Raw genomic sequence first — 1,153,433 nt, 5'->3', positions numbered from 1 at the left:
ACATATGTATGTTCATGTGTCTGTGTACGTGCACACGTGTGTGAATGTGTGTAGGTGTGTGAATGCGTCTGTGTGTGTGTGTCCGTATAGGCGTGTGTTAGTGGTGAGAGCTGGCTCGCTTCCGGAAGCCTTGAACTTGCGGCTGGTCCAGGCACCCGCACTCAACTCTCCTGGCTGGAGCCCAGCCTGCGTTCTCCACTGAGACGGCAGGCTGTCGGGCTGCTCCGGGCTCTCAGGGGCTGTCACCCTGGTCGGACAGGTACCATGGCTCGGAGCTGAAGTTCAGCTACGCTCAGGTGAATGTGGCCCCGAGCTGACCACGGCGCACGCCTTGCTGAGCAGAAGCCATGCAGCCGACACAGCCCCTCTGGCCGTGCTGAGCCCCATCACCACCGGAGCGTCGGCTCTTACTCTGCCAACCGTCCTGCTGAGACTGGCTCCATTAGCCCATTTTGGAAATGGGGACCCCGAGGCATGAAGCAGGGTAGCCCACGGTGTGCAACCCAGTTGAAGTCTAAACTAGACTGGGGCCTACAGGGCCTGTGCTTGCTCCGTGCCCCCGCCAGGCCAGCCTGCAAGTGCCCACTGGGCACACGGGCCCATGGGACAGACGTCTAGTATCAGGGCTGGGGGGTCTCTCATTCTCTGTAAACTGGGATGCATGGGGTCCTCTCTGTTTCTTCATGACCCCATATGTGGACCCCCTTCGGAGCCGAAAGGGTGAGATTCTTCCGGGCCTCGTGTTCTGCTCTGTGCGTGGGTTCTGGCACCGGGAGAGCAGAGAAGGGTGTCTTCGTGCCTGTCTCCTTCCCCGTCAGCTGCATAACAATGAGAGGCATCTTCCGGGCCAGGGCTTTGGTGGGTGGGAGTGAGGGCAGCTTAGACCCAAGAAACGTCAAGGCAGAGTGGCCACCGCGTGTATCTTGCCATACAACACAAGGAACAAACAAAAGTCTTCTAAGTACAATTCTCTTGGAAGGTCCAATTAAAATAGAAGGTTTTTGTAAAAGCAGCATACCCCTCCCCCCAAATAATTGCAATATTGTATCCAGGGGGAAATCCCCCTGTGTCAGACTGCTCCCCTACCCCACCCTCACCGCCCCCCCCGCCCCCGGGCCATAGGAGGAGCAAGCCACAAGCACAAGTGCCCCACTCCTGGTCATAATCTTATCTTCCTGAGTGCTGCTGGGCACATGGCTCTAGAAGCCCGGCACTCCAACCCTTTTCGTGAACAGAGATGCAGGCCAGGAGCCAGAACCAGAAGATAAATACATAAAAGCAGAAACTTCATGTGCTGTTGCGGCGGAAAGGTAACAGGTAGGGGCCTTACCGAGAAGGAGGGTCTCCAGAAACCATCTAGAAACGCACCCCCGAGCCCCACCCCCAGAGGCCCAGCTCACAAGGGGCCGCAGGCTCGAAGAGGGTCCTGTGTCCAGTGCTGCGGGTCGGCAGGGCTGGTGCTGCAGAGACAGAGAGAGCACCTGCGCCCAGCTAGGTCCTGCCCACTGCCTTCTTCCTCATTCCAGAGAAAGGCAGAGACTCCTCTGGAAGTAGCTATGAGTTAACAGTCACTCACCCCTCCCAGGCTGCCCACAGACCTGCTCCTTCCAAGTGTTTGACTGGTTCTTCATTTATACAGCGGCCCATCTTTGAGAAGCACTTTGGCGATAAGCTGTGGGTCACAGGGTCAATCTTAAGGGGCCATTTTCTCCTCAAGGTCATGGTCCCTGGCTGCCCTTCCATACCCATGGAAGGTGCACAATGCACACTGCCCGTCGCCCAGGGGACAACCAGAACCTCTGGAGGCATGTGCGTCTCCCTCTCTGCTTGGCCCAAGCCCAAACCCAAGCCCAGGCCCAGACCCAGGCCCAGAGAGGTTTGCCCCAAGCTTTCCGTGGGGTGACAGGGACTGAACTCATTCGTGTGACGCACTGTGACCAGTCTCTTCACCTCCCTGTTTGGGGTGAGTGCCATGGCAGGGTCTCAGGAGAGACCTCCATCCGTCCACCCTCCTTAGCCCACCACAGAGGGAGGTGTGAGTGGTCACAACCCAGCCCTGAGCCAAAGAGTCTGGGCTATGACGTTCCAGGCTCTTCTGGCTGGTTGTGTGGCCTTGGGCAGCTCAGCTGTCTGGTTCCATTTCCTTATCTGTAAAATGGGGATGAAAACAGTACCCACCTCACAGGGCTGGACCTAAGGATTAAATGAGGTTTTCTGCATGTACATAGACACATATACACGCTCACATATACGGCATTACATGTGTAAATGTAAATGACATATATATTTGAGTGTCTAGGTATATACTTATGAAATTATAAGCACATATAAAGTTTAATGTTCTTAGAACAACACCTGGCACGTAGTAAAGGCTCTGTAAATGTTAACTGTGGCTGTGGCTGCTCGTGTCCCCCTGGTTACTGTCATCATGACAAATACAGCTTTGGAATCAAGGCAGCTGGGTTCATTTCAAGTCTCCATCTATACCCTTAAGTACCTGTGAGCAGAGGTGAGGTTTCTCAACCTGTCCAAGCCTCCCTCAGTATCAGCATTTTATTATTTTTTTCTTAAAAAATTATTTTTAATGTTTATTCGTTTTTGAGATAGAGACAGAGTGCGAGCAGGGGAGGAGCAGAGAGAGAGGGAGACACAGACTCCGAGGCAGGCTCCAGGCTCCGAGCTGTCAGCAAAGAGCCCCACGCGGGGCTCGAACTCACGAACTGCGAGATCATGACCTGAGCCGAAGTCGGACGCCCAACCGACTGAGCCACCCAGGTGCGCCCCCCCCAATATCAGCATTTTAAAATTAGCTAGAAGGGTGCCTGTCTGGCTCAGTCAGAAGAGCTTGTGACTCTTGATCTTGAGGTTGTGACTTTGAGCCCCACGACGGGTATAAAGATGACAAAAACAGAAATAGACTCCAAAAAAAAAAAAGTTAAAAAAAAAAACGAACTAGAAATTGTGGACCTTAAAATGTATACTTAAAAATTATTAAAACGGTAAATCGCAGGTTATGTATATTTTACCAAAATAAATAAATATATAGCACATGAATCAATATGAGACACTTGTCACACAAATATCACAGATACATCAAACAAAGCCCATAATTGTAATGATAGTATTATTTGGACGAAGCAACGTTATGGCACACACACGCACACACACACACACACACACACACACACACACACAATGAGTTAATTTCAAGTCGGTTAAAAACATCTTCAGTAACTGATAGTGCAGGAGGCACCCTGGAGACTGGGGAGGCCTTGCAAGCGTCCCCGCAGCATGTGTGTAGGGCCTGGCATTTACAAGAGACCTTGGAAGTGGGCCTGGGAATCGGAGACGTGTCCCTGTGCGATGCGACAGTGCCAGGGCCCCTGTGGCTCTGGGATGGAGCATCTACGTGTTTCTGCACCAAAGGCAAGCTGGAGGCCCTGTAGACACTGCACTCGGGCCTCGGGATAAGATGTTCCTCATGGATCTTTCCAGCACTGTCTAGGCAAGAAGTTTTCTTCCAGAACTTTCCAGACAGCATGATCCAGCACAGCCTCATAAGGCAACTGGCGTCCCTCTCCCCTGCTCACCACCAGGGTGACCTAAGATGTGTTTATCCCAAAGCTCCAACAGTGAAAGTGTGGTTTTAGGGTGATGCCTCCAGGAATAAAGGTGATCGAGGAGGTAGGGGCTAAGGAGGGCTGTCCCTTATCCCAAGGTACCCACATACCTTGCTCTGGTTGCCCAGGCCATATGACAGGGCCTCTGCATTCTCACCAGGACAAGTCTGCTGCTTTCTTTGATCCAGACACAGGGTTCTGGGCACAGCAGGATGGGAGTGGTGTGGACCATGAGTGGGAGCCCTGTTGGGCATTGCAGCAGGGACACCCCATTCGCTGGGCATCCCCATATGTTGGGTACCATGCAAAGCACATTCTCATTCACCTTTTGTCCTAATCTTTCTCAGAAAACCTTCAGTTAAGGCCGTACGATGCTCTGTGCAGGAGAAATCTGAGGGGAGCCTGGGTGGCTTAGTCAGTTAAGTGTCCGACTTCGGCTCAGGTCATGATCTCACAGTTCTTGCCCGCATCAAGCCTGCTTCAGATTCTCTGTCTCCCCCCCCCCCCCCTCTGCCCCTCCTCTGCTCATGCTCTCTCTCTCTCTCTCTCTCTCTCTCTCTCAAAAATAAATAAATAGATATTAAAAAGGAAGAAGAAGAAGAGAAATCTGAGGTAAAAAGATTTAGCAATTGCCACTGGGTCCCAACACCAGTAGGAAAAACAGAATCTGAACCCAGAATTGTCTTTCTCCCAAACAATGCTGTTTCTTCCACTGCCCATACCTCAGCAATTCACGTGCCAATATGTTCCACGTTTACTTATTATTCTCTTCACATCAACTTTAACTCGATTTCTACCTAACCTCATCCGAAGCAATAATGTTCATGAAATCATGGATTCCATGTTCAGGTTACACTTTTTCCAAATCTCCTTAAAACCACGTACGACCGTTAAAGTCACGCACACGCCGCCTGCCGCCATCTTGCCGGTCACCATCCCCACCGCGCCCTGGGAAACACCGCAGCCGGGACGTGGATATGAGAAGAGTTTCACGTGCAAATCTGGAAATGGATCCCGACCCGAGTCTGGAGTGATTAGCTAGTGGATTTTAGGCTGGTCTCTAGAGGTGGTTCTGGGAGTCCCCCAGCCAGGCAGTGGCGGGGAGGAAAGGTCCAGACTGAAAGGGGCAAGGGAGGCAGAGGCACCGCTAAGAGATGGGCTGTTGTCCGCAACTGCACCATGTTCACACGATAACCAAAACCTGAGGGACTACACAACAGAAATTTATTCTCTCACAGTTCTGGAGGCCAGAAGTCTGAAATGGGGGTGTGGGCGAGGCTGTGATGACGCTCTGAAGGCCCTAATGAGGGTCCTCCTTTGCCTCTCCCAGGTTCTGGTGGTTGCCGGCAGACCTCGGCTTATGGCCACACCACTCCAGTCTCTGCTTCTGTCTTCCCACGACTCTGTGTGTGTGCGCGCGCGTGTGTGCGCGCATGCGTTCCTGGGTCTGCTTTCTCCTTAAGATCCCAACTGCTGGGTTAGGGTCCACCCTACTCCCGTACAGACTCCGATATGGTAGACGGAGTCCAAGGACATCCAGAACCGTGAGATCAGAGACAGCAAATGCACGACCCACGTGCCACCAGCTGTCCATCGTTCAGCAATTCACTGAAGGCGCAGACACACTGATGGGAGAAAGAGGCAGACTCCCGGAAGAGGAGACAGCGTGAGGGAGGCCCCAAAGCAGAAGGGCTCCAGGCTGAGGGGCTCCCTGGGGCCTGGGGTGGGACTGCTGTGGCTGTCTTCAGAGGGGCAGGCCGGGCAGGAGGGCAGAGTGTGCTGCCCTTGTCTCCTGCTCACACCTTCCCCTACTGCGGTTCGGGTGGCGCTGGGCTCTGAACAAGGAGCTGTAGAGGGAATACTGCGGTCCAGGGTCGGTGCGGGACGAGCCGTGGCTCGCTGGGGTTCGCCCGCTGCTGACGGACGCTGCCCTGGGGTTCGGCTGGTGTTACTCATCCACAGGTCAGTCTTCCATGAAAGAGAACGTCCCAGTCCTGGCGCGGCCCCTTGGTTCCTACAAGTTTTAAAACCATTTGGAAGTGGCAACAACATGCCCAGATGCCAGGCTCGGAGGAAGCCTGCCCTGGAGTCCTGCACTGTCTGGGGGGGGGGGGGGGTAGTCCCCTCCCAATGCCACACAACCTGCCTGGGGCCCTGGAACACCAAGTTGCTGGAACTTAACTCAAGGGTGACTGGTGCGGCTTCTGCATGTGTACCGTTGGGGGTGGGGGATAGCTGAGGGGCAGACCCTTTCTGACATTGCTAGTCAGAGTGCCTCGGGATACTCTGGCTTCACGTGCTGGCTGCCACTTCAGTCCCCACTAATTCAAAAGCCACACTTGAGCACTGTCCACAGGCAAGCCTTGGGCGAGGTCTTGACATACAAAGGCTTAAGGACTGTCCAAGGGCTGAACCACTAGGCTTATGGAGTGTGGAGATTGTATACACACACACACACACACACACACACGGCAGACACACAAAGTGGCTCACATAATTATGAAGGTTCAGAATTCCCAAGAACTGTCATTGGCAAGCTGGAGGCCCAAGGGAGTCAAAGGTATTGTACTAACCTGAGTTCCGGAGTCAAAGCCAGCAGCCACAAGACCCAAGAAAAGCTGATGTTTCAGCTAGAGTCTGAAGGCAGGAAAAGACCAATGCCTCAGCTCAAAAGCGATCAAGTAAGAATTCCTTCTTCCTCAAGAAAAGTCAGCCTTTTTCTTCTATTCATGCCTTCAGCTGATTGGATGAGGCCCACCCACATGAAGAAGAACAATGCATTTTACTCTACCTATCCATTTAAAGGTTAGATTCATCCCAAAACACCCTTGTGGAAACACCCTACACAGAATAATGTTTGAGCAAACATTTGGGCACTCCATGGCCCCATCCAGTTGACAAAAGATTAGCCATCACAGACCTCAAGTCAATCAGGTTCTCTCTTCTCAGGAATTTGCCACGGGACAGAGACAGCTGGCCTCTGCCTCAAAAGACTTGGGACCCTATGGATAGAAGGCTTTCTTTCCCAACATTCTCCCAGTCTCTTCCACCCTTGTGTCCTACAAGACACCACATCTTCCTGCCCCTGATGATGGTCATCTGCACACACTTTTCCTCAGATGAGCCTGGGCTGAGCTTCCCTATCTGTACCACCCCCCCGGGAACATCACCTCCTCTCTATCCGACCTTCCCCCGACTGGGGGGTCTTCAAGAACTCCTCCCACATGCTGTTACCACCGGGCAGGGTCAGCCCCAAGTCGCATGACAGAGTGTCCTCCACCCTCTGTATTGTCATGACTGCAGACTGGGGGTTTGTGTGTATGTTTGTTTTTATAGCCAGCCGCTCACTTCCGGAGACACGTTTCCACCCGGATGCGCACTGACCCGCAGGGCTTAGCCATCCTGCAGGTGGGAGTTTCCAAAAGTACCAGTATAGCTGGATATATGGTTTTCATCACAACTCCAGTTTTGGAGACTTCCCCTTCCCTCCTCAGCCTGGGACATAGCACGTAACTAAAATGTCACAGTGAAATTCTGGCCAGGAAGTGGGCCTTGGGAAACCTGCTTTGACAAGGTGCTTTGTTTTGTGAACAGCAGAGTGGGCAGGGCGGCCAATACCTTGGCAGTATGGCTGCATTTTTGCAGGGCACGAGGAAATCTGTGCCGTGATTTCATCACACCCAACGGGCGTATCTCTGGTCACGGGTTGAAGCCTCAGAGATGACCTAATGTAACCTTCTCAGCGGCCAGGTGGGGACACTGGGCACCCAATTTGCTCAGTCACACAGCCAAGCAGTAGGGAGCCAGGCTTCACACAGATCCACACGAATGAAAGACCGAAACGTAAAAACGAAGCTTTCCAACCACAACGGAAATATCTTTAAGACCTCATAGCGAGGAAGGAAGGACTTCTTAAGTGAGGCACAAGAAGCATAAACCAAGGGATGAAAGATGGGTACACTTGACCCCGTTAAAGCGGAGGACTTCTTTCCATCTTAACACAAAAGGGAAAGGTGATGTCTAAAGTCTGGGTTTGCTGGGTCCTTAGAAAATTCCTACTAAAAGCGAGAGGGAGGGTCTGGTGGGAAGCGTTCACTCAGGCCAGGCAGGGCGCCAGGCGCCTTGCGAATGTGTCACCCTAACAACAGTGCTAGGAGGCGAGAGTGTTCCCTGTCACACAGAGGAAACTGAGGCTGGAGAAGACCACCGTTGCCTGCCTCTGCAAGCTTCTTCCGCCAATCTGCCAGCTCCCCTGTCTCCAGTCAGCCCAGCAGTTCAGGTGCCCTTTATAAAATGCAGGTGCATTTTCCAGTAGGGGCACCTGGGTGGCTCTGTCGGTTAAGCGTCTGACTTCGGCTCAGGTCGCGATCTCACGGCTCCTGGGTTCGAATCCCGTGTCAGGCTCTGCACTCTCAGTGCAGAACTGGCTTCAAATCCTCTGCCCCCCTCTCTCTCTCTCTCTCTGAGCCCTCCTCCTGTCTCTTGCTCATGCTCTCGCTCTCTCAAAAATAAACAAACATGAAAACAAAACAAAAGGCAGGTCAGACCACATCACCCCATCAGCAGACGCACCGGGGGTGCCCGACGACACATCGCATAAAATGCAAACTCCTTCCCAGCCTACAGAGGGACCTCGATGACATCTCCTCTCTTACCACCCTGCCCTTCTCCCCTGCTCCAGCCTCCAGCCCTTCCTCGGGGCCTTTGTGCAAGCTGTTCCCGCCCCAGAGACACTCCTTTGCTTTCCCTGGTGGCCAACACTACTCACCCTTAAACACCACCTCCTGGGAGAACCTTCCCCTGAGCCAGCCCCCGTTCTCTTACTGCTGTGCAGAATTTAATTCCTGTTTATTTGTTTAGTTTTTGCTGCTGTAACAGACTGTGTGCTCTAGAAGGGCAAGGAACAGGCTATTTTATGCTCGACTGTATCTTTAGCTCCAACACAGTGCCTGGCACATAATACACGCTCAGTAAAAATGTGTGTGTAGACCGAATGCTGAATCCATCCTGAAATGCTTTGAGCACGATCTCCAACTAGCTGTGTGACTGGCAAGAGTCTAAACTCACGTGGTTCTCTTGGTCTCCCACTCCCCTGGAGGCGGCTGCTCTCCCCACGATGGTGGCCTTGCTGGCTGTGGAGGACGTTGTAGGGAGGAGCTCCAGAGCCCAGGAAGGCACATCAGGGTCCCAAGGTTGAGGTGGTGAAGGAACCGCAGCCAGTGGCCAGTCTGTGGATGAAACCTCGACGGATGGAAGAAGAAATTATCACCCCACTCAATGCTTGAGGAAACTAAGGCTCAGACAGGCTAAGCAACTCACCGAAGAGCACACAGTTAGGAAGAGGCAGGGGTGGGACCTGAATCCGCGGCTGCCTCGCGCGGGGGGGAGGGGGTAGGGATGGTCCGGGAGGGCGAGTGGGAGTGAACGCCCCCCGCCCTGTCCTGACTGAGTTGGGATCCTCACTACGGACCCGCAGACGCACAGGAGAGCTGGAACCCATGAAGAATTCGTTGTATCACTGCCGACAGCCCGCACGCCGGCTCACTACGCAAACACTTCCAAGGAAAGGCATGCATCCGGCCAGTAGCATCAATAGCAGCTTCTGAGTCCAAAGGGCCATGAAGGACGTACCCTTGGCATGAGCTCTGTGGCCAGTTGTGTGAAGCTGGGGGTGGTGGGTTGGATGTGCAATCGCCAAGACTTCTCCTGGGCACTGATGTTTGCTGGGACGAGTCTGCAGACGGTCCGGGAGAATTCACTGGGTGAACAGGTGGGGGAAAGGCAAGGCCAGGCAACAGCACAGAGCGGATAATCCAAAGAGGCTGCAGCTGACAGGTGGTAGAGGGACCACCTGGGAGTTGGGGCACAAGAGCAACAAAGGGCTAGGTCATGGGGGAGAGTGAAGCCGAGCAAGGGGGCCGGGGAGGAAGGATCGCGGGGGATGGACTTGGGTAGAGCAGGTCTGGCTCTTACTTGTCCCTCAGCCCCCTGCGTCCTATGGTAATACGTGCCCCACAGCGGAAAACTCAGGATGGAGGTAGGGCTAACGGCAGGAGCATTCTCTGCAACGTTTTCTTTCTTTTTTTTTTTTTGTAATGTTTCTATGTTGTGCGGAACCTCTGGGAAGGTAGAAGACGCGGGAGTGCCCACAACGTGGCCCTCTGACAGTGGTCACGGGTTTTGGAAATCAGGGAGGGATGTGGCTTGGGTTGTGGCGGAGGGCAGGGAAGGCGGCATCGGTGGCCGATGCGGGTCCTCCCCAGATGCACACCGGACCCGGCGCAGCTTGGCAAAATGGCCAGGGAGAGGTAGCCATGGCAGAAACGCTTCTTACGCGTGTTTTTATTGTGGAATATGCCACACGCTTCATGACACGTATCACCCATTCAGAAGAGTGCCGAGCATGTATCTGAGCAGTTTAAGGAATAATCATGAAGCGAACACTTGGGTGTCCATGCCCAAGGTTAGAAGAAGTAACAGCATCTTCCAGAACAGTCCTGCGGTGCCCCCAAAATGGTGTCTTCCTCCTTCCCTCCACCGGAGGTAACGACCCTCCTGATTTTTATGGTAGCTGCTCTCTTGCTTTTCTTTTCAAGTTAGCTCCTTACGGACGATACCTGAAACGATTGCTCGGTTTCGAGGAGGTGAATAGGAAGAACAAACTTAGCTGTGTAAGAGCAAAGCACCATGGCTCTGAGACAGAGGCCCCGGGAAGATCTGATGCATCAGAGACTGGCCTCAGCTCCCCTGATAAATGACCCAATTCCCTGGTGTCCCGACAACTGGGCCGAGGCAGTCCCCCCAGTGGAGACACCCAGGCGATGAGGCCCAAGGTGGGGCGGTGTTCTGAGAAACCCACCTCCTCCTTCCCATCCAGCCACTCCACCCTCCTCATGTTCTGGCGACGAGGGTATGGGTGACCCCCACCCCAGACACCCCCGGAATAATTGGGGTGGACGAATGGGATGATAGGGCGCATCGTCCCAGCAGGCACGACTGGAAGAGTGTGGGGATTAATCGGGACCCATGAGGAGTAAACTCAGGTCATTCGGTGGCCCCGGCAGGGAGGGCCATGTTGCAGGATGAAGTCCCCAGAGTAAGATCCTCAAGGGTGAAGGCTGGAGATGCCCAAGAACGAAGGCGTCTATGGGGCGCTTGGGTGGTTCAGTCAGTTCAACATCCGGCTCTTGACTTCGGCTCAGGTCATGATCTCACAGTTCGTGAGATCCAGCCCCCACTCTGGCTCTGTGCTGACAGCTCAGAGCCTGCTCGGGATCCTCTCTCTCTGCCCCTTTCCCCTTCTCAAAATAAATAAATAAACATTTTTAAAAAAAGAACAAAGACGTCTACTCCAATGTTCAGTTTGGAGTCCTACGATGGAGTCCTCCAATAAACCTTTGTTAAATACCTTCTATGAGCCAGGCACCCCCACCCACCATTCAGTAAAGTCTATTACATACACGAATGTCTTTTGAAGAGTTTTTGTGGGATGTCAGTAAAGGGGCTGGCAATCTGTCTCTGGGTTTGAGGCTCTAGGGATATGGGGAATCATCCACACATGGAACCCAGTGGAAGCAGAAACATGGAGCTGGGTTCTAGAAAGCTATGAAAGTTGATAGCAATGTGGGTGCTGTTATCTAGACGTCATTCCCTACCACCTGGGCCCCTCTCTCCCTGTCCCACTGCCATCCATCGCTTCTTGTCATGGGTGTCTCTGTGGACCAGCTGCCTTCCTGGGTGATCATCAGCTAGTCAAGTGCAGGGATCCAGCTCAGGTTTCTCTGTCCCTACCCCATGGCTAGTATAATTTCTGATCACCGCTGACGGGTTAGAAAGAACTTTCTGAAGGGACAGACCATGACATGTTTCATCATGATGCCGCTTTGCTTCACACGAGACATTAGTCTAGAGGTCATCTCAGTTCTTCAGAGGACCCAGGACATTCTAAGAGCAAGAAGGCGACTACGAGCAAATAGTCGACACCTTTCTTAGCCGGGAAAGGATCATCGGAGTGTATATTCTTCCAGTCCCGCAGCCAATCGGTCAACTCTCTCACATTATCATTATGCAAATATTAAAGAAGGAAGACAATTGGGATGTCAGAGTGCCTACCGCATGCATTATATCTTTGACTCCTCCTGGATTAAAACAAAAATGCATCACGAAGTCCTGTAGTGCACCCGGCCCTGGCAAGTTCTCTGGCTGTAACCGAACCTTGGGGAAGAAGCACTCTGGGCAGCACCAGATTCACCTCTGGCCCGTGTCTGGTTCCCTTCCTGTCCTGTCCAGAGAGAAGGCTGGGGCCACCTTGGGCTGCTGTTACTGGGTCTGTGCACGTTGCCCTGATGTAACGCTGAGGGCCCAGCAGGGCTGGGCCCAGAATGAGTGCTCTCCCTGTGCCGTCCAGGGTGGCTCCTTTTGGGAAATCGAATCAGGACATGACCTTTAAATGCAGGAAAACCCCTCAGTGAGGGGTGGAAAATGAAATTCACTCAGCTCGCCCAAGCGCCAAACAAATAACACCCCCCTCCACCCCCGACAGAAAGAGAAACAAATAATAAACAAATGTCAGGGGCCATGCAAAACATTGGCATCTGCCTTTTCTCAAGACTGTGAGTCCAAACTGTGTTATATGGAGAAAATCTCCCGTCTTCCCTCAAACAACGGGTTTTACCAAACAACAATGACAATTAACCTCCAGATTAATAAATGTTAAACAGCCTCCTGATCAATAGTGAAGGAGCTCAAATCACCCTCCTTGAATCGATGGGGGAAAGTGACCAGAGTGAAGATTTCATTGGGCCAGGAGGGACCTGAGAGCCAGAGGTGACTTCTGTGGGTGGGGCTTTTTGCAGGGACCCCAACACCACCTGCAGGATGCGGGGACCCCTCTCGGGCATAGCACCGATAGTTAATTATGTTAAAAACTCCAACACTTTGTGAAATTATTTAGGTGATTAGCATGTAAAGACTATACCTCTAATTCCTTCTTCAAATTCTGATTTTGGACCCGGGACTAATTAAAAAACAAAACAAAACCAAACTGAGGCATTTGTAATAGTTGCAGTTTAGCCACTATGGGAGTTAACATTTCCTGGGGTGGAGGGGGAAAAAAAACCAGATAAAAAATTGCACTAGAAAGTGAAATTGGATTTTAAAAAATCAATGAAGTAACCAGGCTATTAAAATGGAAAATAAGTCTGATGTCATTCTGAAAAATAAAAGGGTGAGTCACCTGCAGAGCCACTTAATTAAGCACAGGAAGTAACAAGAGAGCTTGAGTGATTTTCCCGGTTAATGTCAGTATTTCAAAATGAGTGAGGCGTTAGGCCAAGAGCATTCCTTCTAATCAGAGAGTTAAATCGGTTCTTTTGCCCTCAGGACATCTTGATACATTTGAAGTTGATGAAGAGCAAAAAGGAATGTATTACAAATTATCCCAACTGCACCGCACAGGCAAAGAAGGGAGCTTTCTACTCGAGGTCCCTGGGGTAGCGTGTGATGTGGGCCACGGGGCAGGTTCTAGAACCCTTTGGAGCCTGGAGGCACTCCGGGTCTGGTGGGGGAGGCTGTGACCACCTTCATAAGGTCCGAGGAAGGAATGTCCTCCCAGTGTTCCTGAGGATTGTAGCAGCTGAGAGCAGTGACTCCCAGGTTTGGGTTTTAACAGAAGTGACTTGGGACTTACAGGCAACTCCGGTCCATTCTCATCTGAGCCAGTGCTGGGGGGTGGCTGCAGGGGGCCTGGCCAGGCCTCCCCTCCCGCCTCTGCCAAGCAGGGGGCCCGGCCGCTGTCAGCCCCAGCCAGCTCTTAAGTCTGGGGTGCATTCCCCAGAACAGCAGCCGTGTTGAAGTGTCCGAGTCGACCCCAGGGAAGCCCGAGGATCACGGCCAAGGAAGCTCTGAGTTCTCTGAGGTTCTCTGAGGACCTCTCTGTGGGAGGAGCTCCTGGGGTCACTCCCAAATCCCAAACTACAGTAGTCTCAGAGCGTCTGTCCTGAGACCTAGTGCTCAATGCGTTACCCCCCCATCCGCTCTCCCCAATGGGTTATCAAAGGCCAGTTTCCTTTAGCATAGTTCACACTTAGGTCTTTTGATGTTGGTTGGTCGTTGTAGATTCATTATTATCATTATTTAACTGTGCTCATAGGGCTAAAATGTGGGAACCTTAATCCTTAAATCTGACCTGGTTTGGGTTGGGTGGAGACCAGGTTTGTCCAGAAGAGCTGAGCACCGAAACAGAGCGTGGCTGGCAGCTAAGTGCAAAGACCAAGGGTCCTGGACCCACAGGGAGGGCCTCTTGTACCAGGAGCGTGGAGCCGCTTCCCCTTGATCACGAAGGCAGCCTGTTTCTGAATAAGCTGAGCTTAATTAGTGGTTAAAACCCAAAATTGGCCACAACCAGGCAGCTACAGGTTTTAGGGAGCACCCTGCACCCTGAAGACAGCTAAACACTTTCCCCGATGTTAATAGGGATAATGCTCCATTGGCGACATCAACATTAGTAACATTACATTAACATTAACATTATATTGATAACATCAGAAGTGACTCTCCCCCCCACCCCACCCCCCACCCCCCACCCCCCAGGATATTTCCTTATTGCTTAAAATTGACAATGTAGCCCTGGGTTTTCACTTTAACTTTCTATATGTTTCTCCTTTCCCCATCCCACTCCAAATAGGGCTGCTGGACAAAAACGTTGCACATAAGTATTTAGTGTTGACGACTTTTAACCCTACAGCCAACTAAAGAACCAGGTAAACGGATCATAATCCTCTTTTGAAGACTGTCCTGGAAGCAATAGCTGTGCCACACACATTTAGCTAATGCCAGCAGAGCACTGAGCTGCAATGCTGGGAGCTCCGGGAATAATAGGATATTAATAGGCAAGGGTGGGACCTGACAGTTAAGTATATCCCTAGTAGTCCTGATTATTCTCACTTGAAAAATCTTTCCTAATTAGAGAGACCACCGGGATCGGGGATGGGGGGCTGGAGGGAGGCGGTAGCATTCACCCTATGCAAGTGAAATAGAGCATATGGGTTGGGGGGCCAACACTGCAGGTTCATTGCCCTGTGCTGCTGTTTCAGCAGTATGGGCTGCGCAGCTCACCTCCCCTTTCTGAGCCTCACTTTACTCATCTGTTACATGGGATCAAGGAGATTCCTGGGGGGGGGGGGCGCCTGGGTGGCGCAGTCAGTTAAGTGTCCGACTTCAGCCAGGTCACGATCTCTCAGTCCGTGAGTTCGAGCCCCACGTCGGGCTCTGGGCTGATGGCTCAGAGCCTGGAGCCTGTTTCCGATTCTGTGTCTCCCTCTCTCTCTCTGCCCCTCGCCCGTTCATGCTCTGTCTCTCTCTGTCCCCAAAATAAATAAACATTGAAAGGAGATTCCTGGGACAGTCCTGGGAAGAGTTCAGCAAGTTCCCCAAGATAAGATAACGGCCTAACTCTTATTAGTAGCTACTGTATCAACATTCTTGTTCTAATTCAGTTTTTGTTTTGAACAGTGAGCTGAGAAGGCAAGGGAGAAAATACCGATTGATCTTTAATAGATGTTCGTGTACTCCAATCTGGCCTGAGGTCCTGTATAACATCGCTCAGAATTACCTTCACCGTTGCATGATTTCAGTTATCAGAGGCCAAGGGGAGCATCAGTGCAAGAGAGAGTCCAGGACCGGCTGGAGATCGCAGGAAAATGGTCTCTGCAAATTGCAGCCAGTGCTTTTGCAGAGGACAAGCTCAGGATGGGTTTGCTCCTGACTCAGGTGCTGGCAAAGGGCAGCAGGACCAGTCACAGGTACCTCCCTCGGACCCACTGCCCGCATTCCCTGCCTGCCTCCACCCACTGGGTGGGCACAGCTGGACGGCAGGGGGATGTGCTGGGAAAGTGTGCTGTCCTGATTTATAATGAATGTATTTTCCTCTTAGACCTTGTTCCAGGCCCAGAGCTCCTAAACCCTTGGAATTTCCCTGATAAGAGTGATAAAGGTGTCTTTGTTATGTTAATGAGGGGACTGCTGGAAAGCTTTTAGGTAACCTAGCCATTGGAAGTTGGTTGCCAGGAGAAACAACCAGGTGATCGGAAGGTTGGAAATTTCAGTCTCTGCCCCCCTCCAGGGAGGGGAGGAGGGGCTGGAGTTTGAATCCATTGCCAATGGCCAATGATTTAGACACTCGCGCCTGTGTGATGAAACCTTCACAAAGTCCCAAGAGGACTGGGTTCAGACAGCTTCTCAGGTGGCGGAAACAGTTCGGGTGCTACCCCCGGAGAGGTCATGAAAGCTCGGAGCCCTGTCCCAGCACCTCACATCTCTCCCCTCTGGCTGTTCCTGTGTCTTTTCATGTAAGCGAGTAATCTAGGAAGCAAAATGTTTCCCTAAATGTTTCCCTAAGGTCTGTGAGCTTCTTTAGCAAATGAATCCAACCCGAGCTGGGGTCTTAGGAACCTCTGATTTACAGCCCTTAGGAAGCACAGGTAACAGCCTGGATTTTGGATTGGTGTCTGAAGTGAGTGCATTCACGCGCACGTGTGTGTGTGTGTGTGTGTGTGTGTGTGTGTGTGTAAGGGGGAGTCTGTGGGGCACCCTGGTGTTGTCTGAGCATTGCTCGGTGTTGTGGAGCAAGCACCCCTGCGCCCCACAACACATTGGGATTGGATCCAGGAGCCCAAAAGAGCGGGTTTGCAGTGGGAGGGATGGCATTCGGCACTGGGCACACGGGCCTTTAGGAAACTCTCTGCTGAGGTCCGGTCCGCGTGCACCACCTTTCTTGCCCCTGTGACAGCGCCCTCAGGGCCACCCTTCTGCCTGAGGGACTGCTGCAAGCCGTGAACTGGCCTGCAAGGTTCCCAGGAGGTGACACCGGCTGTGTCCAGGGTTGGAAGTTCCAATGTCACTTTGAAGTGGTGGTCAGTCAGTCATTGTAGAAGGAGACAGGAAAAGGAAGAGATAAAAGCCTGGGCCCCCGAAGCTCCCCCCCCCCCCCACCACCACGCCCTGCTCCCCTGGGGTTGTAAGACCCAGCCCTCAATTGCAATTCCCAGCAAGGCCTCTCTCCCTTTGAATCTCAACACCGTCCTTCATGGGGTCATCGCCACCATCCACAACCGTCCATTCGTATCTTCCTTGCTGGTTCCATGTGACCAGGAGGGACTGGGGCTTGGACCCCCGGCTCTGCCACTCACTGGCTGCGCGCCCCGCCCCTGGGGAAGATGGAAGCTCTGGCCACTTTCTCCTCTGTTAAATGGGAAACGTTCCAGGCTTGGCACATTTCTGCTGGTGACAGGCCTGGCATGGAGTCAGCCTGTTTCTTTTCCCTCTTCAGATCGCCCGCCCGGCCTGACCCCTCCTCTGGGACGTTTCCCCGTGTGACTGATCTCAGCCCCTGCTGCGGCAGCCCGAGCCCGCCTGCATCCCCCATCCCAGCCACCCCGGCCCCCTGCGTCCTTCTGTGCCAGCTGGGCCCTGACCCCCCTCCTGGCTTCCCGCCCTGCCTCTGGCCTGGAGTCGGTGCAAACATTGCAGATTGCTGAGACCAGGAACAGGTCGTACTTGCCATTCATTCCAAGGAGTCACTTCTGTCTCCCTGGATCAGCTGCATGGGGAGAAGGAGGTAACATCACCAGACTTCACCAGTCTCTTCCAGAGGGGTCCTTTGCCCTGGGGACATGTTCCCCTCCAGCGGTGGGCCTGGAGCTGCTTCCTGTTAGAGTGGCCAAGATCTTGAGAGTTAGGCAGTGGGATCGCCATTTTTTTTCTTTTTTTTCGTGGGACAGCCCAGGGACCTCAGGTTGTGCAGCCAAAGTTAAAAAGCCACGAATTTTCTCTCTGGCACGGCCACTCCCAATGCACAAACATACCCCTAAGATTCCTGGGGAGGAGACGGTCACAGAGCCTTGTGTGGGTCCTGACCCTTGAATCTGGGAGGGGTTGGAGGTTCATCCAGGAGGGGCGTGGATTTCACGGAAGGATAGGGCTTTGGGCTGTGCCTCCTTGGTTCCTGCTACCTGTTGGCCCCCAGTTCCCTTTTAAGGGATGACATCTCCCCAGTGCGTTTGATGTGGATGGGAGAATGGTCTTGTAGGCCACCCTCCAGCAGGGAAGTCTGGGAAGCAAGCCCTTCTCTCCCTGTCCTGGGCCACTCACGGAAGGGGGTGTGACCTAGCCCTGGCTCGAAGGCCCTCACCGGGGGTGGTACCTGCAGTGACTAAAGCAGGAAGGAAGATCAGCGGGGCAGATGGACTCATCCGCGAGGCAGTGATTGTACTTCCTGCTTTCCCAGCCCTCTGGCGCAGTCCTGGTCTCCCGCTACGCCACCCCCAATTCCCAGATCCCCTCATCACCTGCCACTGCATTCTTTGTTCCTTTATTTTTTTTTAAGATTTATTTATTTTTGAGAGAGACAGAGTGCCAGCGGGGAAGGACAGAGAGAGAGGGGGACAGAGGATCCGCAGCGGGCTCTGTGCTGACGGGCTGACAGCAGAGAGCCTGATGCAGGGCTCGAACTCACGAGCCCCGTGAGATCATGACCTGAGCCGAAGTCAGACGCTTAACCGACTGAGCCACCCAGGCTCCCCGAGAGTGTTTCTTTCTTACTAGTCAATCAATGGACTATATTTCCTCTAAAAGAGTGAATATTTTGCGCCTGAAGGACTTTCTCTACCTGAGACACATCTGATGCTCCAAAGCACACCAGTGGCCAGTGGATTTCTGGAAACGTGCATGGCCGTTCCATTTTGCCTGAGGAACATCTACAGCTAACACACTGTCCACATCCCAGGACAGGTCCCTGTGGAGCCTCTGGCTCAGCCTCGCCCTGGTCATCTGGATCTCAGGGGCACCTCCGTGGCAGAAGCTGAGGCACTCCACTCTGGAATGCCGTCACCCACACTTGTGAGGAATGAGGCTTGGGGACCATCGGGGGCCCGCAAAGGCCCGTGGTTCATCCCACCATGTTCCTGATGATCTGTGATGAGACTATAACCCACACATTTCTCTCAATCTTTTATTTATTTATTTAGTTAGTTAGTTATTTTTGAGAGACAGAGAAAGTGAGAGAGAGAGAGAAAGTGCACAAGCAGGGGAGGAGCAGAGAGAGAGGGAGACACAGAATCCGAAGGTGGCTCCAGGCTCTGAGCTGTCAGCACAGAGCCGAACACGGGGCTCGAACCCAGGAAGAGAGAGATCATGACCTGAGCTCAAGTCGGATGCTCAACCAACTGAGCCACCCAGGCGCCCCATCTCTCAATCTTTCTAAAAGTGTACAACTCAGGGGCTTTCAGGACTTTCGCAACGTTATGCAACCATTACCGCTATCTATTTCCAAAACGTTTTCATTACCTCAAACAGAAACTCCGTGCCCTTTAAGAGTAACTCCCCGTTCTATTGCTCCCAGGTCCCTCGTGACCATTTTCCTTTCTGTCTCTGTGAACTTTCCTGTTCTAGGTACCTTGGCTGAGTGGAAGCACACGAAATCTGTCCTCTTGTGTCTGGCTCTTTTCACTTAGCACAACATATCCAAGGTCATCCATGTTGCAGCATGTGTCAGTCCTTCCTTCCTTTGTAAGGCTGGATGATAGTCTGTTGTGTGTCGATACCAAGTTATCTTTATCTAGACATCTCTTGATGCATGTTTGGTTTGATTCCATCTTCTAGCTGTTAAGAAGGCTGCGATGAACATTGGTACACCAGTGGTTTTTATTATGCACTACATTAATACAGTGCATAACCTTCTAGAAGAGGTAGATGAGCATAACTGAGTTATTTTACATCAATCAGGAAAATACTTCCTTCCACCCACCCAGGGGCACCTGGGTGGTTCGGCTGGTTAAGCGTCGAACTCTTGATTTCGGTTCAGGTCACGATCTCATGGTTTGTGAGTTCAAGCCCCACATCTGGGATTCTCTCTCTTCCTCTCTTTTAGCCCATCCTGCTCACACACTCCCTCTCTCTCAAAATCAATAAATAGACATTAAAGAAAAAAAAAGGAAAATTCTTCCTTGGTTGATAGTCTCCAAACGCTTTGACACATAGTAGCGATTAACTCCAGAGATGTGCCTCTTTCCATCAAACTCCACTGATATGAAAATCTGGCAAGCCTTTTTTCCCTTTCCCCTGTTAGTGAACGTGTGGATGTGCGCAGTGGCTATGCCGGGGATGAGCAAGCACATGGCCATGACGCTGATCCAGGGTGGAATCTCAAACCACATCTCTCCTTGGTTGCCAAGGCCAAACCCTTCGTCACTGTGGTTTTGATTTGCATTTCCCTAACGAATGATGCTGAACATCTTTTCATGTGCTTATTGACCACTTGTATATCTTCTTTGGAGCAATGTCTGTTTAGGTCCTTTGTGCCCTTTTAAACTGAGCTTGTCTTTTTGTTGTTGATTTGCAGGAGTAGTTTATATATTCTGGATATTAAATCTTTATCACATATGTGATCTGTAAATATTTTCTCCCATTCTATAGATTGTCTTTCTACTTTTTTAATCACGTCCTTTGTGGGGTGCCCAGGTGCCTCAGTCAGTTGAGCGTCTGACTTCAGCTCAGGCCATGATCTCAAGGTTCGTGGGTTCAAGCCCTGTGTCAGTTTGAGCCCACGTTGGGCTCTGTGCTGATAGCTCAGAGCCTGGAGCCTGCTTCGGGTTCTGTCTCCCTCTCTCTGTCCCTCCCCTGCTCACACTCTCTCTCTCTCTCTCTCTCTCTCTCAAAAACTAAATAAAACATTAAAAAAAAAAATGTCCTGGCTCAGTCGGTGGAGCCTGTGGCTCTTGACTAGGGTCGTGAGTTCAAGCCCCACATTGGGTGTAGGGATTGCTTAAAAATAAAATCTTTAAAAAAATAATGTCCTTTGATACACAAAAGTTTCATTTAAAAAAATTTTTTTTAACGTTTATTTATTTTTGAGACAGAGAGAGACAGAGCATGAACGGGGGAGGAACAGAGAGAGAGGGAGACACAGAATCGGAAGCAGGCTCCAGGCTCTGGGCCATCAGCCCAGAGCCCGACGCAGGGCTCGAACTCACGCAGAGTGAGATCGTGACCTGAGCTGAAGTCGGACACTCAACTGACTGAGCCACCCAGGGGCCCCACAAAAGTTTCATTTTGATGAGGTTCAGTCTAAGTATATTTTCCTTTTGTTGCTTATGCCTTTGTTGTCAAATCCACTAATCTGTTGCCAAATATGGCATTATGAAGGTTCACTTCTGTGTTTTCTTCTAAGAGTTTTGTGGTTTTGGCATCTATATTATGGCCATTGGTCCATTTTGAGTTACTTTTTGCACGTGGTGTAAGGGAAAGGTTCAACTTCATTCTTTTGTCTATGGAAATCTACTTGTCCCGCACCATTTACGGAGGGGATTGTATTTTCCCCCTCGAATGGACTTGGCGTTCTTGTGAAACATCAATTGGCCGTAGATGCGTGAATTTACTTCTGGACTCTCGGTTCTGTTCTGTTGATCCCCGTGTCTATTCTCATGCCGGTACCACACTCTTTGGGTTACTGTAGCTTTGTAGTAGTTATGAAATCAGGAAGTGCAAATTCTCTGACTTTGTTTTTCTATTTATTTATTTAAAGTATAAATGACACACAGTTATCTTATTAGTTTCAGGTGTGCATCATGGTGATTTGATGTTTGTATACACTGCGAAATGACTCCCACAATATGTCTAGTTTCCATTTGTCACCATATACGCTTATTATAATATTATTGGCGATATTCCCTATGCCGTACATTACATCCTCAGGACTTATAACTGAAAGCTTGTGCGCCTGGATCCCTTTTACGTATTTTGCTCATTTTCCAACCCCTCCCCGCTGGGGTAACCACCAGTTTGTCTCCAACATCTATGAGTCTGTTTCTGGTTTGTTTCATTGGTACCTCTGTTTTGGTTTTTAGATTCCACGTACAAGTGAAATCACACACTATTTGTCTTTCTCTGTCTGACTTATTTCGCATAGCATAATGCCTTCTCGGTCCATCCATGTCATTGCAAATGGCAAGATTTCATTCTCTTTTATAGCCAAGCAATAGTCCATAGAGGTATCATCTTCTTTATCTTCCTTATCCATTCATCTCTCCATAGACACTTGGGCTGTTCTATACCTTGGCTACAAATAATGCAGCTTTGTTTTTCTTTCTCAAGATTGTTTCGAATATATGGGGCCCTTTGAGATTCCACACGAATTTTGAGAATAGATTCCTTCATTTCTACAAAAAAAAAAAAAAAAAAGAAAGAGCTGTTGAAATTTTGATAGGGACTGTGTTGAATCTGTAGATTGCTTTGGATAATATTGGCATTTTCACAACATTAAGTCTTCCTACCCTTGAACACAGGATGCCTTTCCATTTATTTAGGGCTCCTTTAATTCCTTTCAGCAATCTCCAAAACTTTCTTCAGCCTATTTGTGTCTGTGACTCACATAACCTCTCAGGATAATGAGGGCCATATGTTTCCCTTACCCACTACATAAATTAGTGTTAAAGCCAATAGAACATGTTGTCTCTCTCAATTTTTGCAGGCGTTCTTAATTTCAGTATTTTCGGTTTTGGTAAGCAAATCCCAGCGTGTGCCTTCATGATTTCCTTGATATTATATATACATATGCCCCCTGTCAGCCACCACTTTCACAGATAAAAACTCTCACTCTTGGGGTGCCTGGGTGGCTCAGTGGGTTAAGCGCCCGACTTCAGCTCAGGTCACGATCTCACAGTTCATGGGTTCAAACCCCACGTTGGGCTCTGTGTTGACAGCTCCGAGACCGGAACCTGCTTCAGATTCTGTGTTTCCCTCTCTCTCTCTGCCCTTTCCCTGCTTGAGCTCTGTCTCTCTCTCTTTCTCTCTCAAAAAACAAATAGACTTTAAAAAACAAAACAAAACAAAAACCTCTCACTCTTGGGGCACATGGGTGGCTCAGTTGGTTAAATGTCCAACTTCGGCTCGGGTCATGATCTCATGCTTTGTGAGTTCAAATCCCTCATTGGGATTTCTGCTGTCAGCACAGAGCCCACTTTGGATCCTCAGTCTCCCTCTTTCTCTGCCCCTCCCTTGTTTCTGCTTTCTCTCTCTCAAAAATAAATAAAACATTAAAAGAAAAACACCTCTGACTCTTTTTGGTATCCCCTTACACAGAGTTTTATCAGTTTTCCTTCTCCTAGTTCTGCTACATTTCCTATCCAATAAGCAAACATATTCAGCCAAGTTGTATACTGTTCAACCTGCTTTAACATCCGGGTGGGAGACACCCCAGTGTTCAGGGTATTAAAGAACATACCCGCAATGTTGACCCTATGTCCAGGTGCCATGGCAAGAGGTACTGAAAACCCACGGCCTTGACCTCACAGAGGGAGGAGAGAGACCCAGTGAAGGAGAGAGGATTTCCAGCTGGTGGTTAGGGGAGACCCCATGGAAGAGGACCCATTTAAAGAAGGAGATTACAGTATGGGGTCCTTAGACTCAATTAGTTGTGTGTCATCAGAAGGTAGAGTTGGATTTTTATGAATGAGTTCCAGGAGGAATCTGAAACTTCTGAAAATGAATGTTGGGTTTGAGATGTATTCAGATATGTGCGTTTTATGGGGTGGAGGCAGGAATCCATGGCTCTCATTAGATTCTCAAAAAAGTAGGTCAGGCTCAAGAAAGATCCTCCCGAATGAGGGGTTGATCAGAGGGCTCATTTCTCGCTTGTTGCTAGGAAGCTCAATGTGGATGTGGAGAAATATTATTATGTACACGGGCCAGAGGCTAACGCATTCAGAAGCTCTGAACCTAGATTCAAGGTGCCTTCGTTGTCCTAAAATTGTATATTTGTTTTATGTTTTTATTTTAGCATATTTTTTTTCCAGAAATGGTCACTTATCTGATTCTTAGAGGTTTTGATCCCAGTAACGAAGCATGGGGGCCCTAGGAGGCAAGTCCTCTCAGTGAGGAGACACAAGATGTTGCTGCAGAGGGAGAGAGAGAGAGAGAGAGATGTTGCAAAGGAGGGAGACCCAGGGGGGGACAGAGAACAGGAGGCTTTAGATATCCTAGAACAATGCTGAGTCCCTGGGCTGCCGAAGGACCAGGGGAGGAAACCCTGAAATTGAGGAAGGGAGAGAAGAAAAAGAACTCAAACTGGGGAGCTTCAGAGTCGACTTTCAAAGCTCAGTGCAAAAGCTTACTTCTGGAGGGCCTGGCCTGATTTCCCAGCCTTGTCCACGTCACCCGTCCCTGAGCCACAAGCCTCTTGCTCTCCCTCCAGACAAGGCCCTCTCCAGAGCTTCCAGGGAGTCTGCTGGGCCTGGCACACACCAGACGCCTGGACTCCCTACCCTTCCCCAAAAGGCGGCCCCCCTCATTCTCAGAAAGTGACCCTCTGGAAGACTGGGCCTCCCCATCCATCACACGGGCCTGGTGACCATACTGACAGTCCCGTCGGGTGTATTCAAAAGATAAGCTGTGCCGAATGTGCTTCCTCTCCTAACTGGTCACGATGACACACAGACAGAGGTCCCCGGAGCTCGGGTGGCCCTGGCCTTCCAGACGCACCAGCGCCTGTCGCCCTCGGTTCGGCTTCGCCATGGATCCTGGGAGGGCAGGCTTCCCATTCGCTCACCCTGTGGGCTGTTTGTTTCCGAAGCGGGGAGCAGGAGCGTCGGCAGAGCAGGATCACGGGAAGGCCCGAGAGCGGGCACAGAACAATTGGTGAGGTTCCTGGCCCAGACTTCCCTTTTGGCACCGTCCCAAGTGACCCTGGTGCCGGCGGCAGGAGCAGACGCAAGCGTGGGGGTGCTCAGCGCCTGCACAGAGGGTCTTTCTTGGGCATGAGAGGGCCCCGGGCAGCCCACGGACCCTGGCCAGGGACTCAAGAGGGACACACAGCTGCCTCTCCTTTTCCAGACCAGCCTGGACCTCTGCTGCCCGAAGAGACAACCGTTTCCATCTCGACCCACTTGATCGGAGACCCCGGCGGTCCCCACCCGACCAGCCGCGTGCCACCGGAATCGTGCGATAAACACGTCATTGTGTTTTCTCGTGCACGAGCCGGCCTTCTGTCTTTCTTCTGCTCTTCCGGGGTGGCATCTGTTGGCTGCTGAGTCACGCAGCAGGTGACGTGCGGCCCACTCCATATGTGTGAGCTCTGTGGCCATTTGCAGCCTGTGGTTCCCCCGTGAGTCAGTAGAATGGGGACATCACTGAGCAGATGTTACGGAGGTAACACGACGGTCACAGGGTGTGTGCCAGGGATGAGTTTTGAATCTTTGAAGGGGAGAACTACACTCAAGTCTATTTTGAATGAGCTGAGTCACGGCCGCTTCAAGGACAACGCTCAGCTGCAGCCACCAACGGCAAACCCAAACCCTGGGGCCGTTTGGCGAAGATTCAGAAGTTTCTATAAAATGATGCCGTTTCGAGGAAAACTGAAACATTTTTTTTTCGTTTTTCTGATGATGACGTGGACGTGTCTGTAAAACTTTATAAACGAAAACGTAGAACAATTACTTTCTTACTCGTGCTTAAGTAACAGACGGCAGGGCATCTATTTAAAACTTTAAATCAAGTCCCAAATTTATAGTTGTTTTTGTTTGTTTGTTTTTTTGTGTCTTTTTTTTACAAACTCAGTACAGAAGGAGGAGGGTACAGGAGAATGGGGAAGACCCAGGGTAAGAGATTTTATAATTCGCTCAAAATGTGAGCAAGGCATCGATTCCTTCGCCGTTTACAAGTCACGCTTGCAATTTGGTCCTTCGGTTGGTTGGTTTTGGGTAGAAAACTCCTTCTGAAAACTCGGAAGGAGATGCCTTCGATCAGGCATCTTTTAAGATGCCTTTCCGCTCCCTGAAGCGGCTTTGCGTCTTTGGGATGGGTCTCAGCCATGCTGAGTCCTCTTGAGTCCTGGGCAGCTGGCTGGGCTGTGTAGACAGCTGTGTAGACAGTGAGGGCTCTGTGGAGGCTGTTGGTATGATTTACCCCGGTGCAGGGGGCTGACTCACAGCCCCCGGGGGATGTGAGTTTGGGGTGGAAGGTGGGCTTACTTCAAGTTGTGCAGACTGAGCTCCCCCCACACCCATTCAATGCCCAGATGGGAGGTCCCACTCGGGGACCAAGACGCTCAGAATCCTGGGGGCCCCCTGGGGAAGCACCCTTGAGTTCCACTGGCGGCTGGAGAAGTTGAGTAGCAGAGAAGCCAGGGGGAATCCTCACGGTGGGGTCCTCGCTGCAACCTTCAGGGTGCAACCCCGAGATGTGGCCCCCTCCTTTCTGATTCATGGGACAGACAGTCTTTGAACCCTCTGTCTCCCAGACACTTAACTCACCCTTCGATCTGCTGATATTTCTCTCCCCTCTTCCCCACAAGCTTGTCTGACTTTACTCCGTGTGCAGTGGGTTTGTTGAGGAAATGAGGGCAGGTCTGTGGGCCAGAAGCACTCATAGCTTCGACGAATCTCACCTCTCTCCAGGTCTTTGTCCCCGGCCCTTCACAGACCCCTTTACAGAGTACTTTGCCAGAATGCTCTTGTCTTCCTTCGCTCTGCCAGCATGGCAACTTGGAGCCTCCTAGACCACCAGTATCATGGAAGTCAGCTCCTGAGGCCCACTTGGCCAACTTCCCATGGGCTCCCTGGTGGTCAGGATTTACTTCGTGAGGCCTGAAGCCAGACAGCAGCGAAGGCAGAACTCCTAATCACGGCCTTGGCTTTGCCTCTTACCCTGATCTATGCCTCATTCACCTCTGTCCTATTCTCTATCCTCCCAGATTTTTTTTTTTTTTGACGTGTATCTATTTTTGTAGAGACAGACAGAGCGTGAGCAGGGGAGGGGCAGAGAAAGAGAGGGAGACACAGAATCTGAAGCAGGCTCCAGGCTCTGAGCTGTCAGCCCAGAGCCTGACGTGGGGCTCGAACTCATGAACTACGAGATCGTGACCTGAAGTCAGATACTTCGCCCACTGAGCCACCCAGACACCCCCATCCTCCCAGATTTCTTTTGGCCTCCCCCTCCCTCCCCTCCTTCCCCCCTGTTTCCCTCTCTTTCTTGCCCCAGAACATGAAGAGAACCAGGGAGCAAGCCCCCACATTCCCGGCCCCCCCTTTACTGTTGTCCCTCAGGGTAGACGCCGGACTTTTCACCGAGGCAGGATGTGACAGTGAGGTGATGTGGTACATGGTCTTTGTCACAGCCCCTGGCCTCCACCTCAAATCCCTGGGGACATGTTTCAGCTCCCTCCCTCCTTCTGAGCAACATCCTGTGATCAACCTTCCAACCCTTGGACCAGCATGGCATCCCAGCCCCCCCTGCCATGTGCATGACTGGAATTTCCAAGGCCCTTCAGACTCGGTGGCCTCCCTCCCAGCACAAGGATGTTCCCCTGGAGCGTTCTGTCACATAAATTCTTCCAAGAATTTGTGGCCAGGAAAAAAAAAAATTCCCTGAAGAATATTTTCTTTTATTAGACAATAAGAGCTGCATACCACACTGTTTTCCTTTTTTTTTTTTTTTTTCTTTCCCTTTCCTTACCAGGAAGTTAAGAGCTACACTTGTACAGATTACTAAGGCAATCATCAGCCCTCTTTCTGTCCCCTTTACAGCCACTTGTCTGGGGTATTCTGGGTGTGTACCCCTGTGTGGTCATCATGAATGGGGTGCAAACCCTGCTAACCGTGCGGGAAGGCTGTCCGGGCAGCCCTGTGGTCTTGACATGCTGCCCTCACCCTGCCCCCACCCCCCACCCCCCACCTTGTTGGGCCCCGCGGTCTCTCCCAGCAGTCACGTCCACTGCAGAGTCCGCTCTGAGTATTGGATTTGGGGTCCTGCAATCCCCAGGCTCCGGCTTAGGGGTCACAGTGCCACCCAGATCAATCCTTGCCCCCCTTCACTTCACGAAATGGAGCTTCCCGAAGAAAAAGAAGGCATTTTGCCTGGATGAGGATCCCTTGAAGCCTGGGGAGGCTCCTGGCCTGGGGCCCAGGTCTTCCCCTCTGCTGTCGGTCCCCATTTTGCACCCCGTCTGGGGCAACCCGAGGGAGAAGGTGAGGAAGAGGGAATTTCGGTCTTGCAGGTGGAGGAAAGGGATCGTGGCAATGAGAGAGGCCCCCAAAGGTGAAACCACACCAGCAGGTACAACCGTCCCTGGAGGAGGTTCTGACTCCATCCTGGGGTGGGACTTCATCCCAGCCAGTCAAGGTGGGGTTTGCAAGGCATGTGGACACGTTCCCCTCACCAGGCCCCCAGGGTTTGGAGGTATTTCTGCGACTTCCTTCTGGCTTCCCAGGCTTCGAAACAGAACAATAGGCAAGACGAAAACTTGCAGTCAGCAGGGAACTATTTCTTTGAGTTTGGCGGCTGAGCCCTTCACCAAGCCCCACTGCGGACCGAGGGCTCTTTTGTCCTTGGGGAGAAAGGCTGTTCCCCGTAAGCTTGGATTATTATATCCAGCAGGACTGGGTACAGTTATGGTGGAAATTTCACCTTAAATGATAACTTGCGCCCTGACGTTAAACCACCCTATCTTTTCTCCCATAGGCACACCCCAAGGGAGACAGAGACGTGAAAATCATCTGAAAGCCAGTGTGAGGCTGGCGTTGGAGCCACTAACACAGCTAGAACAGGGCTGCACCGTTGACAACCTGCCCCTGTGGTTTCCAGTAGCCCCATCAAGCACGGGAGTAGGGGGACAGACACCAAGGTGTCCGGGGCCCTCAGACCTCACGCCATCTCACTGGTTTGTTGGGTGAGAGTGTGAGTTGAGCAGAGCCATCCTTTATCCCAGACTTGGCATCAGACCTGGGATTAAAGCCTCCATTGTCTGCAGTCCTGGGTCTCTGCCCCACCACCTGCCAATCGGTCCCCCGCCAGCTGTGCAGAAAGACAGGCTCCGTGTCAAGTCACCAAATGGGCCAGCACCTGAAATGGCCTAATAAATAAGCCCGGGTGTTGAGGTTTGTGGGCACACATTTGCCGAGCACGCTGGCGCTCTCCGCCTGGGAGCTGATGGGGTACCCCGTGCCCCCCCGCCCCGTCCCAGTCCCTGGCTCCTGTCAGTGGGGGGAGAGATTTGAAAGCTGCAAGAGGCGATGAGTCCCCTGTAGGCCATCACCGTGCCCAAGAGAGAACTCCTTGCCCAGGGGAAGGGCTGAGAAGTGGCTCATGTCCCTTCTTGGCTTGTCTGCCTTTCCGGAGACCCTTCTGCCCTAAATTGAGACCAGAGTTTGGGATGAGGTCCACCTCCTCTGGGCTAGCTTCTGCCCCTGTTCCTTTGGTCCCTACCCCTGAAATGCTTTCAGATCCTTGCAGAGGCCTGGTCTCCCTTGCTCTGGCCCTGTGCTCAAGCTGGGACTTCCACCTTGGCCTATGTGTTAGTCAGGGATCTCCAGAGAAACGGAACGAAAAGGATGTGTCCGAGAGGATATTTATTATCATAGGACTTGGTATAAGTCCCGATCTGACTTCGAAAGACCAGGAACCATGAGTGGTGTCTGAGGGCAAGAGAAGAGGGACGTCAGCTCAAGCAGAGAGAGAATGAAGTCACCCTTCTTCTGCTTTTCTTTCTACCTGGGTGCCCATTGGGCGGGTGGGGGCGGGTGGGTGATGCCTGGACACACTGGGGAGGGCCATCTGCTCTACTCAGTCTACAAGTGCAAATGCTAACATCCTCCAGAAAGACCCTGACAGACACACCCAGACATAATGCTTGCACCAGCTCTCTGGGCATCCCTTAGCTAGCCAACTGGCCCAAATGAACCATCCTGGTCTGTCTACTTTGTCTTTCCCATCCCGGTCTGGGGATTCTCCTGGTCCTCCAAGACCGGGTTGGGGCCTCTTCCGTGCTCCCATGGCCCCTGTCCTCCCGCTGGTCCCATCACTGCATCATGGTATTCCTCTTATGGGTCTTCCTTGGGGAAAAACAGGGTCAGTCTGAGTCACTGATATAACCACAGTGCCCCTCACACAGTCTGGCAATGGCAGACTCCTCAGAATACTCAATGCATGAAAATACCCTGGGTTTACTGAATTTGAGCCTCTGACTGGACAGAACTAACAGTTCAGGTCAGAGCAGTTGGCAGGCAGGGTCCCGCACCGTGTGGAGTACAGGTCCTCCAAATCCAGGGACCCGGCCAGTTCTAACACTTGGGACACTTGGGGAGGGGGGAAGGAGAGGGTCTGTTTCAGTGGGACCGCTCAAGTTTTAGGAAAGCTATAAACAGGTGGACTGGCTGTGATGGGCTCTTTCATTTCTCCAGGTTGGAGGTGCCTAGGTCAGAACACCCAGATGGCCCCCACTCCGCCATCTCCACGAGGCAAAATTATCTGGGCAGCCCCTGCTCCGTCATCTGCACAAAGGCAGAGCCCCCAGGCACGCCCGACGCTGGGGTCTCTACGAACCTCCGGGGTTTGGCTCACTCTGGTTCCCAGCACCCAGTGCAATCCCTGACCCAGGGTAGCTGCTCAACAATTGGTGGTTGAGTGACTGAAAGAAGAAGAGAGTGAGTTCATGGACAAAGAGATCTTTTCTTGGAGAACCAATAATGTAGCCCCAGCGGTGTCTCTGGAGACCTTTGCGTTCAAATTAGAAAAAAACAAGCAAGCAAACAAACAAACAAACCCCAAACTCCCCTTTAATATATTTAAAGGTGACTTCCCACCGGGAGTATCCCCTCTCCCCCATGAGGACATGGGAGCGTTGAACGGGATCTTCGCCTACGTGCCCATCAGGATGAGAAGGGTCCAAATGACGGGGCACTTACCACCTCGCAATGAGAATGAGCTGCATCCACAGATGGCCACAAAGATAGAGCTGAACACCATGGAGGAAGGAAAGCAAATAGCCCAACGACTCCATTCACCGATAACGTGTAAAGCCCAGTAAACGGTGGGGCTGGGGGAGGTGAGGTCAGGCTGCATCTTCTTTAAAAAGATCTGGGGGCACCTGGGCGGCTCAGTCGGTTAAGTGTCCGACTTCGGCTCGGGTCATGATCTCACAGTCCGTGAGTTCGAGCCCCGCGTTGGGCTCTGTGCTGACCGCTCAGAGCCTGGAGCCTGTTTCAGATTCTGTGTCTCCCTCTCTCTCTGATCCTCCCCTGTTCATGCTCTGTCTCTCTCTGTCTCAAAAATAAATAAACGTTAAAAAAAAATTAAAAAAAAAAAAAAAAGATCTGGGGGCACCTGGGCGGCTCAGTCGGTTGAACGTTGGGCTACGGCTCAGGTCACGATCTCGCGGTTCGTGGGTTCGAGCCCTGCATCAGGCTCATTGCTGCCCGTGTGCAGAGCCCTCTTCAGATCCTCTGTCCCACTCTCTCTGCCCCTCTCCTCTCTCAAAAAATAATAAAAACATTAAAAAATAAAAAATAAAGTAAAAAGAGCCGAAGCCACTTACAGAAAATGTTACCATTCACGAAATATTAAGCAGTGTCACCATTATTGGGTGTATGTTATGTCACTCTCCGGAGCTTTTTTGGAAGAAGCAATGTTCGCCCTTTCTCAGAAATAATTTAGGAACCAAGCAGTTACTTCACTTAGCATTTGCTGTAGACCCTAGAAGAATGATTTAGAGTTACTTTACCAAGATGGTATAGAAATCATACTTGGGAAAAAAGATTCTTCTTTGAATTTACTTCTAGCTTCTTAACTCCCCAGTTCAGCCTCCTTTGCCCCAGGCTGCCCCCCTAACCAACGCAGGTTGGCGTCTCCCACCTCCCTTCCTCCTCGCCTTCTGGTGCCGTCTTCCTCAGACATCTGAGCACCCCCCCTCACCCCAGGTCCAGATATCAAGTGAATCTTTCACTTAATGACAGTGAGTGAGGTGTCTACGCAGCACAACGCCATGGATCTCAAACCTCAAGCAGCACTGGAATCACCAGAAGCTTATTCAAGTGGATTCGCAGGCCCTACCCCCCCAGAGCTTCTGATTCAGTAGGTCTGGGATGCAACTCGAGGATCTGCATTTCTCCCAAGTTCTCAGGTTATGCTGAGACCACTAGCCCAGAGGTCACACTCTGAGAAGCACTCTACTGGAGAATGCTGGAGCATCATCACACCTGTGCCTTACACACACACCCGCGAGAGTGAATGGCACATCTCCTGCGAGCCTGGCCTCTCGCTTCCCGGTGCCCTCTGCCCGTCCCCAAATGTCGTCGTTGCCACAATCGCTGGCGTTCATTTTCGTCTTCATCCCTCTCAGCATAGAACAAACGTTTTTAAACTTTTTTTTAAGCATTTATTTACTATTTTTGAGAGACAGAGAGAGACAGGGCGTGAGCGGGGGAGGGGCAGAGAGAGAGAGGGAGATGCAGAATCCGTGCTGAGCCATCAGCCCAGAGCCCGACACAGGGCTCGAACCCACGAACCGTGAGATCATGACCTGAGTTGGAGTCGGACGTTTAACCGACCGAGCCGCCCAGGCGCCCTTCAGCATAGCACAGATTTCATCATGTTTGTTTCCATTTGGTCTGGACCCAGCAAGCCAACTTTTGACCGGAAGAGAACATTCAAAATTAAATAAGCATTATCGCGTGAAGAATGAAGAGAAGAGCAGGAACATGAAAACGCCTAAGAGGTGATAAGAAATGAAGGAAGAAAAGCAACGAGGATCAAGAAATAAGAAGGAAGTCGATATTTTCCATGCCTACTGCTGTGAGGTGACTCGGGAGCTAGCTAGATGTCCTGCTTCTCAGCCAGCAGAGAAAGAACAGCGGGGCCATTGTTCACGCCTGTAATAATCATCTCTAACAACAGAAAAATCATCGGCGTCGGAGAGGATAATTTATGACTGGCAGGAATTCTCCCTTTTGAGTCTGTTGTCACCCTCTCTTGAGAGGCCTTCAGATGTCCCCAGGGACTGTCCACGCTGTCCTGGAGGCCCACACCTCCTGACGGAGGCGCCAGAGCCATCTGGGCCCCCAGGGCCTGTCCCCGGAGGACACCCCTGGGAAGCAGGATGACAAAGTGAGTAGACATTTCCCTCTCGGGGGCCTTCGGGCCTAAACACGTCCATCCTTAAGTCAGGAAATGAATCTGTGGCAAACAGGACAAGGGTGTGTGGGGGGAGTTGGGTGGGGAGCCTCGGGCCTTCACAGACGTCAGAGCTGAGACCGAGGGGAGGAGCCAGCTGTTCTAGGACCTCCAACCCCCCTCCCCGCCACGGGCGTGGGCATCACCCGAGTCTACCTACCACAGATTCTCATGTAATAGGCCTGGAATGGAGTCTGGCTGACAAAAACTCCCCCAGCTGGTTGCACAGGGCAGGCTGCGGCCTCGAGGACCTAGAGGCAAGTTCAGACCACCACTCTCCTTCTGCAGGAGAGGAGACTGAGCTTCAGAGAAGCTGAGCCACTTGCCCAAGGTCACGGTATAAGTGACTTCGCGGAAGATGGATGATGTGAAGTCCCGTCTCCAACCACCTGTTCTCACGTGGGGAGAAAAGTCTTCTCGTTTCTGAGGTGAGAACCAGCTGACTCTTCTCTCCCTACCAGTTTTCAGGGTCATCTATCCGGTGGGGCTCTGTCCACACACTGCTGAAATGAGCCTGGAAGTTTCCTATCCTGACAAACAGGCTCCTGGGAGGCCTGATGGCTCCAGGCTACTAACACTCCACAGGGGACCTGTACCTGTGTTTGCCCTGTGGTAGCGTGCAGGCCATGAACTTCCTCTCGTTGTTTCTGTACTCCCAAGGAGGGAGCTTGTCATGTCGGATTGGGGCACAGTGGGTGTGAAATACGGTGCCCACAGAGGGGCGTCAGCTGGACTAAAAAATGAATCAGTAACAGAAAAACATTGCGGGGCATCTGCAGTTTACTGAGTGTCTGCCCTGTCAGGCACTGAGTCTGCAGCAACCAGACATCTCATGAAAACCCTCCGGCAGGCAGCCCACCCAGCGGATGTGGAAATGAACCAGCGCAGGCTCCGCTGGGAAGGGTGGTGCGTGTGACAAGGCGGGGAGGCTGGAGCTAGAAGGCCGGGCCTCGGCTGCACTTGATTTGCTGAATGTGCTGACCCAGAGCTGGGCCGGAGCAGGCTGGGGTGACTCCCTAGGTGTCAGGGAATGAGGCAGACCTTCTAAGAGTGGCGGGCCCCATTTTCGTCGTTTTGCAGGCTGACCCTCCCATCTTAGAAAAGCGCAGGATGAGGTGACTTGGCACACTGCCAGAGGACAGCTGGGGTGTCTCCTGCCCACTCGGAGCTACCCCAGCAACTGGGAAGGAAAGGAGACCAACTGGAAAGGCTGGGATGCCAGCCGGTCGAGGCCTTGGTTTTCTCATGTCTACACAGGCGTCGTGGCAGGGATCGGATGCGATCGCGGGCGTCAGGTTCCTGGGATGGCGCTCAGCACGTTGCAAGGGCTCCGTGGACGTTCGATGCTGCCCGTGGTGCTGGTTTTGTGCTGAGTCCGGAAACGGCTTCTCCTACCCGTACTCTCTTGTTGAAAAAGCACACGAAACCCTCGAAGCAAACACAAATGTAGCAGATGAAAGCATGCAGCGTAACATGGTCCCCAGGCCAGCTTCTCCTCCGCACGAATGAGTTTGTCACATCTTTGTCCTGTGCAGTCTCCACTGGAGCCTTTACAGAAGGGCCCCGGGGACCTAGAGCAAAAGCGCTTACTCTGCTTTAATTAGGATTAATAAGCCCGGTGCTCTGCGTAGGTTGTGACAGAAGTGTCCAGTTCATTCGTCATCCATTCATTCATTCATCCACTCATTCATTCATTCATCCACTCACTCATTCATTCATTCATCCACTCATTCATTCATTCATCCATTCACCCATCCATCCATCCATCCATTCACCCATCCATCCATCCATCCACCCATCCATCCATCCATCCATCCACTCATCCACTCATCCATTCATTCATTCATCCACTCACTCATTCATTCATCCATCCATTCATCCACTCATCCGTTCATTCATTCATCCATCCATCCATCCACTTATTCATTCATTCATCCACTCATATCCACTCGTCCACTCATTCATTCATTCACTCATTCATTCATCCACTTATTCATTCATCCATCCATCCATCCATCCACTCATCCACTCATCCACTCATCCATTCATCCATCCATCCATCCATCCACTCATCCACTCATCCACTCATCCATTCATTCATTCATCCATCCATTCATCCATCCACTCATTCATTCATTCATCCACTCATCCATTCATTCATTCATCCATCCATCCATCCATTCATCCATCCACTCATTCGTTCATTCATCCACTCGTCCACTCATTCATTCATTCATTCATCCACTCATTCATTCATCCACTTATTCATTCATCAATCTATCCATCCATCCACTCATCCACTCATCCACTCATCCACTCATCCACTCATCCATTCATTCATTCATCCACTCACTCATTCATTCATCCATCCATCCATCCACTCATCCATTCATTCATCCACTCATCCATTCGTTCATCCATCCATTCATCCATCCACTCATTCATTCATTCATCCACTCGTCCATTCATTCATTCATTCATTCATCCACTCATTCATTCATCCACTTATTCATTCATTCATCAGTTACCTACTCAACACCTGCCCATATCAAGTACTGCTTCAGGGGCTAGAATGCTGTGACATCAAGGCAAAGAAAGAACCGGCATGCTAGTGAGGGGGACAGATCACAGAGAAGGAACCTGCAGAAGCACTGATGAAAATCAGAGTGCAAGGCGACGGGATTGTGTGGGGCGAGAGGCCTGTCTGAGGAGTGACCCCAGAGACCCGAGGGGTCGGAGGACCATGGCACCTGGCTGAACACTCCAGGCTAAGAGAGAAGCCAGAATGAGGCTCTGAGGTGGGAGCCCCCTCACAGAGAGCACAGGTCGTGGTAGTCAGCTAATCATATTTAACATGGGCAGTCTGGAAGCTGCACATGCTGTCCCAGAGCTCTTGGGTGAGCAGACTCTTGTCACACTCACGGGGAGACACAGAAAAGGAGGCTTTGTATAAAACGTGAGGAACCAGGGGCGCCTGGGTGGCTCTGTCAGTGAAGCGTCTGACTCTTGATTTTAGCTCAGGTCGTGGACTCATGGTTTTGTGAGTTGGAGTCTCGCATCCGGCTCTGCGTACTGACCTCGAGGATCCTGCTCGGATTCTCCCTCTCTCCCTCTCTGCCCCTCCCCCCACTCACACTCTGTCTCTCTCCAAAACAAAAACAAAAACAAAACCGTGCAGAACCACGTGAGCACAGCACATCTTAAATTGGGGCCACCCACTTTGCCAGTAAGGGGTCTGTCTCTCCGTCTCTCTCTCTTTGTCTTTTTTTTTGAGAGAGAGAGAGAGAGAAACAGCACATGCGTGTGCCAGAGCACGCTCGAGTTGGGGAGGGGGCAGAGAGAGAGGAAGAGACAATTCCAGGCAGGCTCCACACTGTCAGTGCAGAGCCCGATGCCCGATGTGGGGCTCAAACTCACGAACCAGGACATTGTGACCTGAGCCGAAGTCAGATGCTTAACTGACCAAGCCACCCAGGTGCCCCAGGACTCTGTCTTTTGGACAGAGGACCATATATTAAGCCAAAGGAATGGCTATCTAAGAGTGCACATGTCAGCCATCAACAGACAGAGCCCAGGAGGGAATGTTTTCCAAGGGGAAGATATTCCCAGCTCTCAGGGTACGGCAGGTTGCCTTTATCCCTTCCACAGGGGGGGCCCACCGGTCAAGTGACTTTGGTTTGCCTTTGGCACCTCTCCGCGCCCCGTCCAGGCTCCACTGATCAGATTCTCCCTTTGTTGTCTCTCTGTCTCTGGCGTCATGGCATGTGGTCATTAGCCCAACTGGTTGGTCATACTAAGAGCTGAGGGTTTCACCGAAGCCAGGAAGTGGTTCGCTTGGGCAACAGGCAGGCTCTACCTCCATGACCAAGAGCCGTCTCAGCCTTTTGTATCCACTGAAGACACCCGAAGCGTGGCCCCTTGCCCTTTTGGAAGCGCGTCCGCCCTCACCACCTGTGGTGCCTCGACATTCGGGCACTGTTCCAGTAGCTCTCACACTGTTCATTGTCCTTGGCAATCTGACCGAGGGGCTTCTACCATCATTCCTGCTTCCCAGCTAGAGAAACTGAGGCCTGGAGACGGTAAGTGGGGGAGGTGGGATTTGAACCCATGATGTGCATTTCCAGAGGCAGAGAATTTTACTCTTTGCTACACCCCTCTGCAAGCCCCCTCAAGCACTCGTGTTTTTCGGGGCTGGCCCTTCCACACGGCTGCCTCTCTCCTCCAGCTCACCCCAGATGAGGACACCTGAGGGCCTTTTGCTTGTAGCAGGGGACAGAGACGGTTCCTGGCCCCTCCCATGGACGCATTTGGAACCTGACTTTGATGGTAGGAAGCAAAGAAAACGAATCAAGGGAAGGAGGTGACAGCTAATTTTGGCTCAACAACCCCTTGCTTTGTTCTCAGATCCCCGAGTGTGGGGTCACTGCCAGGTGTCCCAGGAGACCTGTGTTCTTACAGCTCAACTTGCAAATCCCTTTCCCTCCCCCAGACTTGGCCCTGTCTTTGGCACACCAGGGGGCTATGCTGGGTGTTCTTGAGGGTCCCCTTGCTCTAACATAACTTTAGCTACCTACAGAGGGAGAGAAGATGACAGGTTGCACACAAATGGTTTGTAAACAGTGTCCAACTGATGGGTGCCTGGGTGGCTCAGTCAGTTAAGAGTCGGACTCTTGGGGCGCCTGGGTGGCTCAGTCGGTTAAGCATCCGACTTCAGCTCAGGTCATAATCTCGCGGTCCGTGGGTTCAAGCCCTGCGTCAGGCTCTGTGCTGACAGCTCGGAGCCTGGAGCCTGTTTTGGATTCTGTGTCTCCCTCTTTCTCTGACCCTCCCCTGTTCATGCTCTCTCTCTCTCTCTGTCTCAAAAATAAATAAGCGTTAAAAAAAAAAAAAAAGAGTCTGACTCTTGATTTCCGCTCAGGTATGATCTCACGGTTTATGATATTGAGCCCCAAACAAGTTCAGCTCTACACTAACAGCACGAGGCCTGCTTGAGATTCTCTCTCTCTCTCTCTCTCTCTCTCTCTCCCTGTCTCCCTGCCCCTCCCCTGCTTACACTCTCTTTCGCAAAATAAGTAAATAAACTGAAAAAAAAAAAATGTCCAGCTGGTTATACCAATACCTCTCATCCTACTGGTTGAAGGGAATGAGGGACTAGAAAGCTTAAAACATCTCAAAAGGAAATAAACCAGCTCTTTGGTGTTTAATGGCCCTATCGTTCAGCAGATGCAGCTTCCAAATTAAAACCCGCTTCCTCATAAAAAAATGCCAGGGTGATTTTAGCCAAGTGTTTCAGCAAAGGTATCTGCAGTAACTCAGCAAGAGCTCTCTAGATGGTTTTAGACCGGAAATTCCCAAAGAATTCCGTCTCCAATTCTCTATGTCAGGGGGCGTCAGCATGGAATGAAAAGAATGGGTCACTGGTGAGGTCCACACTGACATGGCGGCCTGCCCTGATGTCAGTCATGGCGTCAGGTGAGCAGCTGGGAGGACCAGTGTGAGGGCGGGAGGACCAGAGTGGGGCATGACCAAACTCCCTGGGCTCAGAGAAGCGGATGGTCTGACAGGTGAGCAGGGCCTCTCTGCTGAAGGGAAGGCTGGCCTGCCTTTGGATGGAAGATGTTAGGACACGTGGTGTAGACTGTCTACAGATAAGTCATCCGTGAACCCCATGACTTTTCTATCAGTTTGTGTGTTTATTGGCTCAGAGTGAGAAAACGGCATCTTGGTTTCCAAAGTTTTGGGGCATCATATAAAATACTCTTTGTGAAGCAACAAAGTTTTTGTGGCTGTGTTGACCTCTGCAAACTCCAACATAGTGTTTTAGGTCAACCCTTTGCCAAAGTAAGACATACATGGAGAAAAGTGCGCAAGTGATCTGCGTAAGAGCGTGATGAATTTTTCACAAAGGAACCAAATCTATGAAACCATGACCCGATTGAGGACCAGGACACTGTTGATTCTTCATTATATTGTACACCTGAAACTAATATAACACTAGATGTTAATTATACTTCAGAAAAAGAAGAGACAGATAACAACAACAGCGACAAAGAAACAGGACATTACAAACACCCCAACAGCCGCCTTGTGCTTCTTTCCAGTCACATTCTCCAAATAACGACCATCTTGACTTGCATCCCCACCAAGTAGCTTTGTCTGTTCTTGACCTTCATGTCAATAGTATCATCCCGTGTGCCCTCTTGGTTGACTGGCTCCCTACCCTGAACTTGAAGGTTTCAGTTCTGTGTTAGTTCGTGTTGTTTTAGATTGTTCAATTTCACTGCTAAGGACACCACATATATTTATCCATTCCACTGTTGATGGAACTCTGGGCTGTTTCTACCAACCTTGAAGATCGGGGCCTGGGTGGCTCAGTTGGTGAGGCGGCCGACTTTCGATTTCAGCTCAGGTCATGATCTCACTATTCCTAAATGGAACCCCTGCCCTGCTCAGGCTCTGCACTGACAGTGTGGAGCCTGCTTGGGACTTTCTCTCTCCTCTCTCTGCCCCTCCCCTCCTTGTGTTCGCGCTCCCCCACCTCTTCAAAATAAAGAAATAAACTTAAAAAAACCCTGCTAGTTATTTTACCAGTAAAAAAATGGGTTCATTCAGAAAAAGCAGAGAATCGCAATTCAGGACAAAGTAGCTTCAGAGCAAAAGCATAGGCAAGTCCAGAGATTGAAGGAGAGGAACGCTCTTTTACAGAGGAAAGGGAGAAGTTGGGAGGTCTGTTGTAAAAAAAAAAAAAAAGTCCATTAAGGTCAACTGGGGGTTCAAATTATAGTGGTTTTCATTGGCTGAGTTATTACAGTCTCTCACTGGCTGAGTGTCGCCAGGGGAGGAAAATCTTCCTCCTTCTGGGATAGTAAAGTAGTAGCTAAAGTAGTATCATCTTGGGGCGCCTGGGTGGCTCAGTCGGTTAAGCGTCTGACTTCAGCTCAGGTCATGATCTCACACTTCATGGGTTCGAGTCCCACGTCAGGCTCTGTGCCGACAGCTCATGGAGCCTGTTTCAGATTCTGTGTCTCCTTCTCTCTCTGCCCCTCCCCACTCTCATACTCTCTGTCTCTCTCTCAAAAAATGAATAAACATTAAAAAAATTTTTTAAGGTGTGGCTCTTTCTGCAATTGGCCAGGAGGGGTAGGGCATGAGAACTCCCACCTCTGGCCTCCCAACTCCATTTTAGTGTGGTTTCCTTTTAGAACTTTTCACGTCTCCAGACTCTGGCTCCTTAACTAGATAGTTCTGAAGGGTTTCGTACGTGTCTTCGGTGCGCGTGTGTGTGTATGTTTCAGTTGGGGGTATACCAAGGAGGGGAACCACTGAGTCACAGGCTCTACATTGTTCAGGTGCAGTAAATCCTGCCCCAAATTTTCCACAGTGACTGCACCAATTTACAGCCATGCTGGTCAGTGGATGGCGGTGGCAATGGCCACACACATCCTCTCCAGCACTTAGTGTTTATTAGTCTGTTCACTTTCAGCCACTCTGGTGGGTATATAGTAGTATTACCCTGTGAATGTCCTTTGTACTCCCCTGCTCATATTTACTGATAAATTGTATAGCCTCTTTGTGAGGTACCTGTGCCAGTCTTTTGCTCATTTTTTTTCTATTGGACTATTAATGGTTTTTGAAGATTTTTCATATATTCTGGACACAATTTTTTTAAATCAAGTTTAAGATACGCAAATATTGTTTCTCTGTGGCTTGCCTTTCACTCTCTTTTTAAGGTTTTAATTAATTAATTAATTAATTAATTAGAGAAAGAGAAAGAAAGAGAGAGAGGGAATCTCAAGCAGATTCCACAGTCAGTGTGGATCCTGACTCGGGGCTCGATCCCATGACCCTGGGATCGTGACCTGACCTGAAATCAAGACTCAGACGCTCAAACCACTGAGCTACCCAAGCACCCCAACCTTTTTAGTCTCTTCTTGGTGTCTTTTGATGAGCAAACTTCTTGGTTTTAATGAAGTCCAGTTTACTGATCTTTTCTCGTGTTCTTAGTGGTTTTTTTGTACTGTATTTGAGAAAATTTTTCGTGTCCAAGCTCATGAGATTATTCTCTGATGTTATCTTTTGGAAGCTTTATCATTTTACCTTTCATATTTAGATTACAATCTGCCTGATTTGATTTTTTAACCTTATTTATTTATTTATTTATTTATTGAGAGAGAGAGAGAGAGCACGACCAGGGGAGGGGCAGATAGAGAGGGAAAGAGAGATTTTCCCAAGCAGGCAATGTACGATCAGAGCAGAGCCCAATGTGGGGCTAGATCTCAGGAACCATGAGATCATGACCTGAGCTGAAACCATGAGTCAGACTCATAACTGACTGAGCCACCCAAGTGTCCTACCTGATTTAATGTTTGTGTCTGGTGTGAGGTAAGGTCAAGATTAATTTTTTTTTTTAATGAATATGCAGTCAACCCAGCAGAGTTTATGAAAAGACCATCCCTCCTATCTCATTGCATGGCAGTGTCTTTTAAAATCACAAATCAAGGTATTGAATATGAGTGGTCTGTTTTCTAGAACTTTCATTTCTGTTCCATGGGTCTATTTGTCTATGCTTACACAAATCTTACACTGTCTTATTTACTAAAGCTTCAGAATAAGTCTTGAAAATGTTCCTATTCAAGATTCTTTTGGTCTTTTAATTTTCCAAATAAATTATAGGATGAAGTTTATGCTAAAAATAAAATTAACAAAACTCTACTGGAATTTATATTGAAATTGTGCTAGTTCTAGAGATCAGTTTGGAGAGAATTGACTTTAAAAGCATTAAGTCTTGGGGCGCCTGGGTGGCTCAGTTGGTTGAGCACCCAACTCTTGATTTCAGCTCAGGTCATGATTCCAGTATCTTAGGATCAAGCCCCACATCAGGCTGCATGCTCAGCATGGAGCCTGCTTGAGATTCTCTCTCTCTCTCTCTCTCTCTCTCTTACTCTCTCCGCCCCTCTCCCCCACTCACACTCTCTCTCAAGTAAAAAAATTTAAAAATTAAAAAAAATTTTTTAGAGCATTAAGTTTTTCATTCTATAAATATTTGCTTAGGGTTTCTTTAATATCTTTCAACAATAATCTTATAGTTCTTAATTAAATTTCATCACATTTATTTCGCTAAATTTTTTTAAAAAATTATGTTTTATTTTTTATATTTAAGAGACAGAGCATGAGTGGGGGAGGGGCAGAGAAAGAGGGAAACATAGTACCTGAAGTAGGCTCGGACCCACGATGTGGGGCTCGAACCCATGAACTGTGAGATCATGACCTGAGCTGAAGTCGGATGCTTAACTGACTGAGCCACCCAGGTGCTCCTATTTTGCTATTTTCTTCAAACAAAATTTTTTTTAACGTTTATTTATTTTTGAGACAGAGACAGAGCATGAATGGGGGAGGGACAGAGAGAGAAGCAGGCTCCAGGCTCTAGGCCATCAGCCCAGAGCCCGATGCGGGGCTCGAACTCACGGACCGCGAGATCGTGACCTGAGTTGAAGTTGGACGCTTAACCAACTGAGCCACCCAGGAGCCCCTATTTTGCTATTTTCTAAAGACGTTTTTAAGAGCAGTTTTAGGTTCACAACAAAATGGAGAGGAAAGGAAAGATTTCCTATATACTCCTTCCCTCAACATTTGTATAGCCTCCCCCATAATCAACATCCCCAACCAGAATGATACATTTGTTACAGTTCAGAAACCTACATTGGCCCATCTTATCATCCAAAGTCCATGGTTTCCGTTACAGGTTACTCTTGATGGCATACATTCGATGGGTTTGGAAAAATGTATAATGACCTGTATCTACCATTATAATATACAGAGTATTTTCACTGCCCTAAAAAATCATCTGTGCCCCAACTATTCCCTATATTTTAGGTGCTTTTGTAAATGGTGTCATTTAAAATTTGTTATTTTCCAATTATTTGTCACTATTTAAAACCATTAGTTCTCTTAAGTTGATTAAGCAGCCCATCTGCATGTGGTCAAAGCTACTAATGTGTGAATCGAAGTCATCACTTACAGTAGAGAAATTTTTCTGTATGCTTTCTCTTTGTCACTCAGATTGGGTGACTTCTGTTGTTTTTTCCTCAATTTTATTGATTCTACCTTTTGTCGTATCCATTCTACCATTGAGCCTATCTGGTGAGTTTTTTATTTCAGTTATTTGTATTTCCTAGTGCTATAATTTCCATTTGGTTCCTTTTTTATAAGCTCCGTTTCTTGGCCAAGATTTTTTTCTCTTCTTTCATTTGTTTCAAGAGAATTTGCACTTCCTTTCTAAAGCATTTTTATGACAGCTGCTTCAAAGTCTTTGTCAGGTGCTTCTAGCACCTGGTTCATCTCAGAGTGGGTGTCACCTGATTGTCTTTTCTCATCTACATTATTCTCCTGGTTCTTGACATGATGTGTATATTTGGACATCTTGCCTTTTATGTTAGGAGACTCTCTCAATCCGATTTGAATTTTTTTAAAGCCAGCTCTCACCCTATTTAGGTTAACAAGCAGATCCTGGCCTAGGTTAGTGGGCTGTGGGTCCAATGGCAATTTAATTTCAGAGCGTTTGTCATATTACAGTCTCTTGGGGCTCCCACTGGTCCTCCCTGCTGCTACCTGAGGGAGCTGAAGGAAATTCCTCAGGCTGGTTCTCCCGGTGCCTCTAGATAAGGGGTCCTCTTGGGTCCATGGAGACAAAAAAGCTTGTTATGCTGTAACCCCCTTTTTTGGTATTATCTGGTCATTCCAGGTGTCCATCAGTGAGAGAAGAGAATCTCAGGCCCACCAAAAGGAGGGAACCTCTGTTGGTTCTCCTCTGGAGCCCGGTTGGGCAGCAGGAAATGCCAAGCCTAGATCACCTTCTCCTGTTGGACAAGGGGGTAGTAAGACTCCCCACTGCTGTGTTGTTCTTGCAGTACTAAGATCTCTAGCTTCTTTCCCTCTCTCTTTCCCCTTTCAGAGTTTTCCTTTGGTGACCTCTTGCAATATTTCCAGAGTTCATCATTGTACCTAGCTGGAGGAGGAAAGGGAGAAATGAGTTTATGTTATCTTGTTCGGACCAGAAGTCCTTTCAGTAGCTTTTGAATACAAAAACCATTCATTGACAGAATCAGCGATGATTCCATCTTGAATATAATTCATCAACCTAAATATAGCCAGGTTATAAAAAAGAAATCAATCACAGACTCTTAGAATTGGTGGGATCTTAGACTCTATTCCACTCTCCTTTACAAAAGAGACACTTTCTGTAGAGCACCCGGACAAACGGACAGCCCATTTCCAGCATACCATGGGATCAGGGAATTGTCCAACTAGCGGTTTCCCTGGGGCACTCTGGCCAGGGATATTCAGGAAAAACATTATGGATCCATCCATGATGGGAGAAAGAGGTGGAGTTGCCTGTTTTAATTTCTGTAACTAGTATATTTCAGGACAACGCATGAGCAGCCAGTAAAAATGAATGCAAATGACGGGTGGAAAGAATACACGTGGAGATGAGAGAAAGCAAAGCTAGTGAACGTTTTAAACATACATTTTCACCCCCTCTCAACTGAAAAAAAAAAAAAAGGCAGAAACCTGCTGTTTAAAGCAGGAAATATTAGAAAACACCAGCTGAGAAACTGCCCACTTGGCATCTGTGAGCCCCAGCTGGCCCTCTGACCCTGCTCCTATTTTAAGTTCATGACGCACAGTCAAGCATTCCTTTGCTGCACCTGAAAGAATGACTTCAGCCCAGACTGAGCCCTTATTGGAAGTGACGGAGTTATTTTTAGACCTGGGCACGTAGTTTGCTTCAGCCTAATTGTTGGAACTTTCAAGGAAACGGGATGGGGGTGGGGGGAGGATGGTTCTCTCGTTAACGTCCCACCTGGTGTTCCACCAAAGGGCACCTCATTTCTCAGACAGCTTGTTAGTTTGGAGCCAGTGGCCATTGCCAAGGATGACTCTTGGTTCCCCTCCTGCCTGTCACAAACGGCTCTCTGAGCCTCCCACACCAGATCATACCCATCTTGCCAGTGGAAGTGAGCCCCCATGCCAAGCTGTTCTTGTCCTCACTAGCTTACTTTCTCTGGAAAGCATGAGAGCCCAACCAGATTCTGGGTGTCTGAATTTGGATTCTATCCCTTACAAATTAAGTCTTTGGACACATTACTTCTTGGGGCCTTAGTTTCCCAAACTGCATAGACTAACAATTCATCGTTATAAGGATTAGGTAAAAGGTCGTAGGCAAAAAGCGATCTGTGTTGAGCAGGGAGTGCTCAACAAATTCTGGCCATTATTATTAATTATAATTATTATTATTATCAAGGGCTCAAAACGCTTTTATGCGTTGTTCCACTTGGTCTTAAGACCCATAGGTCTTGACGAGAAACCTATAAGAGAGGGGTTATCGTCCCCACTTTATAAATGAGAACAGTGAGGCTTAGAATGGTTGGGTGAGTCGACAAGTCACAGGACCACTAACAGGGGAATTTAGGACTCTTGGCTTCAGTGACCGTGCCTGGGGGCAGCTCAGCAGATGGCATCATCACATTCAGTAGCAGCCACAGTAGCAGGACGGGCAGCAAGTATAGAGTGATCAATTGCACACCGGCTCTCGTTGAATACTCACAACAGCTATAGGCTCTGGATTCTATCATCAAACCCCACTTCGGATGAGGGGCCCAAAGTTCAGAGAGATCAAGGAAGGTGTCCGGGGCACACAGCTGAGAGTGGGGGAGTTGGGGTGTCCCCCTGGCCTACCATGCCCATGCTGTGCTCTCGGTCCCCCTGCTGCTGTCTACTGCGGCAAACCCTGAGAACAACTGCAAATACCTGCCTGATTGATGCAGCCCAGGCAAGGAGGACGAGCTATTTGTCCCAGAGTCCTCGGGATTTTCCATGCAGACAGTCATGCTGTTTGCAATCAGAGATAGTTTTACTGATTCTTTGATTTCTTTTTCCTGTCTTGTTACAGCAGTTAGAACTTCTTTTTTTTTTAATTTTTTTTTTAAACGTTTATTCATTTTTGAGAGACAGAGAGAGACAGAGCATGAGCAGAGAAGGGGCAGAGAGAGGGAGACACAGAATCTGAAGCTGACTCCAGGCTCCTCACAGAGCCCGACATGAACCGCGAGATCGTGACCTGAGCCGGAGTCAGACGCTCAACCGACTGAGCCACCCAGGCGCCCCTGCAGTGGTTAGAACTTCTAATACTGTGTCTAAGAGTAGTTAGAGCAGACATCTTCGCTTTGTTCTACATCTTTGTTCAGATCTTAGATGCATTTAATCTTTCACCATTAAATACAATGCTTGATGCAGGGTTCAGAAGATATTCTTTATGAGGCTGAAGAACTTCCCTGCTATTCCTAGTGTGTGGACAGGTTTTTTCATTATTAATGGTAATTGCATTTGGTAAATGATTTTTCTGCATCAGTTGATATGATCATATGATTTTTCTTCTTTAGCCTGTCACTATGGTGTATTACATTGATTGATTTTCAAATATTGAATCAGTATTGCATAGCTGGCATAAATGCTTCTTGGTCATAGTGTCTTACTATTTATATATACATCGTTGGATTTGATTAAATTTGGTTGATGATTTTTGCATCTAAGTTCATGAGAGATATTAGTCTTCAGGGTTTTTGGGGGGAGGGTACTGTCTTTAGTTGGTTTTGGTATCAGAGCAATGATGGCCTCATATATAGAAGTGGGAAGTGATTTATCCTTTCTTATGTCTGGAAGAGATTATATAGAAATAACATTAATTATTCTTTGAATCGTAAAATGTTCTAGTGAAGCCATCTGGGCCTAAAGATTTCTTTTGTGGAGCATTTAAATTGCACATTCAATTTCTTCAATAGTTAAAGAACTGAGTAGATCATCCAATTCATCTTGGCTAAGTTTTGGTGGTTTGTGGTGTTAGAGGAATCGTTTTATTTCTTCTAAGTTGTTGAATTTATGAACATAAAGTTGTTTGTAGTATTTTTTATTATCATTATAATGGTTGCAGAATTTATTGTGGTATCTCCTGCAATTCTGATATTGGTGATCGGGATCTGTGTCTCCTTTTTATCTTTGCCAATCTTGCTAGAAGTTACTAATTTTATTTTATTTTATTTTTCTGAAGAACCGTCTTGGCATTTCAATGGTTTTTTCTATTTTCCAGCTTTTGATTTCATTGATTTCTGGTCTTTATTATCTCCTTTCCCTGTTTGCTTTGAATTTATTTTGCTCTTCTTTTTGTAAATTTTTTGATGTAGGAACTTAGATTAGTGATTTGAGATACTTCCTCTTCCAAGGCAGCTTTTAGTGCCATAAATTTCCCATTCAACATTGCTTTAGCTGCCTCTCACAAACTTTAAAAATCATAGCACTGAATGAAAATGAAAATGAACATATTTTCATTTTCATTCAGTGCTATGATTTTTAAAGTTTCCTTTGAGATCACCTCCTTGACCCATGAATTATTTAGAAGTTTATTGTTTAGTTTTCAAGTATTTGGGAAATTTTCCTGTTGACCTCCTGTTTTGATTTATAGTTTGATTCCATTGTGGTCAGACAACATACTTTATGATTTTAATTCTTTTGAATTTGTTAAGGTTCGCTTTACGATCTAGGATACAGTCTACCCTGATGAATGTTCCATGGGCCCTTTGAAAGGACAGATGTTCTGCGGTTGTTGACTGAGCATCCTATAAATGCCAATCAGATCTTTGTAGTTGGTGGTGGTGGTCTAATTTTCTCTTTAGTGGTCCTAAAGTTTCTGAGCGGGGGTGGGAGTGGGGGCTGGGGTGGGAAGCTCCCAAAGGCAATTGCAGATTTGTCTAATTTTCTTTCAGCTGTCTTAGTTTTTGCTTCGATATTTTGAAACTGTTATTTGGTTCACAGGAGAGCTATTTTTTTCTTAGCGGAATAATCCTCTTTGCCCATGGTAGCTTCTTTGCTCTGCAGTCTATGTTGTCTGATGTTAACATAGCCATTCATGCTTTTGATTAATACTTGCTTGGTATATCTTTTCCCTTTCTCTTGCTTTCAGTCTCCTCGTGTCATTAAATTTGTAGTGAGTTTCTCATAAACAACATATAGTTGGGTCGCGTTTTGTAATCCACCCTGCCAATCTCTGTCTTTCAATTGGTGTATTGAGACCATTTCCATTCAAGGTATCTAGCGATCTATTAAGGCTAAGTCTGGCGTTGTATTATTTGTTTTCTGTTTGTTCCTTCTGTTTCTCATTCTTCTGTTCCTTTGTTCTTGTCTTTCTGTGGGTTGCCTGAACATTTCTTAGAGTTCGTTTTGATTTAATTATTATATTTTTTAAGATATCACTTTGTATTGCTTTCTTATGTGATTATTATGTTAGGAGGCTGTTGCTGGGCAACCCTTGGGAGCCGGGAAGTAGCTGCTGGGCTTGGGTCTCCTTACGCTACTGGGTCAAGGCCAGGGAGACATGGGGCTTCACTGCTGCTGCTGTGGGTGGATCAGGCCACCTGCTGATGTCTCAGTTGTGGACCAGAGGCCAGAACTGCTTGGGGCTTTGCCGCTTCTGCTGCCACCGCCCCCACTGCCTACAGATGAGACTGTTTGCAAGGACCCTGGATTGTAGTGGGGGCTGGAACTTCTTACTGGGCCTCTGTTGGATTTTCCCTTTCCTGAACTTTGACCAGAGAGAGGAGGATATTCTTGGGTTTCGTTTTTTGTTGTTGTTTTCTTGTCTGTGCCTATTGGTGATTCCAGATTGCAAGCCCCTCCTGTGCCCAGATCAGGGTACATGGGAAATAAAAAGAAAATCCAGGGAACTCAGAAAGTTGCTTCTCAAGTCTTGAGGTTTCTTTCCAGTCCACCGTGTTTTGTTTTGTTTTGTTTTCCAACTTTCAGATTTCTTTTACCATTGTCTGTTGAATAGTTTTCAGGGAATTTAGTTGTATTCGGAGAAATGGAGTAGGGAAAGTGATCCTATGGCATCTCGTTCCAGAACCAGAGGCAGGACAGCCTATTTTCTAAATGTTTCAGACATACTTTCTTTCCTGGTTGATTTTCCAGAAACAGAAAAAAAATATTATCAATGGTGCTTCCTGTGGTCCAAGCTACACCCTCTTTCTCCTTCTTGGAAGGGATCGATTGCATTACTCAGTAGTCCCATTTCTCTGAGCCCGCTCTGTAGTCAACAGGATATTGAATTCCTTTTGAAAGCTGAAACAGGTAATCATTTCTTTCTTGGACCAAATGTTGATCAGTAGTGTTAATACTTGTCTGTAGCATGGAAAATGGTTTTCTTTGAGTTCTTCCTTGCAGAAGTTTTCTTCTGGCGCTGAAAGGCTTTAACTACATTTATCTAGAAATGGATTTCCACGGCAAGAATGGAACTTTCTTCATGACGATTGTTTAGCTGCACAGGCAAAGACTTCCTATATCTCTGCTTTACTGATTTCTCATCTTGGACCCTTGCCTGACAATATAGGATGGGCTTTTGGCCCAGTGACTCACAAGAAAGCACAATATCGAAGCTTGAAGTTAATGTTTTAAATTTACCAGCAAAGGCAGAGTAAGCAGAACACTGAGCCCTGCCCTTCTTTAAAAAAAGAAAAATACTGCCTTCTGTGCCCTTTTCCTCACCATAAAGATAATCCCTTAGTTTCTCTTAAGTAATCAGAGTGGAGAAAAAAAAAAAAATCCAATTTGTTATATATCTTTTACCTAAAAGACACAGTTTAGAAAAGAGTAGATCAGACTTAACATGATTCATGCCATTGTTTTTTTGCGCCATAGACTACCTCTCCCCAAGATTTTGAAACTCCCATAAACAAATCCCATAAGATATTAAAATACATAGCAACACTTGTAAGTTTACATGATTTTAGGCTTACATCAGTACAATGATTCATATAATGCGGTAAATAATAGAAACTTTAAAAATCGAATATTTATATTTAAGGATATATGAAATCGAATGTTCGCATGTGAAGTAACACATTTTCAAGTACATTTTACGTTTGTTTCTGAAATCTCCTTTTCTCCACTGACTGTGTCTTTAAAAATTTTTTTTTCAAAACATATACTGTTTTTTGGCACCACATGAAAAGTTTATTGTTTGAGTGCAGGGTTAAAAAGAGGCCAGTAAATTAACATGCTATATTTGCTATGGGCACCATTCACTCCAAATTGTCAAAAGACCCAGAGAAATCATGTACAGACAACCATCCAGCATATTAAAATTGTTTTTATTATTTTAAAAACTGGTCTTAAAGATCTGTGTTGAAGCACACTGTTTTTCATTTGTAAAAGTGGGACAATTTGAGTGAATTTGATTAAAACACGAATGGAAGACTCTCAGTCCTCTATAACCTCAGCAGAAAACGTGATTGTAAACGTTTACGCAGAACCTCAATTTCCCATAGCTATGTGTGAGATGAGCTGAGAACATATTTCTATCAGTCTCTTAAAATATTATTTGCCCTCCTCACTGATAAGGCAACAGAGGATGAGAGTAAAAATGTAATAAAAATATGGAAAAAAAAAAAGACTCCCTTTGCCTACTTTCAGCAACTAATGTTAAAAAAATACAATAATAATAAACAAATCAGCTCACAAAGAAAACAGCTTTTCACTTAGTTTCTTTTGAAGTGAATCTGCTTTTATTTTTTCGTTTTGGAAGCCTGCACATGCAGGCTTCCTTGGAAATGGATGAATTCTGTAGAGTTTCCAGACTCCGAAGATAAACAAAGCAGTGAATTTCTCTTCCCTCCCCCACCCCCACCCTGTAAATAACCTCGGGCCACAGTCTGAGCCTCCCTCTGCTCCCCGCCTCTACCAAGGGGCTGGGGGCTGGGTAGGCCTGTGACACCAGGGTGAGGCAGCGCAGGGAGGAGAGGAGGGGGGGTGAGGGAGGAGCAAGTAGGGGTGGGCTCATCCAGGACTGAGCCCCAGCTGCAGCCCGGTGAAGAATGTCGCATGCATGCCCGCACACACAAAATGTACACAGTGGAGCCAGGCGAGAGAGAACTGTTAAAAAAAGAGAAGAAAGAAAGAAAAAGTACTGCTTCATCAGCTAAAAAACAGTCCTGTTCTTTCCTGGTTTGATTTCAGCTTGAAGTACTGGCTTGGAATTGCCCGCAGCGATATTGGGCCCCTGCCCACACAGCAGGCAGACGGCTTTCCCTGCCAGCAACAGGCTTTTAATAAAACAGGATGCTCGCCCATCACTAAGGCCACTGAGGACTAGGGGTCCCGGGTCCGTATGGACTGCTTCTCCCAGAGCCATTCTCTATTCCTTATCAGGAAACTCCACTCGGGAGCTCCTGGCCCACGAGCAATGCCCCTCTCCCAGGGGACTGCGGAGTGAATGCTTGCGGGGTAGCCGCCCCATTCCCTGAGCTATTTGCTTCTTATCACCCGTGAGCGTGCTCCCTTGCTCCTTCTAGGCATTTTGGCTTTTATGAAGTTTCCCACCTTGACAGTTAAATAAGATGGACTTTTAAATAAGGACCTGACTGTACAGGAAGGGTGAAGACAATCCGTCCCCGTCTCCCCACAGCCAGCTCTAATGAGTCATGCCAGATCTGGATTTGGATCCGACTCACCATCTCAAGTGTGATGAACGTTAGCACTTGGGGGAGGTTCACCTGCCCGTTTGTTTTCTCCCCACTTGGAATGAAATGGGGTATGTTTCTGTTGGGACGGTGGTCCCGGAAATTTGCTGGCTGCAGTCTAATAGTGTCCCAACTAATGGGTGAGCTCCCAGGGTGCCCTCCAGACCCTGGAGATCCTGTGCGCTGCCCCCTCCCCCCAGCCCATGCTGGCCCCAGGGCATGGAAAGTGGGATGTTGAAAGTTCTCCAGAAGGATTATCCATAGGCTCAGAGGCATAGCAGGCTCCCGCCAGGGTGTCCAGAAGTGGCTGAGTATGGAACACATAACAGGCAATCAGCAAGTGGCCCTTGATGACCTCATATATGACTGGACTCCAGCATGAAAGAGACATCATTGTCATTAATAGGAAAGGCCTTGGGGCGCCTGGGTGGCTCAGTCGGTTAAGCATCCAACTTTGGCTCAGGTCATGATCTCATGGTCTGTGAGTTCGAGCCCCGTGTCTGGCTCTGTGCTGACAGCTCGGAGCCTGGAGCCTGCTTTCCATTCTGTGCCTCCCTCTCTCTCTCTCTCTGCCCGTGTCTGTCTCTCTATCTTGCAAAAATAAATAAATATTTTTTTTTAATTAAAAAAAAAAAAAATAGGAAAGGCCTGACAACCTAGAATCTATCCCCAGAACCGCCCTTGCTTCTTCTCTAGTTTAGACAACTTGATCCGTGTGTGCTTCAGTCTCATTTGTAATGTGCAGAGGGGGGTGTTGGAGGAGGGGAACTCACCAGCCCCTCCACTGTGCTTTTCCCTCGCAACTTCCGAGCAGGCCTTGTGGATCCCTCAGGACACCTTCCTACCCTGCCCCAGTGGGAAACCCAGCCAGCCACAGCCCGTCGGTCAGAGATGGCCCTTGAGCAAAGGCCTGTGATGGTTTCCAACTTTTCTTCCAAGGGTGGTAGTCGGTGAGCCTTTGAGTCGCAATCCAGTACGTTTCTACGCACTTTGAAGTTCTGAGGAGGAAACTGAAGGCATTGGTGGTACAGGTGGTGTTTTCATTTCTCCCTTCACTTGAAGTTCGTGACTTTGGAAGTGAAAGGAGGAGGGAGGAAGTATACGGAGGGAACATCTGGGCATGTAGATGGTGTCAGAGTGGAGAATTGTGTCTGCTGGACCGCAGCCCAGGGTCCTGGGGTCCTGGCAGGAAGCAGGATGTACTAACCCAAATCTGAGAACATGCGGCAGGAGACCTGCCAGTGTGACCAGAAAGAGTTTAAACAGAAACTTCAGAGGGAGGAATTAACAACAAAAAAAAGCCCAAATAAATCTATAAAACCAGAAACGACGAGGCACAGCACAAGAATATCAGCTAGGGTTCTTGAAAAGAAACTACTCTTGCTGACTCAAGCAAAAGGGGAATGTGTGGGACGTTGTCGAGGGGCTCACGGGAGAGCGGTTTTCTGAGCTGGAGCGCGGGGTTCAGGCCGGGAGGGAGCACAAGTGTGTCAGGTGCCTCTGCGGGGTGGGGATGGGCCGCGGTCACTCCTTCTGAGGCTGCTCAGCTCTGCTCTGGGACAGGAAAGGGCACTGGGACAACACCCTTCGGCTTCCAGACAGGGAGACAGCACCGAACTCCCCGCCCACCAGGACTGCCCGATGGTCAAGACCATGCCACAGAGGAACACAGAGTTGTGCAAAGGAAGGGCGCACGGATTCTAGGTTACCAAAAAAAAAAAAAAAAAAAAACAAAAACCAACGGTACCCAGCGCCATATGTGACGGAAGTGTTACACCATAAACGCCATGAATGGCCAGGCGTGTCTTAGAAGGGTGACTTCAAGGTCAATGGCCAGGTGTGGAAAACCCAGCTGGCAGGCACAGGCGGGGGTCAAAGGGTAAAGGCAAAGGTGCTTCCCAGCCACCAAGACGAAGCTGTGTGGAGCCCAGGAAGGAGTCTAGCTGCTGTCAGAGATGTAGGTCAAAGCCCAAAATACCTAGACAAGTCAAGGAGGGAGTAAGAAGCAAGGACTTGTGTCCAGGGCTCAAGGTCATCTTTCTGCACTCTGGGGGGCCCGTCCTGCTGGAAAAGAGCTGCTTTGAAAGGTCCTAGTTGTGAGCTTCAGAGTGGAGGAGGTGCCCAAGAGTGTCAGCGAAATCACTCCTGGTCAGGAAGGCTCCTGGGCTCTCCCTCTTGGGAAAGCAAATCTCCCCAATTCAGAATTTGGCTTCCACTGCTCTGGGCATGGGGCCAGTTCCAAGAGGAAGCCAAGAAACAGGATGGTTCTGCCAGGCTGGGGGCCCAAGGGAGACAGGGGCCTGGGGCTGCTGGGACCATCTTGCCTCCATGTGAAGCAGCAGCAAAGCCAAATGGAGAGACTCAGGTCCTGGTGACATTAACAGACCTCTGAACTCAGCTATGCCTAAGGCCGGGGTGACTTAGATTCTGCTTGAAGGCAAGCCCTTGGGGAAAATCCTCTGAGCCAATAGAATCTTTTAGTGTCTAAGCCAGTTTGCGTTGGCTTTCTATCACTTGTAACCACAAAGGGTTTCAATAATAGGCAGATAATAATACTAATAAGGACCTAACTATGCATTATTTCCCTTATAGCAACGCCAGGAGGTTAATGCTGTTATCATCCCCAATCTGGCATAAAGAAAACAAGGCCCGGAGAGATTAAACAAAATTCCTTAGTGCCACCCAATCTTAACCTGAAGGACTGGGGCTCAAGTGTCCAAATGCACAGATACCGAGTGAGGAAAGAGACTGAGAGAAAACCCTCAATTCTGCTCATTCACGTGACTCATCCCAGTGAGGAACAAAACGAGAGGAAACACGTAGAAAAAAAAAAAAAAAAACAACCAACGTGGCCACCAAAGGTGGTCATTGGTGATCTCAGATCTTTAGAGAAGCATGCCTAAAATGTGAAAAGGGGGCACAGAATCAAAGAGAATGTGCATGAAGGGACTGCCCTTCTGAGGACAACATCAAGAAGGCTAACGCCCAGAATAAGCAGAAACCTACTAAAGGACCATGATTTCACAAGGCTTTTTAAAGCTACTTGAAGAGCGCAAGAAAGGGATAGGGCTGTGCGCGGAGAAAGTGCTAACATGTAAAGACTTGACAAAAAAGACGGCCCGAAATTTCAAGTTAGCCTCCCGCTTTTCTAGTTTTTCAGGTGATCTTGAAAAAGGTAGAACCCAGGACTGTGAGACAACACTCGGATACACTAAATGAGTCAGTCTTCAGCCCAGGCAAAGAGGAAAGTTATCAGATGACCTCGGAGAAGCACACTGATAAAAATATTGGGAAGCTAGCCCCTAAGCAAACTGTCCATTCTCAAACACCGTAAAAGGATAGATTGCTTTATGGCAATCCCTGGGGGAATAGTCTAGAATTATAGACCATGTGGCTTGCAAACATTTCAAAAAGAATGCGAGGGACAACACAGGTTCAAGTCTCCCCAAACAACTAGGAATCTTTTGTGGTTAAACAGGTGCATCTGGTAAGCACTGTATACCTAAAATAATGTCAGCAAAGCAGTTGGTATCTTGGAGCATCCTTTGATGCCACGGATGGGGCAGAATCAGAGCAGCACCATGGCCAAGAGTATTAGTGTTGGGGACAGATGCAAATTCTTACCCACCAACTGCTCTCTGCATACTGTAGGCTTCCTCTCTTGGAGGTACAACGTCTTTCTTGATCATACAATGGGTGTAAGAGCCCACCCCCAAAATACGATAGATAAGCAAATCATGAATGACACAAAGTCATTTCAACTGGATGGAATAGGAGGCCAAACCATCAGCACAAATTGAATCTGAATACATATCAATACAAACACGGAAAATTAAAAATGAAACACAGAAGAACGTTCTGAGTAGAAACTATTTTGTCAGCTGCCTATGTGACCATGAGAGCAGGGAATAGCCCGAATGTCCAACAACAGTACGCAAGAGAGCTAAGGAAACAGAGTGGTCTGAGAAGTAGAATACAGTTCTCAAGGGAGAGAACTAGGTGTCGGCCAGTATATTCCAGGCACCTGACCCTATACGTGGAAATCATGCAACAAGATGAAAAGCCGAAGACCAAATGACATCTACTTGAGGGATACTGTTACATCAAAGGGTTACATCCAAATTTATAGCAAGTGGTAGAGATGTTTCTCTAAAAGTTGCACCCTCACCCGTGGAACAAAAGAAAGTCTGGCAGTTTTAGTTGCCATGGGATTAATCTCAGTAAAGGACGTGAGTGCTGAAAGCCAACCTGTACCCACGGAAGTATAACGCCTGGGTGTGCTCCCTGCAGGGGCCCATCCAGGTGTCACGAGTGACAGTCCTGTGCGAGCACATCCAGGTACTGGTGTGATGGAACAGGTCATGGGTATGGCCACCCCACTCAAGCTTATTTGGGCACTTCTGGGTTGACCTTTCGAGAAGAAAATTAACAGTAATTTCCAGATAGATGAGAGAGTTAAATGTGGAAAATGAACTCATTGTAAAAGAAAAGAAAAGTAAGACATGTATCTGCACCTGGGAGAGATGAAAACTTCCTATGGGTGAAATTCATGGGAACAGTCACAGAGGAAAATAATTGGCAGATATAGAAATATTAAAGTTTCTCCGTCCTAAGTCACCATGACAAAACTCAAAGGCGCAGAAATAACCGGGGAACATACATGACAGATAGCGGGTGAATTGCACAATCACTGAGGTGCGTGCCTAGCGTAAGACTAACAGAAAAATGGGCAAAAACACGATAAGGCAACGCGAAGGGAAAGAAATGCAAATGTTCCGTAAGAAATCAAAAGATGCTCAAACTTGCAAACAACCGGATACAGGCAAATAAAAGCAGTAAGCTAACATTTCTCTTTCAAGATAGCATAAAAAAAAAAAAAAAAAAGATAACAATTTACCCAAGGGTCCGGGGACAAGGGCAACCATGTAGGTGGGAGTGCTGATTAGAGTCTCCCTGTTGGCACTCCCTGAGTAGTTTACTTAACCTTCCGCACAGTAAACTGAAGATAATCATAATTCTTGTCTGACGGGGCTGTCAAGGGGATTGGGTGAGATTACTCTAGCCCGGTGGTGACACTTCAAGGAATCTTTTCTAATTAGAGGTAAGCAAGCAGGGTATGGCTAGATAAGTCATGATACATTTATGAGACCAAGTGCTAAGCAGACATTAGGTACACTGTAAAAGACTACTTCCTAATGAAAATAAGTGTAACGAGCCTCATATTTGTAAAGGAAAGTGCACACATTAAAAAAAGTTTTTTTGATTTTATTTTAGAGAGAGAAAAGAAAGAGAGAGTGTGCATGGGGGAGTGAGGCAGAGGGAGAGAGAGAGAGAGAGAGAGCATCTGAAGCAGAGAGAGAGAATTCACACGCTGAGTGTGGACCCTGACATGGGGCTCGATTCCACCACCCAGGGATCATGACCTGAGCCGAAATCAGGAGTCAGTTGTTCAACCCAGGCGCCCCGACACACATATTATTTTACGTACAGAAGAAAGATGGCTAAAATTTTGATTTGTTTCCTTCTACTGGTTATTTCTAAGTGGTGGGCTTATCGGCAATTTTTTTTTAACAGAAAAAAAGCTATTAGGACCCAAAAAATGTGGAAAAATGGTATTGAGGCTAAGCAAAGTCAAAACAAAGTGAAATAACCTCAACTGTGTCCTGAGAGTGTCAATCGTTGTGTTTAGATTTGCTGGAAACCTCGAAGTGCGTGAAATAATTGGAGAAGATGGTCATGTGCGGCCTGAAAGGGACAAGGTCTTGTGGGGGTTGTGACATCTCTCTGCACAAATTTGATGGATGTCACATCAAGATGTGTCCCGATTTTGCCCTCTGGAATAGCACGTCACCTGCCTCTCAATGACCATACCGTCTAAAGAAAAAGATTAGGACTAACTAACGTAAGGAACTTGGGGCCACACTCGAGCCCTCGGGACCTCTCTTGATGTTGGTGGGCATTTTGGCCCCCGGAAAGCAAGCATGGGTCTCTCATGGGGATCCATGCAGAGGTCTCCTGCTTTGCATGGGGCTTGGATTTGATAGCTTCTTGTTTTCTCTTTAAGATGGACAGCTGTAGAATGATTAATTACGGGACAAAGAAAGGGAGCCAGGGCAACCATCAACATACAGAAGGTCGGGAAGCGGTGGTTTGACATTGTCCTCAGGAATATTGTACTTTACATCGAAAAGTGACGTCAGATTCATTTCTGAGACCTTCTATCCTGCTGCTCTGATACCCTCGCCGTAGCAGAGGACAATTAGCCCAGAAGTTGCTTCATTACAGTTTAGTGAGATTTAAATAATTTCTCGGGAGACAAGCTCTGTGCAAGCTGGGTTAAAACGAAGCTAAGCCGGTGATACAGAGCTAACCCCAGGAGTGGAGGCTGTGTGAAAAGTTTCCACGTGGGAGCCGATTAATCGTCGATAAGGATCACACATCACTGGCCACGCCGGTCAACATGACTGGTAAGGTGAATAGCAGAGGCAGACAAATAGGGCAACTGATATCCGTTCCCTACCATAAAGCTTAGGTCCCGAAATTTCCTTTGGGAAGCCCCCCTTTAGCGTCACCAGCTATGTGAGTTGGGCGAATTCCCCTTACCCCATATTTCAGGGGTCGGCTCGCATTGGCTTAAGCCAATTAGCTTGTTCCTTTGCCCTGACTTTGGGCCCATGGCACCCGAGGGACCGTTGGCCGAGCTTCCCGGGAGACGGAAGCCCTCTCTCTTCTGCTGGAGCCTGCAAGAGCGGCCCTCCCCGGATGGCACAGGACATGGAACGAGGAGTCAATCAGTGGAGAGAAAGAGGAGGGACAGCCTCTGGGATCCTATGACGGGAGAAGCTTCTGGGACTCAGGAAACTGCCTCGTCCAAGATCGGAGCCTCTGCCTGATTTTTCACTGTCCTGGGCCAGTACCTCCCCTTGATTGTTTAAGCTAGTTTGAGCGGAGTTTTCTGTCATTTGTGTCATACTGGTACGATGCTGAACAGGACGCTTACCTTCTAGTTTAGGAGACTGGATTGTTGTGTCTATGCCTTTGGCAACCACCAGCAAGCAGCTTAAAGAAGATAAACTCTGCTTTGACTTTACTGTCAAGATAATGTTTTCAATATCTTATTCTAAAAACATGGCCACTCTCGGAAGGACTTCTGTGAAATTTTGTCCCCATCAACTGGTCTGACCCAGGGCAGGGCTGGTCTGAAGATGACAGAGTGACCGAGCCCCAGGTTCTAGTACAGCAGATACAGCCATCCCCTTCTCTCTCTCTCTCTCTCTCTCTCTCTCTGGGTGGTGATAATGCACAGAAAGTGATTGGTCAACTGTAAACTGTTACAAAACAGAATCACACGTCTGGTGTAAGTTACTGTTTGACACAAGTTTTCTTTACCGATTCAGTAAAATGATTGTGGTTCAGTTTTAGCCAACAGGGCCCGGCATGGAAAAATAAATCACATGCATTGTAAGATTTGATGAGGTAGGTCAATGCATCTTAAATCCTTCCCAGAGCAAAGAGAAAGTGTTTTTGTTTCACCGGAGGGAAGTAGCCTGGGCCCTACCCTAAGGCCCCATGGGGTCCAAAGTCCATGGGAACCCTTCTCAGGTCCTGAGGAGGCCAAGATTATTCAGGATACTGGCATGCACGCATTTCTACTCTTCTCCAGAGGGTGAAGATCAGCCAAGGGTTGCTGAGGGATGAATCATGTTTCAAGCTAGGATTGTATTTAGCTGCATTTGGCCGAAAACTCCAAAGACAGAAGCATAAAACACAAGTGTTTACATACCCATAGAAAAGACTTACAGAACTTTCTTCTTCTTGCCTTTCTGTTCCACAACCCTAGCTCTGGCTTTTGCTCTCAGTGTCACAAGGAGGCTGCAGGAGTTCCTGCTCTCCCATCTATGGCCCGATGAAGGAGGAAGAGAATATCTCCGCAATTGAATCAGTTCCTTTTAACTTACCTTCCTATAAATTCCATACTTCTGCTTGTATCCCATTGGCTACAAATTAGTTACATGGCCACAGTGAACTGCAAAGGAGCCTGGAAAATGTAGTCTTTTAGTCGGGCACATTACCCCCCTCGATAAAATTGGGGTTCTCTTGCTCCGTAAATAGAACAGAGACAGGGTAAGGACACGAGAGAGGTTTATTGGTAAAGATCATTCAGAAAAAAACTGCGAACATGGGAGCATCCACATGAGAAGCACGTGCCATCAAAACTTATTTCTGGGCAATGTTCAATGAGAATTGTCACAGAGGCTGGCCAAAGTGAGAGGCTTTACTCTTCAAAGGGTCTGGTTTCTGAGACCCCAATTTCTTTTCCCAGAGTGATGGCTGCTTGTAACAGGCTGTCCTTAGGGCATCAAGGTGTCTTACGAAGAAGTAATTTGACTTCTTATTTGCTCTTCCTGTCTGCCTTTCACCTGCCAGTTGCCCCCCCTCTTTTTTTTTTTTTTTAACGCACTGAGTCGCCCCTGGAGCTGCAGAGGGAGGGGTCTTTCTGTCCTGGGACACAGCGATCAGAACCTTTTAACCTCGTTGAGCAAATGAGCAGTGAGTTGCTGGGCACCAGGTGCCAGATGCTTGAGGTCTGTTATTTTAGTGAATTCTCACAACAACCCCCATGCAAAAGGTCCTTTCAACATCTTCGTTTGAGGCATGGAGAGGTGAAGTCATTTGACCAGGGTGGCAAGTTAGGCAAGGGAACAGCTGCATGTTACACTTCCGGGAAAGAAGAACCAAGGTGTAGAAGGTCAAGGAAAGAGCAGGGCGTGGGGCATGGGGTGCACCTGCTGTGACCACCTTTCAGGATCTGATCCTCCTTCTCTGGCACCGGCGTCCTTCCAGGACCAGCTCACGCCATTTTGGTGGGCTGCCTGGTCCGGAGGTGGGCGAGTGACCCAGAACCACTAACTAGCACATCCCATGCCCCAGTTCCAATGTCCAGGATGGGCGGATGGTCCCGTCATGCCATTCCCATGCCTGTCACCCGGGCTGCTCAGAAGACAGTCTTTGAGCTAAGCTGCCGGCAGCCAGCTCACAGCCACCTCTAGTGGAGAGCCCCCCCCCTCAAGAGCGATGGGGCGATTGAGATCCAGTCCTGCTGATGTCATAGAGTCAAGCCAGTCCTGGACTTTGCAGGCACTGACCAGTGGATTTCTTTCTCAACTCCGTTAAGTTGAGTTCTTTCCCTTACAGCCCTTACTTCCTGCGTTAAGTTCTTTCCCTTACAGCCCAAATGTCTGAGCTTTTATGCAGGGCGGACAGCACGAATGCTCCCCTTCCAACCACTGGGGGCCCACCTATAAGAGAAGGATGAGAAGTTAAGCAAACGGAAAAGGTTGTGTTTTCTAAAGCAAGGAGCATTTTTCTTTGTATTTTAAGCCATACATAAAAAGGAAGGCCTTTGGGGATGTTTTCTGGCCTGGGGCTCTGAACCTCTGCATTTCACTCATTAAGAAGCATCTCTCCTCCTCAGAGTGGAAGGCCCCCAGGAGAGGCAACTGCAAGCAAGGCCTCTGTGAGAGAAGTGAGGCATCTCAGGTCAGTGGGGAAGGGTGGCTCGCTCAAGAAACAGTATTGGGTCTACGGCCATATCACCCTGAACACGCCCGATCTCGTCTGATCTCGGAAGCTAAGCAGGGTCAGGCCTGGTTAGTACGTGGATGGGAAGAAACAGTATTGGGACGACAGGATGGGGGGACCATCCAAAAAGAAAAGAAAAAAAAAGGTGAATCCATACTTTAATGATCTATCCAAACAAAATCTACATAGATCAACTTTTGAAATATAAAACAAAAATGAAACCATCAAATTTTTTAAACTTTTTCAAAAATGTTTATTTATTGAGAGAGAGAGAGAGCAGGGGAAGGGCAGAGAGAGAGAGAGAGAGAGAGAGAGAGAGAGGGGAACAGAAGATCCGAAGTGGGCTCTCAGCTGACAGCAGGCAGCCCAACGCAGGGCTCAAACTAACCATGAGATCGTGACCTGAGCCGAAGTCGGACACTCAGCTGGCTGAGCCACTCAGGTGCTCCGAAACCATCAAAGTTTTAAGAGAAAATAATAACTTTTACCCTTTCACGTCAGAAGGAGGAATGCCGTATTAGCAAAACACAAAGCATAACACCCCCAAACAGAAAGAATTGATGAAAAGGACTACATAAAAATCGAGTTTCCTCTCCATGGCCAACCGATCCTATCATCAACAAACCTAAAAGGCAAATGTCAAACTGGGGGAAACTGTTTTGATTAACATCACTAAGTGCAACTCTCCCTAATATATAAAGACTCATACATCAATAAAAGGCCAACAGATAGAAAAATGGGCAAAGGACATGAATTGACGAGCTGTAGGAATGGGAAACAGACAGCCCTGAAGCATTTGAAGAAACGCTCAGCATCATTAACGAGAAGAAAAATACAGTTACACCAAGATACTATTTGTCACTGTTCAGGCTCTCACATTTTGATCACGTGCCATGTTCAAATACGCATTTGGAAACAGGTGCTCTGATCCATCCTAGCTGTTTGTGAAATAGTGGCTTTGGGGGAGGGCGATTTGGCAATATCTATCCAAACGACAAAGGCACATCTCCCTTTCCCTGGGACCTCGGTCTCTGAGAAGTCGTCTGCGCATGCTCTCACAGGTGTGTGAGTGACGTGCACACTTAAGGGTACACTTAAGGCAGCGTTGTCTATATTTGCCAAAGACTGGACACGACCCAAATATCTAACATTCTTCAACTGGTTAAATAAACTAGGGGGGCTCCTGGGTGGGCCAGTCGGTTGAGCGTCCGACTTCGGCTCAGGTCACGATCTATCTCGCGGTCCGTGAGTTCGAGCCCCGCGTCGGGCTCTGTGCTGACAGCTCAGAGCCTGGAGCCTCCTTTGGATTCTGTGTCTCTGTCTCTCTCTCTGCCCCTCCCCTGCTTGAGCTCTGTCTCTCTCTCTCTCTCCCTCTGTCTCAAAGATGGATCAACTTTAAAAATAAAATAAAACAAAACTCCGTAATTCACCCTTCTTGCCCCACCCCAGTTAAAAATGAGCTCTCCTGACACTGGACCCCGAGAAGGGGGGGGGCGCCCCTCCTGCAAGGGACACAGCACTGTGGCTCTGAACTCTGACACGGGGTCACCACACCCAAGTTTCTGGCCCCAGAGTCCTGTCTTTTGAATCACAGCGGTTGCGGGTGACATCCTGGTGCAAGCCCCTGGTATGCTCGGCCTTGGCATTGGGCTGCTTGGCTCCTGGGATGGGGACGCCGATAGTGTGGCAGAGGGGGCTGGCAGGAGCAAGTGTCCAGCTGTCACTCTGTGAAGGATGGGTGTCATCTTGGCACCCAAGGGCCTGGCCGGCTGCCCGTGAATGTTTGGAGGGAACTCTCCGGCGGGAGGCGCTCCTGGCCCTTCTGGAAGGGTGTGCGTCTCGCTAGGCCCTCCCCTGGGCCTGACGGGAGGCTGGCTGTCAGATGGGTGAGACTGCAGACAATTTGAGGGGAGGCTGGTCACTTCTACAAGCCACCAGGCAGAGAGACTGCTCTGGGCTGACAGCGGGCCAAGTGAGAGGCCCAGGGCAACATCCCCGTGGATGGGCCTCCCTGCGCGCGCGTGTGTGGGTGCGTGCGTGAATGCCGTGAGTGTGCATGCGTGGGTGTGCCCGTGTGTGTGCCAGGACCGCACAGACACCTGACACACGCAGGTGTGTCCTGGAGTCGTTCCCATCTGCTCCGTGGTCTGACTAGACTCGCCTTCCCGAACTGGTCTGCGTCTTGCACTTTTTCCACAGAGAAAGGGCCAGAGAAATTGGCCTCCTGCCCTGCAGGATCTGAACGTCTGGGTGGGGGCCGCCGGGGCTGTTTCCCTGGGCAGAGACGCTGCCTGGAGGGCTATGCCGCTGACCTGTCAGGAGACAGGGAAACAGTTGTTTCCTGCATCTTTGATGTGGGGCCCCCGATGGGCGCAGCCTGGACATTGTTTTGTGCCCACTTCCTTGGCTCGGGAGGAAAGAATTCTGTAAGCCCGTGCGGGGCATAAGCTTGGCTGTCAGAGTGAGGAAAGGGAAAGACGAGCGAGGACTTTCTGAAAGGAAGAAGGAGAGACAGAGACAGGGTAGGAGGGAGGGATTATAAACATGGACGGGAGGGGTGGGATTTGGGAGAGGCAGGGAGGGAATGGTGTGCAAGCCCACACCTGACTGTCTCTTACGAAATCACTTGCACGCCGCTGATGGGAATGAGCCCAAGTCCCACTGCCCACGGCTCCTCTGTGTCTGGCATGGCTGGATCTTAGAATCTCCAATAACCACTTCCGGTCAGCCTCAAGGAGCCGGTCGAGGTGGCCGAAAGGGTCCCCTCACAATGGTGATGGTGCTTGTGGTGGCTCCGGAGAACCTCTGTCACTCGCTGAGTCCATAGGGACCTCAGGGAAATGACCTCCTTTCCTCGGCCTTCCCCTCCTCATATAAAAGGCATGTTGGACACTGACTGATAGAGTGGGCTATTAAAGTATTCATCGGGGGGGGGGGGGTGGGTAGGAAGAAGAATCTGGAAGCCGAAGCCAGAGTGTGTATTGAATGTGAAAATGTACGGTGGCATGGAGAGGACTTTTTCCCCCAAAGCCAGAATATTGCCACAGTCTGCAGCCAGCAGAAAGGGGGTCAGCGAGTGCACGACTGGCCTGTCCCTGTGAAGGCACGTGTGTGGCGGCCCACATGGACGTGTGCGTGTGTCTGCGTGCGTTGGGCGTGAACGGGTGCCCGGAAGGAGCCCGGAGCCGTGTATGGAAAGTAAAAGTAGTGAACGCTCGGCTTAAGCAATCGTTTTCCTCCCGGGGGGTTAAAATTCATGGGCACTTAGCCAACAGCCACATTAGGATAAGAAATGTAATCTGTTTATATTAAGTTTGCAAATACATCTCATTGGTGCAGTGGGCGTGCAGTGCGCCATAACCTGCCGTGACGCTGGCCTTGGCTTGGGGTCCATGGCCAGCACACCAGAGCTAATGGGCTAGAGTTTGCAAGGCCCAGCCTAACCGCTCGCCTCCCTTCTCAGTCATCCACTTCCCTCTGGGGTGGAGAAACACATTCCCGAAGACGACAGCTGGAGTGTCTGAGAGCCAACAGAAACTGATGCTGCTTCCCTTCGCCGGAGCCACCACCACTGCCGGAGCAAAGACTGGAAGTGACCTCTCCAGGTCAGAAGGCACTCCGTCCCACCGTCCTGGTCCCTGCAAATGGTCTCCGATGAGGTTCTGGGCTCTGCGAGGCCTCCCCGCTTCCGGACAAGCTCTGGGCTGCCCCTGCCATGTAGCCCGGTGTCGTCCTCCAGTCATCGGAAGTTTCTGGGTCGTAGTGCCTGCCACTTTCCAGAGAACTAGCAAATAAAATCAACAGCCAGCACCTATTTGCCATCTCCTGTGGCCTGGCACAGCCCAGGCATTTCATGGACAGTGCCTCGCTGTACCCGTTGGGAAGCTTCCAAGGAGATACCGTCATCCTCCTGCTGTACAGATGTGAAAACAGAAGCTTGGAGGGCTTAGACAACTCGCCCGAACTCCTGCCATCGGTGGGATCAGTGTGGAGTCTGGGTTTGAACCCAGGTTTCTCCAATTCTGGAATCCCAGCTCCCTCCATGAAACGCCACGGGTTGCCTCCCCAGGTATCCCCTGGAACCATGCAGGTCTGCTGTTCACCCATACCTCTCCTGGAAACGTTCGCTAGCTTTTTTCCAGGTCCTTCCTTCTGACCTCTGCAAACTCATTTCCCCAAAGGGCCCTCATTCCCTCCAACCGGAATTCCATCAACAATAAAACGTGGGGGCTAAAAAGCAAGAGAATGAGAATCACACAGATCCAGCTGAGAATTCTGCTGTCGACTCACGCTGACCTTCCTCAAGTTACTCAGCTTCCCTGCTTCTAGTTCCCCGTCTGTGAGAACAGAGAGCACTAACCTACTGCCTGCTCCACGCGGTGGGTGTGACAGCTAAATGAGATAAAGCGTAAACAGCTCCCTGGCCAGTGTTTTCACAGCTCTGCTGAGGGTGTGTGTGGTGGCAAATGTGATAAGGTGGGCAGATGCTCCAGCCGAGTGTTACGTCATCCCCATCTACTGACTTCTCCCGCCCCAGGATGGTGTCTGAGCAGGGAGCTCGGACTTCCATCTGCAGAGTTCACAAGCTTCTCTACACTGTCATCATGGGGTTGGGAGGGGGGAGCCTGGACATTCACCCCCGCCTGGCAGAGACCAGGCTCTCCTCCGTTTCCCCACTGGAGTGGCATCAGAGGAAGCTTTCTCCACCTTCAGTGGTAACCAGGCCCTGTGGGGAATATCAGTGGGGCACTCTGACCTTCTACTTGAGGAAGCTATCCGTGGTGGCCCCGTGGGGAGCCAGAACTTCTGTCTCCATCCAGCAGCGAGGTAGAGACCTCTTCTTACTTTTACCTGTGTGTCAACAGATGCCAAGCAGGGAACGTGGATTTCCACATCCACCTGGCAGGAACAACACAACTCACTGTTAACCAATCCCTTTCCCTACTGGGGCAATGCCAGAGGAAGCCATTTAACACAGACGATTGCACTAATATCCAGGGTCTCGTAACATAATATTCGAAATTTTCGGTTTCAGTAGAAAATCGTGCACCATACCAAGAACAGGATGATCTCAGACTGAAAGAAAACAACCAGTAAATGCTAATCCCAAGATGATAGAGATGTTAGAATGATCGGACAGACATTTTAAAGCAACCACCATAACAATGCTTCCAAGAACAATGACAAGTACTCTTGAAACAAATGAAAAATTAGGAAGTCCCAAGCAAGAAAGTCAAAATATAAAGAAGAACCAAATGGAAGTTTTAGAACTGAAAAATACAGTAACCAAAACAACAACAATAAAACCCGCGTCAAGGGAGGCACTCATCAGGGGAACCGAGGGGACACAGCGAATGGAAGACGGGACATTGTTACATATCCATTCTGAACAACAGAGAGAAGAAAATGGGCTGGAAAAAAGGGAACAGAGCCTCAGGGATATGTGGTGCTATAACAAAAGATCTAACTTCCGTGACATTGGAGTTCTGGAAGGAGAAGAAAAGAGGGCAGAACTGAAAAAGTGTTCGCTAAGTAATGGCTTAAAACTTTCTGAATTTGGCAAAAAGCACAAAGCCACAGATTTAAGAAGCCAAGCGAATCTCAAACAGGATAAACCCAAAGAAATCCATATCAAGGCACATCACACTCAAACTTCTGAAAAACAAAGAGAAGTATGTATATGTTGGAAACAGAAAGAAATGACACTCCACCTAAAGGGGAAACATTTTTGACTGATGGATAATTGTGGCTAGAACATAGAGGCCAGAGTATCGAAGAAGTGTTGAAAGAAAAACATGGCCAACTCAAAATCCTATCTCCAGCTGAAAGGTCCTTTCTAGTGGAAAGATCCTTCCGGAATGAAAGGGAAATCAAAGCGGTCTCAGAAAAACTAAGAATATTTGTCACCAGCAGACATATGGAAAAAGAATGGACAAAAGAATATTTCTCAACAGAAGGGAAACGATAAAAGAAAGACTATTGGAACATCAGTAAGGAAGAAAGAACATAATAAGCAAAAATATTGGTAATATTGGTCATTACAAGAGACTTTCATTTTCCTCTTGAGTCTTCAAGATTACACTGATGATTGAGGCAAAAACTAACACTGTCTAATGTGATTCTAAAAGTATGTAGAAGAAATATTTGAGACAATGAGCTATATCACTAACAGAGTTGGTAAAGGGACGTAAAGAGAGGTCAATGTTCCCCACTTCACTCAAATTTGGAAAATGATGACACTAGTAAACTGTGGTATGTCTCACACGATACAAAAAAAATGATTTGATAAAATCCAGCAAATATTCCTGATAAAAACTCTTAGCAAACGAAGAATAGATGGGGACTTCCTCAACCTGATAAAGGACATTTACTAAAAACTTACCACTGACATCATTCTTTTGTTTGTTTGTTTTCAGTGGGCTCCATGCCCAACGTGGGGCTTGAACTCACAATCCAGAGATTAAGAGTCAGATGCTCTACTGAGTAAGCCAGACAGGCGCCCCTATAGTTAATATCATTCTTAATGATGAAAGACTGAATACTTTCCCTCCTGAGATCAGAAATTCTCACAGATTCTATTCCACATTGTACTGAAGATTCTATCTAGTGTAATATGGCAAGAAATAGAAATCCAGAGATCCACGTTGGAAATAGAAAAGGAAAGCTGTTTTTATTGGAAGGTGACACAGAGTCTACATAGAAAAACCCATAGAACTAAAAAGCCACTAGAACTAAAAGAGTGACTTTAGTAGAGATACAGGATACAGGAGTAATTCACAAAAATCACTTGCATTTCTGTATATTTGCGGTGAACCATTGGAAATTGAAATTTTAAAAGTACTACTTACAGTAACATCAAAAAGTATAAATTAGAGTGAAAATGACAAAAGGTGGACAAGACCTACACATTAAAAATTATAAAACATTGCTGATAAAAATGAAAGAGACCCGAAATAGGTAGAGAGATACTGTGTTCATGGGTCAGAAGCCTCAATGTTTTTATGGTATAAATTTTCACCAAATTGATCTATAAAGTCAATGCAATTCTGGGCAAAATCTCAGCAAACTTGTAGAAATTGACAAACTTCTTCTAAAACTCATACGGAAATGCAAAGGACTTTGAATAGTCAAAACAACTTTGCAAAGGAGGAACAAAGTCGGAGAACTAACACTGTGTGATTTCAAGACTTATTATAAAGTGACAATAATCAGGACAGTGGAGTGACCGTAAGTACCAATATCAATGGAACGTCAGAATCAAGACTAAACAGACCTACTCGTGCATGAACAACTGATTTTTGACAAAAGTGCAAACAGGGCAGGGAGGGAGAAATGGTAGTCTTTTCAACAAATGCTGGAGGAACACTGGGATATCCAGAGGCAAAAAAGATGAACTTCAATCCATACCTCATACCATCGACAAATATTAACTCAAAAAATGGGTCATCATAGGTTGAAATACCCACAGCTTCCAGAGGAAAATAGAAGAAAATCTTTGAGACTTGGGCTAGGCAAAGATTTCATAGATATAGCAAAAGCATAACACATAAAAGAAAAAAAATGGATGTTTTTTTGTTTGTTTTTTTTTTTAGACAGAGAGAGACAGAGCATGAACAGGGGAGGGGCAGAGAGAGAGGGAGACACAGAATCTGAAACAGGCTCCAGGCTCTGAGCTGTCAGCACAGAGCCCGACGCGGGGCTCGAACTCACGGACCACGAGATCATGACCTGAGCCGAAGTCGGACGCCCAAGCGACCGAGCCACCCAGGCGCCCCAAAATGGATTTTTTAGACTCCTTCAAAATTAAAAACAAAAGTCATTGTTAAGAAAATGAAAAGATAAGCTACCATTGGGGAGCAAGCATGTGCAAATCATATATTTAATAAGGGGCTTGTATTCATTATACATAAAGAACTCCCAAAACTCAATAATAAGAAATCAAGCAACCCAATTAAAAAACGGACAAAATATTTCAACAGATATATCACCAAAATCTATGAATTATAAACAAGTAAATGAAAAGGTGCTCATCGTTATTAGCCATTAGAGAGATGCAAATCAATATCACGAGATATCACTGTGCAACTATTAGGATGACTACAATAAAAAGGACTGACCATAATGGGCGTTATGAGAATGTGGAGGAACCGGAACTCTCACACACTGCTAATGGGTTTGTAGAAATGATGGGGCTGTCATTAACCAAATCTTGCCAAACCCCGTTGAAGGAATCACGGCTTCATTTCTTCCCTGCCCAGTTTGCTTTGCTCAGGGCCCCTGTAAAGCCAGCTTTCCAATGTCCCACAAGGTCACCTTCCGCAGTAGTGAGGTTTCCCCTTCAAGTGAACTGGGGTGGATCTACCTTAGAAACACTCTTGCTGGTTTTTTGGGTTTTTTGTTGGTTTGTTTGTTTGTTTATTTGAGGCACCAGAGTGTGAATTAGTATCGTGTGTTCAAAACCCACCAGCCCTCTTTTGGTCTGCTTCTCGGTTGATTTCAGGTGTCTTGAAAGGTGACACGGTGCCGGATAAAAAGAAAGAGAGCAAGACAGAAGGCACCACGACCCTCAGCAATCTCTTGTAGACAATTTTTTGAGGGTTGAATACAACTCTGGGCGTGAGTCAGCTGCTGAGCGAGTGCGTTTCTGTCTGCTTGTGTCTCTCTGCCTTTGCAGTCAGAGGAAGGGCCCGGGCTCAGGCCAGGAAGAATCTGCTCTAAGCTGATAAACCCAAAGCCCATGTGCCAGGAACCCTGTGGTTTTCTGTCTTTGTAAGTTTTCCCCGCGAGGCCTGGGAGGAGAGGACACTCTCTAGGAGGAGGTACTTCCCCGCAAAGCATCGGCCTGAATACCGCCCAGGGGAGCAGTTTGCACACATCCGGACTGTGAGAGCTGCGCACCCAGAGCTGTGCGCTCCATTTCACGGGCTCCGGGCTCCGGACCGGGGTTTTCTCCGTTAAATGTGTGAACTGTAAAGTCCCGTGCCTTCTGGGGATGGGCGGAGGGAGGCAGCCTCTGAGCTGGAGTGGGAGAGGGACCCGCGTGCGGTCCCGTGAGGGTCCGACCGCTCCGAGACTGGGCGCAGCTTTCGCAGTGACCGTGGCCGGAGAGCCCCAGACCCTGACAAAGCCAGCCTGCTCTCTCCGCTTTGCCGCCTTTTACTTTTCCTAAAACAGTTCTGGGGAGTTTCAACATTCTGAAAATGGCCAGCAAAACTCTCTAGAGCTGAGCTCAAATCAATCAACGCGAAGAAAACGTGCGGATTGGGTTTTTTTTTTCTTTTTTTCTTTTTTGTTTTAACCCATTGTGGGTGTGTAAACGGAGCTGTCAGTCTGGAAGCCCCCCAGGAGCCGGGCGTGAGTCCGCAGAGCTGAGTATTTTTAGTCTGCTCTCTCTCAGATTCCAGCTGGTGGACCCTGAGCAAGCTCTTGTGGGGCTCCTGGCGCAAGTGGCTTTGCGGAACCTGATGATGCAACCGCAAGGTGGGCTTAGCTCATGCAGCGCACAGAGCGGTAGCCCCAGAAGCTCCGAGACAAGCAGATAATACGCAGAAACCCTGTCCAATTGCACCTTTAAAAAAAAAAGAAAGAAAGAAAGACCTCTCAACAGGTTCAGACGCCCGTGTGTGTGTGTGTGTGTGTAGCAATCTACTAGTAAAAATTAAAATCATCACATTGTGTCACAGGAGGGCAGCGTATTTTGCTTTTCTTTGGCAATGATCCATGATTGAGCTACTGATTAAAATATACCCTATGAAGTATACATGTGTTCTATGGAATGTCTCCCTAAGTATTTGCTGACTTGCCTCTGAATTACACGCCTGGTGAAGCGGACCCTGGCCGGAGGGGATCGCTTCTCCTTCATGCAGGTGCTTTCGGCTCCCCGCTCTCAGGCTGGGATCTGGACTGCTTTGGGCTTTGTCTTTTGTTCCGGCCCCTGAGCCCAGCACAGGATCTAGAACAGGGAGGCTGTCATTCACATCCACTGGGGGCCCCTTCCTGGTCATCTGTCAGGGGGACACTAATGCTAGTCTTACCCTCCTGAGAGTCTCCTTTCCAGATCCAGTTCATGAAGGATGGGACAGCTGCTGGAGGCTGCACACTTCAGCCGAGTCCTTTTGCTTTCTGCTCCTTACTTGGCCCATCTGTGAGATCAAGGAAAAGGTACAAATTTAGCAGTAATGATTCAGTTATTTTACTTAAAAAAAAAGTTGGAGCCATCGTTACAAAACAGAATTAACGTTTGTTAACTGTGGGATGGGGGTACTCAGGTGATTGATAGATCATTCTCTGTTTTTCTGTATCTTTCAAAGTCCTTTGGTCCGATAAACGGAGAGGAAAGAAACATTTTTAAAGGATTTGTATGAAATCTGGTTTCCTCCAGATGGACACTCTCTGGTTCCGTGTACAGGGAAATGCTCAGTAAACCCCAGAGTCCTGAGACTCTAAGGAGAGGCATTAGTATTATTCATCACATTTCTGTTCTATACACTGCTCCAGGAATTTACTGATACTCAGCACTAGGCTTCACCCCTACCCACACTCTCCGCTGTGTAAGACAGCCAGCCGTTTGCTCACTAAGCTGAATACCTTTCTGGTGGGATAGGAGATTTCTAGTTGAAGGCATGGGAGTCCAGAATGATGGCACTTAGAATGTTCTGAGTCTGTTTCATCCAACCCTCTTCCCTCCCCCGGAACCACCTGCAACCCCAACCTATACCAAACAGAAGTATATACCTGTAGGAACACTAACTCCTATCTGCAGTCACTAAACATTTGTCTCATATAATGAAATCCCAGCTTTTGGGGGCTTAACCAAAACACGTTGCCGGAGAAAATGCACGTTGACATCTCCACTCCTCTAACTTAAAAACAGCCAAACTAAAATAAGTAACAACAACAACAAAAAGTTGTTTCCCACACATTTGCCCTGCTCTTACCACCAGTCTTCAGCCTGAAATAATTTCATGCTTGAGTTATTAACTTATGAAAATAGGCACAAAAGGGGAAAAATGTGAACAGGTCCTCAGCTATATTATTAGTCATTGCTACAGCTGAGTGCATTCCGGCACAAAGGCGTGTTATTCTGCCTGAGTACCTCAGTTTTGAACAAAATGTAGCTCACTAATGGGTTATGCCTCATATACCTTTTTGTAACCATTAGGTTGCCATTCTCTGTAATCTATCCTGTTTTTCATTACGGGTATGTTCATTAGGCAGGTGTGCACACAAGTGCCCGTGTATGTGTGTGTGCGTGCGTGTGCGTGCGTGTGCACACACACGCACACGCACGCACACACACACAAATCCCCTTTTGTCTGTGACTGAAAAGAAAGGTCACGGGCTGGGCTGGCAGTCGTTTTGGGGAAACCACTGTCTTGATAAATGCTAATTATCATTGATTATGATAGTTGATCGTTATCATTGATTATAATGATTTGGAAATCAGGGCTGTGGATGGATGTGAAATGTGGATTCTGACAAACTGGTGGATTGGGGGGTAGGAACATGAGTAAAAGAAGGGAACCCAGAAGCATTCTGGAGAAGACGGAGGTAGAGCGGGGGAGCCTGACCTGTTTTGCCTCAGTCTCTGTTTGTCAGGGGCAGTGCTGGTCTGAAAACATTCCGGGCTGGGCTCACTTGCCAAGTGTTCTCAGGTTTCCAGGCAGTAGCCCCCTTTATGGAAGTTTCTGGCTTGCGCTCAGAGATGTTGCCCCAAACCAGTTTGAGTCACATGAATAAAAGAGCCAAGTTTGGACCTACTGACTTTTGCTTCTGTAAAGCACAGAATTGGTTATGGAAATCAAGGCCTTTGGGTCTTAACTTCTGGATAGACAAAAATGCAACAAAAATAGCAGGCAAGAAAATAATCAGGAGAAAGAAATATAGAAGGGAAATAGAAGAAGCTTGGAGAAGATCACGGTCCTTCACAGGCAAGTATGGTTCATTAGAGCTGTCTCCTAAACAGACCAGAGGTCTGCATGGGGCTGGAGATCCCAGAAACAGGGCCCCCCGGCCCCCACCAATTCTCAGCCAATAGGAGAAGCCCCGGGCACCTTCCCCCTTGATTAGGACAATGGGATTCTCCACCTGACACTTGCCTGGCCAGGAGGGACACTAATTGGGAACCAAATGTGGTCCTTTAACCCCTTTGAAGTGTTCACGAACGCTTTGATTTTGTTCTTTCCTCCTCATTAAGACAAACGGGGTTCTACTTTGCCCTGAAAAAATCTGATCTCACCTCCCAAGCCAGCTGCTCATCTTCCAGCTCCTGTGAGGCAAGCTCTGCAAGGGGGGGGTCCCCTCCTGTCAGGTGACAGAAACGCCCACCTTGCCAAAGATCACTCTGGCCGGGCTCTGTCTCGGGGGTCAGTAGATCACACTGCAATCAGAGCCCAGGATGCATCACCACGGGGTCTCCGCTCATGTCAAAACACAAAGGGGCTTGTGGTAACTCTCAACCCAGAATGTCCCGTTAGATACCAGGCAACACAGACGTGATGAGGTTCCCAGATGCTGTGCCTTGTGGAGGCAATCAGGCTGGAGAGAAATCCAGGAAGACAGAGCCTCCCCCCGCCCCCCGCCTCCCCAAAGATCTGGAATCCTGAAAGATTATGAAGCCAGCTTTGCCTTCGCCCTTCTTTTACTGGTGACACACGGGGACAAAGAGGTGGCAGAACTGGACCTAGAAATGATATTGCTTCTCCCAGCTGGCACTGAGCCCCTGAGTCTCATCTGCCATAACACCCCCCCCCCCCCCGGATGCCAAGACCACCTTCCCTTCTCCCAGTGCAGGGGCAAAGTCAGTGCAATGGAAACCTGCAGAATGGAGGCAACTGGAGCCCCGTGGCCTACTCAGAGACCATGAACGTGGGACATGCACCTTCACCTCCCCCCCCCCACAGTGCCAGCCACAGGGGAAACATAGGCCACGGCAGCAGAGCTCTGCTCCAGAGGCACACGCTGAGAAAGAGGCCCCAGTGCCCAGTGGGGACACCTCTGGAGATGGCCGCAGGCTGTGGTGGAGTCCTGGGAGGCTGGATGAACTCTGTCAGGTGGGAAATGGGAAGGTGGAGAGAAGAGTGGTTGTTGTTGCCGTTGTTGTTGTTGTTTAGAGAGATAGAGAGAGAATGTGCTAGTGGGTGGGGGAGAGGAGCAGGGGCGGGGGGGGGGGGGCGGGAGGGAGAACCCAAGCAGGCTGAATGCTCAGCGCAGAGCCCGACATGGGGTTTGATCTCATGACCCTGGGATCATGACCTGAGCCCCAATCAGGAGTCCGATGCTCAACCGACTGAGCCACCCGGGTGCCCCAAGAAAAATGTTCTTAAGCGCAGAAATTCAAACCTGGGAAAGCATCACCCATCTTATCTCGTTCTGTCACAGATATAATCTCCACAGCCAACAGGCCCAAAGTCCTGCTACATGTGTATTTATTTCCTTGGATCCCCCACAGATCTCCATCTGCGAGATCAGCATCTGAATTAGACCCTCTCTCCCTTGTTTTCATTTTTACCGTCTTTATCACTTTAAGTGTTTAGTTCAGGAGCGTTAGTAAGTACATGAACATTGTTTTACAACAGATCTTAGATCTTATCCATCTTGCAAAACGGAAACTCGACCCATTAAACAGTCACTCCCCGTTCTCCCCTCCGTGCAGCTCCCGACAACCACCGGTCTACTTTCTGTCTCCGTGACTTTGATGACTCTAGGTACCTCATGTATATGGAATCACATAGGATTTGCCCTTTTGTGACTCGCTCATTTCTTCAAGTTTCATATATCTTGTAGCAGGTGACAGATTTTCCTTCTTTTTTAGGCTGAATAATATTCCATTGTATGTAAACACCACCTTTGGCTTATACAGCCGCGTGTTGAAGGACCCTTGGGTTGTTTCCACCTTTTGCCTCTTGTGAATAACACTACTGTGAACACGAGTGTGCAAATACCCCTTTGAGATCTTGCTTTCAATCCTTTTGGCAATATAGCCAGAAGAGGAATTGTTGGATCATATGGTAGTTCTATTTTTAATCTTTTGAGGAACCTCCATGCTGTTTTTCACAGCAGCTGAACCATTTCACATTCCCACCCACAATCTAGGAGGGTTCCAATTTCTCTACATCCTCACCAACACTTGTTATTTTCTGTTGATATGTATATATACATATATGCCCCCCTGAGTGGGTATGAGGTGATATCTTCTTGTAGTTTTCATTTGCTTTTCCCTAAGGCTTTGTGATATTGACTATCTTTTCATATGCTTGTTAGCCATTTGTATCTCATCTTTGGAGAGACATCTATCCAAATCCTTTGCCTTTTTTTTTTTAAGTTTATTTGTTTCTTCATCTTTTTTTTTTTAATTTTTTTTTTCAACGTTTATTTATTTTTGGGACAGAGAGAGACAGAGCATGAACGGGGGAGGGGCAGAGAGAGAGGGAGACACAGAATCGGAAACAGGCTCCAGGCTCTGAGCCATCAGCCCAGAGCCTGACGCGGGGCTTGAACTCACGGACCGCGAGATCGTGACCTGGCTGAAGTCGGACGCTTAACCGACTGCACCACCCAGGCGCCCCTGTTTCTTTATCTTTTAATGTTTATTTATTTTTGAGTGAGAGACCGAGCATGAGTGGGGGAGGGGCCGAGAGAGAGGGAGACCTAGAATCCGAAGCAGGCTCCCGGCTCTGAGCTGTCAGCACGGAGCCCGACGCGGGGCTCGAACTCAAGAACTGGGAGGTCACGGCCTGAGCTGAAATCAGGAGTCCGATGCTTAACTGACTGAGCCACCCAGGCGCCCCTCCCTTTGCTTATTTTGAAATCGGATTATTTTGTTGCCGTTGAGTTGTAGGAGTTTTTTAATACCCCCCTCCTTTTTTTGTTTTTAGCTGAAAAAAACGGAAGGATCGAAGAGGTGGGTAACTTACTTGCATGTGCTGTGAGTCGCCCCGCAGCGGGGAGGGCTGGCCCCAGGCGGGCAGCTAGAGCAAGCTGTGGGCCCGTCCTCCCAGCCACATGGTCTCGCAGCCAACACTGCTGCGTCAAATGCACACCCTGTGTTCACAGCCTTGTGTGCCAAATTGCTGTTTGGAAACGAACAGCAAACACTGGCTGCGGGGAACTCAGAAGCGTGTAATATCCACTTTAATGACGGTTCCACTCTCTTGTTTTCCCCTCCTCTGAGGAAGCACAGAGAGAAAAGGCCGTTCATGGAAAAATACATTTAAATGGATCAGTGCCGGGCAGCCCTTTGCACATCTGTTCTTAACAGGTTTCAGCTGAAACTACTGAAAATATACATAGATCTGTTTGCGTGGAACCAGTTAAATCTGATAAGATTACAATTTGGAGGGTAACTCTGGATTTGGTGGGGGGAAAAGAAAAAACCCTCCACACTTGCTCTCTGCACACGCTCCTAATATTTTACCACAGATGTTGTTGAGGGAATCGGATTTGCTGCAAATTAAAAAGATCTAAATTATTTGAGATTAGTTACAAACAAACTCAAGATGTCCCGACCGCCTTTCTGCACACAATTCCCGCCTCCCCTCCAATCTGGGCCGAGTCCTTTGTTATCAGAGTGGAGACCACAGCTGGGAAATCACTTGTTTCTGAGTAATTCCGTCCTCACTCCCTGCATCAGTCGGTTTAAGGAGAAGATGGTAGGCAGGCTGTTCACACACTGAATGACCAGTTGTCTTCCCCCGGAGGACACCAGTGGCCCCCAAGGACATGCAGATAGCAGGGAGGGAGGACGGAATTACACAGGTGCTGTGCTCTTTCCCAAGACTTTCTTACATCGCACCAGAACCACCTTTTGAGGTCATCCCATTACAGAGATGAGAAAACTGAGGCTGTAGGATGATTTGCTCAGGACCACACCAACAGTAAAGAAAGAGGTGCTGTGAAGCTAGAAGGAGTTTTCCTCTCATCTAAATGTCCCATGGTGAGGGGAGGGGGGCATCTGGGTGGCTCAGTTGGTTGAGCAGCCGACTTTGGATTAGGTCATGATCTCGAGATGCATGAGTTCGAGCCCCATGTCAGGCTCTGTGCTGACAGCTCAGAGCCTGGAGCCTGCTTTGGGTTCTCTCTCTGCTCCTTCCCTGCTCACACTCTGTCTCTGTCTCTCTCCAAAATAAATGAACATTAAAAAAAAAAAAAAGTCCCATGGGGCAAGGCCACAACTCAGATACCCACAGGGCCCAGCAGAGATGGAAGGAGCCAGGGGCCGTGCACAGCTACGAAGCAGCTTTAGCAGATTGATCCTGGGGCAAAGGGGAGGGGGAAGAGTGAAGATATCGTGGGTGCAGATCTCCTGGATTTGGTAAAGAAAGCCAGAAATCACCAGGTTTTTACCTGTAGGCTCAGGTATTGAAGTCAAACACCCGCCTGCTGTTGTTTGGGATCCCATTACAGGGATGCCTCCACAGGCATCTGAGTAGTGACTTGGGGGTCTGACTATCAGGATCCTTGTCTCCTGGTACAGGAGGTGCGGTCACAGGCAAGGAGCACCACAGCTCAGCACCCTGGTCCCTGTATCCCTTCTTCTTCTTCTTCTTCTTCTTCTTCTTCTTCTTCTTCTTCTTTTAAATATTTAAGTGTTTATTTGTTTTTGGGAGAGAGAGAGAGAGAGAGAGAGAGCTTGAGCAGGGGAGGGGCAGAGAGAGAGAAGCAGAATCCAACAGAATCAGACGGGATCCGAAGCAGGTTCCAGGCTCTGGGCTGTCGGCACAGAGCCTGACGAGCAGCTCGAACTCACGAACCGTGAGACCATGACCTGAGCTGAAATCAAGAGTTGGATGCTTAACCGACTGAGCCACCCAGGCACCCCCACCCCCACCCCGTGTCCTTTCTAAAGCCTTTTCTGATAACTTTGTGGGAATCCTCCCTTGATTCTAGCACGCTGTGAACTGCGTTCATCTATAACCATTGATCTAATCATTTATCTCCAAAAGACGACATCAGTCTATAAAATGCACCACAGGACACGAGAATCGCAGTCACATGGCCTCAGAAACAATCAGCCCAAATTGACATCTGACAACATCCCCCCACGGCACCCCCAGGGGCTGTGGCTGTGATTGGTAAGGTTTTCATTCCTGATGGACCCCACGCTGTGAAAATGCACCTATTTTTGTTCATTGAAACTCATTTTTTTTTTAATAAGCAGCCCAGTGGAAAACAATCGTGAATGGCAGCTTCATTACATGTGGATTTTTAGAACAAAGAAAATATTGCTCACACCCTATGACCTGTTCAATGATACTGAATTTTAATTAAAAAAATGTTACATGTTAAATTGATGACAAGGAAAGGGCGACACTATGGCTATAAAAGAAATCAGGAAGGCAAATCCTGGTGGACAGATTGTCTCAGTGATCTAGTCAATGTTACTTCATGTTTGTCTTCTTTGTCTCTCTCTGTTTTTCCATTTGAAAATTTCTGTTCTAAGCGAGTGGGGACATATTCCAAACTCTATAGACTTCGAGTGGGGAGGCTGGTGGGACCAGAGGGGGGTACGAGAAGGGGGAGACTTAATTTGCTCTCTGGGGGCCTCCCACATGATCTTGTGCAATGGATTGGTTGTTGTCCTAGAGGGCCTCCTCCAAGTGGCTGCTGTCCCAGGCCACCATGGAAAAACCCTTTGAAAGGGCCAGTTTCGGGTCACCTTAGCAGGCCTGATAACTAAGAATAAATTATTTTGAAGGGATAGATTAAATGGTGTACGGATGGCCCACTGGACGTTCAGGCCAACCTGAGTGTCACCAATTATAAGCGAATTTTCTTCCGAGCTGATGCAACACTGGAATGGAAAATCCAGGTGCTGAAAGCATGTCACCGTACTGGGTTTTCAGAAAGGCCGACAGGAGCAAGCAAAGGTGGTCAGCTTCTTCTCCGGATGGGCTTCCAAGACATGACGTGTCAGTTCATGACCTAAAGCCTCATGAAAGAGTCGCTATTTGCCCCAAACACAGAGCCTTAAGATCTGCCCATGGTGGAAGATTCACACCCAGCACAGCATGTGCAGGAAGGAAGCAACTTCCCTCAGGCTGCTGGGAGAAGCATGGGTCTTGGGGCTGGGTCGGGGGGCGGGGGGGGGAGGGGGCGGGCAGCAGCCCCACAGTGTGGGAACTTGAGTGTCTCGTTCCTCCCAAGAAAATAGGTGTGCAAGCGTGCAGAGTTAACCCCCAGCTAGAACAGTGCCTTGACCCTCGCTGAGGAAGACTAGAATGATTCAGGGTCTAGGGTCCCCACCACAGGCACAGAATAGCAAATACAAAGGCCCTGGGACTCGCGGGGCTAGTGCAGAGTGGGCAAACCACAGCTGTAGCACAGCTGGGGTGGGGGGGGTACTGGCCATGCACGGGGGGGTGGGGGGGGGAGGCTGAATAATCCTGTTCTAAGAACACCCAGAAGCCCCTCTCACGTTCCAAGCAGGAGAAGGATGTGGCTTGGTTTTACATTTCCTGAAGATCATGCTGGCTTCTGTCTGGATCAGAGTCTAGAGGGGTAGGAGGCTGGGCTGTGGGCCAGGTGGGAAGCCATGGGACAGGAGACTGAGGGACTGCATTTCACAGGTAGGACCAGCACAGCATGGGGAGGCGGGTGAGGAGGGTGAGGCGGGTGAGGGACGCGCCGGTCCTTGGAGGAGACATCTAACCCCTGGTTTACATACTGGGAAAAGGCCTCAATAACCCCCAGCTCTCGGAGAGGTTGTGAAGGTTAAAAGTGGTGCCTGACCCACAACAGGTATCCAAGACTGCGTTCCCATTGTCCCCTTTGTCCCCACGAACACAGCAGACGGCGATCTTTAGCAAGGCTACTTCTGACCCTCGTCCTCAGTAAAGTGGGAAGTAGGGCCTGGGCTGGAAGGGGTGACAGGGTGGGGTCGGGTTGTCCTTTCCGAGAAATCATGTGCCGATCCACAAACAAAATGGCGATGCAACAAACTTCCATGTTCTTGAAAACGTTTTGATGCTTACAAAAAGAAATGATCGCCATCGTGCAGCCCGACGTGCCTGTGGCCCAGAGTACAACAGGTGAGCCAGACCAGTGACTGCCCTTCGGGCCAGGATCCCTGTGTCCATTCCCAGCACTCACACCTGGCGAAGCAGGGGTGGGGAGCGGTTCAAGGTAGCACGATTCCCACTTGCACGCCAAACACGCACTTCTGAGCTCACACCGTGCCTGGCACACAGTGCCACACTAGAGCGTCATGGTCCTCGTGCTTGTAAAGTTTATTAACAGGGTCATCCAGCCCGACCCTGCGGGGTCTTCCTATGGCTGGGAAGGCTCCCTAGAGGAGGAGGGGCATCTGGGCTGTGTGAAAGATGGGAGGAAGGGGGCCCGATGGGGCCGGGCTCCCTGCTCAGGGTACAGCCTGGTGAAGGACACATGACCGGTTTTCTCTGAGCCAGCACATTTTCCATTCTAAATATAGCCCAAGATGACCCAAGACATCTTCCCCCTCACAAGGAGACTCAAGGTTCTGTATTTCCCCGCGTTTCTGTGACTTCTGAAAGAAGTGAACAGCGAGAGCTGAGGCTTTTACCTCCCATCGCCTGATCCCATGGACCCTGGGTCCTAAGGAGCGATGTCCACCCGCCCTTGAGAGGAGCGCGTGGCCTGGGTGAGGAGCTCTCTTTGGTCCCCAACATTTAGTAGCTACCAAAATATTTTGCCAGCCCTCTCCCTCCAGCAGAGTGAAACAGGGCTTCTATCCACCTAGGCAGGGTCACTCGTCACGCAGGCCGGAAATGAGAAGCTTTCCGCCACCCTTGTGTTCATCCACCCCAGCATCTCAGAAGTGAGGCCCAGCCTCATGAGTTTTAATTGGACAACAGATTCCTACTTCCCCTAGGAACCAGGCAGCAACATCAAGATGGACCTTTTATCACATTTCTGGAAGGTACAGGATACAAGCCTTTTGGAAAGAGGCACAGGGCTGACTCGTGGCTCCGAGGGCCTTCTCTGCTTGTTTGCAAAGGGGGGCAGGGGATAGTTTTCTGTATCTGAGTGGGGATCTGTTAATTGCTGCACAAGCACTTCTGGGGAAGTTCAAGTTTCCAAAGGCCTGCGGTTAACTCCGACGGTGCCAGCCGGCGCTTCCCGAACAAGGCGCTTGAGGGCATTGGTGGAGGGGCCTTCCGGGAGACACAAATTGCAGTGGGTATCTCCAAAGGGTTAATGACCAAAGAGTGAGGACAGTCATGTTAAGTTATATATAGCAAACAGTGAGCAAAGCAGGCAAGAGGAAAAAAAGATACAAAAAAAACCCCATGGGTATGCTCCCCTCCCCCCTCTGGCAACCCTCCCCCCACTCCTGCAACATGGATACGCTCCCCTCCCCCCTCTGGCAACCCCCCCCCCCCCCACACACTCCTGCAACAACACTATATATACAGACCGCAGCTTGGGGCATAGTTAAATTTGGCACACTCAGACTACAGCAAAGAAAGAAAACATATCAAGTTACGCGGAGCCCTATTCAGATTTGGGCCTGGGCCTCACCCGCACAATGCTGGGCAGAGGAGAACAAGGCCGCTCGGTGTGTTGTCGAAAAGCGCACCGGGCCAGCTTTGCTTTCCTTTCAGTCATTTGCTGGCCCAGCCCTGGGCAACAGGTTAAGTCCCTGCCCCACAGGTGGAGACAGATAAAACAAACCCAAATGGTGTCATGGGCTGCAGGAAACCTTTCTTTCAAAACTTGATCCATCTCCAGAGAGGAAACACGCAAGGACTTTGCTCTGGACAGTAATCTGTTTTCTTAGGGCAGCTGGGAGAGACCTGGTGGCCAGGGTAAATAGGCAAAGCGGCAGTGGCGGGGTTTTGGCAGGCAGGGCTGCAAGGGCATTTGAAAAGACCCCTTCCTACACTCTGTTCCCAACCAAGAGTAAGCTGTCAATCTCATAGGGTGAAGGTGCTCTGGAAAAAGCCAGCGGAGAGAGAGGGAGGCCCTCCCGCCAGGGAGAAAGCTAAGCCACAGGTGCATGCTGGGATCTCCTCCCCCTCCTCCTCCACCCCCTCCTCCCCCTCCCCCTCCCCCTCCTTTCCTCCTTCTCCTCCTCCTCCTTTTCCTCCCCCTCCGGGCAGGTTCACCTGGCCAGAACCCAGCCCGCAAGTCTGCTCCCCTCAGAGCTCACTGAGCGGGGAGAGAGCAGGCCGGGACCTCTGAAATGCAACCCGGGTGGGTTTCAATCTCCGTGTTGAGCAGCTGGACGGGCAGGCCGGCGGCAGGCAGACTGCCAGCAAAGACTGGCTGAGTCTCTGCTGTATGCGAAACGGGCTCGGGGAGGGTCAGCTATGCTTTAGTCATCAGACATTGTCCCTGTCAGCAGGCGCTAGGACTCCCGGAGGAGATGACACAGCCACCGGCTGGCACTTGTCGGCTCGGGCTGCACCGAACATCAGCGGTCATGACGACGCTCCCCGCGTCCCCAGGTCTGTGGGTCTTTCCAAAGCCGTGCCATGGGGTCACCCGGTTGGGGCTTCACCTGACCTTAGGTGGGCAGAGCCGGGCAGGGCAGAGCATCGCTGCCATTTTGCGGGGGAAGGAACTGAGGCACCGTGAGGAGGCCGCATCTCGCCTGGGTGGGCACAAAGAACAGACCCTTACCCGGGCCCTCCTGTAGGCGTACGTGAGGGGTGGTCGGCACAGGACGGTGGTTCTCACTTCATGTGTCAGAATCTCGGGGTCATCCTCTACCTGGTGTAACCCACTCTCCTCAAGGTGGGCTTGGGTGTCCCGTCCCAGTCCCAGCCCCAGAAGGGGGTGGGTGTCCGGTGATCTCGGTTCACGCCGGGCTCTGCCACGGACCTGACCCCAGTCTCCACCTGCAACACAGGGACAGTGGCGCCAAGCCCGTCCAGAGCTGCTCCAGAGAGTGAGGGACCCAGCACGGCATCTCTCTCCCTTGATGGGCCCGCACTCTTGGCTCCCTGGGCAGAAAAGATACGGCAAGAGGTTGAATTGTGTCTTCCTAAATGTCACGTGTTGGAGTCCTAATCCCCGGTACCTCAGAACGTGACCTCGTTTGGAACTGGGGCTGCTGTAGATGTAGTCAGTAAGATGAGGTCATACCGCATTAGGGGAGGCCCCTAGTCCAGCATGACTGGTGTCTTTATAAAATTTAAAGGGGAAATTTGGATAGAAACACACACACACAGGGAGAACACCACGTGGACACGAAGGCAGAGATCAAGTTGTCGCGTCAATGAGCCACAGAATGCCACAGATTGCCACCCAGCCCCAGAAGCAGGGGGAGAGAGGTCTGGACCAGATTCTCCCTCACGGTCTTCAGAAGGGACCAACCCTGCTGAGCCCTTGATCTCGGATTTCTGGCCTCCAGAACCGTGAGACGGTACCGTTGTCGATACTTTGCTATGACGGCCCTAGCAGACACAGATGACGAAAAGGCCAAGGTATCTCTGGTTAGTTTACCTTGAAAATGGGCTTTGAAGCCCCTTCCAGCCTTACAGACATTTATTCTATGCATCGTTGTCCGAACAAAGAGTGAAACTGCAATTTCAAGAATGCTCCATGAGTGCTCCGTTCCAGAAAAATCCTGCCGGCAAAAAGAAGGGAAGTCCCCTTTCTCTTCTCAAAATCCTAACCCTCCTTTGTTCTCAACAGAAATCATACACTGCATAATTCTCCCAAAATGACCCCAAGGCAAGAGAACCTCTCTTTTCCAACCAAGTGCAGGGCCGACCCTCTTGCTAACTTCCTGGCCATCCCAACTAGTTTTCAGGAGAAAACTCACTGAAAACTCAGTCGCATGACTATGATGATGAATGCCAGCCAGTCAGGAGCTTGAAGAGTTAGCTCGCTCGGGTAGGGAATTAGGTCACACGGAGCATCGGCCAACACTCTGCCTTCTGCCCTGACCAGATATGTAGTCCTGACTGTGAAACATCCCCCCACCCCCTTGGCAGGAACTCCTCCTGGAGTGGCAGCAGCAATACCCCTGTGCCTTTGGCCTCCCTCCCCCGGTGGCATGGAGCCCAGAGATGCCAACATCCTCTCGGACTAAGGAAACCCTTCCAGAACTTGCCACCAGCCCCGGAATCCTGGCTGCTCCCCAGTGATGGAGCATTGGACATGGTGGCTCTCAGGGCTGAATTCCGGAGTGCTAACGTGGACCAGGAAGTAAGGCTTATGAGACTTGGTCTTTGAGTGCCCTCCTTTCTCCCTTGCTTTACACCTGAATTTGGCCTCCTGCTCTACATCTGCCCGCCAAATGCCTCTTTTAGCCTCGCTGTTACCCCGCGGCGTCCCATTGTTTATACAAGTTATTTCTCCTCCGCCAAGAATTTCTTAGTACATCAATTAGAACGTAGGATTTTGAGAGATTCATGCTGTCATCCTTCCCCCCACTCCTGCACTTTAGTCATTTGCATGTAGAAGTTACTCAGTCCAGATTTGTTGAAGGTGGATTCAACCTGGATGTCTTCTGTGCATCTACTCTTGTTATCTGTTTTGGTCCCAAATCCTTTCCCCGTGTGGTTCCGGAGTTCCTCCCGCTTCAGGGTTTGGTCTCCTCTAGGGATGCTGGTATCTCCTAATTTAGACAGGAGTGTTCACTGTAGCTGATTTCCCATCAACTCGGAGGAAAAGAACTCATACATTTTTAGGGCTGAAAGATTCTCCAGAAAGTATTTAGTCCATTTCTTAATAAGAGGCCAGGTAACTCGTCCGGGGTCAACTGGTTACGTACGCGACAGAAGCCAGAAGCCAAATGTCCTGGTTTGATGTGAGGCCATGGGTCGTGTGGATGAAGACATCATCTGTATGGCTGGTGTAGGGTGAGTGGGGGCGTCACATCGTATCTGTTCTGGAAGTTTCCTCCGTTGGCTCCTGGGCATTTCAGCTTAACTTTAACAGCTTCCAAGTGAGTTTAGACACCTTCATCATGTCTGCTCCACAGGGGTTGCGTGGGGGCAGCTGGAAGACGGACCCACTCCCAACACAATCAGGTCACACAGACGGTGTTCCTAGCAGCAGAGATGGAACGGTCTCCTGTTCCATCTCACAAATCCGCAGATATGACTGACAGGGACTGTTTTCCACTTAGAGTCATGCAGATCTCAGAGGTAGGTCTGTTTCCAACCACTGAGGAAGCATAAAGCAAAACAGTCTTGTCGGCATAGACATATGCCTCATTGTTTTCAATCTGAACACATGTTTTACATCAAGAGAAGGGCTTGTGGTCGGGGTAGGGGGAGCTGAAGGGAGATTCAAAGGTTCTTCAGCACTCAAAGATCTCAACCTCTTCAAAGTTTCAACCCTCAGAGCTCTTACGACGTTTCATCCCACTCAGCAGAGACGCTTCTCTGCCCACACTCTCAGGTGCATGCGTGGGGACTCGAGTGTGGTCCAGAAGGATGGAGAAAGGTAACAGGATGGTCACCTCACTGCAGATATTTTCCCCAGAGGATGTCATTTCTCCGTTGGGATTTGATGAGCTCCCTAAGGCACATTCATGTGCAGAGAGCAGGTGATATCTGGCTGCTAGAGAGGCCGCATCAAGCCATGGCGGTCATGGGTACCACGAGCTCACCCTGGAGGGGAATAAGCACCTTCTATCTGGGACGCCGGGCAGGTGGGTGCTGGCCAGAACCAGTGTCAGGGACAACAGGTTGATCAAGAGAAAAGGGAAGGGTTTGCATTCAGTTATCATCACTTTCTAGCCTCAGGGTTCTCAACCGCAAGTTGGAGATAATAACTTCCTTCCATGATATTTTTGGGGTTCACCAAATGCGATCATTACCTGTGAAAGTGCTTGGCACAGAGAGATGAGGGGCAGTGCCCTCGACAGGAAGGAATCCCGGCACCCACGCCAGCTCCTGGCTGTCTTCTTTCTGAGATGACTGTTTCTAAGGGGAAGGAGGAGCAAGATGATGCCTCCAACCTGCAGGTCACGTCCAGGCAAGTCAAGTTGGAGTGTAAGAGTACCACTTACACTGGGCCCCAAGCGGTTTGTCGTCAGAGGGCCCCGTGGGAAACAGAGTGGCAGGGTGATGGGGTGGGGCCAGGAGAGCCCAGCACGAGTCCTGGGGTCACTGCTCGCACTCTTGCTACTTTGGATGGGTTCTTTGCCTCCTTGGCCGTCTATAAATTGGCCCGTCTATAAATTGGAGCAGACTGCACACAGCATAGGGTCGTGCCAAGGCTCCTGCAGAATGATCCGGGAAGACAGCTGGAAATGACAAGGTGCTGAAACATGTGTGATGGTGTTGTTGTTCTTAAAGGAAGGGAGAAAGGAGGGAGAGCATGAGAAGTGTGGGGGAAGGGATTAGCCTCTATTTAAAAAATTTTTTTTAATTTTAAAATAGTTTTAAGTTTCCAGAAGAGTTGAAAAAAGGGTCTGAAGAGTTCCCACGTACGGCACATCCAGTTTCTCCTACGGTCCAGCTCCTATATTAGGATGGAACATCTGTCCTGTTTCATAACCAATATTGATAACACTATTGTTAACTAAAGTCTATGCTTTCTTCATATTTCGTTTGTTTTGACCAAATGTCCTTCCACTCTAGCGTTCCATCCAGGATCCCACATTACATTTCGTTGTCAGGTCCCCTTTAGGCTCCAGTTGGCTGGGGCAGTTTCTCTGATTTTCTTTGTTTTTGATGACCCTGACGGTTTTCAGGAGTACTGGTCAGGCGTTTTGTAGAATGTCCCTACACTGGGGTTTGTCTGGTGTTTCCTCATGATTAGGGTAGGATTGTGGATTTCTGGGAGGAAGACACAGAGGTAAAGTGCCATTCTCATCACATCATATCAAGAGTACAGACATCTACATGACTTATCACTCTTGATGTTGACCCTGACGTCTGGCTGAGGTAGTGTGTATATGTGTTGAGTTTCTTTTTCTCCCTTTTCATACTTCATTCTTTTTTTTAAGTTTATTTATTTATTTTGAGACAGCTGTCAGTGCAGAGCCCCACATAGGGCTCAAACTCACGATCCACAAGATCGTGACCTGAACGGAAGTCAAGAGTTGGACGCTTAACGGACTGAACCACCCACGCTGCCCATAGTGTAGACCTTGAAAGGGAACCACTGCGCACTCCACGCTCAAGGAATGGGGAGCTCTGCTCCACCTTCTCGGGGGAGGAGTAGTTACCTCGATTATTTGAAATTGTACCCCGTGGGAGAGTTGTTTATTCTCCCCCACTCGTGTATTCATGTGATCAGTACAGAATATTTCATATTCATATGTATCAGTATGAATCATGCATATTTGCTTTATACTTGTGTTATTTATAATCCAGTACTACTTTATTGCTCAGATGATACCAGTTTGGGTCATTGAGAGCTCTTTCAAATGGCTGCTGGGTTCCTTCGACACACCCCCACCATCGTGCGTTGTCGTTTGTTTGCTTTTCTGAGCACTTTCTTACTTTCTGACGTTACGAGATGCTCCAGGATCATCTTGTGTATTCCCCGCCCATCCTAAAGTTGGCCATTTCTTCAAGATGTCCTAATTCCTTTTATCAGAGAATGATCCTAACATCTGAAATCTGGGCACCAGATGCTCTCATTGCGACAAGGGTGTCATTTCTTGTATGCTCTGTTAGCTAACAGATGTGTTTACGCATGTAAACATGTAAATATGTGTTCACACCAACCTGTATCTACAGATATTTTGTACGCATCCCTCTGTGTCTGTATTAGGCTAGACGTGAGTTCTTACTGACGTCTCCAATGCTAATCCCTGGCCACGTGAATCATTCCAGCCTCCCCACTTTGTTTGCCTGTGTCCTGTCACTCCAGCAGTGAGGACCTTGGCTCCCGCCATTGGCCATCCATCTACTTCAGTTGTCAGTTCCAAAATTCACAATGGGTGGCTTCAGAATCATTAACGCGTGTCCCATGGGAAACAACTTTATCAGTCAGAATACAGTGTTACCTATAATTCCTTTTGCTTTTGGTTTTACAATTTCCACTCATTTCCAGTAGTACTTGGGTCAGCACCTTTTATACCCACCCATTCAGGGGAGGGATTTCCTGTATTTGTATTACCGTTAGATTTATTTATTTGTTCATTTATTTTTGGTCAGACTCAGCAGTCCATCCCAGAATCCCCCAGCCTCTTGAATAATTTTTAAAAATTTGCATACATTTGAAAATTTCCTGAGACGAAAACCCAGACGACTGATTTTGGCTCTTTATTTTTTTCTAATACATGCGTTTCACACTATACATTTCCACTGTCCTGCATTCTGTCACTATGGGTTAGTTTCTGTTTTTAAAAATTTTACGTGAACAGATTTGTGCAGTGTGTGCCTCGCCCCTCCGGCTGCTTTCACTCGGCATAATTATTTCGGATTCATTCGTGTTCTTGCCTGAGTCGATAGGTTGTCTCTTCTTACTGCTCAGTCATATTCCATCATGTGGATGTGCCACTGTGTGTTTACCTATTTACCTGCAGCTGTACCTCTGGATTCTTTCCAGTTTTGAGCCATTAAAAATAAAGCTGCTGCTAGCATTCGTGTGGGAGTCTTTGTGTGGACATACGCTTTCATTTCTCTTGGCTAAACGCTAAGGAGTGGAATGGCTGGGTCATATGGTAAGAGTATGCTTAACTTTGAAGACGCTGCCCATTCGTTCTCCAAAGTGGGTGGACCACGTTCCATTCCCACCACCGTGTGTAAGGTTCCGGTTCTCGCCCACTTCAGCACAGAGAGTATTCAGCGCGGAGAGTTAGTTTCAGACATTCCAGAAGGTGTGTGGGGCTATCACATCGTTGTTTCTGTTTGCATTTCCCTGGTTACTAACGAGATTGCGCTTCTGTACCATTCATATTTCTTCTTTGGTGAAGTACACGCTCAGTTCCTTCTCCCACTTATAAAACTGGGTTGCTTGCATTTTTCTTATTGATTTGGAGGTGGTTGTTTTTTTTTTTAATATTCTGGATTCAAAGTTTATTATCAGACATGTGATCTGCAGATAGCTCCTAGTCCGTGGCTTATCTATTCCCTTCTTTACAGGGTCCCTCATAGAGCAGAAGTTTTAAAACTCTATGAAGTCCAATCTATCAAACTTTTTATGCGTCATGCTTTTGCTGTCTTATCTAGAAAGTCTTTGCCTAGGGGCGCCTTGATGGCTCCGTTGGTTAAGCCACGGACTCTTGATCTCCGCTCAGATCATGATCTCACAGCTCCTGAGATTGAGCCCCACATCAGGTTCTGCGCTGACAGCACAGAGCCTGCTTGGGGTTCTCTCTCTCCCTCTCTCTCTGCTCCTCCCCTGCTTGCACACGCATGTGTGCACACCTTCTCTCTACTTTAAAAAGGTAAATAGGGGCCCCTGGGTGGCTCAGTCAGCTGAGCGTCTGACTTCAGCTCAGGTCATGATCTCGCGTTTGTGAGACACTGGGCTCGCTGCTGTCAGCCCATCAGCACAGAGCCCGCTTCGGATCCTCTGTCCCCGCCCCCTCTCTGCCCCTCCCCTGCTGGCGTGCTCTCTCTCAAAAAATAAATTAAATAATTAATTAATCAATTAATTAACTAAAAGTCTCTGCCTAACTCAGAGTTGCAGATTCAGTTTCAAAGTCTCCTGGACCTGCCTATCTGCCTAGAATTTTTCTTCTATATTTTCATGTTGCACTTTATACAGTTGTAGGTTTTTAAAATGGGCCTGTGATCCATTTTGAGTTAATTTTTAGATACGGTGTGAGGTGTTTGTCAAAGTCCAATTTTTCATGCAGGTAATTATTCAGTTGTTCCCCGGCATTTACCGAAAGAGTATTTTTTTTCCTATGGTGCTGTCTTGGTATCTTTGCTGAAGATCAGTTGTGCACATATCTGCAGGTCTATTTCCAAAACATATATTTTGTTCTCTTGATCCGTCTGTCTGTCTGTCTGCCACTGTATACTGCTTCTTTCCAGGGACTTTATAACAAGATCTGAAATCTGGTAGTGCTCGTCTTAAAAAGGGGTTCTCTTTTTCAGAATCCTCTTGGTTTTCGCAGAGCTCTTGTGTTTTCTTTTGAATCTTAGGACCAATTTGTTGATTTGGACAAAAACCAAAGGAATTAGGGATTTTTGACTGGGACTGTGTCGAATCTACGTCCGTTTATTTACATTGTACTCAATCCCTCTCAGCAATACTGGATCGTTTTCAGTATATAGGCCTTTCTTATCCTTTGTCAGATCTATCCCCAAGTCGTTCTGATCTTTACGTTTCTAGAAATGGTATTTTTTATTTCGATTTCGGATTGCCCACTGCTTGCACATAGGCATGCAACTGATTTTCTTGTGTTGATCTTGTATCTTGCACCCCTTCCAGATGCGCTGGTTCCTTTCAGTGGCTTTTTGTAGATTCATATATTTTTTTTTTTTTACCTTTTTGTTTGTTTGTTTCGTGTGAGAGAATAAATTTCAATAAAGCTACTCCCTTTGACGACTGTATTGGAAGCCTGAAGGATTTGCTTTTATTTTTTTTTTCAACGTTTATTTATTTTTGGGACAGAGAGAGACAGAGCATGAACGGGGGAGGGGCAGAGAGAGAGGGAGACACAGAATCGGAAACAGGCTCCAGGCTCTGAGCCATCAGCCCAGAGCCTGACGCGGGGCTTGAACTCACGGACCGCGAGATCGTGACCTGGCTGAAGTCGGACACTTAACCGACTGCGCCACCCAGGCGCCCCAAGGATTTGCTTTTAAAAAGTGTACCTACTAGGGTGAGTGAAGGTATGGATAGAACCACTGTTAGGGCACAATGGCTCAGCTACATGTCTGTTCGGGGTCTCGCGGGCTGAAATCAAGGTGCCAGCCAGCATATGCTCTTATCCAGAGGCTCTGGGGGAGGATCCCCTTACAGGTTCATTGAATGTGTTGGCAGAATTCAGTTCCCTGATTGCAGGGCTGAAAGCCCTGTCTCCTTGCTAGCTGTCAGCTGGGGATCATTCTCAGCGTCTGGAGGTCTCCTGCATTTCCTTAGCTTGTGGACCCATCTTCAAAGACAGGGTACATCAAATCCGTTTTATGCTTCTCAGCTCTCTTTAAGGGCTCATGGGATTCCCTTGGGCCAACCCAGATAATCCAAGATAATCTCTCTAGATGAGGGTCAACGAATTAATAACTTTAATTAAGTCTACAGAGTTCTTTTTGCCTTTCATGGGCATGATAGCTTATCAGAGTCATAGGTCCTGGGGATTAGGCACAGAATCTTGAGGGACATACTTAGAATTCTGCCCTAAACAATTAGCAAATGAAATCAGGAGTGACACAAAGTAATATGTGCAATACGACAATGTTTTTACAAGAAAAAATAAAAAAATTGTGGGTAATGTTTGCTTTCTTCTTTGTCCTCTAAAGTAGAATTTTTTTTCTTAAGGTTTATTTATTATTTATTTTGAGAGACAGTGAGAGTGAGCAGGGGAGGGGGAGAGAGAGAGAGAGAGAGAGAGAGAGAGAGAGGACTCCAAAGCAGGCCCTACACCCTCAGCGTGGAGCCTGATGTGGGGCTCGAACTCACGTATTGTGAGATCATGACCTGAGCCGAAACCAAGAGTCAGACGCTTAACTGAGCAGCCAACCAGCCACCCCCGTCCTCTAAATTTTTTTTAAACAATAAACATGTATCTTTAGAGAGCCATGAAGAGTTCACATAAAACCCAAACCCATAAAAAATTCATTTGCAAGACAGAACTCAAGGTGCATTCTTCCCATAGACCCAAAGACTGGCCTTTGCACGCGCACGTCTGTGCACGTGCATGCGCACAAACGTCTCTGCAGTAGCAACCGAGGGAGCAGGTCCGCGCGCACATGCATGTGTGCTGGTGTTCTCCTGCAAGTTGCTCTGCCTCTTCCCAAAAGAAGAAGAGTCCACTAAGAAACTTTCGTTTATCCGAGAATATAGATTTCACGGCAAGTAAGCAATCTGTGGGGTGTGATTATATATGGTAGAATCTTCCGACTGTTCTTCACCCGCAGCGTCCTCTGCTGGAGGCAGCCACCTGCACCTGTCTTCTGTGCCCTGTCCTTCTGTGCACCCTCACTCTCCGCACAGGCTTGTGCTCTCTCTCAGCCTCCTTCTCCATCCCCTGCTGGACCACTTTCTCCCTGATCTCCCCACCACTAGAAACAGCCCAGATGTCCTTCAGTGATGATGGGTTAAGCAGACAAACCGCAGCACATCCGTGCCTTGGGGTGCTATTCAGGGATCAAGAGGATTCTGGGTCTCCTCCCGCTGGAGGAATGAATGGATGAATCTCCCAAGAGTTTTGCTGAGCAAAAACGGCATAGATATACCCCCCAATTCCACTTATACAATATTCTTGAAATGACAAAATTATGAAAGCAGAGAACAGACTCTTGGTTGGTGGGAGTTATAGAAGGGGAGAGAATGGGAGAGACGGAGGTACAGCTATAAAATGGCAACATGAGGGGGGCCTGGGTGGCTCAGTCCATTGAGCATATGACTCTTGGTTGAGGCTCAGCTCATGCTCTCAGGGTTCGTGAGATCGAGCCCAGAGTTGGGCTCTGTGCTGACAGTGCAGAGCCTGCTTGGGATTCTCTCTCTCTCTCTCTCTCTCTTTCCATCTCTCTCTCCCCCTCCCACTCTCTCTCTCCCTCTCTCTCTCAAAATAAATAAACAAAGATTTTAAAAAATAAATAAAATGGCAACCTGAGAGATCCTTCAGTGACAGAAGAAAAGCGTATCTTGACTGTGGTGATGGATACCCAAATCCACACGTGAGATAAAAGTACACAGGGCAGAATGCATATGCGCACACACACACACACACACACACACTGATGAATATCCATGAAAGTTATCAGTGTCCACATTCTGGCTATGATATTTCACTATAGTTCTGCCAGATGTCACTTTCAAAGGAAACAGAGTAAAGGGCCCCCAAGATTTCTTTGATTTATTTCTTACCTCACCTATGAAGTTACAAAGATCTCAAAATAAAAAGTTTAATTGAAAAAAGTGGAGGAGAAGTAAAGCTTTTCTCAGACAAACAAGATCAGAAGGCATTCACTGCCCGGAGATCCACGTTGCAGGAAATGTGACGAGAAGTTTTTCAGGAAGAAACTTGGGTCTGCGTAAGGCAGGGGTGAGTGTCGGAGAAGGAAGACATGAAGGTAAAAAAAATTTTTTTTTCGTTTTTCTTGGCCTTAATTGATTTAAATTACCAGCTGTGGTTTTATAGTTTTCTTCTTATATTTTGGAGTTAATTTTTCATTCAAGTGTCAAGCATTTTTTTTTTTTTAAGTTTCAGGCCTCAGGCAGGCTCTGCACTCATGGGCCAATGGCTGGAAGGGTCTGGAAGGAACCCTGAAGGCACCAGGTTCTCCTGAGGGTGCCCCAGCCTCACCCTGCCATGGTCCCCATTGTCTCTAAGAAACCGTGACAGCTTTTATCAAAGGGGACCGCTGACCCTTCAGTGCGTGGATACTGTCCAAAGCCATCAGGGTGAGTGACAGAAACAAGGATGCTGGAATCACGCAAATCTGAGTTCAGACCCCAGTTCTGCCCCTTAGCTGTGTGACCTTGAACAAGTTACTTAACCTCTCTGGTTCCAGTTTCTATGTTTAATGTACTTTTCAGGGCACTGGGGCAGGGATGGGACCTAACACGTGGGACAGAGCCTGCCGCATGACCGATGATAAAATATGTTCATTTCTTCCTTATTAGGATGTTTATGACTGTCCCTCTCTCTGAGCAGACAGTTGGCACGCTCACGCAGAAGACTCCACTCCTTGACGAAATTCACATGTAAGATCTATGGTGCTTTGTTCTTGCTCGAAAGTTTATTCTCTGCCGGGAGGCAAGCATAACTACCACTGCTCAGTTCTCCTCAAAACTTAGGCCGGGGACAAGTTATGTGGGAGGCCTTGCAGCTCGAGGAAAGAGCTCTGGATCCAAACAACCCGAAGAAACAACGATCCCACTCTGTCCCTCCTCCCAAATTCCCCTGAGAGTTGGAGCATCGTGTTGCCTTTCTGAGGCTCCAAACACTTGGCACCTTGGTTTTAATACAATTCTATCATTATTTCTCGACGCAGAAGTCAAAATGATGTCTTCAAAATGAAAACCAGTTCCTGTCAGGTCTCTACTCCCTAAATGCACTCAGTGGCTCATGTTGCACTTGAATTAAGAGCTGTTAATTAGGGCGGCTCACAAAGCACCTCAGACCTGCTCCAGCCCTTCCTGCTCCCTTGGTGGCTCACACCACTCAGCCACACTCACCTTCTCTCTGTTTCGCAACATGTTGAGTGCATCTGGCCCCAGGGCCTTTGCACTTGCTGGTTTCTCTGGCCAGAATGCTCTTCCCTGATCTGAGCATGCTAGCCTCCCATCCTCTTGCCCGGTCTCCAGCACTCTCTTAGCCGGCAGCCTTCCCTGACCATAGTCGAAACTGGAGGGGCTTCCTCTCCTTCAGCAGCCCCTCTTTGCTCCCACTTTGTCCCACAGCAGGTGCCACAATCCAAAATCATCACATTCTTTCACATGTGTACTTGATTTTTGCCTGTTGCCTCTTTCAAGAATCTCAGCTCTATGGGAAAAGGGACCGTGACTTTGAAATCCCTGGTGCCCAGATCTGGGCCAGGCATACGGTGTAGGTGGTTCCCAATACCTATTTATAAATGAATAACTGTTCCTTCCCATCCTGGCATAAGTACTCACACCCTGCGAAGGCAACCCAGGCCCCGATCCCCAGAGAGCCATTTGCGGATCCCAAGCCATCCCCAGATCACACTTGGTGAAGCTCACCCAAGAGAAACATGCCAGCGACCTCAGACGGTCACACACGGCATTAGGCCTGAGAACAGAGGCTTCTCGGGCCAGGCTGGGAGCCAGGACAGGAGGTGCTGGATAGGGGTTAAGCGAGTAGGTCACCCCCACGCAAGTGCAGTCACGTAGGCGGGTTGTTTGGGATTAGGGAGTGTGCTAATTCAGCTGACACCGAGGCAAAGGGATCGTACCTGAGAAAGATTTACATCTCGTCTTCCTTCCTTCCCTCATGTTGCCCCCACTCCCCCGGCTGGGCTGTGCACCGCTCCCCCAGCGGTCATGACGCCGCAATAATAACCAGTTCAGCGGCCCGCCTCTCAGCCGGCTGAGCTGAAGCCAAGCACGAGAGGGGCTGCCCCCCCACCCCGCTCCCCACCAATGTATAGATATGTATATATATCCGCAGAGGAACATTTGTCAGAAGGCTCCAGGAGAGAAATGACTATTCCATAAAGATTTCATTTTTGTTGGAGTCTATCCATGTCTCTATATTGTCATAAAAATTCAATAGGAAACTTCCATTTAAAAAAAAAAAAAAAAAAGGAGGCACAATTAAAAAGAAATAGGGACAGCTCCAGGAGAGGTTGGAGATGAAAGACGAAGGGGCCCGGTTCAGGCGGGGGGATTTTACGAGCTACCAAAGAAAGAAAAACACACCACACAGAAAAAGTGCCCAGTGGAAACCGTCCTGGCTGCCTTAGGTGAGGCAAACCATCCAGTCTGAGGCTGTCGTCTCTGAGGACCGTGGGGCAGGCACCCGGGGCGCCTGGGTGGCCCAGTGGCCGTCCTGCTCAGTATGAGGCTGTGTGCATGGGTGCTGGCTGGATAAGGGCGTGGGCCCCCCAAGGAAGGCAGCACCAAGTCTCTGAAGCAGGAGAACCTTGCCCGTGTAGGAGCCACAGAGGTCTGGAGCTCAGGACAAGATGATCCTCAGCAGTTCCATGACCGGTGACCCCAGCAATCGTAGGGAGGGAGAAAGGGCTTTTTAGCAAAATTTCGGGAAGTCTCCCATCTTCTTGCCCGGTCTCCAGTACTGTCTTAACAGGCAGCCTTCTAAGACCCTTCTGATCCACCTGTGGATCAGAATATTCAACCTCAAGGTCCCCGTTCCCTTTCATCAGACTGTTTTCCTGATTACACACACACGATAGATGTTCACTGTGGAAAGTTTGGAAATACAGAAAACCAAAAGAAGATGAAAAGCGACCACCATTCTTTCACCTACCTCCACGCATCTCTCATCCTGATGTGGCTATTTCCCAATCTTTGGAAAAACGCAGTTTGTAAAGAAGAAAATACGAGAGACAGCTTGGGTATCGAAAGTGGGGCAGAGAGGGGAGATCCACCATCCAAAACAACCCGCGTGCGCACAATGACCGAGTTCCTTGGGGACAGAGCTGAGCTGGCAGAGAGCGATCCTGTCCATCAGAATCCTGGATAGCTCAGCGGAGAAACCAGAGGTCTGCCCAATGGGGGCTGGAGGAGGAAAGACATGGGGGAACCCTCAGGGTTTGACCCTGTAAGATTTGATGGCCTGTCCCCGTATGGATGGTTCCTCTGCAGAGATCATGAATGTGCAAGCCTTTCCACGCCCATTTGTCAATTACACGAAGTTTGTGGTAATGTCTGGTTCTGACGCTGATACTCTCTACCCTTGCCCCAGTGCATGACCTCGGTGGCCCGGCCTGCATTTCTGGAGGTGCAGACACTAAAAGCCAAAGTCCTTGTCATTGAGCTGCTTGTAGCGGGGCGGGGCGGGGGGGGGGGGGGGGGCCGAGGCCACTCTCCCGACAGCAGTGAGCCTCAGGTATCTGCCCACATAATTTGAAATTTGCAAGGTGGTAGCACTTGTTACTGTTACTTTTTTTTGTTACATCCCTATGGCTGTCATCAACGTGATGCTGAAGGCCACAAGGAAGGAAGCCTTGCCTTAAGACAGGGCTGGGCCATGTCTTTCTGCCTGAGACTGTTCAGAAAACAATAAAGTGCTTTGGAGCGACTTTTTTTTCCCCCCCTATCAAAATGAAAATGGCTATATTAGTCCTTGTTCCCGGTTTTCGGGCAGAGAATCGTCTATGGGGACCTGGCACAGCTTTTCAAACGTGGCGGTTGGCTGGAGGCTGAGAAGCAACCCCGGGCAGCCACTGGCCTCCCTTGCAATTAGCTCAGGCTATGCTATGGCATGGGCCACTCACAGGGCTCACGGGGCACCTGCCACTGGTGACAAGGGCCACTCTGCCAGGTGTGAAGCAGGCCAGGGACAGGTCTGAGTGCCTTTCCCAAAGCTGCCGCGTGTTCCTCTTCTATGGGACTGGACTGGCTCTCATTGACCCACACCCCTGCTTCGACTATGGCCATGAGCTCACCATTTATATCCAGGGGATGTAAATGTATCCAGGGCATATAAATGCACCCAGGGGAACCCTCTCCTTCCCCACTTTTCAAGTGAGGAAACCAAAGCCAGGGTAGGTAGGGAGGCCCAAAGTCACCTGGCAATCACCCGCAGAGGCCACAGATAGCAGGGTCATGCTGCCTCACAGTCTGTAGCCAGGGAGAGCATGAAGCCCACGGAATCTGAGGCGGCGCAGGACAGGGGGGCAAGATCGGTGGCTCCAGCAAGGGTCTTGGTGGAGGAGTCCAGTGACCCGGAGGGATGAAGGAGACCAGACACAATGGGTGGGCTGGGGCTGCATTGGGTCAGTTCTGGTGTCTTATGCAGGTTTCTAGGGAGTCCCATTCTTGGCAGGGCCGGAGAGGAAAGGGTGAACGCCTGCAAAAAGTCTCAGGTCAAAGAGCCAGGCTCAAAGGAAGAGGCCGGGAGGGGTTCAGACACCAGGCCTGGGGTAGCAGACCAAAGGCTGAAGGTGGTTTCTAGAACCACGCTACGAGATCAGCCTGGGCCCTGTGGGTAAATGACCTTGATGTCAAGCCATTCAAACCACTTAAGTGGGCTTTTGAGTTCCTTTGGGCCGAGAAAGGCCCAGCCCCGGAATCTGTAGACTTGGTGACCTGTAGGTTTGTGCAGATGGCCTTAGCCCAGAGGTCATTCTCACCCAGGCCTGTGCACCCAGGCTCATTTACGCAGCTGCACCAATGGTGCCTAGTGGAAAATCAGAGAAGGCATTAAAAAATAAATGTTGTTCTAGAAGGAGCCTGGAAGGATGTCAGGAAACTGATCGCAGTGATTGCCTCAAGGGAAGGAAATCAGCCTTCGGCAAGAGTTGGGGGGCTTTTTGTACTTGAATTTTTTTTACAATATATGTATTTTCCAACAATGTGCACATATTAATTGTAAAAAAAATTATGACAAAAGAATTCCATTGTTAATGATGACGGGAAAAAAAAAATTACGCAGACACTTTATAAGTTGAAAGACAGCCGGAGCCCAAACCACAGTCTAGTAAATGCATCTACTCTGTTTCAACACCCCTACCCAGGCACAGGGACAAGAATTGTGTCTTTGGCCCCAGCCAGAAAAGCAAGGGTAAGGGGTTGTGTACAGGCCAGGACTGGGGAGGTGGGAGGGAGCTAGGCTTTCCCCTCACCTTAATAATAAAGATATTTGGCCTCTTGTAGAAATTAGGCATGTGCAATGAACACAAGGAAATGCAGCAAAATAATACTTATAAAAACAATGATGGCTCACACTCACATAGTACTTCCTATATGCCAGGAATTGCTCATAAATTTCATACATAATAGTTAATACAATCTGCCTAACAACCCTATGAGGTAGGTACTATCGTTGTCTTTATTCTACAAATAAAGAAATCGAGGCCCAGAGAGGTTAAGCAACTTACCCAAGGTCACACAGCTAGTACCCGTTGGAGCTACAGTTAAACGAGGTGGTCTGGCTTCAGAGTCCACACCCATTTCTATATCTCTACAATATACATCCAAAGCACTCAGCTTCTCAATCCTTTTATTTGAAAAGCTCATATGAGAGTAGAGAAAACATAGATCCAAGTGGACAGGCTTGAAGTCGGAGGGGTCCTGCGGTCATATTCTCTCCACACAGAATGCCTTCAATTGTCACAAATGGTGACAAGGACAAAGCAGAGGCAAAAAGCGAGATTCCGTCAGGTCAAGCTTAGAAAAATGGTGAAGGGGCACAAGGAACCATCAGATGGAGGCACGGGACCTAAGGCCCCCAGCCGGAAGCATCCAGCTTTGCTAACAGTGCTGCAGCGCCTGGAGGAGGAACAGACCCCTTTTGCAATCTTATCTGTAAAAAAGCAGGGTTCTGTGTTTATCTCAGCCTGGCCCCGCCCTCAGGATTAGCCCTGCACAACCGGAGGGGACCCTGGCTGAGTCGGCTCCCTGCTGTGTGTACTGAGCTCTTGCCTCTCCTCTGGATGGCCATTCCTGCCCCCCCTCCTGCAGCCAGTCTCTGCGGAGCTGTTATCCCCTCTCCGTATCCCATCACTGCTCCGTTCCCGTGTCTTTTCGCACAGGAGTCCCGGCAACACCCCCAGGATGTGGGGCCCTTGGGGGTTTCCCCCTTTGTTATGGTGCTGGCCTGGCTGGCTGGAAAAACAGGTGGGAAAGGGTGTGCTCCTGAGAACAGGTAAAAGCCTATGGCCACCTGGGGAGGGGGTTAGATTGGCTTCTCCTTCCTCAGTGGCAGCTGCTTCCTGAAGGATCTGGTCATCACAATCCCAGCCCTCTGAGATGGGTCTGAGCCAGTCTGAACTGCACTCCGGGTTCCTGGGACAAGCTCCACGCAGACACCGGGCGGGGAGTGCCCCGCTCGGCCCGTCAGCCTTCCAGAGCACGGTTAGCATTGAAATGTCTGAGAGGTGGCAGAGGACGCTCACATTTGCTCTTACGTAGCTAACCTCACAAACACACACACACGGGACCTTGCACACTCACGCACCCAACCTCATATGCACACACAGCAAAAGGCACCAAGTGTCTCCAGGGGGAGGTAATTAAACGTTGATCTAAGTCCCTTTGAAGCATCAAGTCTTTGCTAAAGTCTCCATGGTGTCGTGATCAGTGCCTCAAAGGAGGACCCTGACTTTTCTGGAAAAAAAATAAAATAAATACATGAGACACATCTAAGTCTTGCTACAGAAAATATATACTAAGGAACATGGAACAGTGGGCTGGGTGATGGAGAAGTTCTAAAAGGAAAGCAGTCTGTGTGTCTACCTTATTCCAGTCATTTCTACGTGATCACAAAAGGTGGGAAGCATTTGCGTTTGGAAATTGAGGAGAAATGAATCTGCACATGTGAATCTGAATCCAGCATCAAAACATAAGAAACAGACATCATAGACAAATAAAGGAAAACGTGGCAGGGGACAATGGGTCTGCATTCGGCTAAAATCCATTCACCTGGACTGTGGTTGGTTCTTCATTGCCCCTGAAAGTTAATGACTTGGAAATCACAGGCACTTCAAAGAACACGACTGTCCACCCGATCGTTACCGTGCTCCCAGGATAGCTCTCTAAAATAGTCTTCTCTGAGTTTACTCTTTTATATTTTTCTCTCTGAACCCATGGTAGATATCAGAATTACTCCTTCGCAGTTAAAATGTGCCGCTGTGTTCGGAACAAAGACTGATCTTGGGTTTTGATCTCTGTACCCACAGTGGGAGTAAGTCTGTGTAACTCCAGGCAAATTCTTTTATGTCTTTGGGCTTCAGCAAATAAAGGGGCGAGTGCTATCACCAACAAAGCTGTACGAACAAAGATAGATCCAATGATGAAGGCTAAATTCATCTTCAAGAAACTCCCATCTCTGTTCCTAGGGCCCAGGGCCACCAATAATTCCTCGGATTGAATTTCTCCCCAGGGTTGTTATGTCCTAAAAGCCACACTTCCCTTATCAATAATAATGTAGTTTGTCAGTTTGGGTTGGCCAAAATCATGCTAACTGTCAAACAGAAGTCCTGGCCAGCCAGGGAAACCAGTGTCTCCATGAAAAATGGGATGTCATTCTAACCAAAAGTAACCGCGTTTAAGGTTTTAGTTAGGGATACTTGTATAGTTTATATTTGGAAATCGTGTTTATAACTTGTAGAAATTGTCCTTCAACCCAGTATGACTTTCATGAATCGTTTTGGGATTCAGGGGCCCTAAATGAGAATCACTGTCTCTGGTGATCTCTAAGTTTCCAGCATTCGTGATATTTAGCTTAAAAATCCTAGCTGCCAAGTAGAAAGAATATCAAGGACTCTCATCTACCACGGGTGAGAACATAATCTGGTATAACCTTTGTGGAGGTCAGTTTTGCAATACATTTAAAAAACCTTAAAATGGGTGTGGAAGAAATTCTAGTTCTGAGGATGATGGAGTAGCTCTTACTGGCTCAACCTTCCTGCAGGTAACAATAACAAACTCTGAATAAAATATTTTAAAAATAACAATTTTAAAATATCGCAGAACAACCAGAAACAGGCAAAAATTGGAGAGACTTTGACCTTTGAGAGAAGGAACCACACTGGGCGAAATCTATCTTTAGACGGTTTTTTGCTGAGGGCTTTCCTCAGTCAGCCAGGCAGAAAGTTTATTGCTCGAGGTGTCAGAGGAGAGTTCAAGGCTACCAGAGGGGCTGGAAATGGAGGGGGTAAATCCTGAAAGGAGCTAAAAGTTTAAAAAGCTGAGCAGAGATTTCAACTGTTGCCCATTTAATGAGAGACAGAGTTTGGAGTTTGAATCATGCCACTTTTTCCAAGAGAGATTTCATAAACACCTTGGACATTCCATTGAAATCCTGGGGTGGGGCGCGATGGGAGGGAATCATATCTAGGAGCAGTGACTATGTCTTGGGATTAAAGATTGTCCCTCGGATTAAAGAAAAATCAAAAGAGATCCATCTTAAAGAGTGTAAACCCAAGCTTCTAAAACTTCAAGGTGATATGCCATAATTAACTGCCTGCTGTAAGTCAACCGAATATAGAATCTCTAAACCTACTGCCCACAGAGACCAGTATACAATAAAAGAATTCCTAGACATGCAAAGAAACAGAAAAATGTGACCCATACTCAGGAAAAAAAAATCATTCAATAGAAACAGACTCCCAGATAACTCAGATTTTGGAGTTAGCAGAGAAAAACTTTACAGTAGCTATTATAAATATGTTTGAGGATGTAAAGGAAAAGATTGCCAACATGACTGACCAGGTGGGAAGTCCAGCAGAGTAACAGAAACAAACAAACAAGAATCCAGTGGGAGTTCTAGAACTGCCAAGAATCAGCAATGAAAAATTTAGTGGCTTGGCTTAATATCAAGTTGGGGGCAACAGAAGAAATGTGTCAGTGAACCAGAAGACAGGACAATGTAAAGTATCCAATCTTAAGAACACAGCGTGAGAGAGATTTTTTAAAAATGAAAGAGCTTCTGTGACATTTAGCACCGTATCAAAGATTCTAATATATGTGTAATTGGAATTTCAGAAGAGGAAAAGAGAGAGAGAGTGGGCAGAAAAAAATACTTGAGAGAATATGGCTGAAAATGTCCTGAATTTCCTCAGAGAATATTAATGTATAAACCCAAGAATCACAAAAAATATGCACAGGGAATATCACCATGTACACATACACGCCATGGAAAAGCACATCATAGTTAAACTACTGAAAAATAAAGAGAAAAACCTGGAGAAGCCAGAAAGGAAAATATCACGGATATAAGAGACCAACGATAGGAAGCACGGCTGACTTTTTTCCAAAGCAACGAGAAATTATGAGGGAAGATAACGAAATGATAAATGCTGGAATTGACATCCAGTCAAATACATCTTTTGAAAAGGGAAGGTGACGTAGACATTGTCAGGGTGAGAGAACGCTTCCTCAGGAAATGTGAAAGGAAGTTATTCAGGGTCAAGAGAAATGACATCACATGGACACTTGTGCCCCTGACACAGAAAAGGGCTACCCAACATGGCAAAGATGAGGGTAAAATAAAGACTACTTTGTACGTTCGTATGTAATTTCTTTGAAAGGTAATTGCCCATTGTTGTTGCCTGTGGTTTCTATGATACCATACAGAGTTTATCTCTGACCCCGTGGATAGTAGAAATCGACAACAAAATCCCTAGAAAATCTTCATATACAAATTTAGCCACACATACGGAGGCTTATCGACTGTAAGCTTAAAAGTAAAACCCTGTAATTATACACCCTGTGGAAGAAAACATAGAAGGTTCTTGCAATCTTGGGGGCAGGCAAAGATCTCGTAGGATGCATAAAGCTCTACTCATAACCTCTTTGAAATGATACAGTGGTGTTCATAAAATTCTTCTCTTTCAAGGAAAAAAATGGCACAGAGACAAGCGAAAGACTGGGAGAGAACATTCACAACCTCTTTAGCTGGCACAGGACTTGTATCCAGAATATATAAAGGATCCCTATATAGCCATAATAAAAGATACACAATCCAATATTTAAAATAGGCAAAGGACAAGAATGGACACTTCACAAATGGCCAATAACACAGGCAAAGCTGCTCAGCATAATTACTAATTAGGGAAATTCAAATTAAAACCACAGTAACTGGGGCGCCCAAGTGGCTCAGTCAGTTAAGCGTCTGACTTCAGCTCAAGTCATGATCTCACAGTTCGTGGGTTCGAGCCTCGTGTCGGGCTCTGTGCTGACAGCTCAGAGCCTGGAGCTTGCTTTGGATTCTGTGTGTGTGTCTCTCTCTCTCTCTGCCCCTTCCCTGCTCGAGCTCTGTCTCTCTCTCAAAAATAAACATTGAAAAAAAAAAACCCAAAAATTTTTTTTAAAAGACCACAGTGAGATGCCATTTCTCATGCACTAGAATGCTTAGAATTCTTATCAGGACTGACCACACCAAATGTTGGCAAAGACACAAAGCCATTGGAACCCTTATACTTTGCTGGTGGGAGCATACCATCGCCTCGAAAGACTATTTGACAGCTATGATAAATTAAATATCCACTTACAGTGCGACCTGGCCATATTTCTCCTATGTGGTTTTCCAAGAGCAAAAAACATCCGTCCACAAAACGATGTGTGTTTGTTTATTCATAATACTCCAAAATTGGAAATGGCCCCAACGGCCATCCACAGGTGAATGGATAAACAGAGTGTCTTATAATGGCGCAATAGGGGTTACTTGTCACCCAATCTGGGGACAGACACCAGTTACAGCAGACCTTAGCGCGGGGCCCCCGGTAAGGACAGGCTGAGAGTAAACCCAGACAGAGACACTGCGGTTCGGGAACACGGTGAGGTCGGAGACGGACACCTGGAGACCAGGACGGAGGACCTCTGTTTCCCCGTGAGGTTAGATCCTCCTCCATGCCACAGGGCACACTGATCCACTTCTAGCACTGGGGCTGCATCTTGGAAAAAGAAGAGGGGGGAAAAGAAACCTAGGGCAGCATCGGAAAACTTAGAGCTCGATGAGTGTAAGTCTTAAAACAGTAGAAAGCGAGACATCTGCGGTGAGTAGAATGAAATATTCTGTTGCTACCAACAGGAAAGGGGCCTGTTAAGATGAGCTTAGCTATTAAAAAAAAAAAAAAAGGATGAAAGTTATAATTTTTTGCACTTCTGGCACGTAGCTGAGCTGTCTGTGTATTTCTAGAGGATCTGAAAACTGTGGCTGAGGCCTCCAGGACCCCAAATCTAGATTTCGGGGTTCCTTTGCACTCAGGTGTACCCCTGGTCATAAAACCCACTGCAGTAGGCTTCACTGAGCTTAAGATAAACTGCTCTTTGAAATTCAAATGAACTCCGGTGCGGTTTCTCCTCTAGAGAAAGAATCTTTTCCACACTGACTCAGTACCAAGTCTGAGAAACCAAGTCACCTATTAAAGTTGATTGTTAAAATCTTGTCGTTCTCATGAAATCTTACAGGCGTTTGAGTGCTCGCCTTCCACTTCTGGGTCCTAAATCCTAGACAAGCTCTGCGTCTTCTCTAGGAGGAAACGGTGGGGTGACCTTACCCTGCACCTTCCACACCCCCCATCCCCAAGCATGAGCGGTGGATGAGAGGGGCACCTCCGTGGCCTCGGGGGACTGAGATTCTTTCATCACTAGAAAATTCTAGGGGTGCCTGGGTGGCTTGGCTGGTTAAGCACCTGACTCTTGATTTCGGGTCAGGTCATGATCCAGGGGTCGTGGGGTCGAGCCTCTCCGTCCTCACTGAGTGTGAAGCCTGTTTAAGATTCTCCCCCTCTCCTCCTGCCCCTCTCCCCAGCTCATACTCTCTCTCTCAAAAAAAAAGAAAAGAGAAGAACATTCTAGAGACAGGTTGGAACTCGAGTGACCAACCATCCTAGTTTGCTTGGGACTGTCCCCAGCTTTAACACCTAAAGTCCCACATCTCAGGATCTTTCCCAGTCCTGTGCAAATTATGCTTTGGTCAAGAGTTGTAGGTTCGAGGCGCCCCCTCTCTGCAGAGCGGCCCCCTCCTGTCCCGGAGCCTTTTCTTTGAAAGTCTTCCTGAGGCTGATGTCTTCATCTGTGCCCTACCTGCCTCAGCCTGTTCTGGCTCTGTGCTCTCTTTGTGATCAACCCCACGCCACCTCATGCCTCCTCTGATCTTGGCTGTGACCTGTCTCATCTCTTGTCCAACGACACCCTTCTTCTTCCCAAGAGGACTCAGAGTTTAGGACTTTTTTTTTTTTTTTAACACCTGTGAGTTATCTGTAAATTTACATAGCTATCAATTCTGATAATTAAAGAAAAGTCTTTTGTCTTTTATTTGTTATTATTTTTAATTTTTTTTAACATTTATTTGTTTTTGAGAGACCAGAGAGAGACAGATTACAAATGGGGGAGGGGCACATAGCGAAGAAGACACAGAATCTGAAGGAGGCTCCGGGCTCTGAGCTGTCAGCACAGAGCCCGACGCGGGGCTCGAACCCGCGAACCGTGAGATCATGACCTGAGCTGAAGTCAGACGCTTAACCGACTGAGCCACCCAGGCACCCCAAGGTGACACTACTTTAGCTACTACTTTACTATCCCAGAAGGAGGAAGATTTTCTTCCTCCCCTGGCAACACTCAGCCAGTGAGACTGGCTGTAGGGACGGAAACCTATTTTTTCCTCAACCATCTTGGGGATGCTCGGCTGGGCCTGAAAATTAAACTGACAAAGACAGACGAATAGGAAAAGAAGCATGCCGATTGACGTAATGGGAGTTTCACCTGACACAGGAGCCTTCGTAAGGAAATGAGAAACCAGGGAAACAGTCAGACCCGAGTGTTCTACGCAAAGTTTGGTAAAGAGTTGAGGAGTGTGATCGATTAGGGAGTGGGAGGTAAGTGCAGTAGACTGGGGGACACGCCGTAAGGCCTGTTTGTAGGAATCTCCTTGCTATCTATTTGTTTTTAGGGATCAGGATGCCCCTCTCCTCTGGGTACGGGGCGGGGTGCACCTCTCCCATCAGTGTTTCATGACCAGTTTCAGGGAAGAAGGGCAAGGCGAGGAAGAGGTCCAAGTGACCGTCCAGCTGCCATTTTCTCAGACCCCTTCATCTTAAGCTACCCCATATGTCCAGCAAGGTGCCATATTTCGAGGTAGTGGGTCATGAACTCCATCAGGGCTCTGGCAATAACAAGGCCAATAGAAGAGCCTGTTGTACAATAGATAGCCAGGGGCAGAAACTGGTGAAGCCAACATCATTCTCTTGCTCCAGAGCGCCCCAGGCATACCCCTTGGTGACAGAAGCGGGGTCCTTTATGCCAGGCCTGGGTTACCAATGCACTCGTCCATCTGTAGGATGGCACCGAATCGAATCCTCAAGTCCTCCCTTCATCCCACACAGCAGACAATCCCAGAGTCACAGGTCTGAGTCCAAAGCTCCAGTGAACTCTGTCACAAAGGGCCCAGAGGATGGCAGTCCGGGAGAGAAAACTCCGCTGGCTGAGCCATCGCCTGCCGGGAAATCAGGGCTCATCCTAGTTCCTCATTCAAGGCACACACCCTAACTCCCAAGGCAGTTCGAAGCTTGGGGTTGCCCAACTCAGGCAGGGGACGCGGGGCACGCCGGGTCCTCCTGCACACCCTCAAATCCCACGGGCCGATCCCTGGGAACTCTGAATGTTACCCTATATGGCAAAAGGGCACTTTGCAGACGTGATTAAATTAAAGATCTTGAGATGGAGAGCTTGCCCTGGATCATCTGGGTGCACCCCAAGTGTAATCATTAGGGTCCTTGTAAGAGTGAGGCAAGAAGGCCAAAGGAGAGAAGGCCAGGGACAATGAAGTCGGATGTCAGAGTGATTCACTTTAAGACGGAGAAAGGGGCCACAAGCCAAGAAATCCCGGCGACCTCTGGAAGCTGGAACAGTGTAGGCAGCTGAATCCCCCAGAGCCTCCAGGAGGAGCCCCCGTTTGACATTAGCCCAGTGACACCGATTTCAGGCTTCTGGCCTCCACAGCTGTCAGGGGATACATTTGTGTTGTTTCTAGCTACCAAGGATGTTTCCACAGCCATAAGAAACTAGAACACTTTGCATGGGGAAAAAAGCAGGAAGGGAGAGAGGGACCAAGGGGCTGACTCAACACATCCCAGGAACCCAGACCTCTGCATCCTGCTGGGAAACACCCTCCTGGCCTCCCAACGCGAGCACCTCCCTAAAATCCACAGGAAGAAAACACCGGGTCCTCCAGGGTTCAGCAGAGCCCCGGGACAAGCCTGTGATCCTTCATTAGCTCCAAGAGGGCCACTCAGCCACCCTCGGCCTCCAGCAGGTAGGGCATTTTATGGCCTTCCAGAACCCCGAGCTGGCTTAATTGCCTCCGACGACGACAGTGAGCCCGGATGGCTGAAGCGTGCACTGGTGAACCTCCACGGTGCCCATGAGTTCCAAACTCACTTATCCACTGTCTGAACACACACACACTGGCCCTGTGCTCCAGGCATTTGATCACAGAGCATCAGGGACACTGGGCTGGGTCACAGGTATCTTTCAAAAGATGCACAAACCCAGGTGGAAACCAAATGTTTCCTGCTGGCTCATTTTGTTCCAGCCTCGGCCCAAATGTATTTACCTCAATTTCTCAGCACGGTGGGGTGTGGAGAGGGGGAGGGGGGATGCTCCAATCGCTCACTGTGGGGGCAGGTAATTGGTGCAAAGCCCTATTTACTGAAATAGCTTTCTTCTGACACAGAAAAAAAAAAAAAGTCCCGAAATAAAGGGGCCCGTGATTGTTTGCTTCCTTTTGCTTTTTTGGTTACAACAGTAAAAACTGTCCTTCAAACAGAGTCCCAAAGGACATCAGAGCTTGACAATGACGAATGGGGAACAGATGTTTCTGGGCCATCAGAATGACAGCTTCCTCCTCGACACGTGGGCTCCGGGACCCAGGGACGGGGTCACCGTCTGGCCTTGGAGGCCAGACAGTCCGGACACTGGTGGCCAGGGCTCGAGATCTGAGGGTGTGCAGGAGGACCCGGGCACGCCCAGCGTCCCCTGCCTGAGTTGGGCAACACCAAGCTTTGAACTGCCTTGGGAGTTAGGGTGTGTGCCTTGAATGAGGAACTAGGATGAGCCCTGATTTCCCGGCAGCCGATGGCTCAGCCAGCAGAGTTTTCTCTCCCGCAGGCCTGTGAGGCAGGTCTCAGGACCTGTGAGCCAGCTCTGCAATTCTGTGCCACTGTGGCACGGCACTTTCCGGTCACTTCACTCCCCGTCCTACGCCCCTCTCCCTGGGACGCACCCCTTCCCCACCTCCCGGCCTGGCCTGGGATGTGGAGATAGGCACAGGGAGTGGGGATGGGGCTACTATTAGCCACCTCCTGCTACTATGGGCCTCCTCCTCCCAGGCCTCCCCTGCCCCATTCAGCACCGGCCTCATCCCAAGCCACCCCCCACTTCTCTTCCGTACCCCGCGCACGTGGGGTTCTGCTGCCCTGGCCTCGGAACATTCAGTCAGAGGCTCTGGGGGGCTGGAGGGTCCCAAGAGGGAGCAGTGGACATGGTCAGGAGTACTCCCGGGGCGGCCGGTACAGGAGGCTTGGATGTGGGAACAGTGGCCTGGCGCACTCCCGGGGTGGCGGGCACGGGAGGCGTGGGGAGCCAGAGGAACCCTGGCAGGAACTCAGGAGCCACTCCCTTGCCTGCCAGCGAAGCAGCAGCCCGAGTGGAGCTGCCCCACACCTCACCTTCCCCTCCAGGCTCACGATACCCTGCGTGCGGCCAACGGACGCCGCACAGAGACCTACTGTAGGACAGGTTCTAGATGCGAGCCGTTAGGAGACAGGCTCTGGAAGACAACTCCCCGGGTTCAAATCCCGGCTCCGGGACTCACCCTCCGCGTGCTTCAGCGTTTCATAACCTCTGGGTGCCTCACTTTCCCCATCCTTAAGTGGTGAGAAGTTTAGAGCTTTTCCCTGTGAAGCTGTTTATGAGGATTAAGTGATACAGGGCCTGTCAAGGGCTCAGCGCGGGCCTGATACAGGCGAGTGCCAGGTGCAGATGGAGAAGAGAGGAGAGCTGAGCACCTGACCTGACGGATGGAGCAGAATTAGAACCCGGGGCGGCTGGACAGTCTGTCCATGAACGCACGGCCCCCCACACCCGTCAGCCTTCAGCGCACACGCCTGGGTCTTGCAGTCCACACTGCCCCTGAGCACCAGCTGACTTCAGACGGGAAGGCTGCTGGGAACAGCGTCATGGCACCATGAGTGCTGTGCAGAGGGGCAGGGGGACGAGGGGGCGGCTGGAGCCCAGTTTGCTCTTGCGAAGCACTTCCTGAACTGCATATTCAGTTACCACAATATGAGTCAAGGTCCCTTTCAAGTGGCTTGCTGAGCTTCCCTCTGATCTGGCACAGCCTCCCCGGGATGGACAGGCAGCAGCCTTTCCTGATGAGCTGTCAGGCCCCGCCGGGACGCCCCTTTACTGGGCGCTGGCACCAGGCCCTACGCAGGCACTGATCTGCTTTCCCTGCAACAACCCCGTAGGGCAAGGTCTGCTCTTGTCCCCATTTTACAAATGGGGACACTGAGGCTCAGAGAGGTTGGGTCTGAGGTTGGATCACACAGCTGGTGGGGGCCAGGGCTGGGATTTGAACTCACGCCTGTCTGGCCTTTACCTGCCCCATTCTTCTGCCGGGCTCACTGTAGCGAGAGGAGGCCACGTTCACCTCCCCTGCCTGAGTCAAGGAGAGGCCTGGCAGCTTTCTTGGAGTTCTTTTGCAGGTCAAGGCTGGGGAGGCGAGATTGTGGAGAGGGAAGGATTAGAACCAATGTCTCCCATCCCAGGAGGAAACAGGGGACTCTCTAGGCAGGAAATACAAGAGCCCCACTGATGGGTCAGGGTCCCCCTGTGCACTGATTCCCAATAAGAAAGGGGTCACTCTGCCCACAAAGGATCTCATCTGAAAGACCGAGGTTCCCCGGATGAGGGAGACAGCTACAAAAGGCTTTCACTAAAGCCTGGCTTCAGGACCAGGCACATGCCTGAGTGGAGGGGACGTGGGGAAGGGTCCTTCATCCTGGAATGGGGGCAGAGGGTAGGAGGGGTGGCAGCTTTGCCAGGAATGCACAACCCAAGACCTGTGTGGGTCCTGCCCCAGGGGGTCCTTTTGGGTCCCTGGACAAGAAGGAGGGATTCTCAGCGGCACTTAGGAAATGAGGGAGAAAAAAGGAAGCAGGTGCGTTTTGAAATAAACACAGCCTGTGGAATACCGACACTAGCCAAGAAGGTCTGAATTGTGCTGGTGGGGATTCAGGTCTTTGTTTTTGCTTTTGTCATTGTTGTTTTGATTCAGCTCAGGGGTTTTCTTCGTAATGACTACGAGGAAACTCCGAAGGCTATTAAAACAACAACAGAAAAAAAAAAAAAAAACCAAAAACGGGACAATAACAACAGCTCAACAAATCTGACATTTTCAACCAACTCACCCATCTGTTGAAATGGAAACGAGTCCGAACCCAAAGTCACATCTTTTTCCCCTCTGCTGCCCTCTCTGCACAACTAAGGATTGATTGCACACATAAGTCCAACAAAGTTGGGAGACTTGAATGACTTTCCCTTCCTATAGAGGTAAAGAATGTTCATCAGTATATTGAAAGCCCTGAGAAGTCCTGCAGTCATAGAAATAGTTTGACTACCTAACCCAAGATCCCCAAACTTACTAGTCCAGAAAACTCTTTTTTTTCTGGCAAAAGGCCTATGTTACCTCCCTGTGAAGCACATACTGAGACCTGCTGGCCTGGCCATCTGTGGGGTGGGAGCGACATTGATCCCAGGGCTTATTTAGCAGACATGAACTTCTGCTGCCTAACTGTAAGGGCCCTGGCACCTAGTCTTGCCCTGATAGTTTAGCCAGACCCAATGTTTAAAACCTTAGGGTGTTGATAGCACTTTTAGTGATGGCTTGGGTTGAAACTAATGGGGTCTCAAACTGTGGCCCTTGGGCCAAATCTGGCCCACTGCCCGTCTCTGTAAATAAAGTTTTATTGGAACATAGCCATTCTCATTCCTTTACATACTGCCTATGGCTGCTTTTCGTTATAGTGGTAGAGTGGAATCGTTGTGACAGAGGCCATAAAGGCCTGAAAAGCCTACAATATTTACCATCTGACCCTTCAGACAAAAAGTGTACAGAACGCTTGTTTAGAAAAGAATCAGAACTCCCCTGAAATACTAACTCTGTTGAAGCCTCAATATCAGGCAAATTTTAGATTCTAAATCCCTGTAATTCGGGCCAACCCAGGTTCTGTGGTTAAGTTGTTGATGTAACTGGCCCACCCAAGGGTTCAAGTGTAAAGGGGTATGTGTGTGTGTATGTGTGTGTGTGTGTATGTGTGTGTGTGTGTGTATGAAAAGAACGCAAGTAGGAACGGAGTGGGAAGGGAGAGGTTTTATTGCTTACGAATATTGAGTTTGGAGTCAGAGCATGGCTTAGATTCCAGCTCCATCACTGGGCAAGTTATGTCATCGCATAGGCCTGCTTGATTATGTGTAAGAAACATGGAGATAATGTCTTTGGCTGGACAGGGCTGTTGTGGACAGTGAATGAGATCGTATATGCAGAGCCCCTCTGCCACCTCACAGAGGGCTCGGCCTTTTTGGTTAAATGTACCCAGTGCGTATGAAATGCCCGACAAATATGATTCAGGGCCGTATTCCAGGGGCAGGCAATATCTGGGCGAGACAAAACCCCCTTGCGTTCCTGGTTGGATGTTAGGTGCTAATTTGGGTCACTTCCCAAGTATGACCTTCTGCCCCACTGGCAAATGCCAAGTGAGGGCACTGATGATCTCACACATAACTAGGGCACGTCCAACTCCTCCATGTACAAACCACGTAACCACCCGGGAAGCAGACGGCCCTGCAAGTGTAACCCACAGACTGAAGATGACCCATGGGCAAGTGGCAAGGTGTGCGTGGCTTCTAGGCTGGGATTCCGGACGCAACGCTGGGGATTCCAGGGGCAAACTTGAGCAGACCCGCTCTCTGTCAGCTGGCGAGGTCTGCCCAGAGAGACGCTAGTGTTTATCTGCCACAACCTTTAGGTTTTATTACACTCAGTTGCCTTGTATATTTAATAGGGAAATTTGCCGAAGTAGTTACTAAGCCACGAGGAAAAAAAAAAAAGGAAGGGAGTGGGGAGCCTCTCTCCGACCCTATAGTCGGCAAAGCTGCCTCATTAATCAGACCTGCACTAAGATCCAGCGCTGTTCATGTTTAGGGCATTAAAACTCAAAGCTAAAATTGTAGCAGGAGGTAATTTGAGTACATGCAGCCTGTCTCTCTGCAATAGATTTATGATGTTTACCCAACAATGGATGGGAACTTTCAGGGAAAGAAGGGTTTTGCCCTCCTCCTTTTCAAAATACATCGTCAGCCCACAGTGATCAAGTTCACAATTTCTGTGTGAGTGTGTGAGACTTAAAAAAAAAAAAAAAGCTGCAGGGGTGATAAGAGCAGATCTTGTATTTAATTTTCAGCGATCTGAGCACCGAGGAAGGATGATTGGAATGAGCTTTCCGGGAGACAAAGTGTTCTTGTGATGCTCTCACCCTGCACCCGTCTGCTCGAGATGATCTGCCAAGTATCACCCGCACGGGGCCCCCCGCTGCCGAATCCGGGACAGCTGGCCACTGTGCCTCCACAAGAGACTCGGAGAATTCCTGGCAAACGTCTCCAGGTTCCAGGCTGTGACTCTGCTGTCAGGTGCATTGCAGTTATAGTCCCTGGGGCTGAATGCCAGTGAGTCCAGAAGAGCAAGACCTCCTATTTTCCAAGTGTCCCCACCTCCCTTCTGGGCTGAAACTCAGAAAGCAGGAGATGCCTCTCACAGAGAGGAGGGAGAGGCACGGCGGCTCCGAAGGGAATTCCTTTCTAGAAGGAGGTGACTCTACCATGCACAGGGAGCACAAGGAGTGGTCAGCCTGCGTGTGGACAGGGAGGCAATGAAGTGCACCCAGGAGCACCCATCTCCCTGGCGGCTGGTGATGGGAGCCAGGCGGCCATGGGTGCCTCTTCCAAGTCTTGCCGGTCTTTGGTTGTACAGCTTTGCCTCAGACCTGCCGGATTGGTGATAGGTTGAGGACAATCATACCCACCAGATAGGGCTGTTTCACAAATTAAATTGAAATTTTTAAAATATTTGGTTAAACCAACCCACTCTGAGTATCAGCTTCACCACTTCCTAACTGGGTCGCTGGGCAAGTTGCATGCCCACTCTGAGACTTCATTTCTCTCTCTCTCTCTCTCTCTCTTTAAATGATTGCTACTGAATTTGGAGCTCCAGATGATTAGAAATACATTATATGCTTTTTTATTTTGAGAGAGGGAGAAAGCACAAGCAGGAGGGGGCAGAGAGAGAGAGAGAGAGAGAGAGAGAGAGAGAGAGAGAAACCCAAGCAGGTTCCACACCGGCAGTGCAGAGCCCGATGCGGGGCTCCAACTCACGAGCTGTGAGATCATGACTTGAGCCAAAGTTGGATGCTTAACCGACTGAGCCACCCAGGCGCCCTTTCATTTCTCTGTCTTAAAATGAGGATGAAGTTGCTACTTGCCCCATGGGGCCATGGATGAGTGTATGGAAGTGCTTTTGAGAACAATATAGGCTCATAGATTTTCAATAAATATTATACTCCTGTCTCAATGTGATAGAAAGATGCATTTCTCTTTGAATTCGGATGGGTGTGGTGGGAATCAGAGATTGTATTTTGTGCCAAAGTCACAAACGCTTTGCTACACGAGGGAGGCCTCTTTCCAAGGCGGGATGGGGGAGGAGGTTAGGAGAAGGAAATCGAAGGAGTTTCAAATGTGACTAACAGTTGTAATGATGAGGTAACGGGGAAGATTTATTCACCAACGGAAGGAATACTTTTAAATCTACCCTTTTCCATAATGTGGCACACTCTTACATGCACTGCAGCTTACATACAAGTATTTATGTAATTTTGCAAAGAACGCTCAGTGTGGAAACACACACAAAGGAATGACATTCAGAGACACGACTCATGTTGCCTTTGCCTTAAAAGCACCCATTTCACCGTCTGGCTGGAGAAACACTGGCCTGGTCATTACCCAGGAACCCAGAGAGGAGGGGCCTTGTAGAAACTAGAACCAACCAGCCAACAAGAACAGTAACAATAAACACCACCACAACAAAATGACTCTTTTCAGCTTAGTGCATCTTAAAACAGCCCCCAACTTTCCAACTTCAACAGTTTGAAATGAATCAAGGGGAAGAAAAGATAGCATTAACCACGCACAACTGAGTTTCTCAAAAATATCTTGGGGCACCTGGGTAGCTAGCTCATCGGTTAAGTGTCTGACTTCGGCTCAGGTCATGATCTCACGGGTCTTGAGTTCGAGCCCCGCGTCGGGCTCTGTGCTGACAGCTCAGAGCCTGGAGCCTGCTTTGGATTCTGTGTCTCCCTCTCACTCTGCCCCTCCCCTGCTCACGCTCTGTCTGCTCTTTCAAAAATAAATACATGTTAACATTTTTTTAAATAAAATATCTTATTAACACAGCTTTCCAAATAAATCCTCTAACTTACCAGTCTCAACAAACTTGCAGTGACTGATGCTCCCTGTCGTCTAGGAAGGACACAGATGGGGAAATGAATGACATTTCCATTCTTTAGTATTCATCTGATGTCCCACCTTGTTTGCTTTGAGCTGTTTGCAGAGCTTTTGGGATGTGTGGAAGCGTTTGCTAGTACGGCCAGCTCAGGCCTTCCAGAACGAAGCCTCCCAACGAATTGCAGAGGAAGAAAACCTTCAGTTCTGTTTTTCTGCAGGGTTGACTCATATGTGTGTGTGTTCATAACATTTAAAGAAGTAATGTGCCTGGAGAACAGGAAGGGAGCTGCTTTACAAGAAAAGATAAGATGTGATTAGAGGATGAGGTTGATCAGATAAAGATACCACACACACAATTTGGATTTTAGCCGGTTCTTTAATTTACTCTGAGAGGAAAAGGAGGGGAGAAGGATGAGGACCGAGAGCGTTAGGAATTGGCTTCTCACGAGCTGCCTCTCTTAACACGCTTTGTGGGTTTTTTTCAATCCCATCTTTAAAAAGATGCAGCCATTTGTTTCCTCTTCTGGGACTCCCTCTCCTCCCCTTCATCCTTCTTATAAGAAGGCAGGGAGAAACTTCCTTAGAAGTCCTATCTGTACCACCCTATCTTAGAAGACTTGAAACATTTATTCTCAATGTCCTCAGTTTTCCCTCCCAATGGGACCATTATTTGAAAGAAATTCCACCAGCATTCAACCAACAGGCACACATATCGTAGGTGCAAACAGTGAGGGGCAGGAGAGTCATTCCAAGACTGGGGTCTCCATCAAGTCTTATGAACCCAAAGGATGTACAGTCATCTGTTACGACATTGGTGGGACTCCATCACAATCTGAGCATGGAGAGGGTTTCCTTTTTCCCTCTAACTATTTCAAAGCATATTTTGGATCTTGCTGGGTTTTTGTTTACAGTTTTTCATTTTAATTCCCGTATCATTAACATGCGGTGTTATATTAGTTTCAGGGGTACAGCAGAGTGACTCAACATTTCCATGTAACACCATGTGCCCATCACAAGTGCACTCCTTAATCCCATCCCCCTACCTGCCTCCCCTCTGGTGACCCTCAGTTTGTTCTCTACAGTTAAGAGCCTGTTTCTTGGTTTCTCTCTATTTGCCCCTTTGCTCATTTGTTTTGTTTATTAAAATTTCCATATGAGTGAAATCATATACTGTTTGTCTTTCTCTGACTGACTTATTTTGCTTAGCATAATACCCTCTAGCTCCATCTGTGTCATTGCAAATGGCAATATTTCTTTCTTTTTTATAGCTGAATAATATTCCATTGTGTGTGTATACACACACACACACACACACACACACACACTTTTTTTATCTGTATCCGTATCATTAATGAACACTTGGGCTGCCTCCATATCTTGGCTGTTGTAAATCATGCTGCAGTAAACATTGGGGTGCATGTATCCCTTTGAATCAGGTCTTGTATTTTGTTTTTTAAATTTTTTTTTTAACGTTTATTTATTTTTGAGACAGAGAGAGACAAAGCATGAACGGGGGAGGGTCAGAGAGAGGGAGACACAGAATCTGAGATAGGCTCCAGGCTCTGAGCTGTCATCACAGAGCCTGAGGCGGGGCTCCAACTCACGGACCGCGAGATCATGACCTGAGCCGAAGTCGGCCGCCCAACCGACTGAGCCACCCAGGCGCCCCTCAGGTCTTGTATTTTGACAACAACTCCATGGGGCTTGAAGCCAAAAAGTCGTATCTTCATTTACTAGCTAAGGAAATCGCAGGGCAGAGGTTAAATGACACTTTCAGGTGGAAAACTTGTGCTAGAATCCGTGTCTTCCTCGTTCTGTTGGTTCCCTGTCATTGTTCCATTTATTACACAATATTCTTGGACAATCCACTGGCAGGGACAGTGCTTGTAAACAAAACACTGCCTGCCTGGGGAGAGAAAAGTAGTACCTTGCATATTGCAAGTCTATTTCACGGCTCGCTCTGAGGTCAGGACCTCCGATGCCCTCTTGACTTCCATCCCAAGACCTCAGAGGTGACAACGGATGGAAATGGAGTGAAGAGATCAGCATTTAATCAGAGTCCACAGGGGAATGAAGGGCAGAAAGTTACTAATTATTTTTGAGAGACAGAGAGAGACAGCATGAGCGGGAGAGGGCAGAGAGAGAGAGAGAGAGAGGGAGACCCAGAATATGAAGCAGGCTCCAGGCTCTGAGCTGTCAGCCCAGAGCCCGACGCGGGGCTTGAACTCGCAGACCGCGAGATCATGACCTGAGCCGAAGTCGGTCGCTCAACCGACTGAGCCACCCAGGCACCCCCTGGAAAGTTACTAATTAGAAACAACTTGGACTTTAATTGAATTGTTCTTCTCATTTCAGAAACCTTCTACAGAATGATTCCCCTCCCTCCATTGTCTTTGTAAGTTTTGCTGTTTTTGAATTGGCATATTTCTACATTTTACAGTTTTCCTTTACAGAAATTAGAATAAAGCAGTTCTTGGTCTCCTGAAGCAGATTTTGAGAAGCAGAAAAGTGAGGTTTTCAATCATGCACAAGACTGACAATTAGCTAATAAAAATCCTTTTCCCCCCTGTTTCCTCAAAAGTCAGTTCTCAGAAAAACAATCATTTATTCTACCTACCCTGTTTACCAGCAAGGTTAAAAGTTCAGGCAAAGAAAGACATCAAAATATTTACATTAAAGCAAATCGATGCTTCTATACCACGTCTGGCTCTGCAGATTCGGAATCAGGGCCTGTCACGCTTGTCCCAAGAAGAGGAAGCAGAGTTCTGGAAGGCTGGTCCTATGTTTCTCCAGCTCTCACTCGCGTGCTCTCTCTCTCTCTCTCTAAGACTATTCTCCTTTTCTGAGACTGCTGTCTTGGCCCCCCTGCCTTTTAGATCTTTTCTTCCTTTTCATATTTTATATTTATAGCTTAGGTCATTAGGACCCTACCCAAGTATTTTCACTGACGGTATGTTCCTACCATTTCCTGATATATTTGGTTTTTTTTTAATCCTCAATCTTTACAAATGCAAATAATAGTGATCACAGCCACCATAACTGAATCTGTACACTATGCTTTCGTGCATTACTGCAAACAGCCTCCTAGTTGACAGGGTGAAGCTGGAAACCAAAGCTCAGAGATCCCACAGCTTGTCAGGGACCAGGCAGACCAGAACTGGGGGCGCGTCTGCCTGAGTCTTGTAATTAATGGGGTCTCCATTGTTCCAACCCTAAAGGAAAGGCCCCAGCACTGGCCATGCCTTCAGGGGCCATGACTGTCTTCGGAAGAGACGTGTCAAGGAAAGTGAGGCAGCCTTTACCTAACACGAGCAGTGCTGTTGCCGAGGGACCGCACGTGAGGGCTGGGGCGGGGGCCATGCGGACAGCAGACCGGGCACCAGCTGCTCCGGGGACCGGGTGGGTCACCCTCATCTGTTGTCGGCATATTGCCGCCCAGTAGATCCATGGTTGGCCTTGGCTGCCTGTGCAAGAAAAGGCATTGCTGTGGGTGCCAGCAGGAGACGTAGTGCTGGAAAAAGAACTCAGCTGTCCTCCAGCACGGACACCAGACACGACACTTGGAGGCCGATGCGCCCCTCGACTGGCCCTAGGTCAGCGAGGAGGGCAGGAGGATGGGGCCTCTGTTCAGGTGACCCTGTCCTGGGTACATCCTTCCTGAGGTGCTGCCTCCTCTTCGGGTGGTGCCATGTGGAGTTCTGCGGGGCTCTGAAGAGAGCCCCCCAATAAGGGGTGTGCTCAACACCCGTGCCGCGCACAAACACGCCCACCCACAACCCACACGCATCCCAGATAACCCGCTTACCCACCCGCCTGCGCACAGGAGGGACACCCACGGTATACACAACACGCCCGCCCCCACGCCCCCTCCACCCACGCACAGACAACCACCACGCACACCGCGGCACGTACACAGGTGCTCGCACGCTACTGACACCCACGGTCACCCCCCCACACACACACGCATGCACGCGCACACGCTCATGCTCACGCTCCCGTTGTTGACTGTGCTCGTGGTAAGGCAGCCATGCCAGAACCGTCGATGAACCGCCAAATAGCTTTTCCTTCTCAAGGAGATGACAGGAGTGTGGGGGAGTTACTGTCGGTAAAGTTAACTTCTGGAGGAAAGAAAACAGCAGATGGACGGAAGGTAACCTAAAGACAGTGACGGATTACAGGGCTGTGTTCTACCGCCTCTAGAGGTTCCAAAGATGAAAATAATGGAGTAAGAATCGTTAAGGGCTGCAGGCGGGACCCTGTTTTGGATGCCACATTTCCCTCGTTTTTGCTTTTCTTCCTCAAACAGCAGCAGCGACCCCTTCTACTGATGTAACTCTTTTTATGGTTTCTTAGCCCAATACCCTTCTCCGTCCCCTTGACTCTCACACAACCTCACTGTTTGCTGAGGGGTGGGGGCCTGCCTGGGACCCCAGAGAGCCTCTGACTGATTCCCCCCAAATTCCCCAACTAGCTTCTCAGAAGAATAAAGACCAAATTCACTTTACCAACATTTCCTCACCACCTACGTAAGGCAGGCACACGTTGGGCTCTGGAGGTAGAAGGTGTTACCACAGAGCTCTGACCTCAAGAGGCCCAGAGAGCTGAGCTCTAGCAGTTGTGCTCACGGGTCTTCTGGGATCTGGTGAGACGGCAGATTCTGACGCCAGGGGCCAGGGTGGGACCTCTGCCTTTTTTGACCTTCCAACCACACTTGGAGTAGTGGGCAGTTTGCAGAACCAAAGTGTATCCACATCCTGCCCCCCCCCCCCCCCCCCCGCCCTGCCAAAGACCCTCTGCTAAGAGGGCAGGAGGCAAGACTAACATGGCTGCCAGTGTTGAGGGAGGAAGGAAAAGTCTCAGGTGGCTGCCGCGTGGGCCTGAAGTTCTGCTCAGCGGAGGGGGTGCCCAGGACTCGGCAGGGACCCTTGGACTTTTGATTGCCTTCTGTTTTCAGTTATGTTCAGCTATCTTTCCTCTAACTGTCACTTACTAGTCACACTCCTTTTTTTTTTTTTTTTTAACATTTTATTTACTTATTTTGAGAGAGAGAGGGAGAGAGCACGAGCAGAGGAGGGGCAGAGAGAGGGAGAGGAAGAGAATCCCAAGCGGGCTCTGCACTGTCAGTGCAGAACCCGATGTGGGGCTTGAACTCACACACCCGACCGTGAGATCATGACCTGAGCCAAAATCAGGAGTCGGACGCTTAACCGACGGAGCCACCCAGGTGCCCCGAAACTCAGTTTTCTTAACTGAAACAAAAGGATAATAATGCCATCTCTGGGGCCTGTGATGAGGCCTGGAAATACAGCAGACCCTTGAACAACATGGGTTTGAACTGAGCAGACCCACTTATACCTGGATGTTTTACAGTACAGCACTGTGATGTATTTTCCCTTCTTTGTAATTTGCTTAATATTGTTTTCTCAGCCTCACTGCCTAGTAAAAATAATACATATAACAAAGCATGTGTGAATCAACCGTTTGTTATTGGTAAGGCTTCCGGTGAATAGTAGGCCATTCGTAGTTGAGCTTTGGGGGGGATCAAAAGCCGTAGGCAGATTTTTAACTGTGTGGGGCCTTGGTGCCCCCAACCCCCATGTGGTTCAAGAGCTAACTGTAACGTGTGCACCACCAAAAGTTGTGTCCCGAACAAATGAAAGCCTCAGGTGGTAGCTGGGATTGTTCTAGGTGCACGTTTATTCATCCAACTACTCAAGTGACCGTCCCTGAAAAGGCGGTACCTGTTGTAGACCTGGAAAAAGTGAGGCAGGGACCCCAGGTTAAAGGAGAGCAGGTCCCACTCATCATGGGGACCCAGACTGGCTTTTGAGGTCCTGCTACATCATGTTAAAAGGGAGGCAGACCCCTGATTACAGAAGTGAGAGCATTATGCATAGGCAGACCTCCAGGAGGTAATCCACTTCTCATATTTGGAGACATCAGTCCTCCGTGGACACCTGTGACTCAAGGCCAGACGTTCTCCAGGTTGACTCCCTTCTACTGGGGAAAAGCAAATGTGACTTGAAAGGATCTCAGTGTTAACAAAAAGACATGTAAATCTAGAAATTTGAGGTCAAGCCATTTGTCAGAAAGCCTCAGCAGAGATAAGCGTGTTGCCGCTCGCCCAGACTATGAAACCCTCACTGCTTTTGAAAACTGAGTCAAAGAACCCTGCGTGGGGACTCACGTGAAGGAAGCTGGGCACAGCTGTTTCAACTACGGTGCCTTTCTGAGCCAGATGCCCACACATGGAGCAGGGCAAGAAAGTGGATTGTTTTCACTAAGTTTTCGTCCACTGGATTCGTTTCTCTTACTGGCACAGCTGATGAAAAGGGAGCATGGGGGCCAAGCAGCATGAGGAGGGAGCTCCCTAAAGCCCCCGTGTGACCACCTCAGCCAAGGGCACGTGCACGGAGCCACGTTCTTGCTGGGCTTGAGGTATGCGCACCTCTAACTCCAGAGCAACTTGCAGACATCTTCGAGATACTGAGGTGCAAGGGAGAGAGGGGCTGGAAGGCTGGGAACGAGCAAGTATCACCACCATTTTCCGAAGGAACGGGTTCTAAAAACTACAGAAGAGCAGACTCACTCCAGTTTCCGGGCAAACCCAGAAGAGGCATCAGACAAAGTTCACAAGCATTTGGGAAGAAAGTGGTGGTCTTTAAGAGGCACCACGAGTTCTCTAAGAGAAAGTCATTCCATGCTAACCTCATTTCCTGTTTTGACGAGCTTCACCAGAACAGTCGATTAGGGGAATGCCCCAGAAAGTGCGTCTTGCTTTCAGTAAAGCATCTGAAAACCTCTCATCGTATCCTAGGTACATAAGATACCAAAGATGGGCCAGATGATGGAATGACCAGGAGAATTCACAGTGGCTGGGACAACCTTCCCAAAGAGGTCAGACCATGGCATTACCTCGGTCCTGCTACCTCTATTCCCATGCCCGCTGCTGGAGATGGCCGTCCTGGCTAGGCCACCCACTCGATCTCAACACAGACTCTTGGGTGTTTTCTCCCCACTGGCAAGTGAGGTTTGAAACGATTCTCGGCAGCTCTACACGTAGAGAGAGTTGAAGGCTCCAAGGTGACCGTGTCGGTCTATGGCTTTTTTTTTTTTTTTTTTTTTTTGCTCCAGTTCTGTCCTTTGGAGGGAAACAGAGATATTTCCATGGAGACCCACAGGGGCCCTGTCCTCTGTTCTGTCCCACACTCCACTTTAAAACTAACTTGGGGGTGGGGGTGGGGAGACACTGAAGGTGTATTTATCACCTTTGCCAGTCACATGAACCTCTGAGGAAAAAATGGCCTCCAACCATCAACTCGCAGGAGTTAGAAAGCTAGGGTGAAATGAGACAGAACAAATGTGAAGCCTATGTTCTTTTGAAAAACACAATCCACTGTAAGACTGCAACATTCAGGTATATTTGGTTCTAGCTATGCTGCTACGTGCTTGAGTGTGACCAGAGAGGACAAAATAATGCCTCAGAGTCTCCACTTTTACTATTTAATTCTTTCCATAATATTGAGCTTTTGCTCAGGGTGTTAGACAGGCACTAAAAACCCTTTCCCTACTTAGGTTATGGCCTTGTTGTGAGGACAAAATAAGTCAGAGGTGGTAAAGTGCTTTGAAAAAGGGAAAGCTTCGAAATTCAAAATAGTATTATTATTTGTTGTAAGGTGCTTTCCCTCCAAAAAAAGAAAAAAACTCTGACAGTCTCTGAGTGATAAGCAGAAAATGATTCAGCTTTGGCTTCTGTTTCTCCAGCTGTAACCCCAAACTGGCTGAGCTGGCTGAGTGGCCTCAGTGAGCCCATCTCAAAGCCTGAATTCCTACAGAACTCCAAACTCCTGCAAAACTCCAACCCTCCCCACCCCCCACCCCCACCCCTTGGCAATCTGCTTTTCCAAAAGTTCTTCCTGGAAGGCCTGCTTCCCACTGTCCTACATTCTGGTAATGAAACAATCATTCAGACAGCTCCCTTTCCAGAGCTGGGGCTTCAAAGATGCAAACTGAAGGGATAGCCAGAGTAAATGCCAGATGACTTGAGTCAGAGCCTTGGACCTTTGTAGGTATTGTAAATTCTTCTGGATCCTACCATGCACTGCTTTGAAAGCGTGTCGTTCTTGCTGCTGCCCCAGCCCGGGCTCAAGAGGTGGATGAAAAATATATTGCAGGCCCAAGACAGGAGAGCAGGCCCTAGTCAAATTAACAGACTGAGATAATTACCTTAAACTTCCCTTGCACTCAGTGTAATTTCACTTGGTGGTTATAGGCCTCAGAGTTCACCCAGACAGAGCTGTCTGGTAGAACTTTCTGTGATGATACCTGTGTTTTAAGTTTTCAGGAGATACATGTGGCTCGTGGCTCCTAGCCATATTGGGCAACATGGCCCCAGATCAACCGTTCTTCACCTTGGCTACATGACAGAATTACCTGGGGAGTAAAAAAAAAAAAAAAAAATACTCATGTCTGCCCCCACCATTCCAAATTTTGTTGTGAATGGTGCTGGTGGAGCCTGGGCATTTGGATTTTTGAAAACTCCTGGGTAATTCTGATGTCTGGCCAGGGTTCAGAACCATTGCCCCATCCATCTAGAATTGTGTGTTCAATTTATTTTGCTCCTCCTGTTGTTCTCGAGAACGAAATATACCAAGACAGGGATGTGTCTAAAGGGGTTTCGGTATGTGTGAGCACCCCATGGGGCACGTCCGTAAACCCACAACTGGGCTTGGGCTCTGTGTATTCTCAGGGGCTTTGCCTGTGTTTCCCCACGATACCTTTCTGCACTGCCTCCTCAGAGTTCTAGACTCTGAAAAACAGAACTGGCAGAGAAGGGAAAGGAACCTCAGGGCAGGGTGGGATCTTTGGGATCATCTGGTCTTCTTGGTGTTCTGCCGAGGAAAGTAGTGCCTAGAGAAGTTAGATGATTCACCCAGGCAACAGCTTGCAGAGCGAGGACAAGGGCCCCATACTCCAGACTCCCCACTGAGGACACATCCCTCTGCTACATGGTTGCCTTTAATCTTCCAGGAACATAAGCAAATGAGATTTAACTTAAGGACATTGATTTGCAAGGCAAAACTTGGTTTCAGGTGAGAATCTGATTATCCAGGTAAGAGAGAGTTTATGATCAACCTTTCCTGCCGGCCAGTATACTGACAGAAAGCCTGTGTCCCCACCTTGGCCACTCCATTTACCCCCTTAGATCACCAGAGGTAAATGGATTCACAATTTCCTCATCCACCAAACAGTGGTTAGAATACTGGGCAACTCAATATCACAGAGTCAGCATGAGAAGTGATAAGATGATGGATCCAGTCAACACATAATTATTGAGCAGAGCGCCAGGTGCTGAGGACAGACTGGGCAATGAGACAGACTAGAATCTTCCTTTATTGAACTGAAATTTGGAAGGCAGGTTGAGAGGTACACGGCCAATTAATGAGTGAACAAACAGCATAATTGTTGATATTGGTAAGTGCTGGGAAGGGGGAGGGACAGAGTGGGTCCCATCCAACTCAACTCTAGAACATGCCATAACAGTATGAGCCCAAGAAACCTCGTGGAACGAAGGTGACTGAGGTGCGGGGGAAGAAAAGGAGGCAGCTGAGAAGACAGAGGTTTCCAGTAGAAGGCTCAAAGTTAGTGATGATTTTAGTGTGATCATTAACAGGCCACGATTAGAGTAGGTGTGGAAAAAGAGTTCCAAACGTCTTCCGGGGTTTAGTTAGGATCAAGCCCCAGGGGAAACCCTTCACCTGCACTCTGGCTGTGGGCAGCAGGTGGAGGCACTGGAGGGGGCCGAGTCCTGACTTTTCTGTGTCTGTGTCATTTTCGATCAACTGCGTCATTGAGCTTCTTGTTTCACCTCCCAGTTATTCTGAAACAAAAACATGCATGAAAAACACAGGTCACTGCCAACCGCATTGAGAGACAGTCACTCCAGTACATGGAAACCGAAAAGGGAAAGACAGATCATAAATGCCACAGTGAGCTGGGGAATCAAGTTTATCACCACCTATTCAAACAGCGATAATCAACGAAAATTGCGGGCGGTGATGATGGGGGGGGGGGGGGGCGGGTGGGCAGCAGGGCATTCGTTTAAAAATAATTCACAAGAGACAGAAAAGGCAGATGTTCCCAGAAGCCCACTACCTGTTTACTGAAAGCTGAAGTTAGTTCTGACCTTCTGGGTCAGGGTCTACTGCTGGGGCACATTGAGGCTCTTCCCCTACGTGCTCCTGTTGGCCTTGCTAAAGGGTCACACAGGACTTTCAGGACAAGTCTGGTATTTGCTCATTGTTTGCCCAGGTGCTACACCGAGCAGCACTCCTCAAGGGTCCAAAGAGACGTGAGAGAGGTCACCGGGGAATTGCAGCCCAGGGAGGAGGGACAAGGAATATGGAGGCTGAACTTCTGGCCCCTGTCCTCTTTCCATCCCAAGAGAATTAGCAGGTGCACCAAAACATCGCGAATGGAGCGACTTGCACCAAGGAGTCTCAGTGAGGTGGAGGGAGAAGGGGCCCCTGACCATACAAAAGCCCTGAGGACAGCACAGGGCTGAGACAGCTCTAAGGACAGAGGGTCTAATTGAAACCACTTTGCCACTTGAGACCAGTACGGTTTGGCTCCCAAGCAGCAGATAGTTTGCGGAAGCTTATTCTCAGTTCCCAAACAAGTGAAAGGATCATTCCAAAGGCAGGCAGAGGGACAGGTCAATGCAGGAAGATAGATGATGTCCCCTCCCCCAAAGATCATGGCCCTGCAAGCCAGCTTTGCGTTTAAATCTGTGGCTCAGACATTCCAGGGGAGGAAGAGAAGGCAGGAGACAGAACTGCCATGGGAGGGAGGTCAAATCCACACCAGTCTGTGCTTTTGCAGACGTGTTCTCTGACCGGGCACTGCTTGCTGATGGGCAGAGAAGATACGGGCTCTGCCTGTCTACTCAGAGCTTCCTTGGGTCTGCCGTCCCCTCCATGTGCAACCTGCCCAAGATGCAGCCCTGAGTCTCCCAGGAAAACCGGCTGCCCCTGCCGCTTCCCATTTCCTGACCTTTGTTAATGGCGCAAAATTCTCTGTAAAAAGGGAGGAAAGGGGTGCCCGATTTTGGAAAAACTCCATCCTCCCCCTAGAGATTCATTCACAAAGCACAGTAGCATACAAAAGACGCTGAGAAGTTAGGAAATAAAGAAAGCTGTTGAAATTCATTCATTGTGTGCTTCCCAAACCCTTTTTGCACAAGGAGACTTTGGAGCCTTTGCCGGCAGAGTTCTATTGAGTGGCAGAGTTTCAAGCTCCCCGTAACACTCACCGTCCCTGCTGTTCCCAACACTCGCGTGGCACTTGTGATAGTCTGTATTTATTTCTGGAAACTCTGTATTGCTGTTCCTTCTACCTTTCCCCTAACCTTCTGTGCAAATGCGTTAGCTGATTCACATCAACTCCTGCAGCCTGAGGGTTTTTGTTATTGTTGTTTTGCTTTGTTTTGTTTTGTTTTTTGTCAAGGGCCCCATTTGCCAGTGGCAGTGAAATACCGGGCTTTCTGAAAGGTGATAAATCTGGCTCTGTGGTATCTAACATTCTGGGAAGAACGTTGCCCAGATGAATCTATTGGGAAAACCAGCTTCCTGATTTGTGTCCTATGAGCTGGCATTTTCTATTGTGACTTAACGTCTGGAAACTGACCCCAAGATTTCGTATGCAGTGCCTTCCTGGGTGGGCAAAGGGAAAATAGGAGCGAAGAAATGTGTCAGCCAGAGAGAAGGGTGCAAGGGAAAACCTGGGTCTTCTAGTGTCACCGTTGAGATAGAGAGATGGCTTAGGAACTTGTGCTGTCCTCCAGTTACCCCACTTCTGAGGGATGAAACACCAAAGTATGACAGCCTGGGCAGACTCTAGTAACAGACATCCAGCCATGCAGACCTTGACCAAAATCACAGAGTGAGGCATGGTGGGGCTTTAAGGATCATGTGCTCAACCTTCATTTTACAGGCACCCGCAGGGAGGAAGTTGGCAACTGTCCTAAGATCAGACTGGAAGGGACCCTGCTGGGACCGAGATGTGGATCCCTCCTACCTGGTCCCCACATTCAGAGCTAGCTTGTTCAGGAGCTCTTGCATGGATAAGTAAAATCCATAATGGCTCCATGTCGGCCGGCTATGTAGTTACCATTCAAAAAACAACCTAAGAGAGCCCATTCAGGAACTTTAAAAGATTTGCCCCTAATTAAGAGCCAGTCACACATGTGGCTTCCCACATGCCAGCATCCACTGATAGTTGGTGGAAACCACCAGCCTCACACTGGACAGTCCCAAAGGTCACATGTTCTTCCTGTACTCACTCCCAGTCTGGCTGAATTACATCTCTAGTATTGAAGGGCCCCCCGGTAGGTCTCCCCCTGCGCACACAACTTCACTTTCTTTCAGATCTGAGGCATGGCCCCAGGGTCACAAACATCACACCGCAAATACAAGCCCTCGTCGTGGACCCGAAATGGAGCCCAGGCGACCTTCTGGATGTTCCCTGAGCTAGCTCCCGGATCCTTCCCTTTCCGTTCCTAATGGCAGAGGAAAGGCTCCAGGCCTGGGAAACTGAGAAGGGGGAAGAAAACAGTAGCTCAGACATCCACCCCCAGACCAGATGGTTCACTGGATGGTTTCACCCAAGCCTCTTTCCCAGGCAGTAAGGACCGGGGCACGGGGGCGGGGGAGCAAAGCCAGAGACTTCAGTTTGCTGTAACATCCATGGTGCTGTCAATGTCTCACCGCTGAAAGGCCAAGCCGGAGCCCCCAGCCACCCATGTACAGATCACACACTTGAGCCTGTTCTGCACCAGCGTCTTTGTCAACGCTTGGGAAAATGACAGGCCAGGCACTCACATCCTGTTCGTGCTGACTCATGGTGGAGTCTGACAGGGTTGGGAGCCAACTTTTTGAGATTTCGAAACAGCTGCCCAGGAGGATAGAGTGTATTCAACAACACCAAGGTGCCCAGCTCTTGGGACTCCACTGGTTTTCGTTTCTCAGAAAGTTAAAACTGTGAGGCCACAGCCAAAAATGATCACAGATTAACTTCGGAGATAAGTGATACGGGTCCCTTGTGTAAATTATTAGGCTTCTGGGCTGCCAGACATGTCAGGGCAGGGGAGGGAGAAGCCCACGCTTGAGGGGCCCCCCTTCCCTGGTTTCTGAAGGGGGCTCCCATTTCTAGAGCCAAAGCCACGTAACTCTGAGCAGATCGAGAGCCTTTCCTGAGGGGATGTCCCCTGAGAAGCAGTTTTTGCAAAGTGTTCCACGCATCATTACAGACCGACACGTGGTTCAGAAAAGACTCCGTGTCCCTCAAAACCCCTGTTAGCAGAGCACGAGCCTATCCCCGGGCTGCCCCAGAACACACCCAGGTCCTCTCGGCCACCATTTATCGGGCACATCCCATATGTCAGACACAGTTTCAGACGTGTGCCCTCCCTTACGCGTGGCATCGGCCCTCTCAGGCTGGTGCTAGTAGGCTCATCCCTCTCACCTGGAAGACAACAGGGAGTTCTGCAAGTAGCTAGTAAAATAGTGCCACCCACCTTCCCACCTCGCATCCCGATCAAGATGTTCGGCCCCCTTTCTGGGCTGAACAGGAGCTCACAGGTGACTCAATCAGCTCGCTCCCCCATGGATCTTGGAAGTTTGCCCATCTTTTGGTACAGAGAGGTACCTATTAAATACCTCCCTCCATCTGTACTGAAGATGGAAATGGAAACAAGAGTGTTGGGCCAGGTGGCCCTCACTGGATTATTTCCTGGTCCAGTCCTGCCACCCCCCCCCCCCCACCTTGGCCACTTTCACTACCCTTGAGATAAAATCCACTTTTCAAAGAACTAAACCTCAAACCCATTTTAGCAGACCTGTAGTCTGGTTGACACCGTGGAAGTCCAAAACTACGAGTAAACTTGCTCTCCAGTTACGAAGAGAGACAAAACTCTGAAGGACTGGGTTTATCGTAGAGGCAGTGCTGAGCGCACGAAGGGACTTGGCGCTGGAGGGAAAATGGAGACAACCAACAGGTCCATCAGACATTGGCCTTTTAGGTATTCCCATCACCCACGGCCCATGGCCCTAACCAGTGTTTCTCAACACGCGTCTTTGGACCAGCAGCATCACATCACCTGAGAATCTGTTAGAAATGCAAATCTGCAAGCCCTTTCCCGGACCTTCTAGATTGGAAACTTTGGCAGTGGGGCCCAGGGATGTTTCAGGGTGGTTCAGACACACGCCTAAGAATCCCCAGTGGTGACTGATGTTCAGAAGACCTAGTGATGCTCTTGGATAAGGGGACATGGGCTTGGTCCCTAGTGACCGCGGGTGACTGCACATTGGCCATGTACTGATGTTCTCCATTTAGTCAACTGTTCGCAAGTTCTTCACCGGATGGTTCTCTCCTGAGATCCCCACAGTGGCAGGAAAGAGCCAGCAACTCAGAGGCTATTTGAGACTTTCAACAAGTTCTTGGAGTGACCTGGGGAGGAAGGTGGGTACGACGTGCCCCTCAATCTCCTTTTTTGGGTACTGCTCATCTGCCTGGCATAGGCTGAGCCTTTTGGGATACTAAACCCGCACCAGTGATTACCCTCCCCCCTCCCCCCTCCCCCCCCCCCCCCCCCCCCCCCCCCCCCCGGTCATCACATTGCTCTCTCAGCCAAGCTGCAGGCCCCCTGCCCCACTGTGGCTCTCCTTTCATTCGCTCTCAGTATGTTTTCCCTGAGGAGGATAACGTTTTCACCAGCTCGACCCTCCTTACTGCTACCCTGGGAGGAGCAATGGGGGCAAAACTCACTGGGCTTCAGAGCTCTGCTCGCACCGACACCTGGCACCAGCAGAAGCCCACGACCGGGCAGGTAGGCGGCAACATGACCAGGCGCCCCCCACCCCCCCAAAAACATTAAAAACATAGTTTGTTTAGTATTAAGAAAGAAAAACACTAACCCCATACAGGAAGTATGAAAAGAAGAAGAAAGAGGAGGAGGAGGAAGACACTGAAAGTGGCAGAGACGGAGGTGTGCACAGATAACAAGATGTTCCTCAGCTTCCACCGTCCGCCTCGTCGGGGTGGTGGGAACAGGTAGGGTAGGGCACTGGGGAGGCCGGGGATTTGCAAGGGTGGGGGAGATGGAACAGAGAAGGGGACTATGAGTCACGAGGCCCAGCCTCGCCAGACGTAGGGCACGTCCCATTCAGGGCCCTCTCTGCAGGTGTGGCCGTCCCAGCCAGACTTGGAGAAGACACCTAAAATGGAAACTGCCATTTGAGATCACCCCACGCGCCCAGTGCCTCTCCTGTCCCACGTTCTGCCCCGCTGTGCGTTTCAGGTGAAGACACAGGAGTTACCAGATCATGATCACCTCCCCGCACGCCCCTACCAGAGATGTAAACCAAACAGCAGTCAGCCAGGGAGAAACCCCCGTGCCGAGCCTTCCACGCAAGCTGGCGGCTACGCAGACCTTCAGGACCACAAGCCCAGACGGGCCTGACCTGCTCTGGAGTGACGGACACTGACGTGAGGCCACCCAAGGCAGGCAGGAGTCAAGCCAGATGCTTAACACAGAGCCACTGGCCCTCTCCGAAATACAGCTCAGCTGGATTTTGAAAAATGGGGACACGGGACTCACAATGTCCACCCAAGGATTAGAATGAGGAAAACCGGTGAGACCACAGAACATTTCCTCTTTCACAGCCTCAGACAGCAGGAGAACAGGAAATAGGAGCCCTCCCTCTGACCGTGATCAAATATAAATACGAACACTGTAAAATATGCACGCGCTGAAAAGATATCAATCGAAAGGATTTCAAGTCATTGCTATCGCTGTCAAAGAAAGCCCTTGGTCTTAAAAAAAAAAAAAAAAAAAGGAAAGAAAAAAGAAAAAGAAAGACAGAAAGAAAGACAGAAAGAAAGAAAAAGAAAAAACTGTACAACAAAGTCTCAAAATAGAACCAAAACCTGCAAATCATCCTCCAGAGTGTATTAGGAGCCTATGTCTTAGCAGGCTGTTGAAAGGTTAATAATTTTCCTACCGAAACTGAATGTGGGTTGTGAAAGAACATTAAAATGAAGAAAATTTCCCCGTGGCTGCTATTTTATTATCACCAAAGCCATCAAGTTTCAGTTTGAGTTATTTGTATTTATTTGTGAAAACAAAGATTAGATAAGTAGAAACATAAGCCTCATCCTAATTATTGCCCTGGAGTATCTGATTTTTAAGACAGAAAAATAAGACCATCACACACACGCGCGCGCGCGCGCACACACACACACACACACACACACACACGCAGGCATGGCAGGAGAAGTCAAAACAACGGAGAGGAGAGAGGGTGCCGTTGTCTTTTTCTATCACTTGAAAACATGTATTGTCTCGCATAAAACCCTGATATTTTTGCACAGTCTGTGACGCTATAGGAGAGTCGATGTGTACATTTAATTGTTGGCGTTTTTCTCAACTGCATGCTCGGGGAGAGAGCTCTTTTTTAAACTGCAAACTGTAATTTTTGTTTGACACTTGCAAAAAAGTTAGTGAGAGCCATGCAAGTCGATGGTGAAAACCTGAAACAATGGCATTTCAGGGCTGCTTTAAAAGATCAAATTGTGAGCTTTGAGACATTTACAAGCAGGTGGAGCCTGAATGAGACGTGGGGTTTAGGGGCAAAGCTGGATTTCAACTCAGATGTGTCTCAGAGCCCAGGTGAACAGCTTTGTTTTCTGGAGTTTTAAAAGAAATCCACCAGATGAAATGGTTAATCAAAATCTATGGGTGAGAGCAAAAACTTATCTTCCAGCGCAACATAAACACCAGAATGAAAAAAAAATAACATGCATAAAGACCTTCAGTGGTCTCACATCACCGAACAAACTGTTTTTCTACCTATTTTGTGTTGCTGGCTTTTGTTATCAGCCCAATCGGCAAATTGTGGCCAATTTTGTCATGGTTTAAGCAGACATTTTGTTCCCAAACTGCTTTCAACATTTTAGCTACCAAATACAGTTTATGAGAAATTGAACAAGCCACAATACAAACAGAAAAGGTATCTATTCTTGCTAAATTAACCCCTTTTAAGGTTAAAATGACACACACACATAAATGATTTATAAAAAAAAAAAAAAAGAATTCTAGTAAATCCACATTTGCAACAACCAAATCAGACTTTTCCTGGAAAAAAGAATAATTAATGAATAATCCACTGCTTGGATTTTGAAACCAACTACATGACATTCCCCAATTCTGGTCACCATTACACCATGAGCTTGCTTTTGATGAGGTAGCATGTCATTTTTATTTTACAGACACACACACACATCAAGTATTATTTGACCACGCAGACCAAAAGCCTAGAGGAATCAGTGGAATTATGCTAAGGTAAATAACCAGTGAAGCAGTTATTTACTACTGAAAATAAATGACACCCACGTAGTTCATCTTATAGATTAATATTGAAACTAAATGGCAGTCTTATACCGCAAATCATTTCACAAAAAAAAAAAATAATAATAATGAAACTAGTTAACATGAAAACACAGGGTTTTAATTTTATGAAACATTAAATATTAAGATCAAAACGATAGAAAGCTGACATGGTTTGTTGTGTGTTTTTTTTTTTTTAATTTTGTTCTTGCTGAATTATTCCTACAACAAATTGAAAATGAAAAAAGAATGAAAGAATCCTTGCTAAAAAATCCAAGAATTACTACTTGGAAGACAAGCAGAGTGTCAGAGAGAGACGATTGAAGAAAACTTCTCTGTTTTCAGCACTACACCATTTTTAGCCTTTTAAAATACCAGCATGCCCACACACCATCTCAGATTAAACCAAGGAGAAAATGACACATTCTGAAACCATTTTCTAAAGCTTCTTTTCCTGATAACCCTCAGACGCTTACAATCAAATTAATGAGTTTCTAAAAAGCCCAAACAACTCTCCATAAAGACACAATTGTTCGCAACAGCCTGCAGACATTTCTAAATTTTTCAGGCAATACTAAGAGCATTAGTCTTTGCTATTTATATTTAGAAAAGCTAAGCCGTTTTTAACATCTATATTAGAAAGAAATGCTTGCTACTCTGTGCTTTGGCTAATTAACTTGAGGAACAATTTGAAACACACCAGTAGATTCAGCCCAGTATCCCCCTCATTTCAAACAATTGAAAAGTTAGTTCATATTTTTCCTCTACCTTCTTTGCACAGGTCTGTTTCCTTGTAATCTATTCATACTCGAAAATTCTTCAGGTAGTAAAGAAAGGAAACACCCACAGAGACTAAGTCATTATTTCTTCTGAAAGTGGATTTCTTCATAAATCATAGACCAGCAAATAAACAAGTAAAAAGAACTAAAAAGAAAGAAATGACAAAACTCAGGAAGGACACTGAAAATCCACACTGACTGACAGAAAGCTTAGCAGGGGGGAATTTATAATCACTGGACACATTTGTGGTCAGTTTCAATCACTCTTGGGGAGAGGGAGACATTGCTTTTGGTGAGCGTGACCCGGTGACAGTATCCATGTAATGACATCTTCTATTCAAGGTCATGGGTTATGCCGTTTAATTCCAGACCTAAAACATGTGATTCAGACTTTACACTTCATGCTTTTGTGTTTCAATCCTTTCAGTGCTTGAACCTTTAAAGCGAGACACGAGCATTTAAAAACACACAAACCAAAAAGCCTTGAATGAACACTACAGTGCATGATGACAGGGAATGGAGAAGACTATGGTAACCACCTGAATCTGTCACTTTAAGAGATTTTTCTGTATGAGTATTTTACCCTAGAAGATCTGCCCTTGCCCTTACCCAGCACCATCGAAGGCTCACATTCAGAAAAAGCCTGACCTTAACTAATACTTGCCCACTCTTTTAAACCACACATGTCCCCTTCCCCCGAGGTAAGACTTGGGAAATGATGATTTTAGTCATCTGGAAAGAGTGAAACATGACATGATCTTGAAGCACTTTCTTCAAAACGGGTGTCATTTTAACTCTGTTTTACCACAACTAAAAAGGCCGTGCTCACGGAACAGATTCGAGTTCGCCCTCAATTGTATCTGTAACCCGGGAATTTCTTAAGAGCCGAGTGGCACAGGAGAAGAGCTTTCACTGAAGAAATGTTCGAAGCATTAAAAAGAAATTCCCCACTTTTTTTCTTTACGAGTTTATGAACCAAAACGTGAACGCTTCCATATTAAAAATTGTCTTCAGCATAATTACTTCATGGGCAACTAGCTAACTTTTCTTCTCACAAAATGCCTTTGTGAACGGCAAGATTTTCAAATACCATTGTTATACTCAGAGACACTCCTAAGCGGAAGTAAAATAGAGTCCCCCCCCCACCCCAATTTGCTAGATATCCCTTTCTACTTGAAGCCAATCCATCCTGTATGAACTGATGACAATTTTGGTAAAGTAACCTGGCTTTAAGGGTTAGGGAAGGTTCAACTGTAAAATCAGAAGACCAGGCTTTTTATTTATTTATTTTGAAAGCAAGTACAGTTTTCCAGAATCTACAAATAACTGCTACTGGTTAAAAAAAAAAAAAGAAAGAAAAGAAAAAAAAAAAAAAGAAAAAGAAAAAAGAATCCAGACAGACAAGGATGAGAGAAACCTGGTTACTCAGAATTCTTGACCTGGAAAGGAGTCTCTCTCATTTTATTTTCTATTTTCCACAAAGAGAAAACAAGTAGCTTTCTAGTCACAAAATGAAATGTGTACAAGAATAAGGACTGTGTAATGTGTTAAACACTGTTGTATCGGAGTGAACACAGACACAGGAATCGCGTTTCTTGTTAGTGTGAACCGAAGCCATCATGCTAGTGATACAGTGAGTGAACAAAGACAGATCAGACCGACAAGAACAGGAGAATTTGGGTTGTAAACCCAGGCTAGAGCTAAGTAATTCTGCTCTGGCAGGGTCTGTTAGCACGATTAAAAAGCACTGTGGAAACTCTTGGACTAGGAAGAGCCTAGTATATTTCTGAACCTAAAACTTTTTCATTGATGGTGGCTTGAAAGCTGTTTAATTAACTGTAGGATGCCAATCACTCTCTTTATCAAAGCCAGCTGAAAACAAAACTGAGAGAAACAGCTTGTGGTTTCACAAAAATGTATTTACATGAATATATTTTAAAGGGAGTTCGATCATTAGGTACGATGTCATCTGTGATGGGCGGTGGATTTGACATTTAAAGATGTCAGGGGTTGTCAGATTTATCTCCAGTCTGTACTTAGTTTAGATGGAACCACTTTGGTGAGCAGACCTTGTTTTGTTAAATTCCAGCCCAGAAATCTGAAAAGACTTAACTCTTATTTACTGAATACAGATCTCCTCATGTCTTCTCACTTCCTTACCGAAGATCTACTAAACAGAAAGTGGAGCCCCTGGATGACAAGTGGAATATAAGTCCACTTTCACACCTCGTCACAGGGATGGTGACAGAGCCGAGCACGCCACCGTGAACAGAGCACCCAGGGGGAGTTAATGATAAGCACAGTGTTGCCTGAAATAGAGAAGAGTCCGAACTCTTTAGCCTGCCTCTTCGCTGAGACTTGTCTTGGAAAGAACATTCTGATAACACGGGCTTTCCTTCACTTCACACCTCAAATTGTTGACGACAAGGAGGAAAACCCAGAGCGACACTGAACGTTTCACCACGATTAAAACTGTCTCGATAGAAGTCCTATCAAAGGAACAATAAAAGATCCTGGATAAACGTCCTATCTCCAGCCAGGAACATGGGTCCATAGTTTTTTGTCTGTTGGTTTAGCAACCAAGAAGTAATAACACTACCTATTTTCTTCAGAGATGGGTAAGTGAATCACCACCGTCTCTCTCCAGAAGGATGTTTGGTGCATGGATCGGTCGCTCACCCACTCTTTTCCAAAAGCCACTTTCCATTTTGCCTGATTTGTTGGGAGCGGAAATTAAGCTCTAAGACAAATGAAGCTTAAGACAAGCTGTCGCAGACCCGAGTGAAATCGCTACCCTGCAGCCACCACCAGCCCTGAACCACAGAACCTCGTGCAGGGGATCTCATAGATCTCTCAAACAGAAAGGGAAATGGTTGTTGATATAGGTGACAAAAATGTACAGTCAGATAGGAACTCTGCTGCTTACGACCCTTCTGCCTTAATTCGCATTGTGGAGGTCAAGGGCAGTCTTGTGATAGCACAGCTGGTAACGTTGTTTTTAAAAGGTTACAGGAAAAAAAAATTTTTTTTATATACTGCACTCCTCGTGAATTACTTTCTATAGTTTGTTTGTTTTCTGTAAAGGCTTCTCTCCAAACCAAACTCTTTCATTGTTAATCATTTTGTTTAAAAAAAAAAAAATGCAGCAGTACACTTAGGATAAAAATAAAATGAAACGATTAAAAAAACGTAGCATTGAAATCTGCCTATATAGGTTGCCGTTCAAGCCCAGGAGAGCCAGGCCAGAGGAAATCCCCACCCGGGTTCTGACAGAGCAGTTAGAAAAGGAAGCAGCACAGGGGCCCGGGGAACAGGCAGAGGACAATAACCATTGCAACCTGTTACCTGCTCGGCAACCATCTCATTCGTGGAAAATAGCAACCTTGATTTCTTCTATGAACCCCAAACACCTGGACTTTATTTAAGAGCCCTTTTCTCCTTGCCTGTGCTGTGACATTCATTTGAGAAGTTACAAAAACGGGTGCGTGAAGACCAGCAAAGCCAGTCTCCGAGGAAGGCTAGAGTGAAGAAGTTTCACTCTCCCCCAAGCGCCGGGGAGCCCTGCTTCTAGATTCTAAAGGGCCCCGTTTGACAAGTTCCTCTGAATACCAGAATGAGGTTCTGAGCTAGCACACAGAGGTCCCAGGGACAGCTGATCAGCAAATTTGCTTTATGGATTGGTTTTGAGTAGGATGCATTAAGAAAAAAAAAAAAAAGTTACAATACAGCACTAAAGCACTTCTGATGGAACTAATTCAGAATGGCCATCCTAGCTCGCCTGCAAAATAAAATGTGGGATCTTCCATTTCAGCAAATCAAAGGGGCTTCCCACCTCATAGAGACCTCCTTCCCACCTGCCTACAGCTGGAGGCATACTCCCTTCCCGCCAGGGAGGCGACATGCTCTGCCTCCAGTGTCCCTCCCTCGGTGGCTGTCTTTGTTGTTGACACTGTTCCCACTGCGTTTATTAGGCGACACTGCTTGTAAAGCCTTCTCTCTGCTGCTGCCTGTTGCTAGGGGATGAGCCCCACTGCTTCCCGAGAACAACAGCCACAATCCTCCCTTGGCAGGGAGCAAGGACAACATCTCAGTTTGGTGACAAAGTGGAAATAATCCCTAAAAACATCCTCATTTACATTTCCCCTTAGAAGGATGGCAATGTGGGCCCCATTATGAAATGTATATTTTCTTCATCTCGGTGTTGGGTTTGATGCCTTTGGAATGGATCTCACATCCATATTGAATTTCTGTCCCCTGTTGCCAACCGTCGTGCCCCAGGTGACTGTGGGCTCTTAGAATTCTTGGCTGTGATCTCACTCAGTTGTCAGCCTTTATTTACTTTTCTCTCTCTCTCTCTTTTTTTTTCTTGGAGAGAAGCAAACCACATCGTCAAAGCATCTAAAAACACAAACCAAAGGAAACTAGGGTTTCCAGGCTTGAAGCAAATGGTATTTACCCACAATTTATTTCCAAGAAGTAATTCGGAATCCATTGTCGTTTTCCGTTTGGATTCATTTAGAAGCACAACATCATAGGTGTCCCGATGGTCTGTTTGCTTCTTGCCAGCAATGAGTAAAGAGTAACTCCTGTCCTCAAACCCAGACTCACCTCGATTCTTGGGACATGCCTTCCCCAGCCCTTTTATGTGCCTCCCGTTGGGGTTGACCACAGTCTGGCCCCCCCTGGCCGCTGGGACTCAGGAGTTGGTGCAGATGGTCCAGGCCATTCTCTCTCTCGGTGCTACCACCCCCCCCCCCCACACTTAACAGAAGTTCAAATGTCACTCTGTGGGTTGAAAGGCACCTCCTTCTACCTCTCCCTGGGAGGATGGACCTTGTCACTGGGCAACCCAGAGGCCTCATGCTTTAGGCTCCCTGGCATAGTTGCAAGGTCCCAGATGTCGAGATTGGCTCCTTCAAGCTCTTGGGGCAGGAAGGCAGGGCTTCCCTGAGTCCCCTCCCGGGACAGTGTTTGGTGCAGAGTGGGCACTAGTGAGACTCTGCCTCGTGCATTCACAAATGGTGGATGGATACAGTTTGTCAGGTAGCACGAGTCGACTTGCTTGTTCAGGACCTACTAGAGTCCCAGGGCTGACACAGACTGGTACAATGAGGTGAAGGAAGCTGACAGCTGCCATTTGCCGATGTAGCGTCCCAGGTACATTGTGTAAACGATCAAGTTTGCCCAATCTTCTGAGCCAGATACTCTTAGTATCTTTCTTTCTTTCTTTCTTTCTTTCTTTCTTTCTTTCTTTCTTTCTTAATGTTTATTTTTGAGACAGAGAGAGACAGAGCATGAACGGGGGAGGGTCAGAGAGAGGGAGACACAGAATCCGGAACAGGCTCCAGGCTCCGAGCTGTCAGCACAGATCCCGACGCGGGGCTCGAACTCATGGACCGCAAGATCATGACCTGAGCCAAAGTCGGACGCTCAACTGACTGAGCCACCCAGGTGTCCCTCTTAGTATCCTGATCTAGAGAGACGGAAGCCATCAGACGGGTGGTCCACTTCTGCAGGTGACAGTAAGTGAGGAGTCAGGGGAGGACGGCAGACATCTGTTGGCCCAGCCAGTGACCTTGCCTTCCTACTATGTCTTCTTCAGTGCCACTCAAGTTGATGGTCACCATCCCAAATCCCACGGAGCCTCTTCCATAGAGGCTGTTTGTCCATATTGCCACGTGCCTGGCTCGACTGCGACTTCTCCGGGACGGATTCTGTGGCTGGCTGACCCTGCCTGGCCGGCACCAAGCACCTTGGCTGGAGTACCAGCGTGTGAGAAGTGGTTTACCATCTCCTACACATGAGGCCTTCTGGAGCAAAGAGGAAACCGTCTTCCCTATTGGGTGTTCAAGTTTGTGCTAAAAACAAATTATCAGCAGACCTGGAAAAGGCTCATCACTTTGGCTTTGCACCTTGGTGAGCCTTAAGTTTCCGTCTGTTACAGGACTGAGCGCCTTATGGAGGGGCCGAGCCACATGCCCTGCAGTGAGCGTCAAGGATGGGTCAGGCTGGCTCCGTCGGTGCAAGTGCAGAATGCACTCAGGGGAGGAGGGGGACTTCCTCCTGTAAAGTCATGAAGAGGACCCACTTGAGGGGCTAGGGAGGAAGGACAGCTCGAGTTGACCACTCATCAGATGGTTCCCTCTATCAGATTCCCCAGCCATACCTTGAAATCAACATTATACCGCGGGCTTGCCTGTTGGCAATCATCCCTGAATACCAATTTATTAATTCACTCTTTCACTGACCCATTCCACACTCTGCCCAAGCGCCTAGGACGCGCCAGGAGGAAGCCTTTCCCCTCGATGCGGACTCAAAACTCTTTTCAAAACTTGCCCCGTTAACCACGTCAGCAGCTCCTTGAAATAAAATGGAAAAGAAAAGCTCCACAAAGGCCGTTTATCCAATTCAATAACACTTCGCTTCGGAGGTTTGTGGGTGTATGATCTTCCTAACCAAGGCTAGAACACGTTTGGCACACCCAGGCCTCTGTTCTGCTAGACGTCCTCAGGGGCAGAGGTCAGCAAAAAGAAGAGGGCACGTTGGATGGAAGGCTGCTGTGGATAAATCGGGAGGAAGTGCCACGCTGATGCACTGAGTCTATTCCAAGGTGGGCTAAGTGGGCCATACGGAGTGTGGTTGCGGTGGAGGAAACAAAGGCCTTCATGCCAAGGAAGGAATCCAGTGTGCGTTTCACAGAAATTAGAAGCGTATTAGATTGACTATTCTAATACCGTTCTTCTTTTCCCTTTGGGTTTGCAAAGGAGCTCCCAGCTCACAGGGGCATTTGTAGATAAGGTTTCATCTACACTTCAAGACTGCACAGAGAGGCAGGCGGGGCAGACGGGCTCGGGCCCATTCATTTATTTCACAGATGAAGTTGTTTTACAGACAGAAAGGCCCAAGGAAGTGGCTGCTTAGACAAATCACATCAAGAAGACCCGGGGCGAGGCCCCCTGACCCCCACATCTGTGTGCCACAGCCTCCCAGGGCCGTGCGAGTGGTGCTGTCTGGGTAATCTGGGGGCGCTCTCGCCCAGTAAAACACACAGGGCCTCAGGGCAGAAGGGGAGGTGGGCACAGGACTGGGTTCAAGGGCAAGGTGCTGGTTCCTAGCGCTGGGTCTTAATTAAGCTCTAGGTACCATTTGGTCTGTTGTCAAAGTCCCTACGCTGGGCACTGTGCTTGGCCTATAGGAGACACTCCACATATGTGAATCGAATTTACCACTCCTGCGTGTTAAGTGGGACCCAAGACCATGAATCTTACGGATTTTGAAGACATATCAAAATAATATCAATCGCCATAAAGATTGGGAAATGATTAGCAAGGTAATTCACGTGAATAAAAATAATACCGTTTAAACACACACACACACACACACACACACACACACACACAGGGTCATCACGTTACTGGGCCCCCTCCCCCACAGTGTCACAGCACTAGCCAGAACCAGCCAAACTCTGGGAGCTGAGAGTGGAATACTTTGTGTAACAGGAATAGAAGGAAAGAGAAAAAGACACAGCTTTCTTTCCGTTCCCTCACAAAGGCCAGCCTGGGTCAAGCCCACTTTAGACTTCCTTTGTACCTGAGGGTTCTCCCAGGGACCCCCGCCCACCCCAATGCCCGCTTCAACTCCTAAAGCCACCCAGCACCTCCTTTCCTTTCTGCCACCCCTCCCCCTGCGGCCCCTCCCTCTCCGTTCCCTGGAAAGACTGGGGAGGTGGGGTGTGGGCATTGGGTCACTGAGCTCAGCCTTCTGGACCAGTGGCTAACACACTCCCAGAGGAGAGGCTCCAGCATGTCCGCAAAACTCTAACAGGCGACTTCTTCCGGCCTCGTTTCAGGCCACACTGTGGGGGTGGGGGTTGGGGTTAGAGAGGCCATGTTTGCAGACAGGACTATCCCACTAGCAGAGAGGGCTTCTCCCAGGGGAGCCCTTTGACCAGGGTCTCCCGCTTGGCCCACAGTCCCACTCCAGGGGGAGCCAAGAGATGGCTGTGGTTACCAGGAAGGCCGGTGGGCCCAAGGGGCACCCCTCTCAGACCACCCAGGGGCTTCTTTATTCCTTTCACCTGCCAGTGTTCTGACACACCTCGCCCCCAAGGCACCCTAACTCCGATCCTGTCTCCCCCCCTTGGTGGGAGTACAATCCTCTCTGAGTCACTCCACTATTGAAAAAAAAAACGAGGGGCACCTGGGTGGCTCAGTCGGTTAAGCGTCCAACTTCGGCTCAGGTCATGATCTCACGGTTCGTGAGTTCAAGCCCCGCGTCAGGCTCTGTGCTGACAGCTCGGAGCCTGAAGCCTGCTTCGGATTCTGTGTCTCCCTCTCTTCTCTGCCCCTCCCCTGCTCATGCTCTGTCTCTCTCTGCTTCAAAAATAAATAAACATTGAAAAAAATTTAAAAAAAAAAAGGAAAAATGATAATAAAATAATTGTGTTTCTGTTGTTTGCAGCTTACCTCAGCCTCCTTTTCTTCCTGCAGACTAATAATACCGGGTGGTTGCACTGTTTAATTCATGTCTTTTTATTTAAGAAAAAAACATAAAAATAGGGTCGCCTGGGTGGGTCAGTGGGTTAAGCCACCAACTTCGGCTCAGGTCATGATCTTGCGCGATTTGTGAGTTCGAGCCCCACGTCGGGCTCTGTGCTGACAGCTTGGAGCCTCGAACCTGCTTCTGATTCTGTGTCTCCCTCTGTCTCTACCTCTCCCCTGCTCGCACTCTGTCTGTCTCTCTCAAAAAAAAAAAAACATTAAAAAAAATTTTTTTTTAAAGAGAAAATATAAAAATAACATTTTCTTGTTTTTTGAAGCAATTTATGTACGTTGTTTCTTAAAAATTGTACAGAAAAGAGAAGATGGGGACCCAAAAGGAAAAGCAAGAGGAAAAAGTGGAGGAGGAAGAGAAGTTTGGGAAGGAAAGAAGGAAGGAGGGAGGGGAGAGAAATCAACACGGAGACTGACCCCATCCAGACAGAGCCTGGAGGAAGCCACCACCTCCTTCTAGACTCGGATACTTATTCCATGCAGTTTTAAATAAGCAGTGGTAGAACTTTTAAAGAGAAATGGAGATTTGGTCTCACTATTCTGTGGAGCACGGTCCTTTCCCTTTGGGGAAAGTCAGTCTTGCCTTGTTATAAAAATATCACTTTGCCTACCTAGCTTCGTGACAGGACTATTTAAAAAGCAGGTCAGTACATGAAGCCAGCAAGAATTATCTCAAGTCTGTAAACAGGACACTGGAAACCCCTGCTATGGAAATAAATCTCTTTGCCTGCAGGGGAAGAACAAATCCAAGGAGATGACTCAGGAAGGCGGCAGGGGGCATTTCTAGGCACTTTTAATAAACTATAGCTTTAATGGAAAATGTTTTGAGAGGCGCCTGGATGGCTCAGTCCATTAAGAGTACAACTCTTGGTTTTGGCTTAAGTCATGATCTCTCAGTTTGTGAGTTCGAGCCTCATGTCGGGCTCTGCAGCTGACAGCACGGAGCCTGCTTGGGAGTTTCGCTCTCTCCCTCCCTCTGCCCCTCCCCCACTCACACTATCTCTGTCTCTCTCAATATTAATAAATGAACTTTAAAGAAAAGGAAAAGGTTTTGGTATTAATGACGATTCTGCAACTTACTTGGAAAGTCAAAAGATTTTTTTTTTTTAATTTTATTTCAGAAAGAGAGAGAGAGCATGAGCAGGGGAGAGGAGTAGAGGGAGAGAGAGAAAGGGAGAGAGAATCTCAAGCAGGCTCCACACCCAGAGAGAAGCCCCTCTCAGGGCTCGATCCTACGACCCCAGGATCATAACCTGAGCCGAAATCAAGAGTCTGACACTCCACCAACTGAGCCGCTCAGGCAGCCCTGGCAAGTCAAAAGATTTTAAACAAAATACCATGAAATAAGAGCCATACCCATTATGACTGTCTACGCAATTCCCGGTCGTGACCCTATATCACTACCTCACGATATAAAGAGGCTTTCAGAGGAACACTGACTGCCAAGCTGGGGAAGCCACGGTCTTAAGGTAACAAAAAGCTTAACTCCAGGCACAGGAAGATTGTCCAGCAGCAGGACACGGGTCTGCGGGTGTCAACCTCTTCTGCCCTAACCAGCCGGCTGCTTGGATGTAAAACATCTACGCTGTCCCTCCAGCTGGCAGCCTGGGCCGGGCCCGATGCCCCCCTAAACACACACCCCATTTGCTTGTTCTTTCTGTTCATTAGGTTTTTCTTCTCACCTTCTTTGCAATGTCACTAGTCTGCTAGTTTTTTCCTGTCTTTTTTTTTTTTTTTTTTTCTGATAAGCCCATTTCACACTCTGATGGACACACCCGTGTTTGGACGTATTTCTCATGTTAAATTCCAGGACGTCCTCCCTTGGCTTCACCCCATTACTCTGGTTACCCTTTGTGCCGTGCCAAGCACTTCTGTTACCTCCTGGGTATCGATGACCTTCACGTATGTCACAGTTATTTTCCTTTTCCCACTCAAGGCCCTTCAGGCAAGCCCAGCAGACTGTCCTCAGCGATTTCCTTCGGCCACTCCAGGTTCTCGGCCTTCCTCTTTACCCCATTTTGGTATTCCCAACTACATGCACGTGGTCCATTTCTGAAGGAGCTCAGAATCAGAAAACACACTTATCAGAGTAGGGGAAATAGGCCTTAGCCTAAAACTCCCCGTTCGTGGCATTACAAAACGGACCGCGGAAATAGCCTGGAACAGCCCTGACCTGGAAGGTGATGTTTCGCGCTTCCCACTGACTGGGATGGTGTTTCATCCCCAGTCACAAATCCACCCGAAATAGTATCTCTCACGCTCTATCCCAATGAATGGGACTGAGCAGCCATTTTCTTCAGCAAGACGCATTTTGAAAAGCAAAAGTATTGCCTCATTTGGAAAGAAAAATTGTGTCATGCCTGTCTCACACATTAGGGCTTTGTGGTCCCCTGATCAGGCAATTTCTTCATTTGGCCGTGGCCTCCACCCAGAATTATTAATGCTGACGCTGAACACGGATGTGTTACCGTCAAATGCTGTGTGGCAGGGTGTTTGGTGCTAGGAAGTAGGTAAGTCGTCTACAACCGGCACTCGGGTGGAAAGAAATATAATTAGTATTAATTCCACTAAGGTGAAATTAATATATCTATCTATCTATCTATATATCTCTATCTATCTATCTATCTATATATCTCAAATGTGGCTTCAAGCACTTGTTCAATGGTACCAGTAAAATAAATAAATAAAGGCATATCACAGAAAAGTCTCGGGAGAGTATATCCCAAGGCCGCAGAGTGTTTGTTGAAATTTGTTTCCTGAGGGTTTAGCTTCCCAGCTAATTTACAACACTTATAAAAATCACATGGATGATTGTCACATACGTACTTCCCTTAGTAGAATGCTACACTCAAGAATAGTAGCTGGGGGCGCCTGGGTGGCTCAGTTGGTTGAGCGTCCGACTTCAGCTCAGGTCATGGATCTCACGGTCCACGAGTTCGAGCCCTGCGCTCGGCTCTGTGCTGACAGCTCAGAGCCCGGAGCCTGCTTCAGATTCTGTCTCTCGCTCTCTCTCTCTGCCCCTCCCCTGCTCATGCTCTGTCTTTCAATCTCTCTTCTCTCTCTCTCTCTCTCTCAATAATAAAATAAAAAACATTAAAAAGAAAAAGGAATAGCATCTGTATCGAAATATGAATTACGGTAGTAAAAGCACGGGGATACCCTGTCCAGTCCAAAGCCCACATAAAGCAATAGCAGCTGTGTACAAGGAGAAGTCTCGAACTACCCACTTGGAGAATCAGTGGCCTGCAAGCTGCCACCAGGGAGCCACTTTGGTTTCAAACACGATTTTCCCGTGAAATGAAAGCCCCGGGTCTAACGGCACTCTTAGGCCACCGGGTGCAGTGGAGATGGCCTCCGGGCTGGGAGGCTGTCCCCCAGAGACATACCCGACTAACTCAAGAACCATCCAGATTAAAGGCTGCAGGATTAAAACAGCCTTTCTGCAAGTCTTTATCGCAAAGCGAATCTCATCAGCGGCACCGTTTGCTAGAATGAGAAGGAATGACAGGTCTGGGGAGGGGCGGCAAATGGTCAGCAAAGAGCCCTGGCCTGGTGTTTCACCAGCACTCAGGGGTGGTTCGTGCTCCCTCGGGGCTTCAGCTTCCAGGCCTGCAAAACCAGAGGTCTGGACTCAGTGGTGCCTCGGAAGACCTTTCCCCCGTATAACTTCTATAATTCTTTGCAAATCACATCTAGCATCTAACTTTACTGCACAAAGTAATTCAGACACTGTTTCCATTCCATGCACGTGTTTTTGTTTTGTTTTGTTTTGTTTTGTTTTGTTTTGTTTTTACTGGGGCAAAATATACACAACATGAAATTTACCATTTTAACCATTTGAAGCATACAACTCAGTGGCCTGAAACACATTCACACTGTTTTGCCGCTACTCTCCAGAACTTTTTCCTCCTCCCAAACAGAAACTCAGCACCCTTCAACACTAGCCTCCATGCCTCCACCCCGAGGCTCTGCTAACCTCAAGTCTGCTGTGAGTTGTACAAGATGGGTGTCTCATAGAAGTGGAATCACAACAATACTTTATTTACTTATTTATTTTTACTTTTGATAGAGAGAGAGAGACAGAGCTTGAGCAGGGGAGGCACAGAGAGAGAGGGAGACACAGAATCGGAAGCAGGCTCCAGGCTCTGAGCTGTCAGCACAGAGCCTGACGCGGGGCTCGAACTCGTGGACCGTGAGATCGTGACCTGAGCTGAAGTCGGATGCTCAACCGACTGAGCCACCCAGGCGCTCCCGTAACAGCACTTTTTTATATCCACAAATAGCTTCAGCTTCATAAGGACTGAACAGGATCACAGATTATTTTCTACAATGCATTTTTTTTCCCCTGTGTCCTGCGGCAGGTAAATTACACCACGACAGAGTGACCTCTCTACAGCTGCTGGCATGAGCAATTCTTTCACAGATTTGCAAAGTGGAAGTTGAGTCCAAACACCTAATTGCCTAGATAGCATCCCTGCAGGGAGAGAACCCAGTGAGAAACATTGGGGAAATACTGTCTGGTTTTGGTGAAAGACACACTTTTAAAACTGATATTTTAAAAGTCATTTCAGAAGTAAAATAAAACCAGGGTGCTATCTCATACCCACCGTGAGCACTCTGTACACAAACTCTCTCTCACTGCTGAGGAAAGTTTTGTGAAACAACAGGAAGCTCATAGTGGATCCCGACATTAGCCCCTAGTGACTGTAAGCAGAAAATATGGTGAGTAATTCCCCCGAAGATGGGGACGACTGGGGTTGATTATTTAGTGTTTACTAATTTTCAAAGAACTAACAGAAAGGAGAGGGAAGAGGGAAAAGGAAGTGTTCCTTGCCGATAGAAAAGGCAAGTTTTATTTTTAAAATTCATCTGTTAGCACCAAAAGTCGTTGATAAAGGCAGCGTGTGACATTTGTTTTGCAGAATAAGGAACAACATGCATCTTGCTAATTTTCTTGACTTGTACACGGCAAGTTAAGTGAGCTGTGGCATCACAGAAAAACTACTTGCCCAGGCGAGCAACTATGAAGTATGAATCTCATAGGTGAGCTTATATAAAATATTAATTTAGTAGGTAAACAAGGAAATATTAATGTCATGAAATACAAGGGAAGATGGAGGTAAAAATATCACTGACCCAGTAGGTGAATTATTGATTAAAGAGTATTATTTCCTATATCATAACAATGGCAAAACACGTGAATGGCCATATGACAGTTCGAATTTGAAACATAATTCCAAATCATATTTGCCTTAGATCTGAAAAGGCCTGATGTCCTGCAAAAACTATGAAGGGTTGACAGGGAAAAAAAAAATGAAAGTCAAATGTGCATTTTAATTCAGAACTGGGTACATGTCAACTTGTTTTAATTTTTGAAGCTTCTCCTACTGAGGGTATTACCCAGTGCCCTTTTTGATATTGAAAAGAAATCCTGATTAATCAACTAATATCATTTCTCTCTTTTAAAAAAGTCTCACATAGTTTGTGTGTGTGTGTCTGTGTATTTATGATATCTGAAATGTTACAGTAACCAAGAAGATTTATTAATAAGCTTCCTAGGAAAAGGGAAAAATCTTCTAGGAAAGCAAATTCTCCATATGGCACAATTAATTGTAGGCTCTCTTAATTTTCTGGGGGAGAGGCTAGAGAGGGTGTATATTTATAGATATTTACAGGACAGAATGGATCTTTTTGTGGGTTGTTTTTTTTTTTAATGTTGATTTATTTACTTTGAGAGAGAGAGAGGGAGAGCATGAGCAGGGGAGGAGTAGAGAGAGAGAGAAGAGGGAGAGACAGAATCCCAAGCAGGCCCCACACTGTTAGTGCAGAACCCCAGGTAGGGCTCTAACACATGAACCATGAGATCATGACCTGAGCCGAAACCACGAGATGGATGCTTAACCTACCGAGCCACCCAGGAGCCCTGAGACTGGATCTTTTGAACCAACAACCAAACAGTAAAGCTCTAAAACTACACCACCCAAGTCCTCCCCTGTTTGGACCCTGTGCTGCCCACATACTCTCTGCTGCACAGATTAGCCACCTGACTGCCCAAGCAAGCAGCCGGGCCGGGTCTGGCCCAGCCTCTATGTCCACGTCCGCTGCACCATAGGATTTTGAAATCACCAAGTCACTAGACCACCCACCAGGCAAGGAGTGATCACTTAACCGGACAGAAAATAACTATGTGTAAAATGAAAGCATTATCAACATAGGTCTAAAGCTGGTAAGATGACCTTTGGGGAAATTCCAAACTGAAACAGATCGAATTCATTTCCAATCCTTCCTAAAATATAAAAATGTCAAAAATAAAAATGTGCTGATTAGGCTCAGTGCACTGATGTTTTTAAATGACTAAAATAACATTTGTCATGGAAATCCCTACAAATTTACAGCAGGGCCATTGAGAACTTGTGTTTAGTCACGTTGCATTTTTTTGATAATCATGTCCAAACCTTCCTGTCCGGACAGCAGATTCCAAGGGTGTGTGACCTTCAGAGGGCTCTGGGGTGGATGTTTTATCTCCCCCACGCCATCAGTGGGGATGAACATACTCCAAAAATACGACTCACCAATGACTGCAAGTCAACTCACATTTGACTGTGAAAGCCACAGCGGGGTTGGGGGGAGGTCTAAAATGTCTACAGGAGAAGGTAGAGCGGTTGTGTTCTGGAACCCCTGGCATCTGTGGGTGAGCAGATTATTTTCTAATGAGTAAGACTGAAATCAGTGAAAACGCTTAGCATTAAAGAGAAAAATAACTGATCTGCTCTCTAACCGCGGAGCGCAGTCATCTAAGAAAAGACTTAATAATTCATGAAATCTGAGCCCAAATATCTTCTGTTCACAAACATGGCAGGGGTCTGGTCTAGGAAACATTTAGACCCTTCATTGCTGGAACATTTCACTTACTGACGGGGGCTGACTTAGGTGGATGCAATTCTTGAGTCTGAACAGAAAATAAAATATCCAAAATAGGAACGAGGGTACTGAATATCTACGTACTTGGCCTTAGAATGTGCAATGTGTTAATGAAAAAAACACTGCTCGCTGTCTCCGGGAACAATGGCTGCCTCGCTCCTAAAGGAAACGTGGTTAATCCTGTAAGAACCAGGCTTCTTTACAGCTATGCCATAAAAGGTCCTGTAAACACAAAACTCAATGTAGAAACCTTTTCCCCTCTGGACCCTCTGCCCAGAACCTCAGCGACTGTTCACACACTTCTACATATCCTACTTCTTCCCCGGAGAGGGCTAAACCCAGAAAAGTCCTCGTGGGATATCTAATTGGTGAAATCCTATTATGCCCAGGAGGTTTGCTTTTCTCCAGGGAGTAACAGAGGAGATGTTTATTTAGTCCCTCTATTTTTTTTGACATTAATAACAACTTTTTTAAATGGCTTCAGAGCTCAGATCCGTGGGAATCCCTGGAGGCAGGTCCATACACTTGGCCACTGCCTTTCTCCCTTCCCTTCCTGCCCAGCCTCACGCTCCTGGGATTGCTACCCTGGGATCTCTACCTTTCCTTCTAGTGTTAAGCATTAGTTTCAGTTCTAATAAATACAAAAACAAAAGGGCAGAAGGGCAAGCAACCGTCTAGGATTGTGCAGGCATCAGCCATGGGTCCAGGCTTGACTGGAGCAGGTGGGGGTATTTAGATGACTTCGGGTGGCTGTAAATTAAAACACCCACTCAGTGGTGGAGGAAGGGGCCCTCTGGAGGCTTTTGGAAAGGGATGGCTCTCTTTGCCTCAATCTCCTTGTCAGGGACCCTCCTCCCTCCCTGAAATTCTCATTTCCTCGGCTCTCCCTTCCTACAACTCTGCACCCCCTTTTCCCACCTGGCTTCTCTAGCTGTGGGAAATCTGGAGGTGACATCCTGGCGAGGAGAAAAAGGCAAGGCCTAGGAGGGTCCAAAATTCCAGGCCTTGGTCTGCAAGCCCTCACTCAGAGGTGGGAGATCAAGGGAGACCTGAAACCCCACAAGTGCAGCGTTAGAACAGCCAAGGAGGCATTGTACCATGGGTGACAACAGCTCTCCAAGAAGGGACACATCCCTGTGCTTCTCCAGTCTGGCTTCTGATTGCTCCAGAGGCCGGAGCTTCCGCCCCCCAGTTCACCCAGGCTGGGACTTGGCCAGGCAGAGGTCCTGGGACGGTGAGGGTTACTCTCAGGGGTATCTTTTCTTGCCCGTGCCACTGAGTCACTGTGGCTATGATTATTAAAGTCATTCTTTAAAAAAAAAAAAGGGAACAACATTTGGGTTTTCTTAACAACTTGTTCAAACGGCAACAGACCAGGGTTATAGGTAACTAACTGTCCTAAAGATAAAAAAGGTTGTACATTCCTATGATACCGTTCCTGGTGTTTACACACACACACACACACACACACACACACACACACTGAACATTCAAGGGAAATAGAATATTCCTGTGAACTCAGTATGAGGAGTAAAGAAGAAAGAAGATATTTTCCACAGGAATGGCCTAACTTTTACCTCCTTCAAATTCTGCAACTTGGTTCAGGACAAATAAAGAGGAAACTGCTAGACCCTCTGAGCAAGCCCCACTGGTCCTGGAGACTGAGGCCTCAGCAGGAGGCTAGCAGCCACGAGCAAGCTCAGGCCGACTTCATTTCTTTATTAACACCACCACCTACAGGGACTGCTTTGAATAGGACGGTGTGGCGTGGCCCAGAAAGCCTCACCAGAAAAACAACGTTCAGAACAATTGCACCACATTTTTTTTTTCAGCTTCCTGTTTATTAGTATTTTATCGAAGAGCAGAACAAAAGTCTGTATAAATGGGGGAAAAGAAAACAAAAGCACTCACTATAAAGTCTTACAATATACGCACAAAACCCCTTTTCAAATGCTGGTTCATTTGGATATTTTTAATGGAAACCACTCCAGGTCTTCAAATGTCTCTGAAGACAGAGCTGAATTCCACGAATCCACGGAATTCATGATCTTACAAAAAATATATATTAGTAAAAAGAAAAAATTTAAGTGGGCTTGTTTTCCAGTTTCACACTGGAAAAGACCACCTTTGATCAGTAAGACTTTGCGTTTTGCTAGATATACCCAAGTGTGCAACAACAACAAAAAAACCAAATGTCTCCTATAACCTTTGTTGCAAAACTTGGTGTGTTGGAAAGGGATAAGGGCATGTGATCAAATTGCGGGTTCGCAGGCTCAGAGGTGGACAAAGGACTGAGACATCTGTATTTCTCCTCATAAGACTGGGCCCCAGCTAACACGTCATTCCAGCTAAGACATGAGGTCATTACTCAATCACCAGTGACTGCTGTGAATCTGGCTTTCTTCCTTAATTTGGCTGCCGCGTTGTTCTTCAGGCCCCTTCCTTGTCCACATTTGAGCTCAAGGCCAATGAGATTGAGGGAATAGAGAATGAATGGCCACAGGGTAACCTTGATGGCCACGTTTCCTCTTGAAAATAGGCTGGAGTGTGCAGTGTATCTTTACGGACAGGTGTTTGTCAAAGGCCTAGGCCCACTTGTGTGGAACTTTCTTTTGCTCCTCTTGTCCTAAACTCCGCAGAGTCTCATTTACATTGAATAGTTCCAATATCAGGTTTTCCCCACTCAAGAAGGACACTAAAAAAGTGGGATTATTGGGGCGCCTGGGTGGCTCAGTCGGTTAAGGGTCTGACTCTTGATTTCAGCTCAGGTCATGATCTCACAGTTTGTGAGATGGAGTCTTGAGTCGGGCTCTGCACTGACAGCATGGAGCCTGCTTGGGATTCTCCTTCACCCTCTCTCTCCTCAATCAATCAATAACCAAATATTTTTAAAATTTGGGATTATCAACTCAGTGAATTGCCTGGGTTTCTTTCTATGCCCCAGCATCAGGAATTTTATTATCTACCCTCCATGTCTTGTTCTCTTGTGATATGAACATGCATGGCCTTGCTAGGTATTCCTGATACTAATTACCTTGTTTGCATGGAAATGCAAAGGAGTCAATGAGAAGACGCCTCTACTGTATGGGGTAACAAGGAACATATCTGCAGATAGAAGGTATAAATCAAGGCTGAAATGTGAACTTAGCATGGATCAAGACCAGTTTAACTAATCAGAAACAGACTGTGAACGCTCTAGCAGAACAAATAGTGTCTTTCTGGAAAGCACAGTGAGGGGCTAAAAGCGAACTGAATAATCACACTAAGCGGTGAAATCCACCAAATAATACAGCAGCCATCATCTGCTTGCTGGTTGTAATCATTGGGAACTCACTGGATGTGCCTGGAACATGGATGACAAAGAAATGCAGGGTTGTTTTGTTTTGCCAAGTGGCCTTGGTCGACCCTCTCAGTGGTCAGCTCTGGGAAGGGGACTCCCTGGGTCAACTCTGGAAAGAACATCCCTGTGGCATTCTCGCCTCGCAAGCACAGATGAACCTTCAGGTGATACTTTCTGTTAAGGGTGGACTTGTTCCTTGGGCATAAGAGTGGACAAAATATTTTATCAGGATTGCAAAATACTTTTGAAGCAACTCACTGCCTGTAGCTAAGCGGTGTGTAGAAAAATTAGAAAGACAAAGTTCCCGTGGAGTTGAGTCTGTTTGAGAAGGGAGGCAATGCATGAGAAACTGAGCCAGAAGGAGAAGAAAAAAGGCGGCGGCGATCTGTCTTGATCGCCTCGCATTTGAGAGGTGTCAATGCCAACCCTGTTCTGAGATTCTTTACTTAGGTGAGATGAGAAATCCTAGATTTTGCTGAAACCACTTTGAGTTGGGTTTTCTGTCACTTTCAACCGAAAGACTCTTACTTAAATCAGAAATGCCTCTGTAGTTGTATATTATCCACTCTAAAGGAGAAGGCTTACGAGTATGGATTCTTCTCCCTTTGCGAGGCATTTGGCATTATTCCGTAGTCTGCCCCATTTAACCAGAAATGCAGACACACACACCAAAAGACCCAAAGAAGTCCAAAGGAGGCAGCCCTTCTGTGCCTCTCTGCCTTAATCTGATGAAAAATCCTACTCTGAGAGATGTCACCCTAGGCTTGCCAGGAGTGTCCCTCTGAGACTCCGTTTTATTGTACGATTATATAGGAAATTGGAATGGGAGTTAAAACATACAGAAAACAACAGGAAACCAAGTTAAACCAAGTTAAACCGTTTGCTGCAACAGGGAAGACTAAGTAATGACAAGGGGCTACATGATTTAATTATTAGAATTCCTCCCAATTTCAACTTTTGTTTCTTATCTAGCCATTTTATAAAACATCAGTTCCCCAGGGATTTTATTTTGGGGCTCCCAATATTCTTTGCTTGAGGATAGAATAATGCTTGAAGAGCTTAAGATACAAAGGCTTATAACAAATAATGCTTATAGGTTTTCTGACACTGTTGGGGTCTCAGTGAGATTCAGAACAACCCAGGATCACAAGGGCTTTTAAAAGATGTTCACAGAGGGGCGCGTGGGTGGCTCAGTTGGTTAAGCGTCCGACTTCGGCTCAAGTCATGGATCTCACACTCCGTGAGTTCAAGCCCCGCGTCGGGCTCTGTGCTGACAGCTCAGAGCCTGAAGCCTGCTTTGGACTCTGTGTCTCCCTCTCTCTCTCTGCCCCTCCCCTGCTCATGCTCTGTCTCTCTCTGTCTCAAAAATAAATAAAAACATTAAAAAAAATTAAAATAAAAAAATAAAAGATGTTCACAGAGATTAACTTTAACTTTGAAATAACAAGAAATATGAATCCAACTTTGATCAAAATGTACTCTTTAATCAGCTTTGATTTGCTTTGTAGAAACAATTCTAATGATAAGGGCAAATCTGCTGAGATTTGACATATGATCTGCCCTGATCTTTCATTCATTCATCACTGTGTAGCTCAGAGTACAAACTAAAAGGGCCATGGCACTGAAGCAGGAGTTTAACGCGAAACCAAGATCCACCTAAGCTAAGGACCTAGGAAGGAATCCCAACCAGCCCCCCACTGGCAGTGGGCCGAAAAGCAAAGAAAGCTGGTGACATTAAAACACAGTGGCCAAGTCATGCCAGGGAGCCCATCAGGCCTAGAGGCAGCCCCCACTGCTGCCCATGTGCTTTCCCTTTTGGGCCTTTTTGGTCTAAGAATGGATTCTGATCCTGGATGCCCCAATTTAGCCACTCTTTGCTTCCCAGGGGTGCCACTCTCCTGGGTGAAAGCCTTTGGCTGGTACTGGGAACGCACTGGGTCCCCCTAAAATTGTACCTGCACATAAAATTAACAGAGTGTGAACTCTGAATTCCTTAGAGAAGAGCTTGCTCCCTTTCATCCTCCAAGTGAGGGGAGCCCTTGTGGGCGGGTCTCCAGGTGGAGCTCTAATTTTCTGGTCCACTGGAGGTCCTTTTCTGCTCCTCCAGGAGAAAATACTAACAGAAAAGGAAGGCAAGAACCCCCTTCATTTCACCATTGCCCATCAGCTATCGACTAGCCCCTTGTCAAGCCTTCTTGCAGTCCCCAGGCCTGGCTCAGAGCTCTGGAGCCTTCCCACACCAGTCTTCCTACAGTCACCTTGGCCTTGGGTTCCCCTGCTCAAGGAGCTCCAGTGTGCCCTAATGCCCCCAACGCTGAGTTTTAATTCTCTGGCCAGGTTGAGAAAGACCTCTACGGTTTGTTCTTGCCCTAGCTGTGAGACATTTTCTTCCTCCCATCCATCTAGCCTTGCTTTTTAGTCGACAAAAATGTATCGGGCACTTGTATTCGTTCCCTCAGGCTTCTATTACGCAGTACCACACAGGGGGTGGCTTAAACAACAGAAATTTATCTTCTCACAGTTCTGGAATCTAGAAGTCTGTGGCCAAAGTGTTGGCAAGTCTAGCTTCTTCCTCTCTCCTCGGCTCGTAGATGGCTGCCCTCTCACTGTGCCCTCACATGTGCTTGTATCCCGATCTCCTCCTCTTATGAGGACACCAGTCATATTGGATTAGAGTCCACCTGAATGACCTCATTTTAACTTAATTACCTCTTTAAAGACCCCCATCTCCAAATACAGTCGCCTTCTAAGGTGGGTTAGGACTCCGACAGAGGAATTTGGAGTGGGACCCAACTTAGCCCATCACAGCAGCAGTAAGATAGCCTGTGATGGGGGAAGGAAAGGACAGAGATGGGGACAAGAAAGAATGCACATGGTCACCACTCTCAGACAGATAAAATCTCCCTGCTCTTCCAGGATGACAGCCTGATTTTCTCTAGCTCACACCTGCCCCGGCCTCTCCCTTTGCTCGGCGGCCTCTCATACTCCTTTTCCTCCCTCCATCTACTCGGGCTTTCAAGGTTCAACCACATCTTTCCTTCCTGTGGTGCTCTCCCCGAAGCTCCACTGCTCTGAACTCCTCCTCCCCGTGCCCACTCTTTTCCTGCCTTTCAGGCTTGGAACTGCCCAGGGGGATCCAGCGCGGGGCTGGGCACCGTAGCCACCGAGAGCTCAGTTCTCGTGGGACAAAATTCTTCTCCCCTACCTGCTTTCTAACATGAAAATGCCACCAAAGGGCAGGAGGGGCCCCTGGCTTCTCCACAGCCTGTCTCTGCATCTTTCGGGTGATTGCTGCCTAGGTCAGAGCATTCCAAATGCATTTTTTTTTTTCACGACTTAAAGGAAACTTTCTAGTGCCAATAAGTGAAATCCCCAGGCAGCATATCTTGATGAAACATTCTGGTTAGTGTTATATTTTTACCCACTTTATGCCCCAAATTATGTGCACGAGAAGTGACATCTTACTATGTGGGACAGGAATGCCAGCCTCACCAATGCTGAACTGGTAACACTGGATGAGATCTAAGATTATAAACAACCAGCATCCTTTAAACCATGACCATATATTTAGATGTGAACAAGTGACCCTGGTTTACACTATTTTTCTACTGTCACTAGCAGAAGAAGCCACCAATCAACACGGGAGCCCTAACCCTTCCTGGCTTCTGGAATATCAACTCCTCTTGAAACATGTTGGGGATGCCAGCAGACAGAGCTCTCCGAGTTAAGGTCTGTGCTCCCAGAGTGCTTTGTTCTTAGTGTGGTTTAGCGACATGGTTGTTAAGACCATGCACTCTGGGATCCAACAATCTGGCTTCAAATCCAGGCCCTGCCACCTACCCTGCTGTGTGACCTTGGACACATTGCTTGACCTCTCTTTGCCTCATTTCCCTCTCTTTGCCTACATTTCCAAATGTCGGCCAAATGGCATACATTTGGCCCTCCGGGCACTTCCCAAGGACAAGAGCACTATCCCCCAGGGGGGCATGGTACCTGGGACATAATCATCCAGGTAATGTTTGTGGAAATAAGCACACGTAATAACCCAATTCTAGTTTTAGGACTGTTTTTTCCTCCTTCTTCCAAAATGTAACAAGAAAAGTAACACAGCCCAGTTAGAAAGTTTAAGTTAACTAAATAAAGCCCTCCTGCTCTTATCTTTTGGCCTCATCTATAAGGTTTCAGGGCAAACACCCCACAATTGCCTAACAGAATGACACATGTGTCTATTACCTTCTTTTCAGTGTTCCATTAAAATACTTTTAAATAAGAAGTTCATGGGTAAAGCTATACCCATTACAAAAAGAGAAAAGAAGAGAAGAGAAGAGAAGAGAAGAGAAGAGAAGAGAAGAGAAGAGAAAAGAAAAGAAAAGAAAAGAAAAGAAAAGAAAAGAAAAGAAAAGAAAAGAAAAGAAAAGAAAAGAAACACCATGGTGTTCATCCTGGGGTCAAATGAATGGCGAATGAATTTATAACCGAAAATGCCCAGAAAGCGCCTTTCCTGGTTGTTACCACCACCCCCTTGCAGTCCTCCTGCCCTGTGCCAAAGCCCATCTCAGAGCTGTGAGGCTTGTGCTCTGAGCCTGAGTTACCACCACCTCACACACACACACACACACACACACACACACACACACGATGATAGTAGTTAACATTTGTATCCTCTGGCGATGTAAAAAAAAATAACATGAGTTTAGCAACACACACTAAAGAATTTGCATTATTTACATTAAAAGAGCGCCTGTATCACAGAACATTTGTGATTTAGTGATTTGCAATGGCTGACATGCACGTGGACTTCAGAGTCCCCGAGAACATCACGGGGTCCAAGGCCTCCAGAGCGGGACCGCTCCCCCACAGCGTTTCCCGAGCGGCCACCAGCAGGTCGGGTGGCTGAAGACAGAGCGAAAAGAAACACGGCTACGAAGTGCGTCTATTCCTACAACTCTACAGGGCAGTGTATATATTACAGCGGAAAATCTGGTACTTTGAGCACATCACTCCTGTATCAGAAACATTCTATTATCTCCCACCCCCTGACTCACCCTGTCACTTAGAGACATTAGCTAGCCAAACATGACAGAAACTGTAAGATCGTGTCATTGTCAAATTACTACTAACCAAAATGCCTTGCAATGCTTCAGGGTTACAGATCAAGCAGGTGGTCAAAGTTGCTGGCCCACGGAACCCCCCTTTAGGACACCCTTGGGGCTTCTGAGCCATTCTCTAGTAAACAGGAGCTACGCCGTCCAGGGTAAGAGCCACCTGTCTCAGTGGGGTCTCAGTGTGTGTGGCAACACAAGTCTTGAAAAATGGGGATAAATCATTTTTCAAGAGTTGCTTCTTTTTCTTCTTCTTCTTCTTCTTCTTCTTCTTCTTCTTCTTCTTCTTCTTCTTTTTTCTCCCTGAGTCCATTTCTGAGTCCGCTTGAGTGTTCCAGAACCTGATCCCTGAGGGTCCGTGTGGCTCCTGGCTATGTGTTTCTTCCCAGGCTGAGACCAGGGATCCTACGGCCCGAGCTCCAGGTGTTTTTTTCTGGTTTCACACTTGGTGCCCCGGCCCCTCTGCCTTGCCATCCCGCTGCCTCTGTGGGCGGCTGGAGGGCGCCATGTGTCAGTGGGGGCGTCCGTGGGCGACAGCGCTGACGTTAGGAAACAAGGCCCCACCCACACAGAGCCCGGGTTTCAGTTTCGCCAGGCAGCAAACACCATTATGCAAATTATTTTCCTCGCCCACACGCCCCCCCCCTTCCCCATGGCAGTCTTACATATTCATTCTTCCTTCTGAAGTTACTGTCCACCCGAGGCCAGCTAAGTATTTGCATCCTATTTACTTTAAAATGTCCAGGTGCAATTCTGAAACAAGATTCTCCTTTCAGAAGGGCAATTGTGAATATAAAGTAATGAATTAGTAGCCGTGTCAGGAGCAACGCCCGAGGCTAACGCCAAACTTGGAACATAAATGGAGCGGTGAAAGGCGCGCACATTAAAAGCAGGAGTCTGCTGGGGGTGGTGGGGGCTGTTCTGACTCCTCCCAGTGGGTCCAAGCGGGGGAGGGGGGGGGGACAGGCCCCACCGAGAGCGGTTCCGGCCGCCCTGCACACTCTGAGAATCTTACCGGGTTGGGGAAAACAAATGTCTGGTTCCCATTCAAGTCACATCTTTGAATCTGGGAAGTGCGGTGACTTTTGTCTGCGTTCCGTGTGATTCATTTACGCTTTGCCTTGAGTGACTCAAGCGAACATCCCACTCACAAAAAAAATTCCCAACTGGAAACAGTGCAATCTGGAGGGGTCAAGAGGCTGCCACAGAGGCAGGCTTTCCTTTTACCCTTATGTTCCATAAATTATTTAGGGATACCCTAAATACGACTCGTAGACCGGCACCGTTCTTTTAAGCTGAAATCACTACCATTTCGTTTACGGGATTCACGTCAGCCTCGTGAACGATTCTGAGTGTTTTTCTGGAAGATGGCAGGGGTTTCTACGAGCGGATACACGGCGGGGGCCGTGTGCGGGAGAGTCGTTTCTACTTCCCTTAAAGGCGGTCTTCCTTGCTCCCACTTGTGCTTGGTTTCACTTTCAAGGTGCATTTGCCGGGTTCGGGTAAAGCTCACAGCTGCCACCGAGTGACTGATGACTCTGTAAATTATCCTGAGTGCAAAGGAAATTTAGCTCATTTATAAAAAGCTCTTAAAATAATTATAAACTAAACTGCAGGTGGGAAACTTTTATAAGACAAAAACTACCGAAGCACAGAACGCCTTTCGGAAAGCCCCGACTAGTAAGAAATCCTCAAGTGACTTGTCACTCCACTTTAAAGCAGATGCGCCTTGAGTGTGGTGTTCTCATGCCTCCACTGCAAGATCGATCAAATGTAAGGCAAGACAAAGCCCACACTTCCTTGCGAGGGATTCCCAACAAACTCGGAGGCTGCCTGTGCCTCCGTGAAAGGTCATGGGCGTGAAGCCAGGTTGAGGAAGCGTGTGGCTGCAGCTAAGTCCCCACCCGGCTGTCCACTAATTCCCTGCTGGGCACTGGCCTGAGCATTGTCCCTGCACTAGGAGCCGAACCAGGAGATGGGTTCTGTCTCCATTTGTAGGTCATAAAACCGAGGCTTTAGAGAGGTTCAGTAACTTGCCTGAGGTTCTGAAAAAGCCAGAACTCAAGGCACTTGGTTTTGACCCCTATGTACTATTACATCTATGCGGGAACAGAACTACCAGATGTACAGATTCGGCCTCACTTCTGAAAGCCATTTACCCAAAAATGGTTTTCCTTTCCCTGCCAAGCGCGGCCAGGCTCATGGTTGCCCAGCCCTTCCTGGTCTTCATGGACACATCTGGTTAGCTCCGGGGTGTGGCGTTAGGGATCTCAGTGCTCCCACACGCCAAAACCATGTTCTCCAACAGCTCTGTCAATAAAATTAGCTGATGTCCGGTGGGGGTTGGGAGTGTGTTGGCCTTGCTTCAGGAGTCTCTCTAGTGGCCTGGCCTGCAGAGAATCCCTTTCCCTTTCTCACCCCTGGATGGGATCTGAGAACCCGAGTCGCCTTCCCACTCTGCAAGAGAAGCTTGTGGTCTTTCTTCTCTTCCTTCTTTCCTTTGAAGCTGTGAGATCGCCCTGATGCAGGGAAGGGAGAAGGGTCTCTGAATCCCTGGTGGGAACATCGTCGCGTCTTCACATTGGCTTGCACGAAATGGTGCATGCTATGGCTTACAGTTAGTCTCAGAGGTGCTCCCAGGGGACAGTGACTGAACTTTCACTGGATGCCCTGGGGACCTTCCCTGGGACCTACCTTCTGTGAGAGTGTCTGAGATCCAAACAGCTCTCCCCCAAAGCCTGGCCAAAAACCTGCTCTCAAGGTAGGAAATACTTCACAGGGACTCACATGAATTCATCTGCTCAGGGTAGTCTGGTAGCAGAAGTTTGAAAGGCCCAAACAGCTCAGGTATAGTTAGCAAATAACTGATTCTTTTGGACATTACTGCTATTGATGCAGCAGAGAAAGACTGAACCCCATCAAAGAGATGGAACCTCATTCTTTGTGATAGGAAAGATCTATTAAAATCGAACACCAGCGATTTTCAGGAAAAAATGAATCATTGACAACGTTAAAAATATTCTTTAAATATTTTTTCTGACATTTTTTAAATGTTTGTTTATTTTTGAGAGAGAGACAGAGCATGAGCAAGGGAGGGACAGAGAGCGAGGGAGACACAGAATCCGAAGCAGGCTCCAGGCTCTGAGCTGTCAGCGCAGAGCCCGACGCGGGGCTCGGACCCACGAGCTGTGAAATCATGACCCGAGCTGAAGTCAGACGCTCACAACCGACTGAGCCACCCAGGCGTCCCGACAACATTAAAACTTTAAGTTGAGTTATAGAAAATCTCCCTGCTCGTCTCTTCCAAGGAAGGTGGATTCTGAAGATGTCAAGGGGTGACCATCAGTAGGTTTGGGGGTGAGGAAGAAATAAAGGTTAGAGCAAAGCAAAGAAGCCTCATTAGCCAGCTGCCTAGGAAAAGCGGGAAGGGCTCAAAGGGCAGCACCCGGAGGTGCGTGGAGGGGAAGGGCCACGTGGAGGGGAAGCCGAGTGGACCAGAAGAGAGGTGTGCTGGGAGAGGTGGTAAGACGCGAGGCTGCCTCAGGGAGCGCAGGTCCAGGTGGAGCAAAGTGGCCAAGGGGAGTTTTCAGGAGACTCTGCCCCGTATGATGTCACCTCCTTCTCCAACACAGTCAGGAGAATGCCGTGAATGCTCTTTTCTCAGTGCACTCTGGGGGGGCTTTGAATCCAGCTCAGGGTCAAGCCTTGGACTGGGAACTTGACTGTAGTTCCTTGGGTCGTTTTCCAGCCGCAGCCAATATGAGCAAATTAGGCAATTGCACCGCCTGCTCCAAATTCCTATTTTTAATAGGAAGTTAAATTGGGGCATTGAAAAAAATCCCCCCCCCAATAACTCCTTAGGAATTTAAATGCACTTCTATACATTTATGTAAATATTCCTATATATTTATGTAAACACATTCATATGATAAATGCTATTTATATATACTACAGATGTAAGGATATATTGGCGGCGTGATTTTAGATATTCACACGATTAAGGAGTGTGTCGGTCAGAGCAGGCTAGGCTGTGTTGCGGGGACAAATTCCACCTCCCGTATCGTAGTGGCCTGTCCCGACAAAATTGTACTTCTTCCTCACGCCGCATGTCCAGCACTCATTTCTTGGGCCAAAACAAGGGCCGCGGCCGTGTGTGACTTCACAAAGGCGGGGCAACTACAAGCCTGCCCCGTGTGTGCAGGAGAAGAGGGAGGGAATATTCGTGAGCAACACCAGGGACTGCGGGCAGGAATGACGGGTGAAGAGAAGAAAAGCACGGCTCAGAAGGCCTAAGAAGGTGGGTCTGGTGAGTGCAGGAGCCACCTTTCCCAGGCCTGGCGGTCTGCTAAGTCATTAGCTACCCCTTCTCACCTAATCCCCACGACTTCTCCATGAAGTGAGCGCTGTCAAAATCCCCCTCGCAAATGAGGAAACGGAGGCCCAGGAAGGTTAAAAAGTTTGCCCTAGATCGGACTGCAAGCAAGTGGCAGATTTTAGATTGAGACCAAGGGCTCTCTGACCCCAGGCCCTGGGTTTGCAACTCCCCCGTCCGCTGCGTTCAGAGGGACGAAGCGGGCTCCAAAAAGGCACGTTCGCGTAGACTGAGTCCCTAGGGAAAGGATGGCTCGAGAGGGCTGGGAGGCTCTCCGATGTTTAATTCTCCTCTACAATAGAATGAGGAAAAAGAGCTGCGTACTTACGGGGATCGTCACAGCCACGTGACCAGCCTAGCTCGCATGGAAAGGGCACGCATGCAATATGGAAAGGGGAGCCAGCACGCCGCACATAGTAGGTGCTCACTTCAACACCTACAGCTCAACAGAGCCCTGGTGGAGTACCTTCAGGAAGGAACAATTCAAAGTGGGCTGCAGAGAAACAGAAGAGTGTGGCTCATGATAGAAAGCGCAACTTCTTCCCTTCTATTTTATCTGTTTTGCCAGTCAAAATAACGCTAACCCTGGGCAGAGGACTGTAGTGGTCAGAGTTCTCCAGGGAAATAGAACCAATAGAAGATGCATAGAGAGAGAAAGGGAAAGAAAAAAGAGAGAGGGAGAGAAAGATGTATTTTAAAGAAGTGAGCCACGGAATTGTGGTTTGACAAGTGCAAACTCTACAAGGTAGGTCAGCAGGCTGGAGACCCGGGGAAGAGGTACGGTTCGAGTCTGAAGGTCGTCTACTGGTAGAATTCCCTCTTCCTCAAGGGACCTCAGTCTTTTCCTAGTTAGGCCTTCAACTGATTAGATGAGGCCCACCCTCGCTGTGGAGGCAATCTGCTTTACTCCATGTCTACAGATTTACATCTTCATCTCACCCAGAAATAACTTCAAAGAAACATCTAGAATCACGTTTGGCTAAATACCTGGATACCGTGGCCCAGCCAGATTGACACAAAAGGAGTTAACCATCCCAAGCACCATAAGCAGCATTTGAGGCAACTGAGGCCCAAGAGGGGGTGGAGATGCTAAAAGTGTACCAGGACCTGCAAGCGGGGTCCTGCCTCCCGCCTCAGTGACCTACAGCCCACAGCCAGCCCATGAGCTCTGGTCGGCGGCTCTAGGATTCACAGACGTGGGCTATTCTGGTGGCTAAAAAGGGCAAGCAGTTAACCCCAGAAGCTCTCTGACCTTTCTGGTTACACTCGACAAAATTCTAAAACGCCAAAAATAAGGCTTTAGCAGACCTTAGAGAAAGAAAGAGCCAGCCAGCTTAGTAAGACCGGGTCACCTGCAGCTGATCTCATTTTCTTGTTGCGGGGGCCTGAGATTGGGACATCAAGGAAATGGGGAGAGCGGCCTGTCTAGGCTTCAGGAAGACAGCAGCGCCAAAGACGTCCTAGAGGCCACGATGGAGAAATGTGTTCAGAAACAAGTTTAGTCGTTTCGCAGTTGGTTGACTGAGCCCAGAATTCTAACTGCTGTCAGGCGGAGGGCTGTCTCCCTCCAGCCACCCTCCAGGCCCACATTCTCCGCCCTGCCCTGCCCACCACTTGGCGACTTGACGACAACATAGTCACGTGGTCGTCAGATCTACCGATGACCCATTCTCTGCAGGGAGCACATTTATTGACCTACAAACAGAATGCCAGAGGCTTTTGGTGAGATAATGGTTTAATGCATTTCACAAAGGCAGTATTATTAGGTTATGTATTTTTAGATGCAAAAAAGAAAAAACAAAAAACAAAAAACAAAACCCCAAACCCTAACTCTATAAGTTTAGAGTATAGGAGACTTGTCTTTTGCAACGGAAATTAAAAAGGAAAAAAATTTTACAGGATTACATTAACAATAAATGTGATACTGACAAAAGTGTAATGTGGCCACCAGCTAAGCAAAGGGCTCCAGGGTCCTTAGTGGGGTGTGAGGTGCCGGCCGGTTCTGCTCTGGGCTGCTCAGACCTCACCTGAAGCATCCTGTCTCTTTCTAAGATCCATAGTTAGAAGGATAGAAGCAGCTGAGAATATTCAGGGGAGAGTGGCCAGACAGCAGAGGGATTTGTTTATTAAATGTGAAACAGTCAAAGGAACTTTAGACCTGGGAATGCCTTGGAGGAACATGAGAACAGACAGATTGAACTGTGCTACACCAAAGGGCAGAATGGGGGGTCAGAAGTTTGAAACAGACTGGTTCAATGCCAACCAGATTTTTCCAGCCATTAGAGAAGGTGGTCTGGTGGTCCAGCATCTGGTCACTGGGGGGGAGCATCGCAGAGTAGAGTGAAAGTTAGAGTGGATTTGTATGAGGTGGCACCTTGGAGGTGAGTCTAGGAAAGGAATAATAGTTTTGTAAAATGCTACAGCATGTGCAAAATAAGGGTTAAAATAATCACGTAGCTGACATTTTCCATGCCTCTACTCAGTACCGAACTCTGCATTAAGAGTTTTAAACTCAGGGGCTCCTGGGTGGCTCAGTCTGTTTTGTTAAGCATCCAGCTCCGGCTCAGGTCATGGTTTCCTGGTTCGTGAGTTCGAGCCCCATGGCGGGCTCTGTGCTGACAACTCAGAGCCGGGGGCCTGCTTCACATTCTGTCTCCCTCTCTCTCTGCCCCTCCCCTGCTCACGCTCTTGTCTCTCTCTCTCTCTCTCTCTCTCTCAAAAATAAATAAACATTAAAAAAATTTTTTTAAGAGTTTCACATTTAACATCAGTAGCAGCCTTGGAAAAAGCTGTTACCATTTACCTGCATCTTACGGATGGGGATGTTGAGACCTCGGGATGCAAACTGAATCATCCTACTTGCCTGACCAGTAAGCAGTGGGCTAGAAATTCAGACCCTGGTGTGTGGGGGCTCCGGTGATAAAAAGAACCACGGCTCTTGAGGGAAGGGCGGAGTGGATTATATTTACAAGCATAAAACAGAAGAACAAGTCTGTCTTCACCTGGTCCTCACCTTAGTCACTTCCTGTGTGAACAGAACACGTGGGCGAAAATGGCAACAGTTGCAAAGCAACATAAAACCCATAAATCCAGGGCAGGATTCAGGCCAAAAGCGTCTCCAAAGATAGTCCACCCACTGGAGGATGATCATGGACAATTTGAACTTGAGAGGTGTAAGGAAAAGGGCCTGTGGGAGGCGGGCTGGAAGGAAGCCTTCGTGGGGCTGACGCAGGAGAACCGGGAGTGACACGAGAGCATGGGACAACGATGCGGTGCCAGGGAATCGGCAGGTCTCGGTGCGGGGCCTGAGACTGGTCAGGGGCCCGGCGGAGCCCGAGAGCTGCCTCCATCAGAGGGAACAGTAGGTCAAGTCATTAGGCAGGCGATGCAGCCCTTTACCACAGGAACAGGGGGTCGTGCTTAGAAATCTAGGGGCCCTGGGCCAAAATTGGTTGAGATGAAAACGTGCTATTTGAAACCAGGATGGGATGTGACACTCTGGCTAGAAAAATTCTGAATTTTTGTAGCTGCTAGATCTAAACCACAGAAGCCAGCAATAAAGAATGCAAAGGTGGCCATATTTTGTCTTTATAATTGAGCATGACAGTATTAATTGGCCAAGCATTTCATCTAGCCACTTACTGTGTGATTCATCCATTGGTGAGACAAAGGCATGGAGAGGAGTCCTAAAGGCAGTACCTAAAACCAATTGTTATGGGCTGAATTGTGTTCTACGAAAATTGATACGTTGAAGTCCCGCAGTAGAGCACTGTATTTTGAGATCGTGCCTGTAAAGAGGTAATTAAGGCAAAATGAGGTCACACAAGTGGGCCCTCACCCAATGTGACTGTCCTTATTAGAAGAGGAGATTAAGGGGTGCCTGGGTGGCTCAGTCAGTTAAACATCTGACTCTTGATTTCAGCTCGGGTTATGATCTCAGGGTTCATGAGATCGAGCCCTGCATCAGGATTTCCTCTCTCCCTCTTTCTCTGTCCCTTCCCTGCTTTTGGCGCGCTCTCTCTCTCTCTCTTTCAAAATAAATAAACTTTAAAAAATATTTTTTAAAAAGGAAGACAAGCATATGGACGGGGGGGTGGGGGGAAAGACCAGGTGCGGACTCAGGGAGAAGGTGGCCATCTACAGGCCAAGGAGAGGGGCCTCAGAAGAAGCCAAACCTGTCAACACCCTCATCTTGGACTTCCAGCCCCCGGGAGTGTGAGCAAATGAATTTCTGCTGTTTAAGCCACCGAGTCTGTGACATTTTGTTACGGAAGCCCTGGGACATCTCAAACCAGTTTGGTTTGAAAATCCCTTTGGTTTTTCTGCTTGGTGACAAAGAGTTGCAAGGTGTCCAGGGTTTATATCTTGTGGGCCATCAGACACAACCAAGGCAGCCCCAGCCTGCAAGCTTTCAGAGGACCCTCAGCCCACAGCATCTCAGTCAACATGTGAGCTTTGATTTCACAAAACTTAGTAATGTCCTTCCAGTGGAATCTTACATAATAAGGAAAACAGTATAGAGTCTGGACTGCAGCATGGACAACACAGAAGCACACAGACAGACAGATAGACACACACCCAGAGTTAGCTTGGAATAGTTGGAGAGAAGCCATCGAATTCAGGCTGGGCACGGTGACAAGTCTCTGATGATAGAAGAAAGTGCCCACCATCACAAAAGGAAAGACCACAGTTAGGTAATTTGGATTATATTAATGCCGTAGTACGTGATTAATAAAGAATATTCCAAATGGATCTGGTCCTTAAGACAAGGAATTTTCTTGCTGCTTGGAACCAGCGGAACCCACGGCTCCCAGAACTGCCTGTCCTAGGATCGCACATATTTGCATGTTGACGTTGTTAATAAAGGACTACGGAGATAATTGAAACAAACCCTGTGGTTTGGAAGTCACGGTTTCTGCTGCTTAAGGTTCAATTTTCAAGCTCTTCTTTTGGAAAAGCTTTTCAGGCTCAAAGTGCATTTTATGGATGCTTAATAGAGTGACAAATTCCGTGTGAGAGATTTTAGAAACTGTCAGGTGAAGTGAGCCAGCTGGGGCAATGAGGGTTTTTATCCCGGTGGCTGCTGCGTGGGCTCTGAGAGTAATCCCCCCAACGGAATTCCAGCCATGGTTTGAGAAAGTCAACCTTGAAAGAAGCCTGTGTCCTACGGGCGCTTCCCTGAGGGTCTGTACTCATTTGTGTATTTGTGTCACAGCAGCCAGATCAGAACCAACCTACTTTGCCTGCTGGGTCCTCCACCCCTGTGCTGATTCTTCAGCCAAAGGGCACAGGACACCCCTGTTCGAGCCCACCGCCGGACACGCCCACCGTCGGGCACGCCCACCGCCGGGACGCGCCCACCTCCATGCCTTTGCGCACACGGACCCCTACACCTGCACAGCCTTCCGTGGCCACGGCCGCACATCCAAATCCGCCTGCCTCTCAAGGCCTGCTCCAGATGCCAGCACGTTCGCAAGCACCGTGGGCGTCAGGGTAAGTCACCCTCCGGCCCCTCTCCAGCGTTCTCCCTTCCTCCTTTGCGCTCCCATTGTGCTTAGACTTCTCTCCTTCAAGGCTGTAAGCTGTTTCCACCAGGATTCCTTTCTGATTCTTTGCTGCATCCTCATCAGTACCTTTGCACTTAATGAAATAACTGTGGCCTTTCACAACTCATTACTTCCTCATGCAATGCAGAAATACTCCTCGGTACACGTTGGTGCTCTTTATAATGCAAGATGACTATCACGTCTGTTCTTTCAAGTCCTAAAAGCTTTCCATCAATCTGTCCTGGTTATATACCTCGATTGAGGGTGGATTAAAATTTCATGAACCCAAATGTTTGCATACGAGGGCACGCTCATGCATGTTGATACGTAAATGTGAACACAGAGACCTATGTGCACGGGATGAGGCCATAAGAGGGGAATATACCGACAACGGAGGCCAGCTGAATTTCTTCGGGAGATTGTCTAGAGTTGCTGCGTGTTTGATGCAAACATGAAACAAACCTCGGTCTAGGAAATGTTCTTCAAATGCTTCGCCGTATGCGTGAGCATCAAGCACCAAAATGTGTGACTTCCAAACCACAGGGCTTGTTTGAATTATCTCCTTAGCCCTTTATTAACAAAGTCAACGTGCAAATTTGTGAGATTCCAGGACAAGCAGTTTGGTGAGCAGTGGATTCTGTTGGCTCCAGGATTGTGGTTATGGACCAGCCACGGTAAGCTGTCCATCATAGTGAAAGGGCCTGCTCTGGCCTCTTCCTTCTCCCGGTCACTACTCCTTCTTCACGTGGACAGCTTTCGAAGGCGGGCACCGCGGTGTGCTCCTGGCACGCACGCATTCCCACGTGCTGTTGGTGGCTGCTCGGCCAGCACCCACTTGAGGGAAAGAGGGGCAACCCCTCTGTAATGTTCTTATCTTTTTTTTTTAATTGATTAATTTATCTTGAGAGAGAGCGCCAGAGGGGGAGAGGCAGAGAGAGGGGAAGAGAGAGAGAATCCCAGGCAGGCTCCGCACTGTTCGCGCAGAGCCCGATGCGGGGTTCGAACCCACCAACTGTGAGATCATGACCTGAGCCAAAGCCGGGAGTCAGACGCTTAACCGACTGAGCCACCCAGGTGCCACCCCTCTGTAATGTTCTTAATGCTTGGGTGGGAGAAACTATTTCCACTCTGGGCCCACCCCTCACATGGTCACAGTCATTCTTCTGCCTCATCTGTACCGGCCCAGGTGTTACCATCTGGTCTGAGCTTTTGAAATGTCGGTGGTGACCTGGGCGGCCTGGCGTTTCAAACCTCAGCCAGTCGTCCATGCTGCCTCTTCTACCTCGATCCGTGTGTCCATCTGCCACCCTGCCACCTGGGTCCGTTCCCTCCTGGCCACACGTAGCGTCCATACTGAGGCCGCCTTCCACGAGGGCTGTGAGTCTCCAGGATGTCCTTAGTTCTTCCCACAAAGTCATTTTTCTGAAGCTGTGCATCATTAATCAACCTATCCTTTGCTCAAAAGCTTTAAGCACTGTACACACACACACACACACACACACACACACACACACATACACACACACATACACACACATGCACACTGCCTGCAGGTGAAAGGCCCAACACTGTGATCTGCCAATGGAGGTCCTGAAAAACTGCCCCAGTCTCCTCTTGCCCCCAAGCTTGCCCTTGCCAGCCAACCCCAGACCTGCCACATGCTGCCATACTTTGCCATGCTGCTCTTCCCCTCTGGGAAGATCTGGGGGTCTTTTCTGATTTTTTTCTGAATTTCAATCCAAATGTCACTCTCTTTTATCCCGTACTAACATATTCCTTCTAAATTTCAATAACATTGATATGTTTTGTCTTGGCAACTCGGTCCTATATAATTCTCCGAGAAAAAAAAAAAAAAGAGGGGAAGGTTCTATCCACCATCGACATTTAGCATATACTGTCCAGGTTATGCCATTTTGGATATTTACAAAGCATGGCCAAAGGCTCTGAGAAGTCCTGCAATAATAATAGTAATAAAACGAATTTCTCTTGAATCACCCAGAAGTTTCTCATTCTGTACTTGAGTGTGGATTCCCTTGGGGCATAGCATCTACTATGTTCTACACTACTCACTGGTACCCCTTCGCTTCCATTGCCACGCTACCAATAACTGACCCACAAGCAGCCTGAGCATAAACACAGCAGAGGGGAAGTTTTATGGAAACTTCTGTTTCCTATGGGGGCAACTGTCACTGGATGTCCCGGAGGTTCCATTTCATAAGCCATGGTGTTGGGTGAGCGACCAGAGTCTGAGAACCCTGCAGCAAGCCCTGTCCTCAGGGCACTCTCCTTGTTGGGAACCTGATCTGTCAAATCCAGAAGGAGAACTCACCAGATAACTGTGTGTTTAGGAGAATTACAGTGGGACCATGTTGTTGGCATCACGCACTACGGTGCTTTCTCTATAGCTGGGCAGCAAGTTTCTCCCTAAGTGGGGGGTACCTGGGTCTAGTGTGCAGGAGTGGTAGAAATGGGTCCCCCTCTGACTGGTGCTCTTTTAGTCTCTGAATGCTGCCGCCAAGCTGATGCTCCTGTCTAGGGAAGTCCTTGCACCGGTAGGACACAGTGGGTAGTAAGAGAAGAATCCCAAAGAGAAAGGAAGATTCCTTCGATCTGCAGGAATCCCCAGGGATTGGTGGATAAACCAGGAAGGTTGTCCAACAGCTCCCCACCGTGGAGCGTGTCTTTGATGGGGACACAGAGGCCTCCTACAACTCATGTGTCAGGGCCCCTGACTCTTAGCTCTGGGAACCTTTAGGATAAGTGCACAGCTGAGTCATCTGTTCAGTAGAGCACCTAGGCCTCCTGCTGGCAGCCTTCTTTCTCGGTGGGTTCCGCCTGGTACAGAGAACACGGCCCAAGCACAGCAAGTCATGTGGCTGGAGGTTCTTTAATGGGGACAGAATTTCACTGCAAATTCCATCCCCACCCCTGCATTTCTGTAAGTTGCTTTTAAGGCGCATTTCATAAATCAGGATCTGCTGTCACATAAAGCAGTAGTGAAGAATCCAGTCACGAAAGGCAACTACATTTCATCTCCTGCTGCCTCTGCCTTCCGGCAGGACTCCCTGGAACACGGTGCTGGAGGACCATAAGGAACGTCTGGGCTCCCAGGAAGAGTGCTGAGACCCATGGCCTACATCCAGGCCCGAATGCAGAACGTGCGGGGCCCCTCGTTCGGAAATGATGGAGAATTTCAAGATGGCAACAGCAGAACATTAATCTAGGTGTGAGCATTCTGAGCACAGAGCCCTGGACGATTGCACAGATCATAAGCCCATGAGGCTGGTTCAGCTGGTATCTGCCATGGACCCAGATGGGAGAGTTCTGAGGACTTAATGGTCTCCCCCCTGAGGACTTTGCGGCACAGCATCCTGGAAAGACTTCTTTGAAAAGGGGGCTTCAGACGGGCCCTCTGGGAGCTCTTCCTAGATTTCTACCCTCAGAAGCTGTTAGCAGACTCGAGCTCCACTAAATCATCTGGTTTGACTCAACCTCCACGCTTCGGTGGGGTCGGGTTCCTTCTCGTAGGCTGTGTCCATTCCTACTCTTCAGGATATTTTCCTTGGCCCCGGGAAAATCAGGCTTCTCTTCTACCTGGATCTCGTGCCTACTTTGCACACGTCAGATCAAATGTTTCAATACGGAAATATCCGAACCTGATTCTCGCCGTGCCTACAAGTCTCCCCGGGGCCTGGCTCAGCCTGGCCTGTATCCAGCGTGAGCATCTGTTTTTCCGTGAGCTGACTGCCAGCTGGATCCATTTTTTCCAAGCCTCTTGTTGGCTCTCCACTCACAGCCCCCTCTGCTGCAGCCCTACCTTCCTTCCACCATGTTCATTGTCCGCTGGCCCCCGGTTATCCACCCTGACCCCTTCCCGTTTCTATGTCCTATTCCCCGAAATCTCTACACTTTCTTTCCATCCCTCAGTCCCAAGGCCCAGCCAACCCGCTGACTTCTGCATCCCAACTAAAATTGCCTCCTTTCCCCCATTTATGTCCCCCAATACTAAACCCATAAACTTAAAATATTTTCAGCAAGGGGGGCAGTGCTTGGGTGTTGGTTAAGCGTCCGACTCTTGATTTTGGCTCAGGTCATGATCTCATGGTTCATCGAGCCCCACTGTCAGTACAGAGCTTGCTTCAGATTCTGTGTTCCTGTCTCTCTGCCCCTTCCCTACTTGCACTCTCCCTTCCTAAAATAAATAAACTTAAAAAAAAAAAAAAACAACCAAAAAGAAAGGAAAAGAAAGAAGGAAGGAAAGGAGGAAGAGGAGACAAAGAATATGAACAGGCTGAAAGAAAGGTATAACCAATTTTTTTTTTTTAGTTTAAAAAATTGAAAATTAAATTAAAAAAAAAAAAGCGAGAGACAGTGAGAACATCATTGTTGCCATGCAGTCTGGGACTCGGTCCAGCTCTGAGGACAGGCCTGGAGTAACCATGGGGGAGCCCCTTGGGGAGGGGTCTCCCGGGAGCTCTAATGTGGAAGCACCTAAATGTGCAGTGTTCTGCTCGGCCACATAGAGGGTCTTCTCTCCTCGAGTTTAAAAAAAAAAAGGAACGAGAGCAAAGCAACTTATGAAAGAGTCATGGGTAGGCCACAGCCCTTCTTTAAACCAGCTCCCCCCCAGCACAATCCGCTAATTTACGTATTTGTGTTTTTCATCTTTTTTAAAAAAATGTTTGTTTATTTATTTATTTAGAGAGAAAGCAGGGGAGGGGCAGAGAAGGAAGAACAGAGAGAATCCCAAGCACGCTCCCTGCTGTCAGCACAGAGCCTGATGTGGGGCTCGATCTCATGTACCGTGAGATCATGACCTGAGCGGAAAGCAAGAGTCCGCCACTTAACCGTATGAACCACCCAGGCGCCCCGATTTATGTATCTGTTTTTAAAATCAGTACTTCTAGGGGCGCCTGGGTGGCTCAGTCGGTTGAGCGTCCGACTTCAGCTCAGGTCACGATCTCACACTCTGTGAGTTCGAGCCCCGCGTCGGGCTCTGTGCTGACAGCTCAGAGCCTGGAGCCTGCTTCGGATTCTGTGTCTCCCCCTCTCTCTGCCCCTCCCCTGCTCATGCTCTGTCTCTCTCCGTCTCAAAAATACATTAAAAAACATTAAAAAAAAAACTTAAAAAAAAAATAAAATGAGTACTTTTGGAGGCAGAGTTTAATCCTTTCCATCTTCTTTCAGGGCATGGTTACTGTTTTGTTGGACTTATGCCCTAAAACTCTTCAGCAGGGAGGGCAACATTTTTTTTTTGAAGATTTTATTTTGTTTTATTTTATTTTATTTATTTATTTTTTATTTTAAGTTTTTATTGAAATTCCAGTTAAACACACAGTGCAATATCAGTTTCAAGCGTCCAATAGAGTGATTCAACACTTGCATCCATCACAAGTGCACCCCTTCACCCCCATCACCTATTTAACCCATCCCCCCACCCATCTCCCCTCTGGTACTCGCCAGTTTGTTCTCTGTAGTTAAGAGTCTGTTTCTTGGTTTGCCTCTCTCTCTTCTTATCCCCCTTTGCTCGTTTGTTTTCTTAAATCCCACATATGAGTGAAATCATATGGCGGTTGTCTTTCTCTGGCAAGATGTGAAGATTTTATCGTTAAGTCCTCTCTACACCCACCGTGAGGCTCGAACTTACAACCCTGAGATCAAGAGTCGAGAGCTCCCCCCACTGAGCCAGCCAGGTGCCCCAGGAAGGGCCACTTTTAAGTCCGCCCCCAGAGGCAGAGCCTTCTGAAGAGATACCAATTGTATGTAGCTGCAAAGTAAGGTGACCACAAATTTGGGGCAAAGAGTCCCGCGTGAACTGTAGCATTCGACAGTTTGAAGAAACTTTAATTACACTGGAAGAAAACAAGCCTGAGTGGGACCAGCAGGCTGCTCTGCGGGGGGACCTGTGGGTGTCCTACACCCACACCTGCAGGACGTACAGTCCCGCACCTGGTGTCCGGACGGCTGACCAAGCACCGCCACCCGGGTCTCAGCCGAGCCCTCTCTCTGCCCCGGGGCAGTCACACGGCACCTCCACCCTTTGGACACTTTCCACCTGGTGCCTTTATATTTTCTTCAAATACTACCTTAAGGTAATAGGCTGTTTACATCCCACAGTCACAAGTTTGCATGCCATTTTCTCTGCAACCAATAATGCCCTCAATTTTACAATAAAAGAATTATTGAAAAATTTTCAAGCTGGCTCTTAGAGCCAACTGCAGTGACCCGGGGGCCCCAGCAGTGGGGGTGTGCCCTGCCGGGTCACAAGGGGATCCCAGCCAGCACACGTGTGAGCAGAGACTCAACGCCTCCAGCCGCCTCGAACCCCTGGCTGGGCCCAGTCCCCCGGTCCCCGGTGCACCCTGCGAGTGCACTCAGACGCTGCCTCCTGACTTTGAAGTCAGGGTTTCACTCTCTTGACGAATACTCATTGCTGAAGGCTACCCTTGCTACTAAAATAACTTTCCATGAAATACTCTTGACTGTAAATGCCCTTATATTATAAGAAATGCTCGTGTTTGTGTGTGGTTACATCTTGTGTAACTGACTCCACCAGGTTTTCGAGGTGAAAATTGCTCGTTTCTGTCATTTCCAAAACCTGACATTCTTTCACTATAATGTGGCAATTTCTCAGTTCTTTAAACTATTTTTTTCTTTAAGTTCTCATGAATTGGCGGTTCCTGTTTTTCTGAACTGTTGTCAAAGCCACGGTTGTGTCAGGCTCACAGTCGCCCTTGTTCAATAACTAGGAAACACGGCGAAAAGTCCCCACGGAAAGTGTGACTTCCCTGCCCTCGGGAGCCTCCCTGCTTGCTCCGTAAGTTGTCACTTGGAGGGATGCGTGTGAACATTGGTGGAAGGGAAAGGACTGGGAAGAGACAACGCGGGTGAAAGTTCCGATTGCTGATTGCTGGTGGGGGAGGTCCTCGGAGTGAGGTTAGACCGAGCTCCGCTCACGTGGATTCCGTGGCCGGGAAGCCGGCCCTGCCTGGGGACACGTCGTACGGCCCACCAGAGCATGGATCCCGTCACCTATGAAGATGTTGTGGCTCTTTCTTCTTCTCCCCCCACCCCACCCACCGCCCCCTTTTTAAAAAGCTCATGTAAAGACCAAATTCCGCTTTTGGACCTCCGCGTTTTTGCAGTTCAGGAAAAGTTAAAACAAAGTGAGAACGTCCTAGTTGTTTAGATAAAGCAGGACCACCCGGGAACAGGCTGGGCTGGACCTGGGGTGGAAACCGGCTCCCAGCAGCCTCCTTCCGCATCTGGAAGCATGTGCACCGTTTTAGTTTCTTTGAGCTGCTGTAACAAACTACCATAAACTCAGACCACAGAAACGCGTCCAGTAGTTCGGCCGGCAAGAAGCCCGAGCCCTGGCAGGGCCAGCACTCCCGCTGAAGGTGCCAGGAAGAGAATCGGACCCCAGCCTCCCTCCCAGCTTCCCTGGTTTATGGCAGAACGACTGCAGTCTCTACCTGACATCCTCCGCGTGTGCCTGTCTGTGTCCAAATGTCCCCCTCTTGTAAGGACACCACCCATGTTGGAAAAGGGGCCACCCTCCTCCACGATGAGCTCATCTTTAATTGTGTCTACAATGACACCATTTCCAAATAAGGTCTCATTCTGAGTTACTCGGGGCCGGTGGGGGGGGGGGCGGTGGGTAGGGCTTCAACATGTGAATTTCGGGGAGACACGATTCAGCCCGTAACACACACAGAGGCCTTGAATGATGACTCACAGAGTCTGGATCTCTACTCACAGTCTCTGCTATTTCTCCTGCCAGTGTTTCCCCCCAAACTCTCTCCCCTGAAAATAAATTGCCTTCTTAAAAACACATGTGCTTTCTTTTCTGTCAGTGTCGATGTCTACCCTAAGAGTTAAATTAAAGGTTGTTAAAAGTGTAGAATTCCATACAGCTCAAAATGCTGCTGCCGGTGGAGACGGTCCTGGTCAGGATGTGCCTCTCAAGGAGGCTACTGGCCAGCCAGTCCTCCGAAAGAAGCGGGGCCGCCCAGACAGGGGCCCAAGGCTGTCTGTCGCGCCTCAGTGAGGACGTCCGGCCCCCCTGGGCTCTGTGCTGTCTTCTGTCCTTCCACCCTGTGGGTGCCCTGAGAGTAAAATCCAGGAAGCCTCCTGGGCCCAGGAGCTGCTGTGAGAAACCAGCTGTGGTTGGGCGGCTGGCTGTCTGGCCTGAACTCTGGCTCCCCAACTTGTTAGCTAAGTGACCACAGGCCCAGCTTCCTCCCTGAAAAATGGAGATCATCACTGAGGGTTACTCCGTGACACTTGGAATAGTGCCTGGCCCAGAGAAGGCGCTGTGAAACGTCAGCCGTGGCCACTTGGGTGCCTCATGGCGTAGTGAGAACACATGCTGTCACTGGTGAGGGGGGAGGGGAGGGAATTGTTTAAAAGAATTCTGAGATGGATTTTTTTTTTCAGCTCTCAATCTCCATCATCTTCTCTGTGTCTTTTATAAATACAATTTGGTGCCAGGCTGACTGTGGGGACCCGGGACCCTCATGGAACACAGGGCGGCCAAGTCACCACTCACTTTTGGCCCTTGGCTAGTTGCCAGATCGCCACCCCGGGGAATGGGGTCCCAGGCCATTAGAGCGCATCTCAGAGCGCCCACAATGGCCCTCCCCGCTCTGGCCCCCTGGGGCTTTGCTAGGGACAGGAGCTCGAACACAGTGCCTTCCCTGCGTGCCCGCCTGTCACTCGAATGCCTGGACAAGCGCATGCCTCCCCTCAGGACACTGGAGACGGGGAAGCGTAGCCACCCCACTAGCTCTGAAATTCAGCAGCCCCAAATGCAGGGAACATACAACCTGGTGTTCTCGAGAACCCAAGAGTAGTTTAACAGTAAAAACGATTGTGCTAGTTTTTAATGGAAAGTAGGAAAGAAAAGAAAAAGATTCATTCAACTACTTGCTTGCATTTGCATAAAGAAACTCCGGACAGGTAAACAACGAAGAGAAGGGTTTCAGAGGAGAGGTCAATGGCAACTGAGTAGAAGTGGGGCGAGGGCGCTTTTCACCAGACCCCTTCTTAATTACTTTCACTTTTGAACCTTATTCAAGAAATTAATTAAAGCTGGAAACTCTATTCCCTAGTCACTTTTGCGGATTAAAAAAGACATCCATATGACTCAAAAAGAACCAGCTGAAAGTCGGTGTCATCTTCGATGAGGGCCCTTTTCCAGGTGAGTCCCTCAAGGTGCCCCTGGCGGGAGGGTGCCCCCCACGACTAATCACAGAGTTGCCAGCAAGATTCCTTGAGGTCGTGCAAGAGCTGCTCAGGTTCCAAAAAAAAAAAAAAGTCGTCCTCCATTTTGGGAAGGATTTATTTGAACCATCCGCAAAGGCTTTAATCTGGATGCGGTCCTGGGAAATAGAATGCCGCACAAGGCCTGACATCTGGCCCGCTGAGAGGTTCGTGGTGTTTTGGGGGAGGCTGGTGGGAATTCTGGCTCTGCCTTGAGCTGTGCACCCTGAAACTCTCAAGAACTTCAGTCTGCTCGTCTGCAATATGGGCGAATAGTTGCCAGCCCTCGTGGGATGGATATGGGGGTTGAACAAGATAATGGATAGAAGGCAGCCAGCATACACGGGGCCTATGGGAGCCGCTCCATAAATATTCATTTCTCCATCCCCTGCTGCTGCCAGGAGGCCCTTTCAAAAGCGAATTGATTTACTACCTACGGTTTAGGCCGCACGGTTAATCTCCCCTAAGTCCTGCACAAGATATAAATTAAAACCTCCAACATGAGAACCAGGGGGCTCCCCTTTTCTACCAGCAGAGCACCGAGTAACTGTAATGATCTTTGGAATCTGTTGGCTTAGAAAGTTCTGGAACTCTCTCTTTCCTGAAACTTGGAGAACAATGTCCATTTGAATAAGAAGTCCGTCTCTTGCCACTGGCCCTTCGTGTTCACAGAGTGGTAGAAATGAGAGTTGGAAGATTCCAATAATTCTGGCAACCAGAGGGCAAGGGGAGGGGGGCATGAGCTGAGGGGGGCAGCACTTCCTAAAGACAGTGTAATCTGGCCTCTCTCGAGTGATTGCTTCCATTCTGTCCAAGTGCCCCTGGTGACGGACTCAGTCGGTGAACACAGAGCACGTGATACCCACTTTGGGAAGGTGAGACAGTGACTGGGTGGCTCACTTTCTCACCCGGAGCATTCTGGTTTGCAGTCACCTCTTGTGCTGCTGGGTGGCAGTCTGTATTCATTCTGCGTCTCTCCTCTCCCCTCCCCAGAGCAGGCACTTCTGGGGACTTCAAAAGGACCACCACACAGAGACAGCCATCCATGTGTCAGGCCGGGCTCAGTGGCCTAGCTGAAAGGCATATGTCACACATATCTGGAATCGAATGCATCCAACCCACAACCCCTGAGGATGTGACTATGCATAACCAACTAAAGCAATAATCCCCCAACAACTGAGCGTTTAAATGTTCTAGATTTAACTGCTGATGAACTGCTGGTATCCAAAAGCAGACCTCAGGGTTAGCTGTCCTCGCCAAAACCTGCCAGGATTTGAGGATGGGGGAGGAGGGAATGAGACAGAAAGAGGTAAGGCTACCCATCAGGAGAAGTCTGGCTGAGTGTCTAAATTATCAGTACCTGCCCCGTTTGTCAACGGGGTCCCATCACACATTTGATTATATGACGTGTTTCGCCATCTATCGTCAGCATCGGTGAAACCTTGCACAGCAAGGTGAGCTGTCCGTGAGGTGCCCCAGAATGGCAACCTTGAAGACAGTCGCTAGTGGAGTGCCGCCCTTCTCTGCTCTTGGTCTACACGGATCCAAACAGTCTTCTGGTGAAGACGTGAGAGAAACACCTCTCTAACTTGCAGATGACGTAAAGCCTCACATTTCATGTTAGAGACTATATGGGCCAATTCTAGAAGATTCAACCAAGGATAATGTAAAGTTCTACTTGGGCTAAAAAATAAATTAAGAGACCAACAAAGAAGTCAGTACCCAAGTGCAAAAGGAGGGAGATGTGGCTTTGCACAAGCCCCACACAAAGAGGCAGGGAGGCAAGCCGACTGCAAGTGCAGTGTGGGGGCTGATGGATGGGTTGGCCCCAAACCTCAGCCTAGCATCCAGGACAAGGCGGGTCATTGTACTCATCTGAGGGCGGGACGCCAAACACTGCCGTCCATGACCAGAAGGGCAGCACGGGGTCAAGGTTGCCGAACACCTCAGCACACACATTCAGGAACCTCGGAAAGAAGGGAGAGCTTGAACACAGCGGTGACAGCCACGCAGCTGGAAGGGCTCATCGTGGAAGAAGCCGGGGCTCGTGGTATTATTCAGCTGTTTCTGGGACAGAATAATTGCTCAGTGAATGTTACCGAATGTGCTGAATTAGGACCATAATTATGACCACGGATATGACCGAATGGCTTCAGGGGGGCAGAGGGAGGTCCAAAATGTGGAAATACCAGAAAACAAGCTTTGGATTATTTATGGAATATCTTCTCAGTGGGTGCTTTGCTGGGATGGGCTGGGCTGTCTCCGGAAGGAAAGAAGGGGTTTTAGTATAGATTAAATGGCCCCTCTTGGGGCTCACATAGAGGGACTGCTGTGGTGAGCAGCGCCCTTTGACTCTGGAGAACTCCTGATGAACAGTGAAGAGTGTCTTGTTAATGATGGTGGCTCCAAGTTGGGTTGTTGAGCACTCGCCATGGTGGGTCACCTCACCACCCTCCACAGACCATCAGAGATGCTTGGTGACTCACTTGTGGTCACACAGCTAGCCAGGGGGAGCCAGGGACCTACCCTAGCTGCCCTATCCATGCAGAGAAAACAAAGCAACACAAAAATGCACAAACTGACTCCTTTCAGATCTTCACTCAAATGGAGGGACCCTTCGAGGGACCCTCAGAGACCCCCCCCCCCCATACATGAGGGGCCCGTGGCCTACACCACCTGCACCTGCCTCCAGCAGCCCTTCTAGCAACCACATTTGCTCATCCCCTGCCTCCATAGGTCTCAATACACACTCGATGAGTACTGAAGGCCTGGACAATCGAATCAGTCTCCCGAGCTCTAAGATAATACAGCTCATGCTGCCCGGGGCCTGGAGAAAATGAAACATGGAGGCAGGATGATGGGATTCCCCGGATGCCCAAGTTGGAGTGGATGGACCACTTCTGGGTGGAGATCCGGGGCCCAGAGAAAGGTGTCTCTGGTCAGGAACAAACAGCAAAAAGGCAGCAATTCCAACAACAACAGCTCCTGCTGTAACACCTACTGTGGGCAGCACTTTGCTAAGACTTCTTCAGGCACTGACCCCTTTCATCCTCACAACAGTGGCAGTGACTCCTATATTCCCATTTCACAGGTTAAGAGACTGAGACCGGCAGGCATGGGCGCTGGGCAGCGAGAAGCTAGCGGAGCTGAGCTGGCTTCATCCGGGTGGCTCGTGGCCGCCCCACTGACAGATGGTCCGTGGAATAGAACACACAGCACCGTGCCTGGGGGAGTGGCCGGAAGCAAAGTCCTGGAATTTGGGGGTGACTTCAGGGGCACTGTGGGGGAACATCATTTTGCTGTGCTGTGATGCTGCAGTGGAACAGGGCAGAGGGGAGGAGGGGCACGGGCCTGGGGCCTGAGTGTGCGATCTTCCGCCCATTCACTGTATCTCCCGGCTGCTTGTGTGTTTCCTGTCTGTCGTGGCTGAATATGGGCTAATCCTTCTCCCTTAAAAAGCCGAAAGAGTCAAAAGACACGTCTTGGGGACTTGTAGAACGACAGTGACAGGAACCAAGCCTGAGGCTTCCCTTAGGCCACTCTGGTCAGTCCCTGGAACAGCTCCACGCAGACAAAAATGAGGATGCGTCTCCCCAGACAGGAATGTGCAGGGTCAAGTACCACAAGCCGGGACCGTCTGTCGTGTGGGCCTCAGGTGAGGCCTGAAGAAACCATCAACACAACCGGCAGAAATGCTCTAGAAAACAGGTGCCCAACCTGGGCTACCTGCTGGGCAGGTCATTCTTCTGGGCCACTGGAGACCTTGAAGGCCCAACTCAGGTTTTATGCCCAGAAGAGGGGGACAAGGCTTGCCCTAGTGGCACTGGTGGCCCCCTACCTGCCTGGCCCATAGTTCCTGGCCCAGAAGCTCTCCACCTCGCTGAGGACTGACTGAGAGCCAGATTCAACTTCACCCCTTCACACCAGTACCACATCCGTCCTCAGGGCGATGGCCCATCTTTCGAAGCTGCCCAGATCAGGAAAACATGCTCTAGATTTGGGCTTTCCAATATGGCAGCCACTAGCCACATGTGGCCATTTGGGCATTGAAATCTGAAACTAATCAAAATAAAATAGAAGTTTAGGTCCAACTCCTCAGTCGCATTGGCCCCTTTGCAAGTGCTCAGTAGCCACACGTGGTGGCTTGTGGCTACATGTGAACACTGATCTAGAACATTCCATCATCACAGGAAGTTCGGTTGGACAGTGCTGTTCCCTGGTCCTTCGAGGGTGCCCTGCCATCACTGTTCTTTCTTACCAACCCCCACCCCCACACCAAGATGGGGGGCTCCAAGTGACGAGAGGCCCAGCAGCAGTTAGTGGACAGGACGAGGCATGTAGAGGGGGGCCCCCCACCGGATACTCCTCAGCTGCACGGGCTGGGAGCTCACAGCATGGTCAGGAAAGCAGGGGCACGTTTCCAGAAAGGGCCCAAATTCAGGGACAGACAACCGGGTAGTGCGGGCCCCTCCAGCTGGAGCAGGGGCCCCCAACCAACTCCGCAGCCCCACAGGTGCTGGGTCTTAGGTGTCGAGTGGGAATCGTGGTGACCACCTTGGATCGCAGATTGCCCCGCTCCGGTTTTCTGGCATCTCACAGCCCTGAGGCTGTGTGAGGATGCCAGGAGCACTGGGACAGAGATCCCCAAGAATGACCAAATCTGAATGTGCCCTCAGCCAGGTTGAGGGGGTAACATAGCAGCAGCATGAGTGCAAAGCAGATCTGATATAATGTAGAGACTTCAGGAATAAGGGAGTGTTAGATTTTTGATATCTTAGCCCTGTAGACCGAAATTCCTCCCACTGAACAGGACAACTGGACACGCAGAGCAATTATAGGGGAGATGAGGGACGATGGGAAAGGTGGCACAGGAAGGACATATCTGCTCTGAAAATCCTCAGTATCATTTCCAGAGGTGACAGGAGTGTCGTGGCCGCTGAGGCTCATCAAGACCCCAGGAGAAGCCGGGCGCACCTGCCGTCTGCAGAGAGGCTGCTCGGGGCCACCCGCCATCCAGAGGCGCCCCTCCAGGGACCAGCCCCCATGCTCCCTTCTCTGGAGGCCCTCCTGTGGTTGCCCTCTGCCCTCCCGGGGCCACCCTCTGCATAATACTCTTGCAAATCAAATGTTTCCGTTTATTTCAAAATCAGAAGAAAAACCTGAACATAGTGAATATGAATACATAACAATGAATCCCGTTTGCATGACATTTATCTTTACACCAAGACCGTCATCGTATGTTCTCACATGAGGAAGGGGCCACTAAAGTCCATAACCCGGGGATGCAGCCCTGAGTCCTTCCTCGTTCCTTATACCAGAGGCATAAAAGACAGCTCCATACAAAGGGAACTGGCACCCCACAGACCCTCCTGGTTGACCTACAGATTGAATTTCAGCAGTGATTTCTCATACCTCCCTCTGCATCATGCAGGTAAACCTGCTCCAAAAATAGTTACATCTCCAGGCAAAGCCCTGTGACTATCTGCCTGCTCTGCCGTCGTTAGCACTGGCTTGCTTTCTCCAAGTTGTCTTCTGATTTCAAGGAGGCTGCTGGAGGTCCAGCCATCACCTCTGCATTCCACACAGGAGGACGGAGGGAAGTGGGGGACAAAACGTTAAGCCTCTTAGATGCCAGGCTCCTTTAAGGAGCTTTCCTAAAATCCCCACTACCCACCGCAGCCTGTGTGTTTCATTGGCCAGTCCATCTGTCTGTCTGTAAAGGAGCTGGAGGAGGAAAATGGAGGCACGGAGTAAGGCTCTGGGACGGTGCCAAGCAAAACACAGGAGGGGACTTGGTCCGAGGTAGAATTAAGCAGACGCCCCTTACCGAAAACTCCATCTTGTTCTCAGGCATCCTCGTGGCCCTGGTTGTGCCACCAGATAACGGGGTCGTGTGGAGCAGAGGGTGTGACAGGCTCACCTTCTCTGGCCTTCGCGCAGGTTGAATTATGTGAATACACTGCGTGTCCTTGGAGCCGAAACTTTTCTACTTGGGCCATTCTGCTCTTTGCTGGACCGCTGCCGGAGCTTTGAAGCCCAGTCTGGATGAAGCCCCGTCTGTATCCTCGGGGCTGGAAGGGCGTGGTCCTGACTCAGGAGCTGACTCTGGAAAAGCTGGCTGCGAGGGAGGGGGTGAGTCATGAACCCAGACATAGCTGAGATTCCTGGTATGTGCTCTGTGGGGGAAAGAACGCTCAGCTTGGACTGAGTTCCCTCCAGGCAGGAGGTGCTGCGAGACGTGAGGGCGCCACACCTCCCTGCGCCCTTCCGCTGGGGCACTGACAGCAGCCTGACATTATTGGGCTCATGTCTATTTCACCAGAAAGACAAATGGGAAAGACCTGGCCTGCCCGCTTCACCTCCGCATCCCTGGGTCAAAGAACCAGACTGCTGGGTTCAAAGCCAAGCTCCATTCCTTACTAACGGTGTAATTTTGCCATCACCCCTAACCCTTCCGTGTCCCAGATTCCTCGTCTGCTTGATGGGGACAATAATGGTGATCTGCCACACACAGGTCTGTGCGAACTTAAGTAAGGTCATATTTGCAAAGCATCCAGAACAGCACCCGGCACCGAGCAAGCACTCAGGAAACAAAGCAGTGTTCGAATTATCTTTATTTTATTGGGGAAATGGTAAATATTTGCTAATGGAGGCATGAAAAGAAATCTTATGTGACTCTAATACAAAAAGCAAGCGGTTTCTGTCCCGTTGAATGCCCCGCTCCAAGTTGTTCGGGGCTCTTGAAGCCAGTCTCCTCCTGATGGTTCTGATGAGCCCAATGTGGTTATTTCACAAAGTAGACCCTGGTCCCAGAGGAGCTAAATGCCGTAAAGCATAAATCTAGCTGTCTTCTGGCGCACTCTGTTGTGGAGACTGCTTGTTGTCTGTCCTATATCCATTCTCCTTTACTTCCTGTGTTGTCAACAACCCTTACGTTGTCAGGGGCAGCAATGTTCCCAATTAAAAAGCTATATTCCTCTGGCTGCCGTACAGAAACAGTGGCCAATAAAAGATGTAGGCAGAAAGGGTTAGTTGGGGATTCTGGGAAAGCTCTTTAAAGGAGCCTGATGTCTAGAATGCTTAGCTTTTTATCCCTCCACTTTCCTCTTTCCTCCTATGTGGAACGCAGAGGCGATGGCTGGAGCTCCAGCAGCCATATTAAAACCAAGTGATAACTTTGAGGAAGGAAGTCGATGCTAATGATAACAGAAAAGAGAGATGAATGAACTAGCTGCCCGTTGACCATCACCCGGAGCAGCCTGCTTCCAATCTTTTTCTGTCTGAGAGAAAGCAAGCTTGACACTTGCTGGAACCACTGTTATTTTGTAAAGTTTTCCTTTATATCTGTCTACATTGGTAGAAACCCATGCATCCCTCTCACACTCTATGAAAGATTTGTCCAGGAAGAACAGCTAAAGTGATACATTTCTGCCATTGCTAAAAATTCCAATATTATAAGTTTATCATTTATCAAAAATGATAAATTTTTGAAAGGACAGCATGGAGGGAAAGGCTAAAAGCCTCTGGGGCAGAAGCCCTCAGTTGCAGGGTAATCAATCCTAAATGCAAAAGTTAAGCAGGAGAACCACAATGGATAAGATTTGCCATCACCATTAGCTTTTTTGATTATAAAAAATGCAATAAAACCAGATGGTTATTGTTTTTCTTCTTCTTCTTCTTCTTTTTTTTTTAATCAGAGGAGTCATCAAGCCTCCCAACCTCTCCTCCTTCCAGGGGACCCAACTTCCTTCTGATCCTCTGTTGGCTTCTCCCTGCCTGAGCTCTGTGGTCTAACCAGAACCCTCTTGAAGTTGTGAGGAACCCAAGCTCTGCCCCAAAGCACTGGGCCCGGCACACGACTCCCCTGCCACCACGCTGTGAACAAAAAGGGGCTTCTGGATTTTGGCACAGGTAACCGCTGTGGGAGAAAACCACCCACAAAGTGGTACCGTTTCTAACTGAGACAGCCATGCTCAGCAGCCAAAGCCTAAACTCTCAGAAAAGAGATGTCTAAAGCACCCGATGCCTGACTTTGCAATACCAGAGAGGGCTGATTGAGCAAGGCGACCCATGTCGTCCCTTCTCTCGGACCCTGAAGAATGAGCGTAAAGATTTGGCTTCTGGGGCACCGCGTGATCTTGGATATCTTCAGAAATGGCAAGGAAAGGCCATATTATGCTCACCCTGGTTTTAGTTTTAAGTGTACCTTACTTAATGTTTTCAATATGAGTCACCTCCATATACTGCGATGATTTTCAAATCACCAGAGGTTGCCTGCAGCTCATTTTAGACAGGAAGCATGAGGACAGCATCCAGCTGCTTCCACCCTGGAAGCAGGTCTGAGGCCAGTGGTCCTGGATTTTCTGGCCTGCAGCCCCAGTCTGCTGGATTACAGACAGCGCCCTCTTGGCCCCCTGCGTCTCCTGACTCTCCTCTCCTGATGGAGGCGAAGACCCCCCCCCCCCCGCCCCCGTCAGCCACGCACATCTTGAAGCAGCCACTCCGTCTGATACACCTGCCTGGGACTCCCGTACCTGGAATAGGTTGAGCAACTGGCCATCCTTCCTGTCGTCCAGGGTGGGTATGTGTGCGCGTTGGGGGCAGGGGGTTGAAGGAAATGCACAGAAAGTTACTACCATGTGGTTGGGCTGAAGGAAGGGGGAGCTGCTCTCATCGCGAGGATGTTACCGATAAAAACGACGGTGGTCATAGCAGTGAGGATAGTGACAACATCTAGAACCCCGGGTTTTCCTGGAGAGACCCCTGAAGCACCCTCCGTTTACCAAATCAATAAAGGTCTTACAAATCAGAGCAGGACACAGATGAGATCTCACTCCAGGAGCATGAAAACCAATTCTTTATGGCTACCCCCAGGGCCCGGGGCCCAGGTAGACGTAGAAAGGTGTCTGAGCGCAGGTCTGAATCAGTGGATATGTACTTAGCTGCCGAGTCCCCTTGTAACTTGCGTGCTAAGCATCACCGATCTTTCCAAGGCCCCAAGAGGCTGGTCGTCTCATTAACCCCATTTCACAAATGAGGATGGTGAGACCCCAAGAAGTTCAGCAGCTTGTCCAGCGTGAGGGTGAGCTCTCCGTACATCAACGGCTAGCGGGGACACCCGTCAGGGACCGTGAAAACCTCCTGGAGGGAGGTAACCAGAGCCCAGGCTGGGGTGCTGCCGAAGGGTGCGGGGTGGTCGACAGGGCCGGCCAGCGATAGGCCAGTCTCTAAGCTGAGGGAGCCATGGCCACAGGGCACTGGGCAATTTCCAAATGTCATCAAATTGTCAGCATTTTCTTTTTGCAGTAGGTGTCCTTTTAAAATAGATCTGCCCAGTTTCTATCTTTCTTTTCTTACTTTCTTTTCTTACTCCCTGCCTGCACCCTCACTTAGAATCAGCATCTTTTGGTAGTTGGAAAATATGACAAAGCAGCAAATCGTATTAATGAACGCTCTGTTTTCAGACCTGCCCGTGGCCTTATTTCTGGCCTTTTTTACATGACTCTCCTGATTATCAGAGTGATCATATCAGTTCACCGCAGGCTTATATCTCCTTCCCAACAGCGTTTATCCAGGAGGATTAAGACACGGGAGCCGGTGATAAACACCCGTCTGATACCTGGCATGTTCTCTGAAATGGGGACAAACCACTGAGGCACGGCCTAGGGCATTTCGCCTTTTTGGGCTCTGCTCTCCATGAAGATGGCATTTCTCTGAGCACTTACAGAGATTACTCATCGAGAGAGACAGAGTGGGCTGGGATCCCACCTCGGAAATCCCTAGTGTGTGCCTTGCTGAGGTCCTGAGTTTCGAGACTCTCAGCCTTGCCACCGAGGACACTGAAATCATGGGATCTTGCCTGGAAAAGTCACTGCTCAGGGGCCACAAGCCCAGATACCTCCAGAGTCCAGGTAAGGAGGGAAGCCAGTAGAGCTAACATCGATGGGATTCCTTCGGTGTCCAGGCCCTATTGGAAGCAAGCACTGGACAGATGCTACCTCTCCGAGCCCTCCCAGCAGCCTCTGAATATCATGGTCCAGAAGCCCAAGGCTTCCAAGCCAAGGCCATCAGAGCCTTGCCACGTTAGGGTTCACGGGGCCTGCGATCTAACCAATAGGGGGGTCTCACCAGAGTCAGCTGAATACAAAGACCCAATCCTGCGCGGGCGAACAGAATTTGATGGGGGGCGGGGGTGGGCTCACACAGGACTGCATTTGGCCTTTGAGCCGCCCACCTGCAACCCCAGTTATTAAAAAATTTTGTGTTCCTTAACACAGTTCTCAGTTTACAGATAAAAAGAGTAAGATGCAAGGGAGATTTTCTTCCTCGGAATCCTACTCTCTGATTTTAAGGTGACGCGCCCTTCCTCCCCCCCCCCCCTTTATGTGTCACCTGCAGAATGCCAGCTTTAAAGCTCAAGCAGTGACCCGCTCCCTGAGCCACTCGGTCCCCCAGCAAGTGTGATGTCACGCGACAACAGAGGCAGCTTTTAACCCTGGGCTGTCCCAGCCCTTCACAAGCTCTGGATTTTTAACTTAACAAATTGTATGCTCAACCAGTTCTGTCAAGGCAGACCCTAAAAAGGATCATCCAAAGGGGAGGGTCTCTGCACAGGGACCTGTTAGCAAAGGGGCCTCGCAGGGGCACAAGGAAGGGCTGGGACTAAAGCTGGGAGGGGGTGGGGGTCACAGAACAGGGAACGCACCCAAAGCCGATTCTAACCACAGACCAAACAGCCCAAACGTCCTGGAGGGGCCAGCCAGCCACTGTGCTGTGCCCGGGGGCAGATCGCATGTGCTCTTTGAGGTGCTCCAATTTTAGCAATTGGTGCTGACTCATTATTAACCCAGAAAGCCCACACACTCAAATGACCCTACTGAAAAAGCTCCCTGTCATCCCCTGCTTACTGATGTGCAGTTTTTTTAAGCAAATTCAAAAAATGTTTATCACAAGGTATTTATGACATTTTAACCGTTTCACTTACAGTAACTAGAATGACATTTAAAAAAAAAAAGTTTCCTGTAGTTTCCTTGACTGTAAGGCTCAGTCTCATCAGAATAGTAACAGGCTGAGAAACGCATATCAAGGTCGTATCAGGCCTCAAGGGCTCAACTAGCCAATCCTCACCCACTGCCCCAGGCCCCCAGGCCCCCCAGGCCCCCAGCCCACCAGCCCCCAGCACATTTTCTTTCTGATTTTACCACAGTTAGTGATACTCAGTCACAAGCAAAAGGAAAAGGCATAAACTACGTTCCCAGAATCAGTCATACACCCATAGAGAGGGAAGCCAGAATTCTGCCTCTCTATCGTATTTCTTGCACTAGAAACTGGGCGGCTCAGATCATGCATCCAGAAATGTCTCAGGGGGCTGTCTTCCTTCACCTCGGAGAAGCACAAGCTGGCCCAGCCTCGGCAGCCCTGGGTTAACACAGGTTCACCCACCTCTATCTCTGAACTTCCCTAGGGCTCCAGAGGGGAGTCTGGAACAACTTATTTTCCAACCAAGCATTACAGTCTATTCCAAGACAGCATAACATGCGACAAATAGCTACACGCTCCCAATTAATGACTGAGACAAGCAGCCTAAAATACAGTCGTCCTGGGGGTGGGGGCAGAAGAAGCAACTTTTCTAAAATTATGGATCCTTGAAGTCTCGAATGCGGTGTCCCTTCCAAGAGGGCACTGCTTTAACCCAGCCGAGCCTCTGAGGCAGACTATAGAAATGATTGTAAAAATGACAGAAACCTACTCACCGGGGAGAAGCAGCTGGCTCCACCTTCCCAGGGCCCCGGGGCCGTGAAGAACTTAAGCCCACACTGGCTCAGGCACAGCCGGCCTGGAATATCAGTGCGCAACTTAGAAAGCTTCTAGCATGCAGTCACTGGCTTCCCTCCATTCCCAATGGTGTCCCCATGACTGAGACCAAAGAGGAAAAAAAAAGGGGGGGGGAGAGAGAGAGGGGAGAGAGAGAGAGAGAGAGAGAGAGAGAGAGAGAGAGAAAGAAAAAAGGAAAAAAAAAGAAGAAGAAAAAGAAAAAGAAAAAAAAAAGGGCGCACACCTCAGTCTTCATTCTCATTGGAACAAGATGACTCACGCTGACTCACAGCCACCACTTCCTCTCCGACATTCTCTTCATACTTGCGAGCTGGGCTGGTCCCGTTCCCAGGGTCTCTGCAGGCCTTCCTGGAAGAACAGCCTCCTGCCCCTGGCAAAGTGACCCAAACGCTGACCTCACATGGAGCACCCCCCCCCCCCGTCCCCCACCCCCTCGCCAGCACGGGGGGCGGGAGCGCCGACCCAGGGGAAATGCTTTTTATTTAGGAGATTTGAGCCACAGGAAAAATAAAATGCACGAATCTCATGTGCATTTGAATTTCAAATACACGCTGCAACATTGTCCTGGGTTGCACGGCCCAAAGGAAACTCTTCCTCTTTTTCAGGGCATTTCAGGGAAGGGAGAAGAAAGGAATATTGTCTTACTCTTTTAAGGAGGTTGGGTTTACTTCACCCTGGCAAGACTGACCTCAGTGCATGTTTCCTTCTGCAGATCTTCCTCTGACATAGCAGATCATGGGATCTCAAATCGTGATCTCCCCCAAGCTGTTTATCAGGAGGGTGTGTGTTCTGCTTTTAGGATTAAGGGACTCACCAAACCTTTTCTATCCATCTTGCAGACTTCCACGTTCGCCAGACGCGAATATGAAAACCCCAAGAAATGAAAGGAAGGTGTAACAATCAACTTTTCAAAAGCTGTTGAGGAACGTCAACACGCAGGAGCAGAGAGTAGCCTCTGCCCCCCACCCCCCAGTTTTCTTTGGGATGATACTGGGCATGGGGCAGTCTTCCACAGCTTCCTGCATTTTTAAATTATGAAAGACTAAGAGCAGAGCAAGACCATGTGATATTCAGCAGCCTCCTGAGAAGCCGAGACATGCGGCCATGATAGCTTTAGGACGACCGTGGCTTCTAGAAGGCGACACACACAAGACCGTGCGTGAACACCGATGCTTTTAAACCGTTTTTGACCTAGTGCCTCCTGCTGTGTAGGCCACACTCTGATACCCCTAAGGGATATAGAGAAAAAAATTGCGTGTTGTGAGGGGGCAAAAGTCCCAGGCCAGCCGCATCTGTGAGCAGTGTGGACCTCATCCTGGCGGGGTCAGAGGATCTATTTTCCATTTACAGCTAGATTCGTCTTAGGGAAAACACAAGTCCTATATCTCAGGTTCTTTTAACAGGAAAAGTAGGGCATTCTCTATCAGACACGACCAAGTGCTTCGACTTCCCCATGAATGTTGTAGTGTGCCAGCTGGCCAAATAGTCTCATTTCTTGCAGGGTTTTGTCTGTCTGTTTGTTTGTTTTTGTTTTTTTCAGGAGAACGGAAAACCTGCTAGTTTTCATTGCAGTGATTTCCTTAGGGGAGAAGGGGGAACGAGGATGGGGCAGCAGACTCACGAACAGCCTAAAGATGTGGCTTCAGCAGCATCGTGTGTCATCCCCAAGGGACATATCTTAGCCAGCGGGGGCCCAGCAGCCCCATGGGAAGTCCACCCTGATGCCAGGAGTCTGCGGGGGCTATCGAAGCAGGGGTTATGGGTTATAAAAAGCCAGACTTTATTTTATTTATGAAGACTTGGATTAAGCCAACTCATTAATCCCTGGGAGAGAACTAAAAAATATATTAATTTTTTAAAAATCGCTAGGAATGAATGAAAGAAATTTGAAATGGTTCGGAAAAACGTAGGTCCCTGCATAGCAGGGACATCCTCTTGCCAGGAGGACTTGGCCAGAGGCCTCATCACTATAGCAGCAGGACCTTCCACAGTAACAGTGTTAACAATGAACCTTCTGGAATATTCCAGGCCAAAGCCTCAGACTTGAAGCTGGGCCTCCTCCCAGAGGACAGTTTGAGCGCTCACTGTGGAAGGTCACTGGGACTGTGTCCTCCCTATGTAGTATTTTGCTGAATAATCCTATGAATATTATCTCTAAATTCCCGATTGTACTTCCATCCAGAGCTCTTCTCGTTTGGGCTGGGAAGTAGGGAGAGGGTATTAGTGTGAGAAGGAGGAGGCCACTCCCAACACATTCACAAATAAAGCATTCATTAAGGCATATCGGTAGCACTGCTTCCCATCATTGTGAATACGGAATGTTCTAGAGTGGATTCTCTTTCAGCTGGCTGATTTCTGCATCTTCCACCAGAAAGGAAACAATGATGACCCTCTGGATAGGGCTACATGGAAACACGATTTAAACATCTACATGCTCTTTCGCCAATGAAAATAGCACTGTGAAAATTTAGGTTTCAGTGAATTAGGAAAATAATCAAGTTTCGCTCCTAAAGTACGCAGACTGAGGACATGTTGTAGGGTTCTTATAGATGCCGATGGCTCACGTTGAAGAGTGTTTGTTACGTGCCAGTCACTCTCCTACACGTGCACAGATATGACCGCCTCTGATCCTCAAAATAGCCCTATGAGTAAAATCATCCCCACTTTCTAGCAAAGAAACCAAGGCACAGAGAGAGCCAGAAGGCTGCCCAAGGTTGCAGAGCCCAGATACGTACCCAGGCCACCTGGTGTCAGAGCCCCCATTCCTAACCACCAGACCAACATGAATTCCCACAAGGAACTTTTTAAAAAGCCTTTGTGCACACGTCTCCTCACATCATGGTACATTCTCCCAGATTCTGCAGATGTAACGTAGACGTTTTTCCTATTCATTTGAGAAGTAAATCAAAATCCTAGCCTTGGAGTGAACGATCCCTTACAACAGTAAGAGTTCTCACTAATGGAAAAAACTGGTTAGAATTGCCCACCGGCACGTCCCAAGAAGTATACAAAGCTGCCCATGATGCCATTGCCTGTACAGACAGTACTTCTCCTAATAGGGGACACGAGGTCATTGAGGAATGTCCCTAATGGTCTTTCTGTCACTCGAGCAAACGGGTCTCCCCACCACCCTCTTGCCTGGAAGAAGATCCATCCCCTTGTTGTAAACCCAGCACTGTCCTTCCCCCGCACTCTATCCTTACTACTTTTCTAGGATTTTGTTAATAATCAAATACAGGTATTTTCCCTCCAACATCCTGAACCTTTTCCTGTCTGTGGGTCTCAACACAGGCTCCAGTCACTTCCATCTCCCAAATCCTTTCCCTGCCTTTGACCTCATGGAGTAGACCCCATGGATGCCCCATTCATCCTATCCCTCCCCCGTTAGTAGCAGCCTTGACACTTGGTTGGGACTGACTCCACCCCCATACCCAGGGCAGAGTTTGGATTGGGCTAAACAAAACAAGGGAATGTCACCCCTTGTCACTGTGACTGGTTCCAGGATAGGCTCCCAAGCTTATGTCAGCTAGGGCCTGGCTACTTCTAATCACACTGATGGGGTCAGGGGTACCCAAGTGGAGCAAAGCCCATGACTATGGCCTTTGCCATATGACAGGGAAGAATGAACAGAACGTAAGAGTCTCATTCTCACTCTTAAGTCTCAAAAGTTTAGGACAGGGTATTATAAATAAAGAAAAAACACGATATGGAAAAATGAGTGAAGTCAGGCAACAATATATAGTTGTGCAGGTTGTACACTGTACAACCCCAGAGAACAAATTTACGATGTACACAATCACACATGTGAAAGGATACCTCTCCAACACCATGTTAGGATCCCACAGCCTGGGAGGTAAAGAGAACGGGGGAGAAAAAATAGAGAGAAGAGTCTGCATCCTGTTCCCCCACAGGGGGCTGGGTCCAGAGAAGCATTACCCCTCACCCCACGGCAGTCCAAGGACTCTGAGAGTAAAGGGAAACCTGCAGTTGGAATGGTGAGGGGTAAGAGTTTCATTGGCGGTGTTTCCTGGTGGCACTTGAACTTGGTGGTGCATCTTAAGTTAGATGGGATGCGGTCTGCAACGCCATGAGGGTGCATGAGCTCACCAGAGGAACGAGTGTGGGAAAAGGAAGCAAAAACTGAGCCCGGGGACCCTGCAGCTTTAGCAGATCGTGTGGTGAAAGGAGCCAGCAGAGAAGGGATGGTGGGGGAAGATGGGGGGCAGGGGCCAGCCAGGTGGGAGGGAGGCCAGGAGCGTGTAGCGCCTGAGGAGGCAAGCGGAGACGGAGCTTTAAGAGGAGAGAGTGACCACCTGTGTAAGCACTGCTGTGAGATCACGGAGGTGGCAGCTGGAGAGCCTCATGGATTTGGTAAGCAAGGTCTGTGTTGGGAGGAGCAGGTGAAGATCTGAATAGAGACAGGAGAGAAGAGGGGGAGAGAAGTGGAAGGGAGTGAGAAGAGACACCGCTTTCTGGGACTGGCTGTGACTGGAGAAGGAAATAGGGTCCAGGGAAATGTCCTTTTTGGCTAAAAGAGATAACAACTTATCGGGATACTTAACTGATAGAAATGACTTACTAGAAAGGGAAAAGAACTGATGATGCAGTAGGAAGGACCAGACCTGCTCCTCAAGGGGAGGGCTTGGCCCCGGGGGAGCCCTCCACAGCAGCCGACATTGACCAGGCAAGGAGGGGCCCACACACGCCATGTTCCGTATGCTCTGGTACATTTCGTCATTCGTAGTAAAAGAAAAGTGACATCAATCTTTTAAATTTAATGCCAAGTAGTACATGACTGTAGTCCTTCTACTGAAACCCTTAAATCATTGCAGATTAAACTAAAAGTCCCCTTTGATGAGGAGGTGGCATTTTTCACTAAGGTAATGAGGATGCCTTTCAAGGGATGTAGGAGGCAGGATTTTGGGAAGTGGAGAAGAAGCATGCGTTCGTAAGAAAGGGAGAAAAATACTAGAGAAAAATGTCCGTGGTGGCACAGGTTGGAAGGGGAATCAAGTCTAGCTTCCCCAAGAGGAGGTTGGTGTGAAAATATTGTTGAGATGGACCGTGCCTTGCTGCGGGGCTGGATTGACGCCAGGGGGATGAGTCCCTCTCTGCACTGAAAGAGAGGGGGAGGCCAGCTGTGCTGAGGCCTGGGTGCAAGGCCTCCTGGGCTCTGCTGACACAGGACTTGAAATGCAGAGGTACCACCCTCCTTCAAAATACCCCCAACACACACACACACACACACACACGCACACGCACACGCACACTTGAGATCCTTCCAAGTTGTGCAGGTCGATATTTATTCCTTTATTTATACGTGCTATTCCATTGTATGGGTATACCTTATGTTGTTTATCCATTCACCTGTTGAGAGATATTTTGGGCTATGACAAATAAAGCTGCTGTGAACATTTGCATACAGGTTTTTGAATGGACACAAATTCTCATTTCTCTATGGTAAATACTCAGCAGTGGAATGGCTGGTTCATATGGTAACTGTTTGCATGTCTTAATAAGAAACTGACAAATTGTCTCCCAGAGTAGCCATACCGGGAAATTTTGCATTTCCACCGATGCATGAATGAATTGTTTCTCATCCTTCCCAGCACAGCTATTGTCAGTATTTTTTGTGTTAGCTGTTCCAATGGGTGTGTAATGGGATCTCCTCGTGGCTTTAATTTGCATTTCCCTGATGCCTAATGATGTTGGGCATCTTTTTGTGTGCTCATTTGCCATCTGTGTATCTTTTTTTGGTGAAGGGTCTGTCCAAATCTTTGCCTGCTTTTTAATTGAATTGTTTCTTTTCTTACTGTTGACTTTATAGTTTCCTTTATACATTTGGATGCAAGTCTTCAAATCAGATGTATGATTTGCAAAGATTTTCTCCAGGCTGTGGTTTGTCTTTTCATCCTCTTCAATAATACTTTTACAGAACAAAAGACCCTTCATTTTAATGAGGTCCAATTGATTGATTTCTTTCTTTTATGGATTGTGCTGTTAGTCTCATATCTAAGAAAATTTTTCCTGGCCTTAAGTCTAGGTAATAACTATTTTTCTCCTGTTTTGTTCTAAAAGTTTTAGTATTATACATTTTATATTTAGATCTATGATCAGTTTTAAGTTAATTTTTTTTTACAAGGTACAAAGTTTAGATCGAGGTTTTTGGTTTTTTTGTTTTTGGTTTTTTGGGTTTTTTTTGGCCTGGATGTCCAATTGTTCCAACACCATTTGTTGAAAAGAAACAATCCTTCCTCCATCGAATTACTTTTGAAAGTTTGTAGAATATCAGTTGGCCTTATTTGTGTGCCTCTGTATTTGGACTTTCTGTTCTGTTCCATTGATCTATGTGTCCATCTCTTCCCCAATACCACACAGTCTTGATTACTGTAGCTATGTGATAAGTCTTAAAATCAGGTAATGTAATTCCTCCACCTTTATTCTTCTTTCTCAAAATTCTTTTAGCTATTCTTGTTTCTTTCTATATAACTTTCAGAATCAGGTCCTCTGTATCTACAAAATATCCTGCTGGGATTTTGAAAGGAATTGCATGAAACCTATACATCATCAATTTGGGGAGAATTAGCATCCTTATGGTGTTGAGTCTTCCAATCTATGAACATGGTATGTCTCTCCATTTGTTCAGGTATCTGTGTATAGTCTTTATAGCTTGGTGTCTCCTCTATATGAGGTAGAAATTGTCATCCCTACAGAGTGTGGGTTTGGTCCTTTCATTGCCTTCAATAATTGAAGAATCCTATAAGTCTTATTTTATAGATAGCTACCAAGACTTGATGCCCTCACCTTATTAGTCCTAAGATTTGGGTGCTGACCATGGACTGAAGCAGATAAGCCACCACTCACTCCCATCCTCCCCTCTTTAAGGAACTCATGAAGCATTGTATGCTCAGTAAGCCACGTGTTATGTCCTAATGTCTCCAGTGTGCTAATCATCCTCCTGTTCCTGACCATTCTTCTCTCTCCTCCCCTCTGCCTCTTCTCTGGACTATTTGCCAAGATTCTTAGTCCAGATTTCCCCCTTTTTCTCTCAGTAAGAGACTCCACTATCCCAGCCCATGGGGCCATTCTCCTGGGCTGACATAGGCAGTTGTCAGTCACGTCTCCGAGTCCCCACAGGCACTGCCAGCACCTCCACACTCCCAGTCAAGGAAATGGAAGCCCTAGGCTTTCCTGTCTGTCACCCCCTCCATCTTCCTTATGTCTACCTAACAGTGTGCTAATAGGCTTTCCAAACATAAATGAAGAAAACAAGCCCTGACTTGTAGCGTTTCCTGACTTCTCTGACGCAAACTCTCTCTCCAGTGTTAATTTCATGCTACCAGCATGATGTCACTGAAAGTTAGTTGGGAACAAAGGCACAAATTAGTTCTTTCAAGCTGGGACAAGCCAGCATACCACTGCACCCATCCATCGCCAAACCTCCTGAAGGTCCTTGTCCCTGGAGTTTTTCATACAGTAACTAACTGGCCACCTGTTCAGGGTCCTCAAGGAGCACTTATTTCTGCATTTGTAAAGGGTTAGGTTAGATCAGTTGTTCTTAACTTTGGGTGCACGGAGACCCCTTTGAGAGTCTGATAAAAGCTACAGATGGCTCTCCAGAAAGAGCAGTAAAATGTACACCGTGCAACACTTTGTACACAAAGACTATTTGTGCTAATCCTGGACTCCTCAGGTATCCAGGCATGTCAGGGGCGAAATCCCTGGACCCGATAATCTCAAAGGTATACTCCACTCTAAACCTGATGGTTGGCATTGATTCACACCATGGCGCATGGTGACATCTGACAAATTAGGAGATAAGAGGTGCAAAAAGAATACAGATTCTCAAGTTTACCTCTACGTCTCATGTGAGTTAAAATACGAAGGAACCGGGGCGCCTGGGTGGCTTGGTCGGTTAAGCGTCCGACTTTGGCTCAGGTCATGATCTCACGGTCCGTGAGTTCGAGCCCCGCATCGGGCTCTGTGCTGACGGCTCAGAGCCTGGAGCCTGTTTCCGATTCTGTGTCTCCCTCTCTCTCTGCCCCTCCCCCGTTCATGCTCTGTCTCTCTCTGTCACAAAAATGAATAAACATTAAAAAAAAAATACGAAGGAACCTCAGAATTGAGGATGTGGTGGCTGATGGCAGGGCCAACAACCTTGCAGACACCAGCCATCCAAGAAACAGCAGCCTAAGTGCAGTGCAGAGGGCTACTTCTGAATGCCAGCCAGGAGCTCTGGCCACGGGAAGCTAGAGCTCTGACTCTTGGTCTCTACTGCAGGGAGCATGGGCACACTGGACCTTTCCAGGGAGGCAGAGTTCAGGCTGATGTATAGAGTAGTGGCTGCCCTCCTCAGACACAGGCACTCATCTCTTGGAAACATCAGCTCAAATGAATCATATTCTCATCTCTCTGATTCTTTCACTTGGAACAAGATGTGCTTCTTTCTGCCAGCACCACTGCAGGAGGTCAGAGCTAGGAGCTTTATCACACAACTGCTCAAGGTCAATCCCAGCACCTCATCTTCTACCCCCCAAAAGGACCCATCGTAGACTTAAACTGACGACATCAGTGCTGTTTAGGGATCCCTAGCACTGTCAGGTGGTAAAAAAGAAAAAGGAAAACTAAGCACTTGATATGGCTTTTCTAGGAGTTTTTCTGATGCAAATAATTTGCGAGCAAAGATTGCAATTTGGACCAGTCAGTGTTTGCACAGTGATGTTATTCTTGTTCCTGGTTATTCAGGCCCACACTAACCTAAGGGTTTCTGGGAAGGGACCCCTGTTTCTCTTCTGGATACCCCCTTCTTGTTAACTGGCTGTACACATATTTCCCTAATTTCTTCTTGTTCATTTTTCCCCATAAGAATGTGTCTTTCATGAGGGTGAAGATTGGGTCTATTTTGTGCCGTACTCCATCCCCTGCCACACATTATTGCCAGGCACCTTGTAGATTGTTAATAAATATTTGTTGAATGAGTCAATAAATCAATGGACCGAACAAGGTAAAAAAAAAAAAAAATAGAAAGGATGTAATTAAGGCCAAGTCCATGGACCATAAGATAAGGGAACTTGTGGGTGGGCCTGACCTTGTCAGGTGAGCCTTTTAAAAGCAGAGGGTTTTTCCCAGCTGCAGGCAGAAGAGGAAGTCAGGTACTCCAAGCACAAGAATTGTCAGGATGAGGGCAGCCTTTTAAGAACTGAGATCCAACAAGGAACCTCAGATTTACAACCACAAGGAACTGGAGTCTGCCAACTAGGCAGATGAGCTTGGAAGTGGATTTTCCCCCAGAAGCCTTCAGATAAGAGCCCAGCCCCGATGGCACCCTCATTTCAATGGGTGAGACCCTGTGCAGAGAACCTGGTGAACTCACCCAGACTTCTGACCAACAGAAGTGTGAACTAACAAATGGGGGCTGTTTCAAGACACTCGGGTTTGTGGGAATTTGTTACACAGCATCAGAAAACTAATACACTCGGCCCATTTGCAACATGGAGACAAAAATAGTTTCAACTTCATAGGGTTACATAAGAATTAAAAGTTAAGGGGCGCCTGGGTGGCGCAGTCGGTTAAGCGTCCGACTTCGGCCAGGTCATGATCTCGCGGTCCGTGAGTTCGAGCCCCGCATCAGGCTCTGGGCTGATGGCTCAGAGCCTGGAGCCTGTTTCTGATTCTGTGTCTCCCTCTCTCTCTGCCCCTCCCCCGTTCATGCTCTGTCTCTCTCTGTCCCAAAAATAAAAATAAACGTTGAAAAAAAAAAAAGTTAATGGGTGCATAGTGCTTATATCTCTAAGTATTGGCTTATAATGGCTTATAATAATTGGCTTATAATGGATGTAAAGTGCTTATATCTCTAAGTATTGGCTGTTATTCGTAAGTGCTCTTGGTAAAATGCCAGGTATGCGTGGTTGATTATTTGAAAGTTGTCCTATCAATACAGTATTTGACTCACAGGATAGAATCAAAAGTCTAGAATTTCAAACGGATGAATCACATACTAAATATGCATCATCTTCTAAAACCCAGTGACTGTGAATGAGCGGCATGATTACAAAACATGACTTAACAAAGCAGACTATAATCAAAAAGCTAGAAAACTACGTGGAGCAAAATGAGAGCAGTCGGGAACTCAACCATCCAACAAATATTTAATGAATGCTTGCCAGGTGCCGAGTGCTGCTGTAGGCCCTGGGGCACAGCTGGGCAAAATACACCAAAGGGCCCTATTCTCATGAAGCTTACATTCTGATGTGGTGAGACAGATGAGCGCACAAGAAAAATACAAGCTAATGATATGAACTGTGAACAAATTAGCATAGGTAGGAGGGGACTACTTGAGATAAGTAGGCCATCTAGATAGGACACTCTGAAGAGATGCCATTGAAGTGGGGAATTGAATGGCAGCTGGGAGCCTGCCAGCAGCATCCTGGGATGAGGAGTCGGCGAATGCTCAGGCCCTCAAAGCCAAAAGGAGGTTGATGGGCCACAGGACGCGAAAGAGTCCAGCATGGTCAATGCTTGGTAAGCGATAAGGAGAGAAGATGGGCTGGGGAGGGCGGCAGGGAAAGAGCTCAGATTTTATGCCAAGTACGATGAGGAGGCATTGAGGGCTTTAAACAGGAGCGCGTTATCCTAAGTGAAATAAGTTAGAGAAAGACAGATATCATATGTTTTCACTCATATGTGGAACATGAGAAACTTAGCAAAAGACCATGAGGGAGGGAAGGGAAGGGGAAAAAATAGTTACAAACAGAGAGGGAGGGAGGCAAACCATAAGAGACTCTTAAGTACAGAGAACAAACTGAGAGTTGATGGCGGGGGGTGGGGGGGGGGAGGAGAGAAGGGGAAATGGGTGATGGGCATTGAGGAGGGCACTTGTTGGGATGAGCACTGGGTGTTGTATGCGAGCGATGAATCACGGGAATCTACCCCAAAACCAAGAGCACACTGTATGTATACACTGTATGTTAGCCTACTGGACAATAAATTATATTTAAAAATAAATTAAATAAATAAGTAAACGAACAAACAAACAAACAAACAAACAGGAGAGTGAGTGGTCTGATCTGAACTTTCCAAGGCTGACTCTTACCGCTAAGTGTAAATCACTCATGTACGACTCAGTAGAAACTGAAAGTCCAGGGTGTCCTGTTGGGGATGTGATGATTGCATCAGGGATGGGGAAAAGAGAACCTATTAGAAAAAAGTTTGGGAGGTAACACTGATGAATGGATTGGGCTTGGGGGGACTGACAGAGAGATTAATCAAGCATAACTCTCAGATTTTTAGTTTGAGCCACTGAGTGGTGCAGGAGGAGGCGGTTTGGGGCAGGGAGAAATCGTGGGTTCTGTTTCAGTCATTTTCATTTGGACATGCCTCTCAGGCAACCATGCAGAGATGTCGAGTAGGGAGGAACGGTCGAGGGGGATAGGTCAACGTTGGAGGTAGATTTGCGAGTTAAAGTTCTAAAGATGAAATTAAAGATCTGGTCTGGATGACAAATAGGGAGAACACAGGAAAGGAATCCAGCATCCTTGGCCAGTGAAGGCGGAGGAAAGCCAGGAGAAGTTGTGCTCAAATGGAAAAAGTATTATGGCCTAGGTTTGGGGGAGTGCTAGTAAAGAGTGCATCATCCACGAGTAAGTATTCAACCCACCGTGATATTATTTAATCCTGGCAAACATGTTAATAACATTCTGAGTTACCGTTTGTATCAGCTGTTTCTGGCTTGGTGAAGACAGACCCTATTGAAATGTTAACCAGAAAAACACAAAGCGAAATCATTACTAAGAGTCAAGGCAGTCAAATTCTCCATTCTGGGCTAACCGGAGGAACTTACGAATGGCCTCTTCCACTGTAAACCCCAGAGGATGGTCGTCTTCATCATTTTGCCTGATTTGGTGTAACTGGGGAGTTCCTTAGGTTTGATAACTGGAGAAACAAAACCAAACAAACCATTTGAAGCTCCGTGATGTTTTTAGCATCAGCATTACCTTCTTAATGTTCACTTCACTTCACGTGGACACACACACCTCATGCGATCTGAGTTTTCCCTTTGAAACGGTTCCTAATCAAAAACTTCAACTGGGTTGAAAAAGATCGGTGCACTTCCTGATGGCCGCAGATGGGTTATTGATATAATCAAACGAGAACGTAAGACAGTGCCTTCAATCTAGAGTGGCTCTTAATGGAAACTGACAGCTTAAATCTCATATGTAATAGGGATCAACCCCATCGAGGGCTTGAGTAGAAGTTACATTGAGAGCATTGTGGTCTTCGCATCATTCACCCCGACCTCACTCAGAGGTATTGCCCGCCTCCATTGCAGGAACAATGGTATTGCAGGGTCTGCCATGTCTTCCTGCCTCTGGCTTATCATACACCACTCCCTTCTCTGAACTGTTTCTTTCACTTTTGTGATGCGACAAAGCCACAGATCTGATCAAGCCACTGTTCACAGCCTCCACATCTACCCAGCTTCTTGGAGTCCGTGTAGGGTTTGTGCCTCCATCAAAGAGGCCCAGATGGGAACCACATCCCAACTTGAGAAAGTGACCTTTCAGGGCCTTCCTCCTCTCCTTTGTGAACTGAGAGTAAGCATGGTCATGAGAGAGTCTTGTCACAGCATTTTGGTGTGGATTAAAGAGTGGGGCAAGTAGAGTGCTTAACCGAGGGCTGGCTGGGCCTTTAGTAAGCACCCAGCAAGTGGCAGCTTTTTGGAGTGGATATGCTGTCATTGTGTCTAACAGCACCCTTTCCTGGTGGACCCTCCCCCCCTTCCCCTTTCATGTGGTAATGGCGGTTCGATCGTTCTAGTGTGCCTCACCACCTTTCACACAGTTGAGCAAGTACATCGACTAGGATTTGGTCTGGCTGCATGTTTCTGAAAAAAAAAAAAAAAGTAACAATGGCTTAAGTTAGGACTTTGTTTCTCTCTCATGTAAAAGCAGTCTGGCACCGGAAGAACAGGCTGATGTGGCAGCCTCTAAAGGTCACTAGGAACGTGGGCACCTACCATGCTGGAGCATGGCTTTCAACCTCCAAGTGACCTCATGATCCAAGATGGCTTCCGGAACTCCAGCCAACAAATCCACAGTCTCCAGATTGGCAGGAGGGAGACGCATGGAAGACGAAAGAAGTGTATAATGCCACTCCCACCCCCGCCATTATGGACTCTTGCCGAAAATCCTACGTAATAATTCCACACATAGAACTAAGTCACATGGGCCTTGCCTAGCCACAAGCTAGTCTCAGAAAAGTAGTCTTTCCATTGGACGCACTGCCACTTGACATAGAATGTGTTTTTTAATTAAGCAAGAAGGGGGGCAGAGCTCTTAGTTGGCAACTAGCAGTATCTGCCATGGTATGGGTCCAGGCTGGGCCATCAACGCCCTTCCATAGCATCTGGTCTATGACATCAGGAAAGAATGGGTCCATGTTCCCTATGGAGGGGCATAGTCCCCCCCACAGAAGCTACTGCCAGCACACAGAAGAATCTGAGCCAGGGGAGGGGCAGAGGGTGCCCAGGAATGAGGTTGCCAACTGAAATTCCATCTGCCTATCTTGCCTTCATATTTTACTATAATCCTTTACCCCTCCCATGAGACTGAAAGGTCCTGATAAGAAAATCCTGCCCTACCCACATGCACACTCCTACAGGTGACCATAAATGTTTGTCACCAGACGACTGAATGAAAAGCAATTGTGCTATGGTTTGGCAAATGCAAACTGTATCCCAGCAGGAGTCTTCTAATCAAGAGATGTAGAGGCTGTCAGACTCCTCCCTCTGCCTCAACTGCTCCATTTGATAAAAGAGATCATAATAATGATACCTCTCAAGATAATATCCACAATCCTGGCCATATAGTAAGAACTCACTTAGTGTTGGCCATTAATGTTATTATTATTATTACTGCGTGCCATCGACTCTGAGATGCACCCTTTTTATATACATATGCATTTTAATGGCATTGACCCTAAATGGTGTGCCATGATTTAATCAGCTGAGGTATATTTCTTTGGTGGCATGCAAAATCATGCCCTTTTTTATAGTCAATGCTGTCTGAGAGTCAATGGAATGGTTATTATCATGAAAGGAATAGAAAGAGTTCAGAAACTCGGGCTTTGCAAAGTCAAAAAAGTCAACTGCTTGTAGATTTCAAATAGTAAGAGTTGGAACTGAGAAGGTCTTTGAGTGACCGAGGCCTGAACTGGCATGGCCTTCCCCACATTGTGTTCTGGGAAGATCCAAGATAGCCACCATTCAGTCAAAACAGAGAGAGGTAAAGGCTAAGAAAGAAAGGAAATAAAGTAGGGCTGAGACCTGTGCGTTGGCAACCACTCTGGGTATGATTGTATCCAGGTGGAACCGACCAGAAGCAGACAGATCAGAAGCTGACTGTTTTTGCAGAACCTGACTTGTCAAAGAAATTGTGAAAGAAGTATTTGATACATACAATGGAATATTATTCAGCCATAAAAAGGAGTGAAATGCTGATACGTACTCTAATGGGGCTGAACCTTGAAAACATTATGCCCAGTGAAAGAAGCCAAACACAAAAGATCGTATACTGCATGAATCCATTTACATGCAATATGGAGAACAGGCAGGTGCCCAGAGATCGAGCATAGGTTAGTGGTTGTAAGGGGCCGGGGAAGGCAGGAATAGGGAGCAACTACTAAATGGATGCAACATTTCCTTCTGGGGTGATGCAAAATGTTTTGAACTAGATAGAAGTGTTGGCTGCACGATGCTGTGGTTATACTAAACGTCACTGAATTGTTCACTCTGAAATGGTTACTTTTACATGATGTGAATTTCAGCTCAAAAAAAAAAAAAGCATTTACTATTCCACTGTGGTACCCCCAACCTTCCAGCAACAGGAAGTAGGGTAGAAAAACCACCCAGCTCCCACTGAGGACATGTTTCCAAACCCATATCATTTGCAGTCTCCCAAGATGATGGAAGGCCCTCCAAATCAATAGGGACCCCAAAGCACAATGGACAGGCAGCATCCCCAAGGAGAAACCCACAGACGGTGGGACAACCCCCCCTCCCGACGCCACCTCACAGGGGCTTCACCCTGGCTGCCAGGAAGACTTCAGAATTGCTGGACCAGGCACCCCTGTGTGTCCCTTTCCCCGCCCCATCTTCCCCTCATGGAATGGCAATGCCATTGTCATTATCCTGCCCTATTCTGCCGTGTGGGGCAGGTAATTTATCTTATTGCTCTACTATTTGTTTATAGGCCTCTGGGTCAAGAAAGGGCGCATCAGACCCTACTGAGAGACTGCCATGCATCGCCGGGGGATCCAGGAACATTCTACCAAACACAGCTCAAATTATGGCATGGCAGCCACTGCTCATTATCCAACTCCACATCTGCTCTCCCTTTTGCCCCAAATAATGGAGCTCCTGATTTTCAGTTGAACCCAGAATAATTCTTCCTAGAACAATTCCATATTTGTTAGTCCCCCTTGCAGCTGGGCATGGCCACCACCTGAGGACGGCAGGATCAGGAGCTAGAAACTGCCTGAGTTAGCCACGATGGACAGGCACCATGTGACCCTAGACTGCCCACTTCTAGAATTTTTTACATGAAAGAATAAAACGTTCCATATTGGAGCCTCTGTTATTGGAGGTTCCTATTATATGCGACCAACCCTAGTCATAATCGATACAGTGGGCTCTACTCTGCTCAACTCTGGGTACAAGAATGTGAGAGTCTGCAAATAGCCTTAAGGCTACCATCATCTGGGATTTGGTGAACCTCCCCATTCTGTCAGGCCTTTCAAAAATTGACCAGGCACACTGTTGTACAGAAGATCTCTAGAATTTATTCATCTTGCATAATCAAAAAATTTTTTAATGTTTTTTTAATTTATTTTGTGAGAGGGAGAGAAAATCCCAAGCAGGCTGCCAACACAGAGCCCGAGGCAGGGTCCATAAACCGTGAGATCAAGACCTGAGCCAAAATCAAGAGTTGGACACTCAACCAACGGAGCCACCCAGGCGCCCAGCAGAACCCAAATTTTATAACTGTTGAATAGCAACTCCTCATTTCCCTCTCCCCTCAGCCCCCAACACCCACCATTCTATTCTCTTCAATGAGTTTTGCTATTTTAGATAGCTCATGTAAGTGGAATCATGCAGTATTTGTCAGGACTGGTTTATTTCCCTTAGCGTAATGTTTTCCAGGTTCATCCATGTTGTCGCATTTTCTTTATCCATTCATCCATTGGCGGACACCTGGATTGTTTCCACACCTTGGCTATTGTGAATAATGCTGCAATTAAACATGGGAGTGTAAAAAAATCTGAGATCCTGGTTTCAGCTCTTCCCCATAATACCCAGAAGTGGAGTTGCTTGATCATATGGTAATTCTATTTTTAATTTTAAGAGAGTAGATCTCATGTTAAATATTCCTACCACAAGAAAGAGAGAGACAGAGAGACAGAGAGACAGAGAGAGGAAGGAAGGGAGGGAGGGAGGGAGGGAGGGAGGGAGGGAGGGAGGAAGAAAGAAAATGCTATTGTCTGCAACAAACACTATATAAATACTTGAAAATATGAAGATTTTCCAAAAACTTGATCAGAGCACTAACAGTTTCCAACAGAGCAATGCCACAATCCCACATTAAAAATTACAACAAGGAACTTGCCAAGTTCAGGCAAGAGAGTCATCCTTGAGCCTATAGGCTGCCTCCCTGGACACTGGAGTTTCTAGACAGATCTGCAAAGCAGTAAAGGAAAACAGCATTGAAGGCTGCATCTTTTCTGTGCATGAGAAATGATTGCAAAAATACCTTCGTTTTACCTAGGATGCTTCTTAACCTGCCCCTAAGAGGAAATTTTCTTTGGATGTAGTTCATGAAATTTTAATTTTTGTTTTCATATCATTTTTGTTTTGCTTTCATTTCACAGGTGATTTCATCTGCTGATTACCCAACAAACCATAGCTCCCACCAGCTTCTGTTTAACATTTATCTGGTTAATGGTGAGAGAATACATACTAATCAAGATAGCATCTGCTGGTCAGAATAACAGGGGTTTCTTTTATCTGGTGTTCTTAAAGCTGCGGGAAAGTACTAAGATCTTGAAAGCATGTATGTTTTCATATAAAGTTTATATAGTTTTTATTATAAAAGCTATAAATGCTGTCTGGGGATAATCTAGAGAATACAGAAGAGTAGAGACCATTCATCCCACTGCCCAAGGCCAAGCAGTGTTAATATTTTGATGCATTTCCCTCTGCCCATTCCTGCCCTCTTCCTTTCTCTCCTCATCTGTTTGCATAGATGTATTCACACTGTATACCTAAGCTGTGCCCTGCTTTATTTCACTTAACATTACAATAGAAGCATTTTCTTCATTATTAAAATTCCCTAGTGCCTGGAGGCGGGTGGGGGCGTCTAATTTCATGCTGAAGCCTGCATGGTCCTCAGTGGGATCATCCCACCGTGTCTTCAGTTCACAAAGGCAAGTTCCCACCAAAGTGAGCTGCTCCTCCTCTCCTGAACAGGAACCAGAACTAAGAGAGTCACGGATGGCAGGACATGCCCGGACTTGTTCAGCTGCCCACTTCCAGGGCTGGTTTCTTGCCTGCAAAGCAGTCTTACTAATCCATACTTTCTTTCCTGCAGACACACACATTGGCTTTGAACCAAGGATGCAACCCCATACCAGAGCAGTCCCGGGGGGAGAAAAATCCAGACACAAGAAGAAAAAAGTAAACTATGCCAGCGATTGCAAGGTAAGATTTTAGGACCACTCGTTTTAATTTCCATGAGAAGAAGGAGTTGTCCTAATTCACACTCGATTCACAGCAACCGCATCCCTGCCTGTAACGCAGAGAGTTACGGGAGCTCTGGACTTGGATGAGGGGAGACAGCAGGTACAGCGAGCTGAACAGCCCCAGACATTGACCCTGGCGTGGATCCCCTGCCAGACTCCCTGGTGTCTGATTTGGCTTTTCTAAAGCAAAACATCTTTTCTACAAAAATGCTGCAACATGAGAACAGGCTGTGCCTTATTTGATCATTTCTGTGTCCCCAGCACCTCGCATGTGCTTGGCGCATTTTGAAGCATTTGCTATAGTTTACTGCATAATGACTCTTTCTACAAACGCCTTTAAACGTTGACAATTACAACTCAATTTGCGTTCACAAGCACTTTCTTGTGAAGGAGCCATTGCCTCCAAAGATGCTTAGCCCTCTTGCAGGGTATGGGTCAGCCCTCTCGGCTTGCTGTCCCTTCACTGGCCTATTCTCTGTGGTGAAGTGAGCTCAGCTTCAGCAAAAGAAGGGCAGAAGGACGGGAAGGGGGACACCACATTGAGCATTGGAGGTAGAGGTGATCATGGGTAAACTTCCCTATTTCAGCATTCCTGTCTTCTTCAAATTTCTTCTTCCCTATTTCTTATTCCTTTACCTCCCCCTAATTCCCTGGATCCAGGGCTCAGGTTGATCCTATTAATGCTACGGACAAGTCACGTTAAGAGTTAAATGCACCCTAAGGTGGCCCAATGGGTTGAGCATCCGACTTGGGCTCAGGTCATGATCTCACTGTTTGTGAGTTCGAGCCCCGCGTCGGGCTCTGTGCTGACAGCTCAGAGCCTGGAGTCTGATTCAGATTCTGTGTCTCCCTCTCTCTCTGCCCCTCCCCTGCTTGCACTCTGTCTCTCTCTCTGTCTCAAAAATAAACTTTAAAAAAAATGTTTAAAAAGGAGCTAAGTGTACCTTCAGTGGGCAGACCTACATGCAATTTATATCAGTTTATTTCTGGGAAATTGCAACGACAGTTAACGACTTCAAAAGAATTCTTTGGACCACATGTGCTCTCCTAAGTTAGGTGCTGCTTGTCTGCAGAATTGTCGGGGCCTCTGGACCAATCAAGAGTTGTTCTGGAATCTCTCCTACCCTGGGAGACGGGGAGGCAAAAGGGTCCATCTGCAGTGGAAAAGTGTTTTCTCTGTAATAAGAAAAGTAGACAATACGTGTGATATAAACCGACATGCACTTCCTCACGAGTAAGGAAAGTGTAATCAAATTCTAAAGTGGAAACAGTCACCATCACCGTCGTCGTCCCTGTCATCACCATCATCTTTATCGGCACTGTCATCTATGTGGTTGACATGTGCACAGCTTTTACAGTGCCCCTGGCCCTACGCTAAGCAGTATGCATCTTCTCACGTAATCCTCCCACAACTTCATAAGGCAGGTACTTTATAAACAAGGAAACAGAGACATTCAGCAGCTCACCCGAGGGGACACAGGACTGGCAAGGCAGGGACTCGAACCTGGACCGTCTTTCTCCAGGACTCCCAGCTTCTAACTACTCACTGTCATAAGGAATAGGCAAGAGAGGCAGATGGGATTCCAGGACTCTGACTTAAGTCCCTGGCAAAACAGGGTGGCACTGGGTCTCTCAAAGGTGCCCACATGCTTGCCTCTCGTATTCACTGGGGTGGCCCTGGCAGTGACATGCACACGCCAGACGCTCGCCAGATCGTTGTCGAACGGACATATGAATGACCCTGTTCTTAAGTACATCTCACACTGTCAACTTCCCCAAGTTAGTTTCTGATATTTGAATTAGGCTTCCCAAGCTGTCTGTACCGTGATTTCTGTACTCCCATTCATAACGATAAAAGTCTAATGCTTCCTTCCTTGTCAGCTTGAGAGTGGGCAGGCTCTGGGGAGAGTACTGGAATCCCCCTGCCTGGTCACACAGACTCATAGAACACAAGAGCAGCAGCTAACAGAGGCCATGATTGGCTTGATGGGCACAAGATCAGCTTGAGAGGGGGGCGTGGTGGTGTAGCAAAGTAGTCAGGTCCCTGTAGCCATGAGCTGGGGGAAAGGCTGGAGGCAGTGGGCACTTTGAGATAAATGGTTCATACGGTTACCATTCCCCAGGGTCTACAACAGGTAGGGAGAGCCATGGAAATGTGAATGGAGCTTGTTGAGTGGCACTTCCTAGAACAAGGGAGGAAGAGACTGGGCTGGTAGTCTTTTCGCCTTCTTCCCCCCATTCTTCACCTACCCTCCTGCCATTTGGAATGCAGACATGAAGGCAGGAGTTCTAGCAGTGACCTTGAGGCCATGAGCAAAAAAGCTGGAAGAGACACAAAGCCCTTAGCCTCTGAGCAAAGGCCAGTAATTATCTGCCTCGAAATTTCTCATTATGTTAGAAAAATAAATGCTTATGTGTTTAAGCCACTGAGCAGCCAAATCCAATTCCTAACTAACACACCTTCTGTAGTCGATAGCCTCTCAGATATCCCCCATTTGATGATGGCCTCTCATACCTCCTGGGAGAATACTATTTGTAATATGAAGGTAGAATACTACTTAATAAATCCCAACATTTATCTTTGGGTCTAGAAGTAAACAAAAGTTTTATTTATTAACATGTCCGACTAAACTACACATTAATATGATATATTAAGGCCAGAAGCCACCTCCTGGTATTCATACCTCTGTATAATTCATCTCCTTGAGTCTGAGCTGGACTTCCTGACTCTCTTCTAACAAAGAATATGGCAGAAGTGATGGAATGTCACTTCTGAGATCAAGGTATAAAAAGACTGAGCTTCTGTTTTTTTTGTGCTCTCACACTAGCTTCTACATGATAAGACAGCCCTATAGAGAGGCCCAGGCGATGAAGGAACAAGGCCTTCCAACAACAACACGAGTAAAATTAGAAGCAGATACTACCAGCCCCAGGTGAGCCATCAGATGAGACCGCAGCCTTGACCAACAACTTGACGGCACCCATATCAGAGGTGTTGAGCCGAAGATGTCCAGCTAAGCCATGTCTATGTTCTTGACCCACAGAAACTGTAAGAGTAAGTGCTTATTGTTTTAAGCCTGTTTTAGATAATTAGTACATCCTCTGATTATCTTGGATTAATATGCAACATCATGTCTATTCCCTAAGTCTTCTATTGTATGTCTTAGCCCATACCAACTTCACTGAAATATTGCTCCTGAATAGAAGTTTTGGCATAGAGTCTGGCACATAGCAGGTGCTCAATAGAATGAGTGAGTGAACGAATGAATAACAGGCATGGTTTCTGGCTGAGCTGTTCTACAGTGCCTTGAGCCTCAATAAATATTGAGCAAAACACACAGGTAAAGACAAGGGGAAAATAACAAATTGCATCAAATCAGTTGACCATGATTGGAGGTAATTTGACCTGGCTGGCCAGTAGACCCTGTTCTGTGATTTACTGAAGACAAATTCCTCATGGGACACCTTATTAAGGTCAAAGAGTATTTAATCCTCCTAACATGTCTCTGTGGATCTAAAATTCAACAAATGTTTTATTTATTACTTTGCTCAACTGAAGTACACGTGAATATGATGTGCGAGGGCAAGAAGTTACCGGTCAAATGAACAGACTCTTAGCATAAGCAAAAACCCACTAATTTCCCCAATAACGTATGAACTGATGCAGAAGTGAGAACTGATTTCAGAATCAGCTTCAAGGGTCTCGGAAACCATGATGGAGGCTGTTTGAGAGGCAAGGAGGGATGGTTCTTTGCTGTCCAAGTCAGATGAGACTCTTATTTTAGTCCACCCGGTTGTCCATTTCATTATCCAAGTCATTTAAATGGTAGCCTAAAGCAAACTATAAAACTCATCACACGCTTTAATCTGACGTGAGTCCACTTAAAAGCGTCGCACCAACATGTGACTGCCAAATCCTACTTTGATATTAGAGGGGTCAAGGAAAAAGGATTTTGCAAAACGGAGATGAAAAGCATGTCGGCTGGTGGGGGTGGCCATGGGTAAGAGAGAGGGTGGGCAAGGAAAAGGGTAAATGGCAAAGAGGGTGGCTGGGTAGGGGGCTCCATGCCAGACCCCCCACGCCCTCACCCTAGGAAGGGCAGGAAGGGACACACTAAACGCTTATGGTCAGGATCTACAGCACTCCCATACAGCGGGGACACGACTCCCTCAAAAGTTATTTACACGGCAAGGGCAATATTTCTTATTCTACATTCTAAATCCACTTTAAATTCAAAGAAAAATCTGTCCAGCCTTTTTATATGATTTGCTTCAATGCATTAAGTGATGAATGGCTGTCCCTGGGGTCTTGCAGAGAGCGCAGAGGAAATTCTACACATCAAGGAGCCTGGGGGCTTTCTCTGGTATTTATTTTGGCAGTGGTTTGATTCCTTCCTTCCCTCCATGCCTGCATCCCCCCACCCCTCACGACAGTGTTTATAGCACTCTAGAACACTACAGAACAAGGCTCTCATCCTTTGCTCAGAGACATCTTCTATTTCTTAGAAAGAATTTCATCCTAAGCAGCAATATCATGGAAACATAACTGGATTTCTACTACTGGCCTCAGAAAAGAAAGGAAGTTCACAATATTACTCAAGGAAAAAGCGAACATCGAGGCATAATCTCTTAAATTAGCCTCCTGGCAGAACATAATATGTTCTTTCATTTATCAAAAAAAAATTTTTTTTAACGTTTCTTTATTTTTGAGAGAGACAGGCAGACAGAGTGCAAGCAAGGGAGGGGCAGAGAGAGAGGGAGACACAGAATCTGAAGCAGGCTCCAGGCTCCGAGCTGTCAGCACAGAGCCCCACGCGGCGCTCAAACTCACGGGCTGTGAGATCATGACCTGAACCGAGGTCCGAGGCTTAACCGACTAAGCCACCCAGGTACCCCGGAAGATAAAATGTTCTGAGAGGACCGGGCTTGCCCGGGAGAGACAGACACCAACATCTCTCTATCAACCCCCTCACTAGCACACAGGACAAAAGGAATACAAGAGGAATTCCTTAGTCACACAGGCTGCTCAGTTCCTGGCAATAAGCAGCTCTTATGGTCCATTTCCAACCCCACTGCTCTGGATCCATCAGCAGACAGGACCCGCCAGCCTGGAAGGACCGTCCCTTTCCTCAGGTCTATTGGTCCGTTTACATGACAACTCCATTCCTTAGCAACAGGAAGACTTCCCACGCTCCCCATGCATGAAGGTTCTTTCACTGCAGAAACCAAACTCTCCTTCAAAAGGCACTGAGTTCTCACGGCTTCCCCAGGCCAAGGTACTGCGCCTGGGAAAACAGCCAGTCCCCAAAGCTAGAGAGAGGCAAGGAAAGCCCGTGTGAGAACCAGCCAGAAAAAAAATGTGGTCACAAAAAGAAAAATCACACACGCGCGCGCGCACACACACACACACACATACACACACACACACACACACACACGCATGCACACAAGAAAATAGCAAGTGTTGGGGAGGTTGGGGAGAAATGGAGCTCTTGTGCACTGTTAGCAAGAAAGTAGATTGGTACAGCTTCTATGGGAAACGATACAGCAGCTCCTCAAATAATCAAAAATAGAATCACCGCGGGGTGCCTGGGTGGCTCCGTTGGTGAAGCCTCCGACTCTTGATTTCGGCTCAGGTCATGATCTCACAGTGGGTGGGATCGAGCCCCTTGCACTGATAGTGCAGAGCCTGCTTGGGGTTCTCTCTCTCCCTCCCTCTCTGCCCTTTCCCTGATTGTGCCTCCTCTCTTTCTCTCTCTCTCAAGGAAAAAAAAAAAAGTTAAAACAAAACAAAAAAAAAAAAAAAGAATCACTCTATGATCCAGTCATTCCACGTCTGGGTATTTATCCAGAAGAATTGAAAACAAGGTCTCAAAGAGATATTTGTACACCTGTGTTCGTAACAGCATTATTTTTTTTTAATTTTTTTTCCACGTTTTTTATTTATTTTTGGGACAGAGAGAGACAGAGCATGAACGGGGGAGGGGCAGAGAGAGAGGGAGACACAGAATCGGAAACAGGCTCCAGGCTCTGAGCCATCAGCCCAGAGCCTGACGCGGGGCTCGAACTCACGGACTGCGAGATCGTGACCTGGCTGAAGTCGGACGCTTAACCAACTGCGCCACCCAGGCGCCCCCATAACAGCATTATTAACGAGAACCAAGAGATAGAAGCAATCCAAGTGTCCATGATGGGTGAATGGATAAACAAAATGTAGAACATGCATACCATGGAATATCATTCAATCTTAAAGAGGAGACAAAATTCTGACACCTACTACAACATGGATAAACCTTGAGGACATTATGCTCAGCGAAATAAGCCAGGCCCTAAGGACAAATATCATATAATTCCACTTATCTGAAATATCTGGCAAATTCATAGAGACAGAAAAGTGGAATGGAAGGTGGTTGCCAGGGGCTGGGGGAGAAGGAACTGGGGGATTATTATTTACTGGGTTCGGCTTGGGATGATGGGAAAAGTTCTAGAGATGGATGGGGGTGATGGTTGCACCACATCATGAATGTATTTAACACTACTGAGCTGTGCATTTAAAACTGGTTCGATGGGGGACATCTGGGTGGCTCAGTTGGTTAAGCGTCCATCTTCACCTCAGGTCACGATCTCACGGTTTGTGAGTTCGAGCCCTGCATCAGGCTCTGTGCTGACAGCTTGCTCAGAGCCTGGAGCCTGCTCCGGATTCTGTCTCCCTTTCTCTCTGCCCCTGCCCCGCTCACACTCTGTCTCTGTCTCTCTCAAAAATAAATAAACATTTTTTTAAATAAATAAATAAAATAAAACTGGTTCGATGGTAAATTTTATGTTATGTATATTTCACCACAATTAAAAAATGTTTAATTATGAAAAGATAAAGAGAGGGGTGCCTCGGTGGCTCAGTCGGTTAAGCGATCAAGTTTTGATTTCGGCTCAGGTCATGATCTCACCGTTCGTGGGTTCGAGCCCCACATCGGGCTCTGTGCTGATAGCCTGGAACCTCCTTGGGATTCTCTCTCTCCGTCTCTCTCTGCCCCTCTCCCGTTCACACTCTCTCTCTTAAAATAAATAAACATTTAACAAGAAAGGATAAAAAGAAAAATCAGGTCACGCGCCGAGTCTTCAAAGATCATCAGACCCTTAAGCAGGCTCCATAATCATCACCGAACTCAATCCTGATTCCATCTGTTGGAGCTGCTTTGGTGGAGTCGGTGGCAGAGACATGTGGCTCAGCCCTGGCTCCAGATGGAAGAGAGTCTTTCAGGTTCTTCCACTTCAGCCTCTGAACACCATCCGGCCAGACCCTTCCCCGGCCTTGGGATACTCAAATGTACTCACCAATTTCTAAACGTGGCATCTCCAGGTATGTCAACTGAAACCCAGAACGCTGTAAAAAAATACGACGTGAAAACATACTTCCCTGGAACTACTTGGAGAGGTGGTAGTCATTCGCTTAGAACAGCGTTCCAATCCCATCGTTAATTTGCAATAGTCAAATCCCAATCCTGTTGGAACACTGGAGGATCCGTGTAGTCCAACCACCCAGTTCACGGGTGAGCAAGCAAAGCGCGGCTTGTCTGGGGCGACCCCATGGCTGGTGGCAGCGGGAGGAGGCTCCTGTGACTTCAGCCTCACTCCTGCCTGTCCCTCCATATCAGGCCTTCCTCTGCTGGTTGATCACCACAGGGGAACTTGGACCCGCCTCGTCCTCGAGTGGGAGGCCACGTGGATCCAGACAGAGCAGATCAGAAGCCTGCCCTGTCTCCAGTCTAGACGCCCTCAGGAAGAAATCTCCAGTACTATCTGACGGACTTCTGCAAGGGGTGTGTAGGGAGCCAGCCCCCAGACTGGGTCTCTTTCCTCAAGGACCAAGAAGAGCTAGCCAGCCCGCCAGATGACGGCGTTCGTGCAGTTTTTACAACTTCACAAAGCTGCGCTGAACAGAGAAGTGAACGTTTTCCCACAACCGCAGTGAAGGACCATGGTTGCAACCCCAGGGACCAAGAGTGTGATGACATCTTAAGATCTCAGCGTCTCTCTCATGTAGGGTATGTGAATTAGTGTTTCTACCGTTAAAAGCCACTTTGAGAATATGGGCGTAAGAGCAGACCCGTTAGTTTTATGTTAGCAGCTAAACTAGAAGTGGAAAGAGGTGAGATGTGGTACAGCTTATGGGGGTGGGTACGCGGATCCTGCCCCTGCTATCAGTCGCCTGTCTGACCCTGTGCTAAGCATGCCCCAATCTGGCCCTCCATCACTGGGTAAGTGCATTCAGCAGGACAACAGTTATGTATTGCTTGCCTAGAACATGTTAGAGACCATGGGGACCGGGAGGAGAGGATGTGAATCACACAGCACCCACTGCAGTTTCAAAGACATGTGAGATCAGGCAGGCAATTCCACACCATACACAACAGGTCCTCAATAGGCCCAGAAAAAGAGAGGGACCCCGTCCGGACAAGGCGCCCGTCCTGGGCAGGGTTTCAATGTCAGAGGCAGAGCCTGCGACAGATGAAGAACCTTCTGTATGTCAGTTTAACATCCCTGAGAGTTTGGGGCTTATCCAGCAAGAAAAGAGAATCCCTTCCACAGAAAGCACCTATGAAGGTGAAAGAGGTTCTGATGGTTGATAGGAGGAAGTGAAGGCCTGATTGGAGGGCAGTGGAGGGTTGCCAATGCCAGAATGAACGGGGATGAAGAAGACAACCAGAAATGCAAATTCAGGCAGTGGCAGGTTCAAAAGGACCCAGAGTTGGGTGACCGCACCTTCGATGGAAGGCCCATGGTCAGAAGGACCAATCTCTTGGCAAGTCTCACCTTCAAAGCGTTTATAATATTTCAGAATTTTTTTGACAAATCCAAGAGATTAACCTGTTGGTTATAAAACATATAATCAACGGGGCACCCGGGTGGCTCAGTCGGTTGGGCATCCGACTTCGGCTCAGGTCATGATCTCGCGGTCTGTGAGTTCAAGCCCCGTGTCGGGCTCTGTGCTGACAGCTCGGAGCCTGGAGCCTGCTTCGGATTCCCTGACTCCCTCTCTCTCTGACCCTCCCCGTTCATGCTCTGTGTCTCTGTGTCTCAAAAATAAATAAACGTTAAAAATAAATAAATAAATAAATAAATAAATAAATAAAACATATAATCAAGTGTTTGAGTTTAGAATCTGGATATAAGTTGAAAAGTATAACACGATTTGTCTAAGGTTGTACATAAACCAAATATGCGTTGTAAGTTAGTTCAGTGGAGTTACAAAATGTTTCAAATGCCTGGAAAGTTCTGCTTGTCACAGACGTCGGGAGTGCTTAAGAAGACAATGAAATATGTTAGATGTTTAAGGCTATTTAAAATATTTGGGAGGTATAATTAAAAGGACTAGTAAGTAAAATAATAAACTTATAAGTTGAACTCTAAAGCTTAAGAAAACTAAGTTTTTGAAAATTTGCTAATTCTAACATTTTTCTGACATCGTGTAGAAAAAGGAACCCTCATGCACTGCTGGTGGGAATGCAAATTGGTGCAGCCGCTGTGGAAAACAGTATGGAGTTTCCTCAAAAAGTTAAAAATAGAAATGTCATATGATATAGTATTTCCATTACTAAGTATTTACCCAAAGAAACTGAAGGCACTAATTCAGTAATATGCAACCCTATGTTTATTGAAGCGATATTTACAATGGCCAAGATACAAAAGCAACCCAAGAGCCCATCAATAGATGAATGGGTAAAGAAGATGTGGTATACACACACACACACACACACACACACACAATGGAATATTACTCAGCTATAAAAAGGAATGAAATCTTGCCATTGGCAACAACATGGGTGAAGCTAGAAAGTATAATGCTAAAGGAATTAAGTCAGACACAGAAAGACATGTCCCATATGATTTCACTCCTATGTATCATTGAATAAACAAAACAAACAAAGGAGGCAAGTGAAAAAAATGGACTCCTAAACACAGAGAGCAAACTGGCAGTTGCCAGAGGGGAAGTGGGGGACCGGGGGAAATAGGTGATGGGGATTAAGGAGAGCACTTGTGATGAGCACTGAATAATGTATAGTATAGTCGAATGACTGTATTGTGCACCTGAGACTAATACAACACTGTGTTTGATGTACTTCAATAAAAAAATAATACTATTTGCAACATCCCTTTAAAACCCATTCATTTGGACCCAGTCTTCTCTATGCACACTACTGCCCCCCAGCACGCACCCCCCACCCCCCACCCCCCACCCCCCACCCCCCATTGTCACACCAACACCCGTGGGTGAGAGACTTTGCGAAAGAAGGAGCGGGTAAAAAGAAAAAGAAAAGATAAGAGAGTGGGAAGCGAAGGATATATTCTAGGCAAGGGAAGACTGAAATGGAAGGGGGTGAGTTCGGAAACTACAATAGGGAACACAGAGCTGGATTCTTCTTATGAACATCCAATATAACCAATATATATCTTTATATATCAATAGATATCTGTATATCAATATATAGCTTTGATTGGCTAACTTTTAGTTCAAGCAGATTGAACTGGAATGATTTCATCTGGGCAGGAGAAGGAGCTAGAGGAATAAGATGAGATTAGCCCGCAGGACGTTGGCCATCAGATGAAGGGTTTCTTTCAGACTCAGGACACAGAGCTGGACGGCCGCCAGCAAATCTCTCGCTGGGTGGGCGGCAGGCAGGGTGCACTGGCTGCCAAGGGCAGGAAGCTGTAAGAAGAGGCAACTGGCCTCGAAGTGGAGGGCAGACCGGAGCCATGGAAGGTGCTGAGGCAAGAACAGGGGCTGGTGGGGAAGCAGAAAGGAGGCCATCGGAGACGGAGAGAGAAGAGGGAAGGGGAAGAGGTACCGTCCAGGCACCTGAGCAGTGAGGACGGGAGGAAATGGGAACAGAGGAGGCAGGAGGAGATGCCCAGTGGGGAAAGAGGAGAGGAGTATTGGGCACGTGTTTGGGTAGGGCCGGTGAGACCCTGAAGAGAAGGCACCGCACAGAGAAGCAAACATGGGGTTCAGGGCAAATAAACCGGGTTAGTTCGAGATCTGATCTGGGACTGGGACTGGAGCCAGCCCTGCACGATGGTCAAAGCAGGGAGGAGGGGGCTGAGGGGGACTCTTTCCCCAGGAGGTGGAGGGAATACGGAGAGAGGAGTGCATTCCACGGAAATCACCTCCCACCCTCCCCTCGCGGCGCAGCCTCTGTACCCCGCGTCTCCAACCAACACAGCAACTCTGCAAAGTGTGTGATTTTGCCCCACTTCATAGATAAGGCAGCGGAGGCCTAAGAAACTACGATTCTCACCCAAGGTCAGATGCTCTCAGATGGCAGAACTAGGAGACACCGAAGTTTATGTGACTCCACTTCTGGGTTCTTCCTTCCAAGGCCCTGTGTCTCCAGGCACAAGGCTGGATCCCTCCCAGCCCTTATTAATGTGATGTTCGCACTCAGAACATATGAGATCGGGGCCGTGTTTTGCTTACTGGATTACTTATAGTTTCACAAGAACTTGGTACATCTATGTTTTAGGGGGAAAAAAAAACCCAAATACTATTTCCAGGTTTCAGTAGGGCTACGATCCAGAGAAGTATCAATAGTGCAAAGCAGGCTTGAGCCTTGGGTCAGTTCTGCAAAGGGTTAATGATTCCTCTGGAACCCCGAGAACCAGGCCCACAGGAATTCAGATGGTGAGGTACACAGGCCCCATGTCCCCCACAGCCCCGAGTCTTGTGTCATTATGTGACAGACCACAAAGCCGCTTCTGTGCAATTAACTTCTCTCTCGCTTGCTTGCTTTTTTTTTTTTTTTTTCAAATTAAAATCAATATCGTAACGATGAAAAAAGCAGACTTTGCAAAGCACAGGAAGCCCTTAGGATCTCTGCTTCTCCTCCCACACCTGCCAAAAATGCAAATAAATTTCCCTAGGGCCTCAATTCACTTTCCATATACTAAAGATACCAGCAGTCACTCAAACTTCCACGTAGGAAGTGTTAGACATCTAAGAGGAAATTTGCTTATTAAACCCTTGAATAAGCACTCAAGGGGAGGCAGAGAAGGCGTTTTTGTCAACCTCTTCATGCCAAGTTGTGGCCAGAAGCTGCATGGCTCAGCCCGCTGCGGCCTATGGTGGCCATGAGTCCCACTGTCACCAATGGGAGATGGCAGGAGGTGACATGGGTCTTATCCAGGCCAAGGCTCTGAGAAGCAGATGGAATTTCTCCACTGTCTTCTGCTGCCCGGGTGCAGAGGCCTCCAAGGCCTCCGGAATGGTGGAAAGCCATGAGATAGAAGAAGCCAGGGTCTCTGAATCACTAGGGAAAGGAGAAGGCCTGACACCCAGGAGGGACGTTGCCAGATTGTTCCCCAAGCCTTAAGCCACTGGCGTGTTGGGGTTACTTGTATAGCTGCTAGCATGACTCTATCTGATATATCTGTGTGTCGATCAATGTATTTATATGCATGTGTGGTGTGTGCACTGTTTTAAGAAATTCTGAGATGCCAGGGTAGGCTTTTATTAAGTTAACTGCATCGCAGGAGACTTCTTCATTGTGCAAAGGACTCACCGCAGGACAGCTCTCCCCCAGTGCAATTAAAATATTATTTGGCTTTACAAAAAAACTGATTTCCATACAGCTTGAGAACACAGGGCCACGTCATGAACGTGTGCGCTGATCCGCACAGAAGACAGGAGGCCCCAGCTAACCTTGGAGTCCCTGAAGGCCTCTTGCCTGTCCCCTGCCTCCGAGCCGGTGAGGCTGGGGTGGGTTTCTGATCGGAAATGTGGCTGGATCTCTGCGAGATATGGGGACCTCCACCAAGAATGCCATTTTCATGAATGGGCCATAAAAACAGTAAAGCATGGGTGTAAGTTGCGATGGGGTCCCTTATTGGTGAACTGGGGAGTCAAGGTTCCCAGGCTTTTCCTTTTAGAATATGAGACTGGGGCACCTGAGTAGCTCAATTGGTTAAGCGTCCGACTCCTCATTTTGGCTCAGGTCATGATCTCGAGGTTCGTGAGTTTGAGCCCCCCGTGGGGTTCTGCGCAGACATTGCAGAGCCTGCTTGGGATTCTCTCTCTTAGCCCCTCCTTGCTCTTGTCCTCTCTCAAAATAAGTAAAATAAGCTTAAAAATTATTTTTAAAAAGTAGAACATAAGACTGAGGGCCCAGTGAGAAATGTTGGGGCCCAGGGTATCTAGCCCCAGTGAGCTGGGGGCCTGGGAGTCGGGGTGGGGGCAAGTAAGGATGAGATGTGGGTGAGTAACCAGAGATGGAGGCTGCTGGAAGGGAAAGGCAGTGAGGAAAACAGAGCCTGAGAGTGATACCTGCAACGAGTTCACACTAAAGCAACAAAGAACAAATTTCATGAAAACTCACTGCAGTCAAGCCAGGAATAGTGGGGTAAATCCAAGAAGGAAAAGAGATTCTAAAAACTGCCTGGCCTTGGGGTGCCTGGGTGGCTCGGTCGGTTGGGCTTCCGACTTCAGCTCAGGTCATGATCTTACAGTGCATGAGTTCGAGCCCCGCGTCAGGCTCTGTGAAACAGGAGCCTGGAGCCTGTTTCAGATTCTGTGTCTCCCTCTCTCTCTGCCCCTCCCTTGCTCATGCTCTGTCTCTCTCTGTCTCAAAAATAAATAAAAACATTAAAAAAAATTTTTTTTTAACTGCCTGGCCTTTAAATCCATTAGTCATTTATGTAAAAAGTCGAAGTGGCTGATAGAATGATAGAATTTTAAACATGTTTTTGTCTAAATTGGGGAGGGAGTTGTTTGTTTTCTTAGCAAACAAAAAAAAAATGTGGTCGCAAATGTAGGCACCTACTAGGACAGAGACTGGGCTGTAGCTCAGTTCCAAATATTCTGCTAGTCTACCATTAGTGCTGATGACATCTGGTCCCAGAGACATCCCTCGGACGGCCCCATAGGAGGCCAGATCCTGCAAGCTTCCAGTGTTCCTCTGGCTGCAGAACCCCGTTCCTCTGTAATTCTGTTCTCCAGAGAAGAGCTTGGGGAGCAGTGTGGTGAGAAAACACATCTGACCAGGAAACCCCAGACTGCAGACATGATGCCAAGCAAACATGAGAAAGCCAAACAAGTTTTAAACTATTCAGTCCCTAAGCATGTTTAATTACAAAATCACCAAAGCAAGGATCTGAAGAACCGGAGAAATATGCTCTAAAAAGAGTAGGAGGAGAGAATGTCACCTGCATTCACACTGCAGGGCAGCGTTTCTCAGCTTGTTAAATGCCCGTGGCTATTTGGGTCCCCAGAGGGTCTCGGTAGAAGGCACGTTCTGATTGTTTAGGTCTGGAGTGAAGCTGGGGATTCTGCATTTCTTACAAGCTCCCTGGGGACGCATTGCTGCCGATCCAAGGTCTGCAAGTCGAGTAGCAAGGGTCTCGAGCTTCAAGGAGCAATGGGTATTAGAGGCACAGCTCCTGATCGGAGACTTGGGACATGAAGAGAAACTGGGACCTCAACAAAGCTCTGCGCACGTCCTTGACATCGCCAAGGGTCAAATACACTCACACACACACACACACACACACACACACACGCTTAGGCTCACACACGAAGGAATCTATTCAAAACCTGCGCTACAGATTTTTCTTCATACCCTACATCACATGGGTGTTACATTCAACCTGGAAGTTTGAACATTAATTCTTGAAGTTTCTTTTTGAGTCTCAGTCACAGGATTAACCCTTAGAAGCAAACGCCTGATATCCAGGCATGTGCACCAAACCCACTCTCTTAATGCCACTAACCTCAGCAGGTGGGTATTGGCGTTTTTAATTGATATCAACATGCTACCTGGCACCCAAGTGCTCCTATAGCCTGAGCCCCCAAAATGAGTGTGATTATCTCGTTCTTCATAAATCTGACAGCTGTTGACGGCCAGCAACGTGAAGTGTAGCAGACGCTATGGAAGGAAGGAGATGCAAGGACATTGAGTCCGGGCCAGGTCCCAAGACACATTTCTCTAATCACTCAATAGTTAACCGCCACCTTGAATTACCTTGGAACTTACAGGGAGGAGCTGTTCTCATTGTTCTGTCCTCCAATTGTATCATAGGATCTTCAAACCGAAAAGACTGCCGATGAAAATATAATTTATAAGAAAAGCCAACAGCACCTTTTCTTCGAATCCCTGCTGTGTTTAGAATTAAATTATATTGTGATTTTTCTTATCAGAGAGTTCGTTCATACTTTGAATGAAACAACACAGAACGTGTGGCCAAGCAGGAGCCCTTGCCGGAAAAAGGCAGGAAAGGAGCAGACACAAACTGATGCTGAGCTTGGGGACTGCTGGGCAATCTCTTGGTGGGGGACCCAGCCCTGTGCCCGGTATCCAGGAGGACCTAGCATGGTGCCCTGCCACACCGACGTGGGCTCCAATTCCCCAGTTACCGTTTATGAGCTGCCCGACCTTGGGCTGGTCATCTGACCTTGCTTAGCCTCAATGTCCTCGGTGTCCTCTCTGCTTCGTTGGGCTACCAGCAAGATGGAAGAGATCTTGTGTCTAAAGGGCCAGCACATTACAAACCCCGCCACGTGGTAGCTGGACAGTGTTGCTGCCTGTGAACCTTTCTGTCCCCAAGGAGTTGTCCCCTGTTTGCCATTCCACACTCTCCTCTGAAGCCTGTCTTTCTAAGATAAGGGAAGGGGCTCACCACCCCCTCTTCCTGACTCTTTCGCTCTTTTTTTTCACCCAGGTGAGAATCCATTTCTGTACCCGACATTGCATCAATATCAGTATTGTAACCCTTTTTCCTTTCGTGCTCCTTTGGTATCCTCACTAAGAAATGTTTGCCTTTGCCAATATTGTGGAGATATTCTATGTCGTCCTCTGAAAGTGGAATCGTTTTATCCTTCACGTTTAAATCTGCCATGTGTCTGGAACTGATTTTCAATAACATTATTTTAAATATTAATTTTGAATTTAAATATAATTTGAATATTACTCTGCTTGTACTTGTCATCATTTTCTTCTCTTTTGTTTTTAAATAAGAAACCAGAAACTTGGAAAGTACTCCTTTTCTGGGTGGGAAAAAAATTGTAACTGCTAAAATTATAATATTGTTCTATTTTTTTTAATGTCAGTAGTGTCCTATTTTAAATTTAGGAGAGCCAAAATATCAGAAAACAATTTTTCCATTTTATGAGGTGAAATAAAAAGCAATGTGCTGTAAGTATCGATTTACATACAGAGGGGATGTTCATACGAAATATATGAGTCTTGGTGACTAGTTAAGACACAGACTGTTTTAAGGAAGAAATCATTCATTTGACAACATATTATTGATATTTATATTAAAAACATACATTCGCGGGGCGCCTGGGTGGCTCAGTCGGTTAGGCGTCCGACTTCAGCTCAGGTCATGATCTCAGTCTGTGAGTTTGAGCCCCACATCGGGCTCTGTGCTGACAGCTCAGAGCCCGGAGCCTGCTTCGGATTCTGTGTCTCCCTCTCTCTCTGCCCCTCCCCTGCTCATGCTCTGTCTCTCTCTGTCTCAAAAATAAATAAAAACATTAAAAAAAATTTTTTTAAATATACTTTCGCAATGAATATATTTATATAAAACATGTATACTTGCTAGCTAGGTTATGTTCATGATATTTATTTGTACATATTCATGAGTATATATTATATTAAATGCATTTGCATGGATGTGCCTGTGAATGTATATGATTTGCTTGGGTGACGCTGGGGACATTCCAAAAGCACCTGACCTAGCCCCGAAATGAAGACTTTGGAGGTTTGGTTAAACGATATCATTCTTGTGCAGGATCAAACTTCACTCTTTGCTTCTGAGCACTTTCATTATTTCAAAGCAGTGTCTTTTAGATCATGGGACTCCATGTGCCCCAGAAAAGAAGTTCAGTCTCCCTCTGGTATGAAAGACCGTGACATTTACAGTGTAGCCGTTCCGTTTACAGTGCAGCATCCTGAGTCAGAACTGGAACAGCAGAGACTGATTTAGGTAGATGTGGTAAAGCGCGATTTCTCCCACTGGGAACTGACTTCAGAGGCTGGGTTGCTCAGGTGGCCAAGCCACTGAGCAGGGGAAGCAGTTTATTTTATCCTCCCTCTGAATATGAAGATGTATGGAATCGTTAAGTAACCTGATAGCCTCGGGTGAAAAAACAAAATTATACGCTGTTCTATTCATAGCACCACAAATCAGTTTTTATTCCAAGCTGTAAATGTTACCATTGGTGGTGCTGGCAGGTTCGCATTAACACAAAAAAACGTGCTGCCCGAGTGAAGGGTCAGGCTGAGGGTATCAGGGTTTCCGTGTTATAAAAATTGGGGCAGGCTGAGAGGCAAGTAGTAATGAACTGAACATGGCTTCTGGCTGCATCTGGATTCTGGCTTGCTTGAAACAGCTGTCAGGCTCTTCTGAAACCTTTTAGTTGGTCTACATTGCCACCCGGGTGCAAAGACTAACTTAATTCCGTATCCACATGGCCTGTGGGCATCTGAGAGGACCCAAACTTCCCCCCTATATCACTTTAACCAAAGCTCCTGGGTAAGACTCGTGACCCAAGACACGGTCCCGCACATTGGTCTTGAACATGATTTTTGAACTGGACAACTTTTTTCAGAGCCAAAATTACTCATGACTGTATCAGGCACGTAGGCATGTCAGCCCGGGACACAGGCTGCAAAAGCCGTGCCCGCGGGGGAGCTATGAAGTGCTCTACTGTCCAGGCCTGTGTTGACGACATCTACCCATATCCGGCTTTTGTTTGCTTACAGTGGGTTCTAGTCCCTTCTGCCTCATAATAACTTACTTGTATGACTTGTTCCTTTTAACTCCGAGGCAGGAAAAATAAAACTCTGACCTCAGCTCAAGGGAGACGCTCACCTTCTGGGCACCTGCTACCCACTGGCCATTCCTGGTGGCCAACGGTAAGTTGGAAGGGAGGAGAGTTGGTCCATGGGCCCTCCCACATGGTGTCGCAGACACCCAAAATCACCGTCTGTTGCCGGGTTTTAGCAGGTGTGGTCTAATCCACAGCCAGCCGTAAGAGTAGGGTCAACCCCTAACAGGACAGAAGAGCACGGGAGAAGCCTCTCTTATCCTCGACTGGTTTCTTGAAATTAAATAGAGGATGTAGTGAAATCGACCAGCCCCACCTGCTCTTCACGTTGGGTGGCCATGGGAAGACCCCACCCTGCCCTGCGGGACTTTCATAGCCTCCAGGACCCCATTGCTTTGCTCATCAAAGAAGATACCAGCATCTCTTTCCCTTCTCTGATGGGACCCCTCACAGCATGAAATGCCCCAGGTCAAACTCTAGGAGTCTAAAACTGTAAAAGCAGCCTTTGCAAACTCAGTTAGTTGGCCCCGTTGTTTTCTGTCTGGCTTGACAAAGAGATGGCTAATTCTCAGTGTTGTTCCGCGACCTGCCCAGGTCAAAACTCCACGCAAAGAACGTGGCGACTGCCATAATGACTGATGCTGTGGCCCAAACCCTTCCAGTTCTGATAGAGGATTTGATCCGATGGCAAGAAGACCTTGGAAATGAGACCACGGAAGACGTGGGTACCACGTGCTCAGCTACCAGAGCAGCTTCCCCCTTCCTGGCTTAAGCGATACAAAGGCATAAGCCCAGGTCACCACCACACAGGACGCAGGTGTGAAAGCCCAGAAGGGACAGAGGGTCACGTTCCACAGCCACGCTGCTTCTCACGACCAGGCTGCCTGGAGGCAGAGCGGCTGGCTGGCTCCCTCGCCCATCTCTCCGGCCCTCTGCTAAGTCACAACCTACTTCAACCCGGACAACGAAAGGAGACACGCCAGCAGACCACTTTCCAGACTTCGGTCCTCTGAGGTGTAATGGTGGTCACGCTGGCTTTATTGCTCTTGGCAAAAGCTTGTCCTTCCCGCAGAACAGCCGAAATACTAGGTTGTATGAACTGCCACTGAAAACACAACCCGTTCTGTGGCAGACACAAAGGAAATAAAAATCGCTGACACCCTGTTTTGCAAGGACAAATTAATTTGCCCCAGAAACGAAGTGTGTGCCACCGATCTCATTAAAAGTACGGTGAGATTATCAGGAAAAAATTAAGACAAGCTGTGGGTTATCAGCTACATCACTTCAGCTCACAAAGGCAAGTCCTGGTTGTCAGTTTGCTGCTGGGGGCAAGGACAGGCGTTAACAAAGAAAGTCACATTCAATTAGAAACCATCACCGGGGCTGGCATTTGCGGTTATTCTGCACGGATCAGCTTGAAGCATAGCCACATTGCTTCGTTTTGGCTTGAACTTGAAAGCAAGGGCACTTTTGGAAGCAAGTCCTCTCTCTCTAACACGTTGATGAGAGAGAGAGAGAGAGAGAGAGAGCAGTTTGCCTGGAAAGTTTGGAAACTGAGGCTCTGTGGTACTGAGCATGCTCAGGATACACGGGATTGAATTAACTATTTTTCCGGTGCTTCGGAAATACTCTATTACTGAAGATGGGCCGGTTGGATCTGCAAGGTGCCAGTGATGTTCCTGCTGTTCCTGAGACCAGGTCCTGTCAGAACCTCGCCCCCGGCCCCACTGCCCCCAGGCGACGAGCCCCCGGTCTCCAAGCATGGCTGTTAGGCAGTGCAGGTCCCATGCAGACACTCATCCAAGGCCTAGGACGCTCCCTGACAACCGCCACACTGAAGGTCCCCGCAGGCCTCCTGAAACATCCATTTAACAAACCCTTATTGAGCAGTAGCTATGGGCAGCCCTTGAGGCGCTGGGAATAAGTAGTGAGCGAGAACACCAGAGAAAGAGAAATCATTTCGGTGGTTTCATTGCTAAACCAATTTCATTGGTTTTCAACGTTTACAGATGGGTCATTTGGGCTGTGGGTCATCTCTGAGCGAAGTCCACCCAACGCTGTTCAGGAATGGCTCATGTCCCAGCTCTCCTGCACAAGCACCTGTTGTAAATGCTCCTTTGCTCCCCTTAGGCCCACCAGACTCAGACACGTACATCGACACCAGGAGAAGGCCATTACCACACTGTCGGCACCAGCCTCAGGACCTTTGCACATGCTGCTCTCTGCCTAGATTTCTCTTCTTCCTGGTATCTATGTCCTTTTCTTACTTCCTTCAAGTTTTACTCAAAAGTTACCTTGTCCTGGGAGAGGCCCTCCTTTTAAAAGTATACCGCTCCCCAGGGACTCTTGGATGGCTCAGTTGGATGAGCATCCGACTTCGGCTCAGGTCATCATCTTGCGGTTCACGAGTTTGAGCCCCGCGTCGGGCTGTGTGCTGACAGCTCAGAGCCTGGAGCCTGCTTTGGATTCTGTGTCTCCCTCTCTCTCTCTGCCCCTCTCCCACTTGCTCTGTCTCTCTCTCTCTCTCTCTCTCTCTCTAAAAATAAATTAAAACATTTAAAAAAATTTTTTTAAAAGTATACTGTCCCCCGATTTTACTTCCTCACCCCTTCCCTGCTTTGCTCTTTCATCGTTGGTCCTTTTCATTGTCTACACTCCATATTTTATGTATCTTGTTTGTTCCCTAGACTCAACTCCATGAGGACAGGGACCTTGGTCTGTGCCTGGAAAAGTTGTTTGTACACCGTAGCTGTTCAATGGCTACTGAGGGAATGCATGCACGATTGAATGAAAGCCTTCAGTATTTCCAGTGATTTTCAGCGTGGCCTCCCCTCTTTCAATGCACCCAGGTGAAGCTTCTTATTACTATCATACACGTCCATTCTGTTTCCTGTTCATTCTTATAAAACAACAGAAGCAAAATGCAAGAGGCTGTTCAAAGAATTGCACCAACCTGACTCAGAGGACGTTGCTGAAACTGGACTTTGGTGGCCTAGGGGCAGCAGTGTCATGAAAGGCTTCCCAACCTGCTCATGAAGGAACTAATTTAGTCCCTGTTATAGGCCCCGGTATATTAATGGCCAAGGTGGTTCAAGGGTATTTACTTGAAAAGATATATATTTTAGGGGCGCCTGGGTGGCTCAGTCGGTTGAGCGTCCGGCTTCAGCTCAGGTCATGATCTCACAGCTCGTGGGTTCGAGCCCCGCGTCGGGCCCTGTGCTAATGGCTCAGAGCCTGGAGCCTGCTTCGGATTCTGCGTCTCCCTCTCTCTCTGCTCCTCCCCTGCTCATGCTCTGTCTCTCTCTTTCAACAATAAATAAAAACACTAAAAAAGGGGTTTTTTTGAATGAAAATATATACATTTTAAAGGCATATATGAAACTCTAGGAGGGCTGCATCTGACTTAGCCTGGGTTAGAGTTGGCTTATTGGCTCATCTCTCCTGCTGGACCTTTCTGTTCTGCGGGGACAGGAATGGGAGACATAACTTATCACATCGTATCCCTCATAGCATTTTGGATACAAGTTTGCCACAGCAAATGTGAAAAAGAAAAAAGAGACGGGTGGTTGAAACGAGTTGACTATGGAATGTTCTTCTTTATCCGTTCTGGGTTGCAAATCCCGGGATCCACAACAAAACTTCTATGCGGTCACACCCAGTTTCTCACAGTGGTTCGAGAAGAAGCAAGAACAATTCTCTTGCACTGAAAGCAACTGGTCCGAGCCCCAAGAGGCTGAGATTCCCACCGGGGACTTGTGCAGTCAAGGAGAGAGGCATAGACCGCAATTCCATGCACAGAGAGAGGCCTGTTCGGGTGGCTTCCAAGAACCAAGCTTCCAGAAGCTCTTGGAGATCTTTTGTGGATATCCACCGTCAAAGCCCTACTCGCAGAGGGAGAGTAAACCCTTCATCTCAAAGACATGTACTTCAGAGAGCAGATGATCCTCGAAGGGGATGGAGTGGTTACACCCCCAAGGAACTGGGACGGAGCAGAGTTATGGGACGATGCCTGTCCCTGAGTGTCCTTCAAAAGCGAGCTCTTAAACCAAATGGGATCACTTTGGACAGAGACCCAGTAGTGCATCACTGCAGACTGGGACTCTGGGTTGGTGGGCGTCCGGGGGGCAAGCCGGACAATTTTTACAACAGATAGAGTTAGAGACATATATACCTCTAGTTGAAAGAAACACATTAATAGCTGGTATGAGGGAGGGTATATTTTCTCGTTCATTCTAGAGAACGCGTCCCCTGGGAACGGGGGCAAGGCTGGGCTGGGCTGGAGCTGACAATGAGTGAGTGGTGTTTACAGCGCTGTGGGGCTGGGACCCGAACACTCACTCTCTGATCGTGATTCATAGAGCAGCTTTTTACCTTTTTACTTGGCATCTCTGACAAGCTCGCTAAACCTCATTCTGGCTTACGCTCCGGGAAAGCCACAGTGGTGAATATCCATCGTCCGGAACTTTGCTTCGGACTCAGCCTTCCCTTGCAAGGCTGTGCCCAGAGGTGGATTAACCTCTGTTGATGGAGGTTGTGGCACAGAGCACGATGCTCTGTTACGGCCACAACTCCATAGGTGTGCTGTGTTTTTCTCAGCATACCCATTTTAGGCTTGTGCGGTATTAAACTTTTCTGCCAGTAAGTAGAAAAGGCAATTTTTGTAAAAACTGAGAAACAACTTGCAGGCGAGAGCAGATATTTCAGAAATGACTCAGAATCGTGTTTTGCTAGAAGAATGCCTAATGAAATGCAGAGCATATATTCATGAAACTGATAACACGCCCTCGGAAAGAAAATGACTCTTGGTAGACATTTGAACTTGAGCAAAACACTCATGTCATTGATGATGATAGAATGGATTGGCTCCTACTCTGGCCGCAACCTTTAGCTTTAACGTAACTGCAGAAGGAAAGAGTATTCTCTGGGAGCTATGAGGGAGCATATCTTTTTGATCATCTGAAACGGTTCATTCACCTCTGAAACTGAACTGTAAACCTTAGTGAAGAAGGTTCTCAGAAAGATCTGACCCAGTAAGCTGAGCCAACTCCCCAGGGTGGCATTTTCCACACCCACAACCTGAAATTCAGGGACCCACGTAAAGACAGCTTTTACCGCATCCCCCAGGACCCTTAGGGAATCATGTAATAACATCCCAGAGCCAATTGCCCAGGAAAGACCAAACTATTCCACTTGAGCATGATGACAAGAAGCTTTCTACTTTCTCACTGTTATAAATGTATCAAGTCAGAGCGTATTTGAGATTCGTATCACCTACACAGGGCATTTCTGTAGACAGCCAACTCCTATTTGGGACCTAGTCAGCTAACACTATCTGGATGTCAGATGCATCTCAAGTTCTGCCGAGTCTTTCTCTTCATTTCAAAGAGATAGTGTTGGCAGACCCTTGACCTTCAACTTGCTGCTCTGTTTGACAACGGCTGTTTTTGGTCCTTCTGCCGTGAAGAGAGATGGTTCACACATAAGAGGGTCAGATGGACAAAAATCGAGAAAGAGGGCAGGTGCATTTATAAAGCCCTGTCCAGGGCTCTGGATCAACTCCTCCCAGAATCCAGAGGCTTGATGCCTAAGTGGCTCATTCTCACACAGCACCTCTTACTTCTCCAGGAGCAGCTTCCGGAAGGATCAGAGTCAGGCTGCAAAGGAGGCTTTAAAGGACAGAAAGAGTCATTCAAAACCAAAAGTAATAAGAAGGGTGTGCCTGCTGGAAATTTATTTTTCCAACCTCTTGAATTTTTCTCAAAATCATTCCTTAAAAGTATAATCATTGTGGTTATGTTTAAGAAAAACAAGAGTTCATATGTTTTAGAGATGCCCACTGAGATACTTACAGGCAAAACGATACAATATTTGGGATTTGCTTCGAAAAATCCAGACGGTGGCCAAATGGGGTTTTTGATGAAACAAAATGGACTCTTAAGTTGGTAACTGTTGAAGGCAGGTAATGGATATATGGGGGTTCATTATAATATTCCCTTATGTATATATTTGAGATTTTTCTATAACACAAAGTTAAAAATTCAATATTATGACAGATAAGGAATGTCTTTCTTAGCAACAATTGTTTAGTTTGAGGCTCGGTTTCCTTCAACTCTTTAAATATGTTTGCCTGTATCTTCATTGCACAGTTTTTGTCTTGCAAGAAAGAAACCCCAGTGTTACAGCTCTCTCTTCTCTCCACCTCTCCCCACCTTCCCTCTTCTCTCCTCCCCTCTCCTCTTGGCTCTGCTTTCTTCCCCGGGAATCCGGGTGATGGGGCGGTCAGTACAAGGCCTCACATTGAGCAGACACACTCCCGAAATCCTGTGACTTGGCCCTCCCCACCCAAACGGCTATTCACTGAGCACGGATAGATACACTGTTACATGGAGCAGGCTGGCCTCCACCTTAGAAAACACCCTTTAAAGAAACAATCACAAAGCTTGACTACTGACAATGAACAAAGTATTTATTTTCAAATTCTTGGATGAGAAAAAATAGACCAACACACCCTGCTAGGGAGAGACACAGAGGGAACCCACCTATCTCTGCCCCTGGCCCATTGGGACTGTCCCTCCTTCCTTAAGGTCAGGACTGGCCGAGTCTGGACATGGTAGATGGCCTAACTGTGAACAGAGCTGAACTGAACTCCTGTCACTTATGCAGACCTGCATGGGCTCTCTGTGGGAACTTCGCATCCCCCACTGAATCCTTTCCAAACTCAAAAGGCAGTTCCCTAAAACAAATCAGCACAACTGAAAGGAATCTATCAACTGAATCGAGAACTCTAAAGAATGAAATGTTCCGAAAGGAGCAAACTCTCTAGAAAGAAGTTGGTGGCATCTCCCGGGGACCAGGATGGGTGTCACATTAAACATTTATTCCAACTATCATAGCCTGGTAGGTAGATGGGAAACTTTGCCAAAAGCCAGAAAGAATGTTTGCTGGGTCAATGTAACAGAAGGGAAGGGTAGCTGAATACGGAAACGAGGAAGGAAGGCTAATGACCGGCTGATGTGAAAGTGAGCTTGGCCAGAGGCCCTGCAGAAAAAGTCTGTGTGGTACCCCACCTGTCGCGTACTTTATTCACTGTGCCCACTGCTCCGTTCCAAAAAAACTGTGAAATCCACTTTGCGAAAAGAACTACACTTTGAACGCCTGGGTGGAATTTTATTTAAAGGAAGTCTGCTGCAAGTTATCTTAGAGAACTCTGAGGTTATCTGTGGGACCTCAGGCCAGTTACCCAACTCGTATCAGTTTCTCCATGTATAAAACAGGAATGATAATAATGCCTACTTCATTGGGTTACTGTAAGGATTAAATGATTAGCACATTATTTGAAGGGCTGAGAACAGTGCCTGGGATCCAGTCGGTGGTCAGCAAAGCATAATAACTCTATTGTCGTTTGGCATTTCAAGGGTCAATATGTTGAGTTTTCAAATATGAAGAAAATTCACAAAGTTCTATGTGTTCATTCCCAAAAGTACATATGAAATATACACAAGCATGTGCGTTATATAAGGTGCCTATGCTGTGTGTTATAACCCCATGGCAACATTTATGGGTGTTCTTCCTGTGGACATATGAGCACAGAATGTCATCCTCTGTCCCTAACTGCTTCATTCTGCCTCCTGAATAAATGTTCTGGCTCCAGCTCATCTTGTACAAACCGCCAATAACCTCCTAAAAGATCAGCTCCTTCTCACCTTCTGCTCAAACACCTTCAGTGACTCCCCTTTGTCTACCAAAACCCCAAGCTCCTTGGTGGCATTGGGGGCAGGCCAGAATCTGACCCAAAGTCCCCTAAAAACCCTCTGGAAGCCCCTTTCCCTGTGGCCTTAAAATCTAATGGAACAACACGACTTTCTCTGAATTCTTCACTTCCCTTTCTGCTTTGAAGCCTCTGCATAGAATCCCAGTTAGTCCTCTGGCTTCAGCTCCAAGGCCAGCCTGTTCAGCTTACTCAGCCTGACAGAAGGAGCATCTTCCTTGCCAGTGTCCCCTCACCCTCAGTGTGTGCTGACCCAGGTAGGGCCCCTACTCCATGTGTGTTAGACCACAGTGAGGGTACAGCTATTACCTGCCTTACTAGAGCTGTTAGTCCCTAGAGGATAAGGGTCTTGGCTCATTTTCCTGCTTTCTCCACTGAACCGCCATGATGTTTTGCACATGCTAAATGCTGTAAGGACATTCTTGGAATGCAGTAACGAATGAAGGGGCAATACACAAGATTTCACCCACGGGCATTCTTTGCTCTAGATTTAGCTGTTACTGGGCCCTGTGTCTTGGAGAGAAACAGTGCTGTCCTGCTCGATTCCTTTGAGTCCTTCTGACTCCGTGAAGGAGAAAGAGTGACTATTTAAATGGTCCAACTTCTTGCTGAACTTCCTTTTCCACAGAGAGGACAAGCCTGAGGCTGGGCCCCCCACGGGTAAGAAAATGAACAGCATCACTTTGTTACCGCGGGGTCTTTGTCTATCAGTGTAAGGTTGATCACATGCTTCGATCTAATATTGCTGATGAACGGCAAGTAATTCTGGCTTTTCCTGTCTGATGGCAGTGGAGAGCGGGCACTCTAGGCCAAGTTATCTAAGCACAACGAGTGACTCATCATGAAGACAGCAAACAAGTGAGCAGAATGCCAGTGCGTGTGAGGCGAGCGCTGCGAGCGTATTATGTGATGTTGGAGAGATGTGGGTTTGGGTTTGCACACCCTTCTCACCTTGCCAAACTGACAATGCAGCCATTTTCCCCACTAAGTGTCTGTGTCCTTCTGCCCCCGCCCCCTGCCTGGCACCTGCTCCCCCGCCCCCCGCCCACCGCCTGCTCCCCAGAGCAATTATCAAGAGTATCAACAAGGTTGCCAAGGCCTGCCTCTCCCCTACTCTGCAAGCCCTCCAAGTCTGGAACCAGCACATATTTTCAGGCCCGCATGATGCCTGCCTCCTACAAATCACCCAGTGGGCATTTGAAGTGGACAACACCTGCTAGAAACCAGCTGGCCAAATGCTAGCAATGGGGGTCACATTTTCCAAATCATTCCCACCAGCTCTTTATTCAATAGTTACCTTACCCAGTGCTTTCCTCAGGGCGGGTGCTCAATAAATATTTCTGGATGAATAAAATGCTCCTTTGACTCTCAGGTCTTTCCTTTCGATTTTCAGAAAGTCTTGTAAGCTGAGAGCTTCTCTCCTGACTTTGGGGTGGTCCAAAACCCGAATCGATCGTTTTGGGTTTTCTGCCGGTCTCGCCCAGGCTGTGCTAGCTCACAGGACGTCTTGGTGCAAAATGGGAGCACAGCACCCCTGTGTTGGGGACCAGAGGCCCGCTCGAGGGGCACGGGGGGTGAGGTGACCAGCAGCTGGGTTTGGCCGTAGTGCCTCCACTGGGCACCCTCAGGCACAGTGTTGCAGGGGCCAGTCTGGACTGGAAAGGACCTCTCCTGATCAAGGCCATACGTTTCCCTTCTGGCAATTCCCCTTTTGCCCCCAGATCAAGGTCATGTATGGAGCCCCGTTGGCTTTCACAGGCCAGAGAGAATCTGTCATCAGCCTCGTGTCCTGTCAGCAGCCCTTGCCCCCGTGTCAAATGCCATCAGGGCTCACAGGTGGATCGCTGTCCAGAGGGGGCTCCCTGATGAGGCCTCGCTGTGGTTAAGCCCCATGCGCACTCCTTAGGGAACTGAAGGTGCCCTACATCCTTCCTCTTTCCTTTCTCTTTTTTTATAACTTTTTTTTTTTTACTTTAAATGGATTTTATTAATAGAGTTGTTTTTTGAGTTGTTTTAGGTTTAGTAGAACAATTAAGCAGAAGTACAAAGAAGTCCCATGTGCTCCCTGCCCACCCCCCACTCCAGTAACCCGGATCATGAACAGCGCCCTTGAACTAAAGTCCACAGTTCATATTAGGGCTCACTCTTTGTGTTGTACTTTCTAGAGGTTTTGAACAAACGTACGATGACAGTATCCATCAGACAGAATCGTTTCACTGCCCTAAAAATCCTTTGTGTGTCTTTTCATTTAAAAAAATCTGCTTCATGGGGCGCCTGGGTGGCTCAGTCGGTTAAGCGTCCGACTTCGGCTCAGCTCATGATCTCGCGGTTCGTGAGTTCGAGCCCTGCGTCGGGCTCTGTGCTGACGGCTCAGAGCCTGGAGCTTGTTTCAGATTCTGTGTCTCCCTCTCTCCCTGACCCTCCCCTGTTTATGCTCTGTCTCTCTCTGTCTCAAAAATAAATAAACACTAAAAAAAATTTTAAAAAATTCTGCTTCCGCTCAAAGGCCAGCCGACCTGCCTCATGGGTGGCCACATCCCTGGGGGAGTCTTCCCTGTTCACCAGCCGTAGGTGTCCTTGCTCACTTGTGGGTGGTGGGGGGTTGGGGTGGGAGAGGGGGTGGAAGGGGGCTCTCCTGAGAGGAAGGGTGTGAAACTGTTTTTGTCACTGAGAAACAGCAGCAAAGTGAATTCTCTTCTCAAATCACTGGTGACGATTCTTCCTGAAGCTGTTGGGAACACCTTGCTTTTGTGGTCATGACCTGTGGACACGGTGTGGACCCAGCACGGCAAAGACCGTGGCTCCCTCGTGGGACGTGTGCTGCAGGTGTGAATCGCACACCTCTTTCTGCTGCATCCCAGCACCTAGGATAGGGCTTGGCACACACATGCCCAACCGTGAGGCGAAGATGTTCCCTTTAAGCTTACTTTTTTACCCACAATACACCTACCTTTCAAGAAGATCTGGAGTCTGCGTGGCCTGGCCTGGGAGTCGCTGGCTGCTGGAGTTAGAGGACCCCTCTGGGAAGCAGACCCACAGCCAAGTTATTTGCCTGAGCTGCCCGTGTCCGAGGACCCGGGCTTTAGCTGCACCTCTTCTGTACAGGGGGAGCCGATGCAGGGAGGGGCCTGACCTGGATGGCTGTGACATGTGGTCCATGTTCCATGGGCTCTGTGAGCCCAGAGTCTGGTGCCTACATCTCAGCCTCGGGAACAGAAGGAGGGCTCTCCAGGGAGTGGTGTGGGAATGGGCCTCGAGGGGTGGCCGAGCGGGGTCAGTGGATTTGGGGGATGGGTATAGGGAAGAAGGCTGGTAAATATGAACTTCTCTGCCTGAAACATCAAAAAGTATGAGTAAGTATTCTCCAGGTTAAGTGTCTCTGCACAGAATCAAACATCTGCTTTCCCCTTTCCTCGGAAATCCCATCCAGAGGCTAGAGCTGGCCTGTTCCCGGAGGTGGGATGAGATCTGTTCTGGTTTCCACTTCCTGGGTGTCCCGGCACCCTCTGCCGCTCTGTCCACACCTCTGCACATCACAGACCCAAGATGGCCTCCAAAGGGAAATTAGAAACACACGCCTTTTTCCTATACAACCAAACTCAAAGGATTTGAAGAGTCGTGAAAACAACCACATCAAGAGACCCAGAACATAAAGGATGAAGCACGCCACCTCCCAAGAGCCACCAGTGCCTGCCCAAGTCCCGCTGCTACAGCAGCACCACGCCTGGGGCGGCGTGGACCACGGCAGAGAGGGGGCTCCTGGGGGGGCATGCCCACCCTGATGAAGCCTGAGCCGGCCGAAGAAGCCGCCAGAAACTCCCCTACACTTAGAGAGAGAACTAGGGAATTCTTCTCCAGCTCCAATCTTAGCAGACTCCAAGGGACGTGAATGGAAAGGGGCCCAATACAAAGTATGACATCAAATCCACCCACCTCTTGAATTCCTCTGTGGAGACAGTTGCCAAGAAGAGGGGGGTTAGCAGGCAGGCCTGGAGCCGCATTGCTGGGTGGGCGTCCCGGCTTGGCTGCTTATTAGCCGTGCAACTCCAGGCAGGCGAATGCACCACTCGTGCCTTTACCTGTCAAATGGGGGTGAGAATAATATAACCACTGACCATACGGGGTGTAGTAAGAAGAAATGAGCGAACATGCGCCTGGCCTTTAGAACAACGACCGGCAAGCGATAAATGATCAAAAATGCTACTATTCTTATCAGCACAAAGGACTTGAAGGCAAACCTTTATTTGTGCGTCTATTTATTTCCTCAGAAGATGAGATAGCTCTTTTCTCTCTGATTCATGCGCAGTAACAAAAGCTACCTGGCATCTTGGGGTTTGTGTTAATAAATGCGCACAGGGGCGCCTGGGTGGCTCAGTCGGTTAAGCGGCCGACTTCGGCCCAGGTCACGATCTCGTGGTCCGTGAGTTCGAGCCCCGCGTCGGGCTCTGTGCTGACAGCTCGGAGCCTGGAGCCTGTTTCAGACTCTGTCTCCCTCTCTCTGACCCTCCCCCGTTCATGCTCTGTCTCTCTCTGTCTCAAAAATAAATAAACGTTAAAAATTTTTTTTTTAAATAAATGCACACAGCTCACTCTCTGACGGACACCATTCTCGCTTGGTTCCCTGTGACTGCTGAGCATCCTCCCCAGTTGCCAGACGCAAGCTCCCTCATCCTCACCAAACTCCAGGAAAAGGGAATTACGATGTACAAAGCAGGAACATCGGGAAACGTTCATCGTCTCATTAGGCTGTTTTTCCCTTTGACCACATCAAGCACCTAAGTTTTAATAACAAGGCGTTAAGAAGATAACGTAGTAGGATGCTATCAATTCTATTGACACAACGCAGCAAATACTTTCGGATAAAAATGTTTAAGAGTACAATACATGTGTGAGGACATAGGGTAGATTGGTCTCAGAATGAGCCTCCCTTCCTTATTCAGAATTGGCATCCTTGGTGAACACTTCTGTGCTTCCTCACCTTTGCCCACACCTAAGACACCCTTTCACTGTCCACCAATGAACAAGTCGGAATTCTTCGCAGACATGGTTTTTGAGGTATCCCTATCACTCATTGGAAAACCATGGAGGTAATTAAGCTAAAAGCATCAGCAGGAACAGCAGCAGAAACACGGACTTGCATCTCAGGATTGAGGTGTGCTCCAACCCACTAGGGCCAAGAGGGTAAACATCGCTCAGCCTTCTTATTTATAGGAGCCAGGAAACGTAGTATACAACGGTCTTGCTTTTCCTCGATTCTCTGGACCTGTCTTCCCGGTTATGTTGGATTTTGCCGCGTAAGCGTGGCTGCTACGCGTTCCTTTATGCACGTGTTTTACTTCTTCAAGCAGCTGCCAGGCAGCTTTTCTGTCCCACCCTCTCTGGGTTCTCACGGAGCCATACCCATAGTAAGTCCTTGGTAAAGGCCGGATGGAGATCAAGTGGATGCTGAACAGGGATCTGCAGGCTGGAAGTCGGAGGCCATTCTTCGAGGCGTGTTGAGTTCCAGCATCGCAGGCAGTAACTAAGCAGAGGACAGACGGATCAGATTTTCATTAGTTCAGGGATGGGCTAAGAAAGGGGAGAACAGGATCCTGCATCCATAAAGACAGACACTTGCACAGACCAAGAGGCTTGTTCCACACAACTTCAGTCTTATTGCGCCAACGCCAGCCATTACCAGGGCTGACTGGGACAATGCTTGGAAGAGAATTGCATGTCAAAACTGACATTTTTAGAGGTCATAAGGACATAGGTCTGGTTGAGAAAGGACACGCATTATTCTAGATTTTAAAAGGTTCCCTTAGTCAAGACCCAGGCCTGGCCGACCTGACCATGAAGTTTGCTACAAGCCTGAATGAAGAGAAGTTGGAAGCCTTCAGTAGAAGTCTAGCCTGGTCTGGCAGGAAGGGGATGTAGGCCCTTTTCCAGTGGACAGATGCAGGGAGAAGAGGAGGGGTATCCTGGCCCTGGTGTGTCCTCTGTGAGGGAAAACAGGTATAGCTATGAGTTGACCCTTAAAAGGCCTGAGGACAGATGCCAGACCAGGCTGAGATTGAGAGAATCTGCAAGGTCAGAGAGATGTGAACCATGGGAATCCCAAAGGACCCGGAGGGCCAGCCAGGGCCAGTGGTGCCCAGATGCTCAAAGGGTGGACCAGGCAAGCCCCAGCCCAACCAACACCTGCCATGTCCCAAAGAGTAGAGGAGTTCAAGGGCCTCACCTCACACCACGAGAATCCATAAGCTTCTCCCTCTTCTGGCTGCCAACCTGGGACAGAGACTCTAGAAGAAATACCTTTTGAGAAGGAAATGTGTATCTTGGTGTTATTGGGTGTATACCCGAAAGACAGTGAGTTAAACCAAAAGAGTCCACAGGCTGCCTGGGTGGCTCAGTCACTTGAGCATCCAATTCTGGATTTTGGCCTCAGGTCATGGTCCCAGAGTCATGGGATTGAGCCCTGTATCAGGTGCAGCTCTGAATGTGGAGCCTGCTTGGCATTCTCTCTCTCTCCCACTGCCCTTCTCCCCACCCCCTTTCTCTAAAATAAAAAAATAAAACAAAATATTTTTTTAAAACCTTAAAAAAAATCCCAAAAGGGCCCAAGTTGCTTTCAGTAGGCATATTTAAGGTTGACCTCCATCCCCTGCCATCAGCAGGAAATGATAAGATATAGATAGGTAAGATATAGATAAATTATCGGTATAGATAATTTTTTAAATGAAATAAACTACCATTTTCTGTACATCTGAGTTGTAGGGTGTACATTTTTCCTCTCCTGGAAGTGTGCACAGTGTGGAAAGCCCAACACACACAGGAAGAGCTTAATTCATGCTGCAGATTTAATAAATGCTTGTCATGGACGCGCAGAAGCCCCACTCGTGGAGAAGCTCCCATTTGCAGAAGTTTGTGCCAGACAGAAGCACCCTAATGTGTGATTCAGGTTTAAGAGAAAGGATACTTGCTTTTGTAGCCTAGAAACTCAACCCTGGTTTTCCAGGCCAGTCCGGGCACTGAACTGCTATGGGACCTGGGGTGAATCATTAAACTATACTGCGATTCGGTTTCTTTCTTTAACATAAGGAACTTGGTTAAGACAACTTCTAAAATTCTTCCGTTAATTAATAATGACCGTCATGTCGATAAGTGCAAACATTTATTGAGCCCTTACTGGCTGCTCAACCGCTACGTAATTTGCTTTGTTTGCCTAGTCCCAATTCACCCCCAAAATAATATTATGAAAGAAGGAAAGCTGGTATCATCTGCAGAAGATATGATTGCTTACATAGAAAATTCCAAAAATCTACAGATCCTTAGAAATGGTAACATTTGGTGAAGATATAAAATATATATATGTCGAAGAACTAGGAAACATAATTAAAGTGACACCATTTACAAGTATCAGAGAATATCGATTCCCTGAGAATATATCTAGCAATAGATGAAAGGCCTCCATGAGGAAAACTTCCAGGCTTTATCAAAACATATTAAAGAAGACCTCAATAAATGGAGAGATATTTATGGATAATATGATTTGATATTTTAACAGAATCTATGCGTTCAGTGTAATTCCTACCAAATTCCCATTATGTTCTCTTTTTAACAGAACCTGGAAAGATGATTCTAAACTCATTTGAAAGCGTAAAGGACCAAAATAGCCAGACCTTTCTGTAAAGGAACCAAGGGATATGTACCTCATGGGACATCTGGACTTTTATGAGGCTGGACAGAAAAACCCGTCAAGGGTATGAATGAGATCCCAGAAAAAGACTCGTGTGTATAAAGAATTTTGGTCTGTGACAGATGATAAAGAAGGTCAGCAAGGGGAGGACAGTAATCAATAAAGGGAGCTGGAAAAAATAGATATCTATGTGTGAAACAGAACTTGGCTATCTCCCTCAAACCATATCTGGAAAATAACCCCAGAGAGATTCAGAAATGAAATGTCAAAAACAAATTTTAAAATTCATAGTGGATAATACAGGTGGCTACCTTTTATACCTTCTGGTACCTAAAGATTTTCTTAGGTGAGCACATAAAGTTGACTCTAAAAAGATAAATTTAACTATATCAAAACCAAGAACTTTTATTCACCAAGAGGTACCTTTAAAAGTGAAAGCTTCATTTGCAACAATGTGGATGGAGCTAGAGAGTATAATGCTAAGTGAAATAAATCAGTCAGAGAAAGACAAATACCATATGATTTCACTCATATGTGGAATTTAAGAAACAAAACAAATGAGCAAAGGGAAAAAAAAAAAGAGAGAGGCAAACCAAGAAAGACTCTTAACTATAGAGAACAAACTGATGGTTTCCAGAGGGGAGGTGGGTGGGGGGATGGGGGAAAAGGTGATGGGGCTCAAGGAATGTACTTGCCATGATGAGCACAGGGTGATGTATGGAAGTGTTGAATCACTAAATTGTACACCTGAAACGAATATTACACTGCATGTTAACTAACTGGAATTTAAATAAAAACTTTAAAACAATTAAAAGTGAAAGCCCAGGCTAAAAACTGGAACAAGATATTCATAGTATCTGCCACAAAGATTTACTATCCATAATATACGTAAAAGTGCTACAGATCAATTTATGAAAAGAAAGCAGAAACAACCCCAGAGAATCATGGGGAAAAGACACCAAAAGGTATTTCGCAAAAGAGGAAACACATCTGCCCAATAAATTTATGAAGACACGAAGACAAACACAAGTCAAGATCACAATGAGATAACATTTTGTACCCATCCAATTGGCAAAAAAAAAAAAAAAAAAAAAAAAAGTGAAAGGTCTAACACCATGAAGTGTTGGAGAACTTGAAGTCTGTGGCTTTGTGGACTGGCAGAAGCCTCTAGAAAGAGGTTTGGCATATCTCCTGATGTTGAACTTTCATTTGTTCCCTGTCGTGATTCCCTTTCAAGGTTCATCGCCAGGAGAGAAGCCCTTCCCCTTTGATAGCAGCAGATGCGCACAGGATGAGTATAATAGCACGGCTCTAACTAGTACAGATCTGGACCTCGCCCTTCCCAGGTGCCCCTCTGCAGGGAGAGGGGCGACTACACTCTGGCGTATTCATTCCCTATGCGGCCACAGTCAGAACAAATGAATTACAGACACACACAATACTATGGACGGATCTTAGCAATCTATTATCACACGTAAAAAGCAAGTCCCCCAAAGTTCCATGTAGCATGCCCCTTTCATAAAGTTAAAAACAATTGAAATAAAAATATACATATTTTCCAAAACTACAGAAGCCAAAAATCAAATAAGGGGAATCAGGAGTGTTAAGAATGTGGGATTCAAGGGGACAGTGACCTCAGGAGTGGAGAGTAGGGGTTATGGACACACCGGGGACTATCTAGTGAGATGTAGGCTACTGTCCTCGTCAGAGATTTCATTTTGGGTGGTGGGTCCTCGGGAGCTCATTATATTATTGGAAATAACTGATTATATAACAAATGACGAAGACAGCCACACACAGATCGGAAGTAGAGACTCTTGTAACTAGGATCGTGGTCAATCTAACTGTGGAGCTCGAGGGATAGGGATGGGGGTGCCCTCTGGGGTAAATGCTGCTATTATCTGCAGGTTACAGCAAGGAAACCGAGGCTCAGGCTAGTTAGGCAGCTTGCCCCAGGCCGCACAGCTAATAAATAGCAGAGCCAGGACCCAACGTCAGGGCATTAATTACACCCACGTAATCAACAGGCAGCCATGAGTCCTTGCGTCTACAAGTGGCTCGTTCACTAGGAGAAGCAGCCCCCGTGGTGTATGTAACAGGTGGGTCTTCCACTGGGTAAACCTGGGCCACGTATTCCCACAACAGCTCTCGTGGTTGCTCCTTTACAGTCACAACCCGGAGGCCTGGGGACACTCCCGTGAGCCCATGTCCCCCCACCACCTCCATGTGCACCCAGAGTCTTTTATGGCACCCTTTCAAATCGTTTTCGTATTCTCTCCGAGCAGTTTCGTTTTCTAGGCCTGCTACTTCAGAACTCATTCATAGGGTGCACATGAAAGAAAGGCTTCTCAGTACTGACTAAGCACATGAGTAAGCTCTTATTTTAATAGCACCAGTAGGAGGTTTCTTTATAAATGAATGGCGAGAGGAGGAGGGAAACGTTTGCAAACTGCCCACGGACAGGAGCTAAAACCCGTGAGAGCATGCTAACCCAGAATTTACTCTTTCCAGTTTCAAGGTAACCTCTGTTTTGTACTATCTTTTGCAAAGAAAAAAAAAAAAGTAAAAAAGACAGCAAATCATCTCGTTTCACAGTGCAGCTCTTGACAATGTCTGCTGTCCCGATGAGTGGAAATGTGTGGACCACATACACAGACAGCAAAGGTACCAGGATCCCCTTCTGGCCTGAACGCCTGCACAAATGTGTGCAGCAGAAATGCTCATTTCTGACTCAAGGCGGGCTGCCTGGTCTGCATTTAAACACCGTTACTTTGCGTGGCCCCGAGGTGCTAACTGCTACTCTTAGCAAAATGACGCTCAACACGATTAGGTCGTGATTGGATTTATGATGGGGAAGAACCGGTCAGAGTCAGGAAGCCTGTTAACTGTGTACGCTGCCCCCCGGCTTGCACGTTCAGTCCTTCCCTGTCACTAAGGTGACACCAACTCTAGAGAGCAGCGCCCAACAGAGCTGTAGCTGAGCACCCGGCAGGCAGCGTGTAGACATTGTGGAGCCTCAGCGGGGTCCCTGGAGGTGGTCATGCTGGAGTTGGGTGAACCCCCAGGACCCTCCCCATCTAAGTGAGTGCTTGTGCATTTTGTAGCCTCGGGACATGTCCCCTAGCTCCCTTTTCCATGAGATGGCACCCCCGCACCCCTCACAATGACAGGGCAAGGTCTGGAGTCTGCCGACCTCTCCCTGGCTTATGCCCAGCAGGTTGCCTCCGTCGCTTCTAGTACAGAACTGACTCACCCCTTTGCAGTAACTTCAATATCCACCTCTCTGTCTCTTAGGGTCACAAAGGTCCCACCCCCAGCTATTGGCCATTTCCCTAGAAGTGGTCTGATGGCCAAGGCTATCCTGTTTCCCAAGCAATTCCAGTGCCAAGGGACTTGCCTCAGCTCTTTGCAGAGGCCCCTCCTTGGAACAAAGATGGGGTCCCCTCCTTTTTCTGGCAGACCTCGGCTACCCTTTTCCCCCTGAGCTTCTGCACATGGCCAGGCCAGGAACTGCACAGGTGAGGACCACGTTGGCTCGAGGATGTGTGAGGGAGGCATGCGATGTCCTTGTTGCAGGTGACTATCCTGCAGAGAAGCACTAGGACAGCCAGCAGCGAGACAGACGCTTGGCCTCCTTGTATGGGGATCTTCCACTGACCTCCTTCTTGCTGTCCCTCTTCCCGCGTTGTTTTTAATTGGCCACTTTTAAAAACTGGCAATGTGATCATTATAGATAATCAAAAGCTACAGAAGTGCATAGGGAAGAAGTCAGGGTCCCTTCACCACCTCCAATCCAATGCCGCACACGTGCCACTTCCTCGCCATTTTCTATGTGCATCCAGTGGGTGCAGCAATGGCTAGATGCACGGACATGGACCCGGGAGTGGATCTGTTGACCCCTGTCTTGAAGGGGTTGAAAATGTGCACACCCTTCTTTGAGGCCACCCCCCCCCCCCCCCGCCATCTAGTGTTAATCCAGCTGCAGCTGTCAGGAAATGATCTGCCCTGGGAGGGTGACTCTAAGGATGCAGGATGGAACATTCTAGATGAGGAATGGGCTGCAGAAGCCTAGGTCACACTGGAGTGATTTTTCCCTTGCACTGACCGCAAAGTAAGGGGCCAGGGGCTATTTGTGGATCTTTAGTGTTACTTTTATTTTCAGCATTATCTCCACTATTTCTTAGGATGCTTGTCCTAAACGCAGCAGACTGGTGTTTCCTGGGGTTTGGGGCCTTCCTCACGACATCCGATCTGATCTAACTTTCATCTCAAAGTTACTGGATGCGGGTATGTTGTTTTCAACGCTGGCACCAGAATCATCCCTCGGCTAATTAGATGATCTTGATTCTGCTTTAAAGATGATAACACGGCAAAAGTTAAAATGACTGCGCGGTAATCCACAAAAGCCCAGGAATCACATAGCACATGAGCAGCGTGGTTTGCACCAGAAAGCAAAGGACCTCCGTGGGACCTACCTGCCCAGTCGCTGAAACGAAAGGCAATCCGTTCACGCTCCCCAGCCTTACCCACAACTCCACTGCTTTGAAGTTGTGTGATTTTTTTGTTTTTCGCCCAGAGAAACTTGGTATTATTCCAAAAGTTGCAAACCTCCACGATTCCAATTCAGGGAAATTTGGTTGCACTAATTCAGCGGCGGCCGCACTCCGTTCTCCTTTGTTGCTAAGCTGAGCAGCAGGGGGCTGTGGGGGCCCCTCCTCAACCAGGATGCCGGCAAGTAAAGGCCCCCCACTGTGGTACTCCTAGTCTCCCCCCAGACATCGGCCCAGGCTGCCAGGCCTCAGCATGTCTGGGCAAACCAGATCACTCCACCCACTCCAGCCAACATGGTAGAACGTCTCTGAACAGGCCCGGGGTGTTTGAGGGAGCTACACCTCCCAAGGATAATAGCATCCCACCAGGCTGCCCTGTGAGACCCAGCCTGTTCAGGATGTTCCTCGGTTGGTGGAGAGGCCCTGCTCCTGAGCGCTCTCAAGTGTGAGGCCTTCTTGTCTGGAGTCAAGTGGCCCCAGAGAACCTGACCATCACTGAAGGGCCCGGCCACCCCGTGCACCTGCCCCCAGCATGCCGGGCACAGGCATATGAGGGCATCACTTGATGCTGGTTCTGCACCTGCTGCCTGACCAGGGTTAGCTATGGACACGCCAGGCATTTGGTTTAGAGCCCACCCACCACCCTGGGCAGTAAAACTGCCCAAAATGGCCTTAATTGCCTCCCGGGTCTAGCCTTCTATGTGTTGGGCAAAAGCTACAGGATGGGTCCTGCCTGGGTCACCCTCACCCTGCACCTTCCCCATCACACTCCAGAAACACGCTCCAATTTTGGCCGGCTCTTGGTTCCCGTGGAATGTGCTACAGACCAAGAGGGTTTCATTCTTTCTCTTGTGTTCATGCTCTTGTCTCCATTTGCATGTTTCCACTAAAACTTTCTGCAAGTAACTATTGGCCCTGGGAGGGGTCTTTGGGAGGAATCGTGCCACTTCGGGAGGCAGCCCTCTGCTCTGCCAAGACGGCTGGTTGGAAGCAAGACCCCGGCGGCAGTCCCCACCATATGGGGCACGTGTGTAAATCGGGTTCCAGTAGCCGCTGGAAACTTACTCTGCCTCAAGCCGAAGCCAGGGGTGTCTCTGCTTTGCAGAGACCTGTGGACAGCTCTGGGGGAGCAGAGGAGCGGGAAGAGCTGGCAACAGGGGTTTAGGTTCAGGAGCCTGGGGTGGGATGGAGATGGTGGAGGAAGGGTGTGGGGAGGAGGCATGGAGGAGAGAGAAGGGTGGGGGATGGGAACGGGGTCAGGGGGGAAGGAGGTGGGCGGGGGGTTTCTCAAGAAAACACACTTGAGAACTAGAGCCAGCAGGGGTCCGGGAAGCAGCTGCCGAGGGGGAGATGTGGGCCACTGAGGGTCACTCTACAGTTAGAGTGATTTATACTGTCCCGAGGAGGTCCTCGGCAGGGTCCGTGTTCGGGCCGTGCCCAATCCATCACAGCCAACCAGCGCTGGCGCTCTGCCCCCGTGCAGAAAACCGGAGCCACCGGGGCCGGGGTCCCCGTTCATCACGGCAACTACAGCCTAGGCCCTTGACGGCATAAGCCCTCACACTCTAGAATCATTCTGACAAAACCTATCCTGACCACAGCACCAGAGTCACTTGTGGGGGGGAAATGGCACCTGTGGTATGCGAAAACATCCTGCAGTCCTCTCCCTAAACTTACGAAGTGCATCCTTTTCTCTGTCGTCACCCCATTATCACATATTTTTTACAACATCGTGAAGCGCTCTCAGCACCCATGAATGCATGACGAGAAAAATTATAAATCGGCGCTTCCCTTAAAAGTTCTGTTATTGAACTTTAAAGAAATGCTTGCAAATTATGGTGTCCCTCAGAGGGACCCAGGGAGTATCCTGGATCCCAGGAAGGGCACCCCTCGGGGACACCCACTAGCATGTATGGCTGGAGAGGCAGGAGTACAAGAGAGAAATTTTTTTTTTTTTTTTAAGTGTATTTACTTATATTGAGAGAGAGAGAGAGTGAGTGAGAGAAACCAAGCAGGGGAGGGATACAGAGAGAGAATCCCAAGCAGGCTCCTCACTGTCAGCATGAGGCCTGACACAGGGCTTGATCCCACGAGCCGTGAGATCACGACCTGAGCCGAAATCAAGAGTTGGGGGTTCAACGGACTGAGCCATCCAGGCACCCCAGAGAGAGTTGTCTTCCTAGGAGCTCAAGGACCCAGGGCTTGTGACTTTGCAAAGACATTTAATCTCCCCCCTCCCCAGGAGAGAGCCAGGAGCAGTGCTGAATGAGACTCTCTACGGGCCCCACCTAGAGGAAGGGAAGACAGGTGAGGCTGGGGGAAGAAGAGGAGCTCAGATGACAGTACAGCGGTTGTCGAGGGACCAGCAAGTGAGCCCCCCAATCGGCCCAGGAGCGCTGGACACAAACTCACGGGGCAAGATGGCGTCCTGAGAGGTGCCTGGCCTAACACCCTGCCTCTGTCCAGCCCCTTGCCCTGTGATTTTTTTCCTTATTGCCACCTGATATTATATTATATCATGATCGTTCATTTATTGTCTGTTTTCCCTACTAGAGTCTAACTTCTCTGGCAACAGAGCTTCATACGCGCACACAGAAAAACACCCCACCCGGCGTTATTCATCACCATTGGCATCTCCACTGTCTTGGACACGTATGCTCACCTAACCCCCCATGACTCGTGCTACAAGTGACTGTCACCCCAAATCACAGATGGAGACTCCCGGCTGCAGCTGGAAGTCAAGCCCAGCTCTCAGAGCACAATGCTGGTCATACTGAGGATATTACAGGGTGCAGGAAGGAGGGCATACGTAAAGCTATAGAGAGACCTCCCCTTGGCTGCCCCTGACCTCTCTGGCCTCCGTGTGGAGGTCTAGTGCTTAGGCCTGAGCCTCATTTTGTCACATATAAAACAAAAGCCTGGGGGCTACATCACTGGTTTTTAACCTCTTCCTTAGCAGAATTATTTCACCGAATATAATTCTGCGCACAGCTCCAGTAATGCACAACGACTGACATTTTATTAGCGGGGCGGTGTTCTAGGAGTTTTGTGTGTATTAATTCATTTAAACTTCAAAACAGCCCAATGAGACAAGCACTAAGGTTATCCTATTTTTCAGATGAAGAAATTGAGGCAGAGTGCCCCAGTTCGCTCAGCCAGTAAGAGTAGTGAAGCTACTTAACTGTCTTGCTCACAAGGCCCACAGTCTCAACTACCATCTCTCAACAACGAAATGTTCTCTGTGGTCTGGAGTTTGAAGGGCTGTGGGTGAAGTCCCCCCCACCCTGCACCTTCCTCGTCAGATAAAATCCTTAGGTTCTGTATGCTGGTCAGGGCGGTCTGAAAAGGTCTCCTCCAGATGAAATGCAGTCATATCCCCGAATTCTCATTTCTCCCAGAGGTGTCAGGATAGAGGAAGAAATGCATATGGCAGACCTGTCCAGGTAGCATGGGCACAGGTATAGACAGCTGTCACTGGTTTTGGTAATGTTAATAGTGTGTTAGTGCAGCCCAGGAGGGTCCGGTGAGCGTTAAGGAAACTGTGCCCAGGGCATGTTGTGATGTGATCAGGAGAACGGAGAAAGAGAGCATAGTGGCAAGAAAAGAAAGACTTGGCTGAAAGGCCAAGGGGCGCTACGTAACAAATGCTCGAGACTCACTGTGGGGAGGCAGAGAACCTACCCAGGTGGGGAGGCAGTAAGCTGCGGCATGGCAGGGAGGGGTGAGGAGGACGAGCTGGGAGAGCCAAGGTCCAGAGAAGCTTCAGGAGTCCGGGCAGCAGAGAGGGGAGGATCTCCAATTTAAACCAGCGATGTCGCGGGCCAGGCTGGCACCCGTTTGCACCGTACTCAAATGGTGTGATCGCTTATTTTCAATAGACAAGCCAATGGCACATCAGCGGCGGTGTGCCGATAAAAGTTTAACAGCCAGTTCTCCGGGGGCTCCTGGGTGGCTTGTGGGTGGAGCGTGTGACTCCTGATTTCAGCTCAGGTCATGATCTCACCATTGTGAGGTTGAGCCCCGAGTGGGACTCTGTACTGGGCGAATAGCCCACTTAAGATTCTCTCTCTCTCTCATTCTCTCTCTCTCTTTCTACCCATCCGCCGCTCATGCTCGCTCTCTCTCTCTCTCTCTCTCTCTCTCTGTGTCAAAAAAACAAAAACCACCAGGTCTCCAAAGAACAAAGCACTAATTTATAAGATTTGCTGACTTCCGTGGGGTAAAGACTCCTGTGGGGTCCGTGTCAAGTTACCAATGTGACAATGTCACTGAGCCCGGAATCGGGAAGAGCTGGGCAGCCGCACACCGTCATGCAGTGGAGTATTCCCACTGCACATGTAACAACAGATGTAAATAACTCAAGAGCACCGATGACGGAAAACTGTACTGAAATAACTAGGCAGTGCTAAGTTCTGAGTTCATTGCTATTCGTTACCTTTGCTTTTCATACAGTCGATTCAATTGCAAGTCTACATAATTCTTAAGAAGGGCCAGGGCCCACAACCAACTCACAAATTTCCTGAAGATCTTACAGTCAACTCTAGAAGAGCCAATACCCGCCTCTACACACCTCTGCACTGGATGTCTGCTAAGGCAGGCAGGGGAGTGGCCGTCAGCTGGAGGGCCCGGGAGGGCCCCAGGGCTCTGCCACGCCCACGCTTCGGGCACTCGGGACCCACATGGCTCAGAGCTCAGGGGCCCCCAACAGGAAGCAGGCGCTGAGAGAGTCTAGGAAATCATGTGCGCTGTTAATCCCGGCAGACAGCTCCCGTTCCCACGTACACTTGAGAAAAGGAAACACGCTGGCCAGGCCGAGGCCCCTCGGGAATTTCGGGGATGTTGCTACAACAGGCCATGAAAGCATCTGACTGTGGGAACGTGTTAGAGGGGCAGCAGCCAGAGAACAAGGCGGGGCGGGCGGGGGGGGGGGGGGGAATGGGGACAGCAGAACCTATTAGAAAGGCCCAGAAAGAGGCAGTGACCTGGTCCCACCATCAACCAGAGCCGCCAACTCAATTCCTAGCCTTGAGCAAGGGACTTAGTTGGAATTCCTAAAGGCTGAAAATGTCGGGTCATGGGCAGGGAGGCACTGGAAGAGGAAGATGGGGAAGAAGGGTGGCCAGCATTGGACCCTGCCTCCCCGCTCTCCAGGGTCTGAGGTTTGCCTAACAGGCCTCCCCTGTGTGAAAGAGAAACTCTGAACGTGTGCCCAGAAGACCCCAGGCTCCCCAATGGTCTAGCAGACCATCACCCCCTGACCTCGTGGCAAGCCCAGGTTTTAAGGCGGCCAGATCTGAAGCCAATAACATCAAAAGAGGACCCACAAGAAGGTTACAGAAGGGTCAGATTTGGGAAAGAAGGCCCAGGAGGGGTGGGGCCGACTCGAGCCTGGCTGTGCCCTTGACCCACTATGAGAATCATGGACATGGAAAACGCCCAGGCTACATTCCCTCAAAGGGTCAGCAAGCCCCAAAGCGTCACTCCACTGCAGCCCACAGAGGTGACAGCAGTGACTGACACAGGAAGTGAATGCCACTGCGGAACAGGAGGGCTGCCAGATAAGCTACGGGACGCCCAGCGAAATTTGAAATCCAGATAAACAACAAATGACTCTCAGTATACACATATCCCAAGTATATTGCATAGGACATATTTACACCCCAAATTATTCATTCTTTATCCGATATTCGCATAGAACTAGGTGTCCTGTTTGTTTTTGTTAAACCCGGCAACCCTACAATTCCTCAAAGGCAAGACAAAGCTTTTATAGCACAGTTGTCCTCGTGCCCTTCCTGCCATCCCACATGTCCCCAGGCGCACAGGTCATTCCATGGCTCAGGACAGGTCACCAGGACAACCAACATCAACGTGAAATTGTAACAACAGGTTTCTGCCCCGGGCAGGTGACATGCCAGGTGTCTACGTTCACCTATCACTCAGCCTGTGAGTCTGGTAGCATTGTCATCATCCCCAGGTTACAGATAAGAAAACTGGGCTCCGAAGGCCCAACCAAGGCGAGGTATGCAAGATTTGAAATTCCTTTTCGCATTCCTTTGCTCTTTTGTGACCAAAGTATCTGGCACTCGTGATATAACACGCAGAAACTACAAGTAAGTAAAAAAGAAGCCAAAAAAAATGGCATCCATAGGTCCAACCCTACAGGCATTCTTGCTAAGAAGGTGCTGAAATCAATATTCCCAGAGATCTCCACTTCGAAGGGGAAGATGTGCTGCTTCTCTTCTTTGGAGATACTTTCTCCTGCACCAAGAGACGGACAAAGCCACACTCTCTTCCCAGGATGTGCCATCACCGTCTCCGCAGAAGTTGCCTGCAGGCCATCCCTAGCTATCCTCCAACTCCTCTTTTTTTTTTTTTTTTAAGTTTATTGTTTCATTTTGAGAGAGACAGAGACAGTGCAAGCAAGGAGAGGCACAGATGAAGGGAGAGAGAGAACCTCAAGCCCCCGATGCGGGACTCAAACTCACGAACCGTGAGGTCATGCCCTGAGCCAAGATCAAGAGTCGGACATTGGACCGACTGAGCCACCCGGGCACCCCCACCTCATCTTTTTCAAAGCTGACGTGACAGTCCCATCTGGTTGAGACACATCTCCTTTCTCTGTTTAGACCCAGGCTTGGCCTTGCTCTTAGGGCTGAAGTAAGACACTGAGTGACCCTGGTCTGGCGGATGCCCTCCACCCCCACTCTCCTCACGTGCCCCTTGTCCTTTGTGCTGTTTCAATATGAAGATTCTCCACATGTTAAATGTTCCATTTGTGGCGCCTGAGGATTGGCCAGGATCCAAGCAAAGACATTCCTGCCCAAGGTCCCACGGGTATGGGTCATGCGGTCAGGTCTCAGGGGATTGAAGTCAACCAAGCCCCCAGACGACTCCTGCCCAGAGCCATCCCTCAGATCCCCCAGACATCACCCTGCAAGCTCAGATGTCAGCACATCTGGCTTTGGCCCAATCCAGACTCTCGATTCTTTGTATTTGAAATCAACTCCTAAAACTTGGGTTGATTGTTGTTTCTGGGAAAAGGAAAGGAATACGGACTCCGCAGTGAAGCAGGGATACGTGCAGTGGTGTGAACAGAGCTTATTGCCATCTTTATTCCTCCCAACTCTCTTCTCTTCTCACTTGCCCTCCTTTTCAGAGAGGCACTCACCGGTCTCCAAGGAAGACGAAGTAACTGGGGATTTCAGACGTGGAAGAAAGTTCGGACTCACCACTCTCTCCCCAGTTCCGGAACACTTTGTTGTTTTAGGATCAGGACGCATCTTAGAATGGATGTGAACACGTGACATGGTGACCGCTCCTTTTGCCCTGCCTGTGCTGTGATTAAATGAACAATGGCACCTTGGGAAGCAGGAAATGTGACCGTTGTTCAGCTTACTCCGGACGAAGATCATAGGCTCACACATTGATCTCCTCTCCTTTCCCAAACCCCACCAAACCGTCGAAAAAACCTGCAAGCAAACGAAGGTGTCAGTGACTAAATGGAAAAGGGAACAGGAGGGAGATGTTGAGGGGAGTGAGGAAGTTGTCATCTACAGGCCCACAGACAGGAGGCACCAATAGGTGGTAGAACCCTCTGGACTCTGCAACAGGGGTCTCAGGTTCCTGAGGAGGAGGGGACAGTGGTGGAAATAAGGTCTGGAAGACAGACTGCATATCGAGCTACAGAGCCTCCAGAAGCCCTCCTTAACCCACGGGGCCAAGCACCAGGCAAATGGCCCGTGGTCCTCAGTCATGATCAGCTGTGAGACACATGGATGAACCCAGTACAACCGTTCCTGACCCTGACCCTGACCCTGATCCTGACCCTGCACAGAGCAGCTAGCAGGTGTCATCCCATCCACCCCAAACCCGCCCCTGGCCAGGTCAGAGAATGTCCAGTTCTGACATTTGAAGTCCACTGAGGAAAGACCAGCTCACTGCTGATGTACCTTCCAGGGAAGCCTACCTACTAACAAACCTGCCCTCTCCCCAGCGCACAGGCAGACCGGGCTGCCGATCAAAATTGTAGGCCCTGATTCACAAATAAGAAAACAGAGGCAGGGGTACCCAGCACCGTGAGAACTCCGAAACAAACAGAACAAAGGAGGCGCAGAGAAAATAGACGATGCAGAAAGCGGACGACTTCCAAAACAACAGCCGTTGAATTTTCAGTTACAATTTTGCCTCGATAATTAAATTTTTAACCACCCTAAAGTGCCAATAGCTGGAGATCGATCTAAAATTACCTTCCATTAAGAAGTCAGAGATTAGCCATCCAAGCATACAGAATATCGTAGAAGTCAGTTTCAAAGAAATACAACCAAAATAGATAAAAATGGCTCTCTGGGGGAAGGCTATGGCAGGGACTGCTCTTTTTCAGCATTTTCTAAATTACACTTTGAATTTGAGGTAATATAGATTCCTGTGCGGTTGTAAAACACTGCGCAGACACCCCGTGTCCTCCTTACTAAGTCTCCCCAATGGTAACATCTTGTAAAAGTGTAGCAAAATGTACTGACATTGATATAGTCAAGACAGAACATTTCCATCCCAGCAAGATTCCCTCCTGTTACCGTTCTGTGCCCACTTCTCTCCCCCTCCCCCAGCCCACTCCTTAACCCCCAGCATCCACTAATCTGTTCTCCATTTCCAGGATTTTGCCACTTCAAGAATATTATATAAACGGAATAATATAGGATGTCACCTTTGGGGGCTGGCTTTTTTTTTACCTTGCCTACTCCTCTGAAGATCCCTTCACGTCGTTGTGTATGTTACTAGTTTGTCCCTTTTTACAGCTGAGCGGTACTCCAGGGGATGGAGGTACCATTGCTCGTTTACCTGTTCACCTACTGACAGACATCTGCTTGGTTTCCACTTTCTGGCTATTATGAATAAAGCTCCTGTGAACATGACGGTACAGGTTTCTGGGCAAATATAAGTTTTCATTTCTCTGCAATACATACCCGGAAGTATAATTGCTAGGACACATGGTAGTTGCCGGTTTCGTTTTTTAAGAAACTGCCGAATTGTTTTCCAGAATGGCTAACACACCTTTCATTCCCACCAGCAACATAGGAGTGATCCAGGTTCCCCACAGCCCTGCCAGCACCGCAATAAGTCCCTGTTTTCTATTTTAGCAATTTCAACAGGTGCGTAGTGACAAGTGTTGTGATTTTAACGTGCATTGCCCCAAAGGCCAGTGATGGTGAACCTCTTCTCGTGTGCTGATTTGCTGTCTCTATAGCCTATCTGGTGAAATGTATGTGTGTGTCTTCTCCTCGTTTCTAATTGGATTCTTTGTCTCTTGCTGTTGAATTTGAGAGATTTTTACATAGTCCAGATAGAAGGCCTTTGTCAGACATGTGTTTAAAAATATGCTCTGCAATTTGTCCTTTTATCATATTAACAGAGTCTTTCATGGCACAAAAGTTTTTAATTTTGATGAATTCCAACGTATTGGGTTTTTTTCTTTTTCTTTGTGGATGGTACTTTCGATGTTATATCTAAGACTCTGCCTAGCCGTAGGTCCCAAAGATTTTCTCCTATGTTTCCTTTTGAAGATCCTATATTTTTTAATTTTATATTGAAATCCATATTCCACTTCTTACTTTATTTTTTTATTTTTATTTTTTCTGAGAGAGAGAGAGAGAGAGAGAGACAGAGAGAGGGGGAGAGAGAGAATCCTAAGCAGAATCTGACTGTCAGCTCACAGTCTGATGCGGGGTTCGAATCCACAAACCGTGAGATAGATCATGACCTGAGCCGAAATCAAGAGTGGGATGCTTAACAGTCTGAGCCACCCAGCTGTCCCCCAACGTTCCACTTTTTATTTATTTATTTTTTAAATATTTTTAATGTTTATTTTTGAGAGAGAGCGAGACAAATTGTGAGTGGGAGAAGGGCAGAGAGAGAGGAAGACATAGAATCCCAAGCAGGCTCCAGGCTCTGAGCTGTCAGCACAGAGCCAGATGCGGGGCTCGAACTCACAGACCGTGAGATCATGGCCTGAGCCAAAGTCAGACGCTTAACCAACTGAGCTACCCAGGTGCCCTGCCACCTTAAAAATGTTTGCTAGAGTTCTCAAGTAAAACCAGCTGGGCCTGGAATTTTTTTGGAAGATTGCAATTATAGATTTAATTTATATAATAGTTATAGGAATATTTAGGTTATCTATTTCATGCTGGTGAATTGTGTGGTTTGTGGTTTAGAGAATTTGGTTCATTTTCATCAAAGCTGTTGAATTGTGTGCAATTGTTTTAGTGTCCCCTTTTATCCTTCAATGACAGAAAGATCTGGGGTTGAATTCAGTATTTTATTTCTGGTGTTGGTAATATGTGTCTTCTCTACTTTACTGTTGTCAATTTTGTTAGAAGTATATCAATTTTATTGATCTTTTCAAAGAACCAGTTTTTCTTTCCTTGATTTTTCTCTATTGTTGGTTTTCAATTTCACTGAGTTCAGTTCTTTTGGTCTCCTTTGGGTTTATTTTGCTGTTCTTTTTCTCTGGAGCGTAGGAATTCAGATTACTGATTTGAAATCGTTCCTGCTTTCTAACGTAAGCATTTAGTGCTATAAATGTCCTTCTCAGTGCTGCTGCTTTAGTTGCTTCCCACAAATTTTGATATTTTGTCTCTTCATTTTTATTCAGAATTAAGTACTTTTTAATTTCCTTTGAGGTTACCTCCTTGACAAATGAATTTCTAAGTGCTCTGAGAATGTACTGTTAATTTTCTGTTACTGACCTCTAATTGGATTCCATTGTGGTCAGAGATCTTATTCTGTATGATTCCAATGGCTTCAAATCTGTTGAAGTTTGTTTCATGACCCAGAATGTTTTGGTGAATGTTACATGAATGCTTGAAAATAAAAATGTGTATCTTGAGGCCGCTGGATGGAATGTTGTAAATGTCAGTTAGATCCTGTTGATGGATGGCATTGAGTTCTTCTGTATCCTTGTCGAATGTCTATATAGTAGCTTTATAAATTACTGAGTTAGGCATATTAAAGCCCCTGATTGGAATCAGCTTGGCTCTATTTATTCTGAAGCTCTGATGTTTGGTGCATTTACATTTGAAATTACTACGCTCTTGGAGTACTGATTCTTTTCTCATTAAGCAATGTCCCTCTTTGTCCCCAGTAGTCTTCTTTGTTCTGAAGTTTACTTTATCTGATATTAACATACCTACTCTTTTCCTTTTTAATGTTTCCATGGTGTATTTTTTCCATCCTTTTACTTCCAATCCACCTATATGGTTAAATTTAATGTGATTATCTTATACACGAGCGTATAAGACAAGTTGTGTCTATGGGGGTTTTTTTGTTGCTGTTATTGTTCTTTATCTGCCAACTTCTGTCTTTTAATTATTGGATCTAGATCATTCACATTTGAACACCTTCTCTTCACTACATTGGTCAGGGATTCCCATCCTGATGTTATAGGGATAACGGAAGACCTCACACCCAACACGGGTCAGATGAGATTAATAGCAATTTGTTAATTACTGACACTCACAGCCTGGGGAAGGAGGAGTCAGGGCCACATGGGGCCTGCACTGTGGAATACAGTTGGTTCCCTAACCAACAGGGGGCATGGGAGGCAGACTTTGCAGTACCAAGAGTATGGGGTGACCCCTGTATCCCGTGGGATGACGTGATTGGTGCGTTTGAATAACCCCGTGGGCTGGCAAGGGTCTGAAGCCTGCTATTGGAGGGTAAGCAGGCTCTGTATCTGATCCCCATGGCGAGGAGGGTTGATTGACTGGTGGGCTTTACCTGCCAAGATGCATCGTCATTAAACTTCTAATGACCGAAGACAAATAAATAATTCTGAAAGAGGCTAGAGAGAAATGAGGCATCACCTACAGGGGAGCAGCGACGTGAATGGTAGCAACTCCTCCTCTGAAATCACAGAAGCCAGAACGAAGCAGCACCACATCCTGTCGGTGTTAAAAAACAAAAACAAACCCCTCAAAATTGGCAATCCCAAATTATATATCCAGCAAAATTACCTTGCAGGAAGGAAGGGGAAAGAAGACCTTCTCAGATGAAGGAAGACTGCAGAAGAAGCTCAGTCATCAGCAGCCTCTCTTTGAAGAATGACTAAAGAATTTTCTCTAAACAGGAAGAAAATGGTAACAGAAGAAGTGTAGCACTTCAGGAAGGAAGAACAACAAGTGGTAAATGGGGACAACTTCTCAGGACTTTTACAAATTAATGTTGAGGTAAAAGTATCACGCCTTTGTGTCTGCCGAGTAGGAGTGTGAAAGACCTGCTCCCCATATGGCTTCCCAGCTGGGGGGTATAAGTGCTGCCTGCCTCTACCAGGGGGTGTCCTCTCCCCCCCCACCTTCCTCCTCCCGCCCCACCCCCCACAAGGGAATGAGAGAGTCACCACCTGCTTCCACCTACAGGACATGGAACATACAGAAGATTAGTCCTCTCTCATCCTGGAACCGGGACAGTTTTTCGGTTGGTGTTTGACTGCTGTAGGGCGGGTGCCCTGCAAAGGTTTTCTGTTCTCCTAGGAAGCTCACTTCCCGGTCTTCTGGCTAAGGAGACGCAGGCTTTTCTTGGAGCCTTGTTTGTTCGTTTGTTTGTGTCTGTTGATGGTTCTGAGTTACAAATTATTCCAGCACTTCATCCCATTTAGAAGGAAAACAAACAAACTGAGCTCCCCACCGTGTCATTCCTCAAGTCCTGACGTCCCTAAGCAGTCCACCTTCTTCTTTTCCCCTTTCAGAGACTTCCTATGTTGGTCATGCTATGTCCAAGGATTTTTTTTTTTTTTTTTTAGTTGTAAGAGGAAAGGCCTGGGAGGAATGGAATCACTCCATTTGGGCTGGAACTAAAATCCAGCAAATACTGGAGTTGAAGAGGAAAAAATATTGCCAACCGACGACTGCAATTTCCTTATATCTAAAACATCATATGTAGAATTACTTTCCCCGCAGCTTGTGAACTCCTAAAATTCTGGGTTTTTTTTTTTTTTTTTGTAGCTGCTTTGAAATCATTCCATCAAGGACGTCACTGGTGAACTACCGATCTCTTTTCATCATCTCTGCTAAGAAGGTCTCATTTGTGTCTAATTTCACTCGGCTTCAGATTTTCTTTTTTATTTCTTCCCAATATTTCCCCCTCCCAGTGCATCTCATGGAAGGTAAGCCATTCGTGTTCTAAGCGCACAGTCACTGGGCTTCTTAAGAGGGATGTGGGGCAGGGTCTTTCGCTTGAATGTTTAGGTGGTCTTCCACAACCCATTTGGCTGTGAGACCAGAACTAAAAGGAGGTGTGGAACAAAAGTCCTTTCGAATTCCATTCCTTTTCGGGAGAAAGCACAGCGTCTGCCTTTTGTTTGAGGTAGAGACGCACTGCCGCCCTGACTGAAATCAGAAACTCGTGTTGACACCTACTGCTTTTCTAAGCCATTTTGTTTGTAAGTGCTTCATACTTACAAGCGTCAAGAACGTACCCTCTTCATCGGGATGTGGAGAGGGCTGTGGACTTTCTCCTTTACAGCATTTTTCTTAAGCTGGATTCATCGTGCAACACTTGTTACTTGCAGGGTAGGGGGCGATTCTGGAATACATACAGGCGTTTGCTCAATTCCTGGGTTTTCTAATGTCAAAAGACTTGCTCTCTCACCCACACCACGTTATTTTTTCCAGAAATCTTTCTGAAAAGTATGTCATAATTGTAGCTGGTCCTTGGGTTTCATTTTTTTAATTTCATCATGTGTGTGACATATCTAATCCTGCATTTTTAAATTCATTTTATAGGTGTGTTTCTTCCTTAGTCCACAAAGAGAGAGAGAGAGAGAGAGAGAGAGAGAGAGAGTACCTTGACTGCGATAGGCCGCTCCATCCAAAACGTCAGTGTAGGCAAATTCGAAGCCCGGCTGAAAATCATCATGTTCCTCCAAGCAACATCTATCAATTCCTTTTGTTCTTTGCTTTCACAGGCGTTTGAACTTGGGTACCACCGTCCTTATCATTTGTTTGGATTCTTGGTTTAAGCTGAGCTTGCTTTGGATGCCAGATGGCTTATCCACATCAGAAACAATGCAGAGCTCCAGAAGAGAGTAATTTACAAAAAGCACTTGCTCAGCGGACGGCGCAGTGTTGTACTTCGGGCCCGCGTCTTCTCCCTCCACAAAGGAACTTTCGGAGATTACAACTTGTTTCCCGTGCGCCGGCTCTGTTCCCCCTGGCTCTTCCGGAAGGGTTTGACTTCTCAAGAAAACACAACTCTTTGCGGTTGCTGCTGCTGTTGTCCAAGAGGGCTCTGACCCTCCACGCTAGATAGCTTTACAACGAAAATTCTTCCTCTGTTGGCACCCACTGAGCCTGGAGCCTTAGATGCATGCCCGGCACGTCTGGGGTGAGGCGCAGGATGTTGGCGCTCCGCGCCAACTCTAAATTTGGTACAAGGTCTGTGCTGATTTTGCTTCCTTTTCATTTGAAATAAGATAATTGATATTTTATCAGAGGAGTTCATCAGCGCTCCCTCCCAGAGCTTTAATGTCCTTTCGTAGCTTTTCAGATATCATGACAGAAGGCAAATGAAGGAAACATGTTTCCCCAACGGGCTCATTTTTCAGCGTTTTCAATTTGTTATCCATTTTCATAGACTTTTAAGACGGCATCCTTTTCACTGTCACGTTGTTTACTTAGATTCCACCCTGGAAACGCTCTCTGCTAAGGATGCCCGTGGCTTTGGGACGCGTGGTACTTCCAGCACCCACATACTGAGTCCAAAGAGGGGGGAGCAGTTAAGCTTCCAACTTCAGTTCAGGTCATGCCTCATGGTTCGTGAGTTCGAGCGCCACATAGGGCTCTGCGCTGACAGTGGGGAGGCTGCTTGGGCTTCTGTCTACCTCGCTCTCTGCCCCTTCCCCACTCGTGCTTTCTTTCTCTCTCTCTCTCAAAAATAAATAAATAAACATTAAAGAAAAGAACAAAGAGCCTCTTCTGTACTGGGCAACGGAAAATGAGGCACTTCTATGCAAGCGAGATGCTTGTCTACTTCGTCACTCGGGCCCCCTTCCTCAGTGCGCTGGCACACTGGCCTCCTTTCTGTCCCTGAAACATGCTGACTCTGCTACACCGTGGCCCTCCCACTGGCCATTCCTCTGTTAGAATGCTCTTCCCTGCCCCCCACCGGGCAGCCACCCTCCCCGTTCGGGACCCATCTTCCATGTACACGCATCACCACCAGTCACGGCCCATCATTCCACTCTGACTCTTTTGTGGCGGCAATGGTGCCTTGGGTAGCTCTTATTAAAATGGAATCACCCGGAATACTTACTGGTTAGGTGTTCAACCTCTCGCTGCCTTGTAGAATGTGAATTCCGTTCAGGCAGGAACTTTGACCATCCTCTTCTCAGCCGTGGGCGCATAATAATAATGTCCAATATACCATGGGTACTGTGTGAATATTTGCTCAGATGAATTGCGTAGACTCCAAATGAAATGATTGGAAAGGACATTAATGAAACTATCAACACGTAGATATATTTTTGCCTTGATCTGAGGGATCACTAAGAGAAACAAAGATGTCCAAGTCAAGTGTTTGACATGAATTGCTCTGGTCTTGCAACCAGAAAGGAACATTCTGTTAAAGCTATATTCAACGAAGGAAGAAGAGTTACCCGTCCACCTCCTCTCCTTTCATTCGTTGCTTCGTGCATTCGGCTACTAGGCACTGGAGCATGTCCTGCGGCCAGATGCCTGCCAGGAACCAGGGAATGAGACGAGGGCACCCTATTCCTGTCTTCACCACCCTTGCCATCTAGACACATGGTATGTGCAAGGACAAGGATGCATACCTGGGGCCCTGGGAGCATAGAGCAGAGTAAGTCACCAGAGATCAAGGTGCATGGAGATGTCAGGAGATGGCTGAAAAGTGCCAGTATGGGCAGGCATCCAGGAGGCCAACCTTGAGGGAAAAGCACAAGCAGCAGCAGGGCTCATGGGCAAAGGTTCAGCAAGGAGGAAACAGCCCAGAAGCAGGGGCAGGAGCAAGAGACCAGGAGACTGGCGTCCAGATGGGGTGGGTGGCCTGTGCTACGTCCCTGGTGGCTGTGAGCCCCGGTGGGGGCCAACCCTTCCCTCCAGCGTTGTTATCATTGTTGAGAAGAAGGAGAAGCGTGGTCAACATTAAGTGAACACTTCTTGGTGACATATGACATACTCGATCTCCTTTCATCCATCACGACATTGTGGCAATGTGGGAACCATTATTCACCTCGCTCCATCTATGTGAAACGAAGGCTTTGACAGCTTGGCTGGCGGTCCCAAGGTTGCACAGCTAGTAAGTGGCAAGTCTGGGCCAGAACTCAGGTCTGTCTCCTCTGGATATGTCAGAGGGCCTGGACTGTGCATCAGGCTCCCACATCCAACAAAAGTCCCCTCACGGTCTCCCACGCAGTTCCTTTCTCTGCACCCAGGCTTGGCCTGGCCTGACCTTGACATGCCTATACAGGGGGCTCTGGACTGGTTTCAGAAGAGGAGAGCACATGTGCAAAGATGGGGACAAGGAGAGCATATGATCAAAGAGAAACAAAACCGAGCCCTATGCACCTATAGCAAAAGCGTCTGGAAAGTCAAAAGCCCCTGGAAAGTCAAAAGCCCAAATAGAGTTGGGCGGAAATGCTAATTACATTACAAAAGGGTTTTGTTTTGGATGTTTGCATGCTGGGGTTTTTTTGTTTCTGTTGTTTGCTTTTGTGGATTTTGATCTGTTTTTTAAATCATTTATTTGTAGCAATACTGTGCAACGTTTACTATTTGCCTGATATCTTTCTTTTTTTTTTTTTTTAAATGTTTATTTATTTTTGAGACAGAGAGAGACAGAGCATGAACGGGGGAGGGTCAGAGAGAGAGGGAGACACAGAATCTGAAGCAGGCTCCAGGCTCTGAGCTGTCAGCACAGAGCCCGACGCGGGGCTCGAAGTCACGGACCGCGAGATCGTGACCTGAGCCGAAGTCGGATGCCTAACCGACTGAGCCACCCAGGCGCCCCGCCTGATATCTTTCAATATCAAATGAGCATCGAAGTTGTTCCTGCCCTCATTGAGTGCATCCAAAAGACAAGACTTTCACTACATACAGCATGTGACTCATCCAAGATCAGGCACCACAAACCCTGGAAGGAAGGCAAGGCGTGGGGACATGGGGTGGGGAAGAACTGGGAAAATCTGGAGCAGAGGGGAAAAGAGGATGAGGAGTGGGGCAGAAGGGAGGTAGTCTTCCCACGTCTATGACCCAGCTCTACTGGCTCTTGAGCGATCCTAAGTTGCCTCCTGAGTGAAGGCTGGGATATGAACACACCCGAAATACTGGTCTGAAACTTCTCAAAGAGAAATCAAGGGTGCAGAGAAGAAAAGCCAAAGGATGAAATCAATGACAAGAAACAACATAGAAAGCAAACTACATTCTGGAGAAGACCGAGAAGCACATGACGGTGAATAACGGCTTTTTACATTTCTGCCAAGTCATTTTAAAACCATGTGAATTCCATAATCAGGAGGTGCTGGTTCAGATGGAAACACTCATGCTTGACCACAGCGGTTTCTGGAAGCCGCGGGGGACGCTGAAGCCTCTCCTTTATGGAAGATGTTCAAGGGCACGCTGACCCGACACCTGCCTGGGCTTGGGGTTGGTTTTGCTGCAGCCCCAGAGATAAATGAGAGCGCATATTCAGGTGGCTCTCGTAACCCCGACTGCCCTTGCACAGAAAGAGATAAATGGGCAGTCCATTTTGAGATCCAAAGGGCAGTGCAGTGGAAAACAACCTGAATGATGAAATCTCACCAAAACCCCCCTGAGAGTCATGCAAAGGTGTGTATACAGCTTGTGCTTAAATAAGCGGTAAAAAAAAAAAAAAAAAAAGCCATGTAGACAGAGAGATGTGTACATATAGGGCAAAAATTGAGCCCTTAAATTTTAGAGATCATTGTAAAGCACTTAGTTTTCATGTTGGGTGGGGATGCTCCTTATTAAAAATAACAAACAAACAGGGGCACCTGGGGGGCTCAGTCGGTTGGGTATCTGACTTCGGCTCAGGTCATGATCCCATGGTCTGTGGGTTCGAGCCCCCCATCGGGCTCTGTGCTGAGAGCTCACAGCCTGCAGCCGGCTTCAGATTTTCGGTCCCTCTCTCACTCTGCCCCTCCCCCGTTCATGCTCTGTCTCCCTCTTTCTCTCTCAAATACACATAAACGTTTTTAAAAATTTTTAATCAAAAATAAAAAACAAAAAAAGAAAACATTTGATGACACTGAGTGCCACGAATCAGAGGTCTCAATTAATCTGGTTTTGTGCTCCTGATCAAATGATTGGTAGGATGTAGTCTTTTAAAAAACAGAAGCTAAATCTCTGGGTGAAAGGATCATGAGAGATTTTTATTTATTTTTCCAAGTTTTCTTGGAAAAGTTGTATGTTCATAATCAGAGATAAGCAGGAAGGAAGGTATTTTCAAGGAAAAATAAACATTATGGCTCCACATTTAGGCTTTCCACTTCTCAGCCTAATTTTTATCAGTCTCCTAACTGTATCAGTTCTTAGGCATCGGGTTTCCTCTTGAGTGACAGGACATTTCCTAAGCCGGGCCCGGTTCTCCTGAGAACACGCAGCAGCCCAGCACAAAGCCAGGCCTCCCAGAGGATGCCTGGTCATGTCTCTGGCCCCAGACCCCTGCTCTGAATGCCAATGTCTAACCCACAGTGTGTTTTCCCAAGCCAAGGCGCCTTCTCAGGAGTGGGCCCATTGCCATGCTGGCTGGGGAGAATCACAGCCCGGCCCAAGCCATTCAGCTCAGACACTGGCCCCTGGCCAATGTCCGTCCCGTGAGCCCAGGAGCTGCCAGTCTGCTGGGGTCAGGAAGCCGTCATGAGCTGGCAGAAGTCTGGAGCACACACAAGCTCACTCTGAGGTCCTCTTATTCTCCTGGTGTTTACAATTCTCTCTCAAAAGACACAATGCTTTCCTAAATAAAATTAGTTATGGCAGCAAAAGTGAAAAACAGGCTCCCTCTCCTTCCTTCCCGTAGACACAGAGAACTTCAAGGCTGTCTCCATCAAAAGTGGGCAGTCCAGCCTAAGAGCAGGGATGGCCACAAAGGGGAGATCAGAGCTCTCCCCCAACGGTGAGTCGTTGTCATTGCATTTCCTACAAGGTAAAGGAACGTGGCCTCCTGTCAAGTGAGGACTTCTGTGTCTGAAGATTGTAAAACAAGAATGTGTTTGGAAATCCCAAGTGGGTCTGGGCAATCCCCATGGGTTACTACAGATCTGTATCTCCACCTGACTCAAGTATTTCCTTGGTCAGGCCTCGGACCAGTTCCATAACCTCTTGGAGCTTCTATTTCCATCTCTAGAAAATAACAGTAATAATACTAACAGGATTGGATGAGGATTAAACACATAGACATTAACTGGTATACGGAATGCCCTCAATAATTACTGGTTATTATTGTTGTCGTATGTTTTCCTAATGGCAAGTGTTGTGACAACGAGGCTTCCTGGCCAAGGGAGACTGGGATCCGAGAGCAGAGCACCGCATGAATGATCACTGCTCCTCCTGACGACCCAGGTAGAGCGCCTCCGGAAGAAAACCAGCCAGTGACCACCATCTTAAGTCATGCCTGTCCTGGGACCATGACGTGGACACCCGGATGAGAGTTGGGAAAGTCACGTCATCTCAAATGCTCCTCATTTCATTGAGGACAGGGCATATGCCGAAAAGCAGTACCCGAAGCTGGAGGAGAAATGGGGCAATTTTGGACAAACCTCTTATCATATCTGAGGATCCGTTTCTTCATTTCGAACGTCTGGACCAAAAATGAGAGGCTGAAAATAAAAGTTCGTTGTAAACAGTCAGGGGGCTCTCAGCTACACTGCAGTAGACCTTCCACAGGAGTGCGTTCTAAGATCACACCATACAAACCACACGTGCGCCTTCTCAAGGGACCCCGGAAATGCGTGGATGCTGATGCAGAGTCAAAGGAGATTGTCAGGGCTGCTGAGGGTGCAGGTGAAAATCCCCCGGCGGGGTCCTCACCTCTGCAGTTGGTGATCCAGCTGATGTTTCCGGAACACAAACCACGCACTTACACCCTACTTGGAGCTTTTGGCTCTCTGTGTACGATGGAGAGAAATGGATCAAGCAGGACATCCGACATGGGAAGTCATATAGAAGTGAAGATACTCCCCTCGTTGGAAATAATACTAGTCCGAAAACTAGTTGAACACTTGATAGATAGGTTATGGTTTCGACGTGCACTTCCTGCTAATAAAGGGTGCCGGGCCCATCCTTCACAGTAGCAGGCATCTTTGTGATATCCCTGAGTGAGAAGGGTTTTAAAACAAGGACCTGCCTCAAAAGAAAAAGACCAAGTCCAATCTAAAGGATCTCAGCAGGATACAGGAATGGTATAGATTGTTTAGAGAACAAGAAACTGTTTGTGTGAGACTCAGGATTAGAAAAATTTAATTATATCATCCTGCTGCATCATCCTGTTTAATTATATCAGCCTTCTAACTATTGCTCAAAATCCAGGAACTGTAAAAGATGAAAACATTCAACTACATCTAAAAAACAACTTTTTGTGGCCAAACAATATGTGTATCATAGGCAAACACAAAAGGTGAATAGCAGACTAGGGTAAGACATTGCAACTCCTAACTCAGACAAGACATAATTGCCTTAATGTATAAAGAGCTCCTAGAAACCAATAAGAGAAAGCATAAAACCCAACGGACAAATGGACGAAGAACGTGAGGAGACTTTTCACGGAAAAGGAAATGCAAATGGTCCCTAAACCTATGAAACCACCATAATAGGGGCACCTGGCTACCTCAGTCAGTTGAGTGTCCAACTCTTGATTTTGACTCAGGTCATGATCTCATGGTTCGTGGGATTGAGCCCCTTGTCAGGCTCTGCACTGACAGCATGGAGTCTTCTTAGGGTTGGCAAAATTCCAGTAGTATTCTGATGTGGCTCTAACTAGCTCACAGGAGCCCGTTATTAAATTTTCAGGAATTTAGCAAGCCAGTCGTTAAATGCAGCCACTATTACAATTTTTAATTATATAAACTTGTAATTAATACATTAGATTAAAAGCAGAGGAAGTAAAACCCAGAACTTCCTGATTACATTACTACATTTCAGTATCACCCGTGTGACCTGCGTCACTTGTGTCGGTGTGGTGGAAGCAGCATGTGACAGTGTGCTATTGCCCAGCTCTTCCCAAATCCATGGTCAGAGACTTCGTGGTGGTAGCCGGAAATCAGCCCGAGTGGGAGTAGTTACACCATGGAAATCAGCAGACACTGCAAATCAGGGCTTTTACACTTCTCGTGTTTTGGGGGGTGCTTTTCAGACAGGTGGCTGTTAAGCATTTACCAGCAGTCCCCTGCAGAATCCCGAATGTTAACAACATCAGAAAGGCCGTTGAGGGGGAGGGGAGCAGGTACTCTCATTCACTGCTGATGCTGGGGGGCGGGAATTACGATAGAACCCCATTGAGGGGCAATTTGGCAACATGTACCAATGTTGAGATTTGCGTTTTGCCCAGCAATTCCCCTTCTGAGGATCTATCCTACAGCCCTGCCCACGTGTGTGTGAAATGAGGGGATTGTGGGCTTACCCAGCAGGGCTTGTAATAATAGTGAGTTGGCCAGGATCCTTCACAGGGGAAGGGTGAAAGCAAACAGTCCATCCCGACACTGGTCCCCTATGCAGCTGTGACAGAGGAGGGGGAGTTATGGAAAGACCTCGAAGGCCTGGTACAGGGAAAAAGCAAGGCACAAAACAGGACGCCTCTGGTTTCGTGTTTTTGCTTGTTTGTATTCGCGTACGGGAACTGTAAACGATAGGTGAGTACTAATTAAAATCAGTTACCAGGAAGTGGTTATGGGGCCTATGGGACAGATGGGAGAGAAAATTGTTTCTGCATACATTTTAATATGGTTTTCATTTTTAAATTTTTTTTAACGTTTATTTATTTTTGAGACAGAGAGACACAGAGCATGAACGGGGGAGGGGCAGAGAGAGAGGGAGACACAGAATGGGAAGCAGGCTCCAGGCTCTGAGCCGTCAGCCCAGAACCCGACGCGGGGCTCGAACTCACGGACCGCGAGATCGTGACCTGAGCCGAAGTCACAGGCTCAACCGACTGAGCCACCCAGGCGCCCCTGGTTTTCATTTTTAAACTGTGTGAATATATTCTCTGTTCAAAAATGGTTAAGTCATTCTTGGGGGATGTGATTTATTGTGACGGAATATGGTGACAGCAGCTTTTCCACCTTAGAATATATACACCTTAGAATATATACACCTTAGAATACTTTGTCAATAAAGAGAAAAGAGAAAATTATGTACAGACGCTGTGGTCCTTGACACAGATACGTTTACTAGAAAATTGACGGGCGCCTGGGTGGCTCAGTCGGTTAAGCGTCGGACTTCGGCTCAGGTCATGATCTCACGGTCCGTGGGTTCGAGCCCCGCGTCGGGCTCTGTGCTGACACCTCAGAGCCTGGAGCCTGTTTCCGATTCTGTGTCTCCCTCTCTCTCTCTGACCCTCCCCCGTTCATGCTCTGTCTCTCTTTGTCTCAAAAATAAATAAACATTAAAAAAAATTTTTTTAGAAAATTGAGATGAAAGCAAACATCAATGGCAAAACGATTGAAGACTGTGTGTAAGATGTTATTGCTGTTGCTTGGCAATCCCCAGGAATCACCACATTTATTTCTGGAGAGGGCCTGAAGGGATCGTCCGTGACTGCACTCAGATGTGCTAAGATATTTTCCTGCCCTAGGAGCTGGGAACACCAATGTGGCTTTTTGATGGGGCGGGAGGCGGGGCCTTAAGGTTATGAAGCTGCAGACAAGCAGGCAGGTGGTATGGAAATCCCAGAAGACTTGGCTGCTGTCTTCAGCATTTGCAAGCCAGTCAGAGCCACGGGCTGCCCCCCACTCTGGGGCTCGCCACCTGCCAATGTCCCACGCTGTTCACAGGCCAGGCCCAGAGGGAGTGGGTGGATTACCGTACCCCTGGGAGCACCAGTCAATGATGGAGGTCCCTCCTTTCATGGACATCAGTGTGACAGTGGCCTTTGCAGTTCCCGAGCACAGAGGCATCTCCAGCCACACAGAGGGAAACTGCCTCTCCAGTGGCCCCCACTGCCCCACAAAGGGATTCATCTCCTTCTCTTGTCTGCCAAGGTCAGGTCCACATCCTTCCACCTTCTCCTTCACTGCCATAGCTATTTCTGTGCCTTGAACACACCATGCTTCTTCCTGCCTCAGGGCCTTTGCACTTGCTCTTCCCTTTTCTCCAGATCCTTCTCATGATTCAGGAGGTAAGAGTTTGGGCTCTGGGAGTCAGACTAGCTGCCTGTTTCTGTGCCTAAGAAAACCACAGGCTTGGACATGCTCATGGAACCTTGATGTTTCTAGAATAAGCAGTAGACTCCCAACCCAACTAAGCCTCAGCAGGCTCAGCATTTCCTCCTCAACAGACCTACCAAATGGGGGTTGGAGAAGAAAGGTACAGTTTCTTGCCTTTCGGATTCTTTTTCCCCCCTTAGTAAGAAGCATTTTACTCTTTCTGCCCTCCTTAATTAGCTAAAGGGTGGGCTCTCCTCAAAGACCTAGCTTTTGCCTTGTGAAATCTCAAACTGAGATGAAGAGGGCAAAGACTCTTAGGAATTGGCAGGCTCTTTTCAAGCGACGGTAGCAAGAGCTCCGGGGTCAACTGTCCACCAGATGCCATGAGACAGTGGGGGCTTGTCATGTAGCAGGACATCGTACTGGCTGCAGCTGGGTGGGGGAGCCGCTCACCTGTGCATCTGGGGGTGCGGGCTTACACGGCGCCTGGACTCCCAGCAAGGTGCTGGGGGGGTGGGGGGGAGCATCATCAAGCATGGCAGGACTTCCGGTGTGATTGGAGGGAGGAATGATCCTGTGTTCCTTCTGAATAAGTGGGTGGAACTTAAAAAACATCAATACCACCAGAGCTAAGATGATATAATGAAGGTTTCTGGCAGTCCGTGAGCTCAGCGCCTCCACTATTGACACTCAGGGACTTGACCCTTGAGGCTTTTTTGTTAAGTGATGCCAGTAGGTGATATACATACAGATAAGGAGGAGGGTTTGTTGTTGTTGTTGTTGTTTTTAAGTTTATAGTAAGAAAATGGAATCAGAAGAAGGCAGGAGAGGAAGAGAAAGAAACCGTTTCATTGCTTACAGGCTACAGTCGGGGCTCAGTGGCTGTGTGCAGACGGAATACTTATGGTGTCGTGATGCCCACTGGGAAAGATCCAGAAGGATACTGCTGCCGGGGTGTGAAGTCACAAGGGCCGTCTCTCACCAAAATGCCGAAGACTGACTCCACTGCCCGTGACTTCCTGACTAGGGAACTAGCAGGACAAAGGGTTCCATCCACTGAGGAAGACTAGGTCAGGGTAAGAAGGCAGAGATGACTGGGGCACCTGGGTGGCTCAGTCGGTTGAGCGTCTGACTTTGGCTCAGGTCATGATGTCATGGTTCGTGAGTTCGAGCCCCGTGTCGGGCTCTCTGCTGTCAGCACAAGGCCCGCTTCAGATCTTCTGTCCCCCCACCCGCCCTGCCCCTGGCCTTCTCTCTGTACCTCCCCTGCTCACACACTCTCTCTCGCTCTCTCCAAAATAAATAAACATTTCTAAAAAGGCAGAGATGAGTAACCACCCTTCCTATAAGTCAGGAATGCCAAGGCAGCTAAGATACAGCCCTGACAGGGCCAAGGGGGACACCTACAGGACTAGGAATTTCAGTAGGATGTGATGAGAAGAGGGACCAGCTGTGCAGTGGAAACAGGAACACAGGGGAGTGTGGAACCCTGTGGGGGTAGAGTATAGTCAGGATAGACTCCCTGGAGGAAGTGGCACTAAAGCCCTCAAGGCTGTAATAGACAAGGGTATGGCTGGAGGGCAGGAGCCTCAAAGGAGGCAACCCTTTGCCCCCTTCTTCTCTGTTGCTGGGTGAAAAGTGAGCTGTCCAGGCTTGGATGGCATTTTCCCAGATCATCCGGAAAGTTCAGGCAGGTTTGACCTGAGTCAGAGCCTAAGGGAGGGCAGTGAAGCTGCTATTTCATCAAGGTCAGGCTGCACAGCCATCCAGACCACCTATACTTCCTCTCAGCATCGCACCAGCCAGACCCCGTGTTCACGAGGCCGCGCCAACAGCACATCAGCCCCGGAGGGGCCCCGGGCAGAGCGAGCAGTGCGTGGCCAGAGGACTCACGGTAATGACACCACTGTGGTGAGGCTCACACATTGCCCCGGGGAACAGGTCGGTGTCCCTAAGGTCCTCGAGCGTGACGCATGCTAAATAATACTGGAGCTCGTTCTGACATCCCACGGCTCACCGTCTAAACGCAAACCCCTCTTTGTCTATGACCTTAAACTCCATGAACAACCAGCGCTGACAGGTGCTTTTCCCTTTGCCATGGGTGCAATGGTGCATTGTGCCCTGAGCACGGACCTCACCTGAAGACCAGGCAGGGGCCCAGAGCCACCCCATTTCCTCTAGTCTGCTGCTGGCTGCAGGTGTCGCTGGTAAAATGAAGGATGCTGCCAGGGAAGCCACGATGAGCTTCAGGGAGGTGGGCGCTTGCTGGAGGGAGCAGAGGGCACCCTGGGCAGCATGTGGTCCTGCTGGGGCATCTCCCCTGAGGCCTGCTGCGGTGCAGGGTGGGGCGCAGGTTTTATACACAGGAAATACAGACTCTTGACCTGAATGCCTTCAAATTAGGGGAGTTTTTACATTTTTAATATTTTTTTAAAGAATTTTTTAAGTTTATTTATTTATTTTGAGAGAGAGAGAGCAGGAGAGGAGCAGAGAGAGAGCAGGAGAGGAGCAGAGAGAGAGGGAGAGAGAATCCCAAGCAGGCTCTGCACTGTCAGCGTGGAGCCCGACGTAGGGCTCGAACTCACAAACCACAACATCGTGACCTGAGCCAAAACCAAGAGTCGGACACTTAACCAACTGAGCCACCCAGGCGCCCCAGGGAATTTTTTTAAACACAGTAAATCATTGGAGCACCTGGGTGGCTCAGTCAGTTGAGCGTCCGACTTCGGCTCAGGTCATGATCTCACAGTTTGCAGGTTTGAGTCCTGAGTCGGGCTCTGTGCTGACAGCTCAGAGCCTGGAGCCTGCTTCCGATTCTGTGTCTCCCTCTCTCTCTGCCTCTCCCCCACTCACGCTCTGTCTCTCTCTCTCTCACGCTCTGTCTCTCTCTCTCAGTAATAAATTAAAATTTAAAAAAAAATTTTTTAATGAAATTAAATAAAAAAACACGATAAATCATTTTGGGAAAAAGTATTCTCTGCTTAGGGGAACTATTTTCAAGCACTTAAGAAGTGACGCGGTCAACAGCCATTCTTAGTTAAATTATTTAATCCGCTCAATAGAAGCAGTGAGCAGAATGAGAGGCGGGTCTCACAAGGGCTGGGGGCCTGGAGTCGAGCCACCTCCAAGGGCCTGTGACCCGGGGAAAGCACCCTAGAGTCCCCGTCCTCCTCTGTCAAATAGGGATGTCAGGACAGTGCATTAGAATATCTCGTGCGTGTCAACAAACTCTGATGGGTTTACTTCACATATTTATGTTCATGCAGAATATGAATAGTATGTATCATTACTCAGAAAGGCATTTGCTCCGATAATGTTGCTGCTACGATCGATCGAACAAAATGTACAATTATTTTAGAACTCGAATCATTTAACACTAACCTGTCACCCACAAAGGTTTTTTGAGGCTCCGATGGGAAAATACATGCCTGTGCGATCCCTCATGACCAGTGCCTAGCACTTTGTCAACACACTCTTCGTTATTAGTAGTAGTAACAGCGGCTTTATTTTTGTCATTACAATTTAATGATGACTTCTGAGATGAGTTGCCATATACAGTAGAAAGCATGAAAATTCTATGTCTTCAAAAACACTCTAAGTTTCAGAAACCTTTTCCGACAATCCAATCAGCCCTTTCGTCACACGCCCCGAACGCGTTCTCTCCACTCGTACTATTCTGGGAACACGGGGCCAGCCCTGCAGCCTCGCTCTGGTCACACCTGAGCTCGTCCCAAGCTGCGGATAAGGACCCAGGCTTCCTTTCCTCACTTCCACCTCCACACTGAAGGCGTCCACAGACAACGCGTGGGACCAAAGCAGTCAACGGGAGTGTGGTAGGGATACTCCAGGCATTCGGGTCCACCCTGGGCTGTCTCGGGTCCCTGGGCTGTTGAAATGCGGGCTGCCCACAGCTGGGCTGGACACCAGCGGCCGGTGCTGCGAATTCCACATGAGAAAACCAGAGACGATGGCCAACATTTAAGCCTGCCATGGGCCAGGCACTGCCCTAAAGCACTTTACATGGATTAACCAACTCATTGAGAGAGGCACTATTATTTTTCCCATTTATAAATGCAGAAACAGAGGCACAGAGAAGTTAAGGCACATGCCCAGTATCACACAGCTTTTGAATGGTGGAAGTCGGGACTCGAACTGGTCTAGAGCCTCTACCTCCAAATCTCTGCCCCATGTGGACCACAGGAATCAGGGGATTCCCACTTGGAAACACCACAGAGCCAGAAAGAGGGACGGGACTACAGAGCCTGTTGCTGAGAGTTAGTGAGTAAGGTACCCAGGAAAGTCTAGGACTGTGCCATTGGTCACTAGCCTGGTGCGGGGCATGCCTGGGCTGCCTGCTGACCCACGAGGACACGGAGGTGCAGAGAGGAGGAGCCCACAGGGAGCTTCTGTGGAGTATGTCTTCCAGCCTCACACCCCCTGGATGCAATCTCAGTGGATGGAAGAAAATGACCGTGACGTCATGACCTGAGCCGAAACCAAGAGTCAGATGTTTAACCAACGGAGCCACCCAGGTGCCCCAGGGATTTATTTTTTAAAACACAATCATTTTGGGCAAAAGTATTCCCTGCTTAGGAACACTTTTCAGCTGTGGAAGACAGACCACCTGAGTGATGAACCCCTGTCACCTGATGGTGGCAGATTCCAATTTTAGCAAAAGGGGAGAAAATGTAAAAATCTGTACTCGAGGGGCGCCTGGGTGGCTCAGTCGGCTGAGCGACCGACTTCGGCTCAGGTCACGATCTCGCGGTTTGTGAGTTTGAGCCCCGCATCGGGCTCTGTGCTGACAGCTCGGAGCCTGGAGCCTGGAGCCTGCAGCCTGGAGCCTGCTTCGGATTCCGTGTCTCCCACCAGCCACTCTGAACTCGGCAGTCAGCTCCGTAGATCACCTCCGGCCGTTGCCTGAGTCCATGGTTTGAAGGTAGCCTACTGATTCCAGACGCAGGGCGGGTTTGTGAGTGACCGTCTGAGGACCGCTGGTCTGTCCACAGTCGCGTAATTAGCAACTTGTGGAAATGAGGGGTTGACCAAAAGGACGTCTTCCTCTCACCCACCAGCCTCCCACTTCCAATGTCTGGGCTGGGGTGGGAGTGGGGGATGGTGGCTGCGGTCAGATCAGCAGGCTTGCTGATATCTGTAACACGTGTCCGCTAAAGTTCAGGAGCTACTAACAGTGTCCACAGTGGATGAAATGCACCGTGAAGAACCCTTTACATTTTAAGGATGAGAGACTAGGAGAGCCAGTGACTTCCTCATAACAAACTCAGTAGCGTCTGAAGTCACATGACCTCTCTCACCCACCAGAAGCCATCTAAAGTACCCAAGCTGTTATTTTCGGGGTCACTGACAACAATCAGGATCAGTTACATAATTTTCAGGAGTCACCGCACACAGAATTTGGGGTCATTTGAGCAAAAAGTATTCCGCATTGCAAGACCACAAGAGCAGAGCATTGAACCAGGCGTGAGCACCTCTGGGTGCAGGAGCCCTGAAACCACACAGGCTGTGCCCTGTGACTCACAAAGCGTCGAAAGGTTTTTTGCCTGTCTTCAAAGGCGTCCATCACCTGCTCATTCCCTTGGGAGGTATTCCTCTGAGCCCTGCCCAGGGAGCTAAGCAGGCATATTGACAGGTCTCCAAGACGCTCTCACAGCGGCCTGACTGCCGATCTCTTGACTTATCTTGTTCTTGCAAATACAGAACCCTAAGTCCACGGACCTAGTACAGGCTGAGACACTGCAGCACAAACTGCCGAAAATGCCCCCAGCGACTCCAACACTTTGATGGAATCAAACCCAGAAAGTCTTGGGTTAAAATGTTTCCTTCCCCTGCCCGCCTTTTATTTTTGGACATGTGCCTTTTAATGAAACATGATGTTTTCAGTATGTGATTAGTTTCCCCTCTACCGATAAGAAATATTTAGAAGCACTTGACTCACAGCACTTTTAGTATTGACAAAAGTTTGGCTTTTGTCCTGTTCAGCCACCACTCAAGTTCCATCTAGAACATACATATTGGGCTGAGAGCTCCCTCTTTCGCAATCGCATTCCTATGGCTAGGGAGCGTCAATTCTGTTCTTCCCACTCGGCACAGGAAGTGTAGACCTCGACTGGAGGCAGGTCAGATGCACTCCTCAAAGCTGCTTTTTGAAAATACATCTGAATTAGATTTTCAGCGAGTGCCACCCCGCCCCCCATCAACATCCTCCCTGTGGGAGGTCACACACTCACTCACAATGTCGTTTCCATTGCTCAAAACATGTTTTGCAACATGTGCCTAAGTGGCTCAGTCGGTTAAGTGTCTGACTCTTGATTTCGGCTCAGGTCATGATCTCGTGGTTTGTGAGATCGAGCCCCGAGTTGGGCTCTATGCTGACAGTGTGGAGCCTGCTTGGATTCTCTCTCCCTCTCTCTCTCTCTCTCTGCTCCTTCCCTGCTCATTCTCTCTCTCTCCCTCTCCCTCCCTCTCTCTCTCTCTCTCAAAATAAATAAATAAGCATTAAATTTTTTTTTTAATTACATTTGGGAAAATGCCTCAAAACTGTAGCCTTTCTCATCAGTATCCTAAATGGTGGCAAATTGTCCTCTGGAGGTAGATTGGCTTTCTAGAAACAGTCTAAAGTTGTTTAAAGTCAAGCAGTAAACCAAAGAGGGGCCAGGAATAAGAAGCATGTCTGCTCCCAGCCAGCTGGTGCCCTTGTGGCCCATCCTGGGGTTCTGAGGGAATTTAGGGAAGATAGTTCCAGATCAAGTCTGGGTCAGGTCCCTTCAGGGCTTGGCTAGAATATGTCCATATCGCCCAAGGGGCTTCTCTGAAGAAAACAGCATTTATTTTATTGTATACATTTGGGGATGTTTGTAAATGTGTTCTAATTCCCTTGGTCTATAATATTATTTCCTATGTGTAAAGAAGATTTAGCTTTCATGTTCTTTGCAGAACAAGTTAAAGCTACTTACATTTTTTTTTTCTCTCAAAGAATGAAATCCTGCCATTTGCAGCAACATGGATGGAACTGGAGGGTACCATGCTAAGTGAAATAAGTCAGTCAGAGAAAGATACCATATGTTTTCACTCATATGTGGATCTTGAGACACTTAGCAGAAGACTATGGGGGAGGGGGAGGGGGAAAAGTTACAAACAGAGAGGGAGGGAGGCTCTTCATAAGAGCCTCTTCATAAGAGACTCTTCATAAGAGACTCATAAGAGACTCTTCAATACAGAGAACAAACTGAGGGTTTATGGAGGGTGGGGGAGAGGGGAGAGGGGAAAGTGGGTGATGGGCATTGAGGAGGGCACTTGTTGGGATGAGCACTGGGTGTTGTATGGAAGCCAATTTGAGAATAAATTATATTTTAAAAAGAGGAAAAAAAATTTCAATAACACACACACACACAAAAAAGAAACTTAAACTATGGCATACTAAGAATTTTTTTTTTTAGGGCAACTAACTTTCTCACAGCAAATCTGGTAATTTCTGAAGTCCCATGAGCACTTTTGTGTCAGATCATATTTCTTCAGACTGGTGTTGGCCATCCTATAGAGTCAAGAGCAGTAATCTCAGAGCTCTGGCACCTTCCTGTCTGGAGCTTAGGATGTTCTCTTCCATTCCTTTAATCCACCGTGGGTGGGCAGGCAGGGGTGTGGGGAAATTGCTAAAGAGGAAAAGAAGGATTATCCTGAAGTCAGCCCTGGAAACATGGACTGAGGATCATCTAAAAGGCATGAAATCAAGGCCTGGGTTTTCCTTCCTTTCCAGAGACTGTATTTATGTAAGCAAGATCTCACAGAGCTGTCTCTGACCCTGTCTGTCTTGTTCACAATCAAAGCCACAGGGGCAAGTGGGGAGCTCAGGAGCCCCAGAGATCTCTGGGGAGTTTGAAGGAGGCGGCCCTGCACATTTGGCCTGAGCCTGCCAAGAAGCTTGAAATGGGGGCCAGAATATGAACCACAATCACAGCTTTTGCCCATTTACTAGTCCAAATGATTGGGACAGACATTAGCCACTCATGTAAAGAGTAATTACTCACCAGGAACTTGCTATAACCTGTCCTCTGTCCCATCTCACATCGTTTTGGCTACTTTCTGCTCCCAGCCCCCTAGCTGGCTGTTCTAAGGCCTGGGCCAGGGACAGGTGGAAGACCCAGAAAAGAAGGTCAAGGCCTAGGACTGGCCGGAGCATCGACCCCAGTGTGGCAGCCATCACTGGCTCAGGAGGCCACAGGCACTGGTGCAGGAACATCATGTTCCTGAAGGGCACATTCCTCTCCCATCCCAGACATGGTCAATTTGCATGAAGACATTTTTCTGGCAGGTGACAAGGAACTGTCTTAGGAAAGGGGTGCCTTTTTCTAATTTGTGCAAAGACCCTGTATCGGCTAGCAGTTCTGATTTCGGCCGGCAATCACTAGGTAGCTGAGAAGCGGAGAAGAAATACACCACCTCCTGGGACTGGGTAAAACTTGGAGAGGAAGGGAGGTGTAAGCCCATCTGCTTTGCTCCTGTTCTCACCTCTTACATAATCGTTTGGCGGGTATGTTCGTTAGAAATTAAACTCAGCCTACAGTTAAGAGAGATTTAAACAAACAAACAAACAAACAAAAAGCAACTTGAAGAGATGAGGGTTTATTCTCTCACATCGAAGACAGAAAGCGGGCAATCCAGGGCTAATCCGGGAGCTTCACAAGGTCATCAGGGGCTAATCGGCCCAAACAAACACTCTTGCCAGCTGGGAACCCGAGCCTTAACCTACCACTGTGGGCTGCCTTATCCTAAACAGTTGATACATATTCTCTCCTCTCGGAGAAGCCCCTGGGAGATGGGTGTGATATCAATACTCATTCTGCATCCAAAGACGCAGAGGCACAGATGGCTTAAGGAACCCGGATTCATCTAGAGAACACATATGAGATGCATCTGTCTTTCTGCCCTACCGTCTGCACCGCGTGACCTCCTTATTCAGAGTCACCTGTGGTTCCAGCCATCCTATCCACATCCCAGAAATGGGGAGAGAGGAGGGACAAAACAGGAATCGTAGTGCCCAGCTCACTCGCCTCCCCTGAGGGACCGCCTCAGAATTCCCACACAACACTTCCTCTCTGGTCACATCCAGCTGCAAAGGTAGCTGGGAAGTGTAGTCTTCAAGCTGATGCCTGGCCAGCATCACAGGATTCCATCCCTGCCCTGGTACCTGCCAAACACTAGTCGTTTTCCATTTCCCTTGTGCATTAATTCATCTCCCCTTTTCAGTACCCACACAGACCATGGCCAAAGGATATGGAGGAGATCCAGCATACAAAACACAGCTAGGGAATCTGTCCCACTTGGAAAGGTTGGGCCTCCCCTTTTCCTGAGCCAGGCAGACTCTGGACCTAGGTAATCCTATTAGATGGGGACAAACACGGAAGGTAAGAAGAGCTATTTATTGATCTAAGTGCTTCTACGTGTGTTATTTTTTTTTTTTTTATAACTCCTCAAGACACATCTGAGAGAAAACCCATCACACGCATTTTGCCTACAGTTCACCAGAAGCTGCAAGACAGAAGCAACCCCTCCCAGAGGCACGTTGGTGGGGTTGGGAGTGAAATGTAAGGGCAGTCTTGACTCCAGAACCGATCCTACTATTGCTAGTTAAAATAAATTCCGCCGTAGCAACTAAAAACAGTTTATTATTTCACCTAGGTTGATAAAACTAAGAATTTTAAAGCCATTGAAAGAATTTTAAATCACGGCTCAGTGCATAGAGCAGCATCAGAAACACCCGGGTGAGGGTTTCGCTAGTCCATCCCAAACACAGGGACCCCACAGTGACATATTGTCTTTCTCCTGAAGTCAGTTATTAAAATTAAAGTGGGTATCTAAACTTTTTTTTTTTTACTGTCAATTCAGTGGCTTACACGTGAAGTCATGAACAGAAGGGAAATGTTTGTTATTACTGTATTAAGGAAATTAGGTCCCTCAAGTGTTGGCTCAAAAGATATTGACGCTCATAAGAATTTTTTTTTTTTTTTTTTACAAATTTCCTTACTTTCTCACAGCCACCCTCTCACCTCCTTAGTCTGGGGACGCCAGGCCTGTTTGTTAAGAAGCCAAGGAAATGGAACAAAGGCTTTTGAGCGGTCACATGCTCTTCCCCAGGCTCCATAGCCAGTCTCGCTCCATCGTCTGGACCCTTGGACCACATCCTTTCCACCCTGTAAAACCGAAGGGGTGCCGACCGCTGAAGCATCCAGCAGGAAGGGGACAGCAGCACATCTCACCACGAGTCCCTGTGGCCCACACCTGCAAACACTGCATTCAGAACCCCTGTGTCCCTCCCTAGGGACAAGAGAACATGTCCTTCCCAAGGTAACCAGGTCCAGTGCTGGGCCCTCTTCCCTTCACCATCCTGGAGGGCGGATGCCTTCAACACACAACGCTGTCCTTCCTTCTACACGCATCTTTCTCCCACTGTCCCTCTTCCCATGCTGCATCTTCCCTGTAGTTGCCTCCTGTCGCCTCCTGCCCAGGAGCCAGAAGCCAAGTGGCAGTGCTGGCTCAGGCCAGGCCCTCCAAATTTCTCACCCCATACCCGCTCTATGGGAGAACCCAGGTTCCTTAACCCATGTGTGCCTCCATTTCTTGGGAGACGCACCTGCCTCACGGGGTCTTTTCTAGGATGAGATCACATGTGTGAAATGTTTAGGACGATGGCAGGTCAGCAGGGATAGGTGCCAGGTGTTATCATGAAGGCGCTCGTTCCCACCCGGGAAGAGTTTCACTTTAGGCAAGTGACCCAAACTGATACAGCAGTCTCCTCGCTCGGCACCCCACCTCCACTCCCAAACCCTCCAATCCATCACCCTCCCACACAGCTTCTGGAGTCCGACCCAGGTCACGACATTGTTCCACTCAAAACCTTCCATGACACCCCAGTGGTTTCAGTATTGAACCTGAACTCCTTACTTTGGCTGCTTTACAAGACTTTGCACCACCTTGCCCTGCCCACCTCTCTACCCGACTTGTGTTATCTTTACGTGCTGAGCAGCTCCGGTCACACTACGCTTCAGTGGTGCCTCAGGACCATTGCTCTGGCTGTGCCCTCCCTCTGCACCCTCCCACTCTTCCCCACCCACCTCTCCCACAGCCCACTCATTCTTCTCCTTTCCCTTTCAGCTTATGTGTTGCCCTCTTCACAGGGAGCTTCCCTCATATTCCATAGAATGTAGATCCAGCCTATCCCTCTTATGTACTGAATATTTGTGTCTCCCAAAATCTGTAGGTTGAAGCCCCAACTACAAGGCAACTAACTGTATGTGGAGACGGGGCCCTTAGGAAGGCTTTTAAGGCTAAATGAGGCCATAAGGATAGAACCCTGATACAAGAAGATAAGTGTAAGGACACTAATAAGAGACAAGAGAGTTCACTCGTGCCCCACCACCACCGTGTGCAAACACACTGGAGGCCCTGTGAGTTCACGGCCAAATGCTAGTCTCCCTCAAGCCATGAGAAGAGTCCTCAAAATGAGACCTACCTTGCCCGCACCTTGACCTTGGACTTCCAGCCTCCAGAAATATGAAAAATAAATGTCTACGGTTGAAGTCACCTGGTCTGTGGTATTTTGGTATGGCAGCATAATATGGCTCAGACACCCCATTCTCATTCTCTGCCAATTGTTTACTTCCTTCAAGGAAGGAAGGCCCCGTTTATAACTACTGTCACTGCCCCCTTACAGATTCTTTGCCTATGTCCTGCCACCGGAATATAGCTCTCTGTAAAAATCACCTGCTCCAGACATACCACAGCGCCCGGCATATAATAAGTATCCTCCGAATCAAAGAATCCACCAAAAACAATATGCTTCCAGCCAAGGAGAGAAGGGGTTGACTCATTCCCCTAGGACTAGACAAGCATCCCTAACCGTGGAATCCCCATTCCCAGGATGGACTGCATAGTCACCACTGTCTAAGCTACAAACACTGATCTATTTCTTAGTTGATCCCCCACCTTGTTCCAAAGTGAATTTAAGCCAGCTTATCAAAATACAGAAAATACAACGGGATAAGCAATCAGGGAAGAAATGATAAGAAAAGTAAGACAAAGTCACGCAGGTGGCCCATGCGCACTGTGGACACCACAAGCTCCGGGTGCCCCAGCAGCCACCGTGAAGAAAGTGGCCCAGGCAGCCTCATGGTTCGACTGTCCATTGGCCACAAAGAAAGCATGGTCTGGGAGAAGCGGCTGGTACGAGCGCTGACCCGTGGCGGCATCCCCACCTCGTCCTCCCTCAGCATCCCTCCCACCCACGGTGGATGAGTCATGAACAGCATCCTTGAGGAAGGCACAAGGGAGGCTCTTCTTTGGGCCGCTCTTCCTTCCAAGCTGTGCAGGACAAGCTGCTCTAAGGGGAGCAAAACAGGGAGGGCCACGATGCGCTCCTACAATTTTCTGTCTCTGTGTATCCCGCACCAGAAACGGGCCCTTTTCTTCCCTCTGCCCATTGCTGCCGGTGAGATAGATGACCACCCTCCCTCACTCTACCATCGAGTCGTCCGGGTCTTTGCAAAGCCGACCCTTACTGTTATCAGTGGCTGAGAAAGTGAGACCTTGGTGCGGGGGGTCCGAGCATGGGTAACAGATTCGCTGCAGATACACCCGCGGATGTTGCCAGGGACCAGGGGTCCCCGGAGCAGGTGAGGTCTGCAGGATCAGACCCCTCCCCGCACGCGGTCCTGCCCTGAAGACCATCTCCTACCCTAGCGCACGCCTAACAGGCTGTGATGACAATTACGTCTCCTCTTAAGCATCGCAGACACATTCTTTACTTTGACAGCCTGGACTTTTCATCCTCTGGACGAAGCCCGGGAAGAACTCGTGCTCTGCAAACAGTAGGCTGTATTGGACCTTCTTTTGCCCTTGGTTGCTTTTCCGACGGGCGTTGTCTGTCCTCCTGGGGAATTCCTCTGCCGGCGCTGGCTCTGTGGTCCTGAACTTCACCCCCTGCTCTGGTGGTTGGCGCTTCACCTCCTGCCTCACGCTCCAGGCGCCCACGGGGAAGCAGCAAACCCGCAGCAACGCCTGGTCCTCTGTGTCTGTTCCCCACACTTACCCAGATGCACCAAGTTCGAAAGGGCCCTGGAGGAAGCAGTGACCTCGGATGACCCACCCAAAGGCGTTCACGGCCAGATAGACATGGAAACAAACAGAAATACTAAAGATGCCTTTTGGGCTATTTCTCTTTTATTTCAGACTTCCCTAACTTCACAGACCATATGATCTACCCCTTGTCTGCGTTTCCTATGGATTTAATCCCAAATGCAATCAAGCTTCTAATCTAGAAACTGGAAAACTATTCTGCCAGGCAAGAGAAGTCTCTTTATGTCTCTGGGATTCTAACCTGGCCAGCAAGTCCTTTCCCGTCATCCCCTGACTTACTACTCTCACTACTTCCTTTTTTCTAAGAAATCTTTTTTCCTAGTCCCTTGAGTACCTGGTCCGCCTGAGAGTGTTTCATTCCGTTCGCAAGAAACACTATCCAAATTAGACGGCAGAACAAGGCAAGAGCAGGGGTTCTGGAGCCTGACTGCTGGGTTTCATAATTCTGATTCTGCTACTTACTTGCTGTGCAACCTTAGGTGTGTTACTTAACTTCTCTGTGCCTCAGTTTCCTCAGATTTAAAACTGAGGCTAATAACAGTACCTCGGTCAGGGGTTATGGGACGATTTAACGTGTTAATATACGTAAAGTTCTTAGAACCATGCAGTATGAACTGAGAGCTATATGAGTGTTTGCTGCTATTACCAAATTATGCCACCAAGTCGGAGGTTTTAAGAGTGAGCCAGACAGAATTGTTGTCCTCACATGAAAAAGGCTGACAAGGAAAGAAACCACTTCAATGCAATTTAGAAATAAAGTGAAGTCTGGTAGGGGCGGCTGGGTGGCTCAGTCAGCTAAGTGTCCGACTTCAGCTCAGATTATGATCAGGCGGTTCATGGGTTCAAGCCCCGCGTCGGGCTCTGTGCTGGCAGCTCGGAGCCTGGAGCCTGCTCTGGCTTCTGTGTCTCCCTCCGTCTCTACCCCTCCCCTGCTCATTCTCTGTTACTCTCTGTCTCTCAAAAGTAAATAAACGTTAAGAAAAAAAAATTTTTAATAGAAATAAAGTGAAGTCAAGTGAAAAGCCACAGGCTGTGGGGACACAAAGGCTGGGGCAGTCAAGTCCACAGGAGAGGCTGGAAATGTCCTATGGTGGAAGCCCGCAGGGGCAGAAGGAGCAGTCTGATGAATTTGGGGTGTATTAGTCTTCCATTGCCACATAGTAATTTAATCCAAAACTTAGAGGTTTAATAACAACAAATATTTGGTGTCTCATAAAATTTAGGGGGGTCAGGAATTCGGGAGTGGCTTAGCTGGACATCGGGCTCGGGGTGTCTCTTGAGATTGCGGGCAGATGTCAGCAAGGGCCACGGTCATCCGAAAGCCCCGATGGCACAGGAGGGTCCACTTCCAATGAGGGGAGGTGCCCACACAGCACTGGCATGCAGATGCTGGCCGTTGGCACGAGGCCTCAGTCCTTGACGCGTGGCCCTCTCCAGAAGGGGCTGCCAGATGCCGAGTGTCCTCACAAGACGGCGGCCAGCTTTCCCCAGAGCAAACCATCTGTGCCATCCACATAGCATGGCAGAAGGGGTAAAGTCTTGTACGACCAAGCCTCAGGAGGCATACTGTCTTCTCCACAACGTTGGTTATCCAGCACAGCCTGGAGGCGGGGACCACAGTCAGGAATTCCCGGGGGCCATCTGGAGCCATGCTGTGCCGCACTTGGGGAAGGGTAGATGGGGATCCAGGCGAGACCCCAGGCCACAGGGCCTGTGGTGGCCCCATCAGACATGGCTTTGGCGGGGGGGGGACATTATGTACTGTCGTCAACAAACTAAGCTATTACTAAACATTGTGAGGTGACAGAAGAAAAAGGAAAATTCTTATTAATTCTTCTTCTTCTTCTACGCATTTTCTTCCAAGCTCTGGGACACTAGCCCCTCCGCAATAGAACCACCTCCCCTGCACTGTGTGCAAAGTTATGAATCCTTTTCTCTCTGGATTTCCCCTAATTGGGTCTCCTGTGTCTTGAATCTGGGCTCGTGGCAGAAACAGAAATACCCACCAAATGTCTCATTTCATTATCCAGCATTGCAGGAGCTCCCCTACGTTGTCCAGCTTCCTTTTCTTTTTAAATTTTTTTTCAATGTTCATTCATTTTTGAGAGACAAAGAGAGACAGAGCGTGAGCAGGGGAGGAGCAGAGAGAGAGGGAGGCATAGGATCCAAAACAGGCTCCAGGCTCTGAGCTGTCAGCACAGAGCCCAACATGGGGCTCAAACTCATGAACTGGGAGACCACGACCTCAGCCAAAGTCAAGAGTCAGACGCTTAAGCGACTGAGCCACCCAGGTGCCCCTCCCAGCCTCCTCGTAGTAAAACAGGGGTCATGGCTGTTAGTTCTGGAAGAACCTTGAGTGGCAGGGACACACAAGGAAGAGGCTCATGAGTGTCTCTTCTCAATGCAGAGGTGCTCTCACCAGCCTTGGTCCCTGAGTGACAGTGTGGAGCAGAGCACCGCACTCGTTTGACACATTCACAACCACCAACCTTTGTTCTCTTAAGCTATTGAGATTATGGGAAAATCTGTTACTGCAGCAAAACTCAGTCTATCCTGACAAATACTGGAATCCAAGAGGGAATAAACCTTCGTCGGCAACTTCAGGGCTAGCAAGTGTATGTTGTGGGAGATTGTGCAGGTGTGTGTGAGGCAGTGAAAGGGCACACACCTTTGGGGATGTGTGACCATTTCCCTTCCAACAACCAGAAGCCGCACGGGTTAGAGTGATTGTCACTGGCAAGGAAGGTGCAAGAAAGCGATGAATAGAGACGATGTCAGATCAAGAACTCACCACATCTGGGGCACCTGGGTGGCTCAGTCGGTTGAGCATCTGGCTTTGGCTCAGGTCATGATCTCACAGTTGGTGGGTTCAAGCCCTGCATCGGGCTCTCTGCTGTCAGATCCCCTGTCTCCTTCTCTCTCTGCCCCTCCCCTGCTTGTGCTCTCTCTCTCTCTCTCTCTTTCTCTCAAAAACAAATAAACATAAAAAAAAAAAAAAAAAAAGAACTAACCACGTCTGTCAATGCTATCACCAAAGACACCTTGAATATGTCCACTCCTCTCTGACTCTATGGCCACCTTCTGAGTCCAGGCTCCTTGACCTCCTGTTGGGTCTACTGCTATTGCCTTGACGGGTCTCACTGCTTCTGTCACTCGACCCTCCCACCCCCGATCTCTTCTCCATGCAGAAGCCAGAGCAATGTTCTTACGACACAAATCTGTTCACACCACTCTCCCGTTGAAACCCTTTCTTGGATACTCAGTGTTCTCGGGCCTGGCCCCTGCCTTTCCCCGCAGCCTTGTACTACACCCCTCTAACCTCCCACTCTGTGTCCCACCCACCTCCGTTGGTCCTACACGCCAAACCCCTTCCTCCCCCAGGGCCACCGCAGGCACTGTTGTTCTGCCTGAGACTCCTTCTCCTCCCTATACCTCCCACAGCAGCCTTCAGACATCGCGTACCATTATCTCAAAAAGGCTCTCCCCAACTGTCACCCCCAGCCCATGTAACTAGGTCAGTCACCTTGTTTTCAACTCTCAACGCTCCCTCGACCCGTCTTCACCATTACGATGAAATACCAGTTAACACTGAATAGCTAATTGGAGAGCTCACAGTTTCCAGGCTCACCCAGGCCCTATACCCGGACAGACGTTGTTCTAAACAGGGGCAGAGTGCTGTCACAACTAGCATGAGCGTGCATTAGCCCTCCAACAGACACACGGCCCTACACAAAGAGAACCCACGGGCCTCCACGTGAAGCAGAATTTGGGTGTGAAGGCCAATCTCCATCACTTCCCCTGGTCTTCTCAAAGCAAGTGTCAGAGAGCAAGGTTTCGAGTCTGGGTGGAGGTTGGGGGCCCAGTGCACCCACTGACATGGTGACAGCACATGCCCCAAGGTCTCCCTTTCAGGCAGGGAGTCTTCCCTCCCAAAGGGAAGGGATCTTTTCCCTCCCCTGCCCTGCCTGCCCCTGCAGCTTCAAGGGGTCCCAGCGGAGACAGGAACAATGCAGACAGTCCTGGGAGAGCCCTGAATTTTGGAGCACTCTGGCACTGAGCTCAAATCCAGGACTCATTTTCCACAGGCACACTTTATCACTCCCTGGCGGGAGCCAGGTTTCCATCCTTGTCATTCCCAAGGGAGGGGCGACGTGCCCGGACTCTAGCTGCACGATGCGCATTCATATTTTTCCTATAAAACAACTCCGAGCACCTGAGTTATGCATTTTATCAGAAACCATGTGCTCGGTGATTTTTAAATATTACCTCCAAAATGCATATATATTTTGCCAAGAAACCATCAGCTGTAAATTACTCTGTTCCAAGGGCCACGACATGGTTACTGTCACGATGCAAGCCGTTCACATAAACTCCACAATGTCTCACGCTTTATCTTTAAATTTTACAAAATTTATTGATCTTTATAGCCATGAAAGGCAAGAAGAAATATATTTTAAGTTCACGTCTTTTATTACTGACCCAACTGACCACGTGACACGGCTCAGATTTATCATCACGTCCAGTTGCCAGCATTTACGGCAACTTTTAAACATGTCATTTTACCTTCAACTCCTTGTGGTTCAGGCACTTTGGGGGTTTACTAAGTATCTCTGATTTCAGGACCAGAGCAAATAAATGGTTTAAGTACTTTTGCAGCTCATTGGAAAGAGAATTTGAAATGCACTTGAGAAGATTGTTAACGTGGGCCACAGAAACCTAGGGAAGGTTGCAAGCACTCCCCAAATTTATGTCTCTCCCCGTACGGGAATAAAAGGAGATGCTCCCTCTGCCAAATAGATTCCCAGGCTCCCCAGTGGGCATCTCTGCATTGTCAGGGAGGTTTGAGAAAATAGTATTCAATCGTTCCTCCATTTGCCAAAGTAAAAGTTACTACTGATTAAAATGGAAAAGGAAGTTTTGTTGTCTTTAAAAATGTCCTCAGTGCCATTTACCATGAAGCGAGTATAAACAAGACAGTCCCCTCTGGGCGTGGAATTCAGCCCCTATTCATTACGAAAGCAAGAGATGGGTTTTTTGTTTTGTTTTTGTTTTGTTTTGTTCTTAAAGTTTATTTATTTATTTTGAGAGTGAGAAAGCCGCAAGCGGGGAAGGGGCAGAGAGAGAGGGAGAGAGAGAATCCCAAGCAGGCTCCACTGTGTCAGCACAGAGCCCAAAACGGCGCTTGATCTCACAAACCGTGAGATCATGACCTGAGCTGAAATCAAGAGTCAGAGGCTTAACCGACTGAGCCGCCCAGGTGCCCCCAAGAGATGGGTTTTTAAATACGAATATTTATGGAAAGGGAACAAGCACTGAGAGGGGACAAACTCGGTATGCTTTAATGCCATCCATGTCGAATTTGGTCAAGGATGCAGAGGCTCAGGGGGCTTACCCCCTTGCCCTTCACTCCAGGTCTGCGCGTCCAGCCGGCCCCTGAGTCCTGGGGCATGCTTCGTGCGTTTCTTCTTTCCCCTTCCCGTCTCCTGGCTCACATGCTCTGCCACCCGACTGACCTCCCTACAACTTGGTTTTGGGATATGTCACCTCTAGGCCCCAAACACCTTGTAGGCTACTCACGGCCGGGACCCGGAAGACAAAATTGAATCCTATCTGTTCCCAAGGCAGAAACCATCTCTGTCTATGTACGTCTCAAGTCTTACACCCCGTCATGAGATTTCTGCTCTCAGCACCCCAGCGAACCCAAACACACAGCTGCCTCCAGACTCCTCTTACACAACCAGAAGGCCTCCCAGTTCTCTCTAAAATCTCCCCACCTGTCAAGATGCAGAGGAGCCCCCTGCCCTCACTGGATGAGACTGTCCTCGATCCTCTAGGCCACGCCTGAGGTGTCGTCCAAGGCAGCGCTCTAGGCACCTGGCCTCTCCCTCCTCCATCCTCTGTAACTTGTGTTGGACACTCAGCCTCACACTGTATGTAATTTTTCTGTGCATGGCCTCTCCCCGTCACAAGACTGTCCCCTTGAGGGCATGTACCATGTCCCACGTGTGATTATCTTCCCTGGGATCTAACCCACTGCTTACAAAGAGTAGGTACTGAATAGACAGGTTTTGAACAGAATCAAACTTATTTGCAAAAGCAAAATATTCAGGCTGTAAGCTGGCGGGGGTGAGGGGGGAGAAATGCAAACTTACCCACTTCATAGAATTCTGTGGAAAGTTTCTCCATGTCAATGGTTTTCTTTTTAATTTATATATTTATTTTGAGAGAGAGAGCGTGCACGCATGAGCAGGGGAGGGGGAGAGAGAGGGGAAAAGAGAGAGAGAATATCAAGCAGGCTCCAGACTGTCAGCTCAGAGCCCAACACAGGGCTTGAACTCACGAACCGTGAGATCATGACCTGAGCCGAAACCACGAGTCAGACACTCAACTGACTGAGCCACGCAGGCACCCCTACATGTCAAGGTTTTTTTAGAGTCTCCATAGTCTCCACCTTTACTGAAGTTCTGGGGATGGGCTGCTGAGAAGGAAACATCTGGCAACATCTTTGGAAGAGATGTCACGTGTCTAGAAACGAACGGTCCCTCCCTTGTGCCACTAATGATAGCTTTTGCGTCCCCCTTTCCCTTAACGCATGCTTGCATAAGAGGTGGTGGGCTTCTTGCCTGCAGGGTCTCAACGATGACACATCCTTGAGGCCCCAGGACCCTCTGGCACATAGAACGAGGTAGTGCTTGAGGAAGGCAGGCAGGGGACTGGCTTTCTCCAATTGGGGTGAAGCTAGCTTAAGTCTGTGGGGCTATGAGAATTCATATGTATTTGAGTTTCTAAACCCACTCAACAGAGGCTGGAAAACACCCTGTCTCTTTTTTGGCACAGCTGGTATGTCCCTGCTCTGATTTAGCAGCCAGTCATTAGTGGTCAGATTCAAAACCCAGCATTCACAGCTCTCTCCTCCATCCCAGGAGGGCCAGCCCCTTTGGAGCAAAAAAGTAAAGCTTCTGTCTTACTCTGCTCCAGCTGCTGTAACAAAATACTACAGACCAAGTGGCTTAAACAACAGACATTTATTTCTCACAGTTCTGGAGGCTGGAAGTCCAAGATCAAGGTGCCAGCAGGTTCGGTGTCTGGTGAGAGCCCTCTTCCTGGCTTGCAGGCGGCCGCTTTCTCACAAAGGAAAGAGAGAGGGCTCTAGTCTCCTCCTCTTCTTATAAGAGGCCCCACCCCCATGACCTCATCTAAACCTAATTACTTGCCAGTGGCCCCATTTCCAAATACCATCACATGGCGGGTTGGGCTTCAACATAAGGATTTTGCCACTGAGACCACAACAACCTGCTTTGACCCTGTGCTTCTCCTTCATCTATCGGCAGGACCAGACCAAAGCACTTCTCGTCATTAATAGTAGGCAGTCTGTGTGCCAGGAAGAATGAGAGGCAAGTAAGGAAGCAAAAGAGAAGGGAAGAAAGCCAGGAAAGAAAAGACTGCTATTAAAAACAAATTCTTCAGGGACACCTGGGTGGCTCAGTCAGTTGAGTGTCTGACTTCGACTCGGGTAAGGATCTTATGGTTTGTGAGTTCAAGCCCCACATCGAGCTCTCTGCTGTCAGCCTGGAGCCTACTTTGGATCCTCTGTCCCCCTTTCACTCTACCTCTCTCTCTCTCAAAAATAAATAAACATTAATATATATATGTAAATAAATTCTTCACAGCGTGACTTGAAAAAGTCTGTGACTAAGACAGGCATTTGCAAGTATCCTCAAACAGCCCAGAATTGTTTCTTCAAATGCAAGATGCTCAGATATGGGAAAGGGCCAATTGGCAACCTTCTTCCAAATGAGCCGCTGTTCGTGGCCAGAAACGTTCAGATCACTTCCTGTATTAGTGCACTAGGGCCGTTGTAACAAAATACCACAGATGGCTGGCTTCAACCATGGAGACGAAACCAGTTCTGGAGGCTGGATGCCCAGGATCAAGGTGTCTTCAGGGTCCTTCTGAGGGCTGTGAGGGGGAATGTGTCCATGCCTCTCTCCTCGCTCGTGGGGGGTTGCTGGCAACCTGTGGCATTCCTTGGCTGTAGACGCATGCCTCGATCTCCTCCTTTATGTTCACATGACGCAATCCCTGTGGGCGTGCGAGTGTGTGTGTCCACATTCTCCCTTTCTGTAAGGACACCAGTCATACCGGATTAGGACTCACCCTAATACCTCATCGTAACTGAATTGTCTGCAAAGTCCTTATTTTCATACAAGGTCACAGTCATAGGTACGAGAGGTTAGGACGGCAGCATCTTCAGGGGTTAACCCACAACACCTTTCAAATGTAACCCATAACACTGCTCTAACATAAAACATTCACTTGGATGGCATCAGTGAACTGGATGAGAGGCACAGATAAAAACAAATGATGAGGACTCCTTACATCTGGGTACAAGGGGCAGAGGGTGTGAACAACAGCTAAATGGCACCGATGAGTGAGGACTGAGGTGTGAGATCCCACCTTGGTCTTCAACCCTGTAAATACCCCACCCCACCCCATCCTGCCAAGTGCTGATACAGCAGCCTGGAGGCTCAGATCAAAACCAGCCTGCTGGAGTCAGGGGAGATCTCTTAACACAACTCAGGCCCTGATGGGTATGCTCCTTAATAAATCTGCCCTGAAAAAACAAGTATTTTCCTGAAAGAATAAAACGTTCAAAAATAACTTCATATTAATACACATCAAAGACTGAAAAGTTTCTCATTTGTTCTATCCTCCATTTTTAAAAAATCCGAGACCCTCTTAGAAGCACAGATTCTCACACTGCTACCCCACACCCTTAAGGTCATCTCATTAATTATCAGTAAGCCTGTGGGATACCCGATATTTCATATTCACATCACATAATTCAACCAGTTGCCCAGGAACATGGCTCTCCCAACGTTAAGGTCATCGGACAAGTGTGGACTGGCGCGTGAGTTGGCGTGAGATGCTATTCAGTGGGCCTTTGCTACTGGAAAGTTTCATTCATTCGTTCATTCATTTGCTTGATTACTGTTTACTCAGAAGATATACGAGGTGTATTCCTTTATGGGACTATTTTAACAAAGTACCACAGACTGGGGGTAAACAACAGAAATTTATTGTCTCACAGTTCTGGAGCCCACTAGTCCAAGATCAAGATGCCGGCAAGGTTGATTTTTTTCTGAGGGCCCTGAGGGAAAATCTATTTTCCATGCCTCTAGCTCAGCTTCTGGTGATCTGCTTGCCATCTTTGGGGTTCCTTGGATGCGGAAGCGTCTCCCCAGTCTCCGCCTTCGTCTTCCCATGTGTGTGTCCAGGTGTCCCCTTTTCAGAAGGTCCGATCGTACTGGATTCGGGAACCACCCTACTTCCAGTGTGATCTCGTCTTACCTAATCACGTCTGCAACTACCTTATTTCTAAACAAGGTCACATTCCGATGTGGATTTAGGATGTCAACTTAAAGATTTTGTGGGGGGGGGGGATACATTTTCAGCCCATGACACTACATGTCTGGCATGACATTAGCCCAGGAGATTGAGAAATAAAGAGCTGGCCCTGAGAAAGAAGTAGCTTACCCGTAGGGAAACTGATGGCTGCACGTCCCTCTCTTCTCACAGTTGTGATCCCATCAAAACAGATGTTAGCCCAGAGCAAGTTCAGATGCCCAGGACCTAAAGAATCTACCCACGCACACTGGGATAACACCTTTTTCAACAGGTAGGGTTAGGGGAGACTTTCAGATTCTGAGGGCCTAAAACATTAGGCACTACACCTAAGAGGTGTGTAAACCATAGACAGCAACAACACAGAGGAAGGGGGCACTCGGGTGACCCCGTGTCTCTAATCCAGTGAGAGATGCTCTAATGGAGGACGGAACACAGGCAAAGAACGCTTCTCCTGCTGACAGGAGAGAGGAGGGCAGCCAGGTGATGTCGGAAGACTGCGCCAGAGCTGGTCCCTGAAGAAGAGGCAGCATTTTGCAGGGCGGGGCGGGGGGGGGGCGCGGGTGGTGAACAGGATGGGGACACGTCGGACAGAAGGAGCGGCTGAGCAGACACGCTGCGAACAACAGGTCCTGGGTGTTTCCGAGAACCTCAATTCCGCACATTGTTCAGATGGTTTCTTGTCACCGAGCTGGCGCATGTGGGAAGTGAAAGTGTAAAATACGGTGGTTTCAGAAATAGGGTGTTATTTTGGGTGCACCTAAAAAGTTCGATAGCCTAGCAGATCACTTTACAAGTTCAAAAAATATATTTTAAGTAAAATAGTGTGACTAAGTTTCTTAATTTCCGATCATCCAAAAAAGGGACCCCAAGAGCATTGAAAAGTGAGTTTATTTTTACTCATATATTCTGAAATTCTCTGTCATCTAAAGGACCAAAACAGCCCAAACTTTAATCTGTGTTGTATTAAAAGGGAAAAACCTCTCTTCGCCCTCCTTTCTGTCTTCCCCTTACACAGATTTGGTGGAATTTCTTGAGGTATCGATGGGGCTCTTCCGCTCCCAAGGCTCCTCTCCCAGGTCATGTAATGGGGTCATTCTGTGTTCCCTGTTTCTGCCAAATATGACTTAGCAGAGGAAATGGAAGCCTTTCCCTTTCCCTTTGAGTTTAAATCTCAGGTCCCGGGGGGCGCCTGGGTGGCTCAGTCGGTTAAGCGTCCGACTTCAGCTCAGGTCATGGTCTCCCGGTCCGTGAGTTCGAGCCCCGCGTCGGGCTCTGGGCTGACGGCTCAGAGCCTGGAGCCTGCTTCCGATTCTGTGTCTCCCTCTCTCTCTGCCCCTCCCCCGTTCATGCTCTGTCTCTCTCTGTCTCAAAAATAAATAAACTTAAAAAAAAAAAATTTAAATCTCAGGTCCCGGGATAAAACCAGGGTCCAGGAGGAATGTGTGACCTTACAAAGTAAGTCTCTGACTTCAGCTGTGCAGTGGTCACCTGAGCAGAGGGGAGGATTCTGGGAAAGGCCTGTGCCCCAAAGCGTGTGTCATACATACTCACCCTGCCCTTTTGGTGACCAAGAAGCAGAAAGATAATCTCAGACCCCAAGGCAAAGCCCTGGGTGGAGCAAACCCCAAATTCCCCAGGAGAGGCACGCAGAATAAATACCTATTTAACAGTTCAGAATTGGCAAGCCAGACCCAACATGTGAAGTTGGGTCATGTGACGTTCACACGACTCCCCTAGGAGAGGTGGGATCTCCTGAGAATTTCCCAGGCCCAGAGAGAGCAGGCTTGAAGCAGAGTCGGGATCAAGCAAGAACAAGAGACAACAGCAGTGACCAGCAGGGCCCCATGTCCAAGAACTGGCAGGAAAGCATCTTACAAATTCAAGTGGAGAGACTCTGGCGTCAGGGCCAGGCAACCGGCCCAGCCCTCAGCACTGGGCACATGCTCAGGAAAGACAGAGGATGCCAACTGACCAAGAATAAGCTTCCTCTGCCTGTGCAGAATGGGAGCCTGAGAAATTAAATTATGTGAAAGAAAAACCAAGGTGCATTTCTTGCCATTGACTCCAGGGCCTGAGATTGGTGCCTGCCTCCGGGACATGAGTCTTGTTAAATTGCGGTGGCTTCTCCTTAATCACCCAGGGAAAGGGAAAGGGAAGGGCAGGGGTGCGGCGATGCATGGTGACTCAGCCTGCTTGAACTGAACAGTCAAGGCAGAGGTGGGAGGGAAGAAGGAGAGGCAAAGTTTTGAAGGCAAAACAGATAAAAGCAGTAAGCGAAAACGAGTGGTGGGGGCCGTGCCACCATCTTGTCCCATGGCAATTCCCAAGGGTCAGGATGCTGGGCTTCCCTAGATAACCAATGCTTCCACCTTCACCTCAACACTGTGTTGTCTGCAGTCAGGGTGAGCTCTGTAAGGCCAAGGGCTCAGGTGCATCTAGGTGTTGAACAGAGCGCCAGGTGGCGACTGTGTTGGAAAGGATGACATTGGCCTTGTTGAGCAGGACGACTGAGGAGCTCACGGGAGCATAAGAAGTATGAGTCCCACCAAAACTCCCACATGCCTTGGGACTTCCCTTTCCCACCTGGGAATCCAGTCTGGCCCGTTGGCATGAGTGCACTTTAACTCTTCGCAAAACGGTTGCCTGCATAACAGAATGACCAGGTAGAGAGGGTGTGCTAGCCACATAGCCCACCGCTCCCTCCAACCCACACCACCCATATCAGCCACCTTCTAGATGACCCTAAGGAGAAGGTCAAAGAAGCCATCAAAGCCTCAGCGTCAGCAACCCTAAACCTCCAACACAGCCCTGAACTTCCAACAACTCAGACTTCTCGTGGGCAGAAAGAGCAAACCCCAATTCTTGCAAACTTCTCCCTTTTGGGTTTTCCATCATCTGCAACCTTCCCAAGCCCTGACCACTCTGGTCTGCAGGTGGGGTATGTGGACGGGGCCTTGGAGACCCCCCACAGTCCTCTCCAGCCCCTAGCTTCCAGCCCCCAGGCTCTTCATGCGGCAATAGAAAGGGCACCCAACATTATGAAACCATAGCCAGACAGACCTTCTGTCAAAGGAAGAGAGACAGGAAAGGCCTGTGTTTGAGGCCACAGACCAACACAGTCAATCCACCCCTCCTGAATTTCACTTCCTGACTCACACTCTTGATTCAAGTCATCTGGTTATCATGAGCCCCAGTCATTGGACCCCCAGTAGCATTCCTTATGTAGGAGGCAATATGCATGCTCGTTCTATGGAAGGTCTTGGGTCTCCAAGGCTCTGAAATTCTTGTACCTACTTAATTACAACACATATGATCAAGAGATCAAGAGCATTGCCAAGAAATTGTTTCTAAATTGGGGCTCCAACAAATCCAGGGTATATGGGACGACCTACTTCCAACAAGCCTCAGCAAGACCTGTTTCAACATGGGGTACCATGAACCCACCCGATCTCAGTGTCAACCAGAACACAAACGCCCATGAAAATGCAGAGTCCCTTGTCCTGATGCCTATCATCATCCCATGGGAGGAGGAAATAGAAGATGGAAAGACCTACTCTATTCTAATCTAATCTATTCCAGGAGAGGAAAACAACGATTCCCTGGACAAGAGCATGGCCTAGTAAGCAGAATGAAGGAATGCAGTGCTTACTGATTTTAGAAAATGACTTTAGTTGTCACATGTATAAGGAGTGTCAATGTCCAGATAAGGGCTGATCCCTGCATGATCAGCAACACACTTGGCCCAACATGGAAAGCTGAGAATGTGGGTGGTGGACAAAACACATTCAAGTTCAGCTCCTTGTGTGAGCAGGCCATAGGGAGAGGATGCTTGTGGGCACTTCCTAAAATTTTCAGGACATGGTACTGACTCTAAGCGAGACTGAAGTTAGGGATGCCTGGATGGTCTCATCAATTAAGCATTCACCTCTTGATTTCAACTCAGGTCATGATCTCACGGTTTGTGAGATCAAGTCCCACATCAGGCTCTGTGCTGACAGTGCAGAGCCTGCTTCGGATTCTCTCTCTCCCTTTCTTTCTGCCCCTTCCCTACTCTCATGCACACACATGTGTGCACACACTCTCTCTCTCTCAAAATAAATAAGTAAACTTAAAAAAAATAAAAGAGACTGAAATTAAATGTTTGTCAGAATGATTAGACCAAACTTTACAAAGCACTCCTGTGGGGACCTCTTGCCGCCCAGGGATATGACCCCTTGGGTAGATGGCCCCGAAAGCTGCGGGTCTTTCATATTGGCCTACATCCCTCAGTTCTGGAATTTCCACTATATGGGTTATAAATCATCCAAAATTCACTTCCATGAGGATTCCAGTGTGGATCCCTCACTCATTGTGAGACCAGATGCAGCTTTCAAGCATCCCCCAAACAGAACCAACACCACAAATGATAAATTAATAAGAAACAGAAAATTTAGGTGAAGAATATGGGGAATCAAGAGAAAGGGTCCATCACATACCATCCAGGAAAGAAGCATGAGCCAATGCAGGATCAGGCCCAGGGGAGAGAATCTGAGCCACGGGACCGGCTGTTCTGGTGTGTTTGACAGCCACTAGGACTGTGGAAAGGACATGTTATGCAAGCAGAAAGAGGAGAGGGCCAATGGGAGGAGAGTTGTTAGAAGACACTGATTCTGCTTCTCCCCATTTGGCCATGACACCAAAGTCTCCCGCCAAGTAATTTGGCTCACAAACGTTCATCATGGGAGATCTGGGCATTAAAGAGCAAATAAACAATCACAACCAAGTACCCCATGTGCTGGCCAAAAGACATGCTCCCTAGGTAGCAAATGGGCAGGCAGACCACTAATACTCTAAGAAGCACAACTCAGCCAATCATGATGTCCACAATGACCGTCGATTTCACAGGCTGTATGCAGTTGGTCCACAGCTACTAAGGCTTCTGCCTGTGTGGCCGTCAGATGTATAGATGAACAAAATGGTTTCTAGATGTTTCAAGAGAGTTTTAGGCTAGTCACAGAATCAAGGCAGTGGTGAATTTGACTTTTCTTTTTACCCAGTCATTAACAGACTCTGTCAGGCAATGTGGGTGCCTCTAAGTTCACCTTTACTAAGGACACCAAGAGAAGGGAGTTTGGGGCTGCTTTCATGGGGAGGCCACCAGCTAGTTCCATGGTGGTTCCATAACCCAAGTTAATGCTTATTGCAAATGATTAGTTAATGGTTTTAAGCTCTTGGTCTAAAACCACCACCTTGAATTTATATAGCACCCGCCTTCCTACAAAGGCCTTCTAAAATTCTTGCAAATTCTTCCCCTTTGCCTTTTCACCCCAGTCATGGGGCTTGGGCTTGTACGCCTGCACAAACCACCACAACCACACATTAGTGGTCCCTGCCTCTAGCCTCCCTCTGCCCCTGATATGTCAGAGAACATTGCTTCCAGGCCTCTGCAAGATTATTCCCTCCTTGGTACACTTTGGGACCCCATCATCCCTCCCACCCTACCCAAAGTAAGCCCGATACTCTGCTGACCAAGTCCTCCAAAACCCTCAGGGATCCCTCTGCTCCAGGACACCAGGTGGCAGCTCCATTTTCCCCATCAGAGGGCTCTGGATGGCAATTGTGCTACAGTGCACTTGTTCAGAGTGTGTGTCTGTGTCCTATTGCTCCCATAACAAATCACCACAGACTTAATGGCAGAAAACAACACAAATTTATACTCTTCCAGTTCTAAACGTCAGAGGTCTGAGTCCTACAGAGCTACAGGGGAGGTGCTAGAGGGCTGGTTCCCTCAGGAGGCTCCAGAGGAGAATGTGTTCCTTGTCTCCTGCAGCTTTGAGAGCCTGCCACGACTCCTGGGCTTGTGGCCACATCAAGCCAATCTTGGCTTCTGTTATCACCTTGCCTTCCCCTACGCTGATCACCCGCCTCCCTCTTATCAGGACCCCTGTGAGTACATCAGGCCTATTCAGATGATGCAGAATAATCTTTCCATCTCAAGATCCTGAACTTAATCCCATCTGCAAAATCCTTTTTGCCATGTATAGTAACATTCACAGATTCCAGAGAGTAGGACATGGACAACTCTGGGGCCATTACCCCGTCAACCACATGGTGTTGTCCTTCCCCCTAAGATGTGGGTGGTAAGGGTCAAGTGCACCTGGTTGAACTTGTACTCCAAGGTGGACACACTGCCCCCATACATTGTTCAGTGAATGAACGAGGAAATGAGCCAAGGAGTGAATGAGCAAAATGGTGCTTCTCTTACCTCCTCTAGGCCTTCTCTTACTTCTTATTTATTTGCTTGTTTGTCCATTTCCTTTTCTTTCTTTCTTTCTTTCTTTCTTTCTTTCTTTCTTTCTTTCTCTCTCTCTCCTTCCTTCCTTCCTTCCTTCTTTCTTTCTCTCTCTTTCTTTCCTTCCTTCCTCCTTTCTTTTTGTTTCTCTCTTTCTTTCTTTCATTTTCTTTCTTTCTTTCTTTCTTTCCTTCTCTTTCTTTCTTTCTTTCCTTCCTTCCTTTTTCTTTCTCTTTCTTTCTTTCTTTTCTTTCTTTCTTTCTTTTCCTTTCTTTCTTTCTTTCTTTCTTTCTTTCTTTCTTCTCTTTCCCTCTTGTTTATCTTTTTATTTATTTATTCCCTTTATAAACTCTTATTTACAAACTTACTTACTTCCTATTTATCCCTTTCCTTCTCTCTTCCCAGTGCCCACTTCTTCTTCACACGTACATCAGGGAGTCCAGTGCACTGGTTTGTCATCATTTGTCTTAAGCCTGCCTCCTGCCTTAGCTCTCTCGTTTTGGTGAAGTAGATGCCCAGATTTCCTTCTGCTCTCACCCCTCCCCAAATCTGCAAAAGATTTAAAATGGACAAGAAAGAATACTCTTCCTGGCCCTCCCTGCCCTTCCTTATCTGGGATCTATTTGACAGCTCAGGAAGTTGTAGAACACCCATTGGAATGCACACCATTCTTGTCCATAGACACACAAATGGACTCCGTCCACGGGCCATTGTCAGTTTTGCATCCACTTGTAAATTCCCTTCAGCATTCCCACCTGCCAATGACTTTGTGGTGTTTTCAATTCTCCTTTGGACTGGCCGTAGCATCTTACTGGTTCCCTCATTAATAAATGGGGCACCTGTGTGGCTCAGTCGGTTGAGCATCTGACTTCAGCTCAGGTCATGATGTTGTGGTTTGTGAGTTCGAGCTCTGCATCAGGCTCTGCGCTGACAGTGCAGAACCTGCTTAGGATTCTCTCTTTCTCTCTCTCTCTCTCTCTCTCTGCCCCTCCCCTGCTCTCTCTCTCTCTCTCTCTCTCTCACTCACACACCCACACACACCATAGTAAATAAATAAATAAATAAATAAATAAATAAATAAATAAATAAAAGAAGAGAGTAGAAACATGTCCAGGCTGGTGAGCAGAGGCACGAGCCTACCAGGACATGCCCCGGACAGCTGGGGCACCTGCCCGTCTCAACTTTTAATCCAGAGTCCACCTCTCCTCTTCCTTATTCACCTCTCCTCTTCCATACTCACCTCTCCCTTACACACTTCTCCAGGGGCCATTCCAAGGAGCCCTGGCTTCTCCTGGCCCTTCCCAGCTCCTGCCTTGGCCGCTCATCCTTCAGTGGGGACAGCGGCCAGCTTCTCAATCTCGAACAGTCTGTGCCAGTACAGCTTCAGCTTCTAGCCCTGCCCCTGCCCCTGCCCCCAACAACCATTGGATGGAAAAATCCTGGAGTTGGTGCTGCTCCCCTTTACCAGTGTGGAGCTGTCTCCTCATCCTTGGAAAGAAAGAGAAAGTCCACCTCCAGACAGGAGAAGGGGTTAGGCCAGGGCCTGTGTTCTGGGCTGGTGACTGTGCACAGAGGAGCCAGATTGCTGACAACCAGGGTAAAGGCAGGTGGGCAGGCAGCCTAGGCGGCAGGGGCTCTTCCCCAGGGTCCTAGGAGTCACCGCATCCCGCCAGCTCTTTCAAACTGCAGACGTCCACCCGGGGTGTTCATTAGAAAGACCCACCACCTTGAACTTGCTGCACACAGACGCCCTCTGCAGTTATCACAACTATTCGCTCTGAACTAAGCCTTGCAGTTCTTTTGGTGTAACATGCTTCACATCCGGGCCCCAGTAACGTCATCTGCTTTGGGGGGCGGGCAGTGATAGGTCTGGATGACCCCCAACAGCCTCGAGCCAGAAGTCAAGCGCTAGCTTCCATTCTCCGTCGGGGAGCGGCCCCAAGCGAACCACAAGTGTGGGCTTTCTTGCAGAGTTCACGGGGATACAAATGTGCTCATTTGCTGCATCTTCTGCCCCAGTCCTTGAGCTTTCTGCAAGCAGGCCCGTGCCCACCAGTCACTCAGTCACTCGTTCAGTCTGGTGTGGACACAGCTCAGTGCCAAGTGGCAGAATGCCATCATCACCAAGCTCATGGCCCAGATGAGAAGAGGAACAGGGACCAAATAGGAGCACAAACACGGTTTCAATCACCATTGTGACCACTGCTCTGGAGGAAAATGTATAATGGGAAGGGGGGCGGTGTATAATGGGCATTTGACCTGGTCAGGGGGTCAGGAAAGCTTCACTCCCAGGGAGGAGTGAATGGGCTCAGGAAATTCAAGCTTTCACCTCTAAGTGAGATCCGGCCCGTAAGAATTTTGAAAATGTCTTTTACTGTTTGAGGAAATTCCCTACTGTTCCTAATTTGCTGACAGTCTTCGCCATGAAAGGATGTCAAATTTTGTGAAATGGTTTTCCCATCTATTGAAATGATCTTATCATTTTAATCCTTCGTTCTGTTAATAGAGTCACGTTGATTTTGTTTCTAACACTTCACCAGGCTTGCATGGCTGGGATAAACCCAACTTGGTCATAATTTTTTATCCTTTCTCTAATATCCATGGAAACAGGAGACAGGCTAATGAATACTTTAACTCTGCCCCAAATCCTCAATCCTCACTTTTTCAAAAGTCACTATCATCTAAAACTGGTTCAAAACAGAGTATGTGGAGGGACCATGCTAAGTGCTGGGGACACAGGTGGATTTCTAAACGCACTGTTGGTAGGTTTCTTGGGGACGTAGCTGCAGGTCAGGATGGCAGGGGAAGCACCTTTAGGGGAGGCCGGTGGCAAGAGTAGAAGAGAGGGAAGGAGTCTGGCAAACTCACTGGGTCAAGGGCCATCCATGGATGTCTCCAGCGCCCAGATACAAAGATGGAACCTTATCCTCCTGCTCAGCAGGGAGCCAGGGATGCAGGCAAGTGGCCACAGGGCAAAGGCAAGTGAATAAACATGGTGGAAAGCCATCTGCGCAGAATGCCTCCCATGTGATTAAACCATGAGTGAGAGAGGAGAGGCGTGTCATCTTAGCTCAGGCCACCATAACAAAATACCACACACTGGGGGGTTTAAACAACAGACCTTTGTTTCTCACAGTTCCTGAGGCTGGTTGTTCAAGATCAGAGAACCAGAGGCCGCCATGTCCAAGATGAGAGAGTTAGCAGGTCTGGTCTCTTCTGAGACTTCTCTCCTTGGCTTGCAGAGGGCCATCTTCTTATCATGCCCTCACGGTGATCCCTCCGTACACGCCCCTGGACTCTCTCTGTGTTGTGTTCTCTTCTCATAAGGATGCCAGTGAGATCAGATTAGGCCTACCCTGATGGCCTCATTTTAACTCAGTCCCCTCTTCAAAGGTTTTATGTCCAATAAGCTTACATTCTGAGGTACTGGGGGTGAGGACTTCAACCTAGGAATTTTAAGGGGGACACAATTCAGGCCATAACAGATGTTAGTGATTTCCTGATGGAAGAGACTACATTTTTTACATTTTTCTTGGTACTTGTTTAGTTTTCCTATCCAACTTTTTTCCCCCACTGAACATGTATTACTTTAAAATTGATTTTAGGGGCGCCCGGGTGGCTCAATCAGTTAAGCGGGCCGACTTTGGCTCAGGTCATGATCTCATGGCTCCTGAGTTCGAGCTCCGCGTCTGGCTCTGTGCTGACAGCTCAGAGCCTGGAGCCTGCCTCGGATTCCGCTCTGCCCATCCCCTGCTTGCGCACACACACATTCTCTGTCTCTGTCTCTGTCTCTGTCTGTCTCTCAAAAATAAACATTTAAAAATTGTTAGTAATTTAAAAAAATGATTTGAAAGAAAAACCTAGGCACCACGAAGGTTATTTTTGCATACAGCACAGGACAGCTGGGGAGTGCGGCCAGAGCACCAAGGGGGCTTGCCACTGGCCGGCTGTCTCCCAAGCATCCCTCCTCTGTCAGATGTGCTGGCATCTCCACACCGGGTAGCCAAGGAGGCGAGAAGTAAAACAATGACCATAGTGACCGTGATGCCTGCAGCGCAGAATCGGAAGGTAATCTGGTAAAGGCCACTGCCTCCTCTCCCAGGGCTTTGAGTAACGGCTTCCCCGGTCATTGCCTGTCTGTCCTTCAAAGACACTACTGGCTTGTTCCCAATCCGGTTTGCACGGTCAGCCAGAGCTCACGCACCAGGGCTCCAAGGAGCACCCCCTCAGCGGCCGGGAGCTCCCCTCCTTCTCTGCGGTGAATCCCAGCATGGCTTCCGAGGCTGGCTTAGAGGGACAGCTGGGAGGCACCTGCACAAGGGCATGCGGCTAGAGCAAACTCACCAACCTGCCTGGGCCAGAGGACGGACGGGCCAGATTTGGACTTGGGTTCCCCAGTGGATCAAAGGGACTTCCATTTCTTCCAGCCTGAAAGTTAATTGACAGGCAGTGTCTCTACTGATACGTTTACTGTCTAAGAGAGTCGGGTTCATTTTCTGGTTAAGGATAAGATACCCCTCCTCTTCCATTTTTCGAGTAAACATGGTTTGGCGGGAAAAGGAAAGCCTCCCGTAACCTTTCCATCCTGGCAAGATACTTTCTTTTTCCTTTCTGTTTTTTTTTTTAATGTTTTTAACAAACTTAATGTTTTAACAAATTCCCTTATAGCCTCTGTGCATCGCCTATGTACAAAGGGATTTAGGAGGACAGAAAGGATGGCTTTGAGGACTTCCTTTTTTAATAGAAAATGATTTTGCAGCCCTCCCTTCCCCCAGCACACACATGCACCTATTGGGTATTTTGTCAGCATTAACCAAGGATCAAAATAGCTGATCTTAACTTAGAAAGGCCCTCCAGCTGTCAGGAAAAAGTCTCTGAGTGAGGGAAGTATAAGCCACCGAAACTCTTCTTGAGAAAAATTTGGCAACAGGTATTTTACTTAAAGCCTGAAGTTTTCATACCCTGGGACCTCGTGATTCAGCTTTTAGATACATCTCATAAGGAAATAGGAGTGTAGACAAGACTTACCATCTTGAATGCTTTACACAGCCTTGTTTATGACAGCAAAAAATTTAAGCAACCTCGAGATCTAACTGTGAAAGAATGGGTAAATAACCATGCCACAATGTCAACAGAAGGTCCCTCAGCGCCCCTCACCTGGCCCACTGAGAGAGCACAAGGGGACCTAACGGGAGTGCCAGTGCTGGGGCGCATCCCCAGCCCCCCGCACCGGGAGTGTGGACTAGGAAACAGAAGGTGCTTGCTCTGTGGCCAGACCAACACGGGTTCAAATGCATTTCCACCTGCACTCGTGCAAAGTGGGTTGAAATCCTGAGCCTGCTGGACTCTCAAAGGAATCACACTGGGCCTGACACGTGGGAGCCGACACTTGCCCAGGGTCACCCAAACGGCGTGTTGCAGAGCCAGGATTCAAAATTGGGTCCAGCCTGTTCTGGGATCATTACTTTTTCTGTTCCTTATACCAGGCTGTCTCTTCTAGACTATCCTTCCCCCAAACCCTGGGGAAATAGCAGCAGCCCGAACCCAAGACAGGTGGCTGAGACGTGGGGCTCCAGCTGGGAACCTGAACGTGGTCTTTGCCCTTGGGACACAAGAAGTCGATTCAGAAGGTCGCAGAAACCAGCCACTTTCCCTGCGAGGCCCCAAGTCCTGGGACTGGGGTGCTGGAGGGGAATCCAAAGCAAACAGTCACGGGCTTGGAAGCAGACGCTGTGGTCCATCATGAACCCAGCTGTCAGAGGGACCGGACTGAGCTCGCAGGTAGAGAGGGGCATTTTTAGTTCACTTGGCCACGATCTACGTGTTTTCACCGTCAGCAAGGGAGGCAAGAGATGACTTTCCCGCCTGCCGCAGACAGAAAGCTCGCTGGTGCCAGCTACATGGAAGACGTTTCTTGCCTCCCCCTTCAGGAAGAGCTCGCGGTGGTGGACACCAGCCTTGGGGGGCCACAAGCTCACGTTGGCCTGCTCCCTCTGCCCTGAGGCCCCCGGGCCCTAGGCCCCAGAGGAGGCCCCTGGGGGCCCCTCCACGGTCCAGTCTTCACTCCCCTCCACTCTGAAACCTTGTAGGTACCCAGGCTGTGAGTCTATGACGCTCTTCTCTTGCGCTTGTGTTATTTATCTGTCATTCTTTCCTTGGGTTTCCTTTCATAGTCCACTGGAGATGGGGTCTCTCTCTCCAGAGGACGCCTGGGCCATAGTGATCCATTTAGAAGCAGGAAGACAGCTCTGGAGGATAGTAGATGTCATTTCCGAATGTGAACACATTTCTCAGGCCCATCACAGCCAGCCAAATCAGGCTGGCAATTTGTAAACACAGCTCTTCCTCCCGGCCAGGCCCACGGTGACAAAACTAACAGGCCTACCTGCTCCTTCCTTCCTTCTCTCCCCCCTCCCTCCCTCTCTTCCTCCCTTCCTCCCTCCCTTCTCTCCTCCCTCCCTTCCTTCTCTCCTCCCTCCCTTCCTTCTCTCCCCCTCCCTCCCTCCCTTCCTTCTCTCCTCCCTCCTTCCCTCCCTCCCTTCCTTGTCTCCCCGCTCCCTTCCTTTTCTCCTCCCTCCCTTCCTTCTCTCCCTTCCTTTTCTCCTCCCTCCCTTCCTTCTCTCCCCCTGCCTCCCTCCCTCCCTTCCTCCCTCCTTCCCTCCCTCCCTTCCTTCTTTCCCCCCTGCCTTCATTCTCTCACCCCTCCCTTCCTTCTCTCCTCCCTCCCTCCCTTCCTCCCTTCCTCCTTCCCTTCCTTCCTCCCTTCCTTCTTCCCTCCCTTCCTTCCCTCTTTCCTCCCTTCCTTCTCTCTTTCCTTCCTTCTCTTCTTCTGTCCTCCCTTTCTCCCTTCGTTCCTATTTTCTTTCCTTCCTTCCTTCCTTCCTTCCTCCCTTCCCTTCTCCCTTCCTTCCCTCTTCTTTCCTTCCCCTTTTCCTTCCTTCCTTCCTTCTTTCCTTCCTTCCTTCTTTCCTTCCTTCCTTTTTCCCTTCCTCCCCCTCCTCCCTTCTTCCTTCCCTCTTTCCTTCCTTCCTCCTTCCCTCCCTTCCTTTTTTCTTTCTTTCCTTCCTTCCTTCCTTTCCTCCTTCTTTCCTTCCTTTTTTCCTATCTTCCTTCCTCCCCTTCTCCCTCCTTCTCTTTCCCTTCTTCCTTCCTTCTTTCCCTTCCTTCTGTTTCTCTTCCTCCTCTTCTTCTTCAAAGAGACCAAATAGAAATAACTCTGAGGGATCCTGCAGGTACTCTGGGCACCAGAGCAAAACTCCCAGAGATCCATGAACAAACACAGATCCCTCCTCCTCTTCATGATTTCACCCAAAGTATGGTCACCCTCCTTGAGATGAACAAGTGAAATAAAGGGATGGAGGAAACATTTATTGAGCACCTACTGAGTGCCAAGTGCACTCACAGCCTATGAGGCAGGCATGGTTCTTCCAGTCCAGAGAGCTGAGGCTGAGTACCTGGGTCAGGAGAGGTACCGGAGGAGACGGGACAGGAAATGCTGGTTTCTGGCTCCAGAGCTCATGTCTCCACCACCCAGCAGCAATGAGCTATGTAAGTGGATCCCCCAAAGAGGCTCTTCCTGAAAACCGGTGACTTTTGTTCACACAGACAATATTAAACAACAACGAGAATGAACGAGGTACAACTACACACTACAATATGAATGAATCCTGCGGCTGAGTGGGGCCGGCTCATACCAGCTCCTAAGAGCTGATTTTGAAATATTTTGGAATTTTTCAAGCTGAGTATTAAAGCATTGGTGGCTTGAAATCAGCCATGGTGGGAGTGTTTATACCCCTGAAATTGCAAACACTACCAACAGCTCCTTTCTTCTCTCTCTCTTTTTTTTTTCCTTTCTTCTTTTTCCTTTTATTGAGAGCCAACTTACCAGCACACCACTGGATGGATCTTACAGATGCTGAGGATAAGTAACCAGACGTAAAAGAGGACAATGCTGATCCCACTCACAAGGAGTTCAAGAACAGCCGCAGCTTCCTACCGTGATGGGCGTCGGAGGGGCGGTCATTCTGCGGTGCAGAAGCATCAGGCAAGCTGGGCATGCTCAGCCTATGACAGTTCACTTGTGATGGAGCCTTTTTCACAGTCACAACTTCCCGATATCCCCAAACATCTTGGTAAGAAGGAGAGAGGGGGACACTATTTGATGAAAGGAGCCTTCACAAGTGAGATCCCTAAGACCCAGGCTCAGGAGTCAGAAGTACCACACTCTGCAAGCTCAGGCAGTCACCCCAGTCACTCCTGGGGCTGTTAAGGACACTGAATATACACCACATTGCCCCAATCACTGCAAATATCCACTATGTTGGCTAGTATTTGTTTTTGCCCTTGTTATTCATAAGCAGGGCTGAGGGGGAGGGGGCCTGGGTGGCTCAGGTGGTGGAGCTTCCAACTCTTAATTTTGGCTCAGGTCACAATCCCAGAGTCATGGGATCAAGCCCAGCATCAGGCTCCACACGGAGCATGGAGCTTGCTTAAGATTCTCTGTCTCAAGAAGGACAGATTCCATATGTTTTCACTCCTATGTGGATCCTGAGAAACTTAGCAGAAGACCATGGGGGAGGGGAAGAAAAAAAAATGGTTAGAGAGGGAGGGAGCCAAAACATAAGAGACTCCTAAAAACTGAGAACAAACTGAGGGTTTCTGGGGGGTGGGAGGGAGGGGTGGGTGGGTGATGGGTATTCAGGGCACCTGTTGGGATGAGTACTGGGTGTTGTATGGAAACCAATTTGCCAATAAATTGCATTAAAAAAAAAAAAAGATTCTCTGTCTCTCAGGGAGCCTGAGTGGCTCAGTCGGTTGAGCGTCTGACTTCAGCTCAGGTCATGATCTCACGGTTCGTGAGTGTGAGCCCCACATCAGAGGCTCTGTGCTGACAGCTCAGAGCCTGGAACTTGCTTCAGATTCTGTGTCTCCCTCTCTCTCTGCTCCTCCCCTGCTTGTACTCTGTCTCTCAACAATAAATAAATGTTAAAAAAAAATTTTTTTTTGAAGATTCTCTGTCTCCCTCTGCCCCTCTCCCCTGATTGCACTCTCTCTCTTTCTCTAAAATAAAAAATTTTTAATTGAAAAATAAATAAGGAGGGTTGGGTAGGAGACAAGGGAAAGAGGAAAAGGAAAAGGAATGTGTGAGAAAAGAGTCAGTGAAGGAAAGCGCACCATTTCCTGTAAAGTGTGTGTTTTACGTCTGCTGCCCCCCTCTCTCCCCACCCCGCCCCCCGTGGCTGGCTCAGCTCTCTCCTCACTTAAAATACTGAGTCTGCAATAGGAGAGAATAGCCCAGAGTCAAATAATACCAACTTGGAATAAGTTCGATCCTGGGGCATGCCAGGAACATGGTCCACTCTAGATCCGCATGGAAGAATTCATCCAGCTGAACCCATAGCAGGTTCCCAGTGTAGCTTTAAAGGAATCATACCAATCGCAAAAGGGCTGATAATTCTGGTAAGGGCTTAAAAAAGATATGTGGAGAAAACATAAATAAAAATTGTAAAATTTTTAGCTGACCCCTTCATGGTGCTTCCAGACCTCTTCTCCCCTCTATTATACCACCTGTCGGGGTACCTGGGTGGCTCAGTCAGTTGAGCGTCTGACTCTTGATTTCAACTCAGGTCATGATCTCACAGTTTCACGGGTTCAAGCCCCATGTCGGGCTCTGTACTGACCATGCACAGAGCCTGCTTGAAATCTGCCCGCCCCCCCCCCACCTTTCTCCTGCTCACGCTCTCTTTGTCTCTCTCAAAATAAATAAATAAACTTACTATGGCACCTGTCCCACTGCACTGGAACCATTTCTTTGCATATCTTCCTCCCATTAGACAGTGACTTGTTGGATCGGGGACTACTCCTTTGCCATCTTCTAGCACCTACTATCCTTCTCACATAGGACAGACTCACCATTTTTACTGAATGATTTTTTTCTCCCTCTGCTAACTCAAGTGTACCAAGTATGTGCTTGCCATGAATTGGTTGTGTTCCTTTAAGAAATGTCAAGTAGATTTCCTGATATAAAGCAGTTTGTGTAGAAATAGAGCTTTGTTAAGCAACATGTTCAGATGCCAGTCTCGCTTTTAAGCCCAGTAGAGTAGAGCATTTCTCAACATGGATTTCTAAGAAGAAAGCTACAGTGAAGGTGCGGACTTAGAAGATGGGCTCACAGAAGCTGGTCACGGTTATAAAAATCAGGGTAATTGGTGCGTGATATATAGAACCCAACCCCATCAATGATGTTTTTATTGTATTTGGAGTTTGAGCACGTTTATAAAATTAATAATCCACCACATGGCAATCTACCACAAGGAAGTTAAAATGAGCAAGTTTCTTATAATTAAAAATGTGATGCCAGAATTTCAGCTCACAAGAAGATGAGTCTCTGTGCGCCTCCTGCTAAGTCCAACAAGAAACCAGGACATTAAGGGTAACACTAAGACACAGAATGAGAGACTCTGGGAGGTCTGAGAGAAGGAAATAAGCTAGGGAACTCAGAACCCAAGTAACAAAACAATGAGTCTTCTGAGTTAACTTTTTTGGCCCACATACCCCACCCACACTTGGAATTGAAGAAACCAGCAAAAAGCCTACTCTAGCGATAGCCAAAGGACCAGGAAAAGGGCAATCTAGCAAGACAGAACACTTTTAGACAATAACCACCCTACTCCAACCAAATTCCATAGAAAAAACTGTGGCCCCATCCCTACCCACACCAACGATCAAATGGAGAGCCTACATTTCTACCCTCACTGGGCCATAAGTGGGTGTCCTAATGCCCTGTTAGCATGGTGTCAGAGAAGAGTGAGTAGAGAGCTGGGACGCTTGTCCTCACCGAGCAATAAGGAGCACCCCTACCACTACCTGGTGTCAGTGGAGACCACTGGAAGGCTGGGTTCCCTCCCTGCTTTGGCAGTCTCAGTGGAGAGTGGGGAGTCAGGATTTCCACCACAGCCTGGCGGTAATGAGGCCAGTGCTTCCCCTCCCACCTACGGCGTCCTTCAAGCCCTCAGAGCCCTTGTATGATCGTCTTTTGAAGAATTTCCAGGGCCACCTGGGTGGCTCAGTCAGTTGCGTGCCCGACTTTGGCTCAGGTCATGATCTCACAGTTCGTGAGTTCGAGCCCCGCGTCGGGCTCTGGGCTGACAGCTCAGAGCCTGGAGCCTGCTTCACATTCTGTGTCTCCCTCTCTCTCTGCCCCTCCCCTGCTCACGCTCTGTCTCTCTCTCCTTCAAAGATAAATAAACATTAAAAAAAAAAAAAGAATTTCCTGTGTATTTGGTCATATGTAGAGGGGAGGAACAGGAGAAAGTGAGTATATGCCATCTTGTTCTGGAACTGAAGAGCTAGCATATATTTTTCATGCCCATTCTGTGCAACTTCCACAGCCAACCAGAGAGCGGCAGACCCCCATGGACTTTGTGACCACGCTGATGGGTTGCCTCTGCGACACGTCTGTCAGTGTCTCAGCTGGAGCCCTTGAGAAAGATTAACATTCACCAAAGTGAATGTTCCTGTAATCCGCAGTTCCCAGGGGGACATTATTTTAATCGCAGGATGAGTGGTCTCTGGATCACACCGTCACTAAAGGGATCACGACCTGAGCCCCTCTTGCGGCCGCCCTCCATCCTTTGCTGTCCTTCTTTCTGTCTCCTGCTTTTCTGGCTCATTACGCCCACTTTTACGGCCATCCTTCCTCCTGCCTTGCTGTCCACCCGCCGACCGTCCCTCTGACTTCAGGGTACCTACTTTTGGAAGGCTCCTCCTTTCAATCCTTACTGAGGATTTGCTGAGGGTCAAGGAAATCATGTGGCCAAGATTGTTTTTACTGCATCTAAACTAAGAGTAAATGAAGTCCGAGGAGCACCTAACAGACTTGGGCGTTACCAGACAGAGCTTGGGTACTTGGGAGTTTTGATAATATTTTGGCAGTTCGGTGATTGTTTTTACTACATTCTTGTTGTCAGTAGCATTCCAGACAGTCGGGGCTGCTAGAAAAGTGGACTGTGAACAAAATGAAGCATTTTTGCATGTGTTTTGTAAACACCCCACCCACCCATATAACACCGAAGAGTTTTAGGCTCATGACATAGACCCAATAAGTCTTTTTGTTTTGTGGGCAGGGCGATAACGTACACTAACATGAAGATTTTTTTTTCTACTTTTCTATGACAAGAAAACAGCCGAAAGGCTCTTTAAAACACTCTCCCAAAGAAATCATTTCTGTGCCAAAATCAAACATAAGACATTTCAACCCAAAATCAAATCTGACAATGCCATGGTTACCTTAATTGTCTGAAGGCGAAAGGGGGCTCTCAGTTGAGTTTTGTTGGAAATTAAAGCCAACTGTGACAAGCATTAACTATATACTGGAGAACACCATCTCCAAAATGTAGAACACTCCTATCCTGGACCCAGATTTTAATGATGAAGCTTTGTGCCAGGGACATTCTATCACTGAGAAGGAAACCTGGAAGACCACTCTGCAGGCCTGGAAGTAAGCCTAACTGGTATGCAGACATGTGTGACTTAACAGGACAAAAATAAATGACTGCCAAATACTTACAAACTCACTTGTTTGGACTCAAGATGGGTCCCTGAAATAATAAGGTACCCTGATTTCCTAGGGGCCTTTGGACAAGGTCATAAAATCTTTGTTAACAGCACACACATCAGGACTGGACAAACCACCCTCCTTCTCCTGTTTGTCTCCCTCGGATGCACAATAAAAAAGTGTTCCTTATGTGAATCAGCAGTCCCTTCCAAGTACACGGATTAATCCTGAACAGTCCAGATGATCATTTGACCGTTGAAGCCTCTTTCCCACCCTACCACAAAATGAGCTGGGCAACTACATCATCCTGAGGCCCTACTACACTTCTCGGGCTCATCTAGGTCTCTGTCCCCAGGGCTCCAAGGACACTTTTTAAGGAAATTGGCTCTCAGGAGCTGTTTTTTCCATGAACTCTGCCTTTCCATAGTGTGTGTGGCCTGGCACCAGCCTGAGCAGTGATTCTGGTCCAGCAGTGTCTGCATCTAGAGTGGGTGAGTATGCATGTGTGTGTGCGCGCGTGTGTGTGTGCGTGTGTGTGTGAGTGTGTGTGTGTACACATTTATGTGAATGTGCACAGAGGTTCCCAAACAGGAATGCCTTCATGGGCGCTTTTTTCTTGACCAGCTCTCAAGACTGTAAACAGCCTCTTAAAAGTGCCCCCACATCTGATCTGCTCCATCCAATTTCTCCTTCCCAGGCAACCAGATGGGTCTTTCAGAAACCCCAAAACCAAGGAGAATGGCATCTCCCCTGGTCAGAAGTGTCTGAGGACTTACTGCCTCACTGCCTAGAATGGGGGTCTGGACCCACCATCTATCTCAAAGCCTCACTTCCCAGGCTCCTGTCTCCCTTTACACCACTCAGAAAATACCCCTGACCTTTCAAGACTCAGTTAAGACTCCTATCCCCTATAAAACTTTTCCCAACATGTCCATCCATCTCCCAACCTCAGCAAGCAGAAATGACACATATTGTATATTTTGTAATTATTATAACCCTATATGAAGGTCCTTCTCTATTGGATGGAAGTCCCTGCAGGGCAGGACCTCTGTAAAATATCTTCGTATGCCCAGCATTTCACCTAAATCCCTGGCATGTAACACCCACCAAATGTTTGATAAGTAAATGAATGCATCGTTCAGGTGGCAAAGAATTCCAGGTCCCTTCTGGTATAAAGGATACATTAAAAAAATTTTTTATCCTTTATTTTTGAGAGAGAGACAGAGAGACAGAGTAAAATCAGGAGAGGAACAGAGAGAGAGGGAGACAGAGAATCTGAAGCAGACTCCAGGCTCTGAGCTGTCAGCACAGAGCCTGATGTGGGGCTCAAACTCATGAACCGCAAGTTCATGACCTGAGCCGAAGTCAGATGCTCAATCAACTGAGTCACTCAGGCCCCCCCAAGTATACATTTTTTTAAAGTGTTTAAACCCAAGAGGATCTCCCACATCAGGGAAGTGTGCATTTGAGGGGCCTTCTGGGTTCTCTAAAGAGCACACCCTCAATGTGAATACTAACCAAGCAAAGAGAGGGTGCTCATTGCCAGCAAAAACCAGGGGAGAAAGGTCCAGAACCATGGCTAGCTTTACCCTTCAACCTGCCTTAGCAAGGGGGAGTAGGAGGCTAGGAAACGCAGAAGGAAGAGAAGGGAAAGAGCATACCTTACCCATACCCCTTCCCAGTGATGGTCCAAGAGCCTAAGCTATATATCAGGAAGGGATATGTGTAGAAGATTTTAACATTTGGCTTCCCCTCCTGACCCTCTTTCCTGGGTCGTTAAGCTCTCATACCCTTATAAAACTTACTCCCAGAAAAGCATCTGAGAATAAACTAGCCAGAACATGCATACCTGCCTTCTGTCTCATCCCAGGTCTCTAGAGATGACAATAAAGTATGCTTTATACAAGAAAACAATTCCTGACTGTGCTAAATAACCAGAAGGGACAGGGGTGCTCAGAAGACCAGAAGCTTACACGACCCCATGAGAGATGAGATCAGAGAGATGTGGTCAGAGACCACATCCAGAGTGGGCCTGTTCACCACACATCCTGCCCTGTCCCCACCACACCCCATCACTAGATTGTAGCAAAGGAGATACAGCATTCAGCCAACCTCCAACACAAAACTAGAAAACATATCCACAAAAGGACAAGTATTTAAAATGATCATAAGGAAGAAGAACTGAACTCATGAGTGGAAGAATAAATTCCCCAGAAAAAGAATTAACAGGAAGCAGAAGACCTAAAAATAAATGTAATTAATTTTATGGTAGTTGCATGTACATATTCTTTCACAAACAGAAATTTTACAAATTTTAAGTAAAAACTACTAAAAAGAACATAAGTACAATCTTCCAGATGTAAAACAATAGGTTTCATTAAGAAGGAGGGGGGAAGAAACAGAAAATTTTATACCCAAGCAAACTATCATTCAAGTGTGAGGGGAAAAAATAATTCCAGTTACGTCATGGTAAACTGGATTGCTGTTCCCAGTTCTTCACTCCCTTCCTTGGCTGTGGTACCTTGAAGTACCTCCCAGCACAGAAAGAAGAGGGTATATACTCCCCCCTCCACCCCATTGGCTTTGGGCTTGGCCATGTGACTTGCTTTGAGTAATGATACGTAAGCAAAAACTTGGAATGTGTTTGCCTTGTCTGGCCCAGCCTTTCTAGCTCCTCTGATTCGCCATGAAAAGAGTATCCCCCAGGGAGCTGCTTCTCCCATAATAAGATACGTGGATCCAATCCAAATCCAACTTACAGTTGGAGCCAAGCCCAGCCAAGTTTAACCAGAAGGAGCCAAACCCCAGCTAATCCACAGACCCACAAGCAAGCAAAATATATGTTTGTCATTATAAGTCACAAGACCATGGGTAAATTTCTATGTAGCATTAATGCAGGAACACCAAATTAATAGACAAACATAGAAAGCTTACTGGATTTCTCAGTCCCCTCCTCTGAAAGAATTACCAGAGGATCTCCCTCAGCAAAATACAGTACAATCCAAGAGACAAGTAACAACAACAACAACAAAAGTAGTAAGAAAAGAATAAAATATATAGTTCTATAGGTATTGGTTATAAGAAAAAGTTAACAATAATCTTGGTCACCATTCCAGATGATCTCCAAATGAGCAGTGGTGATGGTAGGGGAAGGAAATTAAAGTTCTTGTCTTGTTCAGATGGTACAAGAAAGGATGAGGGATGTAGATGTGATTAAATCAACATTGATCAGGGAAAATAACTGTCAATGTATAAATTAAAGTTTTAAGGGTAATCACGGGAAAAATATAGAATTGAGATATATTACTTTCAATCTATTAGAATAAAAAAGAAAGCAAGAAAATTAAGGATAACAATCCAACTAGAAGCAAGAAGGATTTTTATTTTTGAAGAAGAGAGAGACAGAGTATGAGCGGGAGGAGGGGAAGAGAGAGAGGGAGACACAGAATCTGAAGCAGGCTCCAGGCTCTGAACTGTCAACACAGAGCCTGCGTGGGGTTTAAACCCATGAGCTGTGAGATCATGACCTGAGCTGAAGTCAGATGCTTAACCAACTGAGCCATCCAGGTGCCCCAAAAAGGACTTTTTTCTTCATTAAAAAAAAAAAAAAACAAGCAGCATTTTACAGATGAAACATAGGATAATATGGCAAGAATGAATTCAAACACATCAGTGATCAGTAAAAATTCAAGGCTAAATTCTTCTGTAAAAGCAGAAATTTTAAAATTAGGGACACTCCTGAAACAAAATAATGTGAAAAGGATTTTTAAAAAAACATAGCAGGCAAACACTAACAAATAGATACTGACTCGATATCAATTCCAGACAATAGAATTCTAAGATAAAAGCATCAAAGAGGCCACAGAAAAAAATATATCTAATTAATAAAAAGTAAAATCTATATAACAGGCATCAACCTTGCTGCGCCTGATAACTAATTCCAAAATATTGGATACAAAAACTGATATAAAGACAAACAAGAAAAAAGAAAAGAAAAGGACACCTCTACCTCACAATGGATGCATTAACACACCTCTTCCAAAACTCAACAGATTAAAACAGACCCAAGAAAGTGAGGACCTAGAAGATATGAATAATCTAATAAACGGGAATGATTTAATAGAGAGCTTTGTACCCAACAAGCAGAAAACACACATGAGTTTCAAACACACAAAACCCTCACAAAAACTGGCCGCTATCAGGCTTCAAAGATCATCCCAATGGGTTTCTCAAAGCAGAAATCTCATAGGGCACCTTCCTTGAACACAATTCCATAAAATATAAATTAATAGCAAAGCAATAGTCAAAACCCCAATTCATCTGAGAACTTTAAAACAACTTGAGAAAAACAGACACAGCAATCATTCACTCTCTCCGCCTGGACTGCGGCTCTTAACATCTACCGCTGCTCGGTGTTCTTTCTTTTCTCCTCTTAGAATGTCTATCCCTTTGGGTTTGCTTAGATGATCGGCTATGAATATTTTTAGGCAACAATTTTGCTCTTCATCCAGTATGCTAGTTCTTAATTGAGAATTATGGTCAGAGGGTATTTGGGCATGGGTATCCTTTGCTTATCTTTATAGAACTGAAATTTTATGGAAGTAACTTGGCTGTACAGAACATAACAGAAGCTTGTCAAATTCTTTTACTCTTAAAATCAGTATCTTTTATGGCACATTTTCTACATGACCCTTCTTTTGTGCATTTAAGATTTTTCAATTAAATAAGACTGCTGATGTTGCTAGTTCTTCTAAAAGGGCCTTCAAGGAAGTAAAAAAAAAAGTTGGGCATCCAACTTTTGATCTTGGCTCAGGTCATGATCTCATGGTGGGTGACATCGAGCCCCATGTCGGGTTCTGTGCTAACAGTGTGGAGCCTACTTGGGATTCTCTCTCTCTCTCTCTCTCTCTCTCTCTCTCCCTCTCTCTCTCTCTCCCTTCCCCCTTACTCTCTTTCTCTCAAAATAAATAAATACCTATTTTAAAAAATTTTAAAAGTAAAACCTGTATCATCAAACTCTCTTTAGATTTAAAATGTTGAATACAAAACTTCTGAGGAAAGAGTGTGCTTAGAACTTAGGATACAGTAGGCCATGTACGATAAATGTACCATAAATTTTCTAACTTTACACCTAAAACAAGGAGGTGCAGTCACTAAAAAATAAAAAAATATATATGTAGGACTTAGTGTACTCTTGCTTCACCAAACTATTTGCTATGGTTGTCAAGATCAGAATGGTACTCTAACTCAGAAAGTGAATGTTGTGTCTGAGTGGCTCAGTTGGTTAAGCATCCGGACACTTGATCTCAGCTCAGGTCATGATCTCATGGTTCATGAGTTCGAGCCCCACGTCGGGCTCTGCGCTGGCAGTGCTGAGCCTGCTTAGGATTCCTTCTCTCCCTCTTTCTCTGCCCCTCTCCTGTGAGTGCAGTCTCTCTCTCAAAATAAATAAAATTAAAAAAAATTTTTTTAAAAACCTGCACCTGTTGGGCTGAGCACTGAGTGTTGTATGGAACCAATGGGACAATAAATTGTCTTTAATAATAAAATAAAATAAAATAAAATCCTGTAAATTGAAGTCAGAGAGGTATTCTGAAAAAGATTTACAGTCTTTAATGCAAATATTAGGGGAAAAGTTTAATGAAATGGATCCATTGAGCATTCAACTCAAGAAGCAAAAGACAAAAAAGTGAAGTAGCAAAGAAAGAAGTACAGAATTAATAAATCCAAAAGCATAAATACATGTTTGCCCAATGAAAACAAAGATTCTTTTCTTAAAAACTAGATCATTAGCTAGATAAATAACTCTTAAAAAGGAGTCAAGAATTTAGAATTTAGGGGCACCTGGGTGGCTCAGTGGGTTAAGCATCCAACTCTTGATTTCATCTCGGGTCATGATCTCACAGTCATGGGATCGAGCTCCGCATCAGGCTCTGTGCTGAGTGTGGAGCCTGCTTAAGATTCTCTCTCTCTCTCCCTCTGCCCCTCTCTTCCATTCACAGGCTCTCTCCTTAAAAAAAAATTAAAAAAGAAAAAAAATTTAGAATTTAGCTGTGTGTATGAGTGAGTGCATGTGTAAGCAAGTGAATGTGAAGGTGACGGGAAATTAAATAAATTCTATTAGGCCAATCAATAAAATTTATCAAAACAAAATTAAGTTCAGATACCTGCCATACACCCTCACACACAAAACTGAATTCCAAAGGAATCAAAGAAGAAACATAAAACAAATACTATAAAGGCATTACAAAAAATATAATATTTTTGTAAATTGAGGTTAGACTAGAAATAAAAAGCAAAGGCTATAAAGGACCATGTACGTTCCTCAATTATGTACAACCACCATGAAAATATAGCTTAACAATAACAGAATGGATCAAAATATATGCAACGTGCATAACAGAGAATTAGCATCCAGAATTATAAACAATTTAATCAGAGAAAAGTAACAATCCTTCTTTTTTTCCACACAAGGAGGGTCATAACCAGCTCCGTGATTGTTATCATCCCTTCCCCTTAGCTTTCTACACAGACTTGCCACTATTTCCATACTACTGGAAATACACCTTCCAAAACCCACAGGTCCCCTGACTATATTATGCTGATAGAAAATGAAAGTCTTGGAGAGTTAGATGAACAGTTGTCTGTATAGAGATGCAGATCTCACCACACATAACTTCTAAAATGATTTTATAATCATGTTCTAAGTGCCCCCCTGCTTGATTAGAACACAATCTCTGCAGATTGCTTTACTCTGTGGACACATGAAGTTAATGTCCCATATGAGAAACTACCCTAATTTCTACATAATGCAAACTAATATTTGAAGCCTCCTGTCAGTCTGACATAGATCCCCCCAAAAAATGCTATATGATTTGTTAGAGTTAGTTTGGGTTAGTATCCAAACTATATAAAGAACGGCTATAGCTCAATACCAAAAAAACAAAACAAAAAACAAAACAAAACAAAACAAATAAAAATAACCCAATTAAAAATGGGAAGAGGACATGAACAGATATTTCTCCAAAGAAGACACACAGATGGCCAACAGACATACGAAAAGATACTCAACATCACTCATCATGAGGAAAATGCAAATCAAAACTACAATGAGATATCACCTCACACCTGTTGGACTGGCTAAAATCAAAAACACAAGAAACACCAGGTGTTGGCAAGGACGAGGAGAAAAAGGAACCCTCTTGCCCTGTTGGTGGGAACGCAAGCTGGTGCAGCTACTATGGGAAACAGTGTGGAGGTTCCTCAAAAATAGATCTACCCTACAATCCAGGAATAAATCTACTGGGTATTTACCCCCAAAATACAAAAATTCAAAAGAAAAGAAGGAAGGAAGCAAGGAAGGAAGGAAGGAAGGAAAGAAAGAAGGAAGATTTTGTTTTCCTTGTGATGAGAACTCTTAGAATCTACACTCTTACCAACTTTTGTATATATATTACAACAGGGTAACACCCCCATTTTTTTTTTCAACAGGAGGAGGTGAATTGGTAATCTGTACAAAGAGAAATATAAGCAGGCGCTGAGTATAAAAAAGGATGCCAGCCTCACTAATCTCTTCACTGAAACCTGCTACCTCCACCTATTTGTAGGGAAGAGAGAGGACAAAGAAAACCACAAACCCTTGCACTTGAACCTTTTTAGGATATTTGCAAAGTAGTGATGGAGGAAAAGAATTTTGATGTGCCAAAAGGAGACTTTCTCCAAGGATCTCCCCCCAAAATTTGAATCGGGGCTTAAAGGGTCTCTGATCCAAAACAAGTTGTGCCTCCAAAGTTCTGCTGGAACTCCGAGAGCAGCACAGCTCTTTAGTTTCCATCTGCTTCACAAATACAATCACACTTTGTTTTCCTTTTGGGATCACACATTCTGCAGTTGAGTCTTACATGTAATTACTCTTGCAAACTTCCCCACGTATGAATCAGGCCACAACGTTTTCATGCAAAAAGCACCCAGGCTTTCTAATCCCAGAGTTGCAACATGAAACCTAGCCAACGTCTTAGAAACCACAGACCTGGGCTTGCCCACGAAAACACCACCCCCAGGGGCCCAGGCGCCAAGCCCTGGTGGTGGGTGCTCAACCACATGAGACATTAAGAACTAAGCAGAAGAGGCAGAATTAACAGCTAACACTCAAGAGAACATCAGGGGACATGGGCCCGACCAGGGGAAGACATAACAGTTATATCAGTACTCAGCGCCAGCCACAAGACATCTGAGGGCATGACAGCCTGTCCTAGAGACCAGCCCTTACTTTCAGGAAGTACTGAATCTAACCATCTTATTCATTTTTAATTGTGGTAAAACACACAGGACATAAAATTTACCATCTCAACCATTTTGATGGGTACTGTGCAGTAGCATTGAGTACATTCATGTTATTGCGCACCATCCCTCCATCGACCCAGAGAACTCTTCCCATCATCCCAAGTGAAACTCTGGACCCATTACACAGTCACTCCCTGCATCCCTGCCCTGCTCCCAGCCCCCAGCAACACAGTTCTGCTTTCTGTCTTTATGAATTCAACTACTCTAGGTAGCTCTTACGTAAGCGGAATCATACAGGATCTCTCTTTTCCTGACTGGCTTATTTATGCCCTCAAGACTCACCCATATTGCAGCAGGTTTCAAACTTTCTTTCCTTTTCAAGGCTGAATAATATCCTATTCTGTGTATATACTACATTTTGTTTATTCGTTCATTTGTGGATGGACCTTAGGGTTGCTTCCATCTTTCAGTTATTGCAAATGTCATCCCATGCCTTTTCTAAAGGCATCTAGAAGATGGCCCACTGCAAAGGCTTGCTGTGAGCTTTATTTTCCCCAGTTCAGCATCATTTCTAACCTAAATCCTTTGTGCTGTATCTTAAGGTCATCTCTTCCTTGTGCCCAACAAAGGCTCTGCTTCGGTTCTACCACTTACAAGCTGTAGGACTTTTAACAACACCCTCCACTCTTCACCTTCCTACCTCTTGGTTTTCTCATTGGTAATGGGGGAAATATTTGCAGGATTTTGTAACATGTTAAGTGCACTGCCGCACAGAGGGCACCTCGCCCCGAGCCTGACACTTACTAAGAGCGCGATATTGGTAGTTCTTTGAAATAAGCATACTTTGTAGATTTATAATTTGTCCACCTTCTGTACTCAATCTCAGACTCCTCTAGATGCCTCGTATTTCCTAATCAGGCCCTTTTCTGTGCGTGTGTGTGTGTGTGTGTGTGTGTCCAATGAGTCAACTTTCACACATAAAGATGCCAGCTAAGCTATCTGCACGTCCTTCCAGAATGGCTCAGGACTGAGCAGTGAAGTCCATGCCATGACAACCAGCCTGGGGATGCATCATTCCAGCCACCTAGGGGGTGGGTTCTGGACCCACATCTCTTTGCATCTCACCACCTAAATGTACAGAAACACCGTCTTTACTGGTGCCAAAATGAAGGGACTAAGCCAGCCTCCTACACACATACTTCCCTTTAGGGCAAAGTGTTCCATATGCTGTGGTGGCTCTTGAACCCAGGTCGATTCAGCTAGCACCAGATTTCCAGGCTTCTTCAGACAGCCCTCTCCTCACCTTCCTCTACTTCTGGCTATGTTTGCCCCCTTTTTAGCGTCAAATTAAAGAAACAAACAAAAAATGCTATTTCTTCTCAGTCCAGAAGAGCCTGCACAATCCCATCTCCAGGAAATTTGTTTTTATATTCAATCTAGTCATGTAGTCGGTGTCCAGATTTGCCCACCTTGTGTTGGGGGCGGCTGCAGGCTAGTGTCCACCAGCTCTCTTGCACCACAACCGGGATCTTCCCTCCTCCTGAGCCTTCCTGTAGGGAAAGTTGACCATGGTTCATCTACTGTGGTAACAAGTTAGGCACGGTACCTACCCACCCACCCCCCAGCAGCCCCAGAGTCAGGAACCCCACCTGCATCAGATGCCTCTTCCTACGGTCATCTTCATGATGAAAATACTAGTTGGAAGCACCAGAAGCTTAGTTAATAAGGGGACAGCAGCCTATCACACTGACTTTCCTCTGGACAACAAAATTGTGGAAGAAGTTGAGCTGGGGGGTTGGGGCTCAACTTCTTGAAAAGTTTTAGATTTTAACAACCGCCCCCCTCACTAGCTGTAGGGTAGTCATCACTGGGGTGGCTGCCCAGTCACACCACCTCCCCCAGGGGTCAGGGGCTCTGTGATCCATTCTCTGGCCATAGCTGATGGAATTTGGGGAGAAACATCTGGCCAACCACCTTCACAGTATGACAACTAGCCAGTAGCAAACCTTCCTTTTCACTGTATGAATTGTTCTCACGGGAATCCCAGTACAAGCCCAAGCTTTATCTGCTTCTGAACCAGATTCAGAAGTGTCCAAAAGCCTCACATGAACATGTTAAGGGCATGGCTGTCAGGTCCCACTCCTGGAATATGCAGGGACTGGCGTAGCTCCTAGCCAGGGACCTCCTGGACCCCAGGCAGGCTCCCAGCAGCATTCTAGCTGGAAGGCCTGTCACTGTGCCACAAGGCTCCTCAAGGCCTCAGACACCTGCTCCTACCGAGGCCTGCTGGTTTCAGCTTTCCCCAAGAATCTGGAAATGAGCTCCACAGCCCTCCAGTAAATCCCTGTTTATTGCCTGAGCCATCACAACCTTAACTAATGTACTGCATAATCTGAGGCTAAGCATATTAGCCTGTGTGAATGTAGACAGGCTGTGAAGTGGTATAGACAAAGCAGCCATTACAAGGCTGGCCCTAAGCAGAACCACTATAAAGAACAGAAACACTACCTCCTCCCAAGACAAAGGCCAGGAAGGCATTAAAAGTGGGGGGAGCAAGGTGAGAAGTGTGTGCAAAGCTGGAGCGATGGGCAGCGTGGAGGATGTAGGCCAGAAAGACCGGCTTTACTCAGTTCCCACTTGTGCCTCAGACTCCTGCCTCTGATTCCCATCCCTGCCCTCCCCACCTCCAGCGCAGGCCCCAACATTGTCTATTCTGCTGGTTTCAAAAAGCCCCCGATCGCTGAGTATCTGTGCTCCTCTACACGCTGAGTCCTGTGGGCATCTACCCCCTTTAAACAAACCCCTGGGTGGGTTTGTTAGCAACGATGGTGTGCTAGGAGAATAACAGTCCACAAAGCTGCCCACCTCCTAATTCCCAGAACCTTGAACATGACAACATGGAAAAATGCAGGATTTAAGGTTGCTAATCACATCTGGGAGGACCCAATATAGTCACAGGAGCTATTAAAAACAAAACAGGGGGGCGCCTGGAGAGCTCAGTTGATAAAGCATCTGACTCTTGATTTCAGCTCAGGTCATGCTCCCCAGGGTCGTGGGATCGAGCCCTATGTTGGGCTTCGCATTAAGTGTGGCACCTGCTTAAGCTCTTCTCTCTCTCTCTCTCCCTCTGTCTCTCTCCCCTGCTCACACACACTCTCTCTCTCTCTCTAAAATAAAAGAAAAAAAATAAAAATTTAAAAATTTTTAAAAAATAAAAACAAAAGAGGGATGCAAAGAGTTACTGGGGATGTGATGTGAGAAGGACTCAGTCCACCATTGCTGGCTTTGAGATAGAAGAAGACGTCACAAGTCAAGGGATCAGCAGCCTTTAGAAGCCAGGAACGGCCCTCGCTTTATAGCCAGCAAGAAAACAGGGGGTTCAGTCCTACAACCACAAGGAACTGGGTCCTGTCAACAGCCCACAATGAGTAAGGAAGCAGATTCTACCTTAGACCCTCCAGAAAGGAACACAGCCCTGCCAACATCCTGATTTCCACTTGGTCAGACCCATGTTGCCCTTCTGACCTCCAACTGTAAGAAAATAAACATGTATTGTTTTAGGTCACAGGGTCTGTGGTGGTTTGTTATATGAGAAATAGAAACGGATACAGATGGTAGTGATGCGTGCATGGTACAGGCCTGTGCTGGCTGTTTTATATGCATGATCATGTTTAATCTTCACTGAAGCCCTGGGGAGTAGCAACTGGTGTCATCATCTCCATTTCATAGAATGGGAGGAGGGAAGCTCTGTCGTTTTCCCACCATCACACTGCCCCCAAGAGGGGAATTGGGACTGGATTCCAAACCGATCAGACTTCAGAGTTTGTCCATAAACTACATTGCAGTGGTGCTTCCCCAGGGCCCAGGGACCCACACAGAGCCGCAAAATAACTGTTGGTCCCCTAAAGCATGCACGCACGCACACGCACACACATACACTCATGCACACACAGAGTAGTGACTCACTGGCCATCTTTTGCTACTCCATGGTTGTGCCAAGTGGCCCCAGGTACCTTTGGCACAGGAATGTCTTCCCATTGGTTTGGTTATGCAATCATTTAGAACTGTTTGGTTTTAGGTGCTGGCAATGCTTGACATAAACTAGCAGCTCCAATAGGGACCAGGACCACAGGAAAGGTTGTGCCACTTAAGAAAGGGTTAAGCCAAAGTCCACACCCCTTGCCACTCCCTCCCATGGGAGATCTAAGCCACTGGCTTCAACAAATCATCCTAAAAATCCTTTTTTAAGAAGTCAAGAAAAGCATGTAAGAATCTAAAATCTAAAGTCTTTGCTTAATTGGAAGGAGAAAATAAAAGAGTCTTTAATGGGTGGTGTGGTTTCTCTTACTATCTGAGGAAGATCAAGATTACAAACATCACAAAAATCATGATTTGACACAAAGAGGCACAGGCTCTGACATTTCTTTGTCACTAATTCTCAGAATTCTAAAATGGAATAACAATCATTGTAATAAACCATGGTTTTTCAGAGTGTGACCTACTGAATTACAAAAGGGGTTTCACCCTATGTTAATCCCTCAATGACTTTTCGTTTTTCATATTTGGTGTTATTTCCTCCTTTTGCAAACAGCAGTCATGACACAGCAGCCATGGCCCAGGGAGGGACCTTCATTTTCTATGAAGACTCATACAATGGCCCCATAATATCACGGCTGTTGGTCTCCAAAGGAAACATCTCTTTTTATTTAAAAGAAGTACATCCACAATTTATGTGAAATGTAGTCAATCCCAGGAGCGAAGAACCTTTTAGTTCAGCAAATAACAAATTAAGAAAGAGTTCCCAAAAGAGTGTAATGGTTTTTCCATGAGGCCCCTGCTGGTAACCTTGGCTGCGAAACACGTGATGCTGGGAGCATCAGAAGAAATGACTTTCGCACTTACATTCTTCCTGGGATTCCTGAAATAAAGAGGGAAATCAGAATATGACTTGTTATCAAACACCTCTAGGTCAGAGAGAAAGGAGGAGGTAGATATTAAATACATACTGTGTCTCAGAGGCCGTAGAGATAACAGCGATTACCATGTAGTGAGTTTGGCTCTCTGCTATGCCCATCACATGTATCATCTCACTTGTTATCCATGGCAATGGCATAAGCTCCCAATATCCAGATGGAGAAACAGAGGCCAAGACAGGTTTCTGTCCTAACGTGCCTCAGTTAGTGGACCATGAGGTCCAGGTTTGAGGCCGGGGGCCAGAAGCATTCACCTGTATGGTGCTGTTATAGTTGTTACAGTTGAGGAATCCTTGTCACTGATTACCAAGGGTCATTCGTGTGGATGGGGGTAGCTGGAGGCCTGAAGTTGAAAACCACACTGTCTTTTCCTCAAATGAGGCAAGTTGGAGGAAAATGGATGTAGGGAAAGGCTGCCAATCAGAGGACTTCCTACTTGAAAAGTAGGTGACAGACAGCCACCAGGTTACCTCGGGTAGGCTGAACTGATGGGGCAGATGGGTCTCACAGGTTGTCAGGGGACCGGAACAAGGAAAATGCAAGAAGCCAAAAGAGGAACAGGCGCTGCTGAAGGCTGCAAGTAAGGGGCTGGGTGAGCTGACAAGAGCCCAAGCTGGCCCCGAGTCGCACCTGCACACAGCCCTCTCCCAAATAAGTACAGGAACCCATTTGCCTCCTGAGTATGAGATACCTGGTGTCCAGAGCAGGAATGCAGGGCATGGAAGGGATGAGGAGGAGTATAATCAGAGGAAGGCAGCTGAGCCAAGCACCTTCTCCCCTTTCGCCGTAAGTCAGTACTTTACATGCAAGAAAGAGCTATTAAGCAGTTCTGGTTCCCTTTCTTTTTAAAGTAGTCATTTCCCATGCTTTAATAAAACCACCTTTTGGCCCCGAAGGGGAAAACAAAACAAAACAAAACAAAAGCAATCTCTTTCCCACCATTACATACAAACTACCTCTTGAGAAGAGAAAGAAGTTTCCATCTGATGAAAACACTGAACCGTGGAGCTCCTCCCTTCACAGAAGCTACATAGTAACATCATTCCTTCCTTTATGACACACTGAGTGCCCGCCATGTGTCAGACATCACACCAGGCACTGGGGAGCCATGCAGAGGTGAAGACGGCAGCACATGAGGATGGCTGTGCAGCTGTGTGACACAGCAGAGGTGCTGACTCAGAGTTGTGGGAGCACAGGAAATGTCTGATCTAGGGTGGAGCAAGGCAGCCAGTGTTGTCTCCTTACTCCCAGAGGTGAGGAGATCATAGAGAAAATCTTACAAATTAGGCAAGTTTCTCTCTGGAAGCCCTGAGACAAGCTCAGAAGCCGCTGAGATGGTTGATTGCAGAGTTCTGTGCACAGAGAGGCTTTGTTTCCAGACATCTGGCACACCTGCCGAGCTACAAGAAAGCCTAAAGATGCTTCACATCTATGCCCTCCCGTACAGGTGAAGCAAGTGACCTGGAGAAAATGGTCCAAATTGCATTTCAGGGACCTGTACAAGAAAACTAGATGACTGTCAGATGAAAAGCTGAAGTCCACCGATCTGCAATGTGGTTTGATCCCCAATTTGGTCTGATTCTTCCATCCAATCACTCATTCATTCATTCATTGAAACATTTACTGAAACATTTGTAGAAATGCTTACCAAGCACTAATTATATGTCAAGAACTGGACTTGGCTCATCATCTCTCTAGAACTACAGGATGTAATGTTCACATGGAAATAAACCTTAATTGATGCTATTTCAAACTTATTAACCATGAGAAGTGTTGTAATGCTTTTGTCATTGGGTATGTCTCTACTTTGATCTCAATCTGATCACCTATTGGTGGAAGGACCCAGGGAAAACATGTGGAGCATTGATAGCATCTTTAGTAGATAACGGAAATTAAAATTTTGGAATTTTATGAAAATTATGGAAAACAAAAAACAAAAAAAGTTCTGGAAGCAGCCAGAGCGAGGAAGACATATGACCTTCAAAGGAGCATCAATGAGACTGACAGTTAGTTTTCTAATAGAAACAATGGAATTCAAAAACAATGGAATGATTTTCAAAGTCCCGAAAGCAAATAGCTCACAACCTAGAATTCTATACCCAGTGAAATATTTTTCAAACCGGAAACAAAGAAGACCTAGGCAAAAAGCCATACATGTGGGTAAATGTAAACAAATATTAATTGCACCAAACAATAATGATGACTTATGGAAACTAAAATACATGTAGAATAAAAATTCATGAATACTGTAATAGCACAAATGGCATGAGAGGTATAAAGAAAATTAGTGTCTTAAGGTGATAACATTGTCTGAAAACTAATAAAAATATTCATTTATATTCAAGTGTAAAAGTCCAAGAATATAAAACTAACAAACTAATGGAAAGGGAGAAATTGGATAATAAAAATATTTGATTCATACAAAAGGAGGGAAGAAGGGAGAGAAAAAGAAATGTAAAACAGATGACACAAATAGAGAACAAATTATAAGATGGCCATAGTTATCTAAAATGGAAATAAAACAAATGTTCCAGTTAAAATCCTGAGGTGACATCAGCAAAAAAGGAAGGAGTAAAGACCTCCAAAAGTTTGTTCCTCCGTAAAAGCAATAAAAAAATAAAAAGACAGGCAAAATTTCTCAAAACTCAACTTTTTCAGAACTCTGGGAATTAACCAAAGGCTTACGATAATCCGGAAATCCTTCAGTCAAGAAAATCAACTAAATCTTATGAAGAAAAGAGATAAAAGCTATCCTACTGGAAAAGAAGATAAACTGTTATCTATTTGTAGGTGACATGATCTTATGTAAATCCTAAAGAATCAACAACAACAACAAAATCTATTAGCGCTAATAAACAAGTTCAGCAAGGTTACAGGATACACAATCAATATTCAAAAAGCAGTTATATTTGTATATACTAGCAATGAACAATTCAAAAATGAAATTAAGAAAACAATCCCATTTACAATAGTATTGAAAAGAAAACTACAAAAGAAAAAAGTCACCAAAAAAAGTGTAAAACTCAAACGTGGGAAACAATACTTTCTTGGACAAAATTAAAAATCTAAATTATGGAAAGTTCATGGATAGAAAGAGCTAATGTTGTTAATATGGCAATGTTCCCCAAGTTCATTTACAGATTCAATGTGATTCCTATCAAAATTCCAATTGCCTTTTTCCAGAAATAGACAAATTGATCCACAAATTCATAGGGAATTACAAAATACCTTAAGTAGCTGACACAATCTTGAAAAAGAAGGACAAGTCTGGAGGGAGCACACTTTCAAATTTCAAAATCTACATAATCAAAAAAAAAAGGTACAGTAATCAAGACAGTGTGGTACTGGCGTAGGACTAGATGTATAATGATCAATGGACTAGACTTGAAATTCCAGAAATAAAGTGAACAATTCTAGGGGTAGTGAAAACCCAAATGAGAAAGATGAAACAGTAAAGTTTCTATAAGATTGCACAGAAAAGTGAAAAAGTAAACCACAAAGTAGGAGAAGATAGGTGTAGCAAACATATCTAGCAAAGGGCTCATATCCAGGATATATAAAGAAAATCTTATGATAAGATACAGACTAGCAACCCAATTTAAAAATTGAGAAAATAGGGATGTCTGGGTGGCTGTGTCAGTTAAGCGTCCACCTCTTGATTTCAGCTCAGGTCATGATCTCACAGGCATGAGACTAAGCCCCATATCAGGCTCTGTGCTGAGCAGGGAGCCTGCTTGGGATTCTCTCTCTCCTCCCTCACTGTCCCTCTCTCTGCCCTTCTGCTGTTCATGCACTCTTCTCTCCCTCTCCCTCTCTCTCTCTCTCTCTCTCTCATTTAAAATAAAATTGAGCAAATGATGTAAACAGGAACTTCACAAAAAGAGATATCCAAAGGGCCAAAAAACATCTAAAAAGGCACACAATCAAAGGCTTAATCATCAGAGAAATGCAAATTGAAGCCACAATGAGATACTGTTACACATAGTCCAAAAAGTAATCTAAGCATTGGTGAGGATGTTCTACAAAGGAATGCTCATATATTTCTAGTGGTGATATAAATTTTCAACTGTTTGGACAATCATTAGACAATATTCATTAAAGCTGAAGGTAAGCATACCTTGTGACCCTTCAATTGCAGTCACAGATGCATACCCAACAAAGATGCCTACATATATTTGCCAAAGGATATGTTCATGGCACCATTATTCATGATAGTCCAAAACTGAGGAAAACTCAAATGTCCATCAAGGGAGAATAGATGAATGAATAAGTAGGCTGCATGAAAAAATGTATATAATGGATGGGGCACCTGGGTAGCTCAATTGGTTGAGCATCAGACTCTTGATCTCTGCTCAGGTCATGTTCCTAGGGTCATGGGATCAAGCCCTGCCTTGGGCTCCATGCTGAGTGTGGCACCTGCTTGAGATTCTCTCTCTCTCTCTCTCTCTCTCTCTCTGTCTCTCTCCCTCTCTCTCTCTGTCTCTCCCTGTGTCCTTCTCCGCCACGTGCACTCTCTCCCTCTCTCTAAAAAAAAAAAGAAAAATCTTATACAAGGGAGTTCTATATATCAATGGAAAAGAAAGGATTGCCGCTTTCAACAACACAGAGGAATCTCACAGATATTAAGCAAAGGAAGCCAAGTTCAAGAGACTACCTGCTGTATGGTTCCAGTTACCCAGAGCGTAATAAAACAGGCACAATAAATCTGTTGTGAGGCAAGTTGGGACGGGTGGTAACCTCTGGAGGAGGTGATGCTTGGGAGGAGACACGAAGGGAACATATTGGGTGCTGGTAAGGCTCAACGTCTTTATCTAGTTGGTGTGTTGACTCTGCAATAATTTAGCACACTGCACACACTGTTCCCTGTGCATGTTCTACTTAAACTCTAAGGGTCGCCAAGAAATCACCGGAGAGGCCATCCAGACACCGGCAGGAGGAGTGTGAGTAGAAGGCGGTGCAGGTGAGAGTGAGGCTGAGCAGAACTCACGAGCGGAGTCAGAAGGCAAGACTGAGACTCGCCTCTCATCAACTTTGCCAGCAGGGATCACGGGCTGGTCCCGCTGAGATGGAGCAGCTGCTTCTCCGAGGATCAGAGACAGACCATTTAGAAGGCCTGACTCTGTCCACATGGAAAACTTTATCTCATTTGCCTCCTCCCCATGGTTTTGAACCATCTCCAACTCCTTTCTTTCTGATAGCACAAAAGGCAGGAATGTACACGGAGTTGACTAAAAAGCGTCTCTGAACATGACCAGGGGGAAGTATGAGGCAGCTTTCGGAAGGCAAGCGCACAACACCGAAACTCGAGCACACGACTTCGCCACTGCTTGGCATGGTCACAACCTCTTCGACAGTCACCGCTGAGGAGCACAGCTGAGTGTGCACCAAGCGTCAGGCAGTGCTCTCCACAGTTTAAATGTTATTACCTTGTTCAATCTCCCCCAAGAAGCCTATGAAGCATATTTTACCATCATTATCCCCAGTTTAGAGATGAGAATATCGGGGTACAAAAATGTAGGCACCTGGCCAAGTTTCCACTGCTAATTACTAGCAGAGCTGGGACTCGATACGCCTGCTTCACATCTACACTATACCACGTCCTGATAACACAAGTCCAAGCTACCTCTACAGATCCCCAAGGTCAGCTTCTGCAAGACTGGGCTCATTTCTGGAGAACTGTTCCTCAGGGCTTCAAATCCAGTGCACGTAAGCCATGCACAGAGGAGAAAAGGTGTGTTCCAGAGAAAGATGCTGCAGTTCCCTCCCATTCCTCCAAGAGACATCACATTGCTAATAAAATAATGAGTGGCAAGTGCTTTTTTGTAATGTTTATTAATTTTTAAGAGAGAGAGAGTCAGAGCGCGAGCGGGGGAGAGGCAGAGAGAGAGGGAGACACAGAATCGGAAGCAGGCTCCAGGCTCTGAGCTGTCTGCGCAGAGCCTGATGCGGGGCTCGAACCCACGAACCATGAATCATGGCCTGAGCCAAAGTCAGATGTTTAACCGACTAAGACACCCAGGCGCCCGAGTGGCAAGCTTTTTTATGGAAATGACCACAAACACAAAATTTCACCAACGATAAATGATGTTCCTTTCAAGAGGTTCACGTTGGCTTTGGAAAGTTTTATTCAATCCCAGCCACAAGCCCTGTTCTTTGTTCTATAAAATGCAATTACCACCAGCCTGAGAACAAAAAGGGTTTTCAGGGAGAACTTGTCCAGGCAGACTGTTGTCAGTAGGTAAGAAGAATCACTGGTGTTGGTGTTTCTCGCCACCATCCAGGTGTAGTGCCCGTGGGACGGTGGCTCCCTGGTCGATGATGCCGCAACCACTTGACACTATTCGCATCTGCCTCCAGAAGCAGTTTATCAGTGTCATGGTAGAACTGTCCCCCTAACTGGTACTATTCGGAAGCCCTCCTCCCTCCTCCTTCTCTGGAGCATTCCAAAAGCAGGCTGATGGATGGGGCTCACATGAGTATTCCTTGTTTCTTCTGAGGGCTGGACTGTGGGAACACAGATGTAAACTGGCCCAGGGATCCCACCCTAAATCACTAGACCCTGAATTGTTCCAAACTGGGATGCTCTGCATTCAGGGATAGCTGTTTCTTTTCCAAAAGGGACCTTGTCTTTATCATTTATGGGGATTTCTAAGATACCAACTTTCAATCGTGGTAAAGAAGCGAATGCACAATTTGGAATACGTTATAGATCGGTTGCGTTGTGGTTAGTAATCCCGTTATTTTCTAGTGCACCATCTATTAATGCCACTCCCAAGTCACCCACAGTCACCTTGAATTTGCAACTGATGGAACCAACTCCATCAAAAAGCATGGCCACGAAGGGAACGGCTGCTTTTTATGCTAAAGCTGGAAGTCCTCGCTTGCATCGGGACAACAAGGAAATAAACGGATAATATGGTTGCTGAGCATCTGGGGCTGGTGATGCCATACCTGAAGTGGAGGACGACTGTTGCCTCATGGATCACCTTCCCAGGGAAGGGAAGATGGGTCTCCATTGTTGGTACACACCCATAGTCCTCTCTAGACCGTGTCTACAAAATTTCATGTCTCAGCCATCACAATACAAAGTTCTGTGTAAGTGAAAAACGTCGTCCAAAACAACGCAAGACCTAAAACCGTTGTTCTGATGCTTCATCCCGATGCACATTTACCGCTATGGAGTTTCCACACTCAGAATCTTGTTAGAGCCTGATGCCTGCCTCCCACACCGGAACACGCTAGCCACCCTGAGTCCTGAACCATGAAAACGAAGGCAAATCACATTCTCATCTTTGAAAGTTCCTGCCCACATTCCCCTGCTCTGGTGTTGGAGACCCAAACATGTATCAAGTCCTTGGGGCAACTGTGGAAACCAAACCCCAAGGGTTAAGTATCTGCCTGGGCTGGCTGCCCTCAGTGTCGTTGATGACCCTGGTTTAAGAGCAGGGAAGTGGTGGGTGGGGGCTCGGTACATGCTGACCAGCAGCCCGGGAAACAGAGAGACCACCTGAGCTTAGTCCCAGCTTCACTGCTCACAGCTGGGTGACCTCAAAGAGGTTGCTCAACTTTCTGAACCTCACCCTTCTCACCTGTAAACCTGGCTACTTAGATCTATTGACTGGGCTGTTGAGTGATTTAAATACATTAGCCTGATGAGGCTAGCTCAGTGACTAGCACAGACCCCATTCTTACATGGTGGGGGGATGTAACTAGAACCCGCCCAGGATGCTTCCATTAACAGCCCTGCACCAGCTCGCCCCTTACCCACTCCCACCTGCACAACCACAGTCTCCAAACAGGGAAACCACAGTTCTGGTACTTATTTTTGTTCAAAAATGATGTGTCAGTGATTCTTTGTCAATAAAGGCGCAACTAATTCTTAAACTTCACATTAAGAAAATAAGGCCCAGAACACGGACAGATGAACTCTCTACTGACCCGCGGAAACAGCCTCAGACCACTCTGCTTTATTTCAGGAGAGCCCAGGGTCCAGGGATGCTGCTTCACGGCATCTGCTGTTTCTTCCTAAACAGACACTGGCTGTCAACCATGGACCTTCCATTTGTCATTGGATGTCTCTCTGAACTGCCATCACCCTTTTGGTTCTATTTTGCCCCAACTTTTGGTGAGCAAAAGTTCCTTTTTTTTTAGAAAGGAAAGAGAAGTCAGTCAACCTAAGAGAACAGTTTTGAGTTTTTTCCCCAAATCTGATCAACATATGCTGCAAAACATGTAAGATCGTTAGAACTTTCTACCAAAAGAGAGAAAAGAAAATCTCAGGATGCAATTCGCATGATTCATAAGAGTTTTTCAAGCCCCTCGCCCGCCTACAGTCTCCAGTTGGTGAGGAGTTTCACAAATTTTATTAAAGATGAAATTTCTTTTTTTAAAAAAAAAGACACCTGTGCTTTTCTCCACTTCTCTATTAATGCTTATCTACAATGCTATGGATAAATCACTCCTCCAAGAATCTTGCTTTGGGATCTTATTATTTTATTAGGTTTTTTCAATTTTTTTAATGTTTATTTATTTTTGAGAGAGTCCGTGCATGAGCAGGGGAGGGGCAGAGAGAGAGGGAGACACAGAATCTAAAGCAGGCTCCAGGCTCTGAGCTGTCAGCACGATGTGGGGCTCAAGCCCACGAACCATGAGATCATGACCTGAGCTGAAGTTGGATGCTTAACCGACTGAGCCACCTAGGCACCCCTATTTTATGTTTTTTAAGCTGCTACCAACCACCACAGCATGTGCTTCTGAGGTTACCACTGCACCAGCTTTGGATTCAGGTTCTCCCCAGTGCAGCGACATTAGGGTCTGCCCCCTCCAGGGAGCACTCAGATTTCTGCATGATGTAGGCCAGCGCTGGCCCAAACCTTCATAGAGAGCCTGCAAGTGCAACTATTCCTGGCTCGGTTCACGTTTATTGTTGGTAAGCAGGTGATTAATGTCAGGGGATGGGGTGGGGGGTGCCATGTTGGGAAAACATGAGTTAGGGAAGTAAGGCATTCAAGAGGCAAAACTGGGGAGGACACATCTTAACTTTTGCAACCATCTGCATATTCGGCCTACCTTCTAGTCGAGGTGACACAATATTGGCATCTCCTAAAAAGGCAAGGAAATGGACGTATGTCTCCTGGATGAGGGAGCTGGGTGGGGCTCTGGGCGTAGCATGAGGGGCGGCAAGTACCTGCTCCTCATCCGCCACCCGGGTCTCCACAGAAGTGGACAACGCACACAAGTGAGTTGCCCTTTGCTTTCTGAGTAAGGGTTAATAAAAGTAATGCCTGAAAACGTCTTTGCCAAATCCACAAAACACAGTCTCAGCCCTGAGACCAAATGGTTTCAATTCCCCGCTCCTTCTCCTCCCTGCTGCCTTCAAGATAATTCTGGCAGACAAGCTATGCAGAGAGCAGGTTAGCAATCTTTAGTGCTCCGTCCTCCCACGGCCAACAGACAAACCTGCTCTGTTTTTCTCGGGATAACCTTGCTGTCGTTCTCACTTCTGTTCTGTGTCACCTTCTTTGAATGTTTCTTTATTTTATTATCAGCCACAGGGCAAAGGTCTAAATGGTTTCTTCTTGAAGGGTCGTCATCATGGATCCCAAGTTACTATGGGACCATCCTTTATTCCTGGGCAGACAATGACCAGGACGCCCATGGCCAGCCCTGGGCCAGGCAGAGGAGGAGGTGTGCCTCTTATCCTAAAGATTGGGGGGCTCTCTCTCACTCCTTTTTCTTCTATGTCTTTCCATATGTCTTATATCAACCCTGCCCTTCCCATTGGGACATCCCTACATCAGTCTTCAGCTATTATGAAGCCAATTCCTCTTTAACTCTTCCTTAGCTTGTTCTCTCTCATTTGGTGGACTCAGGCACAACTGGATTCCAACCCAACTCCCTCATGACCAGTTTCCTCAAGTTGTTGCCAGGGAGAAACAAGACCGGGTGTGAAAAGGGCCGACACGGGCCTGGCATATAGTAGATGCTCAGTAAACAACATTGCTGGCCAGGGAGGGGAAGGATCATCCACCTCATGGAGGTGAGAACTGGAAAACAACGGAATAAATGCGCTCTTGTTGGATCCTCTCCATTTCCAATGAGGAACCAAAGCCCAGAAATTGGAGATTTGTTTTCCAAGGGTATTCGGGCATGCCCAGGTGTGGCGGGGGGCTGGGGGCCACACCTCCTTACATCCTTGCCCTCTCTGTTGGCCAAGCTGTGCAAAGATTCCTTTGCCAAAGGTCTCCACAGTGACATTGCCCAGGTGAGGATGAAATAAGAGAAAACCTGGTGTGACCTGACATACACATCATGTCCAAGAGAGACTTCTGATCACAACTACAATTCAACTTCCTAAGAATGAAATGTGGCAAAGCTGTCTTCAGAGATCGTTTCTCTTACTGGGAAACAGTGACTGTGATAAAGACAATTATAGTAACTTAAGAAAGGTTATCAAGGTCAAGCCCACGGGCTATAGAAACCAGGGTATGTCACTCATAGTCCTGGATGTGAGATGTTTACAGAAGGACCTGGCCTCTCAGAACCAAAAGCTTACAGAGGTGGCCCCTAAAGCATCCTTGTTTCCCTGATCGCCAGGGAGGTCTGTCTTAGTGCTGGCAATCATCAATCATCATTCTTACGGATCTCCAAACTATTTAGATTTTTGATCATCTCTCAAGGCAACAAATTCCAAACGTTGACCACGTTATTTTTCCCAATTTTACCTTTTTAGACCATTCAGGGCCAGGGTAGAGATGCATCAACAAGGTGGCATTGATGTTGTCCTTACACTTTGCCCGCACTGCCACCACCCTGAATCCTGCCATTTCTTGAGCTCCTACAGTGCCAAGCGATATATAAAGCCCTCACCAGCCTTAACCCTCAGATTTGGATAACAACCCGCTAAGGCAGGTCCTATCACCATCTTCACCTTACCGATGAAGACTGCCAGGTTCAGAAAGGGCAGAGCCTTGTCCAGCATGCGAGTAGAGCAGGGACTCTTGGCCACACCCCCTATCTCCAGGGAGAAGCGGAAGACTGAGTTCAGTCCCCACACTAGTAATTTAATCAGGCATGCCTATGGAGTAAAATTCCAGACCAAACCTGAAGCCACGAGACAGTTTCCTGGATGGTGGACATATCAATGTGCTGGGAGGGCAGTGCGTCCTCACTCTACCAGCACAGAAACTTCTGCACCTCCCCAGCCCCCAGACCTTGTTGCCCTGTATGTCTCTTCACCTGCCTGATGAGTGGTATCCTTTATACCAAAATGGTGATTGTAAGTGTAGCACTTTGCTGAGCAATGCCATGTGAGTCATTCTAGCAAGTTATGGAACCTGAAGGAGGGACCGTGGGAACCCCCAGATTGTAGCCAAGTTGGACAGAACTGTGTGTGCCCTAGCGAGCTGGAACTTGTGGCTGGTATCTGAAATGGTGGGCAGTCCCATGGAACTGAGCCCCTGAACCTGTAAGGTCTGCACTAATTCTGGGTAATGTCAGATTGAACTGTAGGACACTTAGTAGGTGTCAGAGAATTTGTGTTAGAATGGATCTGCCCTCCACCCTTCCCAGCCCCTGGATGAAGTATCCCAATCCTGTGCCTTAGCCTCTACTTCAACACTTTTTCTGATCATACACCTGTTTTTCAATGCAATAGTAACCACCACACACCTTCTCCAGCTCAGATACTTCCTGGTTGTGTTCAACATGGTGCCAGATGGTTAAAAGAAGGGTGTTAACTGGGCAATGTTAGCATGAGGGGCAGATAACCTAACACAGTCTTGAAAGATTCATCACAACAATGGGATGGACTCAGGTGGCTCAGTCGGTTAAGCATCCAGCTTCACACCAGGTCATGATCTCACGGTTTATGAGTTCGAGCCCTGCGTCCGGCTCTGTGCTGACCGCTCAGAGCCTGGAGCCTGCTTCGGATTCTGTGTCTCCCTCTCTCTCTCTCTCTCTCTCTCTCTCTCTCTCTCTCTGCCCCTCTCCCACTCACGCTCTCTTTGTCTCTTAAAAATAAATACATGTTAAAAAATTTTTTCTAAATAAATAAAAAAATAACATGATGGGCAGAACAGATGTGAGCCTCATTCAGTAGTATGTGCACTGAGCATCACTACTAGCATCATCGTTTCACAAATGTTTAATGGATTACCTTCAAGATTAGCACACGTTGGTAATGAATTAAAGACACGGGAAGCCTGCTCCCATTTTGAAAGTTTAGTTCGCCCTAGATGCTTCCCTTCTACTCTCACCGATGTTAACCACATTGATGATGGGGTCAGCGGGCCCCTTAAATCCAGTTTCCCTTTCTTTCATAAAACTAGAGGCCAGTGATGGGGGATTTGTGTTCTTTCCACAAATCTGTTGGGAAAATGCACAGCTTTACTTAAGACCTTGTTTTTTTTTTTCTTTTGAAACCCAGCATGAGATTCTCTATCTTATTTTCCTAACTCAACACGTAAAATTCCCCATGTCCCTAATGTTCCCTCCATTTCCCCAACAAACTGAACCAAAGGTTCCTCCAACAAAAATACTACACTGCAAGTTTACATTTCCAAATGACTTTCACACACGTAGCCCTTTTTGTTTTCTTTCCAGAGCAGAAGGGCTATTGTAATCTTCCTTTTTAAATATGAGAACACTGAAATCTCAAAAGTGGTAGCAGGCGTGTATAAAACACTTATCCTGCGTGGGCTGCAGTCATTTCCATGTATTTTCCCATTTGGTCCTTTCAACATCCTAGAAAACCAGTGCTACTAGTGACCCACTTTACAGGTATGGAAACTAAGGTTCAAAGGAGCCAAAGAGATTACCTGGGACCACATAGCAAGTGAGAGGCTGAGCCAGGCTTCCTACCCCCAAGTGCATAAAGCCACCTCCAAGGGCTCTTGGGTGCCCAGCTAGGGTATAAGCTCTAAGGACAAGCCCCACCCTGCCTTGTTCCCTTGAGATAACACAACAGATCTTGACCTGATGGTGTGAGAATACACCTTCCGTGTCTGTGTCAGTTTCTTCCCTCCTCTGGTACCTTTCTGCTACTATCCTTCCTTTTGAGGTTGATAGAGTCAGGTCAGTGGGCGGCAAACCCATTTTTCTACCCACTCCTCAAACTCCTGACCTCCTCCTTCTGCCTCTCAAATCTCCTGCCTTCTTGTTCCATTCTCTCTCCTGGCCCTCCTGATGCAAGGATCACTCCTTCCCAGCCTCCCTCCCTGGCACCTCCTCGTACCAGAGGTCCAGCTCATTCTCTGCCCCTCTACACTCAAGCCACACCACTGCCATCTCTTCGACCACCATTTCCGGGTGGAAACTGCCGGTTTCCAGGGGACAGGCTAAGGCTTTCAATTCATCATGTGTTTGGACAAATTACTAGATGCACAGAATGAACCCAGTAAATATTTGTTTGAGTCATAAACCCATAAGCAGGAGTAACCAATGGTTTAAATGAGTAAGGCAATGAAACCACTAAGAACGACTGAATAAGAACTATCACTATTCCAAGCAGGGTGCTAAGCATGGAACATGCTTGTCGTATTCAATACTCACCAAAATGCTAGGGTAGATGCCATGATTACTCCCATTTTGCAGTCGAGAGAAGCAAGTTTTAGGGAGCTCAGGTGGTTTTCCCGAAACGATGTAACTAATAAATAGCACAGCTATGACCCCAGGTGAGTGCCTGACTCCACCCTTCAACTCCTCTCCCCAGTAACTCACTGTGTGCCCTTGGTCAGTGCCCCTGCCCCGCCAGTCCTCAAAGGCCCCTCTACGAAATAAAGGAATTAAAGGAGATGCTCACCAAACCCACCTCAACTTGAAAATGGTGAGGGCCCCTATAGGGTTCTCCCATTTGTGACATGTGCTCTTCCAAAGAAAATCACAGAGCGGGAGATGGCGCTCATTTGAGGAGGGTGGCTGAAGGGATGGGAGAGGGAAGGACAAACTTCTTTTCTCAGGGATAATCATTTCTGAGGCTCGCTTTATGTCATTTGTGCAAAACAGCATGTGGTTTGGGCCAGAGAAAACATCTGAGAGCAATGGATCGGCTCAGAACCACAGACCCAAGCTGCTGGAAGGTTCCTGTGGTGTCCCACCTGGACTCCAACTCCAGGCTGGGCCGAGGCCTTGAACCACCAACGCTACTGCCCTCTGGCTTCCTAGTTTCTAGAGCTCCTCCAGCCCCGGGAAGCCCCTTCCTACCCTGTCTTGAGCTTCTTCTTTCCCTGACTTCCCAGGCAGCCTCTGGTTCCCAGGAGTCCCAGAGAGGACTCAGGCTCTCACCCAGCACCTGCTTCTCTTTCCCTTAGGTTTTGGCACCTGGAGAAGTCACTGTCCATGTGGCTGCCTCCTGCAGCTCCAAGAGTGATGAGGTCCCAGAGAGCCCATGAAAAGCGAAAGGTGGACCTAGGTTTGCATTTCTCTCCTGCAGAATAGAGCCCAGGGTGTCCCAGCCCGTTCAGGCTGCTGTAACAGAATACCATAGACTGGCAGTTCAAGCAACAGAAATTTATTTCTTGCTGTTCAGGAGGCTGGGAGTCTGCAGCAGCAGATCTGGTATCTGTTGAGAAGACTCTCCCTGGTTTGCAGACAACTATCTCCTCGCTATGTCCTCACAGGCCAGAAAGTGAGGAAAATTATGTCCCTGTGCCTCTTCTGAAAAGGACACTAACCCCATTCACAAGGGCCCCACCCTCACGACCTCATCACCTTCCAAGGGCCCCACCTCCTCATACCACGGCATCTGGAGTTTAGGCTTTACTGCATGTAAGGGGGGCAGGGCACAAACATCCAGTCCATAGGGAGGGGCCATCAGATGACTGCTGGTGTTCACAGCCCTGACACTCGGCTTCTGAGTCAACCCAGAATCTGCCAGAGAAGGCGGAGCTGACAGGGCAAACCAGGAACCTCTATGGGGCTCAGCCCTGATGAGGGCAAAGTGCAGACCCTCCCGGGACCAGGACCGGCAGTGAGGACAGAGAGGCCTCAGGGAAATCCAGGCCGGCAGCCACCCCAAAAGGCCACCCCTGCCACATTTCATGTGTGCAGTCATCCCCTAGGAAGCAAGGATTCTGGAGGCGGTGCTCAGGACAGGGATACCAAGAGCCCTCCACAAATACTACTCACCAGGAGGATAGACAGGAATTGGCATAATAAGAGCATCAGTGGCTTTGAGCACAGCCCGAGCGACAGGCAGGGCTGGGGGCTCCAATCTCCTCCTCCCACCTCTGCTGCTCCATCATCCTGGGGAGTCCTCAAATGATTTGCTCGAGAGTCATATGACGGTTCAGTGAAGGAATCCGCCTACAGCGTTGTTCATAGCTGCTCTCCTCATCACGATCACAACAGCTCGGAGGACGAAGAACAGAGAGCAAAAGGACAGTTGTGATTTGTAACTGCACAAAAGTACGTGTTCGTGGGTGACGAGCCCTGTGCCTGCACGCATTGAACTCACTCCAAACGCTGTCTCCTTCTGTCGGTCCTCCCCATGTTCGTCCTCCTGGAGTCGATACCTTTGTGAGAGCCAGACGCACAGCAGGAGGAACTACATGGAACACAACCATCACTCCCCAGGGCCCCATTTGCCAGACAGGACATAATCCCTCTCGTTCTTTCCATCAACGTCTGAAGGACTGAACGTGGGATCTTCACTAACGAATGATGGCCAAGCAGTACCTGGACCCGTGCCTCCCTTAAGACCATGTCTCTCATTCTTGCAGACTTCCTTAAGCTGTATTTCTCTGCTTACTGGAAGGGGGAATGAACCAGGAAAATACGCTTTACCTTTGGAGAGGATTTGCCTAGGGGTCTGAATTTTCCACTCTACTTTTTAAGTTGGGAAACTGCCCTGGCCCAGTCTTCCTCTTTAAAGGCATCTGCCCAAATGTGTGTCCCGAGAAGCTTGGCTCTTGGAAGAGCGTGAGGAAAAATAGAGTGAAGATTCTGGAACAGACAGGGTAGAGGTTGATAAGCCTGCCCATGGCCTGGGGGGGAAGCAGTTTGAGGCTGCCTCCCTCTCTCTCTCTTTCTCTCTCTTTCTTGCTTGGTATTCTCTCTCTCTCTCTCTCTCTCTCTCTCTCTCTCTCTCTCAACAAATTAAATTAAATTAAATTAATAAAATAAAACTAACAAAATAAAATGCTCCCTCCTCCCCGCACCCTGCCCACAGCCAGTGGTCTGAACACAAATTGCTTTCTGCCCTGGGGAAAGGGACTTGAACATCCAGCCTACCAGAACCATCTCAGACAAGGGCTCCTCCTCAGCAGATTCTTAAAGGTTTGCTGGTGGGGAAAATAGATCTTCATCAAGCAAATCCTCTTTAGACAAAGATACTCCAAGATGCTTTCTGTACCCTCACTTGCAGACAAGAAATCATTCATTGGATAGAACAAAGAAAGCCAACCAGACCCCTGGAGGCCAGATACTATTCCCAAATGTGTTCATTTGACCTGCATAGTCTTAGAATTTTTTTTAAATTTATAAGTGGTCAACGTTTTACAATCAGGCATTTTTGCATTTTAAAAATTCTGAGTCTAGCTTTGGAGTCGGGGGTCAGAAAATCTGGAAACAATAGGCTCTCATTTTCCCATAGCAAAGCCTAGCTGGAGCTGAGTGGCTTTGTTCCGCTGATATGGGGCATGAGCTCTGTGTCCCCCACAGCACCTGGTCCCCCCTGCCTGACAGTTAGCCCTCAGAGGTGCCCACTGCCACTGCCACCTGCCTCTAGGCATGTGAGCTCACACCCCCAGAAGCAGACTTTGGAGCTTGGTTCTCTCCATTTTATATCCCTCTCTTGCCTCAACTTCCCCATCCTCACCCCTATATCCATCTAGTTGTCCCTCAGAGCAAAAAAAGAAAGAAAACATCAGCTAGCATCTGGAATTTGAGGAATGCCAACACAGAGTTTCCATGTCTGACACAGCAATGCAAGGAATTATTGTTGACTAATAATGAAGGATTTATCATCAGCGCTAGGCCTGTTTGTAAGCCTCAGACCTGTTTCTGTGCTGGATTTGAACAAAATATGATATGTTTCATATCTAATGAGAGTATATATTTTCCCCCAGAGAGGAAAATTTCAAGGGAGGGAATTATCCAATAAGACTCTCCAACACTTACTATCCAAAAGAGAGAAGATTCATGCCATTGGCCCCAAAGGTAAGATGTGTCAGAAGGGAGCGCTGAGACAGAAAACCTCCCAGAGATGCCTGCCTGGGCCTGGCATTGGAGGGGAGTGACTGGGCAGTGGGCTGCAGACTGGGAGAGAATGCTTGTCATCACACAGAATCTGCGGGAAAACTTCCTAGCCTCCTCAACTGTTCTTTCTGAACTTAGACTAACCTAATCTCACCCAGAATATACTTGGAAACAAAACAGTGTTTGACCCTGCTGCCTTCCAGTTTTCCTTTCCCCTCTCACATCCTTCCAGTTGCCATCTATCATGCCAACAAGGACTGTGGAGTCCTGTCCTCTCCCCACACCACCCAAGGCAACTCTGCTCTCTAACGATAAACAAATCTACCATGTCCCTGTTGCCATGACTTAAAGTAGTTTTTAAAATCTGGAACTCTTCAGGGGGCATTTTGTGAGGAATCCGAATATGAAAAGCAAATAATGGGGATGCTCACGATGGAAGCATGAGTGGAAGAGGAAGGCCCAGGACCCCATGTGCTTAGTGAGCTGCATATCCCCACTTCTACCCCACCCTTCAGTCAGAGGCTGAGGGCTTCGCAGGTTTAATTTGGAAACCTTTACTATGATGTCTTACCCACATGTGGGATGAGGGTGGTGACAGTGTTGTTAGTGGTGGTGGTGTTACCGTTAATGGCCCTGGTGATGGAGGCAGTGATGGAGGTGATGTTAGTGGAAGTGACGGCAATAGTGGCGGTAATGACAAATAGTGGTGGTTGTTAATTCTAGTGGAGGTGGTGGACGTGGTGATGGTAATGGTGGCTGGAGGGGGAGTGATAGTGGTGATGGTAGAGGTGGAGATGGTGGTGGAGATAATGGTGATGGTAATGGTGGTGGTCATAATGGCAGTGATGACGGTGATGGTGGTGGTGGTGGTGATAGTGGAGATAATGGTGATGATGGTGGGGTGGATAATGGTGATAGTGGTGGTGGTGTTGGCGGAGATGATGGCGGCGATGATGGTGGTGGCGGTGGTGATGGTGGTGGTGGTGTTGGCGGAGATTATGGCGGCGATGATGGTGATGGCAGCGATGATGGTGGTGGTGTTGGCGGAGATGATGGCGGCAGTGATGGTGGCGGTGGTGATGGTGGTGGTGGTGTTGGTGGAGGTGATGGCGGCGATGATGGTGATGGCGGTGATGATGGTGGTGGTGGTGGTGGTGATAGTGGAGATAATGGTGATGGTGGTGGTGGTGTTGGCGGAGATGATGGTGGCGATGATGCTGGTGGCGGTGGTGATGGTGGTGGTGGTGTTGGTGGAGATGATGGCGGCAGTGATGGTGATGGCGGCAAAGATGGTGGTGGCGGTGGTGATGGTGGTGGTGGTGTTGGCAGAGATGATGGCGGCGATGATAGTGGTGGAGGTGGTGATGGTGGTGGTGGTGTTGGCGGAGGTGATGGCGGCGATGATGGTGATGGTGGCAATGATGGTGGTGGTGGTGTTGGCGGAGGTGATGGCAGTGATGATGGTGGTGGTGGTGATGGTGGCGACAGTAGCAATAGTTATAGGCAATATTACTGAACCAAGGGTTTATTGAAATGGTATTAATTTCAGGCACTATGGTAGGGAAAATAAGAAGGTAAACTCCTTTTTGAAAAGCATCATCTCCCAATTTTTTTTGTATTCCTCAATGGTATATAGGCAGACAAAGGCACGTGGTAGATACCCAATAAATGTAACTTAACTTGAGACTTTCATGTCTGCAAGGAAACAACTGATCCAGAAAATTCTGTTTGGCTATCCCTAAGCCCAAAAAGGCACATATTAGAAGAAAAGAATAATTGGATAAATGAATTTCAATATGAAAGAAAGCGGACGAGTAGGGTATAAAGAACCCCTACAATTAGATACCAGCTCTATCCGGGAAGAAAAAGGAAATAAGAAAGCTATTGTGTGTTGAGTCCTCACTGACTCTTAGCAACCTTGCAAGGCACAGTGACTGGCATCTGCACAAAGAACTGAGGCCCCCACACCAACGTTTCTGGAGCTGTTGACACCACAGCCCATGGGCCTGAGGCAGACTCCAGCCAGTCTGGCTCTCTCCAGAGTGCGGTTCTGGAACAAGAGTTTGAAATCAGCCAGAGGAATCCAAGAATCCCATTTAATGGCCTTTTCTGAGCCATGTTAGGCACAGAGGACAGTATCAGTTGTGGTCTTGCTGCCATGCATGAATATGCCTGACAAGGCTTGTTTTTCCTCAGTGTTTAGAAACTTCACAGCCCAGACTGACTTTTGCCTTACATTTCACTCTGAACGGATTGTGGCTAAGATGCCCAGTGCATAGTTCGGTAGGTTGCACTTAGAATGTGCTGCAAAGTACGGAACCAAACTTGCAGGAACAGTGTGTGTCCAGCACATGGCCAGGCTGTGCTACAGGAGTCACCTGAGCCTGTTTTTGGTGCTTCCAAAATCCAAATAAACCTCTTGATTCTTCCCCTACGTCACCTCCAACCACCAAGTCATGTACGTGGGCGTTCTGGGCCCAGTACTCCCGACCTTTGAGGGTCCCACTCTTCTCCGCTATTTATTTGACTTTTGTGACTCTGTGTTTTATACACAAAAGAAAATGTGCAATATTTGATTTTCTGTTTACTTTAGGTTGATTTGTCATGTGATGAAGGCAACACATGACATTTTGGAAAATATTAAAAATTATTTTTTTTAATTTAAATCATGCCTAGACTTACTATCTGTAGACAAGCACAGTGAGCATTTTAGTGTTTCAGCTACTGCAGGGATGTGTGAGCAGACACGGGGTGGGGGCATTTTGGGGTTTTAACAGAAGCAATTTTGTATCTTCTGTTTAATTTAAACTTAAGTCGCAAGCATTTTCTCAAACCATCCAATATAAAATTGCATTCATTCATGTATTCTTTTCCCAACTTTTTATCGGGCACCCCCTAGGTGTCAGGCACAGGCTAGGGTCACAGGGACAAACAGGCAGAAAGTCCTAACCTTACGCCAAGGGGTGAAGGTGGATGTCAGACTCTCACAACAAACAGTAAAGTCAGGAAACTGAGAACACAGAGGATTGACCACTAAGGGCTTTCACACACTCGGGCAGATGTCTGACCCATGCAGCCGCTGACCCACAGCCCTAACAGTCCAACCAGCAAGATTGTCCTTGTCACTGTATTATATGTCCCAGGTTGAGACAACACTGGGATGTTCCTCTTTAGGAACAACATCATTTCCTGCAATACCATTAATTACTGATGACGCTTCTTTTTTTAAAAGAAACAGAGAGAGAGAGAGAGAGAGAGAGAATGAGCGGGGGAGGGGCAGAGAGAGGGAGACACAGAATCTGAAGCAGGCTCCAGGCTCTGAGCTGTCAGCACACAGCCCTCCATGGGGCTCGAACCCACAAACTGCAAGATCATGACCTGAGCCAAAGTTGGATGTTTAATGGACTCAGCCACCCAAGCACGACAATTATTGATGATATTTAAAAGCAGCATACATTTAGTCATTAAGTGACCATCAGGTCCTCACTATTTGCCATGCACTGAGGTACCATACCAGAGTGTTGACACCAGGGTTCACAGGCAGGGCATCATCCCAGCCAGCCAAAGGCTATAACTGGAGGTCCCCCTGGGTGCCCAGCTGTTCTCACACCCTCCCCATGGTACCTGCAATAGGATAATCACAGTACCTGCCGGGTCATCCAGTCCATTCTTGTCAAGCACTTAAACCAGCACTTGCCTCCCAGAGACCCCAACTGTTATTATGGTGTGTCCTCCCAGGTCCTTGAGCATCCTCTCTTTCTGTCCTTGGGAGCTGCCCTGAATGTCTTTTTATAACAAGGTCTGCCTTCCCTGGGAGTCTGGGAGGGGGTTCCACATAGACTTAGCTTAAAGCTCACCTCTGCAGGAAAGGCCGCGGAGTCACTTCCCTCCCTGAGTTGCAACAGCAAGAACATCCTAAGAGAGGATGACAAATGTGGGGCCCCTGGGTGGCTCAGCCAGTTAAGCGTCTGACTTCGGCTCAGGTCATTATCTTACTTTCGTGAGTTCGTGCCCCGCGTTGGGCTCTGTGCTGACAGCTCAGAGCCTGGAGCCTGCTTTGGATTCTGTGTCTCCTTCTCTCTGCCCATTCCCTTCTCTCTCTCTCTCTCTCTCTCTCTCTCTCTCTCTCTCTCTCTGTCTCTCCCAAAAATAAATAAACATTTTAAAAAATTGGCCGAGATGACAAATGCAGTCAGGAGACTTCCAAGGAGAAAAAGGTAAAGAATTATCATCACTCTAAAGAGATAGAGGGGAAGGTGAAAAACAACGATTTAAGGGAGCCCCAAATAAAATGGGTAAGAATGCAAATCCTAGGTAAGGTTATATGAGATTTTTACCTTTTTCTTGGTGCCTCGCTGATTTTCATATTTTGCAAGGTAGACATGCATTGTGTGTATCATCCGGAAATGTAAACCTAAAACAAATGTAATAAAGACCTGTCAGTTCAAAGTGAGTGAAGTAATTTTTATGGCAGCAAGATTTTCCTTACCTTTCCTTCCTAACACTCTGATATAAAAGGGGAACTGGAACCCCAGTCACCTGTATAGAACCAGGTGCCTGCAAAACAGCATTGGTGCAACAAATTAACCCAAGTCGGTTCAGGTTCACAAAAACATTTTCCATCTACCAGGGGTGCCCCGTGACGGAGTCCCAGCCATATGGGGGAAAAAATGGTTTGGGCTGTGTAATCACAGCTAGAATAATCACATTCTGTTTTTTAAAAGTGTATACATCTTTTTCAGTTCTAAATCAGCAGATGCAAATGTGAGAATGCCAGCGTATCTACACTCCAGCCCTTTAAGAGTGAGGACAGGCCTCAGGAAAATTCATGACAGTGGTTCTGTTCTGAAATGGAAACAAATAGAAGCTTTGCCTTGGGCTTTGGTGGGTGGCCTTACTGTCCTTTCCCCACCAAATCTAGTCCTTTGCTTCCCTTGTCCTCAGCAGTCAGGCAGGGCTCACAGGACATTGCCCCAAAGCATGTTTTTCCTTCTACCTAATGATGCTGGGTCATGAATGGACAGGTGAGGAACAGGAAGAAGCAGCCTCAGGGGTAGAGAGACCAGGATGCTGTTGCCTTGGAAACGGAGCCACCTGGTTTAAGTAGCTGATAAACCAAACACGGTGTGATTACTTTGCACTGACATGAGCTGATTTGCAAAATGCAAAGTGGTCATGTATTATTGATACAAATAAGTCATTCACTGGGGCGCCTGGGTGGCTCAGTCGGTTAAGCGTCCGACTTCGGCTCAGGTCATGATCTCGCGGTTTGTGAGTTCGAGCCCCGTGTCAGGCTCTGTGCTGATGGCTCAGAGCCTGGAGCCTGTTTCCGATTCTGTGTCTCCCTCTCTCTCTGCCCCTCCCCCGTTCATGCTCTGTCTCTCTCTGTCTCAAAAATAAATAAACGTTAAAAAATTTAAAAACAAACAAACAAGTCATTCACTGGCTGGTTCTCACTGACGAGGCACCTGGCATACACAGACAGGCCGCAGCAGCACCCACGAAAAACCCAGGAGTAGAGGGGCAATCCCAGGCCCCACCTGCCAGGCTCTGAAGGAGTCACCTTTTCACGGTGTCAAAGACAGCTGCAGAATGCAAACAGGAAGGTAAGAAGAATTACTGTAAACTTCATTACAACTTAATTACAAAGTAGGGGAGGAGAAAACAACCTTTGGGCGGTCTGGTTTCTTTTCTGCTAGATCCCCAGGACTCTAACAGTTCCTGGGACAAGCTATCTGCTCAATAAATACTTGCCAAATGCATGAACCAGTGAATAAAATTGCCCGCAGAACTGGCTGATGCCTTATAAAATATATTAAAGCACCGTTTGGCAAAAAGGAAAAGCGGCCACTGTTAAGAGGACGTCACGTTAAATGGACGCTGGGATCAAAAACCACAGGCTTTTGAAAAATCACAGCGGTGTGTTGAAACGAGTACCCGCTGTGGGCATTAGTGATGCTTTGCAGTGCTGACAAGAGGCTTCTTGGTGACACAGCACCCCCTGGGACGGATCCTGGGTCCAGATGAGATGGGGTGGAAAGCCTTGCTCACATACCGTAGTCTTGTATCTGGGACTGAATGTTTCAGGTGAGCAGGTGAAGAACATGAAGCATGCCTTTAAATAAAAAAAAAATAAAAAAATAAAAGATACTCCAGCCCATGCTCCGTTAGAGAATGGAGTTAGTCACATCAGGTCACATTAGGGATAAAGGTGATGCAGGTATTTTCCAAGGGACAGGATGGAACCCTGGAAGCTTTAGAGAAGAGCAGGACTGGGTCACGCAGAGCAGTCTTCCGGCCCTTGAGGCTGTAGGATTGTCCCCTCCCCCCACATCCCCAGTTATCCTGAAGCGCCATATCTACCTAAGTATAACTTTCTCCAGAAGAGTTCTGAGTTGTGATGTCCTCTTACCTGGCACCTTCTAAGGAGAGGCCTGCTCCAGGGGCGTCCCTCTGAGCACCACGGGGCTGGGCTGTGTGGGGGCAGAGCTGACTCACTCCCGCTAACTGAGGCATGAAGACTTGCCAGTCATGTCAGGGGGTGGCATGAGAGGGGAATAGCAGTGCTGTGGCTGATAAGCCTCCCGGCTCGGCGGCTTCTCACCAGAGATTTTCCTTGCTCACAGGCCATTCAATGAAAGCGTTCAGCAGGCCACCTTCCACGTGGCATCTCAGTGTCCAGGATCCTTCCAACTTGTGGTGGCCTCTGGCCAGCAGACGACCATTTGAGTCAAGAAGAAACCCCGTACCTCACCCACTCCCATCTCACTGGTGAGAACCGGCCAAGGAGCCCCATCTAGATGCGAGGGGGACCAGGGACATGGCCTCCCGTCCCAACTCCACTCAACGGAAGAGGAACGTGAGAATCGCCTCAGGGAGAGGGAAGCCTTGGAGGATGAGACCAGCCGCCAAAGCCAGGCTGGGGTGGGGTGGGGTCAGAAATAGAACCAGGCTGCAGGGACCAGCGTGGATAAGCCAGCGAGGGGCTATGGATCCTACCTTCCCCAGAAGATTTGTGGTGGAATTTCTGTGGTGCGTAATGTTTTTGTGCGACTGGCTCCTTTTGGGGGAGCTGGAAAGGCACTGAGTTGTGCGTCTGGTCTTAGGTGGAGAAAAAGTATCAGAGCCAACTTGTGTTACTCTTTTTTTAATGTTTATTTATTTTTGAGAGAGAAAGAGAGAGAATGCGGGGGAAAGGCAGAGAGAGAAGGGGACAGAGGATCTGACGCTCACAAGCTGTGAGATCATGACCTGAGCCAAAGTCGGACGCTTCACCGACTAAGCCACCCAGGCTCCCTAACCTACATTCTTTACTCTTACATCACACAAACGGGCAATCCTGACCTCAAGATTGCCTGGCGCCATGCATGCAAATGTTAATACTATCATGTAGTTGTGCAATAATGGCCCTAAAATTAGTAGCCACGTTTTGCTGATGTGGAGCTTGAAATGTAAGTTGTAAGCAAGGTGTACTGGCTTGAATTCATGCCCACATGAGACCTCAGAATGTGTCCTTTTGGAAAGAGGGTCTTTGCAGGCATAATAGTTATGATGAGGTCATGCTGCCTTAGGGGAAGCCCAAAAGCAATAGGCCCAGTGTCCTTATAAGAAGAGGAGAGAGACAAGGACACACAGGAACACCACGTGAAGAGAGAGGCTGAGATTCAAGTAGTGCATCTGGGAGCCAAGGAGCATCTAGGATCACTGGCCACCACCAGCAGCTGGAAGAGGCAAAGAAGGATCCTCCCCTGGAGGCCTCAGAGCCGAGATGGCCCTATGGCCAACTTCATTTCAAACCTGTGACCTCCAAAACGATGAGAGGTCATGATGAGAGGTCGTTTGACCTCTCATGAGAGGTGGCTTCTGTGATTATAAGCCACCAAGTTTGTGGTGTTTTGTTACAGCAGCCACAGGAAACTGATACAGAAGGGGAGGGTCCGCGGGGAAGGATAACGAAAATGAGTGTTAGAAAGTATAGTCACCAGTGGCTCTCCATAGCCCATCCTCACCTCTATCCCTGGCTCAAGACATTTTTCGCAACAGACTTTAGCTCTCCCCAGCTGGTTGTCCCCGGCACATCAGATACACCAGGTCTGGAGCCTAACTGAAGCCCCCTCCAGCCACACCTTTCTGCTGTGTTTCCTTATTTCTCCATTGCCCATGGCCCCTGGCCAGAGGCCCTGCAGTCAGGCCCACCTCCTCCGTCCTCGTCACCACCTGCCTCCAGTCCACCACTGAGGCCCTCATCTTGGCCCCCAGGCTCCCTTCTCTGAAATGGGGTTCCTGCTTTCCAGTCCCTGCGGTCCTTTAAGTCAGCAAGGCCTCTGCACCTCGCTGTAGATGGGACTTGCTACCTCTCCAACTGGGTCACGTCACTCCCAGCTGAGGCACGTCTGCCCACTCCTTTCCAACTTCTCCCCGGCCTTCTGCCTGAAGATGAGTCTAGACAGATCCCTCAGTGATGTGCAATCAAGCACCGGACATGGGTTGCTGAAATTATCCCTCACAACTAACCCCCCCTAAATCTAGGTCCGGTCATTAACTTCCTCTGATAGGCCAGAGAACTGGGACTAAAGAAAGATGAACTTGCAGGTGGCAAAGAGGGGCTGAAGTATTCTCCCTAAAAGTAAGCCAGTTCTTTTGGGAAACTTCAACTTGGAATTAAAGATTAAACATGGACTCTCTCCAAAATCAGCCATCTGGCCCCCCATTAAAATACATAAATCATTAGGGTGCCTGGGTGGCTCAGTCAGTTAAGCGTCCGACTCTTGATTTCGGCTCAGGTCATGATCTCATGGTCGTGGGATCGAGCCCCATGTCGGGCTCTGAACTGAGCATAGAACCTGCTTGGGATTCTTTCCCTCCCTCTCACTCACTCTCTGCCGCTCTCCCACTCATGTACATGCATGTTCTCTCCCCCTCTCTCTCTGTTTCTCAAAATAAATAAATACACATATTTTAAACACATAATTATCATGGTAATTATGAAGCAGCAATAACAAAAAATGATATTGGGCTACTTGAAAACTGTGTTGAGCCTGCAGGTTTACAAGATCATCCATTCAAATCCCATCACTGAGACGTTTTCAGAATCTTGAAAATCTGATATCAGGCAGGTCAGAGATCTCCGCTGACGGGTGTGGGGAGCACAGGGGAGCACATATGTGCCTCTGAGGGGTCTTTCTTCAGAGCCATTGTGTGAAATGCTACCCCCAACATGTCTGGGCATTAACGCTATTGTATGCCTCTTATCTAAGCAACTGTTTCTACAGAGAATGTAGGTGTTCCCCCCAAATTCATATATGGAAGCCCCGACTCCCAGAATGATGGTGTTTGGAGGTGTGGTCTTTGGGAGGTAAGTAAATTTTTTTTAATTTTTTTTAATGTTTATTATTTATTTTTGAGAGAGAGACAGACAGAGTGTGAGCAGGGGAGGGGCAGAGAAAGAGAGGGAGACACAGAATCCAAAGCAGGCTCCAGGCTCGGGGCTGTCAGCACAGAGCCCGACGCAGGGCTCGAACTCATGAACTGTGAGATCATGACCTGAGCTGAAGTCAGACACTTAACCGATTGAGCCACCCAGGTGCCCCAGGAGGTGAGTAAATTTTATGTGAGGTCACGAGAGTGGTGGCCTCACGATGCGGTTAGCACCCATATAAGAAGAGGGAGAGACAGAGCAAATTTTACAATAAAAATTAGCTTTAAGGTAGAAAAACTATGCCTTTCAGATTTCAAGCACCTGATGTGTGACAATTTTGACCCATAAAGTCAGTGTAAAGAGGTGAGCACTGCTCTCACATGGGCACAGAGCTCTACCCCATATGTGCTCTTAAGGTCCTAAAGATCTCTTCTTGTGGCTGTGTTCGTTCTCTAGTTCAGTACATCAGATCATCCCAAACTTCATACCTTAAGCAACGTCCATGTGTCAGCTTAGAGGTTACCAGGTGAGAAGGCCTTGGCTGGAGTGGCTGGGTGCTCTGCCCCAGGATGTTTGTTACAAGACTGAAATCAAAGTATTAGACAGCAGCATCTCTTTCTAGACTCTAGGGAAGATTCCACCTGCGAGCTCATTCAGGTTGATGGATGAATGAGTTGCAGGACGAGCGAGGGTCCCTGTTTCTTTGCTGGCTGTCAGCCAGGGCTTACTTTCAGTTCCTAGATGCCACATGCACCCCTACCACACACACCCCCTCCCACACACACACCTGCCACCTTCAAACCAGCAAGGGAGAATCTCCGTCACACAGAATCTCTCCCACACATCAAATCTCTCCCTGATTAGTCCAGGCTCACCCGCGATAATCTCTTCTCCTTAAAGGCAACTGATTGGAGACCTTAATTACATCCTCAAAACCCTGTCATGGTAGCACCTAGATTAGTGTTGGATTGAATAGCTGGACAAGGTGTATGCATCAGGGACAGGGATCCCAGGAGCCATCTTAGAAATCCCCCCTACCACAATGCCTTGGCCTTGGGTCACCTACTTCATTCTCTTCTTTATTTAATAAGAGCAGAGGGTGCCTGCGTGACTCAGTTGGTTAAGCGGCTGACTTCAGCTCAGGTCATGATCTCATGGTTCGTGGGTTCGAGCCCCGCGCCGGGCTCTGTGCTGACAGCTTGGAGCCTGGAGCCTGCTTCAGATTCTGTCTCCCTCTCTCTCTGCCCCTCTCCCACTCATGCTCTGTCTCTCCTCTCTCAAAAATAAATAAAAACAGGAAAAAATTAAAGAAAAAGAGCAGGAAAGGATCGCTTATTTCTAATTATTTCAATATGCCAGAAAATGAAACTTATTTTGGAGCTGACGACCTATTCTGTGGCCAAATTGGAGAAATTTCAGAGACCAGAATAAAATCCAGGCTATTCTGAAACCTGTTTGTGCAGGGCCTAGCATTAAAGTCTCTTACCAGCTATTACCATCACTAGAACACTGCAAACCAACAGTGGCACTCCAGGGACAACCGGGGACCTGCAGCAGGGAGGCGCCTGGCTCTCCATCCACCAGCACTCACCGCTCTTAGAAGGAGCTCGGGACACCTCCCCTTCCCTCCTCAAACTGGGATGCTGACCAACAGCATTAGCACCACCTGAGAGCTTGGAACAAATGCAGAGTCTCAGGCCCCATCCCAGACTTCCGAACCAGAATCTTCCTCTCAGCAAGATTCTAGCTAATCCGTGCACACATCAGAGCTGAGCAGCGTGTTGGAAGCCACGTGCCTAAGCTACTCGTTCTGCCCTGCCAACCATCCCAAACATGTCACCGTTCCCCTGCACAGCCCCACCTGGGTTCCTGCCCAGGCGGAGCCTCAATAATGGATTAGACCCATGTCATAGCTAGCCATGTGAGAGGAATCTCCTAACCCGGGCAATGATTGCCTAAAGTCGCTCCCACTTCCTGTGGTGCAGGGCTGAAGCCAGAGAGTGAGCAGAGGTGACATGGGCTGGCTCAGTCTGAGCTACGCTCCGACCTGCGGGCTTTCTCTGTGACACAGTGGGGCGAGTGCTGCCTGCACAGAGTTGAGGTGAAGCGTGGAATCAGTGCTCAATGGCACTCAGTCCTCCTGCCAGGCGTGTCTTCTGCCCCCGAGTAAGTATAGACCCACTATGTGTCCAGAGAACTGGGCACTCCAGAAAGCAGCCTCTGTCACCAACCCTGGGGCCCTTTCCTAATCACAACTTCACAGCTGTCTGCACTGGGGACCACAGGTCAGTGGCTGGGAGGCAGGACACCTGTCCTCTGGCAACGTTGGGGTTCAAAGCCTGATTCCCCACCTTCTAGCCATGTCACGTTCTGGCAAGGTGCTTCATCTCTTTGAGTAATATTGGACGCCCGATTCTTCTGGCTTGGCTTTCCCTGCCAGATACCCCATAGTTACCCAGGGCTGGGAGGGTCTTCATTTTGAAACTGTAGCCCCAACCTCTGGTGCTCCCTAGGACCGCTCAGGGACCTGACCTCCAATGTGGCCCAATGTTGGAGGAGAGAGGGCTCCGGAAGGCCCCACACCTATACTTAACGGTGTCACTCTGGCTCACAACTCACCCGGAGGGTCTCACACCCATATTTAACTATTTCGCTCTGGCTCATGACTCACCGGGCAAAACTAGTCACATGTCCCACCTGCCACAGGACAGGAAATTTCAGCTTGCCACACCAGGAAGTGGAGAGCTGCAGCTATCCAATGAGTGTCCCTCAAACATGCCAGCCCACTGATGGGAAGGAGAGTATGTGGGTGGTCTAAGGCCCCCCCAAGTCCCTTTAGGGCCACCTCTGTCTTCAAAGCCTTCTGGGAGGACAGTACATGATTCAGGCAGGTTTTCTGACCGAAAATGAGGGTGCAGGAGGGCCATGCAGCCTCCACTCTCAGCCTGAGCACCAACCTATTCTCCCTACTTGCTGGGCTCGGCCCAGGGCCTGCTTCACCGAGGGGCCTGTGTTGTCCCTCGGGTTCTTACTCCCTCACACAGGAGAAATATTGGACTCCCCTGATGGAACTCAGATCTGCAATGCTGGGGAAGGCCTGTGGCTGGGTGAGGGCTTTCCCTGGGACAGGAGGTCTCACAACACTGGCTCTGGAAGTTTCTGGAAAGCACAGCTCTACCACAGTCTTCGCAGCTGGGTGGTACAGAAAGCAGCCAGGACTGGCAGCTGGAGCACAGGGAGCTGTCACTCTTAGGCATGCTTCAAAAGCACAGCCCATGGCTGATGGATGCTCCAGGAGGACTTCATCACTTGAAGGTGTTTTCCTGTGAGCAACCAACTTCCCGCTCCTTACATATTCTCCTCCCCAGGTATCACCAGGCCAAGCCCTTAAACTCAAGCTCTGAACTTTTATTATGCAAACTAATTTCTTGGTGGGGAAGAATCAGCTCCCAGAGGGTCTAGATTCTTGTTTTGTTTTTAATTCAAGTTTAGTTAACATACAGTATAGTCTTGACTTCAGGAATAGAACCCAGTGATACATCTCCTACATATGACCCCTAGTGCTCACCCCAACAAGTGCTCTCCTTAAAGCCCATCACTCATTTAACCTGTCCCCCCACTCACCTCCCCTCCAGCAGCCTTCATTTTGTTCTCTGTCTTTAAGAGTCTCTTACGGTTTGCCTCCCTGTTCCTATCTTATTTCTCCTTCCCTTCCCCTATGTTCATCTGTTGTGCTTCTCAAATGCCACGTATGAGTGAAATCACATATCTTTCTTTGGTTGACTTATTTCTCTTAGCGTAATACCCTCTAGTTCTATGCACATTGTTGCAAATGGCAAGATTTCGTTCTTTTTGATTGCTGAGGAGTATTCCATTGTACATATATATCACATCTTCTTTATCAATATATCATCAGTCAATGGACATTTGGGTTCTTTCCATATTTTGGCTATTGTTGATAGCACTGCTATAAACATTGTGGTGCATGTGCCCCTTAGAATCAGCACTCCCATATCCTTTGGATAAATACCTAATAGTGCAATTGCTGGGTCAGAGAGTAGTTCGATCTTTAATTTTTTGAGGAACCTCCATACTGTTCTCCAGAGTATCTGCACCAGTTTGCATTCCCACCAGCTGTGCAAAAGTGTTCCCCTTTCTCCACATCCTCACCAACATCTGTTGTTTCCTGAGTTGTTAACTTTAGCCACTCTGACAGGTGTGAGGTGATATGTCACTGTGGTTTTGATTTGTATTTCCCTGATGATGAGTGATGTTGAGCATCTTTTCATGTATCTATTAGCCATCTGGATGTCTTCTTTGGAAAAATGTCTACTTACGTCCTGCCCATTCCTTCACTGGATTATTTGGTTTTTGGGTGTTGAGTATTGTAAGTTCTTTTTTTTTTTTTCTTTTTGAGCTTGTTGAGTTCTTTATAGATTTTGGATACTAACCTTTTATCTGATATGTCATTGCAAATATCTTCTCCCATTCTGCCAGTTGCCTTTTCATTGTGTTGATTGTTTCCTTCACTATGCAGAATCTTTTTATCTTGATGAGGTCCCAATAGTTCATTTTTGCTTCTATTCCCCTTGCCTCTGGACACATACCAAGGGAGAAGTTGCTGTGGCTGAGGTCAAAGAGGTTGCTGCCTGTTTTCTCCTGTAGGATTTTGATGAGGGTCTGGATTCTTGGCTGGGAAGGAGTTTGGGAAGCTGCAGGCTGAATGTCTCCCAGCTTTGTCCCCAGTCCCTGCTGGGGACACCTACTGAGGATGGGCACATATCCCAGCCTGGCCAAGGACAGGGTCCCCTTATCCCTTCACACTCGAAACCCTATGGATCAGAGTGTCTCAGGGTTCCCAGAACTGCTGATCAGCAAAGGAGCCTAAGCACTTTCTCATGTCATGCCACCTGCAGCCAGATGCTGGACCAGAAGCTTTTTGACAACACAGGGTGAGCCAAGGAAGCCAAAGACAGAATTTTGCCTTTACCCATGTGGTGATTGGGGCTCGTAAAACATATATTTCACACCCCCAAATTTAAAAATTGGCAGCATTTATATGAGTGCTGGAGCTACGAGCAGCTGGCCATCTAAAGCACCCATTTTTTCAGAGGGTGTTTTCGTTGGTTGTTGTTTTGGAACACAACAGTCATTTTCTTATTTTGAGCAGTATAAGAAGAAAAACATCACCTGTCCAGGAAAACCATTGTAACATGTTGTGTTTCAAAATAACTAATTTTGGATGGGCCTCAGAAGTGTCTAGATTTCTACTTTAAAAAAAAGGAGGGGGTCGCCTGGGTGGCTCAGTTGGTTAAGCGGCCAACTTCGGCTCAAGTCATGATCTCACCGTCTGTGGGTTTGAGTCCCGTGTCGGGCTCTGTGCTGACAGAGACCTGTGCTCAGAGCCTGGGGCCTGCTTCAGATTCTGTGTCCCCCTCTCTCTCTGCCCCTCCCCTGCCTGTCCTCTCTCCCTCTCTCCCTCAAAACTAAATAAATGAACTTTAAAAACAAGTGTCTAGATTTCTAGAATGGTCACGTGTGCTCAGAGGGAAAGAGAGAAGTGTCCCTTTACCCAGCAGAGGCTGTGGTATCTGCAGCCCACTTCTTATGCTTTCCAAAGTGTCTCATTCAATTGTCTCATCCAAATTGTCTCATTCATGCAAGTGGTTTTAGCAAAGGGGTAAGGTCTCCTTGGGGACACTCCTTCATAACACAGAGAATCCCACCACCGCCCACGTGATTTTTAAACATGTTCCTTGACATCCGTGTAGGTGAAAATCTGTACAGTATTACCTGAGCCTGAACCGAACTCCATTTGACACGTAAACACTGTGTATTTTTTTTTTACAGTTTCAAATACACTGAATCTGCCAGGAGACAACCACCGCATACATCAAGGGAAGATAGTACTTTGATTTGTTTGAAACCTTCCCAAGGTCCAGTCTCCAGTCTGGACACTCAGGGCACCAACGCATTTTTTCCAGGCGTGTCAGTCACCGGCCCCATGTACCTGCTTCGGTCTGCATTTACAGCTGGCAGACCCGTGGTGATTCTAGGCTTAGAAGCAGGTCAGTGTGCAGATGTCACTCGGAGAATCGGCTCACCTGGCAGGGCACATTGGCAAGGGGTTTTTCAGGGGACAGGTGAGAAAAAGAAGGATTAAATATTTATGTAGGTTCCCCAACATTTAAATTTACACCACTGACCCAAAGCATAATTGTATCCAAGAGAGATAAAAAAAAAAATCCATGTTACTAAAATGGGACAGTCATTAATTTTTTTTGGGGGGGGGCAGACAGGATGGGGTCAGTGTAATTAGACATCAAGTCCCATGTCCTCCAATCCTTCCAGGTTTCTGTCTTCTGCACCAAGAAGGACTTGGGCTCACCGAGAGGCCTCCCTGGGCTAGCACACCCTTGCCCTTCTCAGCAATTTCTCTTCCTAGTTAAGATCAAACACTACATCCCCGGCCTGATGGCAGAATCTGGATTTTGTGGCAGCTAGTGCCCTGGTTCTGCTCTCACCTGCTAGAGAGAAGCCCCATCCCCTAGTGCAGGGGTCAGTGAGCCCAGATTCAGGTCCCAGCTCCCCTCTTTCCAGTCAGGTGACCCTGGGCTGTGTCCTCACCCTAACTCTCTTTTTCTTGAGGGAGGGCAGGGTTGTGGGAGGGGCTGCACAGGAGAATAAACAATGGTCTTAGGCAGGGGTTTAGAGAGAGGAGGCTCTCCCTTAGCAAGGGTGACCCTCCCACTGCCATGATCATTAGATTCCATTGTCCGGGAGCAGGTTCACTGCAGCTTTGGGCTCCAGCAAAGGGTGACCTCTTTTTTCACTTCCCATCCCAAATGACATCTCATCTCGGGGTTCCTGATCCAACATGGAGGCATCCTAGCGCCCCACTGAAGTGTCATTAGAAACTCTGGCAACTTGTCACCTTCAGTCTCAAGGGATACCAGTCTGCCCCAGGCTCCTAGATCATCCAGCCTGTTTTCAAGGCTTTGCTACAAGACCTTCCCACCATGACACTGAGCCCTGCACGGGTAGGGACTGAGCCACATTACCTTGTGTCCTCCCAAAACCATGCACACAGTTGGTGCTTAATTAGTGCTCACCGGGTGGATGGATGGGCAGACAGACAGATGGACAGGCAGATCTGACAGCAAACTCAGCCCAGGTGGGAAGTGTACGTGGACAGATGACCATGGAAGTGACTCCCTCCACTCACCAGGAGAGAAAGCTCTCCCCTGCCACCTAAGGCCTCCATCTCCTGGGCTCTCTGCAGCAGCTTCAATGGGAGACAGGAGAAGCTGGTGGTAGTTAGGGTTCATAACATCACAAATCATTTTTCAAACTCTTGGTCCAGCCCCTTAGGCCCTTTGCCAAGTACTTGTCTGCTTGGTTTGCAAACCCTAGGGAAATGCTATCTGAACATTTCCAATTCATTTATGCTCAATTCATCAAAATACCATTTTGTAAGAGCCATTTAACCTCTGAGAGGTCTGGGAAACTTTCCCCTGGTATATTTATATGTGAAAAGCAGGCTGGGTCCTTCTGTTAACTGGGAGTGCCCTGCTGTGCTGCCCCCACCTACCCCGAGGGGTCACCTGGATAGGCTTAGATACAGATAGCCCCCAGGCTATTTCAGGGCAGGAGGTCAGGCAGGGTACCATCCAGGCCACCCCACCTCCACAAACAAGAGAGAAATGTTGGACCCAGGCAGGAGATTTGAATTCCCAAAAGCAAACATTGTCCTACAGATTCCTCCCCAGGGAGCATTCCCTAAATGCAAATGAAGAGCCTCCAGAGTTCTCCAGATTGGAGCTAGGAGAAGAGGGATGCATTCTGAGCCTTAGATGAGGAAGAGGAGTCTCAGCTTCCACTGCCATTACTTCCTGACCAGGCTGAGGTTTAAATGGGATAGTGTCCCTGGGGTCCAGAACTCTACTAGATCCAAGATCCCCTTCAAGAAAGGCCAGGAACTGTCTGGTAGAGCTGCCCTCCTCCCCACCTCCAGCACACTCCTCAGTGAAGCCTGAAGTCTGCAAGATCTGCTGGAGTGCTCCCTCTAACTACCACGTTCTGGCTTCACGGTCAGCAACCCTCCAAGCAGAAGGATGGGGACAGCTTCTTCACCCCCACCCACTTCTCCACTTTCTCCTCCGTGACCCAGCTTGGGAGGAGGGGGAGAACCAGACATCAGAAAATCAGAAATCGCTAAAATTGAAAACAGAAAATCAGTGGAGACAATGAATGAAACAAAAAGCTGGTTCGTTGAAAAAAAGTCAAATTCACAAACCTCTAGCAAGACTGACAAAGAAAAAAAGAGAGAGGAGACACAAATCACCAATATCACCAATGAAATGGGACAAAACTACAGATCACAGCAGACATTATGTGAGTAATAAGGAAATACTATGAAAAACATTATGAGCATAAATTTGACAACTTAGATGAAATAAACCAGTTCCTTGAAAATGACCAACTACCACAGCTTATGCAAGATGAAACAGATACTATGAATAGCCCTATAACTAATCAAGAAATTAACTCTTAATTTTAAAACCCCCTAAGAAGAAACCTCCTGGCCCAGATTATTTCACTGAAGGGAATTTTAACAAATATTAAAAAAAAATTAACACAAATTTCCACAATTTCTTCCAGAAAACAGAAAAGAAGGGAAAACTTCTCAATTGATTTTTATGAATCTAGTATTACCTGATATGAAATCAGACAAAGACAGTACAAAAAAAGAAAACCACAGACCAATAGAACTCATGGATACAGATGCTACAATTCTTTTTTCTTTAAAGCTTATTTATTTTGAGAGAGAGAGAGAAAGACAGTGACAGAGAGAGAGAGAGAGAATGGGGAAGAGGCAGAGAGATAGGGAGACAGAAAATCTCAAGCAGGCTCCACACTGTCAGCACAGAGCCCGATGTGGGGCTCAAACTCACGGACCATGAGATCATGATCTGAGCCAAAACCAAGAGTCAGGCGCTTAACCAACTGAACCACCCAGGTGCCCATAGATGCTGAAATTCTTAACAAAGTATCAATAAACCAGGCTTAGCAGTACACACAAAGAATACCACATGATCAAGTGGGGTTTATTTCAGAGATGCAAGGTTGGTTCAATACTCAGAAACTAATCAGTGTGGTCCACATCAATAGATAAAAGAAGACAAATCACATGATCATAGCAATTGATGCGGAAAGAACATTTGACAAAACTCAACACCTACTCATGACAAAAACTCTCAGAAAACTGTGAATAGAGGCAAATTTCCTCAGCTTTGACCATCTATCAAAAAACTATAGCTAACATCAAACTTCATGATGAAAGACTGAACACTTTCCACCTAAGGTCAAGAACAAGGTAAGGATGTCTGTCCTCACTGCTATTATCAACATAGTACTGGAAGTTCTAGCTAAGGCAATAAGACATACATACATACATACATACATACATACATAAATACGATTTTTTAAAAAGTGAAGGGCTTACAGATCAGAAAAAAGAATCTAAAGTGTTGTTCTTTGCAGATGATGTGAGGGTCTCCATGTATGGAATCTACCAGACACACATACTCCAAAACAAAACAAAACAAACAAACGAAAAACCTCCTGGAACTAATAAAACAGTTTTATTAAAGTCACAAGATAAAAGATCTACAAAGGACAATTAACTCTATTTCCATATCTTAGCATGAATACACAGAAATCAAAATTAAACATACAATACCATTTACAATCTCTTTAAAAATGAAATACTTAGGTATAAATCTAACAAAAGATATACCGGACTTACATGTCAAGGTCTGAAAGCTGCTGCTGAAAGAAATAAAAATAAAAAACAGACAGACACACGACATTCATGGACTGTAATACCCAAGATAGCAAAGATGTCAATTCTCCCCAATTTGATGCACAGATTTAACATAACTCTTATCAAAATCTCAGCAAGGTATTTGTAAATATAAGCAAGTTTATTCCAAAATTTGTGTGGAGAAACAAAGGAATTAGAACAGCTAAAATAATTTTGAAAAAGAATAAAATGAGAGGAGTCATTCAACCCAGTTGTAAGACTTATTATATAGCTATGGTAATCAGGACTATGTGTTAATGGCAGAGGAACAGACACGTAGACCAGTGGAACAGAACAGGAAAAAAAAATATGGCCCCACACAACAACAGTCAACTGGTTTGTAACAAATGTGCAAAAGCAATTCGATGGGTAATTTTTCAACAACTGGTGTTGAAGTGATTGGATAACCAAAGACAAAAAAAGAACCTTAACCAACACTTCACATCTTGTACAAAAATTAACTGTAAACAGATCACTTCGTCAAAGGTAAAATGTGAACTATATGATTTCAAAGAATACATAAGAAAACATCTTCCGAACCTAGAACTTGGGGAAGAGTTCTTAAACTTGACACCAAAAGCACAATCCACAAAAGAAAATAATTGATAGATTGAACTTCATCAAAATTAAAAAATTTGCTCTGGGAGAGATCTTGTTAAGAGGATGACAAGACAAACTGCAGACTGTGTATTAATTCTCGATTGCATCCATAACAAATTACGACAAATGCAGCAGCTTAAAACAACACCCGTTTATTATCTAACAGTTTTGAAGTCAGAAGGCTTGTAGGCTCAGCTGGTTTCTCTGCTCTAGATTTGCCATAGCAGGAGCTCTGTGTCCCTTTCTAGAGGCTCTGCTAATTAATCTTCCAGACTCATTCTGGTTGTTGGCCAAGCTCAGTTCCATGCAGTTGTACGACAAAGGTTACCATTTCCTTGTGGCTGTCAGGTTGGGATCATTCTTAGCTTCTAGACATCTGCATTCCTTGGCTCATGGTCCTGTGTCTTTCATCCATCTTCAAAGTCAGCAATGGTAAATCAAATCCTTCTCACACTTGAAATCATTCTGACCTCCTCCTCTTCTTGTTCTTCCTCCTCCTCCTCCACTTTCCATTTCTCTCTCTCCCTCCCTCTCTCCCTCTCTCTGCCCTCTCTCTCTCTTTCTTCCACTTCCTCTTCTACTTTAAAAGGCTCCTGTGTTTACATTGAGCCTATCTAGATTATTCAGGATAATCTTCCCTATTTTAAAGTTGGCCACTTAGCAACCTTAATTGCATCTGAAAAGTCTCTTCACAGCACTACCCAGGTTAATGTTTGATTGAATAATCAGGGAAAGGGGAATTCTGCGAGGACATCTTTAAAATTCTGCCTACTACAGACTGGAGAAATTATTTGCAAACCACATATCTAACAAAGCACTCATATTTGGAATATAATATTATATTATATTAATATAATAATATAATTAATACATTAATATTATAATATTATATATTATATTATTATAATATTAATTATATTATGTATTATTTATTATCATTACTAATATATATACCAAGCTCTCAAAATTCAACAGGAAAAGACAATCCAATTAGAAAAAAGGCAAAGAAAGAAAAAGAAATTTCACTGAAGAGAAAATACAAATGGCAATAAGCACATAAAAAGATATTCAACAACACTAGCCATTAGGGAAGTGCAAATTAAGTCCAAGGGGAGCTAACCCAACTCACCTATCGGAATTGATAAAGTTAAAAAAATAGCAACAATACCAAATGCGGGTGAGAATTTGGAGAAGCTAGATCTCTCATCCATTGCCGGTAGGAATGTAAAATTGTGCAGGCGCTCCGGAGAACCATTTGGTGGTTTCTTAAAAATTAAACACACACTTATCTCATGACCCAGCAGTTGCAATCCTGGGCATTTATCCCAGAGAAATAAAAACTTATGTTCACATGAAAACTTATACACAGGGGGTGCTGGGTGGCTCAGTCGGTTAAGTACCTGACTCTTGATCTCAGTTCAGGTCTTGATGTCGGGGTCATGAGTTCAAGCCCTGCACTGGGCTCCACGGTGGTGAGAAAACTTATACACAGTTTTTATTGTTGCTTTTTTGTATGTAATAGCCAAGAGCAAAGTAATCAAAATGTCCTTCGATGGGTGAATAGCTAAACCAAGTGTGGTGCAACCATAGTAAGGATTATTAATCCTGGTTCTCCAGACACAGACACAGTCACAGATGCAAATGCAGACACAGACGCAGACACAGAGATATGGAGAGAAAAAGCATCGAAGGAACTGGCTCAGGTAACTGGAAGCTGACATTTGCAGAGCAGGCTGGCAGGCTGGAATATCAGGGATGAGTAGATGTGACAACTCAAATCTGAAGGCAGCCTGCCGACAGGCTTCTCTTTCTTGGGAGAATCCAGGTATTTCTTCTTTTTCCTGTTAAGACCTTCAACTGGTGGTACCTGGGTGTCTAAATCAATTAAGCCTCTGACTCACTTTTTTTCTGTTTATTTATTTATTTTTGAGAGAACGTATGCAAGTGAGTGGGGAAGGGGCAGTGAGAGAGGGAGTGAGAGAATCCCAAGCAGGCTCCGTGCTCAGTGTGGAGCCTGACACAGGGCTCGATCTCACAACCGTGAGACCATGACCTGAGCCAAAATCAAGAGCCAGATGCTGTGGGGCACCTGGATGGCTCAGTCTGTTGAGCATCCAACTCTTGATTTTGGCTGACATTGTGATCTCAAGGTTCTTAAGATTAAGCCCCACATGGAGCTTTTCACTGACAGCAAGGAGCCTACTTATGATTCTCTGTCTCCCTCTCTCAAAATAAATAAATAAACATTAAAAAAAAAAAAAAAAGGACCTTCAACTGGTTGGGTGAGGCCTGTTGACATTATGGAAGATAATCTGCTTTACTCAAAGTCTGCTGATTGAAATGTTACCCTCACAGCCTTGGCAGAAACATCTAGAATAGTATTTGGCCAAATATCTGGGTCAAAACTTTGATCGAGCCAAGTTAACACATAAAATTACCCATCACAATGGAGTACTATTTGACAATAAAAAGCAATGGACTGTGGGCACACACAACAACTTGGATGGGTCTTTGTACTCCATTGAGAAAACACTGGAGTCTCAAAAGGTCACATGAGTCCATTTACATAACTTTTCAAAATAAAAATACAAATGTGGAAAGCAGATTAGTGGTTGATAGGGCTAGGGATGGTGGGGAAACGGGGCAGCATGATTTAAGGGGAAGAACACGGGGATCTTTGTGGTGATGGAGCAGGTCTGTGTCTTGGTTGAGTTGGTGCTTTCAGGAATCTATACATGTGACAAAACAGCATAAAACCACACACACATAGGACAAAGGCCAGTTTCCTGGGTTTGGTATCATACTATAATTATGTAAGATGTAACCAGTGGGGTGACTAGATGGAGGGTACACAGGAAGGCTCTGCACTGTCTTTGCAACTTCCTGTGAATCTATAAAGATTTCAGAATAAAAGTTTAAAAAGAGGGGCACCTGAGTGCCTGAGTGGGTAAAGCGTCTGACTCTGCATTTTGGCTCAGGTCATGATCACATGGTTCATGAGTTCCAGCCCCTCATCGGGCTCCACACTAGTAGTGTGGAGCTGCTTGGGATTCTCTCTTTCTCTCTCTCTCTCTCTCTCTGCCCCTCCCCAGATCACTCTCTCTCTCAAAATAAATTTAAAACAATAAACTTTAAAAAATAAATTAAGAGGAAAGAACCAGAAGGATTTATAGCAAAGGGCCAATAAGCAAATTTTCAACATTAAACATGTATTCCTCCTAAAGTAATACAAGCTTCCTTTTTCTTTTTCTTGTTTTTATTTTTAATAAGAATGTCCAAAAGTTTTCCCTCAGAAGGAATTACATAAATACCAACGAATACACTGAGGTCTGTTAATAATCATTGGAGGAAGAGGCCAAGGGAACTTGCCTGAGAAGCAAGCATTAGGATGCCCTCTGCCTGAATACCACTGAAGTGGCTGAACCCCTGGGTTCTCAGGCCCCTGAAGGAAAATATGAGCCCCCTCACACTGCATTCTCTCCTTAGGTAACCCTGGGATTGCAAGGGTGGCAATGATGGACCAATGGCACATGGAAAACAATCACTTTGGCACCAGAATCTGTTCTTTTCCATTTGTTCACCTTCTTAAGGCAAACCAATTTCCTTTCTTTTTATGTCTACCTAAACCAACAGCTGAAAATAATTAAACACCCCTGTCTGCAAAGGCCACACAAATCTGTGTTAATAGATTCCATTCATATGAATATATTGAGCCCATGGCGATGAACAACCCTGCCCAAAGCAAGTTATTTATAACTATCAGAGTTGACAATTGAAAATTACAGGTGCAATTTACTTTGGAGGCTTGTAGATTCACTAAAACCGACTCGTTAGTCCTGGGACTAGACTGCATTCAAGTTGCCCTTCAAATAGTATTCTAAAAAAAAAATAAGAACCATGCAGGGAGGCATGAGTATCCAAATTCGGCTCAGGTCACGATCTTGCGTTTTGTGAGTTCGAGCCCCGCATCGAGACCCGCTGACAGCTCAGAGCCTGGAGCCTGCTTCGGATTCTGTGTCTCCCTCTCTCTCTCTGCCCCTCCCCTGCTCACACTCTGTCTCTCTCTCCCTCAAAATAAATAAACATTAAAAAAATTTTTTTAATAAGAACCATGCAGACAGGACTTTAGGGGCGCCTCAAGGAACTGCCAAACAAGAGGGCAGCAATGGATGGCCTCCACTCAATGTAGAATAACACAGGCTCATGGGGAGATGGTTCACAGTGAGGAACCATGCCTACAGTGATGAACATGGTCTACAGTGACAAACTTTGTCTACAATGATGGACCTGGTCTGCAGTGATGAACTTCATCTACTGTGACGAACCTTATCTACAGTGATGAACCTTGTCTACAGTGATGAACCTTGTCTACAGTTATAAGCTTTGTCTACAGTGGTGAATTTTTTTTACTGTGTTCCCCTAATCTTCCCACCAGCCCTGCCTCCTCCCTGCCCATAAAAATTATGCTCACACTCTGGCCCCATCAGGTATTAACTGACCTTCCAGGGCTCTGTACCTTCTGTTGGGGCTTCTTCCCCATTCCCACTTCCTGGGAAATGAATAAGCAGGGTTTGGCTGGCTCTGCCTCCTGCCTGTGTTATTACAGCTGATTCACCAGATACAGTTGGTACACAGTTTGGAGTATTGATGCAATTCACTTCACATTGGATCATATTTCCCTGTGTCATTAAATATTCTTGAAAAACATGATTTTTAATGGCTGCTAACATTGCCAGCACCATCTGCTTACTTGATGTTGGCATCGAAGCTGGCAGACCTCGGTGTCCCCCTGGTCTTTGATGTATCCAGTGGAGAACACACACCCACGTGTGGCCATTCCCAGTATTCCACATTGTACACTAGGTCCCCTGCAGAGCTACTGCTTTGAATCTAGGCATTTAAATATCAAAACGTGATAGCCACAAAAAAAATTTTTTTAGGTCCTATAATAAGCCATGTGGCCTTTAGCTCAAATTTACCTGCCCCTGAGGGGTGCCTGGGTGGCTCAGTCAGTTGAGCGTCCAACTTCAGCTCGGGTCATGATCTCATGGCTCGTGAGTTTGGGCCCTATGTCAGGCTCTGTCCTGACAGTTCAGAGCTTGGAGCCTGCTTTAGATTCTGTGTCCCCGTCTCTCTCTGCCCCTCCCTGCCCCCTCTTTTTCTCAGAAATAAGTAAACATCTTTTTAAAAAAATTTTTTAATCTACCTGCCCCTGGGATATTTCTATTCACTTTAGTTCAGATAATGGAGGAATGAACTCTCTTTCCTACATGACCAGGGATAGACATCCAGCACACAGGCCCTGGAAGATGGTATTAAAGGATCGTTGAATCACAGATTTTTTAAAAATAATTATGTTTATCACACATATGATGTGTTTATGTACCAGATGCTCAAAACAACACAGTAAAAAAGTAATTAAAATATAAATAATTTAAAATAAGGCAGTTTTCTATCCATTTGAATAGATATTTAATCTATTAATATTCAAATTATTATCACAAAATTCCTTGCCTCAGAAATTGCTGGTAAGAGTTAAGTCAACTTCTTAAATCCTCACAGCAGTAACCAGATAGAAACCTTCAATAGAGTTCATCTTCAGGTACCTCTAAAGAAGAAAAAGGACGTATCACTCCTGTATTAAAGATTATGAGAAAAAAAATTATGAGAAAGTCATACAGTGATAACAGCATCATTTGCTGCACACATACTAGGCCCCAAGTACTGCACAAAGTAACTTTATGGAAGCTATCACCACCCTTTTGGTGTATTTTTGGCCCAAAATGGCAAGGGGGGGGTGCTTCATTGCATAATGTAAGAGCTCAGATTTAAAGTCCAGAACAGTGGGTATTACCAGCAAACAATGTTCCAGATCAAGGGACCCTGAGCCCTCTGGCCTCCACTTGGGTATTTCATGGTCAACTGTATGAGAAACCCACCACCCTTTCCATTACTGGCTGTCCCTGACAGTCCTCTTGCCAGGCTTTGCCCTTCTCAACCTTGTGCTCACTGGTAGAACTAGACAGACAAAATAGGAAACTTTTGCACTTTCCTTCTCACTGATTGCTCTATGGCAGAGTGTGTTTCCAAAGGCGGCCACAAGAATACCTCTCACCCCACATGTCTTTCCAGAACTTTGCATTCCTCCATCAAGAGGTAGAATCTAATTCCTTTCCCCTTGATCTAGGCAGGCTTGGGACTTGCTTTCAACCAAAAGCACACAGCAAAATGGTCATACCTGGTTTCCAAAGCTAGGGCACAAAAGGTGATCTAGTTTCCACCCTGAAGCTAAAACGCTAAGCCCCATGTAAAAAGTCTGACCCCTCTGAGGCTGCCATGCTGAGAGAAAGTACAGGACATCTGTAGGTATTCCAGGTGACAATGCCAGATAAGGCCCCAGCTAATAGCCAGCATCAGTCACCACAAATACAAATACAAACAAGCCTTCAGGTGGCTCCAGCCCTCAGCCCCGATCACCACCAGCCCTTGTGTCTCGCCAGCTGAAGTCCCAGACACCTTGAAGCAGACTGGCCAATGAGGCCAATGCAACTTATAAGGTGGCACTACAACCAGGACATGGAGGTAAACTTGTTAATGAGTGTGTTCCCTTCTCAGAGTATTTGTGATGAATCAATGCTCAAGAAAACTTATATTTCCCTGAAATCTTATAGCCTGTGCATGAAAGAAACTTGATGAAAATAAGGATGGAATGGCCTAAAGTTTGCAAAGTTCACAGCTCTGTGAAAAAGCTGGATTGGAGAACTTGGTTGGTCCCAGAAGACAAACTGGAGGCTCCTAGCATCACATTCAAGTTTAGGCCTTGGAACCTCCAGGGGGAGGCTGGGTCTGCTAAGTCCTATTTGGAAGGTTCTGCCTGGCCCATAGGTCCAGCAGACAGCAGGACAGAAATAGGCTGTGAAAAAGACTGGTTCTACCCCAGATGTGTTTGCCATCTGGAGAGAAAATAGAGAAGAGTGAGATTCATGGTGATGTGTGCACAGGGTGCAAAAGAGAGAACATTAATGAAACAACACAGCGGCCTTATTCCCTTGTAAATGCGGCCCAGTATGTTCAGGCTCTCACTAGTCTCCCCAGTCACACAGGACACAGCTCCTCCCTGGGGGCAGGTCAGCAAGGTGGCTGGAGGTAGTGTTTATCCCAACACCGCAGGGGTACCCGGGTCCATCCACCACTATCTCCAGGACACTAGGCTAAAGTGTGAGCTCAAAGAGTGAGCTGGCCCATTCTCCAGAAGGAAGGCCCCAATGGCAAAGAAGGCCTCCCATGCATTTGCAACTCTCAGCGGCTCAGAGAGGGGCCACGGGGCCTGTGCCGAGAGCCTCTGCGCTGGACTCCCTGGGCTCCTTTCTCTCTCCTGAAGGAAGTGTTCTCTGGGAACAGGCCCGGGCTGGCTCTCTCACCCCTGGCCACATGCTGGTTGGCACAAAGTGAAAAGACATTCCGGTGGAGCATTGACTATAGAGGAGGGGAAGATCATGGTCATTTGGCATGCTGGGAGAGGAAACGCAATGCACTGCCCATCAGCACGAGGACAGGGACAATGGAACACGTGCAGCAGAGCTCACCCCAGACACGCCTTGGTTCCCCCGGAAGTCAATAAGACAGAGTGAAAGGAGGCATCAGGGGCTTTGGGCGGTCTCCCCTCCTCCGGGTCCCTCTTCTGGGCACCAGCTCTCCACGCTTTGTGTCCACGCCTGATCCCAGATGGGAAGATCGGACCAGGCAAGCAAGCACATTGGCATGATTATGTCCCAGAGCTACGCCCAGATGGAAAAACAAAAACCAGGGAATGAGATTTTAAAAATAAAACAATTGATGCTTCTCTTCTGTTGGCAGTTTCTGAGGACCGCTGCTCCCCCATTTCTCCAAGAACTCCTTCAGGCTCCAGGGAGCAGGACAGCAGTTCCTGTTTGGACGCCAAATCTCACCTGTCACCAGCAACAGCTACATCTTTTTGATTCCAATACAATTCCCCATGTACAGTAGGTGCTCAATCAATGCTGATAAAATCAAGGGAAACCTTAGGAATGGCTCATATGGATGTTAAGACCCTTGTCCACCTCTGGCTCTTGGGGTTTTCATGGTGCCCGCCAGCATGACAGACATCTCTCGGGTGCCCAGAAGGCCGAGCAGAGCTGTCTCTGTACTTGATGAGTGTAGCCAGCAGGGAAGATGCCTCACCACCCAGCCTCACCCACACCCTCAGGAGTCTGGGGGTCCTCTGGGCACTTGTCCTGTGCCAGCTGCTATGAACCCTTTGCACGGTGGCTGGCTATGGCTTCGTTAGCCGGGATGAGGAGCCACCCTCAGCCTCTTGACCGCAGGCCTGATGGTGGGGGTAGCGGGAGCACAGTTACTCCCTGAACATGGGAATTATAGAGACTAAAGGAAACTCATCTGCTGCAAGGGCATCTTCCGGTGCCTGCCGGGCCTCATCCTGATGCCATTCCACATTCCTGGCAAGGATGTGCTGGAGAGAACATCACTCTCTCCAAAAGCCCTCTATTTTACATTAGCTGGCTTCGCCCTCATTGGCGGGGGATTGGGTGGGCCCAGCTCCAGCTCCGCTTCCTACAGGCAGCCCACCCCTCGGCAAGGATGGGCAAGGGCCCAAGAGCCCCAGTCTGACATACTTACTCATTCCCAAAAGCCCGATGTCTTCTTGCCTTCCTGCTTACACCATCCCGTGTCCCCCTGAAAATTACATAAGGGAAGAGGAAGGTAAAAAGATGGCCCTGTAAGTGGCCCATGACACACTGACAGGTGTCCCACCCTGCCCCACCTCTTACCTCCCAAAGAGAAGAAAACAACTCTTCCGATCAATGAACTGACGGCTGCGTGCCAGGCAGGTTCGAGGACTGGGGATACAGCCTGGCAGGGAGCAGAGGGGACTCGTGCAACCGTTCCTCCAGCTGCAGGGCCGGCACCTCCTGGAGACAGCTGCTTGCAGCACCGTGCGGGCCATCTCCCTCGGAAATGACTCCTGTGACATTCATTTCTAATAACGCAGAATGTCTGACTCACCCCGCCACCCTGATTCTTCCTGCCAGCTGCAGTGATGTGGCAAGGCAGCAAATCTCTGGAGCTCCCCGCCATAGAAGGGAAAGTCCGAGCACCCCACGATTTCCAGGGGGGCCCGCAGCCTTGTGGTCTGGCTTGGTGGTAAAGGAGCGAGTAGGTGTGCACTGGGCAGTCACTGTATGGCTGCCCAGCGACCTGGGCTCCAAGCTGCAAATTAAAAACCTGACCCTGAAGAAGTCCGTGTCTAAAGGTCACAGACAGGTGTAATGCAAGTCCAATGGAAATGGGATAAAAGGAGGACATCTGGGGCCACCTTTAACTCCGAGTGCAGAAGGGGAAAAAAAAAAAGAGATTCCTGCCCTGTGTTTGTCTGGCAGATTCCAGCCGCTTCCAGTCCCAAGGCTGAGGGCCCAATCTGGCACCGCCCATCAGTTTCATTCCTGTGAATAGACCAGATTTGATTGGAACCAAATATTCCCATTTCTGAAAGTCCTTGCAGTGAAGCTTGCAACTCGTCCTTCAGGCCTGAGGACTGGAGGGAAGCGGTGGGCACCTGCAGGTGGGGACACAGGCGCTCTCTCCGGGCAGTGGAAATTCAGAGTGCGTACGTTGATGTTAGCGGGAAAGGAAAAGTATTTGCAGTATCTAGCTGCATGGCCAGGTGGAAAGAAAGCACAAAGCCATGTTGGGACAAACGTGCTGCTTTTATTTCCACCCAAAAAGCACCAGAATGCCAGGTGAGAGCTGTCAGCTCGTCGAGGCGGCATGTAGAAAATCAAAGCCAGGGTCAGGGCACACACGCTCACTTCCAAAAGGGGAGTCAGCCCCAGAGGGGTCTGGGAGGGCCCTGGGGCTCTCGCACCAAGTGAGAAATACAACTTCATCAAAGGATGGGTCACCCCAAGCACACTTTCCCTCTTCACGAGCATGGCAAGGATCTGAGCGTCCAGGCAGGCCCTGTCTAAAGGGCTCGACGGTTTCCCCCTTAGTGTGATGTCTTTCGTGTCGACCAAACTGGGGCAGCCATGTGACTGCAAAAAGCTGCTAAGAGAGGGCAGCACTATTTCCAACAGACACCCAAACACCTGTTTTTCTTGTTAAGTAAAAACAAGTTAATAGTCACAGCAAAACCATGAAAGAAAACCACAAGTGACCTAAGGATTTCTGACTCACCCCCCAGCCTGAGTACTTTGTGACATTCCACCAAAAGCCATCAGCCACACCTGCAGCTGCTCTGAGAACTGCTGATCAGCAGTCCTTTGGTCTCCCCAACTCAGGGTAATTACCCGTGTGTGCCTGCTCCCAGATGGCTCTGGCCTTCAGATGAAAAAAAAAGAAGACTGAACAACAACAACAAAAACCTACCTTCCCCCTAAGCCCAAGTGACTAAGAAAAGCTGGCAGGGACCCTCCCTCAGACCATAATTGTGGGAAACCTCTTGCAAAACAGTTTCCTCTGCAAGATAAACTGTGTCTGTTCCCAGCAGCCAAGTACCACGCCCAAAAGAACGGTGAGAGATTTCCTTTAAGAAACCTCGAGAAAACACCAAGAACATTCACTCTTCTGTGCACTGGGATTAGTTGTGAAGAGTTACTTATACTCTGAGAAGATCTTCTTCTTTTTTTTCATCTTGAAGAAACAAATACAGCCTCCAGGGTAGGCACCATCTAAGCCCAGTTCTGGAAACCAGGGTTAATAAGTTAGTTCCAAGTCAGTCTGGGGCTCAGTCACCTCCTATCAGCAGAGGGTCTGCCACATGCCAGGTGTAGGTCAAGGCCCTTTGCTTGTCAGCGGGGCCACCTGCCAGAAGCCCATCTGTCCAAGGTTGCACGGGGGCCGGCCAGGCCCCAGAGCCATCCTGCAAGAGGCAGCCAGCATGAAAGTTGCCATGCTCTGTGTCCCACGCAGCTCAGGTAGCTCAGGTCTCCCCTGGCAGGAACCGGGCCTGGGCCACAAGCCAAAGGCTAACTTCCTGGGACTGGACTATGGGCAGCAATGGGCTATGAAGTTTCCTGTTCCCAAGCGCTGCCCTGGGGTCGACCAGGGCCCTCTGTCCCCATCAGAGTCTCCTGCTTTCGACCTGATGACAGTCATGAAGGACCATAAGGTGAGCCGAGGGCAAAGTGCAAGCTAGCCCCCACCCCCACCCCTGGGTGGGATATGTGTGACATTTCTCAGGCCCTTCTGGCTGCCCAAGAACAAAGGAAAGGACAGAAAATAAATGGTTAAACTGATAGAGTCTCCATCAGTTTGCAAATATCTTAGTACAATTACAAGAAAAGGACAATCTTATCAAAAGCCTAATGTCCAGAAAATCCCTACCATTTTAAGTCTTTGCTAGAGGGAAAAACAACCTTAGCTAGCTAGGCCTCCAGTAACCTGTGAGTCTTCTTCAGCACATGGAATTCCCTTTAGAAAACTTCCTTTTGGGGCACCTGGGCGGCTCAGTCGGTTGGGCAGCCAACTTCAGCTCAGGTCATGATCTCACGGTCCGTGAGTTCAAGCCCACGTCGGGCTCTGTGCTGACAGCTCAGAGCCTGGAGCCTGTTTCAGATTCTGTGTCTCCCTCTCTCTGACCCTCCCCCATTCATGCTGTGTCTCTCTCTGTCTCAAAAACAAATAAACGTTAAAAAAAAAAATTAAAAAAAAGAAAACTTCCTCTTGACTTTATCTCCCCCAATTCCTTAGTATACAAGCAGCCACTCTTTACAACCCAGTGCAGCTCTTTCTGCCCACGGGCCCTGTCCCCGTACTTTAATAAAATCACCTTTCTACACCAAAGATGTCTTCAAGAATTCTTTCTTGTCCATCAGCTCCGAACCCCACTATCACCCCAAAATCTCATCAATAGTATCGAGGTCATCGCAGGAGAGGGGAAAGCCCACATTTGTCTGCCCACCGCCCAGCACTGCCCATGGGCCTCTGGGTCTTGCCTTCACCTGCAGTTCTGTGCCCTGTACCCGGCTGGGGTCCCTGTGATTCCCCAGTCTGCCTGGGCACCTCTGCTGACAGCTGATCAACGAGCACAGTGCTCAGGGCCCCAGGGAAGACGTAGATGACAGGAACCCAAAGGGAATCCCTGGGGCACCAGGGTGTGAGGAGTGGGGACTCCAAACCCCATAGGTGGGAAGTGCCCCAAATCACGCCTGTCGTGTGAGCACCCTCTGAGGGCACAAGAAATTCTCTCTGCTCAAGAGAAAATATCTCCCTCCAAAGTCTCTCCACGTACTGAAAGTCTCCCATTAGAAGCACCCCAGGTGCTTCTAGGTGGTTGCCTCTGTTCCTCTGTTGACTGTTCTATGGGATGAGGCTCAGGAACAGTAATATTCATCCAGCACCTTCTAAGCTTTCACACATTTCCAGCACATGATCTTTTAATATAGGATCACAACCAACTTAAGAGGTGGGCAGTTCTATTAGCCCATTTTATAGATGAGGAACCTGAGACTGAGTGGATTACATAATGTTTACAGGGCCATGTGGACAGGGGTTGGGGCCTCGGTTCAATCCCGTGAACGTCAGATGCCACAGCCATTGTTTCGTGGCGTTACACACGGCGCGTAGCACAACCCACCGTTTCTCGCCTTCCTGCTGGCACCTGGCAGAGGTCAGCACCCTGGAGAAAAAGGAGTTTGGAGGGTCTAAGACTAGACCCTCTGCCCCAGGGTGATCCTCAGCACCTGGGTATCTGGCAAAGAAGGCGGTGGTAGGCAGTCTAACCTGTAGACCTGGACTTTGCCTTGGAGAGCATTCTTTGGGCAGTCTCCCCGGGCACCATCTGCCACCTCAACTTGAGCACCACGAACACTGGTTGAGTGTATGGCTGGCTGCAAGACTCATGGTTTTAGCTAAGGCTTTTCTATAAATCTTTTTTATAGGTACTTAAAAGAAATAAGCCTAAATTTGAGAATCATAGTGTTCCACTTCTCTAGAGCTCAGAATCTACTTCACCCCCTGAGGCTCAGAACTCAGCAGTTAGCAGATGGAGGAAAAAACCACCTGAACCTGAAGGAAAAGAAAAATTACCTCAGAAAGCCAACACCCCTTCTCTAGATACCCTCAGCACTGCCTTCTTTGGAGTCTATGTACTTAGAATGTTGTGTAAAGTGACAATTTTGACATTCCTCAGAGGGAGCGTCCAGCCTGGGCCTGAGCGTGCCCAGGACATAGTGGGTGTTAGTCAGGAATAGAGAAAAGCCACAAGTAAGAACAGCCAGTGTCCAGGGGCCCATACCCCCACTGGACACCACTGCTTAACACAACTTGGATGATTTATATGACTTTACCTAATATACAAAGTCTTTAAAACCTGGATACCCTAAAGGTTGAAAATAATAAAGATGTTAGTAAAGACTTTATGAAGCCAAGAAAGCGTGTGGAATGTTCTAGAAAACAGCTCCATCCAGGCATCATATTAGTTTATTGTTGTTTCCACAGGGTGCAACACAAAGTAAATTCTCAAGAAGCATTCATTTTCTTACTCCTTTTTGCCCTACATCTCCTAAAGTAACAAGTCAAATCTTGACCTCTCACATCACCTCAGGAATGACAGGAAGAAAGCAAAAATCAAAGTGGGCAATCCTGACTCCTCCACAGTCCCCAGCTGAGGTTCACGCTGACATGTGCCACAAGCCTCACCCATCCGTGTTTAGAATTATCGTTCTGGAAAGCAATTCGGCGATCTGAGCTAAGAGCCTTAAAAAAGGAGTTTCCACCCTTCTGCCCCTCACCGACCTTCTGGCAATCCATTAGTAGGAACAAGTCAGAAACTTGGATGTATTTGCAAAGATGTTCACTGAAGCATCATATATAATTGTAAAAAGTCGGCACCAGTAAATGTGTCTTACAATGTAAGAATGGTTAAATAAATTATGGTACATCCATACGATGGAAGAAACCACAGTGATTTCACAAGGGCGACTTCAAGACTGTTTAATGAGGCAGAACCACAGTTATGCTACAATGTTAAGTGGAAAGCTATAGCTATACAGAATCACACACACAACAAATTCCAAGGCTTCCATAAAATTGCACGTATGTGTGAATACACAACACGGAAAGAAAATTACAAAATGGCAGAAGTGGCTACTATTTCTGGAAGGTAAGATTATGGTCCGTTTTTTATTCTCTCCTCTGCCCCTTTATTATTTTCTGTCTGTTGTCCTTATAACTTAAAAAGGCTATTGAAAAGAAATTTCCGCCAAAAATAACAAGAAAAAGTTTTTTCACAGTTCATAGTGCAAGTATGGAATCATAGGAAAATTTTGTATGTGAAATTCATTTAAAGACAGTCCTGCTTTGGCTTTGCCCTTGCAGAGCCAGCTGGGCAGGGAGTCCCATACTCCTATCCCTGTTCCCAAGAGGAAACAGGGCAGGGGCCCAGGCCAGGCAGCAAAGGATTACGGTAATTCCGGAAACTCACAACAGAATGTCTCCTAACGGCTGACTTACAGCATCCATTTGTTTTTTGTGTTTTTTAGGATTTTTTTAATGCTGTAATGGGTTACAGGACAAGGTTATATAATTATTCTGTTTATATTGAGAGATTTTTTAATTTTATTTTAATGTTTATTTATTTGAGAGAGACAGAGAGTATAAGCAGGGGAGGGGCAGACAGAGAGGGAGAGAGGATCCCAAGCAGGCCCCATGCTATCAGTGCAGAGCCCAGTGCAGGGCTCAATCTCATGAACCTCTCAGAAACCATGACATCATAACCTGAGCTGAAATCAAGAGTCAGACACTTAACCAACTGAGCCACCCAGGCGCCTGTCAGAGATTTTTTTTTTTTTTAAAGAAAGGTGTCAGGTATAAGTCATGAGATACATGAAGATGCTGGAGATGCTCATTCACCCCAGTGTGGAAAATGACAATGGCCATAGCGTCCCTGTCCCAGAACAGCTCTGATCAGGGAACACGTGCACCGGGGGTGCTACTGCAGAGGTCTGGAGCTGCACTGGCTGCAACAGAGAGGAGGCTAGACAGATGAGCCTGTGTCCCATAGACACAGCCAGAAGGAGGGGCAGGTGAGTCTTTCCCGGGTAGGGCCCATGCAGCACTGAAGACCTATCCCTGACATCCTGACATTACTGTAACGACTTTGCACCATCATTCACATGCCCCGAGGGCTCTCTATTCTGGCTTCCTCCATTCCCCCCTCAAATGTTCATATAATAAAATGTGCTTCTCCAATATAGGCCAAAAATGTGGCTTCAGACTCCCACACACCCCAAACATCCTGACAAACACCACCACAAGGAAGCCCCGCTCCTGATGCAGAAGCGAAGCCTCCCAGGGAAGGACATTCTGCACCCCGCACTCCCGAGCCTCTGGAAGCCAAAGAAACGGCTTTGTGCGGCCAGCCTGGGAGTCAGCCCAAATACACAGTAGTGTGTCCCTGAGAAGGGGCGGCGTTCCAGCTGGCCTGGATGCTTGGGTCTACGGAGTTGGCCAGGCCCCCGAGGTACAGGGGGCCTGAAAGAAGGCCGCTTGGGAATTCTACCGCTGCAAGGACACCGTGACAGCCGCCTCAGCCTCTTAGGCTCTGTGGGTGGCAGGGTCTGCAATACATCTGTGATCACTGCCCTTCCACACCTGGGGAACTGAGACCATGCCATGAGATCCTGAATGAGGGCTTTGAAGTGTAAAAAAGCTAAATACATGCAAGCTATTTTTATTTAAAAAACAAACAACTTTTCAAGTCACAGAAAAGTAATAAGCTACAAATATGGTCATCAGTGACATCAGGTAAGAGGTGGATGGTTTCGGCTTCAAGCTGAAAAGGCAGGATGATAAGGAAGGAACAACAGGAATTTGGCGGAGCCCTCTCCTAAGAGCAGAAGCAGGATTGTGGGGGCAGGGGAGCAGGGCAGAGGGAGGAGAGAGGCTGGTGTCAGCTGCTGACAGTGGTCCAGGGGGAGGGCAGAGGAGAGTCAGGGCCTGCTCTGGAGAGCCTGGCAGGGAGGACACAGGGTATGTAGGGCAGGGAGTGGAATGGAGGGGCCCCATGGTCACTGCAGTGTGCAAAAGTCAGCAACAGGAGACAACTGTAGATGCTTTGCTGTATGCCCCACACCCACCTGTAAGGAGCCCATAAGAATTTCAGGTGCTGGCTCCAGGACTGGGGCTTCTGTGGACTCCACGCTCCGGGGCTGAGCTGTGAACAGAGGCACACTCAGGCCTGAGACACCAACATGCACTGTGCAGGCAATGATTTTCACATCACAGGTTTGCGAACAGGAAGGACACCTTGACCAATATTTCCCAAAATATACCCCCCACCACCACCATCACCACAAAAAGGGGGGTTTTGTGGTCAAAAGGTGAGGGAAATGCTCACTGAACATCCTAACCAGTTTTCTTCCTGTAGGTATTTGCAGATCCTGTCATGTGCTGATGAGTCTTGTAACTGAAAGAACGTGGAGAGGCAGTGTTTTCCAGACACGCTGGACCAAGGAACCTTCCCAGTGAGACATCTACAAGCATCCAGAATACACTTCACTGTGCCTCATTTTAAACAAGAAGAAAGAGAAGGTAGAAGGTTGAAGGACTTGCCCTAGATCACATGACCAACTCGCCATGAAATCAGAGGCAGCTCCAGACCTTCTGTTTGCTCCCTTCATATGCACCTGGTCTGGGACACCTGTCCATCCAGGTAACCTCCCAACACTCCACCACGTTCTCCTCGTGCAACCTTCTTTCCATATCACCCCAAAATGCAATGCTATGAAGGTAAATTAGGTAATTGAACCTTAAACCACGTGTCCCAATGCCAAATATACATATTGATCACATATTGTTTGGAATTACACTGCAGCTCACTTCAGCATTGACTTATGTGTAGTTCAATCCAATAGGAACTGACAGAACAAGAGAATCTAACCAAAACAGCAGACTTTTAAAACCATTGTGGAATCACCCCCTCAGGAAACCCTGCCTCGCTCACCTTCAATGGTTCACGGTAAGGTTACAGCAGATGAACACCCTCCTCTGTGGTCCAGGACCAAGGGCGAGCCCTGGAAGAAAGTGTTTCATTATCATCCTCACAGAAGGCTGGTTGCTGTGAACTTTTTTTCCAAACTTGTCTGGGAGTCGTCTGGTGGTTTAGTCAGTTAAGCACTTGACTCTTGTTTCAGCCCAGGTCATGATCTCACGTTTTGTGAGATAACACCCTGCGTCAGGTTCTGTGCTGACAGTGCAGAACCTGCTTGGGTTTCTGTCTCCCTCTCTCCCTGCACCTCCCCCCATGTGTGCACACGCTCTCTGTCTCAAAATAAATAAATAAACTTTAATAAAATAACATAAAAAATAAAACTCATCTGGTTATAATTAAAGTACCATGTAACCTGTCCCCTCCCCAGGACCAGAAAACAAAAGGATCATGGTCTTTTCTTGTTTGGGAAGAAATAAACTTCTGAGCTTGTTGTTGCTTCCATGGTGACCCTCGGAGTTAGAATCACCAGCCACTGAGATGAAGAGCACAAAGGAGGAAAAAGGAAAGGATTTGTAAGATTGCAGGACTGAAGTCAAGAAGAGATAAGGGAAGAGGCGCCAGGCTGACTCAGGTGGTAGACTATGGTGACTCTTGATATTGGGACTGTGAGTTTAAGCCCCATGTTGGGTGTAAAGATTACTTAAATAAAATCTTTAGAAGGAGAAAGAGGAGGAGGAGGAGGAGGAAGGGGAAGGGGAAGAAGGAGAAGGAGAAGAAGAAGGAAGAAAAAAGAAGAAAGAAGAAGAAAGAAGAAAGAAGAAGAAGAAGAGGAAGAATAGGAGGAGGAAGGGAAGGGAAGAAGGAGAAGAAGAAGCAAGAAGAAGAAAGAAGAAAGAAGAAAGAAGAAAGAAGAAAGAAGAAGAAGAAGAAGAAGGGGAGGAGGAGGAGGAGGAGGAGGAGAAGGAGGAAGAACAGGGCCAAGAAGAGCTCACTACCCAAGATGCTCAGGTACAACATACACCATCAGCACCCCTTGCCTAGCACACATGCCCCAACCCACCCCAGTGAAAGCAATGAAGGGCAAGATTAGGATGCCTAGAGAAGGCCATCCAGCTGTCACCTGCAGCCAAGAATAGCCTCTCCCACAAATGCCCCATTGTATGTGGTACAAATGCTCTTTTATTTATGGACCAGGAATAATGGAGGTTGGTGCAGCCTTACAAGGAAAATGCTCTCCACCCCCTGCCATATTGGGCTAAATGCCCTTCTTCAGTATCACCATGGATAGAAATCTTGAGCTGACTCCTACCCAACAGCATTTACTGTGCTGCTGTGTATGTTTGCATGAGTAAGAGCTGCTGGAGCCTTTATTCCCCACATTCCCAGGGCTTACACATTAATACGCAGTCAATATAACTCTCATTAAGTGTTTGCCACATGCCAGGCACTGCTGAAAACACAATCGAGGAGGCAGTTCAAGATGGCAGCATAAAAATATCTTGAACCTGCCTCCTCCCATAGACACACCAAATCTATAGCTATTGATGAAACAATTCCCTCTAAAAAAAGACCTGAAAAACAGGGGAACAGATCTCCCACAACAGAGGATAATAGGGCCACATAGAGACAGAAAAGGAAGAGACACGGTCTCCCCCAAAGCCCTGCCACCGGCTCTGTGACCCACAGTTGGTTCTCACAGTTGGAAAGAATCTCGTGAGGAATCTTGGTGCACCACATCAGGCACCCCAACCCTTGGGGCCTGCACTAGGAAGATGAGCCCCCAAAACAGCTGGCTTTGAAAATCAATGGCGCTTACTTCCAGGAGACCCAATTCTGTAGGGAACTGAGATTCTGCTCTTAAAGGGCTCATGTGCAGACTCAACCACCACAAAGGCTGCAGTTTGGAAAGAGCCAGACCACATGTGAAGGAGATTCATTTGCTAATCTTTCAGTGCCCACTGGAGGAGCAGGGGCCTTTAGGACTCTCTCCAGGGGTGGAGGCATTAGCAGGCACCATTTTTTACCCCTTCCTCTACCTTGCCAGTGCCAATAGGCACAACATCCCTCCATGTTCTCCCACGCCCTGCTAAAGCCGGTGGGTGCATCTGCCCCCATGAGCTTCCAGAGTTCCATGACAGCCAGTGGGTGCAGAGTCCACAGAGGGGCCACCCCTGGATCGCCTGGCTCTGGTGGCCAGGGGCACTCGCTTTTCTGAGTCCCTCAGGACTTATCCCATCAGAGAGACAGAGGTTGGCAAGCTATTACTGCCAGGGCACAGCACAGACCGCAGACTGAAACACACCCAACTCTTCCTGTGAAAAAAAGGCCTATTTCCTTGTCTGGAGCTTTAGCCTAAGGGGCACACTTCAGGTTCACCACACATGGAGAGGCTATGGAGGCTCCCTGGGAATATGGGCTGCTATCTTTGTTCGCTCACTTGCCTCACTCCAGCTCACTGGTACCTTCTAGAAAGAAGCTATTGGTTCAGCTGGAGCTCTGGTTTTTGCAACTTTAATTTGAGGGATACCTCTAGATCGCCTGGTTGGGAGGCCAGCAGGGTTTACAAGCATGGTCCCACAGGACTAGGTCTGCATACCTGCCTGGAGGTTCGGCTTCGGCTTCCAATCAGGCTGAAACTAGGGGCAGACTGAGACCCCTCCCTTTGGAGCACCCACAGGCCTCGGCATTGGTACCTTTCAAGGATAAATCAGCCCGCTTAGAGCATCACAAAGGTTTGAGAGACAATCAAGCCCCAGGGCGATGTTATACAACAAGGTTCATCTCCTACACAAAGCCACTCCTTCAAGACTGGCAGAGGTAGTTATTTAACCTAATACATAGATACAAACACAGAGAGCCAAGCAACATGAGGAAGCAGAGAAATATATTCCAAACGAAAGAACAAGATAAGACCCCAGGAAAGAAACCTTAATGAAACAGAGTCAAGTAAAACTCCTAGAAGAAAACATAGGGAGTCAGCTCTTTGACATTAGTCCTGGCAATGATTTTTTGGATCCAATTCTAAAGGCAAAGGCGACAAAAGCAAAAATAAACAAGTGGGATCACATCAAACTAAAAAGCTTCTGCACAGCAAAAGAAACCATCAACAAAACAAAAAGGCAGCCTACTGAATGAGAGAAGATATTTGTAAATCATATATCTGATAAGGGGTTAACATCCAAAATACATAAAGGATTCAAAAAACTCAATAACAACGACAGTAAAAAAAAAAAATCTGATTAAAATATGGGCAGAGGATCTGAATAAACATTTATCCAGAGAAGACATAGGGATGGCCAACAAGCACACGAAAAGATGTCCAACATGACTCATTATCAGGGAAATGTAAATCAAAACCATGAGGAGATGTCACCTCACACCTGCCAGAATGGCTAAAATCAAAACAAGAAACAACAAGTGTGGGTAAGGATGTGGAGAAAAGGAAACCCTTGTGTACTGTTGGTGGGAATGCAAACTGGTGTAGTCACTATGGAAAACAGTATGGAGTTTCCTAAAAAAAAATTAAAAATAGAAAATAGAAAAAATTAAAAATTAAAAATAGAAATACCATATGATCCAGTAATGCCACCGCTGGGTATTTATCTAAAGAAAACATAAACACTAATTCATAAAGATATATGCACCCTATGTTATTGCAGATAATGCAGTATTATCTTGGCCAAGAGCCAAGATGTGGAAACAACCTCCTTATGGGTAAGTAGATAAAGAAGATGTGCCATATATATATATATATATATATATATATATATATATGTATATATATGGCACACACATGTATATACACATGTGTGTATATATATATATATATATATATATACACATACACACACACACACACACACACACACTACTCAACCATAAAAAAGAATAAAAGAATGAGGTCTTGCTATTTGGGACAGCATGAATAGACCTTGAGAGTATTATGCTAAGTGAAATAAGTCAGAGAAAGACAAATATCATATGATTTCACTCATATGTAAAATTTAAGAAACAAAACAAAGAAACAAAAGAGAGAAGCAAAAAAACCAGACCCTTAAATACAGAGAACAACCTGGTGGTTGTCAGAGGGGAGGTGGGTGGGGGATGGGTGAAACAGGTGAAGGGGTGAAGAGCACATTTATCCTGATGAGCACTGAGAAATGTATAGAATTATCGGATCACTGTATTGTCCACCTGAAACTAATGTAGCACTGTATGTGAATTATTCTTGAATGTAAAGAAACAAACCAACAAAATAAAACTAACAGACACAGAGAACAGACTGGTGGCTGCCAGAGGGGAGTGAAGATTGGGGAGGGACAGGGTAGGCAAAATGGGAAGGGGGTCAAGAGGTACAAGCTTCCAGTTATAAAAGAAGCACATCATGAGAATGTGCTATACAGCATGGTGACTACAGTAATAATATTGTAGTGTGTATCTGAAGGTTGCTAAGAGAGCAAAATCCTGAATAAGAAAAAAATGTGTAACTTTAGTGAAAAATGGTAACCAGACTTACTGTGATGACCATTTCACAGTATATACAAATATCGAATCATGTTGTACATCTGAAACTAGTATGCCATGTATCGATTATACCTCAATTAAAAATAATAATAATAAAAAACATAATCAAGCACCAACACAAATGTATGAGGTAGGCACTATTATTCATCCCCATTATAGAGATGAGGGAACTGAGGCACAGAGAGTTTATATGACTTGTCCAGGGGCAGGCAGGTATATGCAGGGTCCAAACCCTGGCGGTTTAGCTACAGAGTGTGTTCCTAACTACTCACCCATTCTGTCTCTCATGAAAAGCGTGTTGAACAATCAGCCCCAGCCATCAATTAAGACCCTTTAGAAACCAACTTCTTACAAAACATTAGAGTAGATGTCGGGTCAGGAGGAGGAAGAAGTAGGAAAGTAATGGTAAAGAAGTGTGGTGCTGGCTGGTTTCCACACCAGCAATGGCTAGTGTGAGCCCATTTGTGTAACACCATGCAAACACCAGCTGGAACCAGTATAGAGAGAACTAACCAGAAGGATGTTACAGCAAATACAGTCAGTGGTTGTCTCTAGGTAGCTGGATCTCAACCCAAATTGACTTTCTCCCTTGCACTTTCCTGTGTTTGAATTATTTTCATTTACAGTGACTGCAATTTGCTTTTACAGCAATCTTTAAAAATTTTTTTAAATGTTTATTTATCTGAGAGAGAGAGAGAGCGGAGGAGGGGCAGAGAGAGAGGGGGATACACAGAATCCGAAGCAGGCTCCAGGCTCTGAGCTGTCAGCACAGAGCCCGATGTGGGGCTCAAACTCACAAACCGTGAGATCATGACCTGAGCCGAAGTCGGACACTCAACCGACTGAGCCACCCAGGTGCCCCGACAGGAATTTTTTTGGAAAGGTCAGGGTATAACCCCTGTCATCAGGGGTTCACCATCAAGTTGGGGCAATCTGCTGTAAACTAATAAAGAGGAAAGGGTAAAATGCCCACGCTGAGCAGTGGGAAAGAAACCCCTGTGGCAGGGCAGCCTGGGGAGGAGTCAGAGAGCAGGCAAGAATGTCCGAGAAGGGTGTGAGCAGGGTTTGTGCTGGCAGAGGCCAGAAGTGGGACGGTGACCGCTGAGTTCAAGAGGGCAGGAGGCATTTCTAAAAGGTGAGTTAAGTGGAAGGTTGGTTTTGGCGTGTTGTTTTTACTGAACTAAAAACGTTCAAAATGATGCAGAACAGCATATCACTCTCCATTTCTTTTCTCGGCCACTCGAAAACTGCTCACCGCACACCCAGAAGCTTTCCTTGGAAGGTCGTGGTGTGGGAAGGGGTGAGGCAGGGCTCGGCTCAGCTGTGGGAGAAGCAAGACACACACACGGCTCCCCCCAAACCGAAACACAGCAGAACGAGTTCTGGGAACGAAAACCACAGGTGACTCAGCAAGGGGGGAAATGTGTAAACAGTCTTCATTCCACTTCTAAGACTTGAACTTTCCAGGGAAAGGAAGAGCTCCCCCCCCCCCCCCCCCCCAGCAAGGGTGACGGCTCAGATCACACGAGTCCTAAACGAGTCAGAACACCACCCTACCTCAGGTGGCCACCTCCCAGCCCCTGCCCAGGGCCCATGAGGTCAAGCGCCCCTCCCCGCTGGAAGGAGCTACAGCCTCAGGCTGGCTGCACCGAGGGCTCTTCGTAGGGCCTGGTCCCCCACGTGCCAAGCGTGGAGACAGAGGGCCAACCAGCAGTGTGCAGTTGCTGGGGAAGGGATCGGCGAATGAACGAATAGCCACCACACTGTCGCTGTCATCGCTCTGCTTAGTAAAGAATTGTTGATTCATCAGACTGATTTCCTAACGGCACAAAACAGACTTGAAAGTTTTAGAGGAAAACTACGTGTAGAGCCACGCGAGAAGCGAGCAGAGGTAGAGATGTGGGTGAGAAATGCAGCCGTCCCCATCCTGCACCACAGCTGATGACGCCTAGTCCTTCCGTGTGCCCAGTGCTGAGCTCGACTCTATAAACATGATCTCATTTCATGCTGCGACTCCACAAGGTAATTACATAATTATTACCCCTAATGTATTATGTCATTACCCCCACTTAACCAACAAGGAACCCGAGTGCCAGGGAGGATGGGAAATCGCCCGCGGTCGTCCTGCAGGTAAATGGCAGGACTGGAACTTGAGCGCAGGCCAGGCTGACTCCAAAACCAGGCTCTTGGCGGCCTCACTGCCCTGAGATATCGTGGCGACGGCCTCACCCTCGGTGGAGTGAATACGGGAATGGGCCAGACGCACAGGCTCAGCACAGAGTGAAGCCAAGCCGAGTGGCAGCTCACCGAAGGGTTTTGTCACTCCAAAATGCTGGGGGCGGGGCCAGGAATGGAGGTCCACCTGACCGTGCAAGGTGTATTCCAGGCCCTTTTCGCCAAAACCCTTGCAGACTTTGTTAAGTGCAAGTCCAGTGGTTCCTACAACTCCTGTAAGGCAAAAGCAACCTAGAGGGGAGGGAGAGAGAGGAGGAGAAGAGGCAGGGTGGCCATGCTGGGGCAGACAGTCTCCCGGAGTCCGGTCCTACCTGTAAAGTGTCCTCCACAAGCTCGCTAGTTGCCATCGGCAGGCTGTGACTAGTGTATGGTAGGAAGGGTCTTGGGTCCTTCAGCAGTCTTGGCTGGGACTCTGCAGTCTCCTGGAGCAACCCCACTGCAGCCCAAGCCACTTTTGGGGCCCAAGACCGTCCCCACCTCCACCCTGAGCATCGCCACCACCCGCCCCCTTTCTCTGGCTGGCTCGCAGCTCCAAGTCCCTGGGTGAAGGAGGGCAGAGGGCAGGCCTCATGGCTCAAGGGGCAGACACTTCACTATGACACAAGCTCTTAACCCAGGCCACGGGCCCTAAGATGTCACGCAAGCTGTGCTGTACCAGCGCATTTAAGCTCACTTATTTTTCCCTTAAGTTTACTTATTTACTTTGAGAGAGAGAGAGAGAGAGAGAAAGAGGGAGAGAGAGAGAGAGAGAGAGAGAGAGAGAGAGAATTTCAAGCAGGCTCCGTGCTGTCCGTGCAGAGCCCCACGCAGGGCTCAATCCCACCAACCGTGAGATTGAGCTGAAATCAAGGGTCGGATGCCCAACTGACTGAGCCACCCAGGCGACCCATGTACCAGTGCATTTTCATGGATGGCAGGTCCAGCCTTCCCTTGGGTCCTCAGAGGGGCCACCCTGGTTGGGTGGATGAGTCTGAGAGGTGAGGAAGAATGCCTTAGGGAGCAGCCCCTCTCTGCTCCTCAGCCAGGCTCCGGGGGACCCTGGACGGCAGCTGGCACAGCAGACAGTGAGCACCAGATTCTCAGCAGCTGCGGGCCCCGTGTCTCCAGCAGTGAGCTGAGGTAGAGAGGCCTCCCCAGATGGGAGAAGGCCAGGCTCTGGAAGGGGACTCGCCCCGGGGGAACACAACCTTCTGATGGCCCTGCCACGTGCTCTCTCTCTCTCTTCATTCTTGTGCTATTGTTTTCGTCCTATGTAGTCGATAAATATTCAAGTAATACCCAAGTCCTTACTTGCGCAAACCCTACCAAGTCTGTGCTGAGGCACATGCACACCCACAATTCACACCGCCCTCTTATTCCATTTATTCTGGGAGATGCCAGGCGCACCCTGGGGTCCAAACTGCCTGCAGACTGCGATGTCCAGCAGGCACAAGGAGGCAGAGGGAGGTGGGAGTCTGCACAAAGCAGCCTGAGGGGGGCCGATGGCAGAGGCAGGGAAGGCCTGATGGCCAGAGGAAGAGGGTACCGAGAACACACCCAGGCCCGGGCCCCTGAACTGCCCAGACCTGGCTGCATGCTGGATCTTAGCCTCCATCACCCACTTAGCATCTTAGGAATTAATTACCTGATTGCTCCGGGCAGAAGCCAGAAGCTGGAAGGAGGCCGCAGGCGATCTGCAGAGGCCTGGAGAGCCGGGGAAGCAGCGTTTGATGCCAAATATCAGCAGAATCCTCAGAAGACGGATTGTGATATTGTAACATTTCCTACAGCTCTGACTGCATCTGAACTCACCAACCCTCTGATAGAAGCAAACTTGGTTGTGATAAGTTTATCAACAGAGCATAGTGAAGAGATGTCAAGAGAGCACTCGGGACACCCCTCCGTCAGCCTGGTAGCTTGATTTCTTAAAGAAATCAAAGGGTAGGAGAATAAGGCAAAGCACAGTTGAAAACAAAGGAGGCTTATCATGAAAAAGCATCAGGGAAGAAATGGAAGAAAAAATCGAAAGCATTGCGAGGCTCTTCTAACAGTAACTAAGTATGTATTGATCCAGATTCTTTTCCCCTGAGCGGTGGAAAATGTTTCCCAAAAATTGCTTCCCTAACATGTAAAGGATGGTTTTGTGAACTTGAATCCTGATGAAGAAAAACTGCCAATGATAAAAGCCCATGATTACCAAGGAAATCAGCAGATGACGGTAGCAACAAGGACTCATAGCTGAGTTATTGGAACCTGGGTCACTAGGACTGGAAGCACTCGGAGAGAACTAGAAGTCGCAGAATGTGTGCAGAGGAGACGGAAGGTTTTCCACGGAAGCTTTTAAGGTAGAACTGGTTTTCTGTTTCCTGCGGGATTTCAGGTGTCAAGGAAAGTATACAGTGTATTATATGATGTCATGCTTTCAAGAATATCTGAAATTTCTGGAGGAAAAAAAAAAGGCCTCTAATGTAAAAAACCTGAAGTTCTTTTCTCTCAATCTTAGCCAGTGGTTTAGGGCACAGCCTCCTAGAACTTTATATAGTCACATACATTTGTAATAAAAACTGGCTACATGTATCCTTCGACCACGTGCATTCTTTATTTAACAAGTTGTCATAAAGGTCTTTGCATCTGCTTTTTTAATAGTATATCACAAATTAAGCCATGTCAGTGGCTTCATTTAACTGCCGGCCACCTCCACGGTACTGCTTACCCAGAACCCTAGGAGGAAATCACCATTTGCAGGTGTATGGGACTGGGGGGTGGGGGGGGTCACACCTGAGGGCTGGGGCCAGGTTTTAGTTCAGAAATGACCAGAGGAAGATGAGAGGAAGCCAGATCACCCAGCCACCCCTTTTCTTGCCAGATTCTCTGTAACTCCCTTCAGGGCTGAGTTACAGGCAGAGGTTTCCAGTAAGAATGCAGGCATCTCAGCTTTGTGTATCCCACAGGGACACCAGAGTGGGCAAGTCTGAGAGTGTGGCTATGGGCCAGAGCCCATCCAGAACTAAAATCCCTCACCCCTTACCTCTTGCCCTGCTCCGAATACTGAATGAGGCTTCGTAATGAGTCTGAGGTAGACTTCAGATGTGTTCTGTTAGAAGACTGTGACACTCACAAAATCTAAGAGTCGGTTGAGGCGAGAGAGGCAGGGCTGGCTTTCTAAGACCACCATGTAGGCCTATAGAGTCAAATGACACATCTCAAAATAAGTAGTTCACCCACCGATTTCAAAATCCACTCCTTCGCATGAGGATCTGTGTTTGCCTCTTGCTCCTTTTGTCATTCCTGGCAATGGGGGCCCATTGTGTCTGCCTGGGGCCACTCCCCGAGTCCTCATCTGCTGCTGAGTCCTCGCTCAATCGGGGGTAGATAACCAATCCAGAATAAGGAGGCAGAACTCCCAGGATGCCCCAGTCCCACAATCTTCCTGGTTTAGCCAGTGGGGGGCTCACTCCTGCTCTCACGTAGAGGCTGAGATTGGGGACATTCTTTTCTCCATTAAGGCTCCATCCGGGTCCTCCTCCAATGGTGCGCTGTTCCATCTCAGTCCGCCTACGACAGTACATTCCCCAACAACAGTGATAATAATGACCCTCAGTTACTAGGACTCCCTTCCCAGGAGCCGGACGCAGGCTCAGTGCTTTCCACATAATCCCTACGACAGCCTTGTGGAGCAGACACAGTCATTTCCAATTTCCAAAGGAGGCAACTGAGGGCCACAGGCACAGCCACCGTCCCAGCCCGTGCCTGTCCAATGTCCATGCCTGGCGCTCAGCCATGTGGCTGTGAAGGCCTCCCTAAAATCTACGGCTTTGACCACAGAAGTTACAAGTCCCACTAGCTCCCATCGGACGATTATTTCATCCCTTCTAAAAAGTGAGAAATATCACCAAAACACAGGCCTCTGCCTTATTCACTGAATCCACAGTTTCCAAAACAGAGCCTCATGGGACTCACGTATCAAATGTCTAATTTAATCAATCGCTAGATGGCGAGTAGGTGGTAGCAGACAGGAAACTAGGTAGGGGAGGAGAAATGTGCTAGAGTAAGGTCAGAGAAATGCTCCCTGTCCACAATGCTATTTGGTAGAAATGTATCCAGCTGGCTAGCAATGTCACCAAACACCCTGCCTTCAATGGTAGGTGGGGGTGGGTAACAGTCCATTTCCAAATGGTTTGCTGATAGCTGGCCAGACACACTTGGAGTCCAGATGGATGAGCAGAACCGTCCTCTACTTCCCCCACAGAATCCACAGGGACAGGGGCTGGGAACAGTCACCCCCATCCTGAGACTTTCAAGCCAGGCTCCCGTGGTCACCATCTCATGGGGGATGGGGAAAAGTTCTTGTGTTCCCCATGGCCCCTTCCCCCACTCTGGTGTGGTTGGGTGGGGACAGGGGAGGCCCTCACTGTGGTCTGGCCTCAGGGTAGAGTAACCACAAGACAATCAGACTGCCAAATTGAACTCACCATAGCAGAGTTCCTGTGTGCTCTTATGCTAAAAGGTCCTCTTTGTAGTGTTGAGTCGTATTTCAAACAATCCTCAGTGTGCATGCACGTGTGTGTGGATGTGTGTTACGGATACATACATACAAGCCTGAGGAAAGAGTGGAGAACGCGAGAGAAATCAGCCCCACTGTATATATCACACTATGTGTAAAATTTCAAGATCAATTTGTGCTTAATATGAGAAGCTGCCTCCTACCTGAATAGGTGAACCTATGTAGGTATTTGAAAATGGCAGCCTCAGTCTCCATCCCCACCAGGGTGATACTCTCTACCCAGCTGAGTCGGTAATGTAAAGCAAGCCATTTTCCCTTGAGGTAAACAACAACACATCGGATTAGAAATACAACATCCATGGACATCACTCCTAGTAAAGCCATCTTGTAAAAAGAAGCATTTTATTTTTTTTTTAACCTTTATTTATTTTTGAGACAGAGAGAGACAGAGCATGAACGGGGGAGGGTCAGAGAGAGGGAGACACAGAATCTGAAACAGGCATCAGGCTCTGAGCTGTCAGCACAGAGCCCGACGCGGGGCTCGAACTCACGGACCGTGAGATCATGACCTGAGCCGAAGTCGGCCGCTTAACCGACTGAGTCACCCAGGTGCCCCAAAAAGAAGCATTTTAAATGAGACCCGGGAGGCAAGTACCTTTAAGTATCACAATACTGAGAAAAAGAAGGCATCTAACACATAGCATGTTCCCCAATTCTCCCTAGTTTCAGGACAGACCGGCTCTCAGATCAGAACCTGTCTGTGAACTCACAGAGTAACTTGAACCCAGCCCCTGGTCCAGCTCTGTCAGCACTCAGTGGCAGGCCTTCCCCACCAGGAAAATCGACCTCCAGCTACACGTGGAACACCAACCCCACCCACCCCGAACCACTTTCAGGCATAGCGGCTCACTCTGGAGCCATTGAAACAGGCTCACTGACCTGGAATATAGCCCGATACCCTCAGTTTAGTTTTTCTTACCAGTGATTTTTTTTTTAATTTGTGGTTATTGTTTTTAGAAAAACAAGAGCCACTTTCTGGGGTGCATGGGTGGCTCAGTCGGTTGAGCGTCAGACTTTCAGCTCAGGTCATAAACCTCGTGGTTTGTGGGTTCAAGCCCCACATCAGGCTCTGTGCTGACAGCTTGGAGCCTGGAACCAGCTTCCGAATCTGTGTCTCCCCCCCTCTCTGCTCCTCCCCCACTCCTACTCTGTCTCCCTCTCAAAAATAAATAAGCACTTTTTTTTTAATTTTAAAGAAAAATAAGAACCACTTTCAAAGATTCCTAGAGCAGAAAGCTGTTTCAACTTTGGACCTGAGGAAATGCAAAATGAGGCAACTTCTGGAATGCTGTAACCCCCTGTCCTCCCCACTCCCACCCACCTCAAAGATAAAAGGATGGCATTAAGTGGTGTGGACCCCACGCCCAAAGCACTCACAATTTCTGCTGTCCGGAAAAATGATAGTGCACAAAGCAGTGTTTTCTGGGGTGACATTGAAAGGCCAGGGAGTCATCTTTTACCCACATTCCCAACTTCGGGGTAACGCTTTTCCATTTTTTTCCACACAGGTTTTCTTTCTCTCATTTGTCTCCACACCTCCAGGAGGTGGATTGGGAGGTGAGCTTCCCATACAGGCCCCCAAGCCCCAAAGGGCAACCTCAGTGTGAATTATACACACAGCTAGAGCTGGGGCAGAACTGGGACGCCTCCAGGGGTGCCAATGCCAGAAGAGGCAAGGCCGTGGGGAATCTAGGGTCAACCCAGCCTCTGCACCGCCTGGCGCAGCAGCTCTGCTGAGGCCTTCCATCTCCTAATGCATAGAAGATGCAAGACCATACGTCTAACCCCCAGTCCAACCCCCTGCCCCACAAGCAAACTGCAAGACCTAGTTTAGAGCCCCTCAGATGATGGTGGAGAAGGTGCTTTGCAGAGCATACCCCTTGATCTTAATTATAGACTTGGCAGTAACAGGCCAGGACTTGTTGCTGGATCATGTTCTTTACGAGGATTTTTTTAGTTTTTGGGTTTTGCGGTTTTTTGAGGCAGGGGAGGGGCAGAGAGAGAGAGAGAAAAAAAAAAATCTTAAGCCCACACAGGGCTCGATCCCATGATCCTGGGATCATGACCTGAGCCAAAATCAAGAGTTGGACACTCAACCAACTGAGCCACCCAGGTGCCCCTCTTTATGTTTTTAAAGACAGTTTATTAAAAGAAAACAGGAAGTGAATGAGCAGAGAAAAATGGCTGGTCTAGCTTGAACTAACAGAGTTACGTTCTCTCCCTACCTTTTGACCAGTGCTCCGTGAGAAACTCATGCTCAGAAGTAGAAATAAGATGGGAGGGGGTGGGGGGCAGTGGAAAGTAGGTTAAGTCCTTCGTATTCTGAAACACTGACATCATTTTCTAGGTTTGGGTTTTTACAGTTAGCACATGAGACATTTTACCTCCTCTGTCAAAGCGTCATTTTCAAAATATTAGAAAGGTGTCCTCATACTGTCAAATATATATTAAGCAATTTCTGGAAATGCTGTAGCCCCCTGTTCATCTATGCAGCTCATCAGTGAGGGAGCCAAGAGGACGGTAAAGCTGGTTCACAGCATTAGAGAAAAGACATGGGCAGTCAGGGGGGATAACACTGCAGTAAATAGTGTCTTTGTCCAGTTGCGTTGCTGTAACAGAATCCCATAGACTGAGTAGCTTATAAGCAAGAAAAATTCATTTCTTACAGTTCTGGAGTCTGGGAAATCCAAGATCAAGGTGCCAGCAGATGAGGTGCCTGGTGAGGACCCGCTTCCCAGATGTTAGCTCCCCAGCTCCTCACTGTGTCCTCATGTGGCAAAAGGGGACAGGGGATCTCCCTGGGGTCCCTTTCATAAAAACACCAGTCCCATTCGTCCCCTAGTCATCTCCCAAGGACCCCACCCCCTAAAACCATCACTTTGGGAACTAGGATTTCAACACGAATTTGAGGGGGACACAAACATTCAGTTCATTGCGCTAAGTTACATATAAAACTAGTTCATATTCGATGGTACAATAAAACTGTAACATCTGTGGTTATCTTTTCAACCAGACAGAAATCGTTTGCATTTTTACCAGGTTGAAAACTATATGTGACTTACCCTCTGTAAGTTAACGTGTAACTTCACAGAGTCTGAGTCCTAATAACTAGTAAATAGTACATAATTCCATGTCTCCTTCTCTCTCTCTGCCCATCCCCTGCTCCTGCTCTGTCTCTCTCTCTCAAAAATAAATAAACATTTTGGGGCCCCTGAGTGGCTCAGTCGGTTGGGCATCTGACTTTGGCTCAGGTTCGTGAGTTTGAGCCCCGCGTTGGGCTCTGTGCCGACAGCTCAGAGCCTGGAGCCTGCTTCGGATTCTGTGTCTCCCTCTCTCTCTCTGCCCCTCCCCCACTCACACACTGTCTCTCTCTCTCTCTCAAAAATAAACATTAAAAAAAATTAGAAAATAAATACATAAATGTTTTTTAAAAAGTGTTATGGGTGGGGGGATGGGCTAAATGTGCAAAGGGCATTAAGGAAGACACTTACTTGTTGGGATGAACACTGGGTGTTATACATAGGGGATGAATCACTGGAATCTACTCCTGAAATCACTATTGCACTATGTGCTAACTTGAATGCAAATTAATTAATTAATTAATTAATTAAAATGAAAGAAAAGTGTTATTAGTAAATAGTACATGAAACAAAGATACATCCCCCTAGAGATTGAATAACCCTTCAGTGGACCTATTAGACATGCTCAGGTACAACACCGAAAACACACGACGAAGGGATCCTTTTTCCTCATCTCCAAGTTTGGGGTAATTTTTCTTAACACCTCCTAGGCCCCTTGCCAGCCATTTGGGCAGCTTCCAGCGAGTCAGTGATGATGGCTGAGTGACAAGCCTCATGACCAAAGCAGAGTCTTAGGCAGCTCCACTCCTGTCTGAAAATGAACTGCATGCTAAAAATGGAGCATAATATTAAATAACAATTTTCAAATGGCCATATACAAAATTTTTTTAAAGGTTTTATTTTTAAGTAATCTCTACACCCAATATGGAGCTGGAACTCAGAACCCCAAGATCAAGAGCCAGGCGCCCCAAATGGCCATATACAAAATTCAGGGAAATTCAAGCACACAGGGATAACCTGATACTTTTACACATCTTTACATTTTCTCATCACAGATCAACTTATTTTAACCTTTCCCACTTAGCTTGGAAGAGACACTTGAACTTGTCCTCTAAATGTCAGTCTGCAACCTCAGGCTTAGCCACTTGGGTTACGGTTATGGAGTAAGAGCTGAGGGATTGGGGAGGGGCAGGGCCCAGGATCACAGAACAAGGTGCTGGCAGGAGGGTAGACCAGACACCAGGGAGCATCTAAAAACCAACAGTTAACTCATATCTTGAGTCAGATACACAGCCCTTATAGTCATCCGGGTGATTCAGTCAGTTGAGAATCTGACTTGAGCTCAGGTCATGATCTCACAGTTCATGAGTTCGAGACTCACATCAGGCTCTGTGCTGGCAGCTCCGGGCCTGGAGCCTGCTTCAGATTCTGTGTCTCCCTCTCTCTCTGCCCCTCCCTTGTTAGCACTCTGTCTCTCTCGCTCGCTCTCTCAAAAATCAATAAACATTAAAAAAAATTTTTTTAAATAAATTAATACCAAGTGGCGATAAGCAACACAGAAACAAGCAGGATTAGTTAAAGGATGAAAAGAATGAAGGAGGGTTATTTTATTGCAGGTGCTCGTGAAATTTCTTGGGTCACACCTGGCCTCTTAACATCCTCACCACAACCAGTGTATCCACAAAAGCAGATGAAATCCTTCTGTAAACTCAAGTGAACTAGAAAAACTATTTTTAATGCTTGGGCAAGTCCCTGGAATAGAAACGTTTTGTTAAAAGTTTTCCGATGTTTTGGTATTTTAATAAAGACCACATGATATGAGGCTTATTTCCTGGTTATTAAAAAAAAGAAGAAGAAGAAAAAGAATGATGACAAGGGGAAGCCTCTAAGATAGGGGACCTGAAGGGAATGGAAGAGCTGGCCATGTGCATATCAGAAGGAAACTATTCCAGGCAGAGAAAACAGCTAGCGCAAATGTCCTGGGGCAGGTGCACGCTTGCATATTAAGGGACTTCAAGGAGTCTGGTAAAGAGAACTTGAAGTGAAGAGAACTGAGTCAGAGGTAAAAATACAGAGGTACCACACCCCAAACCATGGAGAGCTTTGTGGGCCGAGAAAAGGCCTTAGAATATTTTTCTGAGGGAAATGGAACTGAGCCGGAGAGTGGAATGATATGACTTGTTTTCACAGGCTGCAGAGAATAGCCTGCAGTGAGGCAAGGGGAGAAAGGAGTCTAGCCGGGCAGCACCATCAGTGTCAGATGGGGCATGATGGCAGCTGTGAGTGCTGGCCTCGGGAGAAGTCAATGGATTCTGGACATATTTCCAAGAAAGAACGGACAGGATCCCTGATGGCTCAGGCATCAGGTGTGAGAGGAAAAAAAGAAGTCAAAGACAACTCCAGGGTTTTTGCCCTGTGTAGCTGGGAGAAAGGAGTGGACCTTTGCAGAGACTGGGAGGGTGGGGACCTGGAGAAAGGACAGGCTAGAAAGGGAGCGCAGATAAGGGGTTCAGTTCAGGATGTGCCAAGTTCAAGACCCCTACGAGACATCCAGGTGGAGACATGAAGTGGGCAGTTGGCTGTACACGTCTGGGGTTCAAGGAAAGTTGAGACCCGAGACTTACACTGAACGGCAGGGACCGTGTGGTTGGTATGTGACATGTTTGCACGTGCACACGCACCCACGCACCCACTGCAGGTAGTAGTGCGTGTGGCTGACATCAGTTTGGTCATAGATGTTTGGTGGCAGATACACAAAAATCCAAAGCCAGACACAGCTACTCACTTGGAGAGTGTGGAGAGAAGGCGAGAAAACCCCGCAAATGAGCCTGGGGCCCTCTAGCATGTTTGTCTGAAACAGGCTTCATGTGGTCACCCTCCAGAAGCATCCAAGACACCCACCGTCCAAACACTTTGGGCTCATCTCCTCGGGGACAGGGTCTGGTCCTGCATCCCAAACCCACTTCCGTTCCTCCTCCACCTGAGCCTTCCCTACGGCCTCCCGCCTCACTGGCCGCACACACACCACACCCACTCCCTGGAAACCCAAGTTCACACCACTGGCCTTTGTAGGGCAGTCTCCCCAGCCGCTCCTTTCTCTGTTTCGTTCCTACTATGCCATCTAAGACCATTCGACCCCCGTCTTTCCCACAAGCCCTGCTCCGTGCCCCATGGAGGGAGCTCCCCATGACATCCCCTCCCTGGCCAGGCCTAGGCTCCTGATCTTTACCATTAACCTGGCACCAATCATTGTCGCCCTGTACCAGGGCGCTTTCTCTCTCCTGGCGAGGGAGACACCTCCATATCTAGTGTCCTAACTTCCCGAGTGCTTGGCATTGTACCCATCACAGAGACGCATTCAGCAGACGTCCGTTCATAACGCTGATGCAAATGTGTGGGCAGAGAAGCACAACTATCCTGGCACCCTATGTGACCGGTGCCCCTGCATGGCCCCCAGCCAGGCCCACGGGCAGGCTTTCACCTGTGCCAGCAGGGTGAGCTTTGTCCTTCTGATCATCCATGCTCAGCCCAGCACCCTCCTGCTTCTTATGAGAGAAAAAACACAGAGCTTTTCCCTCCCACACTATGACTTTCCACTCTGGCCGCACTGAAGCTGGAAGAGAACAGGACGGGGGTCCCCTGGGACCCCTTGCCACAGCCCCCGTGACCACCCTCTCCAACCAAGTGCCCCCCCTCAGATGAAAGAGCCCTCCTCCATGTGTAAATTATTTCTAAATTGAATATACTGTTTAATGTGTTTCAAAACTGAAAGAAAATACTTCTCCCAAAATTATAGCCGTTTTGTAACTAAACCCCACAGTTTCCCAGCTCCTTCCAAACCTACCTATTTTAAAACAGAAAAATGCTGCTGTTTCCCAACGTGTTCTTTATTGAGTAAGCCAGGGTGTGTTCAACAGAGCACTTTCCCCTCCAGGATCCTCCTAGGACTATCAGATTAAAGACAAATTAGGTAACAGGGCATGCTGCTCTTTTCCAGAGAGATTTTGAAAGCCTGATTTTAAGGGAGGTGAGGGAACACCAGAGCATGCACCGAGGGGAGGCAGGCGGGTCTCTGTCACCGAGACCAGCCACAAGGAGAAGCGGACCCCCAGGGAAGACACGGTGTCTGGACGTCAGAGGGCTGTAGGCCAGAGACGGTCTCCCACCGCCCACCGGGCTGGCGGGGTGGGCCTCCCAGAGTCTCCCAACACTGAAACAGGACCCCTACACCTGTTGAAAAAAACAAGCTACAGTCCAGAAGTTCATGGCGTGACATTTTCTAATGTGTAGTCACTGCTCTCAGTGAAAAGATCAAGACACACGCCCTCCTTAACCAAGGCTTTAGATGGAGTGAACTTCAGCCAGGTTTGACCCTGGGCCTTAACCTCCATGTGTGTCATCAACTGATGCCTGGACTCCCACCACTGAACCATACATAAACCAGGGTTTATGCAGTAACCACAGCCTCAGAAACTGGTAATTAATCAACCAATCAATACATACATACATACATACATACATACATACATAAATGAGAGATAGAGAGTCTTCTTTTCCAGAAGCCAAATTTTACTTTGTAATAAATAAATGACCCTGTCTAAATGCCACAGATCACATGATCTGGAGCTACAACGGGGCCCACAGACAGCGGCAGGTGTCTGCCGTGAAATATGCAGGCTCACACTGACAAAACCCACTCCCTGGGAGAGGGTCGAAGGACTCTGAGCGAAGCAGCCATTTTGCACTCAGAAGGTTCAGAGGCACCGTGAGCAAGGAGCCTTCTAAAGGAAAACACTGTCACTCAGGTGCTGTCAGAAACCAGGATGCCTCCAACAGATGCAAAGGGCACGTCAGTCGTGAAAACCGTGCACAAAGTTCCAGCCCAAAGCTGAGTCGACATGTGCTTCAGCCCCCATAACTCTTTTTTCAATTGGGAGTCAGTTTTCACCAGGTGTGAGACACAGCGCCACTGACCCCAAGCCAAGCATGCGGCAGCAACCTTCCTTAATCCAGACACTTGTCATCTTGGATTTAAACTTGACCCTGCCTGCCCCTGCTGCACGTGGGATAAAGGTCAATCCAGCGTGCCATAAAAGTCTCCATGATTAATCACTTCCCACCAGATTTGACAGCCGCAGATATTTTTTCCTCTCGCCTTCAGGCACTCTCCCAACTCAGGATGAATTTGGAACTGCCACTTGAGGCACGCATGCAAAATGGACACATGAGGCTCAAAGGACACTCAGGAAATGCGACTCATACCTGTATGGGGTCAGGGTATACCTAGTTTTGTCAGGAGGACAATGCAAGGCTTTCTACGGCACCAGTTCAAAACTGGGGTCATCTCATCCATAGATATGGAATCATCTTTTGCCTAAAAGCTACGTACCTTAATTACATGTCCAACAAACTCCTTGAAAATCGTTGCACAGATAGATACCACACGGATGTCAGGAAGCCAGTTATATGTCCTGGACTAAAAGTGCCCCTTTTGGAAACAAACTGGTGTGGTCACCTTGGAAAACAGGCAGTATCTTACAAAGCGTCCATCCATCCCACGATCCAGCAAACCAGCTCCTGGGTATTTACCCGAGAGAAATGAAAACAGACATCCACACAAAGACCTGCACAAAACAGCTTTCTTTATAATCACCAAAAGCAAGAAACGGCTCAAATGCCCATCAGCTGGTGAAGTCCAATATGGTGCATCCATGCAGTGCAAAACCACTCAGCAATAAAAAGGAACCAACCACGGACACATACAAGGGCATGGACAGGTCTCAAATCGATTATGCTGAGTGAAAGAAGCCAGATACAAATACCAAATGCTGTTTGGTTGCGTTTACATGAAATTCTAGAAAAGGCAAAATTATTGTGATAGAAAACAGGTCACCCGTTGCTGGAGCCAAAGGGAGGGGGTTATTCCAAAGAAGTTAAAGGGAACTTCTTAGGGTGCTAGAATGTTCTATATATCACTTGTGGTGGTGGTTACATGACTATATATAATTATCAAAATTCATTAAAGGTGCAACAGATTAATCAAAATAGACTATTTTTATAATGTAAATTATATCTCAATTTTTTAAGTTTATTTATTTATTTTGAGAGAGCGTGAGTGGGAGAGGGGCACAGAGAGAATCCCAAGCAGGCTCCGTACCGCCAACACAGAGCCTAATGTGGGGCTTGATCTCACAAAACTGTAAGATCATGACCTGAGCCGAAAGCAAGAGTTGGATGATTAACCAACTGAGCCACCCAGGTGCCCCATATCTCAATATTTTTAAAAGATCCCTCAGGGTGCCTGGGTGGCTTGGTTGGTTAAGCGTCCGACTTCAGCTCAGGTCATGATCTCACGGTCCGTGAGTTCGAGCCCCGCATCAGGCTCTGTGCTGACAGCTCAGAGCCTGGAGCCTGTTTCAGATTCTGTGTCGCCCTCTCTCTCTGTCCCTCCTCTGTTCATTCTCTGTCTCTCTCTGTCTCAAAAATAAATAAATGTTAAAAAAAAAAAAGATCCCACCTATTGACTCCAAAAAAAAAAAAAAAAAAACAATCAGTCTACAGGTTCTGTTGCTGTCCTTCTTTACCTTACTTGTTGTCTCAGCCTCTGTTCCTACAGAAAGAAAAGCTGTGGTTACAGTAAAAAAAAGAGGCTGGGAGGGATCCTTTGCGTCCTGTCCCTTTTAAAACAGCGTGGTCTGTGTTAGGACAGTGACACACCTTCAGAAAGCCAGAATGGGGTCCACAGCCTGGCCACCAAACGTCCCAGGAAAAGCAGACATGAAGCGTTCCACCCCAGAGATGATGCATTCTGTCACCCCACAAAAGAGGGGTCTCCACCAAGGAGGGTGGTGTCCAAGGTGATTACCCATGCAGGACCAACTGGAGAACAGGCAAGATCGAAGAAGGGTGTTCCAGGTGCCCAGAGAGGAACCCTGGCCTCAAGGATCAACCCTGTGAGCTCCTGGGCCACGAGAGAAAGGCCAGCATGATCTTTAGAAATTCGCCAGGAGACAATGTGAAGAATCCCACGGAGTACGTGCCATGAGCATCTGTATAAGACAAGTCTGTAACAGTCAGAGGGAAGGAACACAGCAATGTAAGTACTGAAACATGTCACCCCTGTAAGATCTGGCCAGACTCTAGGGAACCAAAATGCTTCCTTCCTCACTAGGAAAAAACAAAAACAAAAACATGAAGCATCTTCATATTTAGGGGGCAAATGATAAAGGGCAACTAAATTATTTTTGCAAATTTACACATACACCAAGCATGGGCAAATTCTTGAGCAAGAGTATGAGGCACCCACAGTCAATGTTGGCAGATCAGCACACTGACCGCATTCCCTTCCCACTGTCTTGCTCTTCTGGAAAGGTGTTGGGCAAAAGCACAGAGAACCAAGGCTACCACATTACATGCCAACCACTGGTACCAATTTCTGTGAAATAACAAAGAAATCATCACAGATTCTATTGAAACCAAAACCCCGAATAACACCAACAATACCACAATAGTCCTCAAATGAAAGGTTGCAGCTGCCAGGCCTGGAAGGACCTTGGGGGCTCCCCCAGCTGTGGACCTCAGTCTCTGTTGAATGCTGCCCCCACATTCCAGATTTCAAAAGCCACAGGAAGGTGCCGGGCCCTTTGCAACCAAACTCCAGGGAATCTGCAAAAACAGAGGAGGCTAGCTAATGCTCTGACTCAGCAAGGAACACACAACCTTCACATTTCCCAGGGCGCCTTGTCGAATGAGCTGGCTCCACTCTCTGCCTCCCCTTCCTCCTGGTGGCTGTGCTCCTCACCATTCTCTGTGTTCTTTAGCCTCCCCAGGAGAAGGAAGGGCTGGGCCTATCCAGTCCTTGTTTAGTTAACAGAAGAAGAGCCAGTGATAAGGGGAAAGATTGAAACCACGAGTGAAACGTCCAGGGTCTGGGAGCATGTGAGTGGCCAAGCAGGATCTGCATTCGATCAGCCTTCTCCCCATGTCCACACCCCAGACATAACTAGGTGGTGTTTTAAATCACCTGCCTAAAGCTGAGATACAAACTAAGCTTCTCTCTTGGAAAGGGAGCTTCTCAAATGCCAGCAGATGCATCCCAGAACCATGGCCAAAGTAAAAGGTCAACTGACCGGGGATGCGGGTGCCATGGGAAGCCATGACCAAGATGAGCACGTCCTGAGATGCCCCAGGTCTGCTCCAGCCACCCCCTCACAGTCTACCTGGGCCCTCAGCCTCGGCCTCTGTTTCCCCTTCTGTAAATGGGGCACTGTGTTGTCACATGAATGTGTCATAAGGAAAGAATGAGATGAAATCTGTGAAAAGCAAACTATAAACTGTTAAGTGAGATGATTACAGGAGCCAGCTCCCAGAAGTTATTAACGTCCATTTAATAAAAAGCCCTTACCCACGAAGAGCCCTTTAATTACCAGCCAACAAATATCTCAAAGCGTAAGCTCACTGCTCAGTGGATGATGTGATTTTTTTTTTTAAAACAATAAAACTAGAGGGGCGCCTGGGTGGCTCAGTTGGTTAAGTGTTCAACTTCACTCAGGTCATGATCTTGCGGTTTGTGAGTTGGAGCCCCACGTGGGGCTCTGTGCTGACCACGCGGAGCCTGGAGCCTGCTTCAGATTCTGTGTCTCTCTCTCTCTCTCCCTCTCTCCCTCTCTCTCTCAAAACTAAACAACAACAGTAAGACTAGAATTCTGCACTTCAGTGAGTTGTACCTGCCTCTGGGCAGCTGGGCCCATTGGCTGCAAGGATAAAGCAGAAATCTAGGCCAAGCCTTCACTTGGAAAGCTGATCCCTTCCAAACATGGAACCCCAATTTAACCGGAAAGTGCTAGCTACCGTGCAAGACCTGATCCCTGGCCACAGTGGGTCAAGGAGTCTCTGAGCTAGAGCTCTTCTCCCTCCAGTTTCCTCTCCCCACTACAGGGACCACGTCTGTCTGTCCATCTGCTGGGCAGCTGTCTACCAAAAAGATTCCTGCTTTCACTCCCTGAACTTCCTCCCCTCTCTGCCTAGACTTGGGCTCAACAACACTCTCCTCTTGTGCTGAGTAGACAGTGACAAGGAAAAGAGTGAGAACACTCACAGTACGACCTCATTCCAGATGCTTCTAAATGCACCATTAGTTCATTTTAAACCTCCGGGCAACTCCAACAGTTGCTATCATTAAGCTCGTATTTTACCAAAGACACAGAACAAAGAAATGCCAATATAGGATTCAGGTACAGGCCCGCCTGCGGGCATCCCACCGGCCCCCCAAAGACCCCAGCCTTCGGACATTCACCCTGAGGCATGGCCGGCCCTCCTCCCGAGTCTGAGCTCTGTGGGGGAAAACTGCCTTTTACTGACTTATATCTACCACAGAACACATCTCTCACCAGATGTACTAGAAAGTTTCATTTTATCAAGTTTCACTTTATTTTTGGAAGGGTTTTAAAATAAAGTGAATCTGTAATTAAGAGGCTGACCCACAACAATATATAGCAGTTGACCCCAAGAGGATGGTTCAGGCAACTGAAGGGTAGGTGGGCAGACACTTCCTGTGACTCCTGCCCACTTTGGGTCAATGTGCCTGTGGCCTATCTGTGGCAATGCTGTGGGACATTTCACAGGCCATAAAGTCCAGTGGCCAGGATGAGGACTTCAAGCTTCCCAGCCTCCCCAGGCTCATTCCAGGGAGAGTCTTGCTGAGGGAGAGACTCCTGGGACCTTCCACCTGTGGGGCAGGAGAGTGACACAGTATGGTTAACAAGTCAGCCTGCCTTGCTCCTGTCCTCAGAGGATCTGAAGCTGTGACCTGGTAACATCTCGGGAAATTCTGGTGACCTAAGATTGGTCCAAATGAAGCTGTCCTCAAGTGAGTCCCTGAGGTGGAGGGGCAAGTCCTAGATGTAGCCACACATGAAGGGGTCTGTGGGCAGGGGTTCTGAGGAGAGGATGGGGGTGAGGAAAACATCTTCTTTCTCATAAGACCACTGTCATAAGAAGATATCACATTGCCTAGCCCACTCAAGAGAAAGTCCTAGAAAAAACAAACTTAGTGTCCACACACCATCTCATACCCATTAGGATGGCTGCTATCCCAAAACAAACCCAAACAGAAATTACAAGTGCTGACAAGGATGTGGAGAAATTAGAACCCTTATGCACTGTTGGTAGGATTATAAAAGCTTCTGTGGAAAACAATATAGCAGTTCCTCAAAAAATTGAAAATAGAATGACCACACAACCCAGCCATCCACTTCTGGGTACATGCTCAAAAGAGCTGAAAGCAGGTCTCAAAGCAATATTTGCACACCCATGTTTATAGCTGCACTATTCACAATAACTAAATTGTGAAGGCAACCCGAGTGTCTATGGATGGATGAATGATAAACAAAATCGGTACGTGCTCATAATGGAATACCATTCGGCCTTAAAAAGGAAGGAAAATCTGACACGTGCTGCAACATGGATGAATCTTAAGGACATGACGCTCAGTGAAAGAGAGTTGTCAGACTCATAGAGACAGAGAGTCAAATGGCAGTTGCCATTTGTGGGGAGAAGGCAATGGGGAGTTAGTGCTTAATGGGGGCAGTTTCAGTTTCACAAGGGCGGAACTTAGGAGATGGGTGGTGATGATGGTTACACAACATGAATGTGTTAAATACCACAGAACTATATACTTAACAATGGTTAAGGTGGCAGGGTGCCTGGGTGGTTCAGTCAGTTAAGCATCGACTTCGGCTCAGGTCATGATCTCGCGGTTCGTGAGTTCAAGCCCCACGTCAGGCTCTGTGCTGACAGCTCAGAGCCTGGAGCCTGCTTTGGATTCTGTGTCTCCTCTCTCTCTGCCCCTCCTTTGCTCACATTCTCTCTCTCTCTCTCTTAAAAATAGATGAACATTTAAAAAAATTTTTTTTAAATGGTTAAGATGGCAATTTTTTTTTATTCTCAAGTTAGTTAACATACAGTGCAGTCTTGGCTTCAAGGGTAGAAGCCAGTGATTCATCTCTTAGATATGACACCCAGGGCTCATCCCAACAAGTACCCTCCGTAATGCCAAGATGGTAATTTTTATGTTATATGTATTTTAGTGCAATTTTTTTAAGTGTCCACATATATTAAAATTAGAAGTGCCCACCCAGTCCTTACTGACCAGATTGCACTTCTTGTTTTGCTGGGATGTGTCTCCTCTTCAGCTTCATATCAAGCTGATGCCAGTTTTATTACCGGTAGGGTGCGATTCAGATCGACTTTCCTCCAGAGAATCTAGGATGGACGCAAGAAGCTGGCAACTTGTGACTACCAAAGAACAGGAAACTAAGTCACCGACGGTTCAGAAGGTGTTGGCTCTGCCCCTCAGCTAGGCCCCGCAGGACTCTGGGAGGGGGCACCCCTGCCCTCTGGGAGGGGCCTGGGGTCTCTCCTTCTGAAACTGGCCATTTTGGGAAAAGAGGAAAGGGCAGACTAGACCAAGGACCAGGTGACAGTCCACAAAATGTGTTATCATTGTCCTTCCAGGTTCTAAATGTTTCTTTCTATGACTCACAAAGGTTAACCGGGAGGCTCGTGAATTAAAAACCCGCAGGGTTTTCCTTTTATAGACTGTCCTCAGGAGACCTCTCACTGAGTGTTCCCTCTGTCCTCATCCCCAACTGGCAGCTGCACTTAGCATGTGTGTTTACAGAAATACCAGTAGTTATTGCATGTTCCTCTCCATGTGATTAAGCATTGCCATAAAGCCCAGGCTGGATTAGAAATAGATCTTTTCCTTCTGAGGAAGGCTGAAAAGAGCATAGCTGGCGGCGGTGCCGGCAGTGTGCATCTTGCGCCACCCACTGGCCACTGTTGGGATCGCACAGCAAAAGCCGAAGGCCTGGTCAGAGCTTTGGCACCTGCCAATGAACCGACCAGAAACACTGCCCCACCCACCCTGCAGGGTGGAGGGTGACTGGGAAATCCCACCAATCAACTGCCCCACACTGGAACCTATCCCCAGACTTATGCTCCCTACTTTGGTAGCTCCAATCACCTGATCTATTATAGAAGGAAACAGTCCGTTGAGTCTCTTGCTCCCAGGAGAGGGCACTTCAGGACAAGACAAGGGGAACTTCTATCGTGGAATTATTATACACGTGTTCAGACTTGAAGTTGCACTATGGCTTGCAACTTTGTAGTATTTGCCAGGTAGCGTTTGACAGAATGTTTTGATCCTTTGATCCTCGTAACAGCTGTATGAGATACATTCTATTATTCTTATTTTAGAGGTGAAGAAACCAAGAGGTTCAATCGCTGGATTAAACTGCTTCCTAACACACAGAGGGAAAGGTCAGGGTACCTGTTGGGAAGAGGAACTATAACGTAATGGTTCTTTTTTTTTTTTTTTTTCTTTGTCTGTCTTCCAAAGCCAACACACCAATATACAGACATCCAAGTACTTCGTTAACAGTGTGGAAGATCCTGTTTGAAAGTTCCACAGGCAAATGAACATCCCCAGTTTGGCAGCCACTGCTTCATTTCTTGGTTCATTTCAACAAATATGAATTGACCACCTTCTGGGGCCCAGACTGAGCAGCTGGTGGAAACTACTTCATCACCTACCTTACGGTAGGGGCACTCTGGATGCCAGAAAACTAATTTTAACTAGTGGAGACCTGCCATCACTGGAGATATTCACGTTCTGAAGCCCATTCACAAAGCGTCTGGAGCCATTATGAGGCCACATACGTAAAATCTCCGAGAGTGACCACTTCAAACAGGATGACATCCATGGAAGTGTGTGGCCTAATGTGTTCATTAAAAAAATAATAATAATAGTGTCCTGTTTAGAGTCACACATGACATTTTAGGAAAAGAACTCATTGTCAGGACAACCTTCCTAGAAACAGCAGGAGATCCAGCCCTTTAGAAACAGGATTCTAGAAACTGTCTCCCCACCAACCCTAAACCCCACTCCGCTCCCTCCTTCCTATATGGTCCCAGATAACCATCCTGCAACATGCCTAGTCTGTCCTGAAAAGAAAGAAGGAAAATGCAGTATGATCCCACTGCTAACCACTGGCATTTTTAAGAGTATGTCTTACTCTAAAGAAGGAAGGAAGCCTCCAGTTTAATATGAGTTAGAGTGACAATGCCTCCATGTCTTGTAATCCACCTGACTGAGGAAGGGAAGCCTGCTGTACAGTCGCCCTGCAAAAAGAGCCCAGATGACATCAGCAAACAGGACCCAACTTTTAAGAGAAAATCCAGATTACTTTTTTGGGAGCTCCTTACACTCAGTTTTTTAATATCAATTACAAAAAACAAAAACAAATATTTTTAAACCCTTGTCTATACTTCTCTGTGGTTTTAATTTTTTTTTTATTTATCTATTTATTTGGAGAGAGACAGAGACAGCATGACCAGGGGAGGGGGAGAGAGAGAGAATCCCAAGCAGGCTCCATGATACCAACACAGAGCCCAGTGTGGGGCTTGAACCCACAAAAGCATGAGATCATGACCTGAGCCAAAACCAAGAGTCAGACACTTAACTGACTGAGCTACACAGGCACCCCCTCTCTGTGGTTTTAGAAAGGACTATTCCTAACCGAGATGACCACACTCTGAAGAAACTGAGCAGGGAATTTTTTTGGCTGGCTTCATATAGTGAAGTCGCCTGAGAATTCAGTCACTCATTTACTAGGCACCTACTATGTGCCAGTAATTGTTCTAGGCAATTAGGATACTTCAATGAACAAAAGAGATAAAGACGCTTGCCATTGAGGAGGTTATATTCTAAGAGAGGGAGACAGATCATAAGCTCTAATCAGAAGTTATATCGCATATAGTAAAAGCTGGTACGTGCCACGGAGAAGGAAAGAACAGAGTAAGGACAATCAGGAGAGGAGGGCCAGTCAAGATGGAGGGAGTTATAATTAAATTTCACATAGAGCGGTCAGGGTCGGTTGTTGAGGAAGTGACGTTTGAGCAGAGACTAGGCTTATTTAATGTTGGACCAGGCACTATGCAGATGAAGCATGAGAACAGACGAGTCTGGGAGCAGCCAGAAGATTCCAACAATGCGATTTGCTGAGGAGCCACCAACAGGGTCTAGGAAGAGCGACCGGAAAGCTCTAAGATTGGAGACTTTGCAACAGACCTGATGGTGATGAAATAGGGAACCTGCCCAGGAAGTCCCTAAGGGTCGGGCCTTTGAGTGGCTTAACCAAAGCTGCAACACGCCGCACATGACCCAGTGACACACTGCGGGTGGCGTCAACACTTACCCCTGTACTCACCCCTGTATCCTTTGGGACAATGGAGGAAAACACATTTGGTGTTAGAAAAATCAGAAAAAAACGTTGCTGCTCACCAGTAAAATCTTTTCCGCGAAGGGACTCCACATGTGCAGCACCATGTCTGGAAGCTCTCCAGGCAATAATCTGGGGCCATCACAGGCCTCACTTCATCTGTTTCCCTTCTCTCAGAGACCACTCATCTGCACTGCCTCACATCCGATGTCTTGAAGTCTGACTTGGTTTTTTCTATTTAGTTATCTCAGGGGGGAGGGTAAATTCTGTCCCTATTACTTCACTTATGTGAAAGCACAAGTGCAGAGAGCAGTGACTCTTGAAGTTTGAGAACTGGATTAGAGCTGTAGACCCTCTGGTTGTCAACCACTGAGGGGACACTCCCCAGTCAGGAGAGCTCTCGAGCTCCCCAGCACATGGTTATTCTTCATGTGTGTCATAGATCGATGGTGGGCCCGTTCCTTCCTGCCCCTGTCGTTACACATCCACGTCCTTGTCATGGCCTCATGGTGGGCGGAGTATATTTCCCCACGCTGGAAATATGGAGCTGGGCTCTGACTTGCAGCCCAACAAAAGCTGAGGTTTGCCATGTGCTCCCCGGCTGGTCTTGAACAATCACAGCAGCCGGAACACCCATCTCCCTGGACTCTGCAGAGTGAGTTTCTCCACTCAGCCCTGAGGGGTGTTTCCTGCAGAAGGTTGTGAGGACTGTCAGCTGGACGAACGGGGGAAATGTCGTTCAGAGCAAGTCTGGGTTAAGATACTGAGTGTGGCTTGGTCTCAAATGCACTGCACTAAGGAGAAGAATTAAAAATAATTTGGTACTTGTCTGAAAGCTCTGGTCACTAGTAGGATTCAATTTGTCTCCCCTAACAAGATAATCTCGCTAAAGCAAAAATAAGGTGCCCCTCACCGGGAGGATGGGCAGCCTTGATGTAAAGACTCTGTTAAGAGGATGAAAAGACAAACTACAGACTGGTAGAAAACATAGTAAAACCTTGGATTGCGAGTAACTCGTTCTGCAAGTGTTCCTTAAGACAAGCAAACATTTCTAGTAAATTTTAATTTGATAAACGAGAGTGATGTCTTGCAATATGAATAGTACGTGACAGCGAATGTCACATGATCACAACTGAGCCAAAGGTTCTTTTCTCTCTCTCTCTCTCTCTCTCTCTCTCTCTCTCTTTCTCTGCAGGATTGCGGGTGATCATCTCCCATGCTCAGATGCTCCGTCTCAGGCCACAGTGTTCGGCAGAAATCAGTGATTTTTCAGAACGTTGGAAGGTGCCCACAGCTGGCACTAGTGTATTTTTTGTCACTCCAAAGCACCTATGGACAGGCCTTTGCTTTTCCATACAAGAGTGAGCTTAGCAATGCTCTGCTTCATTCTAGGCCATTAGATAGGTTCCTTGTTAAAGTTGCACAAAAAGAAAAAGATTCCATTGAGTCAATAGATAGTAATGATTCTGTTAGTGATAGTGAAAGTCGTCCAACACAATAACCCTCCTCTCTCTTGTCTCCCAGCCGCGAAAGTTTTCAAAGGTTTTCAAAGGTGAGTGCAGGTTAATTTGTTTATTTTTCTTTATATTTTGTACTTTCTTTCTTATTTTGTATTATATTACAGTATGTAATCATTTTTATATGAATATTTTTGGGTGCTAGAACGAATCATCTGAGTTTCCATTATTTCTTATGGGGAAATTCACTTTGATATGCAAGTGCTTTGGATTACAAGTATGTTTCCAGAATGAATCATGCTCACAAACCAAGGTTTTACTATATTTGCAAACCATGGATCTTACAAAGGACTTGTATCCAGAATACATAAAAAGCTCTCAAAATGCAATAGTAAAGAAGGAAACAATTCAATTTCACCAGAGGATATACAGATGGCAAATACATGTGAAAAAGATGTTCAAAATGATGCGTGACTATGTGAATTACTTTTATTATGGATGAGGAACTAATCAGCTTTCAAGTTTGTGCTTTCTCAGTTTTTAATATGTGGATGCATTGCTTTCACTGGGAATCATTAATCGATTTGATTAAACACAAGATGAGTTTCAAAGCAGAGAGAATGTTGGGATAAGAGGAGGTTGAGTCCAGTCCTCTGGCTTGGATACTAACTCCCCTCCCCTTGAGGCCCATCGCCTTTTCCTCGAGCACCTTTTATAGACCAAAGAGCAGCTCCTAGTGGAATGGTGTGATGTCATCAGTGACTTGGGGCAAGGGCTCTGGAATCTTAGAAGCCATTTGATCTCAAACACCTGGCTACAGTCAGTGTTCTCACACTGTTCTGAGGCTGTGCTCTGAGTAAGTGTGAGGGGCCTAGATCCTGAGAGAGCCAGGACGTGTGTTCTGGGTGAGTGTTGCTCGTTCCTGTACTAGACTGGTGTGTAAGACCATCCAGCTTGGCCCTCATGGAAAGGTAACTGAGACTCAACTATCACTGCCCCTGGCCATTCTTCCCTTGAGCACTGGTCAGACCACAAGTTCTAATCCCAAATCCAAAGTGCTCTAGCCACGGTCAAGGAACACATCCTAGACAAGTTAAGTCACCATTTTCTCATCTGTAAATCAGGTAAGCTATACATCTCACCTTACAGATCATTATAAGGATTGAATGAGGTCATTCTCTATGTATTATTGATCAATATTGGAAGTTCAACAAGCAATCAATAACTGTTAGCTATTTTTACCATTCTAATTATTATCAGGTTTCACAAGGAGCAGGTTAAGCAAACAGAAATGGCCAGTCAGAATCAGGTTGATCCCTCTTTTTGTATGCAGAGAAGACAGGACCCCTCTGGGCTCCACATCGGCTGCCTCAGAGACTGCTCCAAGCCAACAGGACGCAGCAAAGAAGAGTCAGAAGAAAAGGGTGTGCATGGAAGGGAAGGCAGGTGTGCGTGGTGGTCTGGCCTCTAACCCTGGTTTCTGAATGAATGAAACTGATAGAAGACCATAGCTCCTTTCTCCTTCCTCCTCTCTACTCTCATGTGTTTGGATCTGCATGGGCAGGAGAAAGGGTGTTCAGGGTGAGACAGGGAGGTCACTATCATGTTCACTTTTATACCTATTAAAGACAGCTAGGACTAGAGAACTTCCCCCAAGCAGAATGATCCATGGAAAGAGGCACAGGAGAGTAGATTTTGCCTGGCAAAGAAAGGGAAATAATAGCTCAATTCCTACCCTCCTTTATAGACAAGGGCAAAGGGGTGATGGTCATTCTCTTATCCCTTCAGATGTCACATGCAAAATTCTCAAGGTGAGTGGGCAAGGAAGGGCCTCGCATTTCCCGGGTGGGCCCCCTATGATGACACAGGGTCCTTCCTTTCTCTCTGCAGCTCCACAGAATAGGAGCCCTCTGGCCTCCAGTTCTGCATCTTCAGAGGTTGTCCCTGAGCAGAGAGCCAGGACAATGAGAGGCCAGAAGAAGAGGAGATGGACGGATGTGAAGGCAGGTATGTGTCCCTAGGCATCCCTCAGCTTCCCTGCACCAAGTATCAACTAATGCCGAGTAAATCACTTGTTATCTTATCTTCACAAGGCTGGGTCCAGTCTTCAGAGTGAGCTGCAAGGAAAGGACCCCACTTCTCAGGTGGGTCACATCCACACACTCCGAATGACCGAGTCTGTTGTTCCCGCAGGGACCCAGGAGAGAAGTGCCCCGGCCTCCAATTCCACCACCTCTGAAGCTCTCTCTGAGCTGAAGTCCTGGAAGAAGAGGGGGCAGAAGAACATATGGACTGTCAATCATGTTGAGGGGACAAAACTCAGGATGAACAAGAGGAGAAGACCCAGTTACCGTCCTGAAGACCAAGAAGCATTCTACCGACTTCTGGGTGTGTGCTCTGGGCTGACGGAGCGTTCAGGGCCCTGCTGAGCTGAAAATCATGTGGGAGGCAGTGGCTCTGGGATCGTGCTCAAACCTCCCCCAGGTGCTAAGCTCTAAGGTGTCCAGGTGGTGTGGACACAGAGCGACCCTGCTTCTTCTGTGGAGTTGGCAGGTTCTTCCTCTCTGAGACAAGTTCTTGGAGGGAGAGGATGAAGGGTCACACTAGGGAGTCCTCAACTGTCAAGACATTTCACAACCAACCAAGGGGTCCCTCCTCTACCCAACCCACTGAGATAGAGTCATGTATTCCCTGCAAGTAAGATTTTAGAGATTAGTGATGAAAAGGCAACCTAGATCTTGCTGCCTTGGTGTTCAAGGTCGGGGAGACAAAAAACAACCTCATACAGAAATAGGCTGCTCTCAGCCAATGACAAACGCGAAGACATAATTTTTTTCAAAGGCAATGATGCCTGGAGATGGGGCCTGAGCAAGGATAGGGGAGCTTTATGAAATGGAGTACTCAGGGAAGGTCTGTCTGAGAAGGTGGCATCAGGACCAGAGGCAGGACTGAGTGTCACATATTTAGGGACAACACTGAGATCACATTGTCCAATACAGCATTCATTAGCCACATGGAGCTATTTAAATGTCATTTTAAGTGAATTCAAGAAGCTTTTAAAATTCAGTTTCTCGATCTCATGAGCCACATTTCAAGAGTGTGGTAGCCACCCATGCCTAATGGCTGCCATATTGAACAATACAGATATAGAACATTGTCATCATCACAGAACATTCTACTGAAGAGATCCAGACTGACTGGAGAGGGGTCAAGGAGCACGAAATGATCCATGACTCCTCCATCCCCACTGTGCAAATATCATTGTCCCAGGCAAGGAATGGGGGATACACAGCACTGGACATTCTCAGGTCTTCACTGGAAAATGGGGCCTCCAGGGGACACCTCTAATCCCCAACAAGCCTTCTGGGAGCAGGGGAAGCCATATCATTATCTTTGGGAAGCAGGCAGATCCAGGAGAGAAGGGGCAGGTGCTAGTGCCTCGGGTTGGAGGCTGGGGAGGCTGCAAACTCACCACCACAGGCTCAGGGTGCTCAGTTAATCAGGTGGGGCAGGGAAACTCTGGACAGTCACAGCATGATAAAGTGACAAGGATGTGGTGTCACAGAGACCCATGGCCACATGCAAGCTTCTGGCTTGAGGCAAATTTGTTAAGCTTTGAGAGCCGGGTCACATCTCTGTGATTAAAAAAAAAAAAAAAAAAAATGTGCCCCCTGCCATCACATGGAAGATTAAATTATAATAGCAAACTCCATGCCCCACATTTGAAACTCACAATACAGGTGCCAGTGGAAGGAATAGCAGCTATTACTAATGTTAAGGCTCATAAGCCTCCTGGAAGAAAGGAGGCTGCCTCCACTTCCATGAGACAAAGGAACTTGGAGAGGCTCCGGTTTTCCTCCTTCCCTCTGGGATGTCCCACAGCCCTTCACTCACATCTCCCAGAAGGGTTGCCCCAAGGCCCTCATCACTTTCCCTTCCTTTGCAGAGGATCCTGTTATCCAGAGCTTCTTGGAAGCTGACATTTTCCTCAAAGTGTCTGATAAGGTATCTGCTGCATAATGATGAGAGACTGAGGGGTCTACAGAGTCCCCACCCCATGAGGGCAAGAACAGAGAGCCAGATTTCTGCCCAGGCAGGAGAAGGCCTGGAGAGATCTGCTCTCAGTGCCAGAGAAGGAAAGGACACACTGCCCGTGGCCTGCCCTGCCCACTGGAATCTTCTGCTGGCCTTCCCGTCGGCTCCCCTCCACATGCCAAAGGGACTCAGCACAGCCTCCCTCCTCCACCTCTGCTGAGGGTTTCCCACTATGGCCGTTGGATGGGGCAGGACCCATGGCCTGTGCAGGACACTCTCACCCTTCTATTCACCCCTCACCTGCTTTCTACTCCACACAGTACCTGCTTTCCATGGTGGTGGAATATTTTGGCCGTGTCGGGCTGCCTGGACACCTCTACAACAGGATCCACTTCTTCCTGGCCCTGTGAGTGCCTCCCTGGGGGCCTGTTCTCAGTTCTGCCCAAACCCCCCATTCCCACAGCCTCACCAGCCCACCTGGGTACGTGGCCATGCTATGAGCCAGAGAGTCCCCACTGGTAGTCCCTCTTGGCCGCAGACCAGACAAAAGGTCTTCAGGGGTCAGACGTTCTTGGGGGAGAGGAAGGCAATGAGCAAGGTCCTGTGATAAAGAAGAGTCAGGAAACACCACTGGCTGCTCAGAGACTGTGTGACCCAAGAGAGGAGGCCACAGGGAAATGGTAGACAGCCAGAACCTTGACTCGGGCCAGGCACAGCATGGGTCCTGTAGGCTTAGTGTTGAGGATAGTCCTGCTGTCCCTCTGGACCCAGGCGCCCTGCAGAGAGGGCTTCCCGGACCCTCCGTCCTGGATAGACCGACCCAGGCACCGGGTCCTCCGGTGTGGCCTCCGCAGACTCTCCCCACTGTGCTGCCTGAGGCTGGCTGTGGGCACTGGGGCCTGCCAAGCTTCCCTGCTTTTCCCATGGCAGCTACATTGCCTCCGACATGGAGGAGGACAACCCCACATCCAAACGGAGCATCTTCCAGTTCCTGCTGGGCAGGGAGCACTGGCCGGAACTCTACAAGGAGTTCCTGAAGCTGAAGGTGGAGTTCTTCCATGCAATGGGGCACCGAGCCTGGGTCACCCCGGAGTTGTGTGAGGAGGTCTGTGGGGGGACGAGGGCCAGGAGGCACAGCCCAGAGGCGGTGGGGCTGGGCCCTTTCTCCAAGTGCTTACGTTGCTGTTTCCCTTTCAGATCCAGGCCCAGAACCCACATCACTGGGTCTGGAGTCGGGCACGCCAGTGCGCCCCCTAGGTCCTCAGGGAACAGAACGGGGGCTGCAGGTGGTCCCGGTGAGTGCCCCGGGGCTCTGCAGGGTTGGACAACCCCACCCTCCATGCGCTTGCGGTCACCTCCTAGGCTGGCATGAAGAGGAAGCAGTATAGCATCCCTTAATGCATATTAGCATAGTAAGGGCTCTGAGAACTCCTGTGATAAAGTAAGTAATTACCTGTGCTTATATCAAAATTCTCCAAATGATTTTCATTATGGAATCATGTAAGCAACACAAGATCCAAATTTGCATATCAAAAAAATTTTTTGGAAAGCTCCTGGAAATGCTGATCTAAGTAATGAAAACTTCTGCAGGGTTTTCGATCTGAGTTGCCAATTTTTAAACATAAATAAATGGAAGACACTGAAGCCATCCTTTCTGGAAAAGGGGCTGTTACCCTGGTGGCTCTTGGGAGGAAAGACAGATTATTTCCAGCATGTGATCAAAAGTGGTATTTGTTTTGCTCCCACATGAAGCAAGCCTAGTAGCTGGGTCCCTGAAGGATATGTCAGGGTCTCACCATGTCATGGACAGAAGGAGTTCCCAGGGCTCCTGGTCTCTGCAGAAATAAAATTGCTGGGGGGGGGGGGGAGGGGGAGAGGAGGGGGGGTGGGGAACAAGCCCACAGAACTGTGAGGAAGTACACCATAGATGACACATTTACAGAAAACAATCACTTGACTAGCATCCACTCTTTAGAATATGTTTTCTTTAGTTTAAATTTAGTTTTTATATTTGGGTTTACTTGAAGTCAGGGGAGATCTTCGGTGAAATGCATCAGGAATCCTTTGCCTGGGGACATGGCTATACTAGAATAATCTTGTGAACTGAGCTCCCCCCTCTCCTCTTTGCAGGATGTGATGGAGCCTATTCTCATCCTACGAGAAAGAAGGTCAAGTGTGCTTTGTGATAAACCAAGTTTAGGATAAAGTTTAATTCATCCACAGGCTTTTTCCTTGAGGACAAACAACTATTATATATGTCAGAACCTCAATATGCCAAAGAATGACTGCCACAATAAAAAGGAGACAAATAATGTGTACTGGGGCTGCTCTTGGGTCTGGTCACTTGTAAGAGCAATGAGGGTGGCAGTTGATTTTGCCTGAGCCCCTTTCCAACATGCACCTTGTGGTGAGCTGATGAGAACTTCCTCACTCGAGAGTTTGCCTCTTCCACTCTGATCTCGCTTTCTTTTCTTGTAGCTCCCGCCCAACCCCTGCCTCCCCCTGCCCCGACACCAAGCTGCTGCCTCCTTCGCAGCCTCTGGGAGCTACACAGGGATAGCATCGGGCCTCCAGCTTTCCTCAGACCTGCAGGAAAGAGGGTGCAGGGAGAGCCAGGACCACCGCAGCCTGAATAGCACAGTGACCCTCCAACCTTCCAGTGGGTGTCAGCCAGCAAAGGCCCTGACCCCTGGATAACCTGGAAGGGTACAGTAGTAACATGGAGGGGAGACCAGAAGAGTCAACATGCCAGAGAAGGAGCCTCTGCAGAGACTGAGGCCAGGCAGAGGGAGAGGGACAGAAAGTCCGGGAAGAGACCTGGACCACTGAGGAGGAAGTGAAGGAAGAGGCCAAAGAAACCGCTAGAAGATGGTGAGGAAAAGAGGAGGAGACAGGAAGGGGAGAAAACACATTGGGAGAGAGGATGCAGAGAGGCCGTTGTAGACAATCAGCATCTTGGGGACAGTTGTCCTTGGAGCCCTTCCTGACAATCTGCTAGAAAACAGCCTTACCCAATGAAGAGACGGTAGGGAACAGAGAGCAGACCAGCAGAGGCACGGAGGGCATTGATGTGTGGATCTAAGGCTGAAACAAGAGTGGGAGTAAGAGGGGGGAGTCCTATGCCATCATACACTCTGACATTATAGAAATAACCCAAATTTCAAAGTGAGATCAGGGAGAGAAGGGAGTGGGCTCATGAACAGCTGCCTGGGGGAGAGGTGGGGAGGTCCCAGGGTGCCATTGAGGCCAGAAACAAGGCAGTGGAAGCTGAGGTAAAAAAAAAAAGAGGGAGTCCTATGAAGATATTAGAGTTAAATGTATTCACAAAACAGAAGCCATCCTGAATGCCACATTAATGAATATGACAAATTTTAAGAGAGCAAACAAAACAGATCAAATAATGATACATGATAAATAGAAGAAATACAGTAGAAATATAAAAAATGAGGCTCAACTGAGATCAAATTATTTGTATTAATAAATCTGAATTAATAAACCTGAAGAAAAAGATTTTCAGATTGATTCGCAAAGCAAAACCCAGCTCTCTGACATTATCCTTAAATCATTCAGAGGTGCTAACAATAAGGTGAGGGGCAGGGGTATACCATGCAAACGCCCTCAAATGAGAGTAGGGATTGTGATCTTGATACCACGGGAAGGAACACTCAGGTGCAAAACCCTTCAGACACTAAGAAGGATACTTGGGATGGGGATGAGGGGCAGGAACTGGGGGTTGGTGCCCAGCATTACAGGCACTCCACAGGCCTTGGGTGGTCCACTGCAGCTCGATTTGCTCAGTGATGTTCACAGATTTTACAGTCCTCTCGATGGGTGGGTAGGTAGGTAGGTAGGTAGGTAGGTAGATAAACAGACACATATATTGATACATAGATATGTATAGCTACTTTAGATAGGAAATCTAATTATTAGATAGTAATTACAATTACCAAAAACCATCTACGTCTTTACTGTCTTTTTCCCATGGAAATGACTGATTTTGCCACGAAATTTCTGATAACTACAAGGTTCCCAGGAACTTCACAGTCAAGCCATAAGAAGCTAACTCCTTTCAGGAAGTAATATGGTGGCTGTTCAACCCTCTCTACCCCACGAGCGCTTAGCATTTTCTTCTCGCTGAGAAAAGAAGCATTTGCGGGGTGCCTGGGTGGCTCAGTCAGTTAAGCATCCGATTTCGGCTCAGGTCATGATCTCACGGTTCGTGAGTTCGGGCCCTGCGTCAGGATCTGTGCTGACAGCTCAAAGCCTGGAGCCTGTTTCAGATTCTGTGTCTCCCTCTCTCTCTGACCCTCCCCCGTTCATGCTCTGTCTCTCTCTGTCTCAAAAGTAAATAAACGTTAAAAAAAATTTTTTTAAATAAAAAAATAAATAAAAAAAAAGGAAAGAAGCATTTGCTAAGAAAAGCATTTTCTTCTTTCTTCTTGAGTCCTCTGGAACTATCCAGTCACAAATAATCACAGTACTTACTGTCTGTAACACCCAGTCCTTGCAGCTCCAGAAGGCCAAGGTAGAAATAGTTGGGCTAAGAGGTGGTTTCTCTCCTGACTCATGCATCTAAGTGACTCAGTCCCAGGAAGTTTGGCGCAAAACTTGGTCAACGCAAATCATCTCAGTTACTCAGCTGAAAGACCATACATTCTTCCGTTAGTCCCCTCAGTGTGTTAGGGAGAAACTCAAGGCCCCTTGGCGGGGGGGGAAGGGGGGGCGGTCACTGACACTGTGACCCAAAATGGGTACCATCCAGATGAGTTGGTGCATGGATCATAGGATTGCCATGAAATCTTGGGGTTTCAGATCACACCTGAGGGTTTGGTAATGGAAAAGGAAAGTGAACACCACTGGGAGATAGCCAAGGGGCTGGAAATTCCATAAGCAAAACCAGGGGAGGCCAAGTGGTAGTGAGTGGTTTTTATGGGACTCAGGGATGGGGCTGAGTTCACACCTAGGTCACTGTGTCCCACATAGCAGCACAGGGTTTGCTCAGGAACTAAGAATAAAAGGTGTTGATAAAGGGAAGCAGACAGAGGGTTTGGGGAGCAGAGGACTGAGAAGCCCCTGCAAAACTCCAGAAACTCAGGGGTGGGGGCCCCTGTCACAGCAGATGTCACCATTTGCCCTCATGTCTGCCTGTGACAAGTGCAGAAGACTAAGGGCTTTGCCGCCTCTTCCTCCTCCAGGCCTCACGTGGGCATCCTGGCTCCTCACAGTGGCACCCGCTTACCTGGCCCCACGTGGAAACAGCTGGAGGCTGAGCAAAGAGGAGGTGGTGAGATGCTGAACTGACATCAGTCCACACAGAGGGCACAGTGAGATGACCCACAAATTGGAGCAGAGAGGGAGTTTGGAGCAAGATGACACAAGACAGCACCCATGCCCCCCTGCCCTCTGGGGATCTGCAGAAACTTCAAGTGGGGGTTGGTGCTCATCTCCTCTAGATCTTACCGCACAGGGAGTCTGCAGCTAGAGAGGCTAATTACAATGGGTTTGCTAATGATTCTTCCATTGTTGAAGAGTTGTGGACACTTACCCACATTTCCAGTTGATGAGACTATCTTCTTGGTCTCTGGAATGGCACACAGTGAACAAAATATTCTTGCTTAAATGAAAAATAGGGACAAATGTGAACGCAAGACAAATGAAAAACCACGAGTAACCCTAAATAGATTCCAAACGCCTATGATGTCTCCCCAGTGATGGGATCCCCCAGATCATGATCTAGCATGTCTAGGTTCTGGAAGCCCATGGACTACAGCCCCACAACGCAGCATACCTGAATGTAAGACTAGAGATGGATCCATTAACTACAGAGACAAGGCAACAGATTTCACACCTCAGTATTGGAGTAAACGCAGGAGGAAATTATGAACGTGCAGTTATTTATAGGCATTCACTGATTTTATTGAACTGAATATAAATTGTTTCTAAATTTCCCATTTCATATTATAATGTGCCACAGAATAGGAAGAAATATTTTCAGCTGAAAGAGAAATTTCAAATTTAAATGGTTGTTACATGAGCAAGAAAGCAACACGTAGACTAACTCAATCTAATTCCAAGAAATTACAAAGGCCTCTGTTCTTTGAAAGATGCAGAGAGAAAAGAAGGGTCCACAAACTGCCTGGTGCAATGTCCTTCTAACTCATGTTTAGTCTGCCTCTTTCTCAGCATCTACTAGGCTACGAAAAAAGGCAGTAATGAACCCGGTTCAGGGGTTAGAAGCAGTGTGATCTGAAAGCCCAGGCTTGTTAGGGTTGTGATGGGGAGCAGTGCAGCCTTGGGCCAGCCACCTCCCTCCCTGAGCCTCAGGGGTCTCAGCTCTAGAAAGAGGGGCAGGACCAGAGGCCACCCGAGAGATCTTCCAATGTTGACATTTTATGTAACTGCCTATAGATTGAAGGTCCTGCCCTCTGAACAACCCCTACTCCCCATCCCAGCAGCCCTTTCATTCAAGGACATAAGATGGAGCAAAGCAAGAGGATGGCGAACAGGCAAGTCCGACCTTACCCACAGGCAAGAATTAACAATACGGTTTTAGGGGCTTTTCTTTCACTTTAGCAAAAAAGACTTTCCCACAGCTTGTGACTAATGAGAAGCGAGCAATGTATTTCTGAGTGGGGGAAACCTGGCTGGCCCTTGGAAGCAGGAAAAGACAGTCACCTGGGAAGTTCTGTAAACCACATGGGTATCTACAGGGTGCTGCTAAGTGCTAACAGAGGCCTCTAGCCTGGGTAAACCCTTTTAGTAGCCGCCCCTCCAACTTCCCCTCTGCTTCCTTTTACTGCTGGTTGAAAACTGCAGATAGCTCGGGATACAGAGGTGACCTAATCCTGTCCTGTCCTCCATAGCTCATTTGGAGAGAACTTCAATACAGCTAATTTTCTATAAAATGTGCTATGAAGACGGAGGAACCCAGAAGACAAGCTTCCAGCCCTGTATGCAGGAGGCAACAAAGTCTTCTGCATTGGATCTCAAGTTGACCCATGGCCTTCCAACTTCACCCAGCTCCCGGCATCCTCTCCTGACGTTGGCCTTCTCCTGTCCCTCAGATTGAGCTTTGACATGGCTTTCATCAGAATCAACACGTCCATTCCTCTGACAATTGCTGCCTTGGCGCCACACACTCTGGCTTCTATTCAGAATCCCAGCTTCCAAGCTCTGGCCTATCTGCCCAGCAGGCACACTGGCCTCCCACCAAGTGGGTCTGTACGCTGATTATCAAGCTGAGAGATGAGGCCAGCTTCTTCTGGCTTCCTCTGGGATGTCAGAAGATCCTGTGAGCCAGGATCCCTGTAAGCTATGAAGTCAGCTGGTTTCTGGACAAAGGGTGAGAAAGTGGCCTTACTCCAGTAAGATTAGGCTCTGGAGGGCTGAACCCAATGGACGCTCCTGCTAGGGCCTGGCATCCATGCCTCAGAGCTGCCCACAAGTTCGTGCCTTCACTTCTTCACAAGACACTCAAGGGAGAAGCACAGATGTCAGCACCCATCAGGGAAATGATAATCGGTGTGTGTGCATGTGTGCGTGCACGCATATCCGTAACTACTGTTTCTTTAATTATGTCTAATTATGGAAGCATTTATATTTGTGTGAATAGAAAAAAATGAATGTGGGGAATTATGAGTAAGTTAGGAACCATACTGTGACAGATATTAAGTAACTAGTACTCACCAGCATCTGGTTCTCGTCCCCTTCATGGACATCCAGAAGAGCAGTCACACGAGGCAGATGGATTTGACTACTTCCTACCAACAAGCCGTAATTGGAATTGACATGTGCCATTCCTGGGCCAAAACCCTTAGGAGCCCAATGCATTTCTCCAGCTCTTCCCTTGACTTAACTCGGAGGAGGCTGAAATATTCTGGATGGTGAGAGTTACTCTCCACATTTTTCGAGAACCCATATATACATAGAATTCATTTCTTAGATGATCCTAGCATGCCTGCTCAAGAGAAGACTGCCAAGAATACTCTCTCTGCTCCCTCCCACCTATTAGTCCCGAACTATCAAGACAATGCTGTTCCCAGGCGATCTACAATCTTTGATTCTGCTCTTTCTCTGAGAAAGCCCGGTTTTTGTTTTTGTTGACAACATTCTAATGTCTGTTCCCCTCAAATAGGAGAATCCATAGTGTGCAAATAAATGCCTCTCAAGTAATTCTTCAATCAGAGAAAAGCATACAAATTATAAACAATTGAGAATAAAGGTGGCAACAGTCACTCAGATACTGAGTTCTTTAAGTGTTGATTCAAATGGAATTTCTGTAATCTACCATTTTAATTTTTTTGTCTTTTATCTTTAATTATAAGAAAAACCAGCTAAGGCTGGCTCACTTGGTGGAGCATGTGACTCTTGATCTAGGGGTCTGTGAGTTCGTACCCCACATGGAGCATAGAGGTTGCTTAAAAAAATAAAATCTTTAAGAAAAGAAAAAACTAGCTAAATGTGAAGGGGAAGCACATTCCACCCTTCTAGTCAGTCATATCTCGTCTATATTGTACATGCAGGAGCAAGTCCTTGGGCAAGCGTTGCAGATGAAATATTGAGAGTCTATAGAGGGAATTAGTCTGCTTCTAGATACGTGCCTTGTAAATGCAGAAGCAAATGCCACATGGGTTTTTGCCAAAATCTCAATGAAAACATTTCTATTTACTTTAAGCTTTACATTTAAAGCTGAAGAGCAAAATTCAGGATGTGGAAATGTGAAATCACTGAATGGATCTTGCCAGTGTGGTCCTAATGGCCATTCAGGAAGCAGAGGGCACATGTCAGAATCCGGACAGCAGGGAGTTTTCTTCTTCCTGTATTGGAAACCTGAAGCTGGAGGCAGCTTTATGTGAATATCTTTCATCATTACTTAGTCCAGCAACTCTTGATACAGATGTACATTCTCCAAATGCTGGGTGGAAACGGACTTTTATTTCTAAATATAATTTCTGAAGGCCTCTCAATAGTGGGAATTTCATATTTTCTCTATTCAGAGCAGGCTTCATGTTGGGAAGTTCTTCATTAGGGCAGAAATGTCCTCCTGTACAAGGTGACTGCTCATACTGTGAGGATGCCTGGCACTGTCACACCAAGTACAAACTAATTTTAGACAGGAAAACTGTGACATCTTAGGAGATGCTAAAAACCATTTCCTTGCTGCACAGAGTAAAACTTGATGACAGAGCTTCTTTTAAAACCTTGCATTTTTGAGCACAGTCACATCACCTGAATTGCCACAGGTGAAAGACTTGAAAAACTAATAGCCACTCTAGGGGCGCCTAGGTGGCTCAGTCGGTTAAGTGTCCGACTTCAGCTCAGGTCATGATCTCACAGTCTGTGAGTTTGAGCCCCATGTCAGACTCTGTGCTGACAGCTCAGAGCCTGGAGCCTGCTTCAGATTCCTTGTCTCCCTCTCTCTCTGCCCCTCCCCTGCTCATGCTCGGTCTCTCTCTGTCTCAAAAATAAATAAAAACATCAAAAAATTTTTTGGAAAAAAAAAAACTAAACTAAACTAATAGCCACTCCAGCCCCCACTGCTCTTTTATTCTCTGAAACCCCAAACTAAAGTAAGCATCAAGAGTTAGGAAAACAAACCAAAAAACTTTATTTACAAAAGTAAACTTTAACTCACTTTTATATATCATATAATGTTAACGCCAACAGCAACAGAGCCTCTGGAACACTGAAAACACTTGGATATTAAAATACACTGAGGTTTGTGCAGCTCAATTCCCCCTAGTTATATTATAAAACTTATAAACATTTCATCAACTACGTTGTTTGGTCGTGTTTCTGTGCAGAAGTCACGTTTCAGGGTAGGTTTACCACCAGACGCAATCACATAACCATTGGCTGTGGATTTCCAAGAAGCAAAGGAGCCAATCTTAGCAAAGCTCGCACTGGCATTTTCAGATGTTGAAACTTGAAGAGGAGTTCAGCAAAGCTTGTGCTCCCTAAAGAAATGGAAAGGGGGGGAAAGTCACATCTGTAAATAAATTCAGCTGTACACCCTTTTGAGGAAGCTTCAGACACAATCACATTTAAAGCTGACATTCTTCCCTTTGAAAATAATTCCCCAAAGACACTATTTAAGTTCTGAATTTCCCATATCAAAATATAATTTGATGTAAGTTTGAATTTATCCATCCTGTACTTCAGAAAGTGACCTGTAGCTACATCTGAAACTATTACTATTATTTAATTATATATCACTTAAATATAATTAATAAATGTGCTTATCTACTTTCAACTACCATAATCAATGTCTTCAATACATACCTGAAAAAAGAACACAGGCTTAAAAGGAGTCACAGAGAAGTTTAATTTAATGCCTCAACCTCCAAGAAGCAATGGTTCTCAAACCTTGGCCCCACAGAGATCCCAACGTCATTCAGAAGTGGAATACAGCCTGGACACCTGGAGGTTTGAAAGCTGCCCAGGTGATTCTGATGCACAGCCAAGGTTAAGAACCACTGTTCTAAAGGAATTAGGAAGTGTATTACCTAAAAATCCTATTAAGCATCCTCTTCCTTTCTGCCTCTACCCCACCAAATGCAACTGTCCAGTACTCTTCTCCTAGCCCCACAACATACATATATATGATCCCTACACCTCTAGGCCACAGCAAGCATCCTAGCAGACATGCAGACAACAGAGGGAACAGGATCACAAGATCTCATGAAGATGGACAGAGAAAAGTCTCACGATATGATCAAGAGGCATTCTGGTTAAAGGCATGACTAACACAAGAAAGAGTTCCGCTACACAGGATATGAGAAAGGCAAGTACTTCTCCTAAGTATTTCCTTTTATTGATTGGCCTCTGCAATCAGCTGAATTAAATGTGTTTAATAAACCTCAACAGTAATTAAGACAAATTTCCTATTTAATTGTTACTCTATGGTGTTCCCCAGACCTTGCTAAAACCCATGCACAGAGAATAAAAACATACAGGAAGATATGAAACAACCCCAAAATACTGATACACTATGGAATCGAACAGACCATTTACATTTAATGTGATACTGAAATGGTTAGGTTTAAACATATCATCTTGCTATTTGTTTTCTATTTGCTCCATCTGCTCTCTGTTCCCCATCGTCCTCTTCTGGATGGAGTATTTTCTATGTTTTTTTTTTATGATTCCATTATAGCTCCTTTGTTGCAGTAAGTTCTGACTCTGTTTTCTTACTTCAATAATTGCTTTGTGACTTACAGCATACACCTTTAAATTATCAAAGATTACCTTCAAGTGAGATTATACCACTTCACCCATCAGTATATGGGTCTTCCAACAGTACGTCCATTTCTCCCTTCCCAGCCTTTGAGCTACTGTTGTCATATTTTTCATGCTTTATAAACCCCATAGTACATTGTTATTATTTTTATTCTGTTGTCTTTAAAAAAGTATTTTTAAAAGAAATAAATCTTGCCTATTTTCCCAGGTAGTTACCATTTCCAAAGTTCTGCATTCCTTTGTGTAGATCCCTATTTCCATCTGATATTATTTTCCCTCAGCCCAAAGGACTTACTAGACAACATGTCCAGTAGCGTGGGTCTGCTGGACTCTTTCAGCCTTTGTATGTCTGAAAAAGGCTTTATTTCATGGTCATTTTTTTTGAAAGATATTTTTGCTGGGTATAAAATTCTAACAAGACTTTTTTTTTTCCCCTGAGTCCTTTACTCCACTAAGTTATCATTTACACTGCTTCCTACAATACACAGTCACTCTTATTTTTATCTGTGTGTAACATGTCTTTTTCCTCTAGCTGTTGTTAAGGCTTTTTATCACCAGTCTTGGGCAATCTGGTTACAATGTGCTTTAGTGTAATTTTATTCATATTTCTCATGCTTGGGATTCACTGAATTTGGAAAATTTCCAGCCATTATTTCTTCAAATATTTTTTCTGTCACCCCACCCCCTCAATTTCTCCCTTCTTCAGGGACTCCAATCACATGTAAATTAGGTGTTTTAAGTTCCACAGCTTACTTCATATTTAATGCTCTGTTCCTTTGTTTTCCTTTTTTTCTTCTTTTACTTTTGCATTTAATTTTGGACAGTTTCTAGTGCTATGTCTTCAGGCTTGCTAATTTATTATTATGGAATGTCTGATCTGCCCATTAAACCCATTCAATGTACTCTTCATCTCAAAAAGTTCAGTTACAGTCTTTTGTATCTTCTATGTCTCTCAAGGTTCTGAAATACAGAATAGACTTATAAGAACGGTTCTAATGTCCTTGTTTGCTAATTAGAACATCTGTGTCAATTCCAGGTCAGTTGTAATTGACTTTTCATCTGATTATAGGTTCTATTTTCTGGTTTCTTTGTGTATCAGATATCGTGAATTTACCTTGTTGGGTACTGGATATTTTTGTATTTCTATATTCTTGAGCTTTGCTTTAGAATTACATTTCTTGAAAAACAGTTTGATCCTTTTGTGTCACGCTTTTAAGATTTGTTAGGTGGGACCAGAATACGATCAGGTCTATTTAGTCTAGGGCTTCCCATTACTAGAGCAAAACCCTTCTGAGAATCTATTGCCTCTTAAATTATGAAGTTGTGAGAACAGGCACTGTTCCTGAACCTGTGTAAACAACTGGTAATCCATGTAGACAATTCTTCCTCCAGTCTCAAATAATTTCTTCACATGCATGTGCTGACCAGTAAGTACTCTTCTGATAGTTGAGGGTGACCCTCTGCAGGTATCTGGCACTCTCTCTTTGGCATTCCATCTGGTAAACTCTAGCTCCTTGGGTCTTCCTGTACTCTTGGATCTGTCACCTCAAACCAAGAAGTCTTCTAGGCTCGGGGCACCTGGGTGGCTCAGTTGGTTAAGGGTGCAACTCTTGGTGTCAGCCCAGGTCATGATCTCATGATTTGTGAAATCAAACCGTGTTGGGACACTGCACTGACAGCATGAAGACTGCTTGCGATTCTCTCTCTCTCTCTCTCTCTCTCTCTCTGCCCCTCCCCTGCTTACTTGCTCTCTCTCCCTCTCTCAAAATAAACATTAAAAAAAATTTTTTTAAAAAGAAGGCTTCTAGGCTCCACCTGGGTTCTTGCTCCCTCCCCACAGTCTGAGACCTCTCAAGGCTATAAGCTGGGACAATCATAGGGCTTATTTCATTGTTTCTCATCTCACAGGGATCACTGTTCTTCATTGCCTCATGTACAATGTACCAAAAGCCATTGCTTCATATGCATTGTCCAGGTTTTTGGTTCTAGACAGGAGAGTAAATCAGATTCCTGTGATCTCATCCTGGCTGGGAATGAAAGTCTATGCTTTAAATTTTTTTCCTATTTTTAGTATTTTGACTATTCTGTGACTAGGTGTGGTCTTCTTCATATTTATCCTGCCACTGTAAGTTGATGTCCATTACCCATTTTTCAAAACCCTTTGCCTTAGTCTCTGCAAACACTGCATCTCTCTCATCTTCTCTTTCCATTTATTCTGGGGTCCCAACTACATGCATATTTGACTTTTTCACCATGTTCCACATGTCTCATACACTTTTCTGTATTTTCAATCCATTTTCTCTGTGTACTTTAATCTGCTTACTTTTTTAAAAATTTATTTACTTAATAAGAGAGAGAGAGAAGGAACAGGGAGGGGCACAGAGAAAAGAAGAGAGAGAATCCCAAGCAGGCTCTACACTGGCAGCACAGAGCCTGATGCAGGACTTGAACCCACAAACCATGAGATCATGACCTGAGCCGAAACCTAGAGTCAGAGGCTTAACCGACTGAGCCACCCAGGTGCCCCTAATCTGTTTACTTTCTACACACCAGCCTTCCGGTTTACTTATCTGCTGTGTCTGATACACTACTTAATCAATCCACTGAATTCTTAATTTGTTATACTTTTCAGTTCCAGAATTTCCATTTAACTCTTTCTTATTGATTCCAGATTTCTGGTGAAGTTCTCTATCTTTTCATTTATTTTCTTGGAAATAATATCATAGTTAAATTTTAAGTCCAAGTCTAGTAACTACAATAATCTAGATCATATATAAGTCAGTTTCTCTTACCTTTTTTGTTATATCTTGTAATTTTTAATTCAACACTAGATACTGTGTATTAAAAATTTAAAGGTTCAAGACATATTTCGTTCTTCCTAAGATTAAGGTGATGCTTTCTTCCATAAGGCAGGTAGAATGCAAAGAGATCTCCATTCTGTTTGAGGCTAACATCAGGTCTTGTCTGTTTTAGTTTTCATCTTTATTCCTAGGGCTTGGCTCTGCTACTGTTTCATCAGAATGGCTGGGATGCTTACAGAGCCACTTCACCTTGGCAGCCCAGGAGCTCTACCCTTTGTCTCCTTGGCACTACGCTGTTGCTGAAATCTCTGTTCACATTTTTAGCCTCCTACCTTCTTCTAGATTTCTTAAAAGTCTTACCCTGTGCATGTGCAGGTTAAGATTTGGTTAAGTGTCTCAAGAGAAGAGTGTGTCCAGTTTTTGAATTATTGTTCCCATTGTTCCCTCCTACCTGGAATTTAGCTCCTCAAGTTCTAGGTTCTCATGCAATTGTTAACCCTACCTCTGTCCTCTGCCCAGCAGCACCACTGCCTTTTGCTGGGACTCTACTTCTTGTACCATGAAGTGGCAAATGCCTTTCAGAGAAAGCCAGAGTAAATATGGGGTTTCCTCATTATGCTTCCCTTCTCTCGTGTACTGCGGACCCTCAATCAATTCTGGCCAGAATGGCTGCTACTAGTTCTTTTAAGTAGCTATTTTAGGGGCGCCTGGGTGGCTCAGTCGGTTAAGGATCAGGCCACAATCTCACAGTTCATGAGTTTGAGCCCTGCATCAGGCTCCGTGCTGACAGCTCAGAGTCTGAAGCCTGCTTCAGATTCTGTGTCTCCTCTCTCTCTGCCCCTCTGCTGCTCACACTTTGTCTCTCTCTCTCTCTCTCAAAAATGAATAAACTTCAAAAAAAAATGTTTTTAATAAACAGCTATTTTATATAGTCTGTCAAAGTTTTATATTTGTTTTTGTGGGAAAATCAATCCAATATAAGCAATTCCCTCATGGCTTTAACTAGAAGTCTCCAGATAGTACATTTTTATCTGAGGTTTTCAAAACAGCAATAAGCTAGTTATGTTATTAAATTTTAAATGATTAAATGGAGTACTCTTTGCTCTTCTTAAAAACAATTTTTGGGGTGCCTGGGTGGCTCAGTAGGTTAAGTGTCTAACTTCGGCTCAGGTCATGATCTCACAGTTGGTGAGTTCAGACCCCCCATCGGGCCCTGTGCTGACAGCTCAGAGCCTGAAGCCTACTTTGGATTCTGTGTTTCCCTCTCCCTCTCTGCCCCTCCCCTCCTTACACTCTGTCTCTCCCTTTCTCTCTCTCTTTCAAAAATAATAAATAAAACATTAAAAAAATGTTAACAATTTTGAATCCTCAATTAATAAGCAGAAATTTAAAAGTGATATAAAGGTGCTTAGAATTAATTATATTTTATGATTCAGATTACTGGGCAAACTGTATCTGAATACATATTCTGAAAAATACAGTGAGATGCCAATATTTTAAAACTGTATTATAAAAACGTTCAAATTCATACAAAACCAGGTACCTGGTCATTTTAAAGCTTTATAATATTAGAAATTAAGATCATGTGATTAAAAAGAAACATCCAAACTAAAAACCCAAAATATAAAGAAAAGGAAAAATAACTTTAATAAAAATTAAGAGAGAAAAATAATATATCCTTTTGATTTATTAGTATATAATGGTGTTTGGGGCTCTTTGAAGAAGAATCCATCCTTCTCTAAATAGAAATAAAAGTTTATGCATGTGTAAAGTTCAGATGGTCTTTTTAAAAAAGTTCTCAACACCTAAACATGAATGAGGACCAAAGCCTAACTAGAGAAAATAACTCACTAGAAATGCCTCCTACCAAGAAACTTAAAAACTAAGTGAGTCAGTAATACAGGTACTGAGGGGATTTAGGTCTGCAATTACCTTCTAGTCCTACAGACGGCAGGTGCCATGGCGCTGGTACCGAGTGGTAGACGAGGAAACAGGCCAGCATGCTCAGCTGAGATTCCTCAAAGGGCTGCCCACTGAGGTAGGCGTGCACACACACATCACCCCCAGCTGTGAGAGAAACACAAATGGAACTGAAGCAACTGATGACAGAACTGAGAGGCATGAGGAGTTGCCTTCCTTCTATTATTTTGTCATCCAGAACTCATTAAGCACTTACCATACACTATGCTGGGCATTAAGGCTACAGTGGTAAAGCAGATAGAGTGCATGCCAGCACAGAGTCTGGAGGGTTGTAAGGGGCAGTGACGTTTACACAATGATACAAACAAATGTGTAATGAGAAACTGGGATGAGTGCTATAAAGATGTAGTGGTCACTGAAGTTGTCTCTCCAAACATCCATTTTACAACCTTTCCCTCCAGGATACAACATTTGAGGGGACTGACTTCAGCTCCAGAACCGGATCCTGATTAGTACTGGTCAGACTTTCTCAAACTCTAAGATGCATCAGAATCACGTGGAGGGCTGTTTAAATCACAGATAAGTGGGCCTCATCCCCAAAGTTTCTTGGATGGGGTCAGAAAAACCACATTTCTACGAAGTTGTCAGGAGACGCTGCTGCTGCTCCAGAGACCACGCTTTGAGAACCAGTGGCCTAGGTCAATCAAGGCAATCCTACTCTCAACACGGTGATTGGCTCAGGGACCAACAGACCTAGGCTTTCCAGCAAGACACATTCTTTTCCACAGTGACTGATTGAGGAATGTGCATGAGTTCCAATTCAAGCTGGAGACATGAGGAGATGCTTGACAACATTCTGCTAGGGGCTTTTGGGAAAGTAATTTCCTCATTGTTACGGCAAAGCTCCTAGAAGAAGGCTATTCTTCTTCTGTGCAAAATGCTGATGACCTTGAGGCAAGGAGCAGCCATTTTATTACTCTAAGAAAAAGCACTCTGAGGATAAAGCCAAGGCACAGAGTGTAAATAATGGAACCTCAGAGAAATGGGGCTTAAGCACTAGCATTAGATGACCCTTAGCCCACCTTACCTGTGGACTTCCAATAATGTAAGCTTATGTGTGTCCTTATTGTTTAAGCCAGGTTGAGTTAGGCCCTCTGTTACTTGTAGACAAAGACATTTTGATATATAAAGAAAAGTCGAGGAGGAAGGGGGAGGGGAAGGAAGGAAGGAATAGGGTGTAGGAGGGAGGGAGGAAGGGAGAGAGAAAAAGAGAGAGAGAGAGAGAGAGAGAGAGAGAGAGAAAGATGGCAGGAAAGCTGCCTGAAGTAGTGTGATCTTAAAAGGCCTATGAGAAAGGGGCACTTATATTGAGGCTATAAGAATAAATATAAATTGAGTAGGCACAGAATAAAAGAAAAAGCAGCATATTTAACAGACCTATGCAAGATGGGAGAAAAGAAATTACAACTGCCACCAAAAAAAAAATCATAAGAGACTACTATGAACAATGACATGCCAACAAATTAGACAACCTAGAAGAAATGGATAAAGGGTAAAGTCATAGAAACATAGGTCTTCTAAGATTGAAACAGGAAGAAACAGAAAATCGGAATAGACTGATTACTAGGAAGGAGTATGAACAGGTAATCTAAAACCCCCCAACAAGCAAAAGTCCAGGACCAGATGGCTTCCCTGGTGAATTCTACCAAACATTCAAACAAAATTCAACACATATCATTCTCAAACTCTTCAAAAAAACTGGAGAAGGGAATGCTTCCAAACTCATTTTACAAGGCCAGAATTAAGCTAACACCAAAACCAGACAAGGACACCACAAAAAAAAGAAATTTACAGACCAATTATTCCTAATGAATATAGATGCAAAAATCCTCAACAAAATATTAGCCAACTGAAGTCAACAATACATTAAAAGGGTTCCCACCACACCTATGGCCAAGGTTTCAACAGACCTCACCAAAATGCCATCTCAAATGGAACATGCCATGGAAACCATGATGTTCAGGTTTCACAGGTTTGCTGGGGACAAAGGCAAAGGAGGACCTGAAAGTACTCATGGAAAAGGAGTTCTCTGGATTTTTAGAAAATCAGAAAGACCCTATGGCCGTAGACAAAATAATGAAGGATGTGGACCAGTGTTGAGATGGCAAAGTAGGCTTCCAGGGCTTCTTTTCACTGACTGCTGGGCTCACCATTGCATGCAATGAATATTTTGTGGTATACATGAAGCAGAAGTGAAAGAAGCAGGCAACACTGAGCAGCCTGATGAGAGTTCTCCTAAAGGATCTCTTAAGGAATCTGTCCCACAGCTTCCCCCTGTATAAAGGATTCCATGACCAGATCAGGACCCTCAGAAACTATACAAATAAAATCTAACCCCCATTTGACAAGCAGAGAAAGAAGTCAGTGAAAGCTAGATAAGCTTTTGATTTTTATATTTTTTGCATCCTTTTACCCTCAATAAACAAATTTCTTTTTTAGTTCCTCAAAAACACCACCACCACCAAAAACAAAATACAATACTTTTAGAAGGATCATATATACCACAATCAAGTGGGATTTATTCCAGGAATGCAAGGATGGTCCAACATCTACAAATTAGAGTGATATACCACATTGACAAAATAAAGGATAAAAATCACGTGATCTCAATACAAAAAAAAGCATTTAACAAAATTCACCATTCATTTATGATAAAAACACTAAACAAAGTGGATATAAAAGAAATGTACCCTCAACATAATAAAGGCCACATATGACAAAACCATAGTTAACATCATACTCAACACAGAGAAAGTAACAGTTTTTCATTTAAAACAAGGAACAAGGCAAGGATGCCCACTCTTGCCTCTTGTATTCAACACAGTAGTGGAAGTCCTAGCCATAGCAATTAGGCAAGAAGAAGAAATAAAAGGCATCCAAACTGGAAAGGAAGATTTCAAACTATACTACAAAACTATACTAATCAAATAGTTGGTATTAAATACATAAAAGCACATAGATCAACAGAACAGAGAGCCCAAAAATAAACACACACATATAAGGTTAATTAATTTACAACAAGGAGTCAAGCATATACAATGAGGAAAGGACAGTCTCTTCAATAAATGGTGAGGGGGAAAATGGATAGCCACATGCAAAAGAATAAAAATGTACCATCTTACACTATAAACAAAAACTAACTCAAAATGGATTAAAGACCTGAATGTGAGGCCTGAAACTATAAAACTCCTAGAAGAAAACATGGTTAGTAAGATCCTTGACATCAGTCTTTGGTGTTGAATTTTTGGAAATGACTCCAAAAACAAAGGCAACAAAAGCAAAAATAAACAAGTGGGACTACCTCAAACTAAAAAACTTCTGCACAGCAAAGGCAACCATCAACAAAATGAAAAGGCAACTTACTAAATGGGAAAAAATTATCTGCAAATCATATATCCAATAAGGGGCTAATACCCAAAAGACACGAAAAAACTCAAAAAACTTAACAGCAAAAAAAAAAAAAAAAGAAAGAAAGAAAAGAAAAAAAATCCAATTAATGTGCAGGGGACATAAATAGACATTTTTTCCCAAGAACAATACAGATGGCTAACACACTCATGAAAGATGTTCAACCTCACTGTCAGAGATATGCAAATCAAAACCACAATGAGGTATTACCCCCCCACCTGTTGGGATATCACCTGTTGGAATAGCTATTATCAAAAAGGCAGGAAATAATAAGTGTTGGAGAGAACGTGGGAAAAAGGAAACTCTCTTGTACTGTTGGTGGGAATGCAAACTGGCACAGCCACTATGGAAAACAGTATGGAGGTTCCTCAAAACATTAAAAATAGATCTATCACATGATCCAGCAATCCCACTGCTGGGTATTTATCCAGAGAAAACAAGAACACTAAATCAAAAAGATATTCAGTTTGTTGCAGCATTATTTACCATAGCCAAGATATGGAAACAACCTAAGAGTCCATCAACAGATGAATGGGTACAGATGTGGTTATATACACAATAGAATACTACTCCACCATTCAAAAAATGAAGTCTTGCCATTTGCAACAACATGGATGGACTATGATGGTATTACACTAAGTGAAATAAGTCGGTCAAAGAAGGACAAATGCATATGATTTCATGTATATGTGGAACCTAAAAAACAAAACAAAACTCATATATAAAGAGAACAGAGTGGTGGTTACCACAGGGGAAGGGGGTTGGGAGGTGGGTAAAAAGGATGAAGGGGGTCAACTAGTATGGTGATGGATGATAACTAGACTTACTATGGTGGTCTCTTTGCTGTATATACATATATCAGATTATTATGCTGTACACCTGAAATTAATATAATGCATTCTATTGAAACCAATACAAAATTGGAATCAATTTTACCTCAATTTATAAAGTGATGGTTCTTCACTAAAAAATAAATGCACATTTTTGGCAATCATAGTGGCAAGTCAAATTTGGTAGAGAACAGTGTTGTAAACCACCAAATGCCCTAAAAGAGCAATAAGAAAAAAGCAATTCAGGGCACTATTATAGAAAGTGCTCTAGTCACTGCCAAAGTTTCATTACTGATACAAAATGTGCAAATCAGACAATCTGAAAAGGATTAAAGACATACTTCTTATCAAGAGCAAAGGTCTCCTATATATGATCAAATGCTGAACTGAATACAAAATATCAAAACCTATATAATAATCTGTATTTTCCCCAAAAATGAGAACAAAAATGAGATTTTTAAAAAGTTTAAAACTACATGACCTTTTGAATTCAGAGATAAAATGATAGAACAATGTAGGTATTAAACAAACACTTGGAGTTTGAAACAGTTGTTTTCCATGTATATCCTTCACAATCTGGTTGACAATTTTTTTTTCAGAAATGTATTTCCTAATATTACAGTAGATAATTTTTACTTTAATAATATTCAAGCACGGTTAATACAATAACTGTCAAGATAGTAATCTACTGCTTACCAATAGCTTTAACGCATCAAGAATTGTTACTACTTATGTTACCAGGGTTAGTATTTACCCAAAACTGGTTGCTGTCAGATATATATCAGAAGGTATTTGAATGAACTGAAAAGAGTAAAAAGACGAAGGAGTTGACTTAAAATCAATTTCAGACATATATCACACATCAGACAGATTTCCATAAATCAGAAGGCTCATCACTTGTCTCACATGAGGCATAATTACTTCCACACTATTAGGAGTAACTTTACAATTCCCCTGCAGTCACAAGTCTGTACTTCCAAACCACAGTCACCTGATGTCCCAGGTTCCCACTGACTGACTCACAGAGCTGGTAAAACAAACATTCACTCTAAGCACACATCAAGTTTTCAGTGTAAACAGAGTGGAGACACATGAAAGGGAAGAAAATAGCTACTGGCTTCACAAGTAGGTGACGGGCTACACCCCTAAGAAATAGCCGATAAAGGTGCTAGAAAGGAAACAAGATCTGATGCTAGAAAAGCTAAAACAAGTTCCTAAGTGTCAAGTGGTATTTAAATACCATATATATATACATGTATATATATACATTTAAAATGCCACATATACACACACACACACGTGTGTGTACAATATATATGTGTGTATAACAGATATGCACATGCACGCGCACGTCTATGTGTATATGTAGTTGTATTAAGCAGAGTTAAATATATTTTTAAAGAAGTTGAAGTAAATAATCAGAGTCCAATTCGTTACTGAAAACATTAAATCTATAGCCATTCTAGCTTATACTCAGATTTACCTTATTTACCAACAAAAGAAAATGTCACAACAGAAAAGCCTGAGTCCCAATGCATCTTAAAAGCATAGGGCACGATGCTATTATTACCTTGTAGCCACTGGTCCAGAGTATTATCAATAGTGCATTTGACAACAGGGAGGAACTCAGAGTTCATAAAGAGTCCCCGCTTAGGATGGTTCTGCAGCCGTTCCTGATGGCTCCTGGAGCTGAAAAACTCTAACACCAACTTTATCTGCCAAAGTTCAGATGTCTCAGACATTTCTCTTCTTCCTAGTCTTCTCATAGCCTTGAAGAAACAAAAGGAAAAGCAGTCCACTTCATGAAAGAGTGAAGGGGCCCTAACTGTCTCTTCCTCAGAGTTGTATTATCGATAGAGTATTTTTTAAATACGGCTCATAGATCAATAAAGGGCAGAGGAGAATCCATTCCATGTTTTGATGCCATATGCCCCACAGAGGAGCCCTCCACTGGGTACAGATACACATCTACTCTTCAATACTCTCTTCGATACGATCCCCACATAAATAGCTTCCGGTAAAAGCAACAGTGGCAAATGAGCTCATTCTTGCCTCAATGGCTCTGAAAAATGAAAACCCACCAGGTCTCCTGCCAGTCAGTCACTTCTGGGAAACCCAAGTGGGGCACAAGGATCTGGCTGGGATCAGGCCAGGGATCCCAGGGCTCAGAAGGCAAACACAATACTACTGATAATACTGCTCTTGGGACCCATCTGCAAAGTCACCATGGCTACAACCAGCGGGAATGTTCTTCTGCAGACACCTGCCCACAACTGTGAAGGGATAACGGTTCAGAGCACAAAAAGGGAATGCTTCCAGCCAACAAATGAAAAACACAACTCATTACTTGGCTGCTATATAGAGAGGTGTTGTGAGAAAGCAGTCTCAGAGTGGGTATCACATAATCATACTTTCCAATTAAAAAACGTGGATAGATACCAGACAATAATGCCATTCTGGGCCATCTGATTATATTAGAAGGTGCCTTTTAAGTAAGAATGCTACTTAACAGAATGTGATTTGCAGGTTTTTGAGAATTATCCCCTGCCTAAACATCATTTTCCCACTTTTCAAGAGAGATTATTTTGCCATTACAGATTATTTCCTTTGGCTTTAAACAATGAGTCCCAAATACTTATCTGTGAACTCATCATATCATATTCACTTAAAGAGTTGTTTAAAACCACAGACCTGGACCTCATCCCAGAAATTCTGATTCAGTAGATGATATAGAATAGGATTTGAAGATCTGTATTTTTAAGATTCCTTATATAAATTAAAGCCAAGTTAAAAACCTACCGGCTTAGCTTAATTTTGGGTTTGAAAGTCACATGACATAAGTCATATGTACTACTAATAACCAAAACTGAATAAATTGGTCTCATCCTTTAGAGAAGCTATTAAGCATTATCTTCTACATTACAACTTTCAGGCTCTTTTAAAACAGCAACAACACAAAAATTTTAAAGTGATTTAGTTTCCTAAATCACTACATACTGATACCATAACCTCTTGCAAGCTTAATCACGCAGACATAATTTCACATTACTGCCATCACTAGGGCACTGTTTGTTCATTTACTGCTCATTGGCATATCCTATCCCTGAAGAGGCTTTGTCAGGAAGGAGACAAGAGACCACCCAACGATGCTGGGGGAGAAAAGGGAGGGAATGTTCTTTTCCTCTGCTAATCAGGGGAAGAGAAAAAAAGGGAAGAATGGGGACCATAGAGTAAGACAATCCACGAAGAGGCATTCCTGTTATCATAAATTCTAAGCTTTTTTTGTCATATACAGAGTTTTCAAGTTTTATAGGGTTTCCTTTTTGTGAATTTCTAAAAGCAAATGAGAGACCAAAAAGATGGGACACAGAGGGAACCTTACCTCATGGTTCAGTATGTTACTTAAAATACAGTATAAATCTCATCAGAATTAGAATATGTTTTTTGACCATACCTGATCCATTGCTATGTATGCAGGCAACATCTCTGGGGTCTCCTGAGTGACACATTCATAGAGTACTGAAGAAAACAGATCCAGAATTTCCTGTTTCTGTGAAAAATCAGAAACATTTTGTAGCACATCAATGTATATTCCAAAATCAATTCAAGATTGTATAGCAACTACTATGGCCAATTCTTAAGCTCTGCAGTCAATGACATAATAGGGTAAAACAGCTATCTCTTTATAAATCATAGTGAATGCAACACTAAACATCAATAAAATATAACAAAGTCCCAAAGGACAGTTATGGATGTAAGTGCTGTGAGGAGAGGAAGGATCAGCAGGGGTAAATGAGCAAACAGGACACATAGAGATATGCCCTGGGTTAGGTTGGCAAGAGCAAGATCCAGAAAGAAAACCCAGCATCCACAAAGATGCAGCAGAAAACACAGAGCAGAAGAGGCATGGAGGAGGCAGCACAGCCAAATCCAGCTAGGCTTAAGGAAGGGCACAGACTTTCATCAGAGACCTGTGGCCCTGAGTGCATGCCCAGCCCTTACTAGCTGTGTGATCTTGGGCACGTGAGATCTCTGAGTGGGATTTCCTCATCTGTAAACCTGGAATGATAAAGTACCTACCCCCAGAGTCAGAAAAATGAGAAAATTACATAAAGTACTGAGCACAGTATCTAGTAAATAGTAAAGATTCAATACGTTAAAGGGGTTAAAATTATTTCATTTAACCCTCAAATCAACAATGTAAGGTAGGTTCTACCATAATCCCACTTTTAGAAATGAGGAAACTGAATCTTGGAGCGTTAAAAATTTTCCCAAAGCTACACGCACTTAGAGGCAACAGGTGACCAATCCCAGATAGCAAATTCCTACATCCAAGCTTTGCGATCTGCAATGATGGATTAAATAACATATCCACTGGGCACCCTTTGAATCCTGAAGAGAACAACAGTTTTATGACCAACAGAAAAAAGTGTTATAAAATACAGAGGAATAAGATTACGTAAAAGTAAGAGAAAGGTAAGAAACACTGAAAATAGCAATCAGTACAACAATGCACATTAATATCACCTATCGAAATTAACGTCTTAGAAGTTTTTTTGTTTTATACACACACACACACACACACACACACACACACACACACACACACACACACACACTGGAATATTACTCAGTCATCAAAAAGAATGAAATCTTCCCATTTGCAATGACATGGATGGAGCTACACTGCATTATGCTAAGCGATAGAAGTCCATCCGAGAAAGACAAATACCATATGATTTCACTCATATGTGGACTTTAAGAAAGAAAACAGATGAACATATGGGAAGAGGGAGAAAAAAGAAGAAGCGGAAACAAATCACAAGACACTCTTAACAATAGAGAATAAACTGATGGTTGATGGAGAGAGGTAGGTGGAAGATGGGCTGGGTGGGAGATGGATACTAAGGAGGGCACTTGTGATGAGCACTGGGTATTGTATGTAAGTGACGAATCACCGAATTCTACTCCTGAAACCAGTACTGCAGTGCATGTTAACTAAAAGTTAAATAAAAAAATTTTTTAAATAAAAGAAAATTAAAAAAAAAAAAAACTTTAAGTCGTTTCTTGTATCAAGGTAGGCAGTTATCGAATTTAACAGTTTTAGTCTATGAAAAATGTGCATTTGCCAAGCAAAAATCATCCAACATACCTGAGGTGTATCAGCAATCTCAAAGACAGGTCCAGATGTTACAGAGGTTTATGGTGGTGTCCGCAGGTAGAAATAATAGCAAATTGTAGTCTAATAAGCAAAACATATGACACATACCTGACCCATGTTCACGGTCGGTTTGCAGAAATATTCAGCAAATGACAGAAGTGCTGGATCAGAAGTGAATGCTGAAATTGTTTCTGGCTGAAAAAAATAAACAGCAGCAACAAATATAAGTGAGATATTAGAGCTTATTTTCCTTACTACTCAAATTGTAATATATGCAGTTGTAGGAAATCAACCTCACTGTTTTCACACAATGTTCCCATAAAGCCCAAGGTTGTACAAACTTGCTAGCGCTTCACCAACCTGTTCTGCTAAGAAGTTACAAGAAGCTTTTCTGCACAAGCCAAATATGAGCGACTGATTTATTAGAGGCCAATAATAAATAAGTCTTTCTTATACAGCTTGCCCTCAAAAGGCTCTCCCCTCTTCTTCATGAACTAACTGAAAAACAAGTAAGAAAGCAGAACTGGGGCGCCTGGGTGGCTCAGTCGGTTGAGCGTCCGACTTCGGCTCAGGTCATGATCTCACGGTTTGTGGGTTTGAGCCCCGCATCAGACTCTGTGCTGACAGCACAGAGCCTGGAGCCTGCTTCGGATTCTGTGTCTCCCTCTCTCTGTGCCCCATCCCCGCTCATGCTCTGTCTCTCTCTCCCTCAAGAATAAATAAAACATTAAAAAAAAAAAAAAAAAAGAAAGTAGAACTGTTACTGAAAAGATAAGGACAAAAGCCTATGTACCACTCAAGCCACTCACAAATAGGTAAAGACCGGATGATTCCACTTATATGAGGATCCTAGAGTAATCAAATTCAGAGACAGAAAGCAGAATGGCAGGTGCCTGGGGCTGGGAGGAAGAAGGAATGGGGAGCTGCTGTTCAATGGGTACGGAGGTTCAGTTTTACACGATCAAAGAGTCCTGCAGATGGATGGTGGTGGAGACTGCACAACAGAGTGAATGGACCGAATACTACTGAACTGTACACTCAAAAAAAGGGCTAGGACAGCAAATTTTATGTGTATTTGCCACAAAAAAAAAAAAAAAAAAAAAAAAAATCACTCACAGTTCAAGACCGAAAATGGAATATAAAAGTATTAAAAAGTATTACCATTTTCCACTGAGGTTTATATTTTACTTCTGAATTCCCAACAAGCAGGAAATTGAGATGTCTTTCAATCTTTATGTAATTTTCCAATTCAAAATCAAGTGTAAACTTACCTATTTTCTTTACAAATTAGATTAGGGTGTTTAAGATGGGCTCTAATTTATATAAACAACAGTGTTTAAGTTAAGCAGTATCCAAAAGTCCTCCAAGACTATTTCATAGACAACCTATCAAATACTGCCGAACCAATACGCTGATGCCAACTACATCTATTTAAACCCTGGGAACTATCATAAAGGCTCAGTCATAAGTAACTGACTCAAAATGAAATGTGTGTTAAATTAAAATAAACACTATCTCCTTATGAGGGAACACAAAGAATGCTAATCCAGTCCTCGGGCCACCACTCAGTCAGTCCGCCAGCCACATTTTTGCCTCCACCACTACCCTCCAGGGGTCCTGACTGCTTTAAACAGCCACTCAATATATCTTCTGCAGAACACATTTGCTCGGGGAATTCCTGAAAACTGCAGTTAAGCTGAGACATTTCACTGTTAGACTGAGGAACACATTTCTAGCATGGGGAACTTATTTGAGTTCTGGAATGTAGAGTAAAATACGTACTGACCACAGTGGGCACCACTGTGTCTCACACACTCTTACTTCAACTACTTTTTCATTCTAAATGCTCTTGCATTAGCAGTCAAGTACTATGAGAATCATAAAGCAAATGGATAAAGCTGTCCTCACTTTATCCTCACCAAGATTAGAGCAACAAACAGGGAATGGGGGTTAAGAATGAAACTAATCAGTGCTACCTTACAAAAAATTTTCTCTATTTCTGCCATGAATTAGGCAAATCATAACGTGACGATTAATAAGTAAAACTATTAAACTATACATTTTTATAGTGTTAAGATACATTGTCCCTGCTGCTAAATGTAAAGCATCCTTAGACGCTGGGTAGGTGGCCCACACTGTATTGTGGTTGCTACATGAAACAACAAACAGACCCACGGCCATTCAGCCTTTACAGTTTGCAGCAACGGGACAGAGCAGATTCGCCTAAACGGTACCGTAACTGTCAACACACAAGTAAGTACATGCTTTGGGTGGGACAGTGGGATTTGTAATCATTCCCTCTCATCCTTGAGTTTTTAGCCAATCAATACTACCTTGAAAGCCCGAGCTTCAGAGTTCCTGTTAGCAACAGTCTGGGCCAACAAACTTTGCCACCCCATCGGATCTTCCTTGTAGGAGAGCTGACCCGCTCTGAGCTTAACATATAGAACCCCATCCTTAGAAAGGATTGATCTGAAAGAAAACAAGAATGATTTTATAGGAGGTATTATTTGCAGTTCTCAGCTGGAAACAGAGGGTCTCTCCACACCATGTTCACGTGAAATGACGTCTTTATTATTTTCCAGTAAGGCATATGATTATTTACTGAGTCTAATTCAATCAGTCCCTATGAGAAAGCCAAAATGAAGTTCTACTTTTCTTTGGTGTCTGGGTTCATGGAACTTGTTCATAGAACTTGTAAGAAGGGGCTCTGCTCAAGTGTGAGCTTCAAAGGCAGTATTTCATCTGACACTTCTTCATATTCCCTTTATCCTCTAGCACTATGAGTGGGACACTGGAAGTACTAAGTACCTGCTGATTGGTTTGCAGCAGAAAAAAAAATGCTGCAAATCTAAAAAGAACAATACAGAAAACAGCTAACATATACTTTAAGGGAAAAATAAATTGGGACCAAACCATAACAATTTTTATGGGCTTGTTAAACCTTTTGGAAATTTAAACACTTACGCACTACTTAATGCATAAAATTAACACTCTGTTCATTAAAGCGACTACTTGCATATGACTATTTCCACCCAAAAGCAATCTATCATGATTTTAATTTTATGAGAACAATCCAACAAAAGAATGACAAAAAGATGCAAAAGATGTGGTCTGACAAACATCAATGGTTATAAAGTTCCTTTAGTAGATGGACACATATGCTAGCCTTACTTTTTTTTTTTTTCCAGCCTTACTTTCTAACACTGATTACCTCTCGTTACTGCTACAATGGACAATTCCATTATTGTACCAACTTATGTCACTTCAAGTTTCTCATTGAATAAATGTAACTGTTTTCTAAACTGAATCTCATAATTCAAACTGTGTTTCAAAGTTATAAACCACTTTATTCAAAATATACTCTACATATTGTCCTGAATGAGATCAAAGGGTGACAAGGACCATTCTAGTGAAGAATCTGCAATTTCTACCTTCCCATATACTTTATTCACTTCACAGATACATCTAAGAAATTCAATATACTTACTTCAAGTGTTGTGTTCCCTTGCTTAAATCTATGAGCAGTTCCCAGTATCGTGGCCCTTTTACTTTAATCTGCCAAGATAAATGTGAACACAGTCAATCCAATGCTAAAAAGCGCTGGTTTGAAAAATGAAACCCATGTTTCTCAGAGGAAATAAAAACAACGGGGCCAGAAAGAGACAATGAAAAGTTAACAAGCTCCATTTCCAGACACATATGTCTGTGAATCAAGTTCTGAGGCTATCTAACCTATCAGTAAAGACCTCCAAGTAAAGACTTTCTCTGTTCCTCCTGACAACTCCTCCTGGGGCTGCTTTCTGATTTCCTACAGAACACCGAGAAAGCAGAGGCTTTTATTTAGCTATCTCTGATGCTATACTGTTCTAGTTGAACTGATCCCTTGTGTACATCTCCCTAAATCACATCCCACTTACCTGCTTTAAAAGGTGGAGTTCTGGAAGAAGGGTAGGGGCCATCAATTCTTCTTTGGTTTGTTCATACCATTGAGTACCCTTCACAAATGTAAAAGAACAGCCACAATTCACTATGTAGTTAGGGGAAGCTACAAAGAAGAAACATCATTCTGTACTTCTTCCCCACACTTTCTACACAGATTGTCAAATGGCATAAAATGCTCTCTGACATCAAGTCTTAAAGGGCTAAGTCTACAATCCTTTGCTGGACCTGTATCACCTTACACCAACCACTTCGAGCCTTGCACTTCACATGCTAGCAGCGCACTTCTGAGGCCTCTGGGTTTCTGTCCACGCTGTCTTCGCTACTGGAAACGTGCCCCTGCTCAGCTGGCAAATCTCAGCCCAAACACTGTGTCCACTGCGACGACCTCCCCGATCCTCAACAGCTAGATGGAGCATTTCCCCTCTACGCCCCCTGCATTCTACACATACTCCCAATTACCACTCTATTCTTACTGCACCCATGCCTGACCACCCAGTGGACAGAAGTCCCTTAAGGAATACAACAGTTTAATTTTTGAACCCCAGAGCCTAGCATAGTTTTGATACACAGAAAGTACTTAATAATATTCTGAATGAAGGTAGGATGGACACATGACTTACTTATATAATCTGTACATCTAAATCAAAGATCTCTCATCAAATACATGATCTTGGGCTTTAAAGCACCCTGCAAACAAATCTAAGAATAGTTCTAATTTAACTCTTCTTTAGAACACGGGCATTTTCAAACATGGACGTTTTCAAACTATAGGCTCCACGGACAAAAGAGCAGCTGATGACCTCTAAAATATTGCTCTCATAGACTATAAACGAGCCCAAATGGCCTGGCAGGATGTACACAAATTTTAGAAGCTTCAATTTTTATAAGAGGTTAATTCACCACTGCCATCTTTTAAAGGACAACATTTTTGAAATATTTGAGCTGCAAACAAGTATGAGTGGTAACAAAATTACAAATAAATGGAAGGAAGAAAGAATTACCTTATAGGTAACTTCTAAAAGGGCATAGCAGGGCATGTTTGTATCCACGTCCACAGGCACCAGGAGCCTTGGTTCTGCAGCCAGCACATATAGGTGCCGCAGAGCCTGGAGATGATACCTATCCACAGAAAACACAGGGAGGAGGTAACAAACAGGGGACAACAGTGTGAGCTCTACAACCTGCTGCTGCTGATACCCTGAACCACAACAGAAGCGGGGGTTGCTATCTTCCCATGACAGCAATCCTAACGGAGGACGACAAGATTCAGTTAAAAAGCAATGGACAGATTCTCTTTAAAAAATTACAGGGACGCCTCAGTGGCTCAGTTGGTTAGGCCACTGACTTCGGCTCAGGTCATGATCTCACAGTTCGTGAGTTCGAGCCCTGCGTCAGGCTCTGTGCTGACAGCTTGGAGCCTGGAGCCTGCTTCAGATTCTGTGTCTCCCTCTCTCTCTCTACCCCTCCCCTGCTCACACTCTGTGTCTCTCTCTCAATAATAAATAAACATTAAAATAAAATAAAATAAAATAAAATAAAATAAAATAAAATACAGACACACGATCCTCGACCCAAAAATTCCTTACATGCATTTTCACAGTTAAGAGGTTTTAAAGGAGGTAAAAATTATCTTAACGTGAAAATAATTCATCCCTTATAAAATTTCTCAAATAATCCTTTTCTGCCCCACACACGCATTTTTTACCTTCCTAGGGACTTATTTCTAGTTATTTGGTTTTTGGCTTCAGGGTTGACAGTAGAGGGAGAAGGAAAGCTCTTCTACATACACACACTTCTCTACACAAATGCATACACACACCTGGAATCTAGGACACCAAAAACTAATGGGTAAGATTACAGTAATATTTTTCTTTCTGTGTGCTTTTCTGAGTTTTCCAAAAAAATTTTTAAACTTTAAAATTTGTATTTCAGCATTTCGACACAAAAAATTTTTTAAGATGGCATTTTAAGATGTCATAAAAGGATGAGACTTAAAAGTTTTCTTTTTAAACTTTAGTTACAGCAATAGCCTCCCTCTTCTCACCCAAACCTACCCTTTCCTATAAATTGATTAGAATTGAAAGCAACTTGGGGCGCCTGGGTGGCTCAGTCGGTTAAGCGGCCGACTTCGGCTCAGGTCATGATCTCGCGGTCCGTGAGTTCGAGCCCCACGTCGGGCTCTGTGCTGAGAGCTCAGAGCCTGGAGGCTGTTTCGGATTCTGTGTCTCACTCTCTCTCTCTGACCCTCCCCCGTTCATGCTCTGTCTCAAAAATAAATAAACGTTAAAAAAAAAAAAAAAAAATTTAAAAAAAAAAAGAAGAATTGAAAGCAACTCAAAGCCAGAAAAAAAATGATATTTATCAGTTACATAAAAGTTCCTGGTGCTGACCACTAACTTGTTTTGTTCAAAGTAGCCACACCAAATGATTCTCTGACCAGCAATATAGGAGTGCGGCTCTCTGTTGTACCCTAACCAATAATTGGCTTTAACAGTTCAAAAAGTCTTTCCTAAGTTGACCAGAGACCACTTGTCAGAGTTGTATTATTTTAACAAGAATATTCTTGTGCTCCACCTATCATCAGAGTTTGGACATCAGATTAGGCAGCTTTTACAAAACAGCTTACTTTCATTTATCACTTTAAACTACATTATGCTATAGTTTGACAGCTTAGTTACTACAATTAATGCTCCATCTCTTGAGGCTTTTCTTAGCAGATGAGCTGAATGCACTGGTCACTGCAGATATCTCTGGAATATAAGGAGCTATTTTCTTCCCTTCCTCTGGATCCAGTGGAAACCAGCGATGCCTGAAACTTCTGGGGAAAACTGAAGAGCTGCTGATGGTTCTTTGTGCTCTAAAATGCAGAACTTCTGTATTATCAGACCTTTTCTACATGTGTGAGGTCTTATGGCTCAATGCCACTTCTAATTTGTCTCTGATTCTTTGCTGCATTTTGCTTTTCATGTCCCTTCCATTTCATTTATACAAAACTTCTCAGCATGCAGGATGCCTAGACAGACCAGTCAGTTAAGTGTCTGACCCCTGATTTCAGCTCAGGCCATGATCTCACATTTCATGAGAATGAGCCGAGTCAGGCTCTGCACTGACAGCACAGAGCCTGCTTGGGATTCTCTCTCTCTCTCTCTCTCTCTCTCTCTCTCTCTCTGTCTGCCCTTCCCCTGTTCCCACTCTTTCTCTCTCAAAACAAATAAAATTTAAAAAAAAAGTTCTTGGCATTCATGTAAAAGATGGGAAAAAAAAGGAATTCATATAGACAGTGGATAGTGCCACTAAATCAAACCAATTTCTCTCCTGGAATTAAACAATTATAGTACAAAACATATCATCTGCAGCTTCTGTTGGCTACTATCTTTTGCTTAATGAATTTTTCCCTAAAGTTAACTTTGTTTGGCCCACATTTGGGGTTTACAGCAGTTCTAACGACTGAAGAATGGTGCAAGACTGATGGATCAGTCCAACAGCTATCCAAAGTTATCTTTAGGTCTAATATTTAGAGAAACTTTTTAAAAGATTTAGCCAGGAAGGTAACTAAGTTCAAGAAGAGAATAAACTAGTTTGGAAATGAGTCCATGGAACCAAAGCACAAATCATCCCTTGGAGAACTTAAGAAAGATCACATTGAGGACAGAATCACTAGACTCACCGGTTGTCAGTGCTGTGAGCTGGGAAGTGTGGGTAAAGGGCACAGAGGAGAGCAGCAATGGAAGAGTTTGATGTACTCAAAGAGTACCTGCAAAACAAAGGCCGGAGTGAAAGAGGTTATTAATTATACTGTGTAAACTCCCAAGGCCTTCTTGAGAATCAGTTCAGTGGAGTACCATGGCAAGGCATACTGACAACATGCCTTGATGAATGCAAGTGTGTCAATGCTGTGAATGTCTCACTTTTCAGTTAGTCTTTAAGCCATTTCAAGACCATCTACTATTGAAAGCAAAAGCAACAACTCACAAATATTAAATCCAAAACCTGAATTAATAAGCAGGGTTTCTGAACCTAAAATATCACCATACTGAGGACCATTAATGCAATCCTAGAGATTATAGACACTGAAAAAAGACACGAATGAAGGACACCACTTCTTCTCTGGTTCTACATATACCTACTTACAGAATAATAAACTTGACTTCTAAGAATACAGGGTTTTTAACTGGGTATTCTCAAACTATTTTTTCTGTTTCTGTAAAGTCTGAGCTTGGGGCGCCTGGGTGGCACAGTCGGTTAAGCGTCCGACTTCAGCCAGGTCACGATCTCGCGGTCCATGAGTTCGAGCCCCGCGTCAGGCTCTGGGCTGATGGCTCAGAGCCTGGAGCCTGTTTCCGATTCTGTGTCTCCCTCTCTCTCTGCCCCTCCCCTGTTCATGCTCTGTCTCTCTCTGTCCCAAAAAATAAATAAACGTTAAAAAAAAAAAAAAAAAAGTCTGAGCATCTCCTTAGAATGAAAGACAAAATGAAAAAGGCAAAAGTTATCAGAAGAAGTTACAATGAATGTATAAACAACAATTCCTCTACAAACAGCTTTTTTTCTTATCAATACTATAAACTTACTTTTATCAGGGCCACATAGTCTTCATAAAATCTTCTGAAATTTTCCTTATATTATTTTACTCTTGCTCAAACTCCGCATGGCAATCAGGCAGATCAATCTAAAGTTCTAGAGTTTTTCTTACAAATATTTTGAAATAAAGATGGTTCACTGGGAATCATATAAAACCACTGTTGGGGCACCTGCATGGCTCAGTTGGCTGAGCATCAGACTTCGGCTCAGGTCATGATCTCGCAGTCCAAGAGTTCAAGCCCCACGTGAGGCTCCGTGCTAACAGCTCAGAGCCTGAAGCCCACTTCAGATTTGTGTCTCCCTCTCTCTCTGCTCCTCCCCCAATCATGCTATGTCTCTCTCTCTCTCTCTCAAAAATAAACTTTAAAAAAAAACAAAACACTGTTGCAGATAATATACATATATATTTTATTATGTGGCTCAGTCGGTTAAGCATCCAACTTCAGCTCAGATCATGATCTCACAGTTTGCGAGTTTGAGTCCCGCACTGGGCTCTGCACTGTCGGCACAGAGTCTGCTTAGAGCTTACTTAAGATGCTCTGTCTCCTCTCTCTCTCTGCCCCTCCCCTGGTAGTACACGCATGTGTGTGTGCGCGCGTGCGCGCTATCTCTCGCGCTATCTCTCCCTCTCTCAAAAATAAACGTTAAAAAAAAAGAACAAGAGAGATGCAGGGGTTTACTTTGGAAGAAAAAGAGGTTTACAAAAATCATAAAATAAAAAGAATTTTCATAGTAATAAGGGGGAAGGAGGAAACAAGGAGCTGTTGTTTAAAGGGGACAGAGCTTCAGTTCTGCAAGGTGAAAAAGTTCTGGAGATTGGCTATACAACAATGTGAATACACTGACTACTACTAAACTGCCCGTTCAGAAATGGTTAAGAAGATAAATTTTATGTTATGTGTATTTTACCACAAATAAAATTTTTTAAATAAATATATAACCCAATATGAAAATGAGTAGAGGAGACTTGGACATCACAAAAGATTTCCAGTTAGCCATTAAAGATATAAAGGGGGCTAAATATCATTATTCAGAGAAACGGAAATTAAAACCACAACTACTACCAGATGGCTAAAATTAAAAAGACTAACATTACCCAAGTGTTGGAAAGGATGGGGAGCTGGAACATCACACAACACTGATGGGTATATAAAATGGTACAACCACTTTGGAGCACTGACGGCATTACCTACCAAAGTTAAGCACACACATACACTCGTAGATCTACTCACAGATCTATATACAACAAAATCAAAGACATGTAAAACAATATTCATAACAGCCCCAAGCCAGAAACAACACATCCATCAAGAGCAGAGTAGATCAATAACCGTGGAATAATCCTACAATGGAATTCAACAGCACAGAAACATGAATAAACCATCGCTACATACAACATGGATTAATCTCACAATGTTGAGCTAAAGAAATACAGTTGATCCTTGAACGATGTGAGGATTAGGGGTACCAACCCCCCCCCACATAGTCAAAAATCCGTGAATAACTTATAACTTCCCCAAAGCTTAACTAACTGCCTACTGTTGACTAGAAACCTTACGGGCAACATAAACAGGTGATTAACACATTTTATATGTTATGTGTACTGTATGCTGTAATCTTATAATAAAATAAGCTACAGAAAAGAAAACATTAGGAAAACCATAAGGAAGAGAAAATACATCTATAGTACTATACTATATCCAATAAATTTTGAATTTAAAAATTTTGCATTTCAAAAACAGGCAAAGCCAGTCTAAGGTGTTATAAGACTAAATAGTGATTATCTTTGGATAGAAGTAAAGTAATAATTAACATAAAAGGGGGACGCCTGGGTGGCTCAGTCGGTTAAGTGTTCGACTTCGGCTCAGGTCATGATCTTGCGGTCTAGCCCCACGTCGGGCTCTGTGCTGACAGCTCAGAGCCTGGAGCCTGTTTTAGATTCTGTGTCTCCCTCTCTCTCTGACCCTCCCCCATTCATGCTCTGTCTCTCTCTGTCTCAAAAATAAAAAATAAGTGTTAAAAAAAAATAAACAGAAAAGGGACAGCAGGGTAGAAACAGGTATTCTGAGTTCTATCTTGATCTACATGGTAGTCTACAGGGAGAAGTCTTATAAAAAGATGAGGAGGTCAGGAATGACAGATGCTGGAAAGAGAGCAAGGAAGGTAGAAACTAAGAAAAAGAAACTCTCATAGGACTTGGTGACTGAAGTGTTCCTGAACTTTCAGTTCAGTAGAAGGGTAAAGTCATTAAACAGTGGGGAACGGGAGGTGGCGCACTGAAGAACTGAGTACCGACTCTTCTGAGAATGTAGAGTGACCATGGTCACTACTAAGTAGGGCATAAATTGATGGTTAAACTACAGAAGGGCCCTTTTAAAGTGTAATTATACCCCAGGATAAACTAACAGCTAGTCAGGATCAAAAACTTTCATGGATCTTCAAATCCAATATAAGTCACTCCAATAGATCTTGCTCAAGAGATCTTTTCATTACGGGGCGCCTGGGTGGCTCAGTCAGTTAAGCGTCCAACTCTTGGTTTCAGCTCAGGTCATGATCTCACAGTTTCATGAGTTCGAGCCCCACATCGGCTCCAAGCTGACAGTGCGGAGCCTGCTTAGGATTCTCTGTCTCCCTCTCTCTGCCCCTCCCCCGCTTGTGCTAGATCTCTCTCAAAATAAACAAACTTTAAAAAAAGTTAAAAAAAAGAGAGACCTTCTCACTGAGGAAAAAATACATATTCATTTACCTTCCTCCTCCCAGAAAGAGAAGTCCAAGGGCCATGTGATGGGCTAAGTGGAAGCCATAGTTCATTTCACCACCTGTTTTCATGTGCAAGAAGCGACAGAGCTGCAAAACCTTTAGGTTCCCCGAGCCAGCCATCACCATGGCGAGAGACAGAAGCACCACACTCAGGCAGGTCTCCAGGTTGTACGGCCCTGTCTGGAAATGCAAAAAGACAGCATACTACAATTGTTGCGTTACAGTTCTTTATTATCAAACTAAATTGGCCATCGTTAGACTACAGATATTTATTAGTTTAAAAAATCTGCAAAAAAACAAATATTTTCTCTATAAAATTCAAGTTCGGTGTAGAAAATTCAAAAAATAAAGTATCAAAGAGGAAATAATAATCCCTTGGAATACTAATACCCAATGACAACAGCCATAAATATTTTGGCCTTTTCCCCAAATCTTTTTCTATACCCATGGTTTTTTTCTTTTTTTCAAATGAAACTGAGGTATTACTATACATGATATTTTTATCTCTTTAAATCTATGACATATGAGCAATCTTCACTCATAGAAAATTCTTAGAGAACAGGAGTTTGATAGCTCCATGGTACAACAATGTACAGATACACGACAGTGAAATTTACCTAATTACTTTTAGACTTTTTGACTTTCAAGTTTTCTCACATTATACATAAGGTTGTATAAATCTGTGTGGTGTTTATCAGAATAAAATCTTACTCTCTCCTGTCACTAGAGGGGCAATGTCTCAAAACTGAATTTTTACTAAGTGCTAATTTTTTTAAAAACCAGTTAACAATATTCAGTCCCGAGACAGGATGGCGTAAGGTACAATAATCCATGAAGGATATAGTTTTTGCTCTCACAAGAATTCAATACCATGTACATCCTTCAAGGATCATACTTGCCCTTAATTAATATCCCAAAACACAAATATAAAGATGGGCCAAAACTTCAAATCCTCCATTCTAAACTCAAACAAATTGCAGAGACACTTGACAACACACAGGTAACTGAATTATCAGTGAATTTTCTTCACATTCAATTTAATTCCCAAGAAGAATGATCATTTATGATAAAAAAAAAAGACTTACTACAGAAGCATTAGGTGCAGACAAATATGTCATAAAATCTTTTGCAAATTTATGCTGGAAAACAAAAGAAAAAATCTAAAGTTAAAAGAAGTGTATCAACGCGTTGTTAAAAAAGAAAACAGAACAAAGTAGACTAAGTTATTTCTTACCAAACAGTTAAACGCTGATAAGTTTTCTGAGCCCGCAAATCGAAAACCCAGAGACAAGCAGGCTCCTGCAATTATGTAGACATGTGCCTGCCTGAAAACAGATTACAAGAAATTTAATACTACCTTTCTTTTGGTTTAAAATTCATTATAAGTATTATCTTGGGGTAAAAACAATAAATATTCCTGCTCTCTAAACTAGTTTTTATTCTCCTGGGAATGCTCAATTGTGCCTCTACTCAATCAGCATGATTGATAAAGTGTGCCTCTTGCCTACGTGCTTCACACACAGCAAAGATCATTTTTGAGAACTGCCAATTTTTTTTTAATGGAAAGGATAAAAGGAATACGTACAAGTTAAATCTCTGATATTGTTTTTTGAGGGCAAGAGCTCTATACTTGAGAGAGCTAAACAAATAACTAAGAAAAAATCAAGTCTGAACATCTGATAAGTGATGGTTAGAAACACGGGGGATTCGGAATTACTCAAATCAAGGAGAGCACTTCTCCTACACAGTGTATTTCTATTTATTTATGAGAGATGCTAGGGTAGCTCGTTTGATTTACACATTTCATGACTTACGATAAAGTTTCCAAATTCAAATCCTCTGAGCAAGGCAATTCAATTTCACTGAGAGAGATGCTATTTTCTCTTATAATCTGTCAAAATAAAAAGCAAGAATACCTGGACATTAATATTCAAGTTACAAATATTAAATGATTTGAAAAATAACATACTGGCACCTAGGTGGCTTAGTCGGTTAAGCGTCCAACTTCAGCTTAGGTCATGATCTCACAATTTGTGAGTTCAAGCCCCACATCAGGCCCTGTGGTGACAGCTCAGAGCCTGGAGCCTGCTTCAGATTGTATGTCTCCCTCTATCTCTGCCCCTCCCCTCTGACACTGTGTGTCTCTCAAAAATAAACATTAAAAAAATTTTTTTAATCTTCTGCTTATCAAAAGTAACTAAGAAAATGAATAGACTGCCACAGACTGGGAGGAATATCTGGAAAACATAAATCTGGGAAAAAAAGAAAGGAAGAAAGGTTTGCAGAAAAAAATTCTAGCTGCTCAAAAAGACCAGCATCACAAATTTTAAATGGGCAAAAGATATGAAAAGACACTTCACAAAAAAAAAGATACATGAAGGAGCAATAAACAAATGAAAAGGTCCTATTCTTATTAGCCAGGAGGGAAATGCAAAATGAGACAACAATAAGATATCATCACATACTTATCAACACACCTAAAATTAAGAAAACTAATACCACCAAATACTGACAAGATACACAGCACCTAGATTTTTATAAATTGTTGGACAAAGTATAAAATGGTATACTCTCTAGAAAAAAGATTTATCAGTTATCAAACTAAATATATAATCTACTCCATATCTCAATAATTCCAAAAGAAATTAAACCATAAACCCACAAAAATATCTGTGTACGAATATTTACAGTAGTTTGATTCATAATAGCTAAAACCAGAACCCAACCCAGGTATCCAACAAAAGAGAACAGAAAAAGAAACAAAGGACTACTCACAGAATGCAACACTTACTAACTATAGAAAGGATGAGCTACTGATATACTTAACATCTCAAAATCAGGCTGAAAGAAGTCTTATATGAAAGGATATATATACTGTATGTGATTCCATTCACACAAAGTTCTACATCAGGCAACCTAATTTATTTTGGGAAAATGTCAGAAAATTAGCTGCCCTGGGGGTAGGAGTTGAGTATAGATTGAAGGGGCAGGGAATGAAGGCACTTCTGGTCATTTTGACAGAGGTTTGTTTCCATGAGCTTATGCATAGTCAAACCCAGAATATTTGAGATCTGTGGATTTCATCATATAAAATTTTATCTTAAAAGGAAGAAAATGTAAACAAATACTGAATTCTAGTTAATGATACATATGCTGAAATATGTAAGGAAAAGTATACTACTGTCTGCAACTAACTTTGAAATTCACCAAAAAATGATGGATTGGATAAACGATAAATGGGATAGGTGATTAAACAACTTTATAAAGTAAAATACTAACTGTAATATCCAACTAGTGATATGGACGTTGTACAAAGTTTTCAACCCATATTTTGAAATTTTTCTTATTAAAATACTGCAAGAAATACTATAATGTTCTCAAAGATAAACAGATTTATTTTATAAGTAAAAAAAAAACCGGGGCACCTGCATGGCTCAGTCAGTTAAGCATCCAACTTTGACCCACGGTTCATGAGTTAGAGCCCCCCGTCGGGCTCTGTGCTAACAGCTCAGAGCCTCAAGCCTACTTCGGATTCTGGGTCTCCCTCTCTCTCTCTACCCCTCCCTTACTCGTGCTCTGTCTCTCACAAAAAAATAAACAAACAGTAAAAAATTTTGAATTAAAAAAAAAAAAAGAAACGGAGACTATCAGACATGGACAGTTGATTAAAGGGCAATATTTAGTTTACAATATTTAGCTTACAATTTTTTTTTTAACTTAATGTTTATTTTTGAGAGAGAGAGAGAGAGAACGTGAGTGGGGGAGCGACAGAGAGAGAGACACACACAGAATCAGAAGCAGGCTCCAGGCTCTGAGCTGTCAGCACAGAGTCTGACGTGGGGCTCAAACTCAGAAACTGTGAGATCATGACCTGAGCCAAAATCGGACCTTCAACTGACTGAGCCACGCAGGCACCCCTGATTTGGAATTCAAAAAAGAGTCTGCTTATTTCTAACTATTTAGCTTATTAAATAAATATGCTATAAAGTAATTAAAACAAGTTATTATATAGGAGATCTAAACTTGCCACAAAGTAAAATAGCATCTTAAATCAATGTGTGCTTAATTAGGCTAAAAATGTCAAAAATACTTTTTGAGGGTTCTTTGGTGTATTTCATTTTTAATACCATAATTTCTTGGAATCTGGGGCCACAGCTGCAGTCTAGGGTCAGCACACAATCTTAAACTGAAAAGTTCCTATGTTTTCAAAAGATACTATAAATAATCATCAATATTGCTTTTATTCTAAAAAGTATTTTATAGGGTTTTGGAAAATCCCACAAGAAATCGTAATTTATGCTATTAACAATCTAACAATATTTATTATACATACTTACTTGAGGAACATTGCTATCAACCCACTTGGAATTTGGTAAAATATCATCCCACAGAATCAGGCATCGAGCAAGTGTCTTAAAAATGTAACAGATAAAACTAATCAGAGTAGGCAAAGTTCATACATTAAATAACAATGATAATATTAAATAATGTAAAAATCAGTTCCCAACTGATGGCAATTTTGAAAAAGACAGTACATAATATCAACCTGAGGCTAATCTCGTTAAAATAAATTGAAGATTTAGATTTTAACACAGAAAAAACTAAAATTGAGTTGATTATTATCAAAGTTTAGAGGACTTTTTTTAAAAGCAAGTTTTAAATTGCTTCATTAAAGAAAAATCAGAATCTTACCACTGTCTATAGAACTTAAAGGCTTTCATATGCTAAAAACATACATGTTTAAACACTAAAGAATCAAGGGAAAAATGTAGGCAATGATGTCAAACAGTTACAGTCATTACTTATACTCTTAATAGTAATGCTGCATCTTAATAATTAAAGAATAATTAAAGAATATAAAATAAAGCAGTAATGAAGCCCCAGACACTTACTGCTTGTTGAATAATGTAATAAGTTGAAATGTCAACTCCTAGTATTACATATCAACATGGCTGTGTTTCCTGGCATTCCTACAAGTTACATTTGGGAAATTTCAAAAGAATACTACCAATTACATACAGGATGGATTAACAGTAAAAGGTCTCCCTTGTAGAAACATCTATAGTCACAAGCTAAACTTGAGAACCCCAAAGACTCCTCATGTTAGCAGAAATAACAAACTACATAAAGTACCATACCCTAAGCAAGAGAAATTCTGGTTTCACAAAGTCCAGCAAATACATGGTGTCAGGAGCTCGAAGCCAATCTGCAATAGATCTGGTGGTGGTGGAGATCAGTAAGCATTACTGCTCAAGTAGAGGGCAAAATAATGGGAATCCCAAGACGGATTTCAGACCCTTCTCCCCACTCCATCCACCACCCTGTTTTCCACAGTACTCAATACCTTCTAACACAGTATTTGTTATGTATGACTGTCTGTCCCACTATGACATAAGCTTTATGAGCACATATTTTTAGTTTTGTTTTGTTCGTATCTTTAGTACCAAGAAAGCACTGACATACATTATTCATCCAAACAGATGAGTAAGTACCTGTTTTTAGCCACTTTGTTAATTCTGCACACATTCACTTTTTCTAACAGGAGAAATTTATAGCATTGAAAATTCTCTTGAATCTTAGAGTATTTTTTAACTTTATTAAAAGACTTAAATTTTAAACTATGGTTTAATGTCTCCTACCCACCTTTTCTAAGTAAAATGTAAAAGAATAAATGCCAACCGTACACTTTCAAGTGTCAGCACTAATTATTGGGCTTGGAAAGGTAGATGGTGTGATTATTACCAAAGTTCTTGAAATAAACAGAAATCAGTTTTACAAATGGTAACCAAGAATAGAATAATGCTAAATTTTTCTGATTTGACCAATCCTCAAACAACATGCAAAATTAATGAAAAGGAATTTGGGCATCTTTTACTGTCACTGATATCAACTATAAAATAAAAATAAAAATTGGGAATTAAATAAAAATAAAAATAAAAACTGCCCCAAGATTATATTGTTTCTAGATAAAAATCTATATAACTTGTAGTACTGGAGAGAATTAAAATCAGGCTAATCTATACAAGGAAAATAAACTCATTACTCTGGTTTTACTACTGAGGTCAGAAAGGAAGCCACACTATCATGGCAAGGGGTGGAGTCAGGGAATGCAATACCTGTTATTGGTTTTTAAGTAGATCATGGCCAAAGCTAGAGTGGCACCTGGACAAGTTACATCAACATTTATGGTATCTCCTTCCTATCAAAAACAAAAAAAATATTCATGTTAAAGAGTTCTGAAATATTACAAATTCTTCTGAATATAAATTCTTCTTCCGGCCTATGCTTAAAATTAACAGATATACAAATGTTGTTAAGAAACATACTATTTGCAAATTCACTTCTTAGCTTCCAAAATTTTGATCTGTTGCTTTACTATGGACTTACTTTGATTTGATAACTTGGGGATTTATGCTTCTCCCTGTGCATTCCTGCTTGAAAGCGCCTATGACCTCCAACCATGTACTGATACAGCTGCTCAGGCACATTGAGATCAGACATACCTATCAAATTACTGCCATGCTGGAAAAGGAAATAACAAACACGTGAAAGGAAATCTTATGAATAAGTTCCATAACACATACAAATTGACAAATAAAAGAATGAACTAACTTGAAAGCAGTGTATTTTGTGGGGTTTTTTTTAATTAAAATAATGACTACTCATAACTACTACTTAATATTCAAACAAGCTCTTAATTATTCACATTAAGAATTATAACACTTAATATATTTAATACTTTCATTTCACAAAATAAAGGCTTTATAATACAGCTAATGATACTAACAAAAAAAATTATTAGATATATAAATGAGACTTGAACTATGAGCACCTGAGTCCTTTCATTACTATGCCTATGACCTCTTTCAGCAACAATAACTATAAATATTTTTTTATGTTTATTTTTGACAGAGACAGAGACAGAGCATGAGCGGGGAAGGGGCAGAGAGAGAGGGAGACACAGAATCTGAAACAGGCTCCAGGCTCTGAGCTGTCAGCACAGAGCCCGACGCAGGGCTCTAACTCACAGACCACGAGATCACGACCTGAGCCGAAGTGGGATGCTCAACTGACTGAGCCACCCAGGCGCCCCATCAGCAACAATAATAAACTTACTGAACACTTTCTCTGTTCCAGGTACTATTCTGTATGTTTAACATGGATTAACTTACTTAATATAACAATTCTACCAAATAGCTACCATTTTATAGATGAGGAAAGTGAGGCACCAAGATATTAAGCCCAAGGCTACATAGCTAGTAACTGGCAGGGGTGGATATAAACAAGGATATAAAACAATCCATGGAGTTGCTTAATCAACCGACAATACTGTAGTTAAATGACATAACTCACTGGTCAGAACCAAATCAAGATCCCAATTTCCAGTATGCTGCTTTTCCATTGCACCATCTGCCTCTTTAATTCACGTGTCAAATGTGAAGAATCAAAAACCTAATAGACAGTGAACTTTCCTTATATAATTTAGTTTCAGTATAACACTGTACTAGTGGTTAAGGAACCCACATTCTAGGTGACAGTCATTTAATGAAACGTTTCTGATAATTCTACACTATGTATCATGGATGTGGTTAAAGATGGATCAAAGTGATACTACATTGCCACAAAGCAAATACTATGGTGGCAACATTCTGAGATCCCAGTGAATACCAGGCTGCTAAACGAAGGTCATGGTTTATCTCTAGCAACTACTATAGACTCTTAAAGCTCCCCATCATATACACATTTCCACAATTTTCTATTTTTTTTTTTTTTTTTTTTGTCTGAGGGGGCTACTTCATCTTATGTCCTAGATTCTTGGAGATACTTTATTCCCTTAGTTCATTCATGAGCATTTACATCTAAGCCAGGGGGATAGAAGCCCACTTTTCAATACAATTTCTCTCCATTTCCAAATCTAGCACTTTGAAAAATATGCAGAAAGAAAAAAGAGCTGAGAATCAGGTTAAGTCAGAGTAAGACAGAGTGGTATTCAGAGTTAAGTACCAAGATCATTTGTCTCAACATGCAGATAATTATTACTGAAGCATCTGAAGGCACAGAGAGGGCTTACCCCCAAGCAAACCATGCCCAGGGCCAAGCCAGCAGCTAAGGAGTAGGACTCTCTGTCAGTGCAGTATTCCATTTCGGGACCTGGGGGCCGTCCTGTAAAAGAAAATAACACAGTTCAAGCTGGCCTCTTAAAATTCTATCATAAGTCTTAGAATTAACTTTCTAGTAAGTTGCGTAAGAACCATGAATTCAATATAACCTCACTCAGAAAGATACATTACTACAAATGGTATCCACAGTTGTCAGTTTACTACAAAATAAAGCCCAAAACGGTTCTTTTCATGTACCAATTTGAAAGCAATGACTTTCAGACACTGTGAAACATTGGGTTTTATTAAGAAAAAAAAAAAAAGTTATCAAGAAGTAGAAAAAAATTCTTGAAGGGTGCTCATAAACATTTTAATTTTTAATCTCTTGCATTTTGTTTTTGTTTTGCTATTTCCAATCCACTCATTAGAGGGGGTAAAAAACATGTTCAAATGATAATGATGGACAAGAAGGATGCTATGTTTTTAAGCTAAATACGGGTGGCTAAATAAACGAGGGTGGCTCAGCTGGTTGACTTAGGCTCAGGTCATGATCAAGCAGTTTGTGAGTTCGAGCCCCACATCGGGCTCTGTGCTGACAGCTCAAAGCCTGGAGTCTGCTTCAGATTCTGTGTCTCCCTCTCTCTGCCCCTCCCCTGCACATGCACGCATGCTCGCACTCTCTCAAAAATAAACATTAAAAAAAATTTCTTAATGTTTTTAAGCTAAATGTTATATTTCTAGGCGCTTATTTTGAATCTACATAATAGTGAGCCCTACTGTGCCAGAAGTTCTGTGTATGGATTCTAAAAGTTTGGCTGGATACTAAATTTATACTTTTAGGGGCGCCTGGGTGGCTCAGTTGGTTAAGCATCCAGCTCTTGATTTCCGCTCAGGTCACGATCTTGTGATTCGTCGGTTTGATCCCCACATCAGGCTCTGCGCTGACAGTGTAGAGCCTGCTTGGGATTCTCTCTCCCACTCTCTCTGCCCCTCACTGACTCGTGCGAGCACATGCATACACGCTTTCTCTCTCTCAAAATAACTAAAACTTAAAAAAAAAAAAAAAAAAAAAGGTACTGAGAGAAAAAAAAAAGACCAAAGGTTACCTCATTAAATATGATCTGGAGCTCAACAATGGGCTCACCAAATAAACATGCAAATTAATCTGCACATTAATATCAGTCTCAGAAAATATTACTTTTTTTTAAATTAGCACGAGAATATTCTAACAAAAGCTACTATTTTTCCCTTAATTTTTATGATTTTTACTATCATTTTTACTTTGGCTCCTGCAGAGTGGAAAATGTATACTTATGAAGACACAGCACTATTAATACCATACCTATCTCAGCCAACAGGACTTCCGCAGTGTGCCTGTGAGCTGTCCCCTGATATACAAGGCCAATGCCAACCACTGCAGCCACCTGGACATTATGAGGAACATCAAGCTCTGTGGACGTTGGGGGTAAGAGGGCAGGAATGTGAATGCTAAGAAGCCGAGTAATTGACATATCCATGGTGCCCAGTTTAGCAGCAGAAACACCAAGGAGCAGTCCAATGCTTGTCATTTCATGACCCTAAAGTAGAAAGTAGAATGAAATGTAAATCACTACCAAAACAAATATGTAGTCTTAAATACAGTACTGCCTGCCAGTACTTTCAGTAAGCAATTTTACTGACAGGCAGAGTGAGAAGTGACAATATAACAGCAAACTAAACAGACGTAGTTCTTTTCTCTCACAATGCTAGTGCCCTAATGGAGGAAAAAAGCGTTGGATTAAAATATACAAATATATTATTTAAAAGGCAGTATACTGAGAAGGCACAAAATAATATGAAATAGTATTTTTAAAAAGCCTAATTTAGATTAGGAGGAGCTGGAGAATTATTAAAAATCTCTGAAGAAGTAAAATTTACAATAGGACCAGAAGGATTAGTACAAATTAGCCAGGAAAAGTAGTGGAAAGGGAGGAAATTAGCTTTAGAAAGTAAGAGAAAATGAGGTCAGGTGAGAGAACAACATGTAAATGGCTCTGATGTGATTCAGAAAATAAACCTTCACATTAATGGTTAAGTGACCACAAGATGCCATGACAACTCAATGAGAAACGAATAGTCTTTTCAGAAAATGGTGCTGTGATCATTGTAGACCACATGCAAAAGAATAAAGTTGGACCCCTTCCTTACATCATTCACAAAAATTAACCCTAAAATGGATCACAGAACTAAATGTAAGAGCTAAAACTATAAAACTCCTGGAAGAAAGCACAGGTATAAATCCAACAGGACCATGGGTTAGGCAATGAAATATGATACCAAAGCACAGCAATTAAAAAAATAGATGAGGTGCGCCTGGATGGCTCAGTCGGTTGGGTGTCTGACTTCAGCTCAGGTCATGATCTCATAGTGTGTGAGTTCGAGCCCTGGGTTGGGCTCTGTGCCGACAGCTCAGAGCCTGGAGCCTGCTTTGGATTCTGTGTCTCCCTCTCTCTCTGCCCCTCCCCTGCTCACACGCTGTCTCTCTCTCTCTCTCTCAAAAATAAATTTAAAAAAAATTTTTAACAAAAAAATTAAAAAGTAGATGAACTGGACTTCATTAAAATTAAAAACTTTTGTGCTTCAAGGATACCATCAGAAAGTGAAAAGTCTGCCCACAGAATAGGAGAAAATTTTTGCAAATCACTTATCTGTTAATGAACTTAGTATCTAGAATATATAAAGAATACAACTTGGTTAAGACAACCCAATTTTAAAATAAAGGATCTGAACAGACATTTCTCCAAAGAAGACTTACAAATGGTGTATGAACACATGAAAAGATGCTCAACATCATTAGCCATCAGGGAAATGCAAACCAAAACAAGAAGATATTACTTCACACCTACTAGGATGACTACAATTAAAAAGACAGACAAGTGTTGGCAAGAATGCGGAGAAACTAGAATCCTGATGTATTGCCGGTGGGATCGTAAAAAGGTACAGCCACTCTGGGAACAGTTTGGTAGTTCCTCAAATTTAAACAAACATTTACCACATGACCCAGCAATTCTACTCCTAGGAATATATCCAAGAGAAATGAAAACATACGTCCACACAAAAACATGCATGTGTTTACAGCATCACTAATCATAACAGTTAGAAAGTAGAAATAACCCAAATATCCACTAACTGATGAATGGATAAATACAGTGTATCCATACAATGGAGTATCTACTGAGCAATAAAAAAGAATGAAGTGCTAATACATGATACAACATGAACAAACCTTGAAAACATTATGGTAAGACAAAGAAGCCAGTCATAAAAGACCACCTATTTTATGATTCCATTTATATGAAAGGTCCAGAATCAGTAAATCCATAGAGACAGAAAGTAGACCTGTGGTTGCCAGAGGCTAGAGGGAAAAGGGAATGGAGTTACTGCTATTGGCTATGAGATTCCTTTATGGACTGATGAACATGTTCCAAAATTAACAACAGTAATGGATATACAATTCTTTGAATACACTAAAAACCACTGAATTGTAGACTTTAAATGCGTGAATTTTTATGACATAAAAATGGAAGAGTTCACACCAAGAGAAAGAGTTTGGTTTGCCAAGCTCTGATGTGAAAAAATGTGGTTTACCAAGAAGCTCAAATGGCCAGTCCCTATGGTTGGAATGTGGAGAGCAAGGGGATGAGAGATACAAAGCAAAGTTGGATGAGTGGGATTACATAGGCTCCTGGAATGTGTATCAAGAGCAATGCAAAATCTTTAAAAAGTTTGGACACGGGAAGTCTTTAGAAAGATCACTCTGCCTGCTGTGAGAACAATGGATTTAGAGGAACAAAAATAAAGAAGAGCAAACAGAACGATTAGGAGCTACTGCAGTGGCCCAGGTGAGGCACAATGCCAGGAGCTGAGAGTCTCACCTTGGTCAAGTAGTCATGGATATTGAGAGTAGCCAGCTTGGTAAGGTGCCCATTCAGACCCAGGGCCATGAGAAAACCAGCATATTCATTGGCTAACTCAGCATGCTTAGGCTTATTATAAACAATCCAAGCTGAGTCGATCTGGGAGGCAGGGGCTATCTTCAGGCCAGCAGCCACACCATTGTGGAAGCTGGCCCAGCTTGTCATGTTGGGAGGCACATCGATGTTTCCACTGTTAAGGTCTACTGTTGTGTTCCGAGGAGGGGCCCGTCCTATTCAGGCAAACGAATTTAAAATTGAGAGAGTAATAATTCATAAATCCGTAATTATTCAATTTAGATTTTTGAAAACGAGATTACCTTTTCTACATTTGAAACCCTTAACCCCATAATAGTTGGAATGATATTAGGTTACTGTGAGTACTTAAACTTTTATACATGTACGTCAAACCTGATTCAAGGTGGAAAAATACTACTTGTTTAAAATAATTCATTATCTGAAACTGGACCACTTTTTTACATCATATATAAAAATAGACTAGATATAAAAATAGATTAAAGACCTAAATGTAAGAAGTGAAACCAAAAACTCCTAGAAGAGAAAATAGGCAGTAATTTCTTTGATATCAGCCAAAGCAACATTATTCTAACTATGTCACCTAAAGCAAGGGAAACAAAAGCAAAAATAAACTAGTGGGATGACATCAAAATAAAATGCTTTGGTACAGCAAAGGAAACCATCAACAAAACAAAAAGGCAACCTACTGAATGGGAGAAGATATTTGAAAATCATATATCTGATAAGGGGTTAATATTCAACTTCTACAAGTCAACATCAAAAAAAATATATAATTAAAAATGGGCAGAGATTCTGAATAGACATCTTTCCAAAGAAGACATACAGATGGCTAACATATATGAGAAGACATTCAACGTCACCAATCATCTGGGAAATGCAAATCAAACCCACAGTGAAATATCACTTTACACCTATCAGAATGGTTAGAATCAAAAAGACAAGAATTAACAAATGTTAACAAGGATGTGGAGAAAAAGGAACCCTTGTGCATTGTTAGTGAGAATGTAAATGTGGAAAACACTATGGAAGTTCCTCAAAAATTTAAAAACAGAAATACCATTTAATCCAGTAATTCCACTACTGGGTATTCACTACCCCTCAAAAACAAAAGCATTAATTTGAAAAGATACATTCACCCCTATGCTTACTATAGTATTATGTACAATAGCCAAAATATGAAAGCAGCCCAAGCATCCATCAACAAATGAATAAAGATGTAGCATGGGCACACACATACACACATACACACACAAAGAGACAAGCACACACACACGCACACACACACACACACACATACACACACACACACAGAGGAATTTTGCTCAGCCATTAAAAGGTATGAGATCTTGCCGTTTACAACAACATGAATGAACCTAGAAGGTATTACGCTAAGTGAAGTAAGTCAAACAGATAAAGGCAAATACTATATATTCTCACTTATATGTGGAATCTAAAAAAACAAAAGAAATGAATAAACAAAGAGCAGAATCAGACCTATAAATACAGAGAATAAAGTGATGATTACTAGAAAGGAGGGGAATAGGGCAATGGCCAAAATGGGTGCAGGAGAGTGGGAAGGAGATACAGGCTTCCAGTTATATAATGAGTAAGTCACAGAAATAAAATGTGCAGCATTGGGAATATAGTCAATGGTATTATAACAACATTCTGTGGTGACAGATGGTACCTATACTTGTGGTGAGGATAACATAGTTATTGAATCACTACGCTATACACCTGAAACTAATGTAACATTATGTGTCAACTCTACCCCCCAAAAATAACAATAATTATTTTAAAAACAAAATAATTCATCATCCTTTTGCTAAAATACATGGGCTAGAATCAGATAACTGATGCCAATTTAACTTTAATCAGATCTGATTAGGATACCTACTGCTTTGAAATTTTTTTTCAAACAGAAAAAAGCTTATTAAAAAAAAAAAAATGAAGAGGCACCTGGGTGGCTTAAGGGTCAGACTCTTGATTTCAGCTCAGGTCACAGTCTCATAGTTCGTGAGTTTGAGGCCCACATTGGGCTCCACGCTGACAACGCAGATCCAGCTCAGGATTGTCTCCCTCTCCGTCTGCCCCTTCACAACATGCTCACACATACACGTTCTCTTTCTCTCTCTCAAAATAAATAAATGAAAAAAAAAAAAAGTTCTAGGGGGTCCCTGGATGGCTCAGTTGGTTAAGCATCTGACTTCGGATCAGGTCATGATCTTGCAGTTTGTGAGTCAGCCCCGCATCGGGCTCTGTGCTGACAGCTGAGAGCCTCGAGTCTGTTTCGGATTCCGTGTCTCCCTTTCTTTCTCTGCCCCTCCTCCGCTCACTCTCCGTCTCTCTCAAAAATAAACATTAAAAAAAAAAAACAGGTCTAAAAAACAATAAAATGGGGCGCCTAGGTGGCTGAGTCAGTTAAGAATCCATATGACTTTGGCTCAGGTCATGATCTCACAGTTCGTGAGTTTGGGCCCTGCGTCTGGCTCTGTGCTGACAGCTCAGAGCCTGGAGCCTGCTTCAGATTCTTTGTCTCCTCTCTCTACCTCTTCCGGGCTTGCACTCTGTCTCTCTCTCTCTCTCTCAAAAAGTAAACATTAAAAGAAATTTATAAAATTAAAAATCAAAAAATAATAAAATGGAGACTAACAGTAAAGTTAAGCTAGATGAATAATAAACTCTAACCTGTGATTGATGACACTGATATTAATTCTAAATATGCATCCTACATTTTTCTCTGGACGTTAAAGAAAAATAGATTCTAAAAAGAGATAAGGACCTTTAAAAAGAGACAAGAACCTTTAAAATTTGCTCTTATCAATACATGTTTATCTCTCTATAAGTATCTAATTTTGCAATTGTTAAAGACACCAAATTGCAATCAGATAGTACAATAAAAAGTATAATTTTATAGACTCAAGTTACCCAGTGAACCATAAAGAGTATTTGCTGAATTAAATTTTATGGTCAATATGTTTAAGAACAATGTAAATTATAGGGCGCCTGGGTGGCTCAGTTGGTTAAGCATCCAACTTCAGCTCAGGTCATGATCTTGCAGTTTGTGGGTTTGAGCTGCAAGGGCTCTGTGCTGACAGCTCAGAGCCTGGAGCCTGCTTCCGATTCTGTGTCTCCCTCTCTACACCTCCCCTGCTCACCCTCTGCCTCTCTCTCAAAAATAAATAAACATTAAAACAAATAAATTTTAAAAAGTGTTCATGATTCTATGCTCTCTTAGAATTCCTTGAGTCTTTTGGTTTTGATTTACACTGTGTACTGGCAAATACAAATTCTTTTTATATCTTTAATGTTCTGTATTAATTAAGTCACGCCATGGATGAATGTTTATTCCAAATATTGCACAAAATTGCACAGTTCACTACACGTTTGAAAATATGGTTTTAAAGGAGTTCTGAAGTTATGTAAAATAAATTTCAAATAGATGCATAATGTCTTAATTGGAGTTGGTATATATATACATACACACAAAGTAAAATATGTTTGTTTTACTTTGTGTACCTAAGAGCTAACTCAAATGCTGGTGCATGACAGCACCACACAGGGTGACAAGTTCATGAAGTATACTTTTACTTTCTCAAAAGGCAGAAAGATTAATAATGAAAAAACTCACTTTCTAAGACAATTCATCATATGCATAAGACAGAGTATTTACACACGAGAAAATGACAGGCAAAGGCTAAAACAAATTTTCTTCAATAAGAATAACAACACACAAGTACAAATAGGGTGTAACAGTGTGAGTTAAAGAGCTATTTATTCTAAGAAAGTATCTTTTCCTAAATTAACTTACTATTAAAACAAGATAATAGGTTTTTTGGGGGGGAAGAGCTTGCCAAAATGGCTAAATAAAAGTTTGGATGAATGTCAGAACATGCAAATTTGAATATACAAATTTAATTAAATGTATTCAGAAAACAAAAAAGAGGATTCATGTATTTATATTGTAACACCCACCCAAGCATCACTGCCCAGATTTAATACATTTTAACATTTGCCAACCTTGCATGAGATTATTTTCTTTTTAACCCAAATTCTTTATATGAAAACCTTCAAACAGTTGAAAGACTAATAGAATGAGCACCTATATACCCTGTTCTCTAAGATTCAGTAATTAGTCAAATTTTGCCATTCTGCTTCATCTCTAAGAGGGAGAACAATTCAAATACTGAAGGTAATTCTGCTTGCTGTATCTCTAAATAAGATTAGGGCTCCAGAACAGATATAATAAGATGAAAATGTGTTCTTCTCTCATTTTCCGTATGCTACTAAATGTGTAAGATCTCCACATATCTAAGTGGGACCCTGGATTTTATTAAATTGTGCAACTTAAAACACCGTGGAATTATACTTCCATATGTTACATATATTACTGGATGTATAATATATATATTTTGTAGAGGTCTCATGAAACCACACATATTATAGTTCAGGAATTTTCAATGATAATTTCAATGTACACAACCGGCACCTTGAGAACATATTCAAACTAGCATTAGGTGAGCATGCACTATAAAACCCACTGTAACCCATAATATTGAGAAATGAACACACTTCCATCTCACAGAAATAAAGATCCACACAACCAATCAGAAAGGTAATTTAACAATATGTTATATCAAAGCCTTAAAATCTTGCTGTCCTAGGAATTCCACTTTTAAAGCAATTAAACTAAATGACTACACCCTCCTGACAACATGTTTATAATAGCAAAAAAATGATAACTTCCAACAAAACCAGGTTGTTTACATAAACTATATTCCATTAAATAAAATACTCTGGAGCAAACAAAAACTCAAGTTGTTGATTAAAAACGTGTATACAAATACCTACCTACCTACACATATACACAATATAATTGTACACCTATGTTTGGTAGGTATGAAAGGATTCTCCCTCTACAGTAAATTTTAAAACAATTTCTAAAACAGATTCAAATTTGCTGATAATTAAGCACATATAAAATTATAAAATAGAAAAAACTGAGAACCATATATACCAAAATGTTAACACCAGTGAACCCTACCAAGTGAGACTACTGTACTTCAGCATTTACATATTCTACTTTAAGATTATTTAAAGTTCAATAACCTCACCAGTATCAGTATCTTTCTAAACTTTCCCAAGTGCCTTTTTATATCATGAAATGGTTTCATTAAAAGCAAAACTTAGTAACAGGCTCCATGCTACGTCCCTCAATGTTTACTGTGCTTTGCTATTTGAGCTTTGACAACCACTAGAGTAGCTATTAATAATATATGAAATCACTGGGGATAGAAAGAACACTTCTTTGGTTTTAACTAAAACAATTCAACAACGCCACTAAAAATAATACTTAATCATTTTCCTTTCTTGCTGAGCACAGAATTTAACATACCAGTCAAATTCAATTTAGGAATAGGCAGTGGTTCCGTTGGAACAGGATGGTATGAAAACAAGGTAAACATTCCTCGTCCTACGGGAAGGGCCATAGTTCGCTGACACAACTGGAGCAATCTATAATTAAAATCAAAACCAACATGTGAAAAACCTTTAAGCAAAAAGAAACTGGAATGTAATCTGTAGGCAAGTATTCCAAAAGAAGAAGTGCTGGTAAGATGAAATCACATCAAAGTAAATCCAAACAAAGATGTGATCCAAACGTGGCTATTCTCATTTTAATACTCTGTTCCCCTTAGAAATTCTAAGAGAGAGATACATTTCCTTTCTTTTCATATTTGCTTTGAGTGAAAACCAGATGGGCTACAAATCAAGCCAACCCTCCCTGGACATCCACAAAGAGAAATGTAAAATTCCACTCTGATGCTAACCTGCTCAAAGGAAAATGTTGTATGTTTTGGGTTTCCTCATTTTGTTATTTTCAGACTAACTGCATCCACTACATCTCTGGGATCCTCCTCCCATCCTTTCTGCCACCAAAGCCTGAATAGTGCTACCTCTGTGGCCTGTACACAGGAAAGGAAAGAAACTCCCTATATTGGAAGCCAGTGGATTTCATAGTGTCTCCAGGGAAAAAATAGTTTCACTTACACGATGGCCAAGATTTATAGGATTAATAGCATTATAAATCAGTTTTATTCAAGGTTACAATGGCTTCAGTGGGCTCTGGTTTGAAACTAATACACCACTCTTGTTTCTATATTAAATCCTGTTCCATGTAGCCCCTTAAAAAGAAAAATCAAACAGAAATTGTGGAAGTAGGGGCATTTATAATCAGGAAACAAACACTTAACACAAGTTATATCTGAAGACACAAAAAAATCCCTTCAGAGGCTTTTTCTCTGCAGACAAAGCTATTCATAAGCACGTTCTCTAACTGTATACACATACAGCTTTTCTAATTTTTTGGTGAGGAAAATTTGCTATCCTAAGATTCTTTAGGAACAATGCCCCACGTTAATTTAGAATCAGAAAAATTCAAGGCAATCCCATAGAATGTTTTTAGCAGAAACCTTAAATATAATCCACAAAACTGTGATAACGGAAACAATACTGTAATCCTTTCTATTTAAGATGTCACTGATTATAAGACGCATCACTATTTCATGAGGCACTAAAAAAATATTGCCAATTAAACTATAATACCTATTGACTGAAAAACATATTCTGATTTCAGAGATATTAAAAGGTAAAAAAAAAAAAACTAGCATCGTATCAATGAACTCAGTTAATAATCATGGCTAACTGCATTCAGCTTTACTACATACTGAACAGTGTTCTAACCACTATGTAGAAATAACTCACTGTACACACAGAGCAACCTTGTGATGTACAAATGCTACAATTATGCCTATTCTTATAGTTGAGGCAACAAGAAGTTAAGTAATTCATCCAAAGATACCCAGCGGATAGTGGCCAACCTAGGCTTTCACAAAACTTTTCTGTCACTCAATCTCCTCTATTACCTAGGTATATATGGAGAGGAAAGTGTGAGAGGAAGATTATGACTAATTCAGATCTTCAGCACCCTGAGGCTAAGTGTGGATGGTCCTTCCCCTTAAAGCAGTACCACAGTAAGCAAAGTTAAGGAGAACCAGAAAATCATAGTGGAAAAATTACAGAGGATAGATACAAGGCAGGTTAACAGGACAGGAAAGAATTTTAAAATATAAGTGGAATTGTCCCAAGGCAACAACCCTGAAATGTCACAGAATGGGTACTACTGAGTCTTACAATTACCAACAGAAATAATGTATGTTAGAGAATGGCAGCAGAGAAGTTTCAGAGAGTATTACTGATCAGATCAGAAAAAAAACTTACTGGTATAAGTTTAAACTACACTAAAAACTTTATATTAAGCAAAATGGTCTTAGAGTCACCTTTTCTAAATAGCACATAGCTATATTTCAAGAGGAGGGTCACTTATGTCATCAGATACTCTTACGTTTCAAATACTTTGAAAAAAATGTTATGGTTTACCAAGTTTGAACAAAAACTTAAAATACATGGTACTTTTAACTCCGAAGTATCTTTTTAGGGTTTTAAAGCACAAAAAAACATTGACAAGAGGGGCACCTGGGTGGTTTAGTCCATTAAGTGTCTGACTCTTGATCTCAGCTCAGGTCATGATTTCATGATTCATGGGATTGACCCCGCATCATGCTCTGCTCTGACAGTGCAACCCCTGCTTGGGATTCTCTCTCTGCCTCTCCCCCATGTGCCCACTTTCTCTCTCTCTCTCTCTCAAAATAAATACATAAACGTTAAAAAAAAAAAAAAAAAAAAACACCGACAAGTGATAATGACATGTTTCCTTTACCTGTTTTCTTTTTCCTCAATAAACTCATGGTCACTGAGTTCTGGATACTGTACTACATTGACACGGACAGGATGCGCACTTTGAAGAAGTCTTCGCACGTCCTGCACCCTTAAATCTTCACTCCATATTAATGACATAACTTCCTGATTCATGTCATTCATGCCATCATCTTCCTCCTCAGTTTCTGTTCCTGAAGGAACATCTGATGAGAGCACCTGAGTAACAGACTTGGTTGTAATAATTTAAAAACCAACCACCATGCACTCACTGAACACAAAGATATATAGGATGATGCATTATGACTCTATCAGTACAGAGAACAAAGCTGGTTTGGGTACCCAGTGTATACTGGGACTTAAATCTAGAAGTCTTTTTTAAAAGTACAATCATATTGCTTACTTGGGAAAATTCTTTATTGAGCTAAGGGAAAAAACATTAGATTTAGGACAATAGTCAGCTGACTCCATTAGAGAAACATTCTAAATAAATAATAAAACTATAACTATATCCTAAATGTTCTAAAAAGGAAACAAATTACTAGAAGTGGAATATGAAACCCACTCACTATTACTGAAGAACCCAGGCTAACTTAAATATCTTTGATTAATATAAGCAGAAGAAAACAACCTGGAAGGGTATATACCAAAGACTGGAGGAAGTTAACAGTACTTTCTTACTTTAGTACTTTAAAATGGATCATAATTGATTTTCACTTTTTTATAAGGATGTTTCTTAATTGGATTTCTTAATCAGACTGCAGCAAAACAAGCGAGAAGGGTTAATCCCTTGATTATCATTCTTTCTCAGAAGCTCAGCATGTGCTTTCATATGAGCCTTCCCCATCCAAATAATTCAATCACACTTCAACCTAGATATGAATAGCATGAAATCTTCTCATTTTCTCTCAAGGATTTTATACTCCTTTAACAAAAAATTAATTCAATTTAAAATCCTAATGTTTTATGACATTTAATGGGGAAGCAACATTAGCTGGAAAAAAATAATAGATATGATTAACCAATCCTTCTTACTTAGTTCATAAATATTCATTATGGTTCCTATGGAATATCTAATTTTGAAAAAAACTATATTCTAATGGGTGAGTTTGCTATAAAGTATAGACCCAAATAGCCAATGCACTGAAAACAGAAGAGTTATAAAAGGTAGCCTCGAATAACTGAACAAATTGAATTTAGACAGAATTACTTAAAATCACACCTAAATACAAATCAAAGATTATCAATATCATTTGGTTTTAGTGCTAATGATGTTAAACTGCTCTCATAATAGTAACAAAACAAGTCTAAATACTAAAATTTATCTTGGTAAAGAAAAGGATCATCATATTATTAGCAAAAAAAAAAATGGTTTTCTGTTTAGAACAAGACAAACAGTAATTCAACTAAGAGCTGTTATACAAGTATAGATAAAAAGCAAGATATGCTGGGCCAACGCTGCTGGAGATGGGATCCACGGCAACAGCTTCTGTCACAGACCCAGCAGGCAAATTGTGATACAGACTCGGAAGGTCTGAAGAAGCATTAATAGCCTAAGACCTAATGTGGATTATAAATAGTTACATTTTGATTAATATGTTCAAAAGCTAGTAAGTGATGAGGCAAATGTGTGCTATTCTCTTAGGGATATAAACAAAGTTGAAGAGTCACCTGGAGTGGAAAAACCATCCCAGAATCCTCTCTGATCCTCAGGGTAATGCAATACTACCATTTTTTTTTTTTAAGCTAAATAGAGTTCTAAAAGAAGTACCAGAAATTCCATTTTTAAGTTTTAAAAGAGACTGATTTTAAAAGAGAGATCATTGGAGAGTAATGATGTATTTGATTTTCTATTGGTAGTCTTCTCAGAACCCATTCTTTATAAAAGCAGACTGGGGGGGTGGGTGCCTGGGTGGCTCAGCTGGTTAAGCATCCAACTCGGTTTTGGCTCAGGTCATGATCTCACAGTTAAGTTGGTGAGTTTGAGCCCCACGTTGGGATCCACACTAACAGCACGGAGCCTGCTTAGGATTCTTTGTCTCTCCCGTTCTCTCTGCCCCTCCCCCACGTGCAGGCACACGTGCGCACACTTTCTCTCTAAAAATAAATAAATAAACTTTTAAAAAATGAAGTAAAAGCGTAGGAATGCAAACTGGTGCTGCCACTCTGGAAAATAGTATGGCCGTTCCTCAAAAAATTAAAAATAGAACTACCCTATGACCCAGCAACTGAACTAACCAGGTTTTCATCCAAGGGATACAGGTATGCTGTTTCAAAGGGGTACATGCACCCCAATGTTTACAGCAGCGCTATCAACAATAGCCAAAGTATGGAAAGAGCCCAATGTCCACTGATGGATGAATGGATACAGAAGATGTGATACACACACACACACACACACACACAAATGGAGTATTACACGGAAATCAAAAAGAATGAAATCTTGCCATTTGCAACTACATGGATGGAACTAGAGGGTATTATGCTAAGCGAAATTAGAGAAAGACAAATGTCATATGACTTCACTCATATGAGGACTTTAAGGCACAGAACAGATGAACATAAGGGAAGGGAAGCAAAAATAATATTGAAACAGGGAGGCGGACAAAACATAAGAGACTCTTAAATATGGAGAACAAAGAGGGTTGCTGGAGGGGTTCTGGGAGGGGGGATGGGCTAAATGGATAAGGGTCATTAAGGAATCTACTCCTGAAATCACTGTTGCACCATATGCTGACTTGGATGTAAGTTAAAAAAATAAAAATAAAAATAATAATAGTAATAATAATAATAATAATAATAATAAAAAGAGTAAAAGCAGATTGGAAGACTGACAAAGGAAAGAAATTCAGGAGGGATAATCTAAGACATCTTCTAAATAACTTTAGTGTCTCTTATCCCAGCTCCCAAAGAACTTTTTCCTGCGACTTCAGTTTTATGTAATTAAACAGATGTATTTACATCTATTTCAAAGGTTAAAATCGAGAAATTCACATCAAAAAAAGTAGGAAAGAGAAAATAGTTACATATTCAAAATGAGGCTATTAACTACGAAAGTAGTTACTTACCAATTTCGCTACCAACAAGTAGAGAAAGAGTCATGGTACTGGATGTACACACTCAGCACTTGTCCTAACTCAAAGCAAAGTCTAGGCAAAACAGAGCCTTCACAAAATCTCTGTTCCCATGTCAATTCATAAATAAGAGTATCTGCCCAATTATAAACCCCATGGCATAAAACATAAAAGACAAACTGATATATACACTTGGAAAAAGACTTAAGAGAAAAATGAAGATTTCTACTTCGACTTTGAGACTAAACCTGAACTTTGAACTTTCAGTGTTAATACTCACAGATTTCCCTTTGGGCAAGTTTCCTTCGCAGGCCTGTTTGGACAGATCCTGCCGTCCGATCAGGAGACAGACAGCTTCTGGCCAGTCTGAAGCAGGTTGTTCACGACAGTGGTAAATTGCATCTCTGATGGGAAGAGCAATTCCAAAGGGAAGAGTTTCCAAGTCTCTTAAAGTGAAACCTTGTGATGAAAGGAAAGGAGAACATTTTTCATTCAGACCTGCTATTGTCCCAATTATCCTCTGTCTGAAATTAATCAATATCTATCCTGACAAATAAAAAGAGAAATCGATTTCATTCACCTTACTACCAGACTAATGTCTTAACATCAGGGAATAGTATAAAAGGTCTCTTTAAAAGAACTAAAAACCTTCAGAAAAAGAGAAACAACCCAACAGGAAAGACAGGAAGGACAAAAAGACATTTCCCAAAAAAGAAACACAAATGGTCAATAAACATATGAAACGATGGTTTATTTCCTGAGTGATCAGGAAAGTTCAAATTAAAAACTACTAAATATATAATTTCATTCATTTGACAGACAAATATTAAAGTAAATCAACACCAAGTGTTGGCAACTATGTAGAAAAATAGTAATTCCCATCCACAGTTGGTAGTGGTACAATCACTTTGGAAAACACGCAGCATGTACACATAGGTCCACCCCTTATGGTCCATTAACAGCCATACAGAAATTTGTGTACATGTGCACCAGGACACAAGTATTAACATACTGATTAGCAACGCTATTCACTATGACAAAAAAAGGGTAGGGAGGAAACAGCCCAACTGCTATCATCAATAGAATAAACTGGAATATATTAAAACCATAGAGTATAGAGTAGTGAAAATGAATGATCTACTGCTACATGAGTTAATACAGATGAATTGAGTGAAAAAAATAATTTATATCTACATTCATTTATATGAAGTTCAAAGACCTACAACACTAAGCAACAGATAAAGATGATAAAACTATGGGGGCGCCTGGGTGGCTCAGTTGGTTAATGATCCAACTTCGGCTCAGGTCATGATCTCACAGTTTGTGAGTTCGAGCCCCATATCCGGCTCTGTGCTGACGGCTCAGAGCCTAGAGCCTGCTTCAGATTCTGTGTCTCCCTCTCTCTCTGCCCTTCCCCTGCTCATGCTCTATCTCTCCCTCTCTCTTAAAAATAAATACACATTAAAAAAAAAAAAAAGATGATAAAACTATGAAAGTAATGAGGGAACGGGGCGCCTGGTTGCTCAGTTAAGCGAACAACTGGCTTGGGTCATGATCTCGCGGTTCATGGGTTCGAGCCCCACATCAGGCTTGTGCTGACAGCTCAGGGCCTGGGGCCTGCTTCAGTTGCTGTGTCTCCCTCTCTGCCCCTCCCTTGCTCTCTCTCTCTCTCTCTCTCTCTCTGAAAAATAAGCATTTAAAAAAAGAAAAAAGAAAAAAGAATGAGGGAAGGTAATAAAAAACCTTGGTAGGGCCGTGGTTATCTGCAGCAGTAGGCTGTGTGAGAGGAAGATATCACACGGAATGGACATGCAAGGGCCTTCTAGTACACTAGCAATGTTCTACTTATCATGGTAGGTGACCTCTAAACATACACATTTTATGCATTCTTTTATATTATACCATACTTCATATTTAAAATTTTCAAGACCTTAGGTAAATTAAAATTTATTTTTCCTATAACGAATTTCTCAATTTTATACTATTACATATTATTTATTAATATTGGAAGTTGATTAATTATTGAGGTAAAAATGTTCCCTCCTACGAGAATAACACTTTTATTAAATATCATATGATATACAAATGGACCGAACTAACTCATCTAATATTTTTCAGCACAGGTATCTTATCTGTAATACTATACAATAATATTGTAATTTTCATGACAGCATATTTAAAACAACAGTGAAAAACTAAGTCGTTTAGAATACTCTTTAAATAAGAACTCAGACATCCTGTAATATTCATTACACCATTATTTTATAACAGACTATAACATTGTCATTGTTTATATCTTCATATCCATAATTTAAAATTTTTAGTTATTTTCAAAAAAAAAAAAAAAAAGGTCTTTAGTATTTTACTCCATTTAAATCCTAAGAGCACTGGCTTTGAGAAAAGAGAACAGGGAACTCCTTTCCTCCCTTTCCCTCTTTCCAGCTATATCCTCATCTTGGAGCCTAGAGCACTAGCCTATATTCTTCAATATAGTGTTTGTACAATTACTTTACAATTAGCCAGAAATACTTTCTGATATCTGAGTATTACAACGGCTTCAAGTCTGTACGTGTAGTGATTACAGTTCTCCATTCTAAGGCCAGTCCACATAGCTACAGCTTTAACTGGCCTAAGGTGAAGCAAATAAACATTTCTGACCCATCGAGAGAGAAAAGCTGGTATACTGGGTATTACAATACGGAAGGTATGACATGGTCAGGGAAAGGAAGTGAGGCTTGAAGTGCCATAACACTGGTCCTGCAGGATCCTTTCATAGAACGAGAGTCCCTCTCTTCTCCTGCTTCCCAGTTCTAGCTCGCTGTGAAGAAGCACGGCCTACTGAACAAGGAGGTGTCCAGAGAAAGCAGGGGGTTCTCACCAGTATCTCAAAGACACATAAAAAGTAACAAAGACTACCTTACCTACATCAGTCATCCAGACGACTAATCGTTCAGCTAGACTAGAAACTGATGTAGAATGCCTGAAACTAAACCTGTAAGAGAATAAAACACAAAAATATTAAAAAAGAATAGTAAGATGCAATAATGTTTTATATTACTATAAAAGCATTATCTGAATAAAAATCACCTGTTTTCTTCTTGTTCTGCTTGTGACTTCTGGGGGGCTAAAAGGCAATGAAAAGGAAATTTTATTTTGATAGTTATCCTGATAAAGAGAACATATAACAGAAGACACTTAGAAATGAAAATTCAAACAACTCCTAAAAAAAAAGTAAGCAGTCCTCTGGCAGGCTGGAAAGTATAATAATTTCCCTGAGGCCAAAATAGTCCTTTTTTGATAGCCATCTGCACACCAGGAATCTGTGTTCTCACCAGAAAATGACCGCGCTGGCACTCTGATCTTGGGTTTCATTACCTCCAGAACTGTGAGAAATAGTTTGTTGTTTAAGCCACTTAATTTATGGTACATTTAGTACAGAGGCTCACACCGACTAAAACAGAACCTGAATAGAGAAACTTATAAAAATAACTGACTTAAACTCAATTATGTCAATAATTTCATTAAATGTAAATTAATACTCTGTGGTAGGCCAAATAATAGTCCTCAGAGATGTCTATGCCTGGTTCCTGGAATCTTTGAATATGTTACCATACTTTGCAAAGGGGATACTGAAGACAGTAAGATTAAGATTATGGACAAAAAATAAAATTAAAATAAAATAAAATACGTCCTTTTTACAGACATTGAAAAAATGTAAAATTTGTTAGATCTGAAGTACTCCTGGTCTCTGAAAATTAGCTATAAACCACAGACAAGAACAGTGCAAAAGGCCACCACTAAAATGAGGCAAGACATGGCCTCTAGAACACTTAGGAAATCTTTAATTTTTTAATCTCAATTCTGATATTAACATTTGTAAAACTGTGTTTTGGGGGAAAAAAATTCATTTTGGGAAGTCTAACATTACACTGACTTACCTATAGTTATCCTGGATAAATACTGTGAAGATTCATCAGAAACAGAGCTCTCATTACCAAGTATGTAGAGTGCAATACTCTGCATAAGGAGAAAATTTACATTATTTTTCAAACGAATGATGTATAATTACACAGAGGAAAATTCATCTATTTTAGGTGTACAGCTTTGAGTGTTGACAACATACAATAATACAATCACTACTACAATCATGATGTGGAACACTTCTATCACACCAAAAAGCTCCCTGCACCCTTTGTAATCAATCTACTCCTCCTACACCCAGCACAGGAAACAACTCCTGTTTTCTTTCCCTATGGTTTTGCCTATTCAACAATATCACATAAATGGAATCTTAGATTATATAAGCTTCTGTGTCCTACTTCTTCAACTTAGCATCCCTCTGAGATTCATTCACATTACTGCGTGCATCTGTAGTTGGTTTCTTTTTATTGCTAAGTAGTATTCCATTACACAGATGTACCAAACTTTCTCCATTCATAAACTGACAAACACTTGGGTTGTTTCTGGTTAGGTGAACCCTAACCCACACCCTTCACTTTGGCCTTCAAAGTTCTCATTTGAGTATTTGCTACTACCAATATCTGCACCTGCACTAAGCTTTTTTTTCTTTTCAAAGAAAGCAGCACAATTCCATTAAAATTTTACTATAATGCAGGAGAATCTTAAAAACCCTATATTCTAAACCAATACAAGCACTGCAAATGACATAGTCCTGAACCTAACTGACATCATATCTCACAAAGAAAAGTTGTAATACAAGTATCTACAAGTTGACTAACATAATTTAAGTTGGAGGCTGACCAACTTGATATATTCTTATTTCTCTGGCTCCCCTTTGTGGCTAGCTACACATCAAGTCTCCCCCCATCCAGCAGAGTTGGACAGTACCAACATATTTGGTGGTTTCACTTAAATGTTTCCACATAAGCATCAAGGATGTAAAAGTTCTGGAATTAACCTGCTCTTAATATTTTAGAAGGTTTTTTTTCACGTATGTATTTTGAGAGGAGGGGGAGGCGAGAGGGAGAGAGGGAGAGAATTCCAAATAGGCCATGCTGTCAGCATGGACTCCAATGTGGAGTTCGATCTTATGAACCATGAGATCATGACCTGAGCTGAAATCAAGAGTCAGACGCTTTATGTATTGAACCACCCTGGCGCCCCTAAACCTGCTCTTAATATTTTATAAATATATTTAATGCCACTGAATTAATTGTACACTTAAGAATAGTTAAAATATTATAAATACATATAAATACATATATAAATATGTATATTTGACTACCATTTTTTTTTTAAAAAAGCAAAATTACTCTCCTGCATGTCTGTTTCAGAGTCATGGGGGCTCTGAAGCCTTTCTCAACATGAAGAAAAGCAGGATGTGGAATAAAAGAAAAGACGAGCAGGGTACATAGACATTTATAGTGCAGTGATATCTGTGGAGGAAACAAAAGCATGAAATTCTCCAATAAGCCTGGGAAGGCCCCGTCTCTGGAAAGGTCCACAAAGGACCCAGGCTGCTCCAGCGAGAAGGGGATGGGAACGTGAAGGAACTCACCTTTACCAAAGTCCTTTGTTTGTATCTGAAGGTTTGAACTCAGACATGAACTAACTGAATAAGGGATGCTGGATGGGAGGTGGGCAGGGGAATGAGTTAAATGGGTGATGGGTATTACGGAGGGCACTTGTTACGATGAGCACTGGGTGTTGTATGTAAGTGTTAAATCATTGAATTCTACTCCTGAAACCAGTATTATACTGTATGTTAACTAGAATTTAAATAAAAACTTGAAACATACATACATGCATATAATAAAACAATTCTGAAAAAGAAGAATAATGAAAGGAGGAATCACACAAAGCAATTTTAAGACTTACTATACAGCTACGGTAACCAAGACAGTGTGGACAGAAACACAGATCAACAAACTACAACAGACAGCCCAGAAACAGACCCACAAAAATGCGGCAAACTAATTTTTGATAAAAGTGCTAAAGCAATACAGAAAGGACAGTCTTCTCAACAAATGGTGTTAAAAATAACTGGACATCCAAATGGAATAAAAACCTCAACGTAAATCTCACATCTTATTAAAAAAAAATTATCAGAATGGATTCTAGATCTAAGTGTAAAGCATAAAACTATAAAACTTCTGGGAGAAATTAATTGTGAACTGAAGTTAAACAATGAAATCTTAGACACCAAAAGTACTATCCATAAAAGAAAAACTGGGTAAACTGGATGCAACAAAATTAAACATTTTGCTCTGCAAAAGAAACATTAAGAAAATGATGAGACAGGACAGCTACAAACCAGACAACATTTACAATCCATATAGCTGACAAAACCTCCCATCTAGAACTCTCAAAACATCATTAGCCATCAGGGAAATACAAATTAAAACTACAATGAGATACTCCTACACATCTGTCAGAATGGCAAAAATTAAAAATCATGACTGGGGCACCTGGGCAGCTCAGTCAGTTAAGCATCCAACTCTGGATTTCAACTCAGGTCATGATCTCATCGTTCGTGAGTTCGAGCCCCACATTAGCATCTGCACCGACAGTGTGGAGCCTGTTTGGGATTCCCTTTCTCTCTCTCTCTTTCTCTGCCCCTTCCCTGTTCGCATGCATGCTCACGCTCACGATTTCTCAAAAAAAAATGCACAAACTCAAAAAAAACTAAAATAAAATAAATAAAAATCATGACCATACCAATCACTGACATGTAGAGACAATGAAACCCTCACAATTGATGGTGAGAATGGAAAATGGTACAGCTGCTCTGAAAACTACTATATGATCATTGATCTCACCCCTGGGTATCTATCCTTAAGAAATGAAAATTTATGTTCACACTAAAACCTAAACATGAATGTTTACTGAAGCTGTATTCATAACTGCCAAAGACTGGAACCAACTCAAATATCTTCAACGGGTCAATGGGTAACCCATGTGAAACATTCACACAATGGACTAGTACTTAGCAATTAAATGCAATGAACTGCTGACACTGGCAACACCTTGGATGAATCTCAAAAGCATGTGGGAATTTTGCAGGGTGATGAAACTATTCTGTGTCCTAATTATGGTGGTGATTACATGAATCTATACATTTGCTGAAGTTCACAGAAATGTACACAAAATGAAAAAGTTAAATTTTTTGTATAATTTTAAAAATTAAGTTTAAAAAAAAAAATAAACAAGTTAGGCAATACATACCAAGACTACAAGTCTACTTCTTTCACAGATTCCGGGGAGGTAAGGATAGGGCGGCATTCCTTCACCCTTCAGACAAGAACTCACCCACTGATAAATGCTTGGTGGCTCAGAAGTAAAAAATGATGGATGATGCATAAATCCTGTTTGACCTTTAGAATTAAACAAATGTTTATAAAGACACAAGACTACATGAAGACAATACCATTTTATTCTACAGGGAAACTGATCAACAGAATCTATCATTTGGAAACAATCAGAATAACGTTTTCCCATATTCTCCAAAATGCTTCATGTTTTCTGCCACAGTAAATAACGGACTATATTATAATATGTAGAATCTAAATGACTACTATATTATCCCATCCCGCATTGAAATTTAGCAAATCCTTGTACTCAAGGCATATAAAGAATCTAACTAAAATTTCTGCCCTAATCCTTATGGTGAGAAAACAAGAGATACCGAGGAGTCCACTCTAACAAGTGGGCCCCAATCTTGAGTCTCTATAACTCAAGGTTTAGGATAAAAGAACGGTAATGGAAATGTTCTATACTTACACTATCCAATATGGCAGCCACTAGTCTGATGTAGCTACTGAAATGTGGCTAGCGCAACTGAGGAACTGAGTTTTCAGTATGAATTAATTTAAATAACATGGTTGGTGGCTACTAATTGGACAGATCTAGGGCAAAGCCTCCTTAGCACTTAGGGATGGGTAAAATTTTTCCCACACACGAAAATTAATGTTATCTCTTACTACCAGTCAGAGATCAAACAGTACAAACTGAAACCTACTTAGTGGAAAGATACCACCTCTGACTTAAGAGACTAATGGTAAAAAATATATCTTCGGCTATTCCCCCAGAAAGATACAAGCAAAGTCACTCACTGTTTAGAAAAACTTTAATGGCACAAACACTTACCTTGATCAATTGTGCACACTTGTCCAGTAGTTCTGACAAGTGTTGGGTAATCTCTATAGTAATGATCTACATAAGGCTCCAATTTTAAATCCCTAAAATAACACCATATAAAAAAGAAATCACAAGAAAGGTATTAAAGTATTTTCCCCCATAGAGTTAGGATTCACCAGTTCAACCTTTCAGTTTAAAAACTTATGACAAAGAAGATCATCAAATCTAGAGTCTTTTTATTCTATTTCTGGACCTGAAAGTGCCCAGTATGACATATGCAACCCAAACTCCTTTTGCTAGATACATTTTATGGGGGTAAAACTAGTTTCTCCTCTATTACTCATTAGTTTTGTAATCTTCGGCAAGTTATCTCTATGAACCTCAGTATTTTCTTCTAGAAAGTAGGGAAATTCCCACTCGGAAGTTTTAAAGATCAAATAATATATATATGTAAAAAACACCTTTTTTAAAATGTAAGACACTATAAAACATCATTTATTTCAGAAAGTCATGATTATGGTTTGGAAATCATTTCATTACAAAAAGAATTTCCCATGACAGTAATGATTTGTCATAAGAGAAAGCGACCATCAATTAAAACTGCCACATCTCAGAAAACAATCTCGGAATCTTGAGGAAGATCAGAGAAATTAGAAAATGTACTATAATCTTAACTCAGAAGTTGACATTTCAATTAAAATTCAACTTTCTATATCACCAAGGGTTACAAAGGCTGAAACAACACCTAAATGTGACCTTTAGAATCCAGTGCCAAAAACAATCTTATCATGGATACACTACAAGAGTCTCAAAGACAGGGATGATGACAGACTGAGACAACAAAAACACAGCAAAAAGAGCCCACACCAGCAAACAACATTCATATTCTCAGAGACAATTCTGGACAAGTTTCCTTATCAAATCATAACACCTACAATTTACATATGTTAACTACGATCGTGTTAACTGTATCTCCAATTTGATTGTCGGTATTATTACAAAACAGCCAGGTGTTATTATAGAACTTCCACCACAGTGTAGCCAGTCATCTTGTCAAAACGAAGAGTGGAGCACATCACATCTGCTGTTTAACATAACTTTTGTGACCTCCCACTGATCTTAGGACAAAGACGAGGAACCCCATTAACAGCCCACAAGGTTTTTTCACAGCCAGTACCTTCAAACATTTCTGTGGTCTATAGAAAAAGCCCTGGTTTCCCAAAAAGGTAGACTTCAGAAATTTATTTTCAAGGTTCCTCTATGATATTCATGGCTGAGATCATATCCTCTAAGGACCTCTTGGCATTTTCTAAGCTACAAACAATATTTACCTTGCCAACTGAACAAGAAGGCCAACAAGTGAACGGATTCCTTCTCCCATTAGAGTATTCAACTTCAGCTCCTCATAAACAAGGTGAAGAACAAAAAAAATCGCAGGTATATGAGTAAACAGAAGTGTAGAGGAATCCAGAATGAGATTCTGTGAAAAATCTTCATCCTTCATCTGTGAAACTTCCAAAGGATTCAAACATAAAGATCTATTCAAAAGATGAGACTCAACATTCTGGTGGTAGTCTGAATTCAGTAAATACTCCCAGTCCTGAGAAAAATGAAGAAGATGTTAATTTTTTAAATAACACCTCCTCGTAAGGCCATCATTAAAACAATTCAAGTTCCATTTTTACATTAAGTTGAAAAAAAACTCAGAATACTTAAAAATTAGGATCCACATCAAAATAAGCTAAGCAACTTCCAGATGCCAGTAACAGACATTAAGACAAGCCACTTCAAAACCCATTTGAAAACATTTAGTCGTGCCCTTTGAGGAAAGGGACTATGGAGGAAGAATCCCACTACTTATATAGAGACTGACAAAGATCAGGTGATTAGGTGATTTCCTATGAAGCAAAAAGTAAAGAATGAAAGGCAGGAAGTGCAGACAGGCAAGTTTAGTGACCACTACACTTATCTGTGTTTTGAGGGGAGAAGTCTACTTACATCCAGTTAGTGTATTTTTCTATGTTTATAAAATGCTGGGGCTAGCATTACAACCTAATAAACTTAATCTTATATTCAGACTGATTGTGCTACATTTTCCAAGTACTGAGTCTGTTTTGGTTTCTACTTTGATTTATTGTATTGCATTGACAGAATATAGTTTATGCTATTTTCAGGTCTTAGAATTTCCTGATGCTTTTCCAAGGCTTAATACAGTGTGTTATTCTAATTTAAAAACTCTTGAACCAGGGTACCTGGGTGGTTTAGTCATCAAGCATCTGACTTCAGCTCAAGTCATGATCTCAACAGTTCACGAGTTTAAGCCCCACATCAGGTGAGCTCAAGTCCCACTTTGGGTGAGTACAAGCCCTGCTTTGGGTAAAAGCACAAGCCCCAGATGAGCCCCACTTCCCTCTCTCTCTCTCTGCCCCTCACACACTTGTACCCTCTCTCAAAAAACAAAACTAAACGCTTGGAGCAGATAGAGAAAGAACAAACCATAAAAGTAAAACATGGAGGGGCGCCTAGGTGGCTCAGTTAAGCGTCTGACTTCGGCTCAGTTCATGATCTTGCGGCTTGCGGTTCGAGCCCCACATCAGGCTCTGTGCTGACAGCTTGGAGCCTGGAGCCTGGAGCCTGCTTTGGATTCTGCATCTCCCTCTCTCTCTCTCTGCACCCCCCCAACTCAAGCTCTTTCAAAAATAAACAAACATTAAAGAAAAAACATTTTTTTTTAAAAGTAAAAAAATTGATAAAATGAGTAACTAAAATTTCTTTAAATCTGCTCATCCAAAGACATATTAAGCCACAAATTCAGAGAAAATATTCCCCAAACGTACACAACAAATAACTCATATCCAGAATATATAAAGAACTTCTATAACTCAATAAATATTTTTAAAAATCCAATTAAAAATATATAATAGATTTGAGCAGAAACTTGGCAAAGAGATGTGTTGGTCACTAATAAGCACATAAAGAAGGGGAGCCTGGGAGGCTCAGTCAGTTGAGCGTCCGACTTCGGCTCAGGTCATGATTTCGTGGTCTATTGAGTTCGAGCCCCGCGTCAGGCTCTGTGCTGACAGCTCAGAGCCTGGAGCCTGCTTCAGATTCTGTGTCCCCCTCTCTCTCTGCCCCTCCCCCACTCATGCTCTGTCTCTGTCTCAGAAATAAATATTTTTTTTAAAAAATTAAAGTGTTTAACATCATTAGTCATCAAGAAAAGGCAAAAATTAAAACCTAAGAGAAACAACTTTATACACAATCAAATGGTTAAAATTAAAAAGACAACTACAAATGTTGGCCAAGATAAAGGACAAGAGGAACTCTCATTATGTAGGAATGTAGGAACATAGGACAACGAATTTGGGAACCAGCAATGACCCAACAATTTCACTATGGTATTCATCCATAAAAAATGAAAATATGTGTCCACAAACACTTGTCACTGAATGCTGGTGGCAGCTTTATTCGTAATAGTCAAATCACGGAAATAGCCTAGGTACCCATCAGCAGGAGAACAGATAAACAAGCTACAGTATGTGCATGCTATTCAGCAATAAAAAGGCACAAACTGCTGAGCTCTGCAACAACAGGAACGAATCTCAAAAACACCACGCTGAATGAAAGAAACCTTATACCAAAGATTATGTACCACATTATTTCACTTATATCAAGTTCTAGAACAGGCAAAAATAGCATATACTGGAATTCAAATCAGTGGTTGTTTCTAGAGTAAGGGAATGATTAAAAATGGCCCATGGAAACTTTATGGAATAATGGAAATGTTCTAAGTTTTGAAAGGGGAGTGGGTTACATGAGTACGCATTTGTCAAAGCTGATCAAACTGTAATAAGATCTGAGCATTTCATTTATGTAAATTATACCTCAATTAAAAAAATTTTTTTGAACCACTAAGAATACACGGAATCTAATATGACTGAGAACCTAAATTAGAGGATTAATGAGCAGTAAAACATCTACAAATGCAAACTCAAATCATGGACCATTATGCATGCTCAGTAATTTTTAGATGATCATTAATGACAAAAGTAAATGAATAACCACAGAAAACAGAACATATCCTGCCCTTCAAAATAAATGTTATTCAGTATTAAAATAAAGCAAAAGGTGTGAGAAATGTAAATCAATAAGAATACCACTTCCGTAGACTATAGTACAAATACCCACAAATTAATTTTTATTAGCAAATAATAATAATGCTTACATCATCAGATCCTGTCTCAGAAGGCCTTGCTTTTTTGGGTGCAATGACTGGGGAAAGTGATCCTTCAAAGTCAAACTGAAAGATAACCCCAAAAGAGAAGCAAATTCATATAAATGTATCATTGTCAACTGGTCAACTTAAAGAATTTAGAAATCAGTTTCACCAACTATGGAAACTAATTTTGCATAATGAAAGAGAATAGATACTTGGGCTAAAGCCCTCTAACTTGCCCTCAAATCAAACCTTCCTTCCCACAGACCAAGCAATTTGTGTGTGAAAACAATCTGGGCTACAGAGAACAAAAATAAGCCACGAATCAGAAGACACAGTCTAGATCCAGTTTTGAGCAAATCACAAGTCTGTGATTTCTTTGTGATTCAGTTTCTACATTAATAAAACCAAGATGATTACTACTAATCCTAGCATAACTTGTAGTCGTTTTATAAAGATGAAATGAGAAATTATAGCCAAACATGCTTTACCATGTTATAAAAACTCAATAATTATAATTACTAGTAAAATGTTATTAAATATTAAATGACATCTGATTTACCATATAGTAGACACGATAAGCGTTAGTAGTATTCCGTTTTGTTAAATAAAGTATACCTATTAGTAAATTGATCTATGTACTCTAAATATTGTATTACCAATTATGCAAAAATTACATTAGTAATAACAGAATAACTCAGGAAAAAAAACCAATTATGTATACTTACGTTTCGGGTCCATGCTAAGCGGTCTGTGTTATAACCCATCATGTTCATGAGACAAGTCACAAATAAATTCCACTCGGAGTGATAACTGGGTCCTCCTGGAGCACTGTGGACACTGTACCACTTGACAAGCATCTGAACAGCTATTTCTTTTGGCAGGATGAACTTAATTGCTTGCAAACATGTTTGCACTATTAAAAGTAAAGAATAATTTTAGTATGCTTCCCATGCGGGCATTTCTTTTTCCCTTTGAGTAAGAAAGTTTTCTAACTACTTCTGTGTAAGGGCCAATTACTCTGAAAAGGGAACTGTCACTAAAGACCAAGAGGGAGCAAACATTACCTTGCCGATCATCTGAAATTTAATTTTTTATAATTATTTTTTTTTAACATTTATTTATTTTTGAGACAGAGACAGAGCATGAACAGGGGAGGGGCAGAGAGAGAAGGAGACACAGAATCTGAAACGGGCTCCAGGCTCCGAGCTGTCAGCACAGAGCCCGACGCGGGGCTCGAACTCACGGACTGCGAGATCGTGACCTGGCTGAAGTCGGACGCTTAACCGACTGAGCCACCCAGGCGCCCCCTGAAATTTAAAACAACTACTAAATTCAACAGGACTTCCAAGAGGTCTCAGGGCACCTTTCCACTTGCTAATTGTGGACCAGAAATAGAAAACCAACAGTCCAGCTTACCTGAGACAAACTGATTTATATTCACTGCCCGGGCAATTATTAATAGCTCCCCATTTTGATCTCAAAAGATTCCAGTTTGGGGCACCTTGGTGGGTCAATCAGTTAAGCATCCCAAATTTTGCCCAGGTCATGATCTTAGGGTTCATGAGTTCGAGCCCTGCATCAAGCTCTTGGCTGTCAGCACAGTGCTATCTTTGGATCCTCAATCTCCCCCTCTCTCTGCCCCTCCCCCACTCATGCTCACTCGTGCTGTCTCTCTCTCTCTCAAAAATAATACATAAATTTTTTAAAAAATATATTCTAGTTTGGACAATAAAGATCATTCTATCAAAAACACAATTTCTACATGAATAAGTTCATATAAAATACTGCTTAAATACTTCAATAAATATGTAATATTCAATATATACCACCTCAAATAGCAATGCTTACCTACCGTTAAAGTGTTCTGCATGAGTTAACATTCCTGTTAACCAACTTTGTAACTTTTAATTATTTCTGACACCATTCAATTTATAAACCTTCTACATGTTTTTGTCTTAAATAGATCAGTTAATACTACATAATTTCTACCTTTCTTACGGACTCCACACCATTGGATAAATATCAGTTACAGTGCTCTGCTGTCCTACTACTGCTGTGAAGAGACCTGGGTCTGCTTTTCATACCAAGTGCCCCCAAACTACAATGTTTTTGCATTCTCACATCAAAAGAGGACCGTTTTCTTCCTTTCCCATTGTCACCAGGCCCATCCTCAACAGCATATCCTTTTTCTCATCAATTTACTATGTGTGTATACATACAGCAAAAATTAGAGTCAAATAGAATAAATGTTAGAAAACCAAATAACCACGTTTGTCATGGTTGAATCCAAAGTAAGTGTAAACCAGATACTGCCTGAGGAGCTGAGGACACTTAAAAGTACAGAAACGTATTGACTTCTGCTTGGCTGTAAGAGTAAGATTTTACTCTGTTTTCATTTATTTTATTTAATCTGTTATTTGTTTTTATATACTTTGTTTAGGCTTATACTTCCAAGGCACATAACCTTGAAATTACTGGCTAAATACCTGTTAGAAAAGCAAGGTATCTCTACACCTATTCATAGTATCATTTTACCACACCAATGACAGATATTTCCTAAAATGAAAAAGTCATTCTAACCTACTTACCAAATTCCAGAAATCACACACAATCTGCCAATGCTTTGCTTTGGCACTTAGGTTTTGAAACCAATAGATGTTGTGAATTTTCTTATACATTCTTTTCTTAACTTACAATTATTGACAAATCCTTTCAATCCTGAGGTTTTCTTTACTATTCTACCTTCAGAAATATTCTCCACCTAGTATTTTCCAGATTGTATTTCAGTAATAATTTAAGCAGACTCCAATTTTATTAAAATATGTCTGACTGTATTTTGACAATATTAAGTCTTATTCAATTAAGGCAATTACGTTAATTTCTCAATATATGTAACAACTGAGAGATTTATTTTATGATTAAAAGCCATCACATAGGACAAAAACTATTTTAGTTGCTTAGGTTTCCCTGTTTCTCAGATTTTCTTGCAAGAGGCACGTCCATATATTATAATCTCACCGCATGGCATTCTTCCACCTAAAAATCTCAAGAGAAAAAGAACCAGTGTACCCCACACAGAGTGGACACTGAAAAATGCTCCCCAGCTCTTCACAGCTTCTCTGCAAAGTGAAAAATTCAATCCCATAATTCCAAAAACAGCAAAATTTTTTAAATCCCAATTACTATTATAAATCAGCAAATACTACAAATCTCACCAAACTGAGAATACATGGAAGTGAGGTCTGACCTCAAACATACCTAATTCAGAGGTGGCAATTTCAGGAATAGTAATCCTAACCATGGAGCCGTTACTCAATTCCTAAGGGGAAAAATGGAAATAAACAGGAGCAAGTAAATAGAATTTGTGCATTCTAAGTCTTTGAATGTCTTAAAAATGCTATGCTTTGTAAGACTGTTTGCCTATCAAAACAAAATTCAAAGAATAAATGAAAAACAAATATTTTTCGAAAAAAAAGAAAAAAAAAGAAAAACAAATATTTTTCAAACAGAACTGAATACTTCCAAATTTCAGAAACTATAAATGTGCTTATTTAAAAAATATTTCCAGGGCGCCTGGGTGGCTCAGTTGGTTGAGCTTCTGACTTCAGCTCAGGTCACAATCTCTCAGTTCATGAGTTTGAGCCCTATTACATAGGGCTCGCTGCTGTCAGCGCAGAGCCCGCTTCAGATCCTCTGTCCCCCTCTCTCTCCCTCCCCCCACCTCTCTCTCAAAAAAAAAACAAAAAAAAAAAAACTTAAAAAACATTTCCAAAAGTTTTTGTTTTAATGAAATGTCTAATTTTTATATGCTAAGAGTCACTATCACTGCAAACTAATTTTTAACGAAAAGACAAAAGTCAATAGAAAATTCAACTGTTTGAACAAGATCCATTTTCAATAATTTTTTAATAATGAAACTTTAGAAAAACTGAGCATTTAAAGTAAAAAGGTACAAAAAATAACACACTGCAAGAGATTTTAAAAATCATAAAAAATGCTTTCATTTTTCAGATAAAATTCTGCATTCTGACAAATTTGAAAGGAAAGTCGTATTTCTTTTTAATTTTTAAATATAATTTATTGTCAAATTGGCTGACATACAACACCCAGTCCTCATCCCAACAAGTGCCCTCTTCAATGCCCATCACCCATTTTCCCCTCTCCCCCACGCCCCATCCACCCTCTTTTAGAGTCTCTTGTGGTTTGCCTCGCTCCGTTTGTAACTATTTTTTTCCCCTTCCCTTCCCCCATGGACTGTTAAGTTTCTCAAGATCCACATATGAGTGAAAACATATGATATCTGTCTTTCTTTGACAGACTTATTTCACTTAGCATAATACTCTCCAGTTTGATCCATGCTGTTGCAAATGGCAGAATTTCATTCTTTCTCATTGTCAAGTAGTATTCCATTGTATATATAAACCACATCTTCTTTATCCATTCCTCAGTTGATGGACATTTAGGCTCTTTCCATGATTTGGCTATTGTTAAAAGCACTGCTATAAACATTGGGTACGTATGCCCCTTCGAAACAGCATACCTGTATCCCTTGGATAAATATCTAGTACTGCAACTGCTGGGTCGTAGGGTAGTTCTATTTTTAATTTTTTGAGGAACCTCCACACTGTTTTCCAGAGCGGATGCACCAGTTTGCATTCCCACCAAAAGTGCAAGAGGGTTCCCTTTTCTCCACAAGGGACAGTCATATTTCTTAAAGAGCTACCTAATCTTTTTAATACAAATATACTTACCAGAGTTACTCTGTTACGGACAGGGTCTCTTATAGAATGAATGTAAGTTCCAAGCTGCTGGAAAGTACAATCCTCATTATAGAGAGAGTCATGAAGTTTGGAAGAATCCCTCAGTTCTGCAACTGGGGAGAATAGAACAACCTGTAAAAAGTCATAAATACAACACATATGAAGTATTTTTGTAGGAATTAAGGATAAAGAAACCTTTTTTTACAAATGGTCTACCCAACAATTTTACGTCATGATTTAAAATCATTCTGCTCTAGATACGATGAAGTGCCTCTCAGCTGGCAAAGATCCTCACCCAAAGCAACTAGAAAAAGTCAGTAAAATAGCAAAACATCTGATCAACAGGACTGGAGAGCTATGGAGACAACCCAGACCTGAGGGGCCAAGATGTAGGAGAGAAAGAAGCGAGTCACAGGGAGGTAGCCCGAAATTCTTACACTGCTCTTATATATACACTGCTCTTCCCGGTCTTGGCATTTGCAGTATCTAGCGAGGATCTGGTAGGGAGTATGGATATGTTGAGTGTGCACTGAAGGGCACCGCTAAGAGGAAGAGAAGGCAGCAGCACTTGTGGCAATCTTACAGGGCTAGACACGTAGACTGTAACTTGGGAAGCCAAGACAGAGAGGACTTGAGGATCTAAGACCCCAGAGAGAAAGGAGAACAATGAGAAAGCAAAGAAACAAGACAGGTACAAAGTGTTATTTCCTCTACAGACAAATATTTGTTCTGAAAATATGAGAACATTTACTTGCTCGATTGTAGATATTCAAACAAAAAACTTAATTGATCTTAGTTACTCATTACATGCAGTCCTAACTACTGACCCTTTCTATGTCCCTATAATTCAAATTACAGGATATCTCTAAGTGAATATCTTGTCAACACTGACAGCCAATCAAGTATATTTAAAATACAAGCTTCTACTCCCACAGCTGCCACAAAAACTGAGTTCCGCTGGTCCTGAATCTAAGTCTGGTGCACAGTCAACCAGAGATGTGGAAAGCCATTGGCCAATGTGTAATACTGTGATCTTGTCACCTATGGCTACCACAAAGACACTAACCATCACAGCTTAATGGAATTCTAAGAAAATTGGGAACAATTTTACATTATAAAAGACAAAAATTCTTCCAAATCACACAAAACTCTGACACTTCTCCTGCTCCCTTTTGAATGTTCCACAAATGTCCTGGCTTAAAGGGAAAAAGCTCCACACTACACATATTTAGAAAATAAAACCAGGACCTAAACATTAACTGACACAATTAACTGCTGGTACCACACTTCATTTTGAACATCCCCTACACATCTGCACCCAAATGTCTCTCAAATACAGACCTCCTTTCTCCAGGCTTCTAGGTGAGCATGGGTATCCACCTAGCTTGCTCAGAGAACTCTGACCCTTGTTCCCCAGCACGTCTCCCCAGCACAGCACAAAAGCAATCTCTGACAGACTCTGCCATTTTCACTTCTCCAGATCTCTTATGTCACTCCCCTCCTTTCCAATATGCTGCCATAACTCCAACCCTCTTCCCACCTCCTGAATGAACACAGAAAACACTCAGAATTTCACCGGTCTATCTTCAGTTCAAAGACAAACATCTAAAACACAGATCCTGGGGTGCCTGGGTGACTCGGTCGGTTAAGCGTCCAACTTCAGCACAGGTCATGATCTCATGGTTTGTGAGTTCGAGCCCCACACTGGCACTCTGCAGTCAGCACAGAGCCCGCTTTGGATCCTCTGTCCCCCTGGAACTCTCTTGCGCACACCCTCTCTCAAAAATAAACAAACATCCAATGAATTAATTAACTAAATTAAATTAAACACAGATCCTAACATTTATAATTCCATCCTCAAAACCTCAAAAAATCTCCTGGTGACAGCATCCAGGATAAAAACCTTTTCATCCTCTCTGCCTTTAAGAGCGTGTTAGTAAGAGTATAAATCAAGCTCTAACATTTACTAGCTATATGAGTTTGGAAATGTAACCTTCTTATCCCTCTATGTACCCATTTGTAAAATGGGGACCAGTATCTTCCCAACAAACCCATTCTGAGGGATTAAATGAGTTTATACATAAAAAACACTTAGAACAGTGCCTAGCACATAGACTCAAAAACAAGTTATTATTACCCACTCCCTACCCTACCCCACCCAACAGGCTACTTGTATGTTTTTGTTTTTTTGTTTTTGTTTTATAAATGAACTGTTTATGGGGTGCCTGGGTGGCTCAGTCGGTAAAGTGTCTGACTTCGGCTAAGGTCATGATCTCACAATTCATGGGTTCGAGCCCCACATCAGGCTATCTGCTGTCAGCACAGAGCCTACACTTCGGCTCTTCTCTCTCTCTCTCAAAAATAAACATTAAAAAAATAATAATAATAAAATAAACTATTTTTGAGAGAGGGAGAGTGAGGGGTGGGGGGGGGGGGGGGGGGCAGAGACAGAGGGAGACAAGGGAGCCAAAGCAAGCTCTGCACTGACAACACAGAGCCCAATGCGGCGCTCAAACTCACAAAATCAAGAGTCAGATGCTTAACCGACTGAGCCACCCAGGCTACTTGTACTTTTGTAAGCATTCATTCACAGACTTGAGTCTTGCATGCTACTAGATAGAAATATGAATATGGAAAAAAAAAAAAAAAAGAAGTATGAATATGCATAAAAAATGTTCAGCACTTACCTGCCTCCACACCCATGCCTATATGATTCCTCTTTACCCCAAATACCCTTTCCATCTACAGATATCCTACTTATCCTCAAGGTCCAAACCAAGTCAGACACACCTCTCAGATAGAAGCCTCTGGTTCTGCCACATCAGCCCATCAGGATATAACTCCCTATCGGCAAACCTGCTGTGCTACTCTCTCTTCCTCATTTGTAAGTCTCAATACTCTACCTTAAATTATCATTTCTCATGCAGACAGTACGTCTGTTCCACCCAAATCAATTTATGAGGTTCCTAGATGAAAAAGAATGTATTATTTTCATCTCTGTAGTACCTTCCACATCACAAAGGAGGTCAATATGTGTATTGAACCATCTGTGTTTGAAAACATATATATTCTACAAGTATTAGCTAAACTTCCAATTCTGTCATTTTTAAAACAGAAAAAAACCATGGGAAGAACTAATATTTTTGACCAAACTTCTTTATTTTCTTTAAACATTTATTTAGTAAATAGACCTATCCTATAACCCAGCAGTAGCACTGCTAGGAATTTACCCAAGGGATACAGGAGTACTGATGCATAGGGGCACTTGTACCCCAATGTTTATAGCAGCACTTTCAACAATAGCCAAATGATGGAAAGAGCCTAAATGTCTATCACCTGATGAATGGATAAAGAAAAATTGTGGTTTACATACACAATGGAATACTACGTGGCAATGAGAAAGAATGAAATATGGCCCTTTGTAGCAACATGGATGGAACTGGAGAGTGTTATGCTAAGTGAAATAAGCCATACAGAGAAAGACAGATACCATATGGTTTCACTCTTATGTGGATCCTGAGAAACTTAACAGAAACCCATGGGGGAGGGGAAGGGGAAAAAAAAAAAAAGAGGTTAGAGTGGGAGAGAGCCAAAGCATAAGAGACTCTTAAAAACTGAGAACAAACTGAGGGTTGATGGGGGGTGGGAGGGAGGGGAGGGTAGGTGATGGGCACTGAAGAGGGCATCTTTTGGGATGAGCACTGGGTGTTGTATGGAAACTAATTTGACAATAAATTTCATATAATAAAAAAAATTAAAAAAAAATAAAGTTTATGAATTAAAAACCAACAAAAAAAATAAATAAACATTTATTTAGTTTTGAGAGACAGCGAGACAGAGCATGAGTGGGGGAGGGGCAGAGACAGGGGGAGACATAAAATCTAAAGCAGGCTCCAGGCTCTGAGCTGTCAGTACAGAGCCCGACACGGGGCTCAAACTCACAGACTGTGAGATCATGACCCGAGCCGAAGTCGGACACTTAACTGAGCCACCCAGGCACCCCTGACCAAACTTCCTTAAAACACTATTAATTTGGGGGGGGTACCTCGACAGCTAGTCAGTTAAACATCTGACATCAGCTCCATTCATGATCTGGTGATTCGTGAGTTTGATCCGTGCTGACAGCTCAGAGCCTGGAGCCTGCTTCGGACTGTGTCTCCCTCTCTCTCTCTGCTCCTCCCCCGCTCACTCCCTGTCTCTTGAAAATTAATAAAAACGTTAAAAATAAATTAAAAATAATAAAATAAAACACTATTAATTTTTGACAATACCTAGTTCGTTACTTACCTCATCCAAGGATCCAAGTAGTTTACTGAGAGGCTTAGGAGTACTGACACTGTCAAGTGGAGTGCTGGGCCGAGGCATTGTGTTAGACATTGTCAGGGAAGGAGCTGGCAGCCCCGGAATGAAAACCTTTCCCACCTGTAAGCAATGAAAAGATGTGGACAAAAATACTGGCTTTAAGGTATCATATGCTTAAATAAAGTGTTATGGCACACAAGCATATATTTCTTTTGACATACCAAATTTTACACGCCAAACACAACTAAAAAGCAAAAAGAATTAAAATTTTAGTGATGTATTAGATTCCACCATCCAACTACAAATATCTTGGTATCATTTCTCTCGGTCTGATTCCTTCTCTTCATTACTGATGACTTCCTTCTGGCAGGAAGGAAGGTGAATGCTAATATAGTCACAACATTGTACAAAATTCCATATACTATGCATTTTCCTACCATATTGGTGGTAGAGACAGCAGGGACAGAAGCTTTCAGAGACTATAAGCAGTAATCTTGTTAACTAAATCTCCAGGCAGAGAATGGACATCAATTACTTTCAAGGGGCTAAAAAAGTGGGCTGAGTGTTGCTCCAGAAATTAAATCTAACATAATCCAAACTGTGCTCTCGAGCTCATAATGTGCCTTCCTTCATAAACTCTCAAATATTTCTTCTTCAAAAAACTTTATCTTAGCTATCCATGGGGTTCTCAGGAAAAACACAACAGAAATTCACATCCACACAGGCTGAAAATTCCCAACAAGACTCAAAGGAAATATTCAGAATTTAAGTGAAATTCTAACAATATCCATATATGTCAATATACTACTCAAAAGCTAATAAAATTATAAACATCACCCAAGCAAAACCTTCAGGATTAAAAACCAAAATGAGAGTGAGAACCAGTATATATAAAGTTTTTAAAAAGCTATGGGGTCGGGGGGCGGGGGGCACGCCTGGGTAGCTCATTCGGTTGAGCCTACAGCTCTTGATTTTGGCTCAGGTCATGATCTCGCGGTTTGTGGGTTTGAGCCCCACTTTGGGCTCCAAGCTGACAGTGCAGAGCCTGCTTGGGATTCTCACTCTCTCTCCCTCTCTGCCCCTCCCCTGCTCACGCCATCTCTCTCTTAAAATAAATAAACATTTTTAAGAAAACTTTTAAAATGTTATGAGACCTCACGTTAATGAAAATACGGAGTAAGCACATTCCATGCTATTCCTCCCACTAGTTACAACAGAATCTGCACAAAATTGTTAACACAATGGAATACATTGGCTAGGAGCCAAAGAAACAGGAAAAACCTAGGATGATTCCCTAGGCATTTTTGTTTCTTTCACTCTTTCCATAAGCAGGTCTTAAGCTCTCAAGGGGCCTGCAACCCAGAAATGGCCACAGGTGCAAACCAAGAGGCCCCAGGTAAACCTTGCTCTTTTTAAACAAAGTGTCAAGAAAACAGTGACCAAGCAAGACAGAAACATCTTCACCATGCCTGCCCCACTCCAGGAAAACACTAGGAAAAAAAACCATTGCCCTCAGGCTCCTCCTTATCAGCAGCTGTGGTCTGGAGACTAAGAGCAGAGTTCTACTGTTCCCTCTGCAGGTGGCGTCCCTCCCCCAGCATAGGGACAGTGAGCCAAGCCTATCTTGCATGGCTGCCTGCATAACTAGGTGGTATCTCCTCCCCTCATCAGGAACTGTAGGGGCAGAGACTGTGGACAGAGTGCTGCTTTCACTGCCAAGAGGCAGCCCGTCTGCACCTCCCCAAGGTGTGCAAAAGCTATGAAGGGGGAGGAGCATTGGCTTTCATCCTTATTCTACAATAATAAGGCAGCATACCTCTCCCCTTCCATCGTCCACAGAAATTGTGGGTGAGGCACTATGTTCCATCCCCACCCTGCAATAACACGGCAGTAACTCCTCTCTGTCCCAACTAGGAAGTGAAAGGAAAAATGGAAAGGAAAGAATCAGAGAAAAGGATTTCTTAAATATGTGTATGAAATCCTGTGCAGGCCTCTGAGTGAGCCATGTGTGAAACTGACCAAGAATGACACCGTAAAAGATGTGAGAACTAAACACTGATCTGTAACACCATTCAGTTCTCAGGCTGTCCTCTGGGTAGCACAGAAGTTGGTGCTGACCACAATCTCATTAAGACAACTGACAAAAGAAAAAAATACAGGCCCCAGAAATACTGCTCTCCCTGGCCCAAGAATCAGGAAAGAAGTAGCCTAACAAGATCGAAAACTTTTAGACAATAACCAACCTACTCCAGACAAACACCATGGGAAAAACTGTGCCCCACCTCTCATCCCTGTCAGCAATGGCCAAGAAGGGTACCTAGACTTCCATTCTAACCAGCTGTAACAAGGCACAAATTTGGAGACAAATTTAAAAAAAGAAGAAGAAAAAATACAAACAGAACTACGGATTCACAAGAATGTAAAGCAGCATTCAGAACGCTCACACACCACTGGAGGGAAGGAGTAAAGAGAGACGTTGTAGACCAGTACAACTGGTACAACTTAAACCTCAGATGACAATTTGGCACCACATGGCCAAGATGAATACACATAGACTCAGAAGGTTAAGAGATGTGTGTAAGAATTTTTTTAAAGCATTATTAGAGGAAACAACCAAAGTAACACAAATACTAGTGCCGGTAAAATGGTAAAAGTTTTGGTAAAACCAAAGGACTACTATGTAACAGTGAATGAGTAAACAGCTACACATTGACATAGATAAACCTAAAAATTATAATAATGTTGAACAAAAGAATGAAGTCATATATGGTATGATTTCCTTTACATAAAAATTCCAACTTGGGGCGCCTGGGTGGCGCAGTCGGTTAAGCGTCCGACTTCAGCCAGGTCACGATCTCGCGGTCCGTGAGTTCGAGCCCCGCGTCAGGCTCTGGGCTGATGGCTCAGAGCCTGGAGCCTGTTTCCGATTCTGTGTCTCCCTCTCTCTCTGCCCCTCCCCCATTCATGCTCTGTCTCTCTCTGTCCCAAAAATAAAAATAAAAACATTGAGAAAAAAAAATTTTTAAATTCCAATTTAAGGAAAACTAAACAACTTACTCCTTAGTGGCATGTAGATAATTGCAAAAAAGCTAGTAATAAAAATAAGGAACTGATTTATTACAAAAGCCTGGATGGTGTCTGTCCAGAGGGAGGCAGGGAACACCCTGCAGACTATAAAGATACTGGCACCATTCTAGTTCTTAACCCAGTAGTGGTTACATGAAGGGTCACTTCATTATTCTTCAAATTATATACACGTATTTAAATTTCATAATTTAAATTTGTGAAATTTATATTATTCTGTATGTAAATGTCACAACTGTTAAAAAATATATATATGGCCAACATATTATACATTTAATGAAACTTTACAAAAACTCTGAGACTTAACAAAGCTACCCATACATCAGTTTCAAAACTACATTCTTTTTTTTTTAACATTTATTCATTTTTTTTCTTTCAATATATGAAATTTATTGTCAAATTGGTTTCCATACAACACCCAGTGCTCATCCCAAAAGGTGCCCTCCTCAATACCCATCACCCACCCTCCCCTCCCTCCCACCCCGCATCAACCCGTAGTTTGTTCTCAGTTTTTAAGAGTCTCTTATAACATTTATTCATTTTTGAGAGTGAGAGAGACAGAGCATGAGCAGGGGATGGGCAGAGAGAGAGGGAAACATAGAATCCGAAGCAGGCTCCAGGCTCCGAGCTGTCAGCACAGGGGCCGATGAGGGGCTCGAACTCACTGACTACAAGATCATGACCTGAGCTGAAGTCGGACGCTTAACCGAATGAGCTACCCAGGCGCCCCTCAGAACTACATCCTTTATAAAACTTCAGGTTAACTTTTTTTTTTAATAATCCATCCATACTCATTAAAGGTTCCCCATCTGTGCCAGGTTCATAGCACCAATCCATCTAATGGCAGTGAGTCCTAGGCCTCCAAACTGGAACCAACCTAAACTGGAGGCCATGTTTTCAACTCTTAGAAAAATCTTCTGCCAAATCCTACAGCCAGGGGGTAACTCATATTAAATACTAAACAAATGAACATTAAAAAATAATAATCAAGGAGGTTGTTGTACAAAAGGATGAAATGCTATATTACTTACCCGAACCACTCCTGTGTACAGCACCAGGTTTCCGCTGCCTTCAAGGACCAGCATGGTATCTATCTTCTGCAAAAAAAAAAAAAGACAAAAATTTTATTTTCCAATCTGGGCAACTATAAAACATAAAGATTTTCAACTTCTCAAGAAATGTGCCTGCATTTACCTCCACTGGAGCTGCATCCTTCGCGTGTATGTTGGTGATGGAGCCAAAGATGAGCTGAGTTTTATCATTACTCTCTTGAAACTTTACACAGCTAAATATTAAAATAAAAAGAGAAACAAACTACTGATATGTGCAACAAGCTGTACCAAGCTCAAAGGTATTCTAATGACTGGAAAAAGCCAATTTCTGTAACATTTTCAAATGACAAAATTATAGAGGCGGAGAACAGATTAGTGGTCACCAGGGGTCAGGGACGGGGGTGGGTGGGTATGCTGTATGGGACTATAAAAGAGCAGCATGAGGGACATCTTTGAAGTAATAAAAAAGCTCTGTATTCTCACTATGGTGTTTGCACAAACCAACATGTGGGAAAACTTCATGGAATCATACAAACACACACAAATGAGTACATGTAAAACTGACAAGGTTTACAATAAGGTCTGCAGATTGTACTAACGTCAATTTCCTTGTTTTGATATTGTACTATAGTTATAGAAGAGGTTACCTTTGGCGAATAGAGTGCAGGGTATGCAGGACCCCCCCTACTATTTTACAACTGCCTATGTTTTATAATTATTTCAAAATAAAAAGGTAAATAAGTGGACAAAAGATCTGAATACACATTTTACCTAAGAAGATAAATGAATGGCTAATAAGCACATGAGAAGATGCTCAACATCATAAGTCATTAGGGAAATACAAATTAAAAACACTCACACCCACTAGAATGGCTACAAAGAGACCGACAATATCTGATGTTGTCCACAATAAAGAGACTGGGACTCTCATAGATTGCCGGTGGGAATACAAAAGGGCACAGCCTATTTGGAAAGCAGTTTGGCGGTATCTTAAAAAGTTAACATGAATTTACTATTCAACCCAACAATTTCACTCCTTTTTCAAGAAAAAAGAAATCATAGATGTCCACACAAAGATTTCTGCTCCAATGTTCATCGGGGCATAATTCACAATGGTCAAAAAGTGGAAACAAACCAAATGTCCATCAACCAATGAATGGATAAACATAATGTGGTGTATCTACACAAAGGACTACTACACAGCAAGAGGAATAAAGAACTCATACATGTTACAACATGGTAGATCCTAAAAATCATTATGCTAAGTGAAAGAAGTCAGCCACAAAAAAAATACATTTTGTATGATTCTATAAAATCTCCAGAAAAGGCAGATCTACTAGACAGAAAGCCTATAAAGTGGTTATTTGAGGTTGGGAGTGAGCAGACTGCAAATCAAACACAAGGGATATTTTTAAGGGGACAGAAATGTTATAAAACTGGATTACAGTGATGGCTACGTTAGCCCTGTACGTTTACTAAAAATCACTGAAGTGTACACTTAAAACATGTTAATTCTTTTGGTATGTAAAATATTTCAGTAAAGGTACTTAAGTCAAAAAAAAGAAAAGAAGAAAAAGCAGCCCTAAGTTTACTTACACAGAATCAATGGGAAATCTACGCACTTACCGTAACTGGAGCTCGGACTCCACTAAAAAGCACAAGAACTTCTGCCCACATAGGTCAGACGTAATAAACACTTTTGAGGCCTGTGAATTTTTCTCTCTGTAGTAGATATGGTAATAAAGTGACTGTCAACGCTGGTTCCAAAATCTACCATGGTAACTATTAATGAAAATATTCTGCAAGAAATCTTAAAACCACTTGGGCCAAGCAGTTACAGTGAGGACCCAAAAAACACTTCTAAGATTAGAACTTCATGATCTCTAGGATTCTTTTCAGCTCTCTGATTCTGAGTCCATTCCACAGCTTTTTTGGGGAATAAATTATAATAAATTTAATCATTATCAGTGACCTTTTTAATTCCATATTATTAAAGTTATCTACTGCTAAGCAATGCAAACTTGAATTCCTACCCCTTGTAAGGTATAAGGGGTCAGACTTCTTATAACATGACCTCTCCTAACTATCCTTTCTTCCTCTCAGATTAGGCTCTACTTCATCCCTCTTTTTAAAACCATACCTCTAATTCCCAATGATTTCTTTCTGGAGTGGTACAGAAAACCATAATTCTGTAAAATAAGGATCTGCAATATTTTCAATTTGCCAATAGATATGTAAAGACAATGATTTTTAAATGTAGGAAATTTTTATTTGTAAGAAACAAAAACAGAGAAGCTACTTCAACGTTGTATTCACAGCCTTACCTTTCTCCAGCTATACCCATTCCCTAACCCCTTAGAAAATGCATTTGCCTTCTGTTTCACAGAGAAGATGCGGCTGTAAGGCTTGAGCCCAATCTCCTGCCCTATGTATCTGATAACCATCCCCATCTTTCATCTCTACCCGCTCACCTCCCCCCAACACCCCCCCTAAAGCCTAATCTCTCCACTTGTGCTCCTTTCTGGTTCCTCATTCCATTCATCATTTCCTCTCTCCTGTATTTTTTTAATGCTTTCCCTACTTTGGGTATATTCCTTACAGCCTACTCTTTCATATTAAGATAAAAATCTTGAAACATGAGGATGGACTGAATATTAAATCATATAAAGGACTTACTGTTAATTGGCTGGGTATAAAAATGGCACTGTGGTTAGGTAAGATGTCCTTACATTTTAGGGATATGCAGAGAGATATTTAGTCACGAAGACTAATTTTCTCTAATGTAATTCAGCAACAACAAAATTCTCCCTTGACCCTGACACTCCCTCTTTTGCTTCCTCATCCCCAAAGGCAATCCTTAAAATAATCTGTATGTCAACGTTCACTCCCCCAGTCCATATTTACTTCTTCCACTGCATTCCACTCCACAATCCCTCTCCAAGGGCTCTGGCCAAGGTCACCAGTGAACTCTCTGCCATCCAGGTACCTCCTCTCTGAGCTCATCTCTTAGTGCCACACCTCACCAGCACCTGACAATACTGGCAGCTTTCTTTCTGAAAGGCTCTCTCTTCTTATTTCCCGTGACAACTCTGCTGCTTCTCCCACCTGCGCTCTCCCACTTTGTCTCTCTGTAGCAGTTTTGTCTCTTTTCTCTTTTCACTTCCAAAAACTTAAGTTTCCAACATTTCAGTCCCTAGCCCTCTGACTCTATACCACCTGATCAACTATTTGGAAGTCTGAGACCCCTTATGAGCATATACTGAGTATTTAAACCTTCTCCTTAGGAAGAGGCCTATACACATGTGCACAGGATTACTGCATGATGCCAGCTTCCAGAACCTCTGCAACTGCAAGCTCATCCACAGGCCCTCCAGGAACCCAACTTCCACACACTCGTTAACTTCCAATCCACCTCCTTGCCTCAATCATCACTTAGAAGCCAACAACTTCCTTCCACATTTATTGCTCTGCTCTTTCCCCTGAGTTTATGACCCACACATAAAGCACCTCCTTAACAGCCCTCATTAAACAGACCATCTGTAAAGGGTAATCTCTCTCTCTCTCTCAAGCCGCCCCTTTCTCAGCACTTGCCCTTCCTTCCTGCACAAGCAAAGCGAGAGTATTTACACATACCACACACTCATACTTCTGAACTTCTGATGCCCCTGCCTATGTGCCCTTCTTCCCTTTCCCACCTGGCAAATACCTATTCATCTTTCCAAAGCCCTACCAAAGAGTAGGCACTTGCCTCTGTGTCACCATCCTTTAGCTCTTTTTGAACAGGGACAGTGACCAATTTGCCTGTGAACCCACAGCCAGTAGCACACACACTGGAGTGGGCTGAATTAATAAATGATTAAAGAGAACATAAAACATAAAAGTCGCCCAACCGACTGAGCCACCCAGGCGCCCCTCCTTTTAATTTTTTAATATAATCAGTTGTTAATATTTATAAAAATACAGAGATAAATGTTAAGGCTACATCAGTTTCAGTAGAGGATATTAGTGATATTAAAGTGTTTATAAAAATATTCTTTTATCATTTCCTATTTCTTCCTTAGTAGTAATAATCTCTCAGATTTGAGGTGTTTGATGTTTTAGAGAGATTAATGATGTTTCTGTAGATTAAGAAACCTGGGATTTTATAGCACTTTTTTTAAAGTTTTCTCTTTATGTTGGTTGAGTGTCAGCTGTTGTTTTTGGGAAACACAACTCAGACCTCTGGGAAACATCATTAATCTCTCTAAAACATCAAACACCTCAAATCTGAGAGATTATTACTACTAAGGAAGAAATAGGAAATGATAAAAGAATATTTTTATAAACACTTTAATATCACTAATATCCTCTACTGAAACTGATGTAGCCTTAACATTTATCTCTGTATTTTTATAAATATTAACAACTGATTATATTAAAAAATTAAAAGGAGGGGCGCCTGGGTGGCTCAGTCGGTTGGGCGGCCGACTTCGGCTCAGGTCATGATCTCGCAGTCCGTGAGTTCGAGCCCCGCGTCGGGCTCTGTGCTGACAGCTCAGAGCCTGGAGCCTGTTTCGGATTCTGTGTCTCCCTCTCTCTGACCCTCCCCCACTCATGCTTTGTCTCTCTCTGTCTCAAAAATAAATAAACGTTAAAAAAAAAAATTAAAAGGAAACTTCAGGCAAAATACCAAGTAATTTCTAAGACTTATATCAACATTTTTCTTTGGATATAAAAATATATACTCCAAACCTTATATTAGTAATCGTTTCTGTCCATAAATGGTCAATACAAAGTTCAGGAACAATTGGCTCTGTTTCTGGTGCAAGGAAGGAGCCATTAGAATTACTATTCGGAGAATGAGAAATACTATGTCTCTTTGGAGACTGATTATGGCTTGAAAGGTTGAACCTCTGCACCCCCGAAAAAGAGTGCACTCCTAAGGCAGGAGAATGAGCACGACTGCAAAATAAACAGAGAGAGGGCATCACAGTTAATAAGGCAGGCTGACAGAACACGGTTTCCAATCATACTTTCCAAAACTATGTACCGAGTGCATTCATGGCTTAATCCCAGTCAGAAAAACATTTTTTTAAGGGAATAATTAAATGGTTCACATTAACATATTCTAAAGATTTAAAATTCTTGTTAGAATTCATCCTTTTAAAAACTGAAGCTTGAGTTCGTTTTCTGTCTTAGAAAATGAACTGTTTATATTATTCAAAAAAGGTCCAAACTACATTCCTATATATTCAGACATGTACATACCAACAAAACTATGCCCCTCTATTACCAGATAGATATTAACAAAAACAAAAATGCTAATGCAAATTAAGACCAAAAAAATACATACATATATTTATTTGCAACTAATATTCATCAAATTGCTGTCACTCAGTGGAAGAAATGAGGCAACCAATCTGATGACAATAGGCAGCTTCTAAATAGGACTTATTTTATAAAACTGCCAGGAGACCTAGATGTCTTAGCAAAAGTAAAACAACTGGGATAATAGCTATTTTCCCTAAAAAATACCCCAAGAGTTGTCAACAGAAATTTTAAATCCTTCAAAACGTTAAGAGAAAGTTTGAGAAGAAAGTATCTCTTTCTTGGGATATCTTGTTTAAAACAAGGACACACTTCCACACTTAATTCCCACCTTAGAGCTGCCATGTTGGAAATAGAAGGTGAACGAGAGTGGAGACTGGGTGAGGAGGTCGAGCGACTCTGACTGTGAATGGAGGAGTAATTCTGGAAAGGTGAAGCCACGGGGGAATCTCCTTTGGAGAGGCTTCTGAGGTGTGCTGTGAGGGAGCTACTAGTGGCCACATTCTGTGGGGTTCCCCCCTGTTCAGAGAACTTTAAGACAACATTCTCTTCCTTAAGTCAAAATGATGAGAAGGGGGGAAAAAAAAGGCAATAATTAGATCAAAAGGGTTATTTCCTGGTGAGAATTCAGGGTAGAAGCCAGTTATTAAAGACACAATTTTTTTTTTTCCTAAGAAGCTCAGTCCATTTCACAAATGATTCTTCCAAATACATGTGAAAGTTCTCAGTGTTAAAATCCTTTCATAGTAACAAGTGACTTGCCTCTATCCTTACCTCTGTTTTGACTCTCCGGAGAGCCCACACAGAATGCAAACTTTGAACAGTGTCATAGGTCATTATAATGGAAGGGTCAGTGTTGAGAAAAACAATTTTCATTGCATGATCTACAACATATTGCACTCTTGATGAACCAAAAAGACCTTAAAGATAAAACAGAAATGACCAATGAGTTTCATAAGACAGTTCTTTATGAAGAAACTTCATGCAACTCCTAAAGAGAAACCAAGCCAATTAAGACACAAAACCCGTGATTATAATTATATGTATTTTACATATAATATATATTTGTATGCATTTATTACATATAATTATATATTTTGTATATAATTATATACAATTATATAACCACCCTGAATTTTTAATAAATTTACTTTGGGCATCAACTCCCTCAAAATATATTAAAGATAAGAGTGTTACCAGTTTCAATTCCACATACATGCAATCCAATGATGAAAATCTGTGCCTACTCACCATTAAATCAGCCACAGGTAGAAGGTCTGTGACTACTCAACAGCTGACTGATTTGAAAATTGCAATCAAATATTCTGCCAAGTTTCACTGCTTTACTGTTCTTCTTCTGTATGAAATCTGTCCTTTATAACTATTCTAACAGAGTTGAACAGTACACTACTATTTACTGAGTATATATGCAAAAAAAAAAAATATATATATATATATACACACAGAGTATATATGCAAAATAAGTTTTTCCTAGTGAGTTTAGCTTTTACTTCTCTAGTAGCCTGAATTGATTTCTATAACCTTATTAGCCAGCTTCCTCAACGATTCCCTCTCAGTTAAAATATTTTTTAAGTTTTAAATAATTATTTTATAAAAATAAGAAGTATTTCATAAAGAAATGAATAAAACCACTCATAATTTCACCATCTCAAAATATCTACTATTAACATATTAGGGAGTATTCCTCCTAGTGTTTTCTCCTATATATGTAACAACTTTTTATGCTTTTACAAAATTAGAATCATACTGTATTCAGTTTTATATTCTATTTAACATTATGAGTAAGCAATTCCTGAAATCATTAAATATTATTCAAAAATATGATCAATAATGGCTTCACACCATTCAGTCACAGACTCTAACATATTTATTTAGGTTGTAACTGTTACCAATATAATATAGAATTACTAACACGCTTTTCTCTAAAAAAAAAAAACAAAACAAAAAACAGAGAATAAATAGCTTAGGCTTTGTGGACCCATGCTGATTTCTGCATGTTTTCTTCTACAACCCTTTAAAAACATAAAAACTTTAAAAACATAAACCTTACAAAAACAAGCTACTGGCTGGATTTAGCCCATGCGCTGTAGTCTGCCAAGCCCTGATACAAAAGATTAAAACTTCAATGAAATTTCATATTGTGTGCTTTGGATAAAGTCCCAAATTGGTCAAAAAATATAAACATTTTGGGGTGCCTCAGTGGCTCAGTCAATTAAGCACTGACTTCAGCTCAGGTCATGATCTCACGGCTCGTGAGTTCGAGGCCCATGTCAGGCTCCGTGCTGACAGCTCAGAGCCTGGAGCCTCCTTCAGATTCTGTGCCTTCCTCTCTCTCTGCCCCTCCCCTGCTTGTGCTCTGTCTCTCTGTCTCTCGAAAATAAATGAAAAACGTTTAAAAAAAATTTTTTTTTAATATACATATATAAACATTTTTTCAGTTTTCAAGTCCTCATTATTTACAATTATTTATCACATTTGGTCACATTTAAATTATTAAAATAAGCATCTAGAAATACCTGTAAGAAGTATTAAAAGTTCTGCATCTCAGCAAATTATTTCATTATGCACAGAGAAAGTGAATCACTAAAATTATACAGTACATACAGGCTGAAGAAACTACAATTTTTTCCTCAACAACAACAACAAAAAACTTAAGTTTATCAAAGTATTATTTATTTACTTATTAATTACTGAGGAACAGAGTCCAGAGCCATCTACAGGTAGGTTAGCAAGTATATCAATATTCCTGATTGATTACAGGTCCTATTTTTTTTCTTAACGTTTATTTATTTTTGAGACAGAGAGAGACAGAGCACGAATGGGGGAGGGTCAGAAAGAAAGGGAGACACAGAATCTGAAACAGGCTCCAGGCTCTGAACTGTCAGCACAGAGCCCAACACGAGGCTCAAACCCACACACATGAGATCATGACCTGTGCCAAAGTCAGACGCTTAACCAACTGAGCCACCCAGGTGCCCCATACAGGTCCTATTTTTAATAAAAGAATAACTGTTAAAACATGGTATTCAAGAAGATCTTGCTTCAGTATAAATTTCATAATAAAAATGTTTAAACTATATTATTTCTATAAAACAAGCCTAATTTTCGTATAAAGTTCCTTCAATTTCCTATCCCCCAAACTCAATAAAAAAGCTTATATGAAAGAACTTATAAAAATACACTTACTTCCAGATTTACAAACAAGTGGGGTTATTTCATCTAGTGGATGCAGCATGCTGAACATAGTGGGTAAAGGTTCTCTAGTAATAAACAGATATAAATCAATCACCAACACAAAATGATTCCATTTGTATGCAAATTTTACACTTTGCCTGCAAAAAAGTACCTTCTCCAGATTCCACAAGCAACTAGAAACCTGTCGCCTCAAAAAGCAACCCTCTAAACTTTTCCCAGTATCTTCTATTTCATTCCTAGAAATCCCTCCTCTTATACATGGTAATTCTGTGCATACACACACACACACACCCTCCCTCCCTCCCTCCCTTTCTCTCTCTCTCTCTCTCTCATGGAAATCAGTACAGCCCAGGGAATATCTCCAAACAGCAGTCATCACATTACAGAACAGAGTAATTAATAAGCATAAGGCGGTCTTTTTTTTTTTTAACCTCTCTTAGTGGCAGTGTGTCTTTGACAACTAAGAAAGAAATTTAGTGTCTTATACCAACTTACAAAGAAGTACAAACAAAACAAAAAGGGAAGGAAAACTTCAAGTAAATAAAAAGGTGGCATTGTTTTAAGGAGTGACTTTTAAGAAGAGAAAAACAGACCTCCTATCTAAACACAGCAAGATTAAAATCTTTAAGCAATGTTTTAAAAACCGTCAATAAACTTTTAAAAAAGGGTCGGGGGGGGTGCCTGGGTGGCTCAGTCGGGTAAGCATCTGACTTCTGCTCAGTTCATGATCATCTCACAGTTGATGGATTCAAGCCCCATGTCAGGCTCTGCGCTGTAAGGATTAAAGCTGTTAGCACAGAGCTTACTTCAGATCCTCTGTCCATCTCTCTCAAAAATACACATTCAAAAATACATACATACAAACATACATACAAGTGTCCACTACTTGTACCAGGCTATGACAGGTACTGTATGCTCATGCCCTTCAGTAAGCTCACAATTTATTAGGGAGACAAGGTAAAGATGCTACTAATAAGCACCTACCATTTACTGCACACCTAATATGTACTAAGTCCTATTTCAAGATTACATACATTAGCTCATTTAATCTTTGCATAAATCCTAAGAGTAAATGATCGTACTTCTATAACAGGTAAGGAAACTAAAGCTAAGAAAGCTCTAATGACCTGCCCAAAGTAACACAATGAAAAAATGACAGCACTAAGAACTGAGTCTTTTTATCTATAGTATGTGGTTGTTTAATTTTACTATGAGGTGAGGTGGATGGGAGGAAGCAGAAATAATTCGGTGCCAAGTCAGAAATAGAGCTCATGGAAATTATCATCATCCCAAACTTTTAGGTGAAAAATTTTACCTCAAAACATCAAAAAAGCCTGAACAATAATATACTGAACTGAGTAAGCTGAATACCTGGGTGGACCTGGAGGTAACTCATGTGTAGAACTGCTTCGTTCAAACAACAACCCATATTTGGTGGGCCAAACATTTGCAACCTATCAGGTAAAAGGATAGGAAAAAACAGAAGTAAAAGAAACTACTCTTCATAACATGTGCTTAAGAAACTACAGAGCATTAGATTTTCTTCCAATTTAATAAAAGCTTTTCCAACATGATCATTAACTATACATATGTGTGTATACGTATATATGTGTACATACATATGTGTACACACACACACACATATATATATATATGTATTTTTTTTTTTAAGTCCAAGACAAAATCAAATCTAAGCAAGAGCTCAATCAGAAATCCCTGCCACTGGCTAATACTAGTACCAAAATGACAATGTGATAAAATTTTAACAATAGCACTAGGTATGAAAAAGATGATGAGAAACAGGAAAAAGACTACTATTGCTTATGTGCTTTAATATTCCAAAATGATTTCTTTTTAAAATTTAAACTGAAAAAATCTCTCAGGAGAAAAAACCCATAATTAAATTTACTTCATTAAATAATTTATTTTTTGTGCAAAGGATGGAAAAATAGTATATTAAAGCTATTAAAATTTGGTTACTTTCAATTAATAAAAATAACATTCTTGATTACTACAAGATATAAGAACAGCAATACTTTTACAACCAATTAATTCAAGAATATTCTCCAACAAAATACAAAAACAGTGAAACACTCAACTTACCTGGAAAGGTAAAGAAGCTATATAATCCTTTCCTTCTATGCTATGCATGTTAATACATGAGCTTTGCAATATACATATGCATTTTTCTACTTCATCACTACCTGAAAAAAAAGGGTACAACCAGATTTATTCATTAAAAACAAAAAATCCCAACAATCAGAAACTGCCAATTCCCAACAGCACAAATTCTTTAATGTACCATATAAAAATGCATACGTTGAACCACTATTATTAGTGACTACATATTTTGAACAACAACCGCAACAAAAAAAACAAGCAGAGAAACATTTAGAGTAAGATGAAATGAAATTTCAAAAAGAAACTTACTGTAGGCCTTCTCAGATTTATCCTGTGATATGATGAAGTCACACCACAATGCCTAAAATCAAAACAAAATGCTTACCTGAGAAAACTGTATCTAAATGATAACCTATTCACTAATGGCATCTGACTAATAGCAATGACACCTACATCATACCTGTCCCTCCTCATCAGCTCAATATAATACACCACGGGAACAAAAAAGATAAAATTAGACTTAATTAATGATAAATATTATAAGGAAAGACAAACTATGTTTCCAAATAAGTTTTAGGAAAAGAGAAGGGAAGACGAAAATCCAAAAACCTACTGGACAGAAGCCCTGCAGCAAAAGTCAATTCCAATAATGGCCAACCCTCTATTATAGGTGATTACATTAGTAAATCTTACTATACAAAGCTAAAAGGTTACCGTAAGAGTTCAAAATTGCCAAGTTATTTTATAATCTCCAGACTTACATAATGATCTCATCATTCTTAGACTGTCCTAGACTCACTTTAGAAAAAATCTTTAGTGGCGCCTGGGTGGCTCAGTTGGTTAAGCGTCCAACTGCAGCTCAGGTCATGATCTCATGCTTGTGGGTTCGAGACCTGTGTCAGGCTCTGTGCCAACAGTTCAGAGCCTGGAGCCTGCTTCAGATTCTGTGTCTCCCTCTCTCCGCCCCTGCCCACTCTCACTGTCTCTCTCTCAAGAATAAATAATAAACATTAAAAAAAAAAAAAGAAAAAAGAAATAGAGAAAAAATCTTTAGAAAAATTAACATTTTCCTTAAAGGCCCCACTTGTAAAATTCAAACTAGGAAAAGCCATTAGACTTCAACTGGCATGCTTAACAATCACTTATTGAAATTGTTTAACGGCATTTTGTATGTTTTTGTAATTGTAGTAAGATATAAATTTACCACTTTAACCATCTGTAAGTGTACAAATTCAGTGGCATTAAACACATTCACAATGTTGTACAACCTCATCACTATCTACTTCTGGAACTTTCTCATCACCCCAATCAGAAATTGTACCCATTAAACACTGACTCCCCATTTCTCCCTCCTCCCTGCCCCTAGTAACCTTTATACTACTTTCTGTCTCTATGAATTTGCCTCTTCTAAGAGCCTCATGAAACTGGAATCACACAGGATTTGTCCTTTTGTGTCTACCTTACCATACTTTCAATGTTTTGCCATGTTGTAGTATCAGAATTTCCTGCATTTTTTAAGGTTGAATAATAATCCTCTGTACGTATACAGCACACATTGCTTATCCATTCATCTGTTTTTGGACACCTGGACTGGTTCCACCTTCCGGCTACTGTGAGGGGCACTGCCATGAATACTGGTATACAAGTATTGGTCTGAGTCCCTGCTTTCAATTCTTTTTAGTTAATTTATTTATTTTTAGAGAGAGAGAGAGAGAGAGAGAGAGAGAGAGAGAGAAAATGAATATCCCAAGCAGGGTCTTCACTGTCAGCACAGAATCCGACACAGGGCTCGAACCCATGAACCACGAGATGACCTGAACTGAAATCAAGAGTCAGACAAACAACTGAGCCACCCAGGCGCCCCTCCCCTCCCGGCTTTAAACTCTTTTGAGGATATACCTACAAGTGGAATTCCTAGATCGTATGGTAATCCTATATTTACCTTTTGGAGGAACCACCAAACTGTTTTCCACAGTGGTTACTTTCCATTCCCACCAGCAATGCACAGCGTTCCAATTTTTCAACACCCTCACCAACACTTGTTATCTTTGGTTTTTTTAATAATCATCATCCTAGTAGGTGTGAAGTGGTATCTCACCATGGTTTTGATTTGCATTTGCCTGATAACTAATGATGCTGAGCGTCTTTTCATGTGCTTATTGGCCATTTGTAGATCTTTAGAGAAATGTCTACTTAAGTCCTGTGCCCATTTTTTAGTTGGACTGCTTGCTCTGCTGTTGTTGAGTTGTAGGGGTTTTTAATGACATTTTAGCAAATACAAGTTCAAAGAAAAACAGGCACCAGAGCTGCACTCCAATCTGAAATCTCCAAAGTCTGCACTGTACCTCAGTCTCAACTTCCTCTTATGAAACTCTACCCTCCCAGGCTGTAAAACTAGATACTTCAGTCTCCTTTACCCCTAATATCTAAGAAGTCGCTTGCCCCCTCTCCACCTAGTTCCCTCAGCCTTGTCTCTCGCCTCCATCTCCCCATTGTCTTCAGGCGACCATCTCTTTCGCCTGAACCGCCACCAAACAGTATTCCAGGCAACAGTCTCTCCAGTCAGTCCTATATGCTCCCACCAAACTAATCACTTCTCAAAATACAAAACTGATCATGTACTTTCCATTTGCAAAGTAGGGGATAAGCTGCCTTCTGCATACAGTTTAAAATACAAATTCCTGGGGCGCCTGGGTGGCTTAGTCGGTTAAGCGTCCGACTTCAGCTCAGGTCACAATCTCACAGTCCGTGAGTTCGAGCCCCACGTCGGGCTCTGGGCTGATGGCTCAGAACCTGGAGCCTGCTTCTGATTCTGTGTCTTCCTCTCTCTCTGCCCCTCCCCCGTTCATGCTCTGTCTCTCTCTGTCTCAAAAATAAATAAACGTTAAAAAAAAATAAAATAAAATACAAATTCCTTGGTTCACATACAAGTTTAAGTTCGGATCTATCCAATACCTGCCAGCATCTACCCATAGCCACACCCTGAGTATAGCCATTCTGAATTTAGACAAAGTCATGTTTTTCCACACTCTTTACACTGAACATCTGTCTCACCTAAATCTAAGTTATTAATAGTTTGCCATATCTGTTTATATACATACATTTGCGTTCACGTGGGATTGAGGGGACACTATTTGAATTACACATCATGACACTTTACCCCTAAACACTTCATCATGCACTTCCTATAAATAAACATGGTTTCCTATATAGCCACAAAACATTATCCTGCCTAAGAAAAAAAATGATTTTTGAACATCACTTAATATCCATTCCATTTGCAACTTTTTCAAATTTTCAAATTTTCCCAAAACTGTCTTTTTTAGCTGATTTTCTAGAACCAGAATTCAAAGTTCACTTAACAAGTTTCAAAAAATATTGCATTTGGTGATGTCCCCTTAGTCTCCTTTTAATCTAGACAAGTCTCCACCTTCTTTTCTTTCTCCCTGACTTTCTAAAGAGACCAGAATCTAGACTGTGCCCCCAATTGTTTTCTCATGGTGTTTTTTTCTTTAAATTTTCTATTATGGGAAATTTTAAACATATATCAAGTAAACAGAGTAACATAAGTCCCATCAGCCAGCTTCAGTAATTACCAACCTTTGGCCATTCTTGTTCCATCTACACCTCCAACCCACTTCTCATCTCATGATAGTTTACAAATTGATCCTCTAGTCCCCATTATTTCCTATAATTGAAAATTAGGTCTAGATATTCAAGTTAAGTATTTGAGAAGAAAAGGTAGTAGGTTGACATCACCATACCTCGTGCTGCATTACAGCTGGAGGCGCATATCACTCCTTTGTCCCACTATCATTGATGATAAACTCAATCAATCTGGTTGAGGTGGAGAATAACAGATACCTCCAAAGTAGAGATACATTGTACCTCCACATTACAAACAATCCAGAGGGCAACACTTTGGTGCCATGGTCATATCCTTTTACCCAAAAGTGTTAGTATCCATTTACGATCTTCGTCTGAATCAGTTATTACCTTGGATGCTAAAAAATGGTGATTTTCAGATGAATGGATAAAGAAAAGGTGGTGTATATATATATACAATGGAGTATTACTTGGCAATCAAAAAGAATGATTTGCAAGTACGTGGATGGAACTGGAGGGTAATATGCTAAATGAAATTAGTCAGAGAAAGACAAATATCATATGACTTCCTTCATATGAGGACTATAAGAGACAAAACAGATGAACATAAGGGAAGGGAAACAAAAATAATATAAAAACAGGGAAGGGGACAAAACAGAAGAGACTCTTAAATATGGAGAACAAACAGAGGGTTACTGGAGGAGGTGTGGGAAGGGGGATGGGCTAAATGGGTAAGGGGCATTAAGGAATCTACTCCTGAAATCATTGTTGCACTATATGCTAACTAATTTTGATGTCAATTAAAAGAAAAAAACAAAAAAAAGAGTAGACCCATGTTCCAAGTGTGATCAGGCCAGCCAATATCAATGGATTTGTTTGCTGCTTTTATGTCTGTCCAGCAAAGGCCACAGCTCATAGCAACATGCAGTCAATTAAAACTTTTTCAGAGAATTTCTATGTGAGAAACTATTAAAGGCCATCTTCTCCAATTTGAATTAATTCAATTAATTCTTTGAATTCAAAACAGGATGTCTACAGCTATAACAATCTCTGATTCAGCTTCCGGCCTTTCTATTAATCCTAACCATATCTAAGCCTTATTTCATTTGTTTTACTCTATATCCAAGTCTGTCAAACTCATTTTGAATCTTGATTCTGTCCAGGAATATATTCAGGGTTTTCTTTTCCATTTATTTCCTTCCCATATTGATAAGTAAGCCTTCTCTATCTTTACGTACCTCTGAAAACCATCTTTGAGGGTAAGGCCTAGAAAACGTCTTAAGGTTGGGGCGCCTGTATGGCTCAGTTGGTTGAGCGTCCGACTTCAGCCCAGGTAATGATCTCACGGTTTGTGAGTTCGAGCCCCACGTCGGGCTCTGTGCTGACAGCTCAGAGCCTGGAGCCTGCTTCAGATTCTGTTGTCTCCCTCTCTCTCTGCCCCTCCCCCACTCATGCTCTGTCTCTCTTTCTCTGTCAAAAATAAGCATTAAAAAAATTGTTTAAAAAAAAAAAGAAAGAAAGAAAACGTCTTAAGGCATTAAGGAATCTACTCCTGAAATCATTGTTCCACTATATGCTAACTAACTTGGATGTAAATTAAAAAACAAATTAAATAACTTCTTATTTTAAAAAAATGGTGATTTTCTAATTCTACCATTCCCTTATTTATTCACTGGTCTACTATAAATATGGGTTTTCCTTCATTAATTGGAAATGAATTGCATGTCTTCCAAAAAGGCAGGGCAAATGTTTAATTCTTTCCTTTTAATTACCAATTTCAGAATAGAATTAGTTTTAATAGCCAACTACAATGATAGCAAACTAGGGATTTCCTTTCCCTTACTCTTTTAGTATTACTATGAGCCCAATCTTTTTTATTCGATATTCTGCAATCATAGTCATCATGTGTTAAAATATTTTTGTACCCTGAATGTCTTATAAGTTTTTACTTACAATAAGTCAAATTAATCAAGGACAATGTTTAAAGATTATCCTTAAACTGACAAAAGATAGCATAAAAAAGGTGATGATATAGAAAACAAATGAAATTTTTATTTTCCTATCATCTTTACTACATGTTAAAATATACATCCAGTTGCTGGGATCGTTATGCTATGTTTTTATCATTTCTGTTAAGTTAAAAAAAAAATTTTTTTAATGTTTATTTATTTTTGAGAGACAGAGAGAGACAGCATGAGCAGGGGAGGGGCAGAGACAGAGGGAGACATAGAACATGAAGCAGGCTCCAGGCTCTGGGCTGTCAGCACAGAGCCCAACACGGGGCTCGAACTCACGAACCATGAAATCATGACCTAAGCTGAAGTTGGACGCTTAACCGACTGAGCCACCCAGGCACCCCATCATTTCTGTTACATTTTAATACAAAAGTTTGTTGTATTTAAGTGTTAAATAATCAACCAAATGCTAAAATTCAAATCAACTCACCTGCTGAACAGGACTGTCAACTGTAAATGCTTTATAAACAGCTAATGCCTGGCTTTTACTTCCTTTGCTCCAGATCACCATATTTCCAGCCACGTAGAGTTCCTCATCATAATCCACTTCTTCTCCAATTTCGCTGACACCTTTCCTTAACTGCCAGCTTTCCTTAAAAATTAATACATGTAAGACAGGTTAATAAAGCACTTTCTCAATTGTACGGGACAACACATTAAATCAAACGGTCATCCAAATATAAGTCTCTTACTCTCTCTCTGGAGTAAGACACAATCCAAACCCAGCTCTTAGAAGGTTTGATGCCACCGATTAACATAGTTGGTGTGTAAATCTTACAGGATTTTATGAACAAGAATTTACTCAAAAATTCTATTAACTGCCTTATACTAATATATTATTCTGCCAAAAATGTTACACCTTATCAACAAACCTTATACCTTATCTATAGATCCAAAAATGAAACCGACATACTCAGGACACAAAAAAGGTATATTAAGCATATACGGGGGTGATGCAAGGGAGCAGTGAAGTACACGTGGGAATCACTGGTGGAATTTATACACAATGCTTATTTCCCAGTTTCACAACATATACACTCACCTTCCTCCCCTTGTCCTACCCATCCAAATGAATGGGAGTGAGAAAGATTTAGATTTCTAACTACATAAGCCTCCCCTCCCTGAGATTTTGTTATCCCAAAGGGATAAGAAAATGGAAGGCAGGAACGGCTGATTTTCTGACACACACTTGTATCTCACTCCCCTATTTAAGAATTACTACACTATTTGTATGGCATTTGTTTCCTCCTCTAGAAACGTTCAGGTTTTGGGGTGCCTGGGTGGCTCAGTGAGTTGAGCGTCCAACCCTGGATGTCGCCTCAGGTTGTGATCCCAGGGTCATGGGATCTAGCCCCGTGTCAGGCTCCACACTGAACATGGAGCCTGCTTAAGATTCTCTCCCTCTCTCCCTCTGCCCCTCTCCCCGACTCAAGTGCACACTCTCTCGCTCACTCTCTCTCTAATTAAATTAAATTTAATTTAACTTAATTTAAAAAAAAGAAGAAACACCCAGGTCTTTTGCAGCAGGGACCATTTCTAAATCTACCATCTACTCATCAAATAACATGAAATCTGGTCTCCACATACTAAGCAAAGAGAAAGAGGTTCAAAATAGACCATAATCAAGCCTGGTGGCTCAGTCGGTTGAGCATCCAACTCTTGATTTCAGCTCAGGTCGTGATCTCATGGTTTGTGAGTTCGAGCCCTGCATTGAGCATCAGGCTCCGCACAGCACAGGATTTCCACTTGGGATTCTCTCTCTCTCTTTCTCTCTCCCTCTCCTCTGCCACTCCCACCCCCACCCCGCTGGCAGGCACACTCTCCCAAAATAAATAAATAAACTTTATAAAAAATAAAAACAAAATAGACCATAACCATACTACTGAATTTGACTTCCATTATGAAATCATGAGTTATACATGTCTAAACAGCTATGACACCATAATACAATAATGTAATTATTCTAGCTTTTACTGTAATTACCAAATCTGAATCTCTACCCCCCAAGAAGCATTATATTCATTCCTCAGTTGCATCTGAGTAACCTTAAATTATAAATAGATCACATCACTCTAATTTCAAAAATATAATGGGAAACTTAATGGAACCTTCTGTTTCTCGTGGATTGTAACCTCCTGAAGGGATCCCACCAAGCCAGCAGCACCATCAGAAGACCATAACTCAGAGGCTGGCTGCAGCTGGCGAAGCTGAAGGTTCAAAGCATTAGGGTGGTGCTTGCAGTGGTCTCGACCAAAAGGAACAAATTCCTGCAAATCCCCGGCTGCAATCATTGTTGCCCTTTCTTCATAGAAGTTCGACATGGGTTCCAAATATCAACATTATTTCTGCATGAATTCAAACACATTCTGGTCAGCTTCTAGAGTCAAAACCAGAATATAAAGATCATAAAAGTAAACAAAAGAGTCATTAATCCTATCATATTATATAGATGTACGTGTAATCATAATATCAAAGGGCGTTCCAGATCCCATGAAAGGCATACCTAAAGGATCACTGGCATATTGGAATGAAACAAACAAAAACACGTTACCTCTAACTCATCAGAAGCTGAAATACGGCTTTTAGTAGACCAGTCCACAAAAGACCTAACAAACTATCAAATCAAATGTCATCAGCAGTTTTGACATGCCAATTCACTTAAACATATAACTACAACCAATTCCAATTTTTGGTGAAACCATAACCAAGGCATGAATAACCCTGGCCATGGAAAAGTCATGCTTATAGCAAATTTAAGAGTGCTAGCTTTTAATTAACACAATCTATTACAGTACAGCTCATTACTGCGAAGATGTAGATGAGCTCTAGATGGAAAAACTCTCCTTTACCTCCAAAACACTGCTACATACAGTAATTGACAACTAATAAAATTCCAATATTGTATAAGGTGGTATATCAGGTGAATGCCAGTTCTGTCTCTGAGACAACACCTACATTAGAAATAGGTTTTGCAGCATCACATTTAAACTGCAATCCTTGAACACAGAAATCAGAACAAATGTATAGATAACCTTTAGCGTCTGAAAAACACTCACAATTAAGAATGCAATTAAATTTGACACAGATTTCTCATCTGAAGTTTTTTTGGCATCAGTAGTTTTCATTGCTGCACTATCTCAAAGCCTCTGTAGTTTCTATGCAGCAGAGTTGCAAAGCTATTTTGCTGTGAATCAACATTCCTTAGATAACTGTATGTCACAATCGTGGCACTTATTTCCTCCTGCTAAAATTCAGAATTGAGAACACTTGAACTTAGGACACTACTAATAACGTGCCTTACAAAACTTACAAGAAAACAACAAATCTCAGCTGGTCTTCCTATTTCCTAGTCAACAGGATGGCCAGCATTAACCTTGTGACTTTGTCCAACTTCAGTTGTGCAATTTCAAAATGTTATTCTATCAAATCTTCAAGAAAATTACATTATTACAGAATTAATTTAACAGTACAATATCTTTTTGTACGATTAGAACATCTTTAATACTTTTAAAGTACCTCAAATTTTTACGTTTACTCATTAGAGCAACAAAGAAAGCTACAAATAAAAGTACTATGTTACATTAATAAGATAAATTAAGATATGAACCTTGGTTACTAGGAACAAAAACTACCCTGCCAAAGGTAACCACAAAACTGCCTTAAGAGGAGACCCAAATGCACAGGAAACGCATCTTGCGTAGAGTCTCCGCAAAAAGGCAACGCTTCCTCGGCCTCCTTAGGGTTAGGTGAAACCAAAAAGCTAAGCCCTTGGGCCTCAGAAAATTCTGTCCGAGAAGCAAGGAGCTGTAGAGAAGCTGAGGCCCACATGGGACACCGCGTCCAACTCAGGAAGGAAGTCAACGAGGAGTGGAGCGGGGAGGTGCACCCCGGAAAGCCCAGCCCGCAGGCCGAGGACCCCTTGGCGCAAACGGGCGCCTAGGGCCTGACCCTGGACTCCCAGCCCTCCGGTCACCGGATGCAGGTCAACCTCGGGGCGGGTGCGAGATCGTAAGACATGTGGTGAATCACCGGACGCTGCGGGCCCGAGCCCGCACCTGTGTAACTCGGGACGCGTCAGGCGCGGCGAGCCCCGGCTGCTCCCCGGAGGCGCGGGGGCCGAGGGGGCCCGAGGGCAGCGGTGGGGTCGGTCACGGTGACTCCTCGGCCGCTGCCACTTCTCATTCCCTCTCCCTCCCCTATTCCGGAGGAAGAATGGGCAGCAGCTACGGACGCGACTGCGAACGACAAGCAGGCGTGCAGGGAAGCCACTCAGGCGAGATGTTCAAATGGACGCTTCCATCTTTGCTTTCCCGTCCTGCCTCGCGCAGGGGCGGGGCGGGGTGGGGCGTCGCGGGAGGCGCGCGGCGGGACTTCGGTCCTAGCGCCTGCGCAGTTGCAGGAAGAAAGGAGTTGCGTTTTTCAACCTCTCTTGGGAGCGCAGCGAAGGTGTCGAAACCCTGGGCGCCTTTGCCAGAAGCTGTACCGTGATGGGCCCCCTCCTGGCGTCCAGATCTTCTCCAGGTTATGTCATAACAAGCTTGAACTGCTCTTAACTCTGAATTAGGAAATATTCTGGCCAGTTTCACTCCAATCTCCAGACCCCCAAATGGGAGGTATTGTACTCCAGGCTTGGGGCAGAAAGGGAGGGGACATGCGGATTTTCTCTCTTTGCCAGTGCACTTTAACTTTTTGGGGTCTGGACCCTTTAAAAAGTTGATGAACGCTATGGAGGCCCCGACAAAAACGTAGCGTGCAATTTCTGAGCTTCACAGACACTTCTATGCGATTCATAGACCCAGATTAAGAACCCTAGTTTTTATACCCCCCCCCCCCCGTGTGGATTCAACTGTACAATATCACACTTACAGAAACTAGAAAACTTTCTTGAGCTCTGATCTCCCATTGCATATCTCTTGGTTAAAAGTACTGATAAGCGTCCTATTGCCTAAAAAATAGTTCAAGTTCTTTATCCAGAAATGTAAAGTTGGCTGAAACTTTATGTGCACTAGGGTTTCCCCAAACACACTTTGCACTTCGTGGTCTGGTATCTCATCTTTTTATTTAGAATGTTAGCCTTCAGGGTTTGGCTCAAATGCCTTTTCTCAGAAGCCTTCACTCCAACAGGAAAGCGGCTACTGAGGACTGAATGTTTGTCCTGCCAAAATTCGTACGTTCAAACCTAATGCCCCATGTGATGGCATTAGGAAATGAGACCTTTAGGAGGTGCCTAGATCATAAGGATGGAGCCCTCATGAATGGGATTAGTGTACTTTTTTTTTAATTTTTTTTAATTTTATTTATTTTTGAGAGAGCGACAGAGCACAAGTAGGGGAGGGACAGAGAGAGAGGAAGACACAGAATCCAAAGCAGGCTCCAGGCTCTGAGCTGTCAGCACAGAGCCTGACGCGGGGCTCGAACTCCCAAACCATGAGATCATGACCTGAGCTGAAAAAAGGCACCCCAGTGTGTTTTTTATGCGACTTCACAACTCCCTGTCTCCTGCCACCCACCAAGCGAAGTCACAGTAAAAGACAGCTATCAATGGAACAGACAGCAGGTGTCACCAGACACTCAATCTACCAGCGCCCTGATCTCAGACGTCCCAGACTCCAGAACTGTGAGAAATAAATGTTTGCTGTTTGTAAAGCCAGGCAGTTTATGGTATTTTGGTTATGGCAGCCCAAATGGACTCAGACAGAGACTCTCTTAGAAGTTTGAGGAGGGGGCGCCTGGGTGGCTCAGTCGGTTGGGCGGCCGACTTCGGCTCAGGTCATGATCTTGCGGTCCGTGAGTTTGAGCCCCGCGTCGGGCTCTGTGCTGACTGCTCAGGGCCTGGAGCCTGTTTCGGATTCTGTGTCTCCCTCTCTCTGACCCTCCCCCATTCATGCTGTGTCTCTCTCTGTCTCAAAAACAAATAAACGTTAAAAAAAAAATTAAAAAAAAAAAAAAAGAAGTTTGAGGAGATCTGCCTTTCACTGTAGTCATTTGCTTGAAAACAAAATATCCCCAGACTTCCCTGGCCTGATACAGGGATCAGATTTTGATCAAGGCAAACTGGTCAGTAGGAACGAGGCAGGAAGGAGCCACACAAATAAATTCCCTTTTCCTCTCCCTCAGATAGACGACTGTAAGGAATGGTTTCTCTGCATCACCTGTCAAGACATGTCTGTGGCTGAGTGGGCCACCTGCCAAGGAGACTACTGATGCATAGGCAGCCCGTTGTGAAGCAGCATCCATGCAGGACTTCTTAGCCTTCCCTGCTCCTTCCCTTCATTCTCTCCAGCTTGGAGGAAAGCATCAGCACTCATCACACTTGCCTCTGGCTCTATCTTTTAGGGAACACAAGCAGCACAATCCATTAAAGAGTTTCTCATGCTGCTAATGATCCAATCTGTAAAGCAAGTCACTGAAAGCATTCACTCAGCTCTCCCTCCTAGGTGTTCCCTTGTTGCTCGCAAATTCTCAAGATGTTTCTCTGTGGCCTCAGCGGATGTGCTCTATGAGGACACCAAGGTCAATGTGGACATTTCCCCTCCAGTACTCCCAAAGACCATCCTTCCTCAGGTGCACCCCTGCAGCATTCCAGTGTCCATGACAGCATGGCTTGGACTCATGGTCTGACAAAGTCTTCTAAGAAAGGAAATCATCTAGCTTCTACCATTAACCTCTGCTCATAGGGGTCCAAACCACAAATCCAGGAGTTTTAGAAAATGGTCATCTGTTACCTCCATCATCCTCCCATTTTCTTCTAGCATTTGAGGCATCCACTTGGCTCAGAACACAGAACCCTGGTGTAGACTCCTACAGGCAACCAACTCACCACACTTCTGTCATGTCCTCCAAATGAACATGGATTATCTGTAGGGCTCCTGAGATTGCATTTTGGATACAGATACAGATGTATCCAGTATTATAAAGTAGACCTCTTCTGTTGGTGTACTTACCCAGTAATTAGCAAAATTCCCCATATATAATTGGCACGCCAAAAAAATTGAATAAAATCCCCATTTCTCACTTTTAATCTATTTGTGACAAAAAAAAATGCAAGTCTCTGCATTAGTAGCCATTGCTACATAATAATATTACCACAAAATGTATGGGTTAAAATAACATGTATTTATTATGTCACAATTTCTATGAGTCAGGCGTCCAGGCCTAGATGGGTCTTCCACTTGGGGTCTAACAAGGCTGCAATAAAGGTGTTGCTTGGAGTATGGTCTCATCCAAGGCTCTACTGGGGAAAGCTTTGCTTCTAGGCTCACTCAGAATTCAGTTTCTTGTAGTTCTAGGACTAATGGCTTCAGCATTTTGCTGGCTGTCAGCAAGAGGCTGTCCTCAGCAACTAGAAGCCACACACAATCCCTGTAGTGTTCCCCAATATCATCAAAGCATGCAAGCCAAGAAGGCAATAGCATTTACTAGCAAGAAGTCACAACCTTAGTCTAGTCACAAAAGTGACATCTAATCACCTTTGAGGGTTAAAAGGAATCACACTCAGGGCTGGCGAAGGATTACATAAGGAAGCAGGGATCACTGGGAGTCTTCTCAGAAGCAGCCCACTACAGTCTCCAATATCTGTCTGGTAAGTATAAGGCTTTAGACTACCCATTTTGGCGGAGAATGAAATGTATGCCAGGCTCTCCGTCTCTTCTGAGCCCTTACAGCAGCCCCCTCTCTGCCCTTCCTTTCTGGGCCTGCACAGGGCCCTACATCTGCCTCTCTACCAGACCCACCCTGGGCCCACAGCTGACTCTGTCTCACCCTGTAGTTCTCCACAACCTCATAGTCTCAGAAACCACAGAAGGACTTTGGTTAAAGCCAAGTTTTCTGTGTTTTAACTATTGCAGAGGAGACACAGGAAAAACAAGCTGCTTCTCAAACACCTGAAATCATACTTGATTTTTATACAGGTGAAGAAGAAGGACCCAGAAGGTCAAGGTACAGTTAACCAGTTCATTTACATGGTTAAGTGAATAACAAGAGGTATAATCAATGAGCTATCATGTAATATTTTCTGAATGTATTCAATTTTCCAATACATGATTCACAAACTTGAAGATAATCCAAGCATAGGGGTTAGGATTTATATTTGAAGTAGGGTAACCAATCATCCCAATTTTCCCAGAACTGGGGTTTCCCAGGATACAAGACTCAGTTTTAAAACCAGACAGCCCATGCCAACCGAGACTACTGGTCAACCTAATTTGAAATGACAAAAGGCAGGCTTTATACACATGTGAGTAAACCCTTACCTTCTGGGGTTTGGGGACAATTCAGGGAAATGAACCCCTCAGCACATAAAACACAATATCTTCTCCATTTCAAACGTATGGCTAGCCTGGCTCGTCCAACTTAAGTCTCACAATGTAGTACGTCCCATCTTAAAGAGAAAGTTCGTATTTCTGATCTAAAATTTTTCTTTATCAAACGGAATGTTTACAGTATTTTGATTTCACAATTTAAATGCTATCTTTTCCAAAAATAACCCATTTTCCCCAAGAAAAACACAACAATTTTAGAGAACTGTAATTAGAGATTAAGTTGAGAGTAGGTAGGGACACTGGGGTGGCTCAGTTGATTAAGCGTCTGACTTCAGCTCAGCTCATGGTCTCGTGGTTCATGGGTTCGAGCCCCATGTCAGGCTCTGCTGACAGTATCAGGCTCTGTGCTGACAGCTCAGAGTCTGCTTTAGATTCTGTGTCTCCCTCTCTCTCTCTTCCCCTTCTCCACTCACACACTCTCTCTCTCTCTTAAAGATAAATAAACATTTAAAAAAATTGAGAGTAGGTGGCATGTGGAAACTAAATTGTAAAAGATTGGGTTAGACCATCTTTTTTTTTTTTTCAAAGGCAATTCAGGGTAGTTTGATTAGTACATTTTATATCAAGCCCTTCCTTCCCAATTTTGATTTTAACCAGCAATACTTTACTATATTAAGCCTCTGGGTCCTATAATTGCTAAATTAGTAGGCCACAAACCTTGAAATGATGACAGTAATAAATTTCCTCATAGTACAGTGAATATGTTATTGTGTGGTACTGAATGGGGACCTAAAATACAAATAGCACCAAGCTATCTGGGGATGGGATGACGGCCCCAGTAACGTAACAAGCAACAATTAAGGTAGTGCTTTCTAAAATCCCTCCATGATAAAGGTATTCTTAGCCATTGTTCATGCCTAATTGATCTCACGTATGGAGAATTTACCAAGTGAGGGTGAGTAGTTGAGATTAGTAAAGAAGGAATGACACCATATGCTGAGAATGAAGAACTACAAGGCTTGAATTCTCACTTGCCTCCTTAATAGGTTCAGGGGTAATTTTGTATAGTATTTACATTTGCACCTCTGGAAAAAAAAAATATATATATATGTATGTATGTATATGTGTACATATATACATATATATGCTTTTCGATTTCCACAGGTAAGTGTGTGTTCTGCATCATTCTCTGTAACCTTTTTTGTCTGGTTTTTTTTTTTAATGTTTATTTTTGAGAGAGAGAGCGGGGGAAGGGGCACAGAGAAAGGGGACAGAGGATCTGAAGCAGACTCTGCTGGCAGCAGAGAGCCCCATGTGGAGCTTGGACCCATGAACCGTGAGATTATGACCCAAGCCGAAGTCAGACACTTAACCAACTGAGCCACCCAGGGGCCCCTTTTGTAGCTTTTCAAGAACTCTGAGGGGCCTGCGGTTTTATTCTATCTGCCTGCCAGTTCCATGAATGTTGGTAGAAGCCAGAAAACCACTGGGTCAGAGATGAAGGATAATTTCTTACAGCAGCAGCAGAGTATGAGCATTATTGTGCCTGTGCCCTGAGCCCTAGTTTCCACCGAGTGACATGAAGAAGGCCAGATGACATCTGCATACACATTGGATTGCAGCAGAGGGAAGGCACGGTGAGGTTAGGAAAACCTTTAGTAATAGGCAGAAGAGACACGATCTCTGTCTTCAAAGGCTATAAACAAACCTGCCCTTTGCTCCGGGGACAGACACTCTCTCTATCTTCCAATGTTTCCTAACAAAGGAACAAGGACAGGGTGCCCCCGTGTAAGATAAGAGGAACTGTCTCCCAGCATGGCAAAGTGTAACTCTCTCCAATATCAAAGTTTCTTCCATACCAGTAAATTGTGTACAGAATCTGGGTCACCTGGGTGGCTTAGTCAGTGAAACATCCAACTCTTGATTTTGGCTCAGGTCATGATCTCACAGTTATGGGATTAAGCCCCACATTGGGGTCTGTGCCCGGCTCTATGCTGGGTGTGGAGCCTGCTTGAGATTTTCTCTCTCTTTCTCTTTAGCTCTCAAAAAAAAAAAAAAAAAAGACAATCTAATTGCACAATGGTTACATGTTAGTCACTTCTCGCTGTGTAACCACATTACTACAAACCTAGTGGCAATCCACATTATTATCTCACAGTTTCTCTAGTCAGAAATCTGAGTGTGGCTTAAGTAGCTCCTCTGGTTAGGATTGCATGCAAAACCGCACTCAAGATTTGGCCAAGATTTGGCCAAGACTGTGGTCTCATCCCAGATTCTACTGGGGAAGGATATGCTTCCAATTTCACTCGGGTTGTTGGCAGAATTCAGTTGCTTACAGTTGTAGGATTGAGATATTTGGTCTCTTGCTGGCTGTGGGTTGGAGATGCCCTCAGCTCCAAGAGGCCTTACCAGATAGGGTTCCCCAACAGGGCCACTTGGTCCCTCAAAGCCAGCAAGAGAGAGAGAGCAAACAATTCCAGCAAAATGGGCACTAGAGTCTATAAGAATCACACAATTTAAGTATATCCCATCACATTTGACTTACTCTGTTGGTTTGTGTCTTCAGATGTGTTTGTGGAGGGGACTGGCTGTTGGCTACTTCAGATCATTTATCTGACAGAGTGAGGAAAACTCTGAGGAGAGGACCTTTTAGTTGAGAACTCAAATGATGAGGAGTCAACAGTGCAAAGATGAGGTGTGAGGAGCATTCTGGGAAGAAGGAACAGAAAATGGAAAATGTAGCTACACCCACAGACAAAAAATTACCATGCCCTTATAACATTGTAGTTTATTTGTTTCTGTGTCTGTTTTCTCCAGGACCCAGTGAATTGTACAAATTATCTCAGAAACATCATTACCTATTACACAGTAGACAGCAAATCTGTTTAATAAATGGATGGACTCATTCATTTAGGAATTATTTTATTATGCTTCCATGTACTTGAGACATACAAAATGACTATGTGGGAGCACCTGGGTGGCTCAGTCAGTTAAGCGCCCGACTTCGGCTCAGGTCATGATCACACAGTTCATGGGTTCAAGCCCCACATCGGGCTCTGTGCCGACAGCTCAGAGCCTGGAGCCTGCTTCGGATTCTGTGTCTCCCTCTCTCTCTGCCCCGCCCTGCTGGCACTCTGTCTCTCTTGCAAAAATAAATAAACATTAAAAAGTTTTAGAAAAAACAAAAAACAAAATGGCTATGTGAAGGCCTGTGCCATCAGTGAACTCACGGTTGTGGGGAGCAGAGTTACAAACAGTTATCAATAGAAGGTGGTCAGTGCTGTTGGGGCTACTACAGCATTGGAAGAAAGAATGGAGTTTCAAGTCTAGGGGGATTTAGGGAAACTACATAAAGGCGGCGACATTGGCCCTGAGTCTTGAAGGATACCTAAATTAGTTGGAGGGCATAAGTAGGAAAAAGCATTTTATTTAATTTTTTAAAAAAATTTTTTTATGTTTATTTTTAAGAGACAGAGCATGAGTGGGGGAGGGGCAGAGAGAGAGGGAGACCCAGAATCCAAAGCAGGCTCGAGGCTCTGAGCTGTCAGCACAGAGCCCCATGCGGGGCTAGAACCCACAAACCATGAGATCATGGCCTGAGCCAAAGTCAGAGGCTTAACTGACTGAGCCACCCAGGCGCCCCAGGAGAAAGCATTTTAGCCAAAGGCATCAGCTTGAGCAGAGGCTTGGAGATGACAAACTGAATGGCAGGTTTGCAAAAGCCTCAAGAAGCTTAGGAGTAGAGAAAATAAAATCAGGAGTCTGTGTGGAAGGAGGAATAGCCCCAGGCTGCTCATTCAAGAAGCCTCAATATACCAGCAAAAAAATAAGGAAGCTCACTCTAAGGTATGCCCCTAGCCCAGTGGGATAATCTGGATAATGATCATAACAGACTAAAACACATCAGAGATGTAAAAATGTGTGTATTTGTAATGATGCTAAACAAACAAAACCTTCCTGGTTGACACTGGAGATTGCCTAGTCCATCAACTCACTTCTCTGAAATTTGATAAAGTGAAAGAATCCAGCATGTATCCAGTCCTTCTTCTGTGATCTCTGTTTCAGAAGAATTAATGGATTGGTGAAAGAAAGTTCTTTTTATAGAAGAATCCCAGGTAATAAAGAGAATTCCTGAAAGTATTAGAAATGCACTGTTCTAGGATAAAAAACTTAAGAGACAAACCAAAATACAATGTGACAACTTTTCTAAAATTAATTTTATTTCTTTTTTTTAACATTTATTTATTTTTGAGAGGGTGGGGGAGGGGCAGACAGAGAGTGGGACAGAGGATCCAAAGCGGGCTCTATGCTGACAGCAGAGATCCCAATGCAGGGCTCGAACTCACAAACCATGAGATCATGACCTGAGCCAAAGTCAGACACTTAACCGACTGAGCCACCCAGGTGCCCCGAAGACTTTTTGATCTTTTGACCCCAAAAACCAACTATTAAATGACATCTTGGATTCGACCAGGGAAATTTGAGTATGTACTGAGTATTAGATGATTTGAAAGAATTATTAACTTTGTTAGATGTGATAATGGTGGTTAAGCTTAAAAAAATCCTATCAGTTTAAGATGCAGATTAAGGGTAAAATAGTATGTCTGGGACTTGTTTTAAAGTACTCAAGCAAGAAGGGGGGGGGGGGCAGGAGATAGATGAAACCAGATTGGCAAAATGTTGGTAATAGTGGATTTTTTTTTTTAATGTTTATTAATTTTTGAAGGAGAAGAGACAGAGTGCGAGCATGGAAGGGGCAGAGAGGGGGACACAGAATCCCAAGCAGGATCCAGGCTCTGAGCTGTCAGCACAAAGCCCAATGCAGGCCTCAAACTCACAAACTGTGAGATCATGACCTGAGCCAAAGTCAGACACTTAACAGACTGAGCCACCCCTGGCGCCCGATAATAGCAGATTCTTAATGATGGGCACATAAAGGTTCATTATTAAAAGTGGAATCACTCTTGCCAATGTTTAATATTTTGCATAATAAATAGTTTTAAAAAGCAAAGTAAGTAAAAAAACAAATGCTCCCTTTTCAAAGAAAACTTCTCTGTCCACCGTATCTAAACTTGGTACCCCAAGTCCTCCTCTGTGATCCAGTTTACTCCTTTTATAAAACTTTTCACAAACTTTTAAACTGTTCTTCTTAAAAATGTATTTACTTGTCTGTTAACCCCCCTCCAGAATATAAACTCCATCTTATTTAGGACAGCGGTACAGCACCTACCATTCAGCCTGGTACATAGTGGATGAGAAATATGTATTTCTTAAATGAATGAGTGAATGAATGGATGAATGAATGACTGAATGAATGAATAACAAAAGCAAATTTTGGTGAAGGTGGGAGCAGTGAGCATTGTTAGAGTGTAAACATGCATGCTTCTCTGGAAGACAGAAAGGAGAGCAGACAGAAATGGACTAGGCTATTTATATCACAGGGGGAAATGGAAACAACCTACATATTCAACAAGAGGGGATTTCTATGTAAAATTAACATTGAATAAGTGCCCAAAATGGCACTTAAATACAACAAAGGATTTTTGTTTTAACCCAGAAATTTAGGAGGATTGGGTACATGGGAAAAGACAATAGCTCCAATATTTTGGAAGCTGTAAAGCAGCAGAGTGATTAAGTCATTTAAGAAAACTAAATATTAACAATGGGGGAGAGGTAAGAATTAAGCCAGATTTTATCATAAAACCTCAAAAGTCTCAGGAATTGGTGGCATCAGATACCCCTAGATGTGGGTATGAACATAGAGATGACAGAGTGAGAAGGTTGGGCTGAGGATCCATTTTTGTAGCCCTTTTCTACTCTGATTGTGGCCTTGACCATATGACTTACATTGGTCAAAGGGACAGTGGTCGTAAGAACACTTAAAAAAAAAAAAAAAAAAGGAAAGGAAAATCATTGAGTTGATGCATGTGTTAATTAACTTGATGGAAGAATCCTTTCACAATGTATACATACATCAGATCATCATGTTGTATACTTTAAATATATTACGTTTGTAGTTGTCAACTCGACTCTCAATAAAGCTGGAAAAAAAAAAAAAAGAGAGTGGGTTATAGGAGAAAGGATAAACACTGGATCCATGGGGCGTGTAGAGTTGAGAAACAGATACATACAAATAGAGGCAATTGATATTTTTAAATCAACTTTATTTTTTCGAACAGTTTAACAGAAAAATTGCAAAGCTAGTTCAGAGAGTTCCCATAGTTCCCACACAGTTTTCTCTATTAATATTTTACATTTATAAAATGTAAGGTGGGTACATTTATTAAAATTGATGAAGCAATATCAGTACCTTATTAATATAAAACCATGCCTTATTCAAATTTCAGTAGTTTTTACCTGAAGTCCTTTTTCTGTTAAAGAATCCAATTCAGGATATGCTGTGTTTCCGTAAGCTTCTTTTGTTGTTTTTTAAAACCTTTATAGTTTTGAGGAATGCTGGTCAGGTATTTTGTAGCATATTCTTTACCTGGAATTTCTCTGATGTTTTTCTCCTGATTAGACTGGGGATATGGATTTGGGGGAGGAAGCTTATAGAGATAAAGTGCCGTTTCATCCCATCATGTGTATACCAACCACATGACTTATCATTAGCTGTGTCACCTGGCTAAGGTAGTGTTTGTAACTTATCTACTTTATATACCTGAAATTACTGTTCCCCCTTTCCATATTGTACTCTTTGGAAGGAAGACAATATGTGCAGCCCTCATTTAAAGAGTGGGGCAAATTGATTTTTTTTTCAAAGTTGCAAAATAATTCAGCAGAGGAAAGATAGTCTTGTTGACAATTAGTGCTGGAAGAATTGGATATCCATATGCAAAGAAAGAAAGAAAGAAAGGAAGGAAGGAAGGAAGGAAGGAAGGAAGGAAGGAAGGAAGGAAGGAAGGAAGGGAGGTGGGGAGGGAGGGAAGGAGAAAGAAAAAAAAAGAGGAAGAAAGAGAGGAACTTGATCCATACCTCATACTAGTTACTCAAAATGGATCAAAGATATAAATGTAAGAGTAAAATGATAAAACATTTAGAAGAAAGCAATGTAGGTGTACATTCTTGTGACCCTGGATTTGACAATGATTTCTTAGGTATGGCCCCAAAAGCTTAAGGAATCAAAAAAAAAAAAAAAAAAGGCAAATTTGACTTCATAAAAATTTTATGATTTTGTGTTTCAAATGACACTATTAAGAAAGTGCAGAGGCGCCTGGGTGGCTCAGTCGGTTAAGCATTGGACTTCAGCTCAGGTCATGATCTCATGATTCAAGGGTTCCGGCCCCGTTTGTGGGTTTGGGCCCCGCATCAGGGTCTGTGCTGACAACTCAGAGCCGGAGCCTGCTTCAGACTCTGTGTCTCCCTCTTTGTCTGCCCCTCCCCTGCTCACACTCTGTCTCTCTCAGTCTCTCAAAAATAAATAAACGTTAAAAATTTTTTTTAAATTAAAAAAGAAAGTGCAAAAACAAGCCATAAAATGGGAGGAGATATTTGAAGTCATATATCTGTATTTATCTAGGATATGTAATGAACTCTTACAACTCAACACAAAAAGACGACCCAATTTAAAACTGGGCAAAGGATTTGAATAGACATTTCTCCAAAGAAGATAAACAAATGGGCAAAAAAAAAAAAAAAAAAAAAAAAAAGTGAAAAAATGATCAGTATCATTAGTTACCAGGGAAATGCAAATCAAAACCACAGTGAGATACCACTTCACACCCACTAGGATGGCCATAATCCAAAAGTTGTACAGTAACAAATGTTGATGAAAATGTGGAAATATTGGAACCCTCCCACATTGCTGGTGGGAGTGCAAAATGGTGCAACCACTTGGTAAACCAGTTGGACAGATTCTCAAAAAATTTAAACCTAGAGCTACCATATGACCCAGCAATTGTACTTCTAGGTATATACCCAAGAGAACTGAAAGTGTATGTTTACACAAACACTTCTATATGACCATCCGTAGCAGCATTATGCATAATAGCCAAGAAGTGGAAGTAACCCATAATGCCCTTCAACTGATGACTGGGTAAACAGAATGGGATCTATGCATACAATGGAATATTATTCAGCTATAAAAGGGAATTAAGTATTGATATGTGCTACAACATGAATGAACCCTGAAACTATTATGCCTAATGAAAGAATGCAGTCACAAAAGGCCACATATTTTATAATTCCATTTATATGAAACACCCAGAATAGGCAAATCTATAGAGACAGAAGTAAATTAATGATTGCCAGGGGGTTGGAGGTTGGGGTAGAGGGTGGGATGGGGGAACAGAAAATGACAGCTAATAGGTATGTGGTTTCTTTTTGAGGCAATGAAATGCTCTAAAATAATGGTGCTGTTGCACAAGTCTATGAATATAGAAAAATGGCTCCCTTATATACTTTAAAAGGGTGAACTTGGGGCGCCTGGGTGGCTCAGTCAGTTAAATGGCCGACTTCAGCTCAGGTCACGATCTCACGGTCCCTGAGTTTGAGCCCTGCATCGGGCTCTGGGCTGATGGCTCAGAGCCTGGAGCCTGCTTCCGATTCTGTGTCTCCCTCTCTCTCTGCCCCTCCCCCATTCATGCTCTGTCTCTCTCTGTCTCAAAAATAAATAAAGGTTAAAAAAAATTAAAAAAAAAAAAGGAGAATCTTGGGCTATGTGAATTATATCTGAATAAAGCTGTTTTTTAAAGTTCTTAGATAAGACACCAAAACCACAATCCTTAAAAGAAAAAAAAAACAATAATGAATTGAATCTCATCAAAACTAACATTTTTTGCTCTGCTAAGGACATTGTCAAGAAAAAGAAAATCCAAGCTGTAGACTGGAAAAAATATATATATATTGCAAACCACATTACTGACCAATGGCTTTTTTTTTCTTTTTTTTCTTTTTTTTTTTTAATTGACATCCAAATTAGTTAGCATATAGTGAAACAATGATTTCAGGAGTAGATTCCTTAATGCCCTTCCCCATGTAGCCCATCCCCTGTCCCACAACCCCTCCAGTAACACTCTGTTCTCCATATTTAAGAGTCTCTTATGTTTTGCCCCCCTCCCTGTGTTTTTTTTATTATTTTTGTTTCCCTTCCCTTGTGTTCATTTGTTCTGTGTCTTAAAGTCCTCATATGAGTGAAGTCATATGATATTTGTCTTTCTCTGACTAATTTCGCTTAGCATAATACTCTCCAGTTCCATCCATGTTGTTGCAAATGGCAAGATTTCATTCTTTTTGATTGCTGAGTAATACTCCATTGTGTGCGTGCGTGTGCGTGTATACGATATACCAGCATATGTATATATATATATATATATATATATATATATATATATATAATAAGTATATAATATATAAAATATATAATTATATGTATATTATATTATTTATATATATATTTATATATATATATGTGGTATATACCACATCCTCTTTATCCATTCATCCATCAATGGACATTTGGGCTCTTTCCATACTTTGGCTATTGTTGATAGTGCTGCTATAAACATGGGGGTGCATGTGTCCCTTCGAAACAGCACACCTGTATCTCTTGGATAAATGCCTAGTAGTGCAATTCCTGGGTAGTAAGGTAGTTCTATTTTTAGTTTTTTGAGGAACCTCCATACTGTTTTCCAGAGTGGCTGCACCAGCTTGCATTCCCACCAGCATTGCAAAAGAGATCCTCTTTCTCCACATCCTCACCAACATCTGTTGTTGCCTGAGTTGTTAATGTTAGCCATTCTGACAGGTGTCAGGTGGTATCTCATTGTGGTTTTGATTTGTATTTCCCAGATGATGAGTGATGCTGAGCATTTTTTCATGTGTCAGTTGGCCATCTGGATGTCTTCTTTGGAGAAGTGTCTATTCATGTCTTTTGCCCATTTCTTCACTGGATTATTTGTTTTTGGGTGTTGAGTTTGTGACTAATGGCTTTTATCCAGAACATATAAAGAATTCTGAAAACTCAAAAAAAAAAAAAAAAAAAAGAAACCTACAGCTTTGTTCCTTGATAAAGCTCTTATCATACTTAAGTGAGATCTTCATCATGATCATGGTTACTAATTGATTTATCCAATTGTAACCTGGTGAAAAGGAAGACAGATTCATATTGAAACAATGCAAAAAATATATATGTATATGGCTATGAAAGAAAAGAACTGGGTAAAGATACTTTATATAATATTTCGCCAATACTACCATTATTCTGAGTGGTTTTGTAGATAACACTAATCAATATATATCATTAATCATAACATAATCCTTACTGGGTGTTTTTCTTTACTTGTTAGCTTCTGATCTATACACTCTTTTATGGGATTGCTTATTCTGAATTCCAAGGGGTCAGTTGGAATAAGATCCCATTTAAAGGATGTCTTATTCCAGTTTGAACAAATATGGCAATAAGATTGATGGCTAGCGATAAAGAAAAAGCTTTTTAATATGCTTATTAAAAGAAGGATATTACCTATAATTAAATCTAAAGTAGGTTTTGTGGCTCCTGGGTTAAGCAGTGTACTTATGCATTTACCTCCTTCTGGACTAAAGAGTCTGCAAACCCTACCCCAGTCCTTTAGTGCAGATTGACAGCAGTCTATGTTGACAATGCCAGTCCATTCTGTATCTATGGTACAGTTCTCAACTGTGGTTCTTTTGATGTTTCTTCCGGAAGACCAATTACTCTCGGGCAAGTGGGGACTCTCAAAAGGAGCTAATAGCTGGATTAACTCCAGCTATTTTGCTATGTGCACTTAGCTGTAGCACTTGTCTAGGTAAATTGTGGCTGAGGTTAGGGGCATAGCTTTTAAGACTTAATAACACTTTATTGTTGTACATGGAGCTTTCCCCTCAAGTTAGGAGACAGAGAGATGCAGAAAGAGGAAAGAGTTACTGACAAACAAGACATTGTAAAAGATTAGCACACTTCACTTTGGGGAAGAAAAGACTTATTTTCTCTCTTGTGTCCCTTTTTCAGTTTTCATTCCTACAAAAAGAACTACCAGCTTAGATTTAACAACTTCAGCCAAGGGTCAAAAGGAAACATGGAACTCATAAACACCAACGCAGAAGCTCCAGCACACATACACACACATGCACTCACACATGCACACATACACCATTTTTGCACTCCCAGGGCCAACCAAACACTTCAAAGAGCACAGAGAATGCAAGGAGGTAACAGAAGTACAAGTGTCCAAACAGGCAACCAAAAACTATTATCAATCAGATTTCTATTGTCTGCTACCTTGCAGATCACCAGTCATCCGTTCCCAAGGAACTACCAGAACGAGCCCCCTGTGATTTCAGTACATTGTTCAGCAAATGGAATCTCATCTACTTACCATCCCCCATCCCGCCAACAAACTACAAGAACTAGAAACTTCTTACTTCCAGAATGGCTTTGACAAGCAAAATGGAGTCTTTTATATGCACTATCTCAATTACCCTGCAACTACAAAGGCAAAACTCTTAGACTACTAGTATTTTGTTGAAGGAGCTAAATGGAGTTGCTTACCAGCATCAGTTCAGTTTCTCATTGGACTACAAAATCTAGATCTCTATGCTTATGATATGTTCTGAAGCATGCTGAACAAACCCCTACATCCACCATCTCAATTTCTTCTAATCTTCAAGTGTCAGACACTTGTACTTCCAGAACAGTTTTCAGTGCCTCGGTGAACTCTAGTGTCTGGATATTTGCACATCCCCAATGTTGTTCAGCATGGCGAAAGAATATCTTATCAATGTCATCTCAGGTTTCCAAAAGCTGCAAGGGCCAGACACTGGTCCTTCCAGTTTGTCATTCACCCTTTCAAATGCCAGTCACTGACATGCTCCAATACTTGAGCTTCCCAAATGGTGATTTGAGCCTTTTATTTATTTTTTTTTAACATTTATTTTTATTTTTGAGACAGAGAGAGACAGAGAGGGTCAGAGAGAGGGAGACACAGAATCTGAAACAGGCTCCAGGCTCTGAGCTGTCAGCACAGAGCCCGACGTGGGGCTCGAACTCACGGACCGTGAGATCATGACCTGAGCTGAAGTCGGCCACTTAACCGACTGAGCTACCCAGGCGCCCCAATTTGAGCCTTTTAAACACACAGTCTGAATTTGCCTTCCCTGCCCCCACCACACAAATGCCAGCACATGCGAATACGCGAACTGGATAATTTCCAATCTGTTGTTCAGCACACGGAATGAAGCATTTTGTATGCTCCATTATCATACCCCAGCAAATTCAAGAAGTGGGCACTTGGCATTCTGTTACATAGTTCAGCTTGCTGGCTGAATGAAGTGTCATACCAGAATTCTCTCAGTCCCATAACAAATAACAAATACCAGATAATACTACTTCCGTTTGTTTCCACATCCGCGAAAACATACACCATCCCATTTTTATAACAAATTGTAACACTTAAATACTTTCACTTCTACTCTTTCCAGGATACCCAATGGGTTCTCTTAACATGCACAACATCACTTCCCCCAACCAACTACAAAAGCCCAACAACCATTTTATACAATGTTCAATACACTCAGGGGCATCTTTAAACAATACTATCCCTTTTTTGAGCTAGACAGTTTTGCTTCCAGTAAGTTTTTGGGGCCTGGCAAATGGATTTTCTTGCAAAAGAGTCCCCATAAACCACAAAAAGAAATGCCTTTATTTTACGATGATAATCACTATGCTGAAGGTAAACTTTTATGTATCATTTCATTTTGCAACAACTACAAAAGCTATTGTGCTGTGAGGGTCTGGAATTAGCCTGAGCTATTTTGTTAAAGTTCCTGCATGGCACTGACTCCTGGTCAGGGCATGAGGCATACCGATTAATAATGTTCCTTTGTAATCATGGGTTTGTGGAAGTTTAAGGAGATTTGTACCAACTTGTCAGCATTGCTTATTGAAAACAGTGAGGGGGATAATTTGCACCTGGTCTCCGCAAGACCCCAGAGGGCCCTGCTATGGAAGCTGATTATGCCTCACCAATATGCCTAGGTGACCAGCAAAATTTAAAAATCCCCAGCTGAGCCACTATTTTGTGCTCCCTGTCTCCAAGGTGTCCCAAGTGGTTCCTGATCCAAGAGAGAAAGTGTATCTGGCCACATGCTTTGCAGAGGGAGGACGAAGGACCCTGTACCTGGCCTCTCTGGACCCTTTACCATGAAACAACCTTTAACTGTGATGCATATTCTTACTTTATTGTTGTTCCTATATCGTGTTCTCTTTTTGTAACAAACTTTAGGATTTTGATCTGGTGAGTTTTCTTTAGCAATGGATTTCTGTGTACCTGCTACTTAGCAGTTATACAAGTACAGCGGTAGGCTTGTGTTAGAGTCAGGATTCCTAGTGAATTACCTTCCCTACAACATAGTCACCAGAGAGGTATACACCTGTTGAGCTCACTGAATGGAGACCCTTCCATGCAGCATCTATGTTGCCTAAAAAACTACAAGATGTTGTGTTTTCCTTAAGATTTGGAGTATTCTGAGTTGCCTTTTTTTTTTTAACTCTATTTTTGAGAGAGAGACAGAGTGTGAGCAGGGAAGGGGCAGAGAGAGAGGGAGACACAGAATCCGAAGCAGGCTCCAGGCTCCACGCTGTCAGCACAGAGCCCTACGTAGGGCTCAAACTCACAAACCGTGAGATCATGTCCTGAGCGGAAGTCAGATGCTTAACCAGCTGAGCCACCCAGGTGCCCCTGAGTTGCCTGTCTTATTGGCACCATCCCAGTCCCCCTGCAAATTTCAAGAACTTGGCATTTCTATTTACAACACGTTGCTTAGCACACTGAATGGAGGACAAGAGATCAAGGGGCTTAGAATACGTAGTGTTGGAACGTCATTATGTGGTACTGAAAGCACCAAGAATTATGACAGGGATAGTGTGAAGGAGTGACTGTGGAGCAAGTACCAAAATCTTCAAGGAGGGGCGCCTCGGTGGCTCAGCTGGTTAAGTGTTTGACCGGCTCAGGTCACGATGATCTCGCGGTTGATGAAAATTCAAGCCCTGCATCCGGCTCTGTACTGACAACGCAGAGCCTACTTTGGATCCTCTGTCTCCCTCTCTCACTGCCCCTCCTCTGCATTCTCTCTCTCTCTTTCTCAAAAAGAAACATTAAAAATAAAATACAATAAAATCATCAAGGAATATGAGAGAGAGAGAGAGAGAGAGAGCGAGCGAGCGAGCCCTAGGGGTCTGTAGATACCTGCAGCAAACAGGGCTGGTAACATAACATTCAAGCCACAGACTTTAGAGGGGAGGGACAGGAAATGGTCTTAGGGCAGCAAGAAGAACCCCACCTCCGGGCTCAGGGGCATGAGGGGACGTGAGTGTGGGAGCCATGGTTCTGCAAAGGAAAACCAGGGTGCTGGGACTGGAAGAGCATGGAATGGCTGCTGGGTGAGTGAGTCCAGGCTGTAACAAGCACGAGGGGCCGTGGGATGGCTCCCTCGTGGAGGTGCTGTGCATATGTCCCAGGTGTTGGTATTACACTTGGAATGGAGCTTGGAATAGTGAATGAATGAATGGCTCTCTGGCACTGAAAGAGGGATGGGGCCATTTCCCAGCACACCCTCATTCAGAGCATGCTGAGGCCAAGCCAGCTGTGTAAATACTTTATCGGGTGGTCTGCACTATGTAAAAGTGGACAGGGGGAGGCCTGCCCTGAATGAGGGGGCCACGTGCTAGACTGGAGGGGGGAGGGGGGAGTAAATTACAAGCCACATCTGGGGACAAGGCTGAAAGGGTAAGAGGGGGGGTAGCAGAAGGACAAAGAGAAATAAGACGGCTTTCCAATGGGCTGGTTGAGAACTGAGTCTCTACACAGTTCATGTGGGGAGTTCAACCGGAAGTCTTAAACCTTCTCATTGTTATGTTGAACATGATCAATTTACCGACTGGGATCACAATGGCACTACATTTGGGGCGCAGCCCTTCTACACTCAAGTCATTGGGGGTAGTCTTCCCCAACCCCTGAATGGATGCTACTGCAGGCCCTTGATACTCCTTCTTTTTCTTAGGGAATAAACAACAGGGTTCCTCCCTGTAACACACCAAGTCTTAGTAAATGCACAACACGTAGTGGGCATTCAAGTATGGGTTCCAGGATGGTGTTGCCCTGTTGAAGTTGCACAAATGTGTATAGGCAGAGGTCCTATAAACATGGAAATAGTTGTTTAATATGGGAGTCTGATTTTTTTCTTTTTGGCTCACATTTCCCTTCACATATCTTGATCCTGTGAAGAACACATTACATGACAATGTCATTTAGGTGCATGGCATGTATGAAACTAATATGATAGAACTGATATCCCACATTTTCACCAAGTTTTCCTATTTGTGGAAGTTAAAAAACATAGCTGCAAATTCTTTGACACTTCCATTATCAGGAGTTGAGGGGGAGGGTGTCTCTGGTTCTTCCCTGGGAGAGTGGGGTTGTGACTGCTTCCACGGAGAGAGTCTGGTGAAGTGGAGCTAGGTGACCTCTGAAGCTAGGTTACAAAAGGCCAGACAGCTTCTCCCTCGTTCACTAGAACGAATGCCTGCTTTTGCCAGCCCAGGTCACCATGCAAGACTTCCAACTGCACTGAAGCCACCATGGAGAAGCCTCATTAAGTGCTCTGGTCTGCGGCCCTAGTCTTCAGGTCATCCCAGGGCAAGCGCCAGCTATGTGAGGGCGCAAGCCTCTAGATCAGGGGTTGGCCACCTTTTTTCTTAAAGGGCCATATGATCTCTGTCATGCTCCTCAGCTGTGCTGTTACAGTACCAAAACAGCCATAGATAACATACACACAAATGACTGTATTCCAATAACATTTACTTGCAAAAACAGGTGATGGGCCGGGAGGCTGTTGTTTGCTGACCCCTGTTCTAGATGATTCTAATCCCCAGCCATTTGAGCCTAAGATCCCAGCAGAAATGGGAGAGCAAAGACACACTATCTCCCTTGCACTGGTCCAAATCTCTGACCCACAGATTCCATGACTCTAATACAGTGGCTTTTGTTTTATCCCCATATGTCATATGTCACACAGAAATGGATAACTGGAACAGTTCCATGCAAGGTAGAGAAAGAGATTTGAGCAAACTTGAAGGAGTAGAGTTAACCAAGAGGGTGTGAGTCTGGGGGAAGAACATTGTGCACAGTGGGAACAGTCGGTACAATACCCCAGGGTGGCAGTGTGTCTAGGGTACGTGAGCCATAGCAAGAAAATTGTAGAACGGCCCCACTGAGGTGTCCTGCCACCTTGCACATCTCCGCATAGGCATGTAGGCAGGACTTGACTGTAGTCTTACCCAGGTCTAGACCGACTGTGTATGGTTCCTCCTGGAGCACGAGGAGGTAAGCCTGATGAGCAGCTGTTTGAAGGCAACTTCATATCCCTTTCTTGCGGGAGACTGCAGGAACGTGTTTTTCTTCCTCTTCCATAGTTGTAGTTGAACACAGAACTTTCCATCTCCTCGCCTCCATGCCGCTTCCTCCCCTGAAGGATACAACTGCAGGCTCAGTATCAGTCTGTAAAACTGCCTGGGAGTAGTTTAGAGTTGGCTGCTCAGCGAGTGACCCGCTGCTCCCTCTGGCTTGGTGTCCTCCCACGGAGCTGGGGATGCAAGGAGCTGGCATGGTGTTGATCTTGCTTTTGCTGTCAGTGTAAGTCATAACCTGTCTAAATCCATTCCATTTGGGTTGGTTCTCTCTGTACAGCCAAATCTACCCAAAGAGGCCAGCCAGCCTCAGGGTCAGGGACTACTTGACAGGAAACCAGCATAAATGGAAGCAGAGTAAGGAGATGAGGTCAGAGAGGATAGGGGACCAGGTCCCATAGGACCTTGTAGGCCTTTGGCCTTTTGCAGCAAGAAAGCAGGAAACATTGGAGAGTTTTGAGAGTTCTGAGCAGAGAAACGACAATGATCTGGCTCATGTGGTCAAAAAGGATCACTTAAAATAAATTAACCCCAAAAATGTTTCCTTTAAGAATTTATGTAAGTTACTGTTGTAATTATTAGTAAAAGTGGCTTTGATTTCTTTTATGATTAACTTTCTCGGCTGATGCCCTCTGGGCCCCTCCACACTTCAGAGCTACGGAGCTCCCTCCCTGAGCGTTGCCTCTCTCAGACTTGTCGCGGGCGGGCGCAGCAAACAATTCCTGTCATCACCAGGAACCGCTCCCCTGGAGGCAGTGCGCTCCCCGCCGCCAAGACTGGTCCCACACCTTTGGCCAGGTACCCAGGGAGCGCTCAGTAGGGAGCGGTGCCACGATGGTCTTGGCCTCTGGGAGCGTTGCTGCCAGGGTTTTCTGTGTCTTGCACGTCTGGATTGCGGAATCGCCGCGGACCCCAAGGTGCTGTACCCTCCTTTTGGGTCTGCCTCGGGAGCCCTCCACGCGTCTCCAACTTTTTCCCTGTCTCAGTCTCCCTCCCACCCACACGTGTTGAACTCCTGGCCAGCCCAGAGGCCAGGGCTGCTCTTTACTCCACACCTCCAGCCGCCCCTCCCCTCTACTGGTTTCTAATTCCCTCCCTTTCTTGCAGTCCCCTCCCTTTCTCTCCACCCCCGTCCCCCATCCCTGGCCGCCCAGCTCGGCCCATGGCCCGCCCCTCCGCACCCGTGCTGTCCAGCTCGGTCCCCTTCCTTCCCCTCGGCGGCCCGCCTCTCTGCCCTCCTTCCCGCCCCCTCCCCACCCTAACTGGCTCGGGTCCGCTCGGACTCGGCCCCCGGCCCGCCCCTTCCAGCCCTAGGCGCCTCCTGCCCGCGGCGCGGCCCCGCCACTTCGGCGCTAGCTGCCCCGCCGCCGGGACTGGGCTGCTTAGCTGGCGTGCTCGACCGGGGACTGGGCAGGTTTGGGACGTCCATCTGTCCGTGGATCGGGAGAGAATTTCCAGACGCGCTGCCCCGGGATGGGGTGGGCCGTGCTACCGCTGCTGTCGTGGTTCTTCCTCCCCGCGCTCTGGAGCAGAGGTGAGTGCGCGGGGCCCAGAGCCAGGCGCGGGGGGCCGGGGGCTTGCGGCCGGAGCTCGGTGAAGGGGGCGCGCCGACGGGGACGCGCCCGGCTGCCGGGCAAGTTTGCAAACACCTCCGCACGCCCCGGCGGTGCCAGGGCGTGGAGCGCGGGGGTCGACACCAACTCACTGATAGAGCGCCAAGGTCGGGTCGTGGGTGCGTGTCCCGGTGGAGCCGGCTAGGGGATGGGTGCCGAGGGGTTCCCCTATACTGCGGAGGAGGAAATGGAGCTCGGCCCGGCCCGCTGCAGGTCGCCAAGTTTTCAGCCCCCGGGAACATTGGTCGCAGATCTGGTCGGGAACGCTCTGAAAACTTTCCCCTAGACACCGCAGCGGAGTTGGACCCCTGCTCTGTCAGTAGTCCTGGGAGCCGCGGGCCCCATCTCCCAAGGGACCGGTGCCGGGGACGAGCCGCCTGGGGAGTTGGAGTCACATTCTTGGTGCTGCGATCGACCCGGGACGGGAGTCCGCCAGAGAGGGACTGCCTGCCGTCCAGGCTGCTCCCACTGGGCCCTTATGGGCAATGTTAGCACCCCTTTACAGGGACACCCTGTGAGTGTGGGGGCCCTGGACAAAGGGGAAGCATTCTTTTAACCCCTGTTATTGCTGAACAGAATCTAATGTGCTTGGACAGCGTCTGAGTTTGTCCTGAAAATGTCACATTCCAATGTAAGATAGTGGATTGATAAGTAGAGGCCAAGTAAGGCAGGTTCCATTCTTCATCAACTGTTTGGAGAATAAGTTTTTAACAAGCTAGAAGTTTGATTGCTGATGGCATTTTTTGACTAAGCTGGGAAAGAGTAACCAGGCTTTACCAAAAAGAAAAAGAAATGGTGGGGGATGCCACATCCCTGGCATTTTTCCTTAAGCTAAAAGTTTTCTATTTCAATTCAGCATGTGGTTTTTGTTTCTTTTGCCCATGAACATGACTGAATAGCTTTTACCTAATCACAAAGAATTTTTTTAAAGAATACCTGGAAAGTTCAATTAGAGTTAGGCAATTTACTTAAATTTTTTTCCTTTGAGGTTTTCCTTTGAAAGGTCAGTTGCTCAACTAAAAAATTTTTAAGCAGTGAACATTCTTGTTTCATACATTAAATTACATATGCAATTTATAATTTGGGACCACATAGTAGTTTGAAGCAAACATCAAAAGCCAAACCAATCAAAGAACTAAAACAATTCTGTTCTACATCCCCACCAAAACCCTTCAAAATTCGTCAGCATTTCTGTCAGATCCCGCTTTTCATAATCTGCTGCAAATCTCTATTTTGCTACTAGTGAGGACTAGCCGTACCTAGTCTTGGTGGTGAACGTGAACGTGGTGACAATTATGGGAAAAGTAACAGAAACGATAGTTTTGGTGCTTATAAGGTATTTAAAAATGAAGCGTTTCTCTAAATTTTTTAAAAACCATAATCAAAAAACTCTTGTAGCTGACAATCAGCTTTAGTCAGATAATCATAAAACGTCTGCTAAAACCCACCCAGAAGGAAGAATGAAAAATGTCTGTTTTTCTTCTGCCTTTTGCTTTTTATCTTGAATTTACCTGTGAGATGTGTGACAGTGTTGTATATCACTTTGCAAAAGCTTAAAGGATGGAATTCTCACTGACAGAATTAGAACAGAAGTAAAAATGCTATGGGAAGAGAGAAATTAGACTCTGTCCAGTTATAAGATTTTAGAGAGGGAGAGAGAGAGACAAGGTGAGGGATGTGTGTGTATAACAATGGAGAAGAATTGGTAAATAATTAAAATTCACATAGCACTTTAACCCAGGACTGCCCGCCCCCATGCACACACATAAACACCATCCCACAAAGAATTACCCACACGCAGAACTGAAACTGCTGAACCAGGGGCATCAGGCTTTCCAATCTTTCCTTTCCGCTCAGTCTCTGATGGGGGAGCCAGTGAGCAGCAAAACCAGGCAAAGGGTGGCTCTCTAGAGGGCCAGGGAGAGGATAGAAGAGGAAAAATATAAAAGTGGATTAAAGTGAGCGAATCAGCCCATGATAAAACTGTACATGCAGCTAAACATAGTCCTTAGAACAAATTGGGCTTTTAAAACCCTTCAACATTAGCATTTTTACCCCAAACTGATGCCATAACAGATATTACAATATATTGTAAACGTTTTCCTGGGGAGAACTTGAAGTTGTCCTGTTGCTGACAGGCTTTTTGACAATGGCCTTGAATGCTTTTTGGAAGTAAGCAGGGCACATTTTAAAGATAATTTTTTAAAAGGGGCGCCTGGATGGCTCAGTCAGTTGAGCAACCAATTTCAGCTCAGGTCATGGTCTCACAGTCTGTGAGTTCGAGCCCTGCGTCGGGCTCTGTGCTGACAGCTCAGAGCCTGGAGCCTGCTTCGGATCCTGCGTCTCCCTCTCTCTCTGCCCCTCCCCTACTCATGCCCTCTCTCTGTCTCAGAAATAAATAAACATTAAAAAAAATAATAATTTTTTAAAAGTCATTCTGGGGGCACCTGGGTGGCTCAGTCAGTTGAGTCTCAGACTCCTGATTTTGGCTCAGGTCATGATCCCAGGGTTGTGGGATCAAGCCCTGCATCGGGCTCCATGCTGAGTGTGGAGCCTGCTTGGAATTCTCTCTCTCGCTCTCTCTCTCTCTCTCTCTCTCTCCCTCTCCCCCTCCCTCTTTCTCTCTTTCTTCCCTCTCTCCCCCACTCCTCTTTATCTCTCTCTCTCTTAAATGAAAAAGCAAAGAAATAAAGTCATTCTGATCTACTTTCTTTTTTTTTTTAATTTTTTTTTAACGTTTATTTATTTTTGAGACAGAGAGAGACAGAGCATGAACGGGGGAGGGGCAGAGAGAGAGGGAGACACAGAACTGGAAGCAGGCTCCAGGCTCTGAGCCATCAGCCCAGAGCCCGACGCGAGGCTCGAACTCACGGACTGTGAGATCGTGACCTGAGCTGAAGTTGGACGCTTAACCGACTGAGCCACCCAGGCGCCCCTCTACTTTCTTTTTAAAAAGAATTTTTTTAATGTTTATTTATTTTTGAGAGAGAGACAGAGCACAAGTGGGGGAGGGACAGAGACAGAGGGAGAAACAGAATCGGAAGCAGGCTCCAGGCTCCAAGCTGTCAGCACAGAGCCTGATGCGGGTTTGAACCCACAAACTGTGAGATCATGACCTGAGCTGAAGTTGGACGCTTAACTGACTGAGCCTCTAGGTGCCCCCTGATCTACTTTCTTAAAGTGATGACTGGAACACAGATACGTTTAAAATTTAACAGTAACTATGTTTTTCAATTTTAATTTTAGAAATAATTTCCAGATTGGGGTGCCTGGGTGACTCAGTCGATTAAGCATTCAACTTCAGCTTGGTCATGATCTCACGGTCCGTGAGTTCAAGCCCCGCATCAGGCTCTGTGCTAACAGTTCAGAGCCTGGACCCTGCTTCAGATTCTGTCTCCCTCTCTCTCTGCCCCTCCCCCACTCACGCTCTGTTTCTGTCTCTCAAAATAAAAATAAACATTAAAAAAATTTAAAAAAAAAAAGAATTTCCAGATAATCTGAAGAGCAGGGCCAGTGAGTTGCCAGTCAGAGCTGGTTATGAACAGGTTGAATCTTTTAAGATGCCTGTGAATTGGGAACATGCTACCAGGTAGAAAAGCTGAGCCAGGATGTTGGTTCCCTCTCCAACCTGCAAATGGACACATATTTGTAACTGCTGCTTCCTATGTTATAGCCAGAATGAGCTTTTGAAGATGAACTGGACTGTGTTGTCCCCTGGTTTAAAATCCTCCAGTGGCTTCCCATTCCTGACCAGGGTTTGCAAAGTTGCCAGGAGCCCCCTCCCCACTCCCCCTGCCTCATTTCTAGTTCTGATGTTCACTCTGCTCCAGCTATAAGCGTCTGTCTAGCATTTTTGCATTGGCTGTTCCCTCTAGCTGGACTCTAACCCAAGATCTCTCTATGCCAGCTCCTTCTTATAGTTTGGGTTTCAGCTCAGATGTCCCCTTTGAAGAGGCCTTCCCTCACTCCCACCTCAGCCAGAGCTGCGCGCGTGCCATTGGGTTTAATTTCCTGATAACACTTTTCACGACGTGATGGTGAGATGGTGCCCTGCTCCACCCATTTCAGATGCTCTGTGAGTGTGTGTGAATGGTATCGGAGAAGAAGGATCCTGTGGGTCTCACCATGTGCTCCTCCCCCTCTGTCTTTCTGCTGGCTCACCCAGAAACAGAATTGCTGCAGCTCTCATGCCCTTGTGCTTGGGGCTTGGTTGACAAAAAACAGCCTTATATTTTGCTGTGATGTCAAAGAATGATTTCATTACAAGGACACTTAAGACATTGAAAGAAGATAGATTTTTGGACTATATTAACCCAATATAGCACTATTAACATTTTATATTCTCTTTACTGTTCTAGCTAGAGGGGGAAAAAAGTCCAAATCTGATTTTTCAGTTTAAAAACACAGTGTTAGCAGCTCCTTGCTGGGGGCAGCTTGCCTGATCTCTAGTTAGCTGTGATCCTGAGTGCCTTGACTTTGGCCGGTTGTCACTGGTTTAATCTTAACCCAAGCATCTGGATTGGTATGCATCCTAGCCGGAGGTTAATGAGTAAAAAAACTGAAAAAAGCTGGTTCACCACCTGAGTTTCTTTGGACTGGGATGAAAATGTTAACGGGGTGCTGGGTGGGCAGTGAGCTGGGCTTTATGTCCCATCTACCTGGCCTCTGTGGAGCCCTGGGGGCCGTGGGTAACTGTCAGGACCTCAGTTTCCACTCTGATACTCACAGAACTGGCGGAAGGATGAAATGAGCTAAGGGGACACAGGAAATGCTCCAAAAATGTTCCCGATCACTGCTGATGGTTCCCTTCCGTTCTTTTGAACTCAGATTTTGTAGAACTGTTTTTCCTAGACAAAAGGCATTGGGGGAAAGGTTCTTGTTTTCTAGCTGAAATGAAGCCTAAATTACAGCCCGAAATATGAGAACGGAGCCGTGGATCACCCTCCACCGTTCAGAGCACTTTCGTGAAGGGGCTGTCCGTATCATCCTAGAGCCCTATAACAGCCAGCTCCCTGCTACCGCTCTTTAGGGCTTTGTCCCCAGTAGTCCTGCCAGCAGAACCCAGGCTTGTCACTTGTCACCTGAGGCAGGGCCTGCCTGCTGCCACCCCCTCCCCTTACCTTCACTTGTGGAGTTCAGACTTAACAAAGTACAGGAATAGCTTCCTGTCCTGTGCCTCTCAGGAAGGTATAAAAATGAAGTCCAATTCCAGCTCAACTTTTCCCACAAAACTCTACTCCCAAGTGGGTATGGTTTGTTTTCATTTTTGCATTTGTTTTAGTTTTGTTGTTTTTGAATCTAAACATCCAGGTAATCCCTTTCCTTTCTATCCTCGAAAACTAGGTCTCCCAATTGATACAACATGGATGCAACATGAGGCTCAGTTTCTTAGAGTAAACTGTGTGCGCGTCTGAGCCTGTGTGTGTGCGGGTGGTCCTCAAGCAAATGGAACGGGCAGGGAGCCCCAGATGCACTCCTGTTCCCAGACACTTCCTGTTTGGTGGTGGCAGGTGTGAGCCATCCCCCAGGCACCCTGAGGGAAGCCCTGACTCCTCTCTGCCTCCTACACTCTGGGCATTTGCTAACCCCTGATGGGGAAGTAACCTGTTCTGTCTCTTCTACACCCCTTCCCTGTTCTAGTCCCTCTGCCTCCAGCTGAAGGCTGAACGTGCAGCCTGGCAGGGGGTGAGAATTCCATCAGGGTCTGTGGGCCCCTCTTGGACAGCAAAAGTATTGCAAGTACCTGGCCACCCTGGCACTTCCTCCCTGGGAGGCCTTTGCCTGACTTGCAGCCGTTGAACTGTATACAAGATTCTTTTTTTATTTTTTTAATTTGATATCTTTTTTTTTTTAATATTTATTCATTTGAGAGAGAGAGAGAGAGAGAGAGAGAGAGACAGAGCACGAGTGGGGGAGGGGCAGAGAGAAAGGGAGACACAGAATCCGAAGCAGGCTCCAGGCTCTGAGCTGTCAGCACAGAGCCCGACACGGGGCTCGAACTCACGAACTATGAGATCATGACCTGAGCCGAAGTCAGATGCTTAACCGACGGAGCCACCCAGGCACCCCAAACTGTGTAGAAGATTTTTAACTGCAGCAAGGTCCAGGCTTTCCCCAGTTTTGTGAGACCTCTCGACTCGGCCGCAGCAGCACTTGGAATAGCTAGGCATCCCTCTCTTCTTGGCAACACTGTTGTTTACATTCTCTGGTCCTCTGCAGTCTGCAGGATCCAGCAGGCATGACCTGTGACCTGCTGGGGAAGCCCTAGGCTGCCACGTCCAGGTCTCCTCCTCAGTTTCTGGTGTGTGGTTTTTTTGTTTTGTTTTGTTTTTTTAATGTTTATTTATTTTTGAGAGAGAGAGAGAGAGAGAGAGAGAGAGAGAGAGCACTCACAAGCAGAGAAGGATAGAAAGAGAGGGAGACACAGAATCCAAAGCAGGCTCCGAGCAGTCAGCACAGAGCCTGATGCGGAGCTCGAACTCATGAACCTTGAGATCCTGACCTGAACCAAAGTTGGACGTTTAACCAACTGAGCCACCCAAGCACCCCCCCCCCGCCTTTTTTTTTTAATTTAATTTTACTTATTTTGAGAAAGATACAGAGAGCAAGCGGGAAGGGATGAGAGAGAAGGAGACAGAATCCCAAGCAGGCTTCATGCTGTCAGGGCAGAGCCCGATGAGGAGCTCGAACTCATGAACCATGAGATCATGACCTGAACTGCAATCAAGAGTCATATGCTCAACCGACTGAGCCATCCAGGCACCAGTCAGTTCCTGGTGTTTTAAGGTGATAAATGAAGAAAGGGTAGCGTTTTAAAAATGTTTATTTCCTTTTGAGGAGTGGGGGAGGGGGACAGAGGATCCAAAGCAGGTTCTGTGCTGACAGCAGAGAGCCAGAGGGGCTGGAACTCACCAAACATGAGATCATGACCTGAGCTGAAGTCGGACCCTTAACCGACTGAACCACCCAGGCATCCCAGGGTGATTCTGTCTTATACATTTCATAGAGAAACCTATACTTAATTCTTCACTTAATGGCAAAATGGATTTTCCGTGAGTCTTGGGGGTGATGGGGGAGGAGCAGAAGGGGAGGAAGAAAAAGAGAGGAGGCAGATGTTGACTTTAGGTTTGAATCAAGATCATATAGGAGAAGTTTTACGCCCCAGACTTAGAATGTTTGAGAGACTTCTGCTTGGAGAAAACCCATTTCATTACATATCTCAATGTATGTATAGGTTTTTGTGGCAGGAAATTTTGTGCTCCTATATGTCCCCTTGTACCATTCGCTAGTGGTGTCTTCTGGGTACTTCTCAGTCGGTTCCTTCAAAGGTGCTGTCTGGCGTCTGCAGAGTAAGCCAAGGCCCCAGCCAGAGCTGATCATTGCAGCATTCGTGCACTGCCCTGGCTCACTTGGAGTCTCAGGTTGTCGTTTGACGATCAGGCAAAAGCTCTCAGACAGATCTCTTTTTGTGTAATCTGCTGTTTTGGGAGGGGTGGGGGAGCTCCAGTTACCTCAGCATTTAGGGACAACAAACAGCTTAGAATGTGCCTTAGCTGTGGTCTTGCCTCTCATTAGACACACAAAGGAAAGCCTTGTTTATCTTGGAGAAGCGATTGTTTTGCTATTTTAAGCTTCAGGGCGTATTAAAGCTATTAAGAGTAGACTGGCCTCATTATGGTTTTTGAAAATGACTTTTTTTTTTTTTACAAGTCAGAACAAGCTGTCTTGGTGGAGAATATTAGAACATGGACTCAAAGTTGCTGAAAGTTGTTTTCTGTCCCGGCACTACTTGGTGAATGCACAGTGAGGTGATAAATATTCATGGGCTCCCTAGTGCTGCCTGTTTCTGCCGGGCTGGTGTTCCACTGCATTACATGGCAGGCTGCCTCCACACAGGAAGTGAAACCCGCTTTTAAGCCTTTTTTACCATTCTGGCTCATGATTTGAAGATTTGTTGATGGAAACAATGTTCTTTGAAAGTTTTGTAGCAAAGCAAAAAGGAAGTTCATTGGATTTAGTATTACATCTAAAGCATGAGTTAAAAAACATAACCACTTTGGGAGTCCAGAGGTGTAAATTCTCATCTCCATTTTGATATTAACTTGTAGGGACACCTTTCTGAAACTCCAAATCCCCACTGATCAAATGGAAGGGCAGATAAGGGATTCTGGGGCCCTTTCTGGGCAGAAAACAGATTCCATCTGAAGGGCAGAGGTGAGGTGGGACCCTTGCTCACTGTGGTTCTAGATACAGTGCCTTAGCATGAGTGTCAGCCTCTCAACCCGGTACCAGACTCTGGCTGTGAGTGTCCTCAGGCCCCAGCCCAGAAACGGGGCCAGAGGCAATACAGAGTATTTCTTAAAAATGAGTCATGGCGGTGGGTTCTTTTCTGTGGGCAGATGCCATTCCCTGCGGCCTGAGATGTCTGTGCTCCTGTGAAATTCCCCCTCCAGCCCTGTCTGGGTTAATAGAATAGTTTAGAAACGTGGATGTATATTTCTGAGAATACTGGACCTGTCCAAACAGATTATGGCTTCTTCCTGTCAAATCTGCATGCAGTGTGGATCTTGGGTTCTAGAAGGCATGGGGATAATTAGGTAGTCTTTCTGGGCTGGGCAGAGTAGAGCATGTCTCCTCAGGGTGCAGAGCAGAATCCCTAGGGTCCAGGGGGAGTTCTGTATCATTTAAAAAAATTCTGTTCATTTAATATCATGATGTCATTTTATATCTGGAAATTAAATAAGTATTTTATGGTATGAATTGTAGGATGTAAAGCTCCCAAGCATTTTGGCTGGGAGGATAAGGAGAAAGTCAGCTAGGAAGCTTTTTCAAAATACAGAAGCCCAGGCCCCACCTAGGACCTATGGACTCAATCTTTAGGGTGCAGCCCTACTCAGTAGAAGGCTGAGCCATTCTGTACACATCTCTTGTTCCACTCCACCAAGGCGGTGCATCTGATCCTCAAGGAGGAGTGGGGAGCCTCACACCTTCCCCTCCCCACCCCCCCGGAATCCCCCGTTGCTCCCCACTCCAGTCTCCTCCCCTCGCCTCACCTCCCCCAGAGGAGACCACTCCCCCACACCGGGTGATTTAATTCCCATGCACCTCTTTACCCTTTGACCACACATAACTGAATTGGTAACACTTTGCTGTGTTGTTTGACACCATGTCAGGTAGGGTCTACTTCTGGTTGCATGTAACAGAGAACTTCTCTTCAGTGGCTCAACCAAAAGGAAAGTGTTTCTCTCTTGCCATGAGCAGTCTGAGGATGGCCAGGCTGGGGTTGGGACGGAGGCTCCACGATGTGGTCAGGAACCTGGCTCTTCTTGGCTCTTTATTCTGCCTTCTTTAGTGGCTGGTTTTCGTGCTCATGGTCTCCACGTGGATGGTGCCTCCCTGGGCCTTCCATTTGCATTCCAGGAAGAAAGAATCGGGGAGGACAAAAATGCAACCAGTTTCGTAGCAGCCGAGTCTGCCCTTTTCAGGCCATAAGAAGATGATGGCTTTATGCGAAGCCCCAAGCTGTGGACTTCAGCTTGGCTTTCCCTGGCTGGGCCAAGCTGTAAGGAATAGCAACATATTTATTACGTATGTGCTTTCTTTCAGCTTGCTTTCTCACTTTGTGTTAAGTTTGCTAGTCTCCTCTGGGTTGAACAGTGCTGCCCCAGTTTATTTACCTTCATAGGCAACTATGCGGATAACGGTAGTTTATTTATCCGGTCTCCTTTTTTTGGGCACTGAAGAGTTTTTGTTGTTGTTGTTGTTGTTGTTTTCTGTTACAAGCAGTGTTGCCATCACTATGCCTGTTTTTAATCTTGTGTTTATAGAGGTTTAATTCACCATAGTAAAGTGTCCAGTTTGATGAGTTTTAGCAAACATGTATCAAAACCACTACCCCAGTTAAGTTAGCCAGGAACTTGGGTGCCTGTCTCACTGTGGACATGCGTGAGTCTCTGGGGTGGAAATGTTGAGTTGTAGGATAGATACATTTCAGCCTCAAAGTATACTGCCAAATGATTAGAGCGGAGAAAAGCCTTCTTTCTGCCCGTCTTACAGGTATGTTATTGCCGTGGAAGATCTCAGTTGAGGCGTTTCTCCAACATCTTGAGAATACTCTAGATAGGTCAGGTAATGCTGCTCAGGGCTGGTAGTAGTCAGGTTGCAAAGCAGGCTGAGACCATCTTGGCATCACCCACTGGCCCTCCAGGCTCACCACCCAGCGCCCCATCCCCAGCCTTGCCTCTGGCACACTGGAGCCCTGTTCTGCCCAGCCCTGAGAAACAACCACAAGCAGGGGCTCAGGAGCTGGGCTCTGAATGTGGCCGGTGAGGTGAGGATAGGTGGCACCGGGAGAAGTCCCTTCATTTCTTCCTGTGTGTGAAGATCTGCGTGAGTTGTTCAGCACCTATGAGCCTCAGTCTGCTGCTCTGAACTGGGCACAGCAATACTCCCTGCCCAGGATCAGAGAAGATTGTGTAAGTGGAAAGCCTGGCAGAGAGTGAACGTTAAGGAGATAATAATCAAGTGCTGCAGCCTTTGCCTCTTACCCAATAGAAGATGCTAAACATAGTTGGATTTTTAAAATTAAACTTTTAATTTTGAGATCAGTTTAGATTCTCATGCTACGTCTAAGAAGAAGTAATACAGAGAAGCCCCCATGTACCCATTACCTAGTTTCCCCCAAAGAGTAGCATCTTAGAAAACTGTGGAGGGGCGCCTGGGTGGCGCAGTCGGTTAAGCGTCCGACTTCAGCCAGGTCACGATCTCGCGGTCCGTGAGTTCGAGCCCCGCGTCGGGCTCTGGGCTGATGGCTCAGAGCCTGGAGCCTGTTTCCGATTCTGTGTCTCCCTCTCTCTCTGCCCCTCTCCCGTTCATGCTCTGTCTCTCTCTGTCCCAAAAATAAATAAACGTTGAAAAAAAAAATTAAAAAAAAAAAAAAAGAAAACTGTGGAACAAGCTCACAAGCGAGTTATTGACGTCGTGTACTCCACCGCCCCAGGACCCCTCGTTGGTGCCCATGTCCCTCTGCCCGCTCACCTCCCTCACCCCTGGCAATCACTAACCGGTTCTCCATTTCTGTAATTTTGTCATTTCAAAAATGCTGTACAAATGGATTCGTGCTGTATTCATTTTCCATTTGCTGCTATGACAAACTACCACCAACTTAGTTATGCAAAACGACAAAATACTGTATCATGTTGCATTTCGGTAAGTCAGAACCGTGACATGGGCCCCCCTGGGGCTAAAATCAGGGGGGCAGCAGGGCTTCCTCCCTTTCTGGAGTCTGTAGGGAGAGTCTGTTCCCTTGCTTTTTCTCACTTCTAGAGGCCGCTCACAGTCCTTGGCTCCTGGCCCTTTGCTCCAGCCTCAGAGCCAGCAAGCGTGGGCTGGATCCTTCTCGCACGGCACCACTGATGTGAACTCTTCTGCCTCCCTTTCTCCTTTTATAGGCCCTGGAGATGGCACATTCTCCACAGCATCTGGTGATGTCACTGTTTTTAATTTTTGCCATCCTGATATGAAGTGATATCACACTGTGGTCTTAATTTGCATTTCCTTAATGGTTTACGATGGTGAACACTTTTTCATGAGCGATCTGTCATCCATGTATGCTCTTTGGTGAAGCAACTTTTCATGTCCTCGCCCATTTTCTAGTTGGGTTATTTGTTTTTTATTGAGTTTTTGAGGGTTAATTATGTAGATACTAGTGCTTTGTCGGATACATGGTTTGCAAATAATTTCTCCTAGTCTGTAGTCGTGTTTTTTTTATGCTTTTAACAGTGTCTTGTGCAGAGTGGACATTTTTAATTTTGATGAAATTCAATTTATCCGTTTTTCTTGTTATAAATCACATTCTTGGTGTCAAGTGTGAGACTCTTTGCCTAACCCTAGATCCTGAAATTTTTCTCCTCTGTCTTTTTTCTAAAAATTTTACAGGCTTATGTTTGACATTTAAATCTGTGGCCCGTTTTTAGTTAATTTTTGCATAAAGTGTAAGACTTAGGTCAAGTTAAAATTTTTTTGCCTATACATATCCACTTGTTCCAGCATCATTTGTTTAAAATGCTATCTTTCCTCCATTGAATTGCTTTTGACCTTTGCCAAAAACCAGTTGGGTATATTTGTGTGAATCTATTTCTGGTTCTCTTCTGTTCCATTGAGCTGTGTGTCTATATCTCTGCCAGTACTATCCAGTTTGATTATTGTAGCTATGAAATTAGAGAGACTGATTCCTGCCATTTCATTCTTCGTTTTCAAAATTGTTTTAGCTATTCTAGATCCTTTGCCTTTCCACACAAATTTTAGAAATATATTAGTTTTATTTACAAAAAATCTATCTGGGAGTATGTGCTTTTTGTAACTGACATCAAATATGTTGTTTTGACAACAACAAATTCTCCAATTCTTTTTTTTTAATGTTTATTTATTTTTGAGACAGAGAGAGACAGAGCATGAATGGGGGAGGGTCAGAGAGAGAGGGAGACACAGAATCCGAAGCAGGCTCCAGGCTCTGAGCTGTCAGCACAGAGCCCGACGTGGGGCTCGAACTCATGGACAGCGAGATCATGACCTGAGCCAAAGTCGGACGCTCAACCGACTGAGCCACCCAGGCGCCCCACAAATTCTCCAATTCTTGACATCAACTGGGTGCCCTACAATTCAATTCAGTTCTGACACTAACTGCCTGGAGTTAGTGTAGACCTTACAGGTTAAGGACTCAATCTCATAAGACCACCCCCACTGCAGACACCAACTCAAATGAAATATGTGGGCTGCCCACATTTCTGCCCAGCTGACTACAAATTCAGTGGTTCCCATGCCATTCTTTCCCCTTCAGGTTTCATAGTTCACTAGAATGACTCAGGAAAGCACTCTTCTTATGATTACAGCTTTATTATAAATGATACAACTCAGGAAACAACAAATGGAAGAGATACATAGGGCAAGGTCGAGGGGAAGAGGTTCAGAACTTCAATACCTTCTCTGGGTGTACCACCCTCCCAGCATATAGACGTGTTCACTAACTCAGAAGCTCCCTAAACCTTGTTGCTTAGGAATTTTATATGGGGTTTCATTACATGAGCATGACTGTTTAAATCGTTGGTCACTAGTGACTAAACTCAATTTCTAGCCCCCGTCTCCTACCCTGAGGTTGAGCATGGGGCAGAATATTCTAACCCTCTAATCCCATGTTCTTCTAATGACCAGCTTCCATCCTGAAGCAATCTAAGGGTCCCACCCTAAGTCACCTCGTTAGCATGAACTCAGATGTGTTCCAGAGGTGCTCATTATGAATAACAAGAGACATTCCTATCATCCAGGAAATTCTAAGCATTTTAGGCTATCTGTGAGGAACTGGGGACAAGGACCAGATATATGTATTTTTGTTATACTGCAATCTGTGTATCACTTTGAAGAGAATTTATATCTTTACAATGTTGAGATTTCCAATTTATGAACACAGTATGTCTCTCCATTTATCTAGATCTCTCATCTCTCCTATCAGTGCTTTATACTTTTCAGGATATGCGTTCTGTATGTGCTTTGTTAGATTTATACCTAAGTATTTCATCATTTGTGAGTGATTGTAAAAGGTATTGTATTTTTCATTCTGATGTCTATGTGTTCTTACTTAGTATATAGAAGTAAAATAACTTTTGTATATTTATCTTTTATCCTGTGACATTGATGAAATTGGCTTAGTCTCAGGGACCTTTTTTGCAGATTCTGTGGGATTTTCTATGTAGACAATCATACCTGCAAATGTGACTGTTTTATTTCTTCCTTTCTGGTCTTTCCTTTCCTATACTTTTTATTTCTTTTTCTTGCTCTACTGCATTGGCTAGAACTTTCAGCACTATGTTGACTAAGAATAAAGAAAGCAGACACCTTGCTTTGTTTCCCCTAAGAGGGGAAGTAAAATGATAGCTATTGGTTTTTGTAGATGTTCTTTATCAAGTTAAGCAAATTCTCGTCTCCTATTTTCTTAAAAATCATGAATGGGTGTTGAATGGCTGCTGGACTTTATTAAATGATTGATATGATTATGTTGTTTTTCTTCTCTAGCCTGTTAATATGGTGGATGACACAGATTGATTTTCATATATTGAACGAACTTCCTATCCATGGAATAAATTCCACTTGGTCTTGGTACATAATTCTTTCTATAAATTGTTGAATTCTATTTGCTGATATTTTGTTAAGGAATTTTTGCACCTATATTCACAAAGAATGTTGATCTGTACATTTTCTGTACTGTGTCTAATTTTGATATCAGGGCAACAGAACTAATATATTGGCAATTGTCCTCTCCTCTTCTAGTTTCTGGAAGATAGTGTGTGGAATTTGTGCTAATTCTTCTTTAAGCATTTGGTGTAATTTTCCAGTGAAACCGTGTGAGCCTGGAAATTTGTTTTGGGGGGAGTTTTTTAGATTATGAATGTAATGTCCTTAATTAGTTATAGTGCTATTCAAATTATCAGTTTCATGTTGGGTGAGTTATAGTAGTTTGTTTTTGGTGGAATTAGTCCATTTCCTCTATGCTGTCAAATTCATGTGTAGAGCTGTTCATAGTATTTAATTACTTTCCTTTTGATGTCTGTATGGTCAATAGTAATATTCCTTATTTCATTCTTGATATTAGTAATTTGTGTCTTTTTTTTTCTTTGTAAGTCTTACTAGAGATTTATCAACTTTACTGATCTTTTCAAACAACCAGCTCTTTGTTTCACTAATTTTCTCTATTGCTTTTCTTTTTTCAATTTCATTTCTCATATTTATTATTTTTTGTTTTGCTCTTCCTTGTGGGTGTTCTGAGCTTAGATTACTGAATAAATTTTCCCCTCAGCATTGTGCTGTGTTTCATAAATTTTGATATGTTGCATCTTCATGTTCATTCAGTTCAGTATATATTTGTTTACTTCCCTTGAGACATCCTCTTTGATCCATAGATTATTTAGAAGTTTCATTTGCAAGTATTTGGAGAATTTCCTATTACCTTTCTGTTATTTGTAATTTTTTCTGTTGTGGTCAGAAAGCACAGAGATTTTAAATCTTTTAAGTTTGGTGAGATTTGCTTTACGGCCCAAGATATGGTTTATCTTGGTTTATATTCCAACATCATTTGGAAAGAATGTGAATTCTGCTGTTGTTGGGTGGAATGTTCTATAAATGTAGACTAGATTCTTTTCATTGGCAATGTCATCAAGTTCTTTTGTATCCTGGCTTATTTTCTGCCTGTTATTTGATCAGTTCTTGAGAGATGGTGACGTCTCCAAATACAATTGTTGATTTGTTTATTTCTCCTTTCAATTATATCAGTTTTTGCTTCACATATTTTTCAGCTCTTTAGTTAGGTATGTATTTATTTAAGACTGCTATGTCTTCTTGGTAGATTGAGTCTTTTATCATTATATAATGTGCCTTTGTGTCTGTGGTAATTTTCTTTGCTTTGAAATCTACTTTATCTGATATCATGTAGCTATCCTGCTTTCTTTTAATTAATGGTTGAATGATATATCTTCTTATGAGTTCAACTTACCTACGTCACTATATTTGGCATGAATTTCTTATAAACAGCAGATAGCTGGGTAATGTTTTCTAATCTACTATGTTAATCTTGGTCTTTAAATGTATTTAAATCATTTACATTTAATGTAATTATTGATATATTATGTGTTGAAGTTTTACCAGTTCAAGGGAATTATAGAATCCCTACCTCCTTTTAAATTCCTTTGCTTCCCCATTTAAACCATAATTATCTTGGGGCGACTGGGTGGCTCAGTCGCTTGAGCGTCCAACTTCGGCTCAGGTCATGATCTCACAGTTTGTAGGTTCGAGCCCCGCATCGGGCTCTGTGCTGACAGCTCAGAGCCCAGAGCCTGCTTCCGATTCTGTGTCTCCCTCTCTCTCTGCCCCTCCCCCACTCACAGTCTGTCTCTCTCTCCTTCAAAAATAAACATTAAAAAAAAATTTTAAACCATAATTATCTTAAATATCTCTTCTTCATTTGTAGAACTATATCAGATAGTGTTACAATTTTTCTTCAACCATCAAGCATAATTTAGAAAACTCAAGAGGAGGAAGGTCTGTCTCATTGACAAATATTTTTGCTTTGTGTGTTTTTTTCCTCTCTTCTGATGATTCAAGTGTCCTTCTTTTATTGTTTTCTTTCTGCTTAGAGAATTTCCTTTAGCTATTTTTTTTTTAATTTTTAAAAATGTTTTGTTTATTTTTGAGTGTGAGAGTATGAGCGGGGAGGCGGGGGGAGAGACAGAAAGAGAGGGCAACAGAAGATCTGAAGCAGGCTCTGCACTGACAGCAGCAAGCCCGATGCAGGGCTCCAACTAACAAGCTGAGATCATGACCTGAGCCCATGTCGGACGCTCAACCAAATGAGCCACCCAGGCGTCCCTACTTTAGCTGTTTTTTAAGAGTAAGTCTGCTGTTGACAAATGCTTAGGTTTCCTTCATCTGAGAATATTTTGGTTTCCTTTTCATTTCTGAAGAATTCTGAGTTGACAGTTCTTTTAGTACTTACAACATTATGCCATTTCCTTCTGTCTTCCATGGTTTTCGATGTGAAATACACTGCCATTTGAGTTGTTTTTTTCCTCTATTGGTCAGGCATCATCACCCTCTCTCATTTCTTTCAAAATGTTTTCTTTGTGTTTACTATTCAGAAGTTTTGACTATGATGTATCTTGGTGTGGATATTTTGGGGGGGGGCTATCTTATGTTCACTCAGATGTTTGACTTTGTAGGTTTATAGTTTGTGTCAGGTTTAGGTAACTTTCAGCATTATTTCTTCGAGTCCTTTTTCATTCTTACTCTCTTCTTTTTCCTCTCCTTCCAGGACTCTGATAATATAAATGTTAGATTTTTAGTAATAGTCCTACAGATTCCAGAATCTCTGTTTGTTTTTTCTCAGTCTCTTTTCTCTCTGTTCTTCACATTGGATAATTTTCTATTGTTCTGTCTTCCAGTTCACTGATTCTTTCCTCTGCCCCTCTCTTCTGCTATTGAGCCCATACACTGGGTTATTGTATTTTTTAGTTGAAAGTTTACATTTTTTAAATATGCATCTTTGATTTCTTTCCTGTGACTTTATGTTTTTTTGCTGAGGCTTTCTATTTTCTCATGTGTTTCATGTTCATACTTGCTCCTTGGAGTCTTTTTATTATTCTTTCTTTAAAACCTTTTTCAGAGGTGCCTGGAAGGCTCAGTTGGTTGAGTGTCCTACTCCTGATTTCGGCTCAGGTCATGATCTCATGGTCATGGGATGGAGCCCCATGTAGGGCTCTGCTGAACATGGAGTCAGCTTAGTATTCTCCCTCTCCCTCTCTCTCTGCCCCACCCTCCCCCCCCCCACCACACCAAAAAGTCTTTTTCAGACAATTCTCTGTCACTTTGGTATTAGTATCTCATTGAGTTTGAGATTGAATTTTTTATTGAAACCTAAAAATTTCCAGTATTATATTATGAGACCCTGGCTTTTGTTTTTATCTTTTATTCTTTTGTTATACCTGGTTTCCTCTCAACTGCTCTGGCTGGGAAAGAGGTATGCTGCTTCTTTACTGCCTGGTGAGGGTAGAATTCTGGGTTCTCCATTCAGCCTCCATGGGCATCTGAATGTGAGTGACTGCTGGTCAGAGGTGGGTGGGAGTTCTGGCTGCCCATTAGGTTTCTACTGATACCTTCTGTCTGGGAAGGGATGGAGTGCCTTATTACTTCCCGACTGGTCCCCACCTTACCCCCACTGACAGTAGGGGGAGGGGAGGGATGGCCTCGCTAGGCAGCAGTGAAAGCCCTGACTCTCTACTAGGCCTTCTCTGAAACCATCCCAGTGAGGACCGGGAGGCATGCCTCATTACTGCCAGGTGGGAGTAGAAGTCCAGGCTCCCCACAAGCCAGTGAGGATGAAAGTCCCAGCTTTCTACTTGGCCCTTTCTGATACCACCCAGTGGAATAGTTGTGGCACTGCCTTTCAACCTGATAAGGGTGCAAGTCCTGGCTCCTCATTTGACCTTTGCTGGCATGAGTGGAGATGGAACCATAGTTTTTTCTGGGTGGTTTGCATAGAGGAGAGCAGTTTGTGGTCTAACTGTCTTCTGTCTTGATGGGCTGCCCCTTTCCTGGTCTTTTGACTCTGGAGAACCAGCTTTTGTTTTTGATTTTGTGTTTTTGTTTGTGTGTTTTGTTGGTGGCGGTGGTCTTTGCCTGTGAACATTTCCAACTTGAGACACGTGGAGCCGAAGGAAAACCCAGGGAAATCGTCATCACAGTGTTCTAGCACCCTGAAGTCCTTAGTCAGTCTGCCTTTTCCACTTTTCAGGGTTGTTGGTAGTGGCTTTGTTTGTTTAATGTTTGTTTCCATTGTTTTTATGTGTACTTAGTGGGAAGAGTAAGGAAAAGTATATCTGTTTTTGGACAGAATTCTGTGCCCTCTGTCATTTAGGAAAGAGATTGACAAACTATTCTTGTTAGGTGTTTGCTGGTCCAGAAATAGTCACATTTTATTTATTCTTTTTTTTAAGTTTATTTACTTATTTTGAGAGAGAGATAGTGCAAGTGGGGGTGGGTGAGGGAGGGCAGAGAGAGGGGGAGGCAGAGAATCCCAAGCAGGCTCCGCACTGTCAGCACGGAGCCCAATGTGGGGCTCAAACTCACGAAACGGTGAGATCATAGTCTGAGCCGAAACCAAGATTCGGATGCTTAAATGACTGAGCCACCCAGCCGCTCCTAGAAATAGTCACATTTTTAAAGGAAATCATTTTTTCTTTGAAATAATGCCTTTTTATTAATAGGCATTCAGGTATTGGTGGGCCGGAGCATAGTGTCGGGAGTGGCATGATGGAGGAATTAAACTTGGAGACTGAGAGTCTCTCCTATATGTTGTGAAAGCCACATCTGGTCCTTGGGGAGAATCAGCCCCAAACCCCCAGGGGGCAACTGCTTCACCACTCTGGCCAGAAAGCGTTCCTTCAGCCTTTCCGTGATACTTGGTGTCCTGCCAAAGGGGGAAGAGAAGGAAAACCCTTAGTTAAGTAAACATATATTCATATTTCACTGCAGGAGGCTGCATGGTCTAAGTCAGCATAACTGGTCCCATATGTTCAGCACTGATGGTCCAGACATGACTAGTTGCACCTTCAAAACAAGACGGATCAGATGTTTCATGTTAATGAAAATCTTAACTGCCATTCATTGCATGTCTGTGCATGCCAGGCATTGCACAGAGCTTTACGTGTAGTGTTCTGCTATTATCTCTGACAGAAGGAGGTGTTATGTGTCTTGCTTTCCAGATGAGGAGACTGACTCTCACATGGACAAGTGACTTGCACAGGTCATTTGGCCTCGGCGCGGGGCTAAATCTTGCTTCTTTGACTCCAGGGTTCTTTTTTTTTTTTTGAGAGAGAGAGAGAGAGAGAAAGAAAGACAGAACATGGGAGGGGCGGAGTGGGGGGGACAGAGGATCCAAAGCTGACAGCAGAGAGCCCAGTTCAGGGCTTGAACCCATGAACCTGAGCGGAAGTCAGACGCTTAACACACTGAGCCACCCGGGGCCCCCCAGGGGTAAAGGGTTTACATTTTTCTCTTATTAAGTATTGTTGTTCCTCTTTATCAATTGAGAAACCTTCATGTTTACATAAAGTGACACAAAACTAAGTAGCAAGGTTCTGTTTGTTCTTGGTTTGGCCTCAGCCAGCCATGGGGGTGGGGAAGGAGCCCTTAAACTAGATGATAGGGAAGCTGCTGAGGGGCATGATTCAAATAGCAGCCAGAAGGACAGGGGTGAGGCTGGGGCGGTGGGGGTCCAGGTATGGCCCTTTCTCTTAGAGGCGGACACAGGGCGCTGCAGGGGAAGGGACAGGGTGCGGCCTCCAAAAGCCTTTTTGTAAACTGCAAACGCACTCCTGAAGGAGGCCTTTCTCCCAACTACAAGGGGGCTGCTTGATAGCAAAGCCCACAGCAGACAGCCAGGCCAGAATGGAGGCCTTAGCTCTCAGGCAAAGGGCATCCTCCCCTCTGTCTGTTGCTGCCCCCCTGGGCCACGTAGGTTGCAGGTGAGACGCAAAGAACCCCCAGGAGTTCAGGAATAAGCCCTCACTCTTGCACCCGCCTCTGGGCCTCCTGATAGTGAGGCTGACCTTCAGAGAGCTTGCTTGATGCCTCTGTCTGTTTTGTTGTTTGAGGAAGAGTAGAAAGAGCGGAGTAGTGGGTCCCACCGGCTGGCACTTCAGTCCTGCCCTTATTCCAACGCTCAGGCCAAGGTGCTTCCCTTGTCGCTTTCCAGGCACCCAGGGTTGTAAGGCAGATTGATGGCACCTGACACCCAAGGCAGGGCTGGATGGGCTCGCCCACCTGCACTCTTCCTCCTGCAGGGCTGCTGCCGGCCCGGTCTTCTTCCCATGGTTTGGAGGGCGTCCAGGGCCAGGGGGCCTGCTCTGCCACCATTCCACCTGCTGCCCCTGGACCTCAGAAATCCTACTTTAGGGCGGCTCAGGCAGTTAGGCATCCGACTCTTGGCTTAAGCTCAGGTCACCATCTCACAGTTTGTGAGTTTGCGCCCCACGTTGGGTTCTGTGCTGACAGTACGGAGCCTGCTTGGGATTCTCTCTGTCTCTGCCCCTCTCCTGCCTGTGCTCTCTCTCTCTCGCTCTCGCTCTCTCGCTCTCTCAAAATAAATAAGTAAACTTAAAAAAAATCCTATTTGGGGCGCTTGGGTGGCTCAGTTGGTTAAGCGTCTGACTCTTGGTTTCAGCTCGGGTCATGATCTCACGGTTCGTGAGTTCAAGCCCCACATCGGGCTCCGCTCTGACAGCATGGAGCCTGCCTGGGATTCTCTCTGTCCCCCCTCTCTCTCTCTCTGCCCCTCCTCTGCTCTGTCTCTCAAAAGAAATCAACTTAAAAAAATTAAAAGAAAAAAAATCCGACTTCAGGGGTGCCTGGGTGGCTCAGTCAGTTGGGCGTCCGACTTCGGCTCAGGTTGTGATCTCACCGTCTGTAGGTTCAAGCCCTGCATGGGGCTCTGTGCTGACAGCTCGGAGCCTGGAGCCTGCTTCAGATTCTCTGCCCCTCCCCTGCTCAAGCTCTGTCTCTGTCTCTCTCAAAAATAAGTAAACATTAAAAAAAAAAATTCTACTTCAGGTGGCCAACAGGCCCAGTTCAGATGCAATGCAATGACAACAGCATCAGCCAAAATCTGTAGAATGTGCTGGCAGACCCTATACATCCGATCATGTCCTACCACCGAGGCACTCTTATCCTTGCAGGGCACCAGAGAGGCTAAAGAGCTTTTCTGAGGTCATGTCTCAGGCACCAAGGCACTTTGCTGGGCACCACTGAACAATACTGACCACCAGCCCGCCTGCCATCATGCACACTCAGCAAGCACTGAGCCATTAGTCATGGATTTAAAGGTGGGATGTGCTAGTTGATCGCACAGAAAGTGGCCTATTTACTAATATCCCCTCAGTGACCAATTCTGAGTCTAACAGACTAAGGTCCCTAAATGGCTGGCTCACTGCGGCTATGTGTGCTTGGTGGAAGAGGGGCTGTTTCAGAGGCACGCCAGTGTCCCCCCTCAGTCCCAGCCCCAGCCCCAGCAGTGTCCCTGCCTGGACCATGTCTCTTCCCAGCTCACCCTTCAGAACTCGGCCCACATCATCACACCCATTTTTTCCGTGAATGTTCACTGCAGAGTAAATCCATGTTTCTCATCCTGCTGGGTTCAAAGGATGTCACCTCCAGCTTTTGAGAAAGCTACAGATTTGTTCAGAAAAACAAGGCAAACCTGCGGGAAACAATGGACAGTATATTGAACCAATTTATTTGTGGGATGAATAAGCATTTGCTAATTGTGTCCCATAAGCCTATCCCTGTGCTTGGCACTGGAGGCCGATGACGGAGGCACAATCCCTGTCTGTGCGAAGCTGACGTTGGAATCTGGGCAAGGGCCGAGTAGTGATTGGGAATGGGCAGGGATGCTCCATCATGCAGTTCCCAGGCTGGGGGTTGGGGGGGGAGATGGCAGCTTCTGGAACAGTGGGACAGCTGCTGTCCGACCTGGGTGTGAGGCCGTTTATCCAAGGCTGCTTAGTAGCAGTTACTTATGTAAGGCTCAACTTCCCACTTGAGGAGCTTATCCAGTCTACAGATGGAAACAACCTTGAAAGAAGGAAGAGAGGGGTGGGGAGGGTGAAGTTTCTTGTGTCTTCCACCCAAATTATAGCCAGAGGCAGCCCACTTTTCCATGTATGCTATGTAGAGAGTACAAAATTCTCATTCAGTCTCTGTGGGCTGTTTTTGGTTTTGTTTTTAATGTTTATTTATTTTTGAGAGAGAGAGCATGAGCGGGCGAGGGGCAGAGAGATAGGGAAACACAGACTCTGAAGCAGGCTCCAGATTCTGAGCTGTCAGCACAGAGCCCGACGCAGGGCTCGAACTTGTGAACCGCGAGATCATGTCCTGAGCAGAAGTCAGACGCTCAACCGACTGAGCCACCCAGGCGCCCCCAGTCTCTGTGGGCTTTTAATACATCTCTCACCTTGACTAAACATTGTCTCAAATGTTTATCCATCTAACACCAAGGCCACCACGCTCCCTTTTGCCATCATAAAGATGAGTTAATGGGAGCATGTTAGTGAGAACTAAAAGGTTTGTTGTATAAGCAGGCCTTGTTGGTCTGATCTCCTCCTCCTGCCATAACTCTCCCAAAATAATCGTAAAGCGTTCCACTTCTGGAGGCACCTGGGTGGCTCAGTCCATTCAGCGTCCGACTCTTGATTTTGGTTCAGGTCATGATCTCACAATTAGGGAGATTGAGCCCAGCGTCTAAATAAATAAATTAATTCATTTTAAAAAATCATTAATTTTTTAAGTTATGAAAAAAATATAATTTCTGATCGGTCATTGCCCTGACCCCTGGGTCCAAAACCTTGGATTGGTTTTTATTTTGCCCTTTTCCACATTATCCGAAATCGCTCAGGGCTCCCTGTATGCACTGCAGAGCTCTAAAACAGCATTTACACAGACTGCTCGATGAACGGCACCCCCTCTGGCCCCCAGCAAAGTTGTGCAGCGGAAGCCTCACCAGCACCATCATCCACGAGGAGTTGGGCAGCTCCCTGTATCAACCCTTGTAAATCGGCCCCTCTCAAGTATTGGGCTGTGTGCGGCAGGTGTTTACTGATTCAGAGTAACCTGGGAAAATAATAAAAAAGAGTAATAGCTAACAGTTACTGGAGAGCTGACGATGAGCCAGACATAGTGATACCTCCTTTGTTGCTGGCAGCAATACCCTGTGGGGCACCCTGGTTACCATCCCCCTTCTCCGTGTGAGAAAACTGAACCGGAAGCAGCCTCCCGGCCTGCCTAAAACAACCAGTATAATGACCACTCCTGAGAACTCTCCTGTGTTCTGAGGTTATATCCTTCCTAAATACTTGGTGTTAGACCGACCTTTCGGTTGTGGGATGATGGCCATAGTGGGAACACTGTTGGGGTCAACCTTTCTTCTCTCTCCAGCATCCTTCCTGCTCCCAGCCACTCTGGTAGTTAGGTCTGTGCCATCTTCCTGGTGGGTTCCCTTCTTCCTGGCCTCCTCCTTCCTGCTCCTCGGGCTCCCACTCAGCCAGATGTCAGTGCCGGAGTCGGGTACGGCTCTGATCTCCCTCCCCTGCTCAGAAACTTTCCAGGAATCACTGCTGCCTCAGCCAGGATCCAGGAGTCTCCACCGTCAGCTCTATCCACTTGCTCTGGCTCTTTGATGTTAGCACAGGAGCACCACCCTGCAGCTACAGTCATGTTCCCAAACTATTAGGGCCTCTTCTTTCTCTGCAATTTCCCACCGCCCCAGCCCCTAGAAACCTTCTCCCCCCTCCCACATCCCTTCTCTAATTCATGCCTTTACTTTTATTCATTCAACACGCCTATTTTGAGCGTCTTCTATGACCTGGCTAGAGTGTGGGTGCTAGCCCTCTTGGGGCTCCCAGTCCAGCAGGAGAGAAAGAACCGAATGAGGAATCCCAGGAGACGTTATGAGGGGGAGAGCCCCAGCACCCCAAGTAGGAGGGCTAAGTAGTCGGGGGTGGGGAGGGACCAGGGAAAGCCCCGCTGACGTTTGTCAGGACAGCCCTGTTGCCCCACTTCCCCATATCCCTTCTTCCTTTTAACTCCTGGGACCCTCTGCTGCTCCCCGTCTGGGGCGAGTGCCTCTCTGTATCCCATTACACTATCACAACAAATCTTAGACCCGGTAGGTGCGAGGTAAATGCTTACTGGCAGTTGAATCATTCTGCCAACTCCTGGCAATTCAGCTCATGGAGCTTAGCTATCTTTTAAACCAGCCATAGTGATTATAGGGTGGGTTTGCCCCTCCGACCTCTGAGTGGGTGGCCCTGTCCCTAGTTTGCTCACTTAGCAGCTTGGCTCCGAGAAAACTGAAGGCTAGACCCCAGCTGTAACCAGAGGTTATCTTGCAGGCTTGGGATTAAAAACAGGTTCCCATTTTATGTTCTCTGGGCTTCTGTAAACATGTGAATTTTCCACTACCAACTTGGGTTACCCTTATAATTTGACATTTTAAGTGTCTTTAAGTAAATTAAACCAAGGAATTATTTGCTTCTCCCACTCCACTTTTTTTTTTTTTTTTTTTTGCCTTTAAAGAAAAACATGGTTATTTGGACAAACCCCCTGCCTTCCCAGTCTCATGGATGTCCGTGAATAAGGACTCTCGATAAATTTGCTGATCTGAGAGGCAAAGGTGAATTATAAGTGCTTCAACGCCTCAAGAAAAAGAGTTCTTGCACAGGGTCTGCAGGCATAAGATAAATAGCCAGAGCATTCATAACTGCAGAAAGTATCCCCAAATTCAGAGGAAGATGATGGAGCTGGATGGCGTCCAGGCAGAGTTTTGCCATTTCCCGCTAAGAGCACAGGCCCACACTTGTGCCTAAGATTTGCCTGGCGTGGCGGCGACAGGAGAGGCAGGGGCCTCTCTCTGCAGAGTCACCCTGACCTCCACTCCCTGGAATAAATGAATGCTTCTATCACAGCACACTCATCTGTCTGGATGGCCGGGCTCAAGGCCAGCCTGCGGCTGACCCACATAGCCTCCCCCAAAGCATGTGGAGGGCCCCTGCTCTCCCACAGCCACTGAGACCTCAGGCTGAGGACAAGCAGTGAGCTTTCCCTGACTTCTCTCTCTCTCTCTCTCTCTTTTTAAGTTTTTTTTCTTTATTTTGAGAGAGAGAGAGAGAGTGCATGCACGAGTGGGGAGGCGCAGAGTGAGAGGGAGAGAGAACATCCCAAGCAGGCTCTGTGCTGTCACCGCAAAGCCTTACTTTGGGCTAGATCACAAACCTTGAGATCATGACCTGATCCGAAATCAACAGTTGGACGTTTGACCAACTGAGCCACCCAGGCACCCCTTCCCTGGTTTCTGATAGTGAAATCTCTTTTTCTCCAACCTGGCATTCACCCTGGAGGCAGTTCCCAAATGCAGCAACCACGAGAGCCGACCTGGCATGAAAGAATCACATAGAGAAGACTCCCTAACAGAAGCCTTGACCTTCAGTTGAGGGAGATGTGCAGTCCAGAGCGACTTGGCAGGCAGGAAACCAGAGGAACAAATTCTCAGATCCTTCCTTCTGCTCCCAGATTTCCTGATTGTATCTCCATTGGCCAAATAAGCTTAGTTGACTATTTATGCTAAAAATTGTTTGTTGTTTATCTGAAATTCAATTTCAACTGGGTTTCCTGCATTCTTACTTGCTAAGTCTGTCACAACCGTAAGCAGAAACCACCCTACTCTCCCTGCACATACACACCCAGGAGCCCAGGAGGGTGCAACATCCTGAGTGTGGCAGAGGCACAGCTCTGGAGTGGGGATGGGCACCTCTGGGTACCCCCAGTCACTTTCCCACACAATGTCTCTCCCATTCTCTGCCTATCTCAACTGTGGCCAATGTGTTTGAATACGTAACAACCAGCATAGGATGTATGCTCCAAAAGTGCTATTAAAAAAGCCAGAAGTACAACTATTGTGGGCCAATATTTTTAGAAATACTTGTGGGCCAGATGAAATCAACATTGCCAGGTTCATTCCAGCAGGCAAGCATTTTAATGGAAGCTCCAAGTCATTCTGTTGTTGATGACATAAGTGACATTGATTTTTTATCCCCCCCCATACCTAGAGATGGGTCATGTTGAGGCACCAGAATTGTAAACTCATATCTTTGTGACCGGTAGCAGCCTTTACAAGACCATTGGTCAAATTTGTGGCATAGTCTGTGATTGAGAACACAGTGAGAAAAGTGATCTCAGTTGCCATCACCTTCCTGCCATGCTGTTGAGTTGGATATGAAGGACTTTGAATGAGTCACAATTTTCACAAATGGAGGAAGGTGGTCAAAGGATACGAATTTCCAGTTATAAAATGAATAAGTCCTCGCAATGTCATGTACGGTAAGGAGACTACAGTTAATAATACTGTGTTGTACATTTAAAAGCTGCTAAGAGAGTAGATCTTTAAAGTTCTCAATACAAGAGGGGCGCCTGGGTGGCTCAGTTGGTTAAGCATCTGACTCTTGATTTCAGCTCAGGTCATGATCTCACAGTCATGAGATAAAGCCCCACATTGGGCTCCATGCTGGGCATGGAGCCTGCTTGGGATTCTCTCTCTCTCTCTCTCTCTCTCTCTCTCTCTCTCTCTCTGCCATCGCCCCACTCACTCGCAGGTGCACACTCTCTCCCTCTCTTGCAAGAAAACAAATAAAAATTAAAAAAAATAATAATAAGTAAAGTTCTCATCACAAGAAATAAATTTTGTAACTGGTAGTCAACTAAGTTAATTAGATTGTAGTGGTGATCATTTTGCCACATATACAAATATCAAATCATGTTGTACACCTGAAACTTAATATAAGTCAATTGCATCTCAATAAAAAAGAAAAGAAAAGAAAAAAATGGGTGGGAGGAGTTCTATTTCTTAAACATTCTTTAGGAGGTATGTGAACAAATGAATGAATTTGTGAATGAGAATATATGTCCAGACGTGTGTGTTAAATACATTTTGCTCATGTTTTCTGAGGACCCTGAGGATACCCCCTGTCTGTCATCAGAGGCTTAGAGATTGGGAACCTACTTGGAAAATTCCTTTATTTAAAAGGCTAAAAATCAGGTGTTCTGTTTTGCAGCTTTTGCAGAGGTGAAGGAAGAAACCAAGCCTGACCTGCCATACCCAGGAAGCCTGCAAACTGACCACATGCCATCTTCCCTTCCTCACACCCGTGGGTACCAGCCTGCCTTGATGTTTTCACCAACCCAGCCCGGACGACGGCATACGGGCAATGCAGTCCATCCTGGAGTGACCTCTGCTGGGTCAAAGCTCCCGCCTCTTGCATTTAATCATACGATTGGCCACATAATACTTTCTGAACATAAAGATGTCAAATTTAATTGTTCGATCAATATACCTAATATGTACCAGGACATCGCAGTTATTTCTTGGTGGAAAGATGGGAAGGAGTTGCTGGGGGCACATCATGCAATTACTCAGTTTTATCCAGATGACGAAGTTACAGCAATAATCGCTTCCTTCAGGTACGTGTTCTTTCTTCCTTTCTTTCGTTAAATGTTGTTATCAAAAGCAAAAACCTCATAAGTTAAAAACTTTTTTTTAGTTTCTGTGTTAGCAACTCACCGATCCACTTACAATGTAGATTAATAGCTGACGGTCTGTATTGTTGATTTCTTTTACATTGATCTTGGCCTCACTGGAACTGCTGGTTATCAGAGGCTCTGGGTTCTGGGGAACCACTTCCCACCTGACCTGCAAGTCACGTCACGCTCTGCTTGACTCAAGAGCTCTCCCAGTGAGTGGGAACCACGTTTCTTACCCAGTATGTGGAGGCGGCTAAATCGCACCGTGGGGGTGGAGGTTTTAAAACAAACAGGCTTCCCACCCCTTTCCTTTGCCTTATCCTCCCTTTCCCCCCTCCCCTACACCCCCTGCTCCTGCAGATCATGGTACTGTGGTAGTCCTCGTGTCACGTGTCACCGTGTCACCGTCTCATGGTTCCACTTTGTTTTGACAGGGGCCAGCCGAATGCATTGGGGGTGGGCGTGGAGGGGTGACAGAGCCAAGTCAGCAGGTATCTGGAATAACCCATTGTCCCTAGGACTGAGTCATCGTATTTCAGAGTACCCCTGACAGTGAGACAGCTGCTTCTCTTCTCCCCATCCCTTTTTTATTCTCTACTCGCTCCTCTTCAGCCAGGAGGGGGTTGAGTGTTTTGTTTTGTTTGGTCTTGTTTATTTGTCCTTGCATGTGCAGCCCTAGAATTCGGTGGACCTGTGGTCATTAAAAGCTCAAAATGAGGTCAGGGCCGTGCAGGGTTGGCGCCAGTGCCTTTTCCCTAGGATTCCTGCACTCCGAGCGAGGGGAGCCCTCTTTGATCTGGTGTGTTTTCACTTTCCCTGGCCTGATGCTTGGGGCAGTCCCGGACGGTGTCCCGTCTTTTGGTGAATCATTTGATGTTTCCTTTTCAGAAAACTGCCTCAGAGATACCACAGTACTGACAGCTCCCGTTAGAATTTAGTGTGTCAACATTTCCAGAAGATGCACCTTGGGAGTTTGTTTTTTTTGTTTTTAGTTGGTTTTTTTTTGCATAGTTTCCCCAAGTTATAGGCTTGGTTAGCATCAAAGCAAAGAACACAACTGTCACGTTTTCCGTTGGTTGATTTAAATTTTGGCTGGGACTGTCAGGCTGCCACCCTCAGCCGGTGGCTGAGACCACTCAAGAGATTTGACTGCATTTTTTTTTCTGCATCAAGTACAAGACACAGATGTTTTACCATGATAGAGACACAGCTTCTAATGATCCATTTAATAATGAATAAGGAGCAGTTTAATGGCTTAAAGGAACAAAGAGCCGGGACATTGGTCCCATCAGGTATCATTAGGAGGAAAACACTGCCCTGTTCTCTCTGGGCTGGGAGTCCTGAATGGGGGTCCTGCCACTGGACAGCTGTGAGACCGTGGGTGAGTTGCCTTCTTGCCAAAGAGATAGGTTTGCATCACGTGACCAGCAGCTTCAAGTGTGTTCTAAGGGGCCATGGGATGTTTAAAGGACTTAAATTGGAGAGTTTTAGTTAAAAAAATATTTTTGATGTGACACTCAGAATTTTTTTTTTTATTTGAGAGAAAGAGACAGTGAACAGGGAGAGGGGCAGAGGGAGAGAGAGAGAATTTTAAGCAAAATGCTCAGTGTGGAGCCCGACTCAGGGCTCAATCCCGTGACCCTGCGATTATGATCTGAGCTGAAATTAAGAGTTGGATGCTCAATTGACTGAGCCACCCAGGTGCCCCAAATTGGAGAGTTTTTAAACTTAGAACAGACAGTGTCTTATTTTGGACTTGTGTCTTTAGAGTTCAGAAGGGGACCTGGGTCATATTTTCAGAACTTTAGAACAAAAATTTATACTTTTGCATGTACTCAGTTCCAGTCTCATAAACTCATTCTGAAGGGGGAAAAAAAAATCTTATTTGACCTCCAAACTAAGCCATACAGCAAATTTAGTGATCAGAATTCTCGTAAACCGTGGACACTCAGCTGAATGGAGTAGCTTTGGGGACAGTACTGAGTCCACCATTACAATATTCTTCAAGTATATTAATGTTCAGGTGACACAGGAGCCGTATGAAGGAAATTGTAGTGACTGAATCAAGACTATAAATATCCGTGTAATTTCTTGGCAAGAAAGAAGGATGTTGGAGACCCTAAATATGGTATCTTCTAGATGATGACTTTGAGGTCCCTCTGAGTAGGGTGACTTGCCCGGGGTCACTGGAGAGTAAGCTGTCACCCTTAAACGGGGGGCCTGGTTTGCACACTTGCAATATCGTCTCTTCTCCCATCTCATGGGCCCTGAAAGAAATCCACTGTGGTTGCCAGGAACAGTGAAGAGTTAAAAACAAGTTCTAGGCCTTCAACACATGGAATTCATTAGCTTGTAATTTTCTTGGAGTTGCCCTTAAGAATACCTGTATGGGCCGCGTGTATTTAAGGGAATGTGCAAAATACATATGTGTATATTGGCAGGGGTCAGAGGAGTATGGGGAGAAACACGAGGTGTTTGGAGTTAGGACATAAGCCAGTTTTGTGTAAGGTGTTATTATAAGAAAGGGTAATGAATTTCGAAAATGATGGGGTCTCCAGAGAGAGGCCCCCACAATTCGTACCAGCATGCGTCCTTTAAATATGAAGCAATTGTGAGTTGCTAGAGACTGACCAGGATTGTGGATGTGATTTAACTTTCTGAGTTTTTGTTGGTTCCACATTTCCTCTTTCATATTGGGCAGACCCCACACTCGAACCCCCAAATGCCCCATTCTAAAACTAAGGGTCAGTCAGCTCTCTGGTCTTTGACCCTAAAAGTAGGTTAGGAGATGTGCATACTTGTAGATTTGGCCTTGAAGTATCGATTTAGGGGAGAGGACCTGGCATCAGGACTGAGGGGGCACTTCTGCCCCTCAGGACCCAACCCATCTTTCGGTCAAACCTCAGTTTATTGAAACCGGGGATGGGGGTGGATGTGGAAATGATAAAAGAAGAAGTTCATGTGCATTTAAGTATAAGCCCCACCCTACTTGGGAAAGGTTAAAGGAGATTTAACATCATGAGTAAGAGTGTTCCTAAAAGGTTTTTAGAAACTGCTTGGTCTTAGTTCCTCTATGCGTATATTTTAAATTTATATTAAGGGCACCTGGGTGGCTCAGTTAAGCGTCCAACTCTTGATTTCGGCTCAGGTCGTGATCTCACGGTTCATGAGTTCAAGCCCCACATCAGGCTCTGAGCTGAACATGGAGCCTACTTGGGATTCTCTGTCTCCCTCTCTCTGTGCCCCTCCCCTGAGCCCTCTCTCTCTCTCTCTCTCTCTCTCTCTCTCTGTCTCAAAATAGATAAATTAACTTAAAAAATAGTTCTTTTAATAGTAATATATGTATTTTGTTAAATATGTAGAAACTACCAAACATGTACAGAGAAAGAAACCATGGCCCACAACCCTGAGAAAACTTTTCCAAGCACATATGAAATTAATATTCCTGAAATGAAATTAGCATTTTATGACACAGATGATTATATATCTCGTTCCCCCCACGTAACATCCTATTATGAATGTTCTCCTGTATTATTAAACGCCTTCAAAATACTGACTGCTCTATGCCACTGTAACCTACTGTTGTAAAGCAGAAGCAAATACAGAAGGATGTATGTGAAATTGTACAGGGAAAACCTTAAAAATTGTTTTTGCATAATAACGAATAATGGGGCATATACAAGGGAAAAAGTAACTGATGTGGTGCTTCAAGCCCAGGTGCCCTCTTGAGCTGAGTCCATTCTTTGCTAATAATTCGCATGTTTTCTTCTTTCACTTGGACATCTATTGTAGGTGTAGGGAACACTCTGTGTCCGCCAGCAGGTTGGGGTATTCCTAATTGATGGCTTGGTGATTAACACTGAAAATTGCACCCCCCGCCCTCCCCGGACCCCATATTCCTGACCTAGTCCTGGATGGTGCACACCTCAGGCTCTATCTCTCCAGGGCTTGTAGCAAGTCTCCTTTGTAGGCTTAAGCCAAGCCACCTCGGCTCTCCGACTGGTATCTTGCCTCAGCTTGAAACTGTAGCTCATCCATTTGTGCAGATCCCGGGATGCTGTGTAGCCGGGACCTTTCCCTGGAGTCTCTAAAGGAGGGGGTACTTTTTGGGATACAGTTAGCTCTAAAGTCGGGCATAAGGTATAAGGAGCTCTCTGGCTTGGGTGGAAACACTCCCTGGTCAGGTAAAGCATTCCAGGGAGGCACCAGCCATCAGACCAGAAGACTGGGGGGACCAAACTCTCAAACAGAAACAAAAGCCAATGTTCCTGTAGGCCAGCCGGCCCTGCACATTCAGTTATTGGGGTAATTTGTGGCAAAGGAAAAGTATTTTGACATGTTTTTTGTGTAGTCTAGGGATTCCCCCCTGGGAATTCAATTCTAGCTTAGTTCTCTGTAGCTAGAGCTGGAAGGATTTTATAGTTTTCTAAAACTTGTATTTCTCTACAACTGTTTTTTCATTTTTAATATTTTTATCATGGTGAAATATACATAGGATAAAATGTACCATTTTAACCCTCTCCGAGTATACAATTCAGTGGCATTTAAGTACATTCACTTTGGTGTGGCACCCATCACCACCATCCATCTTCAGAACTTTCTCAGCCCCCCAGAGGGAAACACCATGCCCATTAAACACTAACCCCTCATTCCCTTTTCCCCCAGTCCTTGGTGACCTCTATTCTACTTTCTTTCCCTGTGACTTTGACTACTCTACGTACCTCATGTAAGTAGAACTGTACCCCATTTGTTCTTTTTTGTATTTCTTTTAAGAAGCCTCTAGAATGTAGCTGCTACTTCAGAGCCATGTCTGAGCAGGCCAGTCTACATGTGATAGGTCTGAGAAACAAGGAGGCTCTGTGTCCTTACAGGACGTACTGGGACTCACCCAGCTGAGGCCACCCTGGTATGATGGACTTTTGCAGATGCAAAGAGCCCTGTGGCTCTGTCCAGGTGGTTCCTGTCTAGACGCGGTGGCTGAGTCTGTATGGTGGCTTTGGTTTTCCCCAGTTCAGATGTTTGTATTTGACCAGAATCTGACACAATTTTTATACCTTTTTTAAAGCAGTACATACACATGGTAAAATACTCCAACTGTTCAAAAATCCTCTCTTCTGCTCCAGCCTCCAGCCCTTCCCCAACGAGGAGCTGTGGTTATCCACTTCTTGGGTATCTTTTGTAGGTATTCAATCCTTATGACTCGTGTGTGTGTGTGTGTGTGTGTGTGTGCGTGCGTGCGTGTGCGCGCACGCACCTAGCCCTGGAGTTCATCTAATAGAACGTTACAACTCTGGTTACATCAGTACCCAGGACTTCACGTTTTTTGTGGCTATGTAAATGCTGTTTTCAGCTGAGTCATACAGTAGGCTGTGGTTACATCTTACTTCTTCACAGCTTTTTGATTGTCCTCAATTTAATAGTTTCCTTGCTTGTTAGTTTGCTTAATTTTCTAAGTGTCACTCTCATTTGTCCCTAAACTCTACTTACATCTCCTCTCAAAGTGATGTGATTACCAGGCCTGATCTTTTCCTAGGAGATGCCTGTCCTGTCCTTCTCCTGCAGGAGAACCTGGGCAGGTTGCTCCCCAGGTCTGGGGTGCAGCTCTGTCATCTTAACCCTTGTTTCTCCTATTTCCTCCTGGAGCCCAGGTTCCGCACCGCCCCCAACCCCGCCTCTTGGCTTTTACTCCTTCGCTTTGGCACAGAGCCCATCCTCCACCAGCATGGACCTTGCATGTCTGAAAATGCTATTGTGTTTTCTATCCTCACATTGAGGTAGTTTGTCTGGATACAGAACTCAAAAAGAATAATTTCCTGTTGTCATTTGGAAGTCATTGATATATTTCCTTTTTGCCCCCAGATTTGTTCTTGAGAAGTATGGTGGGGTTCTGATTCATTTGTGAATGACTCACTTTACTTCTCTCTGGAAGCTTCTGGACCTCCACTTTATCTTGGAGTTGTGACATCTCCTGATGAGAGATGGGTGGTCTTGGTGGGTCTTTTCTCCTCCACTGTGCTGCCCACCTACAGGCCTGGTTAAGAAAGACCTAGAATCCAGCCCTGGGGCATTTTCTTGAATTATGCTCTCCTTCCTGTGTTCTTTCTGGAACTCCTCTTACTCAGTTGTTGGAATGCCTAGATTGCTATTCTGAGCTCAGAGCCTTCGCTGGGGAGCCTCTAGAGACTGCGCCTGCTGTTTCCTTTAGGAAAGGGGAGAAGTTGGGGACAGCAACTCTTCTCCCCCTCACCCCCCACCCTGCTCTCAGCATGGCAGCCTTTACTTGCATGTCTAGGAAGCAACATGTAGCATTATTTGTGGAAAATCTGGGTCTGGACTTGCTAATTAATGCAGGCACGTAACCCATCTCCCCAGGCGATTGCTGACCTCTTCCTGATATGAATGACTAAAGACCAAGTTTTGATCATGTTTCCTTTGAGCTCTCCTTTTCTCCTCCTGGTTGAATTTTCCTTCCTTGCTGGTTGGCTTAAGATGCTCCTAGACTTTTCATGCCCTTTGCGTCTGATTTCTGAAGTCCAAGCTGTGCTGCTAAACTATTACTTGCACCCAATAGTTTCTCAGTCATCCCCCCCCCCCCACCACCACGCACACAGGAGTACTTTGCATCCTTGGGCTGCCTTCCTCGGCCTTGCCCTGCATCCCTCTGTGGCCCTCACTTGCACTCTGGCTCCTGACTACCTAAGTCATGTGACAAGGCTGCTGCAACACTGGGTTCCCGGACCCTGAGCCAGAGCCAGGTCTTCAGAGGCACAGCTGTCCTCAGCCTGTCAGATCTTATCAGCAGTCCAGCTCCTGGGCCTGGCCTCAAGACAATGACTCCTCTTCTAAAATGAATCTGTGAAATATGTGGAAAGGACCCCATCTTTGGTAGCCATGACCTTGTTTTTTGGTTTGTTTTGTTTTATTTTTTGTTTGTTGGTTTGTTTTTGCACTGCAAAGAAAACTAGACTGCTCAGCCATGCAGAATCTTCAAGAGCTCCTAGAAGCAGGTGCACCATTCAGCCCCTGGCTGATACTCATGCTGGTCCAGGCACCATTCTGGACACCTGCTTCTCTCCCTCTTTCTTCCTGCCACCATGACATCCAGGGAGATTTATTAGAGGAGGGTCAGCTAACCCCTTATTTGGAGATATTTGTCCTGTGAAGTCTCTTTCCATGTTCTCCCAGTGACCTCTAGACATTGTGACCTTCAGCCCTGCCCTAAAGCATGGAGAGATCTGGCCTTTCTTTGAAATCCTGAGTCCTCCCCAAGTCCAACTTCCGTTCATCAGGTGCAATTCCAAAATTACATCACTCCTGCACAGGAGTGAGGGGAAAGGGGAAGGCAAAGTATTCTGAGTCAGTGGGGCACTGCTCAGATTGGCACATCAGAAAGTGTAGGTGACAGATGATAGTCACATTATTGGGTAATATTAACCCAAGCAGCTCTGGTTCTCCTCATTCTGATTGACACCATTCTTTTTTTTTTTTTTTTTTTAATGTTTGTTTATTTTTGAGACAGAGAGAGACAGAGCGCGAGCAGGGAGGGGCAGAGAGAGAGGGAGACACAGAATCGGAAGCAGGCTCTAGGCTCTGAGCTGTCAGCACAGAGCCTGATGAGGGGCTTGAACGTACAAACCACGAGATCATGATCTGAACCGAAGTACCAACTGAGCCACCCAGGGGCCCCTGATTGACACCATTCTTGATGTGTATTTTACTTATTCTTTATCAGAAGCTAAAAGGGAACTGCAACATGGTATCACTGGGGAGAAGTTGTAATTTAAAATGTTCTATGTTTGTTCTGAAAACCGTGTGCTCAAAACCGTGTGTCCAACCTCAAGTCCAAGGGGCCTTGCTGTGGCAAATTGGCTCCTGATGCCGCTGTGCTGTTTGTTTATCCTGGCGGCTGCCACCGGTGGGCTGAGATGGCATCCCCTCTGACCTTGCCAGCTTCCTGGTCTCTTTTAAGCATTAAGCTTCAGGCCTTGATGGGTTGAGGGATGGGTCTTATTTTGCTTTGGGATAAATAAGTTGTATCAGGGAACAAGCTACTAGAAAGGAAGATGGACCCCTCCACAGTTTTCTTCTTTACTTTCTTTCTCTAGCCACAGCCTGTGCTCTGTCTGATGAGCACAGTAGAAGAAATCAGTGCCTTTGGGTCAGTGAAGGTGTCCCCCCCTTTGAGAGCGTTTGAAGGCATTTCAAAGAGTTCCTCATGCCCTCACCCCTTCCCACACCCAGCTAAGGGCAGGTTTTGCCTAACTTCTTGTGTGTAAACATGTCTGAAGGGTGGAAAGCAGGATTCTGAAGCTCTTAGAGCTAAGGCCACCTGTTTATAGCAGATACTTTACAACATGTAGTGTTCAAACTATAGTATAAGGAAAACGAAAGAAAGGTGATCTATAATAAAATAATACGAATGTGAACATGTAGATGCCTGGCATGACCACTCCAGGAGAGATCATAGAATACACAGGGACTTGCACCCTGGCACGCCCCTCACGCACGTGGCAGCCGCAAATAGGGAGGTGCTGTCCCTGATGTGAGTCATGGCCAAGTTCCAAACAGGACAAAGGGATGGCAGCCCCCATTTTCAGGTAATTGCAGTCCTGGGTATTAGGTGGATATTAAGACCAGACAAATTCTTTGTGTGTCTATAAATGGAATTGGGTTCTAGTCTCAGAAAGTCATTTGGGTTTTGGAACAGTTGCCCCTGGCCCCTAAAAACCATGGTGCCTCCTAGTTATTGTGCCCACATAAAGCAACCCTACAGGGGCGCCTGGGTGGCTCAGTCGGTTGAGTGTCTGACTTCGGCTCAGGTCATGATCTCGCACTCTGTGGGTTCGAGCCCCGCATCGGGCTCTGTGCTGACAGCTCAGAGCCTGGAGCCTGTTTCGGATTCTGTGTCTCCCTCTTTCTCTGACCCTCTCCTGTTCATGCTCTCTCTCTGTCTCAAAAATAAATAAATGTTAAAAGAAAAAATTAAAAAAAATTAAAAAAAAAAACAACCCTACAAATTTGCAGCAAAATGCCTTGATGGGGCAATACCCCAACATAGAGAACCCTGGTACAGAGCCTTCCATAGAAGGCAAGAGGAGGGACAGCATATGTGTTAGTCATGTTTCTTCAGAAAAAACAGAACCAAAGAAGGAACGAGAGAAAGTTATTTTAAGGAATTGGCTAATGTGATTGTGGGTGCTGGCAAATCTGAAACAGGCAGGGCATCAGCTGGAGACCGAGGGAAGAGTTGATATTATAGTCTTGAGTCCGAAAGCAGTTTAGAGGCAGAATTCCCTCTTCCTTGGAGGACCTCGGTCTTTGCTCATAAGTATGGCTGTCAGCCGGCTGGATGAGGCCCACCCGTGTTGTGAAGGGTAATCTTTACTCAGAGTCTACTGATTTAAATGTTAACCACATATGGGTGCCTGGGTGGCTCAGTCAGTTGGGTGTCTGACTTCGGCTCAGGTCATGATCTCGCAGTTTGTGAGTTCGAGCCCCACGTCGGGCTGTGTGCTGACAGCTCGGAGCTTGGAGTCTGCTTCGGATTCTGTGTCTCATTCTCTCCACCCCTCCCCCACTTGTTCTCTGTCTCTATCTCTCAAAAATAAATAAATGTAAAAAAAAAAATTAAATGTTAACCACATCTGAAAAATACTTTCACAGAAACATCTAGAGTAATATTTGGCCAAATATCTAGATGCCATGACCTAGCCACGTTGACACAGAAGATTAACACTCAGAGCATATGATAAAGAGGTTGAAGAATGTTCTTTTCCTATAGCAGAAACTCAAAGGGTATTCAGTGTAAATATCTCTATGTGTTTTCTTTGAAGCATAACCAGTGTGCAGCGTTCAGACAATGGTTCATATATCTGTAAGATGAAAATAAACAACGAAGAGATTGTGTCTGACCCCATCTACATCGAGGTGCAGGGTAAGTCCAGAGGCTACAGAGTGACCTGTATTTATTGCTTTGCATATAAAACTCTAGAGTTTAGCATGCTCATTTATAACTCTGTAATCAAACTTTGCAAATTCATAAGCACTGACATTTTATAAGGTGATCCTCTTTTTAGACTTCAGGTAATAATAAATAAATGGCGTGAATTCAATTCTCAAAGTTTTAGCTCTATCCTGAGCAATAGGGCTGAGATAAAAAACAGATTAGGGACTCCTTTGTCCTCAGGTTATTTACAGTTTAGAAACCTGGAGACTTTTCTGGAAGCGATATGCATTCCATTATCCGGTTCTCAGTGCTGGCACCAGGTACCCTTCGCCTGGTCTAGGGATGATTGGCCTATTATTCAACATCGGTACATGTGGATGGTGAAGCCAGGAGGGTGAGTGGTTTTCCTGAACTGGGTCAGCAGCTCAATCTGGGACTCATTTTGGGCCCTAGGATTTGTCAGGTAGATGGTTCAGTGCAGTTCCATGACGTGACATAAGACGGGCTCAGTGTGGGTCCGAATGAGACGTCGACTAGAAGAAGGCGGTCTCTGCCCTCAAGGAACTTGAACTGCAGTAGGGGATGTGAGCTGATGGCTAGGTGAGCCCGGGTCTTGGGGCGCATGCCTGGTTCTGCAATGGCGGTGCCTGTCGAGGAAGCCTTCAAGGAGGAAGCACCTCTATTCTCACCACAAGTTGTCATTCCTCACCAGCCCACGGGCTGCCTCCAGGGCCCTTGCATCTTGGCTTTCTGAGATACCCCTGCCAGCAGAAGCACCCAAACACCTTTCTTTTCTACTTTCTCCTGACCCGCCTCACCACAGGCTTTAGAAAAAACAAGTGGTTGGCTTTTTAGGGAAGTTCAACCAGAACTGTCCCACAAGGAAAGCCTCCTCTGCTACCCATCCTTTTGCAAACCTAAACCTCATACCCACTAATGCTGCAGGAGGCCTGAGGTGGGGAGGCCCCTCAGAGGAGTCTGTGTTAGCGCTCTGCTCTAGGCCCATCCCAGGCTGGACAGCTAATGCCTCCTCAGGGTTATGTCAGCACCAGCCCTAGGGGAAAGTGGGGGTGTGGAGGATGGTAGTGTTCCTACATTTGCTGTAAATGTTGGGAAAATGTTGAGAGGACATTTAACTTGTCAGAATCCCAACAAAATGCCCAGGGCAGGATCACATTAGGTCCAAATGGAGTTTTGCAAAACTTTGAGATAGGAATAAAGAAGCTCATTATGCCACTCCCACATCATTCCTTCTGGGACCAGATCTGTGAGTTCCCAATCCTCAAAGAACATGGTTTAAGTGCCTGAGGACGGTTAACTTGACTTGTTAATTTTTTAGCATATGCTCCAAGTACGTACTCACTGGCTTTCTCTGAGGTATTTCTAAAGTTCCCTTCCTTATGGCCTCGATTCTGAATAACAGTCAAAGATCTTAGGATTGGAAGTGTGTAACTGTGTCTACACTGTTATCATTAGAATGCACTTTGAAAAATGGCCAGCCCTGTATAAGCCCTGTACAAGTGTACAGATGTTTAAATTCATTATCATTCATCTTAAAGGGACACACTCAGTGGATTGTCCTCAAAAACAGGTGGACCTATTACGTAGCTTTGTTTTCACTCCATGTGTAATTTGGTAAGAAACACTGAAAAACGTGCCAGCCTGTCCCTGGAGTTGGAATAATGCCTGATTTCAACACCGCCAGGCCTCCCTTCTGGTAAAACCAGTTCTGAATCACCATCATAACCCCTTTGAGAAAGTGTCCTAGAAAGCCGGCTGGAGCTAGTTGGGTAAGAATTAGCTTCTATTCTTTCTCAGCCAACTTTCAGAAGGTGCAAACTAGCCATTTCAGACCAGGGATGGTATATAAAGAAATCTATTGCCAAGTTCTAGAACAGTCTCCATTCCCCTTGGGGCTCTGCCTTTGCTTGAAGATCTGAAACATTCTTTCCCTGAACTCTTTCTCTGCAGGACTTCCTCACTTTACTAGGCAGCCTGAGAGCATGAATATCACAAGAAACACAGCCTTCAACCTCACCTGTCAGGCCGTGGGCCCTCCTGAGCCTGTCAACATTTTCTGGGTTCAGAACAGCAGCCGTGTTAATGAACAGCCAGAAAAATCCCCTTCTGTTCTAACTGTGCCTGGTAAGTCTGAGTCGTGTGACTTATTGTTTCCTTTCTAATAGTGAGAGGGATCACAAGTTTGGTGACCACTGCCTTGCACTAGCAGCGGATAGAAGAGAATGAAACGCAGGTGTGGCAGCTGAGGTGAGGGTACGTGGAAAAGAAACCCTGGCAGTGAGAATTCACAAGCCAGGGCTGGGAAGTGGGTGAATGCCCTGAAGGGTGTCTGTGGTTAAGTTAGCGACGTGGCCGGAGTCCCTGAGCCCAGGCAGGGGGAGTCTTGCTCATACCTCCCATTGCAGCCGGCGCTTGGCTGGCCTGGCAGGCCATGCACTTCAGGAAACCACTTGACGCAAAGACCCCTGATGTGAGGTTTGACAGCAGGGAACCCCACTGGTCACGCGGCACTGCTGTGGGATGACTGAGTCATTGTGGATTGTGGCCGCGCTGATGGTGGTCATCTTGATTCCCATCCGAATGGAAGTATCTCGGCTTCGTTCCCGTCACCTCCCTGACAAGGCTCTTGGAGTCAATGCCCTTGCTGTTTCCCGCGCTACGAAAGCCGGTGGACTCCTCTCTGGCTTCTCTCGTGGCATCTTTTCAGCAACATCTAGCAAGGGCACCACCCCCAAATCCTTCCTTTGTTCATGCAGTCAGCGACCATCTTGCCAGGGAGTGCTGTATCCCAGGGGCTGTTCTAGGTTCTGAGAACACAGGGGTGAACCTCTGGCAACAGTCTTCCTGGCTTCCTTCCCACCCCACTGCTTCTCCTCTGCCCTTGACAGGCGCATCCCTGGACCCACTTCTTTTCACTCTGAGACACTCCCGCCACCCTGGGAGAGTTCCTCTCTGTCCTTGGCTTCAATACTATCTGTGCAACGGTGGCCTTGGGCTTTGTGTCCTGGCCCAGCCCTCTCTTCTGAGGTCCAGGCTCATGTATCCAAGGGCCTCCTTGGCATTTTCACTTGCTGGTACATAAGTATCTTAAAATGAAACTCCTGTTCCACCTCCTCTCCACACTCACTTTGCCCCAGAATTCCCCATCTTAGTAAATGGTATCACCATTGGCCCAGCCTTCCTCTTTCTCATTCTTCATGCCAAATGCATCAGCAAGTTCTGTCCATTCTGCTTCTACAGCGCATCCTGAATCTGTTTTCTCTCCTTCCCTGCTCCACACCGCTGCCAGCACCCTACCAGTGCAGTAAGTAGCTCCCTAACTGGTCTCTTCGCTTCCAGCCCTGTCCCCACTCCAATCCATCCTCCTCAGTGGCTCCCTGTCGTCTTAGACTGTCACTCAGACTCATTCCTGTCCCTGCCCATCGGCCCTGTGAGCTCTGGCCTCCGCCCGACTCTCCAACCCAACCCCGACGCACCTTCTTCTCCCTGCTTATTAAGCACCGGTCATCCTGATTGTCTGTCATTTCCTCAGACACATTGCCCTCCTTCCTGCCTCAGGACCTTTGCATCCTTTCTTCTGTCTGCCTGCACTGTTCTGCCCTCTGCCCTCTGCCCCATGACACAACTCAAATATTACTTCTTCTGGGAAGCCTTTCCTGGTCATTCAACTATTTTCGGACCTTCCCACCTCTTTATGGACTCCCAGTCATGTGTTGCACTCGCCACAGTCTATAGTCACCCCATTTATTTCTGTAGCTTCCTTGTCTGTCTTCTCAGAGAGTATATGCTCAGCAAGGACAAGGACTTTGTCTGTCCCAAGGCAGTGCCTGACTCATAGAAGCACTCACTGAATATTCATGGCAAGAATAGACCAGCAAATGAATGCCAGCCCCTCGGTTTTATCTCTGGATCATTTTCCTAACTCCTGACTCCACGAGGAATATTAGGGTTTTCTCTCCCTCCATCTGAATTATTTTTGAGTCTCCCCAAGAAGCTGATAATCAAGCTACTTTTCAGTTTCAAAGTCAATTTGGAAAATACACCCCACCCCTGCTAGGATGGTAACTCTGAAGTCCTGTAAAGACATTTGTTTTTATTGAGGTGAAACTGACATACAGTTAAGTTGTGTAGAATTTAAATGCACAACTCAGTGAGTTTTGATAAATGTAGACACGCATGTAACCACCCCTTCAATCAAGGCATAGAACATTGTCATCACCTCGGAATGCCCCTCAGGCTCCCTTCCCATCAGTCCCCACCTCTCATAGACAATGGTGTACTGATATCTGTCATCACGGATTAGTTTTGCTAGTTCTTTTTTTTTTTTTTTTTATGTTTATTTACTTGTTTTGAGAGAGTGCACGCTAGCCGGGGAGAGGGAGAGAGAGAGAATCCCAAGCAGGCTCCTCGCTGTCAGCATAGAGCCCAACACGGGACTTGATCTCACGAACTATGAAATCATGACCTGAGCCGAAATCAAGAGTCGGATTACTTAACCAACTGAGCCACCCAGGCAGGCGCCCCTGTTTTGCTAGCTCTTGAACATTAAATAAATGGAGTCGCAAAGTGTATATTCTTTTGTCTCAGGCTTCTTTCCCTCAATGTGACATTTTTGGGATTCATCTGTGTTGTTGTAGGAGTACTTTGTGCTTAGTGCTAATAGCGCTGTTACGGTATGGATATGCTACATTTTGTTTGTCTGTGTGGTGAACATTTGGGATGTTTACAGGAGTTGGCTATGATAAAGCAGCTACAGATACTTGTGTGCAAGTTTTTTGGGAGACATATGTTTTTCTTTTGTTTTGGATAATACCTGGGAGAAGAATTGCTGGATCGAATACTAGGTATATGTTTAACTTTTAAAGAAACCACCAAACTGTGTTCTGAAGTTACACCAAGTTCTATTCCCAGCAACAGTGGATGAGCATTCCAGATGACCTATCTACAACCTTGCCAACGTTTGCTATGGTTAGTTTTTTCATTTTAGACACCCTAGTGGATGTGAAATGGTAAATTTTCAATTTGCATTTTATTTCCCTAATGTCTAATATTAAATTCTATTTAGAAAAGATTTTAGCATTTTTTTCTTGTGCTTATAGACCAGTCATATATCCTCTAGGTGAAGTGTCACTTCGGGTCTTTTGCCTATTTTCATATAAATCTTAGAATCAGCTTGACAGTTTTGCAAGAGTCTGTTGTGATTTTGTTTGCAATTTTTTTTTTTTTAACGTTTATTCATTTTTGAGAGACAGAGAGACAGTGTGACTAGGGGAGGGACGGAGAGAGGGAGACACAGAATCCGAAGCAGGCTCCAGGCTCTGAGCTGTCAGCACAGAGCCCAACGCAGGGCTTGAAGTCACAGATTGCGACATCATGACCTGAGCTGAAGTCGGACGCTTAACCGAGCCACCCAGGCACCCCGCAACTCTATTTTTTTTTTTAATTGGTTTTTTTTTTTTTGAGAGAGAGGGAGAGTGCATGCGCATGGAGCGGGGGCTTAGGGGGCAGAGGGAGAGAAAGAATCTTAAGCAGTCTTCACACCCAGCATAGCAGGGCTCGATGTCACGGCCATGAGATCATGACCTGAGCCAAAATCAAGAGTCAGATGCTTAACCAACTGAGCCAACCAGGCACTTCTGCAATTGTACTGAATTTCTAGATCAATTTAGGGAGAGATCACATCTTAATAATATGGAGACTTCTGATCCCAGAACACACACTGTCCACTTATTTAGGTCTCCTTTAATTTCTCTCAGGAATTTTTTTAATAGTTTTTGATGTAGAGGTCTTATAGGTCACTTGTTAAAGGGATTCTTAAATATTTTATGTTGCTGGTGTTGGTAAGTAGCACATTTGATTTCATTTCCCAATTGTTTACTATTAGTATATAGAAAATAAATGGATTTATGTATGTGGGTCTTACATCCTACAACCTTGTGACATTGATGTATTAATTCTAAGAGGGCTTTATTGTTGTTGTTTTGTAGATTCCTTGGATTTTCTATGTAGACATGTCACCTGCAAGTAGAGACAATTTTACTTCTATCTGTCCAATCCTTGTCTTTTTATCTCTGTCCCTTTCCTTATTTTAGTGGCCAAGACTCCAGCACAATGCCAAATAAAAGTGGGGAGAGTGGACGTGTCTGTCCCAGTCACCAAGTATGAAATAAACTGTGGGTTTGGGACAATGCCTTTCACTAGGTTGAAGATGTTTCTTTCTATTCTCAGTTTGCCAAAAATTGTATTTTTTTTATCATATGATCATAAGAACTCAGGAAATATTTACAATACTTAATGATTACAGTTTCGTTACAAGACATACGCCTTGGGTGATATCTGGGAGGGTCCTCAATGCAGAGCTTCTGTGCCCTCTCCTCTTTGAATTAGGGTGTTTCACCCTCCTGGCAGATCCAGGAAAAGGCCACTCTACTAAGCTTTGGGGAGCAGATTTTTTTTGTGGAGGTTTCCTTACATAGGCACTTCCGATTAGATCACTGGCCATGTGGGGGCACTTGGGTGACTCGGTTGGTTGAACATCCGACTTCAGCTCAGGTCATGATTTCATGGTTTGTGGGTTCGAGCCCCACATTGGGCTCTGTGCTGACAGCTCAGAGCCTGCAGCCTGCTCCAGATTCTTTGTCTCCCTGTCTCCCTACCCCTCCCCTGCTTGCCCTCTGTCTCTGTCTCTCTCTCTCTCTCTCTCTCAAAAATAAACAAACATTTAAAAAAAAAAAAAAAGAAAGAAAGAAAGCCTAAACCATTGGCCATGTGATTGAACACAATCTCCAGACTCCTCAACCCTCTTATCACATGGCTGGTCATTCTCTTGACCAGTTTCTGTAGGGGCCAATTGTGAGTCACCTCATTAGTGTAACAAAGCCACTCCTGTCACTCAGGAAATTATAAGGGACAAAAGCTAAATTCCTTATTGTACAAAAATGCTTATGAGGGAAATGGGCTGTAATTTTGTTTTTGTAGTGTCAGATTCTGGTATTAGGGTATTGTTGACCTCATAAAACTAGTTAGGAAGTATCCCTACCATCTCTATTTTCTGAGAGAGTTTAGTGATGTTGGTGTTGTTTTGAATATTTATTTTATTTTTGAGAGAAAGAGAGAAACAGAGCATGAGCAGGGGAGGGGCAAAGAGAGAGGGAGACACAGACCTCTAAGTGGGCTCCCTGCTCCATGATGTCAGCACAGAGCCTGATGCGGAGCTCGAACTCATGAACGGTGACATCATGACCTGAGCCGAAGTCAGATGCTTAACCAACTGAGCCACCCAGGTGCCCCGGTGTTGTTTTGAAAAGACACGCATAAGTTCAGTGGAGGCCGCGGTGATGTGTTTTGGACACAATATTCTTGGTAATGCAGTTTGCATTACTTTTTTGATGAAGGCTAATAGTTTGAGGTTAACTGAAATCCTCAGGTCTTTTATCTCATCAGTTACTCCAAAGTCAAAGCTGTCCTGGTTCTTTTTTTTTTTTTTTTAATGTTTATTTATTTATTTTGAGAGAGAGAGAGATGGAGAGAGAGAATCCCAAGCAGGCTCCAGGCTGCCAGCACAGAGCCTGATGTGGAGCTTGAACTCAGGAACTGTGAGATCATGATCTGAATGGAAATCAAGAGTCAGATGCCTCAGGGCGCCCGGGTGGCTCAGTCCGTTGAGCGTCTGACTTTGGCCCAGGTCATGATCTCACAGTTTGTGAGTTCGAGCCCCACGTTGGGCTCTGTGCTGACAGCTCAGAGCCTGGAGCCCGCTTCCGATTCTGTGTCTCCCTCTCTCTCTGCCCCATCCCCACTCATGCTCTGTCTCTCTCTGTCTTAAAAATAAATAAAACATTTAAAAAAAAAATTTTTTTAAGAGTCAGATGCCTAACCAACTGAGGCACCTGGGTGCCCCAGAGCGCTCCTATTTCTTGTGTATGTATTATTTTTGGAATTTCAGCCTACCATTTATCCTTACAAAAATTTAAGCCATTGACTCAGCCCACTGAGGCCACTTGGAACCTCATTTCCCTCGTTGGTTAACAAATCATCCCCCTGCTTTGTGCCAGCTGCCGTTTGTGTCTCTTTCAAGTTGTTGATGAAAATCTAGATTTTATTCTAACCAAGGGCAGAGTCCAGTGGTCTGTTGATAAAGGCAGCCTCTGAGTTGACATCAGTTCATTAAATCAACTTTCTTGGCCACTGTTTAACCACTAGTAAATCTGCTTGGTTTTCTTTTTCACCCCATTTATTTCTGCAACTTATCTTCTGAGATGTTCTCGATACCTTGGGCTAATAACTATCACAGAATGTCTGGAAACCAGCTTGGAATTCATCTTGAAATCAGACCTGATTTGTTGGTGAACCTAACTCCTAGATGTGACAGTTTTCTGCATTCTTACAGGCACCAGTTTGATAGCCCTCTCTTCCCCCCCATTTTTTTATAATGTTTATTTATTTTTGAGAGAGAGGGTGCATGTGGGGGGGGTCGGGGGGAGAGGCAGAGAGGGAGACAGAAGATCAGAAGCAAGCACTGTGCTGACAGCAGAGAGCCCGATGTGGGGCTTGAACCCAGGAACTGTGAGATCATGACCTGAGCCAAAGTCAGATAGTTAACTGACTGAGCCACTCAAGTGCCCGTTGATAGCCCTGTCTTAAGTTTTGCTATGGATTTCTCTCTCTTAGTGATTCTGTCCTTACCAGGATCAGTAGCATTTGATGAAACTAGGGACAAAATCTATCTCTGTTCCTCTGCAACTTTTCCTCGTTTGTGTTTTCTTAGAAAGTAGAAGTGTGTTTCTGCGATAACATCTGCAAAATCTTTTTCGTATCCAAGGCTATATATAATTTGTCTCTGATGGGAGACCTGATTTATTTCTAAATGGTGGTATACTCTTAGAACTACAACCTATCTTGGGTTTCAAGTTCACTACAATTTTTATTTTACTTTTTTTTAACTTGAAGATTTTTTTTCTTTGGTAGAGAAGATAGGAGTAAAATAGAAATAGAGCAGTTTGGGGTCACCTGGGTGGCTCAGTCGGTTAAGCGTCCGACTTCAGCTCAGGTCACGATCTCGCAGTCCCTGAGTTCGAGCCCCGCGTCGGGCTCTGGGCTGATGGCTCAGAGCCTGGAGCCTGCTTCCCATTCTGTGTCTCCCTCTCTCTCTGCCCCTCCCCCATTCATGCTCTGTCTCTCTCTGTCCCAAAAATAAATAAACGTTAAAAAAAAAAAAAAAAAAGAGGGGGCGCCTGGGTGGCTCAGTCGGTTAAGCGTCCGACTTCGGCTCAGGTCACGATCTCGCGGTCCGCGAGTTCGAGCCCCGCGTTGGGCTCTGGGCTGATGGCTCAGAGCCTGGAACCTGCTTCCCATTCTGTGTCTCCCTCTCTCTCTGCCCCTCCCCCGTTCATGCTCTGTCTCTGTCTCAAAAATAAATAAACATTTAAAAAAAAAAAAAGAAATAGAGCAGTTTGTAGCCTAATAATGTGTTTTTAAAAATGACATGGAACTGTTAAGCTACATATGTGATTAACTTACATAGAACTACATGCATGCACACGCGCGCGCACACACACACACACACACACACACACAAACAAGTCTATGTATGATTGGTAAAATCTAAGTAAGCTTTGTGGATAGTACGAATGTCAATTTCCTGGTTTCGACAATGTGCTATGGTTATATAAGATGTTAACATTGGGGAGGTAGGGTGAAGGATACATGAAACTTCTCCCTATATTTCTTTAAATTTTTTTTAACGTTTATTCATTTTTGAGAGACAGAGAGAGCATGAGTGGGGGAGGGGCAGAGAGAGAGGGAGACACAGAATCTGAAGCAGGCTCCAGGTTCTGAGCCTGATGTGGGGCTCGAACTCAAACCGGGAGATCATGACCTGAACCGAAGTTAGATGCTCAACCGACTGAACCACTCAGGTGCCCCAACTTCCCCCTATATTTCTTTACACCTTTCTGTGAATCTATAATTACTTCAAAATGACAAGATTTTTAACTTTATTTCACATAACTATTAAATGCTTCCATGTTTAAAATGTAGAAAATTCAGAAAGTATTTTTACATCTCATTACACATTTATAGTTATGACGAAAACACTGGTGTGTTTCCTTTCAAACTTCTTCTGTGAATATATACCCTTGGGTGGATGTAAGTATATAAATTATTTTCCTTCAAATTGGAGTGATAAGACATGTGCAGATTAATTTCAGCCTTTTTGTTACACAAGTAATGTGTGAACACATGTTCATTGTAAGACATTCAAACCATGGTTACATACCAAAGCAAAATGGTCAAGTCTCCCTTGAATCTCCACACTTTCACTCTCCATACAGATGTCACACACAATGTGAACCATTGGTTCACTTCCTTCTTTCTCCCTTAAGTATACTCACATATGTACATATACACATAGATAGATCACCAAGACTTGTAGATCTTTCCATGTAGGTACTCATGGGCCTCTCAATGTTTATGGCAATTGCCTCAGTGCATGAATGGACCATAATTTATTTAACTACTCCCTTGTTGATGAGCATGGAGGTTGTTTTATTCTGGCGGTGGTTGTTGTTGCTGTTACTTATGTGGACATCCGTGTACCCATATATATTTCTTTTCTGAAAATCTTTCTGGACACCCTGTCCTTGTCTGTGTATCCACAGTGCCTCTTCCATAACATTTGCACCTCCTCCCACATGGAAGCACAGCCATCTACATGTCTCCCCACCCCAAATTATTAATTAGTGTGATTATTACATATTAGTTATTAGTTATCTTAGCACCATCACCCAACATAGCGCCTGGCACATCAGAACTGTGTGAATGAATGAGTCAACTAATGAACAAACACGTGAACAAACAGACTCTGAGTCAGAGATCCCTTCACTGGGACAAAGGAACATTGTCATAATGAAGTAACTTGTATTTGTATGATGGCTTTTGCACTTATATACTCCTTCTCATCTCTTCTCATTTATATTTCTAACCAGTTCTGTGACATTAATAGAGCAGATTTTTTTACACCCATTTTGTAGACACAAAGGGCTTAAGGAAGTCCAGGGAGAAAGGTCCAACAGTGTGGGCTTCCCACCACGGGGCTGGTGCTGGACACGTCAAGTTCCATCAAATCAGCTCTATCTGTGGACCAGTCCCAAGCAGCTGAATTTTGTAACATTGTAAAAGAACTACATAAAACAGTCTTCTTCTTCTTTACATCTGTGTTTAATTTTGAGGACACTTTAGTGATATCTGAATCTATCTCAAAAGTTCATGTTGGGGAACGAGATGCCATCCTGACCAGAGATGTGTGGGGAGTTTTATGCTTCACATGCTGATGCAAAACCGGGTTTGCAGGGAGAAGCCGTTGTATTTTGAAATTAACTCAAGTCAATTTTCCCAAGCCCTTCTACAAAGAGAGTGCTAAGTAGATAAGTGGTTTAAAGAGTCTTGATTGTTGATACTTGCTTTAAGCAAGCACATTCGTGAACAAGAAGGCCATGTGCTTTTTCCCTCTTGATTCCACTTGTTTCCTGCCCCCCTCTGTGACGTAAGAGCTGTCTTTAAGAGACATGAGCGAGGAAGTACTTTGTCTAAAGGGCATTATTCTGAGTCAACAAAGTCAATCTCAAAGGTTACACGCTGTATGATTCCATTTATATGACATTCTCAAAATGACAAACTTACAGTGATGACTCTAGTCAGGGATTAGCTTGGGTAGGATGTTCCTAAAGCATGAGGGAGCACTTTTTTTTGGTGTTGAAGCAATTCTGTAATTGTATACAAATCTGTACCTGTAATAAAATTTCATGGAACTCTATACCAGAACCCCTCCCCCCAATAAAACAGAACAAAAATTGGTAAAATCTGAATACAGTCTGTATTTGGGTGAATAGTACTGTACTAAAGTCACTTTCCTGGTTTTGGTCATTGTACTATCATTATGTAAGATCTTATCATTAAGGGAAGCTGGTGAAGGGTGTACAAGAACTCTGTACTATTTCTGCTGAAATAGGAAATAAATTGTACTATCTCTTATAAATTGAAAATAATTTCAAAACAGTTTTATTTTTATTTATTTTTAATTTTTAAAAAATGTTTATTTGTTTTTGAGAGACAGAAAGAGACAGAGCACAAGTGGTGGAGGGGCAGAGAGAGAGGGAGACACAGAATCCAAAGCAGGCTCCAGGCCCTGAGCTGTCAGCACAGAGCCCGACGTGGGGCTTGAACTCATGAGCTGTGAGATCATGACCTGAGCTGAAGTCAGACGCTCAACCTACTGAGCCACCCAGAGGCCCCAAAGTTTTGTTTTTAAAAAGCACTTTATCTTGGGCAAAACCCAATCCCAAAATAAAGAACAGAACTGCCAAAGGTTTTGCTGTATGGTATTTAATGGCAGAGTGCATTGTAGGTTAATGGTTGGGATTCCTAGCTATGACATATGCTAATACTGCTTCACTGTTGTGTGTCCCTAGGCAAATTATTCTACTTTATTCTCTAAAATAGGGTAATAACAGTGTCTACCTCATAGAACATTTATGAGAATTCAGTGAAATAATGAGGGTAAGGCCCTTGGTACAAGGGCAACCTACAGGAATAACCCAAATGTTACCTGTTACAAAAATATTTACATGAGTGGTTACTATCTCATTATATGCGGTGGTTACTATCTCATTGTCAATTCGGAGCTACCTTTCTGTCAAGAGTGTGGACTTCTGCTGGTCTGTCTGGTTTTTATTTTTTAAAAATACTCATTTCATTTTTAAATCCACATTTAGGTAACAGCTAAGGCAGCTTTAGGTTTTAGTGGGATAGAGTTAATAGTATTCATTGTGATAATAATAGTAAATAAATTCTAAAATAACTACAATTTATATATCAGTTCATAATTTTCACAATGCTTTCTATAAAGACTGACTTTGAACTTCATAGCAAGTTGCGATACAGTTAGGCATTTTTGATACCCGTTTTCAGATCAGGAAAAAATTTGGAGCTATTAAGGGACCTACTTGCTTTAGGTGTAGTCTCAGTGTGGCAACTGGAATGATCTTGATGAAACACAAGTTAGATCATGTCAGTCTCCTGCTCACAGCTCCAGGTTTCCCATCCTACTTAGAAGACAGAGCAAAGGCCTTTTCCGTTTGCCTAGAACCCTCCACCCCACCCCTTACACTGGGCCTTTCCCTCAGGAGCCACCTCTGACCTGAATATTTAAAATCACAGCCCACTTCCCCACCCACCCCTGGATCTCTGATCCTTTTCTCTTTTTTCATAGCATTAACCATCTTCTGATAGAGCTTGCAGCTTACTTATTTATGAAGGTTATTATTTCTCACCCACTTCCCTCTGTGAGAATGTGAGCTCTGTAAGGGCAGGGATCTCTTTTATTCATGAATATACCCCAAGTGCCTGGGAAAATGTCTGACACCTAGTAAGTACTCAGTAAGTATCTGTTGATTGAATGAATTCAGGGCAGATAGGATGTTCCAAGTTAATGAGCAATTTCGTTTATGCGGGGTCTGCTTCTGTTGCTTTGCCTATTTTGCTCTGGGGGGGGGGGGGAATGAAAAGGTTGCTTAATCCAGAACTCAAAGAATTGGCCCAACTGGTGCTCTTAGAAGTTGCTTTCTCAGCAACACTGATTGTCCTTTCCTCAAGGGAACATCCTGTTACTGAATGTTCTTTAAAATATCTTTCAGGGGTGCCTGGCCGACTCCATGGGTAGAGCGTGCGACTCTTGATCGCAAGGTTTTGAGTTCAGGCTCCACATTGGGCATGGAGCCTACTTAAAAAAAACGAATAATAATAAAATAAAATATCTTTCAAACCTTATGCCAGAGGCTATCTTTTTTTACAATTCTTTTTTAACATTTATTCATTTTTGAGAGACAGAGACAGAATGTGAGTGGGGGAGGGGCAGAGAGGGAGAGAGACACACACACACAGAATGCGAAGCAGGCCCCAGGCTCTGAGCTGTCAGCACAGAGCCCTAGGGGGGGCTCAAACCCACAAACCGTGAGATCATGACCTGAGCTGAAGTTGGACACTTAACCAACTGAGCCACCCAGGTGCCCCAGAGGAAATCTTTTTTTAAACCAGCAGAAGACCAAGCAAGAGGGGCATGAACAATTGTGATGAGTGAGGTGAGACGTAACAGTAAAGTGGATGGCCCACTGGGAGAGGACATGGCTCAAGAGAGATTAGAGGCTCCAGTGCTGGAGTCACTCGGGAGAGAGTGGGTGGTAGGGTGGGGATTTAGGGGAGTGGATGATTTTTTTCCTCTGGAAAGCCACAAGGACTCAGACTATAAAACTTCAAGGTCTATTCCAGTCTGGTGGTTATTGTTCATCCAGACAGAGAAGAGGAAAGTGACAGGCAGCGGTCTTTCCCAGCGCACACTAGTTATATTCAACCCGGGCTTATGCGTGAGTCTCTAGCTGGGAAGCTAGTGCCATTACGTAAAGGAAGTATATATATTTATTTATTTTTGAGGTGGGGGGGAAGGGCATAGAAGGGGAGGACCCAAAGTGGGCTCTGTGCTGACAGCAGAGAGCCCGATGTGGGGTTCGAATTAACAAATGGTGAGACCGTAACCTGAGCCAAAGTCTGACGCTTAACTGACTAAGCCACCCAGGAGCCCCCAAAGGAAGTATACATAACTGAATACATTAAGCGAAGAAGACTATATTTGGCCTTGAGTTTTGGCCCACCTGCTTTTGGAGAAAGTTAACTTCGGTTTGAACCAGGTTCTACTTCTCCCTGCTGGCGTCTGGCCTATGGGCATTAACCACCCCAGGGCACAGGAAGTACTGCTATAATAGGTGGTTTAGCTATTTCTGGGCAATTCCATATTAATGTGGATGTCTTGTGCCAGAGAATTTGCTAGAGATTGTTTTCCTGACTTTGTGTGCACTTTGAAAAGAAACACAGAAAGGAAAAGCGACTTCCCACTTAACCTAACATCATGGTCCTGATCAGCGGTTTCACTTTTAGCATTGATAAACCTTGCAGCTCTGAAGGGGCCCCAGTTGTCTTACTTAGGGATCTGTTGCTAGACCACGGATCTCACGAAATGAATCCACCCTCTTGTTTTTCTCTAGGACCTTCTGACCAGTTTGGAATGTGATCTGTATTTTGTACTCAAGTGTTTCCCAAGCATTTTGACAAGAGTAATTGAAGTCAAATAACTGTGTTTAGCTCAACTGTATTAAAAATATAAATTGCACGGCAGCTCTCTGTATTTTCTGATTGAGCCAAAGCAGATTTTTCTAAATATAAGCCAAGTTTTGCGTGTTCATGGAGCCTGTGAAATGGGCGTCTTACTTGAGAGCTTATGACTTGGAAGGTTAAAGGTGATGCTTCAGCATGAAGACCAAAGCGTCACAGGCCGGACTGTGAAATAATGGTTGGCTGTATGGACAACATGCAGTGGCTTAGAAGGATAAGGTCTCGATCCTCATCTGGAACATGTCTATCTTCTTTTGTAAAATCAATGCCTGACAAGAGTACCCAAAGTCCCAATGCTATGTCAATGCTTCTTTTCCAACTCTTGCTTCCCAGTCATCTCTCCCTCATTTTGCAAAAGAAGAAAGACCTCTCCCTGACTTATCTGGAGTCACTACAGGGTATCAATTCTAAATGCTTTGGTCTCAAGATCCCTTGACAGCCTTAGAAATTATTGAGAACCAAAGAGGTTTCGTTTATGTGAGTTCTATCTATTGATAAGTACTGAATGAGAAATTAAAACAAAACTTTTAAAGCACAAAAATAAACAAGCCCATACTCCATTAGCTGAGAGAGCTAATGGCATCATCACACAACATACAGCTTCTGGAAAATTCTTCTGGAAAATTCCATCGTGCATTTCTGAGAGAATGAAAGTGGAAAGGGCAAATAACATCTTACCATTATTATTAGTATTGTTGTTGTTATTATTATTATAAAAATAGTTTTCATCTTAAGAGCTCCTTAAAGAGCCTCTGGGATGCCCAGGGGTTTCTAGACCACACTTTGACAGTGGCTGCTATAGTGTTTTGGCACTATAATGTTAAGAAATTTCCAGATCATTACATAGACAATTCCAAATTTTGTTCAGCAAAGGAGTTGCCCCGCCAGTAAAATTTTACTGTTTACATTTAAGAATTATATATATTGTCTTGATGAGTTGTGCCCTAATGATAATGGTAAGGATCATCAATCTATATCTCAACGTGCATGCGTATTTTTGTTGCCAAGAAGTGCTTCCAAACCCACACACTTATGCCATTAGGGTAAAATTCTGCAGGGGAAGTAGAAAATCATGACGGAAGACTTCTGGCAGCTGGACGAAAATTATTTCAGTTTTCCCATCCCAGTCTTGAGTATGCTACATAGGTGCCTTCAAAGGAATTTTACTTTAAAATGTCTGGGTACCTGAAATTATATTCTTTGCAGCTGTTTAAGTTATAAAAAATTTAAGATGCAAACCTCAAAATATATGAGAGGCTGCATGTATTTTTCAAAATTATTTGAGAGGAATACAAGCAAAATACCTAAAGACCCCTAAGGCAGGGTATCCAAGGGTGTCCTTTTATAGATGCGGCTAATGGGTTTGAGGTAAATATTCCTCTTCAGTGAAATAAATATTTCTTAAACGATCACACAAACTATTAGCAGTTTCATCCGTCAGCCAAAAGGGAGTGACCAAAAATGTGAAGAGCGATGGCTCCTACCTGGGATTTTAGTTTCTTAGCTCTTGGAATTGTCAAGGGAATCTAAGAGGATTTTCCTCCAGTCTGAAGGCAATACTCCTTACCTCAGAAAATTAAAATACCTGAAGTGGGGGCTCCTGGGTGGCGCAGTCGGTTAAGCGTCCGACTTCAGCCAGGTCACGATCTCGCGGTCCGTGAGTTCGAGCCCCGCGTCAGGCTCTGGGCTGATGGCTCGGAGCCTGGAGCCTGTTTCCGATTCTGTGTCTCCCTCTCTCTCTGCCCCTCCCCCGTTCATGCTCTGTCTCTCTCTGTCCCAAAAATAAATAAACGTTGAAAAAAAAAAAAACCTGAAGTGTCTGTCACATTCTGACAGAACATTATTTTCAAGAAGTGAAAAGTCACTGTGGGTTTGTAGGACAGAGATACACAGGTTCGTTTTTTCTTGAGAGATTTGTCTAGTCAGCAGAGTTCAGGTGCCTGGACTAATTTCTGGATGGGAAAAAAATGAACCTCAGAGGCTCTGATTTTTCATTGCACTTGTAACCCTCAGGAGAAGCACCGACATAAAAGGGATTGGGTTCGCATTTCTTCCCAGAACTTCTTGCAGACGCGGGTCTCTGGCCACTTGGCCCAGCCTTGGCACAGCATTTACCACGTGGACACCCAACATGGCACGGCCTTTCTGGGCTGATGCCCAGCTGGCCTTCCCTCAGCAACTTGTTCCTCTGAATTTTCAAATATTTAATTACTGTTAATGACAAGCTTTGGATTTTAAAATGATCAGATGGAGAATTTCCTATACAAGTAAATGGATAGAAGAAAACAAAATAAGGTTTTCAGTCAAGAAGCAAGTGGAGGTATATTTCCAAGAATTTTTTCTGCCTTTCTCCAGTTCATGATGTGAACTCTGTGCCAGATGACATCTGTGTGCCAGAGGCAGAGAAGTTTCCAGATTCTACTAGATGGTATTTATGACTGTGCGTTAAAAAAAAAAAAAAAAAGGAAGCATGCCTGGGTGGCTCAGTTGGTTAAGCGTCTGACTTCCGCTCGGGTTGTGATCTCATGGTTCGTGGGTTTGAGCCCTGCATCAAGCTCTGTGCTGACAGCTTGGAGCCTGGAGCCTGCTTCAGATTCTGGGTCTCCATTTCTCTCTGCCCCTCCCCCACTCTCTCTCTCTCTCTCTCTCTCTCTCTCTCTCTCTCTCTCAAAAATAAATAAACATTAAAAATTTAAAAAAAAATTTTTTTAATGTTTATTTATTTTTGAGACAGAGAGAGACAGAGCATGAACGGGGGAGGGCAGAGAGAGAGGGAGACACAGAATCGGAAACAGGCTCCAGGCTCTGAGCCATCAGCCCAGAGCCCGACGCGGGGCTCGAACTCACAGACCGCAAGATCGTGACCTGAGCTGAAGGCGGACGCTTAACCGACTGAGCCACCCAGGCGCCCCTAAAAATTTTTTTAAAAAGGAAAAGCAAACAAACCTGTTTTTAAATTTTAGAATAGTTTTAGATTTTAGAAATCATGGAGATAGTACAGTTTTCCCATCAACCCCATTCCAAGTTCTCCTATTGTTAACGTCTTATGTTAGTGTGATATATTCATTACAGTTAATGAACCAATATTGATATATTTTATTAACTCAAGTCCATACATTATTCAGATTCCCTTAGTTTTTACCTAATACCCTTGTATTGTTCCATGGTTTCATCCAGGATTTGGTTGTCTTGTCTCTTTAGGCTCCCCTTGGTTGTGACAGTTTCTCAAACTTTCTCTGTCTTTAATGGCATTGATAGTTTTGAGGAATACAAGTCGGGTTTTTTGTAGAATGTTCCACAGTTTGAACTGTCTGATATTTTCCTCCTGATTAGACTTGGGTGGTAGGTGTTTGGGAGGAAGATTGCAGAGGGGAAGTGCCATTTTCATTACATCATATCGAGGGTACATTCTGTCAACATGACTTAGTGGTGTTAACCTTGGTCACGTGGCCAAGGGAGTGTTTATCATTTTCTCCACTCTAAAGTTTAAAAAATAAATAAATTAAATAAAGTTTTGCTTTTATTTCCTTTTCATACTGTCCTCTTTGGAAGGAAGTCATTACATGCAGCCCACACTTAAGGGGTTGGGAGTTACGGTCTTCCCCGCTGAGGGCAGAGTAGCCACATAAATTAATTTGGAACCCTTGTGCATGGGAGATTTGCCTGTTCTTCCCCATTTATTTAATCATTTATTTATAGCAGTGTAGACTGGTGGATATTTGTTTTATACTTTGGGTTACAATCCAATGCTACTTCCTTTATTTTCTTGTTCAAATTGTTCCAGGAAAATAGCCGTGTGTGTGTGTGTGTGTGTGTGTGTGTGTGTGTGTGAGTGTGTGTGTGTGTGTGTGTGTGTGTTGCATGGTGTTTGTATTATATTCTGTTCCAGGCTCATCTTACAGGTTTCCTGCTCCAATCTGAGAATTAGCCATTTTTCCAAGGAGCTCTGGTTCCTTTTGTTGGCATATCATATTAGAAACCAAGATCTGGGTTGCCTCTCTTCCTTTCTATTTAAAACTAATAAACAGACTAATTTTTTCATTTCTAAGATGTCTTCAAACCTCTGAACTGATAGAATTTTTCTTCATTCAGCCCTAGTGTCTTCCTTGCAAGTAATAATAGTGTCTTATGTTTATATAATAATTCTGCATGAACTGACCGATATTTACCATTAAAAAAGGATTCATTACAACAGATCGTCTGAAATTTTTAAGCACTGTGACTTTTCTCCTGCTGTGTTTGGTATTCTGAAATGTCATCAGTGTGTGATTAGTCTGTACTGTGTGGCTAACCAGCTGGGGAGTGACCAGGCAAGCCTCAAAAAACATTCTTTTTGATATTGGGGCCAGCAATACCCATACCTCCTGGCAGAAATTTAAAAATCTAAATGTTACTGCTTTGTTACCTAATATCTCACCATCAGGGAAAGATAAAGGACGAAAATGAAGACAGCTGCCTTGTAGCCCCACGGGTGGCTTGCTCCTGGTAGCTAGGGTTTAATCCCAGGTATGTTTTTCAACCACCAGCATACTTTTCAAATTAACTTGGCATTTATGACTTGAAGCAATGAACCAAAAAGTAAAAGATTGCTAAGACAACCGTAGGGTTCTGGTGAACCGCAGCCTGTTTCTCGGTGACTGGTCTCATGAGTCCCCTTCCATTCCAGGTCTGACCGAGATGGCTGTCTTCAGTTGTGAGGCCCACAATGACAAAGGGCTGACCGTGTCCAAGGGTGTGCAGATCAACATCAAAGGTAAGCACCAGGGCCATGTCCCCCAACCCCCTGAGCTCTGCAGCCAGCTACCTGGGTTTGAGCCCTGGCTTCCCCACTGACTTCCTTTGTGACCTTGGACAAGTCACTTAACCTCTCTGGCTTCAGTATAAAATCAGGATAATTACAGAATCTACCTGTTTCTGAGGCTTATATAAGACAATGCAAGTAAAAGCTTTCATAACAGCGCCTGGTGCTTACATCTTTGATAAACATGAATTCATATAGTTTTGCTTAGTCTGAGAAGAAACTAGGTTGTGATGTCTACCCTTGATTTTCTTAGCTCCTTTTTTCATCTTTCCCTCTGCCACTTTGAACTAGTCCCCATTGCCCCTTGAAGAGCCTGCAGGGGTGGGGAGGGTGGCTTAGGGCATTGATTGAAGGAATGGGCTCTGTCCTTCCAGGGCAGCTGGGGCTGAAGCAAGTCTCCCCCGGCTGCTGCCCTGAGAGGGGCAGAAGCAGGGGAGAGCCCAGAGCCCCTGTGCCTCTTCCTCCTAATCTTCTTGTCGCTCTCCCTCCCCCTGAGCTGGGATATAACATAACGAAAGAGTTGTGTTTGAAGACCCCTGTGCTAGTGGAGATATTACAATCCAATCGTCTGCCTCATCCTCCTCTCTCCATGGGATCAAGGTTATCAAAACCTGGAACCTGAAAGTCAATACTGTCATTTTATGCCTTTTCAAATCATATTGCTTACCTTCTCTCATAGAAACTCAAGCAAATTTTATGTTTATTTGTTCTTCATTTAAATAACGAGAAGCAAATATTGAGTTCATATTCCTTTTGGTCTTAATCTTGGGGAAACAACACAAGGAAAAAGCAGAATGTGTTTAATAATGAGTTAAAAGGTAATATACAGTGGGGGACTCAAAATTGCAAAAGAAGTTATACTTTCATTTTGGCAAACAACTAGATGAAGGTGATGAGGGAGCATTTTCTGAAAGTTCATTGGAATAAAACAAAGAAAAAAAAAAGAGCAAACTGAAACTTACTCCCGGAGGAACTGTATAACTTCCTTCCTCATTTCAAGTCTCATTATTACAATTTTCAAAAGAAATGTCGGGAATTTCAGGAATTCATGAGTAGGTGTGAAGTTATAAAGACATTTTCATAAAGTACAAACACCTTATAATGTAAAAATTTATATAAAACGAGTGACAGTTTTTGACATCTTATGCTTCACATAGCATGTCAGCTTTTTTTTTTTTTTTTTAAATCAATCCCATTTCTAAAACTTATGCTTTGGGCTTTCATTTTTTAAAAAATTTATGCCAAAGCAACCAAGCCTCCCTTCTTATAATCTATTATTAACTATAATACACATGGCCAAATGATGATCGGAAAGGCAGACATTTGAGGGTAATTCTACAAATAATCTATTCAGGGAAGTGAGTCAAAGTGCCGATTCTTTCCCGTTCACCAAGCTGTGTGTCTATTAGTAAACAGAAGCTCCTGAATATGGTACCCAGTGCACTTTACATGGTCTCAGCTCTCCTTCCCCCATCTCCTGCCCACCCTGTCTTTGCCTTTATGTCTCCCACACGTTCCCCAACCCTCGTCCCTGTGTTACCTTATTTGGTCCTCACCACAGCCCCATGGAGCAGTGCTGTTACTGTCTTCATTAATAGAAAAAGGAACAGAGTTTAGAAAAGGCATTTAAACTGTGGCCTGGGCCATAGAGCCGGCTAGGTGGTAACCAGACTCCCCAGTGCCTGCTGGTGCCCACAGTAATGGGCTTACTGCCTCATGCAACCAGCCTCCAGTGTTCTGCTGAGGGACAGACAGACCTGACAGCTCTGGGGTCAGACAGACCTGAGTTCAAGTCCCCGTTGTACTGCTTACGAGCTCTGTGATCTTTGGTGAATTTTTAACTTCTCTGATCCTCAGTTTCCTCATCCATCAATGAGGATTGGAAGACTACCTGTCTGATAGGGTTCTAGCAACGAATAGATGAAGCAAAGTCCATAACTACTATGTACATAACTACTAGGTACATAACTTACTGTGCCAGACCATAGTAAGCACTCAAAAAAAACAGTCCTCATTTTTGCTTATAAATGTGATCATCACTACTAATTAAGAATTAAATTTAGCATAAAATAAGATTCCCCAGACTTCAGATCTTCCTTAGATTCTGTGTTGTTGTTTTTTTTTTTTTTCTAAGTTTATTTTTGAGAGAGCAGGGGAAGGGCAGAGAGAGAGGAACAGAGGATCGGAAGCAGACTTTATGCTGTCAGCACGGATCCCGATGTGGGGCTCAAACCCACAAACCATGACATCGTGACCTGAGCTGAAGTCAGATGCTTAACCGACTGAGCCACCCAGGCGCCCCCGGTCCTTCCTAGATTCTAATTAAAGGGCCTATCCATGTCCCCCATGTGGCCAGGATCGTTGCACACCTGTGGTATTACCTGCCTCCACTCCCAGGAGATGCAGTTGGCCCTTTTGCCTGAACTGACTCTCCCCGACTAGAAAGCTTCTCCCCACTCAGCCACACACGCACACTCATGCTACCATAACACTCTCTCTCCTCGGCTTGGGGCTCTCTCGATCTCAGGTAATGTGGGTCTCCCCTCCTCAACCCAGAACTGCACAAGCATTTGATCCCATGTAGAACACTAGCACCCAGGGACGTGCCCGCGTACAGTAGAACAGTGAACACCAGCTCAGTGAAGGAAATAGATGTCTTGACATCCTTCCCCAGCTAAGTTCTCACGTCATCAGTGGGTGGGAAAGCAGGTCTCTGCTCCACTCCACTGGCCCAGGCAGAACCGTGCTATCAAGGGAAGCCCTGTCTGTAAGCTCATATGTATTACTCTCAGGCATAACCTGGCTTCTTTTTAAAACTTGGGTTTAATTTTCCTAATCTTAAGAAACGGAAACAGGTTTGATATTAATGAGTTTGTTTGGTAGCTGTGGCCGCCCGTGGTTTATAATTGTGTTTGTTTGTGTGTCTTTGTTTTTACGTAGCAATTCCCTCCCCACCAACTGAAGTCAGTGTCTACAACAGCACAGCACACAGCGTGCTGATCTCCTGGGTCCCGGGTTTTGATGGATACTCCCCATTCAGGAATTGCAGCATTCAGGTAAACCTCCAGGATGAAGAGGGAAGTGGCCGCTTGGTGCTCTGAGGGTCTACCTGATTCTTCTTCCTCCTGAGGATGGATGCTGAGGCCTTCAGCACCTCTGTCCAGGGTCCATTGACCTCCTTCCCACTCAACGTCCACCATACATGCCCCACTTTATGGTGCTCTGCCCCGGGATGCTGTTTCCTTTCTGCTCAAAGTCCAGGGCCCATCCAGAAGGGAAACAGGTTTCCAGGATAGAATGTCGTGAGACCAAGAGAATTAATTTTTTTCAATTAATTTTTTAAATTTACATCCAAGTTAGTTAACATAGAGTGCAACAATGATTTCAGGAGTAGATTCCTTAATGCCCTTCCCCATTTAGCCCATCCCCCCTCCCACAACCCCTCCAGTAACCCTGTTTGTTCTCCATATTTAAGGGTCTCTTATATTTTGTTTTTATATTATTTTTGTTTCTCTTCCCTTATGTTCATCTGTTTTGTATCTTAAAGTCCTCATATGAGTGAAGTCATATGATTTTTGTTTTTCTTTAATTTCGCTTAGCATTATACCCCTTAGTTCCATCCACGTAGTTGTATACACACACACCACACACACACACACACACACAATGGAGTATATATATATATACATATATATATGTATATATATATATACATACAAACATATGTGTGTATACATACAAACATATATATACATACATACACACACAATGTATATATATACATACATACATATATGTATATATACACACATACATATATATGTATATATATACACATACATATATATGTATATATGTGTATATGTGTATATGTGTATATGTGTATATATACACACATATATATGTATGTGTATATATATATGTATTGTGTATATATACATATATGTATGTATGTATATATATATATACACACATTGTGTGTGTATGTATGTATATATATACGTTTGTATGTGTATATACATATATGTGTGTGTGTGTATATATATATGTATATATATATATACACTCCATTGTGTGTGTGTGTGTGTGTGTGTGTATACAACTACGTGGATGGAACTAGGGGGTATAATGCTAAGCGAAATTAGAGAAAAACAAACACATACATATATATGTGTGTGTGTGTGTATATATATATATACACACACATATACATACATACACATACCACCTCTTCTTTATCCATTCATTCGTCAATGGACATTTGGACTCTTTCCATACTTTGGCTATTGTCGATAGCGCTGCTATAAACATTGGGTACGTATGCCCCTTTGAAACAGCATACCTGTATCCCTTGGACAAATACCTAGTAGTGCAATTGCTGGGTCGTAGGGTAGTTCTATTTTTAATTTTTTGAGGAACTTCCATACTGTTTTCCAGAGTGGCTGGACCAGTTTGCATTCCCACCAGCAGTGCAAAAGAGATCCTCTTTGTCCGCATCCTCGCCAACATCTGTTGTTGCCCGAGTTGTTAATATTAGCCATTCTGACAGGTGTGAGGTGGTATCTCTTTGTGGTTTTGATTTGTATTTTCCTGGTGATGAGTGAAGTTGAGCATTTTTTCATATGTCGGTAGGCCACCTGGATGTCTTCTCTGGAGAAGTGTCTAGTCATGTCTTTTTGCCCATTTCTTCACTGGATTAGTTGTTTTTGGGTGTTGCGTTTGATAAGTTCTTTATAGATTTTGGATACTAACCCTCTATCTGATATGTCGTTTGCAAATATCTTCTCCCATTCCGTCGGTTGCCTTTTAGTTTTGTCGATTGTTTCCTTCGCTGTGCAGAAGCTTTTTATTTTGATGACGTCCCAGTAGTTCATTTTTGCGTTTGTTTCCCTTGCCTCTGGAGACGTGTTGAGTAAGAAGTTGCTGTGGCTGAGGTCAAAGAACCTGGTGTAAGAAAGTGGTCCTGGTTCATTTTTCTGCATGTCGCTGTCCACTTTTCCCAGCACCACTTGCTGAAGAGACTGTCTTTATATCATTGGATATTCTTTCCTGCTTTGTCAAAGATTAGTTGGCCATACGTTTGTGGGTCCACTTCTGGGTTCTCTATTTTGTTCTATTGATCTGAGTGTCTGTTTTTTGTGCCAGTAACATACTGTCTTGATGATTACAGCTTTGTAATACAGCTTAAAGTCTGCAGGAGAATTAATTTTTAAGGTACAAAAACACATCCCTAAATTAGGACTGGCTTGTGACCAGGAGTTTGGAAAGTCAGGTACTTGTCAGCCTGGCTCCTCCTGGGCTAGTGGCCATGAAGGACATACAAGTATGAGATGGGTCATTTTTGCTGTCAGGTATAGCACCTTGGCCCATGGGTCCCTGGACAACCTGGGCACTATAGGCCTTGCAAAGTCTTCACCCTTTTTTTTTTTAATTTTTAAAAAAAGTTTTATTTATTTTTTGACAGAGACACAGGCAGAGCATGAGTGGGGTAGGGGCAGAGAGAGAGGCAGACACAAAATCTGAAGCAGACTCCAGGCTCTGAGCCATCAGCACGACACGGGGCTTGAACTCACCAACCACCAACTGAGCCACCCCAGCACCCCAATCTTCACCCACTTTTAAGCACTAAAATTGGTATAAAATAATGCCGTAATAAGTATACAGCCTAGCCATCCTAAAATGGTACCTTTCCATGATGTAGGCTTTGCTTTGAGTGTTCATTTCATTAAAATGGAAAGGGTAGCAATAACACTGTTTACCGAGTACCCACAATGACCCAGAGACTTTGCGGACATTATCTTACTTAAAACCTATACCATGGGGCACCTGGGTGGCTCAGTTGGTTGAGTGTCTGACTTCAGCTCAGGTCATGATCTCACGGTTTGTGAGTGGGTTCCATTGTGTAATGGTTAGCATTCTGGACTCTGATCTCATGGTTTGTGGGTTCGAGCCCCGCGTCAGGCTCTGTGCTGACAGCTCAGAGCCTGGAGCCTGCTTCGGCTTCTGTGTCTCCCTCTCTCTCTGCCCCTCCCCCGCCCATGCTCTGTCTCTCTTTCTCTGTCAAAAATAAATAAAAATTTAAAAAAAAAAAACCTACACCAGCACTGCAGGTGCTCACAGAGTGCTCACAGCCCATGAGTGGCAAAGTCAGAATTCAAACCCAGAAGGCTCTGTTGCCAAAGGCAGTGCTCAGAACCATCTGCTCTTCTGTGTCTCAGAAGAGACATTGCTTATGGGAGCAGGTAGTTGAACATGTTTGGATTATCCACTGAAAACATGAATGCATTCCGCCTTGTACTTCCTCAAAACAGTAGGGTCAGAAATTGTTCTTAGTTTCATAAGCGTCTGGTCTTACTAGCCGAAAACATGTTAACCTGACATAGGCCACTCATGCCAGTTCAACTTGAAGCAGTGAATTCTAAAGAATTTTGTGTGTTGACAACCAGATGTTTTTAATGCCAAATGGAATTAGTTTCTGTGTTTTTATTGCCTCCCACTCTTGTCTAACAGCTGTTCCTTCTCTGAAAAGTGAAAACATTCTATTATACCCAAAATAGCCTCCACCCTCACCCCACCAACTCCAGCTTTTCTTAATTCTTGCCCACTTTATTTGTAAACCTCCCAAGGGCTGGTAAGTGTTAGGAATTCTTGTGTCTACAAAGTCCTCACCAGGGGTATCATTTTTTTTTTTAAGCACATATTTCACAGACCATAATATTCACCCATTTAAAGTGTATAATGTCTTTTCAGTATGCTCACCAAGGTGTGCAACCATCACCACTGTCTAATTGTGTCTATATTTATAAAAAGATGTTGGTCTGTAGTTTTCTTGTGTTAGCTCGTTCTGGTTTTGGTATCAGGGTGGCACTAGCCTTATAAAATCAGTTGGGAGGGGTTCTCTTCTCTTCTCTTCTATTTCTTGGAAGAATTTGTGGAAGATTGATGTTAATTCTTTAAATATTTGGTAGAAATCACCCGTGAAGCTATCTGATCCCGAGCTTTTCTTTGTGGGTAGTTTTTAAAATACTGCCTCAATCTTTTTACTTAGTACAGATCTGTCTAGACTTTCTATTTCTTCTTGAGTCAGTTTTAGTAGTTTATGTCTTTCTAAGAATGTGTCCACTTCCTCTGAGTTCTCTAATTCATTGGTGTACAATTATTTATAATATTCCATTACAAGCTTTTTTTCTTCTGAGGATAGTAGTAATGTTCCCTCTTTTATTCCTGATTTTAATAATTTGAGTCTTTCCTTCCTTCTGTTTGCTTTGGGTTGTTTGCTATTTATTTATTTATTTATTTATTTATTTATTTATTTATTTATTTATTTTAAGTTCCTTAAGGTAGAAGGCTGGATGATTTCATATATACTATATATTTCCTTCTAAGCACTGTGTTAGCTGCATTCCATAGGTTTTGGTATTTGGGGGCGTTTTTTCCCCATTCATCTCAAATTTTTTGACCATTTTCCTTGTGATTTCTTTTTTTTCTTCCTCTTCTTGGTTATTCAGGAGTGTATTGTTTAATTTTCACATAGTTGTGAATTTCTCAAATTTTCTTCCTTTGTTTCCAGTATTATCCCATTGTGTTTGGAGGATATACTTAAATGATTTCCATCCTTTTAAATTTACTAAGGCTTGTTTTTAATGGCCTAGCATTAGTTCTGTCCTGGAGAACATTTCAGGTGCACATGAGGGGAAGGTATATTCAGCTGTGGTTGGGTAGAGTGTTCTATATGTCTAGGTCCGGTAGATCTAGTTAGTTTATTGTTTTGTTCACTTCTTCTGTTTCCTTGTGATCTTCTGCCCAGTGGTTCTATCTGTTATTGGAAGTGAGAAATTGGGGTCTCAACTACTGTTTTTGAATTGTCTATTAGCCCCTTCAATCCCATCAGTTTTTGCTTCATGTATTTCAGGGCTCTGTTGTTAGGAACAACCAGGGCCTGTTTCCTTCTATACATGTAGATGAAACTGAAGCATGGACCAGCTCTTTTTAAAACTGCTGCTGAGCTGTATGAAGAGTTTAAGACCTGAGGCTCTTGCCCATGGTTGCCGTCAGGGAGACTTTGAGGACCAGTACTGCCCCCACCTTGAGAGAACCTAGGTCTCCAGATGGAGGTGAGATAGAGTATGGCAGTAGGAAGATCTGAAAACACCAGCTCACTCCTGAAGGTAGAAGATGATCACACACAAGCTTCACTTGCTTTCTCTCCTTTTGCCTTGGCTTTGGGAAGCCATAGCATGAGTGAAAAATCATCCAGTGATTGCCAAATGGCAGGCCTTCCTTGCCCATCTTGGATCCTGGGGTGCCAGATGTGGTTATTCTGTCTTTGCCCCACCAGCTAGCTCCACCTCCCTTTACCCATTCTCCTTTCCATCTCTGGTAGGGTTACCAGATTTAGCAAATAAGAATACAGTTATTTTACAAGTTAAATTACAGGAGTAATTTTGTGACACCTGTACAACTAATTACTTGTTGTTTATCTCAAATTCAAACGTAACTGGCTGTCCTCTGTCTTCTCTGACCAGTCCTAGCAGAGTTAGTCAGGACTGGCTCTAGAAGTTATCCTTTTATATGCTGCAGATTAACAATGTATTCCCACTTTTGAAGGAACCAAGCATAATGTTGTAGCAGGTCCTCAGTCCGTTACAATTTTAAACTCTGACTTGGTAGCAAATGAATGTTTTGGACACGATTCAGATCCACGCACTAGCAGGACACACCCTCCCACTTCCTTTGGCCCTGATGTTAGTTCCTTTCTTCACCCATTTTTGGGCTGCATACTCCATTTCTATTTTTAACTCTCCCACGTACTTCTTGCTATTTCGTGCCCTCCTGTCCCCTAGGACCCACTGAGAAGGACGGTTATAGAAACCCCGTCTTCTTCCAGCAGTGTGTGCTCAAAGAGCGTCCCTGTGCCTGGAAATGCTCCACACGTTGCTCCGGAAATGGGGCAGGGGTGGAGAGCCAAAGGTTCCCTCCACCTCAGTTTCAGGGATTGGTCACCAGGAAGTAGGTGCATACTCGAAAGCGTAGAAACAAAAAGTAAGTTCTGCCAACAGCCACCACCAAGATAAGCACGTAGCTCTTTGTTTCTCCTCTGGAGGCTCCTCAGGCCAACTGGTGCTTTCTTGTCACCCAGTGGAGCCTGTGGGTCTGAGTCTGAGGTGAGACTTGGCCCCAACACCACCCTCTTGGTATCCACTAGGGGATTTAGAATTCTAAAATGTTTGTGGCCCCTTGGCCTAAATTTCAACACACGTATCCTGAAATAACAGCATTGTGTATCCACACCCAATGACTACCAGCCTGTTATTATCAGGGATACATGGAGGGTTTAAGACTTTTTTCCTCCATTCTTGTGTTTTAGATATCATTTTCTATTTTCCGATTTTATGAGTACTACATATTGTAGACATTTTGAAAAACGTAGCGAAGGGGCGCCTGGATGGCTCAGTCGGTTGAGCGTCGGACTTTGGCTCGGGACATGATCTCGCGGTTCGTGGGTTCGAGCCCCACGTCGGGCTCTGTGCTGACAGCTCAGAGCCCAGAGTCTGCTTCGGATTCTGTGTCTCCCCCTCTCTCTCTGCCCCTCCCCTGCTCGTGTTCTGTCTCTTTCTCTCAATAATAAATAAATGTTAAAAAAAAAATGAAAAAGGAAAAGAAATGTGAAGACCATTTTAGGTATTTAAAAAAAAGAAAGAAAGAAAGAAAGAAAAACGTAGTGAAAAAAGAAGCTCTCCCTTATCCGCGCTCCCAGACAGGAGGCATGCTTAAGGAAAAAAGGTAGAAGTTTGGCCCAGGATTAGATTTTTGCTTGTGTGTACAGAGAACATGGATGTGGAGAGATTGGTAGAGCTTATGGAGGGGAGGTTGAAAAAAAAGAACTCAGAGGAAGGAGCTGAGATGTTTTAACAAGATTTGGAGAAAAGTTTGGCGGGTGAGGTGCAAATGACTCCTCCCTATATCTGCTCACCAAATGATGTCAGAAAATCTACCTTCTCTGTCTGTGTTTGGAGTTGAATTTATACTGGGATGGGAGCAGGGGTAAGAAAAAAGGACACACTAGAATTTACCTCAAAGCAAGAGCAGAGGTCGAAATGACAGAGAACCACCTCAGTTCTTATTTCATATTATTTATCTTACTTTGTATTCTCACGATCATTTAGTTGCTCTGTTACCTGCCACAGTGAAAACACTCATTTTAGGCATTTTCCTCAGGTCCTCAGTGGCCGCTCCAGTGGCATGAGTAACACACAGTAATGCTGGGGGGGAAATTAGTGTGTGGCCCGAAAGGAAGCAGGTACTTCCCCCCAGGGGAGAGGAAGGGCCACGTGCACCGAATACATGAGTGCCCTGTGTCTGACATTCCCCTCACCTTACTAACGCCTGGTCCACATTTTTACTCTTCCTTTAGGTCAAGGAAGTTGATCCGCTGAGTAATGGCTCAGTCATGGTCTTTAACACCTCTGCTTCACCACATCTGTATCAAATCGAGCAGCTGCGAGCTCTGGCTAATTACAACATTGGTGTATCCTGCATGAATGAAATTGGCTGGTCCGCAATGAGCCCTTGGATTGTGGCCAGCACGACCGAAGGAGGTAATCCCTGGAGCTCAGAATAAATATTGCCCCTAATGGCATGTGATTAAACAAATCCTTCCCGGGGTGGCCTGATGGAGAAGTTTAAACTTTGCTTTGTTTGGTCTTTGTCCCTGGAGGAGAATTTTATTTGAGGTAGCCAATGAAAATGGGGTGCCGGGGGGGGGGGGAGAAAAAAAAAAAGAAAATAGGAAAGAAGATTTTCCCTCTGTTTAGTGACAAAACTTACACTTAATGTGTATAGGTAATATTTTCTTTTACATAGGGAGACATTAATAGCACACTTTATAGCATGTTATTTTAAATTAAGATATAATAATATAAAAAGTACTAATCATAGCATCAAATTTAAGAAATAATGAACACACACACAAAAAAAGAAATAATGAACGTGAAGATGGTTAATATTTACCAAACACCACGTTCCAGGCACCACATTAGGTGCTTTGCATGGATTATTTTTTTAGATCCTCATTGAAGCCCTATGAACTAGGTTCTCTCTATGCTGTCTTGCTCATAGCAAACTTTATTTATATCTTTAAACTTTAAGGAATTTTCTGTGTGCTATTTCTGATTTCTGAGATTTTTTTTTTATCTTCTGTGACTATTGGAATGGATATTGTATTTCTTTTAAATTCAAATCCACAGTTTCTATTCCTTCCCAACAGAGCTCTAGATCAGTAGAACCCCTTTCCTGCCCTTACCTCTGGCCTCATTGAGTCAGTGCCCTAGTCTTCATACAAACTGTGGGACAGGTCAGGATCAGAAATCTTTAGGCTGTAAGCCTTGCACAAATGAAACTCTAGTGCCAAAATTGTAAAATATCTTCTCTCAAATGATAAACAAAAGCCTTTGAGAACAATTTCATATGCTGTGTTTCATTTTCATCCAGTTCAAAAATACCTTTCTGACTTTTTCTTTTTTTTTTTTGTAATTTTATTTATTTATTTATTTTGTTTTTTATGAATATAATTTATTGTCAAATTGGGTTACATACAACACCCAGTGCTCATCCCAACAAGTGCCCTCCTCAATGCTCATCACCCATATTTCCTCTCCCCCACCCCATCTGACTTCTTCTTTGACCCATTAGTCATTTAGGTGTGTAGCTTAGTTTCCAAATATTTTGGGGTTTTCAGAAATCTTTGTATGCCTGATCTCTGATTTCAGTCTATTGGTGCCCAAGAACATAATCTGTATCACTCGATACTTTTAAATATATTGAGATTCTTTTAATGGCCCAGAACATGGTCTTTCCTGATAAATGTTTGGTGTGCACTTGGAAAGAATGTGTATTCTCTCATTATAAGGAGTATTCTCTAAATGTCAACATGGTTGAATTGGTTGATGATATTCTTACTGCACTGCCTACTTCTATCCATTATTTAGACAGAGGCATTGAAATCCATAGTTATAATTTTGGGTTTATCCATTTCCTTTTGTAGTTCTAACCAGTTTTGCTTCAAATATTTCAGAGGTTATTTTGTACATAAAAAGATTACTATGCTCTCCTAATAATTGACCACCTTCTCATTATGAGATTGTTTTATCTTTTTTTTAAAAATTTTTTTTTAACGTTTATTTATTTTTGAGACAGAGAGAGATAGAGCATGAATGGGGGAGGGGCAGAGAGAGAGGGAGACACAGAATCGGAAGCAGGCTCCAGGCTCTGAGCCATCAGCCCAGAGCCCGATGCGGGGCTCGAACTCACGGACCGCGAGATCGTGACCCGGGCTGAAGTCGGACGCTTAACCGACTGAGCCACCCAGGCGCCCCTGTTTTCTTTATCTTTGAGAGTACTATTTTTTGTGAGCTCTACTTTGATATTAATATAGCCACTTTAAATGCTTTCTTTTGAATATGTGATACATCTTTGATTCCTCCTTATTTTTAACTTATTTATATTTTCCAATTTAATGGGCAGTGACCTAAGTGTTTTGGTTTGGATACCCTGAAGTGTCAAAATTGGTTTCCTTTCCTCTGGGACCACTCACTTTCTCTAGTAAAGTAGTTTCCTCTGTTTCCTGCCTCAGGAATGTACACATGGCTGCCAATATCACGTGGGGAGGAGGACTGAGGTGGAGTCCTCCTCATTCAGTGTACAAACTTACACTTGTTTCCCCAGTTGTCCATCTGGCCCCTCATTGTGTCTTCATCCTGCCCCAAGACCAGAGGTTTTTCAATTTGGAGAACAGGGCATCCTGTCTCCTGTTTTTGTTTTTGTTTTTGTTTTTGTTTCTGTTTCTGTTTTTATTTTTGTTTTTGTTTTGAGGGAGTACCTAGCAGGTGTGTGGGAATAAGTTAGAGGGATCTTGAGGACTAGCTACTTCCTGATCGCTTTCAATCTTCCAGTTTTAGTACCTGGGTGCACAGCTTCTGAGCCTGTCCATGGTCCTTTGGGGAGTATAGGCTTGTTGAATTAATTATGCCTTCTTCATTTCTTTTTCAGCTTTTGAGTATATGTTGACATTTCTTTTCCACTATTGACTCTGCTTTATCTTATGGGTTAATATTGTTTTAAATTCCTTACTGTCATTTTAGAGGGGCTTCAGGAAAAGCAGACATAAAGACATGTTGAGTTGGCCATGTTTATCCATAAATTCTACAATATATTTGAAACTATACGATTCAGTTCATAGCACAGCTGTAGCTGTATGACATTTCCTAAGCTGAAATTCATTCTAATTGCTCCTAGAATCAGCAGAAATGAAGGTTAGAATACCCTTTTGTTTTCTTTTTAGGCATATCAGAAATAAATAATTTGATCTTCCAGAAATACAACTATAATCAATGGTTTGGTATATAATCGCAATTGTTTTTATTCTTTCTATACATAAAACATTTTTTTATTTCTAAAATGGATAGTTGGTACATGTCTTTTTGCAATTTGGTTTTTCCCTCCATTAAATATTTTTTCATATCAGTACCTGTGATCTACCTAATTCTTTCCAGTGGCTGGGTAGGAAGTATTTCATTGGAAAATGTATCAAAATGTATTATGTCATAATTATTGACAGAGCATTACATTTATTCCTTTTATTCACTATTATGCCTCAATGAATGTAATACCACCTATAGGAGAATTTTTTAGATTAAATTTCTGGAAATAAAATATTTGGTCAAAGAGCGTATTATTTTCAGTTTTTATAGATATAGTCAAGTTCCTCACTCCCAAAAAATAATCTAGTAATGACCTTAACCTGTTCCCAAATTATTTTGTGTGTACGTGTGTGTATACACACACACACACACATATACATACACATATACATACACATATACATATACATATATATGTATAACACAAACATACTTTTTTCCAATGTATTGTAACTTTTATCCTCGTATCCTTGCGAGAGATAACAGACATTTTGACATAAGTGGGAATGTGACTTAAGCAGAATTTTCCTATAAACCAGATAGTGAAAACCAGGGTTAAATTCTACATTTTGACATCTAGTAATTAGCATTTGACCCTCTGGTCTTCAATAATAATGAGATGTCTTATGTATATGTATATGTATACATATATGTATATGTATATGTATACACACACATATATATGTACATGTACATTTTTAAAGACTTATTGTCTGATTAACTCTGTTCAGACCATCAGTAACCTGCCTTTGGACTTTAAAATGGTGGCTTCCCTTTGAGCTCTGCCGTGTTCCCTGCCTGGTACGTCTCACCCGACACAGGACTGATCTCCAGTCAGTCTGGTGCCCTTCCATCCCACAGGCGTCTAGTGGAAAACCCTGTTCAAGTTGTATCTGCTTTGCTTCCCCAGGAGGAATCCATGAGTGCCACTCACCTCCCTCCCTGCCTTTCCTCATCTTCGTGATTTTAGTTTAGGAAGTGCTTGCTTTTAAAAACTCATGTAGTATTTCAGGGCACCTGGGTGGCTCAATCAGTTGGGAGTCCGACTTTGGCTCAGGCCATGATCTCATAGTTCATGGGTTTGAGCCCCACGTCGGGCTCTGTGCTGACAGCTCAGAGCCTGGAGCCTGCTTTGGACCCTCTGTCTCCCGTTCTCTCTGCTCCTTCTCTGCTCATGCTCTGTCTGTCTTTGTCTTTCTCTCTCTCTCAAAAATAAATATTAAAAAAAAAAAAGCCATGCAGTATTTCAGTGCTCCATAATTGAAAAAAGGGTGAAAATCTGCTATTAATCTCAACCTCATTTGAATGCTTTCCACAGAACACTGGAAGACCAAACATTCAGAAACTGAGAATGAGCCTCTATGTGCTTTTCTCTGTGGTTCTTCATCATTGTCTCTTTTTCCTTTTGTAGCCCCTTCAGTAGCACCTTTGAACGTCACTGTGTTTCTGAATGAATCTAGCCATAAGGTGGATGTCAGATGGATCAAGCCTCCGATTAAGCGGCAGGATGGGGACCTGGTGGGATACCGGATATCTCACGTGTGGCAGAATGCAGAGACTTCCGTAAGTCTGAACTCTGAAAAAGTGCACTTGTCTCCTTAGATTTGCTCATTTATATTGTGTTAGAAGCTTTCTTTTTCAAGTTTATTTATTTTTGAGAGAGGGAATGGGGCAGAGAGAGGCAGACAGAGAATCCCAAGCAGAGTCGGATGTGGGGCTTGAACTGATGACCCGTGAGATCATGACCTGAGCCAAAATCAAGAGTTGGACACTTGACTGACTAAGCCACCCAGATGCCCCTAGAAGCTTTTGTTTTGTCGTGAGAAGACAACAGATTTTTTTTTAATTAAAAAATTTTTGTTTAACATGTATTTATTTTTAAGAGAGAGAGAAACAGAGTGCAGGCAGGGGAGGGGCAGAGAGAGAGAGGGAGACACAGAATCTGAAGCAGGCTGTAGGCTCTGAGCTGTCAGCACAGCACAGAGCCTGACACGGGGCTCAAACTCACGAACTGTGAGATCATGACCTGAGCTGAAGTCGGAAGCTTAACCGACCGAGCCACCCAGGTACCCCGACAACAAAGTATTATTATTGAATGAGGTCCCTTTCACTGGGATGTGAAGACTATAGTAAAAACTAGAGATGACTGAATAGTTAACAAAATTCCAAGGAATCTTTGGGGCTTTTCTCGCTCACTCACTCACCCATTCGTTTATGCATTCGGTAAATAGGTGAACTCCTCTCTGTCACCACTTGATTCGTGCCTTCTGGGAACTTGGGCTCTTGTAGGAAGATAGTTGAGAACTACCCAGATAACCAGAGCAGAAGGTCCAGAAGCTATATGGCTTAGCAGTCCAACAATTCATAGCCTCTTGGAAATTCCAGAGGATGCTTTTCTGAAGATTATCAGGGAAGAACCCCAGCCTCATAGAGAATGAAAAGGGGTAACCAGACTCCAGAGGACTGGGCTAAGCCAGCAACAGGTTGCCTTAACACAGCTCCACAGGAGTAGGGGTAATGCCCAAGTGTGGATGGGTAGGCAGCTACCAGACAGGTCCCCTTCCCACTTGAGAAGATAGTTGAGGTGACACTGACTTCTTTGTGACGCAGAGCATCCTTGGAAAGGCAGATGTACTGGTTTCATCATCAGGACTGTCTCTTTACTGCCATCATGCAAAGCACACTGTTTTGTGTTGTTACATTCCTGATCGACCTAGCCCTGAGGACAGATCAGATTTTAGCATCCTCGTGGCATTTGTTGGGGGTGCCACATGACAGCAGTACAGCTTCTTGGCAGGAGAGAGGGACAGAGTCCACAGCTGCCCCTTTGACGACATCCAATCTTTGCTTCAGTCGTCGTCAGCTTCATGACATCCAACTCTTACGCAACTGCTGTTGTTTCCAAAAGGACGGGTGGGATTTATTCTTTGTCTTTTCCTGCCTCAGTTTACCTATCAGGACGCTGACTCTTGGAAGCGGTAGGTGATGGAAGTAGAGGAAAAAGAAGAGAGTTTGGAAGTGCATGAGTTTTTGTGCCTCAGAGTGATGATAGGGTGTTGTTTGTACAAGGCACAACCCTGCTTAGGAGCGTTGTCCTATGATAGAAGCCTCTCGTTTCTTGGTCTTTTGTCCCAAGGCACCCGTGCAGGGTCCTTATTAACTGCGTTTCCACACCGGCTGACTCAGGGGAATCAAATGCCTGTCTTAGAGGCAAGCCCCTTTCACCATGGTGAATCGTGAACAGCACCTGAAGGTGCAATAATTGTGTTCCAGTTCAATAAGGATTTTATTTTTCTCTGGTTGGCAGAAGATTGTAATTATCAGCAGACACTTGAGAGGTCTAAACAGAAAACACCCCAGTTTGTTTAAAGAGTTCAGGTCATCCTTTCGACTTCTTCTGGCGTGGGTGAAAGCTGCCTCTCCGGAGGGGACCTGAGCTGAGGCGTGCTGAAGGGCAAGAGTGGCGAAAGCCTCATGGATGACGCAGCTGGAGAGCCTCACGCACTAAATGCCACCAGCGCTCCGCTGCACTGTGCATTCTGGTTGCCTTTTGTTCGGCATGGTCCCCTCTGCAGTGAGAACAATACTGCCACAGTGAGAGCTGTGACCTTTCCAGTCATTACCTCCTTGGTGCTGCTGGATCATCCTAGTGAGAACCTCATTTGCGTTGTACTCATGCTGCACTTTGTGCATCATGAGGGTCTCGTGACAACAAAAGACTTGGTGGCTTGCTTTCCTTAGGATACCATTCTCAGATGTAGCCATGCTTCAAGCTCATCGTGGGCTGCAACCAGAGGCAAATAAAAACGCTGGAGAAAAGCTGACCCAGGGAGGATCCTAAAACCCCTGCCCGAAGTGAAGTTTTCAGTGACCTCCGTACCCATCACCTCTGTTTCCTGAACTCCCTTCATTTCAGAAGGGCAAGAGTTAGATACAACTTCATCTCTCAAAATTGTTCTTTCATTTCCATTTTTAGGAAACTGATACTAAAGGTATACCTTCTTTATGCAAGACAATGGAATTGGATATTTTTGAAAGCTATTCCCAGGAGTTACTCTAATAAGGGTGGGTTTTTTGTATGCGGCTTCAGAACTTTCTTGGAAGTGATCTTTGGGTGGGCTATTGTTTATACCTTTATTATCCCCGCATGTTATATCGCTTTCAGACTAAAAAACTCCTGATAGTTACTGTACACACATTTACTATATCTTGATGAAGATATCGACCTTTTTTTGTTCTGTTTTTTTTTATATCCCTTGCATTTCCTAATCCAAGCTCAAAATCCAAAAGTCAGGAGCAAGTGCAATCTATTCTCCTTGAAGTTGGGGCCATGTCTCGCTCATCTTTGTACCGTCTGAACAGAGGACCTTGAACTTACCTTCTAGGCATTTATGGGGCTTGATGCATGGACCTGACTGACATCCATACTGGCTGGAGAGTTTCACTCTGTGATGAGGCAGGCTTTTGATGAGTGTGGACTAGTGTTTCCCATCTATTCCCATTCCCAGAAGTTGTCAGTAGACCTTCCATGAGAGAGGAATTCAATGAGCAAATAAGTTTATAAAATATCACATCGTATACCCCTCTCTGGAAGATCAATAAGGTTTATTGGTAAGCTCAAGCCTCTTTGGTATTTTACAGTAAAGTCTGTTTCACTTTGACCCAGAATGGCCCACATGTTCAACAGAGAGACTCATCGTTATATGTGTTATTTATACAAAACTCATTATTATAGGATTGTAGTTCTAATGCTGGTTTAATTGTATTTGGAAGGGGTAGAGATGTTAAATCAGAAGGCGGTTTCATTATGGGCAGATTATTATGGGCCTAGAGACAACAGGACATGTAGAAATAACTTCTTTAAAGACCTAGAGAAGCCACAGTACCTTCAAGGATTCCTTCCTCAGGCCTAGACCACTGCGTCCTAACAAGCTTGGATTTGGGCATGAGCGCACTGGCTCTTCCTTTCCTTATTGCTCCCTCTCACTCACTCTCAAAGGAGGGCAGGGCATCTGAGCAGGTGTCATGTTAAAGTATGAGAAATGGGCGAGGTTCTTGTGGGATAGGTCAGCCAGGGGTCTGGAACACTGACGAAACCCAAGAATTAATCAAGGGTGATATGCACAGCTTGGAGGAGAAACCTACAATGGACGTAAATCGCATGAACTAGTCAAATAAACTTCTTGGTGTGAGGCATTAGGCAGCCTTGGTTATTTTCTCGCCTGTGCCAGGACTTGAAAGACACTACAAGGTCACTTCTGTAAGAGGACCTTGCATTTATAGGGAAAGACGATCCAAATATGGCACCTTATAGGTAGAGGAATATAGGAATAATAATAACCACCATTGATTACTTACAGTGTGCCAGACTGTGTGCTTCATGTTGTGCGTGTAGGAATTCATTTAACCCTTACAAAAACATCATGAGACATTAAAAAAAAGAGAGAGAGACAGAAAGGTATTACTTTCAATGTTTACTTGAGGAAACTGAAGCTCAGAGATGCTGAGTAACTTACCAGAGTCACAAAGCTTGGAATTGGCAGCACTGGGGTAGGAACCCAGGCCAGACTGACATCCAGAGCTGTGCTTTTCAGAGCCCACTACCCTTTCCCAGATTCCTTTGGCTTTCATGATACAGTGTCTCTCACTCAAATTCCACACTGTGGCCTCTTAGCAGAAGGAAGTAAGGACAGGACACGTTTGAAGAGTAAGATGTGAGTTTCGCATTGACAAATGCAAAATGAGTCCTGTGAATGTGAAGCCTGTTGAACAAGCCACCTTTGTTGGCGTAGCATGACAGAAGCTCTTATCTGGTGGTGCTTCCCCCATTGACTGTTACCGTTCTTCGAGGCAATAAAATGGGCCTTATTCTTAATTACATAAATTATAGGGCTGTGAATTCTGACAGAGTTGGAGATCTTAACACCTTTCAGTGATTAGCAACAAATGCCACTGCAGTTGTGCTGACTTTAGTGCCTCACAAGAGAAAAAAAGAAACTGTGTTTCCAAAGACACGCTATTACTTTCCCTAGCAGGCAGGGTCTACGTGTATGTTATCAGATGTCGTATTGTAAATCTGATTTCATTACCTGAAAATGCTCTTAGATTTTAAGTCCTCGAGGCTACGGGCCTTTGTTGGTGAAGATGAAAACTCACAGAATGAGAAATTGCAGTTCACCCGTGGCGTGTGCCCCAGAACCAGACCACCTCATGCCAGGGAAACAGCCTCACCTTCTATGCTCTGCACCTGACCGTGAGAGAGAGAATACACACATGGGTGGCTCCTACATGGGTCTGGTTTTAAATGGATTTCTTTGTCAAATTTCAAAATCAAAATGAAAATAAATATTTGGGGGTATGGATATGGTCAGTCATACGTTTGCTTACGTATTTGGCATCAAAAGAATTTGGATCAATTGCATCGGTTTTTAGAAACAGGGATCATCTTTATCATTTAAGGCAATTCTTAGAGAAAATGGTTATGCTCCACTGAAATAGTTATCATGTATCTTTCTAATCACTACTTCAGCATTTATTATAGCTCCACCCCTAAAATGGGAAAATTCTTTATGTATTTCCAAAACATGTTACCTGTAAGCGGTGGCTGCCATCGTTTTCGTACTTCAAGATTCGGCAAGATGACAGCAGTAACCAGGATGATTGCCATTGTTGATGCACTTAAGGAACAGGAGGTGGAAATTTCAAAGTTCCTTCTCTGGGTTTTCACAGTGACTTATTATAGGCCCTAAGTGAATAGATCTTATCAACTACTGTTATGTTTGTTTCCAAAAGGATGATTTTGTGTTAGGATTTCTCTTCTTCTAGGAATTTAATTCATTCACAATTATGCATGTCCTCTAACTTAGAGATAATTCTCACAAATGATATATTATACATATCTTTTAATTTTTTTAATGTTTTATTTATTTTTGAGAGAGAGAGAGAGACAGAGCATGAGTGGGCGAGGGGTAGAGAGAGAGGGAGGCACAGAATCGGAAGCAGGCTCCAGGCTCTGAGCTGTCAGCACAGAGCTCATTGCGCGGGGCTCGAACTCATGAACTGCAAGATCATGACCTGAGCCGAAGTCGGACGCCCAACAGACTGAGCCACCCAGACGCCCCATGATATATTGTATTTGAGTCCTGGCAGATGAAAAGCGTGAAGCTAGAAGCAGGCCCAAAAGCTGTTGTCAGGCAGGACATCTTTTGTACATTCAGGAGCTGTTAGGTAGTAAATTGTGAAGCAGACATGTTATTTCTCAGTGGCCAGCCGGACTCACTGCAGGGCTCCATGACTGTGTGGGTTCGAACCATAGAGTTGCTCTGCTTGATGAGTTCCTGTCCCCCACCCAAATTAAATAGAGAATGACCAACTAACCCATAATCAAAACTGGGTTTGCCATAAATAAAATGCTCTATTTCTAAAAAAGATATTGCCTGAATACCCCCCAAATTGTTAATTATTATTTTGTTTACTTAATAAAAAAAAAATCTGTGACAAATCTCCTTAGCATACAGTCCAGGGGGGTGGAAAAACCAGAACATTTTAAAGCCATATTTTCCCCTTTTATCCCTTGTCTAAGATTATTTCTGAGACCTGATGGTCACTGCTTGTTTACATTTAGGAAGTCTGTGGGTGGCTGACCCAGGTTCCCCCTTGGTCACCAATGACTGGCCTGCCCTCTCCGTAAGGGCTGAGCTGGCCCCACCCTGCCCCACTGTTAGAAGGAAGCAGCATGACACCAAGTGACCAGGAATAAAGTTACCAACCCAAACCAGGCGCCTGCTCGTCAGTGATCTGTGATATCTGTGCGCCACCTGCGTGGTGTGACATTTCTCTTTCTGTCTGTGAAATCAGGTCTCCAAACTGCAGAGATTAAAGACGTGTTTCTGGGGTGCCTGGAGAGCCCAGTCAGTTCAGCTTCCGACTCTTGATTTCAGCTCAGATCATGATCTCACGGTTGTGGGGCCGAGCCCCGCATTGGGCTCTGTGCTGACAGTACAGAGCCTGCTTGGGATTCTCTCTCTCCTTCTCTCTCTCTCTCTCTCTCTGCTCTTCCCCCTCCCTCCCTCTCAAAATAAATAGTCCGAAGGCTGAAATGAGGTCCTAAAACAGTCTTTTAAAAAAAATAATTATTTATTTTAAGAGGGAGGTTTGGAAACAAAGGGAAAAGTGTTATATAAACACTGAGTTCTGGGGTGTTTTATTTTGTTTTGTTTTGTTTCAAAAATCACTTACTCCTGGGGCACCTGGGTGGCTCAGTTGTTTAAACATCCGACTTCAGCTCAGGTCATGTTCTCGAGGTCCATGAGTTCGAGCCCCGCGTCGGGCTCCGTACTGACAGCTTGGATTCTGGAGCCTGCTTCAGATTCTGCGTGTGTGTGTGTGTGTGTGTGTGTGTCTGTCTGTCTGTCTCTCTCTCTGCCCCTCCTCCACTCACACTCTGTCTCTCAAAAATGAATAAATGTTAAAAAAAATTTTTTTTAAATCACTTTCTCCTGTGTTTTAATGGCGCATGGTGCATGGCAGTGGTTATAAAACAAAATAAGTAAAAGTAAAACCAGATTTTTGGAAATTGAGAAAATTGTGCATGTGTCACACTAGAGGGGAAAAAAAAACATGCCAGTGCCCGCCTCAAGGTAGATTTTAGTCCAAATTCTTATAATTGTAAAGAACAGGAGCCCATGCATGCTGGTTCAAGGGAAGTTGGCAGGTGGTCAATGTCAAGGTATAGTTTGGCTCTTGGGCATTGTACTGTGGGGGTTCTGAGGGCAGGGGTCTCCCAGAGCCAGGCTTGCTCTTGCCCTCTGGCTGCCTCTGCTACATGCTCCCTCTCTTCCAGAGACATCTTCACTGACCATTCTGAGTGCCATGCCTTCACAGACTCACTTGGGCAAGGCCCTAAGGCCAGAGGTTGCAGCCAGCCCATTCAACATCCCTGCCCACCCTTGGGTTCCGTTAGCTGTGAGCTGAGTAAGGAAGGGATGCGGTAGAGACACAGCCTGTGCCCCCTGGGAGGTGGGTGGGATGACTTCCCTCAGAAGGAATTGTGGGCAAGCAGGCGACGCGCCCCTGGCAGCTCACTGTTTCGTCCCCTTTCCCTCCTTCTCTGTTCCCAGAAAGAGCTGTCTGAAGAAGTTGGCCAGAACGGCAGCCATGCTCAGATTTCTGTTCAAGTCCACAACGCCACATGTACGGTGAGGATTGCCGCCATCACAAAAGGGGGAGTCGGGCCGTTCAGCGACCCAGTGAAAATGTTCATCCCTGCGCACGGTGAGAGTCGGGTTCCTTATCGTCTGATAGAATGTGCCAGTCCAGGCAATGCAGAGTGCCAGAGAGTAACCTGTGGGATGGGTATCTGGTTTAAGAATGAAAGACAAAGACCAGAAGGAATTTTTGCTCTGAGAAAGGTAGTTGATATGTTAACACACATCACAGAGCACTGATACCTGTGAGTCCTCCCACTGCCATTACTATTGGTGGTACTGAGTTACTGGAAAGATCAGTCCTTCCAGAATACCAAATTTGACTTGACTTACTGAATTTAGTATAAATGACGTATACGTGACTGAATGTTGGAGAGCTGTAGTATGGCTAGTCTTTAGGTCTGTGTAATGGGCACTGTTTGTTTATGTGCTAGTGTTTGTTTTGTGTGTTTTAAGCAGTAAAGCTTACCATGTTATTACTCACTCAAGCCTTGGTGCCGTGCTTCGTGATTGATCAGTACAAAACATAAAGTGTTTCCTATAAAAGCTCTCCTTACACAGCATTGGGCTCACTGAGCTAAATGCTCAGCCCTGCATGCTGTCTTCTTTATTTGTTGGAGTATCCTTTGGCAAGGAGCCACTGTGGTGTCCCATGTGGCCCTAAATGCTGTCCATGCTTCCATAGACCAGTGGAGCCTTTGTTCTGACTCTCACTGCCCTGGGTTATTTGATATTAAACTGCTGTCGTAGACTGCATGCACAGGCATCTGTATCAGTACGATTTTTGCATTTACAAGGTCTTGCCAGATATGGTCTTTGTATCCATAGCAAATAGGACTTGTAAGTAGACCATCGAGTTCCTGTCTGTCTGTTCCAGGGACCCCCAAACATGCTGAACTGGAGCCATATTACAGTTCCTGTAGTGCTCGGCTCTGTATCTGGGGAACATTAGTAACTGGTGATGGCAAGCAAGACGTGTCTACCTGGTTGAAATTCTGAGACCATGAGATTCTGATGCTAAGGGCACAGGTTAAAAAAGCATCAGAGTTTGGGAAGACAGAGCTTTCATCTTTATATAAACTCTCCACCATTTTAAAAGGCTGTGCTATGCTGGCAGTCCTTGCTTTTTTGCACAATCCCAACATGCATACTTTTCAGCTGCCACAGTTTGGTTACATAACACTAGTTCCCCAATGACATGGTCCGAATTTGAGTTACCGTCATGTGCTACTGTGAGTAATTGCATGAAGTGTAAACTTTGCCGCCAGTGGTCCGGTCCACAAACCACTACCTAAATAACAGATGCTCATCGATGCCCATGACGGGTCTTGTTGCTTGTTTCAAAGTTCTCGGTAGTTGGACACGCACTTCCATTATTCAGATCACATGCGTCTAGTAAGACCCATAGCTGCGTTGCCTCCTTATCTCCCAGGGACACACCCACATGACACTTCCTAAAAATAAGTAATTGAGGGGCATCTGGGTGGCTCAATCGGTTGAGCATCCACCTCTCGATCTCAGCTCAGGTCTTGATCTCAGGGTGGTGAGTTCAAGCCCTGTGTTGGGCTCTGCGCTGGGCGTGAAGCCTACATAAAAAATAAATCAATAAATAAAAATAAGTAATTGAAAGAGGGAGTTGGTGAACAAAGGCAAAGTGCAGAAAAGAAAGGAAGAGTGATAGTGTTGGAAGAGAAATTTGAATTGAATGTGGAGTTACGGAAGAAACAGCTGACATGGGAAGGCAGATATTGCCGCCATTGGGTAGACCCGCTATGCAGCCACGGAACAACGGTGAATGAATGAATGAATGAATGAATGAATGAATGAATGAATTCACATAAAGGAACTCTCAGAGATAGCTCACAACGTGGAAAGCACAGGGGGTAAAATGTTGGGGATGAATCCAGACCCAGAGAGGAGGAGGAAAATTCTCCACAGCATAGAAAATATATTCTCTCCATATCATAAGTTATGTGACCAGAAGACAGTACCATTCAAACTCCTCTTGAGACGTTTTTTACAAAGAAATACAATCTTTTCTTTCTCAATATTCCTCAATGTTTTTGAATTACAGTGTACCAGATAAACACTAGTTTTACCTTTTTTTAAATTCCTTCTATATTCATAACTGATATGAAAAGCATCACCCATTGATTGTTAAGATCACTTTGCGTGGTCTCAGCTTGCACCATCAGAGTGAGGACCGCCTGCGTATGTAGATCACAGAATATAAAAGGATTAAGTTCTAGAGCTTTTGACTGTCTTCTTCCCTATTACAAGCTAATGTTTCTTACGTGTTTCGGATCCCAAAGGGATGTTTTCAATTGGATCTGTTGGTATTTTACTAGGTTGGGTAGATTTTGCCCCCTCGTCAACCCCGGCACCTGGCAACACAGATCCTGTGCTCATCATCCTTGGTTGCTTTTGCGGAGTTGTTTTGATTGGGTCAATTTTATATATTTCTCTGGTCATCAGAAAAAGAGTCCAGGAGACGAAGTTTGGGTAAGTTTCCCAGTTTAAACTGTTCTGCCCCGTGTTACCCTGTGCTTCGTATGCCAAGTAATAATGCCTCTCGTGCTGGCCCAGCTCCTCACATTGTACCTGGCTGGGTGCCCCGTCTTATGCACATCCTGGGGACAGGCAGCTTCCTTAGTTAGGCCAATGCTACAGAGGCAGCCAGCAGTGAAAGCCAGCCTTGAAAGGGCTCATTTACAGAGAAGAGCATCCATAGGCCTTCAGTACGCAAACTTTGTTGCTGTAAAGTGAGGATTTTTGTTAGAACTCTTAAAAATAATCCTAATTGTTAAAAAAAAAAAAAATGAGGGGCGCCTCAGTCAGTTAAGTGACTGACTCTTGATTTCGGCTCAAGTCATGATCTCATGGTTCCTGAGTTCGAGTCCTGCATCGGGCTCTGCGCTGACATCATGGAGCCTGCTTGGGATTCTCTATCTCCCTCTCTTTCTGCCCCTACCCTATGTGCTGTCTCTCTTTCTCTCTCTCTCTCTCCCTCCCTCTCTCTCTCTCTCTCTCTCTCTCTCTAAAATAAATAAATAAACATTAAAAAAATGAAATGTATGTATAGATAAAAATACTAGAAGGAAATTCACCAAAGCATTAGCAATTCTGAACAGTTTAAGTGTGAATGATTCTGTGTGTTGTTTTTTTTTTTTACTGTATTTTATACATTTTTTCTAATAGAGAAAAGCTTTGTATTTTCACATTCAAGTGTAAAAGAAGATCTTGTTCTAATTTTTCTATACATCTGACTTTTATAACCAAACAGTAGTTAAATATCAACAAAAATGGGAAGGCGTGTTAAGGCAACCTATGATAAGAAAGCTATGTGTAAATTTGTTTCTGGAACTCAGTTTTCTACTCCAGTGACTCTGCAGCGCGTTTGGGTTTCTGTGAAACCCAGTTTATCACTCATGGGGTAGAGGAAGTACTTTGTAAGATGCGGGTTGTTGACAGCCTGGAATAGGACAGAGTGATGGAGGGTGAATGACTGTGTTTTGGCAGGAGCTGAGCAACCTTTATTCATTGCTGAGTCTTAGGAATGCTACTGGAACGTTCCACTCCACTCCAAAACTTTTCACTGTCATGGAGAAGAAGCATGAGAGCAGAGGCTATCCTGCCCATTTTTCGTGTCCATCCTAGTCCTAAGGATCGGGTACCTACAGTACTTATTAACTCTATCCTTATAATTATTATATCTCAGTATGTAAATTCTAAGAATGCCTATTTTGAAGAAATGACAAAATCTGACCCAAATCCTGAACATATACTTGACCAAAATGCATCCCAGAGTCTAGATGTGGTTTGTAGGCTCTGCAGAAGTTGTAAGAGTAGCACAATAATATGTATTGAGAGCCTTCTAGGTGATAGCCTGGGGTACAACGCTGAACAAAAGCAGGTACTACTTGCCCTCAGGGGTGCTCACAGTTCATGGAGAATCAAGCAATAATCACACAAGTGATTACACATAAGTATAAAATGGCAACTGTATGGGGCGCCTGGGTGGCTCAGTCGGTTAAGCGGCCGACTTCAGCTCAGGTCACGATCTCGCAGTCCCTGAGTTCGAGCCCCACCTCAGGCTCTGGGCTGATGGCTCAGAGCCTGGAGCCTGCTTCCGATTCTGTGTCTCCCTCTCTCTCTGCCCCTCCGCCGTTCATGCTCTGTCTCTCTCTGTCTCAAAAATAAATAAAAATGTTGAAAAAAAATTTTAAATAAAATTAAAAAATAAATAAAATGGCAACTGTGTAAATCCTATATAAAGGGACATGTAAGAGTGTATAACAGGAGAATTTGACTGCATTAGGAAAGTCGGGAAAGGCCTCCCTGCAGAGGTGATACCTGAGCTAAAATCTGAAGAAAGAGCAGGTATTAATTAGGCGAAAGACAAAAGGAAGAGCATTACAGCCAGAAGGCACAGTACATGCAAAGGCCCTGTGGCGGTAGGGAGCCTGGCATACAGAGGGGAAGGCACTGGACTGGAAGATGTGACACCTGGGTTCTAGCATTAATTTTGTCACTTGGATGTGACACAGTTATTTTTCTCCCTTTCCTTTTTGGAAACAGGCCAACAAGCAGAGCCCACACAGGTGAGGAGTTATGCTTCCTACACCCTTCGGGGCAGAGTGTCTACATAAAATATTTGGAATTCTTCTGCATAGATTTGTCTCTTCACCTCATTTAATTATTCAGTCATACGTATCAGTATGGACTCATGGACATTCACTTTATACTTTGGATTAGAATCCAGTACTACTTTATTTGCTTGCCCAGGTTGTTACAGCTTTGGCCATTGGGAGCTTCTCAGTTGTTTTGTGTTGTCTCTCTCTTTGTTTTTTTAAATGTTGATTTTTGAGACGGAAAGGCAGAGAGAGAGAGGGAGAGAGAGAATCTCAAGCAGGCTCCATGTGAGGCTTGAACTCACGAATCATGAGATCATGCCCTAAGCGGAGACCGAGAGTCAGATGCTCAACCAGCTGAGCCACCCGGGAGCCCCATGTGTTCTGTTCTCAGTGGTATATTGCCAAGTAAGCCTAAAACAGAACTAAGGAAAGAAGTCCATTTCTCCCAGTGGGAGGGGTCTTTGCAATCAAAGAGGCCTTTCAACAAGCAACAGCTTGGTTACATCCTTGTGGAATCAGCATCTGCCCCAGCAGCCCTTTCCTAATAGTGGGAGATGTCTTTATTTTTATTTGCCCAGGAACGCCTTCACAGAGGAGGATTCGGAGTTAGTCGTCAATTATATAGCAAAGAAGTCCTTCTGTCGGCGAGCCATTGAACTCACCTGTAAGTTAATTTTCATCTTCCCTGAAGTAGTTAGAGCAAAGAAAGAACAGCAGATTAATTGATAGATTTCTAACAAAAGGCAAAGGAGTCAAAGGAGTTATTTTTAACATGCAAAATGTCTTCAGAAACCAGCAAGCAGATAGATAGTGAGACATTGCCAAGTGCTTTCCTGCTGGCTGGTTTACTGGAAGTCTGGAAGTGGACCTGAGGTAAAGCGGCCTGTGTTAAAGACTCCTAACACCAAGAAATGTGGAAGGAAGAAGGAACTCACCACAGTGATAGGAGAAGATGTGGTTAGAGGTCAGGGATTTAAAGAAAAACAGCAAAGCAATTGACATAATCTCTGAGCTTATTTCCTGCTTTTTTGTGGCAACGGGCTCAGAGAACAATTTGCCAACATACTTTACAACAATTATGGTTTGAGTTTTGCTGATTCGGAGTGGAGCCTTCCAGTTTGAAGAGCGAGAATACACAGATGGCTGTGTTCTTGAAGAACTCAGAAACCATGTACAAAGTACGTGCAAATATCAAGTCCGAGCTTCAGGATGTTTGCCGAAACAAGAACACCAAAACAGATGTAAGAATGATAGAATGCAGGGTGCCAAGAAACAAAAACTCACTCAAGGTACAATGTTACTGATTTCTTTACGTTTCTGATCTACAAGTTTTGACCTTTAGAGATCTGTTCTTGCATTAAAAAAAATTCTCCATTTAGACCCGTTCTTTCCTTTATTAGAGGACCAGCTGGGTAAAAACAAAATTTTTTTTCTTTAAGAGCTAATGTATCTTTCCTAATTATCCACATTTTTTTTCTTTCAAAGGCTTGCTCATCATAACTATGGCACAAACTGCATCATTTGCCAAAATGTTATTGAATTGGTCAATTCCTCTTATTGATAATGCTTATGGTCAATGCTGCGTGCTGACACCTTGTTATAGAAGATCGTCTCCACTTGCCCCCATGTACTCAATTTAGCACGTTCCATGTCATATTAATGAGGTTCCAGATGCCATAGGCAGAATAGGAGGGAGCCTGTTCTCTTAGTGTTTCCTGCGGTTTCTGCACTTCCTTCCCTGGCCTAGGACAGGGGAGGGAACCCAATAGCTGTTTGGTATCCTATAGTTAGCGATAAAATAGCACGTACTCCACTAGAAAGCAAGAAAGTACCTAGCGACTCTCTTCCTTACTCCTTTAAATCAAGGGCAACCCCCACCCGCCACATGAATCTGCTGGCTGCTGCACCATGGGAAGAGAAATATGGTTCTGATTTTTATAAGCCTTCAGAATTAATCTTGCCCTGAAGGATTCATTTTACTCACGTAAATCATAGTAGCATCACCGTGTGATGTTTTATTTACCGACATTGTGCGGGAAGAGCCATGGGTACAAAAGGAAGAAAATGTTTAACTCTTTGATAGGACCATCTGTATCATTTCAATTCTGTCCCAACGAAAGGGAGCAGACTGACAACGCTTACACGTACTTCGTCACTCCCTTACAGTGCGCAGCTTGGGAGTCAGCGAGGAACTGCAGAATAAACTAGAAGATGTCGTGATTGACAGGAATCTATTAATTCTTGGGAAAATCCTGGGTGAAGGTAAGCAGTTCATTTCTTTTAAAATGTGAGGTTAGCATAACAGACTCTTAGATACAGAGAACAAACTGAGGGTTGATGGGGGTGGGGGAGAGGGGAGAGTGGGTGATGAGTGCTGAGGAGGGCACTTACTGGGATGAGCACTGGGTGTTGGATGGAAGCCCGTGTGGCAATAAATTATGTTAAAAAATAAAATAAAATGTGAGGTTAGAAAGGAAGCAGTTTACAGTAATGTTTTAAATGTGTATTTATTGGGGCACCTGGGTGGCTCAGTCCGTTGGGCATCCGACTTCGGCTCAGGTCATGATCTCGCGGTCCGTGAGTTCGAGCCCCGCGTCGGGCTCTGTGCTGACAGCTCAGAGCCTGGAGCCTGTTTCAGATTCTGTGTCTCCCTCTCTCTCTGACCTTCCCCCATTCATGCTCTGTCTCTCTGTCTCAAAAATGAATAAACGTTAAAAAAAATTTTTTTTAATGTGTATTTATTATGTAAAATACCATTTTGTGACTTCAAGTTACAATACAAGTAGTTCTGTTTTATAATTTATTACAATGAAAAAGTAAATGGTGGTTTTTGCCACTCAGATTTCACATATGGAAAGGGCCTCTATGGTGTCTTACACGTACCATAATCCCTTGAAAAATATTAATTCCCTTCCTTCATTTGAAAAGCAATTATTTGTTCGGTTTCCTATATGCTTTAAATACCCCTGGTTCTTAGGTTTACTGTTTGGGGCACCTTCCTAATTAGTTCCATAAGAACAAAAGTGAAAACGCGTATAGATTTTGTCAAATTGATGTTAGGATGAGTGATAATGGTATGAAGAATTTCTGCTTTATACATTTCAGTAACATTTCCCGTGTTGTTCTGTAAGTTTCTTGGATCAGTTCTAATGCTTAATAAAATGATGAGCTGAGCTGAGCCTGAGCCAACCAAGCTTGTGACAAACAGGAGGCTAGTGCATGGCCTGCGTCCCTGGTTTGTGAGCGTGGGTGGCCCCGGCAGGCTCTGCCCGGCTGCCGCGTGTGGGTCACTCTCAGGCCACCTAAAAACAGCAGCCAGGGAACTGTAGCATTTTTATGGTCAGGAGAGATTTTGCAAACTCTATGGAGATGTTATTCTTCTTTACAGGAGAGTTTGGGTCTGTGATGGAAGGAAATCTTAAGCAGCAAGATGGGACCTCTCAGAAAGTGGCAGTGAAGACCATGAAATGTGAGTTATCACGCATTAAACCCATCCCCCTGGGGCTGGGTAGTTGCTTCAGTAATCTGGTGCTCTGTAAGGCCAGTGATGGAGTTCATGTGTCGTGATCTCAGTCACTGATGGGTCAGAAGACCATCCAGAACACTGTGTGGTTACAGACAGAAAGTGAATGTAATGAGGTCCTTATAAGTGCATTATACATTCCTTACCCTCAAGGTAGTTACATTTGTAATTTTTACCATACCTCCCTCTCTGTCTCTTTCTGTCTCTCTCAAACTGTCTCTCCCTCTCCCCTCTCTCTCACCTAGTAGAGTGAATGTCTCCAAAGTAAAATATGAATTCCCGAGACAGAGCTGATCTGGCGGCAGCCTCTGACCCCAGGAGTTGGTCTGGCTGATCTGACCAGCTTGGTGGGGTCACTTCCTCACTTGAGGATGCTTGCATATTCCTCAGGAAGTTGCGGGCTGCCTGGAAGGTACATTTCCCAGAGAGAGGAGACATATTCGTTGGTCAAAGGCATATGAAGAGCGGTGAGCCGTGATCACAGGCTGGAACTTCCAAGCAAGCTGAGAAGAGAGTTTGCAGTTGGGTCAGAAAGGGCCTCATAAGTCATCACAAGGAAACTGCTTTTATCCCACAAGTTGCAGAGCCACTAGTAAGAGTCTTTAGCAAATGAGGAACAAAAGCAGATTTCATTCTAGAAAGTTCACTCTGGTGGCAGTGTGGAGGAGAATGAATTACAACGTTGACAAAAGTAAAGACAGGTGCTGACTAGGGCACTCCTGAATCCGTGCAAATGACTGTCTAGATAAGGAAACTAGGCTCAGAGACATGGCGACTTGTTGAAGTCAGATAGCTTAAAAGGGGGAAGATTGTGCTGGATCTTTTCTATCACCAAGCACTAACCAGGCTGCAGTGGCAGAGCATGATAGCATGTGCCCTCCTGCCCTTCTCCAGGAAGTGCATTTCCAGGGCCTGGGGGACACAGGATTGTGGTTTAAGTTTTATTCTTCACGTGTCAGCTGGGCACCCATAAAATAGACCGTGATTGTCTGGCATTTTATCTACAGTTGTTTTCATGATTCATATGGAGAGAGATGATTTGATGCTTCGTTTGTTAATGTTTTCAACATTGCTTTCTCATTTACCCTTGTATATATTCAATATTGTTTTTGATCAAGGAGTAAAATTGGTTTCTTCCTAAAATTTAAATTCACTTTTACTGGGAATTAAAACATAAGTTAGCTTATAAGCATGTATTGAGACTTTTTAACCAGAACCGGAGACTGAAGTTTTAAGTCAGTGATGAAAAGGAACCCTAATAACCTACAAGTCACATGGGCTGTTGTTTTCTGCTTTCTGAAGCTTTTTATGTCTCTAATAATGACCAATCCTTATGTAATACTGTGTGCCAAAGGACACTGCAGTCACTCTTGAATTTCATAAGGAAGACAGGAAGAGGAAATCAGTGCAACTCGGAAGCAGGTTCAAGGATTATCCCCTGGGGGTGCCTGCATGGGTCAGTGGCATCCGACTCTGGGTTTCGGCTCAGGTCACGATCTCATGGTTCATGGGTTCCAGCCTTGTGTCGGGCTCAGTGCTGACAGCATGGAGCCTGCTTGAGATTCTCTCTTTTCTCTCTCTCTGCACCTCCCTTACTCGTTCGCTCTCTCGTTCTCAGAATAAATAAATAAACATTTAAAAAAAAGGTATCATCCCCTGGAAACCAAGACAGCCTGAAGTTAGAGTATTCAGTGGAGCTAAACCCAGTACATAGTCAAATCTGGGTGCCAGCCACATTCAGGACCATTCCTGCCTCTTGCATTATTTTATTTGAACCTCACAATGGTCCCTGTGAAGGCTCCTTTCCATTGTCCACATTTACTATGTGGAAGGTTTACGGGACCTTGTGAAAGGAGCTAGGCCTGGGCTCTCTTCTCTCTGGCCTTGGCTATGCTCTTCTTTGACTTCATTAGAATAACTTTCGGGGCAGCCGGGTGGCTCAGTCAGTTAAGAATCCAATTCTGGCTCAGGTTATGCTCTCACAATTCCTGAGTTTGAGCCCTGCTTCGGGCTCTGTGCTGACAGCTCGGAGCCTGGAACCTGCTTTGATTCTGTGTCTCTCTCTGTCTCTCTCTGACACTCCCCTGCTCGCACTCTCTCTCTCTCTCTCTCAAAAATAAATAAACATTAAAAAGAGAGAATAACTTGCATATGAATTACATCTGTGCTAATTTTCAAAAATCGAAAGGCTAGTCTCTGGCCTCTGCATCCCAGGCTCATCTGTCTTTGCCTCCGATCTTGCCCCCTTGGGGGAGGAGTTTGAAAGCAGACCCTACCCTTTCAAAGTTCTACCCGCCTCGTTGTCTGAGCAAAGGTGGCAGACATTTTGCAGATCTATATATTTTTTTCTTAAATTTGCTTTAATAGGAAAATTAACGTATACAAAGCCCAGAGAATGTACAGACATTATGCTAGATGGCTCTCATCTGGGATTTCAGTCAAAACTTATACCCTATTAAAGCAAATTCCCTAAGGCATGCCTGGCTTTGATTTTAATTGTTTTTAATTGTGGCAAAATACAACATAAAATGGTTTTTTTTAATGTTTATTTATTTTTGAGAGAGAGAGAGTGTGCACAAGTGGACGAGTGGGGGAGGGGCAGAGAGAGGGAGACAGAAGATCCAAAGCAAGCTCTGCGCTGACAGCTCAGAGCCCGATGTGGGGCTCGACTCATGAAGTTCTAGATCATGACCTGAGCCGAAGTTGGATGCTGAACCAACTGAGCCACCCAGGCGCCCCCCATCCTAACCATTTTTAAGAGTACAGCTCAGTGGCATTAAGCACATTCACATTGTTGTGCAACCATCCCCACCATCCATCTCCAGAACTGTTTTCATCTTGCAAAACAGAAACTCCCTACACATTAAACAACTTCCCATCTCCCCTGCCCCTCCTTGCCCCTGGCTACCACCATCCTTTCTGTCTCTAAGTTTGACTACCCTGAGTACCTCATGAGAGTGGGATCACACTGTCCTTATCCTCCTGTGACTGGCTCCTTTCATTTAGCATAATATAGAATTCTAGATGTCTTTCACAAGTTGGTTTAATCCCAAAATGGTACCATGTGAAAGTTAGGAAAGTATATCCAGTTCACAAGGCATGATTGAGCAACCAGTCTTGCAAGAGAGAGACAGAGATGTGAGTTCTTTCTCTTTTTTTCAGTTAAAAATCATTGCAACAGATGATGCATTTGACTTTCATTTTTTAAACTAGTATACTTTCATTTTTAGAGCAGTTGTAGGTTTATAGAAAAATTGGGCAGAAAATACAGAGAATTCCCATATGACTCCCTCTCCCTTCCCAGTCTCCCATGTCCATTACATCTTGCATCAGTGCATTTTTTTTTTTTTTTACAACTGATGTACCCATATAAGACGTTATTACCTGAAGCCCAGGGGTTACATTAGCATTCACCTGCTCTTGAACATTCCGTGGGTTCTGACAAATACAGTGTCATATGTGCACCATCACAGTATCATACGGAAGTCCCCCTGCCCTAAAATTTCCTGCGTGCAACCCCTTCATCCCTCCCCACCCACCCGTCCCTGATAACCACTCATCTGCTTATGATTGCTGTAGTTTGCCTTTTCCTGATTTTACTTTTAGAGGACAAAATTGCTATCACCTCCTTCCCCTCCACTGAGTAAATCATCAGTGCCTCACGTTTTTCTGTCTTCTCTTTTAGTGGACAACTTTTCTCAGCGAGAGATTGAGGAGTTTCTCAGCGAGGCAGCGTGCATGAAAGACTTCAACCACCCAAACGTCATCCGACTGCTAGGTACCTCAGAGAAATGCGGGATTGGGGGGCCAGTGGGGCTTGGCTAATCCACTCCACACCACAGGAGAAATCTCTGGGGCAGATACGTTTATCATCTTGTATAACTCCACAGTAATTTATAACATCGTGTTTTTCACCCCAAAGACACCTTACAGTTATACTTTCTGAGGCTGATGGTAAAAATGGGCCTGCATTTCCTAGACACCCCAAGGGCTCGGGAACATTTAGTGTCCACAGAGTTCTAGTTGACTGTAGATTAAAATGGGGCCCCCCAGTTACTCAAAGGCAAGACCAAAGCTTATGTTAAATTATAATGTTAGTGACTTAAGGTTATCCGTGAATCAAATACCAGTGGGATAAAGCAGTCAAAGTGGACACATTCCATAGATCATCTTTGAGAAACAATTTATTAACATTTTCAAGTACCGATTTCCTAGAATCTGTGCTGACCGTTTTATGGGTCATGATTTAATAGAATTTGGTTTTGTGGCCCTGTCGCTGTCATATCAAGTGGTTGCTGTGTAAGTGCCGCTATTCCAAGACAGAAGAACGACCTAGAAACAATTGTATATTCTGACTTTTTTTTCTGTCCCGTGATTTGATAAGTGCTCAATAGTTGGGGGAACTTTCAAAGTTTTGTTAGGATCAAAGGTACAGAGAGATGTGAAAAATAATGCTTGGATACAACAATTTTGAAGAAACTACTGTTACTCCTTTGCAGCTAGTGATTTTCACAGGCTCTGAGAACAATCGCCACTTTACAATTGCACTGTGATGTACAGGAGCTTTGCAAGCCTGACTTCAGGTGACGGGCCCTAGTTCTAGCTTTTCATGATAAATAGTGTTTCCTGTGTTAACCATGAAAATTTAGAGACATGATTGGCCGTCAAAATTCTTTTTTTTTTTATTTATTTTTGAGAGAGAGAGAGAGAGACAGAGTGTGAGCAGGAGAGGGGCAGAGAGATTTAGAAACACAGAATCTGAAACAGGCTCCAGGCTCTGAGCTGTCAGCACAGAGCCCGACGCAGGTTATAACTTGTGAACTGAGAGATCATGACCTGAGCCGAAGTTGGCCGCTAAACTGAGCCACCCAGGCGCCCCTCGAAATTCTTTTAATAGTTTTAAGCATTTGATTGCACTGGGCTTTTTCACCTGATAAGGTTTTTAACTATTACATGAAACTAGTTTGCCCTTGAATTCTACTGCAGTTACAACCCCTCACTTAGGCTCAGTATAACAAAAACTCAGTGGTTTTCTAGATGGCTACACTTGTTACAGATTAATTTTTTGAGAGCTCTCATGCAGGGTGGCGCAGGGTGGCACTAATCTAGGGCACCTGGGTGGCTCAGTTGGTTGAGCGTCTGACTTGTGACTTCGGCTCAGGTCATGGTCTCATGGTTTTTGAGTTCAAGCCCTGCATCAGGCTCTGTGCTGACTGAGTCTAGAGCCTGCTTTGGATTGTGTCTCCCTCTCCCTCTGCCCCTTCTCTCTCTTTCTCTCAAAAATAAATAAACATTTTTTTAATTAAAAAATAAAAAAAGATTGGCATTAATCTGAAAGGTAAAAAATACCGAGACATGGGCCTAGGGTGTATTCCATATTCTACTATGTAGTGAGTGTGTGAGTTAGGGTGTTTTTTTTTTTCTTCTTTAATCATTACCTTGAGAGCACATGGTTTCAATTTGGCCAGTGTGCCTGCAATGCTTTTCTGGTTACTGGTAACAAGGGCTCTTTGTAACCTTCTCTGGTTTTAATTTCAGGTGTATGTATAGAAATGAGCTCTCAAGGCATCCCAAAGCCCATGGTAATTTTACCCTTCATGAAGTACGGGGATCTGCATACTTACTTACTCTATTCACGACTGGAGACCAGACCCAAGGTAATTTACCCAGTCGTGTTGCCTCTCACAGTCCTCCAGGCTTCTGTGACAGGGCCTGGGGAACCTCAGCATGTAACCTTGAAAATAAAGGAGGGAGGGGGAATACATGGCCTTTGTTCAACGCTCACTGTGCGCCCTGGATGCTGAAGTGTGGGATCTGTCCTCACAGCAGACCTGCTCAGAAGTCTTATTATTCCCATTTTATGGGAGGAAGAAGTCTGGCTTGGCATATAGTCTCCTGGCCCAAGCCTCATCACAATGGAGCCAAGTGGGTCCCCCATGCTGACAGAGTGGCCTCTTTCTCTTAAAGTCTCCTCTTTCTGACTTGTTCACTCTGAAATCACTGGAGGCAGGATCTGTTTCATTCCCAGAGGCAAATTGCACTGAGCTGTTTTTCTGGATACTGAGCATGAATGTCCTCCATCCGCCTTTCCATTTATCAAGGGCCCCTCCATCCTCAGGATTTGGAAAGCGTGTTGTGAATTGGTGGGCCAGCATACTTTCCTTCAATAGTGCCTGTAAGAAGGGCAGTGACCCCACAGGGCAAACCCTGTCCTGAATCCCACAGCACAGGGAAACCAGACAGAAACAGGAGCTTAGACGGAAGCACCATACCCACCAGCATGCAGCCACCGGTCCTACCCAGGTGATTGACCAGGGGCCACAAGAATGCTGAGTATGGGGTGTCATGGGGAAAGTTCTGGGGGCACCTGGGTGGCTCAGTTGGTTAAGCATCTCACTCTTGATTTTGGCTCAAGTCATGATCTCTTGGTTCAGGGGTTCGAGCCTGCATCAGGCTCTACACTGCACACTCTCTCTCTCTCTCTCTCTCTCTCTCTCTGCCCCTCCCTTGCTCTCTTTCTCTCTCTCTCCCTGCAAATAAACATTTTTTTTTAAATGGGCAAGTCCTTATCCCAAGAGACAGGCAAATCTGTAGGCATTACCATTTGTTAAATTTGGCAAGGTACTTGAAAAACAAAAACAAAAACTTGAGACCCAATTTAGGGTAAACATATTCTGGAACCTTCTTTCCTATCTCCTGCCGACACTGTGTGTTATGGATATAACACTGTGTGTTATGGATATGGAAGGTTATTTTTTCTTTTCTTTTTCTTTTTCTTGTTTTGTTCCTCCCAGGAAGATGTAAGTGGCCAAAGCAGGAGAGTGAGCCCCTTTCTTTTTTTACTTCCCCTTGGTCTCATGCTCAGATTTTTGTTCTCTTCCTCATGACTTCCTTTAAGTCTTCCACCCACCCAGATACTAACCAGAGTTAGGAAATTGTAGCCACATCTCAGAGCTATTATAAAATCACTGAGGTTCCTCCAAAGAAGTGAAGGGCCTAATTGAAAGTAAGGGACTCGGCATGGCTGAGCGTTTTCCTTCCCTTTTCCACCCAAAAGAAAGACAATATTATAAGAAGCCTAGAAAAGAAGGGAAAAGATACCTACAATTCCCAACATCTTAGCACGTTTCATTGGCAGCTTCAGACATTCCCATCACAACTGCTTATTCTGTGCCTACGTGTTTCACAGGCTGGTGCTCACTATCTGTGCACCTATCCACACGCCATCAAAGGTGCTAACATTTCTCAAGCATAAGTAGAGGCCAGCCTATATTTTGCATATATTAATGCAGTAATAGCATAACAACCATAGGGAGTAGTTACTAATAGAATCTCCGGTGAGGAAACGGAGGCACAGATCAGACAACGGTGGAGGCTGGACTGGCCCCCAGGCTGCAGACCCCCTGTCTTCAGCTCTTCTCTGATAGCGCCATCTCCTGTGCACCCTTCCCAGCAGGGCAGCAGCCTCCAGACTGTTGCCTGTGAATGGCTCCACAGCATCCTCTTGAATGGATCTTGTTCCACATTGATGGGCAATTTCACTCATATTTAATTTTCTGGTATGTGGGATGATTTTTCTAATAATTTTTGGAGGGATGGGATTATCATGTTGCATAAGAGTGAATTCTATAGTTTAAAATTAAAAAAAAGGGGGTGCCTGGGTGGCTCGGTCGGTTGGGCATCCAATTCTTGATTTTGGCTCAGATCATGATCTCAGGGTCATGAGATTAAGCCCCATGGCAGTCTCCGCACTAGGCATGTAACCTGCTTAAAATTCTGTCTCTCCCACAGTGTGGAGGTTCCTCAAAAAATTAAAAATAGAAGTACCCTATGACCCAGCAATTGCACTACTAGATATTTATCTAAAAGATATAAAAATGCTGATTTGAAGGGGCACATGTACCCCAGCGTTTATAGCAGCACTATCAATAATAGCCAAAGTATGGAAAGAGCCCAAATATCCATTGACTGATGAATGGATAAAGAAGATGTGGTATATATATACAATGTATACAATATATACTCAAGGATCAAAAAGAATGAAATCTTGCCATTTGCAACAATGTGGATGGAACTAGAGTGTATTATGCTCCGTGAAATAAGTCAGTGAGAGAGATAAATATCATATGATTTCATTCATTTGTGGAATTTAAGAAATAAAACAGATGAACATAGGGGAAGGGAAGGAAAAATAAGATAAAAAGAGAGAGGGAGGCAAACCATAAGAGACTCTTAAATACAGAGAACAAACTGAGGGTTGCTGGAGAGGTGGTGAGTGGGGGGATAGACCAAATGGGTGATGGGCATTAAGGAGGGCACTTGTTAGGATGAGCACTGGGTGTTATATGTAAGTGAAGCATCACTAAGTCCCACTCCTAAAATCATTATTACACCATATGTTAACTAACTTGGATTTAAATAAAAGTAAAAATAGGATTCTCCCTTTCTCTCTGCCCCTCTGTTCACTCTCATATACCTAAGTGCTCTCGCGCGCGCGCTCTCTTCCCCCGCCCCGAAAAAGTAAAAATACACTGGGCTGTTTGATGGCCAAATATCATCTGTCTTTACTTGTGAAGTTTAACTCGCTTCCCCTTTTGGGTCCCTTTGCAAATGTAACCTCTTACTGGATTTTTTTCCTTGAATTGTAGAACAGATAGAGACCATTTATAATCTTTATAATTTTTTTTTTAATTATCATACAGTATTATAGACTCTTTTTCCATTTTGATGTGCAATTCTATCAGTTTTAACACATGAATAGATCCATCTTCACAGTCAGGATACAGAACAGCTTCATCACCCAAAAACACCTCCTCCTGCTACCCCTTTTGTAGTGATGCTGTGCCCCATGGCTAATTCCGGGTAGCCATTCATCTGTTCTCCATTACTATAGTTTTGTCTTTTTGAAAATGTTCTATGAATGGAATCATACAGTTTGGAACCCAGTTAGAAAATGAACAAGGGGCACCCGGTGGCTCAGTCGGTTAATCGTCCGGCTCCTGATTTCAGCTCAGGTCATGATCTCACTGTGAGAGCGAGCCCTGAGTTGGGCTCTGCACTGAGGGCGAGGAGCCTGCTTGGGATTCTCTCTCCCTCTCTCTCTGCCCCTCCCCCACTCATGCTTGCTCACATGCTCTCTCTCATTCTCTCAAAATAAATAAATAAATATTTACAAAATAAAATAAAATAAAATAGGGGTGCCTGCATGGCTCAGTCGGTGAAGCATTTGACTCTTGATTTTGGCTCAGGTCATGATCTCAGGGTTTGTGTAATCGAGCCCCATGTGGGGATTCTTTCTCTCCCTCTCTCTCTGCCCCTCCCCCACTTGGGTGTGCACACTCTCCCTGTTCCAACAATAAACTAGATAATTAATTAATTAAGCAAAAGACTTTGACACTCACCAGAGAGGATATAAAGATGGCAAATAACCAAAAGAAAAGATGCTCGACATCATTAATCATTTAGAGACCTGTAAATAAAAGCCATGATAAGGTATCACTACCCACCTATCAGAGCAGCTTACAACCAAATCAAACCCAACCAAAAAACTACTAATACCACGTGCTAACAAGAATGCAGAACAACTGAATCTTTCATACACTGCTGATGGGAATGTACGATTCCAGAGTAGAGCCACTCTGGAAGAGTTTAGAAGTTTCTTATAAAACATGGTGTTTTATAGCAACTTCATCCATACTTGCCAAAAACTGGACACAACCCATGTGTCCCTCAGCAGCTGACTGAGCAAGCAAAGTAGGTACATCCATACAATAGAAGATACACAGCAATAAAACAAGGAACGCAGTATTGATACGGGCAACGACCTAAATAGATCTCAAAGGCGTAATGCTGAGTTAGGAAGCCCAGAGGTGGGACAGCTGCAGAGTTGGTCAGCTGTACCTTGAAGGACAGCATCAAGTGTCCACGGTTGTTTCACCTTTCTGCTTTTTCAGCTACAGCTGTCCCTCCACGTGTTATGACGGTGACATGGCTTCAGGCATGACATCCTCACCCATCAGCCTCTGGAGACAAAAAGAGAAGTCTGTCTTCTCTCTTTCCTCTTCCCCCTTCTCTTTCTTTCCCTGGAAGAGTAATTGTTTTTTTCTTTTGGTAACAACTTTACTGAGATATAATTCAAACACTGTACAGTTCTGCCATTTAAAGCGTACAACTCAATGGTGTTCAGTACGTTCAGAGGGTTTTGCAGCCATCACCACAATAAACTGTAGAGTGCTTTCATCACCTAACAAAAAGTCCCATACCCTTTAGCAATCACTTCCCAATCTCCCCTCCCTGCCTTGTTTCCAGCTCTAAGCAAGCTGCTTTCTGTCTCTCTCTAGTTACCTATTTCCATTTCAATGGAACCATAGTTTGTGGTCTTTTGTATCTTTCACTGAGCCTGATGTTTTCAAGGCTCATCCACGTGGTAGCTTGTATCAGTACTTCATTACTTTGTTAAGAGCAAATAATTCTCCATTGTATACATATATTATGTCGTTTATCTCTTGATCTATTGATGGACATTTGGGTTGTTTCCACTTTTTGACTTGTATGAATAATTCTAAGAATTTTATACTTGAGCGCTTACATTTAGGTCATTGATCCTTTTTTTTTTTTCCATTGATCCATTTTGAGTTAATTTTGTATATGATTTCAGGTTGGGGTCCAATTTCACTCTCTAGCATATCCCACTCACTTGTCCCAGCACCACCTGTTGAAAAGACCACTCTTTCCCCCACTGAATGATCTCGGCACCCTGTTGAAAGTCATTTGACCATATATTCATGTGTTTATTTCTAGACTCTCGATTCTGTTTCGTTGCTCTGTATATCTGTCCTTATGCTGGTATCACATTATCATGATTATAGTCGCTTTATAGTAAATTTTGAAATCAGTAAATATGAAGTCTTCCAACTTTGGTTTTCTTATTCAAGCTTGTTCTGCATATTCTGAGCTCTTGAAGAAGTTTCATACGAATTTTAGGATCAGCTTGTCAATTTCTACAGAAGCCAGCTGGGATTCTGATAGGGTTTATGTTGAATCTACAGATCAATTTGGGGAGTATTGCTATCATAACAATATTAAGTCTTCTGATCCATGAACACAGGATATCTTTCCATTTATTTAGATCTGCTTCGATTTCTTTCAACGTCTCGTAATTGTCAGAGTATAAGTTTTGCACTTCCTCTGTTAAATTTATTGCTGAGTAATTTTAATTCTTCTTAGTTGAAAATGATTTCTTTTTTTAATTACTCTTTTTTTATTTTCTTTTTAATTTTTTGTAACATTTATTTATTTTTGAGAGAGAGAGACAGAACACAAGCAGGGTAGGGACAGAGAGGGAGACCTAGAATCCAAAGCCAGTTCCAGGCTCTGAGCTTCAGCTCAGAGCCTGATGTGGGGCTCAAACCCATGAACTGTGAGATCAAGAGCTGAGCCGAAGTAGGATGCTTAACTGTCTGAGGCACCCAGATGCCCTTAATTACTCTTTAAAAAAAAATGTTTATTTATGCATTTTGAGAGAGAGAGAGAAAGAGCAGGGGAGGGGCAGAGAGAAAGGGAGAATCCCGAGTAGGCTCTGCACTGTCAGTGTAGAGCCTGATGCAGGGCTTGAACTCACAGACCATGAGATCATGACCTGAGCCAAAATCAAGAGTCAGAGGCTTAACCAACAGAGCCACCCAGGCACCCCAGTGAAATTGTTTTCTTAATTTTATTTTCGGATTGACCATTGGCAATGTATAGAAATACAGTTAATTTTTGTTTCTTAATTGTATATCCTGTAACCTTGTTAAACTTATTTCTTAGTTCTACCACACAGTTATCTTTTAAATGACTTTTGGTCATAATCTACAAGAAGAACATAAATGTTCTAGGAAAATATAACACAAATGAATAGTACCTAATATTCATTACAGCTTCACAGTGTCAGCAGGATTTTATGTCTCTTAGCATCCAAATCCTTTCCTGGAAACTATCATCCAGAAAATCACATGCCTCAAATGTATAGAATAGAGGCAAAAGACTTTCATGCCTGATTTGTTTACACTTTTTTTTAATTTTTAATTTTTTTTTTTTTTTTTTTTTTTTGAGAGAGAGAGGCAGAGTGCAAGCCAGGGAGAGACAGAGAGAGAGACAGACACAGAATCTGAAGCAGGCTCCAGGCTCTGAGCTGTCAGCACAGAGCCTGACACGGGGCTCAAACTCACAGACTGAGATTATGACCTGAGCCAAAGTCGGATGCTTAACTGACTGAGCCACCCAGGCACCCCTGTGTACACTTTTTTTGTTTACATTTTTTTTAACAACTCCAGTATGTAAGACTAAAGAATGATTAAAGCATATTATTATATATACAGAATGTGATTAACATGTATCTTTGCCGGGAAATATAAACCATGGAATCATTAAAAATGCAGTGTCTTCGTGAATACCACTTTGGAAAACTCATGTTCCATAGAGAATAAACCATGACAAATCCAAAGCTTTGGGGAGGCTATATCATGGATGGACCCATTCATGACTGCCAGGAACGTGTGGTTTTCTTCGGGGCCCTGACTGTGCTAAGACATTTATTTATAGCACAGAAGTCTTCATCGGTCATCACCCTCATCGTGAATTCCATCGTGGCAGGGTTTCTAACATAGCCATGCAGTCTGATTTTTACAGGATAGACTGTTGAAACTTACAGGAGGGCTCTAGAGAAACAAAAATGAAAAGCCCCAAATACTTTCTGGTCCTTTGGTGCTATGATAAGAGGCAAAGACTATCCTAATTTCTGTCTGGAAGTAAAGTATCTTTCCAGACATTTCAAGGTAAGATGATAGCATATGGGTGCATAATTGGAAACAGCTCCTTGTAGGTGGGCTTTTTGTCCCTCCCCCACTGAAAGAAGACCACCCCTCTTTTCCCCTCTTTTCCTGGCACAGGTGCTCTGCCCCACTGCCATTCCAAAGGACACAAAGAATCCCATTTTATCTCATAACTTGCAAAAAGAATGTTATTCACTGTCAATATTTGTGTTTTATTTATTTATTATTTTATTATTTATTATTTGTTTTATTTTATTTTAGACAGTGGTGTGGAGTGTGAGCAGGGAAGAGGGGCAGAGGAAGAGAGAGATAGAGAAAATCTCTAGCAGGCTCCATGGTCAGCATGGAGCCCGACTTGGGACTTGATCTCATGACCATGAGATCATGACCTGAGCCGAAATCAAGAGTCGGGCACTTAACCAACTGAGCCACCTGGGTGTCCCTCACCGTCAATATTTTTAAAGACAGAAAGAATGTGAAATTTGCCAAGAGGTTTTATAGTTTGTTGTTGTTGTTGTTGTTATTCCTTTTTTAGAAACCGTTTTTTAAAATATTTTTAATGTTTATTTATCTTTGAGAGAGAGATAGCGTGAGTTGGGGAGGGGCAGAGAGAGATGGGGACAGAAGATCCAAAGCCAGAGCAGGCCATGCTGACAGCAGAGAGCCCCATGCGGGGTTCAAACTCATGAACGGTGAGATCATGACCTGAGCCAAAATTGGACACTTAGCGGTAAGATTATAACCTGAGCCAAAGTTGGATGCTTAACTGACTGAGCCATCTAGGCGCCCCTTAAAACCTTATTTGTGAAAAAAATGATGTGGAAATTAAAGGTGTGTTTCCTTGCTTCAGGGCCCAACTTTTAAGAAATATAAACACTGGAATGCCTGGGTGGCTCAGTCGGTTGGGCGTCCGACTTCGGCTCAGGTCACGATCTCGCGGTCCGTGAGTTCGAGCCCCACGTCGGGCTGTGTGCTGACAGCTCAGAGCCTGGAGCCTGTTTCAGATTCTGTGTCTGCCTCTCTCTCTGACCTTCCCCCATTCATGCTCTGTCTCTCTCTGTCTCAAAAATGAATAAACGTTAAAAAAGAAAAAGAAAAAAAAAGAAATATAGACACTATTTCCCCACTTCCGGTGGAAATAACTCTCCAAGTTTTCCTTTTATAAAAAAGACTTTGTCTTCTTGTTTCTTCCCCCTTCCCCCACCCCCAGCACATTCCGCTGCAGACACTACTGAAGTTCATGGTGGACATTGCCCAGGGGATGGAGTATCTGAGCAACAGGAATTTTCTTCATCGAGATTTAGCTGCTCGAAATTGCATGTAAGAGCCCTGGTCTGACTTGGAAGGGGTTAGACCTCATCATGTTAGACATTTGGGGGGACAGGGTAGGAATAGGGAGTGGTCTGTTGCTATGAAAATATGGAGGAAGGGTAGATTTGGGAGGGGAGCGTGTGGCTGGCTCTAGAGATGGGATTTCTATGGCTCTGCTGTAAAACTGGGTCTTTTCACAATTTCTGCTTCCAAGAGTCTGGTTGACTTCCAAGACTTTCATCTGTGACTCCTTTTTTATTTTCGCACTCTCAGCTTGGAGTGGGTGCTACTTCTGATCTTTGTGATCCTTTCCCCTTGCCATCGGCTAGTTTTGGACCCAGAGTTATATGTAAGTCAGCTAATCCTGGAGACAGTAAGGAAATTGATAAAGGTTTTGCCCCTCAAGTTTCATGATGCCTCCTTATGCATATGTACTGTGAACCCACACCAAAGCTTTCCTTTTGCAGCAGACAAGGACTTCTATGAAAACTCTGAACTCAAGTTCCTCTGTCTCTTCATCCTGCTTCAGCAGAGTCGTTATCTGCTGTAAATCTTCAAGATAATAACTAGTTCTTGATTTTAAGTTTATTATTGCAAAATGAGAGAGTGTTCCTCAAATGTATTGCTGTTATTTGTTTTTCTGGGCTGCAGATGGGGCCCCCTCACTCCTTACCTAGCCTCCCACCGACCCCCTACCACCTGCACCTCATTTTTGAAAACCCAGAAGGGGCTTGTTTGTGTTTCTTGTTTAAGTAATTTTTTCTGCCATGGAGGGAAAATCATGAAAAGCTCTCTTTGCCCTTCCTATTTCCTTCATGTTTTTCCCATCAGGTAAGGTGATCAGCTGTCCTCTTTGCCTGAGACTGAGAGATTTCCCAGGACGTGGGACTCGTCAGTTTTAAAAGTCAGTGCCTGGCAGACAGGAACAAGGCAGTTACCCCACCTCCAGACCACTCATCTCTCCCCCTCTTTCTCCTTCCTCTTGTCTAGGATCTGCCTTAACAGCTTGGGCTCTAAATGCAATTGCATCCCTTTCTACATGCAGTTAATTCCTCAAGTACCACCTGGCTACCTTAGCAGGAAGTCCAGGGTCCCCCCTTAGAGCTTGTACTTCCCCAACTCCCCCAAAGTGGCAGAAGCAGTGCTGCCTCCAGCAGGACGGCCAGTGGGCACTGGAGGAGTCCCCCTGGGGGCCCTGGGTTTGGGCTGCTGCTCTCTCTCTCCTGTGCACCATCTGTTCCCTGCACATGGCTCCACCCTCTGTGCACAGATCCCCACACGGAGCGCGGGGGGTGCAAGGTCATAACTCTTCTGACGCCCCTGTCACTGGCTCTGCCATTGGTCCCAGAGCAGGACCCTCACAAGCTGATGGGGTCTTTCAGTTCCTTATCATAAATGTTTCAGCTACATCCGGTTTAGGCTTTGCCTCGGAGGTCGCTGAAGGCACGAACTCGCTCTCTGTAGGTTACGAGATGATATGACCGTCTGTGTCGCGGACTTTGGCCTTTCTAAGAAGATTTACAGCGGCGATTACTACCGCCAAGGCCGCATCGCCAAGATGCCTGTGAAATGGATTGCCATAGAGAGTCTGGCAGACCGAGTCTACACAAGTAAAAGTGACGTGGTACGTACAGAGTTTGGACGTGGAGCCCCACGTGGCAAAGATGGAAGGGTCACGGAAAGGAATGACTTACACCAGTTTTGCAAGACATTTTACTTCTGATTAACCGAGGATTGGGAGCATGGTCACACCTCCTATTTACTGCTAGATGCTCTTCCTTAACTGGAACACTAGATTCCGGTGAAGCAGCTTGATCTTCAGAAGATCTGTCTTTGCCCAGGCCTTTCATTTATTCCCATCTTTTTTTTTTTTTTGTGCTACAATATAGTGACTTACTGACCACCACGAAGATATGTCATATTCACATTAAATTGAATGGGTTCATCCAGTGGCTCTTTGGAAGCAAAAAGTGCTGTGTACAGGCACCTGGGTGGCTCAGTCAGTTAAGCGTCCGACAGTGACTTGGGTCAAGATCTCACGGTTCCGGAGTTCAGGCCCCACGTCGGGTTCTGTGCTGACGCCTCGGAACCTGGAGCCTGCTTCAGATTCTGTGTCTTCCTCCCTCCCTCTCTCTGTCCCTCCCCTGCTCGTGCTCTGTCTCAAAAATAAACATTAAAAATTTTCAAAATAAATAAATAAAAGGTGCTGTGTAATTATACCCTTCCCCAGAGACTGGGAAGAGAAGACACCTGACAACAGCAGTGGAGCAGAGCATTACACAGAGAGAGAGAGAGAAAGAGAGAAGGCTCTATCTGCCTTTGTCACAACAGCTTTTATGCAACTGGGCAAGCGTGGCTCTCTGACCCCCTGGTTCTTGCCGCGTCGGGAGAGCAGCATGTCCCTGGCATAATTGTCAGCTTTGTGCACCACCATCGGGCTTTAAGGAAATGACCTTTCTAAATGAAAAAGTCCATTCAGCCTCTCTGAAAAGACTCGCATCCTAACTTGTTGTTGCTTTGTTCTCAGTGGGCATTTGGCGTGACCATGTGGGAAATAGCAACACGGGGAATGACTCCGTACCCCGGCGTCCAGAACCACGAAATGTATGACTACCTGCTCCACGGCCACAGGCTGAAGCAGCCCGAGGACTGCCTGGCCGAACTGTAAGTGAGCTTCTTGGTGACGCGGGGCACTCTGCACGGGCCGCTCGGCTGGCTCCGCGAAGCCCGGGGAGCCGGCGTGTGCGCCTCTCCAGGGAGCCTGCACGTGCCCTGAGGTCCATAAGCACCGGTAGATCTGTCCTGTAGACCAGTAGGTTGACTCTGTAGTGCATGAGGGCACCTGTGTGATTACCTGCCCTCTCACAGTGGCAGTTTCCCTTCTGTGCAGCATTTCCGACAAACCCCATTGATTGTGACTGACCGCAATCGTATCTCCAGTCAGGAAATCTGGAAGCCTGAGCCCGTGACACTGAGGTCAGCCTGGTCCTCAGACTTGCTGGGGAGATAGTCTAGCAAAGAGATTCCTCAGCGCTGTGCCCGGAGATCGCGATTCTGTTGGTACAGAGCGGGCCCAGAAATGCATGTTTTAAAAAACCAACCCTGCAAAATGGGGCGCCTGGGTGGCCCGGTCGGCTAAGCATCCAACTTGGCTCAGGTCACGATCTCGAGGCTCGGGAGTTCGAGCCCCGCGTCCGGGCTCTGCGCTGACAGCCCAGAGCCTGGAGCCTGCTTCGGATTCTGTGTCTCCCTGTCTCTCTGCCCCTTCCCCACTCACGCTCTGTCCCTCAAAAATGAATAATCGTTAAAAAAAAAAAATCTTTTTAAATAAATAAAATAAAACCTGCCCTGGGAAACTGTGCTCCTGAGAGGCCCCAGCTCCAACGTGTGGGACCACAGCGCAGATCTATCCTGACAGGCCCTCTCTCTTCAGGGTGGGCACTATGGGAGGAGGCCCAGGAGTTGCAGTCAGAGACAGGCCTCCGCCTCCCAACCAGCCGCGTGTGTGGCCATCACAAGTGACTTGACCTCCCTGTGCCTTATTATCCGCCACAAAAAAAAAAAAAAAAAAAAAGTAGAGTCACATATTCTTCGGAGAGGGATTGGGAAGAAAAGTTGCAGAAGGTAATGGGTGGCATGCTTAGCCTGCGGGAGTGTCTCATCATGGTACCCATTATTAGTAGCATCATTGGTGGCTTGAACCTTCCTGATGTGGAGTCTCCTCCCAACACAACAGGGGTCACGGGCCTAGAGAGGGCACTTTCACCGTGGTTAGCAAGAACGTTTCGGGACCACAGGCATGCACGCTGCTGTGTCACGGGACACCACGATGGGCCACTGACGTGAGGAGGCACGTGTTGGATGCCTCCCGGGGCCCCTCCCCCTCCCCCCTCCCAGGTCCGTCCCCCTCCCCCTCCCCCTCCACATGCATATGCTCTGGCCCTGCTTCCTCAACACGGGTGACAGGGCCCAGGCCAGTCTGCATGCAGGCCTCCTAGATCCCATCCAAGCCAAACAGAAGGAAACTTTGTTGATCCCTCACCCTGCTTTGTGGGGGTGGCGGTGGTTGTCATTGTGGCTGTAAGTATATAACATTAAGAACAGACACAAAAAAACATCAGCCCTTGAGAAATACCACGAAATCCTAATTAAATTACATTTGGGGTTTCATGGTAGTTTTTAAAGGGAGCACGTTAACGAAACGTTTGCTTCTGAAAATGAGGAAGCAGTCTCAGCCAAACAATATTGAATGAAGAGTTTTGTCGCCGTGTCTTTCTTCGCTTCGCTTGTGCTCCCAAAGAAGTTGGTATTTGCAGTGATTATCTGGGGTCTTAGCAAGGTCTAAGCTGCTGTCACATGGTGGTTTTGAGAGATTTCACGTAGAGCCAAATGGGGAATGCTGAGCCGCTTTTCTGTAAGAACTTTTTTTTTAATGTTTATTTACTTTTGAAAGAGAGAGAGAGAGAGAGAGAGAGAGAGAGAGAGTGCAAGTGGGGGAGGGGCAAAGAGAGGAGGACAGAGGATCCAAAGCAGGCTCTGTACTGATGGCAGCGAGCCCAATGTGGGGCTTGAGCTCACGAACCGCAAGATCATGACCTGAGCCGAAATCAGACACTCGACCCACTGAGCCACCCAGGCGCCCCTTCTGTGAGAGCTTTTAGGGGAAAGAGCCTTAGACGCTGCATGTTGGGGAAGTCAGGCAAAGCAGATGACTCCGTGGTCCCCACGCTGCAGGCTTGTGGGGTCTCTGGTGGACCTTCTTGCCACGTCCCCTCTTGCATCTGATGCTGGAGAACAGTGTCTCCCAAAGAGGCCTCTGTGTTTACATATCTGCGCGTTTTCTTTTAAAAATGAACAGATACCTCTGAGCTTCTCCATGTTTGCTGCCTAACCTTAGTTGAGATGAGCTCATTCCTGTGTTTAGTCGCCCCTTGGTCTTTTTAAACTCAACTCCGAGTAGGATAACAATGTAAATAACAGAGGGCACTTTGCACTCTCTAATCCTGCCCCGTGAAGACCACCTCTTCCCACAGCATCACCCCCACCTGTGAATGACTAAGCCCTGCTCCCGGTCGCCTACATGGGACATTTCCTTAGCTGAGCTCATGGCCTCCCAGCGGCAGCCCTCAGGGCACCCCCTACCAGCTGACCAGTTTGGTTCATGGCACTTACACCGATTCCCCTCGTCTTCCAGAGTGACACCTGGGAGCCACCTTGTTCTTTCTTTATCCTACCGATATCCTTCAGAGCCCCCCTCCATTCCTACCCCTCATACCATCAAACCATGGAAGACCAGAGCTGGCCAGCGGCTGGGGCCACCTACTTCCACTTTCCCTTCACACATGTGGACACAGTGGCCCAGTGACATCCCAGTGCATTTAAGTGATGAGGGGGTGAGGGTCATTGTTGTTTCCCATGGAATCGCACAGGCCCTTTTGTCTCTTGTCTCGTTTTTCTCCTTACCCCCAGGCTCCTACCACATCCTTTGGGTGGCAACCAAAGCCATCTTTCTGAAATTAGTCTGATCATGGGATGCCCTAAAGATCATCGTTCTGTGTACCCCATTGCCCATAGGGCAAAAACGGACCCATGACAGGCAGGGTGGCTGAATGGTTAAGAACATGATCAGTGGTGCTAGATACTCCTTGAGTTGGGCCACAGCCTCACCCTCAACCTGGGACCAAATATCACCCTCTTAGTGTCCTCGTCTGTAAAATGGGGATATTAGTACCTGCGTGGTAGGGTCATGCTGGTTGAGCAAGCTAATATCTATACAGGTACTTCACAGGATGGCCATAGGGTACAGAACAGAAACAAAAGGTCGGCAATTATTATTTTTACTGAAGCAGGTTGTCATGGACAAGAACAGGGGCCCTGGGGTTGGGCAGACTTGAAGCTGCCACTGACAGCGTGACTTCAATGAGTCCCTCTCCTCTCCAAGCCTCTGTAGCCCCATATGTGAGTGGGAATGCATTTCTCCACAGAGCTGCTATTGATCGAGCAACATCAGAGGGTCGCGGCCCATTAGCCTTACACACAGCCGGCACTTGCTGAGGTGTCATCTACATCAGCAGCCCTGAAGCTGTGGCCACCCAGCATCAGGGCCTGTCACTGCCCGAGGCTCACCTGCCGCTGTCAAAGCACTGCCTCATCCTGTCCACACCTGACCACCCCGACCCCCACCTCCCAGGGCCTGGAATGACAGCAGGTGAAGAGCCGGCCCTGACTTGTACCTGCCGCTCATCTATCTCCTCCAAGGACCCCGGCTCACACCCACCTTCTCCCTCTCAGAAACCCTGCTTTACTTCCCGATCAGTCAGTCCCTCCACTTCTACCTGAGGCAGCCTAGGCCCTGAGCAGGAGAGAGATGGGAGAGATGGGGGTTGGCTGGCTGAGCTAGGATCAGACCGTGGCTCAGTGCTGTAGAGACACGTGCTGCTTAGGAGACTCCCGCCTTCCGAGCATCATTTCCCTGAGCAGACTGGAAACGCCGTACTCAGCTTCAGAGCCAGGGACAAAGCAGGTGCTTGACACATATGATGAATTCAAGCACTTACAAATTTAACGAATTTGCATGATTGCATCTTTTTAAACTCCTTTTTTAAATAGTGGTACAATTCACATAACGTAACCATGTGTAAGTGTGCAGTTCAGTAGGGTTAAGGGTATTCACGTTGTTGTTTCCGTCTCTCCAAGCCTCTTCTCATCTGATGAAACCGAAAATCTGTACCCATGAAACAACTCCCCCTTCCCTGCTTCAGCCCCTGGCAACCGATAGGAGTATCTCTTTTATAAAATCTCAACCGAAAAACAAAAGGGACTGTTTACAAAGGCAACTACCAAACTATTTTTTCTTTCTTCCACAAAATTGAAATTACTAAACATCACAGTCCCCGTTACTCTCCAGGCCAAGGCTCTCTCTCTTGCTCCTTTCCTTGGTCCACTCATACAGCATTGCCCTTTTAGGGGAGCAGCTTAGACCATATACATGCTCACATGACTGTAAAAGTCATAGTCCTATTTTTAGGTATTTCACAAAGTACTGAAAGTAATAATAATAATAAGTTTCAAAGTGACATTGTTACTTTGCCACATGAAAAAATGATAGATTATTGAAATACTTTCTCCTAAGACCTGGAATAAATGAAAATAAATTAACACAGCGCCTTGGTGAAGTAATGGAAAGGAGAGTATGTCTCCAGGGACAGAATTCCTCCAAGCTCATCTCAGAGTGTCAACAATCAAGGCTTTGTGGGGGGGGGGGGAAAGGAAGTCGTGCAAATTGATTTATACCATAAAAACCTCAAAAATGGAAACAAAAACTGTTTGCCTTGTCTAAGTGACCATCTACTGAAGGTAAAACAGGGAGAGTATAAAGCACTCCTCAGCCTGAGGATCCAAGTGAGGATCAGGATTATCAGAGGAATGTGCCCCTGCTGTGACCTTACTGTTCTGTGTTCAGAGCCGGCCCTTGATGGAGGCTGAAAAAGCAAACAAATGAAAGATGATGTTATATGCCTACATAAATGAGATCTGGACGTGTCTGTGAAGTGCCACAAGCCAGCAGAATTAGTCAAAGGATCTATATTATGTGTTCAGTGTAAATATGGGAATAGCATTTTTTTATTTTTTTAATGTTGATTTTGTTTTTAATTTGGAATGGTTATTTTTGAGAGAGAAAGAGAGAGACAGAGCGCCAGCGGGGGAGGGGCAGAGAGAGAAAGAGGGAGACACAGAATCCAAAGCAGGGTCCGGGCTCCGAGGCGTCAGCACAGACCCCAACGTGGGGCCTGAACCTATGAGCCGAGAGATCATGGCCTGAGCTGAAGTCAGACACTTAATCGACTGAGCCACCCAGGTGCCCCAGTGTTTGTTTATTTTTGAGAGAGAGAACACAAGCAGGGAAGGGGCAGAGACAGAAGGAGACACAGAATCTGAAGCAGGCTCCAGGCTCTGAGCTGTCAGCATAGAGCCCGACGTGGGGCTTGAACCTATGAGCCAAGAGATCATGACCTGAGCCGAAGTCAGATGCTTAACCAACTGAGCCACCCAGGCACCCTGGGAATTACATATTTATGTTCACAACATCGCATCAACTACATGTGTCAGATGATTTAAATTTGGGTTGTTTTCTCATCTAGTGACGTGAATATGAATTTCTCAAAACAGGAAAGAATCAAAATGAAATGATGGTATAACTCCCTCTTCGTCTCCGGCCAGTGGTTCCTCATTCAGTCATCTCTTTGTTTTGTTGTGCTCATGTAAATGTCCCTCCACTGTAATTCTTAGTTATATCAGACACTGGAAATGAAAAAACCAGAGAGTTGTCTGTACAGAACACAACAGAGGGGTCATGAGCACCTGGGAATAGGAGTTGTCCAGCTGGAGGCTGGTCCCCATACTGCCCCTGCTGCCCACAGAGCCATGGCATCTGTAACATCCCTGAGTCCACTCTCATTTTTATTGCAAAGCAACAATGACAGGGCTGTCGAGAAGACTAAATATAGTGATACACAACACTGAGCCCCGTGAGGCACACATCCTTCACCTTCCCCCTCCCTGACCCCCTGGCCTCTTTAGCCCTTGCCCCAGGGCCCTTCTAACTTAGTCCTCCTGGTTACAAACCCAATCTGATGGTATGGAACTGGGGTCAGCACGCTCTTTCTGTAAAGTGCCAAATAAATACATTCAGTTTTGCAGGCCATATGGTTTTTGTAGCAACTACACAACTCTGCCACTGTAGCAGAAGCAGCTATAGACAATATGTAAATAAATAAAGGTAGCTGTGTTCCCATAAAACCTTATTTACAAAGCAGACAGTGGGCTGGACTTGGCCCATGGGCCATATAGTTTGCCAACCTCTAGAGTGAAGGAAAGACCTGAAATACTCCTACTTTGCAAAGTTCGATATAATTGCCATGAATGTCCTGTATTCCTGGAGCCAGAGAATCACTTATTACATACCCATGGAATATTTATAAACATTGAACAAATACTATGCCACAAGGAAAACCTCAGTGATTTCCCAAAAGTGGAATTCGTGTGGATTAAGATGTGACAAAACCAAAGAATAGGTGAAAACACTGTGTGGATTGTCCTAAGCGCTGTGGGTGCTGGGCCAGGAAACAACTCACTCTTCTGTACTTGTAGGTATGAAATAATGCATTCTTGCTGGAGAGCTGAGCCCTTGGACCGACCGACCTTTTCTGTGCTGAGGCTGCAGCTAGAAAAACTCTTGGAGAGTTTGCCTGAAGTTCAGGACAAAGCTGATGTCATTTACATCAACACACAGTTTCCCGAGAACTGCGAGGACCCCGGAGAGGGCCCCACACTTGCTCAGCTAGACATGAACATTGATCTTGACTCTATCATTGGCTCTTGTACTCCCAGCGCTGCTGTCAGTGTGGTCACAGCAGAAGTTCATGACAGCAAGCCTCAGGAAGAAAGGTACATCCTGAATGGGGGCAGTGAGGAGTGGGGAGATTTGGCTTCTGCCGCCCCGGCATCAGGGACGGCGGAAAAGGACTGTGTTTTACCAGAGGACAAACTTGTAAAAAATGGAGTCTCCTGGTCCCATTCCAGCCCCTTGCCCTTGGGGAGCCCATCACCAGATGGACTTTTATTTGCCGACGACTCCTCAGAAGACTCAGAAGTCCTCATATGAGGAAACCTGAGAGACGTTCCCAACTCAAGGAAAGTCTTCTGCTTTAGGAGGATCTCTGTACACTCCATGTTTTTAGAATTTGTCTTCCTTACCAATCCAATGCCATGGCCCCAAAGCACCAGGTGAATGTAAGTCATCATTAAAAATACATAATATATATTTATTTAAAGAGAAAATACACTTATATGTATATGATGGAAAGAGACAAAGACCTATTTTAATAAAAGATGACTTATTTCATATGCTTACCTTGCAGATCAAAGATTTAAGCTTTAACAGCCTCATCTCTAGCGCTGTTCCTTGATGTTAACATTTGCACAGAGTCAGGGTTGTTTTTTTAAAGTTCTTTGCTTTTTCATGACTATTAAGTGTAAAAATATTTGTAAAATGGAATGCTGTATTTGGCTTTGCTTCTGGTCTTATGAAAAATCTGATAGTCTTACATGAATCATCTATTTGATAAGAATGATTTATTTAATGTTTAAAGTTTTATAACTGAGTAATTCTTTAATGTGATTTCCTAATAAAATTTGAATGAGGAAGGGTGTGTTGTACTTACTTGAAAGACATTGGTCACCGACCAGTGGCCTCCATGCCTCTGCAGAGAAATTCCCTTAATGGCTGGTCCTCGATGCAATTGCTTTGACCCATCTTGGCATTGTTCTGGAAAGATATGGAAAAACCACTCCAGAGTCCAAGGATGAAAAACAAAATATACTGGGGTGCCTGGGTGGCTCAGTCGGTTGAGCGTCCGACTTCGGCTCAGGTCATGATCTCACAGCTCGTGAGTTCAAGCCCTGCATCGGGCTCTGTGCTGACAGCTCAGAGCCTAGAGCCCGCTTCAGATTCTGTGTCTCCCCCTCTCTCTGCCCCTCCCCTGCTCATGTTCTGTCTCTCTCTGTCTCAAAAATAAATAAAAACATTAAAAAAAAAAACTTAAAAAGAAAAACAAAATATACTAAAGGGTTGACAACTACAATCTGAGTGGAAAGATTAAAAATAACTTATGGAAGAGAGTCTGACAGGTAAAACACTTTTCCGTTTGGGAGTCACAACTTACGGGAGGTGGACCCGGGCAGTGGGCAAGGAACAGGCTTAGAACTCAGTATCTCTGAGTTCACAGCCTGGCTCTGCCATGTCATGACAGCGGTTGTTGGTTGAGCACTTGCTGTGTTTCAAGCACTTTATGTGAACTGCCCTATTTAATCTGGATATCACTACCATACGTACCAATGCCATTATCATGTATGGACCAGGAAACCGAGGCTGGAAACATTGAGTGACGCGCTATGGCCCACATCTAGAGAGGGGTAGAGCTGGGATTTCAGAACTCAGTAATCTGATTCTGGCTGGCTCTGCACATGATTTGGGGGTTTGTTTCAGAGGCTCTTGACCTTTTCATTTTAGCTAGTAAACACACAGGTAGCGCTTACTCTGTGGCCACACATAGGACTCATTCAATCCTGAAAACAACCCCGGCTGGTAGGTACTGCTATTATCCCCATTTTCCAGATGGGCAGGCTGAGGCTCAGAGAACCTAACTCCCTCTGCTGGTGAAGGCAGTAGACTGATGCAGTGTGAGCACTGGTCCCTCAGGCCTGTTGCTCCCCACTTGTGAGCAGCCGCCCCAAGCCACCACAGCCTGTGAGGCTTAGCGCCTGTCCTGTGCCCAGCCCGGGTCCTTGCCCCAGCTGACAACCCAGGAGCTGCAGCCTCCAACGGGAGCCAGCTTCACTGTTACTGTGCAATGCTCTATACAAGAAAGTTCTGAGGGTTTGAAAAGGATCTGCATTGTTACAGAAAATGCCAGCATCACATTTTATCAGTGAAAGAGCAAAAAAAAAAAAAAAGGCTGTTAGAGCCTATAAAGATAATTTCTATTGTTAGAAATTTTGGAATGGTTATTTAAAAAAATCAATAAAAAATTTTTATGACCTACTTGTGCGAACGAAGTTTCTTATTGACGGTGACTATCAACAGTGTGAAGGGAGGTGCCTGGGTGGCTCAGCTGGTTAAGCGTCAGACTTCGGCTCAGGTCATGATCTTGCAGCTCATGAGTTCGAGACCCACGTCAGGTTCTGTGCTATCAGCACAGAACCTGGAACCTGCTTCAGATTCTGTGTCTCCTCCTCCCTCTCTCTCTCTCTCTCTCTCTCTCTCTCTCTCTCTCTCTGCCCCTCCCCCGCTCGCACTCTCTGTGTGTCTCTCTCTCTCTGTCTCTCAAAAATAAATAAACTTAAAAAAAATTAAAAGAATGTGAATGGCTCATCATTAAGTTCTTGATCAGGAACTGATCAAGAACTTAAAAAAATTAAAACTTCAATGTATAAAGGTTATGTCCACATCTGTAAGATAAATAAGCAAACTGAAAAACTGTTACTTGGAAGTTTCATATAAATTTAATATGAAATATCTAAATTAATATACTTAGTGTTTTATATTTCTAACTTTAATGGTACAGTGTAAACAAATATATAATAAATAGCTCATTAAGTTGCACAGCCCTCCAAATCCTGTCCAGTTTGCTCGGTATAGGCCACGTGGCTTGAGAAAGGCTGAGAAGCCTGGACCAGTTCTACTACAGAATAGCGCAGAGAAGTGAGCAAGCTGTGACTTCTGGCTTTTCTTGAGACATCAACAAACACAGCAGAGAAACTCACTTCATCCAACCCACAGCAGTGCACCAGGTCCTTGATTAAATGGGATGTGATGGGCATCACCCTCCCATCTCAGCTTCCTCTTCCCATGAGGGGAATGAAACTAACTACCATTATTCAGGCATTTCAGTCTCCTCACTGAGAACTTTGGAAACACAGTGGTTCTTCTTAGCCACATTCGAATGTTTCAAAGTTCTGAAAGAACTAACTTTCAGAGGACCCAAACATTAGGAAACTCTTGTACGGTCTCCTGAGCGTGAACTGAAAATAGCCTTTTAAATTCCCTTTTTTATAAACTCAAATTACTTTTGTAAAGTGGCTCTTGATGGGCCAAAGAGGGGGAGAGAAAACAGAAACAAATTGAGTCATTGTCTTCAGCCAGCTGGGACAGGGCTGGGGAGGTCAAGAGGGCAAGACAAATAAACAAATACCAGAAATACTCGTGACCTACAGGTTGGGACTAGCTCTGCCTTGTGAGGGTTTTTCTTGCCTTCCTCCTCCACCCCTTCTTCCTTTCCTTCCCTTCCTTTCCCTTCTATCCTTTCCTTCCCTTTTACCTTTTCCTGGTTTGTTTTGTTTTGTTTTGTTTTGTTTTGCTTTCTTGTTTGTTTTCTGAGTAGAGAGAAGTGAAGATCAGAACCTCATGAGCTGAGGAGCACTCGGGTGGCTCAGTCAGTTAAGCGTCCGACTTCAGCCCAGGTCATGATCTCATGGTTCACAAGTTTGAGCCCCATGTTGGGCTCTTTGCTGACAGCTCAGAGCCTAGAGCCTGCTTCAGATTCTGTCTCTCTCTGCCCCTGCCCTTCTCATACTTTCGCTGTCTCTCAAAATTAAAAAAAAAAAAAAAAAAAAAAAGAACCTCATGAGCTGGGCCATGCAGCCAATGGCAAAGGCTGGAAGGAAACTAGTCGTATGAGTGAGCACTCCTTGAACAGTCTGGGCAGGTCACTTGGCTCTCCTGGAGAGTAAAGATAGAAGTACCTTCTCTGCAACCCCCTAGGTGGTTATGTAGGAAGGGGAGAAAGCAAGTTCTTTGAACTTTATACTTACTAGAGGATTTCCCCAATTAGAAGCTTCTCCCAATTTCATTTTTTATGCAGTACAAACTCACCATTTGTCATACTAGAAATCTTTTCCCTGATTATGTTATCAACTCCTTCCAAAATAACACAAACTAGCTCAAAAATAAAATAATTTCATCATCACCAGGGATGCACACAGTTGCGGAAGTTGGCAGAGTGAAGGAAGTTGGCCATCATCCCTCACCTCAAGTGGCTCTTGGGCTCAAAGGCAACTCTCTGCATCCTGATGCCCAGAAGTTCCTCTTCTGTCCATCTCATCCTGGAGTTTGGTTACTTGTGAGCCTCGGTGCTCATCCCTCCCCATATATGAATATGGCAAGCAGTAGTGGCCTTATGGACAAGATTTGGGGACCTGGGGTGGGTCCAAGTGCCCTCCAGGGATGGAGAGACTCTTCCTCTGCCTCCGAGACTCCAGACCAAGCAGAAGTTCCTGCTCAGGAAACAAGCCAAACCACAGTCTCTTATCTTGCAAATCAGAATGACTGTGGCCAGACTAATCCTGATTCATGAAAGTTGAGACCTTTGTGACTTCTGGTCAATGGCAAAAAAAGTAGGAACTTCTGCTGAGTCAATGGGAAAATAATTGGCCCAAAAGTAAACCAGCTATGACAGCAACTTAACTTCTCTAAAGACATTCAGTTACCTTGGATGACAAGTGGGAAAACAGGAAGTTTTGTTTTCGTTAACAAACACTTCAGTAATGCCCAGTGTTTCTATATGTAGGTTTTATCTTCTCTCTTTTAAAGCTCCCAGAATAGAAGTGAAACTGCCCATCATCTATTTAACTTAAGCATGTCTTAATTGCTTAAATTAATTGTATTTAAATGTAATGATTATTTCTAGAAGCTGTAACCCCAAGACCACTACTTCAGAATATTTTCATGTACAATATCTTCTATTGAAATGGGATTCCATGTATAGATACTTGAAAGACCAACTTGAGAGTTCTATATATTAACCCTTCCTACCTCAAGGGTACAAGCATCTTAATTAATTAGTGGATTTATTGAAACTGCATAATTATAAATTCTAACCAAGACTGTGTTCTCAAACAAGTGTCCGGTGAGGACGCATATAATAAATTCATCCATTTACTGATATTCACTGAGAAGAAGGCTCTTTTCTGGACATTGGGATTTGCAAGGAACAGCCTTGCTGTCTTGATAACAGTCCAGGGGAGGGAACGCATGGCTTCAAATGAATACTTTCTTTTAAAGAATATTCTTCAGAATGCTCTGACTTGCACATTTTGTTGAAGCCAAGCCTGCAGATGTTGTTTGGGCTCTAACAAACCTAAGAACTAGAGAGCAAGGGCTTTCCCTGGAAGTAGGCTCTAAGGCCCTGCCCCTTAAAACTTAAAATTAAAGGGCCATCCATTGGAGTTTGAAAACCAAAATTCCATTATACCACAAATGGTCTGAGCAGTTCAAGGGAACGTAGGCTGCTTCTCTAATGCCATGAGTCCTATGGCCTCTTTTAACATTGTTTCCCCAAAGATAGAAAATAATTTCTTGTGACATAATTTTGTAGTTCTCTAAATCTTTTTCTTCCTGTACTTCAGATTAGACTGTCTCTAATGATCTATCTTCAAATTTGCTGATTCTCTCTTCTGCCAGCTCACATCTGCTGTTGAGTCCTTCTAGAGAGTTTTTCATCTCAGTAACTGTACTTTTTATTTTATTTTATTTTTAAATGTTTATTTTTTTGAGAGAGAGAGAGACAGAGACAGAGTGTGAGCGGGGGAGGGACAGGGAGCGAGAGAGAGACAGAGAGAGAGAGAGAGAGAGAGAGAGAGAGAGAGAGAGAGAGAGGCACAGAATCTGAAACAGGCTCCAGGCTCTGAGCTGTAAGCACAGTACCTGATGTGGGGTTTGAACTCACTAACCATGAGATCATGACCTGAGCTGAAGTCAGAGTCTTAACCAACAGAACCACCCAGGTGCCCCTTATATTTTTGAAGTAAACCCTACCCCCAACGTGGGGCTCGAACTCACAATGACTCTGAGATCAAAAGTCACATGCTCTATAGACTAGGCCAGTGAGGCACCCCTCAGTAATCTACTTTTAACTCCGGAAGTGCCATTTGGTTCTTTTAATAACTTGTATTTCTTTGTTCATATTCTCTATTTGATTTTGAGTTTTATCGAAATAGACACTTTTTAAAATAATAAAGTGTCTGCTAAATTTTTTGTCTGGGTCTCTTTAGGGACAATTTCTATTGACTACTTTTTTTTTCCTATGTATGAGCTAACTTTATTGTTTATTTTCATGTTTCACATATTTTTTATTGAAACTGGCTATTTCAGATCATATACTATAGCAACTATAGATTCTAATTTGTCCCTCCTTCCCGAAGTGATTGTCATCACTGTTTTCTTTTCTTTTTTTTTTTTTTTTGATGTTTTATTTGTTTAAGTAATCTGTGCACCCAGTGTGGGGCTCAAACCCACAACCCTAAGATCAAGAGTCACATGCTCCTCCAACTGAGCCAACCAGGTGACCCTGTTTGTTTTCTTATTTGTTCTTGTTTTTGTTTTTTTTAGTGGCTTGCCTGAATTAATCCTGTAGACTGTATTTCTCCTGCAGTGTTTGACCACTGATGTCTCTGCTTATTTACTTTTTAAACATTATTCTTGTTTTCATTTTTAAGCCTGGCTTTTAAGAGATCACCTCTGAGTCAGCATGGCTTAGTAATAAACCAGCCTTTGGTCAGTGTTGTACTTGAACATCTTGAGCCATTAAAGCCTCCACCTTTTGTTTATTGATTTGTGTGCAGCTTGGAGAATATATTCCAAGTTCAGGAAATTTATAAGTCTGCCCTGCATTCACAATGTTTCTTGTTTAGCCAGTGATAAGGAGTTCACTAAATGTGAATGGATTAAATATTCTGATTGAAAGACAGAGATCATTATGCTGGATAAAAAGGGACCTGTATCTAGAAATAGAAACAATTCTTATAACTCAACAATAAAAAAAAAAAATCTAACTTTTAAAAGGGAAAGAAAACAAGTTTTAAAGGGGCAAAGGATTTGAATATATATTTTTCCTAAGAAGATATGTAATGATCAATGAGCACATGAAAAGATATTCAACGTCTTTAGTCATGGAAATGCAAATCAAAACCACAGTGAGGGGTGCTTGGCTAGCCCTCTTGGTGGAACATGTGATTCTTGATCTCAGGTTTGTGAGTTCAAACTCCACATTGGGTATAGAGATTACTTACAAATAAAATCTTTAAAAACAACAACAGTGAGATACCACCTTGCAGCCACTAGAATGGCTATAATCTAAAAGAAAGATAATAACAAGTGTTGGTAAGGATGTGGAGAAATTGGAACCCTCAAACATTGCTGATGAGATTACAAAATAGTACAGCTGCTTTAAAAAATAGTTTGGCAGTGCCTCAAAAAGTTAAAACATAGATTTACCATATAACCCATGAATTCCATTCCTAGGTGTATACCCAAGAGAATTGAAAACATGTTCACACAAAACTTATACATAAATATTCATAGTAGTGCTATTCATGATAGCCAAAAGGTGGAAACAACCTAAATGTTCATCAGTGTATGATGAATGGATAAACAAAATGTGGGATATCTATATCATGGAATATTATTCAGCCATAGTATACTGATACATGATGCAGTGTGGATTAACTCTGAAAATATGCTAAGTGAAAGAAGCTAATTACAAAGAACCACATATTGTGTGATTCCATTTATGTAAAATATCCAGAATAGGCAAATCCATAGAGACAGAAAGTAGATTAATGTTTGCCAGGGGCTGGGGGAGGAGGAAACAAAAAGTGACTGCTAATGGATTCAGGGTTTCTTTTTGGGATGACTATAATTATGGATTTTTATAGATTTCCAACTGGTTTTTCCTTCACTCATCTTATAACTCTGTTATTAGGTGCATAAGTATGTAGAATTGTTGTGTCTTTCCAGTGAAGTGACCCCTTTATCATTATGAAATTACCTTCATTATATCCCTCATAATATGTTCTGCTGTGAAATCTACTTTGCCTGATGTTAATATAGTCATTCCAGCTTTCCTGGAATATCTTATAATTTTTCATTCTTTTCAATTTTAACCTATTTGTGTGTTTATATTTAAGGTGCCTCTCTTATAGGCAGCATATAGTTGGATTTTTTTCAACCAATCTGACATCACTGTCTTTTAATAAAATAATTAGACCATTAACATCTAATATGATTATTGATATGGTAGAGTTTCAATCAGCCATCTTGCAATTTGTTTTGTATTTGTCCTACCTGTTCTTTATTCCCTTTTTCTACTCTTTCTGCCTTCTTTTGGAATAATCAAACATTTTTTATGATTCCATTTTACCTCCCATCATGATTTATTAGCTATAACTTTTTATTCTTCTAGTAATTATTTTAAGATTGGTAGTTATATGTGTAATTTATCACAGTCTCTGTTCAAGTGATATATCATTTAAAATATAGTATAGGGGCGCCTGGGTGGCTCAATCGGTTAAGCGTCCAACTTCGGCTCAGGTCACGATCTCACCGTCCGTGATTTCGAGCCCCGCGTCGGGCTCTGGGCTGATGGCTCAGAGCCTGGAGCCTGCTTCTGATTCTGTGTCTCCCTCTCTCTCTGCCCCTCCCCTGTTCATGCTCTGTCTCTCTCTGTCTCAAAAATAAATAAACGTTAAAAAAAAATTAAAAAAATAAAATAAAATAAAATACAGTATAGGGGCACTGGGTGGCTCAGTCGGTTAAGCGACCGACTTGGGTCAGGTCATGATCTCACAGTTTGTGATTTTGAGCCCCACATCAGGTTCTGTGCTGACAGCTCAGAGCCTGGAGCCTGCTTCAGATTCTGTATCTCCCTCTGTCTCTACCCCTCCCCCTCCCCTGCTAATGCTCTCTCTGTCTCTCTCAAAAATAAATAAACATTAAAAAAAATTGTATTAATATAGTGTAAAACCCATACAATAATATATTTCCATTTCTCCCTTCCTGGACTTTATGCTATTACTGCATGGATTTTATTTCACACATGTGATAAATCCAAGGTGATATTATTATATTTGTTTAAATAGTAAAATAACCGTTAAAGATATTCCAATAATACGAAAAGATCTTACATATTTACATGTTGTTACCATTTCCACTGCTCTTTATTCCTTTGTGTGAATCCAGTATTCTATCTGGAATCATCTTCTAGACATTTTTTTCTCAGGCTGGTCTTCTCATGATGAATTTCTACAGCTTTTTAAATCTTAAAATGACTATTCCTCTTGTTTTTGAAAGATATTTCTGCTGAGTACTGACGTCTAGATTAAAAGATGTTTTTTCTTTCAATTCTTTTAAAAATGTTTCTCCATTGTCTTTTTGTTTTTATTGTTTCTACAAGAAATTTGTGTCATTCTTATCACTTTGTTTTTTGTATTTAACATGTCCTTTTTTTCTGCTTTTAAGATTTTTTTTTTTTATCACTGATTGTATGCAATTTGCTTATGATATGCTTTGGTGTCATCTTTGGATTTCTTTCGTTTGGCCTTAATTGATCTTCTTGGATCTGTGAGTTTATAGTTTTTGCCAAGTTTGAGAAAACTTCAGCCATTATTTATTCAAAAATTTTTTCTGATTCTCCCTTCTTTTGGGATTCCAGTCGCACATATATTGGGCCACTTGACTACTCACTGATGCTCACTGCTTACTGATGTTTAATTTTTCATTCTTTTTCTTTTCTGAGATTTTGATTCGTTTTTATTCCTGTGTCTTCGAGTTCACCAATATTCCCTTCTGCAGTAGTCAATATGCCATTAATCCCACCCAGTCTATTTTTTTTTATCTCACATGCTGTATTTTGCATTGCTAGAAACTTAATTTGGTCTTTTTTCTATTTTCCATGTCTCTACTTAACTTTTGAACATATGGAATTAAGTTACAATGACTTTTAATATCCTTTTCTGCTCATTCTGACATATGTGTCAGTTCTAGGTCAGTTTCAATTGATTTTTTTTCTCCTCCTTACATCTTATATTTTCCTAATTCTTTGCCAAGAATGTAGTTGGATGACAGATATTGTGATTTGACCTTCTAGGGTGCTGGAGATTTTTATATACCTATAAATAATCCTTGAGCTTTGTTCTAGGATACAGTTACTTGGAAACTAACCTTTTGGGTCTTGCTTTTAAGATTTGTTAATTGGGCTGAAGAACCATGTTTAATCTAAGGCTAATTACTCCCCACCACTGGGGCAAAACACTTTTGAGTACTCTAGACAATTGCCCTATAAATTATAAAATTTCCGAGGTTAGCTGATCAGGACAGGCACTTTTTCCAGCCCTTTCTAGTACTGTTCCTTCTTATTCTTTTTGGTGAATCTTTCCTTGGCCTCAGGCAGTTTCTTCATGTGTAGAGCAGTTCTCTGCTGAAGATTTGAGGAGGACCTTCTCTAGATCTCAAGATTCCTTCATTGTACAGCTGTCTCCTCACCATATTGAGTCCTACCAACTAACTGCCTTACTCACATTGGACTCCTAGCTGAGTCTTCTAAACTCTGAGAATCTGCCAGGCTCTGCTTTAGTTTCTCCTCCCTGTATTGTGGCCTGGAAACTTTCTTAAGCTAGTAAGCCAAACCAATCATAGGGCCCACCTTTCTTTTTTTTCCCTTAGGAATAATTGTCCATTGCCTGATGTCCAGAGTCTTGGAAACTGTTGTTTCACACATTTGGTCTGTTTGTTGTTGTTGTTTTAGGCAGGAATGTAAATTTGGTCCCTACTGCTCTAGCTAGCAGAGGTCTCTAATGTACCTTTTACAAAACGTTTTATTATGGAAAATTTTAAACTTACACAAAAGTAGGCAGGAGGGTCATGCATCATCTCCACATTTTAGGAAATGGTCTACTCATGGCCAATCTTATTTTATCTGTATCCCCACTCATTTCTCTCCCTCTTGTATTCTTTTAAAGCAAATCCCAGACATCATGTACACTGATGTTAGTTAATTTTAAGGTGAATTTCTGCAGTGATCCCTGTCAGTGCCCTCCCCATATTCCTCCTGTCTTTTCACTTCAGTGTGCCTGAACTGACTCTGGCATCTCTTTGCTTAAAGGCTTTCCTCAAAAGTGGGGAAAACTCTGCCCCGCTCACAGCAGCCTGGAACTGCAGTCTCTTTGGTGCCCTCCCAGGGGCAGACCCTAACCAAAGACTAACAGGTGTAAATATGTAAATATCTCAGCTCCTTCATCCCTTGTGTGAGGTGATTCTGAGGCTTGCGCTTCACATCTTTCTCCCAAGTTTCTCAATGGGACTGTGTTCCCTTTGCCCACGGTAGTAGCTGATGTGATAACGCCCCATTTATTAACTATATCCCCTCCCTGGCAGATTTGCTCACTCCCTGTGTCAGTTTTCCAGGGCTGCCATAACGAAGTACCACAGACTGGGCGACTTAACATAATGTATTTTCTCATGATTCTAGAAGCTAGAAGTCTGACATCAAGGTGTCAGAGTTCAAGATGTCAGCAGGGTTAGTTTCTTCTGAATCTTTCTTCTGGGCTTATAAAAAAAAATTTTTTTTAATGTTTATTCATTTTTGGGAGACAGAGAGACAGAGCATGAGCGGGGAAGGGGCAGAGAGAGGGAGACAGAATCTGAAGCTGGCTCCAGGCTCCGCACTGTCAGCACAGAGCCCAACACGGGGCTCTGACACGGGGTTCCGACATGGGGTTCCGACATGGGGTTCCGACACGGGGCTCAAACTCACAAACTGACCTGAGCCGAAGTCAGACGCTCAACCGACTGAGCCACCCAGGCGCCCCTCTCTTCTGGGCTTATAGATGGCTGTCTTCTCCCTGTGTCTTCACATGTGTGTGTGTGTGTGTGTGTGTGTGTCCTAATCTCCTCTTCTTATAAGGACACCAATCATACTGTAGTAGGGCCCACCTATACAACCTCATTTTTACCTTAATTACCTCTTTAAAGGCCCTATCTCCAAAGACAGTCACATTCTGAGGTATTGGGATTAAGACTTTAGCATATGAAATTTGGATGAAAAATTCAGCCCATAACACTCCCCTGCTGGTGCTGCACCTCCCAAATGAACTACTACTCAAATTTTTATCTCAGGGTCTGCTTCTGGGCAAACTCGTATGAAGGAAATCGCTAAAAGATAAGGACTCTTGAAAAAAATAACCAACTTACCCCTGTACACCTTTGATATCCACAGTTCAAGGCTTTACCCATTCTGCCTTGTATTATTGGCTTTTTGCATGTGCACATCTATTTATATTTTTACAGCCTCACAGTGATGACAGAGACTATGCCGTACTGATCTTATCCCTGACCAGGTAATGCCTTGGATGTAGGAGATACCAGTGCTGCTTGATTTGCTCAAGTCAATGACAGTAGTTCTAATCTGCCTTGGAAACTAGGTTTTAATAGAATAGCCACAAAATCTAAATGACAAATAAAAGTACTTGTTCTTTAATAATGTAAAATCCTTGCTAAGTCAATTGCCAGCAATCTGTACAAATGTACAATACCTAGCACCAAGGTACATAATATTTGTTGCCTGAATTAAGGTTCTAATGATTTAAATTAGAGGTATCTATAGCATCATCAATTGGACGCTAAAAACTCAGGATTACAAAGCCACGATTTTTATGTAAAATATCTTCAAAATGCTAGTGCCACCTACTGGTGAGGATTGGCTAGTGTTCTAGAAACCTATTTCTTAGGGCCCTTGAATTTTGATGGTTGTATAACAAGGGGTCTGTCTATACAAAGCATTAGTAAACAATAAAAATTTGACACAATAAAAATATATGATCTATAATCACAAGATTCTTGTGAAAAGGAACTATCATACATTCAATCTTCACATTTATCGTTTTTTTTTAATGTTTATTTATTTTTGAGACAGAGAGAGACAGAGCATGAACGGGGGAGGGTCAGAAAAACAGACACAGAATCTGAAACAGGCTACAGGTTCCAGGCTCTGAGCCCGACGTGGGGCTTGAACTCACGGACCGTGAGATCATGACCTGAGCCGAAATCAGATGCTTAACCAACCGAGTTACCCAGGCGCCCCTCAATCTTCACATTTATAAACACACAAGACTCTCAACTCAAACCTCTCTAGACTAGACCCTCAATAATGATTGGCTGAATAAGTGACTAGGGTGAATGAGGGTGACTGATAAGGCAAACAGAACCTCTTGACTGTAAATCAGTCCTGTTTTACATTAGAACAGTATTAATCGAGGATTGTATTCTCCCTCTAGACATTATTTACATTTGATAATAAAGCAGTTCTCTCTGACAGCAAGCTTTCAAAGGCGAAAATGCTAGGCAAAGTACACAGTAAGACAAATGTAAGTCCTTTTAGGTTTAAGTAATCAGGCGGCTGTATTTGTCTGAAAATTACTACCGTGCTACCAAGTTATGCTTACAACACAATGCCTTGGGTTCAATTGACCCTGACTTCAAAGTACTTTCCAGACCACTTTCCATGAATTAAGAGAACAGTTTGTTTCCCTTGAGCTGTGAGGACTGGGATAGGGGCACGTGTATAGGATACAAGAAACTGAAACACAAGGAGCAGAAAACTTAAGCACGAAACTCCATCCCATATTCTCCATTAATCATCAGACCACAGCCATAGCGAAGTCTGGAACTTGACCTTTCACCCCGGACCGGTCCCGCCCCCAATATGGTCCCGCCCACGCCCCGCCTGTTCTCCCGGCCCCGCCTCCACACTCCGGCCCGGCCCCAAGCCCCGCCCCCACTCATATCTCCTCCCGCGCCCCCCCCCCCCCCCCCGATAGTCCCGCCCCCCAGCTCTTCTCCCGACCCCGCCTCCCGACTCCGGCCCGGCCCTGAAGCTCGCCTCCACGCTCTGGCCCGCCCACCCCTCCCACCCCTCCCACCCCCTATCCCCCCTTGCCGCGCTCTGTCTCCTTCTAGCTCCACTCCTGGGCTCTGCTTCCCGGGTCCGAACCGCGCCTCCCCGCCCAAGCCTAAACACCGTCTCCACCTCCCTGTCGGAGCCACACCACACGACCCGAACCCGCCTCCCGGGGGCGGAGCCGCACCAGGTGCGGACCCGGGGCGTGGCGGATGTCCAGGAGCGCCAGGTGCGGCTTCCGTGTCAAGATGGCCGCCGCCTGCCGCATCGGAGCCCGGGTCCCGCCCGGCCGCCGCCTCTTTGCCGGGACCCCGCTGCTTCGCGTCGCCCTCTGCCTCCTGTGCTGGGCCCCGGCGGCTGTGGTCGCCGTCCCCGAGCTCGGGCTCTGGGCAGCGACGATCAGCGACGTAAGTGGAATGTCGAAACAGAGGCGTGGCGCGTCTCGGGCCCTCAGGGTCCTCGCCGGGACTCCTTCAGACCCCGGTTCCCGGCCCTGGACTTGTTCATCTGGTCTTTGCCGGGCCTGCTCCGGGTCCCCTATACGCCCCCTGAGCCTTTCGTCTGTTAACGGGCGTGGAGACCTCCCTCCTCCGGCTGGACTTGGGCTGTGGGGAAGCTCAGTGAAGCTAGTGCGCGGGGACGGCTCTCCCTTCTGCGCGCTGCTGCTGTTCCTGCGGATCGCCTTTCCCTAAGTCCTGGCCCCTGGCTGTGCTCTGACGCGCTCTGGTTAGATCAGGTCGTCGTTTATTCAGACCCGAGCCCCCCGATTCCTTGGCACTCCTGCCGGCATCTTTGCCTTTTGACCCCACCTCGGGCCGGGTGCAGCCAGAGCGCCACACCCGTGAGGCCACAGGAAGGACTTTCCCAGGCTTCGCTCTCAGCACAAATTTAAAAAAAGTCTGTGTGCGCCGCTTTCGTTTTCTTCTTTAAATGCGAGAGCTACCCCACCCCTCTTTTCCCTCTTCTGCGGTTCCTGAATTTCTCGAGGGCTCCTGTCACAGTTCGGGGAATGTGTGTGTGGAGATGGGGTGGGACGTGTGATTAAGGAGCGTTTGAAAGGCTAGGCTGGAGGCATGAGTGTGTGGAAACTTCCTTTCCAGGACAGGATATTTGAGAACTTGGCATCTGGTAGTTGCATGAGATGATGTAGGAGCGAGGCAAGAGTAGCATTTTGGAAAATTTTGCTAAAGAGGGGCAGGAAATCAGGAAGAGGCCTTATCTCCTGCTTTTCTGGAGTCAGATGACTCACCGAGCTCTGTTTTGAGATGATTATTTTCCATATGCATTGAAATGATGTCTAAGTTCTAAAGGCAAAACTTATATTTTGATTTACTCAACCAGAAACGTTTAGTACCAGAGGCTGCAAATACTTCCTACAGCATAGAAACTATACAGGAAGGAAAGTTGGTCTCTTTCTCAATTTTTAAGACCCAGTGCTACCATTTCTTCCAGGGTCCTTCATTATATGCACCAGTGATAATAGTGTGTGCATCTCTATTACTGAATTTCTCTGGACAGTAAACAGAAAAGTCCAAGAGCTACACTCATGGGTTCATGCTGCTTCTCTGGTGAATGGATGACAGTATCATAGAGACTAAGAGTAGACAATATGGGAAGTGAATGAGCTGTGCACAGATTGTTCAACTCCTTGACCATATCTGTAAAGATCTTTGCCAACCATACTTTAAACAGGGCAACTCCAAAGGGCCTGCAGAAAGAATGACTTTGCTTCCTGAATGAGGAAGGTAATTTTTTCCTTGGATCCCACGTGAGGTCAGTAGCAGTCTGTGAAGCCCTGCTTTGCAGGGAGTAGGCTGATTTTTCCCCCCATTTCAAGTTGTTGGAACTTGTCCTTCAGAACAAGAAAGGAGAGCAAGCCTTTCATTAATCTGTACTGCAGATGTCTCAAGCAGTGCTTCTTTTGATTGTAAAGGTCAACAAATAGTTTGAGCACCTTCGGTAATTAGACTGGCTGGCCACTGCTGTTGCAAAGATGAATTTTAGACAACAGTCCCTTCTCTCGAGAAGCTCACACAGTAGTAGGAACAGCAGATTCATGAATAGTGATTACCTACATGGCAGCATTCTGAGGATATTGCTGGAGCACTGAAGGGGTCACCTAACCCCGCTTCCTAGAGTTGGTGCCTGGCTGGGTCTTAAAAGATGAGTAGATGTTACCTCAGTGAGGAAGAAGCAGGGAGCAGAGCAGCAGTGATGCAGGAAATTCTTAATGTTTCTGCTGAGTGAGGCTCTGGTAGGAGTGTTACAGTGACTCAGGCCACCATAAACCTTCCAGAGCTTGCTTGGCCCTGGGCCTGTGGCTAGGGGTCTAGACTCCAGGACCTGCAGGGTCTGAGGCCAGTGATATTTAGTGCAGTGAGCTAGGTTTAGGACTGGAGGGGATGCTGGGGAGAGCGGTGGACTACAGATTACGTGCTTCTTCTGAAGAGGGCAGCTACCATTCGGCTCCAGCAGGTGGATATTATATGGCGGTGTAGGCACAGAATTGCCAGGTCTCCTTTTTTGAAATGTGAAGCCAGAATCCATCTTTTTATCAATCATGTCAACTAATTCAAAACCTTTTTCGAAAGGGTCCTGCTGATTCACAGAAACCCCATTTAAAGGTTGGAGTAGGCCACCAGGAACACATTTTGGGTGTGAATGAGGGAGAGCCATTAAGGAGTTTAGACATAAGTACCAGTCACTGCGGCTACTGTATCAGGATGAATTATAGGCTCAGATCTGGGGCAGAAATACCAGCTATTGCAGAACTGTAGGCAGAAGATGTTGAGAGCCTGAACTGGAGCAGTGGCGGCAGGGATGGAGAGGAAGAGCTGCATTTGGGAAGTGTTTGTGAGATCAAGTAGGCGTGCTTTGGGGATTGGGCAGTGGAGGTGAGAGACTGGAAGGAGCCAAGGCTGAGGTGACTGAAGATGGCATCACCTGCAGCCAACACGGGCAGTGTAGGAAGAGTTGGCGAGGAGCAGAGAGGACTGTATCTGGTTTAGGACAGGTTAGTGTGGAATGTCTGTTGAACATCCTCGCGGACATGACCTTGAGGCGGTGGGGTAGGCGGATCCGGAGCTCAGAGGAGGGGTCCTGGCTGGGGGTTTTGTTGTTGAAACTGTGTTGGGATGGGAGGCTATCAAGAAAGAGCTGTCATCAGCCTTTTTCTTTCGTTCCTAACCACTTGTTCATTGAACACAATCCCTTCTCACAGCATTTTTATTCTTGGTGAGGGCATTCATTAAATAACTAAGTGATAGATTATTTCGTTTTAGTTGTGGCAAGGGTTGTGAAGGATGGGTCCTAGAGACCATGGAAGGGAAGGCCTGGCCTGGTGTGGAGCGTCAAGGAAGACTTCCTGAGGAAGGGACTCTTGAACTGGGCTGAGAAGGGTAAGAAGTCACTAACAAGATGAGGAAAGTGACAGGGAAGGGTTTTCTCAGTCAATTTTCAGGTTCCTGAGGGCAGGAAGGAGTATCCTGCTTTTGAAGCACTGAGTGAAAGGTGCTAAAACAGGTGGGCAGGACTTTGACTATGCAGGGACCTATAAGTGGCAGTAAGAATCGGTCTGTTGTAAGACACAGTTAGGGAGAAGCATGGTTGTTTTATCAAAAGTACATTCATACCAGTATCGTGAGAGCAACTGCAGATGCACAGGTAGGACCCCTGTCCGAGCGGCAGCGATGGTGCAGACGGCAGCCCTGACCCTCTGTGTGATGCTGGCCCCCGCTGAGATGCTAGAGGCAGGGGCATTCCGGAGCCTAGTAGAGAGTTAGATACATGGAACAGGATTTTAAGCAAGTGGGTGATATGACCAGATTTTTAAAATTATTTTAATTTTTTAAAAATTACTTAAAAATTATTTTAAAAAAATCACTCTGGTCACAGGAGTGCAAGAGTTAGAACTGTATATTCTCCAGGGTAAAACTGTACTCCTGAATAGAGAAAAAAAACTTAACTAGATTATTCTGTATTTCCTTGTGTTTTCATTTTAGAAATCAGGACCTTTGATATTTAGGAAAACTGTGTTTAACTCTACAGAAATCAGGTTTTCTGGTAAGTACAATAAACTAATAATATTAACATAACAGTACATTATAAATGAATAACCTCATGTAATATAACAGAAACTGATATGTTACTAAAACTAATATATATTTTAAACTAGGCTAAATACTTGTTTTTAAGTGGTTCTAAAATTTTCAGGGTTTCTTTTGTTTCAGTGAAGACTTGGTTATTTTCAAGAATGCATTTCTCTGATCCTGTCTCAAAAAATGTAATATGAATCGTTCTTTAAAAATTAAAATTAATGTGTAATAAAGTAGGCTTCTGTGAAATTTGACTCTGAATCCCAGCTTTTAAAACTAGATGAATTCCTTTTATGAGTATATGAAATGTCGTGATTGTAGTAAAGCCTTTATGCCCCTGAAATTTTTACAAATATATCCATCACCATAGAATACAGTAAAAATTACTACATGCTAACATTTTAATTAGGATTTTAGAGCTTATGAAAGTGAACTTATTTGTTAGGGACTATGTTCTCTATGTAAATGCCAATGTGTGAGAACTACCAGGTTCTCATACATCTTGAGGTTTTCAAAATATTTTTTTAAATTTTTATAGATTTTTTTTTTTTTTTTTTAGTGTTTTATTTTGGGAGGAGCAAAGAGAGAAGGAGACAGAGGGTCCAAAGTGGGCTTTCAGCTGACAGCAGCAAGCCCGATGAGGGGCTCAAACTCACGAACCCTGAGATTCTGACTTGAACCAAAGTCAGACACTTAACCGACTGAGCCACCCAAGGTTTTCAGTATTTTTGATGAATTTACAGCAGATCATATTTACTGTGGTCCAACTCCTCTTAGTGTTTCCAGTAACTTGACTAGGTAAATTGGCTGCCAAGGTTAAAGTTTTGGCATAAGGAGTAGTTTTTTGTTGGGTAAAGCAAATTGGCTTCCTGGGGATCCAAAGCCATGCCCCTTTTCTCTATCACAGTACGCTCAGGTCATTTGTTGGGTGATTCTGCTGTATGTCCAGCCATTAGCTAGACAGCAGAGGTGGTTCAAAGCAGTTCATTGATAATCCTAGATCATCAGTGGTGATAACAACTTGGTAAGAGGAAATTGAAGTCCAAGGTGGGTGATGGGAAAAAAAATTGGCATCTAACTGCTTTAGTGAATTCAGATTTCAGTGGCTAGGCAAGTAAGACTTAGGAGACTGTTGCAGACAAAAAAAAAATTACATGGGGGGGGGGGAAGTGATATGGACCAGTGAAACACGTAATTTGATTTTAAAAAATCATACCTAATATCTGAGATCAGCTATGAGTAGACCACACTCAAGACAGTGGTATTAATATATCTAAAGAAAGAATGAGGCAGAAGACAGTTAACAGTAAAAGCATAAAAAATACATATGTGAGGGTTTAGTTAAGTAAAGCAGACAGTGTCTAGTAGCACCGATGAGAGAGAGGTCTTCTTTTTTTTTTTTAATGTTTATTTTTGAGAGAGAGAAAGAGAGATGGAGTATGAGCAGGGGAGGGGCAGAAAAAGAGGGAGACGCAGGTCTGAAGCAGGCTTCAGGCTCTGAGCTGTCACCACAAAGCCTGACATCGGGCTCGAACTCAGGAAGGGTGAGATCGTGACATGAGCCGAAGTCGGACGCTTAATCGACTGAGCCACCCAGGCGCCCTGAGAGAGAGGTCTTCTTGAGCTGTGACTGTAGGTAGGACATGTGGCTGATAGATGTAGACGTAGTGTCCATCTGAGCCTTCATTCTGGTGCCATGCTCATCAAGCAGCTTTCATCACCTTTGGGTATCCAGGAAGACATGCTGAAGGGAGAGAGTTAATCGTTACACAACCACTTTACAATGACTGTTCATTTGAAGCAGTAATTGGACATTCCAGATTATACATCTAAATTGGTGTTGTAATGAAGGAGTGAGAATGAGGCTCTGTGTTCTCACAGAACCAATTTTAATGCCTGCAAAAATCTAAGAATTAGTCCCTTGGATATGTGTCCCTGCCATTTGGTAGATGAGACATCTGACTTTCCTTTAGGCGACCCCTCTTTTGGTAGCCCATTCAAGAGGTAGTCTTGTGGAATTGCTGCTGAAAATCTCTCAATGTTATTCACCCCCTACACAGAATAAAAGAAATATGCTATATAGTCATCTCAATATGTACAGAAAAATATTTGAAAAAATTCAACACCCATTCATGATAAAAACTCTTAGAAAACTAGAAATAGAAGGAACTTCCTTAAGCTGGTAAAGACATCTATGAAAACTCTGTAGCTACCGTTATACTGTCTGTTTTCCCCAGATTGGTCTATAAATTCAGCTAATTTCAATCAAAATCCAAGCTGACTTTTATGTAGAAATTGACTAGCTGAATCTAAAATGTATATGCAAGTGCAAAGAACCTAGAATAGCCAAAGCAATTTTAGTAAAAGAACAAAGTTGGAAGACTTACTATTTTATTTCAAAACCTACATAAAGCTTCAGTAACTGTAGCAGTGTGGTACTAGCATAAGGATAGATACATAGAACAATGAAACAGATCAGAGGGGTGCCTGGGTGGCTCAGTGGGTTAGGCGTCCGACTTCTGCTCAGGTTATGTTCTCATGGCGCATGGGTTTGAGCCCCATGTCAGGCTCTGTGCTGACCCCTCAAAGCCTGGAGCCTGCTTCAGATTCTGTCTCTGTCTCTCTCTGCCCCTCCTCCACTCATGCGCTGTCTCTCTCTTTCAAAAATAAATAAATATTAAAAAATTAAAAGAAAAAAAGATCAGAGAGCCCAGAAATAAACCCACATTTATGAGGTCAGTTGCTTCTCAACAAAGAGGCCAAGATAATTCTTTAGAGAGAGAATAGTCTTTTCAATAAATGATGCTGGAACAACTGGATATCCACACTGAAAAAAATCTCATCTTTTACATTGGATTATGGATTTAGATACTCTGTCCCCACTTCCCTGTCCTCCCTCTCTGGGGCTCAATTTGCATATATGTTAGACTGCTTTATATTGTCTCACGGATCACTGAGGCCTTGTTAATTTTTTTTCAGTCTCTTTCTGTGCTTCATTTTGAATCTTTCTATTGCTTTGTCTTCAAATTCAGTGATCTTTTCTTCTCCAGTATTTAATCTCCTGCTAGTCTCAGAAAGTGAACTTCTTACTTGGATATTGTAATTTTTTTAATCTCTAGAAGTTTGTTTTTTAATATCTTCTTTCTCAATATTTTCATATTTTCCTTTACATCTTTCAGCATATGGAAAATATTTATAACAGCTTTAATATTCTTCTCTGCTAATCATCTTTGTCCCTTCCATTTTTATCATAATGAGTAATCTATCATGATTATGAGTTAGTTTTCTTTTTCTGTCTAGGGTTTTGGTTGGATGGTGGATATCATGAATGTTAGCTTCTTAAGTGCTGTAATTGTATTTTATAGTTGTATTCCTTTGACTTTGTTCTGGCAGACAGCTGAGTTTCTTTTGGGTGAGTTTGATCTTTTCCAGTTTTGTGTTTAATTTCTTTCAGGATGGATCTGGAGTAGCTTTAACTGTAGGGCCAACTTAGCACCACTTCTAAGATGTGACCCTGCTACATTTCTCCTGAATGCTTGGTGTATTTAATGAGGCCCCTCCACTCTTGCTAGTGGAAACTCAAACAGTTACGAGCCCTGTATGACCTCTGAGAGTGATTGGGCTTTCTATGCATGGGCTGGCTGCCATGCAGGCAGGCTCAATAGTATCTCTGTCCAGATTTCTTTTACTCTCTCTCTGTGCAGGTTCCAGCTCTTGAGTATTCTCCCCCAGAAATTCTACCAGCCTCAGCTTCTTGAACTGCAGTCTCGGGGCTCAGTTTGGATTCCTTCTGGTTACCAGTGGTTCCCTTCTGGTTCACAGTGATCCCAGCCTCCTGGTATTCATGTCCTTATGTAGTCCCCTACCATATTGTATCAAGGTTGGTCTAACCAAGAAATATGATAGAGCTAATGGCATATCACTTCTGAAACTAGGTCATAAAAGATACTGTGGCTTCTTCTTTGCTCTTTCTCTCTGATGGCCTATTCTGTGGGAAGCCAGCTGCCATGCTGTGATGACACTCCCAAAAGAGCTCTTCCTAATTCTAGACTTAATCCTTTTCAGTCTGTCTAGTCACGTTACCCTCCTACCTGAAATATTTGGTGTTACTTTGTAACATTCAAAATAAAGGAAAACTCCTTAGCAAAGCATAGTACCCCTTATGACTTTTCTCCAGCACTCTACTCCAGCTTCAGCTCTTTTCTCTTTCCCCAATCTGTGTTCTGACCATAGCAAACTATTTTCAGGTGGTCATACTCATGCCTGCTCTCACATACCCTGCCTTGAGCATTTGCATATACTGTTTCCACCCTCCTCATCACCTAGCTAACTCCTGCTCTTCACATTAGAGGTCTCCTCCACCAGTAAGCCTGTCAGCACCCCTTCTTTATGCCCTCCTAGACTATGCTAGGTGCCCTGCTCAGGGCTCCTCTGACTCCCTGTTCTCAGCCCCTTATTCTGTCTAAGGTGCCTACTTAACTGTTATTCCTCCCCTGCCCAATACCTCTAATATCAAGGACAGGGGTTGTTTTCGTTTACCATTATGTCTCTTTCTGGCACACAAGGGGTGCTCACTCAGTATTTTTTGAATGAATAAGTTAGTGAAGAGAAGAGTTTAGAGTGCGGTGACTTAGCATATTCCGTTACTCAGTTGATTTTAATGCTGGATTTAACGTACAGATTAAATGAATAGTATTTGGTTAACTATAATAATTTAATTTAATGAACTTATCTCATTTTGCAGTGATTTTGGGGAGAAATTAGGTAATATTTTATTCATTGTTTCATTATAGTAACCTATTTTAAGTTGCATTCTTGAAACCTGAAAGCTTACATAGGAGTACATATAGGATTGTTGTACAATAAGACTTTCTTTTTTCTAAACAGTTAAGTCATTCAGTTGTTCTGGGCCTGTGAAGTTTACCATCGAGTGGTATTTGAAGTATCATACGTGTCAGAATGAATATTCTAAGCTGGAGGTAAGTAAAATGCAAAATTTTAAGGTACGTAAAGCTATGAAGGAAAAATTATGAGTATAAAGATTTATTAGCTCATCAGGTGAGGAGGCCAGAAATGTGGATTGTAGTTTTAAAAGTGCCACAGATTTATTTTGGGACTTAGGCAAGAAATGTTTTAATTTTATCAAAGTATATACCTTCTGAGAAGGAAACAAATCTTTTAGTTTCCTTTTTGTCTTGAGAGAAATGTTAGTAAATATTTAAATCAGTCATGTTGGAACTGTAGATAAAGATGTTGTGGGTCACATACAAATAAAAATCAACATAGTTTAAGAAAGAAATGTGAAAGTTTTACTTCATTCAAAAAGTTAGTGACAGGACACCTAGAACTTTAGTGAAGTCAGGTAGCTTTAGTGAGTAGAAGTAGATCTCCCAAAGAGGTGAGGGGAAAGGAGACCCCCCCCCACCACCCACCCCTGCCAAGGAAAGAAGGGGGAGGGTGTAAGAAGGGGAAATAGGCCCCACTGGGTTTCTTCTTCCCCTGCAGGTCCACTGGGCTCAGCAAGGTGTCCTCCTGTGGACACCTGATGGTTGCTCACAGTCATTTCCGTCGCGGCTTCTCTGTTGTTTGTGTGCTCCTAGCATGAATCGTGTGCATTTCCATACTTTTATCTGTATTGTCTTTCCATTTGGGGTGAAAGGTGCCATTGTCCTCAAATACTGCCTTTGTGACTTTATTCCCTGTTATTTCACCCCTACATACTAAATACTTCAGTGTGTCCTGGGATGCCTGGGTGGCTCAGTTGGTTGAGCGTCTGACTTCAGCTCAGGTCGTGGTCTCGCAGTTCGTGAGTTTGAGCCCGTGTCACGCTCTGTGCTGACAGCTCAGAGCCTGGAGCCTGCTTCAGATTCTGTATCTCTGTCTCTCTCTCTCCCCCTCCCCTGCTCATGCTCTGCCTCTCTCTGTCTCTCAAAAATAAATAAATGTTAAAAAAAAAAAAAAAACAAAACTTCAGTGTGTTTCCTAAGAACAAAGGTGTTCACTTAGCTTGCACAGTGCAGTGATAAAATTGAGGGAATTTAACATTGATACAAAATTATTATCTAACAAACAGATCTTATTAAAGTTTTGCCGGTGTTCCCAAAACATCCTTTTTGGCAGTTTGTTGTTATATTTTTTTTTCCTGGTACAAGATCCAATCTAGGGTCACAGTGTATTTCTATAGTGTTTTGTTTTGTTTTTGTTTTTGTTTTTTGTCTTTCACAATATGACACTGATATATTTGAAGTATACAAGCCACTTATTTTTATAAAATGTCCCTCAGTTCCAGCACTTCTGATGTTTCCTCTTGATTAGATTCTGGTTATATTTTTGGCAGGAGTACCAAAGAATTCAGGTTTGTCCCATTTTTGGTAATGACAACTTTTGATCTGTTGGTTAAGGACATTTCTGCCAGGTTTCTCCACTGTAGAGTTACGACTGTTCTCTTTGTTGTTAACAATAACTTGTGAAGAAGTACTTTTGTACTTGTGTGTGAATATCCTGATTTTTCATCAGTTCTTGTCTGAACATCCTTTGACTCTTGCCTGATGAATCAGCTATTGCTCTGATAATTGCTTAGTGGTGATTTTCTAATTCCATATTTCCTTCTGCTTTGTTAACATTCTTCCACGAAGATGAGCCTGTTCTTTTCCTCTTGTCTTACCTGTCAGTCACCTGAGCAGTCATCAGCATGGACTCATTGAATTTTACTGTTAGATGGGTTATAATCTGTTACTATTTTGTATTTATTTGGCTCAAACTGTTTCCTACTGGCCAGTCGAAGCCAACTTAACCTTTTATTGATGACTAGAAGCTGCCATCAGGAGCCTGGTTTTATTCATCTGTCTTTGGTTTATCTTTCCTTATTGTTAATTTTTTTTTTAACGTTTATTTATTTTTGAGACAGAGAGAGACAGATCATGAATGGGGGAGGGGCAGAGAGAGAGGGAGACACAGAATCAGAAGCAGGCTCCAGGCTCTGAGCCATCAGCCCAGAGCCCGACGCGGGGCTCGAACTCACGGACCGCGAGATCATGACCTGAGCTGAAGTCGGAGGTTTAACCGACTGAGCCACCCAGGCGCCCCTATCTTTCCTTATTGTTAAATGCTGCTTTTCTTTGTAAAAGCTTTTTATACATGGGATAAAATGAAAGTAGCCTCAGGACAAAATATTTTTTATTTCTCCCTGAATCATCTCCTGCGATAATACCGTATCACCTTTCTTCCTGTAAGATTATACTTGCATTATGTGTTACTGTATCTGAGCATATTGGAATGGCTAACATGTCATGATAACTTCATCATACTTAAAATTATATTTAAAACATTTTTCTTGGGACGCCTAAGTGGCACAGTCGGTTAAGCATCTGACTTTGGCTCAGGTCATGATCTCACAGTTCGTGAGTTTGAGCCTCGCGTGGGGCTCTGTGCTGACAGCTCTGAGCCTAGAGCCTGTTTCAGATTCTGTGTCTCCCTCTCTCTCTGCCCCTCTCCCACCCTCCCCCATCTCTCTCTCAAAAATAAACATTAAAAAAACACTTAAAAATGTTTTTCTTTTCAGTATTTCGTTCTGCATGTTTTTAAGTGCTCCAAACTGAATAAATCTTTGATATCATTTAGATGTTAAGTTTTACTTATCTTCCTGAGTAAGAAGCGTGGAAACAAATTATAACCCAGAATTTTGCCTTGAGTAGGAGGAGCTATCACAAAAACATGAACCTAGCATTGATGAAGACTATTGTGGTCATTATTTCAAGAACGTTGAATGTTGGACAACAAAATATGAAAACGTAAATTGCAACAGTGACTTACAGGTGTTTCCCTCATTGAATGTGAGTATATGTGTTGTCATGTCAAAGTAGAATTTACTGTACTCCCAGTGAATACAAGTAGTAACTTACATTCTATTCTGTCAACATTTTGATAAAAGAAAGGTGCTTAATTAGTTATTTTTAGGTTAAGTTCTTTTGAATGTGTGGTAGTAGGTAATAAGTAAGGTACTGGCACCGTTGTTCCATTTCTTTGTACCCCTTTGCAGCAACACTCTTGAAAAAGAGCCCTTTTGTCTTCCTATCCTGATCTGTTGTCAGTTCATCTGTCACTCTCTCGTTTCCACTCCAGTCCTACCTTTGCCCCCGTTACACCATCAGAACAGCTAGTCAAGGTTTCCAGTGACCTCCACGTGAGATCTGGTGGTCTCTTAGTCTTACCAAAGGTCTGCCGGCCTTCTTGACTTATCACACTTAACCTACTTGAACACTGTCCCCTCCCTTATGCACTTACTTCCCTCCCTGTCTGGAATATTAGATCCCAAAATGTTGATAGCACTCATCCATGAGTTGTGAGGCTGTGGGTCATTTTATCTTATTTTCTGTAAATTCTGAAATGAAAATATATCTTTGGTAAAAATAGTAAAGGGTTCTTAAAATGTGTATTGAGGTGTGATAAATGTAAAGTGTACGTATCAGAAGTGGATGGCTTGATGAATTTTCAGAACCTGAACACACCAGTATAGGCCCAGATCAAGTACAGAATATTTTAGCACCTAGACTCCCCTTTTAGTTCCTAATACCTTCCCCACCAAAGGTAGCCACTATCTTGATTTAAAAAATAATTTTTCAATGGGGCGCCTGGGTGGCTCAGTCGGTTGAGCGTCTGAATTGAGGCTCATGAATTTTGAGCCCCATGTTGGGCTCTGTGCTGACAGTTCAGAGCCTGGAGTCTGTTTCAGATTCTGTGTCTCCCTCTCCCTCTGTTCCTCCCCCACTTGCATCTGACTCTCTTGTCTCTCAAAAATAAATAGATTAAAAAAACTTTTTTTTAAATTTTTTTCAAAAGCAGGATTTTGTTACTCATGTTTGGGCTACAAAGAGATGTGTTCTCTGGTGTTTAGCTTTCAAATCTTTACTTTTCTCATAACATTTTTTTCTTGATTGTTAAGACAGCTTTTCCCCCATAGAAATGCAGCAATATAACATGGAATTATGTTGTTTGTTTTTCCAGAATAAGGAACTAATTACAAATATCAGAAATGTTTCCAACCAGGAAGGATCAACAGTAAGTCATTTTATTTGTCTTTAAATCAAATGTATACAAGTTCTAGTAAGCCTGAAAAGAATAGATACTTGGACGGTGATATACAGTAGGGTTATTAGAAGTGGGGAAGAAAAAAGAAGCCTTATATCAAATAGTATATTTTTGTGTGTATCTATATGAATTTTGTATGTATTTGTTTCTGTCTTTGTTTAAAAATTCCTTTTAGGTTGTAACTTAAGGTTAACTTCTTTGCAGCCTTTTTTCAAATGCCTAGCATAGCAATGGGCTGGTCTGGATCATCATTGAGGATGGAAATAAATAGATAGAGTCCATGAGTGTAGCACCGGGGAGGAGAGAATTTGGTATTTGGGGGAATTCTGAAAGTCACAAGACCAAGAGGTGGGGAGGGTTGGAAGCAGCTGTGTGTAGGGACTGAAGACAGGTTTAGGAGAGCTTACTTTGCTTTTATCTTGTCATCCTTCGTGTTTCCAGCTTTGCACAGGCTGTGTCTCAGGTGGAGGAGTAGGAAATGAAAGGGAAAGATAGGAAGTCTTCTGGAAGGATGTATGTGAAAAGTGTGATTCAGTTATGTGGGGGCATTGTGGCGTTCACAGGCATTACACTGAGCAGTGTCCTTTCCCAGCAGGACTGCTAGTAACATAGATCTTAATAAGTAATTGAACCTATGTACCAAATCTGTGCAGTCTCTCTAACAATGTTATCTGACTTCTAAATCCCCCAGTTCAGTTCAAAACCACACCCATTTAAAAACTGAATGCTTGAGGGGCGCCTGGGTGGCTCAGTCAGTTGAGCCTCCGACTTCAGCTCAGGTCACGATCTCACGGTTCGTGAGTTCAAGCCCCGCATCAGGCTCTGTGCTGATGGCTCAGAGTCTGGAGCCTGCTTTGGATTCTGTGTCTCCCTGTCTCTCTGACCCTCCCCCGCTTGCACTCTGTCTCTCAAAAATAAATAAATGTAATAAAAATTAAAAACTGAATGCTTGATATTAGGATAAAACGTGGGAAGGGTAATATTAGGAAAAAATATTTGAATGGTAATATTAAGTAAAAATGGTAATATTAAGTAAAACATAGAATGGTAACATTCAGGGGAAATTCTTTAGAAATACTGAAAGTAGAAAAATTGAAGAGTAGAAAAAGCTTTTTCCTCTTCCATTGCTTTGGTTCTGAGAGGCCCATGGTGAGAAAACAGTGAGGGAAATCCTTCCAGTGTCCGCTGCCCCTCCACTACCTTTTTTTCATTGTTTCAAAAGACTGAAAAGTGGGGAACCTGGGCAGCTCAGTCAGTTAAGCAACCGACTCTTGGTTTTTGGCCCAGGTCATGATCTCACGGTTTGTGAGTTTGAGCCCCATGTTGGGCTCTGTGCTGACAGCAAGGAGCCTGCTTAGGATTCTCTCTCTACCTGCCCCCCTCTGCACCTCCCCTGCTCATTTTCTCTCTCTCTCTCAAAATAAATAAACTTAAAAAAATTTTGAAACAGTGAAAAGTAACCCAATTCAGTTACTAAAAGTTGTTTTAAAATGTGGTGAACAATTGTTTATATTTTCTATAGCAATTTTTTAAAACAACATAAAGGATATATTTTTTTTTTCCTGTTTCAGGATGTGATAGCCAGAACACAGAGAGATGGGTTTCATATATTTATTGTTTCTGTGAAAACGGACAAAACAGATGCAAGATGGAATTTGAATGGTATATTTAAACTGCATGCGTGTTTGCTGTCTGCTTTTACTGTATTCTGTGTTTCTGTCATTGACCCAAATCTACATTTTTTGGTTAAAATACATCATTGAAAAACAAATCTCTGTGAATCACAAAAACAAATGACCTGTTTATCTGGGGGACTTAAAACTTTTTGCTTATCTTACTATTATATGTTTTAATGGATTGGAAATTTAAAATTAAGATAAATTTTTAAAATTTCAAACTCCAGTGGGATATAATAAAATTCTTTATCCTTTCAGATTAAAAAAAAAATTCCTAATATAGAGATGGCTAGGCAACATTTTAATTGTATTTGAAGTAGATTATATTCTATATCAGGAAAATGGCCATCACCAGGCGTTTAAAATTCTCATTTTAAAGCATCTGTCTGTAGCTTAGGAGTAGAAGTAGCCTGTCTGGCAATGATAGCTTATGTGGTCTGTGAGCTCTGCCCACTCCTCACCCCCAATGCAAGAGTGGGCTTACAATAAGCAATCTTCAAGGGACTGAATGCTTTCACAGATCGTAGAATTGCTTCGGCTGTCGTTTTGCAGAGTAGCGTCTGTTGGACCAGTGGTAGCCAAACAGCATGTGACGATCCTGCTCTGATTCACCCACTGGGGACACAGGTGTGAAGCCAGGCTTTGCCTTTGAGAATTGCCCAGTCCAGCGGGGAGGCAGAAAGTACTGAGGGGACATAGGCGTTGCTTCAGAGGAGGCACAGAACTGGTGTACTGCAGGGGAAGCTGGTGGAGGTGGCTGCTCTGGACGAGTGGGCCGTGGGGCTTCCTCCCACAGATGACATAGTGGGCCAGATAAGAGCCAAATAAGAGAGCTGCCACCTGGACTTGTGTGTCCCCCCACCACCCCCGGCTTCCCAGGTATTGCATCTTTTCCCCTGATAGCAGCAGGCAGTTTTAAGGCCCTACTAGTTAGTAACAGAAGCAGTTACTGAGCTCTGCAAGTCTTGTACTTTATTTGGCACTCTGTTTATTATTGTCACCTTGGACAATGACCCAAACTAGATGCTTGAATTCAGTAATTTATCCCCAGTTACAGTAAGGAAGACAAAGTCCTCAGTGAGGTCAGCAACTCAACATGGGGCCAGCCTAAGGCCGGTACTGCTTTACTGTCTGCGTAAGATCAGATTTGGCCCAGGTTTTACAACAGCATGTATACAAGTAAAGGTATCTTGGTAAGATTACATGTTAATGACTGGTAATTAGCCAATACATTGTGTGTCTTAGGTAAAGATGCAGATTTGTTGGCTTGGTGTGTGTTCTTGGAACCTTCTGGGAAATGAGCTTACGTTTAAAAATATAAGAAAAGACTGATTGGTAATTTAATTCTTTGATGTCTTTATCCCCATCTTCACCAGTTTCTCTTTCTATGATCGGGCCTCATGGATATATTTCTGCGTCAGATTGGCCACTAATGATTGTGAGTATTTCTCATCATTTTTTCCTTTTTTAAAAATGAATTTTATATCCTAATTGGAAACTCTAACAACTTAAAGAGCTCAGTGGTGGTATCCCTTAGTAGCTAATACTTTGGTATACCCTCTGTTTTTGGCTAGAGTGACAGGGAAATAAAAGACTGGATACTTGAATGAAGAAATGTCCATTTTCAAGTGATCACAAGCCTTAACTGACTAAAATTGCTCTTCTTCCTACAGTTTTACATGGTGATGTGTATCGTTTATATTTTATATGGCGTACTGTGGCTGATGTGGTCTGCCTGTTATTGGAAAGATATATTAAGAATTCAGTTCTGGATTGCAGCTGTTATTTTCCTGGGAATGCTTGAAAAAGCAGTTTTTTATACTGAATATCAAAACATCAGCAGCACTGGGCTATCAAGTAAGCTGTGACTCTCTCCATAAATACTACATGATCCAAGAGGCCCCTAGCATTTGTGAGCAGAGCTGCGGGAGGCCTCCTTTGTACAGTGATTTGGGAACAGTTGCGTTATAGATGAAGACGACAAGAGCCAAGATGAGAACGTGAGAGTAGGACTCTGATCTAGGCTAGTGTCTGTATTGTCCTCATTTTCCATTTCCCTTCTTTCCCTCACTTTCCTCCTGGGGAAAAGAAAACTCCCACTTCAGTGATTGGATTAAATCAATAAAAGTTCCAGAGGGGGGCACTTTAGGTGCTACTGATCCTTTTAACATATTTCTCTGTCATTTTCCCATACTCTTCCTTCTCCTTTCTCCTCCACAAAAGAAAAGAAGGAAAATCTGACCCCACGCAGTAAAATCAGTAGTTCTGGGATGGATGTGCCTGCAGCCTTCTTGTGTTCTCTCTGTCTCTTCGTTCTCACACAGAACTTCATGTGGCCACTGGAGGCCCCTCAGAGTTTACACAGGGAAGTGTGTGAATCAGAAAGGGCAGGAAGGCAGGCTTCCTCAGATGTGTGCCCCAGGTTTCTAGAAGGTGGAATGCAAAAAGGCCAGAGAGGTAAAGGTACAATCCCGTCACCCAGCCTTTGAAAAGGGAGGTAGCTCCAAAGGGATGAAAGCACTCAGGAGTGATCAGTTCTGAGTGATCAGCTAAAATGATCTTTGTGCAGATTTTTATAGGGTGTGATTATGTCGGCTATTTATTTTTATAATACTCCAGAAAAAAAGAAGAATGAGTTGGAATGTAGATGAAACAGATTTGCCTAATGTTGATAATTATTGAAGCTGAATATTGGGCACATGGGAGTTCACTATACTGCTTTTTCTGTGTTGGGGAATGTTTGTAATTTCCCAAAATAAAAGGGTAGGTACAAAAGAAGAAAGAAAAGACAAACATTCAAGGAGGCACATTAGAGGTATTATTCTATAAGAGGTTTTAGTGGTGTGTGTGTGTGTGTGCGCGCGCATACACGTTCACGTGTGTGCTCTAAATAAAATAATGAAGGAGGGGTGAGGCTGCTGCTCCTGGCTGGAGAGTAAAGCATTCTTGAATGTGAAATAAGGCAGTTCAGCTCCTTTGCTCTGAGTGGTGATCCTCTCTTGCCTAGGGAGCGTTGAGGGTGGCTTGAACTTCAGTGGGGAGCCACAGAAGCTCTTGCCATCCTCACGGACTTCAAGCCCTGTGTCTGAGATGACACGAGAAAGGCTTGGGAGAGAAGCCCCAGGCTGCTGTCAGCGTCTTTGAGGAGTCCTGTGAGAGGGACAGGTGCCAGACGACATGGCTGTTGCTCTTTCTGATTTTCCCAAGTGGGAATTCTGTAACCCAGGCTGTCTTGCTTAGCACTGATCCTGCAGGGACAGGAAACAGTGATTGTTAGGACCCAACACGGGGACCTTAAGAATAGGTCATATCAGATTGACTTCTTTTGTGCTTCTAAACTTAGTATACCTGGACTTCTTCAAGGTATTTGACAACTTTGATTTCTTGTGGACAAGATGGAGAAATGTGCACTGAAAACTGGCTGTGCAGCCATATCTAAAGAGCCCGTGCACATAAGCACCCATCAGTCTTGTCAGTGTAGAGCTGTGTCGTCCAGTGTGGTGGCCATCAACCACATCTGGCTGTTTAAATTAAGTGAAGTTAGCAGTTTATTTCCTCAGTTGTACTAGCTGCATTTCACGTGCTCAATAGCCACATGTGACCATTGATTACTGTATTGGACAGCATGGATGTAGAACATCTCCATCATCCTGGAAACTTCTGTTGGACAGCACCGGAGCAGTGGTTCTCATCCCTGGCTGCACATAAGTGTCCCTTGAAGAACTTTCAAGCAATACCAGTGCCAGAGATTCTGGTTGAAGTAGGCCTAAGAATTGGTTCTGTTGAGAGGCTTCCCATATGATTCTAGTATGCATCTAGGATTGAGAACCACTGGGTTAGAAGGGGGCTTTGAATGACACCTGTCTCATAGGTTTTAGATCTTGTGGCTGGTTTATCCTAAATGTTATACCTAACATTTATTGCAGGCCTGTGCATATGTAGAGAGCATTCGCTAAAATTCTGTGGATGATGTGAGGCTGGTGGAGTTGTTCATACTGGGGTATAGAGAATAATTTTAGATGGACCCTTCTCACGTGAAGGTACTTGAAGGGGTGCAGACAGATTTGATATCCCAAATGGAAAGGTAAAACCTAATAGGTAAGACCTTGAACTTGGGGTTCAAGTATAAATTGAAAAAATATAAATGGGAAACTTTTCTAAAGGATTTAAAGGTTGAAGCTGATGAATCAGCTCAACATAGACAGTTATAGGCAGTTGTGCCTCCCACTAGCTCCTACAGCGTTAGGTTACAGCAGGAGGGCTAGCAGTCAAGACATTGAGAAGGTCCACCTGCCAGGAAGGTTGTATTCACTTTATTCCAAGAGGGAAATAGTCCAGACTGAGCAGCTCACGAAGGGATTTGAAAACACGCTACCCTTAAACATTTGTTATCCTAAACCTCTTCACATTCTGCATCCGCTCTTGGGGAGTTCATCCATTGTTTTCTTCTTAAAGCTCAACTTCCTGGCCAGATGTCTGTCCTGAGCTGCAGACCTAGTAACTGGTCACCTGCCAAACATCTTCTGAATGCCTTGCATTCATCTCTGTAGGGCATAAAAGAAACTCACCTTTCCCACCCTTGTACTTTTGACTCACTTTAGTCCCAACCTAATGCTCCTGCAGGTATTCCTGTCGGTGGATGGCCCTGCCAGTTGACCTTGGTGCCATCCTTTTTGCCACCCTCTTCCTCTCCCTCTAGTTCCACATCTGTCTACAGTAAGGCATTTGATGAGGTCTCTTGTGATTTCTTGTGGACAAGTTGGAAAATTGTGAGCTGAAAACAAGACTAAGTAGGTGGATTCACTACTTGTTTCTGTATATCTTTCTGGTTCTCTCCATATTCCCTGCCAGCACTGTGCTCTTATCGTCTCTTACCTGGATTTCTGGAATGACTTCCTGAGCATTTTCCTTGCTGGTAGTCTCGTTCCTCTCCAAGCCATTAAGTAGAGCAATCTTGATAAAATCAAGCTGTCAGTTTTATTCCGAGAGTCAGCAAACTTCTTGTGCAAAGGCCATATGGTAAATATTTTTGGCTTTACAGGCCATGTGGTCTCTGTTGCTACTACTCATCTCTGCCATTATAGCACAAAAGCAGCCATAGTCAACACGTGAACAAATGGGCGTGGCTCTCTTCCAATAAAGCTTTATTTACAAAGACAGATGTAGGGCCAAATTTGACCTGTGGGCTATAGTTTACCAATTCCTTTTTTACTCCCTTGTTTACAGTCATTGACTTCCCACTGCCCTTCACATAAAATCCAGATTCATAACATGGCCTAACCACCCTGCGTGATTGTCCCTGCCTCTGTCACCAGCCTCTTTTTGATATCCCCCATTACACTCTCTGCTACAGATACACTGAACTTTGATTTCTTGCAAAGTATTTTACTTTTCATCTTTTCTCCTCCATGCCTTTTCATGTGCCATTTATTTTGCTTGTCTCTTATTCCCCCCAAATGTTTAACTTTTACTAGGCCTTCAAATCCTGACTTAGATGTTGCTTCCTCTGAGAAGCTTTTCTGAACCCACTTGCACCTCCCTCAAGTGTGGATTCAGTTGGCTTCTTCATAGTCCTGGGAGATGCTGTGTTGCCTCTAGCACTCACCACACTGAGTTCTGTGTATTTACTTGTCCTCACCAGAGTAGCAGCTTCATGAGGGCAGGGATCATGGTGTCTCTTTTCCTATTGTAGCCACACAGTAGGAGCATAAATAAATAAATGATGAAGGCATCCTGGAGAAAAGAAAATTCTAGAGGACCTTATGGTTTTCAAATATTTGCAAGACAGAAAGTTCTTTATAACCTCAAGGGGAAGAACAAGAACAGAGGGAAGCTGGGGGAGATTTTAGATTGATACAAGACTGAGGTTTTCAAACATCAGTTGGATTAGATGACATTTAAAGCAAATAAGGCTAATTCATCTGGAGTCAGAATGTACTTAATACACAGTACATCTTTAGAATCTTGGTGGCAGGCCTCTAGATGTACACAGAATGAATTCTTTTCTTTCTTCCCCTCAGCCCAAGGTTTATTGATATTTGCGGAGTTGATATCTGCGGTTAAGAGGACATTGGCTCGCCTCCTTGTGATCATTGTGAGCTTGGGCTACGGCATTGTGAAGTAAGTATTGGCGTGTTGGAAAGATACCGAGCTTCCAGTCTTGTAACTCCTTCCACTACATTATGGGCTCTGTGAAACTGGACACTTCTTAGTACTGTGATACAAGCCCTGTGGGGAAATACCAGTGAGGACGTGTTTTCACGGGTCCTCCATGTACTGGCCACTTGACACTGTCCTGAAATAAAGATCTTGAATTTGAAGTCCATTGTGGCTTTTTATAGTTAGATGAAGAAGTAATCAATTTTAAGGATAATGGAAAATTTTTAATGATTCTTAAAGTTTAAACCATTTTCTATTTCCTAGACACATGGTTCTGCTTTTACGATTGCACTCAAATATTGTAAAAGACAGAGAGGATTAAGCACCAGGTCAGCAGGATTTCGGACTGAAACCTGGCTGTCCACTGAGGACCCTACTTCTTCCAGGCCCCCTCAGGCTGCCGATCTTTTCTGTCCCATGCCTGTGAGTCACTGCGAATGAACATGGAACAGCTTGTCCTCTTTATCCTTATCGCCTTTTTAAAAACTCTCTAATTCCCAGAAGCTCAAGCTTTTAGCCTGGATCACCTGCTATATCTTCTTACTACAGTCACCGTTTAAGTTCCAGACTTCTCCCTTCATCCCTTAACTCATGGAGTACTTGCTCCCTGACTTTCTCAACACTGCATGTGTCAGAATTCCCAGTGATTTCAGTTTCTTTGTGGGCGATCCTGTAAGTAACCTGAACTCACCCCCTCACCTGCACTGCTCTTACCTGTCCCCTCATCTCAGTTACTGATTCCCACTGCTGTTTTCTAGACTTTATTGTTATGTATAACTGTACCCTCTTTACAACTGCAAATTTAAGCAATCCACTTTTCCACTGTCACCTTCTCTGTTTCCTGTTTACTTTTCCTAACACATCAGCCCACTTCATTCTTTGACCTTAGTATAGCCTCTGGCCTTTTGATCCTGCTACCTTCCATTGATCCTTCAGGGTGCTGAACATACGCCCATGTCCACAGCCACGCCATGTGCACCTGAAGCCCTCCGCCTTTCTCTTGGCCAACCTCCCTTGACAAATCCAGCTTTCCATCTGCTTCAGGCTCCTACTGCAGAAGCAGAATCTGCCTGAGAAGAACACCCAACCATACTGCAGGCTCGTGTCGCTTCATGACCCGGAACTTTTAAGTGCGTCCTTAGTGTCCCTGGTAGTTCTTCTAGATCCCCTTGCCAGTCTCTGGCCCCTTTCCCACTGTGCAGAAGACTGTTATGACTGTTCTCTCCCCTCCAGCCTCAGATTCCCTACTCGTATCTGTCTTACCTGATCTTGGTTCTTTTCTCATTGAGGAAATAGAAGCCATCAGAAGGGAATTCCAATGCCTTCCTGCCCCCAAATCTGTACCATTCCTCCCATATCTGAACCATGTGCAGCGTTCTCCTCCTCTTGAAGGAAAGGTACATGGTTTAGTCCTTTCCCTGCTCCTGGGCTCCGGATCCTGTTACCTGTCATCTGCTAAAGAAGCTGTTCCAGCAGCTGCTTCTGTTTGCTCCGGTCTCATCAGTTTTCGTCTGGTGGGTCACTGCCATCAGCATGCTGTTATTTCTGTCATCTTCAGGAGCAACCCTCGCTTGGTCCCAGCCGGCGCTGTCCTCTGCTGCTCCTTCATTCCCTCGCCCCTGTGCAGCATTATTTCTCAGATGCGTGCTCTGTACTTGCCACTCCAACGTCCTCATTTTCTCCTGATCGCACCCAAGGAAGTTTTCCTTCCATTCCTCCCTTGAGACTGCTCATGTCAATTACCTTGACCTCTGGTTGCCAAAACCATATGGCCTTGCTCAGCCTTTGTGCAGGGGCCCTGGCTGCTCCTTCCTAACCTCCCCTGCTGGGCCCTCTTTGTCTTTCTGAGCTCCAGCATTGAAGCACCCCAGACCTCTGCTCACGCGACTCATATCCCTGGGGCGCACTCATCTAGTGTTTTGGCTCTAATGTCAGGACACATCCAGAGTGAACCTACCCCTCCCTTCCACAGCTACCACCCTGGATCCGACCACCATCTTCTCTCCCTAGATAACTTCAGTACCCTCCTAACTGGTTTCCCGGCATCTGCCCTGGTCTCCTGTCAGTCTTTTCAGACACAGCAGAGGCCAAGATGATCCTTTTAAAGTTTATTTTTATTTATTTGGAGAGAGAGATAGAGAGCAAGCCAGGGGAGTGGCAGAGAGAGAGGGAGAGAGAATCCTAAGCTGGCTCCAGGCTGTCAGCGCAGAGCCCGACACAGGCCTTGAACTCATGAACTGTGAGATCGTGACCTGAGCGGAAATCAAGAGTCAGACGCTTAACCGACGGAGCCGCCCACGTGCCCCAAGATGATCCTTTTTATTTTTATTTTATTTTATTTTTTATTTTTTTTTAAGATGATCCTTTTTAAATGTAACTCCTATCTCATTACTCTTCTGCTCATCTCACTCAAAAAAATCCATTCCCTTTTTGTTTTTTCACATGGCCGACCACACCTGCCACTCTCCCTTTTGAACACTCTGCTCCATCCTGCAGGCTTTCTTGCTGATTGCTCTTCCTTAAACGCAGCAGACACTTCCTCACTGTGCAGTAAAGGCCTCTGTCCATAAGCATCTTGCCTGAGACCCCAGGCGTGGTTTGCTTCCTCCCTCTCTTTTTTCTGCTCACCGTCCTCTCCCAGAGAGGCTGGCACTGTCAGGATTCCCGATGTGGTGCACACCCTCCATCACTCTGACCCTCACCCCATTTATAGCTCCAGTTGACACAGATGTTAGGATTTATTGTCTCGTTCCCCCACTTGAATGTGACTTCCATAGAGTAGGAGCTTTGCCTGCAGGTGTCCTGCTGTTTTCTTAAGGCCCAGTGTAGTCCGTGGCACACAGTAGGCACTCGGCAAATACACACTGAATGTACACACATATGCTTGGGAGCTTGAGATTGTTGTAGTTAGCAAGGTTTTGGCCAAGACACCTTTTTTCCATTGGGTATTTATTGAGATTCCTTCTCAAATGCTGTTTGGGGTTTTTTTTGGTGGGGGGGAGGGGTTGTTTGTTTCTTTGTTTTTGGCCCTGTATAGTAGTCAGAACACAGAATCCTCATGTGGAATCTTGGGCCTCCCTTTTCTAGTTATGCACTTCAGAACACTCGTACTTCTGGCTGTTGGAGGGTTCCAGTTAGCTGGCTGTAAGGAGTCAGAATTTTGATGAACTAAATTAGATACAGTCTTAAATATAAGCTATGGATATTAGTTTAATTTTCAGTTGGATTTTATCTTAAAGTGACTACATGAAGTATTTTTCCAAAATCAGGGTTTTTTTTTCTTCTTCTAATTACTCCAGTAAGAGTGTTTTTGAGCTAAAATGTCTGTGTGATACGATTTGCAAATTTCATGAAGTTTCAGTTCTGTTTTCAAATTACTCATTGCAAAAATCACTGTCTTTGCATTTTCCCAAGTCATCTATATCTTTAGAGAATCAAAAATGTTATTTTAGTTCTTTTCCATGTAAAGAATGGAAACTGAAATGTCTTAGCACTCTTGTTTGGGCCACTGAGTGAAGAAAGGGGGTAGACTTCGATCTCCTCATACTCCTGTTCTTTTTCTACCCAAGTCAGAAAACTAGTGGATCATCTCTAATGAAATGTATCCCAGAACAGTTTTTAATTGACATTAATGAAAGAATTAAGTTACTGTTTCTGTCAGTGACACAAGTAGGCCCGGACCCTCCTAGGCGTCACCAATCTAACTGTTCCGCTCTGTGGAGTGAGCACCTGCACGCTGTTCCTTGGGGGGCTTGCATTTCAGCAGCAGAATCCTCTGGCACCTGTGTGGCCTCAGCATGTTGCTCCATGGGCATCTGTACAGCTTCAAGTCCTGGAGGAGACCCATTTTTTCTGAGGCTGTTTCTGCCTTGTTCCCTCCTGGGAAATACGCTGTTTCCTAAAACTGAGCAGAGGCAGGGGCGGGGCAGGCTGATTTGATTAGATAATGACTTCTCTCATATTGGAAATTGGGTCAGTTATTGTATTGGGATGCATTTTACTTACGCATGCTTTTCCTTTTTTTTTTTTTTCTTTTTCCTCTTCTTCATTCCAGGCCTCGTTTAGGAACAGTCATGCACCGGGTGGTTGGACTGGGGATTCTTTACTTTATCTTCGCAGCTATTGAAGGCGTGATGAGAGTTATTGGGGTAAAACCTACATAATTCCACTTCTATCCCTTTTTATTGTTGCTGTGAAATATGATTTAACTTTATATCTCCTGAGATGAATTTTTAAAGGTAGGAAATGTATGAAAAAGGCCCAATTTGAGCTTTTTTCCCCCTATGGAATATTTCCCTTTTTAAATAACTTCCTGAATGTAGTAAAAGAACTTCTTAAAATATGATCAATTATGAAGGAAAATATCAATTATAAAGGGTAATATGATCAATTATGAAGGAAAATATGATCGATTAAGAAGGCACCATTTGATGTCATCCCAGAATGACATCTCCAGAATGTTCCATCCCAAAAACATTCGTGGTTATTCTTTATACAGAACATTTGTCTTTGTTATCATGCAGTCTGAACACATTCATTTCTTCCTTAACCCTTGGTTTTAAACACGTGGAAATGAACAGAATTAACTGTACCCTTCACATATGCTGATATTACATCTCATCATGCTTGAGTCTCATTTGGTTATAACTGTTCTCTGACTCTTGTGGAGTCAGTGTTTGGGGATTCAACAGTCTCTACTCTTGGAAGACCCACAAGAAGGTAGTGTCCAGGGGGAAATGACTCAGGCGATGTGGGCGGCAATGCTTTACTCTCTAAGAAGAGGCAGAACATTTACATCTGGGAAGACCCCTCGATTTCTGGCTCTCGGTTTTCCTTAATAATATGGTTGACGACTGAGTGACCAAGCAGCTTATTATAGTTTACTCGATTCAAAGAACCTAGTAATTTTTACCCAGAATGTCTTTTGGATTGAATGTGTGAATCAGATCACTGGGCACAGAGTGAATGATCTTGTGTTGCCACGTAAGTTTGCTTCACATATTTTGATCTGAGCCTTACAGCAGGACATTTGTCCAGTAATGTTAAAAGCCTCATTCTTCTATTATCTTCGAAACATCTGCGTTCTGTATTAGACACACTTGCTCTTTTCATCTCTGACTCTCTGAAAGATACATTTATTTTTACTTTTACATAATAGCGAAGTACTGTGCATTTATATATATAATTTACAGGAGCTAGTCTTTGCTAGAAAGAGAAAAGATAAATATCCCGCATGTAGACATAGTATAAACATTGTTTTTCTTTAAGGTTTTACATAGACAACATCTTAGATATAACTTTTAAATATGATTTTCTGTCAACTTGTGATGAAAGTGTCTAATCTATGGTTTATTTTTACTCTTCCACAGTTCCTTTTCTTTGTTTTGTTTTGTTTTTTCATGTCCCTTCACAGATAGTAAGAAAGATCAGGAGTCCCATTTCATTAGTAGCCCTGGCTGTAGGTTGGTGTGGAGAGGGGAGAGATTGAAATGGTTTATCTCAGTGGAGCTGGAGACATGATATGTTTTATTTGCCATTGCATAGTACAGTTTTACATTATCGTTGAATAGGTGGATGGCAGACTAACACCTGTTGCTGCCAAAACAAAAATTTCCAAGTGCATAGACACAATTTTGTTAGGAATAAAATTTTTCTGTGGCTTTTGTAAAATGATGAAATGAGCTAAATTGTTTTTCTTTATCACATAATAATTTCTATAATGGAATGAAACTTTTACATTCAGATTTTTCCCCGTTTTTTATCTTCCAGGGTTCTAACCATTTAGCTGTCATTTTTGGTGACATTATTTTGGCAGTTATTGACTCCATTTTTGTGTGGTTCATATCCTTTACTATGTCCTAAAGTAGTTTGTTGTGTCATTAAAATCAAATTACTTTCAGTACTGTTCCGTTATAATAGAAGGAACTATAGTTATGCATTATTATTTTTAACCTCAATACAGGAATTTAGTTGAAGGTGAAAAAGTAACAATTCCCCAAACAAACGATATCTTTCTTTTTCTATTAGTTCAGCAAACTTAAGTGCTCAATATGTGCCCCATACTGAGGAGACAGAAGAAAAAGGTATTGTTCCTGTGTTACTCTGGTAGGGAAGAAAAATACATAACTAGGAACAATAGAGTGATAGTAATTGCCATTGTAAAGAGATGCTATGCAAATAGAGAAGAGAGAAAGCAATTCTAGTGCAAAACTCAAGAAAGACTTCACAGAGATGGTGACATTAAATTGAGACTGGGAGAACAGGAAAAGAAGTGGGGAAAACGCATTCTGGGAATATTGAGGGGAATAAATAGTTGGAAGCGTGAAAATACAGGGACCATGGTAGAATGTCCCAGAGTAGCTGGCCTATAAGGTATACATGTGTGGGAGAATCGTGGAAGTTGGGGCCAGAGGGAAAGGTAGAATGATGTGCTCAAGAGTCTAAAGTTCCTTCTTCAGGCGAGAGGAGACAGGAATCAAAACCGTGCCGGCAAATACCATGATGAAATCTGTATTAGAAAGAACTCGAAAATAATATTTAAAAGTGACCCGGAAGAGACACCTGGCTGGCTCAGTTGGAAGAATGTGAGACTCTTGATCTTGGGGTGGTGAGTTTGAGCCCCGTGTTGGGTGTAGAGATTACTTAAAAGCAAAATCTTTAATAATTAAAAAAAAAAAAAAAAAGACCTGAAAAAAGAGGGTCTAGAGTATTGAGACAGGAAGTCTACTAAAGAGTCATTTGTAGCGGTCCAACAAAAAGATGGTAAGGGTTAGAAACAGGGCAGAGGGAATGGGAAGGAGACTCCAGATAACAGACTGAGTAGGAATGGGTGGGAAAAGAAGGGCGAGAGGTCAAGAGAAGTCTTGCATATCTCATTTGGGTGGCTAGGGCAGTTTTGCCACCCCAAGGCCGTGAACCTAGGGAAGGGACCATCTTGGTGAAGTTTGAACTGACTTGGGCCATTCATGTTAAGTAGAGAGTTGGAAAGCCCAGCCTGGGTTTGTCAGAGGAATTGGAACTGGTGATGAAAGTTGGAGGTCATCTTCACATGAGACAAGGTTGTAGCCTGCAGAAGCGACCCAAGAACACGTAGACGAGTGAGAGAGGAGAGGACCAGGAGGGCGCCTAGTGGAGTGGAAACGTGCATGGAACACCAGCGTGGAAGGAGGCAGAGGAACCCAGAAATTGTCCTGGGGTGAAGACTGGGCGAGCTTGGGTAAGGTAGGGTGGTCCACAGTGGCCAGTACTACAGAGTGGAAACGTGCATGGAACACCAGCGTGGAAGGAGGCAGAGGAACCCAGAAATTGTCCTGGGGTGAAGACTGGGCGAGCTTGGGTAAGGTAGGGTGGTCCACAGTGGCCAGTACTACAGAGAGATGAGCTGCCAAGGTGTACCTGGCTTAGGTCATTCCAGAGGTCGCAGCGGGACAGCAGGAGAGCAGGTTCAGTGAAGCCGATGGGGCAGAAGCTACACTGTAGCAGCAGGAGAACTTTTTAGTGGCAAGGGGAGCCATCCTGGAGAACCCTCCTCACTGCTTCAGTGACTCCAGTCGAGTCTGGGAAATTCCATTCTCTTTAACTCCGAAGCAGAGCCCTCTACTACACATTCCTGGAAATGGGAGGAATCCTAAAGAAAGCGTGAGCTGGGCAGAGCAGAGGGCAGTGCTGTGTGTATCCCAGAATATGACCTTTATGTTTCTTCTGCATTTATATCCTCTATGAAGCTCTTTTCTATAGATGGATTTGTTTTTTACCAAGTTTTGTTTTTGTGTTTCCACTGTCTTCAATACTTGTCTTTTTTACCTTTTCATGTTAAATGTTATTTCATTTCCTTGTAATTTCTTTCCATTTTCTCATGTTTGTCTCTCACAGGAAGGCCAGAGGGCTTGAGTTTGCCTGTGTTCCTCCTCTGCAGAGATCCCCCCTTTCTGTAGATGGGCAAACATGCATAGTTCTGCTAACTGCCTTTTCTGAGTCCCCCATGGGTGTTTTCTTCTCAATCCAGTCTGTCTGCCCCTTAAACTCCCTGTTTGCGAATTTTTAGTATGCTTCCAAGTTAAAAACAAAACAAAACAAAAAAAACCTTTGACTGTACTCTCCTTACTCTCTAAAGCAGCGGGTCTCAGCCTCCTTTGAGTGCCGGGATCAGAGAGGCCTTTGAAAATTGAATGAAAGCTGTCAAGCCTCTTGTCACAAGGTTCATACACTCCATGGATGTTTTGCCTGCGTTAGGGAATTTAAAAACCTAAATTATATCAATGGATCCTCTAGTGTCTAAGGGGTGTCTAGTTAAGAAATAATACCTGATTTAAAGAGTTGTTTCTTACCGAACTTGCTTAAAAATCTGCTGTACTTCTGTTCAAAGCTACTAGTTTGGAATCCAAGTTTGTTGAAAGAATTTATAGTTAAATTTTATAGTTATCTTTTCAGAGAATGCTATAAATCTTACTGTAGTGTCATTTTTATGTTTTCCCCATGAAAACACATTTAACGACATTCAGCTATTAAGAAGGTGAAACACCTTGCTCAGTCCTGCCCAGGAACAGTGCCCTAACTATAAGTACTCCTCCCCAAGGGCTGTGCTTCCTTCTCGGCTACACTGCAGCCGCATTGCTTGTTGGGATGCTCACCTGACTTGATGACAAGGGGTGGGCAGTATAGACATACCTGGCACTGGGATCGGCAGAATTGCAGTGAAGATGAACCTAGCTTTTGGTCCCAGATCTTCTATTCTGTCATTTGTGCATTTAGAAAGTGAGCTTCAGATGTCTGCTGAATTTGGAATTGTCTTGTCTCTAAAATTGGATACGCTTGGAGCCTTTCATTAGTTAAGGAGTATGCTCTTCAATTAATTGAGCTGTGGATGCTGCATTTTAAATCTGTATTATCTTTTTTCCTGGTAATTTACAAGATATGTATTTCAAAGATTTCTTGTTCTTAACCAACCATCCACAAAGTAGTTCACTAGGAAAAACAGTAATGCAACTTGGCAGAAAATTCCAAAGACAAGCAGCTCTAACGACCAAATTCCATCTGGGTGTGAATGAGGGTAATTTATCACCTTTATGGACAGCATTGGCTTTGGTCCATTTCCAACACATAATGAGCCAAATTGGAGTGGGGAGATAAGGAAAACAAGGCAAAAGACGTAGTTTGCTTAATGATTAATATTTTTAATAAAGATGTTTGTGATAAAAGTCATGAAGAAATTCAGAAATTAAAATTATCTTGGTTAGTGTTTCATGGTGAGAGAAAGGACACTTAGTATCCATTTCAGCTTGAACCTGAATTTCCTATTTGCTTTTAGATGGCTATTTGGCAGTTTTCTTGACGGAAGTGAAAAATCTGCATTTTCTGTACCGACAGAGAATACATTTCTTTTTAAATTTTTTTTTAATGTTTATTCACTTTTGAGAGAGCACAAGTGGAGGTGGGACAGAGCGAGGAGGAGACACAGAATCTGAAGCAGGCCCCAGGCTCTGAGCAGTCAGCACAGAGCCTGAAGTGGGGCTTGAACTCATGAACTGTGATATCGTGACCTGAGCCGAAGTCCCACTATTAACCCACTAAGCCACCCCAGCGTCCCAGGAGAGCAGATTTCCTAAATGATTACAAATGGCAGGCAAAAGAAGCAGATCTACATACATCACAGAATTGAGTGCTTGTATAATGACCCCATTTCCTGTGCTTGGATGAACTTAACATAGCTATCCCCTAAGAATCTGATTCTAAAGTAAAATAGCTTGAAAAATTGAAAGCCATAGCTTTTCTCTTGAAGCCCTCTTCCTCTTTTTTTTATGCTTGTTTTAATTTTGTGCTGTTTTGCTGCAGGCAAATGACTCTGATCTTGTGCTTCTGGCCAGCCTCCCTCTCTCTCTCCTTGACTCTGGCTTGTGCTGGTGGATATCCTTTTCCTACCGCAGAGCACGTCCACCTTCCCGTTGCTTCTAACTCCACGATAACCGGCCTGTTTGCTTTCGTAACCACTTCCCTTTAATGGGAGAAATGATTTAAGCTTTGCCGAAATTTAACAGTGTCTTGGTAAGTGGGGGTTTAGGCAGTTTTGAATTTGCTTTTGATCTTTTTATTCCTGGGCTTCGAAGAAGTACTTTAGAATTATTAAATGAGACCAGCTTGCTCACATAGAAAATTCATTTTATTCAGGAATTTTTAAAAAAGAATTTTTCTTGATAATGTTTAATGAATACAGCATATTTGCATTTTTGTATATTCTAACAATAGCCTTCATTCGTTGAATTGTGTTATTTTAGAAATGGATCTTCTTGCGACTACTCCTTGGTCATTTAGGAAGATTGAGTCGCAGTTTTGAGTACTACACTGAAGTTTCTGACTAATGAAGAATTGGGAATTTAAAATAGGCAAAAATACAAAACGTGCCACTTCCGTTCTTGGGCTTCGCTCTGTAATTTTCAGCATACGGTTCATAAAACAAAGCTTGGTGGTGTGCTCCAGAGGAAGCACCTTCCTCTTACGAAGAGAGAGCTGCCGCGGAGCTCAGTGGAGAAGCCTCTTTTTACTTCTTCCTACTTGTCAGTGTTGAGCTTCACCTGATCCCTGTACTCCTGGAAGACGGCCACGGTTAACAAAACCCCCACCCTTTCGTGTTCGGGAAAAGCCTTACTACAAAGGACCTCCTTTCTCCATAGGACTCACCTGAGACTCCCAGATGCCCCCTTGTCACCCATGACCAGGCCAGGCACAGACCTCCTGACCAGTCTGGGCAGAACGCCAGCCTGGACCAGACGAAGCGGTCTCCCTCCCCAGGGCCCTGAGCTTTCGTCCACCGCAGCCCTCCTCGGTGGCCTCTTCTGAGAATCTGCACACCTCAGGGAAAGTCTTTCCCCGATCAGCTGACCAGTCACGCCACCCACTTCCCCACACCGGCTTTCCAGTCTTGTTTACCTCTCCCCACAAAGGCAAAGCCCTGCCCAGCCTGACCTGTGGGACTCTTGCAGATCTTAGACTTGGAACATTCTCCCCATTGCAGTGAGCCTCCTCTGCTTGTCTCAGTAATCTTTTGAATGAAGTCTCCCCAGACTTAAGTCCAGATTTATTTGACATTTAAATTTTTTAATTTATAAATGGAATTGATAGATGACCTAATATGGTCATTCAGAGGATAAAACAAGAGGAGACTAGAAAGAACAAAATAAGAAAGAAACAGAGACAAAAGCACAAGCCAAAGGGCATGTCATAATGTGATCTGTAAGAGTATCTGGCCTAAGGGGGACTCCTTTCCTGCATGTACCGGTCTTTCCTGTTCTGGGAGCTTGGCCTTGAAGGAGAACATCACAGGACTTCTTGCTTATTGTCTTCCTCAAAGTTTGTTTAGTTCAGACAATGGTAAACTGTAAAGCAAAATCCGTGATAAAATCAGTATCATGATCATACAGTATTGGCTAAAGTAATATTTTCTGTGTTTTTATTAGCTTTAAATTATAGGAACTATATTTAGCAGTACTAATTTTAGAAATGTAGTAGAGGATTATTATTTTGGTTTTTATTTTAACTGCTTGTTACTGTTTAAAATGGTTTTCCTTAACTTTTTTTCACATATTTATAAGTTTGGCCCAAACTATGAAGACTCTAAGGCTAAGAAAGAACACGGTGAAATTTTCTTTATACAGGCACTTTACAAATACTCTGATCTTTGCCGTACTGGGTAAGCTATTTGATTATTCTTGTTATAATAAATTATTTCAGTTTTGCGTGTCCTTCAAAGGTGACTTTTTTTTGGTGTGTTTCAGCTTCTGTAGTATTTATGGTGTGGACGACTAAGACATTTAGAATTGCAAAATGTCAATCCGTAAGTATAATCTTCCTATTTAAACAGTTTTCATTTCTAATTATACTATTTTGGGTAATTTTGAGTACTTTAGTTTGTGTTTGTAAATAAAGGTAACTTTAGTGGAGATTGTCAGTTTAGTTTTTTTTTTCTTTTTTAATTTTTTTTATTTTTTTTAATTTACATCCAAATTAGCATAGAGTGCATCAATGATTTCAGGAGTAGATTACTTAGTGCCCCTTCCCCATTTAGCCCATCCCCCCTCCCACATTCCCTCCAGTAACCCTCTGTTTGTTCTCCATATTTGAGTCTCTTCTGTTGTATCCCCCTCGCTGTTTTTATATTATTTTTGTTTCCCTTCCCTTATATTCATCTGTTTTGTCTCTTAAAGTCCTCATGTGAGTGAAGTCATATGATTTTTGTCTTTCTCTGACTAATTTCACTTAGTATAATACCCTCTGGTTCCATCCACGTAGTTGCAAATGGCAAGATTTCATTCTTTTTGATTGCTGAGTAATACTCCATTGTATATATATATACCACATCTTCTTTATCCATTCATCCATCGATGGACATTTGGGCTGTTTCCATACTTTGGCTATTGTTGATAGTGCTGCTATAAACATGGGGATGCAACGTGTCCCTTCGAAACAGCACACCTGTATCCCTTGGATAAATACCTACTAGTGCAATTGCTGGGTCATAGGGTAGTTCTATTTTTAGTTTTTTGAGGAACCTCCATACTGTTTTCCAGAGTGGCTGCACCAGCTTGCATTTCCATTTTGTCAATTTAGTTTTAATTATTTTACTAGAATTATGTGAACTTTTGCTTCCTTTAAATGAATCTGGAAAAGTTCCTCCTAAATCTACTTTTCCAGTTAAGCTCTTTTCTCAACTTCCCTTCATATATACTGTATATATTTTTAAATGTTTATTTATTTTGAGAGCGAGAGATTGTGCAAGCATGAGCAGGGGAGGAGCAGACAAAGGGGGAGAGAGAAAATTGTAAGCAGGCTCTGCACTGTCAGCACAGCCTGACACGGGGCTCAATCCCACAAACCATGAGATCATGACCTGAGCCAAAATCAAGACTCAGACACTTAACAGACTGAGCCACTCAGCCACCCCCCCTTTATATATGTTGAAAAATAATTATCTTCCTTGTAATTTCAGGTAGCAGGAAATCTTTTTTGTCTTGCATACCATGAAATTGGGTTATCTTGTATCTAAATGGGACTGTAAACCTTGAGTCTGACAGGTTTCTAGGATGGTATTATGAATATTCAGGAGGGTGGGTGGGTTCTGTAGGAGAAGATACATTTCTTAGACTTAAAAAATTTTAAAGGCCCTCTTGGGAGCTTCTTGATCTAGAGCTAGTCTCGATGTTCTAAACAAACAATTACAAACAACCCTCTGAATATCCTGGACTTCTGCCTCAGGGATAATTTAGTGAGAGAAGAAACTGAACTTTCTGGAATTTCTTTTTTGTCCTCCCCTTACCTTAGTGTTTTCACTTGAGAGTTCTAAGTTTATCTTTGGGATTTTTGTTTTTGTTTTCTAAATCTTTCTGTTGACCCTAAGATTTTATGGAAAGGAGTATTTATGATGTTAAACAGCCATTTAGAAATGTTTCAAACAATATGTAATAAAATCTCCTGTCTTACTAAAAGCAAAATAACCTACGGGGAAAAATCCTACATTGAGATCTTCGCATCAGAAATTCTAATGTCATCAACGTCAAAAGTACCCATTGTCGGGGCACCCGGGTGGCTCAGTCGGTTAAGGGTCCGACTTCAGCTCGGGTCATGATCTCGCGGTCCATGAGTTCGAGGCCCGCGTTGGGCTCTGTGCTGACAGCTCGGAGCTGGAGCTCGTTTCGGATTCTGTCTCTCCCTCTCTCTCTGACCCTCCCCCGTTCATGCTCTGTCTCTCTCTGTCTCAAAAATAAATAAACATTAAAAGAAAATTAAAAAAAAAAAAAAGTACCCATTGTCAACTTGCTTCTAACTCTCCTGTTAACCTGCCTCATGACTGTTGTCATCTAGAAAATAGATGAAATGACCTCTGAAACCCCTTTAAATTCAAATTCAAGATATAGCATTTCTTATTTTTATTTTCTTAAAAAAAATACGTGCTTATTTGGAAGACTCACTGCTCGGAAAGACTTCATTAGTGTTTGCCATTGTACACTATTCGGGAAACCTATGTTGTTTATCAGAAGATTGACATTTCGTGTTTGAATTGTCCTTGTTACAGGATTGGATGGAACGTTGGGTTGATGATGCATTCTGGAGCTTCCTTTTTTCGCTTATCCTTATTGTGATAATGTTTTTGTGGAGACCATCAGCAAACAACCAGAGGTACCTAACGTAGGAAAATTCAAGTTTGGCAAGCATTTGTGGGTAACTGCTACTGTGTTCAAATAGAAACACATTTATATAGAAACTGGAGAGGTAGCCCTTGCTTTTAAAGGAGAATACAGTCAAGTAGGGAGACAGACGTAATGCAAGAAAGTGAAATAAGAGATGTATAAACTAGAAGTCCAGGGGTAAGACTGAAGATGGATGAGGAAAACTCCATGAAAAGGCAGCACTTATGTTACGCCTTAAGGAAAGGAGCAGAGCAGTGAAAGACTGAGCCGGGAAAGAATGTACATTTTCTGAGGTAGTGGAGACAAACATGGTGTACTTTGGAGGTCACTGAGGCATGCGTTTTGGTGAATACTACTTACACTGGAAGGGAATAAAGCTGGAAAGGAAGGATGGGACCAAAATCATAAGGAGCTTAAATGGTAAGTTCAGGCTGCACCGTTGACTGCGTGTGATGGGAAGCCCCCCCTTCCCTTGCCCCTTCCTCTTCCCCAGGGAAAGTACTATGAGGTTTTTTGTATGCCCTTCCAGGGAAAAATGAAAAAGTATATTACCCATGTGTGTGTTTCTTCCTCTGTTTTTAAAAGCGTACGATAATAATTATACATAGGTACTTCTATACATGTATTCACTGTTCTGCACCTTCTTGTCTGAGATCTATCTTTCCATATCAACCTGTATAGGTCTACCACATTTTTTTTTTTTAAGTAGGCTCCATGCCCAGTGTGGGGCTTGAACTCACAACCCTGGATCTAAAGTCGCATGCTCTACTGACTGAGCCAGCGAGGCACCCCAAGACCTACCACATTATTTTTAATGACTCTGTGGCACTTCATAATATGAATGTAGCATAATTTATGGAAGCAGTCCCTAATTTTTAGGCTCTTTGTTTCTAGGATTATTGTTATTATCACCAATGCTTTCTGAATGCTGTTGGACCTAGTAAATGTGGCTCAGTCAGTATGCTTTGTTTTCACCAGTCAGATTAGCAGTTTATCTTTTGTTAGGGGAGGAATTAACACGTAGTGGGCAAGGAGGGTAACCTGACATGGAAAAAAATGTACAGAAAATCCCCTTCCCTGAACATTGTATGTTGCAGAACTGCTTTCCAGCAAGATCTTATCCAGTTATGCTTTTGTCAGCAGGGTTTGGGTGCTCCAGTTTCACTGTTTCATTGGTAGTAATCTTTCCTAATTTGAGAGTAAAATAATTAAATTTTTGTTATGTGAATTTATGAGAAATTGTAAAAATGTAGATATCTTTGTATGCAATGACACTGTTAGCTATAAACTGAAAACTGAACAGATTTAAATGCACTGATAACACTATTCCTTCTTGGTTTTGGTGTAGATATGCCTTCATGCCATTAATTGATGATTCTGATGATGAAATTGAAGAATTCATGGTAACATCTGAGAATTTAAGTGAGTGATATGTTTTCTTATTAAATGACCATTGTATTGTACCTTTACCTGTGAGGCAAAATCACATACACTGTTTTCTATTAAAATAATTTTCAAACTATATCTGCAAAAACCTCTATTATGGTAGATAATCACAAAAGAAAAGTCAGTAATGAAAATGAATTTTTCTTTTTTTTTTTTTTTAATTTTTTTAATGTTTATTTATTTTTAAGAGACAGAGCATGAGCGGGGTAGGGGCAAAGAGAGAGGGAGACACAGAATCTGAAGCAGGCTCCAGGCTCTGAGCTGTCGGCACAGAGCCCAATTCGGGGCTCAAACCCACGAACCACAAGGTAATGACCTGAGCCGAGGTCGGACGCTTAACCGACTGAGCCACCAAGGCACCCCAGTAGTGAAATTTTCAAGATTGTTAGTGCAGCGTGAGCTTTTGATACTTATTTGCTCTTAAGGCCTTAAGTATTAAAGTAAGTAAACTTTTTCACACTAATAATTTAGTTTATATTGTGCTTAGCTCCTAATAATCTTCTTAATGATAATTGCTAAATTTCCTTCAATCACCTCTTCTTGCTCTTGAGAAATATACAGATCTGTTAATTCCTGGTCATGCCCAAAGCATTTCTAGTTATAATTTTAGTGCTACTTTCATCTTTCAATTAATTTCTCCATAGCATTTTATCATTTTATTAATTTTACCATAATACTTTAATCATTTGTTGAGGCAACATCAACACATAATTCAGTTGCTGAGAATAAGTATAGAGATGTAACGGTTACGAGTTAACAACTCTCAATATTATGAAGCAGTCAGTTCCACAGATTGATCAATAGAATCTGTACAATCCCAATCATAATTCTAACTGACCTAAAAAAAAAGAAAATACAAGTGGTTAAAATGATTTTATAATGTATATGGAAAAAGCATAGGACCTAGAAGAGTCAAAACATTCTTGTAGTTAAACATGGACAAATCTGGAAAACATTATGCTAAGTGAAAGAAGCCAGTCATAAACATCACAAATTTTATGATTCCATTTATATGAAAAATCTACAAGGGGCTCCTGGGTGGCTCAGTCGGTTAAGCGTCTGACTTCGGCTCAGGTCATGATCTCACACCTTTGAGTTCACGCCCCGTGTCGGGCTCTGTGCTGACAGCTCAGAGCCTGGAGCCTGCTTTGGATTCTGCGTCTCCCTCTCTCTCTGCCCCTAACCCACTTGCACTCTGTCTCTCTCTCTCTCAAAAATAAACAAACATTAAAAAAAATTTATGGGTGGGTGATGAGTATTGAGGAGAGCACCTTTTGGGATGAGCACTGGGTGTTGTATGGAAACCAATTTGACAATAAACTTCATATAAATAAATAAATAAATAAGTAAATAAATAAATAAATATTAAAAATAAATTAAAAAAAAAGAAATCTGATGTTCAAATCCCAGGTTCTTTGATTTTGAATTTTTTTCTCTCCCTCTCTCTCTCAAAATAAATAAACTTAAAATAAATTAAAAAAAATTTATATGAGAAATCCACAAAAGGTAAGTCCATAGAGACAGAAAATATATTGGTGATTGCCAGGGGTTGGTGGAAGGCATCAGTAGGGAGTGACTACTGATGGGTATGGGGTTTCTTTTTAGGGTGATGAAAATTTGAAATTAGTGGTGATGGTTGTACAGTTCCGTGGCTATACTGGAATTCACTGAGCTGTACACTTCAAAGTGGTGCATTTTATAGTGTGGAAATTATATCTCAATAAAATAAAATTAATGGGCTTACACTAATTTCAAGACATAAAAATTTCATGGGGTGCCTGAGTGGTTTAGTCGGGTAAGCCTCCAACTCTTGATCTCACCTCAGGTCATAATCTCACGGTTCCTGAGTTTGAGCCCCACATTGGGCTCCCTGCTGTCAGTGCAGAGCCCACTTTGGATCCTCTGTCCCCCTCTCTCTGCTCCTCCCCTATTCACACACACATGTGTGCGCTCTCTCTCTCTCTCTCCAAATAAATAAGTAAACATTAAAAAAAAAAATTAGTTCTTAAAAAGTTAAAAATATACCTGCCGTCCAACCCAGCCATTCCACACCAAGGTATTTACCCAGAAGAAATGATAGAAATGAAAGCAGATGTTCACAAAAAGACACTAATGTACATTATTATTTTCAGCAACTTTATTTTTTTTAAGTTTATTTATTTATTTGGAGAGAGAGAAGAGTGTGTGAGCAGGGGAGGGGCAGAGAGAGAGAGAGAGAGAGAGAGAGAGAGAGAAAGAGAATCCCAGGTAGGCTCCACACTGTCAGTGCACAGCCCAATGTCGGGCTCAAACTCACAAACCATTAGATCATGACTTGAGCCAAAACCAAGAATCAGACATTTTACTGAGCCACCCAAGCACCCTAGCGGCTTTATTCTTAATAGTTTAAAACTGGATGTAACCTAAAGTCCGTCAACAGATGAACAAAGTATTTGTGGTATACCCACACAGCCAACTACTGTTCAGTAATCAAAAGTAACCAACACTCTACAACATAAATAAATTTCAAAACCTTTATGTTGAGTGAAAGTAATCAAATCCAAAAGATGATAGACTCCATGGATTATGGTTCTATATACGAAGTTCTAGAACAGGCAGTACTAAGCTATGGTGATTATGTCAGTCAGAACAATGGTTGCTTCTGGTGGGAGTAGGATTGACCAGAAAGGGATTTAAAGAACCTTCTGTGATGATGGAAATGTTAAGTGTCTTGATTTAGACTATACACTTAAAATTTGTGTATTATATAGGGGTACCTGGGTGGCTCAGTTGGTTAAGTGTCCGACTTCAGCTCGGGTCATGATCTCGTGGTCCATGGGTTCAAGCCCCGTGTTGGGCTCTGTGCTGAGAGCTCGGAGGCTGGAGCCTGCTTTGGATTCTGTGTCTCCCTCTCTCTCTGCCCTTTCCCTGCTCACACCCTCAAAAATAAATAAACATTAAATTTGTGTATTATATATATTGTACTTAAGTTTTAAAAATCAGTGTTTGCCCCTTTAAAAGAATAGATCTCAAATGTTAGGATTTTAAATGCCCCATGGAAATATTTTTTGATCAAGGAACCTCATTTTCACTCATTATATCAACTTAATATATCATATATGTCATAATATATCAATTGTCCATGTTTATGGAGAAGCACTATTTGCAAATTATTATAATAACAATATTACAATATTGTAATTATACAATATTACAAAGTGAATACTTGTGGGACATAGATTAAGTGTCAGGCACCTTATATATGCTAACTTGTTTAATGCTCGTGAGAACCCTATGAAGTAGCTATCAGTATTATCCCATTGTGTTGCTGGGGACACTGAGTTGCAGAAAGGCGATTGCTTTGCCCAGGGTTGTCCAGGGAGAGCCAGAATCCTGGGTGAGGCAGTCTGGTTCCAGGACTCATGCTTTCAACCTCTCCTGTGCTGAAACTGCTCACAGAAAGGAGAGCCTTGGTCCAATAGGAAAGGAGAAAATCCTTCTCTTTCCTATTTTATACCATAGGCACATTCCAAAATGTATGTGTCAGCGAGGAAAAGGCATAGACAAAGACGTGATTTATTCCTAAATATGATACTGCAAATCATAAATTTTTAAATCCATAAACTTTAAAATATATTGAAACTATCTAAGGAAATACATGTATATGTTTGTATGTTTGCTTGTTTGTTTAAACTCCTCTAAAATGGGAATTCAAACTAGCATCTTAAAAACCTGGTTGTTATTGCAAACATTTGTGAAATCTATTGATTTTTGCCATCCCTCCTACATTTCCAAGTGGTATGTTAAAGCCAGCCCCCTGCCCGAAGCTTCCACTGTTACCTCTCCTTTAAGGAACACCTGGGTGGCTCAGTTGGTTAAGCGTCCAACTTTGGCTCGGGTCATAATCTCATGGCTTGTGAGTTCGAGCCCCATGTTGGGCTCTGTGCTGACTGCTTGGAGCCTAGAGCCTGCTATGGATTCTGTGTCTCCCTCTCTCTCTGCCCCTTCCCTGCTCACACTCTGTCTCTGTCTCTGTCTCTCTCTCTCTCAAAAATAAACATTAAAAAAATAAGAATAAATATATATAGTAAATATATAATTAATATTTATAAATCTATATAGATATATATGTGTAGATATAAATCTTTGTTGAGTTATTAAACATGAAGGAAAATGATATTTTATAATTTTAGATATTTATCTCTATCATGTTTCTCGTAGCTGAAGGAATAAAATTAAGAGTCTCAAAAATGGTTTCCAATGGAACAGCCAAACCTGCTACTTCTGATAATTTTGTGAGTATAGTATATATTTAATAGAGTCTGTGTCACATTCATTGACCGTCAGGAAAACATTTTCTACCTTAGTATGAAAGCTTTTTGTATGAAAATCAGTTTTACCAATTAGTGATAGTAGTTAAGTCTGATGATTGTAACTACTGTAGATCTTTGCTTCTCAAGTGCTGTTCTTGGACCAGAAGCATGAGCGTCACCTGGGAACTTGCTAGAAATGTAGTCTCAGGCCCACCTCAGACCTACTGAATCTGAATCTACTTTTTAACAGGATCCCATAGATGACTCATATGTACATTAAAGATCGAGAATCTTTGTTATAGTAGAAGCTTGTTAATTGTTCAGCATTTTGAAGTGATTTTTGAAGCCATTTCAGATAACATTTGGTATCTATTAGGAAAGGATTTTATGTGTTGCCTGTGTAGTTGACAAAATTAGCATTTTTTATATAAAGCTGGAAGCTTGAATAAAATGGTTAAATAGAGAGTAGAGATGAGTTTTTAAATATTTTATGCATATTAAGCAAAGTGGAAATGCCTCTCACAGTTTTCTATTCTGCTTTCTTATAATTGTATATGTTGTGATTAATAGAATATAAAAATTTATGTGTGCTTGTAAGTTCTGACAGAACAGATGATATATGAGAATAGGTTAATCTGTTCAGTAAATCTTTTCATTTTTTGTTAATAATTCTGTAAAATGTGTTCTTTGAGTAGTTTTATGGTGATTTAAACTTTAGAAAAATTACAACAGTTTTAATTATCTGGTGTTAGAGCTATTAAACTTCAAATTTTTAAAGATATTTTCCTTTTATTTTAGGGATATACAGTATATCCCACTTTATTTTAAAACTCAGTGCTTACCAAAACATCAAAGGAATACTTTTTCATTTCCCAAAATTAAGTGCAGTCAGCTGTTGATCAGAAGCCTTATCTCATGAGAATTGGGGTTCCTGTTAATACTGGCTCAGCTGCTTTGTCTGTCTAGGTGAGCAAGATGTAACTGACACTTGAGTATTCCATGTAGCCGGGTAGATCACAAAGAAACATTTTTATTTATTTTATAGTATAAATCAAAATATTCAGTATACCTTTTATTTTTCTTTGTCCCAATGAGATAACTATAAGTAAGCATCTATTAAAAAACAGATTCCCCAACTGACCTGTTTTCCTTCTCTTGTCTCCCGCAGAGAGATGAGTGTAAATACAAGCATAGAAATAAATAGGCTTTTGTAAAATTAGAGTATTTGCACTGTCATCTTTTTCGGTTGAAAAATTATAAACTCATGATATAAAAACTTGAACAAATTAGGAGGCATAATGAATGCTGGGAGTAAAAAACCAATACAAATCAATATTCTTGCTATTTTCTCATTAATCGACTCTGTGTTTCTACTCTGTTTTTTCAGGGTAAAAAAAAAAGCCAAAATCAACACCTGTGCATCTAATGTAAAGAAAACCAAGAAGTAAAAAATTCTGAAATCCAAGTTTTTGTTTGTTTGCCTGTTTAAGAGCATACTGGCATAATTTCTGTGTGGCATAAGTGCCAAGTTCTTAGGATATGTAGAAATGACAAGAATCATGCGTTTGAATTTAAATGCTTACATTTTATATACATTATATTTTACAATTCTTTCAGGTCATACTAAGCAAATGCTGATATATAAATATTTATTTTTACAGGATGAAGATTTGAAGTGGGTGGAAGAAAATATTCCCTCTTCATTCACAGATGTGTAAATATCTTTTGTTAAAGTTTGAGTCTAAAATTTAGTATATCGTATAAAGAGATAACTTTCATGTTCCGTCATGTGCTTTTCGAACCTTGTATCTCCATATGTTTTGATAGGCCCCATCACTAGTGAATGACTAATGTCATGTCAGACTACAAGGAGAACACAGCCCTGCCTTGGTCTTTCCTTCTTCATTTTTCACTGTACAACAACCACGTGAATGCTTGTGGCCTATAACCAACTCCAGCCCTTTCTGATCTAAGTTTTTCAGGATTAGAATCACTTTATCTTGTTTCAACTTTCTATTATAAAAAAGTTAAAACATATGTAAAACTTTTTTTTTTTTAAACACATGGAACCCCAATACCATGTATGGTGGGGAAGCTTTTGGAGGAAAAACATGAGCTTCGGCCAAGTATAGACCAAGCCCCTCGGGAACTTTGAGCTAATCAGGATCAATGTTCTGTTTGACGCAATGTTCTGTTTGATAATGTGAAGCAAGAATTCCACGTAGCTGTTTCCACAACAGAAACCAGCAGGATTGGCAGAGAGGATAACATTTTCATATACTGTTCTTTCCTTTCCCTGCTCCCATTTACTTCCATGTAGACAGTTTCTGTTTAGTATGAAATTCTGTTTGCCTGTCTTAGGACAATTTGAACAGATTATCACTTTTCCTTATCTCTGATCAGCCATAAAGGACAGCTTAGCGGAGTTCACCTCCCTCTTCAATGCACTGAATACATCTTACCAAGTTTTCAACAATCATTAACCTCACGGAGGAAGCATTTTTGAGATTGCTAGTGTTTACCTCCAAACAGTACTGAGCATCCAACGACTGTCTTCTGGGTCTCTCAGGTTCTGGTTCAAGTTTCCCCGAAAGCAGTCTTCTCCCCTGGATTTTCCTTGATAGTAGTATTCCAGACAGTCTAACGTGGCCCCTTTCTCACACCTAGTTAGTCTCTTGCTTCTCTTTCTTCTGCCTTCACCATAGACTGCTCTGTAAGTGGCGTTCTCTGGAGTCTCACAGGGAGGGGACTTGCATGTGGTAGCTCTGGCGTATAGACTTTCCCTTCAGGCTCACTCTCTGTGAGGGAGATCTACCACACGGTGGGGCTCTACTCTCGGCTTTTCTTTTTTATCTGTGTTTTCTTTCCCAAGCAAAGGCTGTATTGTAGAACTCTTTCTAGCACCCCCCACCCCCAGTAGACACCCCATCAGTGGTAATGATGGTATGGGAATTAAGCAAGTACTTGATTCCATAAATACCTTTCCTAATATGTTTCCGTGTCCCTCTATTTAAAAAAATTTTTAATCTTTATTTATTTTTGAGAGAGAGAGACAGACAGACAAGAATGAGAGCAGGGGAGGAACAGAGAAAGACAGAGACACAGACTCTGAAACAGGTTCCAGGCTCTGAGCTGTCAGCATAGAGCCTGACACAGTGCTTGAACTCAAGATCTGCAAGTTCATGACCTGAGCCAAAGTTGGATGCTTAACCGACTGATCCACCTAGGTGCCCCTCTCTTTATTTTATTTATTTATTTAGTTAGTTAGTTAGTTTGGTTTTTTTAATTTAATTTTTAATTTTTTTTAATTTACGTCCAAATTAGTTAGCATATAGTACAACAGTGATTTCAGGAGTAGATTCCTCAGTGCCCCTTACCCATTTAGCCCATCCCCCCTCCCACAACCCCTCCAGTAAGCCTCTGTTTGTTCTCTGTATTTATGAGTCTCTTCTGTCTTGTCCTCTTCCTGTTTTTATATTATTTTTGTTTCCCATCCCTTATGTTCATCTGTTTTGTATCTTAAAGTCCTCTTAGGAGTGAAGTCTTATAATTTTTGTCTTTCTCTGACTAATTTCACTTAGCATAATACCCTCCAGTTCCAGCCATGTAGTTGTAAATGGCAAGGTTTCATTCTTTTTTATTGCTGAGTAATATTCTATTGTGTATATATATATATATACCACATCTTCTTTATGCATTCATCTGTCAATGGACATTTGGGCTCTTTCCGTACTTTGGCTATTGTTGATAGTGCTGCCATAAACATGGGGGTGCATGTGTCCCTTCAAACAGCACACCTGTATCCCATGGATAAATGGCTAGTAGTGCAATTGCTGGGTCGTAGGATTCTGTTTATTTTAATATACTGTATATATTTAAGGTGTACATGACGATTTGATATACATATGGACACTGAAATGATTACTATAGTCAAGCTTATTCATCCCTCTTAAGTTCTCACAGGACAGAGCCTGATGCGGGGCTTGAACTCACGAACTGTGAGATCATGACCTAAGCAAAGTCAGATGCTTAACCGACTGAGCCACCCAGGTGCCCCTTAACTGAAATTTTTTGAAGTATAGCACACATTCTGGAAAGTACAGAATCCTAAGCTCAATAAATTTGCAATATGAACACACTCATGTAACTAGTACCCAAATAAAAAATAAATAAAACATCACTAGTGTCCTAAAAACCCCTTTATTTTCCTCCTAAATCACAATTCCACTTTTTGAAAGGTGCTGCTGTCCTGATGTCTGTAACTGTCAATTATTTGTGTCAGATTTAAAAAATTCATCCCTCAGTAATCCGTTCAGCTTCTTTGCTGTGTAGTATTCCGTTGTGTGGATACACTACAGTTTACCCATTTGGTTATTTTCAGGTTGGGGGCTATTAAGAACAGTATGAAAATTCCTCTTTGTGTGCGTTGGTGAGCTTCGGTGTTTACTTCTGTCAGCTGTGTCCATCCAGGAGTGAGAATTTACAGATCACAGGGATATGCCTGTACTCAGCCTTCATACATACACTAGCCTGTTAATAACATCGTTACCTGTTTTTGTTTCAGAGCTCTTCCAGTGTTAGTGGATTCAGATGAGGTAAAATACATTTTTTGCTTATTTTCTTGGTGCTGTTATTTTCACAAAGTAGAAATATATTTCAGAAAGAAATTCTGAAAGTTACTTTGTAAAACAATTACAAATCGAGCAGCCTGGAAGACTGCACTGATTTGTCAATGAAACCTAAAGGAGCTAGATCCTCATTTAAAACAGGAGCAAGATAAGTGCTTGTTGGTATAAAGGGAGGGAGAATTGTTTCATGAGATTTTGAGTCTGTGATTTTCTAACATCTTCTATGTGGGTAAAGAGTTTAGAATACTTTAAGGTGGCAGTTTGTCTAAATTAATTTCTTCTACTTGGGATATTTTGCTAAGGTATTAGAGTTTCTACTCATTCTCATTTACTAAGCAGGAAATTTGAATCGAGGTTGTGGATTTGGGAAGGTTTGGAGGAGGAAATTGAGTTCTAGATCGTCTGGACATTGAAGGGTGGCCCAAAACAGGAAGAAGTCTGAGTAGTAGGAATTAGAGGATGGATATTGAGAACTCTAACTTATGGGCAGGAACAGTAAGGGAGGAAGTTAGTGGTAACTGAGGCGTAATTCAGGTGGTGGCTATAGAGCAGGAGAGCAGCTGCTGCTCTGTTCACTGAAGGGAAATGACTTTGGCCGTTGGCACGTTGATCTGGCAGTAGCGGGAAGTTTTGAGGGGGCTGCCATAGACATGCACCTGGCTACAAAGCAATTGAACTTCAGGATTTAGAATTCTACAGAAAGAGACATGATGGAGAATTACTTTGTAAAGGGCACTTAGAGTAATCATTTGGTAAATAGTTGTATAATTTCAAAATACATGAACTGTGTAAAGCGAGGCGAATCCATCCGTGGATCAACCATGCCTGAGAAAAACACGTGAGCCCCATCTCTGCCTCTCACTGGTAACTCTGAACTTGAAACATTTTCCAGCTAGCAGGATGTTAAAGTTTTCCAAACTTGTCAACAGATATTGGCCAGACATCACTAGAAGTGTAGATTATCCAGTGTTTATTTTCTGAATCTACTGTTTCTATGTATATCGTGAAATATATGCAGTTCCCCACAAAATTGTGACTGTGAAAGATTAGAGAATTTTGTTATGTTCTGGAAGGAGCATCAACATTTGGAAGTATGTCATCTTTTTTTTTTTTTTTTTTTTAAAGGAAATCATGACCAGATCTGAAATGGCAGAAAAAATGTTCTCTTCAGAAAAGATAATGTGATTGGAACCCATATAAATGAAACCCAGTTAACGGTGAAGGACTTCCTCAAGACTGAAAGAGAGCTTTGTTTTGATCTAGTGCAACAAGTTTTTATTGCATTATCTTGGAAATCTATGTATTAAAATTAAGAATTCAGGTGGTAGGAGGGTTCTGCACCCCTTTTAAGCTACTTTAAATGTCAGCTTAATGTCCACCAAATTGCCTGGATTTGGAAATAATCTAAGAGAAGTATTATGATAAAGAAATATGCCCGAATGCTCTTAGCTAAAAGGAGGCAGGGATGTGGATTTGGGCTTTCTCTTTTCTCTGGAAAATATGACAATTCCAGATTTAAAAATATTTTTTACGTGAACACTTCTATTCTTCCACTCACTAACCTTTGAGGTAGAGGATGTGATTCTTCTGAAGTGTGGTAAAGCAGCATCTCCATCTCTTAGGTTTCTAGTTACTAGATGCAATAATAATGTTCTTTGACTTTTATATGGAAGTGATTTGATATCAAGTAAAACTTGATTAACCGTAGAACATAAGCATGTTGATAGGGTTAGTTTTGGTGTGTGTGTGTGTGTGTCCGTGTGTGTGTGTACACACATATGGGTCTGCACAAGGTCCTTGTTTGTAAATATCACCATGCACATCAAATCACAGAGGTAGGTCCTCTCTAAGCTCAGGGGAACAGAAGTACACAGGAATAAGGTCTTGAAGGTCACTTCTAAGGATTTGCCCTCCCACTATCCCCTCATTCAGGCCACGTGTTCACGTGCTGCTGCTGAATCTGTGTGGGGCAGTTGGTAGACACGTGGCCAGATGGGGAGCACTTTCTCCCCGGCAAGCTGGCAGATTCGTTACCAGTGAGCCTTATAGACCCTAGAACATCCTTTACATAATCTTGGTTTATTTGATTTTATAATAAAACATGTATTGTCTGTACAGTACATCACTATTAATCTTGTAATTAATTTCTTGACCTTCGACCATGTTTTATACTTCATTTTGTTACATATTATATATGTAATGTATGATTTGAAATTTTTTTGTTTTAATATTTTTTTTAATGCAGAACATTCTAAACTTGAAAGGTAGTTGAATGTAGTATGATGGAAATGTGAATGTTTTGCTGCTTTCATGACCAAAGATACAGGGCTCGTGGACATATAGGATAGGAATTAAAGTTAGAATTTTGCATATCTTTCTTTGAAGGAGTTCTAACCTTGGGAATTGAGAATGGCTTCAGAAGAGTTTGAGAAGCACTTAAAGTCTTAACCAGTACAAACACTTAAATATAACCTTTATTATTTTTTTCATTATGAAGCCACAAAATTGTCCTTTCAAAAGCCTACTTTTTCAATTTACTTCTCATTTATTCATTTCATAGGGATTAGTAAGAAAGATCGCTAGTAGTAATATCTATTGAAAGATACTTTCAGATTTATTTTCCATAGGGAACACTGAACAGTTTGGGACATGCTTCCTAGGAAAAGAGTGGCTAACAGTGTGAGTTCCATTCCTTTTTTCTATTTTTGACACAATAATGGGCCCCTACCTACTACATTTCCCAGCATTTGTGTCCATTCTGGTTTTGCTGTGTTTTACCCCGGGCCCAGTTGTTGCAGGGCTAGAGGCGACCCTGCCTTCTAGGTCCTGCTTTTATCTACCACTCCCAGAGTTAGAGGCAGACCCCCAACTCCTCAGCTCCAGGTGAATTTTGAAATGCAGAGTCCTGGGCTTCCAGCCAGTAGGAGTTCCAAATGTAGCGGAGCAGGAGTGGGGCATCGATGTGAAGTGTGTTAATAAGGGAGACTGCCTCTGGCATAACCTCAGTAGTGCGTCCGAAAACACTGCTTTCAGCTATAGGCTGAAATGCAAACTTTTTTCATCTTCTAGAGAAAGCAGGATTCCCTCCTGACAACCTTATCAGAAATGTTTTTCAAAGGGCATATTCTCTGTCACTTTCAGTGACAATTGTGGCACCAGTTGGTGTTTATAATGACCTGAATTGAGTATTCCTACGGAGGGCCCTCTTAGCCCCCCCAACCCCCGTAAACAGAAGGGGGTGTCCTCAGGCTACAGCTGTGGTTCGTACGAAGGGCACTGGGGAGAAGTTACAACCAGGGCCATCGTACAGCTCGTCACCCCGCTTCTGCAACAAGTGGTCAGGAACTGGTCCTCAAAGCTTTTGAGGCTATCAGACCAGTTTATTCTTGGGGAGCCAACCAGATGAAAGGATCTGAGGGTGAGTCCAGTTTTATGTGTTCCTAGACAAAATGCTTACGTGTTCTAATGCAACTCGTGTTAGATTTATACGATATGTGAAATCTGCGTCAAAGGGAATTTTCATGATTTGAGTTAGATTAGGATTTAATTATCTGCTTTAAAGGACAGTATATTTATTTCAAAAATAAGGAAAAATAAATGAATGTATGAATTTTTTAAGCCTGAGAGATGATGTTCCCTTACTTTTCCTGTAAAGAAAATAATTTTTAAATCTTTCGTATCCTATAGAGAAAACCAACTTTTCCTCTGTGATACAGTACATTATGTTTGCACTACCATAATGTCAGGACTGAGAGTATGAAAAATGTACACATAAGACTGATTTTTGTATCTTTTTTTAAAAGGGGGTTTCAGGTGCCCAACTGGCTCAGTCAGTAAACATGTGGCTCTTTATCTTGGGGTCGTGAGTTCGAGCCCCACGATGGGGGCAGAGTTTCTTTTAAAAATAAATAAAAGGGGTTTGAGTCTATTGCACTAAGCTTTACAAGCTATACATGACTAACTTAAAGGGGAGAGCTGTTGTGCTAGATTTAAAACTCACTAGTTTTTTTGGTACTTGTGTCTCTGTATGGTCAACAGCGTGCACCGAGCAATAGAGCACACCAAGCCTTATACTTACAAAGAGAAGTTTAACATACTAGGTAAAGTTCTAAACATATCAAATGTATATAAGTGACAAAAATAGGATTTTAAGGAAATGTACAGTATATACAGAAGCTCAGTACTTCGTTAAGAAACTAGGGAAACGTGTATTTGAGGAGAAAATTTAGGGGTTTGAAAAGTTATATTTTTCTATTTAAAAGGGTTAAATTATTGTATAATTTGGAAGAAGTTGCTTTGAATGTAGGACAAAACTGTTTCAAAGATTTTTGTTTTAAAAAGTTGATGTATTTTTGTGCCTTAATATTTGTTCTGACTTTTAATAAAATGCTTTCTGAAATTCTAGATGATTGATTCTAATATCTATTACTGCCAGATTATATATATAAATCTTCAGGAAATATAGACCCAAACAGATGGCAGGGCATAAACAAAGTCTTAAAAAAAGGAGATACAACTAATTAACAAACATGGAAAAGCATTCAGCCTCAGAAGTGATCAGAGAAATGCAAAGTGAAAGGGTAAATTTTTAAATTAACAAGTCTGTACTAATGTATTTATAAAACCTGTTTCAGCTTTCAAAGTCTGATGAACACACTCATTAATGATAGTAATGTAATTGATTCAGTCTTTGTGAAGAGAAGGGTATAACCTTTGAATGCTGCCGATTCTGGTGATATTTTTAAAAATTCAAATTATAGGGGTGCCTGGATGGCTCAGTAAGTTGAGCATCCGACTTCGGCTCAGGTCATGATCTCATAATTCATTGAGTTTGAGCCCCGCATCGGGCTCTGTGCTGACAGTTCAGAGTCTGGAGCCCACTTTGGATTCTGTGTGTTCCTGTCTCTCTGCCCCTCTCCTGCTCACATTCTGTCTCTCAAAAATGAATAAATAAAAAAAATTTTTTAATAAAAATTCAAATTATAGAATAAGGCTTCTGCACAAAAATGTTTATTATAGCATTATTTTTTTATTCAACATTTCAGAAGGTTAAGACAAAAAGAAGTTTATTTCGTGGCCATGCAACATGGGCCTAGAGGTGGGCGGGGTAACCTTCCTCCACACATCCCCTCAGGGACCCAAAGTTTATTTCTGCCTTGTGAGCCCTCCAGCTCCTAGGGCCTGTCATCTGTATGCAGCCAGCAGGAAAAAGGACAGCCTGGGAAGTTTTGGGGGGCGAAACCCAGAAGTGTTGCTCGTCACTTTGGCGAACAGTCACATGGCCACACAAACTGCCTGCCCGCTACTCTGTGAAGGAGAGGATGGCTTTGGGTGGACAGCTGATGGCTTCTGCCACAGATTATTTGGGAGCAGTGGAGAGGGAAGACAAAAGCTGCCTATTTTCTAATGTAAACACATGGAGAGATATGTAAAAAACGGTGGTCCACAAGTAGGTTATACGATGTCAAAAAAATCTAGAAGCAAGCATGGTCTCAGATCATAGCTTAATCCATTAATAAATAAAATCCATCCTGCCCCAAGTAAATGGAACGTGGAGAATATTCTTGGAAATTCTCCCAACCTTGGGGGCGGCCAAGATGAGTATTCCCCCCCAAGGAAAAGCAGGCCTTTTGTAATAACAGTGCTGACGGTTTAGGGAGGGCCGGGAATGCTCACGCAGTGGCAGTGGCGGGTTCTGTTAACCGTGTGGTCTCAGTAGCCATGAGGTAGGTCTAGCCAGTGAGTTTATAGAGGCGAAAACAGACTCAGCACGGCCAAATAACTTGCCCAAAGTCACCCTGCTCGCAAATGGAAGGCTAGTATTAACACTGGTGGGAAGCATCCTCGAAGGGTTTCCACAAAGTCCTGGGCAGGAAGGAGGTACATGTTTGCTTGTTAGGGGATTGAGGTCCGGAATCTAAAGTTCCTGGTGCTCAGGCCTTCTCTCTCTCTCTCTCTCTCTCTCTCTCTCTCCCCGCAAAGAGAGAGAGAGAGCTTCACAATACAGCGAAGTTACACAGAATGCATCAGAGGTTGTCAGAGGTGCTACTGAGAGACACCCAGCTGAAATAAACCCCCCCACATGAAATTGAAATTCTAAGATGCGTTTGCGTGTGTTCAAGTTTCCCAGGGCAAGTTATGCCCCTTCAGTGATAGTGGATTTGCAGCTAAATTCCCATTAACATAAGCTCGTATGGTACTCAATTCAGACACAAATAATTTTGACACTTCCTTTAAGTCATTGTGGAAAAGTAGTAAACTGCAATGGAAGTCTATGTACAGAGAAACTTTTAAAAGCTACCCAGCAGATGGTGCCAAAGTAATATCTCTGAAGAGTTCTGGTCTGGAATTCTTGCCTTTACAATTATTTTCTTTGATTAACTTACCAAATGCCATTAAACAAATTTAGAGATGAAACAAGAAACTTTTAAAAAAAATCCAGTAAGGGTTTCCCTTCCATAGATTGGGCCTTTCAGAAATGCTAAAGTAGGTTTTGCATTTCTTACCTGTGATGTGTCTTCCCCAGCACCTCTGAACACTCACCTTCGGGACCTTGATAAAGTTACTCACTTTATCATTGTGTTCAATCTGTCTGATCACCCCAAGGAGCATGACTGATCTGCTACTAAAAACCTCTGGGATCTGTAAAACAACAACAACAACAACAAAAACCCCACCACTTAGCTACTAATGAAGCTCTTCCTTAAAAAAAAAAAAAAAAAAAAAAGTACACAAAGAGCACCACCAATCCAGGAAAACAGTTATCCTTTTGGAATATTTCCAGTTCTCTCAGAATTAGAACTTGGGGGGTGTCTGGGTGGCTCAGTCGGTTCAGCATCCAACTCTTGATTTCGACTCAGGTCATGATCTCATGGTTTGTGAGATCGAGCCCTGCATCAGGCTCTGTGCTGACAGCATGGATTCTCTCTCTCCCTCTATCTCTGCCCCTTCACCACTCGCTCACTCTTGCACTCTCACTCAAAAAAAAAAAAAAAAAAAAAAAAGAATTAGAACTTGGCGGCTGGAAGGGGCCTCTGAGATTATTTTACAGGTGAGAAAATGGGGAACCAGGAAACCTTCATAGATCCCTCAGGCTAGAACTGAACCCTGTATCCTCATTTGCTTTTCTCACTTATGGATCCTTGGCATCAGAGGGAGGTTAATGCCCTGGGAGGGTTGAACTGCATATCAAAACTTGAAATACACTTTCTGTGTTTTAGTTATTGCTTGCTACAACATTTTGTATGACAGTTGTCTTTCATTCCAGCCTCCAAATTCTGTCTCTACAATAAATAGTTGTAATTCTGATTCTCTGCCTCTTAATTTGGGGCAGAGAATTAGTGACAGTGTCTATTCTAGTTTTAACACTACTAAAAATAAAATACTCCATAAACTTTATCTTCCCTTCTTTAAAAAAAAAAAAAAAGTTTGCCCATTAGTGCATCTGCTTCCAAAGGATTATTGTTAGACATTTCTATTAAGGGAATGAGCAAGCTAGGCTTTTCACTATGAAATTGCTTTTTAAATAATGAATCGTATTATAATTCATATTATTGTACTTGTGGATTTCAAGTTCTGATCATGGAGAAGTACCTTCTGTTGGGCCAAACTTCCCCACAAATAACAACTCTAGACAAAATTTAAGTAAGAACTACTTGGAGACATTGGAGACAAACACAAAGCAGGGAGACTCGAAGGGACTCGACACTTGGATGAGGGAAGTGCACTGGGTGATTTCCCCACTTTTTATGCCTTTTACACTGATAGCAGGCCACAGTTCTTGCCAGAGTAAACCCAGGTATAAACCTGCACTTTTACGTGCTGAATTGGAAGAAGACAAAGATTAGAAGCGTAGCAGCTGGAAAGCAAAGAATTACCGAATGAGGGAAAGAAGGTGGCCATGTTCTGTGTATAAACCCCCAAATCACTGGCTCACCCTGTACTCTGCGTGTGTGGGACAGACTCCATGCAGCCCAGCCAAGGCTAAGAAAGTGGAATTGAGATTTCTGCTACCACCAAGTTTGACTTGTGTCCAGCCAAGTAAAACCATCTGCTTAAGAAAATGATGTGTGGGTGACATCAGAGATAGTGAGGGACTAAGGACCTCTGAAAGTTTGTCCCTTCATAGAAACAATGAAAAACTTAAAAAAAAAAAAAACTTTCAAAATTAACTTTCAGAACTCTGGAAACTAACCAGTCTTGCAGCAACCTAAGAAGCATTTACTACAGAATAATGCCTGAATTTCAGTAAGAACACAAGGTTTCCTTTCATCTGCCCCACTCTTCTACTCTGTTCCTCAGCTCAGCAGTTGCCTTCAAAATTCAGGGCCCACATTCCTAGTACTGTAGGGAACAGAATGGAGCTGGAGACCTTTCAAAATCTCATTTTCAAAGAATATTATTCTTTGATTGGTCTAGTGGTTCCTTGGAATTCATGGCTAGAAGGCTTTCCTTTATCTGACCTGGGCCAGAGTTTGCCCAGTGTTAAAAGCCTCTTCCTTGGGAATGTTTGTTAAAAAGCATTTGCAGTCAACTGTTTTAATGTAGCTGCCTGAGGCAGTAAATAACAATGAAGCAAAAACAGACTAACTGAAAACCTCAAAAGTAAAAACCAAAGGGAAAAGCTCCAATGCATTTCTGTATTTCCAATCCTCAAGCCATGTGCATATGTAGGGCTCTGCTCAGCAAAGACTGCAAGCAGGAAGCGAAGGCTAAGGCAGAGTGGTAAATTGGCTGGATGAGCGTTGAAGATGTATCTTACCATACACACAAGCACCTTGACAAAGACTGGGAGATTTCCTGGCTCCAAGAATTTAAAGAAAATTATGTCTAATAATTAGCTGACTGCCAGATGACTGAGAGATTTTAGTGGCCCTGTATTACAAAAACTACAAATGTTACAGAATTAGTTTAGAGAAGTCACTAAACAAACAAACATTAAAACAAGCAGCAACAACCAATCCTGGGGAGAGGATAAAATATGATTTCCAGAGTTATCCCATTACTTAAAATGTCCAGCTTTCACCAAAAAAATTATGACACAAAGAAATAAGGGGGAAAAAGCAATCAATATAAAATGTTCTTGAGGGGCACCTGGGTGGCTCAGTCAGTTAAGTGTCCTACCTTGGCTCAGGTCATGATCTCACAGTTTGTGGGTTCAAGCCCCATGTCAGGCTCTGTGCTGACAGCTCAGAGCCTGGAGCCTGCTTCAGATCCTGCGTCTCCCTCTCTCTCTGCCCCTCCCCTGCTCACGTTCTGTCTCTCTCTGTCTCTGTCTCTCTCAAAAATAAATAAACATTTAAAAAGTTAAAAATAAATAAATAAAAATAAAATATTCTTGAGAAAGGCCAGATGTTGTACTTGGTAGACAAGAACTTTAAATCAGCTATTTTACATATGTTCAATGACCTAAAGGAAACCATTCAAAAGAACTAAATAAAGTATGAGAACAATATCTCACCAAATAGAGAATATCAGTAAAGAGATGGCAATTATAAAAAATGAGCCAAATAGAGTATAAATAGAAATACTTTTTTGTTGAAAAATACAGGGGCACCTGGGTGGCTCAGTCGGTTAAGTGCCGACTACTGCTCAGGTCACCATCTCGCAGTCTGTGAGTTCGAGCCCCACGTTGCTCTGTGTTGACAGCTCAGAGCCTGGAGCCTGCTTCGGATTCTGTGTCTCCCTCTCTTTGTCCCTCCCTCGCTTGCACTCTCTCTCTCTCTCTCTCTCTCTCAAAAACAAATAAAAACTTTAAACAAAAATTTTTTAAAAAGTACAATAACTGACATGAAAAATTTATTAGAGAGGGTCAATAGCAGTTTTAAGCAGACAGAATAAAGAACCAGTGAAATTGAATATAGGTCAATTGAGATTATTCAGTCTGGGGAATAAAAAGTAAACAGAAAAAAAGAGAAATGAACAGAGCTTCAGAGATCCATGGATCAAACATATCAATATATGCATAGTGGGAAAATCTGAAAGAGAGGAAAGTAGGAAAGAGACAGAAGGAATATTTGAAGAAATGACAGCTGAAAACTCCCAAATTTGATGAAAAGCATTAATCTACACAATCAGAACGATCAACAAACTCCAAGTGGTATGAACTCAGAGATCCACACTGAAATACATCATAATCAAACTGTCAAAAGACAAGGAATTTTGAAAGCAACAAAGGAGAAGTGACTTATCACATACAAGGGATACTCAGTAAGATTAAAAACTGATTTTTCATCAGAAAACATGGGGGCTAGAAGGCAATGGGATGATACCCAAAGGACTGAAAGGAAAAAAAAAAAACACAAAAAACAACCTGTCAACCAAGAATTCAGTATCCAGGCAAACTATCCATCAAAAACGAAGGAAAAAGAAAGACACTCCCAGATAAACAAAACCAGAATTATTTGCTAGCAATATCACCCTACAAGAAATACTAACGGGAGTCCTTCAGGGTGAAATGAAATAATACTAAACAGTAACTTGAATCCACGTGAAGCAATAAATATTACCAGTAAAGGTAAGTGTGTAGGTAACTACAAAAGACAGTATCCATGTATTTTTTGTTTGTAACTCCTTTCTGTATTATCATTTCAAAGAACAAACTCTTGGTTCACATCTTTGATGTAGTGTGAAAGCGTGATGTAGTGCCTCACACAGGGCTGTGCTCTGAGTTGGCATTCAGGTAAGAATCTGTGTAGAGTGAATTTGACCATCACTGTGTTCCTTCTAGATCACCCCCCACCCCTGTTCCTCCCCTGTTGTCCTGGGTCAGGCTAACATGCTGGGTTTTGTTCCTAAGACCCTTTGTAGGTATTTAGTGGGGGCTGATGACATTTAGAATCACAGATGTGGGGTGAAGGTGGGAAAGGGAAAGAAGCAGCACCGAGCAAGCCAACCGGCAGAATAAGCACATGAAACCCCACAGGGTATGCAACATGGAGTGGGGCACCACTCCATGGGGACCCAGAGAACCCTACAGGACAGCTTTGGAATGGCTGTTTCAGACGAGCTGCTGCTTCTGACTGGGTGTCAAACAGACCTCTATAGCAAATTTTCCTCTCTTGTTTTGCATTCCCACGCAGGGAACACAAGTGTTTCAGCAAAAGCACTGATCCCAGGAGATGGCAATTGATTCTGTCAAAAAACTTTACAAATATTGGGGCACCTGGGTTGCTCAGTCAGTCAAGCATCCGACTTCAGCTCAGGTCATGATCTCGTGCTTTGTGAGTTTGAGCCTTGCGTTGGGCTTGCTGCTGTCAGCATGGAGCTTGCTTTGGATCCTCTGTCCCCCTCTCTGTCCCTCCCCTGCTCATGCTCTCTCTCTCAAAAAATAAACTTAAGGGGCGCCTGGGTGGGTCAGTCAGTTAAGCGTCCGCCTTCGGCTCAGGTCACGGTCCGTGAGTTCGAGCCCCGCATCGGGCTCTGGGCTGATGGCTCAGAGCCTGGAGCCTGCTTCTGATTCTGTGTCTCCCTCTCTCTCTGCCCCTCCCCCGTTCATGCTCTGTCTCTCTCTGTCTCAAAAATAAATAAAAACATTAAAAAAAAATTTTTTTTTAAAATAAACTTAAAAAAAAAGCTTTACAAATATTTTCTTTATATGTGTAGACCCCCCCCCCCCGCCCCATCCCTGACATTCTGGAATATTCTCTTGAAAACTAAATATAGAGGAAAGACAAGAGGTAAAAAGAGGATAGACTCATCTTGTTCAAGCCAAGGGTTGGTTTTTGTAGCCCCGAATATAGGACGCGTGGCTTATTTTCATGGTCTGCTTTCAGACAGCCCTGACAGTTTGGGTCTGCCTTGATCACTACAGGTCAAGGGCAGTTGGGGACAGAGAGAGAAGGGGCAGTACTGCTAGCGCAGCGGGACCTTAAAAAGTGAATTCACACCAGACACCAGAGCACTAAATGAAAAGTGGCCATAGGACAAGGGCAACAAACAGAAATCAGTAGATAGGGGGAAAATATCCCTGTTAAAACTTATAAATGCTTGAAAGTTTAAAAAAAGAAAAAAGGAAAAACAAAACAAAACAAAATTCTGTTACCACAGCTAAAATTCCTGAAACCCTATGCTCTTGTATTTAAGTGAAAAGGTGGAAGAAGGCAGTCTGTGCTGGAAACAGCACAGCTCTGGGAGCGGCCTGAGTCTGGAGATTGCATACCTTGGGTGAGTCACTCAACCATGCCCAGATTCAGCTTTATGAAGCCACAGAGAGGGCAAGAGAAGAAAAAAGAATGCCCGCTTACCTCTGTGAACGTCTGGTTCCCACTGCACAGCCAGAAGAGGGCCGACAAGTCCCAGCCTGCCAGGGGAGGTCACCATATAAACATGAGGTGGGATCAAACACATATTAAACGTGGCCACAGGGACCAGAACCAAATGTTTCATTAGTGGGGAGGGAGGGGTAAGTGAAAGGGGGCCCGGGGAACACACAGGCTTTGGCATCTTTTGGCATCAACAGCAAACAAACACATGAGGGATTGGGGCAGAAAACCATCATTTCCACAGGCTTCCTGGGATTGGACTGCTGCTGCCTGGCCCCTCTACCTGGGCAGGAGAAGCGATATATTGCACTGCTCTCCAAGATTTAAGCAGGAATGCAAAATAAGATCACAGGGGCCCTGCTCTACTTCCTGCAGCAGGAAGGTAGAGGGGGAACCCCAGTAGGATTTCCCAGATAAGGAATGCTCAGGTGGCCAGCCCACACCTTGCCCTCGCTTTCCAGGGGGCTCCAACTTTCCTTTGTGCCTTCCGATGGAACACAGCTCTTGCTCCCACTGCAGTCTTCTTAGCTCCACTCCTCGGGCTGTGAGTGGGTTCTGCTAAGTGAAACGCGGAAAGGAAAAATGGATCTGAGGCTTGGCCGGACTTGGTGTGCACCACGACATCTGCAGTGTTGCCTTCTGAAAACATTCTTCCAGTAAGAACTTAAATAATGTTTTCCAGGAGCCTGGGGCTGGAGCCATCTGGTTCCCCCCACAGCCCCTGGATGCAGGGGACTTGAGACCACGAATGCCTGCCCTTCCCGGGGGGATTTCCCACGGACCTCAGCAAAGCATCCAATGTTCTGATAACCTGGCCTCCGTTTTAAGCAGTTTCTCCTTCGGTTTGGGGTGGGGCGGACTATCAGGCGGACTTTAGATTCTCGGTCACCGTGCATGTGTGTTCTTGTTCCCCACTAGCACGATTTAGAAGGACACCCGTCTACTCAGAGGGAGAACCTAGTTTATGAAGCCCACCTCCCGGCCCAGCCCGTCCTGTTCTCTGAAGGCGGTGGAGGAAGGTGTCCGTGAGCGGGCTGCGAAGTGGAGCAGAGCTGGATGGGGATCGCCACGCTGCCGCCAGCGGCCGCCGACGCGCGCCTCAGTCTCCCCAGCGGGGCAAGGGGGCGGCCAGGGCGGGGGCTCCGCCCGGGGTGGGCTCGCGGCCGGGCGCGCGTGCGGGACACACCGGCCGCGCGGCCTCGGCCGCCCTTGCCCGCGAGGCCCTCCGGATGCCCGCGCTCGTCCTCGGCGTCGCGCCCGGCCTCCTCGGGGAGCCGCGCGGGTTGGGCGCGCTCCCAGGCGCATTCCTGGCCGGGCAGCCCCTCCTCCTCGGCCTCGGCCCCGGGGCTGGCGCCTCCCCGCCTCGCTGTCTCGTGCGGGCGGCTGCGGACGCTCGTGGCCCGCGCGCGGCGCACCTGGACCCGAGACGGCGCCGGCCGCGCTCCGGGGCTCCCGCCGCCCTCCCTGCGCGAGCCGCTCCGGGGCCGCGCGGCGCCCTGCACCCTGCCGGGCGGCCGCGGCGTGGGCCGGACCGAGGCGGCGTCCCCCCATCCCCAGCCCAGCGGTTCCCACTGGCAAGATGGTGCCCCGCTGTCCCCGCGCGCTCCTGTTGCTGCTGCTGCTGCTGCTGCTGCTCGCCGGCTCCGCGTCGCGGGCTTCCCAGGTCAGTGCCCTCCCGCCTCCCGCCTCCCGCCTCCCGCCTCCCATCGGTCCCGCTCGCCCGGGACGCGAAGCCAAGGCCGGACCACCTGGGCTTACCGCTTGGGGGCTTGCGTTGGGGGCTCCGAGCGGTTCTCGGGGACCCCCTCGTCTGTCACCTGAGACGCACCGCGGGGCCGGGCGCCTGGGAAGACCCGGGCTGGTCCCGCCGCGCGTTCTGCGCGACAGCCTCGGGCCTCGGGGGACTCGTGGGCTGGGGGGAAGGTTTCCTCGAGGTGTAGGAGACGTTGGGCTTCGGAGGGTCCCCAAGGGGGCTCCCGGTCACCCCGTTAGGTCAGAGGCTGTCCCCGCCCTCCAGCTCCCAGCATTCAAATTTCCAACTGAAATCTCATTCCCACCGCTGCCGACTTTTAAACGCGCGCGGACTTTGTGAGCGGCGTTTGCGCGGCGCAGGCGGAGGGGGACCCGGAGGTTCCCGAAGCCGCCTTGCCCCGCGCCTGTGGGGCCTTAGATTTGGGGCTACATTTCCTTTCCCACACAGACAGGCCGCTTGCCGTTCCGTTTTTCGCTCCTTGCCCTTTACATTTGTTGGAGCCTCACTAGATTTTTCACTCTATTTCACTTTTATATTAACCAGTAAAGAACCGATGATTACAGTTAAAAGAATGCAGATGAAACTGAGTCTTCGGAAGGTGGAACTGGAATTGCTGAATTCAGAGCCAGCAACCACCGGACAGGCTCTGGCCGACGGGGACCCCTCCCCCTGTGATGGGCGTGGCCCGTGGGCAGCGGGGCGGCCACCCCAACGATACCGGCCACAGCAGTAGCAGTAACCCAAGGCGGAAGGAGAGCACGTGCTTACCGAAAGCCTGACGACTGCCAGGTTCTTTGCTGAGCATCCTCCAGGCTCTTAATTCTCCGAACAGCCCCGTGACGTGGGGACCACTGTCATCCCCATTTGGGGGAGGAGGGCCTCACCCAGGGAGATTGTGACTTACTCGAGGTCACACAGCCAGGAAGGAGTGGAGAAAATTCAGTCCCTCTCCTTGAGTTCCAGACCTTTCCCCTTCCCCACAGACACTCAGTGTCTAAATTCCTGAACCAGGCAGGCACACTTAGGGTCACGGAGAAGCCCCTGGGGTGCAGGAAGGGACTCCAGGCAGGGAGAACTCAGTTCAGACCAGAGGTGGGTGGTGTCAGTGCAGACGTGCTCAATGGGCACCGCAGGAAGCCACTGAGCCACCAGGCAGCAGAGGCTCGGTTGAGGCCACAGTGGACCCACCAGCAGAGCAATGGATCTCCCACCCACTTTGCAGAGTACAAAGCAAAACAGAACATCAGGCTCAGAGCTGAGGGCCAGAAGCACAGGGCAGGTGCATCCAGTCGGAGCCCTCAGAGGGGAGGGATGGACAGGATGTGCAAGGAGATGCTGGGGCGCCTGCCCTGCCCCTGTCTCATCTTATGGGGCCTATTGCTGTCTCTCCAGGTTACCTGGAAAACAGGTGAGACCCTGGCAGTTCTCACATGTCTGTGGTTGCTGCAGGGGCAGAAAAGTGAGCTCTCTGGCCTCTGTTCCTGGGAGGTGTGGTTCTGATCCTTGCCTCACTGGGCTTTGTGAGAGGGAAAGGGAGCAAAAAGGATCATCCACAGAGGTTGGTTTAAAAAATTCCAGTGAAACTGCCCTTCACCCAAAGTCTTAGGTGTTTGAGAGGTCTCCCCTCCCAACCCCCACCTGGGGGAGTCTGACAGGTAAACTATGAAGAAGGTCCCAGGGACACTCTTTATGGGGCTTCTCATCTTTTGGGTCCCTGCTCAAATAAGCATCCCTTTGCAGAGGCCTTCCCAACCCCACGCTAAACAGGTCTCCTCCCTGCCCTTGTGTGTTCTGTTATGGCCCTGTGAAGGGCTCTGGAATAGGACCGATCACATTTGTAATGGGGTTTCTCGGTAGATTTTGACTTTATTGTCTATCTTCTCCACTACAGGGCCCCAGGGCCAGGGACCATATCTGGGATTTTTACCCAGGGACCACACATAGCAGGCAGCTAGCAGGAGCTCAGCAAAATGAATGGAGTGTGGTCATGCGGGTGCTGGTCTGAGCAGGACCAAGCTGGGCAGTCTCTGGGTAAACCTTGGCTGCACATCACATCACCTGGGAAGCTTCTAGAAATCTCGATGCCAGCCTCATTTCAGAGAATCTGACTCCAATGGCCTGGGTTAGGGCTCAGGCATTAGTAATTTTTAAAATTGTCCCTAGTGATTTTAATCAAGCAAATGCCTGAGGCCCAGTGAAGCCATCCTTCAGAGTTAAAAAGCTGCCGACCTAGGAAAGGGCCAAAAGCAGGGGAATTCAGAGTGCACAAAGGATCAGACTCAAGAGGACCTGAGGTGACATGGCATACCTGGAGTTGACCTGATCTGAACACATTATGAGCCTGGGGCTCTTGAACCCAGCAGTACGACCTGCTGGCTGGTGGAGACTTGGCTGGTGTTTGGAGAATGAATAGCACCCATGGGACTGTCTCCTGCCACAGAGGAGACAGGTGGGGTGCCCGGCAACCCACGGACATCTAGCTAGAGGCAGCAGGAATTCTCACAGCAGCAATGCACAGCCCTGTCTGGGCTTCCTCTGTTTACCAAGAAATGTGCTCACTTGGTTATGTTAGGTTATGATGGGTGTGTGTTTGTGAGTGCATGTGCACATGCCTGTGTGCCGGTGCCTGTGATTGCAACTGTGTTTGCGTGAACGAGTGATTGTATTTGCGATGGTGTGTGTATGTGCAGGTGTACCTGTGATGTATCTTCCAGAGAGAGAGAGAGAGGGAGTGTGTGTGTGTGTGTGTGTGTGTGTGTGTTACAGGGTAGGGGGAGGCTGCTTTCTGCAAGGGTCTGGAGCACTGATCTCATGGGGATGGACAGTATTGTCCCCTCTCCTGCAGTCCTCCGTGGCTTTCCAATTGTGTCCCTCTTGTCAGCACATCTGTCCTGAGTTACTTTGCAGGGTTTTTGTGATTAGCTGGATGGGAGCAGGTGGTCATGGGGAAGGAGGGCAGGTTGAGCAGTGTGGGGATCCCATGGGTGGGGGCCCCTTCTTAAAACTGCTGCCCACTCTGTGGCCTTCCCACTAGAAGAGAAACAGCCTCACTGGGGAGACAAGAAAGGGAAACATGTAACAAACGCCTCACTTCTCCTCCCCATGGTAGCCCTAAGTGAGTAAGGAGGGCAGGGTCTCAGCATCCTCCTTGCCCATGGGGTGGTTCAGAAGGCTTCCCCTTCCCCCAAATTTCTCTTTGTGGAGGTTCTTTTGGTTACCTTCTCCCATCTGCTTTTTACAGTTTGATGACAAAAAAAATTTTTTTGGTATACATTTCCATGATTTTTCCCATAGAGCTATATATTCTATATGTGGTAACTACCACCACAGTCAGGATACCGTTCTGTCACCTCTGAACTGCTCTGTCCTTCATCACTGTGGTTCTGTCTTCTCCACAGTGTCATATAAATGGAATCAACAAATGCATAGCCTTTTGAGTCTGGCATTTTAAATTTCGCATAATGCATTTAAGATTCTTCCATGTTATTCTAGTCTGCATAGTCGTTTTACTAATACTCTAACAGTCATATTTCATGGTGTAGGTGTACCACAGGTTTAAAAAAATTTTTTATGTTTATTTATTTTTGAGAGAGAGAGAGAGAGACAGAGTGAGTGGGGTAGGGCAGAGACAGAGGGAGATATGGAATCCAAAGCAGACTCCAGGCCCTGAGCTGTCAGCACAGAGCCTGAAGCAGGACTTGACCCCATGAACCATGAGATCATGACCTGAGCTGAAGTCAAATGCTTAACGAACTGAGCCACCCAGGTGCTCCAGTGTACCACAGTTTGTGCATTGGTTCACAGTTTGTGCATATCGTTCACTGAACTGAATGTCATTTCCAGTTTTTGGTGATTATGAGTGGAACTGCTATAAGCATTCCCATACATCTGTGTGTGTGTGTGTGTGTGTGTGTGTGTGTGTGTGAATATAAATATAAATATTCTTTTCTCTTGTGCAGATATGTAGAAGTGAGATTGCTGGGTCCTGTGGCAAATGCATACTTAACTTTGTAAGAAACTGCCAAACTGTATTCCATATTAGTTGTATCATTTTACATTCCCTCCCACCAGCAATGTATAAAAGACTGTGTTACGCTACATCCTCACCACTTAATATTGTCAGGTTTGTTTGTTTGTTAACAAGTCATTCCGATAAGTAGGCAGTGAGGTCTTATTGTGGTTTTTATTTCCATTTCTCTAATGACTAATAATATTGAGAATCTCTTCATGTGCTTATTTGCCATGAGGACTCTACTGGGTAAAGTTCTGTCCATCTAAAAACTGGATTAATTTCTGGGGTGCCTGGATGGCTCAGTCGGTAAAGGTCTGACTTCAGCTCAGATCACGATCCCACGGCTTGTGAGTTCGAGCCTCGCATCAAGCTCTGTGCTGAAGCTCAGAGCCTGGAAGCTGCTCTGTGTCTCCCTCCCTCTCCCTCCCTCCCTCCCTCTCTCTCTCAAAAATAAGTAAACATTAAAAAATGCATAATTTCTTATTGTTCAGTTTTGAGTGGTTTTTTTTTAATTTTTTTTTAACGTTTATTTATTTTTGAGACAGAGAGAGACACAGCATGAACAGGGGAGGGGCAGAGAGACAGGGAGACACAGAATCCGAAAGAGGCTCCAGACTCTGAGCGGTCAGCACAGAGCCCGACGCGGGTCTCGAACTCACGGAGTGTGAGATCATGACCTGAGCTGAAGTCGGATGCTTAACCGACCGAGCCACCCAGGCGCCCCGGTTTTGAGTGTTCTTTATGTATTCTAATTACAAGTCTTTTACAGATATGTGAACTGCAAATATTTTCTCTCAGTCTGTAGCTTGTTTTAAGAACACCTATCCCAGAGCAAATGTTTTATTTTTTTTTAATTTAATTTATTTTTTAAATTTACATCCAAGTTAGTTATCATATAGTACAACAGTGATTTCAGGAGTAGATTCCTTAATGCCCCTTCCCCATTAAGCCCATCCCCTCTCCCACAACCCCTCCAGTAACCCTCTGTTCTCCATATTTATGAGTTTCTTCTGTTTTGTCCCCCTCCTTGTTGTTATATTATTTTTGTTTCCCTTCCCTTATGTTCATCTGTTTTGTATCGTAAAGTCCTCATATGACTGAAGTCATATGATATTTGTCTTTCTCTAATTTCACTTAGCATAATACCCTCCAGTTCTATCCACGTAGTTGCAAATGGCAAGATTTCATTCTTTTTGATTGCCGAGTAATACTCCATTGTATGTATGTATGTGTGTATATATATATATATGCCACGTCTTCTTTATCCATTCATCCATCGATGGACATTTGGGCTCTTTCCATACTTTGGCTATTGTCAATAGCACTGCAATAAACTTTGGGGTGCACGTGCCCTTCTGAAACAGCACACCTGTATCCCTTGGATACATACCTAGTAGTGCAATTGCTGGGTCATAGGGTAGTTCTATTTTTAGTTTTTTGAGGAAACTCCATACTGTTTTCCAGAGTGGCTTCACTAGTTTGCATTCCCACCAGCATTGCAAAAGAGATCCTCTTTGTCCGCATCCTCGCCAACATCTGTTGTTGCCTGAGTTGTTAATGTTAGCCATTCTGATAGGTGTGAGGTGGTATCTCATTGTGGTTTTGATTTGCATTTTTTCATGTGTCAGTTGGCCATCTGGATGCCTTCTTTGGAAAAGTGTCTATTCATGTCTTTTGCCGTTTCTTCACTGGAATATTTGTTTTTTGGGTGTTGAGTTTGATAAGTTCTTTATAGATTTTGGATACTAACCCTTTATCTGATACGTCGTTTGCAAATGTCTTCTCCCATTCTGTCAGTTGCCCTTTAGTTTTGCTGATTGTTTCTTTCATTGTGCAGAAGCTTTTCATTTTGATGAGGTCCCAATAGTTTATTGTTGCTTTGGTTTCCTTTGCCTCTGGAGACATGTTGACTAAGAGGTTGCTGAGGCCAAGGTCAAAGAGGTTTAAAGGTTTTAAACTTTGATGAATCTAAATTGATCAATTTTTTATTTTTATGGATCATGCCTTTGGTGACAGGTCTGAGAACTCTTTGCCCAACCCCAGGTCCTGAAATTTTTCTTCTGTGTTTTCTGCAGATTTTTTTTTTATGGTTTTGCATTTTTACATTTAGGTCTGTGATCCATTTGGAGTTTATTCTTGCGTAAAGTGTGAGTTGTACATTGGGATCACTTTTTGCATATAGATTCCCATTTGTTCCAACATCATTTGTTGAGAAGATGATTCATTTGCCATTGAATTATTTCAGCAGCTTTGACAAAAATCAGTTCATTGCACACATATGTGAGTACTTCTGCCTGCAACACACTATCTTGATTACTATAGCTCTCTAGTAAGATTTAAAATCGGGTAGATTTTAAGATTTTGTTATATTTTTCCAAAATTGTTTTGACTATTCTGGTTTCTTTGCCTTTCCGTTAAAATTTTAGGATTAGGGGCGCCTGGGTAGCTCAGTCAGTTAAGCATCTAACTCTTGATTTTGGCTCACAGGGAGCTGAGTCCTATGTTAGGCTCTGTGGAACACACTTGGGATTCTCTCTCTCTCTCTCTCTCTCTCTTTCTCTCTCTCTCTCTCTCTCTCTCTCCCACTGCCCTTCCCCCACACATGCACTCACGCACTCTCTTTCTCTCAAAAACAAAAAAATAAAACATTAAAAAAATAAAATTTTAGAATTAGCTTGTCTATTTCTTAGAAACAAGAAATCCTATCGGAATTTTTATTGAGATTAAATTAAATCTATTGATCGATTGGGGTGAATTGACATGTTTAACAATATCGAGTCTTCCAATCTATGAACATAATATGTCTGTCCATTTATCTAGATCTTTGATTTGTTTCATCAGCATTTAAAAATTTTCAACATAAATATACTTTGTTAGATTTATACCTAAGTATTTCATTTTTGGAACTCCTTTAAATGGCATTATTCTATTAAATTTTCATTTCCAGTGGTATATTCCTAGTATATGGAAATCTAATGGCCTTTCCGTGTTGACCTGTTATCCTGTGGCATTGTGGAACTCCCTTATTAGGAACTTTTTTTGTAGATTCTCTCGGATTTTTTATATAACTGATTATGTCATCTGTGAATATGGGCAGTTTTATTTCTTCTTTCCAATTTATGTGCCATTGGGTTATTTATTTAGCTTTATTACACTGACTAAAACCTCTAGTACCATGTTGGATAAGGATGTGGACATCCTTGCCTTGTTCTAGAACTTAGGAAGAAAGCATTTAGTTTTTTTTTTTTTAACATTGTGATGCTAGCTATAGGGTTTTTTTGGTAGATGCCATTTGTCAAGTTAAGATTTCCTTTGAGTCATAGTTTGACAGAGTATTATGAATGGGTGTTGAATTTTGTCACATGCTATTTCTGCTTCAATTTCTATGATCCAGTCTGTTAAAAAAGTGGATGACCTTGATTGATTTGCTAATTTTGAAACCAGCCTTCCTGTCCCAGATAATCTTAATTGGTCTTATTTCTGTTTTTATATATGTTTCTCTATATTCCTCTGTATTTCTGGATTCCACTTGCTAATATTTCGTGAGTATTTTTGTCTGTGTTCATGAGGGGTATTGGTGTATAGTAGGGGTCAGGAAACTATGGCCCCTGGGCCACATGCAGCCCACTGCTGGTCAAATCTGGCCACACCTGTTCATTTACATATTTCTGGAGCTGCTTTTTGCCCTACAGTTGCAGAGTTGAGAGGTTGCAACAAAGGCCATATGGGCTTCAAAAAAGAAAATGTTTACGCCCTGGCCCTCTATAGATAACATTTGCTGACCCTGGTTTATAGTTTTCTTCTACTGTCTTTGCCTGGTTTTGTTACCAGGGTCATGTTGGCTTCATAAAATAAGTGAAGTGTTCCCTTCTCTTCTGTTTTCTGAAAGAGCTTGTGTAGGATTTGTGTCAGTTCTTGAAATGTTTGGTAGAATTTACCAATGAAATCATGTGAGCCTGGAGATTTCTTTCCTGGAAAGTTTTTTTGTTTTGTTCTGTTTAAAAATATGTTTTTAATGTTTATATATTTTTGAGAGAGAGAGAGACAGACAGACAGAGTGTGAGCAAGGGGAGGGGCAGAGAGATAGGGAGACACAGGGTCCGAAGCAGGCTCCAGGCTCCAGGCTCCGAGCCGTCAGTTGTCAGCACAGAGCCCGACGTGGGGCTGGGGCCAACAAAACCACTAGATCATGACCCGAGCTGAAGTCAGACACTTAACTGACTGAGCCACCCAGGCGCCTCCCCCTCTTCTGGAAGGTTTTTAACCATGAATTCAATTTCTTTGACAGATACAGAACTATTTAGGTTAGGTTTCTCCTTTGGGTGAATTTTGGTAGTTTGTGGCTTTCAAAAAATTTAGTCCTCTCTTTTAAATGTAGTCAACTGCTTTTAAATGCCCTGAAGATTAGTCCACATTTCTAAACAATTGATCTCCTGTAATGACAGATACTTTGTGCCATTGTTCACCGCAGAGCCAAATAGTCTACTATGATTAACTTCCTTTCTTATGTAAGTAATTCTTCTGTCGTCCTGAAATTTTTCCCCCTTTCCCCTCAGTCAAATACATAAGCACAGTGGTTTCCAGAAGCTCTTTCCTATTCCACGTTCTGTCAGGGCTGCTTTCCCTCGGAGCCTGTACTTGCCAGTCCGGCTGACCCTGACTTTGGCTGCCTGCTCTTGGGAGCTGGAGTCTATGTTTTATAGATCATACGTCTTCCTCTTTCTTGGCTCACTCCCTTGTTTTTCTGAACGCATCCTCAGGAAAATGATGTTTTAATGTGTTCTCGTGAGGTGTTCCCAAGTCACTGTCTTCCTGTAGATAGTACCCTTTTTCTACACCGACCCCTTAAAGCAGTCAGCAGTACACATTATGCCCAGGCTGTCCGTGGGGAAAGCCCTCATGTGGGGCCGCGGAGCCCTCGTGGGGAGCGAGGCCAGAGGAAGAGGTAAGAGGAGGGCAGCTGGCCCATCCACTGTCCCCTCCTGACCGTGTCAGGGGAGGGAGGTGGAGGAGAGGATTCCAGACTATTCCTTGATCTGTGATGAATGAGGTGGAGAAGGCATGCGTGCCCGGAGTCTAGGCTGAGATGGCTTGTTGGTCACTTTAGAACTCAGAGTGGAAGGACACTACAATTGACCAGGGCTGTCTGCACAAATCCACGGGTATGGGCTGAAGCAACAGGGACACGTGCAGCATCCAGATCTAAAATAGGGGTACAGGGATTCTCCACTCTGAGAGTTTGCATTGCACCGCTTGGCTTCTGCAAAAGCCCTACATAAGGACCTGTTTTCACTGTCCAAAAGAAATCGGGGAGGATTTTTGCTTTTATGAAAAAAGGCAAAAAGCAAAAACAGCGGTCCGCTTTGGTTTCGCAGCGAGCTGTTGTAGAGGCTGCGGCAGCCGGAGCAGCGAGGGTGGCGCCACCAAGCTCCTTCCCTGGGAACCACACTCAGCATCTCAGCACCCAGCCTCTAGAGCTTTGAGCCACGTCCTTGAGCATCCGAGCTTCCTCTGGGGAAGCTCAAAAAATTTCCATATAAATTAACGGTAATTGCATCTTCGCTTGAGGCCACTTTGGCTTACAAAGGGTTTCATAGGAACCCTTCACTCTCAGATAGCTGGGGGGTGGAGGGGTGGGGGTGAACAGACCTGTATTTCACAAAACAAATATTTGGTGCCTCCAATGGCCCAGGTGCCAGGATCAAGACAGACAAGGACCCCGCTTTTGGTTTCAAAAGAGCTGCCCTGGAACTGAATTTGGCAGACCCGGTGACAATTTGAGCTGGGCTCAGCTGGGCTGTTCTGCTGATCTGCTCCAGATTCAGCCCCTCTGGACTGCCAGCCTCATTCATCTGTGGACGCTGCCAGGTTAGCCGAGGCGGGCTGGTCTCGGAGGGCCGCACACAGCCTGTCATCCTTCAGCAGGCTAACCTGGCCTTTTCACATGGCGGTAGTGGCCGTGGGCCGAGACTGAGCACGAAGCACAAGACTTCTTGAGACCCTGTTCAAAAATGAACCTGGGATTTGGGGTTGATCCGGGTACGGATCCTGATGCCAGCAGATCAGGATACAACTGCCATTGAAAAGAGAGTTTGTTATTTACAGTTCCCAAGAAGATGGGGCACACCATGCCTCATGAGGCCTCAGGAGAGACCAGGCAGAGAGATAGGGCAGGAAACTTCCTGCCTTTATTGGGTTTCTGAGGGAAGGAATGGGTGAGACAGGGTAAGGGGGCTAACCAAGTTGAGATTGGCTAGTTTGACTAATCTTAGCAGGGTTGCCCCTATAGTTGCCTGATGCCTGATCCTGGGGCTATGGAGAGAGGGGGACTGGGGTGGGAGGGGGTGTTACTGTCTCACTAGTGCAAGAGTCAGATAAGGGGGGGAATGGTTCTTGGCTTGGTCGGTTTGCATATCAAAGGTGTGCAGCGGGGGTGTGCAGGGTGTTGAGTCGTTTGCTACCTCTAGGAATTTGCTAGCCCTGAGAGGGACAGTCTGTCTCGAGTCAGCAGGGCCCCAGATGTCAAAATATCAGATACAGAAACTACACAACATGGTTCATCTAGATCCAGCCTTGGAACTGGTATATCGCTTCCACTACCTTCTCTTGGCCAAAGCAAGTCACAAGCAAGTCACAAGGCCAGCCTAGATCCGAGAGGTGGGAAAAGAGATTTCCATCTTTATGAGAAAAGTGGCTCAGTCTCCTTGCAAATGATGTAGATGGCTGGGGGGCGGGGAGGCGGGGGGGGGGGAAGGGGTTTGGATTGTGGCTGTTTCTGCAAACTTTCCATCATAGTGACCCAGAGATTTACTCTGCACAGTCACTTATCTTTAGACACACATGTGCAGTCAGAGTGAGGAGGTATGACAGAGAGGCCTTCCTGGCATCTTGGGCTTTCTCCAGAGATCCCCTCCTTCCCCTGGCACCTTCAGGAACGGGACTCAAGTCCTGTCAAGGACACCCCTGATTACAGAAAGGAATGGTGGCCCCTTTGCTCTCTTAGGGTCGTTTCTGGCCCCAGCTTTGGGAGGTGGGTATTGACAGTGTGAATGGTGACAGCTGAGGTGTGGCCTGCTAGGGAAGGACAGTGTGACAGGGCAGCATAGTGCCTTCTTGGGGCAGCCTGGAGTCTTTCAGTTGGGAACCAACGCCCTGCCAGGCCTGCTCACACTAGAGGATCAATCCTGCTTGACACCACACTTGATTCCAGGTGGACCAAACCGTCTTGGTCTGTGAAGCTGCTGGCCTCACCATCCGGCCACCAGCCCTCCCTCCATGCCTGCCCAGGCGTGCTTCCCAGCCAGCGGTCCATGCTCCACGTGTCCCGGGATGAATGTCTGTCTCCTCTTGACAGAAGCCTGACGGTGCTGGTCACTCCCTTGATCCAGAGGGACAACGGTGGGGCTGCTGGGCTGCCACCAGGCTTCTCGGGGCTTGTGCAGCCCTGGGGCCCTGGGAGAACATCAGGGCAGACTCTCTGGGTGGGTAGAACTTTCTACATCCTTTCAAACCCTCCACCAGAGTCTTTCATGCTTCTTGGTAACTGCCCAGGACCTAAAATAAGTCCATCACGTGCATTTTCATGAAAGAAAAAAAAAGTGCCTATACTTTGACAGGACTCAAATCTACCCGTTTCAGTAAGTGGACTCTATACCTCAAGGAAGCAATCATTTATTTTCCCTGCATATAAGAAAACGTGTGCCCCCATGGCAGTCTGGGTACCAGAATCTCCCTAGGGAGGCAGCTAAATGGAAAGAAAGGCCCAAGGAACTCATTCTGGTGATGGATTTCCAAGTAACATCGAGATACGACAATTGTTCGTGTCTGAGAACTGGAGGGCCGGGGAGAGGTTGGTGGCAACTCAAGGCACCCAGAAGTCCCCCCAAGCTGCTCGTTAGCCCCACTGTTGCCCTCTGGTTTGGCCAATGACTCAGACATTTCTCTTTATGCTAGAGATTATAGTGCCCCTAGACCCTCCACAGAAGGGGAGGGCACACTGCAAGCCCAAAAGGAGCCCTTTCCTCTGCTCCCCTGGGCTGTGTTTCCTAACTCTGCAGGAGGGGCTGGGGTCAGAGAACATGACATACAACTGGGTGCACTGCCCAGGAAGCTGAGAGAGTCTATGCTTCCAGCTTACTGGAAGAAAGGGAAAGCGCCACAGAGTTCCAAGGTAGGGAGGGGTGTCCGTAGTGTCAGAGGCAAAAAGAAACAAAGAAAAGCTGCTTCCAGAGAAGCATCAGACACCAGTCAGTCATTTACACTGTAGTGAGAAAACATACACACAAGTTAGCATCAGCTGAACGTGTCACTATCACCTCAGGGGCTCCTGTGATTTAGGCCTTTTGTCTGATTGCATGATTCAAGATTTTACCCTTTTAGAAGTTACCCTTACTAACCGGTAAGATAATGTGCTCATTCAACAACTTTGTCCTGAGTGCCAGTCCTGCTGGAGGTCAGTCACTCTTCTGGGCCTGAGGAGGCAGCATGACCCAAGGCAGTTTAGCAAGTGGAAAAGACTCATAGCACCTGGTCCATGTCTTGGCTCCCACCCTTCCTCTTCCTGTATGAGCACCCGAGGGAAAGGTCTTGCCTCTGACGACTCAGTTGCCTCCCATGAACAAGTGAGGATAACAGACATATATGTCTCACAGGATTGTAGTAAGGAGAAAATGAATGGGATTCAAAGAACAGTTTCATAATAAGTGCTCAGTTTGTCGTAGGGGAGGGGAAGCTGAGGCAGCCACAGGCCCTGCTGTCAGGTAGCATACCAAGCAGGAAGAGAAAAACAAGAGAAACGTGAGAAGTATCAGAAGGCAGGTAACTGGAATGGGGTACTGTTTTGAAGGGAGGCCAGGAGGCTACTGTACCCTTAGTAGGCAGGTACTCTCAGATAACGGAGCTTCTAAGTGAAAGTGGAAATACAGAGCCTGACTTCTGAGGACCAGGGGCAGAATTTCTGGACAGAAGAAACAGCCCGTGCAAAGGCCCTGAGATGGAAACAAGCTTGCTGAGGTGTGTGGAGAAACACAGATGAGATGCAAACACCGGAGTTCAGCAGACAGAGGAAGGCACTCGATCTGGGCACAGTTGGCAGTGGCTGAACTTGATCACACAGGGCTCTGTAGGCAGAATAATGACCCCCCCAAACATGTCTATATTCTTATTCCCAGAACCTGTGAATCTGACCTTGATTTTAGCTCAGTGAGACCCATGTCAGACTTCTGACCTCCAGAACTGTAAGATAATAAATTTATGTTGGTTTAAGCTGCCAAGTTTATGTTTTTTTGTAGCAGCAATAGGAAGCAAATACACCCAGCTCCACGGTAAGGGAGCTGGCCTTATTGCCATGTGTAGGGAGCCATTGTTGGGGGTTAGGCGAGCATGTGATGCGGTCTGGCCTCTGACATCTGTCTTTGGAAAGCATGGATCATAGGGAAGGTGAGGACATGGGAAGAGCAGGTAGGACACACTTGTGGTGGTCTGGAGAGGATCATTCCAGTCTTGCTATTGCCTGCCCACCCAGAAACACTTGGGCTTGTTGACTAGTGAGGGTAGGAAGAACTGGAAGCATTAGCCTTCACAGCCATCCAGGCTAATTGTTACTCTAAGAATAACGAATCCCAAGACCCCGAATCTCCCACCATGCCCAAGCTCAAAGCAGCCATTTTATCTGTCCTGTTAGCTTTGCCCATGCTGCCTGTGGGGACCAGGCTTTATGTCCGCTCCATCCTCTCTCTTCCCCCTCTTCAAAGGAGTCAACCACAGGAGACTTGGTTTTCTGGTAAAACCCAGATGTTGATTTGCATGAGTCACATAACTCTGGGGTCCTGTGTGAACATGAGTACACATGTATACCACATACTGAAGCAACAAACAACCAGCAAGAACCTTCCTGAAGGGTCTATGTATGTGGCAGGGGGACAGCCAGGGGAACTGAGAGGGGCCACCAGCAGACAGGGGGACTTCTCTGAGACCCTCATTCTCGTTCTCGTAGGCTGAAGAAAGAGACAGAACCTACTTTCTGAGTGGATGGGCTAGACACAGTGTGGTGCATAAGGTGGCCACGCCATCCTCCGACTGGGTGTCCCTTAGCCTCAGTTTCCCTAGCTGTAAAATGGAGATAATGGTGCCCACCTAATAGGGCTGCATGGAGGACTGACTGAGATAAAGATGGCTGTGTTTTTTGGGGGGCGCCTGGGTGGCTCAGTCGGTGAAGCGGCCGACTTCGGCTCAGGTCATGATCTCGCGGTCCGTGAGTTCGAGCCCTGCGTCTGGCTCTGTGCTGACAGCTCAGAGCCTGGAGCCTGTTTCAGATTCTGTGTCTCCCTCTCTCTGACCCTCCCCCATTCATGCTCTGTCTCTCTCTGTCTCAAAAGTAAATAAACGTTAAAACAAACAAACAAACAAGATAGCTGTGTTTTCTACAGCAGTGCCTGATGTGAAGTAGGGTACTTGGTAAATATCTGTAGACTCCTGAATGAATGAATGAATGAATGAATGAATGAATGAATGAAAAGAAACACTATATTAAATTTTGCATAACATGCCCCATTTCTGAGGCTCTGAGGTCCTCCGGTTGTGGAGAGAGGTGAGGGGAAGGCCTGACTGTCAGGTGGGCTCCAGCAGGAGACTGTGGCTGGTTGTGTGGCACAGCTCTGTGTGTGTGTGTGCATGTGTGTGTGAGCTGAGCTCTCCACTGGGCTGGGCGTCATGTTTGCTAAAGATAATGCTGGTGCCGGTAAGGCACAAGCAGGTCTACAGGTGGTGTGGCAACTAGACAAAAGTTAGCTGGGCAGCAAGCAGTTATTAGCAGACAGGTGAAAGAATAAGGCAGGTTTGGGTGATGAGATGAATACGATTGTCCTGGCCTCACACTTCATTCCTTCAGCCCTCATTCATTCATTCCTTTGTTGATTCATCTAGTTTGAGCTCAGAGCCTCTGCTCAGTGAGGAGGATACCCAGCTGTCCATAACTGGTTTTCTGCTCTCAAGCATGCAAAGCAGCCAGGGGAGTGGTGGGCTGAGAGGGTGTCCATAAGGGGGCCATCAAGGCCGGCAGGGGCTGTGGTAAAACGAGAGGAGTCAGGAGGCGGATGGAGGCAGGGCTCTTGGTGGCTCTCCATGGACCCCTCTCTAAAGTAGACCCAGTCATCCTGTTACATCAGGATCTGGAGAAGGCATGCTGGGGTTTAAATCCTGGATGTGTCACCGTGGCCAAGCGACCACTTGGCTTCCTCACCTATAAAGTGGGCGTAATAATGTGCCCACAGCCTGGCGTTGTCGTGAGCATTTAACGAGTTACTTGTGTAAAGTGTGGTGACGGTGCTGGCTCTGGATTCCCTCTGTTGTCATCGCTTCTGTGGTCATTTTAAAAACTATACAAGATGGGGGGATTGGAGTGTAAATATAGAATTATGGACAGCCAGCATAAACCCCCAAATGCCCTGAGCACCCAGGGGTCCGGAGCTCCAAAAGGAGTCTCAGCTGGAAGACTGTGGTGGCTAATTCTACGTGTCCACTTGGCTAGACCAAAACACCCGAATATTTGATCGAACGCTTAGGATCTAGATGTTGCTGTGAAGGTAGTTTTTAGATGTGATTAGCATCAAACCAGGAGACTTTAAGTAAAACAGATGCCTTTCATGATGTGGGTGGGCCCCCATCAAAAGACCAAGAGCCACCAAGATGGAAGGAATTCTGTCTCTAAACTGCCTTTGGATTCAAGCTACATCAACTGTTCCCTGGGTCTTCAGCCTGCCATGTGCTTTGCAGATTTTGACTTCTCAGCCCCCACAACTGCATGAGCCAGTTTCTTAAAATAAATCTGCCTCTCATCGCCTGTCTCTCTCAATAGGTTGTGTGCATACACAGTGTGCATTCTGTTGGTTCTGTTTCTCTAGAGAAGCCTGACAAGGGCCTTGGCCAACCCCCCAAGCAAAATTCACTCACTTCCCCCAGAAGCATCCACTTTCTCTCCTCTTCTGGGGTGCTGGGTAGAGGTCACTGAGATGAGGGAAGGCGAAGGAGTTATAACCCGCCTCTGACTTGCTCTAAAATTAAAATAACTTCTGGAGAACAAAACATGCACAAATCCGACATGACTCAGACGCGGAGGGCTTCAAGCCTTGGCTAGCAGGCACACATTTGGCAAGTGTGCTCTGTCCTTTCATAGACCTAATGGCATCAAAACATCTGTGTTCCCATTAACAAAATGCTGACATGACACATAGCTGTGGCTTAGAAGAAACCAGCTCAAGAGACGGCCGCTCTGAGGTCTGAGGGGTCATCCGTGGCCACCTGAAGGGGTCTTGGGGTTCTACTGTCAGCGAGGTGGCTCTCGGGGATTGTCACTGTCTCAAGACTGTCACTGTAAGAAAGGCCATTGAGCCAGGTCATGTGAGAACAAAAGCCTCAAAGACCACCCCCCCCCCCAACCACGCACACCCCTGGAACTGCACCCATGCCCTTAGGTGCCTTGAGAGCAGGCTCTGGGTCTCGAATTTCATTTATAAATTGAACCCAAATGGCCAGAAGGCATGGATGTAGTGGTAGGGGTCAGGTCTTCTGGGTTCTGGCATAGTGATGGGGTGAGCTGGGGTGGGGGATGCATATAGCCTTTGTCTTTGTCCACACCTGGCCCAGCAGGTAGGGTGCTGTATAAAATGGCGCTGGAAACCCACCTCTACTGGGGCACTGGTTAGTTTCAGAGAAAGGGAGTGTTGTAAGCTCTGATGAATGTCCATTAGATCCTCCAGAATAAATATTATGAGAGAATGAGTTGGGAAGAAGGTGGGCAAGATTTCCCCGGGGGGTAGCAGGGAGGGTGGAATATGGTTTGATGGCTGCATTACTTCCAAGAACCCTCGGACCAGAGCCCCCACCCTCCTGGCTCTCAGCACTGGCCTGTGTGTTCCAGAACCATCTATGCCACCTCCACCCCAGCTTGGGAACAGCCAGGCGGGGTGACTTCTGTTGCTACTTCTTTCACTGGCTCATGTCTTTCCCTGCAAATACTGCCATTGGCATGGAGTGGCATGAAGTGCCCACCCATTTGAAGAATTTGAACACGGACACCGTAAATCCTGGTCTTTTCTCCTCAAAGATGGAAGAGTTTCTCTGCATGTCTCTTCTTGGTGTCATTTCAAAGAAATTATTAACTCAAAGAAATGGAAACTATTTTTCGTTATTTATTGTCAATGGCATAAGCCAGGCGTGGAGCCAAGCTTTCAAAGGGATGGAAACTTAAACCATTTGAGGGGATCTCCTCAAGAAAAATATTAACAATGGGGCACCTGGGTGGCTCAGTCGGTTGAGCGTCCGACTTCAGCTCAGGTCATGATCTTGAGGTTCATGAGTTCGAGCCCCACATCGGGCTCACTGCCGTCAGCACAGAGCCCACTTAGGATCCTCTGTTCCCCTCTCTGTGCTCCTCCTCTGCTTACTCTCTCTCTCTATCAAAAATAAATAACATCAAAAAATTTAAAATAAAGAAAAACATTAAAAATGAGGGCCCCTTGAGGGCTCTGGAAGAGACCTTTGAAAGTGGGGACCCCGACGTGGTGACTTCCTCAGCCACTGGGGTATGCCCTCCCTTCCCTGTGTGGAGCCCTCTCCTTGCCAGCCCCATCTGGATTTGACCTTTGCCCGGTCATGGCTTTGGTGAACCTTCCCACCTGAGTGGGAGGAGGGCTATAAAAAGGCATGTGGAGCCTGTGGTTGTTTTTTGCAGTGGGGTCTGAGACCTTGAGATGGGAAGGGTCTGCCCAAAGCCAGGCTTTGCTGTGCCAGTGCCAGGCTGCCATGCAGGTGGCGGACTCCTGAGGGTTTGGCCTCTTTCCTGTCCCCCGGCCCCGGAGGCCCTCACAGCCCCCTCGGCCCGACCTTGCCAAGGGCTACATTTGCAAAGAGGAAAGGACTTGTTTCCATGCTTCCGCCCCTCTCAGCCCAGAGCAGGAGGTGGCAGTGGGTGTGGGGGGGAAGCTGGCTGACAAGTGGAGCCCCTTCCCCAGACTGAAGACAGCACTGGGGTCAGAAGTGAAATCGAGGGCCAGGGTCCCTTGATGATAACTGTGCTTTCTGACGTCCACGCAATGCCACAAGCCAGTGCCAAGAAGAGGGAGCTGATACAGAACCTGCATCCTGTGGTCCAGCCTGTGCAAGATGACCCTGGTATATGTGTGCATGTGCGTCTAATCCAAGTTCAAAACAGACAGAAAGTCAACAGTGGTTGTCTCTGATCATGGGACTTGCTTATTCTTTGTTTTGATGTGTTTTCAGTATTTTGAATTGTTTTGCAGGAAGTATGCTTTCTATGATCATGCAAAATGATAAATCATTCTCTCTCGGTTTCGAAAGGGAAAACACTTAGCTCTTCAGCCCCCCTCCTGTGTTCTTTTGTTCCCATAATGCAGACCTCCTGAGCCCTTGACTTGGTCTGTAAGGATTCCAGCCTCATCGCCCAGCCCTACAGATGAACCCAGTCATGCCTGTGCCAAAGTCCCTGTGCCAAAGTCCCACTCCAAGCAGCAGATTTGAGGGTGGCTCTCAAGGGATCCATTTCTAGCACTTTGGGATCAAGGAACTCCCCTGTTAGTAGCAACTGCCATACAGACCATCAAACCTCATGTCAAAAGATAGTCATTCTCTCTGTTCCCTGGCACCCTGGCCCCTACCCGGCCTGCTGGCTTGCCAAGAGCACAAGGATCTTTCTTTTCTTTCTTTCTTTCTTTTTTTTTTTTTTTAGTATTAGGGACTTTATTTTATTTTATTATTTTTTTATTTTTAGTATTAGGGACTTTATTTTTAATATAGTATTTAATATAATAAATAATATTTTTTAATATTGGGCTTTATTTTTTATTATTTTTATTTGTTATTTTATTTTTAATATTAGGGACTTTATTTTTTTTACTCTCTCTCTATATATGTATTTCACTATATATATATTTCTGTATATTATGTATTATTATTATATATTATATATTATATTATATATATATAGTGAAATAATCACCACAGTAAGTTTCGTAAACATCACCTTCCAGAGCTACAAGTTGTTTTTCTCTTGTGATGAGAACTTTGAACACCTCCTCTCTTAGCCACTTTCAAATATACAGTACAGTACTGTTCACCGTAGTCATTATGCTGTACCTCACATCCCCAGAACTTATTTATCTTATAACTGGAAGTTTGTACCTTTTGACCCCCCTTCATGCATTTCTTCTGCTCCCCCCCCAACCCTTCAACTCAAGCAACCACCAATTTGTTTGGTGTTTTAGATCTCACATATAAGTGACTTCATGTAGTATTTGTCTTTCTCTGTCTGACTTATTTCACTTAGCATAATGTCCTCAAGGTATATCCATATTGTCTCAAATAGCAAAATTTTCTTCTTTTTTATGGCTGAGTAATATTCCACTGTGTGTGTGTGTGTGTGTGTGTGTGTGTGTACACACACACACATGTATATGTATATATATGTGTGTGTATATGTATGTATGTATACATATACATATATACATACATATATACATACATACATACACACACACACACCACATTTTTAAATCTTTTCCCCCATCAGTGGGCACTGAGTTTGCTTCCATATGTTGGCTAGAGTGAATAATGGTGCAACAAACATGGGGCTGCAGATGTCTTTCTGAGAGAGTGATCTTGTTTCCTTTGGATACAGTGGATATAGAATTGCTGGATCATATGGTAGTTCCATTTTTAATTTTTTGAGGAACCTCCATACTGTCTTCCACAATGCTGCACTAATTTACATTCCTGCCAACAGTGCACAAGTTAGAAGTCCCTTTTCTCCACTACCTTGCCAACACTTGTTATTTCTTATCCTTTTGATCCTAGCCATCCGGAGAGGTGTGAGGTGATCTCACTGTGGTATTGATTTGCATTTCCTTGATGATAAATGATATTGAGCATCTTTTCTTGTACCTGTTGGCCATCTGGATATCTTCTTTAAAAAAAAAAATGTCTGTTCAGAGGCATCTGGGTGGCTCAGTCAGTTAAGTGTCCAACTCTAGATTTGGGCTCAGGTCATGATCTCAAGGTTCGTGAGTTCAGGCCCTGCCTCAGGCTCTGTGCTGACAGTGCAGAGCCTGCTTGGGATTCTCTCACCCTCTCTCCCTGCCCCTCTGCCTTGCGTGTGTGTGTGCCCTGTCTCTCTCTCAAAATAAATAAACTTTTAAAAAAAGAAAAAGAAAAATGTCTATTCATTTCCTCTGCCCATTTTTAATTAGATAGGGTTTTTTTGCTATTGAATTATATGAGTTCTTTATATATTTTGGATACTAACACCTAATCAGATATATGATTTGCAAATATTTTCTCCCACTCTCTATGTTGCCTTTTCATCTTGTTGATGGTTTTCTTTGCTGTGCTGGAGCTTTTTTAGTTTGCTGTAGCTCCATTTGTTTATCTTTGCTTTTGTTGCCTTTGCTTTTGGTGTTAAAGCCCAAAAAAATCCTTGCCAAGACCAATGCCAGGGAGCTTACCCTCTATGTTATCTTTTAGGAGTTTTATGGTTTTAGGTCTTAAGTTCAAGCCTTTAATCCAGTTTGAGTTAGTTTTTGTGTGTGGTGTAAGGTAGGGATCCAGTTTCATTCTTTTGCATGTGGCAGTCCAGTTTTCCCAGCACCATTTATTGAAGAGACTGTCCCTTCCCCGTTGTGTGTTCTTACCTCCTTTGTCATAAATTAATTGGCCATGGGGTGCCTTGGTGGCTCAGTCGGTTAAGCGTCCGACTTCAGCTCAGGTCATGATCTCACGGTCTGTGAGTTTGAGCCCCACGTCCGGCTCTGTGCTGACAGCTCGGAGCCTGGAGCCTGCTTCAGATTCTGTGTCTCCCTCTCTCTCTGCCTCTCCCCTGCTCATGCTCTATCTCTCTCTGTCTCAAAAATAAATAAAAACATTAAAAAAAATTTTTAATAAAGAAATAAATTAATTGGCCATAAGCACATGGGTTTATTTCTGGGCTCACAGAGTTCCTTGTTACACCAATTTGTTCTGTTAGCATCACCCCGGTGAGGATGGAGGCAGGGATGGGCCAGGGCTCTGAGATCTTCCCTCAGCAAGTCCACCTGAAACCCTTCCATCGGAATTCCCTCCTGGGATGAGGTCTTTTTGTGCTTGGTCTTGAAGGTTTTTCCATTGTGACTGGTGAGGTGAGATCTTAGGAGGTTGGTGCCTGTTGTCCACTGTGTGGGTGTTGGGAAGGGCTCCGGAAAGTGCACTAGAAGCAGAGGACAGCTGTGCCTGGTCCCAGGAGCCAGTTAGACACACTTGGCTGCCCAGTGGCCGAGTGGAACCCGGGCCTCTTTTCCTCCACCTGCTCTGTTCTCCTTTCTCTACTTCTAGGAGCCCCATGGCACCAACCCAGGCCCCTGGCAGAGGCCGTGGCACTGGTCTCCTCTTCCCCACTTCAGAATGTAGCCTTTCTGTGTCCCCTGGGGCAGCTGTGGCCCAGTGAGCCCTCTCCAGATGTCAGGGCCCTGGCCACCTTGTACAAGAGGGAGACAGCTGCTCACCGGGCTCAGTGTGGTCAGGGATGTTTCTTCCACTCTGGCCCTGCTTCCTGTCCCCACTGCCCATGCTCCCTGACCTGAAACTTGCACAGGAGCCAGAACTCCACTCCTGTGGGTTATGTTGCTCAGGTCATAGCAACATAGCAGCATATCAGCTGCTAGTGCAAATTAATCGATAAGATCATTCACCACAGAGGGATGTGTGAAGAACAAATGAGACAGGGCGTAAGACACTCCACTGGGGCACGTGCAGCTGAGGGTTTGGGGTCTGGGGGTGGTAGCTCTGGGATGGACGTCATCCGTGTTCCTGTTTTGGCCTTACCACTCCTAAGCTGCATGATTCAGGGACCGCTGCTTGAGTTTCAGCCCATATATTTTCATCTGCGAATAGAGACAATCCCAGGCCTTCACGGGCGTGCTACCAGCCAGCAGTACTCTTTGAAGCAGAAATGGCCTTGTCAACTGTGATGAACTTCACAAGTGTAACACATAAGTCATGAAGCCATCTTTTTTTTTTTTAATTAAAAAAAAATTTTTTTAACGTTTATTCATTTTTGAGAAATAGAGTGTGAGCGGGGAGGGGCAGAGAGAGAGAGAGACAGACAGACAGAATCAGAATCTGAGCTGTCAGCACAGAGCCCGACACTGGGCTTGAACTCACGAACCGTGAGATCATGACCTGAGCCAAAGTCAGGCGCCCAACCAACTGAGCCACCCAGGCACCCCAGTCAGGAAGCCATCTATAAAAGCAGCTTCTAATCACATCTTGGCCTTTTGGCTAAGATCCAGTGTATAAGCAGCTTCTTCTTTTTTTCTTTAAGGGAGGAGAAGTGGGTGTGGGAAACCCAGTCTGGGTAGGATGGTGTGTGGTGCTGGGAAGGTAGGGGATTGCAGGTCACTCGCCGCCCCGGTGCCCCAGAGCCTGCGTGGGAATCACTACAATGGGGGAGAAGGGAGGAAAACAAACAAAACCTCTCTTCCCAGCAATTGCATTTGGGGCTAGGCCCAGTCAGGCCCCAGCTAGGGTGGAGACCAAGGAGCCCCCATGGGTTAACGAGTTCCAGGGGCAACTGGGGATTCAGCTTTGTCAAAAGCATCCATTGAAGCGGGCCAGTGAGTCATCTGTTTGGTGAAATCCCCAAGGTGCCTTGGCCTGGCAGCCGCCCTGGGAGAACGGCAGCGGCTCTGTTTCCACCGCGGTGGCTGCACGCCATTGGCAAGGCTGGAAGCCACCCGGGCTGCGGAGGCCACATGACTCCCAGCCGCCCTGCGCCCTTTGAGAAAATTACGTAAAACTGTAAAACCAGTACTCACTGTAGAAAAGAATTAGGTATAAAAGATAAAATTAAAAATGATCCATAAGCCTATCCCGAGAGATAACTCTCACTGTCTTCTTGCTGTTCTTTGTTCCGTGCGGGTGATGTGAGTCAGGTTAGATAAGGCCAGGCTGAGGGAACGCACAGACCCCATGGGACTCCCCCCAAGGCCAAGGTCCTACTGTAAAGAAGGTCCCTTCTTTACTCCTTTTCATGTTCTGGCTCTAAAGGGCAATTGAGACTGGAAACCTTGAGGTTTCTATCACTAAGTGTGATGCTGGGTTAGATAGTCTTTATCATGATAAGCACATGCCACCTTTTTCTGTTTTTTAAGCTTTTTAGGATTTTAAAAAGTTGTTTATTTTTGAGAGAGAGAGAGCATGAGTGGAGGAGGGTCGGAGAGAGAGGGAGACAGAGGATCCGAAACGGGCTCTCCGCTGTCAGAGCAGAGCCCAATGTGGGGCTCGAACTCACAAACTGTGAGATCATGACCTGAGCGGAAATCAAAAGCCAGATGTTTAACCAACTGAGCCACCCAGGCGCCCCTGTTTTGTAAGCTTTTTAAAATCCATTATAACTGGACTTTGACTTTCATCGAATGCTTCTTTAACTCTACTGAATTTCTTCTTTATTTGCCTTGTTACATTTTTTAAAGTACAGGAACCATCGAGCATCCCTGGTTTGACTGGTTTATGTTTTATCATCCATCTGTTTTTAAAATTGTTCAAGAGAGAAAGAAAGAAAAAGTTCATGAAGCCCAGATTTCAGAGCATTAATTCAGAGTGAAGAATTAGGAAGTACTTTTGAAGACTACTGATCATAAGGCACTTAGGTTTGCTGTTCAACCTCCCAATCATTTGGAATCATCAGTTCTGCCCTTTGCTCTGAAAAGCAGGAGTTTTGTTTTTCTTGAGAAGCGATCTGGCGCTAGGATATGTGTGCTCAGGACCTTTGTCTGGTGACCTAACTCAGCACCAGATGTCGGGACGCCTTGGGAGGCCACTCTCCCATCGTGCTTAGCGAGCCACTAGGGCGTTTGGGGCCCAGGGGTCTGGGTGGCTTCTGGAAGCTGAGAGTGAGCTCATGGCACTGAAGCAGCCATGGTGGTGGTGGTGGTGGTGACTTTTTCTCTCCCCAGAACTGTCTCAACAAACAGCAGCTCCTCACGGCCATCCGCCAGCTGCAGCAGGTGCTGAAGGGCCAGGAGACGCGCTTCGCCGAGGGCATCCGCAACATGAAGAACCGGCTGGCTGCACTGCAGAACTCCGTGAACAGAGTGGGCCCAGACACCCCCCCAGGTGGGTCCCCACATCTGCACCACTAGGGTCACACGCAACACTCGGGCCCTTCACCTGTGGGTTCTGTCCCCATCCCCACCTGTCCATGCCTCACCCTGTCCCGAAGTGGGTTCCGGGCCTTTCCCTACCTTGCCTCCTGCTGGGGGCCCGTTTTAAAACCCTGGTTGGGGGTGCCTGTGTGGCTCAGTCAGTTGAGCATCCAACTCTTGGTTTTGGCTCTGGTCATGATCTCAAGCCCCACATTGGGCTCTGCACGGATGGCTCGGAGCCTACTTGGGATTCTGTCTGTCTCTCTCTACCCCTCCCCTGCCCATGCTCTCTCTCTCTCAAAATAAATAAATAAACATTGAAAAAAATAAATAATAAATTTAAAAATAAAATAAGATACTGGTTGGTAGGAGCGTATGGTGAGTGTGTTAAAAAAAGCATCTGCTGGCTCTCCTCTCCCCCATCTGAAGGTCACCCATTTCCCCTTTTCATTTGAGGCTTACTAACGCTCTCGTCTACATAGCATCCTCACAGAATTGTCAAAAGACACCACTCTTAGAGCGTGAGCTGCTTTTCCCTTCCCTGTCCCCACCCAGAAAGACTCCATTTGGTTCCATTTTTTTAAAAAAATTTTATCGGCTATTTTCTTCCAGCACTTTTAAGTTTACAGCAACACTGAATGGGAAGCACAGAGAGCTCCCTCCCTGAACATACACCCTCCCCGAACACACACACCACCTCCCCTCCACAACGTCCCACACCAGTGTGGCATGCCTGCTAGTCCCCCAACCAACATTGGCTTCAGTTTCTCAGGCATGACGTTAGTCCTCTGACCTGAGTCCTCCATTAGTGGGAGGGGGTGCTGCTGAGGGCAAGTCCCGTTTGGTGAGGGTTACGGTGGACCCTCCGAGGGTAGGACTCTGACAGACACTGGGCGTTTTCCAGGTTGTCCCAGTAACAGCTCTCACTGTGGGGCCATTGGATGGGTGACTGGATTTCCTCTGGCCTCTCCTCAGGGTGACGGGAGTCAGGGGACCAGTCACCATGTTTGTTCTACGTCATGAGCCTATGGAATATCTGCTGTCATTGACCCATGTCAGACAATTTATCAAGGGCCTCCTTTGTTGTGTGAGACGAAGTTTCCTGTGGAAGGCGTTGGATTCCCTACCTCTTCAGAGATTACAGCAGCAAATCCAGAGTCTCCCCAGCACTGAGTTGCTGCTGTTCTCCTCGGCCCCACCGGTACAGAGTTAGACCTACCTGCCAAACTCCTCACACTCTCCAAGGCACTGTGAGGCCCAGCCTTCAGTGGGGCTCCCCACAGCCAGACTCTGAGAGGCAGGCAATCCTTCCTTTGTGCTACAGATGAGGAAACTGAGGCCAATAGGAGTAAGTTAGCAGTAATAGGTACCAGATGTGATTTTTTTTTTTCCTGCTAGCTGCACAACTACACGGCTCCTTTCTGCTTTCATAGGATCACAGCTCCCATGGTCCTTGGGAGTTTCCAAGAAGAACCTGCAAGAGATCATTCATAAGACTGCCCTGCCTATATTAGAGGCTTCTGTCCACTAGAGTAGATAGAGAGGTCTATTGTTACATTATTGATCTTCTTATTGCCAGATTCCGGGTCTTTCTTCCTTGAACCAGACAAAATTTTTCTTATTAAGTGGCCAATTCGCTCTTTGTGAGATTTTTTTTAAGTTTAAGTGGCCAATTCGCTTTTTATAAGACTTTCTTTTAAGTTTACTTATTTATTTTTGAGAAAGAGAGAGTGCAGGGGAGGGACAGAGAGAGAGGAAGACAGAATCCCAAGCCAGCTCTGCACGATCAGGACAGAGCCCGACGTGGGGCTCGAACTCACAGAACTGTGAGATCATGACCTGAGCTGAAATCAAGAGTCAGATGCTTAGCCAACTGAGCCACAAAGTGCTCCTGCCAATTCTCTTTTTAAATATTGCCACAGTGCATTCTGTCTCTCCCATGCGTTGGACGTGGAAGTAGGCAGTTGTCAGGATCCCCACTGCGGGGTAGGGGTTAGGAGGCTGAGCCTGGGCCTGGAGCCTGCAGGTAGTAGGGAAGTTATCTTTTACTTTTTTTTTTTTTTTTTTAATTTTTTTTTCCAACGTTTATTTATTTTTGGGACAGAGAGAGACAGAGCATGAACGGGGGAGGGGCAGAGAGAGAGGGAGAGACAGAATCAGAAACAGGCTCCAGGCTCTGAGCCATCAGCCCAGAGCCCGACGCGGGGCTCGAACTCACGGACCGCGAGATCGTGACCTGGCTGAAGTCGGACGCTTAACTGACTGCGCCACCCAGGCGCCCCCTACTTTTTTTTTTTTTTTTTTACTTAAAAAATATATTTATTTATTGGGGGGGGGGAAGGACAGAGAGAGAGAGAGAGAGAGAGAGAGAGAGAGAGAGAATCCCAAGCAGGCTCTACACTCTCAGCACAGAGCCCCATGTGAGGCTCAAACTCACAAACCATGAGATCATGACCTGAGACCAAATCAAGAGTCGGACACGTAACCAACTGAGCCAACCAGGTGCCCTGTCTTTTACTTTTTTTTTTCCCTAAGGGCATTTGCTGGGAGTCAGGAAGAATGATTTCTAGGCCTGGAGACTTCTTGGCCTTCCTCTTTCTGGCTTCTAAGAATCTCCCTCCTATTTTCCCAGCTTTCCTTTCTGGGGAACATCAAAACCCATCAGCTTCAGGGCTTACCAGGCAGCCTCATTCCATTTGTGCTCCCAGTCTCTAGGATTGCTTCACTGCTGATTTCATGCCTTACACAGTAACCTCATTCCAGAAAGCACGGGGAGCTTCCCTGTGGCCCTGTAGACTCACCACATCGTGCTCATAATGAACCAGCCAAGGGGCACGTCCTTCACTGGACAGAGGCCTTTGGCTCCAATTTGAGAAGTGACTGCAAATTGATTTTTAATTGACCTGTACCCACTTATTAATTCTACTAACACTTATTGAGCACCTACTGTGTGCCAGAGACTGTTGCATCTACTCAGGTACGATTTACCTGTGAGTTGCTCCAGCAGGTAGTTTTTCTTTTTTGAGGATTTGTTTTCAGAGTCCTCTACAGGTCTCGTGTTTTTGTTTTGTTTTAATGCTTGATTCTTTATTTTGAGAGAGAGAGAGAGAGAGAGCGAGCACGAGTGTGTGTGTGCGAGTAGAGGAGAGGTAGAGAGAAGGAGAGAGAGAATCCCAAGCAGATTCCTTGCTGTCAGCCGACATGGGGCTTGAACCCATGAACCGTAAGATCATGACCTAGGCCAAATCAAGAGTTGGATGCTTAACCAAATGAGCCACACCGGCACCCCTCGTTTTTGAGGATTTTAAAGATTTTTTATCCCCAAAGAGACCCTACTCCTTTCCCCAAAGGCATTTGATATGCCTTTCAGCACAATAACGTAGTTGATATTTTAAAAGGACTATAAAGTCATTTATTTTCAGGGACTGAGGCAGCAGCCTGGGAGCTCCCAAGCCTTGGGATGTGAACTCACACTCGCTTCCATCTCACAACGTTATTACCACTGGGTGTCAAGTTGAAGGCTTACTAACGGAGAGTGCTGTGGCAGTGGTCCCCCGGTAACCAGAGGGGACCGAGCGTTCTCCGAGGGGCCATCTCCTGCCCGTCTGCCCAGGCCCGGCCTGCCACAGCTGCTCCGGGAAGGATGTGGGGGGAACGTGTGGGCAGCTGTTCCCATCATGGCAGATGCTGTGCGGTTCTCCATCACTCACTGCAGCCTGAGCGGCCGAAGCAACAGCTTCTTTCTCATCTGTCTAAAACCAAAGAGCATTTTCACAAATGACACTTGGAATTTCCTTCTAAAGCATTTTAGAAGTGGCTCTGAGTTTCCGACTAAACAAAATCTAAATCCAACCTGTCCCAATTTGGCGACTTTCTTTCCACAAGTGCTGACCACGGGAGGCACCAGCCGCGGGTAGAGGAAAAGGTGGAGCGGCTCTGTCTCCCCTCAGCACACCTTCACAGCACAGCCGGTGTTCAAGCCGCCTTTCTCCGCTCCCAGCTCCCGCCCTGGTCACACCACTGTCATGTCAAGGTTGTGCCTCCACTCCATCCTCCCTCACACCCGGCCCTTCACGCTCAGGCTGCAGCCACTGGTGCTATTAATGTGTAAATTGGCCACCTCGTGCTTCACCTCAAACCCTCACTTCAAACCCTCTCTCGCTCCCTGTTGCCTCTCTGACTTCATCCCCAACTGCTTTCCAGCTCTCCTTAACATTCCTCAGACCTGCCAGGTACACTTCCACCACAGGGCCTGGGCACCGACTTGTTCCCTCTGTCCTTTCTGAATATCTGCATGGTTATGCCTTCCTTTCTTCACCTCTGCCCCCGTGAGGCCTACCCTGACCACCACATTCACAGTTGGTCCCCTCCCCTGTCATCCCCAATACTACTCCCTACTTTTATCTTCTACATGACACTTACCACTTCTTCTCAAACTGTGCCTGCCGCTTAAGGACCTTGGTTATCCATGGTCGCCCCTGTTAGAAGGGGACTTCCTGAGAGCTGGGTTTTGTCTGGTTTGTTCACTAGTTATACCAAGTGCCTAATATAGTGCCTGGCACATGGTAAGCACTCAGTAAATAATTTTTCATTGGTTCGTTTGTTCAAGAATTATTTTTTGGGCACTTACTGTGTGCCAGGCACCAGGCTGATGCTGGGGCCACATCAGGGATGCAAGGCCAGGCAAAGTCCCAGCCCTCTCGAACTGCATTTGGAGGGAGAAGACTGACAACAAACATGGAAATAAATACATGGAGAAGTCAACTCCAACAATAACATATGCTAAGAAGAAAGCAAAGTGAGCTCATGGGGTAGAGAGTGCCTGGGGGGTGGTTTAGCTAAGCAAGGTGGCCAGAGAACACTCTGGGAGGGGGTGGTGTTCGAGCTCAGACCTGAAGAGTGAGAAGGAGCCAAAGAGGAGAAGTTCTGGGGGAAGAGCATTCCAGGCTGAGAAAAGAGCAAAAGCCAAGGCCTAGAGGTGGGCTTGATCCGGGCCTGTTCAGGAGGCCTAAGAAACCCGGTGAGGCTAGAGTTCCGAGAAGGCAGGAGTGGGCAGGTCAGCCACACCTAGGGAGGGGGAGGTCCCAGTTCTGACCCCACCCCCCCCCACGCTTCGCAGCCCTGCACACAACACTCAACGTCTCTAAAGTGCCAGCTCATCTTTCACTGAGTGGGCACGTATCACCCAGGCCCGCGAGTGCTTTGAGGATTCGATCGGACACAGCATTAAAAATGTCCAGCACTGTGCACAGCTTGGAGGAGGCACTCAGCACAGGAGCACTTGAAGATGAGAAGCCTTGTAACTGAGATGTTGTAACTCAACTGAGGTTGAGTGACCACGGTCCTTCTTTTTGTCCTCACAGTTTCCTGCCCTGCTCTGAACGCCCCTCTGGATGGCAGAAAGTTTGGAAGCAAGTACTTAGTGGATCACGAAGTCCATTTTACCTGCAACCCTGGCTTCCGGCTGGTTGGGCCCAGCAGCGTGGTGTGCCTTCCCAACGGCACCTGGACGGGGGAGCAGCCCCACTGCAGAGGTACAGCCCCTCCTTCCCACCTCTCTGGGCTGGACCCGTTGCAGCCCAGCAGGGCTCTGCTGGGTAGAAAGGGTCATCCCCTGGGACACTTTCTGCCTGATTCCTCTACCATTCCTCCTCTGCAGAATAGTGGCCAACATGCCCGATGACTCACCTCCACACCAGGCCTGGGCTGGCCTGTGTGAGCTCTGCCAAACCTTCTCAACAATTTAGTCTTGTTTTGCATATGGGGAAATTGAGGCATGGAGAGGTGGAGGAACTTGCCCAAGACCACACAGCTGGGGGGCAGGCTAAACTGATTCACTCCCAGACACTCTGACCCCAGAGTCTATGCTCCTCAACACCTTGCTCTGTTCTGGACACTGGTGATGGGTTCTTACCAATGTTCTGGGGCTGTATTTTGCAAGGCCGTTGGTGACCTGTAGGGTTAGGGAAATTCTCAAGTGTCTTTTGTGTCAGCTTTGGGACTTGGTGTAGACTGGCTCCAGGAGAGACTACTAGGATGGAGGGCAGGCATGAAAAGGTTTCTCTTCTCTCTGTGCTCAGCTCAACAGCAGTACTTTCTTGATGTAGAGGAAAATCAGTCTTGGCATGCATGATCTCTGGGCTTTTCAAAAGAATATGGTTAGAAAGTCATGGACACCAGTCGTTTTTAAAGCAGGTCTCATAGAACATCTGCTGGGACAGAATGTCCCTGATTTTACCCAAGAGTTGAAAGGGAAATGCATATTACATAAATAAGTATGTTGTCAAGGGCAGTGTAGAGAGGACTTTGAATGCATAAATAACTTGAGAACATAAAGGAACATTAGAAAATATGTCATCTCTAAAGACAGATCGTGTGGATTGACCTCCGGAGCCCAGGGCAACCAGAACCACATTCGTGGATTTAGACTTCTATTTTCTATCTCTTGGGAAATACAGATGCTTTTAAGGTTGATTACAGGTACCAGCTCTCAGACCTGGCTGGGAACCAGCCAAGAAATACAAGCCATGTCACTGGCAAACACACCAACGAAAATGCCAGTATCTGGATTTACCCTTGACCCTGAGAAGTCTCCATCCAGGGTAAGCACCTTATGGATGATAAATATGGCAGCAGAGGAGGTGAGAACACAACGACATCTCATTATCATTGCTTTGAGTGTCTGTATTTTTAACTTACGGATTGAATGACGGACCCCAGTTGATTTCTTTCTGGCGGCACTCAGGTGCTCCGACGGCCACATCATCCTCTGCGGGATGCCCCCTACATCTTACCTGACCATGCCCCTGACCATGGAGGCCCAGATGGCAGTCAAGTCCCCACTGCCATAAATGGTGCTGGCAAGGTCTTCTGATCTCCCCTCTGTCTCCAGGCTGTCTCTTTGGGTTTGCAGTCAGGGGACAGCTGGCTGTGTGCTCACTTCCTTTGAACCGAGCACTACCATGCTGCTCTTTAAAAGGGCCACACCAGCCTAATCTCCCAGCAGTGCCGGGTGCAGAAACAGGTTTTGCCCATGTGCTGTTTTCTGTCTTGCTCGGGTATTGTCCATGTAGTTGGTCTCAATAGTGACGTGCATTTACAGCGAGCACGATGTGGTTTAAATAAAAAGACGCATTCATCAGAAGGGATAGCTGGCAGAATGCATTTATAGGCAAATGAGTAAGGAACGTCAGAGATTCAGGAACACAGTCACAAGGAATAGCTTGAGCAAAGGGCCGCATAGGGGCTTGACAAGGGTTGGAATGCAAAACGTTCCCCGCAGCCCAGCTCCGTCTTAGCAGCTTGACTGGGCGCCTCCGCAGAGGACCCTGGGCACATCTGCCAGCTCCCTCTTGAGCTTGCACGTACTAATTACGTAATAGTGTCCGGCCTTCCTGCAGCGGGACCCCTCAGTGGAAAAGAGCGTCCTAGTGAATCATGACATGTGTGCCGTGGTTCTCGAACTTTCAGGTGCTCCAGCATCGCCGAGAAAGCTTATAAACGGCAGGCTCTGAGGCCTCAAAAGACCCGTTGAGTCAGGTGAGACCTTTATAGATGGGACTTTAGAAATCTACATTTTTAATGTGATTCTGACATTAACTAAGTTTCGAGAAACACCACTTTACTGGTTCTTGCCACTGCCAGAAGCAGAAAAGATCTTGAAAACTTTGAAGCGCTGATGCATTTTAGGCCCTCACCAATCAGAGTAGCTGCCTGCTATAAGCCGACAGTGGGGCTATGTCCTGACTGTCAGCACTGGCCAGGCAAGACGTTCCCACACCTGCTCACTTACACTTGCATTGACATTTTGGGAAGGCCAGGCTAGCCCTTCCTTACAAAGATCAGGGCAACCAGCCGCACGGAGCAGTCTCCTTTCCTGAGATGTGGAGATCAGACTTTCCGTGGAGCACCAATGCCAAGTGTGGCCAGCAAGTCTCCTGGCCCTCCTCGTTGTCCAATGTAGTGCACCTCCTGACTCTCACCCGTGAGCTCATTCCAGATCTGCCGCGTGTTCTTTGTCTCCCCTTTCCCTCAGCCTCCTTCCTGGCCATGTGTCCTTCCCTGACCTCCATGCTGAGGACTGCTTGGCACAGCCCACCCTGGACTTCTACTGGGGCCACATTTACTATCTAAAGCCCGGGAAAGATTGTCTCCAGTCCCCATGGAGATCTCAGATGGATTTCTCATCTGTTTAAGTGTAAACTAGGTATGGGGGCTCACCCTTTGGTGGCGGGAAAGAAAACTCTGATCTGTCACCACCCAGGGTGCAGCTCGGGTTAGGGTGCCTGTGTGGACGCTTCTGTCCTCAGCAGGAATTTGTTTGATTAATGGATGCCGTCTCCAATAAGAGCCTCAGAGGGATTCCACCCAAGCCTGTCAAGAAGGAGAAATAGAGCCTCGATCTGTTGTTTGGTGACCTCTTGTAACAGTGTTAACAGTGTGGGCAGGACTTGGGCTGGGGTTGAAAAATCCAGTGACCTCCACACACACACCCCTCACGGTGGCCCTAGAATTTTCGTGACGCGTGCCTCCGCTTCATTTTCCATATGCGCAGTCCTGTGGTCATTGTGTTGTGACCACAGAAGCAAAAGAATCTTCTTAATCACAGGGGATTCATTTCAAGACCCAAAATGTCAGAGACAGTGAAAGATTTAGCAGCTCTTTAATAATTGCCCCTCACCCCATCCACAGTCAGCTGCTTGGAGAGAAGGTGATGAACCCAACTTGGCATAGAAGGAAATTACACATAATCCTGCCATTAAAAGAGCCCCTTGGGCAGAGGTAGGCTCTGGAGCTCCAGAATGGAAAGCAGCCATTTAGCTTCCTGGATTATTTCCCTTTTTTCCTTTCTTTCTTGGAAGGGTATGTTTTTAAGATTTGAAGCTTTCTGAATTGGGAGAATCATAGCCACAGGCTTTGTTACTTTAACAACATCGGTAACCAAAGAAAAAATTTGAGGGAAATAAATAATCTTTTCTCTTATTCCTATGCTGGGAAAAAAGAATTGTTTTTGGTAGTCATCCCCTCCCCTCCACCTTTTAAAAAAAAATGTTTATTTTGAGAGAGAGAAAAGGTGGAATGGGGGAGGAGCAGAGAGAGAGGGAGAGAGAGAATCCCAATGCAAGGCTCTGTCTCAATCTCGTGACCATGATGAGGTCATGTCCTGAGCCAAAATCAAGAGTCGGATACTTAACCAACTGAGCCACCGAGGCTTCAAAAAACACCGCTTTTTAACCTTTATTCATCCATTCAACCAATTTTCATCGAACATCAGCTACGCACAAAAGATTGCACCAAGTGCTAAGGATTCCCACTGAGTCTAAGAGACACTACCCAACCTCGTGGGGCTTACCTGTTAAGGTGGAAGCAAGCAAAACAGAGACGAAAATGCAAAGGTAAAGAAATGGGGGTGTGCGGTCAGTGCCCTGAAGGGATCTAAGAAGGGGCTGAGAATAAATATGATGGGGGCAGGAATAGGGGCGGACCTCTCTGAGGCAGTCACAGGGATGCAGAGATGTGAAAGGGTGTGTGTGTGTGGGGGGGGTCTAGTCATGTGATGAGCGGGTGAGTGGGTGGGTGGCGTGGGGAAGAGTCTGTTCCAGGAAGAGGGAATAGCAGATACAAAGAGGCCCTAAGGAAGGGAAGAATTTGGTATGTTTGAGGAAACGAATAAAGAAAGTACATGACCTTGCTCCCGGAACAGGTGTGAGCTGAGAGTGAGCAAGGTGAGGTAGAGAGACGCACAGGCCCGCTCTTGCAGCCTTGGAGGCCATGCAGAGGCTGGATTTTAGTTTGGGCACAATAAACAGGTTTACAGAGAGAGGTGTGGTAATTGGATTTGTGTGTTGCTGCTGTGTAGAAAGTGACCGGAGGTGACAGGAATAGAGCCAGAGAACCACTTAGGGGGCTACTGAAGTCCAGGGGTGAGATACGGCAGAGGAGATTGAAAGTAAACCTAGAGACAGAACTGATGGAACTTTCCATGATTAAACCCATGTGGGTTGTCTACATGAAAGAGAAGTCCAGGCTCCCCAACTCCGCTTGAAGGTCGGGGTGCATGGTGTCATTTACAGAGATACTGAAGATCGGGTACCTGGGTGGCTCAGTTGGTTAAGCGGCCGATTTCGGCTCAGGTCATGATCTCATAGTTCGTGATTTCGAGCCCCGTGTCGGGCTCTGTGCTGACAGCTCAGAGCCTGGAGCCTCCTTTGGATTCTGTGTCTCCCTCTCTCTCTGCCTCTCCCCTGCTTGTGCTTTCTCTCTCTCTCTCTCTCTCAAAATTAAACATTAAAAAAAAAAACCTGTAAACCAGAGATACTGAACACTGAGCGACAAGTGTAGGTTTGTTCTTAACCACCCTGCTTGGGGTGGGGGGCGGTCATTGATCAGAGCTCCATTTTGGACACATTAAGCTAAAATGTCTGTACAACATCCTGGTAGAGAACCATTAATTCAACCCATGGATACCATCGAGCAGAACACCATATCACCATTCCCAGCGGGGACTCTTTGGCCTCTGCCCACTGCATCTTAGTATTAGAGTTACCCAGGAACACACAGCACGGTCAGGCACCAGATGGAGCCACGCTTGGCTCTCACAGGGAAGAGACAGAGCGAGATCAGCCTCGGTAGTGGGCGCCGGTCCAGCGTGGCTGGCGGGTCTCTCTCAGCAGCTGACACGGGGAAGTTCTCAGGTGTGTACCCCTCTCGTGCTGCAGGGGAAGGACCCCCAACCCCTTCCCACGGAGTCTGAAAGATTGAGAGCTGAGGGCCATTGACATACACATGGAAGCAGAACAAAAGAATACTCTTGGAACCCGAAACAGGGAAAGAAGTCTCCCCCAGGCGGTGGTAAGCCCTGCACAGGCCGTGGGCTCTTTGCCTGTTAAGGAAGCGGTCCAGTCCCAAGGCCTGTTCTTATTCGGCCAAGTGGGGCTCCAAAGACTGCCCGAGACTGCCTTTCCCAACACAGAGGTCAGGTGGAGGGTGGGAGGGAGGGAGCTGGTGACATACTTAGATCTACAGACGGTGCTAAGGGTACCAATGAGGAGAGGGTAGAGACAGAAAGGAAGTGGCTCAGGGCCTGAAGGGCACTGAGACATCAGAGGGAGATGAAGGCACAGGGGACAGGAGGAGCCCACGTAGACAAGCCTCAGGAGACTGAAAAAGCAGGGCTGAGGCACCAGATCGGGTGCTTGGGAGGCTATGTTGCAGTCAGGGCAGAGCACGGGTTACTGTATGAGTCCTTTCCTCAGAGACCTTCAGAAAAGGATTTGAGGAGAAAGAGCTTCCTCTGATACAGTAGCCACTTAGCTACTGAGTGACTGGCTGGCTGATTTACGGACTGATCGAATGAATGAATGAGGGTTTATGTTAAAAAAAAAAAAAAAAACTAAGAACTTCCTTCCAGACTTTTATCTAGGTGTATATATGCAAGCTTTACATATCCAACATTTGTGGTTAGATATTAACAGAAGTGAGTCTTCATTAACTCTTCCTTCCCAAACATGACCTTCAGTGATTACAAAGCACTTCCCCCTAAGGGAACTTTTCTAGTTCTACTGAACTATCCATTTTTTGTGCCTGGTTTTTGTAATCATAAATAATGCCAAGACAAACAATCTTAATACATTTTTTGCGGTGGAAAAAATTTTTTTTCCATAAAGCTAAATTTACTGAATCAAAAGGACTGTTTATGTTCTTTTACATACATATATATATTTAAATAGAACTTATCTTTTTTTTAATTAATTTTATTTTTTTTAATTTACATCCAAATTAATTAGCATATAGTGCAACGATGATTTCAGGAGTAGATTCCTTAGTGCCCCTTCCCCATTAAGCCCATCCCCTCTCCCACAACCCCTCCAGTAACCCTCTGTTTGTTCTCCATATTTAGGAGTTTCTTCTGTTTTGTCCCCCTCCTTGTTTTTATATTATTTTTGTTTCCCTTCCCTTATGTTCATCTGTTTTGTATCATAAAGTCCTCATATGACTGAAGTCATATGATATTTGTCTTTCTCTGACTAATTTCACTTAGCATAATACCCTCCAGTTCCATCCATGTAGTTGCAAATGGCAAGATTTCATTCTTTTTGATTGCTGAGTAATATTTCATTGTGTATATATATACCACATCTTTATCCATTCATCCATCGATGGACATTTGGGCTCTTTCCATACTTTGGCTATTGTTGATAGCACTGCTGTAAACATTGGGATGCATATGTCCCTTTGAAACAGCACACCTGTATCCCGTGGATAAATACCTAGTATTTATCCAATTGCTTTATCCAATTTATACAGTTGCTGGGTTGTAGGGTAGTTCTATTTTTAATTTCTTGAGGACCCTCCATACTGTTTTCCAGAGTGGCTGCACCAGCTTGCAGTCCCACCAACAATGCAAAAGAGATCCTCTTTGTCCGCATCCTCGCCAACATCTGTTGTTGCCTGAGTTGTTAATGTTAGCCATTCTGACAGGTGTGAGGTGGTATCTCATTGTGGTTTTGATTTGCATTTCCCTGATGATGAGTGATGTTGAGCATTTTTTCATGTGTCAGTTGGCCATCTGGATGTCTTCTTTGGAGAAGTGTCTATTCATGTCTTTTGCCCATTTCTTCACTGGATTATTTGTTTTTTGGGTGTTGAGTTTGATAAGTTCTCTTTGTCTGATATGTCATTTGCAAATATCTTCTCCCATTCCTTTGGTTGCCTTTTAGTTTTGCTGATGGTTTCCTTCTCTGTGTGGAAGTTTTTATTTTGATGAGGCCCCAGTAGTTCATTTTTGCTTTTGTTTCCCTTGCCTCCAGAGACGTGTTGAGTAAGAAGTTGCTGCATTCAAGATCAAAGAGGTTTTTGCCTGCTTTCTCTTCGAGGATTTTGATGGCTTCCTGTCTTACATTGAGGTCTTTCATCCATTTTGAGTTTATTTTTGTGTATGGTGTAAGAAAGTGGTCCAGCTTCATTCTTCTGCATGTTGCTGTCCAGTTTTCCCAGCACCACTTGCTAAAGAGACTGTCTTTATTCCATTGGATATTCTTTCCTGTTTTGTCAAAGATTAGTTGACCATATGTTTGTGGGTCCATTTCTGGGTTCTCTATTCTGTTCCATTGATCTGAGTGTCTGTTCTTGTGCCATCGCTGTGGAAAATTTTAAATGCACAAAAGTAGAAAGAATGGTATAACGATCCTCACACACTCAAATACAGCAAATTCCTTAATATCTTTAAATACCTAGTTAGGGTAAAAATTTCTCCAGTTGCCTCATGCTTTTTTAACACTTTGGTTGAACCAGGGTCCACATAAGAGCCACACATTACAGTTGGTTGATCTGTCAGCACAGAGTTTCATGCGGGGCTCAATCCCAGAACTGTGATATCATGACCTGGACCGAAGTCAAGAGTTAGACACTTAACCTACTGGCCTCCCAGACGCCCCTCTTACTCCTTTTTAGTCTACAGTCTCCTCCCCTTCCTCCTCCTTCCTCCTGCCACCCTGCCTCAGTCTCTTCCAGTTTATTTGTTGAAGAAAATGGTTTGTTTCCCACAGCCTTGATTTTGTTAGCTGCATCCCTGTGGGGTCATTTAACATGATTTTCCAGTCTCTCTCTCTTTTTCTTTCTTCCTTCCTTCCTTCCCTCCCTCCCTCCCTCCCTCCCTCCCTCCTTCCCTCCTTCCTTCCTTCCTTCCTTTCTTTCTTTCTTTCTTCCTTCCTTCCTTCCTTCCTTCCTTCCTTCCTTCCTTCCTTCCTTCCTTTCAGTTTTATTAACATCCAGCACTGTGTTAAGCTTAAGGTGTGCAGCATAACCACCTAACTTACATACATTGTGAAATGGTCATCACACCAAGTTTCCTTAGCACCCATCCTCCCATATACACACGCAAAAAGAAAAGAAATGCTTTTGCCTTTGTGGTGAGAATCTACTGTCTTAGCAACTTCCCTGTTACCAACACAGCAGTGTTACCTACAGTCACCATGCTGTACATCACAGCCTTAGTATTATCTATCTCATAACTACAGGTTTGTACATTTTTGGTCTCTGGATTTCTTCTTTTTTTTTTTTTAATTTTTTTAATGTTTATTTATTTTCGAGAGGGGGGCAGCGAGGGGCAGAGAGAGAGGGAGACAGAGAATCCAAAGCAGGCCCTGCATGATCAGCATGGAGCCTGACGTGGGGCTTGAACACATGAACTGTCAGATCATGATCTGAGCTGAATCGGATGCTCAACCGACTGAGCCACCCAGGCGTCCCTTGCCTCTTGATTTCTTAAAAACTGGCAGTGAACTCCAGAGGCCTGATGAGATCCAAGAAAGATTTTTGTTTTGTGCCGGCCGGACAGCTGTAGACGCCGTTGCGGGGAAGCCCGAGCCATCCGCCATCCTTCATGGTGCTGTGCCTTGGGGAGCCTTACTGCTGCCCTCGTGCAGACGGCTCTGCAGCCTATTCCTCAGGATGCGCTGAGGGTAATCCCCCGAGTTCTTGCTCTTTCAGAAAGAGTGCAGCTTTCCCACTGGGCGCCAGTTTGGACATCACCTGCCTGTCTTGCGTCTTCTTTCCTTGAGTGTGTTAAATATGCCTCTGTGTCTTCCGTCGTAGCTGATTCTGCTGTTGCTGCCATAAGTATCTTGGTCTTCTCGCCTGGATGCCCAAAGGATTTTTTCTTGGTCTTTGAAATCTAATCATCTTCTTAGGATCTACCCCAGTCCTGGCTTTCCTGGGCTAGCTTTTCAACAGGAAGTCTCGGTGGCTGGAGCACACTGGCCCCTAGGAACTCCTGAAACCTCCGAGGACATAGCCTGATATTGAGGAGACTCTAATGGGAGGAGGATCCAAATGGCTCCACAAAGAATGTCAGCGCACACGAAAGGGATGGCCCAGGGAGCGGGAGAGGAGCACAAAGCGGGCAGCGCAAAGAAAGCATGAGCCACACTGAAAACAGCCACGGAAGCGCCAGGTGGACAGTCAGGAGGCTGGACCAGCCATATAGGAGAACGTGTTTCCTCTAAACATGAGTAACAGAAAAGGACTCTTGTCAAATCCCATACAAACTGTTATAAGGGAAAAAAAAGACAGAATAAAAAGTCTCTACAGACACTGAGGAAATGCCAGAAAGACGTGGCCATAAAATAGATGAAGACTATTACCTGGTATTTCTAAACAAGCTGAAAGAAATTTGAAAAAGATAAAAACTGTGAAAGGACAGCACAAATAAAAACTAGCAAGCCTCAGAAATGAGGTGATTGGAGAAATGGAAAATCTGAAACGAGATGACAGAACACAGGAAAGGATTATAAATAAACGGGAAGAGAGCAGATCATGTGCGTAAAACATGCGGCTCGGCTCCCGGGAAATAGTAAGTGCTCACTAAACAGCAGAGTTCAACAGGATCATCCGCCATGCTTTTGGCTAGACAGTCTCCCCTCAGCCTCTGCCCATGCCCTCTGTACGGCCCTGAAGCCACCCTGCACAGCCTGGGACAGATGTGAATGTGATGACAGCTATACTTCGATCAGGACATAGACGGGGCACCAGGACTGGGCACTGGGCCATGGAATGCTTCTCACAATGTACCAAGATAAGAAATTACGTCTGTATGGAGCCTGTCTAGAAACGAAAATCCTGGGCAACAAGATCCAGACGGGGAGACAGAGAACAGAGTCCTGGGCCACCTGTACATTTCTCTGTTGAGCTGATGACCACCCCACCCCCCAAACCCCCTGCCCCACCAGGTGCAGCCAGGCCCGGTCCCTTCCACTGGAGGATCAGAGGGGAGAGACAATGGCGCTCGTCCCACTGGGGCCAAATCGAAGGCTACTCATGTTCACACTCTTTGGCTCTCGGCCCACAACATCACGGCCTAGTGGTCTGCTTGCTTTCAGACTCTGCTAGACAGCAGTGTTGGGGGCAGGCAATGGGCAGAAGCGGGAATTCCAAGCTCTGTGGCATATTGTGTACAGTGTCACTCTAGACACATTCCTAGAGACCAGTCATCTGAGAACAGAACGTATGGGGAGAACACAAGCAGGCTGAGGTTACTGAGAAGCTGAAAAAGCTCCTTCCCCAGGATAAGCAGCATTTGGATGATCTGGGTCCTTTCACAACTAACAGAAACCATACGATAGTCTGTATAACATCCCAGCTCTGAAGAGGCAGAAGGGAAGCCAGCATCCCAGCCAACCCACCCACAGCAAGGCTGCTGTTCTCATCAGGAGCAAAGCACCCTTTCTTCCTCTTGATAGATACAGCAGGAAAGGATGCTCATATGCCAACAAGGAGAGGTTTCCAGCTTCCTTTCCTGAGATGCTGTGGTCAACTCAGTGAACTGACAAACCTCTCTCTTTGGTAGAAAGGGCCTGTGCTCTCTGTGCTTTAAGACTGGGCTTAGGGGTGGGGCGCCTGGGTGGCTCTGTCAGTTAAGCGTCCAACTTCAGCTCAGGTCATGATCTCACAGTTTGTGGGTTCGGGCCCCGCATCGGGCTCTGTGCTGACAGCTCACAGCCTGGAGCCTGCTTCAGATTCTGTGTCTCCCCCTCTCTCTGCCCCTCCCATGCTCACGCTCTGTCTCTCAGTAATAAATAATGTTTAAAAAAATTAACAAACAAACAAAAAAGACTGGGCTTAGGGGTGCCTGGGTGGCTCAGTCGGTTAAGCGTCCGACTTTGGCCCAGGACAGGATCTCATGGTTCATGAGTTCGAGCCCCGCATCAGGCTCTGTGCTGACAGCTCAGAGCCTGGAGCCTGCTTCGGATTCTGTGTCTCTCTCCCTCTCTGTGCCTACCCCACTCAAGCTCTCTCTCTCAAAAATAAAAATAAGCATTAAAAAAAAAAAAAAGACTGGGCTTAAGGATTCATAACATGCAGATGTGGCCTGAGGGTTTTTAAAAAATTATTTTTTTCTAATTAGAAAATTTATTGTGAGAAAGGTCGTTGTGGGAAAATGAAAGAGTAGAAAAAAAGTGTAAATGAAGAAAAATTGCCTGTAATCCTACCACACAGAGAGAAATCCATTCAACTTTCAAATCTATATCTCTTTCTATATATTGCTTTCCCACAGGACTGCTGTGTGTATGAGCAAGGAACATTTCCCTTTTCCACCACTTAGGAAGTGTCAAGAGTCAAAAAGTCTTCCTTGGTTGCCCAGGAAATGAGTACAGGAGAGCTTCCGGGTGGGAATTTGGAGAGAGCTGGTTTTCCCCTTCTCCAGACACTGATGGACCATCTATCACTCTTACAACTCCCCTGAAAAGGTGTTCTTCCTGGGTGCTGGCTGCTGAGGGCAGAGTTGGGGACAGTACAGCTTGACTCAAAGGCAATGTGGGTTCATGCAGTGGTCCACCCTGTAAATTAGAAAACGGTGCCTCTGGTGGAGAGTGGCTGGCTGACGGGCCAGCTCCTGCAGGCAGAGCCCCAGGCAAGCTCCTGGTGTGTGGCAGGGTATGTGGCTTGCCGAATGGCGGGAGAGTGGAAGCTGAAGTCCTCCTGCCATGTAAAGAAAAGTAACCCATCTTTGGGTTCATTTTAGAATCAGAACTCAACTACCTCTATTTGAAAATTATTTGTTCCTAGACATGAGCGAATGCTCCAGCCAGCCTTGTCAGAATGGCGGCACGTGTGTAGAAGGAGTCAGCCACTACAAATGCATCTGTCCTCCCGGGAAGACGGGGAGCCACTGTCAGCACCAGGCCCAGACAGGTACGTGGCCGCCGTGGGGCTGGGTGAGGACGTTCCACTGTAGAGAGAGGAGCACCCTGGTCACGGGTCACCACACGCAGATGTGTCAGGAGCTCAGTTCCCCACTGGAGAGTGGGCTTTCTGTCCCCTGATCCCTCCAGTTCCTGCGGTGGTTATCTGAGATGGAATGCAGCTCTCCTGTGTAACCGGAGTTTTGATCCTTCTCATGTAAGAAAATGCAGGTGGAGGTACTGACCCCTAATGTAAGAGCTCCCCAGACTGGGAATTTGGCCTGAGAAGCTTCCCTGCTCCACCTTCACTCAGTCAGCATTTCCTCTGCAGATCAACGGAATGGCTCTTCCTTTCTGATGCTCCCAGCAAAATCAGCAGTTACTGATACAGGCCAAAGTACCCTCAGAGCTGTGCACCAGACATCTGACTGGTGGGAAGCTCATTATCCACATCTTGAGTCCCAACACGTCCCTAGCTAGCAGGTCTAGAGGCCACATAGTGGCTGTTTTCACAGATGGCAAGATAATCCAGTAAGATATCTATGAGGGTCCCCCCACTGTGCTGTAGCCAACGTTTCTTAGATTAAAAAGTCAAATCCTAAAGCTGTCCTCTTTCTTTGCCAGAAAGCCCTGGAGTGTCCCGTCCGGTTGTCTGGGTTTTGGTGCGGAATCTCGGTGTGGGGAGGAGGAGGAGTAACTGGTGGTTAGCGCTAGTGTCCAGAGAGTAGGAGCTTTGTCGGTACTTGATATTCTTGCATCAGACTCTGTCCAAGGCCAGTTTTAAATATTTTGCCCCCAGAGAGCTGCTGCTTAATTGTCTTGGTTCTGTTCAGCTGACTCAGCCTCGCCGGTGCTTTCTCGGAATGAAGCTGCCCTTCCCAAGAGCCCGGAGGCCTCCTTCCAGCTCCCATCCGGGGAGCTGCTCTCTGTGGAAACAGTCCCATCGCCTCTCCTCCTACTTACAAACAGGAGAGAACAAGAAATGGGCCTTCTTTCAAGCCAAATGTGCCGGCCCTTAGACCCTGAGTGTCCTAAACCCCACATGTCAGGGTTGGTGCCGTCAGGACCTGTAGGCAGTTGCTCCTCAGGTGCGACTTTATATGTAAAGATTTCCCCACGACAAGAACCTCCCCAGGGAAGGGGAGGAGGGAGTGGGCAGGTGCGTCTGAAGCCAGTGGATGTCCTCATGGTCTCCACGAACAGCCCAGCAGAGGCCCGGTTCTTGCTCGCCTGGAGCCTTCCTTCCCATCATCTCTGCCCGTGTCTTTCTAGCTCTGAGGGGGAGCCCCTCTCCGAATATCTTTTAAATATTTTTTTAAATGTTTATTTTTGAGAGCGAGCGCACAAGCAGGAGAGGGGCAAAGAGAGAGACACACACAAAATGTGGAGCAGGTTCCAGGCTCTGAGCTGTCAGCGCAGAGCCCAACACTGGGCTCACACTCACAAACCGTGAGATCTTGACCTGAGCTGAAGTCGGATGCTCAACCGACTGAGCCACCCAGGCGCCCCTCTCTGAATACTTTTTAAAATCCGTTCACCTCAGGGTGCCTGGGTGGCTCAGTCAGTTAAGCTTCTGACTTCAGCTCAGGTCATAATCTCCCAGTCCATGGGTTTGAACCCTGTGTCGGGTTCTGTGCTGACAGCTCAGAGCCTGGAGCCTGCTTTGGATTCTGTGTCTCACTCTCTCTCTGCCCCTTCCCCTCTTGTGCTCTCTCTCTCTCTCTCTCAAAAATAAACATTGAAAAAATCCATTCCCCTATTTTTCCCTATTATAGTAAAATATATACAACATAAAACGTACCATTTTCACCACTATAAGGGTACAGGCCAGAGGCATTAAGTGCATTTACATTGGTTAGACAGCCCTCACCACGTCTTCCAGAACGGAAACTCTGCCCCTGAAACAGTACTTCCCTTTTCCCTCCCCTCCCAACCTCCCCCACAACCACTCTACATGCTCTCTATGAATCTGACTACTCTGAAGACTTTGCATAAATGGAGTCACCCCGTGTTGTGTCCCCGCTAGCGCCATTTCTTTCACCACCCGTTCCTCTCCCACCTCCCCTAACCGTAAAAAGCTGCAAATCTTTTGAAAACTTTCAAAAGCTAATTAAAAAGATTTTTTTTTCTGATTGGAAAATTGATGTCCTTAGTTTAAAAATGAAAAGCTTAGATTCCTTAGAAAGGTATAAAAATTACAACAACAAAAAAGAACCCCCCAAAAGTAGTGTTTTACATTTCATAGTTTTAGGGGCATCTAGGTGGCTTAGTCAGTGAGGCTCTGACTCTTGTTTTTGGCGTAATGATCTCGCCATTTGTGGGGATGGGGCCCCGCCTTTGAATGAGCCTGCTTGGGGTCTTTTCCTTCTCTCCTCTTCCTCTTCCTCTTCCTCTCCTCTCCTCTCCTCTCTCTTCTCTTCCTCTCTCTCTCTCTCCCTCCTCGCCTCCCCTGCTCGCGCTCTCCGTCTCTCTCAAAATAAAAATAATAAATAAATTCCCTAGTTTCAAACTCCAGGCATCACTGTTAGCATGCTGGTGTGTTAAGCCTTCTGCAGGGAAAACGGAGATTTGACCCCGCGGCGGTCCTTCTGGGCGCAGCCGCGTGGCCTGCGCTTCCTGCCCTGGGATTTGCGGGCGGCTGCGGCCGGCTGCGGGTTTCTGGTTAACGGCTTGTCTTTCCTTCCCGACTCCAGCGTAAGTCCTGACGAGGGGGCGCGCCCCCGGCCCGGCCCTCCTCCCAGCCCCTGCCCGAGGTCGGGCGCGCGGCGGGTGCGCCAGGGCCGGGCGCTGAGGGTGTCTTGTCCCCGCAGCCGCCCCGGACGGCAGCGTGGCCGGCGACCCCGCCTTCAGCCGCGCGCCGCGCTGTGCGCAGGTGGAGCGGGCGCAGCACTGCAGCTGCGAGGCCGGATTCCACCTGAGCGGCGCCGCCGCGGGCGACAGCGTCTGCCAGGGTAGGCGCGGGCTCTGTCCCGGAAGCGGGCGGGACTGGGGGGGTGGGGGAGCGAGGACGGGGCTCCCACCCGCCGCCCTGCCCTCCAGCTGCCCGACCCAGCGCAGGGGACGGGCAAAGTCTCAGAAAGCCCGACCCGCTTTGCGTTTTAGGTAAGTGTCGACCTGATGGCTGCTGAGACTAGACGTTAGGGGCCATCGTGAGAATCAAGACTGGAGAAAGCAGCCATGGGTGCCCACACTTGCTCCCATGCCAGAACTCGAGCACGGTGCCATCCAAACCACGGACACTCCTCTAGAAGGGCCTTGAGGCCCCTTGTCCCCTCCATCTAGCTGCAGTGACACGGGCAGAGAGGAGCTTGAGTCCTTGTGCTGGCGAGACAGGCCCCCTGAGCTGTGCAGGGGTCTGGGACCCAATTCCCTGGTCCCCTCTCCACTTAGCTTTACAGACCCAGCCACTGCAGCTAACCTCTCCTAATACCAAAGTGCCTTCTAAGAACCACTCAAACTAAGCAGGCCCAAACCTGAGAATTGGTCGGTTGGTGCCAACTACCTCATTTTACAGCAGCAGAAATGAGAGCCTCTCTTACTCCATGCCCAAAGATGAGGCCAGTTGAGGTGCAGCTGTGATCCAAGCCAATAGTCTGGGCTGCCGGCCCGATCTGCCAGCCTCTGCGGGGTCCTTTCTGTTAGTCTTCAGCCTTAGAGGAACCCATCTAGGGTCTACCACGTAGGTCCCTCTCACCCCTCCCTTCGGCCTTGCGGGCCCTTGACTGGGGAGGAAGGGGAGCACACCTGCTCTTCTTCTGGATGCTCTGCTGGGGATGGGCTTTCCCTACCCCACCAGGCCCAGCCACTTAGCCACAGTGGCCATCCCCTCCAGGAATTGAGGTGCGGCCATCCTGGGTCATGGTTGGTGGGTGTTCACCACATGGCTCCTGCTCATACTGGGCACTTCTGTCCCCAGATGTGAATGAATGCGAGCTCTATGGGCAGGAGGGACGCCCCCGGCTCTGCATGCACACCTGTGTGAACACCCCGGGTTCCTACCGCTGTGCCTGCCCCACCGGGTACCGGACCATGGCCGACGGGAAGAGCTGTGAGGGTGAGTGATGCTGCTGCAGAGGCAGGTGGCTGCAGGGCTCAAGAGAGAACCTGGCTGGTCTCGAACAGCAGCTCTTAGCCACTGGGGGAGAAGGAGCAGGAGAGAAGGCAGAGGGCGTCTCCATGGCCTGAAGTGCAATGTGAGAGAAGAGGTGGCTCTCCAGTGACATCCTGGTGGGAGCCCCACTAGGGGCTCTGCAGGGATCAGAGGAGTGAGTAACCTGGGACTGGGGAAGGAGAAGACACCTCCATCCATCCATCCCCCAACCAACCATCCATCCCTCCCTCCCTCCAGCCATCTATCCCTCCATCTGTTCATCCATCCATCCCTCCTTCCCTCCCTCCCTCCCTCCCTCTATCCATCCCCCATTCATCCATCCCTCCTTCCATCCCTCCTTCCCTCCATCCATCCATCCATCCATCCATCCATCAATCCCACAAGTACTCAAGAAGGCAGGCCCAGGTAGGATTGTGCAGATTGGGAAGAAACAGCTTCCAGCTGGAGTGAAGGCAACAGCAGAGACTTCCTGTAAGGAGAGTGAGGACATCTGCATTTGGGGTGAGGTGAGCGGAGTAGAAAGGCTTTCCGGAAGATCTGGCTCCTAAAGGGCCTGATAATAGCCATCAAGGGGAGACTCTGGGGCGCTCAGGCTGAGGAGGCAGCAGATCTGAGAGAAGTGTTGTGACCTGTGACTGGTACTGCTCCTGTGCTTCTAGCACGTCTGTGACGGGTCTACCCTGAGGAAGGACAGGATCCCGGGGAGGCGAGCTCCCCAGCAGGGTTCTCCAGCACTTCCACGGGGGCTGGATTTCAAATAACTAAGGATGACACGGTTTCCTAATCTGAAAAATAAGTTTTAGGTATTTAGAAAGCTCACCACATTCCAGTGCCTGTTGAGGTTTTTCATGTGGTCTTGTGACAGAAGGGACATCGGGATTTTCACCCTCCCTGGGGTGTCCCTTATTTCAGACGTTGATGAGTGTGTGAGCCCCCAGCACGTGTGTCCCCGGGGAACCATGTGCATCAACACCGGTGGAGGCTTCCAGTGCGTCAGCCCGGAGTGCCCCGAGGGCAGCGGCAACGTGAGCTACGTGAAGACGTCTCCGTTGTGAGTATAGCCAGGGCCACCCACGGCCGGGCGCGTACATCCCTCAGCCGGGCCTCCCAGGGTGGGTGGGCCAGATTCTACCTCAGTTCTTAGGAAAAGGTACAGTTATATCCAAGGAAAGATGGAAGGCGGGAGCTGGGAGTCTGGCTTCTCTGAGCTTCCGTTTCCCTTCGGTGGTTGCATTTAATGCCTTGCTGCTCTGTGCAGCAAGAACCCAATTTGCCCTGATAGGGGTACAGTTCCAAGTGCTCCCTGCTGACACGGAGGATGACTGAATTCTAGCCACCCAGCTGCAGCACTTTTGGGGGTGGGGGCCGCTGGAGGGAAGACCACTGTGGTCACATTACCAGGAGGCAGAGACATATTACACAGATTTGGGAGAAGATCGTTTTCTCATGTTCACATGGCTGGTAACTGGTAGGTTCCAGTCACTCTGCATTATATTAATCTGCTCTTCCTCTGAGATTAGGAGGTTTGATTTTCAGGAATCTCAGCACGTAGTAGTTTTTGTTTTCAAAAGGTGAGAGGGCTTTCAGGAGAATAACTACAACTATCACAGAATGCATGTATTTTCTTCTGAAACGGAGATCACAAGAGCCTTAGCATTGTCTTTAGAGTGAATTGACTTCACAAGCTCAGATGCCTGAATTGCTTTTTGCACTGTAGCAGACAGAATAGAAGCACTGAGAAAGTCAGTGGCACTGAAGAGTGGCAGTTATTTCCTGAGCCCGAAGGCATCACGATCTTCCTCAGAAGTCACGTAGTGAAGGGACTGTATGTCGTAGCCTTCGGGGACAGCCCTGATTCACAGCCAGATACCGTATTCAACCTGCATAACTGTGATTATATGGGTCACTGAATTGCATCTGTCTTTTATGTTGGGTAAGGTAGAGAAATTTCAGAAGCACTTCCACGAGATCCGGATTCCAAATTGTTAAGAGAGACAGGGTTCCCTCTTTAAGAGTAAACACTGGGTGTTTGGAAAGTTCACCCCATATAGAGCGCCACATTCCAGTGTTGGCAGCTACCTGCCGGGTCCCACCATTACTGAGAGAGGTGTTGGCACATGTAGAAGGGGCACCTGGTTTGAATACCAGGACCATCACTAGTTAATCTTCCCCAGCTTTAGTTTTCTGTGAAAACTATAGTAACAGCATATATAAATATACATGCCCATCCATACACAAGTGGGTCAGGGGAGCACCTGTGCTCTGGCCACACCTGACACCACCCATGCTCATTTGCCTGTGGCTCTGAGCACCTGTGGTGAGGAGCTGGTGGCTGGGGAAGGTCACTCTGCTGGCCTCCGCAAGAAGGCAGTGGGGCCGGCGAGCCAGGTCAGGGCAGCCCTTCCTGAGTTTCGCCAAGGCTGACTCCCTCCACTTTGCCTCTCCGTTCCAGCCAGTGTGAGCGAAACCCCTGCCCCATGGAGAGCAGACCGTGCCGCCACTTGCCCAAGACCATCTCCTTCCATTACCTTTCTCTGCCCTCCAACCTGAAGACGCCCATCACGCTCTTCCGCATGGCTACGGCCTCAGCCCCCGGCCGACCCGGACCCAACAGCCTGCGGTTTGGGATTGTGGGTGGGAACAGCCGAGGCCACTTTGTGATGCAGCGCTCAGACCGGCAGACGGGGGAGCTGATCCTCGTCCAGACCCTGGAGGGGCCTCAGACGCTAGAGGTGGACGTCGACATGTCAGAATACCTGGACCGCTCCTTCCAGGCCAACCATGTGTCCAAGGTCACCATCTTTGTGTCCCCTTATGACTTCTAAGGCAGCTGTGGGATCACTGCGGTGCAGAGATCTGGGCTCATCTCTCTTCCTCAGAGATTCAGCTGTGGGCCCTGACTGCCACAGACCTCTCTCCCCACCCTGCCCTGCCCCTGCCCTGTCCCTGCCCACCTGCCCACCTGCCTGTGCCCCCAGGTTTCTAGGGCACCGCGCACACTCCTCCATGGAGTGGCACAGAAGGGCAGCCACGGGACCTAGACTGCTGCCATCACCATTTTCTTTCTGCTTTAAGCTCTTCCTGTAGATTATGCACTAACCTTCTCAAGTCTTTTTTACAGGGAAATGGGCGGTTTTTCAAAATGCCGGGTGAATGGCTTTGTGAGTTTGAACCAGCTAGGGAGGGAAAACCTTATGATATGTGTCTGAGATGACTGTCAGCCCTCTGCATTGTTGTAGTCAAGCCTCTAGCATGCTGAGGGCCGGATCATGCCCCTGCACGTGTGGGCATAGGGACTGGGTCTCCTGCCACAGCCCGGCATATTGTTCTTGTCTGCATTCCCTTCTGTGACATGCCTGCCGGGCTTCTCATCAGAAAGCTGTGGCAGGGCCTGGAACCCCCGTGCAGATTCTTTTAGACCAAGGAACCAACATTAAAGCATAAGTTCTGCCTGAAGTAATTCCCTTTTGAGGACTCGTATCTCAGAACATAACCTGGTATCATAACAGAAGAAATAAAGTCTGTTGCTCCTACGTGCCCACCTGGCCTGTTCCTAAACATGAGTTAGCCCAGTTCTTTCTAGGAAGGGATACCTGGCTCTCTTCTTGTCTAGGCTAGACCCACTGGGATGAATGAAGAAGAAAGAAAACATGGAGGTGAACTTGGGATTGCTCCACCAATAGAAATTTTGCTTGGCCAGATGAGAGATTGGTAAGGCAACATCTGGCCATGGTGAGTTTAAGAAAATGTTTGCGTTTACTTTGATCCCAGGGCCTTCTGTTTCTTCTTCTTGTTTTTTAATTTTTAAAAAGTTATTTATTATTTGAGAGAGTGTATGTGTGGGGGAGGGGCAGAGAGAGAGAGAGAGAGAGAGGGAGGGAGGGAGGGAGACAGAGAGAATGTCAAGCAGGCTTGGCGCTGTCGGCATGGAGCCCGACGTGGGGCTCAATCCCACAAGTTTGAGATCATGACCTAAGCAGAAACCAAGAGTTGGACGCTTCACCAACTAAGCCACCCAGGCGCCCCGCAGGGCCTTGTACTTCTGATGTAACAGCCAAGGGGCAGTGCCCTCCAGGTAACTGAAGAAAGAAAACACTGGCTGGAGCATGGGATGGGGTGGAGGAGACCATTCAACTTAAAACTTAAAAGCCAGCTGAACTGTGAGGAGATTTCAGTATCTAAATACACATTAATCTAGGTGATGTTTCATCAGACATTTATTTTAAAATTCTTTGTATTTGCCTTGGTATGAGATGGAGCCAGAGGAAGTGTGTTGCCAGTTTAGTGATCCAGCCATATATCAAGACGACCCCAGTGTCTCCGATAGTTTCGTAGTTATCTCGTATGACAAGATGTTTCAAGCTCATCTTGTGTATTTTATGCCTTAGCCCTGAAGTCATCCAGTGGTTCCCAGAGAACCCCGGTTCCTCTTAGTGGGAAATAATTTAGAGACCAAAATCTGGGTGTTAGGAGTGCTCATTGATAGTGGCTTGGTGTTAGTGGACAGAACTAGGAAATACGTTACTATGAGTTTTGGGTTCATTTGTTTTTTTAACTACACGAATTTATAATGACACTTCCAATCCAACTCAGGACTACAGGGTTTTTACTGTAGCCTTCCTGATCTCACATCTGTTCTTCTTTGACTCATTCTGAAAACCTCTTTCTCAAAACCACCAAAATAATTACATATTGTTTTAAATCTTCAGAATAACAGTGACAAATTATAAAAAATAATTGTGGAAAAGTTAAAAATTTTCTTTTGCAATTCTTTTTGTCCTTAGGGTTTATGCCATTAGACATGTTCAAATTACTATTTTAAAATAACTTAGAATAGTAGTTATGTCCTAAACCTGAATCGGGGTTATGAGTATTCACTTTGTTTTGCTTACATTTTTAGAGATTGCTATTTTCATTTTAATTTTTTTATAATTATGTAAATTATTTATATGGCTCCAAAGCCAAATCCACAGAATGAGCTACAGTGAGAGAAGTCTGTATTCCAACCCATTGCCCTCCACCTATTTCTTCCTTCTCCCTTGGACAGTAATTTTTTTCCCATTTCACCCTTGCATTAAAAAAAATTATACATACAAATGATAAATGATAGCACACTATTTCACACTTTCCTTGGTCTTGCTTCCCCCCCACCCTTAACAATATATTGAATATTATTCCATAGAACCAGATAGAATGTTCTCCTATCCAATGCTCCATTATGAAGTCATACATACCGTTGTTTATTCAACCAGTCACCCTTGATTGAGATTTGGGTTGTTTCCGATCCTTTGCTATTAAAAGTATTGCAGCCATATGCATTTGTCTTTTGTATTTTTCCCTTTGTATCTCTGATGCCAATTTTTCCTCCATAGAGATTATACTGCTTTCTGTCTGCAACAGTGTATGAGAGTTCCTATTCCTGAATCAAAGAAGGCCCAGTGGTATCCCTAGTCCTCACATCTGCACACCCACCAGACCCTCGTTTGGAAGGAGATAGAGGCCCGAATGTAGAGCTATGCCACAAGTAGCCCACCTACCTGTCTTGGACTTCTAGCAGTCAACAGCCACCAGCAAGAGATGAAAGACCAGCCAGCTGGATCACTGACTCAGGAGGGATGGAAAGTTAACTAAGTTTTTGGATAACTTTTAAAAGTCATCTTACTTTCATTTTTTTTTTTAAGTTTATTCATTCTGAGAGTAAGAGAGAGCGTGCGCGCAGGGGAGGGGCAGAGAGAGAGAGAGGGAGAGAGAAAATCCTAGGCAGGCTCCACACTATCATTGAGAAGCCTGATGCGGGGCTCGAACTCACGAATTGTGAGATCATGACCTGAGCCAAAACCAAGGGTCGGACACTTAACTGACTGAGCCACCCAGGTGCCCCTAAAACAAAATATCACTGCAGAGTTCATAATAAACTTGATGGGTTTACTGGGAATCTAAGTATGTGCCCCAAGAAGGGCCATGAAGAAGCCAGACTTGATTGGGTCACTTTCCACCAGCCACTGCCTCAGCTTTTACCAAGCTCACACTGCAGGGATGGAAAGGTGGACTTCCATGACTTTTACCACGTACCTATGAAAATCTACAGGTTTTTATAAGCAGCATAATATTCCTGAACGTCTATTCTGTTGCAGGCACTGTTTTAGTTGCTTAGGATACAATGGTTGACAAGATTGACAGAGATCCTGGCTTCATGAAGCTTCCGTTTCAGCAAGTGAGAAGATAATACACATGAAAACAAGGAAAGTACATCATTTCAAAGAGGGATGCATGCTCTGAAAATAAAGGCAGCAGAAGAGGATGTCAGTACATAGCAAATGTATGCACAAATCCACAGAGACAGGTGATCCATGGAGCCTAGATGTTGCAAACACTGTAATCATGTGTGGCGACAGGGGGATCCCATTTCTCAGTGTTTGGAATTATGACCCAGAATCTTGAGTGTCTGAATGAAGGAGTGAGGTAAAGCAAGACGTAGGATGACCACATTGGCTTATGAGCACAAAGGAGAGGCATCTACAGAGAGAACAATGATGCTGACATGGAAAGAGAGGAAACGAAAGACCATGGGCACTCCAGGGGGAGCCTAATTCTGTGTTCTGGTTATTACTGTTGTATAAAATATCCCATTGTGGTATTATGCTCATGGATTCTGTGGGTCAGGAATTCAGAGCACAGGGGGATGGTTTATATTTGCTCCACAATGTCTGCAACCTCCCTCAGGCAGGAAGCCGCCAGGGCTAGGGCTCCAGTTACCTGAAGGGTCATTCACTCACTCACATGTCTGGCCCGGGCTGGGAAACGAAGACTGGTGATGACCAGAACAGCCATCCTTGGGCTCTTCGCGTGGCTCAGCTTCCTCAGAGTACAGTGGCCTCAGAATACTCAGACTTCTGACATGGTGGCTCAGAGTTCCTGGTTTCAGTGTTCCAGAAAACAAGGTGTGCATGGCCATTATGACCCAGCCTCACAAGTCACATAGGGTCACCTCTGCCATACTCTGTTGGTTGAAATAGTCACAAGCAGCCATTGGGTCAAGGGAAGCGCACATGGGCCAGTGAGTCCTCACTGAGTCGAGCTGCGGCAAATTGAGAAGTTTTAAAGGATTTCATGGCCATGTTTTTAAAACTGCCATTTCTAGTTTGCTGTTAAGGATTCTGGTGCCTCACGGGATCTGGCTTCCAGTCTGTGGGTATTATCAGACCGCCCTGTGTCCCTTCAGTCCTCCTTTGCTCAACCTCTTTTGGGTGTCATTTTCAAACAGGTGATCCCAGCCTAAGACACAACTCATACTAAGATCTTCACTTATATCACAAGGGGGTACCTTCGACGATGGAAGAAACAGCATTGAAGTCCAACGAGCATGGCACTGCACGCTTGCCAAGGTCAGAGGTAGGGGAAGAGAGACCAGTGGAAGGGTCAGGACCAGTTCGTGAAGTTAGCACTTAAAGTGGTTCTTAGCAGAGGAGTTCTAGTGGGAAATGCAGGCCACGTCCTGCCATATACGTTGTCACCAGGAGGATCCCCCACAAAATCCAGCATCAGCAAAGCCACGGAAATGTCTGCTGACTTACAAATGAGACAATATGACTTGGTGAAAATTGGGTTTGGGCTGGTGGAATTTTCTGAATCTGAACACCTTCAAATGATTACTTTTTAGCAATCTGGTTATCTCCAGGAAGCTCTTTAGACTTTTTTTTTTTTTTAACTTAAATTCAAGTTAGTTAACATACAGTGTAGTCTTGGCTTCAGAAGTAGAACCCAGTGATTCATCTCTTACATACAACACCCAGATCATCCCCCAAAGTGTCCTCCTTAATGCCCGTCATCCATTTAGCCCATCCCCCAACCCAACATGCCTCCAGCAGCCTTGTTTCTTCTCTGTATTTGAGTCTCTTATGATTTGCCTCTCTGTTTTTATCTTACTTTTCCTTCTCTTCCTGCTCTATGTTCATATGTTGAGCTTCCCAAATTCCACATATGAGTGAAATCATATGATATCGGTCTTTCTCTGACTGACTTACTTCACTTAGCATAATACCCTCTAGTTCCATCCGCGCTGTTGGAAATGGCAAGATTTCATTCTTTTTCATCGCTGAGTAGTATTCCATTGTGTGTATGTCCCACATCTTCTTTATCCATTAAACATATTTTTTAGGGTGAGAACAGGCTGTATGGTATGTCCACTTGCTTACTTATGCGAGGATTCACAACAGTCACACTGTGACACTTGCACAATGGTCCACCTTCCTTCCCCTTCTAACTGGCTGAGTCGTCAGACATGTTTCTGAAGACAAAGATCTCTGCATCTCAGATGCATCTGTCCTCCATACCCAAGCTGCCAAGTTCTATCACAGAAAGTTTGTTCCTCACCCCTACCAAGTCCTATGGGTCAAGATAAGTTACCATACTATTTCCTTCATTCCCGCCTTTGGCCAGTAGGGGGTGGCAGACTTGGCTTGAGGGCTGGGTCTTGAATGCTGGAGGTGAGAACACTGCCCTCTAAGGGGGTCTTTCTCACTCCAGTGCTGGTTTTAGGTGGTTTGGAGTCTGTCCACAGGACATATCTCTGCGGTTACTTGGCCATGCGGAAATTGAACACACTCCATGTTCAATCACAGTCATGGTGTTCTTAAGGCAGCTGGATCGTAGAATGGAACTCCAAATCCCTGGAATCTTGAGTGGTCTGGCCCCTGCCAACCTCCTGGACCACTGCTCGTGATACTCCCAAACGCACCTGGCGTCCTTTCTGCCAAGCTCACTCTTGCCTGGGGGCCTTGGATTTGCTGCTTCCTTCCTGCAGTGCTCCTTGTTCAGTCCTCCGTGTGGCAGGCCTCAAACGTCCCCTCAGAGAGGCTGTCCCAGCGCCCCCCCCCCCCCCCCGGTGCTGCTCACCCACTGCAGTCCCTCTTGATTACCTTACTCTGTTGCATTTTCTTGAAAAACTATCTGAAATCACTGTTTGTTACCTTTTTTTTTTCTGTCTTTTCCCACAGCACAGACCCTGTTGGCTGCCCACCCACTATCCATTTTCCTTTTCCACCTTGCGAAAGGAGCCTGTTTTGTTCAGACCACCTTCCCTCGTTGTTATGGCCTGAACTGTTACCCTCTCCCCCCAACCCCCAAATTCTTATGTTGAAGTCCCAATGCCTAGTACCTCCGAATGTGACTGTATTTGGAGATCGGGTCTTTAAAGAGGTAATTAAGTTAAAATGAGGCCATGAGGGTGGGCTCTAATCCAGTATGACTGGTGTCTTTATACAAAGAGATTAGGAAAGAGACACGCATAGAGGGAAGACCATATGAGAACAGAGGGAGAAGACAGACATCTACAAGTCAAGGAGCGAGGCCTCAGAAGAAATCAACCTTGCTGACGCCTTGATCTCAGACCTCTAGCCTCCAGAATTGTGAGAAAATAACGTTTTGTTGTTGCATCACGTGGTCTTCGCTACTCTGTTATGGTAGCCCTAGCCAATAAATACAATTCTTATTCCAGCCTGTGTCTTAGGGGAAGGTGGCCACCCACCGCCCACCCTCCAGGCTCCAAGGCAACACAGTGAATCATACTTGGTCCGTGAGTGTCAGAGACCCAGACTAGAGCCAGCCATGCACAGCATTCCCCAGGCGAGGGCTCCATATCCAGGGATTGTCTGAGGCAGGGTGGAGGGAAGGGCTTTCTTAGGATATGGTTGGAAAGGTCTCTCTTTTGCACTGAATGGGAGGAAATAGGTCATCACAGTTGCTGCTGGGAGCCATGTTTTTGACAATGAGAGAAGAGAGTATAAGGGAAAAGCCTCCTGGCTACAAGCAGAGCCAAGGGAAATGGAGTTGGGGTCCCAGTGAAATCGGTCTGAACCTTTCCCCCCCATCTGGACTCCCTGTTATATGAGATCATGTGGTTGTGGTGTAAATGGGGTGGAGATGGAGTTCTTGTTGTTTGGCTTTAACTGGCTTGACTCCCAGCTCCATGAGAGCAGGCATCTTTTCAGCATGCACCTTTCGGGCATCCAGCTTCCAGAACTGTGAAAGGATACATTTCTGCTGTTGTAAGTCACCCAGTCTGTGGTGCTCCGTCACAGCAGCCCCAGGAAACAACTACACCTTATACTCTACAGTCTCCCCTCCCCTCTACTAGTCTCACACTAGTGACACCCGAGTGTAAACTCCTAACACTCGCTCACTCACACATAAGACCCTGTCAGCTGCCGAGGGTCAGTCCTCTCACCTGCTGAGGGAGGGGTCATCTCCGGCCTGGAGAACACGGACAGCCACTATCCAGCAAGCACATACTTCTCTTCACCACATCCTGACCCAGCCATTCTCTTCTTTGTCAATAATCTTGACTCACTTAAAGAGTGATAAAGATCATCACTTTATCACTGTAATTGCTAAACTTAGAGTCCCAGAAGAAGGTCTCTTGCAAGGAGTACAAAGTCACACTGGAGACATTCTGGAGATTGATTTTCAAACTTTTTCCCTTTCTTTTCTTTCTTTCTTTTTTTTTTTTTGCAAGAGAAATTGGCTAAGGTTCTAACTAGTAATGACATAATTCTACTTCTTTCTGCAGTACCAGCCGAAACAAAGGGCTCAATCAGCATATTTCATAAAGAGAGTCATTGACTCCAAGAATAAGGAAGGAATTTGGACTCTTAATCCTAACCCTGGATTAGCCTAGAGGACTGGAAACAAAATCAAAGCCACTCTCCACCTCGGGGTGTGCCCCTCCCCGCCCTCCCACCCCCCCCATCCCCCCAGGATTCCCACAGAACTCGGCTGGCTCTGCCAGCGTTCAAGCACTCCTGTGACAGTCTCTGTTTTCGTTAGCATCAGGTGACCCTGCAGAGCAAGTGGGGGACTTGATTACAGGCCAGTTGTGCCCTAAGAACCAGACGCATGGCCTGCATTTCCTTTTCCTCTTATACAAACAGAAGAGTATGACTTCTAATCTAGATCAAAAGTGAGGCAAAACACACACAGATGGGAATTCCACAGAAATTCGTCCGAGGCCAGGCAGGAGGCCCTGAATCGGAGACACGTCCCTGGCAGTCTCCACCGGCACTACAACACACAGCTCCCCCTCTCACGGCTGGCGGGGGACACAGCCTAGCATTCCCCCATCTCTCTCTCTTGCCCCGCTCTCTCCTTGATAAAGAGTAAAAAACTGATGGGGCGCCTGGGTGGCTCAGTTAAGCGTCCGACTTCCGCTCAGGTCATGATCTCACCGGTTATTGAGTTCAAGCTCCGCGTCGGGCTCTATGCTGACAGCTTGGAGCCTGGAGCCTGCTTCGGATTCTGTGTCTCTCTCTCTCTCTTTGCCCCTCCCTGCTCACGCTCAGTCTCTCTCTCCTTAAAAAATAAAATATTTTTTAAAATTAAAAAAAAAAAAAGTGAAAAACTGCTCTGCCACCAGCCAGGCTGTGGGGGAGAACCAGGAACTGAAACAGAAACCACAACTTCCCAAAATGCAGCGCCCTACGACTCACATAACCCATTTACTGCATCCCTCCAGAGCATGCACGCCACAGAGTGTCCCGGTGTAAACTCCTAACACTCGCTCCCTCACAGATAACACCCTGGAAGCAACCCTCTGGTTGAGAAAATATGACCCACCCCTGCCAAGACCATCCCATGACTCACCCCGGTCTCCAGAACGGATTATCTTTCCCTAACTCCCTCCTGTTGACGTGGCCCCCAGCCCCCTGAAATGCAATCCCTCTCTTGCTGCAAATCATAAACCTGGCATCGTTGACTCTAAGTGGGTTCCGGGTGGCCTTTGACTGACAGGCATCAGCTCTCAACTTGAGCAACCAGTGGTCTCCCCTGTGGTCCCTGGACCTACTGGTGTGCGGTGCCCAACGTTGAACGTGTACTAGGTGGTTGGGGGTGGCACTCATTAAGAGTCTCAAGTCTGGGGGGCTCCTGGGTGGCTCAGTCAGTTAAGCATCTGACATCAGTTCAGGTCATGATCTTAACGATTCATGAGTTCAAGTCCCGCATCAGGCTCTGTGCTGACAACTCGAATCCAGGAGCCTGCTTTGCATTCCGTGTCTCCCTCTCTCTCTGCTCCTCCCCTGCTCATGCTCTGTCTCTCTCAAAAATGAATAAACATTAAAATATTTTTGTTTTAAGAAGAGCCCAGAGGCTGGAAATGAGGAAGGAGGATGGGCTGCTCAGGAGGAACTGTGTAAAGGCTCGAAGGCACCTCACACGTGCATGTGAATGTCACACACAGATCTTCCATTACGATGGGGTCATGTCCCTGTAAGCCCATCGTAAGTTGACAATATGGTGAATCAAAATGCATCTAATGCACCTAACTTGAACATCATGGCTTAGCCCAGCCTACCTTATATGAGCTCAGCACACTTTAGCCTACAGTTGGGCAAAATCCTCTAACGCAAAGCCTATTTGATAACCAAGTGTTAAATCTCTTTGAACACGGTACTGAACATAAAAAATGGAAGGGCTATACGGGTACAGCATGGCTGTGAGTGTATTTGTTGTTCACCTTGGTGATCGCGGGGCTGGGACTGGGAGCTGTGGATGGCAGCGCTGCCCAAAAGGATCAAGAGAGGATCATACTGCATATTGTTAGCCTGGGAAACGATCAAAATCCAAAATTCCAGGTACAGTTTCTACCGAGTACCACTTCTGCACCATGATAAAGTCACAAAAACGTGAAGTTGAACCACTGTAAAGTCAGGACCATCTATACTGGGAGGCATGTGTGCACTTTCCTCCCCCCCCAGTCCTCTCTCAGCTGCCTTCCTCCATTTCTGCCTCTGCCCGGGGCTTTCTTGAATTACCTGAGGACACACCAACCCCATCAATGTTGTTCCATGGTTTGACCTCTACCACTTCAAGGCTTGACATTTAGAAATTCCTTTTTATTCTTTCACCTAAAGGTCTGTTTTCATACAGTTGGGGAACAAAAAGCAGTGCCCCTTTAAGGTTTGAATATTTTAATAATTTACCGAACACTGAGTGAGGGTCTTCTATGTGCCTGATCCTTCAAGGAATACCACCTTGAACAAGACAGAGACATTGAATACCCTTGTGTTGCTTCCAGAATAGAGAAGGCAATTTAAGACAAGGGGTTCGAGGGCTGCTAGACCTAGAAGAGGGTGGAGGGTGAAGGGCACCTTGCCTGATGTTCACTAAAGCTGTCCCCTGGTGACAGAGGAAATGTGGGCGAGGCCTCAGAGGAAAGCAGGCCAACAAGGCGACTGACACCTGCAGGTGCTACTGAGGTCGTGAACCCCCATTTTCCAATCCTGGATTCTGACCTGGGACGTTGAACAAAGGAGCCTTGCCGATTCCAGGGCAGGCCCAGGAGGCCTGACACGATCCTTCATGCAGCTCCCACACCACGGCCTTGTTACAGCCTGGTGGAGATTTGACAAAACAGAGGCCCCATGGGCACCAGCGGTGTCTCCTCATTTGTTACAGGGCAACCTCTTCTCTGTCTTGCCTCTCGGCTCCCAGACGGAGGGGCCTGCACATCCCATTGAGAAAGTCAGGGTCATTCTTTTCCTTTTGCTTTCTCCTGGTACGGATTTAGCTGGAGGTGCATCCCAAAGAACACAGCCCCGCAGAACTGCTGGCAGGCTGGGGCAGCAGGGGCCAGGGCAGGCTGGCCAGGTTTCTGCTTCCTGCGGGGCCGTGCACATCATCTCCCCCCGGCTCGGGGAGAACACAGAACCCTTCACAGCGGCACAAGGACAGGCATTCAGACTCCGAGACAATCAGGAATTCACTGGGACCAGGTTTTCCTTCTTCGTGGACCGAAATGACTGTTTTATGGGCATTTGGCTGAAATAAGGAGCATTTCTGTTGATTCCGGGTTCACCTCACTGAGTTCAGCTACACGAGGAAGTTTAAATTGGCCTGCAGTCCGTGGGCATACAGAAAAGCTTGAAAAGAGCTGGTGTGTCAGCAGATATGGGGCTGAATCACAAATTTGTTCAGGAAGTCCAAGATTAAAGCCCAGTTTATATTATTATGTAACAAATATACCTGCCAAGCAACACATGCAGGCAAATAAATTTGAAGTATTTTTGCATAGGACACAGCTGGGATATAGAACTAGTATTTATTTTAGACTTATGCGAATGGCAAATAAGACCACTTCTGTGGAACTCCTAAAACAGGCAGTTAAATTTTTGGAACTGGAGTGAAGGGCCTGAATACTCAGAAACAAGGAGCATCCTGCCAGAAAGACGAGTCCCTGGACAGGGAGGCAGGAAAGGGGGAATTCTGAAATAAAAGGACTATAAGCTGGCACACATTCAGTCTTCATACCAGTCACAAGTAAGTATTTCTGAAGTGCAGATGTGAGGGGGAAAAAAGTATATTATGATGTCAAACAATACTTAAAAGTGAACCAGCGTTTCTACTTCCGGAATGGCAGACCAAGGATCTCTGAAAATCCACCACCCCATAAAAGGCATGACAGAAATGGCAAAGATAGTCAAAACCAATTTTTTCAGGTATCTGGAAATTAAAGGCTTACGACAGAGAATTTACTCAAGAAAAATAGCTGAATCTTGTTAAAATGACTTGTGGCAATGACTTGCCCTAATCTCATTCTCCTCTCCCCAGCTCCAGAGTAGCCTTGAAGATGAACAGCCCACAACCATAGTAACTGTGAAAACCGGTATCCTAACCATAGCGGTCTTCCGAGAGGGGAGGACAGATTCAGAGCTCCTCAAAAGCCCCATTCCCCCCAGACTATCACATTTTTGTAACTTTTTTTGAGTTTATTTTTGAGAGAGAGAGAGACAGAGAGAGGGAAATATAGAATCTGAAGCAGACTCCAGGCTCTGAGATGTCAGCACAGAGCCTGACGTGGGGCTCGAACTCAGGCATGGCAAGATCATGACCTAGGCTGAAGTCGGATGCTTAACCAACTGAGCCACCCAGGCACCCCCAGACTGTCGCTTTTTGATCTGCAGGACAGTTCACACTATATTCTCAGGGCCTGTTTTCATCTGACCAGGCACAATAGCAGTAAGCACATCCAGCACCTACATCTCAGATTATGAATACTATTCTGTTAGAAGGAATCTGGGCCCCTTTGAGAAATGGCTGATGTGAGGGCTCAGGTGGGAACATACAAAATGAGCCTGGACCACCTGTTCCAAGTTCATCCAAGTGGTTGGCAGAATTCAATAACTTGTGGTTTTAAGACTGAAGTTCTCATTTCTTCCATGTCATTTGAAGGTTGTTCTCAGCTCTAGATACATGGCCCTCTCATAACATGGCAACTCATTTCTTCAAAGCCAGTAAGAGAAGTTCCATTCCAATCTTTGGCCTTAGGAAGGCCCCAGTCTCTTTTATGGGTTCATCTGATTATACCTTAGGCCTACTTGGGAATCATCTCCCTCTTGATTAAATTCCAAACCAACTGACTTAAGACCCCAATTATACCAAAGATAAAACCACTTCATCTTTGACATATAATAAAAGATAATCATGGGAGTAAAATCCATCGTACAGTAATGCCCACAGAGGAAAGTGATTAAACGGGTGGTATGCACCAAGGGCAAAGAATCTTGGGAGCCATCTTTGAATTCTGCCTACCACAAAGGGGGCAGGGGAAGTTGGGAGACATGGAACCACTCTTTTTCACACACAAAAAACTTTTTATGTTTTCATAATTTATTAATCCAAAATAAATTTCCTAACAACTTATGTCACAATAAACTTTTGACTATACGCACATATAAGTTCAATTAAAAAATTACATTCAATCATACGTGAATGTCACTAATAAGATCCACCATTTTTTATGTACCAGTAAGAAAAAATAACCTGCTGAGTAAAATGTGATATTCCACCAGCTGTAAAATACATTCCAATTTCAGAGATGTTAACTATGAAAATGCATATCCCAGAATGACACACAGCAACTAAAGATACGGCTATTTTTTCTTATTTTATTTTTAAGTAATGTGAAGAGTGTTGCCAATTTCACAGGAATCAGTATCACTTTGAGCTGAGCTGGGCATCTTATCCTTCCCAACTCAACATATACATTCTCTCCTTTGCTTTAAATAGATCTTTTCCTTCCCAGTTTCTGCTCCATGCTGGGAACACAGCACTCCCTACTGTCCTGTTTCCTCCTTTCTCACACCCATTTCTTACTCTCTCCTGTCTGCAGGAACAGAGACAGGAAACACAGTCTTCAAGGAAGAAGGTGATTGGAGAGAAACACGAACTTTGGACAGACGAATGGAGGTTTGATTCTTGGCTCACATTTATTAGCTTGCCTTTGACTGTAGGTAACAGAGAACCCAAATCAAAATGGCTTAAAAGAGTAAAGAAAATATGTTGAGGGGCGCTTGGGTGGCCCAGTCGGTTAAGCAGCCGACTCTTGATTACGGTTCAGGTCATGACCTCACAATTCACGAGTTCGAACCCCACACTGGGTTCTGCACTGACAGTGCTGAGCCGCCTGCTTGGGATTCTGTCTGCCCCTTTCCTGCTCGCGTGCTCTCTCAAACTTTAAAAAAAAGAAAAAGAAAGTATGTTGAATTACTCATGTGGCATAACACAAAATCTGAAGGTTGGGATCTCCTAAGGCTGGTAGATTCCATGGCTCAGCTGCTATCAAGAACCCAGCTTCTTCCCAACTTCCTTCTGTGTCACCTTCAGCTGGTTAGCTAGCTCCCCTTGAGGTCATAAGATGGCAGCATCAGTTCCGGGGGTCATATTTAGACATGGCAATGTCTAACCTCCTTCTTGTGTACCTCAAGAAATGATAACTTTCCCAGAAGTGTACCAGAGGACACGTTATCATATTGCAAGCCTAAACCAACTACTGGCAAAAAATGGCATTTCCATTAGTGGTTTTCAACCTTGGCTATACTTTAGAATCACCTGGGAGCTACTGAAAATCTCATGTTCACACCCCAGGCCTCCCTGTAACTCTATCCCCTGCCAAAAAAAAGTCAGAATTTCTGGGAGTAGCCCCCAGGCATCAGTTGTTTTTTTGTTTTCTTTTGTTTTTTAAGTTTTCCTTTTAAAAAGAATTCAATGAGAAGCCAAGGTTGAGAACCACAACTTCAGATTCTTGTTGATACAACTCAAAGGGTTGAAGTCAGAGCCCACCATCTACAAACCACAGATGATGTCATGGAGGAAGGAACGACACCTAAGCAAAACTAAAATTCTGTTAAGGGGAGAAAACACAGGTAACACCTTCTTACAGACATGGTTTCCTCAGCTACCATTGCTATAATAATCCCTATTATAGGGTTGTAATGGGTACTGAAAAGGATTTCATATATATAATCCTAGCATTCAGCAGGTGTTTAACCTGAGATATTCTGATCTCAGTAAACTCCAAATGTGGCATTTGTGCTTCTAATTGGCAGTATGAGCCCCATATTCCTTAGGCCAGATCACCAAATCACATGGTATTCTGACCTCAACAAGCAACAGCTCAGAAGAAATCTTTGAATGCAGCCCCCCCCCCATGGTTATACTTATCAAAACCAGTCAGTGAACTGAGACACTTGTGCTAGAAGTCAGGAAACCTATTAAGACAAGTCATTTAACATCTGTGAGTCCGAATTCCTTAAATCCTAAAATTGTATTAAGTCAAAACACCAAAAGACTACACACTCAACTTCTAGTGTCTTACCATCTGAAAAAAATTGAGTTTTACAGTCCTGTGGCTTTTAGTAACTGACCACAAAAAAAAGTTACATGAAACCTGCTACGCAGAATCTTAGAAATAAAAATTTTGTTCACTTTACTTAGTGATTTCCACAATGAGGACTCACATAAGAACTGTTTACATGAATTATTAGAAGAGGTGAGGTTTTTACATATCACCTCCTTCCTGATCAAAAGAGGTCAAACAGGTAACCACTTTATCTTTTCTGTTTTGGCTCCAAAAAAGATCAGAGATAAATTTAATATAGCCACGTGAATCATGATGGCCAAATGATACAGAAAAATCCATGTACAGACTTTTCTATTACAACTCTCTTATGTACGTTTCTTCTGGTCCATATTTTTAACTAATGATGGCTTAAAATTTTTTTTTAATTTTTATTTTAAGTAGGCTCCATGCCCAATGTGGGGCTTGAACTCACAATCCTGAGATCAAGAGCTGCATGCTCTACTGACTGGTCCAGTCAAGTCACTCCAAACTATGGTTTTAGTATTCATGTACCTGCTTGGAGCTGCATCAAGGGTCACTGACGTTTACTTCACAGAAGAAAACCAAGAGGAGCAGTGAGGAGAAGGCAGCAGGAACTAAACGTGGTATGGCTGAGATGGCCATACGACAAAGCATTTAAGACCCGGAAGACGAATGGATCTTGATTCAGACTACACGTGGGCAGGGAGGGCTGAAGCAGGACACTGGGAAATGGGCTCTAACTGAGGAAAAGAGAGTAACTAGAGAGAAGAAGTAGAAAATGGAGGCAGGAGATTTCGCTGGAAGGTGCTATAACTCAGATAGAAGAGACTCACAGCCTAATGACTGCTTTAGGTACAAAGGGCACATCAGAGAGAACTGGCTCTCCTCAACCTGATTTAACAGAAGTTAAGAGATTTCATGGACACAAATACGTCTGCCTCTTCAAAACAATGGCTGTTAAATAAGAGCTTTAAAAATGTTCATTTGAGAGTGCATGCACATACACATACGTATGGGGGAGGGGCAGAGAAAGAGAGAGAGGGAGAGATTCCCAAGCAGGCTCGGTGCTGTCAGCGCAGATCCCGACACGGGGCTTGAACCCATGAACCGTGAGATCATGACCTGAGCTGAAATCAAGAGGTGGATGCTCAAATGACTGAGCCCCCCAGGCGCCTATAAAATAAGAGCTTTTTAAATTTCTCTGACTTCTCAGTCCCTGAAACCTCTGCTCGGTCTTTTAAGTTTACAAGTGGGATGGATACTGCCACTTGAAGTATAAAATTTTTTTCTTAAAATGAACTCTATATGTAAACATTTGTGCCTCATCAGAAATAAACTGTATGTGAATTAACATTATAAGGAAATAAATTGTTAAACTGTCATAGAAAATTAAATGTTAAGTACTATCAAGGTTCTTAGAAATAGGAAAGTAGAAGGTAAATGTTCCTATTTATTCCCTTTTCTATGCAGTTGATCCCATATCCACCTCATAGAGTTATATGGCTTAAATAAGAACGTTAAACAGTATTAAATGAAATAGCATACAGCACATGGATGGTAAGTGTGCATAAATGTTAGCTTACTGTCCACCAATGTTAACTAACATACAAATTTGCCACAAAATTGACCTTCTGCAATTGTGAGCTATGACAGATGTGGAAGTCCTTTGAATTGTATATGATGTTTAAAGATACAAAGTATCAATTCTACAGGTGATATGACCACTTCTTTGCACAATTTCATTAAATTATTGAAGGCTTTTGCAAAGGATCCTTTTGAAGTATCAACTCAACCTCTCTCCTCTGTGACTTCCTCTGGCAGCCACTAGTGCATTGTCTTGCCCTCCTCCCTAGCCACAGCCAGGGAATAAACCAATCAACCTGGCAGAGAGCAATGGGCCATGAAGAGATGACACTCTTAGCTCAGAGACTCCTATGCTAAGGGCCCAGGAATTATCCTGGTTTCTTGTTTTCCTAGGTCTTATCTGATAAACCTTTGCTTGACATATGTGCAACTCCATTTCTTATGTTAGCAGGATTAGGTTATAAGCAAAATAACTGACTCATGTTTTCAAACAGGACTCTGTTAAGAATTGTCATTACCTTTGGTGTACTCTATGTATCCAGCAAGCTAGAGATGCTATTATTCTTCCCAGCAATATAACAATATGATAATGACAGTTTCAGGCTCATAGTATTGTTCTAATAATAATCAGTACCACTATATAAAAGTGCATATTTAGAATTTCATTATCTGTGCTTGGAGAACTTTCTATTTGACGATTATGTTAGAGATGCCATCACATTTCTAAAATTTACATTTTACACAAATGTACAGTCTCACTACAGTTTATGCACCAATGAGAAAGATAACCATTCTTGTATGTTAACAAAAAAGTTAAAAACTCCAAGTTTAGGAATGGTATAGCAAGAGACATTGTTCCATTTTATTTACAACACTAAGAAATTGGAAACAACAGGAAAGTGGTTTTAAAAAAAATCACAAAACTGTAATTTAAGCCATAAAACAAAATTGTGAGCAACCATTAAAAATATGTTGCAAATGTATTTAATGACATGAAAAGATCTAACTGTATAGTCATCATCTACCTGCTATCCCAATGTGTTCCTAGAGAAACCTAACAGTTTTCTCTCTTCAATCTCCTGTATCTCTTCATGCGTCCGCATTCAGCCTAATCTTCCTTCCTATTTTACTGACAAAACTCAATCAGAAAAGACTTCTGCAATTTACTACCACAACATTTGCCTACCAGCCAGCAGCATCTCTGCCGTATATGTTCCTTTCCTGTTCCACTGGTTGGAACAGCTTGGTGAAGACCAATCCCCTCACTTATACACTAGATTCTGCCCCTCCCACCATCGATTAGAGAAGATGCACAACATCATAATGACACAAGAGGGCGCTTTAAATGAGGACTCTTGTAAACCACTCCAAATCAACAGTCTTGAACAGGCGTAGACATAAGTACTCTTCATCCATACAAAACTATGGAAGAAAATAACAAAAATACATCAGCTGCTGAAAATTACCAACTTTAGACACCCCTACTCCCTTCCCCCCAAAAATCACGCAGCAGCAGCAAACTGTAACACAAAAATCCAAACTGAATTAAATATCCCTGTTTAAGAATATGAAAAAACAACCTGAATTGAAATTCAAAAACTAAAACAAACACTGAACAAAAAAACAGAAGTAATGAAACAAGAGCTGACTGACCTCAGAAATGATACAAAAAAGAGATCATGTCAAAAATATAGCCTATATTATAAGACAGATTTGAATGGAAACAATAAGGGTTACTGGATAAAAGTAGAAAAAGAACAAAGAGTAAAAATGAGATAAAGAAAGCAAAATTTATAAAAGAATAAAAAAAGAAAATTCATCATAGAGAGGGAAAATACATAAATATAACAATTTACACAGTAACTATAATAAAAAATGACAGAAGCTAACCCAAATGTTCAGTCATTTCAATAAATGTGAATGGGCTCAATTCACTTATCAAAAGAAGTAAAGGATTTTTGGTTTGGCTCAAATAACAAAACCCAAACTATACATGCTATATAAGAAAGGCTAAAACTTAACTCAGAAAAGCTAAAAAACAAAGTGGTGGGCAAATAAATACTAAAAGCAAATGTAACCAAATTTCCAGTTGCAATGTAAAATCTGAAACAATTAGAAGGAACGTTTTGTACTGCTACATTAAAACCTATTAGTCTATACTGTAGGTAGGATGGATGTTTAACCCATACTTTATACATCTTCCAATTTCACTGTATGGATTACTGACATAACATATACTCAAGAATTGGTGTTTAACAACATTAAACATTTTTACCGTTTCATTGAGGACATTCTTTTTTTTTCAGTTTATTTAATTATTTTGAGAGAGAGAGAGAGCAGAAGCAGGGGAGGAGCTGAAAGAGGGAGACAGAATATCTCAGTAGACATAGAAAACACTTGATGGGGTGCCTAGGTGGCTTAGTTGGTTAGGCATCCGACTCTTGATTGTGGCACAGGTCATGATCTCACAGTTGTTGAAATAGAGGCCCATTTCAGGCTCTGTGCTGACAGCACGAAGACTTAGGATTCTGTCTCTCCCTCTCTCTCTGCCCCTTCCTCACTCACACACACGGGCTCTCTTTCTCTTAAAATAAAAAAATAAATAAAAACTTAAAAAAGGGGGAGGAACACACTTGATGAAATCCAACACCCATCCGTGATAAAAGCTCTCTATAAAACAGGAATAGAAGGGAACTTCCTCAAACCAATGAAGAGTATCTCTGAAAAACCTACAACTAAAATCATACATGATGGTAAAGGACTGAATGCTTATTGCCTAAAATCAGGAAAAAGGCAATGATATCTGCTGTCCCTTCTATTTAACATTGCACAGGATGTTTTAGTCAGTGAGATCAGTCAAGAAAAAGAAATAAAAGGGAACCAGATTAGAAAGCAAGAAGTAAAACTGTCTTTATTCTCATATAATATGTTGAAATTCCTAAGGAACACACACACACACACACACACACACACACACACACACACACTCTACAGCTAATAAATGAGTTCAGCTAAGTCTCAGCAAACAGGATCAAAATACAAAAATTAGGGGCTCCCGAGTGGCTCAGTTGGCTAGGTGTCCAACTTTGGCTCAGGTCATGATCTCACAGTTTGTGGGTTTGAGCCCTACATCAGGCTCTGTGCTGACAGTATGGAGCCTGATTGGGATTCTCCCTCCCTCCCTCTCTCTGCCCCTCCTCTACTCATGCTTTCTCTCTCAAAAATAAACTTAAAAAAATACAAAAATTAATTCTATTTCTCTTTACCATGAATGTATGACCCCAAAATGAAGTTTAATTCCTCTCGTCAACACCATCAAAGGAAAAATACATGTAAATAAATTTAACAAAAGTGTAAACAACACACTTGTACACTGAAAAGTACAAAACTGAGAGAAATTAAGGATCTAAATAAATTGAGATACATTCCATATTCACAGACCAGAAGATTCCGTTAACACTGTAATTTTCCACAGATCAATGTAATGTTTGTCAAAATTCCAACACAGGTTTTTTGCAGAAATTTACAAGCTGATCTTGAAATTTATATGGAAAAGCACAAGACACGAAATTAGCCAAAATGATCCTTGAAAAGGTGAACATCAGACAGCTTCTATTTCCTTATTTTAACACATAGTATAAAGCTACAGAATCACAAGACACTATCACAAGACAGTGTGATAACATATAAGGGTAAACATATAGAGCCTAACATATATAAAGATACACATATACAACAACAGAACACAATTTTTTACATTTACAGTCAATTGATTTCTGACAAAGATGCCAAGGCAACTCACTGGGGAAAGGGCAGTCTTTTTTTTTGAAATGGGGCTGGGACAATGGGATATCTATATGCAAAAAGAAAAATTTAGATCCTTAGACCACACTTTTCTCAAGAATTCAAAATGAATTATAGACATAAATGAAAGAGCTAAAACTATAAAAATTTTTAGAAGAAAACATATAGGAGAATCTTGTGATCTTGCGTTAGAATTTTTAGATAGAACCTCAAAACCATGATCCATAAAAAAAAAAATACACTTAGGGCATCAAAATTAAAATGTTCATGCTTTAATAGACACTATTTTAAAAATATAAGCACAAACTGGGCCAAAAAGACAAAGTCACATATTGGGACAAAATATTTCCAAATTATATATGTGATAAAGGACTTGTATCCAACATATAAGAATTCTTACAATTCAACAGTATGAAGATGATCCGATTAAAGAATGGGTAAAGATCTGAATTGACCAATGGCACATGAAAAGATGCTTAACACCAGTAATCATTAGAAAAATGCAAATTACAACCATAATGAGATACCACCTCACCCCTACTAGAACAGCCACAATCAAAACAACTGACAGTAACAAATGTGGGTGAGCATGTGAAGAGACTAGAATATTCTTACATTGCTATCTGGGATGCAAAATGATGCAGCCACTTTGGAAAACAATGTGGCAGTTCTTAAAAAGTTAAAAATATATTTACTGTAAGACCCAGAATCTCCAAAACATACAATGGAATAATGGGGGCAATTTTATATGTACACACACACACACACAAGTGATCGGGGTGCCTGAGTGGCTCAGTTGGTTGAGCATCCAACTCTTTCTTGATTTTGTCTCAGGTCATGATCCCAGAGTCGTGAGAACAAGCCCTGCATGGAGCCTGCTTGGGATTCTCTCTCTCTCACTCTCTCTGCCCCTCTCCCCCATTCGCATACACACTCTCTCTCTCTAAAAATAAAAAATATATGGGGCGCCTGGGTGGCTCAGTCGGTTGGGCGGCCAACTTCAGCTCAGGTCATGATCTTGCGGTCCGTGAGTTCGAACCCCACGTCAGGCTCTGTGCTGACAGCTCACAGCCTGGAGCCTGTTTCAGATTCTGTGTCTCCCTCTCGCTGACCCTCCCCTGTTCATGCTCTGTCTCTCTCTGTCTCAAAAATAAATAAAACGTTAAAAAATAAAAAATTTAAAAATAAAAAATATATAAATCTTTAAAAAAATAAAGTTTTTTTAAAACAAAAAGTGATCTATGCTAAGGCATGAATGAATCTCAAAAACATCATACAATGTGAAAAGAATTAGAAGCAAAAGACCACATATTAAAGTTTATACGAAATGCCCAGAAAAGGCAAATCTAGAAATAGGAAGTAGATCCGTGGTTACCTACAACTGGATATGGGACTGGGGAATGACTTAAAATGGGTCTAAGGGATCTTTTGGGGGATGTCAAAAACATTCTAAAACTGGATTTGGTGATGTCACACAACTTTTAAATTTACCAAAAAGTATTAAATTTTACACTAAAAACAAGTGAAAACTATGTCAAAGTAAGTAAAAGGGCCCAAAATAGCCAAGGCATTCATGGAGAACAGCATTAGAAAAACTATCAAAGTATATAAAATGCAGTAAAACTACAGTAATTAAGACAGACTATTAGAGAAAAAAACAAATGAAGCAGAACAGATACCCCAGAAATAGATCTTTGTCTGAAGGAAACTTATCTATACCAGAGGGACCAGGCATTACAGATCAGTGGGGAAAGGGCAGTGTTTTCAGTTGAATGGTATGGAGAGAATGCTTATCCATATAAGGAAAGAGAGGGAAAATAAGGTGTTAAAAAAGAAATCAGTTAGTTTTAATTCTTCTCATCTCCCACTAGCCACAGCCACTCTCTTTTTCATGTAATTTAGCGGCTCTTCCCACATGGAAACTACAAGAGTGTACTTCCCTACTTTCCGACTTTGGACTTGGCTATATATCTTACTTTGGCCAATGGGTTGTGTGTAAATGGGATACAAACAGCCTTGAGCTTCTGCCAATGCTGTGAGAAGAACACATCCCAGCTAGCCCACTGATCCCAGGAGGAGACTGAGACAAACGTGGGCCAGAACCATCCTGGTCAACCTGCTTTAAGAAGCAGAGCCAACCTAGCCAAGGCTAGCCCAGATCAGCCTATTTCCAGCCAATTTGCAGATGCACAGAAAAAAGAAATGTTTATTTTTACATGCTGAGAAGTTTGTGGTTGTTAAAACCATTAAATTAGCAACTATTACCAGATACTTTTTTCAAAGGAGTAAAAAATAAATGTAAAAAGCAAAACCCCAAAACTTAAACGGATTTCCAAAATAAGCAATTCTGCTCCCAGAGGCACCTCAGAAAAAGTGAAAAGACAGTTTACAAAATGGGGAGATCTGCCACACATACCTCACAAAGGATTACATCAGGAATATGTAAAATCAATTTAAGGACAGTCCAGCCCAATAGAAATGTAAGCAAAAAACACTAACAGGCATTTCACCAAAGATGAAACTCAAAAGCTAGCAAGCATAAGAAAAGACGCTGAGCTTTATGAAAATAAAGCTATGTGACATCACTTTTATGCCCAATAAACTGGTAGAAAAAAAAAATTAAAGACTTGACAATGCAAAGTATTGGCAAGTATAGAGTAACAGGATTTATTTTACACAGTTGACGGGAATATAAACCATTCTAACTACTTTCGAAAAGATTAGTATTGTTTTAAAATTTTAAGACGATACAATTCTACTCCTTGGTTTATATCCAAGATAACTTACACACATTTACATCAAAAGACATGTATGTTATTAGATATATTATTTATTACACATTATTAGCAATACTTTATATTTAAAATATTGAAAATAACCTAAATGTCCATCATTAGTAGAATGTTTAAGTAAATGTTAACATATTTACAGAATGAAATGCTATATAAAAGTATAAATTAATGAATAAGAGCTTTGTGGATCTACATGAACGAATCTTAGAAACATAATGTTGAGTGAAAATACCAAGTCACCAATAAATACACAGAATACTTGTTTAAAAAAAAATCCAAACTGGTGGGGATCCTGGGTGGCTCAGCAGGTTAAGCATCTGACTTGATTTCAGCTCAGGTCATGATCTCACAGTTCATGAGATTGAGCCCCATTGGGCTCTGTGCTGAGCCTGCTTGGGATTCTCTCTCCCCTCTCTTTGCCCCTCCCCCAATGCTCGCTCGTTCACTCTCTCTCTCAAAATAAATAAGCATTTAAAAAAAAAATCCAAACTGTTTAAATAAAATCCAAACACAAGCAAAACTAAATATAGTATTTAGTGAATCACATACATTGGCAAATCTACATAGAAACAAGAGGAGAATAAAAATACAAAAGATAGTGACAAACAGAGGGAAGCAGTTCCAAGGAGACGGGAGATACATATCTATGTATATGTATCAGATATTTTATAATTTTTTAGCAGGGGAGGAGAAAGAAAAAGATTTCTATTTTAGAAAATGGAAAAGCCCTATGTTTCCATGCCAATTTCTAGAGGTGTTTCAGAGAAATAAAAGGAAATGTGCTAAATTCTAATTTTACCCTTTCATACCTTTATTTTCATGATGACTTCTTCTCAGTATCCAAAACCTAATATGAAAAAAAACCACACATTTTTATGCATCAATATCAAATTCAGGTACATCATAATGGTCTTGTAATTTTCTAATGATTCCAATACTATTTATCCTAGTAATTATAATACTGTAAGAACAACTGAAACATAACTTTTACATCTCTTTTTTCCATATATATTTCATACTAATAACAAAATACTTGGTATGACTTTTTTTTTTTTTTTAAGTTTATTTATTTTGAGAGAGAGAGAGAACGTGCACATGTGAGCAGGGCAGAGAGAGAGGGAGAGACAGAATCCCAAGCAGACTCTGAGCCATCAGCACCAATCCTGACATGGGGCTCGAACTCAGAAACTGTGAGATCATGTCCTGAGCCAAAATCAAGAGTTGGATACTTAATTGACTGAGCCACCCAGGTGCCCCTTGGTATGACTTTTAATTCCAGGGTAAGCCTTCATATTTTACAACATAAAAATATCCATAAATAAGCACCTTTGACTTTCTCATATTTGCACACACTCAAGAGAACTTCTGCCACAAGATGATATGGCTTGGTTCTAGAAGAATCTTTCATTTTCGCTTAAATTTCAATTTAATTTTAAAGGCACAGACTCTAACATATGGGAGATGAAAGAATATAAATTACTATTTTTTCAATTATCTTTCCTCACTGACTGGAAGAACATTTGAAGAAAACTTTGAAATAACTATTTAAGGATGCTCTGACATAACTTTAAAACATTCATCACCCAATGATTCTTGGCTTTCCTTCTAAGAGTATAACAGGAGTACTAGTTCTCCTATTTGCTTTGTTTTCCTTTGCTTAGCTTGGCTACTAAGGTTACTAACTACTTTGAAAGTTTTAAGAACATTCCAATTTATACTTATTGCTTGCATAAGTATAATGTTCTTACCAGCAATAAGTATATATTTTCCTTTAAGCTACAAAAAATATATATACAATGAATAATTTTCTAAACAGAATTAAATTCTAAGATTGTCAGTCCTAAAGTACCCCAAATGGTAACCTATGAGGCATTCTCCTTAAAGAATAGTATGTTTCCAAATTCTTGCCCTTAGTTCAAACATATTCTTTAAAAAAGAAAAACAAAAATTAAAATTCTACTTACTTTGGCCAACAATTCTTGTGTTTCAGGAGTCAGTGGAGCATGTGAAAACTTGCAATAGTCACCCTGGTAACATTTTGTTCCTGTATGGTAAAACTTGCAAGGATATTCATGTAACCCAAGTGTTAAGGAAGAAAACAATTTTAATCCAACTAAAATAATTTGTAATTAACTTTATGTTCCCTGTATAAAGGCCTTTCCTTCTAGTAGAAACACTAAATTCTCTATTTAAAATATGATAAATTGTGAATTGAACTATATGAAACATCTAATTTTAGGATAATTATAATAAATCAAGTTTATTGGCTATCACATGAAACTTTCCCTTCATATTCATTTTTATAATAAATTATAGGTCTGTTTCAATGACGTAAGAAAAGTTTGTGTGTTTTAAATACTTTAAGAAATGTGATTATTATTTGTTTATAATTTTTTTAAGTTTATTTATTTATTTTGAGAAAGAAAGAGAGAGAGCATGAGCAGGGGAGGGGCAGTGAGAGAAGGGGACAGAGGATCTGAAGTGGGCTCAGCAGAGAGCCCCAATGTGGGGCTCAAACCATGAGATCATGATCTGAGCTGAAGTTGGATGCTTAACCAACTGAGCCACCCAGGCACCCCAGAAATGTGATTATTTTTAAGGCATTCTTTTGGGGTAGAGGCAATAAAGTCAATGACAATGATAGGTTTTACAAATCTGGATCCTTTATATATTAGGTTTACTTAAAATAGAATGAACTTAAACAACTTCAACATTGTTTTCTAGAAAAAAAACTCTCAAGTTAGAGTTTGAGATTCCCTATACTGCATGACTGAAGGAAAACAACTTTTGTGGTACCCAAAGGTGCTATTACCATAAAATTTTTATGTTCTATGTTTTTACAACCTGTCTGTACCATTTGCATTAAAGAGTTAAGGTTATTCTCCAAATTAAAGGACAATTCAGTACAGACTATACAGAAAACAAGTACTCCCAAATGACGCTTTTTTTTTTTTTTTTTTTTAAACAAAGTAACTCATATGAGGGTGCCTAGCTGGCTTAGTTGGTAGATCATATTACTCTTAATCTCAGGTTTGTAAATTCAAGTCTCACGCTGGGGGTACAGATTACTTAAACAGAAAATCATTAATAACAACAAAGTAGTTGTATATATGTATATACACATACATAGCTATATCTCTATGAACATAGATATAATTAGTTAATGTCACAGCAGAAATTCTGAGTCTTTCTGTGGGTTGAATAGGTCTCATGAACTTGCTGCTATGCTATCCAAGTGAAGGATCTTCATTTGAGAATTACTGAAGAATCCATCTTTTCTTTCTTGGGGAAAAAAAAAATCACACAATTTAACCACTTTGATATGGATTTGGGCTTGGGTAACATAATTTTGCCATAGCTAAAACACAGATTTTATTCAAAATTATACATACTTAAAATGTTCATGTAAATATTTATAAAAAGTAAAATTATATCTTGTGATAAAGGATATTATGCAAATACAGACAATTTTCACCTCTGGTACAATATCCTTGTACATAAAACTTGCACATTTCCTTTTTCTTCTCTATCTCTGCATCATGATCAAATTTACACTGGTCTCCCTGGGCGAAAGGAAAGAACAAGGACAAGCCATTATTTCTCAGTTAAGTCATGCAGTTCCTACTAATCTTAAAATAAGCAAATGGTTCCAGAAAAAAATCTGAGAAGCCCTACAGTCTAATTCTTAACGAGCTATCGTATAACCACTCTACAATCTTAAAATCTTGTTACATCCCAAACCTTTTTAACACAAAGTATTTTTTTAAAAAAAAATGCTTATTTATTTGATAGAAAGAGCCTGAACATGAGCAGGGGAGGGGCAGAAAGAGAGGGAGAGAGAGAATCCCAATCAGGCTCCACAGTGCCAGCACAGAGCCTGCCACCAGGGCTCAATCCCACGAACTGTGAGATCATGAGCTGAGCTGAGATCAAGAGTCAGCAGTTTAACTGAGACACCCAGGTGCCCCTAAAAAGTGTCTTTTTTAAACATAAAATAATACTTCAGTAAAGCTTTCTAACTGAACCTTTTCCAGAAGGAAAGAGTTATAAAATGTACAGGTATGCTTTTACAGTATCCAATGGAGACAGGAGTTGGCTTTTGTACATTTTTGCTATACCTTACATTTTAGTATATTTTTGCTTACGCAGTTTTTTATACCTTAATACATTTCCTTTCAAGAAAATATTTACAAACTTGTTTCCCCTTGTGTTCCACTGTATGTTGGTTGATGAATCCCTGACTCATTCTCACATGCTGCTGCTTCTCTTTCGGTTTACCATCCTTTGAAAACAAAAACAAAGAAGCAAATGTGAGAAATATAAATTTAAATATTTTATTCCACTGCACAAAATTATTTTGACCACCTTTAAAACATTAAAAAGTGACTCTTCTAAACCAGCCTACATGTGTAAGATTTGGACTTTTGCACATCAGTTGAAAAATAAATGTTCTGCCAATTACAACAGAATTCCAGCACTGAACGTGTTTGGTCAATTTGAATTATTTTACTATACTTTGCCCTTATTTTTAAAAATTGAATAAGCAATTTTTTAAAGTGAAAATGCGGCTACTTGTGATAAAAAATGAAATCCGGGAATAAGGCTCTTGAGAACAACGGAGACAAAACTGGAGACTGTAAGGTAAACCGAAAGCGGTATACTCTTTAAGTTCAACGAGATGCTCACTGGGTGAGAGCGGAGAATAATAACCAGCTCTATCTAGTAAACAAATATAACCTCAAAGATGGCAACAGAGATATAAAAACAAAAGGTGACCTTTATATAAAAACAAAAGGGGAGGGCGCCTGGGTGGCGCAGTGGGTTAAGCGTCCAACTTCAGCCAGGTCACAATCTCGCGGTCCGTGAGTTCGAGCCCCGCGTCGGGCTCTGGGTTGATGGCTCAGAGCCTGGAGCCTGTTTCCGATTCTGTGTCTCCCTCTCTCTCTGCCCCTCCCCCGTTCATGCTCTGTCTCTCTCTGTCCCAAAAATAAATAAAAAACGTTGAAAAAAAAAAAATTTAAAAAAAAAAAAGGGGAATCTCATAATACATTTTAGCTCTTTAGAAACCTAAACCATTTTAGCATGTTAACCTGTGGCACAATTTACATACAATGTCTGCATCCCAAACTTCTGAACATGTTTAGGAATTAAATATGTGCAAAGAAGAGACCTGACTACATTTACGTGATCTGCTTTGTAATGATGTTAAATTTCTACTTAACACTATCAAAATTATGTGTCCAATATGTGCCAGTTTAAATCTTTGGTTTTATTTGACTATGTTATTAAATTCTAACACAGGTTTATAATTTGCTACTCATGTAGAAGGGCTGTCAATTTTAGCTGAATAATTATTTGAGTCCATGTAAACCAAATGAAGGGAATACCAACAGGGTCAGGAGATACAGGCTGTGGCCTGGCCCTGTGTGACTGAGCAGATACCTGAACCCCCAGGGCTTCAGAGTCCTCGTCTGTAAAATATGGAAACATATATAAATATGTTTCAATCCATAATATTTGGTATTTCTAATATTTTACCACCCCTGACTCTTGTCTTCTGGACCCAGCCTAACAAAAAAGTTTGTTTAAAACACCTCAGAAAAGCAGAGTCCAGAGGAGTCACTTACTATTGTATCCTGATTACATCTGCAGACCAAGGAAGAGGAACTTCTACAAAGCAAAATCAAAACACCAAGCGGATAGGGGGTGTTTTGTAAGCCAATGCTCAGAAATATTCATTTTTAATTTCCAGAGGGGAGTCAAATACTGATAGGCCAGGAACCGCAATCATAGCAACTCTGTAAGACTCTGTGACCTTTGAAGTGTTCTCTGGGCTACTTTACCTTCTCCCTGCTTCTCCTGCTTTTCCAGTCTCTGACAGTACAACACGGCCAAATCAAGGGACTTGTGTGCACGTATTCAGGTAAACAGGTTCAACGCTAAGGTTTAACACAGGTGCTGGCAGCTCATGAGGGAGAGGTAAGGAGCTGCAACAGTGACAAGGAAGAATGTGGAGAGCCAACTGATGGTGAGAGGAGATTTTTCACCGTCAGAGAACCCTCGTTTTATGGCTTGCCACTGAGGTAGGCGCAAGATGAATATCCTGCAGCATGTAGGCGTTCTCCTACGTGCCCATACTCTTGTACCTGTTCCTGTGAGCCACTATTCCTCAGTGAAGCGTTGGATCCTTTGTGTCCGGCGCCAGGCCATTTTCGCTTCATTTTCTTCTGTTTACCATTTTTCTGTACAGCTTTAAGGTTTTTATTTTTTTGTTTAACAACTAAAAACAAAAAAGTTAATTCTGTTTAAATCTTAAACATTAAATTAAATCTTAAAATGCTTAATTTTAATTTATGATGACATAAAAGTACAATGGCAGTTTACTTTAAATTTTTTTTTAACATTTGTTTCTTTTTGAGAGGGAGAGAGAGAGACAGAGTGTGAGTGGGGGAGGGGCAGAGAGAGAGGGAGTCACAGAATCCAAAGCAGACTCCAGGCTCTGAGCTGTCAGCACAGAGCCCAACGTGGGGCTCAAACTCATCAACCAGGAGATCATGACCTGACCCAAAGTCAGATACTTAACTGACTGAACTACCCAGGCACCCGGCAGTTTACTCTCAAGTACATTCTGGGGCGTTTGGGTGGCTCAATCAGTTGAGCATCTGACTTTAGCCTGGATTATGATCTCATGATTCATGAGTTCAAGCCTCACATTGGGTTGTGCTTTGGCAGCTCAGAGCCTGCTTCAGATCCTCTGTCTCTCTCTCTCTCCTCCTCCCCTGCTCGCTTGCGTACTCTCTCTTGCTCTTAAAAATTAATAAAATAAACACCTAAAAAAAAAAAAGTACATTCTATAATAATCCAGGAGGAGTTCTCCACTGCTCACTGAATGAAAAGTGGTATGATGCTGACCTTTCTGGAAGCTCTGGGATTAAGAGACCAAAAGGAGAATTAATATATTCTGGATCCCCAATTCATTCCTTATGAAAATAGATAAGGTAGGGAGGCCTGGGTGGCTCAGTCGGTTAAGTGTCCAACTATCAGTTTCGGCTCCGATCATGATCTGGCAGTTTCATGAGTTCAAGCCTCACATCAGGCTGTGTGCTGATGGTGCGGAGCCTGCTTGGGATTCTCTCTCTCTTTCCCTCTCTCTCTGCCTCTCCCCTACTCATGCTGCCTCTGTCTCTCTCAAAATAAATAAACTTAAAAAAAATTTTTTTTAATAGATAAGGTATAGTCAGGAAGAAAGAAAAGCAAGATAATTAATGAAATCAATCTTGCTTGCCACCAGCCAGACCCTTTTGAAGTGTTCAGAGTATAATGGAGCTAATTAGGAACTGCCATAGCACTATAAAAGCAAAACCTTCAAATGTTTAAAATGACCTCTTACACTACTGTCAGAGTTTTCACTGAAAACATTTTATATATGAGTGCCTGGCTGGCTTAGTTGGTAAAGGATGCAACTCTAGATCTTGGGGATGTGAGTTTGATCCCCACACTGGGCAGAGTGTTTAATTTAAAATAAAAATAAAAACAGATTAAAAAAAAGAAAAAGAAAACATTTTATATAGATTAAATTTATCTATAGACCGATTTTAAACAGAAAAACATTTCAAGAGAAAAAAAGCAGTAAAATAAGAGGATTAATTTCATTTACCATGGTCATTTGTCCTCATATCTATGACTAAACTTTATTTGATTAATCTAAAAGAATATTATTTCTGAGTTTAATCTGGCATACCACTATAACAGATATGAAATCGATCCCTCCCTACAACACAGCAATACAAACAGGCACATCTTGTCCTTCATATATGCAGAGGCAAAGGATTTAGCATTCTCCCTTTCAAAGCAGTCATGGCCTTTGATAACCCTGCTGTACTTTCCTCCTATAAACTAAGCATTTGTACACCAAATGGCCAGGTCTCGGGGGGTCTCCGGCCATGCAAGCTCACATCTGGTGTAAAGATCCATGGAGGGGCACCAGGGTAGCTCAGTCAGTGAAGCATTTAACTCTTGATTTTGGTTCAGGTCATGATCTCACAGTTCATGAGATCGAGCCCCAAGTCAGGCTCTGTGCTCACAGCACAGAGCATACTTGGCATTCTCTCTCCTCTCTCTGTCCCTCCCCCTTGCAAAGTAAATAAACAAAAATAAATAAATAAGATCCATGGAAAGCATGATCTTCCTATGAAATAAAATGCAAGAGAAAACTTCCCCCCTCCCCAAACCCCAATCTGTATATGGACAACTGTGATTGCTTCTCTAGATAAACACAAAATGACAAAACAGTCTCACCCTTACCTTTCTGGGTGTCCTTCGCTCCCTCTTTCTTCAATTCTTCAGGAAATGGTAAGGATTGAGCAGCATTTGCCATTTCTTTAGCTTGTATATACTGCTGAAGCTCTTTAGCAAAAGTATCTTCTGATTCCTGACTGCAGGTATCATTATCACTATATACATCATAGTCCTTACTTCTTGATTTTCTATGTAGCAATTTCTTCGGTGATGCTGTAGAGTTCCCCAAGTGCCTAAACTAAGTAAAAATTAAATTTTCAATTTTAAAAACCTAGCATAATTCAACGCAATCTGGTTATAAAGAAGAAATAAAGACCAGCCATGAACTGATCATTGTTGAAGTTGGGTGATGGGTATACAGGGGTTCATATACTTTTCTTTCCACTCTTACATACTTAAAATTTTCCAGAATTAAAAAAAAAAACATAAACAAAAAACACAACATATTGTCCTTGAAGAAAACTTAACACAAGATTCTGAATTTGTACACTAGATGTACTCTACTGAATTAAAGACGAAACCCCCAAATCTTAATTATTTGATATAATTTTATTTTATTGAATTATAGTATTACAATTCACATTTTATTTCTCCCTTTGCATCCCTTTGCATACTTTAAATGGTTTAATTCAATAACTCATCATTTCATAAAAGAACAAGTAAACTGTAATGGCCCAAGTGAAAATCTATACTACACTAAGATATATCACAGCTAGCGAAGTCCGTTATTTTTCCTGTAACTCACAGCATTGGTGGCAGAGAAGGTGGCAGCACTGACAAGGAAGAAAGAACTGCCCCGTTCTCTATAATCAAGTTAATTTTACTTTCAGAAACAGTTTTCTAACACTGTTGTTGCAGCTGCCCCAAGGCGACAGATGCAAACACTGGCACCCACACTGGAAGAGCAAGCCAGGTAAGGCAACTGACCCTGGGTCAGCCTGAGATGATCAACAGGAGACAACTTAAAGTACTCTGAATTAAAGTACCAGAATTCCCTAGTATTGGTTATATAGGTATTTATACTCGATAACCCAGGTGGATCAAGTTGTATAATTCTAGTTAGTATATATGATACATTTTAATTAAGGTTTATTTTAAAAAGTCCAACTGTCAAAGGGCTCCTGTTTTGATATCAAGAAGAGATGACATGTCTACCATTAAATTGACCAATGATCCTGCTCCAGAGCATGCTTTGGGGCCTGGTCTCTTACCTACTTTCTTATAACTGATCAAGGCAACAGACTCAAACAAACCAGAAGACTATTATAAAATATACTAAGTGGCCCAATTTAATGGTTTACCTTTGATGATTAACTTCAAAGCTAGGAGTCGTACCACCAGAGGATTTATCATAGGCTTAGAAAATGACTTTGCTCCCTGCCTGAAGAATCCAAACAAGTGGAGAAAGTTTCCTAACCTGACAGTGGCCTTAATGTACACCCCATCTTCATTACACCAGACAAGACTACCAACCAATCCAACAATCAGGCCACCAAGTTCCTGGTCTCCAAGTTTTCAAGAAAGAGCACCTTTTAAAACTAAAGCCATAGAATGAACTTGTAAATGTATCTTCTTCCAGTCAGGGGTTGGCAGATATCAGCCTGGCCTCTTGTTTTTGTAAATAACGTTTTGCTGGAACACAATCACACCCATTCATTCACTTCTCTGCTACCTGTGGCTTAGTTGTGACAGAGACAATATGGCTCACAAAGTCAAAATGATGCACTAGCTGGTCCTTTATAAAAAGTTGGCCAATTTCTGTGATAATTATGTTTACTTTGGTTTTCGCCTTTAATTTCATTTAATGGGCACAGGGAGAATCATTCAATTATGCAACAGCTTCGCGAAGCTTAGTCAAACACACAGGAAATTCTATTCAGCGTAACTGAATCAAAATATCACAATGATCCAAATGAATAATTAAGTGCTCCCTCACACACAAAATATGTACCAAAGCAGACCCCTTTTAACAGGTAATAATATGTCTGATTCGTTTGTATTAAATGAAAAGATGAGACGACTTGGCAACATGAATAAAACCAGGAAGATCATCAATTATGTTGTTTTTTATACATTAGAGATGAGCACTCCTAATGGATATGATTACTCTTAGAGAGCAATGAAATACACAAAATATGAATGATTGCTTTAATACTTTTCTTCATGCAGCTAGCTATAAACTCCTTGCTTTGATATTTGTTGTTCTCTATGTAATTTAGAAAGCATATAAATACACTATATAACTTTTTTCCCTTCAGTGAAGGGGTCTAAATAAAAATTTTTTTAAGCAAAAGATTTTTAATTTAGGATGATTTATTGAACTAGTGTGGCCTCCTGAAAGTCCACAGAAATAAAAGTATAGAAATGTAAAAACAGTTCCATATTAGTGGGGGTGAGGGGGAAATGAAGTACATTCATCAGTAATTGAGAAAAGTTTAACAAATTATTGGCAAACATTTGAAAAACAAAAAGCAAATGATAATTGGGAGGCTGGGCTTATGTTGGTGTGTGAGAAACGGGGCTATAAATGAGGATGAATTAAAATTCTACATAAAAACAGACAAAGCTATTGTTAACAAATTCTCTCTACCCTACTCCTCACCAGAATACATACAAACAAAAATTTACCCTGGGCAAAAAAGAGAATAAAGAAATTGAATAAAATGTCTGATAAAAGCCAAGTCTTGTTACCTGGGTACTAAGACCCCAGGATGAAGTCCTCCACATTCTGGCATTTGAGAGCAACCCCCACCAGAAATATACTCCATCCACTCAACCTACAACAGGAGTTCTACCCCACTGTCCAGAAGAGATCCGCCCACTGGGGTCTATGGACAGAATTCAATGAACTTGAATGGCAATAAAAATCACACATTATTTGCATCATCAACCCTTAAGTTGACATTTAGCATCTTCCTGTTGTGAAACACAGGCCAACAAACAGCAGTAGTATCAGCAGTACCAGCAACTGTCACTAATAGAATCACAGTTACTTTCATATATCACTTTATAGTTGTTGCAAATCTCAAAATATCTTTTATGTTCATCACTATGTCAAAGTTACAATAATTAGACCTGTTGGACCTTATTACTTAGTACATTAATAAAGAACATATTACTCTTTTCCCATTTGTTTTATTTTGATCACTATTATTTCAATAAAATAAATTTCCTTTGTAATCCAACATAGTCTATTTTATTCACTTAAAAACATTATTCTGAGAAGGGACCCATGGGCTTCACCAGACCGCTGAAAGGGATGCATAGCACAAAGCAGGCTGCAGGAAACCCACTTATCCACACAGCCCACTCATATACTGAGAATGTCCAGTCAAGCTTCCCATCTGGACAAAAGGCCTACAGAGACACAGACCCGGCAACACACCAGTTTAGGCCGTCCATCAACTCTCCAGGCCTATCTTAAATCAAGGGACAATGAAGGCACAAAACACATGACAAAAATCTAGAGCAGGTGTCATTAAACTATGTTCCCAGGGCCAAATCCATCTTGCCACTTATTTCTGTAACAGCAAGCTAAAAATGGTCTTTAGAATTTTTAAATGTTTGAAGAAAAAAATCAAAATAATAATATCTCATGACAATGAAAATTATATAAAATTCAAATTTCAACACCCATAAATAAAGTTTAATGGAACACAGCCACACTCATTCATTTACATATTATACTAGATGCTTTCACACTACAGTAGCAGAGCTGAGCAACAGCAGAGTTGAATAGTTGCAAAAGAGACCATAAATAGTTGCAAAAGAGACATTCAAGACATTATCTATTTAAAAAATGCTAGAAAGCTGTAACATCAAAACAAAGAACAAGAAAGAACTCTTGAATAAATTATGAGAAACCAAGAGTTAGAAAATGGATGCTTAAAAAAGACGTAATTTATAATAGCCTCATCAAACATCTAGCAATAAACCTAACAGAAGGTATGTATGTAAGATACCTACAAAGAAAAGTATCATATACTGTTGAGAGAAATTATAGAGGACCTAAAGATTAGACAATTCAATATTCTAAAGATGTCAATTCTTTCCAAAATGATCTACAGATTAAATGTATTCCCAATGAAAATTCCACCAGAATTTTCCACGGAAAAACTAATTTTAAAATTTATATAGGGCTAAGAAAAAGCCAAGACACTTAAAGAAGAAAAATAAGGTGAGAGAACTTGCTTATCTGACATCTAAACTCACTATAAAGCTGCAGTAACTAACATGGTGAGCTCTTAGGGGAGGGCTAAACAGATAAACCAGCAGAAGAGAATAGAGTCAAGAAACAAACCCACTCAAACACAAACATTTGATTTTTGAAAATGGTGACATTGCAGACCAGTGGAGGAAAAGACCATTCTTTTCCTTCAGTGAATGGTGCTGGAACAACTGGGTATGATAACAGGAAAAAAAAAAAAAAAAAGGTAAAAAAAATGTATTACCTCTACCTCACAGTATACAGATACAAAAATTAGTTATGGTGACTATAAGCCTTTGTGAAAAGCAAAACAATAAATCTTTTAGAAGACACTACAGAAAAATATTTTTATTATCTCAGGATATTTAGATAAAACACATAAAACACTAACTATAAAGAAGAATAAATTTGAATACATTACAATATAAACTTTTAATCAAAAAATGCCATCCTGTAAAGCCACAAAATAAGCAGATATCTGCAACAGATAATACTCAATGAAGGGCGGGGGGGAACCCTTATAATCCAAAATAAAGAACTACAAATCAAGGGAAAAAAAAAATCACAGACAAACCCGTAATACTAAGACAAAAAGACCTGAACAAGCACCAAAAAAAAAAAAAAAAAAAGGAAATCCAAATGGACAAACACAAAAAGGTGCTCAATCCCAATAGCAATTAAGAAAATATAAATGGGGCGCCTGGGTGGCTCAGTTGGTTGAGCGTCCGACTTCGGCTCAGGTCATGATCTCGCGGTTTGTGAATCCGAGCCCTGTGTCGGGCTCTGCGCTGACAGCTCAGAGCCTGGAGCCTGCTTCAGATTCTGTCTCCTCCTCTCTCTGCCCCTCCCCTGCTCATGCTCTGTCTCTCTGTCTCTCAATAATAAATAAATGTTAAAAAAAAATTTTTTTAATAAAAAAATATATATAAACTAAATTACAATGAGAAACTTCACCAGGTGATAAAAAATAAGATGGATAATAATATCACATGTGGAGTAGCAGAAATAGTCTTTCATATATACCGCTGGGAATAAAAATTGGTAAAACCACTTTGGAATACAGTTTGGCATTAAGGTAAAGGTATAGATGCTTATACTCTAAGACCCAGAAGTTCTACTCCTAGGTAAATACAGAACACACGTGCAACACGACACAAGTTAAAGAATGTAGCAGCACTGCCTATAATCTCCTATAACCTATATAACCTCTACCAACAAGGAAATCTAGTATATTCAATAAAGGAATACCATGCAGCTAAGAAAATAAACAAGTATACACCACAACATCTATGAATCTTGTAAATATAATGTTGAGACAAAGAAGACAGAAAAGAACACATACAGGGGTGCCTGAGTGGCTCAGTCATTAGGCATCTGACTCTTGATTTTGGCTCAGGCCATGATCTCACAGTTCCTGAGTTTGAACCCCATGCCGGGATCCACACTGACAGCATGGAACCTGCTTGGGATTCTCTCTCTCCCTCTGTCCCTCCCCCTCCTCCCACATGCACACACACACACACACGCACACACACACACACACACACACACACACACACACACACACACTCTTTCTCTCTCTTTAAATAAATAAACTTAAAAATCATCTTTAAAAGAAAAAAATACAATCACTATCTTATTTCTATAAAATGTAAAAACAGGCAAGAAAAAACTGTGTTCTTTAAGGATGACAGCATCAGCAGTAAAACTAAACCTGTAAAGAAGAGCAAGGAAGTGATTATTAGCATGCAAGTTAGGTCTCTAGTTACCTCTAGGAGGAAACAAGGGGTTATGACTGAGAAAGGAGGCATCAGAGGCTTTGCGCATAATGTTCTTTCTAGACTTGCAAATTGTTGGCTTGGGTGTTCTATTTTTAATCAGCTGTGATACTGTACATTTATGTTTCATGCACTTGTGAGTAAAGAGTCGGGCTGTAGCAAGCCTACTTAGGAATAATGCAGGTGTCCATCTTCTCACAGTACTGTTTCTTGGAATCTACTTAAGATTAACTGTAGAATGTTCTATCTGCCTAATTCCTGTATAGGATTATACATGGATTAGGGAACCTTAAGTGGGTATGAAGAACTGGGGTCTGTATGACTAAAAGAGTATTAAAAATTGGGGGGAAATCCAGGCTACAGTTTTAGTGTCAAGACCTTGGTTCTTGTCCACAGCAGCCAGACATGCCCCAAAGGGCAAAAGAAGTTATATACTTGGGTAGCTGAGAAGCTGAAGATGATGTACCTGCTGCATTATCTGTCCTGTATCCTTTTATAAAGCCAAGTATAAAAGTAGCACATTAAATGATGCCTGGGTGGCTCAGTCCGCTAAGCGCCCAACTTTTGATTTTGGTTCACGTCATGATCTTATGGCTCGTGGGCTCCAGGCCCACATCCAGCTCCGCACTGGCAATGCAGAGCCTGCAAAGTATCATATTAAAGCCTATTTGTGTCTTGTGAGTCTCACTCCCCACTCAAACCCATCTCTTTGTAATGTGTTAAAATTCACAATTAAAAAAAATTTCACGGGCGCCTGGGTGGCTCAGTCGGTTAAATGTCTGACTTCAGCTCAGGTCATGATTTCATGGTTGAGTTTGAGCCCCTCATGGGACTCTGTGTGGACAGCTCAGAGCCTGGAGCCTGCCTCAGATTCTGTGTCTCCCACTGTCTTTGCCCCTCCCCTGCTCTCTCTCAGTCTCTCTCTCACAAAAAAACATTAAAAAAATTTAGAAAAAAAAAATTTCAAAGAGAGAGAAAGAGGCAAGAGAGGCATAGATACTAGCTGTTATGGGTTGACTGTGTCCGCCCCCTCAACATTCTCTTGATGAAGTCCTAACCTTAGAATGTGGGCTTATTTGGAAATAGGGCCATTACATGTGTAATTGGTTAAGATGAGGTTCCTAGGGTAGGTTCTAATCCAATATGACTGATGTCCTTATAAAAGGATTAATTTTGGGGTGCCTGGGTGGCTCAGTCGGTTGAGCAGTTGAGCGTCTGGCTTCGGCTCAGGTCATGATCTCGTGGTTTGTGAGTTCGAGCCCCGCATCGGGCTCTGTGCTGACAGAGCCTGGAGCCTGTTTCGGATTCTGTGTCTCCCTCTCTCTCTGCTCCTCCCCCGCTTGTGCTCTGTCTCTGTCTCTCTCTCTCTCTCTCAAAAATAAATAAACATCAAAAATAGAAAAATAAATAGAAGGATTTTAGATACAGAAATATGCACACAGGGAGAACACAATTCAAATATGAAGGTAAAGATCAAGGTGATGCTTCTGGAAGCCATGCCAAGGAACACCAAAGACTGGCAACAAACCACCAGAAACTATGTGAGGGGCATGAAACAGACTCCCCCTCACAGCCCTCAGAAGGAACCAACCTTGCCAGCACCTTGATCTCAGATTTCCAGCCTCCAGAGACACGAGACAATAACCTTCTGTTATTTAAGTCACCCACTTTGTGGTACTTTGTTTAGGGCAGTCCTAGCAAATTCATCCAAGCTTTAAGCTGTAAATCACTAAGGTTAGTTGAGTTAGCTGTAAATCACTAAGGTTAGTTGAGTCAGCAAATCAAAACCCTTAAAAATTGTGACCTAATTTGAAAAGGTTTTGAAATAGACTACAACCCATTTCAGAAATAGAGACAACCAAAATAAAAGCAATACACTAAAACAGTTCACGTTAAATGACTAGTTTTTTAATATGTTTTTTGACCGTGTAACCAAGGTTTCCTTGATATAAGCAACTAGATCTCAAATGCTGACTATACTGAGACAAATAGGACCCCTGATAAATTTCTCACACCCACTCCTGTCTGGTGTTTTGATATGCCAACTTAATCTTACTTTTTTGGGTATTTGCTCACACTCCAGTTTTACTTCCCATTTTATTTTCTCTTCTTGTGTTTCTTCAACTTCTGTATCATCTATTTCATCATCGATTCTGTAGCAAAAATATCAAATAATACAAGAAGGGTTTTTCAACCTGGAAATGGTTCATACCACACCATTAAAATTCACTGCTTTGGCTTATCTTCTACTTGCCCTCAAAGGAATTCCAAATTCAAATTCTACTCCAAATACTCCAAGAACAAAATTACAGAAGCAGTAAATGTCAACATGTGTTTGTAAGTAAAGTACAAACCTGAAATTTAATGCATAACCTTCATGTTCTAGTATTAGCAGCTATAGAAACCACCCATTCATTCATCCATCATTCCATTCATTCAACAAATACTGAGTATCCACCATATACCAGGCTGTAGGCCTTAAATCCTGGAACACAACAATGAAAAAGACTTTGTCCCTGCCTTGTGAGAACTTTCTATATTCTTGGAGAAAAAAAATAAAGCAATTTCAATATAGTCTGATAAGCACTGGTACATATATGAAGAACACTTAACCTACATTTGGGAGCCAAGGGTTTTCTAAGCCTCAAAGGTATATAAGAATTAGCTAACAGGGGTGCCGGGCTGACTCAGCTGGAAGAGCATGCAACTCTTGATCTTGGGGTCATGAGTTTGAGCCCCACATTGGGTGTAGAGATTACTTAAAATAAATAAACACGTAAACTTTTTAAAAAGTTAGCAAACAAGGAGGAACGTAAGGGAGAATAGTATTTCAGGTAAAATGCAGGGTGTCCTTCAAGGTCAGGAGAGAGCCTAACTTATAAGCAAGTGGAAAGATAAAAAAGAAGTTGTTTCCAGACCAGTTGTTTCCAGCAAGGACTGAGAAGCTGAACGTGCAGAGACGTCATCTGAGACAATTACTTGAGAATATTCTGGCAAAGCTAAAAATGAAAGATGAAGATGGGAAATATAAGAAGCTGGTGAACAAAGATGCCAATGAAATTTATGGGTAAAGCTAAATAATGGCTTATACTATAAATACCAGAGACTGAAAGCAATTGTGTCTGGACAAGTAGTGACTACTGAATAAAAGCTTAAGATAGGAGTTACATGCCTGGTAAAGGTAAGGACTAGGCAATGTGTACATTCTCAAAAAAACGTGTTACAAATGGAATGCGCAAGAATGTGAAGAGTGGCTCTGAGCTTCTTTCAAACTTCGGAGGAGCTCAGGCTTCACAACTTAATCCAATTCAACAGTTTACCACTGATCTATCCCCAGTTAGAGCCTCAAAATTTCTTCAGATAAGACACCAAGTTTGAGCCTTCTACAGAAGCCATTATTACAAGAGCCAATAAGCCAGATACTGTGAGCCTTCATTGCTCCAGTTACAGTAATGAAATATTTCATGGAGTAGGAGGCAACCTCCCCTGAGGCAAAGCAATAATGACAGTAATGACTACAATAGCATTAACAACAGCAGCAGCTAACACTTGCATTATGCTTTCCCTCTGCCAGAAGCTATTCCATGCATATTACCCACATCACAACAAACTTAAGACACACAGACCATTTCACAGACGAGAAAACTGAATTACAGAAAGCTTATAAAACTTCCCACAGACCTAGTTAACTGGAAGAGTTGAGACTGGAGCCCAGGCAGGCAGAGCCAAGTACCTTTTCAACATATTCCCCTGGATTGCTACCTGACATATTTTTAATAGAGCCAAAACTGAATTCTTGATCTACTCCTCTTGCTATTTTCAACACCAACTCTACCCTTCTAATGATACCAACCAAAAACCTTGAAGTCAACATAGACTCCTCTCTCCTATCCCTATCCAATCTGTGAGAAAATCCAGTTTATCTTTAAAATATACCCATATTTGGCCACTTCTTGCTACTAAATACTATGATCCAAGCTTCTCTTGACTTGTTACATTCTACTCTCAACACAACCAGAATGACCCTGCTAAAATGTCACCCTGTTGAAAACCTTCCAATAGCCTTTCATCTCATTCAGGGTAAAAGGCAAAGTCATTCTTATGGCATCTACAAGTCCCTACATGAACTGCCTCCCTGACCCTATCATGCGTACCTCTAGAGTATTACTTCTCTTCAACTCCTGCTACTCCTGGCCCCTCTGCTCCAATGACCCAATCACACCATGTTCACTCCACTTCAGGACTTTTATACGTGCTTTTATATTCTCTCTGCTAGAAATCAATCTTCCTCACCTCCAAGTCCCTACTCAAATATTACTCATCGATGATATCACTGAGGCTTTAACTATCGTCTTTAAAACATCTACATTCTCCCGACCATCCCATCCTCACTTCCTATCATTTTCGTTTTCTCCCAGGCATTTATCATCACCTAAAACACTATCTATTTATGTACTGTGAACCAAGCATATAAATCTCATGAATATGGAGATTTTTATCTCTTTTGTTTATTTATTGCTATAGCCCCAGGGCCTAGGATGTCTCATATGTGGCAGGTGCTCAATACACGAGTAATCCCATCATAAAATTACTAGCAAAAAACCCAGAAACCATTAAAGATTAATTCATTTGACCTTACTTAAAACAAACAAAAAACCTTTATGCAATGAAAATAAAGCCATAAGCAAAGTCAAAAGACAACAAATCGGAAGTAAAGTATCTGCAGACCAGAGATCCTAAAATTTTAAAGAGAAAGACCAACAAAAACAGGCAAAGGATATGTATGAACAAGGAACAGTTCACAGATGCTCTCCATACTTCAATACCATTCTCCACCTAATACTTTGGCAGAAATCCAGAAGTGTCTTTTATGTAGTTCAGTAAAATCGCTTCTCGGCCTTTTGGCTAAGATCAAGTGTAGTATGTAGTTCAGTAAAGCTTTTGTGAATAGAACCTTTTGTCCAACACATCTTCAAATCGACAGACCCTATTGTTTTCTTACATGCAGCTACTGTTTTTGTGATGATTCACCTTGCCGAATCCTCTTACGTATTTCAATAGTCTATTAACTGGTTCCTCTTGTTTTCCTTTGTAGATGATCACCCATCTGCAATTAATTAGTGTCTTTGTCTCTTTTCAATATTTATAGATCTTATTTTAGTCACTTTGCCTTAGAAACGTAGCAATGAAATCAAATCATGGCTCCTGAAGTAAGACTGGGTAACTTAATCCTAGTTTTGCCACTTACACTGTGCAATCTTGACAAGTTATTTATCCTTTCTCTGCAATTTTCTCATCTGCAAAAACAAGGATAGTTCTTTTCTTCAAGGTTAAGATCAAATGACGTATTTCATGTAAAGCACTAAATAAAACTCTTGATGGTAGCCTGAATTAAGGTAATAGTTTTAATTAAGGTATTTGAGAGAGACGGGAACAGATTTGATATCAGAAGGTAAAATCAACCAGAATAAGAGAGATATTGACAACGAGAGAAATAAAGGAACAAAGGACTGTGTGTCACAGTTTCAGCTTAGGGAAACTGGAAAAAATATATTAAAAGCTTAGAATTTGGTTTTTGCATTTCAAACTCAGTAAAAAAAAAAAAAAAAGTAAATTAGTATCTGCGTGTAAAGAAACTACACTATACACGTCTCTAAGAATGAGATCAATAAACTAGCACCGTCTGGCCAGCAGTGCCCCCGACTTTCTCAACCTAAAGGAAATGTTACATCTCAAAGGTGTTTGCTGATTTATTATGGTCTTCAGGGTCTTTTGAGGCAAATCAATGCACTAAAGGCAAACTATTCACCCTTCACTGCTTAATGAACTTAGGGTTTCGGTTTTTTCTACAAGAAAAAAAAAAAGCGGTTAGCCTGTGTCAGTGAGAAATGACAATCTGTCCCCTAGGAGCTGATGGTCCGATGGAAGTAGGAGTACTTTGGGAACCCACTGGGTTTCTAACCTGGTTCACAGGGTCAGGAGCGCAAGGAAAGGGGAGCATCCTGGGGCCTCCCTTGACCCCCCTCGGTCGCCACCTGGACCCCGCCGGTCCCCTCAACCTCAAGCAGGGTTCCGGCCAGAGCCGTGGCGGCTTACGAACGGATCCCCACCTCCGGCGTCCGTCCCGCGGCTTCGGAACGACCTCTCCACGTCCGACCCTCGCGTCTGCCAGGCCAACCCCACGCGCTCGCTCACGCACTCCCCGCCCGACCCCGCGGCGTGGCCCACGCGCAGCCCCAGCGGCCTCCGAATGGAACCAAAAGGCGGAACACAGCTGAGTCCCTGCGACCAAAGTAGAAAAAGATGCGGAATCACCTTTCATCAGAGTCCGTGGTCGGATTTTTACCCAGGGCCGGGTTGGGGGGCTTGGAGAAAAGATTCTCAAAATCCATCACCCTCACAAGGACCCGGCAGCTATAAAGTAACAGCCACCGCGTGAGGAAAAGGGACTCAGTGCGGCGCACTGGCCACAAGTCGCCCCGCGCATGCGCCGCCCCGTCCCCGCGCAAGCCCGCTGTCTCCTGCTCATTCGCGGTTCTGCGCACGCGCCAGTTTAGGTGTAGTCTTTTTCCGTTCCCTTTTTGATCTGTTATCCAAAATGTTTACTAGAATTTTTAAATTGAGTCCTTGGGATTCTTTCTTTCACTTTCATTAGGGGTAAGTGGGCATCCCAAGTTGGAGAGAATTGTGTCGAGGCAGGAAAATAGAGCATATATATGGGAAACGGAATTGTTCAGTTTTGCTTACTACAACGCCGGGGGAAGAGTGGCGATTGTGGGAATAATGAAAGGAAGGCTCAATCTGTAGGTTAGCTAATGACCTCGAACATGACTCACTCCTATTAGTGAGAGACTGATTCCTAGCGTGAATCAGAGTCCGCTTCCCATACAAACGAAGGAAAGTTCTTTGAAGTCGGACATCTTATTTTCCCCTGTAGTTTCACAAATTCTTTATAACATTTCTCCCTTCAAAAGGTGGAGCCTATTCCCCTCTCTTAAATGTGGACTAGATTTAGTGACTCCTAATAAGTAACACTGTTAGATGGTGCCTGACTTCCGAGGCCAGGTGGTGAAAAGCATCACTCTTTCTGCCTTAGGCTCTTGAATTACCTACCTGAAGGAAAGTCCCGTCACCATTTCATAAAGTACTCATGCAGCCTGTGAAAAGCCAGCCATATGAGTGGCCATCTTGGAGCTGATCTGCCAACGTGACTCCAGCTTCAGGAGAATCTGGAACAGGACCACCCCAGCTAAGTAGCTCCTGGATTCCTGACCCACAGAAAATATAAGAAGATAAATAATTATGTTACTGGACTCAGGTCTTTGGACCCAGCCATAGTAGAAATGAGGCTGGACCCAAAATTTAAAAGCACAGGCAAGGCTTTATTATGGGGGCAACAGCTACAGCTGGAGAGAGACAGGTAGTGACAAAGGTGTCAAACTGGCTCTCTGAACAATAGTCAAGGGAACTTTTTTTCCCCTACATGTATTTATTTTTGAGAGAGCACAAGTGGGGAAGGGGCAGAGAGAGAATGAGACACAGAATCCAAAGCAGGCTCCAGGCTCCGAGCTGTCAGCACACAGCCTGATGTGGGGCTCAAACTCACAAACTGGGAGATCACGACCTGAGCCGAAGTTGGACACTTATCCAACTAAGCCATCCAGGTGCCCCTCAAGGGAACTTTTAAAGGGACTGAGGTGGGAAAGGAGGGATGTTTAAGCATGTAGGGGTGGGGAATTCCAGGAAATTTGGGGCACAAGCCCAATTGACAAAACATGCTTCATACATATGTTCTGGGTGTTGTCTCCACTTCTGGGTGCATTTTTTAGCATTATAATGAGGGAAAAAGTCAGTGAAAATAAATGTGCTGCCCATCTTATATCAGACTAGTCTGAACCTGGTCTAGTCTTGTTCCTTGGCTGGGGCTTTGCAAGAAAAAGCAGTAACAGCTCACGGGTTGCTCTGCAAGAGAAGTGTTAACAGCCATGTGGGAGAGTTCCGGGTGCATAGGGTTTTGTTCCCAAGGTCCCTGTCTCATTTATGTTTTAAACCCACAAAGTTTTGGAAAAATTTGCTATGCAGCAATAGATAAGTGATGTCCCTATCATTATAAAGCAGCTGGCCTAAACACAGAATTATCATATTCTACTCCTAGGTATATACACCAAAGAATTGAAAACCGGGACTCAAACAGATATTTGCATACTCATATTCACTGCAGCATTATTCACAAGAGCGAATAAGTGGAAACAACCCAAGGAATGGATAAATCAATTGTGGTATATACATACAATGGAGTATTATTCAGCCATACAAAGGAATAAAATTCATACACATGCTACAAATGATGAACCCTGAAAACAGTATGCTAAGTGAAGTAAGTCTGCCTCAAGAGCATAAATTACTGGGGCACCTGGGTGGTTCAGTGGGTTAAGTGTCCAACTTCTGCTCAGGTCACGATCTCACGGTTCGTGGGTTCGAGCCCCATGTCGGGCTCTGTGCTAACAGCTTGGAGTCTGGAACCTGCTTCGGATTCTGTGTCTCACTCTCTCTCTGCCCCTCCCCCACTCATGCGTTGTCTCACTCTATCAAAAATAAATAAATGTAAAAAAACTTTTTTTAAAGGCATACATTACTATGTTTACACTTATATGAGGTATCTAGAATGGGCAAATCACAGAGACAAATAATAGATTAGAGACTTTCGGTGCTGGGAGAGGGGGGAAATGGGAGTCATTGCTTGATGGTTACAGTTTCTGTTAGGGGTGATGAAAAAGTTTAGAAGCAGACAGTGATAGCTGCACAGCAGTATGTAGTTAATGCCACTGAATTGTCACTTCAAAATGGTTAAAACAGCAAATGTTATATCATATATTTTACCACACACACAAAAAAGCACTGACCTAATAAGATGTTGGAATGGCCTCTTGAGGACCAGTTTCAGTACCAGCTAGATGCAAAGTACGTTTTGTGGACATATGCTATAAATCAGCAATCAATAATATGGTGCTATTTCTCCCATAGTTGGGATTCGTGGGTCTGGGAGTCAAATCATGGAAATGGGAGTGGACCCTTCCTTTATCATCTCTCTGATATCCTAGTAAAATTTTTGTGTTGTTGTTGTTTTGTTTTTTTTTTTTAATTTTTGCTTCTAATCGCTAAAACTTTGGGTTCTACTGGTCAGCAGAGTTTTTCAACCTCAACATTTTGACATTTTGGTTTGAGTGTGGGAGACAGTTCTGTGCATAATAGGATGTTTAGCAGCATCCCTGGCCTCTCCCCACTAGATGCCAGTAGCACTCCTTCCCCTGTTGGCACCTGTATAGTTGTTACAATTTTTGTGTGCATTAGGGGTGGGGATGATTGTCAAAGATAAACAAAGCCAGGCATTAAAGTAGCAATACTTTTATTCAGTTTTTATTCAGAGAAAGAGCTGAGCTCCAGATTGTGCAGGGGTGACTGGGCGTTTTAAAGGGACAATGAAATAATGTATAATTCAATTTACATGAAATGTTCAAAAAGGCAAATCTTTAGAGACAGAAAGTAGATTATCAGTTGCCTGACACCGGTGTGGCAAGACAGGATTAATTGTAAATAGGCACTTGGGGGACGGGAATGTTCTGAAACTGAATGTTGGTGATAGCTGCATAATTCGGTAAATTTACTAACAGTCATATAAGTGTACACTTAAAATGGGTAAATTTTCAGGCATATGTTTTAATATCAAAAAAGCTATTTTTAAAAAAATAAAGGGAAAATGAGAAGTGGGCTATCCAAATTAACTACAATAAGACCTAGGTAAAATGGTTTACAATAAATAAGGTCCTGAGATTCTAATCTAACTCCGAATGTTAATTGTTACTCCTGACAAAATAGATCTACTTTTCGAATGTTTACTAGTAATGTATTATGTCAAAATGTGGTGGATGCCCGCAGAATTATCTATCAGTGTGCAGGTCTTATCAATGGCTACATTCAACTTAAAAAAAAAAAAAAAGTGCTATTTTTTTCCTTTTTCAATGTACATATCCAATTTTTTTTCGTTTTAAAATTTAACCGACTAATTGCGATTGCTTCCGAATGCACTGCATTTACGCATTAGCCAGATGCATTTATACCACAAAATCATATATCTGAGAGGATTTACCATTAAGTCCATCATTTCATTACAAAACAAGGAACTTTCCTTCGGAACTAAATAATTTACTGAATAGGCCAAAACACTGAGTTATCATTAAAAAATTATTTCCAGGGGCGCCTGGGGGGCTCAGTCGGTTAAGCATCCGACTTCAGCTCAGGTCATGACCTCAGTCTGTGAGTTCGAGCCCCTCGTAGGGCTCTGTGCTGACAGCTCAGAGCCTGGAGCCTGCTTCGGATTCTGTCTCCCTCTCTCTCTGCCCCTCCCCTGCTCATGCGGTCTCTGTCTCAAAAATAAATAAAAATATTTTAAAAAATAAATAAAAATATTTCCAAAGGTCACACTGTTCATAAGTATAAAAACATGTGACGGCTAGTTTTTGTGTGTGTTTATTATTGACAGAGTTAGACAGAGCATGAGCGGGGGAGGGGCAGAGAGAGAGAGGGAAACAGAATCTGAAACCTCCTCCGAGCTGTCAGCACAGAGCCCCAGCACGGGGCTCGAACGCACGGACAGCAAGCTCATGACCTGAGCCACAGTCCGACGCTCAGCCGACTGAGCCACCCAGGCACCCCTAGTTAATATATACATACATATAAATAAAGTATTCGTGTATATTTCCAGATGGAATGTTAATGTTTTTACTATGTAACTTAAATCTGATTTAGTTTTGTTTTCTTTTATTAACTAATAATCAGGTAGGTAAATTTAGTATTAACTATCAGAAAAAGTCACGTCAACACATTTTTCTCAAAACGCATTCCCAAGCACTAAACATTACAAAAAGATAGGTGCTACTTTGTAAGAGAATGTACATTTCCCCATTATTTAAGCGACCGAAGTGATTTTTTTTTTTTCACTCTACCCGCGAGTTCTTTATCACCCCACGCGACCACGCCGCAGAAGGGCTTTGAGGGCCTGTTTGTTAGGGGGCGTCTTGAACCAGACTTCCGCCCGTTTCCCCGCGGGCTTTCACAAGACGGGCCCGGAGGGCCCGAAGAAGGCCCGACGGGCCTCCTACCCCGCCCAGTACTACTCCAGGCGCCGCCCGGCCCCTCCAGCTAGCTGCCGCCTCCGCCGTTCACGGAGAAGGATGGGAACCCGCCCCTGGAGGTGATTGACGGACTGCCTCCTCCAATGGCCAACGCGTTCGGCTCCGGCGGGCCGGGCAAGGGCCGCGGCACGCGGAGGAATCTCTCCTGCCCTTTAGTCCCGGGCTAGGTGTTGCGGCAGGCGCCATTTTATCGAGCCGCCTGTCTCGGGTGCCGCCATGTTGGTGAGGAGAAATCACCGTTACGGCCAGTGTCCAAATCCCCGCGTCGCTGCACGCCGCCCGCCCGCCCGCTCCCAAGCCTCAGCCACCGGCGGCGAATAGAGACTAAAGCGGCAGCGCCGGCAGCGCGGGGCCGTTGCCCAGTGTTTGCAGTTAGAGTCCCATCTCTCTGGCGTGGTTGTTAATAGACTGGAAAGTCTGTGTCTGTGTCGCTCACTAGTAACCGTGAGTTTTTACCACTTCGTCACCTCTCGGCGGCGGCCGGGAGCAGGTACCCGCAGGCGGCGCAGGGGTCCTCTCCGCGCCCCGCCGCCGCCGGCCTCGCAGACCTGTCCTCCAGCCCCGCCCCGTTCTTGACCAAACATGACAGACTCTGAACATGCAGGGCACGACAGGTCGGGAACCCTTCTTGTCTGTCTTTCTGTCGGATGAGAGGAGGGGTCTGGGGCGGCGGGAGCGGGCCGGGGCCGCGCGCCTCCTGCATGACTTAGACGTCTCTGTGTGGCTCCATCAGTTCCATGACGTGCGCCCTTATGTAAAGCCCAGGCTGGCGGCCGCGGGGGAGGTCGGCCCGGCCGCGCCCGCCTCCCCGCGCCGGGGTCCTTTCCGGCCGGCCCCGCCCCCGGCCCGCACGTGCGAGCCCCCCGCCCCCGGGCGGCTCCGTCTGCCGTTCGGTCTGCGCCCGGCGCCTCTCGCGTGCGGGCTCGGTGCTGCGGTCCAGCCTGGGCTGAAATGAAGCCTCTCCCAGCCCAGGGTCCGCCGTTCACTTCCTGATGGGACGAGCCAGGAATTTGTAATAGCCGGTGTTCTGTTTGACTACTACCCTAGCACACTCCTAAAAATAAACTTGGTGTTTTTGTTTTTGTTTTTTTTTTGTTTTTTTTAAGGAAAAACTTAAACCCCCAAAGGCCATGTGTTTATAGTCTTACCCCCTTGGAATTTGAAATAGTAAGTTTCAAGTTAAAAATGTTAGGTTTTGCAAAGCTTAGTGTAGCACAGTTTTCTTCTAAAGTGAAAACCCCGCGGATTATCCCATCTAGCTGCATTTTCTAAATACTGTGTATAATTTGAACATTTAACTGAGATTCTGATATTTTTGCTAGGCCTTGAACAGTTTTGGTTCTTTTAGTGTTTTGGGCGTATTTACATATTTTAGTAGCGCAAATAGCATATTTAAGTTTGGGTTAGGTTTTTATTTTACATTGATATCTATCTTAATCATTAAAAAAAAAGGAGGGCTTTAGTTCGTTAAAATTACTGGAATGAAATCTGTTGAATCTAATCCTTATTTACAATATTTAAAAATATGGAACTCTGCAGTGACTCCTTAGGGAATAGAAGTAATCAAAAGTATACATTGTACTCTAGTCTAAACCGTACAAATTGCTTAAATTTTACCTGTGGAGTAATGTGATATGCTTTTGGTAAAGCATTCCAAACACTTAAAAAAAAAAAAAAACCACAAGCAGAAATAACAAACATCATTGAAATTCGGAATATCTAAATATTTGGCAACCTTGAGAGTGATAAAGATATTTCAACAACTCTCATATGGTAATAATACAAGTAGATCACCAAGCAAGTCAATTAAACATGCAGTAATTTTTGGAAAGTAAAAAGAAAAAACACTCCTAAAAATTATGGCTATTTAGGCTTGCACTTGACATATTTTCATGATTATTTTACATTATCTTGTCATTAAAATGACATAATTCTTGGAATGGGTTAATTAATATTTTGAGAAATTTCCCACTCTGAATATCTGTGGACAAACCAATGACTGGGTTTTGCTAATGCAGCTAAAGTTCATAATTTTGTATGGAAGAAGGAAATACGTTCTCTGTTCACAAGGCAGCTTCAATATGTAGAATTATGTATTCTATGTAATGAAGAAACCATGTCACCAAATTCAGATATTGAAATAATTTTGCTAGCAAGGAACTCTGATGTCAGACTTTAAAAAGACTTTGGAATTTTAAAATAATGAATTACAGGGCGTATGGGTGGCTCAGTCGGTTAAGCATCTGACTCTTGATTTCTGCTCAGGTTATGATCTCAGTTTGTGGGATTGAGCCTTTCTTCCCCCTTGGACTCTGTGTCAGAACAAGATTTTAAATGGGAATGGAAATTCTCAGAAGGCAACTTCTTTTTTTCTTTAAAAAAAATTGTGGTTCTTGCATTTTAAAAACATTTATTTATTTTGAGAGCGCACATGCATGAGTGCACAATTGGGGGAAGGGCAGAAAGAGATGGGGGGAGAGAGAGAGAGAGAATGAGAGAATCTCAAGCAGCCTCCTTGCTGGCAGCCAGGATTCAGGGCTTGATCTCACGAACTGTGAAGTCATGACTTGAGCCAAAACCAAGAGTTGGATGCTTAATGGACTAAGCCACCCTGGCACTCCTCTTGTACATGTTTTATATGATGAACATTTTGTACAAGGTTTGTTTGCCAGCTTTAAAAAAAAATACCCATTTGGTGTACTTTTCTTTAAATATTTCCATGTCTGGAGTGAAAACATGGTATTTTTATTAGTGTTAACTAATATAGTAATACCGATAAATAAATTTGTGGGTATATAGAATGTTAGTAGAGGACTTCTGCATAGGATCTGAGAAATCAATAATAGAGGTGGAGAAGGAGTTGGGGAGAATCCAAAGTGAGACAAAATACTTAACCTCTTTTCATTCATTTCTTCCCTTTCATCTAGTTCTCTTTGGCACAGCTTCAGCCACCTAGCTTTATATTTCACAGGATGTTAATCCAATTAAAACAATTCACAAACAACTTTTAAAGGCTAAATACTGTGAGTTCCTGTTTTGGACACATGTACAGTGGAGTAGGAAAGATAGATACATACCTAAGTATTACATAATTTTCTGAAATATTCTAAAAATGAGTTTTACAGGGCCTGCACTGGGAAAAATGGTAATTTTAACATGAACAATATAAGACCTTGTGATTCTGAGAGTCTTTAATTGTTAAGAGATATGTAGAATAATTTCCTTTAGGAGGAAGTTATTCTTTGCCCATTATGAGCAACCTTCCCACCTCCTCACCTCCTTCTTTTCCTCCTCTCCCCACTTTTCTTCCTCATGTAAAACAAGAACAGCAAAACTCCCAACTGGTCAGAATTACAGTGTGTGTATGTATGTGTGTGTATATATGTATGCATACACATATATGTGTGTATATATACATATATACATATCTGTGTGTGTGTGTACAATATATATAAAGATTATTTATTTTGAGAGACAGAGAGAACACAAGCCGGGTAGCAGCAGAGGGAGAGAGAGAGAGAATCCCTCTCACAAACCATGAGATCATGACCTGAGCCAAAAACAAGAGTCAGTTAATCAACTGAGCCACCTAGGCACCCCTATACAAGTTTATATTATTTCCCTCTTCTCTCTCCCTTGCACATAATGATTGAAACCTTACTAAGAGATGGCACTGGAGAATCTGAAGGGATGAGGATGTAGAAGATGATTACACTTTACATTTGTAATAGGGCTTTCATTTGATTCTCACATTAATCCCATGAGGAGGCACATAGTATTACAGCATTCGGTACCTTGTCTAGGGGATCCCACAGATGGAGACTAGATAGCACACAGGTATGCAAACTTCTACTTGTATTATTTTCACTCTTCATTAAGTCTGCATAGGGATGCAGTGCGCTAAGTTCCAGCCTTTACTTTCTGAATTGTTGTGGGTTGTAATGTGGTAAATCTAAGAAACCCAGTAAAACCTAAGTTTTGATCATCATTTTTCCTCTCACTTGGTTAATATTTTTTGTTTTTCATGATTGTTTATCTTATTTGTGAAATAAGGTAGTTGAATTAGGTGATACTCATCTCTCTTCCCATTTTAGTCAATATTAATTTAAAAAATTGCAGATGCCTTATCTCACATTAGAGTTCACTTGATGTTATATACAATATTTGGTTTGTAAATTAGTATGTATACTTGAGCAAATGCCTTCCCTCACTAGGCTATTAATGTTTTATATATATATATATATGTTTACATATATATGTACATATATATTTGTTTATATGTGTATATATATGTTTATATATATGTATGTATATATGTATACACCCACACACATATATTTTTCTTTTTAAAGAGAAAGAGAGCAAGCTTGCATGCAAGTTGGGGAGGGGCAGAGAGAGGGTGAGAGAGAGTCTCAAGCAGACTCCTTGCTAAACATGGAGGGCTCAATTTGACGACCCTGGGATCATGACCTGAGCTGAAACCCAAGAGTGGCCGCTCAGATTGAGCCACCCAGGCGGCCTTATTTTATTTTTAATTGTGGTAAAATACACATGTAAAATTTACATCTTAACTATTTGTAATTGTACAGTTCAGTAGTGTTAAGGACCTACACATTGTTATACAACCAATCTTCAGAACTCTTTTCGTCTTGCAAAACTTAAATTGTATCATTAGTTTATTTTTTACTCCTGAATCTACTCATTTAACTATTGTGAAAACTGCCAAAGTGAGCTTTTCTTTAGCAAATATGAAAAACTCAAGTTCTACATCATGTTCAGGTTTGATGTTGGAAACCACTTTGACTCTTAGAAAGACATTTTTCTTTTCTTAGCCCTTCATAAACAAATCATTTCATTTACTTTTGAATTTTCATTGATTAAATTCAGAATTCAGAATTCAGAATTCAGCAGAATTCTGTGCCAAGTATATAGTGTTAAGCACTGAGGAAACAAATCTGAATACAATCTCACTGAATTTGCTCTCTAGGATCTTATAATCTAGTAAAAGAAACAGACTGGTAAATATATAATTGCAGCACCAGTCATATAATAGAGGTATAAATTGAAGGTGGTAGTAGCATAGATGGGGGATTCATGGAGACATCATGTCTGGAGGATGAGTAAAAATTTGGCCAGAGACAAATATATGAAAAGCATGAAGAAGTAAACTGGCATAGTAGGTTTAGAGATGATAAAAGTGTTAGTATGTGAAGCATGTACAACATATTTTGGGGAATGAGGAAAAGGCTTCCATGAATTAGGAATCTGACCCTGAATGATGTAAAGATCTCATCAAAGTTTTTAATTTTTTGATTTTTTTGTAGTTTATTTAAGTAATCTCTTTACCCAACGTGGGGCTCAAACTCAAGACCCCGAGATCAAGAATCACATGTTCTTCTGACTGAGCCAGTCAGGCACCCCTCTCATCAAGTTTTTTAAGCAGGAGAATGTTCAGGTGCATTTTTTGGCATGATACCTGGAGGCTAGGAGGAGGCAGACTATGGAAAGGGATATCAGTAGAAGGAAGACAAGTTAGGGAGCTTTCAATGATTTCATGAAATATTAAGCAGCTAATATTTAGTATATATTGTTTTGGACTTGGGAAAGATAGCAATAAAGAAAAAAATCCTTTACCCATTGGAGCTTACATTTGCTTTAGAGAAAAAGATGATAAACATGAAAAACAAATGTGATCAATGCTGATAGGAAGGTGGGTTATCCTATGGGTGTGGGAAGGGTATTTCCATCTTAAGTAGGGTATGTTAGGGAAACATTCAACTGAAAAAGGAACATTTGAAGAAAGCCCTAGAATGAGCAATCCAGGCCCAGTACATCTGGGAGAAAAGCATTCTAGATAAAGGGAACAGAAGGTGGAGAAAGCCTAGAACTAGGAATGAGCCTAGTGTAATTAAGGAAAAAAGGGGGCACTGTGGCTAGAGAAAAGAATGGGCAAGGGGAAGAGAAGTAAGAGATGAAGTTGGATGGGCAAGGGTGACTGTGTAGGGACTTGGAAGGCCATATTAGGGAACTTGGATTTCACTCTGAGTGGTATGGGAGCCACTGGAGGATTTGAACAGAGGAGGTGCAAGGTGATGCTATAGTAAAAGAATGGTAAAAAGGAAGTTGCTTGACGTAATATAAGTGACAAGTGATGATGGTTTAGGCCAAGGAGGTGAAAATGGTTGGATTTTGGATGTGGTTTGAAGATAGAACCAATAGGATTTGCTGATGGGTGTGGAGCATGAAAAAAGGGAATGAATCAAAGCCACTGTAAAAATCTAGAAATTGGGTAACGAGGACCTAATCAAAAGCATTGACAGTAAGAAGGCAGACAAAAGTCAAAATTCATGGGATATTTCTTAGCATTGATAGAACTGGAGGTAAAGATCTGAGAGTTTTTAACAAAGATGTTAGTCTAGATGCTGAGATCACCCAGCTATGTGTAGTAGACCATGAAGAAGACAGGTTTTCTGGAAGCCAAGGGAGGAGAACGTTTCAAGGAAGGGGTGATCACAGAGCAGATAAAGGAAAGGGTTGAAAACTGGTCACAGGATATACTAAATTAGGACTTTTATTTTTATTTTTTTTTAATTTTTTTTAACGTTTATTTATTTTTGAGACAGAGGGAGACAGAGCATGAATGGGGGAGGGTCAGAGAGAGGGAGACACAGAATCTGAAACAGGCTCCAGGCTCTGAGCTGTCAGCACAGAGTCCATTGCGGGGCTCAAACTCACGGACCGTGAGATCATGACCTGAGCCGAAGTCGGCTGCCTAACCGACTGAGCCACCCAGGCGCCCCAAATTAGGACTTTTAAAAACATGAATGAAACAGTACTGCAGGGCTTGCAACAGCTGGCCTTCAGACCAAATATCTTGTTTGCCTGACAGGATGTTTAACAATACTTATGCTTGAATGCCACTAGACTTGTGGTCTTCATCCTTCACAATCTTTTCACTGATCCTTTCTTTGCATATTCAGCACCTAAGGTCTGCTTATGAAGTGACTTGCTGACCACTTATGCATTTGAGTTTGTGACCTTTTGTTATGCGATGAAGTCAAGTGTTCACCTGGACAGACAAGTGATCTGACTTCCAAAAAAATCTCAGAGAGATGGGTGACCTTGAATTCACCAAGTCAAGCCTCCGGCCAGTCTAGGGCTGTCAGAATATATTTTGTGCATCGATGCCCCCAGTGGTCTTGCTTTAATCTCTCAGATTCAGAAACTGATCAGTCTCAGGGCTGATCAGACTTGGGGATGTTAATTCATGCTAAAAAATAATAACAGTGGTTAACATTTTTAAAACTTTTCTTTTTTTAAGTTTATTTCTTTTTGAGAGAGAGCAAAAGCAGGGGAGGGACACAGAGAGAGGATGACACAGAATCTGAAGCAGGCTTCAGGCTCTGAGCTGTTAGCACAGAACCTGATGCGGGACTCCAGCTTACGAACCACGAGATCATCACTTGAGCCAAAGTTGGACACTTAACCAACTGAGCCAGTCATGCGCCCCAACAGTGGCTAACATTGTTATGGTGCTTACTATATGCCAGGTTCTGTTTTAAGTGCTTTCCATGAATTACTTCATTTAATCTTCACAATAACCGTGTATAACAGCCCTCGTTTTACAAATGAAGAGAGATTGATGAATTTCCCAAGGTCACAGAGTAAATCAGTGGGAACTCAAGTAATCTGATTGTAGAGCTTACACTTTTATTTGAGGATAGACATCTCTATCACAAGAAAATGTGTATGTGTATATCAGAATACCAATTCAGTCATGTAAAATGAGGATAAGATGTTTTCACCAGGGAGGGTATTCTCTCCATATAGGCTACTATATGGAAAACCAAATTATCAAAAGTTGCTTAATGAACAGGAGTATGGGATTAGAATGAAGGAGTTGATTGTAAATGACTGCAATTTTAAATGGCATCAGGCTCTAATAAAGTTCATAATATATCTGCCAAGCAGTTACTTGCATCTGTCAGCTTTACAGGATATCCTCTTTCCTGAGCAGTGCTTACATGGGCACTGGCCACATTTGTCTCTTCACCTTTCCTTTTTCAACATTTCTATTGTTAAACAGCCCTCCTTTCTGATAGGTACGTTTCTTCTCGTTGTATGTTAATGTCTTAAATTTAGTCATCTTTTACTTGGTCCTGTGTGTCTGACTTCTTCATCTCTGTTTTGGTTCATCTTCTTTTCATTTTATGGTTGAACTTTCTGAGGTCATTCCTATTTCTTGTATCTTTTTTGAAGTGTTTGGTTCCTGGGAGATACTACTTGACTGCTGATGCCATGTACCAACCCAGATAGTAGTTACTGGATGACCTTAGCAAAAGCAGTTTTAGCAGATTATTACTACTCTTGGCAAAGAGCAACGTTTCTCTATTGTAAAATGATTTTGTATTTGTTTTCTTTTGCTTTACTTTTTTAATGTGAGTTCATGGCTTAACATTACTAATTTGAATGAACTTTTTAAAAAGTAATTACTTTTGAGACAGAGAGCAAGTGAGTGTGAGCTGGAGAGTGGCAGAGAGGGAGGGAGAGAGAGAGAGAGAGATGGGGATCCAGGCAGGCTCTGCCTGTCAGCACAGAGCCTGACACGGGGTTTGAACTCACGAATTGTGAGATCATGACCTGAGCTGAAGTCCCAACACTCAACCAGCTGAGCCACCCAGGAGCCCCCAAATGAACTTTTTTATTACTTCAACTTTCATAAATCATACCCACATTTTTGAATGGCAAGTAACCAAAGCAAGTCCCAAGAAGTGTTTAAAGGGAATCCTAAGTTAATTATCATTAAAAGGATAAAACCATGTAAAAATCAACAACAATCTATTTATAAAAGTGATAGAAAAGGGGCACCTTCGTGGCTCAGTTGACTGAGCATCCGACTTTGGCTCAGGTCATTATCTCGCATTGCAGTCCGTGGGTTCGAGCCCTGCATCAGTTTCTGTGCTGATGGTTCAAAGCCTGGAGCTTGCTTTGGATTGTGTGTCTCCCTCTTTCTCTGCCCCTACCCCATTCACACTCTGTGTGTCTGTCTCTCTCTCTCAAAAATGAATAAACATTAAAAAAAAATGGTAGAAAAAAAGACCTAGATTTAGAACTCATGATACTTAATATTTTACATATATTGCTATTTCTAATCCACATGCTTTAATTCATTTGATCCACAAGGAAAGAACAGATATTATTATCTTCATTTTGTAGTTTAGGAAACAGGTTAAGAGGGTAAATAACTTGTCCAAGGTGATGAAGCAGCTGAGCGAGAACCAGTCTATGTCTTGCTGCATTCGGTTTCGAGCTCTCTGCCTTGCTGCCATTGCCTCTTAATGGTGGTAAATCTTACTGCATTTACTGATGCTGGATTGGGATATTGGATCCTTAAAAGGGCTTGGGTTTTGTTTTTTTCTTCTTTTAGATATTACTTGATCATGGCAATTTGAGCCTACTTTACTATAAATTCATTTTCTATGACAAAAAGTTTTTCTAAATCCTAAAACATTAAGAATGGAATGTATAAAGAATGTTAATTTTCTCACATATTTTTTGAAGAGTATGAAATCAGTTCAATCTTAGTAACTGTGCACATTTTTAGCTGTAGTAAACAAGAATGCTTCTATTGTATATGCATTTTAACCTTTTAAGACAATTTATTGAAAATGCATTGAGGGGTGCCAGGGTGGTTCAGTTGGTTAAGCATATGACTCTTGATCTATGCTCAGGCCATGATCTCACCACAGTTCATGAGATAGAGCCCCAAGTCGGGCTCTGTACTGACAGCTGGGAGCCCACTTTGGGATTCTCTGTCTTCCCCTCTCTCTCTGCCCCTCCCCCACTCACATGCACACTCTGTCTCTCTCTCTCAAAATAAATAAAACTTAAAAGAAAAAAAGAAAATGCATAGAGATCAGAAGAGCCAATACCTCTTTTGCTTGAATTTTCTTTGATGACTGACAGTTGACAATAAAATGTTAGATCACTGGTTCTTGTGTCTGGGCTTTGAATTTTTCATGAAGTCTGTTCTTTGGCCCATAAAGGAGCTTGTGGGTTGGTTTATTTTCTATATCCTTGGGATACATAGGAGCCTATTTAAAAAATATGTTTTATGTAAGCAAATGAAAATAGAAGTGAATAATGCATTTATGTAAGAAATACCTACATAGTTTGGCTGTATATATATATTGTAGCAAACATATATATATTTTTGGAATACCAGATATCCAAGTATGAAAACCAATGTTTGACCAAAGCTCAGACTAAAGTTAATATCCCCACCATAGATTAAATTTCTGGAATATGTAAATAATTCTGAAATATTATCCCTCAAATTATTATTAGAAATTTTAGTGGTCTAGTTGTTGTTTTTTCTCCCTTAAGTTTAGTTATTTACTTTGAGAGCGCAAGTGAGCTGGGGAGGGCAGAGAGAGAGAATCCCAATCAGGCTTCACACTGCCAGCCCTCAGCCTGACTTGAACTCATGAACTGTGGTGAGATCCTGACATGAGCCCAGATCAAGAGTCTGATGATTAACCAACTCAGCCACCCAGGGACTTCTGTTATACTCTTCTTAAAATCAATAGCTAACTTACCCTATCAATAATATTACTCAGGTTTTCTACTTGGCTATTAGAAAATTGTTAGTTTCTTTTGTACATAAAATGGTTTTCATAATCATTAATTACACATTTTTCTCTTACATTAATGTACATTTGTACTTCATCTCATTGATAAAATTTCAATATATAACACACACAAGAAGATTCTTGTTTTAAGTTCTACCTGTAATACCTTCTAAACCTGGAAAATGAAAATTCAGATACAATAGTAAATCCAGATGACATGGCCTTTTGCATATATATGACCTTGTTGCACTGATTAGATATAATAGTAACTAACTTAAGGATCATGTAATTTCCAGTCATGTCATATCCAGGGATCCAGAAATGGCTTGAAGCAGGCCAAGGCAGAATGGAGGAAACATGTTTTAGCTGGATACCTAGGCCAAAGACTAATTTTGGCATATCTTAAAAAAAAAAATCTACTCCTACCACCCTCCCCAAAACCTGGAGCCTCATATAGGTAATCTCATATCAGTTAATTTGGCATATTTAAGATTTACAGACCGAGTAGGTTTTTTTGGATATTACTGGGTTGTAGGCAGTTTTACCCAGTTCACTATAGATTCATGCAACAAGATGTTTTCAACTTTTGTTCTGATGATATGACACCTAGATTATTTTCTAGCTTTCAAATTCTAAGAGTGTTTTATTTGCTGAGATTTGTTTCTGTTGAGTTTCCAGCTTCTCCAGTCTATATTGGAGAGCCTAAGTCAGAAGGATAAATTGAAAGGGAATGAGACTAAATTAATTTTAGCTTAGTGAGATACCTGAGATAGTAAATGAAATTTTAAAAAGAATAATTTTGGGGGCGCTTGGATGGCTCAGTTGGTTGAGCGTCTGACTTTGGCTCAGGTCATGATATCACGACCTGTGAGTTCGAGCCCCACATGGGGCTCTGTGCTGACAGCTCAGAGCCTGGATCCTGCTTCGGATTCTGTGTCCCTCTCTCTGCCCCTTTCTTGCTCATGCTCTCTCTCAAGAATAAATAAAACATTAAAAAAAAAAGAATAATTTTTAAAATGTAGTCTCAAAAAAACTTGTGACAAGTTAACACAGTTTTGTTTTATTCCCCTAATAGTTTGTCTCGCTTATGGCATAAAGTATGTTTGAGGAGTAATGTGGTTATCCTTCATGGTGTCAAACATACAAGCTCAAGGATATTTTTTAAAATTCTTCATTTCATAGATTAATATACAATAATACCTCTTTTATCTGGCATTGGATAGAGGCAGGGAATTTAGCATCAACAGATATTTGATTATCAGAAACTAATTTTATTAAAAATATTTTCAAAGGAACTCTTATATGGCATGCCTTCTTGTCATACTGACTAGACAGTTACTGATTTATCCTTTTCTTAGTTACTTTGGATCATCATGAACATCTAATGTCACCATAATCACTATGAACCTTAGGTATTATACTCCATTTTGTATTTCCTTGTTGTGTTTAGGAGACTTTGGAAATATGGGAGGCTTTTATACAGACTGTACCCAAGTGTTGCTTAATGATAGGATGAAGGAGAAATACCCTAAGGAACAGACTTCATATTTGGTCTACCACAGCTTCTTTCTGCTTTTACTTGTTTGAGATAATTTTTCATTGTTATTTTCTGAAGAAAAATAAAGGAAATTTCCCCCTTGGAATCCATGCTTCTTGGGTTTATATCCTTTCCCAATTTCTATGAAAGTGCCTGTCATCTACAATACCCATTCTATTAAAAGGCATATATTTCATCGCTTCTCGGCCTTTTGGCTAAGATCAAGTGTAGTATCTGTTCTTATCAGTTTAAAAGGCATATATTTCAGGTAAATAAAAAGAGGAAAGGAAACTTCAGTTGAGGGCTACTCATCTCAATCCTTAAACAACTCTGTGATGGTAAATTAATTGATCCTATTTGCAGATGAGGAAACTGAATATTAGGGGGTAAAATAATTTGTTCAAGTTAGTATATAGGTTGTATATGACTGGGAGGCAGAACTTGAACCCATATCTTGCTGGCTCTAAAGCTTTTGTTCTTCTACCTTACTATAGTACCTTTTTAAGTAACCAGTTTTCACGTGTCACAAGTTTGGTTATTCTTGTTTAGCACTCCTGCTTTAATTTCCAGGTTCAGGTGATCTCTCTTTGCCAGAATCCTGGGTCCTCATTAAATAAGGTGGTTTTGTTTGTTTGTTTGATTGATTGATTGATTGATTGATTTGTGTGTGGGTCCTCTTTAATGTTAGGTGAAAATTGCTATTCTGGCAGCCAACCATCTCATTAGTATTCTACTCTATTTTCTGGATGTTGGTGCTTAGCCCCTTTTCGTTTTCATTGAACAGCAAACCCTAGTGATAACAGCAATTTCCATTACTTCCCAGCATTCCTTTCTTTTCTTTCCATCTTCTGACTTTGACATGGAGGCTTTCACCTTAAGTAAGCTATTGCCTAAACTACACCATTTTTCTTTTCCAAGTCCCATAAGTGATCTTTAATCAAATTTAACAGTACTTTTCATCAGAAACCCTGGAGACTGGAAAGCAGTGAGATAATACATGTTTTTTTAAATTCTTACTGAAGTACAGTTGACAATAAAATATAATATTAGTTTCTGGTGTACAACATAGGGATTTAACAATTCTGTACATTACTCTGTGCTCCTCACAATAAGTGTCACCATCTGTCACCATAGAATGTTATTATACAACATTATTGACTATATTCCCTAGCTGTACTTTTCATCTCCGTAACTTATTTATTTTTTTAATTTTGTTAACATTTTAATTTATTTTTGAGAGAGAGAGAGAGAGCATGAGCGGGAGAGGGGCAGAGAGAGAGGGAGACACAGAATCAGAAGTAGGCTCCCGGCTCTGAGGTGTCAGCACAGAGCCCTATGTGGGGCTCAAACTCACAAACCATGAGATCGTGACCTGAGCCGAAGTTGGACGCTTAACTGACTGAGCCACCCAGGCGCCCCCGTGACTTATTTATTTTATAACTGGAAGTTTATACCTTTTAGTCCCCTTCATCTATTTTGCTCATTCCCCTACCCCCCTCTACTCTAGCACCCACCAGTTCTCTGTATTTATGAATCTGTTTCTGTTTTTTGGTTGCTTGTATGTTTGTTTAATTTTTTAGATTCCACATGTAAGTGAAATCCTATGGTATTTGTCTTTGACTTATTTCATTTAGCATAATATTCTCTATGTCTGTCTGTACCTGTTGTCCCAAATGTCAAGATCTCATTCTCTTTTTATGGCTAATATTCCGTGTCTTCTTTATCCATTCATCTACTGATGGACACTTAGGTTGCTTCCATATTTTGTGAATTTAAATAATGCCGCAATAAACATAGGGGTGCTTATATATTTTCAAGTTAGTGTTTTTATTTTCTTTGAATAAATACCCAGTAGTGGAATTACGGGACCATCCTCCATACTGTTTTCCACAGTGGATGCACCAATTTACATTCCAGCTAAACTACACCGGTACTTTATCAGCTTGTCTGGGACCCTGAAATGAACAGGGAACCCCACTTTCCAGCTCTGCATGATTTGATTCTTTTTACTTCTTTTTAAAATATATATATAATACAAAATTTGGACTAATTTTCTTTAAGCCCCTGAGAAAAATACTGTTTAATAAAAAGAAAACCCTATAGCACCTTATAACTCCAAGTCCCATATTATCAGTTGAACTGATCTAGCCTGGTGGCTGCCATTTCCTTAACAAACATTAAAATAATTTCTGTGGAACTGAAGTAGTTATATTTACTTTTGCATGTCAGAAATGCAACTTTTAGACCTTAACAGTTTCTCTGTATCGTCTCTTAAAATACCACTTAAACGCATGTTGAAGTTTCTTTTCCTCAACATTTTATTGTGAAAAGTTTCAAACATGCAAAGATGTTGAAGTTTGTAGTAAACACCCTCATAGCCTACCTACTAGTTGGTGAGCTTCTTAAATAATCTTCTTTACATTAGCTGATATTAAATGGTTTGGCTATTTACAGTTTCCTCCTGTGACCAAATGTGTTAAGAACTATGGGTCTGGCAATCAGACTGTCTTGAATTTGGGCTCTAGCTCTGTCATTTACTAGCAGAATCAGTTAAGGTCTTTGTCCCTTCTCTTCACCTGTTTATTGGGGATAATATATTTCAGAGTTAACATGAAAATGAAGCAAATGGATCAAAAATGTCTGCAGCATAGTAATTATTCAGTAATTGTTAACTATCATACTAGTTTTTTTTTTTTTTTTTTTTTTTTTTTTTTACTAACCTGATTCAAGATGTTATTTTACTTCAGAATTACTTGGTCATACACACATTTGCTGGAATTGAAGATAGTCTTAAGTAGTGAAAGAATTAGATAATAAAAAGGGTAGACTAAAAATTGCTGGAAAAAATTTTTTTTAATGTTTATTTATTTTGAGAGAGAATGTGTGGGTAAATGTGAACAGGGGAGGGGAGGAGCAGAGAGGGAAAGAGAGAGAATCCCAAGCAGGCTCCACGCTCAGCACGGAGCCCTATGCAGGGCTCAATCCCAGGACCATGAGATCCCAACCTAAGCTGGCATCAAGAGTTGGATGCTTAAGTGACTGAGCCACCTAGACGCCCCCTGAAAACTATTTTTAAATTATTTGTTAAAGTCACATATCCATAATCCTCTGATGGCCCCCAGTTTTTTAAAGGTTCTGTTCCAGCAGTATTTTGGACTTTAAGGGAAAAATAACAAAGTTAACTTACCCTTTTTCTTAGAAGAGGAAAAGCTAAAATGGAATCATTTGCATTTTCTGTTTATTAATATCTAGATTTGAGAGATTAATTGCAGGACTACTGAGACAAGCTGCCACTACAGTGAATGGTGAATGTTAATGCTCTCTTTAAAAGATAGCCATTAGTTTTATTTATGTTCTCTATTGTTTTTGTTCTGTATTTTTTGATTTCTGTCCTTATATTTATTATTTTCATTCTTCTTTTGGGTTTGCCCATTTCTGAATTCTTGAGTTGAATGTATAGTTCATTTGTTTTTAACCTTTTCATTTCCTGAAAACTGTTATTTTTTTTTTTTAACGTTTATTTATTACTGAGAGAGAGAAAGAGAGACAGAGCATGAGCAGGGGAGGGGCAGAGAGGGGGGTAGACACAGAATCTGAAGCAGGCTCCAGGCTCCGAGCTGTCAGCTGTCAGCACAGAGCCCGATGCGGGGGCTCAAACTCAAACTGTGAGATCATGACCTGAGCCGAAGTTGGTCACTCAACCAACTGAGCCACCCAGGTGCCCCCTGAAAAATGTGTTTAAATAAAAGCATAGATCTTCTAAGGACTCCTTTTCTTCTTTCAGGTCTTTTAATTAACAACTTAATGGTATACTCTGCACCAAATTTATACTGGGAGGTTTATCAGGAAGTTACATTGCTTGAATTCAAGTTTCATTAATATGTTACTGATAAATTCATTACCTGAGTCAGATCATTATAATGCCTGCTTTGAAAATTTTGAGGCTGAAATGATGGGGATTATGTCTTGCTGTGATATAGAAGATTAACACATTATTCATTCACATCCTTACTACTTTTAAGGAAAATCTTGACCCCATTCAAAGGAATGACCTCAGGAATAATGAGGTGACATTTAAATATACAAATTATGGGAATGTTTGTAATATTAATGGAGGATTGCCTGAAGGATAATAGTTTATTAATTTCTCAGTATTACTAATTTTCAGCTCATTTTTTCTGCCTCAGAACTGTTAGAGAATAAACATCCCCATCTGTGGTAAAATGTATGTATTTGGGTGGAGAGTGTCAAGTTATCAGATTCTCCAGATATATTCCATTCTTCTTTTGGAATCTTGCTTGATTTTTGCAGTGGCATCCTGTTTTCCTGCAACTGTTTTATTTCCCCTTTAGATCTGTTTTTTACTCCCAAAGCTATCTTTCAGAATGAAGATCTAATTATATCACCTTCTTTCCTGGAAAGACTTCAGTGCTTTCTCATTTATATTAGAATAAACTCCAAATATGATCAAAGCTCTGCATGATCTAGAAGCAACCAGCCTAATTTTGAACCAACTTTCCCTTTTTCTTTATTATCCAGTGACATTGGCATTGTCTCAGTTTCTGTCTCAGTTCTACACAGAAATTTTGCTTATCTTATTATCTCTGTCTACCAGAGGTCCTTCCCCAACCCTTTATCTCTTAGGCTAACTCATCACCTCCATTCATTCATGACTTCCTCAGGGAAAGCCTTTCAGACTTCCCTGACAGATGACTTTCTCCTATTCTGTGCTCTCATAGCACTATTTACCTCCTCCATTTACTTGTATGGTTGTTATTTTATATATATTTGTGATTCTTTCATTGATGTCTATCTCCCCCATCACTAGATTAAATACTTCTTGAGAGAAGAAACCATGTCTCTTTCTGGTTTATCATTGTATCCCCACTGAGAAGGTGGTGAAAATAAATACATGTTAAATGAACAAATGCCCCCCCCCTTTCTTTTGGGAGGACTAAAAATTCTTATATACATAAAGTTTTTGAGAATCCCTGCTCTAGATGTTGTGAATTTCATCCTTGGATTAAATCAGAATCTCAGAGGGGTTGGGTACCTGGCTGGCTCAGTCAGTAGAGCAAGCGACTCTTGGGTTGTGAGTTCAAGCCCCATGTTGGCTACAGAGATTACTTAAAAAATAAAATAAAATCTTTTAAAAAATAGGAACATCAGACAATTGCATACTTGAACAATATTACTTTGTTTCCTCATATAATTGCTTTTTTGCAATTGGATTTTGACTGCAAACCCTTGGTTCAAATTGGGGCATGCTGTAGGTGATAAACTATTGCACTGAAGATAGTGTCCATTGTGTGAAGTACTGACCATTGTACCAGCTAATAATGTCTTTATGAGCACTCAGGGGAGAAATTTTTCTGGTTTCACTCCTAGAAAAAAAGATGCCTCTCTTGAGCAACTGGTCTATATTTGTCTTAGAAGCACTGTTGTCTTGGGGCACCTGGGTGGCTTATTCGGTTAAGCTCAGCTCACGTCATATCATCAAAGGTTTGTGAGTTTGAGCCCTGGATTGGGCTCTCTGCTGTCAGCCGCAGAGCCCGCTTCAGATCCTCTGTCTCCCTCTCTCTCTGCCCCTCCCCTGCTCTCTCTGTCTCTCAAAAGTAAAAAAAATAAAACACTTAAAAATTTTTTTAAAAAGATGCACCATTTTCTTGTACCTAATCCTTGTTTCCTGAAGGTCAGAGCCAAATTTGCAGCTCACATCTAAAAATGAGTCAGATTTCTGGCATACCCCTGTGTAAACTAATCTTAGTCTTAGCTTCATCTTAATCTTTGGAATTTTAACATATTTTATATTTTGATCAATAAAAGTTTCTTTAAATAGCTTTCAAGGAATAATACAATTCACCTGAGGTTTTTTTTTAAGCTATGAATCTGCTTGCTGGGTGAGAAATGAGTTCACCCTGTCTCTCCATGCTGAAAGTGAAAAAGAGGGGAAAAGTAAAAAAGTTTATTATATATTAGGAGGAATTCTAGGTTTTATGTTCTGATTGGGTCATTTAGGAACTAGAAATTCTTCCTTTTGATTTTGTTCTGCTGTCACAAAAGTACAGAGATTTCTTTATAAAGAGGTATGAGGTGGGATATGAGAGTATCTGTTAGGCTGAGATACAGAGTCAGCACTTTTGTATGCACCTGCTAGGAATTTGGTGGAGTTTTATCTTAGCAGTACTGCCTTAGTCCTATCGGTATAGAACAGTATGCTACATATTCACTGCTGTATGGGTTATGATCTTTGGAGGAATTGTGATCAAAGGCTTTGGTAATTAGCCTGACTGAATATCAGAGTCCTTTTGTTTTCCTTCTGTTGCAAAATGAGTTTTTGTACCATCTGATGAAATAACAGCTGTGCAGAAGCATGTATGACTGTGGAGACCAAGCATTGGAATTAGAAGACTGTCAGACAAGTAAGAATAGCCATGACTATTATAAGAAGTGACTGGAAATTACTTTATTTATTTATTTATTTTTTTAAAATTTTATTTTTTTCAACGTTTATTTATTTTTGGGACAGAGAGAGACAGAGCATGAACGGGCGAGAGGCAAAGAGAGAGGGAGACACAGATGGAAATTACTTTAGAGTGACCAGAGATTCTCTCACTTTGATTAGGAGATCAGATCTTAAAATTCAGACTTCTGAGTCTATTTTTGATAATCAAGTTGTCTTATCTTTTATTTGAATATAGATAGGTCAATCTTCCCTGTGATACTACTCCGTGGGCAGCAGGAAACATTAGCAGTAATTCATATTTTTTTCTTGGCTTACCAGCAAGAAATTGAGGACTATGCTGTTATCCACGACCACTTAGATCAGTGACTTTAGTTTGTTGTAATTCTGGGGCTTTGCAGTATTATTTATCTTTATAGTCAATGTTAGTCACAAATTTTTGATAACATTTTCAAGTTACGTGACCTCTGTAGTTGAAAATAGAGCCCGAATGATTCTAGCATAAAGGGAGTGTCTGTTTTTTTTTTTTCCTCCAGATAAATCATTGTTCCTTCAGACACTCCCACAGAAGCATAGTCTTTTGAAGGAGATGGGAAGGAAATATCTGAAATCGTCTAATCATTATATTTTTATATACAGTTATCTGTATATATAAGTTAGATTTTGATGAGGCAAATATGAATAAGGATGTTGTTGATTCAGAAAATAAAGATTAAAAGGGTCACATATGTAAAACCATAAGAGGAATTGCTCAAAAGTGAGTAAGAAAGGGATTCTTAGTTGTCTCTGGGATAGAGATAACTTACATAGAGTTAAGCAGAATTTGGAAGGATTGTCATAAGACTATGCAGGATCTTAGGCTAATTAGAATTTAAAATTTTGCCCATAAATTTGTGCAAAATCTCATTCTTGAAGGAATTTGTATTTGAGTTGAGGCTTTGACAAATTCTAAGGTTGGTCAAGTAATGAAACTTGCCATGGCTATAGACAGTCACAAAGGGATAAGCTGAGTTTCTGCAAACCAAATACATTCCACAGGCTGTAAGAACCTGTTAGATAGAGGATAAAGATAAAAACACTTCAAATGTTGTAGATATCCATCAGATTTTACCACGGTAGTTTGTAAAGAGAAACTTTTTTTCTCAAACAATTAAGATGAGTCATCTAGGATATAAATGTTCAAGGTCCAGTTTGGGGATAACCATAAAATCATAAAAACTCAGGTGAGGTAACTCTTCCGTGGCCCTGGTATGACCAGACAGTATTTTCCTTGAGAAGAAATATCTAGTTTGGGAAGTATAAGGTAGGGAGTTAGGTCAAGGCTTTGTCAAGAGGATCATATGTAAGCTATATAGTTGAGGGAAAAGATCAGAGTAGGCATGGGCAAGCCTATAGCCAAGCAAGTTTTCTGTTAAGCACGCTGACAAATTCAGCCAGTAAAATTCAGTTTATTACTTACATAGACAACAGATCACCATGGTGTCAGCTTCTCTTGTCCATTGTCTCACTGGGTAACACTGAAACCAGATAATCACAGGCAACACGAGTGGTAGGATACCCTGTGTCTGAGGATCGGTGGCCAGACAGAAGAGTTTAGAGCAGTGGGTGAGAGAGCTTTGTAGCAGCACCTGCCACGACTGCATATATTTCCATAGTCTGGAGTATCATGAGGCATTCTGCCAGAGCTTAGGTCAGCCTGTGGTTAAGCCTGCCTATGTGGAGACATGTAAGGTTGCCAGGGTATGAGTACAGAGCAGTTCTTCTACATTATCCTTGGTGAAGGAGAAATGACGAGGTGAATTAGAACAAAAGCATGAAAAGAAGTATTACAAGCAATAGTTTCAAGTAGGTTGGAAATTTATGTTCTATTGGTCTTGGGATAAGCAGCCTACTTCTATAAAGTCATCTGCTTCTGGAATGTAAAGACATCCTGGACATCCTGACAGTCACTTGGTACTTTCTGAGAAATACCTTTTTTCTGGTGATAATATCAGCTTATCTCAGGAAGCTTGTATTTATGAGTAATATCTTTTAATATCATCCATCAGGAGTACGTGTATAGTCTTTTATTGAGGCTTTTGTGTTTCTTCCAGAAGACTCAGTTTCTGATCTGTAGCTTGTAACAGGAGCCTTTAGGCAAGCATAAAGAAAAAGCAGAAACTACCTGTGGAGGTAAGACTGGTTCAGATTAAGTTGTTTTAATAGCAACAGTATCAGAAAGGAGAAAGGTAGAATCCTTTATGAAGCAAATCGATTTATAAGGATTTAGTGAATAATTTACCTCAGAATAAGAACATATCATTGGCATTGACCAATTTCAGGGTTTTAAATTTATACCAGTGTATTATGATTTTCTCTAGTTGTCTGCAATCTAGGTAGTTAAATCTAGAGATAAAATATTTTAAAACTTGTTTTTAAAATAATAGCTTTATTGAGATCAAATTCACCTTTTTAAAGTATATGATTCACTGGTTTTTAGGATATTCAGAGTTGTGCAGTCATACGACTATCTAATTTTAGAACTTAAAAAAAAATTTCTGGAACATTTTCATCACTCCGAAAAGAAAAACCCCATGACCGCTGACAATCACTCCTCATTCCTTCCTCCAAACTACCTGGCAATCCCTAATCTACTTTCTGTCTCTATGGATTTGCCTAAGAGATAAATTCGTTTAAAAATAATTTTGTTTGTTAACTGAACAATTATTTACATATCCATAAACATGAATATGTCTCTTCCTAAAAAGGACATAACCACTCTATTATTTTACATTAATAAAAAGTCATCCATTATAGAATTGACCTAGGTAGGAGTTTCTCTTTTTGACTTATTAATTTTTGAAAAGTATCTTGGGTTTAGTAAATAAAACAGCTTTCATAATGTCGTTGAGCTAATTCAAGATCTAGAGAATGCCAAGCACTCTTAACTATATCTACTATCTCTTCCGTTTTTGATTCACAGAATTAGATTAGTATCTGATACATTAGTAAGTGCTCAATCAAGAAAGCTTTGTTTTGTTTTGGTGACAGAACTGGAATTAGAATCCGGCTGTCTTCCCATGAAGTTACCTCTTCCCATTACACCACACATGCTTTCCATTGTGTCCAAAGCTTATTTTTGTAAAACATTTGTAAACAGTTCATAGATGTGGGGATCAGTGTTCTTTATGTCCTTTTTCTATCCTATTTTTTGGAAGCATACAGGAATTCACAAGTTTAAATTTGTTATTGTGTGAATGCTGGCTAAGGAGAAGAAAGAAAAGTAAAATACCTTTCAGTGTTTTTTGTCTAATGATAGATATAAATGCCCCATATTTCACAGTTAAAGAATTTATGTAAAGTAGATCATAAATTCATATGCAGCATTTTTAGCTTGAATACTGAGGTACTTAAATAGCTCTAGTCAAAATGTTAAGCATGAATTAGTGATTTTAAGATATAAAATGATTTATGCTTTAAGGAGCTCAATTTGGAGGAGAAGGATGGTAAAAGAAAGGATGAATGCCCATAGATTTTCTTGGTGCTGTTCAGATTTGATTATGGTATAAATATAGGCAGTATTCAATTTTTAAATGTACAACTTGATGACTTTTACACATTGGTCACCACACAGATCAGTATACCGAATATTTTAACACCCCAGAAGGTTCTTTAGTACCCTCTTTTTTTTTTTTTTGGTAGTTACAACCCTCCAAGAAGTAACCATAATTTTGGCTTCTGTCACCATAGGTTAGTTTTGCCTTTTCTTGAAATATGTATATAAATGGAATCAAACAGTACTGTCTTGTATCTGGCTTCTTTTACTCATAATTGTGTCTATAAGATTCATCCATATTGTGTATAGCAGTGGTGGATTTGTTTTGCTTTATAGTATTACATTATATAAATAAAGCACAGTGTATTTATCCATTTACTGTTGGGTTTTTTTTTTTACAATTTTTTGACAGTTTTTTACTATTGTGATTAAAGCTGCTAAGAACAGAACATTCTGTGCTTATCTTTTCGTCAATATATGCACTCATTTTTCTTGGGCCTTAAGGTTTTATAGTGTTATAAAAGTTTAGAACTTTTTTTGTTAAAATAGAATGCCAAGCCTGCCTCACAAGAAAATTTCAAGTCTGCCTAAATGGATATATACCTTTTTGATTTTATAATAGAAACTGGGAAAAAATAACATTGAATTCACAGCCACTTTTGAGTGGTATCATGTGCCTGTTCTGTAATGCAAGGCTTATGGATATTATACATTCATTCCTTCAGTGAACAGCAGGGAACCATGCTGTGTGTTAGAGATACAGCTATGAAAGACACGGTCATAGTTTACTTTCCCCAACCAATATGTTCAGGTCATTTGAACATAATGTATAGAGCACAGAGATAAAGAAATGAGAATTATTAGGGGAGTACTTAGGGTGAAGCATCTCACCTAAACCTGGGTAGTCAGTGGAAGCATCTCAGAGAAAATGACATCTGAACTGCGTCCTATAGAATGAACTGGACTTAGCCAGGTGTAGGGGCGGGAGTTGGCGTTGAGAACAGCAGTGCAATGAGAGCTTTTAAGGCAATGTTTAAAGCTTAGAGACACAAGAAATTGAAAGTAGTTGGGTAAGCAGGGACTCAATTATAAAGGGGTTTTTGGCAATATCAGGTTTTGACATCATTCTTAGGTCAGAAGGGATAGTAAAACGAATCCTACACATCCCACAATTTGAGCAATTACCAACTCATGACGAATCTTGTTGATACCACTTTTTCCCTCCCCCAGTGAATAGTTCTGAAGCACATTTGAGACATCATATCATCATTGAAGATTTCGAGCAGGATAGTACATGGTCAGTTTTGCATTTTAGAAATCACATATCCCTAGTAACTTTAAAGTATATTTACAATGCGTACACCATAGTTAGTTGCTTCTCATTTGCTTCCATTATACAGACATTTGTCTTTCTGCACTACCATGTACTATTTATAGCAGTTTGCATTTTTTCAAACTGTATGGAAGCATGATTAAATGCTAAACTTATTTTTTTAAGTTAATTGAGAGAGAAAGAGAGAGCTTGCACATACTCGTGGAGAAGGGGCAGAGGAAGAGGGAGAGAGGGAATTCCAAGCAGGCTCCACTCTTGTCAACAAGGAGTCAGACATGGGGCTCAGTCCCATGAACCATGAGATCACAACCTGAGCCGAAATCAAGAGTCAAGACGCTCAACTGACTGAGTCACCCAGGCACCCCTAAACTTATTTTATATATTTATCTTCTTATGAGGATCATTGTTTAATTTGCCTTTAAAGATACTGAATATTTTTGGCTTGTATAACTATAAAAATGTCATAAACAATATAAAAGTTTGTTTTAGTTCAGTTTCCATGATAGCAAAGATACTGGTATTTGGAAAGTAGAATTCAATTTATGGTTTTGCTACAAATATTTTTTTACAGATTCAGATTTAATTTATGATTCTTCTGTGGCTCAGGTTTTGCTATTTATCTACCTATTGAAATCTGTTTCTTATTGAAGTTTACTTTGATGGTGAAAATTAATATAGATTGCTTTCATTTTAAAACTATTTATAGTTGTTTACACACCACTAAGTTAAAAATTCCTTCCTGTAGTAAGAATGTTTACTTCCGAAAGTATTTTAGTTTAACCTTTGGTTTAGTAGATGGTAACTACCAGCACCGCATTCATGCATTTATTCATTCATTTGGTGAAAGTCAGTGATCTTAATCCAAATCACAGGTTGGCAAATATTTGTTGCTGAAACTGGTTCTTAGATTTTTGGAAGGTTGTTCCAAAAGAAAGGGAGAATTCACAACAGAAACCATATGTGGCCTGCAGGCCTTACAGAAAAAATTTGCCACCCATGGTCTAAATGAATATAACTCAAATTACTGGATGTGCTTATTTTTCTTTTGGAAGTGTTGAAGATTCATTTTCAAATTGACATTTAAAAATAAAAATTTAATTGTCTTCTACAGAGAAGATGGTGAATTAGAAGATGGTGAAATAGATGATGCAGGATTTGAAGAAACACAAGAACAGGAAGCAAAAGAGGATGAGAAGCAGAAAAATGAGAAAGCCTATAGAAAATCAAGGAAAAAACACAAGAAAGAAAGAGAGAAGAAAAAATCCAAAAGGAGAAAACGTGAAAAACATAAGGTTAGTTGAAATCTACTTTTAATTTTTTTAGTAAGTTTTTATGAAATATAAAATACTGAAAATTAGAAAGTATAAATCATTGCTTATTTTTTTATTAAAAAAACTTATTTTTGAGAGAGAGCATGAGTGGGAGAGGGGCAGAGAGAGAGGGAGACACAGAATTTGAAGCAGGATCCTGGCTCTGAGCTGTCAGCACAGAGCCCGACGTGGGGCTTGAACCCACCAACCATGAGATCATGACCTGAGCCAAAGTCGGATGCTTAACCGACTGAGCCACCCAGGTGCCCCAATCATTGCTTATTTTATTATAAAACTTATTGATTAGATACTTTTATTTATGTGAGTAATACATTTTCTAAACACAAAGATTATATGAATTATCTCAAAGATTTAAAAATTAACCAAGGTAACTTTTAATGCAAGTTAAAATAAATCTTTTTAATTGATGATAAAAGGTTAAGAAAGTTTTATTCTCTACAGATCTAAATTAGCAGCATTGGCATTGCCATCCATTTATTTATTTATTCATTCATATGTATTATTGTGTGCTTGCTATGGAAATCTCTGTGCTCTGTGTTAGAATTACAGTAATGAGTGAAACAGTCTCTAACAGATTACATTAAAAGTGGAAGGAGAAGGCAATAAACAAATGAAAATATGATCAAGAAAAAAGAGTAGGGTGCTGGATAGAAAATAAGGTAGTTTGGGATAGGAAGGAAAGGATATCTATGCTGATGAGAACTCAGGGAAAAGTTGGCAGCTGTAGTGGGGTAGCTTTTGAAATTCCCCCCATAAAACAGAGCAATAACGATAGCAAAATCTGGGGCACCTGGGTGGCTCAGTCGGTTAAACATCCAACTCTTGATTTTGGCTCAGGTCATTATCATGGCTTGTGAGATCAAGCCCTGCACTGGGCTCTGTGCTGGTAGTGTGGAGCCTGATTGGGATTCTCTCTGTCTCTGTCTCTGTCTCTGTCTCTCTCTCTCTCTCTCTGTCTCTCTCTGCCCCTCCCCTGCTCGCGAGTGCGATCTTGCTCTCTCTCTTTCTCTCTCAAAATAAATAAATAAACATTTAAAAAAATGAAAGAAACAAGTTACCCTACAAACCTTAAAAATACAAATGGTTAAGGCCAAACTACAGACAGCAACAAGACCAGTATATTAAATCAGCAACTCTGCCTACTGAAGCAGAGGGAAGGTAATGCGACCTCTAGGAAACTAATTGCCATCTTATCTCAAATGGAGGGATCCCCTTGCCACTCAACATGAAAAGTCCATAGGCCAAACTGAGAACAGCAGCAGAAAGTGAGAGGGGGCTTTACTAGTTCCAATTCACATGTGAGTGTAAGGTGATCACATGAATTTCAGTGATGCTTGAATGGTCTGGGCCTGATGAACTCCTATTACTGATCAACCAAATCCCTCTCTCGGACAGAATCCTATACTGAGAACATAACTGCTAGCAGTAGAATCTAAATTAAGAGGACAAGTATATTAGGACCAGGCAAGGAAAGAAATAGATTTAAAAAAATGAGGGAAAGAAGCAGGGGAGGCATATCTCAGGGGATACATGGCCCTATTTATTAATACTTCATGCAAACAACAGAACAAATAACCCTAGAGAACAAGATAAAGCCATGATCACATTCCATATAAGTTACTATTTAAAAAAAGGGTGAATAATGGACAATATTCTTCCAAAAGAGAAAGAATTCCCGCAAAACATATAAAATATTTAACCTAATTTACAAAATGATAAAAAAATTAAGAAAGCAATATAAAGCTATGATCAAACAGCATAAATACAATTTGGAGGACACATCCTTTGGTCATCTAGGCAAAAAAGACCAAGTCCCTTATTAGGAAAAGAAAATCAGATTAAAAAAAATTACTTATTTTAGAGAGAGAAAGCTCAAGCAGTTGAGGGGACAGAGAGAGAGAGAGAGAGAGAGAATGAATCTTAAGCAGGCTCCATGCTCAGCGAGGAGCCCAACGTGGGACTTGATACCACGACCCTGGGATCATGACCTGAGCTGAAATCAAGAGTCAGATGCTCAACTGACTGAGCCACCCAGGTGCCCCTAAGAAAATCAGATTTATATAGAAATTTTTGATATCAGTATTTTATGCCAAAAGATGATGGAATGCCATATTTAAATAAGAATTGGTTTCAAGAATTTTATATCCAGCTAAATACTGACCTTCAGATATATAGTCCTCAGAAAAACTATATATGGTAGAACTTAGGAAGTATTGTTATCATGAGCCTTCCTACAGACTCTACTAGAGAGCAAGTTTAGATAACCAAAATGACTAGTTGAAAGAGAGGGATCTATATACATGCATATATTTCCTTATAAAATTAAGACTAAATGATGGACATAAGAGCAGTATATTATGTATCTGTACATTACAACTATAAAAAAATATCAGGAAAAGCAGAAGAGTATATGGCAAGAAGAATAAGGTTACTGATTGCCTTATAGTTATTAACAGAGAGTAAAAGGATGTTGCTTCAAATTATTATCCTGGGAATAAAAGAAAGGAGAAGAGGTTACTGCCAAACTTCAGTATTGGTCCTGTTGGTAAAGAAACAGTATGTGCACCTGGGTGGCACAGTTGGTTAAGCATCCAGCTCTTGATCTCAGCTTAGGTCATGATCTCACAGTTCCTGAGTTCTGGTCTGATGGCACAGAGTCTGCTTGGAATTCTGTCTGTCCTTCTCTCTAACCCCTCCCCTGCATGTGTGCTCGCTCTCTCTCAATAAATAAATAAACTTAAAAAAAAAAAAACAGTATGCAAAGAAGGGACAGGAAGTAAGGTTATTGGAAAAAGGCTGTATGAAAAAAATAATTGAGACAAAAATATAAACTTTTCTAAATACCCCAACAATGCAAAATCCAACTCTGTGTACAAGAAAAAGATTTTAAAAATGGGTAAAGACATGCGAGGCAAATGCAAAGAAAGAGAAGGCAGAAGTCATAATGTTGATAGATAGTCAAATTTAGGTCAAAAAGAATTGAAAGAAACAAAGAAGAACATTTTATGATGTTAAAGTTTACAACTCATAATGAAATATAAGTTATTAATATTTTATATCCCCCCAAAAAGCAACTTCTGAAAAGCAGGAACTATGGGAGCTACAAGAAGAAATAGGAATATAGTAATAACAGGAGATACACCAATATGCCTTTCTTAGATCAATCAAGTGGATGAAAAGTTGGTAAGGATGTTAAAGAGAGATTATAAATAAGTTGTAAGCTCTGAATCCTGAGAACACATCATCCTCTCATTATATGGCCACATAGTATGCCTTATAAGCTCCAATTACTTTGATAGAGTGGAAATGTTACAAAGAGCAACATCAAACCACAATACAATAAAACTAGACATTACTAATAAAGTCAAAACAAATGCCTTTTTACTTTATAACTCAAATACCTACTATAAATAGCTTGTGGAATAGAGGGAAAACAGATTAAAACTGCGGAATTTCATGAAAATAATGAGAACTCTTGATATGTAAGTACTAGTGGAATATGTCTAAAGCAGTTATCAGGAGAAAATTATAGTATTATAGTATTAAAGGCTAGAAAAGTGGCAAGTCAAAACAAAAGAAACAAAAAGAAGGACTTTTGATAAAGTTACAAGCAGAACTTAATGAATTAGAATGAAAAGTCAGTAGTTACGAAAAAAAGATCAACAAAATCTTCAGCCAGACTAATCTAGGAAAAAGGGGGGATTGCCTGGCTGGCTCAGTCGGTGGAGCATGCAACTCTTGATCTCAGAATCTGAGTTCAAGCCTCACATTGTGCATAGAGCCTTCCAAGAAAAAAGAAGGGAAAAGCAAAACTAAAACTCACTCTGTTGAAGCTAAGAACTTTCAAAACTAACAAGTTTCATCTCCTTTTTAACAGCCTTTCATTTATCTATTTTCTTTGACAGATAGTTACTTTCAATATTTTGCTTTAAAATCGTTTTTATTTCAAAAAATAAACTTTTTAAAAAAAGTTTATTTTGTGAGAAAGAGCAAGGACGAGTTAGGGGGCAGAGAGAGGGAGAGAAAGAAGAGACAGAATCCCAAGCAGGCTCTGCACTGCCAGCGCAGAGCTCCATCTCACAAGCTGTGAGATCATGACCTGACCCAAAAAGAGTTGGACTCTTACCCAACTGAACTACCCAGGAACCCCTCAACATTGTGCTCAAAAATCATAACTAGATCACTTAGTTCATTAGATAACATTTTCTACTTTGCATGTTATTGAATGCAGCTGTGTTGTTCAACTTTCTGCCACTGCATAACAAGAATGTCCCTTTTTCCAGTTTTAATAAGCTATCTCTCACTTTCCTTTAAGTTGCCTCAAAGTCCAAAATTTTGCTAACAATCATTCAAGGCAGTTTATGTATTGTTATTATTATCATTATTATTATTTTGTAATCTCTATCCCCTACGTGGGGCTCAAACTCATGACACAGAGGTCAAGAGTTGCCTACTCCAACTGAGCCAGCCAGGCACCACTCATTCAAGGCAATTTAGACTTTCACTAAGGCTCTCCTTAAAGTTGTTCCAATATCCATCCAGTGTCTGGTTGCAAAATCCCTCCTGCCTTTTAGATACTTGTTATGGAAGCACAGCATTTCCAGACACCAGTATCTTATTAGTTAACTATTGCTGAACAGCATATTACCCCAAACTTAGAAGTTTAAAAGAACAGATTTATCTCCCAGTTTTTGTCAGTCAGGAAACTGGATGCAGTTAAACCAGGTGATTCTGGCTCACCTGTTCTCATGAGGTTTCAGTCATCTCATGGCTGGCTCGACAGAGGTAGGATCCTGTTCCGTGGTCACTCACTTGGCTCTTGGCGGGCCTCATCAGTTCCTCACCATGTGGACTTCTCTACAGGCTGCCTCAGTGTCCTCATTGATGTCAGCTGGTTTCCCCCAAGGCAGGTGACCCAAGAGTGAGAGAGAACAAGAGAAAGCATCCAAGATGAAAATTGTAGTCTTTTTTATGACATAATCTCAGAAGTGATACACCATCTTTTCTGATATATTCTACTTACTACCTATTTTTAATGTAGTCAAGTTGTTAATTTCAGGTAATAATTACTTATTACTATATATGAGCCACATGTATATATTTTTTGATAATAGTCTTCTTAAAGTCAATATGTTTTTTAGCCTCACTTTTTTGGAGTAGCCTGAAGAAACTTCTCCCTTAAGCAGAACCTTCTTTTCCCTGGTGGTTTTTCCTAAAGCACTGTCTTCGTCTGAGCTGTTTCTGATTTTGTTTTTTTTTTTAAGATTTTATTTTTAAGTATTTTCTATATTCAACGTGGAGCTTGAACTCACAACCCTGAGATTGAGAGTCACATGCTCCACCAACTGAGCCAGCCAGGTGCCCCTGAGTTTCTTCTTAATCAAGTTTTATCCCTTCTGTGATCTTCAACTGAAAGGTTTTCCTTGGAACTGGAGCTGACTTCTGCTAGTGACTTAGCAAACTTGGCTTTTAAATGGACAATAATTGGGGCACCTGGGTGGCTCAGTCGGTTAAGCGTCCAACTTCGGCTCAGGTCATGATCTCGTGGTTTGTGAGTTCAAGCCCCGCGTCGGGCTCTGTGCTGACAGCTCGGAGCTTGGAGCCTGCTTCACATTCTGTGTCTCCCTCTCTCTCTGCCCCTTCCCTGCTCACGTTCTGTCTCAAAAATAAATAAACATTAAAAAAAATTTTAAATGGGCAATAATTATTTCAAGCCCTAATTAACAAATAGTAGATAGTTAAGTTTGAAGGATTTCATAGCATAATTATGAAAAGATTGCTTCGTATCACCTATCAAATCAGCAAAAACAGAAATAGCACTACCACAAAACAAAACCTGAAAACATTTAAGAACAAAGTGGAGGAAAAGTTTGTTTTTCTTAAAAGAACCTTTAAGAATTAAAGGGTAAAGGAGGGCACCTGGGTGGCTCAGTTGGTCTAATGTCCGACTTTGGCTCAGGTCATGATCTCATGGCTTGTGAGTTCAAGCCCTGCATGGGGTTCTGTGCTGACAGCTGAGAGCCTGGAGCCTGCTTCGGATTATGTGTCTTGGTCTCTTTCTGCTCCTCCCCTGCTCGTGCTCTGTCTCGATCTCTCAAAAACAAACATTAAAAAAAAAAAAGAATGGCGTAGAGGAAAACGGATCCTTCTATTGTAAAAGCATCCGAGTTCAATTTAGTTCACCCAGTTTTTACTGAGTATCTTCACTGATAAGAACTTTTAAGAATTCTTTAAAAAGAATGCTTAACCTGAGAAGATAATTACTTTGACTACATCGAGATTTGGTGACTTTTTTTTAAAGAAATGCACACATATTTTAAAAAGCTGACTCTTGGTATCTGCTCATCATTATCAGTTCCTTCTGGTTTCCATTTCACTTTTGTTCAATTTTTGGGGTTGGATTTATTTCATATTTATAGTTTGGAATGTTTTGGTATCTTTTAGTTTTAGGGTACTTACACAAAAGAGTAAGAATTCTAAAGCCATTTTAGGTGAAAATAAATCAATTCATACTCTACTCATGTTCTGTGTTCCTCTTTGAGGATCTAGTTTTATTCTTTAGAGATTAACTTTAAGATCACTTTAAGCATAGTGGAGCACAGGTCCTTGGATCACAGGGATGATGATGATAATGTTGCTCTTAAGTCCCTAAGAAGAGGGGAAGATATACTTTTCCTCAGAAAATTTTAGAGAAGTTGGGGTGGTGGTGGCCTGTAGTAGAGCAAGGATTTTTCAGTGAATACTTCAGAACCTACTAGGCTAATACTGTGTATTGGTTGGCACTTCTGGCTGAAACAAGTCTATCTAGTTACTAGTTAAATGTTCTTCCTTTTGCAAATGTAACATAATTGTGTTTTCCCTTTTAGCATAATTCTCCGTCTAGTGATGATAGTTCAGACTACAGCCTCGATTCAGATGTTGAACACACAGAAAGTTCCCACAAAAAAAGAGCTGGTTTCTACAGGGATTATGACATTCCATTTTCTCAGGTATTGCCTTTTTAAAAATGTGGTTAAATATACATAACATAAAATTTACCATTTTAACCATTTTTCAGTATACAATCAGTAGCATTAAGTATATTCACAATGTTGTACAACCATCTCCACTATCCATTTCCAGAACTTTTTCATCATCCCAAACAGAAGCTGTGTACCCATTAAATGAGAACATCTCACTTCCCCCTTTCCTCTACTTTCTGTCTTTATGAATTTGCCTACTCTGTAGGCATATAGGTGCAGTCATACTGTATATGTCTTTTTGTGTCCAACTTACTTCATTTATCATAATTAAAAAAAATTTTTTTTAATGTTTCCTTATTTTTGAGAGTGAGACAGAGCAGGAGTGGGGGAGGGCCAGAGAGAGGGAGACACAGAATCAGAAGCAAGCTCCAGGCTCTGAGCTGTCAGTACAGAGCCCGATGTGGGGTTCAAACCTCGAATTGTGAGAACATGGCCTAAGCCGAAGTCGGATGCCCAACCAACTGAGCCACCCAGGCACCCCATCATAATTTTTTAAAGGTTCATCTAGCGTGTATCAGAATTTCATTTTTTAAGGCTGGATAATATACGATTGTATGGATATACCATATTTTGTTTGTTCCTCTGTTGATGGACACATGAATTTCTCACACCTTTTGACTGTTGACTGTTGGACTGTATACCTAAGAGTGGGATTACTAGATCATATAGTAATTCTATGTTTAATTTGCTGAGGAACCACCAAACTGTTTCTCAGAATGGCTGCACTGTTTAGCATTTCCACCACAATGCATGGGATTTTCCAGTTTCTCCACATCCTTGCCAAACTCATTATTTTCTGGGTTTTCTGTTTTATTTTGTTTTGCTTTAGGTTTTCTTCTCCTCTTCTTTTTTTTTTTTTTTGTTGTTTGTTTTATAATAGCCATCTTAACACGTGTGAAGTGGCATTCTTTTTGTTGTTGTTGGTAGTTACTTTTTACTTCTTCTTCTTTTTTTTTAATTTACATCCAAATTAGCATATAGTGCAACAATGATTTCAGGAGTAGATTCCTTAGTGCCCCTTACCCAGCCCATCGCCCCTCCCACAGCCCCTCCAGTAAGTCTCTTCTGTTTTGTCCCCCTCCCTGTTTTTATGTTCTTTTTGTTTCCCTTATGTTCATCTGTTTTGTCTCTTAAAGTCCTCATATGAGTGAAGTCATATGATATTTGTCTTTCTCTGACTAATTTCACTTAGCATAATGCCCTCCAGTTCCATCCACGTAGTTGCAAATGGCAAGATTTCATTCTTTTTCATTGCTGAGTAAAACTCCATTATATATATATATATATATATACATATATATATATATATATATATATGTATATACACACACACACACACACACACACACACACACACACCCCACATTTTCTTTATCCATTCATCCATCGATGGACATTTGGGCTCTTTCCATACTTTGGCTATTGTTGATAGTGCTGCTATAAATATTGGGGTGCATATGTCCCTTTGAAACAGCACACCTGTATCCCGTGGATAAATACCTAGTATTTATCCAATTGCTTTATCCAATTTATACAATTGCTGGGTTGTAGGGTAGTTCTATTTTTAATTTCTTGAGGACCCTCCATACTGTTTTCCAGAGTGGCTGCACCAGTTTGCATTCCTACCAGTAGTGCAAAAGAGATCTTCTTTGTCCGCATCCTTGCCAACATCTGTTGTTGCCTGAGTTGTTAATGTTAGCCATTCTGACAGGTGTGAGGTGGTATCTCATTGTGGTTTTGATTTGCATTTCCCTGATGATGAGTGATGTTGAGCATTTTTTCATGTGTCAGTTGGCCATCTGGATGTCTTCTTTGGAGAAGTGTCTATTCATGTCTTTTGCCCATTTCTTCACTGGATTATTTGTTTTTTGGGTGTTGAGTTTGATAAGTTCTTTACAGAACCTGGATACTAACCCTTTATCTGATATGTCATTTGCAAATATCTTCTCCCATTCCTTTAGTTGCCTTTTAGTTTTGCTGATTGTTTCCTTCTCTGTGTGGAAGTTTTTATTTTGATGAGGCCCCAGTAGTTCATTTTTGCTTTTGTTTCCCTTGCCTCCAGAGACGTGTTGAGTAAGAAGTTGCTGCAGTCAAGATCAAAGAGGTTTTTGCCTGTGTTCTCTTAGAGGATTTTGACGGCTTCCTGTCTTACATTGAGGTCTTTCATCCATTTTGAGTTTATTTTTGCATATAGTGTAAGAAAGTTGTTCAGGTTCATTCTTCCGCATGTTGCTGTCCAGTTTTCCCAGCACCACTTGCTGAAGAGACTGTCTTTATTCCATGGATATTCTTTCCTGCTTTGTCAAAGATTAGTTGACCATATGTTTGTGGGTCCATTTCTGGGTTCTCCATTCTATTCCATTGATCTCAGTGTCTGTTCTTGTGCCTGTACCATACTGTCTTGATGATTACAGCTTTGTAGTATTAGCTTCAAGTTTGGGATTGTGATGCCTCCTGCTTTGGTTTTCTTTTTCAAGATTGCTTTGGCTATTCAGGGTCTTTTCTGGTTCCATACAAATTTTAGGATTATTTGTTCTAGCTCTGTGAAGAATGCTGGTGTTATTTTGATAGCGATTGCATTGAATATGTGGATGGCTTTGGGTAGTATCGACATTTTAACAATATTTGCTCTTCCTTGAAGTGGCATTCTTATTGTGGTTTTGAGGTATGCCTTTAAGGAGAGAAATGCAATTTTCAGTTTTACTCTTTGATTTCTGATATTTTGAAAAAATATTTTATATTTTCAGTATGGAAAAAGAGACATGTATATACATGCTGCAGATATTATTTTATTTTATTTTCTAATTATATTTAAATCCAAGCTAGTTAACTAACATATAGTGTAGTAATGGTTTCAGGAGTAGAATTTAGTGGCTTATTACTTACACGTAACACCCAGTAGTCATCCCAACAAATGCCCTCCTTTTTTTTTTTTTTTTTTAATTTTTTTTTTAACGTTTATTTATTTTTGAGACAGAGAGAGACAGAGCATGAATGGGGGAGGGGCAGAGAGAGAGGGAGACACAGAATCGGAAACAGGCTCCAGGTTCTGAGCCATCAGCCCAGAGCCCGACACGGGGCTCGAACTCCCGGACCACGAGATCGTGACCTGAGCTGAAGTCGGACGCTTAACCGACTGCACCACCCAGGCGCCCCACAAATGCCCTCCTTGATGTCCATCACTCATTTAGCCTATCCCCCCACCCAACACCCCTCCAGCAACCATCAGTTCTCTGTATTTAAGAGTCCCTTATGGTTTGCCTCCTTCTCTGTTTTTATTTTTTCTTCCCTTCCCCTATGTTCATCTGTTTTGTTTTTTAAATTCCTTATATGAATGAAATCATATATTTATCTTTCTCTGACTTATTTTGCGTAGCATAATACGCTCTAGTTCCATCCGCATTGTTGCAAATAGCAAGATTTCATTCTTTTTGATGGCTGAGTAATATTCCATTGTATGTATATACCACATCTTCTTTATCCATTTATCATTCAATGGATATTTGGGCTCTTTCCATAATTTGGCGATTGTCAATAGCACTGCTATAAACATTGGGGTGCATGTGCCCTTTGGAATCAGCATTTTTGTATCCTTTGGATAAATACCTAGTAGTGCAATTGTTGGGTCGTAGGAAGCCCTATTTAAAATTTTTTGACTAACCTCCATACTGTTCTCCAGAGTGGCTGCACCAGTTTACATTCCCACCAGCAGTGCAAAAGAGATCCTCTTTCTCCACATCCTTGCCAACATCTGTTGTTTCCTGAGTTGTTCATTTTAGCCATTCTGACAGGTGTGAGGTGGTATTTCATTATCGTTTTGATTTGTATTTCCTTGATGGTGAGTGATGTTGAGCATCTTTTTATGTGTCTATTAGCCATCTGGATGTCTTCTTTTGAAAAGTGTCTGTTCAAGTCTTTTGTCCATTTCTTCCCTGGATTATTTGTTTTTTGGGTTTTGAGTTTGATAAGTTCTTTATAGATTTTGAATACTAAGCCTTTATTGTATATGTCATTTGCAAGTATCTTCTCCCATTCCGTCAGTTGCCTTTTAGTTTGTTGGTTGTTTCTTTCACTCTGCAGATTTTTTATCTTGATGAGGTCCCAATAGTTCATTTTTGCTTTTGTTTACCTTGCCTCCAGAGACATGTCAAGTAAGAAATTTCTGCGGCCAAGATCAAAGAGGTCGCTGCCTGTTTTGTCTTCTAGGGTTTTGATGGTTTCCTGTCTACATTTAGGTCTTTCATCCATTTTGAGTTTATTTTTGTGTACAGTGTAAGAAAGCAGTCCAGGTTCATTCTTCTGCATGTCGCTGTCCAGTTTTCCCAGCACCATTTGCTGAAGAGCCTGTTTTTCATTGGATATTCTTTCCTGCTTTGTCAAAGATTAGTTGGCCATACATTAATGGGTCCACTTCTGGATTGTCTGTTCTGTTCTATTGATCTATGTGTCTGTTTTTGTGCCAGTACCATACTGTTTTGATGATTACAACTTTGTAATATAGCTTAAAGTTCAGAATGTGATGCCTCCAGCTTTGGTTTTCTTTTTCAACATTACTTTGGCTGTTCAGGGTCTTTTCTGGTTCCATACAAGTTTTAGAATTGTTTGTTCTAGCTCTGTGAAGAACGTTGGTGTTATTTTGATAGGGATTGTACTGAATATGTAGATTGGTTTGGGTAGTATTGACATTGTAACAGTATTTGTTCTTCTAATCCATGAGCATAGAATGTTTTTCTATTTTTCTGTCTTCAATTTCTTTCATAAGCTTTTTATAGTTTTCCATAAACAGATCTTTTACCTCTTCAGTTAGGTTTATTCCTAGGTATTTTATGGGTTTTGGTGCAATTGTAAATGGGATAGATTCCTTGATTTCTCTTTCTGCTGATTCATTCTTTGTGTATAGAAATGCAACCAATTTCTGTACACTGACTTTATATCCTGCGACTTTGCTGAATTCACGTATCAGTTCTAGCAGTTTTTGGTGGAGTCTTTTAGGTTTTCCACATACAGTATCATGTTGTGTCAAAGAGTGAAAGTTTGATTTCTTACTTGCCAATTTGGATGTCTTTTATTTCTTTTTGTTGTCTGATTGCTGAGGCTAGGACAACACTATCTTGTATAACAGTGGTGAGAGTGGACATCCCTGTCGTGTTCCTGACTTAAGGAGGAAAGCTCTGTTTTTCCCCATTGAGGATGATATTAGCTGTGGGTCTTTTGGATATGGCCTTTATGATCTAGAGGTGTGTTCCCTCTGTCCCTACTTTCTTGAGGGTTTTTATCAAGAAAGGATGCTGTATTTTGTCAAATGCTTTTTCTGCATCTACTGAGAGGATCATGTGGTTCTTATTCTTTCTTTTATTAATGTGATTTATCACATTGATTTGCAGATATTGAACCAGCCCTGCATCCCAGGAATAAATCCCACTTAATTGTGGTAAATAATTCTTTTAGTGTATTGTTGGATTAGGTTTGCTAGTATCTTGTTGAGAATTTTTACATACATGTTCATCAGGGAAATTGGTCTGTAGCTCTTCTTTTTAGTGGGGTCTTTGTCTGGTTTTGGAATCAAATAGATTCCATAGAATGAGTTTGCAAGTTTTCCTTCCATTTCTTTTTTTTGGAACAACTGCAAAAGAATAGATATTAACTCTCAGATGTTTGGTAGAATTTCCCTGGAAAGCCATGGCCTTGAACTCTTGTTTCTTGGGAGAATGTTGATTACCAATTCAATTTCTTTACTGGTTATGAGTCTGTTTGAGTTTTCTGTTTCTTCCTGTTTCAGTTTTCATAGTTTATATGTTTCTAGAAATTTGTCCATTTCTTCCAGATTGCCCAATTCATTGGCATATAATTGGTTATAATATTCTCTTATTTTTATTTGTATTTCTGCAGTGTTGGTTTTGATCTCTCCTTTTTCATTCTTGATTTTATGTATTTGGGTCCTTTCCTTTTTCTTTTAGATACATCTGGCTAGGGGTTTATCAATTTTTGTTAATTCTTTCAGAGAACCAGCTCCTGATTTCATTTATCTGTTCTACTGTTTTTTTTTTTTTATTTCAATATCATTGTTTTCTGCTCTAACCTTTATTATTTCCCTTCTTTTGCTGGTTTGGGGCTTTATTTCCTATTATTTTTCCACCTCCTTTAGGTGTAAGGTTACGCTGTGTATTCGAGACATTTCATCCTTCTTTAGGAAGGCCTGGATTGCTATATACTTCCTTCTTATGACCTCCTTTGCTGCATCCCAGAGGTTTTGGACTATCATGTATTCATTTTCATTGACTTCTATGTACTCTTTAATTTCCTCTTTAATTTCTTGGTTAACCCACTCATTCTTTAGTAGGATGTTCTTTAGTTTCCAAGTATTTGTGGTATTTCCAAATTTTTTCTTGTGGTTGATTTCAAGTTTCATAGTGTTGTAGTCTGAAAATATGCATGGCACAGTATTAATCTTTTTGTACTTGTTGAGGGCTGATTTGTGACCCAGTATGTGATCTGTTGGAGAATGTTCCATGTGCACTCAAGAAGAATGTGTGTTCTGCTGCTTTAGGATGAAATGTTCTGAATGTATCTGTTAAGTCCACTTGGTCCAGTGTATCATTCAAAGCTATAGTTTCCATGTTGATTTTCTGCTTAGATGATCTGTCCATTGTTGTAAGTGGGGTGTTAAAGTCCTCTACCATAATGGTATTATTATCAGTGTGTTTCTTTATGTTTGTGACTAATTGATTAGTATATTGGGTTGTTCGAGTTGGGGGCATAAGTATTTACAATTGTTAGATTTTCTTGGTGAATAAACCCCTTAATTACAATATAGTGCCCTTCTTCATCTCTTATTACAGTTTTTGTTTTAAAGTCTAGGTTGTTATGGTGCCTGGGTACCTCAGTTGGTTAAGCGTCGGACTTTGGCTCAGGTCATGATCTTGTGATTTGTGGGTTCAAGCCCTGCATCGGGCTCTGTGCTGACAGCTCGGGTCCTGGAGCCTGTTCCAGATTCTGTGTCTCCCTCTCTCTCTCTGCCCCTCCCCTGCTTGTGCTCTGTCTCTCTCTCTCAAAAATAAATAAACATTAAAAAAAATTTTTTTTAATGAATAAATAAATAAAGTCTAGGTATCTGATAGAAGTACGGCTACTCCAGCTTTCTTTTGAAGTCCATTAGCATGATAGATGGTTCTCTATCCCCTTACTTTCAATCTGCAGATGTCTTTGGGTCTAAAGTGAACCTCTTGTAGGCCTATGCCACAAATTTCAAGTCTTTGAAAATCATACAGCATATATTTGTTTGCCACCACTGTCATAACAAAATATCCCAGACTAGTGGTTTAAATAACAGAAGTTTATTTTCTAGTAATCTGGAGGCTAGAAGTGCCAGAGCAAGGTGTCAGCAGGGTTGGTTTTCTGTGAGGACCATAAGAGATAGATCAGTTTAGCCTCTCTTCCTTGCTTATTGATGGCCACCTTCTTGCTGCCATGCATGGTCATTCTGCTGTGCATGTACATCCCTGTTGTCTCTGTGTGTCCAAATTTCCTCTTCTAAGGACACCAGTAAGATTGGATCAGGGCCACCCTAGCAACTTCATTTTAACTTCATCACCTCTTTCAATGCCCTGTCTTCAAATACACTCACATTCTGAGGTATTGAGGGTTAGAGCTTTCACATACAAATTTTGTGACATCTATCTCTTTAAGTGCAAAAATTATTTGAAGTGTTTTAAATAGAAAAAAATTTAAACAATAGGATATACTTTATATTTTTCTTAGGCATGTTGTGTTATCTGAACAAAGTCTTCAGTATAAATCGTATTTTATGCTAGAAAAATCACGATGCTCTCAGGAACACTGGGGAGTATTCAGATCATTGTGCACCTATCTGAAAAACCCTAGACTTTCTGAGTTCTGGTTTCTGCTAGTCTGTTACAAGAAATTAGGAACACCAAATTAGGAAAAAGAATACAGCTCTGTAGACAGAGCTCTGTAGACAGAGCTATATTCTTTTTCCTAATTTGGTGTTCCTAATTTCTTATAAGCTTAGAAAAAAAATACTGTGTTAGAGTTCTTTCTATTGCCTTTCATTATTCTGTTGCCTTCTTTATAGTTGAGGTTGCTCAATAACTATTGAATAAATGATGTTTATTATAATATCTTTTAAAATTTAAAAAGGATTATACTCTAGTTAATAATTTTATCTAGTTAGGTCAATATATCTGTATATTCAGTGTGTCTGTTGATTTTGGAATAAATGGAGCTGCCATTTCTCAGAATATTTTAATAGCTAGAATTATTTTTGTGGCTAATGACAAAGGTTTTAAATCCATTTAATATATCAAACACTGATGTGATACCTAAATTTCATCATTTGCAGTTAGATTTATTTTTTGGAAATATTCAACAGTTGGGGCGCCTGGGTAGCTCAGTTGGTTAAGCGTCGAACTTCAGCTCAGGTCTTGATCTCACAGTTTGTGAGTTTGAGCCCCACGTCAGGCTCTGTGCTGACAGCTCAAAGCCTGGAGCCTGCTTTAGCTTCTGTGTCCCTCTGTCTCTGCCCATCCCCCGCTTATGCTCTGTGTCTCTGTCTCTCTCAAAAATAAATAAACATTAAAAAAAATTAAAAAAAAATACTCAACAGTTTTGTTGGTTGTTTGCTGTGTAGAAACTTTGTATTTTGATGTAGTCCCAGTAGTTTATTTTTGCTTTTGTTTCCCTTGCCTCAGGAGACAGATCTAGAAAGATGTTATGGCTAATGTCAGAGAAATTACTGCCTATGCTCTCTTCTAGGATTTTTATGGTTTTAGGTTTCACATTTAGGTCTTTAATCCATTTTGAGTTTGTTTTTGTGTATGGTGTAAGAAAGTAGTCCAATTTCATTCTTTGGCATGTAGCTCTCCGGTTTTCCCAACACCATTTGTTGAAGAGACTTTTTCCTATTGAATATTCTTGCCTCCTTTGTCGAAGATTAATTGATCATATAATTGTGGGCTTATTTCTGGGCTTTCTGTTTTGTTTATTGATCTATGTGTCTACCTTTGTGCTGGTTCCATACTGTTTTGATTACTACAGCTTTCTTAGTAACATAAGCTGAAGTCTAGAATTGTGATCCCTCCAGTTTTGTTTTTCTTTTTTTAAAATTATTTTTCAGAGAGAGAGAGAGAAAGAGTAGGAGAGGGACAGAGGAGGAGGGAGAGAATTTCAAACAGGCTCCATCCTCAGTGCAGAGCCAGACACTGGGCTTGATCCCATGACCCTGGGATCATGACCAGAGCCAAAGAGTTGCTCACTCAACTGACTGAGCCACCCAGGCACCCCTCCAGTTTTGTTTTTCTTTTTCAAGATTTCTTTGGCCTATTTGAGTTCTTTGTGGTTCCATACAGATTTTAGGATTGTTTGTTCTAGTTCTGTAAAAAATGCTGTTGGTATTTTGATAGGGATTGTATTAAATGTGTAGGTTGCCTTGGGTAATATAGACATTTTAACAATATTTGTTCTTCCAGTCCATGAGCATGGAATGTCTTTCCATTTGCTTGTGTCATCTTCAGTTTCTTTTATCAGTGTTTTATAGTTTTCAGAGTACAGATCTTTCACCCCTTTGGTTAAGTTTATTCCTAGATATTTTATTATGTTTGGTGCAACTATAAATGGGATTGTTTTCTTAATTTCTCTTTCTGCTGCTTCATTAATGTATAGAAATGCAACGCTTTTTGTACATTGATTTTGTATCCATGACCTTACTGAATTCACTTATCAGTTCTAGTAGTTTTTTAGTGGTCTTTAGGGTTTTCTATATAGTACTGTGTCATATGCAAATAGTGAATGTTTTACTCCTTCCCTACGAATTTAGATACCTTTTATTCCTTTCTCTTGTCTGATTGCTGTGGCTAGGACTTCCAGCGCTATGTTGAATAAAAGAGATGAGAGTGGATATCCTTGTCTCGTTCCTGACCTTAGCAGAAAAGCTCTGTTTTTCCCCATTGAATATGTTCGCTGTTGGGTTTTCATATAAGTACTTTACTATGTTAAGGTATGTTCCTTGTAAACCTGCTTTGTTGAGGAATTTTTTCGTGAATGGATATTGTATTTATGTCAAATGCTTTTCCTGCATCTATTGAAATGATCATATTTTTTTCCTTTCTCTTACTGATGTGATGTATCATGTTGATTGATTTATGAATATTGAACTACCCTTGCATCCTAAGAATAAATCCCTCTTGAATGTGATGAATGATTTTTTTTAACATATTGTTGAATTCAGTTTGCTAAGATTTTATTGAGGATTTTTGCATCTGTGTTTATCAGAGATACCTGTGGTTCTCTTTTGGTTGTGTCTTTATCTGGTTTTAGAAGCAGGGTAATGCTGGCCTCATACAATGAATTTGGAAGTTTTCTTTCCTCTTTTGTTTTTTGGAGATGTTTGAGAGGAGTAGGTATTAACTCTAATTTATTTTATTTTTTTTAATTTTAATTTTAGTTTTTTAATTTATATCCAAGTTAGTTAGCATATAGTGCAACAATGATTTCAGGAGTAGATTCCTTAATGCCCCTTACCCATTTAGCCCATCCCCCCTTCCACAAACAGTAACCCTCTGTTTGTTCTCCATATTTAAGAGTCTCTTATGTTTTGTCCCCCTCCCTGTTTTTATATTATTTTTGCTTCCCTTCCCTTGTGTTTATCTGTTCTGTGTCTTGAATTTTTTTTTATGTTTATTTATTTTTGAAGGAGACAGAGACAGAGCGTGAGGGGGGAGGGGCAGAGAGAGAGGGAGACACAGAAACTGAAGCAGGCTCCAGGCTCTGAGCTGTCAGCCCAGAGCCCGACGTGCGGCTCAAACCCATAAACCACGAGATCATGACCTGAGCCGAAGTCGGAGGCCCAGTCGACTGAGCCACCCAGGGGCCCCTGTTCTGTGTCTTAAAGTCCTCATATGAGTGAAGTCATATGATAATTGTCTTTCTCTGCCTGACTAATTTCGCTTAGCAATAATACCCTCTAGTTCCATCCACATAGTTGCAAATGGCAAGATTTCATTTTTTCTGACTGCCGAGTAATACTCCATTGTATATATATACCACATCTTCTTTAGCCATTCATCCATCGATGGACATTTGGGCTCTTTCCATACTTTGGCTGTTGTGTTAACTCTTCCTTGAACGTTTGGTAGAATTCACCTGTGAATCCATCTGGGCCCTGGACTTTTGTTTATTGGGAATTTTTGGTTACTGAATCAATTTCATTGCTAATAATCTGTCCCAATTTTCTGTTTCCTCCTGATTGTTTTGTTAGGTTTTATGTTTCCAGGAATTAATCCATTTCTTCTAGGTTGTCTAGTTTGTTGATGTATTTTTCACAATATTCTCTTACAGTCGTTTGTGTTTCTGTGGTGTTGGTTGTTATTTCTCCTCTTCTGTTTCTGATTTTGTTTATGAGAGTACTCTTTTTTTTTTTTTTAAATGAGTGACCAGAGATTTAATCAATTTTGTTAGCTTTTCAAAGAACCAGCTCCTGGTTTCATTGATATGTTGTTTTTTAGTTTCTATATCACTTATTCCCTTATCTTTATTATTTCCTTCTTTCTGCTGGTTTTAGATTTTATTTGTTCTTCCTTTTCTAACTTCTTGAGGCATAAGGTTAGGTTATTGAGATTTTTCTTGTTTCTTGAGGTAAGCCTGTATTGCTGTAAACTTCCCTCTTAGAACCACTTTTGCTGCCTCCCAAAGATTTTGGACTATTGTGTTTTCATTTTCAATTGTCTCTATGTTTTTTTTTTTATTATTATTTCTTTGATTTCTTGGTTAACCTGTTCATTGTTTAGTAGCATGTTATTTAACCTCTAGGTATTTGTGATCTTTCCAGAGGTTTTCTTGTGATTGATTTCTAGTTTCATTGTCTTGTGGTCAGAAAAGACACATTGATCTTTTTTAATTTGTTGAGATTTGTTTTGTGGCTTATATGTGATCTATTCTGGAGAGTGCTCTGTGTGCATTTAAAAAGAATGTATATTCTGTTTCAGGATAAAATGTTCTGAATATATCTATGAAATCCATTTGGTCTGGTATGTCATAGAATCACATTTTTTAATAAAAGGAAAAATAAGCACTGCTCAACTAAAAATTAATCTTCAACTTAATCTAAACAATTATTTTCATAGTACTTTTATAAAAAATTTGAGAAACACTGCCCTTTGGCTGCAATTCTTTTCTTTTTTAATTTTTTTTTTTAACATTTATTTATTTTTGAGACAGAGCATGAACAGGGGAGGGGCAGAGAGAGAGGGAGACACAGAATCTGAAACAGGCTTCAGGCTCTGAGCTGTCAGCACAGAGCCCGACGCGGGGCTCGAACTCACGGACCGTGAGATCATGACCTGAGCCGAAGTCGGACGCTTAACCGACCGAGCCACCCAGGCGCCCCTTGGCTGCAATTCTTAATCCCCTTCTGAATTTCTGAAGTGCTAAATGAGACCAGTTTATAAATTTTTTATAAATTTTAAAAATACTACTTAAAACAAATCAGAAATCTAATACAATGTCTTCAAAATTTAAAATTGATGAGCTAATTGATTTGATATTTTTAGTTAACTATTTTTTTTCTATTTTATAATTACTGAAGAGATCTTAATATTTCTCTACGTTTTATTAAAAACACATATTCTCATGTTGGTAATATGCCAGGGTAGGCAGTATTTTTGCATTATATTTTAAATGTGCTAAGCTGGAGATGAATCATGGCCTCGGTTTTTGCTAGATCCTCAAATTGCAATTACGTGCATCTTTTCTTCCTTTCTTTTAAAAGATTGACAGAAGATATGATAGAACTAATAAAAAGTATTTTAGTGAATAGAGGTAGAATTGAATACTACCATTAAATAAAACTATAGGACTAAAATGTATTATTTTTCATATGCTTTTATTAAAATAAATTACTAATAAAATTAATCATGTATAGTATAGTAAATAGTTTCCAACAGCAGTTTATTCACTAGATGTTTTTAAGTTTTAGAGAAATCCTTGTTAGACCTCAGAAATAAGAATATTCTTTTTCTAAAATTTCCACACATACAGTTTTTTTGTTAAGTATAAGATGCTTAAACTTGTCATTTGGGACAATGTTAGGAGAATATATATTTTCTCCCACCTCAAGCTATTTTACTATATTTTCCTTATTTTCTTTTTTTTTTTTTGAGTTCATTTATTCTGAAAGAGAGAGGAGGACACATGTGAGCAGGGGAGGGGCAGAGAGAGAGAGGGAGAGATAGAATCCCAAGCAGGCTCCACACTGCCAGTGCAGAGCCTGACACAGGACTCTATCCCACGAACCGTGAGATGATGACCTGACCGAAAATCGAGAGTCAGACACCCAACCTATTGAGCCACCCAGGTACCCATATATTTTCCAAAAGATGTTTTCAACTTTTTAGAGAAGGAATTCATGTATAATGGTGTGGATTTTTAAGTATACTTTTGTGTACAAATACGGAGACACCGGACATGGAAAACAAAAAGGGAACAAAACACACTCATCAGCAAGGATCTGTGAACATTAATTATAATGTTTGATAATACCAGAGTAGCACTTGGCTTTTTGAACTTAGTTTTAAATACTGTCATAGACAAGTACTAGCCAAGAGTCAGAACTATAATTGTCTTTCCCCTTTTTTTCTCCAGATTTCTGGGGGGAAAAAAGATGTCCTGTGTTACTATCAATTCATTTATATAGCTGAAAAATCCTGATAACTATTGTCTATTTTCACTTAGCATGGACATTTATCAGGAAGCTACATGACATCAAAGAAGAGTCAACATAACAAAAAATTTAGAAGTAAAGAATATGATGAGTACAGTACCTACAGTGATGACAACTTTGGTACCTACAGTCAGGAAACAGAGGAAGATTTTGCCAGTCAGCTGAAACAATACAGACAAGCTAAAGAAACCTCAACGACTGCTTTAGGATCATTTTCTAAAGAACCAGGGAAAAAACAAAGAATGAAAGTTCAGCAAGGTAAGTGTGAAATTGTCAGGCTGTGTTTTAATATGGGAACCTTATTACAGCAGGTAGCAATCGAGTAAAAACTTAAATTTCTTAGTCCCTTCTCAAGATCGGCTTATTCCTGTGGTTCCCGAATTCTTTTTTCTTTAATTTTAGATTTTGAGGACAAACATCTACAAATATTTTAATCTGCATAGTATTTTAATATTTGAGTTAGAAAGATACCCTAATACTTTAAAAGTATATAAAAATGTAAAACAATTTTCCCATTACTTTTTTTCCCTTTCCTTGTATAATACCAGTTTACTGAAAAAATAGCCTACCTTTTTCAGTTGTTTCTGTTACTCTATGCATTGCTTTATATTTTAGACCTGTAAGGAGAGAATTCTAAGAAGCTATTCTTTTATTAGACTTTATTTATTTATTTATTTTTTAACATTTATTTATTTTTGAGGCAGAGAGAGACAGAGCATGAATGGGGAGGGTCAGAGAGAGGGAGACACAGAATCCGAAACGGGCTCCAGGCTCTGAGCTGTCAGCACAGAGCCCGACGCGGGGCTCGAACTCACGGACCGCGAGATTGTGACCTGAGCTGAAGTCAGCCGCTTAACCGACTGCACCATCCAGGCGCCCCTTATTAGACTTTAAAAGATGGTGATCATCTTTGCTGTGCAAATGTACTAATACTTAGGATTATGGATATTCTTCAAGATTGGAAATAAGAACATAAACTAAAGAAATTTCTGGAGTGATCATCAATTCATCTGCTGTATTGAGGCACATGGTGCCTGGAGAGAGCATGGCAAGTTGCCATAGAAACTGTGGGTCACATAAGGGTCAGATCAACCTTAAGAACTGTCCACTCAGTATCTGCTTCATGAAAACTGGAGTAAGATGAGGCTGAAGTCAAGCAGTGAGCACCCAAACCCTATGTTACTATACTTTAATTATTGTTGAAAAAAGGAATGAGTTAAGAGTAAATGTGGTAATTTTTATGACTTTATTTTTTCTTGATTTCCTAGCAAAATTCCTTTGAAAAATATGTATCCAGGCTTTGCTGACCTAAAAAGGAAAAGAATTTGCCTGTGCATATGCTATTGTAATTAGTTAAGTTTGTTCCTGAAGTCTAGACATAGTGGTGTCAGGAATCATTCCACTTGGGGAATAAGGGAACATAGAGAGGTTTCGCTCATCCATTCCCACCTAGGGTTTTCCCTTTCAAGTTCTTCCTGTTTGCTCTGTTAAAGAATTGAGTATTCTTTTATTTTTGACATTCATTTCCTCCCCCTGAAATATGAAAGTAATACATGGCCAAATGCAGAAAACCTTTTCTGTGTGTGGAAACAATAACCCAACAAAGATCAAAGATAAAACAAAAGCAATTTGAATCCCTACACCCAAAAACAGTGACTATTAGTATATTTGGTGTACATTCTTCCAGAATCTTTCTGACAGTTATTTTTAACAAAAAATTATGCATGCTGTTTAACTTGTTTTTTCCCTTAACTATGAAGTATATCTCATTCTTCCGCTAACAAGTAGCTTTTAATGTCTGCATTCTATTCAATTAAATAGATATACGATAACTTGTTTAACAGAGTCTTAGGTTTGTGTAACAGTAACCACTTGAGATTTAAGTGCTACTTAACATTTAAGTTGCACCCAGGTTTTTTTTTTAATTCTGTGATTAATCATGCATATTTATACATGTCTCAGAGAACATCTTCACAAATACTTTTTAAGAATAAATTCTGAAATGCAGAATTGAGTCAAAAGATGTAGCCACGCATTTGAAGAATTTTAATCCACATACCAAGGTTGATTTACAAAAAGTTGATAGACCAATTTTTTAACAGCATGCCAGTGTGTGAAAATGCCAATTTCTCCAAATCCCTACCAACCCTATTCTTTGAAAAGGTGAAAATTGATGTTATTTAAAATTTTTAATTTCTTTGACTCTTTTTGATAAAAACATTTTTTCATATATTTATTTGCTGTTTTGTAGGTTTAAGATCACGTAATATGTAAGAAAATATATTAGTTCTTTGGGACTTTGGTAAAATGAGAAATACTCTGTATTCTATCCTAATGTTTAATTTTGGTAATTTTAGATACTTTTAATACCAAGTTTTTAAAAAGTAAGACAAGTATAAATTTTACTTGGAAATATATGTGATATCTATTCAAAATTATCACTAGAAACTCAATTTGGTCAAGTTAATCGCTAATATCTATAATGTCTTCCTTAGGGATGAATATAATGTTTAATTCTCTGAAAAACTGTTTTCTTATTCTAAGGAAAATTAAAAAGAACAAAACTAGATTTAACTTCTCTAGTCATGTGTATTCTTGTGCCTTGCTTTCTTATTATCATTAACATCCCTTAAAAAGAAAAAAATGAAAAGCAATACCCAGAAAGTAAAATGGAAAAACTTAATTAATATTTTTCATTGAATCTAGAGAGAAAGAAAAAGAATGCACTGTATATTATATACTATTTAAAATATGCTGTTCCTTATAAGCTAATAGATTGACAGTTGCGTTGTTTTTCTGTAATATTTGAAGTACATTTTAACTCTTTTAGGTATTGAACAGAGGGTTAAAAGTTTTAATGTTGGTCGTGGACGTGGTTTGCCGAAGAAAATCAAACGCAAAGACCGTGGGGGAAGAACCAATAAAGGGCCTAATATTTTTTCAGGAATGGATGACTTTCAAGAGGTACTAGTTTTAATCTATTTGGCTGCAGAGAAATCACTGTGATTGTAATGCTACTTTCCTAGTAAATGAAAATTCTCTAGCGAAGATCAAATGAGTATAAACAGATTCTTAAAAAAATAATTAAAAAATTGTTTTAATAGTCATGATACAAGTATAGAGATGCAAATTTAGGTCACCTTGAAATAAAATGGATGTGTTTGAAAGCACCTTAAAATAAAATTGGTATGTCAGAAAACAAAAATGTATGGTCGATTAGTTCTCTGCTGTATTTTCCTTTCCTAGGAGTCATTTTCCCCAGATGCTGGGGAAATGGAACTAAAATGCTAATAGCTTAATATGTAGCAGGGCTGATAAGAAGGGAGATACTGTAGTGATAAATTAACTTAGTAAAACTGAAAGCATTGAAAGAGAGGAAAAAGAGATATAAATGGTTGGAAAGATGAATTTGTGTACCTTGTGTTTGGTAGATATTGAATAAATATGTGTTGAATTGAATTCTGAACATGTACATTTTCAGCCTTTTGGCAACTCTGGATTAAAGTGGCCCAATTTCTGTATTCTGTCACTGTTCCAGTAAGATTGATTGAATTATACAGAGCAAGGGTAGATTATCAAAAGCTGCAACCTTGAGTGGGAACAAAGTGATAGCAATGTATTGTAATTTGAAAATGCTTGGTTTTCTGATGTCTGGGTTTAAAGATAATGGGCACAGATTTCTTAATATGTATTCGTTAGTACACTATTAAGGGAGATGTTAATAAGTATGAGCTAAAAAAAAAAAGAAGTTCAGGCCCAGGTAAATTAGTGAAACCCAACACATACCACTCTACCACTAATGTTCTCAGTTAACATTAATGTATTAAAGGCTCCTTGGGGCACCTGGGTGGCTCAGTCGGTTGAGCGTCCGACTTCGGCTCAGGTCATGATCTCATGGTCCATGAGTTCTAACCCCGCATCAGGCTCTGTGCTGACAGCTCAGAGCCTGGAGCCTGCTTTGGATTCTGTGTCTCCCTCTCTCTCTGCCCCTCCCCCATTCATGCTCTGTCTCTCTGTCTCAAAAATAAATAAATGTTAAAAAAAATTTTTTTAATGTATTAAAGGCTCCTTGCAAGTTAGATATTAAAAATCCTGTTTTACTTTGTTCAATCCACTGTTTTCAAATTTTACTTAACCCTGAACTCACTCCTTCACCCCACCCACATTTGTTAACATTCATTGAACCACTCCCTGTTCCATGGAATAGCAGCTTTGGAAACAAGCTTGGAATTTCTGAGTAATTATAACCTGTCTATCTCCATCTTCCTAGACTCCCCTAGAATGTGCTGCTTTCCCTAGACTAAATTAATGTGCATACTTTCTAAAGTAAGTTTTCTCCTATAACCAATACCTACACGCTATACCTGGAAAAAAAAATTAGCTTCCAAGAAAGTGTGGCTTTGCACAAGTTACTACCTGTCTCTGAGTTTCAATTTGCTTAATCTGTAAAATGAAAATATGGAATTAAATTAACTCTAAGGAGCCCTTCAAGCACTGACATATTAACTTTTTTTATGTTTTTTGTTTTTCAGTGTTTGTTTATTTTTGAGAGAGAGACAAGAGTGTGAGCAGGGAGGGGCAGAGAGAGGGGAGACACAGAATATGAAGTAGGCCCCAGGCTCTGCCCGAGCTGTGAGCACAGGGCCTGACCCAGGGCTTGAACTCACAAACCTTGAGATGACCTCAGCCATTGTTTGACGCTTAACTGACTGAGCCACCCAGGCACCCCAAGCACTGACATTTTGGTGTTTACTGATCTGGACTGCAACTAAAAGATGCTTTATCATGGTATAGAAATCAGAATAAATTCTTTCTTTTACATTCATCAGATTTAGAATATTTTTCCTTTTGTTTATTAAGGTTAAAATGTTATCAACTGTTTCAGTTTATTGGCTGTCAAGAGAGATTTCTTCTTATTCCAGAAACAGCCAGGAGAGTGCCAGAGCCCAAGCATGTAGCTTATGTTTGGGAGTAGTCTAGGGGAGACCTATTCAGGATAGAGTGAACATGGTAAAGTGGCCAATATAGATCCATCCTTTCCAAGGAGTGTAAGATCTTCCTAAAGCCAGATAAACTCACAGATACTTGTATGTTCACACAGTCTTGAAAACTCAAGGGTAGTCACAGAACAAGCAAATTTTTGATGGATTTGAAAGACTTATTTATTCTGTTAGCCATAAATCATCTAAATTTTTTTGTCTTTATAACAGCTGTTAAATTTTCTGTAAACATATATTATTTTACTGGTAGATCCTTTCATTTCCTCTTCTTTATGTATTTAAAAAATATTTTATGCTTGTTTTCCTTATACCAGTGTAATACATCTTCTAGAGTAAATTTTAAAATAACCAAGTAGATAGTTTAGTTTTCTCTCTCTCCCTCCATTTTTCCTTTCTCTTCCTCTTTTCTTGAATTGTGTTTTCTTAGAGGTAATGTGATACAGTGCAGAGAGTTCTATCTAACCTGCCTGCTCACTCACCATATGACCCTTAGCAAGTCACTAATTTCTCTAATCTTCAGTTTCTATACTTGTCTAGTGAGGGTGCCGAACTAGATGACTGATTCTTCCAGCTCTTACATTACAAGTGATCTTTAAGGGTAGAGGACATTCATGTTGCTTCTGTAGATTCAGACGTAAAAGATCAGATCTTCTAGGCACTTTATTTTGTCCTAAAATTTTATTGTTAAAGTTAGATTTTCTGGAATATCATGATTATAATTAGATTTCTCACAGTTATGGATACTGAGATACTTTCTACTTTTTTACCAAACTAAAGAACAAAACGGAAAAAACCACTATCCTCTATTACAACAATGAGGCATATCATTAGAAAGTAACATAGAATGAGTTATTAATGAAATATAGGTGCAACTTGGTGTGTTTTTCAGGGTGTTTGGGTGGTTTTTTTTTTTGGTGATTACCTAATTTTTTACTTTTTAATTTCAGAGTTATGTTCTTCAAGCTGGCCCATTGATTTTGTGTAATGCATTCTCCTTGGCTTCCTATTTTATTATAGCCACCATTCTTTGTAGAGAAGGCATATATGAGCTGGTCATTTATATCTACTTGTTCTAAGTGAACCTAGAAATAGAAAATGTTTGTGAGTCAAATCTACATAAATTTAAGACAGTTTAAATGGTTCTATCATAGTATATTATAAGCAATTTCATTGCGTTTCCCTGGGGCAATTTGATTATGCTTATATTTTTTAAAAGAACCTATAGGATTCTCTGTTTTCTTGGTATTTTTGTACTTTTTTCCCCCAAGAATTCCTACAGTAAAGCATATTTCAAATGCAAGTGCTGAGGATCAGATTTCAGTCTAGCCATCTCTTGCCTCAAGTGTTTGCTGGAAATTTCCTATTTCCAGTAGGTTGTGTTTTGTTCTCCATCTCCAGCAAACTGAGGGAAAGGGAAACAAATCAAATTATAAGAGCAAGTAGCTATTGAGCTCCTACTGTATGCCAAGCATGGTGCATACCGGGTGTTTGAAAAATAGTGTTGTTTTATAGAGCTCATGAATCTTAAGTCCTTAGCATGGCTAAGCATCATACTCTTGTTAACAAATCAATCTTCTTGTACTCCTAGCGAAAGTTGAATAGGGGAAAAAAAAAAGTTGAATAGGGGTTAAAGGAGAACTAAGGAAACATGTAGGGCTGTGAGATTTTCTACAATACATTTCTTTCTGTTTTGTTTTGTTTTTTAATTTAAAAGCTAAAGGAAATATATCCTTCCTCTTTTTCTTAAAGGAAGTACAAAAATAATTCAAAAAATTTCTAATTTTTTTAGGAGTACACCTAGAGACATATACTCTTAAATGTGGGGGTATATTCTTTTAGTCTTTTATCTTTTTTATTCTTCAGTCTTTTTTTATTATAAAATTGGGATCAATTTTTCACTTAGTAAAGTATTATGTGCATTTTCTTTCTTTCTTTTTTTAAATGTCTATCAATTTTGAGAGAGAGAGCGAGAGTGCACAAGGGGCAGAGAAAGAGGGAGAGAAAGAGGGAGAGAGAGAATCCCAAGCAGGCTCCATGCTGCCAGTGCAGAGAGAATGCAGGGCTCTATCCCATGTACAGCAATACCATGATGCAAGCTGACATTAAGAGTGGGACGCTTAACCAACTGAGCCACCCAGACACCCCTATGAACATTTCTTATGTCCCCAAATTGTCTCTCCATCTCATCAGTGTTTTAAAATTTTTTTAATGTTTTTATTTATTTTTTGAGACAGAGAGATACAGAGCATGAGCAGGGGAGGGGCAGAGAGAGAGGGAGACACAGAATCTGAAGCAGGCTCCAGGCTCTGAGCTGTCAGCACAGAACCTGATGTGAGGCTCGAACTCACAGACTGTGAGACCATGACCTGAGCTGATGTCGGACACTTAACCAACTGAGCCACACAGGCGCCCCTCCATCTCATCAGTTTTTAATGATTACATAGTAGTCTACCAGTGATAGGTATTTAACTGGTCTTCTTATCTGGGATGTGTAGGGTATTTCTAGATTTTTGTTTGTTTGTTGTTTTATCATGTAAGTAATTCTGCAGTAGTTATTTTTGTGAATAAATATATGTGTGCCTCCCTGATGATTCCCTCAGAATACTCCTGAAAAGTACAAATTCTGTGTCTAACAATATGGATATTATAAGTCTTTTATAACATAGCTATCAAGAATAATATGAGAGTGCACACTTTATCATACCTTTGCCAACACTGAGTATTATTGTTAATTTTCAAGCTTTTTATCTTTAAAAAGTAGTTGTACATCCTCATTAAAATAGAAATAGGGTTATTTGAACCACTAGTAGCAATAAGCAGTGTATTAGAAACATAACTCCAAATAAATGATAGCATCTGAATGTCCAGTCTTGGACACTTTAGGTTGTAATTATACTGCTTTCTCAATCCATTTGACTATCCATTTTAATACCTTTAATATTTCGTATGTTGTATTCAAATGAATTGTTTTTTTTTCACAGTATAATAAACCAGTGAAGAAATGGAAGGTTATGACTCAGGAATTCATTAATCAGCACACAGTGGAACACAAAGGAAAACAAATCTGTAAATACTTTCTGGAAGGGAGATGTATTAAGGTAAATTTATAGTGATATCTCATGAGTCATCTTAACTTCCAAAATAATCTTTAAAATTTAGTCTTTTGGGGGTGGTTAGGTTTTTCATTTCTCATATAGTTGTAATAAAGCTATTTCTTTGAAATGTATCTTGCATGGAAATACTGTACCACAGAGCTCATTTAATTATATTCTGGGACAGTAATATACTTTGTTAAATCAGGTTTTATTTAACAAACACATAATGCTGACTATGTGGCAAGTACTGTTCAAAGTGGATCACTAATATTAAATGTTTTAATCTTTACGGCAAACCTATGAAGTAGTTACTGTTAATTCTCCCCACTTTATTTTTTTATTTTTTTTAATGTTTATTTCTTTTGAGAGAGAGAGAGAGTAGGGGAGGGGCAGAGAGAGAGAGGGAGACAGGGAATCCCAAGCAGGTTCTGTGCTGTCAGCGCAGAGCCTGAAGCAGGTTCAGTCTCACAAACCATGAGATCATGGCCTGAGCTGGAACCAAGAGTCTAAACTGACTGAGCCACCCAGGCACCTCATATTTTCCCCACTTTAAACGTGGCCAAACCAGGAGATTAATTAAGTGACCACAGTAGCTCAGCTACAAATGGTGAGTGCTGGTAGAGCCAGGCAGTAGCCTCTGAGGCCACGCTCACTGTGCTGCCTCTGTACATGGCACATCCACTGTCTTGGGCAAGGATTCCAAGGGATTGTGTGAATTATTATTAGCTCTTTATTTAAAGACTGAAGATGTGTCCATAGTTCTACCATGAAATACCATAGAGAAAATTCAATGTTTCTCTTTTTCTCTCTTTTTTTTGTTTTTCTTTTTTGTGACAGGGAGATCAATGTAAATTTGATCATGATGCAGAGTTGGAGAAGAGAAAAGAGATCTGCAAATTTTATTTACAAGGATATTGTACCAAAGGAGAGAACTGCATTTATATGCATAATATCCTTTATTAAAAATATGTTAACCAAAATATTGAGGTTGTAAAACATTACTGGGGTTTTTATTTTATTTTATTTATTTATTTATTTATTTATTTATTTATTTATTTATTAACATTACTGAGGTTTTTAAAAATCCTAGGTACAACCTCTACAGGCTACTTTGGTTGTAAATTTAAAATAGCACATTACATAAACCAAGTCTAGGTAGCCTTTGTGCTTCGAAAGGGCAAACTGAGGTATTCTTTAGGAAAATAAAATAACTTCCCTTTGGAAAAGAAAATCTGTGAACTAAAGGTACTTTATATTTAATATACTCAGCTTATAAGTATTTCAAGCAACTGTACTTCGTAAAGGAGTAGTTGGCAAACTGTTTATTCTATGACTTAATTATTTTACTTATGAATATAAGTATTAAATTATTATTGTTGAACATTATAAAACCGAAGTCTCATCAAATCTTATCACACAGTGACAAACACAGTACATTCTTCCCTATTTCTCTTTGGATATCTATACATTTAAATTGTAACTCCTGTCCCCACTCAAATTGGTATTTCGTTATACATAATTCTTCTTTAAAAAAAATTTATATATATCTGTATCTTTGTGTCTATCTATATCTAAATCTCATGAATCTTTCCATGTTAACTGCCCCCCATTATGTTGCTGGTTATTCATTACCATTTATAACTAATGGAGCCTTTCCTCCCTGATTTGAAACTCCATCTTCATTGTAGATGAAGTGTTTACATGTATGTTTTTGGTTTTGTTCTGGACTTTCTGTTGGGCTCCATGGATCTGTTTGCCCTAATGTCTGTGTTGCTTTGCTGTGATTATTTCTGTCTTGCCAGCAAACTGATATTTCACAGATCCTCACATTTATTTCTTCCACCTAAAATTTAAAATAGTCTTGTGTAGGTCAAAAAATAATATTAACAAATTAAGTAAAAAATCCCTTTTTATCATAGAGCTAAATATAAAAAATGAAACCATACAAATCAAATGATTTTTATGAATGGATTCCTTCATAATCCAGAAGAGTAGAAAACTTTCCCAAGTCTGACTTAAAATCCAGAAGCAATAAAAGATTGAAAATTTGCACAAAAATTTTTACACTTGCATGACAAAAATATGACCTATGTAGCCAAAGATAAATAATGAAATGAGAAAAATTATTTGCAACTTACATCACTTACAGAGAGATAACAGCCTTAATACATGAGTTTCTAAAAATTGAAAACAAAAATGAGCAAGACATACAGATAATTCATAGAGAAATGCAGATGTTCCCAAAATGTTATAAAAAGACGCTCCATCCTGTTCATAATATAATGTATGTCGAGATACCATTTGTAGCTTCCAGATTTGCAAAAATTAAAAGTGAGAGCAAGGTTTGTTAGCAAGGCTGTGAAAAAACAGATGACATTCCAACTTTGTGGTAAGAATGCAAAATTGTTCACGCCTATAGATGGGAGCTTGGCAGGCTCTGACAAAATTACATGTGAATTCACCCTTTTCTAATTGGTCTGGGCAGTGATTACTGATGGCTGCTAAACTCATTAGGTGAAATGTTGGTGAGCAACTTTATAATTGGTAGATTGGGCTGACAGCACTGGGGCTGACTGCTTGGTCTTAACCTCACTAAAAAAGCCAACTATATGTTAAATGCCTCCTAATACGATGCAGTACGGAGTGTTTAAACACCATCTATTGACAAATAGTAAAATTAACAAATGATGCAAAAATCAAGGAGGACTTCTAGAGATCAATAAAAGAAATTTGAGAGGTCTATTAACTGGATGCAATTTATGGATCATGTTTGGATCCTGATGTGAATAAAGCAGTTATAAAAAGACATTTTTTGGAAACAGTCTGGAAAATTTGTGTATTGACAGTATCAGATGAAATTAATGCGTTAATTTTTTTAGATTGATGGTAAGGTTGTGATTGCTAAGAAAAATATTCCTTATCCATTTGAAATAAATTTGGAAACGATTTTCTGATGTAATGTATTTGGAATGTGCTGTGTTTCATATACTCCAGTGTTTGTGGGGAGAGTCGAGAAGAGAGTATAGGAGTGATAAAGATCTCACAGAATTCCAAATGATGAAAATTGTTGAACCTACATGGCCAGCAGGAGGGAGCTCATTTTCTCTCTACTTTGGTACATGTTTGATAATTTTCAAGTTGACTTTTTTTAATCCTAAGTAATCTCACTCTTCATGGATAACCATGCTAACAATATGGTGTGAAGCCTTTAAGATTTTTTTTCCATGCTGAGGTATGTATGTATGACTGGATGTATATATGTATATATTTTTACACATAATTTTTTACAAAAACGTTATCCAGCTATGGTTGTTAAAGTTGTATTTTTTTTTAATTTAATATTTATACCTTTAGTTGATATGGATTATTTTTTAATGTGTGATGTGCAGTAAGGACCTTATTTTTTTTCCAGATGGTTACACTTATTGTCTCATCTTCACTGATTTAAAATGGCATCTTGACCAGATCTACCTCCATACTACTATCACACATTGTGCTGTTTGATTTTTCCCCCCATAATAGTATATTTGATATGTAGTAGGACAAATAATCCTCCTTTCTCTATCAAAATGTTATAATAAATTTGACTTACTCAAGAAAAGGAAATCTTTTTAAGATTTGGCATATTTCTTTAGAAACCAAACACTTTATTGAAATAAAAGCTTTCAACCTATTCTTAGATTTTCCCCATAGGGTTATGTCATCTGTAAATAATAATAATTACTTCTTTTATCACATTTAAGCTTCTTAATTTTCATTATATTGGCTACACTTCCAGCATGATGTTCAACAGTAGTGATTGTGACAGACATAATACATGTTTTAATTATAGTGCTTTTTTGCTTTGGCTTGTGGCTGTAGGTTTTTATTTGTTTGTTTTTGTTTTTAAGATTTTATTTTTAAGTGAATTCTAACACCTAATGTGGTGCTCAACAATAGAACCCTGAGATTGAGGTACCCATACTCCATCGACTGAGTCAGCCAGGCACCCCTTGTGACTATAGTTCTAAGATACATTTTTTTTATATTTATTTATTTTTGAGAGAAAGAGACAGATACAGAGCAGGGGAGGGGCAGAGAGAGGAAGGCACAGAATCCAAAGCAGGCTCCAGGCTCTGAGCTGTCAGCACAGAGCCTGATGCAGGCTCAAACTCACAGACTGTGAGATCATGACTTGAGCCGAAGTCGGACACTTAACCAACTGAGGTGTCCCTAAGATTTTTTAAATCAAGTAACTGTGTTCTTATTTTACTAAGAGGTTTTTATTTTTATTTTAAGTCAAAAAAAGATTTTGAATTTTAGCAGTTGCCTTTTGTATCTGCTGAGATGATCATATGATTTCTCTCTCTTGATCTTGTCAATGTAATGATTATAGTAATAAATATGCTAAAACCACTCAGGAATTCCCTGAACATAAACACAAATGGTATATTTTTTTAATAAGCTTATGGATTTAATATTTTCTTTAGAAGTTTGAGGTTTGTCTCCAAAATCATGAGAATGATTTGCTTATAGTTTTCATGTTGGGATATTTGACTTTAACATGACATATCAAGTCCTTTTGTTTTCTTCATAGATATAAGCTCTTGCTACAAAATTTGTTTTATATAATATTTTTATTATGGAAAATTACAGGACTTACATACCTAGAATACTATAGTATTTGCTATAACAATTGTAAGTATTTTTTCTTTAAAAAATTTCTAGTTTAATATAGTAAGAAAGATTTAAAATTTTTGAATGTTTGCTGCCTAATTAAAATACTTAATCTTAAAAAAAAATTAAGTAGTGTAATCTGACATGATTGTAGAAAATTTAGTATGATATGATTGACTCAGCACAGTTATGTTTTGTGGTTTAAAAATATTGGGGTTTGATTTTACTTGGTTTATTCCTTAATATTTTTATTTACATGAATTTCCATGTAAGTTCTATCACAGTGGAGCGAAATGTTACCAAGGAGACAATTGTAAATTTTCCCATGATGATCTGACTAAAGAAACAAAGAAACTTTTGGACAAAGTAAGTACTGTCTTTTGCACTTCAGTTATTTGTTAGGTCTCACCACAAATTCATTTGACTTGAATCATGTTTTACAAATTACATTTCATACAACCCTCCTGAGAAATCAAGGGTTTGCTATTTTAGGGTTTAATCCATTAATGTAGTGTGTTAAAGGGGCGCCTGGGTGGCTCATTCAGTTAAGTGTCCGACTTTGCTCAGGTCATGATCTCACGGTCTGTGGTTTCAAGCCCTGCATCGGGCCCTGTGCTGACAACTCAGAGCCTGGAGCCTGCTTCGGATTCTGTGTCTCCCTCTCTCTCTGCCCTCTTCTGCTCATGCTCTGTGTCTCTGTCTCTCTCAAAAGTAAATATTAAAAAAATTTTTTTTAATGTAGTGTGTTAGAAAAGCAGAAATATTGGGCTAGGAATTAAGAATCTTTTCTTACTCTTGTTCTGCCATTAAAAAGCTAATGTACTTCGAGAAATATCCTTTGCCATTTTGAATCTCATTATCAAAAATGAGTTTTCTCTCTCTGATCCATTTTAACTTTAAAATGATAATTTTCTAATACCAAAACTAGTTTATTGAAGTGTTCACAGTTTTTAAATGTAAGGAAGAGGGGTGCCTGGGTGGCTCAGTCGGTTGAGCATCCACCTTTGGCTGGGGTCATGACCTTATGGTTTGTGAGTTCAATCCCCATGTTGGCTCTCTTGCTGTCAGCATAGAGCCTGTTTTGGATCCTCTGTCCTTCTCTCTCTGCCCCTCCCTCATTTGCACTCGTCCCTGTCTTTCTTTCTCTCTCTCTGACTCTCTTTCAAAAGTAAACATTGAAAAAAATTTTAAATGTAAGGAAGAAAGCTTGTGTTGAAATAGTAATCTTTGCCAATTATTTTTAGGTGTTGAACACTGAAGAAGAAGCCACAAATGAAGATGAAAGAGAATTAGAAGAACTTAGAAAACGGGGCATAACTCCTCTTCCCAAACCACCTCCAGGAGTTGGGCTTCTGCCAACCCCACCAGAGCATTTTCCCTTTTCTGATCCTGAAGATGATTTTCAGACAGATCTCTCCGATGATTTCAAGAAAATCCCATCTCTTTTTGAAATAGTTGTGAAACCTACTGTGGATTTAGCACATAAGATTGGGAAGAAGTAAGTTAAAATTTTTTTTAGTGATATCATTTTTGCTCCTAAAAATTCTTATTAAGAAACTAACTTGTATTCCACGGTAATCATATAACTAAACTTAAGTAGAGATAGCAGATACCTGGCATTCACCCCAATTGCTACTTCCTACTTTCTCTTTGTCCCCACCCTCCACTGCATGCCATCCATGCTTTTCTCTATGGAATCCTTAACACAGCTTCAGAAACCTCTCCACACAGTAATCCATCCGGAAGGGCACTGCCAGGTGGATGAATTGATATTTCTCCCAATTTGTTAGGAGGCTGCATGAATACTGATAACACCTTCAGATAGTGGCATTAGCATGGCTTAAGAATATTTAGTTCTTTTAGAGAAATATTTCCTTGGGCTAGTAGAGGAAACTCTTTGGATAAGCTGGATCCAGATCTGCATTTTCTAACACCACCATTCCAGCCTTGCTACCCACACCGCAGGGTCTATGCACCTGGGCTTTAAATCCTATTGTTGATTGTTCTTTTAACCCTGAACACTCAGGGATCCCTAACAGTGAGATGTCAGCAAATGAGGAACAAGAACTCTATAAGAAACATCATAGTTAATGTGAACCATTAAAATTATTTCTATTAAGGTCAAGAAGAAGACAGGTATGTGCACTGTTGGCTAATACTGTAGATCAGATCCTCGTTAATGCAAAAAGAGAAAGATATAATAGATATAAAGATATAAAATGGCCTGGAGAGACAGGCCATTATTTGGGCAGTTTTCCTCAGTAATCCTGAAGGAACCAACTGCCAAAACTATTAGAAATAGTAGTTAAATTAGTAAGATATCCAGAAAGAAGAACAATAGTCAAAACCTAAAGGTCTTTTTATATGCCACCAGTAATCAATCAGAAATTGAAAAGTTGTATGTTTATATAGTATAATTTTAATTTCATTATGTATTAAAAAAGATCTGTGTATGCCTAGACTAGGAGAGAACTAATAAAGAAAAATTTATCTTTGGGTGGTGGGATTAGAGGTGATTCTTACTTATTTTTGTACTTTTCTGTATTTTTCAAAATATCTCTGAGTAAGTTTTAGAACAGGTGATAGTGAGTGGCAGTTAAGACTGAGCTGAAAATGAAAGCAAGATGCATGTATGGGTGTTTTCACTTGGAGATAATATGGAATAAACTGCTTCTTAAAAACACGTTCTGATATAGAAAAGCACATTCAACCAATACTTACTTAAAAATGTAACATTCTTACTTGCCTCTTTCTTTGAGCTAAGAAATATTCCTTCTGTCTACAGGCCACCAGCATTTTATAATAGTGCCTCACCACCAGGACCACAATTTCAGGAAGGCAGTCCACATCCTCAACATATCTATAGTTCTGGATCAAGTCCAGGTCCTGGACCCAATATGTCTCAGGGACATAATAGTCCTGTGATGCACCCAGGCTCCCCCGGACATCATCCGTGTGCAGCCGTGCCGCACAGCCCACCTTTGCCACCTGGTCCACCTGGAATTTTAGGTCCTCACAGTCAAGCTGGAGTACTTGTTCAACCAGATCCACCTTTGACACCACCAAGTATGAGTGGTGCTTACCATTGCCCAGGCTTTCCAGAACACATGATGAAAGTACCTAGAGAGAATCACTGTTCTCCAAGTTCGTCATACCTGCAAAGTACTGGTGAAATGCAGCTCAATACCAGTTACGAGTCCGTACAAAACCCAGCCGAGTTTTATGATAATTACTATTCACAGCATGTTGTACATAATTTCCAGCCACCCAATAACTCTGGTGGTAAGTTTTCCTTTTGAAATAACTCATTTTTAATTTAAAATCTTTGGAGTTATCTATCTTTCATTAAAAACATAAGAATGTATGTTTTAAATAAAGCTAAGTAAAATGTAATGAAATTGAAACCATAAACTTTTTTTTTTTTAAGTTTATTTTGAGAGAGAGAGAGCATGCATGAGAGCACAAATGAAGTTGGACAGAGAGAGAGGGAGAGAGAGAATCCCAAGCAGGCTCTGCCCTGTCAGCACAGAACCCCACACTGGGCTCGATCTCATGAACCACAAGATCATGGCCTGAGCCGAAATCAGGTTGGCCACTTAACCAACTGAGCTACCCAGGTGCCCCCAAAACCATAAAATATGTTTTAAATTTAACCAAACATTGGTTACACCAGAACTTTAGATAGTTTTAAAAAATATTTACAATCACATAATAATTTGGTAATCAAATGTAGTTAGTATTAGAGCTTCAATTTGTTATAACTCACTGTGGTGCCCTCTAGAGGAGTTCTGTGCTAAATTCGCATCTGTGTCTTTCTGTGTTATGTGTATAGATGGCATGTGGCATGTTGAATTTGCCCAGCATCAGCCTCTGGTTGTTCAAGATTCCCCAAACCGGGGTGGTGGATCTGACGGCAGCAGCAACACGACGGGCCACGGCCCCCTGCCTGCACCAGGTCTCCTTCCTGCAGTGCAGAGAGCTCTTTTTGTGAGACTTACTCAGAAATACCAAGAAGAAGATGAATCAAGCAGCACCCGACCTCAGAGGGCACCAAGCAAGGAAGAAGGTGTGTCAGGTGCTGATAGCATCTTACTTTGGATTACTTGGTTCCTGAAACGGTCTTGAATAGGTTAAAACTTGGAAAAGGAGTTCCTCTAAACTATCTTTTCTATTTCCAGTTTACCTCGTAGCTCCTATCTGCTTGGAATTGATTGTGGTTTCCAGGGCCATACATGCTTTAGTAATTAATTGCAAAGGGTTTGATCTGAAGCTATAGTATGAGGCCTGGCTGAGCAGACTTGCTAATAAGTCCTGTGTTTGGAAGAAAGAAATAGAACAGAAACAGGACATCTTCCAGTTCAGGAAGTTTGACTTCTAGCCCAAGTTTAAAATGACTCAGTTATTAGAGAAGTTTTTATGGGCACAGGCTGTGTATTTCAGGTTCTACTATATTATGAAGGAGTATTCTTTTTAATATAAAAGATTATGTGGAGGGGCACCTGGGTGGCTCAGTCAGTTAAACGTCCGACTTCGGCTCAGGTCATGATCTCACAGTCCGTGAGTTTGAGCCCCACGTCAGGCTCTGTGCTGACAGCTCAGAGCCTGGAGCCTGCTTCAGATTCTGTGTCTCTCTCTCTCTCTCTGCCCCTCCCCTGCTATGCTCTGTCTCTCTCTGTCTCAAAAAATAAAAACATTATTTAAAAAAAATTTTTTTTAAAGATTATGTGGAGACACCAAGTTTACCCTAGTGGTTTTGATATTGATAAGTGTATAGCAATTAGTTAATTCAGTTAAGGAGAGAAAGCTTAAAGCATCAAATTTTTATGAATTACAAAATTGATGTGTTTGCCCACTCTGTGTGTGTGTGTGTGTGTGTGTGTGTGTGTGTGTGTGTGTGTGTGTGTATTTCCTTTTTCTTAACTGCACACCCACTGTGGGGCTCAAACACACGACTCAGACCAAGAGTCACACTCTCCACCAACTGAGCCAGCCTGGTGCCCATTTGCCCACTCTTAAATATAAAATTTATAAATAACTGTGTGGAACTAGATAACATTAGGTAGCTACAAGCTATTATATAAACATTGTTTGTTGCCTTTTCAAAGAAGGTAGCATTAACTTTTCATTTATTTAACATCATGGGGAAACGAGGGATTCCTAATAAGTTAATTTCCTGTACAATTTATGTTTGTTCCTTTAAGTGCTAAAACTTAATTTTAAGAAAAAACAATTTTCATTATTTTCTATAAAGTCTTACAAAGATTTGTATTTTCATAAATAAGAAAATTACAAATTTTCTAGATATAAAATTTTGTACTATAATATTATATAATTGGTGATGTTTTATGAGAGTTTTTTCTCTGTGTCCAGAAAAAATCTTGAACAGCTAGGTTTTTTTGTGTTTGTGTTCATTTTTATAAATTTTAATGCCCTTATAAGTTTATATGTCCTTTGATAAAAAGCTGATAACTGTCATTTCCTATCTAAAATCTCCTTTCCATTGGGCTATCTCTACTGGTTTGCTTTCCTTCTGTCATATACTCATTCTCATTCCAAAAAGGATTTAAGATTGCTTATAGATATGAAAGTCAAAATAAAATAGTATTTTCCTTATATGGATCAGATTTGGATCATCTTACCTATTTGGATCAAGTAACAAATTCTGTGAGGAGTGAAATTCCTATACAGAAGTATTTAAAATAATGGCAATAGGTAAAAGCTTTAGGCTTCCTGAGGTCACTGAGAAGAAGAAAAGAGATCTAGTGTGTAGAAGTAGCCTGTTGTTGTTGTTGTTGTTGTTGTTGTTGTTGTTTTGAAAGCTAGCTCACTTTTTTTTTTTCTATTGAGAAGAGAGCGTAAGCAGGGGAGGGCCCAAGGGAGAGGGAAGGAGAGAATCTTAAGCAGGCTCCACCATCAGTTCAGGGCCCAACATGGGGCTCAATCTCATGACCATGAGATCATGACCTGAGCCAAAATCCAGAGCAGGAAGCTTAACTGACTCAGCCACCCAGACGCCCCTAAAAGTAGTTTTCTTCAGACACTGAGATATGAGTAAAACTTTTATCAGTTGTGTTGGGACACCTGGCTGGCTGAGTCGGTGGAGCATGCGACTCTTGATCTTGGGGTTGTTAAGTTTGAGCCCCACATTGGGCAGGGGGATTACTTAAAAATAAAATCTTTAAAAAAAAACTTTTTTCCATTGTGATATAATCTATACAATTTTTGAAATTTACTTTAAGACTTTTCTTATGTTTATTTATTTTGAAAGGGAAAGAGAGAGAGCAGGGGAGGGGTAGAGAGAGAGAGAGGAAGGAGAGAGAGAGAGAATTCCAAGCAGGTTCTGTGCTGTCAGTGCAGAGCCTGAGCGGGGCTCCAGTTCACCAACTGTGAGATCATGTCCTGAGCCGAAATCAAGAGTTGGTCACTCAACCGACTGAGCCACCCACATGCCCCAGTCTGTACAATTTTAAACCACACTTTTCAGCCTAAATTTCAGTACTTGTTTTGCAAGCTCTGTTCAAACTAAATGTGTAACACTGAAGTTCCATGTAATAGAAACACATTAATGAAATGAAATGAGGTAAAATGAGAATATTTACAATATTCTATTCATCCAAGATATTCTAGTATGTATATGTATGTATGAGTGTGTGTGTATGAGTGTATGTGTGTAACCACTTCAGAGTTAATGTATGTTGTTTTAATGGAAAGGAAGGAGACTCCCCTTCTGCAGCATCAGTTTATAATCCCTTCTGTACTACTAGAGAGAATACCTCTGATAGTTAAGCTTAACAGTGTATCTAACACAGTAAGGTTAAATAGACTAGGAGTAAGGTCTGAAGTGTTCCCATAAAGTGTATAGATTTCAGGATGTTTGTTTTGTTACTTTTAATTTTAAATGTTTAAATAGCTAATATATTCACATATGTCAAGCATCTAAAAATATAATAAGCTATAAATGAAAAATCTCTACGTCATCCCTCATTTGGTCAGTTCCCATTGCTTCCTTAACCAGTACTATTAGTATTTTTGTTTTCTTTCCAGATTTTTAAGAAATATTTCTCCCTTGTTATCTTGATAAATCCAGAGCTATGAACCCTGAGTATTACTAGAATTAAAGAGATCCAAAACATTTGGTGTTCTTTTCCAAGAGTATTTCTCTTCTTACCCAACTCTGTCATACCACACACACTTTGGCCAGTCGGAATGAAAGGTTCTGACTTTCTCCTGGCTGGAAGGACATTACACATATTCTAGTATCACACTTCTTTCTTTATGGAGTATAACGACTAAATTGATCATTGTCATCCCACATCTAATTTTGTTCCAGTGTTGAAACTCTGGCATTTCTATGATGCATTTTCTTGAAGTTAGACTACACTTATTTCAGAAATAGCATGTGTTTTTTAAATTATCTCAATTAAGGCCAAATATGAATGTTTCATTCTTTACAATAAGTTTTTGTCTACATTTAGATGATACTGTTAACTGGTATTCCAGTAGTGAAGAGGAGGAAGGAAGCAGTGTCAAGTCAATACTGAAAACATTACAGAAACAAACAGAAACTTTAAGGAATCAGCAACAACCTTCCACAGAGCTCAGCACTCCTACTGATCCAAGACTTGCTAAAGAGAAAAGTAAAGGAAACCAAGTTGTTGACCCTAGACTTCGTACTATCCCAAGGCAAGACATGAGAAAAGCTTCTGAGTCTGCCCCGCTGGATCTTAGACTTGCATGGGATCCCAGAAAATTAAGAGGGAATGGAAGTAGTCACACAGGATCTTCCATTGGCGGAACAAAGTTTGATTCACACCATGCAAATGCTGGCTCTGTCAAACACAAAAGAGGAGATGATGATGATGAAGATACAGAAAGAGAATTGAGAGAAAAAGCTTTCTTAATACCTTTGGATTCTTCCCCTGGTATAATGCTCCAGGATCCAAGGTCACAACTGAGACAGTTCAGTCACATTAAAATGGATATTATCCTAACCAAACCCAACTTTGCAAAACACATCGTGTGGGCTCCAGAAGACTTACTTCCAGTCCCCTTACCTAAACCTGACCCAGTATCTTCAATCAATTTACCTCTACCCCCTCTTATAGCTGACCAGAGGCTCAATAGGTTATGGAATACAAAAAGCGATCTTCATCAAAACACCATGCCCATTGATTCAAAATTAGCAGCCAAAGCCAAAATTAACACAACAAACAGAGAAGGCTACCTAGAACAGTTTGGGGACTTACATAGTTCAGGAAGTAAGTTAGGAGATCCTAGGCTACAAAAAAATTTTGATCCTAGACTTCATAGACAGCATGGTACAGAGGCTCATCAGGCAGTTACAAAGGATTCACATACATTAAAGAGTGCCCCTCACTTAACCAGATCAAACCCTGGTTCATCACAGCCCTCAGGGGCAATAACTAGCAATTCTAGTCCCGGGGCCTTGCCTCCATATGCCCCTAAACTCTCCTCTTCAGCTGGCCTTCCACTGGGAACTCCAAGTTCAGTTCTTAGTGGCATTAGTTTGTATGACCCTAGGGAGCATGGTTCATCATCTACATCAGAGCTAGCAACAGAAAATGCAGAGAACCAGAAAAAAAGTGGTAGTTTAAAAAGTAGTGACAAAAATGAACCTTCTCCCGGAGAGGCAATCCCGCCACAGAAAACCAGTCCGAACGTGGAAGTCACTGTTGATGGGCCAGTTGACCCACAGGCAGATAATCTCAGGAGTTCTGGTGTGGTTCAGGTCCCAGCAGTGCACAGTCTTCCTATTCAGGCATTAACAGGCTTAATTAGACCCCAGTACAGCGATCCAAGGCAGTCAAGACAGCCAGGACAGATGAGTCCCACCCCAGAAAATGATCCCGGTAAAGAACCAGATGACAAATCTCTGAAAGAGGTTTTTAAAACTTTTGATCCAACTGCTTCACCATTTTGTTAGCTATTGTGTAATTAAGCAGTTCTTTTCACTCTTGTGACTATTGCAGTCCTCTGCTGTTTTGTAACTGGTTTACCTCTATAGTTTATTTATTTTTAAATTATAAATACTTTTCAGCTGCTAGTATCAGAACCACATGAAGTTATATCCTCTAAAGCCTGTGGTATTTTATATAATATTTTTATAACTTTAAGAGACTGTAGTAATTGACATAGAAACTTATCTATCATGTTAGCTTCGGTAGAAGTACTTTTATCGTAAATAAACCATCATGAACTCAACACTCTGCCCAAATATATGCCAGTTGTCTTTCATAATCAATGTTTAGATAAATGATTACCACTTTTATATGGTTGTTAGTTTCAAGCAATATGATGTACATTACTTTTGAGCAACAGTATTTTGACTAGGATCTTCTCTATTTGTCAACCCAGAACTGATTAATATGTAATGCTAACTGCTAACTAAAATGTAAAATTAAGTAAAGAAAACATTTTTAAAATCACAATTAGCAGAGCAGTTCATGTTTAAGGGCATCACTTTTATTAGTATTGGCAATATTATTTGTGTAAATGAAGCATTTGAATGTCCTATCTTTTAAAAGTATTTTATTGTATACTGTATCATAGAAGTTGGAGATACATAGATTGTTTTTGCTAAAGTGGAAAATTCCCAAGTTCTCTAACATAACTTTTTAAATTTAGTTTTTCATATTAAATAGTTATGAGTTATTGCTGTGTTACATTGTGATGTTTATGTGTTTCAATGTTTTTTGTCTTTAGCAGCATAATTTATATTACTTTTTCAAATGATGTAGCTGCAATAATTGTATTCATCATGACTTTGGTAATTTTTAACAAAATTTTAATAGATCCAGTGACAGTCTGTAGTGATTATTGCATTGATAATGTTTTAAATGTCCAGGTTCTATATTTTTTCTTAAATAGCAAGAAAACACGGAGATGGTATAATCAACTGTATATGGCTACCAATAAAGAATCTCTTTCAGATCTCTCCTGACTGGCATTCTGTAACAGAGGAGACTGCCTGGTATTTACAGTATTTAATGTCCTCATAGATTGGAAATCTCCTAAGTTGGCTAGAAATTGTATTTTTATGAAAACTAATTTGTATTCATTCTTGTGTATTTATTGCAGTATATAAGTAATGGCAGCCCTATTTGTTTTATACATATATTATTTATAACAGAAAACTAAGTATTACACTAATATTCATATCTTGAACTGGATGTGTGTGACAGTGTTTGTTGGTAACAACTCCAATAAGTAACTTGAAAACAGAGCATTTCATTATAAAAGATAATGAAAGTGGGGGAAATCGATCCTTGGATGAAAACAGCTACCCTTGAAAAGTGATTTTAAAAACATAGCAAAATATTTCTGTAGGAACCTAACACTTAGATAGTGTATATTAACTATTAATGCATATGTTTTCTATTCACTTCTTCACTTTTTTGTTTTTGTTTTGTTTTGCTTTGATTCCATGCTTAAATGGAGTTGCAGCTAAGTGAACAACAACTCTGCTTACTGAAGAAGTTCATTGTGTTCTAAGTGGAAGGACAGTTGTTTGAGGGGATGTGAATTTCTACTATTTATACTTTGGTTACATTGTGGCCTAACATGGCTCTGGATAACATTTTTGGTTAAAAATGTACTTTAAAGCCACCATAGAAAGTATTTTCTGGTTTCCTATCCACATGAACTTTATTATACACATACATATATGTAATACTCCTTTTTCAGGGAAAAAATCAGTAAAATTGCTGAATTTTAGTAATTAAATGGATAATTTTAGCAAATCTCTAATTCCCTTGGGTATTTTATAATTATATTAAGTAATGCTATTTATATTTTAAATATCATACAAAAAAGATAATTTGGCTTGTGAAAGATCAAAATAGAATCCACATTCTTAACAGAAGATCCTTTTTACCAAGAGATGTTGAACTATTAGTTAAAAAGTAAGGTTTAAATATCATTAATGCAAGTTATAATGTTCACTTGCTCAGTATTTTTGAGCCCCTATTATCTCAGCTAGTGTCCTAGAGGCTATTTTATAAGAAAGTGTGGACTTAGTTTAAAATTTAACAATATATTTTATATGAAAATTTTATATTTATGTTTAAAATAATGATTTTAATTTGTGGTCTTTTTTAATTGAGATAACTTTAGCTTAAGGGATATCCTATCGTATCCTGTCAACTTAGATTATCTTAATCTTATTTTTTCCTTTTTCTCACCAAAATCTAATAACCCATTTCCGCTGATGAATAACCTCCTTTAAGATGAATCGGTGTTTGTTAGAATCCATGTAAGTTGATTTACACCAGCACACTGGAAAGTACTTTATGTCCCTATTCTTATAAGCCAAACATTTACAGATAACAGAGGTAACTTGTGTCCTAAAAGAGTCCGGATGAGACTCACTGACTGAGATGTAACTTAACTATTCATACTGGTTTGTGGCAGAAGGTTTATCCCTATTTACTGTGATGTTGAGTGGAATGGGATATATCAGGGTGTTACATTGGAATACCCAAGTGACCGTAATTTAGATTGGGCAACTACTTTCCCATATCTTGTTTAGTCTTTGCCCAAAACTCCTGTCTCTGGAGCTTTCCCAGTTAGGACCTCATTCTGAACCCTGAAAGAAAACCAAATGTTGGAGTGATTTCAAATTCTGCTTCATCAATTAGGTCTGCTTCTGTAGGGACCCTCTGTTACCCAGCTCTATGTACCAAACCCCAGAATTAGGGTGCAAGCAAAACAGCCTAAGTAGGAGATTAGATTTGCTTAGGTTTCTATTTGTCTTTTTAACTTGCCATAAGGATTTTAAATAGTAGTTTTCCTTGCTAGTCCTACTTATTTTAAGAGTGGAAGAATAGTTGATTAGTAAAGAAATCCTGCATAAGCTTACATATAAGCCGCTTTGCTGAATTAATTAGAAGAGAGAGAAGGAAAGGAGAACTTAAGAGGGCTAGGGGGTTTAAGGACCATGAATTCATATTGTTCTAAATTGATATATGGATTTTTTTTTCTCAATGTCCAGTTCCTTATCTGTGAAATGGGTATAATTTTGACTGCTCATAGATTTGATATAGTGAATGAATTATTATTTTAAAGCATTTTAAACTGTAAAATTGGTTTATAACTTTTGCAAACATAATCATTATACTTCCACTAGGGTGCATTTAGCTGTACAAATTCTAAAGTAACACGGTTTGTGTGGTTTACCAGTTTTATGAAATTTCAGATGATATACATTAAAGACACAATAGAATTGTGTAAGAAGTTATTTTGCAGAATATTAACCCATGAAGTTAGCAATTCCCCCTTAACATTTTGTGTGTTAGTAAGACATAGGACTTTCGTATTTTAGAGCTTTATGGACTTGTAGTGTCTATTCAAGATCTGACTGCTCTGCCCATTTTGTACAAGTTGGATATTGATAGAGGGTTAAAAATGCTGACAGTCCATATTGCATGGTGTTTTTGCTTCAATTATAGCATGTGTGCTGTGGGCAAAGTGGCCCATTTATTCATTATAAAAGCCATTGGCCTTAGAAACAACAGAGATGTTTACTCCTATTTCTTAGTATGTATTTCTGCAAGCACATGACACAGAGGTATTTCTGAGTGCCCACTTGCTTGATAAAGGTGTCATTTTCCTTTGTTCACAGCAATTTAAAGTTTGGCACTTCCTGAGGACCTAAATGTGAGGTCTTGTCAAAATCCTTCCAGTTGCACAACACAGAGTCTTAAGGTGGAGATGTTCTCCCCGAGTTCACCCTTCTGGGCGTAAGGGCCGTGTCTCAGAGGGGTGGTCTGTGCTCAAGGCTGTAACTTGGAGGGGTTGTGTGCAGTCACGGGGTCGGCTGATAGGACCCCTGCACATTTCAGTAATTGGGCTTTTTGTGAATATCCAAAATGAAGAGCTGTAATTATCTTTTCAGAAATGGGTTGGCAGTGTTTGATCACATAATGGTCAAAATTAAGTCTAGTAGGGTATGTAAGTCGTTAGTAAACTTAGTTTAAATAAGGCTTAGTTTAGGAAATGTAAGCTTTAACAAAATGTAACCAAACAGGGCTTGAGCGTCTAGAGCTGTTTTCCTCACGTGTGTTTATTGTTTAGCATTTATGGAATGTCTTTACCCAAAGTGTTTAATGTGATTTACAGAACCAGTTTCAGTAGCTACCAATCACCAAATTGCTGGGCTTTTGTTTTGTTTTGTTTGTTTTTGCTGGGGTTTTGTTTTGAGTATGCTATTTATCAGCAGTATCTGCCAGTTGTAACAAAGCCTGTATTAACCTTCTTTTCTTGGAAAGGATTCAGACCTAAGAAAGGACTTTAGGTTGACATCAACATAATATTTAGAATTTCTAATTTTTAAATAAGAAATAAAAAGCACATTTTAAATTGTATTTTATGCTTTTGGAGGCAAGACCGGTATGTGCCTCCCTACTTTGCTGTTTCCCCACAGCAACAAGCCTGGTTCTAGGCACACAGGTGGGTGCTTTGTTAATTGCTTCCCAATATCCATCCAAGTTTAGATTTTCATGTGGCAGAGCCACTCCATGATTGTGTCCAAGAGTACAATTCATAAAGTATACCTCCTTCAGTGGACACAAGGTACCTACCTTCTCTTTTTTGTTTCCCCTCCCCATCGCCCAACCAAACAATGTAAAGGTAGGGTTATGGCAGCTTAACGTTTCTACAATAATTCATAACTCCAAGAGCCCTCCAGTTTTATAAGTTAACTTTACTACTTCATGGTAGAAATTTGAATTGGTCAATAATTTATTCCTGTAGATCTATGAAGGATTCTTTCTGTAACCAGAAAGAACTGCAGAATCAGAGACCTCTTTTTATTTTACAATATATTTGTCTAATTTCTCTCTTCCTGTTCTTAAAATATCAACCACAATTATGAAGTTATGCCCCCCCTGGTGAAATTCCAATAACATTAAAATTTTTCTTTATCCCAACACCTTGAAAGGTAATTTATCCTTTAATGTCATGAATTGGACTCTATATCGGGTCCTGCATGTTGCTTAATACCCTTCATTACCCTTTGGAATAGAACAGTCATGTGTTGCAGTGGGTAAAATCATTGTGGGCATAGAGAAAATCTATTTCTCTATGTATTTTATAGCCTTGTTTTTCCTTGAATCTCTTGTCTTTAAAACTTTAAATTTGTCAGAAGAAGTTAATATATAGCTAATATAGCATTTTAGAAAAATATTAGCTCCGAATTATCAGACCCCACACTTCTTGCTCATTACTGATTTTAATACCTCTGTGAGGGTATTAAGGTTAAGAGGAGCAGTAAAATTTGCATTAGCTAATACTATTTTGTCAGAGGTCTGATAGTTTATTGTAAAACAATTAAATATATAGAGCCTCCCCCCAAAAACAACTAGCCATGTTATTCCCAGACCTCCATTATGAGCAATATTTTCATATTAGTTGTCAGCGATAGACTATACGTTTTATATGCTTTTTAAATAGAGAAAGTGAAAAATAATGAACTAATCATTGTTACTAGAGGTTTTCGCCCACCTCTGTTTTACAGAAGTTTGCCTTCCATTTGTTTGAGAGGGAAGTCAAATAAGATAGGAGAATATCTTTTCAGAAGGTAGAATGATATTTCCTTATAAAAGTGACAATCAAGAAATAGTCATTTGTATACTTGCCAAAGTTTTAAAAAGAATTTTACATTCCTGACCCTAAATCCACGGCTCCCCCACCCAGGATTCAGAAAGGGCTCAGTGTAGATCCAGGTTTCCGCGGCCCAGGTCCTTTTGTTTTTAGTCCAGGGCTTCTATGCTTGCACATGACTAAGGCATTGATGGCACGTGTGTCCTAGGATTCAGTGTGTGTCTGTGTTTGGAGGCGGGGTTTGGGACTGGGGTGGGGGAGGAGCGGTCTGTGTTCAGACTTATGATCATCCATTTTTTATCAGGTATCCAAGTACCATCTGTGGGCCAAAACGCAGGTTCAACCTATTCAGAATGAGGTGGGATTTTAAAACAAAACAAAAATTTCTAATGTTATTATTTAATTTCCCCCAGTTGTATCTCAAATGTTGGGGAAATGCTGCCTTGACTGTTTTACTTTGCAAGGTTTTAGTAGATACCAATTTAGTAAATTAACTATACTGTCTGTTCAAAAGATACCAGCAGGGTGTATTTTGCTAAACTGATAAATTATTCTACTTAAAGACTAACAAATCATTTGGTAAAATCAGGAATATTATTTCTTTTCATTTACTAATAACTTTCCAAGTTACCTTCTGTTGTTGCAAGTTTCTGTAATTTTTTCCTGTCATACCTTTCTATTGTCTGACTTTAAATAAAAATGTTTCTAATAATATCTGTCTAGCACTGTGTTGCTTTTCTTTAATACATCTTCTTCCTTTAAAGACAGAATACAGGGGAGCATGTACTCGTATGAGAACTTACAAATGGACCCCATCCCAGGCCTTCCTGAAAGAAAGAGATGGTAGTCCCTTCAGTGTATCGGAGGCACAGAGACTGTGCTTCACTTAGCCACACAGGTTAGTAGCATCTGAAGTCCTCTATTTCCTGAGACTGCCGGCATTCTGGACATGTAAGTATCTCTTAGATGAGCTCACATTAATTTTCTAATGTTTATTTCGGAGACAGAGAGAGACAGAGCATGAATGGCGGAGGGTCAGAGAGAGAGGGAGACACAGAATCTGAAACAGTTTCCAGGCTCTGAGCTGTCAGCACAGAGCCCGATGCGGGGCTCGAACTCACGGACTGTAGATCACGACCTGAGCCGAAGTCAGACGCTTAAATCGACCTGAGCCGAAGTCAGACGCTTAAATCGACTGAGCCACCCAGGCGCCCCTAGCTCACAATTTTCTATTAAAGGATCGAATCCAAGAGGTTGCTAGCAAATGGACTGCTTAGAGCAGAACAGGACCCCTCAGGACCAGAGTGGGACCTCATCACAGAGCGAGGGCTCAGAACAATGGGGTATGCACTTCCCTTTGAGATAGGAGCAACAAAGAAGTGACTGATCATGACTCCCTCAAAGGCCCGAAAGCTTCATTAAAAGATGTTTTCTGGTTTCTGTTCTAATATGTTCAGTGGCCAAGGACACACTGTCTTGAATAAGGGGGACTTGTAGATTCCTGGACTTACTTATTGAGCAACTCTGTGGAAAAGTCTTCTTTGAGAGCTAGCAATCTCGTCCTGGAGCATACTCTCCTGAGCAGTGCAACACTGGGCGAGTCGGGACTTCCCAGAGCATCACCTTCCTCATAGACAAAACTGGGATCCATCACTCATTTGAGAAAGATTGTTTGAACAGTCAGCATATGCTAGTAGGTGTTGGGTTACAGAGATGGATAGGATAGACTGCTTTTATATCCTACATTTCCCGAATGAAAAATGTATGTGAAACCCCAGTGTGCAAACTGGATGAAAGTGGAGACATTCTGGCTGACGTTGGGGTGGGGTGCCAGATCCCACAGCTGAATCACCTCAAAGGAACGCGAACGGAGTGCGAGAGCCCACATCTGAATCCTCCACGCTGCAAGCAACCAGTTATTTCATCGTACAATGCAGCTATCATCCTTTCACTCATTGCCTTAAAAGCCCTCCAGGGTTTCCCTTATCTGCACAAAAAGTCCAAACTCCGTGGCTTTGCATTCCAGGATTCTTTTCCAGTGCCTTCCCCACTCTGGTTGTCACACCCCTGGATCAGCAGAGAACTAATTGTGCTGTCTGCGAATGAGCTGAGAATTTGTCCTCTGTTGCACTGTGAGCTCTTATTCTATTTGCCTCTATTTCCCCAGGACCTCGTGTGGTTTCTGGGTTTCTGTTCCTCAGCAGGAGCTCCCTCAATAATCGCTAGGACGTGACAGGCTGGAATTGCAGATCAGAGGCCTTTATCCACATGGGTGGCACGCTTCCAGCTCCCACAGCCTTGTCAAAAGTCTACAAAAAAGTTCGAGACTTGAATTTTGGTTTCAAAATATTACAAGAGATTGTAAAGGTGAAGTGTTTATTTTGAAAGCAACATTATTAAATACTGTCATAATGTGTATAATGAATAATTACATAACTTTATATTTTACACATGCATAGAAACACATGCATAAATATATGTGTACATACACAGTGTGGAAGATTGGGTGCCTTTACTACACTAGAGTGAGATCTTTAATTTTTTTTTAATGTTTATTTTTGAGAGAGAGACACAGTGTGAGCAGGGGAGGGGCAAAGAGAGAGGGAGTCACAGAATCCGAAGCTGGCTCCAGACTGAGCTGTCAGCACAGAGCCAGACGTGGGGATTGAACCCATGGACCATGAGATTATGACCTGAGCAAAGTCAGATGCTTGCTTAACTGACTGAGCCACTCTGGTGCCCCGTGGAGTGAGATCTTTAGAAATTATCAGGAGGTCAACACATAGCCCTGCTTCCAATCCAGAATTTAAAACCAAGAAATATCCTGGAAGACAGGAAGTGGGGCTTATTCTATAAACCTGGAGCTTCACTGCTGTGAATGATATTTCTGTGTGTGTGTGTGTGTGTGTGTGTATACATATATATACACACATACAAGAAAAATGGGGAGATTGCCTAGTTTTCTGTACTTTGTGCGATATTTTTACCAGGAAGATATTTTAGCTAGTTGTGAATAACCACCTATGCTTTATGTATTCATTCAGCAAATACTAAGCACCTATCCTTTGTCAGGCTCCACAATAGGCTCTGGGGATTCAGATGCAAATGGGGCAGATGGGCTTGGAGTTTACAGTTGAATGGAGGAGACTGAGATGCAGGAAGCATGTAACTACAGTGGCCGGGTGCCACTTCTCGTGGCCGCTGAGCCACAGGGTGCTTGGAGAAGGACCCAATGCTGCAATGCTCCCTCTCTTCCAGGGAGGAACTGGTCCTGTATGTGTTTCAGCCCCTTACAGGCAGGACAGCTGAGTCTGATCGCCATCTGGAGGCCATGTTGGATAACCGCTCACAGATGGAGTAGCAAACCCATCCCTCGCACACCTCTAACACTGAACGCTTTGGGCTCCGTGCTAGGTGTCAGGGGTGAACGGATGAGACACACACGATACAGATCCCATCCTTGTGGCAAGATTCAACCCAGCTTCACCCCACCCTCAAACTGGTACCTGTCTCCCTCACAGGCCTTTCCAAAAGCCTCCCCTCCCAACTGTCTGGAGCAACTGGGAAGGGCTCTCCCTCCCCACCATGGCACTGGGGTAGAGACGGGATGCCTGAAGCAACAAGCCTATCCTTAAAACGCTTTGCTCTGACGGTGCAGTGATTCTTCAGCAAGGGCCAAAGAGCCGGCAGCAGTCTGACTCCTGGTTCCCCTGTGCTTGGGGCAAAGGATTTGAAGCCACAAAGAAACCTAAACAAAATTGCAATTAGAGAGGATAAAGGGTGACAATGTGGAGGAGAGAACAGGTGGAGGTGGGGGAAAGGAGCAAAGGGAATAAAAAGCTGCAGTCAGCAAAGGGGAAAACTGCAGAGAGGAGGCCCACGGAGGAGAGAGTGTCAAGAAGGAAGAGGTCCCTGGAGTTGGACCAGTCAAGAACTCAGGGAGACCAAATTCGGAGAAGAGCCCATTGCATCTGACAAATTGGGAAAAAAATGAAAAATGAAGCCAGAGTTTTGAAGGATTGGTGGATGGTAAGGAAACAAAACAGCAGTAATAGACTAATATTTCTTGGAACTTGGTTCTGAATAGCAGGAGAAGACCCAGGGAATGTTTCTGAAAAAGGAGACTCAAACATGAGCCAGAGAAAAGGTAGTTTGAAAAGAGAAACAAGTACTTCCCCTGCTGGCCAAGAGGGAGTAACAGAGGCTAGGTTATACACACACACACACACACACACACACACACACACCCTTCATCCCCAGAACAGCCAGATGAAACATACAAAACAATAGAGTTCAGAGTTGGACCCCAGGCAGCATAGGACAGTCACTCTTAAGAGAGATTAAACCCAACAGGCAAATTCACACTTCTAGTTGCAGATTTCAATACCCTTCGCTCAAAATGGATGGAAAAAGTAGAATGAACATCAGGGAACATCATGGAAAACTTGAACAACAGAGTCAATCAACTTGCCCCAGCTGGTGTTCATAGAAGACTCCACCTATCAACAGCAGAATGTACATTCTTCCCTACTGCACGTGGAACATTTATCCAGATAAACTATACCCCAGGCCCCAAAACAAAGCTCGGTAAACTTAAAAGGATTCAAATAATACAAAGAATGTCTTTTGACCACAAAGGAATTAAATCCGAAATCAAAACAGAAAAAAATACCTGGAAATTCCCCCCAAATACTTTGAAACTAAATAACACAGTTGCAAATAATCCATGGTCAACAAAGAATTCAAAAAGGAAATTAGAATGTATGAGAAAGAAAAAAATAAAAATTGGAGGCTAATGCTGAAGTAGTGCTTAGAAATCACAGCAGTAAGAGCCTGTAATAGAAAAGAATGCTACAGAATAATGATCTCTGGTTGCACATGCAGAAACTTGAAAAGGAGAACAAGTTAAGCGCAAAGGCATGATAACAAATATCAAAGAGGGGCACCTGGGTGGCTCAGTTAATTCAGTGTCTCTTGGTTTTGGCTCAGGTTATGATTTCCTGGTTCATGGGCTCCAGCCCCACATTGGGCTCACTGCTGTTAGCACAGAGCCCACTTCAGATCCTCTGTCCCCTTCTCTCCCTGCCCTTCCCCCACTCACATGTGCTCTCTCTCTCTCTCAAAAATAAGTAAAACATTAAAAAAAAAAAAGAAATATTAAAGAGAAGGAATCCATGAAGTAGAAAACAGAAATCTAGGAAAGAAAGTCAATAAAACCAAAAGTTGGTTATTTAAAAAGATAAATAAAATGGATAAATCTCTACATCCAACTTTCAGAAGAAAACCTAGGAGGAAATCTTGGGACCTAAGTATGGCCAAGAGTCCTGAGCATCTGAAAAGGATCATCTTGCAGTGATCATGCTGAAGGAAAGAAGCTGGGGGGGGGGGGGGGGGGGTAGGAAAGAACACTATTACATGATTCCAGTTTAATAAAAATCCTAGAAAATGCAAACCAATCTTCAAGTAGCCACGCAAACCAGTCCTTATAGGGAGCTCATCCCAGGCTAACACAAATTTTAGTTTCCCCATACCTTGAACTTGACTGACCTCCCCAGTGTAACCTACACATCTTTCAGTACCTGGCTTCCTGCACAACTGATACTGTTCTCACTTTGCAACACCTTAATAAAGGCTTAAGTAACAGGGCGTCGATGTTTTTCCCCCTCCTCCTACAGTCTATATGTGATGTTCCTTCTAAGCCCAGAAACTGAAGTATCATTCCCAGGGGATCAGCCTCACCAGGGGCCCAGGGACATTCCCCCTCACTGGGAGGACTGCCAAGGCAGCTCTGTGCAAGGCCTAGCCCCTGCCACCAACCCCCCCACCTGCCCAACCCCCATGTAGAAGGTTCTACAATGTGAGCCTATTTCAGCCTAAGAGTCACTCCCCACTCTGGCTGCCCATCTCAGGGCCAAGGCACACATCAACAGACAGTCTGACTCAGAGAGTATTTCTCAGTCTTTAGAATGCTTCTGGAACCAGGGCTGCTAATGTTAGGGGCCCTTCTGTGCTTGTTTTTCGCAGGCCCAGCTCATCATAGTCCAGGTTTGAAGTTTCTCGGAGTCTGTGCCTTAGCAGTTTTCTTCTCCACTGCACACAGAAGGCAGCAACTTCCAGTTCTTCTGGATCTGAGGAAGGCTGTCTCAAGCCCTGGAGGAGAGAGAGGTAATTACATGTCCTGGGGGACACTGTGCACACCTTCCCAAGGTCAGCTGACATGAGCTCTTGCTTAGTTAGCAGACTCCACTGACTGACAGTGGAGCTCATTTTCTGACATTTTGGCCCTAATTTTTTTCCTTGTATGTATGTATGTAATCACTGCACCCAACATGGGGCTCAAACTCCTGAGATCAGGAGTCACATGCTCTTGAGGCGCCTGGGTGGCTCAGTCAGTTGAGCATCCAACTCTGGATTTTGGCTCAGGTCACGATTCTAGGGTCATGGGATTGACCCCTGCATTGGGCTCCATGCTGAGCGTGGGGCCTGCTTGGGATTCTCTCTCTCTCTCTCTCTCTCTCTCTCTCTCTCTCTCTCTGCCCCTCCCCTGCTCACATGCTCTCTCTAAAATGAGATTAGATTAGATTTTATTTTATTTTTGATTAGATTAGATTTTAAATTAAATTTAAAAAGAGTCACATGCTCTTCTGACTGAGTCAGGCCAGGCACCACTGGCCCTAATTGAACAGAGATCAAGGAACTGTGTTTGAAGGGATCCTCTGAATTAAAGCCCACTCATTCCCTCTCTCATGAAAGAAGCACAACAGAACAAAGGATCTTATGTTGGTCAGAATCAAATGTTCGGAGAATGCAGCCAATTAAAAATGCTCTCTCTACCCCAAATTCTGCCTCCTTTTGGATCTTGCTTTCTTCATTTTGGTTTATGCAAACTATCCGTGGGTCTTTGGCCAGTGGCCTAAGCGGAGCCCGGACACAGGTGCCCACGGTAAGGACACAGCCCTGCCCTCAGGTTCTCCTGCACACAAGTGGCTAGGAGACTGGGCTGTGGGGACTGTCCCACCTCAGGTGGTGCTGCAGGGTGAGTGGGAGGCTGGGACTGTGGCCATGCCAGTAAGGAGGGACTCGGCTCCCTCGGGGCCAGGCCTAAGCAGAAGAGCTCAGCCTTCAAGAGACTCTGGAACCTTAGCTAAACTATGCCCATTTTGCAAATGCATGTCTATTCAATGTACTCTTTGAGCTTAGCCGGTACAAAGTTGCTTTAAACTTGAAATGGAAGTTCTCATTCTATTTACTTAGCACCTCCATGCACCAGCCACAATTCTAGGTCTGTGGCTTCATGGAGTTTACTTTTTTTTTTAAATTCGAATTCCAGTATAGTTAGCATACAGTGTTAGATTATTTTCAGGTGTACGATATAGTGATTCCACACTTCCATGCAGCAGCCAGTGCTCATCACAAGTGCACATGGAGTTTACAATTTCTTTTAAATAATTAATTTATTTATTTTGAGAGAGAGAGAGAGAGAAAGAGTGGCAGAGAGACAGGGAGAGAGAGAATCCCAAGCAGGCTCCCTGTCGAACCCACAAACTGTAAGATCATGATCTGAGCTGAAATCAAGAGTTGGACACTTAACTGACTGATACCCAGAAGCCCCAGAGTTTACATTTTCATAAATGTTTCTTTCTGCCTGTGGCCCAGAGCCGTGGTGCCATATGTGTGTAGTCTCTGCCAGTGGCCACTTTCAGATGGGGTCAGCACTTACCCGCAGACTTGCAGCTTCTGTGGTCCTCACGGTCTTGGACACGGCCCGGAGGAGCTGTTGAGCATTTTCCAGCAGGAGCTCTTCAGAGGACCTGCTTCTTGCCAGAGAGGCCTTTACACTTGAGAGTTTACAGGAAGAAAGCAGACAATGTTACACCAGGGAAGAGATGCTGTCTCAAATAAATACTGGAAGGTTCTACAATGTGAGACTCTTCCAGAACACTGGGATGCATTTACAGGGACTACTCTGGGGAAAAAAAATGTTCCGAAGGCAAATGTAACATTTTTAAAATAAAATTTATGTTTTAGTATTAAGAAAGTATGAATCGGACAGTTATCTACAAATTAACAAGAAGTATGTTTTTAAAGAAAATAACTGAAGAGACGTGGCAAAACAAATGCCAACATCCATATATGAGGAAGGCAACAAGAAATTTTGCATACAATTGTACTCAGGACTTAATAGTTCTCAGGGCGCCAGGGTGGCTCAGTCGGTTAAGTGTCCGACTTCAGCTCAGGTCATGGTCTCATGGTTCCTGAGTTTGAGCCCCACATCAGGCTCTGTGATGACAGCTGGGAGCCTGGAGACTCCTTCAGATTCTGTGTCTCCCTCTTTCTCTGCCCCTCCCCTGCTCATGTTCTGTCTCTGTCTCTGTCTCTCTCTCTCTAAATAAGTAAACATTAAAAATTAAAAAAAAAAAAAAAAAAACCATTCTACTCAAAGATCAGACCGGTACCTCCTAATTAAATTATACACCTCAATGATATTTGTTTTATAGTGAATGTAACTGGATTTAGTTATACAAGTTGTTTCCTACAAAAGTAAATAAAGATGTTGTGAAATTCACCTCCTTTAAAGGATTGAGAGCTTGATAAATATACCTGTATTAATCATGTCTTTTTATTTTCTGTATTTCTGATGCGTTGACATTTTAGGACCTTACTGACATTGGAAAGACCGCCCCTGCGGCGTTAGCCGCTTCTTAGAGAGTCAGTAAATGACTCCTGGCACTTACACCTGCAAACTAGCCAGTGCAAAGCCCTGTCTTGAATACCTCCTTTGTGGAGCTCTTACCCTTGGGGCCATAGCCCTGCCCCAGGGCTAGGTACCAGACAACTAGAGATAATCTCCATACTCCAGGGCTCATTGAAAGTATTCAATCCAGTCTGTCGGAAATCTGCCTGCTTCCCCTGCCATGCCCACTCCTTCCCACGAAAACTCCAGTAAAGGCTCTCGTCAGGTTTCCCCTTTGCTCCCTCTGCTTTTTGAACAACTCTGGCACTTTCCTGTGTGGTCCTGTATGGCATGCTATGCCTCCTGTTCCTAGGAATCTTCTTCCTCCAAGAAAGTCCTTTCCACATTTGCAGGTGTTACCATACCTAACTGAAACAAATCCCAGGTACCCTTATAACATGACCCATAACTGAAATGCTAACATTAATACCAGTTCCTGTGTCCTAAGCAGTAAAGTTTGAGTAGCTATCCTTGAGATGATTATATACCTGAAATATTATTTCCTAGAGAAGAGTAGCCACATTTTATTTTTATATAATTATTTAAAAAATTTATATACCCTGGTCTTAGCAATGTTATTTTTATGCCTCACAGTGACTGATAATAGTTTTAGCTATCAAGCTTTCCCATAATATAAGAATATTACAAATACGGGAGGTACCTGGATGGCTCAGTCAATTGAGCATCTGACTCTTGGTTTTGGCTCAGGTCATGATCTCATGGTTCGTGGGTTTGAGTGTCAGGCCCAGTGTCAGGCTCTGGGTTGACGGCATGGAGCCTGCTTGGGGTTTTCTCCCTCCCTCCCCCTCTCTCTCTCTGCCCTCTTCCCCCCAAAATAAATAAATAAACTTAAAAAAAAGAATATTGGGGCACCTGGGTGGCTCAGTCGGTTAAGTGTCCAACTTCAGCTCAGGTTATGATCTCATGGCTCGTGAGTTCGAGTCCCATATCAGGCTCTGTGCTGACAGCTCAGAGCATGGAGCCTGCTTCAGATTCTCTCTCTCTCTCTCTCTCTCTCTCTCTCTGCCCATCCCCCACTCACACTCTGTCTCTCACTATCTCCCAAAAATGAATAAATGTTAAAAAATAAAAATTAAAAAAAAAGAATATTATGAATACAAGTTTGTTACTGACAAATGTGCCAATGCAGGTATCAGGAGACTCGGTGAAATGAAACCATTCCATGCTGCCATTATGATGTTCTATATTACCAACACAAAAGCTGTTATAAGGAGATGATTAATAAAAACTGCTCAACTCCAAAGTCTGAGCACATTAAATGAATAAATCTTAATGTAAGCCGTGTACTGGTATAGTTTTTCTTAGGCCGATTACATTCATGGCGCTTTCACTTTGTAATTAATGTATTTTTAGATAACTGATTTTTTGGTTAAATATGCCTAGTATAAAAACAAATAAAAGAACTAATGGTCAAAATTTAACTGTGGTTATAAAGTAGAGATCAGGCATTTACGTTTGCAGATGGAACTCTGATGTGATGTGAGGGCATAGGACCGCTGGAGCAGGTGCACAGCACTGTGAAGCAAGGGGAGCCTTGAAGGGGAACAGAAGTCCTGATGTATTTGGGTTTTAAACATCCCTTATGGTTACTTTATGTTCACACCTCCTCAGGAACTAGTTTTCCATGTTCAATCTTTTTTTTTCCTTTCTTATGTATATTACCAGATCTAATATTTTTGAGATAAAGGGAGAAATGACAGTGGCTAAAAATGTATTTTTTTGTCCTCTGTAATACTTCTCTATATTTTCAACATTTATTTAGTATCCTCAACATAAATGTAGGCTCCTGAAGGAAATATTTTTAAAAGTACACAAAAAGAAAAAGAAAAAGAACTGCCTAAGCCCTCCCTCTGGCTCTTGAGAAAGCAGAGCACAGCAGTCACAACCAAAACCATTTCCTACCTGGAGATGATGCGGAGCTGGTTGCTCATTGTTTGAATCTGGTCTACCACACACAAAAGCTCCTGGGAACATCTTTGATCTATGCAGTTCTTGGCGATGATGCGGATAAGTCTGGCGAACTTTTGTCCAAAAGTCGCGATTTTCCTAGCAGAGGTAATGAGCTGATCTTTGGTCTATATCAAAGAGATGAAAGTCAGAAGTAGGTAAAGCCCTCACAGGTTTTCCAGAAGAAATCAGTGGCAAATCGTAAAGCATCCCAAACTTGCCTAGCACAATGTACTTCAGCCCCAGAGTGAACGTGTCTTAGCTTGGTCTAAAACCATAAGCTCTCGAACCTCCTCCACAGACTTCAAGACCAGCCACTCAGATGCTTACTCTCCTGAAAGCCAGCAGAATGAAGAAGTCCACGCCCTTGCTTCTGTGGGGGGACTGCTGAAGGGAAAGCAGCCCAGCCTCCTGTTCGTGATCTAGCCCTTTTCCCATGGGGGCTGTGGCCTGCACTGGCTCAGGGTTAGTTTTCAGCAGGCCCAGGGCAGAAATGAGGCCCCTAAGAAGGTCCAGGTATGGGGAACATCCAGGTTGAAGGTGATCTTGGCTGCAACAAAGGTGCAAAGGTACGTGTAGACTACAGCTACATGTACAGCTTCTTGGATGGGACATGATCCTTAATGGGTGACAGAAAACAGCACCTTTTATCCAAATAAAATCTTAAACATAATGGTGTATGTTGAGGCAACTAATATAGATAAAAGACAGACACAGACAAGCTCTTTGCGTCCACTCACTCTCTCGATGTGCTAAGTGTGGGTTTGATGACCTGACTTCAGAATCACTGGTCTTTAGGATGAGAATGAAAAAGAATAATAAAAGAATCTGGTAGGGAAGGGTGAGAGACCCCCCCCCCCTTTTCCTGGGGATATTTGATACAGTAAACAGTACTGCTACAGTTCTTCAGGCTGGACAATGACTAAGGAATGCCTTTGTTCTCTGCTGGCCCACAGAAGATGTTCCACAAGTATTTGTTGAGCAAACGAAGATGTGAGATGCCATGATGTTGTGGCAAGTCTACCATGAGATCACCTCCATGTGGGAAGGGGAAGGGCTCCCCTGAAGAGGTCTCAGAGATGCGAGTAACCACATGAGAGTAAGCGTATGCAGACCTCCACCACGAAAGGAAGTGTTTACCTTTTCTGTCTCTCCAAGGGACACCGTCTTCCAATTTTCCCACCTCCCTCCTCGTCTCCTCCAGCTCTGAGCTGAAGAGCTGCTGGCATGGTGGGTTCTAGATTAATGTCATGGGATCTGACGTTCTGCTTCAGGAAACTTTACGTCCCGCACCCCCGTGCTGCCAGTTTCCCCCTCAGCAGCTATTTTAAATTATTTTCTCTGTTTGACTTTGGTTGTTAAAATCTGGGAGGTATTAACATTGAGATTTGGGAGGTTTGTGGGAGAATTCTGCAGAGGCACTTCATCTTACCAGGCACTAGCCTCACTGTTAAAAATTATCATTTGAGGTGCCAGGTGGCTCAGTCAGTTAAGTGGCCGACTCTTGATTTCAGCTCAGGTCATGATCTCACGGTTTGTGAGATGAGCCCTGTCACTGTCAGTGCAGAGCCTGGTTGGGATTCTCTCTCTCCCTCTCTTCCTGCCCTTCCCCCACTTATGCTCACTCAAAACAAACAAACATTTTAAAATTATCATTTGATTTTTCTTTTGGCATTTCCCCTTATGTGTGCATTTCCCCAGGGAACACTCCATGGGGTAGAGGATTAGTATAGTCCTGGGCCCTCAGCCACACAGCACCACTAGCACCCAAGTCCTATATAAATTAGAATACCTGAGATGTTTGGAAAGAAAATGGGAGTCAGCAGGAAGTAACCACTGCCCATTGTGATGTAACGACCCTGTGAAAAAGGGACTGTTTCAACTGGGCAGGGCAATGAAAGGTCTGAGCCTTGGGTGTGGTGGCTGCTGGGTTTGAATCAGGAAGAGGACTAAAGAGAGTTAGAACGGCCACACAGCACTGCAGGTGGTCTCCAAAAGCCAGTGGAAAGCCACCCCCTCCCCCTCTAGGCTGTGCTGGCCCTGAATGGCTATCCATCAGGAGGGTGCCGCTCTGTTATTTCCATTTGGGGGAATTTTTAAGAATGTAAATAGCTCCCTTCAGCTCATCCTTCTGGGGATATGAATGAGTCCTTGGTTTTACTGAATTGCAGTTTCCGGCAAATTACCTTCCCTGGTGCCATAAAACCAAGATTTAGTGACTGAGCACAAAAGAAGAGGGAAAAAGAGAAGTGAACTCTAGGACACACCCAGACAGAGGAAGAAGACAGCACGTTAGAATGCTACAATCCCACTAGTCCACAGTGTGGTCTTTCTTTTCTGGGAGCTGCCCTGCCTGGCCTGGCCCACCTCCTGCAGGGCAGCAGTCGGGGGCTTCTCTTCCCCCAGGGTACCCAGCCCTGCTACCACGGCTGCCCGCTGAAGGCCAAGTACCAAGACGGGTCCTCTCCTCCTCAGACTCTGAGCCATCAGGAGCACCTCTGTAGCCATCTCTCGGGTAATCTGGATGATCCTGCTCCCCCCTTCCACGCCGCCATCCTCCGGGAGCAGCTGGTCCGGCTCAGGGCCCAGCCAGGCCAGTGGGCCTGTGGAGCCAGGTGCTGGGCTGTGCGGCTGCTCCTGCCAAAGGACAGGGTACAGCTAATGAGACTCCAGATGCTCAGGCCTTGAAACTCCTGTGCTGCTATCAAGGGCCCTCGCGCCACTTTTTGAAGAAGGGTGGGTGGAGCGCCTGTGTGGCCCAGTCGGTTGAACGTCAGACTCCAGCTCAGGTCATGATCCCATGGTTCGTGAGTTCAAGACCCAAATCGGGCTCCCTGCTGTCAGCGCAGAGCCCGCTTCAGATCCTCTGTCCCCATCTCTCGGCCCCTCCCCCACTCATGCAGTCTCTCAAAAATAAATAAACATTAAAAAAAAAAGAAGAGTGGGAGTCAAGAGGTCCCTCCCACCCTGCTGATTCCCCACATGCTGGCCGCTCCAGGCAGTTTACTCCACGTGGGTAGGGAAACAGTGAATCCCTATTCCTCCAGGCTCTGTTCATCCAGAAACCTGGCATGCTGGGATCCCAGTACGGTTCAAATACCACCTGTTCTCTCCTGTCAAGTTTTAGGCCTTACATGGGAGAATTTACAGCTTCTTGAGGAAGTGCAGGAATCCTTGAATGTTCTAACTTTGGGACCCAGACACTTTCTCACCAATCATTCTACATGAAAGCACTTTACAGTTCTGATATGAATACTTAGGAATTCTCTCCCATGGACTTCCTTGTTAATTTTCTAGTGAGAAAGAGAGCTACTGCTGGCATCCAGAAGTGGGCAGGGCATTCAGCACTAGACCTGGTGATTTTTTTATTGGACCAGGTGATTTTTTTATTGGACCCTTCTTGGAGCCTCCCCTAAGCCTTTTCCAGACTCTGGAATTGAGACAAGTTGTTCTGGCTTGGAGGCAAATCCAATAGCAGAGGATCAAGAGTGGCCTTGATTTCTCTCTGCCTCGCCTGTCAGATCCTGAGCTCCTTAGGGCAAGGGCTGTGCCCTAGGTGTAGGTGGGAAGGGAACGGGGTGGGAGGGACCTCGGGCCTGCCCCCAGCCCTGCTTTTTCTCCAGTCCCCCAGTGCAGCATACTAATGCCTCAGAAGGGATATAACTGTTAGGTGTCACTGTTGGAAAGGTGTGAAGTCTTGAACATGATAATAAATTCTATCGAAATTGGGAGATACAAGTTCTGAGCCTGATGCAGGCCCCACAAGCGAGATCCTGACCTGAGCCGAAGTCAGAGGCTCGACAGACTGAGCTACCCAGACGCCCCTCTGTGCTTGTGCATATTGAGGCGTCATCTGGCTTCGCTATCCTTTCTTGTTGCTTCTTCAATTTAATAATTCCCTGCCTCTCCAAAACTGTTCATCAGCCTTCTGTTAGGCGGGTTGGGGATCTGAGGCAAGAGGCCTTAGGCTGTAGGGAAAAAGGCACTGTATCTGCTCTCCTCCCAACTACTTTGGGAAGAGGGTCCCCTCTCATGGTAATGACACTTCAGGGAGAAAAAGGAAGAGTAAGGGGGTGGGGGCACATGGTCTGATGGGCTTTGTGTTGGGAGAAGGCCCAGGGAAGGGTTTGGGAGGGTCCATGCAGCCAAGCATGAGGTCATGGAGGGGACAGATCGAGTGGTGAATAAAATGCTGGGCTGAGCACACTTGCTAGGGAATTTCTTGGGCACTGCCAACCTACTTTGGTGATAGCCAGTATAAGTAAATCAGATGTCTGGGCTTCACAATGGCTGACTGTCCTGTCTGGTGCCTTAGAAGGAAATGACTATGTGTGGAAGGTGTTGAACAGACCCAGTGCCCTTCTAATAAATCTTTCTTTTTGCCTGCACTGCTTCCTGCTGGATCCCCGTCATTTGCAAACAAAAGAACCCTGATTGGGACAGGGAGGTAACATCACATTGGTGCAGGCTGCATGAAGCAGCCTGACCCACAGGAGAGGTGCTGTCGGTCACAGCAAAGGGGGACCATTTCCAGTTGGGCCAACGGAGAAAAACTTCACATAAGTCAGTAATTATAGCTACTACTTAGAGGACCCTTCCTATGTGCCAGACAAGTGCGAGTATTTTACATGGAAGCTTTTATTAACTCTCTGCCAGAAGAGTATCAATATTCCCATTTTCTAGACTAGAATCTTGGAGGCCAACGTAGCTAAGAAGCTTCACTGAGGTCTCAGAGCTAGGAAATGCCAGAGGCAGGCACAGCCCAGGCAGTCTGATTCCTGATCTCAGGCTCTCAAAGGCTGTACTGTGCTGCCTGCCAGATGTGAATTACACACGTGGGCACCAAGACAGCTTTTTCTGGAACTTGGCAGTGGCCTTTGGTTACTAGAAAGAGGGCGGTGGTGGGGGAGAAGGAAAGATGCTGGCAGTCCTACCGTGTCCAGGTCTGCTGCAATTGTCCCAGTGACGTCTGGGTCCACAGTGCAGGCCCCCCCTGAGTTCCCTGGGGTGTCTTTTGGGGCAGCACCCCGAGAATCCACACTGCCCACTGCAACAGCTCCTGAGGCACCCTCCTCACAGTGGAGCTGGGGCTGGGCAGAGGCCTGTTCATCCCTGGGCTTCATCACTGCCGTCTCATCACTGGGCTTCAGGCACTGGGCCAAGAGTGCCCAGGCCTTGGTGTGACCACCTTTCCAGGCCTGGAGCTGGGCCATGGCATGATGGGCTTTGGCTGCCCACTCCCACTGAAGCCAGTCCAGGGTGTGCATTCTCCACTCCTCTGAGTGTTCTTGGAGCACTGGGACCCTCTGGGCCACCTCCTGGGTGAGGACAAAAATGCTCTCCAGAGCCCTAAGAAGGTCCTCCTGGCAGGGCCCAGACTCTTGACTTCCTGCCACAATTCCCTGTGCAGCTTGGATACCAGACACCATTCTTTCCAGGGAGCTTTCTGGCCTGGCCTGAGGTTCTTTATAGACAGAGAGCCTTGGATAGAAGGCATCTTGGAAGACATGTTCATAGTCTGCGTTGATGATGCTGAGGTGGCCAGTGAGGGCCTTGGCTTGAAAGGAGAACTCCAAGCAGAGCAGTTCAAAGCGTGTGGACAGACTGGGAGATGGTTTGGGGGAGGAGGCCAGGATCTGTGCCACATCCAGCAGAGCATCTGTGAGCACATGGATTTCCCTGCACAAAAATGAGACCTCACATTTTATCTGCGCATCCCCACACAGGAGGCCAGACAGCCTGGCAGCCTCTAGTAGCCTCTGAGAAACAGCTGCTGCCTGGGCCAACTCTTCCTGCAGTCCCTGCTGGTCCTTCACGGCCCGCCGCAGGGGCAGTAAGAACAGGCCTTGTCTCCTGCTGAGTCTCTCCATGCACTGGAGCAGGTCTTGGACAGCCACTGACCATAGAAGGCACCCATCCTCAAAGCTTTCGTCCCATGACGTAGGGGCTTGGAGGCTATCGAAAGCCAGAACCTTGTCCAACAGCTGTTTAGCATGGGTCTGCACCTCCTCCAATCTGCCTTGCATTTGTAAAAGTGCTTCTGGACGCCCAGCTGAGTCAGGGTCCTTCTTACCCCAATCCACAGGCTCACTTTTGGCTGCTAGTTGAACCATTGAGGCCAAATTCTGCTGCAGCTCCATGAACACTGCCATGTTCCCTAGAAGATCACCTGCTGGGTTGTGACAAAAGAGCTGTTGACACAGAGGGTACCAGTCACCAGCCCTGGCTACCAAGCCCTGCCCGGTTTCCCTGGGTCTCCCAGACAGCTGGAGAGCCACTTCCGGAAGCCCGCCGGTTCTAGCAGTCGTGCAAGGTTCTATCTCTGTTCCTAGGTCAACAATAGAAGGTGTTAGTGTTGGGATTTCTTGGAGTCCAGGCATCCCCTCTGACCCCAGTGGTCCCTCCCCAGCCAAGGCCTCTTGAGCTGCATCCACAGCGGCGTTTTGTTCCTGCAGGTTGGTGCTAGCTGTGGTCACTGCCTGGTGGCTCTGGCTCTCTACAGCAACGATGAATTTGCTGACGGCTGGTAGTGGAGGGTCCCCACTCTGTAGATGCATGTCAGGAATCAAAGGGTGGGAAAGATTGTTCCTCAGTGGATAGGAGATGCCTGAATTGCTTTCCCCCAACCCAGGTTCTCCCTGGTGTTCCAGTGCAGGAGTTGTGGAGTCCTGGAGGCTGGGGAGAATAAAATAAGGTTGTTCCTTAGCAGTGTCAAACCTTTGGACTTGGTCCCGAAGCGGGCTGAGGATATCTGGGTGGTTAGTCCCATCCAGCCCTTCTTGGATGCTCTGGGCTGAACAGATCAGATGTTTTGCCATGGTTAAAAATACTTCTGTGTCCTGAGCACTGTGCCCACCCAAACAGCACTCAGCAGCTTCACTCAGGAACAGGGAAGACTGCTCCAGCTGCTGGATCAAGACTCTCAGGCCATTCCGGAAAATGGGATCTCGATCTTGGTCCACATACCTGCTCATCACCTGCACTATGTGAGTGGCCCGACCCTGTAAATATGCCACAAGTTGGGGAAAGTCTCTGGAATCTCCCTTTCTCAAAGCCCATCTAAAGAAGTCCAAGTGCTTGGTCATTTCTTGAATGGACACACTCAGGAACTCAGGAATATTGAGAACATCATCAAAACATGCCAACAGGCCTTCCGATGCCCTGGTCCATGCCTGAAGCAGGGCCTGCAAGGAAGCTGGGCTCCAGTCCAGACCAGATCCTTGGGGACTTTGTGAGAAAAGTTGCTGCACTCTGACCACAAGCCCCCAAAGGCCTGCCATGGTGACCTCCATGTCTTTGCCAGTTTGTTGTCGAGGGCAGCAAACCAAGTGAGCCACTCTGAGCATCTGCTTGGCCTGGTCACGGAAAGCGGCAAGGAAAAGCTGGAGATTCTTTGGCAAGGCCTGGCCATCACACAGGGAGCTGACTGGGCGAGTGGCCAAGGCAGCCTGGACCAGTCGTTGAAGAGGGCTTTGCGTATCAGTGAACGTGTCCAGGATCTGGTGCAGCAGCCCAGAGCGGACTCCTTGGCACAGGGCCTCAGTGGCGGCCTGCAGCTCCACACACTCCCGCCCGGGTTCCAGGCTCCCGGAGGCCCGGCCTTCTCCCAGATGCCTGTCGATCCGACCCAGGCGCCCGGCGCTCCGCAGCTCCAGCAGCTGGCCGCAGCGGGCCACCAAGCGCAGCCTCTCCGGCGGTGCGGAGCAAGCGGCCAGACGCATGCAGTGCCACACTACGGCCGCCAACAGGGCGTCTAGAGGGCCGCCGCGCATGCGCTCGTGCCCGGGCGCCGACAGAAGCTCGCGCAGCCGCCGCAGGCGCCAGGTGAGCGCGCCGGTTTGGGCGCTGGCCGCTGGGGCCGCGGCGCTGGGCTCCAGCTGCGCCAGCAGCTCGCCTAGGGTCTTCCTGGTCTGGGCCAAAGTGTGGCGCTGGGAAGCGGCCAGCTGCGGGTCGCAAGGGCGCTGCAGGTGGCCGCGGGCGGCCTCGAGCAGCGCGGGGACACAGCCCCGCAGCAGGCGGCCGGCGTGGTCCAGGCGCTCCCCGGGCCCGCGCGCAGTCAGGCGGCCCAGGCGTAGCAGCGCGGCGGCCAGGTCGGCGAAGGGGCCGCGCAGCGAGGCCGCGTCCTCCAGCGCGTCCAGGCAGGTCAGGCACCAACCCGCCGCCCGCACTATCTTCCTCGCCATCGCTGCGTCTTCTAGGAGCAGGACCTGTATGGGCAGCCAGGGGAAGAGAAGCTTGAAAATGCTGGCATGTTCCTGGAGCGATAGCAGAAGCAACGGCAGCTGCTTTCCCTCCCCACCCTCTCCACTCCCCCCAGCCCCCTCACCCCCTGCCACCCCCTTCACCCCATCAACCTCCTCACCCCGTTTTACAAACATCCCAAGGCTAAATAGTATAGAATGTCAGGGCCAAAACAAGTCATCTAGGAGCGATGTTTAAGGAAAATATTTGGCCTAACTGAAAACGTGAGGCTTCCTAAATTTGACCCACATTTAATGTGGGGTCCAACTTGGTTTTGGATTGAATACCTCCAGGTCAGAAGAGGTACAACCAACTGTCTTATTTGGGAACCCACGTGTTACCACAAAGTGTTCAGGAAGGATTTACTATTTGGATGAGGAGGATGGAGGCTGGAAAGATGGCCTGTCCAGGAAGTGACTCTGAGAATCTTTCCTAGCCTGATTCTACCCCTCCTGGATGGCTCTATTCATCCCCTGCAACAGAGCTGGCACCCAAACACTTCCAAGACCCTCCCTTCTTCCCCTCTGCTACTCCCATCAGCAGGTGCCCAAAGCCCTATGGCTTTGCCTCTCTATGGGCTTTGTCCCCATTTCCAATCTCACTTTAATGAGGATCTGTTCAGTTGCCAACACTCCTCATCCCCCCCACCACACACACACACCACACAACAATAATCCACATTATGAAAGCTTTAATGATGAATGCTGATAATACTGTGATAATATTATATAGATCCTAACAGGGAACAATGCCCCAACCTAAAAGAGTTGTACCATATGGTGGAATGTTAGGAAAATGGGGAGTCTTTGGAGGCCAAGAGGCTGGTCTAGCCTCGGGAGATCCTAACAGCAGAGGTTTCACTTTGGAGCCGGGTTTGCCAAATAGATTGAGACCTGCAGAGGTTTCAGCAAATGTTCCCCCACAGCTCCTGGCCAAGGGCAAGGTGAAAAGTGAGTCCCTCAGTGATACCTTCTTATTAGGGGGTTGATTGCCAAGTGTGGGGATGAGGTGCCACACATGGGTTTAAGACCACAGACCCTAGGGGCGCCTCAGTGGCTCAGTTAAGCATTTGACTTTGGCTCAGGTCATGAACTCGTGGTTCACGAGTTCGATCCCAGCATCGGGCTCTGTGCTGACAGCTCAGAGCCCGGAGCCTGCTTTGGATTCTGTGTCTCCTTCTCTCTTTGTTCCTTCCCAGCTCACACTCTTGTCTCTCTCCGTCTCAAAAATAAAGATTAAAAAAAAAAATTTTTTTTTAAAGACCCTAATTTAGTAGCTCCCCATGGCAGCTTCCACACTTAGCATTTATTAAATAGGTAATGAACTCTGTGCTGTGATCCTGCCGGAAGCTTGGGCAGAGGTCTCTCTCTGCAGGGGCATCCACTGTGGGAATGACTTGCCCCATCCATGCTTCCCAGCAATGAGCTATGTCCAACTGACCAGCTAGCCAGTCTGATACCAGCCTCACCTTTGTGGTGTCCACCAGGATCTGCTGAGCTGTAGTCACTAGCTCCTCCTGGTGGCTTTGACATCCCGGCTGAAGATGGAGCTTCTGAGCCACCAGCACGATGTTCCTCCCAGACAGGACCAGAGACTCAGCAGTAGGCATTATTTCCTCCCAGAGCCACTCCTCCTCAGAGTCTCCTGCCAGCCTGGACAGACACATTTCTAGTCAGAATTGCCAACATACAGTGATACAAAAAAAAATATACCCATAAGGAAGTTATGATACATAGAATTTAGAGTACTATGAAGCCCTTAAACTGGTGACGTAGGTCTGTATTTATGGTGATAGAAGCCTCTCCAAGACATAGTGTTGAGTAAATAAAACCAAATTATAGAATGGCATGCATGGCAAGATGTGATTTGTTTTCAGTTATGTACAGATCTACACAGAGAACTCTCTCTCTAGAAGGAAAATCATCAAACTGTGTTTTTTTCTTGGCATGTAAAAATATGCTTAATTACTTTTTGAATTGCTCTCATTTTCTCTGCTGCAATGAACATGTATAAATACTACAAAAGAAAAAAAAAGCCTCTTTTTGTAAGAGAGAAATATCTAGAATGTCATTTCAATCCATGTTATCAAGAGGAGAGGTTTTGCATAACACAGATGTCCACAGCAACTGTCTTCATGTGATGGAAACATTTCTCTCTCAAGAGTAATCCCCAGTCATGCAAACAAAACAAGAAAAGTCCTCTGCTCCCTTATGATTATCCTTTGGAAAGGAGGCTGAGCTCTGTGCCTTTGGAGTTGCAGGCTGAGAAGACACAGGAGTGCCAGCTGGAGTAATCACGGAGAAGCTCCTCTCAGCTTTTGGTCCCTTATCTAGTGGCGGCCAGTTTCAAAGCCCCTTATCCCAGCCGGCTCCCAACATCCCAGCTACCCTCATGTGAAATATCCCTTGAGTTCCCAGTACACAGAATCACACAAACCAAACGACCCCGCATGGCAAAATGCTGACACACCAGGGGTAAAGGGAAGAGGGAAGGAATGTATGATGGCTGCCTCCCTCCCTTACTTTATGTTTAATTCCTCTTGGAGAATTTGCACACCAGCTGCAGTGGACGTGCCCATAAATATGACCTGCCACATCCTGGCAGCTGCTCAGCGGCAGAACTGGGACTTCCACCCACGCAGCTGGACTTCCTGGGTTTTCTCATTTCTCGATGTTAAAAGGAGGGGAGAGGGGCACCTGGGTGGCTCAGTAGGTTAAGCATCTGACTTGGGCTTGGGTCATGGTCTTGAGGTTCGTAGGTTCAAGCCCTGCATCAGGCTCTGTGCTACGGTGTGGAGCCTGCTTGGGATTCTCTCTCTCCCTCTCTCTCTCTCTCTCTCTCTCTCTCTCTCTCTCTCTCTGCCCCTCCCCCACTTGCACTCTGTTTCTTTCAAAATAAATAAACTTTAAAAAAAAAAAGGAGGGAGAGAAAACTGTCAAGGATCAGGGCTGTATATGTGAAAGGAGGCTGTGGAGTCCTGTGTTAAGGCGATTCAAATGACTATGCCCTAATAGGACCTTGAGTACAGATGCTTCATACAGAGAATGTCAGCAGACACCCCACGGTGACCTGCTGGACTTCCCCATGCTCCTCCCTCTTCCTTGAGACTTGTGAGACATTCTTCTGTCCTCCCCTTGCCCCTCACTCCCATCCCTGCTTTCAGATTTGGCTGAGATCCTTTAATGTTATTCATTTGAAGCTACTGTTGGAATTTCCCTCAGCATTGTATCTTCCCTTCCTAGAATTTTGACTATTAAGCATTCCAAGATATTGTCCTGTACAAAGGTCTTTTCTTCTTCATCTTCCCTTACCTTGAGGTCTGGTTTCTGCTTGTGGGTTAGTGTTGTTTATCCTTATTTTCCTTGATCTTCTTGGTTTTTGCAGTTGGGGTACATGGTGGTAAGAGTGACTACATCCTTGCACATCTGCACTATATACATCCTTCCTATGCTCAGGGGAACGGAATGATGAGGGGCCATTCTATCTGACGTGACTTTCCTCTTGGCCGCCCACAGACCCGATTCCAGCACCTGCTGGCCTCCAGAGTTACAGGTGTGAAATCCAAATACCAGTCCAATTGATTTTCCTTTGTAAGTAATTCATTTTTCTTGTGTCTGAAAGCACTTAGAGTTCAGGAATTTTGACATGTTTTATGTGTATCTTTTCTCCTCAGCCTCACCAAGAACCACAGGGGAGCAGTTTTTGTGTACAGACTTGGGTCATTAATAGGCTCAGGGAAATCTTCTTCCATTATTTGTTTAATTACGTCCTCTCCTCAATTTCTTCATTTTTATCCTTCTAGAAGCCCCATTATTTGCAAAATGGGTCTCCTGGATCTGTCCTCCAATTCTACTATTTTTTTTCTTTAAAAAATTTTTAAGGTTATTTATTTATTATGAGAGAGAGAGTACAAAGTGGGAAGGGTCAAAGAGAAGGAGAGACAGAATCCCAAGCAGCCTCCACACCATCAGCACCAAGCCCAATGCGGGGCCTGAAATCATGAACCTCGAGATCATGACCTGAGCTGAGGTCAAGAGTCTGACGCTTAACTGACTGTGCCACCCCTGTTTGTTGTTGTTGTTGTTGTTGTTGTTGTTGTTTTCATGCATGATTTCTATCTGCTTTTACTCTCTGGTTTGAATTGTATTATTGATGATCTTTCAGATCATGCTTGGAGTCATAATTATCAACATTCTCAACCTTCTGCTTTAAGCCATGAGGGTATCAGACTAAACTTCTCACCAAGAACAGTTCTAAAAGATGGATAAAGTAGTTTACTAAACCCAGAGGGCAGCAGAGACAGCCAGGACTTATTTCTGAGTAACAGGCCACGAGGCAGAAAAGCCATGCACAAAACAGTAGCTACACCACTTCAGCAATCTTAACGTGCTGAGAAGACAAAAATTAGAGTTTGGGTCTCGTCAATGTGAAGCAAGCCTGAGGAACACCCCAGGATTCCAGCTGTGACCCCCAAAAGCCACACCCCAGGAGTAAGAACAAACGAGAAATAGATACCTTTTCCTAAAGACTGAAATTCATCTTGAATCATCTCAAGGCTTCAATTGGATAAGCATGACCTTTCCCTACATTAAATGCCCACCAGAATATATTAAATTTTCTCTAGAAGGAGCCAATGCTATATAGAAGCACTAAAACTTTTCATTCTTAATGTACCGTATTTAATTTTTTTTTAATTTACTTTGAATGATAGTGAGGGAGAGAGAGAGAGAGTGCACACAAGCCAAGCAGGGGCAGGGAGAGACGGGGAGAGAGAACCCCAGGCAGGCTTTGCACTGTCAGCGCAGAGCCTGATGTGGGGCTCGATCTCATGAACTGTGAACCAAAATTCAGTCAGAAACTTAACCAACTAAGCCACCAAGGCACCTCTGTACGGCATTTAATTTTTAAAAATTACCTCCCACATGAGAAAATAAAGGTACATCTCAAATTATTTGGGTAAAAATAGACTTCATAATAAACAGTGCTTGGAGAACGGAATGCCATCTGGCAAAACATAGTGAGACTGCTATTTCAAGATATACACAAAATTGAACTCTGAATGGATTAGGGAATCTAATGTGAAATCAAAAACATACAAGTACTAGAAAAAAACATAAGTGAATGCCTCTTTAATCTTGGTATCAGGAAACCTTTGTAACTATGATTCAAAATTCAGGGGTGACTGGGTGGCTCAGTCGGTTAAGCATCTGACTCTTGATTTTGGCTCAGGTCATGGTCTCACGGTTTGTGGGATCAAGCCCCAAGTCAGGCTCTGCACTAACAGAGTGGAGCCTGCTTGAGATTCTCTCTCTGCTCCTCCCATTCTCTCTGCCTCTTTCTCCCAAAATAAACAAACATTTAAAAAAATACATGTTTAAAAATATTTTCTAATTTTTTTTAACGTTTATTTATTTTTGAGAGACAGAGAGAGACAGAGCATGAGCATGGGAGGGGCAGAGGGGCATGAGCATGGGAGGGGCAAAATTAAAAATTAAAAAAAAAATTTTTTTAATGTTTATTTATTATTGAGAGACAGAGCACGAGCATAGGAGGAGCACAGAATCCAAAGCAGGCTCCAGGCTCCGAGCTGTCAGCACAGAGCCCGATGTGGGGCTCAAACCCACGAACTGTGAGATCACGACCTGAGCCGAAGTCGTTTGCTTAACCAACTGAGCCACCCAGGTGCCCCTAAAATTTTTTTTTTAATGCTTGTTTATTTTTGAGAGAGAGACACACAGAGTGTGACAGGGGAGGGGCAGAGAGAGAGGGGGACACAGAATCTGAAGCAGGCTCCAGGCTCTAAGCTGTCAGCACAGAGCTTGACACAGGGTTTGAACCCACGAACCGTGAGATCATGACCTGAGCTGAAGTCGGACATTTAACTGACTGAGCCACCCAGGCACCCCCCAAAAATACATGTTTTAAAATCAACCAGCATGTGGGGAAACACCCAGAATGAAACATGAAAAGGAACAAATAAATTTAACTAGTTACTAAAATTGTCAGAATTCTAAAATGGCCCCCAAATTCTCATCCCTGGTGCACACAGCCTGTATAATGGCCTCTCCTTCCTTACATGTGAATAGGGCCTGTGAATAGGATGGAATGTCACTCTATGATCAAGTTATGTTATATGGAAAAGGAAATTTTTTCAGATGTAATTAAGGTCTCTAATCAGTTGGCTTGAGTTCATCAAAAGGAGGGTATCTTGAGTGGGCCTGACCAAATCAGGTGAGCCTTCAAAAGAGGGTGTGGGTGATACAGATTTGAAGCAGCAAGGACACTCTTTGGTTGGCCTTGAAGAAACAAACTGCCACATTCTGGAGAGGGCCGTGTGTCAGGGCCCTGGTTCTGCAACCCTAAGAAACAATTCCACCAACAACCAGTTAGCTTAGAAAAGAGACCCAAGCCACAACTATTGCAGCCCCCTCTGACACTTGAGTCACACAGCTCACCCAGCCTGCTGAGACCCAAAGCAGTGGACCAGCTGCCCCAGGCCCAGTCTCCTGACCCACAGACACTGTGAGATAATAAATATGTACTGTTTCAAGCTGTGGCAATTTGCAATGCAACAGTACAAAACTATTATGATTACAAATGGATAACATGACAATTCTGAAAGGGATTGGGAAGAAAAAGAACTAACCTAAGTAACTTTGCAGAACAGTATTTTTCCTGGATAAGGTCAGACTAAAAACAAAACAAATTACACACAAATACTGCCCTCTAGTTAGTCAATTTGTTTCTCATATGGCTACAGGTTAAGTTTGCAACTTTTTAATGTGTACACTAGGGCTGAACAGATAAGTGCACATATTTTGGATAATGAGAGCCAGGATTCTCATGTTGGAGAAGCTACAAAGAAAGGGGAAGGTAAGAAAGAACCCTGTGGTATTAGACTGGAACTGGAGATAACAGTACGAGAGAGAGAGAGAGAGAGAGATAGATAGATAGATAGATAGATAGACAGACAGATTTACACAGATATTTTTTATATGCATTAAAAAAAGGAAAAGGGAGAGGGGCACCTGGGTGGCTCAGTTGGCTAAATGTCTGACTCCTGATTTTGGCTCAGGTCATGAGATCATGAGATCAAGGGGTCATGAGATCAAACCCTGCATCAGGCTCTGCACTGAGTGTGGAGTCCACTTAAGATTCTCTCTTTCTCCCTCTGCCCCTCTCTCCTGCTCTCTCTCTCAAAAGAAAGAAAGAAAGAAAAGAAAGAAAGAAAAGAAAGAAAGAAAGAAAGAAAGAAAGAAAGAAAGAAGGAAGGAAGGAAAGAAGGAAAGAAAAGGGAGAGAAGGGGAAGAAAATAGGATGGGAAGAGGGAGTGGGAAGAGGGAGAGAAAGGGAAAATTAATCAATGTATACCAAGATGTTCATGGTGGTTATCTTTAGGCAGTAGGCTTATGGGCAATTATTTTCTTCCTCATCTCATTCATATTTTCTAAATGTTTATCATCCAATACATTTTTAAGCAAAAGGAAACACATATTGTGTTGACCTTTTCTTGTGGGATCTTCCCTGAAGCCTGTCCTGTTGCCAACACTATTCTGCTGATGGAGCAAGTTCTTTCTGGCTTCCTGAGAGCTTACCCAGCAGAGAAAGACAAGGAAACTTGCCAGCAGAACACTTACCACGTTTTGTACTGATTGCCTCCATTTGGCTTGTCTTGAGAAGTGCCCAAGGAGCTGCCCAGAAAGCCAATGGAGCCAAACCCGAATCAGAATATGAATTATTTGCAGTATTGTCCTGATTGGTGAGCTGGACCATTTCTCATGGTCATGAGCATGGACAATTCTCTTTATAAATCACTTACTTGCCCGGAACAGACAATACAATACAACAAAGGCATTCATATGGAAACAGACAAAAAAGACACTCAGCTTCTCTCAAAATTTTGTGTGCTTTTTTGTGTGTGTGTGGTTACAAACGCACTGTGTTAAAAAAACTTAAGAATGTACAAAAGAGTATTAAATTGCTATAAATTCACTCTGTTCTCAAACTCCTAAGTAAATTGCTATAAATATTCTGGCAAGTTTCTTTCCATGAATGTTTTTCTTTTTATATAATTGGAGTCACACTATATACCGTCCCCGGCTCCATATTTTTTGTATGTGTATGTTCAAATATACTGAACCAAATTTATCAGCTTACCCATTTGTAAGTGTACCATTAAAGTGGCATTAAGTACATTCACACTGCTGTGCAAACATCACCACCATCTATCTCTAAGACTTTTTTCATCTTCCCAAACTGAAACTCTGTACCCATTCAACACTAGCTCCCTATCTCCCCTTATCCCTGCTTTCCCCCTGGCAACCATTATTCTTTCTGTCTCTGTGAATTTGACTACTGTACATCCCTCATATAAGTGGAATCACACAGTATTTGTATGACTCACTTATTTCACCTAGCATAGTGTCCTCAAGGTTCATCCATGTTGTCAGAATTTCCTTCCTTTTTAAGACTAAGTCATGATCCACTGTGTATGTGTATATGTTACCACATTTTGTTTATGCATTCGACCATTGATGGACACTTTGGTTGCTTCCACCTTTTGGCTCTTAAAAACAATGCCACTATGAATACACGTATACAAATATCTAGTAGAGTCTGTGCTTTCAATTCTTTTGGATATATACCCAGAACTGGAATTTCCTGATCACATGGTAATTCTAATTTTAATTTTTTGAGGACTTGTGTACAGTTTTGAATCCTTTTTGTTTCTAATTCACTTAACTTTTTGTTTAAAATTTTTAAATGTTTATTCATTTTTGAGAGAGAGAGACAGAGAGTGAGCAGGGGAGGGACAAAGAGAGAGGGAGACACAGAATCCGAAGCAGGCTCCAGGCTCTGAGCTATCAGCACAGAGCCCAGAGTGGGGCTCGAACTCACCAGCTGTGAGATCATGACCTGAGCAAAAGTTGGACGCTCAACTGACTGAGCCACCCAGGCACCCCTGATTCACTTAACTTTTGAGCATGGTATTTTTCCAACAATATTTTTGTAACTTTTTATATAATTTCAAACACCAAAAAAAGTTGCAAAAATTATAGAACTCCAATATATCCTTCAACCAGATTCACTAATTATTCTCATTTTGTCATGTCTTATCATTCTCTCTCTTTCTCTTTGTGTATGCGTTTGCGTGTATGTATAGAAAGTTCCAGATATCATGCTCCTTTAGCCCAAAATGATTCAATGTGCATTCCCTAAGAACAAGGACATTCAGGGGCACGTGGGTGGCTCAGTTGTTAAGTATCCAACTCTTGACTTTGGCTCAGATCATGATCTCACAGTTTGTGGGTTCAAGCCCTGAATAGGGCCCCGTGCTGACAGTGTGGAGTTGGCTTAGGATTCTCTCTCTGTCTCTCCCTGGCTTGTACATGCACATGAGCTATCTCTCGCTCTCTCTCTCAAAGTAAATAAATAAACTTAGAAAAAAAAAAAGAACAAGGACATTCAATTTCATAACTACAGAACAATCATCAAAATCAGGAAATTAAACATTCATACAATGTTCTTATCTAATCTAAAGTCAATATTCAAATTTTGCTGGTTGTCTGCACTCTGAGAACACGCATTAAATTTAACTGTCAAGTCCTGTTGTGGGCAGTTTAAAGGTGTCCCAGTCCAAATTCCCATCCCCTGGCTAGTCAATCAAATGTTAATCTGGTACTTCTATGAAGGGGCTTTGCAGATATAACCAAGATGTAACTAAGATTAAGAATCAGCTGATCTTAAAAAAGAGAGAGTATCCTGACCTACACAGGTGGGTCCAGTGTACTCACATGAGCCCTTAAAAATAGAAGAGGAAGAAAAAAAAAATAATAGAAGAGGAAGGCAGACAGAGAAGTCAGAAGGTTTGAAGTATGAGAGGAACTTGACCTGCCATCGCTGGAGGGGCCACAGGGAATGCAGGCAGCCGGGAAGAGCAAAGCCCAGCCTTCCGCTAATAGCCAGCAAGGAAATGGCTTTCTCAGTCCCATAAACCACAGGGAACTGGATTGGGCCAATAACCCTAATAGCCTGGAAGTGGATTCTTCCAGAGCATCTGCCTAAGAGCCCGGCCCACAGACACCTCAATTTTGGTTTGTGAGACCCAAAACAGAGGAACCAGCCAAGGCCACCAACCTCTAATCTGCAAAAATGTGCAACAACAAATTTGTGTTGTTTTAGGTCCCTAAACTGATGACACTTATTACAGTAGGCAGCAGGAAACTAATACACATCCCTTCGGTCCCCTTTACTCTGGAATAGTTCCTGAGACCTTCTGTCCTGACTACTGACATTTTATGAAGAGTACAAGCCAGGGGCGCCTGGGTGGCTCTGTTGGTTCAGAGTCCAACTCCAGCTCAGGTCGTGATCTCATGGTTCATGAGTTTGAGGCTCTACATTAGCTTAAAAATTTCTCCATGTAAAGGAATGCTACAAGGTGTCCCTAATTACAAATGTTCATCAACATTTTTAGCATCTAGTTTGTATTTTATGTCTCACCATAAAGTTACATCATGCTTTACTAGACTGGGACATTGAGCTTATTTCTAGTTTCTCACAATTTTTATTTCTGTGAGGCCAGAAAAATAGCATCTTACCATTTTTATTTGCATTTTGTTGTTTGCTAAACAAACTACTGAGTCTAAAATTAGATATATTTTTCATATTTAAAGTCCGTTTTAGGGTGCCTGGGTGGCTCCGTTGGTTAAGTGTCCGACCTCGGCTCGGGTCATGATCTCACGGTTTGTGAGTTCGAGCCCCACATCAGGCTCTGTGCTGACAACTCAGAGCCTGGAGCCTGCTTCGGATTCTGTCTCCCTCTCTCTCTGCCCCTCCCCCACTTGTGCTTTGTCTCTCTCTGTCTCTCAGAAATAAATAAATGTAAAAAGAAATTTTAAATTTGTTATAATTTCTTCTTTAGTGAAATACCTGTACTTTTCCCACTTTTCTATTTAGGGTTTTTTTTTTTTTCCTACTGACGAAGTTATGTGTTTATGTTTTGGTTTTTTTTTTCTTTTCTGTGTGCTCTACTGCTCCTGAATGCAGAAACTGTGAACACCTTATTCACTGCTATATTTCAGCACTTTGAATAGTACCTGATACTTTACTAAGGTCAATAAATACTTGTTGGATGAAAGAGAGGAATATTTATGAGTCCTCTTCCTGTTTTAAAGGTATATCTACAGGAATTATCTATCAACTACCATGATAAAGACACTGTACTCAGTGACTTGTGTGGATTATTTCTCATACACTGATGACAGTCGTCTGAGGGAGGTTTCATTATTGTCTCTACCTTCACAGATGAGTCTCCCAGAGATTTCAGAAGTTAGCCGTGGCCAGACAACCAGCAAGTGGTTGGGGCTGGCATTTAAACAGTCAGTCTAGGGGCGCCTGGGTGGCTCAGTCGGTTAGGCATCCAACTTCGGCTCAGGTCATGATCTCACGGTCCGTGAGTTTGAGCCCCGCGTCGGGCTCTGTGCTGACAGCTCAGAGCCTGGAGCCTGCTTCGGATTCTGTGTCTCCCTCTCTCTCTGACCCTCCCCCCATTCATGCTCTGTCTCTCTCTGTCTCAAAAATAAATAAATGTTAAAAAAATTTTTTTAAACAGTCAGTCTAGGGGTGCCTGGGTGGCTCAGTTGGTTAAGCGTCCAACTTCAGCTCAGGTCACGATCTCACAGTCCATGAGTTCAAGCCCCGCGTCGGGCTCTGGGCTGATGGCTCAGAGCCTGGAGCCTGCTTCCGATTCTGTGTCTCCCTCTCTCTCCGACCCTCCCCCGTTCATGCTCTGTCTCTGTCTCAAAAATAAATAAACGTTAAAAAAATAAATAAAGTCAGTCTACCTGCTGCACTTATGTTAATTTTGGGGCAGTGAGGGGCGCCTGGGTGGCTCAGTCAGTTAAGCGTCCAACTGTTAAGCGATCTCACAGTTCATGAGTTCACGCTCCACGTCGGGCTCTGTGCTGACAGCTCAGAGCCTGGAGCCGGCTTCGGATTCTGTGTCTCTCTCTCTGCCTCTCCCCTGCCTGTGCTCTGTCTCTGTCTCTCTCAAAAATAAATAAACATTAAAATGTTTTTTTATAGTCTGGGGCAGTGAAAATGTAAAACTTTTGTTGTAGTATTCAACTCTGTTTCATTTATAGAGTTTGGTTTTGTTGTTACAACTAGGCCCTTTTATATGAACCCCGGAACTGAATTTAATATGTAAATAACTTGTATGCAAGTTTGTTCATGATCAGGCCCAATGCACTGAATGACAGATAATGCAAGCTATGTTTGGACAACTCTGAAAATGCTTATCGCTGTAACAAAAAATAATCTGTGAAAGAAGAAAAAAATCTAGAAACCTTTTGATGGGACATATAATTGGCTTCTTAGTAGAAAACCCAACTAATTCTGAAGCGTTTGTATACTGAAAGTACACACCAACTAATAAGTAACAACCTATGAAGTAGGTTTACTTTATGTTTTACCAATTTATTTTCCTACCTGACTTCTTTCTGAAAACATTTAAGGAGACTACAGCAAGGCTCTAGTTAACCCTCTTCTTCTGCAAGCTTGTCAGAGTAAAGGGCTTGAGTTCTTTGCAATTATTTTTTACCTTTTGGCAACTTGCACAAAGTCTTCACTAGCTTGGGCCAATTCTTCCGCCATCTTCTCCAAACAGGCAAATGCTTCATTTTCCATGTCTTTCTTCTCCATTGAAATGATCAGATGGCAGAGCTGAACAGTCATTGGGGAGATGATTCTCTCAATGGCCTTGTTCTGTATCATAGAGCCAATGTCTTCTGAGAGAAAAGATTCCATCTCTTCTAGTCTCTGAACAGAAGTGTGATGTGGTCTTAGCCCATGCTGACCGACATGTATAAATATTTCTCTGCCTTGATGTTCACCTAATTTTACCCCTACAATGGGAAAGAAATCTATAAAATATTAAAGAGCTAAATGGGGGTAATTTTCAGGACCTTCAAAGTACAGAATATATTGTGGCTTAGCAGCAACATGTAAAAAAGTAAAATAAGGACACATGGGACAGGTTTAGAGGAAGGCAAACAGGATGGAAAACAGACTTACATACACAAACTGTATGAAACAGATAGTTTAACCAACGGTGAATCTAACTATGAAGATATGACTGAGGTCTTCGTTATTTGTAGAACTAATACAGTAGAGGAAAGAAATATTGTCTTTTATTCTTCGGAGCTTCTCAGAACAAGGAATGAAAGAAAGCCATGTGGCAAGACAAAGTTCTCTCTTAGATTGAATGGGCATCTCAAATCAAAATTCTCAAAGATCCTAAGAATACTCTTACTTGAGGGTTAATAAACTTCCTTCCCCTGGATGTATACAAGGCTGAATGACAAGCTGAGGATATCATATGGAAATTTCAAGCATCGTATGGGTGAATGGACAAAATTGCAATGCTGAAATGTTTGATCGATAATTCCAAGAGTGTAGCTTCCCATAGAGAACCAACAAGGCGGTGGGGGAGGGGGGAAGATGAAGGTTTTTGCTTACCTCTATGAGGCGATACTTCCCACTCTCTGAGGCAAACAGTAGACCACTGAATTCACTCTAGATGCAAGGAATCCAGTTATTTGTCTTTTGTTTTTAACCAGCAGCAGGAATCTATTTACATCCACGCGACAGACAGTTCAAGACCGTGGCATCGCCCAGCAACTGTTAGCTGACTCTGCTACTGACGTCACAGGCAGGATTGCTGACAAACATCATAATTTATACATGGAGCTATGGAAGATCTGCTGTTTCTTCAGTATTTAAAGTCACGCTTATTCAAAAGAATAAGAACTAGACTAAACTATGAGGAAAAGTGAACTGTTCTAATCAATCCAGTCATAAAAATAAGATTCAACTTTGAGTCTTCAGGCAGTTTTGTTGTGGGGAATGAAAAGGAAATCTGGCACCAGGGCTAATGAAAGGCAGACGATGAATCATTGAGCAGTTTAATTAACTTGGCTTCTTTCTAGTTCCCTCGTGTGGGTTTTCACAAGGGTTTGTTGAGGGAATATTCTGGCAGTTTCTTGAGAACACTAAAAGGAATGGGGCTTAAGCTACAGGAAAAATAGACTTTAATTCATATTAGGTGTGTACTGTGTTTCAGATGTTTTCCACACATCAACTCACTTATTCCATGGAACAACTTAATTGTTATGAAAAGTTTCACTTCATTAGTGAGGAAGCTGAAGACTGGGGTGTATGAATGGTGCCAAATCTTTGAGAACGATTTCCTATTCAGATTATTAGCCATCCCCGACTTTCAGTAAGTTTCTAAAGATTACAGTGTCTGAGTTGTGTCTGGTCAAGAAAACAGAAATGACTCTAGGTATTTAAAATGGAGGGAATCTGGGGTTGCCTGAGTGGCTCAATTGGTTAAGTGTCCGACCTCAGCTCAGGTCATGATCTCACAGTTTGTGAGTTTGAGCCCTGCGTCAGGCTCTGTCTCGAAGCTCTGGAGCCTGGAACCTGTTCTAGATTCTGTGTCTCCCTCTCTCTCTGCCCCCCATCCCCATTCATGCTCTGTCTTTCTCTCTCTCTCTCTCTCAAAAATATTTTTTTCTCTCTATTAAAAATTTTTTGTAAATGGAGGGAATTTGGTTCAAGGAATTAATTACAAAAATGTTGGGAAGGATAGTGATTGAGGCACGATTTCTGGTAACAGTTGAGTGAAGAGACTGTCAAATTCTCTTCCCTAGAAGCAAGTGGAAATATGGGATGGAACTGCCCTAAAACAACCATTTCAACACTCTGGAAACTGACCAAATGCATACAACAATCCAAGGTGTGTTTATGCTTGAGTACTTGCTGGACTTTGTGAAGCTCTATGGAGTTCTACTATGGGGCTGACTCCACCTATGCCATCAACATGGGGCTCTACGAGGGAGGGAAGTCCATGAGGACCAGCAGCTTCTCTATTGCCTTCTCTATTGCCAAACTGGCTCACCCAGTTTGGAGCAATGGGTGAAGACACCCAGGATCGTTGTCAGTGAAAGTGATTTCCCAGAGGCAGGAGAGTCTGTCTATTACAAGACATACTATCCTTCAGCCTATAGGGAAATGGCACTGGATGGTAATTCAAATCAACAGAAAGCAGTGAAAAATTTCTATACAGTTACTTACATAAGGAATTATCAAAACCATACATGCATTTTTTCTCTTAACAGATTTAAAAATATAAGATTATGTAAAATAACAATTATAACACTATATTGTTGGGTTTACAAGAATAAAAGCATGAAGGAGGGGATGGAGAATAGAACTACATTAAAGCAAATTTTCATTATTTTACCAGGATTAAATTAGTACTGAGCTGAAGCAAAGTTTTTTTTAAGATGCACATTATAATCCCAAAAGCAAATGCCAAGAAAATAACTTTAAAAAATACTAAAAGTAGGGATGCCTGGCCTTCTCAGTCGGTGGAGCATGTGACTCTTGATCTTGAGATCATAGGTTCACGCTCCACATTGGGTGCAGAAATTACTTTTAACAAAATCTTTTTACAAAAATACTAAAAGTAATCAACAATGAATTAAAATTGCCTACTAAGGGCAGCTGGCTGGCTTAGTCAGTAGAGCATGCGGCTCTTGATCTCAGGGCCATGAGTTCAAGTCCCATGTTGGGCATGGAGCCTACTTAAAAAAAAAAATAATGAAAACATTATTTAACATAAAAGACGGCAATCAAGAAGGAGAAAACAGAAAACAAATAGCAAAATGACAAATGTATAACTAAATCAATAATCATATTAAATCTGAATTCTCTAAACACCCTAATCAAAACACAGACATCAACAAACTGCATAAAAAAGCAAAACCCAATTCTATCTATAAGAGATACAACCTTGATTCAAAACACAAATAGGTAGAACATAAAGTGATGGGAACAAGCTATCCCTTGCAAAAAGGAACCAAAAGACAGCAAGAGTGCTGTGCTGGGTTGAACAGTGTCCTTCCAAATTTCATCTCTACTGAGAACCTGTGAAAGCAACTTTATTTAGTAATATGTTTTTTGAAGGATGTAATCAAGTTAAAGATAAGGTCATACTAGATGTGAGTAGGCCCTAATTCAATGACTGATATCCTTATAAGAGGAGAGAAATTTGGACAGGGAGACAGGATGCCATGCAATGATGGAGGCAGAGATTGCAGTGATGTATCTATCAGCCAGAAGCATCAGGGACTACTGACAACTACCAGATGCTAGGAAGAGACAGAGAAGGATTCTTCCCTAGAGCCTTGAGAGAAAGCATGCCCCTGATGACACCTGAATTTCAGACTTCTAGCCTCAGAACTGTAAGAGAATCAATTTCTGTTGTTTTAAGCTACCCAATTTGTTAGCAGCCCTATAAAAAAAATGAGGGTTGCTGGGGTGGCCCAGTTGGTTAAGCATGGGACTTCAGCGCAGGTCATGATCTCATGGTTCATAAGTTTGAGCCCCACGTTGGGTCAGCTCGAGCCCCACTTTGGGTGAACCCCGCTCCTCTCTCTCTCTCTGCCCTTTGTGAGACTCTCTCTCTCTCTCTGTGCCCCTTCCTCACTTGTGCCCTCTCTCTTTCTAAAAAAAAGGAAGAAAGAAATAAAAAAAGAAAGAAGAAAGGGAAAGAAAGAAAGAAAGAAAGAAAGAAAGAAAGAAAGAAAGAAAGAAAGAAAGAAAGAAAGAAATGAATACAAGGGCACCTGGATGGCTTACCTGGTTAAGCGTCTGACTTCAGCTCAGGTCATGATCTTCTCACGGTTTGTGGGTTCGGGCCACACGTTGGACTCTGTGCTAACAGCTCAGAGCCTGGAGCCTGCTTCAGATTCTGTGTCTCCCTCTCTCTGCCCTTCCTTGCTCATGCTCTCTCTCTCTCTCTCAAAAATAAAATAAACGTTAGAAAAAAATTGGGAAATCCTTGAATATTTAAAAATTGAACAACACACTAATAAATGGCCTATAGATCAAAGAAGAAATCACAAGGGAACTTAGAAAATTGTCTGAATTGAAATAACATGAAAACACAACGGATCAAAATGTACTGGATACAGCTAAAGCAGTAGTTAGTGGGAAATGTATAGCTTTAAAATCCATAAAAGGAAAAAAAATCAGGAAATTAGAATTCATGGAAATTTAAAACTTTTGCACTACAAAAGACATCATTAAAATTGAAAAGATAGGGGCGCCTGGGTGGCTCAGTCCGTTAAGCGGCCGACTTCGGCTCAGGTCATGATCTCGCGGTCCGTGAGTTCGAGCCCCGCGTCGGGCTCTGTGCTGACAGCTCAGAGCCTGGAGCCTGTTTCGGATTCTGTGTCTCCCTCTCTCTGACCCTCCCCCGTTCATGCTCTGCCTCTCTCTGTCTCAAAAATAAATAAACGTTAAAAAAAAATTAAAATTGAAAAGATAAACCACAGACTGAGAGAAATATTTACCAATCATATATCTGGTGAAAGAATTCTTGGGGTGTCTGGGTGGTTCAGTTGGTTACATGTCCAACTCTTGATTTCAGCTCAGGTCATGATCTCATGGTTCATGGGTTCATGCTCCACATAGGGTTCTGTGCTGACAGTGTGGAGCCTTCTTGTGATTCCCTCTCTCCCTGCACCACCCCCCGCCAAATAAATAAATGAACATTAAAAAAAAAAAAAAAAGAATTCTTACTTCTCTCTCCTTTTCACAGCCATTGTGCTGTGTGTGGTTGATCTTTCTTTGCCATGTCGTCTCACAAGATGTTCAGGATCAAACAATTCCTGGCCAAGAAACAAAAGCAAAATCATCCCACTCCTCATGGATTCAGATGAAAATTGGCAATAAAATCAGGTACAACTCCAAGAGGAGGCACTGGAGAAGAACCAAGCTGGGTCTATAAGGGATCGCACGTGAGGTGGCAAACATATTTATGCTGCATGAAAGTTACGCCCTCAGATCCTATCACTCTGTAAACATCACTACTACTTGAACAATGGATATGTTTTATCGGGGAAATGATTTTTCTCTCTTACATGCTTCTGCACCAGTAGGTTAGTTCAACAATACATATGTGAGACCTTCTGTTTGGGGGAAAAAAAAAAGAATTCTTACAAGTCAACAATAAGAAGACAACCCAGTTAAAAGTGGGCATAAGATTTAATAGACTTAAATAGATTCAATAAACTTTTCACCAAAGAAAGTACACAAAAGGCAAGTAAAAAGATGCTCAACAACAACATAATCATCAGAGAAATGCAAATGAAAGGCATGAGACACCGCTACATAGCTTAATGGCTGTCAAGGATGCAGAGAAACTGAGATCCTTGTGTATTGCAGGTGGGAATGTAAAATGGTAGGCTTCCTTTGGAAAACAGTTTGGCAGTGTCTTAAGAAGTTAAACATAAATTTACCATTTTACACACAGCAATTTATTTCTTAGGAATCTACCCAAGCTGGATCTACCCAAGGTTGTTTCAGCTAGGCTGCAACCAGTAATCTAGACAGGCTGGCAAGTGATCTGCCTGGAGGAGCAGGGGCCTGGTTTTTGGAGCAGAGGCTTGGAAGTGAAATGAGAATTTCAGTAGGATCACTGAGAAAACAGAAGAGTCACTCCTTTGCTCTACTCTAGGGCTGGGAGCTCTATGAAGAGGTAGTCTTTCCCTTTCAGTAGAGCCATCAGGGGGCACTTACATGGTCTTTCCAGCTTTGGGAGGACACCAGGCAACACAGCCCAAAGAAGGGTAGGATTCACCCTGAGGAGCAAGCACTGCAGGCTGGTGAACCACAGAGGAGGCTTGGTGAGGCTTGGCATGAGAAGGAAAGCATCCTCCCAGGAATATCTGAGGGGAAGAGAATTTTATAAGCCTCAGGAGTTATGTAAGTGAGGGAATGAACTAGCAAAACCTTGATGTTATCCTTAGTGATACCCCAGGTCACGTGAGCTTTAGGGATAAACTGGGTAAGGCAGATGTAGCCTTTGGCCTTTCCTCTGGTCAATACAGATGGGACTCAGTTTCCTTCTGTTGTGGATCCATTTCAAAACTCATTTCTTCTAAGAAATTTTCCCTGATGCGTCTCCGCTCTCTCAAATGCCTCTAGTATTCCTGCCTCCTTAGCACCATTAGTTATTATAGTTCTATTGGAGGGGAAAATTTTTCTTATATTTATTGATATTTTATTTGATTAAGTTTATTTTTATTTAATTAAGTTGGTTATTCACAGGCCCGTTACTCTATGTGCAAACTCTGAGCACACATCATGCTGTAGCAACATGACCCAGGCAAAAAGAGAGTATGTGCTCCAGCAGAGGCCTCTGGATGGGAGGCACGGGCATCACCTCACGGTCACTGACACCCTGTGGCTCTAGGTTTCGCAATGTCCTTTGAATGCAACTCACTGAGTTATTTTTCTATTTTTCCTATTTTCCTTTATCTCTGTGTGGGAGCTACTGCATTCATCCAGGAAGAACAGGAAATAGAGGAGAAAATGACTCCAGTGCCACATGGACATGAGCAGCTTCCTCCTACATGTTGAGATGTGAGTGTTTCTACAAGGTATTCCTGTCCCCACAACTGTCACCCCACTCAGAATTCTAGAAACTGTAGGAATATTTGCTCCTCTAGTTAAATTCCTCTAACTAGCAGCCAGAAAAAAATGTAAGCTTCCCCAGGAACAGAGCTCTGTGAAGGCAGGGACTTTGTCTTATGTCCTCTGTGCTTTGAACATTGCCTGGAACAAGAATGTGTTAAATGCAGGTTTTCTAGACCAGAAAGGTATAAGTGGCATGCCTCTTCAGGAAGGGGTGTTGAAAGGCTTCCACTGAAAAGGGAAGCAGTCTTACCTTGCTAAAAAGCAACTAAGACCTAAGTCTAAAGAAATAGTAAGTCTTATTTTATTTAGCACAACTGTGAGACAGATAATGCTAGCTAATTAAAGGTTTTGATTAATAAGGACTTTATGATCCATCTGGTACATGGTTCATCAGCTTTGGAAGGGCTAATGCACACTTCACATTAAAACTCCATCTAACACACTTTCACTTGACCTTGATGATGATCAGGGTATTTCAAAGACTTTGGCTGAAGTAGTGTGGTAAATGTGGTAAGAGAGACACAATGGGGAGACTTAATTAAAAGGCTGTGACTTTGAAATTGAGAATGCTGTCTTCAATGAGCCATTGCAGTCTGTGATGTATGGAGAGATGTGATGAATGCTGTGTTTCAGAAAGATTAATTCGGTGATGATGTTCAGAGAAGATTGGAGAGGGAAAGGGGCTGAAGCAAGAAGAGCAGCTAGAAGACAGGTGTAGTACCCAAAGCATGAAGTGAGTGTCGTAACGTTAGAGACGATGAATGAAAAACAATTTTGAGTTGTTTGGTGTCCAAGTATAGGACACAAAGAGAAGGGAGAGGGGAAAGTGTAGTTGAGGATTTTGAAGCTTGTTTCTTAGGAGTATGACCCTCAGGCCCTTCTAAGAAAAGTCCTTGATTTAGAGGCTCCAAGTCTGGCTAGCCAGGTCCTCCCTATGGATGAGACTTTTGTGAGGTCAAAGGGATATGGCCACCCAAAGACGGTTACCCTCCCACTTTCCAGAATATGCTAGGTACCTGAGAACCAGAATTCACTGTCTAAATAGCCCAGCTCTTGTCCTGAACCTGCACTGGCTTCTTCCCTGGGTCTATTGTCCCAAGGGTCAATGGCATTGCTGTGCACCCCTAGGACCAAGCAGTGGCCAAAATGTAGCTGTTTGTGGGAGGTGCTGGGTGAGTGGATGGAGCCTGAATTTCCTGGATGTAGCGTCCCCATGCATGTGTGCATGGCCCTTCGTGGTGCAGGATGGAGTCAAGGAAGGTAAGAAACGGGTGGGCCATGGTCAGAGGGCAGGGCCATCTCTTCCAGTATTTCCTACTTTTGGCATTGAACTTCCATGAATCTGAGCATTTAAAAAATCTTGGCCTTTCAGGTCATCCTTATCAATATATATTTGTAAGATGGGAAGATAGACATTTTATCTAGCAGCTTATTGGCATGGTTTATAACTTTAAAATATTTAGACATATGGTAGACATGTAGACATATGGCTTCCATTTGTACTCTTGTCCTACAACTGTAGATGTGGCCTTGCTTTTTAGCCCAACATATTCTTTATTTATAAAGTGTCTTTGTAGGACACTTCTACAAATCTCTCTTGCTGAGAGTTTACCTATTGAATTGTACCTTAAAATAGCTAGTTCAGTTTTTTGTTAACCAGCTTCCCAGTTTTTAAAATTATTAATATGTAATTCCTCGTGTATCCTAAATATGGGTCCTCTGTCTGATAGGTATGTATACACACACACACACACACACCAGACATCATATCCTATTCTGTGGCTTTCCTTTTGATTCTCTGGATGGTGTCTTTGGATAAATAAAAGTTATTTTTAAGGTTGTCAATTCATCCGTTTTTTTCCTTTACTCCTAAAGATTTTTATGTTCTCTTTAAGATCTTTACCTAGAATAAGATCATAAGATTTTCTCTCTTTTTTAAGATTTTCTCCCGTTTTCTTTTAAAAGCTTTCTTGCTTTACTTTCACATCTACATGCATCAGATCACAATGAATCTGCAACTGCTTTTGTGAGTGGCAGAGGTCAAGATTAATTTTGTTTTCCAAATGTATATCCATTGACCCAGCTTCATTTATTGAAAAGTCCATCCTTTTTCCCTTTGTACTGCAAAGGAACCTTTGAACCTTTATTATGAACCAAGTGACTACATGTATCAATAGATAGATAGCGTTCCTTTGGTCTGTTTGTCTCTCCTGTGCCCAAACCGTACTCTCTTAATTACCACAGCTTTGTACTTACTTAAATACTGTAACTTTTATAGGTCTTGACATCTGCTAGTGTTGTGTTCCAACTTTCTTCTTCAAGATTGCTTTAGTTATTCTCGGACCTTTGCATTTCTGTATAAATTTTAGAGCTGCCTTGTCCATTTACATTCCGCAGACTTGGGACTGTGCCTTGGAACTTTTCAATTTTACCCATAAAACGTCCCTTCGCAACAGTGCGTGGAAGAGCCGCAGCGACGCGCGCAGAAAGGGATCCTCCGCCGGTACCGCCCCCTGGATGGGACCCGGGACTCAGGGGCACGCGCCCAGTCTCTGGTGTCCCCACGCTGCGCCAAGGCCGCGCTCGCCCCCGCCAGCCCCCGGGCGGCCCCCAACCGGGTCCGAGACGCGCTGCGGAGCCGGGGCGCACGAGTCCCCCACCCCCCGGCCCAGGCGGGGGCGGCCGCGCGGCATCACGGGGCGGAGGCGGGGCCGCGCCGGCAGGTGGGCGCGGCCTCCGGGCTGACGCGCGGGCGCCGGGGCGCAGCGCCGCCGGGACCGTAGTGGCGCGGGGAGCCGGCGCGGCGGCGGCGGCGGCGGGGGCCGGGACGCGGCGGGCGCCCGGGCGGGTTCCGCGCTGAGCCGCCACCTCGGCCGGCTGGTCTTTGCGGCGGCTGCCCGGGCGGCCCGGGCGCACGGCCCTTCGCCATGTATACCTTCGTGGTGCGCGACGAGAACAGCAGCGTCTACGCCGAGGTCTCGCGGCTGCTGCTCGCCACCGGCCACTGGAAGAGGCTCAGGCGAGACAACCCCAGGTTCAACCTAATGCTGGGCGAGAGGAACCGGCTGCCCTTCGGGAGATTGGGTGAGCGCTTCCCCCTCCCCGCCCTCCCGCTCCTCCCACGGCCCGCTAGCAGCAGCGCTTTTGTCTTAAGGTCATATATCTTCCCCTGCGTCGTTCCCCGGGCAGAGAAAAAATGGATCCATAAAGGTCTAAACCCACCGCTTTGCATGCCTTCCCGTTCCCGAAATTGGAATCGTGGCCGCCGCTGCCTGTGGACAATGGCTGGTGCCTGCAGCCCGGGGGGTTGGGGGGGGGGGGGGCGTCGGCCGCGCGCTCCCGCACTGCCCCGGCCCGATGCCCCCAAATCGCGCAGGGCCGCGGGGCAGAGCTGGGGCGGGGCAAGGCCCCGCTGAGCCGGCGTCGGACCTCCAGCTGGAGTCCTCTTGCGAATTTTCTGCGCTGAGGATTTCACCGTGACTGGTGTTGACGCGGGAGGGATCCTTGTGTGTGTTGAAAACCCTGCGGATTCAGCTACCCGAAGGCTCAGATCAACTGGGGATTTGGAAAAGACCTCTGGGTTCCCAAAGCAGGAGCTGCAGAAGTGAGCCAAGCTCGGGCCAGGGCGGAAGGAAGGGTGTCTGATTTAGACCTTTCCTGAGGTTCCCCGAAGTATGTGTTTTCACAGTTGTGTGTTGAATGCAGATTTTGCATGACACTGGCTTCACCCTGCGTCCCACTTCTCTGCCCTGCTCACCCCAAGAGAGTTACCTTCACTCCCATGGTCGATGCCAGCTTGGCATCATGTCTACATCCATATCCACATCCTCGCCTGTAGGGAGGGGCACGGGAAAGGAGAAGACCGGCAGCTCCCTTCTAGATGACGTAATCCACAAGTTGTGCAGATCACTTCAACTTACATCCCATTGACCTGAACCGTCTCGTGGCCTCTCCTCACTGCGCAGTCATCCTGGAGATGCAGCCTCTGTTCCTTGCCAAAATTCTCCCGGGGCGGGGACCACACAGATTTGCCAAAGACGGAAGAGGAGGATCGATAATGAGGAAAAGTCATCTCTGTCTTAAAGGGCAGTCCAGAGAGAGCGGTGTTCTGTGTCCAGCAGAAGACATAGTTTTTAGAAAAGAGGTGTGGTCAGAGGGTAGAGAGGCTGAATGAGCAGACTGAAAATAGGCCATTTGGAACTCACTGGCTACTTCCATAGAGCCTTTGGGCGGGGGGTGTGTACAGTTGTAATGATTTCAGGAATGAAGGGTGTTGTAGCATAGCCTTATCGAAATTTTTTCTTTGGATGCACTTTTTACTGTTATACAAATTTAGGATGTATGATGAGGACTCCATGGAGGGACTGATTCCAACCCCCAGCAATCTTGGAATACAGGGAATGTGCCTGGAGATTCCCTTTTGTTAAACTGTCTCTCCAGGAAGCCCTCAGCAAAGAGAATACCTTCCCTGAAGGAAGAACTACTTATAGTTGAGAACATATATTTCCTTCTTGCTCTGTCCACATCCCTGCCTGCCTGACTTACCTTCCTCTATAGACTGGGCAGTGCCTGGCTGTAAAAGCTTAGGGGGAAATCCTAATATTCAAAACTGGCAAAAATGTCTCTGTTGGGGCTGAAGCAGGGGTGGTTTTGCATTGCTATGGTGCTCAGGACTGGGGGGAAGGCCAGAAACTTACAGGGTCCAAATCCTAAACAGGTACCACAAAGTCAACAGATGGTAAGAAAACATTTGGTTTTTATGGAAAAGAAAACAGCATCACACAAGCAAAATGGTTATATGTCTTCATTGTTAGGGATGTTTAGTTTTTGCTTCAGTGCAATTGTGTGAAACTCAAGGAGATGGCTTATAGAGCCAGATAAAGTCTCAGGAATGCTCTTGCCGTGGGGATGAGAAGGTAGGCGCGGGTGTGAGGCAGGTTCATCTGTCCCAGGGAGACAGTGAGAGCAAGTTAGTACCTAAATATTTTTATTTGATTATATGCTGTTCTCAGATGTATCCTTTTTACCTCTGGCATCTTCTACTCAGACTCCCTTTGTTTGGTTTTACTTTTATTTTTGTTGCTGGAAATTGAATGCATTTTGTTAGGAATTTAAACAAATATTAAGGCTTTTGTTTTTGTTGGTATCCTCTCTGCTCTGTTTTATGGAGGAGGGGACATGCGGTAGGATTCATTGAAAATGAGTTTCTCTGTGGGAGATATACAGAAGAAAGTCTTCAGGGCTTCTGATTTTATAGACATGGCTTCTCTACTATCTTCCTTCACCTCTTGTGGCTCTCCCAGAAGCTCACAGAGTTAGACATGCTTGAAGACAGTAATATCCTAGTCCTAGTGCTTCTTTGGTGGCTATAGAAAGCAAGGTTAGGGGTGCCAAGGCGTCACTGTTGAAGTCCTACTGTGCTTGGGGTGCCTGGGTGGCTCAGTCAGTTAAGCATCTGACTTCAGCTCAGGTCATGATCTCACGGTTCATGGGTTCGACCCCCACGTCAGGCTCTGTGCTGACAGCTCAGAGCCTGAAGCCTGCTTCGGATTCTATGTCTCCTTTCTCTCTCTCTCTCTGCCCCTCCCCAGCTCACGTTCTGTCTCTCTTCCACAAATAGATAAATATTTTTAAAGTGTAAAAAAAAATAAAGTCCTACTATGCAGAGACTACTAAGTCCCTATGTGTGAAGCCAAGAGTGGGGTTTGGGGAGGATCAAAGAGAGGTGAAATAGAAAATACCCTTCCGCCCTAAGAAGAAAAAACAAAGGCAGCAGTGGTGTTCGGCAGACCTAGGATATTAGTATCTTTAATATCCACTCTGGGGAGGGGGAGGGTTTCTGGTTCCATGCTGTGGGAGGGGGTACAGGTGCAGGGCAATGGAATTGTTCCATTTCCACCAACCAGTCTTGAAATGAGAGAAGGAAAAGCTGGGCATGACACAGCTGTTCTCTCTTCTGCATGCTGGTGCTGACATTGTCGTTTCCCACCTGTCCTCTTTCCCTTCTGAGCCTCCTCTTTCCTTTATAGGTCACGAGCCTGGGCTGATGCAGTTGGTGAATTACTACAGGGGGGCTGACAAACTGTGTCGCAAAGCTTCTTTAGTGAAGTAAGTGTTGAAGATTCATTTTCAGTCTATTACATAAATGTTTTCAACTTTCATCCTGAAGCCCTTTAGCAAAAATGTGGGATTTTTTTTTTCTGGACAAAAATACTTTTTTCTAAAAAGCCAACAATATTAGTTCCGGAGTATCCTCCATGCTACTTTGATTACAGTCTAAAACTTTGCTGTTTGCGCCTGATAAATCCTGTCTCTTAGGTGAGGCTCCCTAGAAGCAGAACGGGAGGCCCAGGTTTCTTATGTGGTGGGTGACTAATGGCAGGGGGGTGGAGGGATGGAGGTGAAGGCTCTTGGGAGAAACTCATCCAGAAGCAAGGCGGGGGGCCAGACAGCAGGGGAGGAAGCCAAGCAAAGACATGGTTTCAGCCGAAGTCTCTCCTCAGCCTGACTCCATGGAGCTCGGGAATAAATGGTACCTCCGAACTGAGACGAGAGGACCTGGCTTCTGTCCTCTAATACCAGTCAGCCACTGGCTGTTAGGGGAAGTGGAGAATGTAGCTTCCCCTCCATTTCTGGACAGAGGCTAGACGCTGCAGAAGAGGCATACGTGAGCTCTTGGCAGCCAGCTCATAGCAGCCAGGGGTCCCAGAAAGGACACCCAGGCAGGGTATAGCAGTATCTGCTATACTGCCCACCTCCAAGCAGTGGGGTTATGGCTAGGTGTCATAAGAATGGTCCCATAAGGTAGGGGGAAACAGTATTATACAGGGATTAAGGGGGAGGATTAGCAGCTTGGGTTTTAATCCCAGCTCTCCCTCTCATTAGCTTGGGTGTATTTCCTCATCCCCCCAGGCCTCAGAATCTACCTCACAAGGTGGCTGTGAGGATTAGCTAAGGCGACACATGTAACGTATATGGCACAGTGGTAGTAAGTACCGGACTCTGTGCCTTGGTTTCTCCTTCTGTAAATAAAATGGGGATAATAGTAACCACCTCAGGGTCATTGTAAGAATTACTAGAGTTCATTTATGCGCTGGCTTTGAATAATGTCTGTCTCATAGTTCACACTACATAAGTAAAAGCTCTTACTACTGTTATTATGCCTGTCACTGCTATTATTGTTATCATTTCAGTAGGAAAGAACTGGGTAGTGCCCCCCAATCAGAGTTGTAATGAGTCTCCGGTATTCTTTCCATGAAGACTAGTGAACATGCGTGTGTAGCCTAACAAATCCTTTAGGGAGGAAGACACTGGAAGATATGACTCAACGCAAATGCTCTTTTCCCCACCCACATTTCACTCTGGGCCCTATCTATTTACTAAGTTGAGTGTTCATGGCATTAGCTTCCCCTTTTTGTCCACACTCATTGGCCCCAGTAACTTACATATCCAGTTCTGTCTGTGATGGATTTTCATGATTCACCATCCACCCCTAAAGGTGAGTGAAGCTTTCTGAATTCTTATTACATATTTACATGTTTAGAACACAAAAGATTGTTTCACCAGAGCTAAGAGTAGAAGTGGGACATGATTATTTATCCAGATCATTCATTTAAAAAATTTTTTTAAGGTTTATTCAATCTTTTTTCTACTATGACTTTTTTTTTTATCTGAGGATAAAGGGAGAATTTAGCTTTTAGAAGTATGAACAGAGGATGTTGTAAAAATTATGTACGTAACATTCTACATATTTGCATACTTATAATGAAGTGGCATGACCACGTGACTGGGGTCCTGATCGGGTCTGAGTAGGTATCTAGATCTCTGTGACCCTGGACAACACCGCTCTAAATCCCAGTGACCCATCTGTCAGTGTGGATGGGGATGATTATACTTGTTCTTTGCCCCTCTGTGACGTGTGACATGGTCTGTGATGACATCTTGTAAATGGTGACATGGTTTATGCAGGCTGGGGGTTGTCATTATCCTCATAAGCTTCCTTCATTCTCTTAGGTGGCTGGCAAGGGATTGTAGTAGTTCCAGGAAGCAATGGTTCCCTTTGTCATTTTGTCTCTCTCCATAATTTTGTATGGCTTCGGAGGGCTCCAAAGAGTAAAAAATGTAGTTTCCTCATTTTAATGTAGGGCAGAATGGCAGCTCGTAGAGGATAACTGGGTTGCCCATTGCCATAGCGGTTAATGTCGCTACACGTTGTGCAGTTCCAGTCTGTACAAATGAACCTATGGGCCATGTGACTGGGCATCCCTCACAGGGCTTCCTAGAGTCTCGATAGTGTTCTCCACTGGACCCTTGACAGCAAGTGCCTTCCTCCTGTTACTTCAGGGACTTTGACAAATTCATCAACACCCTGTGGCTGTAGTCTCAGAGCCCTGAGTGGCTTTTCTCTCTGACCTAGGTCGAAGGCTTTCTTTGTCTCCTGTGAAGTTTTTCCCCTAATATGTATAAATGAGCCTCCATTTGTGATTTCCTTCTAAATGGGTTTCTGAGGGAATGGAACAATTGCAAAGGATGCTGTCCAGCAGAAACAGAATGCCAGCCACATGTGTAATTTTAAATTTCCTAGTAGCCACATTAAAATAAATACAAAGAAATAGGTGCAATATATTTTACTTTTTTTAATTGTTAAAATATTTTTATTACAAACCCTATAAATTAATCGTTTTGGTAAAGTTCTTTAATAATTTAAAATCCTTGATATCCACAGAAGTCTATTTGTGTTTTCTACTACTCTCCCTTGAATCCTAACTTTAAACTTGTTTTTATTGGGTTTGGGTATACGTACCATGGTAACATCATGAAATGTTTGGTCCAGGGGCGCCTGGGTGGCTCAGTCGGTTAAGCGGCCGATTTCGGCTCAGGTCACGATCTCGCGGTCCGTGGGTTCGAGCCCCGCGTCGGGCTCTGTGCTGACAGCTCAGAGCCTGGAGCCTGTTTCGGATTCTGTGTCTCCCTCTCTCTGACCCTCCCCCATTCGTGCTCTGTCTCTCTCTGTCTCAAAAATAAATAAACATTAAAAAAAAAATTAGAAAAAAAATGAAATGTTTGGTCCATTGTAGAAGCTTGTGTTGACCTTTTTCTATTTAAACAGTTGTTTCAAAAGCTGAGCCTGAAAATATTTTATACACTACAACAAAAATCACTGCATTTAGAATTGATGTTACAGCAAATGATCATAGTTTATTTCTCTTTTTTAAGCCCAAATGGAATGTCGGTTTCCTAATTCCTTCATAGTTCCTTCTATCAGATGGTAGATGGAATAATAATTACACAACAACGTATTTCTGACTTCTCCAGCTATTTTATTTGTAAATATAAACACTCTTCGTTCCTTTTTCTTGATATTTTTAGCTGTTATAAGGAGGTCAGTATTGAGAACAGGTTGGCATTGGACAAATTTTCTTTTTACCTCCTGGTCGAAAAACATTTGAGAGGAAGAATTTTAAAGATTAAATCCATTATTTCATACTTGTTGAAGCAGTTCTTACTGTAGCTTATGAGTTGATTGAGTCAACCCTGGGAAATCCTGAATATTTGTTCTCGCTTTTATGGAACAATGAATTCTGTTCTCTGCCGGAACTGAATGAGAGTGTGGTGAGGCGATGGCAGGGGGCTGGTTGGCCACAACAAGCTTCAAATGAAAACCTGTCTTGCTAGACTGACTGAAGTCCTTGGAGACCTGGCCTTGCTGATTCCAAATTTGACTTGATTAATTTCCTCAAGGTGATCAGTTCTTTGGTGATAGATTAATATTTTACTTTAATAATATATTTTATTTAACCAGAAAAATCCAAAATAATCAGTTTGATATGTTATTAATATAAAAACAATTAATGAGATATTTTATAGATTTTGTTCTCTTTCTGAGTCTTCAAACTCTGGTATAAGTTCACATTTTTGGAACATCTTAATCCAGACACTAAATTTTCATCTAAAACCCTTGCTCTGTATTTAGATTTCATGAACATTTATGGTTGAAATGTTGATTTACATACTCAAGTTGTTCCCACGTAAAGTTTTTCAGTAACTCAATGAAAAGTCATTTTCCTTTCATAGTTGCAGACACATTGGCAAAACTGGTTCATATTTTTAGAAGAATGACTTGAGTTTTCAGACCTATATCTAAGTTAAATAAATTCATCAACTCTTATGTCAACACGTATTATTAATATCTAATTCATTCTTTTTTTTTTAATTTTTTTTTTTAACGTTTATTTACCTTTGAGACAGAGAGAGACAGAGCATGAATGGGGGAGGGTCAGAGAGAGAGAGGGAGACACAGAATCTGAAACAGACTCCGGGCTCTGAGCAGTCAGCACAGAGCCCGACACGGGGCTCGAACTCACGAACCGTGAGATCATGACCTGAGCCGAAGTTGGCTGCTTAACCGACTGAGCCACCCAGGCGCCCCTATTAATATCTAATTCAAAAGAGATATTGAATAAAGTGAAAAGAAATTCTAAATTTAGCAATGTCAACAAAGTGTTCTTAAAACTTTTCTTTAGTTTTTGTAGCCAATTTGCATAATGCTGTCTATTTCAATTTAAATCTTCTACATACTGAGTCATGCTCTTTTTAAATGTTTATTTCTTTATTTTGAGAGAGAGAGAAACAGAGAGAGAAAGCATGTGCACATGCGCCCATGCACAAGTTGGGGAAGGGCAGAGAGAGTGAGAGAATCCCAAGCAGGCTCCATGCTGTCAAGCGCTGTGCCTGAAGCAGGGCTTGATCTTATTAACTGAGATCATGACCTCAGCTGAAATCCAGAGTCAGATGCTTAACCAACTCAGCCACCCAGGCTCTCCTCTACTGAGTCATGTTATAAAAATATGTGAAATCATTATTGTTGGCTGTGTTATGAAATTGGAGCATAAATTCTCACACCTGTCTGGTTAGGTCATAAATAAGATCTTCTTTTCCCTTCCTTGGAGCTTCAACTTTAGCTTGATCGCCTAGAGCGTATATTGATGAGAAGATGTAAATCACACTGCCACTTTTTATCTTTGATTACTGAATAAAATAATTATTGATTTGGGAAGCATTTTCTTTTATTTCAAGAGAATCTGATTTGGAGTTGACAATATAGTGAATCTTTGTAGAACTCCTTTCTCTCAATTAGTGAACACTGGCAAAGAACACAGTATCATTAAATCTATTGTCTTCTGTTTCTTTCAACAGTTCCATACTGGGGAATCATTGTAGCATTTGCAAGTATATACTAAACCATTTCAACAACTGTATCCCTGATAGTTTTCATAGAGTGGGCTTCAGAAAACTGAGTGCAAGTGTTTCCAATATGTACCATATAGTACAATGAAACACTAAAGGAAGCATCGGTATATTAAAATCCCAATAAATCAGATTTCAACCCAACCTAGCTGAAGCACTGTCACAATAGAAATTTTCACATGTAGGTGAGATTCTTCTTTGACAGATGTAAAAGATTTAAAAATATCTACACCACAAGGTTGGTAGTTTTAAGGCTGGAATTTGATATTTTTTCATGTATTTGAAAATTCTTTGAGGGGCGCCTAGATGGCTCAGTCAGTTAGGCGTCTGATTCTTGATTTCAGCTCAGGTTATGATCTCACAATTTGTGAGTTTGAGCCCCGTGTTGGGCTCTGAACTGACAGTGCAGAGCCTGCTTAGGTTTCTCTCCCTCTCTCTCTCTGCCCATCCCTCACTTGTGCGTGCGTGTGTGTGCTCTTTTGCTCTCTCTCTCAAGATAAATAACTAAATAAACTTATAAAAAATATTGGAAGCAGAACATTCCCAAAATATTCATTGGGCCACATCTCATGTCACAGAATTCAACTAAAACTGAAGGAAAATATTTAAGATTTTTCCATTTTTGAATCAGTCTTTGATACTATTAGAAAAGTTTTGTTTTCCTTGGGCAGTATTCATGACTTAGCTAAAGATTGTTCACTCTTTGTAAAATGTCTTATTTTTACTGTTTTCCTCAAAATATTTCCTCCAGCTATATTTCTATCTAAAATGGTTTTTTGGGGGCGCCTCGGTGGCTCAGTTGAGCCTCCAACTCTTTTTCTCCTGTCCCCCTCCCCTGCTCACTCTCTTCTCTCTAAAATATAAATAAATAAATACACAAACAAACAAATAAATAGAAATGGTTTTCTTTTTTGTGTAAGAATCCATGCCATTTTATAACTGACCAAAGTTACAAGTTCAGAGCCTGTTAAAAATATGTTTAAACATTTTTTGTTAGGTATTTAATTCTGATTTCAGCCACAAATTTCAATGATTATTTTTTTTAAGTTTTTATTTAAATTTCAGTTAGCTAACATACAGTGTAATATTAGCTTCAGGTGTAGAATTTAGTGATTCAAGCCTTATTACAGCACCTGGTGCTCATCATGACAAATGCATTCCTTAATCCCCATCCCCCACCCACCTCCCCTCTGGTAACCACCAGTTTGTTCTCTATAGTTAAAAGTCTGTTTTTTGTTGTTGTTGTTGTTGTTTTTAATTTTTTTTAACGTTTATTTATTTTTGAGACAGAGAGAGACAGAGCATGAACGGGGGAGGGTCAGAGAGAGGGAGACACAGAATCTGAAACAGGCTCCAGGCTCTGAGCTGTCAGCACAGAGCCCGACGCGGGGCTCAAACTCACGGACTGCGAGACTGTGACCTGAGCCAACGTCGGCCACTTAACCGACCGAGCCACCCAGGCGCCCCAAAAGTCTGTTTTTTTGGTTTGCTCCCCCGACCCATTTTCTTATGGTTGAGTGGAAACTGCTTATGAAATTCATTACATTATGTATTTTCTGAAAATGTCTCCTTTGTAACTCTGCTATAGCAAGTTGCAGTTGCCATTTATTGTGAAATTTCTGTCATAGCTTCTGCCAGTTCTTTTTTTTTTTTTCCCCATTACTGTCCTGGTCATAGTTCTAGCTTCGGCATCCCCACTCAATTCTGCATCAGTCTTTGATTAAGAAGATAAGAATCAAGGGGCACCTGGGTGGCCCAGTTGGTTAAGCATCCAACTTCAGCTCAGGTTCCTGGGTTCGAGCCCTGCGCAGGGCTCTGTGCTGACAGCTCGCAGCCTGGAGCCTGGTTCAGGTTGTTTCCTTCTCTCTCTGTCCCTCCCCCACTAATGCTCTGTCTCTCTCTGTCTCCCAAAATTCAATAAACATTAAAAAAATTTTTTAAATGAGAATCAAAAACTGAGAGAAGAAATTTCTTCCTCTATCAAAGCCATGGTAAATAACTGTCTGGGGTACACCAGGAATATGCTGGAGGCTGTGCTTATGAAGTCAATCATCAGGTTAAGAGCAGATGGAATTGTAGCAATGAAGGTGTGGATGATACACAAACTCAAAGGGAGTAAAACCATCACATTAACTTTACAAAAAAAATATTTGGCATTGGTAGTATGCCTTTGTTTTAAATTTAAAATTTTTTCTCTACTTGTTTTTTTTTTTTTTTTTAATTCTTTTTTTTTTCAACGTTTATTTATTTTTGGGACAGAGAGAGACAGAGCATGAACGGGGGAGGGGCAGAGAGAGAGGGAGACACAGAATCGGAAACAGGCTCCAGGCTCTGAGCCATCAGCCCAGAGCCTGACGCGGGGCTCGAACTCACGGACTGCGAGATCGTGACCTGGCTGAAGTCGGATGCTTAACTGACTGCGCCACCCAGGCGCCCCTCTCTACTTGTTTTTTAGCTAGATACATAGTTACATTTCACAGTAGTTGCCAGTTACGATTTACATAGTTATCATTGTAACTCGTGCTGTCCGCATAATAAGCACGTTATGATGCTTCATCAATGGATGGGGGATAAAGTCACTTGAACTGAATCAATCTATTGTCGCAGAGTAGAACAGTGACATGTTTATGTCAGCTACTAGGAACAACACATGGCCTGACGTGCCTGCTGCAGGACCGGAGAAATATCTGAGGTCGTGCAGTGGTTAATGTCATCCTACCAAAAGAGTGAAGTTGTGAATAATGGGAGAATACAACACTTCAGTTTTTACATTAAAACTAAACAAAGTTTAAAATTCAGTTCCCGTGTCACATTGGCCAGATTTCAAGTACTCAGAGGCCACGTGTGGCTAGTGGCCACTGTTTGGCCAGTGTAGATAGAGTGGAATATTCAGTGAGTTAGAAATTTATTGATTTTTGTTCCTTTGAATTCAAGTAACTTTCAAATTCTGTTGCCTTTGACTTAAAAATAATTTTATTTTAGGAGCACCTGGGTGGCTGAGTCAGGTAAGCGTCCCACTTCAGCTCAGGTCATAATCTCACAGTTCACAAGTTTGAACCCCATGTTGGGCTCTGTGCTGACAGCTCAGAGCCTGGAACCTGTTTCAGATTCTGTGTCTCCCTCTCTCTCTCTCTCCCTCTCCCGTTCATGCTCTTTCAAAAATAAATAAAAACATTTAAAAATTCTGAAAAAATAATTTTAGTTTAAATCTCTGTTGAAAATTTCATTATTTCTGCCGTTTGCTCATAGATTGATTTTGCAGGTGGATCTTTTTTTTTTTTAATGTTAATTTCTTTAAAAGAGAGTGAGAGGGGCACCTGGCTCAGTCGGTTAAACTGAGTCGGTTAAACGTCCGACTTCAGCTCAGGTCACGATCTTGGGGTCCGTGAGTTCGAGCCCCGCATCGGGCTCTGGGCTGATGGCTCGGAGCCTGGTGCCTGCTTCCGATTCTGTGTCTCCCTCTCTCTCTGCCCCTCCCCCGTTCATGCTGTCTCTCTCTGTCTCAAAAATAAATAAAACATTAAAAAAAATTAAAAAAATAAAAGAGAGTGAGAGAGAGAGAGCCTGCCAGTATGAGCAGGGGAGAGGCAGAGAGAGAGAAGGAGAGAGGGAATCTCAAGCATGCTCTGTGCTTTCAGCACAGAGTCTGACATGAGGCATGATCTCACGAACCATGAGGTCATGACCTGAGCTGAAATCAAGTTGGATGCTTAACCAACTGAGCCACCCAGGTGCCCCTTGCTGGTGGATCTTAACACAGGCTTAACATTAATAGTTCTGTTCTAGGTAGTGAAGGGAGTGCACCTTAGGGAAGGCCTGCAGATCTTTGTGTGGGTTCCTTCCTGCCTCTGATTCCTGGGAAGTAAGAGTAAGTTTTGAGTGAGGACTGGGAGTTTGGAGCTCGCATAGTACCTATTTCTTACTACCTTTATGATCTTTGGAAATTTACTTCTTGGTTGGACCCAGTGCCTCATCTATGAAATGGGATGCTAGTGCTTTCCCCTTTGGGGGTCTGATTGGAGAATAAATGCAATGGGAGGCCCTTAGTAAGCCCTTGTGTTTATTAAGTGCCTTGCTCGTGGCCTGACTTTATCTTCTGTCATGTTATGTTGTTTTGGGGTCAGGAGGTGTTTTTAGTTATGATCACTGGAGTCCTATGCCCCATTATTCTGTGCCTCCTTTATTCTGGGGTGTCTGGGTGGCTCAGTCAGTTAAGCGTCTGACTCTTGGATTTTGGCTCAGGTCATGATCTCACAATTCATGAGTTCAAGCCCCCAGGTCAGGGATATTCATTCTCTCTCTCTCCCTCTCTCCCCCACCCATCCCCTATTCTTTCTCTCTCTCTCTCAAAATAAATAAGTAAACATTAAAAAAAGATAGATTCCTCCTTTATTCTAATAGTCATTGAAGCCAGGTTGAGCTAAAAACAAGCAATGAACTAAATAGATAATTGGATTCCTTTTTTAAATATATTTTTTAACATTTTTATTTATTTTTGAGAGGTAGAGAGCGTGAGCAGGGGAAGGGCAGAGAGGGGAGACACAGAATCCAAAGCAGGTTCCAGGCTCTGAGCTGTCAGCACAGAGCCTGACAGAGCCTGACACGGGGCTTGAACCCACACAACTGTGAGATCATGACCTGAGCCAAAGTTGGATGCTTAACTGACTGAGCCACCCAGGTGCCCCGGATAACTCAGATTCCTAAGCAGTGGCCTTTGTTCTTCAGAGAGTTGGGCCAAGATAGTATTTTTTCTAGTAAATACTAGAATATAGTTTCCTAAATTCTCTACTTTGTTTTTTTTAGCATAAGTTTAGCCTAACCACAACGTAAATGTTGAAAAAGTATGGTTTCAGACTTACTTCCAGTTTCCTTAGGGATGCGTTTTTTTAATTTATGTATTTATGTATGTATGTATGTTTATTTATTTTTGAGAGAGAGAGAGACAGACAGAGTGTGAGCAGGGGAGGAGCAGAGAGACGGAGACAGAATGAAGCAGGCTCCAGGCTCTGAGCTGTCAGCACAGAGCCCGACGTGGGGCTCGAACCCACGGACCGTAAGATCATGACCTGAGCCGAAGTCAGACGCTTCAGCAACTACGCCACCCAGGCACCCCTAGAGACGCATTTTAAAAACAGCTGAAGTTCTGAGGGCGCCTTCTTGGCTCATTCAGTTAAGCGTCTGATTCTTGGTTTCCACTCAGGTCACGATCTGGAGGTTTCATGAGTTTGAGCCCTGTGTCAGTCTTTGTGCTGGCAGCGTGGAGCCTGCTTGGGATTCTCTCTCCCTCCCTGCCCGGCCCCTACTCACACTGTTTCTGTCTCTCTCAAAATAAATAAATAAACTTTAAAAAAGTGAAAGATAATCTAGTTAAATACTGCTTTTAAAGTAAACAAATAAGAGGAGCTAAAGTTCTAGACATTAAGCTCCTGTTTAACTATTTGGAACATGCCTTAAGGGCTGCAGGTAGTAGCTATGTGCTGCCCAATAGTGTCTTACGGGTCTGCTCAGGGAGGCCAAGAGCAGAGTGGGATAAAGAAACCAGCTCCTGGCTCTGGTATTGCCCTGCCTCCTGACAAGCTCTGGGGGAAAGCACTGGCTTTTCTGAATGCAGTGGCAGGGTGTACTAAGAAGGGAGACTGACCCTCTGTCATCTGTCAGGCTAATCAAGACGAGCCCAGACCTGGCTGAGTCCTGCACATGGTTTCCAGAGTCCTATGTGATTTACCCAACTAATCTCAAGACCCCAGTTGCCCCAGCACAGAATGGAATCCACCCACCGATCCATAGCTCAAGGACAGATGAAAGGGAATTCTTCCTGGCTTCTTACAACAGAAAGAAGGAAGAGGGAGAAGGCAATGTTTGGATTGCAAAGTCATCAGCTGGTGCCAAAGGTGAGTTGGCATTGCTGTGCCCTTCTTTCTTTCCTGTAGGTTCCTATGCGCTTTGTTCTATTGTGCAGAATTCAATGATATCTTTAGGTGAATGACTGTTCTAATCTGAATGCTCAAGGGTGGAGACCATGTCTAGTTACATAGTTTTAAATATTTATCTAGGTACTGATGACTTCTAAACGTATACCTCCAGCCAAAATATTTCCCTTTATGCTCCAGATCCAGTGTGGAGGGCATTTCAAATGTAACATGTCTGGTACAGAACTCTTCGTTTCCTGCCCAGCTTAACCCACCCCAGCCTACCCCTCTTTTCAGTCTTCCCACATAGTATGTGATCCCACTCCTCACCTAGTCTCCGAAGCCCCAAACCTAGGGTTCCTCCTTGACTGCTCTTTTCTTTATAATCCATACCTAATGCATCAGCAAGTCTTGTTAGCTCTACCTTCAAAGCACATTCTGAATTAGACTTTTTCTTGCCATTTCTACTGCTCTTACTTGAAGTTAAAACTATTATTGTCTCTGGGCTGTGTAACTGCTGTGCCTGGTCCCAGCCAGTTCTCCTCTAAGAGAGAGTGGTATCTAAAAACACAAATCTAATCATTTTACTCCCTGCTCAAGACTGACCAGCTGGCTTCCCAGTGCAGTTCAGATAAGCTCCAGACTGCTGATGGTAGCCGACACCATTTGACATTTGCTTGTATCTCTGGTCCCATCTCTGTTCTTTGCCTCATTCACTGTTCTATAACCATGCCTGCCTAGAGTCCTACAAATACTCTAAATTTGTCTGTGTATCTTGAATGTGCTTATCGATTATTTTCTATTTCTTTCAGCTCAAATGTTACCTTGTCAGAGAAGCCTTTTTTTTCTAAAATAGCTTGTATGTCCATTGCTCTCTGTCCTTTGCCTTGCTTTATTTTTTTATCCTTGTACTAACCTCTCCCCAGCACTATATTACATATGTTTATCTGCTCGTCTCCTCTATCCTACCATAAGCTCCATGTAAACACAGACATTCTGTCTTGTTCATCTCTGTACCCTCCCCAGAGGCACTCAGTAAATATGTGTTGAATGAATGCATAGAAGGAATGAGATTTAGAATATTGACTCAGGCTCAAAATACAGGCTGTTCCCAATGTAATGAACACATAAACACAGTCTATCTCTGTAGCTACCATCATATGCTCCTTTTAAAACCATTCCATTTTGAACTTAATTCTTCTTTTATTGCCTTGGAAGACCATCTGGCCATTGGTATTCATTTCTATTCCCGGTCCAGTGGACCTCACCTTCTTTTCCACCAACCATGAGACAGGAGGGCATCACCTGGAATCTCCTGAAAGTGGGAGAGTTGGACTCTTGCCACAAGCCAGGTACCTCACCTACTTCTCTCTCCCCTCTTGTGACCTCTTCTCAAATACCAATCCTAGTAGCTTGGTTCTAATGATAAATGGGGAAATTGGAAGAGGAAATAGACATTTGCAGTACTCCATACTCCTTCTGTGGATTTGGGCTTGAGTCATAATGGCCATTGTAAGGATATCCTGTATCCTTACAATGGAGCCTTAGCTGGAGTGAGAACCAGGAGTAAGGCAGGGCCTTTGGCGAAGGACATGTCAGGTCATGGCAGTGATCCTACCTGGGTGGTACCTGGACCCTCACCAAGACAAGACATGGAGTCGTGGTCAGCATCAGGGAGTGGTAAAAAGAGAATAGAATGCCAAACAAAGAAGAAATCTTGCTTGAGAAGTTGAGATAAGTGGTATGCATTTGTTTTGTTTGGTAACAAAATTAAACCATTAGGATGAATGAATGTCTTATATTCTTGTTAAACAAATATTGAGTATGTATCAGATGCTGGGAATAGTTGACTCAACCTTCACACTATATCCAGTATGAAGACCTCCTGTTCACCACCCCACCACACATTTTGCATTGTAGCCACCTTCACCACTCACCTGGAGCATTGCTCCCTGTCCTCCTGCCCTTGGCCGCCCTCCAGAGTCTACACACAGTACAGCAGACCCAGATCCTATTAAAGCACAGGCAGTCCCTGTCACATCTGTGTTCAGTGCTGTCTCCCTGGTGCCGGGGCAGCACCTGGAACCCAGCAAAAGTTCAGTATCTGTATTGAGTGATGAATGAACAAACGAATGAAGTCATGAGTGTTTGGAGATACATTGATGATAAAATAGACCTGATCTCTTGCCCTCACGGACCCAGTGTAGTAGAAGGCTAGAGATGCATCTATTTCCAGATAAATAGTTGAGATGAGAACAAAGAAGAAAAAAGACTATCACCTTAAAACTTTTTAAAGAATTCCAGCGGTGCCTGGGTGGCTCAGTCGGTTGAGCGTCCGACTTTGGCTCAGGTCACGATCTCGTGGTCTGTGAGTTCGAGCCCCGCATCGGGCTCTGGGCTGATGGCTCGGAGCCTGGAGCCTGCTTCCAATTCTGTGTCTCCCTCTCTCTTTGCCCCTCCCCTGTTCATGCTCTGTATCTCTCTGTCTCAAAAATAAATAAACGTTAAAAAAAAATTTATAAATAAAAAAAAAAGAATTCCCGAGTTTCTTCATAATTTCTCCAGGTTTAGTTAGTGAGGATATAAAGAAATAACATTAGAAATACAGTTAATGAAACATGGAAACATGCTACACTGGTATCCAACACTTACAAAATAAATGTAGATTTTATGTATCATTTTATACCTATAAAATAAAAACCTTCAGTCATACTGTTGCTGAAAGTTTGTTATGAACTGCTTCCTTTTAGTGGTGATACACAGACTTTTGAAAAAGTAATAAGATAATACAGAGGAAGAGCCATAAAGAATGCATAGGCTTTGGCCCACTAATCTCATTCCCGAAAACTTAACTTCAGGAAAATATTTTAAAAGAAACAAGAGTGATTTATTATGTGACCTGTAATAGCAAAGTGTTACTTAGAAACAATCCCACTGTCCAACAATCAGCAAATAAATGTGTAATTTTTTATATCCACACAATGGGATATTTTTCAGCTACTGACGTAATTGTGATGTTAATGTAGAAACAGTGAAAGCACTGACAATATTACGTGAAAAAAATTGACAGTTTAAGGTGAGTTCACTGTGATTGAGCCAGTCTTCACTCTTATGGAAAGGAAGATAATATTAAAAGATAAAAATAATTAGGAAGTAAGACTATAGGTAACTTTTCTATTTCACTTTAATGCCATGTTTTTTGCAATGATAATAGTTTTTAAAGTTATCAAAATGTATCTTTCTACCTTCTTCCTTTATTTTCCCCACCTATCAGCATTAGGTATATTCCTTTTTCAATAAGAAATAATTTACATAAGGAATAGCATAAGGAAAACAAAGTTGGGACAGATAGAAGGGAATGTGAGCAGATTATGGAGAGCAAGGCATCAAAGGTGATACAGTTTCAGGGCATTAGTAGGAAGGGGTGTTTTAGGATAACTATTTTAGAAGAAGTGAAGAGAAGAGACTAAGTTCTATACTAAAAAACTGGCAAGTGGAAATAAAGAGGAACCAGGATATCTGAGTATGGTTCCTGAGGGAGATGAAACAGAAAGAAATTACAAAACAACTGTGAAAGAGGTCAAAAAGGACCTAAATAAATGGACAGATATACCATGTTCATGGATTGCAAAGTTCAACATAGTAAAGATGTCAGTTCACCCTAAATTGATCTGTAGATTTAATATGATTACTATGATTGCTATCAAGACCTCAGCCAGGTTTTTGTGTATACATAAAGCTTCTTCTAAAATTCATATGGAAAAGCACAAGCCTTAGAGTAGCTTAAACGATTTTGAAAAAGAAGAATTGAATGGGAAGAGTCATTGTATCTGGTATTAAAGCATACTATATGGCTACAGAAATCACTACACTGTGGTATTGGTGAGGGGACAGAAACATTGAATCTGTGGAAGAGCGAACTCAGAAATAAACCCCAGATATATGCCCTCCTCATTTTTTATTTAAAATATTTTTGGAATGTTTTATTTATTTTTGAGACAGAGAGACAGAGCATGAGTGGAGGAGGGGCAGAGAGCAGGGGAAGAGACACAGAATCTGAAGCAGGCTCCAGGCTCTGAGCTGTCATCAAAGAGCCTGATGTGGGGCTCAAACCCTCGAACCATGAAATCATGACCTGAGCTGAAGTTGGACGCTTAACCACACCCCAAGCCCACCTCATTTTTAACAAAGGTGCAAAAGCAGTTCCATAGAGGAAGGATAGACTTTTCAACAAATGGTGCTGGAGCAGATGGATATCCCTAAAACAAAAAACAATGAACTTCCACCTTAACCTCACACCTTACACGAAAACTAATGCAAAATGGATTTGTGGACTTAAATGTAAAGTATAGAACTATAAAATTTTTTTCAGGAAAATAAATAGGAGATAGGGCTGGGCAAAGAGTTCTTAATCTTGATATCACATATATGACCATAAAAGTAAAAGTTGATAAGTTAAATCTCAACAAACTGAGGTTGTTTAGCTCTGTGAAGGCCCTATTAAAGAGGATGAAAATATAAGCTATAGGCTTGGAGAAGGTATCTTCAAACCACATATCTGACAAAGGATATATCTAGAGTATATAAATGACTTTTAAAACTCAGCAGTTAAAAAAATAAAAAGAATCCAATTAGAAAATAGGCGAAAGAAACTGACAGAATGGGAGAGGATATTTGCAAATGACATATCAGATAAAGGGTTAGTATCCAAAATCTATAAAAAAGTTATCAAACTCAACACCCAAAAAACAAATAATCCAGTGAAGAAATGGGCAAAAGACATGAATAGACACTTCTCCCAGGAAGACATCCAGATGGCCAACTGACACATGAAAAAATGCTCAACATCACTCATCATCAGGGAAATACAAATCAAAACCACAATGAGATACCACCTCACACCTGTCAGAATGGCTAACATTAACAACTCAGGCAACAACAGATGTTGGTGAGGATGCAGAGAAAGAGGATTTCTTTTGCATTGTTGGTGGGAATGCAAGCTGGTGCAGCCACTCTGGAAAACAGTATGGAGGTTCCTCAAAAAACTAAAATAGGACTACCCTACGACCCAGCAATTGCGCTACTAGACATTTATCCATGGGTTACAGGTGTGCTGTTTTGAAGGGACACATGCACCCCCACGTTTATAGCAGCACTATCAACAATAGCCAAAGTATGGAAAGAGCCCAAATGTCTATCAATGGATGAATGGATAAAGAAGATGTAGTGTATATATATATATATATATATATATATATATATATATATATATACACACACACAATGGAGTATTACTCAGCAATCAAAAAGAATGAAATCTTGCCATTTGTGACTACATGGATGGAACTGGAGGGTATTATGCTAAATGAAATTAGTTAGAGAAAGACAAAAATGATATGCCTTCACTCATATGAGGACTTTAAGAGACAAAACAGATGAATATAGGGAAGGGAAACAAAAATAATATACAAACAGGGAGGGGGACAAAACAGAAGAGACTCATAAATATGGAGAACAAACTGAGGGTTGCTGGAGGGGTTGTGGGAGGGGGGATGGGCTAAACGGGTAAGGGGCACTAAGGAATCTACTCCTGAAATCATTGTTGCACTATATGCTAACTAATTTGGATATAAATTTAAACAAAATAAAATTAAAATAAATAAATAAAAGAAACTAGGCAAAAGACATGAGAATGCATACCGTTGAAAGTCTCTGCACATAAAAAATTACAAATGAAAAGATTTTCAATATTATTAACCATTAGGGAAATGCAAATTAAAACCACCACAGTCCTATTAAAATGACTAAAATAAATGGTAATGACAGCAAATGCTGCAAGGGTCAGGAGAAACTAGACCAATCACACAGTGCTGGTGGGAATGTAAAATGGTGCAGCCCCTATGGAAAAAAGTTTGGTGATTTCTTGTAAAACTAAACCTGTAAGAACCATATAACCTAGCAATTGCACACACTTGGGCATTTGTCCCAGAAAAATTAAAAGTTGGGGTGCCTGCCTGGCTCATTTGGTGGAGTGTGTGACTCTTGATCTCAGGGTCGTGAGTTTGACCCCACATTGGGTGTGGAGCCTACTTAAAGGAAGAAAGAAAGAAAGAAAAGAAAGAGAAAGAAAGAGAAAGAAAAATAAAAACTCACATCCATGCAAAAATCTATACATGATTGTTCATAGCAGCTTTATTTGTAATAGCCCCAAATTGGAAACAACTCAAATTCCTTCAGAGGCTGAATGATTTAAAAAAAAAAAAAAAAAAAAGCTGAAGGATTAAGCCAACTGTGGTGAATTGATACCTTGCAATATTACTCAGCAATAAAAGGGAATGAACTATTGATACATGCAGCAACTTAGAAGCATCTCCAGGGAATCATGCTGAATGAAAGAAACCAATCCCCAGAGATCACATACTGTATAATCGTATTTACATAAAATTATTGAAAAGACAAAATTATGGAAATGGAGAACAGATTAGTAGTTGTCAGGAGGGTGTTATGAGGAAGGAAGTAGTTGTAACAACACTGAGGGATCCGTGTAATAATGGATCCAGAATGTGGATCTATATCCTGTATCCAGAATGTGTAAAGAACTCGGATAAGAGTAAAAAAAAAACAAAAACAAAAACAACCTAATTAACAAAAGAGCAAAGAAACTAAACAGACATTTCTCCAAAGAAGATATACAAATGGCCAATAAGCACATGAAAACACATTCAATGTTGTTAGTCATTAGGGAAATGCAAATCAAAACTGCAATGAGATACCACTTCATACGCACTAGGATGGCTATAATCAAGAAGACAGAAAGTGTTGGCAAGGATGTGACAAAATTGAAATACTCATATATTGCTATTGAGAATGTAAAATGACATGGACGTTTTGGAAAATAGTTTGGCAGTTTCTCAAAAAGTTAAACATAGAGTTACCATATGACCTGACTGTTCACTCCTAGGTATATTCATGAAAGAATTGAAACCATGTCCACACAAAAACTTCTATGAAGATCTTCATAACAGCATTATTTATAAGTACCAGACAACAATGGAAAAAACTCAAATGTCCATCAGTTGATGAATGGATGAACAAAAATGCTATATCCATACAATGGAATATTACCAAGTCCTCGAAAGGAAGAATGAAGTAGTGGTACATGTTACAATATGGATGAATCTTGAAGACATTATGCTAAGTGAAGAAGCCAGACACAAAGGCCACATATCTTATGATTCCATTTATATGAATCATCTAGACTAAGCAAATCCATAGAGACATCAAGTATATTAGTGGTTGTCAGAGAATAGGGTAAGGAAGGAATGGGAAGTGACTGCTAATGGACATGGGTTTTTGGGGGGAGGTGAGGAAAATGTTCTGAAATTGTTAGTGATGGTTGCAAATCTCTTGGATATATGAAAAACCATTGAATTGTATACATTAAAAGGGCAAATCTTATAGTATGTAATATGCATCTCAATACAACTGTTGAAAGGACATTTATTTAATGTTGATAGACACTTTACACGTATATAATTTTTCCTATTACAATGCTATAGGGAATTGACTTGTACAAGTGTGTTTATGCTCTAACCTTCTGGATATTTCTATAAGCTGTAGAGTGAGAGGTGGGTTTATTAAAGTTTTGATCATGGTAGCTAGTGACCAACAGTAGAGTGGCATTTATTTAGGATGCTTGGATGTTTTGAATGTCTGTAAAAATGGAAATTTCATGGTTGGAGCCTGTCAAATTAGTTAGTGTTCATGGTCCAATGTGGAGAAGGAAGTAGATAGCCCTGGTGCCCTTATGGGCAGAGGGGAGAGTGTGAGAGACTTGGGGGACTGAAGGGATGGAAGAGGAAGAGTGAGCAGGCCAGTAGAAGCCTCCTTCCAGTTTTCTCCCAGTATCTCCCCGCTGGCTTTGTAGAGAGCTTTAACTCTTGGGATGAACTTGACTGATTTCTGTTACAATTTTGCCCTGTTAGGTGAAGGTATCCTCATCTCCTCGGAGGCTTCAGAACTTCTGGATTTCATTGACAACCAGGGTCAGGTGCATGTGATCCAGAAATACCTTGAGCACCCTCTGCTTCTGGAGCCAGGTCACCGCAAATTTGACATTCGGTAATGCATCAGTGTCTGGAGTTTTTGTTACTGAGGTGAAAATAATGCAGGGGTGGGTGATGAGGAGGGTAACATGGAATGTAAGGAAGTATTTGACCATGTTTCATAAGTAGCCAAAATTGAGCACAGCTTAATAGAACTGAGGTTCTGTATCTAATTTTCTGTTTTTCCTTTAGTATTTCTCTTTTCTTTGTAGAAATGTTACTAAAATTATGGATTTCTCTTTTTTGTATGTTTTCTTTAATCAAAATGACTTGTGGCTCCAAAGAAGAGAGTCTAAATGTATGGGGCTTGCTTATGGACAAAGCTGTGAGATGTACATACAACTCATAATTAAGACACAACAAAATAATAATGTTCTTACTTCATTATTTGTGTCCTATTTTTTAAGAATTTCATAAACACACCTTAGGTTTTTGGATTTTAACTTTCTGAGCAATGGGCCTGGCATAGAGTAAGAGGTTGTATCGTGCTTTAAACAGCCCTGTCCCCAGCCTTCCTGTGGCCTTGCTGACATTTCCTCATTGAGGACTCTGTCTTCTTGATGCCTTTGTAATGACTTGCTCTTCTTCAACACCAGTCCTGTGTCAGATCAGCTTCAGGGTGAACAGTCTTCCTCTTAAGATTACTAATAGAGCAAACATGGCAAATGGAGGTTTCATGGATAAGCCTTAGGACCCAGCCCATCTGGATCTCTTTAAAATGCTGTATCTTTTGAACTGATCAAAGTCTTCTTGTCATTTATGTCATAATCTGCTCTCTTAGCTAATAGCAGATTCATAATCTGCTATCTTGGCTATGGCTTTCCTGATATAATTTTAGAATCTACCTCCTTCCTCTACATCCCTCCAAAAAAGGTAAGGAATGGGGATGATGTATATACTGTGGAGAAACTTTGAATAAAATTGTTTTCATTGACTTGCAGAAGCTGGGTCTTAGTGGATCATCAGTATAATATCTACCTCTACAAAGAGGGTGTGCTTCGGACTGCTTCAGAACCATATCATGTTGATAATTTCCAAGACAAAACCTGCCATTTGACCAATCACTGCATTCAGAAGGAATACTCAAAGAACTATGGAAAGTACGAAGAAGGGAATGAAATGTTCTTTGAGGAGTTCAATAAGTACCTAATAAGTGCTTTGAACATTACGCTGGAGAGTAGTATCTTGCTACAAATTAAACATATAATAAGGTAACTGAATTGTATCTTTTTTGGTTGTGTGTCTTGAAGAAGCTTTGGAAAGTTTGTGCCTTTCAAGGAATTATTCCATTTAAGCTCTCTAAGGACAAAAGTTATTTGTAATATTCCTTTATTATCCCTTCAGTATCTGTGGGAACTGTAATGATGTCACTGTTTGCACTCTTTATATTGGTATCTTCTATTTTACCTCTATTGGCTAGAGGTCTATCAGTGTTATCTTTTTAAAAAGTCACCTTTTGGCTTTATTGATTTTCTCTATTGGTTTTGTTTTTTATTTCTTTGATTTATTCTCCTTATTGTTTCCTTTCTTCTGCTTTTTTTGAGGGGTTTAATTTGTTTTCTAGTTTCCTTAACACAAAAGGTTAGACCATTGATTTGAGAGATTACCTTTTTTAAGTGCATTTAATGCTGTCAGTTCCCTCTAAATACTTACTGATACATCCCCCAGGTTTTGCTATGTTGTGTTTTCATTTTCATTTTATTAAAATATTTTCTAGTTTTCCTTGTGATTTCATCTTTGACTTGTGTTACTTAGAAATTTTCGCTTAACTTCCAAATATTTGGGGATTTTCCACATATTTTTCTATTACTGATTTTTATTTTAATTCCATCATGGTCAGAGAACATACTTTAAAATTTGTTAAAGTTTGTGTCATGGCCCACAATATGATCCAGTTTTAGTGAATGTTCCATGTGCACTAAAAATAACGTTTATTCTGCTATAGTTGGGCTGAGTGTTCTATAAATGTGAATTAGGTGAAAGTATTAGTGTTGTTCAAGTCTTTTACATCCTTGCTGAATTTCTGTTCTGCTTGTTCTGTTCATGATTGAAAGGGAAAACATTGAAGTCTCCAAGTATAATTTTGGATTTATCTATGTCTCCTTTAGTTTTATCAGTTTTGCTTTATATGTTTTGAAGATCTGTTTTAGGTGCATACACATTTAGAATTGTTACCTTTTTTGTTTTTTGGCAACTGACCACTTTATCCATATGTAATTTCTGTCTTTATCTCTGGTAATATTTCTTATTTTAAAGTACATTGTCTGATATTAATTAATGTAGCCACTCCAGCTTTTTTTGATTAGTGATATGTCTCCATCCCTTTACTTCTATCTTATTCTGTTCTGTTCTATATTTAAAGTGGGCTTCTGGTAGACAGTGTATAGTTAGGTTTTGTTTTTGTTTTGTTTAACAAAACAGCCAATATCGTAATCTCTACCTTTCTAATTGGTGTGTTTTTAGCATTTGAATTTAATTACTATTGGTTTGGCTGGATTTATATGTACTATTTTTTTATTTACTATCTGTCCCCTTTTGGTTTTGTTTTTCATTTTCCCATTGCCTCCCTTTTAAAAAATTATTTGAATTTACTGCAGTGCCTCGGTGGCTCAGTTGGTTGGGCCTCTGACTTTTTGGCCCAGGTCATGATCTCGTGGTTTGTGAGTTCGAACCCCGCGTCAGGCTCTGTGCTGACAGCTCAGAGCCTGAAGCCTGCTTCGGATTCTGTGTCTCCCTGTCTCTCAAAACTGAATAAATGTTAAAAAAAAATTTTTTTAATAGAAATTATTTGAGTTTACTTAGAATTATTGAATTTACTTGAATTACTTAGAATTTTTAAATAAAAATTATTTTAATTTTTCTGTTGAGTATTTGGCTTTCTTCCTCTCTCTTAGTGTTTACTCTAGGGATTATGATTTATATACCTAATATTTATTTCACAGCCTTCTTAGAGTTAATAATTTATCACTTCAAATAAAGTGCAGAAAACTTAATAACCTTATAGTTCACTTAATTCTCCCCCTCTATAGTGGTTGTATATATTACATCTACATACATTGAAATCTCTACCACGTAATGTTATAATTTTTGTTACCAATATTCATATGTATATATTATATGTATGACAGATTATCAGGTTGGATTTTTTTTTTTAATACAAAACCAAATTGTATGCTGTCTACAAGAAACCCACTTTAAATATAAAAAGAGAAAAATATTTTTTTATTTGCCTTTTTTTATTCTCTTCCTTCAGTCCTGAAGTTCCAAGTTTCTCTCTGGTATTATTTCCCTTTAGATTTTAGCATTTCTTTTAGAGCAGTTCGTTCTGTAGGTAATAACGTCTTTTAATTTTCTGTCATCTGAGAATGCCTTTGTCTCACCTTATTCCTGAAGGATATTTTCACTGCTGTTGCACAAACATAATGTCAAGCAAAAATTACAAAAAATATAAACTGTGTATACAAGATGCATACAGGTTGATTCTGTTCATATAAATTGAAAAGCAAAACTGAAGTTATTTAGAGGAATGTGCATGTGTGGTTAAAATAGAGAACTGAAGGAATGAAAAACATAAAATTCAAAATAGTGGTTATCTCTGAAGGGGAAGCAGAAGGCACCAGAGAAAGGATCCTAAAGGAATTGGATTGTAGATACGTGGTGGTCATTAATGCCACCTATATTTTAAACTCACAAGACGTCATCATTATCATCATCATTATTATTATAGAGTTAATAGTCATTTAGATTTTCCTATACATTTTAACCTTTTATGTTGCTTTTTTTTCTTTCATGCATTTTCTTGCTTTTGTCTAGGATCAGTTTCCTAACTCTTTTTTTTTTTTATGTTTATTCATTTTTGAAAGACAGAGAGAGACAGAGCACAAGCAGGGGTGGGGCGGGGAGAGAGGGGGACACAGAATCTGAAGCAGGCTCCAGGTTCTGAGCTGTCAGCACAGAGCCTGACGCAGGGCTCGAACTCCCGAACCGTGAGATCATAACCTGAGCCAAAGTCGCACGCTCAACTGACTGAGCCACCCAGGCGCCCCATCAGTTTCCTAATTCTTAAAAAACTCATTTTTATTCCTTTTTAAGTAAAGTCTGCTGCTGATGAATCATTTTGGTTTTTTATTTATCTAATAATTTATCTACATTTATTTTTTCTTTAAGATTTGTTTAAATGTTTATTTTTTTGAGAGAAAGAGAGGGGGGAGGGAGGGGCAGAGAGAGGCAGAAGAGAGAGGCAAAGCAGGCTCCAGGCTGTGAGCTTTCAGCACCGAGCCTGATGCCAGTCTCAAAGTCATGGACTGTGAGATCATGAGCTGAGCCGAAGTTGGATGCTTAACTCAGCCACACAGGTGCACCTATTTTTTCTTTATTTTTTTAAAAGACGTGGAAAGATTTTTTAAAGACATGTTATGGAAATGGATTTCTAGATCAGCAAAATCTTTTTTTTTTTTTTTTAAACACTTTGAAGATGGCTTGCCATTGTCTCTGGCTTCTGTCTCTTTCTGGCTTCTGTCTCTTCCTTTGAGGTGTCAGCAACAATTTTAGTTTGCTCTGTGTCTTTTCTCTGTTTTGAAGATTTATTTTCATCGATTTTTATACGCGTTACTGTGAGTTGTGTATACTTGTCTTTGTACTTATTGCTGCCTACGTGTCATAGTGTTTCTTGAGTCTGCAGCTACAGGTCTTTTATTTGTTTTGGAATATTCATGGCCGCCATCTTTTCCCTTTTGGCTTTTGTCCCATTCTTCTTTCCTCTGGGACTGTAATTACATGGTACCAATCCTTTTCACTGTCTCATATTTCTCCCATGGTTTTTGTGTATCATTTGGTCTCTTCCTTTAGCAATTGAAACCTGTTTAAAAAGGAAAAAGGAAAATGCCAATAAAATGTGTTGATAACTCATCTCTTGAGCTCTTGATTTTAGGGATTGTGCTTTCCGGTTCTAGAATTTCCATTTGACCCTTTTTAGATTATAGTTCTCTTGTGAAATTTCCCACTTGTCTTATATCGTCTTGAACATGTTAACAGTGATTCTTTAACATCTTCATTTGATTAGTCTGAAATCTGAATTACCTGTAGTAGAGGTTAGCAAACTATGTCCTATGGGCCGAATCCAACCTAAAGCCTGTTTTCATATAAACCATAAGCTAAAAGTGGTTTTTACATTTTTAAAAGATTTTTTAGAAATAGAAGAATACGTAGCAGAAACTCTCTGTAGCCTTCAAAATCTAAAATAGTTACTGTCTGGTCCTTTGTAGAAACAGTTTGCCAACCCCTGACTTACATGTTTGCTTCTGTTGTCTGTTTTTTCTCTCGGTCCTGTTTCTTGATATGCCTGCAAATAATTTTTTAGTGCTATTACTCATTTATTATAGTTTACTAAATCCAATAGAGATTTTTTTTTAATTTTTTAACGTTTATTTATTTTTGAGACAGAGAGAGACAGAGCATGAATGGGGGAGGGTCAGAGAGAGAGGGAGACACAGAATCTGAAACAGGCTCCAGGCTCTGAGCCATCAGCACAGAGCCTGACGCGGGGCTTGAACTCACGAACCGCGAGATCATGACCTGAGCCGAAGTCGGACGCTTAACCGACTGAGCCACCCAGGAGCCCCCAATAGAGATTTTTTTAAGTTGAGGTATAACATGTGTATGGTAAATTCCATACATCTTAAGTGTACAGTGTGGTGAACTTCTAATTATGCGTATACTCAGATAATCATTACATGAATCATGATATAAAATATTTACAACACCTCAGAATACTTTCTTGAACTCCCTCAAAATACATACTTCATGCCACTGATAGCCACTCTTCTGACTTTTATTACCATCCTTTTGCTTACTCTTACATTTTATGTAAATGGAATTATACTGTATTTCCTGTTTCCTGTTCAACGTTTTTCACAACTATACCTATGGGTTTCATCTGTATTGTTGCATAGGAGTAATTTACCTTTTTTCCTGCTGTGTGATATTTCATTGTGTGATTATTACATGATTTATCCCTTCTATAGTCGATGGACATCTTGGTCTTTATCTTTTATATTTTAGACCTATAATCTACCTGAATTGTTATATGTCAAGTGTCATGTTTCTCTATGGGGTATCCCGTTGACCCAGGACCATTTGTGCATAAGGCTGACCTTTCCTCACTGTATTTTGGTGAGGCTTTGTTATAAATCAGGTGATCCTTTATGTGAGTGATCTCCATTCTTTTCTGTTGGTCTCTTATCTGTTCTGTCATTACCACCTGTCACAATGACTGAGACTTTTTCCTTAATGTATTCTACTATAGAGTCTGGCAGAATAATTATAGAGTCCCATTCCTTCAGGGATTGTAGGTGCTTAGAATTCTGACACCAGAGAAATCAAGTATGCTGAAGAAAGATTTCCTATTTTAGGCAAAAGATTTATTAGATATTTGTTATACCACCACCACCATCACCACTCCCCCATTGTTCTGTACAGTTCAGAGAGTGCTGCTACTTTGGTGCTATAAATGCTCCCAGCAGCTCTTACACGTGTATGTGTGTGGTTTTTTCCCCCTGCTAGCCTCCCCCTAACTTCCCACTCCTGCTGAAAAAAGATGTACTGTATAAAGTCTCCAATGATGAAAAAAATTCTTTAAAGTGAATTATTAATCTTGAGCTTCCAGCAAACTAAAAAAATATTTAATTTTGATTTGCTTCTGGCTCTCGGTTTTTCCTTTATCTGAGCATGTTTCTTTAACTTTGTTGGGGTTCTTTCTTTTCTTTCCTTCTTTCCCTTTCTTTCTTTCTTTCTTTCTTTCTTTCTTTCTTTCTTTCTATCATGAACATCTATTAAATTTAAATGTTTTCTTAATTATAATATTGGAAAGGATATTTTAATTAAACAAAAGTTAGGGGCGCCTGGGTGGCTCAGACACTTAAGCGTCCAGCTTTGGCTCAGGTCATGATCTCTTGGTTTGTGAGTTTGTGAGTCCCACATAGGGCTCTCTGCTGTCAGTGCAGAGTCCGCTTTGGGTCTTCTGACTCCCTTGCTCTCTACCCCTCCCCCTCTCACGCATGGGCAAGCGCGTCCACGTGTGCACACGCTCTTTCCCTCTCTCTTTCTCTCTCAAAAATAAACAAACATTTGGGGTACATGGGTGGCTAAGTTGGTTAAGCGTCCAACTTTGGCTCAGGTCATGATCTTCTGATTCGTGAGTTCCAGCCCTGCATCAGGCTCTGTGCTGACCGCTCAGAGCCTGGAGCCTGCTTTGAATTCTGTGTTTCCCTCTCTCTCTGCCCTTCCCTGACTCACGCTCTGTCCCTGTCTCTCAAAAATGAATTAAAATGTCTAAAAAAAATTTTTTTTAATAAAATAAGGGGCGTCTGGGTGGCTCAGTCAGTTGATAGTCCAACTGTTGGTTTCAGCTCAGGTCATGATCTCATGGTTCATGGCATTGGACCACACCTTGGCCTGTGCTAACAGCACAAAGCCTGCTTGAAATTCTCTCTCTCCCTCTCTCCCTTTGTCCCTCCTCTGCTTGCTCTCTCTCTCTCAAAAAAATAAACTCGGGGCGCCTGGGTGGCTCAGTCGGTTAAGCATCCGACTTTGGCTCAGGTCATGATCTCGTGGTCCGTGAGTTCGAGTCCCGCATCAGGCTCTGTGCTGACAGCTCAGAGCCTGGAGCCTGCTTCACATTCTGTGTCTCCCTCTCTCTCTGACCCTCCCCCATTCATGCTGTCTCTCCCTGTCTCAAAAATAAATAAATGTTAAAAAAAAAAATTAAAAAAAATAAATAAATAAACTGAAAGAAAAAATAAAATAAAAATAAAACAAAATGTCATGTGTAAAAATGTTTAAAAAAAGTTAAGGGTATTCTTTCATAGTAGAGATAAAGATACAGAAAAAAATGTGACATGTGCCTTACCAGTGTAGGTTAAAAATGAATGAGAGAAGAAAATTTTATTCCAGTGGTTGTTAAATGGCTAACTGACCAAAATTATATTTAAAGGTTTAAATATATGCATAGAAATATTTTCCTTTTCAGGGGGAGAAAAAGTAAGTTGACACTTGGAGAGGGTCGAGATGGAGGGAGGTCGGGGGAGCAAGACCCCGGCTCCAAGTTCACAGAGGTCCCAGTTCGTTCGTTCTTTCTTTCTTTCTTTTCTTTTTTTTTTTTTTAGAGGTCCCTGTTCTTTAATGTCATTAGTCACAAACTACCTGTACAGATACATTATGGAGTCAGTCACATGGAAGCCAATTTCTTTATTTTTCCTTCTAAACATACAGTTGTGTAGGAGGAAAGCCATTCCTGGTAATCTTAGAGTTGTCATAACACATTTTATTACTAGAATAGATATTTTGCCCCAACATTCAGTTGAGGGAAAAATCAGGGAAGGTCTTCATAAAACAGAAATAGCATAGGTTGTCTGGGATGGTTATTCTGGAAAACAGTGATTTATTATTCATAGGTTCTTTATAAATTATTTCATTGAACTATCCCAGCACTAGGGCTAGGTATTATTTTTACCCCTTCCTTTATGGATAAAGAAATCAAAGCTTGGCCCAGAGAGGTTAAAAAAAAACTTGTTCCAAATTTTGGCCTTAGCCCACTGACCTTAGATCTCATGTACTTACTCATTTTCTGAGATTGACTTTGAACTTTTTTGTGTTTGTGTTTTTTCCCAATTTTTTTGAACAGTAGTGGTGTTCATAATAATTCTATTTTCTATTTCAATATTTAAATCTTTTAATTAGTAATAATTTGGCATTAGAACTGGAGCTAGTGGAAGAAATGAATGAGGCCAGCTTCACTGCAAATTCTGCCCTTCACCAAATGGTAGTCCATTTCTTTCATATGGCAAAAATGCGTGGGAGTGTTTTATTTATTACAAACAAATATGGCAGCAGCCCTACTGTTGGAGGAATCCACCTATCCACGGGCCACGGTGACTCAGTGCTGTGGTAGGAAAGCAGCCCCTACCTGTAAGAACAGGACTGCAGAGTTTTCTAACAAATAGCTTGATAAGTAGTATTGTCTTGAATAATCTGTTGGTAACAAATTTAAAAGAGAGAATTGGGGCACCCGACTGTCTCAGTGGAGTGTGCCGCTCTTGATCTCTGGGTTGTGAGTTCGAGCTGGGTGTTGGGTGTAGAGATTACCTAAAAATAAAGTCTCACGGCACCTGGGCGGTTCATTTGGTTAAGCGTCCGACTTCGTCTCAGGTCATGATCTCACTGCTCGTGAGTTTGAGCCCTGTGTCAGGCTCTGTGCTGATAGCTCAGAGCCTGGAGCCTGCTTTGGATTCTGTGTCTCCCTCTCTCTCTGTCCCTGCCCTGCTTGCTCACTCACCCTCTTTCTCTTCCTCTCTCAAAAATAAATAAAACATTTAAAAAAATTTTTAATAAAATGAAAATTAAGTCAAAGTGGATTTTTATCAGCACTTTTGATATAAAATCATCCAAGTATGTCTTCTGTGTTCCTTCTCCCTCAACCAACCCGTTCTCAGCGAGCTCTCCCACTCTGCCCCACAGAAGCTGCCTCATGAGCGTGGAGCCCGCCATCAGCACCAGGCACCTCCCTTACCAGAGCTTCCAGCTCTTTGGCTTTGACTTCATGGTGGACGAGGAGCTGAAGGTCTGGCTCATTGAGGTCAACGGCGCCCCAGCTTGTGCCCAGTAAGCCTGAACACCCCTGCATTTTAACAAATGGGAAGTTGGTTCCACAGTAGGAATAGCCTATCTTGGCAAGGTAGTGAGTTCCCATTACCAAAGTGTTCAAGTGTAGACCATGTAACTGCTGTCAGGGAGGGTATCCTTTGGCCGGACCCTGGCTGGCGGGGGTCAGGGGGCTTTGCTGAGTCAGTCCTTCCTAATTCCCCCATGTGTGTTGAGCAGTAGTCTGTGCTCAAGTGGGTGGTAGTTGCTATGAAAGTTTCAACAAAGCTAAAAAACTGCCAGAGGAGACCCTCTTGTGTGACCAGTTCAGGGAGCAGGTCCTGTGAGTGGACCGGGACGGTGATGACCAAGAAATCGAGGGGCTCCCTGGGCAAGAAGTGTTCTGAGAAGGCATTGTAGGCACAGTGGAGCTAGAAATGGTATGTAAGAGAAGAGTGTCACATGCACCAAGGGGAGGAGGGGAGAGCCTTCAGAAGGGGGACATAGCATCCAGTGGAACCAAGCCCCATGCCAGGCGCTATGGGAGTTGCACAGATGAACAGAATGTGCCCTCAAAAGCATGATGGAGGCCTTAGATGCAAGGGAAAGTCAGACGGATCTTATCCTCATATGCTGCTGGTTTTTCTAAAGATTCACTTTCATCAGGTCGAAACCCCTCCGTGGTTCCCCACATCCATGTCCTGGAGGAGTTGAGGTGATCTTCCTCCACAGGTTTAGGAGAAAGTCCCAAACCTACAAGCGGCAGTATTAACACACAAGTAGCTCTTTCATTAGGAGCCAGGCCTTTGCCACGCGCTCAGTGGCTGCGACATGGCGGGTGTGATTCGTCTTGTTCGGCACTCCCTTCAGCCAACCAGTACTCTTAGTACCCCCCAACTCGCCAGGCCCCGTACTGGGCCCTGAGTCACAGTCATGAGCAGAGATGCAGACCCTGCCCTTAGAGAGACTGCGGGCATGACAGAGGACCAGACAAATACAGATTACAAGCTGGGACATTTTATCCTTGGTAAAGGATGTGAACGGTAATATCATTGAGCAAAGGGCTGCTGTTGAGGGGTGGTGTTTGGAACTGAGTTGGAAGGAGGAAGGAGAGGTGAGCAGACTGAAGCAAGGGGGAGAGCAGGCTGGCTCACATCTTCTCTTCACCAGATCCACCTCAGCCTGCCCGTTTTCCCCTGTCCTTGCAGTAAAGGTTCTGTCCTCCCTCGTGCTCTGTGCCCTATCCCCACTCCTGTCCTACATCCCCTGGCCTTCCTCATTCACAGTATCATCCTTTCTCCCCCTTCAGGGTGTGGTTCCCATCAGCACGTGGGTGTACAGCAGATTTCCACAACTGTCAGAAAAGAGCCCTCCCCTAATGCCATGTCCTGCTCCAGAGACGACTCCTCCCCACTCGGGTCAGAGCCAAACTTCTAGAAAGCAGCGCCTGCTCAGGCCGTCTCCTCTTCCTCTGCCCTCATGCATGCCGTGGATCATTCTGGGCTGGATGCTGTCCCCTCCATCCCATAGAAACTGCTCTAAGGTCCCCAGCCGAGTCCACGTTGCCAAGTCCAGCAGCCCCTTTCTGTCTGCACTTCCCTGAGCCTCTCGGCAATGTTTGAGGCAGCTGCTCACACCTTGCTGAGACGCTCTTCTGTTGTGGCTTCAGGCACACTCTGTACCGGGAGGGTTTGCCTGAGGAGGGGTGGGCAAGATTGGCCCCCTGTTCCTCATCGCCCTGGCTCTTTGTCTTCTCTATTACGCTTTCTCTGAATGTGATCTTATTCAACTTCATAATTTTAAAACCACCAAATTGCATCACAGCCAAAGTTCCAGACCAGTGTCTGCACCGGCCTGCCCACCATCCTGCAAGGATGTCTGTGGCTGTCCGAGAGGCACCCCTTGCCCCAGGCTCGCCCGTCCCCATGAATGACCACCTCCCCTCTGCACAGAATCTAAGCTGGAATCCTGACCCAAATCTGGCCTCCTTCTCTCTATTACCCTCAGATTCTGGCTTGAGGCTTGTCAGCTTGGCCTCCAGCCTTGGCAGTCCCCTGCCGTCCACCTCCCCTGCCGTCCACCTCCCCTGCCCTCGCTCTCCCACAGGTCATCCTCCATCACCGTGGACGCTTTTGCCAAGAGCCTCCAACAGGGACCTCCTCTTCTGCTCTTGCCCCTGTAAAACCCACTCTCCGTGCACACTGCTCCTTCCATGGGCGCTGCCCCTCTTTTTCCCCTCTCCCAACATGTTCTCTCTTTCTCTCCTCCTCTCCCCTTCCCTGTTTTCCCCCTCCTTCTGCCTTTTTGGGTCTGTCTCTCCTCTCCTCCATCCTCTTTTCTAAATTTTTAAAAGTGTTTATACTTATTTTTGAGAGAGAGACAGAACATGAGCAGGGAAGGGGCAGAGAGAAAGGCAGAGACACAGAATCCAAAGCAGGCTCCGGGCTCTGAGCTGTCAGCACAGAGCTCAACACGGGCCTCAAGCTTGTGAACCGCAAGATCATGACCTGAGCCGAAGTCAGACACTTAACTGACTGAGCCACTCAGCCCCCACCCCCGTCATCCACTGTTTGTCTGACTTCACTCGTTCTCCAGATCTTGGCTTAGCTGTCACTCCTGGGTGACTCCTTAGCTGTCTTTCCTGGAGTTTCCTCAGCCACACAGAGAGGGGGCAGTATACCCACTGCAGACAGGCCAGATGAAAGACTTGCCCTTGAAAATTGCCCGTCTTTCCTGCCGGTGAGAGCAGGAGCTGTTTGTCTGTTCACCTGAGACCTTCTAGAAATGTTTGTTAACGGGGTGCTTTATCTTCATGCCATGCCTCGTGCAGCATTCGTATGTACGGTGGAAACCAGTTTTATAAATTTGGTCCCGAGATGGAACATCTAGGGCAGGTCCTGGTGATAAACATCATGACTTTTCATGTGCATTTTGATGAACATCTTCAGTGATATTTCTAAAAACCCGTTTCAGGAAGCTCTATGCAGAACTGTGCCAGGGCATCGTGGACATAGCCATATCCAGTGTCTTCCCGCCCCCAGACGTGGAGCCACAGCACGTCCAGCCGGCCGCGTTCATCAAGCTGTGACCCAGGGAGGCGCCCAGAGCTGCCTCAGAAGAAGCATGAGCTCCTGCTCCAGGGGAAGGTGAAAGGTCAGGATCGCTCGTTCCCAAGCCAGAACTGGAGAAAGAGAGGCAACCGGCCAAGCCATGATGGAAGAGAGAGCATGAGAAAAAAAGGCGACTTCCCCGAAGAGTGGTTGCTCAGGGGTTCCCAGGTGGCGCTCGCAGCACTGCTGTCGAGATGTGAAAACCGCGGCAAACTTCTCTGAGGGGAGAGTACAATATTCTTCTAAGGGGAAAAGACAGGGACTTGATTATTTTATGTTCTCGTTCTTTAAAAAAAAAAAAAAAAAAAAAAATCCAATTTTTATCCTAAGGCAGCATTGTGAGCAGCGCCTGTCCTCCCTGGGGATCGAGACTGTTGGACCTTTGGTTGGTGTCTTTCCACCTGCTGCAGCCTTAGTGCCTTAGCTCTATGCCCAGCTGCAACCCTTTTGTTTGGGACAGGGATCGGATGTGATAGCTTTCGGGAAGTGGCCGATGTGTTCCCCGCCCATCCCTCTCCACAGCACCCTGCCCGTGGGAGTCTGGACAAGCATGCACCAACAGTCCTTGGTTCCGTGCTAGGCGCCACCTCGCGGCAAAGGGGGTTTTCCTCACCACGTTCCTGATGGCGTTTGGTCAGTCACCTGTCAGGGTTGCTGTGGGCTGGGCACCAAAACGGCAAATGCTGCTCTCGATCTGCTCTGTGCATGTTTTAGAAACCAAACAGCAAGTTTGCCACAACATAAGCATCAAATAAGCATGAGAGAGAAAAAAACACGATGTCTTGCTTTACTTAATAGTTGGGTATGGTGGATCTTTGAAATATGATGATTCTCAGTTATCTTGGTTTTAACCAGAACTCTACATGCACTTTTGCAAAGTTCCCTTTTGTTCTCTTTTTGTTGTTGTTGTTGTTGTTGTTGTTGTTATTGTTGTTGCTGTTTTAACCCCTCTAGGGGGCAGGAGAGTAGAATTCCACATACACCCCACCGCCGCCACCAGGTGGCACTGCCCCAGACCCAGGCGGCTTTCCTCCATTGTCTTGCTCTCCAAGCACCTCCTGCAGGAGCTGGAAGAGGTTTTGTTCCAGGGTTTTGTTCTTTTCTCTGCTTCTGCCTCTTGACATCAGGGTGAGGCTCCGAACGAGTGTATGTCTGGCCTGGGAAAGACATGGTTTCAGAGCTCCACAGAGCATCTTATAGGTCAACAAATGTGTCCTATTAGGTGTAGTTTCCATTTACTGGATCAAATATTCTGTAGATTTTTCAGGAGGCTGCATCAGTACCAGTGGGAAGAACAAGATGCTACTTGCCTTCAGTGTGAGCTGACTGAACAGGTCCTCCATAGAGTGTGCTGGGAACCACAGCAGGCCCCCTGTCTAATACATGCTGTGTTCTTCTTGCGTGTATATATGTGCTCCATTATTCTTTCTACTTGTCACCAGACAACAGTTCTGTAGTCAGGGAGACTTTTAAAAAGAGAAAAGAGAGCAACGCCTCCTCAAACATGATGAGATGTGGGAGCTTACAGTGAAGAAAGGAATATTTCATAGATGCAGCAGTGGGTGTAGGATGTGATGGCATTATGTCGGGGTGAAGGAGAAGGGCCCAGCTGGTTTAGCTTTTCTGTGAATTTGGAATTACAAGACAAAAGCCCAGGTGGTTACCCAGAAAACAGATAATGAGGTTTGCATCCAGAGCAAAATAAAACAGTTAGTGGTGGAGGTCAGTCTTGGAGGCCCAGCACTGTTGGGTTAGTGTCTAGAAAGTCTAAGTGTCTGAGTCCTTGGGAGGTCTCTGTGGACTGGTTTTGGGGAAAGCATGGAGGTTTCCGTAGTGCTATCACATGTGAACGCAGATTTGTAGCAATCTTTTCGACCCAAATTAAAGGGACATTTGAGAGTTTTCCAGCGCTTATAGTGACAGAGCTAAGAATAGATGTTGGAAGTTCATGGATCTTGATGGATTTTCTAAGAAATTTAAATCAGTAGCATATACGTGAGGGAAGTAAGGCTTTAAAAAGAAGGTTCTGCTTCATTCCTCACATGGTTTCAAATAAGTATCTGTTTTATGCATTTATTTTCAATCAAGTGGGATGGTTGCCTCTGAACTGTTCCATACCCTTCCATGATATCCTTGGCACAGATGGTTATGCCTCGCTCTTCAGTTAGTCTTTATATGTGCAGTCCGAGTACATTTCGCCAGTTGCTGGGGGAGGAGGTGTTCTTTATTTGGAGATGATTCCAGTCTTGGTGGTGTCATTTAGCTGCACAGTGTGAGATGAACTCGTTAACCTCACTGTGCCTTAGTTTCTTATCTCATGGAAGAAATTGTTGCCTGACCCAGGGACTACCTCAAGGGCGTTTAGTGAGGACAGGTGAAATTAGGAAGACTCGAGAACCTGTAGTACCAAGGTTCTCAGTGTTGACGGTATGCTGGACTCACTGGGGAAGCTTTTAAAAAATGTTGGTGTCTACACCCTCCCCCTCTCTCCCACCTCTGACCAATCGAATCCAAACGTCAGGCATCAGTATGCTCTGAGATGCCTTCAACCACTGCTTGAGAAGGAAAGACAAATGCATTATTACCTTAGAATAATCAGATAAGGCCTAGGACTTTTTTTTTTAAAGTTCCTTTTGGAAGGACAGGCATTTCTTTAAGAATGACCATGTTGTTGCCCTGATACAGGCAACTGCTGTCTAAGCACGTTCTCTTTTTGCTTCCTGTCCCAGCATTTGTAAACGCAAATGTGCTTTCATTTACTCACAGTTTGTGAAGCCCTGACAACAAATGTAAACAGACAGGAATTTATAAATCTTTTAAATATGTGTTAAGATTATTAACGCTTGAGAGAAAAGCCCCTTCCCTCACACTTAACTCCTGGCATAATCCTAAACTCGATTTTACCCAGAACATTGAAGTGCCTCCGTGTCTGTAGGATACAGTGGAGCAGGTGCCGGCATACTTCCCAGCTGACTTGATGTTTCAAACTAGTGCCTCAGGATCATTATCTCAGACTTAGCAGTGCTGGAAATGTATGGGATCCACGGAATCCGCAAGCAGCGGTGAAGCTCCCAGAGGGTGTTTTCATTGACAGCCAAGGTTGTGTCCAGCACGTGTGGACCCAGCCCTGTTGTGGGCGTGGGGGGGACTCTACTAGAGAAGACAAGGTGCCAGAGTTAGGTTTCCTGCAGCATGTGGCGGCTGTGGCGAAAATGCAGTGACACACTTGTCTCTGATCCTGAACACAGAATCTGTACCTAAGAGGAAATTACTTCTGAAAATAAGGTGATTTTATGAATGTTTAAAATTCCCAGAGCATTAAAGTAAAGTAATATTTCAAGTATTTTTGTGCCCTTGGGTTCTATCATCTTATTGTGGTTGTTGACTGTCCTAGGAGAGCACTGGCTATTTAAATCCATGACTTCGTTACTCAGAGGTAGACAGACTTTTTTTGGAAAGGGTCAGATTAGTAAATATTCTAGGCTTTGCAAACCAAACAGGTTCTTTGTTGCATATTCTTTTCTTTTTAACCAACTCTTTAAAAATTTAAAACAGAGGCATCTGGGTGGCTCAGATGGGTAAGCGTCTGACTCTTGATCTCAGCTCAGGTCTTGATCTCGGGGTCATGAGTTCAAGCCCCGCATTGGGCTACATGCTGGTCATGGAGCCTACTTTTAAATTATTTTTATTTTTATTTCTTTTTTTTAGTACACACAAACACAAGCCAGATGTGGCCATTATTTGCTGACCCCAGCATGTTACTGAATACATAAGCCAACAGATTGTCTTTTGAAAGTGTAATGAGCTCCTCTAGGGTGAAGCATTGGAACAATTTCCACAGCCAAAATCCGGTCCATGTCTTACATGTCTTGTATATTGTCTGAATCATGATGCAGATTGCCAGATGAGTCCCATGGTTGTGAGAAGGGAGGAGGTAGAGGGGCTTTCTGAAAGGATTCTACAATCAGCCAGAAGGCCATGAAGTCTTTACTAAGACTTTACTAAGACCAGGTATATGGTAAGTCTTGCACACCTCTGGCAGTTAGTGTCATTTATGTAAACTATAGTTAACTTGTGACTTCATGCATGATGAGGCTGAATGCTCTGGACATCTTTCCCATATATGGCTGCTTTCACTCCATAAACACACTTCTGACACAGAGAAAGGGCCTTCCATAAATGCAAACCCTGGCTGGTTAAGCACTCCAAACAAGTTTCTGATATGCTATATAACACATACCCACTAGACACCATGTAGATTGCACAGGCAGGGTGCAGGGACAAGTACACATGGACCCGAGCAGGAAACTATTTAGGATCCTGAGAGTGGACAGGTTCAAAGCTTGTGGAGGACTTTTCTTGGAGGCTGGTCCTGCTTGCTGTCAGTAGCTGCCCCTTCTTAAAGAAGATGGGGTTATCCCATTAGCCCCAGAGGTTCAGTGATATTTTAAAGATGTCTTCCCCAAAGCATCCCCAAAGGCAGATTGAGTGTTGCTGTCCTCTGAAAATTGTCTCTCCATGAAAGCAATGGGAACACTGGCAGAAACTGTCTGGAAGTTAACCAAAGGTTTGCAACAATCCAGAAATATTTATTAAAGAAAAATGGTTGCACTTTGGTAAGAACAGCAAGTTTTGTGATGTTTTAAATTGCTCTATTTTCATCCCCCTTTTCCTAGCTCCATGGTAGCCTTGGAAATGAAAAGCCCCACAATCATGGTGAAACCCAGGAGTTTAGCAATGATGGGAGGGTACAGAATGGGGTTGGAGCTCCTCCAAAGCTCCTTTCCCAGTGAATTGTCATTATTTGACCTGTCTGGCAGTTCCATCTAAGTCCTTATCTCAGGGCTTGTCTTTGACATTTCTCAAAGTGTGCCCAGTGTAAACAACCTTTTCCCTGGGTGAGTTTGTTAAAAATAATCAGCAGCAATTATTTAGCACCTCAATTTCCTGAGTAGACTACACGAGTTGGAACAAACAACAAGCCAACCAAAAAACTTAGAAGGAAAAGGTGAGGAATGAGATGTCCATTGGAAGTTGTGAAAAGTTTCTGAAGACTATAGAAGGCCACACACATGTATAGGGCTCTGTGCATGCCTGGGGAGACCTAAATTGCCTCAGCTTATATGACCAGGAGGATCTTCAGAAGCAGGAAGGATTAATGCAGAGCTGTAAACTGCCTTCCTGGGCATGGAGGCATGCCCAATACACACACACACACACACACACACACACACACACACACAACCCCTTGGCAAAGGCTGGGAGACTTACTAGTCCAAGTGTTTAAGGAAATCTGTCAATCATTAGTTAACCACTAAGCTAACAGCAGAGACTTCACTGGCCACACATCAAAGAATATAGCCTTTACAGAATTATTTCAGGAAACTCTAAAGAATAAACAGCAACTATAAGCCCTGCAGAGGATAGAGTATCTGGCTTCCAAAGTTGCCCCATTATATTATTAAAATTTTCCGATATTCAACCCAAATTATGGGGCATGCAAAGAAATAAGAAAGTATGGCCCATGGAAGGAAAAGGCAATCAGTAGAAACCATCCCTGAGGAAGCCCAGGCATTGGTCTTATACACAAGACTATCTAAAATGTTTAAAGAACTGAAAGAATGATGAGAATGATGTGTCAGCAGAGAGAGAATATCATTAAAGAGATACAAATTGTTTTTTGTTTTTTTTTTAAATTTTTTTCCACGTTTTTTAAATTTATTTTTGGGACACAGAGAGACAGACCATGAACGGGGGAGGGGCAGAGAGAGAGGGAGACACAGAATCGGAAACAGGCTCCAGGTTCTGAGCCATCAGCCCAGAGCCTGACGTGGGGCTCGAACTCACGGACCGCGAGATCGTGACCTGGCTGAAGTCAGACGCTCAACCGACTGCACCACCCAGGCGCCCCTACAAATTGTTTTTTAAATAGAACCTGGTAGGAATTTTGACATTAAAGAGTGCATTAGCGCAAATGAAAAATTCAGTGGAGGTGTTCAAAGGCAGGTTTGAGCTGGCAAAAGGAAGAATCAGTGAATCTGAAATCAATCAAGATCATCCAGTCTGAGGAACGAAAAGAATGAAGAAAAATGAACAGTGCTCCAGATATGTATATGTTTACCAACATATATATAACAAGAATCCTAGAAGAGAGGAGAGAAAGAGGCAGAAATCATATTGAAAGAAATTGCAGCCCAAAACTTTCCACTTTGATGAAAAACATTAAATGCATCCAAGAATGAACGCCTGGGTGGCTCAGTCAGCCAAGTGTCTAACTTTTTTTTTTTTAATTTTTAAATGTTTATTTTTGAGAGAGAGAGAGACAAAGGTGGGCAGGGGAGGGTCAGAGAGAGAGGGAGACACAGAATCTGAAATAGGATCCAGGCTCTGAGCTGTCAGCACAGAACCTGACATGGGGCTCAAACTCATGAACCATGAGATCATGACCTGAGCTGAAGTTGGATGCTTAACCAACTGAGCCACCCAGGTGCCCCCCAAGTGTCCAACTCTTGATTTTGGCTTGGGTCATGATCTCAGGGTCATGGGATCAAGCCCCACATTGGGCTCCATGCTGACTGAGGAGCCTGCTTAAGACTCTGTCCCTCTCCCTCCGCCCCTCTCCCCCATTCATATATGTGCTCTCTCTCTCTCAAATAAAAAATAAATTAAAAAAATTTTAAATGCATCCAAGAAGTCCAACAAACTCTAAGTGGGACAGACTCAAAGAGATCTACACCAAGACACATCAACCACTGAGAAAATAACTTTAAATATACAGTAAAAGAGACAAGGGACCTAAAACGTACCCTAGAAAATATCTATTTAACAAAAAAGGCAATAATGAAGAAATAGGGGAAGTAGATATAGAGCATATAGAAAACAAATAGCAAAATTACAGACATAAATCCTACCTTCTCAGTAATTTCATTAAATATAAATGGATTAAATACTACGACCAAAAAAGCAGAGACTGGCAAAATAAATAACAAATCAACCATAATCCAACTTTATATTATCTACAAGAGACACAGTTTAGATGCAAAGATACAAATAAGTGAAAGTAAAAATATGGGAACTATGTTTTTTGCATGGGAATTATGCAAATAGTAGCTCAAAGAGAGCTTGAGTGACCATAGTAATATTAGACAAAATAGACTTTAAGAAAAAAAATTGTTACTACAGGCAAAGAAGGACATTTATAATGGTTAAGAGATCAATCCATCAAGCAGGTATAACAGTTATAAAAATATGCACCTAGCAACAGAACCCCAAGAAACATGAAGCAAAAACTGGCAGAATTGAAGAGAGAAATAGTTCAACAATATTTGGAATAGTTGGAATAGTTCCAACAATAGTTGGAATTTTCAACCCCTCATTTTCAGTAACTGAAAAGCAAGTCAGATCACCAAGGAAATAGAAAACACTGTAAACCAACTAGATCTAAGAAATATCTATAGATGATAATTCCACCCAACAAAGTAAAATACACATTCTTCTCAAGTGCACATGGAACATTCTCTGGAATAAACCATATGGTATACCATAAAGCCTCAGTAAATTAAAAAATTGTTGAAATTAGGGGCCCTGTCTGGCTCAGTCAGTGGAATGTGCTACTCTTGATCTTGGGGTAATGGGTTTGAATCACACTTTGGATGTAGATATTGCTTTTAAGAAAAATTTTAAGAAAAATAAAAATTACTGAAATAATACATATGTTCTCTGACTACAATGGAATAAAATTAGAAATTGTTAACAAAGAAATTTGGGAAAATCACAAATATGTGGGAATTAAAAACAGTCCTAAGTAACCATGGATCAAAGAAGTAACAAGGAAAATTAAAAAGTACTTTGAGATAAATGAAAATGGAAACACAACATACTAATACTTATGAAACTCAGCTAAAGTCATGCCTAAAGGGGGATTTATATTTTTTAATGACCATATTTAAAAAATATCTCAAATTGGGATGCAGAAAAGAGGATCTCTTATGCATTGCTAGTGGGAATGCAAACTGGTGCAGCCACTCTGGAAAAAAGTATGGACGTTCCTCAAAAAATTAAAAATAGAACTACCCTATGACCCAGCAATTGTACTACTAGGCATTTATCCAAGGGATACAGGTATCCTGTTTCGAAGGGGCACATGCACCCAAATGTTTATAGCAGCACTATCAACAATAATAGCCAAAGTATGGAAAGAGCCCAAGTGTCCATCGATGGATGAATGGATAAAGAAGAGGTGGTATATATATACAATGGAGTATTACTTGGCAATAAAAAAGAATGAAATCCTGACATTTGCAACTACATGGATGGAACTAGAGGGTATTATGCTAGAGAGGGTATTTGTCAGAGAAAGACAAATATATGACTTCACTCATATGAGGACTTTAAGACACAGAACAGATGAACATAGGGAAGGGAAGCAAAAATAATATAAAAACAGGGAGGGGGACAAAACATAAGAGACTCTTAAACATGGAGAACAAACAGAAGGCTACTGGAGGGGTTGTGGGAGGAGGGATGGTCTAAATGGGTATGGGGCATTAAGGAATCTACTCCTGAAATCGTTGTTGCACTATATGCTAACTAATTTGGATGTAAATTAAAAAAAATAAAACTAAAAAAAAATATCTCAAATCAGGGCACCTGGGTGGCTCAGTATATTAAGTGTCCAACTTTGGCTCAAGTCATAATCTTACAGTTGGTGAGTTCAAGCTCCACATCTGGCTCTCTGCTGTCAACGCAGAGCCCAATTTGGAGCCTCTGTCCCCTTCTGTTTCTGCCCCTACTCCACTCTCTATCAAAAATAAATAAACATTGGGGCACCTGGGTGGCTCAGTCGGTTAAGCGTCCGACTTCGGCTCAGGTCATGATCTCGCGGTCCGTGAGTTCGAGCCCCGCGTCGGGCTCTGTGCTGACAGCTCAGAGCCTGGAGCCTGTTTCGGATTCTGTGTCTCCCTCTCTCTGACCCTCCCCCGTTCATGCTCTGTCTCTCTCTGTCTCAAAAATAAATAAATGTTAAAAAAAGAAAAAAAGAAAAAAGAAAAATAAACATTAAAAAAAAAAAAGATATGTCTCAGGGACCTGGGTGGCTCAGTCGGTTAGGTGTGCAACTCTTGATTTCGGCTCAGGTCATGATCTCACAGTTTGTAAGGTTGAGCCCCAAGTGGGGCTTGAGCTGGTGGTGTGGAACCTGCTTGGAATTCTCAATAAACTAACTTCTACCTTAAGAAATTAGAAAAAGAAAGAAATTAGAAAAAGAAGAGTTTAAATACAAAGCAATAATAAAGATGAGAGTAGAATTAAATGATATAGAGAATAGAAAAACAAATGAGACCTTTTCAAAACAAATGAAAATGTATGAGACCAAAAGCACAAACTTTGAAGATGGTCCTTCAAAAAGATCAACAAAATTGACAAAGCATTAGCTAGACCAAGAAAAAAAAAATAATGAACTCAGGTTACTAAAATAAGGAACAAAAAGGAGACATTCCTAAAGCACAGATAAAAAGGGATTAGGAGGATCTATGAATGATTTTATGCCAACAAACAGATAACCTACATGAAATTCACACATTTCTAAAAAGACACAAAACTGATGAACCTGACTCAGGAAGATAAAATCTGAACAGACCTAACAAGTAGATTGAATTAATAATAATAAATCTTTTCACAGAGAAAAGCCCAGTAACAGATAGCTTCAGTGTTGAATTCTAAGTGTTAAAAATGTAATGCATCCATACAATGGATTCTTAGTCATGAAAGAAATGAACTATTAAAAGGTGCTGTAACATGGATAATCCTTGAAAGCAGTGGAGAGATAGGATGATCAACCCTTTTAAAACTTGTATTCTAAAGAGACTTGGTAGTTGAAGAGAGACAAGTGATCAGTGAGTTATTTTGTTGTTTTGTTTTGTGTAACAGCTTTTCCAGCAAATTTGTATGCTGATGCAAATGGTTGCCCCAGCAATAATCTCCTCCTTCTCTGGCCTTCTAGGAGTCCTTGACTAGGGGAGAGGAAATGAAGGAGAGTTTTCCTTAAAAGGAGCAGAGATAGTAAAGGGGGAGAAGACAGAACTTAGGTTACAGCTGCACACATCTTGGTAGGTTTAGGTGTCAACATAGAAACAGAAGGTAACTTAAAAAAAAAACAAACTTTTTTTTAACGTTTATTCATTTTTGAGAGACAGAGCCTGAGCGGGGAAGGGGCAGAGAGAGAGGGAGACATAGAATCCAAAGCAGGCTCCAGGTTCTGAGCTGTCAGCACAGAGCCAGTGCGGGGCTCGAACTCACAAACTTCAAGATCATGACGTAAGCCAAAGTCGGATGCTCAACCAACTGAGCCACGCAGGTGCCTTAAACGGTAACTTTTAAAAGTGATGTAGGAATGAAAACAACCAGCTGACCTAGGTAAAGGTGAAATGGACAGGAGGGATGGATTCCCAAGGGGCAGGAGGACATTTTTAGGAGGTGGATTAATTCATTATCTTAATTGTGATGGTATTGCAGGATTTTTTTTTTACCACAATACCCAGGATTCATAGTCCTGCCGCTTTGAAGAATGAAGAGGTGGAGGGGTGCCTGGGTGGCTCACTCGGTTGAGTGCTTTCCCTTCCCTCTTGTTCCTTCTCAGATTCTACCCTTATTGGCTTCATAGGTCTAGGTGCTGGGTTGTCCATTCCTGATTGGCTCCTCTACGTTGTATGAGGGGTGGTCTATGGCCATACTTAGGTCTTTTGTCAAATTCCTGAGGGAAACCTGAGGGGGAGTAGGTAGGCTCTGTTACTTTTCTTAAGAAGAACCTCATGCCTGAGGGTGTTGCTGTGGTCAGACACTCCCAGCATTGTTCCAAAATATGTGTTTTTCCCCCCTGAGGGACCTCAGGCCCTAATCTTTCCCTTTCCGCCTACTGAATCCTATCTTCTATCGTAATGGCCTCATGGGTTGTACACATAGGTCAAAACTTAACGTTTACACTTGAAATGTATTTTATGTCAATTGTGTCGCAATACAGAATACAACTGTTACACACACACACACACACACACACACACACACACACACACACACAAAGTTGAGAAACAACTGCAGGCATTGCTTGATAAACCCATATTCTGGGCTGGTAAGGGATTCATAGCACTCATAGAAACTTAAAGCTGGACGTCTCCTTGGACCTCCCCTTGGATGTACGGCCTCCTCCTCCCCGCAGGCCTCGGATCTAGATGTGGAGAGGGGGTCGAGAGGGCAGAGCACTCCTTCCCATTCACTGTGAAGAGTCTTCACGACTTCAGAGTTGGGTAGAGACAGCAGTCTGGTGCCCAACATCTGCTTTTTTCCTGAAGCCAAGGTCAGCATCAGGCATCAGCCTCAGAAAACGATCAAGGAGAACAGGAAGGGAATGAATCTCTGATGACAGCTCTCCTCCGGGCCTAATCATCAGTGCGAATTTACGTTGAACAGATCACACGCTGAATTGGGCTCAGAGGTAGCATGAAGCCGGCTTCTGCCTTCCTTCCCGCGGAAGGGGCAATGGGTGGGGAGACCACATTTTGGCTCCGTACAGCTTTATCCCGGCCCGTTCACTCCAAGGTTTAGGTTTCAAGTCGGCGCAGGAAAATCGAAGGGCCAAGGCCGGCGGAACCAGAAGAACTACATTTCCCAGCAGGCCGTGGGCACCGGGGCGCCTGCCGTTCTTCCCGGCGCGTGCGGAGCCGTCGCTGGCGCCCGGTGTGCAGGAGGACGCATGGATCCCGCCGGCCGGTGGCAGAGCCTGCCCAAGGGGCCCAGCTTAAAGCATTTGACTGACCCGTCTTATGGGATCCCGCGGGAGCAGCAAAAGCCAGCGTTGCAGGAACTGACGCGGGCGCACGTCGAGTCCTTCAACTATGCTGTGCGCGAGGGCCTCAGCCACGCGGTGCAGGTGAGCGCGGCGTCCTTCCAGGCTGCAGTCGCTCTGCGATCTCCGGTGCCACTTGCTCCGACGAGGCCCCAGATGAGGCGAAACTCGAGGCGGGCACAGGAGAAGGACCCCGCGGGCTGGACTGGGGCGGGGTGGGTGGGAGGATGCTTGTGTGGCGAGGGGTGCGGGATAGATCCAAGATGCTGGGGTAAGTGGGGCAGTGGCCTTGGGTAGGGTTCCCAGAGAGATGGCTGGAAGATCACAGTATAATCCCAAATAGTTCTCCCAGATCGTGCCAGGCTCGGCGGGGGGCCTGGCACTTGTAGTCTAGTCGACTGGGGGAGTACTAGATGTATTTGTGATTTCTGGATTTCTTTGTGGTTGGAACCTTAGTGTTTTGTAGCCAGTGTCTGCATGCGTGAGAGTGAGGAAGGCGCTATGCTATGGTGGGTGTGCCATTCACACCGCACATGCTTTCATGTCACTGAAGTTTTACCTCTCCGAAACTTACCTGAAAAGGTTCTGAACCTATTTGTACATAGACTGTACGTGTGAGGTCATCCTTCCACGGTGTTCTTCTTAGCTTTAAAGGGAGAAACTACTGGGCACCTGCTCTGAATTAGGTGGGTGTTGAGGAAGATATAAATGAGGCCTGAAAGCGAGACTGAGTAGTAGTGACACTTATTCAACATTAAGTGATTTGATCTAAAGGATACGGTAGCAGAGTTCAAATGAAGATGGTGGGGGAAGGTCTCATTTGGTTAGCATCGTCAGCGTCTCCCAGGCAGTGGGCTCTGAGGGTGCCAGTAATACATAGACTGGAAGTTGTCAAACTTTTTGGTCCCAGGACCCCCTTCCACTCTTAAAATTTTTGAGGGGTCCTAAAGAGCTTTGTTTATCAGTATTTACTCTATTAGAAATTAAAATTGAGAAAATTTTAAAATATGAATTCATTTAAAAGATAAACCAATGATATATTAACATTTTTATTAAAAATATTTTTGGAGATGGGGCGCCTGGGTGGCGCAGTCGGTTAAGCGTCCGACTTCAGCTCAGGTCACGATCTTGCGGTCCGTGAGTTCGAGCCCTGCGTCAGGCTCTGGGCTGATGGCTCAGAGCCTGGAGCCTGTTTCCGATTCTGTGTCTCCCTCTCTCTCTGCCCCTCCCCCGTTCATGCTCTGTCTCTCTCTGTCCCAAAAATAAATAAACGTTGAAAAAAAAATTAAAAAAAATAAAAAATAAAAATATTTTTTGGAGAGGGGTGCCTGGGTGACTCAGTTAAGCCTCCAACTTCGGCTCAGATCATGATCTGAGGTCCGTGAGTTTGAGCCCTGCTTCCGGCTCTGTGCTGACAGCGCAGAGCCTGGAACCTGCTTCAGATTCTGAGTCTCCCTCTCTCTCTGCTCCTCCCCTGCTCGCGCTCTCTCTCTCTTTCTCTCTCTCTCAAAATAAATTAACATTAAAAAAAAATTGGGTGGGGGGAAGGTGAAGATGGCAGTGACCAGGGCACAGGTCCTGGTAGTCCGATGGCTCAAAGGGCAGCTGGGACCCTGGTGCCATTAGGTGCACAGAGAGCCTCCCACATTACCAAGGACATGCTCCAGGGCACTATCCCAAGATCCCAGAAGAACAGGCTGCCGTTGCCAAGAAGGATAATATGTGGGTGGAAGACTACCTACCAACCACATCCGGGTGATGGCATGGGGTAAGGCAACTACTGGAAGCTTCCTGATGGCTTGCAACAGGAGAGGGATCCATGGTCTGACTGGGACCACCCAGACCTGAGGTTGAACTGGGGTGAACCGATGCACTGGGGCCTTGACATGTATATCAGAAACCGTGCGGGCACATCCCCCCACGCCTGTTTCCTGGAATCTCATGTGTAAGCACTTCTTGGGCTTCATGGCCTTTATGCTGTTCATGTTTTGGGTTGGGGAAACCTACCCCACCTACTAGTCTGTGGGGCCAAAACAGTATCCTTAAAATAATTTGTAGGTGGAACGAGGCAGTGATATAGCCAAAGAGCCTGCTAAGCTGGTGGTTTGTTATGAGATCTGAGGAAGCTTCGTCAGCTTTGTGCCCCTTAAGTGACTCCCTTATCTCTAGAGACTTAACCTGAATAAATCCCTAATAAAACAGTGGTATGGTTAAAAAAATTTTTTCTAGGGGCGTCTTTGTGGCTCAGTCAGTTGGGCGTCCGACTTGGGCTCAGGTCATGATCTCACAGCTTGAGTTCGAGCCCTGCGTTGGGCTCTGTGCTGACAGCTCAGAGCCTGGAGCCTGCTTCGGATTCTGTGTCTTCGTCTCTCTCTGCCCCTCCCTGACTTGCACTCTGTCTCTCTCTCAAAAATAAACATTAAAAAAATTTTTTTTCTAGAGCAGAAAAATTAATAGGTAAATGATATTTTTCCTGTCTTTTGAATGTCTTGCTTATTAGAAGACAGCTGGTTTTGCATTTCTGCTTCTGTATTCAGCCTCTTGTGGTAAGTTATTTTGATTAAGTACATGTAGAAAGTGTGGTCAGCACAGATAGTGATGCTGCAACTTAGTATTAGTACCAGAATACTGTATGGAAAATGTTGTTACATAAAACAGTAAAGTAAACGACTAACATTTATAAAGTCAAGGGAAAGATAGCCTTTGCCATATTTTGGTTTATTTACAGTTTTGCCCAATATGGGGGGGGGGATATATTTCTTCATTCTGTGAGTCTAAATTGATAAATCTCACAGTCATCTTTTCAGAATACATTCGATCTCATTATTCAGGAATTCGTATTTGTGAATTGCCTACTCATTAAAATCTATTCATAGCCCACAAATCAGTACATACCACCATGTACTGTACCACATGTGTACTGTACCACATGCAGAATGGTGAAAATTTTGAATTGCCCAGTGCGCACCATTTCAACTGAGGCCCAAGAAGGTGATGCTCTATTTCTTGTTTCAAGTTCCATACTATAAACAAGTATCCTTTTCTAAATCTGTCCAATTTTTCTCCTTCTGGTGCTTTTTGTTGGTGATTTCACTCTTTAAAATAGCCCTCAAGCATAGTGCTGAAGTGCTATCTCATGTTCTAAGTGCAAAAAGGCTGTGATGTACCCCTTAAGAGAAATATGTGTTAAATAACCTTTGTTCAGTCATGAGTTAGTGCTGTTGGCTGTGAGTTCAGTGTTAATGAATAAACGATATATATTAAGTAAGGTGTCTTTAAATAGAAATGTACATGAAACAAGCTTATGTATTGATCAGTTGACAAAAGTGTGATCAGAGACAGGAACCTAACTTTCCCCTAAGAACAATTCAGTGTTTGTGGCAACTTTATAGACCTTAATTATCTCAAATAACAAGATTATATTGTGATATAGATAGTGTAGCTGTGACTTGAGAAAGAAAATCTTCTGATCTCCCTTTTGAAAATTGATGCTTCATCCTTAAATAAAAAATACATGAAAATTTTATGTTAGAATAAAATCCTAAAACAAAAAAATCCTAAAACAATGCCAGCTTTAGATAACATTTGAAAATGGAGACAAGGTCAGTTGAACTGACATGGGGGTAGAGAACCTTCTCTATATTCTTGGCTCCATTTCTGGCATTCTTGTTCTAATGCTAAGGCTAGGAGGTTGTTCCTAGTTAATATGTAGGAGAGCTCAGCGATGCCCCTTCCTCGGAACAGGAGAGCTTCCCCAGGGAGTGGTGCAGAGAAGCAGCTGTTGTGCAACGGGAAGAACCACCGTGGCCACCACCTGTGAGGCTCTGGTTTCAGCATGAGGCCACCATGGAATGAAATGTACAAATATCAGCATAAAGAATGATGGCATTAGAGTGCCTGGTCCTAAATCAGGAGGATGTTTCCGTATACTCTCCTGTTAGGAGCAGTCCCATTTGTCTTGCTGTGCACGTTGCAGGTACCACGTACAATAGAGAAGTCAGGCACTTGGTTCACAGAACAGTTTTGTTCTGAACACAAGTGTACCCTAGAGCCTACTACAAATGTGACGTGTTGCAGACACTCACAAGCTGAATTAGTTCATTGTAGTTGCAGGTACTTAGTGAGGGTATGAGTAGACCGGATGTAGTTTTAACCGTCTTTTTAGATATGTCATATTTGGCATTTTGGGCATCAGTGCTTGTAGAACACGAGAGCTTTGGAAGAATCTTGGAGAAAGAGGGCCTTGGAAATGCAAGCAGTTCATCGTGTGGATTGTATTTCAGGCTATACCTCCCTTTGAATTTGCTTTCAAAGATGAGCGGATCTCTCTTACTATTGTGGATGCTGTCATCAGTCCACCGATGGTTCCAAAAGGAAACATCTGCAAAGAGCTCAACATTTATCCCGCAGAATGTCGGGGCCGGAGGAGTACCTACCGGGGCAAGTTGACAGTGAGTACAAGTGACAGCGTGTGACTCTTAGGTTGTACGTTTTTGAGAATAAGGCTGGTGCCTAATAAAACTTCTACCAGAATTCTGCTTTCTTAGTACTGTCATTTAAAGATGCTATCTTTTAAATCCAAAGGATAAAATCATTTACCTGATGGTCTTCTTCTTTACTCTTTTAAAATACTTACTTGCTTTGGTAGATCCAGGTAGTTTCTTTTTATTATTAAGTAATTTTCTTCTCTCATTTTCATTTAGGCTGATATCAGCTGGGCAGTGAATGGCATCTCAAAAGGAGTCATTAAACAGTTTCTTGGCTATGTTCCCATCATGGTGAAGTCTAAGCTTTGCAACTTATACAACCTTCCTCCAAAAGCCCTCATTGAGCACCATGAAGAAGCAGAGGTAACTGCGGGCATCCAGGTGATGGTAGAAAAGGCCTGAGATGGGGGTGAGAAGATAGAAACTTGCCAGTGAGAGTCAGTTTTTCTTTCTCTGCTTCCAAGTTCTGGATAGGTAAAATGGGGCTTGGTATCTTGTGTGCTGCGTACTTCGTAGGCTCAGAATGAGTCTCAGATGAGACCGTGTGTGAAAAGTGGCCGCACAGTTAGAGAATATTATTATTATGGGGGAAGTATTGATAGGTTGTTCCCTAATTTCCTGCATGATACACTTTCCGTATGAGATGCTTGCTTTACCAACAGTAAGATTCTGTGAGCATATTGAATTGCTTCCTGTATCTCTCCTTCGGCATTGTTCTCATCTGCGATACGTGGTTTTGCAGTATTGAGTTGAAGTACTCAAGACGTATAGACTCTGCTGGCAGTAGGGAGACTGTGTTTTGTGATGGGATGAGGGTTATGGTGTCAGATCTGGGTTTGACACCCAAGTGCTCCACTTACCAGTTATGTGGCTTTGGGAATTTTCTTTTTTTTTTTTTTTTTAATTTTTTTTTTTTAACGTTTATTTATTTTTGAGACAGAGACAGAGCATGAACAGGGGGAGGGGCAGAGAGAGAGGGAGACACAGAATCGGAAGCAGGCTCCAGGCTCTGAGCCATCAGCCTAGAGCCCGACACAGGGCTTGAACTCACGGACTGCGAGATCGTGACCTGAGCTGAAGTCGGACGCTTAACCGACTGAGCCACCCAGGCGCCCCATGGGAATTTTCATCTTTCTGCGCCTCAGTTTCCTCTTCTGGACATAATAACTGTGCCACTTATTGTTATGAGGATTAACGGGGCTGGTAACATAGAGCACCCAGCATGGTATACCTGCTTCATAGTATCAATGTGTAGTAGCTTTTTATTTATTATATAACTATGAAACCAGAGGGGCACCTGGGTGGCTCAGTCAGTTAAGTGTCCAACTCTTGGTTTCAGCTCAGGTCATGATCTCACGGTTTGTGACTTTGAGCCCCACATCAGACTCTGTGCTGACAGTGCAGAGCCTGCTTGGGATTCTCTCTCCTCTCTGTCTGCCCCTCCCCTGCCCGTGTTCTGTCTGTCTGTCTCTCTCTCTTTCTCTCTCTGTGTCTCTCTCTCTCTCTCAAAAATAAATAAATAAGCATGAAAAAAATTTTTTTTAGTTAAAAAAAAAAAATGTGATACCAGAACTATGAAAAACAGTTTCCTCTTTAGCTAATCTGAATTTCTGGTTTCCAGAGTTTTTGTACAGTCAAAATTTTTTAACTTATTTGGGAACCATATTCACCTGGAAGCAAAATGGCTATTATCTCTTATCTCTTTCAAGTAAGGTTTTTTTTTTTTTTTCTTTTTTTTAAATATCATTTGAAGACTAAATCATGAAATCATTTTAGGGGGACAGAAAGGCAAGTTAGTTCGAGTCTGTCTAGTAGAGGAAAGTATCCTGATCCTTCCATACTTTTCTGCCAGGTCCCTAGAACCTTTTTAGTGCACTTGAGAGAAGACTTAATTCACACACTGACAGTTTCCATGAAGTTTCCAGGGGACCTGTAGACCCTTTCGCCTCTGGGTGCCTCTTCTGCACGTTGCACTGCGTCTGGCAGTTATCTTCATGTTGACAGTGTATCTTTGTTTAACAAATAATAATTCATCTGTTCGGCAGGAAATGGGAGGCTATTTTATAATCAATGGCATTGAAAAAGTCATCCGAATGTTAATTATGCCTCGGAGAAATTTCCCCATTGCAATGGTAAGACCAAAATGGAAAACCAGAGGGCCTGGCTATACTCAGTATGGTAAGTTGTAGTGACCTTTGGAATGTTCTTTTAGAAAAGTTTTGTTTTTCTAGGAAGCATTTCTGTTAAGTTAGTAAGCATGTTATAGCAGGAAGCCTACTTTTATTATGTTTAATTTTTTTCACATTGAAAGAACATATGTATGGGTCGCCTGGGTGGCTCAGTCAGTTAAGCATCTGACTTCATTTCAGGTCATAATCTCGCAGTTTGTGGGTTCAAGTCTCATATTGGGCTCTCTGCTGTCAGCCCAGAGCCTGCTTTGGATCCTCTGTCTCCTGCTCTCGGAAAAATAATAAACATTTAACAACAAAGAAAGAAAGAATGCATGTACTGATGTTCTTATTTATGGAGACGAAGGCTGGCTTGACTCAACCAGAGGGGGGGTGTGGGCCTCAGAAGTCTCCTATGTAGGTTTCCTCTTCCATGGCATTCCTCTTGGAGTCCCTGGCTGACAGCCACCTGGCCTCTGAGTGCTCACTGTGACAGAGCCTGACTTCATAAGACAACATTTTCATTCTTGGGTAACCCTGCAAGTGAATAACTTGTTTTTATAATTGAGCTAAAAATCAGCCTCTAATGATAGCCATACATACTATCCCTAGAATAATAGCATCTCAGCAAGTCAAAACGGCTAGTCGTTTATTCTTTTGCATCACTGATGTGGAATGCCGTTCCAGTCTTTGTTTAAAGCTGAAACAAAATCTAAAATTCTGCTGTTCTCCATTTGGACTCTTGGATGAAGCCATTTTCTCTTGATCAGATTCCACAGAGTACAGGGGATATAAAGTGCTGTATGATGAGGCTCTGCAAGGTGCTCGCGATATAACGTGTTATAACACACAGACCCAGCTCTATAAGGAAACTTTGAAGTTTTATTAAATTTGTAGTTTCAGTTACTTGTAGTGGTTTTCAGCCTAGGGAGATTGTGTGCCCTAGGGGATTTGGCAAGGTCTGGAGACATTTTTGGTTGCCAGTCTTGGCTAACCTTAGTGATTTGGCTCTATTTTTAAGAGGGTTAAAAATAATTTAGGGAAAAAAGTAATTATCAAAGCAGTTACAGTATTACTGAGTTTTTGACTTTTTGTTTTGTTTCTATAGGAGTTTCAATGCACTGTGTAAGGGAAGAACATTCTGCTGTCAACATGAACCTTCACTACTTGGAAAATGGCACGGTTATGTTGAACTTTATTTACCGGAAAGAACTGTTTTTCCTTCCTTTGGGATTTGCACTGAAGGTGTGACTTAACGAATGTGTTTCTTTTGCTATGAAGAGGTTCAGTGGAGGTCACGTTCTGTGCAGAATGGATAGGTTCTCCCGAGTGGAATTGATGGCTGTATCAGCTGTGCACTGCTCCAAAACAAATTACCCAAAATGCAGTGGCTCAAAATATCAACAACCATTCCTCTCTCACTATTTCTGTGGTCAGGAATTTGGAAGTGGCCGGGATTTGGGGCACTTGTGCCTCAAGGTCTCTGGAGGTAGCAGTGAGATGTCAGCAGGGGCTGCAGTCATTTAGAAGGCCAGTAGGGCTGGAGGATCCACTTCCAAGGTGGTCACTCATGGCTGGCAGGTCATTGCAGGCTGGTGGCAGCAGGTCCTGGTTCCTGTGCACGTGGGCCTTTCCACAGGCTGCTGGAAGCAGCTGTCTTCCCCGAGAGGGTTAGCCAGGAGAGTGAGGCCGAAGCCACAGTCCCTTTTGGGACCTGACCTTGAGAATCACACATCAACTTTTTTACCATGTTGTCTTGGTCACACAGGCCAGTGCTGACTTAGTGTGAGCGGAGACTCTACAAGGCTGTGAATACCAGAAGGCAAGGATGATGATGGGGCCATCTTGGTGTCTTACCATACAAGCCATGCCTTGTTTTGGAGAGTTCATTTGGATTTGCCAGTAGTGGAGTGCTAAATCTTCCTAGGGAAATAGAATGGATAAATTGTTTAGTTATGACTAGCGATTAAAAAGAAAACCTTGGTTTTTTGTTTTTTGTTTTTTTCTTCTATTCTAGGCACTTGTCAACTTCTCCGATTACCAGATTTTTCAGGAGCTCATCAAAGGCAAAGAGGAGGACTCTTTCTTTAGGAACTCCATTTCTCAGATGTTAAGGATCGTAACGGAAGAGGGTTGTTCCACACAAAAACAGGTCCTTAATTATCTAGGTGAATGCTTCAGAGTGAAGCTCAGTCTCCCTGACTGGTACCCAAATGAACAGGCTGCAGAGTTTCTGTTTAAGTACGTGCTTTTGCCTAAACGGTTGTCTGTGGGGCGGGAGGTTGTAGTTAGGGCTATGAGTCATCTGGGAATCAGAATGGACCTGGGGGTAGCATTCTGGTCTAAGGAAGCAGGGCCCAACTCTGTTCCTCTGGCCATCCACACCTTTCTTTCTATAGTAGTTTCGTTTTATTTTATTGTGCTTTTAAACTTTTATTTTGAAACAACTCCAGACTTCCAGAATTGCTGCAAAAATAGTACTGTGGACACTTCACATTCACTAGTTGTTACCATTTTTATTACGTTTGCTCTCTTGATTTCTCTTTACGTAGGTCAGCATTTTTCTTCCTGTAACATTTGAAAGTTGTAGGCATCCTGTCCCTTTATTTCTCCAAGGCAAGGACTCTGTTATATAACCATGTACAGTTACTAGCATTTAAATTAGTATGTAGGCACAGGTCACATGTTGAACACCTGAATGGCCAGTGCCACTGAGAAACTGAATTCTTAATTTTATTTAGTTGTAATTAATTTACATTTAAATAGCCACATTCTGCATGTCATGCCATGTGGTCCAGCACAGCTCTAGACCCTGTGAGTATGTACTGTCCTTTTGCTAATGTTGCCAGTAAAGAGGAAAAGCAGTTGTCTTTAAAAATGAGTAAGAACTTTTAAGTAAACGGGAATCGGGAACCTGGGTTCATAGGACATCAAGTTCTAGTAGCAGCTCAGTCGTTTTAAGCTTCGCTTTCTGTTTTGACACAGCCAGTGCATCTGTATCCACTTGAAATCCAGTACTGAAAAGTTTTACATGCTTTGTCTCATGACTCGGAAGCTCTTTGCTTTAGCCAAAGGAGAGTGCATGGAGGAGAATCCTGACAGTTTAGTGAATCAAGAAGTCCTTACACCTGGTCAGCTCTTCCTTATGTTTCTGAAGGTAAACGCTTGCTGCTTTCACCCTTGGGCCAGTCGGCCCTCTTGTGGAATGGTGAGACGGTTTCCGGTAGCACTGTTTTCTGCGTGTTTGCAATTTGTAGTTTCGGCACTTTACGTTAGCCTGCCTTTTTAATTTTTTGTTTGTTCGGCAGTAAGGGATTTAATCCAAGATCTTAAGTTTATACCAAATTCAGAAACTTCTTTAATATTTCTAAGAGGTTAAAGGCGACATCAAGTCTCGGTCATAACATTAATGATAACATGTAACTGGCCAAACGTGTGTGATTTCCATACTTTTTTTTAAATGTTATTTATTTTTGAGAGAGAGAGAGAGAAAGAGAGAGCAAGCAGGAGAGGGGCAGGAGAGGGAGACACAGAATCCAAAGCAGGCTCCAGGCTCTGAGCTGTCAGCACAGAGCCCGACGTGGGGCTCGAACTCACGAACTGAGATCGTGACCTGAGCCGAAGTCAGATAGTTAACTGAGCCACCCGGGCGCCCCAGGTTTCCATACTTTTATACCAGCTTTGTTTTAAGCTTCTGAACCCCTGACTCTGGGACACGGTAAGAATCTTCAGGAAGGTACAGGACAGTGACATAATCCGAACTACAGACTTCAGTAGCCATTTCACTGAATATCACAGCAGAGATTGAGGTGTCCTGTGATTTCCGTGCTTGGTTCTGAGGGCTTCTTAATAGGGAGCGAGAGATACTGAAGAGCTGCCCTCTCTGAACTTTAGAACAGCTCTGGTGAACGCTGTTCATCGTCCTTTGTGGTGTCTGCCCTCCCTGCCTGTCTGCTCAGCTTTATACCCCTGAACCTTTTACCAGAAAGGCTGGGGACCTCATAGGAAGGCTTCTTAGAGGACTCTTCTCACTTCTCTTGCACTGTTGTGTGCAGGCCTTACATACAGGTCTCCAGTCACTCGACTGCATTTCTAAAGTCAAAAAGTGCTAGAACTCCACAAATGCGAGTTGGCGGGAGAACCTGACCTGCACTGACGGGAGGCTATTTATAATTTTCATTTATTCTACTTAGTGTGATAGTTTGTTTGTCTCTCCGTAGAAGTGTGTTTGATTACAAGCCAGCACCTCAGTCTTCATAATGAGTTTATGTACCTGCTACCTTTGTAAAGTCTGGAAAATTCTTAAGACAGAAATAAATTGGGCCCAGGTCGTCCTATAATGCACTGCTCTTTGAAGAAAAGTTTGTTGTGAGGCTTAAATAAATATGCAGGGTGCCAGCTTACAGTATGTGCCCCATGCTAGTTGCTCACCTTCGCAAGTTAACTACAAAGTGACAATACGCAGACCTCTTACCAGGGAGAGACCATTTCGGTCCTTATTCCTCCGGTGTCCTGTCTCAGGTCACAGAGCTGCTACCTGGGTCTCTGGTCCTCAGGTCTGTGGCTTTTCTTTCCTGTTTTCTGACTCTGCTATCTCACTTCTTTTCCATTTTGCTTCAGACTTACAGGAGAAGAGAGTGTCACTCTTTCCTACCAGTTTGTCAGCTGTCTTGTGTGTTGGGCGTCATTTGGGGACTTGGACTCTTCTTAGTTGTTTTTACTGTTAAGAGAGTGGCTGCTGCTTTAAAGCTTTGCTCTCGTTGCCTGTTTCTGGGGTTGAAGCTGTTCTGACTTCTTGATGAGAGCATTTTAATGAAAAACTTTTCTAAAGCCAAAGCAAATGTGATTTTTGTTTTTGTTTTAATTTTATTTTTTAATTTGAGAGAGTGTGTGCACGAGTGGGGGTGGGGGAGGGAGAGAGAGAGAATGAATGAATGAATGAATGAATGAATGAATGAACGAACGAATCTCAAGCAGAGCCCAACGCGGGGCTTGATCCCACGACCCTGAGATCATGACCTGAGCCAAAATCAAGACTCTGACACTCAACTGACTGAGCCACCCAGGCGCTTCCTCCCAGAGCAAACTTTTGATTCTTTTCGTGAATGTGGATAATCTTTACTAGGAGCAGTTTTTGCCTCACTCCAAGGGACATTTGACTGTGCCTGGAAACATTTTTGGTTGTCACAGCTTGCAGGATGCTACTGCCATCCCGTGGGTCAGGGCCAGGGATAGCGCTAAATATCCTGCATGCAGGGCCTGGCCCCTCACTACAAAGAACTATCTAGCCAAAATGTCAGTGGTGCTCAGGTTGAGAAACCTTGATATGCAGGAGTTTGTGGCTTCTGCCTGAACAGGAATAGTGTGATGAAAGACTATTTTTCAGGCTTATAGACCAGACGTTCTCCATGTCAAATGTATAAATTAGTGGGCCTTTGTTATGGACATGGGATTATTATGTGGGAGTAAGTATGAAATGTGAGTAATTTAAATGTAATAGTTTAAATTTTTTTTATTTCAGGAAAAAATGGAAGCTTGGTTAGTGTCTATAAAAATTGCTCTAGACAAGAGGGCTCAGAAGGCCAATGTGTCCATAAACACTGAAAATTTGATGAAGATTTTTAATATGGGAACAGACCTTACAAAACCATTTGAATATCTTCTTGCTACTGGGAATCTGCGTTCTAAAACAGGTGAAATTAAATAGATTGGCTTCAGGGGTTGTGGGAGGGGGGATGGGCTAAATGGGGAAGGGGCATTAAGGAATCTATTCCTGAAATCATTGTTGCCTACATGCTAACTAACTTGGATGTAAATTAAAAAAATAAAATTAAAAAATAAAAATAGATAGACTTCATTTTAGGTACAGTTTTAAAGTTATTTGATCAATATGGATTTATATATTGCTGAGAGAGGTTCTCTTTAAAAGTGAACTCATCCCTTGGGGCACCTGGGTGGTTAAGTTGGTTAAGCGTCAGACTTGATCTCAGCTCAGGTCTTGATCTCGGGGCATGAGTTCAAGACCCATGTTGAGCTCTGTGCTGGGTGTGAAGCCTACTTAAAAAAAAAAAAAAAAAGAAAAAAGGCCTTTAAAAAAGTGCATTTGTCCCTTTCACTAAAGACGGATTTCATGTTGTAAATTTGACAAGTGTGCATCAGTGTGCATCAATCTGAAGGGCTTGAGACAAGGCATCTGTAGAGCTTAAATCCACTTCTTATCATCACATGCATCTCTGTGCCTCCTTCTAGAATTCTAAAGATAGCTTAGATCTGTGAGGAACCGTTACAGGTAGTCTGGGGCGGGGTGCATCACCTAAACCAGGTGCATCAGAAAAGCCTGAAAAACTTAAGTAGTCATTGAGGGCCCAGAAGTAATACTGTTGACTTTTTTTTACACAGATAGTACCGATGCAGATTTTTTTTTTACGACTAACAACTTCTTACATATTTTCCATCCCTCTCTGATGAATCCCATTGAGTTACTTGCTGTTTCACACTCATTTAACGTTTCCCACAAAGGAGGTAGTAGTAGAAGGAGAGAGGGAACCAGTGGGGCTAATATAACTTGGGAAATCTGGGGGGGTTACTGCCTTTTTACTACTAATTTTGTAAATCCCTCCCACTCGTCAGCGCTAATAAACTTTATAACTCACTCTGATTTATAGTGTGCTCTGAGGTTTTGTCCTCAGAGCCTCGCATCGAAATACACTTGTTTTTTAAGTTTAGCCTGTTTTTGAATGACTTTTGTTTTATTAAGGTCTTGGCTTCCTGCAAGATTCTGGACTTTGTGTTGTGGCTGATAAGCTGAACTTCATACGCTATCTCTCCCATTTCCGCTGTGTGCACAGAGGGGCTGATTTTGCTAAGATGAGGACCACCACAGTACGCAGGCTGCTGCCGGAGTCCTGGGGTTTCCTTTGTCCTGTGCACACCCCAGATGGGGAGCCCTGTGGCCTGATGAACCACCTGACTGCCGTGTGTGAGGTCGTCACACAGTTTGTGTATACAGCATCTATTCCGGCTTTGCTCTGCAGCTTGGGTATGTGATGGACAGTGATAAACAGTCTTGTTTGGGTGTGGGGGTTTTAACAGGTGCAAACTGTCAAGTTATGCTTCTTTGGGAACTAAGCAGGGAATTCCTGCAAGAATTCTGTTTACTCTTCTGTGCAGGAGTTGGGCTGGTTTCCTGGCTCGTCTGTAGGTCAGGTGCATTTTTTTGAGAATGAGTGAGGGAGAAATTAAATGCTATAGTTTTATTTTATTTTTTGCAAAAATAAAAATGTCAAAACGTTTGAAATACACCAGCATTCAGCATTATCGTTAATGCATTAACATTCAGCAATATCAGAAATAACATTTTGGGTCACGCCCTGTATCTGGTGACTCGACCACTGCATCTCTAAGTAGGAAACAGTGTCAGTTTGCAGGAAGACCATTAAAAAGAGGTTGTCTAGTAGTCTGTACCCTGATGTCATAAGAGACAGAGCCTTTGTTCTGGGGGACTCACAGCTGCTATCTCTGCTTTGGCTGAATGTCCTGGAATAAACACAAAAGCACCACTAGTCTTGATGCTGGGGTTACAGATAAATTTTAGCAAGTAGGCAAATTCACAGATGTGGAATCCGCAAATAAGGAGGATCAAGTGCAGTTGAGGTTTTGGGGAAAAGTTTATCTATTTACATGGTTCTAATCAAAACATAGAAGATATACATAGGAAAGCCTCTCTTATACCCTTGTCCCCCAGCTGCTCTCCCCAAAGACAGTCCGAGTCACCAGTTTCTTGTGTATCCTTGCTGAAAGGGCTTGGAAACATGTAAGCAATATAAAAATGTTCTGGTTTGGAGGCAAGATCTCTAAAATGATGAAGCGGTTGTCGAGCCTATCTGGAGGGACTTTTTAACGTAGGAGAAAGCACTCTGGTGTGAGCATTTGGTCTATTCACTTCCCCAGGGGTCACTCCAGTTGATGGAGCTCCATACCGGCCGTACAGTGAGTGCTACCCTGTCCTGCTGGACGGCGTCATGGTTGGCTGGGTGGATAAGGACCTTGCTCCTGGTGTTGCAGATTCTCTCCGACACTTTAAGGTGATCTTGTGTCCTTGTGAACTGTTCTGTCCCTTACTCCTAGGTTGTCTGTCCTTTTCTCGTTGTCGAGGTAGCCCCAGGGCAGCGTAGACTGGCCGGGGGTCTGGAGGTCAGAAGCTGATTCTGAAAGTGCCTCCACATCCCCTGTAGTGTCACAGTCTTGTCTTGTGCTGGCTTCAGAGGTTAGGGTCAGTGACAGATACTTTGACCTGCATGCATTTTTTTGGTAGTTTCATTGAGGCCCTAGTCTGCTAATCTTACAAATTTTTAACTTTTTTTGTTTTGTTAATACTAGTGGCATACAGGGGGCCTCAAAATACGTCCTTTATATTTCAAGTAATGTTGAAGATATGCAAGGTATAAGTCACACCCTGTTACCTTCTGGGTCTTAAAAGTGGATTTCTATCTATTTATTTTTTATTATTATTAAACAATTTTTTAAAGTTTATTTATTTTTGAGAGACACAGGGAGGGGGAGGGGCAGAGAGGAAGAGAAAGGATCCCAAGCAGACTCTGCATTCTCAGCACAGAGCCTGATGTGGGGCTCGAACTCACAAACCGTGAGGTCATGACTGAGCCAAAACCAAGAGTCGAACGCTTAACCGACTGAGCCACCCAGGCGCCCCATGAAAGTGTGTTTTTAAAAAATCAGGTATGGGCGCCTGGGTGGCTCAGTTGGTTAAGCATCCAGCTTCGGCTCAGGTCATGATCTCACAGTTCGTGAATTCAAGTCCCATACTGGGCTCCGTGCTGACAGTTCAAAGCCTTGGAGCCTGCTCCTGATTCTGTGTCTCCCTCTCTCTCTGCCCCTCCCCCACTTGTGCTCTGTCTCTCTCTTTCAAAAATAAGTAAAACATTAAAAAAAAAAAAAAGTAGAATAACATTCTTTGACTAACTTATATTTGGAATTTTCCTAACAAGAGTTTTGGTATGAGACAATGGGCATTGAAGAATTGTTCTTTGGCAACAGGATGAATTATAGTTCGTGCTGTGGTTTATTTCAAACTGTACTCTGGTTCAGTTTTCGGTATTTTTAGTTTTCAAATTGTTCAATATAATTTTTTTTAAATTTTTTTTACATTTATTTATTTTTTTGAGAGACATAGAGAGACAGAGCACAAGTGGGGGAGGGGCAGAGAGAGGAGGAGACACAGAATCCGAAGGAGGCTCCAGGCTCCGAGCTGTCGGCACAGAGCCCGACGCGGGGCTCGAACTCACAAACCGTGAGATCATGACCTGAGCGGAAGTCGGTTGCTCAACCGACTGAGCCACCCAGGTGCCCCTGTTCAATACAATTTTAAACGTAAAGGTGTTCGAACACCGCAGAGAACTCCCATCTGCCCATTACCTAGATCCACCAGTTGTTAGGTTTTGTCCCACATGCTTTATCCATTTGTATGCCCTTTATAAGCCTGTATAGTTTTTTCTTCTGAACCATTTGAGGGTGGTATACAGACCAATCCCCTTTTCCATGAAGATTGCCACCATCAAGTGTATTCTTCCTGAGAACAAGGGCTTTTCCTCCTCAATAATCCCAGTACACTTTTCAACATCAGGGAAGTTCAGGGTGGTGGAGTCCACAGCTGACACTCAGATTATGCCAGTTGTCTCAGGAATGACTTCCACAGCAATTTTTTCTCTATCCTGGTTTGGGACCCAGTCCAGCATCATGTATTACATGTAATTATCATGTTTCTTTAGTCTCCTTTAATCATGAATGGCCCTTCAGCTCTTCGTGTCTTGACTTTTTTATTTAAAAAAAATTTTTTTTTTTTTAATGTTTATTTATTTTTGGGACAGAGAGAGACAGAGCATGAACGGGGGAGGGGCAGAGAGAGAGGGAGACACAGAATCGGAAGCAGGCTCCAGGCTCTGAGCCATCAGCCCAGAGCCTGACGCGGGGCTCGAACTCACGGACCATGAGATCGTGACCTGAGCCGAAGTCGGACGCTCAACCGACTGAGCCACCCAGGCGCCCCAACTTTTTTAAAAACTACAGGCCAGTTATTGTATAGCTATCCTTTATTTATGTTGGTGTGTAGCTTTCTGATGATGAAATTCAGGATATCCTTTCAAGAGGCACATGATCTTGGGGCCCCTGGGTGGCTCAGTCGGTTAAGCGGCCAACTTTAGCTCAGGTCATGATCTCACGGTTTGTGAGTTTGAGCCCCACATCGGGCTCTGTGCTGACACCTCAGAGCCTGGAGCCTGCTTCAGGTTCTGTGTGTGTCTCTCTCTCTGCCCCTCCCCCACTCATTGTCAATCTCTCTCTCTCTCTCTCTCTCTCTCTCTCTGTCTCTCTCTCAAATAAATATGCATTTAAAAAATGAAAAAAAAAGAGGCACATGGTGTTGACTTGTCCCGCAACTAGTGATGCTAATTATGATCGCGGTAAGGTTGTGTTCTCTAGGTTGATGCACTGTGCTGTTGCTAATTTTCTGGGTAATTAGTAATTTGTGGAGAGATATTTGGAAGAAGCTATGTGAAAGCCTCATCAAGTTTTTACCTGCAAGTTGGCGAATTCTTTGCAGAATTCTTACTCTCCCATTGATGATTCTTTCCTGAGGGAATGATTATTGTGATGGCTGCCCCGTGATTGTTTCCTAGCTCTATCATTCCTTCTGTGTTTGTGAGTTGCTATTTTGTAAGGTAGAGTTTTCCTTTCTCTTCCATTTATTTGTTTTTTTATTCACAGCAGCATAGATTTACAGATGCCTGTTTTATTTCATGAGTCTTCTGTTGCTGTTGCTTATTTTGATGCTCAAATTGTATGATTTCACTTTTTCCAGAGGTCCCTGTGGTTTTGTTTTGTTCATAAATGCATATAACAAAATTTACCATTGTAACCATTTTTAAGCTTCTAGTCCAGTGGCATTAAGTATGTTCAGGTTGTTGTGCAACCACCACCCTATCCATCTCCTGAAGTCTTCCATCATCCCAGACTGGAAGTCTGTATTCATTCAACAGGAGCTCCCCATTTCCTCCTTCCCTGGTTGCCACTGTTCTACTTTTCTTCATGAACTTTGACTTTGCTAGGTACCTCATGTAAGTGGAATCATACAGGATTTGTCCCTTTGTGTCTGGCTTATTTCGCTTAGCGTAATGTTTCAAGTTCATCCCTGTTGCAGCCTGTGTCAGAATTTCATTCCTTTTTGGAGCACCTGGCTGGCTCAGTTGGAAGAGCATGTAACTCTTGATGTCACAGTCATGAGTTTGAACCTTACGTTGGCTGTAAAGATTACATGTATAAATAAACGTAAAAATAATTGCATTCCTTTTTTTAAGACTAAAGAATATTCCATTGGGTATACTACCACATTTTGCTTATCCATTCGTTCATTGATGGATACTTAGCTTGCTTCCACCGTTTGTGGTGTTGTTTTTTTTTTTTTTTAAGCTTATTTATTTTGAGTGACAGGGCTGAGGGACAAAAATGGGAGAGAGAAAATCCCAAGCAGGCTCCGTGCTGGAAGCGTGGAGCCCAATGCAGGACCTGATCCCACAAACTGTGAGATCATAACCTGAGCCGAAATCAAAAGAGTCAGATGCTTAACCAACTGAGCCACCTAGGTGCCCCAGGTTGCTCCTACCTTTTGGCTACCATGAATAATGCCGCTGTGAACATGGATATACAAGTACCTGTTTGAGTTCCTGCTTTCAGTCCTTTGGTGTGTATGCCTAGAATTAGAATTGCTGGATCATACGGTAATTCTGTATTTCATTCTTTGATGTGTTCTGGGGGAAATCTGTAGTATTTTCTTTTAGATAAACTAAGTGTATTATATTAATTTATTCCCTGATCATCATTCTCTAGTACTAGTGATGAATAATGAACCCTCAATTCCTGGAATAAATCCCACTTGGTCATGGTGTATCATTTTCTTAATATTTAAGAAATACCAGTTAAATAGTAAAAATTTATTTTTTTCTTAATAGATACATTTCTGCTTTATAAAAAGAATTAGAAAGTTTTCCTTTGTTTTCAGTGCCCTGGAACAGTTTGTAGAAATTGGGTTATCTGGTCCTAAGTCTGCTAGAATTCCCCTATGAAACCATCTGGCTCTAGTGCTTTCTTTGGGGATAGTTTCTAGATATGTTTATTTCTTTTTTTAAATTTTTTTTTCTTTTTTTTTTTTTTTTTTAATTTTTTTTTCATCGTTTATTTATTTTTGGGACAGAGAGAGACAGAGCATTAATGGGGGAGGGGCAGAGAGAGAGGGAGACACAGAATTGGAAACAGGCTCCAGGCTCTGAGCCATCAGCCCAGAGCCCGACGCGGGGCTCAAACTCACGGACCGCGAGATCATGACCTGGCTGAAGTCGAACGCTTAACCGACTGCGCCACCCAGGCGCCCCTACATTTTTTTTTTTTCAATGTTTTTTATTTATTTTTGGGACAGAGAGAGACAGAGCATGAACGGGGGAGGGGCAGAGAGAGAGAGGGAGACACAGAATCGGAAACAGGCTCCAGGCTCCGAGCCATCAGCCCAGAGCCTGACGCGGGGCTCGAACTCACGGACCACGAGATCGTGACCTGGCTGAAGTCGGACGCTTAACCGACTGCGCCACCCAGGCGCCCCTAGATATGTTTATTTCTAATATGGAACTCGATCATCTTTAAAAAGGCTTTCTACCTCTGTTGAGGTCTGTTTTGGTAACCTGCATTTTATCCATTTCATCTTGATTTCTTAGAGTAGACCCATGATTTTAAATTTTAGTTTCACTGGGTTTTTTTTTTCATTTCTTACTCTGTACATTTCTCCCTTCTCCCCACCCCCCACACACACCCCTCCAGCTTTTTTTCTTGGTTAGGTTAAGCAGTGGGTATTTGAGAGAATGCAGAATTTTGATTTATTGCTTTGAACCTTTTTCAGTATTAATTTCAGGTTTTATCTTTGTTGACTTGTGGGGGGTTTGTGTGTGTGGGTTTTTTTGTTTTTTTTTTTTTTTTTGGCCTTTGTGTTAAGAATTTGATTCATTTAGGGGAGCCTGGCTGGTGGCTTAGTTGAGAGAAAGAGCATGAGCAGGGGAGGGGCAGAGAGAGACAGAGACAGAATCTGAAGCAGGCTCCAGGCTATCAGCACAGAGCCCAACGCGGGGGCTCGAACCCACAAATCGTGAGATCATGACTCCCAAGTGCCCACCCCTACATCACTTCTTTTAAATTTTTTTTTTTTAACGTTTATTTATTTTTGAGACAGAGAGACAGAGCATGAACGGGGGAGGGTCAGAGAGAGAGGGAGGAGACACAGAATCTGAAACAGGCTCCAGGCTCTGAGCCATCAGCACAGAGCCCGACACGGGGCTTGAACTCACGAACCTCGAGATCATGACCTGAGCCGAAGTCGGACGCTTAACCGACTGAGCCACCCAGGTGCCCCTACATCACTTCTTAATTGAACTCGCTTTTTGTTGAAAACAGGTGTTGAGAGAAAAAAGAATTCCTCCCTGGATGGAAGTGGCCCTTATCCCCATGACGGGAAAACCAAGTCTATACCCAGGGTTATTCCTGTTTACCACTCCTTGTAGACTTGTGCGGCCTGTGCAGAACTTGGAATTAGGCAAAGAAGAACTAATTGGAACTATGGAACAGGTACACAAAGCATTGTGTTGGTGCCTGAACCTACTCGTGTGGTATATGACTTCTGAAGACTTAATCACTGCTACTTTTTAAAAATGTTAGCGCTGTTTGATAACCATCAGGAGTTTGAAAGAAAATCCGAACTTACCTCTGTCTCCTCTATGATGAACACAAAGCCGTTTTCACATTTCCTCCCTCCGCTCACCTATCGAGAGAGAGGGTTGATGGTCATGTTACCTGCCTTCCCATCCTGCCCAGCTCCTATGCACCTGACTCTGCCTCAGGTGGTGAGGTGGGAACATTCCATTAGACTCACTCACCGCCTTTGCCTCCATCTTTGCAGTTGGGAAACTGTGGGCTTTGTGCTACCTAAAAATTTCTTTCTTCCAATCTTCCACAGTTGAACCAGGGTGGGTTTAGAGTGACACAGGTCAGGTAAGCGATATTTCTAACTGGAAGCTTCCCCGTGCTTACCAGTGGATCCTGTCCGTGTTCATGATGTTGAGTGGGGAAGGTTTTCGTTCAAGGCTTTGAGTCCTAAACTCTGAGAGATAAGATGAGTTAATATGCTAGCAGTCAGTTATTTTGTGCCTTGAACTTCTCGCCCTTCCTTTTTTCCAGATCTTCATGAACATTGCCATCTTCGAGGATGAGGTTTTGGCTGGAGTTACCACCCACCAGGAGCTCTTCCCTCACAGCCTGCTGAGTGTGATCGCCAACTTCATCCCTTTCTCTGATCACAACCAGAGTCCTCGGAACATGTACCAGTGCCAGATGGGTAAGAGGGGGTAGAGTAGTGGTGGTATTCACACAGAAGAAAAGCGCTTGTAACTTTTTTATTTTGAAATACTTTCAAGCTCAGAGAAAACTTGCAAGAATGGTACAAAGATTTCCTATAAACCCTTTATCTAGATTCTGTTAACATTTTGTCTCATCTGCCCCGCTTTCCATTTGAAGGGAAGTTACAGACACGATGCCCCTTTACCCCTAAATATTTCATTGTGTATTTCCTAACAGCAAGGATGTTCGCTTACGTAACCAGGGGCAAGCATTTAAATCAGGAAATTTAACATTGATGTTGTTATACTATTTTATAGTCCTTACTCAAATTTTGACTGATTGTCCCAAAAATATGGCTTGTGGCAGTTTTTTTTCTGCGTGGCACCTAGTCCAAGATAACAAGTTGCATTTAGTTGTCATGTCTCTTTAGTCTTTTAAATTAGAACAGATCCTTAGCCTTTGTCACTTTTGACATTGATGTTTTTGAACCAAAAGGTAATTTATTTTGTACAATGTTTGTCAATTTGGATTTGTTTGAAGTCTTGTGATTTGACTTTTGAAGAATACAAACCATGTAGTCACCCACATCTTATCACTTGCAGTATTCTTCATTCCTGCCTGATGATTCCGTGTTCCATTGAATACCTCCAAGTACTATCTCTTGAGCCTGAAAAGCTTCCTTTAGCATTTTTTATAGTTTAGGTGGCTGGCTACAAATCCTCTTAGTTTTTATTTCTCTGAAAATGTCTTTGTTTGATCTTCACTTGAAGGAAATAGATGTACATTTCTAAACTGAGAGTTATGTTTGTTCAGCACTTAAAAGGTATCAAACTGTCTCTTCTTGGTCTCTCATTTTTACTAGAAGTCAGTGGTTACATGTATGGTTGATTGCTTGTAGATAATGTGTTCCTCCCCCCACGCCCCCCACCCTCCCCTGTCCTTAAGATTTTTACTTTATATTTGATTTGTAGCAGATTGAGTAAGATATGCCTAGATATGATGTTCTTTGTGCTTGGAGTGTATTGGTCTTCTTAAATCTGGTTTTAAAGAGTTAATCGGGGCGCCTGGGTGGCTCTGTCAATTAAGCATCCAACTCTTGATTTTGGCTCAGGTCATCTCAGGGCCCTGAGAATGAGCCCCACAGCCTTGGGCTCCCTGCTAGACATGGAGCCTGCTTAAGATTCTCTCTCTCTCTGTCTCCCTCCCCCCGCCTGCCCCCTCCCCCTGCTACCACTCTCTCTGTCAAAAAATAAATAAAAAATAAAAGATGTAATTAAATTTGTAGTTTTTGCCATTAATTGTAAAAACACTGCTTCTGCCCCATTCTCTCATACCTCTCCTGAGATTTCACTTATGTGTCATGTATATTAAAACTTTAGGTATCGTTCTATAAGCCATTGGTTTATAATCTCCTTTTCTATCTTTTTTTTTCCTCTTCGGGTTGGATCATTTTGTTGATCTGTTGTTAATTTCACTGATTTTTCATTCTATGTCAGATATTTAGTTTTTTAGCCTAGCATTTCTGTTTGTTTCTTTTTTATAGTTTCTATTTTCTCTGAGGTTGTTGTCTTCATTGTGAACATATTTTCCTTTATGTTTTTGAGCATTGTTATTACAGGTTTTTAAAAATCACCGTCTTCTGGTTCTAACATCTGGGTCATCTCAGGATCCCTCTGCATTGATTACATTTTTCTTAAGTATGGGTTGTGTTTTCCTATTTCCTTGTATTTCTAGTAATATTGGATTGTATCCATGACCTCGTGAATGATAGATTTTAAAGACTGTCGGTTCTATTATGGTCCTTCAAAAAGATTGGTTTTTAGATTTAATTGGTAGATAGCTGAACACAGCAGTTGAAGTATGTTCTTTTAGCCTCAGGTGGCCTGCTTGGATTTGTCACAGGCATAGTTTAGTCCGCCAAGGATTTGGACTCCGTTTATTTGCAGAGTTGAAGGCTCTTCATGGTTCTTTCCTTTCTAAAATCTACCCCCTTACTTTCCAGTTGCTGTTGTGTTCTGAACTCTGTTCTGTGGTTCTGTAGGCTGGTAAGACTGTAGCTTTCTATCTAAGTTGTAGCCACTACAGTGACTGAACCATCAGGCAAAAACATTAAAAACTGAAAAAGCTAGTAGTTCCCTCTGTACTGTTTCTTTTGTCCAAGTGTGAATTCCTCTCCAGTTTCTGACTCCAGTGCTTTCATACTGTGTGTGTGTGGGGGGGGGGGGGTTTGTTTTGCATTGTTCTGGATCTTAATGTGCTGAGGTGTAGCTTTCTCTTACTGGAAGCTGGAAGTCTCCTTTTCTAGATTTTAAAATTCACTGTGTATGTATGCATACACATACGGTCTTATAAATCATTTTGTTTCAGGTTGATTCTCTGTAATGTGAAGTAGTACAAAGAAGGTCTTACTTCCCTACCCTCTGTACCCCACACCCAGAATTAGCAGATACTGACATTGTGTTCTGTGTGTGTGTAAGGAAGTAATCTAAGTAGGTAGATAATAGTTATGTCTGCTTTTCACCCCGTCTGTCCCCCAACTCGTAATATCCTGTAATTTATATGCATCCTTTTTATGCTTTTCTTACATTATACACATGTCCATAAACTAGGAGTGGAATTATCTGGGATGTGTACCTAAATCGTATAATATTAAATGTCATTCTGTGCTTTTCCCCTCTCAGCATCATTTTCATGGTCTGGCTACATAGATACACATGGTCTGCTTCATTTTCATGCTGTGTATCAGTCTGTAGTGAGCAGAACCACCACAATTGATTTATTCATTCCCTGATGATGAATGTTTTATTGTTACCAATTTTATATATGACCTTTATAGTCAAGGGGAAAATGATGCTAAGGGTTTTTTTTCCTTTGTAGGGAAGCAAACTATGGGCTTTCCACTTCTCACTTACCAAGCTCGATCAGATAATAAACTGTATCGTCTTCAGACTCCACAAAGCCCTTTAGTGAGACCATACATGTATGATTATTATGATATGGATAACTATCCAATTGGGACAAATGCCATTGTTGCTGTTATTTCTTACACTGGCTACGATATGGAAGATGCTATGGTGAGTCTGCCAAGAGAATGTAGTTTCATTTCTTTTCTTTTTAAAAAAAAATTTTTTTTAACGTTTATATTATTGAGAGACAGACAGAGACAGAACATGAGCATGGGAGGGGCAGAGAGAGGAGGAGACACAGAATCTGAAGCAGGCTCCAGGCTCTGAGCTGTCAGCACAGAGCCCGACGCAGGGTTCAAACTCAACAAACCGCAAGATCATGACCGGAGCCGAAGTCGGATGCTTAACTGACTGAGCCACCCAGGCACCCCTCATTTCTTTTCATTTTAACTTTTTTGTTTACTGTGGGATTACTGAAGGAATATTTTCATGTCCTGGCACCAGAGTGTTCTGTTAAATGATGCATTCCTAGTCTCCATTGAAAATGGCAAGCCTTGCGGTGCCTGGGTGGCTCAGTCGGTTGAGTGTCCGACTTCGGCTCAGGTCATGATCTCGCAGTCTGTGAGTTTGAGCCCCACATCGGTCTCTGTGCTGACAGCTTCGGATTCTGTGTCTCCCTCTCTCTCTCTCTGCCCCTCCCCTGCTCATACTCTTTCTCTCTGTCAAAAATAAACAAACATTAAAAAAAAAAAAAAGAAAGAAAGAATGGCAAGCCTTGAGGGATATTCACTAAATATTCAAATATGCATATATCATGGATATTTGAGTGCATGTGTGAGTAGATGCTGAGTGAATAAGGTCTTGGATATGTCTACATTTCATATTTATTTATTTTTAAGTTTATTTATTTTAAGCGAGGGAGTGCACACATATGTGAGCAGGGGAGGGGCAAAGAGAGAGGGAGAGAGAATCCCAAGCAGTCTCTGTGCTGTCAGCACAGAGCCCGATGTGGGGCTTGATCTCATGAACTGTGAGATCACAACCTGAGCCGAAATCAAGAGTCAGATGCTTAACTGACTGAGCCACCAAAGTGCCCCTATCATTTATATTTATGTATGATTAGGTCTTAAGTCATTTACAAGTGTCTGGGTTTTATTAGTGTAGGTGACTTGGAAAATTTGGAGTTTCAAAATTAGAATGGCAGTTATCATAAACCCAGTATTTTAATTCTAACTAGTTTTAATTTTGAAAATCCCCATTTGGCCTCAGTCTCTTAAATTAATGATTTTTTTGACCTCACAGATTGTGAATAAGGCCTCTTGGGAACGAGGCTTTGCCCATGGAAGTGTCTACAAGTCTGAGTTCATAGATCTCTCTGAAAAAATTAAACAGGGAGATGATAGTCTGGTGTTCGGAGTCAAACCTGGTGACCCACGGGTTTTGCAGAAGTTAGATGATGATGGCTTGCCATTTATCGGAGCACAGTTGCAGTATGGAGATCCGTATTATGGCTACCTGAACCTCAACACCGGGGAAAACTTTGTGATCTACTATAAGTAAGTTCGGATACCCAATACTATTTTGTGAAGGCTGTTTCTCAATGAAATTGCTGGTGGTCAGTGAATGTTATCTTTTAACAGGAGAATTCTGGAGAAGACAGAAGTGATGGTTTTAGTCACTGACTCAGTCATAACTGAAGTAGCGTTTCTTAAATGAGACAAAGTTCTGTGTCTGCTGTATGGCCTTTGTTTTTCTACTTCTCTTGTCAGTCTCATAGTTTGATAAGTTACCTGTGATTGATTTCAAAACTGTATTATTCAAACTTGATCATCTCTCTCAGGCATGTTGTTAGGAATTTTCCTAGCTAAAATGTCAAGTTCACTGTGCCTTTTATTAAAATTAAAAACTTCTTAGCTTATTTTACATCCAGAAAATTGTTTCAACAGTAGGTCTTCATCATAGTTTTTCAGTTGCCTCTGTCGCCGTTCTTTCAGATGGGCATAGTTGTGTAGTGAACGTAATCAGTAGCCGTGTTCGTAAATACTCATAGGGACACCATCTCTATTTGTACTGGAAAGTAGAGCTAGGAATAAGTTTTGCAAATATCCTATATGACACACTAATTGTATCAATAAGACTTAAGTGTCTTTGTAAGTTTAAAGAACATAGTTTGACCTCCCGTCTGCTTATTTTTTCCTAGGAGTAAAGAAAATTGCATTGTAGATAACATCAAAGTGTGCAGTAATGACACCGGCAGTGGGAAATTCAAGTGTATTTGCATCACGATGAGAGTCCCTCGGAACCCAACTATCGGAGATAAATTTGCCAGTCGTCATGGGCAGAAGGGCATCTTGAGCCGGTTGTGGCCAGCTGAGGACATGCCATTTTCTGAGAGTGGGATGGTCCCAGACATTTTGTTCAATCCTCATGGTTTTCCCTCCCGCATGACCATTGGTATGTTAATTGAGAGTATGGCGGGGAAGTCTGCTGCTTTGCACGGTCTCTGCCACGATGCTACACCCTTCACCTTTTCAGAGGAGAACTCAGCCTTAGAATACTTCGGTGAGATGTTGAAAGCTGCTGGCTACAACTTCTATGGCACCGAGAGGCTGTATAGTGGCATCAGTGGGATAGAACTGGAAGCAGACATCTTCATAGGCGTGGTTTATTATCAACGTTTACGCCACATGGTCTCAGACAAATTCCAGGTTAGAACGACGGGAGCCAGAGACAAAGTCACTAACCAGCCTATTGGGGGAAGAAACGTCCAGGGCGGAATCCGTTTTGGGGAAATGGAGCGGGATGCTCTTTTAGCCCACGGTACATCTTTTCTCCTTCATGACCGCCTCTTCAACTGTTCGGATCGATCGGTAGCCCACGTGTGCGTGGAGTGTGGTAGTTTACTCTCTCCACTGTTGGAGAAGCCACCCCCTTCTTGGTCTGCCATGCGCAACAGAAAGTACAACTGTACTTTATGTAATCGCAGCGATACTATTGACACTGTTTCTGTGCCTTACGTTTTCCGGTATTTTGTAGCCGAACTGGCAGCTATGAACATCAAAGTGAAATTGGATGTCATGTAACCTGATGTGGCCTTTTGGGTTAGGAAAACTATCAGATTAAAATAAGATGTAACTTTAGTTTAGTGAAGATATTACTTGGTTACTGTGGAGTTTTTCCAAGGGTGTTAGAGTTTTCAACCAAGACCTAGCAACTGAGAATTCAGGATTTCTGAGTCTATCCAGTATAAGAACTACTGAAGTTGATTTTTAATACATTATGTTCAAAAAATGATACACTGGTAAGTTGACGGATATACAGGGAAGTCTTTCCAACCCTAGGTTCTTTGTATCCTATTTTCAGCAGGCAGTGACCATCAAACATTTCTCTGGCTAGAGCAGAGCAGTCCAATACAAATACAATGCAAGCCATAGATGTAATTTTATATTTTCTTATATCTCCATTAAAGTAAAAACAAAAGGTGGCTCTACTGAAATGTAGTTGTTCTACAAAACTGCACGTATTTAATGTATACAATCTGATGGGTTTGAACACATGCATACACCTGTGAAATGATTGTAATCAAGGTAATAAACGCCACTTCCAGAAGATTCCTTGTGCCCTTTGGGGTCGTGTGTGTTCATTTTTGGTAAAAACACTGAACTTGACGTCCACCCTGACATCCATCCTCTTATCAGATGTTTATGTGTACATGGTAGTATTGTTAATGACAGGCCCAACGTTGTACAGGTATCTAGAATTCACTCGTCTTGTGTTAAGTGGAATCTGACACCCGTTCAACAGCAACTGCCCGTTTTCCTCGGGCCATCATTCTAGTTTCTGTGAGTGACTAGATACCTCGTATGAGTGAGATCATGGCACAGTTTGTGCTTCTGTGACTGGCTCATTTCACTTAGCATAATGTCCTTCAGGTTTACTTGTGTCGCATGTGGAAGAATTTTTTTTTTCCTGAATAATATTCCATTATATGTATATAGCACATTTTATCTGTTCATCTCTCGATGGACATTTAGGTTGTTTCCATATCTCAGAAATAATGTTCATATACTATATTTAATGTAATATCGTCAAAATGCCATTTCCATATGTAAAAAACAAATTTATTGAGATATTTTACATTCTTTTTTCATACCAGTCTCTAAAATCCAGTGGCTGTTTTTCCTGTGTACAGTATTTCAGTGCATGGATATACTGTCATCCCCTGTTGATGGGTATTTGGAAAGTTCCATTCTTTGGCTATTATAAACAGTGTTTGCAATACATAACTTTGTTGTATTCACTTGTGAATGCATGCTCTTTGATGTTAAACTTCACTAATAATTCTTTCTTGAGTCTGGCTTTAGGTGTTTATCATTAACTGTAAGACAGATCGGGCTAGACTGAGAACAATATCCATTCAAAGGGTATCCTGGCTTTACTTCATGAGACTGTTGGAAAAAAATAAGGAAAAATACATTGTACCTACTGGCTGATACTTCCACCTACTGTTAGTATCCCAGCTAAACTTTTTAGATTCATCACTAAAATTGACATTGGGGCAATTCATAGAGCTTAGACATATTTCACCAGTTTTACATGCATTCATTTGTATCTGTGTATACGGTTTTGTTCCGTTTCATTCATGTGTAGATTGGTGTAACCACCAACATAATCAAGACACACAACTATTCTATCACAAGGCTCCTTCAGGCTTTTACTTTATAACTACCTACCTCTGTCCCCCATCTTTAACCCCTGGCCACCACTAATCTGTTCTCCATCTCTAGAATTTAGTTATTTCAAGAATATCAGAAAAAAATATATTGCATAAATGGAATCGCACAGTATGGGACCTTTTGAAATTGGCTGTTAACAGTCAATGCAATTCCCCTGAGATCCATTCAAGTTGTTGCATGTAGTTTATTCCTTCTTACTGCCACTCAGCATTCCACGATATGGAGCACAGTTCATCATTTGCTTTTGGGTTTTGGTGGATCATGCTTTTTGGTGTCCTAAGAACTCTTCAACCCTAAAGATGTTCTCCTATGTTACCTTCTAAACTTTACAGTTTTATGCTTTACATTTAAATCTATGATCCATTTATCCATTTTGAGTTTTTGTAGAAGATGTGAGGTTCAGATCAAGATTCTCTTTTTTTTTTTTTTTTTTTTTGTGCCAGAGGATTGGGTGATCTATTCTGTATCTCTTGGAATGTTGGGTTGGTACAACACAAATCACTATATGCAGTGAAAGGATACAGGTACAGACAAGATACACATGAATGGAATGTTGTTATAAAACAAATGTCTTTTTTTTTTTTCAAGATTAATATTTAGTTAAAAGGTTCATTCATTTTGAGAGAAAGAGAGAAAGCATGAGTTGGGGAGGGGCAGAGAGAGGGAGAGAGAATCCTAAGCAGGTTCCACATTGTCCGCGCAGAGCCCGAGTGGGGCTTGAACCCACGAACGGTGAGGTCATGATCTGAGCCGAGTCAAGACACTTAACCAACTGAGCCACCCAGGTGCCCCCCCAAAAGTGCATTTTTAATCAAAGAACTATACACAAGATGAAGTAAATTATTTGCCTCTGTCAAGAATGTTGATATAACAAAAATGAATTGCCCTGCTGTGGTCTTTGAAAGTAACCTAAGTTTTATTTAATGGACATGCCATACACCCAAGTGCTTGTAACAGGTACTACAAGATCTATTTATAAAAAAGGTTTCAAGTATGTGTAGTACATCTTTTGATGGTAAGAAGCGTTCCTGTTGGGAAAATGTTACAATGAGGACAGTGTCAGTGGGAGCAGTACCCATGTGGGACCCACCAGGTGCCCCAGCCCAGCCCTGTGGTGTGGGTAAGGCAGTACAGCACTGGGGAAGAGACCACTGCACTGATGGAAGAGCTGGTACAGGGAGGAGTGCTTCACACATTCCCACAGGCTGTCCACACTGCCCTCGGCCTCTGATCAGTCTCAGTAAGTCTTTTGACAAAACTGCAAGTATTAATTACTGACAATGATACAGAGGACAGCCTGTGGCAAAGGGATGTAGGTTAAAGTGCTCCCTGGGTTTTTGGCCTTGGTGTCCCAAGAGGAGAGGACAGAGACACCCAGGTGATGCGAGTGGAGGCAGAGATGGGAATAATGCATCTACTAGCCAAGGAACTCCAAGGACTGCCTGCGACCACCAGAAGCTGAGACAGGCATAAAACAGAATCTTCAGGGCCTCCAGAAGGAAATCAACTGCCAGCCAGCACCTTGATTTTGGACTTCTGGCTTCCTGAACGTGAAAATACATTTCCGTTGTTTTAATCCACCAGGTTTGTGGTAGTTTGTTATAGCAACCTCAGGAATCTAATCCCGCTGAGGCTCAGCTCCCTATGGAGCACAGGTTAGATAGCATGAGTTCTAAGTGTGCAATTTCCCAGGGTGCCTCCATGTGGACAGAGATTGGTGAGGAAGCCCAGACTGGCTGTAAGGGAACCAAACCACTTAATTAACCCTTTCCATGCTTCCTTTTCCTTCCCAAGTGGTGTAGGGTGGGTCTGACTTGAAACATCAAATACCACTTTTTTTTTTTTTTTTAAGGGAGAGAGAGAATCCCAAACAGGCTCCTCACTCAGCACAGGGCCTGATGTAGAACTTGATCCAATGATCCTGCAATCATGACCTGAGCTGAAATCAAGAGTCAGATGCTCAACAGAGAGCCACCCAGGCACCCCTCAAATATCACTTCTTGAAGGCAAAGCCAAGAAGTGAGGGCAATGTTCTCTAATCTAGGATGGGTTTCTGCACACCTCCCTTTCAGCCTGTGGCCCACAGCTCTGGAGGACCTGGAAGAGATCGTCACTGGGACCCATTCATCAGCTGCAGCTTCTGAATCTGTATCTCCTATGCCTCAAACCCCATGAATCTGCAGTGGATGAGGAAGGCACAGGCAGTGCTGAGGAGGTGGCCAGGCCCCCTGGGAACCCCAGCACCAGGCAGCAGCCCAGGGTAGGAGAAAAGAATTGCCCTGAGTGAGCGGTCAAGGTCTTGCCTAAGACCAGTCCCCAGGAGGCAGAACAGAGCCCAGCAGACCTCACCACGAGGGCACCACACCCTCTGTTCTGCAGCACACCCATCATCACCTAGGTTGTTAAGCTAGTGCTTGTCAGTTTCTCTAGGACACAGCCATGACTTTCACCTCTTCCCAAACCCTCCCTCACCCAACACCCTTAATACAGGCCTGTGTGGAGCATGGCAGGACCCAACAAGCGGACCCTCTTCCAAGCCTCACTGGCCACTGCATAGACTGACAAATGGCTGGAATCCAGAAGCAAGAGGCAGGGATGGGATTCATTGCAGTTCCCAGGAATCCTAAGGCTTTGGGCTCTGGAAGAAAAAACCTGGGAGACATGGGATCCAAGAGACACTGGTGAAGTGAAAGTTAAGCTTCAAGGAAAGCATTCCTTTTTCTCCGTCTTTTTTTTTTTTTTTTTTTTTTTTTAAACTAAGGAGCTTAAGTGGCGCCTGGGTGGCTCAGCCGGTTAAGCGTCTGACTCTTGATTTCAGCTCAGGTCACAGTCTCCGTTTTCATCAGGGTCTGCGCTGACAGTGAGGAGCCTGCCTGGGACTGTGTCTTTCTCTCTCTGCCCCTCCCCTGCTCTCTCTCTCTCAAAATAAATAAATAGACCTTCAAAAAAAAAAACCCTGAAATTATTTTTAAAAATATGGAGAAAAGAGGCCAGGAGACACCCCTCACCCCGATTCAGAGTATATGGTTTCCTTTAACAATTACCTGTGCCACTATTTCCAGAGGAGGAGTGGTCCTGAAGCTCTACGTCACTAGCCACCTGACCAGTGAGAAAAGATGTAATGTGGCTGGAAGAGCGTGACTGCTCACTGCCGTCCTCAGCCTGGAGATTTCACGTGTATTGGGCTTGTCAGGATCTGCCTCCCACCCAACTTAAGATCAAGAGGGAGAGCTTCTAGAAAAGGCAAAATAGAAAAGCCCAGAAGATGAAGGTGGCAGTAAAGCCACCTGAGGGGACAAAAGGAGCTCTAAGGAGTCCAGGAGACCCTCTCCTAATTACAGTGCTCTTCTCATAACTCCATTAGGAAATCACTGACACACTCAGGCACCATCCCTTCCTGCCACGTGGGCCCCTCGGGGGATCAAGGGTCAGGACTCACTTTGTTGCCAGCTCACAGATCATCTGGTCAAAGCTGTTTCTGTGCTGCCATTAGTGGTGGCTCTTACTCTGGCCAGGGATCAAAGCACTGAACAACTCCTTCCAGGTCAGTCACATTCAACAAGTGCACGCTCCCATCCACCACCCGGTACCCACCCATCACACTCCCTGCCTCTCATCAAATCTGATGTGCCCTATCTGGAGGACTATATCCTCAGTGACATACACAGAAAGACAAACACCACGTGATCTCACTTACATGTGGAACTTGAAACAGCTGAACTCATGGAAACAGAATAGTAACTGCCAGGCCTGGGGTGTGGGGGAAATGGGGAGATGTTGGTCAAAGGGTATAAACTCAGTTGTAAGATGAGTCAAGTTCTGGAGACCTCACTTGAAATCTGCTAAGAGATCAGATCTCAAATGTTCTCATCACACTTAAGAAATGGTAACTACATGAGCTGATGGATATGTTAATCAGCTTGACTGCAGTAATCATTTCACAATGCCTACGTATATCAAAACATCACACCATATACCCCCCTTTTTTTTTAGTTTAGTTTTTCTTGAGAGAGAGCAAGCAAGCAGGGAAGGGGCAGAGAGAGAGGGAGAGAGAGAATCCTAAGCAGGCTCTATACTGTCAGTGTAGAGTGCAATGCAGGGCTTGAACTCACGAACTGTGAGATCATGACCTGAGCTGAAATCAAGAGTCAAGACACTTAACCGACTGAGCCACCCAGGCGCCCCATTCCTTTTTTAACAGTATAAATTTTTGTCTATTTTAGTCGCTGCTGTTTCCCCAACAGCTAAAACAGTTCCTGGCACATAAAGCAGCACTTAATAAGTACCATTCGAGTCAATGACTGGGTCTCATCTTATCCTCACGCAATCCTGTGAGCATATGGTTTCATTCATTCCATCACTACTCTGCCAGACCCCATGCTATGGGAGGGTGGGTGGGAGGAAATCCAGTGGTGACCATAAGATAGATACAAGGCCCCTTCCCTTGTAAAGTTCCAGGGTCTTAAAGCAGGCAGAAAATAAGAAAACAATTACAATACTAACAAATTCTGATAAGGCTAGAAAGGGAAAGTACAAAGTGCTCCATACCATCTGCTCTGCAGATGTCACTTCGGTTTCTGCTCACAAGGGCATCCTGAAGCAGCTGTTCTGGAGGAAACTGAAACCCAAAGAGCAGAAAGATTCTGTCCAAGATCTCTGATTCAAACCCAGGTCTGCTTCACGCCAAACCCCATCGTCACTTAGGTCTGCCTGACATTTGATCCCTAGAGAGAAATTTAGTTACACTCTTGTGCTATAGGCCAAAAACAACCTAGAAGCTTGGGGGTATAGGTGTCACACTCCCCAGAATGTATCTCTTGCTGGGGTCTTCATCTTCTCTACTTATGAACCCAGATCTCTGAACCCCTTCCCTTGAGGAAGCACATTACCCAGACTTCGAGATTAGACTCGAGAAGTGGCAAGGGACAGGTTAAGATTTCACTTAAATGTGAAACATGAGGATTCAGTCCACATTTGAAGCCAAAATATTCTGTCATTTATGGGGTTTCCTTCCCTTCTCTCCTATCAGAAATACACTTGGAAGTTTTTGCAAGTAAGAAGGAGGGCTTTGGGTGAAAAGCTTTCCTCCCGTGCCCATGGCTCTAAACCTGTCCCTGTCATCTGAGGCAGGTTCAGATGGCCAGTGGCACAATCTTATACCAAGGGCCAACCAAGAGCAGCAAAATCGTAATAGCCTCCTCCAACAGCTCTCACTTATCCACAACTCCTGAGGGTCCAGGCTGTGCCTTAAACTGTTCACATGCACTATGCTCTATGTAAAACATGTCACTATCATCATCCCTACTTTACAGATGAGCAAGGACACAATACTCCAAGTAATTGTCATTTGCTCACAAGTAGCTCTTGCTCCTCAAACACCAAGATGAAGTGCATTTTATGTTCATTTTGGCCAGAGTCTGGGAAGACCCCTACATATTAGACTGCTGGGCTGATGCTTAGTCTCTGCCCAAGGGATACTTGCGCCCAACCTCACAGGTGGGGAAACATACCATCAGGCCTCACACTGGAGGACAGGACAGGAGGTGGAAACAATACCCTGCCAGGAGAAATCAGAAAGAATTGCACAATAAAAAAAAAAAAAAAAAAAAAAAAAAAAAAATCAAAAAAGAAAGAAGGGTTGCCTGGGTGGCTCTGTCTGTTAAGCGACCGACTTCAGCTCAGGTCATGATCTCACGGTTCGTGTGTTTGAGCCCTGCATCGGGCTCTGTGCTGACAGCTCAGAGCCTGGAACCTGCTTTGGATTCTGTGTGTGTGTCTCTCTCTCTGTCCCTCCCCTGTTCACACTCTCTCTCTCTCTCAAAAATAAACATTAAAAAATTAAAAAAATAAAAAGAATTACGCATGCCCATAATCACGTGGAGACATTATTAAAATCAAGTCCGGCCTGGCTCCTGGGCTTATACCTAGAAGGAGGGGGTCTGGTCTGGGTAACCCAGGTACAGCCGGTGGGACGTCCAGGCCGGCTGGTCCCACTCTTGCGACCCCTCTTCCCGCCGCTCCGTGCGCGCGCACGAACCAGCACCCCGAGGGGACAGGGAGCGCTTGCGCAAAACAGATGGTGGCATCGCGGCGCTATGCATCAGACTACCAGCGCCCAGCAGCCCGCAGCCACGGTGCCCAACCTAGCCACCAACGGGGCCACGCTGATAGACTGCAGTAACCACTGGCCACCAAATCCCAGTGGGTGGCTAGGAGCGCGCGCAGTAGCGGCCACGCCTTACTTCCGGTGCATTGCGGCACCGCCCCCACAATCCGGAAGTAGAAAGAGGTACAACAACCGAGTCAGCCTGGGAGCCCGCGGTGGCTGCGCAGGCGCTGCCAATACAGGCGGGACCGGAAGGAGACACAGGGCGCCGCCATGACAGGTTGGTCCTAAAGGGAATGAGGCAACTTGCCGGTTCTGTAACCGGAAAAAACGAGGCAGGGACAGCTGACCTGGGCGCCGCCATGACAGCCTGCACCGGAAAAGGCGGGGCTCTTCTCCCTGACTGATTTCCCTCCGGCACCGGCCTCGAGATGTGAGTAGTGGGAGCGCCTACCTCCGATCTGCCGCTTCGCCCCTTCCCTTCCCCAGTGACCTAAACCTAGGCCCGCACTCCGGGAAGAAGGATTGGCCTCTTTGTTCCTCGGAGAACCGACCCTTAGGGCCCAGCGCCGTCTATTACAAGCTCCATCTCCGCGTGGAATAGAGGGAGGTCCCGCCCTCTGAACGTTTAGTCTCCGCCCCTGTTTCTCGTAGTAACTGAGGACTTTCAGGCCCATCCCTAACACCCAGTCCCTGCCCCCACGATCTAAGGTCTGGTCCCTCACCCTGCAGACTTCAGGATTGTCTCAAGACTTTTACGGTTTTAATACCCGTTCTTAGAGCTGCGGGCTTGTTCCCCTAGATCACCTGACCATACCTTTTTGAACCTGCAGATCTGTGCAGTACCCCGGACCTACCTTGTAGTGCCCGCAGACTTTTTCTTAGACCTCTGATTCCGCTCTGGATTTCTAGATCTTGTTCCCAAGAGCTTACTTCTAGGACCTTCCAGAGCTGTCCCAGAGCCCCATCCTAATCCAGGACTTCCACATCTCTAGAACTCTGAGACCCACCCCAGGATCCCCAAACCTGCCCCAGGTCCTCAAGTCTCACCTCCATTAACCCTGTCCTCAGGCCTAATCTTGAAGACTCTCTGGTCAAGAGACGCTTCCCCAGGACCCAAGATCTCACCACGTGGGCTTACAAACCTCTTTTTAGGACCTCCAAATCCTTTAGGGTTCCCAGGTTTTTTTCCCCTAGAATTCAGTATATTTAGGGCCCTGTTGAGGGATGCCTGGACTCCCAAGACCCTTCTTGCACGATCCCAACGCTTGCCTTTGAATAATTAGGTCTTTTTTGGAAGAGATCTCCACTCTCTTCCCAGAAGCCCTCCAACCTGTTCCACATTCCCCAGGGCTCATGCCTTACCTCTCCCTCCACTTCCCTGACCCTATCCCAGGATCCTTCAGACTCCCTAGTGTTCCTGCTTCCACCTCCAACCCAGACCAGAACTCCCTTTCTTGTCTGTTGCCTGGAATTATCCTCAGCCCATTATGTTCCACAGGCAGGCGGCCCTGGAGGTCACTGCTCGCTACTGTGGCCGGGAGCTGGAGCAATATGGCCAGTGTGTGGCGGCCAAGCCTGAGTCATGGCAGCGGGACTGCCACCACCTTAAGATGAGTATCGCTCAATGCACATCCTCCCAGTGAGTGTGGGAAGTATGAGACAATGTGTGGCGGGAGGCAGGGGGCGAGGTGGGCAGTGGAATGGAAGTCTGAATGCCTGAAATGCCCTACCTCCACAGCCCAATCATCCGGCAGATCCGCCAGGCCTGTGCTGAGCCTTTTGAGGCCTTTGAGGAGTGTCTTCGACAGAATGAGGCAGCAGTGGGCAACTGTGCAGAGCACGTGCGCCGCTTCCTGCAGTGTGCTGACCAGGTGCAGCCACCACGCTCACCCTCGAATGTAGAGGTGAGGCAGGGGCTTATCAGTTCTAGTTGCTCTGACTAAAGACCTGGGAGTTATCCCCAGCCCCACCCTACCCCCACACAGACCTGCACTGTGTGCATCCAGAATCCAGAACAGGATCATTTCTTGCCCCTTCCCATAGCCCCTGCTTTAGTCCAGCCACTTTCCTGACCTGTTCACCTCCAGGATCCCTGCTCCAGCCTTTTCCTTGGTCTCCCTGAATCTCGTCTTACTTGCCTCCATACAGTGGCCAGAGAGAGCATAGAGGAACTAAAAATGAATCACATTACATGTTTGCTTAGAGCTCTTCAATAGCTTCCCATTCACATTGAGAACAAAATCCCAGGTCCTTGCTGGGTTCTCTGTGTTCTTCCTCAGGCTTCCTTACCTGCTCTCTGTTCCCTTCCTCACTGCCCCTCAGCTGTACTGGGATGGGGGTGGGGGGGTAAGTCTTACTCTCTTTAATGAATATAGTACATAAACAGATATGCAGTATAACTATGGTATTAAAATTTTGTGGGTGACTGCAATTAAAAAAAATGTCTATAAAGACCTCATGGGGAGCAATAATAAAAACAAAGTTGAGGGGTGCCTGGGTGGCTTAGTTGGTTACGCATCCAACTTCAGCTCAGGTCATGATCATGCGGTTTGTGAGTTTGAGCCCTGCATCGGGCTCTGTGGTGACAGCTTGGAGCCTGGAGCCTGCTTCAGATTCTGTATCTCCCTCTCTCTCTGCCCCTTCCCTGTTCTCTCTCTCTCTCTCTCTCTCTCTCAAAAATAAATAAATGTTTAAAAAAACAAAGTTGAGAAACACTACTTTAGATGTTCACTGTCTCCCCCCACTGGATGGACTGAGCTCCTAAGACAAAAGTCACATTTTGTACCACCTCCCTCTTAACACCCTCTCATTTGGGCCTCCATGGCTCTGTATTATCCCTTTTAATCTATTCTCTCTGATGATTCCAGAGCAGTCCCAGAGGAAATCTGACCATGTTCTGCTTCCCTTAAAAAACTTTTCCATGACTCCTCATTTCCACCAGGCCAGATCTCAGTTCTGGAACAGCTTATAGGTCCCTGCATGGTGTGGACTCTGGCCCCACCACTCCCTACTTTCCATCTCAAGCTCTGCGTTCCAGCCCCAGTGAACGCGCATTATTCGAGTGCATGCATGTCTGTCCTGCTGGCAGGCTGTTACCCAACTGTTTCCTTCTGCCTGGACTGCCCTTCTAGGCCACCTGGCTACTTGCTATTCCAACTTAGATATCACCTCCCTCTGGAAATCTCCCATGCTGGCCTATCCCCATCCCCAGGCACCCATGGTCTCTGAGCTCCCTCCATCATGGCTTATATCTTACTGCCTTGTCACTGCTTCATTCCTATTGCCTGTTGCAGAGAAGTTCTTGGCTAAAGGTTGAGATACCTTTCTGACAGGCCCTGTAGTCCTTGTTTTGTTTTGTTTTGTTTTGTTTTGTTTTGTTTCATTTTGATAAGGCAGCAATAAATGAAAAGTTCAGGCCCTAACAGCCGACACTAGCACGACTTTTAATTGTTTTTTTTTTAATGAATATAATTTATTGTCAAATTGGCTTCTATACAACACCCAGTGCTCATCCCAACAGTGCCCTCCTCATTGCCCATCACCTACTTTCCCTCTCCCCCACACTCCCACCCTGCTTCAGTTGTTCTCTGTATTTAAGAGTCTCTTGTGGTTTGCCTCCCTTCCTCTGTGTTTGTAACTATTTTTTTGTCCCTTTCCCCCATGGTCTTCTGTTCAGTTTCTCAAGATCCACATATGAGTGAAAACATATATCTGTCCTTTCCTGACTGACTTAATTCACTCAGCATAATACCTTCCAGTTCCATCCACGTTGCTGCCAATGGCAGGATTTCATTCTTTCTCATTGCCAAGTAGTATTCCATTGTATATATAAACCACATCTTCTTTATCAGGACTTTTAATTCTTAGAAAATATTTAGTAATTTCATACCGTTCACATAGTTTCTTAGTCTATATGTTGGTCATACGTTAGCATTGGTTTTGTTTTTTTTTTTTTTTTCCGAGTTGTTTGGGCATGTGAACAGTAAAGACCTCACCTTCCCATCTTAGGGCTAGTTGTTCCCTTCCTACATAAGCAGCCAGCCTCTCCCTGGTCTTCCCTGTGGCCATCCTGCCCCGCCCCACAAGTCTGCTCTCCCCTGGCGGCCAGAGGAACTTGTAAAAATGGCAATTAGGTCACATCTCTCCCCTTTACAGCCTTGTCATAGCTCCTCAGTGCACTCAGAATAATTACCACCACACCTGCTCCTCCTCCCCATCCTCCTTCTGGGTAATGGCATCCCAGGTGCAGCTTTCCCCACCTGATTGCGGGCAGCGAGATGCCAGTCTCTATTCTCTGCTCTGCAAAGTGGCAAACATGTAGCCAGTCTCATCTCAGAAAACATGATATAAGGACGTCTTATGTTCATGTAGCTGACAGAAGTGCTACCTCTACCTCCCCCTCCACACACCCTGATTTACTTTTCTTCGTAGAACTTACCCAGTTGACATATTTTTAGTTGTTTGTTTGTTTGTTGTCTGTCTCTTCCTCGAGTTAGAGATTTGTGCCTGCTTCATTCAGTGCCCTGTAACAACGTTACTGAGGAGGTGCTCAGTAAATATAGTAAATGGAGCCTTCCCTGCTCCCAGTGACAATTCACTGTGTCTCACGCGTTCACATGGCAGATGGCATGGTCCTCACTTAATACTTTCCCCCTCCAGACTGTGGACTTGGCAAGGGCAGCCTCTGCTGCAATCTCCCCGGTGGTGGTCCCAGGGCCGGGCACAAAGTAGGTGCTAGTAGATGTTGATGTGTTTTTTCTATAGGCACAGCCGCTTCCTGCCTCCTGAGGACTCTTTGAGCCATAGGAAAACTAGACGTGAGTGGCCACTTGATGCCCCCACCCCTGAAGAGTGGCCAGGTGAAGTCATGAAGACCCTGGATGTGGGTCTTGCTTCTCTGGACAGCAGGACTTACAATAAATAAAGACTCTATATACCGGGCTTTGATTCCTGCCTTCAGCACCTGAGGGGCCCCTGGAGAGCTGGCTGGGCAGAAACCCTGCTCCTCTGTTCCCCAGCTTCACTTAGTGTGCCAAAGAAGGACGTGTTCACCAGGGTTAAGCTCACTCCTCTTCTTCCCTTGTTAACTCTGCCAACGGCCACTTCCTGTCTCCTGCACAGACATGGGAAAAGGCTCTCTCTCCCTTCCACTTTAGCATTTACCAAGTCTTTATTGAGTGTTTACCTGAGGCTTGGAGGGCAATAAATATCACACTTCTTTTCCTTCTGAGTTTTGAGCCAGTTGTGTGATAGACATGCACACTAGGCGATAGGGCTAAAAATACTGGCTTTATTATTGAAAACGGCTGCATTGTGGAATGTGGCTTAGAGTCTGCTGCCCTGGACTTCTGCCTTCGTTTGTGTTCTTCCAGAGTCCAACCCTGAGAACCGGAGAGCAGATAGTATATTTGGAATGCGTGATTCCAGAAGCATTTGAAAGGGAGTGGGGAGGTGAGACAGGAAGGCAGCCAATAAAAGGTGCATTATCAGGCCAGTCACCACCGTGGTCAGTGGGCTCAATCCAAGGGGCAAGGAAGTTGGGCTATAGATCATCAACTCCCCATCTGTCACTGGGGCTGTTGCCATGGGTGTTGACCATCTAGCACCTCTGCCTACCCCATGTGTTGTCATGTGCCCTGCCATCAAAAAAGCCCTGAGCGGAGAGTAGTGGAGAATCAAGTAAGCATTCAGGGCCCAGAAGAATGCTGAGTGGATGTGGGCAGGGACCAGCAATGGCTGCTGCAGCTCCTGAGCATTTCTCCTCAGGAGTCCGTGTTCTGTGGGCCCAGCTATTTGATTACACGCTCCCCAGCAGGGGCATGTCCTAAAGGACAGAAGGCAGACAGACACGTATGTAGGAGAAAGAACCCCAGGTGCCTAGTTGGTGTGCCCAGGACCTGCAGCCAGATTCATTCAGACATGTCGCTTCCCCCTGTGGGTGACTCCAGACTTCCAGAAATTAGAAGTGACTGACCAGTGATGACTGGACTGACTATTTGAAGCCTAAGTCTTGTGCTCTGGCTTGGAAAAATGAGCTAGAGTGTCTCCTCAGGATTTGATCGTTAAGACAAAGAAAGTTGTCACTTGGCTTGGGAGCTGAGGTGGAAGTCCTGCCATCAGGGTTGCAAGAGCTAACAGATGCCAGGAAGCCCAAAGCAGGGAAAACCCAGGTAGAGGGAGGACTGTGATTAGCTTCTGTGGTCCCTAAAAGGGCTGCTTGGGTCCTGCTGGCTTTCTGTTCGCAGCTCCAGTTTTCTTGGGCTGTGGATTGAGTCCTCAGATTCTTTGTATTCAGCCAACCCCACTTTGCCTGGGTAAGCTTGAGTGGGGTTCTGCTCCATGTAGCTAAAGGAACTGTGATAAGAACAGACAAAACAGGTCGAGACTATGTAGAACCTCTCAAAGTGGCCTCTCTCCCAATAGGCTAGACCAGCTTCCTTATCTGGTGGTATCAAGAGTCCAAGAGAGCAAAAATGGAACCGTCACAGTCCGTTTTTACCACTTTCTGTTGGTCAATGCAAGTCACGAGGTCAACCCAGGTTAAAGGGGTAGGAGACTCCGCCTCTTGATGGCATTTGGCTGCAAGGAATTTTGCCCACATTTAAACTACCATAGGAACTTTACTAGTTTCTATTCCTGTGGTGAATTGCGTTTAGGAATTTTTCACATGATCTAAAATTTCAAACTGCCATAAAGTTGTTCATAATAACCTCATATAATCTTTTTAATGTCTATAGAATCTGCAGTGAAAGCTGCTTTCTCATTTCTGACATTGGTTATTTGTACCCTCTTTGTTTTCTACTTATTCAGTCTTGATTAGTTTACCAATTTTAATCTACACAGAATTTACTTTTGGCTTTGTCGATGTTCTTTGTGTTGTGTATTTGTTTTTAATTTAATTATCTTCTTTATAATTACCTTTTTTGGATTTAATTTTGTTTTCTACCTTTTAAAGTTTATCTTTCTGAGAGGGAGAGTACGTGTGTGCGCACGAACACACACACACACACACACACACACACACACACACACACACACACAGCAAATGAGGGAGGGGCAGAGAGAGAGAATCCCAAGCAGGCTCTGCACTTTCAGCACTGAGCCCAACGTGGGGCTCATGAATGGTGACATTATGACCTGAGCTGAAATCAGGAGTCAGTCACTTATCTGACTGAGCCATCCAGGCACCCCTGTTTTCTACCTTTTTGAAATGGAAGCTTAGCTCACTGAATTTTAGCCTTTTTTTTCTTTAATGTTTATTTTTGAGAGAGAGTACAAGCGGGGGAGGGACGGAGAGAGAAAGACACAGAATCTGAAGCAGGCTCCAGGCTCTGAGCTGTCAGCACAGAGCCCAATGCGGGGCTCGAAATCACGAACGGTGAGATCATGACCTAAGCCGAAGTTAGATGCTTAACCAACTGAGCCACCCAGACACCTCATCTTTCTTCTTTTCTAATGTATGTATTTAAATTTCCCACAAAGCAAGCCTTTCTGTTTTGCATTTTTCATTGATCCCAGCTTATTTAGAAATTTAAAACTGTATTTTTAAATTCCTAAGCATATGGGGATTTTTCTAGTTATCTTGCCTAATTGCAATTGGGCTGGGAACACATTTTATATGGTTTCAATCTTTTGAAATATGTTGAGACTTTATGGCTTGGCATAGGGTCAGCTTTTGTTAATGTGCCATCTGTGCTTGGATCATAATCCTTGGTTTATGATGCACTATCTTAGGTTGGGTTCCCCCAGAAATAGACTTTGAGGCAAGGCATTGGGAGATGACCCCAGAAAGCACTGGTAAGGCTGAGGGAAGTGAAACAGGAAGGGAAAGCAGTACATCAAGGCTGCATTATCAAGCAGATTATCACTGGGCAACTGCTTAATTCTCTGGGGAACTCTGGGAAACAGTGGAGAACATACCTTCCCACTCAAGAGGTGGGGGGTATTTATACACTAACCCCCATCAGTCATTTAGTTCAGGGTCACTTAGGGGACTGGAGTTTCAAATTCCCTGCTGCTTCCTGTTTGTCAGATACAGAGGCAGAGTGGACTTTGGTGGAGAGAAAGCTCTCTAGCAAAGAGCAGCTGCCTCAGTGCAGTTCACTTCAGTGGTAGCCACCCTGTGGCCATTCATTACAATGGCCACCACCCATTGCCACAGCCGCCATTGCCCCAGCCTGTCACGGCTGCCTTAACAGCAGCCACCATCATCTCAACTTCCTTTGCTGCCTGTCGCTGCTGCTGCCATCCGTCACTGCATCCTGTCACAATTGCCATTGGTGGAGGTATTGCAATAACAGGAATGCTTTCAGAATGCTTGACTCAGTTCACAAAGAATGACTACCTTCAACCAAGTAGGCCACCTAGAAGTGGTGGGCATGAAGGCTGGGAGTATTGAGAACAGTGTGGGGAGGGACAGGTGGCGGTGTATGGGGACGTGTGCAGATGCTGAAGTGGTTGAGTGAGCCGATGACCCTCAGGATTCTGAGGAGGCAGAAAATGGCAGTCAAGGGAGTGCAGAGGTGAGGAGGTAGGGTTTGTTAAGCAGAAAGCAGATGTTCAGCAATCTCCACTTCACCTTGGTGGTTGAACTGAGGATCTGTGCTTGCCTTCGAATATACTGACTTTGTTGATAAAGTCATCAGAATAAGAAATAAGTATTTCAGTCAGTACTTCCCTTCAGTGGGCAAGCAAGCACCTTATTTATGCTGTGAAAAGCTTTCAGTCAGAATATGCACAAATAGAACCAGATTCTCTAAGGAAGTTTATAACCCTGAAAGAAAGCAAGTTGGCAGGGCACCTGGCTGGCTCAGTTGGTAAAGCATGTGACTCTTGATCTCAAGGTCATGGGTTCAAACCCCATGTTGGGCATAAAGCTTTAAAAAAAAAAGAAAGAAAGAAAGAAAAAAAAAAAGCCAGCTGGCTTCTACCATAAAGTATGCTGCTTTTAAAAAGTCTGAGCCCACACCCTACAGCAATTAAATCAGAATGTCTTAGGGTGAGACCCAGACTTTGGTATTAAAAAATATATACCAAGGGGCACCTGGCTGGCTCAATCAGTAGAGCATGTGACTCTTGATCTCTGGGTTATGGATTCAAGCCCCATGTTGGGCATGAAGCCTACTTTAAAAAAATGTATATACTGATTTGAAAATCTATTTCAATGTGCAGGCAAGGATGAGAAGTGCTGTCCTAGTGGAATTTCTCAATTTTGGTTGACTGTGTTTTATAATATTAACGTGCTTGGAATTAAGGTTTGAAAGCTGTTGAGCCTATCTGGAAGCCCCTGATGACACAGAGAGCTGACGAGTGTCACAGTAGTCTTTCTTTTTTAACCCAATAAATATTTGCCAGTGAGGTGGTGACGTGAAACAAGGTCAGACCCAAATAATTTGAATCCCTTCTTCCTTCTCTGATGGGCCAGACATTATGGGATGCATGGTATGTCAGGTCAGCTGGACAGAAGGAAAGAGTGTCACTTTGAAAAGTATTAAGAAGCGGCAAAAGCGTCAAGGATGTGGGGCACCTGGGTGGCTCAGTCGGTTGTGTGGCCGACTTCAGCTCAGGTCATGATCTCACGGCTTGTGAGTTTGAGCCCCGCATCGAGATTTGCGCTGACAGCTTGGAGCCTGGAGCCTGCCTCAGATTCTGTGTCCCTCTCTTGCTCTGCTCCTCCCCCACTCATACTCTGTCTCTCTCTCTCTCTCAAGAATAAAAAAAAATAAATAAATAAAAATGCCAAGGACATAGACAAGATTGTGTAACAAAGGGATCTGCCCTCCTGAGGCTCCCAAGGGCAGATGCCTGGACGGTTGATGGAGCTGCTCTTGCTGCAGAGTGTGGGCAGATAGTCTAGTCCAAGGCAAATCTCGTACTTTCCAGGAGAAGCCACTGAGAATAACACCAGGACTGTGGAGGAGCAGTGCACGGTGCTGGTGAGAAAAAGGGGTAAATGCAGACCAGAAAATGAAGACCAGAACAACCCCAAGCATCTGTACCCAGCAGAGCACAAGTCCCATGGAACCAGGCCCAGGCAAACGTGTATGTTCTTAAGATACATAAATGAATGTTCATTTATTTTGAGAGAGAGAGAGAGAGTACACATAAGCATGAGTGGGGGAGGGAGAGAGAGAGAATCCCAAGCGGGCCCTGTGCTGACAGAGGGTTCAATATGAGTTGAGTTTGGGGCTCACTCCCATGAATCATGCGATATGACCTGAGCCAAAATCAAGACGTGGACACTTAACTGACTAAGCCACCCAGGCACCCCTTTAAATGAAAGACTTTAAAAAAGAGAATGTAAACCCAATAGTACTGATTAAAAAGCAAATTATCTAGGTTGAAGAAAAAATAACGACATATTTTTTTCTTCTGACAATACGGTAAGTTTGCTTTTTCTCTTTCCTTTTACAGTAAGAATTCTCTAAACTGCCTGCAGTCTTGAGGACATTCTTCTTTTCTTCTATGTGGTGGTGAAACCGAAAATCCTAATTATTCCATGATCAGTGCTTTTGTCAAGAGGATACTGAGCTTGATGTCATCACATCGGACTGACACCAGGAATTAGTGCGATGTGGGCTTGCTGAGCCGCGCGTCAAAGCAGATTTTACGTGATGAAGTAAAAGCGATCAAGTAAAAAAAAAAATCTCATTAAATACTTCTGTGAATTTTGAGGAAATGGAAATGTGACCAAAATGCACATTATGAACACCTCGATGTCACAGGTAAGTAAATTACATCTCTGTTTCAGCAATGTTGTACAGAAGATGTCCAGGATGTCTAACAAGTAAGGTCTTTTCATTTTCCTTGCTAAGAAACAGAGACTGAATGGGGTGGGTTGCATGCCCGCCAAATATGCAGAGAAATATGGAAAGTCTAGTTTGTCTTTGGATAAAGGATCAGCAATCTTCTACGTCTTCTGTGATTGCATTGCAGTAGTCATAGGAGTTGAGAAAGTTGATTGAAACTCCATTTTTCGAATCGAAGTACCTGAGAGCTAGGGGGCACATTTGTTGTTGCTGCCACGCTGCAGTGGACTAACTATAGGAAGACTAACTATAGCATGAATAACTAACTACAGGAAGACCTGACAGAATCGGTTTTGCACCCTCAGGGGCCAACACATCTGTTTCCAGAATTTCCCCCTTTTGTTAGCCCACAGGACATTTGAGCTGCACTATCTGAATCTGGAAATGTGCAATATCTGAATCCTTAAGGGGAAGGATACTGTGTGATAATGCCTGCTTGTTTGTGTGGTGTGCCCACCCCAGTTCAGTGGCGGCTAGTTTCCACTGAGCATTGGTGTCTTTGGGGGAGACCGAAAAGCCCCCATTTTTGATAGATTTAGAAGTCCTCGCCCGTCTTATCTTGAACTTGTGAGATTCAGTCTCCGTGGGTGCTTTCATGTCTGCGCACCGTGCACGAGCTCACATTCCTTTCTGCGCAGTTGCTTTCCTAATCCAGTTCTACGCATCCTCCCATTTGTCATTCACCTGCCTCAATCACTGGATCTGTGTTTCAGTGACATCTGTGTCATGCTGGTGTTGTTACGTAATCATTCTCATTTTCATTGTCTGAACTCCTAGAAAACACAGTCACGCTACTCAAAGTGCTAAAAGTTAGACTAGTGTGGTCTCTCTAGAGAGCACAACAGTTAACCCACAGTCGAAGACAAACTGTTGGCGCACCCGGGGGGCTCTGTTGCTTGGGCGTCTAACTCTTGATTTCAGCTCAGGTCATGATCTCAAGGTTTGTGGGATTGGGCCTGGTGTCTGGCTCTGCATTGACAGTGCGAAGCCTTCTTGAGATTGATTCTTTCTCTCCCTCTCTCTCTCTGCCCCTCTCCACACGTGCACATGCTCTCTCTCTCTCTCTCTCTCTGAAAGATAAATGCACATTAAAAAAAAAAGACTATTAACACACAACTACAGTGCTCCTCAGCTGCACACATAAGTCCCATCATTCAGAGTGATGTGGCCATGTATGATTCATTATTTTGAGTCACAAAATATAGAGCAGGGGTGGGGTGGGGTGGGGACAGCAAAAGCAACTATGGAAAGTAGTCAACTTCTGAAGTTCAGTCTCCACTCAGACTTTTCTCCCAAACTCCACGCTTGCAATCAACTGCCTACCCAGTGTCTCTATTTTGATGTCTTGAAACTTCTCAGCCTTACCAAGTTCAGACCTGAGCCCCCGATGCTGCTCCTAGAACCACTCCACCTTCAGCCTTCCCTAATTCATGTGGTTCCATTCTTCCAGCTCTTCAGGCCGGCTTGGAAGGCTCCTTGATTCCTGTTTTCTCAGCAGCCAGTGCGGTAGGAGATCCTGTTGGCCCCGTCTTCAAACAGAGCCACACTTCCTGTTACCAAATCCAGCACCAGCCACTGTCACTGTCCCTGGGTTTCTGCAGCAGCCTCCTCCCTGCTCTCCCAATTTCTACTCAGCTCCCACCCCTGGGCAGGTTCTTAGTACGATGACCACAGGGATCCCTTTGAATATGTAAGTCAGAATAGGGGCGCCTGGGTGGCTCAGTCAGTTGACCTTCTGACTTCGGCTCAGGTCATTATCTCAAGGTTTGTGAGTCTGAGCCCCACGTCGGGCTCTGTACTTTCAGCACAGAACTTCAGATCCTCTGTGCCCCCTCTCTCTGCTCCCCCATGCACGCATGCACACTCTCTCTCTCAAAAATAAATAAACGTTAAAAAATTGCTTTAAAATATGTAAGTCAGAATAGATGTCACTTCTCTAAAACTGCCAAGGCACGTCATGTTACTCAGAGCAAAAGCCAAAGTCCTTACACTCACCTCTAAAACCTGTGTGATCTGGGCACCCTCCTCATCATTACTTCTGACCTCGTTTCCTTCCAGGTTCCCGGCCACATGGAATTCTTCCTGCTCTTTGAACACTGCAGACTTGGCCCTGCCTCAGGGACTTTGCATAATTGTTTCACTGGAAAACTTCTCCCAGATAAACATGTGACTGTCACCTCTAGGTCTTTTCTCAGATGTCACCTTCTTTCTGTCCGACTTAGCATAGACACCTACCTCTTACCCTGAACTTCTTCACCCCATCGCCTCTTTTCATATAAGGCACTTATTTATTGGGCTTACTGTTTATTGTCTGTCTCGTCCACCAGAATGGGGCAAGAATTTTTGTCTCATTTGTTCCCTGGTATATTCAATGCATTTAGAATAGTGTCTAGTACAGGGGTGCCTGGGTGGCGCAGTCGGTTAAGCGTCCAACTTCAGCCAGGTCACGATCTCGCGGTCCGTGAGTTCAAGCCCCGCGTCAGACTCTGGGCTGATGGCTCAGAGCCTGGAGCCTGTTTCCGATTCTGTGTCTCCCTCTCTCTCTGCCCCTCCCCTGTTCATGCTCTGTCTCTCTCTGTCCCAAAAATAAATAAACGTTGAAAAAAAATTTTTTTTTAAAAGAATAGTGTCTAGTACATAGTAGGTGCTCAATAAGTGTTTTAGAATGAATGAAGAAGGTGGTCACCATCCTCTGTTTGGATTATATCCTGGGAAGTGCAACTGTAGTTGTTGTGAGGTACAGGGTCCCCAGAATAGTGGTGAGGGTGGGCTGAGGTCAGGGGCCTAGTGGTCACCTGCAGCTATGTCTCACCTCCTGCCCTAAATGGTGCTAGCCAGGTTGATCAAGGTTGCAGCATTGTCTGGGGAAGAAGGTTCAGAGGAAATATAAGTATTAGAAGACAATCAGATCCCTCAAAGGTGGTCAGATAAGCGGAGTGATGGCAGAAGGTTGTGCTAGGTTGGGTGGTAGAGAATGCCCTTTGAGAAGATGACGTTTGTTTGTTTTTTAAATATTTATTTTTGCGAGGGATGAGGAGGGGCAGAGGCAGAGGGCGGCGGTGGGGGGGGGGGGTGCGGGGCACAGAGGCTCCAAAGCAGGCTCTCCACTGGCAGCAGAGAGCCCAATGTGGGGCTCGAACTCAGGAACCCTGAGATTAAGACCTGTGCTGAAGTTGGATGAGTAACTGACTGAGCCACCCAGGTGCCCGGAGAAGATGACATTTGAGCAAAGGACTTGGTGACAGGTCCTGGGTGTGGGGTCAAATCCTAGTTAGGAGGGGGTGAGGCAGCAATGGGATATGGCAAGTTTATTTCTCTGCTCGACAAGTAATGCTCTAGAGCTCAGAGTCCTCCATGTGACCTTCTGTACCCATTGAGCAGATGAAGGAAGAGAGAGAGCTTGAGGACCACAGGGAGAGTTTTTAGGGGCCAGCTCTAGCCGTGCTGCTGTACATCACTACTGCCATCAACCAGAACTCAGCCCTGCTTCAGCACAAGGCATGCCGGGAAATGTGGCCTACCTGTGTGCTCCAGAGGAAAAGTGAGTGAGCACTCGGCCTCGTCTCTGCCACACTAGAGACCTTGCACAATTCGGGGCGGATACTCAGTGCAAAACACATGGAGCAAGGGGCATCCACTGGTGTGGATGAAGGAGATGTGTGGCCTAGAGCAGCCTTCCTGGAAGGGAATGTCTTGCTCCATCTATCAGAATTTATGCGACAGAAACGTGCGTACAAACATGAATGTACAGGAAAGACCTTGCAGTATAGTTTTTAATAATGAATAGTTGGAAACATTGGACAAATAATGGTTTTTCTATAAAATGGGATACATATAATAATTTAGAAATGAAGATAGATCTCATATGATCATTTGAACATATGTCTAGCGAAATGCAAATTATAATATCTCAGAATATTCATACACCAATTTTAAAAATAAGTAATACTTGCATGTGGTCCCAAATTCCAAAGGTACAAAAGGCTGTGCATTGCACAGTCTTTGCTCGTGCTTTGGGTCACTGAGTTCCTGTCTTTGCAGGCACCTAGTGCTGCCAGTTGCTTGTATCTCCTTGTAAAACATCTTACACATACACCAGCAAACGCATTTATATGGGGGCACACTCCCCCATATATATGTCTGTGTATTTTTATTGCCCCCTTTTTTATACAAATGCTAACTTACTACACATGTTCTTCTGCACCTTCCTTTTATCACTTAAAGATTTAACTTGGCAACCATTCCATATCACTACATAAATAATTCTCTCGTTCTTTTTATGGCTTCATCATATTTCCATATATGGATATACAAAAGGAATTACTTTTAAAAATAAGTATTTTACATAGAACTGTATAAAAGGTATCCTCAAACTTCATAGCTCTTGCAGAAGTCAAATGACGTCCATGTGGTTATACTTTTTCCGTCCTCATCCCTGCAGCTCTGGACGGCTGACCCCTGACAAGGACTCTCTCCTTGATCAAATTTTAATCAGGTTCCTCTGGGCCTCTCTTTGACTAAATCTCAGCTTTGACCCCCCCCATCCTGTGTCTGGCCTTCCCAGCCCAGTCTCAGCAAAGAATTCTATGAAGTCGGTTTAGTGAGAATCTCCTCACCTTTGATATCTACTCAAATTCCTCACACCCTACCTTTGATTCTTGGTAAAGGCAAGAATTGTTGATGTCCCCTCTTAGTAATTTTCCATCCACCGACACTCTGTTGGCTGCACATTCCCACTTGGCCTTGGATTCAGAGTTGAGCCAGATCTTGCTCCCCGGTTGCCATATCCCTATTGCAATAGCCCGAATAAAGTCTTCCTTACTGTTTTAACAAGCGTCAGATGATCTTTTCTTTAACTGCCCTACTACTTTCTTGAACCCCTTCTTCCTTTGTCTTTCTTCACACACACTCTGCAGGTCTCCTCCTCCTTCTCTGGCTGTTCCTCCTCCTTCTCCCACCCAGCCATCATGTGGTGGTATTTTTCAAGGCCTAAACCCCATCTCTTCTATTCTCTACTCTCTGCAGTGATCTCATTCATTATAGAGCATATTAAATCACTGGCTCGTAGATAGTTATCACTAGCCCAGGCCCCTGCTGTGGGCTTTCACTTGACTGCATAGACTTTTCCTTAGATTTCTTTTTTTTTTTCCTTAGATTTCTTGACGGGAACACTCAGCCCCAAGCTGTCTTCCCAAGCTTGTAATTTCCCTCGGCCGCCACGCTCTCTTTTGCTACAGCGTCGTGGACCCTGGGCCCGGGGTGCTTTTGCTCTCGATGGCTCAGTGTGCTCAGTTAATTGCTACTCATCATTCAGACCTGAGCTCAGTCAGTCCAGAGCCCCTCAGAGTCTTCCCTGTCCCTGCCCTCTTCACAGGCCCAGATTCCACTTCTGTGTGTTTTCATAGCAATACCTAAACCTCTCATTCATGACCTCCCTTGAAAAAGGAAACATCAGCCAGATCTGGGTTGAGAGATACCATGTGAAGTGACTGTTTTGGACTCTTCAAAAACATCAGTATCATGAAAGAAAATACCCACGGAACAGTGCTTGATTAAAAGAGACTGAAGAGATATCACCCTTGTGCGGGCAGTCTCTCAAAGCCATTATTTGGACAGTTGGGGACATTTGAATAAGGACTGGATATTGGATAAAAGTATTGAAGAAATGTTAAGTGTCTTGGGTTTGATAATGATATTGAGTTAACATAGAAGAATGTCCTTCTTGGGAGATACATGTTGAAGTGTGTAGGGTTGAAGTCTCATAACTTACTCTCAAGCAGTTCAGGAAAAAAATGTGTGTTTATATATCCCTATACCTATATCTAAGTTTAGATATGTGCCTATACCTATCCTTCATATACATGTATATTTATACATAAGTACATGTATATATACGTGTTACATATAAACAGGTATCTACAGCTATATCTGTCTAGAAAGAACAAATATGGAAAAAGGCTGAGAATTGATGAATCAAGGTGAAGGGTATGCTGTACTGTCCTTGCAGCATTTTGTAGGTTTGAAATTTTCCAAAATAAAAAGTTGGGGGGAAATGAATGATCACATAAAGTACAAGAAGCGTTGGAGAAGAACTTCTTGATGACTGTTGTTCAGGCCATCATCATCCTCTTTTTTTTTTTAATTTTTTTTTCAGTTTATTTATTCATTTCGAGGGGGAGAAGGGCAGAGAGTGAGGGGGCAGGGAAAGGGAGAGAATCGTAAGCAGACTCGGCACTGTCAGTGTGGAGCCCAATGCGGGGCTCAAACTCACGAAACGTGAGATCATGACTTGAGCTGAAACCAAGAGTCAGACGTTTAACCGACTGAGCCACCCAGTCGCCCCTATCATCCTCTTTGTTTTTAGCTACAGTCCAGAAAAATTGCTTTTTCTAAAAAAAAAAAAAGAAAAAGAGAAAGAAAAAAAAAATCTAAGACACAATATAAAGTACAATCCAACTGATAACACCTTAACTTAAATGGCTCAACATCATTGCAATCCAGGAGCCTTACAAACTCTGGATAACATCATTTTCTTAATCAAATATTCCAACTCTCTACTTGGCCAAGTACCACTCACACATTCGTCTTTCAAAAAGAAATTAAAAGGAAAAAGATTTGGTGGCATTATTGTTGCTGCCCAGTATCTTAAGCCTTGACTGTATACAATTCCCCTTTTGTTCATTTTATTTTACTTATTTATTTTTATTATTATGTTTATTTTGAGAGACACAGAGAGAGAGACAGAGGGAGAGAGTGAGTGGGGGAGGGGCAGAGAGAGAGGGAGACACAGAATCGGAAGCAGGCTCCAGGCTCTGAGCTGCCAGCACAGAGCTCGACGCGGGACTCAAACCCATGAGTGTGAGATCATGACCTGAGTCGAAGTTGGACTCTCAACCGACTGAGCCACCCAGGCGCCCCTCGTTTTGCTCATTTTAAAGATGAAACAAGGACTCTGTTAATCTTGTGCTAGTCTTGTCTGGGGAGGGACAATGCTTCACCCTTGCTGTGATCCCTCACACGGTTCCCATTTTCTGCATATGCAACCATTTACTCAGATGCAGATCCTGTAGCTTACATCATGTCATGTTTATGAGCTCTGCACACTGGTTGCATCCTTCAGGCTTTTAATTCCTTGCAGTTCACCCCTACAGTTTCTTGAACCATTGCGTGTAAAGAAGAGAGTTGGTTTTCTTCTTTTTGTTGTGAAGGGATTACCCACTCCCCACCCCTTGACTGCCATAGCACTGAATGGAGAATTCAACCTTCTTTCCCAACAAGATAGGAAAGGGGGAAGGCATGATAATAGGAGGACAGAAATACCACGTTTTTTTTACCCACCAAATTAAAATTTTATATTTCCGCTTTTTCTGATCAGATGCCTGTCCTCTATTCAATTGTATGTATGTACCTGTGACAGATCTTAATTTAACTTTTAAGTGTTCCTTGAGAATTTGGGAATTGTATGACAGCATTTTATTAATGTCCTCTAAGTCCGAAATTTTCATTAGAGGATGTTGGTTTTTGTCTCTCATGAATTTATGGATTCACATCATGCACAGGAAAAAATTATGTGGATGTTCTTCCTCATGGGGAGATGCCTTTCCTGCCCCTGCCACCCAGGCTGCCATGTGCATGGGGCTTTCCTAGGCATCAAGGTCACCTTGATTTGGAGAAATGCCAGAGGTGGAAGCATCAGCTGGGCCATGCTTTCATTCTACTTGTCTACATTTGATTGAAGTCCAAGAAAATTTCAGTTCATGGAGAAGACATCTCATAATCTGTGTTCATGGAGAATAACACCAAGTGGAATCACCTTGCAACATGGCCTTCCCCCCACCTGCATTTTCACATAAAGGGGTCAGATTTCCAGAAGAGTAAGTCTGCCTATTGTTTTTAAACCACTTTAAACTCATTGTCTTGGTAATGTCCCCAGCCCTGAAGAGAGGCTGAAAGTCCACCTCAACTTGAGCAGATAGTGACCTGGTCTCATTAACTTCCTTTGGGAGAGCTGTTCTCTTACTTCCCATTTAAACCATAGATCCTGAGGCACTGGGTGACTCAGTCCCTTAAGCGTCTGACATCAGCCCAGGTCATGATCTCACAGTTCGTGAGTTTGAGCCCTGCATCAGGCTCTGTGCTGACAGCTCAGAGCTGGAGCCTGCCTCGGATTATGTGTCTCCCTCTTTCTTTGCCCCTCTCCTGCTCATGCTCTGTCTCTCAGTCTCTCAAAAACAAATAAATGTTAAAAAAAATTCTTTTTTAATACAAAATAAACCATAGGTCTTATCCAGCATTTTCTACCTACCAGATTTGGCAAGGGGAAAAAAAAAGAGATTAATTGCTTAGATCACAAAGCAGAGTTAGGCAGCTACCAGCTGGCCCCCAACATTCGCAACCAAGGCAAGAGTGTAACAGAGGCCCTGCACCAATACATCCAATATTTACAAAGTCAAAGTGACAAGATGCTAAGTGAAATATGTCTTATCCTCCTCCCATGATAAACACATATTTACATTAACAGAATCAAAAAACATGTATAGGGTGCCTGGGTGACTCAGTCACTTAAGCATCCGACTTCAGCTCAGGTCATGATCTCATGGTTCATGAGTTCAAGGCCCTCATGGGGCTCTCGCACAGAGCCAGCTTTGGATCCTCTGTCTTCCTCTATCTTTGCTCCTCCTCAGGTCACATGTAGGTGCATGCACTTCCTCTCTCTCTCTAAAATAAATAAACATTAAAAAAAACACCCCAATGTATAAAGCTGTGGCTATAGACGATAAAAGTTGACAGCATATCATAGGTGACTCCATTTAACATTTACTGCTCATGTCTGGGTGATTGATGATGGTTGGAGGAATAATAAAGACAAGTAGAATTCAGATTTATTAAATATTTTGTTAAATTATTTTTTGCCTTCATTTCAGCAAAATCCCTGACTTGTTAAAATCAGGATTTTTACTGAATTTGAGAAGAAGCAAGAAACTGGGTTCTAAGTGGGTGCTTTTCACTCTTGTGAAATACATTGTTACGCAAGAACCCATGGTAGTCACGGTATCATACATTTCTGGTGGGAATGTAAAATGGTGCCACTGCTTCAGAAAACAGCCTGGCACTTCCTCAGAAAATTAAACATGGAGTTACCATATGACCCAGCAATTCCCCTCCTAGGTATATTCCACCCGAAAGAGTTTAAAACACATGTTCACACAAAAGTTTGTGCAAGAGTGTTCATAACAACATTATTCATAATAGCGCAACAGTGGGAAAAACCCAAGTATTTATCAACTGATGAATAGACAAACAGAATGAGCTATCTCTGTATGATGGAATATTATTCAGCCGTAAATAACAAGGGGTGAGGGGCACCTGGGTGGCTCAGTCGGTTGGGCGTTCGACTTCGGCTCAGGTCATGATTTTGCGGTCCGTGAGTTTGAGCCCCGCTTTGGGCTCTGTGCTGACAGCTCAGAGCCTGGAGCCTGTTTCAGATTCTGTGTCTCCCTCTCTCTCTGACCCTCCCCCATTCATGCTCTGTCTCTCCCTGTCTCAAAAATAAATAAACGTTAAAACAAAATTTAAATAACAAGGGGTGAAATACTGCTACATGCTACAACATGGATGAACCTTGAACACATCATGTTAAGTAACAGGAGGTGGTCACAAAGGACTATATACTGTATGATTCCATTTATATGAAATGGCCGGAGAATAGGCAAATCCAGAGACAGAAAAGTAGATTCATGGTTGCCAGGAACTAAAGTGAGGGAGGAACGGGGAGCAAATGTTCATGAATGTAGGGTTTCTTTTTGTGTGTTTGTTTTGTTTTCCCTTTTTTTTAAATTGTTTTAAATGCTTCAAGTTTTTATTTAAATTCAAGTTAGTTAAAAGTACAGGGTTTCTTATTGGGGGTGATAAACATGTTCTGGAATTAGTTGGGATTATTGTACAACTTTGTGAATATACTATAAACCAAATTAATAGGTTGAATTTTAAAAGGTTGAATTTTATGGTGTGTGAATACTATCTTGAAAAAGATTGCTATTAAAAAAGCCCACACGGGGCACCTGGGTGGCTCAGTCGGTTAAGCGGCCGACTTCGGCTCAGGTCACGATCTCACGGTCTGTGAGTTCGAGCCCCACATCGGGCTCTGTGCTGACAGCTCAGAGCCTGGAGCCTGTTTCAGATTCTGTGTCTCCCTCTCTCTGACCCTCCCCCGTTCATGCTCTGTCTCTCTCTGTCTCAAAAATAAATAAACGTTAAAAAAAAATTAAAAAGGAAAAAAAAAGCCCACAAATTTTGGGGTGCCTGGGTGGCTCAGTCGGTTAAGTGACTGACTTTGGCTCAGGTCATGATTTCGCGGTTCATGAGTTCAAGCCCCGCATCAGGCTCTGTGCTGACAGCTCAGAGCCTGGAGCCTGCTTTGGATTCTGTGAGTCCCTCTCTCTCTCTGTCCCTCCCCTGCTCATGCTCTGTCTCTCTCAAAAATAAATAAACATTAAAAAAAAAAAAACCTCACAAATTTTAAAAAGCTAGCTCGTTCCCTCCTTCATCCATTCAGTCTGTCAGTCAGACGTTTATTGAGCATCTATAAAGTGCTAGGTAGTGTTTTAAGTGCTGGGATTACCTGTATCAGTGAACGAAACAGACAAAATTCCCGGCCCTTGTGAAGGTGATAAATTAGAAGAGAGCACAAGCAGAAAATTTTAGTTCAAGTGTTAGAAAGAGGATCTGGAAGAAGTAAAATGTTTGCAAGTAAGTGTGTTGTCAAAAATTGGTGGGAAATTTCATAACAGAGTCTCTGTTGGGCCCAGAAAAAAACAAAAACAAAAAACAAAAACAATCCTCCTAGCGTTCCTGAAAATTATAGTCATGTTCTCAGACTTCAGAAAGCATGGAAATCTCTGGAAAGTCTGAATAAGAATGGAGATTGCCCAGAATTCTGTCTGGTTCCTTAGGCCTCTACATTTAATTACACTTTTCATTACAGAGAATTTATTTAAAAAATTTTTTAATGTTTATTTATTTTTGAGAGAGAGATAGAATGTGAGTAGGGGAGGCAAGGAGAGAGAGGGAGATGCAGAATCTGAAGCAGGCTCCAGGCTGCTCAGAGCTCAGATGCAGGGCTCAGAGCCTGATGCAGGGCTCAAACTCATAAATGGTGAGATCATGACCTGAGCTGAAGTTGGACTCTTAACCAACTGAGCCACCCAGGCGCCCTCATTATGGAGAATTTAAAACAAATACAAAGGTAGGCTAGAATGGGAAACACCCATCCAGCCCCAGTGACAACTCTGGAAGACCAACTGCAATAAGGGCTGAAGGGCCTTTCACCAAGGTTCTCAACCTCATCACAATGGACACTTTAGGCACTATAATTCTTTGCAGGGGTGTGGGGAGGTCCCAGGCACTGTAATGTGTTTATCACCATCCTGGCATCTACCCACTAGATAACCAGTGGCATCCCAACCCTCAGTCATGGAAATCAAAAATGTCTCCAGACGTTGTCATATGTCTCCTGGACGAAAAAAAATCACTCTTGGTTAAGAACCATCACTTTATTTTTAAAATTAATGTATTACTATTTTCTTGATTGAAGTATAGTTGACACACAGTGTTACATTAGTTTCAGGTGTATGACATAGTGATTCAACAGTTTTATACATTATGCTGTGCTCACCACAAGTGTAGCTCCCATGTGTCACCAGGCATTGCTATTACAATACCATTGACTACATTTTCTATGCTGTACTTTTCATCCCCCTGACTTATTCCACAACTGGAAGTCTGTACCTCCCACTCCCCTTCCTCCATTTTGCCCATCCCCCACCCCCTCAGCTCTGGCAACCATCAGGTTTTTTTCTGTACTTATGAGTTTGTTTCTGCTTTTTTTTTTTTTTTAGATTCCACATATAGGTGAAATCATATGGTATTTGTCTTTCTTTGTTTGACTTATTTCACTTAGCACAATACCCTCTACATCCATCCGTGTTGTCACAAATAGTAAGATCTCATTATTTTTTATGGTTGAGTAACATTTCATTGTGTATAACATCTTTTTAAAAAATTTTTAATGTTTATTTATTTTGAGAGAGAGAGCGAGCAAGTGAGCAGGAGAGAGGCAGAGAGGATCCCAAGCTGGCTCCACACTGTCAGCATAGAGCCCAATGTGGGGCTCGAACCCACAGACTGTGAGATCATGACCTGAGCCGAAATCAAGAGTCGGATGCTCAACCAACTGAACCCCCTAGGTGTCCCTATACCACATCTTATTTATTCATTCATCTCTCAGTGGACACCTAGGTTGTTTCCATATCTTTGCTACTGTAAATAATACTGCAGTAAATACAGGTACATATTATATCTCTTCTAATGGGTCTTGTTTGTTTTCTTTGGATAAATACCTAGTAGTGGAATTATTGGATCACATAGTATTTCTAATTATTGAGGAGCCTCCATACTGTTTTCCACAGTGGCAACGCCAATTTAGATTCCTACCCAACACGCACAAGGGAAGAACCATTGCTTTAGATGATATTCTAAGTCATGTTTTTTCTGACTCTTGGCCTGTCCCCAGTGGATTAGCCATCGGTTCTGTTACTTAGAAAACTACTGACTCTTTGGGCTGCAGACTGAGAACAAATTGTAGTTAATGATTCAGCATACTGGACACATAGTAAGGACCCTTTCTCTGAGGAGACTGATTGGAGTCAAGGTGCTGGTCCACCCTGTGTGGTCCACATTGCCTCCTGAACCCACAGTCATACTGAACATGGCACTACATCCACCATCCTACATTGGACACAAAGTTGAGGACCCTGCTTCTGATGCAGAAGCCTCCACTACATGCAAGACTTATGACTTCTGCCAAAAGTTGGCCCCTTTATTTAACAGTGAAGGAATCCACAGGACAGGGGCATTGGCTCTACCCATTCTTGATGGATTGCCTACATTGGACCTTTGACTCTCGTTTTTTTTGGCTTCCAACAGTGCTTCACCATTGTTACACTTTTTTAGGTTATGATGTTGCTGGTCCAGTCTCATTAGCTGACTCTAGGCATACCATTGTGGTGTTTGAAACCAGACTATCATGTATTTGGCTTTCTGGATCATTTGCAGGTTGACAGTGGTGCACCTTTTGTAACAAAGCCTGCAAAGCCACCCAACAAGGGACTGAGAGTCCAAGTATTCAATGAATCTATATGCTCTCTATCATCCACAGGCTTCTGGTATTGTTGAGCTTTGAAACACTCTCCTCGGAAATCAACTCACAAAAATTTCAGACTCTACCTCTCTCATCTCCTCCTTGTCTAAATACCTTAGTAAGGCAGTTTGGTCACTGATGTTTTTGTAGTATGTCAGCTTGGCTAGACTAAACCATATTTCTGAATTCCCATAGCTCAGTGTTGGCCTCCTCTGATGGCAGATTGGATACTCATCAATGTCATAGCATACCAGCCTTTGTGAGGGAAAAGCCATTCTGTTGAACCCAGGCATGGACTCCATTACCCACTATGGCCAAGCCATCTCATACGTGGACTATTCCATGTACACTCTTCTCACTTGTACATGGGCCTATTGAGCACTGGCATCACCACCTGATTAAATTTGTGAAAATCTATCATCTGAATTTTGTGCAGGCCAAACATATAAGTTAAATGAAAATATGTTGGGGATCACCAGGTCTGCATCTTTTGAGCTTTGGATGGTGGTGGTTCTGGATGGTGGTAGCAAGAGATAGGGATTCCCCCAGGGATAGGGCATTGATTTTTGGTTGAGTATTTAAGGTAGAGGTGGGGAGGAGCAGTTCTAGAATCTTTCACTTGGCCTGTCCCATCACAATAGGCTTTATTCTTTGGGTCAGGAAAGAAATGTGGGGATTTCACCAGCTGGGAAATATATCTGATGTGACTGGGGAAATAACCACAAGATTAGTTCAAGGTCTCACCTGGCCCACTGTGAGATGGACTTCAGCCAAAACTCTATCTGCTGATCTCCATAAGCTCTTTCCTTTCCATTGGATGATGGGGCACTTAGGCTTTCCAAAGATTAGGTTCAGATATGAGGCAATATCCACAATATGGCAGCTAGTGGGATGAGCACAGCTTTAAAAATGACCAGAATCTGATTCTTGGCCTCACTTTTTTCCAGTTTTTTTTTGGGGGGGGGGTGGGGAGGGCAAGGGGAGGAGGAGAAGAGGCAAGGTTTTTAAGCTCTCTGAGCCTGTTTGCTTATCAGTAAGATGGAGCTAAAAATACTCATCAGATTGTTGTGAGGATATGGCAAGATCACTTACATCAAGTGTTTTAAGTGCTGCCTAGAATGTAGTCTAATGACCATGAATACCATTTACTTCTTTTTTTTAAATGTGTTTTTAAGTTTATATTTTGAGAGAGAGAGAGTGAGAGAGCCGGAGAGGTAGAGATAGAGGGAGAGAGAGAGAATCCCAAGCAGGCTCTGCACTGTCAGTATGGAGCCTGATATGGGGCTCAAACTCACCAACTGTGAGATCATGACCTGAGCTGAAATCAAGAGTCAGACACTTTAACCAACTGAGCCACCCAGGCGCCCCCATTTACTTCTTTTGGAAGGAGAGTGCAAACCTGAGTTGTTATCATTCCGTCATCAATATTTTGATAACTTACATTCCATAGCATTTTGATTTTTCTAATTTAATTTCAAAGGTTTTACATCACTTAATTATTCATAATATTTCTTGAAAGTAGATTTGAGCTGGTACAAACTCCCCTTGAGATTTTAGATACTTAGACCCAGAGAATATAGATGATTTGCTCCTTATTTTCACACAATGAGCCATACAATTTAACTTACATTTTGAAAATACATTTGTACTCCTATCCTAGAACTTAATTTAGCAAGTTATTTCTTTTAAAAATTGGTGAGAGGGGCGCCTGGGTGGCTCAGTCAGTTAAGCGTCCGACTTCAGCTCAGGTCACAATCTCACGGTCCGTGAGTTCGAGCCCCGCGTCGGGCTCTGGGCTGATGGCTCAGAGCCTGGAGCCTGCTTCCGGTTCTGTGTCTCCCTCTCTCTCTGCCCCTGCCCCGTTCATGCTCTGTCTCTCTCTGTCTCAAAAATAAATAAAACGTTAAAAAAAAAATTAAAAATTAAAAAAAAAAGTTGGTGAGAGTGTAAGAAATTTTGCTCCAACCAGAGCTACTAGGAGTATAAACTGGGAAAGCATGTCTGCAAGATTTAATACAACCAAGAAAAATACCAGTAACTTTAATGCAGCAGTTCATCGTCTAGAAATTCATGTATTTTGTCCTTTTTGTAACTTAAGTTACTTACATGGATCTTTCACTTTTAGCCTTTATTTTTCTCTAACATGAGCATTTAGGGCTATAATATCTAGACAGTGTTTGTGATGTGGTAGCATTATCATTGTTTTTCATTTCTGCATCCTAAATGATTTCCACTTCTTCTTTGACACATGAATATTGAGAAGTTACTTCATGAGGAGATGCCTGGCTGGCTTAGGGGGTAGAGTCTGTGACTTGATCTCAGGGTGGTGAGTTTGAGCCCCATGTTGAACATGGAGCATACTTAAAAATAAAATAGAAGTTATTTCATGAATTTGCAAATATGGCGTTTTTCTACTTTTCTTTTGGTTAACACTTTCTAACTTAATTGAATTATGGTCAAGGAGTGACACCAATCCTTTGAGATTTGGTGAACAATGTTACGTGGGATCTTTTTTCGTAAAAGCTCGATGTGAAATTCAAAACAATGTGTGCTCCACAACTGTTGTTCCATTTTTGCCCCAAAGATAATGCCTTTGGCTGCCAAGTTTAGTCAATATAGTAACATCTTGATCAAAATATTACAGAAAGTGATGTGTAAAATATCCCATAGATAGTAGCATTGTGAATTCCTGCTTGTAGTTCTGCCCATTTTTTATTTATATACAGTATTTTATGCTATTCAGTTAGGTTCACAGAAGTTTGTATTTATTTCATGTTCTGGTGAATTAAACCTTTTATCATAATGGAGTGATCCTCTTTAGTAATGCTTTTTTGCCTTAAATTCTATTTGGTCTGATAATAACATAGCCACATCTGCTTTCTTTTCCTTAGTTTGTCTAAATACATCCTTTTGCATTCCTTTACTATAAATCTTTTAAGTGAAAAATTTCAGTTATTTATATTATGTATATTCTATTATAATTTACATGATAATCAGTGACCCGTTTGGAATACTTCGGTCATCTTCTTTTGTGCTTTATATTTTGCCTTTTCTTCTAGTTCTATTCATCTTTGGCTTCTTTTGTACTGGTGAAATACTGTTATAGAATTCCTTTTTTTTTCCTTTGTACAAGTGTGGGATTTCTATTTCTAGTCTAATAATTTTTACCTTAGGTATTTTGACATTCACAATTAACTTATTAAAGTCCAAAATTAGTGAATAGCTTTACCATCCTTCACATCATGCAAGGATATTTGAATACACTAACCTCACATCCTCTCCCCCTTATTTTGTTGTTCATCTTGTTATTTTAAGCCTGGCAGACATTTTTATTATGTTTCGCACCACAAGTGTTCTTCATTCTTTCCTTCGATCTTTTTTCTGGATTGCTTTCCATCTGTACTGCAGCTCTGTTGGAGGCAGACCCTCTACTTTGTTAGCTTGGAATGTCTTCATTTTGCTTTCATTCTTCAAGGGTACTTTTATTGATTACAAAATTCCAAGTTGACAGTCTGTGAAAAAAAAAGCATTAACAGGGTGGCTCAAGACCCCTATCTTTAGAAAGGACTGCTTACGAGGATGGCCTGCGGCTGGCATGTGGGCCCTTGGATTTCAGAAGTGTTCCCATCATTCCCTGACTGACAAGAATGGCTTACTGTGTCGAAACTGTACCATTTGGTCTATGTTGAACATCTGCTCTCCTACTGGGAGTCTGGAATTTTGATCTGTGCTAGACAGAGGTGCCTACGTTCCCAGTTCCCAGTACAAATCTTACGCCCCGAGCCTCTAATGAGCTTCCCTGGTGGACAACATTTTACACATGTTGTCACAACTCTGCTGGAAGAATCGAGCGTGTCCTGTGTGACTCCCCTGGGAGAGGACTCTTGGAAGCTTGCACCTGGTTTCCTTTGGACTGTGCCCCACGCACCATTTCCTTTTTTGTTGTTTGTTTTTGTTTGTTTGTTTGCTTGTTTTTTGTTTTGCTTTATGTCTTTTTACTATAATGAATGAGTCCGACTATACGCTGAGTCCTGTGAGACCTCCTGGTGAATTGCTGAACCTGAAGGAGCCCTGACACACCGTCATTTCACCTCAGAGCACTGGGTATATTCCATCATTTTCTGGCTTCCGATCTTGCTGGTGAGAAGTCAGCTGAAAGTCTAGATGCTATCCTGATACTCTCAGCTCAAGCACAGTGGCTGTCATACGGTGGGAACTCAAATACTTGCCCAAAAATGGTGAAGGAAGGGATTCTACAAGAAGAGGCCTTAGAATGTTAAATACCCAGAGACGTTCCTGTTCATCATAACTTGTGACCCAGGCTGCCTGAAGGATTACTCGGGCCTGGAATTGAAGCTTTCTCCAGGAAGAAAGATTCTTTACAACACATAAATAGGGGCACCTGGGTGGCTGAGTCGGTTAAACGTCCAACTTTGGCTCAGGTCATGATCTCATGGTTCGTGAGTCCAAGCCCCGTGTCGTGCTCTGTGCTGACAGCTCAGAGCCTGGAGCTGCTTCGGATTCTGTGTCTCCCTCTCCCTCTGCCCCTCCCTGCTTGTGCTCTGTCTCTCTGCCTCTCAAAAATAAACAGTGAAAAAAAAATTTTTTTTAAATACAATACATCAATACATATATACATACAAAAAATTATTTTAGAGGAACTTGGGCAGCTCTGAGGCACCTGTGGGGGTCTGCTGGACTCACAGGTCAATTGTGGGAGGCACAGGCTGAGAGCCTTAGAGGCTGAGGGTCAAGGATTCCTAAGATACCTGTGATGCAGCAAGTGGAGTTTAAGGGCCAACAGGTGGAAGAAGTTGGAGGTCCCTGCTTAGTTTTAGGTGAGAAAGAGCAAGTCTCTTGTTTGGAATGGCTGGGAAGGAAGGTACAATAAATGCAAAATCTGCAGGACGGGGTCAAAAAGTGGGCCAAGTCGGTCTTGGAGAGAGGCTAGGAGGCTTGTGGAAGTAACCCCTTTCATTGCTTCCAAGGTCTCTTGCCCCAGTCCATCCTGAGGGAGGAAAGGAGTACCAGAAATGAGTACAGATTCCCAGAGCTTGTGTTCCAAAAGGGAGCTCAACATTATGTTGCATATGACTGCAATTCTCTGTAAACACTTTTAGTTGGTCTACTCCTGCTCTTCACCCTGCAAGATTTTTTTTTTTTTTAACCTAACCCAGACTTGCTCTCAGGGGTCCTAATTCCACCCCAAGGCATTTTTGACAACAACCAGAGGTTGGGAGAGTTATACCCTGGGGCAAGATTGTAAATGGCCCCTGATCGGGATGCAAAACAGCCATTTGCCAGATCAGACTGCGTACTGCATTCCTGATAGCCTGTTAAGCTCAACCAAGAAACATCTGGATACCTCTCAGGCAAAGCCGTGATAACCAACCACTGGGGCTACCCTTTGGTTGTGTTTACAGTTGTCTACTTGCCTTCTGCTAGGATATATCTGGTTTGTGCAGGAACCAGATGTGATTTAAAAGGGGGTATGATAGGCACCTCTACCTGCACATTCTTTCATCTTTATGGGTGACGCTAATTTGTTAGGCCAATCCCCCCTGGGATGGAATATGGTTTTTGACATACTATTTTGGTCGGGGAGGCAGTTTCAGAGGCTTCCACTTGACTTTTCCCCCTACAGTGGTTCTTCCCCACAGGCTGAGGACCATATGGGGTTATTCTGATTGGGAAACATGTCCATTCCAGTGATCTATTTGTGGATCAGGGAAATGAGCATCAGGTGGATCTATGGGCACAGTGGGTCCACTATGACTTGGCCTGGCCCAGGATGCCATGTATGAGCTGGGCTCCATAATGATGATACTTCAGGTCTCTGCTTCTCAGTGTTAACTCATCCTGTGTCCAACAGGCCTTGAAATATCTGGTTATTCTCCTTTCTTCTGAGGTCCCTTTAGAGGTCCATTTGGAGAGGGACCATCACTACCATATACATTTGCCATGACATTGTAGGATCCTTCCTTATGCAGCTCAGCCTCCCTTCAGTCAGAGGTCTGATGGGCAACTGATCATAATTTTTTACTGGGATGGCTGCCTTGAGCCTTTATCATCCATCTGATTCCCTCTAGTTGTATAAATTAAGCTATATCTTGCCCCCTAGGAATACTATGTTCTAATACCATCTCCATAATTCTCTATGGGAACAGACTCCTCTGGCTGCTGTGAATTACAACTGTTCTTGTCATGTATTATAGTAATCTTACCCACCTTGCTGCTGCCAGTGGCGTGCCATCACTGGCCTCTATTATTTTGAGATTCTGTCATCCTCATCAGAATTAGAAGCGTACTTCTTTCTGCACGGGCATCTCCCATCAGCCCTGGCCTAGAGAGGAGCAGCCACTGGACTTTTTACCCATGCTGGTGGCCATATTCACTAGCACATTCCTTATCATTTGGGAAAAATAGAATGTTCTTCAGGTCATCTTGTGGACCACAGCCGCCTGGTGGGTTTTCTGTCCTCATTAGCCTGTCTACACCAGCATGCCCACTTCTCTGAGTCTTTTGATCCCTTCACCCACTATTTGCCATGGCAGTGCTGGCAGTTCTGTTTCATTTAGTGCAAGCCATTGCTTTTTCTAAGCTTCCATGAGCCAACCAAGTAGAGCATTAATACCACTGCCTGCTCCTTGCCAGGGTGTTACATCCTGTACCACATAGCAGTGCTCCCAATTCAATCCACTCTCCTTCATCCAACTTCACAGTTTGCCTCCCTTGATGCAACACAAGGAGAATCCAGTCCCATGTCAATTCTCCAACTCCTGCTGGACTCACTGGCCATGTCCTGCAGTTCCACTGGTGTTCGATTCCTTCTCCCACTTGGTAGGCCTGCTGTCTTCCCGCTGTGGCCAAGAGGACTGCAGCGTGGTTGCTCCAGCTGGGAGGGATCAAGACAAGGTAAGGCCTGGCTGACGGGTTTAGCGGGCAAAGAAACAATGAGCTACTTTTTCAGATTGGGCACTTTATTACTTATATAGAGAGTGAAAGTGTGAGCAGTCAGAAGTGCCAGATCCCTATGGCCCTTGTGCAGGGTGACACCAAAACAAAAGAGGCCAGATGACAGCAATGTGGATGATGGATGGCACTGTGCCAGACTGCGGCTAAGGATGCATGATGTGGCAAGAGCGGTGGTAGGCAGAATTTGAAGGTGGCCTCCAAGATTCCCACCCCCTGCCATAATGTCCTGTCTAATCCTCACCCCTTGAATGTTGGTGCCAACTCTATAAACTATAGCCAGTGTTTTATAGTCTGTGGTGGTCCTCATAGGAGGGTGAGACCTAAAGCCCCATGCCTCTCTGGAACCAGGGAGGCAGATGATAAACTGTCTCATGACAGCTCCTCAGAAGACTGCCTATCTTGCCATAGTTTAGGGGGTTAGAAGGTGTTCCTCCACGACATGCATCAGACTTCAGTTTAGCCTTGCCTACGTGGCCTATGTGGAGACATGCAAGGTTGCCAGGGCACGATAGTGGAGATGTTTTACCTCACCACCTCTGGACCTCCATATATCATGGCTAAGAATTCTTTTTAGGGACTCCTGGCTGGCTCAGTCAGGGAGCATGCAACTCTTGATCTTGGGGTTCTGAGTTTGAGCCCCACACTGGGTGTAGAGGTTACTTAAAAAACAAAATAAAAAAAAAGAGAAATATAAACCACGCCATCAAATACTATAGTTAGTTGTACTGATAAGAGCTTAGACCAAATCCTTGTTCCTTACTTTAGGCAACAATGAATGAGAATGGCCACCTCCGTAACTCCTCGTAGGACAACCAGGCTGACTTACAAGAAGATGGATTGCAACCAGGCTTCCCTTCCAGGCCCAGGCCAATTTAACATGTCATTAATTTCAGTGCCAGAAGAGGTGTTGGTTATTACACATACCCTGACTTGACTGGTCAGCAGAAAATGCAGGCAATGTGATCATCCATCACCACTGACACTGGATAGTTCGGACTGTTTATGAGTGGCAGGTGATTATATACCTGATATTAACTGTGAACAGTACTATTCACTTGGGGCAAAGGTATATTAGCTATCGTAGCCCAGCCCAACCTCAATACTGTGTCCTGCCCGTGGTTACTTAGATTCTGCTAATAGAAGGTTTGAGTCATCTCAGCAGCAGCATTTTACTTATGTGAGGTCAAGGTCTAATTCTTGCAAGACCGGGGGGTTGGGAGGGGCACCTAGGTGGCAGGTTGGGTGTCCTCCAGCTCAGGTCATGATCTCATGGTTCGAGAGCTCAAACCCCACATCAGGCTCTCTGCTGTCAGTGCAAAGCCCACTTCAGAACCTCTGTCCCCCTCTCTCTGCCCCTTTCCCTTGCTCTCTCCAAAAAATAATAAATAAATGTTAAAAAAAAAAAAAAAGACTGGGGGTTGGGATTAGCCATGTAAAGGAAATTTAAGTACCAGAAAGAACCTATAAGAGAGAATACTTTCTAGAAGAATACTTCCAAAGTGTTCAAAGAAGGAACTCTCAAGCATCTATCAGCAGGGTCAAGAGGGTGAGACAGATTCAGCAATCCAAGGGAAGTGTGTGTGTGTGTGTGTGTGTGTGTGTGTGTGTGTGTGTATTTAGGTGGAAGAGGGAGATCAGCAATAATAAGATAAGCCTAAGTAGAACCATAAGTGTCCTGAAAATTAATTTTTTTGATGTGTTGGGCAAAGATTCTCTACTTTTATAACTTAAGGTGTCCACTAGAATGGGTGTCCTGCAGTTAGGGCACAGGCAGTGGGGACCATGTGGTACAAAGGTTACTCCAAGATGACAGAACAAACCAGGTGTTCTGCGGGCAGGAACCAAGAGGTCTAAGGTATTCCTTCCCACCAGCCCAGGTGGTTGCTCTTCTTTCATGGTCACGTGATTGGTATATCCAGTTCCTGCAATCCATTGGCTACTGTCCATGAATCAATAAAGATATAGCAAGGCACATTTTGGAGGGTTTACTCAGGACAAGCACGCCTGATTCCAACTCTGTTCACTGGGAAGAGTTCTCTTTTTCGTGCAAAGTTTTAAACAGCTGTTTTCTGTGGCTGCACAGCTGCAGGGGCCAAGCACATTCCACTGGTCTTTAACTTGGCTGATCCATCTGTGAACCAGGCCCAGGCATCCTCAGAGACCTTGGTGGACTAGTGCCCCCAAGAAGCTGGAGGCGATGGCCCAAACCTTCCCTCTGGGATTGCCGCATCTGGGGATGTCTGGCCACATTTTTATGCAGCAACCTGACTCGTTTGATGCCTGGAGGCTCTAGTCAGCAGAGCAGTTAGTCACTGACTTTTATAGTTTCAAAGGCTTACTGGGACTAACTGGTCAGAGGGGGAGGGCAGGGTGGACAGCCCACAGGAAGGTGGTCAGAAGCACTCCTGCCTGTGTCAGCTCTTCCGTCAGTGCGGTGGTCTCTTCCCCATGTCCTGCACTACCTCACCCACACCACCGGCCTGGGCTGGGGCGCCTGGTGGGTCCCGCATGGGTACTGCTCCCCCTGGCCCTGTCTTCACTGTAGCGTTTTCCCCACAGGGCTTCTTACCATCAAGAGAAGTTCTACACACACTTGAAACGCTGCGTGTCCCCACACCATTGAGGGTGCATGACCCGGGGTGAAATTGTGCCCGTGGGCCAAGGTCATTCTTGGAAGGGGACTCAGCACTGAGCTACCAGCAGTTAAAACCCTGGCAGCTTGAGGAATGACCACCTTGGTCCTCATGGGGGATTTGGGGAGGCATCCACAGGTCTACTCTGCACCCTAAAGTCATTGTGTTCACACTGCCACTACAGCTGAGACTCCAGTAGGCGGTCACACCATTCTGGGAAGCTGTCTGCTTCTAGGAGATATGGCATGTGGTAACATCAGGGAATTTCGTGATTTGGGCCTACTGCCCACATTTTTTTGTCATAAAATAGTATCCCATGGCCAAATAATTTGTGAGACACCACTGTAATTGAATAAGCGTTTGTAAATCTATGAACAGCAGTGTTGACAGAAGTGCCGTGGGCACGTAGGCAAATCCACACCCAGAATATGTTTGCGTTCCCTTGCCTTCATTCCCCACCACCATTTGCCTTTTACACTCACCAAACGGGAGGTAAATGCAGATGTGGTAAAAATCGTTAGTCCTGCCTCTTTCAAATCTTTATGGAACTCATTTCTGCACTGTTCCACAAGCACAGAATTCTTAGGTATTATCTTGGCTATAGGAGGCCTGTTCAAGGAAGGAATTTGGCCATTCTTACCATAATAGACCTATTCCTCTGGTAAGGGAAGGAAGGCTGGCAAAATAACCACACGGTGTGTCTGGGATCCCACTTGACTTTCTGTGAGATGGACTCTGGCCAACACTTATCCTCATACTGACCTCTAATCATCTCTCCAAAGAATCACAGTATTCCAGGGATTAGGCCCAGATAAGCACCCGTATCTACAAATGTGGCTTTCAGGAAAATGAGCACAGACTGAGATTAAAGCACCTGATTCCTGATCCTCTCTTTTGCTAGGCGTATATCCTCTCTTTTGCTAGGCGTATATTGGGCAAAATCCTTAAACTCCCTGAGCCTGTTTGCTCATCCATAAATTAAAGCCAAAAATATTCTTCTGATTGTTTCTTGTTTGTGCTGATGTGATAAGATTACACACCAAGTGCTTTACACGCTGCCTAGAATACAGCCTAACATCCGTCAATACTATCGGCTTCTACTTCTTCTGGAAAATGTAAAGAAGAATAGAAATATGTATGACTATCAGTATTTTAATAGCTCACTTTATGCATTTTAATTATTTCTCATTTATTTCCAATTTTTGTTGTTTCTTAACAACATAGAATCTAGGGATAGAAATTTAGGACTAGGTCAATCATCAGGTTGAATGGATATTCTTATATGACAGACTGGATACTAAGGCCCAGAGAATCAGATGATTTGATCCTTATTTTCAAATAATTGAGTTGTAAGAGTTATCTTTTACTTCTTTTAAAAAATATCTTTGGGGCATCTGGGTGGCCCAGTCGTTTAAGCATCTGACTTCGGTTCATGTCATGATCTCACGGTCCGTGAGTTCCAGCCCCACATCGAGCTCTGTGCTCACAGCTCAGAGCTTGGAGCCAGCTTCAGATTCTGTGTTTCCCTCTCTTTCTGCCTCTCTCTCTCTCAAAAATAAATAAACATTAAATAAGTTTTTTAAAATACCTTTTTACTTAACATCTAATCTGTACCCCTAGTCTAGGATTTAATTTGGAAAAGATTTTTTAAAGTCTTAAGACTGTAGAAAATGTGTGCTGTAACCATAGCTTGTAGGAATGTGAGTTGGTAAAGCATTTCTTTAGCTATTAAGACTAGCTAAAACACTGATTTCTGGACTCTACTCTTAGTTTACGATCCAGTAGAATTGGGGTGGAGCCAAATAATTTGCATTTCTGACAAGTTCCCAGATGATGCTGATCCTGATGCTGCTGGTCCACAGACCACACTTTGAGAACTACTGATGTAGAGTATTCTGGTAATATTTAATTAAAGCCAGAAAAATATTCATAAACTTTGACCCAGGATAAATGAAGATGAGCAGCCTGTGTGCCAACACCTGCCTTGGATGCTCCCCATCTGACCCCAAGGGCCTGCCACAGCCCCTCCTAGTCACGCGGGGCAATCTCCTCCCCGCCCCCCCCCACTCCCCCCCCCCCCCCCCCCAGGAAGCACAGTGGAGGCATGATTCAGTGGGCAGGGAGCAGCCCCAGGTTTTCAGGGTGCAGCTGAGGCAGCAGAGAGGAAAGGCATTTGGGATCACGCCCCAGCCCCTACTAAAGTGTTTCCCATTGCCCATATCAGCATCTAACATATCACAGATTTGACTGATTTGTCTCATTTATTGCCCGACTCCTTTGCCCCTCTTCAGAGCGTAAGTTCTCAGAGCAAGAATTTTTGTGTGTTTTGGGCAAGAGCAATGCATGGATCATAGCAGGTGCTCAATAAGTACTGTTCAATGAATTATCATACACATGCATCTGAATGCTCATAGTACTATTTCTTTTATTTTAATTTTTTTATGTTATTCTTGAGAGAGAGAGAGAAAGAGAGGAAGGGACAGAGAGAGAGGGAGACACAGAATCCAAAGCAGGCTCCAGGCTCTGATCTGTCAGCACAGAGCCTGACTTGGGGCTGGAACTCACAAATCGCAAGATCACTACCAGAGCCGAAGTCGGATGCTTAACTGAGTCATCCAGGCACCCCCATAATACTATGTAAGGATCCACAAGAAAATGGCAGCAGACTTTCTGTGAGTAAGGGAAATGGGAAAAAGTGGAAGTGAGCATAATTTTCACTGACTCTGGTTCACCTTTGAATTTTTGCTACCAATTGTTAGAAACAACACAATAGTCCCCAAATAAAGTTGTTCATGCTGAGCGCTGTGTCACGAAACCAAGATTAGATAGACTGTCACCTCTTCCAGAAAGGAAATACTAAACCAGTCAGGAGTCACCCGGTCAGCACTAGTTAAACTGTCTGCCTGGGAGACCCCATCATCCCCTAAGGGAAAATAACCTTGCACTACCCAATCCACTTTTTTTTTGCCTACTATGACTTTCATCCTTGTTCCTGCTCCCATCTGGCTATAGAAGTCTTTCATTTTGGGGTACCTGGGGGGCTTAGTCGGTTGATCATTTGACTTTGGCTCAGGTCATGGTCTTGCAGTTTGTGAGTTCGAGCCCCATATCAGGCCCGTTGCTGCCCTCTTGGAGCCTGCTTTAGATCCTCTGCCCCCACCCCCCCCCCCCCCGTCGCTGTCCCTCCCCCACTTGCGTGTTCTCTCTCTCTCAAAAATAAATAAAAATTAAAAAAAAAAAGGCTTTCATTTTGTATAGCTCCTCGGAGCTTCTTTGTACATGTTAGATTGAAGGCAGGTAGAGACTGCTCCTGGCTTTGTTCAGGAGAACATTTATAGTTTATTGTCTCTCTTTCTGAAATTCTTCTAACAGACCCCTTGTCTGGGTCTCCCGATTCTAGTTGATTTTTGCTCAAATAAACACTTAATTTTTAATGTGCCTCAGTTTATCTTTTAAAACTATATATTTTACTTAGCTAACCAAAAATAAGTTAGATCCCTATTATTATTATTTTTTTTAAGTAAACTCTGCACCCAATGTGGGGCTTGAACTCATGACCCTGAGATCAAGAGTTGCATGCTCTAACAACTGAGCCAGACGGGTGCCCTTAGATTCCTATTATTGATTAAGAAAATCAAGTTGTAAGAGAAATAGGCAAAATGGCGAAAACCACAAGGACCACATACACACTAGGTATGGTTAGATCAATGCGTGAGGCTGCGTGAGAATGCCCCAGACAGGCCTGAAGAAAAGCTCAGTGCTTACTGAGCATCCTGCCACATGGCCTGGACCTGAGGCCCCACCTCAACCCTTCCCTGAACCTGGCCTTGCCCCAAACTAATCCGGATGGTTCCCAGAGGTCCCTCCTGGAAACCAGAAGTTTCTAGCCCTTCCCACCCACCCATCTTAGCTGCGAGTGTCAAGTAACAGCCAGTAGTTAATGGAGAAAAGAGAGATTGCCTGTGGCTGCTTCTGGAAGGAGAGAATATCTCTAAGTCCAATGAACTAAAGTCCAAATGTGAATGCAGGTGTCGAGAAAGGAGACAGAAGGAAATACTTAGAGAGAAAGGAGAGAAAGTTACGCACTAGGTCTCACATGATTGGTAAGCGGCCTGGGCTGGGGCGCTGGGAGTGAGGTTAAGGAATTAGAGGTCCCTGAGACCAAAGGAGGAAGCCCAGGTAGGATCACCAAGATCACTAGGTAGGATCTCTTGGAACTGGGAGATCCAGACAAGAGGTCTGTTAGAAGAATTTCGGAAAGAGAGACAATAAACTATAAATGTTCTCCTGAACAAAGCCAGGAGCAGTCTCTACCTGCCTTCTAGGTGACTGCTGACCTAATTATTTATTCAATAATATTTATCAGGGGGTGCCTGTGTGGCTCAGTTGGTAAAGCATCTGACTCTTGATTTCGGCTCAGGTCATGATCTCATAGGTTCATGGGATCGAGCCCTACGCTGGGCTCTACTAACAGTGCAGCCTGCTTGGGACTCTCTCTCTCTCTGTCTGCCCCTCCACTGCTTGTGCACTCTTTCTCAAAAATAAATAAATTAATTTTAAAAAATTAAAAAATTATGAATTTAAATTTTAAAATAAATTACAAAAAATATTTATCATTGTACCAGACCCTATGTCAGAATATCATTCTGATTTGACTAAATACAGAACACTTATATGACCTGAGACTGTCTTACTGGAGAACTATTAAGAGACCCTGATACCCAAGGAGACCAAGCCTTCCCTGGGAAAGTGTCAGAACAGCGGAACACCTCCTCGATGATGCCTATTGCCCTTCACAGGTGCACAGACTCTAGGAGAGGAGCCCCTCTTTCCCCTCTGGATCTTTCTGTTGCCTCTGACCCCACAGCAGTGTTTGTACTTGCCCAGCAGAGGGCAGCCAGAGCCCGGCCCCCACTTTCCTAGCCACCTGCTTAGGAAACTGGACAGATGGGTACCTAGCCCCCTCACTGCCCACTGAGGCTTGGGCATGATGCCCATGAGCTGGCAGCAGCAGCCCCAGAGAAACAGGATGCACCAGGAAGCTGTACCAAAAGAAAAAAAAAAAAAGGCTGTTTTCAATTCTAAGCTGTGTCTGTTCTGCCCGGCAGATGCTCGGCCCTGGCACTCTGCCACATTCACCCTCTCAAGGGTCCTGGGATGAAGGATCATTTCCTTCTCATCCCAGGGCAGGCTGCTTGCCCCATTTCTACTCACTGTTCAAAATCTGTTTTTTTCTGAGGCATAGAATCCTAGGCCCCAGAGCTGGAAGAGACTCGGGAGCTGCTTGTCTGGGAGTTACCATTTTAAATAACTTCAAAGGCAGGCAGGGAGCCTACATGTGTCTCATGGACTCAGGATGAGCCGGTGGGGGGTGACAAGGGCTGTGTGAACTGGAGACAGACCTGTGCCAGAGCGCCTAGGTTCACTGGGTTTCTCACTGAGAGGAACAGAAAACCTGGCCACTGGCTGAGCTGGGACGCTGGCTGCCAGGTCTCCCTTTCCTCTTAAAAAAATATGAGAAACTGAGGTCCAGGAAGGGAAAAAGACTTGGGCGAGATAGGGCCCGATTCCCTTTCTTCCCATCCTGGTCCCTTCCGTGTTGTTTGCACCGTGGGGACACGTGGTAATATCAAGCTCAACAGTTGAGGATGACTTAGACTTCCAGCTCTGTCTGCCCTGCGGCTGCTTCATGTTGGATTACTTCATTTCCCTCCTTGGCCACCATCTCCTGTTTGGAGAAAGTAGCCTCCCCCAGGATACAGGGCCCTCCTTTTCCTCACAGTGAGTCACAGCCTCTGAGCTGACTTGCGGACAGCTTGACTCCAAGACAGAATCCTTCCCTCCCACTGCTTTTTCCAATGAATACCTCCAGCTGTGGCGCTCCACTTCCTCTGGCCACCTCCCTACTGCCGGGAACTTTTATTTACTCAGGTTTTTTCCTCCTTGAAATGAGGTCCTATGGAGAAGTACCCAAGAGACTTTCAACCCTGATTCCCCCAATCTCCCTGAGCAGTAATGACTGGAAGCATACAATGTTGTTTTCCCATGTTGTGTGAAGCAGGAGACTGGGAGGGGCGCCTGGGTGGCTCAGTCGGTTAAGGGCCTGACTTCGGCTCGGGTCATGGTTTCACGGTGCATGAGTTCAAGTCCTGCACTGGGCTCTGTGCTGACAGCTCAGAGCCTGGAGTTTGCTTCTGATTTCTGTGTCTCCCTCTCTCTCTGCTCCTCCCCCGCTCACACTCTATCTCTCAAAAATGAATAAACATTAGAAAACTTTTTTAAAAATCCAGTCTTATACAATCGTATGCTCTACTCAGGCAAGCTGGCACTGTCACCCTGTCCAAGAGAATCGGCAGGTTTGGTGGGGATGCTGCGTTAGGGCTCAGTCTCCTGAGTCACAGGAATGGGGCTGTGTCCCCATTACCAGTCGTAAAGACACCTTTGGGTCCTGGGGCAAGTATTTGATAGAGGCAGTCACATGAGGAGCACCAACATTCTCTCCCTGAGTAATCCAGGTGAGGAGCAGGAACGACCATCCCCTCTGTCATGGAGCACCCACTTGCAGCACCCCCCAAGCAGCTGTACAAAAGGTGACTACGGTCCTGAGAATGCCATCTCAAAAGAACAGTGTCTCAAGAGTATCATTTGGGGCGCCTGGGTGGCTCAGTCAGTTGGCGTTGACTTTGGCTCAGGTCATGATCTCAGTTTGTGAGTTCGAGACCCGCCTCGGGCTCTGTGCTGACAGCTCAGAGCCTGGAGCCTGCTTCCGACTTCTGTGTCTCCCTCTCTCTCTGCCCCTCCCCTGCTCTCTCTCTCTCTCTCTCTCTCCACCTCTCAATAATAAACATTAAAAAATGTTTTTTAATAAAAAGAATATCATTTGAGGGACGTCTGGGTGGCTCAGTCTGGTTAAGTGTCCGACCCTTGATTTTGGGTCAGGTCATGCATGGGCTTGCAGTTAGTGAGTTCGAGCCCTGCATTGGGCTCTGCATTGACAGTGCTGAGTCTGCTTGGGATTTGCTCTCTCCCTCTCTCTCTGCCCCTCCCCTGCTTGCATGCTCGCTCTCTCTCTCTCTCTCTCTCTCTCCCCGTCTCTCTCTTTCTCTCAAATAAAACTTAAAAAAATAATATTGAGAGGAGGAAATAAGGGCATATACCTATGTATTCAAGGGAAACGTAGAGAAAAAGTGAAAAACACCAACTAGTGACATTAGTTAGCTGGAGGGCAGAGGATGGAACAGGTTGGAAAGGCCAGAGGGAACGAGGCCGATGACAGGTCTCTGAAATATCTTCTTGTTCTGACTTGGCTTTTGGAACCATTTTAATGTTTTCCATCTCAAAATAAATGAAAACAAAACTCACAAGGATGGGGAAAACGCTAAAACTGAATATACTTAGAAATAAGCAAATAAGAAATTTTGATTTCCTTTCGATTTCCTTCGATTCTACTAAAAATAATTAATCCCTTACAATGTGTTAAACATTTCCCTGCAATTCACTTAATCTCTGCAACATCTCTAAGTGGTAGGTACTATTACTCTCCTAGTTTTACAAGGGAGGAAGTTATGCTTCACTGGGATTCAGGGAGCTGCCAAGGTCCCAGGGACTTGAATTCAGATTTTGTATCAGATTTGTATGAGGTCTCAGTTCTGAGATCATATTATATACTCAGCTCTGTGCCAGGCACAGAAGTATGAGTTAGAGCCCTCGGGTTCCAAGAATCTACAACATTCGTGATAAACATTTAACACCACGAGGCTATAAAAATAGGGAAATGAATGAGTCCCTTATCATTCACAAAGATTTAAGGGCCATAAAGGTTTCAGGGATTCTGAGCATTCCTTGTGGGTTGGCTCCGTGGAGGATGTGTGTGGGATTTGAACCAAACCTCATAGGTAGGACTCAGGTAGGTGTGGAAAAGGGGCAAAGGGATTCCAGGCAACAGAACCTACCGGGGGCAGAGGTGCAGAAAGGGGCTTGGTGTGTGGCGAGCCAAGAAGACCAGCTTTTGCAGAAGAATGGACAACATAGACGGGCACATACGTAACTTTCTTGGAGATCTGCTGGGGTTCAAAGTCAAGGTGAACATCAAGAGAGTAAGGTGTCCACAATGAGGTTGGGATGAGGTCGGTGAATACCCAGGCCCTAAACGTTAGTCCTTTTGTACATAGCTGCATATTGATATTTGATATCTGTCTCATCCCTTTCTGGTTACTGGGCTCAGAGAGATTACTGGAAAAGATAGACACTATATGCTGGATCTACAGATTAAAAACTCTCTTTGCATAAAGGGGAAATAAAATGCTAGCTCCTTTGGTTGCTTTTGCTCTTTTCCTCCGTGTCTACTTTCTCAGCGGAGATTTACAAGCAGAAAGAGGAGCCACTCCCTGTTCCTTGGCTGAGCTGAAAGTCAGACAGTAGCCTTGCAGATCTGTCTAAAGCCAACTTGCGGGCAGCCCCCAGGCTGTGCCAGGAGAGGTGTCAAGTGAAAGCACTTCTTCCCCTTCCTGTCCCCTCCCCAGCTGGAGGGTTTAGTGCTCAGCAGGGATAATGAGAGGAAATGAGAGGAGAAAGCAAGGAGAGGAGGAGGGAGGGAAGCAGGCTGAGCCTGGTGGGCAGACACCGATGCTGAGCTCTAGCTGGCCAGCGAAGCAGAAACAGGAAGAAAATAAAAATATGGACATTTTTATCAGACTATCGGTTGGTTAACTGCCTCCAGGGTCTTCATCAGCACCAATATTCAGATAAACCTGAAAAATCCTTGAACACTGGCTTTCAAATTGCTGCCCTCCGTACCCTTTTGAAACAACAGAACTAATCCCACGTCTCTCAGAGGATAAAGTCATCATCCAGCCCCTTCTGATCTTCTCATTGCTGTCTGTCACCATTGCCCCGTTCCCTTCCCTGCACCCACACCCAAGCCTGGGCGGGGGCCACACCAGCCCCCCTCGCTGCTCTGTGTTCACACCCTCCCCCAATTGGGAACACCACTTCCCTTCTCCTCCCCCAGAAGCCGCTCTTCAGGACCAGCCACACACCATCTCCTAGATGGGGCCCTGAGGCGAAGCGGTGGCTCCCTCCTCTGAACTGGGAGGGGGGTGCACACCCTTCTGTCAGTGTGGTTTGCACATCCTGTCCTGGTGACATGTGTGTCTTCCCACCGCCAGGCTCAGAGCCTCTTAAGTGCGGGACCCAAGTCTTGCTTTTTTTCTTTACTAGAACAAGATACGGTTTTTGATAGTGTTCGTTTAATATTTGAGGAATGGATATTTCCCTTAAAACAATGTTTCATACACTTTTTAGCCACAGCTCTCGGTAAGAAATACTTTTCACACCATGACCCTGTTTACACAGACTCTCACACACACATACCTAACCGAAACAGAAGGTTTGAGAAATAATACTTACTATGTTGGATGCACTCTGATATTTTCTCTTTTATTTCTCTCTTTTTTTTAAGTGCTCATTGGGACCTCAGGTGGAAAGCCACAGTCCTAAAGTATAAAGAGAAGCTGGTAAAGCTAAAAGGAGAAGAGCTTCCCTTCCAAACCAGGATCCGATTAGGATTAAGCTGTAAACAAATGAGGGCCTCAGCCAGCTCTGATGTGCGGTCCATAAGGGTCTCGGCCGTATCATGAAGCAGAGGGCTAGGTGGGCTTTATTGACCATGTGATGGACCTCAGCTTGGGGCACCAACGGCCCTTGGCAGCTTTCCTGTTCAGTCCCTCCTAGCTTTCCTTCATTCCTGAACACGGCCATCCCCACCTTGCAAATAATTCCTCGCATTGCACTTGCTGCCCCAGCTGTATTTTGTGCATACCTCTGTGACTGCTGTTACCGCGCCAGACCGTATTGCAAGTCTTTTTGACGTGGCTGGCTGCTCAACTGAATTCCTGGAGGGAGCCTGGCCCGGGGAACACTGTCAACAAGGGTTTGGTGCGTTGAGAAGAGACGAATGTCTGCTCTCTCTTGGGGTCTGCAGGCACCCATCTCTTCCAGATTGTGGCCTGGGTCAGGGGGTGCCGTGGGCTGAGGAGGGAGAAGCAGGCCAGGGCAAGCCACTTTGGAGCAGGACGGGCAGGTACTGCCCAGAGGCAGGAAGCAGTGGCTGGGATTCAACAGGGAATTTACAAAACTCAGTTATCTCTTCACTTTGGATAGAAACGCCATAATTTAAGAAATGAAGACGATAAACCTGAGCTTCAGGGTGAACTTTGGCACTTGAAAGCAGGCTCCTGGGACTGCAGTTGCTAAAGAACTAATAATTAGAGGGGCGCCTGGGTGGCTCAGTTGGCTGAGCCTCCGATTTCATCTCAGGTCATGGTCTACGGTTCTTGAGTTCGAGCCCTGCATCAGCGCAAAGCCTGCTATGGATCCTCTGTCCCCCTTTCTCTCTGCCCCTCCCCTGCTTGTGTGCGGACTCTCTCTCTCTCTCTCAAAATAAACATTTTTTAAAAAATTTTTTTAAACGTTTATTTATTTTTGAGACAGAGAGAGAGCATGAACAGGGGAGGAGCAGAGAGAGAGGGAGACACAGAATCCGAAACAGGCTCCAGGCTCTGAGCTGTCAGCACAGAGCCCGACGCGGGGCTCGAACTCACAGACCGTGAGATCATGACCTGAGCCGAAGTCAGACGATTAACCGACCAAGCCACCCAGGCGCCCCAAAATAAACATTTAAAAAAAAAACGAATTAAGTGGCAGGTGGCAACCAACTCAGGGCTGGGCATTGAGAGCCCAAAGGTGATGGAAGTCCCTCCCCCACTAGTTAATCCAACCCTAGGGCCTTGGAGCTTCGGCCTCTTCTCTGCTGTGCCTCTCATCCTGAGGGAGTAAGCAGAATACAGGGAAGGAGGGTGGTGAATGTTGTGTCTCCCCAACCCTGTCATACCAACATGCTAATAGTCCTGGTGGAAAATTTTCTTGTAACTGTCGGAAATGACACAGATCATGAAACATCAATAGCACATAAATCACAACATGACATTGGGAAACATAAGTTATTGTTCTGCTTGTCCTACGATAGCTGTGACCACACTTTCACAAAGAAAGAAAAAACAAACATCGAGAGCTCTCTTCTGTAGAGACACCAACACCTCAGAAAGGAACCTGGAATCTGATTCCAGAACATTCCAGCCGGTCTCTGCTTGCATCGGGGCCCCATTCCCTTTGTGTCTTTGTTCTTTCAACTTTATTGAATGCCTTCTAGCAGGATAGCATTGTGATGTCTACCACAAGGGAAGAAGTTTAACTTGTAAAAGGATTTGAGCAACTCTGTAGGTTAAAAACTAAACAAAGACAAATTCCTCTTAACTATTTGCCTAGTTCTGCTTTCTGTTATGCACCCCAGCTGTAACCCACTGTGAGCATTATTTGTCACACGGGAAAGAGAACCTGGCCCTTATTCCCCCGAGCTTACCTCTTCCTCGTAACCAAGGTAAAGAGAGAAGCCTTGGCCTGCAGAGGACAAAGGTCAGAGCTCAGACCTTTATTCACAAGCCCTGTGGTCTTGGGAAGGGACTCCTGAACCCAGTTTCTTCTTATCTGTAGAATGTGGATAACTATACTGCTCCCCAAGCCTCTGTGAGGAGGGAAGGAGGGGATATACGTGGCAACATCTAACATTCATGAAGCTAATAATTTTTGAAGTTTTTTTTTAAGTTTACTTACTGATTTAAGTTTATTTCAGAGAGAGAGAGAGCACAAGTGGGGGAGGGAGAGAGAGAGAGGTAGAGACAGAATCCCAAGCAGGCTCTGTGCCATCAGCACAGAGCACGATGTGGGGCTCGAATCCACAAATCGCGAGATCATGACCTGAGCTGAGATCAAGAGTCAGATGCTTAACCAACTGAGTGATCCAGGTGCCCCTTATTTATTTATTTGAGAGAGAGAGAGAGAGAGAGCTTGCATGCACAAACTGGGGAAGAGCAGAGAGAGGAGAGAGGGAATCCTAAGCAGACTCTGCACTGTCAGCGCAGAGCCCAGCACGGAGCTCAAACCCACGAACCACAAGATCATGACTGGAGCTGAAATCAAGAGTCAGACGCTTAACTGACTGAACCACCCAGGCACCCTGAAGCTGGTAACGTTGTGAGGTGACCATACAAGCACACTGGCTTCAGTGCACAGAAGGGAGATGGAGGTGATGAGTCAGACTGGGCAGAGTAGGGTTTTCCCTTTGTGAATCCGTGGAAAATAAAGCCGATGGTTAGAGGGCCCTGTCATGGAAAACCTCAGCCAGCTGGAACCGGCTGCATTTTGTTCTGCAGGCAGGAGAGCAGGTGAAAGACTTCATAAAAGTAATGGTTTAGCTGATTCTTCTGGCCTAAAGTCTGCTTGGAAGTTGAGTGAGGCTGGAGGCTGGGAATAGGGGTGAGCAGCTGGACTTAGAAGGCTGAGAGAGGAAGGGGCAGCAGGTATGAGAGGCAAGCCCTAGGAGTTGTCAAAATGGGGTCTCTGCATGCTCCGGATGTTTCCTCCACTGCTTCTTTCTCCCAGTCTTTGCCCTCTGCTCCTGGTCCTTCTGTCTCCACCCCTACCCCTACCCCTTATCAGCCCTGTGTCCTTCCACCACCTAAGGAGGCAGGCAAATGAGGCTCAGCAAATGCTTCAGATGATAAAGATGCTGCCCGGTGGGCCTCCCTGGGTACAGCTGGTCTGGTGGGCATTGATTGGGTCATGAGCAGGGAGGGCAGGCCCGCTTTTTCTTTAGTATGGGAGTGAGAAAAGCCGCTGCAGGTTAGACCTCACAGGAAGCTAGAGCCAAGTGACAGCACCTGACATCAAGTGCAGGACAGCTGGGTGGGTGAGAAGAGAGGTGACACCCTAGGGCTGCTGGGGCCCGTTGCTCCTTCTACTCCAGGCCAAGGAAATCAGGTCACCCTGTTCGCTTGCCAGACACTGAGGGACCCACTGCTGCCGTTGGGGAATCAACCACAAAGTAGTCATGGAACGGAGCACCTGGGGGATCCGTCTGCTAGGCGCGGGACTTTGGTTCAGCTCATGATCTTGTGGTATGGAAGTTCGAGCCCCGCGTCAGGCTCTTTGCTGACAGCTCAGGGCCTGGAGCCTGCTTCAGATTCTGTGTCTCCCTCTCTGCCCCTCCCCTGCTTGTATTCTCTCTCTCTCAAAAACAAATAAACATTAAAAAAAGTTTAAAAAAAGAAGTATTTGTAGAATGGGGTGCCTGGGGGCTCAGACTGTTAAATGTCTGACTCTTGATTTCAGCTCAGGTTCTGATCTCACGGTTGTGAGATCAAGCCCCACGTAGGGCTCTGTGCTGGGTGTGGAGCCGCTTGGGATTCTCTCTCTCCCTCTTTCTCTGCCCCTCCCCCACTTGTGTGCATGTATGCGTGTTCTCTCTCTCAAAACAAACAAACAAACAAACAAACAAACAAACCAAAAAGAAGTATTCATGGAAGAGTGGCCAGGACAAGGCACCTGGTTGAGGATCTCAAACTGGTGACCCACAGGTCTTTTTACACTGCATATGGGTTTTCTTTGGCCAACTCAGGCCCTCCCACTCTCTTTTATGTTATACTCCCCCTTTTCTCCCTCTCTACCTCATATATTTGCCTTCTTAGTCTCCCCCCTGAGCTTATGAATTTACCAACCCCATCCTAGAAGGCACAAAGAAATACAAAGATGTTCTGGGAGCTTCTGATATTGCTGGGAAAACAAGACAAATACACAGGCCAAGAGACTGAGCCTGCCAGACCCAGTGTGTGGGGCAGACACCTGTATTTTGGAGCTGTGTCTACGTAAGAGATCTTTTCCCACGGAGATCATAAGAAAAGGGTGTGTAGAAGTCAGGGGCAACTTGTTGGAAGAGAGAGGTCTCAATGGAGATGAGATAGGGATGCTCCCAGATGGGGACAGGCCAGGGGAGTCAGCCTGGAGAAGGTGCGCAGGCAGCACGGGACCTCTGAGGTGTTTGCACAGGGCAGTGATGATGAAGGCACAAGACGATCCAGGAAAGGTAATGTGGGTGGGAGCTGAAGTGGGGAGTAATCTTGAAGATGTAAATACTGGTGCAGAGTGGGAGTTGAAGGATCCAAAGGGTGCCAGGCTTCAAGCTTCAGAGCATCTTAGAGATGCTGCTCTAGTCACTGAGAGGGAAGTCACAAGAAGGCAGCTGCTTGGGGTGGGGTGTGAGAAGCTGACAGAAATTTTGGTTTAAATGTGTTACATTTGATGAAAGAAATATGCAGCTGGCATTTAGGACCAGGAGATGGAGGTGGTGATTTAGGGCTGCAGTGGATTAGATGGGACTCCTGAGGGAGATGAGGTGGGGCAGGGCGGGGAGAGTGGCGGAAGAGAAACCAGAGAAGGAGACTAACGTGGGATTGGAGAGGTGGAGAGTACACAGGTGTGGGCAGAGAAGACAAGCGAAGATCGAGGTCTGTTAGTAATGTCCGCAGTGGGAGCTTCAGGAAGAACAGAGCAGAAAAAAGCCGGGAGGTTGAAGCTAGGAGGTGACAGTGATTTCTGCTGCTGTGGAGAAGGGGGTGACCTATTTCAGGGTCAAGGAGACCTGGTGGAGAGGAAGGTAGCAGGTGTAAACCATTATGTCAAGGAGTATGTAGCAGATAGAAGTCACCGTAGGAGCAAAAGGAAATCCAGGAGACAGAGGTGACAGAGGTGGGGTGCCTGGGTAGCTCAGTTGGTTAGGCCTCTGATTCTTGATTTCGGCTTAGGTCATGATCTTGCGGTTTGTGAGTTCAAGCCCTGAGTCGGGCTCTGCACTGACAGGATGGAGCCTGCTCGGGACTTTCTCTCTCCCTCTCTCTCTGCCCCTCCCCCACTCGTGCCTGTGCTCTCTTTCTCTCTCTGTCTCAAAATAAATAAGTAAACTTAAAAAAGAAAAAAGAAGAAGAAGGAAGGAGATAGAGGTGAGAACGGTACTGAGTCCCTCAAGGGGAAAGGCTAGAATGAAGACAGGACCCAGGAGAGGTGGAGGAGGTAGACAGAGATGCTCATCTTGGATTTTGCAACGTCTGCGTGTCCTTGTCCCTCAATCTTGTGCCAGGTCCTGGGACCCCTCCACTGTCCATGGTCCACATTCTTGTGGTTAGGCAGCAGACAGAAGTCGGTGGGGCCAGACTGGATACTCTCTAGGGATGGTGAGGGGGTTCTTCCCTCGGGACTGGGACCCAAAGCACCAGCAGCTACCCTTTCCCCTTCTGCCATGGATTCCCTCTCTTTTCTCTAGCACAGGGCCCTGGCAGACCTCGTAGCTGGATGCCATCCAGAGGGCTGTACAGAGTAGTGAAGCCTCTGGCCCCTGTTTTAGGTGCGTAGGCACCAGCAGGCAGACGGGAAGTGAAAGTGGGGTAACCACGAGGAAGAGGGGGCGAGGACTGGGTTAATCATCAGAATTCTTGGCCGCAAGCTCCCAGCCAGCCTTTGCTGAAATGGTGAGTAACTACAGATTGAAAGCTTTTAGCGGCAAAGTCTGCGTCCCTTCAGAGTCTGGTCACTTACGCCGAGCACAAAACAACCACCAAGCCAGCAGGCCCTGGTTGGAGGTAGGAGCATCAACAAGCAAGGAGGTGGCTGTGGGGATGACCTCACCAGAAAAGCAAACACACACCCCGAGGGGAAGGAGGGGCTTGCTCCCTGCTGGGCTGTGGGGGGAACTGTTCTGGAGAGTGCAGGCTGGGAAGACAGACAGATCTCGGCTGGGAGGGATGGTGTGAAGGGAAAGAGGCCGATGCCCAAAGGAGGGGGGCTAAAGTGGAAGGGGGAAAAGCCCATTGCTGGGGCTGAATCGAAAGGTTTCATTCTGACTGAGCATTAAGAGGGAGGTTGTGTTGATGGTGATCTGGGGACGTGTCATCTGAAGGAGATTTAAAACATCCTGAGCCTTGAAACTGGCATGTTCTCTTATATGCTGGGTTGGGCATCTACCTGGTATAGTTTGGCAACATCATAGAAAATGAAGGCAGACAGCCTCTCCTCTGTTGTCCTGCCCGCTGCTCTCTTGCACTGTATCTGTCTGTATTCAATAAACTTCTATCTCCTTAAAAAAAAAAAGGAAGAAAAAAAGAAAACATTCACATAGCCTATGACTCAGCTTATTCTACCCACACTAAGACACACATATTAAAAGATATTAAAAGAGGGCAACTCGGTGGCTCAATTGGTTGAGCATCTGACTTAGTCTCAGGTCATGATCTCATGGTTTGTGAGTTCGAGCCTTGCATTGGGCTCTGCGCTGACCGTGCGGAGCCTGCTTGGTCTCTTTCTCTGCCCCTTCCCTGCTTTCTCTCTCTCTCAAAAACAAATAAGTTGGGGCGCCTGGGTGGCTCAGTCGGTTAAGCGTCCGACTTTGGCTCAGGTCATGATCTCACGGTCTGTGAGTTTGAGCCCCATGTTGGGCTCTGTGCTGATAGCTCAGAGCCTGGAGCCTACATCGGATTCTGTATCTCCCTCTCTCTCTGCCCCTCCCCTGTTCATGCTTTGTCTCTCTCTGTCTCAAAACTAAATAAACATTAAAAAAAAACCAAGTTAATTGTAAAAATAATAAATAAAAGATATTAAAAGAAGCAAAATGACATGCAAAGTTATCTAAGACAATGTTAAGTGAAAAGAACAAGTTGTATAATTGTGCATGGTAGTATTTTATTTGATTAAAAGAAGAAAAATGATGTATATTATATAGAAAAATATAAATATCTTACATGTTTGTGTGTATCACAAGGAATTAAAAAATTTTTTATTATTTTTGAGAAAGACAGAGTGTGTGAGTAGGGAAGGGGCAGAGAGAGAGGGGACAGAGGATCTGAAGCAGGTTCTGTGCTGACAGCGGACAACCCGATGCGGGGCTCGAACTCATGAACCATGAGATCATGACCTGGGCGGAAGCTGGACGTTTAACCCACTGAGCCACCCAGGCACCCCAGGAATGTTTTTAAAAAAATGACTTTATTGAAGTATGACTGACCTATAAAAAGCTGTACATATTTAATGTATCCAACTTGAATTCAGAAGGAACTGGTAATAGTAGTTATTTTGAGGGTTAGATTAGAAAATTGGGGTCCTAAGAGGGGCACTTTTTAAAAAATATTTTATTTATTTTTGAGAGAGAGAGAGAGAGAGAGAGAGAGAGAGCGTACGCAACTGGGGGAGGGGCAGAGCAAGAAGGGGACAGAGGATCTGAAGCAGGTTCCATGATGAGAGCAGTGAGCCCAACGCAGGGCTCAAACTCATGAACCACGAGATCCTGACCTGAAGTCAGACACTCAACTGACTGAGCTGCCCGGGTGCCCCCAGGAGGGGCACTTTTAACTTGATAGTCTTCTGTGTTAAAAAACAAAATTCAGGGGCACCTGCCATACAGAGCTTGCTTCGGATCCTCTGTTCCCCCTCTCTCTGCCCCCCCTTCCCCAAAATAAATAAACACAAAATAAATCAGTAAATAAATGAATAAATAAAAATGTTAAAAAACCCACAAAATTCATGTCACCCCTCCCACAGTTGGGGTGCCTGGCTGGTTCAGTCAGAAGAGCATGCAATTCTTGATCTCTGATCTTGGGGTTGTGAGTTTGAGCCCCATATTGGGTGTAGAGATTACTAAAAAAATAAATAAACGTAAAAAAATATTCACCTGGGGTGCCAGGTGGCTCAGTCAGTTAAGCATCTGACTCTTGATTTCAGCTCAGGGTCATGATCTCACAGTTTGTGGTTCCATCCCAGCATCGGGCTCTGCACTGACAGTGTGGAGCCTGCTTGGGATTCTCTCTCTTTCTCTCTCTCTCTCTCTCTCTCTCTCTGCCCCTCCCCCACTTGTGCTCTCTTTCTCACTAAATAAACATTAAAAAATTCATCCAAATAAATGTAAAGATCAAACTGGCTTTGTTCAACAATTCATGAGTTGGGCTGCATCACATTTAGCAAATAGAAAGGAGCTCCAAGGAGCTGCACAAAATACAGTAAAGCCTTGGTTTGTGAATATAAATCGTTCCAGAAATATGCTTGTAATCTAAAGCACTTGTATGTCAGAGGGAATGTCAAGAACCATTGGCTCAGTTGTGTTCATGTGATGTTCCGCATCACGAACTGCAAGACATTGCTCATTTATCAAGTTAAAATTTATTAGAAATGTTTGCTTGTCTTGTGGAACACTCGCAGAACAAGTTACTCCCAATCCAAGGTTTTACTATAGAAGGATTTTATAGGCAGAAACAGGGTGGAAGGATGTGTGTTGGGGTGAGAGTGTGTGGAACAATTAGCAAAAGAAAAGAAAGGATATTGTGAAGCAAGGTTATCTTCCCTTGGGGTAAGAGCAAGGGTCTTATTAGGTGGATTACCTCATCTTCCTTTGGGGGATAGAGAGGGCCCATGTGACAGATGACCTCATTGGCGCTTACCAGAAAATTCCTGACTAACTGGTTAAGACTACATTTCTGGGGAAAGTTATAAATGCCATTAAGGTTAAGGATTAAGCCCCAGTTTGGTGACTTGGCCTAGCATAAGTGACTCCATTTTGGGCCTGGGTTTTCTTTTTTTAGTATCTGCATGGTGTGTTTTTTGTTTATTTTTGTTTTTGTTTTTGCATGGTGTGGTTTTTAATAGGAGCGCATATTGTTCAGCTTGATAGTTTCAGTGACCACAATTTATGAACTAGTCAGAACATAAGGCTGACAAATATGAATTTTTATGGGGACAATGGAATAAAATATTTTCTAATTGAGGTCATCCTAGAAAGTGAAGTAACTCTCTTTTTCTTCTCTCCCTTATCTGCCTGAAAACCTCACTCCTGTAAACAGCTTCTCTGGTTTAAATCTAGAGTGAAGAACATTGGCCTTTGAGTTATTCATTCACTGAATGCCTGCCAGGGCCCACCTTGCCGTGTTCCAGCCCTACTCTCCTACTTACTATCTGGCTGTGGGCTCTCGGTCTTTCGTATCCCTGTAAGATAGGGTAATGATACTTGCTCTGCCTATGAACCCTCCTAAAAGCATAAAGCTGAACTAAAATAAAAATGGCTGCACTAATGCTTCAGCGAAGCTTGATTTTAAAGTAAACCTTCTCTCTTCCGAAAACCTCCCTCCTCCCTTCTGAGCCTTTTCTTTCAGGAATCTGGTACCATCCTGAAAATCCAACTAAGGAGCCTGGGCAGCACATGCACCATTCCTGTGAAAACTGGCTAGATCCTATATTACCCTATAACTCCCACGCCCCCATTTCTCCCCCCCCCCCCCACCCTTCCTCAGGACAGGCTTTAAATCTTTGAAGGCCAGAGCCTGCTGCCTGCAAAGCAATAGATATTATCCTTCCTCTTTGTTCCAAACTCCATCTTTGCTGCGAAGCACAGAAGTTGGTTTTCACCAACACCTATATCACACAGATATAAAGATGAAATGAAACAATGCTTTTGAAGGTATCTGGAACCAGGAGGGTAAGAGCCCTACATACAAATTTGAAGTTTTTATAAATCATGGTTGGGGCATTATCCAAGGTCACAGGTAAAAAATTAAATTCCCACCACAAGAGACTCTCAATGGTAGAGAACAAACTGAGGGTTGATGGAGGGAGATGGGTGGGGGATGGGCTAGATGGTTGATGGGTGTTACGAAGGGCACCTGTTGTGATGAGCACTGGGTTTTGTATGTAATGATAAATCACTGAGTTCTACTTCTGAAACCAATATTGCTCTGTATATTAACTAACTAAAAAAAAAAAAAAAAAAAAAAAAGTTCGATTTCCAGGGCATCTGGCTGGCTCAGTTTGGGGACTGTGCAACTCCTGATCTCAGAGTTGTGAGTTTGAGCCCCACGTTAACTGTACAGATCGCTTAAAAGTAAAATCTTAAAAAATCTTAAAAACTCCCCCGCAAAAAAGTTCAATTCCCCCCAGGAGAGTTCAATTTCCTGCAGTTAGTATCCAAAATATAAAAACTTATACAACTCAATACCAAAAAACCAAATAATCCAATTAAAAAAGGGCAAAAGACATGAACAGACATTTCTCCAAATAAGACACACAGATGGCCAAAAGACACATGAAAAGATGTTCCATGTCACTCATCATCAGGGAAATACAAATTAAGACCACAATGAGATATCACCTCACACTTGTCAGAATGGCTAAAATAAAAAACACAAGAAACAACAAGTGTTGGCAAAGATGTGGAGAAAAAGGAACCTTGTGCACTGTGGGTGGGAATGCAAACTGGTGTCAGCACAGAGTCCAATCTGGGACTTGAATCCATGAACCATCAGATCATGACCTGAGCTACAGCTGGACACTTAACCAACTGAGCCACCCAGGTGCCCCACAAGACAGTATTTTTTTTTTTAATGTTGATTTATTTATTTTGAGAGAGAGAGAGAGAGAGAGAGAGAGAGAGAGAGACACACACACAACATGAACTGGGGAGGGGGGCTAGGGAGAATCCCAAGTAGTTCAGATCATGAGATTATGACCTGGGCTGAAATCAAGAGCTGAACACTTAACCAACTGAGCTGGCCAGGTGCCCCACTCTTAACTATAGAGAACAAACTGGTGGTTACTAGAGGGGAGGTAGATGGGGATTGGGTGAAACAGCTGAAGGGGATTAAGAGTACACTTATTATGATGAGCACTGAGTGATGTATAGAATTGTTGGACTGCTATATTGTACACCTGACACTAATATAACACTGTATGTTAATTATACTGGAAATAAAAAAAAACATGGAAAAAAAAAGTTCAGTTCCCTGCAGATGGCAAGTATGGAATAAATTAAATGGACAGTCCCGAAATGGATGTATTTTGGGGTAACAGGAAATTGCCCTCAGGAAATAAAGTCACTTTTGGAAAATGGGAAAGAATCTGTGCATAATAGATGAGACCATCAACTCCAGAAGCATTTCATCCTAAAAGACAGCAAATGTTGTGTGTCGGAAATTTGGGGACACCCAAATCCAATTAGTATCCAAATGTATTGCGTGCTTGCTAAATGCAGGGTGCCATGCAAACACTTTAGTTATTTGATCCCCATAACAACCCTATTATCTCCACTTTACAGAGGAGAAACGTGAGGCACAGAGAAGTGAAGTGATTTGCCCAGGTCATCGCAGGGAAATGGTAGAGCCAGGATTCTAATTTCAGATAGTCTGACCTCAGAGCCTGTGTGCTGAACGGACTGCTCAGCTGAAGCGGTAGGGGTGCATGCTCAGGAAAGTAGGACTTAATATACAAAAAAGGGGTGGCCTTTGAATATCCAACTGAAAAAGAATGTGTTAACATACTGTTTCTAAACTTACCAGGTAACAAGAATCATTATTCTTCCCGTAATTGCTTCTCAAGCTGTAATGTACATATGAATCACATGGTGACCTTGTTAAAATGCAGATTCTGATTCAGTAGGTCTGGGTGGGGCCTGAGACCATGCATCTTCCCCTTTGCTCCTAGTCTGCAGACCACACTTTAAGGAGCCAGGCTCTGGGCAGAGGGCAAGAAGGTGCCCATCATTAGAAAAGGATTTGCCCACTGAAAATGAAGAAACTGGGTTCTGCTCAGAACCTCAGTGTCCCATGAAGCCGCTTCCAACAGCTAAAGTCCCACTTTGAGGCTCCAAACACCTGAATTTCTGGGCCTGCCCAGGCTCTGATCTCTCCCCCAAGTCAGACAGCTTTTTCCTTCAGCTTTACCCATGGGGCCCTGTGGAGTTCTTGGAGAGCTTTCTCTTGCTGAGGCAGTCAGAAGACTGAGGGGGCTCTGGGCCAGCTGAGCAGAGAGCCTATGGAGAGCAGGAGGCTATGCCGTGTGGGGTAGACTCTGGGATGAGTGGCCTGGCACTCTCTTGTACTCTGGAAATGTTTGGTGAGAGAATGAACGATAATAAGGGTGTACTGGAAAATAAACCATGAGAGTACAGTAGTGGGAGGTGTGCATGGTGGGGGTGGGGGGGGGGCGGGGAGTAGAAGGTTGACTTTGCTTCCTTGGCTGTTACTTTCATGGCCGGTCCTCAGCATGAAGTTCTAGATCTAAGGAGTTTGTGTTTTGTGAAGGCATGGGCTGGTCAAGCTTGCTGATCTGCCAGATCTATAGCAGACTATTTGTTGAGTGAATGAATAAATGAAGAGCTAGGGGGAGCAATGCAGTGCCTAAAGCCCTTCCCCTCTACCTTGTCCTTGGGATGGCTGTGTGAATGACTCACGTCCTGCTGCCCACTCACTTTCTTAGCCTAAAACCACATGTCCTGGGGTGTGGTGGCAGTGAGCTGACCTTCCCCTCCCAACCCTCCCTGTCTGCCACAGGATCTTCATTGTACACAGTTCCTAAGTTTCCAGCAAGTTGCCCTTCCTCCTTGCTTCCTGGGTAAGAGCTGAGAAATGTGGGCCTTGGAGAAAATGGGAGACCCAGTTTAGGTCTCCAGAGAGGTCTTTCTGAACAAGTGTTCAAAAACACCGGGCTGTCCTGAAGCTGGCTCAAGGGAAAACCAGAGACTTCAGGACCATTTCAAACTCTAAGAACTGTTCTTCTGCCCCCTGTCTGGGTCCTAAGCCACATCACGCCCAAACATGTGAACTTAAAACCAAAGGAAAGAGACCAGGAGATGAGCAGTCAGGAAGGAACCACATAAAGTGTGGAGTGGGTGGCCCTGTCCCCCACTCCTTGGGTGGGCAGAGGAATGGACTGACCCATTTGCCTGATGCAACCAAAATCCAGCTCCTTATTGCTATGGGACACTGGCCTGAGACCAGTCTCAACCAGTGTCTCCACATCAGAGCTTGGCTTTCTGGGTGCTTGAAAGCACCCTCCCCAAACATTCCCTCTTTGTCTGGAACTTTTCCTGGACGTGGTGAGGGCAGAGCTGTGGATACTGGGTACCCAGTCCTATTTGATGGGAAGTGAGGAAATGTTTGAAGGCAGAGGCCAGCCACATCCACAGCAGGTAGGAAAGTGGAGGTGGTGATGGTGATGTGCGGTCCTTATTATTTATTATTAATTAATTCTGAACCTATTGCCTATAGGAATTGACTACAGGTGTGTGGAAGACAGACTTCCTTTCTTGAGAAGTCTCAAGAGAACAGAGTTTTCAGTAACTCTGAGACATGGTCAGGCTACTTTATCAACTTTATTTTTGGAGAGACCATGTGCCCCTGAGTTCCTGCCTCTTCTTGTGCTGGAGAAACTGGGGACAATCTTGGAGTCAGCTCTCCTAGATGTGCCCTTTCTATTCCAACAGGGTTTGAGGAAGCTTAACATGCTGGCTGTAAAAGCAACAGAGTTAATAAAAATAAGAAAGAAAGAAGGGGGGAAGTAAATGTGTTAAGTGCAAACAACAGTTAACACCCTAGGGCATCATAGTTGCCTCTGCACTTACTGACAGCCGGAGAAAAGGCACCTACGGACTTGAAGTTTGTTAAGTGCTTCGCTCTTTTAACTGTTGCTTCATTCTCTGGGCCTCAGTTTCTTAGTCTGCAAAACAAGGTGCATCAACCTAAAGTTTATTGAGAGTGTCGCATATGATACACACAGAGCACCTGAAACAGTGCTTGGCAAGTTGTAAACCATCCGTCGCAATCACAGTAATTCCTACCTCATTCATGTGTAAGCATAACCAAGTGGGAGTTGTGGGTAGAGCGGAGGCAGTTTCCATTTATTCAAAGGCTCCTGCCTTCTCTTCCCTGCTCCATCCAAATCCTAATGGACAGCCTCTGAAATTGCCTTTGAACCTGGTCTTGTTCCACAAGACCACTTGTGGTCCCATTCCACTGCAGTTCGTCCCCTCTAAGCAGACTATTTCCGGGATGCTTACTTCATGCTCATTGAACAATGACCTCAGAAACATTTCCTTGACTGCAAGTCTCTCGGGCTCTGAAAGTGCAGAAGTGGTGTTGCGTCCTCCTCTTGTCCCACTTCTGCAGGCCTGCAGGGGGTGGTGGGTCTGCTTTCCCAGATCTCAAAAGCTTAGCCTCCACCAAGTGAGTGAGAGATGGAAACACCTCCAAGAAAACTCCAAACCTGCAGTGCCCAGGTTGGTGTTTAGCAGCATGTGGTAGGTTGTATTGCTTTGTGCTCTTTGAGGATGAGGATGGGTGGGGGACCCTTGGGTTTGTGAGCTTAGTGGGAGTAACTCTGATCTACCAAAGATCCTGTGGGCAGTCAGGGCCAGGGCCAGGCCCAGGCCTCCCACCACCAGGCCAGTGAGCCCACGATGTGTCCTCTGCTACACACTGCTCCTCCCCCTGTGGCAGAAGGTCCCAGGTTTTTGTGGCCCCTCATTTTCTTTGAGCAGTGGGAGAAGTGTGAAAAAGCTTGGCCCAGATGGCAGCTCTGACACCTCTCACACACACACACACCCCAGGCCTTCAGCTAGTTTAAGAAGAACATGAATGCCGAGAGAGGACCATCCATGTGCGAGAACTTTAGAAGGGCTCTACATAACTTGAGGCCTCGTAATGGCCCTGTAACAGTAGGGACTCTCAACATCTCCCCTTTACAGATGACGAAGGCAGAGAATTAATCTGCCCATGGTCACAGGACTAGTGAAGAGCAGAGCAAATAGTATGGCTTTACAGTCTGTTTAACCACTAGACCAAATGCTCTCTGCCCTCTTTCCCACGTCCAGCGATAAGGTCAGAACCAGTGCCATTTGTGTGTCAACTGGTGGTCCTCTTACCTCCTCTTTCCATTATCAAGGCACTGTAACTTCTCTCATAGGCAGAGCCTTACCTCTTCTCCCCTATGGGAGGATGAAGATTATCAGGACCAAGACAAGTCCAGGTCTCTAAGGGCCGTACTCCACTGATGCTCTCTCCCCTGGTGAGGTGGCCAGGACCCACCCTAATCTCCCATCTCTCTCTTCTTATAGTCTGGTTGGCAGAGGCGCTCTGTTGTCCTAAGGAAGAAGGATAGGACCAGCTTAAAGATGTTGGCAGAATTCATCTGTAATGACGAATTCTCTGAGTCTCTGCCCCAGGGCTCTCCCGTTCTCTGCAAGCCCATCCCAAAGGGCCTGGACTGTGCTCTCTCACTGATGACTACTCACTCTGGCTGTCCACCCCCACCCCCCCCCCACCCCCACAAAGAGGTTGTCTAGCAAGTATTTGCCAACTTGAAGGGCTAAATACCACAGATGAGCAAAAGTACGCCCATGGACAAAATGAAAACAAAACAAAACAACAACAACAAAAAACCCAAAACAAAAAACACATACTGTGAAACAATTCCCTTACAAATAACTGCTTTGAAAATTGTTTTAAAATTTTTATTATTTATTTTTTAAATTCAAGTACAATTGACATACAGTGTTACATTAGCTTCAGGTGTATGATGATTCAACAATTTAACACATTTACTCAGGGCTCATCATAAGTGTACTATTAATCCCCTTCACCTACTTCACACCCCCCCCCAATTATTGTTTTAAATGGCAGAACACTAAGCACCTTTAACAGATCAGTCCTTTTATTCAATTTTTTTTATAACCTTGAAATGAACTGAAGGTTGAGGGAGGAGTACATTTTAAGGTGCCAGAATTACATCAGAATTGCATTGTAGGGTCATTGCACCAGGACATGCACTTTTCTTTTTCAGACATGACCTTGGGACCAAGAGCTTTGTAACTCTGTAACTTTGTTACTCATAGAACTCCATCAGATGTTCCAGGTAGGTCAGAGGATACTCATGTGTAGTTCAAGCCTCCATAGATGTCCCAGACATAGCAATGATTTACAGCATCTTTGTTTCTGCTATTCAGTGCCCTGCTGCTAGAGATGGCAAAAAGGTGGGGAGGGCTCCAGAACATTCTAAGCCTGTTAAGTATTTCTGGTGAAATTCTTCAATCTCACTACAACCCTGACAAGAAACCACGACTTTAATCTCCAGGCATGATTACTTTTGATCTTAAGCTACACAATAGAATGCCCTCAAATGTGCACAGCAAATCTTATTAATGTCAAAACTACATTATATACCCTGTAGGAGACCAGAAATCAATTTTTACGTCAAAAGAATAGGAAAGCTTCGGGATGCAAAGAGAACATCCCCTTTCACCCTTTCCTACATCCTAAAACAGGCATTTTTACATTAAGAGCAAACCGGAAATTAGAGTTCGGTGCCTACACAGCTCTGGTCTCATTCGCCCACGTTAACTCATTTAAATCCTGCCACAAGGTAGGTACTGATTGTTAACGTTTTACATTCGTGACGATGCAGTCTGAAAGATCTGGAATTTGCTCAAGGTGACACACTGCAGCAAGTAGAAGTCAGGATTTGAATCTGAAGCACTGTCCTTCCTCCCAGCGCCACAGCCACCACGCAGAAAACACAGGTCCACTACAGGGAAATTAATGACCCACAGCCTTTCTGAGGCTCTGCGCTATAATCGGGGAGACAACCTGGTTCTCGTGACTCTTCACTCTTTCCGTTTTCTCCCAAGTGCATGACTGCGGGAGCAAAGCGACCACGTGAGCTTTCCCCCCCTCCCCCCCAGTGCCTGTCTGGCCAAGGGCAAGTCACAGGTGCGACAACGTGCCAAGACTGGATCCAGAGCCAGAGGGCTCGAGCTCCCCCGCAGCGTCACTGGACGGGCGGGAGGGAACTCGGCCAGGTGTGGCCTCTGGACGCGGCAGGTCATTAAGTAAGCTGAAAAGAAGGCTTGAGAAGCGGTCAGCAATATGAAATGGGGCCCGCAAAAGGGAAACTAGGAATGACCTTGGTCGCCGCCCCTATAAGTCGGCCCGACGACCTCTGGCGGCACATCTAGGGTCCCCTACGGCCTCTACCAGTAACTAACCCGAGCGGCGAGACGCTACACGGACGCTAGGGCGAGGCTGCAGAAAGGGGGTCGGCCCTCCCCACGTGGACAAGCTCCCCGCCGGGGGCGTGGCCGCGGGCGCGGGTCTGGCCAATGAGCGCCGCCGAAGGGCTCACCCGATTGGGCACGCCGGGCAGGCGTGGGCTGCACCACCCCGGGGGCGGGGCTCTGGAGCCGGGGCGAGGAGCTGCGGGTCACGCGGGTCGCGGCGCCGGGTATAAGTGGCGGCCGGCGGCGTGTGCCGCCAGAGTGATGGCTGCCGGTGCGCGCTGCGTGCTTTCTCTTCTCTGCCGCTGAGGCGCCGCGGGTGCTTCATTGGGTGGGTCGCCAGCCCTGTCGATCCATCCCCGAGCCTCCGCCTCAGGCCGTCTGCTCACCGACCACAGGTGCGTGCGTCCGTGCCGCCGCCGCAGCCTGCGCGTCTGGTCTTCCGCTCGGCCCTTGGTTTCCTCTGGTGAGTGGTGGCGCCACCTTGGAAAGGCTTTCTTTCCCGGCGGGACCAGGCGCCGACGCCGTCGAGCGGGAGGCGGTCTGGTGGGCCGGCGTGGGCGGCGGACTGGGATTCTGGCTTCCTTACCGTCCGCCTCCCTCCCCCATCCCGCCCGCCCGCGGGCCTTTTTGGCGGTCCTCGGGCGGCGCGCGCGGGAACGGCCCTTTTCCGGTTTTCGCGGGGAGGGCGCGCGCGGGCTGGCGGCGGGCGGTGGGGGTGGGGGATTCTGGGCTGGGAGAGTGCTGACGAGGAGGTCCCCGGCGCCACGTGCCCACCACCTCGCGCGCCCTGCTCGGGGCCGGGGCCGGTGGGCTGCGGCCAGAGGACAAGGCCGGAGCCCCCAGCCTCGTGGGGCGCCGCAAGGGTTCCCCCAAGGGCGCGCTGCTATTGTTATTTTCCCCCCCCCCCCCCCCCCCCAGGATGAACTTGCGTCCTTTCTCTTCTCCGCCATGGAATTCTCCTTGCTTTTAGCCCTCCAGAGCCAAAGAAACCCCAGACAACAGATGCTCATACGCAGCGTATAGCAGTAACTCCCCAGCTCGGTTTCTGTGCCGTAGTTTACAGTATTTAATTTTATATAATATATATTATTTATTATAGCATTTTTGATACCTCATATTCTGTTTACACATCTTGAAAGCCGCTCAGTAATTCTCTTACAATTAATAAAAACCACTAGTCTAGAGAATGGCATTTACCGGGGCAACGCTGACTACCAGTACTATTGCTGCTACTGCTGCTTCTGGTCCATTGATGGACTACCTATGGATGCTGATCCTGGGCTTCATTATTGCATTTGTCTTGGCATTCTCCGTGGGAGCCAATGATGTAGCAAATTCGTTTGGTACAGCTGTGGGCTCAGGTGTAGTGACCCTCAAGCAAGCCTGCATCCTAGCTAGTATTTTTGAAACCGTGGGCTCCGTCCTTCTGGGAGCCAAAGTGAGCGAAACAATCAGGAAGGGCTTGATCGACGTGGAGATGTACAACTCGACCCAACAGCTGTTGATGGCCGGCTCTGTCAGTGCTATGTTTGGTAAGTTCTTTTTATGTATTCCCCCTTGGTGGCGGGTGAGCAAGCGGGTGGTTCCATATTTGGGCTCTCCCTTTCAGGTTTTCTTCTTCGGAAGGCACTGCATTCCTGAGAATTTTGCCATTTAATAAAACTTGCCTGTGTTTCAGGTTCTGCTGTGTGGCAACTAGTGGCTTCGTTTTTGAAGCTTCCCATTTCTGGAACCCATTGTATTGTTGGTGCAACCATCGGTTTCTCCCTTGTGGCAAAGGGGCAGGAGGGTGTCAAGTGGTCTGAACTGATAAAAATTGGTATGTTTAATTTTAAATGGCTTTTTAATTTTTATTCTTGTCATGTGCTACCATGGCATTATATGAAATAAATGGTGTAAAATGGAGGGATGGAAAGTTTTGAAGATGGAATACTAAAATTTAAAGTTTTTTTGGTTCCTGATTTTCATTAGTTGACATTTTTCTTTTTAATGTGTTCTGTTCCAGTGATGTCTTGGTTCATCTCTCCACTGCTTTCTGGTATTATGTCTGGAATTTTATTCTTCCTTGTTCGTGCATTCATCCTCCGTAAGGTAATCTTTCTCTCCCCTCTTTTATGACCTTTGGTGGGTCACACTCAATGGTATTCAGACTGCTAGCCCTCTTGTAGATGTGATTAGTGTGGCCTTGGAAAGTTAAAAAATACGTCTGTGTTCAGTACACCTCTTGTATGTTGCTGAGCTCTCTGAAAAAGTCAAGTTTTCGATAGCCCAGAATGCATTCAGGAAGGAAAAATTGAATGAATATATGGTGTGCCAAGAAATAGAGGAGAAGCTGGGAATGAAAAAATAAGGAAATTTATTCAGGGTGATTTTGTACAGGTGTTTGTAGCTTACTGTTTTCTCTAAATCAACATATATGGACCATTTTGACTTATTTTTTTTTTTGGACCATTTTGACTTATGAGCTTGGGGTTCGTAAGTCGTAATGTGTCTTGACATAATGTTTTTTTAGTCGACAGTTAAATTGAGTAGTTTGGGTTTCCACACAGTTAACTTTTGTCGTGCTGATTAGCATAACCAGGTTATAAGCTTCAGGGTGGGGACTCTATCTTTCACAGTGACTTGACTCTAATTTCCCAGATGGGGTAAAAAGAGCCCGTAAAGGTTTTTTTTGTTTTTTCCCTTGGCCCTCAAAAAAAAAAAAAAAAAATTCCAGACAGTCATTTAATTTCCTGTCCAATTGAAAATCCCTTTTGAGGGACCCAATAGCATTTCTTTTATCAAGAAGTCTGATGCTGGCTCCAAAATAAATGTAGACGACAAGGGATGTTGTCACTGGACTGAATTACTTGGTAAGAATAAATGCATTTTTCTGAGGAAACAAAGTTGTCCTTTTTCTGAGGTGAATGGCTCTTAACGGCTCATTGTAAGTTTGTAAAATGCTCCTAAACTGTGGACATCTGAGTGAAGAGAGATAGGAAGCTTAGTCCCAAGGGGTAAGAATATATTCAGACCCACTTGTTCGGTCTAGTTGTAAGCTTTTGTAGGGAAGGGTTTGCGCCTTTGTAGAAACACTATGGTAAATTGATTTATTAATTGTTCTTTCCTATGGCCTGAGTCTGCCAGAATATAGCAGTTGAATACTTGGAAAATTGAAATATTTATAGATTGGTTAGAATTTGAGAGTAAATAGTTCATTGTTACTACTAATGGACTTGAAGTTTGATATCGTTTTATTTAGCAAGCAGATTTGATGAGCTACCTGCCGGATCCCCAGAATTGTTGTAGCATATGATAGATAACATGATGCTTAGGTTCGAGGCTTACTGGTAGTCACAGATCAGATTTTTCAGTATTTTTATTAGAGCCATATAGATTACTCCATACCAGAGAACAAGGAGAATACATAGGATCCTGTATTATGGATTCCTGCTTTATGAAACTTTACACTGGGTCTTTGTTGATTATTTATTGGGAAGTAGATTGTTCTGATTCTGGAGAGGCTTTGTATGTCTCAAGATAAAACTGTCTTCTTTCTTGGAGGGGAAATGGTGGTGCTCTGAGGTGCAAAGAGGGATTTTTAGGTGTTCAGTATCTCTCATTTGAGAACTGCATGGCAGGTATTTTTCTACCCACGGTTGAGAGCTGGAGTTAAATATATTCCCTTTGTAACAATATATTCTTTATGTAGGTATGAGGATGAGAGCATGATCAAGAATGATTGGAATAGTGTTTAGCAGTATTGACTTTGAGGACTTTTTTTTTTACCTCCAAACTCCCCTGTCCTCCCTGTGACCCATCATAGTCTTGTGTCCAATCTGCTAATGAGTTTTTGGGTGATGAATGTGAATAGTTGTGGTTACTGTTCAATTTTAAATCTCAAAACATCCTTATGCTGGTAACCTTTGGGGGTACTGGCTGTTAAAGTCTGAATATTTGACCATTAAGCTGCTTTTCAACTTAAGATTCTGTTTTGGAAATTAACATTAAAATTGCTTTTTTAAAATTTTCTGTTTTCTGATGTCTGTGCCAAGGGTGTTGGGTAGTCTAGTAGGAAAATCCAGAGTGGAGATGAGGTACTTCTCCTTAAAGGCTAGGGGCAATAAAGGAATGGGGGAAAAGGGAAAGTTATCCTATTATTTAAATGCTAGTCAGAGAAAAATGGGTCTTTGAGCAGTCTCCCTTTTGTTAGGAATCACATTAAATCTAGGACATCTTTTCAAACTCAGAGGAGCCTTTTTCTTTAGAGGCTTATCAGAACATCCAGTATGTAAACAATGAACTATTCTGGTTGGGGATGGGGAGTTACCAAGACTCCCCCCCCCCCCCGCCCCCCTTCCCATCTCACATGACTGGATGATGAGATATTTACATTATTTCCAGATAAAGTTCCAAGTGTGTAGTTAGATGGGTCATACAGTAATACAAATCTTATAAAGTTGTTAGCCTTGGTTATCTCTTGCGAGTGACCGAGACAAGTCTGGAGGGAGTAAAAGTTCCTAGATTTATGAACTTTGCCTTTTTTTAAAAGATGATGAGCTTGTATTTCATAATAAACCACAAGTATCATTCATTCACTACCTTCCCTGCTACTAATTAAATACTGGTTACCTCAGGGAATACATAATTGGACTGTACAGAAAAATAAAACCCAGAAAAATAAAATAAAACCTATTATTTCTCAACTCTAATTAGTTTGATTTGATACCATATTACCAAATTGTATTTGAAAATCTGTTAAGAGAAGTCCCTACATAATGTTTATAGATCCCTAATGGGTTTTGATTTTGGGGGGATCTTATGAATTGATAGCTTATTGATTGCCCTTGGAGTGTGTCCCACACTGTTGAGTTATTCCAGGATGCTGAATAGTTCTAGGTATAGGCTATCATTTTTATTTTGGCTGTTTCTCTATATGTAGCACTTATTTATTTGTGTATTTATTGATGAGTTTATATATATTTAAAGTGTGGCTAGGGAAGCTAAAATTAACTTTTTTTTTTTAAGTTTTTGAATTTTTTTAATCTTTATTTATTTTTGAGAGAGACAGAGTGCGAGTGGGGGAGGAACAGAGAGAGGGAGACACAGAATCTGAAGTAGGCTTCAGGCTCTGAGCTGTCAGCACAGAGCCCAGTGCGGGGCTTGAACTCACAAACTGTGAGGTCATGACCTGAGCTGAAGTCGGACCCTTAACCGACTGAGCCACCCAGGTGCCCCTAAAATTAACTTTTTTAAAAAAATATTTATTTTGAGAGAGAGAGTGGGAGAGAGGGACAGAGAGAGTGAGAGACCAATCCCAAGCAGGCTCCCAACGGAGCCCAACTTGTGGCTTGATTTCAACACCGGTAGGATCACGACCTGACCGGAGCCGTATCAAAAGTCCTGACGCTTCACCAGCTGAACCACCCAGGCACCTCATGGGAAGCTAAAATTCAAAGTGTGTTTCAGTGAGGGCCCATCTCTACTGATTTTGAATGGCATCTTTCCTTTCTCTTCTGTTGTGTTTGTCTTCAGCCACTATCTCCCTCTTCCCAACTGTTGATTATCCTAGTTAGAAGCTTTAGAAGCACTTTGGATCTTTCTCTTTCCCAAGATTTTCTTTTGGATTGCTATCCAGACAGCATTAAACCTTTAGGATAACATCTTCATAGTTTAGCCTTCCCATATATTCAAGTTTGTGTTCTCTTTAAGTGTTTGACCTGGGTGTTTTCCTGTAGAATTAATACACATTTGTTCTAAGTGGAGCTCTTTTTATTTCCAGTCACACTGGCCTCTTTGCAATTCCTGAGTTTTTGCCTCAGGGTTTTTACACTTGCTGATATCTCTGTCTGCAATATTCTGTGTCCCGTTTCCCCCCCCCCCCCCGCCCATGTATGTACATGGCTTGTTGACTTACCGGGTTTGTGTCTTTGTTCCACTGATAATTCCCAGTGTGTTCTGCCTTCCATCACTGCCTCTTCCTTACCCTTCTTTATTTTCTTCATAGCATTTATTGCTACTTTACATTATTCTGTATTAGAATGTAAATGTTAGTTCTCTGAGGGTAGGAACTTTCTCATTCACTCCCATATTTTAGTGCCCAGGATGGTGTTTGGTACAGTCTGTTGAATGAGGAGGTAACTTAGTGTACAATTGATTTTTATCTTAGCTCTTTGGTAAGTCATTAATAGTGGTGTATTTGTTAATGTCTAGATAAGATTGTTGTTGCAGGTAATTCTACATGTTTTGATTTTAAGAAATCTTTGCAGGCATGGTGAGAAATGTCCTGACATCTCATAGTCTATTTCTTGATATCCTTTACAAATGTATAGTACATCTCAGGTGTATGCTCGGATTTACATCTGGACAATCGGGTACCTTAGGACACTGGGTATTGAAACATTATCTGAGACATTACCAGTCACTGGTGTAGGTGACTTTGTTAGAAATAGCACCCCCCCACCCCCCCCCCCCAAAAAAAACCTAAAACAAACACAAATTTAAATTCAGGTAGATGTAAAAGATGAGATCAGCCTTGGTAAGGAGACTTTCAGGAGCAACTGGGCTTTTCCTACTACTATGGATACCATTAACTGGCCTTATGTAATTCCTGAACCTGCCCTTTTACAAAGTTCTATGGAAATGAGTTAACTTAACCCCCCCCCCCCTTTTTTGTAAATTTAAGTTCAAGTTAGTTAACTTAATTTTATAACACCTTTCAAGATACTGATCTTGATAATCTTTTTTAGACAGATCCCGTTCCTAATGGTTTGCGAGCTTTGCCAGTTTTCTATGCCTGCACAGTTGGAATAAACCTCTTTTCCATCATGTATACTGGAGCACCTTGTAAGTATATATCAAAATATTTAAATGTGAATTTAACGTTGTTTATAAGACTTGCATTAAATGCCCAATTTACCCCTTTTTGCTTTACAGGGCTGAAATCTCCTAGAAGGTGGCTGGCCTGCGCCCATTTCAGAAGGCTGCAGGCTAGTGTATGCTGAGTTAACCTAGATAGTTTTTCAACCAAAGAGACCTGCTCAGATTCTAAATCACTACAGACCTTTACTCTTTATAGTCTTCACAGGATCCACCGATAATATGATCTTCTCCCTCCCTTTCTCCTTTCTGTGCTAAAAATAACTGGAATTGATACTGACCTCAACTGCTGAAGAGTAATTAGTTATATTTGGTCTTCAATAATCAGTCATTTAGGACTGGCTTGCTGGATATTCTCTTTTTTCTCTCCCAAATGGAGCTACTTTTGTTTCTAAGCACTAAATTTACTTCCCTGAATCTGCTTGAATGAGAAGAGTTGGGATGTTTAAACACCTGATCTAAGTGCACTTGGAAGAAGAAATTCATGCAGCTAAGAGGAAAAATAATTTGTGAGGATATAAAGATTCAGATGATTACTTTTATTTTGGGACTAAGGCAAAGCATGGATAAAAATATGATCCATGTTCAATTTAGCAACTGAAAAAGATTACTAACTTGTAACTTGACAGACCTGCTTTTTATCAGTTCAGGTTCGCTCTCTAGGGTCTTTTGACTTGATGGTCAGGCAAGTGGCTTTTGATCTTTTGACTGTGACCCACTAGAAAAAATACACTGTACATTGCTGCCCAAGACATATGTGCACGTAGAGACAGAGAGAGAGGGAAAGAAAACTAGAATAGTATTTAGAAGCTACTTACCCTTACTATGTGCTGTGTCCTCATGTTTTCAGATACTTCTCTTTAGCTTTTTTTTAATGCTCATTGGAGCCCACTAAATTGGTTTCTGATAATGGATTGTAAATTGGTTCTTAAACTTCACTGAAGTAGTAAGTCACTGGCCAAAAATGGAATTAGCTAAGTATTTTTAACCTTGTCTTTATTCTTGGAATAATTAGGGAAGAAAATGGACAACTTTATGAGAATATTGATCTTACTTAGGGGATACCAGACTCCTCACCAAATGGTACAGGCAAAGAAAAGCTTGCATGCTACATTTCCAATTATGTTTTAAATTGAGTTCTTCATGCTAAACTAAAGTCTCCTGTGACACTCTAAGCACAGATGTTTTATCTGGTAGCAGCAAAGGTCATAGTTCAGTGAAATTAGAAACTTAAACTTGCAATCATTTTTGAAAAAGGAACTTGGGATATTTTTGTTCTGTTCTTTGTGGATCATTTACAAGAAAAATTTCCCTTTCTCATTTCCCCTTTTGGCTTGGAACATAGATTTAAACTGTGATAGAGATTAATTAAGCTTCATGTATATTTTAGTTTGTGTGACTACATGGTCAGAATTGATAGGAATTAAAATGGAAAGATTTGTAGTCACTATAGAACTTTAGTTTTGAAGGGACCACGGTCACATCTGATTTTTAAATATTAATCATTGGGGGGCAATAGATTTTCCATTTTATAAGTAATCTATTCCTATCAGAATAAAGCAAAAGAACTGCAGGTAGCCAAGCTATTTGTGGATGAACCACAGATCATTATAACATCTTACAGGCTTAAATAGAATTCTGTAGTGCTTTGCTTCTGTCCTTAGTATAGGCTAGTGGCTTGAAGCCTATTGGCATTTAAGGGGTAAGCACATGAGGACTGATATTAATGATCCCAAAGCCATGTGAAAAGTAGGCATGTCTCTAAGATATGCCTTGTTAATGAAATTACCACTTAACTATTTTTGTGAAAGATGGTCCTTTGAACTATCCTTATCTTTTGATAGATAATATTCAGGTTTTCTATATCTTAGTTTGATAATGTATCCTAAGAGATAATCTTGTTAAAGGTTTTTGCTGGAGGTTAGTACAGTGGATTCGATTAGCTTCCACAGAAAATTTTATCAGTATGACAAATGTGATTCTTAGGGTCCCTTTTTTAACATTAAAATCTGTATGTGCAAACATAATGTGTGGCAGCTACCATGTGGAGGCTAGGGAGTGGAATGCTTCCTTTTTTTCATAGCTAGTTGCAGATCCTCAGAGTATAGTAATCCTTATCTTCTAAACAAAGAAAGGGAAAAAAAGCTAGTTTTTGAAGGAACTTGGGGGACTTGAATCCAGCAGGTGTGGAGAGTGGGCCAGAGATGGAGGTGTGGGTTTCAGATGACCATTGGATTTTTCTCCTGAATTTGTATAGTCAGTACAATAAACCTTGTGGACCTAAGGCTGGCAGCAGTTGTAAAGGGTGATGGGCTGGCTTGGGGGGAACCCCAGAGTCCCCCCGAGGAGGGTGTACACGTTGTTGCAGGGGGCTGTCGCCCTGGGGTTTTCAAGATGCACCATTTTATCTCCTAGTGCTGGGCTTTGACAAACTTCCTCTGTGGGGCACCATCCTCATCTCGGTGGGATGTGCAGTTTTCTGTGCCCTTATCGTCTGGTTCTTTGTATGTCCCAGGATGAAGAGAAAAATTGAACGTAAGTAACAAATTGTAGCAGATCGTTTTAACTAGCAATGTGTCTGTTAACTTTTTGTGTACAAAAACTCACTATTTGGGTAGATTGGCAAAGTCACACATTTAAATGAGATTTCAGAATATGGGTTTATTCTAAACTAGGTTTTTAAATTTTTATTTATTAATTTTTTTTTGAGAGAGAGAGACTAGGTTTTTTAATTTTTTTTATTTTGAGAGAGAGAGTGCGTGCAAGTGGGCGAAGGGAAGCAGGGAGAGAGAATCCCAAGCAGTCTGACACTGGGCTTGATGCACGGCTTGAACTCACAAACTGCAAGATCATGACTTGAGTGGAAGTTGGACGCTTAATTGGCTTAGCCACTCAGGTGCCCCTGCCCAAACTGTTTTTATTGACTTGAAATGACCTGAGACCTAGTTATAAGAGATTTTTGACATATGCTAGGGGCAAACTGGGCCTTTAATGTAATTTTTTTTTTTTTTTTTACCGTACATCAGTTGCTGGTGACAGAAATATATAGAGATGTAGCTTACATTAATTGGGAAGTGTGAGGATATCTTAATATAAAATAAGGAGTAGATACAAAATATTTTCAAGAAACATTTATCTGAACTACTTCTGTGTGTAATTTCAGATTTGGGCCTGTAAAGCTAAGTCACATATTTATATCTGACTTTAGATTTGGTTAATTCTCAGAATTATAGCACAGATTCTAGCGGTAGACATTTTCCAGTGTTAATGTGAAGGAATCATTTAGATCATTACTATCACACGGTAGTAGAGTATAATTAAATACAATAAATTTTGGTTAGCATCAGTCTTATTTAAACCTTGTATTCATTTCCTTACTGGCTGAGAGCTTTTAAAGTAATCTTCTCAGCCCTTTCTATCTGCAAATGCTTGGTTAGTGATTTCAAGTTTGTTGTTTGGAAGTGGACGGATGCACAGACTGCAGAGGCCTTAGGAAGAGTGCTGCGTCATGCAGCTGCACTGAGACGCCTCTGAGAGGCTCTGGTCTTTGCTAGTCTGGTTGTGCTGAGCGCACAGTGGGAACGAGGCTTGCACCACTTTCTGACCTCGTTTTCCCCCCAGTCTGGGAGAAGATGATACAAGTCTTGATAATGTTTTAGGTCCTAGTCTGTAGCCTAGTTGTGATGCCTGAATGAACATGTAAACATACTGGGCATTGGTAGGATGGGCAGAAAATAAATATTCCTGTGTAGTCATGGCATTTAGAACCATAAGGTAGAACCATAAGGCACATCTCTGTTTCAGGAGGTGGGAATTCAAGTTGTCATCTTTAGTTGCCTGCATTGAGCTCTGTTGCTTTACTTGAACTCCTGGACTGAAATTTGGGGGCATTCCTTTTTTAAAAAGAACATAAACTAGATGCAGTCTAAACTTTCAGTCTGTCAGCCTCATGCTTTGAGGTATCTTTCACCTCAGAATGGGTCAGCAGGGAACTAAGAATGGTTTTTACCCTTGTAAAACAACAATCTTTGTCTTGTGAAGGACAGGAATACACAACAGAGCCCACAAAGCCTAAAAAAATATTTTACGGTCTGGCCCTTTACTGAAAAAGCGTGTGACCCCTGAAGCATTGCTATATCTTTGCAAAGGAAAGATAGGAGATATGGCAAATGAAGTAGACAGGAATATTATCCAGAATTTTCACTGAAATATATTTTTGAGATGGATTTTTTTGAGGTGGGGGGAAAGGGGAGATGGGGAACAAGTTAGTTTGGTCAAAACCAAACAAAAATCCCCCGTTTTTTCTAGGAGAAATAAAGTCTAGTCCTTCTGAAAGCCCCTTAATGGAAAAAAAGAATAGCTTGAAAGAAGACCATGAAGAAACAAAGTTGTCTGTCAGTGATATTGAAACCAGGAGTCCCGTTTCTGAGGTAGGATCTGCCACTGTGCCCCTCCGGGCTGTGGTGGAGGAGAGAACAGTCTCATTCAAACTTGGAGATTTGGAGGAAGCTCCAGAGCGAGAGAGGCTTCCCAGTGTGGACCTGAAAGAGGAAACCAGCATAGACAGCGCCATGAATGGTGAGTGGTTTCTTAGTGGGGAAAATAAGAGTTTTACTTTGTTACCTGTACTGGTGAGGGGGCTCACTGTTTGGACCTGATGGTCTTTGTGTTTAATGTGACTGTTTTGGTCTTGGCCAGGAGCAGTTCAGTTGCCTAATGGGAACCTTGTTCAGTTCAATCAAGCCGTCAGTAACCAGATGAACTCCAGTGGCCACTATCAATATCATACCGTGCATAAAGATTCTGGCTTATACAAAGAGCTGCTGCATAAATTACATCTCGCCAAGGTGGGAGACTGCATGGGAGACTCTGGCGACAAACCCTTGAGGCGCAATAATAGCTATACTTCCTACACCATGGCAATTTGTGGCATGCCTCTGGATTCATTCCGTGCCAAAGAAGGTGAACAGAAAGGTGAAGAAATGGAGAAGCTGACATGGCCTAACGCGGAGAGCAAGAAGCGAATTCGAATGGATAGTTACACCAGTTACTGCAATGCTGTGTCTGATATTCACTCGGCATCTGAGATGGACATGAGTGTCAAGGCAGAGATGGGTCTGGGTGACAGAAAAGGAAGTAGCAGCTCTCTAGAAGAATGGTATGACCAGGATAAACCGGAGGTATCTCTCCTCTTCCAGTTCCTGCAGATCCTCACAGCCTGCTTTGGGTCATTTGCCCATGGTGGAAATGATGTCAGGTCAGTTGACTTGGAATCTCAGCCTCACGCTTTCTTTTCTTTTTTTTTCTTCTTTTTTTTTTTTAAGTTTATTTAAAAAAATTTTTTTTTACATTTATTTATTTTTGAGAGACAGAGACAGAGCATGAGCAGGGGAGGGGCAGAGAGAGAGGGAGACACAGAATCAGAAGCAGGTTCCAGGCTCCGAGCTGTCAGCACAGAGCCCGACGCAGGGCTCGAACTCACAAACCATGAGATCATGACCTGAGCTGAAGTCGGACGCTCAACCGACTGAGCCACCCAGGCACCCCTATTTATTTATTTTGGAAGCGAGTACAAGCAGGGGAGGGCCCGGGAGAGGGAGAATCCCATGCAGGCTTCTCCTGGCCAGTGTACAGAGCCTGACATGGGACTCGAACTCAGGAACCATAAGATCATGACCTGAGCCAAAGCAAGAGTCAGACACTTAAGGGTGCTTAGGTGGCTGAGTTGGTTAAGCATCTGACTTTGGCTCAGGTCATGATCTCATAGTTTGTGAGTTTCAGCCCCACATTGGGCTCTGTGCTCACTGCTCAGAGCCTGGAGCCTGCTTCGGATTCTGGGTCTCCCTCTCTGCCCCTCCCTGCTTGAGCTCTGTCTTTCAAAAATAAAAACGTTTAAAAATTTTTAATTAAAAAAGAGTTGAACACTTAACCTACTGAGCCACCCAAGTGCCCCCCACCACACTTTCTATTTTTATATCATGTTATCCCTTTTATAAGGCTCTGCTTGTGGTTGTGCTGCTCATACCACCCCGTGGGACACCAAATAGTCTAGAAAGGATGAGGTCAGAGGAGTTATTGACTTATTAAACAGGTAGTACAATTTTTTTCTTTAGAGAGATTACAAAGAATGGTCTTGTCTATTGAGATAGGATCCAGTTCTTTGATAGTAAATTCTCTGTAAGATGAAAAACTTAATCACTGTTGTGATAACTTAGTTGTTAGCCTTAGTCTTGTGGTTTGTAAATTGGCCATTGGAACCTACGTTTTTTTTAGGCTACCTATTGGAAGATAGGCCACCAAATGCATGGGATTCTTCTGAGAGCAGCTTTTATTTTCTTCTGCTGTGTATATTGGGGTTTCATTTATTTCTTTTGGATGAGCTTGCCAGCTTTGCTTTGAATAATCTAGTAGGTCATTTAGCAAACTGGATCTTGCGAAATTCTAGTTCTGCCTGAAAAATCATCTTCATCCTCTTTTTTTCTTTCAGCAATGCCATCGGTCCTCTGGTTGCTTTATATCTGGTTTATGACACAGGAGATGTTTCTTCAAAAGTGGCAACACCGATATGGCTTCTGCTCTATGGTGGAGTTGGTATTTGTATTGGTCTGTGGGTTTGGGGAAGGAGAGTTATCCAGACCATGGGGAAAGATCTGACACCGATCACACCTTCTAGGTAAGTTGGCAAAGCAGGTCTTAGAAAGATTAATGCTCATTTTCTTAAGGTTCATAGTACTGTGTAGTGTTACCACACAACTCTTCATCTAAAGTAACCCAAGCTTATATAAGTTCCTGATGTTACTCTCATTGTGTGAACTTTTAGGTTTTACATACTGTCTGGCCCTTAAACATAATTTTGGTCAAATATTCATTTCCAGTGGTTTCTTAACAGTACAGCTTTTCTGAGAAAGGTGTGTGTGGAGTGAATAGCTATGTATACTTTGTCTTTACTTGGGAGCTGAGACTGATTATTAAATTCTTCAAAATAAAAGTGCAAACTTTAATAATGAGCTTCCAGAAAACCTTAAAACCTCAAAACATTAGAGAAGAGGGAAGAGAACCTGATATATTTATTTAAAAATTTTTTTTAATGTTTATTTATTTTTGAGACACAGAGAGAGCATGAACAGGGGAGGGTCAGAGAGAGGGAGACACAGAATCCGAAGCAGGCTCCAGGCTCTGAGCTGTCAGCACAGAGCCCGATGCGGGGTTCGAAATCACGGACTGTGAGATCATGACCGGAGCCGAAGTTGGGTGCTTAATCAACTGAGCCACCCAGGCACCTAAACCTGATTTATTAACTTTTTTTAGTGTTTTATTTGAGTGTGAGAGTGTGAACGGGGGAGGAACAGAGAGAGGGGGAACAAAAGATCCAAAGTGGGCTCTGTGCTGGCACAGCACGCCTGATGTGGGGCTTGAAGTCACAAACTGTGAGATCACAACCTGAGCCGATGTCAGACACTCAACCAACTGAGCCACCCAGGTGCCCCGAGAGCCTGATTTAAAGTATATTTCAGGTGGGGCGCCTGGGTGGCGCAGTCGGTTGAGCGTCCGACTTTAGCCAGGCCACGATCTCGCGGTCCGTGAGTTCGAGCCCCGTGTCAGGCTCTGGGCTGATGGCTCAGAGCCTGGAGCCTGTTTCCGATTCTGTGTCTCCCTCTCTCTCTGCCCCTCCCCCGTTCATGCTCTGTCTCTCTCTGTCCCCCAAAAAATAAATGTTGAAAAAAAAAATTAAAAAAAAAAATAAATAAAGTATATTTCAGGAGCTATAGCGAATTAAAGATTGTTAGTGAAGGTTTTGTCACCAAGTATCAGAGCACAGTAAGATTGTGTTAACTTTGAGATAATGTTAGCTTATTAAAATATCAATTTCTGTTCTTGACAACTAATCTTTCTATGTTTACAGTGGCTTCAGTATTGAACTGGCATCTGCCCTTACTGTAGTAATTGCATCAAATATTGGTCTTCCCATCAGTACAACGCATTGTAAAGTAAGTAAACATATTGTGTCTGTTGAATGGCTCTAATAATATGGAGAGAGTTTTTAAGTGTGAAACTGTGGTTTAGAGAGTTTTATACAGTTGGAGTCTTGAAGAGTTCACAAGTTTAGGACGAGACTGTAAGAATGTAAAGGCTTATTACATTTTACAATTTTTGGGTCTAGTATGCTTATTTAAGCAAATGATGTAGGCTTTCCCCAAATGATGCAAAAGCCCTTTTTGTATTGGTTAGCAAGTCTTTGAGGCTTATTGGACATTGCAGGGCAGTTTATTTATGGAAAGAATATATTTAGAGACTCTCCGAATTGAAGTATGAAGAAACTTGTTGAATTCAGACTTTGCGTGATCGCCATGCATTAACTGTGGGAAGAGGAAGAAACTGGCTTCCTTAAGGCAATTTAAGTTGGTTGATCTTAAAAAGATGGAGTCTGTCAGTTATCCTTTTTTTTCCAGGATATCTCCAGGTCACTGGCTATGAGGTCTAATATCTGTCTCCCTCTGAAATGATATTTGGAAAACCTAAAACTTAAAATAACTTATTAAAGTAGTTCAATATATTTTTTTAAGTTTATTTATTTGGGGGGTGGGGACAGAATCCCAAGCAGGCTCTGTGCTGCAACTCACGAACTGCAGGATCATGACCCGAGGCTGAGATTGAGTCGGATGCTTAACCAGCTGAGCCACCCAGGCACCCCAAGTGGTTCAGTATTATTAAAGTAGTTCATTAAAGTAGTTGATTAAATTCCAGTAGCTCAGAAGAGAAAAAGGAAGTGTTCTCCTATTTTACCCCAATTAGCACAGACTTGATTGGATTTTTATATTGTTTTTATCTTCTTATTAGTAATCTTCTTAATACAAACCATCTTTGATGGAATCACTCTCATCCAGCAGTCTGGGGCTCCTTATCTACATAAAGAAGGTCATGTGTCTGTTACCAAAATGCCATTGGCCTTTACTAATCAGTTTCCTTGATCCCTTTCTCTGCTAGGTGGGTTCTGTTGTATCTGTTGGCTGGCTCCGATCCAAAAAGGCTGTTGATTGGCGACTCTTCCGCAACATTTTTATGGCCTGGTTTGTTACAGTCCCCATTTCTGGCGTTATCAGTGCTGCTATTATGGCAGTCTTCAAATATGTCATCCTCTGAGCGTGAAGCTGTTTGCGATTAAAATTCCTGTCAATGTTTGGGGCCACCTTACACATTCCTGCTCCTTTGAAGAATGATCACAGTGTTACAGAAGACCGACAAGAGTCTTTTTAAAGTTTGGGAGCTGTGGGAGGGAAGTGTTACTTGTGCTATAATTGCTTTTGTGCTAAATATGACTTGTCTCAAAATTAGCTATGTAAAATAGCCAGGTTTCCACTGGTTCCTATTAAGGTCCCTTTTCCTTCTGGGCTGTGAATTCCTGTACATAATTCTCTACTTTTTGTATCAGGCTTCAATTCCATTATGTTTTAATGTTGTCTCTGAAGATAACTTGTGATTTTTTTTTTTTTTTTTTTTTTTTTAAACCATTCAGAGCCATTTGACACAGTGTGCTCTGCTTTGGTGGTTTCACCAGCTTCTGCCCTAACATGCACAGGGACTTAACAACAGAAACATAACTGAAGCTTCCCTTGTAGTCTCTTAGAGAAATAGAGCCGTTTGTACTCTGCCCTCCTGTCCGGTACTGGCAGGTTCCATTGGCATATGTGGGAACTTCTTATAGGGACGAGGTTCTTTGGACACGGTGAAGATTTAAGTTAGTAGTAACTTCTTTGCAAGCAATTCATTGACTATTATTGCTAAAAAGAAGTAGGAAGAAAAAGCCTTCTGGCAGTTGTGGTTATTTAAGATTTCTGGCAGTGTGGGATGGATGAATGAAGTGGAATATGAACTTTGGGCAAGTAAAATGGGACAGCCTTCCATGTTCATCTGTCTACCTCTTAACTGAATAAAAAAGCCTACAGTTTTTAGAAAATTTTGTTCTCATGGTTTTTGTTCATATTTGAAGCATCTGGGCTCCAAATCAGTTAGCCCTATGCCATTCTTAGCAGAGTGTGGATATCTTAAATGAGAACTACCGACCAACTTAAACTTCCCCACTCCTCCCTGTTAAGTTTCTTGGGATCCCAGAATATACATGACATAACTCCATAGGCACTGTTTAACTATTTGACATTTTTCCTTTTTTTTCCTCCTTTTTTTTTTTAAAGGTTATTTATTTGTTTTGGGGGGGGGGGGCGTTTGCAAGCGCATGTGGGGGGAGGGGCAGAAAGAATCCTAAGCAGGCTCTGGGCTGTCAGCACACAGCCTGACACGAGGCTCAAACTCCTAAACTGAGATCATGACCTGAGCCAAAATCAAGAGTGGGTCACTTAACCTACTGAGCCACCCAGGTGCCCCATTTTTCCTTTCAATAGCACAACCTAGACACTTCGATGTTAGCATGTATAAATCTACTCATTGTTTTCCTGTTTGGATGGACTATTTCACCAAATACTTATTCCTAGCTTTTCTATTATGAAGGATGCTAAGACAGATGGGGGGTGTGGTGTGTAGCTCAGCTTATTTAAAAATTCTCTCTGTTCTTGAGTTTTGACTCTTTCTTTTACCCTTGGTCAGAACAGTTAGTGAAAAGTGCATTGCTTTGCAAACTAGGTAGATAGTTACTGTCCTGAGAGTTAAGTTTTAGGAGGATGCTTTTGAGAAGCTACACTGTACTAGATGAAGTTATGCCTGCTTGACCTATGCCTGAAAGAGATTAGATCACTGGTTGGATACATGCCATCGAATGGCTCAGTCAGTGTTCACCATTTAAGGTCGGGAACTGTGCTCAGCTTTTTATATACATTTAATCCTCAAGATTTCTTCAAACAGGTCTTAATATTCTTTCACAGATGATAGAATCTGTTCGGGGAACCGTATCTTTCCCAATATTACATGTTAGTAGAGAGTGAACATCAGTTTAGCCTTTGGGACTGGCTGAAAGTAGTCTTGAAACTTTTTGAGGAAGGAGGGAGGAGGCTATGTATGGTAAAGGGGAACCTAGCATTAATCTCTGAACTGAAGGTTTTGGAGGGGACCCTCTTGTGTTTTGGTACTGGCTTCCTCTCCTGGTGCTATATGACCTTACACAAGCCCAGATCCTATCTTCCCTGTGATAAAATGGGGAATAGTAACCTTCCTCAGCATTTCCCCTTGGCTCAGGAGAGAACAGCGGAAAAAATACTTGAATCAAAAATGTGCTTCTCTAGGAAGAGCAGCCAGGTCTGGGGAAGAGGAACCCCAAAAGCTAGGAAGAAACCAGAGGGAGTTTGTATTTCCATGTATAGTGATGTCTGATATGGGCCAGGGATATGTGGTTGACAGAACCTTGGCCTGTGTTTTCTTGAGAATAGATGTTGGCTTTTTTTTTTTTTTTTTTTTTTAAGAGAGAGCTAGTGGGGAAGGAGCAGAGGGGAAGAGAGATTCTCAAGCAGGCTGCATGCCCGTGACCTGAGCTGAAATGAAGAGTCAGAATGCCCAACTGACTGAGCTGTCCAGTCACCTGATGTTCCCTTTTTTTTTTTTTTTAAGTTAGTTTATTTTCAAAGGGAGCAGGAGGAGCAAAGAGAAAGGGAGAGAGAATCCCAAGCAGGCTCCTCCACAGCACAGAGCGTGGGGCTCGAATTCATGAACTGCAAGATCATGACCTGAGCCAAAACCGAGAGTTGGATGCTTAACCTGACTGAGCCACCCAGGTGCCCCCAATGTTGCCTTTTTTTTTTTTAATGTTTATTTTTGAGAGGGGGACAGAGGATCCCAAGTGGGCTTTGCGCAGAGAGCACGATGTGGGCCTAGAGCTCAACCATGAGATCACGACCTGAGCTGAAGTCGGACGCTTAACTGACTGAACCACCCAGGTGCTCCATTGCCTTTTTTGAAAAAAAGAAAAGTTTTTAGGGGCGCCTGGCTGGCTCAGTAGAGCATGCAACTTTTAAAAAAAAATTTTTTTAACGTTTTATTTATTTTTGAGACAGAGAGAGACAGAGCATGAACAGGGGAGGGTCAGCGAGAGGGAGACACAGAATCTGAAGCAGGCTCCAGGCTCTGAGCTGTCAGCACAGAGCCCAACGCGGGGCTTGAACTCACGGACCTCGAGATCACGACCTGAGCCGAAGTCGGCCGCTTAACCGACTGAGCCACCCAGGCGCCCCGAGCATACAACTCTTGATCTCGGTGTTGTAAGTTTGAGCCCCACACTGCATGTAGAGATTACTTAAAAAAATAAGATCTTAAAAGATTTTTAATTTTTTTCCAACTTTGTTTTTCAGTTTTATTTATTTTTGAGAGTAAGAGACCAGAGTGAGTGGGAAAGGGGCAGAGGGAGAGGGAGACACAGAATCCAAAGCAGGCTCCAGGCTCTGAGCTGTCAGCACGGAGCCTGATGGGGGCTCGAACCCACAAGCTGTGAGATCATGATCTGAGCTGAAGTCGGACTCTTAACTGAGCGACCCAGGTGCCCCGAAATCTTAAAGTTTTTAAAATCAAGGCTGTATGTGTGCGTATTGAGTCCCGTGATTCAGCAAGGCTAGTAACAGAAATGGGATTCCAACCACCATCTCTCCCTTTCCTCATGCTACTCCACTCTGTTCTTTTGTTGGAGTATTTGTGTGTAGCTGAATAATATACATTTGTGTAACCACTTGGCCCTTCCAGCTTTCAGTTTTTGACTTCCCATAGTGGAAAATGATTTGTAGTTCTACTTGTCTTCAACTTTCACCATACACAGACCTTAACCTCCCACCTTAACTGTATAATTGGGTCTTAATTTTGGTAAGAATAATATTCAGAGTATTTAAAAGTCGAGTCTTATAGTTAATATATTGTAATCACTTTTCCTGTACAAGTTTTTGTTTTTCTGTGGAGTGGTCTTTTCTAGGTTCTTGTCACTAATCCATTTAGTACTACTTGTCTGATTTCCTCCTAGGACTTACTGGAAGCACTGGGAATGTTACTAATTTATTAGGGAAGCCTCTCTCAAAGCTTATCTGCTCCAATCTAGACAAGTTTCATATCTGCATCCTAAAATTTCCCTCTTCGTTCTGGGAGCTTTACTGCCGTTGTTAGGTTTACTATTTTCTGTAGTCCTGTGTTCGTTTTTCATGCTTTCTGCGCTTGTTCTTATGGAGAACACCCTGTAGCAACTTCCTGGAAAGAGTGTTGGGGAGGATTTTGGGGGGACTTTGCGTGGCTGGAATGTGTTTTTTCTTTTATTATATCTTCACATTTAGTTGATAATTTGCATATAAAACTAGGATTGAAATAATTTCCATTAAGAATATTGAAGGCATTGCTTTCAGTGCTGCTGTGGAAAAAGTCTGAAGCCTTTCTGATGTGTGTGTGACCCATCTTTCTGGAAGTTTGTTAGGATATTTAGTTCTTAGTGTTAGAAACCTGACAGTGAAGAGTTGGTTTGCTTTTCAGTGAACTGAGTACTTAACTCTGAAGTCCAGAAAATTACAGTTTTAAGTTCTAGGAATTTCCTGAATTACCTTGATATCCTTCTTGCAGTTTTTGTTTTGAGCTTTTTAAGCTACGCAACTAGTCCTAATTTCTGAGTGTTTTGCTCAGTACATTTTTGTTTCTCTGACCTTGTCCTTTTTTGGGGGGAGATGACCTCAACTTTGTTGTCTGATCCTATTAAAATTTCTGCTTTTTAATTTCCAGAATCTTAAAAGCATCCTACTAGTGGATGCAATCAGTATCTCGGAGGATATTAATGATAATTAAAATATTTTTCTACCTATTTTTCACTCTGGCTTTTCACTCTAGTCTCTTAATGCCAAGTGGCTTTTCTCTGCAACCTGGTGATTTCTGGTCATCTCCTATTTGTAAGAGTGAAATACTAAGATGCTGGTGGGAAGCTCTGGGTGTGTAGGTGGCCCTTGTGAGACTGTGTGGCCTTTGTCTTGGGCAGTGGTTCTTCCACCCCCCCCGGAATATATGGCAATATTTAGAGACTTTCTTTGTTGTCAAAGTAGGGGGTTGCTCCTGGCCAGGGATATTGCTATAAACATTCTACAGTCACAGGGGTGTCCCCGGACAGCAAAGAATTACCTGGCCTAAAATGTCAAAAGTCTGAGGTTGAGAAGCCCTGGTCTAGGCTGGTCTAGTTAGACAGTTTCCTTGGGAGAATCCCAGAGGAGAATCAGAAAGGTAAAGGCCTGACTGCTCAAAGTTCTGACTCTTCCTTGGGGTAAGAGTTCACTATGTATTTTAATCCTGTGTCCAGTACAGGCAGTCCTTGCTTTGTGTGGCTTAATTATGTACGAATTGGTTACCACAGTTTAGGTAAATAACACCAGTCCCCCTACAACATGGTTCAAGTTTCAGTTGCCATGGTATATTCACTGTGAGTGATTGCATAAAGTTACAAACTTGAACGCTTGTTCTTCAGTCCACAAATCACATTTACAAAAGAAAGATGTGCAGCTCCATGAATGGCTTACCGGATCACTTCTTTCAAAGTCTGTTGGTGATTGGTTGTTCATCTGTTAGTTTACTCACTGAGGACAAGATTCCCCCCAGTGGCAGAGACCCTAAGCTTTCAGCACTCCTGTTTGGTTATGCTCCAGATTCTCTTGGGGGTTTGAATGAAAATGTGAAAATTTTTTCTTTCTTTTTTTTAACCATCACACACAACGTTCATTAATCAGCCAGTGGACAGGTTTATTTCAACTTTTTTTTTTTTTTTTAAGTTTATTTTGAGAGAGAAAGAGTACCTGTGTGAGCAGGGCAGGGGCAGAGAAGCCCAAGGAGGCTCCACAATCAGCACAGAGCTGGACATGGGGCTCAATCTCATGACTCTGAGATCATGACCTGAGTTGAAACTAAGAGTTGGACCCAAGCTCAAAGGACTGAGCTACTCAGGCACCCCAGATGGGGGAGGTTGTCGGGAGGATTTCAGCAAATGGAATACATGAATGGGGGAGGGGCAGAGGAAGAGAGAGAGAGAGAATCTTAAGGCTCCGGGCCCAGTGCAGAGCCTGACACGGGTAGGGACTCCATCTCAAGATCAACCATGAGATCATGACCTGAGCTGAAATCAAGAGTCAGATGCTCAACAACTGAGCCACCCAGGTGCCCCTTTACTGGAGTGTTTTAAAATAAATCCCAAACATAGCATCTTACCTGTGAAATACTCGGGGACATGCCTAAAAGATAGTGTTTTGTTGTTTTTAAATGTTATCATATTGTGCCCTAACAGCTTCTTAGACTCCTAGTCTTTCTGTTTTTAACCTCTCTTCCATGGTCTCTTCTGGAGGTACCATTTCCTCAAATTTCCTAGCTTTTTAGTGGCCGTCTTAGCTTCAGCCTTTTCAGGTCTGCCCTTTGCTGCCTTTGCTGCCTAGCTGCCGAGTTCTGTGGTTTTGTATCCACGGCTGTTGTGTGTCCCAACAGTAGTCCCTTACTACCACTTTGGTGGTGTTTCAGAGGGAATGAAGGTTAATATTTCAGTCTGTGTTTACTTAGGAATTCTTGACTCATTGATACTTTAATTCTTTTTTTTTTTTAAGTTTATTTATTTTAGAGGGAGAGAGCATGGGAGGGGCACAGAGAGAGAGAGAGAGAGAGAGTGAGAGGGGGGAATGAGAATGAATCCCAAGCAGGCTCCGCTGTCAGCCTGGAGTCTTATGTGGAGTTTGAATTCATGAACCATGAGATCATGACCTGAGCCGGAATCAAGAGTCGGACGCTCAACCAACTGAGCCACCCAGGTGCCCCAATACTTTTTTTAAAGTGGAAAATTTATTGGAATGTTTAAGTTGAAAAGAATTCTGAACAATTAAGCATAGAAGGTAGAGAATGAAGTTCACTTGCTTTCCCCTTTCTCAGTCCCATTACCCAAAGGTAACTGTCGGTAGCTTGCATATCAGTAAATTGTAGTTAACTGTCAAAGGCTTGCATATTTTAGGCATTTCGCCTATGCATATATGCACAGGTGTGTGTGAGCGCACAAGAAAAGTCTTTTTTTTGAGACATGAAGCTGTTTATTCCTTGGTAAATCCCCCTTGGTGTCCAGAAGTTAAATGGTGTCATTCACAGAATAAACAGGGCAACGTTGAGTCACCTGATTAACCTGTTGTGCAGAGAACTAGATAAATGTTACACAATCATTTACTTGTGTTTACTGGCAAGTTGCTGTGTCCTTTGCAAGCTGGGCTAAGCTTTAGGCTAAGCTAGTGCTTTCAACAGTGCATTTCCTGACTGGTAGGAAATAAAAGGATTTGTTCTCACCCACTCCTTCACCTTCAGGCAACATAAAACCTTTAGAGACACAAGGTGACAAAGTTAAGATTGTTGCTCATTAAAAGCTGGGTTGTGTTTGTTCCCTGTGAAATGTGGTGTCAGGATCCCTGGTCTGTTAAAACCCTGTCTCCCACTGTGTGCAGTGCATAAGATTTTCATACACCTTAATTGCCCATTTTCCCTTGCCTGACGCCAAAATTCTGATCAGTGCCCCAGTTTTGGTAAGGTTATTGAGCTGTACCCATGGCATGAAACTGGTTTCTCTGTAATACTGTTCTCTTTCTCTCTCTTTTTTTGTTTTTAAGTTTATTTATTTATTTTGAGAGAGAGAGCACGAGCAGGGGAGAGGCAGAGAGTGAGGGAGAGCTGTTCTCTGTCTGCCTTTCTCTTCACCTCTACTTGGGAGATGTAAATTCTGTCCATTGTTTCACCTGAGACAGATATTTGAAAAGCCGAGAGGGTCAGCTAGCTGGAGGTTGCTGAGGTGTTTACACCAAACTATTCCTTTTGTAACAGATGGAGACTTTTGAAAGCTTATGAATAGATTTTTAAAAATAACTACTAAAATAAAACACTGGAGCTGCTCATTGGCAGTAGTCCTTGCCTTTCTAATGATTGGGCTGTAGTGTAAACCCCTTTTGTTACATTCAGAGATGATGCTGGATTTCTCTCATCTGAACATACTGTGCGGTGCAGAATGCTATTTATTAGAAGGACAAGATGGTTATTTTCTGGGGATTGCTGATAGAGCAAGGTTTCCCCTCCCAGAGTATTATTGCTAAAGACCTAGATAGCAGGTTTCTACTTCCCATTCATTCTATTTCTAGAAGCAAGCAAATGTTCTCTAATTGCAGGCTTGGGCTGAATGCCTCAATAGTGTTTCCCACTGTGCTAATTGGAAAAATATAATTCTCAACTAATTGTGTCCTGCTTTGCAAAATAATAGTTGGCAGCCGAGTTGCCAGTTTGGTTCCTAAAGCGAAGTGGTACTTTTATGTTAGCTGTAAGGATAATGGACCTTTGGAAATTCCAGGAAGAGCTTATGCTGTGTACAAGTACCATTAGAAATCAAACTTCGGCCCATAAGAGCTCAGTGCCTAATGGTATCTTTATCTAGGAACCTTTATTAAATTTAATTTCAATTAAAATTTTTTTTGCGGGGGCAGGTTCTGGAAGTGTTAGTCAATATTTTCCATTAGTTGAGTGGTCCTATGATGGGCCTTGTGTGTGCCTTATTGATTTGGAAGGGAGATAATTTTCTTTTAGCTAAGGTCTCGGCCTCTGGCAGGCTCTCCGTCGACATCAAATATGGTTGGCCTTGCCAGCTTTTTGGAAATACTGTCAGCTTGTGTGTATAGAGTTGATGTGATACTTCTGTTTAGAATCTTTGGATTTTCGCAGAGTTCACTCTCTAGTATAGAGTCACTCTCTAGTATAGAGAAGGGCTTTAAATTCAAAGTTTCCATTGGAATCAGAGATCTTAAAGACAGTTGATTGCCTCATGTGTACAGTGTAGAATAGTGGTTAGGAACATAAGATTTGAGCCAGATTTATCTGGGTTCTAATCCCGGCTCTAGCACTTGCTAGTTGTGTGTATCCTGGAGGCTGTTTCTAAGCCTCAGTTCCCTTGTCTAAAGATGGTGATAATAATGGTACTTATGTCACAGGATTTTCATGAGATTTATATGAAATAATGCAATGTGAAGTGTGCCATGCCTGGCACTTCATAAGCACTTTGTAAATAGGGTTTATTAACTGATCTCATCCTCCAAATAAACATATGTAATTTTCTTGACACGGTAATTTTCAACTTGACATTAATTCTGTAGATACCTTTCCTTGACTGGTGTGACAATATTCCTTGACTATCCCTTTATTTCTTAAGTCTGAAATAAAGGATTTAATTCTGGTGGAGTGTCTTTGAAGAAAAGTATATAGGACTCTGTATAAAAGGGAATAGGTTAAACTGAATGAAAGGAAATCCTAGGAACAGAGAAGAAAGTTTATTTTTTTCCCAGGTGAAAGAGGCCCAAGGACTGTTACAGTGGCATCATGGTCATCAGGGTAGAAAGACTCTTTCTGTCTTGCCCCATCTTCAGCATGTGATTACTACCTCAGGACTTGAAGACCCAAACGTATCAGTTTTCTCATTATTGGTAATATTTTGATCACTCAGTCCCCATAAGCAGGAAATAGCAAGTAGTTTAGATGCCTTAGGGAAGATATGTGCACATCCTGGAGGGTGGGCTATAAGCCCCCCTCTTGGTTCTAGTTTCTGCATCTGAATCCAGTCAGAAGAAAGAAGTCATGGGTGCTTTAACAGAAAATTTAATAAAAGAGTTAACTAGGTGTAGAGTGTTAACCTGCAACTGAAATGGCAAAAAACAACTATGGTATCGTAGAAGCAGCAGCTACAGAGGCTGGGGAAATAAAGTTAAGATGGTGGAATTATTAAAACTTTTAGAAGCTTGGAGAAGAGACCTTGTGAAGCTGAAACTCCGACCTCTGAGGAAGGGTTGCTATTGGCTGGTGCCAGGTCTGCACCAGTGAGGAGGGCATGCTTAGTGACTAAGGTATGTGAAAAGGCAGATTCTGTGAGGGCTGAAAAGCTGCAGACAGTATTCAGCTGATGTACAGAAGGGAACTGCTGCTGTTGTAGTCAAGAAATGTGAGGGTGACCTTCACAGGAATAGGAAGCCAGCAAGAAGTAGGTTCCTTCACCTGTGGTCTCCTCAGCCCCCGCTAGTGACAGACTGCAACAGGGAAGCAGCTGCAAACATGCCTTCCGGCCAGTCCCAGCCCTGGTGTCCCCACAAAGCTTATAGGCTCTGAGGTGTGAGAGCTTAACCAACATAGGGGTGTCTGTTAGATATCTCCATTTGACTTGATTTTATTAAAAATATTTTTTTCTAGATTTGATTTTCAAGTAATTTCTACACCCAGCGTGGGGCTCCAACTTCCAACCCCAAGATCAGGAGTCGCATGCTTCACCAACTGAGCCAGCCAGGCACCCCAGATTTCTCCATTTTAAAAGAATCTTTGGAATTAATACCTGATTGCTGGAGTGAAAGTGAGATTGTGTGACTGTCTTGTGCCCTAGCAGTCTTTCACCCAGTTGCCTTAGTATTCCCTGGTGAATCTTGGCATCAGTTATCACTAAGATGGTTGTAAAATGGTGATTTTTCTATTTTTTTTCATTCCTTGTGTGTTTATTAGTTGGTGTTCTTTGGTAAAGGAGAGCTTTCTCTTCTCCCTCATCACTTTCCCTGGGAAATGTGGTTTTCATTTGGGTGGCCACATACCCTGCTAAGAGCTGGAGTTGTAATACTAAGTAAGAGCTGGGATAGAACAGACACTGGTGTAGGCAGCTAGCACTCTGTCACAGTTCCTGGCCTAAGCAGCCTTAATACTGCAGTTGAATCTATAATTGACCTGAGTTGTAAAAGCTTCAGAAAAAATAAGAAGGAATTAGTGTTTTACATATGGAAGGATGAGGGAAACAGCCTGAATTCACCCATAGTCTCTGGTGTTTTCAGGGTCATTCCTCATTCTCCTGAGAGGACTAAATAGGGTCAGTGGTTCATAGCCACAGCTGTACCTTGGACTCGCCTGGAGAGATGAGACCTGGGTTCCAGCCAGGGGCATTTTGGGATTTCATAGGTATAGGTGTGACCTGGGCATCAGAATCTCTATTGGTTCCAAAGTGCTTCTAGAGGTGAGGGTTCTGAAACAGGCAGCCTAAATTGGTCACATGGGATAAATTTGTATTCTCTGTTCCATTCCATTGGACAAGAATGAAGGAACTGAACTAGGTATTGGCATGCCTTGCTTTCAAATCAGCACTTTCAAAAATCTGCCCACTGTTCGCATTTGACCACGTGGTATATTTGTAATTTGACTTTTCCCCTTAAAAAACAAAAAAACAAAAAAACGGGGGGGGGGCCGCCTGGGTGGCTCAGTCGGTTAAGAGTTCGACTTCTGCTCAGGTCACGTGGTCCATGAGTTTGAGCCCCGCGTCAGGCTCTGTGCTGACAGCGCAGAGCCTGGAGCCTGTTTTCGGATTCTGGGTCTCCCTCTTTCTCTGACCCTCCCCTTCTCATGCTCTGTCTCTGTCTCAAAAAGTAAATAAACGTTAAAAAAATTTTTTTTTTAAAGTTGTCAAAATCCAACCTGACACGGCTAGTCCAGATCCAGGCAACCAGATTTAGAGTGATTCTTAGGACTTTAGTCACAAATTCATTTGAGCATCTATAAAAGCGGAAACACCTTTTTTGTATCTTCTGCACGGAGCAAAGGAGAGACTCCCAAAGGTGAGTACATATAAGGGGTGGAATGTCTGAGGAAAAATGACAGAAGTTGCTACTGTGTATGGAGCCTTTGCCACATCCCCAGCAACGTGCTACATATTCAATATAAAGTAGGTCTTTAAAACTTTTAAGGTTTGATGTGAAATATTTAAGACATGGAAAAGGTTCTGTAAAGAATGAAATAATGAATACTTTTTACCCACAGTGTAGCTTAAGGTTCAGGTCCTTAGGCGCCTGGGTGGCTCAGTTAGTTAAGCATCTGACTCTTGATTTTGGCTCAAGTCATGATCTCATGGTTTGTGAGGTCAAGCCCCACATTGGGCTCTGTGCAGACACTTCAGAGCCTGCTTGGGATTATCTGCATCCCTCTCTCTCTGCCTCTCTCTCTCTCTCAAAAATAAATAAAATAAAATAAAGGTTCTAGGGTCTGGATTGTTTTCTCTTTGTTCCACTTAGAGCTACTAACTACTTGTGTTCATTATTACATAATAATAGATACCCAGAGCTACAGCTAAGATAGAAACTGAAGGGAAGACATTTCTTACCCTACGTGGATATTGACAAATATGTATATTTAATGAATTTCAAAATTTTAAATCCACTCAATACTGCTGTTTGGAGTTCACTTTTCTCATGTTCTACGAATAGTACATTTATAAAATCAACTACCCATGACTTCTAATCTACTATTTTCATTTTTCCATTTCTGTTCTAGTCCTTGCTATAACAGAATATTTATTTTTTACAATGTTTTGTTTAGTTTTGAGAGACAGAATGCGAGCAGGGGAGGGGCAGAGAGAGAGTGGGAGACACAGAATCCAAAGCAGACTCCAGGCTCCAAGCTGTCATCACAGAGCCTGATGCGGAGCTTGAACTCACGAACCACAAGATCATGACCTGAGCTGAAGTCGGACACTTAACCAACTGAGCCATCCAGGCGCCCCCAGAATATTTGATTTTTTTTTTTTTTAATTTTTAATGCTTATTTATTTTTGAGACAGCACAAGCAGGGGAGGGGCAGAGAGAGGAAGGCACAGAATCCGAAGTAGGCTCCAGGCTCCGAGCTGTCAGCACAGAGCCTGATGCGGGGCTCGAACCCACGAACTGCAAATCATGACCTGAGCCGAAGTCACACGCTTAACTGAACAGCCACCCAGGCACCCCTGGAATATTTAATTTCTAATTAAATATGTAATTATGAAATAGATGCAATTTAGATTTTCTGTGTCATAATCTTTAGAAGATTTTTTTCAAGGGGAAATCAGTATTAGGGTAGTACAAAATGAGTCCTACCTCACATTGATTTAGCACTCATTTTGCTTTCACTCATTACAATAATTCAGGAAATTACATATTACAGATGAGAAGACTAAGACATTCTAAGGGTTAGGAAACAATCCAAGGTCACAGTACACTAGGGAATATGACATTATGGTGATGGAGAAAGTTAAAAGGGACATTTAATCTGGGGCCCGCAAAGAATAGATTCAACATGTGAGGCGGGAGCCTTCCCAAATCTGAGCTCAATGGACCACTAGATGCCAGTTGGACTGCTCCTACAGTGAAGGAGTGCTAAGAAAATGAGTGAAGGAGTGTGGAAACGTTGGCTGTGTGCTTTGGCGATAGCTCCTTCAGAAAATTGCAGCCAGCAGAAGATCTGGATACCATAAAGGCAATGCCACTGAGACTTCTGCATGTGCTTGGAGAAAAGAGTCCTTACTAAAACCTGTGACCTGTGCTTTCGGGATCCTCAAGCCCATACAAATAAGTGAAAGAAAACTGAAGAACAGTGAGGTTGTTGTTGGCTTAGTAGGTGGTAGATGGAGTTGCCTCTATTCCCCACTTCTGGGGTTTTATTGCTAGAGTCTTGTACCCTATTTTTTTTTCTCTCTCTAATGTCCGTTCATTTTTGAGAGCAAGAAAGAGCTTGAGCAGGGGAGGGCAGAGAGGGAGACACACAATCCAAAGCAGGCTCCAGGCTCTGAGCTGTCAGCACAGAGCCCCATGTGGGGCCTGAAGCGTGAGATCATGACCTGAGCCGAAGTCACACCCAACTGACTGAGCCACCTAGGTGCCCCTGGAGTCTTGTACCCTTAAAATGAGGTCTTCCATATCAACCATATGAACCAAGGTGGAGTGTTGGGCTAAAACAGTCTGATTTGTAAGAATAGTTAAAATCATCTAGACAATGCTGCCATTTCCTGCACACGGTGTGGTGCCTGCAGCTCTGGCCTTCCTGTTACAAACCCATGGTCTGTGGCAGCTTGGTCTCCCCTGACCGCAGGAGGAAACTGTGATGGTGCCATGACAAGGTTGAGTTTGCCCACACCCTGCGTGAAAGAGGGGACTCCCCACTCCCACCTTGCAGAACTTTCTGTCAAACGGCAGAGTTCACTGGCCTACTTGATATAAAATTTCTGGTACAAGCAGATGAGAAATCTGCTTTGGAACAAGAGAGAGAGAGAGGCTGTTTCTGGAATTGCCTTTGTGAGGCTGCTGGGCTAATACTAGGGGCTTGCTTCCTGCTTGGTTCTCCCGAGCAGCCCTCCTGGCACCACAGAATAGCCAAGTACCTCAGGATGGACAGTGGCCATTAACAGGCAAGCCTGCATCACCAGGGCCCTTTATGCATTCTGTAACTTGTGTCCCAAGACACAAAACACTTAGAGCTTGTATGTGCCCTTTATTGAGGGACTGGCTGGAATAGGCAGAGAGACAAGAGAGAACCTGGCTTTGCCTGCTGTTGGGGTTCTAGTTCCTGATTAGGTCACATGTATTTCCTGGGCCTTTCTTTAGCCTTACACTGGGGTGGACAAGGGCTTTTGAATCGTGAGCTTGGGAAATAATTATAAGAATGTTATAAAGACAAGTGATGTTATGGGTCCATCTAAGATTTAGGAGGCAAATTTCCTCCAATGACACAAAGATTTATCACCAGATTTCAAGATCTAGGCTCCAGGCTGCTTCCCTTCCAGTTCCTTCAGGAAGAGGTGCAGTGGATACTTTAGGACATCTCCGTAGCCATTCCCTCCTCCCTTTCCCCCTTCCCAGCAGCCCCAGATCTCTGGCGGGGGACATAAGTGGTTCCAGCTCTAGGCCAATGAAGACAAGCCAATTCTGTCTTCTTCTAGGATGGTCATGTGAACAAGTGTGGTCTAATCAGAGTGGATCTCAGGACTTTTTGGGTGGATTTCTGCTGTGTGATTATCACCACAATGCAAAGGGAAGCACGCAGCAGCCCCAGGTATCCAACCAAGATGCTGCTAGCAACAAGAAAGTGCAGAACCAAGAATAGAAATAGATCCTTGTAACATTGCTGAACAACTGAAGGAAGGCCTCCCTGCGGACTTTTCCATTACGTGGGTCTATACATTTCTTGTATTGTTTAAGCCAGTTTGAGTCAGATTTTGTTTCTTGCAAACTGAAACCATCCTAACTGGTACCTGTGAAATGCCAGTCATTACTTTGAGCTGTTGTCCCTGATGTAGAGGAGGGACAACTTGGGAATCATGGCCTAAGTGCTTCTGAGAATTCTAGAACGCCTGGGCTGCAGGACTATGGGAGAAGGCAGCCCTGACTTGTTCATTCCAATAGTCCTAGCAGAGGTGGACCCCTTCTTCCCAGAGGTGAGGAGGGCCCAAGTGACCTGTCATCAAGCAGGTTATGCCCATGTGGGTATGATTTGCCCACTGGGCTTAAAGGACTAATTCCCTATAGGGCTATATTCAATTACTCAAGATCAAGGGAAGCCAAGATACCCTGTAAATAATTACAAGTGTCCCTCCATCCTTCCTCTGTCCTTACTTAGTACCAGCAGCTCAAAACACTGCCCCCTCTCCAATTTGTGTTTTCCATCATTCCTTTCCTTTGGGTCTCACCAGATGATCCTGGGGATGTGGCTTCCGGGTGCTATCAGAGGCCTTTTCTCCTATCAGCCTCAGGCAGTTGTGTGCTGCCTGCCCCACCCAGTCTGGGACTCCTTGACCGGAAGGTAAGGCTTCCTTTGCGCCAGATTCTGCTTAGGTCCCTTTTGTTCCTTTCCCACCTAGTTGATCAGTTAAGATTAAGTATCCTCTGTGAAAGACAAACTTTTGACAAATGCATTTCTTTTTTTTTTTTTTTTAAGTTTAAATTTTAATTCCAGTTAACATACAGTGTTCTGTTAGTTTCAGGTATACAATATAGTGATTGAACAATTCTATATGTTACTCAGTGCTCATCATGATAAGTGCACTTGATATCCCCATCATCTATTTTACCCTTCCCCCCATCCACCTCCCCTCTGGTAACCATCAGTTTGTTCTCTATACTTAAGAGTCTGTTTATTGATGTCTCTCTTTCTCTCTTTTTCCCCTTTGCTTGTTTTGTTTCTTAAATTCCACACAAGAGTGAGATCATATGGTATTTGTCTTTCTCTGACTGACTTATTTCGCTTAGCATTATACTTTCTATCCACCCAAGTCATTGCAAATAGCAATATTTCTTTCTTTTTTATGGCTGAATAATATTTTCCAATATATTCCATTATATGTATGTATACACCACATCTATACATACATGTACATATATACACATTATATTCCATTATATATGTGTGTATATATATGTGTGTGTATATGTGTGTGTGTGTGTGTGTGTGTGTGTGTGTGTGTGTGTATGCACACATACGTATATATCTTACATCTTTTTTTATCCATTCATCAATTGATACTTGGGCTGTCTCCATAATTTGGCTATTATAAATAATGCTGCTATAAACATAGGGGTACATGTATCCCTTTGAATTAGTGTTTCTATATTCTTTGAGTAAATACTCTGTAGTGTGATTGCTGGGGCATAGGGTATTTCTATTCTTAACTTTCTGAGGAACCTCTGTACTGTTTTCCACAGTGGCTGCACCAGTCTGTATTCCTACCAACAGTGTAAGGGGGTTCTTCTTTCTCCACATCCTTGCCAACACCTGTTGTTTCTTGTGTTAATATTAGCTATTCTGACAGGTGTGAAGTGATATCTCATCGTAGTTTTGATTTGCATTTCTCTGATGGTAAGTGATGATGAACATCTTTTCATGTGTCTCTTGGCCATCTGTATGTCTTCTTTGGAGAAGTGTCTGTTCATGTCTTTTGCCCATTTTTTAATTGGATTATTTGGAAAACACCATTTCTTAAGTGTTTCTCTAAATTTGATTATTTTAGATTCTACATATAAATGATGTCATGCAATATTTGCCTTTCTATGCTTGGCTTATTTCACTTAGTTCTCCAAGTTCATCCATGTTATTGCAAATGGCAGAATTTCCTTTTTTTTTTTTTTTTTAAGTTTATTTATTTATTTTGAGTGAATGAGAGAATCCCAGGCAGGCGCCCTGCATTGTCAGTGTGGAGTCCGATATGAGGTCTGATTCCACAAACTGTGAGATTGTAACCTGACCTAAAATCGAGAATTGGTCCCTGGGACGCCTGGGTGGCTCAGTCAGTTAAGTGTCTGACTTTGGCTCAGGTCATGATCTCACAGTTTGTGAGTTCCAGCTCTGCATTGGGCTCGCTGTTGTCAGTGCAGAGCCTGCTTCAGATCCTTTGTTCCCCCCTTTCTCTGCCTCTCCCTAGCTTGTGCTCTCTTGCTCTGAAAAATAAAAGTATTTAAAAAAAAAAGTCGTTCAACCTACTGAGCTACCCAGGCACCCATGGATTTCCTTTTTTAATGCTAAGTAATACAGTATTCCATTATATATTTTATATATTATGTGAATATATCATAATAATGGAATAATATATATATCATAAGATATATATCACAGTTCTTTATCTAGTCATCTATCAGCTGACACTGGTTGTTTCCATATCTTGGCTGTTGTGAATAGTACTGCATGAACTCAGCAGTACAGATATCTTTTTGAGATGCTGATTTTATTTCCTTTGGATATATACATGGAAGTGGGATTGCTGGGGGCACCTGGGTGGCTCTGTCAGTTGAGTGACCAACTCTTGATTTCAGCTCAGGTCATGATCCCAGGGTCATGGGATAAAGCCCCATGATGGGCTCTGCATGGAGCATGAATTCTGCTTGAGATTCTCTCTCTCTCCTCTCTCTCCTCTTACCCCTTACCTTTCCCTCACTTGCTTTCTCTCTCTCTCTCTCTCTCTCTCTCTCTGTCTGAAAAGAAAAGAAAAGAAAAGAAAAAAGAAAAAAAAGACGGAATTGCTGGATCATAGGGTAGTTCTATTTTTAATTTTTTGAGGAATCTCCATACACTTTCCCATAATGGCTGTACCTATTTACATTTACCATAGCAGTGCCCAAGAGTTCACTTTTCTCTACACCCTCGTCAACACTTATCTCTTGTCTTTTTTTTTTTATTAAAGACTTTTTTTTTTAATGTTTGTTTATTTTTGGGAGAGAGAAAGAAGACAGAGCATGAGCAGGAGAGGGACAGAGAGAGAGGGAGACGCAGAATCTGTAGCAGGCTCTAAGCTCTGAGCTGTCAGCACAGAGCCCAGTGTGGGGCTCAAACTCATGAACTGTGAGATCATGACCTGAGCCATGGTCAGACACTTACTGACTGAGCCACCCAGGTGCCCCTCTTGTCTTTTGATGATAGCCAACCTAAGAGGAATGAGGTGATATCTCATTGTGGTTTTGATTCACATTTCCCTTGATGGTTAGTAATGTTGAGTTCCTTTTCATATATCTGTTGGCCATTTGTATGCCTATTCAATTTCTTTGACCATTTTAAAACTGGACTACTATTATTATTACTATTGAGCGTATGAGTTCTTATGTATTTTGGATATTAACCCCTTATCAGATATATGGTTTGTAGAGCTATTCTCTGGTTCTGGAGGTTTGTGTACTCCAACTTGTTTATTTTTAATTTTGTTGCCTGTGCTTTTAGAGTCATCAGAAGAATCATTGCCAAAACCAGTGTTGAAGAGCTTGCTCCCTATATTTTCTTCTAGAAGTTTTACAGTCTTAGGTCTTATATTTAAGTCTTTAACCCACTTTGGGTTGAGTTTTATATGTACTATAATATAGGGCCTAATTTCATTCCTCTGCATGTGACTATCCAGTTTTCCTAATATCATTTGTTGAAGAGACTATCCTTTCCATATTGTGTATTTTTGGCACCTCTGTTAAAAATAAATTGACCAAAAATTAATTGGCCATTAATTGATCATATATTGGGTTTATATCTGGGCTTTGCATTCTGTCCCATTGGCCTATGAGTTTATTTTTATGCCAATCTCATACTGTTTTGATTACTATAGCTTTGTAATATAGTGTGAAATCAGGAAGTGTGATGCCTCTAGCTTTGTTCTTCTTTCTCAAGATTGCTTTGCCTATTTGGGATGTTTTCTGGTCCTGTACAGATTTTAGGATTGTTTTTTATATTTTTGTAAAAACTTCTATTGGAATGTTGATAGGGATTGCATTGAACCTGTAGATTATTTTGAGTAGTATGGACGTTTTAACAACATTAATTCTTCTGATCTATAAACACAGGCTATTTTTCCATTTATTTGTGTCTTCTTTAATTTCTTTCATCAGTGTTTTATAGTTTTTGGTGTACAGATCTTTCACTTTCTTGGTGAAATTTATTACTAAGTATTTTATTCTTTTTGATGCTATTGTAAATGGGATTGTTTTCTTAATTGCTTTTTCAGATAGTTCATTGTTAGTGTATAGAAACACAACTGAGTTTTGTATGCTGATTTTGTGTCCCACTTTACTGAAGTCATTTTTTTGTTCTAAATATTTTGTTGGGATTTTTAGGATTTTTTAAAAACATTAATGTTTATATATTTTTGAGAGAGAGAGAGAGCTCGCATGGGAGGGACAGAGAGAGGGAGACAGGATTTGAAGTGGGCTCCACGCTGACAGCAGAGATCCCGATGCAGGGCTTAAAAATTCACAAACTGTGAGATCATGTTCTGAGCCGAAATCGAGAGTCAGACGCTTAATCGACTGAGCCACCTAGGTGCCTCTTGGATTTTTTATATATAATATCATGTGGTCTACCAACAGATAATTTTACTTCTTCTTTTCTGATTTGGATGCTTTTTGTTTCCTTTCCTTGCTCAATTGCTGGCTAGCACTTTCAGGACCATGTCGAATACAAGTGAGCATTCTTGTTTTGTTCCTGAGGAACAGTTTTCAGCTTTTCACCATTGAGTATGATGTTAGCTGTGGCTTGTCATATAAGGCCTTTATTGTGTTGCGGTGCATTCCTTCTATACCCAATTTGAGAGTTTTTATCATGACAGTACATTCAATTTTGTCAAGTGCTTTTTCTGCATCTACTGAGATGATTGTTTTTATCCTTCATTTTGTTAATGTGGTGTATCATGTTTATTGATTTGCATATGTTGAACCATTTTTGCATCCCAGGGATAAATCCCACTTGATCATGGTGTACAATCTGCCCTCCCCCCCCAACTTTATTGGGATACAGTTGACATATATGTATGATCTTTTAAGTAGGCTCTGTGGAATTTGGTTTGCTAGTATTTTTTTTCTTGTGATGAGAACTTTTAACATTTACTCTCTTAGCAACTTTCATATATGCACTACAGTATTATTAACTGTAGTTGCCATGCAAAACATTACATCCCCATGACTTATTTATTTTATACCTGGAAATTTATACTTTTTTAAAGGCAAAGTCTTTTTTTTTAATGCTTATTTATTTATTGAGAGAGAGAGAGAGAGAGAGAGAGAGAGAAAGAGAGAGAGAGAGAACAGGCAGGGGAAGGGCAGAGAGAGAGGGAGACAGAGAATCCCAAGCAGGTCTGTGCTTTCAGTGCAGAGGCTGACACAGGGCTCATTCCCATGAACTGTGAGATCCTGAATTGAACTGAAATCAGGAGTTGGATGCTCAGCTGACTGAGCTACCCAGGCACCCCTGGAAGTTTGTACTTTTTGACTGTCTTCACCCACTTTGCCCACTCCCAGGCCCCACCTCTGGCAACCACTAATTTGTTCTGTGTATCTATGAGCTTGGCTTTTTTTTTTTTTTTTTTTTTAGATTCCACATATAAATGAATGAGATCATATGATATTTTGTCTTTTCTCTGTCTGACTTATTTCATTTAGCATAATACCCTCAAGTTTCATCCATGTTGTCACAAATGGTAAAATTTCATTCTTTTTTATGGCTGAATAATACTGGATACTGGTCTGTAACTTTTTTTTCCCAGTAGTGTCCTTGTCTGGCTTTTGTATTATTCTTAACATATAAAGAGCTATTAGAAATAATGAAAAAAAAGATAATAGACTACAGTAGAAAAATGAACAGTGAAAATGTATGACTAGGAAGGTTATTAAGAAAAGAAATATAAGTGGTCAATAAACCCCTGAACAATGTTTAATTTTAGCAATAAGCAGAGAAATACAAATGTAAGGGTAGATACTTTGTTTACCCATGAAACTGGAAAAAATGAAAAGATGATAAAACTTCATCCATGTTAGGAAAGTTGGAGAAATGGGTACTCTCATGTGTTGTTGAAGGAATGTAAAGTTACATCATTTTGGGGGGCAGTTGTCAATATTATAAGAAAAACTATCACCAAAGTATTCAAGAAAGAAAAGAAAAACCTACAAAACCTCTCATTGTAGCACTACTGTAATAGATATAAACTGAAGAAAAATGTCAATGCCCAATAATCAAGAGACAGTTAAACATCTACTCAGTGGAATACCATGGAGTCATCAATGATAATGTAGCAATTGCAGAAAGGATAGTTCACTGGGATAAATATTTACTATTTATTCAGAAGGGGAAAAAATCACAGAATTTTTAGTAAAAGAAAAAAATCATGTATTTATTTGAAAATAGAAAAAAGACCAAGTAAAGACAGCAAGCAGTTGATGGGATTATCTCTGGTTGGGGGGAACTGGATTATGGGTTATTTTTTGTGTGTGTATTTTCAGATATTTCTAAAAGGTGCTACTTTGCGATAAGAAATGAATGTTATCTTAAAAAAATTTTAAGTTTATTTATTTTGAGAGAGACAGAGACAGCATGAGTGGGGGAGGGGTATAAAGAGGGAGAGAGAGAGAGAGAATCCCAAGCAGGTGTCCATATTGTCAGCAGAGAGCCTGATGTGGGATTCAAACCCACAAAACCGTGAGATCATTATCTGAGCCAAAACTGAGAGTCAGACTTGCTTAACCGACTGAGCCACCCAGGTGCCCTGTTATCTTAAAAATATTAAGCAAAATGGTTGTAGAGTACTAGCCAGGTGCTCTGCCAGGGGTTTGCAGTCTTGGCTTCTGGTTTTTGGACCAGCTCCCATTCTTCCTCCTCTGTGGCCTTGGTCTTCTCATCTATAAAATGTGGATTGGATGAGATAGGCTCTCAGATGCCTACAGTATCTGCTGCTGCTGTCAAAGGCTGATGAATCCTGTGAAGATTTTGTGCCAGAACATTCCCTCATTCTTATCCATTAAGAGTTAGCAGTGTGGGGGGCGCCTGGCTGGCTCAGTCAGTAGAACATGCGACCCTTGATCTCGGGGTTGTGAGTTCAAGCCCCAGGTTGGGTGTAGAGATTACTTAAAAATAAAATCTTAAGAGGGGCGCCTGGGTGGCTCAGGCAGTTAAGCGGCCGACTTCGGCTCAGGTCATGATCTTGCGGTCCGTGAGTTCGAGCCCCGCGTCGGGCTCTGTGCTGACTGCTCAGAGCCTGGAGCCTGTTTCAGATTCTGTGTCTCCCTCTCTCTGACCCTCCCCCGTTCATGCTCTGTCTCTCTCTGTCTCAAAAATAAATAAACGTTAAAAAAAAATCTTAAGAAAAAAAAGAGCAGTGTGGGCCTTAAAAGTTTATGATAGATAATTTATAAAATATTTACAAATGTTTCTTCCATCACTCGGGTTTTGGCCAAATACAAGGTAGAGAGGTGTCAGGGCCCATTTTAGAGCTTAGCAAGCTGAAGTCCAGTGAGAGGGACATCATTTAGGTTTGATGCTTTCCTGTCCAGGGCCGCTTTAACTGGACTCTGCTAACCCCTGGGCCTTTGTGTGTACAGGGAACCCAGAGCTCCTTTATTATTAAGTCACTGCTGAAGAAAACTGGACAGAGTGTGAAGGGGAGAAGGAATCTGTGAATGACGGAACAAAAGTTTTATCAATGGAAAAGCTAAGTTAAAAAAGATATTCAGAAGATGCTGCTGCAACCAAAAAGTCCCAAAACTCCTGGGGAAAGGATTATCTTGTCCTGCTGGTGGATCATCAGGGGATATCATTTAATTTGCTTCAGGTTTCAGATTCTTTGTTCTCCTCGTTGTGGGAGGGAAGGTGGATTTGGACTACCTGACACATTCAGCTGAAAAATGCCCATGTTTTTTCTGACAGGGATTTTCTGAGCCTGCCTGGGTGTGCCTACAGGCTGTGAGGTGTAGGAGAAGGAAACAGAAGAAATAAGGTTGTGATAACTGACCATCTGAATAGCTCTTTACTGCACCTTCTTGGATTTCTAAATTAGCCCTGATAGAAGTATAATGGGAACTGCACATAATTGCGACAGGTCTAGTAGCCGCATTTTGCAGAGTAAAAAGAAACAGGTGAAACGAGTTTTAATGACCTAGTGGATTTAAGCAAATATCAAAAATATTATTTTACCATGTAATCAATATGAAATTATTGAGAGATTTATATTTGTTTTTTGGTGCTGAGTCTTTGATATCTGGTGTATATTTTATACTTAGACCACTCCTCAGATCACACCAGCCACACCGCAAGTTCTCCATAGCCCCACCTGGCTGGTGGCTGCCATCCCGGGCAGTGCAGTTCCAAGCTCTACGAGGTAGGCAGGACTTATCCCCCCCCCCCCCATCCCCTTAAAGCAGGAAAAATAGAGGCGCAGAGGACCCACAGGTGTGCCTGGCAGAACGAGGACAGACCCAGCCTTCCCACTCCTCCTTAGCTGTTCCTCCCATGATACCTGCTGTCCTCTACAGCCCGAGGCACAGTCCCGGCCTCTTTGGAGCTCACAGGCAAGCAGGGGAGACAAAACCAATTCAGTTCTAGTGCAGTGACAAGCTGGCTAGTGCAGCAGGGTTCAGAGTAGGGAGGGGACCCTGGAGGCTAGAGGAGACAGGTCAAGTTATCTCTCAGCAGCAGGACAGCCTGGGCTGTGGGTCTCGGGTGAGTAGGTCTCCCTGACAAGCCGCTCAGATAACAGATTCCTGGAGACCTTCTTGAGGACCCACCTGCCAATCTTCCTAAACCTTGGTGTTCATCTGTGCACAGCATTTTGTGTTTCTGTGAGGCTTGGCCCCTCTAGAGAGACTTAAAATGCCCCGTAGAAAGAAGAAAAGGCATCCATAAAAATAATGATAGTATTAATATTATAGGATGATAATGTGTGTGCATTTATGATATGATAACATGTATATCTTATCATATGATGACAGTATGTATCTACCAGAGTACTATTTCCCCAGCATTCTTGGGAGGCAGGTTGGATACACATTTTTCTCTGTATTGAAGGACTTCCCCTACTGTTCCCAGGCCAGTGGGATCTTTATGGGCCTGTCCCCATGCCAGGGTCCTGCTCTCTGGCTGGGGTCTACAGGCTGGTTTTCCCTGGATGTGGCCAACCCAGAGATTATTTGGTATGATCTATGAATTTTGGTGATTTTTTAAAACTATTTTTAAAATTTAGAGAGTGAGCATAGGGTGGGAGGGGCAAAGAGAGAGGGAGAGAGAGAATCCCAAGCAGGCTCCACACTGTCAGCACAGAGTCCAAGGTAGGGCTCCAACACACGAACTGTGAGATCACGACCTGAGCTGAAATCAAGAGTCCAACGATTAACCGACTGAGCCACCCAGACGCCCCTCTAATGAACACTGTATTACAATAAAAGCAACTACCTACCAAACATGAACTCATAGCTCAAGCATGTAAGCCAGGAGATAGAGCAAGGTGCAGGTTACCCAGGCAGAGATAGTGCTGCTGAGCAGAGCAGGAGACCAAGAATGGAAACACCATGTGTGAAACCAGCCCTCCGCTCACCATAGAGACCTTCCACGATGTCTCCACAAGTGCCACAAAGATATCATAGCCAATTCTATGACAGAGACACCCCTCTCTCTGTTCAAAGAGTTTTGTCTGTGAATTAGATCTTCAAAGTGCTTTTCTGAATTGGTATAAAATTTTACAGCATGACCTTGAGCCTGGAAAATAATATGTTCCCTGTCTTGAAAGTTGCTGTGAAGATCAAGTGTGATGATTTAAGTGAAAGTGCTGTGAATCTTAAGGCTACAAATACACGTAGGTTGTCAATGTGCTTAATGAGCATTATTAATTTTCTTTTCACTTAGCTGCAACTGCCGTTAATCTTTGGAGCTTCTGAGAATATTCTCATCAAAAAGCCCTTGCAATCTTAAATTCCCTGGATAAAAATATGAATCTGCCCTTGGCCCAAAGCCTATCTTCTTGTTCTAACATATATATATATATGGATATATATATGGATATCTATATAGATAGATATATATATGGATATCTATATATCTATATATCTATATATATATGGATATCTATATATATCCATATATATATATCTATATATCTATATATAGATATATAGATATATAGATATCCATGTGGAGCAGCCAGGAGCTGGCTGGAGCTGGAACTCACAGTAACCTCTCCTTCTTGACTGCTCCTCTTTTACCATCAGGGTAGGAAAGGTGTTCCTCACATCCTTTTTAAAAAATTTTTATTTTTATTTTTTTTAATGTTTATTTTTGAGAGACAGGAAGAGAGAGCACGAGTGAGCACAAGTGGGGGAGGGGCAGGAAGAGGGGGACGAAGGATCCCAAGCAGGCTCTGTGCCCATAGCAGTGAGCCCGATGTGGGGCTCGAACCCACTAACTGTGAGATCGTGACCTGCAGTGAAGTCAGACGCTCAACCAACTGAGCCACCCAGGTGCCCCTAAACATTTTTTTAAATTGAAGAATAGTTGAAATATTATATTAGTTTCAGGTGTGCAGCATGGTGATTTGACAATTATACACATTATACTATGCTCACCGCGATTAGCGTCGCTACCATCTGTTGCCATGCAAAGTTGTTATAATCTTACTGACCATATTCCCTATGTAGTACTCTCCATCTCCATGATTTATTTATTTTATAACTGGAAGTTCGTACCTATCTTTTCTGTACTGCTCCGTCTCTCTAGATGCGCTGCCCAAATGAGTGCCCGCACACCGTTTTGAAGTCAGGTGTTAAGGACAGTTCCTGCCGGGCCGCCCTGCCTCTCGCCCTACAACCTGCAGATCAAGGATGATGGGTAGGGCCTGGGTGCAGGACTCTGGACCTCGAGCGAAGAATGAGTGAGTGAGTGAGTTAAGGGCAAGGGTCTGTGGCCTCCTTGGCTTCTCTCCCCACCCCGAGAGTGGGGTCAGGCCACTGACTGTACCGGGCGGAGGTGCTCACTGGGTGGGTTGCCCCGGGAGATGGAATGGAACGTGCAGCTGACGGCAGCCGTCACGATCATTACTTTCTTGGGTCTGCTTTTCATGATGTTGCTCACCGATTTCCCAGTAGGGATGAACAGCAAATATCGAAAATAAAATGGAAGCTCTGGCCAGCCCACACACCTGATGCTTTCCTGATGATGCTTTTCCCGAATTCAGGGCCAGGCAGTGGGCCCTGCTAAGGGCAATAATCAAGAACTGTCTCCCCTCCTTTCCTGAAGGGTGGGTAGGGAGAGGAGAGTTACTTTGCCTGCTCATGTTTGCCTGGTATCCTTTGGTGCCTGGGCCAGGGATGTAGAGAGGTGGATAGAGGCTCTGTTTGCTCTTCTCTCTGATGCTTGAAAACTTTGCATCCATCTGGTCATGCCCTGAATCCAAATGGGCAACCACGGGAGTCATACGCTTCTATCATTCATTCATAAATACCACCAAGCACAAACACAAGAGGAAATATACCCCAGCATATCAGTTTCTCATTCAAAATCCCCTCCTCTGTTTTAAAAAATCACTTTTATGGAAGTATACTTTGCATACTATAAAAGGCCCCCGTTTTAAGTATGCAGTATGATGAGTTTTGACAAATGTATATGTCAGTGTAAATATCAGCTGAATTGTGGGAGAGCAAATTCCCATCACACCACCTCCCTCTTCCACCTTTTTTTTTAAAAAATAAAAAAAAATTTTTTTTATTTATTTTTGAGACAGAGAGAGACAGAGCATGAGCAGGGGAGGGGCAGATAGAGGGGGAGACACAGAATTTGAAGCGGGCTCCAGGCTCTGAGCTGTCATCACAGAGCCTGACGCGGGGCTCGAACTCACAAACTGTTAGATCATGACCTGAGCTGAAGTCAGATGCTTAACCGACTGAGCCACCCAGGCACCCCCCTCTTCCACCTTTGAGGTCAGTCTCTTTCATTCCTGCTTTCTGTGACAGTTTTGCCTTTTCTAGAATTTCACATACATTACATCAGGCAGTGTGTATTGTTTTGTGTCTGTCATTCAATATGTTTGTGAAGTTCCTCTGTGTTGCCATGAGAATCAGTAGTATTTTTCTTTTTGTTGCTGAATAATATTCCATGTGTGGGTATGCCACACTTTTTAGAATCACTCTCTTATTTTTAACTGGGCCAGAGATGGCCTTTTCCATTCCCCCTTCTGGGCCTGTGGAGGCCTTCTCTGTAGGTTCTAGATCCTCATTTCCCACCTCTTCCTGCTAGCCCGGGCCCTTTTTCCCTTTTCCCTGCCCCCTCCTTTGCCTTAGGTCTGTTATAGAGCAAGCCACGCTTCTGTTGGTTGTTTAAGGTGATGTTAAAAATAATCATTTATTGCATAAGTAATATAAAGTAACAACCAGAGACACCAAATAAAAAACTTAAAAAACTGTGCAGTCCTGACAACCCACTAAATTAAGATTTTCGCCTGATTTTAGCAGGCTACCAATTCTCCCCATTTACATCTTCCAAAGGCCACACTTTTTGCCAGAATGCATATTTTACTTTATCTTTTTTCTCATGTAGGCACTCTGATGTATTTGTGGATGCATCACATTTCTTTTTTAAGTGCTTATTTTAGACTGTAAAAACATTTAAAAATAATACACGAATATGGCAAAACCAGATTCAAACAGTACAGAAGAAATGTCAAATGAGAAGAAGTCTTCCTCCCCACATTGTCCTCATTCCTCAGGGCAGCCGCTGGGAAGGGTGGGGAGACTCTTGCCCCGCATTTGCAATGTCCAGTATGCATGTTGTCTGTAATCCAAATAACACCAGGCCTCCACCTTCTTGCCTCACCACAAAGGTATGTCTGTAAGAAACAGAAACGTGGCCTTGCATGTGAAAATAGTGTAGGGCTTTACTGAAGGTCTCTTGCGAGCACTGAGGAGAGAGATACACAGCACACACACATCTCAGTCAGGATTCTTGGTTGTAAGCAAGGGAAATTGCTGTTTTCTGTCAGACAATCTTAGGTGCTCACATTGCCTCTGGAGAGCTCACAGCTGGGAGCCTCTGCAGGCCGGACGAACCCCCAGAATCACACTTTGGCTCAGATCATGATCTCATAGTTTGTGAGTTCAAGCCCCGCATCGGCTCTGTGCTGACAGCTCGGAGCCTGGAGCTGCTTCAGATTCTGTGTCTTCCTCTCTCTCTGCCCCTCCCCCACTCATGCTCTGTCTCTTTCTCTGTCTCATAAAAAAAGTCTTCTTTCATCTGTACCCCAAAGTCTCTATCTTTCTTTAAAAAAAAAATTTTTTTTTAATGTTTATCTATTATTGAGAGACAGAGAGACATAGAGCGTGAGCAGGGAAGGGGTAGAGAGAGGTAGAATCCGAAGCAGGCTCCAGGCTCCAAGCTGTCAGTCAGCACAGAGCCCGACGCGGGGCTCGAACTCACAAACTGTGAGATCATGACCTGAGCCGAAATCGGTCACCCAACCAACTGAGCCACCCAGGCGCCCTAATATTTATTTATTGTCTTTGAAAGAGAGAGAGAGAGAGTTCGCGGGTACACATGTGAGCAGGGGAGGGGCAGAGAGAGAATCCCAAGCAGTCTCCACACTGTCAGTGCAGCACCTGATGTGGGGCTCAAACCCACGAACTGTGAGATCATGACCTGAGCAGAAATCAAGAGTTGGATGTTTAACTGACTGAGCCACCCAGGCACCCCTCTCTATCTTTCTTCCAGACTCTGTCTCCTTAACTCCATCTTGCTCCTCCTTCTTCTCCCACTGCCTGTGGAGCTCCCTTCTTCTGAGGGGGCGATGGGAAACTCTGAACGCTTATACTTCAATAATTTTATCCTGGCCACATTTACATGTGAGAGGGACCAAAATATGTGTGCATTTTTTATACAAACGATGTCATTCACTGTGCAATGTTTGATGCATGACTTTTGCAGCATACATTAGAGATCATTTCGTTATAATACAAACAGCTGCCTTACGTGTTTTGATGGCTGACTGGTGAATGAACCATGATTTAAGATATCATCTCTTTATTTTTTTTAAGTTATTTATTTTGAGAGAAACAGAGAGAGTGCGAGCAGGGGAGGGGCATTGAGAGAGGGAGAATCTCAAGCAGGCTCTGTGCTGTCAGTGCAGAGCCCTACACAGGGCTTGAACCCATGAAACCATGAGATCATGACCTAAGCTGAAATCAAGAGTCAGATGCTCAACTGACTGAGTCACCCAGTGCTCCTCATCTTCCTTTTTTAAAAAAAGTTTATTTATTTATTTTGAGAGAGAGAGAGAGAGAGAGAGAGCGCACGAGCAGGGAAAAGACAAGAGAGAGAAGAGAGAGTGATGGAGAGAGAGGATCCCAAGCAGGCTCTGCGTTGTCAGCACAGAGACTGATGCGGGGCTCAGTCTCATGAACCTGTGAGATCATGACCTGAGCCAAAATCAAGAGTCAGATACTCAACCGACTGAGCCACCCAGGCACCCGTAAGATATCATCTCTTGATGAACATTGAGTTGTTGTCAGTCTTTAAGAATTTGGTGCTGCACCCCACGCTCATGTATTACTGCCCTGTGAGGAGGAACATTGCTTGGTCCAGCTGGGGGGGAATGCTAGCCCTTGGCTAGCCCTTCTCACTCCTGGGTATGAAGTTATGGTGGGCTGGTTGGGCCCCCGGGGGACTGCTGCCAGCGGGGTCTCCATATGCGTGTGGGTGGGCGTAGACACTTGAGTGAGGCTTGGCAGGAAGTCTACAGTGAGAATGTCACTACCCAAACAGTAACCATATCCAGAGTGCTACATTTCTTGTTCCACTATGACCAGGGGTGTTGGCTGAAAGAAAGTCCCAGAAGTGCTACATTACAGGAAGTGGCCGGGACTCGTTTGGCAATTCGGCACAGTATCTTTTGGACACTTAGCCACCGAGAAACTCAAATCCTCATTTTGAGGAGAGATCTGTAGACTGGTCCCTCAGAAGATTTTTCAGTTCCCTGTCCTCTCAGTGTTCACTCTTTTTTTTCTGGATGCAGCAGCCCCATTTCCTTCCACGTGTCCGAGGTCACGTGTGTTCTAGGGGAAGCAGCCCTCACTAGCCAGGTGTGAGGGCAAGTGACTCCATCCGGACTTTGGCTTCTGCGTGGACTGAGGCGAGAGCCAAAGAAGCGTGGCTGGTGCTGACTCGTGCCAGAGTCATGCTGCCACCTGGCAGATGCTGGGTCACTGCTTGCTCTCCCAGTCCCCTCAACTGCCCTTTGTCCCACCTTTCTGACTTTGGTTTCTGCTGTTTCATTCTGTGATCCCAACTTCTCATCAATGCCTTTTTCTGCTTGCCCTTGTTGGTTTCATTGCCAGAAACCAGCAAGCTTGAACTTGATGTCTGGTTTCTGTACTGAGGCTGTGACAGTAATCACAGGAACCCCTGAGCCCAGCTCTTCAGGGTCTGTGATTGCCCAGCGTCCCCTGCTTTGGTCCAGCAGGGTCTGCGCTCTGTGTCTGCAGTCTGCCCGGGCCCGTCACCAATGCGGCTTTTCCTCCCCACTGTGGGCCCTGCTTGACCCTCCCATACCTCCCTCACTCCTGCACCCAACTTGGGAGCTGTGGCCAGAGCCAGCCTTGGCCTTTCTGGTGCATCTTCTCCTGCCTGAACCCAACTTTGCTCTCCCTCCAGACCAGTGCCCCACCCAGATTGGATGCTGGAACCATCTAACCCCAAGAGATTGAGCTTCATTTCTCCCCAGTGCTGTGGCTTTCCTCTCTGGTCACCCTGAGGACAGGTAGGATGATTCTGGTGAGGCTGTGGGGAGGCAGTGGACAGGCACAGCTAAGAAGCGGGAAAGTGGAGGGAGGGTGAGTCACTGGGAGAGAGAGCAGGAGCCCTAAAGAAGGAAATGAATCATAAACGTGGGTCTGAAGGCTCAGCTGTTGACTTCCGAACTTCTGTGATTTGAGGTCCTAGAAAGTACTCCCTACTTAGCACTAACTGTTTTATCAGCCTGGGTTAATAAAGGATCTTTGGATTCCTTGTGAAATGAAAATAGTGAAATCATGAACCCATTACATTCTGGACAGGGGCACCTGGGTGGCCCAGTCAGTTAAGCATCTGACTCTTGATTTCAGCTCGTCATGATCTCACGGTTTGGGGGATTGAGCCCCATGTTGGGGTTGGGATTCTCTCTCCCTCTTTCTGCCCCTCCCCTGCTTGCACTCATTCTCTCTCTCAAAATAAATAAACGTTAAAAAAATCTGGACATTTGAACTTGTTTATCACTAAGTCCTAGCAAAGAGCAAGCACAAGAGAATGAGAAAAAGAAAGAGAAAAAGAAAGAAAGAAAAAAGAAAGAAAGAAAGAAGAAAGAAAGAAAGAAAGAAAGAAAGAAAGAAAGAAAGAAAAAAAGGAAGGAAGAAAGAAAGAAAGAAAGGAAGAAAGAAAGAAATATCAGAAAGTCTGGATTTGAGACCCAGCTCCCCACTTATGACTGAGCAACCTACACAAGGTATTTGAACTTTCTGGACACGAATCTTCTCATCCGTAACAGGGGTGTGCTAATTACCTATGATCTCTATCTTACAGGATGCTTGTGGGGGGAAGGGGCAGGGAATCAAATGCTATAGGAGCTTTGAGTAGTAAAGCAGTGGATGGAGGTTAGTCATTGCTGCTACTTTCCTCCTGGGAAGAGACACAGCTCTCTGCTACCAGGCAGGTGGGGGTAGACTCTCACCCCCTATTGTCCTGGTCTTTGGGCTTATAGCTGGGTTGGTAGGGGGAGCAGAAAGGTGGAGGAAGGCTTTTTCTGGGTGGGCTTGTTCAGACAGGGTTGAGAAAGAGTTGGGGTTTGGATTCAGACCAGGAGTCTGTGACTCCTGTGATCCCAGGATCAAAGCCACGGAAGCCGGGCAGGGGTGGGTGGGGGGTCTGTTTGATGCTCTCCAGATTCTCTGGTTTTCTCTGTTTCTAAGTTTAAGTTATTCTGAAGCTTAAAACCTGTGAATGGACCCTGAGATCCAGAAGGGGAATGCAGGGGCACCTGGGTGGCTCAGTCGGTTAAGTGTCTGACTCGATTTCACCTCAGGTCATGATCTCACAGTTCATGTGTTCAAGCCCCAAGTTGGGCTCTGTGCTGGTAATATGGATCCTGCTTGGGATTCTCTCTCTCTCTCTGTCTCTCTCTCTCTCTCTCTGTCCTCTCTCCTTTCTCTCTGTCCCTCCCCTGCTCAGGCTCTCTCTCTCTCTCTGTCAAAGTAAATAAACATTAAAAAAGGGGAGGGGGACAGGGGCACCTGGGTGGCTCAGTCGGTTAAGCGTCTGGCTTCGGCTTGGGTCATGGTCTCGCAGTTCGTGAGTTTGAGCCCCACGTCGGGCTCTGTGCTGACAGCTCAGAGCCTGGAGCCTGCTTCAGATTCTGTGTCTCCCTCTTTCTCTGACCCCCCCCCCCCCCGCTCTCTCATAAATAAATAAACGTTAAAAAAAAAGGTGGGGGGGATGTCCACAATGTTGACATTAGAAGCACCTAGAAAGGCCCCTTCTGTTCCCATTTTATCTGCACCCCAGACAAACCCTTGCCTGCCTGCTATCTGAGAGGAAGCCTCTATCTCTTTTGGGACAAGGTGGTGGCAGAGTGCCCATGCAAGATCTGGGAGGGGTCAGGGAGAGCCTGGGCCTGAAACAGGAAATAGTTGGTGGTTTCAAGGAATAGGAGGCCGGTGTGGCTAGAGGAACGTGAGCCAGAGCAGAAGGGGTGACAAGGTGGGAGAGGCCAGCAGGTCCCCAAGATGGAGGACTTGAAGCCTGCTTGTGGGGTGAGGCTTTGATGCACGCCGGCAGCCACAAGCTTTTCCCTGGGTTCTGAGGTCTCTCCAGATGTGCCTGGAGAATGGGTGGAAGCAGGTAAAAGAAACACCGGTTCTGCCTGGTGACCTAGAAACGAAGCTGGGAGGGTAGGCAGCCCCTCACTCACCTCCCCGTCCCCAAAGAGCCCCTCCTCAAAGCCCCCACTTGTGTCTCCATGGAAATTAGGTGTTGGGCCTGAACACAGGTGCTTTAAGTTTTTACTCCCACGTATTTGTGGTTATGGTTTAAACAGAGACCCAGTAAATTCGCAAAGCACTTGCCTCCCCGGAATATCCAGCCTGGCGGTAAAGTAGGCAGCAGGTGAACAGGTGAAATGAGGTAGGCTCCGGAGAGATCTGCTCATCCTCTGGGACACTCACGTGACCGAAAAGGGCTGAGAAGATGTCCTATTTAATAAGAAATCCGGTTGTTGGCTTTGGAAATCCTCTGGGCTGCTGGTGGGCCCCAAGCAGAGCTCCACTCTGAGCTGCTGTGGCAGATCCCAGTGCCGCGCCGGGAGCCAGCTGGGCCTTGGGTCCCCCGCAGTTGTCAAGCCAGGGGGTGTCTTGGGTTCTGGAATGCCCACGGGGCCTGGGCACCTGGGGTGTTGACTGTGGTTGGCGTGGGGACTGTGGCCACCAGGCTGTTCGATCAGGAGTCCATGCTTCCCAGGCTCTCTGCAACTTTCTTTCCTCCGTCTCCAGGAAGGCCTCCACTGATGGCATAGTTTTTTAACAGTTAATGCATTAAAAAAAAAAAAAAATTGATCTTGTGCTCGATTAGGCAGCACATACACTTAAAAAAAAAAAAAATGATCCCTGGGGTGCCTGGGTGGCTCAGTTGGTTAAGTGTCCAACTTTGGCTCAGGTCATGATCTACCAGTTTGTGAGTTCGAGCCACGCACTGAGCTGGCTGCTGTCAGTGAAGAGCTCACTTCAGATCCTCTGTTGCCTCTCTCTGCCTCTCCTCTGCTCTCTCTCTCTCTCAAAAATAAATAAACATTTAAAAAATTGATCCCTGTCCTCCAGGAATCTGTAATCTAACAATAGTTTTAAGAAGAGAAAAATACTAGACTTCCTTATTAAAACAAAAGAGTGAGATTTAAAAAATTCAATACCTTTTTAGTTATAAAGGTAACACACGCAAGGCAGAGAAATAGGAACCCTGTGTATCGCGGTGGGAATGTAAAATGGCTCAGCTGCTGTGGAAGATAGTATGGCGGTTCCTCAAAAAATTACATGTACAATTACCATATGATCCAGCAATTCCACTAAGAAGTATGCAGTTAAAAGAATTGAAAGCAGAACTCACTTGGACAGATAGGCGTATACTCATGGCGAGAGCAGCATTACTCACAGTAGCCAAAAGGTGGAAACATCCAAACGTCCAAGAACAGGTGAATAGATAAAATGTGATATAGTCACACAAGGGGAGACTATTCAGCAGTAGAAAAGAATGAAATTCTTTTTTTTTTTAATAATTATTTTTAGTTTGTTTATTTACTTATGTATTTATGTTAATGTTTATTTATTTTTGAGTGAGAAACAGAACGCAAGCAGGGGAGGGGCAGAGAGAGAGGAGGACACAGAATCTGAGGCAGGCTCCAGGCTCTGAGCTGTCAGCACAGAGCCCAATGCGGGGCTCGAGCTCACGGACTGTGAGATCATGACCTGAACTGAAGTCGCATGCTTAACCAACGGAGCCACCCAGGGGCCCCTAATTTATTTATTTCCAGAGAGTGTGAGCTAAAGCAGGGGAGGAGTAGAGAGACTGGGAGAGAAAGGATCCCAAGCAGGCTCTGCACTGTCAGTGAGGAGCCCGACGGGCCTGAACTCACAAACCATGAGATCATGACCTGAGCCAAAATCAAGAGTACAGTGCTCAACTGACTGAGCCAGTCAGGAGCCCTTAGAATAGGCGAATTTATAAAGGCTGAAGAAAGAAGATCCCAGGGGCTGGGAGATGGAGGAAATGAGGATTATTTTTGAGTGGGTGCAGAGTTTCAATTTGGGAAGATGAAACATTCTGGAGATGGATGGTGAGAGTAATTGCACAGCAATGTGAATGTCCTTGATGCTGCTGAACTGTACGCTTAAAAATGGTTAAAGCAATACATTTTACATTATGTGTATTTGCCCACAGTAAAAATAAACAAGGTAAAATAAAAATAAATATGCACACGGTAAGCATAATTTATTCGAAAAAGTAAATATTTTCGTATTGGTTTTCCCCATCCCCTCACCCCAGTCCCCAATCCTGGTCTCACTCCTCAGAGTTACCTGTTGTTAGCAGATGCCAGTGGATCCTTCCAGACGTTTTCTGTAGACATGCTTGTCCTTCATACATTTTATCTTTATAGACATAGAATCATGCTGTTCACTATACCACAACCTGTTTCTTGCTAAGATCACAGCTGTGTTTCGGTTTCACTATAGACATACCTCCATCATTCTGTGGAGGGTCGCATTCGAGAATACAGTAAAGCCTTGGTTTGCGAGCATATTTTGCTCCGGAAATATGCTTGTAATCCAAGGCACTTGTATATCAAAGCAAATTTCCCCATAAGAAATAATGGGAACTCAGGTAATTCGTTCCACAACTCCAAAATGTTCATATAAAAATTATTGCAACACTGTAGTATAATACAAAATAATAAAGAAAATACAAAATATAAAGCAAAATAAACAAATTAACCTGCACGTATCTTTGAAAACCTTTGTGGCTGGTGTGAAGGAGACAAGAGAGAGGAGGGTTATTGTGTAGGATGACTTTCACTGCCAGTAATGGAATCCCTGCTATCTATTGGCTCAATGGAATCTTTTTCTTTTCTTGTTTTGTTAAACAAGGAACCTATCCAATGACCTAGAATGAAGCAAAGCATTCCTAAGCTCACTCTTGGATGGAAAAGCAAAGGACTGTCCATAGGTGCTTTGAAATGACAAAAAATACACTAGTGCCAGTTGTGGGCACCTTGCAATGTTCTGAAAAAATCACTGGTTTCTGCCAAACACTGTGGCCTGAGATGGAGCATCAGAGCATGGGAGATGATCACCCACAATCCTGCAGAGAGAGAGAGGGAAGAAAGAACCATTGGCTCAGTTGCGATCGTGTGACGTTCAGCATCATGTACTACTCATTTTGCAAGACAATGCTCATTGATCAAGTTAAAATTTATTAGAAATTTTGCTCATATTGTGGAACACTTGCAGAACAAGTTACTTGCAATCCAAAGTTTTACTGTACTCCATAATTTAACCACTTTTCTGCTGATTTTGGTAGCTTCCAGCTTTTTGCTCTATAAACTGTGCTGCACTACATATCTTTATATGCCACATTAATTACCTTTTACATAGCCATGGGAATATATCTGTTGGATACATTCCCAGAAAAGGGACTCCCAGGTCAAGGACATGTGTGTTAAGTGTAAAATTGCCCTGTGAAAAGGGTGTTCCAGTTTACGTTACCAATGAGCTCATTGGTCCTTCCCCCCTTCCTCCCTCCCTCCTTCCTTCCTTCCTTCCTTCCTTCCTTCCTTCCCTCCCTCCCTCCCGACTGACATCCTTCCTGCCTGCTTTTCTTCTTTTCAGTCTTCCTTCCTCCCTTCCTTTGCTTCTTCCCTCCCTTCCTTCCTTCCTTCCTTCCTTCCTTCCTTCCTTCCTTCCTTCCTTCCTTCTTTCCTTCCTTCCTTCCTTCCTTCTGCTTTATACCTAAGAGACAAGCAAAAACTTTGCTTTTTCCATAGTAACAACAGGAATAGAAATGAAATGTACATCACAATTTCTCATAGTTTGGTGGTTCAGCTGGCTCTCTGGCATCTAACTGCTGGGTGTGTTCATCACTTTACTTTGTCATATTACCACACTCCATTAGCGTTTGGCATGTTTATACAGCTTAAATTATCTTGCAAAGTGTGGGTCTTATGCATTTGTCTTCTCCCCACTAAGTTAAAAATACATCTTTCCTTCTAATAATGACTTGTGCTCAGGGTATAATTTTATATCTGGTTGTAATCACACTTTCTTTCTATGATCATTTCCCTGTAGTTTTTAATTTCATCTTTTGAATAAGTAAGAAATTTACATGGCTCACCATCCAAAAATATGAGCCAATGTACTGTGAAAAATTTTTTTTCTCTTATTTCCCATCTCTAATTCCTCCCACCTTCTCTCTCCTCTAAAATCCTATTTTCAGTTTCTCATATATTATTCCAGAGTTTCTTTGTAAAATACAAGCAAATACGAATATAGATTCTTATCTCCCTCTTTTTTTTTTTTTTTCACAGAATATGGTGCACTAATTGTTCTGCAACCTCTGTTTCCTCCCTAGTTATTGGTATACCTTGGAGATCTTTCCTTATTAGGAGACAGAGAGCTTCATTATTCTTTTCCATAATTCCACATATATAAAGTATTCCATTATGGGAGAGACTTTATTTATTTAACCAGCCCTCTGTCGGCGAGTAAAGACTATTTATTTCATTATTACAGATAGCGTTGCAAGTCAATCTGCAGCCTAACAGTGGAGCTGCTGGGTCAGAGGGTTTCTCTTAATTTTGACAGGCGCTGCCAAATGGCCTTCCCAAATGGCTATACCGCTTCGTCCTATCACAAAGAATGTATGTAAGTTCCTCTTTCCCCACAGCCTCGCCAACGGGTTGGGTTGTCAACGTGTTGGATTTTTGCCGACCTGATAGGTGACAACTGGTATCTGCAGTTTTATTTTAAAAATTTCTTTAGTACTGTATGCATATATTAATTTTATAACAAATGATAAGTATTTCTTTTTTTTTTTTTTTTTTTTTTTGAGAGAGAGACCGCACGTGCAGACAAGGGGGAGAGACGGAGAGCGAGGGAGAGAGAAAATCTTAAGCAGGCTCCATGCTCAGTACAGAGCTCGTTGCGGGGCTTGATCTCATGACCCTGGGATCATGATCTGAGTCAAAATCAAAACTTTTCACAGTCAGCTTAACCAACTGAGCCACAAATGACAAGCATTTCTAATGTGGTTTTAAAAATCATGGGCCTAAGCAGAATGAGGTGGATTTCTATGTATTTATGTAGAAGAATGTCCAAGTTAACAAATGATTTAAGTTACTGAATAGTGATACACATACCATAATTCTGTGAATATAATATGCATACATGTGTCTGTGTAGTTGTACATAGGAAAATGTCTGGAAGGATAGATGGAACTTAACAGCGCTTACCCCTGGCCAGTGAGAATGGGGAGAGAACTTTTAATTTTTACAGTATATCCTTCTGCAGTTTTTGCCTACTTTTTAAGAAATTTAATTTATTTAAATTAAAACCACAAAAACAGTTTGCCCGTTTCTCCCATCCCTACCCCCCACCTCTGGCAACCACCAATTTGTTCTCTGTATCTGAGCTTAGTTTCTTTTCTTAATATGTGTGTCTGTGTGTGTGTGTGTTTGTGTGTGTGTGTGTGTACTTAATGTTTACTTGTTTTGAGAGAGAGAGAGAGAGAGAGAGTGTACAAGCAGGGGAGGAGCAGAGAGAGAAGGAGAGAGAATCCCAAGCAGGCTCCACACTGTCAGTGCAGAGCCTGATGTGGGGCTTGATCTCACAAACCCATGAGATCATGACCTGAGCTGAAATCAAAGAGTCGGACGCTTAACCAACTGAGCCACTCAGGTGCCCTGTAATATATATATTTTTTAGATTCCACATATAAGTGAAATTATATGGTATTTTTCTTTCTCTGTCTGACTTCTCTCATTAGCAAACTTCGCTCCAGGTCCTGCAATTACAAATCCTGTTTATTCCAGGGGTTCCCAAATTTATTCAGTTATATCACCTTTGCTTCATGGAGCCCTAATAACATGCGGTTGGTCTCTGGTTTTGTGGGACACACCAGGGGGCCCAGGAGCTTGTGCCAGGCCACCTGGAGGTGGCCCCTGCACCAAGAGCTTGTGCAGGTAATCAAGCAAAGTGTCCCAGATCAGCGACACAGTGTCCTATGCAAATGTGCTGTGAATACAGCACTGCTGGCCTTTGGGGTTTTCCAGGGTGTGGAAAAGGCCTCCGAGAATGTGAGCCTCCCCTGATAATCCCAGTCATGGGTTCCTGATGGTGTGTAGAGCACCCTCACCACAGCCACTCAATGCAGGATATTCCAAGCACCTTTGCTTGTGAAACCCAGCAACTGCTGTGGGCTCCAGGCTTGTCTAGATGGCAGCTTGATTTGAACTCCACATCCCATGCCCTCTAGAAATCCAAAGCACTCTCCAGACTCCTCACCATTTCCCTGGGGATTATGTTCTCCTGTTATCTCTGACTTCAGCTCCCGCCCCCATGGGATCTGTCCCTGTTCCACGCATCCAGATGGTAAATGTCAGCCCTTTATTTTATTTTTTACTTTTTATTTTTTATTTTTTTAGCCTTTTATATTTCTACAAAGGGGTCTGCTCACACCAAGCATGTCGGGTCCAGGAGGCTTTTCTGAAGATTTGGAGCACACCTGGGGATGTGAGGAAGACAGAGGAGGGGTCTTGGCAGCCAGGGGCACATTAGGCAGCCCCGTCTTTAAACTGCCCTATCTTGGGGGCACTACTGGCTTCCTCTGCAAATGTTGCTGCTTTCCCTCTGTCTCCTTTGCTCTCTGAGTCTCTCGGGAGCAAGACTCCTGACTCATGCAAGAGCAGTTCAGCTCTATCTTTTGATCTCACCTTCCTGGAAGGGGTTTCTCTGGTAGGCAGTCACGAGCGTGATCTGCACAACCATGTGAGGTGGCCTGGCCTGTTGGAGCTTGAACTTTTTTTTTTTTTTTTGCTTTGTAACTGTTGCTATTTGTTTTTCTTGGGGTTTCCAGTGCTTTCTGGAAATTCTGCTTTCTGAGGCCCTAGGTGTGGGAGTCAGGGCATCCTAACGTGGGAGCAATTGGAGGAAGAGGAGTGACACTATGCTGGGCGAAGGAGAAAGGATTGGAAAAGGGCAATTAAAGGCAATACAGATGCAAGGAAAACAATTCAAATGGTAAAGAAACGAATACAGAGTGAAAAGCAAGTCTCTCCCCTCCGCCATCAGTCCCTTGGTTCGCTTTCCTAAAATAACCACTGTTACCAGCTTCTTATTAATGTTTTAAAGATATCTAATGCATATATAAGCATAAATTATATGTATTATGTATTCTGTCTCTTTTAAAAATAAATGGTAGCCCTCTTTACATAAGGCTTCTGTTTACCTTTTATTTTTTTATATTTTTTTCAATGCTTATTTATTTATTTTTGAGACAGAGAGAGAGTGGGGTAGGGGCAGAGAGAGAGCAGGGGAGAGAGAGAATCCCAAGCAGGCTGTAGCACAGAGCCAGACATAGGGCTCCATCTCCCGAACTGCAAGATCATGACCTGAGCCAAAATCAAGAGTCATTCACTTAATAGGCTGACCCACTCAGGCACCCCACTTTTGCCTTTTAAAAATTTAACAATGTATCTTTACTATTTCCAACGGAGTTACCTATAAATATATAGACCCATATACACACAAACATATGTATTTTTTCTTGTATTTGCACAGAAGGCAAACCTAGGTGACCCCCTCCATCAGCCACCAGGGAAACTTTTAGGGTATGGGCATTTCCAGTATGACGAAGGATTCTGATTGCCGAACGTTCTTGATGTCAGCTTCAGTACCAGGAGGTTATGACGCATACTAAGCATTGTTTCTGAGGGCTCATGGCTGTGGTCAATTGTAATTTTGTTCCCAGGTATTTTCTGTCCACTCTGTAGGGGATTCTGTACTCCCCAACGCACCTTCATTGCATCCCCGTGGGAAGAGTAGACACTTCACTTCATTGGCATCAGGCTCGATCACATTACCTCCCTGGGCCAATGGAAGCGAGTGGGGTTGATGCCTGCCATGTCCAAGTCAAGGCCATCAGAGCCAGGGTGGACTTCTGCTCAGTCTCTTTGCGTTTGGACATGAGAATGGAGACGGGGGTTGTTCAGTCAGCCTGGGTCCCAGAACAAGAAGTCATTTGGAAAAAAGCTGCAGTCGAGCCACATCTTATGAGTCATGTGGGTGGGAAATAAGCCTTCCTTGTTGTAAGCCCCTAAAAACTCTAGGATTGTTTGTTACAGCAGCCTCACCTTGTGAAAACCGACTTATGCGGGGAAACAGTGCAGGGCTGTGCTTAGTCAGAGTCCAAGATGGTTCTGAGGAGCTTGTTACCTGCTAACAGTGGCCTCTGTGTTTGATCTGGATTTCCCACCAAGTGATAAAGAAGTTCTGGTTGTTACTACAGGAGTCAAGATATGCCATGAGCAGTACGATATCCCCCATTGTGCTAGTGGCCGTACCGGTTCCTTCAAATGTTGAGAAAGCCGTTTGGCAAGGTATAATGAGAGTCCTAAAATACTTTGTCTTCTGGAAATCTAGGTCAAGAAAATAATCGGAGATGTGCAGGGAGGTTCATAATACAGTTATTTGAAAAGTTGGAAACCACCTAAGTGCCCCATCACAGGGTGGTAGTTTATACTTTATTCTATATGATGGATACTCTGCAGCCATAAAACTCAAGTAGCTGAATGTTGAATGAATGGGGGAGATGTCTGCATTTTGATACAGAGTGAAATCAACAGGATACAGACTATATCCATGTGACATTCCTGATTTATGTAACAAATATGAGATCATGCTCTTGATAATTTGGCATATTTTTTCACTTACATTACGTGAGTAAGCATTTCCGCCAAGTGTCAAGCATGTAAATGTGTATAGGACAAGACTGTGAGGAAATGAGCGAAAATAGTGGTTATCTCTGGATGGCGTTTTCTTTTCTGCACTTTCTGTATTTTCCACATGTCCTATGATGAATATGTATGACTTTTAATGTCAGAAGTAAGTAACAGCTCTTTAAAAAAAATAATTATTCCGGTCACCTCTAGGGCTGTGCCTGCGCGCCGTGGCTGCCCTGGGGCCTTAACTGGGGCTCCTTGTCTAAGAATAAGCCCGTGTGTTTAATTAGGTCGGTCTCCTGCCGACCTAGAATCTTTGCACAGAGCTTAGCTTGTGCTGCCCAGAACCCCAGAGACGCACCTGGGCTGCTGCCCTGGGCCTCGTGGGGCGCTGCTGTGCCTCGCTTAGTCTGGATGTGACAAATTTGTGAACTGTCACCCTGCCCTGACGGAGCGACCACCCTCATGTCTCTCCAACGTGTCCCTCCAAAAAGTAACATAGACCTCGCGATTTTGTGGAAGAGAAAAGTAAGACTCAGGAAGGAAACACTGGAAGCATTTTTGGTTGATAGTTATTTGGAATGATAATGGCTGCTATGCTGGGCACCTATGGTTCGTGGCTCCCTGAGGCCTTCTCGGTGAGTCCTGTGTCATCCGCATGCAGGCCCTGGAGCGGCTGGCTGGCGGGTGGATGGAGGAGGGAGAATTCTCAGAAAGCTCCTTGGGAGCTCAAGCCAAGGGTAAAAGGAGCCTGCAACCAGCCTGACTGTAAACGGGGTCGGCAAGGGCCGCTCCCCTCATATGGTGTCCCGAACACATCTGTGTCCAGGTTTCGCCCTTGTGAGGGTCTGCGGGTGGGGGGCGGTGAGCAAGTGGCGGTGGCTGCGGTGTCCACAGTACTGCCCAGCAAACGCTGCGGCGGAGATGGGGAGTCAGGCCTGTGCACAGTCCGGGTAGGGACGCCGGGCAGCCTCAGTGGAGCGGAGCCCGTGAGTTAACCACTGCTGCCCAATCCACTTGCAAGAATAGTTCTCTGACCTGTTTTACAATCATCTGTGTAAACTAGCGAGTGATTTCTGTGTCCTCGGAGCACAGAGCTCCCTCCCCTCCCAAACTCTGTCAGGCTCCCTTGGACCTACTTTGGCTCCAGCCTGCAAGACAACACTTGGCCTTCTCATCTCCCAGATTGCTCCACCCCTGAAACCTTAAATTCCATCAACCCTAATTTTTTTAATTGAGGTACAGCATACATAGAGTAAAGTACATGAATTCTTCTGCTTCGTGTGTCTGTAAGACACAGTGTGGATGGCACAGTTTATTCTTCACTGCTAGTTCCAACAGGTGGACGTGTCTGTTCTGGTGCTGACGGGCATTTGGGTTGTTTCCAGATTGGGATTATTATGGATAAAGATGCCATGAACATTCTCATCCACGTCTGTTGGTGGACACACATCGTCTCCATAACCCGCTTTCCTTCGTTCGCCCTCTTTTTGCTCACTGACACCCCGGTCTGGCACCCCCGCCATGTTTTCTGGCTTTGGCAGTTTGGCCACTGCACCCAAGCTCATTTCTTCTGTGGCAAAGACTCCTGCAAAGGGGAGCCTCTCCCGCGCTGCTCCTGCTTCCCTGCCCTCTGCTCCCGCTTAGCTGCTGTCATCTTGCCACTCATGGCTCACTGGTCCAGGTCTCCTATGACCTACCTTTGCCTTATGTAGGGGGACATTTGGGGCTTCTCTGACTTGGCCTTTCTGTGTCACTGTCCCTGCTCCCGGCTCCCTCTTTCCTCTTGTGGTTTCTGGGACAGCCCTTCCTACTTCTGTCCTACAAACCTGGCTGCTCCCTCTCAGCCTCCTTTGCTGTCTCCTCTCTCGTCTCCATCTCAGTGTGGTTGTTTCTGGGGCTCCGTCCTCAGCTCTTGTCTCTCCTGAAGGGCCCTCTGGATCATTAGCGACCACAGATACGGATGCAGCATCCTTCCTCTTCAATCCCTAGACCCCAACATGAAAGGGTTTCCCAAACTCATTCGGTGGTAAGCCTTGATTGGGCCCTGCCATGAGCTTGTTTGTTGTCTTTTTATGCCCACTTCATGTGAATGAATATTTATATCTTGGCTGCAGGAATGTCAATGCGTTTGATTACAGGCTGTTGTCTCAGACCCATCAAGGGTGTAATCATGCATATATATGGTAAATCATGTGTTACCTTCTTAAACTCAGGAAATACTGAATTCTGAAATGTATCTGGCCCCATGGGCTTCAGGTGAAGGTTTGTAGACCCAGAGCTCTCTCCCTGCCTCATGCTCTCCCAACAAGCCCCTTCATTTCCTGCTGCCGTCTCTGGGTCGGTGGCCCCTACTGTGATGCCTCTTGAGTATCCTAGCTTCTTCCTTCCTTAGGATCACCCGCAGTTAATCGGTCCCCAGGCCCTGACTAACCCAGTGACTCTCTGGCCAGCCTTCCCATCTCAATTAATTCAGGCATGCCACAGCTCCTGCCTGGGCTACTGCAGTAACTTGCCAGTAGCTGTCCCTTGTCCTAGCTGGCACTGCCACCAGAGGCAGCTTTAAACTATGGGGGATCATATCCTCATTCTGCTCAAAATGCTGCCAGGGTTTCCCACCACCTACAGGGTCAAGAACAAGTTCGTTAGTAGGACATAGGACCTTTCCTGATCTGGCCTTGTTCCCCTGTCCTACGTCTTTGGGTCCCCCAGAAACAGTTGTGGGCTCATTGCACCCCTTCTTCCTTTCATTCCTGTAGTTGCTCTGCTGGGAATTCTTCACATGGTCTGCCTGGGGAGCTCTTGTTCTTTTCAAGAGGTGGGGGGTCACCTTCTCTTGGAACTGCCCTCCCTGCTAACAGAGGTGTTCTCCTGTCCCTCTGGCTGGCTGCCTCTGGACCTCATGGGCAGCATCATGTTGTGCTCAGGATATGGGTGCTAGATATTGGCTTATACGGTGGGCAGTACTGTTGGGTTGCTTATCCCTCAGTGCTCAGTGCCTGGCTCAGGACAGGCGCTCGTGGAATGCAAAAACAAAAACAAAAACAAAAATTACTTAAAGTATTAAATAGTAATTACATAACCTTTATATTCTGGTTTCATTTGGCGTTAAGTATTTCTTGAGTTTCCATGTCATTTTATGCAGTTTATTTTGTATTATTGAGTCGTATATCAGAAAATTTAGATACTAAAGACAAGAAATTAAATATAATCCTGCATTTTAGGGTGTCTGGGTGGCTCAGTCGGTTGAGCATCCAACTTCGGCTTGGGTCATGATCTCGTGGTTTGTGAGTTTGAGCCCCGCGTCGGGCTCTGTGCTGACAGCTCGGAGCCTGGAGCCTGCTTTGGATTCTGTGTCTCCCCCTCTCTCTGCCCCTCCCTGCTCACGCTCTGTCTCTCTTTCTCTCTCTCTCAAAAATAATAAATAAACATTAAGAAAAATAATATAATCCTACATTTTAACCAGGCCCTGGATGATTCATATGCACATTAAGCCGTTGTTTGTTTTGGGTTATTTTCTCCAGTGCTTTTGTGCGTGCATTGTGTAAATGGTGGGCACACCAGTGCAAATGCAGTTTTGTGTTCTGTTTTTTCTCTCCTCGGATGGCGCTATGTCTTCAGCAGTTTTTGAGTTCATCTTCTTAACCACAGTTAGTAAAGTTTGTTCAACAATTTAAAAATAACAGATTTGCTCTTGAGCTGCACACTGAAGTGGCCTATGCCTCTTCATGAGTCATCTTTTCACATTTAGGCTTTTCTCCTTTCTATATGACTTTGTAAAGGATGGCTTCTCAGAACTGGAGGATTCAAAGGAAATGGACATTTTCGTGACTGGATCTGCATGAAGCCCGGTGTCCCTCAGGGCAGTGATTGCTTACTGCAAACACTGTGTGGAGAGGGGGTTGTCATTCTAGGAATGTCCCATGGGACCATGGGACAGGCCCAGGTTCCATGCTGTATACATGTCCTACCTGATGCAACAGGAGATAGTGGCCAAGCTTGCGGAGGATTTACGAGCCCAACAACAACATCTGGCTGCTGACCCCTCCCTTCCTGCCCTCCACTGCTTTCTACCTGGAGCTGCTCCTGGCCCAGTGCAACTGTAGGGATTTCTATTCTCACCACTGCGCACCACTAGGCCAAGTGGAAGAAGGACCAATGACCCCAGAAGGGAGGTGACTGTCTCCCTCCATGGTCCCCACCAAATGGGATGGGGTGGTGACTGAGACTCAAGGGCAGAGTGCAGGGAAAGTGGCAGGAAGGGGATGTTTCCCCTGGAAACTTCCAGAAAGATGGTGGTAGTATTGTCTGTGGTGGCAGCAGGGCTTTAAGAGGAGGATCAGTGAAAGGAAAAGTGAAGGCTCAGGGAATGACAGGTTTCTAGAGCACGTCCCTAACCTGGTGTGGCCAGTTTCCATCTCTAGAAAGGGAAGAGGATGGTAATCATAATAATATCCACAGCACAACGCTGAGGTGAGAATCAAATGAGAAAAGAAACTAAAGACACAGTTTTTTTTCTTTCTTCTTCTTTTTTTAATGTCAGGCTTTTATTTTTATTTTTAAAATATAATTTATTGTCAAATTGGCTTCCATACAACACCCAGTGCCCATCCCAACATTGCCTTCTTCAATGCCCAGCACCCACTTTCCCCTCTCCCCCACCCCCTCAAACTCTGTTTGTTCTCTGTATTTAAGAGTCTCTTATGGTTTGCCTCCCTCCCTCTCTGTTTGTAACTACTTTTTCCCCCTTCCCTTCCCCCATGGTCTTCTATTAAGTTTCTCAGGATCCACAGATGAGTGAAAACATACGATATCTGTCTTCCTCTGAATGACTTATTTCACTCAGCATAATACCCTCCAGTTCCATCCACGTTGCTGCAAATGGCAGGATTTCATTCTTTCTCATTGCCAAGTAGTATTCCATTGTATATATAAACCACATCTTCTTTATCCACTCATCAGTTGATGGACATTTAGGCTCTTTCCATAATTTGGCTATTGTTGAAAGTGCTGCTATAAACATAGGGGTACAAGTGTCCCTATGCATCAGCACTCCTGTATCCCTTGGGTAAATTCCTAGCAGCGCTATTGCTGGGTCATAGGGTAGTTCTATTTTTAATTTTTTGAGGAAACTCCACACTGTTTTCCAGAGCGGCTGCACCAGTTTGCATTCTCACCAGCAGTGCAAGAGGGTTCCCATTTCTCCACATCCTTGCCAGCATCTATAGTTTCCGGGATCTGTCATTTTAGCCACTCTGACCGGTGTGAGTTGGTATCCCAGTGTGGCTTTGATTTGGATTTCCCTGATGATGAGTGATGTTGAGCATCGTTTCATGTGTAAAGACAGAGTTTTCAATAAATACTGGGTGTTTCCATGAAGAACAAGATTCCCAAGGCCCAAGGATAAGGTGGCTTCAGCCTCTATGTGTACCCACTATATTTAGTGTTGGCTTGATTTGTTAAATGTCTTTTTTTTAAACATTTTTTTTAATGTTTTTATTTATTTTTGAGACAGAGAGAGACAGAGTATGAGCAGGGGAGGGGCAGAGAGAGAGGGAGACACAGAATCTGAAACAGGCTCCAGGCTCTGAGCTGTAAGCACAGAGCCCAACGCAGGGCTCGAACTCACAGAGTGTGAGATCATGACCTGAGCTGAAGTCAGACACTTAGCCGACTGAGCCACCCAGGTGCGCCTGTTAAATGTCTTTTTAAAGCAAGATCCTGAAACTTTGTTGTACATTAGACTCACCCAGGGGGTAAAGTATGCCCAGTGCTTACGTCCATCTCTGGACCAGTTATTTGTAAATCTCAGAGAGGGAGGGGGTCCACCTGCCACACTGTCACTCAGCACTAGCCGTGGTGACCCTGGACTCGAATGCCCCTCTACCTGCATTTGCCTGGCTGATTCTCACTCATCAGAAAGTTTATAGCTCCCCAGGGGATTTGCACGTGCAGGCTAATACTCCACTCTTGCCACTCAAATGTGGTGCAGGCCAGCATCATGCTGGTGATGATCTGAGCACTTGTTGGAAATGCAAAATCTCGGGTACCACCCCAGACCTGCTGAATCAGAAGCTGCATTTAACCAGACCCCAGATGGTTCCCATGCACGTCACAGCTTGAGAAGCACTGACTAGCACACTGTTGGAAGAACATTTGTGGGGACCAGAGCACAGATGTTGGTGCCTGGCCTCTGGGTTCAGTCCCTGCTCTGCTGCTTGTTAGTTTTGTGACCCTGGGCAAGATGCTAAACTCCTCGGTGCCTTGGTTTGGTCACTTGTAAATTGAGAATAGCGGTAGGCCCGTTTTATGGGGTCATTATAAGGCCTGGCTCACAGGGATTCTTTACAGTTATTTTGACAAATCTCTTCCTGAAGGGGCTCTGAAATGCGGCAGATGTCACAAGTGTGACAGTGGCACAGGGATCATGGCCAAGAGGGCTCTGTGACAGCCCCAACGTCCCTCCCCAGCTGGACCTACAGTTAGCCGAGGGGCTCTGCATGTCCTGGGATGGGAGCAGAGACTTACCACCTCAGCAGAGAGCAACACAAGGAGGTGCAGGCCCCCACCTGTGCCATTGCAGGTGCCACCAGGCCCCACGGAGAAGTGATGGACAGCACCAGCTACCGACTAGCAGCACGGCCAGGCGTAAACCCCACAATGTTCAGTCAGCCCTAGGAGATGGCTGAGAGTGCACTTGGAGAAGTGGCCCAAGAAAGTGCTGAGGTGACGGAGTGTACCTAAACATCACTGGATGACTTTCCTGTCCTCAGGTAAAAGGGAAGCTTGGGATGGAACCCTAAGTTCAGCTATAGGAAAAAAAAGAGTTTTGCCATGTTAACTTAACTCCCAGTGGGAGGGCTAGGAACTTCCCAGTGATTTCCTATAACCGGGTAGCCCTCCCTTTGTTTCTGACTAGACAGGAACCATGCAATATGGGAAAGGGCACTTTTTAAAAGGTTCCCCTAAGACAAGCAGAAAGCACAAGGTTATGAGTGAAGGGGACTCTGGAAGTCCTCCTGATTTCTAAAGCTTGATTTTCCTCCGACACTCTCAACAAAGCCTGCTATTTATGGCCCACTTTCTGTCCATCTGTCTGCTCATCTAATTGTCCATCCATCCATCCATCCATCCATCCATCCATGCATCCATCCATCTACCCATCCATCCATCCATGCATCTATCCATCCATCCCTCCCTCCCTCCCTCGCTCCCTCCATCCATCATCCATCCATCCATCCATCCATCCATCCATCCATCCATCCACCCCATCCATCCATCCAGTGAAGGAATATAACTCCTGTACCTCCATATTTTTGCTTTATCATTCTAATAGTTGTTCATCTGGCATTGTAAAGGAAAGAACTACTCCTTTGAAATATGTTTTTTCCAGATAATTTTTATCCCTGTAAGAGTGTCTTATTTCCTTTAGTTTAGTCATTTTATTTATTTTTAAAAATTTATTTATTTATTTTGAGAGAGAGAGAGTACATGAGGGGGGTAGAGGGAGAGAGAGGGAGAGAGAGAGAGAATCCCAAGCAGGCTTAAACTCATGAATGGTGAGATCATGACCTGAGCTGAAATCAATAGTCAGATGCTTAATCGATTGAACCACCCAGGCCCCCCAAGTGTAGTCATTTTATTTTATTTTATTTTTTATTTTTTTTATAAAAATTTTTTTTAATGTTTTATTTATTTTTGAGACAGAGAGAGACAGAGCATGAATGGGGGAGGGTCAGAGAGAGAGGGAGACACAGAATCTGAAGCAGGCTCCAGGCTCTGAGCTGTCAGCACAGAGCCCGACGTGGGGCTTGAACTCACGGACCTCGAGATCATGACCTGAGCCGAAGTCGGCCGCTTAACCGACTGAGCCACCCAGGTGCCCCAAGTGTAGTCATTTTAGAGAGAATTTTAAGTGCATCATAAACTTTCCTTCCTTTTTATTTATTTTTATTTTTAAAAGTTTATTTATTTTGAGAGAGAGAGAGAGAGAGCAAAAGAGGGTCAGAAAGAGAAGGGAGAGAGAGAGAATCCCAAGCGGGCTCCATGCTCAGTCTGGAGTCTAACTCAAGGCTTGATCTCACAAACCATGAGATCATGACCTGAGCTGAAATCAAGAGTCAGACAGATGTTCAACTGACTAAGCCACCCAGGTGTCCCTTGTCTTCCCTTTTATTTTTATATATTTAAAAAATTTTTAAATGTTTACTTATGTTTGAGAGAGAGAGAGAGTGCAAGCGGGGAAGGGGCAGAGAGAGAGGGAGACACAGAATCTGAAGCAGGCTCCAGGCTCTGAGCTATTAGCACAGAGCCCGATGTGGGGCTCAAACCCATGAACTGTGAGATCATGACCTGAGTCAAAGTTGGATGCCTAACCGACTGAGTACCTAGGCACCCCTTGTCTTCTTTTTTAAAAGAGGACATGCTACATCATATGTCTTTTTAGATAATCCAGACGAAAGTTCTAAATGGAGGCCTCAGTGCTTTCTTGTAAAATCAGCATTGTGGGCCCTCAGAGCTGTTTACAGCTCCACACTAAATGGTCTCAATTGCTCTGCTCTCACTTTTGTAATTTTTTCTGAGATTCTTGTCATCTGCCACTTCCTATAGCTCGTGGCATGCTTTTAAGCAATTATTCCTTCAAGTGGCATTGGCTGGGAAATTGATTGCCAAGTGTGTGAGAGTTGTGCATAGAGCAAGAGTCCTGAGTTCTTTATGTATTTATTAAAGTCTCTATTATTATTAAAAGTTTATTCATTTATTTTGAAAGAGAGAGAGAGAGATTTGAAGAGAGAGAGAGAGAGAGAGAGAGAGAGAGAATGAACAGGGAAGTGGCAGAGAGAGAGGGGGAGAGAGAGAGAATCCCAAGCAGGCTCCACACTGTCAATGAAGAGCTTGAGTCGGGCTTGAGTTTGCAGACCGTAAGATCACGTCTGGAGCCCAAACCAAGAGTCAGCGATTAACTGACTGAGCCCCCCAGGTGCCCCAAGACTTGTTTATTTTTTGAAGTACATGAGTCTCCTGCCTTTGTAACCCCTATGTTTGCTTCATCCTGGGTTGAAGGGCTCTAGGTGGTTGAAGTCCTTGGAGGCATAATCCCTAGAAATGGAGGTGGTATAATATCGATGGATTGTTCTTCCTTGATCATAACTGCTTTCCTTTTTGAAGAAAGGAGGGGATACCAGAGGCTAACATGGATTACTCCTCCCCCAAAAGAGGAGATGGGGGCCCAGGGTGGGGCCAGCTGGGTCACTGGTGTCCGAAGTGTTTGAGGGATAAGGAAGCTGCTGGCTCCCACTGATAGTGAGCAGGTGGCTGGGGAAGGAACCATTGCCTCCTGCTCACTTTTCATGGTGATGGCCAGCGTGGATGGGGGAGAGCAAAGGGAGCCCCAAGGGGAGCCACAGCGCCTGGTCTCCTCTCAAGTCCTGAAGTAGGACTGGCACCAGCGGTGTCTAGATGGGCACTTGGGGTGGGGTTCGGGGGCATCTCAGCCCGTAAACACCCCATTTCCTGACATACTCCTCATTACACAGCATGGGTGACTCCTTTAAATACACAGATATGGTGACACTCAAAACGCTGACAAGCACCTGTGCTTGCATGGGGACCCCTTCTCTCTAAGTGGGCAGCGACCTGTTACCTGGAAACAGCAACAATATACACTCAGGCAGGGAGGGCGTGCCCTCCACTTCCCTCCCGTATGGTGACCAGGGCTGCCCATTTGTGGCAAACACATCTCTGAACTTGGACACAGTGACCCCACTCAAAAAAGTGACACCCCAGACGATAATTGCACACCCACAGGGATGCCCACAGCACACTCCCGCATGGTGAGCTGCTCCTCTTCGGAAGCTCCCTGTCCACACTTACACATGCTCGCACGCGTGTGCTCAGACGCGCTCAGACCCACTCAGACCCAACAGAGCTTGGGGAGCTGAGGGGCTGATTCCGACATTCTTCTTCCCCTCCCCAGGATTTTTGTCAATTGCAGGTTGGTGCTGGGGAAGATTCGCTGCTTTGGCTTTGACATGGACTACACCCTGGCTGGTAGGGAGGGAGGGAGCAGGGTATTTGGGGCTCGGGGAGCAGGGGGTAGGCACCAGCTGGCCTGGTTCTGCGTGGTTCCCACAGCCTACAAGTCCCCAGCCTATGAGGCACTGGTCTTTGAGTTACTACTGGAGCGTCTGGTGTGCATTGGGTACCCGCGTGATATCCTGCGCTACACCTATGACCCCGCCTTCCCCACCAGGTGCGGGAGCTTACTGGGGTGGGAGGCTGTGGCAGTAGTCAGCTCTGGAACCCCCATCCACAGCCTCTGCGCTCTCTCCCTCGGGGGCTGGTGTTTGATGTGCTCTATGGGAACCTGCTGAAGGTGGACACCCATGGGAACGTGCGGCTGGGCACCCATGGCTTCACCTTCCTCTCGGAGTAAGGGACCCAGGGTAGGGGGAAAGGATGATGGAGGAAAGAAGAAGGTGGGGGAGGAGAGACTCAGGACACAGCAGAGGCTCAATAATGCCAGCTGGATAAAAGAGGGACAGCAGGGGTGGGCAGAGGTGGGAAGGAGCAGGGGGTAGGCACCAGCTTGAGTGCAGGGCTTGAGTGCGCAGCTAGGAGGAACTAGGGAGGGGGCATTGACCTCACCCAGCCTGCTCCCTCCCCAGGGCAGAGATCTGGAGCTTCTACCCCAGCAAGTTCGTTCAGAGGGACAACCTGCAGAGGTTCCACATCCTCAACACGCTCTTCAACCTGCCTGGTGAGGGCTGGATAGGGGTTGTGGGAGGTGGTCCTCGGGGACACAGCTCTGGCCTGGGTGGGTTGCTCTGGATCCCTGGGCCAGCGACTGACTGGCCTCTCCACCCCAGAAATCTACCTGTGTGCCTGCCTGGTGGACTTCTTCTCTGGCTGCTCCCGCTACACCAAGTGAGTCCTGTGCACTGTCCAGCCCTGGGTCACCAACAGGACGCTGCCACTGCCCAGAGCCCAAGTGCTGAAGTGAGGTCCTTGCCAAGGAGCAGAGACCCTTCCTGAGGGGCTCTAGGAACTCAGTGGGAAGGCTTTCACTGCAGGCTGCCCCCCCACACCTTGTAACTGGTGCCCTCCCAAGGCATGACGCTCAGCACAGGGTGAAACCCCTTCCAGCATGGTTGGGACATAAGTTCAGTGTGGTTTGAGGGGTGACTCTGGTATAGGATCTGGGCTGAGTGGTCACCTCAGGCCCCCTTATCAGCCTGTCTTGTTCTCTCGGCCTGCCCCAGCTGTGACACTGGCTATCAGCATGGGAACCTCTTCATGTCCTTCCGAAGCCTCTTCCAGGACGTGAGTGATGCCATGGATAATGTCCACCAGTCGGTAAGTGCCCAGGACCCCAGGACCCTTGACCTGTCTGCCTTTGGCTCTGCTGGGTGTGGCCCAATGGCTCCAGCCTCCACAGAATTTCCTCTTTCCTTCCCACTGAGGTCTATGGTCTGGGCTCCTGCACCTTGGACGCATGCATGCAGGTGGGCATGCATGCACACGCACACCTGCATGCACATGCATGTGTGCACACCCGTACACACACACACATGCATGCACATGCACACCTGCACACACACACACACACACACACACACACACACACACACCTCTGCTCCCCCCTGCAGGGCTGTCTGAAGGAGAAGACCCTGGAAGACTTGGACAAATACGTGGAGAAGGATGTGAATGGGTCATGACCAGGCCTGTCCCTTTGTCCCCCTCCTCCCCATGGCAGTGGAGCTGTGTCCCTGTCTCCCCCGCTCAAGATGTGGGCAGAGCTCTGTGGCCTTGTCTTGCTCACAAACTTTCCTGCTTGGCCTGGAGCCCCGTGCCTGGGAGGCTGAGAGCTGAGAAAGGGATCCCAGGGCAGCTGGGGGAGACCCCACCCTGGAAATGACTGACCTCTGCCTCTGCTCCAGGTGCGAATCCCCATCCTGCTGGGTAAGATGAAGGAAGTTGGGAAAGTATTTCTGGCTATAAACAGCAGCTACAACTACACGGATGTGAGTGTGTGGATGGAGGGGTGGGACCCTCAGCCATTAGAGCCCAGAGGACATTGGAATCTGCCTTTCTTGGCCCCTGAAGGAAACTGAGGCCCTGTAGGAACAGTGAGGAGTAGGAAAGAGCAAAGGCCGTGGTACCCCCATGGTCTGGTTGGCGTTTGGGGTTCCGTTTCTTGGCCTTGAAAAAAAATTTTTTTAATGTTTATTTATTTTTGAGAGAGAGAGAGAGACAGACAGAGAGAGAGAGAGAGAGAGAGAGAGAGAGAGAGAGACAGAGGACAAGCAAAGGAGGGGCAGAGAGAGGAAGACACAGAATCCAAGTCAGGCTCCAGGCTCTGAGCTGTCAGCACAGAGCCTGACACAGGGCTCAAACTCACGAGCTGTGAGATCATGACCTGAGCTGAAGTTGGATGCTCAATGGACTGAACCACCCAGGGGCTCTATTTCTTGGCCTTTTTTAAGGTCTCAGTGGATTAAGAAATTTCTGCCCATCTTGCTCCTGTGGTCCCTAGCGTATCCTGTGGGGTGAGGGCACAGGCAGGCAGCAGCCCCTGGCCCAGCCCACCTGGGTGCTCTGACCCTTGCCCTGTCTCTGCCAGGCCATCATGACCTACCTGTTTGGCATTAGTGAGGTGAGTGCCACGTGCCAGGCTGGGGTGGGCTGTACCAGGAGGAGGACCAGGCCAGGCCACGGTGCTGAGGGCCTCTCCCATGTCTGGCCCTCCCCCTGAGGAAGAACCAAGCGTGGGAGGGGGCATTTCACATGCATGGGCTTTGCTGGAGCCTCTGCAGTGGGTGGGAGGCAGTGACCTTAGCCAGGCCAAAGGGTCAGGGAAGCCACCGATGGCCTTGGAGAGAGCCATGAAGAGGCAGTCGGTTGTTTGGGGAAGGGCTTAATGAGGTGCAAGGGGGTGAGATCAGGTTGTGGCAGGCCCAGGGGAGGGGTGTGTGTGACATACCCTGTGGCACCATGTGTGACCAGGTGTCACTGGCAGGCAAACGGGTGAGCAGGGCTCTAACTCAGCGACTGTGCTCATATCCTGACGCTGACAGGAGAGCCTGCACAGTGTCCAACACCAGCTTCCATAAATACCTTTTGAGCACTTCCTTGTGCCAGAGTGGTCATGGTCAAGAATGCTGGGGAGGCAGACCATGTGGTTCTCGAATCCAGGAGTGTACAGGGCTAGGAGTCAGGACCAGGACGCATGGATGGGCATGTGACTTGAGGGCTGGCAAAGCTTTCACCAGTCCAGAGCTTGGTGGGTGGCCAGGGAAGAGCTGTGAGGTGTGTCGGGGTCCAATGTTCCAGACTGTGTGTGTGTGTGTGTGTGTGTGTGTGTGTGTGTGTCTGCACACGCTCCCATCCCTTCACAACCCCACAGGCTGAAGGCTCAGCCAGGCCCTGGAGGTCCTACTTCGACCTGATTGTGGTGGACACACAGAAACCCTGCTTCTTTGCTGAGGGGACGGTGCTGAGACAGGTCAACAGGGTAATGGCAGGGGCTGAGGCCCCATCTACCTTGACCCATGGGCCACAAGGTGGGGAGGGACCCTGCTCCTCACGCTTGACCTGCCCTTGGGAGTTGCCTCTCTGCTACTCTGTCCCTGGAGGCCGGGAACCAGGGGACTCCTTTGGGACTCTCTGTCACCTCCTTCCTCTCCTGCCCCCATAGTAATCCTGGCCACTCCCAGTGCTCTGCTCTCTCTGACCAGGGTGCCCCTCTCCTCTTCTAGGATTCAGGCAAGCTCCGCGTGGGCACCTGCATGGGGCCCCACCAGCACTGTGTAGTTTCCTCTGGAGGTACCAGCTCCCGCCTTGTCCCCGTGCCTCCACAGACACCCTCCCTAGACTAGGAACGCATGTCCCCAACCTGCCCACCAGGACAGGAGGGGCTCTGAACAAGCCTGTCCTCCCATGGTGGGGCAAGCTCTTCGGACACGGTGTGTGAGCTGCTCGGGGTACGGGGGAAGGATATCCTGTACATTGGGGATCACATCTTTGGGGACATCCTCAAGTCCAAGAAGTAGCAGGACTGGCGAACTTGCCTGGTGGTTCCTGAGCTGTTCCGGGAGCTTGGCATCTGGGACCAAGAGAAGGGTGAGCTGTGTGTGGGGGGGCTTCAGGACCAGGTGGGGGGGCACCGGCCCCCAGTGCAGAGGCCTGCCCCTTCATCATCTTGTCCTCTTCCCTGTTGGGGGTTAGTAGTAACTGTGATAATATTGTCCACTCTGTGGTTTATGAGAGTGGATCTACTTTACACAGAGGAAACAGAGATCCAGAGAGGTTAAGAAACTTGCCCAAATTCGGGGCGCCTGGGTGGCTCAGTCGGTTAAGTGTCTGACTTTGGCGCGGGTCATGATCTCACAGTCTGTGAGTTCGAGCCCTGCGTTGGGCTCTGTGCTGACAGCTCAGAGCCTGGAGCCCGCTTCGGATTCCGTGTCTCCCTCTCCCTCTGCCCTCCCCTGCTCTGTCTCTGTCTCAAAAATAAATTAAAAAACACTTAAAAAGAAAAAAAAAAAGGAAACTTGCCCAAATTCACAGCCAGAAAAGGGCAAACTGACTCAAATACCTGTGTCCTGACTCCAGGGTGTTATGGTGGTTCTGTAGTCTGAGCGTTCCTTCCTCACCTGACTGTGCCCTCCCCACTCACCTGAGGACTCTCAGAGAGAGGAAGGTACAGTTCCACACCTGGGAATGTCTCGAAGTATCCTCTGGGTCAGGAGTAGCTGTGAGCCTAAACAATTTGGGTTTGTTCTAAAAGCTGGGTTTGACTCATTACCATGTGACCGTGGGTGAGTCACCTGACTGCCTGACTAGCTTCGTCACCTGTCCCGCAGGACCTTTGCTGTCTCTGCTTTGCTCTGAGCTGAGTCTCAATCGATGTAAGGAAGGGGCGAGGGATGCTATGTACACAGCTGGGGATGTGTAGACCCCTGGTGACCTGTCCACCCTCACCAGTGGAACTGGGCCTGGGGCAGACAAAGGTAGGCAGGGCTGTGCCTCATCCCCTGCTGTCCTCTGTCTACTTTTCAGAGTGGACAGAGGAGCTGAAGAGGCTGAACATGTACCAATGAGAGAGCCCTGGCCCATACTCCCTGCTAGCAGAGGGGAGAGGGGTGGAGGGTCCTGGCCAGGGTAGTCAGGAAATCAAGATCTGTTCCAGGCTGGGCTTCCCTAGGAAACTGGATTTGGGGATCCCTCTGACCCCCTTGGGTTGCATTGTGACCTCTAGATCCTTCCTCCTTACCCACTCAGCACGAACTCAGGATGCCTGCCCTCTCACACAGGTGTGCACACCCAGCCCAGCAACTCCACCGGGTGCCTGTGGAGTGTCCTCTGACCTCCATGGGGTCTAGCGAGGTTGTGCCTGGAGCTTGGAGGCACTGTTCCTTTTCTCCTGGGTCATGTGGCTGTTTTTGCACCAGGCACATGGATGGGAGCAGTTATGGGCTGCAAGTTATCAACTCCACCAAGAGGGAGATTCAGGTAAGAGTGGGAGCTGAGTGAGGAGACCCCTAGTGAGGGTTGGGGGGCCAGGGGTGTGCCTCCAGACTGCCTGCCCTGATCTGCTGTGTCCCAGGTTCCTGAGCCCAGTTACAGGATTTTCCACAACCCCTGCAGAGCTCCACTTGTCCTTGTCTGCCAGCGCCCTCTGCTGGTCTATTCTCCAAATGACAGCACCGTGCGGCTGCAGGAGGACTGAGTTCAGGGTGATTTGTGGAGTGTGGCTAGACCCTCAATCTCCGTTAACCTAATCTCCATGAACCCTCCTTGAGACATGCCTGCCTGTTGGGTCGGGTCCTCAACGTGCTAGACTAGCCAGCTGTGATCAGCGTCTGGGGGCAGCTAGGTGAGTGGTCCCAGAAGATGGGGGTTAGGGCCAGTGAGCTGACGGGTCCTGGGAAAAGAAGGAAGGAAAACACGCCCTGTGGCACTACCGACCAGCCACCAAAGCTGGGAGAGTCCCATAGCCCGTGTCAACAGATTCAGGCCATTTGGCATTCACAGAGCCAGCTGGGACCAATGATGAAGGATCCCTGCTGAGCCTTTTGCAGGGTATAAAGCCCTTGCCTGCTATTTGATCCTTCCATAGCTCTGAGAGGTGGGCTGGGCAGGGACAGCTACCTTTATCTGACAGATGGGAAACAGGTTCGGAGAGAGGAAATTGCATGCTTTTGGTCACTTTTGGAGTAAATGTCCAGATCAGTTCTCTAGACGCTAAAAGCAAGGCCTGGTGAGGAGGTGGAGACCTGCTAGGTGGGCAGGAGTGGGGCCAGGTGTGTGGGCCTCTGCAAAGCCCTCTGTCGGGGCATCAGAAGCTACATTAAGCTGAGGGTTTAGTCCGGGTGGTCACTCTCCAGGGCCAGGCAGGTAACTGAGGAAAGCAGGAAGGGGGGTCTGTGGCAAAGTGGAGAGCTGCCCCACCTCCCTAAGCTCCATGCGCCACCTCCGGGGTTAAAGAACACAGCTCCTTCCCAACTGGGGGCAGACACCCTGATGTCTCCAGGTGACAGACCCAGGGAGGGCAGAGCTGGCCCCAGAAGGGGGGGGGATTCGTCTGTGGGTGATGCAGGTCCCGATGGGGGGGATCTCTTCTCTGCCAGAGAGTCACCAGGGAGCTGGACCTGTGCTACAGCGCGATGGGCAGCCTATTCCACTGAGGTTTCAGCCAGACGCTTTTCTCCAACCAGCTGATGGCGCTGTGCAGACCTCTACACCAGCTGCCTGCCTCAACTTCCTGAACCACCTGCTCAGCTTGCTGTATCTGGCGGTCCTGGAGCTGGTGGGTCCCTGCAGAGCCTCTCTGGCTATCCCTGACCCTCTGCCCCAGGAGGAGCCTCTGGTCTCCAGCCCTGCCAAGAGCTTCTGAGGTCACCAGGCCCCATCTCCCACCTCCAGGCACAAGTGGGTCAAAGCCTTGCAGGTAACTGTGGGCAACAGAAAATATGCATGGGAGCAGTTACAGATATAAGTTGCCTCTGCTGGGGAAGTTTCCCTCATGCCCAACCTTCACACCTGCTTTCAGTGGAGGCCACATTAACTCAGTATTTCCTTAATAGAAAGGATGCCAGTTGCTAGGAGGAAAGCTATAGTCCCTCTGCTCTCAGTTAACACGCAGTGACTGCAGAAGGAATAGACGAAGCCGCAGATGATGCGGTAAATGCTCCAGCTGGTTTTCCTCTGGAACACCTGGACATGCTTCTGGGTCAAGAGCAGGGAAGTGGCAGTGGTCGTGACGCCCCCCGGGGTTAGTGGAGCTGTGAGGCCGACCAGCGCAGTGCCTCCCTGAGCACGCATGTTGGTTCTCTCAGTGGGATGTCATTATTTCCATCTTATAACATGTAGTCTCATGTCAAGGATCGGGACTTGAAAGTAGTTCTCCAGGGCTCCCTGCCTCCTGCTTTCCTTGCCACGATCAGCTAGCTGCCTTCTAGATGTTTGAGTGGGAAAACCATCTTCGGAGTGTCTCCTGTGTTTCCTGTGTTGGGCTGTGTGACCTTTTTGTTTGTTTTTTTTTTTTAACTGATTCTGCTTAATGCTTAGTATAACCTACCAAAGTTGTTCTTTTAAAAGTTTTTTTTTTTTAACATTTATTCAGTTTTTGAGAGTGAGAGAGACAAAGCGTGAGCAGAGGAGGAGCAGAGACAGAGAGAGACACAGAATCCGAAGCAGGCTCCAGGCTCTGAGCTGTCAGCACAGAACCCGTTGCGGGGCTCGAACTCACTCACACACGAACCACGAGATCATGACCTGAGCTGAAGTCAGACGCTTAATCGACTGAGCCACCCAGGCACCCCCAAAGTAGTTCTTGACCTTTACCCAACCGTGCTGGCCAGGAATTTTTGACAAAATGATGTCTATCTACCAGAACCTTCCTTCTCCGGCTCACCCTCCTGGGCTTCCTCTTCTATAGCATCATTGGGCAGGGATCTGGCAGCTGTGGGCAGAGTGGAATGTGTGTGGGGGGGGTTGTTGTCTGTAAAACCCGGGGGCTTCTGGGAAGCCTTACCACTGGAGGAACTACTACATCTCCACCTGCCTTTGTCCTTATAGATGCCCCATGAGTCTGCTGTGGAGCAGGAACGGGTTAACCAGCATCCCCTCTCCTGCCCTGTCTTCTACAGCCTGAGGGTGAGCTGCTAGGAGGTGGCAGGTTGCTGGCTGGGGGGGGGGGGGGGGCGGGGAGGGGGTAGGGGAGGATGGGGAGGGTGAGGGGCTGGGGCTTAGCAACCTCGGGCTACCATGGGCTAGACCAGGAAGGCCCAATGGGATGGTATCAACCCAATGAGGCATTTTGAAGATTTGTGGAAGCTTTTTTTGTCTTCAAGTGTAATCACTCCTGAGTATTTATGTAGAAAGACATATTATTTTATCACAAATTGCTTTCCTTTTTCTTTCTCCTATGTTACAGTAGTACATTGATTTTGAAAATTGTAGAGACAATAATTATACTATCTATGCATTTCAATTCAGGATAGAAAAGGGGAAATTAAAGTGTTTTTATTTATTTATTATTATTTTTTAATGTTTATTTATTTTTGAGACAGAGAGAGACAGAGCATGAACAGGGGAGGGTCAGAGAGAGAGGGAGACACAGAATCTGAAACAGGCTCCAGGCTCTGAGCTGTCAGCACAGAGCCCGATGCGGGGCTTGAACTCACAGACCATGAGATCATGACCTGAGCTGAAGTCGGAAGCTCAACTGACTGAGCCACCCAGGCGCCCCAATGTTTGTTTTTAAAATGGGCATCAGGTCCCGTAGGGCTGGGAAGCGCTGGCTCTAAGCCCAGTTTCACAGGTTTTGTTGAGCAGAGGCTCGCTGACCTTCCTGGTGCCTTGCACCTCTCCAGACCACTTCTGGCTGATTCATCTGACAAATCCATTCCCACTCTGGGGAAGGTTGCAGAGCACGTGCTCTTCCAGGCTAGGATTCCTCTCCAGACAGCCTTTATAAGCACCGTGAGTAGGGACTCCACCACCTCAGCTCCTTTGTCACTTTGTGCTGCCTGGTCCCCCTCTGAGCTGAGACTCCAGCTTTCATGAGTGGCAAACGTGGCTCCCACCCTAGTTTTCATCCCTGAACCCTGCCTGAGGATTCCCGTTTCTACCCTGGCTTTCCTGGAGCTTGATTTTTAAAATGTCCATACCATAGATTTCGTTTTGCTGGGTGGTTCCAGGCTCAGGGTGCATTTTTTCAACGAGTGTTTACCTGGTGCCTCCTGCACACCCAATAATTTAGAAATGGAGTCGTAAGCTACTTAATTCCTGCCTGGGAGCAGCTTAGAATTCAAGTACACTAACGATCTTTTATCAGTGGTCTTGAAACTACTTTTCCATCCCAGCCCGTCAGAGCGCTGGACGCATTCCCATCAGGAACTGTGGGTTCTCTGGGGATGTGTGTGGTTTGGCTTCTCTACCCCTCATCTCCATCCCAGACCAGACTAAGGTATTCGGACACATGGTCTACCCATGGTTGGGCGCTCTTGTGTGAGCTTGGGAGGACGGGTTCCGTAACCAGATTTCTTTGTTTCTTATAAGGCTGAGGGC

General features: G+C 44.3%; 13 protein-coding genes, 5 long non-coding RNA genes, 2 other non-coding genes and 6 pseudogenes across 66 annotated transcripts; 19 read left to right on the top strand and 7 right to left on the bottom strand.

Moving 5' to 3' along the window:
• Positions 1–19,624: 19,624 nt before the first annotated feature.
• Positions 19,625–19,926, bottom strand: LOC106976000 (NADH dehydrogenase [ubiquinone] 1 alpha subcomplex subunit 1-like; annotated as a pseudogene).
• Positions 19,927–33,120: 13,194 nt separating this feature from the next.
• LOC106976029 (uncharacterized) lies at positions 33,121–187,774 on the bottom strand. 8 transcript variants are annotated; one of them, XR_003412427.2, is made up of 5 exons: positions 187,551–187,772; positions 124,237–124,358; positions 70,792–70,899; positions 58,976–60,474; positions 33,121–34,040 (listed from the first exon to the last, which is right to left on the bottom strand). It is a non-coding gene; the product is annotated as an uncharacterized LOC106976029 (long non-coding RNA). The 8 variants fall into 8 exon arrangements; XR_008289465.1 differs by having other exon boundaries at positions 59,134–60,474; XR_008289467.1 differs by lacking the exons at positions 33,121–34,040; positions 58,976–60,474 and adding exons at positions 38,282–38,595; positions 68,875–70,325 and having other exon boundaries at positions 187,551–187,774.
• Positions 79,358–86,219, top strand: LOC128311260 (uncharacterized). 9 transcript variants are annotated; one of them, XR_008289473.1, is made up of 6 exons: positions 79,358–79,785; positions 80,187–80,375; positions 80,475–80,654; positions 81,658–81,730; positions 82,080–82,185; positions 82,590–86,219. It is a non-coding gene; the product is annotated as an uncharacterized LOC128311260 (long non-coding RNA). The 9 variants fall into 9 exon arrangements; XR_008289471.1 differs by having other exon boundaries at positions 79,360–79,785; positions 82,083–82,185; XR_008289475.1 differs by lacking the exon at positions 81,658–81,730 and having other exon boundaries at positions 79,360–79,785; positions 82,083–82,185.
• Positions 187,775–205,049: 17,275 nt separating the features above from the next.
• Positions 205,050–208,484, top strand: LOC106976016 (uncharacterized). The gene is made up of 2 exons (XR_001430407.3): positions 205,050–205,384; positions 208,254–208,484. It is a non-coding gene; the product is annotated as an uncharacterized LOC106976016 (long non-coding RNA).
• Positions 208,485–406,221: 197,737 nt separating this feature from the next.
• Positions 406,222–411,790, top strand: LOC106976015 (putative speedy protein E7). 4 transcript variants are annotated; one of them, XM_053200935.1, is made up of 9 exons: positions 406,222–406,408; positions 406,771–406,883; positions 407,328–407,444; positions 407,631–407,825; positions 409,384–409,442; positions 409,793–409,878; positions 410,403–410,517; positions 410,670–410,767; positions 411,603–411,790. In XM_053200935.1, the coding sequence occupies exons 1-8, from the start codon at positions 406,401–406,403 to the stop codon at positions 410,727–410,729; spliced, it is 753 nt and encodes a 250-aa protein (XP_053056910.1). In that variant the 5' UTR covers positions 406,222–406,400; the 3' UTR covers positions 410,730–410,767; positions 411,603–411,790. The 4 variants fall into 4 exon arrangements, with proteins under 4 accessions (XP_053056910.1, XP_014928879.2, XP_026889520.1 ...); XM_015073393.3 differs by having other exon boundaries at positions 410,403–410,577; XM_027033719.2 differs by having other exon boundaries at positions 406,222–406,561; positions 410,403–410,577.
• A 7,265-nt stretch (positions 411,791–419,055) lies between these two features.
• ANAPC1 (anaphase promoting complex subunit 1) lies at positions 419,056–515,204 on the bottom strand. Of its 4 annotated transcripts, none has more exons than XM_027033724.2 (48): positions 514,946–515,204; positions 512,999–513,235; positions 511,321–511,482; positions 505,579–505,630; positions 505,252–505,352; positions 504,520–504,602; positions 503,140–503,213; positions 500,707–500,852; positions 500,264–500,484; positions 499,357–499,566; positions 496,252–496,347; positions 494,768–494,858; positions 494,605–494,670; positions 490,475–490,609; positions 486,179–486,319; positions 484,686–484,746; positions 482,153–482,340; positions 481,434–481,508; positions 478,540–478,808; positions 477,218–477,309; positions 476,297–476,445; positions 473,050–473,128; positions 472,199–472,235; positions 472,033–472,103; positions 469,392–469,570; positions 466,042–466,256; positions 463,660–463,778; positions 458,187–458,458; positions 455,615–455,849; positions 454,245–454,336; positions 452,561–452,695; positions 452,290–452,372; positions 451,312–451,390; positions 450,511–450,585; positions 447,988–448,064; positions 447,408–447,498; positions 447,259–447,312; positions 446,160–446,353; positions 442,503–442,589; positions 439,837–439,954; positions 438,811–438,888; positions 438,381–438,448; positions 437,224–437,362; positions 434,999–435,085; positions 433,184–433,279; positions 431,300–431,498; positions 425,444–425,578; positions 419,056–419,428 (listed from the first exon to the last, which is right to left on the bottom strand). In XM_027033724.2, exons 2-48 carry the CDS (start codon positions 513,209–513,211, stop codon positions 419,313–419,315), a joined length of 5,835 nt encoding a protein of 1,944 aa, XP_026889525.1. In that variant the 5' UTR covers positions 513,212–513,235; positions 514,946–515,204; the 3' UTR covers positions 419,056–419,312. The 4 variants fall into 4 exon arrangements, with proteins under 4 accessions (XP_026889525.1, XP_053056907.1, XP_053056908.1 ...); XM_053200932.1 differs by lacking the exon at positions 514,946–515,204 and adding an exon at positions 514,201–514,493; XM_053200933.1 differs by lacking the exon at positions 514,946–515,204 and having other exon boundaries at positions 512,999–513,937.
• LOC106975990 (protein S100-A10-like) lies at positions 427,411–427,825 on the top strand (annotated as a pseudogene).
• Positions 515,205–536,814: 21,610 nt separating the features above from the next.
• MERTK (MER proto-oncogene, tyrosine kinase) lies at positions 536,815–661,644 on the top strand. 2 transcript variants are annotated; one of them, XM_027033727.2, is made up of 19 exons: positions 536,815–537,108; positions 564,388–564,793; positions 574,687–574,787; positions 576,771–576,944; positions 594,706–594,792; positions 597,781–597,896; positions 605,255–605,438; positions 609,730–609,881; positions 617,438–617,591; positions 619,873–620,026; positions 622,737–622,822; positions 624,325–624,420; positions 625,547–625,627; positions 629,367–629,459; positions 631,220–631,338; positions 639,704–639,813; positions 641,269–641,428; positions 642,332–642,468; positions 661,484–661,644. In XM_027033727.2, the coding sequence occupies exons 1-19, from the start codon at positions 537,048–537,050 to the stop codon at positions 661,515–661,517; spliced, it is 2,505 nt and encodes an 834-aa protein (XP_026889528.1). In that variant the 5' UTR covers positions 536,815–537,047; the 3' UTR covers positions 661,518–661,644. The 2 variants fall into 2 exon arrangements, with proteins under 2 accessions (XP_026889528.1, XP_026889527.1); XM_027033726.2 differs by lacking the exon at positions 661,484–661,644 and adding an exon at positions 648,955–650,013 and having other exon boundaries at positions 536,816–537,108.
• On the top strand, positions 604,280–604,364 carry TRNAQ-UUG (transfer RNA glutamine (anticodon UUG)). Its single transcript has one exon. It is a non-coding gene; the product is annotated as a tRNA-Gln (tRNA).
• A 1,474-nt stretch (positions 661,645–663,118) lies between the features above and the next one.
• On the top strand, positions 663,119–713,055 carry TMEM87B (transmembrane protein 87B). Of its 3 annotated transcripts, none has more exons than XM_053200929.1 (19): positions 663,120–663,499; positions 667,094–667,154; positions 672,074–672,165; positions 674,881–675,018; positions 676,190–676,243; positions 677,845–677,935; positions 679,326–679,387; positions 679,623–679,806; positions 683,970–684,069; positions 688,163–688,256; positions 693,940–694,015; positions 695,687–695,791; positions 695,877–695,935; positions 698,171–698,274; positions 699,634–699,707; positions 703,932–704,005; positions 705,685–705,737; positions 708,588–708,618; positions 709,777–713,055. In XM_053200929.1, the coding sequence occupies exons 1-19, from the start codon at positions 663,305–663,307 to the stop codon at positions 709,834–709,836; spliced, it is 1,707 nt and encodes a 568-aa protein (XP_053056904.1). In that variant the 5' UTR covers positions 663,120–663,304; the 3' UTR covers positions 709,837–713,055. The 3 variants fall into 3 exon arrangements, with proteins under 3 accessions (XP_053056905.1, XP_053056904.1, XP_014928863.2); XM_015073377.3 differs by lacking the exon at positions 693,940–694,015 and adding an exon at positions 689,878–689,949 and having other exon boundaries at positions 695,683–695,791; XM_053200930.1 differs by lacking the exons at positions 703,932–704,005; positions 708,588–708,618; positions 709,777–713,055 and having other exon boundaries at positions 663,119–663,499.
• A 9,298-nt stretch (positions 713,056–722,353) lies between these two features.
• Positions 722,354–773,971, top strand: FBLN7 (fibulin 7). The gene is made up of 8 exons (XM_027033729.2): positions 722,354–722,577; positions 746,677–746,836; positions 752,229–752,399; positions 764,431–764,556; positions 767,357–767,497; positions 768,463–768,600; positions 769,570–769,708; positions 771,110–773,971. The coding sequence occupies exons 1-8, from the start codon at positions 722,494–722,496 to the stop codon at positions 771,480–771,482; spliced, it is 1,332 nt and encodes a 443-aa protein (XP_026889530.1). The 5' UTR covers positions 722,354–722,493; the 3' UTR covers positions 771,483–773,971.
• ZC3H8 (zinc finger CCCH-type containing 8) lies at positions 773,189–815,267 on the bottom strand. Of its 8 annotated transcripts, XR_008289464.1 has the most exons (10): positions 815,089–815,267; positions 810,830–810,926; positions 802,795–803,026; positions 800,637–800,770; positions 798,650–798,772; positions 797,942–798,053; positions 796,455–796,564; positions 795,300–795,337; positions 775,438–776,226; positions 773,189–774,932 (listed from the first exon to the last, which is right to left on the bottom strand). XR_008289464.1 is itself a non-coding variant. In XM_053200928.1 (9 exons), the coding sequence occupies exons 1-8, from the start codon at positions 815,163–815,165 to the stop codon at positions 795,308–795,310; spliced, it is 915 nt and encodes a 304-aa protein (XP_053056903.1). In that variant the 5' UTR covers positions 815,166–815,267; the 3' UTR covers positions 773,189–776,226; positions 795,300–795,307. The 8 variants fall into 8 exon arrangements, 7 of the variants coding, with proteins under 7 accessions (XP_053056903.1, XP_053056901.1, XP_014928889.1 ...); XM_053200928.1 differs by having other exon boundaries at positions 773,189–776,226; XM_053200926.1 differs by lacking the exons at positions 773,189–774,932; positions 775,438–776,226 and adding an exon at positions 784,296–785,165 and having other exon boundaries at positions 795,293–795,337.
• LOC113592529 (uncharacterized) lies at positions 813,659–813,732 on the top strand (annotated as a pseudogene).
• A 4,855-nt stretch (positions 815,268–820,122) lies between the features above and the next one.
• ZC3H6 (zinc finger CCCH-type containing 6) lies at positions 820,123–893,633 on the top strand. 2 transcript variants are annotated; one of them, XM_053200925.1, is made up of 12 exons: positions 820,123–820,579; positions 844,576–844,756; positions 851,662–851,784; positions 865,561–865,807; positions 868,380–868,513; positions 873,531–873,647; positions 874,482–874,595; positions 878,559–878,666; positions 879,545–879,798; positions 881,086–881,582; positions 882,133–882,366; positions 885,776–893,633. In XM_053200925.1, exons 1-12 carry the CDS (start codon positions 820,548–820,550, stop codon positions 887,242–887,244), a joined length of 3,510 nt encoding a protein of 1,169 aa, XP_053056900.1. In that variant the 5' UTR covers positions 820,123–820,547; the 3' UTR covers positions 887,245–893,633. The 2 variants fall into 2 exon arrangements, with proteins under 2 accessions (XP_053056900.1, XP_053056899.1); XM_053200924.1 differs by having other exon boundaries at positions 882,133–882,375.
• LOC113592527 (uncharacterized) lies at positions 832,329–832,491 on the top strand (annotated as a pseudogene).
• Positions 893,634–895,471: 1,838 nt separating the features above from the next.
• On the bottom strand, positions 895,472–934,081 carry LOC106975994 (uncharacterized). Of its 8 annotated transcripts, none has more exons than XM_053200918.1 (11): positions 933,670–934,081; positions 930,514–930,662; positions 929,515–929,603; positions 929,286–929,415; positions 924,464–927,512; positions 913,331–913,514; positions 908,556–911,828; positions 906,073–906,258; positions 903,577–903,749; positions 900,640–900,757; positions 895,472–899,069 (listed from the first exon to the last, which is right to left on the bottom strand). In XM_053200918.1, exons 5-11 carry the CDS (start codon positions 924,667–924,669, stop codon positions 898,881–898,883), a joined length of 4,329 nt encoding a protein of 1,442 aa, XP_053056893.1. In that variant the 5' UTR covers positions 924,670–927,512; positions 929,286–929,415; positions 929,515–929,603; positions 930,514–930,662; positions 933,670–934,081; the 3' UTR covers positions 895,472–898,880. The 8 variants fall into 8 exon arrangements, with proteins under 8 accessions (XP_053056893.1, XP_053056892.1, XP_053056896.1 ...); XM_053200917.1 differs by having other exon boundaries at positions 929,286–929,410; XM_053200921.1 differs by lacking the exon at positions 930,514–930,662.
• On the top strand, positions 929,463–930,089 carry LOC113592520 (60S ribosomal protein L39-like; annotated as a pseudogene).
• Positions 934,082–934,152: 71 nt separating the features above from the next.
• Positions 934,153–972,763, top strand: TTL (tubulin tyrosine ligase). Of its 2 annotated transcripts, XM_027033736.2 has the most exons (7): positions 934,160–934,497; positions 937,443–937,521; positions 948,319–948,551; positions 956,555–956,690; positions 957,616–957,885; positions 966,188–966,331; positions 969,284–972,763. In XM_027033736.2, the coding sequence occupies exons 1-7, from the start codon at positions 934,341–934,343 to the stop codon at positions 969,396–969,398; spliced, it is 1,134 nt and encodes a 377-aa protein (XP_026889537.1). In that variant the 5' UTR covers positions 934,160–934,340; the 3' UTR covers positions 969,399–972,763. The 2 variants fall into 2 exon arrangements, with proteins under 2 accessions (XP_026889539.1, XP_026889537.1); XM_027033738.2 differs by lacking the exon at positions 966,188–966,331 and having other exon boundaries at positions 934,153–934,497.
• An 8,295-nt stretch (positions 972,764–981,058) lies between these two features.
• On the top strand, positions 981,059–1,009,402 carry POLR1B (RNA polymerase I subunit B). The gene is made up of 15 exons (XM_015073396.3): positions 981,059–981,343; positions 985,543–985,710; positions 985,963–986,109; positions 987,792–987,924; positions 989,023–989,159; positions 989,932–990,155; positions 990,900–991,071; positions 993,436–993,607; positions 994,672–994,953; positions 995,865–995,998; positions 1,001,421–1,001,591; positions 1,002,201–1,002,357; positions 1,005,237–1,005,433; positions 1,006,568–1,006,821; positions 1,007,466–1,009,402. The coding sequence occupies exons 1-15, from the start codon at positions 981,167–981,169 to the stop codon at positions 1,008,346–1,008,348; spliced, it is 3,408 nt and encodes a 1,135-aa protein (XP_014928882.1). The 5' UTR covers positions 981,059–981,166; the 3' UTR covers positions 1,008,349–1,009,402.
• Positions 982,567–984,156, top strand: LOC106976022 (NADH dehydrogenase [ubiquinone] 1 beta subcomplex subunit 8, mitochondrial-like; annotated as a pseudogene).
• On the bottom strand, positions 1,007,138–1,017,615 carry LOC113592522 (uncharacterized). 5 transcript variants are annotated; one of them, XR_008289463.1, is made up of 5 exons: positions 1,016,662–1,017,615; positions 1,015,512–1,015,558; positions 1,014,550–1,014,725; positions 1,013,695–1,013,751; positions 1,007,138–1,009,713 (listed from the first exon to the last, which is right to left on the bottom strand). It is a non-coding gene; the product is annotated as an uncharacterized LOC113592522 (long non-coding RNA). The 5 variants fall into 5 exon arrangements; XR_008289462.1 differs by lacking the exon at positions 1,016,662–1,017,615 and adding an exon at positions 1,015,926–1,016,271; XR_008289460.1 differs by lacking the exon at positions 1,016,662–1,017,615 and adding an exon at positions 1,015,926–1,016,271 and having other exon boundaries at positions 1,014,550–1,015,558.
• On the top strand, positions 1,016,401–1,060,153 carry CHCHD5 (coiled-coil-helix-coiled-coil-helix domain containing 5). 3 transcript variants are annotated; one of them, XR_003412435.2, is made up of 6 exons: positions 1,016,401–1,016,540; positions 1,017,609–1,017,749; positions 1,017,849–1,018,014; positions 1,025,993–1,026,151; positions 1,026,524–1,026,834; positions 1,059,185–1,060,153. XR_003412435.2 is itself a non-coding variant. In XM_015073400.3 (4 exons), the coding sequence occupies exons 2-4, from the start codon at positions 1,017,598–1,017,600 to the stop codon at positions 1,020,896–1,020,898; spliced, it is 342 nt and encodes a 113-aa protein (XP_014928886.2). In that variant the 5' UTR covers positions 1,016,402–1,016,540; positions 1,017,592–1,017,597; the 3' UTR covers positions 1,020,899–1,021,333. The 3 variants fall into 3 exon arrangements, 1 of the variants encoding a protein (XP_014928886.2); XR_003412434.2 differs by lacking the exon at positions 1,059,185–1,060,153 and having other exon boundaries at positions 1,016,402–1,016,540; positions 1,017,592–1,017,749; XM_015073400.3 differs by lacking the exons at positions 1,025,993–1,026,151; positions 1,026,524–1,026,834; positions 1,059,185–1,060,153 and adding an exon at positions 1,020,875–1,021,333 and having other exon boundaries at positions 1,016,402–1,016,540; positions 1,017,592–1,017,749.
• On the top strand, positions 1,024,909–1,024,981 carry TRNAK-CUU (transfer RNA lysine (anticodon CUU)). The gene has a single exon. It is a non-coding gene; the product is annotated as a tRNA-Lys (tRNA).
• LOC113592521 (uncharacterized) lies at positions 1,042,047–1,074,387 on the bottom strand. The gene is made up of 5 exons (XR_003412436.2): positions 1,073,258–1,074,387; positions 1,073,042–1,073,136; positions 1,059,545–1,059,643; positions 1,059,133–1,059,218; positions 1,042,047–1,047,011 (listed from the first exon to the last, which is right to left on the bottom strand). It is a non-coding gene; the product is annotated as an uncharacterized LOC113592521 (long non-coding RNA).
• Positions 1,074,388–1,077,641: 3,254 nt separating this feature from the next.
• Positions 1,077,642–1,093,283, top strand: SLC20A1 (solute carrier family 20 member 1). Its single transcript, XM_027033742.2, has 10 exons — positions 1,077,642–1,078,002; positions 1,078,149–1,078,289; positions 1,078,476–1,078,561; positions 1,083,199–1,083,295; positions 1,085,744–1,085,863; positions 1,087,637–1,087,906; positions 1,088,027–1,088,585; positions 1,089,816–1,090,001; positions 1,091,232–1,091,316; positions 1,092,314–1,093,283. Exons 1-10 carry the CDS (start codon positions 1,077,657–1,077,659, stop codon positions 1,092,467–1,092,469), a joined length of 2,046 nt encoding a protein of 681 aa, XP_026889543.1. The 5' UTR covers positions 1,077,642–1,077,656; the 3' UTR covers positions 1,092,470–1,093,283.
• Positions 1,093,284–1,143,082: 49,799 nt separating this feature from the next.
• On the top strand, positions 1,143,083–1,149,595 carry NT5DC4 (5'-nucleotidase domain containing 4). The gene is given in 14 exon segments (XM_053201392.1): positions 1,143,083–1,143,095; positions 1,143,804–1,144,109; positions 1,144,193–1,144,292; positions 1,144,529–1,144,620; positions 1,144,730–1,144,787; positions 1,145,123–1,145,216; positions 1,145,510–1,145,563; positions 1,145,801–1,145,884; positions 1,146,484–1,146,516; positions 1,147,267–1,147,374; positions 1,147,619–1,147,685; positions 1,147,812–1,148,168; positions 1,149,118–1,149,371; positions 1,149,466–1,149,595. Coding segments are annotated over 14 exon segments (1,743 nt in total). The 3' UTR covers positions 1,149,589–1,149,595.
• Positions 1,149,596–1,153,433: the final 3,838 nt, after the last annotated feature.

Source organism: Acinonyx jubatus, chromosome A3 (assembly GCF_027475565.1).
Source record: "Acinonyx jubatus isolate Ajub_Pintada_27869175 chromosome A3, VMU_Ajub_asm_v1.0, whole genome shotgun sequence".
NCBI classification, from domain to species: domain Eukaryota; kingdom Metazoa; phylum Chordata; class Mammalia; order Carnivora; family Felidae; genus Acinonyx; species Acinonyx jubatus.
Note: the sequence above shows the minus strand (reverse complement) of the source record. Positions and strands in the feature narration are given on the sequence as shown.

Coding starts and splice junctions, on each gene's coding strand:
- LOC106976015 (XM_015073393.3), top strand. Junction 406,884..407,327: donor GTGCATGGAAGGGAAGGCAG/GTGTGCGTGGTG, acceptor TTCTCTCTGCAG/CTCCACAGAATAGGAGCCCT. Junction 407,445..407,630: donor ATGGACGGATGTGAAGGCAG/GTATGTGTCCCT, acceptor TTGTTCCCGCAG/GGACCCAGGAGAGAAGTGCC.
- ANAPC1 (XM_027033724.2), bottom strand. CDS start 513,211: ATGTCGAACTTCTATGAAGAAAGGGCAACAATGATTGCAGCCGGGGAT. Junction 469,571..472,032: donor CGTCTGGATGACTGATGTAG/GTAAGGTAGTCT, acceptor TTTCATCACAAG/GTTTCACTTTAAGAGACTTG. Junction 435,086..437,223: donor CTGAAGCTCGGGCTTTCAAG/GTAGTATTGATT, acceptor TATTTTTTTCAG/CCAGAAACAATTTCAGCATT.
- MERTK (XM_027033726.2), top strand. CDS start 537,048: ATGGGGTGGGCCGTGCTACCGCTGCTGTCGTGGTTCTTCCTCCCCGCG. Junction 564,794..574,686: donor GCAATAATCGCTTCCTTCAG/GTACGTGTTCTT, acceptor TTTTCTTTGAAG/CATAACCAGTGTGCAGCGTT. Junction 594,793..597,780: donor TGTGCAGATCAACATCAAAG/GTAAGCACCAGG, acceptor GTTTTTACGTAG/CAATTCCCTCCCCACCAACT.
- TMEM87B (XM_053200929.1), top strand. CDS start 663,305: ATGTCCAGGAGCGCCAGGTGCGGCTTCCGTGTCAAGATGGCCGCCGCC. Junction 667,155..672,073: donor TACAGAAATCAGGTTTTCTG/GTAAGTACAATA, acceptor TTTTCTAAACAG/TTAAGTCATTCAGTTGTTCT. Junction 684,070..688,162: donor TTGGGCTACGGCATTGTGAA/GTAAGTATTGGC, acceptor TCTTCATTCCAG/GCCTCGTTTAGGAACAGTCA.
- FBLN7 (XM_027033729.2), top strand. CDS start 722,494: ATGGTGCCCCGCTGTCCCCGCGCGCTCCTGTTGCTGCTGCTGCTGCTG. Junction 722,578..746,676: donor CCGCGTCGCGGGCTTCCCAG/GTCAGTGCCCTC, acceptor TTCTCTCCCCAG/AACTGTCTCAACAAACAGCA. Junction 746,837..752,228: donor GGGCCCAGACACCCCCCCAG/GTGGGTCCCCAC, acceptor TTGTCCTCACAG/TTTCCTGCCCTGCTCTGAAC.
- ZC3H8 (XM_053200928.1), bottom strand. CDS start 815,165: ATGGATTTTGAGAATCTTTTCTCCAAGCCCCCCAACCCGGCCCTGGGT. Junction 796,565..797,941: donor AAATTGTCTGTATTTGCATA/ATATCCTTTATC, acceptor CACTTGGGTTAC/ATGAATATCCTTGCAAGTTT. Junction 795,338..796,454: donor CACAAGAATTGTTGGCCAAA/GTAAGTAGAATT, acceptor TTTTCATATTAG/GTTTTGGATACTGAGAAGAA.
- ZC3H6 (XM_053200924.1), top strand. CDS start 820,548: ATGACAGACTCTGAACATGCAGGGCACGACAG. Junction 820,580..844,575: donor GAACATGCAGGGCACGACAG/GTCGGGAACCCT, acceptor TGTCTTCTACAG/AGAAGATGGTGAATTAGAAG. Junction 882,376..885,775: donor CAAGGAAGAAGGTGTGTCAG/GTGCTGATAGCA, acceptor GTCTACATTTAG/ATGATACTGTTAACTGGTAT.
- LOC106975994 (XM_053200918.1), bottom strand. CDS start 924,669: ATGGAATCTTTTCTCTCAGAAGACATTGGCTCTATGATACAGAACAAG. Junction 913,515..924,463: donor TTTGTGCAAGTTGCCAAAAG/GTAAAAAATAAT, acceptor GTGTCTGTCCAG/GCTGGCAGGAGACTCTGAGG. Junction 899,070..900,639: donor CAGAAGCTGCAAGTCTGCGG/GTAAGTGCTGAC, acceptor TCTCTCCTCCAG/GGCTTGAGACAGCCTTCCTC.
- TTL (XM_027033736.2), top strand. CDS start 934,341: ATGTATACCTTCGTGGTGCGCGACGAGAACAGCAGCGTCTACGCCGAG. Junction 937,522..948,318: donor CGCAAAGCTTCTTTAGTGAA/GTAAGTGTTGAA, acceptor GTCATCTGTCAG/GCTAATCAAGACGAGCCCAG. Junction 948,552..956,554: donor GTCATCAGCTGGTGCCAAAG/GTGAGTTGGCAT, acceptor TTGCCCTGTTAG/GTGAAGGTATCCTCATCTCC.
- POLR1B (XM_015073396.3), top strand. CDS start 981,167: ATGGATCCCGCCGGCCGGTGGCAGAGCCTGCCCAAGGGGCCCAGCTTA. Junction 986,110..987,791: donor AGCACCATGAAGAAGCAGAG/GTAACTGCGGGC, acceptor TCTGTTCGGCAG/GAAATGGGAGGCTATTTTAT. Junction 994,954..995,864: donor GGCTTTGCTCTGCAGCTTGG/GTATGTGATGGA, acceptor TCACTTCCCCAG/GGGTCACTCCAGTTGATGGA.
- CHCHD5 (XM_015073400.3), top strand. CDS start 1,017,598: ATGTTCCACAGGCAGGCGGCCCTGGAGGTCACTGCTCGCTACTGTGGC. Junction 1,017,750..1,017,848: donor GCTCAATGCACATCCTCCCA/GTGAGTGTGGGA, acceptor CTACCTCCACAG/CCCAATCATCCGGCAGATCC. Junction 1,018,015..1,020,874: donor GCTCACCCTCGAATGTAGAG/GTGAGGCAGGGG, acceptor TTTTTTCTATAG/GCACAGCCGCTTCCTGCCTC.
- SLC20A1 (XM_027033742.2), top strand. CDS start 1,077,657: ATGGCATTTACCGGGGCAACGCTGACTACCAGTACTATTGCTGCTACT. Junction 1,085,864..1,087,636: donor GATGAAGAGAAAAATTGAAC/GTAAGTAACAAA, acceptor CGTTTTTTCTAG/GAGAAATAAAGTCTAGTCCT. Junction 1,088,586..1,089,815: donor CATGGTGGAAATGATGTCAG/GTCAGTTGACTT, acceptor TTTTTCTTTCAG/CAATGCCATCGGTCCTCTGG.